At 39.8% G+C, this 1,009,694-nt stretch overlaps 2 protein-coding genes, 1 long non-coding RNA gene and 1 other non-coding gene across 17 annotated transcripts; 3 read left to right on the top strand and 1 right to left on the bottom strand.

Moving 5' to 3' along the window:
• Positions 1 to 129,354: 129,354 nt before the first annotated feature.
• On the top strand, positions 129,355 to 780,862 carry ULK4 (unc-51 like kinase 4). Of its 14 annotated transcripts, XM_078151672.1 has the most exons (40): positions 129,357 to 129,643; positions 130,963 to 131,169; positions 131,678 to 131,761; positions 134,550 to 135,129; positions 135,400 to 135,579; positions 141,521 to 141,620; positions 144,626 to 144,765; positions 150,639 to 150,798; positions 153,607 to 153,708; positions 155,084 to 155,167; positions 161,741 to 161,816; positions 165,873 to 165,968; positions 173,118 to 173,233; positions 173,400 to 173,472; positions 175,183 to 175,273; positions 176,861 to 176,965; positions 178,920 to 178,980; positions 181,579 to 181,760; positions 185,073 to 185,119; positions 188,147 to 188,225; positions 229,231 to 229,338; positions 255,901 to 255,984; positions 277,946 to 278,107; positions 285,399 to 285,581; positions 306,702 to 306,829; positions 340,570 to 340,703; positions 342,411 to 342,532; positions 342,724 to 342,780; positions 350,671 to 350,722; positions 350,826 to 350,920; positions 372,674 to 372,725; positions 372,823 to 372,967; positions 399,731 to 399,823; positions 458,504 to 458,552; positions 518,650 to 518,755; positions 557,016 to 557,182; positions 566,576 to 566,674; positions 614,350 to 614,535; positions 775,735 to 775,823; positions 780,499 to 780,862. In XM_078151672.1, the coding sequence occupies exons 5-40, from the start codon at positions 135,442 to 135,444 to the stop codon at positions 780,563 to 780,565; spliced, it is 3,828 nt and encodes a 1,275-aa protein (XP_078007798.1). In that variant the 5' UTR covers positions 129,357 to 129,643; positions 130,963 to 131,169; positions 131,678 to 131,761; positions 134,550 to 135,129; positions 135,400 to 135,441; the 3' UTR covers positions 780,566 to 780,862. The 14 variants fall into 14 exon arrangements, with proteins under 14 accessions (XP_020843023.1, XP_078007806.1, XP_020843020.1 ...); XM_020987355.2 differs by lacking the exon at positions 130,963 to 131,169; XM_078151676.1 differs by lacking the exon at positions 131,678 to 131,761.
• LOC144455165 (U6 spliceosomal RNA) lies at positions 637,216 to 637,319 on the top strand. Its single transcript, XR_013483875.1, has one exon. It is a non-coding gene; the product is annotated as a U6 spliceosomal RNA (small nuclear RNA).
• A 4,881-nt stretch (positions 780,863 to 785,743) lies between the features above and the next one.
• On the bottom strand, positions 785,744 to 825,122 carry CTNNB1 (catenin beta 1). Its single transcript, XM_020987352.2, is given in 17 exon segments — positions 785,744 to 786,531; positions 786,796 to 787,016; positions 788,233 to 788,293; positions 788,871 to 788,992; positions 789,081 to 789,231; positions 789,321 to 789,440; positions 791,386 to 791,544; positions 792,279 to 792,617; positions 792,699 to 792,802; positions 794,457 to 794,601; positions 795,405 to 795,606; positions 795,704 to 795,942; positions 796,109 to 796,362; positions 796,561 to 796,603; positions 796,605 to 796,789; positions 797,240 to 797,300; positions 824,933 to 825,122. Coding segments are annotated over 15 exon segments (2,346 nt in total). The 5' UTR covers positions 797,253 to 797,300; positions 824,933 to 825,122; the 3' UTR covers positions 785,744 to 786,531; positions 786,796 to 786,807.
• An 18,105-nt stretch (positions 825,123 to 843,227) lies between these two features.
• LOC144457608 (uncharacterized) lies at positions 843,228 to 894,169 on the top strand. The gene is made up of 3 exons (XR_013487076.1): positions 843,228 to 843,448; positions 893,582 to 893,693; positions 893,900 to 894,169. It is a non-coding gene; the product is annotated as an uncharacterized LOC144457608 (long non-coding RNA).
• The last annotated feature ends 115,525 nt before the right edge of the window (positions 894,170 to 1,009,694 follow it).

Raw genomic sequence — 1,009,694 nt, 5'->3', positions numbered from 1 at the left:
CTAGAGTATGAAGTCCTAGGTTTAAGTCACTTTACTTCTTTGAGACACAGATTCCTCATCTGTAAAATGAAGGGGTAAAACTCTATGACCTTTCTGAAACCACCCTGCCCCTCATTATTCCACTGGCTTTCCTGCCACTGAATTTCCATGTTTCTCATACTAACTCAGATACCACCTATTACCTTCAATGTCTCCTCTCCTCCTTCCCCAGTCCCCTATATCTATATACAGATGGTCTCCACAATGGTCATCTTTCCTTGCTCATACACTCTTTCCCTTGGTGATCTCATCCAGTGATTCCCTCTCTAGCCCATCACCTCTTCCAAACTCTAAATACACATTTCCATCTTCTTGTTGGCCATCTCCACATAAGTATCCTGCCCTTACTGGTACCTCAAAAGTTCAATATGCCCACAATGAACTCACCATATTTCCTGACAAAAAGTTGGTCATAGATTCATTTTACTTATAGCTGGACAGGACCTTAGAAGCCTTATGGTTTATCGCTCTCATTTTACAGATTAGGAAATTAAGAACCAGAAAAGGGAACTCACTTTCCTGGAGTGATCTCATGCTTCTGTTCTACCATTCTGGCATGAGTTCCCCTTTCAATTGGCAACAGTGATGGCGCAAGGAAGAGAAAGAGGAAGGGCATTGGGGTTAGAGCCCCATCAAACTACTAGCTCCTCAGTTTAAGCTGATAACAGAAGATCTGTGTCTAGAACTGAGAGAAAGGAAGGCCAGCAGGTTCACAGTGAAAATTCCATCTGGAGATAAGGAGCAAACTAGCCTAACATGGATAGGGTCCTATATTAGAAAGAGTGATGGATTTGGAGTGGCTCTGCATTTACTACCTCTGGGCCTCAGTTTCCACAACTGTAAAATGGGAAGCAGGCTGGGCTAGATGACCTTAAAGGTCCCTTCCAGCTCTATATCTATAGTTTTACAGCTTGGCTCTTCTGAAAGGTGGTAGAATGCACATCATTAAAAAAAAAATACACACAAGTCAGTATGGCTTTTTTCTTCAATGGAAGTGGGTACTGGACAAAGCTCATTTTAATCTTTAAAACCCAATAAAGAGACATCTTTGGTTTGAAAATCAAAGGCTCATCCAAATATAATAATAAACTAAATTTGGACTTCTAGATTCCCTATCCTAAAATTTACCCTCCCCAATGCTTATCCTTTTGCCTGCCCCTCTTTCTGTTGGGAATACTATTTTCTTCCTAAGTCAACTAAGCTACTCCTAAGAAATCTGATCAAAGTAATAACCAACCATGTTAGGAAGCATGTCAACCCTTCTCCTAACAGAGAGGTGATGAACTCAAGACACCAAGACATGAAAACAGACATGGCCACTGTGATATTTTGCTTGACTATGCTTATGTTGTTACCAGTTTTTTTTTCCCTCTTTCTTTCAATCAATTTTTAATTGGGGGTGGGAATGGAGGAAGGGTCTGCTAATAATAGTATTGCCAAATAATGTTACTGAAATATATGCATACATACACATACACATAACGCACAGAAGAAAACAGAAGGAAGCTCATGATGAAACACACGAGCAGGCCAGTTTTGAAAGTAATACACAGAATTTATTATATACTTAAAAAAACAAATGTATGAAATGGGGAGTTTGTTGTTCTGCTGTCTTTATAGAAATGCTCTTTTTCAGTGTTTAAGCTCAAAACAAAAATTATTTTTTAAAAAAAAAGGAAAATGGAAAATTTCTTCCAAAGAATTGCTTTATCTGAGCACATAGAAAAAATAAATCAGGTCTGTCTCATGTAAAATATTCTGCAAACTTTACTTCGAAAATACTGTTTGGGGTAACTAGGTGGTGTAGTGAATAGAGCACTGGCCCTGGAGTCAGGAGGAGCTGAGTTGAAATCTAGACTCAGACACAGGATACTCACTAGCTGTGTGACCCTAGGCAAGTCACTTAACCCTGATTGCCTCACCAAAGACAAACAAAAAAATATTTACTTTACGCAGTAGATAGAGCTCTGGCCTTGGAGTTAGGAGGACCTGAGTTAAAATCCGGTCTCAGACACATAACACATGACACTTACTTGCTGTGTGACCCTGGGCAAGTCATTTAACCTCAATTGCCTAGCAAAAAAAAAAAATACTGTTTACCAGAGGATGACAACAGCAGTTGACCCAGGAGGAAATTATATAGAGGTAAAAAGAATGTTTCTTCCCCAACGGAGGGGGGGGGGGTGAAGGGAAGAGGATTGGTGATTAACAAGAAAGGAAGGGAGAAGAGAACACTGTCAGCCTGTGCCCAAAATCAGGACCTTAAAGTACCCATTTTGTAGCAGGACAATGTGAAAAATTCAACAGTCTCAGGAATGCTCAGCCTCACAACTCAAGATCCCAGGGCTAAATGTATTCTCTCATTCTCTAACTGCCCTGAAAGACTGATCTAGATCTCTCTTTTGCCTCTATCCACTTCCTATTGTAGGTCCCCACTCCCATCCCGATAAAATGATTAAATGTAAACACCCTGAGGGCAGGAAATAGTCATTTTTACCTTTGCATCCCCAGTCCCAACAAAGGGCCTCAATAAATGTTTGTTAAGTTGAACTGGAAACAAAAGCTAATGTGGTTTCATATTCAAAAGCTCTAAGATATTCAGAACGTGCCAAATACTATTAGATCCTATCAAAGAAAACTACTTCAGAGAAAATAAAATTGTTTTAAATAAAATGGGCAAAGGGAATGAGGAAAGACCTAGTTAAAAATTACACACATGAGACAGCTAAGTACAAAGAAATAAAAAGAAAAATATTCCTTCAAAGTCAGTAAGTCAATAAACAGTTATTAAGTACCTACTGTGTGCCAGGCACTGTGCTATTAGGGGATACAAAAAAAGGCAAAAGCCTGTCCCTGCTCTCAAGGAGGTCACAATCTAATGAATAATCAACAGAGGGAAGGCACTAGAATTAAAGGGGGTGGGGGTGGGAGGTCAGGAAAGGCTTCCTGAAGAAAGTAGAATTTTAGATGGGACTTGAGGGAAGTCAGGAGGAAGAGATGAGGAAGGAGATGTCAGAGAAAGGAACAGGGGGAAAGGAGAAGGGAATATGTATTTAGATAGCACTTATTATGTGTCAGGCACAGTGTTAAACACTACAAATATTATCTCATTTGATCCTTACAACAACCATGACAGGTAGGTGGTGTTATTATCCTCATTTTACAGTTGAGGAAACTGAGGTAAACAGGTTAAATGACTTGCACAGGGTAACACAGATAGTAAATGTTGGAGGACGGATCAGAACTCAGATCTTCCTGACTTCCTGACTCCAGGTCCAGTTCTCCACACACTGCCCTGCATCACTGCCAAGGGAAGCCAAGAATGGCCAGCATCCCTTATCTTTCTATGACTTGGGACAGGAATGAGAATGCCATTTTACAGTGTTTCAGCCAGTTCTTCCATCCTCTTCCCCAATCCCCAAGACTGGAAGGGTGGGCCCACACACTGACACATGGTTTACAATCACACAGACTTGGCCGGGTGGGTTCAAATCCCAGCTTTGGTTCCTGTGTGACTTTGAGCAAATGACTTTAATCCTCAGGGACTCAGTTTCCCCATCTGTAAAATGCAGAGGTTGACTTTGAGGACCTCTCAACTCCCTTCTAGGGCTAAATCTATAGTCCTATATGAACCAACAGAGGAGTGAAGATAGAACTTTCTTGAAGGTTTTTTTGTTGTTCAGTTGTTTTTCAGTCATGTCTAACTCTTTGTGACCCCATTTGGGGTTTTCTTGACAAAACTATTGGAGTGGTTTGCCATTTTACAGATGAGGAAACTGAGGCAAACAGGGTGAAGTGACTTGTCCAAGGTCATGCACCAATAAGTGTCTGATGCTACATCGGTTTCTTTTGTGGTCTTATGAATTTTATTTAAAATAATCATTCTGGGAGGGGGCCCATAGGCTTGCTTGACCTGACTGCCAAAGGGGTCTATGACACAAAAATGGTGAAGAATCCTTGGGTTTAAGAGCTTCCCCGTCTTAGCTCATGTAAGGCCAGAAGCTGGCTGGAAACATAGCAAAGGGAACCAGCTTCAATAAAGCCCAGTTCCTCATCTCTCGTGCTAAATCACCCCCAGAGCTATAACTCAATCAACCAATAAACTTGTATGAGCCCTAACTGCACCAGGCACTGAGCTTAAGCACAGGAGAGACAAAGAAAGACGACAGTTCCTGCCTTCAGGAAGCTTACATTCTAAAGGGGAAGAGAACATATAAATAAAGAGATCCATACAGTCATAGGTTTTCCCCTTTGTGGAAGCAAAGGCCGTCTCCAACAGCATTGTAGTATGGGATTCAGCAGGAAGTTTGGGGTTTGGGGTTTTTTTGCCTTGTCTGACCCAAGGACCAAGCACCAGTTGAGAGACCCACGCTGGAGCCCCTACCACAAGAAACTGATGGATGGGTAATCCCATGGAGAGCCATGCCTGGCAATACCTGCTGAGAACAGCAGGGGGCTCTAAAGGGAAGAGAACCTGCATATTAAGGCTGGAAATTAACACAGCTTTGGGAGAGAGATCCTTATTGTTAAGTCTCTGTTTGATCTGATCTTTCAATTAAAAGAAAATTCCTCCTCCTACTCCACTTCCTCTTTCTCCTCCTTCTCCTCCTCCCTCCTCCTCCTCCTCTCTCCTCTTCCTCTTCCTCTTCCCCCTGCCCTTCTTCTCTTCCAATACTGGGAAGAGCATGCTTGAAATTGGAAAGGAAGAACATGGAACACCACATACAAATTTTCTCAAATTTCCTAAGTGAAGGTTATGAGACAGAAAGACAAAGAATTGCCCAAAATGACTTGCTCATCCTTCATGTCATAAACGCCTGTGTCACAATGATTTATAAGTACGTACAAAAGGGGATAAGACAGGGACTCTTAATGAAAAAGATCCATTGAGTTAATATAGTTTCTCATCAATTACACAGCGTAATATATGATAATAGTTTCTGAAAAGAACCCTGTCACACCATTTGCTGTTGTCATCATCATCATCAATAGATAACCTATATAGGGCATTTTAAGGTTTGCAAAGTGCTTTACATATATTATCTCATTTAACTGGAAACTCTCCAAAACATGTGACTGTTACTGTCCAGAGGGCAAGTCAGTTACTGAGACATGCAGAAGGAAAGCCAGTGGTCTATTATGTTAGAGTTCTCTGTTCACCATAGTTCCTTGCAGCAAATTTAAAATAGCCTATAAATAGGTTCACTCTCCTCCTCTCCCCACCCCACCTTGCAAAAGGCTAGAAAACTGCAAACGAAAGCTGCAGTGATTTCCTCCAACTTTCACCCAAAATGTAGCCTATGGTGACATCGCACTGTAAATTCAAGTAAAATGTTGCTATAGGGAGTTGAGGGTAGACTTTGTAGAACTAACAGATAACCTGGGAAACCCCAAATACTGCTAGATACTGAATTAAAACCTCTATGTCATTGATAAGGAGTCCTGGATTTGGAGGCAGAAGCCCTGAGCTCAAATTCTGGTTCTGTGTCTGTCTGTGTGACCTTGGGAAAGGCACTTAAATTTTCTGGGGTTCTCAGTTTCTTCATCTGTAAAATAAGAGAGCAGGAATAATCTTCAAATTTCCCTATAGCGCTAAACTCTGTGACATTATGATGTAATAAGAAAGTATTTTCTATCTTGGAAATCAAATGCAGGACAGTAACAAGGAAGACAGTCTCGAATCTGTTAAAAAGAAAACTCAATCTTCCACAATGCTCACCCCGAGAGAGCCTTGATCACTGGGGGAACTGCTTTAATACACTTCATATTCTTTTTTCAAGTGTTATTAGCAACTTTGGTTTTTACATCATATTCACTTTCAAACACATTCCTTCTTCTTATCCCTTATACACTGAGCCTCATGTTATTACAAAGGTTTTAAAAAATAACAGTCCCGCAAAATCAAGCAATACATCAACCTCATTTGACAGCATATGCAGGAGCTCAAGCCCATAATCTTCTACCACACTAATGAAATAAATTAGATACATTTTTCCTTCCCTTCTCCAAGGCCAAATTTGGTCACTAGAATTACATACCACTCAATTTTGGTTTTATTGTTTCCCTTTATGCTGCTGAAATCATTGTGTATACTCTTTTCCTGGTTCTGCTTATTTTGCTCTATATAGATTCATATAGGGCTTTCTACGTTTCTCTAAATTCCTCATATACACTGTTACAGCAATATACATTCTGTTGCAGTAATAGTCCATTATATTCAAGTATCACAATATCTTTGGCCACTCCCTAATTTGAATATTTTGTTCTCCATCCTCTGCTACCACAAAAAAATGTTGCTACAAATACTTTGGTATATACAAGGCCTTACTTTCAGTCAGTGCCCTCCATGGAGTATAGGTCTAGCAATGGACTCCTTGGGTCAAAAAGTATAGACTTCATAGTCACTTTGGTTTTTTTTGGTTAGGCAATGGGTGACTTGCCCAGGGTCACACAGCTAGCAAGTGTCATGCGTCTGAGGTCGGAGTTGAACTCAGGTCCTCCTGAATCCAGGGCCTGTGCTCTATCCACTACGCCACCTAGAGGCCACTCATAGTCACTTTTTAAAAATACTTTGAAATTGCTTTCTAGAATAATAATGCTGATTCACAGTTCCACCAATAGCATATTAGTTTTCTTACCTCCCTGAAACTCTCCAACTCTATTTCTGTCTTTTTTTATCTTTTCCAATTTTTTGGGTATGAGGTAAAACCGGAGTTATTTTAATTTGCAGGTTTCTTATTACTGATGCTTTGCACATAGTACATAAGTATTTAATAAATGCATATTCATTCAGAAAAATCTTTCACATGCGTATTCGGAGTTTGCAACTCATCTTTTAAGAGCTATTAGTCTTACTAGCTGTGTGACCCTGGGCAAGTCACTTAATCCCAATTATCTCACAAAAAAAGAGCTATTTATTCATATCTTTTTAAAACAGTATTTTACTTTTCCCCAATTACATATAAAAACAATTTTTAACACTCATCTGGGATCTTTTTTCATGTTTTGAGTTCCAAATGTTATTTCTCCCTCCCTGAGACAGTATATGTGCAATCATGTAAAACATTTCCATATTAGTCATGTTGTACAAGAAAACTCACTGTTCATGTCTTTTGTCTAGTGTCTACTAGGGACATTTTGTCCAGCACCTACTAGGGAAGAGCTTGTAGGCTTACAAGTTTGCACCCATTTCCCCACTGCTTATACATGAGCTTGTCACATGGTGAGGTCACCCAGTATGGACTTTTGATTGGCTACAGAGGTTCTGCTGGGGTTCACAGCAGCAAAGCCCTAGTCCAGAATGAAGAATAGATGAATCTGAGGCAGATGCCGGAGGCCTGAGGGAGGTAGTAGAGAGGGACTGCAGCCTTGCTGAGACTGGTGACAGTTTCTCTGGTGGTCATGATGGGGCCCTAGACCCTAAAAGGAAAAGACTATGTCTTTGAAGGCAACCCAGTCCCTGAATTTTCCCGTACATTTTAGCAGCCCAGATCACTGGCCCACCCCAGCCCACTTACATCACCTACTTAATTTATTTGACATTCCTTTCACCTCTCACTTGGCCCACCCCAGACTGCTTACCATTCCTTAATCCCATCCAGATCCTTTCACAATTCTTCTTGTAATATAAGCATCAGTCTCACCTCCATCAAGTTGCAGGTTCACGAGGAACCTGCCCCTTCTGCGTCTCCCCTGCTCCTATAGGCCTACAATAAACTTTGTCACAGACTGGACAATGGTTTGAGTGTATGAATTCATTCCAGGCGGACACTGCCCTGTACCCAAACACATCAGTCACAGAAGAGTAAAACAAAAAGCATAGGGGCAGGGAGTGTGGACCTTGGCCATGACATTTGGAACTCTGGCATCCCTTCTGGGACCACTAATGGCTATTAGAGGGCAGAAATAGCAAATAGGCCACTGCAACTGAATCACAGAGTTTGAGAAAATGCAAGAAGACCGAAAATGAAGGAAGAGGCTCAGTTGTGAAGGGTTTTATAGAATATTTAATACTTGATTCTGGAGGTAATAGGGAGGCAGTGGAGTTCACTGAGTAGGGGAGTAATGGGGTCAGACCCTCACTTAAAGAAAATCACTTTGGGGACAGCTAGGTGGCACAGTGGATAGGGCACAGGCCCTGGAGTCCAGACTAGTGGTGTGACCTTGGGCAAATCATGTAACTCTATTGCCTCCAGACAAACAAACAAAAAACAACAAAATCACTTTGGCAACTGAGTGAATTAGAGTGGGGAGACACGAGACAAGGGAGACCAGAAGGCAATTGCAATAAGAATACATACAAGAGTGGATGCTGCAAGAATGAGGAGAAAGGTGATGAGAGATTTTCTGAAGGCAAACATCATACAGGAGGACACAACCTTCTGCTCCCTAGGTGAAGTATATGAGAGAGGTTACCAAGGAGAAAACAACAAGGCCTGACCACGGTTTGGATATATGGGCAAGTGCTAGGAAGGAGTCAACCATGATACCCAAGATATGAGCTTGGGTAACACACCTTGATAGTAAGAGGAGAAATGAAAGCTGGAAAGAGGGAAAAGTTTGGTGGGGAAAGAGGATGAGTTCTGTATTGGACGTGTTGAGTCGGAGACGTCTACGGGACCACTGACGCTTAGGAGAATGATTAGGACTAGAAAAATAAATCTGGGAATCATCTCTATGGAGATGCTAATTAAATCAAAGGGAGCTGAGGAGTGCACCAAAAGTACAGAGCAGGGCTTTTTCACCTTTTTCTTTGGAAGTCTGATAGGACCTTGTCTCTGAATGATGTTTTTAACTGCATAAAATAAAATCTATAGGATTACAAAGGAAGCCAATTATTTCAAAATAGTTACAAAATGGGGCAGTGGATAGAGTGCTATGCCAAGTCAGGAAGATTCATCCTCATGAGTTCAAATCTGACCTCAGATACTTTCTAGCTATGTGACCCTGGGAAAGTCACTTCACCCTGTTTGCCTCAGTTTCTTCATCTGTAAAATGAGCTGGAAAAGGAAATGGCAAACCCACTCCAGTATCTTTGCCAAGAAAACCCCATAATAAAAGTCAGACAAGACTGAAAAATGACTGAACAATAAGAAGTTATCAAAATAATATAACGGAGTTCACAGATCCAAGTTAAGAACCCCGGTATAGAAAAAAAGAGAAGAGGGCCCAGGACAGATGTTGGCTAGTAGGCTTGACTTAGATGGATGAAGATCCTGCAAAGGTTACCAAGAAGGAATGGTCCAGCAGGTAAGAACCAAGAGCCGTTTCATGAAAGCCTAGAAAGGGAAGTGCATCCAGGAGCTGACTGACAGTATCAAAGGCTATAGAGATGGAAGAGGAGGATTGGGAAAAGGCCCTTGGATCTGGCCAGTAAGAGACGGATTCCACTCCATCTTGTGTTCCTCACTTCCCTTCAGGATTTTTACGTGAGAGAGCATGAAGCTCCTCATCCTTCCTTCCAAAGTATTATCATGAATTAGTTACAAGTCAGTCAGTCAGGGAAAGGTCACTGCAGAGCGTTGCACAAGAGACATTTAAGAAAACGTGTTACACAAACACACAAAGTTTGTGGGTGTTTGTTTTTTTCAAAGCTAATATGAGCAGGTGTGTTTGGGGAAGCAGAAGGTAGGACAGAGGAACTGGGTGACAAACTGTTCTGGGTCCTAGAATTCTCAGCCTGCCCAATGACTCTGTTTTTGTTATACCCATTACAAGAGTTTTCATCCACAGTGAAAGTCTCTGGGAGTTCTGCCTTTTAAAAAAAGTCATGACCTACTGTGGCTCACAGTCATAGATTAGCCTACAGATTTCGAGCTGGCACCGGAGATATAAGATCAGCTTGATACCCTCATTTTTATAGATAAGGAAACTGCTGCAGTTAAAATGACTTTTCCTGGGTCACGCATCTGACTTTCAAATCCAGTTTCTTTGACCCCAAATCCAGTCCCTTATTAAAAACCATACTATGTTGACAGAACTGTTGCTTAAATGGCTTTGCAATTTAAACTCTTCATGTGAGTGGTTGCTACGGTCACCAATTTACGAATTGCGGGAAAGGGCCTTGTAAGTTAGACCAGGTACAACATGATGCTGGTGAGTTGCGGACAAAGTCATAGGTATTGTGGATCCCGAGGCATGGGAAGTCTGCTTCCAGGATCTTGGATTACACTGCTATAGGGCACGTCCTCACTCAACCTCACTCCTCTCTATGCATTAAGCTATTCAGTTATGGCAGGAAAAAAAAATTAGTTGGCAGCCGGCCTGCCAGTGATTCAATTCAACAAATATGTAGTAAAATATATTTTAATTTAATAAGACCTAGCCACTCAGCTAGGTGCTGGTGATACTAAAACAAAAATGCAATAGCCTTCAAGGAGGTTATGAAAATAAGTCAATACAACGTAATTCAAGGGAAGAGAGCACTAAGAAATGGAGGGAGCAGTGAGGGCAAAGAAGGGCTTCTCATAAGAAAGGACACGCAGGCTGAGCCTTGAAGAAAGCTAAAGATTCTCCACGGTAAAAGGAATGAAGAAGGTCACGCTAGGTAAGTAAAGCCAAGGGATATAGGTAGGTCAGGCCTCAGACAACAGACCTGCCTGCAGTCTATCTGCAGGATTACATCCCCCATACTTCACCACTTGGGGAGGACCAGCCAGAGCCCATGTTCTTGCCTTGGAAAACCCAAGGTCACCTCCACCATCACCATGATGAGGTATCAGAGCAATTTTAGTGGAAGACAGACATTATAGGGGCAGCTAGGCAGCACAGTGAAGAGAGCTCTGGCCTTGGAGTCAGGAGGACCTGAGTTCAAATCCAGCCTCAGACACTTAACACTTATTAGCTGTGTGTCCCTGGGCAAGTCACTTAACCCTGCCTCAAAAAAAAAAAAGGGAAGACAGACATTATGAACTTCTAAAAATTAAAATAGTGAAACTGCTCTAATTCTTATTTTTTAAAAAAAGCACAAATATAGTATTTAAACAGCCTATGCAAGCCCCAATATAACTATCAAAGATCCAACTGGTACATCATAAATCTAATTGAATTTAATTAAAACTTTCACACATAACAGATTTGCTTGCTGTCCTAGGACTTAAGGGACATTGCTAGGATGAGCCAGATCTATCTATAAAAACATTATTTAGGGAAACACAAACTAATACCTTCTATTTCCCTATAGCAAGTACAAGTCACCAAAATTTCACTGACCTTAGAGCTGCTGTTTCAGAAGAACGGGAAGAAGAATACAATGTGGCATTAAGGAAGTCAGAGAACTCGGGTTCGAATCTCAATTTTGATACTTATTATTGCGTGTGATTTTGAAAATCACAACCTCTCTGGGCTTCAGTGTCCTTATTTTTAAAGAGGGAAAAGAAGATGAACCAGGAGAGCTCTGAGGCTCCTTTCAGTTTCAAATCTATGATCCTATGAACCACAGGTTCAATTAGAAATAATTAAGAAAGTGCACCAAAAAAAAAAAAGATTGTATCTTTTGACCCAGTGATTCCACTGCTGGGATGATTTTCAACCTGAACAAGAGCAGAGATTTCCTCTACAGATGCCCATCAGGAACCTGCTCTACAACTCCTGGTCTCTGAGAACAATGGTAAGAGAAAAACTGTGCTTGGACCATCGCCTAAAGATAAGATTAAAAAAAAAAAGAATGAAAAAAGAATCTAGTTGCATAAAAATTATCTGCAACTGCAGAAAACTGGAACCAGCATGTCTCACAACTAGAGAGTGGCTGAACAAATTACAGCACATTAAGGCATTGGAATATAATGGCACAATAAAAGATGGTCAGTATAAAACACACACAGGAGATGACAAAATTAAGAACAATATATATACCCTGACTATAAACAAAATTCGAGAAAATCAAAAGTCAAAGCCTTGGAATGTCAGACTTGGAAAGGGCAATAATCTTTGTTGCCTGCTGTCCATTAATTTGCTTAGCCAACTTTGCTTTGCCCAGGATTTTATGGGAATTTACAACCAATTTGAACTCTTATTGCATACATGTATTTAAATAATTGTATTTCTTGATGGTTACTGAGTTTTAAAGCTTTTTTTTTTAAAAAAAAAAAAGGTAGATTTTAAAGCAAGGAAAGAGTACAAATATCTATCATGGAAAGGGAGCTAGGTGGTGCAGTGGACAGAGTGCTGGGCCTGGAGTCACTGTGTGACCCTGGGCAAGTCACTTCACCCTATTTATCTCAGTTTCCTCATCTGCAAAATGAGCTGGAGAAGAAAATGGCAAACTACTCCAGGATCATTACCAACAAAACTCCAAGTGGGGTCACACACAAAGAGTTGGATGTGACTGAAACAACTCAACAAAAACAGTGAGATACCTCAGAGGGAAAGAAAATAAAATCCCGAAAGGGTCATGAAGAGTCAGGCCCAACTGAAAACCTACCAAACAATAACAACATCCATTGGAGAGCTTGAATAACAATAAAATGCTGGAATTTATACACCTATTTAAGTATTGCAAAGTATCTTGCAAACATTATCTAATTTAATTCTCACAATAATCCTGGGAAGTAAGTGCTATTATCTCTGTTTTGCAGTTAAGGAAACTGCGGGGGAAAAAGAGATAAAGTAACTTGCCTAGGGTCGCACAGCCAGTATCTGAGGCTGCATTTGAACTCAGCTCCTCCTGACTCCTGGCCCAGCATACCATCCAATGTAGCACCTTACTGCCTCTAGGCAGAAAGGGAAGAAAGAAGTGTTCTGTAGAAGGAAGAGTTGACAGGAGCAGAGCTAGCCCCCTCATTTTACAAATAAGGAAAACGAGGCCCCAAGGAGGCTAATTCTGTTGAAATCATTTCAGGAAGAGGAGTATTCCTTTTCTATTCAAAGCACACAAAGCTATTCTTGAGAGGTAGGTGGATATGTAAACCGGCGATAGGCTTCATTCCAGGGCCTTGTTAGAGGCATGGAAACGCTCCTGCCTTCTAGAAGTCAATCCTGGGGAAAGCTCTGGCAGGTTCTCTTAAGCTGGAAAGACTTCAGGACAGGCCTGACAACAGCCAGTGTCTGCTTTGCAAGGGCCAATCCAGCCAGACACAGAGAGCCTCATCACCAGTCAGCTGACCACTTCCTAAGGAATTCTTAGGCCACGACAACCAACATAAACATACCCAACGAACCAGGCACATCGTTAAAGACCATATTTGTATATACATACAAAGCCCAATAATAATTCTCCCCCAGGATCACAGAGAGAGCGTCCACTCAATCACTTTCCAGGCTCTTCCACTCCCTGGAGCAGCCTCCTCACCCTGGAGATGCCTCTACCCTGAGGTCCCTAGTCCGGCCCACCGTTTCCTAAGAGGCCAGAGCCACGCTCTTTTCACTTCTGGACACTTCCAGCAGCCTTGTCCGACTCAGGCCACATTGACCTCCCTACCACCCCTCCCCCACCCTTGCAGCTCCTTTTCCCATGCTGTCTTCCCTTGTTAGAATGTCATCTCCTTGAAGTTAGGGACTACTTGTATTGCATCTTGTTGCTTATTCGGCTCTTTAGGATCCCATTTGGGGTTTTCTTGGCAGAGATACTGGAGTGGTTTGCCACTTCTTTCTCCAGCTCATTTTATAGATGAGGAAACTGAGGCTAAGAAGGTTAAGTGACTTGCCCAGCGTCACCCAGCCAGTAAGTGTCTGAGGCCAGATTTGAACTCAGGTCTTCCTGACTCTAGGCCCAGTGTTCTAATCAGTGGCCCTGCAGAGCAACCACTTACCAAATACTTTATTTATCTGTCTCTCTAGAGCTAGAAAGAGCTTACCTTTATCTTATAAATGAGGACCCAGGGTCACCCAAATCAGAGTCTGGATCTGAACTCAAGACTTCTAACTTCAGATCCAGCCCTCTTGCTACTTACTCTGAAGCAATGTGAGCAGGGGCTCCCTTCTATGCCGCAATTTCCTGGCTTCCTTCAAGACTGGGCTCAATCTCCCCATGTGCAAAAGGCTCTTCCAGGTTTCCACCATTAGCCCCTTCTCTTTGAGACCACCTTCCATTTATACTGTCTATGTTTTTGTATATAAATATACATATATACACACATATAAACATATATACATGGGTGTATATATACACACACATGCACTCTCTGTGTCTTCGTATAGACACAGTCTAGCTATATATATATATGGATGAGAGGTGATCTCATATATATGTGCGTATGTGTGTGTAAATGTACATGTGTATATGTGCTATAAATATATGTATGCATTTTATATAGATATGTGTCCATATATGTGCCTTCCCTCTGAAATCTTCTCCCATTTCCACTACCTTTCTCTAGTGTGTGTACATATATATACATATATACATACATAGATACTGTAAAGTCTATAGTATCTATACCTGTACATATATATACATATATATAGTATAGACACTATATATAATATACCTTCCCTTTGAGATCACCTCCATTTGACTACATATATATGTATACATACACACACACACACACACACACACACACACACACACATATATATATATGGGGGGTATACACTAATACACACACACATATTCATACATATACATACATTATAGAACTAGATACATATATACACATACCTTCCTTCTGAGACCACCTTCATTTGACTACCTATATCTATCTATAGCATATGTGTGTATACACTAACATACATGTGTATATACGTATATATATATATATATATATATATGTGTGTGTATATACACTAATACATATACATACATACATTCACATATAGAACTGGATATATATACACATATCTTCCCCTGAGATCACCTCCATTTACATTATCTATATCTATCTATATGTATATATGTATGTGTATATATACACACAACATAGATACTATAGATGCTATATATACACATACACACTATCGACACTATATAGGCATATAGATATAGATGCCTTGCCTCTAAGACCACCACCCTTTTACACTCTCTTTCTACATATAATACACATATATGTGTGTACATAGTACATAGCTGTTTGATTATTCTCTCCCCCATTAGAATAGGGACTCGTCGGGGGCAGAGGCTGTGTCTGCCTCCTTTCTTTCTTGACTCCTCCCCACCTTCACCCCCAGCTCTTGGCACACTGCCTGGTACAAAGACGTGATTAAGTTCTTGTTGACTTTCGTCATGCTGTCATGGACCCCCTTCCCCCTAAAAATGCTAACTCAGCAAAGAGACCAGACAGAACCTGGACAGGTCAGGGAATGCTAAAGAAGGCCTATTATAATTAAGCAGAGACTAAAAGTCACCCAAGATTGCCTCCATAGTGGTTTTCATTCCTGAGGAAAGGACCATTTTCTTAACTGTTTAACAACTGCTATAAAGAGGCAGTAGAGACATAAATGATAGAGTCCACCTTGAAGTGTTATGTTTAGAATCCAATGCAAATCTGCTAGTTCTGAATTGACTCAAAATAAGTCTCACCCACTCAGAACTTTAAAAAACTGTGGAATTTGGCAATGTGGCAAACCACTCCAGTATCTCTGCCAAGAAGACCCCAAATGGGATCCTAAAGAGCCGAATAAGCAACAAGATGCAATACAAGTAGTCCCTAACTTCAAGGAGATGACATTCTAACAAGGGAAGACAGCATGGGAAAAGGAGCTGAAAGGGTGGGGGAGGGGTGGCAGGGAGGTCAATGTGGCCTGAGCCGGACAAGGCTGCTGGCAGTGTCCAGAAGTGAAGAGAGTGTGGCTCTGGCCTCTTAGGAATTCCCTATGAAGCAGTCACGAGGGAAGGGGAAGGGGGGGACCACTAGCATTTATTTTGTGCCAATGTGCCATGTACTATGCTTAGCACTTTTTACAAACATTACCTCATCTGATCCTCCCAACTCTGAGCAGTAGGTGCTATTATACCCATTTTACAGCTGAGGAAACTGAAAGACAAATAGAAGTTAAGTGACTTGCCCAAGGTCATACAGCTAGTACGTATCTAAGGAAACAATACAATCAACCAAAATAATGCAAATGTAAATTAAAAAAAAAACACAAAAAGAAAAGTTGTATAATTCTAACAACCAGTTCCTCCCCCCACCCTCCCCAGCAAGTTAAGGTAGCCTGCCACCCTTTTTTTTTTTTTTGCTTGGAGAGTTGGAAACCATGCAGTGCTGTTAATTTTACTATTCTGTCTTCCTTTGTTACAGGGGAAGGCTCAAATGAGCCAGGGTATATCAGGAAATGACTGCAATGTCAAAACAAAAGGCATTTATAAAACTTTTATAAAAAGGAATTCAAGGTCACCTCCATACACAATGGGGGAGGGGGGGGCAGGTTTAGAGGCGGGTATTCTATCTTTAGTTAGATCACTATTATAGGCGTCTACAACACGCACAACAGAAATGCATTTTAATTGTACCATCTGCTTTAACAAGAGGACATCTCCCTTAAACACATGTTGACGCAGCTTTAATTAACTTAAGAGTCTTTTCACATAGTATCACAGCTTTAGAGATGGAAGGGACCTTGGAGGTATTCTAGACCAATTCTTTCATTTTGCAGATGAGGAAACTGAGGTCTGTAGGTCACACACAGGCAGTAGGTGGCAAAGCCAGGATTTAAACCCAAGTCCTCTCACTTCAATATCTAGTGCTCTTTCCAATACAGCATGTCCTTTTTGGGTGCGGAGGAAGGGGGCAGATGTGGCACAGTGAATAGAGCACCAGGCCTGAAGACGGGAAGACATATCTTCCTGAGTTCAAATCTGGCTTCAGATTCAATGTGTGACCCTAGACAAGTCACTTAACCCTGTTTGCCAGTTTTCTCAGCTGGAGCTACTCCAGTAGCTCCAGCTGAGAAAACTCCAAATGGAGTCATGAAGAGTTGGACACTACTGAAAAAAAAAACTGAATGACAGTGATTTAACATATTTTTGGAGAGTTGCCTGGGACACTGAAAGGTTAGATCACTTGCCTAGGGTGATACAGTCAGTACATGTACATGTTAAAGGCAAGACTTGAACCCAGGTCTTCCCTATTTCCATGGTTATTAGCCTTCTGTCCAATGCACTACATTGCCTCTCTACACCATGCCATAGGGTAGAACCATGGCACAAGAGCCATGCTTCAAATGCAACTCTCAGAATGAACTTTTGAGAAGCTCCTCTTTTCCTATAAGCCCATGATCCTGTTACCAGCTGCTCTCAGATACAGGCACTCATGAACCTCTAAGCTACAGTGATATCACAGCTGTGTGTTTTTGAAAACAGAGTCTGCAGCCATGGAAACCAAACAGATGCCTCTACGTTCTGACTTCACTGTAGGAACAAGGAGGGGTAAATAGTCTCAGCTGGGAAGAGGAAACCTCTTTATGGAACTGTATCTGTCAGTGTGGGATGACAGCATGGGGGATGGCTTGCAATCTGCAACCAACGGGATACCCACATTGATGGAAATTGAATGGAATGGAAATTGAACAAATGATCCATGAAGAAAGCCAGCATATGTGGCACAAATCACAGGAATCATGCCTGAATTCTAATTCACTGGAAATGATACCAACAGATAAAATCAATCACTTTAAAATAAAGTGTCGTGCTCTGTACTCATGTACAGAAAATGCTCATATTCAGAATTCAGTTTTTAAAATTAATGATAGGAAGAAAAATACTCCATGAACATACACAGCCTAATTTTCTAAGGCATTTAAAAGAAGCTACAGATAACTCCCAAGGGGCAATTTAGTAGACTAGAAAAAAAACACCAGACTAAGTCAGGGGACCTGGTTTTTGCAGCAAATCATTTTACGAATCTGGGCTTGAGTTTCTGCATTGATAAAATGAACAAAATGAACTCTAAGACCTGTGGTGGTTCTTTGATTCAATAATCCCCTATGAAGAGGGTTCATTTCTCAAGCATTCACAGAACTCAGTTCAACAATTAAAAAAGAATTTAGGGGCAGCTAGGTGGAGCAGTGGATAGAGCTCCAACCTTGGAGTCAGGAGGACCTGAGCTCAAATCCAGCCTCACACTTGATACTTACTAGCTCTGTGACTGTGGGCAAGTCACTTAACCCCGACTGCCTCACCAAAAAGCAAAAAAAAAAAAAATTTATTAGGCACCTATCAGGTGCAAACACTGAGAATAAAAAGATGAAAAAAAAAATAATCAATACCCTCAAGGAATTTATCTTCTAGTGTGTATAGGGGAAAGTGGAGGGCCATATGCACAGATATAACTAAATCTGAAAACTAATCAGCCCATTAGAGAGATACCCCGGTTAACTGAGGGGTGGTTTATGGTTAATGAGAGCTGGTTCCAAAACTCTTTGTATCTTCCTCCTAACTGGTAAAATAAAATTAACTCCATCCCATAAGCATATTTAATTTTGAGAAGGCAGTCTATAATAGGTCCCTTTCTCTCTTCTCACTGTCTTCTTAGACTGTTACAATCCAGCTTCTGACCTCATCATTCCACCAAAACTGCTCTCTCCAGATTTACTAATGATTTCTTGGTTCCCAAATCTTCCTTCTCCTTGACCTCTCTGCAGCCTTTGACACGGAAGATTATCCTTTTCTTGATATTTTCATTTCTCTAAAATTTGGGGATATCACCCTGTCCTGGCTCCTCTCCTATCTGACCAATCCTCCTCAGTCTCTTTCAATGGATACTCATCCAAGTCACCCACTGATGGATAGCTGGGCACCGTACTAGAGCCAGCTAGTGGATGCAGTGGATAGAGCACTGGACCTGGAGTCAGAAAGAAGAGGGTTCAAATCTGGACTCAGACACTGGGCAGCAAGTCACCTAACTTCTTTCTGACTCAGTTTCCTGTAAAATGGGGTAAAATATGAAATAATATTTATAAAGCATTTAACAGAGTGTCTGGCACACAGAAGGCATTTAATAAAAGATTGCTCCTCTTCCCCTCTCTATAGGGGGAGGTACAAAACTGAAAGAGGACATGGTCCCTGCCTTCATGGATTTTATGTGAAGGAGAGAGGTAACATATGCAAAGCAAACTGAAGTGCAATAGACAAAGTGTTAGGTGGAAGGAGAGGAGAGGGACAGTGGGAACTGACAGAAAAAATCCAAGAAGGCATCAGGGAAGAGGTGGCGTCTGAGTTGGGCTTCCAGGGATGGGTAGGAGTTTAAAAGACAAAGAAGGGGGTGGAAGGACATTGGAGGCAAAATAAATAGTGGGGAACAAACATGGAGAGATGAGAAAGAACAGGTCAATCACTCATTCAGTTTCTATTACTAATTACTAATTATTACTAATTACTACTAATGTGGCAGGCACTGTGCTAAGAGTTGAGGATACAACAAAAAAAAAAACAACAGGCAAAAGATAGGTCCTGCCCTCAAGGAGCAGTCGAGGGAACACTGAAGTAAGTCCTGTTCATTTGTAATGAAGTCTTAGTTTAAGGAACTGGCCCTTAAGACACAGAAACATACTGGTCTGATGATTCATCCGTTCCTCCCTCTCTCATATTCAAATAAAACAAACCACTTAGACCAAAACTCTAAAAAAGGGTGGATTCCTCCTCTGCCCCACCCTCTTCCCCACTTCCACCACCACTCTAATAAGTCAAGACACACTGATCCCTAGTGTCTTTCTCTCCAGAACTAGCCTGGAATGTGTTTTTACTAGCAAATAACAATAAAAACTACTCACGCTTCTGAAAGGCTTGGAAGAGTAGGAAGTGGAGGGTCCAACACCAGGGCCTCAGATAATTTCTCTAGTTCCCCCTCTACTTTCAGTTTGCCAGGGTCCAGACTGAAGGAGCTGAAAGACAGGGAAAAATAAGAGTTTGAGCATCATGGAATGTGTGATTTGCAAGGGACCCGGGAGAGCATCCAATAAAACCCCTTGATTTTACACATGCAGAAACTGAGAACCAGAGCGGGAGTGATTTGTCCCAAGGTCACACAGAGGTTGGGGTAAAGAAGGAGAGCTAGTCTGCTGGCTCGCAGGTTCCCTCTTCTCAGGACAAAAAAAGCCTGTAGGTATTTTCAGCCTGATGAGATCAGTGGAGGAAAAAAGTCTTAGGAAAATTAGGAAACCCCACCCCTGCAATTAAGAGATTTAATAAATTGGGTCTGGTTTGAAAAGTGATGGTATGTTTTATTCTTTGCTTTCCTAAAGCATGGAAAAAACTTAGTGGGTCTGTACATATTTTCTTTTGCCTTTTTTTTTCTTTATTCCAGAACCAAATTACCTAACCGCCCCCCCCATCCATTCTTCAAGAGATTAGTTCAACTAACCTGGATGCAATGTTAAACTCCATCTTAGTCAATTAAATAACGTTTATTAAGCAACTGTTAGATATTCCATAACCTAGAAGTGAGCTGATGGGGAGAACTCATGGTGTCTTTGCAACCACATTCCTAAGTCACTGCCCAAATGAAATCTCCGAGTAGCTAGGAATCACAGAATCCAAGAACTTATATTACAGTGGACAAGGAGCAAGACCTGGAATCAGGAAGCCCTGAGATCAAATCCTGACTTGGACACTTAGTCCTTGTGTGACCTGCAAGATACTTAACCTAGATCTGCCTCAGTTTCCTCATCTGTAAAGTGGAGATAAAAATAGCATCCGCCTCTCAAGGTTGTTGTGAGAATTAAATGAGATAATATTTGTCAAGTGCTTTGCAAACCTTAAAGCATTATAGAGATGCTAGCTACTACTATCTAGGGATCACCTAGTTCAGCTCTCACTTTCAGAGAGAGCTTCAGTGACTTCCCAAAGTCACTTTTTGAAAGTCACAATTTAATGAATAACAGAGGTGGCATTAGAAATGCAATCCCTTCTTTCCTGGTCCCATGCTTTTTGTGTTAGCAATTTTTAACAACAGTTCACATTGAGATAAACTTACAAGGTTTACAAAAACTTTCCTCACAACAACCCTGTAAGGTAGGTAGTATTGGTATTATCATTCCCATTTTCCAGATGAGGAAAATTAAGGTCCCAGAAAGATTTATCCAAAATTACAGTTTAATTAGTGCATCCTCAGTGCCTAGCACAAAACCTCACAAATAGCAGGTGCTAATAACGACTCCTTCAATTAAATGTGATGTTTGTTAAATAATTAGGTAGCACTGGTATGAAAGCAGGATCTGCCTGAACAGTAACAGCGAGCGGATGTCAGATGGTGACAGGATAAGGCACACCTCAAGAGCCTATGCCACGGTTTCTTTTCTAGAAATGTGCCCAAGTAATTCTTCTAACTCTCCAAATCGAATATTTAATAGATCAATGTCAGGCAGAAGTATACACATTTAAGGGAAAAGTTTCAAAGAGATATTCAATTTTTCTTGCTTCATTGGGATGCTCAGGAAAAGGTCAATCTTGAGGGTGACATCCTGACATCTTCAAAAGAGCAACTATTATAGGATGAGTACCACTCACAAAGCTGGAAGACAAAGCAAGAAACCCCTGACATTATAAAATGCATTGAAAACTCTACCCGCCATATTGTGATGCCAAGATGGCTCTATGATCTCATGACTGTGGTTCTCCCTCCAGTGATGCAGTTCATAACCCACCCAGGCCTGTGCCCCTGTTATCCATGTCTTCCCATAAGACCTCCACAGAAGGGTTCACCCAAAGTGATGGGGGCATCTCTTCTACTCTTCTCTTGACACTGCATGAATGTCAATGTCCATCAGTTATCCTTTATTTTCACTACTGGACCATCTTTTTTTCCAACGTAAAGGGAATGGGAGAGTTGAATGGGAAACTATAGATCAATTGATTTCCCTCCAGCCCAGTTGATAACAAGATAAAATTTAAGGGAAAAGTAACAGAGACAACAGAGGCATTAAGGTCTTAAGTGTATTGTAAGTCATTCACACTTGGTTACCCCTTCACAAGGTGTGAAGAAGTTCAATCAAGTTTGATGGAATTACAGGGCAGTTAGCCATTGGTAGCCAAAGGCTCAGCCATGTCCCTAGTGGCCCTTTAAAAAGCAAGACTCAGGGCAGCTAGGTGGCACAGCAGATAGAGCACCGGCCCTGGATTCAGGAGGACCTGAGTTCAAATCCAGCCTCAGACACATAACACTTACTAGCTGTGTGACCCTGGGCAAGTCACTTAACCCCGTAGCCTAACCAAAAATAAAAAATAAAAAAATAAAAAGCAAGACTCTCTGTCTCTCTCTTTCTCTCATTCTCTCCACACCCCCTCTCTCCCTCTGCCTCTGAGGAGTGAGTCAAGGCTAGAACCCACTTCTTGATAGTTAGTAGTTCTGAGGGGCGGAGCCAAGATGGCAGAGTGAAAGCAGTGACTTGCTTGAGCTCTCCTCCAAACCCCTCCAAATACTCATAAAAAATGGCTCTAAACAAATTCTGAAGCAGCAGAACCCACAAAAAGACCGAGTGAAACAAATTTCCAGCCCAAGACAACCTGGATGATTGATCAGAAAGGTGTACTGTGCTGGGCTGGGAGCGCAGGGCAGCGCAGCGTGGGTGCGTAGGTCACAGCAAACCTGGAGCAGGCCTCACAGGACTGAATCATGGGCAGCTGTGGAGGTTTCCAGACTCCTCAATCCACGAATGCCAAAGACAACTTAGAAGGTCAGTGGGAAAAGTCTGCTTCTGTCGGTGGACAGAGAGGAAGGTGGGGTCTCAGCTCCATTCCCCAAGAGCCTGGCCGGGGGCGGGGGGGGGCAGCTGCTTCCCGAACCTCTGGCCCACAGACTGAGGGGGAATCCAGTGGCTGATTAGAGAGGGACTGCAGGGATCTCTTTGCCAGTGCTGAGGCAGGAATCTCTTTCTTTGCCCATGTGTGGATCTGGGTCACAGTTCTGGGCGGCAGTGCTGGGGTGAGGAAGAAGGCTGGCATGGTGGAGCTTGTAGTGGCTGTGAAGAGGAACCCCTCCTCACAGTTACAGGACAGAAAGCAATACTTGTGGTCACAGGCCAGGAAAGGAGTAAACACCTCGCCCCTTATCATACCACCTTGGAAGAACTGAAAATGTACAGGTCCCTAGAAGTATCTCTGAAAACAGCTGTACAAGCCCCCTGAAGCTTGGGACAGTACATTCTCCACATTGGAAGTAGACTCCTGCCTTTACAAAGAGTTTAAAACTCAAGTAATTAGCCAGGATCATGAGCAAGCAGCGCAAAAAGAGTCAAACTATATTATCTTACTTTGGTGAAAAAGAAGATCAAAATATACAACCAGAAAAAGACAACAAAGTCAAAGCTCCTACATCCAAAGCCTCCAAGAAAAATATGAATCAGTCCCAGGCCTTGGAAGAGCTCAAAAGGGATCTTGAGAAGCAAGTAAGGGAAGTAGAGGAAAAACTGAGAGTGATGCAAGAAAATCACGAAAAACAAGTCAACAGCTTGCTAAAGGAGACCCAAAAAAATACCGAAGAAAATAACACCTTAAAAAATAGCCTAACCCAAATGGCAAAAGAGGTCCAAAAAGCCAATGAGGATAGTTAGTAGTTCTATGTCCCTGGGGGAAGGGGAGAAGGAGGGATGGTACATTCCTCTCCTCACTCCTCAGTGACTATGATGGGCATCTTGCAGCAGTAGGAGATATCATACCCCTAAAGAGCAGGCCCAGGGGATCCAGTTGCAGAGATGACTGATAGCTGTTCCTGGCAGGTGAGGAGGGGTGAGCCAAGCAGAGGAGCCCCATTGAGCAACCTTTCAACAAAGAGACAGCTGCCCAGGGGAAACAACAGGAAGATAACAGAAGAAGAGAACAAGGCACTGGGGGCCTTGGGGTGCTAGAAGTATGAGCTGCCCATGTTCACACTTGTCTACTAGTGTCCTTTCTAAGCGCTCTCACCCTTCCCATTGATATTGTGTGCTTTTGTAGGAGAATGTTCCCCAGGTTGATGGGGGATCTGTTTTGTCATGGCTGGTCTTACTACACCATCTTAGTTAACACTTTTACTATGAACTGTGTCCTCTGGCTAACTATTAAGGCAGTGAGGTGACAGAATGCAGAGAGTGCCAATCTGAGTTCAAACCCAGCCTCATATACTTACTAGCTGTGTGACCCTGGGCAAGTCACTTCACCTGTTTGCCTCAGTTTCTTCACCTGTATAATAGGAATAATAACAGTCCCTGTCTTCCAGAGTTGTTGTGAGAGTCAAATTAGATAGTAATTGTAAAGCACTTAGCATAGTGCCTGGCACTTAATAAGTGCCATATAAATGGTAGTTATTATTATTATTAATTTTACTCATTATAATTATGGTTATGTAATTATATGATCATCTATATTAATCACAGCTCTCATGCTATAGCTTTAGGAGTGCAGAGCTACAAGAGTACCTGAACCCGGAGTAACCATGCCCCAGGTGCTCCAACCCGTGACCGTGAGTCAGAGGCAGTCCCACAGGGAGCACATGAGTAACACATTTCTCTGACGCTATCCCTCACGCCTCTTCTCTTCATGGTTCCTCCTCTGTAATATGTAATGTAATGTGTAATATGATTTGGTCTGCTCATGTCCAACATACATCTCTACAACTGCCCCTTGGCCTACTGTATTAGTCTTAAAATAGGGCTCAAGAGCAGCCTCCTCCTCAAGGAGGCCTGAACACCAATAGGCTCACGGGAAGGAGCCATGGCACAACAGCTGGAAACCCCAACAGGGACTCAACCACTCGTCTCCAGGAATCAACTTTAAATCTGATCATCTGACCTTTCTAAAAGGCAAATAATCATCGGCCCTCTTCGCCATGCTGGGCCATCCATTTCTCTTTCCATTATGTTTTCCTTGTTCTGCAAATGCTGCTGTATGACCTCTTCCTAAAACCTTGGCTCATTGAGTTAAAATTCTTGGGTCCCACCTCTCCTCCACTAAAAGGAATGGCAAATAGGAAATAGGAAATTTTCCAAATAGGAAAATCTCCGAGTGACTTCTAAAATGGAAAATCTCTATAATCTCCCAAAGAAAAGTGGGAACGGCTTTCATGTGCCTTGTCCACTTACTATGAAGTTCTAATTCCATAAATATTTATTAAATAGCTACTTTTTGCAAGGCACCGCACTGCTCTTAGGGCTAGAAGAGGAAGAGCAGGAATTAGACCAGGGATCTCACTACTACAAAGAATACCCAGGTGAGGGAGGAAACAGAATTCCATTTTGTCTCCTTCCCTTTCCCCTACTCACAGGATCCTGTTAAATTATTTTGTTTTTAAATAGAGAGATGGGAGCATAGCATAGGGGTGGAATGTTGTATACACTTTCAAATAAGAACATATTGTTAGTTTTGCTAAATTGTTTTATTCTGTTACAAGAGACCTCTCCCTGCAGGGAGATTCTCCATAAATGTCTGTAAAGTAAAAAAAAAAATTATCAATAAAACTTTTAAGAAAGGATGAGGCCATTATAAAATAATTTGGTGGTAATATTTGTTAAATTTTGAATGAACCCAAGAATTAGGCATTCAAATCTTGGCAACTCAGTTCACCACTTTGCTTTTCCTCAGGCAAGTGAACTGTACAATACTAAACTTTTGATTATCCAGGATGTTTGAGAAACAAATTTGGACCTGCGAGCGAGCAATTTACATATGCCGTTATGAAAATGAAATATGGCAAAAATGGTATTTGCAGTCATATCCTAGAAAGTTCACAACATGGAGATGTTTCCCTATCAAAGCAAACCTTTCAATTTACAAAGTAAGTTCGGTCAACCCCATCTTTCCAAAGCAGAAAACTACAAGTTTTTTCTCCACTGAAAAGAAGCAGTAGATAAATTTAACAAATGCTTATGTTTTCAACACAAATGCAAATTTGTAGCACTTGGTATAACATTGGCTGTCAATATGTGCATAAGTCCATATACAATATACGGATTATATATTTGTAAAGAGACAGAGGGGAAAAAAGAGAAAGATGGAGAGAGACAGAGAGGTTAAAGAACTTTATCATTTCATTTTTTTAAAAAACCTAGTAGATCAGTAATACATTACAATGCTCTCCAGAATTTTTGCAAATATCAAAGGATGGGATTGTATTTCTTCTAATCTCAAAATATAATCAGATTAATTCAATGGCACTTTTCCAGTTCCCCTTGGATTGAGGAAGGTGGTATTCTGTTGGGATTTTTAAAAACTAGTTCTTCCATTTGACCCAAAGATCCAGTGCTAGTCACATAAGCCCCAAAAGGTGAAAGACAGAAAGAAAGACTCTACATACACCAATATAACTGTAGCAGGACTTTTTGTAGTGATAGAGAACTGGAAACAAAGCAGATGCTCATTGATGGGCCAATGGACAAACAAATTGTGGTATATGAATATAATGGAATATTACTGCTCTGTAAGAAATGATAAACACAGAAGTTTTAGATAAACATGGTAAGGTTTGCAAAACAGAACAAGAAAACAACATATGCAATGATACAATAACATAAACGGAAAGAACAAAAAAATGTGAACAGTGTGTAATGATAATGACCCAGCACAGCCCAGAATAAAGTGCATGAGAATATAGCTCTCTTCTTTGCAAAGGCGAAGGACTATGTGTATGGAACACTACAAGGTTGGTCTTGATGAGTTGACTGCTTTTGCTGAACTTCATTTTTCTCTTTCTCTGTTATTCTTTGTTCTTAGACATGACTGGGAGGTGGGGAAGATAATGGGAAATTAAAGCAATGTAAAAAATGTATCAATAAAAATACAATTAAAAATTGGTTCCTTACTTTTCTATTGAATTAAACAATCCTCAGGGAAACTATAGCTCTGAGAAAGTCTTAAAAAATACAAAATTTTAATCTTTTGAGGTCCTTGATGGATGTAACAAAAGGCACAAGGACTTTCAAAGTGATTTCAGAAGCCATTTTCTTTTATCTTAAAAGCTTCAAGAAAGAAGCTTTTGAATGCTGAATGCTGGTCTTAAGTTTTTATCAGAAGCTTCAGCTCTCATTATTTTTACTTTGGAGGAAAAATACTAGTTAACTAAGGTTTTACCATATTTTGTGTAGATTTTGAAGCCTATTGATCTTCCTTCTCCATATTCCTGGGAATCCTTCCAAAATTTCTGGGATGTTGACTCTTAGGAAACCAGTTAACCTAAGTTTAAATATTAATGTTAGAATATTTAAACATAAGATGCATGTGGTACAATGGAAAAAGCATTAAGTTTGGGGTCAAAAGACCTGGGATCTAATCCCAAATCTATTTATAATCTATGTGACCTTATGCAAATTACTTCTCTTCTCTGGACCTCAGTTTTCTCATTTTTAAAAGGAAGGAGCTGAATTTGATGATCTCCAAGGTTTTATACACCCACAAATCCTCTGATCCTATGCTCGTGTCAAAGAAAAATAAAACCCACCATGCTCTACACCTAGATTACTCAAATAATCAGTCACAAAAGCCAATCTTTTAATTGTACTTTTCCAGGCAGCCAAGAATAACAAAAATGTATAGTGTGCATTTTGTGATAGAGCAGAAAAAAAGCAGTTGGGGGCACAGTGGGTAGAGTGCCAGGCCTGGAGTCAGGAAGACCTGAGTTCAAATCTGCCCTCAGACACTTACCAGCTATGTGAACCTGGGCAAATCACTGCACCCTGGTTGTCTCAGTTTCCTCATCTGTAAAATGAGCTGGAGAAGGAAATGGCAAACCACTCCAGTATCTCTGCCAAGAAAACCCCAAAATGGCATCATGAAGAGTGGGACACAGTGTTTAACTAAAGAAAAAAACAAGAGTCAGAAGATCTAGGTTCTACATCCTAGTTTTTCCATTTAATAGCAGGATGACGTTGGGCAAAATTGCCTCTCAAAGCTTCAATTTACTCACTTGTAAAATCAGAGTAAAAATATATGCCCCACCCCATCACCACTCCCAATTTGTACTGCATAGGTTTATTGTAAAGATTACAGAGGAATATACAAGAGCACTTTGGCACAATACTTTACAATAAAACATTAGGCATTAATGCTAAATGTAACCTCAACTCTTCATGTCTTAGGAGAGAGATGAGTTCTCCCAGAGATTCAATCAACAATACTGCTCTACGAAGTCCCTACAACAATTTGACTCACCATCCATCCATGCCCTTTTCTCCTATGTAATTCTTGTCCATGTCTTCTCAGAAATCCCCTACCTAACATGCTAAGCAATTTCCCCGAGAGATTTTAAACATGATGTGGGTACCGATTTATGCATCAACATTGACTGACAGATGAGAAATCAGAGAAATTATACAAGTGACTCACCAAGACTATCCAAATTAAATCTATATCCACTTTGACAGTTGGTGAATTGGTGACAATACAAAGGTGGGAAAAGATGAGGATGAAGACAATATATGGAAAACACGGAGCAGGACGAAGGTATGAGAAAGGCCAAAGCCTTAGAAACTACACTACAAGGCCTTATGCCTTTATATCAACACATTTTTTTGAGAACAGAATTGATAAACCTTGGACATGGAAAGTACTGAGTAACATCACCAAAAAAAAAAAAAGAGAAACATTCTATCTTAACGAAGAGGAAAAGACATTATCCCTGAATGGCTGTCTATGTACAGTCAGACCAAACAACTCATCAAGGTAAAGATAATTAATAAAAAGGATGAAAAAAGATATGGCATACAAACAAAAGAGGCCATTCCTGAATTAAATGATAAGCAATTAAAATGAGAAATGGCAACAAATGATTAACCCCTATAATAACTTCACACCAGAGTTTAACCTCAGTCAATTTATTGCCACAAGAAGACCAGAAGAACTGATAGCACCTTTAATCAGCAAACATTTAAGCCACTCATTTGTAGAATCTTACAAAGAAAGATGGTGGATGATTATGAGCCCCATCATTTCATAAAGCAGAGAGAAGCAGTAGGGCATAAAGCCAGTTTTACAAAGTCTCCAAAGAATTAAAAAAGGAACATCACACAGAAACCAATGGCAGTGTATGGTCAGAGGAAGCAGGCTACAAAATTATAACCAATAAGAAACTTTGGAGAACAGGAGTAAAAGAACTCATTTAAAAAAAAAAAAAGGCTTCAGCAAGCAAATGTATGATGAGAAGAAAAGTTAGACTAATCTCATGGTAAGGCCAATCAACGGTGGACATGCAGAGTGCTCCACCAGTAGGCACTCTGAACCCTTCTCAATGTCAGGAGGAATCAAGGAAGACCTCCAACATGGTAAGTGGATGTCCTGTGGTGAACTTATGGGAATATACGGATGAGTCACCTAGGATGGACACGTATGGATGAGTTAAAATCTGTCTCATTGAAGGAAACTCCCAAAGTGATGAGACTATAGACCTCTTTGAGCATCTGAACATTCTGAGTAGATACCAGGGTAGCACAGAGGCCATCCCCTCTGTTATCCCTACATAAATGACTCTTTCTTAATCACACATTTCCTGAATGACATAATTTAGGATATTTTTTAATTGAATCATTTATTTTTAACATTCATGTTTTAAAATTTTGAGTTCCAAATTCTCTCCCTCCGTCTAGTTCTTCCCCCACCCATTGACAAGGCATTATACGTGTGAAGTTGTGAAAAACATATTTCCATATAAGCCATTTTGCAAAAGAAAGAAAGAAATATAAAGAAGGTTTTAAAAAATCCTTCCATCTGCACTCAGAGTTGATCAGTTCTCTCTCTGGAGGAGGATAACATTTTTCATCATGAGTCCTTTGGGATTGTCTTGGATCATTGTATTGATCAGAATAACTAAATCTTTCACAGTTGATCATTCCCTACAATATTGCTGTTACTGTGTACAATGTTCTCCTGGTTCTGTTCACTTCAGTTTACATCAGTTCATACAAGTCTTCCCAGGTTTTTCTGAAACCATCCTGCTCAATATTTCTTACAGTACAATAGTATTCCATCACAATCATATACCATAATTTGTTCAGTCATTCCCCAATTGATGAGTATCCCCTTAATTTCCAGTTCTCTGCCACCACAAAAAAGAGCTGCTATAAATATTTTTGTACATATAGGTCTTTTCTCCTTTTCTTTGATTTGATCTCTTTGGGATACAGACCTAGTAGTGGTGTTACTGGTCAAAAGGGATGTACAGTGTTATGCCCTTTGGGTCTAGTTCCAAATTGTTCTTTAGAATCGTTATAAAAGTTCACAACTCCACCAGGACACTTCTTGTGCAGAAGTCATCACTGGTAACATGCTACAACCTATGCATGTCCACCTAGAATCTCACTATTACTTTTTCATGACCCACAATTTTGATTCTTCGCAAACAATGGTTTTCCATAATTTGAAGCAATATAGCATTGCCAGAAAAATAAAGGTCTTAATGTGTATGCATACCATGAAGTTTCCTAAATGCAATCTAATCTATTCTTCCTCGTAATAAATTCTGGGCCCAACTCACTGTCCATCTGCATGTTTGTCCAAGATGTCCATTACTCATCCATTTGGATTTTCTTGTGTGGATTGTGGGGCCATTGTCTCTCATTAGAAAAAACCCAGAATTCCAGTTGCTCTCAAAAGAGACTTCATGATAAAATCTGAACAAGAATTCCACATATCTCTTTGATATTTAAGCTCCTTGAAGGCAAGGACTAAGTCTCTCTAACTCTATGTGGCTGACATTCAGTAGAATTCCATGTACAAATAAATATATTTTATAAACTATTTTCAATGAGGAGGAGGATGCCACTATAATAGCCTTTTCCTCCACTGCACTTTCCATCCCACCTGGGATGGTTGGGAGATTTAGCCAGATTAGCTAGTCATCATAACAGCATCACATCTAGTTATGGTTTCCTACCAATTTTGATGGCTCTGAAAAGTAAAGACAATGGTGCTATCTTTTTAGGCCTATGGTCACTTCTGCTACCTGAAGTACCCCAGACAACTCTTTAATCACCCCTATTTCTAGTTTCCTTTCTATCCTAACCCTAATCATTTCCACAGTGCCTCATCCTTAGCCTGTCAATATCTTTGCATCTCTTCTCTCACAACTTTGTAGCTTTTCCCACCTCAGTCATCTATTATAAATCCCTGGACTGCAATTCTGAAAAAGACTAGACTGAGGAGTAAAATGAATTTCATTAGCTTTCAATTGTCTGCAATTATACAAGGCCTCCTTCCTTCTCCCAACTCCCTTGAGCCCTCGGGCCCTGGACTACAAACTACAGATTCAAGATATAGCAATAGATGGTGAAAGTGTAAACATGTTTCCATCTCCATGTCCTGAAGTTATGTGCCCGCATACAGACCATTTAGGGACTTTCTCTGTTCTATCAGGCATAATTTGCAGGCCATTGGCAGGGACAATTCAGAATTGACAAGAAAAGGATCAAGAAATTTTCATCATCTCAAAGGAATAGCCCTCCATTCTGGAATATATCACTATTCTTTGGCAATGTTCTAGAGGACATTCCAGGGAAGGGCCCTCAATTCTCAGCAGCTGGAAGAGAAGATGAATTAAAAATAGTTCTATATCTTCTTTCTATACCTCTTGCTAACTTACTATCCTTTCTCCCTCATGCCATTTTTTTTTTTAGCCAATTGGGGTTGAATGATTTGCCCAGGGTCACACAGCTAGTAAGTGTCAAGTCTCTGGTCTAAGACCAGATTTGAACTTAGGTCCTCCTGACTCCAGGGTTGATGCTCTATCCACTGCACCACTTAGCTGCCCCTCCCTCATGCCATCTCAAGTACAAGTATAAGACATCCACATAACTTAGTCATTGCCTTCTAATGACCTATATGCCTTGCCCCTAATCTTCTAGCCCTCATATTCATTTCCAAAAGGCTAGAACCTAAGGGGATTTCAATTAATGCACTTACATTTTATTTTCCATCACAGATGATGGTTTTATACAATGTGAATAGTCAGTGCCACAGACTAGCCTCAAAGCCTCAACCTTATCTGTACTATCACTGAAGAGAATAAAGAAAGAAAAAGTTAATGGAATGGACTGAGTGTACATACAGAGAAGACCTGGGCAGCATAATTGTGACAGCATTGCAGGATCAACATACAAATTATCTCAAGGAGGTGAAAATATCAAAGCCATGGAAAAAGTCTTGGACTTCATTAATACCAAAAAAAAGTTGACCAGAAAAACTACCAACTTATATGCCTACTTTCCCATCTATACAAAATCTTTATGAGAGTCATTCATACAGGAATACAGGGTATTCCTGATGAGGGAAGTATTAGGGAACAAGTAGGCTTTTATAATCAATATTCATTTTTACTACTTCAGAATGAACAAATATAGAGACCATAAACTCCCATTATGATTTTTTTTGTTAATTTGATGAAAAAGCATTTGATTCAGTATAGCAAAATGACATTTTAAAGTCTCTTTACAGTCCCATCTGTATCTTAAAATCATTCAAAATTCCTAGAAAAATATAGCACCAGAAATAATCTTATTCAGTTATCCTCTGAGCACAAACACTAGGTGAGGCATGAAACAGGGAGACAGACATATGTTCACCAAAGGTGTTCACCACCATGATGGAGGAGATCCAATGAAGATCTCAAATTGAATAGAGATTCTTTGCGGATGCTCTTACTGATAGATGACATCATATTTGTTGCATCACAGCCCCAGTAAAGAATAGAAGGAAGTTTATAAGCAGGCTATCCAAAAAGTGTTGATAATAACCTGTTAAATTTAATATATGCTTTAAAAAAATTATATATAAAAAACTCAGTTTTATATATTATACTCTTTTCCATTCTTCATCTGCTGCAATGTTTATGTTTGTTAAATTCATAATAAAAAAGAAAAACATTAAAAAAAAAACCACAAGAGTTTGACCCAACCATCCACCATCCAGACGGGAAAGACAAAGTAGATGTAGAATAACTGTTACTGAGATTATAACATATATTTAGATGAAAAGCTTATGGAACTTGTCCTTCAGCACGTACATCTGAGACAGACGGAGAGCATGAAGACAACAGTTTGGGCCCAGAACTGAACAGCAGAAAGAGAATGGCCCAAATTGTCTCTAGAAAATCCCAAAGTTCTTTTAATGCCCTAAAGTTTCCTATGGATACAAAGTCTTATCTCACTAATACCTGCATTCTACAGGTATTGTAACATGGCAACAAAGATGGCTTACAGGAATCTCCAAAGAATTAAAAATGATATCACACAGAGGGAAAGGGAAAGATGCATGGTATGTGTAAGCAAACTGCAACATATAGCCAGTGAGGAACCATTAAGAAAAGTTAATAGAAAGAGAAGATAGGCTGGGATGACACATAGCTAGCTAGAGTGCTCCAGAATGGTACCCTTGAGATGGGAGAAGAAGACAAAAATGAGTGGAACCACTGTGGAAAACTTACGGTAGAGAATGGACAACAGTCACAATGGATGCACATGCATGGATGAGTTGCAATCTACATCATTGGAAGGAATTTCTAAATAATAGATCCATTGGAGTAATATCTAAGATCTCTATTAATTTCCCCAGCTCAGTGGTGCAGTGGATAGAGTGCTGGGCCTAAACTCTGGAAGACTCATCTTCCTGAGTTCAAATCTGGCCTCAACCACTTGCTAGCTGTTTGACGCTGGGCAAGTCACTTAAATGGCAACCACTCCATTGTCTTTGCCAAGAAACCAAATGGGATCATAAAGAGTCAGACAACTGAAAATTACTGAACAACAAAGCAACAATAAACCCAAAAGAATTTTAGAAAAGGAAGGAGTCAAAATGTCTCTCTTTGCACACCTTGTCATAATTAGAACTAAGAAACAACAACAAAAAAATGGAAGTAATAGTTTTCCTTTGCAAGATAGCAGAATGTAAGATTAATCTATGTAAATGATCTACATTTAATAGAAAAAATTGATAAATACCATGTAAAGCAACAAACCACATGAAATATTTGTGCACTGACAACAGGCATATCAAGACAAGAACAAAATTATTTTTACAGAAATAATTAATTGGAAGGATCCACTATACATATGAACTTCACAAATTCATTAAATTTTCAGTGCCATGCCAATGTAAATATTCAGGATCAACTTCATAGAATTAGATAAAAATATAAAATTACTATTTCGGAGGGGGAGAAACAGACAAGAATTTAAAGGGAAACTGGTAAAACAATTACTTGGGGGAGAGGAAGGAACCCAAAGTCGCACTACTAGATATCAAAATATACTACTACATTACAAAGTAATAAATAACCAAACAAATGTAAAATTGCACCAATGATCTAATTTGTCTTTTTAACTGAAAAAAAAATTGTGGAGAAGAGAAAAATTCTTATTATTTCAGACAAAATGACACATTTCATTTTGTAAAAATAAAGGGGCTTGTACAACCAAAAATAATGTATCTATAATAAAAAGAAAAATAAGAAATAAAAGCTTCATAATACATATTTGGATAAATCCTCAACATTTGAAATCTCTAAGGCACTCACACTTAAGAGAATTTAATATGACAGAAAAGGGAAATGATAAATATTGGAGAAGATATGGGAAAATTGGAATACTAATGCATTGTTGGTAGGGTTGTGAACTCATCCAATCACTCTGCAATTTGGAACTTTGCCCAAAAGGCTATAAGATTGTGCATACCCTTTGATCCAGCAATACTACTACTAGCTCTGTATCCCAAAGAGATCATAAAAAAGGGGAAAGAACCCACATGTACAAAAATATTTACAGCAACTCTTTTTGTGGTGGCAAAGAATGGGAAATTGAGGGGATGCCCATCAGTTGGGGAATGGCTGAACAATTTGTGGTATCTGAATGTAATGGAATACTATTGTGTTATAAGAAATGATGAGCAGGTGGATTTCAGAAAAACTTGGAAAGACTTGTATGAACTGATGCTGAGCGAAGTGAGCAGAACCAGAACATTGTACACAGCAACAGCCATGTTGTGCAGTGATCATGATAGAAAATGCTGTTCATATTCAGAGAAAGAATTACGGAAACTGAATGCAGATTGAAGCACACTATTTTCACTCTCTTTTTTTGTTTGTTTTTCTCTCTTGTGTTTTTTCCCTTCTGTTATGATTCTTCTTTCACAACATGACCACTGTGGAAATATGTTTAACATGATTGTACATGTATAGCCTATATCAGATTGCTTGCTGTCTTGAGGAGAGGGAGGAAAGGAGAAAAATTCAGAGCTCAAAATCTTACAAAGATGAATGCTGAAAACTATCTTTACATGTAATTGGAAAAAAAAATACTATTAAGTTAAAAAAAGCAAAAAAAGTAATATTAAAAATAATCATATAATATTAAAACTTAAAACAATTTAAAAGAATTCTCCCTCTCAATGTAAAAAATTCCATTCCTTAATAAATAAATTGGTCAAAGAATATGAAGGGATGATTTTCTAAGAAGGAATTATCAATTGTTAAAAATCATGTGAAAAATTATTCAAAGTAATAATCTGAGAAAAGCAAATTAAAACAACTTTCACAAACTATCTTATGCTCATTAAACTGGCAAAAATAGTTTAAAAAAAACAAAGAGAATTTAGTGTTGGCTGGGCTATAAGAGAATCAGCACATTATTATTACTGTGTTGGTGGAGTTGGGAATTTGTGCAATCTTCCTGAAGAACTATTTGATTATAGAATAAGAGTTACACAACCAATTATGTCCTTTCACCTACAGCCTCCACTACCAAAACTAAGGATGTTATTTACAGAGGAATAGGGCTTTCTATGGATAAACATATTTATACTGGGTTTATTTATACTGGGTTTATTTGTACAGTGCTCATTTTACAAATGAAGAAGCATTGTCCAAAAAAGGCTAAATGACTTTCCCTACATCATGTTTGCTGTTGTTCAGTTGTTTTCAGTCATATCCAATTCTTCATGACTCCATTTGAAGCTTTCTTGGAAAAGACACTGAAGTGATTTGCCATTTCCTTCTCTGGCTCATTTTACAGATGAGGAACCTGAGGCAAAAGGGGTTAAGTGACTTGCCCAGGGTCACATAGCAAGTAAGTGTCTGCAGCTGGATTTGAATTCGGGAAAATGAGTCTTCCTGACTCAGCCCCAGTACTCTACCCTAGATCACATAGGTAGGCAATAAGTAAATAGCACAGCCAAGATTGAAACCCTGTTACAAATTCAATTCTATTTGAATAGCATCCATCCTAGAGGCGAGGTACTAGTGATAAAGAGATGAAAGTGATTCAGTGTCTGCCCTCAGGAAGCTTCCGTTTTACTGTGTCCACTACACCATAACCAATAACCCATGAAAATGTATCTACTAGACCTAAAGACTGTGCAACAAACTGTTACATAGACAAAAGAAAGCACTAACCCATGAAGGCTGAAGTAAGACTACACAGATTTAGGAGCTAACAAAAGAGGAAGAGAAGGCATTTTGTTGGAGGAAACAGTCTTCAACAAGCAAAAGCTAGGGGAGAACTCATTACTGAGAAAGTGTTTGCTCCTCCCCCTCCCCACCACACACACCCTTATCTTCCCTTCCATCCAAAGGAGAGTAAAGAGTCTGCTGATGTCATTCCTTAAGGTTTGAGGTCCTTTTTTGCTGACAAGCTGACAGAAGGCCCACATTTAAACTGGGCTCTGAAAGCTAACCTTGTTAGGGCCAAGTAGGCTAATCAGAAACACCAGGGCTGTGCAAGGAACATTTTGCATTCCTGCCTCTTTCTCTTTCCACATCCATCAAAACTGCGAATTAACTGAACTGTGAATAGCCTGCAATGGTAATCGACAAGCCCATTACGTGCCTACTAAGTGCCTACTGTGTGCCAGGCACTGTGCTGAACACTGAGGATACAAAGAAAGCAAAACACAACAACAGAAACAAAAACACGGTCCCTGCTCTCAAGGAGTTCCCAGTCTAATGCAGAAATTTGATGAAGGATCATGTTCCTTTCTCTATCTGAGGAGGAGGAAAGGGTTACATTAAGTAAATCACTGGGGCATGAGATGATTTCATGGCCTTGGATTCAGGAACTTTAGAATTCTGGTATGCAGCAGCTAAAAACAAACAGCATGAGCTCAGGACTGCAGAGTGGGGATAGTCACATGTTTTCAGACTATCCTGAAATTCCAGGACCTCTGATTAGGATCAAAGAGTATCATATTGATGAGAGCTGGTCCTGAAAAAATCTACCCAGTATGGCTCTGGGGTGGACTCAGGAATCCATCCTTAGTAGAGAGAGTAAAGAGTAAATTCCGAAATCTTTGGGGAAAATAGGTTTCTTTCTCATGAGTCTTTACTCTCAAATATTTTAAACTCAGTGAAACACTTCCCGCAGCTGCCTAAAATAAACATTATCCTCTTGTTCTTCCAGAATATCTTCATGATAAAGCACATTCTATTCCTACCAGCTTGTCCAGCATCATCACATGTGAGTCCTCAGAGTCAAGTTAATATTCCATATTTCCATTAAGTCATAGGAACATAAATTTAGAACTAGAAAGAACCTTGGAGACCATCAAGTCCAATCCCTTCATTTTACAGATGAGGAAACTGAAGGATAGATAGGGTGAATGATTCATTTAGGCTCACAAGTCTACTAAGTGTCTGAGGGAAGGATCTGAACCAAGGTGTTCCTGACTTCCAACTCCAGCACTCTATTAACTATTCTACCCTGTCTCAATTACATAGACTACAAAAGATGATGGAAAGGTGGCCTAGCTGATTCAAACATTTATATTTGTCTTTGCAATAAATGTTTATATTTGCATCTGAACAACTTATGACCCAAAGATTGCAAATCTAGGTGACTGGAAGGATGGTGGTGCCCTCAGCAGCAACAGGAAAGTTTGTGGTGAAAGAAAATGTAATAAAATTTGTGAAGATCATAACCCATCCATGCCAGCTCACACCATGCAGCTCACTTTGCCCAACCCAGAATGAAAAGTGGGGAGAGAGAGGTATGACTCCCTAGTTACTAGCCCAGACAGTCAACAAGCATTTATTATGTGCCAAGAGGGGCAGCTAGGTGTCAAAGTGGATAGAATGCTGGACTAGAGTCAGGAAGACTTAGCTTTGTGAGCTTAAATCTAACCTCAGACACTAGCTGTGTGACCCTGGGCAACTCACTTAACTCTGCCTCAGTTTCCTCATCTGCAAAATGAACTGGAGAAGAAAATGGCAAACTACTCCAGTATCTTTTCCAAGGAAACCCCAAATGGGGTCATGAAGAGCTGGACATGACTGAAACAGCTGAAAAACAACAAGCACCTACTATGTGCTGGTCACTGTACTAAGCCCTAGGGAAGAGACTCTGCTCTCATGGAGCTCAACTCTAATGGGGGAGTGATCTTAGGGGCATGAGGTAGGTATGCTAGAGCTAAGAGAGTCCCATTGGACCTGAATAGCAAGTTCTATGGCTTCCAAGGCAAGATTAACTGCCTCAGGTACTGATACAGCTTGTCCTTAGGTGATGGAGTAGGGGAGCAGAGGATAAAGAGCAATAGGTGTGGCTCTGTGGGAGATAAGCCCCACAACTGGCCTTTTGGGGAGGGTGGGATACACCCAATCTTTCTACTCTCCGGTTGTTTACAAACACCATGAAGTCAGACCATGGTCCCCACTTTGGAAACCACTATTCCAGATGCTGGTACAGATACAAAGATAATAAAGACACATTTCCTCCCTCCATGGAGCTTACAATCTAGAAGGAAGAGAAGGAGGGATTTCAAATAAACAAATTCCTAAGAGTATCAGAGAAATACAACAAAGTCCTATATGGGCTCATAGGATCATCGAGAGCTGTAAGGGACCTCATCCATTCCAGAGGGAAGAGCACCTCTCTTGTTTAGTTTAAGCCTCTAATTTCTCTGTAATTATTGATTGTTAAAATCCTTTGAAAACCTAAAGAAGTTTGGTTCCTTACTTTAGAGGCAATCTGGCACAATAGATAGAGTGAATTTAGAGTCAGGAAGACCCAGATTCAAATTCCACCTCAAACATTTACTAGCTATGTGATCTTGGACAAATCATTTGACATTTCTCATCCCCAGGTTCCTCATTAATAAAATACAGATAATAAAAGCCCTTACCTCATAGGATTGTTGTGAGAAGCAAATGGGATAATATATGCAACACACTTTGCAAACCACCTTAGAGTGCTATGTAAATGCTAGCTCTTTGTACCAGGCAAGTTGGAAATCTGACTCCCTTTACAGACAGAGACCTGAGAGGAAGACAGGTACAAGAAAATGCAGAAAATGTAAGTCCTGGTGCTTTGTGGATACAGAAAAGACACAAACAGGGATCTAGCTAGAGACTCTAAGACAGGTCTCCTTCTCTGAGATCTGAGCTTCAGCCAGCAGGAGTTCACACAAGGCAGCAGAGGTACTCTCCCTTCCAGAATAAACAATTACCAAATCTCCCTATCAGTAAGACACAACTCTTAGTCTAAGTTTTATTCACCGGAATCTCTTAGAATCTTCTCAAGCTACATGACCTGAATGCTACTCCACAAGACCTAAACCAATGCCAGATATAACAATAGAATCATTTCACCACTTCCCATTACATATCCCAATAGCACACTTGCTTTAGTTTTGCTACTATTTCATCACTATTATTATTTCTGGTTCTGGCATATTGGATTAAAAGCTGTCCATAGGGTCAGAAGATCTGGGTCCAAATCACAGCCCTGATACTCACTGGCTATGTGACCTTAAGCAAGTCAACCTTTTGACCTCAGTTTCCTCACCAATAAAATGGAGATAATATAACAAGGGTTGTGGTAAGGCTCAAACGAAATGCCAGTTGCATCTTTTTATCACTGGTACCTAGTCCCAGACACTTAGTAGCTATGTGACCAAGGGCAAGTCACTTAACTTTGTTTGCCTCAGTTTCCTCATCTGCCAAATAAGCTGGAGAAGGAAATAGCAAACCACTCCAGTATTTTTGCCAAGAAAACTCCACATGGGGTCATGAAGAGTTGGACAAGACCAAATAACAACAAAACTTAGGCTCAAAGCTAGCCCACAGATCTCATGACCTTCCATCCAATATGGTCTTATATGATTGGCTCCCACTTCCCACACTGGCTTTAAGTCAAAGTCCTTTCTTAGATACCATCCCCACCCCCACTCCTACCACAGCTGGGCAGAATGGGTCAGAGACAGCTGTCTACCACCATCATCTGAGGAGCAGCCACATTCTAGAGGGATGGCATCAGTTACATACTGGGAGGAGGTGTTGGCTACCTCCTTGTCATCAGCATGAGCAGTGCCTGCTTCATTGCTTGGATCACATGCCTAGAGGCTGAAAAGCAACATGGAATCCTTCCAGAGAAATATAATGCTGGTAAATATAAAATACGAAAAGATCAGTGGATGGAGGTGTTTCCTATGCTACGCTGGCCAATAGGTAGGCAGACAGGAACACAACTGCTCAAATAATTCATAAAGTGTTCCTAAGGGAGGCAGCTTGGAGTGGTGGAGGGAAGGCATGGATTTGAAGCTGAAGGTCTAAGTTTGAATCCTGGCTCTGCCACAACTCAGTTTCCTCATATGTAAAATCAAGCAGTTGGACTAGATGACCTTTCAGTCCATTACAGCTTTACATCCATAATCCTATGAGCCATCAGAGGGCAGCTAGGTAGCTCAGTGGATGGAGTACTGGACCTTGAGTCAGAAAGAGCTGAATTTAAATCCAGCTTTACACTTACTAGCTGTGTGACCCTGGGCAAGTCACTTTACCCTGTTTGTCCCAGTTTCCTCATCAGTGAAATGAGCTGGAGAAGAAAATGGCAAACAACTCCAGTACCTTTTGCCAAGAAAACCCTAACTGGAAACATGGAGAGTCAGACACAACTGAAAAGACTGAACAACAAATGAGCAATCGGGGGAAAAAACCCAACAAGATGAATTGCACCCAAAGGAGGAAAAAGTTAACATGCCTGAATTCCCTCATATTCCTCCCTGTGAGAACTGGAATTCGCATGTGATAGTTGGGATGTCTATATTAAGCTTCTCTGGCCAATCTTCTACTAAATAAAGTTCAAGTGGCAAAGAGGTCACAAGCTATTGGGATCCTCTCCTCCAGCAGCTGACTCTGCCCTCTCTGTAGCTGCTGCTTTATAGAAAGCTCAAATGCTAGAGTTTGACATCACCCAGTCATAGCTTCTCTCCCAGGTCCAGGCCAAGTGCAGTGGTGATGGTCCACATTCAACTGCTGTCAAATAATACAGCTGCTCCCTCAACAAATACAAGGCATTCTTTACAGGCCTCCTGAGTAAGGGAGGCACACTCCCACGCAGAATATCTCAGGGCCTAATCCCAGTTTACACGCAGAGCACCTGCCCCTCAATCATTTAACATCCTTGTCTCAGTTTCCACTGCTCTGAGATGGGGGTGATGATGCCGACTACCTGGGGACTGCAAGCCACTTTGCAATCATTATAGAAGGGCTCTGTGTTATCATTAAGGCTATTTCCTGATGGCAGGCTGAAAATATAAACTCGAGGTTCCTGAGTGAGGCCATTCATGGAGAAAGAACAAGCCGTTCTCTCTTCCATTAAAAGTTACATAAACTGTCTCCAGTTTTGCAAGTTTCCCCAGCTCCACTACCCCAGTACAGGTAACAGCTTTGGCCAGAGCGCACTACTTAAAAAGAGCCTAAAGACTTCAATTGCCCCATAATGGAACGATCAATTACAAAGTCATTTGGAGTGAGAAATTCACAACATCAACAGCTTCCGACATCTACCAACTCATGTTTACTGAGCCTTCCTGCAGAGCAGAACATTGCACATACATTATTTTTTTGTAAGCTTTAAAAAATAACTTTGCTATTCTATACTTGACAATTGCGCCCATTAATATGAACATTCCTTTATGTAAAGAACAGAAAGAGGACTTGGAATGAAACAGAGACTCTTCATTACAGACAACTCGGCACTCCCTTCTTTTTTTAACATTCTTTTTATTTTTAACTTTTTGAGTTCCAAATTCTCTCTCTCCCTCTGGCCCCTACCTTACCCACTGAGAAGGCAAACAATACAATATTCATTATACATTTGGAGTCATATAAAACATATCCCCACTTTTTTGTTTTTAAAGCATCTTCCAGTGACCAGAGAGCTGGCAGGGGAGCCTGAGGTTCAAATTTCACCTTGGATAGTACGTGGCCCTGAGCAAGTCGCTTCTCAATGCTTTAGGTAACTCTCTAAGACTATAAATTGTAAAGATGGTGCCAAACTGCACTGGTTGAAGGATTTTGTGGAGGCTCTGTATGCCGATAAAATCCCAATAATGCATTCAGCATGTTAGTCTTAAAGCTGAATTTTATATTTTGTCTTACCCTCCAAAGCCCTTCTACAGAACACATATATTCTTTCTTTAAAATTAAATTCTGTTTTGTTTTTAAATGAAGGTCCACCTTCTCTTCCCATCACTTCTACTCCTCCACCCTACTGAGAAAGCAAAACCTTTGTTACAAACATGTAGAGTTAAGCAAAGCAAATTCCCGCATTGGTCTGATCAGGAAAAATATGTCCTGATCTGCACTCTGGGTCCATCAGCTCTCTGTCAGATAGCGGACAGCATGTTTAATCATGAGTCCTTTAGATTGTGATTAATCATTATGGTAAGCAGAGATCCCACATCTTTCAAAATTGTTTGTCTTTACAACATTGTTTTCACTGCATAAATTGTTTTCCTGGTTGTATTCCCTTCACTCTGTATCAGTTTATACAAATCTTCCCAGGTTTCTCTGAAATTATCCCCTTCAATATTTCTTACAGCACAGTAGGATTCCATCACATTCATATACCGTAACTTAGAATATATGTTCTTTCTTAATTTGATATTTCATTTTCCCTAATTACATGTAAAAATTATTTTTAACATTCATTTTTAAAAATTTTTGAGTTTCAAATTCTTTCCCTCATTGAGAAGGAAAGCATGTTGATATAGGTTATACAGAACACATATATTCTTACAGAAAAGAAAAGTTTGAAGTTGACTCCTGAAACACAAGTAACTTTCCCCTTTTGATACCATTTTGGCAGTAACCCACAATACAGAAAATTAGCAAGGTGCAAAGTTGTGTGTGTTCTTGTGGGATGATGACTATAAAGTTGCACAAAAGGAGAAGGATAGAAAAGGCTGAGACCTGAAATATTCCAAATTTTGAAATCTAAAACCAATCCCTGTTCCATTGTCAGAGTAACAGTAGGATGCCCCAAGCATCAGGCAAGGGCTTATCTTGATTACCTGAACAAATACTACTGGCCAACAACCAGACAAGGGCACTAGGAATTCTGGACACCAACTTTTAGGGCTAAATTTTATAGTCTTTGCTATAAAATTTTAAAATGTTATTGGAGTAAATACTACTATAAAATTAAACTGAAAATTCAGTAATAAATAGGCAGTTACAAGAAATGTTCACTTTACTTACTGATATCCTAATACAGTAAATAAATCTCCAAATCCTTGGTTATATAGCTACCTTAAAATGTATTGAGGAAAAACAGGGAAATGGACCCATGGGTATAAAAATATTTAAGCAGCATATTTTAGTTCTGTCAAAGAACTAGAAACAAAGTGGGTACCCATCAATTTGGGAACAGCTGAATTATGACATATAGATGTTAACAGAAAATTATCATAACATAAGAAATGATGAAAGAGGTGGATTCAGAGAAACACAGGATTTGTATGAACTTATGCACAGTGAAGTAAGCATTACTAGGAAAACAAATTTAGACAATGACACAATAACTTAAAGGAAAAAACTATAAAAGATTTAAATTATGTGAATGTATAGTAAAAATCTGAATGCATACACTTAATTCTCCCTTTAGCTCCAGGGGTGAGGAACTTCTAGCTTCAAGGCCACATGTAGCACTCTAGGTCCTCAAGTGGGGTCTTCTGATTGAATCCAAACTTCACTGAACAAATCCCCTTAATAAAAGGATTTGTTCTGTAAAACTTGAACTCAGTCAAAAGGCTGCACTTGAGGGCCTAGAAGGCCACATGTGGCCTCAAGGCTGCAGGTTCTCCACCCATAGCCTGCTACACCATCCAAACTTGAAGCTGACATTAGCTCATTACTCAGCGTTGCAAAGCAACTAAAAACAAAAACATCCCTTCACTGAGATTTTCTTGGTTCTTCAATTCCCAAAAGACCTGAGCATAAGATCACAGACTTAGGGCTAGAAGAGACTTCAGAGGCCACTGAGTTCCAACTCCTGCTTTTAATGATGAGGAAACTGAGGCACAGAGTAGTAAAGTGACTTACACAGGGTCCTACAGCTAGTAAGGGTCTGAAGTGGGAACTGAACCTAGGTCTTCCTGACTTGAAGTTGGTCACTGGTTCTATCCATGACGCCATGCTGCCTTATGACACTTCCACAGACTGAGGCTATTCTAAATCTCATTTCCAACCACTGTGTCAAGAGAGATTGTGCAAAGAATTATGGAGCTGAAAGGGACCTCAGAGATCATCAAATATAAGTCCCTCATCTTAGAGAAAATAAACTCAACCTAGAGTTAGAAAAAGAGATCTTTTCAAAATAACTACAGAATGTGTAAAATATCTGGGAACCCAGTAACCAAGATTCAACCAGGAAATATGGATACAACTATGAAATACTCTTTACAAAAATAAAGATAGATCTAAAGAGCTAGAAATGAATTATTTTGGGACATGCCAAAATAACAAAGATGATAATATTACCTAATTTAATTTACAGATTCAATGCCATATCAAACTACCAAAGGGTTACTTTATAAAACTGGACAAAATTATAAAAAATTCATCTGGAGGAACTAAGGGAAAAGAATGACAACAGAAATAATGAAAAAAAATATATGAAGGAAGGGGACCTCGGATTACCAGACCTTCTATTATATTGCTGTTGTGGTTTAATCATGTCCAACTCTTTGCGACCCTATTTGGGGTTTTCTTGGTACTAGAGTGGTTTGCCATTTCCTTCTCCAGCGCATTTTACAGACAAGGAAACTGAGGCAAACAGGGCTAAGTGACTTGCCCAAGGTCACACAGTCAGTGTCTGAAGCCACATTTGAACCCAGGAAGATGAGTCTTCCCAGCCCCAAGCCCAGCTCTCTATCCACTGTGCCACCTAGCTGCCCATACTGTATTACAAAGCAGTAATCATTAAAAATGAAAAAAATCAATTAGTGCAACAGATTAGGTAGACATGGCCCAGAAGCAATTGAACATAATGCCACAATGCTCAATAAAACCAAGGACTCCAACTATGGGGATACGGACTTCATCACAAAGTGCTTGGAAAGCTAGAGGAGAAACTAGCCCCTGTCCTTAAGGATCTTACAGTCTAATTAAATGGCACATCACACATTCAAGTAAGTAAATACAAAGAAGATACAAATGACTTCAAAGGCACTGAAAAGAACAATAATAACTAGGAGGAGGAGACCATGAAAGGCTTTCTGTAGGTAAAGGTCTTGCTTAGATCTCCATCCTAAATAGTGAAAAGAAATGAGAGAACTGGGGGAGGGGCGCCGAAATAAAAACTCCACGTGGGTAGACCTGCAGAAAAACTGGTACTGCTGGTAGGACTAGGGGTTTGTGTGAACAAGCTATCAACAAATAATATGCGCCATAAAACTGAGCAGTAACATCGCTGCTTGGACTTTATCCTATCAATATCTTTAAAGAGAAAAAGGAACTTTTAGTATTAAAAATATTCATAAATGCTTTATATGTAATAGTGAAAAACTAAAAACAATTTACATGTCCAATTATAAAACAGTTGACATTGTAGTATAACAATAGCAATAATTAGCATTTATATCACACCTTAAGGTTTATAAAGCTCTTTACAAACAGTATCTTATCTGATCCTCATAACAACCCCCAGAGATAGGTGCTATTATTATCCTCACCCTTCAGAAGAGGAAACTGAGGCAGACAGAAATTTAGCGAAACTTAAGGCTCAAGATTTAAAGCCAGATTTGAACTCGGGTCTTCCTGATTTCAGATCCCTGTGCTAGCTAGCTGCTCACTGGTGGATCGTATTATACTATGTTAACGTACAAAGCATTTTATCATATATTTTGGTTGTTTGACTCAAACAAGTCGATCAGCTTCTCAGTGATTCAGGCAACTCTCTAAGAGCAGTCAATCTACATTAATAGAGGGAGTTTGCTCACTGGGAGTTCCTTACTCCAATGAAATCACAGCTGGAATAGAACTGAATGTTAATCTAATAGAACAGTATGATGATATTCAATGAATAAGAGGAAATTATGGAAAGACTTTTCTGAGGGTATACAAATGGCTCTAATTTTAAAAATGCAAAGACAAACTTCATAGATGCATACAGACTAAATTAGAATGAACAGACCATGCCACATGAATTTTTGTTTTCCTTGACTATAATAGGTGGTCCAACATTACAGTTTTTCTTTTTCATCAAATAGTAAATAGTTCCAGTATTAGGGTTGCATTTAGATATTTTACTCCATAAATAGCTTCATTATTTATTAGAATCTGCTACAAATATGACATAATTTTTTTTAAAGAAAGAAGGTACTCATATAAGCAGCCCAAAGAAATCACCTCTCTAATCTCACATCAGATAATCCCTGATTATCTGTCCCTTAAAAAAAAAGTTTCCTCAATTTTTTTTTTTGCTTTTTGGTGAAGCAATCAGGGTTAAGTGACTTGCCCAGAGTCACATAGTAAATGTCAAGTGTCTGAGGTCCAATTTGAACTCAGGTCTTCATGACTCCAAGGCCAGAACTCTATCCACTGCACCACCTAACTGCTCCAGTTTCCTCAATTCTTAAACCCATGCAACTTTGTTCACATTTGTATGTGGCAGTTGGGGCAGCTAACGGGCGCAGTGAATAGAGCACCAAGTCTGAAGTCAGGAAGACTCATCTTCCTGAATTCAAATCTGGCCTCAAACACTAGCTGTGTAACGCTGGGCAAGTCTCTTAACCCTGTTTGCCTCAGTTTCCTCATCTGCAAAATGAGCTGGAGAAGGAAATGACAAACCACTCCAGTATCTTTGTCAAGAAAATCCCAAATGGGGTCACAGAGAGCTGGATGCTACTGAACAACAAAATGTGTCATCAGATACTAAGTGAGATCCCATTAGCTGGGGAAAGAGAGAGGAGGGCAAGTAAACCCTTACTTCAGGGTTCCAAATACAACAACCAGGGCCCAGCAGCTGGCAAACTTCCGTGTAGCCTGGGGTCTGTCAAAACTCTGGCAAAGCGCCAAGGACAAACAGAAGGCAAAGGTTGTCCAAACCCCCCCCCCAACCCCTACCAAAAGGCATTTAGAAAGGAGGCAGCAAGAAGGAAATAATGGGCCAAAGACCCAGAGCTCCTGGCTTGGCCACTCCCTGGCTGTGTTAGTCAAAGGAGAAGGCTGGGCAAGATGGCATCTGAGGTCCCTTCTGTGGTCTTTACAGCAGGTTAAATGAGGCCAACAAGGAGACCACACACACACACACACACACACACACACACACACACACACACACACACACACAATATGGCCCCTCAATCTTCAATCTAACAAACATTAAATATCTATTATGTTCAAGGCATTCTATTAGGTACCAAGATATAATGATGAGGGGGGAAAAAAGGCTTTTCCTAATCCCGCAAAGAGCTCATTGAGGGTATCTAAGGATGCTACCAAGAAGGAACCAAGCCAAGGGCTCCAGGACGTTTTTCAGAGACAACAGTTTCTAGAAAGAACAGAAGGCGTCATGGAGGACAGGCTACCTGAACTGAGCACGGAAGGAAGAGAAGAGGACAGAAACTTGCATTCTAGGCATGAGGGATGGCTTTGGAGAACAAAGGCAGGGGAATGAACACTCAGGTCAGGAAACAGCTAATCAATCATCTAGTTTGATTGGACCATATCTGCAAATAAAACTATTGTTACATCTTCACCCTGTGTTAACTTTTGCACACGTTCTGCAATTCAAGATGCTTTTATAGTTTAAGGAAATTAAATAAATTAAAGGAAAGGAAATTAATTAAATAAATAAATGAAAGGGAATTAAGGAGCATGTTCCTTCCACTAAGGCCCTTCTCAGGTGTCTCAGTCTGGCAAGGAGGGGATCCTGGGTTCTCAAATCCTATGCCAGTGAAGCATAACATAAGCTCTAGCAGGGCTTTTTTGGTGTTGTTCGGTCATTTCAGAATGACTCTGTGCCCCCATTTGGGGTTTTCTTGGCAGAGATAATGGAGTGCCAGAGATAATGGTCCTCATTTTACAGATGAGGAAACCGAGGCAAACAGGGCTAAGTGACTTGCCCAGGGTCACAAGCTAATAAGTGTCTAAGGATAGATTTCAACTCACTACACCCAGCTAAAAAAGCTTTGAGGGCATGCCCAATGACAGATTATACATCCACTTTCTGAGGAGCAGAGACTAGCTAAGAACAAAAGGCTAATCAGTCACTATGTTGTCTGAGGGTGAAACATCTTGCTGGCCCACAGCAACTCTGAAAAACCAGCTACCGTACAGATTCATTACATTCTATGTGAGAGACAGAATACCCACACCCTTGAAATATATAAGTACTCTGACCTTAGGACAATCCCATATTTTGTTCTAGAATTTTGGACAAGATCAATGGTCCTTTGGTAACAATGTGTTCTCTCTCAATAGTCACATTAACCTTGGGTTTGCTCACTGATTAACCAGAGTATCCCTCAAGGAAGCAAACTTGGGCTGGGCAAATTCTGAACCCTTCCAGTGCCTGTAAAGTGAGGAAGCCAGCTTAATGGTGTGTGAGACTTTTAAGGATAAAATCCTTGTAACATAAACCTTATTGCTGATAGCATCCCTGTCTTTAATGATCTTCATTTGACTGAAATGTTACTTGATATGCATGCAATCGGCATAGCCTGGAATAAAAGGGCTGCCCTTCACACATCCTCTGTTCCATTAATAGCTACTGTACCTGGATCAAATTACAAGTTGGTTTCTATGCATGTAAATGTGCCTCCTTTACCCAGGACAGTTTTGACATTTAAATCACTCTCTCCCACTCCACTCCCAGGTTTTTATCTTCCACTCTAGAAGAACCAGAAAAGTCTAAATGTATAATGACAACCCAGGGTAGGATGGAAGAAGAAAAGTAGTTTCCTCATCCTCAAAATAGTTTTTTTTAAATATTAAATTGCATTTTACATTTTAAGTGCTTTTAAAAAAAACACCCTATGCATTTGATTTAAGATCTATTAAAGTTCACAAATATTATCACGGGATAAAGGAAACTTGTTTATTTTAGATTACTGGAGACAAAACAAGAAAGCGTTTCTCTCTTTTCCAGTCAATAAACAAACCGGGAAGGAAAGATGAAGATTAAGGCAGCTGCATGGCCCAATTATTTAAATATCTGACAGCAACCTCTCTGAAATAGGATCATTAATTTTTGTTAAGCATATGAACATTAAAATTTTTTAAATATTGGTTTTGTTAAAAAAAATTATGCATTTGCTGAAAAAAGTATATAAAATATTTCTTACAAGAATTCTTAAATACATCTCACTTTGAGCTATACATGATAAAATACAAAAATATTTCCCAAATACCATAGTTAATAGGTTGGATTGAAGATGGCACACTTTTAATTACTTCACAAGTATCTGCTTCAATTATTTTTGTAAATTAAACAAATGAGTTTTCTACTGTAGCTGTAAAAAATGAATTAAAACTCATCCCAATTAAAAGTCACAACTTTAAAACACACAATATGTATCTTCTAAAAATGTAAGTTGAGGGGCAGCTAGGTGGCACAGTGGATAGAGCTCCAGCGTTGGAGTTAGGAGATCCTGAGTTCAAATCTGGTCTCAGATCAGACACTTGACACGTACTAGCTGTGTGACCCTGGGCAACTCACTTAACCCCAATTGCCTCACCAAAAAAAAAATGCTGCTAGACAAAAATGTAAGTTGAATCTCGGTCAATTGATTAAGAATATGGATTACCATTCATCCCTTTGGTTTTTCCTATATGGATAGATAGACCAATCAATCTCTTATGGGGGGCCATGGGTCTCACTGAGGAATGCCCTGTAGTGTTCTAAAGTTCCATAGAATTGGTATAATGTTACTCACCAATAGAAGTATCTAAGATATGCAAGGGAAGATGGCCCAGAGCCATATCAGATCTTAAATAGTATTATAAAGCAGCAATCATCAAAACTACTTGGTACTTGCTAAGAAAGAGTGGTAGATCAGTGGAATAGTTTAGACACAAGACACAATAGTCAATGACTATACTAATCCATTATTTGATAAACCCAAAGACACCAGCTTCTGAGATAAAAACACTCACTATTTAACAAAAAATGTTAGAAAAACTGTAAAATAGTATGGCAGAAACTAGGCATAGACCAACATCTTACACCATATACCAAGATAAAGTCAAAATGGGTACACAATTTAGATATAAAGGCTGACACTATAAGCAGACTAGGAGAGCAAGGAATAGTTTACCCATCAGATCTATGGAGAAGGGAAGCATTTGTGACCAAACAAGAGACAGAGAACATTATGAAATACAAAATGGATGATTTTGATTACATTAAATTGAAAAAATCTTGCACAAACAAAGCCAATGCAACCAAGATTGGAAATGAAGCTGGGAAACAATTTTTACAGTCAGTATCTCCAAGAAGGGTCTCATTTCTAAAATATATAGAGAACGGAACCAAATTTAAAAGAATACAAGTCATTCACCAATTGATAAATGGTCAAAGGATATGAACACGCAGTTTTCACAGGAAGAAATTAAAGCTATCTATAGTCATATGAAAAAATGCTCTAAATCACTATTGATTAGAGAAATGCAAATCAAAACAACTCAGAGGTACTATATCACACTTATCAGATGTACTAGCATGGCAAAACAGGAAAATGATAAATGTTGGAGAAGATATGGGAAAATTGGAACACTAATGCAATTGGTGCAGTTGTGAACTGATCCAACCATTCTGGAGAGCAATTTGGAACTATGCCCAAAGAGCTATAAAATTGTGCATACCCTTTGACCCAGCAATACCACTTCTAAGTCTGTATCCCAGAGATCATAAAAATGAGAAAAGGACCCACATGTACAAAAATATTTATAGCAGCTCTTTTTGTGGTAGCAAAGAATTGGAAATTGAGGGTATGCCCATCAATTGAGGAATGGCTGAACAAGTTGTGGTATATAAATGTAATGGAATACTATTGTGTTATAAGAAATGATGAGCATGTGGACTTCAGAAAAACCTAGAAAGACTTACATGAACTGATGCTGAGTGAAGTGAGCACAACCAGGAGAATATTGTATACAGTAATAACCATATTGTGTGATGACTAACGTTGATAGACTTAGCTCTTCTCAGACATGCAAGAATCTAAGACATCTCCAAAGGTCTCATGATAGAAATTGCTATCCACATCCAGAGAAAGAACTATGGAGTCTGAATGCAGATGGAAGCATACTATTTACTCTCCTTTTTGTTGTTGTTTTGTTTCTTCTTTCTTGTGGTTCCTCCCATTGGTTCTAATTCCTCTTTACAACATGACTAATATGAAAATATGTTTAATACGAATGTATGTATAGAGTCTATATCAGATGGCACACTGCCTTGGGGAGAGAAGATGGAAGGGGAGAAAATTTAAAATTCAAAATCTTATGGAAGTGAATGTTGAAAACCAAAAATAAATAAATTTTTAAAAAATTTAAAAATAGGAGTATCTGGGGAAAAAAAAACATCATCATCTATAAAGAATGTTTCTTTTAACTGGACTTTGGACAGGACATTCGCTATGAGTGTCAAACACCTGTGGTGAGCATATGTCTCTCTGTTTGATATCTTGTGTGGTACTCACACTCAGGATCACTGAACCAAATTATCTCTGAAGTTGGATGAAGGCCGTATCCATAAAGGAATCTTGCATGATCTTAACATACATACGGTAAACACCTTGTTGGAAGAGAGTCTTTAATTCCACGGATTAAAATTTTTTGTAAACAACAAACAATAAAACAGCACAGTGCCAACATAATATCGTGCCAACATAATCACATGCCAATGGAGGAGCAACCCATTGGTTTAGTCTACCAGTACTCATATATCTTGGACAGCTGCTACATATAGAAAAGGAGCTGGGCCCAGAATTGAATAGGAAGAAGAGAACAGGAAAAGAGGCATTTGGGAAACAGTGCAGCTATTTCAACGATACTAAAATCCTTTTGTGGAGGACACTGGGGTGTGTGCATGGAACCCTGGAACACTATCCGGCTTCCTCAGTGAAATCTACAGCCTCTCAAAAGGGATCAGCCTGAAAAGTCACAGATAAACAACCCAAATTTCACACTTATTGATAGAAGAAGTTAAAAGACAGGGGATGGCCTCCAGAGCATTGAGTAGAACCTCTAGGAAGGAATTATGGAAAATCAAGCACAGGAACTGTGAAGAACAAGAAGGCTTGTTGGATTGCCAACTGTACCCGCTGAGGTACTTCAGTGCCTGGACAGCAACAGACATACTGGATCTCTTTGAGCAAGGATTCTGAACCTTTGTGTGTCTATGTTGCTGACCCTTCTGGCAGTCTGCTGAAGCCTATAGATTCCTTCTCTGGATAATGTCTTTAAATAAAATCCATAAGATTACAGAGGAAACCAATTTTATTGATACAAAACTATCAATTTTCTTTTTAAAACCCAAGTTCATAGACTCCAGGCTAAGAACTCTAGTTGAGGCTAAGACAAATGAAGATGAGATAATTAATAAACAATACAAGGCAATCTACAGTAGCCCAGACACCAAGCATCATCAGGGTTTGAAGAAGGAAAAACAATGAAGTTCCAGGAACAAAACTGGATGTTTTGCTTTCTGGTTATCATCTTGCCACTTAAATTTCAATGAAGCAAGAGTCACAGAGAATAAAAAGACATGAGTAGATTGCAATCTGCATCTTTGCAAGGATAACCTTAGAGAAAAGATCTTAAAGCCACTAAAGCATTTGTGGTTTTTGACCATTACCTTATGTTACCCTCATGACAACCAAGTGCCTCTGAAGGCAGCACTAATATTATCACCTGCACTTTCCAGAGGAGGAAACTAGAGATGACTAATTTATCCAAGCTTGCAGAGCTGGTAAGTAAATGGTAGAACCAGGGCATGGAAGCCCAAGTCTTCCATCTTGTTCAAGGCCAGTATTCTTTCCATTATATCAAGCTCAATCTCCAGAGATCTAAGTAGGATTTTTCCTTTTCTTGTCCTAGGTAGCTAGAGCAACAGTAATACTTCTACTTAGATCAACAAAAAAATACTTTTATTTAAATTAACAAAAATATTCATGAGACTCGGTGTAAGTTTTATTTATCTACCACTGGTGAAGGCAGTTAGGTCTGTGCACTAATGAGTCCGGGTTCACAGGCTCCCAACTGTTCTGTACACAAGAGACTACACCCCATCCTCCCAACCTAACCCACCCCACACACATACATACACCCATCTGTCTTATAAACAAATGCCCTTCAAAGGAGGAAGGGAGAAACTGTGGAAGGCCCTATGCAAATCCAATTAGAAAAAAACCCACAGCATTGCCTTCCAGTAATGATTCAATGGTATTGGTTTACTCTATGAAAGCCAACATGCAAAGGATAAGAAATTCTGCAAAATTCCATTCAACGAACATTTATTAAGCAACTATTACATGGGGATCCCAAAACAAAAACACCACAATCCTTGCCTGTAAAGAATTGGAAGGGTATACAGGTAATACATAGTTATACAAAGCAATTTAACAAGTAGAGAGATTAACGGCTTCTTGTAGGAAGAGGTATTGGAAGTATGTTTTGATGGATGCTTTGGGAAAAGGAGTATGGAGTAGCGTATAGAGGGTCTAAAGTCAGGGAGATCTGGGCTCAAGTGCTGATAATGACATATCCTGGCTGTGTGACCCTGGGCAAATCACTCATCCTCTCAGTGTCCCAGGCATGTCCCTAAAATTCTAAATTACAGATGAATTACTGCTGATATGGAAGGGTTTTTCAAGCCATTTTTTTTCTTTAAAGGAAGTTAGAAATTTTAAGAGGTGGAGGGGAAAAGGGAATGTATTCCCAACATCAGGGTAACCACCTGGGCAAAGATCCAGAGGTGGGAGATATAAAACTGTGTATGAGGAATGACTCATTAATATCATGACAACTATGGATATCCCCTTGATTCCAGCAAGTTCAACTACTTCAGAGCCAATCTGCCACGGTCTGGTTGAGGCTCGTCCAAATAAAAAGCCAATTTGGAGTTGGGTCAGAAGGAGCCACTGGGGACCCAAATCAAGTACACTCCAGCTTTTTTCCCTTAATCTAGCTCCAGTTCCCAGGAGTCAGAAAAAAAAAAAGCTGAGGGAGAAGGGAGTGGGACACTATTTCCTCTTGTCCCTGCTACTAAAGATTGTTAGCTGTACCACTGAAACCTCCTGTTTCCACCAGTATTTCCCCAGGTTGTCCAGAATGCGAGAGACACCCATAGAAGTCCTTCAGTTCTTTTCCCACATTAATTATTAGCCACCTAACCCCACTCCAGATCTAATTTTTTGGGAGGGAGTGTCTATCTTCTTTTTTATTCCCTCTCTCACACTAACTAGGGACAATAAGGGGATTCTAAGGGGTAGAGGGAAGGAAGGCAGGTAAATTCTGGGCATGGGAGACACCCCAAGATAATAAAGAGCTGAAGTGGGTTGAAAAGGGTTCTAAAAAGTCACTCACCCCATTTCTACACACACACACACACACACACACACACACACACACACACACACCCCACCCCCAACACCTTAAACACTGAGACTAAACCAAGCATAGATTAAAGAACCAACATGCACATTTTAAATGTCAAGTAAAAGCCAACCTGGCAATATTCATAACATTCTCCTGCTTAAACCAATGGAAAAGACAAGATTGCATTGTATGGGTTACTGCCTAGGAAAAAAATGGATAAAAGAACCATTGTTTGGAGGAGGAGCATTAGACAGCATTATTCCTGCAGCTCATGAAAAAGTAACATTGAGGCTGTGCGTGGTAATGGAGTCTAAATGGTAATGAAGTGGCTCAGGTCAGCAGGAGCCCTTGGAGTTCCTTTTGTGTTTTTATCAACAAGGGGACTGGGAGGGGGAGGGGGATGCTTTGCAGTGCCAAAAGAATGTTCATTTTATTTGGGGTTATAATAAAAGAAAATCTCCTTCTGGGGAACTGAGAGGCAAAAAAAAAAAAAAGTAGGACTCGTCCTCCCATTCACAAGACCTGAGAGGGAATCCTGGCTATGCCACTTCCTTAGTTACGTGAACCCAGTGAAGGCACTCTGTGTGCCTCAGTTTTCTCATCTATACTATGGTATAATAATAGCTGCCCTGGTAGGTTTGTGGGAAGGAAGGAGCTTTATAAACCTTGAAGGCTATGAGCTAAACGCACTACAGATAAGTGGATTATTCATAGAGATGATAGAGATCTGAGATGCAGAATGAGACATAAATTTCTCCACATGTTTGTCCAATGTGAGAATTTGTTTTGTTTGACTATGTTTATTCATTACAAGGGCTTTGTTTTTCTTGTCTTTTCTGCTGGAGGAGGGAGAGAATATAGATGCTTGTTAATGGGGGGGGATAAAAATTGAATTAAAGAGATTATTCACAGAAATTAGAGACTACTGAGTTGAAAGTGACTTCAGCATCAATCTACCCCATTCCACAGCTAAAAGGAACCTTCTATTATAATGTATCCAATCAATATTAAGGTTATATTTCTATTGCTCTTATTAATATTATTAAAAATCATTCAGTCTTGGGCTGTCTTCCATGCCTGGCATTCACCAGCCCTCCTCACCTTTACCTCTAAGAATCCCTAGCTTCTTCAAATCTTCTTCCCAGCTCAAATGCCATCTCCTACAAGAGGCCTTTGATCCCTCTTTGATCCAGTGGTTGTTCTACCAGACATCCCATTTCTTGGCTCCTGGCATGTTCTCCTGTTATCCCCTATGCCTGGAATATTCCCCCTCCTCAACTCAACCTACTGACTTCCCTGGCTTCCAGTTAAATCCCATCCTTTACAAGAAGCCTTTCCCAGTCCCTTTTAATTCTAATATCTTCCTAGGGGCAGCTAGGTGGCAAAGTGGATACAGCACCAGCCCTGGAGTCAGGAGGACCTGAGTTCAAAAATCTGTCCTCAGACACATGACACTCACTAGCTGTGTGACCCTGGGCAATTCACTTAACCCTGATTGCCTCACAAAAAAAAAAAGAATTCTAGTGTCTTCCTTCTGTCAATTATTTCCTATTTATCCTGCATATAGCTTGCTTTGTATGTATGTTCCAATGGTGTCTTCCCCTCTAGACTGTAAACTCCTTGAGGGCAGTGACTTTTGCCTCTTGTTGAACCTGAAGAGCTTATCACAGTACCTGGCACATAGTAGGAACTTAATAAGCATTTCTGGCTTATTGTTTCTGTTCCTCCCTCCCCCTCCCCCATCACCAGCTGCCCATTTTGTACATACCCATCTACCTACATCTTCCTCCCATTAAAGCACAGGCTCAAGAGGAGGAACTGCTTTCCTTTTGTCTTCATATGCCACCACCTGTCACACAGTAGGTAATCAATAAATACATGTGAGGTGTCATGCAGAGCAAGGTGAGCAGAACCAAAATAAATACATAAATTTCTTTCATTATTTTTAATATAGTTAAAACAAAACCAAAAGGCAAAGGAGCCTATGCAGATGTAGAAGGGGGCACTGAGGAAATTATCAGTTGTTTATTTGATTTTCAGTAATTCAGGGAGCTTGGTCCCTCCTCTTGCTGCCAATACAGACCCTTGAAAACTAAGATCAGAGGGTTCTTGAACTCTTTTGTGTCCTAGACCCTTTTGGCAGTGTCTGGTGAAGCCTATTCACCCTTCTCAGAATAATAAATTTTTTTCTTTTCTTTCTTTCTCTTTTTTTTTTTGGGGGGGGGAACACACAGGGAGGCAATTAGGGTTAACTGACTTGCCCAGGGTCATTCAGCTAGTAAATGTCTGAGGTCACATTTGAACTCAGGTCCTCCTGATTCCAGGGCTGATGCTCTACCCAATGTGCCACCTCACTGCCCTAGACTAATGGATTTTAACACATAGAATAAAATATGTAGAATTACAAAGGAAGCCAGTTACAAATTTTTTTTTTAATTCACAGCCCCTCACCTGCCCCTTCCAGGTTAAGAACCCTTGGAATATGGGGAATCAACAAGAAGACCACACATGGAAAAGTCAATATGCTTTTTCTAATACTACCTCAAATTCTAAACCTAAATTCTCTTACCCCTCAAAGCAACCTAAGGCATCATCAACATGTCACTGAGTCCGGTTCATAAGAGGACCACAACCAGCAGCCCACCCATCTACCTTCTACAGACACACAGAGTTGGGGGGCAGTCATCTTTATCCCTTGGGTAAAAGGGCCCACTGTTCATCTAAACTTCCAAGGAGTTCTCATTTTGGCCAGACTCTTCTACCCCTCTACCACACTCACAGTCAGATTCCTTCAAAGTTACCTGCCTGTCCTTTCAGGAATTCTAATATAGCCAAGTAATGATTTCCCAGAGCAAGGTCAGAGAGCACGTTCAACAAATTGAAGGTTATTGGCCCTAGGCCATCTTCCTGGTCCCTGGGCTCTAAATCCAGCTGGCTGGCCTTCTGCCTGATGGGAATGGGATTTTTTGAAAGAAAGGGGGATAAAAACAAAACAAACGCAGCCTCACTTGGATGACCCTCATTCTTTAACAAGAACAGGGATAGAAGAAAGGAGTCTTTGGTACACATTCACTTTTTCATTCAATTCTAAAACACTCCTCATTTATTGAGAGAATAATTATTCACTCTATGGGGTTATTTCGATTCCTTCATTGTCCAACTTTGCTAACCTTCTTCCTGTTTCAGCTCATTAGCACCTATACCAAATCTCCAACCTTCTAGCTACTTAGCTACCTGCTAACAGTTTTTGTTTTCCTAACTCCAGATTTTAAGAAGTTCTAACCATGTTCTCCCTGTCCACATTAGTGTAAATAAAAAAGCTAGCTATATTAGAATTATGCACTTAGAAAAAAAAAGTAATGCCTTATCTAGTATTGAAAGGATGAATTCAAGTATCCCATGATTACCTGAAACCCTACGATAAAGAATGAGATATGCCTCCATGATCCTCTGAGCTTAAGTTGGAGAAATTAAAGTAAACCCCGCCAATGACAAAATAATTTCAGAGCTCCTGGATGACTGATTGCTTATTCTGAAGCTCTGTAAAGGGCCACAAGTCATCATCTGAGCAGTAAAACATGGATTCAAAAAAGGGAAAAAATAACAAATGTCCTCAGTGTGACACTTCAGTGTTGATCGGTTAAGAATGCCTAACCCAGAAGAGCTTGATATAAGTCCCCTCACACACACACACACACCCGCCTCCGTACTTTCCCACACCCTTCCTCTAAATAATAATTCCAAGCCTGCCTGCTTTGGAAATATGCTATTATATCAGCTTCAGTAAGCCTCAAAAAAAATATTTCAAGTTGTTTTGTTTTGTTTTGTTGTTAAGCCAAATTCAAATCTAAACGTTGAGAATTCATCATGCCAAAAACTCACTGAAGATGTGCCAACAGGAGTTGGGCTAGGTGATTATGAAGGTGCCTTCCATCTCAAAAACTGTGATTCTCTCTATGAATACCAGTTACCACAGCAACATTCAAAGGCTCAATTTAGAGCCCCTAAAAATCTCAACAGTTTGAAACCTGAGATAGCTCCCTGATCTGACCACATTATTTAAATGATTTATAGACACTTTTTGTTTTCCACACTATGAAAGGAAGGAATAGGAAGAAAGGAAGGAAGGAAAGGAGGAAGGGAAGGAAAGAAAAAGGGAGGGAGGGAGGGAAGGAGGGAGGGAGGAAGGAAGGAAGGAAGGAAGGAAGGAAGGAAGGAAGGAAGGAAGGAAGGAAGGAAGGAAGGAAGGAAGGAAGGAAGGAAGGGAGAGAGGGAGGGAGGATTATTTATTCATTCAATGCTTCCCCAAAGCATAGTTAAAACTCAGTGGGGCTGTGAATGGTTTGTTTCTTTTTAATTCCAGCACCAAATTACCTATCCTCCCTTGACATCCTTCCTTCAAGAGATTATTAGCCCATCTTTATGGGGATATAATTTTAAACTCTAACTTAACTCAATTAAACAAGCATTTGTTATGCAACTGCTATATCTGAGGTACCTGTGGATACAAGATAAGTCTCTGCCCTCAAGGAACTTCCATTCTACTGAGGGGAAAAGAAAAAAAAAACACTTGTAAGAAAATATAAACTATATATGTGGCAATTTCAAGAGGGGAAGAATGCTAACAAGTAGAAGGTGGGGTAAATGAAGTTGTCATACAGGAAATCCACTCTCTATTTATGCTGGAACTAAGCAGATGGGGAGAAATTGTGGGGATGTTGCCATTGCAACCACATTCCTAAGTCACTACCCAAATGAATGCTTCTAGAAGCTGGAAATCCCAGAATTGAAGAATTTGTGGCACAGAGGATAGAACACTGGACTTGGAGTCAAGAAGACCTGGGTTCAAATGAAGCATCAAATACTTTCTAGCCAAGTGACCACGGGCAAGCCGCCTCTCTGAACCTCACCTTTCTCATCTTCAAAATGGAGATAATGATATTTGTGCCGGCCTCACAGGGTTGTTCGTGAGACTCAAGTGAACTGATATTTATAAACACAGATACATTATATTATATTATATTATATTATATTATATTATATTATATTATATTATATTATATTATATTATTATATTATTATATTATATTATATTATATTAATTTCTTAATGTAATCCCCAGTCATAATCACTAACTTATTTTCTTTGAATGGACTTGTTTTCTACATCACCAACTATTTAGGGAGTTATGGTGCAGATCTGTGGCACCTATGATTTCCTAGATGAAAGGAATTGCTAGTTAGAGACTCCCTCTACCCAACACACATCATCAGCCGTTCTCCATCTCAGGATCCTAGAGGGCTGCTTGGAGTCCACAAAGGTCAAATAACTTACCCAGGGTCACAGAGCCTTTTTATGTAAGAGGTAGGACTCAAACCCAGTTCCTCCTAACTCTGAGGTTGGCTCTCTACCAATACCCCAGGCTTCTCATATACAGAAGTGTGTACATGTATAATGCATATAGAATTAGTTCTATATTACATATCCATATAGAAATTTATATATATAATTACTTATACATTTTATATAAGTATATGTAATTAGTTATAGAGGCAGCTAGGTGGTGCAGTGGATAGAACACCAGGCCTGGAGTCAGGAAGACCTGAGTTCAAATCTGGCCTCAGACACTTACTAGCAGTGTGACCCTGGGCAAGTCACTTTACCTTGTTTGCCTCAGTTTCCTTATCTAAAAATGAGCTGGAGAAAGAAATGGCAAACCAGTCTGGTATCTTTGTCAAGAAAACCCCAAATAAGGGTTACAAAGAGTTAGGCAGGACTGAAACGACTCAACAACAATTACTTATATATAAGTGTATATATATATATATATATGTATATATATATGTATATATATGTATATATATGTATATGTATAATTAAGTATACAATTTATATATAAGTAATTATATGCATATAATTACTTACATGTAAATTGGATATACAACACATACAAGTGTGTATGCTAGAATCGGACAATTGTATCATTACTATTCCTAGTCAGAACCACTGAGAAATGTCATTCAAGTGATGAAGGCAAGCACAGGAAATTGACTAAGCCATAGGTAGGTTGTGTAATCTTAGGCAAACCATTTAATCTCTCTTGGCCTCAGCTTTTTTATCTGTAAAATGGGTGGGAGGGTGAACCAGAGGATCTTTAAGGTACTTACGTAGTTTTAAACTTCTAAGATTCTACAAAGGGGTCAGGGAGCAGGGGGCAGGCCAGCAGAGACTGCTGGAAGTCGTCTCTATGGTCCTGATGTAATTGAATAAAAGGCTTCTGTACAGCTCAGCAGGATGAAGCTAAAGGCTCTGAGCTATAAAACCCAGTTTAGTGATTCTTTTCTGCAGGAAAATCTCCCTCCTACACAACTAGCCCCAAAGCCCGATTAAGCCACAAACAAACAAGAATCTCTCCCATCACCACAGACCACATTCAAATGGTCATTTTTCTTATCTTTAAAAAAAAAAACAGAAATGGGAAGAGAAAGCAATTAGGTTTTGAAACAGCAGTGAAACATAATTAAAAGAGGATACCCAGGAAGGTTCTAAAATTCAGGCATCTGACAGATGAGCAAACATGAAACCAAATTCCTTGTGTGGGAAAGGTGGGATTCTTGACCTAAGTGACTAAGTCCAAGACATTCCAACTATTTTTTACTCACTCCAGCAAGAGGGAGGGGAGAGTATCTGATCACTGGACCAGCCCTTTGAGTTTACACTTATTTCCCTTTATCGGGTTTATGGAAATACTAATGAAAACTAACTGAAGGCGAGAGACAAAAGGCAGATATATGCAATATTCACAACTTTTAGGTAATTTCCGTTTGGACAAAACAGCAACCTGGGATTTTTAACAGGGAAGGAAGGAAAATTGAAACCACTGGTGCAGGAGACTTAGAAGAGAAAAGACATTCCTATCAGTCTTACCTAATTGCTTTCTTTTTTTTTTCTAGAAGACTGTGTAAATCCAACAGTTCACTGGCAGTTTCCTTCTTTCAGAGTCAGCTGTACTTGAAGAAACTAACTCAAGAGGTACTCCTCTGCTGGCTCTGCCCAAGGCCTGTCCAAGTACCAGAAATCCACAAAGAAGAGGCTCAGGGGAGAGAAGGGAAACCTTAACAATGACCAGCCTAATGGGAAACTCTTCCTCTAGAGTCGATGCTCACAAAGAGACCTCACAGAACAAGGACCGCTTTCCCATGGGGTTAGTTATCAGACAAGTGGCAAAGGAGGAGGCTTTAGAAGTCTCTGGAAACAACAGGATGATGTCAGGCTGTAAACCGGGATGTTAAAGCCAATGAATGACAGACCCGAGAGAAAGAGAGATGAGGGAGTGGGACCCTCCCAACTACTCCCAAAGGGGCAGTCCCTACAGGAAGCGTGGGAACCAAGAGAAGGGGACAGAGAGAATGCCTCGTGGAAACAGCACCTACTGGATGTCCCACCCACAGGACAAAGCTTTAATCATAAGCTTGCAGCAGAAGGTAAAGAACACTTGAATGTTTAAATATCTGCTAATAAACAAACAAATCAATAAATATTTTAGCTCCCAGCTGCTACATGTAAAATTATTTTGAACCTTTATATCATAACATGATTAAGCAGCCACAAGAAAATACTCTGTAAGACACAGAAACAAGATTACCTGCTCCAGAGTTCTTCAGAAACAGGATATGGAGTTTGATGAGAAATCTGCCTTCTACAAGTCTTACATTTGCACCTCGAACATTTCATTCTCTTTCCTCTCTATATATCTCCAGACCAGGTAAACTAATTAAGTGCCACCCACTGATAACATCTGATCTTTCACCACTTTCCAGCCTACAAATTTTAAGGTGAACCAGCTCAAGGAAGTCAAGACCAGTTTTCCTGAAGCTGCGACTTTTGCAAGTAGTCAAAGCAAACAATAAAATCATTGAAACACTCAAATTGTTACTCAGACTCCCCAGTTTGATACTGTGTCTAGGAAGAAATGAAACAAAAACATTTCTAAGTTGATCTTTGAGGAGATAATACTCAGTTGTACAACAGCTACTATCAGCAAGCACTTTCTATTTTCTTTTTAAACCAGTCCAAGTCTTGACTTTTCCCAGTCACTTCCCAATGACCTCCTCACTTACAACAAGAAATATGGATATAGCACTTGAAGTTTTTCGAAGTGCTTCGTGAAAATTATCTCATTTGATTCTCCCAATAACCCTGGGATGTAAGTGCCAATTAATAGCCTTCCATTCTACAAATGAGGAAAATGAGCAAACTGCCCAAGTCTGAGTAATAGCCCAAGAGGGTAATATGACTAAACTGGGGAAATCCACAGTTATCTCTCAAGATCCAAGAAGGAAATTATTCAATCGGTGGAGAACAATTGCAGCAACTGGGACTTGTAGATATAGGTATGTCTTTCCAAAGATTTTAGTATCTCTCATTTGACCCTCACAATAACCCTGTAATGCATGGGTTCTTAACTTTTTTGTGTGTCACAGATCCCTATGGAAGTCTGGTGAAATCATGGATCTCTTCTCAGAAGAATGTTTCAAAATATATACCATAAGTGATTGTTGATTAATCAAAATAAATTAATTAAAATAAAATTTTAAAAATAAAATAAAATATATACAATAATACCTTATAAAGGAGTTGTAATCTTTCCCAACCAAGTTCACAGACTCCTAAAATTTAATCCTGGATTCTAGATTTAAAAACAGTTATCCTTATTCCCATTTGGGATTTGGAAAGAGGTGCAGAGATCATCTAGCTGTATTCTTCTTTTAGCTCAGTTTCCTTATTTGTAAAATGGGGATATTAATTGGCACTTGTATCTCAGGCTATTAGAAGAATCAAATGAGATAGTATACATGAAGCACTTTGCAAAACAATGTGCTATAGAAATATCTGTTGTTGTTATCACTTGTCTTAAGAACTTTCATCATCAGGCAAAGGGGTAAAAAAGGAAATTCAAATCCATCTATTTCTTCTTGTTTGTTTTTAAGACTGGGTCTCCTTATCTCATCAGGCTGGAAGTACAGCAGGGACATTAGATCATCAAAGAAGCTTTGACCTGCTCTGTTTCTGACCTCATCCAGCTACCCTTCCTGAGGCATCCACTCATCCTTCCTAAATTCTAGCCAGTCTACTCAACTCCATAAGGAAGCAAATGTAGTTAGGGATTAAACTATTACACTGTCTTCCTCCCTCTTCTCTCTACCTTCTCAATACAGATCTGTTCTTGCTACCTGGATGTCACTCTGATTAAAACACTTCTGCTTAGCTAGACAATAGATCCCTGAAAGGTGTCTGTCTGTCTGTCTGTCTGTCTGTCTTCTCTCTCTCTCTCTCTCTCTCTCTCTCTCTGTCTCTCTCTCTCTGTTTCTCTGTCTCTCTCACCCCCCCCCAGCCCCCACCACAGTATGAGTTCTATTTTAATATCCTATAGACACTTTCACTTTCCAGGCATTATTTTTTTTTTTAATTCTAAACAGGCAGCTTCTCTGCTAGTTTCTACTCCTATGTTCAGTGAGACAAACTAGATTGCATTACTCATGCTCCGGTAATAATTTATTCCCCTATAAACTCGAAGGCAGTACCACAATTCTGCACTCTGATAGCATGAGAGGGTTCTAATTATAACTCAGATCATCTCCAGGAAAGAAGAGAAGTTACCAGCCCATTGCTCTGTAATGAGGAGCAGGTTGCCAGTCATGAATAGCTCATTGTACTTATTAAGTTAGAGGCAACAGTAATTATCAGGGGCCTATTAAAAAGGGCCTGGGATTTTGCTCAGTCAAACCCAAAGCATGAGCAATCAGCAAACAAGTGTATCTGAATATCAGTTTTTAAAGGACTACTAAAAATTTAAGGGATTTCATTTTGGGAAGAGATGAAGTGGGCATTGCCAAAGATCCCCTAGTACATCTCCTATCATGTCCCTTCCTCTCCTCTAGTCATACTGCTTACACCCCCTTGTTCAGGTCCCTCAGTAGCTCTCACCTGGACTACTGTAATCTCCTGCTTCAGGACTCTCCTGTCTGCAACTTTTCACACACTCGCCCAAAATATCTTCCTAATGCACAGGTCTATGTCATTCTCTTACTCGGAAATCTTCAGTATCTCCCTAAGCCCTACCAGATGATACATAAACTCCTTAGCCAGGTAACGAAGGCCCTCCACAATCTGGCTCTACCCTACCTCTCCACTCATATTTCCTATCACTCCTCTTGGGCACTCTTTATTCCAACCAAAGAGCACAATTTCTATTTCCTTAATCTTGGTCTCTTCTCTCCAACCTCCTTGCAATAACAACCACCACCACTTCTGACATTTACATAATACTTTAAGGTTTGCAAAATGCTTGCAAGTCACCATTTCATATGATGCCCTGGGAATTGGGTGCTATGATCATCTCCATTTAACAGATGAAAAAACAGAGGCTTAAAGAGACTAACTGACTTACTCTGGTTCACATAGCTAATACGTATATGAGGCAGCATTAGAATCCAGGCCTTAGATGCTCCAAGTGTAGGACTCATCTAAAAAGACATCCTGCACCACCGTAAGCCTTCCCCTAAGCCAGGGAAACCATCCATTCTTCTCTGCTTGCTGAAATCCATCTCTTTCTTTAAAGTCTAGATCAGGTACTCTTTCTTCTACAAAGCTTCCCCGATCTCACCACCACCATTACCACCCCCTCCCCCAAACCTAAAAATGGTAGGATCATAGACTCAGAACTAAACTGGGTCTTAGGCATCATTAGGTACAACTTCTTTGGCACACAGATGAGGAAACTGAGGCCCAGAGAGTGAACTCTTCCTACACTTAAACTTTTCTGGAGCACTGAGTCTAAGTCTTTCCTTCATCTTTATCATGTCCTACCATGTACCAATACTTGCCGAAACAGAACATCCCTCTTAAAAAGACTGTTGTGTTTGGGGTTTTGGTTTTTTTTTTAATCTTTGCATTCCTGGCACTCAACACAATAAGCACTTCAGAAATGCCCTTTTAATGCTGAAGAATTAAAATTAAAGGGTCATTAAGATCTTAGGAGTTTGAGGAGAAACTTTGGAAGTTACGGAGAACAGAGACCGTTCCATTCTTTTGTCTCTGAATTCCCAGCACCAAGCACAGTGCCTGGCACAGAGCAGCACTTAGTAAATGACTGCTGATGAATAACTAAGTCCAAATCCTATTTGAAGCATGAATCTCCTCAAGGATCTTTTGTCAAGTGGTCACCTAGTATTCACTTAGATACTCAAAGTGAAAAAGACTCACTACTTCTTCAGAAAACCTATTATGTTCTTCAACAGCTAGGAAGTTTGTCCTTATGGCAAGTTGGAATCTGCCTTCCTGTAACTTCTTTCCATTTCTCCTAGCATTGCCCTTTAAGACCAAAAAAAAAAAATCCATCCCCTACATATGTCACCTGAAGACAGTGATCGTGTCTTGTAATGTCAGATGCACTGCATTCATGTGCTACCTGACTCATACTTTCATAATACAATTAAATATCCATGGGCTGCATAGTTCATCCTTACGACACTGAAAGTTCTTAATGATATCATTTTAAACAGCTCTCTTCAATTAAATGGCCAATCCACTTTTTAACTTATTTTTTAAGAGCTCATCCTCTGCCATAAACAGAAGTAGTAAAAATGAATGGAGTATTTTTTTCTCACGCTAGGTTCATATGTTAAAAGTCTTATAAATGATTATGGTACTAGGGTTGCCAAGGGGATAAGCTAAGGGCTAAGGGTAAGTAGAGCCTGGACAAGGGGTGGCTCGGGTCCAAGTTTAGGAAAGTATCTGCTTGGCATCAGATGCCTGAACGAGGAATAAGAAGTGGAAATTGCAGAGACCGGTTTAGACTCAAGATAAGAAAACAGTAAATGAGGATGTCTGTGGGGCAGCTAGGTGGCACAGTGGATAGAGCACCAGCCCTGGATTCAGGAGGACCTGAGTTCAAATCTGGACTCAGACATATAACACTTACTAGCTGTGTGACCCTGGGCAAGTCACTTAACCCCACTGCCTAGCCCCCCCCCAAAATGAGGATGTCTGAGAAAGTAGTCATTTCCCCCTCATTAGAAGCTAAACTGCCCTTGGAAAATGCCATTCAAGCACTGGTTGGACTCAATGCCCTTTGAGGTCCTTTCCACAAATTAAGATTAATTCTGGGTAATCATCTTTCAACAAACTAATCATTTTTAGTGGTTACATTCAATCTCAAATTAGCTGAAGTCTGACAAAAATTAGCATTGAACAAAGAAGTTAAAATAGTCTGTAATAAGTCAAAATGTAATCAAATATAAGAATAATGATAGCTAGCATTTATATGGTGCTTTAAAGTTTGTGAAGCCCTTCACATTTGTATTACAACTCATCTGATCCTTACAACAACAGTATGAAGTAGGTACTATTATTCTTTCTTTTTCTTTTTCTTTTTTTTGTGAGGCAATGGGGTTAAGTGACTTGCCCAAGGTCACACAGCTAGTAAGTGTCAAGTGTCTGAGGTCGGATTTGAACTCAGGTCCTCCCAACTCCAAGGCCAGAGCTCTATCCACTGCGCCACCTAGCTGCCCCTCGTAGGTACTATTATTAACTCCCTTTTACAATGAGGAAACTGAGGCACAGAGAGGTTAAGTGACTTGCCCAGGGTTACACAGTTAATAAGCATCTGAGGTGAGATTTGACTCTGTCCTGAGCTCTATCCACTGTGCCACTTATCTTCCTAAATAATAAATGAAAGATGATGCTTGGGACACTTTTATTTTATATCACGGTCATTTTATGACCTTATATCAGTGAAGAGTATCTAAGTAAAACCAACTTACAAACCTCATCTGACAAGACACGCAACATTCTGTACCTTTAAACCTCCAATTCTCTACTTAGAAGAGAAGACTGTTTCATTATCAGTTCTCTAAGACCAAGATTGGTCATTGCGATGAATCTGAGTTTAGCTGTCAAACTCTTAAAGACCACCTATCTGATTGTAGCTGGGAGGTACATACACTGGTCAAAGGAATAACCAATATCACAAAATCACAGATCCTTGAAACACGAGGAAGCATTTTACATTATGAGAAAAGATAACCTTAGAAGTCTTTCCAATATCATCTATCCACTTGGATTTCTATTCCAAGTAGGAACATATTTCAAGTATTCCTTGTAGAAGGAACACTTTAAGCCACTCTGACAATTCTTCCAGCCATTTCCACAGATCAAAGTTGAATAGAACTCCCAGAGGGAACTGTGAGCAAAATGAAGTTATCCCTGTCTCTCAGCATTTAGCACAGTGCCTGGCACACAGTAGGTGCTTGCTGACTTAATTTGACTCTATTCTAACAGCTTTAAAAGAGAAGAAGGGTCAGCCATCTGTTTGCTTAAAGGAAAAGCCTTCACTGAGAGATCTTTTCATCTTTTTCCAGTCTCCCAGGTCAGATCTTTAATATCTCAATGGGCTCATTTCAGTTGGGGAAAAAAATAACATAATTCATTTCATGGTGGGGGGGAAGGGGGAGATAAGGCAAAAGTAATCTCATTGTAATTTGTCAGTGAATGACTCTAGGAACAATACACTATACCATCATGATCAGAAATACATTCAGCAAAACCATAATATATATAGGCTTACAAAGCATTATTGAAACATTTTAAGAGGTCTTTTCTGAAATGCTCACATCTATAAAAGGCAAATGGGGTTCTGTCTTGCAGGAATTCACTTTGGTATCTGAGTGAATTTTTATTATTGTATTCTGGTGCCCCTTCTTTTCTATCTATTACTTCCTCAAGTCACTGGTGTGGGGATAAATGCCTATGGGGCTCTTTCAATTTAGACCCTGTTAATGTACCAATTTAAATCACTGTTCAACATTGAGGAAAAAAATGTTACTTTGCTATTCCTTTCTCTCTCCAATCTTTTAAAAATCTTACTTTTATTATCTTTTATTTTTAACATCACATTCATTTCATAATATCTCCCTTTTGATCCCAAGTCAAATAATCCCTCATAGCAAAATTATAAAAGAAAGGGGTGGGGAGAAAGCAGTTTAGCAAAAACAATCAATGCAACCATTCTGAAAAGCAATTTGGGACTATGGCCAAAAAGATATTAAACTGTGCCCTTGACCATGAGATAACACTATTTGGTCTATACTCCTAAAGAAATCTAAGAAAGAGGAAAATGATCCACATGAACAAAAAATATTTATAGTAGCTATTTTTGTGGTAGCAAAGAATTGGAAACTGAGGGATGCTCATCAACTGGGAAATGGAAAAACAAGTTATGGCATATAGGGAATGTATGGAATACTACTGTGCTGTAATAAATGATGAATGGGATGATTTCAGAGAAACCTGGAAAGACTCCTATGAACTAATGCAAAGTGTAATGAAACAGAACCAGGGGAATAATTTATACAATAACAATAATATTTTTTAAAAAATCAACTCTGGAGAACTCAGGAATTCTAATCAACAAATGACCAACCAGGGCAGGTAAGCAGCATGGTGGCTAGAGCACCGGCCCTGAATTAGGAGGACCTGAGTTCAAATCCGGCCTCAGACACATAACACTTACTAGCTGTGTGACCCTGGGCAAGTCACTTAATCCCATCGCCCAGCCAAAAAAAAAATGACCAACCACAGTTTCAAAGGACTCAAGATGAAACCCACTACCTCTTTCAGAGAGCTGATAACCCAAGAATGCATACCGAAGCTTCATTTCTTTCTTTTTTTTTCTTTTTAGACAAGACTAATGTGGGAATTTGTTTTGCATGACTATACGTATTTGCAGTGGGTTTTTGTTTTTCTTTTCTCCTCAATGGATGAATGAGGGGAAGGTGGGAGGAAAATCATTCAGAACCGAAAATAAAATATAATAAAGTATTTTTTAAAGCAACCAACAGATCAATAGTGTCTGATAGTAGATGCAACATCCCATACCCATAGCTCCAGGAAGCAATTTGTCCCAACTCTTCTCAGAAGCTAAGCTTCATCATTATAATTACATGGTGTTGAGCTTTCCTTTTTTGGCTTTTTCCATTTACATTGTTTTAGGTGATGTACATTTTGTTTTCCTGATTCTACTTAATTCTGCAACAACTCATACAAGTCATCCCATGATCATCTGAATTCTTCACATTCACCTTTTTTTATGGCAAAGTAATATTCCATTATATTCATATACCACAGTCTGTTTAGAAACTCCCCAGTTAATCTTTCCCTTCAGCCCTCTGTCTGACACAATGTTTTGAATGATCACATATCACTACTTTTTTTTTAATTTGAGGGAAAAAAACTTCAGCCCTAGCAAACAAGTCATTCCTGTAATAAGATTTAGCAACAAATAATCAACAGCCGAGTATTAAGTACCTACTGTGTACCATGTATGGTGCTAAGCACTGGGGATTTAAATCCAAAGAAGTCAATCCCTATTTATAAGGAACTTACATCCTAATAGGGGAGAGAAGTGTCTATACACATAATGTGTATATTTATGTAAACACATAGATACATATATGGATATAAACACATGTGTGTATACACATGCAAAAAAATAAAGAAAATACAAAGTATGAATGAATGAAAAAGCATTTGTTAAGTATTTAGTATGTGTCAGGCATTATAAGTAAGCACTGAAGACACAATATTTTTAAAACAAAAAACCTCTGCCCTCAAAATACTTACATTCTAATAGAAGACAAAGCACATAGGGGAGTGATAACCAGGGAAGGGAGTTCTTTCCTGAGGTAGAAAACGTTTGTGGAAATGTTGTATTCTTGAGACCACAGACAGATGGTCTGTCAGATAGCCTGGGTAGATAAATGAATGCAATAAAAAGCACGGTCTGGTGTCTAGAGGCAGTCCACAGATTTATAATGAGCTAAGTGGACAATTTTACATGTGCTCAATCAACAAATCAATCACCTGGTTTTGGCCCTAAGGTAGAAGCTCCAGAAATGAATGAACCTCCAAAGATGATGCTTTCCAGAGACTGTGGAGTACAGATTTTGGAGGACCTGACTGTGGAGGTCCAGGGAGGAGGACATTGGTCCAAGAGGGAAGGAACAGGTCAGCAGCAGCAGCAGCAGGCAAATGATGAGATGACCTAAGTGGGTGGGTGGATGGATGGATGCATGGATGCATGGATTTGAAGTTGAACCATGTTCAGTTAAATATAAGATAGTTTGAGAGGTTTGGCACTAGCAACTGAAAGAGAGAAGGAATCAGGAAAGGTTTCATGAATAAGGTGATACCTGGACTGCGTCCTGAAAAAAGAGAGGGATTCTATGAGAGAAGTGAGAAAGCAGTACAGTCTAGGCATGAGAGATAGTCAGTCCAAAGGTACAGACATGTAGACAACCTGTCATGTGGGGAACAGAGGAAGGGCAGTCTGCCAGGATCAGAGGGTGTGGGTGGAAGAGTAGTGAGGTTGGAGTCAAATTGTGAAAGGTTTTAAAAGCTAAACAGAGGGATTTCTACTGTAAACTAGAAGCAAAGGGGTCAAGGGAGTTTACTGAGTAGGACAGGTGGGTGGAAGAAAAGACTGGAACTGTGAAAGACCTGAGGCAGAAGGACCGATTAAGAGGCTGTAGCAATAATCTAGGAAAAGCGATTAAGGGCCTGATAGAAGAGTCAGAGTCAAGATACCATGGAGCCAGAAAGGGAAAGCTAGAGGAAAAAGAGGAGTGGGGCAGAAGACTAAGGGGAGAATGAACAGAAGAGGTACTCGGTCAGAGCCTTAGAGAATACCCATAGCTAAGGGAATGTGATTTAGCAGTGGTCAGACAGTTGGAGAAGATCCAGGAGAGTGCTGTCACAAAAATCCAGACAGAAAGAGTGTTCAGGGTGAAAGGGTGATCAGTATCGTTACATAGATCAGACAGGTGAAGAATAAAGACAGAGAGAAAGCCATCAGATATGGCAATGAATAATAACAATGTAGCCTTTGTCTCTCTGGAGTAAATACCATAATAACTTTTGGAGCTAATAATAAGGCATTTAACAAACATATAGTTGTTGATGAGCTTTTGAGTCACACCAACGAATTGGCAGAAGTCAACAGACTTCCTAAACACCTAAATAAAATTAATGAGTAACAAAACTGAGAGAGGATGGAGTGAAGGATAACCAGTGGGCAGCCCATGTGCTCCAAGGAATAAGATTCCCCACCATATTGGGTGAACCCCTCTGGTAAATTTATGGGAAGACACATTTACTCAGAATGAATTGCATTCTGCATCACTGGAGGGTGTGCCTACATCAAGGAATTCACAAATGTGCATTTGGGTGTTGGAGTATAGTACCAAATTTTATAAACCACTTCAAATCTGACAGTGGCTGAGTCTAATCTTAGTATTTAAAGTCCACATAACTAAAACAGTTAAAAATAGGCAAAAGTTTACTTATTTTGTTTAAATATTTGTAGGCACTTTTGAAAAAACACACCCAAACCACAGAAGCTCATTTTAGTTGAAGCAATTTAAAGGTTAGCTTTTTAATGCTGTTTATTGTTAACTCTGACACAAATAGACCTCAGACTTGTCAATGGGATAAGCTTTTTTGGTAAATAAGATGATCGAGCCAAAAAATGTTCTGATACAACTACAAAATGAACCTAAAAGACATTAAAATCACTTATTCTCGATGAATATGTGGTGTATTGAAACCTACAAGCTTCCTATGATCAGTCCTGCGATTTAAAGTTAACAGATAGGTTGGCAAAGTGGATAGGGCACTGGACCTGGCACAATGAAGACCTGAGTTCAAATCCAGCCTCAGACATTTACTAGCTGTGTGACCCTGGGCAAGTCACTTAACTTTTATTCACCACAGTTTCCTCAACTGCAAAATGGAGATAATAATAGCACCAACCTCCGAGCGTTGTTGTGAGGATCAAATGAGTTAATTTTTGTTTAAAAATGCATTTAGCACTGTGCCTGGCACATAATAGCTATTATATAAATGCTCGTTATTATTATTACTATTAGCATTATTAAAAGACAAGCATTAGAACCAGGGTCTCCAATGAGTTACTTAGTCTCTGCAAGCCTCAGTTTTCTCATCTGTAAAATGAAGACAGTACTTTTACTACCTATTATGAAGAGCAAATAAGATTACAAATGTAAAATGCTTTGAAAGCAATAGAATTTCTATTATTACTATAAAGTTATATCAAAAGCTATACTTCTTGTAGAAAAAATCAGTCTTCCTGACTTAAGATTTCAATCATTATCATTTAAAGCCAGTCACATCTATTAAACTCTATATGTGGCGATTCTAAAGGCATACATATACTCTACAGGGAAAATAAAAAGTGCCTCTACTCCTACAAGGGTTTTTTTCACTTAAATCAAAGACAGTAATAACCTGGGAAATAGTTCTTTTCTTGCCCACCTCCAAAGTCTAAAGTATATAAAAATACTAAGCTCATCTATCAAGTAATCAACCAGCATTTATTAAGCACTTATTAGGGACCACTTACAGTGACATTTATTCAGTGCTGACTGTGTGCCAGGCACTGAGCTAAGTGCTAGAATGGCTACACACACACACTCTCTCTCTCTCTCTCTCTCTCTCTCTCTCTCCCTCTCTCTCTCTCTCTCTCTCTCTCTCTCTCTTTTCTCTGTCCTCTCTTATTTTTAAAGGGGCATGTTTTGTTTTGTGTATGTGAGTTGTTGATTCTGTTGTGGGGTGGGGTGGGGGGCTGTTTGCTTCAATCTAAGCAGGATTAGCAAAGATCCTCTTTTTTTTTTTAAGTATGGAGAAAACATTGGTTTGTGTCATGGAAAAGCTATCTGTCAAAGAGTATCTCTATTTCCATGTACTGTATTATGCCAAATGTGGGAAGTGAACAAAGCTGGAAAAAAGCCTGGGAACATCTGCCACAGCCAGTAAAACCCCTAATAATAGCACAGCTGGTGTCCCCAGCCTAATGATCTCACCAGGGCCCCACGTGGCTTCAGTTCAGTCTCAACCTCCCAGGGGCAACAGCTCCGCCCAGCCAAGGGAAGGAACTTTAACAAGTGGCAAACTCCAAGTCATTCACTGACCCTCCATCCTTAGTACCAAAAGAGACTTCCAAGTCTGTAACAACTTCAATCCCACCTCCAGCTTTTATGGATACAAGCATGTTTATTCTAAGGTGGCTCTGATCAGGCTACCAACTTCCTCCAAAAGTCTCAACAGGCTTTAGGAAAGTCCAAGAACAGCAAAAGAATTGCATTTCAACTTTTGCCTATAAACTGTAGCCTCCCAGAGGGCACATTTCAGAAGCGTAATACCACACCAAGGCCTCACAGCTTCGATCAGGCAGCTGGTATTTAAATAACTACTTAATAGAAGGGGGGGAAAGGGAAAGAGAGGGGTCTTAGCATAGAACAGACTTGCCTGACACATTGATGAATCATTGTCTGGCTCTTTGTATAGCTAGACTTTTTAGAAAGAATTTCCCATTAGCCATCAGATGTTGCCATGAGGAAACCCTGCATAGTAGAACCACAGAAAGCAGGGGAAGGGAAGTTTGATCTATTCGTGGGGAGGGAAGTGTTTGCAACCTCTCCAGTTTCACCTTGCAGAAAAAAGGAATCAACAGAATAGAGTTAATTCTTATCATAGCACTTTTATAAATATTCTCTGTATCCTGCTCAGGGAACTGACAACTTCTTAGCATGAGGAAGTAACAACTGCGTTTGGGGGGCTGCGGTTACAGGGAGTTTTTTTAAGAAGAGAGAACTTTTGGCATGAACACAGTGGTATCCATAGCAGTCCATAGAGAAGAAGGGGCATCCAGAAGCCAGTCACAGTCTACTGCCTGCCTCAGTGTCAACTAGGTGCTTTGTGGGTGATTGGACAGAGAAATTGGGGTGAGGGGGAGCAGAGAAAGAGTGCAAGACATTCCCAAACACCTAGTAAAACATGATAAGGACATGTTTATGCCTCAATTATTATGTAAACATGAAAAATGGAGATATGAAAATTACTACAATGCACTCCTGCAATTACCCTTTGAAACATTCTGACTAATCCCCATCAACCCCATTCACGTGACTAGCCAAAAATGAGCCAAACATTACCTTATTCTGCTGTTGTAAAACACACTTAAATACCATGAGGTAGGATATTAAGCTTTATTTTATTCCTATAATTAAGATAATCAAGACTTCCCAAGCTCCTGTTTTTACTTATGACCACAATGAATAATAGAATGCCACTTTCACTACCAATTAGAAGGTCAAAAACTGATGCCTACAAAAAGGAGGTGTGGTTTCCTAAAAGAATCAAGCAAAAAAAAAAGGGGGGGGTGTTAGTATTGTAAGTACTTTTACACAATAGTCTCTTTGTTTTGCTTGGTTGGTTAGGTTTTTTCTTTTTCTTTTTTTTTTCCAATATGCCCAGAAAGCTTATTTTAAATTCACAGCACACCAAGGAGTTAAGAAAAAAGAAAAAGAAAATGAATTAGTAGCTATCTAAAGGTTCATTGGGCAGTTGGTCATTTTTCAGTTTGTGAGGTCATGCATCCAGGTCAGTTTCATTCACCTTGTGTTTTGGAGGACAATTAGGCTCCATCTTTAGAGCCACAACCCTGGTGGCAATATGCTGCCACACTGGTGTATCATTTGGGCAAATTTAATGGTGAGGCTAAAGAGACTGAATAGCCCCACAAGCCTTAGTAAACATCCCAAAGGTCCAGGATGTTGGGCTGCTTCCAGACTGGTGCCCCTGGGCATCCACTCTTAGAACAGCATTGGCTACAAACTTGTCTGATGAGCCAGCAAGGGTGGTACAGGACAATGTGTGTCAAGAGGACTGAAAAGAGGGAGAAAGAAGGATGCGGGGAAAATGTTAAGGCAGAGGAAGCGAGTCAACCTCAGGCACAGTGGCCTCTTTATCATGTTAGTGAATAAGGTTATATTACAAGTGGTCTGATAACCAGTAAAAGACACTTGGAAGCCAGTTACATTTTGTAACCCCACCGTTTTTTCCACCAGCAGGACTGTATCTCAGGTCACTGGAAGCATCCCTAAATCTATGAAGTTCCCTAAAACCTTAAGCCCCACCATGGGAGCAGGACTCTTCCAAAGAATCATCTGGCTTTTGGGGCAGCTAGGAGGCTCAGTGGATAGAGCTCTGGCCTTGGAATCAGGAGGACCTGAGTTCAAATCTGGCCTCAGACACATAACATGTAGTTAGCTGTGTGACCCTGGGCGAGTCATTTAACTCCATTGCCTCATCAAAAAAAAAAATTCCCCAGTTTTACCATTAATAGTTACCAATTTTCTTTTCATCCATCAATCATGCAACTGACAAACATTTGTTAATAAGCACCTCAATTAAGCACCAGGAAAACAAAGGGAAAAAAAGACAGTCCCTGACCTCAAGGAGCTTACATTCTATAAGGTAAGAAAACATGTACAAATGTAAGTTTATAACAAAATGGTAACAAAGTAGTTTTGAAAAAGAAAGCACCATCATCAAGTAAAGCTTCTGAAAATTTTTTTGTATCATAGACTCCCCCTTTGAAAGTCTAACAAAGCCTTCTCAGAACAATATTTTTCAAAGCACAAAATAAAATACATAGGATTACAAAGGAAAACAACTATACTGAAATACAGTCACCAGAATTTTTTTTAAAATTCATAGACCCCACAGAACCCTGAAGTAGAGCCTGTCTAGCGCTTAAGAAAGAGAATGATAAATCCCACTTACAGTACTACTAGAATTCCTAAGATTTCTGCCTCCCACCAAATAGTGTCCCAAAAGTCTTCAGGCAGTGTTAAGCTTTAATTAAGACTCCTAGATCATACTGTAGAGGGATAGCAATAAAAAAAAATGATAGGGACCCAAGATTTGAGCTGTGAGAACTCCTAGGTGAGGAAACTCCACCAGTGAAGATCAGCACCTTCTCTGCAATTCACAGTGTGAAAGAGTCGATTCAAAAAATGTTGCAATCTTGGTGTTAAACTCCTCCTTCCTCCTCCAAGGAAGAAAATGGAAGGAAAACTATTATCTTTCTCCACTGTTACACAATATCCAGGACTTCACTAATCCCACCCATTTTACAAACTTCCTAGTAATACAACTCGCCCTACACAATTTGTTCAGAGCTAATAATGCGAATTAACTGCACCATCATGATAAGAATCATAGAACCTTTGAGCTGCAACAGCCTTTAAAGAGTATCATTTTACAGACATTAAGTAGCTTGCCCAAGGTCAACATTAAGGTGAGGGAGCAAAGCCAGAATCTGGACCCCAGTGGCTCTCACACCTCCCCCAATCAGTTATGTCCCAAAATATCACATTTTACAAATGAGGATGTGGCCAGGACCACATCCTCTTGGCCTACTACGCGAGACCCTAAGAGACCTAAGGAGCTGGGGCAGCTAGGTGGCGCAATGGATAGAACACTGGCGCTGGAGTCAGGAGGACCTGAGTTCAAATCCAGTCTCAGACACTTGACACTTACTAGCTGTGTGACCCTAGGTAAGTCACTTAACCCCATTGCCTAGCCACAAAAAAAACCCCAAACAACAAACAAAAAAAACCCTTACCAATAACCAGTATGAAGGCTGAAAATGAACAACAAAAATTTCTGAGACCTAAGGAGCTAAGCTAGAGCTAACTCTCTCAAAGGGGATTCACCACCCAAAAGACCCTTTCTTCCCCAGAAATCCTCAGCTTCCCAGCCTAGTTTCCTCATTGAGATGAAAATGACTGTAAGTACCTTCTAGTTTCAACATCAAAAAACAAAAACAAGACTTTTCACAAGACCTTAGCAGTTTTTTAACAATTCATTATTTTATTGTTGTGGGTACTGTCCCCACTGACCAGATATCTAGTGCCTAGGAGAGTCTTCATAATTTAATACGTCTCCACCCTTCAAAAAAAAAAATAAGACCTAGAGTTAGCAGGGACCTTAAAGATCATATGGTTCTATCTCCCCATTTTATAAATAAAGTAATTGAGGCATAAAGGAAATGGTGGGCTTACCCAAGGTCACAGAGGAAATAAGTAACAGAAACAGGATTTGACCCCAAGTTCTTCGACTCTAACTCCAGCACCCTTTCCACGAGATGATTCACCAAATTTCAGAGTGGCAAGGACCTCAGTGGTCATCGTACAACCCATACCCGAAAAGGAATACCCTTTACAATATATTAGCCAAATGGTCACCAAGCCATTGCTTGAAGAAATCCAGTGAAAGTGGAAGACATTGCCTCCCAAGGCAATCAAGCCATTCCTCTTGATTTACTGATTTAATAGTTTGGAAATTTTTATCAAGCCTGAATCTGCCTCTCTGAAATTTCTACCCAATAGATATTTTCCATTCATTCCCAATAATAGTTAATATCAATAGTCTCAGCCCCTTCAGGAACTATATTAAAATATTTTATTTTTGGTAGCAAGATAAATCAGGGTATTTTCACCATTCCTCTTTAGCAATGTGGTCCAGTACCTAAGTTTTAATTCAGAGCACCACCACTACACAGCCATAAGTTATCATGAAATAAATGTGGTAAATCATAGCATAAGAACCCCTTGTTTTCTATGATTAATCTGCCCCTCCCACTACATCTTTTCTTCTAAAGAAATACAGTATAATATCAATAGTCCTACCCCCTTAAGGCAGTATATTAAAATATTTTATTTTGGGTAGCAAGCTAAATCAGGGGATTTTCACCATTCCTCTTTAGAAATGTGGCCACTGTGCAAATTTCCATTAATGTGTTTATTTTTTTCCTTCCCTTATATGGATGTTTAGTTATCTTTCTTTGAATGAAGAAGATGTAGTTACTCAAATATTTATCACTCAATTCCCATTTCATCCAGCACAGAAGTGTCTTCAGATGTTTTGATGTTTGCACTAGCTGGTCCCTGGGATCCTTCATTAAGCAAATCCTCTGCCACCTTAGAAAAAAATCAATGTTAGTCATCACTTGAACAGGAACACACAGGAAAACGTGGCTTGCTCACCAATGTGTCTGGCATCTGTAAATGTAGTGCAGTAAGGGACCATGAGCCAAAAAAAATCTCTGGCATCTGTAGATGTAGTTCAGTAAGGGACCAGAGGCCAGAAGCCAAAAACCAAAAACCAAGAAAAAAAAAGGAAAAAGAAAGAAAGAAAAACCTGCAAATAAAGTAGATGCATGTTGACTAAGGAACGGCTGATCAAATCATGGTATAGGGATATACTATAATATGATTATGCCCTTTAGAAAAGCCCAAATGAAGAATTCTGAGAAACATGGAAAGACTTAAATTAACTGATGCAGTGAAGAAAGCAGATCCAGCAGAACAATGTCGCAATGACTACACTAATCAAAAAACTCTAAGAAACAGTTTAAATATAACTGAACTATAAGTCGTGAAGCAACTACCTGTGACTGTGTTTATCTGGGTTGGGCTGAAGTTTAACCTATGAAGAAAACCACACTGGAAGGCAAGTGAACTCATTCTTTGTCATGACCAATCTGAGTCCATAAAAATGGTTGACAGAACATACCTCCCTCCTCTCTGAAGAGAAGTGGGGGGAGGTCCCCACGGTGCAAAATGCTGCATACACTCTCAGCTGCAGTTACGTTAGTTCATTTTGCTCCACTGATTTTCTTTGTTATAAGACAGGATTCAAAATGGGCTGAGGGAAATGGATGTCTATCAAGAAATGGCTGGTATGAGAACAGGCTTCAACAAAACTTTTAAAATAACTTATATATATATATATATATATATATATATATACACACACACACACACACATATATATATATATATAAACAAAAACAAAATAAGGAACAGAATAAAGAGCTTTGTGTGTCATATAACTCTTACTCAGAGTATCCCAAAAGTCTTAATTTAGTTTTAAGCTATTAGAGTTTAATAGGTGGTGCAGTGAATAAAGTATCAGGCCTAGAGTCAGGAAGACTCCTCTTCCTGAGTTCAAATCTAAACCTCAGACATTACTAGCTGTGTCACCCTGGGCAAGTCACTTAATCCTGTTGGCCTCAGTTTCCTCATCTATAAAATGAGCTGGAGAAGGAAATGGCAAACCACTCTAGCATCTTTGTCAAGAAAACCCCAAACGGGGGTCATGAGGAATCAGACATGACTAAAATGAATGAACAGCAAATAGCTTAATTAGTTTAATATAGCTTAAAATAGTTAGAAATCAAGGTAATATAAACACAAAAGATATTTTAAAATATAGGAATAAAGAAAAGTAGTCATTTCATTTGGATTTTCTTTCATGGATCTGATTTTGGGAACTCAAAAGGACAACCCATAAGTCCCAACTATATGACAGGGTGTTTATCACTCTGGAATTATCTGCATGTTTGGGAAGGCCTGCCTATTCCTATGCACATCTCTTCCATATGAGGAAGGGTGAAATTCTGAGACCACTTTTGAGATTAGCTAGATTTCCTCATTTCCAGATGGTTTCCAGTCCAAGCCTGAAGTTGTACTTTACACATAACACACAAATATAATTTATTTTCACAGAGAAACGGCCAAGATTTCCTAGCAAGCTTCATCATTTCCCTCTCTACACTTATCAAGGCACTCAGCCAGTAACTGAGTAATTTAGGCTATATCAGCTGAGGAAGGATGAAATACTAGGCCAAAGCAGAGACAGAGGGATTAGAGCCTCCGCTTTCCACTCCCCCCCCCAAAAAAAAAGCTTTTAAGCCATTTAAGGTTTAAACTGCACTAAGACTTTTGGGACACCCTGTATTATGACAGGGAACACAGTATCTTATTAAAAAGTTATGTTTCAGCAACAACATCCCACCAGCAGAAATTACTCACCCACATTCAAAACCTCTGACTGCAGAGAAATATAAAACCTTAGACGACTATCAATTTTCTAGCACAGAAGTAAGCCACAAGATGTAGTAAAATACACACTGCATTTGGAGGAGGAAGCCCTACGTCTGCTACTTAATACCTGGGTAACCTTAGACAAGTTATTTAGGCTCCTTGGCCCTCAGTTTCCTGATCTATAAAACACAGGTGGCTGGACCAGATGATTGAGAAGGTACCTTGTACCTCTAAGTCATGAAATAGATGCTATTTACTTTTTATAGACATTCATGGCTAAGTCTATAATTCGTTTTTTAAAATACAATTCTAGGTAAAATGTATGATTCCCATTAGTATTCAGCATTTGCATCAAAAGAGTCTAACCACAGCTAGAAAGATGAGACAAAAACAGGGGTCTGCTAAGCGTTTAGCCTAAACTGCTTTTCCTTATATGAAATTCATTCTATCAACTGCCTTAGGAACTTTAGATCTGAAAAGAACAGACAACCATGTTACCTGTGAGTCACAGAAAGAAAGTGCTCATTTTCTTTCCCTCTCCCCCTCCCCACTCCCAACAAGCCTTTCCTTTTAATCATTATCATGCATATTTCCTCTGGAACTTTAAAACAATTTTTTGATCCCCACCCTTATGGATTCCAACCAGCTGACATCACAAAAATCCCCCTTACCCCTCACCCCATCAAAGGGTTCCTAAAGGTCCTAAGAGTGGCTCAGAGTAACAGAATTAATTAATTACACAGAGTAACAGCAAACAGACACCTCCTCTACAACAAAACAGTCCCTGACTCGAAGATATGGTTATAAAGTCTTCCCAGATTTCATAGATCAGCACAAAACAGGGCAGTGAGAGACACTCCTTTCAACACCTGTTCTTCACCTGGAGAGCCAAACGACAGAAATTGTGACCTTCCAGGATGACTCATATAATTTGCTTCTTTTTTTTTCCCTTGATGTTTTTACTGAAAAAAGGAGAGATAGAGAAAGAAAAAGAGAAAGGAAGGGAGGGGAAGGGGGTCTTGCATTACTCCAGTTAGGAAACTTTGATCAATTTTTTGTTGTAGTTCAGTCATGTCTGACTCTCTGTGACCCCATTTGGGGTTTTCTTGGCAAAGATACTGGAGTGGTTTGCCATTTCCTCCTCTAGCTCATTTTACAGATAAGAAAAATGAGGCACAAACAGGGTGAAGTGACTCACTGAGGGCTAACCAAGTGTCTTCGGCTGGATTTGAACTGAGGTGATCCTGACTCTAGGGCTAGCACTCTATCCACTGCACCACCTAGCTGCCCCTCAACCTGAACAGCTAAACCAAACCGCAAGGGCCTAACTGCTCACCTCACCTCCTGTCCCCACTCTCCCTTATCATGCCAAGTACAGCCAGCAGACTAAATTACCCTGCTACATCACAGAACCACTCTCCCTGGAAGAGATGCTGTCTGATGGTGGTGCCAGCAAGGGCATCAATTAGGTTGATGATTTTGGAGTTCACTGCTCATTCATTTTTCATGCACATTCAAGATCCAAATGGGTCAGTCACCCAGGGCCACAACAAGAGTTCAGGCCAAACTACGTCTTCTACAATGATGAATCTTACCTTAGAGTCTACAGCCACACTCCCAAATTAAAAACTTATTTCTCCAATTGAATTCAGCAAGCATTTATTGAGCAGTCAAAAGGCACTGAGCTAGGCACTAAAAAATGAAACAATCATTGAATTCAAGTTACTTACATCCTACAGGGCATGGGGAAGGGGGAATGGACAGAGCACGTGCCCAGATAAATACATACAAGGTCCACCCAAAGAAATGTCAGGAGGGGGAGTACCCTAACCACTCCGGTAGGGAATGGGCAGAATCTTTGTGTAAGAGGAAGTATGTGGGCCAAGCCTGGGAGAACATTAGGGTTTCTGAGAAGCAGAGAAGAGACCTAAAACTAAGATCACATTCAACTCAAGCATTTCTTTTGAGTCCACCATGTATGCAAGGCATTTTTCTTAGACACTTGAGATATGAAGACAAAAAAGGAACACTAGAAAGGTTTGCCCAACTATGTTTCTTGCCAGAAAGAGCACATTTTTTAACGTGTAATGTCTCTAATATTCCCACAACACTGACATAGGAGCCAGGAAGACCAGTATCCCTCACCTACTAATTAGTTGTGTAATCATGGCCAAGTCATAGCCTCCATTTCCTCATCTGTAAAATGGGCAGAACTGCCATGTCATGTGAAAAAAATATACAAATTACTATTCTATAAGCCATAAATAACTAAATAATTGAAGAAACTTTGAGAAAAAAGTGTCCTTACCACTACAATATGGAGAGATGAGTTTGGGAGTAGATTGGTAGGGGCAGGCCAATTAGTGCAGCATTTTCTAGCATTTCAGATTCTGATGGGCTGGCAAAGCCTACGGACCTCTCAGAATAATATTTTCTTTTTTAATTTGTAGCTGAAGGAAATGTTAAATTTCAATTAGATGTTAATGAATATAAAGATGTAATTTTTTTTTTTACTTCCAGGTTCACAGACTCCCTGAAAACTATCCACAGAACTGGTCCTTAGACCCCAGTTGTTCAGTCATTTTAGTCCAGCCCAATTCTTCATGACCCCATTTGGGGTTTTCTCAACACAGATACTGCAGTGGTTTGCCATTTCCTTCTTTGGCTCATTTTATAGATGAGGAAACTGAGGCAAACAGGGTTAAGTGACTTGCCCAGGGTCATACAGACAGTGTCTAAGGCCAGATTTGAACTCAGCAAGATGAGTCTTCCTGACTCCAGGCCCAGCTGTCTATCCACTGTGCCGCCCAGCTGTCTATCCACTGTGCCACCCAGCTGTCCTCTGGCAGAGACAGTCTTATCTTCTGATGGCCAAAAGAATAACAGAATGCTAGATCCAAAAGGGAGGGAATTTAGAGGGGTGGGGAAAGGGAAAGATCATAGGACAAAGTCAGAGAACCTTAGTTTGAATCCTGGCTCTTCCACTTCCTTATTACCTATGTGACCTTAGGAGAGTCACTGAATCATTCTAAGCCTCAATTTCCCCATCTGTAAAATATGAGGGGTTGGGGAGCTAACCTAGATGGGGTCTAAAGTCTTGACCTAGGGACCTACAAATAAGAAAATGATGGTCTAAAGATGGCAAATGACTTGCCCAAGTTCATGCAGTTAGTTATGACCCAGATCTCCTGCTTCCAGGTTTCTCTAAACCTTCCCTGCTGTGTTATACACACCCCTCCAGCTTTCAGAATTTACCAAATGGTTGGAACTGATTTTTCAGGGGGAAATGTACATATTATATTATCACGAGGAACCTCTTCTTCACAACTCAGCCTTGGTACTCACATCACACCTCATCAGTGTCTCTGCGCTGGGAGTCCTCCGATTGGAGAGTGGAGCAAAGAGCTCCTCTCAAAACCTCTATTTAAGAAGGGTGCCCAGCCAGACATCTCTTCTCCTCAATTCTCACCCAGCTGCACTCCTCCATCATTACCCACCCAACCCCTTTCCCTTCCCTTCCTTTTAATTAAAGTGTAAGCTTCTGGTTGGTAGGGGCTTTCTTTTTTGTATTTGTATCTTCAAGGCTTAGCACTGCCTAGCAGGCACTTAATAAATGTTTATTTGACTGTTTTATACACACACACACACACACACACACACACACACACACGTATATAGAGGTGTATGAAAATATGTACTTTATATATGTGTGTGTAAATGTGAATGTTATATATGTGTGTGTATGTACAGTTATATGTGTAGATAGACAACAGGTAGACAGACAGACAGATAGATGATAGATAGATAGATACATAGATACATAGATACATAGATAGATACATAGATACTTAGATACACAGAGTTCCAGTTTTCCAGGACTGGAAGCAATTGTTCCAAGACTAAAAAGAAAGCCAAACTAGTATTTTTGAAACTGGTCATTCAACTCTTCTCCTGCCTCAGGAGCTACGTTTAACAAACAATTACGTGAGCTTCTTTTCTCATTGGAGAAATGCCACCACATGCCACTTCATAAGACATATTTAGAAGGACTCAAATAAATCTCTTCTGGTGGCTTGATCTATAGATCAAGTTCAAAGGCATCAGTAATCACAAATTGACTCCTCCATAAAGAAACTTGGTTCTTACTAGAACAAAGTCAATTTCCACTATGACTTAATTTATTAAATCCTCACCCCCCCAAAAAAAATAACCAAATCTTTTTTTATTATGTGGCTGATTTCTCCTAATTTGATCCAATGTGAATTTTTCCTAAGCCTTGTTTCTTTTCAAGTGTCGAAAGGCCAAATGAGCTCCCAAGAGGCAAATGCAGCATCTGTTATTAAATGTCAGTCCAGATGCCAACCTATTTACCTAAACATCTTTTGATGTGTCTACCTCCACCAAGGGTACAGACAAGTTTTACTTATATAAAAAACTTTAAGAAATAATTTAAATAAACAAGTAGCAAAGATTACTTTAAGTGATAACTTTCCCTGGGTTGGGCTGGAACACCGTAGCCTATAAAGAAAGGAGATAAATTGGCATTCAGCAAATGAATAATGTTGGCCAAAAACAAATATTTCAAAGACGTTAGATGCTGATTGTTTATGTGCTTATGCTGTTGCTTATTACAGATTGCCTAGCTACTCCTTAAAGCAAGATAGGCCAGGAAACACTTAGCAACTAACTTCCTGGGGTTACTATACCATACTTTCAAAACAGTAAGACCCAATCCCTTTGAAAATATTCTAGGATGACCTCTTCTTAGCAAAGAGGTGGTGGACAATGGGAGCAGATTGCTACATGTTTTGTCAGTCAGAAAGTAGGTTTCTGCTTTGTTTTGCTTAATAATTTTTATTATATGAGAGGGTTCTCTTGGAGTTGGAAGGCAATTCAGAAGCATCAATAAAACATTTTTTAAAATTGAGAACATGGACTGGAATCCTTTTCCCTCCAACCCATAAACTTCCTACAAATATACTGTTTACAAATGTGGGAACGGGGATGGGAGGAGAAGGCAGGTTGTTTTTTGCTGTATTTCATGTTTCAACAGCACAGTTCAGTTAAGCCTGTTTTATCTAACAATATTCTGATGGGGCAGGTTTTCTCAGTTTAAATTGGTCCAGAAGCCAAAGCAGCCCTGGGAAGACCCAGGTGACTGATTAGCCAACAGTTTCTTCTATGCTTTGACATTAACCCATCATAGACTAAGAGAGATACAGATGGAAAGGAATTCAGAATCTCAACCCTCTTTTGCTACAAAGGAGGAAACTTAAGGCTCAGGAAGTTTAAGGGGCTTGACTAAGGTGGCTTACTATAAGTAGTACAGGTGGCTTACTACAGGTAATACAAGTGGCTCACTACAGGTAGTAAGTGTCACCTAAGCAATCTTTCCACTGTATCTTATTCTCAGCCCTCTAAGAGTATTCTAAAATAACATTGTTCTGTCCTCTGGACAAAAATTGCAGCTATCATAAATAGAGCTAAGCCCCATTTAAGGTAATATTACATTGCAACAAAATAGCCAATTTCTTTTTCAAAGTTGAAACTGATTTCTACTCCTGGAGAATAGAAATTTTACTGATACAATACTGAGACTAACCAAAGTTCATTTTCTACACAACAAAGAGCTTTGCATTTCAGCAACTATGCTAGCACATAGTAGGTGCTCGATAAATATTTGAGTTAAACTGAATTTGAATATATCAGTGCCTGTTAATTAAAGTCCTAAGACCTCTCACCAATTCTCATTTCATTTAAGGTCAAAAGAAAAAAATTATTGTCTCTATGTGTCTGCAGGAACCTTGGCTGTGGCCTACCTTCCTATTGCCATATTTTTTCTAGTTTGCTCTCCAATGGAAAATACTTAATGAAGGAATAAAGTCATACTAGTGTGAGAATATGCATAATTAATGGTCAATCATAGCTCTCCCCTCCTCTTTTCTCTCCCCTCCCTTCCCAAAGCAAAGTAATTAAAAATAGTATTACCATTGCTTCTAAAACAGCCTATTATTGACTGCAGCTGCCCTACAGGTCTACTCACTGCCCCATAACTTCCCATAGTCAAAACTCCTTTCCCTGGCCACCATTCCCCTATAAGTGTTGTTTTCCCCTACTTCCCAGGAATGAAAGCCTTTTGAGGGTAGGCACTGTCTCATTTTTGCATTTGTATCTTCAGGTTGTAGCACATAAGTAAGCTCCCAATAAATGCTTTTTTCATTCACTCATTCATTCATTCATTCATTCATTCACAAAAAGCAGTAAGAATTGAATGTCTCATATTGCAGAGGTGACACCACAGTTCTCTATGCCAGCCAAGTATAAACTGGTACAGAATTTACCAAACTGAGAATGCCTCAAGAACCAGTCCAGCAACAGACTGTAGTGCTGATGTCTGAGGGTCTGCCTTACTAAATTTGGAGACTCTTACCTATATTAATCACAGTAGAATATAAAGTCCTTGAGGGCAGGGCTATTGTACTTTTGACTCTGTATCCACAGCCCAGCATACAGTCTGACATAGAGTAGGCACTTCATAAATCTTTGTTGAATGGTTCATGTCAAAATGCTTGGTTAATTGAATTGAACCAAAGTTGAACAAGAGAAGACTGGATGGGAGATGCTATCTAGAATTTATGGCACTGCCCTTCAAAGGTTTGATCTGCCAAAACTAAGTGGTGAGATACTTAAGCCAAAACTAAGAACAACACGAAATAGTAGTGAAGAGACTTCTCACCGGATTGGCTACAAGGTCAGAACTACCCTCAAAGCCTTACTACCAAGATATATACAGCAGTTACATAAGTGTTATGGAGGCATTCACATCAATGAACCAGTAAATATTTGCTTTCATGATGTATCATGATGCTTTCATAAATTCCCAAGTTGGATCTTCAAAGAAGAGGAATACAAAACAGGAATCATTTCTATTTCCTTTGGCACAGAATTTGAGATTTTATCAGTGTGGGGAATTTGTAGAGGATGGCTATTCTGCCTAACAACTCATATTTGCAACTTCTGATGTATTAAGTGAGACAGTAACCAAGTTAGAGGGCACAGAAAAGTTTAATAGTGTGCCCTGGATCATACAATCCATATAGGTGAGAGGTCAGCCATAAACCCAAATCCTACTGAATGCTAAACTGATCTCTACCCGCTATGTTTCTCTTCCCCATTTTGCAGTTAAGAAAACAGATTTAGTGGTTTGTCCAAGGTCACAGAGCTAGAACTCAAATCCAACCCTAGTCTAGTCCTCTTTTCTCCCCCAAAAAGAGAATTAGAAACACAGTATCTCTTATTAGCCAATATTGCTCCATCTCTTGTTTGAGAGAAGAAACCAAATCCTCTACTTCCCTGGGGTACCAAACAGGATATTATATTCATTCTAGTGCCAGATGAAAATCTCAACTCTGCCAAAATCCAACTGCAGTCTATGAATCTGACTCACCAAGGTTAATGAAAATTATGGCCCCTAAATTCACATCTCTCTTGGTTTTCAGCTCCAACGAAATTAGCTTAGAGTTACAAAAGGTCTGTTATTTTCATAATGAAGCTGGTTTTGTCAGCCAAAACTCTACCTTTATACAGCAGAAGAGTCAGCAGTTCTGCCAACAAATCACTACTCAAAGTTGGAATAACAGGACACTAACTCTGTTAGTACCCTCAGAAAACAACCAACATATTCAGTCCCTGCATTTTACAGAGGGGGTGACAATGGCAGAGCTAAGTCTAGAAATTAAATCTATCTCTGCACACAGACTTTATAAATGCACCAAATTTTTTGGTCTTATGTAGTTTTACTGGTAATCTAGGTGTTTCAATTCTCTCTTCCTTCTACTACTGGTCAGTTCATGAAGTATCTCACCACTTCCTGCTTAAAAAGCTATCAATGTGAAAAAGGAGTTGAACCTATTAGCTAAAATGAAGTCGGGGGGATTTTTTTTTTGTCTAATTGTGCTATGTAACCTTAGATAATCTAGAGAAGGGGTGACTCCTGCATACTCTATGGCCACAACCAGAATGGAATAAATGAATAGATGATATTAAAATGCAGTTGACATGGGAAAATGAGAACTCTAAATATGTGAATATAGTACTAGCTTATCATAGCTGCTGTTTTTTAAGTGATGTCTGACCTCCCACTGCAAAAAAGAATGCATTTGTAACAGTAGTGTGTGGGGGTATGTATATTCGCATATATATTATATATGCATATATACATAACACAAATCGTTGGATCACCTGCAAACCTAAAACTTGAGGACTTGATTGACAAAATGCTGTCACCAAGTATCTGGCCCTTTAAAAAAAATTATGTATTGCTCTTAAAACTGCCCTTTGTCAAATAAAAGTCAACTAAATCCCACAAACATTCCACCTAGGATGTGCAAGGCACTGTACTAGTCTCAGGACGGATAAGCAAAGTTGTATTCAGTCAGTCCCTACCCTCAAAGACCCTGCCATTCTAATGAACCAATCATCAAGCATTTATTAAGTACTTACTACAGGGGCTAAGCAGTGGAAAACAAAGCAAGCCAAAACTACACAAACAGACCCAGCTCCCTAGGAGTTTACATTCTAAAGGGGGCGACAGCACTAATATAAATAAGTACAAACGGAGTAGAAGGAGGGTAACCTGAGGGGCAAGGCTCAGATGGCTGGGGAGACAGAAAAGGACTCTAATAGGATCATGGAATTTGGGGAGCGTAGAAGCCTAGAAACACCAAATGCAGGGAGAAAACTGCTTTTTAATGCCAGCCTATTGTTTTAAGAAATTTCTGGTTCTGAGAGAAGTGAATAAAGTGAAATGTAAATCAAGCCCTCTCTTGCTAAGAGCGAGAAGAAATCCAGGAAGCCTGGGCACTCAGCCTTTTTCAACTTGTCTCCTTGAAGGTCGTCTCAGTGTCATGCACTACACAAGTGTGAAGGTGCCGGAGCTCAGGGAGGGTCTCCCAATCTGCTCCCCTCACGTGGAACAGGTTTGTAAACTGAATTCTAGTGGATGCTGCTGTTTCCTATGCACACATCACCCTCTCGCTCCCCTTCTCCCCCTCCTCCCCCTGCTGTCATTGCATCTGTACATTTATGTTATGCAGATAACATAGCCTTCTCGGATGACCCAGGCACACAGACAGCTAGGACAGTAAGGTTATTAATGCGGTACCAGCAATTTCCAAGGTGGAACGCAAAGTGAAGTATCAAACAGTGCTCCCTCTCTTTCCCCTCTCTCTCTGTCTCTCTCCCCGTGTGTCTCCCCCCCACACACACACACAGACCAGAGATTTTTTTTCTCTGTACTGTAAAGGGGGGGTGAGGGGAAGAGAGGCTTGGATAGGAAAAAAAAAACCAACCCTGAGGATACCAAAACATGGAGCAAATGTTATCATTGGGTAACATATGGAGGCAAAGTCCTTTCGGGGCTCCCGCGCCCAGAATCTCCAGCCCCCCAATCGGTATACACGGCCAGCAGCCGGCCGGAACACAAATAGTAACTCACCGGGGCGCAGACTCTCTCCACCTAACCAGAACGTGGGTGGCGAGCGGGAGATTGCTTCCAATCGCAGGTGTAGGAGCGGCTGCGGCCGGAGTCTCTAAATGCCCACCCCGAGCAGCTGCGGGACAGGCTTGGGGCCGGGTGCGAGCAGAGCCCGGAGCGCAAATGGCTAGCCTGGGCCGGTAGCTCGGTGATTGGTAACGGATCCCCCTCTCTGCGCGATGGGTTTGCGCACATGGGCGGTGAAGAACTGCGCCGCCCCAGCCCCTGCCTGCTCTAGGCTACTCCGGGAGCCGGCCGCTAGGCATTTGCCAGCACTCCGGCCCCGCAGCCAGGGGAGAGGGCACCGTGGCCAGAGAGCGTAGCGGGGGGTGGGGGTACCTGCCCGCTCCCCGGAGGGCAGCAGGGCGATGCGCCTTCCCCCTGGAGAGGAGCTCCCCCGCGCAAGTGCCCGCGATGGCAGCAGGAGGGGCCCCCGGCCACTGGCGGATGCCCCGGGCTCCTGGGGATGCTGCGGCTCCCGCTGCTCCCGCTGCTCCCGGATCCCCGCTCTCCGCGCGCGCCCCTTGGCCGCCACTCCTCAAGGGCGGGCTCTCTCCGCCTGTAGAGTGCGGGGTTCGGCTTCAGCGCTGCTGGCCTAGGCTGGCGGAAGGCCAAGTTGCTAAGACTTGGCCGGAGTTAGGCACGCAGGGGCTGCGGAGCTTCCAGAGGAAGCCCCCGACGGCCTCTGGCTGCTGCTGCTGCTGCTGCCTCCCGCGCCCAGGAATCCCTCTCGCCATCGCTTTCTCAGGCCCCGGCCCTGGGCTGGTTCCTCATTCAGCTGCCGTCATTCATTGACGCTCCTAGTTCCCTCCCCCTTCCTCCCTTTCTTACCCCTCCCATCCTCTCCAGCCATTAGGCCTCCCGGCCGGCCCTGACGTCACCCACTCACCCACCAGCCAGGCCCGCGGGATTTGCATCTAGTTCTTGGGCCCAGGGCACTGATGTCCTGGGAGAAAAGAAAGAATAGTATTGCCAGAAGGGACCTGGGGCATCACCTAGACCAGGAATTCTTCACCTGGGATCCCTTGTGGATAGATTTCTGAAGGGCGAGTTAGCAAACCCATGCCAGGTAGATGGGCCCATAAAGATGAGATAGATCCATGAAGGTGGGTGGGAAAAAATTCATCTTTATTTTCACTAACCTTTGGTTTGCTTTGTAATCCTGTGTATCTCATTTTATGCATTTAAAAACATTCTTCGAAGGAGTCCATAGGCTTCACCAGACTGGGGGGGGGGGTCCATATCACAAAAAAAAAAGAACTTCTGATCCCGTCCAACTGACTCATTTTATATAGGTAAGGAAACTGAGGCCTAGAGAGATGCAGGAGTCAGTGTAGCTCAGTGGGGAAACCACTAGAGTCAAGGGACCCTGGCTTTCCTCGTGCAATGAACTTAATTTCCCCCAGGCCTCAGTTGCCACATCTGTAAAAAATGAGGAGATTGGATGAGATGACCTCGGCTTATGTGCTTGCCAGGTCTAGATCTATGATCCTGAGGGACTTGTTCTGACACCTAGTTTCTCCAACACCAGCAGCCCCACTAGAATGTAAACGCCTTGAAAGCAGGGACTGGGTTGGTTGGGTGGGTGGGTGGGTCTTGTCCCAGCACCCAATAGAGTGGCTAGTACTTAGTGCTTATAAATGCTTTCTCTTGTAGTCCCATTCTATGATGTTGCCTCTATAGACCTTACAGATCTGTTTGACATGTTGATTAGCAAAAGAGTTCAAGCCCTAATAGACCTGGTATTGAGTACAATTCACATCACCACCCAAGGCCTTGGTTACTTAAAGTCATTTTTTAAATTAATAAAATTCTAGTAGAAAAGATGGATCCAAGTTCTGCCTCTGACAAATGCTAACTGTGTGATTCTGGGCACCTCATTTAATTTCTAAGACTATGAATTGTTTAATCTACATTGGTGGAGAGAATTTCCACATCAAGAAGTTCCCTGCTCTAATGAGCTCAGACCCAGGTCAGGAAAAAAATAGAATTATGGATTTAGATATTTGTCTAACAAGTGGCAGAGTCTGACATGAAGGGTTTACATTTCCATGTAGAATCAGAAAACCTCTTTGCCCCCACCATTAAGGAAAGAAATGACCCTCTTCTGGTGATGTTTTTTATAGGGCATAATAAGTGAAATCAATCTGTCTCTCTGTCTCTGTCTGTCTCTGTCTCTGTCTCTCTCTCTCTCTCTCTCTCTCTCTCTCTCTCTCTCTCTCTCTCACACACACACACACACACACACACACACACACACACATCTAGCAATGCCCTGTTTATTCATCAGTATTGGAAATCAAGGAAGGAATCTCTGCCAAGATATCACCTGCCTCTGAGAAAAGAAATTTGTCTCAATACCCCAAATAGAGGATGCTCTGTTGAAGGGGAAAGATTGATAAAACAAAAAATAAATAAATAAAATAAACCACAAAAATGCAGAGTCCAAAAACTGCAGCTGTATCCGTAGGTAAAAGACAAAGGAAAGCTCTTGTTCCACCAGATATTATTTTGGCTATGTCCATACATAAAGTCCCTTGAGGCTAAAACACTGTCCTAGACAGGATGCAGAGTACTTGGAGCAGGCTCAGTGAATCACCACAAAAGTGATTAAAGGACAAGAACCTGAAAAAAAGTTCTAGAAACTGGAGCTTTGTGAATAGGGGAAACACTAAAGGGTGACTTGCTACAACTTCTCTAGACCTCCGTTTCTGAACCTGTAAAAGGAGAAGGTTGAAATAGATGAGCTTTAAGGTCCCTTCCACAACCCTATATCTCTGACTCTATAAGTGAAGTCAATTCACAAAAGAGGATTACAAATCACTTTCTGCCACCTCCATTCTTTCATTGCTACAGAACAGAGCTGGAAGAAATCATTAAAACATGACAGTTTGGTCCACTACAGATGTAAGATGTGTGATCTCAACTGGGCCCTCACCGCAGCAAGACAATTGTTCTACTCCTCCCTACTCCATTTACTGTCTCGCTCTTCACAGTGGCTGTTACAAACCTTCTAGTGTCTCCCCTAGCCTCTGATGGTAGCCCCTCACGCCACCCTCCCAGCTGAGGACCTAAACTGAGACTTAGCCCCCAAAATTGAGGCCATTCACTGAGATCTCTTTTTCTCATCCTCCTCTTTTCATATTAAAGGAGCATCTTTCCTCACTCTTTTACTTCACTCCTGCCTCAGATGAAGACATGGTCTTTATCCTTGTCACTGGGTACTTCCTTGATTCCATCCCTTCCAGTCTTGTCCAATAAAGTGCTTCTTCCTTCATTTGACTCCCTCTTTCTTAACTTTATTCTCTTCTTATATACTGACTCTATGCCTAAAGACACACTCATGATCTTTAAAACAAATAAACCCTCATCTATCCATGATAGCTGGCTACTTCTTTCTAGCCACACAGCCAACACCTTAGTTCAAACCTCCATTATTGGAAGGCTAGAGGGTGAAGTGGATATAGCACTGGGGCTGGAATCAGGAAGATCAGAGTTCAAATCTGACCTCAGATACTAGCTGTGTGACCTTGGGTAAGTCACTTAACTGATACCTACCTAAGTTTTTTCAACTGTAAAAGAGGTATTATAATAATAGCATCTATTTTGCAAGGTTATTGTGAGGCTCAAATGAGATAATCAATAAACATTTACTAAGTGCCTACTATGTGCCAGGCATTTACTAAGTTCTGAGTATACAAAAATAAACAGGACAGTCCTTGCCCTCAAGGAACTTACATCTAATGGAGGCAATAACAAGCAAACGAATGTATACAAACAAGCTATATACAATATAAATAGAAAAAAATTATTAGAGGGAAGGCATTAGAATGAAGAGGAGTTGGAAGATGCTTCCTGTAGAAAATAGTATTTTAGTCTGAACTTAAAGGAAGTCATAGAGGTCGGTAGTCAGAGCAGAGGAAAGAGAGCATTCTAGACGTGGGAGACCGCCGGAGAAAATGCCCAGAGCCCAGAGATGGGGTGTCTTGCTCATAGAACAGCCAGAAAGCCAGTGTCACTGGATTGAAGAGTACCTGCCAGGGAATATGGTATGAGAAGACGAGAAAGGTAGAAGGGGGCTAGATTATGAAGGGCTTCGAATGCCAAACAAAGCAATTCGTATTTGATTCTGTAGGCATCTGGAGTTTATTGAGTTGAAAGGGTGGGATGGAAATATGGGGGAGGGGTTGGATTGATGTGGTCAACTCTGTGTTTTTAGACAAATTACTTTAGTGGCTGAGTGGAGGATGTATTAGAGTGGGGAAAGAGTTGAGGCAGGCAGACCCACCACAAGCTATTACACTAGTCCAGGCATGAAAGGATGAAGGCCTGCACTAGGGCAGGGGCTGGTCTCATACGAGAGAAGGAGGTGTATTCTACAGATGTTGCAAAGGTGAAATTAACTGACCTTGGCAATAGATTGGACTTGGGGCAGGAGAGAGAAGAGTCCAGGATGACTCCTAGGTTGTGAGCCTGAGGCGTGTTGCCTTCCATAGTAATAGAGAAGGGGTAGGGAGCAGAGAGGAAAGATAATGAGTTCTGTTTGGGACATGTCTCCTTTAAGATGTCTATTGGACAGCCAGTCTGAAATGTCTGAGAGGCAGCTGGAGATGTGAGATTGGATGTAGCAGGGAGGTTGGGGCAGGATGGGGGATTAATATTTGAGAATAAAGTACTCAACACAGTACTTGGAACAGAGTAGGCACTCAATCAATGTTTGTTCCATTCCCTTTCCCTTCCCTCTCGGCCTGACTACTGCAGTAGTATTCTAATTGGACTCAAATGTCTTCCCATTCCAATCCATTCTTTCCTTTTCAGAAGAGTAGATCTAACCATTTCTCTCTCTGTCTCTGTCTCTCTGTCTCTGTCTCTGTCTCTCTCTCTTTCTCTCTCTCTCTCTCTCTCTCTCTCACACACACACACACACACACACACACACACACACACACACACACACACACACACATACACACACAGAGTAAACTCCAGTGGCTCCATTATTACCCCCAGGGTCAAACATAAAATCCTCTGTTAGGAATTTAAAGTTCTTCATAACCTGGTCCCTTTCTACCTTTTAAGTTCAAATTCCTCTTCTCCTCCATGCACTGTATGGTTCAGCCACATTGTCCTGCTTGCTGTCCCTTGTACACCACACTCTGCCTTCTGTTTCCATACCTTTTAACTGGCTCTACTCTATGCCTGGAATGCTCTGCCTCCTTACCTCTATCACTTAGTTTCCCTTCATGACTTGGGTCACACCCTATCTTCTATAGGAAGGCTTTCACTGTCCCCCCAGATACTAGTGTCTTAGACTCTGAGATCACTTTCCAACAATTCTTTATCTGTCTTGAATGCACATATTTGTATGTTGTCTCTTCCATTAGAATGTAAGCCCCTTGAGGGTAAGGATCATGTTATTGCTTTTCTTTGTATCTCCAACACTTAGCATAGTGCCTGGCACAGAGTGATCCCTCAATAAATGCTTATTGTCTTTCTATCTTGGCTGTTAACAGACCAAGAAAAAAATGAATGTCATCAGATTGGCAAAGCTGACAAAAAAAAAGAAAATGACAAATGCTGGAGAAGTTAAAGGAAAACAGCTACATTAATGCACTGCTGATGGAACCATGAACTGGGCAGCCCTTCTGGAAAGCAATTTGGAGCTATGCCCAAAAAGCTATTAAATCATGTGTGTTCTATGACCCAGCAATAACACTATTAGGTCTATACCCCAAAGAGATCAAAGAAAACAGGAAAGGATCCATACGTACAAAAAGGTTTATAACAGCCCTTTTTGGGGTGACAAAGAATTGGACATTGAGAATGGTTCCCATCAATTGGGGATGGCTGAACAAGTTATGTACATGAATGTAATGGGATACTATTGTTCTATAAGAAACGTTGAAAGGGATGGTTCTGGAGAAACCTGAGAGGATTATATGAACTGATACAAAGTGAAATTAGTAGAATCAGGAAAACAATTTATATAATAACAATGAAGTCATAAGGACAAATTATTTGAACGATTTAGAAACTCTGATCAATACAACAGCCGACCACAATTCCAGAGCATTCTTGATGAAGCAGACTACCCACTTTCATATATACATACACTTGTGTGGCCAATGTGAGAATCTGCTTTGTTTGAATATACATGTTTGTAACAGGTTTTGCTTTTCTTACTTTCTCAATGGGGGAGGAGGTAGAAGGAGGAAGAGAATGTGAACCTGAAAATAAAATAAAGTTGAATAGGAAAAAACTAAAAGAAAAGAACAGGTGTGTTCAACAATATGGTAAAGCAGTATGGACTTGGCCTCAAAGGCTTGGGTTCAAATTCTAATTTGGACACATATGATATTGCATTCAAAAGGCAGCGTGGCACAATGGATCTACGTTGTATCTAGAATCAAAGGACTTGGATTCAAATCCTGCCTCTTCCACTTTTTACTTTCATGACGTCAGACAAGTGACAACTTTATGGGTCATTGTTTTCCCATCTGAAAATGAGGGAGTTGGATTAGTTTATATCCCTAAGGTACCTTGAAGCTTCAGGTCCTATAATCTAGGGACATGGTCTTGGGCAAGTCATTCTACTATTTTAATTTCAATTTTCTCACTTGTCATATATGGACAATACTACTCAAAGGGTTGTTGTGAGGACAATGTCTGACTTATCACATCATGGATTTAGGGTAGACCTACATTGATAGGGAGGTATTGGAAGAAGATCCTATCAGAAGCAGGAAGATCAGCAACTTCGCATAGAGGATAGCCTGCCTCAAAGCCAGAAAGACCTAAGTGCAATTCCTGCCTGTAGCATCTACTGGCTGTCTGAATCTGGGCAAGTTGCTTAACCTCTCATTGCTCTAGCCAGGGGTGGGGAACCTGCAGCCTCCTGACCACATTGGCCCTCTAGGTCCTAAGACAAACTTGAGGATCTGGAAGGCCATGTGTGGTCAGGAGGCTGAAGGTTCCCCACCCTGGCTAGAGCAATTAGACCCTAATTTGCAGAGAAGGTGCTGACCTGCATTATTATAGGGAATTTCTTCACCTGGGAGTTCACTTTACTAATGAAATCCAAGTCCTGACTCTTATCGGAGTGGAGATAGTCCAACTAACCTTTCAAGTTCCTTCTTGTCTTAGGATTCTCCAGTAAATTCTGCATTGGATGATGAGTTTTGAGATAGAAGGGAATTTATCTAGATTACCACCTTCATTTTATGTATGAGGAAATTAGGCTCCTTATCCTAGATAGAAAATGGCAGATTAGGATTTGAATCCAGGTCTTCTGACTTTAAATCCAATGCTCACTGTAGCTAAAAGAACAGTGGGATATAGGACCACGGCCCCTGGAGAAAAAAATGTTTAATGATAAAGGGATATTTTGAATTCATTCATTTATCTTCAATTAGCAACTTTAGCAACCACCAAGTCTTTCACAGAATTACAAACTTTTAGATTTAGAAGCGACCTCAGAGACCATCTAGACCAACTCATAGCTGGATGAAAAACACATTGTCTCTGCAACATATCCCCATTAGCTGCCATCCAGCCTTCATTAGAAGACATAAAGGGAAGGACAGCCAAGCCCAATGAAAACAAACTCCTACCCTGCCTCTGCTTCCCACCAATGGCAGGCAGGCACTCGGGCATTCTCTCTCTCTTTCTCTCTCTCTCCCCTCCCCCACCCCAGGAAAGCTGTGGTTCCCTCTCCCAGTTCCAGCATTATTAGAGCAGGTGGCAGGCAGAGCTCCTTGACACCATGCTCCGACTTGGGCATTATTTCCAAACTACAGGAATCTGGTGTTGACCTGCTGCTGTTTGGATGAAGGGCCAGAGGGGAGCCTGGAGGAAAGTAGAGACCTGGTATTTGCCAGCATAATAATTGCCCTGACAACTAACAGCTTTAGCCAAAATTATGTTCAGGTCAGTGCCTCCAGTGTTTTCTGGATCAGTGGCCACTTTGGTCTCCTTTCTCTACGGATCCATTGCATTCTTATCATCCTTTTTGTATAACTAAATCGTATAAAAATTATTGAGAACTTGCTGTGTGTAAAACACTGTTCTCAGTACTAGGAGACACACACAGAAAAATTAGACAGTTTCTGCTCTCATGGAGTTTACAATCTAAGTAGAAATAAATAAAATGTTAGAAGATTTAAACAGCAGTTCCAGACAACACCAATACCACCACCGACAAAGAATGTACATAATGACCTACTAAATGAATCCTTCAAATTATTATAGAAATTTAGGAAGAGGGACAGAAGAAAGACAATTTCACATTGGGATTGTCAAAGAAGGTTGGATAGGAGAAGTAGAATTTAAATTAAAGCTTGAAAGATTAGTAGGATTTGAACAGCTTCTTCCCCCCCCACCCCCGCCAACCCTGCATCAGCTACTTCCTCTCAGCCTACAAACATATTCCCAACTCCTATACCCTTAAAAAATAACTAAACAAACAAACAAACAAAAAGGTCAGCTTCATTTAATTTGGCCACCTTCTCAAGCTATCCTATCTCTTTCCTCCTTTTTAGTACTAAACTTCTAAAATGAGTAGTTCACAAAGTAGGAGACAGGGTTGCAAAGTGGGTAGAGCAGTGGATTTAGAAGCAGAAAGGCATACATTCAGATCCCTCCTAAAATATTTAGTAGATGAGTGACCCAAGGTGACTTAACTTATGTCAGCCTTAGCTTCCTTATCTGTAAGATGGGGATAATAATAGTACCTACCTCACAGGGTTATTATGGTGATCAAGTCAGATGCTATATTGATATATACATATATATGTATGTATATATATGGCTTTGCAGACCTCGAAATGCTTTGTCAATGTTAATTATTATTATTATCATCACCGTAATCATCACACTTGCTCTTCTGCTTACTCACTACCCACTGATTCTTTAACTTCCTGCAATCTGACTTTTGTCCCAATCACACTACTGAAATAACTTTCACCAAGATAACTCAATCAATGAGCCAATCAACACACATATGAGTGTCTTCTTTGAGGCAGATACTGTGCTAGGCTTGAGGATACGATTGCCTTATTACTAAATACAGTGACCTCATCCCTCCTGACCTCTCCAACAGATTAGACACTATTGAATACCTGGTCCTTTTCATACTTTTTCCTCTGTTGACCTTGGTGACATTGTAGTCTCATATGTGTCCTCCTATTTCTCTGACTGCTTCTTTTTCCCTTTTGCTGGCTCTAAATCTTCATCCCACTCCTTCAATGTTGATATCCTCATAGGTCCTTTCCTTTAACCTCTTCATTTCTTCCTATTTACTCTCTTCCTTGGTGATGTTATTCACTCCAATTCACAGCCCTAGCCAACTCAGATGCCACTAGGATCTCCTCTTCCCGACGGTCATGGGTCTAGACCTCTGTCACACCTCTATCTCCTAGCTCTCTCTTTCCCAATAGTTTTGGCTCCAGAGATCTGTCAGACCCCTGTCTCTTAGATATCCCATTCCCAATAGTCATGCCTCCAGATATCTGTCAGAACTCTTTCTCCTAGAGCTCCCCTTCTCAATAGTCTTTGGTCTAGCCCTCTGTCAGACCCTTATCTCCTAGATGGACATGGCCACTCACATCCCTTTAATAAGCAGGGAGTCAAGAACTGTTTTCCTTCCAGCAAGATGTTAAAACCATCTGCCCTTACCACTTGAACTTAAGCACCATGCTCCCTTTCCATCTGTCCTAAAGTTGAACTTTTCTATTGGTGTCATCTGCATTAGTTAGAACTATCTAAAAGCCTTTACTTTTTGTGGTGGCAAAGAACTAGAAACTAAGTTGACACATATTGATTGGGGAATGGCTAAATAAATTATGTTACATGGAATAGTACTGTGCTATAAAAAATGATAAACATGAAAAATACAGAGGGATGAAAAGGCTCACATGATCTGATGGAGAGTAAAGCAAGGATTAACAACGAAGAGTGACTTGAGCAAGCAGAAAGAACAACCACAAAACATTGCAAAATTACAAAAAACAAGGCTGACCCCAAGAGACAAAATATGAAACAGACTTTCTCCCACTCCTTTGCAGAGATGAGAGGTCCATGGGTGCAAAACATTTCACCTATTTTCAGATTTCCCTATGCTTTGATTGGTTTTGCTGATAAATTTTTCTCTTCTTATGTTCTTTTTGTCTTTTTTTGAGGGAGGCTTATATGGGTTGGTTCTCTAGGAGGGCAAAGGAGATAAGAGGAAATTTAGGAAATGTAAAAACAAAACATGTAAATTTAAATGTATTTTTTTAAAAAAGAGAATGTGATCTTTTTGAGAGGAGGTACTATCCTGCACTGCAATTCTGTTTCTAGTACTTAGTGTAGGGCTTAGTACATAGTAAGGACTTGATAAGTGGTCATCAACTTTATTCCATTTCTGATTCTTTCCTCTTCCTTAGCTCTGTCATCCAATCAGTTGCTGAGATCTGTTTACTCTACTTCCACAATATTTAAAAAAATCTTATCTCTATCTTTCTATTTCCGATTTTTCAAATAAAATTGGACTTAGGATCCTGGCATTGAAGACTTTCTTCTTCATGAATTCCATTTTCCCTATAAGTAATCCAATTCTCATCTTCCCTTTTCCCATACCTATGCTTTTACTCAAGCCATTCCCCATGTTTCAAATAGATTTCTCCCTTTCATAACCTACATTATGGCTGTCTAGTGTAGGCAGATTTAGAGAAGTCTCTACGTTGCTTTAAGACTCAATTTATACACCACTCTTGCCATAATGCTTTTCCTGATTCCCCAGCTGAAAACAATCTCTTCCTTCTCAAATTTCCCATGGCCTCTTGTCTGTAATTCTCTTTTTCGTTTATCACACTCTTCCCTCTATCATAGTTATTTGTGTATATCTCTTTCTCCCTATTAGATTGCAAACTGCTTGAAATCAGGGCCTATGTTGTATCTATCTCTATATCCCAAAATACAAAGATCTAAAAAATGCAAATCGTTAGCACTTAAGAAACGCATGTTAAATTGACAGAGAAACAGGTAGACGAAAAGTGAGGTATTCCAGGCTGAGAGAATGGAATGACTGAAAACACGGGGGTGGGAAAATTGCATAGTGTGTTTTCAAAGGTTAGAGAGCAAATAAACCACTCATGTGGGAGACTAGAGTATTTACATAGTTCATTTCTTTAAAACTCAAGTATAGCCCTTCACATTCATTCTTATTAAACTACATCTCCTTCCTTGATTTCCCCCTTTTTCCCAACAAAGCTAAAAAAGCACCCTTTTTTGTGTGTCATTATCATCCATCACCAACATCAGCTCATTCTGAGCTTTACATTCCTGACACTTAATATTACCAAAGGATGCCTCATTTTTTGTATTAATCCTCCTTTATCTGCCTTTGCTTCTCCCTTCTAGACAAGTATTTTAAAAATCTCTGTTCCCTTCATATCCATACTGTTCTCTTCAAGCCACTTTCTTCCTTAACAGGATCATCTGCATTTGTATCGTCAGAATTTCACTGCCTTCCATTCCTTCAGAACCTCCCATTCCTACCTATCCTATCTCTGAGATCTGAATTCTTTGAAATCCTCACTTACAAGGACTATGATAAACAAGTATCAAAAATTTTAAGATGGAATGGTCAAGTCCTTTTAATGATCCTGTAATGTCTTTTGTTAAGTAGATTTTTATTGCTATCTCTCGCTAGATTTCCAAATATATTCATCCCCTTCCCAACCTCCTCTTTCCATAGAGCTATCCTATATATCAAAAACTTTTTTTATTTAAAGAAAAAAGATTAGCTCCCCCACCCACATGGTAGGGAAGACAGTGGGCTCCATGGTAGGCAAAATGGGCATGCACACTCAAAAGCTCCTCGAGGTCAGGTTATACTTTCTTCATTACTTCTTTTCTCTCTTTCTTTTTTTCACTAGGTGGATCCCACTAATAATTAGTCCAGAAGCTTTGACTGGCTTCCTCTGACCTAGGCCATTTTAACTTCTTTAGGCAGAACTCATTATCCTCTGCTCTCTTGGGGCCTTACCGTAATAGTGTAGAGTTAGAGCAGATACTTGGTCTTCCTTAGCCTTACTGGAGTTCAGAACTCCCCAGATTAAGCATCCACCAGCTTCAGCCTCACCAGTAGCAGGAATAGTAGACATTTATCACTGTGCCCATTTTCTCTTTTACTTTGTTTTTTTTTTGAAGCCTTTATGAAGGTCTTTTAAAAATATCATTATGTTTTCTTGACATTCTACTGGTGACATGTTTAACACTCTTGCTATGTTTGAAGCTATTTGATATATTTATGGTATATAATTAAGCCATTAGTGCAGCTATGGCCAAAGGCTTTGCATGACTGGTAAAGACAATATAAATGTTACAGTGGCTTTTGGGTTAGCTTGGTCAACAATTGCTGAATCAGTACAATATTGCCCTTTACTACCTGAATACTAGACAACAAAGTTAGTGAAAGCCAGTGGATACTGAGCTAGCTTCACGGTCTGGAAATCCTGAGTTCAAGTCTTGCCCCTGACATATACTGGTTATATAATTATGGACAAGCCACTTAACCTTTCAGTGTTCCCCAGGCAGATTTGTAAGACAATAAGTTGGAAAGCAGGTGCTGATATGAGTTGAAGAGAATGTTTCTTCTGATTTACAAAATATGCTAAATTATGCAGTAAAATCACCTCAGTGTTTATCTTATTCCATTCTATGCTCTTATGATGCCAGAAACTGAGAATAAGGTGGTTCTAAAAGATCAAGAAAAGTGGAGAGGCCAGCTAGAACGGAAAGACAAATGCGAAGTCTACTAACTAATAAAATGAGGGGGAGGGGTGCTTTAGGGAGGCACACTGTCAGTAGTTGGTTGGTTGGCTTTTGTCCTTCGTCCTCGAAGAGGACCAGAATGACATCACTATGTTAGAGTCAAATTTCAGTGCGTCTGACTGTGGCTGATCAGACCAGTATGAGCTCGAATGCTCTACCACAGGTCAGGCACAAATAGTCCATGTGAACATTAAGGGTGGATTCTCTAAATTTGCTCATCTTGCATTTCTTTTGAGCTCCCTCAATTCTGTTTTGTTCATAGAGCACAGCACCTTCTTTGATGAGGGCATGCCATGCTAGGTGATTCTGTGACAGTGCCTCCCATGTCACACAATCAATTCCAGAATTCTTAAGAAAGTTCTGACCACCATGTGTGTGCTTGCCCTGTGTGACAATAATCTGACCGACAATCACCATGATTTCAGGAAGTGCCTAAAAGAAACTTAAAAAAAAATCCTAGAATCATTCTCACCTTTCTCTTTTTCTCATAGCCTGGGGCCCGAGTTCATGGCCCTTCCTCCTAAATCCTCTCACTTTCTAGTCCCAAGGATAAACCAGCTAGGATAAAAAAAACAATACTTTAATGGAGATGGTGTCTATACATAGGAAATGTGGAAACCCTATGCTAGTCTCCCACATAACTTAAGGGTGGAGAGAGATTGACAGAAAGATAGAGCCAGAGAGCCAGAGACAGACAGGGAGAGATGGAGACAGAGACAGAGAAATGCAGCAGACTAGTGGAACGATGTGCTATAATGGATATGTAATGGGAGCTGGTGAGCAGGCATCTTGATGCTCAGCTGATTCCATACCAGAGAGGCTTCGAGGTCTGCTTCCAAAGAGACAGGATGGTATATAATAGAAGGTCCTTGGAAAGGTCTGATATGTGTTCAGGCATTGTGTAACTGGTCCTGATCTGCCGGCTACTTTACAAAGAGGATTCTTTTGGATTGGTTCATCTATCTTTGGTGTCAAGCAGTTCATAAGAATTATTAATAAATCAAATCTATAAGATTCTCTCTCATTCAGCTCAGCTCCTAGGTAGGGAAAGAACCCCTACAGGGGTGGGGAACCTGTGGCCTTGAGGCATGTGGCCACCCCTGAATTGGCCATTTTGGACCAAGGTTCAAGCTTCTGTCCTATTTAGTTCTGTGCATTCCATATTTTTCACTGGATTATTCTATCGTAATCCCTCTATATTCGGTTAATAATAATAATACCAATAATAGCATTGATATAGTACTTCAGAGTTTGCAAAATGCTTCATATATATTATTTTATTTGATCTCCAAAACTTTGTGATATTGGTGTGATTATTCTTCCCATTTTATAAATGAGAACACCAAGGCAGACAGAGGCTAAGTGACTTGCTCAGAGTCATACAGCTAGCGTATGAGGCCTGATTTGAACTCAGGTCCCCCTGACTCCAGGGCCAGTGCCTTATCCACTGCACCACCTGGCTGCCGCTAATTGCCAATTAATGACATGAGTCACAGAGCATTGTAAGAAAGAATGAGGAATTAGGAATAGCTTAAGAAATAGAAAAATCATGTAGGAAATTGGGTACAAGCTGTAGGCAAGGGCAAGGGCACTGTCTTTTTTGCTGTTCTCAAGGAACACCAACAGCTTCAGGCCATTCCAGGCTCCTCTGTAAAAAAGTGTGTGGTTTTTTTCCCTTTTAATAAGGTGATGATTATGGGGCTTCATATTTGAAATCAAGTATCGGATAGAGTGCCACACTTAGACTCAAGAAGACCTGAATTTGCAAACACTAGCTATGTAATCTTGGGAAAGTCACTTTTCTGTGCCTCAGTTTCCTCATCTGTAAAATGGGGATAATAATAGCACCTATCTCATGCGGTTGCTGTGAGGATCAAATGAGAATATTGTGTGTGCTTGTGTGGGGGCGTATACCTATACATATAGACATACATATCTGTATGTATATATCTTTGTAAACCTGAGAAAGGCTAGCATGCTATCATGAGGAAGTTAGGTGAGGCACAGTGGATAGGTTTAATTTGACCCCAGGTTTTTAATATTTTTCTTCCTCCTTTGTGGTTTCCTATCCCTGCCTCAGGCACTTCAGTGTGGCTTTAAACTTTCACCACACTTAATGAGAGCGATTTCTGGCTTTCCTTGTGATGCTAATGAGTTCCTTAACCCATTGAGATTTGTTCTTCCTTTCTTTTGGATGTGATCAATCCATTCCTCAGGAGGTAAGGTGAACCCTGAGGTTTCAGTTTCCTCAGGAAGGGGCTAGCCTCCTGTCTAATTCAGTTCAATCTAATGAACATGTAACTATCTACAACGTGCAAAGCCCTGCTCCAGACACAGCTAAGTGAAAAGAATGAAGCTCTGAAGGCATCAGGGAATTAGCAGGATGGAGGAGTTTTTTGGAGCAGGGGAGCCATGTTATATGGATACTATAAAGGGGGACCTGGTCTTTCTTTTGCTGCATGCTCAGGAATACGACAGGAATTCCAATCACAAGGGCCTAACCTACCTCCCCTCCCGGCCCTAATCCCGACTTCTGGATGTCAATGTCATACCTCAATTTCTGTCTCATCCTAGAATGACCCTTAGTAATCTATGGCCTGGAACACACAACTCTTCCTGTGGCCTTCCCACCTTAGAATATCCTCTGCCAGGTTGGGGCCTTTCTCCTCTTGGTAAGTTGCTCCTGGGACCTCCCTTTTGTGGAGGGGCTCAGGCCGGCCAAACTTTATTCCCTTCCCAGCACTGCTCCCAACCTTCTAGACTTTGAAACTATGCTATTGATAGAATCCTAATAAAGCTGCCCCCATTCCCAATATTCTAACTTCCTTGTGGGCCCCACTGAATAGCAGGCATGTCTGGATTTAACCACACAATCTGGCTTTAACTACACCACAGACCCTCAGACTCGATATAGCCACTGCCCCCAGATCCAATTCACATATTTGAACAGGTGTGTTCTTGTACTCCACCACAATCACATCACCCATTTAGCCCAAGACAGGACCGCAATACTTAACTATCCATCTTGACCAGACAGGACCACAATAGCTAGCCAATCAGAAAGCCTCACCATCAGGATGTTTGACCACCAAACCACAGAAGGGACCCCTCCCCTATTACCTAATGCCTTGACAAGCCCCTTCTGCCTTTGTAATATTCATAATTCATGTTATGTAACCAGCATCAATACACTATAAATTTGCCTGTGTTGTCTTACCTTAGTAAGGTTGCTGGTTCCTCTTGGAACCTAGCCCCCTTCTGAGACGTGACAATTCTCAATAAATGCCTATACTTGGATTAGAGGTGGTTTGACTCTGAAATCTTTGAGACGGTGCCGTCACAACACTCCATGAAACAACAACACTACCATGAAGAAACTAATTTTACACAGACACACACACACACACACACACACACACACATCCCTTCCTTTTCAGCTTCCTTTTATGTGTTGTCTTCTTGCATTTGAATGTAAGCCCCTTGAGGGCAGACATTGTCTTTCTTTTTGTTGATATTTGTATCCCCAGTGCTAAATACAGTGCCTGGAACATCGTAATTACTTAATAAATTCTTGTTGCCTTGCTATAAAACCCAATAATGAAAAATTATCCATAACAAAAATGTTAAGATAGCTTCCTTAGCAACCTTATACGTATAAGAGCCTCATCTGTAATGTCCTAAATCTTGGTTAGACTCAATTATTATTATTTTTATTATTAGTTTATTTATTTATTTTTATTTATTTATTTATTTTCAACATTCACTTCCATAAGATTTTGAGTTTCAAATTTTCTCCGCATCTCTCCCCTCCCCGCAACCCAAGATGGTGTGCAATCTGATACAGGCTCTACATATACATTCATATTGTACGTATTTTCACATTAGTCGTGTTATAAAGAAGAATTAGAACCAATGGGAGAAACCAGGAGAAAGAAGAACCAAACAAAAGAAAAAAGGGAGAGAGCAAATAATATGCTTCCATCTGCATTCAGACTCCATAGTTCGATAGCATTTTCCAACATGTAGACTCAATTATTCTTAAAATATTATAATGTGACTCCTCTTTTGATTAACCCAAATACGTGCAGATTTCTTAGAACAAGGCAGATGAGAGATTCTCCATCTGCACAAAGGATAAACTAAGAGGAAGTAGGTCTAAATGTAAAATTGCCTTCTTCTGCTAAATAACCGCCAAAGCCAGAACTTCCCCCCCCCCGACATTTCTCATGCCCCGAAGACAAAGTGTTCCTTCTGGTAGGATAAATGAATCAAGGAGCATGGAAATAAAGACCAATGGATCTGAGCTCTCTGACTGTGCCTGTGGTTAGAGGAGGAAGCAGGCTCACTAATCAGAAATATAAAAAGATTTATCTTCAATCTGTCCACAAATCTGTGGAGAGACTGCCTTGGCCAAAGAGAGAACTTCCTGCCCTAAAGGGAATATTGGTCTGGACATCCTGCCCTGGTGCAGATCTGCCCTCATCACTTCACCCCTGGACTATGGCAACAGCTGCTGGTAGGTCTACCAGCCTCAAGTTTCTCCCCATTCCAGTCCATCAAACCCATCTTCCTAAAGCACAGATCTGACCTCCCCATTCAACAATCGCTTTGTTGGCTCCCTATTACTTCCAGGATCACATGTAAAATCCTGTTTGTTTTTTTAAGCCCTTCCTAACCTGGCCCCTTCCTATTTTTCAGTCTTCCTACCCTAGGAACGAGTAGGGCTTTCCTCCTTGCTCTTCCTTGCCTAAGACTTCATCTCCACACTTCAAGCACTTTCCCCTGACTGTCCCCCACGCCTGGAATTCTCTCCCTCTTTAAACTGCTCTAGGTTCCCTGATTTTAATCAGGTCCCAGCTATAATTCCACCTCCTCCAAGAAACCTTTCCTGATTTCTCTTAATCCCTCTGAGATTTTCGCCAATTTTTTTTCTCTACAAATCTTATTTGTACATAGTCGTTTGCATGTGCTTTTCCCTATTAGACCGTGAGTTCCTTGAGAACAGGGAGTGGTTTTTTGCCTTTCTTTCTCCAGCGCTTAATGAAGTGCATGGCACACATTACGTGCTTTAAAAAATGCTCTCCATGTGGTGGCAAAGAATTGGAAATGGAGAGGATGCCCATCCATTGGGGAATGGCTGAGCAAGTTGTGGGATATGAATGTAACGGAATACTATTGTGCTATAAGAAATGATGAACAGGCTGATTCAGAAAAACCTGGAAGACTGATATGGTCTGATGCTGAGTGAAGTGAGCAGAACCAAGAGGACTTTGTACATGATAACAGCCACGTTATGCAATGACTAAAATTGTTAAACTGAACCCTTCTCAGCATTACGAGGATCTAAGACATCTCCAGAGGCCTCGGGATGGAAAATGCTGTCCATATCCAAAGAAAGAACTATGGAAGTCGAATCGCTATCACTTATTTTTACCTTATGTTGAGTTTTGTTTCATCTTTCTGATGGTTCCTCCTATTGGTTTTAATTTTTACTTACAACTTCACTAATGTGAAAATATGTTTAATGGGTATGTAAATGTAAAGCCTATATCAGATTGTGCGCCGTCTTGGGGAGGGTGGGGGGAGGAAGGGGGAGAAAAATTTTCAACTCAAAAGCATATGGAAGTGATTGTTGATAAATCAAAATAAATTAATAAAAAATATTTTTAAAATGCTTTCCAAATGAATTCAAACCTATTGAAATGATGGTAGAGACTTTCTTGGATAGGGAAATTCAGTGAGGGGAAGAAAAGGAGAATAACACAGAGGGGACATAAAGAGATTTGAGGTGATGGGAAAAGAAAAAAGAACAGTCAGAGAAAGAAGTGATATTATAAAATGAAGGATTTTGAGGAACCGAAGTCCATCTTCCTTGCCTTCAGAGTTGTAACTGGTCTTTATGAACTCTACCATTTTTTTTTCACTTTTTTTTCCAAGTAGATTTGTCTTCATGGTGATGGACATCTCTGAAGCCAGCTAGACTAGTCCTTGAATGAAAGGATTACAGCCTGAGGACAGCAGGGCATATACTGAAAGTCCTTCCTTGACTCACCATCCCTCACCCACCATGGCCAATCCTGACATTTCTACCTTCACAATACCTTCTCTCCATTCAATCCACTTATCCACCATCTTCATTTAAGCTCTCATCACCTTGTGACTAGATTATTGAAACAGCCCCCCTCACTGGTCCTTACTACCTCTGTTCCCCACTTCACTTATCCTATACTCTGTTGCTGAAGTAATTTTCCTTAAGCATAGATCTGACCATATGACTCCCCAGTGGCAGTGGCTTCCAATTGCCTTTAGGATTAAAAATAAACTCAATTTAGCTTTTAAAGCCTTACACAACCTGGCCTTAACCTATCTTCCCAACCTCATTAGACATTACTCCCTCTCTTGCATGTGGCAATTCAGCCCAATTAACCTTCTTTGTGTTATTCATACATGATAGCCTATCTCTCATCTCTGTACCTTTGAACTTGCTGTCCCACATGCCTGGAATGCCCTCCTTACCTCAACCCTATAGACTCCTTCTGGAGACATAGTTCAGGCACTATCTTCTGCGTGAAATCTTTCCTTATTCTCCCCAAATGGTAATGCCCTCTCTCCCAAACTACCTTGTATTGAACTATTTTGAACATATTTATGTTTGTTAATTTCATGTTGGAAATATATATATGTGTACATACATACTTATCTACATATGTGTATATATACATGTTATACACATACATATTTGTGTATGTGTGTATGCATGCATTCTTGTCTCTCCCTCTAGAATATAAGCTCTTTGTGAGCAGGGATTGTTTTGTTTTTTGTACCTGAATCATCTGTGCCTAGCACAGTACCTGGCACATAGTAGATTGCTTAACAAATGCTTCTTTATTGATGGTAGTGATCACCAGACTTTATACTCAACTAGATGGTAATGTGAATGGAGTGGAGAAAGAACGGAGTTCAAATCCCATTTTAGGCACTTACTACCTGGGTGACCCTGGGCAAATCATTTCACCTCTGCTTGCCTCAGTTTCCTCAACTGTAAAATGGGGATAATAACAGCACCATCCTCTCAGGGTTTTTGTGAAAATTAAATAAGATAATATTTCTCAATCCTTAGCACAGTGGCTGGCACACAGTAGGCACTTAATAAATGTTTTCTCCTTTCTTTCCCATATTCCACTGGCATAGTCCTCCACCATTTTTTTAAAGCTCTTACATGCTTCAGGCTTTACTTTTACTCCTGAAGCCAAGCTGTATAAGGTTTCACTTGCCAGAAGATTTAAGCTTTGGCAAATTCCATAAAGAATATCTGAACTTCATTGCTTAGCTTTACCTAGAGAAGAAATAGCTTGCAGCTGATAAGGAACCTGAGGCTAACCCCTCTTTTCTGTTGTTTACACTGGTTCTTATGTGTAGTACAGGGGCCAAAATTCATTCAACATTATTCCGCTCATGTCTTTGCAACTTGAATTCTATTGGCTTATAATTTCTGCTCATTTTCTACCTTTTGAGAGCAAAAATATTTTGGATTATGGTCATGATTTCAGTAATATCAACCTAAGTTTAGGAATATGACTTTCAAGAATAAATGCTACTACTTTGTAGTAAACCTACACCCTCTCTACCTTGTAGAGATGTTTTCTTATTCATATATACCAAATATAATCAATGAAAGAAAAGATGTTTTATTTCTTTTTTTTAAATTTATTTTTCAGTTTACAAGCATTTGTTTTCACTCTCCCCCACTTGAAAAAAAGAAAAAGAAAGACCAAACTCTTACGACAAACATACAAAGACAAGCAAATAAATTCCTGTATTGACTGTGTTCAAAAATGTGTTGCCTTCTTCATTGCATCTATCACCTCTCTATAAAGAAGTGGGTGATACTCTTCATCCTCAACTTGGCAGAGATGTTTTAAAGTAGTTTTATTAATATCTAAGGGATCGCTGAAGTCCTTTTTAGCTATAATAGTCCATGATTTTATGAACTTTTCCAAATTAGGTTTGGTGGTTGAACACTGACAATAATTAACTTGTGTGTCTCTGTAACCAGATGTTACCATGCCTTACCTGAGTATAATTTAGTGTACTATTAGAACTGGACATCACAGAGTTTTTTAAAAGCATTTTTCATCTTTGAGACCTTAAGATAATCAGAGGAAGGACTCCATTTTCCTGGCTGGATTCTCTATGGAGGATTGATGGAAAGACATGGAAAAGAATAGCATTCTTCTCCTTAGAAGAGAAAAGAGAAACAACATCAGTTTTCGAGCTGCCCTAGTTCTTGACCATCCATAATCATTGACAACAAAAGTGGTTTTACCCCTATCTCTATTAAAGAATCCTCTCCTTTTCGTCCTTAAAAAAAACTGTTTTGGAGTCATTAGCTTTCCTTGCTGGTGTCAGCTAATTTTAAGTGCAGCCAATTGTTTCTCCGAGCACAGGGCTGGCCTCCAGGCAGCTCCCTCCCTTCTTCCTCTGCCTGGGAAAAGTCAAGAGAACAACTAGAGGTCAAGGCACTGGAGCCCATGGAGGCTGAAGGATCCGAACTGGACAAAGGCCTGCACCATCCTGAGGAATGATTCGAGGCACTCAGCCCAGCAATGAGTCAACCCTGCCGCTGAGATACCACGTCAATAAAACAGTTCATCGAGGGACTATGCCCCACTTAGAAGGGAACTTAGTGGGATGTTTACAGTGACCACTGCAAGTATGAGCCCACTCTCCCCAGGGTTGCTGCTGTTGTTGTTTGGCCTCCATTCTGGAAGAGGACCATGACATCAGGAAGGTGATGCCATAAGATGCAAGGGAATTGGATTTAAGGAGGTCGGGCTGTGCAAAGTCACCAGCCTCACTTTCTCCCCTGGAGCCATCTGAGTCCAGTGGCAAGATATAGATCAGGACCATTGGACATGGCCCTGGATGCAGGGGGGGACCTTGGCCTTTTCCAGCTAAGGTCTTCAACAGGTCTCAGTTTGACTGAGGCAATGCCCATTTGGTGATTAAGGCAGAGGATGGCCTCTTTACCTAGTTTAAAAAAAATCAATCTGGGAAGGGAAAATCCTCAGGGTTTTGGGCCAAAACAGAAACAAGTGCTATTTACTCTCAATGTGAGCCAATCAGGGCCCAAACAATGACCAAGTAGGGGTTGGCCTGGGACCAATTGTTGGCCAATCAGGATCTGAGGTGATATAAGAGAATGCCCTTTGATTTGGGAGGTTTTTGTACTTCAGGTCTTGCTGTATTTTCTTACTAAATATCTCTTTGTAAAGGTCTAACTGACATTAATTGGCTAATTAATATTGAGGAGATATTAACTGTCAATTGATATGGAGAAATTATATTTGGAGGAATCCGCTGCATGGAGGGAGCTTGTAAGGTTGTGGATGTAGTTGCTGGTCATACGACATTAGAAAGATGCACCACTTCCCTCAAGATTACCCCTAGAACCCTGAAGGGGGGGGGTGGCAACCATGCTCTGGGGACCCAATCTGCCACTCTAAGGAGTGAGTTAGGAGATTAAGTCTAGAGCTTTTATATGGATTCCATCTATAGGATGCTTCTTTGCATATATGCCTTACTAGATTATAAACTAGGAAGCAGAGTAGTAGAAAAGTCAAGAAAGAAAAATGCATTTGAGTCCCACCTCTGACACTGTCTTCATGACGCTGGGCATGTCATGTAACCTCTCATAGCCTCAGCTTCCTCATCTGTTTAAAGAGGATTGATAATTAATAATACCTGTAGTACCAAGCTTACAAGGCTGTTGTTGCAAAGATCAAATGAGATAATGCTTTGTCCAGAACTCTGTAAATCTTAAAATACTATGTAAACATTTGACTTGCACATGGTAGGCAATTTATAAAAGTTGGTTTAACTGAATTATAAGCTCCCTGATTGTGGCAGAAAAAGGCATTAGCCTATTTCCAATGAGCTAATGAACTTCCCTAAACTTATTTAACCTGGTGCTTTAGTAACACATGACGGATGTTCCACTGGGTCCAAACGCCAAGACTTTCTAGTTGGTAAGACCTGCCAGAGCTTATGTTTCACTATCATAGCCTTTGAACACTCAGGTCACTTTCATACTATAATGAAGTACTTGCCTGGGTCTTAGTTTACAATCCACAATCATCACATAAACAAACAAGATTTAAAAATCATTCATTTTAATCTACTTTCCATTTGTTAAAAAGGAAAAAATACTATCGAGTTTAACAAAATTATGATGATTTAGTTGTTTCCATGTCCCCTACTGAGCTCTTCTTTGACTGACATTTTGATATAATTGAAGTCATTGAAAATGTTATTCTACTTCTGTTTTCTTCAACAGGGTATCATTTCATCTAATAAAGCCTTTCATATTTCTTTGTGTTCTTTATATTTCTCATTGTTATGGCATAATATCATATTATATTGATATGCCATAATTTATTTAACCATTTGCAAATTATTAGACACAATAATTCCATTGTAATTTTATGTTCCCCCCAGTATCAAGTATTTTGAAAACTCCTACTTTATAGTACAATGAAATGGGGCCATGCAAGTAAACTTATCGCATTTTTTTAATAGTTTCTTTTGTGTTTTCTTGTCTCCCTTTCTATGTAGATTTTATTAATATCTACTATAATACTATTGAGTAGTCCATTTGGTGACCTGAATAGCATATCATTAAATGTATAAACTTAAGTACTACTGATATTTTTGCTAAATTTTGGAGACATAGTTATATGAATAATGCATTTAGACATAGTTATATGAATAATGTATCCAATCATTTAGTCTTTTTCCTGCCAAAATTGTTTTATAGGCATCTCTATATAGATCTTATGGGTATCAAAAGAAATCTTTGCCCACATTTTAAAAATATGCTGTTATTATAAATGGTATTTCCCTACGAATTTTTCCTGGTTTCTAAAAACAGTTGTTGATTTTTATAGATTCCTTTTCAATCCCCTTATCTTGCTAATGTGATTTATTCCCTCATTTTTGTTGTTGCTGCTCTCCACTGGATTTAGATAGTGAGTCTTAAAGATGAGGTTAATAGCATCATCATTTTAGGGCAATGAAAAGTATTATGGTTTTTCTAAGGAGAATAATCAGGTGGTCAAAGTGATAAGCAAAAAAGGTAATGACATTAGAAATAATTATTTAGTTACTGTAATAATCTGGCCTGGAGATCTAGGGATACCCTATATAATGTTGTCTCAACCAATGCTATTTCACAATTTAAAAATTAACACATTATTTCAAAATCCTGTTCTACTTGTATTTTCTTTTAAAAATTAATTATTTTTAACATTCTTTTCTTTTTAATTTTTGAATTCCAAATTCTCTCTGTCCCTCCTACCCTCTCCCTCACCCACTGAGAAGGCAAGCAATATATCAATTACACATGTGAAATCATGCAAAACATATTTTTATATGAACCATATTGCAAAAAAAAAAAGGAAAAAGAAAAAAGTGAGAAAAGTATACTTCAATTTGCATTCAGAGTTCATCACTTCTCTCCTGGAAGTGAATAGAATTTTTTCACTGTGAGTTTTTAGTAGCCAAGTCTTTTACATTTGATCATCATTACAACATCGCTGTTACTATAAACAATGTTCTTCCAGTTCTTCTCACTTCACTTTGTGTCAGTTCATATAGGTCTTGCTTGTGATTTTTCTGAAACCATCCCCCTTGTCATTTCTTACAGCACAATCATAATACCACAACTTGTTTAGCCATTCCCCAATCAATGAGCATCCCCTTGATTTTCGATTATTTGCCACCACAAAAAGAGCTGCTTTAAATATTTTTGTGCATATAGGTCCTTTCCCTTTTATCTCTTTGGGATACAGACCAAATAGTGGTATTTCAGATTATTCTCCAGAATGGTTGGACCAGTTCATTATTCCACCAACAGTCCATTAATGTACCTATTTTCCCTCGTCCCCTCCAGCATTTGTCATTTCTGATAGGTATGAGGTGGTACCTCAGAGTTGTTTTAATTTGCATTTCTCTGGTCAGTCGTGATTTAGAGCACTTTCATATGGCTATAGATAGGTTTGATTTCTTCTGAAAACTGCCTATTCATATCCTTGGACCATTGTTGCTGTTGTTTGCCCTTTGTTCTCAAAAAGGACCATAACATCAGGAAGGTGATACCATGAGTAGCAAGGGAATTGGATTCCAGTGGGGTAGGGCTGTGCAGCCTCACTCTCTCCTCCTCAGCCATCTGGGTCCAATGTCCAGATGTTGATCAGGACAACTGGAGATGGCCAGGGATGCAGTAGGAGACCTTGCCCTTTTAAAGCCAAGATCTCTAACAGCTCACAGTTTGACTGAAGCAAATCCCATTCAGTGATTAAGGCTAGGTAGGAAAAGAGCTACAGAATGGCCCCTTTTACCTAATAAAAAAATAAATAAATCTGGGGAAGAAGACCTTCAGGGTTTCTGGCCAAAACAAAAGCAATTACTATTGGTTTAGATTCTTAAAATCTAGTGCTGCTTACATTCTTATAGCCTAGCCGATAACTCACTAACGTTCAGTCTCCTTAAGAGTCTGCCCAATATGACGGATGTTCTATAAACCTTGTCTTTGGCTGAAAGAAGGCTTGGGTCGAAATCTTTCAGGCAGGATCTGCGTGTTGTGATAAGCACCCCTGAACCTCTAAACCTCATCATTTTGGTGGCCCATATGGGAAAACTGCCTAATCCCAAGTTCTTCTCCAGTCAAGAATGGAAGGTATGTGAGTCTCCACCCCCCGTTGCTCTGCTGTTGGGGTAACTCTCCAAGCACCAACGCTTGGAGGTGCTTTTCGGGCAGACAGTTACAAAGCTGTCTTCGCACTCACCCTGACCCTCTCAGGCTCTTGGTCCACTGGGTCAGTTCAAGGCCATGGACCTGGGTATACCTTCCACAGCATAGAGGACAAAGATGGACGCCCTATCTGGAAGTGTATGCCCAATTCTGTTAATTCCCTTGGTGCTAGAGAATTGGGGAAAACTGCAGTAGCTTTTTGGCTCCTTGAGGCTTACTCCCTTCCCTCTACACCCTTGAATCCTCCTTCATGGAGGTTACAGGGAAAAATTAGAACAGCTAAAAATATCTTGGCAGATTTTGGAGGTTTTGTGATTGATAATTAAGGAGTTTTGAAATTCCTCTTTACAACCCTGGTCACTCCTTTCTCCCACTTCCTTCCCTTTAATCAAGAGGGTATGTTAACCCTTCTCATAGGAGAAGAGGGTTTCACCCTTTACCCCTCACTTCTGATTTCACCCTCCCCCACCTGGGAAAGGAAGGAAGGGGGAGGGGCAGCAGCTACAGCCTGGGTCCCACTGGCAATGGCCTTGGGTCCTAGGGCAATCTTTGCCTGGAAGCATCACCCAGGTTCAGCACATCCTACTCACGGTAATAAAGCTAGCGTCCAAACTTGGGCCAGTCACCTGCAGTTGTTAGCAAACAGCAGGTACCAGCCAATGTCTCCCCATTGTTCCCTGGATGCAGCCTGTTCGGTTCCAGTCGACCTCCTCTTTGGGACTCCCTCGAGGCAGGGACAGTTCTATGCCCCTTGCCAGCAGGGAGCAGTTTCAGAAGCCGAGACCTTCACCACTTATACCAAAAGAATTTGGGTCCCATTTGTTTGAGGGGGGAATGATGGGGTTGGGATCTGGACCCCAGAAAGGAAAAACCCTGGATTTTCCCACATGGCCAAATCTCTGGCCTGAGGCTATAATTCAATCAACTGGCTTTTCATTGTGGCTGCACCCAATCTTCCATTAATCTAGCCTCCCCTTCCTTTATTTTACCTCCCTATGGCCCCTGGCCATTTCCCACCCTTAATTCTAGCTAGGCTCCATTCTCTCTTGGCCATGAGGTCCAGGTCCCAGGAGTTCTGTTCACCCTAGTTTACTGGCCACTCCTAGGTTCCTCCCACAGTCTTTCTGGATATAAGGTCCACGTTGTCTCCATTAAGATGCTTAGATTCTTAAAATCTATCCACTGCTTATATTCTTATAGTCTAGCCAATAGCTCACTAACATTCGATCTCTTTAAGAGTCTGCCCAATATGTTGGATGTTCTAATAAACCTTGTCTTTGGCTGAAAAAAAAAAAGCAATTTACATTCACTCTGAGCCAAAAAATGGGGCCAAAAAAATGACTAAGTAGGGCTGGCCTGGGACTTATTGTTGGTCAATCAATGACAGCCAGAGTGATTTGGGTTTAAGGCAAGGAACTTAGGAAAAAATCTAGCCCCTAAACTCCAAGATATCTTATGAGGTTCTGGAGATCAAAATTTACATTTCTTTGGGCAGAGTACCTACAGGTCCAAGGTTATGATACCCTATGTGGACAGAGGGAGAAGAAGGAAGGAAGGAAGGGAAGGGAAGGGAGAGGAAGGGAAAGTAAGGGAAAAAGGAAGGAAGGAAGGAAGGAAGGAAGGAAGGAAGGAAGGAAGGAAGGAAGGAAGGAAGGAAGGAAGGAAGGAAGGAAGGAAGGAAGGAGCTGCATTGCCTAACTAGAACTGCCTGGTGGGGCAGCTTGGACCACTCACAGGTTGTTGTTTGTCTTTTGTTCTTGAAGAGGACTATGACATCAGGGAGGTGATGCCATGACTTGTAAGTGAATTGGATTTGAGTGAGGGAGGGCTGTACAAAGTCACCAGCCTCACTTTCTCCTTCACAACCATTTGGCTCCAGTGGTAAGATACAAATCAGGACAACTGGAGATGTCTCCTCCCACCCACCTTTGGCCATTATCAGTTGGGGAATAGTTTTTATTTTTTACAAATTTGATTCTATTCTCTATATATTTGAGCAATGAGACCTTTATCAGAGAAATTTGCTATACAATTTTTTGATATTACTTCATTGTCTATGGCACCTTTTAGCAAAATATAGTTTCTCTGATTATCTCTTTTAATTAGGTCTATTTTTACTTTTGCATATTAGATTCTACTCCAGACTTTTTTTTTTATTATATTGTACACTTTAAAAAAAAACAGACCTTTATTTTTAACTCTGTGTGTCCTTCTGTTTCAAGTGTGTCTCTTGTAAACAACACATTGTTGGATTCTGGTTTCTAATCCATTATGGGTGAGCTCATCCCAGTCACATTCACAGCTATGATTACTATGTGTTTCCCTCCATTCCATTATCTTATGTTTTTTCCCTTTGCCACACTACCCTCCATCCTGTCCCTCCTCAAAAGTGTGTTTTGTTTCTAACCACTGCCTCCCTTAATCCACTCTCCCTTTTATCATCTCCTCTTTTTTCTAATCCCCTTCCCCTCCTATTTCCCTATTGGATAAATGACATTTCTATACACAACTGAAGGAATATATTATTCCTTCTTTGAACTAGTTCCAATGAGAGTGAGGTTCAAGCATTGCCTGTCACTCCCCCTACCCCCCATATTTTCCCCTCCATTGTAAAAGCTCTTCCTTGTGCACTTTTATGTGAGAAAATTTCCTCCATTCTATCTCTCCCTTCCACCTTCTACCAGTGCATCCTTTTTTCCCCTCCTCTTAATTTTTTTGGAGATCATTCCAACATAATTGACTTACATTCCTGCCCTCTGTCTATGCAAACTCTTTTTAACTGCCCTAATAATGATAAAGTTAGGGTTACAGGTATCATCTTCCCATATAGGAATGTAAACAGCTTAACTTTACTAAGTCCCTTATCATTACTCTTTTGTATTCACCTTTTTTATGCTTCTTTTGAGTCTTGTGTTTGAATATCAGTTTTTTTATTCAGTTCTAGTCTTTTCATCAGGAATGCTTGAAAGTCCTTTATTCCATTAAATTTATATTTTCCCCCTGAAGGATTACACTCAGTTATACTGGGAAGGTGATTCTAGATTGTAATCCTAGCTGCTCTGCCTTCTGAATATCATATGCCAAGCCCACCATTCCTTTCATGTTGAAGCTGCTAAATATTGACTGCAACTCCACAACATTTGAATTGTTTCTTTTTGGCTGCTTGAAATTTCTTTAGTTCGACCTGGAAGGTCTGGAATTTAGTCATAGTATTTCTGGGAGTTTTCACTTTGGGATCTCTTTCAGGAAGTGATCAGTGGATTCTTTCAATTTCTATTTTATCCTCTAGTTCTAAGATATTGAGGGAGTTTTCCTTGATGATTTCTTGAAAGATGATGTCTAGGCTCTTTCTTTGATCATGACTTTCAGGTAGTCCAATAATTCTTAAATTATCTCTCCTAGATCTGTTTTCCAGGTCAGTTGTTTTTCCAAAGAGGTATTTCATATTTTCTTCTGTTTTTCATTTTTTTACTTTATTTTATTGTTTTGATGTCCCATGGAGTCATTAGCTACCAGTTGCTTAATTCTCATTTTTAAGGAATTATTTTCTTCATTGAGCTTGTGTACCTCTTTTTCCACTTGGCCAATTCTGCTTATCAAATATAAATGTATTTATTTATTTTGCTTTTTGGTGAGGCAATTGGGGTTAAGTGACTTGCGCAGGGTCACACAGCTAGTAAGTGTCATGTGTTTGAGACTGGTTTTGAACTCAAGGCCAGATCTACTGCACCACCTAGCTGCCCCCCAATTCCGCTTTTTAAGGAGTTCTTTTTTTTTTGGTGATTTTTTGGTGCCTCTTTTACCATTAGGCCAATTCTGTTTTTAAGGTATTTTCTTCAGTATTTTTTATGTTTCTTCTTTGTTCAGTTCTTTCAGTCATGTCTGATTTTCTGTGACTCCACTTGGGGTTTCTTGACAAAGATACAGGAGTAGTTTGCCATTTCCTTCTCCAGCTCATTTTACAGGTGAGGAAAACTGAGGCAAACAGGGTTAAGTGACCTGCTCAGGGTCATACAGCAAGTAAATGTCTAAAGTCAAATTTGAACTCAGGAAGATTAGTCTTCCTGACTTCAGATCAAGCATTATATCTATTGTCCCACCTAGCCGCTTCTTTTACCAAGCTATTAATTCTCTTTTCATACTTTTCTTGCATCTCACTTCTTTTCCAAGTTTTTTCTCTACCACTTTTATCTTTTTCTTGAACTCTTCCAGGAATTCTTTTTGGGCTTGTGTCCAATTAGCATTTTTTCCCTGAGGTTTTGGTTGTAGCTATTTTCACATTGTTGCTTCTTCTGAGTTCTTGTCTTGGTCTTCCCCTGCTACTGTGTAATTTTTTAATGGTCTAGTTCTTTTTGTTGTTGTTTGCTCGTTTTTCTATCCTCTTTCTTTCTTTCTTTCTTTCTTTCTTTCTTTTTCTTTCTTTTTCTTTCTTTCTTTCTTTCTTTCTTTCTTCCTTTCTTTCTTTCTTTCTTTCTTTCTTTTTTTTTTGTGAGGCAACTGGGATTAAGTGACTTGCCCAGAGTCACATAGGTAGTATCATGTGTCTGAGGCTAGATTTGAATTCAGGTCCTCCTGACTCCAGGGTTGGTGCTCTATCCACTGTGCCACCAAGCTGCCCCCTTTAGCCTATTTCTTGACTTTGACTCTGCTCACCTGGGGATGGCAAGGCACTGTTCCAAGCTTCAGGCTTTTTTGTGCTGCTCTCTTCAGAGCTAGTTCTGGGGTCTGCAAGGTTTTGATACTTCCAAGGTGTTCAGATCCGGGGAGAGATATGACCATCCCTCTTTTGGTCTGTATTCTGGTCTTTACTCAGGAAGGGCCCCTGCTTCCCTGTAGCAGCAAGCAGTAGCACTGCTCCTGTCGGCCCTGGAACTACGAGCAGGTCTCCTGCTCCCTAGTGACAGACCATAAACTCTCCTCTCTACCCTGAAAACATGACACAGAACTGCTTCTATAGAGTTGCCAATCAGCACCAGCTGTACTCAGTGCCAGCAATGGGTCCCCTGTAATTTCTCTCTCTCTCTTTCTTTTTTGGGTAGGAAATGGGGTTAAGTGACTTGCCCAGGGTCACACAGCTAGTGTCAAGTGTCTCAGGCTAGATTTGAGCTGAGGTCCTCCTCACTCCAGGGTGGGTGCTCTATCCACTGTGCCACCTAGCTGCCCCACCCTGTAATCTCATTCTGACCTGCTATCTGACCCTCTTATTGTCTGAGTAGAGAGCTTTTGAAGCTGCTGCTGCTGCTGCTGCTACTGCTGTGGCTGCTTTGTGTGTGGACTTGGGACAGGCCCCTACCCTGGTGTCAGACCTCTCCTGCAGACCTCCTTAGTTTTCTTAGGCCAGAACAATGCCTCATCCTGACCTTGCGTTGGCTTTACGACTCCAAAATTTGATATGAGGCCTTATTTTAAAGTTGTTTAGAGGGGAATGTTGAGAATGTTCCCTGGGTTGCTGCCTCTAATCTGCCATCTTGGCTGCACCCCTACCCTGTTCTACTTATAACATTGTTATGGTGGATCTGTCTCGTGTAACACTGTTTCATTTAATGTTCCATTTTCACAGAACCAATTCCTTACCAAAAGGAAGAAGTCACGGCAGTTCAATTCTAGGGACAGAAAAGCCAAAATTGATGCCGGCAGCCCCAATAAGGGGACAACAATTTCCCTATTCTGAGATTTCTTGGTGTCGCTGTAAAAACATCTGGGAGAAGTACAATTCTTAGCTGATATGAGGTTGGCCCCACAGAGCTTCATGCAGGAGGCAGATGAGTGATCCCCTTTATGGAATTTTGGGATGACTTTCCCTACATATCTCTATGTGTTACGTGTGTTCCTGGAGAACGATGTGTGCTAGACCATGCTGTGAACTTCCTGTAGTCTTGAGAATAAAGAATGCTAATGCATTGATGATAATTACATTGTAACAAGGTGACAGCTACAGTCCTTGACAACATCTTCCCAGTCTTCTATCTTTTTGGGTTTCCATGGGCCAGAGACTATAGACTCTGTTGTACATAGTATGGTATATGGAGAATGCCAAAAACTGTAATTGCTTAGCTTGGATTTAAAGTACACATAAATGATGTTGCAAATAGAAAGTGGAATTACTGGCGTATAACTTAATTGTGGAATATGAAGGACTGTGAATAACTTTATTCGAGGGGGTTTTTTTTGTAATTAAAAAAATGGAAACCTGTGATTTTATGAATATAGGAAACTCCTGGTGAGGAACTCCTTCTATCAATGCAGCCCAGTACTTTCTCTAGAGGTTATAGTCTTAGCTGTCTTGGACTGTGAGAAATTAAGTGACTGACTTGTCCACTGTCATCACACAGCCATTCCATATCAGAGGCATGTCTCCTGGCTGTAGAGATTGCTCTCTATCCAGTGTGCCAGACTGTAGTCCCTTATGTTGCCTTTTTGAAGGATAGATTTGATGATTTTGTGTGTGTGTGTTATTTTAATATGTGAAGCCAGCTCACAGGTGGCATGTGCTAGAGGTGATTTGAGATCTATTCCACCTATCTAGCAGTAAGAGAGGATCACGCCTGCACCACCAGCACATAACCTGCAGGGAGGGTTTGGGGGAGGCCAGGTGTGTGATTGCTGAGTTTAGGCACTCTCCTACAGTCTTCAAGAGGGGTATCTGGCAAAAATTATATCTAACTGCCATTTCTCAATTACTTCTGGTCTAGGAGTATGATTCTGGGTTCACAAGGAAAGTCACTTACCTGAATGCTTTTAAAGGGTAGGGTAGCCCTTAGATTACACTTGCCAGATTAGTCCCTTTCCCACTAAACACTAGTTACATAAAAGACCATCACAAATAGAAAATAGTGAATAAACCTATTTATCTAAGAAAAAAAATAGAAATAGCAGTTCTACAGGTTGGAATATGCAAGGAAACATGGAAGGGTAAATAAATTTTTCATCTGGGAATAAGACACAATTTCAGCTCAAGGAGAGAGAAAACACTCTCTCCTAGAGGAGGTCCTCTCTTAGTACTCTTTAGACCCTAGAGGTCAAGAACTTGATGGGATCAGTTCCCATATCTATGGCTTGGAGAGCTACAGTCCACTATTAAAAATCTTTCTTTTCACTGCCTCCCAAGAGGTCTTTTCTTCACATCTCTCCCAAGAATGTCTGGAACCAACTGAAATAAATCTCTTATGGCAGGCACAGCTAGCTTGGCATTCTCTTAGCTAATCGGGAGCCAGCCATGCCTTCCTCCACATAAACAGCACATGTGACAGGACTGCCGATCAGCAAAACCCCTTGGGCTTGAGTGGAAGCCAGGTAATAATAATAATTAGGGAGTCAGGAAAAATGCAAGACTTTTGTAGATCTTTTAATGGCAATAAGATAACAAAGATTTATTGTTTGTAATGGGCCAAGCTTTATACCAAGTACTGGGGATACAAATGCATCCAAAAGAAAAACAGTTCTTGCCCTCAAGAAGCTTATATTCTAGCAGAAGGAAAGACATCACCCAAAAGAAACTGAAAAGTAAAGTGGAGGAGCACTGTGTCAGGAAGTATGGTGGTAGAAAGTCAGAAGCAGAGCCAGGAGGAGAATGAAGCAAGCCAGCCAGCCCCACTCCAAAACACAGAGGCACCAAGAGGAACTCACTAATGGGAGAAGGAGGCCAGCATAGTAAAAGGATATTCCTGGGTGAGAAGGCCACAGGGAAAAGATGAACGTTGCTAGGTAAGGAGGTCCCAAGGGCTAAGGGAACTTCCAGGGTGAGACTAAAGCTCCTGAGGCATGGTGGCAACATCCAGAAAGTGACAAATGGAGTTTCAAAATGGACAAGATCCTTCAGATCAACACACATGTGCACACATATACATATATGTACATATATGGGGTGTGTGTGTGTGTGTGTGTGTGTGTGTGTAGTGCCTATGATGTGCCAGGTACTGTGCTAAGCTCTGAACCTTGTTTAGTCACTTGCTTCTGGGCTAGTACATTTTTAAACCACACACAAAACAGTTGTTGCTACTATTTTTAAAAGTATTTTTTGAGGGGCAGAGGTGAAAAGGTTATGGGTCTTCATTTTTATCATGGTTGTCAGTGGCCTATTCATTTAAATGTGACCATTAAAGATGACAGAGGACTGTATTAAGGGGGTAAATATTATTTAGAAGTCTTAGCTGACATCCACTAAGAGTAATAGCTTAGTCTTATAGCAGTCAAAGGTTAGGATTTTAATGAAATCAAATGCTACTCTGAAAAGCCACAGAATTTCATAGCAACCCAACATTTGGAGTAGTAGCTTCTATCTCGGTTCCTAACTCCAAAAATTGATCATGGGCCTATTTTTATTTTTAATTTACTGGAAAAGTGGTTCTCAAATTTTAGTCTATGGACTACACAAACAACACTTATGACAGCCTATATACTCTTGTCTCTGGAATAGATTAATAGTTGTCTTATCCTACGTACCCAATTGATGTCATCAAAAGCAGACTGTCACTTCCCATTGGTTATGGTGTTTGCTGTGTGTATGTTTGTGTGTGTGTGTGTGTGTGTGTGTGTGTGTGTGTTGGCAAGGAGTTGGTTTGTGATCCGTGAGGACTTTCATTTCTCCCAAGTGTTATAGGGACCACAAATATCTGAGGAACCTTGCATTAGATTAATATTAGCTTTCTTCCAAAACTTTGAAAACTCAAAATAGGGTTGAAAGTGGGAAAGGCTTAAAAAAGTGAGGAACTGAAGCTGAATGAGCAGAGTTCATCTCTGCTGAGTCTGAAACCTCCAGAATTATAAATAGTTCTGAATTCTATTCTGGGAATAGAATATTCCCACATAACTATTACATCATTTGTATTCTAATGATGTCTAGAGATTTCAGAACTGCCTTCAAAGGCACCTTTTCCACTGATAAGAGCAGACAAAATGTTTAATAACTTTTCCCCTCCAATAGCCCTCTCAATTTCCTGTTCTTACTCAGGTTCTTCATTTTGAACAATAGGGATGGTAACATCCATAGTATCTACTTCAAAGGCAGGACCAAGTGAAATAATGTTTAGAAAACACTTAACATGATTCAAAGCACTAAACAAATATCATCTATTTATTATTAAGGGCAGGATTTCTTATCTGAACCTTTTATCTTTCCACTGTCTGCTAGAATAGTACTCTGCCTATATTAGACACTTACTGACTGTTGCCATTAATAAGGTCTATGGCCCAGGCTAGTTCATTTTGAGTGGGTATAGCTTAAATACCACACTACCCAGATGATTTGGGAATGGAATTGGTCTTGATCAAGTTAGGGAGACTATTCCATAGTTTCTATGCTCTTTTTTTCCCTTGGTTTGTACCAGTCTCAAAAGATACCTTTTCTGAATGCTTGCTCAATGTTTTACTGTAAACGAGATGCATACATCTTCCTATTTTAAGAAATTAGTTCCTATTTTGTAAAAGTCATGCAGGACTACCTGATTACAAATAATGTTGATTATGATCACTAGACAAGAAATCAGGGGATGCTGCTCCTTGCTATAACCCGACAATAGATGTTTGAACTCATCTGCACTTAGTGTAGCAGGTCTCAAACATTTTGGTCTCCAGACCCCTTTACATACTTAAAAATTAATAAGGACCCACTCCTCTATGTGTTATAGCTATCATTATTTATCATATTAGAAATCGAAACATATTATTATTATTATTATGAAAATAGTTTTGACCTTGTGGACTCCCTGAAAAGGTTTTGTGGACCCCCAGACCACACTCTGAGACCTACTGCCTTGGTGAACTATGAAAGAAGGGATAATAATGCATGTCCACCCCCACTTTATGGGTAGGAAGACTACCGAACTCATTGGTGTATTTAAAACAGCGCAGGCCAGAAAAACCTGAGCTTGGAGCAGATTAGACAGCTCAGCCGGACTGTTTAGAAGAAAGAGAGGGAAAGAAGAAGGTTGGGAAGAAAGAAAAGAAAAGAACAAGAGAAAAAGTAGGATTGTCAGTCAGTCAATAACATATATTTAGCACCAGGCACTGTGCTAAGCATTGGGCATCCAAAGAAAGGCAAAAGACACTTCCTGCCCTCAAGGAGCTTACAATCTAATGGGAGAGACAAGCAGCAAACAAATAAGTACACACAAGCTATGGGGAGGATAAATAGGAAATAATTAACAGAGGAAAGGGACTAGAATTAAGAGGGATGGGGAAGGCTCCCTGTAGAAGACAAGACTTTGGTTGAGACATGAAGGAAGCCAAGGGAGGTCAGAAAGTGAATATGAGACAGAAGAACATTCCAGGCATGGGGCACGGTATAGGTAGCAAACCCTTATTCCTTAGCCTTTAAATCTGGGTACCACTTAATCTGTAAAACGGATTTTAGACTTCAAAGTCTCCCTCCAGTTCTAAGTTTTTAGGAGAAATAATGCTTGCAATGCCTATTTCACAGGGTTGAGCTCACAATGATACAGAAATGTGAGTTATTACAAAGTTTTAATGTAATAAGAGGTTACATTTATAAAGCACTTTAAAGTTTGCAAAATGCTTTACATGTGGTATTTCATTTAGTCCTCAAAACAACCTTGAAGTAGGTGTTATCTGTTATTTCCATTTTACAGATGAAGAAACTGAGGCAAAGGTTAAGTGATTTGCCCATAGCCACATAGCTAGTGTCTGAGGTAGAACTAAAATTATATCATTAGATGCATAAAAAGCTTTTGATAAAGCACAACACTCATTTCCAGTAAAAACACTTCAAAGTATAGGTATGCGTGGATTTTTCCTTAAATTGATAAAAAGCAGTTAGCTAAAATCATCAGCAAGTATTATTTTTAATGGGGATAAGCTGGACTCCTTCCCAGTAGGACTAGACGTAATTACAACAAGTCTGTTCACCATCACCAATATTATTCAATATAATACTGGAAATCCTTGGCAATAGTAATAAGAGAAGAAAAAGAAAGAGAAGGAATCAGAGTAGGAAATGAGGTAACAAAACTATCTCTTTTTATAGATGGTCTTATATACTTAGAAAATCCCAAAGACTCAAATAAAAAGTTGAAATAGTTAATAATTTTAGCAAAGTAGCAGGATATAAAGTAAATCCATGCAAATCATCAGCATCCCTACATATCACAAACGAAATCCTGCAAGGAGACAGTAAGAGATGCCCCATTTAAAATAACTCTAGACAGTATAAAATACCTGGGAGTACACCTGCCAAAAGAAACCCAGAAACTATAGGAACAAAATTATAAAAATGTTTTATACAAATAAAGTCAGATTTCAATAACTGGAGAAATGTTAATTGTTCACAGGTAGGCAGGGCCAATAAAATAAAAATGACAATTTTACCTAAACTAATTTATATATTCAATGCCATCCCAACTAAATTACCAAAAATTATTTTACTGTTAGAAGAAATAACAAAATTCATTTGGAAGAACAAAAGGTGAAGAATATCAAAAGAACAAATGAAAAAATGTAAAGGAAGGAAGTTTAGCAGTACTAGATCTTAAAGTATATTATAAGGCAGTAATTACTGAAACTATCTGATACTGGATAATGGAAAGGTAGATCAGTGGAACAGAGCAGACATACAATTTACAGCAGCAAATGACCATGGTAATCTTGTGTTTGACAAGTGTAAAGACTTAAGTTTTGGGGGTAAGAATTCATCATTTGGTAAAAATTGCTGGGACAGATGGAAAGCAGTTTGGCAGAAATTGGGCATAGACCAACATCTTACACCATTTACCAAGATAAGGCCAAAATGGATACATGTCCTAGATACAAAGAAAGATATTGCAAGAAAATTTGAAGAAGATGGAACATAATATCTATCAGACTTATGGATAGGCAGATGATTTATGAATAAACAAGAGATAGTGTGAGGTGTAAAATGGATAATTTTAATTACATTAAGAAGATTTTTGTACAAATAAAAAAGCAGCCAAGATCAGAAGGAAAGCAGAAAATTAGGGAAAATTTTATTTAGTTTCTCAGATAAAGGTCTCACATTTCAAATATGCATTATTTCCTAATTGATAAGTGGTCAAAGGATATGAACAGGCAATTTTCTGATGACGAAATCAAAATTTATAGTCATAGGAAAAAAATGCTCTAAATCATTATTGATTAGAGAAATGCAAATTAAAACCCTGAGATTTTACAACTATCAGGATGACTAAAATGAATGAAAGGGAAAACAGCAAATGTTGAAGGGGATACAGAAAAATTGGGACACTAATTCACTGTTGGTGGAACTGTGAACTGATCCAACCATTTTGGAGAGCAACCTGGAATTATATCCAAAGAGTTATTAAACTGCCTATACCTTTGGACCCAGCAATACCACTACTAGCTCTGATTCCAAAGATGACTAGGGAAAAAGGAAAAGAACCTACATGTTTCAAAAAATTTATAGCAGGTCTCTTTCTGATGGAAAAGAATGGGAAATTTTGGGGATGCCGGTCAACTGGGGAATGGTTGAACAAGTTGTGGTATATGAGCATGATGGAATACTACTGTGTTACAAGAATTGATGAACTTGATGATCTTAGAAAAAACATGGATAGACTTGCAGGAGATAATGAAGAGTGACATGAGCAGAACCAAGAGAAATGCTGGATACAGTACATTGTTTTAAGAAGAACTTTGAATGACTAAGTCATTTGTACTATTTTAAATATCCAAATTAACTACAAAGGGCCTGTGAAGGAAGGAAAGGACTAATAACTAGTATGTATAGAATGATTTTTACATACACACACACACGTCTAATGATAGCCATCTCTGGGGGAGGGGAGAAGGGAAGAAAATAAGGGAAAAAAAGGAAAGTTACATGACAACTTTATCACATATTTAAAAGCAACAGCAAGTTGTACATAACAGATTTGTAGTTTCAGGTGCAATCATCTTTTTCTTCCTATTCTACTATGTTATGGAAATACTTGTTTTATCTCTTAAGTTCAGAAGAAATAACATTTAAAAAAGGGAATTTCTCTGTTGCTTTACTCTAGGGTACTTTCAAAGTTCTTTCTGTGGCATTCTCCTCCCTTCACTAGTTTATCAATAGCTAATGAACTGTTTGTTGGCAGTTTATGAAGGCCACTAAGCTGTTCACTAATCCTGCTCCCCAGGGCAGATTTAGTTGAAGGAGGGGCTTGCTGCTTACAGTATTTATCTGACTGGGTGAAGGCCATTGATCCTGTCCCCTCTCCCCCCTCCCCCAGGCTTTCTTCTCCAAAGTATTAACTTCTCCATGTAAATATTGCTTTCTCCGCAGTAGAATGCAAGCTCCTTGAGCGCCTAGACCACGGCCTGACTCCAGCTCGGTGTGGAATAAATGCTTATTGAACGCCTGCGTACAAGGACCTACACCGGCCTCAGACTAGTGGCGGGAGTAACACATACAGGTGCCTTTCTTGCGTGGGATGCTTGAAGGGACGTTAGAGGTCCAAACCCCTAATTCTGCAGATGAAGAAACAGAGGCCCAGGGAGGTTAAGTTACTAGCTCGAGGTCATCCAGGTAGTGACCGTGGTGGAATCTGAACCTAGACTCAGAAAAGGTCTCGTTCAATACAGCGGAGTTTTTTCCATCCCCCGTTAAGATTCTCTCGGTGGGAGAAGCTGAACATCCAACAGCCTTCCCGGTTGCCAGGAGCAACGGCGGGACACCGCCTTCCGGCCCCAGCCAATCAGAAACGAGACTGCTGGCCCAATGAGCGCTTCGGCCTGCTTCCGGCGTTCAGCGCGCTGCCCCGGCGACGGGCCGGACGATTCCAAACGGGGAGGGGGAGGCAGCGAGACCCCGAGTCATAAGCTAAAAAAAAAAAAGAACCGCGGAATCTCCCCGTGTCTCCTCCCCCCGCTCATCTCGGAGAGTGGGTCAGCCTGAGGAGCGCCGGGGGTCGCCGCAAGCGGAAGCGCCGCGAATTTCCAGGAGCCCGGGGCTTCCGCGTCCCGGTCGCTGCTCTCAGGGAGCAGGCGGTTCTCCTGACGAAGCCATCAGGGGAGACGGCGGGCTCGGGTTCGTTTCTCCCCCTCTGCGGAGCGCTGCGGTCGGGCTGGGGGGCCGTGCGAGGCGGCAGGCGGAAGTCGGCCGTCTCTGCCGCCGCCTCCCGCGCGCCTCTGCCAACGGTTCTGGCGCAGCCTGCGCGAGGCGTGTCGTGCGCGCTCTCCGGCGCCACCGCCGCCTTTCTTCCCCCTCGCGGGCGCCTCCTTCCTGCTGCCGCGCCACCGCCGCCTTTCTTCCCCCTCGCGGGCCCTTTCCTCCCAGGTCCTGCACCACCTCCTCCGTTCTTCCCTCTCGGGGATCACATCCTTCAAGCTCCTGCCCTGCTCTTTATCTGCACTCCTCCCTCCACCTGTTCATCTACATCCCCCCACCTTTTCCCTGCTTAACAGTCTTTGGAATTTCTCGGGTGCTGTTTCTCCACGTACTTCTTTCAAAGCTCTTTTCCAAGGCTGTCTCCTCCTCCCTGGAACGTCAGTAGTTCACTTCCAAACAATTTATATTAAATAGGTCTCATACGTTCCAGGTTCATAGATTTTTAGCTAGGACTTCAATAATTAGTTCAACTCCCTAATTTTACAAATGAGGAGACCCAGAGATGTTAACTGACTTGCCGCAAGGTTACACAGGTAGTAAATGGCAGAGCAGATACTGAATTCCGAGTTCTAGGGTTCTCAGTGCTGACCCCCATGCATCCATCTGCCTTAAGTCGAATGGCCAGAAAGAGAGTTGTGATGCTAACAGCTCTCCCAGACTTGTAGATTCATAGGCTCATATAGATCTAGCGCTGATAGAAACTTCAGCTGGGTCATTTTACAATGAAGAAACTGAGGCCCAGAGATTGTCCTCCCACAGTGACATAGGGTCACTTAGAGAATATATGCAGAGGCTGTATTTGAAGCTCTGTCTTTTGACTCTAAAGTCAGTGCTCTGTCCACTCTACTTCACAGGAACTAAAGCTGGAAGAAATTTTAAATATCATGTAAGTCAGCTGTTTTGTTTTACATTTGAGGAAATTGAGGTCCAGAGTGAGGCAGAGACAAAATCTTACAATTCGAAACTGGACGGGGAGTATTAGACATTTTCTAGTCCAGTCTCTTCATTTTTCATCTACATTTGAAGGCCCAGACTAGGTAGGGGACTTGCCCAAGGTCACATAAGTAGTAAATAAAAGGGTGGTGATTTGAACGCTGGTTCTCCAACTTTAAAACTAGTCTTTTTCCCTGGACACTAGCTAGCCTGCCAGATTTCTATAGTGATTTAAGGTTTGTGAAAGTATATTCTATCAACACCAAGAGGTAGATAGTATGAGTATTTTATCATTCCCATTTTAGAGATGATGAAACTGAGACCTGGAATCCTTGTGTCTTGCCTAAGGCCACACAGCTTTAAAGAAGACCTGTAGTTGAAGGAACGTAGGATTTGTAGTCAGAAGACCTGAGTTCTGTTTCTGGCACTTCTACTTACTGATTGCTTAATCCTGAACAATCTGTAGGACTCCTTCCTCCTGTGTAAAAGGAGAGGATCCAAGCAGATAATCTGTAAGTTGCAGTCTCTCTCTAAATCCTGAAATGGTGATTGTTTGCTCTTGACTGGGGTTTTAGAATTGGGCAAAACACAGGATGTAGCAGCTTGTCTGGTGGATGCTTTATAACTGTTTTTGATTTCCTCTTTATTTACTTCAGTGATCTTTAAGTTCATATTTTTACTTAGGTATTTTGAGAGTTTTTTTTTTAAATTCACATCACCTATAAATGCGTTTGGAGCCTTTTTTAACCTGTAGACCTATTTTAAAAAATTAGTAACAAGATATTTTGTCCTTTTTTCAATCCTGCTTACCTCTAGTGATCTTATTTTTCTTGTCATACTGATATTTGTTTTCTAGTTGGGATTTTGATACTTGGAACTAAATTCTTGTGTATTTGTTTCATTGTTAATTCTTGTTTTCATTAATGCTACACAATTGGCCAGTTTCTTTTTAATACATTTCCTAGATGATACTTTTCATACAGTTTTTCTTTGAAAATCACCATCGGTAATTTGTTGCAGCTTACTTAAACCTGCCATGAGGTGGTCCATTTACCTTTGGGGTATGCACCATGTTGATTTCTTTGGCTCCTGAGATGTTTGCAGGTATATAGAATCACTTGGAATATGTTGATGTTAAAAAAGATGCATGTGTGTTAGGTAGCAGCTTGCAATCATTGAAAGCTGCACAGAGAAACTGCACAATTTCTCAGGAAATGAAAGGAAGTTTCAGCTAATTCAGTCATTTATTAAGTACCTAACAAATGTCAGGCATCTGGGATACAAAGATACAAATGAAACAATCCCTGCCCTTAGGGATTTACATTCTGTAGAGGGAGACATATACACATCGATATATTTAAAATAAATAGAAGGTAACTTTTGGGGGGAGGCACTAGTAGCTGGAAGGGCTTTCTTACTTCTCTTCCATTTCTCTCTTTTTACTGGCTACTTGCCTACTACCTACAGACATGCCCAAGTTTCCTGCATCCTTCAAAAACCCTCACTTGGTCCTTCCCTGTTATCTGTCAGACTATATCTTGCTTCACTTTTGTGGCTAAACTCCTTGAGAAGGCCATCTGTAATAGGTGCTTTCACTTCCTCCTTCTTTTCACAATTTTTATTCTTATGTTTTATTTTTTCCAGTTACATATAAAAACAATTTCTAATGTTTGTTTTTTTAAAATTTTGATTCTCTCCCTCTGTCCTCTCCTCACTCTCTGAGAAGGCAAGCAATTTTATATAGATTATACATGTTCAGTAATGCAAAACATATTTCTATATTAGCCATGTTGCAAAAGAAGACACAGGCCAAAAAAAACCACCACCACCACCACCACCACCACAACAACAAAACCAAACCAAAACCAAAACAAAAACCCAAGAAAAATAAAGTAAAAAGGTATGCTTCAGTCTGCATTCAGACTCCATTGGCTCTTTCTCTGGAGGTGCATAGCATTTTTCCATCATAAGTCCTTTAGAACTGTCCTGGATCATTGTGTTGCTGAGAATAGCTAAGTCATTCACCATTGATCGTCATATAGTATTGCTGTTACTGTGTATAGTGTTCTCTTGGTTCTGCTTACTTCATTCTGCATCAGTTCATGTAAGTCTTTCCAGGTTTTTCTGAGAGCATCCTGCTCACTATTTCTTATAGCCCAATAGTGCTTCATCACAATCATATTCCACAACTTGTTCAGCCATTCCCCAATTGATGGATATCCCTTTGATTTCCAATTCTTTGCCACCACAGAAAGAGCTGCTATAAATATTTTTGTACAGATAGGCCCTTTCCCTTTTCTTTGATTTCTTTGGGATACAAACCTAGTAGTGGTATTGCCTGGTCAAAGGCTCTGCAGTTTTATAGCCCTTTGGGCATAGTTCCAAATTGCTCTCCAGAATGGTTGGAACCATCATGAACTTTCTTCTTAATTCTTCTCAGTCTGGCTTCAGACTTCATCATTCAACTAAAACTTCTCCCTTCAAAGTTCCCAGTGATCTCTTAATTGCCAAATCTAGTGGCCTTTGCTCAGTCCTCATATTCTTGACCTCTCTGTAGCCTCTGACACTCAATCACCATCTTCTCCTGGATACTGTCAGCTAGATTTTGTTCTCTTCAGGTTCTTTTACTTGTCTGGCAGCTCCTTCTCAGTCTCTTTTGTTGGGTTGTCATCTAGGTGATAACTGCTAAACGTAGGTGTCCTAGGTCCTCTTCCCTTCTCCCTTTGTCGTACTCTCTTTCTTGGTGATTTTCTCAGCTCCCGTGAATTTAGTTATCCCTTGGATTTGTTCATCCAGCCCTGACCTCTCTTCTGACTCCTAGTCTCACTCTCCATTTCCTGTTGGGTATTTGGAACTGGATGTCTCTCTTAAACTCAACATGTCCAAAATTGGACTTATTTTTTCCCCAAACCTTCCCTTGTTTCCTAACTTCTTTATAACTGTTGAGGGCACCACCATGTTCCTAGCTACCCAGGCTTGAAATCTAGGCATCATCCCCAACTGGTCCCTCTCTATCACCCTCCCCCCCATCCAGTCTGTTGCCAAATCTGCTTTTGTAACAGCTCTCCATTTTACAGATGTGCCCCCTTCTCTCCTCTGACACTGCCACCTCCTGTTACAGGCCCTCATCACTTCATACCTGGATTATTGCAATAGCTGCTGCAGGGTCTGCCTGCTTCAAGGCTCCCCTCACTCCAGTCCATCTTCCACTCAGCCAACAGAGTGATCTTCCTGCAGCACAGCTCTGACCAACCGTGTTACCCCCACCTCCTTAGTCAATGAGTGTCTCCCTGTCACCTCTAGGGTGACATCAAAGCCTCTGCTGGACTCTTAAAGCCCTTGGCAACTCTCCCCCTTCCTACCTTTCCAGGCTTCTTACACTTTCCTCTCTTCCTTCTACCATGCAGTGCTGTGACATTGACTTCCTTGCTCTTTCTCACAGAAGATGTTCCTGCCAACTCAGTTCATTTTCATCAGGTGTCCTCTGTGTCCCAGAAAGTTACGTTTTGGGACAGAATGGAACAGAATAGCCTTTATGAGGTGCTTACTGTATGCCGAACACTTTGCTAAACACTGGCTCAGCACACAAATAGCAAAGGGAGACAGCGCCTGCTGTCAGTGACCTCAGAGTCAGGATTAATCAGGGGGAACAAACATGCATAGAAGAGTTCCACTGCAGGGCCCATGTGATCCTTAAGGTGTAGTGGCAGATCGAAGGGCGAGGCCCAGGTAGCTTTTCTGGGAACTGGGAGAGTCAGGTTGGCATGTCTGAGGGGGCAGAGATTGGATTAGGGTAGTTCAGGAAGAGACACTGATTGAAATCTCTGCACGAGCAGGCAGGGATGGATTGTGATCTGCCTTACAAATATCATTACATAATGTTTTCCCCCAGACCATCCCTCATCCACACTTCCTTATGACTGTCAGTTAATGAAGCATTCTACGAACATTTGTTAAGCATCTACCACGTATCATGTTCTGTGCTGTGCTCTGGGAACATAAATCAATTTGTTATGCAGTCTCTTCTTGCAAAAGCTTCTGCTTCAAAGGAGAAGACATAAACTTTCGGCGCTTGAAACTGAACTAAGACTTTTGGGACACCTATAAAAGGCTACACAGAATAAATACATGCAGATAAGTACAAAACGGTTACATACAGACTGGTTGGGAGATGGGGAAGGACTTTGTTGATCTGGGTTCTGAAAGCAGAGAGGGATACCGTTGCTCTAGTTCCCCAGGTTCTCCCAACCTCAGGGCTCCTTGATTCTTCACTCACACATAGTCGTAATGTTCATGTTGATTAGCCCGGTAGGACATGTATATAATCTGGAACTAGACAGATGGTGGTGGTACGGACTCAGAACAATTTCAGGTATATATTTTGATATAATTTTTTAGGCTGATAAGTGTGTGATCCAAAAAGTCTGGAGACCACTGGCCTAAAGGACATTGGTTACATTTGAAGACTGAAAGTAAGACTGTTACTTAAACAATTTATTTTAAGACTTAATGAACTGCATTCAGAAAGCCTCATGTTGGTTTAGCAATGGACTTTATAACATTCTGTTCTAGACTCACATTGTGCTTAAAAAAAAAGGAAGGCCTTATTGTTTGACATATGAAGGTTTGCTTTTTTTTTTTTGAAGAATGAGTATGATCGTAAGGTTTCTTTTATATATTAAATGTGATTGTGATCTTTATGAATTTGGAAAATTATATATCGTTTCTTTTTCATTTTTTAGTCCACAGAGATGAAACTGAGGAGGCTATAGCTCACCTTTAAGATGGAGAACTTTATTCTTTATGAAGAGATCGGGAGAGGAAGCAAGACTGTTGTTTATAAAGGCCGAAGGAAAGGCACGATTAATTTTGTAGCCATTCTTTGTACTGATAAATGCAAAAGACCTGAAATAACCAACTGGGTAAGTAAAGCGTCTTGCTTGGCCTTCCTGGAAATACACAGCTATAAATTGTGATGCAAAGATATAATAAATCATTTCTAATTAAATTGATGTCATTGAATTTAATCAGCCTGTACTTTATAGGGATAGGGATGTAAATTTTGTTGAGGAGCACTTAGCTTTAGAAAAAAAATCAAGTGAGAATCAGTAAATTGGGTAACTAAGAGTAAATTAATTTTTTTTAAAGGGAGAAATATTTATCCACTTCATTACTTTTTAAATTAGATCATAAAACATTACTCACATGGATCAATGATCTCATTGACTTGGGAATTCCTTCCAACAGAACATTACATTTTATTAAATAGGCATAACCAATAATGCAAGTATGCTTCATTTTCATATTGTAGTCAGTTAAGAGTGATAGGAACATTAAGGGGTAAGAGAGACATGTTCAGGGCTAGGAAACAAAAGGAGAAGAAGAATGGAGAATGGGACAAGAAGACCAAAGGATCAGAGACAGCCAGTGTCCCTCGCCCATCCCATACCTTATCTGTGTTATTTCAGCCTTTTATTCAGAAACCTACAGAGGGCATCTGTTGAGAGCGAGGCACGTGTTAGATACTGTGTCCTCCCGTGGACTTTCATAAATTGGCAGATTTTTCTAGTTCCTCAGAATTCTCTGTGTTCTGGACAGATTCTGCCTATTTTAAGCAGCCTTGATCCTTACAGAATCTTAGAATTGAAAAGAGCTCAGCCATCATGTAATAAAACCTATGCCTGCATCGTAGTCTTTTTTCTGACATCCTGGACAAAGTCATTCTGCTTCTGCTTCATGATCCATAATGAAGACATTGAGGAGGTAGGAGCCCTCTGCCTCTTGAGGCGGCCTCCATCTTTTTGGAATAGTTCTGATTTGGGGGAAATTTTCCCTTATGTTGAGCCTAAATCTCTGTAACTTGTATTCCTTTGCTCCTAGTTCTGTCCTCTGGGGCCACACAGAACAAATCTCATCCATCTTCCTTCACATATTTGAAGACGGTTGTGCCTCCTAAACCTTCTCTCCCCTAGGCTTAACAAATGAGCTCCTTTTGCTGATCTTTGAATAGCATGGTTCCCAATCCCCTCACCCTCCTGTCCTGGTCACCCTTCTCTGGGTATGCTTCTGCGGTAGTGTCCTTACTGGAAAGTCATAGGGTGCCTAGCACTCAACACTACTCCAGACAGAGTCGTACCAGGGTAGAGTCCTGCATTTCTAGCGTGCACTCTCTTTTCCTGAGGGCACCACTCTTCATTGTACAAGTAACGTACAATGATCTTGAGATAGTCTGAATTAGAAATGTCAAGCTCCGCAGTGGCCTGAGCCAGATTAAAATGTAGTTGAGGAAAGTTGAACAAAATAAATAAAAATATGGTACAGCATAGATTCTGTTAACTGGTGGTTTTCTAAGTCAGTATGCAGCCTACCGGGTCCGTTTCTGTTGGAGTTTGACCCCAGTGTTCTAGATGATTATAGATGTTTTATCTTTTTGTGGCATTTGCAGAATCTTCATAGTTTTAAAGTCATCTTTTTTTTTCATGCCTGACATCTAGTTATTCAGGTTCCTTCCTATTATTGGATATTGACAAATTAACTGTTGTATCTTGTGGATCTTCTGGTTTTCTTCACTTGAACTTTTTTTTAAAGGATCCTTTTTCTTTCCTTTTTTCCCCACTTAATAGCATATATAAAGATAGAGTTCAACATTCATTTTTGTAAGATTTTGAGTTCCAAATTTTTTTCCTCCCTCCCTTCCCTTCCCCCACCCTAAGACAGCAAGCAATCTGATATATGTTATACATGTATAATCATATTAAATACATTTCCACATTAGTCATGTTGTGAAAGAAGAATCAGAACAAAAGTGAAAAACCACGAGACAGAAAAAGCAAAAAACAACAAAAAAAGTGAAAATAGTTTGCTTCAACCAGCATTCAGACACCATAGTTCTTTCTCTGGATGTGGTTAGCATTTTCTGTCACAAATCTTTTGAAATGGTCATAGATCATTGTGTTGCTGAGAAAAGCTATCATAGTTAATCATCACACAATGTTGCTGTTACTGTGTACAATGTTCTCCTGGTTCTGCTCACTTCACTCAGCATCAGCTCATGTAAGTCTTTCCAGGTCTGAAATCAGCCTGCTCATCATTTCCTGTAGCACAATAATATTTCATTACATTCATACACCACAACTTGTTCAGCCATTCCCCATTAGATGGGCATTCCCTCAATTTCCAATTCTTTGCCACCACAAAAAGAGCTCTATAAATATTTTTGTACATGTACATGTACCTGTAGGTGAAGGAACTTTTTCTGATAATCTTTGATTTTAATAATAATATTAACTAGCATTTATATAGCACTTTAAAGTTTATAAAATGCTTTACAAATATTATCTTCTTTTATCCTCGTAATAACCTTTAGTCAGTTAGTGAACAAGAATTTTTTAAGTGCCTACTATGTACTGAGCACTAGGGGTACAGAGAAAGGCAAAAAACAGTCCCTACTCTCAAGGCTCTCACCTTTAATGTGAGAAACAATGTTCAAACACTTAAGACAAAAAGATAGATGCGGGATAAATTGGGGGTAGGGTCAGAGGGAAGGCACTGATTTTAAGGAGGCCTGGGAAAGGGTTCTTACAGCAGATGGGATTTTATCAGGAACTTGGAGGAAGCCAGGGAAGCCAAGAGGCAGAGGTGAGGAGGAAGAACATTCTAGGCATGGAGGACAACCAGTGAAAAGTCTTGGAATTGGGTGATGGAGCATTATGTTCAAGGAAGAGCAAGAATTCTAATGTTACTGGATCGCAGGGTATGTAGAGGCTAATTATATATAAGAATATTGAAAAAGTAGGAAAGGGCCAGGTTATGAGGGGCTTTAAAAGCCAAATGGAGGAGTTTATATTTGATCCTAGAAGTGATGGAGAACCTCTGGAATGATTGAGTTGGGGGGAGGGGTTGACATAGTTAGACTTGTGCTTAGGAAGATCAGTTTGACAGCTGAGTGAAGGATGGACTGGAGGGTGGAGACGCTGGAGGGTGGGAAAGCAAGCAGTACATCATTCCAATAGTCCAGGTGTTGGGTGAGAGGGGCCTGCACCCAGGGTGGTGGAAGTGGCAGTAGAGAGAAGTATATGAGAGAGGTAGAATTGGTATGACTTCATAACTTCTTGGATATGGAGGGGGGTGCCTAGAGAGAAGAGATAGGTGCTATTATTATCCCCATTACACAGAAGAGAAAAATGAGGCAGATGATAATTGACTCTCCTGGGTTATACAACTTGTAAGTTGTCAGAGGCTAAAGATTTGAATTCAGATCTTCTTAACTCCAGGTTGGACTTTTCTAGTTAGCCAAATTTTGTTGTATTTTTTATTTTTTTTGATTCTAATAAATTGTTCTTAAAATTATCTCTAGGCTTCTTGTGAGTTGTTGGCTCATTTAACGCCAACATTTAAGTAGATTTCTCTTTTAGAAAACCGAATGATTTAAAGAGATGTATCTTTGACTCTCTTATTCTCCTTATGTTGAATTATAGTGTAATCACTATTGTGTAGTGGGATAATATCGCCACCTGGTGGATTTTTGTGGTATTGTCAAAGACGACAATTTCTTTTCCTTTTTTTACAATTGTGGGCATGAATTTAATTCAGCAAACATTTAAGTGCCTACTATGCAGAAGGCATTGTTCACAGAAGTTAAGCAATACTTTCTTTTGCATGGGTAAACAACAGGTTTGTTATTTGTCCTTTTCACGGGTAAAGTTAAGGGGCATGAATCATCCTTTTCTCCATTTATATTTCCATTTTTTCTTGTAAATCCTTTAACTTAAAATGAAGGGTGCATGCCAGATTATTTCTAGAGTCCTTCATTCTTTGATGGTACGGTCCCTCCTCCTTTCATTTCTCTTTATTTGTATAGTTTCTCCTTTTTAGTCAGAATCAAATTCAGAGGAGCAATGATTTCATTTGATCCTCACTAAAAACTTGTGATGTAGCCACTAAAGGTATTATTATCTTCATTTTACTAGTGAGGAAGCTAAGGCTTCAAGTGGGCAGGGGGCTTGCCTGTGGTCACATGGTTATTAAGTGTTAGACAGGGTTTAAATCCAGGGCATGGATTCTAGGTCTGGTGTTCCTTCAGTGACACTATCCTGCCTCGCTTATTCTAAGCAGAGATTCTTAACCTGGAATCTCTGGATTCCTTTGGCAGGTGGCCATGGTTAGATTTCAGGGGGTTATTGAATGTGGATGCAAGGGAAATGACATCTTTATTTTCACTGATCCCCCACTGAAATTTAGCATTTCCTTCAATTATTTAAAACCGTTATCCTGAGAAGGGACTCATCAGCTTCACCAGACTGCCAGAAGGGATATGGCAGAAAAAAAGGTTAAGAAACCTTGTTCTAAAGGCAATGGGGAGCTCCTGAGGGTTTTTAGTGGTAGTGTCATATAGTCATTGTAATGAATTTGTTTTTTCCTCATAGAAGATTGTAGATCTGGAAATGCAGCGTCCAGGGGTGAAAAACAGAAAACTGGGCTCTGACACTTAATAGTTGCTGTCTAGAGAAAAGTACTTAATTTCTCAGCTTCCTCCTTTCTGAGAGAGACAGAGACAGAGACAGAGACAGAGAGGGACAGAGAGAGATAGGGAGAGAGAGAACATGATAGAATATTTGCCTGACAGAGTTGTTGAGAGAAAAGCTCTTTGTAAACCTGAAAATTTCCATATAAGTGAGGTAATATGTTTTGGTGGGGGGGAGTATTAAAGTGATGATTTTTTTTTCCCCGAGGCAACTGGGGTTAAGTGACTTGCCCAGGATCACACAGCTAGTGTCTGAGGTCACATCTGAACTCAGGTCCTCCTGACTTCAAGGCTGGAGCTCTACTGCGCCACCTAGCTGCCCCTAAAGTAATGGTTTTGACTATAGTTTTTAAAGCTATATGTTTATTTGGATCTAACACTCAATCGGCATGTAAGATGTTGTTATTTAAAAGCATATCTAAAAACTAGCACTTGCAACATATAAAAATTTAATTTGAATTTAAGATAAGAAACAAGTATTTGAAACTGTGTAATATAGTTTTCTTAAATTAGAGTAATTTTAAACCTTCAGCATTACTACATCATTAGATAAGTATGGAGAGCTTGGCTTTTTTCCTTTTTGGCTTTTTGTGATTATGACTAATAATACATATATATTTTATGTTAATGTGTTAATGAAAATGCTTAATAATAAAATACTTTCACGTGTATTAATTGATCATTAAAGCACTCTAGGTAGTAGGAACATGATGTAGTACAATGATGTCAAAGTCATATAGAAATGGACCCTGGTGGGGCACATATTGACATAGAAAACCACAAATTGATATTATTGATGGTCTGTAGTATTTTTACATATTGTTAAACATTTCTCAGTTATAGTTTAATCTGGTTTGGGCTGCACTCAGGAGTTTTGTGAGCCTCTTGTGGGCCACGAGTTTGACACCTTGGAAGGAACATGGCATCAGAGGTTTTTGGTTTGAGTCTTAGCCCTGCTTCTTACTGGCTGTGTGACCTTGGCCAAGTCACTTAGCTTTTATAGGCCTTTTCCCCACCTGTGGAAGGAGGGATTTGGATTAGAGAATCTCTAAGATTCCTTCCAGGTCAAAATCCATGATCCTAGGTCTGAAGCAGGTATTAAAGTAAGTAATTAAATAATATCATATTTCACTAGGAGTTTAAGGAAGGATGGTTATAATGCTTGAAAGACAAGGTTTTAAAAAATGATTTCACTCAAAATACAGTATCTTATTTTCAACTTATATTTTTATTTTAACTTGTATTTTAATTTTAACTTAATTTATATATATTATGTATATCATATGTTGTATATGTCATTATATTGTATATAATTTAACTTTAACTTATTTTTTTTATAGGTTCGCCTCACCAGTGAAATTAAACACAAGAATATAGTCACTTTCCATGAATGGTATGAGACGAGCAATCATCTCTGGCTTGTAGTAGAATTGTGCACAGGTAAGGAGTGTGAAGCAGGTGTTGTTAATGCAAACCTCTTGGGCATTTGAAAAAGCATTTGTCCTACATTTGTTTTCTTTTTGAAGTTTTACTGATGCCTTTTGCCTTTTGTATCTCAGCAGTTTCTCAATATTCTCATCCCCTGCACCAAGAACATTCCATTTTGACTAAGATAAACATTTAAGGAAAACTGACACCAGTAATTGTATTTGACAGTGTATGCCATCTTCCACACCTGTAGGCTCCTAGTTGTTGGAAAAGAGTAGAGGATCATCATGTGTTTTCTTTTACTTCTTATGTGTGTTAGTTTATCCAAAGAGCATGAAAAGTCTAGAGAAACAGATGTTGATATGCTGTTATTTGGGAGAGCCCTTCAGTTGATTTAAAGATTGTTACCCTCACAAAAGTCCTCCTTCTGAGTCTTACTGTGATGTAGAGGTGACCCTCAGTTCTTGACAGCTGTGCCATGGGAGTGGAAGCCATGGCAGATGCCAGAATGCTGGAAAGGCTCGCTTTCGGTATAGTTGTGTGGCCAACTGTGTTTACTGTCTGAGAAATAGCCTAGTAGGTATGCAGCGACTCGTTACCTATATGTACGATCATCATTATGTAATGAGATGGCTGGCCATGACAGTCTGTGAAACCTAGAACCTTACAATGTGGCTGTCAGTTCTGTGTGACATCCTTCTGTGACAGTAGTTTCGGGGTCACAGGAAAAGGGGTAAGGATACTGAGAACAATGCAGTTTTTAGGTTGACTAGAAAAAGCAGCTTAGCTGTTGGTAGTTTAAATGTGATGTTCTTGTCTAATTGCCAGTGAATCAGTACAGTAGAGGAAGAGCTGATTTATGTCAATATTGATCTTTCACCATAAATGAAAATAGAGGATTTGAGGAAGCTGTAAATAAGTGGGGGGAGGATTTACACGTCCTCCTAGGAGAGATGGAAAAGTTGGTTTTGCTGTATTTAAAGACAATAAGAAACATCATTTAATAGGCCAGTTGGTCATCTTGGCTCTCCTTGCTCATAATAAATATAAACAAAAAAACCACCACGAAGATAACTATAGCTGATGGGTCAGTATCCATTAAAGAGGATGGCAGTAGAGAAGTTCTATAAAAGGTCTTTATAAGATCTCTCCCTCCTCCTATTAACTCAACATATACCTTCATACTAAATGACTTCAGTAATATAAAAGTGTAAACATAGGGGAAGACAGTGAAAAAGTATGCTAGAAAGCATGGGCAAGTGTTAAGAAACAAGAGAAGCCAAAGGCCACAGGCCTGTATATCACAAATACTTTCTTCTAGAAGAAGGGTAGAACATGCTGGACATCAGAAACACTGAAACAACATCACAAAAAAGGAAATTAATTATATTCCAAGAGACAGCTGTTGACGTGAGAATCGTGTCAGAAACACTTGACTTGTTGGAGCAAAGATTAAGACAACACCAAATTAGAAAGATAAAGATGAAAGATAAGAAATGAAATTCGTTTCTTAAAGTTGAACTAGATATGATTTGAAGTTAATTGAGCTCTAATCCGACCTGTTTAAACAATTGATTAACGCTGATAAACAGGCAATGGATAGAGGAATGGATATCAGCATAGATGGTTAGGATTTCCTATGGAACTTTAACCAATGGAGCTCATTCACCACAGTGAAACCAAAAGAGCCGGGAAGCTGCCTTTGCTCCAGACAAGGAGGTGCTTGACTCTTTCATGGAGGATGGCCACTGCATATATTGCACTTGATCAGGGCTGTACTTCATGTACTACCCCAGGAAGTGGCAGTGACACTGCAGAAAGCATAGATGTTGAAAACAGCTGGGCAAGACAAAGATAAAGCTCATGAAAGGTCTGTGCTTGTGGCAGTGTTTAGGAGATTAAAGGGATTGATTCTCTAAAGATCTTAAAAGAAAGGCAGATAACTCACCAGCTTGGGGAAAAAAATCATGGCTGGTATTACTCAAAAACTTAAATGGATCTGTGATTTTATTGACCAAGGTATTCCCTCCAGTGGTGCAGATCCCATGCATCCATCCTTACCTGTCCTGTGCCACTCTTGTTTAGTCGTTTCCTACCAATAAGTCCTCTACCTTCTGAGGCACGTATATGGAGGATGCTGGGTCTTTGCAGTTGTGTCCACCCAATTTACACCGACCACCCTCTTGGGGAGTGTAGGGGTAGCTTTCCTGGACTTTGGCTCACTGTTTGGAAACCATTGCTGTTGAACAGGAGTTCTTAGCCATTTTTGTAGCATGAACCCCTTTGACAGTATGGCAAAGCCTATGGACCTTTTGTTAGGATAATGTTTTTCAATCTTTAAAACAAAATGGGGGCAGCTAGGTGGCACAGTGGATAGAGCATCGGCCCTGAAGTCAGGAGGACCTGAGTTCAAATCTGGCCTCACACCAAACACTTGACACTTACTAGCTGTGTGACCCTGGGCAAGTCACTTGACCCCAATTGCCTAAAAAAACAAAACAAAACAAAATGCATAGCATTACAAAAGATATCAATTACATTGAAATAAAGATGTAATTTTTTTTTCTCATCTAAGTTTATTTATCCTTTACCTCCAGGGGTCCCTGGTCCCCAGCTTAAGAACCCCTTCTTTAGAGCACAGTACTATAGATAAAAGAATCCCAGCTCCTCAGTACTAGTGGGTGACTGAGCCCCTCCTCAACAATTCTTCATTGTGGAGGCTCGTCATATTTATTAGCTACAGAGGTTCTACATTTATGGATTACTCTTGTGGTTCCAATAGGGAAAGATGACTTTTTATCACTCCATATCTTAACACTTTGAAATAATATAAATGCATTTTTATCACATAGTTTTAATGTAGTGTATTAATATGTACACATTGTTTACTATTTTGTGTCTAATTTTTGTAGCCATTTTTTTCTATGTGAACTGCATTGAGAGCCACAAGTAAAAGTCATTGTTCTTTCATTCTGCTTGATTATTTAGTAGAGATGATCCTTATGCGTTTATTGTAGGTGGTTCCTTAGAACTGGTCATTGCTCAAGATGAACACCTGCCTGAAGATGCAGTGAGAGAATTTGGGCTCGACTTGGTGACCGGGTTACATCATCTTCATAAACTTGGAATTCTCTTCTGTGATCTTTCTCCTGGGAAGGTAATTGAATCATTGGCTACGTTATGCTTTTGAGTTAATATGTACGGTCTAATCATCTCTCAAAGGTATTTTGTTAATTTAGGCTAAAGTTCGGTACCTTAAGTCATTGCTGTAGGATATAGCAAAATATAGGCTGTAGAATATAGTAGGATGGGGAAAAATCATAGAATATTTTAAAATTCCTTTGGATTAAAGTAATCTAAAATTAAATACAGTGCTGTATATTATTAGCTTCCCATTCAGATTGCTATTAAAACCTGAAGGAAATCTTTCCTTTCAGAGATCCTTGAGTAACATTACTTGCAACTTTTTTTAAATTTAAATTTTATTTTTATTTTCAGTTTCAGATTCTTTCCCCTCCCCTGCCGACTATTGACAAGGCAAGAACTGCAATACCCATTATACATATGAAGTCATACAAAACATATTTTTGTATTAGCCATGTTCTGGGAAAAAAAACCCAAACAAACAAGAAAAATAAAAAGGAAAAAATATGTTTAAATCTACATTCAGAGTCCATAAGTTCTCGTTCTGGAGGTGAATAGCATTTTTCATTGTGAGATCTTTGGGATTGTGGTAGATCAGAATATTCATCAAAGTTACCAAATCCTTCACAGTTGGTTATCTTTACAATATTGCTGTTACTGTATAAATTGTTCTTGTGGTTCTGCCCATTTCACTTTGCATCAGTTCATATAAGTTTTATCAGATTTGTTCTGAAACCATCCATTTTATCATTTCTTATAACACAATAGTATCCCATCATATTCATATACCACAACTTGTTCAGACATTCCCTAGTTGATGGGAATCCCCTCAATTTCCATTTCTTTGCCACTATGAAAGATCTGCTATGAATATTTTTGTACGTATGGGTCCTTTTCCTTTTTCTTTGATTTCTTGTAGTACTGCTGGGTCGAAGGGTGTGTAGTTTTATAGCCTTTTGGGTATAGTTCAAAATTGTTCTCCACAATGGTTGCACTGGTTCATGATTCCGTCAGTTCATTCATGTACCTGTTTTCCCACATTCCCTCTAGCATTGTCATTTTCTTTTCCTGTCATCGTAGCCAATCTACTAGGTGTGAGATGGCACCTCAGAGCTGTTTTAATTTGCATTTCTCTAATCATTAGTGATTTAGAGCATTTTTATATGACTTTTGATAGCTTTGATATCGTCTTCTGAAAACTGCCTGTTCAAATCCCTTGACTATCAAGTGGTGAATGGCCATTATTCTTATAAATTTAGCTCAGTTCCCTATATATTTGAGAAATGAGACCTTATCAGAGAAACTTACTACAAAGATTTTTTCCCACAATTTTCTACTTCTAATTTTGACTCTGTTGGTTTTGTTTCCACAAAACCTTTTAAATTTGATGTGATCAAAATTATCTATCTTACCTCCTGTAAACCTCTCTGTCTTTTATTTGGTCTTGGACTTTTCCCCATCCATACATATGATAGGTAATTTCTTCCCTGCTCCTCTAATTTGCTTTCATTACCCTTTATATTTAAAGGGTGTTTTTGAGCTTATGTTGGAATGTGGTGTGAGATGTCAGTCTGTACCTAGTTTCTCCCAGATTGCTTTCCAGTTTTCCCAGCAGTTTTTATCAAATAGTGGATTCTTGCTTCAGTTGCTAGGATCTTTGGGTTTATCACTTATTGTCACTTTTAAATTAGGACATAAATGATTGGCTTAATCATTCAATAAAAGAAGAGAATTTTAGCTACTAAAGTACTGGTGTCTGTTGTATAGCACTTTTTTTAGGGGTAAAGTGAAATTATGTGTCTGTTATTACCTATGGTATACTAAGAGGAGTTGAGCATGTTATTGGTCAGAGTTATTATTTCTTTCCAAAGTAAGCCATTTTCAACCTTTGTCAACATAAGCTGGTTGGTTGTCCATTCTGGAAGAGGACCAAAATGACATCACTATGTTGGAGTCAAAGTATAATGTGCCTGTGGCTTATCAGACTAATGTGAGCTTGGGAGGCAGTTAGGGAAAAAGGAAAAGGACTTACATGTTTTAAAATATTTATAGCAGCTCTCTTTGTGGTGGCAAAGAACTGGAAATTGAGAGGATGCCCATTAATTGGGAAATGACTGAATAGGTTGTGGTATATGATTGTGATGGAATACTACCGTGCTATAAGAAATGATAGGCTGGTTGGTTTTGGAAAAGCTTGGGAAGACATATATGAACTGATGCAAAGTGAAGTGAGCAGAACAAAGAGAATGTTTTAGACAGTACCAGCAATCTTGTTCTCTAAGAACAACTTTGAATGACTAAGTCATTTTTAGTATTGTAAATACTCAAATCAACTACAAAGGACCTATGAAAGAAGATGCTATTTATCTCCAGAGAAAGAACTGATAAATAGAAGTATGTATAGCATGGTTTTATACACACACACACACACACACACACACACACACACGCATATTTCTCTAGGGTGGGATGGGGTGGGGTAGGATGGAAGGTACAAAAGCTCACTGAAGAAAATAATTCCTTAAAAACTAGAATTGGGCACCTGGGAGCTGCACTCACTTGGGTGTGAGCTCATTCCTCCTCACTCACAGCCACAGCCCATCACTGAGTTGGGTCAGCACAACTGGGCCTGGCTTCCCATGACAGCAGAGGGTCCTTTAACTTTCCCCTGATCCACTGTTTGACCCCCAGACTGTCTGTGAGGTACACGTTCTTCAAGCTGAGGCTGCTCCTCCTGGCCCAGCTCCCAGAGCCTCCTGGAGGTGTTTGTACTTCAGGTAGGCCGAACCTCTGCCCCTGGAGGTGGGGTCTTTCCTGAGGTCCTCCCTAGTTGTCTTAGGAGAGTGACTGCTTTACCCCTACTTCTAATGATTTCTGCTGCTCAAAGTTCACGCTGAGCAGATGTTTTGTCTTGTTTGTGGGAGAAATTTGGAGAGTTGGTATTTCCTCTCTCATTCTGCTGTCTTCCTTGGTAGTTATTTTTGCATTATTGTCTTCTGAGTTTATGTCTTGGTCTTTCCTGCCACCATAGTAGCTTTATATGGTCAAATTCTTTTTTTTTTGGTGGTTGTTGTCTGCTCATTTTTCTTTTTTTTTTTGGCAAGACAATTGGGGTTAAGTGACTTGCCCAGGGTCACACAGCTAGTACGTGTCAAGTGTCTGATCTGAAACTGATTTGAACTCAGGTCCTCCTGACTCCAGGGCTGGTGCTCTATCCACTGTGCCACCTAGCTGCCCCTGTCTACTCATTTTTCCAGCTATTTCTTGACTTTAAACTTTATGTTAAACTTGGGCTCTGCTCACCCAGGGGTGGAGAGGCGCTGTCCTAAGCTTCAGGCTTTTTTGTGCTATTTTGAGAGCTAGTTCTGGGGCTTTGCAAGTTTTTGGTGCTTCCAAGGTGGGGGGATCCTGGAAGAGATTTGGTCATTGTTCTCCTGGTCTGTGCTCTGGTCTTTACTAAAGAAGGGCCCCGGGTTTCCTGCAGATGCATGCACTAGCAGTCCTCTCTGCTTTGGTACTGTGTCTAGGGCCCCTGCTCCCTTGTAACTGACCCTCCAATGCTTCTCTCCACCCTGGAACTGTGACCCAGAACTGCATATGGGCAGTAGAGTTGCTAGTCAGCTCCAGCTGTACTCAGTGCTACAAAAGGGTCCCCTGTGCTATCTTTCTGAGTTATCCAACCACCCTGCCATCTCTAGGCTGAGAGGTCCCAACACTGAGGCTGCCGCTGCTCCTGTGTATATGGACTCCAGACATATCTCTGCCAGACTTCCACCTCTGTTTTGCAGACTTCATCTGCAGCCTCCTAAGTTTTCTTAGGCCAGCAAAACATCTTACCCCAACTTTTTGTTGGCTCTACCTCTCCAAAATTTGATCTGGGGCATTATTTTAAAGTTGTTTGGAGAGCAATGTTGGGAGAGCCTGGCTGGGAGGCTGCCCCTAATCTGCCATTTTGGCTCCCTCAGCAGTTTCTGTCTATATAAAACATATTTGTTGTAAAGAATACACTGTTTAATTCCACGTTGGAATTAGCACATCAACAAATGAAGATTATGAATATTCTAATTTTCACAATCTTGTGAGCAGACAAAAAATCCATTTATATACAAGATCAAAGTGATTTCCAGTGCAGTAAAAACCTTGATTTAGAACAGTGAAATCTGGATAACCAGTCACTAGATAACATTTGTATGTATGCAGGTACCGAGGCAGAGATTTGCCTTGTACAGTAGATAAATATTCATTGCTAAGTGACTGATAAGAATTGAACTCAGATTAAAAAGGCATTAGGGAGTTATCTTCAAAGGAGTTGGTAATTGATAATTTGTCATTTAAAGCCTTGGTGAATGTTTTAAAGAAAGAGCTAGGATATCTTGGGGTGCTTTTTATGAAACTTGGAATGTTTTTATTGGGTGATGGAGAGCCCGATGGATACTCTCACTTGAATAGGTCTGTTATCAGAATCTTGGGCCCCTTGAATTGTGAAATATATGTTCAAGTTTAAAACTATAAGCCTTTTATTGGCTACAGCAGCCACCCCAGGGAAGAAGAGTAACACATTTGCAATTTTAAAGTCCTATTTATATTTTTATTGTCTAAAGAGATCACCTTAGTGAAAACAAATGATACCCATCACGAAATTATTAGTCCCCACGAATAGCTGAGTTTAACAGATATTTTGTATTGTGGCAAATATGCAGGCTTATCTGTTCAGTAACTATTTGAGTGCCAACTGTAGGCAAAGCACTTCCCTAGATGTTTAAAATCCTTTTTTGAGGTATTAAATATAAGTTCCTATGTCTGCTAACCCTTTTATTTTGAAATATAAAAGGAATCCTAATTGATTAATTTGGAGATTCTTATTCCCTGAATTAGGCAGCTAGGTGGCACAGTAGATAGAGTACCAGGCCTGGAGTCAGGAAGATGAGGCTTCCTGTGTTCAAATCTGACCACAGACATTTACTAGTGATGTGACCCTGGACAAGTCACTTAATCCTGTTTGCCTCAGTTTTTCTCATCTGTAAAATTGGCTGAAGAATGAAATGGCAAACCACTCTAGTATCTCTGCCAAGAAGACCCCAAATGGGGTCAGGAAGAGTCAGACACGACTGAAACAGCTCAGCAACAACAAAAATTCCCTGATCTGGACGTTCTTTAGCTGCCATAGAGAACACAAAATATTTAAAGTGTGATCATGTCTGGCTTTGTAACTGAGAGGGAATTCTTTAAGTAGGCATAGCATGCCAGTATATCGATGCAAATTTTAATATGCCCATAATTTGAATATGTGTGAGGCACCAGCACTGTGAGCTTCTGTGTGCATGATGGACACTTCGTCAATGTTGTTCCTGGTTCTAGTGACTTTACTGAGTCAGTTTTTGTATGTTAGCTCTGGGATGTACAAGAAAGTGATGCCTGGTGTCATGGATAAGAGCATGTGTCCCTGCTGCTCACGTGGGCAAGGTGGCAGTGAGGCCTTAGTCCATCCCTAAGAAAACCTGAGAATTACTTTCCTCTTTGCTGCTGTAGCTTCCAGTGAAACGAGACATTTGAATAGTTAATCTTTTTGTACTGAGTTTTAAAAACTACTGGATTCATTCCACTCTGCCTCTGGTTTTCTTTTTTTTTTCATTTTGGAGTAGTTTTAATGTAATTATTTAGTTTTTAACATTGTGTTAAAGTTGCAAAGTAAATGCTGAAAATATCTTAAGTGGAAATATCTTAAGTGCCTCTCCTATATACTTATTTGGAAAGTCAGTATAGCAGTGATACAAATTTAAATTAATTAGAATAAACTTTCATTCCTTGAGTGAGGTAGAATATTTATAGAGGAAGTTCTGGTAGAATTAGATTTCTTTTCACGTTTGTATTTCTAAATCTCCATAGATCCTCTTGGAAGGACCTGGCACATTGAAATATAGTAATTTTAGCCTGGCCAAAGCAGAAGGTGAAAATTTGGAAGAGTTCTTTGCTTTGGTGGCATCAGAAGAAGGTGGAGGTGATGGTGAGAACATACAGAGAAGATGTATGAGAAGTAGAGTCAAAGGTATGTTGTCTATAGAAATTGCCAAACAATGAACACCACGGATAGGCTCCTAAAATTATCTTTTTTTGTTTTAAAATATTTTTGTTGTTTTGTCAGTTTAAGCTTTTTTTAAGCTTTCATTACAAACTTTCAGGACTAGCCTAGTTGACTTAAAAGTGTGATTTTGTCCACTAGACATTGAATTTACTAGCTACGGTCTTCATATTGGATATAATAGTATATCAGGCCTAGGAAGCTTTGGGGGCGGTGGACTACATCGAGCCATCAGAGTGATTTCATCCAGTTCTGGCAGACTTTCTAACGTTGTGTCCGTTGATATCGCTTAAGACCAACAAATAACATTTTCCCTCCCCATTCCCTCTGTTCCTGCCTTTCTAAACTTAGCTGTGTCTTCCTCATTTTCTTTTCCTTTTCACACATTTCCCCTATCTTTAAAAAAACCCCAAAATTTGATCCTACCATCCCCACCATCCCCACTAGCTGTTGTCCTGTATTTCTTCTTACCTTCATTCCCAGAAAGTCATCTGTACTTGGTGCACTTCCTCCTCTCCTATTTCCTTCTGAACTCTTTCCAGTCTGTTTTCCAGCCTCATCTTTCAATTGAAAACACTCTTCCCAAAGTTATCAGTGATCTTTCTTAATTTCCAGAACGAATGGCCTTGTCTGAGCCCTGGTCCTTCTGAAGCATTTGACCCTATCAGTCGGTAACCCTCCTCACCTGGATACTCTCTCCTGTTGAGATTTGTGAGATGCTGCTTGCTCCTGATTCTTCTACCTGTTGACCAGTCTTTCTGATTTTCCTTTGCTGGTTCTTCATCCAGGACATGTCCACTAACCATGACTGTCTGCCCAAGGCTCTGCCCTAGGACCTCTTTTCTTTTTCCCTCTCTACTCTCTCACTTGGTGATCCAATTAGGTCCCGTGGGTTCAGTTATCATCCTTTCTATTCAGATGATCCCCAGATCTATATATCCAGCCCTCATCTCCCTCCTGAGCTACAGCTCCTTATTACCAACTGCTTCTGGATGTATCAAACTAGATGTTTCATAGGTATCGCAAACCTGTTATGTCTAAAATAGAACTCATTATCTTTTTCCCCAATCCTTCTTCCAGACTTCCCTATTATTGTTGAGGGTACAATCATTCTCGCAGGATTCCTAGGCCCACAACTGTGGTGTTATTCTTGACTCCATTCTGATTACACATATCAGTGACAAATCTTGTTGTTTCTGCTTTAACAAAATATCTCACATATATCCCTTTTTCTGCATTCACAGACACACCGACCTAGTTCAGGTCCTCACTACCTTGCACCTTTGTCCACCAAAGGCCTGCAGGTACAAACAAGAAAGTGATTATTTTTTGGATAGAGGAAATATATGGAAAGAACCTAAGTTAGACACTTTATTCATGTCCTCAATAAAATTCCATTTCAGTGGAGTGTGTTGGGATAAAAATAATTTCTTAAGATTTTTTAACAAAAATTTTAAATAATAGAATTTGCTAAATTACTATAAGAATTTTATTGAAACTTGTTTGAGTAATGATGGATGTTAAAGCACCCCAGTATTTTCTTTTTTCTATATTATTAGTTTGAATACCATTAAGCTGTTAAAATTCAAAGTAACATTAAAGTGTTTTAGATGTTTTTAGTCACTTATTTTCTTCATAGGCTTTTTCATAGAAACAATTTGTCTAAAAATGAGGTTTTACTGTATAATAATACATTGAGGATTTAATATATGTATTTATTCCATTGAACATAAGGAAAGTCTTTGCAAGGGTTTCTTAAAACTTTCCTTAGTCTCCGGTGTGTTTTGATTTGATAGGCTTATTTACATTTTTATAGAGTGTAATTATCTGTCAAATTCTCATTTTCCTAAGGAAACATATGTACCTAAGTAATTGTTTCAGAAAAATGTGGTGGGGTTTAGATACTTCCATTATATGCCATCTCCCTTATGAAAGAATTATAATGGCAACAGTGAGGCCAGTAAATGCAGCAATTATAATTTGGAAGGACAGATTTATTGTCTTATTTCAGCTGCAGCAGTAAACCTTTAATGAACATCTGGATAGATAGGAAGTGGAGAAAGAAAACATACATAAATTACTTGGTAAAAATTGTTCTTTTTGTAACTTAGTATAGTGTTTATTTTTTGGTCTTCCTGGACCAATGACCAAATACCATTTGAGTTTGTATAATGATTTATATGACGTCCTTAAGAAATTTCAATGATGTTCATGTGATTCAGGGTCAGCTGTGCAAAAAGTGTCAGATAGAATAGAACTTCAGAACCAGGAAGCAGAGAAAATGGTTTTCTTGCTCTCTCTCTGGCTTTGGAAGGTCAGGTTTGGCCAGAAGGGTCACTAATGATAAAATGTGCTAGAAGTTTATTGATGCTGTTTGGATTTCCTCCCCAAAAGTAGTTTTATTGCATGCTTCCTAGAGAAAATGAACGTATGTATTCTATTGAGGTGCCTGTAGGTATAATTTTAGATTTTGTTGTTTTGACATTATGTTATTAGCTTAAGAAAGGATATATCTAAATGTGTCGTACCCTTTAATTACATACAGCAATCTCAAAGTCTGTTTTATAATTATTTTTTAAAAAAATCAAACTTTCCAATTAGAATAAATGTAAGTAACATTAGATTTCTTTGATGGAACAGTTAAGGCTTCATTATTCATTTGTCTCCTTTGTTCACTTTTTATTAATCTCATCGTCTGCCAAATAAATTACTTTGGGACTCACAGGAAAGTCTGTGTTTGATATTATTGTGTTGCTCTTTGTACTTGGACCTTAGGCTCTCCCATCTACACTGCCCCGGAAGTTATGAAGGGCATGGACTTCTCCATAGAGAGTGATCTGTGGTCTTTGGGTTGTCTACTCTATGAAATGTTCTCAGGTAATTCATTTTTCTTTTACATTTTTCTTTACATTTCTAACTTAAGATAACTAGTACATACCTCATGAATATTCATAATGTTTTTTGTTGAGGGGCTGCGAAGTTGAGAGATGATTTCATAAAACCTGTTATTTAAGGTAATAGTTGGTTTTACTGACTTTTTATTTGAACTACTTTAATTTGATTAAATTGCTAGAATAGTTTAGTGTGTACAAGTGCATTTAGAGGTTCTCCTTCCTCCTCTCCTTCTTCCTCATCCTCATTCTCTCCTTCCTTTTTTCTTTTCTTTCTACCTTTCTCTTTTTCCTCCTCCTCTTCTTTCCCCTCCTGCACCTTCTTTTCCTGCTCCTGTCCCCCTGCCCTCTCCCTCTTTCCCTCTGTTTTTTTCTCTTCCTTCTTCTCCCTCTCTCTTACCCCCCTACCTCTCCCTATCACCCTCCCCCTTTTTCTCCCTTTCTTCCTTTTCTTTTTCCCCCTCACACTCTCCTCCCCTGCCTTTCCTTCACTTCCTCTCCTGTCCTCTGGGATACATTTGCTGAGTATCCATGGGAAAAGTCTTTTAACCTCAGTGCCTCAGGCGACTCTCCAAGACTATAAGATACAGACAACTGAATGAAATCACAAATCTATATCTTCTCCTCCATATTCCCCAATTATATCATATAGCTGTTTATCAGGGAGAGTGAATTGCATATATTTATTAAAAGCAGGTAGAGTTATTTGCAACCATGTAAACTTACTGTCTGCATCTCATTGTAGTCTAGTTGTAGTCCATGGTATATGTGGCTTGCAGATAATGAAATTTTTGACCCATGGGGGGAATTTATACTTTTTTTTAGAAAATACATTTTGAAATAGAAAAATTTAATAATAACAGCTATTTTCCTGTTAGAGAGAAACTGAGCTTCTCCGATTTCTTCCCCTGATCCTTGTGTGGATTCCAGTTCTCCCGTTATGGTGGATGCCCTTTATGTGATGAGCTTCAGCTTATTGATATCCATCTTAAAATGTGGCCCCCAGAAGGTGATGGGGAACATTAGAAGTGGTCTAATCAGGGCAGGCAGGCAGTCAGTAAATATTTATTAAGCACCTACTGTGTGCCAGGTACTGTGCTAAGCTCTGAGGATACAAATCTAAGTTTCAACGAACAAGATGGTTCTTTCCCTCAAGCAGTTTATAATCGAATGGGAAGAGTACAATGACACTATCACTTATCTTATTTTGGACATTGTACTTTTAAAGTAAAAATATTGGTCTCCATCTCAACATATATTGGGTAGTTCTATTACAAATAATTCCAGTTTAAGATTGGTTTTGGAAAGTTTGTTGATACCAAAATATTAATTAATTTTACAAATGAATTTGTCATTTTTAGGAAGACCACCCTTCTTCTCAGAAAGCTTTTCTGACTTAGTTGAACAGATTTTATATCAAGATCTTTTGCCACCTACACCAAAAGGTAAATTATTTTGTGTTACATGTGCTTACTTACTATTTCTGTGCTTCTTATACGTTCATCCTAATTCTTACTTGGTTTCACAATTTTAAAAATAAACTTATTTTCACTGTAGTACCTTTTTATTCAGTATATTTTCTGGAATCCTTGGGGAGAATTACAAGTCTCTTTAATATGCCAAGGTAGTAAAATAGGAAAAGTTTATTTTAATAGTATAACTAGTAGGTTTTTGCCATTGACTGAAAACTGCAGAAAATATTTGATGTTCTTATAACCAAAGTGATGTTTAAAGTGTTAGTTTTAACATTGATATATTATCTAAGACATTTCTGTGATCTGTGTTCAATACTAGTGTAAGCATTTCCAAGCTGAATTAGAACAGTGGCAAATGAGGGAATTTGTCAGGCTCATAGATTGTTCAATATAGACTTATGTATGTTGCAGCCTTATTTTTCCTTGATGTGCTGAGGGTTCTTTCTTGTGATTTAATCATCGTTACCATCAGCTGGTGTATGCCAAGGGTGTACTTGCACATGATGCTGTGCAAAATCAAGGTAGTGACATGAAGCTTTTTCTGTAAGGTGTGTGATGGTATATGGAACACTGCAGGATTTTAAATTAAGAAGCCTGAGTTTGACAACTAGAAATGAAGGGGCAATCATAGATGTTAAAATGCTGCATTGGATGCCTCCTGGTCATCAGTCAGATCATTGAGCTGTCTGTACCCAGTTGGTTGGGGAGAAGCTGGCATTGGAGGTCTCCTGGGTATTCTTTGTAAAGCACTGCCATTTTTTTGTCCTGTTGTTATGCTTTGTTGATATCTCAGCCCAGGTCTGGACAGTTCTTGAATGATCCAAAGATTCAGTTTCTGGATTGAGAGGATTTCAGGATGTCTCTGATAACCAAACCATTATGAATCTTTTCAGCCTACATCTTGGGAATGCAAAGCCAAAGGTATCTGTGCCTGTTGACCTTGAGGAAGCCTACAAGCCCCCTGGTCATCTCATCTGTTCCTTTTGTGATATACTCAGAGACAGTGAGGATGCCCATTTGTTGGCATACTAATCCCTTTTGTGCGTTTCTTAGATCCGTTTTGTGGAGGGAGGCTTACTTTCATTTGTGGCTCAGCTTAAATATATTTATAGATGTGAATTAAAAAATTAATTACGGCTCTCTTTTTGCAGTTGTATTCTATGGCTTAGTTAAAGCTCATGAAATGTGGTGTGGCATATTAAATAGAAAGCCAGGCCCAGGGTCAGGAAGACCAGGATTTAAGTCCCATCTCTGACATATACTGACTTTGTGACCCTGGAAAAGTCACTGATTACATTTGTCAGGCTCATAGATTGTTCAATATAGACTTATGTATATTGCAGCCTTATTCTTACTTGATGTGCTGAGGGTTCTTTCTTGTGATTTAATCATCATTACCATCAGCTGGTGTATGCCAAGGGTCTACTTGCACATGATGCTGTGCAAAATCAAGGTAGTGACATGAAGCTTTTTCTGTAAGGTCTGTGTGATGGTATATGGAACACTGCAGGGTTTTAAATTAAGAAGCCTGAGTTTGACAACTAGAAATGCCCCAGGCAAGTTTCTTAGCCTGTTAATTTCAGAACAAGTGTTGCTCTACATTGGTAGAGGGGGTTTGTTCACAAGAAGGTCTATACATCAGTGAAATCTGAGTCAGAAACCTTCCAACACCCCTGCCCAGCACTCGAAACTCTGGACTAATATAGATCAAATTCAGTCTTGGGGAGCTATTCCCCAGATCATATCTTTTTCACTAATTTTGTTCCCAATTTTCTCTGGGAACCTCCAAATATTGCCTAGTTCTTCACAGCTGTGTTTCTGTAGCAGATTGTGTTTATATAGGATCATTGATTAAAAGCCCTTGTAGGATAGATTGTCTCATGTTTGTCTTCATATGACCATCACAGTGTCTCATACGTAGTTGGTGTTTAGTAAGCGTATTGAATTGAATTGAATTATATATGGGTCAAAAATTTAATTGGATTGAATTATATTTGGGTAAAAAAACATTCAGAGTAACAGTTTTCCTTACTCAATTAGCCCATAAATAAAGAATGCAGTTGCACTCCCCCTGTAGTCAATTCTGACTTCCCGCTTAGGTCCTGTACAGTGCCTCAGACTCTTAGTGCCTTTTTCTGGTATGGTCTGTCTTGGGAAGGGAATTGAACTTGGGGTTGCTGGAGAGGAGGCATTTCTCTTTGCATCAGACTGGCACCATGTGGATAACTCACGGCAGTGGGGAAGCCAGAGTTCAGGTTTTTTTCTCTTCATGGTCTTCATTGTCTCTTTTTGCTCTTCTAGCTGTTGGGCCATGTAAATGATTCTCTTGTTTCCGAGAGGCTGCATTGTCCCTCCTTCTCCTTTGTTTCCAGTGCCTCCTTCTCTCATTATGAGGCTGAGTTCCAGAACACTAGCAACCTAATCCTGTTGAGTTAGCTCACTTTCCTCTTTCTAGGAGGCTGGGTCATATAGCTTCACCTTCTCCATGGTTAAGACCACATGCAACTGTAATGAATTATTATTATAGCTCCTGGTGATAGGGGGTTGGGTTTACCCTTATTATCTTATGGAGTCATTGGCTTCTGTTTGATCTATTTTAATATCAGTGAATATATTGCTGAGGTAAGATTTTATGTTTCTTGTGTCAAGCTGTCATGTTATTCCTTTTCCAGTTCTTTCTTCCATACATCTGATTTCTTTTTCATTTTCTCATTTCATTTCATTTGTAAAAATGTCTTAAAACTTTTAACAAAAAAAAAAACTCTTGCTGTAGCTGTTCCAGAAATTCCAAGTGAGCTTGTGCTCCACGTATGTTTTTCCTTGAGGCTTTGCCTATAGATTTTTTAGAGTAATTTTCTTCTTTTGGGTTTAATCTTGAGCATCTGTAGCTTTTTATAATGGGATTTTTTTTTCCATTCTTGAAGCTTACTTCCTGATTTCAGACAATGTCAGAGCTGGGCATTGTCCTGTTGCTGCCCCTTGGTGTGTGCTTTTAGCCATGCTTCAGTTCTCTGGTCTGTGCTCAGCTCTCTTAGGGTTCTTCCCAGTGACTGGCTACCTGACTGATCTCCCCTTGCTTTTTTAGACCCAGGACAAAAGGATGGTGCAGATTCATAATTGCTTGGGCCTATCTGTCCCCAATCCTGACATATCTCATTTATGTCATTGAGGTTTGAAGGGGTTGACAGGTAATCAGGCCCAGGAAACTTGCTCAGTTCTCTCAACAAGGTGTCAGCAGGCATGTTTACAGCCACCCTGGGAGGTGTGACCCAAATCCAAAGCAGAGCTTCACCCCCATTAAGGCAGTGTGATTGATTATTGGCAACAATCTGTTTTCATCACGTTGATCAGACCTTTCCAGTTAACTCTCTTTTGTATATGAACTTATATCTTGGCATTTTGTTCAGTATCAGTCAAAAGCATTTCCCTACTGAATTGAATCTTTTAGGGAAGAAGTATCAGGCAGCTGTTGTGCAAAGGGAAAGCAGGTAGTGCATAGCAAACCTAAAGTTTTGCTCCAAGAACATTCTTTTGCAAATTCAGAATGCTTCCCTAATTTCTGTGGCTTAGTCTCCCTCTGCTGGTGAAAAAGGTGAAATCCTCTTTTCTTGGCCACCTGTTTGCACATCATTGTCAGTTTAAAGAGCACCTGGACCTCTTCCCTGGCCCTGTTCTCCTCTTCTCCCCCATCTGAAGGCTTTGAAACACTGCTTGATCATTGACCAATACACTTCATCCTGGATCTTTTCTTCTTGCTCTCTTTCTATCTTCTGTGGGCCAGTCAGAGTAGCCTAGCTTTCTTCATTTCTTGCCATTCTTCCACCCTTATGCCCTTGAAATGCTGGGTCAGGAGGAGGAGTGGGCATACTTGAGGAACTCCACTGCCCCTTCCATTGCCTTCCCTGGCAACACGCTCCTTTGACGCTTACTCTGTCTCTAGTGCCTTTCCAGATCCTTGTTGTTCCAGGTCATTTCCCACCCCCCGTTTTTTTTTCAGGAGTGGGGTACCTGTTTCAGCCTTTCTCTCCATTACAGCCCAGTGTTCACATGGACGCCCAATCAAACATCCTGCTTTTCTACTTCATCAGTTCTCATGACTTCAGTCTCTATCTTAGCTATCCCCGAGGTAATTCTACCAGATCTAATGATCTGGATCTGGAATTGTCCTTTCTGATTACAATCTCTTATCTTTCCATCTCTTCCTCTGCCTTTGCCTCAGTCTGCCTAAACTCTCTCTTAGTCCTCATTGTTAATTCCTCTTGTTTTTCCTCATCTCAGATACATTGCCCCTATTCTGGCTTTATCATCTATGCCTCCTCCTTTCACAGTCTTGCCTGGATAGTAGCCAGTTCAGCAGGCCACAGCCCCCTGTCCTTGAATACCTTGCCTCCACATCCTCTCACTGACCTTCCTGTGAGTGCCCTGCCTTTTGCCTGTCCTATCTGCCCTGCACTCTGCTCACAGGGAAGTTGTGAAAGTATCCCAACAGGACTTACTGCTAATGTGTGTCATCTCCCCTAAATGGGCTGCACACCAACCACCCTCTTCACCTCTCGCTGGCTCTGCTGTAAGCTCTGTTTCAAACCCCTGATGATATGGCTCTTCCCTTCTCTTTGAGCAGCTGACCTTATCTCCTATTTTACTGAGAAAATCAGATGCACACATTGTTAACTCCCTCATCTCCCCTCATCCTTGATGTCTTCCCCCATCCTTGGTCCTCATCTCAGAGGATGATGGGCCCCTTATCTTTGCTCAGGCCAAGGGTCTTGTCAAATGAGGAGGACACTGGTGAGCTGCAGAGCAAAAGGGGATCCTCAGGATGGCAAAGGATCTCACTACTTAAAGGGACTGGGGTCATTCAGTCTGCAGAGAAGACATGACTGTCTTTAGGTATCTAATGGACTTCCATGTGGACAATGGATTGGGCTTCTGTTTGGCTTCTGAGGACAGCATTAGGAACAGTGGGTGGGAGATGCAGAGAGTTTGATGGGAGGCCAGTCTTTCTAACAGAAGTATCCAGGAGGAGAGTGGGCTGCCTTGGGAGGTAATGAGTTCCCCTCTAAATGGGAAATTTCAAGCAAAAGCAGGCTGACCACTTGATGTGTATGCATAGTAGGGATTATTTTTTCAGGTATTAGTTGAACTGGGTGGCCACTATTGGTAAACTGTAATTCCTCCCAACTCTGAAATTCTGTGATTGTTGGACTCTGTGAATTTATGATGCCATGATCCTCTTCTGCATCAAGAAACTGATGTTTCAGTTGTGAATATGTATATATAGGCTAATTTCCAGTGGCTCTACACCTTGACAAAGTACACACATTTATGTGCAGCTGACAAAAAACAACAAAGACATGGGTTTGTTATGTGTCTTTGTTCACCATTACAGATGTTTTCTTAATGGAGTCATGCAGAGTACATTGCTAAACCATTGGTCTTAGTGGTGGAACACAGCTTGTGAAATTCTGCTGTAGTACTGCATTTCACGATGGTCCTGTGACCTCATCAGTGTGGGTTCTCTCTCCTGCAGTGCAGATTGCAGCACCTCCCAGCCTTCTCATCACATGTAGCTGTTGTCTGTTTTCCCATAAATCATCCGCAAGCAGTCCATCCAGCATTCCAGAGGCTTTCTTCTAGCTCTCTTATCTTTCCTTGGATACTTATTGAAGGCTCTCCATCCCTTCTCCTTTGCTTCTGCCACATTATCAACCTCCGTCTTTCCAAGTCATGCATCTCTAGACCCATCTCTTAGGCCACTTTTCTAATGCGCTTATTAATCACTTATATAGATTGTAGCCTGCTCCATCCCACCATGCACCTCCGCTTTGTCATTGGAGTAAACCATGACTTTAACACTGGCAGAATATTGTTTTTAAGAAGATGTACTTTCATTCTGGGGAGAGCTTGGAGTCATTAAAACACTTTTTACTTTCTGAGCACCAATTAGTGCGCTCTCCTCTGCCTGTTCCCCTTTGTGATGGGCAGGGACTAAAATCGGGAAATGAATGAAGACTCACCAAAGATGTCTGAGACTGCTAGGGAGGATGTCCACCTGCACTGTCTAGTTAGAAGAAGGTTTCCCTTCTAGGTGCAGACTGAATAGAATTAATGGTTATGCATATTATAGATAAAGAAAATTTAGAGTAAATGACTACAGATATTTGAATCTTATCTAATTGTACAAAACAGTAAGTCAAAGAAAATACAAGAAAGAGTTAAAAATACTTGGTAATGAGAACTCTATGTTTGTAAGGCAGTTGATTAATGGAGAGATCATTACATTGTTAAGGGAAATATAAATAATTCATCTGGGAATTTTCTTCCCAGCCCAAGAACTGTATTGCTTTATGCCCTTGGGTAAAATGTTTTATTACTTTTTGCTTTTTTTAAAAGGGAATGATATAATTTTAATCAATTGACATTATGTAAATAAATACTGTTTAAATTTTTCCTGTTAGAAATATTGACATGGGTTTCATTTAAACTTTATGTTTTTATTTATATTTTAATTTTTTGATATCTGAAATTGTGCTTTTATTATAGATAGTACTCTTCCCGAAGCATCTTCTGAATTTATTAATTTACTTGATGGACTACTTCAAAAAGAGCCTCAAAAAAGGTAGAGTATTTTGTTACCACATCATAATGGGTTTTTTTTTGGGGGGGGTACGTTTTGCACCTTCCCTTTTGTTTACAATACTAGTGTACTTAATGCAGAATTTTTCTTCTGTAACTATTTCAGATTTTTTTTGAGATCTTTTCTTACCTCTGAGAAGAGAGTAAATTTTCTCACTTTTGGGGGGTATTTTTGGCCATAGTAATTTAAAGTAAATTATTTTGTCTTTATGTTTCATGTCAGACCCCAGTGGAATGAATAAGTTAAAACTCCCGAAACCAGGTAGTGTATTTCCCTTTCATTCTCAAGCTCAGGCCAAATAAATGTCAGACTGTTGATTTGAGGTTCAAACCTTCAAAAGGATTGCTATCTTTGTGGGAAAAACACATCTGTATGAAAACCTAAATATGTATTGCAATAAAATGTTAACTGAAAAGTATTTTAATTCATTTCACTTCAGTGAAGTATTATTATTTCCTGTGGGGGTGGGCCTGAAGAGAGAGTAAGTTAGGTGATTTAAAAAAATAATATGGTTCCTGCCTTCATGTATATACGTGTCATGTGTGTGATCCAACACATGTATAATTGTAGTGCCCATAAGTACAAAGCAGAACTACAGCGGGAGCCGAGATGGCGGAGTGAAAAGGCAGTCGCTCTCACTCTCCCCTATCAACCTCTGACAACCCAGAAAATGTCAGCCCAGAAAACACAAACAAACCCTGGAACACCTGAACTAGAAGAAAGACAGGGAGCAGCAGTGCAGCAGCCCAGCAAACGGATCTCTCACTGCCTCAGCAAAAACAAGGGGCCCCGGGCAGACAAGTACCCTGCGGCGTTCATCTGAAAGGAGGTGAAGAAAACAACCTAAAGGCTTCCTAAAGCCCCAGCTTTGCTGGTTCCAACCCAACACCAGGTGAGCTGTAGGAGCCCTGAAGCCTCCAATTGTGAAGAAATCCTGAAGCCCAGGTGGTAGAGCAGGCAAACACCAACACTTGGACCTCAGACTGCCTCAGTGAGGGCGGGGGAACCAGTGGAAACCAGCTCAGAAAACCACCAGGAGCCTTGGCACTCCACCGCAAAGGAATCTCCAGGTGCATTAGCAGAAACGAGGGAGACAACACTGCAAGGGGCCCCAGGAAGATAAACATCCTGCAGCAGCCATCTAAAAGGAGAAGAAGAAAGCTAAAGGAAAGGAAAAGCAGGCAACCTAGAATTGCCTGAAAGTTCCAGCCTTGCTGATTCCAGCCCAACATGAGGTAAGTTGCCAGTACTCTACAGCCTCCAATTGCCAACATAAGAGGCCACAACCCACAAAGCTAGTGACTAAAACTTAGGCTCCCAACACAAGAAGCTTGGGTCAGTGCCCTCCGTTCCCCAGCAGGAGAGCTCAATCTCTTTAAAGGCCAGGGAATAAAGAAACACCATGAGTAAAAATAAAACGTACCAAAGATTTCTTCTTATGAGAAGAGTGAAGATCAAGACAGAAATTCTGAAGAGGACAACATTGTCAACAAACCCACATCTGCAACAACAAAAGGGAATATGAACTGGTCTGAAGCCCAAAAAGCCTTCTTAGAAGAGCTCAAGAAGGATTCTAATAGTCAAATGAGAGAGGTAAAAGAGTCCTTCAAAAATACAATTGGCCAATTGGAAAAAAAAATACACTGAAGAAAACAAGTCCCTAAAAAACAAAAGAGAACTACAGAGAAGGCAGGGGACATAAGTATGTTGTAATGTTGGTGCTCAGGGATAAAGATAGTACCCAAATTCATCTTGTAATGAGAGTTATCTACCATAAATAATGGCAGGAAGATCATTGTCTTGGGAGTCAGGAGTTCTGGGCTCTAGGCCTCATTCTGCCCTGCCTTGCTGTGTGACCTAGGACAAAGCACTGAATATCTTCGAACCCTTCTTTTCTCACATGGAAAATAAGTGGTTTGAACCACTTAATTATTGATTATATCATACTATTTTAAGGTTCTGTCCACCTCCAAAATTATGATGCTATGAATCTTTGTAGGTGGGGGACATAATTTGAACCATCGTATAATCGAGTCCATTATGGAGCTCCATGATGGCGCTATGGAGCTCTGTGACGTATGAGAAAAACTGTAGAAAGGAGAGTTTGGCTGTTGTTGGACTTCTGGCGTTGACCCTCCTGTGCCTACGAGGAAGTGCTTTTAAAATGATTCTGGTTCCCATCCTAAAGGAATAATTTAAGTGGATATCTGGGCTATGCAGTCCAGCTGCTTTATTGCAATACATAGACAAACTCTATTACTGAATAATTAGAATGTCATTTTTTCTCATCAAAGCACAACTTATCCCATTGTAATACTGTTTATTTTTTTATGTATGCAGGCAGCTTCAGTAGTAGGTAGAGTTATGGTTTAAGAATTCATAATCCTATTTTCTTTTGTCAGAGGGATTCTATTAATGAAGCCTAAGGCTATTGTGGACTTATTAATCCAACATTCTTTAAAGAATATTAAAAATAATAAAATTAATAGGATTTTTCTTAGTAAAAGATAGCAGTGGATTAATCTCATCATCAGTTTTTTTCAGAAGGCAAACTGCTTTTCTAAGAGCTGAAAGTTTTCTCTCTACATCAGCTCTTAATCATTTTTGTGTCCTGAGCCCCTTTGGCAGGTTGGTGAAACCTATGGACTCCTTCCTTCCCTGAATAATGTTTTTAAATGCATCGAATGAAATACAGTGATTACTAAGGGCACCAATTACAATGACAGGTATCAAAATAATAATAAAGAAAAGTCCATTCTCTCTGGGGTAAGAATGGCAGGTGTCTTTGAAGCCCCACAGATCCCTCCGGGGAGGAGGGAGATGTGCCCCCATCATCTGTGCTCCTGGAACAGGTTTGGCCATTGCCGTCATTCAGAGTTTATTTGTCTTTCCATTTTTGCACCTGTATTATTATAGTCGTTGTACATATTCTACTCGTTCCCTCTGCATCAGTTTGTACAAGTTTTCCCAGGCTTCTCTGAATCTTCACATTTGTTGTTTCATCTATCACTGTATTTTTTCAGCCATTCTCCAACTTTGTTTCTAGTTTTATGCCACCATGAAATATGTTGCTGTAAATATTCTGGCATACGTGAAAACAAATGTTTTCGGAGTCACATTTTATGAGTAATGTAAATAATCAAACTGGATTCAGAAGTAGAGGGGTGACCTTGAGGAAATGAGGCCACTTCTCTGTTATGTGTCATAAGACCACACTTGAGGTGATTCCCCAAAGGGGGGAATCTCAAAACATTTTGAGCAATGCCAGTGCTGTGGAGTAAACATATGTCCTTTCATGTGACTTCCTGGAAGGGTGATACATATTTGAACGAATACTTTCTAATATTCCAATCCTGGACACATAATTGCTAATTTAAAAATGATTCACATTAATTTATAATTATTTTCTGTAGACTGAGTTGGGATCTTAAACTGAACTTGGAATAGATCACTAGCAGACCGTGAGCCCTGATCTCATTTGGTCTCTGGGATTGTAGCACTTCATAAACTCCCTTTCTGTACCAGTTGAAACTTCTGGGTATTTTCTCCAAGTGTTTATCCATCATTCACGGGTGTTTATTTAGCATGTGTAGCATCTTCAATAGAGATTAGATTGAAAGTTTTATTTTTTTAAAATCTCAGATTTACATTTAAGGGGAGATAATTTATAAGTTCCTCCACTGCAGTTCTCCCCTGATATGTGTCATGAGGGCTAGTTCCAGGAGTATCCACCAAGCTAGAGGGGCCTTCAGTCTTGCCCCAGTGATGGCCTCTGTGCCTTTGCTTTTGAGGGTCTTCCCTAGAAGGTTGGCCATCAGGGGATAAATTTTTATGGTCCCAGCAACTTGTGAATCCACCCACTAAGACAGAGAGGGTAGCCATCTACATGAGTGTTCACACTGGTAAAATCGCAGGTCTTTTGAAGAAGTTACAACTGATGACACGATTTGTAACCTGTGTTAAGTATTTAGGAGATGTTCTGGGATGATCCATTTCATTCGGTACCAGTTTGAATCTTTGTTCTCTTGTTTTCCACAGATTGACTTGGGCAGGTGTATTACAGCATTCGTTTTGGAAGGAAGCTTTCAATAGAAAAGACCGTGACTGTCTGAACACCCAAGATGCCAGCTTCAGGTAGGTTCATTGCTTTAGGGTAGTTAATAAATTTAATTCTGTGCGTGAAGTGTAGTTGTGAATACAGGAATCACCATTGTGCTCTATACTGTGACATTTTTGCCTAATTCAATAATGTGAATATAAACTTATATTCCTTTGCAAATAGGGAAGTCTCAGCTATTTTTGTATATAAGTATATGTATATATATGTATATGTATATATATGTGTATGTATATTTATATGTGTGTGTATGCATGTATACACACATACATACGTACTCTTATCTATAATGTACATTCATATGTATACATGTAGACAGCCAGCTATCATACACATATGTGTACGTGCATGTTTATATAGACATAGATACATGCGTACAATGTGCACATTACACACATAAATGCGCACACACATGATTGTAGATATAGCATGTTTGTAGATATAGCTAAATCTTTGTTGTGTGTATATGTGCACATATGTATACATGTGTAATGTATATGATGTATATGTGTAGATATAGACATTGATGTAGATATATGTCTACATCTACATTTATATCTCTGTCTACACATAAGACACATACACACTTGTAGCACACACTATGACATTTTTTATGTTTTTTTTTCTCATACATTAAAATAGTCTGCCCTCAATAAGGAGTTCCTGAGTATTTCCCTGTGTCCGTCACTGTGCCGACCATTGTGGGGGATACAGAAGAAACACAAGATCTGCTCACTTGCAGTCTATCTGGACACTTTTGATGTAGCAAAAAAAACCCGAATTAGGAATCAGGAGACATTGGCTGTCATTACCTTGATTTCCAGCATTGGGCAGATCTCAGCCTCTGTTTGTCGCCATTTGCTCATTTATAGAATGAGGGAAGTGCTCTCTGTCTTACTTATCTCCCTTTAGAGGATAGCAAGCAGGATCTAAGGAGAGAATGTATGTGAAAGCATTACGAGTGCTTAGAAATGCTATACAAATAGAAAATATTATTGTGGGGTTCAGAGCTTACACAACGGTTCCTAACTGTAAGATAGGAGTCTGGTAGTAAATTTGTAAGATAGAAGTCACCTGCTGATGTGACACTTATATGTCTGCAGACATGTTAGGAAAGAGATTTGGAAGTAGCCCATCTGATCACCTCTTCAGGGTTCCTGTGTTTAGTTTGCTGTTGAAGTTGGCATTATGCATGCCATAATAGTAGGCCTGATCACTTAGCTGGCATGCCTGAAGTTTGGAAGAACTGTACTGTATGTACACTTTATTTCCCCTCATTTATTGTGTCTCTGATGGGATCATCATTTGTTCATGTTCCTAAGGAATGGGGAGTAATACCCCAAGGTAAGAAAGATCATGTTGCAGAATTGGCGTCTTTCCCTTCTTCCCTTCCTCTCTTCAACTTCTTCTCTCTTCTGTGGAACTGAAGCTGGAAGAGTCCTTAGAAGCTGACTTCCTCCAGTCGCCAGAGGCTCAGTGAGGCTTGCTTACTGGGCACCTCACTAAGGAAGTGGCATAAAGCAGGATCAGGACTCTGACTCCAGGTCCAGCGAGGGCTCTTTCCACTACAGAGCATTGTTACCTCCTGCCTCTAGAAGTATTCAGATTTCTTTCCTGATCAGTTATTTTATTATGCATAAAGTAAAGATTAAGATTTTTCCTTCAGGGTAGATTACAAAATGGGACGTTTGATGGAGTTGGTTGGATTCTGCGTGGGATTAGTGGGTACACTCTCTATAGTCCAGTGAAAAGGACACAAGTTGCACACCCAGCAGATGCCTCGCAGCCCTCCTTAGGATATGTGAAGTGCTTTACAAGATGCCAGAGGTGGTATTCACTTAGTGTATATTCTTCAGTCTTCTCTTTGCTGGGTTGGCTTTGAATGCTGTAGCGATCAAGGCATGGCCAGAAGCCAACTTTTCTGCCATGGCCATTGAGAGAGAACAATCACCCTGAGAAATCGGCTTGAAAATGAGAGTTTGAGGAATTTGAAGCAGATTGTGTTCTGTGCCCACGCTGTTGGTGTTTGGCCGTGGGCCCATTCTGAGTCATTCTGAGTGACAGCCACATGCCAGAGAATAATGTTTAAAGATAATCCATGTCTCATTAAAAACACAGAGAGAAAATGCTTTATTTGCACCTGGCTCTGCTCGCACGTACTTGGTAGTGTTTGTCCAAAGCTGGGCTTCTGTCAGGAGGTCGGACATTGATGGTGCTGTACCAAGAGAGGGAGAAGTAAGCATCAGAGAGAGAGAGGACTTCTCAGTGAGGGCTTTAAAATCCCCGAGCTGTGAACTTTTAAAAGGGTAGAATGGTGGAAGGCAAGCTGAACTTGGAGACAAATCTTCGGCTTTAATGCCTAGGCATGGTTTGACTTTGAGTGACTTCCTCCACTTCTGTGAGCTTCGGTTTCTTCATCTGTAAAATGGGGATAATAATTCTACCTCGTCCCACCAGAGCTTGCATTCTGTTCTTAGGCCCCACAGGTGGGCTTCTGCCTGGTCTTGCCCTGACCCATTTCCAAGCTGGGCTCCATTCTTCATCTCCATTCTCTAGTCTAGCTATACTCCATGTGTTGTGTTTGTGTTGTCCCATTAGAATGTAAGCTCCCCAAGGGCAAGAATTGGACTTGTTTGCATGTTTTGCTTTGTTTTTTAAAATATTTTTTTATCTCCAATGCTTGGTAAATACCTGGCACTTAGTAAATGTTTAATAAGTGCTTGTTCGTTCAACCCTTCCTTTGTGCCCATTTATTCTTCCTATGTTAGACTGCAGGGGTGGGGAACCTGTGGCCCTGAGGCTCCATGAAGTTAAAGGCTGCACTTGAGAACCTAGAGGGCCACATGTGGCCTCGAGACAGGCTCCCCACCCCTGTGTTAAAGTGTAGCATGAGGCAAAGCGTGTAAAATATTTGGTAACTGAACTACTGTCCTCACAGGGTGTTTGTGAGGGAAAATGCATGTTCAACTGAAAAGAGCTCCATGCGTGTGAGCATTGTTACTTAACTTAACTGCCACTGGAATTTATAAGAGAAAGGAGAAAACAGTTCTGCATGTTAATTTCACCATCAGAGGCCATGTCCATTAGCATCAGTGAGGACAAAACCAAATTATTGGTCCAACAAACTTAGATTTTAAATTTAATGTCTGTATTTGTTCAAAATAGATGATGTTTATATGCTTTTTAAAAGTTTACAAAATGTTTCATATACATTATACTCCATGGAGATTAAATAGTTTTATGAGGGAACCATAAATGCCTCACCTTCTAGGCTGTCTGGTTCAAGATAGGTGATGAGTTTAGTAGAGTTCTGATCAACAATATAGGTGATTAATCAATAGAGAAAACTAAACAATAAGTGCATAGGACTTAGCATGAGACTTATGCTCTTAATATCTTAAAATTATTTTATTAGCTTACAGATTTTCTCCTGGTATTTTTATTTTTAAATAAATGGAGAGAAGGGAAGGAGTTGTGGCCTGGATTTTTACTTTCCACTTAAAAAGAAAGAAATTAATTGATGATAAGGTTAATTGGAATCTGGAGCTATTAAAAATCTCTTCTTTCCTTCAGGAATGCTTTGGTTTCCCTTAGACTGTGGGGAACTGAGCATGTGCCAGGAGATCTACTTCCTCCTCAAGGCAGGGGTTCCTGGGCCATAGGCTTGAGAGAAGAGATACCTTCATGAACAAGGGACCCCATGGTCTGCAGAGTTAAGACTGAAGGTAGAGAGAGCAGCCACGTAGATCTGGAGGCTGTAGCAGGGAATCAGGGTGAGGGAACCGGTGGGAGCTGGCACAGAACGAGACGAGGGGTTTCAATTGAACTGGGAAAGGATCTAGCAGTGATGGGACAATAGAAGGACAGCCCAAGTGCTGCATTGGTATTGGAAAAATATTAAAAGAATCAGAGTAAAAACCTCTAGTGTATTGGTAGATCTCTTATGGAGAATTGACAGAAATACGTGATGATGGACCACAGCTGATGAGCCAGTGTTGGGAGGGAAGCATACATAATGATGAGATCACAGATCTATTGAAATGAAATGTAGATGTTCACACATACTGACACATACATATATACGTGTATGTATACATATACATGTACATACATACCATTTACATTTGTGGTTTGGTTTTCTGATGCTAGCTAGAACCTGTAGTCAAGAGATTTAACGGCCACTTTATCATCTTAATCAAATACTTACTGTCTATTATGTACAGTGTACCATAGGGGATACAAATAAATGATTTCTGAGAGGACAAGTGATAAAGCTAGAGGAAACTCAGAAAGTATTGCTAGAAAACATAAAGTCCTTTGCAAGAAATGGGTACTTTAGGGTAAAAAGGGTGTTTTTATCAGAGGAAGTCATGGGAAGAGAACATCTGGTTAAGAATATGGCGTCTCAGACAGGGATTGGGATTTCTGGACCACGAGTTAATTGTATAGGAGTGGGCTCTTTGTTAGGGATGGAGTGTATCCAATGACGTTCAATACAATATGTTTGGCAGGAGAGGCAGGATGGCATAATGATTCAATGGTAGCTGTTGAGATGATGAAGATCTGGGTTTGAGTTCCATCTCTGATCCATTCTGGCTGTGGGACTCTGGGCAAACCTTTTCACTTCTCAGTGTCCCAGGTAACTCTTAGTTGTCTCATCTGCACCGGTAGAGAGGGTTTTTTTTTTATAGGTCTGGCATCTGTTTTATCTATCTTTCTGTCATCTCTCTATCCCTCCATTTGCCCATCTATCATCAAACTCAGTTGATGCATTGGTTAGGTTTATTATAAAAGATGACTCTTTGGGTGGGGGAGGAGAGAGAAATATTGGAAAATGAAGGTGATATCGAAGGTGATGTAAAAATAAGAGATTTCATTTAAATTTAAACAAAAGAAAGAGAGGGAAACTGGGTTGTATTCTGCATCATTGGAGGAATATCTGCACCCATACTCCATATGTGTTGATTTTTATCTTAATATATAACCTCAGTAGTATAAACAATGTTTCACATCCATAATCCTTCACCTCTTCAATGAAGGGAAGTGGTTGTAATCTCATCTCTCTTCTTCAAGGCCAAGCTTGTTATTATAATTACAGTGTTTGTTTTAATTTTTAAAAATTCTTTCCATTTAAATTGTTGTAGTCTTTGGATAGATTGTTTTTCTGGTTCTCCTTCCCTCACTTTGTAAGTCATTCAGTGCTTCTTTGCGTTTTTCATAATCATCCTTTCTTATGGAGAAGTCATATTCATTACATTCTTGTAACACAAATTATTTAAGCATTCCTCAGTTGTTAGTTATCTACTCTCCCCCCAAGTTCTTTTTATTACAAAATTGCCACTATTAATATTTTGGTATATATGACATCTTCCTATTTTTGACATCCTTGGAGTACATGCCTAACTTATACTGGAGTAATCACTCCAACTTAGACAATGTGGTTGCATGAATCACTTTCTCAGCCTAATTGCAAACTAATTTCCCGAATGGTTGGACCCCTTCATGTAAAAGCTTCCTCAGCCCAGCCTCTCCAGCATTGACAGTTCCCATCTGTTGTCCTCTTTGTCGGTTTGCTGGGCATGAGGGGAAACCTCAGTCAGTCTGATTTGTGTTTGTCTCATTATTAGCGACTTGGAGTAGTCTTTCATATTGTTACAGTTTGTGGCTCTTTTTTTTTCGAGAACTATTTGTTCATGATGGCTCTTGGGGACACATTTCTGCAAATTCTCTTTATATTTGGTGTGTATATACACACACACCCCATCATTCTCTGAACATCTGTGTGTGTATATGGTATGTATGTGTACATGTGTGTGCATTGTATGTATATAGACATATATATCTCAACATCTCTACATAAGCACCATGTCTACATAAGCACACGTGACTCTGGAAGAATGAGGCTGATGACTTTGTGCAGCTCTGCCTCCCTTAAATCCAAGTCATGTACAAGTCAAGATATCAGCCTCTTGATATCATTTGTCCTTTTCAAAAACAAAGGATGAACAACCAATCAACCCCATGCACATAAATATACACATACACACGTATGTATGTAGTAACTTGCTTCAATTAAAATACTTTCTCTAAGTCATTTACAGTCTTTTTTTTTTTTTGGCTAGGCAATGGGGTTAAGTGACTTGCCCAAGGTCACACAGCTAGTAAGTGTTAAGCATCTGAGGCTGGATTTGAACTCAGGTACTCCTGACTCCAGGGCCAGTGCTCTATCCACTGTGCCACCTAGCTGCCCCCATTTACAGTCTTTTAAAAAAAATTTATTAGTTTATTTTGATTTATCAACAATCACTTCCATATGCTTTTGAGTTTAAAATTTTTCTCCCCCTTCCTCCCCACCACCCTCCCCAAGATGGTGCACAATCTGATATAGGCTATACATTTACATTCCTGTTAAACATATTTTCACATTGTGAAAGTGAAGTTGTAAGTAAAAGTTAAAATCAATAGGAGGAACCATCAGAAAGAGGAAACAAAACTGAACAGGAGAGAAAAAAAATGATAGCGCTTCAACTTCCATAGTTCTTTCTTTGGATGTGGACAGACAGCATTTTCCATCGCGAGGCCTCTGGAGATGTCTTAGATCCTTGTAATGCTGAGAAGGGTTAAGTTTATCAATATTAGTCATCGCACAACGTGGCTGTTAATTGTGTACAAAGTTCTCTTGGTTCTGCTCACTTCACTCAGCATCAGACCATACAAGTCTTTCCAGGTTTTTCTGAAGTCAGCCTGTTCATCATTTCTTATAGCACAATATTGTATTCCATTACATTCATATACTACAGCTTGTTCAGCCGTTCCCCAATTGATGGGCATCCTCTCAATTTCCAATTTTTTTGCCACCACAAAAAGAGCTGCTAAGTCATTTACAATCTTTAACAGGATTTCCCCCCCTAAATTCATCACTTTGCTAAGATATTGGGTATAATCATATAGAATCATAGAATGTGAGACCTTAGAGATTCCTTGGCTTCTTCAAGACCAAAACTTTCATTGTACAGATGAAGAAACTGAGGCTTAGAGATGGGACAAGGGCTTTGCTCATGATTATGCAGCTACTTACGTCCTTTTCCAAACTGGTTCTCTATATAGATAGTTCTACAAATAGTTGTCTTATGGATTAAAAACTGGTTTCTTTTGTTGACAAGCAGAAAAATCATGGAGTATTCCTTACGTGAAGAGTGTGAAGAGCTGTTGAAAAGCAAGGAGAATGTACAGACCACAGGGCTGAATATCAGCCAACAATTTAACAAGTCTTTTAAATTAGGTAAGATTTTTTATGTGCGTAAACTCCTCTAAGGTTGCTATTTTTAATTGTGCCTCATTTCCGAGGTAGGATGGCCTTGAAATGGTAGCAGTGTGCTTTATTAGTGATTTTTCTGTTGTTGTTGTTCCTTTTTGGGTATTAATAATAGATTGCTTTCTGGTCACAGAAAATCCAGCTGAGTTGCGGCCCAAGAGTGCTCTTGGAAGTGGTCAGTTGAATGAATCTATATTTCTTCTCAGGTATGTAAAATGAAAAAGCAGAAGAGAATTTAATGGAAAATAAAATATGCTTATGTATGACTCATGATGCCTAAGTACTCCACACGGTTCTTATTATAAAAATGGTTTGGAGGCTTATACATGAACTAAATCCTGTGATTCTAATTTTATTTTCAAAATTATAAGCAAATGCTAATTGAAACATATGCTTTTTTTTCTTTTTTCTTTTTTTTTGCCAAATGAAATCATTCTCCCTGTTTGTAAGACAGTGATTTAAGGCTGCAGAAGTTGCGTTTCTATGCAGTTGGGCCATGCATGGAAGACTAAGTTGTGGGTTTTTTCATATGTTGGCTTATATTTCTTTATATGGCCAAGGAGTATTGTGAGGTTTAATTTTGTCTTCATTCTTTAATTCACAAACATTCACCTATTAATTCACAACATATACCTGCTGTGGGCAAGGCCTTGTGCTAGGTGCTAGCAATACAAAGGTGAAAAACAGCAGATAGTTCTTTCCTTTAAGAGGTTTGTAATCTATTAAGAGAATGATGCTATCTACAGATGTACCAGTGCATCTCCACAATGTGAGTTAGGAAATTACTAAGTGTATAACAGAGAACTCACAAATGTCCTGAAATACCACTTCTATCTGGTGTCATCAAGAAAGGCCTTTATAGATGAAGTATAGAATTTCTCATGGCATTCCTTATCTATTGTGTACTGGTCCTTGAAAGAGAATAATGATGTTGGTAGTTAGAGACTGATGAGGGGAAATTCACTGTAGGCCTGAGCTTTGCACAAAGTTCACAAAGGCCCCAAAGCTAGCTGGAAGCAGATAGTTTTGCTTGAGCAAAGTGTAGGTGAAGGTGAGTGAAATAATGTTGGCATCGTGGGATAGGGCCAGGTCAGAGAGGATGCTGAATATGAGGCTCAGGCTTCTGTATGTTATTTGATAAGCAGTGGGGAGCCACTGAGGGCTTTTAGAAGGGGGCGGGGGTTAACATGAGCAAACTCATGAAGGTCAGTCTAGAAACAAGTTTTAGTAGAGAGGTTAGGAGGGTCCTTCAAGCATTGAGAGGGCTGAGGTTAGAAAGAGACATTTAACTTGTTCTGCTTGTACCTAGAGAACAGAAGTAGGAACGGTGGGCAGAAGTGGCAAAGAGGCATGTTTGGGCTTAGGGATCTCTTCAAAAGTGGGGTTGTTTAGAGGAATGGCATGGTTTGGGGGTGAAGTGGCTGCAGCTGCCTTGGGAAGCTTGTGGACCCTCCTCTCCAGAGCTCTCCAAGCAGAGGCTGGGTGACTGCTTTTTGGGTGAGATGTAGGGAGATTCTCAGAGAGCCTGGGATTCTGTGACTACTCTGGTGCATGTACATGTAAGGTGTTCTAAAGGTAAAGTGGCAGGCCTTGGCGACATATTGGATAAAGCTGGACTAATGAAATTGATGAATTGTTGATCCCCATTGTCTTTAGTTTGCTCTGTGTGTGTGTGTATGTGTGTGTGTGTGCGCCACGCGCATAGTAGGTGTAACTAGTTAGTAACACAGACCAGCAGGTTGAAACAAATAAAGATATGCCATTCATAAAGCTTACAAATTAACTTTGCCCTAGGGTTGGAGTCTAATGACCTAAAAATGATCTTTTATGAATTTTGGGTTCTGAACTGTTTTAAAAATAGAATGCCAGTGTTATAAAATCTGACTCAATAGTTGGGATTGGTGTTTCTTTTTCAGTTCTCGCCCTACTCCTAGAACCAGCACTGCAGTGGGGGGCCATTCTGATGTTGTGACCCATCAACCAGCCCTGCAGACTCCTTCAACTGAGGTGAGCTTTAAAGAAGGGAAAGAGGGGCAGCTAGGTGGCGCAGTGCATAGAGCACTGGCCCTGGATTCAGGAGGACCTGAGTTCAAATTCGGTCTCAGACACAGAACACTTACTAGCTGTGTGACCCTGGGCAAGTCACTTAACCCCATTGCCTAGCCCCCCAAAAAAAATAAATAAAAAAAATAAAGAAGGGAAAGAAACTGTTTTTGCTCCACAGAGACACAAAATGTAGGCAAAGGAATAAGATTTGAGAACTGTTTGTATTAGTTTCCAATGGTTAGATTCTTTCTTGGTACAGATTGTGAAATGAAGTAGTAATCCTTGTTCTTTTGGCAAATATACTGTTACTTCATAAATGTCCAAATGTGAAAGCCTAATGAGTTAATTCAAATATCCACAGAAAAAAAATGGACTAGTGTGTTTTTCAAAGTAATAGGTTAACTGTATCTTTATTTCATAATTATAGCTATAATTGTTTTGAGTATCAATTATGGAAAGTTATTAATTTTTTTATATTAAAAGTCTAGTAACTCATGAAATGGATTTTAAAAAATAACAATATAAAAATGGAGTTAATAAGATCTACTTTACTTAAATCAACTCGGTATCATTGAAATAAAAGTTGTCATATCTAATCGCACTAGTATGCATAACAATAGAAGATTGTTCTTGTATTCAGAAGTTGAATCCATTTTGCCATATGCTAATAGGAGATTTACAACCTTTGCTTCTTCAGGGAGGAATCAGTGAGGAGACGTACAAGATCACTTATACAGTGAAGACAGTGTATAACCAAGCAATAACAGAGCAGGTTCTCAAAGACAAGGTCCTTTATTTTAAGTCAGGAAATAATAAAAAAACAAACTCCAGGTCACTGGAGTATATTTAAACATTTAGGTGTGCTGTGATCATAGAATATTAGCACTTGAAGAAACCTTGGAGGTCATTTAGTCTTCCCTCATTTGAAGAAGAGTGAGCTGAAACCAGAGAGGAGAAGTGACTTGGGATTTGCCACAGATAGTGGCGAAGTTGGAGCCAGAAACCAGGTGTCTCTCCTAGGACTAGTTCTGGTAGCTTTCTTTTGGGGTTGTTGTAGGATCAGAAGCTTCCCTTCCTCATGGTGTTTGGATTAGCATTTTGGCTAATTTTGAAAGTGCTAACCTCATTTGTGACTTAAAGTTAGCAGAGAAAGAGCTGACTGAGAAAAGTCTAGCTGGGTGAGCTATATTAGTGTTCTCACAGTGGAAAATCCAGCTTTCTGTATAGGCCTTTGAAGTGGAATTAGGGATGGGTCCACTTCCATCAGAGCTCTGGTCTTTATCTTCTTAGCATTATGTGATACCAAAGAAGGAAGTCATTGCTTCACAGTGTTTGCAGAATGTGGAAAAATTATTTAGTTTGTTATAAACTTGCATTAATATAATATTGCTTGAAGTGACATTCTTATGCACATCTTTTTATTTTTTTATTTTAATTTTAATTTGTCAAATTAGAGGGAACTCCCAAAGCAATGAGATCACAGATTCACTTGACCATTTGAATGATTTGTCAAAGAAAAGGTAGTTGAGTATTGGTTCTTTTTTCCAGGTGAGAAATCTATATTTATCTCAGCAGGACATAGAATCCAGAATGAAGGAGCTCATCTATACTGATGATGACCTTATTGTGACCCCAATAATTGATAATCCAAAGGTATGAAAAAATGTAAAAATCTCTGTGGGAGTTCTGAAACCTACAGTACATTTTTGGGCAAAATATGTTTTAACCTAGGGATGAACAGCTTTTTTGGTGGCATTTCTCTTGCACTTTTCTTCCATTTCCTTGGTTTTTGCTTCTAACCGTTTCTCTTCTTCCCCGCCTGATTTGTTTCCTATTCTGTCTTCTAGTGTCTTGTCTAATCTTCATTTCAAAAACTCTACTTTGTGATATTTTTTACCCCTTAGAATTTTGCTGGTGACTTTTCCTTCCTCTGTCTTTTATAACTTTATCATTTCCTTCTTTCAAGTCTGCATATCACAGTCTCATTGCTCAGAATTCTCTTTTTCTGACTCAGATCTAGTCATTTCCTGTTCATCTTTCACTTCATCATCCCTCAGTCAATTAATAGGCATTTGTTGAACACCTACTGTCTGCCACATGTGCTGTCTTTGTTCCTTTCTGGGTGAAGCTCCTACAGGCTCTGCTTTCTCTTTGTTGCCTTTTTTTGTTTACCTTCCATCTTTTTTTCTCTTCTTCACCTGCACTTCATTTCCTGTCATTTCTTTTCTTTTTCCTGTCTCTCTACACCTTATTTTTTCAAGATTTTTATTTTGAAGTTCCGTTTCCAATTCCATTAACTCTTTCACTTACCTCTCTTCACCCGCCTGGAAAACCTCTCCTGCTTCCCTCCTCCTGGTCTAGTGGAAGGAGTGAAAGAAAGTATTGGTATCAGGAGATGTGGGTTCAGGTTCTGTCTCACATACACTTATGAGCCATGTGACCAGGAGCGAGTCATTTAACCTCTCAAAGACTCAGTTTCCTCATCTGTAAGTGGGTATTATTGTTGCTGCTGCTGCTGCTGCTGTTGTAGTTGTGTCTTGTTCCTCATAGGACAGTTGTGAGGAAAAGAACTTTGAAGCCCTTACTCCATGTTGGATTATTATTCTTGTCCATCAAGAATCTTTGCGTGTTCCCTTCACGCTTCTGAGAAACTCCTATAACAATGACTTTTGAATCATTGTTGGTACGATTATTTTGCAAATTCATCATGTGTAGCCTTATGAGATTACACAGTTGTTTAATTTGTTAAATTTTTATTTACCAACCATAATTCTTTTGTGTTTTGTATAACATTTTAAAAGAGAATAAAAAAAGAAACATTGAGGACATCATGAATCTCTCGTTGCCTTGTCCTGTCATTAGACTGGAAGAGGCAGGTTTTCCCAAGCCATATTCTGCAGTAGAAAGCATGTTTATCATAACACAGTTGACTGAAATATGTAGAGGGTACAAGATCTCAATGTTCTTATTGTTTAAAAAAAAAAGCATTTGGTTAGGTAGAGCAGATGCTGCCGTAACTGTCTTTTTCCTTCAAATCATTTCCCATGTATATTTGAAAATTATAGAAGATTCCTTGAAGCTGTAACACTAGAGATAACCTTGTTTGATGTGGCAGAAAATCAGAACCTCTCTGGGCCCCAAATTCTGCATCTGAAAAATGAGGGGGTTGGATTTTGGGCCTCTGAGGTCCCTTCTGCCTCTAAATAAATGAGCCTGTGGTCTGTGAGCCCAGTTTCAACCGTAGGCATAGATTTTAACCTGCTTGACAGCATCAGCTAGTTCTTATGTCTTCCAAATTGCCTAGAATGTTATATTGCACATAGGTCTTTAATGAAAAGTTACTGAATCAGTCAATTAATCAGCAAGCATTTGTTAATCACATGCCATGTATGAGCCTAGCCTTGGGCACTGGATATACAGAGACAAAAACGGAAGCGTTCCTACCCTTAATGAGCTTACGTTTTATCAAATTTGTCACTTAGTGATTTCAATCAGTATTTAAAGTATTTGTTTTTATTTGTAATGAATGTTTTACATTTTTACCTATTTGATAGCATGATGTTAAGCACACATAAAATTTTGAATGAAACTTTTTTTTTAAACACAGATAATGAAACAACCACCCATTAGATTTGATGTGAAAATGCTACATTTACCAGCATATACAGGTATGTTCCTGGGATAGCTATCAAACAATAAATATGTTTTAATGTGGCAGCATTTTCTATTTGAACAACTATCCTTCCACTTTTGCTAATGATGATCATATGCATCTAAACTCTGATTGCTTGATCATCTTTCTACATTATGTATTACTGGGGAAAAACAGCACATACATAGAAAATTAAATTCCCTTTTGGAGCCAGCCTAATCATCATACCAACTAACTGGCTTAGACCATTTCCCATCTCATGCAAGAAGGTAATAACAAAATGGAGCAGAGAATTGCTCCTGTTGTGGAATCAGGCGAAGGTCAATCCTCCTAGGGAATGAATTGACATAGTGTTTTGTATGCTGCTGCTTTCAGAGCTACTTCTGGGGGTCTGCAAGTTTTTGGTGCTTTCAAAGTATTATTCTGTGAGAGGTGTGGTTACTGCTCTCCAAGCCTGCGCTCTGGTCTTTACCCAAGAATGAGGGAATGGGCAGACTGCCTGTTGTATTTGTACTCAATTTTTTATTTTAATAATTTAAAAAATTTGATAACTTTTTAAAAAAATTATCAAGAATTTATCTTTTCCTCCTCTCATTCTTGCCAATGGGAAAAAAGGAAAACAAAACAATAAGTATTTATAGTCAAATAAAACAGATCCCCATATTGGCTATGTATAGCCATGCATCTTATTCTGCCTATATAATCCATCACTTCTCTATCAGGAGGTAGATAGCATTCTTCATCATCCTGTACCCATATAATAATGCTACTGGGCTTCTAATCTCTTTTTGCTGCTCCTGATGACTTTCCAAGCACAGTTCACTTCCTTCTGTTTTTTGTTTGTTTGTTTTTTTTTGGTTGGGCAATGGGGGTTAAGTGACTTGCCCAGGGTCACACAGCTAGTAAGTGTTATGTGTCTGAGGCCAGATTTGAATTCAGGTCTTCCTGAAATCAGGGCCGGTGCTGTATCCACTGTGCCACCTAGCTGCCCCCCACTTTCCTTCGTAGAAACAGCAGGTCAGCATTAAGTACCTACTGTGTACCAGATGTGTATGGGTTGTTCAAGGAGGACTAGCACCTCTGGTGTGAGGGCTTGCCAAGACCTTTTCAGGGCCGCTCATCCACCTTTGGTGTCCACCTGATTCACCCAACTGGTACCTGTGGGCTCCAAGAAGCTGTTGCATACACAGTGGCCACACACCCTGGTAAACTGTCTCAGAAGACAGGCTAAACCAGGCTAAAGGACAGGCCAGAAACCCTTCAGTGAATTAGGGGTATGTCTACCCCGAGCATGTAAAGACTTCTCTTGGTAGAATGGGTGGATAAGAACAGTTTATTCTGACAGCCATGAAGGAGCGCTTAGAGCTTAGTCAGACATGGAAGATGCCCAAGTCATCCACTGCACCCCAGGCCACTGGACTTCGATGACTCTGGAATAGAGAGGGAGGCTGACGATTTTGTGCAACAGCCTCACTTAAATCCAGTTCACACACGAGTCAAGATGTCGTCCTGTGACGTCATTAGTCTCTTTGAAAATGTAGGACAAGCAACGCGGCAACAACATGTGCCAGGCGGGAGGAGCATGTGCAGTTTAGATGTGTCATGGATGATGATGATGCACTCTTTAATTATTCTGTCATTTTCTTTCAGTGAGAGTTTCTGAATGGAAGGGAAAAAATAACAGAAAAAATTTTGGAATTGCTCTTGAATGAATGAGATGTGTTTTGTTCTTAGCTATTTCCTAGGTCATTATTTCAAGTTTGGTTGTGTTGCCAATGAATGTTTACTCTTTTATACTGTAAACTGTTCTGCCATGAATGTGATTTTTTTTTTACTTAGTATTCAAAATTGTTTTAGGTTTTAGGATAATAATAATTATTATGTAATTATAATCACATAACCATTACTACTTATGTGACCCTGGGCGAATCACTTAACCTCTGTCTGCCTCAGTTTCCTGGGTATATGAGCTTGAACTCAAGTCTCCTCAACTCCAGGTCCAGTGCTTTATCTACTGCACCACCTAGGATAATGTCCTTTAGACATCTACCCTTCTCTTTTATGTGTAGTTCTAATGAAGTGAATGGGAGATCCATAGGTAAAAGCATGATGAGACATTTAAGGAGAATTAAAATAATAGTATGAATAACTCACATTTATATCAATTCCTTTAAAGTTTGTAAAGAGCTTTATTTATAATCTCTTACTGGATCTTCTCAACAACCTCTTATCTTCATTTTACAGATTTGGGAAACTGAGGCTGAGAGAGGTTAAGTGAGCTTGCCCAGGGTCTCACAGTTATTACGTTGGAATACTCCATACTTTTAGGTTTGGGCTGTGACCATGTGAGGCTCAGGCTACTTTTGCTTTTATAGTAGTTACTGATTTATCAGGTCCTCATCTGTTTGCCACTGAATATTTCCAGTTAATCTTTGCTTACTAATATGCAGCTAAATCTGTTGAGCTTTTACTCTAAATGTTTCTAAAAAGCGAAGAATGTGAAACACAAAGTCAGTCACTTTCCTTCACTTTTATGAAATCACTTTTCTTTATGAAAGGTTGTATGCTTGTAAAACAGCTGTTTGCCTTGGGTTGTTTTTTTTTTTTTGCCCAGCCGAGAAGTTATTATTTTTAAAGGAACAAGACTGGCATGAGTTTTTACAACAAGTCTGTTGCCAGCTGGACACCACCGAGAAGAGCACAGCAGCCTCACGGGCCAAACTCAATCTGCTTTACTACCTGTGCACCATCTCCAACCACAAGGAGGTAGCCACGAAGCTGATGCACTCACAGCTGGTAAGGGGTTGGGGCAGGGGAGAGACCCAGCCACGCGGCCACCCAGCCCAAGCCCTCTGTCCATCTCTTAGGGGCCAACGCAATAAGAGTCCACCTTAGAAACTAAAGGGAAGGTAGTGCAGAACTTTGATTGGATTCTGTTGAAATGTGGAAATCTGTCACTGATGAAAAACCATCAGTCAGAGAGTGAAGCAAGCATCAAAGTTTATTCGCTATGTGCATATGTGTACGTATGCATAGATGCATCTATACAATATTCCATATATAACACTCCTATCATCACCAGTTTCAGTGCATAAAGAATCAAAGCCCCTTTTCAGCTCTTTCCTGTAAGTTACCATCAGGATTCTTTGTTCATTTATTCTCATTTGCTTTTTTTCCATGTGATTGTATTTAATACAGATTGCCTTCTTCTAGTTGTGCTTTTTAAGGTATTTTCAGATTGATCTATTCCCCATATCTCTTTTATCTGAATCGCATTATTGTATCACATTTTTTTGATTTTTCAAAACCATTCCCCTATTATCAGATACTTAGGTTGCTTCCGGTTTTGTTTTTTTGTTTTTTGCAATAACACATAACACTGCTCTCAAGAACTTTGAATAGCTAGGCTTTTTTTGTTTTGTTTTTGTTTTGTATTTTTGTTTTTCACTTTGGATAACACTCTCAGGATGTAAAGGATATAATTTGTCCAGATTGTTGGACAAAATGATTCAACAAATTTGCAATTCTATCAGCAATGAGTGAGTGCATCTGTTTTTCCACAACCCAGATGATAACTGAGTTTCATTGCTTTTAATCATTTTGCCAGTGTGATAGGTTTAAGCTAGTACCTCAAAATTGTTTTTCCCCCCTTTAATTAATTAATTAATTTGGAAATATTGTATTTTTTCCAGTTACACATAAAAATGGTTTTGATATTCTATTTTTAAAAATATTGAGTTCCAAATTCTCTTTTTTCCTTTCTTGCCTTCCTCTTTGAGAAGGTAAGCAATTTGCTATAGGTTATACATGTGTAGTCATGCAAAATGTATTTCCATATCAGTCATATTACAAAGGAAAACAGACAAAAAAAACCCTAAGAAAAACAAAGAAAGTAAAAAATATATGCTTCCATCTGCGTTGAAATTCCATCAGTTCTTTCTCTGGAGGTAGATAGCATCTTTTATCATAGGTGGTATGATCTAAGGAACAGTGTGGTCAGTACTGTCCTGGCCTGTGCTCCAGTCTATGAGTGACCACAAACGCTTTTCCCACCCTGTGACTATAACCAGGGTCCCTGCTCCTGCAGGTCCTCCTCCATGCCCTGGGTCTGTGTGGGCAGTGTAACAGAATCTTATACCCTGTGCTAGCCAAAGGTCCCCTGTAATCTCCTTCTGACTAGTGGTTTGATCCCCTTATGGTCTGTGGACTGAGAGCTCTGGAAGCTGCCTCTGTACATTTAGTCACCCCCAAAGCCTGCTGCTGGCTTGCTGGGTGCTGCCTGTGCCAGATGGTATGCCCGTCTCACCCCCGTCACACAGACCTCCTAAGTGGTCTTGGGCTGAAAATTGTTTCATCCTGTTTATTTGTTGGTTGCGCTGCCCCGGGAATTGTTTCGAGGTGTTATTTTAAAGTTGTTTGGATGGAAATTGGGGAGAGGTCAGGTGAGTACCTGCCTTTACTCCTCCATCTTGGCTCTGTTCCCCTCGAAGTTATTTTAATTTGCATTTTAATTAAAGGCTCTGGTTGTTAGTGACGTTGGGCATTTTTTCAAGTGATTATTAAAATTTATGTTTGCTCTTAAAAACTATCTTCATGTCTGTTAGACATTTTTGCATTGTAGACTAGGAGTTATAACTGGGACTTTTCAGTAGTTCCTTATATATTTTGGATGTCAACTTTTAGTTATATTTCCTACAAATATTTTTCATTTAATTATATTTTTTCTAATATGACAATTTTTTATTCTAATGTAGTCTAGTATTTTGTTAGAAATAATTACTTCCACTTGTTAAATTGAAAAAAAAAAGAATAAATTAAATAAAAATAAGTGAACAAAGAATCCTTTCCACCATTGAGATAAATACTTCATCCTATTTTTCTTCTGTCTTTTCAATAGTTCTTTTTAATATTTAAGTTTTTCATTCAGCTGAAATTTTCTGCAGTCAATGTATAACATGAAGGTCCATTCCTTTTTCCACTAAATTATCGACTACCTTTGCCAAAGTAAAATTCAGTACTGATCCTTTCCTTAGTTGTTATTTTTTTAAAGGTTTGTCACACATTAATCTTTTGAAAGATTTGGCCTGACGTTGAGTGTATCTGTTCTGTTCCATTGATCAACTTCTCTTTTTTGTTTAATTCCAGAGAGCTTTGATATTAACCTCTTTGTAGTTTGGGGTGCCAAACTCCCTTCATCAGTCAGCTTTTCTTTTTAATGTGATCCTTAATTCCTGCCCATTGTTTTTCCAGACAAGGTTGTTTTGATTTGTATTTAGTTCTATATATGGTATTTTGATGGTTATTATATTAAATGTGTAAATTTCTTGGGAAGTTTTGTCTTTTTTCTAATATTAATGCAACCTATCCATCAACACCAAAAGTCCTTGTGGTCATGTAGGCCTTCTTCCATCTTGGTCATCATAGTTTTGTAGTTCTCATATAATTCCTGTATATTCCTTGTTAGGTTAATTCCCAAATTATTTTATGACTTTTGTTGTTGTGAGAGAAGCTTCTTTTTTTCAAAAAATCTTTGTTAATATTAAGCAATAATGTAAAAGATTTTATGGGCTAATCTTTTATCCTGAAACTTTGCTGAATTCAGTTATTTTCTCTGTTAATTTTTGGTTTCTATTTTTTACCTCAACTATCAAGTGTTCTTGCAGGTAGAGTTTTGTTTTCTAAAGCCCTACATAGTTTGGGTGTGATAATTCTTAGTTTGTGTCCTGTCATACTTGTGGCATTATGGGTCAGCCAAAGCTTCTTCTGGTTGTTCTGAGAGGTCCTCGTGGGAATTGCATCAGATCAGTTTGGGTACTGGGCTAAAAGAACGTCTGTTTGTTCGCTCTCAGGATACTGTTGTTTCAGTTGTTTTTCTGGTGGGTAGAAAATTTTAATGTATAAGAAGGAACTGAAATTCTCTTATTCTTCATTTCTTTTTTTATATTTATCCCCATTATGTACTCACGTATCTTTAATTCCTCATTTTTTTAATGGAAAAGTTTATGTTTTAACTGGAAGTAGAGGTATCCTTGAGTGTCAGACTTGACCCCGTTCACCCGTGATCTTCATCTTGTCTTATGAAATGTGTCTTTTGACTTTTCATCCTAGTTGCCACTGTTAATCCAGCAGCTCCGAGCAGCTCCAAATTGGGATATGTAAGTCACATTTCCATTTTCTTAAGCATTATTTCTCACTGTATTATCATGTTTATTACTTTGTATTGACTGCACATTCACGGCACATTAAGCTCTGGAAGCGCCACGTTCTCTTTGATCTTTTAAAACATTTATAACAAACCTTTGTTGCTTACTATTATAATTTGTTACATTAGTATCAGCTGTGGGAGGTGTAGACGCTGCCACAAAATCGTCTTCAGTTTTAGGATTTGCACCCGCTCTTAGAAATATCTTTGTATTTTTAAGGAGAATGTTTAAAATTGCCCTTTCTCAATATGAAAATTTAATCCTGAGAGTAAATTAGCTTCTTTTGTAAAGGGTATGATTTCTCCCCATCCCCCTCTGGGAGCTGCCCTTTGTCCACTTACTTAGTCTTTCCGTACGCCTAACTAAGCATGTCTGTGTTCAAGGTGTTGCTCTAGGCTCTGGGGATAGGAAAGCAAAAACTGAGCCGGCCTTGCCCTCAGGGAGCTTACTTCTACTGGAAGGAAGCCCAGGTTGTTCTCAGATCATTAGGTACAATATGGAAAACAATACATATCCGAGTAATTTGGAGGCTGTGGAGGGATGTAACAGCTGGGGTGGGCCTGGCCTAGATTCCAGGGGGCAGAGGTCAGGATCATTCCAGGGCTCTGCAGAGGCCTGGACAGAGGCGACAGGATGTGAGAATTGGGAAAAAGCCAAGAGGCCAGTTTGGCTGGACCACAGAGGGAGCCAAGGGGTGGTGATGTGAAAGCTCTCAAGAGAGATAGAGCTTGTAGTTTATCCTAGACTTTTCCATTGCTTTTGGGACCTTCCTCTTCTTCCTCAACCCCTGCCCAGGCATAGATCTCTTCTCTCACCATTTAGTCTAATCTCATTGCTTTTCCTTTCTTTGTCATTGCTCCCTTCTTTGTAAGCACATCAGGAATTCTGCTGTTAGAGTCCAAGTGGTGGGGACTCAGTTTGTTATGACAGTTTTTGCAAATCTTTTCCATATTCCTTGTTTCCTTCCATTTTTCTCCTTAAAAGCTGTCTCAGATGAAATTTAACGTACGATGAATAAGCCTTCATGATGTTCCAGGCACTATGCTAACACTGAGAATACAAATACAAAAGAAAGAGTTGCTGCCCTCAAGAAGACTGCACTGTAATAAAGGAAGACAAGACATATCAGAGATTAGCAGCCGAGGAGGGATGTTTTCCACCGGGAGGTCACAGGGATCTTGAGTGGAGCCATTGGGCAGCTGATTGGCATGTCCTTTCCAGGAAGGGTAGTACTAATTTGGTTACCATTCCCAAAGCTAGAAGTGGGAAGGGGGTGGGGAGAGGAGGGACTTATAAGGGACACCTAGGGCACAGGAAGGAAAGTGACGGCAACATGAGGGTGGAGGTTGGGACCATGCTAGTCAGGAAGAACTCGTTAATCACTAGGGGGATAGAGCCCCAGCCCTGAAGCTGGAAGCTCTGTTTGAGGTGAGAGTGAGGTCATGAGAGTGGGCCCAACGCATGGTAGAGTGAACTGGGAGTAGTTATAAAATGTTACACTTGGGTTGAAAAATAGACTTTGAATAAGATGGAGGACACATACTTAGCAATTTATCTGAAAAAGATCTGGGGATTTTAGTGGACCATGAATTTAATAAGACTCAACACTACGTAATGGCAGACAAAAACTGTTGTGAGACACTGGGGCAGTTCACTGCCTCTCAGTCTCAATTTTCTCATTTGTTAAAAATGTAGTTAAATAATACTTTCCTTGTGAGCATGACTTGAGGCTTTTTTAGAATCATGAAAAACAGTATATGGGAAGGTGATTTGAAAGCTGTGCAGTGATACACGAGTGTAAAGTGCTATTATCATGATTTCTCACAACACGTGCTGGGCCCTGGTAAGTACTTGTTGAGGGGAGCACTTAATTTTGTCTGTATTTCTTACAGTGTTTACTATTCAAACCTAAAACCCTCAGTTAGGAAGCCGTTACATGGCTTTGAAAGTCATTTGCTGAGCATTTAATACTTTATGAATGTGTTCAGTTTGCTGAGTAAAAAACAATAAATAAAATGAAATAAATGAAATAATGTCTTATTAGACATTCTGCTTCCTGAGTCCCAGTCTTGTTTCACCAGCCGCCTTTTGGACCTCTAAGACCTCCCAGGCCCCTGAAACTCAGCTTGTCTAAAACAGTGTTTCTCATCTTTCCCTGCAAATCTACCCCTCTTCCCTAGCCCCCCCCCTTTCTGTTGAGGCCCCCCACCATCCTTCCACAGTATAGCCAAAATGACCAAAATTTTTTTTCTCTCTGTCTTTCACTCATGCTTGAAACTCACCCGTTCTCACCTCTGACGCTGAGTACTACCTTCTGCCTAAAGGCCTTATCCTCCCCACTCTCACCCCTACTGCACCAGTTCAGCTACTAGTGCTTTCCCTTTCACAAGTTAAACTTTTATTTATTTTATATATACCTATTCATTGGCATTCCGTGTCCCCCGATTGAGTGTAAGCTTCCTGTGAGGAGAAGCACTCATTTCTGTCTTTGTCTCTCTAGCGCCTAGTACATAGGAAGGAGACACTGAATAAATGCTTGCAGAGTTAAATTGGATTATACTGTTTTTATAGCATTCGTTTGCAAAGATAATAACTTAAAAAATGTAAGATTTTGGAACTAGTACATTTTCCCCCCCTTGATCTTATAACTTTTCTTTGGATTGGTTTTGAGGAGACATGATTGAGGCAAGTGGCCTAACAGTCAGCGTAGAAGGATAAGGATCTCTGGCCCCTTTATCACCTTGATTTCAGTTATTCATATTCTGGAGAGAACATTTATAACCGAGATTGGCAAAATGTTGCCCATTAGTGTTACACAGATGCTTTGTGGCTCTCTCAAATAGTGCAGTTGTATACAATTCATGATGAGTATTACTCACTGGTTGATATTCATACAGTACAACTAATAAATTCTTAGATATTTAAGCTTCTTTTCAGATTTTTTCCTTCAGAGGCCAACTAATCTTTGTCAATTCACAGACGAGCCAAGGTTGCCCGGGTCATTGGATTGCTGGCATCCCATACAACTGAACTGCAAGAAAATGTGCCTGTCACTGAGGTAATTTTTCTTTTCTTACTTTCATATTGTGAAAGGTTAATAAGCATATTGATTTATTAGCTAACTGAAATTTACAGTTTTTATTAACTTCTACTTAGATTTTCTTCAAGTTGTTGTGAAAAGTGGGTTTATAATGAAACACTAATAAGCCAATAATTTGACCCATACCAATCCGTGTTGGAGTTACCGCCATTGTTAAGATTAAGTTAGAGAAGAGTAACACGGCTTGTCTGCCGTGATAATGTTAATAATTATCCTCATGTCACTGCTATGGTACTTGCTGACAAAGAAATACGCTAGTGAGAACAAAGACACTTATTCCTAAGTGAAAATCCGAAGGGATTTTCATTTGAATTTTTACTGATTGCTCTACTTTAAGGAGGTAGCATTTTACCTCATAGTAAATGCTTGAAGTAGAACAATGACCCAAAATTTCTTTGTTAGCTAGGCTCATAATGGTAATACAAGGAGAGTTGTTACTTACTCAATTAATTGAATCATGTGTATTGAAAATATCATCTAATTGCAACCAGTTGTTTTGTGTACTGATACAGAGAAATATTTCTTAATTGATGAAATGACTAACCAGTCATTTCAGATGGTATAAATAAAACTGTCCCACTGTATTGTTTGTTTGACTATTTCTGGAGGTAATATATTCCTTTCATTCTGTTCTTAGTAGGTGACTTAGCTAGTACATGCTGATTAGTTGAACAAATGTAACCATTGATGAGATCACAGATTCATTGGTATATTGAATTATTTGGTTCCTCGTGTAGCTCAATAATTATTAATCTGTCAAAGCATGTGCTTTTCCCCCTTTTTAGACTGTCTTCATGGAGAGCAGGGACAGTTGCATGGTACCTTTGTAGATGAGCATTTCATGACTATATTGGATAGTGAAATGAAGAGTCTAAATCTTTCCATGAGATGGAAGAATTGATCATTGTGGAGCATACAAGCGAGAGTTTTCTATCTCTTGTTTTTGTTTTTATGCATATGTTTCTATTTAGAACAGATTAGTATAAAAGAGAGGCAGCATGGCATCTGAAGAATAGAGACCTGGCCTTAAACATGCCCCTGACATGGCCTCTCTTTGTGCTACGTCTCAGGCGATCCAGGCAACTCCAAGACGAGAAGCTGCAGAGAGGGTGCTAATCTGCATTGGAAGGCAAAGAGTCATCACCTTGAAGTTCCTCATGTCCAGTCCCTCTCCCTTTATATTATAATTCACTCATATAGAGTGTTAAGCACTACACATAAAACGAACCAAAAACAGAACACTAAAACCCCAAGGTAAAACAGGTTTCTGTCTCTTAGGGAGCTTCTGTTCTAAGGTAGCCTGTTTTTGAAGACTGATTCTTTTTTAAAATGCACTGTGCTTTGCACAAAGGTCAATAAATATGTATGAATTTGTTCAAAAAGTAAGAAAACGAATAGGATAATTTCTTTCTTTTCCCATTGGCGGATGATGGTAAATCAATTTTGCTTACAGCCTCTACCCCTTGAGAAAAAAAAAAAGCACCTCAAGTTACTAGAGGAAATTTATGACTCTTCTTACCTTAACAAGGGCACTGATCATTAACTGGCCTTTATTTTGATTAGATTTAATCCGTCCCCCATAATGAAGCACTTCATCATTTGCTAACTATTTGTTACATTTGTTCAACTAAAGTTTATCTTAGTCCTGCAGGCATATGCTTTGGGGCTCAGAGGGTAAGAATGAAATTTCTCTGAACGATGTAAACGTGGTTAAGCATACTAAATACAAAGGTGTTGTGGTTCCAGTTTGGTGAGGTCATGGATTACTAAAACATCTGATGTGTATGTTTTTTTTAAAGATACCTGATAGCCCTAGTGATCAACATTATATGTAGCTCAAACATATTATCTAATCACCATTAGGAAAGCTCATTTTGGATGAGTAGAATTGGCTCTATGGAATTTTTGGTTTGTTATGTAAAAGTTGGTTACCATTTGGGTGGGGGAATTCTTTAAGTGGAATCACTTCCCCCTTGTTGGACACCCGATATCCCTGAGAGGCATTTTTAGTAACTACTTGTGTCTTCTATAATCCTGCATTCACATGAAAGCCTGGGAATGTGCAGTCCCTAAAGAGGTGGATGGTTTGCTTAGTGAAACCTTGAGATGGCCACTGCAGGGACTAAAATTCCTTGCTCTTTTGAATGCCCAAAGCTGTTTCTGAGCTGTCAACCAGACAGGAGATTTTTTTTTTTGTCTGGGACCATTTGCTTTTGTACAATGATTAAAGCAATTTGTTCCTCTCAAATTGTTAAGGACTTGTTTGTGCCTAGTTTATACTTTTGATTGATTCAATTGGGAAAGTCTGTGCCTTCTGTGATTTTATTAATTGGGGTAGGGTTAGAAACTCCCACTGTTAGACTTGGAGGAGATGGCAAATGTTTTATTTAGACTGGAGCCTTTAGCCTATAATTGATTTTGCATTTACAATGAATTTGGTTTGTTTTAGTTCCCCAGAAGTCTAATCAACTAGCTTAGTCTCTAACATATGCCCTCTCAGATATGCCTTAAAATGGAACATGTCTTTTGGAAGACTAAGTATGTAGCTCTTGCAGGGGAGTAGTTGGTGATTTTGATACCTTTGGTTTGGTAATATTTTGTTTTCTATGAAGTAATTTTTTTAAAAAATAGGTTGTTTATAGTGTTATTTTAGGGGCTTAGACCATCACTTGTGTGATTCTCAGGGGATTGACTGCATGCACACAGAGTTCTCTTGTAGCTGTCCTATGGTAGGAAGCAGTGAATTATAGTGAGCTAAGGATCTGAGTTCAAATCTGGCCTCAGACACGTACTAGCTGTATGACCCTGGGCAAATCATTTAACCCCTACTTGCCTCAGTTCCTCATCCTCATACTGGAGAAGGAAATGGCAAACTACTCCAATGCCTTGCCAAGTTTTGTCTGTGGGGTCGTGTTAAGTTGGATGAGACTGAAAAACAACAACAGTGGTTCTCAGGAAGCACTTATTGAGCAATAACATAGAACTGAGGTCCTGACTAGTATAATTTGAGTGAGTGTGTAAATCAGATTAAACCTTAGCTAATTCTAAGTTAATTAAGTGAAATTTTGATTAACTCTTATTCAGGTGATCTTTTCTCTTAAAAAACAACAACCACCATCTTTATTCAGTTAGGAAATTGATGCTTTGAGTTAAGTATAGTTTGAATGAATGGATATTGGTTTAATGAGAATTCATGCTATAAATTAAATTTCATCTCAACTTCACTTTATTGTTTGGTATAATGTTGACATGTTAATTGTAAATTTTCAAGATATTCTTTTGTTATCCTTAAATTCTAATACCCTACCAATTGATTTGTAGTGATGATTCCAGCAGCCACCAGAGGTCATTCAAACACTGAAGCAAAGCATTGCAAGTGAAAAGATTCGCTTTGAACTTTAGATAGAAATAGAGATGTAGTTGGGGAGAGGAGGAAGAAGCTCAGGGCATGTATGTAACCATGTCTGGCACTTTCTTACTACTGGAAATTGATATGAGAAAATCAAATTGATTCTGATTCCATTTTGTAATTGCTTCTTTTCAGTATCACCCCCAACATGTCGTAAAATTGCATAAGCTGTGTTTCTTTATCTCTGAGTTAAGTTCAGAGGTTCTGCTTTCCTCTCTGAGCTAAGTTGTCCCATAAATCATCTTAATTCAAAGGAATATGTTGTCTCTATACATCTTACTGCCCATGTACAATTAAGGTAGAACTCTTATCTTGATAACAAGTCTTGTAAGATACAGGTGAGCACCAGGAAGCCTGCAAGGCTGGCTGTCCTTCAAGGAAGTCTATACTGTTAGCCATGCAGGGGGACACCACCAATGAGCTTTCCATGGCAACAAGATGGCAGGAGGGGTTGTTGCTGGTCCTGCATTCCTGACTTCCATCCATTCATATTGTTTCCCATCATCTGTGACACTTCAGACTTTATAACCAATCATGTTGTTGATGATTCCTGTTCATTGTTCTCTTGTACTTCCCAAAACCACATGAAGGCTGGTGAGCCCTACTTTGGGGTCTTTTGACTGACTGAGGAGTCAAGAGACTCCATTTATTCGTAATTGCTAGCCTCACCAGTAGATCAAATGTGCTCAGACCTTTGTTCCTCAGTTTACCTTAATTTTAATCACAACAAATGTTTTAGCTATGTTTGGAAAGAACTTTTCTTCCATTACCGTTTCAACTTCTGATCTCTAAGTAGGTTAAGCATTAAGCAAAATGTAACAATTTTGAGTAATGTTGCATAACCTTTTAATAGTGAATGAGTCAGTTAAAATTATCTGAAATATGAGAGGAGTCCTGATTTCTAAAGTTAGTCTTTTTAATTTTTTTATTTATTTCATTAACTATTTCACAAGCACATGTAAAATTTTTTAAACATTTTTTAAAATTTTGAGTTCAAAATTTTCTCCCTCGTTCCTGAGAAGGCAAGCAATATGATATCAAATTTACATGTGAAGTCATGCAAAACATTTCCATATTAGCCATGTTGCAGAAGAAAACACAGACACATACACACACACAAAGCAAGAAAGAGAATAAAAAGAGAGAATAACAAAGTATGCTTTAATCTGTACTGAGTTCATCAGTTCTCTCTCTGGAGGTGGAGAGCATTTTTTGTCATGGATCCTTTGGAATTGTCTTGGATCATTGTCGTGATCAGAGTAGCTAAGTCTTTTACATCATTACCATATTGCTGTCAGTATACAGTGTATATAAAGTTCTCTTGATTCTGCTTGCTTCACTTTGCATCAATTCACATCAGTCCCTAGATTTTTCTGAAACTATCCTGCTCATCATTTCTTACAGCACAACAGTATTCCTTTTTTTTTTTTTTGGTGGGGCAATCGGGGTTAAGTGACTTTCCCAGGGTCACACAGCTAGTAAGTTTCAAGTATCTGAGGCCGGATTTGAACTCAGGTCTTCCTGACTCCAAGTCCGGATCTCTATCCACTGTGCTACCTGGCCACCCCAGCACAACAGTATTCCATCACAATCATATAACACAACTTGTTTAGCCATACCTCAATTGATGGGCATCCCCTTGGTTTCCAGTTCTTTGCTGCTGTGAAAAGAGCTGCTATAAATATTTTTGTACAAATAGGTCTGTTTCTCTTTGTTCTCTTTGGAATACAGACCTAATTGTGGTATTTCTAGGTCAAAGGGTATGCACAGTTTTATATCACTTTGGGTATAGTTCCAAATTGTTCTCCAGAATGGTTGGATCAGTTCACAGCTTCACCAGCAGTGCATTGATGTCTCAGTTTTTCCATGTCTTTTCTGGTATTTGTCATTTTCCTTTTCTAAGATGCTAGCCAATCTGATAGGTATGAGACGGTACCTCAGAGTTGTTTAGATTTGCGTTTCTCTAATCAACAGTGATTTAGAGCATTTTTTTTCATGCAACTATTGATAGCCATGATTTCTTCTTCTGGAAACTGCCTATTCATGTCCTTTGACCATTTGTCAATTTGGGGATGACTGATAGTGTTAGAAATTTGGCTTAGTTCCCTAAATATTTGAGAAATGAGGTCTTTTTCAGAAAAACTTGCTGTAAAATCCCCCCCCCCCATTTTCTTGTTTTCCTTTTAATTTTGGCTGCATTAGTTTTGTTTGTGCAAAACCTTTTTAGTTTCATGTAATTGAAATTCTCCATTTTACTTCTCATGATTCTCTCTGTCTCTTGTTTGGTCATAAAATATTATCCATAGCTCTGACTGTTACATTTTTCTGTGCTCTCCTAATTTACTTGTGATGTTTCATCTTTTATATCTAAATGATTTATCTATTTTGACCTTATCTTTGTATATGATTCGGTTGGTCCATGCCTAGGTTCTGCCAAACTGCCTTCCAGTTTTCTCAACAATTTTTGTCAGCTATTTAGTTCTTACCCTAAAGGCTTGAATCTTTGGGTTTATCAAACACTAGGTGGTACAATAAATAGAGCACTGAGCTTAGAGTCAGGAAGATCTGAGTTCAAATCCAGCCTCGGATACTTACTAGAGCTGTGTGATCCTAGGCAAGTCATTTAACTCCTCTTTGCCTCAATTCCTCATCTCTAGGGTTTTGTGGCATTGGGTTCTTTGAGTTTTTCTCCTACTTGTATGTTCAGTTTTTCTTAGTCTTCTCTTTTGATACCTTATCATTAATATTCTGTTGCCTTAATTGTGTATGTACATAAAACTCTGTCCTGGGCTCTTTTCTCTCAACAGAGTATCCATTAACTTCATTAGTGTCCAGGGATTTCTCTCCATACGTTCTCTCATGAACCTTCATTAGCTCCCAAAGGTTTCATTATAATCATAGATTAAATGAGATAATATTTGTAAAACCACTTCGTTTGGTGCCTGACACATAGTAGGCACCATTGCCTTACCAGATAACTTCTAGAAAGAAAAGAAAATCCAAGAGGAGAGGGGAGGCAGCCGTGTCAGATGCAGCAAAGAGGTGATGAAAGATGAAGACTGAGAAAAGCTCATCAGCTAAGAGAGAATTGGTAACTTTGGAGGCGTTGGTTTTAGTGAAGTGATGAGGCAGAACATCAGAAAAGGGCAGAGAAATGAGGGAGAGGAGAGCATGTGGAGTCCAAGGGAACAGACAACCTTTTATAGGCATCTGTGAGAGGGAGGGGGCCTTTGGATGAGAGCTTCAGGGGTCAAGCAAGAGTTTTTTAAGGATCAGCAGGAAACTTGGCTGTGTTTATAGGAAATAAGGGACGAGCCAGGAGATGGGGAAAGATTGAAGATGAAAAAGAGAGAGTGACAATGAGGGCAGCCTTCAGGAGAAGATGGGATTTATGTGAATGAATGAAAACCCACGTATTCAATGGTTACCATGCCCCAAATGCTGTGCTGAGGGCCGGATGAGACACAACCCCCTTCAGTAGCAGTGGCTCTGTTGACTTCATTTAGCCCCAGGGCTAAAGGGTGAGGGTCCAGTCACAAGGTTCTGTTTTTTTTTTTTTCAATTTAGAACTGGTAAAGTCACAGAGCTATTTTTTGATAATAAGGTAATTGTAAAAATATATTGAAATTGGAGATCATTTATCCTTCCTAACTTATATTTGAGAGGCAGCATGATGTAGTATATAGATGGCCAGTAGTGGGCTCAGGAAGACCCACCTCTGACCCATGCTGTCTCTGTAACTCTGGACAAGTCATTTTTTCTCTCAGTGCCCTCCAGGGAACTCTCTAAGACCAGAGATTTCAGAGAAATTCTTGCTCTGCATTGGTGGAAGTAGTTTCCACATAAGCTCTCCAGATGATGAAATTACAGTTCCAGATCCCTCCTCCCTTAAAAAAAATTTTACATGTATTTGTCTTCTGGGGCATCTAAGTAAAAACTACTTGCAATTTGAATACCTTCCATTACTCTGCGATGCAGCAGAATTAAGGAAGTAGAGGACAAAAACATCAAATTGCCTGCTAGCTAACAAAGCAATTCAGCAATATTTTTTTGTCTTCATAGCTATTTTTGTGCAATACCGCTTGAAACCGTTTTGAATGTCACATTAGCTGATGTGTTAAGCACGTAATAAAAACACAGTTATTGCAAATGTAATGGGTTATAGTGGCCCTGAAAGATATTCTTATTTTTAGCCTTGTTAAAATAAAGCAGTTTCACACTTTCAGATGTCTCTGAAGGTGTTAAACAATATATTCATTAACATTAAATGTCATTAAATAGTTCTTTCATTTTGAAAAGTCTGGATAGTTGTTTCTTTTCTGAACAGACCGTTTAACTCATGTATCGGTGTTATCACTGTTGAAATCGCTTTAATCTGACTCCTTGTACTTTCATATAGTAATGATGTGGAATTCAGAGGTGTCAGACTGGCCTTATGCAACCTGCAAAACCTGCAAGTGTGGCTGCCCCAGATTACAGTGTCATTGGGATATGTAAAGCAAAATAAATAAAGCTACAGTACACCACAGATAATGTTAGTTTGTGGTTTTCTAAGTCAGTCTGCAGCCTGCAGATATCCCTTTCTGTTGGAGTTTGACACCACCAATATAGATCAATTCTATATTTACCAGTTCTTTCATTCCCATAGAAAAGGCATAAACTCAAGTTGTATTTGCTTAAGGTAGCAAAGTCTTTTAATGAGGTAGTTAATCACACCAGTCATTCTTATGGCATGAGGTGCTTGGTTTATAAAAATGTCAGTTTGAGAACTTAATCTTATTTTAAATTAAAAAATGGTTATATGAAAAATTGAAACATTTGTACCTTGTCAGAGTGAAATTAAGTAAACCAAAGATTGGGTGGCAGGGATTTAAAACCTAAAGCCATTTTCTAGGCTGTTTTCCCCTTTTTAAAAGACAAAAGTAAAGTACTTTTCCATTAAAATGTCCTACCTATTAGGCAATACCACTGCACCACCCCCTCTGCCATCCTAGGCAATGAGTGATGTGAAGCTATTACCACCAGAATAGCTGAAGAGATCCAAATCTTGAGCAGTCCTTTTATCTGTAGCCCTAATTTGCCTTCTAAGTTTTGGGAAGTATGGAGACCAATACTAGTTACTTTTTGCAAGGGAATCTTTCAATTAAGGTTTTCCGTACATCTGGAAGCATTGCTTGATACTGGATTATTTAGAATGTAACCTTAGTTTCAAAGCCCATTGGTATAAGACTTCTCATTTGTGGAGATCAATGGCCCGTACCTGGTGAGGGTAGAATAGAGAGATGCTCAGTTGCTTTGAACCTCTCCCAGTTTTTTCAGGTTTTACAGTTGCTTGGGGCCCTTCTGCCTTCTAGCTTTGAGAGAGAACATAGAGGTATACTTAATCTGATTTCTGGTTTTGCTTTGTTTTGTTTTGTTTTGTTTTTTGCTATAGACTTGGATAAGTGGGTTTCTTTGAGAATTGCTTTGTATGTTCTTAGTGGAACTGGTAATTGTTGGGAAGGGAGTCAAGCCTTGGATGTAGAGCTTGGGGTCCTGCTTCTCTGCAGTTAATGAAACACCAATCAGAAGTTAGACTGAACCTGAAAATCACATCTCCCAGACTAACCATATTTAAGGGAGCAGGTAGATATGCTTCTGGTCTGGTACTCTCCCTCTCTGAGGAGAGCAGAGTGGTCAAGATGCTGGCCCTGACCCCTTGCTTCTCCTCCTGGCAGGGAGGAAAACCTCTCTTGCAGAAGGGAAGAGGGAGGAGAGTAGAGATGTCTATTCCCCTTCCCTTCAAGCCATACAATGATATCCCATGCTGCATATGGAGGAAAACCGTCATCACATTAAAAAACAAAAAAGTCAAAAAGATGATGGGAACTGGAGTTGGATAATAGTAGTAATGGCTGACATCTAAATAGCTCTTTGAAGCTGCAAAGTCGTTTTCAAATTGTATTTTATTTGAGCCTCACTCAACCTGTGAGATCAGTACTTTTTATCATCCTGATTTTATAGATGAGGAAATTGAGGAATGGATTGAGTGGCTTTTTCTAGGTCACAAGGCTAGTAAATGTAATAGCTAGACTTGAACCTACATCTTTTTGTCTCCAGCTCCAGCATCCTTTCTAGTTATGCAAAAAGACTTGCTGTCATATTAGACCCAAGTATGTTATTGTAGAATTATAAATGAACATCTTTCCAGTTTTGTCCCAAGTTCATCGTATCTCTGTGATATTGGCATAAGAGGAACCTCTATTAGGATAATAATATTGAGTAAGATATTGAAAATCTGTTTTATAATTTTAAAAAATTACATGTCAAGGTTACTTTTCCCTCCAATAAATATTCATTTATTTAATTTTGTAAACAGCTAGCAAGGTGTATTAGAGTATCGGATGGATTCTGGAGAAGGGGAAAGGGAAGGAAGAAGAAGAGAATACACTTATATAGTGCCCACTATGTGCCAGGCTTGGTGCTGAGTGCCTTACAAATATTAGCTCATTCGGTTCTCACACATTACACTAGAGAGTAATTAATTGATAGAGTAATTGCCAAACAGTGGTTAGCATACCTTCGATGTGATACCTCAATATCCTTATGGATTCTGGAGCCACGTCTCTTCCCCTTTTCCTTTTGCCTATTCCTTCAAGAGTGGTTTTATTTTATTCTGTTTTTCCTCAGTGACTTTCTTTTTGATCCCTGTCCTTGTTTCTCACAAAGCTCTTTACTACTTCTCATCGCCGATGGATCCCATGTAGCTCCCTCTGCTGCTCTCCATGGCTCTTCCCTCTTCTCTCTTCTGTTTCCTGTCACTTGTCCCTGTGCTCTTGGCTTTCCCAGCAAAAAGCTGGGCTTTCATAGACTGAATTGTTTAAATATAACTGTTTTCCTTCCTTCTTTCCTTCCTTCCCTTCCCCTTCTTTCCTTCCTTTCTTTCTGCTTTCTTACCTTCCAGCTTTCCTTCCTTCCCCTTCTTCTCCTCTTCTTCCTCCCCTATAATAGTAGAATATAAATTTCTTGAGTTCATAGCACAGTGCTTTGCATATAGCAGGCTCTTAATAAATGGTGGTTCATTTGAATCATGGACATGTCTTTGGTTCTGTTTGATCATTTTTATCTCTGTCCAAAGATTATTTCTTTGTCCATGAAGACCACTTTTTATTTTTATACTTTTAGGTTCGAAGCCATTCTGGACACTGGAGGATATTTCTATGTAGCCAAGTTTTCACTGTAATGATATTTTTTGTGTTATCTATGCTTTCAGAACATTATATCATATGACATGATGGTTGCTTCTTTTATAGTGTGGAAGGCAGAATTAGTTATCTTCACTTGAGGATTCTGGTTTATTTTTTTCTCACTCAGTTCTTTTGTCAAAACAAATGATTTGCAGCTGGGTTAATGAAAGAGCTATGTTACTCTTGAGCTTCTTGATCATAATTGTAGAACATTTTAGGCTCTGTTCTTCATAATAGGAAGATAGGCTCTCTATACTTTGTCTTTTTTCTTGTTTTTCTGTTTGGAAAAAGCAGACTACTTTTAGTTGTTTTTAATTCCACCCCCCCCCCCTTGCCAGTTGGGCTTTCAGGAGTGTAGAATTAATTCATCCTAAAAATGTGAAGTTGTGACATAAATCTTGGTGGATTAAGAGGAGATTCATTTGTTTAATAATAATAATAACTTATAATATAATATATAACATAATATAATATAAATATAACATAAATAAATATAAATAAATAAGATAGTATAAATAAATATAATATAAAATAGTAATATAGTGCTTTAAGGTTTAAAAAGTACGGGATAGATATTGAATGAATGAATGAAAAAGTATTCATTAATGATTAGTTTGTGCCAGTGTTTAGCACAATCTGGGCACTTCATAAATGCTCATTGATCAACTGACTTTGAGGCACTATACTAAGTGCTGGGGATAAAAATACGAAAACAAAATCATCCTTGCCTTCAAAGATCTTCAGTGCTAATATGTATAATAATAGATGTAGGGAATATATATCTATGTGCATATATATGTTACACAGTCATACACCTAGGGAGATAATACACGTAGGCAAAGCTTTTAAGATCTGGGAGGTCTCATGGGAGTGATGAGTTGAATTATCCTTATGAAAGTATGATCGTTTGAAAGTGTTATTCAGCTTTACAGAGGAAGAAACTAAGGGTCAGAGAGGTCAAGTGATTTTCCCAAGGTAACACAAGGTAACACATCCAGTAAGTGCCGTATGTAAGACATCAGGTCATGTTGTTCTTGATCCCACATCCAGTACACTTGGCACCGTGCCATTCAGAAATCGTATAAGTTGTTAGCCTGAAATCATGTCTGACTTTTCATAGTAATGTTTTAGAAGCCTATGCATATGTCAGAACTATATAGGATCTTTTGGAAGCTATAATGGAATAACCTTATTCAACAGTGCTCTGATCCTTAATATCAGAGAGAGCATAAAACAGGGAAACATGCCCTCATCAATGCTGTAGTCACAGAGAAGCTCCAGTACAGAGGCCAAGGCAAGGAAGGCTTTCCTCTGGATGATGAGGTCCTTCAGAAGATTGAAGAGCTTGGCCTAGCTCTGTAAGTGGACCAGCGCTGCCTTTTGTCCATGTGGTAACTTAGAGTTGATTGGGTGACCTGTCGATATTATCTTTCAATATATATTTCTTGGGTCAGCATGGTGAATGAATAATTTGGGCTTAGAATTGACCAGGTAAAGTGTGCACAATGGCCTTTGGGAAGTTATAAAGTTGCTTTAATGACTCTAAGCTTCTCCTGAAACAAAGGCCCAGCTTTTGAATACTGCTAGTCATCTGGTGGTAGGACATGGAACACATGTGATGTTCACTCAGAGGTATCGGAGAGGCATTGTTGGGTATAATAGCTATGCATTACAACCGAGGAATTATGAAGGAGAAATGCCATGAGTTTTATCATCAAATGAATGAATAGAAAAAAAAAAAGATGGACTGATGCCAGGGCCAGAACCAGGAATAAGATCTGGCTTGTCCATATACTCCATTGATGGCTATTCTCATGATATCAGAAGAAAGTGAGGAAAGCTGCGAGGACATTGGGTGGATCTCTGTGGTTCGCTTACTCAAGTATATGCATAAGAGCCAGACAGGCTGGACGAACATGGGTGAGCTGCTCCTATATTCTTGGAGGAAATATGTATATCGTCCATGTGAGTATCAGATCAGCTGATACTCAAGCAGCTCAAGCAAGATACACAAGCAGCATCCAAGTTGAATGGCCAGATATCTTGTGGCAGATGGAGGAAGAAATGAAGGACCAGGAAAAACATCAAGCTGGATAATAAGCTATTTGATAATCTGGAATTCTCAATATTGTTGAAATAGAGTCCTTAAAAAAGTGAAAAGGGTCTCATTATTAATATGACAGGCATCAGCTAAATGGCGTTTCTGTCTTGTAGGGAAGAACTTCAGTTTCAGAAATAGCTTTTAAAATATCATAACATTGAAATATTTAATGAAATCAATGAAAATTAAAGTTTATCATCTTAATGAAGTCAAAAGGTAGTATTGTTAGCCATTTGAAGATTCAACTGGCTTAAGTGCCCACTGAGTTTACAATAATCTTTTAAATAATCTTAAGGAGTTCCAGAGAAATTGGAGTCAAAGTCTCTAATCTGCAGAAACTTATGATTTAGTTACTTATATGATATTGAGAAATGAAAAAGACTATATGTAAAGCAATGAGTGTAAATTTCTTCTTTAATGCTTCAACAACTTTTATTTGTGCAGGAATTCCTTTTGGTGTTGCAATTTGCAACTCTTTGGTGATGGTCTTTGAGAAGTGCTGTGGTTAAAAAAATCATGTCCTGTGATTTACCCAATGATGAACTTTTCCAAACGTAGGCAGGTTGGTCTTCAGACAGCTGATAGACAGTCTGCCAACTGACCTGTCCTCAAAGGCTTTCTAGTTTGCTTGGACTTGATAGAGCTTGGCCTAGCCGTCGAGAATTCAGCATCTCCTCCAGGCCACAGCTGCATTAAGGCACCAGACTAGGAATGTAGCAGAGGACATATAGGTTAATTTGGTATAGTGCTAAGGGGGACGTAGATTAGTGCACTGATTATTGTTAGGTAGAACTAATCAAAATTGACTGAAGGAATTGAGTTTTGAGCAATTCTTTGATAATAAAATACCTGGACATTCAACAAAAAGTTTATCAGCTTATATCCATTAGTTCTTATTTATATTTAGGTAGTACTATTAGTGTCTTCTCAAAGGAAAACTTTATTCATAAATTACTGAAATAATGTTTTAGAGCATTGATCAAAAATGTAAATATTTAGTTATTTTTTATCAGACTTATTTTCATGATCTTAGTTAAAGAGTAGCCAGGAGGAAATGAAAGTTAGTCAAGTAATGGGAAGGTCAGAATCTTATGTCTAGGCAAAGCCACATTCTGGAAATTTTGCACCTCGGGCAGGAGGCAGGAAAGGCATCATCAATATTTAGGGTGGGAGGAGAGAAATGCTCAAACACTAGCATGAGGTATGAAGTAGTTTACCCCTGTGGATCATCTAGTATCTTTCAATCTAATATAATCCCAACAAGTGTTTATTTTAGTACAACTTATTTTTTTGCTTTTATGTCACCTTAATTTTTAAATATTTCTGTTCCCCCTTCCCAACACAGATAATCATTCCTCTAACAAAGAATAAAAAGGAGAATAAATAAATAAAATAATAAAAATTAAAAAAATAAATAAAAGGGGGGAAAAAGCAGCTCAGCAAACAGAAATAATCAATCAAGTCAGAAATTATATGCATTATTCCTTATCCTTGATACCTCACCTGCATATAGAAAGAAGGGAGATAGATTGTCTCCTTTTTTCTTCAAGGTCAGGTTTGGTTATTACGACTTCAAAGTATTCCCTTTCATTTTTAATGTTCTTTTCTTTCATGTTGTTTTCATGTGTATTGTTTTTCCTGGTTCTGCTTGCTTCACTTTGTACCAGTTCATAGAAGTTTATGTGGTTCTCTGCATTCTTCTCAATCACCATCACTTTAATGTGCTGCAGTTTATTTAGATGTTTCTCAGTCATTCCTCCATTCAGTTTTTAGTTCTTCGCTGATATAAATATTTTGGAGCACATAGCACTTTTCTATCTTTGACCTCCTTGGGGTGTACACCTAATAGAGGGATCTCTGGGTAAGGATATTTGAGTCACACTCTTAGCATAATTCCAAATTGTTTTCTGGAATGGTTGGACCAATTCTTAGCTCCACCAATAATGTATTAGTGTGCCTGTCTTACCACACGCTCTCCAACATTGACAATTCTCAATTTTCTCATCTTTGCCAATGTGCTGGGTGTGAAATAAAACATCAGAATTATTCTAGTATGCATTTCCTATTGCTTATTTGGAGCAATCTGTCATATGCTTTTTAGAGCTTGTGATTCTTTTGGCAACTGTTTGTTTATATCCTTTGACCATTTATGCTTTGGAGAGTGGCTGTACCTGGTCTTATACATATTTGTGTTGGTTCCCTATAGATTTTGGATTGCAGGCTGTTAGCAGAGATACTTGATGCAAACTTTTTTCCCTCTCTATCGACAGTTTATTCTTGTTGCATTGATTTTTTTTTCATGCAAAAGGTTTTCAATGTTGAGTCACCAAAATCATCTCTTTTATTTGTTGTGATTATCTCTATCCCATTTGGTTAAGAGTAGCTATGAATGGCACATGACTTGGCTCTTCCTTAGTTTTTTCATAGCATGACCTTTTTTAATTCATGTTGCATATCTATTTTGAGTTTGCTGTAGTGATTTGTAAGATGTCCTAAGCCTAATTCTTACCAAACTGCTTTCTAGTTTTCTTGTCAAATAGAAGAGTTTTTCCTCAACTAATTTATGTCCTTGTGTTTGTAGACCACTGGGTTATTGAGTTCAGTTGTTTCTGATTCGTCTTTATTTCTACTTATATCCTTACATTTTTCTTAACTAATACAAAATTCATTATGATTGCTGCTTTGTGTCACATTTTGAGGAGAGAAATGATATTCCTCCCCTTAATTCCTCCTTTTTTCGTTATTTCCCTTGAGAATATAGATCTTTCTGTTTAGCATTTAGTAAGCATCTGCTATGTGCAGGGCACTATACTAAGCACCGGGAGACACAAAGATAAAACAAAAAACATCAAGGGTCAGAGTGAACTGAGATTGCCATGCCTCTGACATCTCATTGCAGATGCAGGTGTGGTCCAGAGGTCCAGAGGGAGATCAGGGCTGGATATATGGATCTAGGGGTCCTAGGATTGCATAATTAGAGTTGCATGGGAACTTGTAAGCTGTTGTCTAATCCAATCCTTTTATAGATATAGACAATTGAGTCTCAGCTAAATTAAATGACTTGCCCCCAAATCATCCCTGTGGTCAGTGGCAAGTCTTCTGCCTCCACATGCAGCTCACTTCATCTGTAAGGAGACAGCTGAACCCAGGGGAGCTGATGAGCTCACCAAGAGATAAGGGGTAGGAGGAAGTGATGAGGCCCTAACACATCTGTAGCTTTTCAGGACACCCACTTAGTGAGTGGGATGTAGATGATGGCTCATCAAGGTACTTTAGAGAGTAGGAATGGTCAGGAGGAGGAAAAGCATGAGTAATGTCAGGGAAACTGAGGGAGGAGAGAGTATCCCAGGGCAGGGGTTTATCAGTAGCGACTTTATGACCATTTAAAAAATCTTTTATTTATTTATTTTTAGTTTTCAACATTCACTTCCATAAGATTTTGAGTTTAAAATTTTTCCCCCGTCCCACTTCTTCCCTCCTACCCTGGAATGGCATACAATCCGATATAGGCTCTACATATACATTCATTTTAAGCATATTTTCCCATTAGTCATGATGTAAAGAACAATTAGAACTAATGGGAGGAACCATGGGAATGAAGCAATAAAACAGAACAACAAAGGCAAAGGAGAGCAAATAGTATGCTTCTGTCTGCATTAAGATTCCATATTTCTTTCTCTGGGTGTAGATAGCAATTTCTATCATGAATCTTTTGGAGTTGTCTGAGATTCTTGCATTGCTGTGAAGAGCCAAGTCTATCCCAGTCAATCATCCCATATTGTGGCTGTTACTGTGTACAGTGTTCTCTTGGTTCTGCTCATTTCACTCCGCATCATTTCATGTAAGTCTTTCCAAGTTTTTTTGAATTCTGCCTGCTCAGCATTTCTCATAGCACAGTAGTATTCGGTTACATTCATATACCACAACTTATTCAGCCATTTCCCAACTGGTGGGCATCCCCTCAATTTCCAATTCTTTGCCACCACAAAAAGAGCTGCTATAAATATTCTTGTACACGTAATCAGTAGTGACTTTAAACAGCTGCAGAGAGGCCAGAAATATTAAGACTGAAAAAAAGCTCTTGGATTGAACAACCAAGAGAGATTCTTGTCAGAAAGAACAGTTTGAGTTGACTGGTAAGGTCAGAGGCCATATTGGAGAGGAAGGTTGGAGGTATGGGTGGTCACTCTTTTTTTTGCCTAGGCAGTGGGGTTAAGTGACTTGCCCAGGGTCACACAGCTAATGAGTGTTATATGTCTGAGGCCAGATTTGAACTCAGGTCCTCCTGAATCCAGGGCCAATGTTCTATCCACTGTGCCGTCTAGCTGCCCCTGGGTGGTCACTTTTGGTTGTGAAAGGGAGGAGAAGTATAGGACAATAGGACTCAACACCTTTCTGAACCCACCCACCTTCCCTGTGACAGTACCATCTGTATGCAGCTACGGCGGCTAATACCTATTTCTCCTTCTTCCTGATGCTGTGAATTGTTCGGTTGTTTCAGTTGTGTCTGACTCTCTGTGACCCCATTTGGGGTTTTCTTGGCAGAGTTTTCTTAGAGTGGTTTGCCATTTCCTTCTCTAGCTCATTTTACAGATGAGGAAACTGAGGTAAGCAGGGTGAAGTGACTCGCACAGGGCCACACAGCTAGTAAGTGTCTGAGGCAGGATTTGAACTCATGAGGATGAATCTTCCTGACTCCAGGATCAGCACTCTATCCACTGCACCTCCTAACTGCCTCACTAATGGTGGACAAAGATTGGCACCAGGCAGGAGGTAGCAAAAGGCCTGGTCCCTCTGCTGAGGTAAGAAGGTGGTAGGATTGGATGCTTACAAGCTGACTGGACTCAGGCTAAGGAAGATGATGATGATAATAATAATGATAATAATAAGTAGCATTTATATGGTGCTGTAGTGGTTTGCAGAGCTCTTTATAAATATTATCTCATTTGAATCTTGGGGCACCTTGGTGGTACAGCAGCAAGATGGCTGGGCCTGGAGTCAGGAAGAGCTAAGTTCAAATGTGGCCTTAGACACTTACTAGCTGTGTGATCCTGGGCAAGTCACTTAACCCTGCTTGCCTCAGTTCTTCAGGTGTAAAATGAGCTGGGGGAAGTAAATGGCAGACCCCTCCAGTGTCTGCCAAGAAAACCCTGACGGGGTCACAGAGAATCGGACACGACTGAAATGGCTGGACAACGACAAAAGCACCAACATTCAGGCCTTAAAACAGCTCAGGGAAGCAGTTATTATCCCCCATTTCATAGGTGAGGAAACTGAGGTAGACAGAGGTTAAGGGACCTGCTCAGGGTCACATAGCCAGCAGGTGTCTGAGGATGGATTTAAACTTGGGTCTTCTTGATTCTGGTGCTCTAACCACTGTGCTGCCTACCTTCCAGACTGCTCTTACTCCCACTGCTGGGTGGGTAGATGGTGGCAGAAAGGAATCCCTGGTGTCTATAGTCTTCTCCAGAGAGACAGAAATGTGAAGGGGAAGGGCCAAGACACCGCTGAGGGAGGAAGGGATGAGAGCTTGTGGTAGGGAGCCCCATGACAGTAGGGTGCCAAGATGGAGCTGGTGTGTAGCCCCTTTGGATCAGGCCCATTAAGGGTCTGAGCCTCCTTTCTAGGGGGAAGGGTCCCTGCCAGCTCATGGTTAGAGGAAGTAACTGGCTTTGAGGTATCCATGGCCAAATCCTGTTCATCGGAGGGATTTGGAGAGTTGTCAGTCCTACCTCTCTCTTGGGTACCCGTCTCATGCTTGGATTCACAGTAACCCTCAGAACTATGGGATTCATTTGGAACCTTCTGACTCGGCTGTACCTGGCCAAAGCTCTGTTTCTGCCACCCTGGTTAGGGCTCTGCGCCCAGAGACAAAAACAAAACAGGCAAACGCTGCATGTGGGACAAATTAATTAATCGTTGTCATCTCTGCCGGAGTACGAATTAATCATAAGTTTCTCTATAATACTGTTTCAGTAATTTTAAAGATAATGCATCCCTCCAAACAAAACAAGGCCATGTTCCCATTATGCTCAGGGCTGCTTTTTTTCCCCTCTGTTTGCAATCCATACAATTTAGCAAGGCCATGGAAAATTTGTCAAGGGTTTATTCATTTAATAAATATTTATTAAGCATAATAAATGTGTGTGTGAGGAGGGACACAAACTTGAATAAGACCCCACTCCTTCTGTTAAATTTAAGTACAGGAAGGTCGTAGGGTCATTGATTTAGAACTGAAAAGAACCTCAGAGGCCATCTAGCCCAACCCCACTGTTTTTCAGAGGAAACTGAGGCCCAAGAAAGTTAAGTGACTTGGCCAAGGTCACGTGAAGAGTAAGCATTAGTGGCAGATTAGAACCTAGGTCCTTTGACTCTAGTGCTACTTCCGGTTTACTATATATTGCTTCCCATAGTAAGTATAGCACAGACCAGACATTTTGCATAATTGCAAAAGAGAAGGGAAGGAGGGAGGGAGGGAGGGAGAGAGAGAGAGAGAGAGAGAGAGAGAGAGAGAGAGAGAGAGAGAGAGAGAGAGAGAGAGAGAAATTGGGAGTCACAGAGATGTACTGAGAAGCTGGCATTCTGAGCTGGGTCCCCCAGATTTAAAATCATTCCTTTCACAGTGAAATTAGAAAAAAAAAATAAGCTAGTGTTATGTAAACATATTTTTCAAAATATCATATAAAAACAATTATTTGTTCTTCACTTATTCTGTTAGGTGGGATTATCTGTACCTGGGAGACATTAAGGTCTGGATTCATGTATTTCTCTTTATTTAACGTGAAATGCCTACTGTGTGTAAAACATAGGCTAGGTGCTGACTGACATATAGATATGAGTAGGACGTGGCTTTTGGTGGGAAAGGCTGTAGGGTGCTAGGTCAAAAACTACCTTCTGTCAAGCTGCTTTGCAGTTTTTTGTTTTTGTTTTTGTGTTTTTTGCCAGACAGGGAGTCCTTCCCCTAGCAACTTATATTCTTGAATTTATCAAACACTAGGTTCAAGTTTTTAGTCATTTTTGGTGTTTGCCTGTCCAGTTCCACTGATGTACTGTTCTGCTTTTGTAACCAGCACTGGATAGTTTTGGGGAGTCCTGCTGTGAAATACAGTTTGCCAATTTTTTTTTCATTGTTCCCTTGGGATGCTTGGTCTTTCATTTTAGTTGTATGTGAATTTTGTTATATATTTGTCTAGTTCTATAAAGTATCTCCTTGGTAACTCAGGGTCCAGCCTCCCCTTGTTTTCTTTGTGCGTTTGGCTTTACTGTGGTTATCCAGGGTAGTCCCTATGGTCTTCACTCTTGCAGTCTGGCTGTTGTCCAGCAAGAAGGTCAGAAGATAGAATGGTTTATCAGTGTCCTTTGTATTGCAAATAAAATCTTTTTTGTATGATATATAGTATATTTTACATATTTATGTATTGTATATTTCATATAATAAAAGGCTTTTCTCTTTTGTATTTTTAAAATTTTGGTGTAATAATTTGTTTATATTTATGTTCTTTGTTGCTAGAATAATAGTAAGAATTCTCTAAAAATGACAGCTGTTGAAAAGAGTTCCTAAATGGAGAAATAAGGTGTTGGGTGAGAGGAAGATTAGGAGCCACTTGCTCTTAAAGCCAAAATGTTTCAATCAAATTTTTTGTTAATTAGATATTCCCTTTTAAGCATACTTTTCAACAGAGATTTTATACGCTGAGACTTCACTTTTCGCTGATCCGCAAGGAACAAATCCAAGTTGGTTTCCTTTGTAATAAGTTGAACTTCTTGAGATTTTTTAAAAAAATTTTCTTGAGGGCAGCTTTAGAATGTAGAACTCCACCTAGATCTCCTAGCACACTTTACTGCTGTGCTGTTTTCTTTTGTCTTCAGAATGACCCTTTTTTAGAAATGTAGGGAAGTTCTTTTAATGTATATGTAAGCTGTGGTAACTGTGTATTGTGATTTCTGAATCTGAATTTCATGTTAATGTTGACATGAAGTGGTTCTGTTCAGGACCATCCTTCTGGCCCAGGAGAGCATGGCAGAGTGCAAAGAACCCGGGGCTTGAATCTAGCTTTGTTTCACACTGACTGGGGGACCCCAGAGCAAGTCACTAAATCACTCTGTACCTCATCTAGCTTTAAATTTATGGTCCTGTGATCCTGACTTAATCAAATAGAGAGCAAAACCCATGAAGTAAGCTGTTTAAGAAGCTAGCCTCGAAGAAAATTCCATATTGGTCCAAACAAAAGACAAACTTCTTCCCTCCTTTCTGGCTTGTGTAAAGCCTGAGTTCCATTTATAATGATATATTCAGTGACAGTGTTTTGTAGGAGGCCAGAGTGCTGACTTGTAAGACAAAAGACCTTCAATAAGTTTGAATCCTGTCTGAGACACTACCTGACTTTTAGAGTAAGTCACTTGCTCTCTCTCAGCTTTCCCACCTGTTAAATGGGAATAATAATAATGCTTACATTGCAGTGTTTCTGTGAGGACCGAATGCGATAATGTATGTAAGCATTTTATTGTCTTCGAAGTTACTGGCCATCCCTTAATGACCAAATCTGATTGCCCTTTCTCAGTTCTCATCCTTACTGATGTCTCGGCAGCCATGGACCCAGCCAATCACCTTTCCCCCCAGGTCCTCTGGCCACTGGATTTTCGTGAGACTGTTCTCTCTTGGTTCTCTGTCTGACCACTCCTTCTCAGTCTCTTCTGTTGCATCACTGACCGTATCCTGTGCCCCCTTATATTCTCTCCCTTGGTGACTTCATCAGTTCCCATGGGTTTAATGATCACCTCCATCTCTGAAGACTCCCGGATCTACATGTCTAGCCTTAATCTTTCTCCTGAGCTCCAATCTTATATCACCTTTTGGACATTTCAAACATATCCCATAGGCATCTCAAATGCAACACACCCAAAAGAGAATTCATCATATCTCTCTCTCCAAACTCATTGCTATTTTGAGAGCAATTTCAGCTAAGTGATGAGGGCTGAAACCAAATTGCAAAAGGAAGATTGGACAAGGCGGTAAGTGGTCAAGCACCACTTATTTTTACCACTGTTATGAATAAGAGTGATCAGAGAAAGGGTTCCCAAGTAGCCACCAATTTTAATTTAAAATACTTTTTACCCATAACCTGGAAGGCATGTTGGTAGGGCTAGAGGCCTTGGGAAATACGATAGATAGAATCAGAAACCGAATTGCAGAGAAATGGGAAAGCAGGTCCCTTAGCCCTACAGTGAACAGGTTTGTTAAGCTCTCCCAAATTCTTTGGGGTTGAGGGAATTCTCTTTCTGAGGCAGCTGAGAGAAGGTCAAAAGGAGAAGAGGCCAATGTGTCTGTGCCTCACAGTGAGAGGGTGGGAAAGTAAAATTTAGGGAGCCTCGGAAGAGCAACTGCAGGTCATGGAGAGCTTTAAAATATGTAAGAATGGGACTTATATTTTATCCTAGAGACCATAGAGAGTATTGGCCTTGGTCGAGTAGGGAAATCACTGAGGTCAGGTCAATGCTTATGAAAAATGACTTTGGGTGGAGCCAAGATGGCAGAGTAAAAACAGTCACCTGCTTGAGTTCTCCCCCATAACCCTCCAAATACCTGTAAAAATGGCTCTAAATAAATTCTAGAGCAGCAGAACCCACAAAAAGAGCAAAAAATGACTTTGGCCACCGTGTGCAGAATGCAGCAAAGTAGAGACTTGAGGCAGGAGGACCAATTATGAAGTGGCTGCAGTGATCTGGGTGAGAAGTGTGGTGGGCCCCACTTTTCCTATACCTTTCCTAGACCGTTCAGTCAGTTGCAACCGAAATTGTGGTCTGCAGTAGCAAATCATTTGTCAAACCCTGCCTGTTTCCTTCTGATAATTTTTTTTTAATCAAGTTTACCCTTGATTCTATCGCAGAGCGATTTGTCTAGAGATTTTATAGAGAGAAGAAAGTAGGCATATGGATTGGTCGTTACTAATGTGCATTCACTTACCTTTTTTGGGGTAATACCACAATCTATGGGTTTTTCTAATCACCTGTGATCTTCCTCTCTCTCAGATGGCTTGAAAATTGAGCTCTAAAGGCTTCCAAAATTGTATTGCTTTCAGCACCAATTTCTTTTATATGCACTTGTGCTAGCCCAGCTATTCCTTCTGTTTTCATTCTCTTTAGCCCTCCTTCTATTTCCTTACTTCAGGGGCTGAGATGTTTGAGTATAAACAGGCAGTTCCCCTGACATCCCTGATGAAAATAGATTGGGATAGAAACCCTGACAGCCCGTTTTAATTTCCTTGTTTGCACTTTAGTTTCATCTCTAAATGCGAATCTGCTTACCTGGGTCTCACATCAAGCTTTCTGCAAATTCATTTTCTCCTCTACGCTTGTCCCTTTGTAAGCGACCACGTTGTTCATTGTCTTCCACCATCAGCTTTCCCAAAGTTTTGCAAAGGGTTTATATTCTATACTGATGTCATCCTTGGATCATCCTTTTCCATTGCTTCTGTCAATATATTGTGGTCATTGTTTTATGTTGCTTCTTTAGGAAAAAGTTATGATTAATGTCGACATAGTTTCCGTTTCCCATTTTTCAGTATCGATAGCCTGTTTATATTATGTTGGAAATGTTATAATTTTATGCATTCTTTTCTTATCTTTTAACCACTTCGTTTGATGTTGATTTTGACCTTTGATCAAACTACAAAGACAGGTGGTCTGCCTTCACGTAACTGATTAAGGAATGACTTCCGTGTTGGTAACCAATTGTTTCATGTCCCTTAAGTTAGGGTCCATTTCATTTTTTGTCTGGTGTTTGATGCTTGCCATATTCAGTGACCTCTGAATCTCTTCTCAAAGAAAGTATTTGTGAAATATAGGCATGAGGGTTCTGAGTAGTACATAAGTCTTTGATCCTTCCATTTCTTATTTCTAAACAGTATTCACCAAAAAAAATTTTTTTTTACTCTTCTCCCCTTTGCATTACATTTACATTGGACCCAACTTCATGTGCTCTTTAATTGCAGTTTCACTGGTCTACGTGCTGTCACTTGCCTGCCTGTCACTGGCCCACTGTCTGTCACCTCCAGGATCATTCGTGGGGATGAGAGATGCTCTCTTGACAACTTGTTTCTTGTTGTAGGAAAGAGAGCCCCTTTTCCTGCAGTTTTGATCTTCTGAGGTGATGAAGGGTCCAGGCTTCTTTTCTTGCCCTCAAAGGTAGTGAAGACCACGGTTGGGCCTGTGCCCAGTTCAGTGTGCTAAGGGGGTTGGGGAGTGGGGGGAGAGGGTGAGGAGACAACTAAATTTCTACCATAAAAAGTCTCCTCCACAATTCTAATGACCTCCCATTCCACCTGCTGTCCTTTAGCCGCTACTGGCTGCAGAGCCGCTGTGGCTTCTTGATTTGTTCTTGGTATCAAGAAGCATCAGACAGAAAGATGCCACTAGCATGAAGAATTCAACTCAGTAAACACTTATTAAGCCTCTGCTATGTACAAGCCACTATGGTGGGTGCAGAGGACATGGCAAATCCAAAACTATTATCTTTCCCCTCAAGCTTTCCCCTCTTCCTAGTTTTAAAAACCAAACAGAGGGTTTTGTATTTGATTTTGGAGGTAATTGGGAGTGTATTCAATACATTGGAGTATATTGAATACTGAGGTGACATAGACCTGTGTAAGAAAGATGTACTGGACAGCTTCCCACCTTCACTCTGAAACCACAAGAAACACACAAATAAAGTAAAATATAGCCAAATTTGGGGTGGGGGAGGAAAGAAATCTTATTGCCTCTAGAGCGAAAACCAAACTCCTTAAATTGGCACCTAAGATGCTCCTTAAATAGCTCCTGCCTAGCTTTTCTTCCTTTTTTTCGGCATTCTTTTTATGCAGTCCTTTCTTCTAGCCAAACTGATGGTCCTGGCACTCACCATCTTCTGCCTCTGTGTATTCATCCAGGCATCCCCTTTCCTCATTGCCACCCACTAAAATCCCTATTCTTTAAGGCTCAACTCAGGTAGTAATGTATTAATGAAGCTTTCCGTGAAGGCTGAACGTGTGCTCTCAGACTTCCTCAGGGTGCTTTGCATGAGTCTTTCCTTTGTCCCCATCCCTCCCTGGGTATCAGAGTTAGCTGTGTATGTGTCATGTTCTCCTAGTTTAATGCAGGCTTCTAGATGGTCCTTTAAAAATCTTTGTATCCTCTGTTCTTTAGTAAATATTTGTAGCATTGAATTACTGGAAGCAAAAACTTAGGAAGCAATTTCTAATTTTAAAATTTGAGGTTCAGCTTGGTAATGTGGAACTCAGTGAGAACTTCTGATAAAAGTTAGTCTCCAGAAAAGACGTTATGAGCTTAATGAGGATGGGTTGTGTTGATCATTGCTTCTGTTCTTAGTAGGAACAAAGTTGGAAGTCTTCAACTCAAAAAGCATGAATTTAGGACTAAAATATGTCAAGCACTTTGGTATGGGCTGGGGAGAAAAATACAAGCCCACATAAAGGCAGACCCTTCTCTCAAGGGGCTTACATTCTTATTGGGGAAGACACCACCTAAAAGGAAACCAGAAAGGGGTGAGAAAGTCTGGAAAGTCTGGAGTTGAGCCTGGAGCGGAATAAAGGTTGGAAGTTTCCTAGGGGCTGTGGCTATAGGCAAAAACCTCAGAAATTTCCTACCTCTGGAATTTCGTTCTCTGTGTGTAGATCTAACTTTACATTCATTCATACCTCCATTTTAAAAAGATCCAATCCCAATGTAGGGAAAGCAAATTAAGTCTGTGCAAATATCAGAACTGTGGCCTTTCATAACTGCAGAAATGCCTATAATTTCAGGTCTTCATGACTTTTCTAAAATATGCCATAGAACTGATTCAATATTTTCATCTCTTTAGACTCTAATCAGGCTTAGTCTGGCACATCTGAGATTGAATCACATTTGACCTTTTAAAGTAGAAAATTGTGAGTCCAGATGAAGCTAGAAAAAACATGATTTTATCCTGTGGAACCTCATAGGAAATGAGTTTTGATTTGAAAGAAGCAGGTCCCATTCAGTTTGGGGAGTTCTAGTACTATCTTAAATAATTAATCGCATTACTTTATGAACCAATACATTTCAAGAGTAAAAATGTCACAGACAGCTTCTCCTTGTAGATATGTAAGTATGGTTTCCTCTTATTTAGTGAAGCAGTGGGTCTGCATCCTGCTCTACAAATAATATTTTAGGAACATTAAAAATACTTGATTTCCTTTAATTAGACTTTATAAAAACCCCATTCCTGAATATTTCTTGTTTTTTTACATTTAGATTGTCTCAATATGAGAAGAGATTTTTGCTTTTATGTGGAAACACCTCCGAGAGCAGCAGATAGACATAATACTGTAATTTAAAGTCTTTAAAATGTTTTTTCCCCCTTTTCTTCTTCCATTTAGTGTTGACATTTTTAAATGCTGTTTTATCTTGGACAGGGCAAGCCTTCTTCTCTCTCTCCCTGCCCCCCAATATGCATTATGTTTGCCCATTCCTTTTTCTAGCTTTCCTTTTTAATATTACCATGTATTTTATGCACTTATTAAAAAGTAACAAACACATAATCTATACAGATGTCGTTACTTGAGAAAGACAGATCTGTTTAGTGCTAAAAATAGGTGCCGTTTACTTTTGCAGCCAAATGAGAATACTTTATTCAAAGAAATGTGTAGTTGTTTTGGCATCACCAACACCCATGACATGATATGTGGCTACTTTCAAGGCTGAGCTATAAAGCAATTTCTGTTATGCTGGAGGCACAGACAGTTTTTATCTCTATTAAGGGTCTGCAACATTAAAAATGTGGTTTAATTTTCAGTAATACTGACAGCTAATGTTAGTGGATTAAAAAAATGAGAAATGTCATAAATCTACCACCAACCTTATAGGTTTTATTGTGAACAGAACAAGATGGTGACTTCAGAAATGCAGAAATTGCAGAGACTTTTATGATGCATTCTGAGATTTGGTTATTTTAACTCTATTCAGATACTTGGCTCAGTCTGTATTTTCTTATCAGTGTGAGTACTACCTCTGGTGGGGTATGGATTGTGACTTATCCATGCCACCTTATTAGTGCTTTTGTCTCTGTTTCCCATAAATCTTCTGCCAGAGGTCCACCCCACTGTTAGATTTGGTTTTTTCTACTTAACCAGCTGACCTTTTCCAGTCATCCCTCTTTTATGCCTCCACTTATGCTCAATTTCATGTTGATAATATACTGCCACCTCTTTATACCCCTCTTTCATCTCCATTGCCTTTTGGGTGAGCCACAAGGCTGATTCTTTTATTTATTTATTTAAAATTTTAAATTAATTTATTTTGAATTATCAGCAATCACTTCCATAAGCTTTTGAGTTTTAAATTTTTCTCCCCCTCCCTCTCTACCTCCCTCCCCAAGACAGTGCGCAATCTGATATAGGCTATACATATACATTCCTATTAAACATATTTTCACATTAGTGATGTTGTAGGTAAGAATTAGAACCAATAGGAGGAACCCCCAGAGAGAGGAAACAAAACACAACAGAAGAAAAAAAATAGCAAATAGTATGCTTCAATCTGCATTCAGAGTCCATAGTTCTTTCTTCTTTGTAGATAGCATTTTCCATCATGAGGCCTTTGGAGATGTCTTAGATCCTTGTATTGCTGAGAAGGGTTAAGTCTATCAATGTTAGTCATCGCACAGTGTGGCTGTTATTGTGTATAATGTTCTCCTGGTTCTGCTGATTTCACTCAGCATCAGACCATACAAGTCTCTCCAGGTTTTTCTGAAGTCAAATGCTGATTGTTTAGAGGGAGAATTGTGGTTCCAATCCTGCTTCTGGCATTTACTAGATATGTATTCATTGGGAACCACTCAGAGCCTTGATTTCCTCCTCTGTGAAATGGGAATAATCCTTTCTGTATTACCCTCCCTCACAGGCCTGTTGTGAGGCTCAGAGGAGAGAATCTATGCCAGGTGCTCCGTAAATGTTAAATCACCATGGAAATGCCAGCTGCGGTTGTTCCGTGATACACAGCCACGGAGCATCTGGGTGGATATTGGATGTCATGATGATAGGCTTCAGGGAGAAGCTTTGAGTTAATAAAAGTCGTATGCATTTTTCACATGTATTCCAGCCCTCTCTTTTACTCCTGTTCAGTTCTGGGATCAGTTCATTACCCATCTGCAGTGTCTGCCCAAGATAGATGGTCATGTTAACCAGATCTGCAGGCTGGCCTTCAGACTGCATAGCTAAGCCTTGGGAGAAGGTCCCCTCTTTCCACCTGTGTTTTTCCTGGTTGGCTGTTTGGGTCAGACTCTTTGAGTAATTGTGGGTCTGTTCAGGGAGGTTCTGAAGTGCCCTAGGTCTTGCCGCTGCCAGCACATGCCATCCACAAACAGGAGGGCCGGCTGGTCTAGAGGCCAGCCCTCTTTGATGTAGACTCTGCGTGGCACATCCCTCATGACAGCGGCAAGTGTTTTTGGTAGGAGTATTCTTACCAGTTTTATATTGATCTTGATATCACTTGCTGAGGGTCACGAGACAAAATTATCTCATATAGTTCTTAGTATCTCTTGAATATTTTTTAATGTAAAAGTGCATTGCCAGCAAAAAAGCTTCTGTGATGTCTCGTTGTGATGTGAGATACCTTGTGTTTTTCTGTCAGACTTCTGGTAGATTCTATCATACTGGAAAATCTTGAAATAAGGCCCCAGGAACGGCCACTGTCTGATTTCTATGGATCAATCATTCTAAATAGGGAGAGGCTTATCACCAGGAGGGACACTTAGGGATAGCTTCTTTGGCCATTGTGACCCATGTTGCCCTGGGGAGAGTGGGCTCAAACTTGAAAGTACAAAAGTAAAGAGACACATGTGTAGAGAATGCATCTGGCCAAAGGGCTCACTTACAGTCCTGGTTATTGGAAATCCTTTTCCTCTTTTGTGGAGGACTCATGAAATTCCCTTAAGTGTGTCTCTTGTCTAGTCCCCTGAGGATGGTACCATGGCATATCCATCTCAAGGCTGCTGCTCTGTCACTTCTCAACTCTTGTGACTTCTGCTGCCTGCTCTGCTGAACTCTATTATCAGCTCCAGTCCCTACTCAATTCTTTGACAGGACTTCAGTTCTTTTAGGGGGATGAGAAGGGTAGAGAGAGACAGACAGACAGAGGGACACAGAGAGAGAGAGAGAGAGAGAGGAGAGAGAGAGAGAGAGAGAGAGAGAGAGAGAGAGAGAGAGAGAGAGAGAGAGAGAAAGAGAGAGAGAGAGACACACACAGAGAGATAGAGAGAGAGACAGAGACAGAGACAGAGAGACAGAGACACAGAGAGAGATAGAGAGAAAGAAGAGTGAGAGAGAGAGAGAGAGAGAGAAAGAGAGAGAGAGAGAGAGAGAGAGAGAGAGAGAGAGAGAGACAGAGACAGAGACAGAGAGACAGAGACACAGAGAGAGATAGAGAGAAAGAAGAGTGAGAGAGAGAGAGAGAGAGAGAGAGAGAGAGAGAGAGAGAGAGAGAGGAGAGAGAGAGAGATTCTCCCCCCAAGTAGTTTCTTCTCAGTGTCTTGGTTGGAGCCGTAACACCACTAGATTGGCCATTTGCTGTATGGGTCAAACTCACAGATTGGCTTTGCTGTTTTACCCATAGCCCCATGGAATTTGATTGATTCTCTTCAAGCAGTCATAGGATATTTCCTGTGTGGTGTCACATTCTTTCATCCAGTGACCCGAAGTCCCTATGATCCTTACAAATTGATTAAAGACTTAATCATACCTAATTACTTTTGATAGATTCTTTCCAGATGTCTGGGCATTCTGTGATTACTTAGGATAAGATTGGATTCCCACACCTAGACCAATAAATAACACTAACAATTACTAAAAGTTACTAAACATTTCTGTCTTCAGCTGTGGTTTCCTCACATGTAAAACAGGAATAATAGTATTTATTCTGGTGATACTCCTCTGTCTTTGGGCTGATTCTTGGGTCATTTTCATTCTTTTCTTCCAGCTCTTTTGTAGATTTACTCCATCTTCTTTCCATTTCCATGAGTCATGTTGCTTCAGCCTAGGTAGTTCTCCTCCTTTGGCCCAGAATAAAAACACCCTTCCCAACCTTTGTGTTCCAGAAACAAGCACGTTAGTCTTTTTGAAGTTTTCTACAGCAGATCAGTTTTTAAAAAATGTCCTGTTAGTAGCGATAGGGAAATAGTAAGGACCACAAACTAGGAGGCTAGACTTTTAAGAAGTGTTGTAATGAAAATGGTCACGTTATTGGTATATACACAGAGCCAGGCTCAGATCTTTTTCCAGGCCCGATCTGCACAAACCTTTAATCTACTAAGCTTATCTCTATCTTAACAACAACAACAGCAACAACCACCCTTTGAATTCCTAACCCCTAACCTACTTTGTACTAGATTTTTCTGATTCAACTCAGTTTTGCATTTTTCTGTTATTCTTCTTGGTGAGTCTCCAAAGGGCCCCTCCTGTGATAGTTACATTAAGGTGGAGGGGATAGAGGGGGTCTGAGGTCTGGGACAGAACATTGGTCTTCCCCTGTCCCCAACACACACATTCCCCTGCTCCATGCAGTCATTTATTGATTCAATTAAAATCAAGTAGATTAAGCATCTTCTCTGTGTAGAGCACTCTGCAGGCCCTGAGGGAGACATAGACTTTAGGCCTCTTCACTCCTGGGGCATCCAGGCAACAGGTGCAAGAGGTCCAGACTCGCCCCTTTGCATCCACCCTCACCCTCTACCAGGCCACTAAACTGACGATGTCTAAGTGTTGGCCAGACTGCATTGCTCCCCTGTGCAAGAAGCTTCAGTGAGTCCTGTCTTCTTCCAGGACAGAATACCAACTCCTCCATCATTTGCCTCTAGTACAGTCTGGCTCCAACCTATCTTTCCTGGCTTGTTGACACCTCACTCTTCCACATGCCCTCGAGGCTCTAACCCAGGTGGCTGACTTGCCCTTCTATGGCGATGACATTCCCTCTCCCTTGTCAGTCTCTTTGCACAGACCACATTATCCATCATGCCTGGAATTCTCCCCTTCTGCATGTCTTCCTCTTGTAACTCTTACCTCCCCTTTAATGGCCTGGCCGAATGAAGTCTTTCTGGGTTCCTCCATCATTAATGCTCCCTCCCAATTACTTTAAGTTTACTTTATTTGCATCTCTCTATATTTGTTAGCTCAATAATGTGACAGTTATTTAAAAGCAATTTTATCAAACCAGCTGGCTCTCTTCAGGCTATCCATTGGCTCTCTGACGGCTTTTCAATTCAGTGAGCATCTATTAAGCCTCTCTCCTATCCCTGGCCCTGAGCTTGGTGCTGGGGACATGGTTACAAAAAGGAAGCTATTGCTTTGGCTATATCACTCATCCAGTTAAGTAAGTTGAACAAAATACATAAATACACACAATTAATACTCTCCCTCCCTTCAAAGTTCAGTTCAAATGCTGCCTTCCCTGCGCTTGTAGCACGCAGACTCCTTGAGAGCAGGCAGTGACTGCTTGTATCCACAGCCCTGGGCACAATGACTGGTATATAAGAGGTGCTTATTAAAGGCTTGTTGGTAAGTAGGGAATTGACTGCTCACATATGAATGGGAGAAGTTGCATGGACTGACCTCCTTTATTAGGATTTGAATGATGTAAACAGGCAGCTCTCCATCCTCATTTAGTGTCTGCTAAGTTCTATGTCCATTTCTGCCACTTAGGATTATGGCCCTGGACGAATCAGTTGACCTTTGGAGGCCTTAGATTCCTAATCTATAAAATGAGTGGAGATTCTTAAAGGTCTCTTTCAACTGTAAGATTCTACATTTTAATGCATTTATTAATTGAGTAAATCTGAAAGGATATAGGATGCTTTACTTTAGAGTCTGTGATGCATGTATTTTTTGGAGTGTATTTCTATGTAAGGTCTCAGAGCCTTGGTGTGGATCACTGCTTGATCTTAATGGGAAGTGTAATGATGCTGATAGGATGGCAGTCTCTAAGTTGTTTTTTGAAATCTGAGAAAGGAGTCAAAAGACACAAGGACACAAACTGTCCTTCTGAACTATGGATTCAGTGAACTAGATTATTAAAAACAAAGGAAATGACATGCTAGAACATTTGAGCAAGAGTCAGAGCCAATTTTGTGCAACTGTGAATATGTGACTTTAAGACCCATAAAATTTGTTGTTTCAGCATTCTCCTCTCCATTCACCCTGAGATGTGCAGCGAAAGAAAAATCTGGTGTGCTTGCATATTAGCATATTTTATAATAATTATATAATGATATTAAATTCTCAGCATCTCAAGTGATTGGTATATCTATGACATTGTATCAAAGGAAGCACCAAGATATCAATTCTTCTACTCTTTGTGAATAGCTCAGAGGACTGTCGTCATTGAGACATTTATTTACTTAATTCCTATTGCTCTTGGCATGCCCTTCAAGAGAATTCAGGCATATGAGAGTAGAGGAGTTATTATGAACATGTTTCTTTGTTCTGGGAGCTACTTTTCTAAATAAAGGATCATATGGTCTTCCCATCCTTTAGATATTTGAAGTTCAAATGATATTAAGCAAAACTTTCATGCTGATTTAGTTATTTTGGTTGGAGGGAAGGGAGGCGGCGAAGAGACATTAGTGAAGGGAGGTAAACGCAAAAGGCGATCAGTTTTAAGCCTAGTCATCAAATGGGAAACTAACTTTTTATGTCTTATTTTATTTTGTTCGTTATCCTTCTGAAAATAATGATTATGATGTCATAAGGGTCTGTAGTATATTAGGCTAAGAAAATAAAGGATTTTCCAATATTAACTTTCTGAATAGAAGTTTAGGAATGTGAATTTCAGGCCTATAGGTGACTCAGATTGTTGAAAACTCCTCTAGGCTCATTATTCTTTGTAATTGCTGCACATCCTCTTAGAAAATAGCAGGTCATTTCTTCTGTCTAATGGGATTTTGGCAATGAATGCCTTTGATAAAACGGTATCGACAATTTCTATCTTTGCAGGGCCCTTGGTTTATGTGAAAGGAAGGCTTGAATTAAGTTTTCTGAAAAATTTTTTATTACCCTGTATTTCAAAAAGTAAAAATTGAAGCACCTTAATTAAGAATGATATATTGTATACCTATACTAAAAAGGCTCCATGATAGAGACTTTGACATCTGCCGTGTATTGAGTAATATCTCACATATGTCTCTGAGCATGCGCTTTATCTGTTTTTTAACTCTTCGGTATAAGAAACCAGATATTTTCACTGAGGTAGTTTTTAATAATGTTGCCAAAAATTATAGTATGTTATTTAATTATCTAATGTCTAACAGTTATCATAATTTTTTTTTTTTGCAAGCAGCTTCATTTACCTTCTGACATTTTACTGCACTCTTGACACCTTTAATGCATCCCTTCACACTTTTTCTAAGATCTGGGGATTGTAAGTCTGCAGTTTGAGCTGGCTGAGCCTAAAGAGCAATCTTCCCTGTTTTGGGGAGCAGTAAGCTGCAGTGCTGGTCCTCAGATGCATGTGTTTTCCATTCAGAGACATAGACTCTCCATTCAGCCAGTTTTAAATGAGCTTGTTTGTGAACTGTATTATTAAGATCCATTTACATAATTAAATCTTGGTTAAGTTCTATATGCAACCGATCCTTTTAAAACCAGCTGTTTTCGATTTCTCTAATTTTATGAACTACAATTAGACACCAGTGTTCTTCAGGTTTAATTAGTAGTTCCCTTGAAGATTTATTAAAACTTTCAGTGCATTACAAATTTTCTACATTCCTATCTAATAGAGATGGCAAGCCAGAGTTTATCTCTGTTGGGGATTCTTAAATCTTATTTTCTAATTAGGGCCTATCTGCTATTTGAGCCAAGTCGGTGGCTCTACTATGGGGTGAACAAAAACTTTCCTGATTATAACTCTCTGACTTATCTTACTTTGTCAAAATGGAGAGAAAATAGAGTTCACATGACTCTGCTTAGTCCCGTGACTCTTTTCTTCTCTATCAAAAGAAATTGGTAATTAATAAAGGATGAACATGGCTTCATTTCTTCTGTAGCTTTTCTTTGATTATGATGCTTCTGAATTAGGCTGCTTAATCCAATCTAAAATACAATGAAACTAGTTAATAATTCTTTTTTAGAAATTTCCTTACAAAGCTTCATTTAGCCTCATAAAAAGGGTCATACTCCCTTTTGGCACAGAGTAAACATTTAATAAGTGTTTTTTCATTCATTAAGCCCTCATAAAGGGCGTTAATCTCAGAGATTGTAGTGGTGATCACTCTTTCCTTTCTAGCCAGCAATATTTAACAGTAAGTGCCCTCTAAATGGATAGATATGTGGCAGTACCCTCTTTTCCTCACAAAAAGCAAAAGCAGAAGCCAGTGCTTATTTTAGTATCCAGCTGGGACCTGGCCAGGTCCCAAGATAATGGATAAGAGTCTCATATATATGGAAGGCAGGTAATTGGTTAATTTTCATCGCTGTAGATATGAAGCTAGATTGTTCTGGCTTAAATAGAGAGAAAAAAACCACCCTGATTTCTAACATAGTTTGTCACTAAAGTTTCACTTTTGATGTGACCTTGAAGGTTGGGGTGTGGGGAGGGGGGAGGTAATTGGCTAGGGTTAGGTGGCCAAGCTCTAGTAAAGTCTTTGAACTCATGGTTAGTGTTTGAGCACCTCAGCCTTGAAACATATTCAGTAAACATGGGAGGGGAGGTAACTCAGATTATAAATTCCTTGAGGGCAGGGACTGTCTTTTGCCTCTTTTTTTTTTTAATCCCCTAGGCTTAGATCAGTGCTTGGCACAGATGAGGCAATTAGTAAATATTTATTTATTGATTGACCAGAGGGCCTGGTGTGGGTTAATATAATTAACTTGAGAATGACCTTGAACAGGCTACCCTTATATTAGAGTGGGGAGGCAAAGCCTTCACTATAAGGCTTTTCACAAAAGTTAGAAAAGGGAAAAAATAGTCATATTTTTAACAGGCAAATGGAGAATTTGCAAAAGATTATTATATGCTTTAATGAAAAATTTGAACTTAACATGAAAGCAGGAAGAATTATAGTGTGCTATATTTAATATGTTTTTCTACTGAAGAAGGGAATGTCCCAAAATGTGTGTTTTACTAGATTTCTGTATAAAATATTCACTAAATGGGTACTATCCCACCCAGTGGCTTGGTTCATCAGTTGGTCTTATTTGTACCATAGTGGCACCTTGGATTGTGTGGTGGGCTGTAACAGTCATGTAAGGCCTTGGGTCACAAAAATGCCTACTCATCATAGGCATGAAGTGTTAGCGCTGGTCCTCTTCTCCAGCTCTGTTGTTTATAGATGAAGAAACAGAGACCTGAGATATTTATACATATAGTTTGTGATTAGTTAGAATGAATGTGTGAAAAAACATTTATTAAGTGTTTACTCTATGCTGAAAACTGTGCCAAGTGTTGGGCATGCAAGTAAAAGATACTCCTGGCTCCCGAAGAGCTTACGTTTAGCCTGGGGGAGACAGCACATGGAGGGTGAGTCAGCTACGGTGTACATGGGACAGCCTGGAAGTCCTGAGGCTACATCAGTAGGTTAGACATCAGGCTTCAGGGTCCTTTGGGTGCCTTGAGGTGTCTGTACCCCTGGGTGGGGAGCCCCAAGGGATTCGATTCCAGGTTCCCTCAGGTCTCTGACCCCAGGTTCAAAGTTTTTTATCACAGAGCTGTAGATTTAGACAAGGAAGGCACTGAGAGGTCATTTCATCCAGGCCCCTCATTTTCCAGTTGAAGGCTGTGGTAGGGCTCAGGTATGTAATGTGCCTTGCCCAAGGTACCACAGAGAATATGAGACAGAGGGAGAATTTACTCATGTTGTCTGACTTCAAAGCATACTTCCTCTCCTGCTCCATGCTAAGTACAATATGGATGTGAACTCTCTGTCACAATAAATTATTCTGATTTTGAGATGATAGGAATAATCAGTCAATTGATAAACATTTATTAAGTGCCTACTGCTATCTATTCCTGATTTATATTTGCCACTGAGAGGAAATACAATGGAAAGAACGCTGGATTTAAAGTCATCCACGGAATCTCAGCTCCTTGGCCTCACTGCTCACTACCCAGATAATTTTGGGCAAGTTGCCTCTCTGGGCCTCAGTGTTCTCCTTGCCGAAATGGGGAAGGGTGAGTGGATTAAGTGGCCTCTGATGTCTCTTCCTGTTCTAAGACTCAGATCTTGGTATTCTGTGACCTCATATGCTTCAGTTCACTTACTGGGGGGAAATTAGATAGTAAGTTATTAAGTAGGAATATGGGAAGAATACCTCCACACGTGCCCTGTTGTCAGGAAGCTTCTGACTCATCTCAGAGGGAGCAGAGCAACATTCTTGATCGAAATCCCTCCAGAGGTGAATTGGTTTCAGGATATTCTGGGGTGAAAGATGCTGTTCTCCTGTGGTGCTTTCAGGGGGCTTTGGGGTAGAGTAGGAGTAGTGTGAACTAAGTCTGAGGAACTGTAACTACAGAGAATAGCTTAGAGTTTGATATGACTTAACTGAGGGAATGGGTAATTTTTTTACTCACTTTTGATTACTCTGGTATATTATTAATGATTGGATATATTCTCATTTCCCTTGTAATATGTCCAAAAAATCCACCTCACTGGTCCAGTTGTTCTGGGAAATAATTTTGAAATTTGTTTTTGAAAAGTCACTAAACTATAGATGACCTTTGACCCAAAAATGCTACTATGGAGTATTTACAAATTTAAAGAGAGAGAGAGAGCAGTCCCATAACTTTAAATGTATTTATAGCAATAGTAACAAAGAATTTTTTTTTGTAGTAACAAAGAATTAGAAGATAATCAGATACCGATCAACTAAGGAATAGCTGAACAGGTTGTGGAGTTAGTAAATATGGAGATGACATGATATAATATTGTTGCACTACAAGAAATGATGACTGTGAAGAACAAAGAAAGGAAGATTTGTATGAACTGATGTAAAGAGAATTAAGCAGAATCAGAACAGTTTACATGATGATCCCAACAAAGTGAAGGGAAACACCATGGAAAGATGAACTCTTATCGATATGATAACTCATCATTACTACAGTGGACTGATAGAAATCTTACCTGGCATAGAGGTGGTAGATTACGAGAGCAGTATGAAGTATGCATTTTTGTACATGGCCAATGTATCAATTTGTTTGGCTTGATTGTATTTATTTGCTCTAAGAGAAAGTCCTATGAGAGAGTGGAGGAGTCATTAGGAAATGAACGTGTTTAAAAAGAAACAAAAAAACTTTAAGAAAAAAAAATTTAAATGTTGTTTCAGGAAGAATTAGTTGGACCAAGATGACTAGGAATGGGGAACCATTATGGCAAGAGGTAACTTGGAATGGCATACTACAAGATTAGTTCCTCATAGAATTACCCACCTCCAAGTCATAAAAGGCATGTGAAATTCTTGTGTTTCTATTTTTCCCTGTTTTCTCTCACATACCCAATAGTGCCCATTACAGACCTCTCTCCTCCTGTATTTTAGGCCATCTCCTCTCACGTCTCCTTAGCAGGGCCTCTCCTCTACTTTATGGAGAAGGAGGCCATTCAGCATGGGCTTCCTCATCCCCTGTTCTATACCTCAAGCCCATTCTTGTTCATCTTCCACTCTCTCCTCATTCAGAATTATTACTCCCCCAAACCAAGTTCTACATTTACTGGCTGCCTGCTGGACATCTCCATCCGAGCTACCCTTAAACCTTGCTCATCTAACAGATCTTTCATTAAATGTATCCCCAAACTCGTCCAGTCTTCCATGTTTCTGTTCAGAGCATTCCCATTCTTCTCCTCACCCAGGTTCAAATCCTCCTGGCCCCTCTGGCTGTGCCTTCTCTGGGCAGTGTGGTACAATGGAATGAGCATGGGCTCTGGAGTCAGAGGATCTGGGTTCAGTTTCCCTTCCTAACACTGCTTGTGTGACCTTCAGCAAATGACTTAACCTCCCTGAGTCTCTGTTTCCTCGTCTGAAAAACGAAGTTAAATTAGATGGTCTCCTCAGTCCCTGCCAGCAGTAGATCTGATCTTTTGATCCAACATATTCCTGTATCTGTGCTCGTCTCCTTTGTTAGACTGTAAGTTCCTTGAGGGCAGGGCATGTTTTCACTTTTTCTTTATATCCCTAGCACTTTGCACAATGCCTGGAACATAGGAGGAGCTTAATAAATGCTTGCTGGCTCTTCCCTTTCCCTCCACCCCTATGTCCATTGTTTTCTTGAGAGCACAGCCCAGGCACTATCTATCTCCTACACAGCGCCTGGCCTGATTTCTTCCCTCCCCTGCCATTGTCAGTTCTCTCTTTCTCTTGAAATGAGTTTTTATATATTTTGTATTTCATTATCTGCTTATACACAGCAATAGATTGCAAGCTCCCTGAGGGCAGAGAATGATGTTGTTTTTATATTTCAGGTGCCTTACATAGTACTAGAACATAGTAGGTGCTTAATCAACATTTATTAACTCGAAGTGCATGAACTTAGGTGCAGAGTCAGGGTAGCGAATGGACTGAACACTGGACACTGAGCTAGAAAGTCTGGGTTCGAGCTCTGCTCCTTACTTCCTGTATGATGTTGGACAAGTGAGTCACCTCTTTGAACTTCAGTCTCTTTATCTGTAAACTGCCTTGTCTACCCCTCTGGGTTGTTGTGAGGAGAACAGTTTATAGTCTTTAAAGATATTTGAATACAGCCATTCAAGACCATTTAGTTGTAGAGAGAGACAGTTTGATAGAGAGGATGGAGTGTCAACCTTGGAGTGTGGAGGGCCTGGTTTCTAGTCCTACATCTGACACACCCTGGCTGTGTGACAGTGGACACGTCACAACCTCTCATCACCCCAGCTGGTTTTCTAAGACTGTTTCTGGCAGAGTAGGTGATGATACCCAAGAGTAGAAAGAGCTTTCTCATTGGTAGTTCCTTATACCAATGAAAGTACATATCTAATAAAAAATATTATCAAGACATTTAAGTGCATGATATCCTCAGGCTCTTGGAGAGGAATTAATTTGTTGGGAAGAAGTAAGCTTTTCCAAAGAGAAGTTTATTGTGTCACTGGGTATGAATTTGCATGTTTTTTAACATTTTAATTATGTTGGAGGTTTGAGCAACAATCTATGCAGTACACAGAATTCTTAAACAATAGTTGTTAGAGCTGTCTTTCCATTACTGAATTCCTTGAGGAGTTCCCCTGAGTCTCTTGTGATTAGAAGAATGACCCTGCCCTGAAGCTCTTGTTCTCTTTCTGTTCAAGACTGAAGGATTTCTCATTGACTCAGAGCACGGTTTCTGATCATGTCTATATTTTGTACAGAGCTGAATTTGCTGTTGGTATAAAGTAATTTTAAAATTTTTCATTAATGACAGGAATCTGTAATTTCTATTAGGACTATTTTTCTTTTTAGCCCTGCTTTTTTTTTTCATTGTCTAAAACTGGGATTTCATCAGTTTAGGGAACTCTCTGTGAGGAAATTTCCTTTACCAAAGCAGATCTACAACCACCCTGCAACCTCTGAGGCCAGGGGGCATTGAGATATGAAAAGTCTGGCCCAAGGTCATTAAGCCAGTAGGTGTAATGGGCAGGTCTTGAACCCAGGTCTTCGTGCTTCAGAAGTCAGCCTTCTAACCACTGAGTCATGCTGCCTCTCTGCATAATTGTATAGTCTTGTATTGTTGTGTTCAAACCTGTTACTTGGCATCTCATAGAATGAGCCAACTATGGCCACCATTGTGCTTTGGACAGTTCAAATTGGATATCCTAGACACATCTCAAACTCATTGTATCCGAAATTGTACTTATTTTCTTCTCGTAAAACTTCCCTTCCTCCAAACTTGTTCATTTCTCTAGAAGGCACCACCAACCTTTCCATCTCCCAGCCTTGTAACGCAGGCACTACCTTTGACTTCATGCTCTCTCTCACCCCATGTATTCAATCTGTGGACAGCCCTGGGCATTTCCACCTCTGTGCTGTCTCTCAAATCTGACCCCTTTTCTCTGCTCACCTCTCGCCTGGATTCTTACAAGAGTTTCCTGATTGGCCTTCCTTCCTCATGTCTCTCCCTACTCTAGTCATCCTAGTGCCAGAGGGGTTAAGCAAAGATCTGACCAGGTGACTCCCTCACTGATCCAACTCCTGGAGCTTTCTGTGTCTTCTAGGATAAGATATCAGGTCTTCTTTTTAGCTTTTAATGCCCTTAACAACCTGGTCTCAACCTCTTTTTCCCACCTCATTGGCTTATTACTTGCTCTCCTGTGCTCTGTGATCCATACCCTTTTCCTTTTATAAAATGTCGCTTGGGGCCATGCTTTCGTACAGGCTGTCCCCTAAGCCCCTCACCTCCCCCCAGCAGAGTCCCTCTTTATCTTCAAGACCTAGGCCAAATATCCTCTGCCGCCTGAAGTCTTTCCTGGTCCCCACAACTGCTAGTTCCGTCCCTCCCAAACGGCCTTATGTTTAATAATCTGCATTTCTTTGTATTTCTTGCCTTTGTTTATTTATTCTCCATATCTACATATGTACCTTTTGTCTTCTCCATTCACACATAAGTTCTGTGCATTTAAGGACTGTCTCATTCTTTGTATTTGTGTTCCCAGCACCTAACAGTGCCTTGGCACGTAGTAGGTGTTCAGTAATGCTTGTTGATGATTGGTGGATAGGAGCATATACTTGGTACCTGTGACAGTTATGCTGACTGCTTGGGATTGGGGACTAGGAGGGTGAAGGGGAGGCCAGGCTGAGGAATGTGTTACATAGGGGAGGTAGAGTATTGAATAGTCAGAATTTATGATGTGGAAGAACCTGTTGAATGAGCAGACCCCAGGTTCTGCTTGTAGTGTTGGCATTGTAGAGCATGTCCCCACAGACCTCTGTTCCAGGTGATTGAGTACCTGGTGCAATGGTGACTCCTGAATTTTGGGAAAACTGGAGGGGCTTGGAGCCTTCTTGGTGAGGTGTTATCTCACTTACCGTTGCTGAATGCTTTAGCTTTGGTATGTTACCTCACCAGATAATTTTCCCCACACAGATGTATTTGCATTTCATTCTAGAATATGGTGCCTATCCTGGCTCTGTTTTTAAATTAACTCAGAAAATAGAGGGCAAATTGTGTAGAGTGAATTATCCTTTATATATAGATTAAAGGCTAGAGCAAATGTGATAATATATTTTGTTTACTTTTTTCTCTCTTCAGGCAGTTACTCTCTTAACTGAACTAATTAGAGAAAACTTCAGGAACAGCAAATTAAAACAGTGCCTTTTACCAACCCTTGGGGAGCTCATCTACCTTGTAGCTAGTCAGGTAAGAATGTCTGATTAACTTTATAACTCTGGGTAAAATGTCCTGAATTTTTTTTTTCAGCAGAGAAATAATTACTCTATAAAAATGTTTTGGCTTTGTGCCCTTAGAGCATGCCTAGGGAGCCTGGCTAGGAAGGTTACCCTTCAAGACACATGCTGATTGAGAGATTCTCTAGTGCTGCTGCTGTAAAGTGGGGCACATTCTCAGGCAAGATATTTGAGCTGATAGACTCAGTCCCCCATGTGCTCTCTCAGTGCTGCCATCTTGGATTCCCTCATGGGAGAGAAGACATTGCCAATCTGTACTGTCTGCCTCTGGGGACAGACACCTATTAACCTGAATCCTGGTGTCATTTGGCATTGTGTTTTTTTTTTTATGTTATTGTAGTTGTGTGATTCTAGGTTGGCCAGAACATTCATTGCTCTGCATCAAATGAATGTAAATCTCCTGATGTTGCTCTAGATTTTCTGCATTTATTATTTTATATAATTTCTTAATATTTATAATTTCTTAATAATATTTCAGTGTATTCATAGATCATTTCACCCATTTTCTAATCACTGGGCACCCTCGCTTTGTTTTCAAATTCCGTTGCCACAGAGAGTGCTGCTGTGGACATTTTTGTACTTACAGGGCTGTTCCTTGTGTCTCATGCCCAGAAGTGAGATCTGGAAGACAAACAGTACAAACTGTTTTGTAACTTTTCTCACCTTTTTCCAAGTTGTTTTCCAGTGTGCTTTCACCAATCAGTGATTCTGCCAGTTGGGTGCCAAACTGCCTGTCTTCCCCCAGCCCTTCCAACAGTCTTTTCTTCTTTAGTAATTGTGATGGTTTAATTTGCATTTGCTTTATCATTAGTGACTTGGAATGTTTTTTACATTGTTGTTTATTGTATTTCTTCCTTGGAAAACTATTTGTTTATATCCTTCGACCAATTATTTATTAGGAAATGGCTCTTAATTATAGATTTGTGTCAATTCCCTATATAGCTCAGCTCTCAGATTTATATCTGAGATATTTGCAGTAAGGATTGTTCACAGTCGATAGTTTTATCTTACTGTTCAAATTATATTGATGTTGTAAAAAGCAATTATTCAATTTTATGTAATCAAAATTTTCTGTTTTATCTGTTGCATTCTCTTCAATTTCTTTTTTTGGTTATGAATTACCCTTCTGACACAAGTTGTCTCCAGTTGTGAAAGGGACTCAATTCCATTTTATGTTAATTTGTTTATGGTGTGACCTTTTACATTTAGGTCCTTTATCCATTTATCACTTATTAGATTATATGGTGAAAAGAGTCTGATCTAAATACAGGGTGTCCCATTAAGGACAAAACAGAAAATTTTAATTATATAAAATTGAATGACTTTTTTTTTAACATAATCAGTATAATTTGAACCATAAGAAAAACTGTTGCCTGTGAACAATCCTTGCTACAAACATTTCAAATAAAAATATGATAATAGAGCAATAGAGGGAATTGAAACAAATATATTATTGAGACATTTCCCAATAGATAGTTGGCTAGTGGATATGAATAAAAATTTTTCAAGGAAGAAATATAAGAAACAAAAGGCTCATTTGTTTGAGGCTTTGAATTTTTAGGCTTGAATAATTTAAGTAGCTTAAAACTGCATTGAGATTTTTGGGACACCCTGTCTATTTTCTAACACTGTTCTCAGCATTGTTTCTGAGCATCAGAGAGAGGGAGAAAGTCCTTCTCCCTGTACTTTCTATATTTCTTTTGTATGTGTGTGTACGTGTGTGTGTGTGTGTGTGTGTGTGTGTGTGTGTGTATGGCAGTTGGGGTTAAGTGACTTGCCTAGAGTCACACAGCTAGTGAATGTTATGTGTCTGAGGCTGGATTTGAACTCAGGTCCTTCTGACTCCAGGGCTAGTGCTCTATCCACTGCACCTAGCTGCCCCTTATATTTCTGTTTATTAGATAATGTGCCGCTATGATTGTTTCCTTCTAGCCCTTGCTTTTCTAGTCTGCTGCACTAATTTACTTTCCTTTCCAAATAATTTTGATGATTACTACTTTATGACATATTTTTAAATTTAGCAATGTTAAGTCCCATTGATTCCCACTCCTTCCCCCCCCACTTATTCCTTAACTTTTGTTCTTTCAAATGAGTCTCATTTTTTCCTAGTTCTATAAAATTTGATTGTTTTAACACTTAATCTCTAAATTAGTTTACATAGTATCATTTTTATGCTGTTAGCATGGTCCAGTCAGGAACCATGAATAGAATATACAAATATTTGAATGTCTCTGCTTTCATCTGTGCAGGGAACTTCTGGTAGTGCGGCGGCATGGTGCAATAGAAAAGATACTAGAATTGGAGTTGAAATTCTCTCTATTCTACTTAGTACTTGTACTACCATGGACAAGTGGGTGCAGTGGGTGGAGCCCCAGCCCTGGAGTCGAGAAGAACTCCATTCAAATCTGGCCTCAGAAACTTACTAGCTGTGTGACCCTGGGCAAGTTTCTTCATCTGTAAAATGGAGATAATAACAGCACCTACCTCCTGTGGTAGTTGTGAAGATCAAATCAGATGATGTATGTAAAGCACTTAGCACGGTGCCTGCCATGTAATAGATGCTATATAAATGCTGCTTGGCTCCTTTGCCTTCTTGTCTCCTCTTCATTCTCTCCTCTTCCTCTTCTTCTTCCTCCTCCTTCTTCTGAGTAAAATGAAGGGTTTAGAATTGATGAATTCTAATGTATTTTTGGATTCTAAATCTATGAAGTTATGAACTCCCCCTGTGCAATTCAGTAACTGTCTATTAAGCACTTAATTATTACACATGCCAGGCATTGTGCAAAGTGCTAGGAATATGAAGACAAAAATGAAATAGTCCTTGGGGAAAATAAAATATGTACAGATGAGAAATATAAAACATATGCAAAGTAATTGAAGTTTGATACTGAGGGATCGATAGGAGACCTTGTGTTTGAGGTGTCATCAGAGCTGAAACTTGAAGCCAACTAGAGATTCCAGAAGGGGGAGGCGAGTTAGTAGAGCATTTCAGACAAGAGGGACAGCCTATGCAAAGGTGTGGAGGCAGGAGACAGCATGTTATATATGGGGAACAGGGAGCAGGCCAGTTTCAATGAAACATATAATAGCTGCTTGTAGAACACTGCCCTTGTCAGACCTCAGGTATAGGAGGATGGCTGGAGGCAGGGAAATATGGCAGCAGGGAGACGAAGCAGGAGCTTTTGGGAAGGAAGGAGCATCACTGGCTAAGTTACTTTTCCAGGGTCTCAGAGTCAGGAAGTGTCAGAGATTGGTTTTGAGGGGTGTCTGATTCTGAGCTCAGCACCTTCTCTACTCTGGCATGTCTGCCTTTGAATAATAAACATTCTTTCCAGTCATTCACGTCATCCTTTATTCCTGTAAAGACTATTTTGTAATTCTATTCCTATTATCCTTTGTGTGTGGTGGGTTAATTCCCAAGTATTTGATAGATTTTGTAGCTCTTGCATTCGAGTTTTGACTGCTCCATCACTCTATTTTGCTTATGGGCAACTCTTTCCTCCAACTTTTTTTTTTCACATTCTCTGACACATGGTATGTATGATCAGTTGGTCATGGATTATTCCCCTCACCCACCTCCTTTGCGCCTTCCTACTTCTGGGCTGCTGAAGACTGCAGGAAGTAAAACAACTATGATCTGTGTTTTTTATGAATTTGTGTTGGGTTCTCACTGCAGCAAAGCAACCTTTTTATTTCTCCCAACTGATTCCCTATCTCACTCTCCACCAACACTATTCCAAGCCTCCTTTTCCTTCCTTAAGATGCTTGCACCTGCCCCTTCTTCCTCTTTCTCATTGGGACACCTTGCCACTTACTTTACTGAGGAAGTGGAGGACATTCCACATGAACTCCTTTTTCTCCCCTTATCTTCGTCTCCAAACCCCTTGATGTTGTCCCTTTGCCTTCACCTCCTTTCTCTCAGTCTCTGACAAAGTGATGGCTCTTTTCTTTGCCAAGACCAGCCCTCTGCATGTGTGCTTGCAGGGACTCTTCTCCTGCAGCTTGCAACTGCAATTATTCTCTCATCTTTTGGTTCCTTCCTTATTGTCTTGAAGCATGACTAAGTGTCCCTACCACCCTTCCAGTGATAGTCCTATACCTTTCCTCTTTTTGTGAGTCAGACTTCTAGAAGGAGCTGTCTCTGGTCTCCGCTTACAGTGCTCTCACTCCTTAATCCTTTGCAGTCTGACTTCTGCTCTTGTTCACTCAACCAGAACTGCTCTACTCAAAATTATCAGTGATTTGTTAGCTGCCAGATCATCTTTTTTGAGTGCTCATCCTGTTTGACCTGTCTACTGTATTTGATGCTTTTGACAACCTTCTCTTCCTGGACGCTCTTTCTAATCTGTGTATTTGTGACACCTTCTCTCCTAGTTCTCCTCTTACCCATCAGATTGCTCATTTACAATCTCTTCTGCTAGTTCATCATCCTTATCAAATAACCCAACTGTGGGTGTACCACAAGGTTCTGTCTTAAACTCTTTTTTTCTTTTCCCTCTAAACTCTCTTGGTAACCTTATCAACTCTCATTGTTTTATTGCCATCTCTATCCAGGACTCACAGACCTATATATCTAACCTATGAATCTCCCCTGAGTTTTAGTCCCGTGTTACCAGTTGCCTGTTAGACATTTCAAATTAGATGTCTCAGAGACATCTCAGACTCAACATGTACAAAAACAAACTCATTATATTTTCTTCCCAGCCCTCCTCTCTTTCAAACTTCCCTATTTCTTTTGAAGACACCACCATACTTTTGTTTCCCAGGGTTGTAACTTTAGCATTACCCTTGACTCCTCACCTCCCCATATCCTGGAATGTACTCCCTCCTTGTTCCTACCTCATGGAATCTTGATTTTCCTTTAAGGAACAATTCAAACACCATCTTCTGCATGAAGCCCTTCCTGATCCCCCCAATTGCTGGTGTCCTTCCCAAACTACCTTGTATTTAGCTGCTTTGCATAAATTTGTATTTATCCACTTTATGCTATATATATATATATATATATATACACATATGTGCATATGTATCTACTTATTGGCTTTTGCATTAAAATGTAAGCTTATTGTGAGTAGAGATGGTTTCATTCTTTGTCTTTATATATTTAGTGTCTTCAGCAGTACCTGGAACATTGTAGATGCCTAATAAATACTTGTTGAGAAATGAGTTGATTTTTGCAAGTGATTTTTTAAACGTAAATATAGGGCTTCACATTTACCCCTATTAAATCTGATATTGTTGTAGTTGGAGCATTGCTCCATCTCTGTTGAGATTTTTAGGGATCCTGATTCTGTCCTTGGCATACAGGGAAATCCTGCCTGTGGATGGGTGACTTTACCTCCTTTAAAGAATTGTGTGCTTGCTGTTTCAATCTCTCACATGTCTTAAGGCTATCTTAACCATATTGTTCTGCCCTTTGCAGTTGGAAAATCTTTCACTTTTGTAGAAGAAATGGAGGCAGTATAGCTTCTATCTCCCATTTGGTTTTGCTTTTTCTCTATTGGCATATACAGTCTTTCTTCAGGAAGTAAATTACGGGTTTATTATTCCTTTATTGTCCTTTTCATAATGTGCATACCTAAAAGACCTCAGAACAAAAACCTTTTTCATAAGCCTACACTCATTCTGGGTTTTCGATCTTCTGATATTAACGATCTGTGTTGCTGTTGTTAGATATTAGCTATCTGCTCCTATTTCTCTTTTGTACCTATCCTTTAGAAACTTGAACTCATCAGAAAACTTTCTATATATCTGTATTGATAGAGTCTCCATAGATTCCTCCATCTTTTATTCCTAATAATATTTTCTTTGGTGTTTGTTTACATGGCAGTTAAGTTAATTAAATGAAGAGATATCTCTTCGTATAAAAGGTATAGAAATGTTTGTATTTAATATGGGCGGGCTTGAGCAGACAGCTACCATCTTGTATTTTGGAGGAAATGCCCACAGACCTTGCAGTAGAACAATGTTGCTATGTTACTTAGTGGCCACATGGTGGCGCTGCCCTAAAGATACGGAAAGAAAATTCAAGGCCTGGAGGGCAGCAAGTGCAGCGGCAAACATCGTCCAGGGCCAGCCTGATTTGCTTTGAGCCCTGATGTTTGCAGCTCTCTGACAATTTCGGTTAATTCTGACCGGGAGGCAGTGACCGCACGTGGACGTGGGTGCAGCCTGCATGGAGATCTTTCTCCCAGGGGCTTCCCTGACACGTTAAGGCCACACATCCATCTGGTGGGTTGGACACAGCCACATACCCCTTGCCTTTGTTCTCCCGGGGATGCTGGGCGAGGGATGCTGCGTGCGGTGCTGGGATAGATGCAGAGGAGCCCCTGCTGGAGACTGGCCATGTGCTCCCCAGGGGCCACCAGCTCTGCCCTTAATTTGGCCACGGGTCACTCGCCTTAGCCTTCTGGGCCTTTCACTTCAGAGAGGGAAAAAGGATCCCACGAGAAGAGATTTCATGTGACAGTTGTTGCTTGTTGAAGATCTCTTAGTTATTTAAGAAATGCTATGATTTTACTTGTCTTGTGACTTACCGTTTGCTTCATGAAGGCGGGTCTGGCTTACCTACTTGTATTTATGTCCTTATCTAGTGCTTAATACATGTCTGTTCATTCATTCATCCATTCTTGCCCCTTTGATTTTTAATCTTTGGTCATTTCTTCCTCAGTAGTGCTATTCACTCTTAAATTCTTAGGTAATATTGAGTAGTAAGTCTTTCTTTCTTTCTTTCTTTCTTTCTTTCTTTCTTCTTTCTTTCTTCTTTCTTTCTTTCTTTCTTTCTTTCTTTCTTTCTTTCTTTCTTTCTTTCTTTCTTTTGCTTTTAGGCAATTGGGGTTAAGTGACTTGCCCAGGGTCACACAGCTAGTAAGTGTCAGGTGTTTGGTCTGAGTCCGGATTTGAACTCAGGTCCTCCGACTTTGGGGCGGTGCTCTATCCACTGCGCCACCTAGCTGCCCCAAGTAGTAAGTCTTTCAAACATAAAAATGGCATTTGGTAGAGTTTTATGGATTCTGATGCTTGTCGAATCCATTTTAATAAATGCCTTTGTAGAGTAAATATTCATCATGATAAAACAGTTACCAGCATATCTGTTGCTTCTATTGGAGCTTTGCTTGTTTTATACTTGGACTCTTAAACACTGGGGGAGGAAACGAGCATTTTACAGCAGAAGAAAAAAAGAGAATTGGATATGGAACTGGGAATCTTCATTTCACATTGTTTACTTTTATAAAAAAAAGTGCTGAAGTTTAACATGTTACTTTCAAAACTGCCCTGCTTGATTGTGCTTCCTTCTAAATTTCCCTTTGTTTTCTGCTGCACATTAAATTTTTTTCTCTTTCTCTCTCTCTTTATATTGGCATCAGTATGGCAAACCCTTCTTCTCTCTCCCTACCCTTTAAAACCAGAGGGCAACCCCCCCCCAAAAAAAAACCCCTTGTAACAATAACCATAGCAATGAAAATAAAATCCACAATGGCACTGTCCCGAAATTTAAGTCTCTTCCTTCACTTTGGGTCTGTCACCCCTGTAAGCAGATGGGTAGCATGTTTCCTCATAGGTCCTCTGGAAGTGTGCTTCGTCATTGCATTCATTGATCGGAGATATGAAGTCTTCCAAAGTTATTTGTCTTTAGTGTTTTGTTGGCCTCATATAAACTGTCCTTCTTATTTTCTTTACCTAAATCTGCATAATTTTGCATTTAACAGGATTTTCTGAAATCATTTTCATTATTTCTTGTGCCATCAGTAGTTCAGACATTTCCGAAGCAATGGGCACCCCTTTAGTTTCCAGTTCTTTTCTTTTTTTTTTTTGTTTTTACATTCCTCCTTTAGGGTCAGGAAGATTGTTTAGATTGCAGGTCTTCCTTCTGTGGTTGTTATCCTTCCTCTTAACCATTCCTTCCTAACTCCATTTTTTTTTATGTTGAGTTTTATAAATTTTAAACTGTGTGGCACGTGCATGTGTCTGTGTGTGTATGTGAGAGTATATGTGTATGTTCAACCCTCATTTGTCTAGTTCAGATAAGAATGAGGTTCATCTGAAGCCTACTTTGCTTACCATGTTCAAATCTTATCATATGCCTCAGGGAATTGGGGGAATGAAAGTATCATCAGTGTTGGAAAGGGTGTTGAGGGAGGTGATCTCATGAGGAGGGATCTGGGCCTCAGGAAGGCCCAAAAGATGGGAGGAGTGAGAAAAGAGGAGGTTTAAGATGTGTTGCTTGTTGTATAGACAGCAAGCAGCCAATGTCTGCACATGCTTCACGGCCCGGGCTCTCCCCGGCAAGTCCCTCTGTTAAACAAAATGGGCACAGAAAAGACATAAGGCAATTTTGTAGGGCAGCCTTGGTTGTGAGCTTGAGCTGAGCTTTGAAGTAAACTAAAGATCCTGTGAGGCACAGGTAAGGAGGGAGGGCATTCCAGGTGGAAGGGCCAGCCTGTGTGAAGGCATGGAATGCCCATGAAGAAGAGCAAGCTGTCCGGTATGGCTCAACTCTAGGGTGTGTGAAGAGGAGGAATGTACCAGATTTGGTTGGATGTTCTATTCCACTGATCTGTTTCTCTCTGCTTTTTGTTTGTTTGTTTTTTTTTGCTCAGTAGTAGATGGTTTAAAAGATAAACATTTTTTAATATGCTTTAAAGTCTCCAGGTGCACAGCCACCTTTACCTTCAACATTTGATTTCCATATACATTTCAATATTACTGAATACAGTTTGATAAAGAGAACTCTTGGTAGTTTAGCTACTATATAAATGAATCTGGGGAGAACTGCATTAATCCAACCTATCTGTGGAATTTGACTATCTCTCCAGTTATTCAAGTCATCCATTATCTCAGAGCTACTTTATGCAAATTAAAACAGCTGTGAGATAGTCTCCCATAACCATCAAATTGGTAAAAAAAAAAATTTTAAAACATCGGATCTCAGTGTTGGTAGAGAAAGAAGCATATTCATCTATTGCTGGTAGAATTTTAGAATTATTTTTTGAAAATAGTCTGACAGTATGTAGTAAAAGCTGTGAAAAAGATATGCTCTTCAACCCAATAATTTTGTTGTTAGAAATATATGTTGAAAGTGTTGGGTTTTTTTAAAAAAAAAAGCTATTTGTTCAGAGATTTTCTTGCAGCATAATTTGCAACTGCAAAACCAAAACAAAACTGGAAGCAAATTAAATGTCCAACAATAGAGAGACTGAAAAAAATAAATTGAGTCCATTAATGTAATGGAAGCAAGGCATCTTGTCTTGGTGTCAGTAAGACCTGAGTTCAAGCCCTGCCCTGATGCCGTGTGACTGTGTGACATTGGGCACATCACTGGATCTCTCAGTTCAGTTGGCATCTCTAGGCTGTAAGTAACAGAACAATCATTCACCTGCCTTAATGGAGTTGTCAGTCACCAAGCACTTGTGAAGCATTCACTATGAATGAGGCACCATATAAGCACTGGGGATACAAAGAAAGGCAAAAACATTGCAGATCATATTGTAATCTTTGCTTTAAATATGACCCCAAAACCTCAAACTGCCAATTGTCTAAAAAATTCTAGAGCATCCCAGAAGAATTAGGATTTTTTATTTTTATAAATGATAGATTTTATTTTAATACAGCTAATAAAGTTATACAGTCAGAAAATAGTGAAGCAAAACAACTGAAAAGTGTTTATTACTATAGCACAAGTGACTTGGTCATCTTTGTGACTTGTTTTGTATTCAAAGGAAGCTATGTTCTTGAGTCTTGAGGAGGTATCATCAACGTCATCTGTTGTAATCAGCCTGAAGGTCCCCACTCCCACCCAATAATGTTTTCTTCATTTACATACTTGTTGTCAGTGTGTATGCTGTTGTTCTGGATCTGCTTCGTTTACTCTAAGAATTGTCTTTCTATGCAGTGCCTTTAAGTAAGAGTGATTTGTAGAAGCCTATTTTTTTAAGACAGTTTTTCAAAGAGAGATAGCTACAAATCATTACTCATCGCTTGATAAAATGCTCACATTCCCTAAAAATCAGAGCCACTTTATACAAATCATAACAACTGTGAGATATCATCTCATGCCCATCAGAATGGTAAAAAATATATTTTTTTTTATCAGAAAAAAGACAATTTATTTGACACCTCTATCATCTGAGGTCTCTATAATCCAACTCCTCCATCAGGATAGGTCTTATCTCAGCATCACTTGTCCCTTCCGTCATTTCCCCCTACTTTGTCTGATGACTCTATGACAAAATAATAATACTTAAATGTATCTACTGCTTTAGTGTTTACAAAGCATTGTTCAAACACAATCTCATTTGAGCCTTGCAACCCCAATCTGAGTCTTGAGCCATGTTAATTCCCCAAGAGGAAACTGAAAGAAGTGAGAAATAAGAGGGCTAAAGTTGGGTGAATTATCTCCTGATACCCTATAAAAAGCTGCATGCACAATTCCTGAAGCACTTTTCATGATCTATTAGGAATCGTGGAGAATGGGTAGGTGATGTGGAACTATAGATAAGGCTGTTTTATGTCTGATTTCCAAAAGGGAAAACTCTTGTGAGTTTATTCCTAAATCTAGAATGTCGAACAGTTATTCTATATGTCACCTTATGGAATGTCGAACAGTTATTCTGTATGTCACCTTATGGGAATACATAAGCTATCGTCATCAGTGTAGGGAAATACAGAGGTGGAGCTCCCCTAAGCCATGCAGATCATGCTCATTTATGCCAGACCCTAGGGAGGTGCCTGAAAAACATGGAAGATCACTTGACTTGTCGAGGATCATACACCCAGCCAGTATTACATTTGGATTAGGACCTAGATCTTTTTGCCTCAGATACCCCAACTTTATCTCTTTTACCCTATTGCCTCTCCCACCTGAGGCACATCAGATTCTCAATCCTAGTTTAAAAAAAAACACAATGCTGGCAAGACTTTGAAAAAAGTAGGCACCACGCATACTGCAGAGGAGCTGTGAACTGGCTTAATATTTTTGGAAAGCAATATGGATTTGTACAAGAAGAGGTGCAAAAGTTCACATCCTTTCACCCAGTGTTCCTACTACTTTAGAATAATTATTGACAGGGAGAAAAAGGCCTATCTCTACAAAATTTTCCTAGAAGCACTATTTGTGATGGTAAAGAATGGGAAATAATTTGTCCAGGGACTAGGAAATGGCTGAACAAATTTTGATAAATAAATGTAATGGCATATGGTCATACCAGTAAAAGCGTACAGAGAAATATGGGAAGATATATGAAACAATGCAGACAGAAGAAAAAACAGTAGAATAATATATGTACCAACTATAGTTACATAAATAAGGACTACAAAAATAGCAACAAATCTCAGGAAAAATATGTGGAAAAATTCAGAAGTTGTTATGGAAACAAGCAAAACAATTTTGTTACAGCCTTATTAAGGTTAATATACACTTACTTTTACAGTTCTTTAAGTAATGGAAGTTCACATGTATGACTCCATTTAATTCAACACACATTTATTTATTATCATTGATTATATCTGAGGCACCATTTTAGGTATTGTGGAATCCATGTCAAAAAATGAAATAAACTCTGCTATTAAGAACTTACATTCTACTCCTGGTACTCAAGAGATATATAGATATGTAAATAGACAGGATAAACAAAATACATTTCACTAACAACTGCACAGATCAGGAAAGACTGTGTGTGGAAGGAAGGTGGCCCTGTAGTTGAGTCTTGAAGGCAGCGAGGGGGTGGCCACCACGTGTAGCAGAAAGAGCGCTGGAGTCGGAATTAAAGGACCCAATTTCCAGCCCTGGGTTTGTGTGGCCTTGGGGAAGTCACTGACCTTCATTCATCAAGTTGGGGTTGGGCTTGATGCCTCTGAAATCTCTCCCAGCTTTCAGTCCGAGATCCTAAGACTAAAAGATAAGGAGGGAGGGGCTCTGGCAGCCAGGTGTGGGAGCAGGAGACAGTGTGCTAAGCTATCGAAACAAGACAACCAGTTTGGTTAGAACACAGACTGTTTGAGGGGGAGAAATGTGAACTATCTGGAAAGGTGGGTTAGAGCCAGATGATGCAAGGCCTGAAGCACCAAACAGAGGCTTTTTTGTATTTTATCCTAGCGGCAAAACAGGAAGCTCCTAGTCATTTATAATTAATTTGTTCTTATTTTCTTTTCATTTATTCTTGTTAATGTATTTGAATGCTTATACTTGCCAATGAAAAAAAAGGGGAAGTTTAATTAGGGAAAAATAAAAATTTTGCAGGGGACCATTAAATATTGTTTGTGAGCATGTATAAAGGAAAATGTTAACCATTATGAACACATTTGATTTCATTATGGATATCATGCCATACGAACTTCATCATACTCGTATTGGGTTTCCTACGTGGAAAGATCAAAGAAATCCTAATGCTCTTTAGAAGTAGCTTGGTGTGATGGCTGAGAGGTAGCCTCAGATCCAGAAAGCCCTGGTTTCCAGTCCTGCCTCTTACACATACTGTCCACATAGTGGACAAGTCACTGAACCTTTCAGTGCCATGGGCGGCTGTCTAAGACTAGATGCAGACAAAGTGCTGACCTGGATTGGGAGAGTTAGTTTCCTTGCCTGATAATTCCTTGTTCTGATGAAATCATAGTTTCTGTCCTATATGAATTTCAGTAAGGCCTTTGACAGGATCTCTGAAAATATCCTTGTGAACAAGATGAACAGATGTGTTTATTGTACTGCTGGCCCCTGTGGAACTGTGGGGAGGGGTGGACATATGCCAGGGATTAGCAAACAGTGATGTCTCAGCCGGGACATAATTTGTATATGCGTAGTCCAACAACAATACTAATATAAGGGAATTTGCAAATCATGTGGTAATATAGTTTAAGTTCAGAGTAGGCCTCCAACAGTTAGCAAGAAGCCAGATCCAAGGTCAAGGCAGAAAAGAAAACGTTATCTAAAGTTTATTAACTTTGATTTGAAAGCCATTGGGTGTCCTTAGAGAAAGTTTGGGAAACATATGAAGAAGAGAATTTGCTTCTATAATACTATTTAATTCATGCAAACAGTCAGCCCAAAGCAGTGCCATTTTATGATGGTCAGGATACTAACTATGGGCCCCTTTCTCCCACTTTCTAACATAGATGAAAATGACACAGTTGTAGACTCAGAACTGGTTGAATGACCAGACCCAAAGAGTGGTGATTAATGGTAGATATAACCTGGAAGGATACCTTTAATCCTGTGTCATATGGTTTTGTGCTTGGTCCTGGCCTGTTCAATATTTTTATCAGTGACGTTAATGAAGATATACGTGGCAGGCTCTTCAAAGTTTTGGATGACAGAATTGGTACCTAAAAAGATCTCAAGAGTCTGTCCAGAATCTAATGAAATAAAGTGTAATTGGGAAGACTATACAGTCCTGTACTTCAGTGCAAAAAACAAACAAATGCGCAAGTACAGAGTGGTGAAGACAAGGTCTCATGGCAAAAAGAACTGAGTATTTTGGTGGATGGTGACTCACTGGTATGTCACTGTGGTATGTTACAGTCATCAGAAAAGTTAGTGAGATATTAGGCTCCATTATTAGGGGGAAAAACAAGAGTGAAGAATGAGTTCATTCCACTGTACTGAGTTGTCATCAGACAACATCCAAATGCCCCATTGATTTTCGAGTGTCACATTTTAGGAAGGGCATTGAAATATTAAAGCATGTACATAGGTGGGCAATCAAGGTACTTGAAGCCATTTCATAATGATAGTTGAATGAATTATAAGTATTTAGCTGGGAAAAGAGATGATTTGGTTAGGTGGACATTATTATGGAATTTAAATATTTAAGGACATATCATATAGACTTAATCTTCTAGGCCCCAAACGTTAGAAATCAAACCAATAAATAAAAGCTGTAGGAAGATAGAGTTCAGATCCCTATAAGAAACAACTCTGTTACAATTAGAACTGCCCCAAAATGTCATGGAAGTCCTCCAGTGGAAGCTGTATGATCATTTTTGGAGAACATTTCAGAACTGATTTATGCTTCAAGTGAATTTTGTATTAGATGTGTATCTTGAAGCTCCTTTCTAACTTTGATCTGGCCCAGCATAAAATGCAGTTATAACTAGCACCTTGAAATCTGTCTAAGAGAGGCAACTCCTTATTCAATGGAGAAGGAGTGTTTTGGGCAGGTGGATTCCAAAACAAGATTCTTTATTTTCCACCAAATTTTAAAACTCCCTCTTATCCTAGGGCCTAGGACTAATTGGTTAGTGGTCTCTTTAAGAACAGTTTGAAAATGTTTTCAGTGTCAGAGAAGCATGTTGAAACATCTATAATCGTCTGAACCAACTTATAATAATTATTTAATTTGAGAGCAAAAACAGCTGTGAACTTTTGGGATTACTTTTGAAGGTCAATAGACACACTGTATGTTCTTTAGAAGAAGACATTCTTGTTTTTGTAGACTAAGTACAAGCTTGGTTGTTGAAATTCTTGATCTGTTAACCCACTATGATTGGTCCATGATCACTTTACTTAAACATTTTTTTGATTTATCAAAAAAATCTTATAGGCATCCAAAGATCATCATTTATAATTTGGAGCTCAAATGTGTCACATAATTATACTATCCAAGTAGCTCTTTTCAACAGTATGCTGCCTGATAAATAAGGAAACAAATTTTAGAAGATTAACTTATTTTGAAGGAATCTGACAGACTGGATGGGATGCTAATATGTCTCTAATTTGCAGTCAGAATTAAAGGTCTGCTGATGAATAATAGAAAACAGTTTTGGACACCTAATAAAATCTCAAAAATAGTTGATAAATTAAATTTAATTGTGATACCACAAGCATATTGGAAACTTTATTTGGAGTTCCAGGGTTGTAAGCAAGATCTTCTATCTGTGGTCTAAAGATGTTGTATTCTACTACCTACAGCATAACTAGATTAAAGTCTCTAAGCAAGGACTGTGTATCCATATTTCCAATTTCTGGGTGAAATTGAGAAGGATTGTACTTTTGGAATAGAGTCAAATAGTGACATAAATGGTATGGCCCGAAGAAATCTAAGGTGCATTGTTAAAGATTATGAAGTCTTGCCAGGTAGTCTTTTTATCACCACTGTGGATTGAAGAAGAGGGCTTCAGAATGGAAGGGAACACTTGGGACATGAACAGTTGATTAAGATAATGTCTAGAAATGGGCTTCATGTTCCAGGACTTAAAGGGCTTCATGTTCCAGGACTTAAAGATAGGAATGATAATCTTTTGCCCATGGATAGTGCACACCTAACATGGACTGGTAAAATTGTATTTGTCTGAAGTTTTGCCATCTGATCAAAAGACAGGGAGAAAACTGACTTTATACCCATTAAATTGATATGATATCTGTTATGCAGGAAAATAATAGTGGAAATACCCAGAAGTTTACAGAAGAGAAAATCCAAGAAAGGAATTAGTAATAAAATCCTTTCCCTTTATGTTCTATACTCTCATGCACAAAGGATGGGAAACAAGCAAGGTGAAATAGGGCTTTTAGTGAAAGGAGGCTAATTTGATCACATGTCACTGAGACCTGGTATGGAATTCATAATTGGGATATGGCTCTGGAAGTGTATGCCTTTTTCGGAGGGAATGGGATAGGTAAAAAAGGTAAAGGGTAGGGAGTTTGGGAAAATGGAGTAACATTATTAAGAAGATGTAGTCATCTGAGGAAATCCAGGAATGGGAGGGTCCTGGTGGAGATCAATAGAAGCAGAAACAGAAATAGAAATTATATTGTCATCAGAGAATACTGCAAAGCCATTTAGAGAGAAGGAGGAAAGAGATGAGTTCAGGACACATATCATTAGCCTGGAACAGAAGCAGAATATGGTGGTGGGAGGGTGGAAGTGGGACTTCAGTTATGGTTTTCTCTTTATCAGAAGTAGAAGAACTAACGATTTATTGTCTTCTTTAATGATAATTTTATCATTTAAAAGGTGGAATAAGCCAGGAAGGTAACTGTTTTTATAAACTTGATTTTGGCTAGTAAGAATAAACTGCCAAGGTAGAAATGATGGGAACTTTGAGGGAAATGATCACTCCATCTTAGAATATATGATAGAGGAGAAGAAAGCCTATTCTGACAAGTATCTTAGATTTTTGGAGAACACGTTTCAGAGGGTTTAGAAAAAGTGTATGTAGGATCCTAGGCCGTAAAATTCTACATGAGACCTTTTTTTAGGGAGTATGTTTGGTATTTTTTAGAAAGCACCTATTGTGCCAAAATAAAAAAGTATTAAAATTTTAAAAGTAAAATAAACTCCTGTGGAAGTTGAAGTTAAGAACAGGCAGTTAAGAATGACAACATGAGTATGACATGGTCTGTAAGATTGCTGTCACAGTAGTGCTAAGGAAGAAAGAAGGTTTTAAAAAAACATATTGTGGAAATGAGATAAAAGAAGGATATGACTACTACTATTTTCAGTATTAATGTGGTCAAATGTTCTTTCCATGCGTTTACTGTTTCTCTTCTTTTAGACATCTTGTATGTTGGTCCCTCAACAGCTTCACAAATGAATGACCATTCACAATGAAAGTGCAATATGAAATGAAGAAAAATTAAAAATGGCCTCTACCCCTCACTGGCCCCCTTCACCTCTGCAGTGACAGTGGCAAAGGTGTTGGGAAAGGACACTGCATGCACTGAGAATTTTAGGATTTTTAAACCACTAGCTAACTTTATTTTTTATTTTTAAAACCACAAATATGAAATCCTTGTCCAGTTATCAACAAATGGATATATTTCTTAAGATACTTAACCATATCAATCTTGGTATCCTTGCTTAAATGAGACCAGAAGAAAGTTGCAGCTACGTGGAAGGATGGCTTGCAGACCTTCTTTTGGGAGGCAAAGAAAGGAATTGGTAGAGTTTATTTTATTGTATGCTTAGAAGCAATATTGAAACTAATTTCTTGAGTTATTTGGTCATCACTTATAACAATACTGTGGATAAATATGTGTATATGTTTATTTTTATATGTAATGTACAGTTGAAACAACTTAACCCTGAACTATTTGAGCAAGTAATTGAAAATAAAAAGTAGGAAATGGATGACAGAAATGACATTGACACCAACTGTAATAATTTTATCTTAGAAATTATGCTTAAAATTAAATGTTAAAACTGGATCACTAATTAAGTGACTGGAGTTAGAGGGAAGGTATGAGAAACAAACTAGTACTTGAATGATATTTGTTAAAATCTGGTTCTTTGTGTTACAAAGTTTATATAAGCTGAAGTAATGTGACTACCTTTTGATGTATCTCTGAATCACTTTTTCCTCAAGATCCTTCAGCTAATATTTTAAAGACTCCTGATTTATATTGTTATACATTAAATATTTTGGGGAGTACCTAAAAGGAAAGAAATTATTAGAGACAGAGCATTTTTACTTGCATAAAATGGAATATTTGTGCACAATTTCTATTTTTACTATTCTTTTATTAAAGTGGACTTATCATCTGGAGAATTAAAACTACCTGTAATAGATTTTTAAAAGAAGCAGCAGTGAAATGTACTTTATGTACCTTTTTAATATATTAATCTTACCATTCATGAAATGGATTAAAATTATATTTATTACATTCTTTTTTATTTTATTGTCTATAATTTCCCACTAATACATGAAAACATTTGTATAGGAAATAATTAAGATTAGTTGTGTACCCAGAAACACTGAATATTATGAGTTGTTTGACCCGTCTCTCTCTTATTCCACACATAAACATTTATCTTTTACTTAAAAGATGATAGTCAACATTTTTTTCATTTATCCAGCATTATCAGAGAATTGAATTGTTTTTTATAATTGAATTTTCCAGTTACCTGGAAGTCTATACCTCTTGAATCCTTAGCTGTACTTTCAAACCTAAATGATGAGGCCTTTCCTGATCCCCCCAAGGAACAGACCTCTTCCCTCTCTTTCTGTCTTCTCTGTGTCTCTTGTGTGTGTGTGTGTGTGTGTGTGTGTGTGTGTGTGTGTGTGTGTGCCACTCCCTGCCCTATTTTATTTTGTTTAACTATGGGAATATCCTATTAATCCAAGGATGGCCTTTAAAAGAGAGAAAACTCGGGGGCGGAGCCAAGATGGCAGAGTGAAAGCAGTGACTTGCTTGAGCTCTCCCCCAAACCCCTCCAAATACTCATAAAAAATGGCTCTAAACAAATTCTGAAGTAGCAGAACCCACAGAAAGACAGAGTGAAACAAATTTCCAGCCCAAGACAACCTGGATGATTGATCAGAAAGGTGTATTGTGCCAGGCTGGGAGCGTGGCGCAGCGTGTGGGCGCACAAGCCGCAGCAAACCTGGAGCAGGCCTCAGAGAACTGAATCTCGGGCAGCTGTGGTGGTTTCCAGACTCCTCAATCCATGAATGCCAAAGACAACTTAGAAGGTCAGTGGGGAAAGTCTGTTTCTGCGGTGTTCAGAGAGGAAGGCGGGGTTTCAGCTCCATTCCCCAATAGCGTGGTCCTGGGAGGGGGCAGCTGCTTCCTGAGCTTCCAGTCCACAGACTGAGGGGGAATCCAGTGGCTGATCAGAGAGGGATTGCAGGGATCTCTTTGTCAGCGCTGAGGCAGGAATCTCTTGCTTTGCCCATGTTTGGATCTGGGTTACAGTTTTGGGTGGCAGTACTGGGGTGAGGAGGAGCGTTGGTGTGGTGGAGCTTGTAGTGGCTGTGCAGAGGAAATCCTCGTCATAGTTACAGGATAGAAAGGAGTACTTGTAGTCACAGGCCCGGAAAGGAGTAAACACCTCGCCCCTTATCATACCACCTTGGAAGAACTGAAAATGTACAGGTCCCTACCAGTATCTCTGAAAACAGCTATACAAACCCCTGAAGCTTGGGACAGTACACTCTCCACATTGGAAGCAGACTCTTACCTTAACAAAGAGTTTAAAACTCAAGTAATTGGCTGGGATCATGAGCAAGCAGCACAAAAAGAGTCAGACTATATTATCATACTTTGCTGAAAAAGAAGATCAAAATATACAACCAGAAGAAGACAACAAAGTCAAAGCTCCTACATCCAAAGCCTCCAAGAAAAATATGAATCAGTCCCAGGCCTTGGAAGAGCTCAAAAGGGATTTTGAGAAGCAAGTAAGGGAAGTAGAGGAAAAAACTGGGAAGAGAGAGTGATGCAAGAAAATCATGAAAAACAAGTCAACAGCTTGCTAAAGGAGACCCAAAAAATACTGAAGAAAATAACACCTTAAAAAATAGCCTAACCCAAATGGCAAAAGAGGTCCAAAAAGCCAATGAGGAGAAAATGCCCTAAAAAGAAAAACTGGCCAAATGGAAAAGGAAGTCCAAAAGCTTACTGAAGAAAATACTTCCTTAAAAATTAGGATAGAGCAATTGGAAGCTAGTGACTTTATGAGAAATCAAGACACTGTAAAACAAATCCAAAAGAATGAAAAACTAGAAAACAATGTGAAATATCTCACTGGAAAAACAACTGATCTGGAAAATAGATCCAGGAGAGAGGATTTAAAAATTATTGGACTATCTGAAAGCCATGATCAAAAAAAGAGCCTAGACATCATCTTTCAAGAAATTATCAAGGAAAACTGCCCTGATATATTAGGAACCAGAGGGCAAAATAGAAATTGAAAGAATCCACCGATCTCCTCCTGAAAGAGATCCCCAAAGGAAAACTCCTAGGAATATTGTAGCCAAATTCCAGAGTTCCCAGGTCAAGGAGAAAATATTACAAGCTGCCAGAAGGAAACAATTCAAATACTGTGGAAACATAATCAGGATGACACAAGATTTAGCAGCTTCTACATTAAAGGACCGCAGGGCACGGAATATAGTATTCCGGAGGGCAAAGAAGTTAGGATTACAACCAAGAATCACCTACCCAGCAAAACTGAGTATAATTCTTCAGGGGAAAAAAATTGTCATTCAGTGAAATAGAGGACTTTCAAGCATTCCTGATGAAAAGACCAGAGCTGAATAGAAAATTTGACTTTCAAATACAGGACTCAAGGGCAGCTAGGTGGTGTAGTGGATAGAGCACCGGCCCTGTATTCAGGAGAACCTGAGTTCAAATCTGGCCTCAGACACATAACACTTACTAGCTGTGTGACCCTGGGCAAGTCACTTAACCCCATTGCCTAGAAAAAAAGCAAAAAAAAATACAGGACTCAACTGGAACATGAAGAGGTAAACAGGAAAGAGAAATCATAAGAGACTTATTAAGATTGAACTGTTTACATTCCTGCATGGAAAGATGATATTTATAACTCATAAGACCTTTGTCAGTATTAGGGTAGTTGAAGGAAAAAAATTATATGTATGTATAGATAGATAGATAGAGGGCACAGGGTGAGTTGAAGATTAAGGGGTCATATCTGTTGAATAAAATTAAGGGATGAGAGAGGATGATACTCGGAGAAGAAGAAAGGGATAAGTAGAAGGGGCTTAATTACCTCACAAAAAAAAAAAACTGGAAAAGAAAAGTCTCTTACAGTGGAGGGGAAACAGGGGAAAGTGAGAGGGAATGAGTGAATCTTATTCTCCTAGGATTTGGCTTAAGGAGGGAATAACATACACATTCAATTGGGTATGGAAATCTGTCTTACCCTACAGGAAAATAGGGGGAGAAAGGGGACAAGAGATCAGGGGGATGATAGAGAGGAGGGCAGACTGGGAAAGGGGGTAATCAGAAGGAAATACTTCTGAGGAGGGACAGGGTCAAAAGAAAGAATAGAATAAATGGGAGGGCAGGATAGGATTAAGGGAAATAGAGTTAGTTTTTCACAACATATCTTCTATGGAAGTGTTTTGCATAACTGCACATGTATAACCTATATTGAGTTGCTTGCCTTTTCAATGAGGGTGGGTGGGGAGGGAGGAAGAGAGAAAATTTGAAACCTAAAGTTTTAAAAACATATGTTTAAAAAAATGTTTTCACATGCAACTGGAAAATAAGAAATACAGGAGATGGGGTATAGAAGTCTATCCTGCCCTACAGGAAAATAGAAGGGGAAGGGGATAAGAGAAGAGGGGAAAGGATATTCAGAATGCATGCCATTTTGGGCTGGGGGGAGGGGTGAGATGGGGCAAAAATTTGGAACTCAAAAACTTGTGGAAGTGAATGTTGAAAACTAAAAAGAAATAAATTTATATTTAAAAAACTAAAAAAAAAAGAGAGAAAACTCTATTATATGAAACACACCTGCAAATTAAGAATGTCTATCATCTATCAAAAAATTGGGGTGAGAAAGTCCATGAACTTTAGTCATATAGATTCACAAAGTCTCGGAGGTTGATGGGACCTCAGAGATTAGTAGTACCAACCTTAAATTTTCAAGAATTCCCCCCTACAACAAACTAAGAAATCCACGTTTTCCTCAAATATTTCTAATGAGCGGAAGCTACTACCAACTGAACTAGCCTGTGTCTCTTCTGCAAGATTGTTAGGAAGTCTTTCCTTACATTGAATATAAATCTGCTTTTCTGCAACTTCTGTCATGAATGTAGGTAAAAAATATTAGACTGCAGAAAGCTAAACATGTGTCTCTGCTGTGCTGCCCTAGAGACTTCTGTCCATTGGAACAGTTAGCCATTAGTGGGGAACCTTCGAGTCATTTGGCCATTTCCAAATCCACCTACCTATACTGTCCATATCTCCCTGTTATGGCTGAAAGCATTACATGCATGAGAAAATTAATCAAATACTTGTTGAATTCACATGTACTACATCTATTTCAAGTATGAGGATCATATCAAAAAAAGAAATGAGGTTACTTTGGTAAGACCTATTTTAATGAAACAATCAGAATCTCTTGGAATGTCATTCATAAAACCCATTTACTCTTGTGATAGCCATTATTGAAATGAATCTGGTCATTTTTGAGGTTCTTGTAACTTTGAGGTGTTATGATCATTTTATCTAGTTCTTGTGTGTAGTTAATTAAAAGAGATTTGAATTTTTGTGAGTGGTCTTTTAGAAGAAATTTGTTAGAAGCAGGTATTCTAATAGCAGTGAAACATGACAGAAAAAGAAGAGACAGAAAATTTATAAAAAAATCTGACAAGGGAATTCAAGAGCATGTCCACCCAGTGTAGGAGAGTAAGCAATCCCATACACCTCAGGCATTTCTGAGGAATATCCCTGTATCACAGGAAAATGGCACAAGGCTTGATATGTGTGATGATAATCATGATATTGAGAAAGTGATATCTCTAATTCTTCTAGTGAAAATAAAACTTCTTTAAGCCTACTTTATTGGTGACTTTTGCCATCCCATAAAGACACTTTTGGAAATAAGCTCCTTTCTTTCTTCTAACCCAAAGGCTCCTTTGTAACAAGAAAAGATAAATTAGCCAAAACAACCGAAAAGTGATTGTATCTGACAGTGGTTGCAACATTCCATCCTAGTCCAGTTTTCTCTCCATGAGGAGAAATTGGATACTGTGTAATTATAATGACTGGGCTTGTCCCCAGAAGAGAATTGATAAAATCCCTCCCTTCTTTGAAGAGGTAGGGGATTATAGGTGTGGAATATTGCATGTTGTAAGACATTATTGCCATGTTGCTTGGTTTTGCTGAACTGCTATTTTTAATCTTTCATCTTCTTTATTAGAAGGGATGGCTTGATGGAGGGGGGAGAGGAGTGATATTTTGAAATATGTAAAAATAAAGAATGTCAATAAAAATAAAACATCATATGCTTTGACCATTTATCGTGAAATGGTTCTTTGTCATATGTATTCATGTCAATTACTGAGATGTGTCTTTGGTATCAGACTTTTATCAGTGATATTTGATACAGATATTTTCCCTCTTGATAGTTTTGCTTTTTATTCTATTTTCATTGATTTTTTTATGTAAAAACTTTAAAACTTTATGTAATTGAAATATATTTTATCTTTTATTATCATTTTTACTTTTTGGTTAAGAATTCTTCTTCTGCCTATAGTTACAAAAAATACTTCATCCCATTATCCTGTAAATTACCCTATAATCTTATTTTATAAATTTTTTTATAGTCAGACCAAATATTCACGTATTGTGATAAATGGTGTAGGTTGTTCATCTAAGTCTAATTTCTGCCAAATTGCTTTCTAATTTTCTCAGTAATTCTTTTCAGATAGGGAGTCCTTCCTCCAGAATTTATGATTCTGAGTTTATTATACATTGAGTTATTGTTTTTGATGGTTTCAGGTTCTTGCTTATTTCCTCTCCTCCCCTCCCCTCCCCGCCATCAAATAGTTTTGTTGACTGTTGCTTTATAGTATAGCTTCATATCTATTAATGCTATATGCCCTTCATCCCTATTTTTTTGCTTTTCTCCTTGGGATTCTAGGTCTGTTATTCCTCCAAATTAATTGTTGTTATTTCATCTAGTTCTATAAAGTATTCCCTTCATAATTTGATTGATATAACATTTGATCTATATAGATTAATAATCAAACAAGCACTTACTATGGAAAGATTCAAAGAAAAAATAATCCTTGTCCTCAAGGAGCTTACATTCTGATGTGAAGACAGCATGGGTATAAATAGGTATGAATAAGATGCTTGTAGAGTAAATAGAAGGGAAGGCCTCTCACAGGAGGTGGCCTTTGAGCTGAGTTGTGAAGGAACCCAAGGGTTCAGGATTTCGAGGTAAGGAGGCAGAGCATTCTGGGTATGGGGGACAGGCAGTGCAAAGACAGTGAGTGAAGAGATGAATTGTTATGTAGGAAGATCAGCCAGTAGGCTGGTATAGCTGGGTTGTGGAGCGCCTACAGGAGAATAATGTTATGTAATAATGTTATGGCCTAAACTTGGCCAGCAGTTATAAGGATTAAAATATAATGAAGTACTGATATAACATAAAAAAAGTGTAAAACCACTCTGCTAGTTGGGAGTTAAAAGCACACTTCAGAGTTAAAAGGAGATAAATGACTACTCCTTGCTTAATTAGATTATCAAGACAGCAACTCAGGAAGGGGACCTGCAGGGAGTTTGGGCTCAGAAATAACCTGGGATAACTGTTCTCCTTGGGCTTGGCATTTTATATCTTAGGGATCACGAAGCCAGAGCAGCCACCCCTCCCTGAAAGAAGTAGTTCAGCCTGCATGTGCCTGAGCTACTGCCTGGTGTATCAAGCTTAGTGTACGGCTGCCTTGGACAAGGAGGATGGAAGTAGACAGAAGGGGCTCTGGCTGTGGCCCAATGGGGTGCCGGCAGAACTGTGCTCTCAGCAATGCCACCTAGATCAGCAGCCTGTTGGCTAGTGCACCATTTGCTGATCACACAAAACCACCGTGAGTCGTAGCCCCTGCTAGAAATGTTCAAGAAGATTGGAAAAGTAGCAAGGGTCCAGGTTGTCAGAGCTTTAAATGCCAAACAAAGAAATTCCATCTGATCCTGTAGGTAAGAGAGAGTCACTGGAGATGACTGAGAGGAGAACGATATGGTCAGATCTGTGCTTCAGGACAATTATGTTGGCATCTGTGTGGAGGATGGATCAGAGTGGGGACAGCTGAGGAATCTTGAGGGTCCAAACTAAAAGAAAGCCACTGGACCTCAGTTCCATTCCAGTGTATGGTTTGGGCAAGATGCCCTCTGCCAAGGTTCCTGCCAACTTAGATTTTGTGGTTTGTGACCAGATGGCCATGTGACCTTGCTCAGATCACCTCCGGTGCTCATTTTTTTTCTGGTCTGCAAAATGTAAGAGAATGTGAGACCAAATGATTTCTAGATCTGGCATTCTCTGCTTACCTGCCCCCTCACTTCTGCTCATAGTATCCCCCACTTTTTTTCAAGATGTTGCCGAAGCACCACTTGCTACAAAGGCTTTTCTGACCTCCTGTCTCACTACCTTGTACTTAAACTACCTTGTATTTCTTTTGTATTGATACTCTGTATATTTATTCTGTATATCCTCATATGAGTACATGTTGTCACCCCTATGGAACATAAGTTACTTAACCCTACTGCCTTACCCCCCCAAAAAAAAGGCATCAAAAGCTCTATTCTTTTTAAATTTTTTGTACTTATTTAGTATTTTGTTTTTCCCCAGTTACATGTAAAGACAATTTTTAACATTTGTTTTTAAAACTTTGAGTTCTAAATTCTCTCTCTTCCTTCCTCCCTCTCCCCAACTCCCCTCATTGAGAAGACAAGCAAACAATTCAGTAGAGGTTATAAGCCACTAAAGATTCTTAAACTGGAGAGTGGCATGGTCAGATCTGTGCTTTAGGGGATTATTTGGGCAGCTTTGTGGAGGGTGCATTGGAGAGAGGCCTACAAGTAGGGGGACCAATTAGGAAGCTGTTAGGGTAATCTAGGAGAAAGGTGATGAGGCCTGAGCTAGAGTAGTGGCCATGTGAGTAGAGAAAAGGGAACAGAGAAAAGAGATATTATGGGGGTGGAATTGACAAGATTTGGCTACCGACTAGATATGGATATGGAAGAAGGAAGAGTTGAGGAGGACTCTTGGGTTGTGAACCTGGGTGATGGAAAGAATGATGGTGCCCTCGGCAGAAATAGGGGAGTTACACTCATATGCCTACAAAATGAGAGGGATGCCCTACTTGACCTCTTATGTTGTTTCTGCCTCTGGATCTAAGTTTGGGAGAGGTTTGAATAGGGGAGAGATCATTAATTTTGTTCTGGGCGTGTTGATTTTGAGATATCCACAATAAATCTAGATCTTTTGTTGGAGCTAAAACCAATCCAGCATCTTCACTCAGTTTGGCACCAATATGGTGAGTGACTGGAAAAGAGAGTGAGGCTGATGACTTTGTGCAGCTCTGCCTCACTTAAATCCAATTCACACCCAAGTCAAGACATCACCCCATGATGTCTTTGGTTCTCTTTGCAAAAATGAAGGATGAACAACAACAGTAACTTGGGTAGAGAGAGGAGGCCACCAGGCTACCCAGGGGTGGGTGAACTGGTCCTACCTAATCAGATGCCAAGCAGGTCAGAGCTGCCATCTTGAGTGGGTTTGGCCAGTAAGTAGCCACTGTAATTCTACTCTGGTTAAGTTAGGGAGACCCAGTATCAAACAAACAAGAAGGGTCTAAGTGTAGGGAATTGAGAAAGACCTCTTAAATATTTCTTGTTGAAAACCAGATTTATTGTGTTTTCTAAGAAATTTTGAAAATATATCCTGAAGTAGAGATAGCCATGGTACCACTTGTTAATATATTAGTTGTTGATAAAGACAGTGCCTTAATCTCTTTATACGACAATTATCCTAGCAAAAATGAATTTAATTAATATAGACTTGTGAGAAATAAAACCTGTTTCATGAAATGGCCTTATAGCAGTATAATGCATGTGATATTGCAAGAAAAACAGGTTTTCTATAGTAGTGTTTTAAAAGTGCTGTGATTGAAAAATAAAAACTAGTTCCAGGATTCAGGCAGATGGATAGTAGTATTTGGGGATTTTTTGTAATGTTTTGGATGCTTTAGGAGTTTGATATTATGAATTTTGCTTGAAAGGGTTAATATCAATTGTACTGTTAGCTTCATTGCCTTTCCTTCTACTTCATTTCAGGAAGAAAAAAAAGAGCACCCTCGAGAGTGCTGGGTCGTTCCCTTGGCTGCTTACACTGTGCTAATGAGATGCCTTCGGGAAGGGGTAAGGCTCTTGTCTGGTCCTCCCCAGAAATTCTCCATTGTAATAAGCCTTCGGGCACTGGATGCGCATTGTAGCCTGCAGCACTGCAGTATCTTGTCAACCCAGGATTGCTCCTGAATTTAAATAATCATGACAAGACCCTGACCTACACAGGAGCAGAAAGCAGGATGAACTGTTTCTCTATCACTCAGCATGTATAGATGACTTGATCTTCAGAAATCAGTACTAAATAAGAACTAGCTTGATTAATCAGCTTTTAATATCCTATCCTTATCAATTTCTTCTGAAGATTTTTGAGACAGCTTGTTCAATAACTTATGTTTACTTTGTGCACAACTTTGACGAAGGTACTAACTAATAGCTTCTAACCTCTCATGATTATCTTGTCAGGCTGTGGAGACCCTTTGGAGGTCCCGAAGGGGTAAACGCGAAACATTTCTGTTCAAGGGAATCCATCACTTTTAACATTAAGTTTGTTTATTATGCAATTTGGTTTTTCCATTTACTTTCCTTCCCCTTTTCTTACCACATTGTTGGCAGGTTGAAAATAGCTCAACCAACCGACACAAACCTGTGGTTCCCTCTCAGAACAATAAGAAGGCCATGAGCAGAACAAGCTAAGAGGCTGGCATTCGCTGTGTGCTTGAGACCACTAGACATTATTTCACCCAAGGCAGTGCCAAAGGCGAAAAACATTCCTTACTGAATGAAAGAAAAATATCAAGATAAACATCTTCCTTTTGAGTTCATTACTTCTTGCTGTGCTAGTTAATAGAATAATTTTCCAGGTTCATAGGCTCCCCCCTCCCCAAACCATTTTCCTCTTCTTTTCCCCACAGTGATCATGTACATACATATAGTTTATGTGCGGCTTGGGCTGTTTTCTATCAGTTGTAATGAACAGTAGTAAGATGTCATCTTGAGATGTGAGTGAGTGTGGTAAATAACACTTTAAAAAGCAATGGGAAATTCAGATTGTATGTGGAATTCCCTGCTATTAGCTAAGGCACACATACCCCAAAAGCTGTTTCAAAATTAACTTCCATGTTAGCCAGAGACTGTCTACGAATGACTTATGCTGGAGCTGCTGTCCTTTCTCTACAGTATTTTCTGGAGGAAATAGGAAAAAGAGCATAATAGCTCGGTGTCGCTATCCATATATTCTAGTTTATAGAAGCTATATTTATTTTATTTTGTGTGAAAACTGATTGTATAAGCTGATTGTAACTGTATGTAACTAATTGTGAAACAGCTTCTTTTATACTGCAGCTAGTCATAGGTTATAGGCTTTAGAGCTAGAAGGGACCTTAGAGGTTATCTTCCCTGGTCCCTTGAGGAGATGACTTATCCAAAGTCACATAGGTAGTAAATTAGTGTCAGTGTATTCAAACCCACTTCCTCTGACTTCCAATTCAGTGATCTTTCCAGGGAGCTAGCCCTCTTCCTAATGACTGGGAAGGTCCCCAGGCTGACCTCATTTATATTACTCTTTAAGTTATTATTAGCACTTAAATAAAATTAAGCAAACCATCCAGCAATGATTAAGACCCAGGAATGGCTTGGTTTGAAGGAGAAATAGATTTGGAGTGTTTTAGGATTGTGAAGAAAGCCATAGATTGAAATTTGGGGAGGGGAAAAAATGAAAGAGCTGGAGAGAGTGGTATTAAAAGGAAATGGAATTTGCCAAAGAGGACTGGAGGAGAGGGATGTCAGGGGAAGGACTCGGACTGTGAGAGCATAACATTTAAGGGGAATCAAGAGGAAGAATGAGAAGGAAGTTGGAAAGATAAGGAAAAGGAAGTTGGATGTATGCGTCAGGATGCTGAGGAGGCAAGATGTTAACCAGGCTGAGAAGTAAAAGAGAAAACTGTTAAGTTGTCCCACAGGGGTTTGCCAGGAGAGGCTACAAGGTCTACTATGACTAGCTGGGAAGATGAAGGGGTTGTTGAAGCACCTCTGACCTAGTCTGTCAGAAGATCTGAGAAAGGACAGAAGTAGGATGGCTGCCCACTCAGAGGTGAGCGACAGACTGGAGGCCTTTCCCAAAGAGGAATCAAGTCAGGTCAACAGGCATTGTGCCTGCAGAGTGTCAGGCACCATGCTAAGCCCTGGGCATAGCAAATGCTGTTCCTGCCCAGGAGAACTCGCAATTTAACAGAGCAATCAACATGCAAACAGCTGTGTACAAATGAGGTGTTCAGAAAGATTGGAGATACTTTCAGAAGGAAGGCAGTATTAGGAGATTGGGAAGGGCAGTCACAAAATGAAAGCATATTAAAATTATTGCTTGAGTACCTGAGTTCAAATCTGGCCTCAGACCAAACACTTGACACTTACTAGCTGTGTGACCCTGGGCAAGTCATTTAACCCCAATTGCCTAAAAAAAACAAAACAAAAAAATTATCGCTAGTCTTAATGTAATTTTTAAAGCACTCTCCATGGCACGAACTTGCACTTACTGAATCAAATAGTGATTCTGTGGAGGGGATTCTTATACAGGTAAAAAGATTAGATGGATTTTGATGTTCTATCATTCTCTATTTTTTGAGTGGAGAGAAAAAAACCCCTCCCTCCTTCTATAAGCATGTCTTCTTTTTAAGAACTCTTATTTATCAAAATCCACATTTAAAAATAGGTAATGTATGTGCCTATTATTTATGTTACAAAAGGATTTTGCAATTAAACAGGAAATTTTACTTCAGGATTCCTGGAAATAATGTGTTTTCCTAGTGCATATAAAATGTGATTGAGTTTGCGAAAATTAACTTTACCCAAAACTCAAATTAATTTTCATTATAGAGTAGTAACTTTATCTATTACATAGTGAAAATATTGTTTATTTGTTTTTTCTTTTTCTCTTTTTCTCTTTCTTTCTTTCTTTCTTTCTTTCTTTCTTTCTTTCTTTCTTTCTTTCTTTTTTTGCTGGGCAGTGGGGTTAAGTGACTTGCCCAGGGGTCACACAGCTAGTGAGTGTTCCGTGTCTGAGGGAAAAACTATATTATTTATGTTGTTGTTCAGTCATTTCACTCATGTCTGACTCTTTGTGACCCATCTGGGGTTTTCTTGGCAGAGACGTTGGAGTGGTTTGTTATTTCCTTCTCCAGTTCATCTGATAGATGAGGAGACTGAGGCAAAAAGGGTTAATTGACTTACCTGGGGTCACACAGCTAGTAAGTGTCTAAGGTTGGATTTGAACTCATGAAGCCTAGTCTTCCTGATTCCATGCCCAGTGCTCTATCTACTGTGCCACCTCGCTGCCCTCTGATGCCATTTTTTAACATGTTGCCAAGTATCTCTAGAAACCCATATTTCTACTACCTCATGAGAAGGTTAAAATGTGATTAATGGCATTAATGATGAGACCTGCTAGATTAGAGCAGTTGAATGAACTGAGCTATTACTCGGTTATTATTAATTATTCCTGCTTTTTTCAAAGTTGGGGAAAATTAGACTTGGTATGTATTATAGGCTTCAGTTATAGGTTTTAGGAGGGACACCAAAAGGAATAACATTGTCCATTTCTTAGTTTATTTGATTTTTTTTTTGACAACTAGCATCCCCCAACATATTGGATAACAGACTTTACTACTTTATATATAAAATTTCTTTTGTTCTTTGAAATATGTTAGGAGGGGATAGGACTGCAGGGGTGGGAAACCTGCCGCCTCGAGGCCACATGTGGCCCTCTAGGTTCTCAAGTGTGGCCCTTTGACTGTTCAGTCAAATCTTTGTTCTCTGAAGTTTAGATTCAGTCAAAGGGCCGCACTTGAGGACCTAATAGAGCCACATGAGGCCTCAAGGCTGCAGGTTCCCCACCCCTGGCACCAGACCATTGTCATAGTTAGTATTTACTCATGTAAATACTCATGCCACTTGGACAGATGTTCCCATTTCTTGGTTACCTGGCACATACTAGGTGCTTGGTAAATATTGATTGATTAATTCTTCTCTGTGCCATACTTTATTGTACACATTATCTTCCTTTTTTATTCATTTTAGAGGGATCTGGGTTTTTGTTTGTAGCCAACTGGTATTATTAGGATATCCTATTGTAACTTTAAAAATTTCTGTAACACAGGCAACTTAGCAATTAGTAATTACTTCTCTTTATCAGATTTAAACTCCATTATTAGGATACATTTAATCTGAGGCATGGTGCTCTCTATTTGCAATCTGCAGGGTTTGGTTTTTTTTTTCCATTCTAAGAGATTAGCTATGTGAAATTCTGTGCATAGTTCCTCTAAGTACTATTTCTTTGAGTGACAATCATATTCTGATTGTTGAATGTATAAGTATAAATTCTTTAAAAAAACCCCACACACCTCTTTCCTTTGTGAAGCCTCTCCACATTGACCCTACCAGTGACGCCTTGGCTTATTCTAGCATTTGATCTATTTTTTCCAACATCTGAAGTTACATCATTAGCTCTTTAGGACAGGGACCTAGCCTTTCAGTGACTTGCTTTGCACCATCTGTTCTTGTGGTGTTCTATAAATAAGAATGAATAGTGTAGAGAATGTGAGTTTTTATTTGCTCTCAGGAAGGTGCTATGGGAGAAGTGATGGCCTCTGGAGTATCAGACTGCCGCTGCTTTTCCCAGAGAGACTCCTGACCACGTTCATGTTCCTCATTCTCTTATGGCTCTGTTCAGGTAGGGCCTCACTGAGGGTGATATCTACTATCCTTTACTTCATGTTCTTTAAAAATAAACTCAGAAAACATGTTTAAAATACTAACGTTGAGACAGACCACGAAAGGCTTCTTGTCAAAGGTGGCATTTAAGCTGAGACTTGAAGGAAGCCAGGGAAGTGAGGAAGCAAAAGATGAGGAAAAAGAGCATTCCAGACATGGGAGACAGCCGCTGACATGCTCAGTCAGGAGATGGAGGAACAGCCAGGAAGCCAGTATCACCAGCCTGCAGAGTACTTGGAGGGGCAGAAAGCAGAAGAAAACTGGACAGGTAGAAAGAGACAACTCTGTGAAGGGTTTTAAAAGCCAAACAGATATCTAGAATATAATGTTTGTGTCAAGACTTAGATGATACAGTCATCAAATCTTTAGATGAAACAAAGCTGGAAGGGATAGCAAGCCCATTGGATACTCAAGGCAGGCTTCAGAAACTTCTGCAAAGGCTAAAACTTTGGGCTGAATTTAATGAGATTAAATTTAACAGAGCTGAATGTAAAGACCTACACTTGAGTTAGGAAAAAACAAAAAGCAAAACAAAAAACCAAACAACTTCACAAATACAAGATGGGGGGGAGAGGTAGCAGCTCATCAGAAAAAAAGATTTGGGAGTTTTAATGAGATGCAAGATCAGTATGAATTAGTGCAACATGGCAAGCTGTGATCTTAAATTGCATTAAAGGAGTCTGGTATTCAGATCATGGGAGGAGACAGTTCTGTGGTGGTCAGGTAGCATCTGAAGTATTGGGCGCATTTCATAGGATCATACGTCAAAGGCTCACAGGTCCTTTCGGAGACAAATTATTGGTGAACTTCAGTAGAAAGAAGCTCACCCTTGTTTTCTAGTGTATTAATAAAGAAGAGAAAGGTGAAGAAGGCTCAACTGCATTTGAATTTTCTTGTTGTTCTGGCTGAAATTATTTTTTAATTTAAAAATTAATTTGAGAACAAAATTAATAAAAACACAACAAAATTGCCAAACTTGTGCTCTGTCTTCTCATATCAGTATTCTTTGTTCTTGTTTCTGTTTTTCTACATCCTCCCATTCTGGGATATATCTGTTCCTTTTTCTGTTCCTACCTTACTAAAAACATCGTTGTAGCTTTACCAATCACAAGTCTCACAGTTTTTTTCTTTCCAGTTATTGTTTTGTTTGACTCTGGAAGGCTCTCCACTTTTGTTGTCCACCTGAGCAGGTTAGCCGTTTGCTCAAAGGCTTATTATGGAAATGTCTTCTATCTTTAATCAAGGAGAAGGGGGAGGCTGCTGAATGGACTTGTGCTGCTGAACCCTGGAAAGAACTTCTTCTTGGTCCATTCCCTTTAGACCTTCTTTGAATCTGACTGAAATCTGTCTAACTCCTGTAATGTGTCTTTGTCCTTTTGGAGCCCACCTCCCTGTAATGTAGACTAAGATGAGTCTTCCTGGTTTGCCTTTTACATTGAATCTATCTGCCCTTATTTAGAGCCATTGTTTATTTCAGTTTTCTAGAACATTCCAAGACTATTTAGGGAAAATCCACAAACATCTCAGCCTCTTTAGAGGGCTCCTTGTGATGACATTAAATTTAAAGGTTAATTGAGCCTATATGGAATAGTTTCCTAAATCTTAAAACATTTGGATAATAATATTTTTTATGTATTATAAAGTAGTAATTATCTTATTTAATTTTATTTTTTCCCAATTGCATGTAAAAACAATTTTAACATTCTTTTTTCCCCAAATTTTGAGTTCCAAATTCTCTCCCTCTCCTCCCCCCTCATTGAGAAGGCAAGTAATTTGACATAGGTTATACGTATGTAGTCATGCAAAACATGTTTCCATGTACGTCATTCTGTGAAAGAAAATGCAGACAAAAAAACTCAAGGAAAATAAAGAAAAGGTATCTTTGATCTGCATTCAGGCTGTACCAGTTCTTTCTCTAGAGAGGGATATCACCTTTCATTGTAAGTCCTACAGAATTGTGTTGGATCATTGTATTGCTGAGAATAGATAAGTTATTCCTAATAGATCATCATACAATATTGCTGTTACTGTATACAGTGTTCTCCTGGTTCTGCTCATTTCACTTTGCATCAGTTCATGTCTTTACATGTTTTTCCAAGAGCATCCTGTTCATCATTTCCTAAAGCACAATAGTATTCCATCATCATTATATAACTTGTTCAGCCATTCCTCAATTGATAGGCATCCCCTCAATTTCAAATTCTTTGCCACCACTAAAAGAGCTACTATAAATATTTTTGTACAATTCTTTTCCTCTTTTTGTTTTTTATCTCTTTGGGATACAGGCCTAATAGTAGTATTGCTTGGTCAAAGGGTACGCTTGGTTTTATAGCCCTTTGGGCATAGTTCCAGATTGCTCACCAGAATGGTTGAATCAGTATATAACTTCACCAATAGTACATTCGTGTTTTAATTTTCCCACATCCCCTCCAACATTTGTCATTTTTCCTTTTCTCTCATATTAGCCAGTCTGAGGTAGTAGCTCAGAGTTGTTTTAATTTGCATTTCTTTCATCAGTAGTGATTTAGAGTATTTTTTACCATATGACTATAGATAGCTTGGATTACCTTGTATGAAAACTGCCTGTTCATATCCTTTGACCACTTATTTCTATAAATTTGACTCAGTTTTCTATATGTTTGAGAAATGAAGTCTTTATCAGAGAAACTCATTGTAATTTTTTATAATAATGATTACCACCTGTGTTTCCCTCTACCCTATTTCCCCCATGTTTATGCTACCCTCTCTCTTCTTTCACTCTGTCCATTCTCAAAAGTATTTTGCTTCTGACTTGTACCTCCCCCAAACTGCCCTACTATCAGCTTCCCCCCTTCTCTTATCCCTTTCCCTTCCTACTTTCCTGTATGGTAAGATAGATTTCTACACCTAACTGACTGTGTTTGTTATTCTCTCATTGAGCCAATTCCGATGAGATTAAGGGTCATGTGCTTCCTTTCCTGCTTCCCTCATTTCCCCCTCCACTGTAAAATTTTTTTTTATGTGAGATAATTTATCCCATTCTATCTCTCCCTTTCCCGTTCTCCCAGTGCATTCTTCTTTCTCCTCTCTTAATTTTGTTTTTTTAGATAATCATACCATTGCATTCAATTCACACCCTCTGCTTTTTGTCTATGTATCTAACTTCCCTAGTAATGAGAAAGTTTTTAAGAGTTTTAAATATAATTTTCCCAGGTAGGAATGGAAACAATTTAACCTTATCCCTTATGATTTCTCTTTTCTGATTACCTTTTTATGCTTCTTTTGCATCTTGTGTTTCAAAGTCAGATTTTTCTGTTCGGCTCTGGTCTTGTCGTCAGGAGTGCTTGAAAGTCCTCTATTTCATTTAATTTCCATGTTCCCCTGAAGGATTATGCTCTGTTTTGCTGGGTAGGTGATTCTTGACTGTAGTTCTAGCTCCTTTGCCCTCCGGAATATCATCTTCCAAGCCCCCCAGTCTTGTAATGTAGCAGCTGCTAAATCTTGTGGTAGACTGTGTCTCCATGTTAATTGAATTGTTTCTTTTTGGCTGCTTGCAGTATTTTCTCCTTGTTCTGGGAAGTCTGGAATTTGGCTATAATATTCCCGGGAGGTTTTTTTTTTTGGGTTCTCTTTCAGGTGGTGATCAGTGGATTCTTTCAATTACTATTTACCCTTCTGGTTCTAGAATATCAGGGCAATTTTTCTTGATAATCTCTTGAAAGATGATGTGTAGGCTCTTTTTTTGATCATGACTTTCAGGTAGTCCAGTAATTTTTAAATTATCTCTTCTGGATCTATTTTCCAGGTCAGTTGAGATATTTCCACATTTTCCAATGAGATATTTCACATTTTCTTCTTCTTCTTTTTTTATATACTTCTGGTTTTGTCTGATTGTTTCTTAATGTCTCATAAAGTCATTAGCTTCTACTTGCCCAATTCTATCTTTTAAGGAACTATTTTCTTCTGTGAGCTTTTGTATCTCCTTTTCCATTTGGCCAATTCCACTTTTTAAGGAGTTACTCTCTTTAGTGAATTTTTGTATATCTTTTTCCATTTGACCATTTCAGCCTTTCAAGGCATTCTTTTCTTCATTGGATTTTTATGCCTCTTTTACCATTTGACCTATTCTGTTTTTTAAGGTGTTATTTTCTTTGGTATTTTTTTTTCATGCTTCCTTTACCAAGCTGTTGACTCTTTTTTTTTCATGATTGTCTTGTGTCACTTGCATTTCTCTTCCCAATCTTTTTCTACCTCTCTTACTTGATTTATAAAATCCTTTTTGAGCTCTTCCATGGCCTAATAACAATTCATGTTTTTCTTTGAGGCTTTGGATGCGGAAATTTTGACTTTGTTGTCTTCTTTTGAGAGTGTCTTGATCTTCTGTGTCACCGTAGTAATTTACCATGGTCAGACTTTTTTTCTGTTGTTTGCTCATCTTCTAGCCTGTTTCTTGACTTCTAACTCTTTGCTAAAGTGGATCTCTGCTTCCCAAGTGGAGAGGACATCATCCCATGCTTTAGTTTTTTTGGGCAGGTCTTTTCAGAGGTAATTCTGGGGACCTGTAAGTTTTTGGCTCTTGCAAGGGGGTGTGATATAGGGAGGGGTGTGTTTACTGCTTTTCTGTACTGTGCATTGGTCTGTGAATGACCATAAATACTTTTTTTAACCCTGGAACCGTGACCAGGATCCCTGTTTCCCTGTAGCTGCAAGCTCTGCTGTGCTTAGTACTCCTGCTCATCCTGGGACTTAAGACCAGGACTGTGGCCCAAATCTAAGTGTAGGCAATGCAACAGGGGCCTGCCTCTGGTGCCAGCAAAGGGACCCCTATAAATCTCCTTTTGACCCGTTGTCTGATCCCATGGCCCATAGGCTGAGAGCTCTGGAAATCACCACTGCGGCCACTGATTCAGTTGCCCTGAGGCCTGCTCCTGGTTTGCTGGACTGCATTCCTCTCTTACCTTGGTGCAACAGATCCTTCCTGCTGATCTTTTAAGTTGTCTTGGGCTGGAAAATTGTTTCATTCCATCTTTTTGTGGGTTCTGCTATCTATAATTTGTTTAGAATCGTAATTTAAAGTTAAAGCTCAGGTGAGTCCCTGCCTTTATTGTGCCATCTTGGCTCTGCCTCCTATAAAATTCTTCAAAATATTTTTGTTAATGCAGATTGGGAAACTTTGCTTGCCCTAGTTGGAATATGAGCAAGAAAAAATGGACTTAGCTAATTAAGCCTTTGCATTGCATTAAGATTTTGAATAGTTTGAATATGGAAGCAGTAGACTGTATCTGTGTTTGAAGACCAGCCTAGTTAAACTGGTCTTGACTTAATAATAGTTAATAGTAGCTATCATTTATATATTGCTGTGTGATTTTCAAAGTATTTTACATTGATTATATAATTTTGTTTTTATGACAACCCTGTGAGGTAGGTGCTATTACTGATTCATTTTTTTTATGAGTAAACTGATACTAAGAGAAGTTAAGTAACTTGACCAAGGTCAAACAATTAATATGAGTTCCATCTCTTATAACAAAGAATAAAAGACAGTAGGAAAACAGTTAAGTAAACATAACTAATAGTCAGCCAAAGTTGACATTATACTTGGTGTTTTATAACCACATATGCAGAGAAAGGAGGGAGGTACATTCTCATTTGTCTTCTTTGGGGCCTGGCATGATAAACATAAAACGCTTCAGGTTTAATTATTTTTTTTATTTTTGTTCTTTCAAATTAGAGTATATTTTACAATATTCAGATTATATATATTGTTTTCCCTCTTCTACTTTCTCAATTTGCAGCAGTTTCACACAATTTTGTCTTTATCATATTCATTTCTTATAGTACGGTAAAATTCCACCTCATCCGCATAATTAAGTTTGCTTTGCCATTCCCTGGTTGGTGGTGATTTAGTTTGTTTCCACTTCTCTGGAATACCTTGTATTTTGGTGTATATGGGACCTTTGTTTTTATCAGGCAGTTCTTTGGTGTAGATGCCTATCTGATCTCTGGGGGAAATGGTACTTATATTTTAGTCACTTTCTTAGCACGATTTCAAATTACTTTCCAGAGCCATCTGTTAGCTGTCCACTTGTTAGGGCAAAGATCAAAATCCATCCTTAACTAGAGGAAAAAATAGAAATGACAAGGTGTGGCTCATAGTTGAGGCAATTCCAACTTATTCTATTCAAACAAACTGTTGACGTTTGAAAAATGAGAAATAGGTAAAAGAACAGACATCAACACAGACTAGTGCTGTTTTCTAAGGAATGCAATGCAGTCATTTGTCTTGTACAACAAAGGTGCTAAAATGGTCTAGAAAATTTTTTGCAAACACTCACTTTCTCTGTCTAGTAGAGAGAGGTGGTAGCCAATGGGCAATCAACTAAAGTGTAGAAAATAATCTCACATGTGAAATCTTCTGGAAAAGGATGGAAAGAAAAGTAAGAGCAGTCATGTCTTGTAAAACAGGAAGAAGCAGCAGAGACACAAGCAGGTTGGCCGAGAGCTAGGTGAGAGAACCAAGCAGACTTGAGACCCGAATTGAGACCTTTGGTTTCTGTATCACTGATAGTTCCAATGCCACGTGATCATTGTGTGTGATCATTACTGAGTTTTTTGTAAGTTGGGTTCTGAAAATGTGAGTCACCTTTAATTCCTGCATTTTGTCAGTGATTTTCAATTCTAGATCTTTTGTACCTTCAAATTAATTTTTGTTATTATTTTACCTAGTTCTGTAAAGTATTTGCTTTGTAATTTGATTGACATAGCACTAAATCTAAATTAATTTGTATAGTATCATTTATATTTTATTGGCACAGCCCAGGCATAAGTATTGAATATTCTTCCAGCTCTTTAAGTCATTCATTTATCTAAGTGGGCAGTGAAGTGCTACAGTTGATAGACAGCTGGGCCTAAAGTCTGGAAGACCTGGGTTCTAATCTGGACTCACACACTTACTAGCAGTGTGACCCTGGGCAAATCATTTACCCTCTGCTTGCCTCAGTTTCCTCATCTGTAAAATGAGGATAATTAAAGCACCTACCTCAGGGTTGTGAAGATCAAATGAAATAATACTTGTAAAATACCATAATGATTGGCACATAGTAGGCACTATATAAATGTTAGCTATCACCAATTATTATTATTATCATCTCTTTATAAACCATTTTGTAACATTTTGTAGCAAATAGGTCTTACGTGCACTTCAATATCTATTTTATGCATTTTCTAGTAATTTTCAATAACACTTCACCTTTCATTATTTCTTCCTGGAATTTATTTTCGCTATATAGAGATGCTGTTGATTTTGTAGGTTTGTTTTGTATCATGCTACGTCACTGAAGTTATCAATCGACAGGTTTTTTTTTGTCACTTTTCTGAGATTTCTAAGTAAACCATTGTGTCATCAGTGAAAAGGGTCATCTCCAGGATTTCTAAAGATGAAAGTGAGAGGAAGACAAGAAACAAAAAAATAGGAAAGCTCCATAAGGATTACTCTAACAACCTCTTCTCTCTGTAAGTGCCAGTGTGAGTCCTGGAACAAATCTGGAAGAGCAGTGGGGTAGAATTAGCCTATAGAAAGACAAGCCCATTTATTGTTAGATGACATCATTTCAGGGCTGTTGAAGGATCAATTCTCCAGGTTCTTGAAAGAAGGGATGATACCAGAGTTTTGAGAAAAATCTCAGGACTTTTAAAAAAAATTATTTAATTTCATTTAATTAAAAAATTTTAAATCTCCTCATCTATAAAACAAGAGAGTTACAATGAATGTCAGAGGCAGTTTAGCATGGCAGGTGAAGCACTCACTGGATTTGGAGTCTGGAAGAGCTGAATTCTAATCCCTCCGGCTTTACTTGCCGTGTCCCTGTTATCCTTCAGACACGGAAGCTCCTTTCTAGTCGTCGGGTGCCTCCTCCCAGATACTTGGATAATCTCTCAACCACACCAATGGAATTGTGTCTCCCACAGTAGGTGGTTTGGTTGGTGTATTCTGGCAGTCTGTATCCTAATATTTTTATTTATATGGTGCATTCCTTTAAATAATGTAGTTGAATCTTTGATAGATTTAAAAAACCAATCAGTGTGAGCACGGAAGAAAGACTCATCGCACTGCCAGCGCCTTCCCTCTTTACTTTGCCCAGCCCCCCTCACTCAAATCCCATTCCCCTGCGTGTCACGGGCCCCTTGAAGGGCTAGCAACAGCAAGAGGCTTCCCGCTGCTAGTGCCTCCTCTCTGAGAGTACCGTTCGTCCCCGGGGTATCTATCTCGGACTGTACAGTGTTGGAGCGCGAGCGCCTTGAAGGCAGGGACTGTGTTTTCGCCTCGCAAGAAAATCGAATCTGGGGTGGGGAACCTTTGGCCGGCTGTGGCCTTCTAGGTCTTTGGGTGTGTCAGAAATAAGGCCTTAGAGAAATCGAGCCTTCTAGTTAAAAACGAAACTGAGCTCGGAGTGAGTGAAGAATCATTTATTTTGCGGTTCTTGGGAGAACCCGAAAACCTTTTGGAAGAGATTGCGCCCAATACAGAAGCGAGAGACAGCTCTATACTGTTAGATTGATGCGACTCCTCCCTTCCAGGCCCGGATTGGTCTGTTCCTTTCTGTTACTTCCTTACCCGGCCACCTCTTGACATATCACCCCTCCCTCCTCATACCTTGTCATACAACCTGTGACGTGGTAATGAGGCGGGTGTGTCAGTTAATAAGATATCAGCTAGTTAAGCATGCGCAGTTCAAGAGGCCAGGGCCCTTTGTCCTGCTTAGGGTCGGTTGTATTTTCAGAGACTAGGGTCTTTCTCATTGGCTGCCCCTTCCCCTGTTTTCCTGTTGTTGCAAGATTTTGCAAGCTTGCTAGAACAATGCAACTTGCTGATGTTGAAAAATGTCAGAGGTTATCTTAAATTGTGGGAGCATGATACCTTGTCCCTTACAGGTGTGAGTCCAACTTTTACAGAACAAATCCTTTTATTCAGGAGATTTATTCTGTGAAGTTTGGATTCAGTAAAAAGGGCTGCCACTTGAGGACCTAGAGGGCCACATGTGGCTTCAAGGCCTCAGGTTCCCCATCCCTGGTCTAATCCATCCTCCACACAGCTGCTAAAATGATTTTGCTACATTGAGTGTGTTAGTCCGCTATTTCATCAACTCCTTTGACTCCTTGTCACCATTTGGATTAAATATAAACCCCTCTGTTTGGCATTTGAACCACTTACGAGCTGGTCACAATGTACCTTTGCAGCCTATTTCATGTGACTCTTGTTCATGCTCCTGGGCTACTACTCAGGTGGCTTCCTTGCTCTTACTCACGCATGCTGCAATCTTTCCCATCTGGTCTGGTTGTCCGTGGAATGCCCTCCCTCCTTACTTCCACTTATTTAGTATGCCTAGTTTCTCTCAAGATTCACCTAAATTTCTATAGGAAGGCTTTCCTGATCCTCCTAGGTGCTAAGGCCTCCCTCTTCCCTCTTTACCTTGTATTTAAAAAAAAATCCCATTATCCATACATGTTGCCTTCCCCACCTCCATCCCCCAACGCAAGCTTTTCTAGGGCAGAGCCTTTGCCTTTGTTTCTTCCTACCACAGTATCTCGTGTGTAGTAGAGCTTAGTGTTTTTTGAATTGAATTAAATAATCTTGAAGATTTCAAAAGACTTTTCCCTAGGCTTTTTGTTTCATTAGCATATATGAATAGCATTAATTCTCTAGCAATTTAGGGGACCTTATACACAAAATCTTATTAACTTTGATGAAGGTACTTGTGCCAGGTATTTTAATGCTGTTTTCCAGACATAAAAAGAGGGTAGGTAACAAGCATTTCTTAAGTACTTACTGGTACCAGGCACTGAGCTCAGCCATGAGGTTATCAAATCTAAGCAAAAAGAAAGACTGTGCCTGCCCTCCAGGTGCTTACATTCTAATGGGGAAAAACCACATAAAAAGGAGCTAGAAAGCAGGGAGGGGATGAGGGATATCTCTGAGAAAGGGAGTGGGGCATGGTAGGAAAGTCCTTAGATTTCGAAGCATAGCTATGAGGGAAATGAAGCATGACTGAGTCAGTTCCCAAAATGGAGGCCTTGAAAGGAACTCAGCAATGGGAGTGGGAGACCAACATGGCAGAGGTAAATTGCAAAGTGAAAAGGCCTCAAGCATTGAGGGAAGTTCCAGGGGGAGAAGGCAGGTGAGTCTTGTAGGCGAAGTCCATACGGTTGGAAGCATAGCTGGTGGGCAAAGGAACTCCAGCTCCACCAACCAAGCTAGATCATTACCTGCTCTGCAGCTGATAGTCTTAGGAAGTTGTCTGGGGCACGGACCAGAGTCACCTAGATAATATCTGTCAGAGATGTGAACCCAGATCTTGGAAGCCTAGGCCTTCTTGACTCTGATGCCTGCCCTCTATGTGTTATGCAACATAGCTTCTGCCATAGTAGGAGTCACAGTAGTTAAAAAATGTTTTTAAATAATTTTCTTATCATTAGGCTTTTCAGATGTCATTTCATTACCTCTCAGGGAATTAAGAGACAATCAAGAAACAAACAGCTATTAAGGACCTGTTATGTGCAGGATGCTATAAGATGGGCCGAGGAGAAGTACAGTTTATGTAAGATGCAGTTCTTATTCTCAAGGATCTTGTATTTGTAGGCCTGCATTCTACTTCAGTTTGGCCACTATCTGTCTGTGGCATCCTGGTCACTCATTTTTTCTCTGAGCCTTCCTTTCATCTTCTGTAGAATAATGGATGGATTGGGGTTGGATACGGTCATTTTTAGGGTCACAGAATCTCAGAGTCTGAAGGAACCTAAAAAGAGCATTTAGTTCAGTCTGTACTTGAACGGGAATCCTTTCCATGACATCTCTGACAAATGGTCATCCTGCCTGTGCTTGGAGGTGTCTAGTGAAGGGGCGGCCCATTCATTACACTTTGGGGAGGGGGTTGATTGTTAGGAATGTTTTCCTTACGTTGAGCCTAAATCTGGCTTTACACCTTCACCTCATTGCTCCTGTTTCTACCCCGAGACCAAACAGAAAATCCCGGGATTCTTCAAGTTCTTTTAAAACAAAACAAAAACCCAAACCCTGATCCCACCCTTCTGTGAGATCTTCTTCTGCACTGGGGGTTACCACACAGGCTCTGAGGAGCATTTTGTAGTGAACTCTAATGCTTTCTCTACCCTGAATAGTACAACACAAAACAAGTTTGATTTTTTTTCCCAAGTCTTTTTACCTGGCTGTCTTAGCCCTCTACAGAACCACAATTATGAGGCCTGAGTGCCCCAGAAGGCCGCATACATTTTCTTCTGAAAAGAGCCCTTTGAGAATTACCACATGTTTAGATGAGCAGATTAATGTATGCCACTGTATCTAATCAGCCACATCTCTTTTATAGCCTGCATAATAGGCTGTATAATTATCAGATGCTGAACTGACACCTGGCATAGGGTGAATTATGAAATGCGAGGTTACAAAAAATAAACTGCTGTTTCTGATGCTTGTCTTCAAACTGTAGCCTAGGTTAGGGTTTTGATAAATTAGCTAGCCTTTTTCAATCTCCATTTCCATTTTTCATGAGAACATCTTTCTTTCTTTTTCCCTGGGAACCAATGTCTTTTAACAAACTGTCGCAAGAGTGCTTGAATTTTGAGACTTAAAATTGCACTGGGTATGCAACCTATTTTGAGAGGTAGTGGTGCTCTCTATTAGATGTTCTGGAGTCCTGCTATCTGCATGTGAGAACAGAGAATCAGACTTTCTTAGTCAATTAAATGTAATATCACATCATGAACAGTTGTCGTATTTTTTTCCTTTCCTATTTATTTTTATGGTAAGTATAATCTTACCAATAAGAACAACAATAATAATTTGCTCATGGGTCAGGCTACATTTTTGTGGGTTGTGGGGGTACCAGGGTATTTTTCTGCAGCTATACTCTTCCTAGACTGCTCTTTCCCAGTGGAAGCGTAGGGTTGGGATGGAATTAAGGAGCAGAAATTGGCTGGTAACCTTGGACGTCTTAAAGAGGGCAAGAACAAAAATGTTGCTTCTGCTTCTGGTCTTTTCTGGTTTTTTGATTTTCCTTCTGTCCCTATGAGGGAAAAACAAATGAAAGCCAAGATTTGAATATTTCTTTATGATTTTGCATACTAATGAACTTGTAAGAGTTCAAAGGTGATTCTTAGTATTCTGAACTGAAAGTCCCATGCTCCTGTATGGACCCTCCCTGGACCACAGCCAGTCTGACCTACTAGCTTTGCTTTCTCAATGTGATCTGATGAATCAAAATACATATTAGAATATACTAAGGATTTTTATCTTGAGGAAACTCTCCTGATAGCCCTCGAGAGGTATACCCTAGAGAGGGAAAGCTGGGGCAGAATTTTACAGGTAGGAAGTGTCCTCTGCAGGCAGATGCATCTCCAGATGAACTCAGATAAGTGAAAATCTGGGGAAACTGCCCAATTTGTCATGTAGATCTTAGAGTTCATCAATTTTGTCATTTATCTAGTTTTTCTTCTCATTCGAATCACTTTTATGTATCTCTTTCTCTCTTTTCCTTCCTTATAACCCTGGTCCTCTGATTTTGTTTTCAAAGATATAATTTCCATTTTAGCAGGTATATAGTTTTGATACACCCTGGCTCTTCAGAGTAAAACTTAAAAATCCAATAATAACCGATATGCAAAATGAGGCCACCTAAAATTTTAAATGGAAGTTTTCATTTTTGGTCTGTATGCACTATGAAAGCACTGATTCCCATAGTTTAAAATGTTCACTTTTTATATTTCTAAATTTATTCCTGTTCTAGACAGGTTTCAATATAATTGCAGTAAATCTGATTTTCAAGGCATGACTCTGCCATGTGTTGGAGATACATAATCTCTTTAAAGCATGTTACTTTTCTGTAGGAAGCTTCTATACTCATTGAAGGTATAGTCAGACTTCTTCCAAGTTAATACTTCCTCTTGTCTCATTTAAATCTCTAAAAAAAAAAAAACTAACTGAATGCAGGAGATTTTTTTTTTTGTTATTTGATACTTTTATTTCAAATACTATAGAATTCTTTTGTGGATATAACTCATCTTGTACAGAGTTCATGGTGCGAAGAGATTTGAACTTAGTCTTTGTTTGAAAACGCCTTCCTCACATCTTTTAGATCCATTCTTGCCACCTGCCCAGCTATCATGGCCTTGGTTCCCATAACATGACAATATGGTACCTTCCCTGAAAGGGCTAAATATAGTTTAGCTCAGTCTCTCCTTCGATAGAGTTAATTAACCAGAAAATGGTGCAGGTCTTGGTGTTTATCTACTTAGATCCCAGAGGGGCTAAGATAGCTGATCTCAGATGGCAGTAAATTGAATTAGCGTGACAGCCTCATTGAGTTTATAGAGCTCTGTGACTATAAATGCTCCCCCCCCCCCTTTTTTAGGTAAGACATTGAAGTGATTGGTTATCTGGCATTAGAAATGACTTATTTCATCTAAATGTTCCAGGCCAAAAAATGCTTTGATTATTACTTATTTATTCAATAGAAGTCTATTTGTTAAATACATTATTTGATCTGCATTTTACTGGTATCAGAATGGGTGAATACATATGTATTTTTATATACGAGGTATCCCAAAAGTCTTAGTGCAGTTTAAAGCTTTAGTAGTTGCAATAGATTTAGTAGTTTAAGAGGCAGGTACCACCCAACTGCACTAAGACTTTTGGAACATCTTGAATATGGCAGATGCAATTACATTAAATTAGGAAAGCAAACAGTTATGTCCTCTGAAAACTTGATGAGTTCACTTGGATAGAATGTGGTGCTAATAAGGTCACTATTAGGTATGTAAACAGTTTAAGGAGCAGTTGGATTCATAGCTCTTCCAAGGCAGTCTCTTAAATAATTTTCTTTGGCCATTTAGGGCTGCCTGGGTCAGGGACTTCAATAAGTACAAAACAGTCATCACAGCTGGGAAAATAATTCAGATTTCATGTTATCTCCACAGTGGGTTAGCAACTTCACCATCTTTATGCATCTGAGAATAGTCAGTGTTACAGAACTCTGATCGCACCTTCAGGGTGCAGGCTACTGCCCGGAAAAAAGGCTGGTTTGGCTTTGCTTTTTTCTATTCCTTAGCAATATGCAGTAAAGGGGCACATTGTTTTAAACGTGAAGCACAGCTGGCTGTCAACAGGGTTGGTAGTGATGACCCCAGTGGCCTATGAGCCTGCCTCCAGGACAGCACGTGGAAGAAACTACCTGAACTACCTGAAATACTATGCCTCTTATATCCTAAGGGGTTCAAAGCTGTTAGGGACACCACTACATAATCCTGAATGCGTATTGTAACACAGAATTCATTCTAATACAAAGTTGTGGGTGTGCATAATATTCCCCACCTGCATGATTTTATTCTAAGGAAATCAGCAGATTTTGTAGTAGACTCTTTTTTAAAAAAATTTTTAAAAAATTTTTAGCAATTGGGGTCAAGTGACTTGCCCAGGGCCACACAGCTAGTAAGCGTCGAGTGTTTGGTCTGAGGCCGGATTTGAACTCAGGTCCTCCTGACTTCAGGGCCAGTGCTCTATCCACTGCACCACCTAGCTGTCCTTAGTAGACTCTTCCTATGAGATCCTACCACATTTCCATTGATCTATGTAATTTTACGTATTAGAGTACTTCAGCATTGAATACCCCCTCCCCTTTTCAGGTAGAGATGAGAGAGAAGACGTAGAAGATGATGTGTGTTCTTGATTATAAGTAAATTGACCTTATGTGGCTGCTTTTCCATTTATGTCAGTTCACTGAGCATTTAGCTTCCGTGTTGTGCATGATGGTTTTTGAACATATGCATTGTTATTTCTTTCAGTGGTAGGTAGCCATGACACTGAACATTAATTCCAGCAGAGAGATACTTGCATTTTGGGGATGGGGGGGCCTGGGGGAGGAACCCAAGGAAAAAATCAATTAAAATTGACCATTAGGAGACATTATTAGTGTAAAGTTGTGTGTGTTATAGAACTGACAGACCAAGTCTCTGGAATGCATGTATTCCTTTTTCCCTTATTAAATCACCATCCAAGTTATGAGTGGCATGGGAATCAACAGAGGAGGACATTGTACATCTGCCATTGGGGCTGCAGAGATAGCATCCCATTCTGGTGATTTTGTGAGTGAATACTGGAGAGATATTCCATCTCAGATTTCCATCTCAGAAGTTTTCAAACTACTTATCAACAATGACTTCACATAGTTATAATTACTCTAGCATTAGCTTTCAGTTAGTAGAAGGGAATAATTTTTTCCCTAGAGATATGGCCCTCAAAGACAGTCACATCATATTTGACAATCATATGAAGTCATAGGAGTTGTTTTAAAAAAAATGAAAGCTGTCTTGGACGTAACGTAAAGCATCATTCTTGTCAAGATTTGTTGCAACACTTAAGTCCAGGCCTTCTGTTTTGTGAAGGTAATAGAATGTAAGGAAAGAGAAAATAAAAATGCTTGTTCAACAGCACCAGATCAAATATGCTTTTGGGTGGTATATTAGCAGTCATCTCTCAACAACCAAATATTTGCCTTTCTATTTACAGTGCCATGTATTTAGAGTTAACATATCTATTCCCAGCTTGTTATACAAGCACATTAAGGTCTTGGTATCCAGAGAGCTAAAGACATTTTTGCTGAGCTAAGACCAAACATTGTCCATCATTGTCCATCATTTGATCATTATGGGTTTACTTGTAGGTGGGGAATATTATGCACACCCACGACTTTATAATAGAATGAATTCTGTGTTATGTGCGCATTCAGGATGATGTAGTGATGTCCCTAACAGCTCTGGACCTCTCAGGATGAAAGAGGGATGGTATTTCAGGTATTAGTGTGAGGCCAGTGTTACTTCCACATGCCTCTTCCTTGCTCTTTCTGCTTAGAACCAAGCCAAGTCAAGCACTAAAACCCCACCACCTCCACCGAGAGCACTGGAGCTACAGGTATCTTGATACATCAGTTTTAAAGTTACTTATCTTGTTGTCCATGTAATGGGGGCCTGGCCAATTTGCTACAAGTAGATTTTGTGTGTATTTTTAAAAAAATTCTAAATTTATTTTATTTGAAGGTGATTCTTGGACATATGATAGACATACTTTACACTTTTGAGGGCCAGGATTTCTTTGGTATGCTTATCCCCTCTACTAATAGGTTGTAATGTCTCCATGCCTTATCAGAGGGTGTTACAGTTGCTGGTAATGAAAAAATCTTCAACTGGAGGTGACAAATCTCCTTAAATTGACCTCACACTTGAGATGTGCAGTTCATTTATGCACAGGCATAAAGCCTCTGGAGCTCAGGGGGACTTCCCAGACCATTTCCATCTTTGGCATGGATTTCAAGAACCCAGGGAAGTCAAAAACAATTCCTATCCTGAGGGAGGTGACATGGAAATAAATAGAAACATGCCAAATAGAAGGATATCGCCTTGGAGGGAAAGCCTCAAGTAACTGGGGCGGGATGGGGGGTGGGAACCAGAAATGGTCAATCACTTGCAGAAGGTGGCAGTTTGAGGTGAGTCCTGGCTGAAGCCAGAGATGCCAGAGGCAGGAGGTGAGGATGGAGACATTCTAGGTACGGGCTTTTCTCCTGGTTAATCACAAATGTGCACAGTTCCTCTCCTTTTTAGCATTTTTAGAGGTCCTGTGGCTGGATGTGATTGGGTGACTGATTTGCATGACCACCCATGTCTACTTTGCCCCATTGGACATTTTTGCACCGGACATTTTTATTTATTGTTAACATTCCTTTGTCCCCATTATTTCTTTTAGCTTATCAGGAGTCTCAGTGCAGGTTTACCTTGACAAATGATAAAGCATCTTTAGGCTGTTATGCAGGACTGTCTAGCCAGCCCTGGGAGGGCTGCTACTGCATCTAGCAGCCTGCTGCCTGTCTCTTCTTGGGGCCTTCCTCCACTTTGGGAATCCACACAAAAATATCACTTTCATTACTTTATAGTTATCTTCTAAATCTTATCCAGCTTGTTTCATTTTTCTGTGATTTTTTTTTCTTGGTTTTTGTATTTCAGGAGGGTGAATGAGATTTATTACAGTCATTTCTTGGGATAGAATCAGTGGCCAAATGAGTTCCTTATAGGGTATTATAGTTCCCCAGTAACCCAAAAGAATTAACATTTCTCTCAAAATAACAAACTCATACCCAGGAGGAGCTTGCTCACCTGTATTTTCTGAGATTTTTTAATGAATATATTTCTGATATAAAATCATATTTTCCTTTTTCTCCTGTTCCTTCTCTAGGAAGAACGTGTTGTGAATCATATGGCAGCAAAGATTATTGAGAACGTCTGTACTACCTTTTCTGTCCAAGCCCAGGGCTTTATCACAGGGGAAATTGGACCAGTTTTGTGGTACCTCTTCAAACATTCCACCATAGACTCTCTGAGGATCACAGCTATATCGGTGAGACTGCACCTGCATTACCATATTCTCAGGTTCATTAATATGAATTTATATTAAGTGAATCTTGTGGTGACAGAAAGGTGGGGTTATGAATGGAGGAGCTTTGACATGCATAATAAAACCAGAGAAGTCATATTTTTTTTTCTATGAGAGTGTTTCTTAAACTGAGACTGAAAACTCACCAAGGGATTAGTGGGAAATTCTTTTTCCTCTCTTTTGATTAATTAAGTATTTTATTTCCCCCTAATTACATGTAAAAATAATTTTTAGCATTTGTTTTTTAAAAGTTTGAGTTCCAAATTCTTTCCCTTCCCTCCCTCTCTCTTCATTGAGAAGGCAAGCAATTTGACAGATTATATATGTGCAGTCATGCAAAATGCATTGCCATATTAGTAATGTTGTGAAAAAAATGCACAAGAAAAATTTAAAAAGTAGAAAAAAAGTAAGCTTCAGTCTGCATTCAGACTTCATCAGTACTTTCTCTGGAGATGCAGCATTTTTCATCATAAGTCCTCAGGATTTGTTTTGGATCATTGTATTGCTGAGGATAGCTAAGTCTTTCACAGTGGATCTTTGTACAATATTGCTGTATTCTGTTCTGGTTCTGCTCATTTCACTTTGCATCAGTTCATGTAAGTCTTTCCAGGTTTTTCTGAGAGCATCCCGCTTGTCATTTCTTTTTTTTTTTTTATTAATTTATTTTGATTTATCAACAATCACTTCCATAAGCTTTCGAGTTTTAAATTTTTCTCCCCCTTCCTTCCTACTTCCCTCCCCAAGAAGGTGTGCAATCTGATATAGGCTTTACATATACATTCCTGTTAAACATAATTAGAACCAATAGGAGGAACCGCAGTAAAGAGAAGACAAAACAAAACAGAAGAAAAAAATAGCAAATAGCATGCTTCACTCTGCATTCAGTCTCCATAGTGCTTTCTTTGGATGTGGATAGCGTTTTCCATCAGGAGACCTTTGGAGATGTCTGAGATCCTTGCATTGCTGAGAAGGGCTAAGTCTATCAATAGTCATAGAACAGTGTGGCTGTTACTGTGTACAACGTTCTCCTGGTTCTGCTCACTTCACTAAGCATCAGACCACACAAGTCTTTCCAGGTTTTTCTGAAGTCTGCTTCCTCATCACTTCTTATAGTACAATAGTATTCCATTACATTCATATACCACAACTTGTTCAGTCATTCCCCAATTGATGGGCATCCCCTCAATTTCCAATTCTTTGCCACCACTTAAAGAGCTGCTATAAATATTTTTGTACATGTGGATCCTTTTCCTTTTTGTTTTTTATCTCTTTGGGATACAGACCTTTAGAGGTATTGCTGGATCAAAGGGTATGCACAGTTTGACAGCCCTTTGGGTATAGTTCCAACTTGCTCTCCAGAATGGTTGGATCAGTTCACAACTCTACCAACAATGCATTAGTGTCTCAATTTTTCCACATCCCTTATTGGTGGAAAACTTTAGGAGGATTACAGAGATCACAACAACCTAATTCCCAATAGCGGGTGCTAGGGGGATGTATGTGGGAGCAGGAAAATATAAAAACTAGCTTCATCTGTTCTTTGGGCCCTTGTCTGCTCTTTAACTCCAGGCCCTGAAAGCCCATGTTGAATTCATCTGCTCACAATGGTTGAATTCTCTCCTGTAGGAGGACATCAGTGAGGTGGACATGAATAGGATTTAATGATAATAACTCACATTTATTTCATGCTTTAAGTTTTGCAAAGCACTTTACAAACATTATTTCACTTTATCTTGATATAATCCTGGGAGCCAGTTGCTGTTAGCTCCATTTTACAGATGAGGACACTGAGGCAAAGAGGGTTTAAGAGACACAACTAGGAGGTGACTGAGGTGAGATTTGAACTCAGGTCTTCCTGACTCCAGACCTGTCACTCTATCCATTATGACACTCCTTACCTGATGTATTGAGGACAGCGCTCGGGGCCTATACAAGCAGTGCCAGAGTGTGGTCCCCTTGAAGTCTTTTAGGGACTTCTGACTGAGCCTTCTCTGACTTCAGAATGTTGGACCCTTGGCTGCCCCAGGCTTTTGTTCTCTTGAAACATAGCTTCCTAGCCCATTTTCCCCATCTTGACCATTGGCTCAAGACAAGAGTCTCCAGTTGCCCCTCCTGGTGTCACCTAGGGGTCTCCTGAGACCCAACTCCCAGTTAGTTCTAGACTGGCAGCATTAACCCATCTTCCCACATCTTCATCACATTCTCACCACGGTAATGACGTTCCTCTTGAACTCATGGGTTTGGGCTAAGCATGTGATCTTATTGGCAGATATAGCCAATGCTGGCTGTGATTCCTTCACTAAAGGTTCTTGAAGGAGGGTCACATGCCCTTTGGACCTGGGGGTGCCTGGCCCTTGGGTAAAATCATACTCAATAGCCTTGGAAGTTATCACTCCTGCTGTAGTTCTGCGGGAAAGTTTGAAGCTGCTGTGCCAGGGGTATAGAGCTCTCTCTCTATGCTTCCCCTGGTTCTCTAAACCCAGTGGTATTATTGGTGCTGTTGTTGATCTCATCACCATCTCACATTGCTTAGACCTTCGAAGGGTCTTTCCTCCAGTGGACCTCCAAAGGACCAGCAGTAGCTGTGCTCAATCAAGGAAGGTGGTTCCTAGGTTCAGATGTCCTTCAGGGAACCCTTCCATGTATAGTGGGGTCTTGGAAATCATGCTAGATTGGGGAAAACTGCTCCATTAGATGGCCATTATTGAGAATTAGCTGTAACTAGAAAAGATGCTTAGAACAATAGGATATTTGTGAACAAAACCATTTTTGTGAGCACCACTATTTTAGTAGTGGTGAACAACTACGGAAGTCTAAAAAGTATCTTGCCCCATTCCTTATATCCAATACTCAAAATCATTCAGAAGAGCAAATAAAAATAATTCTTTAGCTTTTTCTTTCTTAAGTGCATCCATTTATGTTTCTCAGAGATATAGGTAGAGTCTTCAATTTTGAACTGATCTCTTTCTTGGAAAATTGCACAAATAAAGTAAATTCCAAGAAAATGGAAATTTTTAAGGAAGAACCCTAAGGTACTTTTTCTTTCTGCATTATTTTTAGATTGTTAGTTCCTTTTAGTGTTCAAATTCAGTCCTGAAAAAATTTACCTTAATTGCTTTATACTAAATCTCTCAGAACAAGCCTTGAGAATTGATACTTTTTTTTTTAAATTAAGAAAATAAGAACACTTAATGTGCTTTTAAGACTCCACATTCTCTTAACTGCTTAGAAGCCTTCCATAAATACTGAAACCAAGGCACAAAATTCTTTTGAGAGGTTATTTTCCATTAAATCTAAATCTTCTATATGTTTTTCAAAATGAAAAATCTATTGGGATTTCAAACAGCATTCTAAAGAGGAGGCATTTTAGTCAATCCTAATATGGCTTTGAGTACTCTTCATAACTAGTCTGGAGAAACCTTTATACCAAGAAGTTCCTCCATTTTAATTGGATAGGGATTTTGTATCAATAGAAAGTCAAGTTTTGCCGAGCCAGCTGCTCCAAGAATCTTTACAATGCTAATGAGACTGATTGTTTCTCTGTGTAGAAATCACTGTTGGGAGAACTCTTAATTTATTTGAAAACATTCTGATTGTGGTAGGATCCGGAGGGAATCCATTTAAAATGCTCCTTCATTCTTTTTTGTCCTTGGGCTAAAAAATAATTAAATAATTCTCTTTTGGTTTCACAGAGGATAGTTTTCTTAGATTCATTACAAACTCTATTTTGGAAACTTTTCAAATGCCCTAATTAAAGACAGCTTTCTGTAATCGTACCTTATTTAGCTAGTTCCCCTTTCCTCTGTCTTCATAGTAGAGTTGTAACTTCTCTACTACAAGTAACGCTAATTTTAATGTCAGTTTTCAAATCCTTATTTCTGCCCCTTTCTAACCTGTTCTATGGAACTTCGCTCTTTTTCTACCTTCTGAGATGAAACTATGGCAAAAGTAACATCACCATTTCTTCTCTTAAAGACTGCAACTTTGGAACTTGGGCCTTTCCATTGTATGTATTGTATTGTGTTGTGTTATGGTGTCTTTTTGTTTATTGGGCGCTTCATACAACCACATACAGCTTTGTGAATGTAAAGCATTTTTCTAGTGTGAAGAAGTTTTGGGCCTGGGGGCGGAGGAGGGGAGGGCAGGGGGAAGTACTGTATAGTATAGTAGGAACAACATTTGACTTAGAACGTAGACCTAAGTGTGAATCCTGATTCTGACACTAACTGTGTAATTGTGACCGTGTGAACCTCAAGTTCCTCAGATGTAAAATAAGCATAACAACAGCACAAAGATCCAGGACATCTCCAAAAAGCTCATGATAGGAAATGCTATCCATATCTAGAGAAAGAACCATGGAGTCTGGATGCAGATCGAAGCATACTATTTTCACTTTTTTTTTCCTTTCTTTCTCGTGGTTTTCCCTTTTGTTCTGAGTCTTCTTTCACAACATGACTAATGTGGAAATATGTTTAATATGATTGTACGTGTGTATAACCTGTATCAGATTGCTTGCTATCTTGGGGAGGGGGGAGGAGAGGAAGGAAGGAAGAAATATTTGGAACGCAAAACTTTGCAAAAATGAATATTGAAAGCTATCTTTGCATGTAATTAGAAAAAATAAAATATGATTAAGTAAAAAAAAGAAATAGCAGTGAAACAGAAAAAAAATGAGCTTAAGATACACCATTCACCTCATAGGGTTGTAAGGAAAGTAGTTTGTCAATATAAAGCTTTCTTTCAATACGAACCATTTTTATTATGTGAGCTGGTATTTACAGGTACACCAATGACTTCCTCAGTGAATCCAGGTTGTCTCGGTTGTTCACCTTTCCGCACTTCTCATTTTGGCCACATTGGCCTTTTGGCTGTACCTCACCCTCTTTCCTATTTCCCTGTCTCCCGGGCTGGAAGGCTCTCCCTTGTCACCTCTGCTTCTTAGAATCACTAACATCCTTCAGAGTACAACTCCAGTCTATCCCACTATGGGAGGCCTCTAGGTCTTCTCCATTCCTCCCACCCCACTCTGCCCCTAGGAGTTACCTTGCATGCATTTTGTGCATGCTTATATGTGTGTGAGTGTTTCTCCATAGACGTTGAGGGTAGGGGTTCATTCTGTCTGGGCTTTAGAACAGTGCCAAGCACTTGGGGTGCACAGACAGCCTCAGAGATGTTGTGGTTTTGGTTCCAGACCACCACAATAAAGTGAATATCTCCTTAAAGCAAGTCACACAAAGTTTTTGGCTTCCTAGTGCACATGAAAGTTATGTTTAGTTTGCAATAGTATTACATCTCCAAAGAGTGTACATACCTTAATTAAAAATACTTTATTGTTAAAAATTGCTAACCATCATCTGAGCCATCAGTGAAAGTCGTAATCTTTTTACCGGCGGAGAATCCTACCTTGATTCTGGTGGCCGCTCACTGCTCGGGGTGATGGTGGCAATTTCTTAAAATGAGACAGCAAGGCAGTTTGCTGCACGGATTGACTTCTCCTTTCATTTGAACACTTAGAGACTATTGTAAGGTTATCAATTAGCCTACTTTCAATATTGTTGTGTCTCAGGGAATAGGGAGGCCAGAGGAGAGGGAGAGAGATGGGGTACAGCTGGTGGAGCAGTCAGAATGCACCCAAAATTTGTTGATTAAGTTCACTGTCTTTTATGGGTGCAGTTTGCAGTGCTCTACAACAATTAAAGCAGCAACATCAAAGATCACCGATCACAGATTACTATAAAATAGATAATAATGAAAAAATTTGATGTATTGCAAGAATTACCAAAATGTGACACAGAGACACCAAGTGAGCACGCAGTGTTGAAAAAAATGGTGCTGATAGAATTGCTCAGCACACCAGGGTTGCCAAAAACCTTCAATCTGTTTAAAAAAAAAAAGCAACGTCTGTAAAGTGCAATAAAGTGAAGCGCAATAAAATAAGATGTACCTCTGTATAGAAGAAGAGCAAGGCAGTCTGTTCTCAAGAAGCTCGTATTCTGATGGGGGAGACAGAAACACACAGAGGAGGCTTCATCGGCAAATCAGATAGAGAGGTGCCATGGTCCTTAGGGTGCAGATGCTAATGCCTCTTCCTCTGTGTTATTTCCACTGATAGAACTGTCATTCATTTCTAATGCCAAGTCATTTGATGGTGCCAGGGTCTTTGGTGGCTAGAACTCTCTTCTCTGAGTCTTCAGGAGCTGTAGCTGCAGAGGAGGTGGGGGCCATGGCACCTGGAGAAGCAGTTGGCATCTTGGCACCTTCACCAAGGTTGATTCTCTAGATGCTGGCTGTCGAGGCTGGGTAGATGGGGGAGATGTTGGGCTCTTGGGCTCAGGGTTCTGGGCTGTCTCCATCCAGGTCAGAGAGGAGGTGACGGCTGAAGTGGTTGTAGTGGTCTGATTGGCCTGCCACATGCTTCCCCCTGTCTCTCCCTCTGGTCCCGTGATGGCTTCACCTAGGTTGGCTTGCCTGTTTTGTGGGTGGCAGTGGGTTGGCAGATTTCACTCAAAATTGTTCCACCTGAACTGCAGTCTGGCAGCTCTGTTCTCTGGATTCTTCCCAGCCCTTCCCTTAGTAAATCTCCCTTTCTAGGTTGTATACTCTTTATTTGGAGAAAATTCCTTCAGCAGCTACCCCCTGCTCTCAAATTCTATCTAACTGCCTCATCGCAGGTAGCTGATGTGCACATTTTTGGGGAACACTGTCTATGACAGTTAACCCAATCTGAAACACATCATCATTTGGAAACTTGTTTCTCTAGAAAAGCCTCTGATTTCCCCATCTTATTGTCGGCTTCGATTCAATCAGAATATTAGCATTTCTAATATCCACTTTTACATTTAAATAACTTTTGATTATAAATTGGAATTGCAGCTTAACTTGTGGGAAGAATATTCTACATGTTTATTATAATAAATGCTTTAATAAAACTATAAATAATTCACTCAAAGTTTAGATTTCTCCCAGTACAGAAGGCTTGTGAATTAGCTATTTGTCTTAATACAAGGTTGAAATGGTTTCTAACATAGTTAATAAATCAAAAAGATGGAATGCAAAGTCTATATTTTCTAATTTGAGAGTTGAGCTATTACTCCATATGAAATTCATTAATTTCTTCCATCTTCCTTTTATAACAAAAGGAAGAGAAGAGGAACAAAATATGGCAACACATGCTGCTTACCCAAGATAAATTTCACTTGGGGAGCGTGGTAATACAAATAGATTATCTAAGAAAGCTGCTTTTCTGTCTTCCCAGGCTCTGTGCCGAATCACGCGCCATTCCCCTAATGCTTTCCAGAATGTGATTGAGAAGGTGGGTCTGACTTCAGTCATCAACTCCTTGGCCTCTGCCATCTGCAAAGTGCAGCAGTACATGCTGACCTTGTTCACTGCCATGTTGTCATGTGGGATTCACCTTCAGAGACTCATTCAAGAAAAGGTTGGATTTTTTACTTGTTCTGTCTTGCAAATTGGGTTCAGGTTTTTTTTTTTCCCCTTTCCTTTCTTTCTCCTTTTGGCTTTTACTTTTACCAGATCATAAGAGGTCAACATTTTCTGGAACATTCACCCTCCCACTAATTATTGCTGGTGTGACCTCTGAAGACAAACAGAATAAGCCTAATTCTACTTTCCTTCATGATAACTTTTAAGATAACTGTGGGTGGCTACCATGTTTCTCAACTTTCTCTTCTCTCAATTAAACATCCCCAGTTCATTGAACAAATCTTATGGAATGAATGCAAGGCCCTTCACCATCCTGGTTGGCCTCTTCTAGAACATTCTTCAGCTTATCAGTATCCAGCCCAAACCATGGTACCCAGAATTGAAAACAATATTAGAGCTCTAGCCATCTTCCCTTGCTATTCCACTTTTCTAAAAAAAAGGCAAGGCAAATTAATTTCAGCAAAATAATTTAAATCCTTTGAATTATAGAAAGCATAGAATTTTAAAGACAGAAGAGATCTGAGCCCCGCTGATCACCTAGTTTAAAATATATTTATCAAATGAAGCTCTTTTTCTTCCATGTGCCCATTTTGGGAAGGAAATGTTTAGACAGTAACAGTATTGTCCCTAGGGCTCCTGTTGTCTGTTCTCTGCTTTCCTCCTGGCATCCATCTCCTCTATGACCAATAGTCCCTGGCCACTACAGATAGTTGTTGTTATTGTTGTTGTTTTTTTGTTTGTTTGAGGGTTTTTTTTTTGAGGCAATTGAGGTTAAGTGACTTGCCCAGGGTCACACAGCTAATACGTGTCTCAGGCTGGATATGAACTTGGGTCCTCCTGACTCCAGGGCTGGTGCTCTATTCACTGTGCCATCCAGCTGCCCCTCAGATAGGTTTTTGTGCCCCTTTCTCACCTCTCCTTGGAAAGCCTTGGTGCTGCCCCAACCCTCTCTGATAGTCTTACAATACCCTGGGAATCACCTTAGCTTAAAAAGGCCAAGGTCTCCCACTGTATCCTAGGCCATCGCCAGTTCTCATGACCTATGTTGTGCCAGTGGACTCTGATGGCTCTGGAGGAGAGAATGAGGACTTTGCGCAGCTCTGCCTTGCACAAATCCATCACTTTCCTAATGTCATTGAGAACAAAGGAGTAACTCCAACCCCAATAACAATAGTAACTGTGACCATTTAAATGGCACCTGTACCTTTGTAAGGTACTTCCTCTATTGCAGCCCATTTGATCTTTGTAACAACCCTGCAAAGGAGGTATTATTAACCCCATCTTAGAGATGAGGAAACTCAGGCTGAGAGATAGTAAGTGACTTGCTCAGAGTGGTCACAGGTAGGATGTGAACCTGGCCCAACATTCTTTACCCACCACTCTGCTGCCTTTCACACCCCATGTGCCGTGACATTTCTGACCGCTCCAGTATGGACCTGGTAGTTTGTGGGAGTGTATCAGCACCAAAGAGAAAGGGAGGAAACTTGGGTTCCTTCCTCTGCCTTGAGCTAGCTGTCCATGGAAGGCTGAGCCTGTCATTTATTGTCTCAGGGCCATGGTGTTTCAAGAGTTGGGGGTAAGAGTAAGTGATTCTAACTTTCTCTGATTCTGTTATATAGATACAAATACAACAGTAGCATTTACAATCTAACCTTTTCTGATATTCTACATTTAATTAAACTGTTGAGCAGTTTTTGCTTCCAAGTTCAAATATAGTCACATACCTTATCATTGCATTCCTGACCTGATGCATTCCATTATTATAAATAATTCCCAGTTTTCTGTACTGCAATGTATCATTTGTAGAGTCTATGGAAAAGTCATAGAATGAGATTAATCCCCTGTGAATTTGCTTTAATTTTCTTGTTAAATAGACTTAATTTTATGAAGTATAGGCAAGAGTTATTTCCTCAATCATCTTCATGTATTTTTGGTACCAGAAGTCTTCCAAGTCCCTTACTATCATTCTTACAACAATAAAAAAGTAACACTTCTTTTGTGCTCAACTATCTTTGGAAACAAAAGTCGCCTCTGTATGTTCCCCATTTGCCCACTTTCAGCCCAGACCAGGACTGGATCCATTCACAGTTTTATATTTTACTGAGAGGAGAAAAAATGAAATTAACATACCATTTTGTATGTTCTTTATTATTGGTAAGTAAACTTACATGTGTTTTTAGGGAAACAGAATGTACAATTGAATGTACAAAACAATAAGCTTGTCACTTTGACTTTTTATTAGTAATAATATTTTCAAGTGTCCTCTGCCTTGGCGTTGTTGGGGTTGGTGGCTTTTCTTTGGTGACTGTAGTTAATGCGAAGTTGATGACAGTAGCCAGCTTTGCCTCTCAGCACTTAAGCCTTCAGTCCCACGATGCCTCTGGGATCTCACTAATGGGGGGGACACCCGTCTATGCCTTCTCACCTGGTGCCGTTTTGGTCTGTGGCCCCATCAGTTCTTCTTTGAGAATCTACTGAACAATCTAGTCGCTTGCTTTCTTGTAGGCTGGACATTCTTAACTTGATGTTCTTGAACTATTTTTTTTAAAGAAAACTGCATTTCAATATTATTTGTAATCCTATTTATTTTATTTTGTGCATCTCAGGATGTTATCGTGAGAAGGAATTGCCCCAAACTGCATGCCCCAGAGGTGAGGAGCCCCTGCTTTGGGTCCTCGGACATGTGAGCTCCCGTGCAGCACTGGGGATTTTAGTTGCACCTGTTGGCTCACTTTTGGGAGCTTCTTGACGAGCCTGCCCTCTGACCTTTCTGATCACACATCCCCTGGCTGATCTCTTTTATGCGAGTCACATTTGGTATTGCTTCAGCCTACGTGTGCCTGACACGTGGCCCATCCGAGTTCTTGGCGTTGCCTACAGTTTTGATTCTTGGCAGATTCTGGGATGTAGTTCATTGCTACTGTGTGATATTATTAAAACAAGATTGGTGTTATCAAGTCTAGTGCTTAACTGTTAGGGAATAGCTCTTGATCATTGACAGCTCTAGACAATTTGGAAGTGCCATACAGTGTAGCTTTTTCCTTCTATTCAGTCCTGGGCCAGGCTGATATGTGTACTGATGGAGTATGGCCATTCTGTCCAGCTGCATGGCATAGTCTGGACATACAGCTAGTAAGTGTCTAAGGACAGATTTAAACTCAGGAAATCTTCCTCACTCCAGGCCTAGTGCTCTATCCATTGTGCCATGTAGCTGCCCATAACGACACTCAGCACCCCTCAAAAGCCACTACAGGATCAGCCCAGACCTTTCCTCCAGAAGTGCAGCAGAACATGACCCTGACAACAAGGGTGAGGTCAGGATGTAGGCTGGGAGACTGAATGAACAAAAACAGAATCCCACCATAAATAAAGCTCTTATGGCAACAGAGACATTGAAGACACAAATGTAGAGGAAGATGATGATTCCAGAATTTTTACAAGCAAAACCAAAAAAAAAAAAAAAGACCCCAAAACCAGCTTGTGCAGAAGTTCAAGTAGAATTCCTGGAAGAAGTGAAGCAAGAGTTGAAAAATAAAAGCTTAAAATGTTTTTATAAATGAAATGCTGCCAGAGGAAAAATTTGGAAAAGAAAGGTGAATGATGGAAAAAAGAATTGTAAAAGGAATTAACAACTTTGTACAGGAAGTTCAGAGCCTTGCCCAAGCAACAAAAGTCTTGAAAATTAGAATGGATCAAATAGAAGCTAATGAATTCATTAGACAAGAGGAAATATTTTTAAAAATACTTTTTAAAAACTGAGTTATCGTGGAGTAATGGCACCTGAAAGCCAACAAGTAAGCTAGCAATGGCCTGGCACCAGGAGCTGTCCGCTTCCCCAGACCCCTCCCCACTGATGCATTCCCACTGGGTCCCACATGCTCACCTGAGCATCTCCACTTCTACCTGAGGGAACCCAGAGCCCCTGTCTACTCTGACCTTTGGGCCCACTACTCTTTTTCAACATGCTGTCTTTGGTAGGGACAGTCTGCTCCACCATTGATCTGCAAGGTCCTTGGGGTCTTGCTATCTGCCCAGATACTTTGCCTGCCAACTCTCAAATCATGATTCCACAATGCCTTATATGCACATACGTATATACCCCAAGGCGACTCTTTAAGAGGGTAAGTTGTAAAGAAGGTGACAAGTGGCATTGCTAGAGAGTTTCTTCATCTAGAAGTTCCCTGTATTATTGAAATCATAAGTTTAGTCCCTTTATATGAGTGTAAACACAATAAATATTATGTAATTTTCATGGGCAGGGCACTGGCAGCTGGAGTGATTAGGAGGAGGTTTCATGTAGAAGGTAGCATTTAAGTTGCGTTTTGAAAGAACCAGATATTTTTCAGATATGCTAACACAGCAAATGTTTTCATTTAAAACAGTATATTTTATGGTCTGCTATTTAAACCAGAGCAGCTGGACTTACTATTTATTACCTGTGTGACCTTGGGCAAGTCTTTGACCTCTGTGAGCCTTTATTTTCCCATCTATAAAATGGGAACAATAAAAATATCAGGCTCTAAAAAGGGTTTGAGTATCAAATTAGGTAAAATATGTAAAGCTCATTGCGTACCTTACAATGATATATAAAGGCAGCTATTATTATTATATTCAGCAGCATTATCATCAACCTTCTGGGAAGGGTCTTTAGTGAATATATATTGGATTATGATAATATGGGGTGTTCCAAAAAACTTAGTACAATTTAAGTTTGCTTAAACTATATTATTACCCTGTGTAGGTACTCATCATAAGAGAATTTATTTTGAAATAACTTTTACTTTTAAGTGAAGAAAAAATTTTTTTATAGTTAGTATATAATACCCTAGTTTTATCAGTATTTTCAAATTGAAATAGATCTACTGAAAAGCATGTGTTCCCAAAGTACCATTCCTTAGAGTTGTATTAAATTCATGGTCACGACCCTGTCATTACTTCCTGTATAAATTTAAGTTCTTTTAACTCTTCTGCTGTAATATACAATATCTTTGTAGGCAGAGAGAAAAGACCTTTGAAATTACTAGCAAATTTATATTTTTCTCTCTTTGTCTTAACTCTCATCTTTTTAAGGTCAGAGGACCACAATAAGTTATTTTTAGAGATGATTGCTCCTAAAGCAGAGGCTTGATCTAAGAGTTAGACCAGAATGCAACTTTCATCATTGAAACTAAAGGTTTTGGTGGGCACATAGAGTTGTGTAAATGAGAACAACATGATAACATGAAGAGGGATCTTTTCTTTTCTTTTCTTTTTCGGTGATCGTATTATCATCTCTCTTATCATATACTTATCTCATTTTAAAAATGCTGAGCTAAAAGTTGATTTCTGGGAAATTTTTCAGTATCCTACCCCATGATTGAAATCAAAAGTTTTTATGGAAAATGCCTTTGTGGGCACATTTGTGTGCCCCACATACATAGTTCTGTGAAAGGGATGATCTTTTTTCCCTTTTTGGGCTCATTTCTCTCATATACTTTCTTTAGCTCATTTAAAAATGTTGATCTCTGAAGAAATTTGAGCATTGCATCCTTTGTCAGGAGCACCTACTGAAGGACTGGTAGGTAGAGAGAGGTCTCATTTTGCAAGGTTCTCTCTACAGCTTCCAGTGCTGGGGGCAATGATTGGGGTGGCAGGTGAATAAAACTTCTAGGTGGTTTTATTCTGTGAGGAAGTAGACAAATCATTTGCCGATAGATGTGAAACTGACATGGATGTGGAAAGTGATAGGGCCTAATAAGAGAGTCATGGGTTGGCCTGAGTTGTGCATTTGCTTATGAAAGCAATGAGTCCATCCTGGAGGCCACTGAGAAACTGGGAGACTTAGAGGTGCAGAACTGTCAGTGCGTCTTCTATTCATGCTTTGTCATGAGAAGGTGCTCATCTCAGGTAAGGGTTCTGGTATGGTTCCTAGTACCCCCACATATACAAACATTGACTGTCTGAGGAGGAGAATAATATCATCAAAATTGGTCAGGTCATGTATGGCTCATCTTCAGTATCTTGTGTTTGAGGTGGGGTCAGGTAATCTAACCCTGTTTTTTGGGTCCAGGTGCATGTTATTCAGAATGGTGAGTGAAAGAAAAAACAATTGCCAATAGTCTCACATTTGTCAATGAGATTTTTTTAAGCTAATGGAATTGACATATAGCAAGTCTATATAGCACCAAGGAGAGAACTAAAAGAATCATCAAGTGTTGGATTTAGAGAAATAATATTTCTTAGGTATCACCAACAGAATTGGAAGAGAGCATAGGAACAACTAAAGTTGAACACTGTCACATAAATTTTTGAAAAGGAAATATTTTGGCAATATTAACATGCTATTTTATGGTTGAGAGAGTAAGGAAGTGAAAATGATCTGTCCAATTGATGGGTTACACGTATTCTGAGTGTGAATCAGATCTCCATATTTTTCATCTAGGTCAGTATTCCCTTGCTATAAGTTGTAATGTTTTTTTGAATAAAGCCTGGAAGAAGATTCCTTTTATGAGGCCTTTTTTGACCTTTTCCTAATGTTCATAAAATGTTTCATCCATGGGAGCTCCGTTCAAGTTAAAGCTCCTTATGCTTGGCCTGAGGCAAAAGAGGATTTTGAAGTTTGAAGTTAATTGGATAACCTGTTATTGAGTAATAAGACTTTGGCAAAAAAATGTAAAAAGACTTAGAAAAGTAGCTTTTTTTTTTCATTTTTTTTTGGTAAAAGTACTCTAGTCTTCCTGCCCGTAGGGTTTAGAAGATGCTGTTTTAAGAAATTCAAACAATTATATACCAATTCTGAACAAGAACTTTGGCCTTTGTGGTTTAACACAATTTACTTTACATGTAGGAAAAAGTATTCTGAGGGCAGAGGTCCATTACTTTTGTATAATCCTTGATAAAAGTTGTTAATGACATTGGCTGTTGTGGATTATTATTTGCAGGAATAGTAAATTATCCAAAGCTTTTAATAGTACCAGTCCACCAACATCATTACCTTGACCTGCTAAGCCATGGAGACTCTTTTTGAGCTGGTATTTCGGAAGAATCTGTTACCTTCAACATCTGAAAATCTAATGTAGAGATACACAATGATCTTCATTCCATATTTCTTCTCTGTGATCGTTGGTTTGAGTTTCTGAGCCATAACCCTAGACAGGGCCAGTTTAGGTAATGCTTGGCAGTCTTTTTTTGGATATTTTCTGAGCAATCAAAAAGCTTTTATCAAAAATGTTTAATAGCACTCATATTTAATGTGCAAATGAAAGTCACTGGCATAGGTGAAATAGGGTAGAATTTAAACACTGATATAAAACAGCATTTATCTGAAATCATCGAATAGACAAAATGTACATTTTGCTTATCATGTACCTGAGAGAAGGAAATTAAATTATATAAACAAAATCAGGTTCTGTAATTTTGTGTTCTGATTTTTTTTTAAAGTCTGAATTAATAAAAGGGTATGTTCTGCATGAGACATTTTACTTATAAATTGGACCAATGTTCTTTAAGGAAAGTGTGAACCAAGTACATTTTTATATTCAATCAGGACATTCATTATTTTCCCTTTTAAATGTCTACAGGAACCATTTCAAAGTAGTTGTCCTCATGCATTTCTCATTGTTTTTCCTTGGGGCCATTATCAGTTGATGGCCAGACTGAGCTCATTGAATTTTAGCTGTGCCAGCAAGTGAGAAGCAGATCAATTCGACCTCTTGAGACTTGCAAGGGATCAATTTGGAGTTCTTTGCCTTGTTAGTTTATATTTATTTAATATATTTTTTTAAAAACATATCGATTGGAGGGATATTTTTATCAATTGGTCCCTTTCTGAGACTGAAATCCTCCTTTCTGTTGTAAAACTAGTTGTGTTGGAAATTGATTATCTTTTGGATATATGTAAATTAGTATGTTGTAGCCATCCTCTTTACTTTGGATGATAGGAACTAATATAATGCCAATAAAAATTCAATTCAGAACATCTTTCAGTCTTAGAACCAACTGTCAGACATAAACATTTTGGAGCATTGAACCTTGTGGAGTATTGAATACTTCGACCAGAACTAGAAATGTAAGAGTCTTCTGCATTATCATCTGAGTATGGGTATAGATTAGGTACACTAAAAAATTGGCAAAACATAATAAAGAGTTCAAATCAAAACTGAACACATAGAGGATTGCAGATTCAGGTGGACTGAGGGTATATATTGGTATTCTCTGAAGCAGAGATTCTTAACCTTTTCCATGTCCTAGAGCCCTTTTGACAGTATCTATCTGGGGAAGCCTATGAACTCCATTTCAGAATAATATTTTTAAATGCAGTAAATAAAACACATAGCATTACACAAGAAAGTAATTATATTAGAATACATTTATAAAAATATTTTTAAAAATGTTCATGGACTCCAGGTAAAGAACCCCCTTTTCTAAAATTTGTTTTGCGAATGTGGTCCTTGCGCTGTTTTTGCTGGTAGTGTCTAACCTCTTTAGGTGGAGAGTTCAGACTCACAGGTGTGTAGCATACTGCAGATGTGTTAAGCATGCAACCCTGGGGGATTGTGCTCTCAGTATAGAAAGATCTTATTGGTAGAAAATGAGAGATAGTTACTCTTTGCTTTGCTGCTGCCATTGTCCATCAGCTAATTGGAGTGTATTTGTCAAAGTAGCTATTCTTATCATTTTCTTCCCTCAGAGTCTAATCAAAATAGATTCAATTTAAGACAGAAGAACTTAGTCTGGGACCCACAATTAGAGTTTAGAATGTGCTGCTGCTTGCTTTATTCTGTGAAGATGCTTTTCTCGTCCTATTGGATGTTTATGTAGTCTCCACTTTTAACACAAAACACAGACCTACTGGGTTGTGTGTTTAGTAATGATCCTCATTTGCAAAGTGAATTATAAAACCTTAATCTCTCATTGGTATTCAGAGAAGAGCACACACACAGGTTCACTCTTATTTACTTTGCACACATAAATATAATTTACATAGCAATTATAGGTCCAGCATTGAAGATGAGCTTTTTAAGGGCTCTGCATTTGGATGTTTTACCGGGTGTTCAGTTTTAGCTAGACATTTTGTCTCAGATATCAGTGTGGCATATATTTTAGTCATTGGATGACATAATTCTTGTTGGCAGGCTCTTCAATTTAGATCATTTTTTCTCATTCACATTGATATATCCTCAGGATCATATACATTAAACTCTTGTCTTCTGCCCCTGCAGGACCGGGCCAAGCAGATTTGCACATAGTTTCTTACTTTTGGTCTCATAAATCTTTTTTTAGTTCCTCCAAAGTCAGAGTGATTCCTGAAGTGGACACCTCTCGAATCTATTTGAGGAGTTCTAAAGTTAGCAATATCTAAATTTCTAGAAAGTGGTGATGGAAGGTTCATTCATTCACACTACCTGTCATCTGCCATCACAGGCTCATCCTGATTTTTCTGAAACCAGAATCAGAAATTGGAATAAAAGTTTAGATCTCTTGCTTGACATTGCCATGATACAAGTGATACAAGGCCACCAGGAAATTCTTAAACCTTTTAGTTGTTTTAAAGTCCTATGAAAATAAGTGAATCAATGCAACTTTCTGGTACTTTCTATGAATGAATTTTCCAGTCTGAGTTGTTCTTTGACGGGTTACCATATTTGACGTTGTGACATAAGATAAAATTCATCAGGGCAATACCAAACAGGAAGTACTTGATTGATTTATTAGCTCTCTCCTGATATGAGGCAGAAAGTCTCTTATGGCCATCTCCACGGGCTTAGCTAATGTCTGTGCGCACTTCTAGTGAGTACATGGGTAGCTTTAATTTGTATGGAACATCTGTGGCTTAAAGGGTTTTGTTTAGGCCCATCAAATGAAGATTTTATTATCTCTAAAGAGAATGACTCTCATTGCCATGTTTAACACCACTGTGTATCATTTCACTTAAAGTCTAAAGTTAAGGAATGAAACAATGGTAATGGATTTAACATAAATTGTTAACGAATTGGATTTGGGTTTTCTTTATGAATTATCTCTTAAATACATTTCAGTTTTCCACAAAACAATTTCAGAGCACAATGAGGAAATCAGCAAATTCAACCACTGTTAGGGTTTACATTGATTTTCAATCATTGTGACAGAAAACAATAAAAGGATGACTGAGTGTTGTAGCTTCTCTTAATGCCTGTAAACAGAGAATAATGATTTTTGCCCCTTTTTGTATTACTTTGTTAGTTGAGCATAATATATAAACATTATGTTTATCAAAACTGTAGGGAATTAGGTGCATTTATGGACATGATTTTTAAATGCTTATTTTTTAAAACTTTAATAATTTAATGAATATAACTGCACATATGCAACTATTCAGGACAAAATTGCTTTAGACTTGATAGTGTCAAAACAAATGTTGGGGAAGAAAAAAACCAGTGAGGGGTACCTTGGAGAGCTTGTAGTAGAATGAAGTATTAGAGAAAGGTTGTGGAGTTTGCAGTTTGAGAATGTGTGTCATATTATGTTTCCGGAAACAAACTAGTCTCAGAAAAGGAAATATTTTGGCAAAAAGAACATGATTTAACGTTATTTAAATCCACTAATCAAAAAGTTACCTCAAGGTCTAGGTGGCGTAAGCAGGGATTAGAGTTTGTTAGCAAAGCTTCGGGCCTGGTGTTAGCTGATGGATGAAGATGAGTATGTTTTCCTCACTCTATCTTTCGTTTTGCTTCCCCACAAAAAAACAAGGAGATAACCACTTCAGAGGATAATCATTTAATCTCTCAGAAGATATTTATAAATACAGAATATTAGGCATCAATTCTATGTAACTTTCATTTACTTGTTTTAGTATCATGCCTTGTTTTAGTGATTCCTATAGATGTACTTGCCAAAAATCATTTTACAAATTGTTTTAAAAGAACAATTTCTAAAACAGCTGTAGAATACATAAAAGAGTAGGGAGCCTGCCTGCTAAGATAAATACAGGGACTATATAAATACAACTGTAAAACACTCTTTATGCAAATAAAGGCAGACCTAAATGATTGTAGAAATATTAATTGCTCATGGATAGGCTGAATGACAATACTATTCAAATTGATTTACTTATTTAGAGCTATGCCAATTTAGAGTTAGCAAATATTATAACAAAGTTCATCTGTAGGAATAGAAGCATAAAAATCTCAAGAGAGGGTAAAAGTGAGAAAGGAGGGAAAAACATCAGATCTCAAGGCATGCTACAAAGCAGTAATCATCAAAACAATTTGATATTGCTTAAGAAATAGAGAGGTCAGTCAGTGGAAGATTAGCTATACAAACTACAGAAGCAAAGGAGCACTAGTAACCTAGTCAATCAGTCAATAAACATTCATTAAGCACTTCCTGTATACCAGGCACTGTATTACATGCTAGGGATAAAAAAAAAAAGATGGTCTCTGCCTTCAAGGAGCTTACAATCTAACAGGGAAGATAAAAAACAAAAGAAAGCTGAAAAGCAGGAGTTTGGGGAGCAGGATGGAGAATTTAAAGAGGTTCAAAATGAGTGCACTGGGTAGGAAATGAGGTTGGTGTCTGAGGAAATGTCTGTTCTATCACCTCGCCTGCAATGGAGGAGTCATTGCCCCACCCTCCAGGCATAGGGGCAGAGAGTACTGATGGGGTGTGAATAACTAGTCAAATCAGGTCTTGCAGGCTGAATTTTCCTAATGATGAATTTACTGAGGACATTGTGGAGAAGTCAATGAAGTCCAAAACCAGTTGTAAACAAGAGGGAAATGAGGAGATGTCCAAGCCTGGTGTTTGATAAACCCAGGGACCCTAATAACTCATTGTTTGACAAAAATTGATATGAAAACTAGAAAGCATTGTGTCAGGAACTGGGCTTAGTTCAATATCATCTACCATATACCAAGCTAAATGGACATGACTTAAGCATAAAGGTTGACAGCATAAACAAATTAGAGGAACAGGTAAGAAATTAACCTTTTAGATCTATAGATAGGATAAGAGTTCTTGACCAAGTAAAGGCTAGAGAGGATCACAGAAAATAAAACAGACAATTTTGATAATATGCTATTATAAAGGTTTTGCAGAAACAACAAATGTAGGATAAATTAGAAGGGGAAATAACTTTGCAACAAATTTCTCTGGTAAAGGTCTAATTTCTTTTTTCCCCACTTAATAGTGTTTTTCCAATTACATGTAAAAATAGTTTTCACCATTCACCTTTATAAGATTTTGAGTTCCAAATTTTTCTCTCTTCCTCCCTCCCCTCTCCCCTTTCCAAGACAGCAAACAATCCAATATGGGTTTATACATATACATCATATTTCCACATTAGTTATGTTGTGAAAGAAGAATCAGAACAAAAGGAAAAAAAATATGAGAAAGAAAAAAAAACAAAAGAAAAGTGAAAATAGTATGCCTCAATCTGCATTCAGACTCCATAGTTCTTTTTCTGGATGTGGATAGCATTTTCAATCATGAATGAGTCTTTGGAAATTGTCTTGGATCATTGTATTGATGAGAAAAGCCAAGTCTATCGTAATTGATCATCACACAGTGTTGTTATTACAGTGTACAATGTTCTCCTGGTTCTGCTCATTTCACTCAGCATCAGTTCATATAAGTCTTTCCAGGTTTTTCTGAAATCAGCCTGCTCACCATTTCTTAAAGCACAATAGTATTCCATTACATTAATATACCACAGCTTGTTCAACCATTCACCAAATGATAGATATCCTGTCAATTTTCAATTCTTTGCCACCACAAAAAAAGCTGCTGTAATTATTTTTGTATGTTTGAGTCTAAAGGTCTAATTTCCAAGATATTTAGGGAACTGATTCAGATTTTTAATGCTAAGAGTGATTCCCCTATTGATAAATGTTCAAAGGATAGAAACAGAAAGTTTTCAGAGGAGGAAATTCAGACTGTCAATAGACATATGAAAAGATGCTCCAGGTCACTAATAATTAAAGAATTGAAAATTGAGACAACTCTGAGATTCTACCTTATACTCATTGGATTGACAGAATTGACAAAAAAGGAAAATGATGAATGTGGGATGGGCTGTGGGAAAATGGGTGCATTAATATAGCTGTGAATTGGTCTAGCCATTCTGGAAAGCAATTCCCCACAAATTATTAATTGTGTATACCCTTTGACTCAGTGGTGTCACTAGTAGGCCTAGATGCCATGATGAGGTCAGAGGAAAAAGGAAAAGACCCACATTTATAAAATTATCTGTAGTAGCTGGGTTTTTTTTTATTGTTGGTGAAGAACTGAAAACTGAGCAGATAACCATCATTTGGAGAACATATGAAGAAATTTTGGTATATAAATGTGATGGAATTGTAGTGCTATACGAATTGAAGAAAGAAAGACATGGTTTCTGAGAGGAAGACTTAAATTGCAGAATTAAGTGAGCAGAGCCTGGAGGGCAATTTACACTATAGCATCAACATTGAAAATATGAAGAACTTTGAAAGCCTTCGGAACTCTGATCAGTAAAATGATCCATCTTGATGCCAGAGTCCTGATAATGAAGAATGTTACCCACCTTCTGACAGAGGAAGGGGATAGGCCAAGATGTAGATTGAGACACACACTTTAGGACAAGGCCGATATGAGAATTTGTTGTGCTTGACTATGTATATCTGTCAAAATATTTATTTGTTTTTTCTTTTTTAGGAGAATGGGGATATGAGGAAGTGGTGAGATAATAGATTTTTGTTAACTTAAAAAAAAGTAAAATTGAATTGAAAAGTAAAAGAAAAATTTTAGAAAAATAAGAATGTTTATAGGTTAGTTGGATAGCAGCACACATTCCTGATGATATATATGCCTGCATTCATTGATTCATTTTTAATTTCTTTGCTGGAAAGGATACTGGTCCAGGTATCAGAAAACCTGGATTTGAATCTTAGCTCTGCCAATGTACTCTGCTGTACAGTCTTGGGATACTCTCTTTACCTCATTGTTAAGATCAGAGAGTTAAACTAGGTGATCAGCAGGGCTCAGATCTCTTTTGTTTTTAAAATTTTATGAGTTGTATAATTCAAAGGACTTAAATTATTTTTCTGAAATTAATTTGCCTTGCCTTTTTTAGAAAAGTTGAATAGCATGACCTTAAAAGGGAAGGTGGCTAGAACTCTAATGATGTTTTCAATTCTTGGTACCATGGTTTGGGCTAGACACTGATAAGCTGGAGAGTGTACTAGAAGAGGCCAACCAGAATGGCAAAGGGCCTTGCATTCATTCCATGAGATTTGTTGAATGAACTGGGGATGTTTAAGTGAGAGAAAAGAAGGTTGAGGAGAAACTTTAGAAGAGAAATTAGGTTATTCTGTTTGTCCTTAGAGGTCACACCAGCAGTAATTTGTGGGAGGTGCAAAGAGTCTAAAATATAGGTTGAATGTTGGGAAGAGTTTCCAGCAATTAGAGTTGTCCTTCAGAATGCCCGTCTCTGGAGATGGTGGTTCTTCCTCATTAGGGATCTTCAAGCAGAGGCCAGATGACTGTCTAGTGTCTTGTCATGGGGAATGCTTTTCTGGTATGACTTTGACTAAATGATTGCTGCCTTCCAGCTACAAATTCTGTAGTTGTTTGGAAGTGAACAAGAAAAAATATTTGTTTACTGTTTCTCCAGTGAAAACAATTTCCTTCTCCCTCCCTCTCTCCCTCCCTCCCTCCCTTCCTTCCTTCCTTCCTTCCTTCCTTCCTTCCTTCCTTCCTTCCTTCCTTCCTTCCTTCCTTCCTTCCTTCCTTCCTTCCTTCCTTCCTTCCTTCCTTCCTTCCTTCCTTCTTTCCATCCTTCCATGCTTCTATCCTTCCTTCCTTTGAAAGTTCTAGCTATCAGGTTGAGCTGCGCTTATTCATTATGGAAGTCCAGGCTAGGTAGCACAGCACATAGAATGCTGAACTTGGATCAGGAAGACATGAGTTCAGATCCTATCTCAGACACTTATTTAACTGTATGACCCTGGGCAAGTCATTGAACCAGTCTTATCTTTACTTTTCTCATTGAAAATTGGGAATAATAATAATAGCTCCTACTTCACAGGATTATTTAGAAGATCAAGTGAGACAATACATGTAAGCCACTATATAAACTTTAAAATGCTATATAAATGTGAACTATTATTATTTACTACTACTACTACTACTACTACTACTACTACTACTACTACTACTACTACTACTACTACTACCACCACCACCACCACCACTACCACCACCACCACCACCACTACTACTACTATTGGTTACTTCAGTTTATTTTAGCAAATAAATATTAAACCTGGCCATGTGAAACATATAGGAGATAAAGACAAAAACAGAATAGTCCCTGCTCTGAAGAATATGATATTTTATTTTCCATTGTCCATTTTCTCCCATGGACTATAGTGTAAACCAAGGAGGAGACCTTACCACTGATAACAAGAGCCTGGCTTTTTTTTAAGAGGGAATCTGGTTTCCTTTATGACCCTGAGGCAGGCATATTAGTTTTTTTGGGTTTTTTTTGTTTGTTGTTGTTTTTGAGACTGGATCCTATCTTCACTAAGGTGGAAAGCACATGATCACAATACAGGTCAAGGTAGAAGCTTTGAACTGTTCCTTCCTTCTCCCCTCCTTATGCAGCCAGGTGGCCCTCTGGTCCCTCCCCAAATTCCCACCTGGAGCTCACCGAGTTGGTGCCAGAAATCGTGCTGAAATTAGTGTAGATGCCTGAAAGGCTTTAGCCTTATTGCGGCTCCAAACCCCTAGACTTATGAGATCTAGCAGCCTCCCCCTTCCCAATAGCAGGATTACAGGCATGTGCCATCAATCCCAGTAGTTTTTTTTTTCCAAAGAAGTCATGCAAAAAATTTTAAGCCACAAAAAACCCTCCCCTCTTTTTTCCTTAACTCACTTTCCTTTACACTGTGAGTCTCCCACTTTCTTTGGTACCCTAAAATAATGTTATTTTTAGGTTAGACCAAATAACATACTTACAGAATATAGACCATAAAAAGCACAAAGAAAGTTGAGTTCATTTTTACTATAAATATTCTTGCCAAATCTGTCCTTCCAAAAAGCTTTGCCTAATATAGCACATTTCAGTGGAATTATCACCTCTTTCCCTAAACTCCTTATTTATAGAGCTTTTAAACAGGCTATAAATATGAACATTTGAGAGAAAAATAAAGGCTTCCAAACTTCATTGAAGTTGATAGGGGTATTGCAGGCTGAGTGTCTGCTGCATCAGGCCTTATCTATAAGTCTTCTAATACATAAACATGAAGCAAATTAAGTAAAGAATGTCCCAATTTCTGTGCTGTGGTGTCCCGGCAGAAAGCTCTTGAGACTATGGAGTAAACAGCACATATTTGATACGATTAACTTCTTCCTTTTGGACACACTATAAGTTTGCAGAAAAGTAGAAATGACTTTTATTCTCCCTATGCAGAAACAAACAAAAAAAATCGGCATTATATTGCATCTCTTTCATGTAGGGCTTACAAAACGCTTACCTATTTGACCCTCACAGGTAGCACATGTGTTATTTTGTTAGTTCATAGGATCTGCAGTCTTCCAGATGTGGACATTCCCTCTTATAATACAAATGGCAATCCATTAATACCTTTTCATTGTGTTGTTGTCCAAAGTCTTCCATCAGTTCTTCAGAGTGTCTACCTAGCACATTGAAGGCCTTCTTTTTAAAAATGTTTCATAGATAGCAGTTCAACTTTCAGAGTATCCATTTGTGTTCCTTGCCCTTGGAAAATGACTGCAGTGCCTCATTTTCCAGGCTTATGCATCATCCTTTATGTTTTATATAGCACTTCCCACATGCATTTCATCATTGGGAATATACTGAGTCTCCCTGAAACGACACATGTCTTTCCATTGTCCTTTGAGTTACTTATAATTTGGATTCTTTGGAGATTGTGGTAGAGTAGAATGGAAGCTCCTTGAGGGCAGGGATTCTTGCTGTTGCATTTATATTCCCAGCCTAGCAGAGTGCCTAGCATATGGGTGGCACTTAATAAATGAATATTGATTGATTGATCATTCCAAGATTAGCATCTATATAACATTTACCAGGATTATATTATTTAAAAAAGGTAGACTTTTTGCAGGAGGGATCAGGTTGGAATCCTTGGAAGCATTATACATAATCCAGTCTGACTTCAGCCTACTTAGTTCTGGGCCCAGATCATTGTCCATACAGGACCCATTGAAGATAAGTGTTTTGATGTGCTCTCTCATCGCTGCTTATCTAACTACATGTCTTAAGGTAGACAACATGCATTTTATGTCCAATTGATTTCTCAGAGGGTTTGTGGGCTTTGTTGAGGAGGACTTGTGTCGTCGTAGGACTGTAAAGTGATCAGCACATTATCATCCAGAAATAGGAACATTTAGAAAACATCTCAGTTGTTATAGAGTATCTCTCTTCCACTTGGACTTTCCAGAAGCCATCCTCCATGACAGACCCAAGTGCCGGGGGTGAGCACATGCCTCCCTGTTTTATGCCTTATGCGATGATGATAATCGGAGGATTGTTGGACAGAGTTATCTGTAGTTGTATACTATATATATCTGTTCTGTATCTAGAAATTTTGTTTGATCTTAACTTATACACAAGACACTGTGTTAGAAGAGTGCTTTCATAGCTGCATTTTGCTCTTTCAGGTCAAATTATTTTAGCACTTGAAAATTAAATACTTGAAAAAAATTCATTAACTCTTTCAGGCTTGTGAAGACTCTTTTTTGCTGCATTGGTAGGTACTGCCGTATTAAAAAGAGTCTAATGCACTATAAATTCAGGTACAGATAGTCCTAGTAAGTAGCTTGTTTACTCTGTAGTATCTTTCAGGAGATACAATATGAATTAATGTAATTAAATACTTAATCTAGCTTGAATGACAATATGTTTAGTCCAGGCAATCTTTTTTGGGGTTCGTCTAGCCTCATTACAATGGCTTTTGTTTCTTGCTTTAAAAAGAAACAAAAAACTCATGTTTGCCAACTTTTCTCCTTGCTGTGATGATTTTGGGATTTCTAGAAACTTAGAAATTTCTATGATTTGATTGCTATGGTTGTCAGTTCTGATCATTTTCCCACAGTGCTGCTTTATATTTTAATAGTTTATTGTACAAGATTCTTTCACAATGTGAAGGTCATATCTCTCTGGGAAAATTTCAAATGGACCTTGACATCCTAGACTGTATTTAAAAAAAAAAAAACAAAAAACACCCAAAACCTCTTTTAAAATACTGTCATTTAGCAACTTTTTTTTTTAAAAGACACCATATTGGGCACTGTTTCTACTCTGGTATCTTTATTTCACGGATAAGTGTAATACCAGGGTAGTCTTTATGTAATGCCCAACATCACAGTTGTAGGTACGGTTTGGAGGGATGTTTTGCAAAATCTCTCTAGTTTGTATGTGTCACCATGCAGAGAAACCCTGGGAACATCGGTGTGTGGCTTGTCACCTCTCCTTTTACTCAGTAAACTCCAGAAGCTCCCTATTTCCTCCAGTGTCAGATATAAAGTCTTTGTTTGGCGTATATTGAGGCTCTTCTCAATCTGATCTTTCCTACTTTTGTAGTTTTCTTCCATTCTACTTCCTTCTACCTGTATCATGATCCGACAACACTGGCCTTTTTGCTATTCCTCATACATGACACTCTCCTGTTTCTGTGCTGTAGCATTGGCTGAAACACCCTCTCCTCATCTCTATCTCTGGACATCCCTGGATTCCTGTAAGACTCAGCTCAAAAACTGCCTTCTGTAGGAAGCCTTTGCTGGCCCCCATAGCCGCCTGAGCTTTCCTCTCTAATGTTTCCTGCCTTGTACCATGTGTGTATCTTGTGTATGACTATTTTTGTGTTATCTCCCTATTAGAATGCAAACCCCTTGAAGGCAGGGACCGTTTTTGCCTTTCTTTTGTTTCCCAGGTATTTTTCACTGTGCCTGGTACATAGTAAATGCATAGTAAGTGCTTGTTGGTTAATTTCACAACATCTTTCTGTGTTTTGCCCACACCGGGTTTGTTTTGTTGTTGTGGGGCTCCATCTTTACTTCTATATGTGTGTGTTGCGTGTTCCCTCTTTTTTCCAGAGTCAGGTTCCCTCTTTTGTATGGGCCTGGGAGTCCTTCATAAATGAGTTTTGCTCAATTTCTGTGTGCTTGGCATATGACAAGTGCATGTGTTGGTGAAAAGGGAAGGACTTACTTGCGTTTTCACAGGTCCATGGTCATTTGAAGAGGGAAAGAACCCTAAAAACTAGGGGCAGTGAGGAAGGGCCTCACAGAAGATATAACATCTGAGTTGAACCTAATAGAAGAAAACTGTTCTGAAGGACAGAGATAAGGAATAGTGCATTTCAGACCTGAGGGATTTTCCATGTGAGTGTTCCTATGCAGGAGATGGCGTTTGGAGCTCTGAGAATGGTTAAGAGGCCAGTTTGGCTAGAATGTAAAGCATGTAGAGAGGATTAGTGTGATATACCATAAGTCTCTTAAAGCTGATAGGGACTAGATTCTCAAGGGCCTTGGAGACCAAGGTAATGAGTTTGCATTTTATCATATACGCAGCCAGGAACTACTGAAGTTTTTTGATTTAGGAGTGTAAGGGTAAGTGATAGAACTGGCAGCCATAATGAGCAGACCTGAACCAGGCTTAAAGAAGCCAAAAAATGAGAGAGCAAATAAGGGGAGGGAGCCAGAGAAGTAATGTTGGGATGAACCAATGAGAAGAATACCGCTTGAACCAGAGATAAAGCAGAGACCAATTTACTAAGCTAATAGACCAGTGGGTCAGAGAGGCCGGAAGACCAGGATAGCTGATTGATAAATATTTAATAGTTTAAGCATTTGTTTCAGTCCTTTTGTGGATGTCTTTTAAGCTAAGGCTCTTCTTGATACTGATAGGATACTAATTTCTAACATTCATACATCAGATGCTACTTGTCTCCAGTTCTTGATTTCTACTGGCCTGGCCCAGCAAATGAATGAATGGATTAATGAATGGAAACCATGTATTAGATCCTTACTTTGTGCCATGCACAGTACTAAGCAAAATAGTCCCTTCCCTCAGGGAATCCTAGGTTCCCTTGGGTTATGATTTATATCAGTGTTGATGGCCTATAGACATTTGGAAACATAGGGACTAGACAAGTCATGTCCGTAGATGTCAATATGGGAGTTATTAGCTTAGAGATTAAGGCTGTAAGAAAGGAACAACTCTCAAAATGAATATCAGAGAAAGGGCAAAGAACTGGAAATAGAGTGTGCTTAGAGCATTAGTCAGAGTAAGGGGGGAGAAGGAGGAAAAAGAGAAGGAAGTCAGAGAAGTTGGAAGAGAAGTAGGAAAATCCAGTGTCATGAAAGCTATGGAAAGAACATTTCAAGAATGGAGTATTTGTGCATGGAAAAGGCCTCAGAAAGACATTGGTAATCAGAAGGACAGAAGTGGTAATGGAAGAATGGGCCAGCTCAATTTTCCTTTTAAAGGAAAATATTTCCAAGGCCAAATAGTCTTTTGATTTTTAATTTTTTTAAAGCCCAGTATGTCACCCATGTGAGTTTTCAGTACACTGCATCTTAGATCTGTTTGTCATTGGGTGCCCAGTGGACTGGGCTTATGAGAGCAATGAAAATAACTTTTCCAGATGTAGACATAGATTTTGATTTCAGATGGACTAGAAGCTTCCTTAGAGGCTCTCTCTTCATTGTGCTTCTTCACAAAAAAATAAATAAATAAAAGTTTGCATAAGAACTTCATAAGAACAATAAGAAAGACAGGTTTTTGAGGGATGAGTACTTAGAGCTCCAAAAATTCATTTTTTTGAAGAAAGAGTAATATATTGTCACCCAGGGTTGGGCAGTCACTCCAAAAGAACAAGTGAAGTGCCCTTCAGTGCAGATGTCTGTGTAAGGTATTTTGCATCTCACTATTTTCACTAAATTTCTCCAGCTCCGAAGGCCCTGCTAAAATGGGAGCATCATCTATTTTGCCCAAAGATTTCATTCAGTGACTGTACCAATAAATTTGAACCCAGCCTTTACTCCTCTATAATCTTTTTCTTGATAATCAACACTATTCCAACTGAAAGAATATCAATTTTTTATTTTCTCCATAATTTTCATCTCTCTTCTTTAGGACTTTGTTACCACCGTTATCCGTCTGTTTGACAGTCCTTCAACTTCCATTCGAGCAAAAGCTTTTCTGGTCCTTCTGTATGTTTTGCTTCATAATCGAGAGATGTTGCTTCTAAGTTGCCAAGCAAGGTAAGACTTCTCCCCTGCAAGAATTGCTTCAGTAAATTTCAGTTGGTAGTTGTGACAGTCATTATAGCAATCAAGACATTTGACATTGATGATTTGATATCTATTTTTTAGAGTGGGCCTTGGGATTGAATTATTCCACAGACTTTAGAGCCTTCAGGTAATGCACATAGTACTAGAAAACCAGTTTTTTCTAGACATTCAGTACTCTATAATGTGTTGGGATCATAAGTTAGCTCCTTTGGCACTGGGGAAAGTCCTGGGAAATGGCAGACATGGTGGAGAACTCCCTGAGTAAGCCCTGGGGACAGCAATAAGAGCCTGGAATGTTGCCGTTAGTGAGATTTGAGGAGTCTCATTGCACTGGCCACTTTTACGTGTGCCCAGTTTATTATGATGACTGCCAGCTAAACGCCTAGATTGTATATCTTACGCTCTGGAACATAAAAACTCCAATGGATACATCCTGGGAGTTTTGGCGTTGGCCCAGTGGCTTGGAATGTGTCTGAGTACTTACTTTAGATATATTGCAAGGTCTATGTTAGAAGCCCACCCACCCCAACACCCTGAAATTACCTTAGATGTAGAGAATGTAGGCCAAGAACACCAAGATGCTCATTGTATACTGAAATGTAAGACTTATACAAAGAACTTGAGAGTTGGACCTCAGTAGCCATCCAGTCCAGCCTTACCACCAAGAGAATCACCATTGTGCACGCCATACTAAATGAGTGCTCATCCAGAACTCTGAGGAGGGGAAGCCTACCACCTTTCACTACCTCCTACTGTACTATTTGCAAGCTCTAGTTATTAAGAAAAGTCTCCTGATATCAAGCCACGCTTTGTTTCTTTCCAACTTATTCCTATTATTGCTACTCCTTCTTTTATCTGATTTCTCTTCTGACGGCATCCCTTCAGATACTTGAAGATAACTATCATGGCCCCCTTCAGGCTTTTCTTCTCCACGCTCACCATGCCCAGATCCTTGAACCAGTTCTTGTGTGTCATGGGCCCAAGGCCTGTTGCCATCTTGATTGCCTTCCTCTAAGTCCTCTCTAAACCATGCTGCCTAGAACTAGGCACAGTTCTCCAGGTGGGATATTAAGAGCATAGAGGACGGCAGGCCCATTGCCTTCCTATTCCTGGGAGCAATGTAGCCCACTATCACGTTAGCTACTGCCTCATGTTGGCCTGGCCATCAACCCTCCCAGATTCTTTTCAAAACAACTTCTACCTATCTGTGCCTTTCCCATATTATATTGATGGAGATAATTTTTTTGTACCCAAGTTCAAGACTTTACATTTATCCCTATTGAATTTTATCTCATTAGGTTGAGTCCTGTGCTTTATCCTATCAAAATCCTTTTGGACCCTGACCCTCTTATTCAATGTGTTAGCTGTCCCTCATAGCTTTGGGACATCAGCCATTTTGTTGAAAATGCTATCACATCTGTTAACACATACCATCTGTTCAACCTCTTGGGGCTAAGCACAGATCCCCAAGCTCTCCACTTGAGACCCCTTGCCACATTCTTACTGAACCATTAACAACTGCTCTTTGAGTCTGTTCATCCACCTTGTTCTGAATCCATCCAGTATTATTATTGCCTAATCCATATGTCTTCATCATCTCTACAAGAATAGTACAAGATACTTTATCAAAAGTTTTGCTAAAACCTAGGTAACCTACATACACAGCATTCTCCTCATCTAATAATTTAGTAATACCATCTGGAAAGAAATGAATTTACTCTTGCGTGACTTGTTCTTGATGAAGCCATGTTGGTGTTTTCTGTGATCTTCCATTAGAACAACTTATTGGCATCTTTCATTTGTTTTTTATGTGGTTAATTGTTAGTGGCTGCAAATGAGTTTTCAATAAAGCTGTCTTTTCCCTCCCTTTTCACAATCGGATAGTTCTTTTCCCTCCCCTTCACCTCAGTTTTTGGTATTTTAAATCTATGACTAAGAAATGTCAAATGCTTGTGGTATAAGGTGATCTAGGGCTGGGAGAGAAGAGGATGTTAAGTAATCACATGGAATGATCTGTACTCAGGGAGAATAAGTGGGGCTACGTTTAAGGTCTGTGGGGATCTGGATGGAGCCTAGGGTCAAGGAGAGTCAGGGAAACTCACGTAAGAGTTTTGGGAATGGGAGATGTAGAAAACAGGGAGGCACTGATAGATTGCATTCAAGGCCCTATTCTTAACATTTAATGAGATGTAATAATATTATTCTGAACCAAATCACTTGTCATTGAGGGTTATATTTAAGAGTAGATAGAGAATTTTGAGTTATTCTTCTCTGCAGTGGAGATTAAATCATTTGCATTTCTAGAAGAAATGTCTTATTTTTTATACTTATACCTTGAGGCTGTTTTAAATATCACATTAGCTGAAGCATTGCTGAAGATTTTGCAGCCCTGATGATTAAGACTTAAGAAGAAAGCTGCATAGCACTATTCCCATCACCTTGCTTTAGTGCAGCTTAACCAGAAAGATCTTCTACCATCACGTAAAGTAACCAAAATTTAGATCTTTGGAGTATTCAGGTGGCAGAGATTTGGTTCTCTGTAGAAAGTACTTTTTCTTTACCTCCATAAATTGACAACACAGCAACTATGAATGGGAGTACAATAGTTATTATTAAGAGAACACACACACACACACACACACACACACACACACACACGAAAGAAATGGGCATGGATCTGTGGCTTCTTTATTATTTTATTAGTGTTTATAAATTCAAATTCGCCCTTGTAGTTATATTCAGAAGCAAATGTCAAATAGCACAGTGCAAACAATAGAAAACAGGTACATTATTGCTGCCTGTGAAGTCGTGTTTTCCATCATAGCCTGCCTGGTCTTGGGCATACTGCATCTCAAATGCTTTGTGGAAATCCCACCTGGAGGCTAGAAAGAAAGGCATTTAGAAAAGTGGCAACACTCCTGCTGGAAGAAGGTGCCACAGTCTGTGATAAACATATATAGAAAAATACTTCTCTCTTCCTGCCCCTGAAAACTCCAGAAGCAGCTAGGAATCTCAGAGAACTATGAGGCTGCGTGAGAGATGAAGCCTTAAATGTAGGACTCGCCTCATTATGCACTTATTGCTTCCTGTCCACCAGCATCACTTTTGCCTTTTATGGGTTGAATCTCAACCAGTTTTGTGTGATCTCAGCCCCCAGATCTGTCAGGCGGTGGACAGGTGGTGAGATTGAGCTGTCAGAGTCAGATAAAAAAGATATGATGGCCCCCAAATGCCTGACTATTTCTCTAAATGACTTCATACATACATTGAACATGGTAGGTGATAAAATAGGGTCTTCTGGCTCACTACATACGATCATCCTTTTAGTGGATGAACCCTCAGAGTTCACTATGTGAGTTTTCTTAGAAACTGAAATGAAATGCCTGATAATCACCCCTGTGCTCTCTTGGAATCTTTAGCATTGCCATCCTTGTGGGCTTCAGTGATAGGAGAAGCTTAGCTTTGATCAAAGAAGGGTGTTTGCCCAAGAAATGTTTGTTGGAAATGGTTGGAGAAAAACCATCTGTCATTTTGAAAAAGGGTGAAAAAGGGTATCACTAAAGTCAGTACAGTTAAAGTTAAATAGTCAGGCTTGAAAATTTGAGGAGGTCAGGAAAAAAAATTATTGATAGACCTGAAAATTGCTTTTCAACAATCTTTTCTAGCTCTTGAAAATATATCTTGTAGATATATTTCTTACATTCTTTCCACTCATCAAAATTATTTCCATTTTGTACTTAAAGGGATTTTCTTGAGCACATCATAATAATCACGGTTAGTTTTAATCTATGGAAGGACAACTTTAATCCTTTAAAGAAAAACATGTGAGGCTCTCCCACCCTACTTTATTTTTATTTTTTTATTGTTAATTTATTTATTTTTAGTTTTCAACATTCACTTCCACAAGCTTTTGAGTTCCAGATTTTCTCCCCATCTTGTCCCTTCCCCACCCCAAAATGGAGTGCATTCTGAATACCCTTTCTCCTAATCTGCCCTCCCTTCTATCCCCCCCCCCACCCTTTTATCCTCTTCCCCTTCTATTTTCCTATAGGGCAGGTTAGATTTCTATATCTTATTTCCCAGTTGCATGTGAAAACAATTTTCCAAATTTTCTCCCTCTCTCCCTACACACTCACACTCATTGAGAAGGCAAGCAACTTGATACGGGTTATACGTGTGTAGTCATGCAAAACACTTCCATAAAAGTCATGTTGTGAAAAACTAACTATATTTTCCTTCATCCTGTGCCGCCCCCCCATTTATTCTATTTTCTCTTTTGACCCTGTCCCTCCTTAGGAGTGTTTGCTTCTGATTACCCCCTCTCCCAATCTCCCCTCCCCTCTATCATCCTTCTGCTCTCTTATCCCTTTCTCCTCTATTTTCCTGTAGGGTAAGATAGATTTCCATACCCAATTGAGTATGTATGATATTCCCTTCTTAAGCCAAATCTGATGAGAGTAAGATTCACTCATTCCCTCTCACTTCCCCCGTTTCCCCTCCACTGTTAAAGCCTTTTCTTGTCTGTTTCATGTGAGATAATTTACCCCATTCTACCTCTCCCTTTCTCCTTCTCCCAGTATAATCCTCTCTCACCCTTTAATTTTATTCTCCAGATATCACCCATTCATCTTCAACTCACTCTGTGCCCTCTATGTATCAATCTATCTATACATGTAATTTTTTTTTCCCTGCAACTACCCCAATGCTGACAAAGGTCTCATGAGCTACAAATATCATCTTTCCATGTAGGAATGTAAACAGTTCAACCTTAATAAGTCCCTTATGATTTCTCTTTCCTGTTTACCTTTTCATGCTTCTCTTGAGTCTTGTATCTGAAAGTCGAATTTTCTATTCAGCTCTGGTATTTTCATCAAGAATGCTTGAAAGTCCTCTGTTTCAATGAATGTCTACTTTTCCCCCCAGAAGGATTATACTCAGTTTTGCTACCTAGGTGATTCTTGGCTGTAATCTTGTCTCCTTTGCCCTCTAGAATATCATATTCCAAGCGCTGTGGTCCTTTAATGTAGAAGCTGCTAAATCCTGTGTTATCCTGATTGTTTTTCCACAATACTGGAATTGTTTTTTTCTGGCTGCTTGCAATATTTTCTCCTTGACCTGGGAACTGTGGAATTTGGCTATGATACTCCTAGGAGTTTTCCTTTCGGGATCTTTTTCAGAAGGTAATTGGTGGATTCTTTCCATTTTTATTTTGCTCTCTGGTTCTAAAATATCAGGTCAGTTTTCCTTGATAATTTCTTGAAAGATGATGTCTAGGCTCTTTTTTTTTTATCATGGCTTTCAGGTAGTCCAATAATTTTTAAATTCTCTCTCCTGGATCTATTTTCCAGGTCAGTTGTTTTTCCAGTGAGATATTTCACACTGTCTTCTATTTTTTCATTCTTTTGGTTTTGTTTTACAATGGCTTGATTTCTCATAAAGTCACTAGCTTCTATTTGCTCCATTCTAATTTTTAAGAAAGTATTTTCTTCAGTGAGCTTTTGGACTTCCTTTTCCATTTGGTCAATTCTGCTTTTTAAGACATTCTTCTCCTTATTGGCTTTTTGGACCTCTTTTGCCATTTGGGTTACTCTATTTTTTATTTTTTGGGTCTCCTTTAGCAAGCTGTTGATTTGTTTTTCATGATTTTCTTGCATCACTCTCATTTCTCTTCCCAATTTTCCCTCTACTTCTTTTACTTGCTTCTCAAAATCCTTTTTGAGCTCTTCCATGGCCTGGGACTGATTCATATTTTTCTTGGAGGCTTTGGAGGTAGGACTTTTTGACTTTGTTGTCTTGTTCTGGTTGTATATTTTGATCTTCTTTGTCACCAAAGTTAGATTCTGTGGTCTGACTGTTTTTTTGGACAGTTTGCTCATGATCCCAGCCAATTACTTGAGTTTTAAACGCTTTGTTAAGGTAGGGGTCTGCTTCCAGTGTGGAGAATGTAGTGTCCCAAGCTTCAGGGGTTTTGTACAGCTATTTTCAGAGATACTTCTAGGGACCTGTAAATTTTCAGTTCTTCTAAGGTGCTATGATCAAGGGTGAGGTGTTTACTCCTTTCCTGGCCTGTGCTCTGGTCTGTGAGTGACCACAAGCACTCTTTTCTGCCTTGGTACTGGGAGGAAGATTCCTTCTTCACCACCATTACAGACTCTACCACACCAGCGCTCCTCCTCACCCCAGGACCGCCCTTCTGAATTGTGACCCAGATCCAAGCACTGGCAAAGAGATCCCTCTAATGCCCCTCTGATCAGCCATCCGATTCCCCCTCAGTCTGTGGGCCAGAAGCTCTGTGTAAGGGGACTGTGTAAGGGACCGAGCTTCTCTCTTACCACAGTCAGACTTTTCCTCCTGACCTTCTAAATTGTCTTTGGCATTTGTGGGTTGAGAAGTCTGGAAACTGCCACAGCTGCCCATGATTCACTCCCCTGAGGCCTGCTTCAGGTTCATTTAGTTCTGTTTTGCCTGCACACCCACGTGGAACTGCGTTTGTCTCCCAGCCTGGCATGATAGACCTTTCTAGTCAACCATCCAGGTTGTCTTGGGCTGGAGATTTGTTTCACTCTGTCTTTTTGTGGCTTCTGCTGCTGTAGAATTTGTGTAGAGCCATTTTTTTATGAGTTTTTGGAGGGGTTTGGGGGAGAGCTCAAGCAAGGCTGTGCTTTCACTCCGCCACCTTGGCTGTGCCTCATGGGGAAGGCCTCATGAAGAAAATGAGACTTGAGCCCAAGGCCTGAAAGATGGAGCAGAATTTAGTTAAGTAATGGATTGGAGACAAAAAGATCATTATGGATTAGGGTTGGTATCTACCAACAAAGCAATCAGAGACACAGAAGGCAGAATCCATTAGTGTGGAGGATAGTGGGATGACTGACCTGGCTGGAGCAGAGTTTGCTTTGAGGCATACTACAAAAAAGTGTGAGATCTCAAGCCATCTAGAAGAAATGGGATTTAATGCAATCAGTATAGGATCATTGTATATTCTTGAGGAAAGGAGCTGCAAGATTAATCTGAGAGGCACATGAAGTTGGGGAAGAGGACATGGAGGCAAGAAGACTACTGGGGAGGTTGTTGTCTTCTAGAAGTGCAATCATGGGAGAGTTGTGACTGGGGCAATCAGAAAGAATGAATAGATGCAAAACTTTTCAAATGAAGAAACAATTGGACTTGGTGATAGATTCTCCATGAATTCAGGTGAAAGATGCAGAATGAATGATAGTCTTGTCACTGATGGACGTGGGATGGATGGAAAGTGAGCCTGCTTGAGATAATGGTGAGACATTCACACATAGTGTTTTGTAGGTGCTCGGAAATGCAGGATTGAAAAAGGAGTGAGAGGCCAAGGCAGGAGACAGAGATTTTCTGGTCAGCCACATTGAAGTGATAGTTGAAGCCAAGATAATAGGAGAACCATTAGAGGGAGGAAGTATAGAGAGGGAATTGAAGAAGCTCACATTGGATTATGTGTGTGAATTTTAATCTCCCCAACTAGATTATATGTTTCTTGTATAGTAGATCGAGCACTGGGCTTGGAATCTTCATGAGTTTAAATCTGACCTCAGATACTTACTAGCTGTATGACCCTGGGCAAGTCACTGAACCCTGTTTGCCTCAGTTCCTCACCTGTAAAATGAACTGGAGAAGAAAATGGCAAACCACTCCATCATCTCTGCCAAGAAAACCCCACAATGGAGTCACAAAGAGTCAGACCCAACTGAAATGACTGAACAACAACAAAAACCATATATTCTATTTATTTGTGTCACTTACAAAGTGCCTTGCAGCTTGTAGGCACTTAGTATGTATTGGCTGTGTGCTAGGTCTTAGAGAGATAAAGATCAAGACTAGGGGCTCTGTAGAACACAGCTGAATGAGGGAATGTGTAATAGATGAAGAAGAAAACAGGATCATAAGAAATTCCATGAACCAAAGCAATTCATATGGGCAAGAAGGAAGCATGAGGGGAAGATGAACAGAAGCACATGTTAGAGTTCAAAAAGCCCCCTGAGGAGTGGCAGGACTAGTGGGGAAGAGGGAGCCAAGGGAGAAAGGCCACATTCTTAGAGGTTTCCTAAGATTATTATGTAGTTTTAGTTATGACATTTGTAATTGGACACAGTCCCATAGTACACAAGGAATGTCATTTTCATTTTTATCTTAGAGCAGTTTTAAATTCTTTATGGAAGCTACAACTAAATGTTTCTCTCCACATATTATTATGATTTTCTTGCACAGCATGTGAATTCTTTTAGTAACTAATATTTTCATTGTCAATAAAGTTGATTTCTACTAACATAGCTCACTGGAGCTCATTATGTAAAATGGAGACAGTGGGAGGGAGAACATGAAGAAACGGGACATTATATTGGGATCTAGCTACTTTTATAATATCATGTAGCCCAGAGGCCTTTTATTTATCCCAGCAGAAAACAATGGCTTTTTTCTCATGTGTTAACAGGTCTGCATTGGTATCTTTAGCTATTCAAGAGTAGTTCTTGCCTTGAGGAAAAGCTACCAAAATTCTTTGGGAGTATTGAAATTGAGCAATACCCTGGATAGCTTTAAAGTGGATAACTTGGATTTCTAGAAACAAATTTGCTTGCCTTAATGTTGGAATAAACTTACAAAGATCTTATTGTAAGCGGCTGTTTTATACTCTATAAAGGTTCTCTTTAATAATATTTTGTTCAAGCTAGGAAAAATGGACAGTCAGTATGTACTGAAAAAATTATTTTGCTTTTGCCCTATAATATCTGATGAAAGACAATCGATACTAGGAAGAGTTCAGCCTGAATTAATTGGATCAGATGAAGCAGTAGCCAGATAATAAGTGGCCCAAGGCAGGGTTGCGTAGATAGCCATTGTCAAGATAAATGTTGTTCTGTTGGAGTTTGGACAGGATTTTTATTTGAACCAAGGTATCAAGATTAATACTGCCATGAAGCTCTGAGTGAATTGCTATTGCAATTTTACAGTTCTTTAAAAATTATGGCACATAGCTGTGAGTGTGAAGTAAACTCAGGGCTGAAGTCAACCGATACACAAGAAGCTCCATTGTCCTTCCAAAGGAAAGAGAAGAAAGGACAGAGTATTATTTCCCTGCAGAGAACTGGAATTCATGTACACTTTGCTGAACCAGGCGACGTTGAATTTGGTAGAATTTTTCTTACCATTAACACCATGAATATTTGATGTGTTTGAAGCAGAGAAAGTAAGAGATGAGAAAATACATAAAGATGTGTCATGCAATGATAGAAAGGAAATGGGTGATTTGAAATAGGGTGAGGGTAGGTAATGGGATGAGGAATATGTCATCCTGTGGTTAGGAACTGGAATGCTACCAGCTCACTTCAGCCTTACCTTTGTAATGCCATAGAGAAATTTGGGAAAAGTGAGAGGTATCTGTCTTTGGGTGGTCATCTTGCTTTCCTCTCTGCTTCATGATACACCCTAAAATGCTGTGCCGTGGTTTATTCTCACCTTCTGTTTGACTCTCTGGATACTAAAGGTTTTTTGGTTGTTTGATTTTTTTTAAGGGAAAGGGTATTAATAAGCATTTATTAAATACCTATTGTGTGCCAAGAGCTAAGCTAAGCACTTTAGCTTAGATGCCCATGGCAGAACTATATGTGAGTACTTATTGAACTTTGCTCAAGGGGATCAGTGTACTTCATAGGTATAGTAAATTATTTGTTATTAATTTCCTTTATTAAGATCATTAACATAGTATCTCCTTCTGTAACTTGGCATCCAAGGTCCCTCTCCCAACCTGACATCATTACCGTATCTCATGTTACTCCCAAATTGAACCATTCTGTGCCTCCCCAACATAAGCTGGAACCCTTATAATCAATGTCTTTTTCCAGATTCTTATGTTATGTGCTAAATGCACCTTTATTCTCTTCACTTTTTCAGTCTTTGCAAACTATCAAAAATGCCCCCTTCTCCCAGAAGTTTCTCTCAATCCTCTCCAATTGGTAAATGGCCTTCCTCTCCCTCCCCCCAAACTCCTATGTCACTTTTTTGGGGTAACTGCAATATGGTTAATATGTAATTTTGTCATTTTATTATAGCTGTGTGTTTGTGTTATCTCCTTAACAAATTGTAATCTCCTTAAAGGCAGAGACTGTTTTATATCCAATCTTTGTGCTTCCCTTCTTGCTGAGCACTGCTCTGGCAGGAGGTGTTTAATAAATAAATGCTTGTTTTATTGGAACTTTTCTTAAAAGTATTCTAGCAAGTCTCTAGGCATCTCAAATTGGTACTTTTCAGAAGTACTCAATTTACTTCGTGCGTATTGTGAAAAATTCAATTCAGTAAACATTAAGTGCCTATTATGTGCCAGTCACTGTGCTAAGCAATGGGGGATACAAATAAGAAAAAAAAAAGTCTTTAGGAGCTTCCAATCCAATCTGCCTTCAAGGAGCTTAGAATCTAATAGGAGGAGGCAGTTCACAAAAGGAGCTGGACCAGGTGGAGGTGGGGGAAGGACATGAGAGGGTATCCATCCTGGGGGCATCTTGTTCCACAGGACTCTGGCACGGGCCGGGCAGCATTTGCAAAGTGAAGTGAGCTGAGTCCAGTTTCTGCTGTAAAGGAAGGCGTTGGAAGGAATTTGGTACTTCACCCTCCAGCCCTCCAGTCATGGGCAGATGAGGCTGAGGCAGTGGGGTCAGTCGAGGCTTGAGTTAGCAGCATGGCGGTGAATTTAGGAAGGGATGAACTTGCCCCGGAAGGAACATATTGTTCCCTGGAGGTGAAACCAGGACAGGCAGCAGATGCAAACTGGGGTGAACCGACTCCAGTTTTTGCCCTCTGTAAAGGAAGGCTTTAGGAGGGGTTTGGTACTCTGCCCTCCAGCCCTCCAAACTTTGAATTAGCTGCAGGGTATGAGAGCTGAAGTGATGAATTTATCCTGGGAGGGGCAGTTCTGTTCTGGAGTTGAAAAGGATTAGAATCTCAGATGGAGAGTAGAGTTAAAAAAAAAAAAGTAGAAAGGAAAAAAAAGAAACAATTAAGGTGTTGTAGCTTACTTGTTACATTTTAAAGCCTTTCAGAATCTAGTTTACAGTTGACCGAGAGCCTATTGGGAAAATAATGATTGAATTTAAACTATTCAATCAGTGTGGTGCTCAAGATCTTCCCCTTGTATGTAACTGAGAATGAGGCTTTCCTCTAGAATGTAATCTTCCTGACACCAATTTGTCACTGGAGCTGAGATCCTCTTTTCAGAACTTTCAGGAGCCTTGTAATCAATTACCATTCCCAATCCTTCCCAGAGTAGTTACACTACTGCTATTTTATTTTATTTAGTTTTATTTATATATTTTATTAATTTATTTTGATTTATCAACAATCATTTCCATATGCTTTTGAGTTTAAAATTTTTATCCCCCTTCCTTCCCACCACCTTCCCCAAGACGGTGCACAATGTGTTATAGGCTATATATTTACATTCCTATTAAACATATTTTCACATTAGTGAAGTTGTAATTAAAAATTAAAACCAATAGGAGGAACCATCAGAAAGAGGAAACAAAACTCAACAGAAGAGAAAAAAAAAGATAGCGATTCAACTTTCACAGTTATGATTACTATCTGTGTCTTTTTCTCCATCCTTTTCCCCCAGTTTATGTTTTTCTTTCTCTTCCTTCTCTCCCTTCCCCCCCTCACCAGTACTTTGCTTTTGACCACCGCCTCCTTCAGTCTCTCCTCCCTTCTATTATCACCCTCCCCCCTCTTCCCCTTTGCCCACACCTCATCTTCCCTCCCTTCCTTCCTCCCTCTCTTTTCTTTCCCTTTTTCCCTCCTACTGCCCATAGGGCAAGTTAGATTTCTATACCTAACTGGTTGTTACTCCCTTCTTGAGCCAAATCCCATGAGAGGTTCAAACAATGCTTACCCCACTCCCTTCTTTCCCTCTGCTGTAATAGGATTTTCTGTCTTTTCCTGTAATGTAATTTAGCCTTGTCTGCCTCCTCCTTTCTCAGTACATTTTCTAAGATCAGACTAATCCACTTACTTGGATCCATTTAACCCACTTGATTAGATTTTTTTTATCATTACATCAAAGTCAACTAATATCCACACCCTTTATGTATACTCCTTTAACATGGTGTAATAACAATACGGTTCTCAAGAGTTGCAAGTGTCATCTTTCCTTGTAGGGATGTAAACAGTCCGCCCTTATTAACAACATTTTGTATCTTTCTGTCCCATTTACCTTTTTATGTCTTTCTTGAATCTTGGACTTGAAGATCAAATTTTTTGTTGAGCTCTGGTCTTTTTATGAGGAAGGTTTGGAAGTCCCCTATTTCATTGAATATCCATCTTCTCCCTTGAAGAATCATGCTCATTTTTGCAGGGTAGTTGATCCTTGGCTGCAATCCAAGCTCCTTTGCCTTAGGGAATATCATGTCCTATGCCCTGAGGTCTTTTAATGTAGAAGCTGCAAGGTGCTGTGTAATCCTGACTGTGGTTCCATGATATTTAAATTGTTTCTTTCTGGCTGCTTGCAGCACTTTCTTTTTCATCTGGTAATTTTGGAATTTTGCTATTATATTCCTTGGCATTGTCAATTTGGGATGTCTTTCAGGTAGTGAGAGGTGTATTCTTTCTATGGTTATTTTAACTTCTGGTTCTAGGACTTCTGGGCAGTTTTCCTTAATGATTTCCTGAGAGATACTGTCCAGGCTCTTTTTTTCATCATGATTTTCAGGTAGTCCAATGATTTTTAAATTGTCTGTCCTGGGTCGATTTTCCAGGTTGGTGGTTTTACCAATGAGGTATTTTAAGTTTTCATCCATTTTTTCATTTTTTTTTTGTTTCAGTTTGACTGATTCTTGGTCTCTCATAGAGTCACTAGTTTCCATTTGTCCAATTCTAGTTTTTAACAGATTGTTTTCTTCTGTTAGTTTTTGTACTTCCTTCTTCAATTGGCCAATTGTATTTTTAAGGGATTTGTTTTCTTCAGTGTACTTTTTTTCCAGTTTGCCAATTATGTTTTTCAGGGACTTGTTTTCTTCAGTGTACTTTTTTCCAATTGGCCAATTGTATTTTTTAAGGATTCTCTACCTCTCTTATTAGACTTTTAAAATCCTTCTTGAACTCTTCTAAGCTTTTTGGGCTTCAGACCAGTTCATATTCCCTTTTGATGTTGCAGATGTGGGTTTGTTGACAATGTTGTCCTCTTTAGAATTTCTGTCTTGATCTTCACTCTTCTCATAATAAATCTTTGGTATGTTTCTTTTTACTCATGGTGTTTCTTTATTCCCTGGCCTTTAAAGAGATTGAGCTCTCCTGCTGGGGAACAGAAGGCACTGACCCAAGCTTCTTGTGTTGGGAGCCTAAGTTTTAGTCACTAGCTTTGTGGGTTGGGGCCTCTTATGTTGGCAATTGGAGGCTGTAGAGTACTGGCAACTTACCTCATGTTGGGCTGGAATCAGCAAGGCTGGAACTTTCAGGCAATTCTGGAACTTTCAGGTAATTCTGGGTTGCCTGCTTTTCCTTTCCTTTAGCTTTCTTCAGCTCCTTTTAGATGTGTGCTGCAGGGTGTTTATCTGCCTGGGGCCCCTTGCAGTGCTGTCTCCCTTGTTTCTGCTAATGCACTGAGAGATTCCTTTGAGGTAGAGTGCCCAGGCACCTGGTGGTTTTCTGAGCTGGTTTCCACCGGTCGTCTCCCCCCCCCCCAGCCCAGGCACTTGGAGGTCCAGGTGTTGGTGTTTGCCTACTCTACCACCTGGGCTTCAGGATCTCTTCCTGACAGTTGGAGGTTCTGACAGCTTACCTGGTGTTGGGCTGGAATCAGCAAGGCTTGGACTTTAGGTAGACTTTTAGGTGGCTTTCTTCACTTCTTTTCAGATGAATGCTGCAGCATACATATTCGCCTGGGCCCTTTTGTAGTGCTGCTTCCCTTATTTTTGCTGAGTCACTGGGAGATCTGTTTGCTGGGCTGCTGCACTGCTGCTCCTCGTCTTTCTTCTACTTCAGGTGTTCCAGGTTTTTTTTTGGGGTGATATTTTCTGGGTTTTCAGAGACTGATAGGGGAGAGTGAGAGCAACTACCTTTTTACTCCGCCATCTTGGCTCCCGGAAACAGAAGGACCACTACTGCTATTTTAAAATGACAATAGCCTATTCTGACTTTTCCTTGGATTTGGTAGAATGAATTGATCAGATTCTTTTAGTAACTTTCTTTTGTTCCATTGTCTTCATGTAGTCTTTCTTTTCTAATTCCATCTGCTAAGGTGATTTATAAATGTGATGCATAGCTAAAGAGAGAATCTTCAGATTTTTCTAGGAACTGTTGGGTCCCTCATCCCCATCTCCCTTAATTTTTTTAATGAAAAAGTAGAAGATGGAATCCTGAAGGCTAGTTATGAAATCTCTTTGTTGTATTTAAATAGTTTAAAGATGGTTTTTAAGCAGAAGTTGGTGCTTTGGTCTTTACTAACCATCACTCTTGAGTGGAAACATTTCCAAAATACAAGTCCTTTCCACTCATATTAATTTTTTTTCCTAGCATTTTGGTTGGGAACCATGTTATTATTCATTTTTATTTCTTTTCTCTTACTAAGGATAAGCTTTAGAGTTAAAATTTAAGTTTTAGAATGAAAGAATCACAGATGTAGAGCTCAAAGGCACCCCGTACATCCTTTAGTCTTTCCCCTTAGCCTAGAGTGGTTGAGCTCCTTGTCCAGGAACACAGAGATAATAAGTGGCTGAGATGGAATTTGGCCACCAGGCCTCTGCATTCAGATGCAGCCCAAAGACCAAAAGAATATTGGAAAAGACATCTTCCTTGCTGTCGATGTATTCTTTTAGTCCCGGCTTTCAGTTTATGGGGTTAAGCAGTGTGACTGTTGATACAATTCCCACTCTCCTCCCCATCTGTTTGTTTTTCCCAAAGTCATATTTCATAAGCAAATGGTTATTTGATGTATTGTGCTTCTCAAATTGTGACTGTGTAGTTAAAATTATACTTGGCAGAGCGAAATAACTACTCCTTACATTTTTCAGATATGTTTTGTAAAATCACTGTTAGCAATTGACTGTCTAGTTTACTGCAACCCATAACCTGATAACCATTATAGATAATTTTGCATATAGATAGAGAAGCAAGTGTTGGCCAGCTGGCTTCTTGGAATACAAAGCAAATATCACCTGATTTATATCAATTATAGCTATGATTTGGGTATTTAGGAGAAAATGTTCAACTTTTTGAACAGCAAGATGAAGGGCATGACTTGTTATCATTTCTACATGACATCCAGCTGTTAATTTGCTGTAGTAACAGTGATGTGATTACAAGGAATGTTTCACTTGTATTTTGAAAATAGATTTCAAAAATATTAAGGACATGTTCTACTCATCTGTCCATAATATTTGATTTTTATTCTTTTCTGTGTAATTAGAGTCATGCAAGTGTGGAACATATAATTTTTAGGCACAGAGTGGAAATGGGGCTAATGTTTTACAGACTCTCTTCTCTAAGAGTTTGGTATTTTCTGTCTCAGTCTTCTTTAGGGATTGAGGAAGAAATGTCTTTTGGTATAATTAGAGCATATTGAGAGTACCTTGCCCCTTCCTTTTGGAGAGTTAGGGAAGCCATTCATTCCATAGAGAAGAAAGAAAAAATAAAAGTGCAGTTACTCAAGAATCTGATGATTCTATAAAGGTAGTTTTGTCTGTTCACATTTCACTCGTGAAGCTTGTACTCATTTTCCTGATACTGGACTTTGTGAGATGAAAGATTCACTAGATTTCCATGTTAGCCACTAGACTGAATTAAAGAGTAAATTTAAAAAAATCAGTTTATTACTTGTCTCTCAAATGCACAATTTAGTGTTAGTTAATGGCTTTAGCTGAAGAGGGTCAGAAAATATGGCAAACTAAAATGGCTTTTATACTCGTTTTGTTTCCAGTTACATTTTGTACTCTATCTGTGGGGCGGGGTAGAACAGGACAATGAAGGAATTCCAGGTATTGTGGGTAGAGGAAGAATGAGGATGAAGAATGATGATGAGGAAGAACCTTGCATGAAGAATGAAAAAAGTGCTAAAATCCTGAAAAAAGATACCAGGGACTCATTTAACTATGACTTGTTATGGGTTAAGAGCCATGCCAATACAACATATGTTTAAATGGTTTTGTATTTTTCACTTGAAAAATTAAGGAGAGTTGGTTCTGTTGCTTTTCCCTTTTAATTTTGGTGAGCTGAGCCCTTATTTTGACTTTGAGTGTATAGAAACAGCTCTGAAGTTCTTTAGTCTCAGTGGGAATCTCACTTCCAGTTGCCTTTAGAGATGGTATATGACAGTAGACTGCATAAATATTTGATCTCAGATGGTCTTTTGAACTAACAGACAGATACCTGCCTATTAGCCTCAACAAGTCAAGAGTTTTGCAGTCAGTGATTTTTTCCTCGCTTGTCACTGTCGAATTGGAGCCAAAGCTAGAGAGAAGGAATGGAAGAGGCCGTTGGAATGAGCTCGAGCTTCCTCATGTAAGCAAGTGAGAGATCTGCTCAGTTAGGAGAGAGGCAGATGGCCTTTCTAAGGCCTTTGTGGTGCCACTTGACCTCTGCCAGTTGTTTAGGAGAGCAGCTTTGTTAGTCCAGATTATTTCCAGTGCATGCCCCCTTTCCTGTCACTTTGTAATTTCATGATTATTCTGAATATTCTCTAATTCCATTTTAGTAGCTATATCTGATGGCTTTCATTCTACAGACAGCATATTTCAATTTATTCAGAAATGTCATAATCATTTTATAATCAGAAGTATTGAAGTTTTGAAATATTGATACCTTCCTTCAGCACTTTGGTGGATTTATAATGTCGTCAGTGTAGGTATTTTCTCCGTCCGTGCAGATTGAATGCGTCCACGGTCTCTTATCCTGGGTAGCTCTTGTGAGTGACCTACTATAAATGTTGCAACTCCATTCATTCTTCTGGGCTCTTTCTCTTAGTCTTCCTGATGTTTTACATGTACTTCAGAACATGGGCTTCTCCATTGGCTCCTTCTTACTAAATGATCCAGCCATCTTCTCTTATGGTCACACACAACTCTCACATGATATTGTGGCTGCTATTGCATAATATTTTCTTTGTAACAATACTTTGGGGACTGTGGTATTTAGTAACTTATCATCTTACTACATTACTTGAAGAATATTGTTGCTTAAGAGATAAGTCTTTGTTTCAGGAGGGAACCTGGGCAGGAGGGGTCATTAAAAATAGTTTTTGATTTCCCAAAGACAATCCAATTCATTCTTTTCTCTCCATAAAATTCTGGGCCCAGCTCATTTTCTATTTCCAGTGTCTTTCCAAAACATATGTACTGATTGATGACTCTGTGGGTTGTACATCCAAATTGCATCTGCATTAAATGGAAACCAGAGTTAGACCAAGCTCTATTCTTGGTTAGGGAGCTCATTTAGGTAGCTGTGCAGTCTTTCAAGGATTGATATAATCAGTACAATATCATTTTAAAAAGAATGGCTATTTCGGGTTTTACTCCCTCGTCTTTCTATCTAAACTCATAATCAGATCAACTCTGTCTTTCTTCCTAGAAAGTGTCAATCTACTGCCTTATGTTTCTATTTTCCATCCCTGCCACTTTGCAAATGAAAATATGTCTCTGGCCACCAGTCCTCTATGTATATTGTCTCTGTCTCTACTTTTTTTTTTTAATTTGGTTAGGCAGTGGAGTTAAGTGACTTGCCCAGGGTCACACAGCTAGTGAGTGTTATGTGTCTGAGGCCGGATTTGAACTCAGGTCCTCCTGAATCCAGGGCCAGTGCTCTATCCACTGTGCCAACTAGCTGTCCCTGTCTCTACTTTTTTATTGGTATTATCATGGTGCTTGACATATATATATTTATACATATGTGTATAATGCTTTTTTATCCATATGTGTATGTGTATATATGTATATATGCGTTTTTATCCATTCATTCAAATAGGAGCCTCTCGAGGATGTTAACCCTTCTTGGGACTTCTTCCACTGGGACTCCGCACTGGGTCTCTTTCTTGACAGTGGCCAACACCTTTGACAAACATGCATGTTTCTCTTTTATGCTTCATTTGATGTCAGTTAGGAACACTGAACAAAGTTATCTGTTTTTAAATCCTTGAGGAATCTCACATGATTTCAACATCTATATTGGAGATATCTTTTTGGAGAAGAGCCTTGAAGTCATCTTTAGAGGATCTGATGGTGGAAGGGGACCTCAGAAGCCTCCTGAAGTTCAGTCTTGACATGAGAGGAATCCCTCCTACACCATCACTGACACATGGTCGTCCAGCCTCTATTTAAAGATGTGTTGAGTCAACCATTCTACTTTTGGGTAGCCCAAATTATTACAAAAATTTCCCATCAACTCCAAGTTGGCTTCTTCATAACTTCTCCCCGTTGCTAGTTTTTCTTCTTTCTGGGGCCAAACAGAACCAGTCTGCACATGACATCACCATGACACACTGCCCAGTGTTTTTGAGATGGCCATAATCCCCCCTCCACTCTCTCAATCCCTTTCTCTTCTCCTGGGCAAACATGGATTCCTCTCCCTTCACCATTCTGGTCGGCCTCCTCTAGGCACTCTAGCATGTTAGTGCTCTTTTTAAACGGTGGTGCCCAGAACTGAGCGCGGTTCTGCAGATGAGGCCTGATGAGAGAATATGGTGGAACAGATTATTGTTAATTTGTTTCAGTTGTGTCTAACTCTCCTTGACCCCATTTTATTGGCAAAAATACTGGAGTGGTTTGCCATTTTCTTTTTCAGCCCATTTGACAGATGAGGAAACTAAGACAAAAAGGGTGAAGTGACTTGTCCAGGGTCGCACATCTAGGAAGTATCTGAGGCCAGATTTGAGCTCAGGAAGATGAGTCTTCCTGATTCCAAGCTGAGTGTTCTATCCACTGTGCCACCTAGCTGCCCTGGAACATTACAGGAAGCTTTGCTTCTTTTAATGCAAGCAATGTCATCGTAGCTTTTGCTTTGTTAAGTTTTTATTAGCATGTTTTATTTTTATATTAAAAACATTTGTAGATTACCTATACTTTGTAACAAAATAAAACAATAAAGCCAAACTACTACGGAGAAATCATTTGAAACTATGTGCTATATTCCTGTCTCCATTTTTATAAAGTGGTTTTTTTTATAATTAATAGAAATCAATTTCTCTCTCTGCCACTCCCCTTCTCACTGAAAAAAAAAGAAAAGAAAAACAAATTCCTTGCAGCCAATATGAATCTATATGTAAAAACACATGTCTCATTTTGCACCCTAAATCTGTCAGTTTTATGTCAGGAAGTGGACAGTCTGTTGCATTATCTGTCTTCTAGAATCGTGAATGATGCTGATATTCATCAGAGTTCTTACAGCTTTCAGAGTTGTTATTGTAGTATTGTTATTGTAGAAATTGGCTGCTTATTTCATTCTTCATCAGTTTATAAAAGTCTTCAGAGTGTTTTGTTTTTATAATACTGATCTTATAGCATAAATTGTTTTCTTGGTTCTGCTTACTTCATTCTTCATCAGTTCATAAATGTTTTTCCATGTCCATATCACAATTTATTTAGCCATTCTTTAATTGACAATTGCCTTTAGTTTCCTTTTTTTGGCCATGACAAAAAGAGCTGCTGTAAGTATTTTTGCACATAAGGGATACTTTCTTATGATCCCATCTCACACGTATCATATTGATAAAGATGACAAAAAGAAAAATTATACATGTTGGAGAGGCTGTGAGAAAACAGGCATGTAGATGCACTGTTGCTGCCTGTGAATCAGTGCAACTATTCTGGTAAGCAATTTGGAATTATACACAAAGAATTACTAAAAAGTACATGCCCTTTGACCTAGCTGTGCCACTTCTAGGGTTGTAAACAAATGAGGGCACATTAGCTATCACATCACACTCTCTGCTCACCTTGAGCTTAAAGTACATTAAGACCCCCAGATCTTTTTTAGAACAGCTGTTGTCTGACCATGTCTCTTGTTCTGCTGGTTTTTTGAGTTCACATTTATCCCTGTTGAACTTGATTTAACTGGAGTCAGCCTAATGCTCATACCCTGTTTGGATCCCTTTGCTTTGCCAAATCAAATGCTTTTTATAGTAAAAAAAAAAAACAGCACCACATAATTGTGTAACGTACGTATTGTAGGCAGTTATGCTCTTGTAAAGATGTGCTTTGTTATTTAGTAGCATTTGCAGAAACCTTCCCATTGTCTTCACGTATATTTGTCAGGGTAACCTCCATAGAGTGTCGAGATTATTCTCATAAAATTTTGTAGATATTGGAAAGTAGGGTATGGGTCCATAGTTATTAATGCTTTACTAGTCACCTTTTTGATAACAATAATGGCCAAGATTTTTTCAGCTGTAGTTAACTTTTTTTCTATAACTAATCTAGTAGCACCATATGAAAAAAATACTCTAAATCACTGTAGATTAGAGAAATGCAAATTAAAACAACTCTGAGGTACCACCTCACTCCTCTCAAGTTGGCTCATATAATAGAAAATGAAAATGACAGATGCTGGAGGGGATGTGTGAAAATTGGGATACTAATGCACTGTTGGTAGAGTTGTGAGCTGATCCAACCATTCTGGAGAGCAGTTTGGAACTGTGCCCAAAGGGTTATAAAACTGTGCATACCCTTTGACTCAACAATATTACTACTAGTTCTCTATCCTAGAGACCAAAAAAAAAAAAAAGGAAAAAGGACCTATTTGTACAAAAAATATTTGTAGCATCTATTTTTGTGGTGGCAAAGAATTGGAAAGTAAGAGGATGCCCATCTATTGGGGAATGGCTGAACAAATTGTGGTATGTGAATGTAATGAAATACTATTGTGCTATAAGAAATGATGAGCAGGATCCTTTCAGAAAAACCTTGAAAGACTTACATGAACTGATACAAAAATGAAATGAATAGAACCAGAAGAACACTGTACATGGTACCAGCAATATTGTACAGTGTTCACCTGTGAGTGACCTAGCTGTTTTCAGCAGTACAATGATATAAGACAGTCTCTAAGGAGTTATGATGAAAAATGCTGTCCATCTCCAGCAAAAGAACTGATGGCGTCTGAACGCATATCAAAGTGTGCTTGTAAAAACTTTTTTGTTTTTCCTGTCTTTTCTTTCACAGCATGACTAATATTGAAATACGTTTTGCATGACTGTATGTGTATAACATATATCGGATTGCTTGTCTTCTCAATAAGGGGGGAGAGAATTTGGAACTCAAAACTTAGAAAAAAGAACGTTAAAATTGTTTTCACATGTAATTGAGGAAAAATGGAATAGTAACAGTGAAACAGAACAAGAATGTGAGCTCCTCGAGGGCAGAATTTTGTCTTTGTATCCCCAGCACTTGACACAGAGTTTGGCACGTAGTAGGTGCTTAATAAATGCATATTGATTTATTGGGAATAAACATGTATTGAGCCATTAATTACTCGTCTTTGGTGTTAGTAACAGTTCTAGATCTACACAAGTGAATTTATTCTCTCTCCATCTTGTCTACAAAGGTAGCATGAAAGATTTTTGCAAGATCCTGGCTGACATCTCAGTAAACTGTAACTATTGTATTCCTCTAAGCTACCAGTCTAGTAAACCTGCCAAAAAAAGAGAAAAGGGGATAGTTTGGCATGCTCTGTTCTTAATTAAGCGACGTTGGCTCGTTTGATACTACATCTCATCTCCAAAAAGTCCAGGATATTTCATGCTCAACCAGTGGCATGATGTAGACAGCTGTTCTCAGTGTCAGGAAGACCTGGGCTTAGGTGCCACAAGTGTCATAACCTCCCCCCCCCCCTCGGCAACTAGATAAGACTATGAATCTCTGATCTTCAGAGGGTATTTCCTCACTGGGAGATCAATGTACTGATGATATCATAGGTCTGTTCCAAAAAGAAGATCCCTTCCATCCATTAATACTATTTTGTGAAGTCAGTCATGTGGGAAGTGCCATAAGAATGTGCACTGTGAAAGGAGCAGCAGATGGGATTGCTGAGCCCTTGCCAGTGATATTGGAAGGGCTGCAGAGAGTGGCTAGAGGTATCACTGGACTGATTTTCAGAAAAAGGGGAGAGAATGGGTCCTACAAAACTGGAGGCCAGTGAGTTTGACTTTTGTTTGTAGGAAAAAAACATCTCAAATGGGTCACTAAAGAGATGATGGGTGAACATGAAGCCAAATGGTGACTACCAAGAGCTTTCATGGCATCACTGAAAATAGGTAATGCTGAGCCTTTCTCTTTTGACAAGGTGACTAAATTGTATCAGCAGAATGCTGCTGCTATAGTTTGATTAGATTTTACCAAATCGTTTGATAAAAGTATCTTTTACTATTTTTGTGGAAAAGATGGAGAGATATGGGCTAGACAATGAAATGGATTTGGAGCTGGTCGAATGACTAGACTGAAAGAAGAGATGTTAATGGTGCAGTGTCAGCTTGGTAGGATTACTTCTGTGTTGGGCCCTGGGAATTGGTGCTGGGCCCTGCATTTCTTGTTAGTTAGCTATATCAAATCATAGAGGGCATGTTCGTCAAATTGCAGAGGATGCAGTGGATGAGAGAGAGAGACAGAGAGAGAATCCAAAAAGTCCTTGAGAGACTAGAACTCTGCTAAATGTAGTAGGATGAAATTGAATATAATAAATGCAAAATCTTACACTTGGATTCAAAGGCTCTCACATACAAAATGAAGGGAGGCATAGCTACATAACAATTTGTTTCAGTGGACTGCAGGCTCAGCATGAGTCAATAATATGATGCAGCTGCCAAAACAGCCAACAAATCGTGGGCTGCGCGAAGAGGGCTGTGGTGTCCAGCATCCTGCTGGGGGGGATTGTGTCATTGTCCTTTTCGTCAGACTCCATCTGGAGCAACACGTTTTAGGGAGAACAGTGATGTGATGGGAAGAGTCCAGAGGTAGGGAAGCCAGAACTGTGAAGATCCATTTATCAGATGTGTCAGTTAGTGGACCCTAGTTGAAGGGAATTTCATCTGACCTACAGCTATTTCATCACATTTTCAAGTAATGTAATTATTTGGTGAAGTATTTAATCTTTCTGAGCTGCGTTCCCTATCTGCATAGTGAGAATACTAAGCCTTCCTTTTTGTACCACACAGACCTAAGGTGAGCAGCCGTGGTGCTTAGTGCTTATGTGACCTTGGGCAAGTCACTTACCCACTCCTTGAGCATCGGTTTCCTCACTTGTAAAGAGAGGTTATTGGACTAGATACTTGGTAAGGATGCTGCAGGCTCTAGATGTCTGATCCTGTGATATTATGGAAAGTTATTTAGGAAAAAAGAGGCTAAGATTCTGCAGGGTTGTGAGAAGCACTGTTCACACAGAGTAGTAGAATGTAGAAATAGAAAAAATATCCATGGGCAGGCTGCTTTCATTTTTGGAGACACCACCAGGGCTAGATAAGTACAAAAGTGTTTTGCTATGAAAGTGTCTAACTGGAAGATGGTGGAGTACAGGTTGGGACCCAGCTGAACTCTCCCAATGTTCTCCTCCAAACAACTTTAAAAATATACCTCAAATCAAATTTTGGAGTGGCAGAGCCAGCTAAAGGTCAGAGGTAGACATTTTTCTGGCCTGAGGCAATTTAGGAGGTCCACAGGAGAGGTGGGCGCAGGCTGAGCATGGCATGAGCACCATCAGTGGGCCGTGGAGGTGGCCACAAAGATGGCAGCAGAGCAGCTTTGAGAGCTCTCAGCCCACAGATGGAAAGGGGCAGTCAGACAAATGGTCAGAAAGAGATTACAGGGGACCCTTTGCTGGCACTGGGTGCAGCTGGCACTGATTGCCCATTAGCACTTCTGGGTCCCAGGTCCAGGGCAGATCTGTCACAAGGGAGCAGCGGCCTTGGTCACAGGTACAGGGCCAAGAGGAGCACAGACACTTGTGGCTGCAGGAAAGCAGGGGATAACAAGGGGGAGGGGGTAGGGAATGATAAGGGGGCAGTTGGTTTGGGAGAAGCTGTGGTCAGAAGTAAGTCAGACTTTTGAGGGGAGACAGAATAAAAAGAGAGAGAGAGAGAAGGATAAACAGAGGAAAATGAGGTGGAGGGAAATGCACAGTTAGTGATCCTGTCTGTGGATGTAAATGGGGTGAGCTAACCCATAGAACGGAAGCAGACAGAAGAATGCATTGGAAATAGGAATCGAACAATATATTGTGTACAAGAGACACAGTTGGGGCAGAAAGACACGCAGAGAATTAAAATGGAGGGTGGGAGCAGAGTCTGTTACACTTCAGCTGAAATGAAGAGGGCAGGGGTAGTGATCACAATCTCAGACAAAGCAAATGCATCATTAGACCAATTTAAAAGAGATATTCCGGGGGACTACATTTAGCTGAAAGGTACCTTAGACAGTGAAGTAATATCAAAAAATTTTACAGCAAGTTTCTCTGATAAAGGCCTTATTGCTCACAGATGTAGGGAACTGAGTCAAATGTGTAAAAAATAAGAGCCATTTTCCAGTTGATTAATGATCAAAGGATATGAGCAGGCAGTTTTCTAAAGAAGAAATTAAAGCTCTCCAGAGCCACATGAAAAAATGCTTTAAATCACTATTGACTGGAAAAAGACAAATTAAAATAACTCTGTGGTACCACCTCTCACCTATCAGAAATGCCAAAAGCAGGAAGGGATGAGGGAAAATGGGCACCTTAATGAATTGTTGGTGGGTTAGTGAAGTGGTACAACCGTTCTGGAGAACAGTCTGGCTGGAGGGCTGTAAAACTGTGCATACCCTTTGACTCAGCAATATCACTGCTAGCAGTGACCTAGGTCAGTATCCCAAAGAAGAGCCCAAAGAAAGAGGAAAAAAATCTATTTGTACAAAAATATTTGTAGCAGCTCTTTCTGTGGTGGCAAAGAATTGAAAATTGAGGGGATGTATATCAGCTGGGGAATGGCATATGATTGTGATGGAGTACTATTGTGCTAATAAGAAATGACGAGGGGGGTGATTTCAGAAAAAATAAACATGGCAAGACCTATATGAACTGATGCAAAGTGAAATGAGAAGAAGCGAGAGATCACTGTGCATAGTAGCAGCAGTGTTGCAATGAGGAACAACTGTGAAGACTTGGCTACTCAGATCAGTACAACCATCTAAGACATTTCCAAAGGACTTGTGGTTACAAAATGTTATCCACCTCCAGAGAGGGAACTGATGAACTCTGAGTGCAAACTGAAGTATGATTTTCTTTCTTTTTTGTGTTACGGAAAGATGTTTTGCATGATTTCACATGTATAATTGATGTCATATTGTTTGCTTTCTCAGTGGATGGAGGAGGTGTGGGAGGGAGAGAGAGAATCTAGAACTCAAAATGTAAAAAGAGAAGAATGCTAAAAAATAATAAATTAAAAAGATACATTTTAAGAAAGAAAGAAAATGTTTAACTGTGGTGTAGGATTTTATAAGTCAGCAATGAGAAAGTAACATCTGCTCCGTGATCCAGTTTAGATGGCTGCCTCTCTTGTTTTCTATCTTAAATTAGAATAATGAATAATTACATTTATAATGGAAATGGATTCATATGTTAATCCGTGAAACACTGGTGTAGGAGACTTATCACAGCATAATGTAGCCTATTTTGTCAGAATTTTTTCTGGCATCTTAATTAGTTTAATTTATTAGAACACCTGTGAAGTATAAGAAGAACTTAGCCACCTTTTGCATTAAAATTAAATTCTTTTCGTGCAAAGTCCTGAAGCTTTTAATGTCTCTTGAGCCAGTATGTAGCACACCAGTTTCTCCCTATGTTGAGCATGCATTTTGTCTGCTGATATGGGCATTTTCTGAAACGCATGAATATAATTTATTACTACAGCTCGTAATTTTGGCTGCTGTACCTCATAGTCTAATTGGTACTTTTTTCACCTGTGAAAACTGCAAATCACAACAAAATGCACTAGCTAAATGGATACTTGAACCTATTTAGAGTGTTACAACATTATAAAATTTTTAAATCGTATTTTGGGAAGAGTCAGCCCATAATGAAACTGAATCCTAGGCAAACCAGAGGCTAGTGTCCTAAAGGGTTCTATTAATAGTCTGTCTTCTCAGGACATCTTCTTCCTAATGAGCAACTCATGCCAACTAACATTTTATTTTTATGAACTCAGTAGATGGACTTTCCTGAAAGTCTATCTTACCTCGTCTAAATAATAACTGGATCTCATAGTTAAAAGGAAACATGTCTGGAACTGAATATGGATACTTCTCTGGGGAGGGTGTTAGCATCTGAATCCTATTTCTCCCAAAGAAGACTGAAACATTTCTTTTCAAGTAAAATCTCTTGCATAAAAATGTCACTGTCCACATTGCATTATATTCCCATGAGTTCTTGCCTGACAGGTGTCCTCCTAAGGCTTAATGGCTTCTCCCACAGCTTTCTCAAAAGGATTTCTGCTTTCTAGTTCTCTGACCCTGGTGGTCCAGGAGTGAAGCAGGATTTGGTATTATGCCTCTGATAGACCACTATTGCCTCACCTCCCCCAGGCCCTGCGCACCCCATGGCCCTAATAGGAGGGCCTATGGCTTAGAGAAGTCTGATGAGTAGAAATTCTGAGCCATCCCTCGCAGAGAGATGAGGACTGTGGGCTCTTAAAACTTCCATTTCTTTGGGTAGTCAGTTTATTTTAATTTGATTGGACAAACACTCATCATACATAACCCATATGTAAGGTACTTTATTGGTATTGGCAGAAATGCAAAGAAAGACAAGAAGCACTTGTCTTCAGGCACTTCCAGTCCACTATGGGAAAGGAGAAAGATATGCATTCAGAATAAATTATTTCAGAGCCAGGGCAAGAACTTTTTGGGAGAGGTACAGATAAAGTATTAAGGTTACTTCCTGGTGTGAGTGAGGATCACAGCAAGTCACACTTGGCATGTGGGCACACACGGAACAGCCCCAGAGGCAGAGGCCCATTGTGAGCATGGGAGATAGTGTGAACAGAGGCAAGTGTGTGGTGCAGAGCTGGACAGTCTCTCACTCAATCAATTTGACTTGGGGGCAGCTAGGTGGTACAGGGTACAATATTAGACTTGGAGTCAGAAAGACCTGAGTTCAAATCCTGCCCCAAGCAATTACTAGCTGTGTAACTCTGGACAAATCACTTAACCTTCTCTGTGCCTCAGTTACCTCCTCTGTAAAATGGGGGCAAAAATTGCATCTACTTCCCAGGGTGGTTGTAAGAATCAAATAAGATAACATATGTAAAATGTGTTGTGAACGTTAAAGCACTATATAAATGTTAGCGGTAATCATTGTTTACTAAATACATACTCTATTACCAGGCCTGGCGCAAGGCCCTGGGGGTGCAAATACAAAGGAGCTGCATTTGTAGTCAAGACAACAATAACATATAAAATAAATACAAAGAGGGTAATCAAAAAGCAGTTACATGCAAGGGGATTTTAGAGGGAGGGTCCTAGCAACTGGAGGTATCCAAAAAGGCTCCACGTAGAAGGTGGTGCTTGAGCTGGGTCATGAATGGAGAGAAGGAGTCTGCGAGGCAGAGGCAAGGAGTGAGGGCGTGCCAGGCATGGGGCATGGCCAATGCAGAGGCACAGCTGTAGAAGAGATGGAGGGTCAGGTGTTAGGAAGAGTTCAGAGGCTGATCTTGCTGTATTGGGGCATCATGGACAGTGAGGCAGGAGAGCTTTGTCGGTGGCGGGTGGTGAAGGGCTTTCAGAGCTAGACAGAGGAAGTTATCTTTGGTCTTAGAGACCATAGGGAGCAAGTGCCATTGATTGAGTAAGGGAGTGACGTGGTCAGATGTGCACCTAAGGGAAATCACTAGGGCCATAAGTAGCATGAAAGATAGACTGGAACGGGGAAAGGCTTGAGGCAGGGGTATTAATTAGGAGCCCCTGCCAGTAATCTGGACGCAGGTGGTAGCCATGTGAATTCACAGATTCCTACAATCTTGTCATTGGAAGGACCCTCCAAAATCATCTAGTTGAGCCATGCTTGAATTCTCTATAACTGTTATTAAGCTAGTCTTTCTTTTCTTTTCTTTTTTTTTTTTGCTTTTAATCATAGTAAGGACTTAAATATTCAAAAAAATGTTTTTGTTGTAATAACTTCATCAACCTTAAAAAATGGTGTTGTGTAAGCCTTGAAGCATATTGATCATAATATGTTTGAAATTAGGCTTCTTTTCTACTTGGCCCACCTGGAATGTTGGGACAAAGTGAAGTCATCTCCAAGGATGTTCTAAGAAATTCGGAGGGCCTCTACTCCTGTTTATTTTATCCAGGTGTATAGATTTAGGGTTTGGAAGAGGTACAAAGGAACATCCAGAAAAGCCTCATTAGTTATTGCTATTAGAATGTTTTCCCATTGAGAGGTATGCTTGTCACTTCATCTAAGAGAAGAATGTAACGCATTCCCCGACTCTTTTGTTTGGTCATTGAAACCTCCAGTCCATGGCAGTGTTATACAATATGGAATCACTCACGTTGCTTCTAAAGCATTATTTCAAAGCTATTCATTGTTTCTGTAGATTTCCCCACTATGTCATTTACGGGCAGTTAGCTCACTTGAATCTACTAATAATAGATTCCTTTAAGTCTGCCATTTCGATGTAACTTCCAGGAATTTCAATTTGGGACTTGAAAATTTAATTTTGGGTTTATGTGATATTTTAACTGCATTTTACCAGGAAATATAAAAAGAACAACCTTAAGCCAAAAGTGTTCAGTTCCTGAGAAGTAATTGTTTTCTTTTCCTTTTTCCTTTTGGATTTTAAGGTAACTTGATCAGACAGTCCAAACCTTTCAATCCTTCTGCTTTTTAAAATTTCATTAAAAATTGTTAGTCACTCATTTATTGCTTGGTACTTGGAATTGATTTGGGGGAGAGATTTTTTATTATTAGACCTGTTACCAAACTTTTGGACAATGTTTGGTCAGTAGAAGACTGGCTAGATTTCATTGCTGGTCCTTACTGAATGTGAATATGTTTCCAGACTTAGAATCATGGGCTTCATAGATTTAGAAGTGGGAGGGATCATAGGAGCCACAGAGTCCAACACCCTTATTTTATAGATGACGTAACTGAGACTCTGTAGCTAGTAAGTATTTGAGGCAGAATTCGGACTTGGGTCTTACTGCAAGTTCTATTTCATTCATTGCTTGACTATAGGAGAAATGCTATGAGTAACAATAATAAAAATAATGATGATGTTTAGCATTTGTGTAACACTTTTAAGTTTGCATAGTTCTTTAAATATATTGTCTATTTGATCCTCACCACAGCCTTGTGAGGTAGGTGCCATTTTACAGATGAAAAAACCGAGGCTGACACATTATATGATTTATACCCTGGGTCACACGCTAAATGTCTGAGGCGAAATTTGTACTTAGGTCTTCATGACTGCAACTTCAGCACTCTAGATACAGTTGTATGCAATGCACAGAAATCCCGAAGATACACTTAGAAAGTGTATTTGTTTTAGATTGTGAGGTCAGGGACTGGGTTAAGCTCACTCAGATAGTGCCTAATACAGTATCACGCACTGACAGATTCTTAACAGGCATTATTTGGTCATGAAAATGACAAGTGTCTTCCCAAACAGCCTGTGATGAAGCTGAAATTCTGTGAAATGTTTTTTACTGTACTGCCTTGCAGATCTGTGTTGTTTTGGTAGCTCATTCACTCTGTTAGGTTATTTGAATTCCAGTAAACTGGTTACTTCAGGCAAACCAAATAATACATGACTAATTAGAAAAGTAACATCTTATCCACAAAATGCAAGTCATTTAATGTCTTCTCATCTTTAGAAGCGAGGTTGTTAAATTGAAATATTTCTCAGGCCTATCTTTCCTCCCTTTGGATACAGGTAGAACTTTAAAATAAATAGAAATGAGAAGTCAGCCTGGATTCCCTGTGACCCTCTAGTGATTTGTATGAAGGCATCTTCCATATTGGAGGCAGTTAGGTGACTCAGTGGATTGAACATTGGGCCTGGAGTTAGGAAGATCCAAGTTCAAATCTGGCCTAGACACTTTCTAGCCGTGTGATGCTGGGCAAGTCACTTAACTTTTGTTTGCCTTAATCAACTGGTCAAAGAAATGGCAAACCACTTGAGTATCTTTTCCCATAGGACCTCATGGACATTATTGGTGTGCTATGTTTCATGGGGTCGTGAAGAGATGGACAAGACTGAAGCACTAAACAATGACAATGACAACAATAGGTCTTCTCTATTTGTTTCATCGAGCGTGAGCACAGATGTGGCCTCAGAAACACATTGCCAGACTTAGGTCTGTAGAGTAACCTGAGGTCAACTCTTCTCATCTACCATCAAAGAGCGCAAGAAGTCTCAGACCAGCTTGTGGCAAGAGTTCTGCTTTCCTAGGGACGTGAAAGTGAAGATCGGTGAATTAACAGGCTTTGGTTCTGTGCCAGGCTCTATTCTAAGCCCTGGAAGAACCACAAAGTGTGCATACAGTCTGGCTGCACAAGCAAGATGAAGTAGAGGTCTAAATGCAACAAAGCAAATTTTAACTGAGTCTCGTTGGGATGAAATGTATTGTCAGATTATGTCTCTGGAGGTGTAAGCCTTATTCAGAAGAGGTAACGGTAAAAGGGAGGTGGGAGAAGGGCAGTGTTGTTCACTAAGAAGTATTTATGTGAGGAAATTCTGGAGTCAGAGGGGAAAGCATGATGTCACACATTTGGAGGCATAAACAGCAGCAGTGTTATCACAGGACTAGATTATAAACCATCTGGACAGAATAAAACCGATAAGGACTTTGTGAAACAGGTCATCAGCCTGGTACAGAGAGAGGCGTGATATACTAGTGAAAATGAGTTTGTGTTGTCTGAATGACGGCTAGAATTCCCTCTGTCAAAAGCACAGTGGCCAATAATTTTTAGATTTGTGTTCATGATAATTTCTTCCGTCAAAGGGTGGAGGAACAAAATAGGAAATTCTGGTTTGGAAATGAGCTGTGAAGGTTGAAATAACAGCAATCTTGTGAATTAGAAAATGGAAGTGATGTGGTAAATTGGAGGAAGGCAAATGTCCCAATTTTTGAAAAAAGGGAAGAAATTGGGATGTATAAAGCATAGGCCATTGAGCTTGACTTTGATTACTGGTAAAATTCTAGGACATATTATTGGAGGGATGGTTTGTTTAAATCTAGAAAGAGAAGTAGTCCCACAAAGAGCGAACATGGTCATTCCAGCATATCCTTGTATACTTTTTACAGGGCTACTATACTGACAAATCAGAGGAATTATATAATTTTAGTGCATAACATTTATATGTTTAATAAGCACTTCACACAGACTGTTAATTTTATCCTCACAACAAATCTGTGAAAGTGGCGTTATTATTGTCTCCATTTCATTTGATGAGTTCATTGGGTCTCAGAGAGGTTAAGAAACTTGCTCAAGGTCACACAGCTAGTAAGTATCAAAGATAGGATTTGAACCCAGGTCTTTCAGGCTCCAAGTCCTCTTTCTATTATGTCATGCTCTCACATTGTTTTCTTAGATTAGGTATTTGATAAAATGTCTCATTCTATTCTTGCATAAAAATTGTGAGATGTGAGTCAGGGGTCAGTAAATATTTATTAAGTACTAACTATATGCCTGGCATGGTGCTAAGTGCTGGTTGATAGTACATTTAGATGAACGTGAAGCTGGTTAAAGGCCTGAGGCCGAAGAATGGTCATTAATGGCTCAATGTCAGCTAGAGTGGATGTTTCCATTGGAGGGTCCGAGATCTGTGTTTGACCCTGTGCTGTTTAATATTTGTTTTCAGTGACTTAGTTTTAGGTGTAGACACCACAAACATCACACTTTCACATGACACAAAGTTGGGATATCTGACCTACCTGACAAAGTAAGGGTTCCGTATGGTCATGAGGGGCTCGAACATTGGACTCTGAATCAAGCTAAAATCTGATAGAGATAAATGTGAAGACTTAACGTGTGGGTTTAAAAATCAACTTTGCAAGTCCCAGATTGGGGAGAGGCATGGTGAGGTGGCAGTTTGTCTGATAAAGGTCCTGGGGTTTTAGCAGACTGAAAGCTCAGTGTATCTTAGTAATATAAATGGCTTCCAAAAACACAGCTATGATCTTAGTCTGCTTAAGAGAGGTTTGGCTTCCAGGAAGATGGAGGTCTTAAAGTAGAAGTGTAAGTGACCACTTGTTAGTTAGAATGATAGAGGAGTCTTTTTTAGGAATGCATTAGGTTAAATAGGGCAACTAGGTGGTGCAATAGATAGAGTGCTGAGTCTGAGGTTAGGAATACTCATCTTCCTGAGTTCAAATCTGGCCTCACACACTTACTAGCTCTGTGACCCTGGGCAAGTCACTTCACCCTATTTACCTCAGTTTCCCCATCTGTAAAATGAGCTGGAGAAGGAAATGGCAAACTACTCCAGTATCTCTGCCAAGAAAACCTCAAATGGGGTCATGGAGAATCAGATATGACTGAAACAACTGGACACCAACAAAAATTGGCCATTGAGATCACTTCCAACAATGATACTGTGATCTGGTACTAGAAGACTTGTTTTCCCCATACCAATGACGTGGACCTTGGGCTAAAAGTAATCATACAGACTCACAAGATAGGGAGATTTATCAAATAATATGTAGCTGTGTTTGTTTGCTTTTGTATATTATATACCTAATCTGTTCCACTGATGTCTCTCTCTTTTTTTTAACCAATACTAGATTGTTTTGGTGATGACCACCTAGGAATATAGTTTGAGATCTGGTACTGATAGACCCAGACTCCTTTCCTTGCAACTTTTAAAAAATTGTTACCCTAGAGATTCTTGATCTTGTTTTCCTCTGTATCATTTTTTTTTTCATTTTTTCCTAGATCTATAAAATATTCTTTTGGGAGTTTAGTTGATATAGTACTGAATAAGTAAATTAATTTAGGTAGTATCATCATTTTTGTTATATTGGTTCAATCTACCCACAAGCAATTAATGTTTTTCCACTTGATACCTTTATTAAACATTGATATGTTTATACAAATGAAATTCATCTCTAATAGTTCCCCATTTTACAAATTTATAATTATACCAGATGTATAAAATTGTATAATGTATAAAGATGTATAAAATTGGTAGATAGGAGCACTTTGAGAAACTGAATTGAGAAACTGGAACATTTAATGACTGAGTTCAGATAATCTGGTGCCAAACTAATTTTTTTCCTTGACCAGATTTTATTTAAATGTATGGTTGGATAAAACAGCTAGAATTACAGCCTAGTGATATATAGGTATATGTACTTGTCTTGAGGTCCCAGCCAGACTAACAGCAGAAGGTGTAGATCAAGAATACTTTCTACATGAGCTTGAGCTCTGAAACACTAAATCACATTCTGACTTTTATTTGTTACCTTGTGAATGTATGTCTTTTTTTTTTAATAGACTGAGGATGCTAAGTCATATGAGATTTTAGTGTAAACTGCTGTTCTATAATTCATTGATGGGGCAATTAAAAGCTTATTTTCTTTTAAAAATAATTTTTTGTTTTCTAATGCAAAAATGAAATGCTTACTGCCACTATATCTAAATGTCAACTTGATTTTGACTGTGCCTCCTGCGATGCATACCTTGGTGGTATTTTTGGAGGGATGCTCTGCAGTGTTTTTGTCAGGAGGTGATCTTTTTCACTTGTTTGTATGTAGACTGGTAATGTACATTGAAAGAGACAGCAGAAAGGCCACACCAGGAAAGGAGCAGCAGAGCGGCAATGAGTACCTGTCCAAATGCCTAGATCTTCTCATCTATCACATTGTACAGGAGCTGCCGGGAATTCTGGGTAAGTGGATCCAAGCAACTGTGACTTGGAGTCTCTTCCTCAATTTCTGCTATTTCTTACTTTGCCCTTACTGGAGAATATGTAACTAGTAGAAAATGTGAACTCACTCCTCATACTGTCTTCATTCTCTGGGTGTAGTGACAGAAAAATCTGTCTTGCCTCGGACATGACGATAAACTAGCCAAAAATAGTTTTGACCTCCAAATCGTATCAGTTGTCATTTTTCCGCAGATTATTTTTATAGAACTAGATCAAAATATTGACCGAATTTTATCTCGGTGCTTAGGCCTGGTACATAGTTACTGCTTAATAAAGGCGTTGTTGACAGACTGAAGGGAAGAGATTCTCAGATGCTCATGGTAGTCATTATAAAATGACAACTTTGGAAAATATTTAAAGGGAGAAGGTTGATTTTGAGCCTAAGAATAGAAACTGTGCAATTGTTTATTTTAATGATATTTTTGAATGACCTTTCTTCCTAACTAATTATGGAAGGCATTTTTTGTATTCTTGAAATGTTTTACCAACGTACCATGATGCACTAGAAAGAGCACTGGGCCATGAGGCAAAAGACCAGGAGATGAAAGCGGGTCTGACCTTTGGCCTCTCTGAGCCTGCTTTCTCATCTGTAAAATGGGGATAATGATTCTTACATCATCAGTCTTAGTGTGTTTTTGTGAGAAAAGGGGCTAAGAAACTTTAACATGCCACATTCGTGTGAAATATTATCATATTCAAGAATAAGGCAAAGATTGGGGAAAAAACATGAAATACACATATTTTTTAAAAAGAATATGGCAAAGAATCGTGTAATTATCAAGTCCAATTCAATTTAACAAAAATTTAATAAGTGCTTATCATAAAGTCTGACAATTGGAAGCCTATTATTTTAATTATTAAAAACCACTTAATTTAAAAAATAAGATACTGTGAATTCATCAAAATTGTGCTTTATCATTGTTCTGTGCTAGTTATTAAAAATTACATTTACAATTTTAAAATGTGCTGGTTTTTGATAATATTCTACTCCCATGCTTTTCCAGCAGATGTAGCTATAAACCAGAAATACTAAACATTTGAAATTAGTTTTAGTAATCTGTATTAAAATATTCTTAGACTGGCAAACTCAGGCTATTGAATCATGTTGATGAAAATGTCTTCCTGCACTTCTTTCATTCTTCCCTCACCTCCTTAGGATATTTGGAGATTTCTTACCTTCTTATTGAGAAAATTCATATTGATGTTAATGATCAGAATGTTGATAGAGTCTTTATTTTGCTGCATAACTTTTCCTTGCATACAAATTAAAAGATAGAATGTTGCTCATTGAATGCCAATTTTGATTTCTGTAGAAAGCGGTGGTACCCAAGGATTAGCTCCTTATCACATACCTAACTCAGCCTCAGTGTCTGATAAGGGACTCGTTTCCCACATAAAGAAGTATTTCAGGACTCAGGGTTTTATCCCTGTTGAGGGGTTGCTTGGTATGCCACCATCATAAAGTGATTCTTCCGCATTAGGACTCTTTACCATCATCATGAGTCACATCCCACATATTCCTCTCTCCACCCCTCGCTGTTTTCATAAATGTGCTGTATTCTTTGGCCTCCCCCCATACCAGTCTCTGGATAATGCTAAATTACTGGTCCATCAGAGCTGCATGTGGGTAATCCCTTGAGTTTGCGTGTTCTGTGTCATGATTTGCAGGTGATGTTCTCAGCGCATTGGCTAATGTTTCTGGACGCAAACATCCGTCGACGCTGCAGGTTAAGCAGCTGAAGATCTGTCTTCCAATGATGCCTGTAGTGCTTCACCTTGTGACCTCACAGGTAGGATTCACTCTTGTGAACAAAAAAAATGGAACCCCCATTTGACTCACTTATCTTTCAGTTGACTATATGCATTGCCCATATGCTAGAATTAGAAAAGTCAACGCAAATTTCTCAATTTTTATACGTTACTTGAAGTAAAATTTTCCATATGCTTCAGTGTTCAGTCTACCCATCCTCTCATCCTATAGGTATTCCGCCCTCAAGTTGTAACTGAGGAGTTTCTTTTCAGTTGTGGAACTTTGCTCGTGAGTAACGCTTTTGATTTTTCGAGTTCGTATGTGGCACCTCTGCTGCCTGTGGGATTGTGTGTCAATGGGGTGATTTAAAAATCCAAGTGGTATTCAGTTTTCTCCAGGGAAGTGACCTTTTTTTTAATCCCTTGGCTGTAATAAAATTTGACATTTGGAAGAAAATGAATTCCTTTCCAATAATGTATTTGTTCAGTAGACAGCCACAAATAGGGTGAGTTTCTCCATAGAAACGTGGTTACAGATTGTGATATTAAATATCATGAAGAATCCTAACCTGACAAAATGGCTGAAAATGGAATTGAGAGAATACTTTATAATTAGTATCTGTGCTTGCTTATATTGCCTAATAATGCATTTTCTTAACTATGTAAATGATCATGTCTTTAGATTATGTGTGCTGATTTTTAAATTTATTCTTGAAATGACAAACAGCAACAAAAAGCAGTTTATTGTATTGTCTTTCATCCAGTCCTTGGTTCAGTGGATTATTACTTCCTGGTATAAAAATACACGTCTTGGCAATCATGTTATCTTTTTCTCCTTGCCAGTTTACAGTTCCTTTCTTTTTAGTTGATGAAATGCTGAGCAATATAAGTAAGACATTTGTCACCTTCAGCATCTGCAATCTTACTTTGATATTAACAATACAGACTTTCAAAAATGCCGTGAATCTCTGTATTTAAAGTAAGGTAGTAATTTGCCTTTGTATTGTTAGTTCAGACTGTAAAAAGGATTGTCGCTCACAAAGGAGAAGGGCTGTTTTGAGAAGTTATACTTCAGGAAGAGGGAGAGTGTTTTGAAGTATAAATGTTCCTTATAGGTCATTAACTGTAAAGAATCTATGTATTCAAGTAATGTAGTTTAAATGATTCTGTATTTTCCAGTTTCTTATCATTGCATTTCTCCAGTGTGCCAAATTAAACTTCTTTGCATATGCATGAAATTGCAACCTTTTAGAAACTTTCTTATTCAGAATCTCAGGTAGTGTCTTTTATTTGTAACTTGGGAGATAATTTTGGCATGACTATCACATAGAAATCTGCTGAGTGCTATTAAGACACTTGTCTACAAATCAGGAAACCTGGTTTCTAATTCTTACTTTACCATCTACCTTTATCAAATCACTTCACTCTGAAATGTAACTTTTCTGTTAAATGAGAAGTTGGGACTAGATCATCCCTAAAGGCCTTCCTAGTTCCAAATTTCTTGGAATCTATGACTTTTGATACCATGATTGAATCTGGGGACCTGACTGTCGGTGACTTAATGGTGATTCACGCAATTCTTGTTATCAATTTTGGAGGACGTTTGGGCTGTTCGCCTTATCTTTGAAAAATCTGGAAGGAAAATGTTGGAATGAACCAAAATTTAAATAATGGGATGGCTTGATAAATTAATAATATATTTGAAATATTTTCACTAAACCTTTGTGTATTCCCATGTTTTTAAGTTGAGAAGAAGAGGCAGGACTTTTTTTTTTTGCTGTAACTTTATATGCTGTTGGGCTGCTATCATAAGATTTTCATGGTTGTAACCTTAATGTATGATAGTTCTCATTTTTATAACAATTTGGAACAGGAACTACATATATGTAGTAATTGGATGCTTGATGTTTTTTGTTCCTGCCATTTGTTTAAAGGGGAGGAATTAACTTTACCTTTGGCAAATGTCATTTATTTGTTTTTCTAGCAGTTGGCTTTTTTTTTTTTGCATAGTTGATTATAACAATAATCCTTTTGAGTTGGTTTTCTGGTTTCTCATCCACTCTACTCCTGTTCCTCGTAAGCCTAGGGGACAGATGGAGTGTGCTGTTTTTGAGGGTTTTTTTTTTTACCCTTAGAAGAAATTTATTTTTTTCCCTCCTTTCTAGAGGAATGAAAAGCAAATTCTTAAATTTCTAGCAATTGTAGTAGAAATATCCAGACTAAATATAAAAGAAGTAAATAATTTTAATACCTCATCAGGTATTAGGTTATAATACATCCACTCTGATAAATTGAAAGCATCCTAGCTCATGAGATCATAGAATAGTCATCTATCTAGTTTCTCAACTGCCATTCTTTTGTAATATTATAATATAATGATATATGATGTAGCATAATATAATACCATTTATATGAATCCATATATATTATATATTATTAATCTGTACATCTATATATTTTTATACACCAGACTAGACTATAAACTCCCTTTTGCCTTGATATCCCCTATCCCTACTACAGTGTTTAGCACTGGTGGGTACCAAATTTGTACTTGTTTTCTGATTGATTGAGACCTTAAAAAGTAGAACATTTCTTTAATGTAGCTTGTACCTAGTGTGGATACTATGTAGAGAGGTATAACAGTAATTTATCGCAGTAATTAGGATGGATTTCCAGGGGCGGAGCCAAGATGGCAGAACTCAGCTGAGCTCTCCCAACATTCCCTTCCAAATAACTTTAAAATAAGACCTGAAAGTAAATTCTGGAGTGGTGGAGCCAACAGAAGGTCAGAGTGAGACATTCTTCTAAGCCAAGACCACATGGGAGGTCAGAAAGAGATATCTGTGGCATGAGGGTGAAGGATGGCCCAGAGCTAGGGGTGGGACTAGGTGGTGGTAACAGCAGCAGCAGCAGCTTTGGGGGCTCTCAAGCCAGAGACAGTAAGTGAACCTTGCAGCTGGTCAGAAAGAGATTGCGGCCCAATGATGGCTATTCCCTGAGTTCAGTGCTCTGTCTTCCGCTTCTTTGCCCTGTGTTAGTAGTGAATACAGGACCAGACTGTTAGGTAGCTCCTTTGCCTATACTCACTTCTGGGTCACAGTTCAAGGGCAGAGAGAGCACTTTTGGTCAAGAGAGAGTGGAAGTCTTGAGGGGGAATATCACTTCCAGATCAGGGACCCTAGGGAACAAAATCACTCGGTGCTTTAAAGAAAGTTCCTTTTATTCCTATGCTCTCTGGTGTTTTTAACAGAAATGAGTGTTATATTTTGTCAAAAGCTTTTCTGTATCTATCGAGATAATCATATGATTTCTGTTGGTTTTGTTATTTATGTGGCAAGTTACACTGATTGAACTGATGAACTCTAGAGAGCATAGGAACAAAGGGAAATTTCTTATGCGTAATACTTTATATCATATATTATATAGTTCCTTATATACATTATATATTTTTCCTTATATATAGCACAATCAATACTACTCTTCAGGGCCCCTCCTCCCTTGGGAGAAAATGTGCACCCTTCGGGGATCGATAATGGTTCTGCACAGATGACAAGACCCTAGCTAGTGCACTGCAGATGTGGGAGAAGACTTTTGGAGGGCAAAGAAGCAGAAGACAGAGCACTGAGCTCAGGGAATAGCCATCACTGGGCTGGTCTGGCTGGAATGTGCAGTGTGTGTAAAGGAGTAAAGGGAATACTTTAAATGACAAGTGTATATTTCATCCTAAAGGCAACAGGATGTTGGACCCCGCAGTATGAGAGACTCATCTTTGGAGGGCTAAAAGAAGGAACACAGAGAGCCAAGCACCTGGGCTGAGAGCCTTTGGTTGGAGGGAAACACTTGTAAGGATTATAGCAAAAAAAAAAAGCAGCCACATTGGAAGCATAATTCCTGTTCCTCCTGCCCTGACCTGACATTTTCTCCTTCTTCAAAGTACATTCATTTCACTTGTGCCTTGTGGAATGGCAGCTCCTTGAACTTGCCTTTCTGTTTTTAGTCTTTGCATTCTTAGTACCTAGGGCTGTGCTTGGCACATAGTAGGTACTTAATAAATGTCTGTTTAGTTGCATTTAATCGACAACCCCACAATAATAGATTAGAAGGCATGTCACGTGAGTAAGTCTAGATCTCAGGGTCTTGAATTAGTTCACATTGGATAATAAGAGATTTTGGCTTTATGGACATATTTTGGGGGCATAATGTTGTGCTCATCGTGACCAACCTTTTCACAAAGTTGCTTGATTAATGAGCTGGAGAAGATCACTTTGGATATTTTGCACTTCATCTTCTATTTTGATTAGTTCACAAGCTGGTGATGGCTGATGGAAAATCAGCTTGTGGTTTTTACTTGGAATTCCTAGCTTTAATGGGACTAATTTTTAAATAAAAAAAAGAAAAAGCATTCTTATAATTTCATGGAACTTTAATAGATACAAGTCACATGATAGATTCTTATAAGTGATGATTGTAAATGTAAGCAATTATTATTATTAGCTGCAACAATTGCAATACTATTCCCATGTGTTACTGTTGCTGTAGATTTTGATTACTGGTGAAGTAAAGAGAATTCTCTATTTATTGGGGCAGGTAGTGTCAATCTTTCTTTTTTTTCTCTAATCTTTAATGAATCACTTTCTTCTTTCAGCAAATATCTGTTGAGCATCTCCTGTGCACAGTGCCTTATGCTAGGACCTTGGGAAGATACAGACATAGATACGTCATGATCCTTGATTACAAGGAGCCTGCAGTGAAGTAAGGGGGTATCAAACATGCATACAGATGATAAATAGAGTAGGAGGGAAAAGTACCAGGTTATGCAGAGGCGGGATGTGTGGTTCAGTGAAGAGTCTGATGCTGGACTTGAAATCTGGGGAGACCTCTACTTTTTTTTCCCAGCTCTGGTGTTTCCTGGTTATAGGATGCTGAGCAAGTCACTAAACTCTGCAAGCCTCAGTTTCCTCATCTGTGAAATGGGTAGGATGGTACATACAGTGCCTACCTCATGGATTTGTTGTGAAGGGAGCACTTGTCAAACTCGAACCTATGTGAATGTTAGCTATTGTTAATATGTCTGTTTCCTTCACCACTGGAGGAATAGCAGCAGCAGCAGGCTAGGCAGGCTCCATGCACAGTCCGCGTGGTGTATAGGCTGAGGCGTACTGCCTGCCCCCAGAAGCCTGTCAGGGAGGCTGGAAGTTTTACTCTCAGTTAATTTTCTAAAGCCCTGCTCTTGAAGTCAGTTAGAAACCCAGTGTCTGAGTCCTGGCTTCCATACTTACCAGCTTGAGGATGCTGGGTAAGTCACATGGCTTCCTCTTTGTAAAATGGAAAGAAGACTGCTTTGATTACCTACCTCTCAAAGATGTGAAGAAGGCATTCTGTGAACCTTCAGTGAGCTACCCGAATTGGGTTATTATCATGTTTTTGTTATGATCGATAGAGTAGTGCTATATTAGGAATTGATGCTTCAGTGTGAATTAATTCTTCAGATGCTTTCTTGTATGAAGGCTAGTGGAGAACATGTTCTGATGAGGAGGAGACAGTTGGGTCTAGGGCCAATTTAGCTGTGGCCTGGCCCTGACTGCATGTGACAAAATGGTTTTTCCTGAACTATTTGGCTCTAAAGCAGGGAGGCTGATAGAAGCTACTGTGGCTGTCCCAGTGAATGATGCACAGAATGCCCCACCATTTTGGAACTTGTGAGCACAGTTAGACATGACACCAGCAGCTATCAACAGGGATTAAAGACATAATTGAAACCTAAAAGTGTGGTTGAAGCTCTAGGTTCTGGAAGGTTCCAGAGCTTTCTGCCTGCTCTTGACTGATATAGCAGGACAGGAAATGTAGGGAATGTGGCAAAAGTAGCAGATACATAGCCAGGCACCAGCTTCAGCATGAGAAAAACTGGTTGAAAAATCTTGACCACCCCTAAAGTAAACCTGCCATCTGTAACCATTGGGTTCTCAGAATTTATGAAGCATCTACTTTGTCCAGAACACTGTATTAGCTGCTAGGAATATGAGGAAAAACTTGTAAAATAATCTCTGCCCTACACTCCAGCAGCATATACTATGGGCAATATGCCAAGATTCCAGTGTCTGTCCAGTCTTATTCCCTCTGACAACTATCTGTGCCTCCCCATCCTTATGACCTGTCTAGGTGCCCACAGCTGTATGTGTTAAACCCAAGCCTTTCTGACTCAAACATATGCACTGTTTTGTATCCACTATGCTGGTTATGGTGTGCATAGGAATAATAAACTTATTTGAAAGAAAAAATATATTGAACTACAAAATGACTCAGAGTATCACCATGTGATCATGAAAAATGTTATTTCTCTGTTGGATCAATGATTGTATTAGTCTGTAACATTTAATGACTGCTTTATCAGTTATTAGTTTGTCAAATCGGAAAAAAACAAGGCCTGAAAACATCATGTATAAACTCCTGGCATTATTTACAGCATAATCTTCTCTGAGCCCCTAAACCTTAACTTAGTGAAATATAATGGATGGTAAAACCAATTGTGGAGAGCATTGCTCCCTTATTGGCAACTAGAAATCAGTAGCGTGTCCTTGGTATCACTTATGAAAGTCACATCCTGGCATAAAAGTGAAATCAGAAGAGTGGAAATAAATTAAAGGACGGAGGAACGTTAGGAAGAACAGTTTAGCGTTTACTCATCCCAAATCATTAATATTTCATCCTCCCAGCTTCTCAGTGGGGCCATTGAAGAGTATTTTGGTACCTGGGGCATAATACTGTGTCACTTTCGAAGCTCCTTTTAAGCTGGTGGGAATAGTCACTGTGTCTCCTTCATTTTGGCAGCTTCCTTGTAGGAATGCCAGGGATTGTCCTTTGTTTTTCCTCTATTTTTTGATGATCCAGTTTAAAGTGAAGAGAGCATCAGATGGGAGCTAATGTACTTGCTTCTCAGGCTATTTATTGTCAGTGGTGTGGTTGTAACAGCCTTCCTGGTTTTTCTACACCTTCTGTCCTATAGTCAGCCCTACGTCCCTCCCTTTGGTGTGCAGCCTGAGGCAAATCCTGCTGAGCTATCCTTCCCAAACCCTGCTGATCCCAACTTCCACGCAACTATTCTCATTTGTTTTGGACCACCTTCCATTCAAGCAAACTTCTATTTATAGTTCCTGCCTCTGATTCCCAAACCTAGGATGACTTCTACAATTCACTGCCATGACATTTCCCTTCCTCCTTTAAAACTTCCTTGAGTAGTATAGTCTGCCTGTACTCATCCTCTTGTGCATTGGTTTCTGTGTCTTTTGGGGCACATGTTCAGCATTCTCTCCAGCCTCATTAGTTTCAAAGTTTATGATTTCTTTTGATGTATCATGTTTTTATCTTATCCACTCCCACCTCCATGATTGACTTTTTTTAAAAAAAATCTCCTTATAGCACCTAGTACTCAAGTCTGCTTATGGTGGACATTGAATAAACATTGTCTGACTGAATGGACTGATTTTGAGAAATTAAGTCTTAAATGTATTCTCACTTCTGCCTGATGTTGTCTCTTTGGGTTTATTTATGACTTCTGCTCATCTGCCTATTTCCTTAACTTAGAGATTCATAGCTCTCTGTATGTACTAGGGAGTTCTGGTGGCTAGAATTTTGATTTCTATACATATAAGTGGAGTCATACACTATGTAGATTAATGGCTAATCAGTAAGTTAGATTTTTATATTATATATTTATATTATGTAGTATTATATTATTTTATATATATTTCATATTATATAATCTTATATATATAGATTTTATATTATATATTATATAATTGTTTTTATATTATGTAATATATTCTTCCATTTGTTACTTTTGAGTTTTTTTCTGCTTTACATGTAACTTGTACTCAGACAGTTTACTTTAATATTGTATATATGCATGTGTGTGTATATGTGTGTATAATGGTCCTGGATAGTATGTACACATACACGTATGTACATACACATGTATGCATACATGCATGTATGTATGTGTGTATGTGTATATATATGTATAAATAGATAATATAGCAGTATTGATCTAAATGTTTAGCTATATAGATAGTACTTAACATTGACAGTGAATTGTTTTATAAGGAAGATCAGTGGTTCTTTATGTGTAGCAATAATCATTAGTATTTTGGAAGCCATGTTTATTTCAACTTTTTTTTTTCAGAATCATATTAAGTCCATAGACTCAGGAGAGACCAATATAGATGGAGCCATAGGTCAGTATTTCATGAGGGCATTTTTACCTCTTCATTTAAAGTATTTTGACATTGTGTTTTGTGTCATAATGGTAAAGCTATGTAATGATCATTTTATTTCCAGGTCCAACAGCATCAGAAGAATTGATCAAGATCACTTTATTAGCTTTTGAAGCAGTAACACAGCATCCAGCCTTGCTGACGCATTTTCGCTCTACGGTCAGTTCCAACAATTTTTTAAGAGTCAGTAGTCTGTTCATTGAATAAGTTCCTCATAGTGTAGGACTTCCAAGTAATGCAATTATAAATTGGTATTGTTCATAAATAATAAATGTTCTAGTGTGTTCAGAGTCATGCTGGAGCTCATGATAGAACTTTTGACTTTAATTCTACAAATACTCATTGAGTCCCTACTGCTGGGACTAGGTACTCTACTGGGTCCTAGGTGAGATAACAGTGAGTAATATGTGTTCCTTGCCTCAGGCAGCTCACAGAATCTTTCTTCCTGGGCCATCTCTTATAGCTTCCTTTCCTCCATAAAGCCTGTGAAGAGAAGCTCTTCTGCTAGAATGGCTGATGCAAGGCACCAGGAGAATACCTTAGGCTTCTTTAACTTTTCTGTTTCTCTCACTAGTTTCAGTGAGATCTACAGAACCAGGGGAAATGGAAGATATCAAGTGAGATAGGTTTTGACTTGGTACCTTTTGCATCCAGATTAGATTTAAGTTGGATCCATGGCTTAGGTCAATTCTTATTTTAAGCTCCTTTCCCTCCCTTTCCTTTATCTGGTACCTCCTTATTAGTTACTTCTCTTTACTTTTCTTCAGATTGTTGCCTTGTTGAGATATGTCACTGCCCTTCCCTGGGCCTTGGGTTTAACTTCTTCAAAATAGAAGTTATGACATTTTCATTGCCATCCATGTGAAGTTTTAAAATGAAGAAAGCTCATAGTAATCCTTAAAGTAGCATATAAATTTATACATTGAGAATATTATCAAGTAGGCTTCTCTTCCCAAGTTTATTTAATTATTTTCATGACAGGTATAGAGGATAGAGTAGGCCTCCCCTACAGGAAGATCTGAGGTCAGGGTCCTTTTCTGACACATGCTGGCTCTTTGACCCTGAGAATGTCGTGTAAGGGTTTAGGACACCAAGCAATCTTTCCAAGACTGATTTTGGAAAGAAATGATACACTAATAACTGTACATTGGTACAAGGACTTTCTTCACCTGTCATTTCCTTCTGCCCGTGAAAGCAGAGTCTAGTGCCTAAACCCATTTTTGTAATTAGAAAGAGTTATTTTTGAAATATGGAAAATTATCACCAGCCTTCCTTGATCATTTCCATAACAATCTTTTCTTCTTTCTTCCAGTGAATCTTTAGTTGCCCAGTTATCATCTTAAATCTGCTTCTGTAATGAAAAATGTCCTGAATGTAATGAGTTAAGTTGGAAGATCTTTCAGTAACTGTCTTCCATTTAACTTGAAGCTTAATTAGTTTATTACCAGATGAAGAGACTCTGGCATACTAATTATTTGATATATAGCCTGTATTATTGTGGAGAAAACTGTTGCTTCATCTTACATGATGCATACAAAATATTTTTAGAATGCTGTAACTCATGGGATATCGTCTAATTACCTCTTCGGAAGCATGACTGGAATCCATGAATATAAATACACTCTAGTGGATATAGGAATGTAATAAGCACCATTTCAAAAGTTAAAGTTAACCATATTAAAGGATCCAAAGAAATACTTCATTATACAGAAAGATATCCTTCATATTGACCAGAAGTGCTTTTCTGAGATTGCTCCCAGATTTCAGGATAGTTTAATTATATAAAGCTGGTAACAATTCGTGTGTTTTAAAGAGCAGTGAAAAGTATCATACTGGTTTGGTTTTATTTTTTAGTAAAAAATTTTTCTAGGAAGGCTATTAGTTGAAAGAAAAAAAAAAGATGATTTCCACATTGGAGGAGTTGGACAAATTAATCCATCTAAAATATATTTCTACAGTAGCTGAAAAATTAACTAAGTCCAAAAACTGACATATTTATCATTTACTCCTGAACAATTGGGTTTTTGACAATCAGTCTACCATTGAGTATTTCCTTATGCCATGTTTTTAGTTTCACAGTCTGCAGAGGGATAGGATCTTTTTTATATGTTGTTGAAATGTTTATTAATTTGTAGACAGTTCCCAATTTTATATATGCTTGACTTATATGTACCCCTTACACACAAATGTCTACCCTTCCTTGATCAGTCTGAGGAAACTAGCCTCCAGTTTCCTCTTCCAGTTTTCCCTCCCAAGGCCTATTTCTTCTCTGTGTTTTTTCTTTCTTTCTTTTTTTAAGGCAATTGGGGTTAAGTGACTTTCCCAGGGTCACACAGCTAGTAAGTATGAAGTGTTTGGTCTGAGTCTGGATTTGAACTCAGGTCTTCCTGACTTCAGGGCCGGTGTCTATCCACTGCGCCACCTAGCTCTTCTCTGTGTTTTATTCTTTGTCGTCCAGTGCTCACCTGAGCACTGGTGGTATGGAGAAACCAGGCTTGAACCTGAATTTCCTCTTACACACAGCTTCATTTCACTTCAGCTTCTTCTTTGTAAAGGTCTACCATTAACATATATACATGGCTTTGAAGTTTATCATCAAATTGAATGATCTTTAAATTTAAGGTCCTCTCTTGGTGAGGGCAAGCAGAACAACAGAAGGAATTTGGGGGGGCATCTATTTTACCTTTTCATATTATCACCAAGAACCCCATAATTTAGTTCCCTAGGCTCAGGTTGGGCAGAGATGGGGAGTGAAGCAGTAGGCAAGAGGAATGGACACAGTTCAATTCTTGTGGCTTGTGGGAAGAAAAAAGATTGTAACTAATGAGCCAGATAGGACTGAAAGTAACTTTCGGGGTCCCAGCCCACTGTAGCTCTTTGCCTCTGAACTCCCAACAGTCCTCCACATCTTCCGTTCTGTTCCCTTACCACCACCCTATTCCATAGTCCTTTACCATGGGATCTGTTGTCAGTGGTTTGAAACTGAGAGAGGCCCAACTCCCACTGCAGTGGGAAGCGACGTGTTCCTGGCCTTCTAAGTTGGAATTCTAAACTTCGTTGTATTATCAAATTATAAATTATAGAAACTTGATGCAGTGTTGGATAGTGCTTTTGGTAGAGTCGATCATGGATTATAGATCACAGGATTTTAGAGTCGGATATTACTTTAGTGATAATCATGATTTAAAATTCCATGAGGGCAGTAATCCTATGCTCTGCAAATAGAAGGTGCTTAATAATTATTTCTTGAACTGAATTTATTCTAGTCTAACTACCTGCTCACCCCCCCCTTTATAAATCAAGATACTGAGGCCCACACAATTAAGTGATTTGCCCAAAGTCATGCACCTAATTAGGGGCAGAGTCAGCACCACATTTCTGGTCTATATTAACAATTATATTGGCTTTTGTTGACAGACACCCTGTATTAATGTTGTTTCCATGGGGAAGTGCAGTCAAATTTTGAGTAAGCAACTTAGAAAGAACCTTTTTGAATATAACCCCTGCTTATGTTAGGGAAATAATCAAAATCTCATCTTTTTGTAGGTTTTGAAATTGGGCACCTGGTACTAGGAAACAATGAGCAGATTTATTATCAAAACTAAATTGGTTAGAACTGGGTATATTGTGGACATTTATTTTTGTCAAATTCAAGTCATAGCAATTGGAGGAGACTTTTCTAAAATTATTCCATCAGTATTATTAATAGTCTCAAATGAATCTCTGAAGAACTTTATCATTATTTAAAACAAGACATTAGAAGGACAGGACTGTGGTAGGTGATCTATTTGAGTCTTGTCATATATAGTGTGTAAACATTTTCTTTGTGACATGAAAATTTTATATTTTAAGGCATGGTTAATAGCTATTTCAGAAGTCAAACTCATTTATTTAAGCTATATTTCATGATTTGATAAATTGTCCCAGTTGATGTTTGGTTATTTGAATTGTGCCAATCTAAACATGACCTCTTTTTACATTACTTATAAATGAGGGTGCTTCTACTTAAGAAACCATGAATCAGGAACCTGAGTCTTCTGATTTCCAAACCAGTTTTTTTTGGGTATTATTCTTCTTAAGATTGTTTTTAAATGGATTTTTTTCTTTTCTGTTGACCTTAGCTTTCTTAGTTCATGATTAACATAAGAGCCTTCTCTTTGTGAATTTTCACAAGGACACAAGCAGCTGGAGGATACATTGCTCAGCTCTCTTGGATCGTTCCTATAGCTCTACAGATTGACAAACTAAAAACAAAAAAAATTGAGAAATGATTAAAACTTTTTATCATATTTTCCTTTTTATTCCTGCCCAATCCTCATCCCAAATCCTGTGTAGGTCAGGGCAGCAACCTAGCAGGTGATGATTCAACCCTTCCCGGTGTTTTTGAGGGAGTGGGAGGAGGGAGACACCTGAATTCTTATGCAGGTGGAAAATAGAAACACAATTGGACTAGAACTCTGCATGCAAGTAATAGGGCTACTGGAAAGACTTATGGTGAACTGATGCAAAATGAAATGAGCAGAACCAGGGAAACATTGTACACAGTAACAGCAATACTACACGATGATCCACTGTGAATGACTTAACTATTCTCAGCAATACAGTGATCCAAGACAATTCTGAAGGATTTATGATGGAAATCCTCCACCAGAGAAGGAATTGATGGAGTCTGAATGTAGATTGAAGCATGGTTTTTTAAACTTTTTTTTCCTTTTTTTTGGGTCTGTGTTTTCTTTTGCAATATGACTAATATGTTTTGCATGACTGCACATGTGTAATCCATATCTAATTGCTTAGTGAGGGGGGAGGGAAAGGAAGGAGTGAAAATTTAGAACTCAAAATTAAAAAAAACCCAAAGGTTAAAGTTGTTTTTACATGTAATTTAAAAAAGATATAAAAATTTTCAAGTAAAAAAGTAATGGTGCTGAATGGGAGGGGCAGTGTCAGAAGCGTAAGGTCAATCAGGAATTGGATCAGGATAGAAGTCAGGAATGTGACCACTAGGCCCTTGAAGAGCTTTGTAAGAGATGAGCTCTGGGGCTCACACTGCAGGGTTTTAGAACTTTCCAAGTCTCAGGAGTCTGAGCTAAGCAGAGAAGGTTTGTCACCCTCACCAGCCTCACCGTCCCAGATGAGCTGTAGGCCCAGCCCTTCACAGCCAGGCCTCTGCTTCACCCTCACCCAGATCCCCGGCAGCTGGGAAGCTCTCGCTCTTGTTGTCTCTGTTAATGTCTGTCTGTAGCTACCTGGGGAGTTATGTGGTGGATAAGCCAAGTCTTAATCATAAATAGAAGATCCAGTTCAGGTGTGAGGGACCTGCAGCTTGGAAGCCACATGTGGCCACATTGAGAACTTAGAGGCCACAGGCTCCCCACCCCTGAAGATGATAGATGGTATCTTGTATCAGACTTTGGCAGTTTGCAATTTGCATGTTTTGTGTATTCTCTGTATTGGTCCTCTTGGAAGTACTTCTCATTATTTTTACATTATTTTCCATATATAGTAAAAGCAAAGTTATAGATATAGGAATAGTAGAATTGATTAGTTTTTACTTCCTCACAATAATTTATCCCACCAAGGTGATAAAAAAAAAAGAAAATTTAAGTGACTACTGAGTATAAAATTTTTAAAAATGTCATTTTGACAAGATCAGTTAAAATTGTACTGTTTGCTGTTCTGTATACATGGTAGACTCAGTCTTAGGTTTAGGGCTCAAAAATCAATTAAAAGTTTGTTGATCATTGGCAGACAGTTTTCTAAAATGTTTTCCTTTCAGACAGTTATAGGTTAACACCTTCACAGTATAATTCTGTGCATGTAATTACTCTCCCTCTCCTGTCTATCCTTATCCCTACATTAAAAAAAAAAAAAGTATATCTATGTGGTAAAAATCATGAGGTATTGACGTTGTCATAGAAGACTAACTTGTATGTCTATTTTCCATGTTCTTGTTGACATTTACATAATTTTGCATCATAAAGACATAGAATTTTAGGTCAAAATGGAACCATAGAGAGGATAACTAGGGAAATTTAGGCTCAAAACATTTAAGTGGCATACTCAAAATTACCCAGGTCATTAGTGGAAGAACCTTACCCTTTAGATTCCCAACCCTGTATTCTTTTGCTCGTTGCTTTTCTTGTTGTTTGTTGTTCACTTATTCAGTTGTATGTGACTCTTTGTGACTGCAGAACACCAGGCCCTTCTATCTTCCATTATCTTTTGAAGTTTGTCCAGGCTCATGTTTGTTGCTTCCATGATACTGTCTGTCCATTTCATCCTCTGCTGTCCCCTTTTCCTTTTGCTTTAAAATTTTCCCCACATCAGGGTCTTTTCTAATGAGTTTCATCTTCTCATTATATGGCCAAAATACTTAAGCTTCAGCATTTGACCTTCCAGTGATAGCCAGAATTAAATTCTTTAAGTATTGACTGGTTTGGTCTCCTTGCTGTCCAAGGGACTCTCAAAAGTCTTCTCTAGTACCACAATTTGAAAGCATCAGTTCTGTGGCACTTAGCTTGCCTCATAGTTGACAGCCATACATTACTAACGGTAAAACTATAGCTTTGACTATATGGACCTTTGTTGGCAAGGTGATATCTCTGCTTTTTAGTATGCTGTTCAGATTTGCCATAGCTTTCCTTCCAAGGAACGAGCATCTTTTAATTTCATGGCTGTAATTACTATTATCAGTGATCTTTGAGCCCAAGAATATAAAATCTGACACTGCTTCCATTTCTTCTCTCTGTATTTGCCAGGAAGTGATGGGGCCAGTTGCCTCGATTTTAGGGGTTTTTTTGATGGTAAGCTTCAAGTTAGCTTTTACACTCTCCTCTTTAACCCTTATCAAGGGGCTTTTTCATTCTTCTTCACTTTCTGCCATCAAAATAGTATTGTCTGCATATCTGAGATTGTTGATATTTCTCTTCTTAATTCATCTTAATTCCAGCTTTTGATTTATCCAACCTGACATTTCACATGATATGCTCTGTATGTAAGTTTAGTAAATAGGATAACGTTCTACAGCCTTATTGTACTCTTTCTCCAATCTTAAACCAATTAGTTGTTCCACATTTGGTTCTCACTGTTGCTTTGTGGACCACATATAGATTCCTCAGGAGACAAGTAAGATGATGTGATACTCCCATCTCTTTGAGGACTTGCCTCATTTTATTGTGATCTGCACAGTCAAAGGCTTTAAGCATAGTCAGTGAAGCAGAAGATTTTTTTGGAACTCCCTTGCTTTCTCAATAATACAGCAAATGTTGGCAATTTGGTCTTTATTTCCTGTGCCTCTTTGAAAAAACCAGCCTGCCCTTTTGGTAATTCTCAGTTCACATAGTGCTGAAGCCTAGGAATTGCAGATTCTTAAGCATAACTTTGCTGGCTTGTGAAATGAGTACAATTGTTTGGTAATTTGAACATAGTTTTTCTTTAAGGTTGGGACATAAAGTTATCTTTTCCAACCTAGTGGCCGTTGTTGAGTTTTGCAGATAGCTGACATATTGAACAGCACTTTAACAGCATAGCTCAGTTGGAATTCTGTCACCTGCACAAGCCTTATTGTTAACAATGCTTCCAAAGGCTCACTTGATTTCATTCTCCAGCATGTCTGGCTTTAGGTCAGAAACTGCCATTGTGATTACTGGTGATGTGAAGCTCTTTCTTGTATAGTTCTTCTGTGTATTCTTGCCACTTCTTAACCTCTTCTGCTTCTGTTAAATTCCTACCATTATCTTGCCCATTTTTGCATTAAAATTTCCCTTGATACGTCTGATTTTCTTGAAGAGATCTCTTGTCTTTCCCATTCTATTGTTTTCTTCTATTTCTTTGTATTTATTAAAGAAAACCTTATTATCTCTCTTTGCTATTCTCTGGAATTCTTTATTCAGTTGTGCACATCTTTCCCTTTCTCCTTTTTCTTTCCCTTTCCTTCTTTCCTCAGCTATTTGTAAAGTCTCATCAGGCAGTCATTTTGCTTTCTTGCTCTTCTTTTTCTTTGGAATGTTTTTGGTTGCTGCCTCTTGTACACTGTTGTGAACCTTTGTCTATATTTCTTCAGGCACTCTAACAACTAGGTCTGATCCCTTCAATCTATTCATCACTTCCATTTCATTATTTGTAAGGGATATTATTTAGATCATACCTATTTACTCTGATGGTTTCCTTACTTTCTTCAATTTAAGTCTGAATTTTGCAATAATAAGCTCATGTTCTTATCCACAGTCAGTTCCAGGTCTTGTTTTGACTGACTGTTTAGAGCTTCTCCACCTTTGGCTGTTAAGTATAGAATCAGTCTGATTTTGATATTGACTCTCTGCTGATGTCCATGTGTACAGTCGCCTTTTGGGTTGTTGAAAAACAGTATTTGTTATGACCAGTGAGTTATCTTGACAAAACTCTTAGTCTGCTTCATTTTGTATTCCAAGGCCAAAGTTTCCTGTTATTCCAATTATCTGTTGAATTTCTCCTTTAGCATTCTAATCCCCTATGACCTTTTTCCAGAGCTCTCCGCTATGACCTGTCCATTTTGGGTAACCCTGTCCAGCATAGCCTATCATTTCATTGAGCTGTATAAGCCCCTCTGCCACAACAAAGCAGTGACCAGAGGGATGGGGGAAGGGATTTGGGCTCTTCTTGTACTGATTTTAAAATGGGTTATTTTTCTGTCCTTCAGAGATTTGTCTTTTTCTTTCTACTCATGTTGAATTCCATTATACATGCTAGCACGTCATTTCATGTTGCTATCTTCATTCATTAGAGTTTGGTTCTTTTATTTTCTTGGTCCATGATCCATTATCTGTTAATAGCATTAGTGATGTATTTTGGCAGGGGCCAGGAGTTAGGTAGAATATAGAATATGAAGTCTTGTTCAGGTAAGCTAGGTTTTTATGGATATAGTTACGTGTGTATTTTCCACTTTCCAAATTCAGGATGGCTCTCACCTCCCTAGTCCTGTATTGTGAACACAAAGTATGATGAAACTCCTTCTGGATATCATTCAGTCCATTTCAGTAATCATTTATCAAGTGCCTACTTTGTGGACTTTGCTAGGCCAGATATTCTTAATGTGGTGTGCATTGATCCACTAGGGGTTCTAGGATAGCTTTCAAGGGGTCTGTGAATTTGTATGAGAAGAAAAAAATAGCATCTCCCCCCCAACCTCTAACTAAAATTTAGCATTTCCTTTAGTTACTTTGGCTCTGATGAGGAATCCATAGCCTTCACTAGACCTCCAGAGGGGTCCTTGGCTCACGAAAAGGCTGAGAACCTCTGTGTTGGACTGTGCAGATGGGAAAACAAAGCAGCCCCAGCCCTCAAGGGGCCTACAGTTTACTGGAAAGAATGCACTAGGGACAAAAGTAAGGAAATATAGAGTATCCAAGATAATACAAGGTAATTTCTAGTGGGATGACCTGCTCATAAGTGGAGGAACTAGGCAAGGCCTCATGTGAGGGGTCAGTGCAAGAGCCATGCTTTAAAGGAAGTTGGGGATTCTGTGGTGGAGAGGGGACCATTTGCACAGTGAAAGTGGTAGATGACATATTATGTCCAGGGAGCGGCTAGCAGGAGAGAGTCTATGAAGAGAGATAATAATGGGAAATAACACTGGAAGGGGAGATGGGGACCAGGTTACCAGGGGAGAATTTTGTATGTGGAAACAGGAGCAATAAGGAGATGCCAAAGATTTCTGGGAAGGGGGTGGATGGGTGACATCAGTCAGTCAGTGTGCATTTATTAAGCACCCTTATGTGCTTCATAAGAATAGGGGCGGGCTTGGGGGGAAATAGGACATGTTCTATACCAGACGTATTGAATTTGAAGTTACTGTTCTTCTCTAAATGTAGTTCAAGATCACATTTGTTTGGTTTGTTTTATACTACACTATTGATCATTATGGCCTGCCAGTAATAAACTAAAATCCCAGATCCTTTTCAAAGGAACTGCTGTCTAGCAACAGGTCTCTCACCTTGGACTTAAGAAATCGACTTTTTGAGCACAAGTCTAAGATTTTACATTTATCTCTAATAGATTTCATCTTATTAGATTTAGCTCAATGTCCTAAAACTGTTGGGGAACCTTTGGCCTTGAGGCCATGTGTGGCCCTCTAGGTCCTCAAGTGCAGCCCTCTGACTGAATCCAAACTTCTCAGAACAAATCCCCTTAATAAAAGTATTTGCTCTTTAAATCTTGGCCACACCTGAGGACCTAGAAGGCCAAGTTTCCCCACCCCTGTTCTAAACTATTAAGGTCTTTTTTGGATTGGGGGGGGGTATTCAGGAGGACTAGCGCCTTTGGTATGAGGGCTGCTGAGCCCTTTTTGGGGCTGCTCATCCACCTCTGGTGTCCACCTCTCACCTAACTCTCATCTGTGGTCCAAGAAGCTGTAGCATGTTGCAGCAGCCCCACCCTGGCAAACTGTCGGCAGAAGGACTCAAAACCAGATTAAGGGTAACTGAGGGATCTCAATCCTATTGGTGAGTTAGGGGGTTGTCCACCCCAAGAATGAGAAGAATTTCCTTGGTGGAATGGGTGGGAGAGAATGGTTTGTTTCAGTGGCCATAAAGACAGCTGAAATAGGTGCTGTGAAGCGCTTACAGCTTGGTCAGACCTAGAAGACATCCACTGCATTCTGGGCCATCCCGAGTTGTCTTGACTGTTGTCCTGCCACTGGACTCTGATGACTCTGGAGGAGAGAGTGAGACTGATGGCTTTGTGCAGCTCTGCCTTGCTTCAATCCATTTCATGGGCCAGGCAGCCATGATGTCATCAGGTCTCTTTGAAAATGAAGGACAGACAACCACGGCCTTAGCTGTCCCTCTCAGCTGTGTGTCATCTTCAAATCTAAAAGGCATGGTAGTTTTCTGAGTCCTTAGGCCATTGTCATCAACAGCAGCAGCAGCAGCAGCATTAGCTTTATGTAAAACTCTGTAAAGGTTTGTAAAGCATCCTGCACATACTGTTTCATTTGATCCTCATAACTCTGCAAGGTAGATCCTACTGTTATCCTCATTTTACAAAGAAGAAATTGAGGCTGTGGGAGTTTAAGTGATTTGGCCAGAGTCACACAGCTAATAAGTGTCTAAGCCAGAATTTGAACTGAAGTCTGTCCTTACTCCAAAAATCTGTCCACCATACCATCTAGTTGCCTCACATGGCCACTTTGGGACTTTTGCTCCTTTGGAATCTAAAAATGTAAAATCCCTTGGTAAGTGAGAAGGGTGGGCCATTTAGAGTAAGAGTTCTCTTTTCCACATAGCCTTTAGGGTCCGGCAGGAAGTGGGCCCTTGGTGAAGTCCTTAAGCTAAGGAATGCTTTTTCTAATAACTTCACCCGTGTCATAGGGGCTTCTGATATCTACCTGAATGACCTTGCATGTCAAATTGGTGATATTACCTTGTTGATAACCTGGAGTGACCTGGTTGTTTTTCTTTCCTGAAAACTTTTCACTTCACTGATGCCCTTACAGCTTGTGTGATGGCCAAGAGAGTGATGTGAACTAATTCTAGGATAAAAGTCTAGATTTCAAAAAATTAGAACACCCAACAGTGCCCCCACTAATTTAGACCATCATGGGATTTAAGTCTGTAAGAGACTTTTGAAATCATCTAGTCTGACTCCCTCATTTGACAAGTGAGGAAACTGAGGCCCAGAGTTTACTTAAGTAAAACATCCCAAAAGACTAATTGTTTTTGCCCTCTTTCTACTCATATAAGCACTCATATAAGCACATTAGCCAGTATGTGGTCTCTCTGTCCATGAGAAGCATGAAGGAGAGTATATGGTGTTTTGTTTCCCTAGGAGAAGCTTGATTCTATCATAGTTCAGTAATATGATTTGTTTTATTTAATACCCTTTCAGACCAAAATTGTATATGTCTGTGGCTGGCATATTATGTTAATAATGAACTTATATCGTTAGAAAAGTTAATGCAGTTCTAGTATTTGGTTGCAGATTATTGTCAGTAAATTGTACTGAGGAGTTTAGAACTGAACCTTATATTATTACCACGTTAATTGTTGAGTTTGTAAATGTTCAGGGTAGTGTACATCTACTGAAATGGAGATAGAAATGATGAATTTTCAGGTATGTGATTTGTAGGAGTCATTGAATGCTTTGGAAATAAAACCTCCATTTTAAAGTGAATCAGTTTAGCTATGGTTAACTAACTAAATAAAAAAATGCGTAAGCTTTTAAAATAGAGTTTTCTTGTTTCCAGATTAAAAATATTTTAAAAATTTTCTGCAAGACATGAGCTTTTTGAAGAAGAAAATTTGAATTTGGTCAAATTGTTACTTTAAAGTTTCTGAACTTCTATGATTCTTAGATTCAAAAACAAGTTTTTAAAATTAATATGTGTCATCCTTTGAATCTCATTTCCCTCATTTGTAAACTAGGGGGTTGGAGTGGTTGACCCCTAAGGTTCCTTCCACTACTAGACTCTGTCATCTTAAAAAAAACAAACAGACGTTATCTTGCCCTTCTGCTGACCCTTCCATTAAACAAATTAAAAAAAAAGAAAAAGAAAAAGAAAACTCTCATAACAGCTATGTGTAGTCCAGCAAAACAGTTTCCCAAAATGTATGTCTCACTCTGCATTTTAAGGCCATTTAAGGTCTCTCTGGCAGGAGGTAGGCTATATGTCTCCACTTCATTCCTCTGCTCTTGTAGTTTATCATTGTATTAATCAAAGTTCTAAAGTCTTTCAAAGTTTTTTTTTTCTATAATGTTCTTTAGAGCCTGTCATCTTATGTTTTGGGTTATAAAAAGATCTTGCACAAAAACAAATTCATTAAGGTTTGGAGACATTTCATTTGTGGATTTAATTCATATCTGACAGATTAAATGAATGCAAATGAGTTTCGAAGTCATTCCCTACTGTCTGTCCTCTATTGTATGACCAAAGCTGTTGTTAGCATCCCTCAGCTAATCACTCTTATTATATTAGTTACAGGTAATGTACAATAGCAGCAAACCAAATCCAACATTTGTTGCACCTTAGCTGTAAGATTTACATTGATTTCCAGAGGCCAAGGTTTGAATGAAATAACAGAAAATTACTCTTATTTCAGATTCTTTAAATGCAGAGTTCAAGATGAATCATTTTTAGAACACGTCCTTGAATGAACTTTGAAGCTGCTGAACTTTTCATTTTGTTTGACCCTTTTATTTGGGAAACCATGGCCACTTTTGTATTTGAGATTAAAATCCCTTGGGATTGATTTATGTTGGTATATTATTAAACCAACTGAGATACGGCCAACGAGTGAGGGTATTTTATGGAACAAAGAACTCATCAGTGCATGTGCATAGAAGATTCGTAAAGGTCACAGTTGAATTCTATCTTAATAGAATGTGTATTAATCATAAATTCTGTGAAAGATTTGTAAGGGCAAAGCACTGAAGAGTGAATCATGCAACTCTATATTCCCAAAGTATATCCTTGGAACACTTTCTCAATGGGTTGCATACACCTCCTGTTCTTTACAAAGTAAACTCAGTTGGTGGGCAGAGCCATGTTGATAGGATGCCATTGACAGCCTTCCCTCTTTCTTCATGCCACATAATATCAGGCTCTTTCAAATTAATGGCTCCGTAACATAATGATGAACAGGAAATAGTTGAGTCTGGAGGGCTTTTCAGCCCCATCCCTACTCATTCTTTACTTATTTCATTATGATCTTTTCAGTAAAGTTACTGGTTACTGTCAAAGCTATGAAAGTGGAAATGTGTTTATCATATAATGTTATTATATTTTATATCTTATTGTGTATATACAATAATATATAATTATTAGGGTAATGTTATTATATAATGTATCATGGCAGAGTCAGATATACCGTAAGTCAGATCATGTCCTGCAAAACATTACAATTGACTACATGAAAGCCTCATTGAAAACGGTTCACTTTTAAGGTGATAATTAGTCCTTTTCCTCTTGGCCGCATTGTAGAAGAATTATACTGTCTATACTTAGACTCCAGAAGAGGTAGATTACTAACTTTCTCTTATCCTTTTCGATGAGGATATATAATTTGCAGAAGACATAAAGCATAAATGCTTATAAAAGTCAAGAAGGAAACTTCCATCCTGTCAAACCTCAGCCTGCAGACTTTTCCCAGCTCTCTTCATACTTAGCATTGTCAGAGCAATGGTCTATATCATGGCAATAAGCTTAAGTAGACTGAAGGAATTGGGTACTTATGCATAGAATGTCCAATTACCGTAAATTCATTTCAATTCAACGAATGCTGCCAAATGCCTACCATAGGCCAGGCACTGTTTTAGGTGCTAGGGATACAACATTACAACGAAACAATCTCTGCCCTCAGGGAGTTTGTGGTCTACTGGGGAGCTGTAACGCACACACCGATTAATAAATACAGGATATATTCAAGATGATGAAGGAAGGGAGGGAGGGAGAGAGAGAAGGGGAGGAGAAGAGAGAAAGGGGGAGAGAAGAGAGAAAGAAAGAAGAGAGAAATGGGGGAGAGAGAGAGGAAAGAAGAGAGAAAGGGAGAGAGAGAGAAAGAGAGAGAGAGAGAGAGAGAGAGAGAGAGAGAGAGAGAGAGAGAGAGAGAGAGAGAGAGAGAGAGAGAGAGCGTGAGCGCGAGCGCACATGAGCACACTAAGACCTAATGTGAGAAGTGGTACATGAGCTGTGCTTTGAAGGAAGTTAGGGATTCTGAGAAGTAGAGGAAAGGAGGAGGATGCATGGGTGAAGGCAAGGAAATAGAAGATGTGATGTGATGTACAGGAAAGATCTAGCAGGTTTGGTAAATGAGAACTGGAGAATGTGAAAGGGAGAAATAGGAAATTACTGGAAAGTTCGGGGGGAGGCAGATTATACAAGCGTGCCTTGTTTTATTGACCTTTGCTTTATTGTGCTTTGCAGATATTGTGAGTTTCTTTCCTTTTTCTTTTTTTTTTAAGTTGAAGCTTTGTGGCAATCCTGCATTGAACAGATCTATTGGTGCCATTTTTCCGACAGCATGCACTCACATCTTGTCTCTTTGTCACGTATTAGCAATTCTTGCAGTACTTCAAACTTTTTCATTCTTATTATTATATCTGTTTTGGTGATCTGTGATCATTGATCTTTGATGTTTTAATTATAATTGTTCTGGGGTATCATGAACCATGCCCATATAAGATGGCAAAATTAAACTGATAAATGTTGCATGTGTTCTGACTGCTCCACAGCTGGCTGTTCCCCATCTCTCTCCCTCTCCTTGAGCATCTCAATTCCCTGAGATACAACAGTATTGACATTAGGCCAGTTAATAACTCTACAATGGCCTCTCAGTGTTCAAGTGAAAGGAAGAGAGTCTATGGCGCAAATTTCATTGTTGCCATATTTTAAGGAATTGCTGCAACCATCCCAAACTTCACCAGCTACCACCCTGATCAGTAAGTAGCTGTCAACATCGAGGCAAGACTTTTTACTAACATAAAGATTACAACTTTCACTTAAGGCTCAGATGGTGGTTTGCATTTTTATTTTTTTAGCAGTAAAGTTTTTTTTAATTTAATTTTTTGTTACATTTTAAATTATGAATTATCTTCCTCCCTACCCTGCTATTATTTTTTCTATCTCAGTAAAATAATTTTTGGTAGTTTAATTGGTATGACATTGAATAAATAGATTAGTTTAAGTGGAATTGTCATTATTATTATATTGGCTCTGCCATCCCATGATCAATGAATATTTCTCCAGTTATTTAAATCTAGCTTTATTTGTGTTTGTTGTGTAAAAGTGTTTTATAATTATATTTGTATAGTTGCTAGATTTGTCTTGGCAGGTATACTCCTAGGTTTTTTATATAATTTATGGTTATTTCAAATGGGATATTTCTTGCTATCTCTTCTTGCAGGGTTTTGTTAATACATAGAAATGCTGATGATTTATGTGGGGTTATTTTATATCCTGTTACTTTGTTAAAATGATTAATTCTTTCAATTGCTTTTCGACTACTAGATTTTAGTTGAATCTTTAGGATTTTCCAAATATATCATCATGTCCTCTACAGAGAAATAGTTTTATTACCTCATTGCCAATTGATTCCTTCAATTTATTTTTCTTCTCTTATTGCTATTGCTAGCATTTCTAATATAATATTGAATAATATTGGTGATAGTGGGCATTCTCATTTCAATCCTAATCTTATTAGAAAGGCTTCTTCTAGCTAATCCCATTACAAATAATGCTTGCTGATGGTTTTAGGTAGATTTTAAGGAAAAATCGATTTATACCTATACTTTTGAGTGGGTTTTTTTTGGTTTTTTTTTTTGCTCTTTAGGCAATTGGGGTTAAGTGACTTGCCCAGGGTCACACAGCTAGTAAGTATCAAGTGTTTAGTCTGAGGCCGGATTTGAACTCAAGTCCTCCTGACTTCAGGGCTAGTGCTCTATCCACTGTGCCACCTAGCTGCCCCAACTTTTGAATGTTTTTAATAGGAATGAGTATTTTGTCAAAAACCTTTTCTGCATCTGTTGATATAATCATATGATTCTTATTACTTTTGTTATTGATATAATCAATTATGCTAATAGCTTTTCTTATGTTAAACCATCCCTGCATTCTTGGTATAAATCCCACTTGGTTACCACGTATAATCTTTGTGATGTATTGTTGTAATCTGGCATATATTTTTTTTAGAATGTTTGCATCCATATTCATTAGTGAAATTGGTCTATAATTTTCTTTCTTTGTTTTTGCTCTTCCTGGTTTAGGTATCAGCACCATGTTTGTTTCATAAAAGAAGTTTAGTAGGACTCCTTCTTTGCCTATTAGTCCAAATAATTATTTAATATAATATGTGGTGGAATGGAATCCACCTGTAAATCCATCTAGTCCTGGTGCTTTTTTCTTAGGAAGCTCATTTATGGCCGGTTTGATTTCTTTTTTCTAAAATAGGTTTATTTAGATGTTCTATTTCCTTTTCTGTTAATCTAGGAAGTTTGCATTTTTATAAATATTCCTCCATTTCACTTAAATTGTTAAATTTGTTGGCATATAATTGGGCAAAATAACTCCTAATAATTGCTTTGATTTCATCTTCATTAGTGATGTACGTTCACCTTTTTCATTTTTGATACTAATATTTTGGTTTTCTTCTCTCTTTTGATCATATGCACTGATGGTTTAATCCATTTTATTGATTTTTTTCATAAGACCATTTTCCAGTTTTATTTATTAATTCAATGGTTTCCTTACATTCAACTTTATTAATTAAAATTTAATTTATTTAACTTAAGAATTAAATTTAAAAAATAATTAAACATTAATTTAATTTTTAGGATTTCCAATTTGGCTTTTAATTGAGGGTTTTTAATATGTTCTTTTTCTCTTTTTTTAAAAAATTGCATAGCCAATTTATTGGTCTGCTCTTTCTCTGTTTTTTTATCTGAGCATTTAGAGATATAAATTTTCCTCTGATTAGCTGGTTTTTCTGCATCCCATAGGTTTTAATATATTGCTTCATTATTATTATTCTCTTTAATAAAGTTATTTATTGTTTCTATGAGTTTTCTTTAATTCACTCATTCTTTAAGATTAGGTTACTTAGTCTCTAATTAATTTTTAATCATTGTTTCCCATGGTCCCTTGTTAAATATAGTTTTTATTGCATTATGATCTGAGAAGAATGCACTTAATATTTCTGCTTTTCTGCATTCGACTATAATATTTTTATGCCCTAATATGTATCAGTTTTTGTAAAGGTACCATGTACCAGTGAGAAAACTTAGCTATGATGTTCCTGTGAATTTTCATCTTGGGATCTCTTTCAGGAGGTAATCAGTGGAGTTTTTCTGTTTCTATTTTACCCTCTTGCTCTAAAACTCCAGGGCAATTTTCCTTGATAATATCTTGAAGTATGGTGTCTAGGCTCTTTTTTTGATCATAACTTTTAGGCAGTCCAGCAATTCTTGTACTATTTCTTTTCCAGATCTCCTAGGAGGACAACTGCTTTATTCCTACTCTAAGTTATTTCTGCCTCTCAAATTTCACTCTAAGGCAATATTTATGTTGTTTGTGGGGAGATTTAGGAGAACCTGTCTTCCTGCCTTATTTTACCATCTTCCCAGAATCCTCCAATAAAATATTTTTTAATTAAGGTACATACATTGGATTTTTAAACATAATGTGCACTATTCAGGGTTTTTCAGTTGTGTCCAACTCTTATAACCCTATTTGGGGTTTTCTTGGCTAAGATACTGAAATGATGTGCCATTTCCTTCTCCAGCTCATTTTACAGATGAAGAAACTGAGGCAAACAAGGTTGAGTGACTTGCTGCCCAGCTACCAAAACATAATACTTTTGCCCACTTAATAGACTACAGCATAGTGTAAACGTAACTTTTATGTGCACTGGAAAACCAAAGGAAATTCATGTGACTTGCGTTATTGTACTGATCAGGTACCAAACCCACAATATCTCTGTGGTATGCCTACATAGGACCTTAAAAGCCATGCCAAGGATTTCCTAGTTTATCCTAGAGGTAACAGGGAGTCCTTGACAATTTTTGGAGAGTGAGAAGACATGGTCATCATTGCGTTAGCTATATGACCGTTTTCTTCAGGATGATTTGAAGAGGGAAAAGAATGAAGGCAGGATTACCAGTTAGGAGGCTAACTCTAATCATCTAGGTAAGAGGTTGAGTTCAAATCTGACCTCAGACATTTACTAGCTGTGTGACTCTGGGCAAGTCACTTCACCCTGTCTGCCCCAGTTTCCTCATCTGTAAAATGAGCTGGAGAAGGAAATGACGAACCACTCCAGTATCTCTGCCAAGAAAACCCCAAATGGGGTCATGAAGAGTCAGACATGACTGAAATGACTGAACAGCAAAAACATCTATCTTATATTCAGTAGTATATTATTGCTTCTGATCCAAGTTTAGGAGCGGCTTAGTTGCCAAGGTATTTTAGAAAGCAAGTTGTGCTTGCAAATTAATTATTATTTGACAGTGTAAAGGACTTTGACTGAAATATTTTCAATAAAATGTTCTTTTAAGAGAGGTATAAATTTTCTTCTCATAAATTCATCTCATAGATTCAGTAACATAGATCTGCAGAGATGAAAACGCAACATTATTGGTTTACATTTGCTTATATTCAAGTTTTTTTGTCTTACCAAAAATAGAGTTTATGTTCGCCATCTCTCATTTTTCTCTGTCCTCTCTGAGGTTTATAATAATTATTAATGTTCCCATATAGTTGCTTACTATTCCTTTGGTATTTGTGGGAGCATTATATTACTTCCTTCTGATTTAAGCACATTTAAGTTTCTAAGTATTCTATACCTGGATCCTTCTTAATTTTGTTTTCCTCATCAACTATATATTTATTTTCATTGTATTAAGCTCTTTCACAACTATTTGAAAAGGAGTTATTGAATATTTCAATCTCTAATTTTTCAAAATTATTATAAATGACACACTTTTTTCATGCTCTTATACTTAGAAAAAATTGGACTTCTCAATCTTTTCAGACTTAGTGGACTGGCCTAATTTAGGCCTGGCCCACGATGTTCTCTTCTTTCTCCACTAAGTCTTTACGAGGATATCTAGGATAAACATTCCTCATTCCTTCTGTTTACTCTAAAATGACATTATCTGAGGGCTGTTAATCGTCATAATTGTTCTTCTTGTTCAATCCTCATGGTAAACTGATAAGGTTCACAGCTGTAATGTTATTGTCCCCATTTCACAGATAAGGAAATAGGATTAGATCAGTCACTTGCTCAAGGTCCCACAGCTAGTAAGACACCATTCTTCACATCTAAATGCGTCCCTAACTACCTTTAGGTAGGTCAGTGTGTCATTCTGAGTTCTTTTCCTGATAATTGTAACAAATATGTTCTACTGTCCATGTTATTTCAAGCCCTCTTGGTTTTTATAATGGCAGTTATTTGTAAAACATTTGGTTGAATTTAGGGATGATATCATTAATACTGAAACACAAACTAGACTTTTTCTTTTTTTTACTGAGAAGGAACTCATAACAATGTCCTCATTTTTATAAAATTTAATTTAATATTTATTTCCAGATGCTAGTTCTCTCCCTCCCTCTGCCCCCTCTCCCACTCACTGAGAAGGCAAAAAAAATATGATACTGATTATTCATATGAAGTCATGCAAAACATATTTCCACATTAGTCATATTCTGAAAAAAAAAAGCAAGGAAAATTAAAAAAGGGAAAAATATGCTTCATTGTGCACTGTGAGACTATCAGTTCTCTGTGTGGATATGGATAGCATTTTACATCATGACTCTTTTGGAATTGTGTGGATCATTGTATTGATCTGAGTTAGTCTTTCACAAGAGACCATCTTTACAATATGGCTTGTAACTGTGTAGATTGTTACCCTGGTTCTGCTTACTTCACTTGTATCATCAGTTCGTACACATCTTCCCAGGTTTTTCTGAAACTACCCTGCTTGTAATTTCTTATGGCACAATAGTATCCTGTCATACAGTGTCCTTATTATCACAGTGCTTCAGCTTGCCAAGTTAACCAGTCCAAGAACAATATCTGTAGTAATTCTGAAAAGATAGATGATATTCAGTGTAATAGAGTTATCTATAAGGTTGTAAAAAGGTGGTAGATTTCCCCTTGGTGAAGTTTTTCAAGCAGAGTCTGGGTCATCACTTACCCGGATATTTAAAGTGCTTTCTGGGTCCAGTTTGAACCTCTCCAGGTCTGTCATCTTAATTCCTCAATGCCTTAGGATTAACATTGATTTAAATGAGAACTATGGGTTTATTGCCACAAAAAATAGCTCATCTTGGTAGATGACATTCTTTAAAACTTCACTGTGGCGTTGATTCAGAGGCTAAGTGTATAGTTATTTAGAATTTTGGGGAATTCTTAGTTATTCCTGGGAAGATTCCCAATCAAAATTGATTATCCTCTGGTTTGGGAGAATGACAAAGTAAGGCTGTAGGGTGCCTTTAAGTTGTCTGGAATTCTGTTTGTAAAATAACCCTCATTAACCGTCTCAGAGCAAATAGGGTTTGCTCTGTGAGGCACTTGTTCAAACACTGGAACCCCAGGGGTAGGCCTGGAAGGAATCTTTCGGGCCTTGTAGTTCAATTCTTTCACTTTATAGAGGAGAAAATGAAATGCCTAGAGGTGCAAGGTCATGCCAGTCTTAAGCAGAGGAAATAGAGCTCACACCTAGGTCTTCTGATGTCCTAGCCAGCTCTCTTCTCTCTCTCTCTCTCTCTCTCTCTCTCTCTCTCTCTCTCTCTCTCTCTCTCTCCCTCCTGTGCTCAGCCACGTGTAGGTTGTGTGCTTTCCCCCAGATCAGGCTGGCGATTAGTCACCTTGTAAGCTGAAGCATAACTATAAACCTACATTGTTTAATATTTTATCTCAGGGCTCAGAATGTGCATTAAAAAACTAATGTTCTTGGTATAAATCATGCAGGTGAATAATAGAGTGCTTACTTGGAGTCAGGAAGACCTGAGTTTGAGTCTTGCCTCGGGCACTTGCTTGCTTATGTGATCCCAAGCAAGTCACTTAACCTCTTCCTGCCTCTGTTGTTGTTGTTGTTTTATAAAATCGGGAAAATAACACCTAACTCAGAAGTTGTTGGGGGATGAAAGTAGATAACGTGAACTTTGTGGTAAACTTTCTGGACTGTGCTAAATACATATTAGCTATTGCTATGACTATTTTTATTTCCACCGTCATTTGTGCCCTGAGTGACTTGTCCCATAGTAAACTAAGTTGATTGGGCTAGTGGGAATCTAAATAGAATCTGAATCTAGGAGTATTTGTTTGACGGGCCGACACTTTTCCTGAAGTGTCTGTGGTAGAGTGAATACAGATTATGGTCTAGGGGGGGTTTCATTTTTTCACTGGAATGATCTGAGCCAGTCTTTATAATGCTGTCTTTCAGGTGGTGGACTATATCCTCCCCCCCTTGGTCACTTTGGTTCAAAGTCAGAATGGTAAGTAGAGCCACATCAACCAAAATGTTCCTGAAACTCACATTTTGTATTTATTAGATGTCAGTGTGGTCACATTTTTGATATATTTTCTTTCAAGTGGAATGGAGACTCTTCAGTTTGCGGTTGTTGTCAGAAACCACGTCATTGCTTGTCAGCCACAAGGTTGTGGCGGAGGAGAAAGAGGAGAGCCTAAATTCCAACACCAAGCTTCTGTCTCTGATTCAAGATGTACTGCTTCCTGAGTAAGTCCTGCCACCTTGCTCTGCTGGAGATGGCCAAAACATTCTTGTTCAAATATCTTCTTGACTAAATCAAACAGTGCAACTAAAAGGCTAATAACCACAACACTAACAGAATGTCAGTATATTAGTGCTGGAAGGTAACCAGAAATCTATGTCCAATCTTACTTTTCCATTTCATAGGTGAGGAAAGATGCCCAGAAATGGTGTTATGACCACTTAAGGTCACGTTGACCTATTACTCTTGTGTCCATGTTTTATAATGTAGTGTTAAAAATTAAGATGGTGACTGACCTTTGCTCTTCACAGGTCCACAAGGAAGCTCTCTGTGGTTTGACTCTTTTCTTCCAAAAGGTGTAGTTTTTGAGCTCTCTCTTGTTTTCAAGAGTTACAGCAGTGGGGGGTTAAAATAACTCTAAATGTATTCACAACCTTATCTAGCTAAGGGTTGTCATTAAGGACCAGACAGATTTTCTATGGGCTCCAATACTAGTTCTTTCTGTACCTTTATTGTCCTAAATAGAGGAAGTCTGTGTATGATCAGTCTACATATGAACAGATGACTGAATATCCTATTAGATGTAATTGGTTTTAGAAGTCCCAGTAAAGAATTTTGAGAATGAAAATCCCTATAATAGCTGCACTAGGATTATGGTTAGCTACTTGAAATACCTTTGAAAATGAGACTCATTATGGTTTAGAAGAAAGCACTGAAGGAGCACAAAATTCCCTGGTGCCTCTACATGACCTGGAAGTGCACCTGGGTTTTTGAAGGTTGTGCCAACAACGTGTAAGCTCTGAAGGCTCCATTATGCTGGAGAAGTTAAAAGTGAGAGTCTCAGCAGTAGACCAAGTCTACTTTCAGTGGACCATCCTAGCTAAGTAATGAGAGGCTTGTCATCAGAAGGGCCATGAAAATTCATAAAATAAAAATGCAAAATGGAACTCTCTCTTATATGGCCCCTGTACACATCTGTAGTAACAGTGGTAGAGTGATGGAAGACAAGACAGAGGATACTAAGTTTCATACAATTTCTAAGCTGTCTACAAACATTTAGCTGTTGGACTGAAAGTGAGAGATCCTTCTTTACTGACCTAAAAACAGACCTACTATTAGAGGAATTAAGCCATATACAGATTGATGTTTTCATTTTCAATGAAATCAGAAGATAAAAGGATATTTCAACCAAAGGGAAGCATGGCTCACAAATCCTCCTTTAAGAGTCAGTAAAGGAATTGGTAGAGTGCAGCATGAATGTGTAAATGCAACATATACATAGATGTGTCTATCTATTTACACATATACAAGTATGTACATATGTGACTAATGTGAAAATTTGTTTTCGTGACTCTACCAGTTTGTGGCAAGGGCTTTGTTTTTCTTTTGTTATCAGTTGGAGCAGGGAAAAAGTCAAAGAGAGAGAAGGTGGATATTTGATGATAAAAAAATCAATTTTAAAATAAAAAAATAGCATGACAAGATGCATGAGAGAGATGTTGTGTCTAAATTGAGTTCCCTTCCATTGGCTCAATGGTAAAAAACAATAAATGAACACCAAATAACAAAGAGGGCATGGGAAAGACTTCATCACAAGGAAAACTGCCCTGAAAATTCAGCATTGACAGCTCAAACTATTAGGATGTATGTTTCAGGGACAGTGCTTGAACCTGGGCCTTTCTTACACTGAGCCCCATGGTCTACTCCTACACTTAGTGCCTCTTTTACAGACAGAACTAGAATGATAGGGACTAGTTCTGTGATTCCATTGGCAGAGGCAAATCCCAGATAAGGAAAATTTACCAATGAAGATTGACAATGTCCTTACAGTTTCTAGAGTCTTAGAGAGTTACCCAGAGCACTAAGAGTATAAGTGACTTGTTCAAGGTATATGTCATAGGTAGGACTTTTGGACTGTAACACATTAAAAATAGTACCCAATAATGAAGATATAAACAAAAGATGTAGACCTAAATATAGATTAACTAGCAATACACTAAATAATGGCTCAGTTAAGACCAAATCAAAGAAATGATAAATAATTACGTGGAAGAGAATAATAAAAGTGATAAGTAACATATCAAAATTTATGTAGCACAGCTAATGTACTACTGAGAGGAAAAATATTTCTAGGAACAAAAATATCTATCATCTGCATAGAGATAATAATTGGACCCACGGGACATCAAATACAAGAACCAGTATTGTTTCTCCGTGACTGATGTTTAAGCATCATTTCTTCTTTCCTATTAAGAAATATAAAATTATTGGAGCAGAATGTTAAATGTGCCAATCATTGTTAGATTGTTTTCCTTAGCTGTTTTTATAAGGAAATGTAATTATTTATTGGCAAGTAATAGTATTGGCAAAATAATATATATTGAGAGTTTTTTTTAAACATAAGGAAGTTAGGAGGTATTGAACCCATCAAGCAATCAAATCATAGCACAAAAAATGAAATGGGTTATATTTTAAGAGTCAGAAAATGACTTGTCACCACTGTGTGAGTTATTTCTCAAGGAGATGTGTGTAGTGAGAACACCAAATTGTTACAAGAAAGTTCAAAACCAATTCTGCATTAGAAGAAAAAATAAAATGAGAAGTTATGATGTATGGTTGTGACCGAGAGTTTCAGCATGATTTATACAAAATGCTGATGTCAAAGAATGGGAAATGAATAAGAGAACAGACAATGACTTAGACTATTACCATTTCCCAAAGAAGTTTTACTACTGCAAATAAGTCATCACAATCAGGAGACAAAAACAGCCACAGCCAGCAAACTTTTAATGTGTTTGCCTGGAGGAGAGATTTGGCAGCCAAGGGCAATGCTGGTTTAGAATATAAATTTGTGAAATCTTATGAACAAAGATGGTAGAACTACTTCGTAAAACAATAAGAAGTAAGTGAAGGGAAAAATCAGTATGTAGAAAGCTTGGCAAGAGAATCATTTAAGGCAGATGAGTCTGGAAGAACAACAAATTGATAAAACATGAAAAGATCTATGATGATTTTACTGTTTTTTCATCAGTAATTTTGGAGCCATCACATCTGGACTCTGTTTTAATGTTAGTCTCTCGTGTATTGCCTAAAACTGAATACAGTGGGAAGAGGAGGCCGTGTTGCTTTTGGACAATTGTAGGAATAATTCAAATACCTGCCTTTTACTGACTGTTCGTCTTTTTTCATTGATGATTAGGCTCAAGTTTGCAAGGTATGTAAGCTTGGGTTTTGTGTTGAGCTCTTTTGCTTTTCAAAATATGTTATTTCCATTCCCTTTCATGTTTTTTTGTGGTTGTAGAATTGTCTTGTGTTATTCAAATTTCCTTTCCTTTATATTTGAAGGTGCTCCTTCTGGTCAGTTACAGATTGTGTTGTCATCCAAATTGTCCTTTGACCATTATGTGTCTTGAAATTCATAGTGTAGGCTTGTCCCTATCTCAGCGAAATCTCTAAATTGTTTTGATTGGTGTTTTCTTTTCTATATTTGGAAGTTCTGGGCAGTTTTCTTGTATCATTTCTTGCATTTTAGTGTTCAGCTATTTTTTTTTTCTTATCATGTTCCTCTGAAACATCTATGACCGTAAAGTTGTTTCTATGCATCCTGTCTTGAGATTGATGTATTTTGCTTTAGTCATTCCTTAGTGACAAATGGTGAAAAGGATAGGAAAAGGCCATTTTCACACAAAGAAATCAAATCTGTCTATAGTCATATGAAAAAAATGTTCTAAATCACTATTGATTAGAGGAATGCAAATTAAAACAACTCTGAGGTACCCCCCCACACCTATCAGATTGGCTAATATGACAGAAAAGGAAAATGATAAGTGTTGGAGAGGATATGGGAAAGTTGGGACACTAATGCACTTGGTGGAATTGTGATCTGATCCAACCATTTTAGAGAGAAATTTGGAGCTCTGCCCAAAGAGCTATAAAACTGTACATACCCTTTGACCCATCAATACCACTACTAGCTGTGTATCCCAAAGAGATTTTAAAAAATGGACTTATTAGTACAAAAATATTTACATCAACTCTTTTTGTAGCAGCAAAGAATTGGAAATTAAGGGAATGCCCGTCAATTGGGGAAAGACTGAACAAATTGGAGCATATGATTGTAATGGAATATTACTGTAGCATAAGAAATAATAAGAAGGATACTTTCAGAAAAATCTGGGAAAACTTATACAAACTGATGCAAAGTAAAGTGAGCAGAACCAGGAGAACGTTGTAAACAGTGCCATCAGTACCAGCGATGTATGATGATCAACTGTAAATGACTGAGCTTTTCTCAGCAATACAATGATCTAAGACAATTCCAAGGACTCATGATGAAAAATGCTATTCACCTCCAGAGAAAGAACTGATCTAGTCTGAAATGCAGATTGAAGCGTATAATTTTTCACTTTATTTTTTTCATGTTTTTTTTGGGGGGTCTGTAACTAATTTTTTTTCACAGCATGACTAATATGGAAATATATAATATTATATTTTAGTATGTATTTATTGCACATGTATAACCTATATCAAATTGATTGCCATTTAAGAGAGAAGGGAAGGGCTTAAAAGAGGGAGAGAATTCGGAATTCAAAATTTTAAAAAATGTTAAAATTTGCTTTTGCATGTAATTGGAAAAAATTTTTAAAAACGCAAATATATTTTGCTTGGCTAGAGATTTATGTTATCTTTTTAACATTGCTTTTTGCTTCTGTTCTTCCATGTTATTCTTGACTGCAGTATGTTTGTGTCACGAATTGTTCTTTCTTTTTCTTCTTGGGAGAGATGTACTACTATGGATTCAGTTTTTTCTATTCTGTAATTATCTCTGCTGTGCAGGCCTTAAATCCTTCTTGTTTCTTTTTAACTTCTTTCAAGAATCTTACTTTTCTCGCGAACTCTTCAGGAACATCCTATGGTGCTTCCGTGCCCTCTTGCAACTATACAGACTTCTCTGCTTCCTCACTTATTGGTTTGGTTTCCTTTATCTTATTTAGAGATATTTGAACTTGTTTAGATGTTTTGGTGGCCATATTCTTTTCTATTTTAATGGAGTTGTGCTGGCGCTCTAAGTTTTTAATTAAATTTTCTTCCTCCTGAGATCTTTGGTAATTTCATTCCTTTTTCCTTATATTCCCACACTTCTCACTTTCTAACTCCTTTCTCTTTGATGGCAGAGTCTCTGCTGCAAAGTTGTTTCAGCTTCCTCTCTGTTTGGGAAATTCTCTTTTCATTGGCCTTACTCCCTGCCCAAAGTGATTTCTTGGGGGGGAAACACTGGCCTCAGCTGGTTGCTAGTTCCCTTTCCTACTGTCCTGGTGTAGTCTCACATATGCTGACCCTGAGTTCTCTGGCAGAGTACTGGTGCAGCTCATTGCTACTTTAGGCAGAAAACATATTTTTCATTACTTTTTCCTACCCATTTGCTGCAAGGGGGGAAGCAGAGTTGATCTCTGTTGGCTGTTGCCATAAAATGATAGAGTGAGGCCAAGGACAGTGTGTTTTGATTGAGATTGCCACAGCTAGGAAATTGCTGAGTGGATCCTAGAGCACAAACCTGTGGACCCCATTGTGCTGCCTTACCAGATATTAAGGTCTGGTGAAGAAAGGGGTGCTGAGTGAACAACTTCAGCATTCCGAAATAGCCTTCTCTGCTGTTACTTCATCATGGTGTTACCTTCTTAGTCTTCTTAGTGAACTTATCCACAACATTCAAAATTTCTCCATTTGCCATAACCACTAGTTTCACATATGGATGGTACAGTGCTGGTTGTTGGAGAACCTCTGTTTTCTTGGTGTCAGTTGTCAGGCCAAAATTGGCATGAGTTGCAGAGAATTGATCCATACTCTGTTTCATCTCAATTTCAGAGGCTGCATTGAGTGTACAATCATCTGCTATCTAAAGGTTGTGGATCAACTCTCCCTCTACTTCAGTCTGGGCTTGTAGCTTTTTCAAGTTAAATAGTTTACTGTCAGTGTGGGAGCTGACCTTGATGCCATTTCCCCCCTCGTTGAAAGCATGTGACAGCATCACTAAAAAGCCTGGGAACAAGCACACGCCCCTGCTTCACTCCATTCATGCCTGGGAAAGCACGAGAGTATCATCCTTTATTCAGAACCGTCCAAGCATGCCATCATGAAACTGGCATACGATACTGATGAACTTGTCTGGGCAGCCAAATTTTGCCATGTTCTTCCATAAGCCCTCATGATTGACAATATCAGAGGCCTTGGTCCAGTTGACAGATGTTGGGAACAGACCTCGGTTCTGCCACTGGCATTTCTCCTAGAGTTGTCTCTCAGTAAACACCATGTTGACCATTCCTTAGCCCTTTCTGAAGCTATACTGGCCTTCAGGTACATGAAGGATCAGCCTATTAAGGAGGACTCTGGCAAGAATCTTGCCAGCAATGACTGAGAGAAATCCCTTGTGACTGTCAGTGGACAGCCTTTTGCCTTTTACTTTATAGAGACAGGCAATGGAAGCATCCTTGATCTCCTGGGGAATAATCTCCTCTTGCTATATAGCCTGTGAAAGTTCATTTACCTTAGCAGTATACTTTCCGAGTATGTCCGCATAGATGATAAGGTTGATGCATGCATTGCCAGAGCTATCTTAGTGTTTGGGAAGCTCTGAAAGAAAGTGTGGAAGGAAAGAGTTCTTAGGCTACCTCCCAAACTGAAGGTCTACGAAGCCATTGTGCTGACCTCATTGTTGTATGACTGTGAAACCTGGAGAGTATACCAGTGTCATGCCAGAAAATTGAACCGCTTCCATTTGAATTATCTTAGGGAGATTTTGAGGATCACCTGACAAGATAAAGTACCAGACCTCTCTTCAGCTGAGAAGCCGCGCATTCAGACTTTACTGCAGAGAGCGTAACTCTGGTGGTCTGGCCATGTGGCCCAAATGTCAAACACCAGTTTACCTAAAAGATTATTTTACAGAGAACTTGTGTAAGGCGGGCAGTCCCATAGAGCAGAAGAAGCGGCACAAGGACAGACTCGAGGTCTTTATGAAGAGCTTTAGGATTGATTGTGAGACGCGGGAGACCACACAGTGTGGCATGCCTGCGTCAGAGAAGCAAAGCAGAAACACAGTAGCACAGAGCGAACATGAGATGCACAAATCGAGAGACATTTCCATCTCAAGTGTTCACAGGGACTCCACCCAACTTGTGGTGGAGCCTGCCTGGTTTGCATTGGACCGCTGCACTGCAGTGGATCACGCTGTACTTTGACCCCAACATTGTGACATCATTGGTCCTCTTTGAGTGTGAAGGATGAACAACAGTCTTCTTGGTGTCTTGGCCTGCAGAGTTAGCTACAATTGCTTTACTCTTATATAGAATTCCTATTTTGAGGAGTTTTGAGATTTTGTGGGGACTGGAGAAATTGTCTAATCCTCCATCCGATGGCCACATTACCCATAACCTTTGGAAAATAGCACAGTGTTTTTAACTATCCTAGCTTCTCCTTGAAACAAAGGCATATTTTTAACATCAAAATTCTGCTGTATGATTGAGAGTCATGACACACTGTCTCCTTAAAGATTGAATGGAGTGGGGCATAATGGATGTAGGCTGCAACATAATGTCAGTGAAGAATTTTCTGGCAGAAGTGTCATAAAGAATATCGTCAGGTACAAGCATGACCAGCAAACTAGATGGGTCCCTCATGACTTGAGAAGCACCTAGTACGTTGACCAGAGTATGATAGGGACTTAATCAACACTTGTTGATTGACTAAAGAATATCAGAGGATGACTACAGTCATTTAAATGCAAATGACACTAACAGCCAGCTGATCTCAGATTCAATGTAGTGACCAATCTAGATTCCAAAGGACAGGCAATGCAACTCTCTTCCCTTTCTGGTTCTTTGGTGGGTGGGTGGGAAGGTCTCTGGATGCCAACATATGTTGATAGATTATTTGCTGTGTCATTTGGTTTTGCCTAATAGTTTTTCTTAGTGACAACAGAAGGGTACTATGAAGTAACCTGTAAAAAAAAAAAGCCAAGGTATTGAAAAAATTGAGGAAAACATATTTTTAAAAAGAATAAAGGATAGCATGCAGTGATTATGCCTGAGTAGCAGTGCATTGTCATCACTTAAGTAAAATGGAATGCAACATATTTCAGCTACCACATTTATGTCGTAAAATCTTACTGTTCCAATTCTTTTAATTAGCTTGATCCAAATTGATGTTGACTAGTGAAGTCACTCCTATTTCTGTTACTTTACAGTTTACAAAATACAGAGTTCTTGAAACCAGTCAATCAAACATTTATTCATCAACTTTTGTCTACACAGTGCTGTATTAGGCACTGTAGGGGGGTTGCCAGCTCATCAAACTCTGTTTACTCTGTGCAGAATATACCAGCTGGTGAGAAAGATGCAAAGAAACATGGTCATGTTATGACTTGATTAGAGCCTTAGAGGATGGGGGGCACGATTTGGATCGATGGAGGAGGGGACTGTAGATATTCCAGGTAGGGAACAAAGTACAGGCAAATGGGAAGGGATATAAACACAGAGGGATAATTAGTTGGCCAGCTGAATTTGAGCAAGAGGCTTTGTGCTTCTAAGTCATCAAAGATCAGGTTGGAGAATTGTGAGGGGATGGAATTGTAGAGGGCCTAGAATAGGGCTTCCTGTATTTGTAGCATATTCTCTAAGCAGAGGGGAGCATGGCCTCCCCAAATGAGAAAGTGACTTGATCAAAATGATTCATTTGGGAAAATTAGCTTTCCGGTTTGCAGAAAATATTGGATCAGGAAGACACTGGAAGCAGGAAGACCAATTTTGAATCTGTTTTAAGAGTTTATAGCTAAGAACTTGAATTAGGGAATAGAAATAAGACATTGATAGGAGAGATATATAAATTAGAAAGAATCAATGGGATGTGCTGAGAATAGAAGACAGAGTCAAAGATAACCCCAATTATTGGAACTACAAACATGTGAAATAATAACAACAATAGCTACTAATTCATTACCCTTTAATATTCACATGTATTATCTCATTTGATCCCCACAACAACCCTGTGATGTGGGTGCTGTTATTATCCCCATTTTACAAAAGAGGAAACAGTCACAAAGATGTTAAGTGACTTGACCGGAATCACGTGGCTAGTAAATGTCTGTGACCAGATTTGCACTCAGGTCTTAATGACTCCAAAGTTTAATACTCTGTCCACTGTGCCACCTACCTAACCATTTATGTAAAGAATTAAATTAGGAGGTGGAGCATGTTTCGAGTAAGAGTAAGTTCATTTGGAACATGTTGATGAGCCGGTTAACAGGAGATCATTTGAGTGGAAGTGTTCAGTAAGTAGCTGGAGTTTTGTGACTAGAGTTCAGGAAAGAGATAGAGATGGGAATCATTAGTGTGGCAAGCAGAGGCAAAGCTGTGTTTGGACTATTGGAGTGGACCTTAATTGGTCTCTATGCCTCAAATCTCTTCCCATTCTAATGTGTCTTCCATATAGCTGCCAAATTGATTTTCCTAAAGCATCAGTTTGACCATATTAACCTCCCCCCCCCATTCAGTAAATTTCAGTGGTTCCCCAAGATCTCCTGGATCAAACGGAAAAGCCTCCATTTGGCATTTACTGTTCTTGACATCAGTTCCCTTGCTGTCTTTCCACTCTTGCTACACATACTGCCCTCCGCTCCCAGCTCAGCCAGAGTTCCATTATGCCACAGGGTCTTCATTTGGTATATAACCAATTGCTGAGGTTTTAGATTTTAATATTTTTTCTTTAACATTGAGTGGCATTTTTTACTGGAAAGATTTTACTGTTATAAATATTCTCATGGCCATTTGTTGTCTATGTCAGTGCAGCATTCAGCATATTTTCCCTAGGAAAAATAATTACTGCTTTTTTCTTTATGCCTTCAGTGTGACCTGTAAAGCCACCAGGGCCTTAATGACTCAGTAAATTATTAAGGCTTTTTGGTTTGTGAGGGAGAAATACATTCATTACAGATGAGAAAGTATTTCTTCTAGAAATTGGAATTTATAGTTCCCATTACTTTTAGAAGGTTGCAGATACCACAGGAATAATAGGAGACAACAACTGTGCGTTTGGGGCTTTAATTCTTTGTAGGAAGTACTAGCAAACACCCCAGTGATTCAGGGAAGCTCGTCTCACTGAGCCCTTGCCAGGAGGTGTGAATGGAGGAGTAACTTTAGCCTGTCCTGATGGGTGCAGACACGGCAAACTGGTCATTATTTCAGAATGAAAAGACAAGTTGATTTTATTTGGGGCCGTTTCTCTCCCATTGTGGAAGATGAGCGGCTGTCGTAAACATTTGGATGTGCAGAGGAAATCAGCTTTATGCCTTATCTACTTTGTCATGATTGAAACGTGCTGATCAGAATCCGAGGAAGAGGGCGGGTGTCTTTGGATGCCCTGTTTCCCTCAATAGACCGAAAGTTCCTCGAGGGAAGGCACTGTTTCATTCTTCTCTTTGCATTCAAAGGAGCCAGCACAATGCTATACAGTCAGTAGGCTTTCAGTACATGTTAGATTTAATTGAAGGAGTCAAGATGCTTGCTGCCACAAAAACTTACTTTTTAGCCACTGGTATTCTTCCATTTGTGCTACATTACTGTGAATAATGTATACTCAAATCATAAGAAATAGGTGTCACTGGAATAAGAGGGGAAGCGGTGTGGCATGATGAAGGAATGCTGGATTTGGGGTCACATAACTGGGTCCAAATCCTGGCTCTGCTTTCTTGCTACCTTTGTAGCTTTGGAAAAGTAACTTAGCTTCTCTGGCCTCATTTCCTCATCTTGCCTAGCACATAGTAAGTGCTTTATCAGTGTTTTCTACATTTATTCGCTGGACCAGGTAATCTCTGTGAGCATTTCTGCTGGAGTTGTGTAATCTTGAATGGATTGCAATAGCTTATGTAAGAGAAGTGTTTTAAAAGGCATCATGAAGGAGGTGATGGTTGCAGCATCCTCTGCCCTGGGCAGCCCACATCTGTAATATTGTGTTCAGATCTTTGTGACACATTTTTGGGAAGGTTCACATTAAAAAGCCAGAGAGCATCCAGAGGAGGATGGTGAAGGACCTCTGGAGAAGAGAAGACTCCTTGTTAAGTCATTCAGTCATGACCCCATGACCTCTTCGTGACCCCATTTGGGGTTTTCTTGGCAGAAATACTGGAGTGATTTGCCATTTCCTTCTCCAGCTCATTTTATAGACAAGGAAACTGAGGCAAGCAGGGTTAAGTGACTTGCCCAGGATCACTCAGCTAGTATCTAAGAGCAGATTTAAACTTGGGAAGATGAGTCTTTCTGACTGCAGGCCAGGCACTCAGCTACCTAGAGAGACTCAGGAGGGACATAATGGCGGTCTTAAAATATCTGAATGATTGTCATGTGAAAAAAATGTTGAGACTTGTTTTGCTTGTCACCAGAGAACTTAGAATAGTGAGTAAAAATTGCAGAGGGGGCAGATTTAGACTTAATGAAAGGAAAAACCTTATAAGAGTTCCCAACGTGGACTGGGTGGCCTCAGAATGGAGCAGTGCCCACTAATTAGAAGTCTTTAAGCAAAAGCTACTATAGAAAGGATAGCTAGGGACAGCTAGGTGGCACAGTGCATAGAGCACTGGCCCTGAAACCAGGAGGACCTGAATTCAAATGCAGCTTCAGACCAGACGCTTGATACTAACTAGCTGTGTAACCCTGGGTAAGTCACTTAACCCCAATTGCCTTAAAAAGAGAGAGAGAGAGAGAGAGAGAGAGAGAGAGAGAGAGAGGGAGAGAGAGAGACAGGGAGAGAGAGAGAGGAGAGAGAGAGAGAGAGAGAGAGAGAGAGAGAGAGAGAGAGAGAGAGAGAGAGAGACAGGGAGAGAGAGACAGGGAGAGAGAGAGAGAGAGAGAGAGAGAGGGAGAGAGGGAGAGAAAGGATACCTTTTTGGATATTTGTAGAATTAGAAGACTGCCGAGCTTCCTTCCAAAGAAGGTGTGTGAAGGATACTGACCGACAGCCCAAAGGGCCGCCCTGTCACCCCAGAAACAGAAATAGAAGCAGAGGAAGGATTCTCGGGTGTTGGGGAGGTCTCTGTGGACAGTTGATGGAAAGGCATTGACAAGAATCGCAAGAGATGAAACATCAGAAAGAAATTGTGATTTCCACAGGTGGAGGGGCAGGGTATTAGTCATTTATCATACAATTATGGAGTTCAATGTTATTTTTAAAAAGAACATCCTAATGAGCATTAAGTCCTATTTATCATTCCACGTTCATTTCTGAAAGCTGTTGATGCACGTAGTGTTAATTGACATAGCTGTAATTTGCACCTATCTGTTATCATTTATATGTATATAAAAGTACATATATAAATATATATACAAGTATATATATGTAAGTATATATATTATGGATGCATATATGTTTTTCTTTGTATGGGCTTATTCCACATACTTGTTATTTTTAATAGAAATATAGTTCCATTACGTTATCATGCTGCAGTTTCCTTAGTCATTCCCAAGTTGTTGAGCATTTAGGCTATTTCTAGATTTTTGCTATTATAGATAGAGTTGCTATGAACATCTTTCTGCAAATTACTTTCTTTTGAATTATTTCCTTGGGGTAAAATCCCCAAAGTGGAATCACTGAGCCAAAGGGTAGGAACAGTTCTTATAGCTCTTGTTACATGTGGTCAAATTGCTTTCCAGAAATATTGAACCAATTTTTATTGCCACCAGCAAAGTATAAATGTACTTGTTGACCCAGAACCCTGCCAACACTGAATGTTAGAATTTTAATTTATTTTCACTGGTTTAATAAGAATATAATGGTACTAGTATACACAGATTATTCCACAGTGCATTGCCTTAAATTTGTTCTAGTTTGCATGTCTTTAATTGCTGATGGGACCGAATTTTTGCATGTAAAGACTTTACTGAATTTATTTCTTCTAACGTAAATTGTTTTTCAATGTCTTTGATCACTTAGTAAGTGGAATTTGGTCATTGATCACATACTTTTGCATCAGTCTTTGTATATTTGGAAAGGAAGCTTTTATCAGTTATATTTGTCCTGTGTTTTTGACAGCCTTTTATTTCACTCTCTATATTTTAATAACATCTTGATATAGAGACTTAAAATTTTTATGCATATTTATACATGCCCATCTTATTTTAGATTATATCTTTCATTTCTTCAGTACTCAAAAATTTATCTCCTGTTCATAGATGGAATAAATATTCTATTCTGTTTGCAAATCTTTTAGCCATCTGGAATTTTTGTAGGCTATTATAATAATAGCTAGAATTTATATAGTACCCTTGTATCTCAATAAATTCTCCTCCATTTTGATATATAGTTTTAACCATAAAATATATTAAATAGTATTTTCCTCCATTTTTAAGCTCCTTATGGTTCATCAGGCAACCAGATGGCAGTGAATAAAGTGCTGAACTTGGATTTGGGAAAACCTCATCTCAGGCATTTACTAGTCAAGTCACCCCAGGCAAATCACTTAACCTCTCTTAGCCTTAGTTTCCTCTTCTGTAATATGGTGGGGTTGAAATTGATGACCTTTAAGATCTGTCTAGCTGCAAATCTATGATCCTATGATTATATATTAAGTTTTTATAGTAGTTTGAATCTGTTTTGAGAATCTTCATTCTTTTCGATTGATCATTTTTTCATGGTTCTTAAACCAATATTTTAATATTGATAATTGTCACTTTTAAGTATGTTTCACATTTAATAGGGAAAGTCCAGAAGCATCTTTTGTTGTTTTAAATACTTGTTTGAATTCTGGCCCTCTTACTCTTGCATGTAATTTAGCTATCTGTAGGGGTTTTTAAAATATCCTCAGGGACATGAGTTGGTGTTGCAGTAAATGTATCTCCTATCTTTACTGCATCGTCTTCTTTGCAAAGGGCAAGATGTCTCCCTTTATACACATCCTCTTTTATTTTTTCCTATAATGACTTTCTCATTTCCTTTGAATAAACCTTGTTTCTCCCAGATTAAACTGATATGCACACATTTAATTGTTTTTCTGTTATGAACAGAATCTCTTCTTTACTTTGCATTTTCAAGCTATGAGTCCTGATTCCTTTTGCTCCCACGTATTGATGTAGACTCTCACACCATCTTACCCAGTGGCTTCTTGATTTGGTTCATAGCCTTCCTCTTCTTCTCATTCTCCTGGGCTCTAGTCTTCATAGAGTCACGGCATTTTTGATTGAGAAGAAACTTCAGCAGTCATCTATTCTGACCTATCCCTGAAAAGGAATTTCTGTTACATCCAGACTTTGCTTAAAGACTCTCACTTTAGGCTGAATTCAACATCTTCCAAGGCAGCATATTCCATTCACCATAAGTTGTAATTCTAAGGACTTTTTTTTCTTGATCTCAAGCCTAAAGGGCCTGTTTTTCCTCCTCATCAAAATTGTTTCTCTTTAGGTCTTCAGAATTTCATTTTTGAACATTTCCCTCTTCCCTCTTCCCCCCTTCCCCTCCCCACTCACTTCCCTTGTAGAATCTTAGTCAGTTGCATCCTCTGTAATTTTGACTTGCAAAATTCCTTTTGATTCTGTGTTCTTTACGAACCTACAATGCATGTCAGATGAGGCCTGGCTTTCCTGCCCTTTTCTATCACAGACTCAGGGCCGGGGGGTGGGGAGGGTGTCACTTCCCTCCAAGGTTCCTATCATTCTTATCCCTAGTTTTTCCTTATTAATGAGAATCAGATCCATAGCAGAATTGTCCCTTGTTGGTTCTTTTACCTTTTAAAGTAGGAAATTACCTTTAAGGCACATAAAGAAATTACCAGCTATTCTGCTTCCATCATGGAGAAAGCTAATGCAGATGCTTGGATCATTGAGGTTCCCCATTACTTATTATACCCTAGTGGCAGGTGTGTGATTTGATTCCTAAATTCTTAATTTTGTTCGGGTGGTATGTGGTATACGCTGGTGACAAGATTACTTCTGTTTCTGCCTCCGCTGACCATCACCCAAATGCTGCACCCCCACTATTTTCTCACATCACTTTTCCTTCTTAATATACAGTGCTTCCACATTTTAGCCTACCCTTTTTCTTTCAAGGAAAGTATAGCCATCTAGAATCATATTTGAGTTTCGTGTTTTATCCTAAGTCTTAGTAATACCTAGGAAACTAAATTTGCTTTTTTGCATTTAGGCTTTCGTTTCGCCTTGCTAACAAGCCATCCTTTGGGCATTTGTGTTTAGACATGTGAGGCCATGGATTTTGCTAGTGGCTTCTATCTCAGACTTTATTTCCTATGAACTTCTGCGTGTCTCAGCCACTATTCTTCCTTCATTGTAGATGTTTCTGTGTTCCCTAGCTTGATAGATATGTAAAGGCAGATTATTCCCTACTCCATTCTTTTCAGTATAGATTGTATTTGCAAGGCACCGGGCATATAGACTCTTTGCAGTGTCCCTTAGCTTCACCTGGCCCATGGCAATGAGCCAGGCATTAAGGCATTGCTTCATAAATCCTCATGTCTTTCCCAGACTGCAGCTTCTTAGCCAGTTGTTGATGGCCTAAATCATTTGTTCCCCTTTGCATTTCTTGCCTTTAGTTGAGCATCCCTGAAGAAAATATAAACTGTGCCATTATGAGCTTTAGTCTCCTTCCCAAAGCTTTGTCATCTCTGGCAGTTCTTTTCATTTATATTGTTGGTCACCGTGCCGAATTTTTCTTATCTCTAACCCTACTATGACTGTGGACACTCCTGGGCCTGCCTTTGACCCCACCATTTCTCAGTAGTATGCCACCTCCAAAATCCTGCTCTCTGACCACAGCCTTAAATCTTTCTTCTCCTCCCTTGTTGCTTATTCTTCACCCTTATTTGGACTCCCACTTAATAAACTCCTCCTCCCAACCTGTTCTTCTCATTCTGGTCTCCTCACCATCATTTTAGCTATACTCTTGCTGTCCCTCCCCTTGTGAGACCCCATCTCTCATACTATTAATTCTCAATCTGAGCAACCTCCACTTTCCATTTTTCTCTCCTCTTGCTCCTGGTCCGCTGTTCTAGAGGAGATATTGTAGCCAAGTCTAATTTATTCACTACTGCTTTATGCTTTAACTTTATCTGAATCTTTACTCTGGCATAGTAGTTCATTTGTTTTTATCATATTTTAGATTATAGTATTAATGCACATATTTATCAAAATCTCTTTGGTTTATATTATATTCCCAATTGTGACTTCCACACTTTTCCTCCTTCCTCCAGTCCCTAACATTTTCCCCACTTTTGTCCGCAAACTCATAGTAAATGACCTTCTCTACCACTCTTTTAAGGATAAAGCTTGCTCACTTCACACCTATGTCCCTCAAAACGTCTTTCCTCCTAATCTTCAGTATTAGAGGATGATGTAACTTCACTTCTTGCCATTGCTAACTCATCCAAAAATTCACCCAAAGCTAGTTGTGTCCTTTGTCTCCTTGCCTTCAGTTTCCTGCTCCCTCAGATCTTTTTCTCAGTAGTCATGACTCACCTCTTGTGCATCCACAATTATTCCCTTTCAACTGTCTTCTTCCCGTTTGCCTAGAAATGTATCCGAGTCTCCTCAATCCTGTAAAGACACTTTTATTATATCCTTATATCCCATGGAGCTGCGTGCCATCGCACTCTTCTCCCCTTCATCATCAGACTTCTTGAATAATGGTCTGCAGTCTTGGCATCCTATTTCCACTGCTACTGCTCTCCTAGAACTGCTCCCCTAGAGGCCACCAATGATCTCATCACTGTAAACCCCATGGCTTTTTGAGGCCTCATCCTTGACTTCTGCAGCATTTGATTCTATTGTTCTGTCCTTGGATACTGACAAGTGGCTCCAGTGACACTCCTTCCTACTCCCTCCCATATTGTTCCTTCTCTTCCTCTTTACCTAGCCCATGCCCTTACCCTCTGAGGTAAGTGTTTTCAAAAGTTTTTTCTGGGCTCTCTTCTCTTTTTCTTTTTACATTTTCCCTTAACATTTTTATTCATTCCCATAACTTCAAATGTATTATTTATTTAGAGAATTCCCTAATAAATATTTCTGGTCCATACCCTCGAGATTCAGATCCAAAATTTCATCTTTATACTATATTTATTTTATAGAATGTCCAAACTTTAGAGCTGTAACAGACCTCGGGGGATACCTTTTCTATTCCATAACCAAAAGTAGTCCCTACTGTAACATACCCAATAATTGGTCATCGTCTGCTTGAAGACTTCTGGTAAAGGGGAACTCTTCAGCTCCTGAAGTGGCCAGGTAAACTTTTGAATCGCTCTTATCATAAGGAAGGTTTTCCTGAGATCAAACCTAAACTTGTCTTTTCTTTAACTTTTATCCACAGTATCTGGTTCTGTGCCCCTAGGACAAACCGAATATATCTAATATTTCTTGCAAAGGACAGTCAAATGTTCAAATGTAACTATCACAATTTTTATATTCCTCCGAGTCTTCTCTTCCCCTAGTCCCTTCAATTGACAGTAATGCAAGACAGACTCAGAGCTCTCTGCCATATTGGCTGTTCCTTCTGAATACTGTTCAGTTTGTCAACATCGTTCTCAACTGTGGCACTCGGAACTGAACCCAGGCTATGGACTGAATGAAAGTAGCTCCGATTCTGTTTTGTTTCATATAATGTCCCAAACAGAGCCTGGTACTCCCTGCTCCCCCAACCCTCTCTTTTTTTATTTGTCCCTGTTTTTATCAACGCTGCAAGCATTCATCCTGCTGATTCTATTTCACCTCCTCCTCTCCACCATTGGCACTGCTATGATATAGGCTCTCCATCACTACCTACCTGCCTGAACTACTAGTGCAGCATCCTAACTAATTTCTCCTCCTTTAGTCTCTCCTTACCTCTTAACCGTTCTTCACACCATTTTCAGTCAGTGGATTCCTATTACCTGTCAAGAAAGACCACACGTAGGGGCAGGTAGGTGGCGCAGTGGATAGAGCACCTTCCCTGAAGTCAGGATGATCTGAGTTCAAATCTGGCCTCAGACCAAACGCTTGATGTTTACTACCTGTGTGACCCTGGGCTAGTTGCTTAACCCCAATTGCCTAAAAATAAATAAAATAAAATAAAATAAAAATTTTAAAAAGGACCACACTTACTGCTCTACCATTGAACAAATTCTGTAAAATAAACATTATCAAGACCATCTATAGTCATCATACATGTGAAGTTATGCAAAATATCTTTCTATATTAGCCATGTTGAAAAAAAGCAAGAAAAACAAAGAAAATGAAAAACAGTATGTTTCAATCTATACTTGTTTCATTAGTTCTTTCTCTGGAGGTGGTTAGCATTTTTTGTCTTTAGTCTTTTGGAATGGCCTTGGATCATTGTATTGATGAGAGTAGCTAAATTTTTCACAGTTGATCATTGTTATAATATCGTTGTTATTGTGTACAGTATTCTCCTGGTTCTGCTCATTTTACTTCACATTAATTCATATATATCTTCCCAGGTATCTCTGAAACCATTTCATCATTTCTTATAGCACAATAGTATTCTATTATAATCATATACCACAGATTGTTCAGCCATTCCCCAACTGATGGGCATCCCCTCAATTTCCGATTCTTGGCCACCAGACAAAGAGCTGCTTTAAATATCTTTGTACCAATAGGCCCTTTCCCTGGTCTTTGATTTCCTTGGGATACAAACCGAGTAGTGTTATTGCTTGATCAAAAGGTATATACAGCTCCAAATAGTTCCAAATCATTTTCCAGAATAAACCATGTAACTTTGAAAAGAAGGCTTAATTTTTGTGAAGTGTTGTCCTCCTGTCAAGTTCTTTACAGATGCCAGTTACCTGTACCTAGGTCATTATTGTTTTGTTCAGTCTTTCTTTTAATTTTTTAATTAATTATTTACTTTGCCATACTCTGATAGAGGAATGTTAGGGTGACAGTTTTAATTAGGCATCCCCTTCTTGCATTTCTCCTGTTTTGTTTTTTAAATATTACTGTATTGTTTGTGAACATGAGTTCAGTTTTGTTAGGCTTTCATCATTTAATATACCCCTTTCAATTATATACTGATTATGGTTATTATTTCTTAATTATTTTTGCTTTTTAAATCTATTTCATCTGATACCATGATAGCCACACTTTCTCCTTTTTATATTTACATTGGCCTGATAGGCCAGCTCCTAACTGTTGGTTCTTGTGCCTTCTTCTTGAAGGTGGGGGGTGGAGGGTTTTTTTAGATCGTTAGTGATCTTTTTATAGGGAACTGCAACCAATTTTTATTTAATGTTACAGAGGATTCAGTATCATTCTCCTCTATTTTAACACAACTGTTTTTATTTTAGCTTTTCTTCTATTAGTCTATTAATTAAGTGAACTTTAAATGTCCTACGATTGAGAGTATAAGTTTTGGGGTAGCCCTCTTCCACCGGCAGTCATACTTTTATCATATGTTTCAGCAATGGAACACCTTTTGTGAAATTCTGAATTTGTGCTTTTGAATTCTTACCGTATATGCTTTAATTTATTGTTTATTCTTAATCTTGGACTTTGTTGACATTCAAATCTACTTTTGTTTATGTCTTTCACCTGCTTTCAGATGCCTCTCACAATATGTAATGATCTTGATAGTTGTGGGGTTTTGTTGAGAAATTCATATTGGATCCACTGTATCTTGAAATACTCTCCTTTCACCTCCAAAGGAAAAAAAAATCAGTTTGTCCTGGTGTTATACCTGTAGTGATAGCTCATTTTATCTTAGCATTGTGTAGATTTTTTTCCTAGGCCCATCTCATCTCCAAACTCTGAGGAACACTTCCAAAGTCATTCTGAACATTTTTATTTTTATTTTTGAAGTTTATAAACTCTGATTTTCATTTTGAAAGTTTAAGAACCTGTCACAGGTGCATCGGAGGTCTTTCTTTGAGGATTGCTTTGACATAATAAGTAAGCTACTATGTTCCAGCCCTACATCCATGCTGACATTGTTTGTGGTTTAAAAAAAATTCTTTAATTTGCTCGACTAGGTTTTTCACATTATTGGCCTTTTCTTTCTTTATGTTACCCTTGTTGAAGGTTGGGTTTCCTTGATCTGTTTTCTAGGTCCATTAGTTTTTCTGGTTTCATCTGTCTGTAATTTAGCTGTGATGTGGATTTGTGACGCTGGTATATTTCCATTTGATTTTTTTTATTCTGTAGGGTTACTTCTATTATTTTTTAAGTGCTGGTGATGTTTTTAGTTCTTTTATAACATTTACAAATTTAGGAGTTTTTTTTTAGTATTTCTGGCTCCTTTTTGAGGTCATTCTTTCTTCTTTTTCCTCTTTTAAATTAGTTTCATTTCTTTTGTATTTGTTTGACAGACTTATGATGATCATAGAGTGATAGATTTAGCGCTGAAAGGGACCTTAGAGAACATCTAATTCAACCTCTTCATTTGCCAAGTGGGGAAATGGAGTCTCAGGGAGTTAAAATGATCTTCCTTAGACTGCCACAGATTAAGAAGTGGCAGACCCAGGATTTGAACCAAGATCCTTTGATTTCAAAGTCAGTATTTTTTAACTGTAAAGTATGTTGTACTTTCTGCCTTTGTGAGTGCCCTTTCCTGATTCTTGTTGACTTTCCTGTCCTTTGGTGTTGTAATACTTGTTAATTAGTCTGGCTTTTTTAAAAGGATCTGGTCAAAGTTGTTGTGTTGTTGATGTTCTCATGCTTGCAATGTGAGACCATATTTTAGGATTAGGTGTCGTTTGACTCTCTGGGCCTCAGTTTCCTCACCTGTAATATAAAGAGACTTGACTGGATGATCTCGAAGTGTCTCTTACAGCTCTTAAATTATATGATTCCTTGCAATAATCTTGAATTGGTAATTAGTCATCTCCCTTCTAGTCCTCTTCTTTAGACATTATAATTGTTCTCTTTTTTTTGGCCATTTTTTAAGTTCAAAACTACACTCAGTACTCTTATGGGGTCTCAAATAGATGGCCTCAATCAGTTATTATCTGTTGCAGGGTTCTGTGTGCTGAGTACTCCATTGGGTGCTCTGAGAGAATCCAGAGACAGTGCAAGAAGAAATTTCTTGGCTTTCTGGAACCCTCAGGAAAGGATCCATGCTAGGAAGTAGTTTTCCAGGTAGTTGAGGGCTCTGAGAAGCAGAGGCTTGCCCTTACTTAGCACATTTCTTTTGAATTCTATTGATTCCATGTTATATACTTTCAAACCCTGTCCTGTTGCTTTCTCTGCAACATCTGACACTACTAATCCAGACATTCTCCTGTCTTTGAACTTTTATGACACCATGCTTTCTTGATTTTTTTCCTGCCTTTTTGTTTGTTTGTTTGTTTGTTTTTTGGCAATTGGGGTTAAGTGACTTGCCCAGGGGCACACAGCAAGTAAGTGTCAGGTCTGAGAACAGATTTGAACTCATGCCCTCCTAACTCCAAGGTCAGTGCTCTATCCATTGTGCCACCTAGCTGCTCCATCCTCCTGCCTTTTTTGACCAATCATCTTTAGTCTCTTTTACATCCATGTCTCACATCCTGTGTGTATCACATGGCTCAGTCCTTCATCATCCTCATCTTTTCTTTCTTTCTTTGTTTCTTTGTTTGTTCGTTCGTTTGTTTGTTTGTTTGTTTCTTTCTTTCTTTCTCTCTCTCTTTCTTTCTTTCCTTCTTTCTTTCCTTTTTCTGTCTTTCTTTCCTCCTCCTCCTTCTCTTCCTCCTCCTACTTCTTCTTCTCTCTCTCTCCCTCCTTCTCTCTTTCCCCATCCTTTCCCTTCCTCCCTCTGTGATCTCCTTAGGTTTAATGTCTTTAATTATCATTTGCGTTCACATGACACTCAAATCTATATGTCTACTCATCTATTTCCTGAGCCCCAAGCTTGTATTTCCAATTGTTTGATGGATATTTCTACCTAGATATCCTATCTCAAATTCAGCAAATCATATCCACAACTAATTATCATCTTACCTCCCTAAATCCATTCCTTCTCCTGAGTCTAGTGCTTCTTTAGAGAGTAATTACATTCTTCTAGTTCCTAGGTTTGTAGCTTTGGAATCTTCTGTCTTGGTCATCCACCCTCTATGTCCAGGTTGTTGCCCAGCCTTGCTTAGGCTCTCCTGTATACTTGGAATGCTCCCTCTCTTCATCCGTACCTCTTGGAACCCTTAGATCCTTTTCAGATCGCACAAGGGCCACTTCATTCAAGAAACCTCTCCTGATTCCCTCAGTTTCTAGCCCCTCCAACTAATTTTATATTTCTTTTGTATTCATTTATCTGGGCACATGTTGTTTTGCCCAGTGTGTCTATAATCTTGACTTTGGGGACTATTTCACATTTCTCTTTGTATCCTTAGCACCGCAGCGCAGTCCTGGCATACAGTAAGCATTTAATAAATACTTGTTGAATTGAATTGCAACTGTGATAGTGGACTAACTTGTCTGAGCCTCAGTTTTCTCATCTATAAAATGGACAGAACAGAATTGGCCCTGTCTAGTGCATGACATTGTTGTCAGGTGTGACGTTTTTCAAACTCTAACATCCCGTGTGAGTGCTTGCTGTTGTTGTTAGTTCATTGCTGTGCTTTTTGGACAGAGTTCAGAGAGGACAGGCTGTATCCTGCCATTATTCTTTATAGTGAAGATTCTGGGAGCTGCTGTGCAGGTGGATAAAGGGACTGCATTTTGTAATTGAGTAAGAGCATTGCAATGTGAGCTCATCTTTCATGAACTCACTGAAATTTCAGCAGGACGTGGCTGTAGCAGACCAGGTGATAGACATTACAAGTACCTTGTTCTTTTCTCACATGGGTTTAATTTCTCCTGCTAACAGCTCTATTTTTTTCTTTTTTTAAATAATTTATATTTATTTTGATTTATCAGCAATCACTTCCATAAGCTTTTGAGTTTAAAATTTTTCTCCCCCTCCCTCCCCGCTTCCCTCCCCGCTTCCCTCCCTAAGATAGTGCACAATCTGATATAGGCTCTACATATACATTCCTATTAAACATATTTTCACATTAGTGATGTTGTAAGGAAGAATTAGAACCAATAGGAGGAACCACCAGAAAGAGGAAACAAAACTCAAAAGAAGAAAAAAAATAGCAAATAGTATGCTTCTATCTGCATTCAAAGTCCATAGTTCTTTCTTTGGATGTGGATAGCATTTTCCATCATGAGGCCTTTGGAGATGTCTTAGATCCTTGTATTGCTGGAAATGGTTGAGTTTATCAATATTAGTCATCGCACAATGTGGCTGTTATTGTGTACAGTGTTCTCTTGGTTCTGCTCACTTCACTCATCAGACCATCTACGTCTTTCCAGGTTTTTCTGAAGTCAGCCTGTTTATCATTTCTTTTTTTTTTTTTTAATTTTTAGGCAATTGGGGTTAAGTGACTTGCCCAGGGTCACATAGCTAGTAAGTGTCAAGTGTTTGATCTGAGGCTGGATTTGAACTCAGGTACTTGTGACTTCAGGGCCAGTACGCTATCCACTGTGCCACCTAGCTGCCCCCCTGTTCATCATTTCTTATAGCGCAGTAGTAGGCTCTATTTAGAGATTTTCATTTAATATAGTTTGGAGATTGTGTGTTGAATATAGTGATATGAATTTAAAAACTTTGTTCTTAATTTTTGTTTTGGTGTTATTTGCAGACTGTTATGGGTAACATTTCTGTATATGAAAATAGTTCAGTTCTAGTACAGCTTGTTTGTGGGATTCCAAAGATATTTGGGGGTTTGTATTTTTTGGTATGGGTGTTTTTTTGTCTCTTAGCATATGTGAAATAGCAGATGTCTGATGTGTAATTCTCACTATCTAACCATATCTTTTTAGGTATCTAGTAAGTGCTAAAGTTTTACAGGGCAGATAGGTGTTGTAGTGGATAGAGTGCTGGGCCTGGAATCAGGAAGACTTCCCTTCTTGAGTTCCAATCTGGCCTCAGACACTTACTGGCTGTATGACCCTGGGCAAGTCATTTAAGCTGCTTGCCTTTGTTTCCTCATCTGTAAAATGAGCTGGAGAAGGAAATGGCAAGCCACGCCAGTGTCTGCCAGGAAAACCCCAGATGGGGTCATGAAGAGTCAGACGTGACTGAAAGATAAAGCAACAGCAGCAACAACAACAGTTGTACAGCATGCAGGGATAAGCTGTACAATTTCCACCATTGCAGAGATGGCATCAGTCAAGAAGGCTCAGCTTTCTCTAAGTTTGGGTAGCAATCACCTCATCCTGAATCATTGTTATAAATGCTTCTGTTTCTAGAAACAAATTTGCACAAGGCAGCCATTTAGCTGATGTGTCTTTTTCAGCATGTTGTTGGTTAAGTTGATGTCATCCATGGATATCAAGTGGTTCTGCTTCCTCATTGATTTGAAAGCTGTATAAACATTTCTATTCCCGAGTGATAATAATGGGGTCAATGGGAGGCAGCGCGAGAGTGGTTTGAAATGGTGTCTCCAGAAGCTGCCACGTTATTGAGTTGGTGTTGTGCTTTAAAAAGAGGATGGTTTTTCATGTGAACCTCAGATTTTCTAGCATTCTCTTGTACTTGGATCTGTTTTACATAGTGAAAAGTATGTGCACAAGTCATGGTGCAGACTGAGGCAAAGCCTTTGCCACAGTGAAGGCCGTGCAAATATGGCAGCACTTTTGGACCGCCATGTCAGAAATCAATTAATCAATGCCCTTTATTCCTCTGAGACTTTGAAGGACACTCTTTTTACTCCTCAGGCAATATGTTGTTTTCTTGCTTATAGATTTGTTTTGAATGGTACAAACTATGAATGCTTGTAGAAAATACTCAGACTCATAATTGGCCTTTATTTGGAGGGGGTCACTGTTTTCTCATTGTTTGGCAACAAGGAAGTGATGCCTTCTCTTAGGAAGGATGGGGTCAGACCTGCATGGGAGAGAGTTGGTAAAGTGCTTTGTTAGTACCTGATAACCCACCCAAAAGCATTAGAGTCAATGATTAAGGACTTTGTTTGGACCTGGCACTTTCTGGTTTTGCTGGGATGCTAGAGATTCATCTGCCTTAGCTGACATGACTTTTCCTTTGTTCTTTACATTAATGCAAATTTCTTCTGGATTTGATTCCATTTGCATTTTTATGTTAGGCTTCTTATAGCAATATAGGTTACCAGAAATTTTCCACATCTTCCTAATTAAGGGCTTCTTTTTCCTCTGATTACTTGACTCCTCAAGCCTGTATAGCAGTTAAAAGTATATTAAGGTTTTAATTTTATTCTTAGCGTTGCTTTGACTCCCTGTATCCTTAGCTTTTCAGCTTTCACGTTTAGTTGTTGAGTAGGGGGATCAAGGGGGATCAAGAATTTCTGATAGACTTCATCTTCAACATTCAGTTCCACAAGTTTCTTTCTTTTTTTTCCCTTTTAATTGATGTGATTTTCATGTTTTCCACTGTGTTGTACCCATTAGATATTGATGCAGTCTTCCAGTACCTTTCCACAGTTCTTTATAGCTTCCTCAAGTTATTTATGCTTTGCTGCTCTTTAGTGCCTCCTCTTAGGACTAGTTCTAAATAGTTCCACCTTCACTTCTTTGGCCTTGTATCAGTAACTACAGCATGGGCTGTCGCGTCCAGGCCTTGAAATTATGTTATAGTCTATGTTTTGTGAGAATGTATTCATTCAGAGTGGTTAAAGCCGATGCCATCTTTGTTTTATATAGTCTTTAAGTTGGATTTGTCCCATCAGACTCAAAAAGGACTTTTCAAAATTCGATTCTGAGTGTGCCCTTTCTTCTTCGGAATCATTTGACTAAAAACCAACCAAACAAACAAGCAAACAACAAAGAAAGGGGCAGCTAGGTAGTGCAGTGGGTGGAGCACCGGCCCTGGACTCAGGAGGACCTCAGGTCAAATCCGACCTCAGACACGTAACACTTACTAGCTGTGTGACCCTGGGCAAGTCACTTAACCCCATTGCCTAGGCGCGCCCCCCCCCAAGAATCATTTGACTAATGGGCATTGTTTTTTTTTAACCATCTTTCACTATTAATTAGCACTTCCGGATTTTACAGTAAGTGTAGACTTTCAATGCTTTCTGATTTTTTAGCTTCTTCATATTTAAGTAATGCCTCAATTTTTCTCTTATTGCATATCATTATTGTTATAGAATGCTATAATATAATGATGCCTTCATAACCTACTAATGTGTATAGGTACTCGGTGTCTACTTGAAATTTTTCCAGATTTCTCAGCTTTATAAGTTTTTTTTTTGTGCATGCGTGCGTGTGTGTGTGTGTGTGTGTGTGTGTATGCATGCACGTGTCTTTATAGTGATTCCTCACCCCAGTTTCTTCTGTTGCTATTAGGCTGTTATATCTCAATGCTTCTTATTAGCTCCTGTCTGCAGTAACCATTTGCCCTCACTCTTCTAATTTGCTGCTTCTTGTCTGTTGTTGCCTTGGAAATAAAATAATCATACTCTTGAAATTGCGCATAAATCAAAAGGCAATAGGTTCTAAGAACTTATGAATAAAATACATTACTTGAAGGCATCTGTTTGAAAGGGTTCTAGGTCTTTTGATGTTGATTCCAGTTTTTTGATAGTGATTTTGGATGGGTAGGTTAACAAGGAAACCCCACCTTCAGGAGCACTTCAGTACTAGGAATCCTAAAATCTAGATTATGATTCTTTTGCATTCTAGCTTTTGAAAGATTTTTGGCCTTTTAAACTTTATATTTAATGGATGTTTTGCTATTCTCGTAATTTTAGACTTCTGCATTTTAAAATTGTGTTAATTGTCTTTCTTTTTTTCAAGGTATGAGCATGTTCTTATGGAACCTGACCCGGTACCAGCCTACGCTCTGAAACTGCTGGTAGCCATGACTGAACATAATCCAGCTTTTACCAGGTACTGCAACTTCAAATATCCTTTTCTAGTAGAAATTCTTAGCAGTTCCATTTTATTGACTTGCTCATCCATAAAGTGAAATCCATATGTGCTACTAAAAATTATACGGTTCTGAAGTCTGATGTTGGAACAGTGAAAGTAGTAGTTTTTCATGTTTTGTGCTTTGTAATAGCTATCATTTAGGCTACTTTTGCTCTTATTTTTATATTTTTGTCTCATACTTGTATTTGCCAAAAATAGGGAAGAGGTGCGTACGGCGTTCAAAATGGTAGGCTCTTTAAGCAGTTACCATTGATTTCTGAAGGGTCAAATAACATACCGAATGTTGTTGGATATTTTGATAGCCTTTGCAGTGTATCTGTGGTGTATCCTTTGCCGCTCTTAGATTGAGGTGACTTATTTTGGTGATTGCTGGTTTGCGGAGGGTTCAGCTGCCTCTCCCATGAGGTAAGAATACTCTTCATTTCTTAACTTGAAGCGGCTCTCTGCTTTAGTGGCCATTCGCTGATGGAACAGCAGTGCCTGATGAGGCCGTAGGAAAAACCTAGGTCCTTGTGAGGGCAGAGGCAGGAGCCTTGAGTGCCCCAGCTCGTCCACAAGCTCGAATGTGAGGGAAGGAGGAGATCTTGGTTCTTGCCTGTGGGCTCTCCCCCAGTAGAGGAGAGATGTAGTCCATACAGTTCTTCATTAGAACCACTGAGGACCAAGGATATCTTCTCCAGTTCCATGTCAAAATCGTCTTATTACCTGCAAATAATAACACTCTTAGTCATCATCATTTCCCTTCATGTGTGCCTATCAACCATCCCTTGAAAATGCGCTTGAGAACTTTCCCAGGAATTACAGTGAAACTCATGGTCATTTAGCTGAAAGAATTCCTCTTCCTCTGCCTTCTTGACTTCTCCAATGCACACTGTGCATTCCTTCTGACCTCTGAAACTCTCGACTCTGACGCTTATTCTAGCACTGGAATAGGACTTACCAAACATGACTGTTTTCTGTTGTGTGGCAGCCTTATCTGGCCAACTGGCCTCCAAAATTTTTGAGCACAGAAAGTCACTTTTGTACACTTCTCTGTCACCTTGCAACTGTGGGGGACTGAGGAGGTGGGGAGTAAATGTTTCTTTATTAATTCAATAAAACAGAGAACCCTGGTCTCTGCCCTCAGGTAGTTGTTTGGTCCTTTGGCTGACTCCTGGGGCTTCACACGGGGGAGAGGAGCAAATAAGAGAGGAAGGTGCCTCTGTCTTGGAGGTTGGCCCATATGATAGATCCAACGTCACTGCGGGAAGAATGTGGGGGTGCGTTTTATCCATATGTGCTCGTGTGTTTACATATGTGTTTGCGTGTATATACATGTGTCTATACTTTATTAGCACAAGTCCTTTCTCCATCAGCAGAGAGGGCAGCCCATTGTGCTTTAAGAGAAGCCACAGTGGAAGGCAAACACTCTTTGAGAGTAAGGGCTGGCTTGCTTTTCTATGTGTATCCTCACTGCTTTGTATATAGTAGATGCCTAATAAATGCTCATTCATTTATTCATTCATTCCAGAGTTGAGACATTGGAGTCTTTAGAAGAAGTACCTCTTTCTCCTTCCCTTTTCCTTCCTCCAATATGTATATGTAAACATTCATCTATACATGTACATACATACAGATGTGTATGTTACACATGTGTACACATGGCACACACATAGTATAGTTACTTTGGGTCTAGACCTGTAATTTTATTAATATAGGGGACTCTTGGCATGGAATCTCCTTAGTAACTTGTCTATAGCTTGTTGCCTAGGGACAATAAAAGGTGAAATCAGTCAATCAGTGAACAAGCATTTATCAAATGCTTCCTATGTGCCAGGCACTGTGCTAAGAACTGAGAATACAAATACAAGCAGAAAGAAAGGCATTCCCTGCCCTCAAGGAACTCACATTACAATGGGGGAAGACAGCACATAGAAAGGGTGCTTAGAGTAGGATGGAGTAAAGGTCCTGGGCACCCAGGCATGGCAGAGAAAGTCCTGTGCGGATGAGTCAGGAGAGTAGCCTGGAGAGGAATGAAGGAAGTCAGGGGCTTCTTCATGGATGCACAGCTGGTCTGTGCCAGAGGTGGGCCTTGTTCCTATGGCTTCCTGGCTATCTATATTGTCCGTTCAACATAGTTTCCTTTATTTTAGGAGACTGAGTCAATAAGGAAGGTGAACTTTGAGTTTTTTAAAGTTAGTGTTTACTAGTAACATATACATTGCTACCTATCATCATTGGATATATGTGTGTGTATATGTATGCATGCATGTATGTATGTGTGGATCCATGCGCATGTGAGAGGTACATACATACACAAATAACACACATGTATACATGCATATTTATCTGTGTATACATGTATGCATAGGCACACCTGTATATTATGTATCCACATGTTATACACTATATCTTCAGAATATATCAGACCCATGAACAAAAATGTTACAATCTTTATTATGAAAAAATTGTAAAAAGTGGGCTTTGGGGTAGAGCTAAGTGATGGGAAAGAATTGTTTCTAGGGAAGAGTCAGTCAAGGAAGGGCCTTGTGAGATAAGTTTCCTATCAAGTATGTGTGTGTGTGTGTGTGTGTGTGTGTGTGTGTGTGTGTGTGTGTATGCATGCATGCACATAAGATTTGAACTTAGGTCTTTCAGACTCTGGGCATCGTGTTGTATCTATCATGCCACATAGCTGCTTCTTATTTTGTTGTAAGCTTTTTAAAAAAATTACTGCATACCACTCCTAGGGCTGTATCCCAAAGACAGTATAAAAAAGAAAAGGACCCACATGTACAAATATATTTATAGCAGCTATTTCTGTGGTGGCGAAGAATTGGAAATTGAAGGGATGGCCATCAATTGGGGAATGGCTGAGGAAGCTGTGGTATATCAATGTAATGGAATACTGTTGTGCTATTAGAAATGATGAACGGGCTGACCAGAAAAACCTGGAAAGACTTGTACGGTCTGATGCTGAACAAAGTGAGCAGAACTCGGAGAACGTTGTACACAATAACAGCCATGTTGTGTGATGCTCAACCATGATAGACTTAGCTCTTTTCACCAATGTAAGGATCTAAGACAATTCCAAAAGACCTATGATAGAAAATGCTATTTACATTCAGAGAAGGAACTGTGGAATCTGAATGCAGATCAAAGCATACTATTTTCACTTTTTTTCTTTCTGGTTTTTCCCTTTTGTTCTGTTTCTTCTTTCACAACATGACTAATATGGAAATATGTTTACATGATTACACATGTGTAACCTATATCAGATTGCTTGCTGTCTTGGGGAAAGGGGAAGGAAAATATTTGGAACTCAAAATCTTATAAAAAAATGAATGTTGAAAACTGTCTTTACATGTAATTGGAAAAAATAAAATTCTATTAATAATAATATTTAAAAATAAAAATAAATTATTCACTGCAGAGCAAAGCTATATGTATACAAAAAAAAAAATCCAGACCTGTGATTTCATTGGTATAGAAAACTTCTGGTGTGGAAACTTCCTCTCCCAATGTGGTTTGGCATCTACTATGTAATTTATAGTATGGAACCCTAGTCTTCCTGGCTTGCACTTTCACACTCTCACACTGTACTTACCTAACCATCCAGCCACGCAGTTGAATGGATGTTGAAGCAATATTGAAAAAAACAAAATTCAGTACATCAGAATAATGTGTACTTTGTGCGGAATTGACTTTTAACTTTCTTGGGGAAAGCAGAGAGAGACTGAGAATGATAATCAAAATCTTCCTCTGACAGATAAATGAATCTTACTTGGACATTTTTATGTTCAATGGCCGCCTCTTAACATCTACCTGTTAGAGAAGATTGTTGTTGGAGAGAAGAATTGACATCCTTATCAAAAGAAAAGGTTAAATCCTAGACTATCAGCTACAGGGAATAAAAAGAAACATGGATGTTTTGATGGAGCTTTTTTTATGGAAAACAAAAGATAAGTCTATGTGGGAAGAAAGGAACTAAATGATTAGGCCCATCCTATGCACATTGCATTGAAAACCCTGCTCTACCCCCTCCTATTGACAGTTAAAATTTTCTAGATGACTTTGTAATGTTAACTCTTTGGCCATTATTTCATATCTCCCTGTTTCCCTACATGCACTAGCCTAAAACATCCTTAGAAGACCTGAAGGTTGTATTCTTATTTTAGAGAAGACAGGGGAAAGTGTGGTACAGATTAGATTGAACTCTGATCTTGCCCCTTTGACCATGGTCAGGTATACATTTTGGGTATACTTTTTTTTTTAATTTGTAAAATGATCTCTAAAATCCTTTTTTAGTTCTAAGACCACATGACTTTAATTCCTTCTTAACTGCAGCCTAGAAAAATCTTCATCTGGATTCAAGATGCTGTCACATTTTAAAAATAAAAAAAGGTCTGTGATGCAAAATCCACTAGACTCACATTTTCTTGAGCATAATAATTGACTTTTATGATCATCACAATTAATCAACATTTAGCTGCATTTAGAAAAATTACATTTAGTACTTTATTTTAATTTATTCCTGCCGCAAACATCTGGGCTAAAAAAAAATACGAATGTAAATCTTGTACTCAAAGATGCAAAATTTGATAAATATAAATCATGACAAACAACATGTCCTTATCTTATGGTTATTTTTATTTGATATAAATGATTATTTGTTATGTTTATTACTTGCATTAAAACCTTCTCCACATATACAAGGCTAATTAACAATTAGCTTTTAAAAATGGTTTTATAATTAAGAAACATCCAATTCCCCAAAACAATTATTAAGCAACACTCTATTAAACACTGAGTATGGTACAATGTTTTGAGAAGATGTCCTCATCCTTACGATCTGATATAGATGACAACATAAATAACTATTGTACAATATAATACAAATAACAATCTTTTAAGCCCAGCCTTTTTAACAAGTATTAAGATTTTTGCCTGAGCATGCACATATTTCTCTTATCCAGAAGAATGCCATGCTATATTAGTTCCATGATGGCATGGGCTCTAGATATCATGTATCTATCATCTATCTATCATAGATAATGGATGATGCCCTTGCACTTTCCCAGTTACCAGTGGAGTGAAGCAGGGCTGTGTGTTTGCCCCCATGCTTTTTAGCATGATGTTTTCAGCAGTGTTGTCAGATGTCTTCAGTGAGGACCAAAACAACATCAAGGTCAACTACTGAACTGATGGTGAATTATTTAACTTGAAAAGGTTACAAGCCAAGATTAAAGTGGAAGGAGAGTGGGCGCGCAACTTTTTGTGCACTTAATGCAGCTTCTCAGGCTGACATGTAACAAAATATGGATCTTTTCTCTGCCACTTGTGCTCATTTTGGCCTGACAATTAACACCAATTAAACAGATTCTCTGCTAGCCAACACCACACCATCTATACACGGAAACATAAGTTACAGCAAATGAAGAAATTTTGAATGCTGTAGATAAGTTCACTTACCTTGGCAGTACACTGGGGTTGTACACACAGATGATGAGGTCGACGCATACTTTGTCAGAACTAGCTCAGTGTTTGAGAGGCTCCAAAGGAAAGTATGGGAGAGAAGAGGATTAGACTGCCTACCAAACTGAAGGTCTAAAAAGCCATTGTGCTGACCCCATCATATGCCCATGAAACCTGGACAATATGCCAACACGATGCTAGAAAACTGAACTGTTTCCTTTTGAATTTTCTTAGGAAGATTCTGAAGATCAAGGTACTAGATAAGATACTAGACACTGAGGTCTTTTCTCAAGCTGAACTGCCAAGCGTTCAGACTCTACTGCAGAGAGCACAACTCTGATGGGCTGCCCACATTGTTCAAATGCCAAACATTTGTTTGCCTAAAAGACTATTTTATGGAGACCTCACATGAGTCAGGCACTCACATGATGGTCAGAAGAAGCAATGCAAGGACACTCTCAAGGTCTCTCTGAAGAACTTTGGAATCAGTAATGTGACGTGGGAGACACTGGCATAGGATTATCCAGCATGGAATGCCTGCATCAACGAAGGCATTTGCACACATTTAGAGATGTCTCTCTCCCAAATGATCATATGGATTTTTGTCTCCTACCTATGATAGAGTCTTCTGCGGTCATATTGGTATGATCAGCTGTAGCTGAAACACACCGTACATTGACCCCAATGTTGTGATGTCGCTTTGGTTCTCTTCAATCATGAGGGACAAAGAACAGCAACCTATGCTGTAGTAAAAATGATGGTTGTGATCAAACTGGTAAACTGGATTCTGAAGATACCACTGATTAGGCTAGCACCCTAGTCAATGTAATAGAACTGCTCCTCCATTATAGAAATAGGGTGGCTAAAGTTGCAAGGTAGCCCTATTAAAAACCATCATGATGATGAGCTTAACATGGAGGATATCAATAGTGTAGCAAATGGCACTCTTTAGTGTTTTGTTTCCACAATAAGGCATGATACACCAGAAATTATGCCTAATTATGAAACAAATGAAAAAGAAATACCAGTGTCTCATGTGATTTTGGATATGAATTTAATTAAACCAACCATTCTAAGATATAATAACTATAGTAAGTTAGCATTTTCTCAAAACCATTAGGAACAATATATTTGTTAAAACATTTCAGGATGCACACTGTCGAATATGTGGTAGCCATTGTCATGGTGTGAACCGTAAGAGGAATGCTGGCACTACCAAGGAATACTTCTAGGATAAGTATCAGACTTGGATTGCATTGCAATCCATTTTTGGAATTCCGTTGCAGAAGTTCCTAGCGAAAGGTATTGAAGACCTGAAGAAAGCCATTGAAAGAGTACAATAATATTTAACTGACATACACAGAAGAAAATTTGAATTTAATATTACTAAACTAAAATAGAATCTAAGAGTGGAATCAGAGAATTACTTCTATGTCAACAACATGTTCACAAGGAATTGGCAAAATAAGTTGTCGTCATACAGATTTATTTGTGGAAATAGAAGAATTTAGGATGGATATTCAGGATCAGAACATTACCTCAAGAAGTCACAGAAGAATTGTCTTCAAGAAGCTGCCTTATCAGCAGTTAGCAGAGTGCCTGGTATGTAGTGGGTGCTTAATAAATGTTTATTGACTAAGGAATCTTGGATTTGAGGATCCATAAAGGTTACTACATGAAATGACAGAAATTGTAGATGTAGAAAGGAATCGAGAAGACAAGCATATATTAGAAATACTAGATGCCTTTAATCAGCCATTGAAAGGAAAATAAGGCTTATGATACAAGGAGTCAGAGCAACACAGAGAACAAAATCAAGAATTCAATATCAATGAAAAGCTTATTACAGGGGTCTGAGAAGCAAAGAGATCAGAGGAGAGAGAATTCCTAAACAAGGGGAATGTGAAAATTTTCCAGTCTTTTGTGTAGTCACAAAGAATCTCGATACAATGAAAATAAAAATTGGATCAAACACAAAAGAGAAACCTTAGACACTATAAATATGATGAATAACAAGGGAACTTCCATACAAAATTCTAAAGTCATAGGATCTTGTAAGAGCCATGATTATCAGCACAAATTCCTTACAATTACTTTTTCAGTTGTACATGAATCTCATGTTAGTAAGAACACATCACCATTTTCTTCTGTAGAGCACGTCTGATCTCATCTTTATTAACAAAAAGCATCAGATACTTATTGCTAAAAGACAGAAACACCAATGAGCTCTCCAACTAGGTCATTTATGTGTTTATGGACTTTAATTCAAAGCACAGCTTATATCCATCAAAAAATTCTATAGACAGTTTGTGTGCAGAGGAAGGGAAGAGGAAGAGTATGCTAGACAGTGCAGAGGTACAAAAAACAACTTATTTCAGTTTGATTATTTCGTGTGCAGTCTTTAACTCAGTTCTGCACTCATGACTCATGTGTGTTCTACAAATCAGATAGAGTTTTTGATGTCTATGTGAAAAAAACATTTAATAATTCACATATACCACCAACACAATACTGTTAAGACAATTTACATAAATTATGCTATCTTCCAGGGAGGTAGTTTAGGCCCCTGGTAGTTCTGCCTACTTTAATTGCATTATCATTTCTCCAAATAGAGCTAAGTATGGTTTCCAAATTTAAGAGAGTTGTATCAAAAGCATCTTTTTAGTCACTATAATGATGGTATGAAAGATAATAGTAGCACCTACCTCCCAGGGTTATTGTGAGAGTCAAATGAGGTAAAAATTGTAAAGCACTTGGCACAGTGCCTGGCACATGGTAAGTGCTATATATGTATTAATCATTATTACTATTATATAAATGCACCCAAAACATATTAAACAGATTCTCCATTTCATGAAATCTTTCTCCATTGATATTAAAATGTCATGGACTTGATCAGTGTAAGATATTGAAGTATACTTTCAGGGTGGAACCTGAAGGCTTTGAGCTTCACTGCTGAGGTCAAATTGACCCAACCTATCAAGGCTATACCAAGAAATAATTTGGAACACACATTGAACATTAAGTCATAAAGGAGATATCTGTGGTTAAAGATGTGGAGATTTATGAGCATCCTGAAATCACATCTCAACAAGCACACATTTAGAAGCCATTGATGTCTAAGAAATAACACTTTTAGTGCATCCTTTTGAAGCTATAAAATGCACCATGACAGATTTGGAAAGTACCTTAGCCAAAACCTGTGTGATACTAACCAAGTCTAATGTCCATCACTTTAAGTCAGCTATAGAAAGATTAATCCTTCAACAAAAAGGAAAAAGATAATTGATTGAGATTTTCAGAACACTTGCTAGGTAAGAAACCTATGGAAATACTCCTGGTAGAGCAGAAATCAGTTCACAGAGCAATAGTATGGGTTGAGAAAAGATGTACACCATTGGATTTAGCCATTGTAACCAAAGGTGGTTTACTTCTGGATGGGGGTCATGATATAGGTAAGATCTAACAGTAGAATTATTTGTGTGTTAGCTGTCAATAACATGTTCACAAAGAATTGGCAAAATAAATCACTGTCATACAGATTTACTTGTGGAAATGGGAGCATTTCGGGTGGCAATTCAGGGTCAGAACATCTCAAGAAATCACAGAAGGATTATCTTTTTTTTTTTTTCACAAAAGGATATTTACTTGACATTGCAGAAGAATATTCAACAAGGAGAGGCATTGGGCCCACCTCCACTTGATTCAACTGACCAAAGATCCCATGCCTAAGTAACTCAATTGTGATCAATCTGCCCAAGCCTGCTTAATGTCCTCTGGCCATTTCTTTTTTTTTCTCTTACACTTGATAGCATTTTATTTTTTCCAATACATGTAAAGATAGTTTTCAACATTCATTTTTGTAAGATTTTGGTTTTTTTTTAAATTTTTTTTCCATATGCTTTTGAGTAGAAAATTTTTTTCTCCCTTTTCCTCCCTCCCCCCACCCTCCCCAAGACGGCGCACAGTCTGACATAGGCTTTACATTTACATGCCCATTAAACATATTTTCACATTAGTGAAGTTGTAAGTAAAAATTAAAACCAATAGGAGGAACCAGCAGAAAGATGAAACAAAATTCAACTGAAGGTAAAAATAAGTGAGAGCGATTCGACTTCATAGTTCTTTCTTTGGATGTGGACAGCGTTTTCCATCCTGAGACCTCTGGAGATGTCTTAGATCCTTGTAATGCTGAGAAGGGTTCAGTTTAACATTCTTAGTCATTGCATAACGTGGCTGCTATTGTATACAAAGTCCTCTTGGTTCTGCTCACTTCACTCAGCATCAGACCATATAAGTCTTTCCAGGTTTTTCTGAAGTCAGCCTGTTCATCATTTCTTATAGCACAATAGTATTCCATTACATTCATATACCACAACTTGCTCAGCCATTCCCCAATTGATGGGCATCCTCTCAATTTCCAATTCTTTGCCACCACAAAAAGAGCTGCTGTGAATATTTTTGTACATTTGTTTGATATTTTCCCATTTGTTTGATCTCTTTGGGATATAGCCCTAGAAGTGCTATTGCTGGATCAAAGGGTATGCACATTTTTGTAGCCCTTTGGGCATACTTACAGATTGTTCTCCAAAATGGTTGGATCATTTCACAACTCCACCAACAATGTATTAGTGTTCCAATTTTCCCACATCCTCTCCAACATTTATCATTTTCCTTTTTTGTCATGTTGGCCAATCTGATAAGTGTGATGTGGTACCTCAGAGTTGTTTTGATTTGCATTTCTCTGATCAGTAATGATTTAGAGCATTTTTTCATATGACTATAGATGGCTTTAATTTCTTCATCTGAGAACTGCCTGTTCATATCCTTTGACCATTTATCAATTGGGGAATGGCTTGTGTTCTTATAAATTTGTCTTAATTCTCTATATATTTTAGAAATGAGGCCTTTATCAGAAAGACTGGTTGTAAAAATTCTTTCCCAATTTTCTACCTTCCTCACAAAAGGATTGTCTTGAAGGAACTTCCTTATCAGCACTTAGCATAGTGCCTGGCACATAATAGGTACTTAATAAATGTTTATTGACTGAAGAACCCTGGATTTGGGGATCCATAAAAGTTATTCCAGGAAATGATAGAAATTGAACAACACATCCCTGTGGCTGTAAACATTCAGCACCTACTGAATACCTAGCTAAATTTGACCTAATGGCTAGAATTACACATCAGAAATTACCTTTCATGAAGTGACAGATGACATATCCCCATACTATGAATATAAACTTCAAAATATCATTGAGAACTCAAGTAATCCAGACTATTCTCTCAGGCAACTATTGCCTGCAGTTGTTCAGATATAACACTGATACATAAAAACTTAAGAATGATGTTTTTAATAGATGTCACCAACTCAGTATTTATAATATATATGCTATGCAAAACCAAAAGCTTTCAACATACAGAGAACATCCATAGTGACCGCTGTTTCCTCATCATCTGGGCATAGTTCCCTGGGCGTAGTGCTGGCCACTAGGCTAAAAGCACGTAGTACCAACACTGCCTCCTATATCATTGTCCCTTCCACCCCTCAGGCTCCTGTGAGTGTGATGTTTTATGTTAATTTTTTTTTTTTTGAAATTGGCTATTATATACAAAAGTAGGCATATCTTTGTGCATGTTAAATGTGGTATATTTTAACTTTATTCTTTAATATAGTTAGGATCTGTGGAATAGCAACATGCTAGTTTTTTCCTTAAAAAATTCATATGCCATTGTCATAGCATTTTGTTTATAATTCATGTACATGTAATGACAAAACCTCTTTTGAAAATTTGGCCTATGTAGGTGAAAGACGAGAGGACTTAAGCAGAGTGACCACATGTTTAGATGCCATCCAGGGTCTTTTCAGGGCTGGTGTCGATGGATGAGATAGTGAGTTACTGTTCTATAACAAAAGAGAATGGATGGCCATGCAAGTTGGGGATGAAACTGGGGCCCTTTCAGACCACTTGGGTGCTAGCTTAGAGGAACTAGGGTAAGAGAGGACCTTGGAGATCATCTAGTCTAACCACTTCTTTTTACCAGTGAAGAAACTGATGCCCATGGGAGGTTAAATGACTTGCTATAGATAGGAAGTGGTAGAGTTGGAATTTGAACATCAGTCTTTTGATTCCAAATTCAGTGGTCTTTCCACTATACCATGTTGTTTTATTATCCCCCTAAGTACCACCTATCATATCTACTTTCTGTTGTAACTCACAAACCAGTGAACTCATGCTGTTTGGCTGCAGATTGCCTGAGCCTTGGATCCTGTGAAGACCCAGCCAACATAACATAAGGGGAAACTTAATACGCTTTCCTGAGGCAATGGTAGAAGTGATTATATCACTTCTATAAGCATTTAAACTGTGTCACAAATTAAATAGCAGGATATAGTGGCTTACTAAAGCAGTTTATAATAAGTTTATGGTAGGGCAAGTCTTGGTCATAAACATGTTGAATGTTAATTAAAATAATTTACTCTGTACTATATTGAGATTGGTGATTAAAGTGGAATATAACAAGAAAAGAAATCTTGAGCTAATGAAATTAATCTCTGGACAATTGAAAAATTGTATTTGGATTGAATGTTCTCCCTTTTTAATTATTTTTGAGAGATTGTACTTGTTTAAGAAATTGCTAGAGGAACTGAACTCCTGAACTCATACTAGAAATAAAGAGTAGAACAGCAAAAAGTGGATCCGATTTTACCTGCTGGGTCCATTTTGCCGAAGAACAACATAATTAGATATTTTATGTTTTATGTGATAATTAATTAAATTTAATACGGGAGTTGTATTTGTTCAGTCAGAATAGTCTAAAATGTAATATATGAATAGATATTTTTCTTTGTCCTTTCACTCATTTCCTGTGATGCCTAGAATGAATTGTAGTGAATAACCTAGAGATGGTGTATGATTTTGCGGAGTTCTTTAACCATTATTTAAAAGAAATGCATTCTCTGTGTCCTTTATTTGCTTGTAATTATTCAGAATTTGGTTATCATAATAATTAGATTATAAATACTATCCTATGATTGTAAGCATGCCCCATATTAAGGTTGCCTATGTTTTTCTAGAGCAGAGGTTTTCTAGAAACCTGGAGACTGTGAACTTTTTTTCTTTATGTTTTGCTAAATATATTTCAATGTAATTTGTTTCCTTTGTAATCTCACGTTCTTTATTTTATGCATCTAAATACATTATTCTGATGAGCCCATACACTTGTCCAGACTGCCAAAGGGAAACATGCTGCATAAAAAGGTTAATAAGGCCTTTTCTATGGTATTTTGAAGCCATCATAATCCACATGTGCCTTTGATTGTAATGAGTAGGATTGTGTTACTGATGGATATGCAAAAACTGTTTTCTCATGTGGTTTGCTTGGGTAAAGAGCTCTTACTCTCAGATTTGTGTCATACTTTAATCCCCTGTGTATATAAAGAACAGATACATCAGAATACATTTGTCGGCCATACATGTATTATTCTGTAATGAGAAGTCTTAACTGGTATTGCTGAGACTCTAAAATATCTCTATTATTATGTCTTCATTTTTATCGGATGTGGGAAATTTCCATACATAGTGAATTATTTAGAGAACAATTACACCCGCTATCTCTCATCTCCCTGCCTTTGCTCTGGCTGTCCCCTACCCTTGAATCTACTCTTTTCTTCCCTTCAGCTCTTAGAACCTTTAGTATGCTTCAAGACACAGCTCAAGCATCATGTTTTGCATGAGTCCTTTTCTGGTCCCTCTACCTATTCGTGCCACCCCCTTCCAGTTATACTTTATGTGTCTTGCATATACCCATTTCTGTACATGTCATCTCCCAGAAGAGACTGGAAGCTTCTCAAGGGCTAGTGCTATTTAACTTTTTGCCTAGCACAGTGTTTGGTGCGTTGTAGATGCTTACAAAATGCATGTTGTTTGACAGAGCCACGCTGTCCTAAGTTGGAAAGATCAGAGCCCTTAAGATTGTCAAAGAGGAGTTTGTGCCACAGGTAATCAAGGGCTTTTTTGTCATCAGTGCTGAAAAGGAAGCTTTGACCTTTTTTTAAAAAAAATCTAACGTGGGTGAAACTGAATAGCAGCAGCTATTGAGAGCTGGTGGTTGAGAGCTACCCCTGATTATCTTGGGAGGTTTCATGTCTGGCAGTCTATCTCTGGTTCTGGTTCCATATTCCCACCAGGAAATTTCTTCTGCTCTTAGTCTGGTTTCTGAAATAATTTTTTTTTTAAATCAGGAAAAGAATATGCAGACCAGTCAATGTAATGTTAGTTTGCATTGATTACTTGTTTCATTTCTTAGTATAAACTGTTCAGTTGACTTTCTTATATAAATGAGTTTCCTTGTTTGAATGGTGATCCTAGGGTATGATTATCACCATGTATATTGACCATCAAGACTTTAAATCTGCAGAGGTGAAAGGATAAATCTTGAAAAATGAAGAACAGAAAATATTAGGCCCTCCTTGTCAATCATTGCTTCTTAGTACTCATGCTCCTTCCTGAAACAAACCACTGCCCCTCTCTCTCTCTCTCTCTCTCTCTCTCTCTCTCTCTCTCTCTCTTTCTCTCTCTCTGTCTTCTGTTCTTGTCAGCAGGGAAAATCTAGAAATTCTAGATTGAATTCCTTTTTGTTCCGCATACTGTTGTGTGACCCTGAGCAAATCATTTAACCTTTTAGCACCCCAGGCAATTCTCTAAAATTATGCATTGCAGAACAGTTTCCCATCTGTGTTGGCAAAGGTTTTTTTTCACTGGGAGTTCCTTATTACCTGTGAAATCACTGGGCTTGCCCCCCCCAATATGGTAGCTTCTAAGGAACTTGAATTCAGGAGAGCCCTGGTCTTGGATTGCAGTGCTAACACAGACTTATGACTCTTAGTTCCTCTCTGAGCTTCAATTTCCTCCTTTTTTAAATGAGGATAACAGTATTTGCATTATCTGTCTCACAGAGTTGTGAAGAGAGGATTTTATAAACTTTAAAGAACTATACAAATATATGCTAACTGATTTATCCTTAGGATGTAAGGCACATTGCTCACTATCTCATTGAGAAGGAAGGGAAGGGAGAGATAAAATTTGGAATTCAAAACTTTAACTTAAAATGTTAAAAAATTGAAAAAAAAGATGTCAGGTCCAAACTGAGCCCAAGCCAACATTTTCTAAATTTTAAGAGGACGTAGTATAGTCCAGTTTCCCCTATGACTGCTCCAGCACAATCTAAGAACATCAGAAAGATCTCTTGAGCTCAGGAGTTTTGAGCTGTTGTGAGTTAAGTTTATTGGAGTCCTCCATATCAATTTTGATTGGTCCCTGCCCAGCCTGATCAGGGCTAAGGGTGGGGGTGAGATGTGCAGCAGTTTGGCAAAGGAGAGATAAACCAACCTTGGTCAAAAACAGCAAATAAAAACTTTTGTGCCAATAGAACGAAACTGGACCTATGAGTAGACTGCAGTTTTGACCTGGGTGAGATAGAATAATCTTTTTTCAAAAGAAGCAGATTTACAACCATTTTGGAGAGCAATTTGGAACTATGCCCAAAGGGCTATAAAAATGTGCATACTGTTTGACCCAGCAATAGCACTTCTAGAGATCATAAAAATGAGAAAAGGACCCACATGTACAAAAATATTTATAGCAGCTCTTGCTGTGGTGGCAAAGAATTGGAAATTGAGGGGATGCCCATCAATTGGGGAATGACTGAACAAGTTGTGGTATATGAATGTAATGGAATACTATTGTACTATAAGAAGTGATGAGGAAGCAGACTTCAGAAAAACCTGGAAAGACTTGTGTGGTCTGATGCTGAGTGAAGTGAGCAGAACCAGGAGAACGTTGTACACAGTAATAGCCACACTGTTCTATGACTATTGATAGACTTAGCTCTTCTCAGCAATGCAAGGATCTAAGACATCTCCAAAAGTCTCATGATGGAAAATGCTATCTATATCCAGAAAAAGAACTATGGAGTTTGAATGGAAGCATACTATTTTAACTATTTTTTCTTCTGTTTTGTTTTGTTTCTTCTTTCTTGTGGGTCCTCCTACTGGTTCTGATTCTTCTTTACAACATGACTAATGTGAAATATGTTTAATAGAAATGTATATGTATAGCCTATATGAGATTACACACAGTCTTAGGGAGGGAGGTGGGGAGGGAGAGGGAGAAATTTTAAACCCCAAAAGCTTATGGAAGTGATTGTTAAAAACTAAAAATTAATTAATTAAAAAAAACAACAAGAGGATTTAGCAGTTACCACTTTAAGGGAGCAAAAAACATGTAATGAGATATTCTTAAAGACAAAGATCTACAATTTTACCCAGCAAAACTGAATACCATCTAACATGGAAATTTAAAAAAAAATGGATCTTCAGTGAAATAAAGAATTTTCAGATATTCCTGATGAAAAAACTGGAGCTAGAGAAGTAAGTCGCTCTTATCCTCCCTTATTAATCTCTGAAAGCCCAGAAAATATTGCCGCAGGAAAAACCCTGGAACAGTTGAACCACAAGAAAAACAAGGTACAGCAGTCCAGTAGCCCAGGGATTAATGGGAAAGGCCCCTCTTGCCCTGGGGGAAAAGGAGCAGTACAGAACGGGAGGCATCCCAGCAAGGTAGCAGAAAGCCCCACCTCAGCATACCAGGAGATCCTGAAACCCACCTGGTGGAGCAGGCAGTCACTAACACCTGGACCTCCAAGTGCCTCAATGAGGGTGGGGTAACTGGTAGAAACCAGCTCAGAAGATCACCAGGTACCTCGGCATTCTACAGCAGTCTCCCAGTGCCTCAGCAAAACTCTGTGAAGTGCTCCAAGGGGCCCCAGGCAGATAAACATCCTGCAACATCCATCTGAAAGGAGCTGAAGAAAGCGAAAGGAAAGCAAAAGCAGGCAACCTCCAGGGGCCAGGCTACCCAATCCTACTCTTAGAGTTCCAGTGTTACTGATTCCAGTCCAACACCAGGTAAGCTTCCAGAACCCTACAGCCTCCAACTGCCCACATCAGAGGCCCTAGCACACAAGGCCAGTGACCAGGCCCAAGGCTCCCAACACAAGCTTCTTGTGTCAGTGCCCTCTGCTTCCCAGCAGGAGAGCTCAATATCTTTAAAGGCCAGGAAATAAGCAAACACCATGAGCAAAAAGAAATGTACGATAGATTCATATTATGAGAACAGTGAAGATCAAGGCAGAAATTCTGAAGAGGACAACATTGTCAACAGACCCACACCTGGAACCTCAAAAGGGAATATGAACTGGTATGAATCCCAAAAAGCCTTCTTAGAAGAGCTCAAGAAGGATTTTAAAAGTCAAGTAAGAGAGGTAGAAGAAAAAATGGGAAAAGAAATGCCAGGTATGCAAGAGAGAGTCAATAGCTTGGGGAAAGAAGGACAAAAATTAACTGTAGAAAACAAGTCCTTAAAAAATACAGTTGGCCAATTGGAAAAAAAGTACACTAAAGAAAACAAGGCTGTAAAAAATACAGTTGGCCAAATGGGGAAGGAGGTACAAAATCTAATAGAAGAAAACAATTTGTTAAAAATTAAAATTGGGCAAATGGAAGCTAATGACTCTATGAGAGAGAGAGCAAGAATCAGTCAAACAGAAACAAAAGAATGAAAAAATAGATGAAAACATAAAACACCTCATTGGTAAAACAACTGAAACTGGAAAACAGATCCAGGAGAGGCAATTTAAAAATTATTGGTCTACCTGAAAATCATGTTGGAAAAAGAGCCTGAATAGTATCTTTCAGGAAATCATCAAGGAAAACTCCCCTGAGGTCCTAGAACCAGAGGGTAAAATAGCCACAGAAAGAATCCACCAATCACCTCCTGAAAGAGATCCAAATTGAAATTGCCAAAGAATATAGTAACCAAATTCCAAAATTACCAGGTCAAAGAGAAAATACTGCAAGCAGCCAGAAACAAACAATTTAAATGTCATGGAGCCAGTCAGGATTACATAGGACCTTGCAGCTTCTACATTAAAAGACCATAGTTCATGGAATATGCTATTCCATAAGGCAAAGGAGCTTGGATTACAACCAGGGATCAACCTCGAATTAAAAATGAGCATGGTCTTTCACGGGAGGAGATGGACATTCAATGAAATAGGGGATTTCCAAACTTTCCTGGTACAAGGACCAGAGCTCAATAGAAAATTTGATCTTCAAATACAAGACTCAAGAGAGACATAAAAAGGTAAATGGGCCAGAAACATACAACATATTGTTAATAAGGGCAAAACTGTTTACATCCCTACAAGGGAAGATGACACTTGTAACTCTTGAGAACTGTATTGTTATTACATCATGTAAAAGGGGTATACATAAAGGGGGTGGATATAAAAAAAAACTGGAACTGAAAAGGACCTTGAAATAGAAGTATGGAAGTCAAGAGAACAATGAAAAAGTAACAAATGAACAATCAGAAGAGATTTTATGAAGATAAACTGTTAAAAATCTAATGGAAAGGAAAGAGGTTAAAAGTTCTTTTAGAATCCTGTTGTCACAAGGGGTCAGAAGGAGTCAATGAAGAAAGATATTAAAATTTTTATTATGTCTTAAAGATGTAAGAAAAAAAGTGGATAGAGGAAGAAGAAAATTGACAAGAGATGGAAGAACTTGTTAAGATAGATAATTGGGTTGTGTAATTAGAATTAGATGTAGGTAAGGAGGGAGCTAGGAGAGCTGACATTACCTGAACTTCACTTCATCCGAACTGGTCAAAAGGGGACTGAATGTAAACACCCATTCAACTCAAAGGGATACAGACAGGAACAGGCTTACTGCTTCTTTTCTACGTTTAGTCGCATTGGTTTTGTTTTTGAAGAACTTTTTTATGTAATCAAAATTGTTCCCTTTGCCTCCTGGATCTACTCCATCTCCTCCCTCATCTAGAGGACTTGTTCCTCTAATTTGCTTCTGTCACCTTTGATGTCTAAGTCATGCACTTATTTGAAATTTATCTTGGTATATGGTATGAGGTATTTATTTGTCTGTACCTAGTTTCTGCGAGACTGCTTTCTAATTTTCCCAGAAGTTTTTTTTTTTTTTAAATAGTGAGTTCTTACCTCAGTATCTGGGATCTTTGGGTTTGTCAGATACTTGGCTAGTACTATGCTCGTTTGCTTCTGTTTATTGTATACCTCATCTGTTCCACTGTTCAACCTCTTCATTTCTTACCTAGTACCAAATTGTTTTGATGGTTTACTGTTTTGTAATATAGTTTGAAATCTGGTAATGCTAGGCCCCCTTCTCACTTTTTTTTCCCATTCATTCCCTTGATATTTTAGTTTGTTCTTTCAGATGAATTTTGTCATTTTTCCTAACCTTGTAAAGTGATCCTTTGGTAGTTTGATTAGTATAGCCCTGAATAAATAAATTAATTTCAGCAGTATTGTCATTTTTGTTGCATTGGCTTAGCCTACCCATGAACAACTAATACTTTTTTTCAGTTATTTACACCTATTTTCATTTGTTTAAAGAGTGTTTATAGTTGTATTTATATAGTTCCTGTATGTATTTTGGCAAGTAGATTCCCAAGTATTGTATGCTTTATATAATTTTTTAAAGTGGAAAGTTTCTGGGAAGCATGTTTGGAAACAGTAGCACCCTCTGCAGAGTGGGTACTCTGTAAATGTTTGTTGACAGTGAATGATGATGGTAGCTGATAAGACAAAAGTATCTTTTAATAAGAGCTGTCTAACTATGGAATAGGCTGCCTTAGTAAATAGCGAATATCGTGTCCCCAAAAGTATTGAAACAAAGACAAAATAACCACGCATTATGTATAAGTGATTCTTATGGATCTTTATTGGGTCAGAGGTTGTACTAAGTAAGCATCATGTTCCCTTTCAGTTGCAAAATTCTGTGATTATGTACAAAATCTCACATGTTGCTATTCAATAAAATATTATACTCTCACTCAGCTGGCTTACTGGAAATAGGAGAAAGAATCCAAAGTCAGAATTAAGCATGAGTTTTAGTAAAATACCTAATGACATGTCAGGATCCATTCCATTGTGGCAAGGTCATTTTCTGGTCTTACTCTGGCACTGTTTAAATAAAAAGAAAGGTGGCCATCTTCTAAATTCAAATAAACATTAGGTTAATTATTCAGTTGATTAAGTGGTAACCTTCCCCATTGTAACAACTAAAAAATTATTTCTGAAGTAAATTTTTTATTTGTGAGTACTAAATGTCAAACAGGGCCCTTAATGAGTGTGACTTGACAGCTATGACTTTGGCTGTCTTAAGTCCTGAACCATCAGGGAGGTTCCAAAAATCTAATTAAACCTTCTTGAAACCATTTGGACTTATTTATCAGTTAAGCATCTTAAGATGTAGGACCCTAGAAGAGGAAATGGTGTCTGAATTTAACATCTCTCTTTAGAGCTAGCTGCCTAAAATAAGAGTCACTTGCTCCCCTGTCATCACTGGAGGTCTTTAAGAAGGTGACCACTTGTCACACATGACATAGAGAAGATTCTGGTTCAGGTTGGCTTGGACTAGATGACACCAATCTCGTTCCCAATTCTGAGATGCTGTGATTTTGCAGTTCACAAAAGCTGAACAGCCCCATTGGTGCCTGAAGCCTTTCTTGTTTGAATGAATAATGTCAGTGTTTTTGTATATTCTTTGCAATTTATAAGAATTTTTTTTTTACTGACATAAAGTCTTTCAAAAGGCGTGTACGTACTCTGGAAACAAAGTTTATTAATTGGTGTGCATCACATGTGCACAATGATATGTTAAAATTTTTGTTGTCTTTTTAAGTGAGACATAAAAACACCACCACGCTAATAGAACTGGCCTAGTAATTAACAGATGTTAATAGATTTGAAAAACATGGAATAGTTGTAGTGGACAATGAATTGTTTTTCCTTTGGGGATACAAAGAGAGGCAAAGACAGTCCCTGCCCTCAAGGAGCTCATAGTCCAGTGGGAAAGACAAGCAAACAATTATGTACAAACAAACTATATACAAGATAAGTATAAAATAATTAAAAGAAAGGAGGCACTAGAATTAAGAGAGATATTGGGAAAAGCTTCCTGTAGAAATTGGAATTTTAGTTGGGTTTGAAGAAGCTAGGGAAGGCAGGAGGCAGAGATGAGGAAGGCGAGCATGATGGACATTATCGAGAAGATGCCCAGAACCGAGAGATAAGTGTGTCTTATTTGTGGAGCTACAAGAAGGTTAGCACCACTGGACTGAAGAGTGCATGGTAGAGAGTAAGATATAGGAAGATTGAAAAGGTGGGGGTGAGGGAGTTGGTCATGGAGGGCTTTGAATGCCAAGCCAAGGATTTGTTGTTGATATTGATCCTGGAGTTGTTAGCAGGCCACTGGAGATTACTGAGTACAGGTGGGGTTTCCATGGCCAGACCTGTGACTTAGGATTGCAGCAGGGAGAGACATGAAGCAGGTGGGCTGCCAGCAGGCTGTAGCAGTAGTCCAAGTCTGGTAGTCTGAGGTGATGAAGGCCTGCACCAGAAGGAGGTGTATTTGAGAGATGGTACAAAGGTGAAATCAGTAGGCCTTGGCGATGGATATGGGGGATGAAAGATAGTGAGGAGTTAAGGATGGTTGTGAACCTGAGGGGCTGAGAGAATGATACTGCCCTTAACCATATCAGGAAAGCTGCAGGGGGAGGGCTTAAGGGGAAAGTCTAAGCAGTTCTGTTTTAAATGTGTTCAGTTTGAGATGTCCACTGGATGTCCAGTTTGCGATGTCTGAAAAGCTGTTGGAAATGTGAGATTGGAAGTCAACAGAGATGTGAGGGCAGAATAGGTAGATCTGAAAACCATCAACACAGAGGCGGTAATTAAATCCTTGGGAGCTGATGAGATCACCAAGTGAAGTAGTAGAGAGGGAAAGAAGGAGAGGGCCCAGGACAGAGCCCTGTGAGATCCTTGAAGTTAGAGGCATGACCTGGCAGAGGATCTTGCAAAGGAGACTGAGAAGGAGCAGTTGATAAGCAAGAGGAGCCAGAAAACAAGGGAGAAAACCTAGAGAGAAGAGAGTGTCAAGAAGAATAGAGTAATCAGTTGTGTCAGAGACTACAGAGGGGCAGAGAAAGATGAAGGCTGAGAGAAGGTCATTGGGTTTGGCAATTAAAATAGCATTTATAACCTTACAGGGAACAGTTTGAGTGTTGTAGATTGGGAGACTTTTCAAGGTCATCCACAAAGATCAGGACAAATACTGGATGGTAGCAAGGATGGGTAAGTTCAAACGAGGGTTTTTTGAGGTTGGGGGAGGCACAGTTATGCTTGTAGGCAGTAAAGAAGGAGACCTGTTGAGCCAAAAAATATTCTATTCTTTAAAAATTTTCTTAAATAAGGCTTATTGCTAACATTAAAATAGGAGACTTCATTATGCTGAAGTTTCCAAAATAGAAAAACCACGTCATTTTGGAGGATTTACATTTCACTCACTCTTTAATATGTTAACTGTGCTATTGAATTAGCCTAGAGAAAAAGTAATCTAAACAATATTAAGGGCTGAGCTTTACTCAACAAAATCAGTTGGAAGGTAGTATATACCTACAGACACACGCGCGCACACACACACACATGTGTGTGTGTGTGCATGTGTGTGTGTAGGGGTGTGCGTGCACGTGTGTGCACGTGTGTGTGTGTGTGTGTGTGTGTGTGTGTGTGTGTGTGTATAGGTGATTAGTCCTGAAAGGCAAGAGATATATTATGTTGGGTATGTGTGGGGAGAACAGTATCTGTTAAATACCTGCTGCTCATATACCATTTTAGCATTTAAAAACATGTCAGCTCTACTCAATATGTATAAGGGAGTTGAGGAGGGTAGAGCAGACAGGGAAAATTGGGAGGAGAACAATGTCCCCTGAAAGTGTGTGTTTTCTTTCACACATTACTTACATTCAATTCAATTCAACTTAGTAAGGCCATGCAAAGCTCTGGTGATTCAAAGACAAAAACGGCCCTGACCTCCAGGAATGTACGCTCTCCTGTATCTGAAGCAATTCTGCATTGTACTTAGTTGATATACAAACATCCCACCTCTCTCTCTACTTCATAATTGTGAAATAGTTAAAGTCAGTAATAAAAATGGTTTAGTGAAAGAGCAATTGACTTGAATCCTTGCTCTGTTGTCCATTACCCTCTTGACTTTGAGCAAGTCACTCAACCTTACTGATTCTCATTTTCCTCATCTATAAAATGGAGCCAACACCTACTCCATCTGTTTGACAGGGTCGTGAGGCTCAGCTGCATGTATGTATGTGAATGTGAATGTACATATTTATGTACATGTGGAAATGCTTTGTGAATCATAATACCCTATATGAATAGAATGTATTTGCCTAACTGTTATTTGTAAGGATGACTGAATCATCAAGAAACATCAGCTAGTCAACAGACATTTATTAAGTACCTGCTGTTTGCCAGGCCCTGTGCTAAGTTCTTGAAAGGGGTAAGTTGTTCAGTAATCTATTGTAAATAAAACAAGGAGGTAGATGGTACATTTTAGAAAGAATTGATTTTTTTAAAAGTTAGAATAAAAATAATCCAGAGTGCAAAGGAATTTAACTCACCCATCAGGAATGTTCAACTGTGCTCATTTGCAGGATTTCTGGGCAGAAGAGATTTTTCATGCAATTTGTCCTATCTCCCTTCACCCCCCCCCATTGATCACAAAAAGGATTAACCTCACTTTTACATAGGGAAAAGGTATCACAGGATAGGGTTAAATAATTTTACCTAACACTTCATAGCAATTTAGGAAAAAAGCTCAGATTCCTGACTTCTGAGGCAAATAAATTTCTCAAGACTAAATGCAAACCAGAAACTCAGCATCTCTACATTCTAATCCAGGTTCTCCTATGAACTTACTGTGTGGTCTTTGAAACCAGAGTTAAATAGCTGTAGTCTCTCTTAACATTTCTTCATCTGCAAAGGGGGCAGTGAAGACAATACTTTATAGGGATATTCTGAGAAGAGAGTCATAAAATTTTTAATGTATTTTGCTTAAGCATAAGATGCATGCCTTATATGCATAATGGTAATTACTGTAGGCCTGGAAACATTTAATGTTGATGTAATATCTGCTAAAATTGAATCTAGGGGAGGTACCTCGAGCAAACCAGTTATTTTCTGTGAACCCATGTTTCTTTGTGTTTAAAATGAGGGGGTTGGGCTAGATATTTATGGAGTCTTTTTGCTTCTAAAATTAGATGATTCTATGATTATGTATCTTGTTTCCTTTGAGGAGAAAGATGTAACTCTGGGAAACTTTGAAATCCAGGATGGCCTAACATTTCTTTGCCTATAAAATATTTAATTTCTCATTGCTTACACAGTACCACAAAACAATCTAACCTTTCTTAGAGTAAATTGACTTTCAAGTTGATAGCGATCTTTGAATAGCAACTCTCTCAATTTTGTTGAAACATTGTTAATGTGCCGCACACATTAGATCCTGGTGTTGAAAAAATATACAGTCTTATTCTGGCCCAAACATCAAAGAGTAAAGTTTGTCTGTAAGCTCTAACAATAAAATTGCCTTTAGGAAATGTTTTGGAATCCTTAGGGGGGCACATTTTGCTAGACTTTGATCTGCATCATTTGTGACAACTCTTAAACTGTGGGCTTTCTAGACATAAATTAAGCAGTGTTATGCAACTTAGATGGAAAAGGAAAGATTTAGAAGTTGGGTGAAGTCGAAACCTTGCTTTGGAGGTTTGTTTCTCCATATTTGTGAGACACAGAGATAAATTTTATCAACAGTTAACCTCTGCTCGATGAGAGTTTTCAAAACAAGATGATTTATGTTGAGAGGTCACTAGTGACTCTAAATGACTCTCAGACAGAGTGCTTGGGGAAAATTGCTAAGTACATTTCTTCAAATAAATGGATTATTTCCCCCAGTTTTTTGATCCCAGATTTAGTTGCAAAATTTCCTAGATGTCAACAGTACTGCTAGGAGATAGGTACATGCTTATTTTTAACTTTGATTGACACATTTTAGATGATTATGGCTTTGTATCTGCCTATGCCATGGAGAGTTTTATAAAAATGTACAGGGTAATTGCTATTTGCATTGTATACCATCAGAAGTAAATCAGCTCTTCGCATTAAACGCAACAATTATAGCTTCTTTAGCTATTATAAGAGAAAGCAGATGTTTCCTCTTTAAGAGATTGTCACCTTTTGAAACCAGATAAAGCATGCATGTCCCCTGGGCCTATTTTCTAAGGATGAAGCCAAGAATGTGTTGAACCTTCTGGTCTGTACCTCTTCCAGGTGGCTCCACTGGGGGTACTATGCCGAGATCACCTGGGCCAAGTTACATCCAAAAATGTCGTGCTGTCCTTAACTTTTATTATTTCTGATGAGGAGAGAGTCAGTGAGAGGAAGGCAAGCCTCCAGAGCACAAGAAAAATATGATCAGCTTAAATTGTAAGGTTCTACTTTTTTAAAAAAGCTGTGATTGAACAACTTTCCCTTTTAACCTTCTCTTGGGGCTTTGTGTGATTAGCCACCACAGGCCAGCTCTGAGCGTTATGTCATCTTTACTTATCTTTATTTCCCATCAACCCCTTCAGGAACTTCTTCTCTGTTCCTTCTCTTTTCTTCAGCAGCAGCTCCTGATTAACTTGTAAGGGACCCAGCAATCAGGAAGCAATTTCCCGTCTTCCCTGAAATTGTTTTGACCCCACCTGCGAGGATCTTTCCTGCCTCTTTGCTTATAGATCATTTGTGGAGATGTAGTTCCATTATCAGGTCTGCAAGAACAGCTGGAACTAGATAAAAGGTGACCTTGTGTATGCCAGCAGTCAGGGCTCAGTTCTAGAGTTTCTCTTCAGAATTGGGGGAGGAATCCCCCCAAATGGGTTACCACTCAGAGACTCCACTTTTTGCACAGTACTGCCCCTCTCCTGACCTTTTTGCCCACTTGGCAGCCAAGAATATTGGATACAGAATGAGAACTGATAGCTTCTTTTTTTGATAGGATTTTTGGCTAATCCTCTCCTTTCAGTATGGCATAGGGAAATGGTCACTCCGTGTGGGGCCAGGGGTTCAAGTTCTGGTTCTGCCACTTACCACCAAGTAACTTTAGGCAAGTTGCTTTACAGACTCTCTGGGCCTGAATTTTCTTCATCAGAAATTTAATAAGTTGGATGAGAGGAGGAAGGTCTAAAGGCCCTTCCATTTCTAAAGTCTATGTTTTCTGCTACTGTATGTGGGGTCATATGTTCTTTCTCCATTAGAAAGTAAGTTAATTTTTGAAAGGGATAGAGCCTTTTAAAAAGGATCAGCATATCTAGTACTCATTGCATCTGTGGGTATTTCTTTGATTGAAAATATTTGTAAATCCTAGGCCATCTATTCTAGGATTCCCTTCCTTCCTCTCCTCTTCTTCCTTGTCTTCCCTTCTCCTCCCTTTCCTTCCTTCTCCCCTTACCTTCTTTTCCTTCCACTCTTCTCCCCTGCTCTTCTCACCTATTCCCTCCTCTTCTCTTCCCTTCTTTTCCCTTCCCCTTTCTTTCACCATAAGCGTATCATCTAGTGACTGGCAATTTGAGAACCAGTGCTGGGATTTATGAATCCAAATCACTTTCTTTGTGGAGCCCACTTTCCTGATATCTAAAATGATGTAGGTTAGTCTAAATCAGAGCTCACCAATCTTAAAAATTATGTACTCAGTAGCTTAAGAAAAAGAAAAGAAAAGCACCTTCCCACAATATACAGATTTGTTTCTTTATAAATTATATGCATGTACTGTTCTACTGATTTTGTACATTATACACACACACGTGCACACGTGTGCACACACACACACACACACACAAAGAAATTTAGGGAAGATAAGTTAAAGATGAAATATTTGATCCTAGAGTTAGTAATGGCAGACTCCTAGAGATGACTGAACAGAGAAGTGAGATGGTCAGGCCTGCACTTGAGGAAAATCATTTTGTCAGCTCTGGAGAATGGGTTGGAGGTGGAAGAGAGATGAGGCAGGAAATCAATTAGGTGGTTATTGTAATAGTCTAGGCAAGAGGCTTGGGCAGCTAGGTGGCAGTGAATAGAGTCCTGGGCCTAGAGTCAGTAAGACTTATCTTCCTCAATTCAAATATGGCTTTAGACACTTACTAGCTGTGTGACCCTGGGCAAGTCACTGAACTCTGCCTCAGTTTCCTCATCTGTAAAATGAACTGGAGAAGAAAATGATAAACCCCTCCAGTATCATTGCCAAGAAAACCGCAAATGGGGTCACAGTGGAACACAACTGAAAGACAACTCGACAACAAGAAGCAGCAAGGCCAGAGGTGGTAAGGGACTGAATAAGAACGATGACTGTTTGACTAGAAAGAAGGAGCCGGATGTGGAGGATGATGGATATGGAGGATGATGGATGTGGAAGTAGAAGAGGCGAGACCTGTCCACAGACTGGATGTGTGGGTTGAGGGAGCCTGAGGAGTCAAAGATGACACTCAGGGTGGGGACTTGGGTGGCAGGAAAGGAGCATGGTGCCCATGGCGGTGATAGGGGAATTTGTAGGAGGGTGGGATTGGAGGAAAAGTAATATAATGAGATCTGCCAAAGATCACAGCCATGCTTATTCATGCCGTCCCACCGGAAAGCTCAAAAGGAGGAGGCAGGGCATGTACTATGTTGAAGGAAGTGGTGCCTGCACGGCGGCTGTTGTCCCATAATATAACTGCCCTAAGGTCTCAAGAGGCCCAAACACAGCTTAGAGAGAAAGTGGTTGAAGACTTGCAAAGGGGAGGGAATGAAGGAGAGTGAAGGAGTGTTGAGGAAAGGGGTTGGTGTGGTTGTGTTGGAGTCAGGTCCCAGGACAATTATGGATGCAAGGGTGGGATGGGATGCCTCTGATTCTCTGATCACATACCCCTTGGGGTCAGTCCCTGACCCTGATGACGCTGGAGCCAATTGATCGAGATAATCTCCGGGGTCCTTTCTAGCTATGGCATCCTGTCAAATGGATTAACCCAACCATACCTAAAGCTTTGCCCCTAAAATGTTTGTATTACCTGTTACTTTATATTAAAAAATCACATTTTCTCGAGATAATGAATTTTAAAGCACTTTTTAAAAACGTATATATAAATGTAAATTTCAATGATTATTTGTACTTGCTTATACTTACTTGATCAAAATGCAGGATTTTATTTGGGAAAAATGTGCAAATAGAAGTAGAATGAAGCTGTTAAAATTGAAATTTGAAATTTAAAAACAATAACCTTTTAAGCTGTAAAAATAAACAGTTTCCTGATTGCTGCATATCTTAAAGGTAGCTAAATGCTTCCCGTCACTGAGGTGCTAATCAGAATGTGAATTGGGAGGTGGCTGACTAGCATATTAAATATTCTGCAACTGAGCCCAAAGAAGCTTGTGTTGAGGGTGATGGTAGTAGATGTGGGAATCTAGGTCTATATACATTTATATTAGAAAATAACTAAGTCTTTAACATTTTATTTTCTTTCCCAAAGAAGAAAAACTAATTCCCACCTTCCTAGCCTCATCCCCCATCCATCTTTATTAGATATTAGCAGGAACACAGAGAAATAGATCCCTACGTCTTACTTCAGCTTGGGCCCTCTGATTCTGGAAATATCCCTTTGAAGCAAACCATTGGCATGCCATAGAAACACCACTACAAAATCAGAGTTCCTCTGTATTGGACATTGTTTTAAAGCAAAAGCAACAAGAGCAGCAGCACTGGTGTGGTTTTTTTTCTGAAGCTCCAATATCACCCCTCTATAATAATGCAGTTCTGAGAGTGCAGGCAGCAGCAGCATAAATTATATTTACATCACCTGCAATAAAATCCTGCTTTAATACCTTATCTTGGCATGGAAGTGACATTGGGTACTTGAAGGCAATGACCGTGGAGCACATGGTCTCCAGGGCCCGCCAACCCAGGGCCCGCCAACCCAAAAAGAGTTTAAGTAAGCACCTAGTGATGAGCGCGCTCTCTCTGTTGCCTTGTTAAATACTCGGAGCTTATTGCCAGGTTGATCCATGGTAATGAATATTTTAGGTACAGCATCTCTTGAAGACGAAAAGAAATATAGATCCTTGAAGTATATTAACGTAGTGTTTTTCAAATATTATCTCAAACCTCTTCCTTCTTGCCCTCGTTAGCATTTGTTCACTGTGTCTTCATGGTCCCTTTCTCCTCCTGGTTTTCATGAGACTGCTCTCTCCCAGTTCTTCTGTTACTTCTCTGACCCCTCCTCAGACTCATTTGCCTCAAGTCACTCACACTAACTGTGGGTGTACCCTAAGACTCTATCTTGGGCCCTGTTCTCTCTCTTTTTTTTCCCTCTATACTTTCTTACTTGACGATCCCATCAGTTCCCATGGGTTTAATGATCATTTTTATGTAGGTGATTCCAGATCTAATAGATGTGTCCCTCTCTCCTGAACTCTAGTTGAATGCTTATTCACTATTATGAACCTGGGACATCTCAGATTTGGCATACTCCAAACAGACTCCATTAGCTTTCCCCCCAAACCCACCCCTCTTCTGAATTTCCTTAGTATTCTTGATGGAATGATCATCCTTTAAGTCAGCAAGGTTTGTTATCTCAGTGGCATTCTCATCTCTTCACTTTTACTCACCCTGTGTGTCCAATTGGTTGCCAAATCTTATTGCTTTCTATATAAAATCTCTCCTATGTACCCTTCTCCTCACTCACCCACCCTCATCTTAGTTCAGGCCTTCTCACCTAGGCAGCTGTAATAGTGTCCATGTCTCTTTTCTCTCCCTATTCTACTTAGATGCCAAAGTGATTTTCCTAAAGGGCAGATCTGACTAACCATGTTATCTAACTGTGCAATAAACTACAATGTCCTGTTGCCTCTAGAATCATCTATGAACTTTGGGGCACTTAAAGCTCTTTCCTACATTTTCAGTTTTCTTACACATTATTTGCTTCAGTGAACCCTAAAGTCCAACCATCCTGGCCTGTTGGTTGTTCCTTGTATGTGAATCCACACCTTTGCATTTCCTCCTTCTCCCCCCCTCCATGCATGGAATGCTCCCCTCTTGCCTTTACTTCCTAGCACCTTTGGCTTCCTTTAAGACTCAGCTCAAATGCTGCCTTCTACAGGAGGTTTTTCCCAGGAGCTGGTGTCTTCCAAATGTTACCTTCCATCTATTCTTTATTTGTTGTCTTTCCTGCTAGAATGGAGATTCCCTGAAGACAGGGAATGCTCTCCCCAGCTCTTTGGACTGTATCAGGCAGATACTAATAACTTAATGCTTATTGCTTGATTGATTTCTAATCTTCAGATTGATGCAGTGAGGCAGGTAGGATCCATTTGATGGATGAGGAAAATGAGCCTCAGGGATGGATGTGAAATGACCGTGCCTCCCTCAGAGAACTGGTTGGTGGCAGAGCTATTGCCCTAACTGGTCTTGGCATTAAACTCTCTGTGGTGAGTGACGGATCCCTCTTCACCATTTCCCTTTTTGTGAGAGGCTGGGGGGAGCGAGGCCAACGGACTGATAATCAGAGAGTGAGCAGGAACAAAAAGCCAAAGTGAGCTACTCAAAGTAGTTCTTCGTTATGCAGACAAGAGGGCTTCCTGACCTTAGAAAAACATGGAAAGGCTTGCATGAAATAGAGAAGAGCAAAATGAGCAGAACCAAGGTGATGTTGTGCACAGTAACAGCAACATTGTTTTAAGAACGACTTTAAGCGATTAAGTCATTTTGACTATTATAAATACCCAATTAACTGTAAAGGACATATGAAGAAAGATGCTATCTGCATCCAGAGAAGAAACTGATAAATAGAAGTATGTATAGAATAATTTTACAAGTATATATATGCGTATATATATATGTGTATATATATATATATGCATATATATATATGTGTATATATATATACGCATATATATACACACACATATACACATATACATATATATGTGTGTGTGTGTGTGTGTGTGTGTGTGTGTGTGTGTGTGTCTAATGGTAACCATCTGTAGGGAGAGAGGAAAGAAAAAAAAGAAATTTAAAAGGAATAGCAAATTGTACATGGTAGACTTCCAGTTTTATGTGCAATCATCTTTTTTTTATTATACTGTTATAGAAGTGGTTGTTTTGTTCAACTAATTAAAAATAAGCTAAATTTTTAAGAAAGAGTGCTTGAAGGTTGACACAAATGCTAGTTAGGGAGTCGGGTATCTTAAAGGATCACGTGCAAAAGGAACTATCAGCAGCCTCCCTTTTGCCTCCTGCTTAGTTAGGTCAGGAGCCATGGCAGCTTTCTTGTGTCTAAATCCAACAAATTCAAATGCCAAGCCACACATTCAGCAAACTCATTGTAAGAGCTAAACTATATTAAATGTAATATGAAGTCTTATTAACAGTTCCATTCAGAAAAAAGGACAGCATAATTCACTGAAACAAGAGAAATGGGCTCCTGCCACTTAGTACTTGAAACAATATTAACAAAAGAATTTTTTGTGAACAGCAGTTTAGCCAAATGTTTCATTTTAGTGTAGCCAGACCGTAAGGAATCATAACTATAAAAATGAATGAAGGACATGGCTAGGTGTTATTTCAAAGGTGAAAGAAAATGGTCTTCAGAAGTAGTGGAAATGAAAATAAAAATGGTTCCCAGTCATTGAATTTGCTGAGGCTTGTTGTCTGCTATTACTTCAGTGACATCTTTCAATAAAACATGAGTGCAGTTCAAATCCTTCCCTTCCCCCCCCCATACCCTCTGAAAGCCAAATGAAAGCTCTCAACTGGTTGTTGACCTTTTAACTTTGTTCTTTGGTTGTCCAACAGCAAGTTTCTTCTGCAATAGGTCAGTTCCTTCAATGAGAACGTTTCTTTTATGCCCTATGCTTTGATTCTGGAGAAACTCAGAATTTATGTGTTTATAGAGCAGCTACATATTTTCATCACAAAGAATGGGTGTTTGGGGGAATTCTTTGATTTATATCTGAAAAAACCAAATATTGTGTGATCTGTTCATTTTTTTCCTTTCCCAACAAAACAAGTTTATGTGTGATGGAACTTAGCCAGTGTAGTTATTTCAGCATAATAACATGCTCTCAGTGTTTTCTTTTGATACAGTTGTTAGTTCAGGGTCACATTAATGCTTATTCAGCTTGTACAGTGGCAGAAGGTTTGGAAGTTTCAGGTTACCTCCTTGGGGGTGAAATTTACAGGGAAGCCATTTGGAGTTTATTGAGCACATTCACCGATATTGGTTCTTCAGAAGCACGCTGTAGAGTGATTCTAAATCTGGCTTGTGAATGCATCAAGGCTTTTTATGTCTTTCAGCCCATTGTTAGTTCTTTAGTCTTCCCCTGTTCTCATAAGGAAGAGACTTGATTTTTGACTTATAAAAAACTGAATGTTTTCCTTGGTTTTTGAGGTGCTTAAATGCAACTTAAACGAAACTGTTTGCCCAACTCAGGAATGTAGATGTGTAGCTGGAAGCGATTTTGAAGATCTTCTAACCCAACTCTTTTACTTTATAGATGAGGAAATTGAGCCCTAGTTAAGTTAAGAGAATTTCTCAAGGTCAAACAGGTAGCAAGTGACAGTTATAATGGACTTAAAATCAATACAAGTATTTTAGTGAAAAGGCATCTCCTAGGAAGGTAAAAGGTCCCTCTGGTCTTTGATTCAAAATTGTTAAGGACAGAATTTAAAACTTGAACTGTCATAAGTGGGTTTTATTATATCACATTTCTTTGCAATACTGGTCTATGTTCCTCCCCACAGACACCCTTTATTTATTAATGTGTGGTTTAGATGGAAATATAAGAGCGGTATTCAAGTTCTTCCCCTGAAACTCCTTCAAGCCCCTCTGTAAGCCCTGTGTTTTCATTTTTTAAAATCCTTTGTGAAAGCTCTCTTGAGATTCCTCATCTTGGCACAGAGATGACCCTGGAGTCTGAAAGGCTATGGCAGTGAATTGTAAGCCCTGGCAGCTTCTGCAGTTCTGGGAAGACTTCAGGTACAGTATGGTAACAGATCATCTGCTGTCTAAGGATGGTGTGAGAGGGTCCTTCTCTGCAAGCTGACCATTAGGTGAGGAATCCTTTAGTAAACAATGGTAAGCAATGAGGCAAAAAGATAAAATATCTTTTTGCCCTCTGTGCTTCTTCAGTGATTTCAACAGAGTAATGGAAAAGAGGTTATGGGGTCTACAAATATTAATCTAACTCTAGCTACTACAAATGTGAGATACTTTTTCAGTGACTGATTAAGTGAAATATAGGTGGAGGAACTTAATGACATCACTATTGACATTCTTAAGACCTAAAAGAAACCTGCAGTGTATTGGGTGACCTCCTTGTGAACAGTTTATGGACAGACATGAACAACAGCCATGTGGGATTAGAAGGTCTAGTTGGACTGCCATCTGCCCCGCTGTAGTAAATACACATAATTGATGAGAACCCAAGCCAGTGGAAATATTGAAGTCATTTGTCTTACAGTCAGCACCATTAAATAGCTCTTTGGAGATGCACAGTGGATGTGTTATAACAGATTTTTAAACATGAACTTGTCCCTCTAAGAATTTCTCACATTGGGCCAAGGTTGAATTGAGGCCACCTTGCTCAAAATTCTGTTTTTGTTAGTGGCATCAAGGCAAATATTAGTGAAAAGGCTCAGTCACCCTCTTTGATGTCACATTCAAAGGTTTAAGGACATATCCTCAAATTAGGATTTCTTTAATTTTCCAAATTGCTACCATTCATTCATTTAAGTATTTTTTGAACATATATTTATTTTCAGGTTATGTTACTAATACATTTGGTAAGTTTACTACCCACATTGTGAAGTTGTAAGAAATTCCAAGTCCTTTATATGATAATTTAGTGACATATCTATAATCATTCTATCCATACTCCTCAGGATTTAAAAAATTACAGTCATAACTGCTTTCTGCATATCTATGATGATAGGATTTGGAGTTGGTCATCTTTTCAGATTGAAGTTTTATTAATCACTTTAGGCTACCTCGTTGTTCCCATCATCATTTTGGTTGCCTTTCTCTGGCCAGCTAAAAGTTCTGGTATGTCTTTCCACAGGTGTAGCTACCAGAGTCTTATGAATTATCTTAGTTGTTGATTGCATCATGGGAAGGAAAATGGCTTCTGATTTTTCACTAGAATTCTTCAAGATGCTGCCTAGCATTTTTATTACATTTTATTACATTTTCCAAAATACAATCTGTTTGGGAAATGGACTCCAATGATTCATAGAGTATCATGTCCCTTGTTCAGAAGCTCCATTACTGGAAGCAAATGTCCAACTGAAGGATAGGAACCTGACCCCAAGGAACCCAGGACTTTAGAGGATTCAGCCTAGCTGATCTCTGGCCAACCCTTCTAGTTTAATACCCAGAGGAAATAGCACTGCTGTCAAATACCACCTCAGTGATGTGGCAGGCAGAGGAAAATACAGTAGCAGAAACCATTTAAATCATGGATAAGGTTTCCAGGATGGGACCAGGAGTGGGGAGAGGTAGCTTTCGTGTCCAATAGAGGAATTCTCTGGTATTACCCAAGTTTGGTTGGATAAGGTAATGCTTTCCTCCTGGGCTCCCTTTTGTAGTTTGTACATCTTCTCCAACTGTATTCCTACCAATTCTCTTTATTTCTTCTTGTGACTCTGGTTCAGGAATGTAACTTAAACTTTTGCTGAAAAAGAAAAGAAGTATGGTTATGTAAAGGTTTCCGGACTCTCAGAACCATTACCATCCAGAACTAGTACTTAACGTCCACTAGTTCCTGATCATCTTGACCAGTTGTGATCAACCATGATCTATATCAAATTGAAATTGAGAGAGGTAATGGCCATGTACAATGGTTCATATCAAGGAAAAGAAAAAAAATCGATTAACATATTCCAGGTAAGATGTAGCCACTGCAGATACACATTGATGTTGTTCCACTTAGGCAATACCACCTCACTCACAAAGGTTCTAGCACTTGTGCAGGGGGATGTCCTTGGAGGCAAATAGAGGATGCCTAGCCCACCCCCACCCCCTTGCCACCTTCTCTCAGGAGGCATGCTTCATCCAGCAGTAGATGGAAAGCACAAGGCAAGCAGTCAGACCTACCTCCATCATTCAGTAACCTCTCCTCTTTTAAGGTTCATGTGATTCATATCTACCACCTGGTAAACATCCTGGTAGCTGTTGTCTACAGGCCCTCTCTCTTTCCTTCCTCAATGAACTTGGTACATGACTCACAATTTTTCTCTCCTCCCCAGAAGACTTCAAACATACATATTGACTCTCCCTCAAACACCTTAACCACTCAGTTCCTCAACCCACTCACTTTCTGTGAGCTACTTTTTTTGCAGCCCACCTCAGCTGCACACAAATAGACATACCCTTTGTCTTATCACCCATATATGTTCTACCTCCATGTCCAAGAATTCCCAGTTCCCCTTATCTGACTATACCCTATTGGTTTTTCCCCTCTCCCTCTGCCTTCCCTTATAAACCCCCTCTTCTTCTGCATCATGACCTCTAATCCCTTGGCCTCTCAATTCTTTGCCAGGCCATCTCCCCTGCATTAGCCACTCTCTGTTCTCTACATCTTGACCCCTTAGTGAACCAATTAACCTCTACATTTTCCTTCTCTCTTGAATCACTAAATCCCCTCATCAACTCAAAATGTTCCTTTTTATTTGAAATGTTATTTTAAGCCATAATGGTATTGTCAGTCTCCACTCCTATGTTTCCATATCAGCTCTGAATGACTGCCTTAGGGAACTCTAACCTATTACAGGTAACAAGAATTCTCCCATAGGTCAAGGATTCCTATATAGTTCACAAATGATGGCCCACGTAGGAACCCCTGCAGGTTAGGGATATATTATTACTTCTCCTCAGCACTTGTGATTTACCCAACCACCTCAAGAACTGAAAAATCACTTTCTGGGGGCCCCTACTTTAAAGTGATCAGTCTTATCACCTAAGACTTGACCTTTGTAGAATCAAGTTCCAACTTCCTCTTCTGCCATCAAACAGCACCCTCAACATAAATTCAGCTCTAAGCCTCTAGATAACAAGGAATTAGATTTATTGGTACCTAGTTGATTGGAAGATATTTGATCTATAGTACTGGACTGGAAAGTCTACTGCCTATATCCATCCACCCCAGCTAATTTGGAATATTCTGTTGTCAACTGCTAAGCCTGACCCCAAAGTCAGCATGCTTGGTGGTGTCTAGAAAAGGGCACTGTGCAAATGTGTCGGAGCCTGGTCAAAAGTTGAGTTGCTAGGGAAGACCCTGGACATTGAGAAGAATCCTCTTCCATTCAATTCCTGGCTAAGCCACTGACTTCAGAGGAAGTGGTCAAGATGAATATGTGTCTTAGCTAAGAGATCATGGATGAACCTAGAACTAACAAGGTTTTAGGAAATGAAACATCAAAAATAGGTGTATATTTACTGATGTTTGACCTTCTTGGTATCTCACATTTCTCTGTTTCAAAGGAAATTTGAGAGTAGAGAATCAACTCCCCCACCCCCCACCCCCGCCAATCTTCCTCAGTAAAAATCAAGCAAGGCTGAAAGGGAATACAGCAGTGAATATATCCAATATGTCTCAGGGAGCTTTTTTCATTAAGTTTAATGTACATGGCTCCTCCACAGTCCTCCATAGCATATCCAAATAAGGAATAATTGACAAACTGTATTCTTGTTTTACTCCAAGAAACAGTGTTAGTACTGGCTTTCAGAACCCGTTGACCTGTTATGGATTTACAGGAAAAATGAGGGGCTAGATGATTAGGTCCCAGTGTGTTTGAAGTTTCTTCTGATTCTTGTGGAACTCTGATGATTTCATTCTTAATTTAAATTCTCACATGGATGCCAACAAAATGATCCCACTAGACTGATGTCATTGTGAATATTGGTAAAGTATGTATATATTCTGCCCTTCTAAATCCAGAAATGTACTAGGGAAATTGATGCTCTACCTTTTCCTAGCAGGTACAAGGCTCAGACAGGTAGGACATAAAGTTCAGAGTGCTGTCAAAAACCAGTGTTTATCCATTCTTATTCTTGGATTCTCTGAGTACCTTTATCTTTTAATGCTTGATTCCTCCCCCTCAACCTCCCCATTTTATTCTCTTTAATTTAATTTCAGATCAGTCATTTTGTTGTGCTTTGTTAGAGAAAATGTGATGATGACAGTTGTCATAAGTTGTCATGGACTAGATTAGTTTATGTTGCATTTTTTAAAAAAAACAGTGTTCCTTTCCTTAAATTAGATTCTTCCTTTTGGTTTCTTTATGATTTTTTAACATGTCTGCAACTACCCTTTGGTCATTTTCTATAGTGTGACTAAAGTGACTTTCTTTTGATGATGTTAAAATCTTCTGCATTGAAATCACTGTCAGCAGCTGTGAATCTGTCACAAAGCTTTTCTTCAAAAGAAGAAGAAAATGGAGATGCCCTCACCATAAAGTTTGTAAAAATAGGACTTTTCTTGTGGGGGTAGGGAGAATTTCTAGTCAGGCCTTTAGTTTCTCTACAAATACATTCCTTGAGTCTGTCTACATAGGCTGGACTCGTGGTGATTTCTTGTCATTTGGCATGTTGTCTTGAACCCAAGGCGTTCAGCTTTACAGCCTGGCTGGATAATCTAATAACCAAGCAAGAGCTCTTGATATGAGCCACATATGCCCTCCAATGTGAGAGCCCTAACCAGTGCGATGAAATGGATGCAGTTGGCCCCTTGTGCCATAGTAGGAGTGTTTTGGCTTTCCCACTTTTCTCTTCAGAAAGTCTCACAAGCTGAGCATTTTTCTGCTCTAACACAGGTCCTATTCAGTCTGCCAGCTTGTTCTTTGGATCCACCTTCCATGCATGGGTTCTCAAGGTGTCTCTAAGTCCTTTGATGCACCTGTAGCTCTGCAGAACAAAAGGACAGCTCAGCCAGTGATGAGTGGAATGTAACATGATACTCACTATGGACTCCGAGTCATGCGTCAAGCCCTCCATGCCAAGTCTTCTTTCATATCTGGAACCCCATGATTTTGCTTAATGACAGTTATTGTTCAGGATGTATTGTAGTGTTTCTCCTGCAGATGGGGATGTTTATATTGTGTAATAAGAGAGAGCAGAGGCTACCAGACTAAGCAGTAGCCTGAATTTCAAACAGTATTCCATGACTTCCTCGGCAAAACTTTATTACAGTCCCCAACATGTGTTAGCATTTAACTTTTCTCTCAGTGACACATTATGCAGAAGAAGAGAAAGAAAAAAAAGACCAGACAGTACTGTAGACTAATCATGATTTTTATTGAGTTAAAAATGCCAACTCCTTTTAATACACTTTGGCAGTCTTAGATGGTATCATTAGATTTTTGTAGTACATTTCTTCACTTAGTGTGGAGACATGAATTTTGCCTAGTTCAGTTGTTTGTTTAATAAGCAAAGAACAGCCAAATTCTAAGGAAAGATTATATTGAAATATCTTCAGATCCTCCAATGGGGGTGGTCCTGGACTAACTGAGCAGATTCCCATCTGTCAAACAGTCTTAAAGCTCATCTTATTTTCCCTTTGGGTGGCAGCTCTTAACATTTTGTCTAGTAATTCTTAGCATCATCCCTCAGCATTTTTATCTTTCAGTACTCCATCATTGATTCTGCCTAGATCATCAGTGAAATGAGATTGGGGATATGAAATAACTTTGGTCCAATACAAGTCTTATTTATTAAAAGTGGAATGATAGCCAAAAAAACCATGAATGATGAAAAAGAATGAAAAAGCTATTATTTTGCAGCATATGAAGAATCCATCTCTCTTTAAAGATTCATTGTATCATTATCATCAGGACCATTTATTCCACTCATGTCTTCCATTTTCACTTGTTTTGGTCCTTCATTCTTTAGCAGTTCATAAAGAGCCTTTTTTCCCCTTGTTCTGCAGATCTTCTGATTTTTCAGTAAAATCATACTCCAGTGCCTTATGGCATGAAGGTGATGGTGGCTTCCAGAAGATTTCACCAGTAGTGTTAGTATTTGTACTCCTTCTTCCTTTTTCAATGTCTCACAAAGTTGGGCTTTCCATCCCAACCCATGTTATCATGCCTGGGCCATTCAATATATACGTTTATACCCTTCAAACACCCTGGCATCTCGGGCTTGATGTTCAAAATCCTTCATGACCGGATTCCAGCCCATCTCTTTAGTCTCATCTTGCATTAATCACCTTCATGTGCCCTAGGCTCCAGGCAGATTAGATTCCTTGGTTTGGATTCCCTCCAAATATGTCTCTCTCTTTTGCCTTTGTTCACATTGTATCACATTGCTAGGATTCTCTCCCCCCCCCCCCAATTCCTACTCATTTTCTATGACTCAGATCAAATTTAACTTCCTTCATGAGGACTCTCTTGAGCCTTCTGGTGGAAAATCAATGTTCCTTCCTCAGAATTCTCATTGCATTTTGTTCCTATTTCTTACCCACACATGTTCTATTTTGTACTGTAGCTATTGCCGCTACACCTTATCTGTCATACCAGATTGTCAGCTTCTTGAGGGCAGGCACTTTATTTCATTCATGTTTGCACAAACTAGGTATTTAGTATATGCTTAATTGAATTATTTTCCCATCTCTCAATTTCTACAGTATTCTCTTTTGTCTTATAGAATTATATTGATATTTATTGATGTTATACTTCTCTTTAGTTTCAAGTGTGCATGTGTGTGTGTACGTGTTCACATGCATAAAATAATACATGCCTTATCTTTACAAGTCCCCAAATACAGGGACTATATTTTTACTTCATTGTCCCCCAGAGGGCCTAGCAGGGTTCTGGGCAAAAAGCAAGTACAAAATAATTTTTTTGGCTTGTTGATATTTTCTGCCTAATCTTTACTAATAGTTTTCATCCCCCATTGTAAGAGTGATCTATTGTCTTAGTGGGCGAATGGCAATGACAAGTCATAATATAATGACTAAACAATGGAAAGAATCCCATTTAGTTTCAAAATTTTAAATTATAGTTAGAAGGCTCCATTACAGATTATTGAAAAAAAGTGAGTCATTGCTTACTGGGCCTCTCTAGGAAACTATGAAGCTTTGCCCAAAAGGACAGATCATGATATGAGGGGAAAAGGTTTGGCTCTGGAGTCAGAGGCCATGGGTTCAAATCCTGCTTCTGACATGTCTTGGTGTTCTTGAGTGTCACTTAACCTGGGCCTTAGTTTCCTGCCCTGTAAAATGAGAGGCCTGTACTAGATGGTTTCCGAGTCCCTTCCTCTTCCTCCACATTGATTGATTCTCTCTAGGTGATGTTTCCTACCTTAGCCTGTGTAGAGGGTACATACTCCTAGGGCTGTTCTTATTGCAAGAAGCAAAATATCCTTGGGGCAGAGGGGCTTGTGTTTTTTTGTCTATTTTTAACAAATGTTCATTCAGTCATGCAACCCACAAAAGATTTATGAAATCCTTGTAATATCTAAGACGTTGCACTAAGCAAAGACAGAAACGCCATGGCTCCCTGTCCTCTATAAATTTGCAGGTGATGAAATGGCATTGTGTTGGTCAATTGTATTCCTTTCTTTTCTTGTTTTGAAAATGTCTTGTTGCTTATTCCCAGCACTAGATTTTAAAATCTGTATTCCAAATGCCTTCAAACAATTTGATATTCAAACCCCACTTTTTATGTGGAAAAGAAAAAATCCTTGTATAAACTGTTATCAGTCAGAATTTTGCAACTCTGTGTAAGTGAATTAGTACGCAGTGTGGGTCAGCATAAGCATTTTAAGGAGAAATGTTGCAAAAATTATTGAATATAAAGGCATTACTACTTTCACAGTGGAAATAATGTTAGACCATAACTAAATATTATGGAAGTAATATTTTTTCAAAACTGCCTCACCAATCTAGTCATTTGAAATCCAGCTTGATTCTACAGAACCTTAATTTAAAATGACTGTCATTGGCTGACGTGGCTGGTGCATTATGTAAGTAGTAAGAAATTGAAAAAATCTTGTGTTCAGTTCTACATTCTAAATGGTCACTGAGTAAATAGAATAACTAAAAATCCTGCCTTGCATTCCTTGCAAGCTCCGTTTACTACATTTTAAGTCACTAAATTACTGAGCACCCACTATGTGTAAGGAATAAAGATCAATTCATCTTTATCAGAGTTGACTTTGTGAGTGATCAATTAATCAATTACTGTGCATTCCAGGGAATTATCCAAATTCTTTTGTTGTATTAGAATTTAGTTATTTCGATTGTTATTTGAGGTCATCTAACTTTTGGCTTGGGCCTACAAATCTGTTTGAGAGGGAACAATATCTGATCTCTGCAATCTGACTGGGGACTCTAAGGTCTAGAACTTCCAGTTCATCCTTTTAACTGTGAAACATCATCATGAAGAAGCAGCTCTTACAAATATCAGCATCGTCTCACTGGAAAATGTGGATAATTAAATCATAGATCATAGAACTAGGATGCATCTTGAGAGGTGATCTAGTTCAGGCCCTTGCTTCTGGGCAGACTGAATTACAAATCATACCAAGTGCATGTCATTTTAATTAGATTAGATTTCCCCATTTTAATGTATTTACATAATTTATGGGCATTCTATATTTGTATGAAAAATGTTATCAATGCTCAATATTTATAGATTTGGGTTTTTGTTTGTGCCTTAGTCACTACCCTGTCATAATTTAAGCCTCTCTAGAAGTATGCTAATTTCTTCAAGTTATTAGAATACACCAAGCAAGCCCCCAAGTATCTAACCTGTCTGAAGAATGCCTTGACCAAGGCACAGGATGCCTTACCACATTCCATTGTTGGGTAAGGCTTTGTATTGAACACAAGCATACAACACATTCTTTGTGAGCTAGAAGGTTATATTCATTCACTGGTAGCAAGGGTTGGGTTTATTTCATTTATTCAGTTCATTAAATTCTGACAGATACCAGGGGAACATGCAGAAATAAGTAAGACATGACCCTTGCTCTCAAGGTACCTATGATTTAGAAGGGATATTGATGACATGTCACAAAGAAATGTAATAATATTTTGCATGGTTTTGTGAGATGAGTACAAAGTGCTATGAGATTGGGTGAGAAATAATTTTCATTTAGAGGAATTGGGGAAGGTTTCATGAAGGAGGTGGGATTTGGGCTGACCATTGAAGGCTGGGTAGTACATCAACAGATAGAAATGGAAGAGAGGAGAGCTAATCTAGGAGTAGCGAACAGGGAGAACAAAGACTCTGAAAGAAGAGAGAAGGGGATGTATTATCTAGGTCAGCTGAAATGTAGAGAATATGAAAACAAGAAGAGAAATTATCACAAAAACTTCCTTGCAACTGATTTATTTCCAAACTCCATCCAAACACCAGCTTATTTTAAGTCACATTTAATGCAACTTCTTAATTCTAAGAATTTGGACAGTTCTTTGAAGCTTATTGAAATGGACTCAACCTGCGTCATATACCTTTCATGATTTTCAGTCAGTCAATAAGCATGCAGGTGAGTACTATCTCCCATTTTCCCCCTAAACACACTAACAATTGACCTTACAAATCTAAGGTTTGCTAGTTTTAATTCACGCTATGACTTATATTAGCAACTGAGTTGCAGAAATAATAAAATCCCATTGGGAAATAGAAAAGGAAATATTCATTTTTTATGGATTATAAAACACAGACTCATCAATCACCAGAGCAGCACCTAATACCATGAAAGAGTTAATTCAACTTCATAAAAGAAGCAGTTATTTCCTTTCTTATCAATAAGTTCAAGCCCATTGCTTTTTAAAGTATCTTAATTATATTTATTGCAAATCATAGTACTTGCATATAATGCAGTCCTTTAGAAGATTAAATTGTACATATAGTTTCCTAAAGAAGTGTCTTTTAACCAAAAAAGCTTTTAGAACCAAAATTCAATACTTAGAGACTCTTTAGGGAAATGGAAAAATGGATTAGATGTTAATAAATGGGGTTTTCTAATAATATGGACAACACTTTAGAGAGAGGTGATATACTGAAAGTTAAATGATGTATTCTAAAATCTATCAAACAATAAGCATTAAGTTCTTTGTATCTACTAGGCACTTTGCTATGTATTGAATATTACAAAGAAAGATCCAAACCAATCCCTGCCCTCAAGTACATTTTAAAACATAGATTTTTATTGATTACTAATTTCCCTTATTCCCTCCCTAGAATGGCTCCCAGAGAGCCAATCCTTGTAATAAAGAATTTTTTAAAAAAATAAAAAAGAAGAAGCTTTAAAAAAATCTCATCCAGAGCAATAAGTACATTTTTTAAAAAATTTGATTTTATATGCAGTGTTTCATACCCATGAAACCTCTACCTCTGAGGAGGAGCAGGGGAAATGTCTTCAGATACATCTTCTTTGAGTTCAAACTTGTTCTTTGTAATTTGACCACATTAATTTTCTCTTGTTTGGAGTTTTGTTCTTCCCATTTACATTGTTATAGATGTTGTATATATTGTTTTGTGTCTCAACTTAATTCATGTTGCATCGGTTCAGTTAAGTCCTCCCTTGCTTCTCTGTATTCATCATGTTTGTCCTTTCTTACACCATACCATTACATTCTTGTTCCATATTGACAGACATCTATTTTGTTTACACTTCATTGCTACTGCAAAAAAAAAAAGTGCTACTATAAATACTGTAGTGTATATTGTGACTTTCTTCTTATCCTTGGCCTCCCTTGAGGGTTACACCTTGCAGTGGATTCACTGGGTTGAGGATATGGACATTTTAGCCACTTTGCCTAATTCCATATTGTTTTCTAGAGTAGTTGAACTATTTACAGCAACATCAACAATGTGTGTGCCTTTCCACATCTGTTCCAACATCGATAATTGCCATTTTGCTAGTTTCTTGTATGTGAACTGAAACCTGTGGATTGTTTTGATTTGCATTTCTGTACTACTGATAAAGATGATTTTTCCCATATAGTTGTTAAGAAAGACAAAGCCACATAACACATATGTAGAAGTAAACAAAAACATATTCCTGCATTGGCCATGTCCAGATATTTGTGTCTCATTCTGTGCTTTGAGTCCATCATCTCTTTCCCAGGAGGTGGATGCTATGCTTCATTATGAATCTTCTGGAATTATAGTTTGTCATTGCATTTATCAATATTCTTAAGTCTTTTAAAGTTGTCTATATAATATTGTTGTTGTTGTATAAATTGTTCTCTTAGTTCTGCTCACTTCACCCCCTTCATTTCTTACATCACAATAGTATTCTATCACATTTCTATGCCATAACTTTTTCAGTGACCCATCAGTTTCCAGTTCTTTGCCACCAAAAAAAAAAAAAGCCATGATGGTTTTTGATAAAAATTCCATATAGTTCTAAGAAAAAATATTTTTTCTTTATTCACTATTATAAGTCTTTTAGCTCTGTCTTAATAATTTGTTCAATTCTATGTTTTTCCTTTTCTTTGTCTTTCTCTTAGATTTGTTTAGATCTGAGAGAATAACATTAAAGTTTCCTATTATTCTTTTGCTGTCAATGTTTTCTTGGAATTCAATGAACTTTTTGTCCTTTATTAATTTAGATCCCATGTCATTTGGAACATTTGATATTGATATCAGTTTGTTGTCTCAGATTCATTTAAGTGTATGGTAATTTCCATATTTATCTCTTTCTGTATTGTGACTTTTTACTTTGTTTTGTCTGATAACATGATTACCACTCTTGCTTCTTTGTATTCATTTGTTGCCTAGTAAATTTTGTTCCAGCTCCCCGTGTTTATTCTGTGTATGTCTTTGATTCATATACGTAATAGATTTTTGAGGTTTTGTTTTCTTATCCATTCTGTCACTCTTTCCTGCCATTCGCTTTTTAAATCTATTCACATTTAAAGTTATGAGTTATTACATTTGTGTTTTCCTCCATTTATTTCTTGAGCATTTTTTCCTTTACTATTTTTTGTTCCCCCTCCTCTTTTAAGTCACTACTCTGTTTTAGAAATGTTTCATTAATCCACTTTAATGCAACCATATTCACCAAGTTTTATTCCTCCCTATCCTCATTGACCCTCCTGTGTGTTAACCTTGTCCCTAATTTTTGAATTTTATTTAAATTATTGACTTCTTAAAATTTTTTCTAAGAATCTAATTCTTCCCTTCTTTTCCCCCTTCCTTTTCCTTCTTTCAGAAAACTGGTCAAGTCAAAAACCTTTCTCCTTTCCTCCTCTCCAACTTCTTTTTTGTTCATTATTTTTTCTTTTTTCTTTGCCTTGTTCTGTGAATGATTTCTTTACCTTGTTGCCTTCATTGATTTGCTTTTTTGTTTATTTTGAATTTTTATTCTTTGGTTCATGGTCTGTACATAAATTTATTCTCTATTTAGGAGCTCTATATTCCTCATGGAATTTATGCTTCTGAAATACTAAGTTTGAGTTCCCTCTTTTATTCAGTTTCATTCTTATTGCCTTTGTAAATCTTGACCCCTTATGACTTTTCTTCTGTTGTAACTCTCTTTTAGAAGATTCTTGAGGGAACAAATGAAGATAGAAGCATTGCGCCATGGTAGAAATTTCCTTGTGTCTCAAATCACGTTGTCCAATTCTACCCCCTGCCCTCCTCCTCATCATTCCCTTTCCCATTCCCCATGCATCCATTTGCTCTCTGGCTCCATGTCATCCTACCTTTTTGGATGGCAGGAGTGCTCAGTAAATCTGATTTTCCTTCTCCTGAGGCAGAATATTGTCCATGAGGGCACACACACCCTCTATACCCAAATCCTGCTGATTAGACCCATTGTTAGGCCCTGTGTCCCATTACAGAATATAGCTCTTCTACTATGTTAATGCCCTTGAAGGGGACCCACTCCTCACATCAGGTTGAGACCTGCCCCTTTCCTTTGACTTCCTTCAGTTCCTCATTTTGCCTCCCTCTTACTCTCCTCTACCCCACATTTTACTGAAACTATATGAGTTTATTTTCTGTCATTGTTCATCAATGGATTTGATTAGGGAATGTTCCATATTCCTCCCTATTCTATACCTTCCATCTCTTCTTTTTTGTCCCCCTCACATTCTGCAATTTAGTGCCACAAAATATATTGAATCACCACAATTTATATTAAATAAGGAGTTATAGCTTTCAGTTAGTGGTTTTTGAGACGTGATCTACCACTGCCACTTCTCCTATTTCTTTAAATTCAGCTTTCATCTTTATTCCCTTGTGTGCTTTTAAAAAGAAATGTTAATAGGGTTTTTGTCATTTTTTTTCATCTAATAGGAGTTTTTCTTTTTCTTTTAAAAGTCTTTAAAGGAAACTTGTTTTTTATTTATCTTTTCTTGTAAAGTTATTATTCTTTATCTTTGGCTTTTTGAAGTTATATGATTTGCTGACACCTTGTTTTTGGTTTTTGTAACATTGATCTTTTTTCATTGATGAATAGTCTCATGGTTGTAGGGTATGTCATTTTGGATTGCATCTTGAACTACTTTGTTTTTCAAATTATGTCATTTTCTCTCTTTCTGTGGCTACTGGTGGGTACAGAGTAGTCCTGTGTTATTTAAATTCCATTTCCTTTATATTTGAATGTCTTTTTCTTGGTTGCTGGCAGAATTTCATGTTTGTCATTGAAATTGCTGAATTTAACCTCTCTGGGTCTTGGAGTTTGCAGTGTAGATTTGTTTGTTTGTTTTGGGAGCCTATCTGTGAATTATTTCAATTGGAACTTTCACATATTCAGACATTCTGTGTAGTTTTCTTATATTGTTTCCTACAATTTGGTATTTAAGTTGTTTTCATCTGTCATGTTCTTTTGGGAGACCTATGAGTTAAAGTTGACCCTATTTATCCTGTCCTCAAGATGAATGGCATTTGTCATTTAGAGACTGTGTGTTAATCTTTGGACATGGATCCCCCTCTACTGAGGGAAAAAAACATATATGTGAATTAGTCCATCCAAGATAAATCCAGACTAAATGAAAGGTAGCCATTGAGAAAAGCCTCCTGTAGGAGATGGTCCTTGAGATGAGCCTTAAAGGAAGTTGGAGAAGAGGGAGAGCATTCCAGTTATTATAGAAGAGAGCCAATACAAAGACATAAAAATGAGAGACGAAATATCATTTGAGAGCAACAGCAAATAGGCCAGTGTGGCTGTGCTGTAGAGGATGTGGAAGGGCGTAATATGTTTTCTAAAAATGGAAAAATAGTAAGTGGCCATCTTGTCAAGAACTTTAGATACCAAACAGAAGAGTTGATATTTGATCCTGAAGCTAATGGGGAGTCATTGGGGTTTTTTGATCAGGAGAGTGACTTGGTTAGAACTGTGTTTTAAGAAAATCACTTTGGCAGCTATGTGGGGGAAGGATTGGAGTGTTTTGAGTAGGTGGAGACCTGAGGAAGAGAATTCAGTTAAAAGGTTACTACTGTAGGTGTCTAGGTAAAAAATCATCATGGCCTGAACTAGGTTGGTTGCTATGGGAGTGGAAAGAATAGAATGTATGAGAGAAGTATTATAGAGAAAGCAGTTACAAGACTGGCAGCTGATTGGATGTGTGGATGAGAGGGGTGAGTGAGAGAGAGGAATTGAGTTAAGGCCCCAAAGTTGTGAACTAGATTTTCTTTTAAGCTTGCCAATCCAGATTCCTCTGGGGTTTTTATTATTGTTTAAGAAAGTAACCAGAGACATAAAAAACCTCATGCATCAGCAAAACCAAGACCTCACAAAGAAAATCCTCTCACCCACAACCTTGTGCTACCACAAACTAGCATCCAAGTCCTGGGATCATAATAGCTGTCCTGTAGTCTACTCTTTGGCTTTCTAAAATGGCACTAGCAGAACAACCCTTATTTTTCTGGTTAATCTGCAAGTAGAGAATTGGGTGGATTGGTTAGACACTAAACTAGTTACTCTCTTAAGTTAATTTGGAGTTGGGGGTTACTGAGTAGCTCAGGTTTGTTTACAATTAAAAATGAATCTTATTACTTGTCTTTAATGCATGTTAAACTGCTGTGAACCACAAAAATTTCTGTTTTAGAATAAAAGAAGCAGGTTATGAACCTTATGGAATAAAAGGTGTTTATGAGTAAGATAATATCTATGCAATTTTGTGTCTGTGGGGTTTTTTTGTTTGTTTGTTTGTTTGTTTTGGATATAGACCTGTGATTTCTTTGGTGTAAGGAAGGCCCAGTGAGAGAACTCCTTCTATCAAAGTAAATCCACAACTGCTCTAAATTTAGTCTTTTTTTAAATTATTTTTTATTTCATTAAATATTTCTCAATTACATGTAAAAAGATTTCAACAATCATTTTTTAACAAAAATTTGATTTCCAAATTCTTTCCCTTTCTCTCATTGTTCTCCCCTCCTTCAGAAGGCAAGCAATTTGATATCACTTATATATGTGAAGTCTTGCAAAACATACTAAATTTAGAGTCTTAATGAGTTTTCTGGGGGCACTGAGAGATTATATTTATGTATTTTAATTTCTCTTCTGTTAATCTGGGCAATTTATATTTTTGTAAATATTCATCGATTCCACTAAGATTGTCAAATTTATTGCCATACAGTTGGGCAAAATATTTCCTAATTATTGTTTTAATTTCCTCTTCCTTGGTGGTAGATTCACCCTTTTTGTTTTTGATACTGGTAATTTGGTTTTCTTCTTTTTTTTTTAATTAAATTAACCAAAGGTTTGTCTTTTTATTGGTTTTTTCATAAAATTAGCTCTTAGTTTTATTTATTAGTTCAATAGTTTTCTTAATTTCAATTTTATTAATCTTTCCTTCGGTTTTCAGTATTTCTAATTTGGTGTTTAATTGAGGATTTTTAATTTGTTCTTTTTCTAGTTTTTTGGTTGCATGCCCAATTCATTGATCTCCTGTTTCTTTGTTTTATTTATGCAAGCATTTAGAGATATAAAACTTCTCCTAAGAACTGCTTTCACTGCATCCCATAAGTTTTGGTATGTTGTCTCATTATTGTCATTCTCTTGAATGAAGTTATTTTTCTATGATTTATTGTTTGACCCACTCATTTTTTAGGATGAGATTATTTAGTTTCCAATTATTTTTTAGTCTATCTTTCCATGGCCTTTTGTTACATATAATTTTTATTGTATCATGATCTGAAAAGGATGCATTTAATATTTCTGCCTTTCTGCACTGGATTGTGAGGTTTTTATGCCCTAGTACATGGTCAGTGTTTGTGTATGTGCCATGTACTGCTGAGAAAAAAGTATATTTTTTTTCTATCCCCATTCATTTTTCTCCAGAGGTCTACTATATCTAACTTTTCTAATATTCTATTCATCTTCTTAACTTCTTTCTTGTTTATTTTGTGGTTAGATTTATCTAGTACAGAGAGGGGGAGGTTGAGGTCCCTCCTAGTATAGTTTTGCTGTCTATTTCTTCTTGTAGCTCCCTAAACTTCTCCTCTAAGAATGTGGATGCTATGCCACTTGGTGCATATATGTTTGGTAATGATATTACTTCATTTTCTATGGTGCCTTTTAGCAGGATGTAGTTTCCTTCCTTATCTCTTTTGTTAAGATCTATTTTTGCTTTTGCTTTGTCTGAGATCAGGATTACTACCCCTGCTTTCTTTACTTCAACTGAAGCATAATATATTCTGTTCCAGCCTTTTATCTTTACCCTGTATGTGTCCTTCTGTTTCAAATGTGTTTCCTGTAAACAACATATTATAGGAATATGGCTTTTAATCCATTCTGCTATCCACTTCTCTTTTATGGGAGAGTTCATTCCATTCACATTCACAGTTATGATTACTATTTGTCTTTCCATCCTATTTCCCCCCCGTTTATGCTTTTTTTTCTCCTTTCTCCCTTTTCCTCCTTGCTAGTGTTTTGCTTTTGATCTTTGCCTCTCTCGGTCCTGCCTCCCTTCTATTAGCTCCCTCTCTTTTCTTTCCCTTTACCCTTACTTCCCTCTCTTCTGTACCCCTTCCTTTGCTTTCCCCTTTTCCCTCTTGTGGCCTATAAGGCAAGTTAGATTTCTATACCTAACTGATTATGTTATTCCCTCCTTGAGCCAAATCTGATGAGAGTAAGGTTCAAACAATGCTCATCTCCCTCCCTTCTTTCCCTCTATTGTAATAGGTGTTTGTGCCTTTTCCTGTAACTTAATTTACCCTTGTCTGCCTCCTCCTTTCCTTTTCTCCCAGTGCATTTCTTTAGTTAGATCAGATTAATCCACTTACTTAGAACCATCTAACAAACTTGATTAGATTTTTTTAATCATTACATTATAGTCAACTTATACCCACCCCTTCTATGTATATCCTTTAAAATGGTGTAATAACAATACAGTTCTCAAGAGTTACAAGTGTCATCTTCCCTTTAGGGATATAAACAGTTTGACCTTATTAATAACATGTTGTTGTTTTTCTGTCTTGTTTACCTTTTTATATCTCTATTGAGTCTTGTATTTGAAGATCAAATTTTCTGTGGAGCTCTGGTCTTTTTATCGGGAAACTTTGGAAGTTCCCTATTTCATTGAATGTCCATCTCCCTTCCCTGAAAGATTATGCTGATTTTCACTGGGTAGTTGATCCTTGGCTGTAATCCAAGCGCCTATGCCTTATGGAATATTATATTCCACATCCTTTTAATGTAGAAGCTTCAAGGTCCTGTGTAATTCTGACTGTGGTTCCGTGATATTTAAATTGTTTCTTTCTGGCTGCTTGCAGTATTTTCTCTTTGACCTGGTAATTTTGGAATTTGGCTACTGTATTCCTTGGCATTTTCAATTTGAGATCTCTTTCAGGAGGTGATTGGTGGATTCTTGTTTTCCTTGCTGATTTCCTGAAAAATGCTGTCCAGGCTCTTTTTTTTCATCATGATTTTCAGGCAGACCAATATTTTTAAATTGTCTTTCCTGGATCTATTTTCCAGGTCAGTTGTTTTACCAGTGAGGTATTTTCTGTTTTCATCTATTTTTTCATTCTTTTGTTTCTGTTTGACTGATTCTCGCTCTCATAGTCATTAGCTTCCATTTGTCCCAAGTCTAATTTTTAACAAATTGTTTTCTTCTATTACATTTTGTACCTCTTTTTCCATTTGGCCCATTTTATTTTTTAAGGAATTCTTCTCCTCAGTGAGTTTTTGTGTCTCCTTTTCTGTTTGGCCAATTTTGCTTTTTAAGGAGTTGTTTTCTTCAGTTAATTTTTGTCCTTCTTTTCCCAAGCTGTTGAGTCTCTCTTGTATACCTCTCATTTATTTTCCCAATTTTTCTTCTACCTCTCTTATTTGAATTTTAAAATCCTCCTTGAGCTCTTCTAAGAAGGCTTTTTGTGCTTCAAACCAATTCATATCCCTTTTTGAGGTTCCAGATGTGGGTTTGATGACAATGTTGTCCTCTTCAGAATTTCTGCCTTGGTCTTCACTGTTCCCATAATAAGAGGGGGCACTTACCTAAGCTTCTTGTGCTGGGAGCCCAGGGCCTGGTTGCTGGCTTTGTGTGCTGAGCCCTCCTATGCTGACCATTGGAGGCTGTAGGGTTTTGGCAACTTACCTGTAGGGTTTTGGGCTGGAATCAGCAACACTGGAGCTCTAAGGGTAGGGGTGAGTAGTCTGGCCCCTGGCCCCAGGCCCCTGCCTGCTCATCTGGGCCTTTCCTTTCCCTCCTTTTGTTTTCTTCCTCCTTTCAGATGGATGTTTCGCTGCTGAGGGATGTTTTGGGCCCTTGGAGCACTTCTCAGAGTTTTGCTGAGGCACTCGGAGACTTGACTGCTGTGGAACACTGAGCACGTGGTGATTTTCCAAGCTGGTTTCCACTGCTTTCCTTGCCCGTACTGAGGCACTCTGGGGTCCTGGTGTTGGTGTTTGCCTGCTCCACCACCTGGGGTTCAGGATCTCCCCTGATATGCTGAGGTGGAACTTTCTGCTATCTTGCTGGGATGCCTCCCGTTCTGTATTGCTCCCCATTCCCCAGGGCAAGAGGGGCCTTTCCCATTAATCCCTCAAGCTTCCTGGTCTACCAGACTGCTGCACTCTTTCCTTCTACTGGTTCAGCTGTTCCAGGGTTTTCCTGAGGTGATATTTTCTGGGCTTTCAGAGGTTAATAAGGGACAGTGAGAGTGACTTACTTCTTATTCAGCCATCTTGGCTCCCGGAAGCGGAACTCCCAAAAGATCTCAGCACCAAGAGATTAAATTATTTACCTGGGGTTATACAATCAGTATGAGTCACAGATGTGACTTGAACCCAGGCCCCCTTGACTTCAAGACTGCTCTCTATTCTGCCACTCTGCTTCTAATTTTGTAGGGATTGAAGAAGTTTATGTTTATTATTATTAACAAAAATAAAAAGCATTTTGTACATTTTTTGTACATTCCCAGTATTTGAGCAATTAAATGAAAAATAAAAGAAATAAAATTTTTTAAAAAAAGAAAAGAACTATGTATACCTGCTATGTATGCACAGTGCTAGGTACTAGACAGAGATGCAAAGGTGAAAAGTGACATTTAAATCCATACCTTCAAAGAGCTTACATTCTAATAGTAGAGCTAAGACATTCACAAATAAATGTAATACAGATTTGAATTTGGGAAATGCAAAATAAAGGTGCAAGCCAAGTATTCTGATTTGAGGAGCAAAAAGATATGGGAGAATTGGGAAGATTAGTGAAGATTTCAAAGTTACCAACTTCATTCTGCTGAGAAATGAAAGATGATCTAAAGATTTTTTTTTTTTGCATTTAACAGTCAGAAAAAAGTTTAGTGGAAAATGTAATGGATGAATGATGCTGGAAAATATAAACTTCCCAAATGTAGAAGTACTGAAAATGACCGACAATTGTTATTTTGGGTGCTCTTAGTGCAGAATTCATTTCTGAGAGTTTAAATAGTTAGAGGCATTGCGTAGCCACTCTTCAAAGCAGGGGGATGAAGCATAAAAACATGAGATAAAGCATGAAATGAACCCTGTACGTGACATTTTATATTACACAAGGAATAACAACAGTTTGTACACTAGACTTGATACACTTAGAGTGTATGAATGAAACCGAACTGTTAAAATTCATGTAAAAATGTGAGTTTACTCAAAAATTAAGCCTTAAATTCTTTAAAAGAGGTTCACTTCTCCTTAAAAGTTTTTTTTAAGGAAATTCTAGTTTATATCGCACCATGAAAAGAAAATATGAACTTCCTTTTGTTAAAGTCTTTAAATAGAAAGTGACTCCTGACAAAACCTGGATTCATAAGAAATGTGTCTGTGAAGTTAGACTGGTTTTAAAAATAAAACTTATGGGCCCAAAGGAGTGTCATCTTTCAGAGTCGTCAACTTGGGACGCCCATATTTCAGCAATGCTACTGTTACTTAAAAGACTTTTTTTTTTTAAAAAAAGAAAGTTGCCTTCAGAGCTAGGTCACACAAGAAAATATTTAATTTCTTGTATATATAATGTGTGAGTACACATACGTATATACATATGTATATATGTGTATGTGTATCTCATGTTTGATTCAGTATAATATCATCCAACTTGATCATTGACCATATTTACAATCTTGGAGATTTGGGTTATTGGTTTTAAAAAAATAAATCAGCAAGGTAGCAAGTTATAGGAGATATAGAGCCAAGGAGACTGGAATACCTAGTTCCACATCCTGCTTTTGATCCATGATGGCTGTGTGACACTAATGAAGTCACTATATTTCTCCATATCACATTTGGACCTCTAAGACAAAGTTGCAGATCAACTCCAGATCTGCTTTGGCAAAGGAAAAGTGCTATTACAGGTATGAACAAAATGAAGGGTAGAAAATGAATGGTAAGAACTGTTGGGAGGTTATTGCAATAGTTCAGATATGTAGTAATGAGGATATATACTAGGGTGGTGAAAATATGGAGAGAAAAGCAGAGTTGCTTATGAGAGATATTAAGATATAGACAACTAGGAGGCACTGCAGATAGAACACTGGACATGGCCTTAGGAAGACCAGAATTCATGTCCAGCCTCAGATACTTTCTCACTCTGGGACTCTGGGCAAGTCCCTTAATTGCTTTCTGCCTCAGTTTCCTCATCTGTAAAATGGGATAATAATAAGTCAAACCCTATCCCCCAGAGTTGTTGCAAAGATGAAATGAGACAATATGTTAAAAATGCTGTGCAAACCATAAGGTTCTATATAAGTACTAGCTTTGATGATGCTGCTGCTGCTGCTGATGATGATGATGCTGATGATGATGATGATGATGACAATGATGACAGTGATGGTAAAGTGGAATTTTAAGTCCTTGGTAACTAATGAAATATAGGAAGTAAAGAAGAGGAAAGAGTAAAAAATAACATAAGGTTTAGAACATGGAAGAAAGACAAATGGTGGTATCATATATAGATAAATAGAGATAAATGAAGTGAGGTTAGAAAGAGGAGAAAGATATAGGGGGAAGATATAAGACTCAGTTTTAGACATGTTGAATTTGTAGTGCTGGTGGGTTATTCAGGGCAAGATAGCTAATGGGCAATTGTAAGTAAGGGTTTGGCACTCAAATAGAAGGTCAGAACTCGAGATAAATACTTGGGAATCATGTACACACACTCATACTATACAAAAAAACTTACATATTATATATATATATGTGTGTGTGTGTGTGTGTGTGTATAGAGAGAGAGACAGAGACAGAGAGAGAGAGACAGAGACAGAGAGACAGAGACAGAGAAAGGAGAAATACTGTTATTGCCAAAGGAGAGAATATGTAGAAAAAGAAGACAGAGTCAAAGACTCTCTCTTGCTTTGGGAACATGTGAATTAAAGCGTCAAAAGAGAATGAAGAGTCAGTGGGGGAGACAGAGTGTCTAGAGAAGTATTTCTGGTCAGGAAACAGGAGAGCATAGTTGTCTCTAAAAAACTAAGGGAGGAGCTTGTTATCTAGTAGGAAAAAGTGGTCGGTTGCTATAGGGCATAAAGGATTAGATTGGGGAAAGGACCATTGAATATGTTGATATGGAGATCACTGATGTACTTTGAGAGATTTTGGGAAACTAAACCCATACTTCAGGGGTTGAGTAGAAAGTGGGCTCTGAGAAAGTAACACAAATTGGGTGAAAAAGAGGTTCAAGGTGCAGGCTTGATGAAAGAAAGAAGAAAAGGCCTTTTAAAAAATTCTTGGCATCCTTCAAAGTTTAACTAAAATATCATCTCCTGTATGAGGTCTTAACTGTCCCCTCCAGCTGTTAGTGCTTGCCCTCTGAAATTACCTTGTATCTGTATTGCATATATATGTTTTCCTTCATGGAATATAAGCTCTTTGTTAGCAAGAAGTTTCATTTTCCCCCCCTTTATATCCCCACCTAGTAGGGATTTAATAAATACTTGATAATTGCTAGTTAATTAACAGTAAAGAATTAAATGGAAATCCTCGTTTTCTGGAATCCCTCAATAAAGTTCCATACAATTTAAATTTAAAAATCAGGCAATAGCAATTAATATTTGCTAAGCATTATTGGACATAAAATATTTTGCTAGGCACAGCAGAGGATGTTAAGACCCAGTCTCTCAAAGGCCTTACACTCTAATTGGGGAAATAAAACATATGCAGGAAAAGATAACAGATAATATGAGGAAGTATATAAGAACCAATCAACCAGCACTTATTAAATACTTACTGTATGCCAGGAACTGTGGTAAGCATGGAAGGTAAATAGAAAGTCAAAACTGCAAAACCTGGCCCTGCCCTTAAGAAGCTTACGTTCTAATGAGGGAGAAAACATGCAAATAAATAAATATATCGAAATAAATATATAGGAGATATATACAAAGTAGAGGGAAGCTAACCGTAAAGGGGAGGGCTCAAGTGCCAAGGGGGTCAGGAAGACTTCTGAAGGATTATACCAATAAGAATTCAAGGTAGGAAGAGGTCACTGTGTTAAGTAGGAAAGGATTACTAGAAAGTAGTATTCAAGGAGCTTCTTGAACAATAGACAGGATTTATAGTGTAACATATACATATATCTGTGTGTGTGTGTGTGTATATATATACACACACATACACACACATATATACACACACACACACACACACACACACACACACACACATATATATATATATATATATATTTTTTTTTTTTTTTGCTTAGGCAGTCGGGGTTAAGTGACTTGCCCAGGGTCACACAACTAGTAAGAGTCAAATGTTTGAGGTAGGATTTGAACTCAGGTCCTCCTGACTGCAAGGCTGGAATCCACTGCACCACATAGCTGCCTCTGGTAGGATTTATAGAAGAGAAGTATGTGAGAATGTCCTAATCAAGGACTGGTGGGCAGGAAGATCTGTTCAGGTGATTCAGTTGATTTGAAGAACTGCTTCCCCTACCCTAGGGGAGTGGGAGATAAAGATGGGAAGCTAACCTGGAGTCAGTTATTGGAATGCCTTGTGCCTGCCTCAGTTTAAATTTAAACTTGATCCTGTTAGCTTTGGGGAGCCATTAAAAGGTGTCTGAGTAGGGAAATAACATAAGGAAAGCCCTATTTGAAGATTAATAATATGTAATATTTAATAAATAATAGTAATAATAATGTATTCAGAGGAAGAGGAAACTGGAAGTAGGGAGACCTAACAATACTCTTACAATAGTCCAAGTATGACAAGGAAGAGGTAGGTGAAAGTGAAAATATGAAGAAATAATTAACAGGACTTAATCACTGTTTGGTCTATTGTGCTGGGGATGGGAGGGAAGGTGTGGCAAGTGAGAGAAAGGTTTCCAAGATAACTGATCATTTCAGTTTAGGTGACAGAGAGAAGAATAGTACCAGCAACACAAAGAGATATGTCAGAAAGTGAACAAAATAATCATGGTAACTTCTTTGAGGTAGAAGATGATTTTGATTTGAATGTGTTGAATTTTAGCTGAGATTGAGCCATCAAAGGGGAAACTTCCAGCAGGTAGTTGGAGAGATGGGATTGGAGCCTCTGGAAGAAGTGAATGCTGGAGATATTGAGAGTCATCTGAAAAATTACAATTGAAATCATGAGAATGGATGAGATCTCCAAGGGATAAAAGAGGGGAATAAGAGAGAGCAAAATCAGTCATGCTTTATGTTTTCAAAAGAATCAGTACATTAATAAAGTAATAGATAATTACTTTTCATTCTCCAAATGGTTATCTTAAGTTATATAAAATTCCACAGGGTTTCTGTATTTCAGGGTTAGATGAGATCATAATATCACTGCAGATCATTAGAGGAGTAATGACCATTTATTATAGGTGCATGGGTTTGGTTTTTGAGTTCTCAGTAGCTAAAAGTCAAGATAGGTAGGAACTAAGTCATTTTAGTGTGAGACACAACCTGCCTGAATCTCTCTTTCATCCCAGTTTGAATTTTATGATCAGATGCAGAGCCCCTTATATAATATAGCTTTCATTTTGCATTTGGTAACAGTATTTCCTCCAGGAAATACTGTAGAGCTGCTCTAGAATAGAGCTGAGATTAGGTCTGGTTGTGTTGGCTTTACCTCAAGACCTCAACAGTTGTGTTGGGGGGAGGTCTAAGAGAGTAATTGGAGAAAGTAGGAGGAAGGTAGTGTGGAAGTGGAGAAATACAGTAAGCATGGTAACTTCTCAGCACGTAGTTCAGTGGTGACAGAGTATTTCCATTGGCATTTCTTTAACATGGTCAGACTTCCTAATAAGTAATTCATCTGATGTTTGTAGATCTGTGAAAAGCCCTTAGTTTTTAGCATTGTTCATTTATCATCTTTTGTAAGCATAGTATTTAATAAAATAAAATAGGCTTTTTTAAAGGTTTCATAGTACTTTTCAATCAAGAGTATCATATTGTTAAAACAGTATGTGGTAATGCCTCACTTTCTTGGCATCATTGGGGTTAAGTGAATTTTCTAGGTAACTGAAGCTTAACCTGCTTATAATGGAAACTTTATTTTTGCCAGGTTTTGGTAGAAATATTATTAAAATGTTTTATATCCTTCCTGACTTGGCAAAAAGAATATACCGAATATCTTGTAAACCCAAGATTATTGTTATTTAACATCAGTGGCTCAACTGACTCTGTTTTCTTGGAATTCTCAGCATTGCTTTTCATTTGTTTTTGACCATCTTTGCTATGTTAAAGGCAGTTGTATTGTTAGAAATGGTTTGGTTTTGACTTCAATCCATTTTTGGTTAGGCTACCTGCTCCAGTGCTACTTAGGTAACTGTGGGTAGTGGGTGCCTATTTCCATGACTGGGATAACCCAGTTACAAACTGTTTGAGCCATTTAGCTATCAGTTTAGACTGTAGTGTTGTGGTCTTGGTAAAGAAAATCTAAACAGAACAGGTGGGACTTAATATACACACTAAAAAGTAGTTGTATTTTCATTCTGCAAGTATGAAAATTAGGTTAATAAAGTTAGGTTTTTTAAAATTTTCAAATATACCTCTTCTTTCATTATCTTGTATTATTTACCAGATTATCTTGTATTATTCACTTTAAACACCATAATTTGCCAAGTTACTTTGAAAGAAGAAGAGGAGTTTGAGTCTTAAACTAAAATACTCTTTGGAGACTATAGGAACTTTCTTAACAAAATCTTATGTTATCTTAAAGTCCTAATCTATGTTAAAATAGTTAAGGTTTGAAGCCCTTTGTGACTTACTGCTTGAAAAAGCTCTTCCGTTACTGTAGGTGGCAATTTATATCCAGTTTTGGGGAAGGGGGGAGTGCCTAGAATCTAATGGCTGATTGGTGCCCAAATTTTTTAAAAACTAAAGATGATAAAAATTCATTGTACATTAATTCGTTAATGCAGAAGAGATAGCTAATGAGGCATACAGAAAAAATTATAGTTTGGCATGCTTATAATTTAACTGTGCAGTGTGAGTTGTTAGTTCAAATTATTTCACAGTCTACATTACCTATTTGATAGTCTTTCTAGTATTTCTGCATTTTAATTAATTTTTCCCATTTTAAAAATATTAATCTACTTAAGAGTTCCACTCACTTACCTCAGATCAGTAAGGCAGAGCTAGTAAGTCACTTGCAAAGAAGCCCCATATTTCTTGTGTTTAATAGATTCAGTGGAGGTATTAAAGTGAACGTTTAGTCCAAGGCTATGTTTCTTGGGCCCAGATTTTTCTAATAATACAGAATTGGAGCTGCAGTGTTCCATATTTAAATGTAGTGGTTTAAGTATCAATCATTGTCATATGTGATTTCTTCTTTTTCTTCTTTTATAGCCTTGTTGAAGAAAGCAAACTGATCCCAGTTCTTTTTGAAGTAATTCTGGTAAGACATGAAATGAATATTTGAAAGTAAAAAGAATGGAATAAAAAAAATGATGTATGTTATACAAAAAATAGCATTTTACTAAGAACCCAGAGACCTTGGTTCTAGCCTGAGTTCTTTCATTAACTTTCTTTAAAATTTTAGTCAAGTCATTTAACCTAGCTGTGCCTCAGTGTCCTCATCTCTAAACTGAAGAGGTTGGACTAAAACCAGGCTTCTGAGCTTGGGGTCCATGGATCCTCCAAGATATCCATGGCTAGATTTCTGGGGTTTTGTAAACCTGGATGGGAAAAAAATTACATCTTTATTTTCACTAACTTCTAACTGAAATTTAGCCTTTCTTTCCATTGTGAGTGAACACAACAAACTATTATTCTGAGAAGGGGTATGTGATGTACAAAAAGTCAAGAATTCCTGGTCTAGAAGATCTTTAAGATCTGTCTTTAGAGTGGTTGTGTGGTGGAGTTCAGAGAGCTCTGGACTCAGAATCCCCACCCTTGGCTAGGAGGCCTGGCTCTCCACCCTATGGAGAGTTGCGCCCTTGGGCAACTTTACCTATTCCCTCTGAGCCTAAATTTCCTTGTCTCTAAAAGAGAAAAAAATCCTTGTACTACTACATTACTTTATTGTATTGATGAAGGCACCTTGTAAGTGTAAGGCATTGTTTCTAAGTTATTATGATGAAAATTGTACTTCTCAAAATCTTACGTGGATTAAGAAGTGACCCTAGGTTGTTGAAGACTATACCATTATGCAGTTAATCATCAAGAATTTATTAGGTGTCAGGCACTGTTCTAGTGGAATGAAAGCCCTACTAGGTTCTACCTTGTTGGAAAGGCTCCAAGCATTGGTGCTAGCCAAAGACCGCACCTGCTTCCTAAAGACCGGACAAGCTAAATGTGGAGAGGTTAATGAACAGTGGATGACCTCTCAGTGATGAATTTTCTTCGGCCATGGCAGCCATAAAACAAAAAACATATTAAATGACTCTCAATCCTATGCAGCCTCCTTCTGCTTTTGTACTGATGGTGAGAGAGTATCGGGAAAGCAGACAGAAGGTGTTTAGAATCATATGGCTTTTAGGTCACCTAGAGATATTAACTTGGGTATTGATACTCAGAAAAAGAGCTTCTCCAGTGACCAAGAAGTGAACAGAGCTGGAGGAACTGAATCACATGAGTCTTGACATTCTTGCTGTACTCAAAGCCAGAAGAAAAAAGGAAGTTGCAACTCATTGAAAAGATGGCTCACAGATTCTCCTTGGAGAAGCAAATAAAGGAATTGGCTCAGTTGATTTTATCTTGTGTTCAAAGACAACAAGAGATTTCATGTCATGGAACATATGGTCATCATGTGTTACAGTGCTTGTGCTAAATACTTGCAAAAAGATGACCATGAAAATAATTGCAGCTTATATGCCAACATCTGTAGCAGAGCATGAATAGGTGGAAAAACCCTGGGAAGAGTTCAGTAAGTTGTTGAGAATTAGATCAACATATGCTTTGATATTTGATGGCTATGTAAGTGGTCAGAGGTGAGGCTGGTAAAAATGTATGTTGGCAGTTATGGTTCAGGAGTAAGGAATGAGAGAGGTCAAAGAGTTGTAGACTGAACAGAGGCCCCAGGATTGTACATCATAAATTTTTCCTTTGAGAAAAGAATTGGAAGGCGCTGGACAAGGTGAGCACCAAAAACATAACAAAAATGAACTTAATTATATTTTGACAGGAAACAACTTTATTACTCCTCTGCGAGTCATTCCTGAGTCTGCCATCCATGTGAGGTCACACAAACAGCTTGTTAGAGCAAAAATCAAAATTAATAGAAAGTTAGAAAAAAATGGATTAAAATGAGAAAAATATATGGCATGCAATTAAGCCCTGACCTATTAAAATAATTGTTCAAGTGGGAAAATGGGAAAGGGGTGTGGGAGAGAATACCAACACCAATTATGTTTCATATGGACATTTAACTAATTAATGTAAATCAGTTGCCCCTGTGAAGAGACCAAAAGAGCCCCAAACCCACCATTGTCAACAAACACCTGCCCTACTTGACAAGCAAAGAGACATGATAGTCAAGGGCAGTAGTTACTTAGAAAATAAACACATTTGTAAATGAGCTCTTGGAGAAGGATGTGAGAAGATTGAGGCCAGTTACAGTTTAAAAAAGCAAAAGAACAGCAGAAGGCAAAACAATTGTTTAAAAAAAATTCTCAGGCACTTACCTAAGAAAATTGTCAAAGCAAAAGGAGGTCCGTAGAGCAGTAATTCAAATGACAGACTAGTTGGAAAATTAATTTTGTGAGGAATAACTGAAAGAGCTAAATCCTGCACCATGATTCTAGCTGAGGAGTGATCAAAATGTATAACTGTCAAGGAAAAATTAATATTTAAGATAATGAAGACAATTAACAGACAGGAAGAGAATTTAGAAAAGTGAAAAATTCACTGCTAGGAAAAATGCCTATGATTCTTGGGTCATGTGAAGTCTTTATTTTGGTACCTTTATGCTTTCTTGTTTTTTTATGTTGTATATGTTGGTGCTAAAGTCCAACTCTGATGCCTCCTCATGGCTTAGAAATGACTGAATTATCAAATGATGGATACCACCATATTGGAGAGCCTTCAAATATTTCAGGTCTAGCCATGAGCTACATTTCCATCATCGAGGGATCAGCCTAGATAAATTCCTAGAAGCAAAACATGAGAAGGTTGGCTGCCAGACAATAAGTGTTTTTGGCCAGAAGAACTCCTGAGGCCAGTCTGCTAAGATAAAGAGATATTGCAATCTACATTAATGGAGGAAATACCCTCATTGATAAATCATGGATCCTTGAAGAGTTGAGTATAATGACTCTCCTACAACAAGTCTGTAAGTTCCTTGGAGGAAAGAATAATCTTGTACTTCTTTGTACTTTATGTATCCACCAAGGTTAGTTAATACTGTCTGCATAATTGATATTCTACAAACATCGATTAGTTTTTCTACAATGCCATGTATGTAGTACACATTTGACTATGATCTCCTTGGAGTCCAGGACCATTCTTTTGCCATCCCCAGTGCTTAGCATAGTGCCTGGCACATAGTAGGTGCTTATGAAATAGTAGTGGACGGACTGACCAGTAGGCGTTTAATAAATGTTTGAAAGAGTAAAATGTGAGAGGTCAGTATTTTGTCTAATCTTTCTGTCTTCAGCCCTATTCCTACTCCCCTTGATTTCAGAATGGCAGGAGAGATAAAAAAGAAATAAATATTTTCAGATAATTGACTTAGAGCTGGAAGGGACTTTCTAGGTCCTCCACTTGTAGCTCCTTCATTTTATATAAAGGAAACTGAGGCCTGAATATGTTGTGTCATGTATCTGAGCTCCCATGGAACCTGGGTCCACTGACTTTGCAGTAACCTGCTCTCCGTAAAATGTTTGTATTGGCCAATATGAGCAAGTGGCATGACATCAACTGAACTCATGTATTTCTAGGCTCTTACTCTCACTGCCTGTTCTAATTCATTGTCTAGGGCAATGGCTTTTATAAAAGAGGTGTGTTGTAAATGGTTTTGGAGTTGAATCTAATTTTTGTTGCTATTGGAGGAGCTGAACATCTCCAACAACCCCTGGCAAAATTTGATCAGTTTGTTTGGGCTGATGGTAAAATTCAGCTCTCTCTTCTAGGCCACCATTGCTTTTGTCCTCACTCATGGTTCCCACATCTCAAGTCAGATGTAAAAAATTACTATTGGAACTGACAGTAAAGCCAATGATTCCTTTTACCCATCCCTTAACCACTAACCATAAAGTTTATTCTTAAACAAAGAATTCAGGACACTTGCTATTTATAGGACTTGGAGTGTCAGCAGAAGGCTACTGGTTTTGATTAAATTAAGCAAGAGTCTCTGAGCATATGATATCTGCTGCTATTTGTATCAATTTTCTTGGCTAAGTATAAAAAAGCAGACTCTACGTACTTATCCCGAGCTATCAATGATTTCTCACGTTGTGCCTGGAAACCTGACAAACTGAAATCAGTTTACTGAATTATGGGGAATAAAAATTAATATTTAGACAAAAGAGATCTTTTAATATTTCTGGCAGGGGAAATAGAGTTGAAAATTTATTAGAAGTACCAAATTTGAAAAAAAATTCACAGAGGACAGTGAAGGACAGGTGATTATCACATATTACTTTGGAATGTGCAATCTAAGCAGCAGCTTTCACTGGAAGCCCAACAAGAAAATAATCACAAGGAAGATATTGAATCTTAATTTTATTCTAAAATATTGTTTGTTGAGCTGGCTTCTTTCATCTGTTGTATACATAGATCTGAGTCCTCATTGTGCCCCACTGCTTAGAGCCAAAGGTCAAGAACCTGAATAAGGGACATACTTTTGGCAGGACAGCCCTAAAGTTGAGTAACTTGTAGGATCCTTGAACAGACTTTTATAAAATGAATACTGAGTGCAGAATACAATTTGAGGGAGAAGAGTTTGGATAAAAGCTGGCCCTTGCCTTGATCCTTACCTTCCAATTTGTCCAAGTCCAGCTCAATTACCACCTTCTACCTTTGGCAATCCCCTTAATGTTTGTGCAAAATGCTTCTTGTTGAAGGTGGTTGGTACCCTTACTGGAATCTGAAACAAGTCAACAAGCATTTATTAGTGCTTTTATATTAATGCATTAATAAATACTTGTTGACTTGTTTCAGAGTCCAGTAAGGGTACCAACATATTGGGTTGAGCAGGAGATACTTTCCCCATTGTGTACATAGAGGGTGCCCTTTGGTTAGAATACACTTGATTGAGTCCTATGGCTTCTCAGAGAGTTTCAATAGTAATTCTGCCATCATTGGGATCATCTAGTTCTTTCAGAATCTGTAGCAAGTAAACAGGCTCCTCTCAGAGACTGCTTAGTTCCTCGGCCATCACTTCTTTCCACTGGCTGATCAAGAAGTACAGCCAATTACCCATTAGGAGATAGGTGTTTTAAATGCATTTTCTTTTGTAGGACCCTAACTCTTCCCTGGAGCTATTTTATTAATGGGCAGGTTGCCCACTCTCTCCTCAACTTGGTATGCAGAGTGTTCCTTGACAGTGGAAAATGGACATATTCCTGAGCCTGAGTGATCTAAACATGCATACTAGGGAAGGGCACCATGGCTCCCAGCCTACATGTACCTCTTCAAGAGGCAAAGGGAATTGAATTTGTAGGCAATAGGAAACCACTGGAGATATGTGAACATCGGTGACATGACAATATCAATGGATGAATAAGATTATTCTAGGATAAAGGGAAAGGGGAGATTAGAGGCAAGACCTTCTAGCTATTACACTAATAGTATCACAGTGAATGGTAATGGGAGTCTCTTGTAGTGGGATGGTAACAATGGAAACAGAGAGGAAGAGAGATACAAGAGTTGTTGTAGAGGTAAAATCACCAGGATTATGTAACTGATTGGCTAGAAGTGGGGGAGAGGAGGAGTCAAAGACAACCCCAAGTTTGGAACATGGGTTTAATAAGTAAATGGTATATTGTTGTTGTGTTCAGTCATTTTCAGTCATGTCTAACTCTTTGTGACCCTATTTGGGGTTTTCTTGGCAAAGATACTGGAGTTTCCTTCTCCGGCTCATTTTACAAAAGAAGAAAATGAGGCAAATATGGTTAAGTGACTTGCCCAGGGTCACACAACTTGTGGCAGAGGCCAAATTTGGACTCAGAAGGATGAGTCTTCTATCTACTGTACCACCTCGCTGTCCTAAGCAAATGGTAGTTCTATAGGGGAAAAAAAATAGTATAATCAAAAGGAGAAGCAAGTTTAGGGGGAAAGAGCTTGGTGTGGGACATGTTGAGTTTTAAATGCTAGTCAAGATGTCCTTTAGGGAGTTGGAGATATTGGGTCTGCATTTTAGAAGTCCATGGATGATGATTTGTATATATTATTAATGACCACTTTAATCTTCATACTCAATGGGCTTTTTAAAAAAACTTTCTTAATTCTATTTCTTATATTAAAATGAATTAAAGTAACAGTATGAAATTCAATAAGGATAACAGTAAGCATTTCAGTATTTCCTTGATAATTCTCTTTTGGTAAGCATAATTTTATAATTTCCTGTAATGAAATCATTTGGAACAGTGAACACTCCTTTTATAGTGTCCCTTAGGCTTTTCAGTATTTCCTAGTGCCCTTGCTCCTTCCAACCTTCTATAACAAGCATGCTGAAGTCTTCTTTATCCTAAATCCAACCCTTTCCCTCCACACAGCTAAATGCCATAAACTGGCATCCTCTGCCTCCTCTTCCCCATGAGACTGTTTGAAAGGGGAGGCTGTGCTTCTTTCCTTTTTGACCCTTTACAAGCTGACAAAGGTTATTGAGCAGTGGGGTGATATGGTTCAACAGACTATCCCAATGAGGAACAACATTTGAATCTTGGGACTGATGACCTGGAGCTCAAAGATACCTCAGAAGCCATCTCATCCAAACCCCCAGTTTTACAAATGAGGAAATAAAGGCTAGGGATTGGGATGGTGTCCAAGGTCTCATAGAAAGTGAGAGTCAGAGGTGGGATTCTACTCTCGTCTCTCTGAGGTCCTTCTATAGAGGCAAAGACTCAAAGGTAGGAGATGGTCACTTAGGGACTTGCTCTGGGAATTTGAAGGCTTGCAAAACAGTAAAAAATTTTGTTTAAATTCCAGTATGACACGACTGATCTTGCCTTTAACCTGCCCAGGGGATTTTTAATTTCCTGTATTCTATCCTAGCTGTTTCTCCCAATAGCTTCTTTGTTCCTAGGAACCTACCATTTTAAGAAGTTTGCAATAAAAGTTGGCCCGTGTGTGTGTGTGTGTGTGTGTGTGTGTGTGTGTGTGTGCGTGCGTGTGCGTGCGTGTGTGCATGTGTGTGTGGAGGAAGTGATATATTCTGTGCTGTGGTAGAGGATGTGTTTTGGAATGTCTGACTAAATCAGACTAGGTCAATAACTCAGCTCTGTAGATTACTGTCAATAGGCTGCAATAGGTATCTTCCAATAAATTTCTTACTAGGAAATATGCATACACATGTATACAATATGCATGTAAACATTCGTACATTTTTTTTCCTGGACAGTCTTTTCATATGTTTACAGAGACTTTCCCCCTGACTTTCTTGCTGATAAATTTCAGACTTTGCATTTTTTTTCACTGCTTTTGTAATGAGCAACAGCATACCAAGCAAGAGATCATGAATAGGCAATGCGAGACAATCTTTACAAAAGCAGCGAATGAGATTAAACATGAAATCTGGTTTATTCTTTTTATGGCTAATGTCAGTGCAATGTGCACTAAAAATATCCACATGTGTTTGATGTTTGCTTAGATTAAAATTCACGTTACGGTCCTTTGCTGAAATTAGTCGAAACATGAATGTTGTTCTTTTGTTTTTATTGTAATGAGGCTTCTGTGCTATTCACAAGTGAATATTCCTTGCTACTCCATCTTACTCTATGGTAACTTCTATGCTTAGTTGTAAAAATGATTCATTTTGTTATCTGTGGCAGGTTTTCCTTTGAAATATATTACCCATGCACTTTAGAAGATTGCTCACATATGTCTCTCTGTCTGTCTCTTCTTCTATGATAGCCTATATCTGTTGGAAGAAAGTGGCCTTTTTACATCACTCCTCAATGTTTTATAGGGTTTTCCCCCCATAGCTCCAGGTAGGTATTTTAGAGAAGTTATTACAGAACTGTATTAGAAATTCAAGTTAAAAAGAGAAAGTAGTTGCATACCTGGTTAGCAAGATTAAAGGGACTGGTCATGTAGTGGGACTAGGTCATAAATGATTGTTAAAATTGCATGTAGGCTCTATAATAAAGTTATTTTTAGCTCTTTGCCTTTTAAGAGTGTACAAGACTATCTATGTGTATATATAGGCCTCAAAACTTCTTGTAAACTTAGTTACTAGTACCTTAAACCAGTCAAAAGAAACAGTCTATTTTGAAGGATACCTGCCTGTACAGTCTTTCTTATGCCTTCCAATCTCATCTCCTTTAAATTCTAAGTCCCTTTCCAACATGCTTTTCTTGACTTTTTAAATGTTGCACATCAACCTTTAGTATGCTGCACTTCTTTCAAATAAACAATATATTGTTTGGTGAAGTACTCTGTCAAGTCAGTCCAGTTTTCCAGCCATGTAAGAAGAATAAGCATGGTAGAACAGAGCAGAGCTGTGGACATTTATTCCCTTCTTGACAAGCATTCTGATCTAGCAGGAGTAGCTCAGAAGACCTGGGTGCACACTGTGGTGTAACATGTGCTAGACATGTCACTGGGGGGGAGTCATTTACTCTAGCTGAACCTCCATTTCCTCATGTGTAAGGTAGTAAGGCTAGTAATACTTAAACTACCTATCTCGTGTAGTTACTGTAATGAGTTTTGGATTTATTCTTAAATGAATTTTATTGATACCTTTGATTTCATTCTCACAGTCATATTTTCCTCCTCTCCTCCTACAACACTCTATCCCCTACACACACACACACACACACACACACACACACACACACACACACACACATACACACGCACACACGTGCACATGCAAACACACACACACAAACACATTGGGCTCTCTCGACTAGTTTCTGCTAGAATGATTTCCAGTTTTTATAGCAATTCTTATTAAATAGGTAGCTCTTTCGTGAGTAATTTATGGTTTTTTTCCTTTGTTTTTCCTTGCTTTTTTACATTAAAAATTTCCCTTTAATTATGAAATTGAGAAACATCAACAAATATGAACATTTATGCATATGAAAAAGAGAAAAGGAGGGCTGTGTGCAACCATGAATCTCTACTGCACACTGCTTGGGTTTTTTATATTTCAAATTTAACATGGCTTCCATCACTGTCCTGTGTTGTCTCTATCCCCCTTTGAACTTCATTTTGCTTTTTGTATTTGTGTTTTTCAATTTTTTTTGTCAACGGAAAATCTGACTTCTTTCTCCTATGATTCCTCCCCTCAGTTGAGAAAGTGAGAGAAACAAAACTCCAGTTAAAAACATATACATTCAAACAAAACAAATTCTGACATTGTCCATGTCCAAAAAACACATATATGTTTTAATTTGCACTATCACATCTCTATCAGGAGGTTACTAGCATGTTTCATCATGAGTCCTCTAGAATTATGAGTAGTTATTATGTAGATCAGCACATCTATGTCCTTCAAAGTTGTTTATTTTTTATAATATCATTGTTATTGTATAATTGTATGTTGTATAATTATAATGTAACACAGTGCCTGGCATATAATAAGCACTTAATAAATCTTTATTGACTATTGACTGGTTATTCTCCTGGTTCTATTTACTTTGCATCAGTTCATACAAGTCTTCTCAAGTTTCTCAGAAACAATCACCATCATACTTGATCATCCAACTTGCCTACACAAATACATTTAAAGGTATTACTTGGTTTACTCCCTGCCAACCTACAATTTTCTAACTTTGCTAAGAGGTCACAGTCAGTTAACATCTCATAGTCTGTGATTATATTATGTTAAAATATCAATGGATCTGGGCAAAGGGGAGGAGAAGGAACCAGTTCTGTGTCTCTTTCACTTTTAATGATCATGTGAATTTTCTGAAATTTTAGGTGCTGATTCTTGTTTATTTTGTATAGTAAAATAAATATTTTGTATAATAAAATTTTATCTTTTTTTGTTTGGGTGCCAGAGGATCATACATTAGGTCATTTTTTAATAAATGAACATTTTATAATGGTATTGATTCTGCATGGATTTTATAGAGATGTGTAGAAAGATTGAAGTTTTCCAAAATTTCAGAAGAAAATAATAGTAAGAACCAGGATATATATATATAATATATTTTTACTCCTCACATTCAGCAAATGCCAGGATATAAATTCTTAAGGCCAAATTTTTCAATTTCAAATTTATTTTATTTTTCATTCTGAATTCTCTTTCTCCCATCCCCTCCTCCACTGAGAAAAGAAGAAAAACAAAACCTGTGGCAGCTAGGTAGTGCAGTGGATAGAGCACCAGCTCTGAAGTCAGGAGGACCTGAGTTCAAATCTGACCTCGGACATATAACACTTACTAGCAATGTGACTCTGGGCAAATTACATAACCCCAGTTGCCTCACCCAAACAAAACAAAACAAAAAACCATTGCAAACATATATTCCTACATTAGACATGTCAAAAAATATGCTAAGTCCATAAAAGTCTCTCTATTTAGAGGCTGATAGCATGTTTCAGCATGAGTGCACTAGAATTGTGTTGATCAGAGTTCTTAAGTGTTTCACGGTTGTTTGTCTTTACATTATGTTATTGTTATGGAAATTGTTCTTCTGGTTCTGCTCACTTCATTTTGTATCAGTTTGTACACGTCTTTCCAGGTTTCTCTGAAGCCATCTTCTTCATGATTTCTTATAGGACAGTATAAGATTCCATTATTTTCATATGCCAAATCTTGTTAGGCTGTTCCTCAATTGTTGGATCTTCTCTGTTTCTAAATCTTTGCCACCAAAAAAAGAGCTATCATAAATTTTTTTTCCTGCCTTCTCTGATCTCTTTGGTGAATAGATCTAGTAGTAGTATTGCTAAGTTAGAGTAGGCACAGTTTAATAGCTTTCTGGGTTGTTGCCCGCAACCAGATTGTACACTGAACGGAGAGGTGTGAAATAACTTGTGACATGGGCCAGGCGGAGTAGAATTACTGACTCAGTTTATTCATCTGAGGATACAGGATATATAGAGAGAATCTAGCCTAACTTCAAAGAGTCCTCCCCGTGAGATACTCCCCAGAATATCTGCTGAGGATGTGACAATCATGAATTTCCTCCTTATCAGTGTTCCTAGATTGGGCTGTAAATTCCAAGGTTTTCCCAGGTGCCTTGGCGCCACCTGCATAGAGGAGTGAATATGTAAATCTGAGGTTCAAAGAGTGAGAAGGAATGTCTCAGGAACCTCCTAAACAGGAAGGAATTGGAGAGCCGTACCACTTAATCATTGAGCCCTTTTGGGTAAAAGCCTGGGCAGAGGTCAAACTCTGCCTTGGATCTTAAACCCTTATCAGACTCTTAAGATCGGCCCTCAACACTGGGTCTAGTTAAAACTTGCTTTCCAGAATGGCTGGACCAATTTATAGTTCCACCAACAATGCATTAATATCTTTCTTTTTTATTGTCTTAGTTAATCTGATGGGTATGAAGTGATAACCCAGAGTTGTTTTAATTTGTATTTCTCTAATTTTTAGTGATTTAGAGCATTTTTATATGGCTATTATTGACAAAGTTGGTTTTCTTCCTTTGAAAGCTGCTTATTTATATTCTTTGACCATTTAACTATTGGGGGATGGATCTTATTCTTATAAATTTGAATCAGTTTCCCCTATATATCTTAGAAGTTAGAACTTTATCAAAGAAATTTGCTACAAAGAATCTCCCCTCCAGCTTAGGGCTTTTCTTCTCATTTTAACTGGCTTGGGTTTTTTTTGTGCAAAAACTTTTTAATTTTATATAATCAAAAAAATTTTAATCTCCTGTGAATCTCTCTATGTCTTCCCATATCCATAGCTCTGACAGGGAATTTCTCCCTTGTTCCTCTGATTTGTTTATTATTTCATTCTTTATGTATAAATCATGTACTCGTTTGGGTGTTGTCTTGGTTTATGTTATGAGATATTGCTCTATGCCTAGTGTATACTGGACTGCTTTCCATTTTTCCCAGCAGTTTTTGTTGAATAGTGAGTTCTTGTCCCAACACCTGGAATCTTTGAGTTTATCAAACACTAGGCTGCTGTGTGGGTTTGCTTCTGTGTATTGTGTACCTACTCTATTCCAATGATCAGCCTCTCCATTTCTTACCCAGGACCAAATTGTTTTCATGATTATGGCTTTGTCGTATAGTTTGATATCTGATACCACCAGGGTCCTTCCTTTCCTCCTTTTTTCCATTAAATTCCCTTGATATTCTAAACCTTTTTTCCTCCATATGAATTTAGTTAATGTTTTTTTCTGGCTCTATAAAGTAATTATTTGATAATTTGATTAGTTTTACTGAATAAGTAAATTAATTTAGGTAGTATTTTCATTTTTATTATGTTGGTTTGGCCTACCTATGAGCAATTAGTATTTCTCCAATGATTTAGATGTGGCTTTATTTATATAAAGAGTTTTGTAATTGTGTTCTATACAGTTCCTGTTTGTGTTGGCAAGTAGACTTCCAAGTATTTTACATTTTATGTTTAACCAATAATTTAAAAAAATTAATTAGTAATAAACAACCTGATGAAGTAGATGGAAAGCCAGCCTGAAAGTCAAGACAACTTAGGTTCAAGTCTGTCCTGCACAAGCCTGAGCAAGTCACTTACCCTCTGAGTATCCTAGGAAACTCTCTACAACCAAGTTGAAGAAAAGGGGCTGACCTGCTTTGGAGAGTAAGTTCCTCCCTGGCAGCACTCTTGAGTGCATAGATCTGGTCTGGTCCAAAAGAAAAAAGAGAAAGAAGCCAAGAGTTCATCATTAGACTTCTAATGGGATGCTAAAACTTAGAAAAGAATTGAAAAGCTCTCTCTCTCTTTAGACCAAATTTTTGCTAAATGTGACATGGAACTTTCTCATTCCCCTCTGCTATTAGAGAATAGAGTTATTTCAAAACTCCATTTATTTCATTTACAAGTTTGTGCTTCCTATCTGTGTGTTGTTTACATGTCAGCTGTTTGGATCACTCATGTAGCAACTCATTTTGGTGGGTGATGGAAAAGAGGATAATGTAATATCCCCTTTACATCCATTAGGGAAAGAGGATATTGCATCTTATCTTTTATCATAGAGGTTGTAATGATACCTTGATGTTTATTCTTGATAGCAGCATAAAAATTCCATATTTCTATTTGTATTTTGGTGTAGTCTTTGCTTTCACTGTGAATGTACTGCAGGTATTTCCACAATATCATGCCCTGTCTTTTCTAGTGGTATCTTTTTTTCTGCACTGCATGAACGATTTCTATCAAATCATTGTTGCATTATGATGTCAATTTTATGGATTATAGGTTATTTGTGTTGTGTATGTTTTACATAAATATTTGGAAGATTGATTTGAACATATTAGAAAAAATGTTTTGCACTTGGCCTAGTGTTTTTAAAAATACTGAAAGCAATTAGTTTTTATTTAGAAGTTCAACACCTGCATGTTACCATTTTTTCAAATGCTATCCTTTTAGAAATTGAGAGAAAATAGCTAGAATTGCTGTCTTCAGAAAAATAATTTACTATTAAAATTGCACATACCACATGCCTCATTTCCTCACCACCTTCTTCCTTCTTATCTTGCTTTTATACTCCCCATTGTAGTGAAGCTGTGGTCTCAAAATTCACCATGACCTCAAATCACCAAATTCAATGACCTTTGTTCAGTCCTCTTTCTACTTAATTTCTCTGCATTTTCTGACACAGTTGACTGCCTTTTCCTTCTTCATAAACTCTCCTTCCTTGGTTCTCCTTGTTTAAGCATTCCTTTTCTTTCTCGTCAGTGACTCCTCACTATCTTTCCTGCCTTTTGGCATTAATGGATGCCAAAGTTTTGTTCTCAGCTAGGTTCACTTCTCCCTACTACACCTTCTTCTTTGGAAATCCATCCCAATCATTACCTCAGCAAAGAAGATTCCCAAATCTGTATCTCCTGCTGTAGCCTCTTCCCTGTCTCCATCTAGATGTCTCATGAACATCTCAAACTCAACAGATCCCAGACTGAGATCATTGTCTTTCTCTCCAAATTTGGTCTTTCTGCTGCCTTCACTATCACCACTCACTTATTCTCCTCACCAAACCTGACTACTCACTGTCCCCATATATCTGTCATAATTTTCTGATTTTGTACCTTTGCTATCTCTCTTCTCTCTGCCTAGAATGTCCTTCCCTAACCCGCTACACCTTTCCCTAAAGGTCCATCTTAAGTGTTCCCATCCCCAGAACCCTTTTCCTGCCTCCACAAAGTTGATTCTGCCTTTCCTGTAGAATACCTTGCTTCCTTCAAGGCTCAACTTGAGCCACACCTCTCACACAAGTCCTGTCCCAATTCCTCCAGTTGATGGTACCCTCCCTTACGGGAATTACATTGTTTATATTTTATATTTACCTCTTTGTGTACATCTTTTTTCCCTTCAATAGAATGTAAATTCCTTGAGAATAGGGATCATTTTTTTTTCTTCGTAAACTTTGCCTAGTTTGGCACTTGATAGCACAGTAGGTGATTAATTAATGTATCTTAATTTAATGAATAGCATGTTGTTTGCATGCCTCTCATATACATTTATCAGAATTGTTTACATTATCTCTTTTGGGTGGGTATCTTTTCACAGGATGAGATTGTGAACTTCATAAGGGAATGATGATCATAGACTCATAGATGAAGAATTAAAAGGGTTTTAGAAACAGCTAAGTCCACCTCCCCTTCCCCTCGATTTGAAATAGGAAGAAAATGAGGGCAGAAGATTAAGTTTGTTATCCAACGTCACACTGGTAGTGACACAGATGAGATTGGACTCGGTTTCTCTCCAGAACCTGTTTCTACTCTTCTCTCTTTATTATCTTATACACACATGTTTTGTCTAAATGTCTTATCTCTCCTGATGCCTAGTTCAATCTTCTGTGCATAGTGGGAGCTAAATAATTGTTTGTTGAATTGATTTGACTTAAATAGGGAAAGTGATTGTTCTGATATTTATTCGTCTAAGTCTAGGATCTTATGATAGTACCTGGTTGCAGTTAGTGTCATTATTTTAGTGTAGTTGTAGGTTTTCTAAATCCTCTAAAAGGGATGCTGGACTTCCGCTTCTGGGAGCCAAGATGGCGGAGTGAAAAGGTAGTTGCTCTCACTCTCCCCTATCAACCTCTGAAAACCCAGGAAATATCACCCCAGAAAAAAGACCCTGCAACACCTGAACTAGAAGAAAGACGGGGAGCAGCAGTGCAGAAGCCCAGCAAACAGGTCTCCCAGTGCCTCAGCAAAAATAAGGGAGGCAGAACTACAAGGGGCCCCAGGTGGATAAGTACCTTGCGGCATTCATCTGAAAGGAGGAAAAGAAAACAACCAAAGGTTTTCCTAAAGCCCCGGCCTTGCTGATTCCAACCCAACACCAGGTGAGCTGTAGGAGCCCTGCAGCCTTCAATTTTGAAGAAATCCTGAAGCCTAGGTGGTAGAATGGGAAAACACCAACACTTGGACCTCCCAGTGCCTCAGTGAGGGTGGGGGAACTGGTGGAAACCAGCTCAGAAAACCACCAGGTGCCTCAGCACTCTACTGTAAAGGAATCTCCCAGTGCATTAGCAGAAACCAGGCAGACAACACTGCAGGGGTCCCCAGGCAGATAGACACCCTGCAGCACTCATCTAAAAGGAGCTGAAGAAGGCTAAAGGAAAGGAAAAGCAGGCAACCTAGAATTGCCTGAAAGTTCCAGCCTTGCTGATTCCAGCCCAACATGAGGCAAGCTGCCAGAAACCTATAGTCTCCAATCGCCAGCATAAGAGGCCCCAGCACACAAAGCCAGTGACCAAGACCTAGGCTCCCAACACAAGAAGCTTGGGTCAGTACCCTCTGTTCCCCAGCAGGAGAGCTCAATCTCTTTAAACGCCAGGGAATAAAGAAACCATGAGTAAAAAGAAATGTACCATAGATTCATATTATGAGAAGAGTGAAGATCAAGACAGAAATTCTGAAGAGGACAACATTGTCAATAAACCCACATCTGCAACAACAAAAGGGATTATGAACTGGTCTGAAACCCAAAAAGCCTTCTTAGAAGAGCTCAAGAAGGATTTTAATAGTCAAATGAGAGAGGTACAAGAGTCCTTCAAAAATACAATTGGCCAATTGAAAAAAAAATGCACTGAAGAAAACAAGTCCCTAAAAACACAATTGGCCAATTGAAGAAGGAAGGATAATAACTAACAGAAGAGTACACTGAAGAAAACAAGTCCCTAAAAAACACAATTGGCCAATTAAAGAAGGAAGTACAAAAAGCAGCAGAAGAAAACAATCTGTTAAAAACTAGAATTGGACAGATGGAGACTAATGTGTCTATGAGAGAGCGAGAATCAGTCAAACAGAAACAAAAAAATGAAAAAATAGATGAAAATGTAAAATATCTCATCAGTAAAACAACCGACCTGGAATATTGACTCAGGAGAGATAATTTAAAAATTATTGGACTACCTGAAAATCATGATGGAAGAAAGAGCCTGGACAATATCTTTCAGGAAATCATATAGGAAAACTGCCCGGAAGTCCTAGAACCAGAAGGGAAAATAACCATAGAAAGGATCCACCGATCACCACCTGAAAGAGATTCCAAACTGACAATGCCAAGGAATATAATAGCAAAATTCCAAAATTACCAGATGAAAGAGAAGGTGCTGCAAGCATCCAGAAAGAAACAATTTAAATATCATGGAACCACAGTCAGGATTACACAGGACCTTGTAGCTTCTACATTAAAAGACCGCAAGGTGTGGAACATGATATTCCATAAGGCAAAGGAGCTTGGAATGCAGCCAAGGATCAATTACACAGCAAAAATGAGCATCATTTTTCAAAGGAGGAGGTGGATATTCAATGAAATAGGAGACTTCCAAACTTTCCTGAAAAAAAGACCAGAGCACAACAAAAAATTTGATCTTCAAGTACAGGACTCAAGAAGGACTTAAAAAGGTAAATGGGACAGAAAGGTACAATATGTTGTTACTAAGGGGGGGCGCTGTTTAAACCCCTACAAGGGAATATGACACTTGCAACCCTTGAGAACTATATTGTTATTACACTATGCTAAAGGAGTATACATAAAGAGAGTGGATATTAGTTTACTTAGATGTAATGATTAAAAAAAAAGTCTAATCAAATGGGTTAAATGGATCCAAATAAGTGGATCAATCTGATCTTAGAAAATGTACTGAGAAAGGAGGAGGCAGACAAGGGTAAATTACATTACAGGAAAAGAAGCAAAATCCTCTTACAGCAGATGGAAAGAAGGGAGGGGGGGAGCATTGTTTGAACCTTACTCTCATCAGATTTGGCTCAAGAAGGGAATAACATAATCAGTTAGGTATAGAAATCTAACTTGCCCTATAGGCAGTAGGAGGGAAAAGGGGAAAGAAAAGGGAGGGGGGAAAGAAGGGAGGGAAGAAGCAGTAAGAGTAAAGGGGAATAAAAGGGAAAGGGATAATAAAAGGGGAGAAGGACTGAAGGAGGGGGTGGTCAAAAGCAAAACACTAGTGAAGTGGGGAAAGGAAAAAGGAGAAAGAAAAGCATAAATAGGGGGGGAAAAAAGGATGGAGAAAAAGACACAGATAGTAATCATAACTGTGAATGTGAATGGGATGAACTCTCCCATAAAACAGAAACGGATTGCAGAATGAATTAAAAACCATATTCCTACAATATGTTGTTTACAGGAAACACATTTGAAAAAGAGTAATACATACAGGGTAGAGGTAAAAGGCTGGAACAGAATATATTATGCTTCAGCTGAAGTAAAAAAAGCAGGGGTAGGCAAAGAAAAATCTTCAGACAAAGCAAAAGCAAAAATAGATCTAATCAAAAGAGATAAGGAAGGAAACTACATCCTGCTAAAAGGCACCATAGACAATGAAGTAATATCATTACTAAACATATATGCACCAAATGGTATAGCATCCAAATTCTTACAGGAGAAGTTCAGGGAGTTACAGGAAGAAATAGACAGCAAAACTATACTAGTGGGGACCTGAACCTCCCCCTCTCGCACTAGATAAGTCTAACCACAAAATAAACAAGAAAGAAGTTAAGGAGGTGAATAGAACATTAGAAAAGTTAGGTATGATAGACCTCTGGAGAAAACTGAATGGGGATAGAAAGGAATATACTTTTTTCTCGGCAGTACATGGCACATACACAAAAATTGACCATGTACTAGGGCATAAAAACCTCACAATCCAATGCAGAAAGGCAGAAATATTAAATGCATCCTTTTCAGATCATGACAATAAAAATTATATGTAATAAAGGGCCATGGAAAGATAGACTAAAAAATAATTGGAAACTAAATAATCTAATCCTAAAAAATGATTGGGTCAAACAACAAAATCATAGAAACAATCAATAATTTCATTCAAGAGAATGACAATAATGAGACAATACCAAAACCTATGGGATGCAGCAAAGCAGTTCTTAGGGGAAGTTTTATATCTCTAAATGCTTACATAAATAAAATAGAAAAAGAGGAGATTAATGAATTGGGCATACAACTAAAAAAACTAGAAAAAGAACAATTAAAAATCCTCAACTAAACACCAAATTAGAAATATTGAAAACCAAAGGAAAAATTAAAAAATTGAAATTAAGAAAACTATTGAACTAATAAATAAAACTAAGAGCTGGTTTTATGAAAAAACAATAAAATAGATAACCTTTGGTTAATTTAATTAAAAAAAAAGAAAGAAGAAAACCAAATTACTAGTATCAAGAATGAAAAGGTGAAGCTACCACCAAGGAAGAGGAAATTAAAACAATAATTAGGAATTATTTTGCCCAACTATATGCCAACAAATTTGACAATCTTAGTGAAATGGATACATATTTACAAAAATATAAATTGCCCAGATTAACGAAGAGGAAGTAAAATACTTAAATAACCCATCTCAGAAAAAGAAATTGAACAAGCCATTGATGAACTCCCTAGGAAAAAATCTCCAGGGCCAGATGGATTTACATGAATTCTATCAAACATTTAAAGAACAATTAATTCCAATACTATATAGACTATTTGGGAAAATAGGTGAAGAAGGAGTCTTACCAAATTCTTTTTATGATACAAAATGGTGTTGATACCTAAACCAGGAAGAGTCAAAATAGAGAAAGAAAATTATAGACCAATTTCTCTAATGAATATAGATGCAAAAATTTTAAACAAAATACTAGCAAATAGATTGCAGCAACTTATCACAAGAATAATACACTATGACCAGGTAGGATTTATACCAGGAATGCAGGGTTGGTTCAATATTAGGAAAACTATCAGCATAATTGAGCATATCAACACAAAACCAACAGAAACCACATGATCATCTCAATAGATGCAGAAAAAGCTTTTGATAAAATACAACACCCATTCCTATTAAAAACACTAGAAAGCATAGGTATAAATGGAGTCTTCCTTAAAATAAAAATAGCATATATCTAAAACCTTCAGCAAGCATTATACAATGGGACAGGCTAGAAGCATTTCCAATAAATATGGGGTGAAACAAGGATGTCCATTATCACCACTGTTATTCAATATTGTACTGGAAACTTAGCTTTAGCAATAAGAGAAGAAAAAGAAATTGAAGGCATTAGAATAGGCAAAGAAGAAACAAAGCTATCACTCTTTGCAGATGACATGATGATATACTTAGAGAATCCTAGAGAATCAAGTAAAAACTACTTGAAATATAAACAACTTTAGCAAAGTTGCAGGCTATAAAATAAACCACATAAATCATCAGCATTTCTATATATTACCAACAAAGCCCAACAGCAAGAGATAGAAAGAGAAATCCCATTTAAACTTACTGTAGACATTATAAAATATTTAGGAGTCTACCTCCCAAACAAACCAGGAACTCTATGAACACAATTACAAAACACTTTTCACACAAATAAAATCAGATCTAAATAATTGGAAAAACATCAGTTGCTCATGGGTAGGCCAAGCTAATATAATAAAAATGACAATCCTACCTAAGCTAATTTACTTATTCAGTGCCATACCAATCAAACTACCAAAAATTATTTTATAGAGTTAGAAAAAATAATAACAAGATTCATTTGGAAAAAAAAAGGTCCAGAATATCAAAGGAACTAATGAAAAGAAATGCAGGGGAAGGTGGCCTAGCAATTCCAGATCTTAAATTGTATTATAAAGCAGCAATCATCAAAACTGCTTGGTACTGGCTAAGAAATAGGAGGTGGATCAGTGGAATAGGTTAAATATGCAAGACAGTGTAGTCAATGACTATAGTAACTTCTTATTTGATAAACCCAAAGACCCCAGCTTCTGGGACAAGAACCCACTCTTTGAAAAAAAACTGCTGGGAAAACTGGAAAAGAGTGGCAGAAACTAGGCATAGACCCAAATCTCACACCATATATCAAAATAAAGTCAAAATGGGTTCATGACTTAGATATAAAGGCTGATACCATAAAAACTGGGAGAACAAGGAATAGTTTACCTATCAGATCTATGGAGAACAGAAGAGTTCATGACCAAACAGGAGATAGAGAACATTATGAAAAGCAAAATGGATAATTTTGATTACATTAAATTGAAAAGTTTTTGCACAAACAAAGCCAATGCAACTAAGATTAGAAGGAAGGTAGAAAATTGGGAAAGAATTTTTACAACCAGTCTCTCTGATAAAGGCCTCATTTCTAAAATATATAGAGAATTAAGACAAATTTATAAGAACACAAGCCATTCCCCAATTGATAAATGGTCAAAGGATATGAACAGACAGTTCTCAGATGAAGAAATTAAAGCCATCTATAGTCATATGAAAAAATGCTCTAAATCATTATTGATTAGAGAAATGCAAATCAAAACAACTCTGAGGTACCACATCACACCTATCAGATTGGCCAACATGACAAAACAGGAAAATGATAAATGTTGGAGAAGATGTGGGAAAATTGGAACACTAATACATTGTTGGTGGAGTTGTGAAATGATCCAACCATTTTGGAGAACAATCTGTAAGTATGCCCAAAGGGCTACAAAAATGTGCATACCCTTTGATCCAGCAATAGCACTTCTAAGGCTATATCCCAAAGAGATCAAACAAATGGGAAAAGGAGCCACATGTACAAAAATATTCATAGCAGCTCTTTTTGTGGTGGCAAAGAATTGGAAATTGAGAGGATGCCCATCAATTGGGGAATGGCTGAGCAAGTTGTGGTATATGAATGTAATGGAATACTATTGTGCTATAAGAAATGATGAACAGGCTGACTTCAGAAAAACCTGGAAAGACTTATGTGGTCTGATGCTGAGTGAAGTGAGCAGAACCAAGAGGACTTTGTACACAATAACAGCCACATTATGCGATGAGTAATATTGTTAAACTGAACCCTTCTCAGCATTACAAGGATCTAAGACATCTCCAGAGGCCTCGGGATGTAAAATGCTGTCCACATCCAAAGAAAGAACTATGGAAGTCGAATCGCTATCACTTATTTTTACCTTCTGCTGAGTTTTGTTTTATCTTTCTGATGGTTCTTCCTATTGGTTTTAATTTTTACTTACAACTTCACTAATGTGAAAATATGTTTAATGGGTATGTAAATGTAAAGCTTATATCAGATTGTGCACCGTCTTGGGGAGAGTGGGGGGGGGGGGAGAAGGGGAGAAAAATTTTCAACTCAAAAACATATGGAAGTCATTGTTGAGAAATCAAAAATTAATTAATAAAATTTAAAAAAAGAAAAAGAAAAACTAAATCCCCTAAAAAAAAGTTTAGTTGTAATTTTAATAAAATGATAGATTATCACTGAACCGCAGAATTTGATAGTTGGAAGGGACCTCATTGGCCAATTACCACTCTACCCTTGCCAATCAATGATCATCCTTCCTCTGCTTGAAAACTTCACACCCCTACCCACCCCAAATTAAAAAAAAAAGAAAAAGAAAAAAAATGACCACATTGGCCAATGATCTCAACTTCTTTAAGAGAAATTATTACCTATCTACCTACCAGAAGGTGAGAATACCAGTGATCCCTCTAAATAAAGGCCAATTCTTTGTTTATGTACTTTACACAAAACATTCACTCCTTGTATCAGTTGGTAGGTGGTTGAGTAGATAGAGCCTGGGCTTGGAATCAGGAAAACTCATCTTCCTGAGTTCAAATCTGGCCTCAGACACTTACTAGCTGTGTGACCCTGGGCAAGTCACTTAAACAGCCCTCTCTGCTTCAGTTCCTCATCTCTAAAATGAACTGGAGAAGGAAATGGCAAACCACTTCACTATCTTTGCCAAGAAAACCCAAAAGAGGGTCACTAAGAGTCAGCCATGACTGAAACAACTAGATAAAAACAAATAACTGGAAAAAAATCTATGAACATATGTAAGAAAACAGCATATTGGCTGAGGAGGAAAAAGAGTGCAACACAAAGTCTCAGGAATGTAAATAACAACTTATTATAAATTCAGTAATTATTGTACAAGCTGTCCCAAAACACCATGACATTTATCCTACCATTTTTGATTGTCACTAAGCGTCTGACCCAGTTCTGCAGTCATGGGTTAATCACATACTGAAAATATGTAAAATAGATCTGAGCATAGTTAGGATTGTAGAGCACTTGATGTCCAAATGGAAAATAAAAATTGTTTTCTATTTCAAATGTGTGACCAACAAACTCATGTCAAGTGCAATTGTTATAGACCTTGATGTTTTCCAGGGAGATAACTTAAGCTCATTATGATCCTCTGTGGCCTTCAATCTATTAGCTCTCCTAAGTAGAATTAAATATAGCTTCTAAGTAAAAGAGTCCGACCCAAATGTCTTATTAATTACACGATGTACTTGGATGACATTAAACTTCACACCTGCACTGAATAATGCAGTTAGCAATTTCTTCATCTTATTCATTCTTTCCTCAATTGTATAAAAATGTCATTTGAACTCCAGTGTAAAATTCTCAATCTATGGAAAAGATAGATGGTAAAAGTTTTGAGTTTAAATCTGAAGGTCATATTGAGTTATCGAGTGAAGATGATACTTACAGATACATTGGTTTCCTCTAGGCAAAACCCATCAAGCATAAACAAAGAGAACACCATGGCTGAATATGCTGAAAAACTTACTAATATCTTGAACTTAAAGCTGAATGGGAAAAACAAGTTTAAAGCAATTAATGTCTAAGCAATTGCAGTCTTAATGTACGCTTTCAAACTTAATGTATACTTTCAAATGGATTATAACATGTTTGGAAAGTATGCTTGCAAAAACACAAATAATATTAACAAAACACTTATCCACTGGCCCACGGTTTCTCTCAGAATAGAATAACTGGATGAAAAAGTGAAGAAAAGTGCTAGCCTTGTAGTCAGGAAGGCCTGATTTCCAATCTCCCCTCCAACTTTCTGACCCTGAAAGTCATTTAACCTCTCTCTGTCTTATTTTTCTCATGTGTAAAATAGGGATGACATAGCTAGCACACACCTTCCATATTGTTGCAAGTATTAAATGAGATAACAAATATACAACACTTTGTAAAGCTAAATGTGATCCTATAAATATAAATGCTAAGTAGGAGACATGATTTCAGGCCAGTTGACAAAGAGGTAGAAAAACCAACAGAAATAATTTTGCAATGAGCAGACCGAACTTTGCCAAGCAGTGAATAGTGGCTGCTAACTCTCTGCATTGGAAAACTCTCTGTTCCATGCAACTTGGGAATTCTGAGTATTTGGTAATGAATGGTCCATAAATGTACATACTGGGTTTGTTGAATGTAACTGAAAGCAGTTTACCTCGGATGAAATCCATGAAATGGCTTTGATGCCAGAGTAGAGTGAAATGGCCTTTCTTAGGTGCTATCAGCATTAACTCAACCAACACTTTGTTGGCAAAGAAGCATCAAACCTATGGTTGAGTTTTTTAGTTTTGTTATTGGAAGTGGAGAGGTTCATGATGGCAATTCCCAACTAGGTCATTGGTACCAGAAATTACAGAAGAGTTATCCTGAAGGAGCCTAGACTGAGAGATCAACAGAGGTTATGCAAAGAAACAGTAGAAGGTGCACAAGAATATCACAGACAAGCTGCAAAAATATTAGCACCTGATGAATACTTAGCAAGGCATGAAATGGTGTCTAGAATTCTACATCAGAAGCTTTCATCCTTTCACGGGCTGACAGATGACAAATTTCTATATTTCACCTACAGACCTCAAAAATGTCCTGAGGAACTGAATCAGCAAACTGCCCTAGAACCCGAGCATTGCCATGGATCAAACAATCTATATGGCTGAAGAGCACCAGAGTGCAATGTTCGTTGATAACATTTATGAACCATTCATTACCAAATTCTCAGAATTTCCAAGTTGCTTGGAACAGAGAGTTTTCCAATGCAGAGAGCTTGGAAAAATCAAATCATGTAGAAATAGGACAAGATACTACCTTTCCATTTGTTAATGGAGTTGTACTGAGGGTTCCTTTCAGGATGCCTATGGAGGATAAACTTAAAAGCTTTAAACTTTTATTTTATTAGGAAAACAGTCATTTTATCCCCCCATGAAAGAGTCTGCCAAATTTTAACTATAAAAATGATGATGATACAATTTGTCCTAGGACTGTTTCTTTTTTAACTCCATCAAATAATATAGGAAGTTTTTCTATAATAGTAATTAAAAAACCCCACAGAGCTCATCACTCATCAAAAATGTGGGAGAGAATTGATAGATATTCTCAGGGCACGTGATAAACAGGTTAGAAATGTACAGAAATGCTTTTTGGAACAAATACAACTCATTTCACAGAGTAATAGTAAAGGCTGACAACAGGTGTATGACATGCAGTTTGTCAAATGGCCACAGGTGATTTATTTCTGGATGGAACATATAGAACAGCTAAGATGTATGAGTGGAATCTTGGTCCTGCACGGTCCACATGTACATGAACTCAACCAATAGCATGTCAATAAAAAACGATTGAATAATTGAATGAGTCAAGCAGGTTTGTTTAGAGAGATGAAGAGGGATGATGATAGTGATTCAGGGTCAGGTCATTGCTGCCAAAAATTACAGAAAGACCATCTTCAAGGAGCGCAGATTTATTGATCAATGCAAATTATGCATCTGCAGTGCCTGCTCAAGACTTAGTACCGATGGACCCACTCAATGGGCTGCATATCTGTGGCTACATCATAATTTGGGAAATAGGTATCCTTCATCCAATGAGTTGTTCCCATGTAAGTAGCTAGGCCAGTCTCTTGTGAATGGTCAGGAATCTCATTGGAGAGTGGCTGGGGTCTTTTCGGACTTGATTCAGTCTGTATTCCATGATCTATACCCAGTACCTAGGAAGTACCTCTTCTGCTTGGACTTGAAGTTGGAAGTTCTTTGTGGCAGCAGGGACTACCTTTGGCACACATATGTCTCACTGTTAGAGTTAGCTTTTTCTTAAATTCTGTGATTCTTAGACATTCGTTTTGTTTCAAGTTCATTCTCTGTTAAATGGTTTTCTGCATTTACTATTTCTCCTCTTCAGGGCTTTTCAGAGCCACTTTCCAGGAGAGGATATTGAAAATTGTAAGCTCCATTAGGAAGCAAAAATAGAAAATAATATATCATCCTTTCATTTTTGCTATTTGTTACAACTTTCACAAAGAATTGCAGTGTTTCAGAAATTTTCCATTCTCTCCTCATCTTTTCTTAAAGCTAAAAATATGAAGTATAAAATAAATAAGATAAAATTTGTGATAACAGAAACCAAAATACGCTACAAAATATAGCCTATATCTATATGTGGCATTTATAGTTAAATGACAATTCTCAGTTCCCTCAGAGTTGTCCAATATAGTTCGTTATCTTATTGCTTTACATATGCTAAATTAGGATTTGATGCAGAGACAACAAATTAGAGCTATTTGTATGATAAACTGTGATTCCAGTTAAACAGCAGTACTTCTGTCTTGATTCTTTTCTGAAACACACACACATACACACACACACACACATATATATATATATATATATATATATAATATATACATATATACATACACATGCATGCACATGTATATGTATATGTACATATAGAGAGAAAGAGGGAAAGGATGAAAATGAGAGAGAGGGGGAGAGACAGAGACAAGGGAGGGGGAAATCCATCTGCTCCTTCAGAGAGCCAGAGATTACTCTGTAGATAACCCATTTCACTTCTTTTTTGCAGTGTTCCACATTTCTATGCCCTGTGTCAGGTTTTAGTATTGTTTTTAAGTTCACTACACACAGCTGCCTTTAGGATGCACATCTGGATGACATTGTAAGAGCAGATTGCTGAAAGCAAACAGACTAGCAGTTTGGTCGATGACAATGGAGTCTGTGCAAATACTTTAGGCTTGAATAAAATTCCATTAGAGAGGGGGAGGAGAAGGGAGAGAATAGGGACCTAGGATCAAAGAGATGGCTAATGCTGCAGTCCATTTAATGGAGGGTTCTCCAGAGAACTAAGTCGGGATTATTCCTATTAAAATCTGGTGCAGAAGATGTGGATTAGTTGAATATTGTCTCCATAACAGATGCTCAGTTACTAGTGAATGATTCTAATGATACCTTAATGATCTCTACATCTCTTTGAATGACCACCTTTACGGCTACAGGACAGGCAGGATTTTAGATGACCCATCTCTTCTTGTTAATCTCAGGGGCTCTATTGTGAAAAATGAAACTTGTTTATGGTAGAGAATTAAATTGCTATTAAAGGTTATTTCACTAGATAGTAGCAAAAATCATAATAAAATAATTTAATAAAAATGGAAGCTTGAATATACTTAATGGAACATGATTAGATTTAATTTCCTTACTATTTCAATCATTAAAGCTGCATTATCTTTCCTGAGACCTCATTTGGGCTCCCTGTCACAGAGCTGTTCAGAACCACTTTCCATTAGGAAACAAAAATAGCTAATAATATGCTACCCTTTCATTTTTACTATTTGTTACAACTGATTCACATCCAGTGTTTCAAAAATTTTCCTTTCTCCCCTCATCTTTTCTTGGAGCTGTAAAAATTATCAAATATAAGCAATCACAAAAGTTTGATTCTAAAGATGAAAACAAAATGAACCTTCATGGCAGCCTGAGGCTAGTAGGAAATTTAAGAGGTCGGATACTTCAGCCCTCTGCCTTGAGATATAACCACACCTAATTCTATCCAGTACCCAAAGAACTTCAGAGCCGATTCCCACCACGGTTTTATCTTTATGCTAGGGGAAGGGGCTCTTGCCTTTTTGCTGGGAGTGCCTGCGTCCCTGGCTGTGGTATGATGCCGGCAGAGGGTGAAGAGAGAAAGAAACACGGGCCAGGTGAGAGCAGTGAAGAACAAACTCTGTTTATTGATCTGAGGGCTCAGGCTTATATAGTACTGGATCAAGCAATAGTAACATTGTTATTCATGAAAAGTACAAATCTAATTAAGTGATTTCCTTACTTCCTTGTGCCTTGTCTGTTACATTCTTTCCTGCGTCCTGTCCTGTACCCCATCCATTTCCTCCCTTCCTGCATCCTGTTCTCAAGAGACAGAACAGGGGGGTGGTGAGCCGACATCCTGAGTTTCACAGCTGTCAGGCTTAGTACAAGCTGCAGGTAAGACCTGGGCTGGCCTAAGCTCTCCAACTCCCCAAAGCCGGCCCTCTACACCTTTTCTCTGAAGCAGCTCTAGCAAGGTTAATTGGGGTCCAGATTGTAGCTAAGGATGAGCCCTGCAAAGATTTCAGAGAATAAAATGAGTGTTATTTCTGTTGTTCTTCTTATTGGAACTGGCCAAATAATGCCAAGAAAAAACAAGTTAGGCCAGGAGTAGAGAATCTGCAGCCTTGAGGCCGTATGTGGCCCTCTAGGTCCTCAAGTGTGTCCCTTTGACTGAAACCAAATTTCACAGATTGGAGGACACAGGGGACCACCTGTGGCCTCAGATTCCACTCCCGCATTAATCAGAGTCAAGAACGGAGACCAGGATCCAAGGAAAGAGGAGGCATGGAAGTGTGGTGAGCTGTCAAAGGAAGCCATCACAGAGCAGAGTCCTTGGGGCCTCCGGGCCAAGCTGGACCTGCTGGTAAACTGTTCATTTAACCAACTGCTCCTACACCGAATCCTGCCAAGAAATGACCAGCAAACACTGATTGAAAAGGTGACCCATTTTGTCATCTTCTTCACTCAGCTGAAATCAAGAGAAACCTAGCAGCTGGACCATAGTAGGCAATTAATTAATGCCTGTTGATTGCATGGAAGCCAGGAATTTTTAAAAGGACGTTGGTGAACGTTTGAAGGCGAAAGGAGAGGGGGACAGTGGAGGATGGACAGTGTCATGGAAACAACGAACGGGAGTTTGGATGGATGTCAGGAGACAGTAGAGGACAGAAGGGCCTGGTGTGCTGTGGTCTGTGGGGACATGAAGAGTCAGACATGATTGAATGAATGAATAAAAGAAAGTTGGATGGGAAAAATTTATTTTCACTTACCTTTAGTTTTCTCTCTATCTTATTTAATACTTTAAAAAATATTATTCCAAGAAAGGTTATATACACAGGCTTCACCAGACCACCAAAGTGTCTATGACACAAAAACCCTTAAGAATCCCTTTCTTAAGTAATTATTTTAAAACAGAGATTCAGTAAGGTTTCCAAACCCTTTATTGTGGCATCCAGCCCCCTCTGTAATCTGGCACCAATCTCCTCCGTCTTCTCCTCCTGTCTCTCAGTTCAGACTCTCCTTTCTAGCTCTCCTTTTATGATACTTTTGCTCATGCTTTTCTCTCTTTTCCCATACATTCCTTTCCTAGGACTGTCATGCCCAAATATTTTCCTCTGCTCAGATCCTCCTTTCCCTGTGAAGTCATCCTCTAGTTCCCAACATTCACCGAATCTGTGATACACAGAAGTCAACAGAGCTTTCAATAATTAGCAAATACCCACGTGTAATTTCAGACCAATGCTGACTGGATGCTAAGGGACAATTGTATACATTAAATATATATGATGTAAGTTCCATGAAAGGCAGCACAAATATATCAGTCATAGCACTGCAGAATAACCCAGTAGGGGACTGGAATGATCCCAGTAGGGGGTTAGTGCAAACTGGAGTTCACTTGAGCTCCAATCTTGGCTCTGGGAGATGCCACAATCCTGCCGGGCCACCTTGATTTGGGGACACTGTGGAAGTGCCACTCCACATGATTCCTCATTCCTTTTTCTGCTTCTCCTGTATCCTGTAGCTTGCCTCCCCATCCATGTTTAGTCACAGAACAAAATCCCATATTATAAACTTTAAATTTCAGAGGAAAAACTTCACCCTACATATCAAACATATTCTAGTTATTTCTGCCTCTGTTACTTCTCATCACATCTTTCCTGAACTGTTAGGATGGCCTCCTCTTCCTTCTCCTGCCTCAAGACTAAACTCAATCCAATCTGTGCCTTAGAGATTTTCCTAAAGTGCACGTCTGATGTCACCCCCTTACTTAAATTCAGTGCTTCTGGGTTACCTGTGCGATCAGATGTAGACTCCTCTGTTTAACGTCTAAAGCTCTTCCATCCTACCTTTCCAACCCTTTCTCAAATTGTTCTTTGTAGTCTAGCCCAGCTGAACCTCAGCTAAATAACTTGCTCTCTCTTGGTCTCTTCTCTCAACTGAAAAATTAGGATGATAGCATCCACTTCACTGGATATTTGTGAAGACAAATTGAAAAAAATATCTATGTAAAGCACTTTGTAAACTTTAAACACTAGCTGTTATTATTGTGATTATGCCGATATCAACTGCAGATAGAAGTCTATCACTGAAGAATGAGGAAAGCTACAAGAGGTGAAGGGAAGACTGTTAGCTGACAGAGGACGAGCCTGATGATACCATATTGAGGAATTACCTTGGCTGGTCACTTAGTAGAGTTTTATATATGTGGATCAGGTAGGCTTGGAGTATTGACGAAGTGCCTGCAAGACAACCTTGAATGTTATAATGTGGATTGCACCTGGAGAACCAGCCAGAGATGGCCTTTTTTCTCTTCAAAAACTAGGTGGGAGAAAGAGGGTCCATAGCACAAGTGAGTACAGGCATAATACAGAGGACCAGAGGGCAGTGTTGTAGATGGGCACTAGTAGTGAGGTGGAATTGAGAAGAGAAACCCAGCTTAGCTCTTAAATTTGTACTTTTGTAGGTCCAGAATATCAAAGGAACGAATGAAAAGAAATGCAGGGGAAGGTGGCCTAGCCATTTCAGATCTTAAATTGTATTATAAAGCAGCAATCATCAAAACTGCTTGGTATTGGCTAAGAAATAGGAAGGTGGATCAGTGGAATAGGTTAAATATGCAAGACACAGTAGTCAATGACTATAGTAATCTATTATTTGATAAACCCAAAGACCCCAGCTTCTGGGACAAGAACCCACTCTTTGAAAAAAAAACTGCTGGGAAAACTGGAAAAGAGTATGGCAGAAACTAGGCATACAAACCGAATCTCACACCATATACCAAAATAAAGTCAAAATGGGTTCATGACTTAGATATAAAGGCTGATACCATAAGTAAACTGGGGAAACAAAGAATAGTTTACCTATCAGATCTATGGAGAACAGAAGAATTCATGACCAAACAGGAGATAGAGAACATTATGAAAAGCAAAATGGATAATTTTGATTACATTAAATTGAAAAGTTTTTACACAAACAAAGCCAGTGCAACTAAGATTAGAAGGAAGGTAGAAAATTGGGAAAGAATTTATACAACCAGTCTCTCTGATAAAGGCCTCATTTCTAAAATATATAGAGAATTAAGACAAATTTATAAGAACACAAGCCATTCCCCAATTGATAAATGGTCAAAGGATATGAACAGACAGTTCTCAGATGAAGAAATTAAAGCCATCTATAGTCATATGAAAAAATGCTCTAAATCATTATTGATTAGAGAAATGCAAATCAAAACAACTCTGAGGTACCACATCACACCTATCAGATTGGCCAACATGACAAAACAGGAAAATGATAAATGTTGGAGAAGATGTGGGAAAATTGGAACACTAATACATTGTTGGTGGAGTTGTGAAATGATCCAACCATTTTGGAGAACAATTTGGAACTATGCCCAAAGGGCTACAAAAATGTGCATACCCTTTGATCCAGCAATAGCACTTCTAGGGCTATATCCCAAAGAGATCAAACAAATGGGAAAAGGACCACATGTACAAAAATATTCATAGCAGCTCTTTTTGTGGTGGCAAAGAATTGGAAATTGAGAGGATGCCCATCAATTGGGGAATGGCTGAGCAAGTTGTGGTATATGAATGTAATGGAATACTATTGTGCTATAAGAAATGATGAACAGGCTGACTTCAGAAAAACCTGGAAAGACTTATGTGGTCTGATGCTGAGTGAAGTGAGCAGAACCAAGAGGACTTTGTACACAATAACAGCCACATTATGCGATGAGTAATATTGTTAAACTGAACCCTTCTCAGCATTACAAGGATCTAAGACATCTCCAGAGGCCTCGGGATGGAAAATGCTGTCCACATCCAAAGAAAGAACTATGGAAGTCGAATCGCTATCACTTATTTTTACCTTCTGTTGAGTTTTGTTTTATCTTTCTGATGGTTCCTCCTATTGGTTTTAATTTTTACTTACAACTTCACTAATGTGAAAATATGTTTAATAGGAATGTAAATGTAAGACCTATATCAGATTGTGTGCTGTCTTGGGGAGGGTAGGGGGGGGAGGAAGGCGGAGAAAAATTTTCAACTCAAAAGCATATGGAAGTGATTGTTGATAAATCAAAATAAATTAATAAAATTTTTTAAAAAAATTACTTTTGTAATTACACTGAGTACATGTAAATTGCCATCTTCTGTATTATTTGCCCCCTAGAATTCCTCACATTGTAGTAAAATGCCATGAACCCCAGTTAGGTTCTTTATACTGCTGCTGCATCTCCCTTGAGGAGGGTGCTGAGTAATAGGAAGACAAGATGCTTTCCCAAGGAAGGTGTTTACAGGGAGGACAACCCACTTCACTTTTGGAGGTGGTAGCGGCAAGTAAGATCAAAATAGATGCAGGGAATCTTTCCTTTCAATTTGGTCATGCCTATTAACAGTTTGATCATTCAGTGGAAATTTTAGTAAAGGGTTTGCATTTGGGACCTAATGTAATATTTCTGTCCATTATCTGGATTAATATATAATCCATGATCCATGACCCTCCCATGACTAAGAGCTATCAATAATTTCATTGTATTGGAAATCCCACTTCCATCAGTCACAACATTTATAGCACCATAAACAATTTGATTCTGTTTCCAACACACTGTAAATGTAATATACTTGGGGATTTGGACAAATTCAATTCGACATTCGTTCATTAATTACCTACCATGGGCAACGCATCATGTTTGGCCCTGGGGGGAGAAAGGAGATTCAAAAAAAATGATATATTGTACCTGCCCTCCAGGAGTTTCTAGTCTAGGAAGAGAGAGATAGCTCATGCAATACCAATTCATTTCTGATTGTCGGATCAGAGAAGGCTTCCTGGAGAAAGTGGCATTTGAGCTAAATCTTGAAAATTGGCTAAGATTTTAGTAGACAAAGGAGAGGCAAGCAAAGATATATTAAATCAGAGGTAGAGGAAGGCAATTCACCTAGCACTCAAGCGTATATTAAGTTGGACAGCTAGACTTGGATATACCCAGGGTCCTGAGAAAGGAAAAACACTCTTACTGCGAGTAATCTTTGTCAGTGATAGAAGAATCATAGAGGAATTTTTCTGAGCATCCTAGAAATGAAGTATAGAACAGACGGGTTTCCAGTTTGGGGATGCACACTGAGAGTGATCCAGAGCAGCCGAAGCCTCAGGTCACAGAAAGTCAGCAGTCACTGAGGTTGGATGTGGTTCTAAGCTGAGCACCCTCCCTTTGCTGTCCTCTCTCAAAGTCTACACTTTGTGAAATGGCTTTGTAAAATTTTTTCTACAGGCAGAAAATTATATTGTTCACTAGAGTTGTTCCCAAAGGCTTTCAGGCCAAGTTCAATTCAGCATCATCAATTAATATTTATTGAGAACTCACTGTGCATGCTGATGTTACTAGCCGCTTTGCAGAATAAACAATTTGATATTTTGTGATTCAGATAACAGGATCGACTGTCTCCTTGGCTGGGTAAAGGTGGAATAAAAGCCTGGTGGAAGATTCTTTGACTTTTTATTTTAAATGAAGGAATATCTTCCTTTGGAGACCTCATCTATTGTCTTTCATGTCTGAATGTTATTACTCTGCTAACTTAGACCTTAAACCCTTAGGGCAGAGATTCTCATCAGGTGAAACTATGGGAAGTTACTAAATGTCTTCCACGTGTGCCTTAATAAATCCAGGTACTTTTGGCTCATTAAACACAATACTAAAAACTATAATCATATGACTGTATATGGATTTTATTTTATGTCTAACATCAAGAAAGCAATTGAGCCCATTTTGGTGCTGAAATAAAAGTTGATATTTTTACAGCCATTATCTAAGATATGTGTGTACAGATTAAAGAGAATTGCAAAAGTCGCAAAATTTCAGAGTACGAAAGGAGCCCATAGTTCATCTACTCCAAACGGTACCTGAAAAATATCCCCTGTTCAACATGCCTGAGAGTGTTTTCCTACTTCTCACACACTACTTCTGCCAAACTGGCTTCCGTGCTAATCTCAAGTTTCTGTCTTTGCAGAATAATCTTCTATGTGTGGAATGGGCTCCTTCCTTACCATCTGTCTTTGCATCCCAAGAGCTAGCACAGCGCCTGCCATATAGTCAGTGCTTAATAAATGCTTGTTGACTGACTCATTGACTGACCTACCCCTCTAGAATACCTAGCTTCCTTTCAAGGCTCAGCTAGGGTGCCACCTCCTATGGAAAGCTTTTATTGGTTCCCTTAGCTCTTCAAAATATACTGTATGCACATATCTGTTTATATGTTGTATCCGCCAGGTCAGTGTAATCTTCTTAGGGGATTCCAGGTCTATTGCTCTATTCACTATGCCTCCTAGCTCCCTTAGGAAGACCTGGGTTCCAATTCTGCCTCAGGAACACACCTTAGGACCTTGGATAAGTCTTTTAACTGTCTTATCCTCAGTTTCCTCATCTGTAAAATAAGGTAGTTGAACTCTGTGGCTCTCAACATGACTTCCAGCTCTAAACTTAAGTATCAAAATGATCCCTCTTCACTTAACATGGTCCTTTGCCCAGATCAGTGATTTCATCAATGTAGTTTGGAAGCCCTTTTCCATGATACAGCTTGATATCCACGTGTTTGTGGCGCCAAGAGATTAAATCACACAGCTAGCAACCGTTCAAGACCAGGTCTTTCCGACTACTAAGCCAGCCCTCTCTCCACCTTACTTCAGCGTCCGATTTCTTGCCCACAGGCGTTTAGTAAGTTGGCTTGAATTGGATTGCTCACTGAGCTTTTGTTTAAAGACCTTATGTGGAAGAAACTTTCTACCAGCTGAGATATCTCATTGCATCTTTGGAACTATCAGGAAGGGTTTTTTGTTTTATTTTGTTTTGTCTTTTAACATCAAACCCAAATTTGTCTCTTTCATTTCCACTCATTGCTCCTCGTTTTATCCTTTATGGTTGAACAGAACACAACTTATCCCTCTTTTGCATGGAAACCTTTGCAGTATTTGAAGACAGCTATTGTGCTTCCCCTAAGTCTATTCCTTTCTAGGTAGAGCTCCTTCAACTGATGTTTATATGTCATGAATTTTGGGCCCTTCACCATCATGATTGCTCTCCCTACCCCTGGTCTCTCCTCCAGTGTTCTCTAGCTTATCAATATTTTTTTCCTAAAATGCAATCTTCAGTAATGTTAAACACATTGTCAGATGCAGGCACTTTATTGGGTACATTTGTTTATTGATTTTTCTTTGTTCCAAGGCAGTGTTCAATCTAGGGGAGAGGAAAAGGTTTTCTTTCTCCCCCCTCTAGAAATGAAGCAATTTTAAAGCAGAAGGCATCAATTAAACTATTTTAGAAATAAAATAGAAGGCAGTGCCTAGAACTTAACACAGTACTGTAGATGAGGTCTGAATAGGGCAAAGAATGGTGAGATTATAACTTCTTTATATTTAGAAACTACATTTCTCTTAATGTAGCCTAAGATTCCATTATTTTTTGGCTGCCTTATCACAGCACTGGTTCATACAAAAGTTTCAGTCCACAAAAACTCCCAGATCTTTTTTAGACAACCATCGTACATAATTTTTCTTAAAAAAAAAAAAAGAATAATAACTTTGAATGTGAATGGAACTCCTCCATAAAATGCTTTTTCTTATCTGTTTTATGTGAGATAATTTACCCCATTCTACCTCTCCCTTTCTCCTCCTCCCAGTATAATCGTCTCTCACTCCTTAATTTTATTTTTTAGTTATCATCCTTTCATCTTCATCTCACCCTGTGCCCTCTGTCTATATATATATATGTATGTATCTATGTATATATATGTGTGTGTGTATATGTATATATGTATATACATATATACGTATATATGTATATACATATATACATGTATATATGTGTATATATATATATATATATACATATATACATGTATATATGTGTGTGTATATACATATATATATATATTTCCCCCCCCCAAACTACCCTAATACTGAGAAAGGTATCCTGAGTTACAAATATCATCTTTTCATGTAGGAATGTAAACAGCTCAACTTTAAAAAGTCCTTTATGATTTCTCTTTCCTGTTTATCTTTTCATGCTTCTCTTGAGTCTTGTATTTGAAAGTCAGATTTTCTATTCAGCTCTGTTCTTTTCATTAAGAATGCTTGAAAGTTCTCTATTTCATTGAATGTCTATTTTTCCTCTGAAGGATTATACTCAGTTTTGCTGCATAGGTGATTCTTGGTTTTAATCCTAGTTCCTTTGACCTCTGAATATCATATTCTAAGCCCTCCAGTCCCTTAATGTAGAAGCTGCTAAATCTTGTGTTATCCTGATTGTGTTTCCACAATACTTGAATTGTTTGTTTATGGCTGCTTGCAATATTTTCTCCTTGACCTGGGAACTCTGGGATTTGGCTCTAATATTCCTAGGAATTTTCCTTTTGGGATCTCTTTCAGGAGGTGATCAGTGGATTCTTTCTATTTCTATTTTACCCTCTGGTTCTAGGATATCAGGGCAGTTTTCCTTGATAATTTCTTAAAAGATGATGTCTAAGCTCTTTTTTTGATCGTGGCTTTCAGGTAGTCCAATAAATTTTTAAATTATCTCCCCTTGATCTATTTTCCAGGTCAGTTGTTTTTCCAGTGAGATGTTTTATGTTGTCTTCTAATTTTTCATTCTTTTGGTTGTTGTTTTGCAATGCCTGGATTTCTCATAAAGTCACTAGCTTCCATTTGCTCCATTCTAATTTTTAAGGAAGTATTTTCTTCAGTCTACTTTTGGACATCCTTTTGCATCTTGTCAGTTCTGCTTTTGAAGGCATTCTTCTCCTCATTGGCTTTTTGGACCCCTTTTGCTCTTTGGGTTAGTCTATTTTTTAAAGTGTTATTTTCTTCAGTATTTTTTGGGTCTCCTTTAGCAAGTTGTTGACTTGTTTTTTGTGATTTTCTTGCATCACTCATTTCTCTTCCAAGTTTGTCCTCTACTTCTCTTACTTGCTTCTCAAAATCCTTTTTGAGCTCTTCCATGGCCTGGGACTGATTCGTATTTTTCTTGGAGACTTTGGACATAAGAGCTTTGACTTTGTTGGCTTCTTCTGGTTGTGTGTTTTGATTTTCTTTGTCACCAAAGTAAGATTCTGTGGTCTTGAGTTTCTGGGTTTCTTTTTTTTTTTTTTGAGCTGTTTGCTAATGTTCCCAGCCAATTACTTGAGTTTTAAACTCTTTGTTAAGGTAGGAGTCTGCTTCCAGTGTGGAGAATGTACTGCCCTAAGCTTCGGGGGGTTTGTGCAGCTGTTTTCAGAGATATTTCTAGGGACCTGTAAATTTTCAGTTCTTCCACGGTGGTATGATCAAAGGCGAGATGTTTACTCCTTTCCTGACCTGTGCTTTGGTCTGTGAGTGGCCACAAGCACTCTTTTCTGCCTTGGAACTGTGAGGAGGATTCTCTCTGAACCACCACCACAAGCTCTAGCACGCAAATGCTCTTCCTCGCCCCAGGACCACCATCCAGAACTGTTACCCGGATCCAATCATGGACAAAGCAAGAGAATCCTGCCTCAGCACCTGCAATCCCCCTCTGAATAGCCACTTGATTCCCCCCCCCCATCTGTGGGCCGAGAGCTCCAGAAGCTGCTATGCCAGGACTGGGGCCAGACCAAATTCCTCTCTCACCCAGGTCTGACAGACCTTTCCCACTGACCTTCTAAATTTTCTTTGGCGTTTGTGGGTTGAAAAGTCTGGAAACCACCACAGCTCCCCTTGATTCAGACCCCTGAGGCCTGCTCCAGGTTCGCTGAGGCCAGTTCTTTTCCTGCCTGCCCACGCTGAACTGCGCTCCTCTTCCAGCCTGGTGCAACAGACCTTTCTCTTCAACCATCCAGGTTGTGTTGGGCTGGAAATTTGTTTCACTCTGTCTTTTTGTGGGTTCTGCTGCTCTAGAATTTGTTTAGAGCCATTTTTACAGCTATTTTACAGGGGTTTGGGGGAGAGCTCAAGCAAGTCACTGCTTTTACTCTGCCATCTTGGCTCTGCCCCCTCCCCATAAAATGGAAAAGGATAACTAAATAGATTAGAAAGCAGAATCCAACAAAATGCTGTTGGTAAAGGGGAAGGGAGAAGAAATAAGTATGTATAGAATATCTTTTTATGTATATTATCTCATTTGAGCCTCACAACAACCTTGTGAGGAAGGTGCTATTAATATCCCCATTTTACAGTTAAGAAAACCAAACAGAGGTTAAGTAACTTCACCACACTCACACAAGTAGTAAGTGTTTGAGGCTGGATTTGAACACAGATCTGCCTGACTGCAGGACTAGCACTGTATGTGTTGTGCTGCCAATTACCTCTGACTTTATAAGAAACTCAGTTAAAACCTAAAGACTTATAGAAGCAAAATCTATTATGGCTTAACTTCTTAATAAAGTTGGAGCATCAGTCATGATCTTAGACAAGGCAACAGCAAAAATAGACTTTATATTATTCTCTCATATTTAATTTTCTGAAAACTGTTGTACAGGTGGATAACATGACTTCTTTGTGTTATTGAATAAAAGTATTGGCATATAAGCTTATTTTCTGTAGACTCACTGAAAGTACATTTGTTACAAGTCTGGAAGCAGAGAGGACAACAGAAATGGTGTATACTTCATCCTGTTCCCACAAGATTTTGCTTTCTTCTACTATGTCCCTAAATTTAGAAAAAAAATTTCTATATAGTTTGGACATCATGATTATTCAATAAGGCGACATCTATTAAAACATTCTTAAATTTTTATGGATCAATGTTATGTCTGAGCAATTTTGAGCAATAATTTTAGCTTCATTAGTACTTTAATTCCAGTGTAGTTTATTTGCTAAATTCTAAGAATGCCTTAGGGTCAGTATTTTTATTTCATCTGATAGTTTGTGAAGGAAGGCACATATCTGCTGTATAAATCTGCCCATTTTGTCATGGTTTTGTGATCATCGTTATTGTTAGTATTGTTACTTTGCTGTTGCAGTGGTCCTATATATTAGTTTGTTTGCTTCGGAGTATCTGATATGGTGACTTGCTTATAAGGTTTTAAGGGATTTGGACAGTAGCTATTCTAGACTTTGTCTTTTTTCATTCTTATGTCAATTCAGAAGAGTTCCTCTTGCTAATGATCCTCAAGTTCCACGTACGAGGAGTGGCAGGGCTTTTTCTAAAGAGAACTTTGTTTTGGAGAATGCTGTATGTCCTCTGATTCTCCAAACTTGAGGTGTTAGTTTAAGTAATGGAGTCCTTGCTTCTCTTGTATTTTCTTTGTAGTTGACTGTACTTTTGACTTAAAGTGATTTCATCGACAAAATGTGATTGAGGATTTGTTTACATGATCAAATGAATCACTATGGGAATAATAAGATCAGTCCTGGAGGTTTAGAAGGGCAGGTTAGTTTGTAAAGAGCACCAGCTTCTTCCCTGACCCCCATACCTTTACACCCACACCCTAGCAGAGTCACCCCAATGTGCCCTCAAACATCATAGGCCAAGATCCTTGTGCAGCCCTTTGCACATTCCCTCATGGAGCTTTTTGAACTCCAAAAGCTCCAGGAAAGGCCTTCAGCATGAAGTTAATGTGCCTCGGTGGCCCCGTTTTTCCACCAGTCCGTGGGCTGGGGGGAAAGGGCCAAGAGAGAAAGCCCAGCTGAGCTCACACCTCATATTTCACTGGCCCTAACACCAATGGCAAAAATATAACAAGGATAGAAAGGGCTGGGCCCACCCTTTTTCTTTGTCTCCGTTTTAGGTGATGATTAGATGGGTGGTGGTCCAGGTGGGCAAATCCTTTAACCTCTTTGGGTTTCAGTTTATACAGTGGTGACATGAGGATAAGGATATTTTCACTGGCTGCCTCACAGGGTTCTTTTGAGGAAAGTGACCTGTGCACTTTAAACTGCAGCATAATTGTAAATACAATAATAATTGCTGTTGGATGTGAATAGCACAGACTGAGGAACAAGAGGTCTTCTCTTTATGTACACTTTCCCTGGTCATGGAAGATGTAATGGCATACTGTGGAGAGATGGCAGATTCACTAAGTGTTGGGTGACTGATTTTTAATTTTACTAAAATTAGATTCATTTTTTTTCCAAAGCCAGATTTAATCCTAGTATTAAAAAAACAAAACCTAGCATGCATTTCAGTAGCAAGAGGCTCAATTAATTACTATCAAATCATCTTACACAACAGTCTAAATTTGCAGTAGTAAACTGGAGTTCTTATTTCTCCAAGATTACAGTCTCAGCTAATGTATAGCAAAAAGGGGAATTTGTGAATATCATATTTTTAACTGGTATAACCAAGCTAGATTCCAAGAAAAGCAAACTAAATGGCCCTCATTTATGGAAATTTGGAATTGGAGGTGCATACAGTCTTACATAAAATACATTTTACAATGCAGTAAATATCAGGGTGAGTTATAAAGATCAAGGCTACCTTGTGCCATTGATTTTTAAATATACCACATCCATCCTTTCAGTTACACAATTGCCTAGATTGTTACATGATCAGAATCATTTATAGGGAAAAGTGTGTTCCCTTTTAGAAACTTAAGCTGTAACTGACTTGTGGGTCTTGTTCTTAGAAATCTGTCAAGGAGCTCAGCTATAGCACATAATGTCTTCAGAAGCCTCCCCTCTGCTATAGAAGCAAACTGATCAATTCCCGTTAGATTCAGAAAGATTTGGATCTGAGGGCTCAGCAGGTACTCTACTGAGGTTTTCCCGCTTTCCCAGGAGCAGCTCACTTGGCCACTTGACATGCAGAAGGAAGAGCAGACCTGCAGACCTAACTAGGAAAGACTAAGTTTAGAGGAGACTAACTATAACTCTAACTAGAGGAGACTTTGAGTTTAAACAGAAATATAGCTGTAGGGAACAGGATGGCCCAGCATCCCAGTGCTCTAGGTAAAAGGAACTTAGTATAATTTTTTTAAAGGTAGTAGGCTTCAATTTAGAATTTTCCCTTTTCATTCATTTATAATGAGCTGAATCCTATCTAATTGGAAATCTTTCCATTTAATTAATTATTAAAAATAACTATTTAGTATGTATGGTCTGTGTTCCTTTGTAAAATTCAGTAAAAGGAACATTCCTTTGCTTTCAGTGAGATTTTTAAATAAGACACAGAGATAGTAGAGGATAGTAGATATTTGAACCTGGTATTTGAGGGATCATAGGACCAAGAACTAGAAGGATTTTAGAGGTCATTCTGTGTTCCTCCCTAACTGAGGCCCAGGGGAGAGAAGTGGCCGGCTTGAGGTCCTGCATGGGTTTGAGGCCGCCAGTTCAATGCCATTTTTGCCACTCTTAATAATAAGATGGCAAACAAAAACAGAAGAAAAAAATAGGATGGGCTGATCATTTTATAATAATGACATGAACTCATTTGACCATCACAACAACCTTGAGGATGTGATTATTCACATTTGTACAGATGACAAAACCGATGGGCAGAGGGAGTATGGGACTTGGCCCGAGGTCTCAGGGGTAGTCAATGTCAAATGTGAAATACGATAGTGAGTGTCATTCCCAAGCAAAGTGAATCCATTGAAACCAATGATAAAATCAGAACACTGACAATAAATAGAAGGAAAATGGGGTTCTGCTTCTCTTGTGTCATTGAAGCACGACCGAGTTGCTGCCAGCTGTTGAATTCTTTGTGCTGCCTTTTTAAACTCTCCAGAATAAAACACTTGCTGAAAAATTGAAACACTATCAGCAGATAAAATGTCAAGTCTCTCCATATCAGCCTATTAGTAATAATGATAACGTGTTTATCAGTTGTATAATGTTTTTAAGTTTCCGTATGTGTAATGTCACTTGATTCTCCCAACAACCTTTTTCAAGGCAGACAGGTGCAAATTATATTAACCTCTTTTGACAGATGACAGAACTGAAGTATAGAACATATAACTTGGCCAAGGTCAGATAGCTAGTTGGGACAGAGTTAGGATTAGAACCCAGCCCTTCTGGGTTCTAACTAGACAGCCTCGAAGATCCTTTCTAATTCTTTAGATTCTACAAATCTAGGGATTCTGGGATTCTGTTTGATGTTCTTTTTGCTAAACTGTAATCCCTTTACATTCATGGAGACAATTCAGATGAGAAGTGGATGTCCATTCATACTCTGATCAATATAGTGGTAAATTTGGGGTTTTGTGCAAGTTTTTCAGCTGCTTCCTTATGGGCCAGTGATGGGAATTTTGTATACTTTCGTAGCAAAGAAAGGGGTACATCCATAGCTGCAGTTAGTGGCAGCGGCCCATTTTGGTTAACCAGATGTGGAAGACAGCGAATTGTGCATCATTCTTTCCAGGCACTCTCCTGAGACACAAGGTATGGGAGGCATCACCCATTTGTGAGATGTGGCTTCTCAGCGTTCTCTCCACAAAAAGGAGTGACAGGGCCCACTTGCACCACTGTTAATATCTTTAAATATTGACAAGCGTAAAATTTGTGGAGAATTTTATTCTAAATGCTCTTTACAGAAATGAACCCAAAGTGGAAGTTGCAAAGGTAGACTTTGGGTGAATGTGAAGAAAATGTTCTTAATTAGGATTCTCCAAAAGTGAAATGGGCTGCCCATTGCTGGGGTCTCAGGGGAGGGGGCATTGTTGTAGAGATGATTCTTGTGAGGAAAGTCGTTGGGCCAGAGAGTCTCTGAGATCCCTTCTAACTCTGGCATTTCTGTGTCATTCTATAGAAATGAGAGCTTTCAGCAAATTCCACTGTTAGCAGAGATCTTACTTTATGACGTTTTTCAAAAGATAAGGATTTTATTGGGGGAAATAATTGATGTGAATTTTTGAGTCCAACTTACCTTATGTATTCTACATCTCAAGTAGAGGAGTTTATAATAATGGTAAAAAAGTAGTAAATGTGTACATATCCTTATAAATATCATAGACCTTTAATTTTTGTTTTTTCCTAGTGTACTTCTTTCGCAGGTGGAAGTAAAAGTGAGCGTGCATTATGAGTCATTCTGAATGATGAAAGCAGTGACTATTTCAAAGTTTATACAAGCATTAAAATGCAAATGCCATTATTGGTTTCTGCTAGCATAAGTGGAACCTTAGTGATTTATGTGTCTGAGGCAGGACAGGTGGACAGGGCCTCTAACTCTGAAGCTACCATTTTTTCCACTGCACCACACTATTTCTGTAAATGTGGGGAGAAAAGAGAGAGAGCTTATCCTAGTGTCTCAATTTGAGTGGAACAACTCAAACAGTATGGTGCAATGCAAAAATAAAAATATACTTCTATTAAGAAAATTTCCTCCCCATGGTGTCAGCTGAGCAATAGGACTGTGCTGTGGTTCTGATATGAAAACTTCTATGTTTTACACTATGGGTCCTCAACTTTTTCCTCAGAGAGAGCTGCTTTTGATGTGTTTGGTCTGGTGGTCACTGGAAGGGGATACTGGGAGGGGCACGGATAGAGATGAGGCTTATGGCTGTGGTCAACCTTTACCTCCGTCTCATGGGAACCTCTGAAAGTCCTGTGATGGGGAGAGCTAAAGTTTCAATTCAGTGAACACTCATTGGGCACCTTCTTGGTATAAGGCACTGTTCTAGTGCACTCATTATCCACCCTTGATATCCTTTGACATCCACCCTATTGCCACATTCTTCCGTCAGCTCTCTAGCTCTTGATTTGAAAATAGAAATTAAATTACTGCCACTGTTGTTCCTGGAAGGACTTGTCGGTTGATTCCTGTGGCTTTACTCATCCTCCTTGTGACATCTTAACCCAAAAGCCCATTCTTCCTGGCCGTAACTCCCTTAAATGTATTATTTCCTCCTCCTAGGATGTAAGCTCTTCAAGGATAAGGACTGTATTAGTTTTGCATGTGTATGTCTATTATATATAATATACTTCCACATCACGACTTTCCCCATTGCAATTTTGATATATCATGGGTTGGCAGAAATTAAGTAGGAATTTTTGGGAGTTTTGAGAAAGCCACAGATAACATAGAAAAAGTTTAGAAACTCAGAAACACATAAAATATATGTACAGTATTGTATAATATCAACATATTTTATCTTTGAATATCGTAATAGTTCATAATTCCCTTGGTACAAAGGGAGAGCCAAAGATTTTACAGATTGCCAGGGCACTGCTGTCCCTACCCTGGGATGTAGAAGGGATAATTGTAAATATTTTTTATTCATTCAGTATGAATTCGTAAACAAAAATAAAAAACAGTTAAGAATTTAAGAGTCAATTATTGACTGTGATCAACTTTATCAAAATAGTGGAGATTTAGTAAGAGAAGAAATCTTAGAGTTTATCCCCTAATCTTACAGCTGAGAAAATGGAGTCCCAGAGGTGGGGTCTTGGATCCCTTCCACTATCCTGCTATTTCAACATAAGTGAGATTTTTGAACACTTCATGGAGGGAAAATGGTTTGAAAATCTTCAGAACTATTCTCATTACTCTTCTCATTGATCAACTGTGTCGTGCTCCTAGGCAAGACTTGGGGATGTGACACAGGACTTTTAGTGGCGTTTGCAGATGGGGGGCAGGACAGTAGCTTCATAGCTTGGTTACTGACGTTCAGTCATCTGAATATGAACGAGTGAAGTTATTTCTATAGTTGTTGCCAGGCTCGCATGGTTTTGAAATCTGTGTGGGGGCCTTCTTGTTTGATGAGAGCATTCAAGGACGCCTTTTCTCGACTGAATCCAATACTTTCTGTAAATCAATTAACGAATACAACAGCGTCCTGTATTTTTTTCATCTTTTAGTCAGTATAACTGTATAGAGGCGATGTTTTATAGAAAACATCAATGAAGAGCTACCTGTTCCTATCTCGTGTTCTCATCCAGGACATCCGTGGTGCGTGCATAGACTTAACCACTTTTATAAGACTTTGGAGAAATGAGAAACCATGTATATGGATCAGTAGTTTCTGATTCCTGTTCAATCATTCGAGTAAAACACCATCTGAGATATTTTTTCACTATTTTAAAATTTTTACCTTTTTGAATATCTTGAAAATGAATTCCAGTGAGCCTTTAAAATTGTGCCTTTAACAGACTTCTTCTGTAGGAATTTGGTGAGGTCCCATCACACTAATGAATTCTTAACTGTCATTGTCATGTCTTCATATGGTCTGCTAGGTGCAGAAATGGTAGAGACCAAATCTAGTGGTTCTGCTTTTTTTTTTTTCTGAATAGATCACTTCATTATAAAAAATACTGGGGCAGCTAGGTGGCGCAGTGAGTAGAGCACTGGCCCTGGAGTCAGGATGATGCGAGTTCAAATTCGGCTTCAGACACTTGACACTTGCTAGCTGTGTGACCCTGGGCAAGTCACTTGACCCCATTGCCTAACCTCCCCCCCCCCAAACATACCACCATATCTGTTCTATTTCCCATGTGTTTATTGATCTTCCATTTTCCTCTATAAATGCCCATATGATTTTTTGTCTTCATTATGTTTGATACTAGACTATCTTTAAGTTTATCTTCTGAATTGCTTTTTTGCAATTTTGTGATAGGTTTCCTGGCATCCTTCTCTGCTACTTTGGAATCAAATTAGTACGTAAGAGCTGGAGCCAGAAATTACTAGAAGGAGGAGACTGGCCTAGAATGTATTTGGAAAACATCAGTGCTTTCGGTGATTCCAAACTTTCACTGATGCTACAGCCCATCGTCTCCTGGTGAATCATGGAACACAATGATCTCAGAAGAATTCAAATCACAAATAGCCCAAAGAGCAGTGGACAGATATATAGTGGGCAAAAGCAAGCTTCAGCATGTTAGTAGAAGTAGCTCGCATGTGAGAAGTGAACATTAGAAGACAATGATACATATGACCAGAAAGTAAAGAGGGTGGATCACACAGTAAGAATGAGTAAAAAGTGCCTTCATGGTGTATTTTTACCCCTGGGATACGAAGGAATGGTGGGTGTAGTAGATTTACGGTATGGACAAGAATTTTTGGTGATGAGTGGAGAAGCTGTGATCAGCATCAGTGGAGAAGTGTAGCAATAAAGGGAGCATCTGTACTGTAGAAATGGCGACACTGCCAAAGTGTGACTTTTCTTCTGCATTTGCTAGTGTGGGCTTTGCAGCGAACTCATTCTGAAGTACCCTCAGGATGTGATTCTCTGACATCTCCTGGAGTGATTTTAGAATAAAGGTAGTCAGTGACTATCACTTGTCTTTCACATTGTTCCGGCCTGAACAGCTCTCGTTGCTTCCTTGTTCTATGGCACTCACTCACTCACAGCACTGAAGTCTCAGATGAGTATTTGTCCAGGGACCTGACAACTTTTTAACTTGTTCATGTGGTAGCAAAAGCATGTGGGTCCCTCTGCAATCAGCGGTACAGATTATTGGCACCTTGTCAATAAATTCAACTGTGAATTGATGACAACGCCTTTGTCAAAGGCTTATGTAAAGAATCTGATACTTCAAAGAGCCAGCGTAATGGACTTTCTAGCCCTTTATCCCTATGCATTCTCTAAATTCTCTATGTACTAAGTTAGATTAATAAGTAATATTCTTAGACCGTATTATCTCTGCTCTTCCACAGAAATGCATTTAATAAGTTTATGTAACATTGTGTCGTCAGTATCAGACTAATGTTTCCATGTCTTTTATGAAATCATAAACATGAATCGATCCCTTCTTGAATTGCATTCCAAAAGGGGAAAAAAACCTTTTCAAATGGAGTTGTATGTTTGTTGTTATTGTTAAATCAGGCACCAAGAACTATTTAGCAGAATGTTTCCCTTTTTATCTTGGCTCCCAGGAAACTCGGAGCTAAATTTAGTGTGCAGTTACTATAACTAACCCATTCCAGGTACAGTTATGCCTGTTTGTTTCTCTCTTCCCTTTAACTTTTTAGTTCTGTTTTTAATTGTCCTATTTTATATTATGTTGAAACCATCTCGAGTCCTTTTTGGGAGAAGAACATTAGTTGACTAACATTCCTTTAAGTGCCTACTGTGTGCCTGGCACTGTGCTAAGCTCAAGAGATGCAAAGAAAGGCAAAGAACATTGCTGCTGTCTAAGAACTCACAGTCTAATGGGGGACACAGCATGTAAACAAGTTTGTGCAAATAAGATAGATATAGACTAAATTGGGGGCAGTCTTGGAGGAAACACACTAAAATTAAGGAAGATTAATCATTCTTGTCAGCTAGATTCTGATTTGGTTCTCCTTGCTAAAGGAATACAGGTACTGCCAAGGAACCCTTTAAATTTGGGGGCCGTGGGAAGAAATCCAAGTCGCCCCACCCTAGTTATTGCCCCGTTGACCCCTCTGCTATAAAGATGATTGTCAGTCAGTCAAGTAACATGACTTTATTGAACATCTGCTATGTGCTAGGCACTCTGCTGAGCATACAGCTCAGGGGATAAAAAAGAGGCAACCAAAAAATGCCTGCTCTTAAGGACCTCATAGTCTAATGAGGGAGACAAGAGGCAGAGAACTAAGTACCAGCAAGATAGAGAGAGGAGAAGTTGGAGGCGATTCAGAGGGAAGGTGCTAGCATCACAGGAGAAGAGGGAGGCAGCTGGCGGAAATGGAATGTCACGTGCAAGGAACAGCAAAGGAAGCCAGTGTCATTGCATTGCAGAGCATGCGGAGAGAAGTGAGGTATAAAAAAACTGGAAAGGCAGAAAGGGGTCAGCTTGTCAAAAGTCTGGAAAACCACAGCATTGTATATTTGAGCCTGGGGGTAATAGGGAGCCCTGGAGTTTAGTAATTATGGGGAAAGGGGTGATGTGGTTCTACCTGTATTTTAGGAAGGTCAGTTTGACAGCTGAGTGGAGAATTGCTTGGAGTGACCAAGTCTAAATACAAAATAAATAATAATGATTATAGAAGACGTCTCTTTTTATTGAGTCAATGTTTATTGAGAGTCTACTTTCCAGAACACTGTGCTGGGTACAATAAAATCTTAGAAAGAATACTTTAGACATAATATATTCTCTAATGAAGGCTATAATGTAATACAAAAATATAATAATATATTTTATATATATATATTATAATATAATATAAAAATGTAATAAACCCATGAAAACAACAAAAATGTAATAAGTAATTACAGAACTATGTGATTGTCTTCATAATTGTTGGATGGTCTTTGTAGTTTAGGGGACCAAGTCTCTACAAATCTACTTATACAAAGACATGTGTTACATAACATTGCCCTGATCAGTAGCATTGTGCAATAGGATCATTAACATTATAATTAAATCCTATAGTCTCATTGGGAAACTTACTGTTCTATCATTCAGTTGAGCTGATGGTTAGTGATGAGCTGAGGCCAAGCTGAAGCCTATATTGAGGCCTACACTGCATTGTTCAACTTTTCTGCTCTCATGGAATCATTTGATGCCCTTCTCTAGGGTATGCCTGTACAAAGAGAAGAAGCAGGAGTGTGAAAAGAGATAGTAAGGAGGACAAAGTGGTTAGAACAAGTGGTGTTGAAGATAAATGGTTTATCCTATTGAGTTTAACTAAAACATCCGGGATTTACCTAAATCCACACTAAGCAGCCAGAGTTAGGGAAAAATATGAAATGACAGATCGTGTAAGGGGCATGAATGCCACGAAAGGGGATAGGTTGAAACCTGAAAAGAAATATTCCAGTGTAAATTTTAATCTCATGGGTTTTTTTTCAGCTGTTTCATTGTCATAAGCATGTGTAGCAAGCCTCAGCTTATAAAGCCTAGCTTTAGTGTTCCTTACCCCATAAAGTATAAATGTAGGAAATGGGTCAGGAAAAGGGAGAAAGAAGTGTGTGCTGAAGGGGGTGAAATCATGGCAACGATTAATACGTAAACTTGTGGTAAGATGGAAAGGAGGCTGTCTTAAAGCCTAAGTGAAATCTATTAATCAGTAGTGAAAAGTTTACATACTTGCTGTATAGTGATTATAGGCATGTAATGAAACTTTCATGTATGGGCTTTGTATTAGGTCATCTTAAATACAGAGCTGCCTTCATTTTAGGTTAATTTGTGTGTTCTTCTGCTATTATGATATTTCCCTTAGAAGAGAAGGTAGAGGGCAGCTAGGTGGCTCAGTGGAAAGAACACCACAACAGCCTTGGAGTCAGAAGGACCTGAGTTCAAATCCAGTCTCAGACACTTGACACTCACTAGCTGTGTGACCCTGGGCAAGTCACCTAACCCCGATTGCCTGCCCCCCCCCGCAATAGTGAAATATCAGAAGAAAAGGTACGTATGTGGGAATTTTTCATATGTAGGTCCTGACATTTAGCAAACATCAAGCAGTAAAGAAATGGTATGTATTTTATTTAAATTGAAAGAAACAGAATAAACATTTTAAAAATAATGACTATCTGAGTATCTAAGGATAAAATGAAATTGTAAGCCCTTTGAGAACAGGTACTGTAGCTTGTGGTTTTTTAGGTCAACCAGTGCAATCAGCACTATGCTGAGTAAACAACATGTGCTCAATGAGTGCTCAGGTGACTGATTGAAGATGCTTTCAAACTGCAAGGAGTTAGTTTGTTGAGACAGAATCCCACTTTGGGAGAGCTTCTTCAGCCAATCGGATTGTAGCATTTGTCTCTTTTAAATGTAATTTTTGCTTGAGTATGTAAGTAATGAAAATGTCTTGTTTGTCCTCCCATCTTTGGGTTGGTCCAGGAGCACAGTAGCACAGACAGGGTGTTTTCTGGATAGCTTAGCTTGTCTTTTGACACCCAGGACAAACACATGCAGGAAATGACTTCAGTCCCTGTGGACAGGAAGATGGCCCCAGTACTCTCAAGTTCTCTGGCCAGCTGATTCGTAATGGAGCCCTACTGGGCCACCTTATGGCCTTGGGCCGAAAGAGGAGCCACAAGAAAATGTAGCTTCTTGCTGGAGTGCTAAATAACGTGAAAGGCCAGAACTGGAGAATTCAAGTGGCAAAACTATCTTGCCAAAAGGCCATGAGTAACAAGCTAATGCGTTAGAAGATGGATGGAATTCCAAAGGAGAGTCCAGCATTCTGATGGGCGTACTTGGTGGAAATTGTTTTTTCTATACCAACTGGCACCATATCACTAATCGTAATTATAAAGGAAATAAGATGATTACAATAATGATGAAACTGGAAGAGAAAATGGCTTTCAAAGAGTGACACACTTGAATAAAAGACTGAGTTAACGTTTCACTTCAAGTCTAGCAGGATGTCCAGCTAGTAACATACTCTGTGGTTACAGAGGCGAGAGGCCGACATTGGCTTTGGCCTCCTTCATGTTTTCCCTGACTCCTTTCATACAGCCAACACATCTTTGTGAAGTTGCTATAACAAAGAGCTCATCCGTGGCCATATCATCATCTGCCATGCAGGTGACACAATCTCCCCCCAGTTTGCTGTGCTGCCCTCCTCTCCAGCCACCCCCAGCGCATGCCATTTATACCCACTTTGGGGCTGCACATCTAGCGGTAGGTCCATAGGAAGGCCATGTGTAGGGCTGTCTTGGTCGTGCTTACCTTTCTGTCTCAACCTGGCATTTTGTCAACATACAGAGCCCCCGGCATCTCCACCTGCAGACAAGAGTATTAGGGAGTTGTTTGAGGGCCTCATGTCAGAAGTAGGACTTGAACTACATCCTCCTGGCTCTCTCTCATGGTTACCCCTCTTGTCTCTCATAATTGGGTTCTTGTGCCTTGGAATGGAGCCGTGTGACCTGATACTCCAGTACCAGGACCTCTGTTGTACTCTGAGGTCACAAGGACCAGCCTTGGCACTTTGTTCAGCCCTCTAGTCCTGTTGTCTAAGAGCTCTGCTTTGTCCTCGCCACTCCTCCTAAGGACTCCCTAAGCCTAAGCCTCCCCTCAGACTTCCAACTCCTCCTCCAGACTTCTGCCGCTTGCTTCCAGCCTCAAACCCTAGTCACAACACCTGTGCCAATCTGCCAGCATACCCACCAGCTGTCCTCCTTTGGCTATCCCCATCTCTGAGTATTTCCTGTATAGACCTTTTCCCAGTTCCCTGTGCCAAACCCTCTTGACATTTCACCTATCTTTTAAATTTCTTCTTGTTATGGAGGACTAGGAAGAAGTCTTCATCATATGATAGTCTTTCCCAAATTTCTTGCCCTCTTACTGGTGAGTCTCTCTTGCTTTTGGGCATAGCTTCCTCTTCTGGCCAATATTGTTGGCCCTTGAGATGCAGTACTGACAGGATAAAGTGGGGCTATGGGCCCAAAAATGATGTTACTATAACTTTTCACTGATTTTCAAAAAATTCCTTCAGGTCCAATATTGAACACTATCTCTGAGTTCACCAGTCTAGTCTACACTTCTCAAACCCACTAACTCTTTCCTTCTAAGTCTGTCACATCCCAACCTCTTCTGGATGCCCCACCCTTCCTCAAATCTGTTCTTACTAGTACAACTTGTGTAAGTTCTCTATGACCTTTAAGTAAAGTGGCCTCTTTCCTTTCCCTTGTCTACTCTTCCTTACACCTCAGCACTTATTCCTTTGTATTGCTCTAAAGGAAAGAGCTTCCCATTTGTGTCTCCTCCCGACATCATTAAATAAAGGTAGATGGTCAACCATACCCAATATTTCTTTATGCAGCTATTATTTGGGGGGGTGGCTTGTGTGAAGTCATCTATGTGGGTACTCTCCCCAGTGATGCTAATCATAATCATCCATAGGTTTTTCGCAGAGATCACTAGTTATTTTAGAGGGAACCCTACATATAAAAGAGTATATGGGGTTAAAAAAAAAAGAACACCAATTTGTCCTAAAAGTAGCACTAAATACAATAGAATCATTCAATAGGCCTGCTTATCTGTAGGTCAGAAAATTTATAGAGGGATATTTTGTTGTTTCCCAGAAATGCCTCCAAATGAAAAATTAAAAAGTATGTAATGTTCCCTGTGGGCCAGCTGGGTGGTGCACTTGATAGACTGTGGAGCCTGGAGTCAGGAAGACCTGAGTTCAAATCCAACCTCAGACATTTAACAGCTATGTGACCCTGGGCAGGTCACTTCACCTGTTAGCCTCAGTTTCCTCATCTATAACATGAGCTGGAGAAGGAAATGGCAAACCACTCTAGGATCTTTGCCAAGAAACCCCCAAATGGGGTCAGGAAGAGTCTGACAGCACTGAAAACCTGCTGAATAACAAAATGTTCATGGTGTGCAAATGTATTCAAATACACGTGTGTAGGGGACGAGCGCAAGTGCGCGCCTGCTAGAACTCTTCAGCTCGTAGTTGGTTCCCATGGAAGCCACAGCTTGATTCTGGTTATTGGCGAGCTAACGGTCACATAGTGCAGACTGAGGAGCCACAAACGGAAGAGAGTCCATTATTGCTGTGGTGCACCCAGCACCATGCCGCCCCCAGCCCCTTTTCACACCTTGATAATTCAGATAAGCCTGAATCTGAGCGATACCTTTCATTAGCACATAACCCTTCCAAATTAGACTGGAAAGTGTCATGGCCTATGTACTGTAAAGTCTCTTTGAAAAAGCTGATTTTTTTTTTTACTGATATTTCCTTGTTATGCCCTTGGTGTTCCATAGCTGTCCCGTTTAAGCATTGAAGCAATTAGTTTTGAGAAGGCTGATTCTTCAGGGTCCAGTGCTTTCCTGCCTTTCATTTGCTGAAGCTGTATATTTTAATGAAGTTGTTTCATCTCTGTTGCCAAACACTAGAATTTTGCTGCTTCAATTCTAATTATCTCTGTTGGCGAATGCTGTGTTTTATTAGAGCTGTCAAGTGCACTGTTCATTAAATGTCCACAGTCTGTGGTGTCGTGCACACAAATTAGATCAGCTTTGCTCATTGATGGATTATGTAGAAGTTGAGTAGTTTCTTCATAAACCTTTAGGATTGTTGTGCGCCAGCCATCCCCAACTACCCACAGCTTGGTGGTGTGGGTAGAAGATGCGCACGGTGGCTGAGTCTGGCTTCCTGTCTCTCAGCAGTCGTCTGAGGAAAGTGCTCAGTTATGACAGTGAACCTCTAGGCCTCGGTTGATTCTTTCAGCTTTCACGTTCAAGGAGTAGTTACTTCCTGCAGCTCTCCAGCATCACTCACGAAAGTATAACATTATGTATTTGACAGTGTAGCAGTGTCTTCAGCTGTCCTTGTGTAAATCAGATTTCCTTCCATGTTTTCTTCCTTTATCCATTTCCCACCACCGTTGTAAGGAGGGAGTGTGTTGTGTTTTTACATGTGTATTGTTTCAGACTGCTTGATTTTTGTCAGCAAAAACAGTCATCCCTCTGTAGGCTTGATAACGGCCTGAACGGCTCTCCTTGATAGCGCTTTACCCAGCATTCACCGCTTTTCAACTGCAGTTACACAGGCTTTCTTTAGAGGCTGTTCCAGGGGAACAGTGTTTGTGACTCTAGGGACACTGACCATTCCCCCGGCGAGCACTGGCAGCAGCTTGAGCGGGAGCTTTCACCTCCTTCCCTATTTCTTCCTTATGCCCCTGTGTCATCAGCACATTATCTATTATCTGAGTAAATACATCAACCTAATGAACCTTTATAAATAGCCCTGCCCTTGAGAATCCCAGAGACTACTACAGGAAGAGACAGGAAAATATTCAAACATTAAGCTAGCAAATGGAAATGTTTCTTTCAGTTCAGTGTCAGGGTTACTTGGCCTTACCCAAATTTGTGTTGCAAACAGTTTCCGTGGAGACTGAATGAGGTTATTGATAACCTGGAGATCTTGATTGCTCTATAGCTTGCAAAAAAGAATAAATTTCCCCTCTGGTTGGTGAGGGATTGGGACTGGGGGACAATGGGAAGAGTGTAGCAGAGGCCATCCAAATTCTGCTTACTTCGTGGTGTCACAGGGTTCCAGGGTCTCACTGGGCTTCTCTCTCTCATTCATTAGCTAGCATATACAATTGGAGACTGTATCATCTGTGATTTTTATTAAAAGAATTATCAGTATCGCTTAAACCATGTTCACCTTGTATAGTAGAAGAATGAGATGTTTTATAACTAGCAACTTTATTACTGTAAGGGTATAATAGAAAAGGTGAATTTGGTCATAAAAATGTTTACATCAGAGAAATGATGATTTCTTTGCAATAAGAATTTTTATTCCCTGACAGGTCTTTGTACAAGGAGTGTCATATGTCATTTTACCAAAGGAAAAAGGAAAGGTTTATTATCTACACAGTCCTGTTTTTCACGAGAACAGTTTCCTTATGTATCATTAGTTACCTTGTCATGACGAGCATGGAGTGTCATCCTGCTGCTTATTAATCAACTCTCCCTTCAAACCAGTCTTAAGAAGAATAATTAAATTACCCTCGTGACAGATCATCACTTCCACATTTATCATAGAGTATATATCCTCAAACTTCAGACTCACCTATAATGACTGCTAATTCAAGTACTCTGGGACTGGGAGGGTTTTTCTGTTTCTAAACTTACCAAGCAACCCCTTCTTAGGATTACAGAGCAGAAGGGCAGAGGTTAAGCCCATAAGGGACCAAATTCTACTTTTCATTATATGTGTGTATGTGCACACACATATATATTCATCTATATGCGTGTGTGTGTGTGTGTGTGTGTGTGTTCAACCTTCAGTTGTGTATATATAATCCTGTTAATACTGATGAAAATGAGAGTTACCAAAGCTGAGGGCAACTACAGGGCAAATACAGGCTGAAGTTTTGCATGTTTTTGTTTTAGGATCAAAATTTTGAGGTATAATTCTGCCATGAATTCATTATGTTTTTGAACTCATGCAACGTTTCCTCTTAGCTATGCTGATTTATTGTTGGGTTTCATGATTAATCTTGGGGTTTTCACTGTTACAGATTGAAATGTCCCCACAAAATCCTAATACAATGCTTCATTGTGGGCCAAAGCTGACACTGGGTTGTCCAAGGCCAATGCAGCAGAGCCTAGGCTGTGGTTGCTTCTGCTAGCTTAATGGTCCTGGCAACAGATGGCATCTGAATCAGGGATGACTTCCACATCTGATTGTTAAAATATAATCAGATTCATTTTTGGTGGTGTTATTTGATAGCAATTTTCCATTTTTCTCTGTTTCATGATTGACCATAACCAAAGAATTCATCATCAAATAACTCATATATTGATGCTAAGCCTTCTTGGGATCCCCTTCTCTTTCTGCAGAATTAAGGGGCAGGAGGATAAGAAAGGGGGAAGATGGTACCTAGAATCACTGTTTTTAGACCCTCTCTATATAGAACTTAGCTGTTGCTATTCTAAACTTGAAATGTTCATCCAGTAGTCAACAAGAGAGAATAATATTGGAGAAACTAAATTGCTTCAGTCTTGATGATTACCAAAGATAGCCGCAGCTAAATGCTAGGAGGACCCACAGGTGTTCCTTAGTGAGGTTAAATAAAGGAGTTGGTAGAGTTGGCTTTGTCACGTGTTCAGTCAAATCAACAAGTCAAATAAGCATTTATTATGCACCTACTTTGTACCAGACAGCTATGATAAGTGTTGTCCAAACGTCATTTTGTATTTCAGTATTCATGATGAAATTTTTTTTGGGGGGAAGGTACTATGAAAATAATTGCAACTTAGGCACCAGCATTTGTTGCAAAGGATTAAGAAGGTAAAGGTTAAATTTAAGAAGGTAAAAGGTTAAAATTAAATCAAAATTAAATTAAATTAAAATTAAATTAAATTAAATTAAAATTAAATCAATATATATTTTAATACTTGGTGACATCAATGCAAACATGGAAATAAGTGAGGGTGGTGAAAATATATTGGAAAATGTTATTGAAAAGTAGGGAATGAGAAAAGACTTTGATCCCCCTGACAAGGGGAAAGATATATCAGCCAAGGCAACACACGTTGAGAATATGAATTAGTTTGTAAAATCTTAAAGAAAAGGATAGTAGAAGACCATAAACAGTACCACTTCATAAAAGAAAGAGAAACAGTAAAAATAAATATAAGTTTCAAGAAAGCTTGTAGAAGTACCCAAGTCAGCAGTCAGCCTAAGAGCATTTAAAGATGAAACTGGAATCTTTACAACTGCCCCTCACCCCAGGTCTGAAATATAGAAAAGATCAGTGAAGATCTTTATTAAAAAAAACCAAAAACTCTTTTTATCATTGGACAGCAGAGCTGTTATGTTGCAATACTGGATGTTCTTTTTTCCCCCTCATACATATCAAGTCATGCAAAACATTTCCATATTAGCCATGCTGTGGAATTTTTTAAAAAGCATGAAAAATAAAGGAAATGGAAGAAAATATGCTTCAGTCTGCATTTGGAATTCATTATTTCTCTCTCTCTGGAGGTAGAGAGTATATTTCATCATGATTCCTTTGAAATTGTCTTGGATCATTGTATTGATCACAGTAGCTAAGTCTTTCATAGTTAATCATTATTATAATGTTGCTGTTACTGTGTACAATGTTATTCTAGTTTTGTTCACTTCACTTTGCATCAGTTCATATAAGGTTTTCCCAGGTTTTTCTGAAACCATCGACTTCATAATTTGTTTACAGCACAATAGTTTTCCATCATAATCACATACCACAACTTGTTTGTTTAGCCATTCTCCAATTGATGGTCATCCTCTCAATTTCCATTTCTTTGCCCCCGTAAAAAGAGCTGCTATAAATGTTTTTCTACATATGGGTCCTTTCCTTTTTTTTCTTTGATCTCTTTGGAATATAGCTGTGGTAGTGGTATTGATGGGTAAAAGAGTATGCACAGTTTTATAACTCTTTAAGCATAGCTCCAAATTGTTCTTGAGAATGGTCAAACCAGTTTACAACTCCACCAATAGTGCATTAGTGTACTTTTTCCCCTCATTCCCTCGAGCATTTATTTTCTTTTTCTCTTATTAGACAATCTGGTGTTTTTAAAGTAGTATCTTAGAGTTGTTTTAATTTTTATTTCTCTGATTATTAGTGATTTAGAGTATTTTTTCTACTGCTGTTGCTAGCTTTGATTTCTTCACCTAAAAATTGCCTGTTCATATCTTTTGACCATTTATCAATTGTGGAATGGCTCTTATTCTTACAAATTTGGCTTAGTTTTTTATGTACCTGAGAAATAAGACCTTTATCAGAGAAATTGGCTGTAAATTTTTTCCTTGGATTCCTTCTTTCCTTCTAATTTTGGCTGAATTGGTTTTGCTTGTACAAAACCTTTGTAATTTCATGTAATCAAAATTGTCTGTTTTACCTCCTGTCATCCTTTCTATTTGTTGTTTGGTCATGAACTATTCCCTCATCTGTAGAGCTGACAGGTAACTTTTTATGTGTCCCTAATTTGTTTATGATGTCACCCTTTATTTCTAAATTAGATGAGTTTTTCAGGAAATATAAATGGTGCCAAAGAAATCAAAGATGGGGAAACAACTGGACCAGACCAAGCATGTTACAGGAGGTTTTTTTTGGATGTGATGCAGTTGTGAAGGTACTTACAAATCAGTTCACAGGGTAGTAGAAGGAGAGGAAGATATACTAAATCTGTGTAAAACTTTTCAGACTTTAATATTGCTGCTGCCACTTCCCACTGCCCCCTGGAGGTATCGGTGACTATCAGCTCCTATGCTTCTTTCTCATCTATATGATATCTTATAAGAATGATCCAAGTACATCAAAAGCATCCCTTACGAGGACAGTAGAAGGTGATATGCCAACTTTACAAGTAACATTCTGCACTAGACCACTCTTCATCATTACATAACAAACTGAAACATGTAGAGAATTTAAGTGCTCACTCTGCTTTTTGTTTATTGGCTGTAAAAAGAATTTGATTTGGTAGAACAAAGCACTGTTTTAAAGGCTTTTCTCTAGCAAGGTATTTTTATGTAAAAATTGTGCAAGAAATTCTTCGAGAGATATAATGACATAAATAACATTGATTGATTACTCTTATTACCATAGAAGGTGTAGATGTGCTTGCCAAAACTTTTTGCCAAAATCATACAGGAGATCCAATATAGAACAAAACTCAAAGAGGCATTCTCAGTCGATAATGATGTCCTCCCAAAGCTCTTGGTTGTGGAACACATTCTGCTAATTGTGTCAAGCTTGGTCACTTTGCAGTCTCCTGAATGAGATCTGTAATCACTCAAAAAGATTTTGGTCCATATAGGAAAAGCTAGCAGATAAAGAAAGCCTGTGTCCAAACTATGATATGCAGTTGAATGAAATACTTACAAATTTTGTCTGTCTATCTGTCTCTCTATCCAGCCTTTCTATCTATTTTCTCTCTTTCTCTCTTTCTCTCTCTCTCTCTCTGTATGTGTATACACATATATACACTTGGAATAGATGCTACGATGAGTAGATAATTTGATGGGCTCAGCATTGAATAATAAGAGGGCAGCTGACTGGCCTTTGGAAAATTCAGAGTCCTTTTAGTGACTCCACACTTCTCCAGGGAATGAAGGCCTTTTTTTTAAAAAAAAAAACCAGTATCTTCTAAGAGACATAATTGATAGAAAGCTAAGCACAGAGTTAGAAAGAGCTGTGTTCAAGTTCTTCTTCTGGCACATACTGGCTGTGTGACCTTAAATTCTCAGTGTCCCTAAGTAATTCTCAAAGACTGAAGTATAAGTTGCAAAGCAGGTACATCTCTGTGATGATAGGGGGAGTTTCAAAATCATAGGTGTAATCCAAAACAATTCTTCTAGTGATGCTGTATGTCTGCAAATCATGAAACATGACAGTTTTCAAAGATTTGAAGTTGAGAATCTTCTAAAGACAATGAAGAAGTAGATAGTGGGTGGAACAGAGTTCAGCACAAGACAAGGAATTGTGCAAGTGGTATAGAAGAATTTCACCAAATACATGCATAACCAAAGAAAGAGGACGGATTGATTGTATAGGAAGCATTCATGCAGTGTCTAGAGAACATAGGAAATGCTCCTTGTAGGGTAGATAGACCCTAAGAGTTGATAAGAGTTGCATGAGATGGTTATGCATAAATGAATTGTGATCAGCATGACTGGAGGGAATAACTGCATTATAGAAGTCACTAAGCCATTGGTGTAATAGAGCAAATTGGAATGACAGGATTAGGACAAAAATAATTATCACTTGAACTTTAATAGGATATTAAAACTGTCAAAAATTTTTGATAGTTCTGTGATATAACCACAATAACTCATATCAGCATATTTTTCAAGACTATGAAATAATGAAATCTAATGCATTTTATAAACAAATCAATACAATAAAAAGTCTTGGGAAAGAAATCATCCACAGTGGTCATTTGAATAGGTGGGATTATAACATGAATTCTTCTGGATCATTTTTACTGAATTAAGATGTTAAGAAAGCATGCTATTGAATAGTAGAGCTAGAAGGGACCTTGTAGATCATCATGTTCAACCTTACATTTTACAAATGAGTAAACAAAGGGTCCAAAGATTGTGACTTGTCCAAAGTCTCTCTCACACACAACTCATTGAGCTAGAACTCAAAGGGACGTCTCCTGACTTACTGTCCATATCCTATAGCCTTTCCTTTATAAAGTAAGGCTAAATTTCAAAATACATAGAAAAGTTAATTCAAATATGGGAGGAGAAAACTACATTTCCAAGTTGCTGCTGCAGTAATAAGGGATTTCTCCACTAAAGTTCTACTACAATGATTTATCGTGAAGTAGATGGTGAACCCCTTGGGTTCTTGAGAACCAGGCCAACAGAGTGGTTCTAACGACATGGTTCAGCTGAGTCTGCCCTCTGAGTTAGGTAGCATAATGGATAGATCTGGAGCCAGGAAGGCCCTGGGCAAGATACTTCACCTCTCTTCATCCCAGTTTTTTCATCTGTAAAATGGAAATAATAATAACATCCACCTCACCGGGTTGTGGTGAAGATCAAATAAATTTACATATGTAAAGTGCTTGGCAGACCTTAATCATTACAGAAATGCTGTTTGTCATCATTATTGTTACTGTTTCTTATTAGAAGGTGGGCCTCCAGATGGATTGTTATTGCTATTACAGCCCACAAGACCTTCTCCTAAGGCACAGAATCTGCTTTGCTGGAGCACGTGCCCAAATCAATGAAGCACAGATCGTTTGGGCAAGATAGAAGTTAAAGAGTTTTGAGTCATTGCTGATTCTTTGCCCCCTTCATGCTCAGGATGGTTCAGTAGAAGGACTGTTGAGGAGATGGGTTCAAATCTTGGTTCTCCTGTTTGCTATCTGTGTCACCCTGACCAGGTCACGTAACCTCCCAGGCCTCACTTCCTCACCCATAAAATAAGTGACTTCACTCAGTGGCTTCTAGATTCTCTTCCAACTCTAAATCCAATACTCTGTGGTCCTTTATTAGGCTCATTTTTCCATTCCTCTTTGGCTTTGTTCTTTCAAGGGCCATTTGAAGTGCCATCATCTAAACCTCCTAGAGCCACATGCTGGAATCCACTTATTTCTGGCTCATCTGTCATCTTCCCAACACATTTTTTTTTTGAGCCATGAGGTTACTGTTTGGTTCATTGAAATGAGTTAACAGGCTTCCTAGAACAACTGACTTCCTACCAATGAATGTCTTAGGCACTGAGGAGAATTTGCTTCATTAAGCTATCAAAGATAATCATTAAACCCTATGGAAGGACGTTGGGGATGATCATTTGCTCATTCATCTTTATTAGTGCCATGGTTGTCTGTGGGTGTGATTGTAATAGCAATGAATATTTGTTGCAGGAACACCAGGAAAGCATTCTGGGCAACACCATGCAGAGTGTCATCGCCCTACTCAATAACCTGGTTGCCTACAAAGAGTCGAATATGAAGCTGCTCTATGAACAAGGTAAGAGTTTTCTTGGAGCCAAGTTCTGACTGTAATGCTGTTGAGAATCGGCTGGTTAGATTTTGTCTACAAAACAAAAATCTGCCATTTAATACAGTGGTCAATTCATTTCACTAATGCTAAGATTTCATGTTTTTATAGCTATAATATAGAACTCACTATTGTATAAATGCTTTTCATTTATTCATTTCAGTGGTAGGGTATCCCTTCCTCCAAAATACATCACAGGTACTTTCTGCATTTTAATAAAGAGTTTCATGCATTACTGTGATTTAAAAAACAAAACATTAGCATAGCACTAAAAACCATTACCCATAGAGCTATGATTAGGGTTAGGGCGAGGGTGGCCTTTGTCCCAGGGCACTGAAACTTAGAAAGCATAACTGAATTTAATGTCTAGATATTGAGAATAGTTAATTAGATAGGAAGTTGCATCATTACTGGCCTAGTCAAGCTAAGATCAGGTGCTAAATAGGAAGCTGTCACAAGGTATGCTTCTTTTCCTCAACATGCCCTACAGTTGGCCAGAGCTTCTCCCACCTTTGTCTTGCCCTGCTTCTTCCTCCCACCCCCTGGCTTCTCGGCAGCAGCAATAGAATTATGGTGCCTTGGATACCATGTCTCTGTCTGTCTTTCCCTCCCTAACCCACCTTGTGTCCTGCCTGCACTAAAGCCAAACCAACCAATAGTCTTCAGGGATGTAGTCCGTCGCTATCCTTCTCCCGCCACATCTTTAGGCCTCACTCTATCTAGAAATTAGGTTACAGCGAGGTTCTGAAAAGGTCTCTGGATCTTTTAAACAGCTCTAGGAATCCACATTTGACTATCTACACAAGAAGGGATGCTTCATGCCCAGCTGAAATTTTCCTGCTCTCATTAACTTTTATACCTCTTCAGCTATCATTTGTGGAGAGGAGCAGAAGCTAGGCACATTCCTCTTCTACAGATGCTTCATAAATGTCAAGAATGGGGTTTTTACCAAGTTTTCTAACTCTTTCTTCTCCAGGTTAAAGAGTTCTAATTCTTTCCACTACCTTCTTTTCTACAGCTTTAGTCATATGCATCACTTTATTCCTGGTCCCTTCTCCAGTTATAGATTTCTGTCAGCTGAACTGAGTGAGGCCTGATCAAAGGATCAAAGCACACTCACTGAGGCCTAGTTAGTTGCTTTCCAAAGACACTGCTATTTACTCATAAGTAGTGAGAATGCAGAAGAGTATGAAGAGAAGATTGAATAAGTTTCAGTATTCTTTATTTCAGCCTTCTTCGCAGCCTCACTGGGATAGGGGTGTAAGCCTCAGTTCTCAAAAAAGAATGCTAGAGAAGCCTAAGCTCGTGTTGGGCCTGCCAAGCTAGAAGGACTTTCAGTACTAAATTATCTTTGGATGTCTTGTTTTTGGTAATGGGTTTGAACTAAGTGTTACAAGACATCCATATCAGAAAGTGTCACATAATTTTCATTCATTCATTATTTCACATGGTTGTTTCAGTTCATACAAAAAGAGAGTTTTGTTTATGAACTTTCCTGGCATCAGATTCCACGTTATAAAATACTCAAGTGATTCTTCCATTGAAGTTTCCCCTCATTTTTTCAAAAACACGTTTGGAAGTTGGTTTCATAATAAATTCTCATGTATTCATCCTAATGGAGATAAGCCATGGCTCACAATAAGCAAAACTATAAACTATCCCAACAAATGAATCTGGCTTACTTTGGAGAACTGTCCATAAGCACATTTCCCTCAGTTAGTATAAAATAGCTTTGCTTCCACAGCACACGCAGCAACTGAAGATGATGGGAAGGACCCCATAAGCCAACAGACAGGTGGCGAGTCAAGGCCAGTTTGGGATGAAAATGTCCCCTGATGCATACGTGAACTGCTAAGGACTAACTGCTCTTCATATCCTGTGTATTTTGTCTCTTTGTGTTGTGCTCATTTACATTTATTACCGTGAAACTCCTCTGCTTTGAAGCTGTTTTCAAGTTCAACTCATCACATATTTTTCTTGGTTTCAAATATTTTTATTCTTATCAGGGAAAGAATTCATAATGTCAGATAAGACCTTTTCTTTTGTTTATATATTTAAAAAATAACTGAATTATTAGCATTTAAAAACTGGCTGCTGGCTAGTGTATATGCATTGACCTTTACATAATGGATATTAATACAAGTTTCTGTATTACTGGCATGACAGTATGAATGATGGATTTACATGGAAAACTGCGGTCATCCAATAAACCACAGCATCTCCAGAGGAGCATTTAAAGAAATTATGTATGTCTTCAACAGCTCACAATGGCTCTAAAAAGAAATTCTCATTTCTCAGGAGGTTTTATTACAAAACTGCCTAAATCAGTATTTACTCAGGAGACCAGAAAATCACCTGGGTAGATGCTTTGGTTTTATGGATCAATAGCATGCATTCAGTAGCTTTCAGAAAACCCTTTTCTTTTAAAAATAAAATTCAAAGTAGTTTTAAAATAACTAAATCTCATGCAATTCTCTGTATGATATACCTTTTTAAGTCAAGATATTTGCAAGATTATGCTATTAAATTGCAACGTATGTCAAGAGATAGCAGGAACTTTATACTTTTAAATCTGTCACCTCTTTAAAATCTTAAGAGTTTGACATATGTTTTCAAATGTGTGTGTGTGTGTGTATAATATATATATATGTGTGTGTGTATGTATGTGTGTGTGTGTGTATATATATATATACACATATATATATGACCAGCAGAATTTGAAACAGTTCTAAGAATGAATTAAAAAGCCCTAATAAATAAACTTGCCACAGAGGTCATCTTCCAGCTTTCCATTCAAGGTAGGAATATTTTTGTAGCATCCCTGGTTGATGGTCATTCCAACCTCCAATCAAAACTTCTCTTAATGAGAAGCTTACTACTTCATGAAACATCTGTTTAGTTTTTGGATGGCTCTAAATATTAGCAAAGGCAAATCTCATGTTAAATGAAAGTCTGCCTCCTTGTAATTTGTACCCAGAGGACCTACTTAAGCCTTCCAGGGCTACACAGAATTCAGATCTATGGTCTCAATTTATTTGGAGAATACTTCACAGAGCAAAATCTTTGAAGAGACTTTAACATAAGCAGACTTCTAAAGCTCAGTCAGTTAACAATCTAAAATTATGTTTAATCAGTTCGTGGTGAGGGTCAATAAAAAAGCTTATATCTCAGTTAAAAAATAATAGTTAATGTAATCATTTGACTTTGGATAATGCTTTTCCTTTAAATCCTCTGTAAGTTATATGGGCCTCAGTTTCCTCATCTGTTAAATGAGGGCCTTGGACTAAATGGCCTCTAATTTCCCTTCCAGTCCTAAATCTATAATTCTGTAATCTTGCTTTGATTTCATGGACATTATATCTCTTTTCTCCTCTTGTTTTCTTTGGCTGCTCATTTTACTCATTGTTTACATTTCTAGCGAACGGTTTGGTGAATGAGGTTATTGAATTTCATTTTTCCTTTTTACTATTCCTAGGGATAATTTAGTTATTTGTGGGCATAATCATCATCCTTAGGTAATTCCTGATCAAACAGGTCTTTAAGAATTTCACTGAGGTAACATTACAGTTGGCACTTTTTAGAACATACTACACCAAAGGAAGAACCTTTGAAGACATTGGGCTAGTAAACTGGGGCCTTTCCTGAGCACTGCCCAGACTGTCCCAGAGGCCTGGAGTGGCCCCTCTTCTCCACTCCAAACCTCTCTTCTCAACCCCTCCCATTTCCAGTCCACCATTTCTAACTATTGAAATCCTTCACGTACTAGCTACTATGGATACTACCTCCTCCGCGATTGCTTCTTGAGCTGTTTACAAGTTATCCTTTCCACCTTAAATCTCCTATATATGTTCTAACTTGTATTATAGTTACTTTTGTGCAAATCTTTTCCCTTTTCTAAATTATAAGCTCCTTTAAGGTATTTAATCTTTGTATTCCTTGTGCCTAACACAGTTTGTTGAAGTGAAATCTTGTATCTTAAGAAATTTAAATGGAGCCAGGAATAGAAAAGACCTCACTTGATCTATCTTCCAATGTAAGAGAGAGTAGGAAATTAAATGGGCCTTTGGTCCTGAGACCACTGCAGACTTTACAGATCAAAGTGCACCCTTCCTGTGGCCACCAGAACAAACTGGATGCTAAAGCAGACTACGAGCATAGACATTTGGTACTTCTTTCCACAAAGACTCTAAAGCCCACAAGATGGTATGGAGCATGAGTTTTTGAGTTTAATTCTGCATTGCAGTAATCCAGTTCAGCAGTCACAGAGGTCCAGATCATTGTTGAGAGGACCAGGCCTGTGAGGAGAGAGAAATGCAAGTCCTAAAGAAAGCAAGGAAAGAAAGGGCACTTGTGATTGTGCTGAACTGCTGACTCTAATTTCAAGAGCTCATGGGAGACCCAAAGGCCTGAGTGGTCCCAAGTCTTTGTAGCTAATGAAAATTGACCTGTTTCAACTTAGGGACTGCCAGAACCTTTTCACCTTTTCTAGACACCTCTTCCAACCTCTCAATGTAATTTCATTTTATCTACCTTGGGGTGTTTATCTTTAGATAAAGATTTATTCTGGAGTAGAGCTAGTGCCTGGGGCCAGGATTTGGTGAGGTTCTTTTATTCCTTCAAGGACTGATTATTCTACATGTCCCAAGGTGGCGCAGGCATATTTTCCACTTTTATGTATTTAATAATATCAAAGACCTTTGTTTTGGAGGAACAGTTGGTGAAGTGTGATCCCAAATGTTCATATAAAAGGGACAATTAAAGAAATTTAAAGAAACACTTATAAATTTGACACTTATACTCTAGTGACCAATTTCAAATGATAGGATTCAAGTTTTTTTAAAAAAACTCTTGACTTTATTCAGTAGTTGAAGTTTTTTCTTCTCAAATCAATTAAATATCAGCAAGGCACTGTATAATTCAGTTATAATATTTATTCTTCTGCATGCTGCTGAAGATTATTTATGGAGGAGGGGAGCAGGAAATCATACTTCAACCCAAAGTTTTTGAACCTTAATCAACATCCAGTGAAAATGGAAATTGAGAGTGATTATTGACTTGGCCGTAATTATTACAAAATATATTCATAAGCGTGATGCTTAGCTATTCAGAGAATAGGTGAAAGGTATGAATATAAGCCCTGAGCAACACAATCAGAATAGGATGTCTAAGAAAAAATGTAGCATAGACCTCTCTGAGTTTGGGTATCAAGTTAGCATTTAAGGCAATGGTATAATGGCTGGATTTTACATTCTTCATCGGCTTAAAGTTCAGAGGTTACTACTTTCATACAGGGCGAGATGAACCAAGACTAATTTTTTCAAGTTGTTTCTTATACTCCTGTCTTTTCACTCCCTTTCTTCTTCCCTTCCTCCTCTTTTCTCTCTTATCCCAAAAAACTCTGTGCTGTCTCAACTTTCAATGCTATGTATGAACTGAAGACAGAAGTGGCTAATTTCGTCAATTTTTCACCATATTCTTCCAAAAAGATGACAGTTTTATCTTTGAAGAAATATCATGCGGCATCAGCCAAGGATGTCATTTACTGAATTTTATGCCACCGTGAAGTCAAGTTGATAGTTGATTTATTTTTGTTGCTTTTCTTGCAGTCACACTAACCACTGCACACTTAGGTGACGTAATGATTCGATGTCACTTAATGCCACCAACATCTGGCAGGTTTCATGTGATGAAGACCTGCCTGCTTGTGACGTGGATGTCCTCACAGCGTTCTGTTTCACCCCCAAAGACCATGAAAGTGAGGAGCTTTCAAGGCTCAGGTGGAAGACGCTGCCGTTGGTTCACTGTCCACGCACTGCTTAGAGCCTCACAGGGAAACCGGTGGTGCTCCCGTGCACTCTCATTTGGAAACAGGGGATAGATTCCTTCAGGGAAAGAATCCAAAGAGCAGCATGGTGTAGTGGTGAAAGCAAGGGATTGGGAGTCAAAAGACCTCCGTTCAAATCCTGACAGTGTCACTTATTGTGTGAGTTTGGGCAGGTCCTTAGTTCCCTCGTATGTAAAATGAGATAGTTGGAGTAGATTAGGAATTTTCAACCCTTTTTTAAGGGATATGACAGTCTTATGAAGCCTGTGGTCTCTCAGAATAATGCTTTTTAAAAGGCATAAATTAAAATACATAGTATATACAAAAAAACCAATTATATTGAAATAGTTTTAAAAACCTAGATTTTTTAAAAAAACTTATAGACCCTAAGTTAAAAACTGGACTAAATGGTCTCTGAGGTCCCTTCTAGTTACTGATCTATGTTCCTGCAAATCCAGGGTAGCACTCCCTAACTGAATTGTGCCACAGACTTTCAGCCCCACAAGGAGCACCTGACATCATGTAGCTGTACCTGAACATGAATCAGTCTCAATCTCTCTCTCATTAGATGTGTATGTGTGTATGTGGCCGGGGGCGGGGGGGGGGGGGGGGGGCGGGGAGAGGGGAGAGAGAGAATTCAGAAGGAGGGTTCTGAGACAGGAAAATGAAAGGGAGATTCATTGGGCTTATGTAACAGTAAGATGAGGAGTGTTCAATGAGGTTCATGTCAAAAAGATCTCTAACTTTTGATTTACCACAGGGTCCCCTGTGAGCTAACATCATGAATATACCTGTGAGAAAACATATAAACTCTTTTGCACTCTGCAGTTTGGCTCCAACGTCTTTTCTAGCCTTATTGATTGCACTTCACATTGTACATTCTGCATTCCATACAAACTGAACTGCTATTAAGTATTCCCTCATCTAGTCCTTCCCTTTCCTACTTTCATAAATTCATACAGATGATTTCTTCCTTGGAATAAATTTCCTCTTTATTTCTGACTTCTGAAATCCTTCTCTGCCTTCAGGGTCCAAGTCAGGTGTACCTCCTCCATGAATCCTTCCCTGATCTTCCCCACATCTCCCACCCTTTTGAAAGTGGTTTCTTCAGTCACTTCCAGGTCATATAAGGAACAAGATAGGAGGACTAGGGGGACCCTGAGGAATCTCTTAAATATCTCTGAAATAGCAATTATATTCAAGAAATAAGCTAGTTTCAGTTGTCTCCATGATCTAGGATACCAAGAACCAACACAAAGTAAAAATCCAATGAATTGACAACAGAGAGAATACCTGACTCCTAATGCAATCACTTGGAACCCCTCTCCCCAAATCAGCAGGGCTGCACAAGCTGATGCACAAACGTGAAAAAAAAAACCACAACTCTACACCCCAAAGTCCATTCTTCTCCCCCCCCCATAGCAGAAATTTGCTCAAGTTCAGACACCAGCATGACAGTACTCTGCTGCAACAGAGCTCAACAAGAAAATGAAGGAACAGAGGGAGATGGGGCAGGACATTTATGGGGTGGTATGGCGTGGCGCCCTCCTGAGCCTGACAGAAAGAGCCTCAGATCCATCTGGGGCCAAATCTGTCCCCCAGGATGTCACATTGGGCAAAAACTGAGTCTGGGGAACCATGACTTTTCCAGTGTGAGAGGAAGCTAAAGAGCTTTTAAGAGCCAGCCTCCAAGGAAACCACCATCAGGTGTGAGGGAGTCATAAAGTGAGCAGTAGGGAAAAAAAAGAAAAAAAAAGACTAAAATTACCAGAGATCTCAGGAAGAAGAAAACTCAATTAAAGGTCTTGAGCATAGGCAGATAAGCCAACATGGAAGAGAATATTTGCCCTATCCCTGAGAAGCTCACGACTTAATGAGGGGTATAACATTCATAAAAATAAGTATGATATCAAATAGACTAATACCCCCGCCGAATAAACCACCCTTACATAGTGTTGTGGAAGGGAGTTTGGACTAGACATTTCTCAGTTCCTGTCCTACTCTAAGATTCTGTATTTTTGTTTTTTATTTCTTTTGTACTTGCCAGAGTGTTTGAATACCCTGCAATCACCAAAATTGGAACCATGGAGAAAAGTTAATGTAATGGAAGAAAGCTGTTCAGATGTAAATTGTTTTCTCTAAAAGTACTCCCCACAACATGTTGAAACATACATTCACTTTTATTCCCTTATGTCTAGACTGCTGACACTCAGGATCTAAAGATGGAAATGAAGAACCAGGCAGGTTGTACAACCTAGGGAGATAGACAGCTAACATCTGGATTCCTCTTTTTTTCCTTAAGTAGTTAAATCTCTGCAGCCCAAAATCACCCAAAGCCTCTTTTATATTCTCTATTTTAGAGGAAAAGCAATGAATGATATCTGGTAGCAATTACTACAGTCTTTCTCCTACCATATTAAGGAAATACTGGAATGCCTAAATTGAGGTTAGTTATTAAAACGAGAAGAGTAGTAATAAAACTTTGCAGAAGGAGCTTAATCACTCATTTGCGGATCATGAAAAAAGATAATAGTCAACCTTCACGGGTGAAGTGTCCTCTTCATCTAGCGGTCCATTGCTTTGACTTTTAGTCAAATGTCAAGAGATTAATTAGATTTCAAAAGTCTTTATGTATGTCATATTGTTAAAGTCTGTTGAATCTTCCACACTTAAAAAGTGAGTCCCCAAAGACTAACAATCTTACATTAACATTTTTAATAAAAAAGGCTCTGTGTCAGTCCTGTCCTCTCATAGGTATATAATGTAGTGATTGGCAAAATATAAAATGTTCTTTGATCTATATAAGCCCCCAGTATTGGATGTTATCCAGTTCCTTTTAAAGTTCCTTTGCCTCTGAGTCATTCTATTTCATAACTGCAAATAACTGAAGAAATCCTCTACCAGTTACCTCCCATTTTGTTAACAGCAATTTTCGCCATAATTGATTCTCATTCTGCCTCAGACTCCCTCCTACTCTTCTCTAAGAACTTTCTTTCCTATTCTCCACCACCATAATATACGTGGCAGAATACACATACTGAAGAGACAGTTGAACCTGATTTCTCTCGTTTTCTTCCCCTCCCTCATCTTCACTCTGCTTGACCAATGCATCATCATACATGCTCTGATGCCTCTAAGTGGGCTGCCTGGGGTAGCCAAGGGACTGCTGGCCTGGAGTCAGAAGATGATAACTCCTGACCCAGCTCCAGACTTTCTTAGCTCCCTGGCCTAGTCAGACTGCATCACTTCCCTAAGCTTGTTTTTCTTAGCTGTGAGGCAGGGCCCACAATACTTGCCCAGGCCGCAATACTAGCATACGTGGATGGGAGTCACAGAGGTACAGATAGACTAGGGCTGATGCCGGCCCATAAAAACAGCTGGGAGCCATGACTGCTAGTGTACACAAATCCTGCTCAGGGATGGAATCGTGATCGTTTGACCATTCCTCTTGGCTCCCATTCCCTCCCAAGAGTTCCTGATTCTCCTCTACCAGGAGACCTTGTGTTCAGCTCCCCTGCATTGAAATCTCCAACAGATCTCCTTGCTAGGTCTCATCTGCTAGCAAGCTGGCCCCCTCCCTCTGAGAGCCTACAACAAACACCCTTGGATCACTGACCGTAACGTGGTTATGTGAACAAAATAAATAACAACCACTCATTTATTTAAGGTTTTATTGTATACAAAGCTGTTTGCTCACAGCATTCCTGTAAGTGATTTAGTGCAGGTATTTTTATTTCTATTTCATACCTACAGAAACTGGAGTTGAAACAAGCCAGGTGACTTGCCTAGGCTCACAGAGCTAGTAAATATCAGGGCCAGCCTTGGACCAAGGACTCCTGACTCCAGATCATTCTCTCGACCCTGTGAATACAAAAGTATTTAAATTCATAACATTTGTATTCCCTAGAATCTGTCTTACGTTTGCCAGACGTCATTTGTATCCTTAGCAGGTGCTAACTACATCAGACACTTAATAATTGCGTGTTGTTTCGTTGATGGAGTATGTGAATATAAACTATGATCATTGTCCTCCATGACGGCCCTAGTATGATATCAGCCTCCTTGTGGCCCTTTGTTTTCAAAGTCACACCAATGGGGCACAACCCAGGGAAGAAGACTGAGTCTGGTCCTGGCACCAGACGGCACTTATTTGCCAAAATGCATCTTCGCCAAAGATTGAGGGTCCAGTCCCAACAGGTTGGCCGCTAGGCAATGTATTATTTAAATATAGAACAAAGTACAATCCTAAACAGCCAACAGACTCCTTCTGTTTCTGCAGTGAAGATTAGAAGAAGGCATGGGTGTTATTCACTCCTCTTGGGTGTCTATAAACATTAATTTGACTATTGGTGCTCTTTGTCCAAAGACCTGTGATGTGAAATACTGCTGGAGGAAGTACATGACCTCAATATTTTATTCAAGGAGAGAGTTGGAGAATATTACACTTAACAGGTACCTTTGCAGAAAATCAAGTGACATGTCCCATCAGGGAGGAACTATCTGGTCACTGACTTTGGTATCAAATCTAAATTGGCTCTGTGCGTTCAAGTCAGCTAAGCTCTTATTAAATGCTTACTGTGTACCAGGCACTGTGTTAAATGCTAAATGTTAAAAGAAAAATAGTCTGTCCTCAAGGAGCTTACATTTTAACAGGGATAAAATGCATGAAAGGAAGCTAAAAAGAGCAGGGAGGAGAAGATGTTTGGTACAGGGCCTGGTGGAGAAGTCCCACTGAAAGCAGCCTGATGGGAAAGGAAGAGATGACCAGCCTGGGCACCCTCCTTACACATACGTTCTAGGAGGTTGGGGCCCCAGGAGCAGAGGATACCTCTGAGGTGTGAGTTACTAGTTGATCACTGACTAATTAGAGCAAAGGTAAAAAATGATGACAAAATGAGAGAAAGGAAAATAATGAGAAGACGCTATATAAAATTCGGGGGCTCTAACATGACCTATTTAAACAATTGGTTGACTCTGAAAATGGGAAATAGATAAAACTAAAGTTAATAATTCTGATTATCACTGTTTCCTAGATAAATGCAAAATGGTAGGTATAGAAAAACCAATAGTCTAGATAAAAACCACAATACCACATACCACAATTTTTCATTCTCAAACCTAAGACTCAAGGAATTTCTAAAACTGCACAACTTTAGAAAACAGAAAAACACGTAAACTCCTTGCCCAAAAGAGATGCACAAAATATTATGACATTATTGCCTCACAAAATTACAAGAAGTAATGGAGAGGGGAAAAAAACCTGAAGAAAGCTTGGTTCCAGACCCATCTTATTTAACTAGATCATCCCCAGAACACTTAGAGATGAAATTATGACAATAAATAGATTTAAAATGAAGCAGATATGCTGTTGTTTCTGTAGTATTCTATTCTCATTGTCAATGACAATGGAACTGCCATATTTGGACTTTAACACCTTAGAGTCTGTCTTTTATAATACCTGCTCTTTCCCTTATGGTGAGAAGACTAGGTTTGCACTCAAACACTGCAATATCTGGGCTACGATATTAATAACAGTGCCTCTATAGAATTACTAGGTATATGACCTTGGGCAAACTTAATCTCTATATGTACATCAGGTAACCCCCTAAGGCTTGTATTGCAAGTTACAGATGAGTTTTTGTGTTGGTAGAGAGAGCACTAGGTGCTCCTCGTACTGGTGCAATCCCAAATTCATCATGTATTCATGCCATTCTTGGAACACAAATCTAGAGCTGGAAGGGACAACAGATATCTTATTGAGAAAATGGGAAAATCACTTAAAACATGAAGTTAGGAATCATGGCTGGACCTGAATAAGTAAACTCAGAAGAAATCTGGGCTGAAGGTGGTATAATTTTGAACGGCTTAAGTTTCCACTTGTTAAGATATCTTGAAAAAGAGAAGATACTGAAAGAATGAAAAATATCACTGAATATTACCCAAAAAAAAGTGACCAGTAAGACATTAACTTGTTTTGGTCTGTGTGGCTACTTTCTCATCTTCATGAATTCCTTTTGAGATTTGCCTATAAAGGTTTCAAAAGTGCCATTGATGAAAACATGAGAAAGTGCCAGGGTTCATAGACAATGCTCTGCCACGTCTGTACTGTCTGTTGCATGGTCAGCTGAGAAACAGATCAAATGCAAGCTCCTACTGTTTTTACTATTTGTTGATTTTTAAAAAATTGACTCAGTAGATCAAAATGCAGTTTTAAAGGCTTTCCTCCAAAAAGATCTACATACATACACATGTATGTACATATATGTGCATGTATAGAGACCATATGTTAAGTCTTTGATCCATGCAACCACGGATCATCCTGTGGTTAAAAGTATAAAGTGAGCTATTAAACAGGACGATATGTGTTCACCAGTATCATGGGGGAAGGTTCTTCATGTAGTGCAGAGGCATCCCCTCTCAGTGGTGAATACCTCCAGATAATCTAGCTTGTAGATGACATTGTGCCAGTTGTATCAGGCCCACAAAAACTAAAGGTCCCCTCTCAATGAAATGCCTGACCACTCAACTGAGATCAATTCATGTAAGAACACTTGCGTAGATAAAGGCATATTACCCAGATAATATTTTTGTACATCTATAAATCATTTAATAGCAATCTCCAAAGACTGAACATTTTCAATGATCCAAAAGGCAGTGGAGAGAACCATGGTGGGCATAAGTTATGTGCCAGAATTTTACCAGATTTGTTTGTAGTAAGTGGTGCAAAAGACAGAAAAGAAGAGCTGTGTGTGTGTTTGTGTGTGTGTATATGTACCTCGTGAGCAAAGGATAACTGATATGCAGTCAATATGCTATATTAGCTCTCTCAGAATATTAACAGATCTAGAGGAAGGCCTCCAGTGTAGACAGTTATTTACATAATATGAATAAGAATCTCCCAGGATGTTATCTTTGCCAATCGTGGGATCATTCATATAAAAAGATTATATTGACAAACATGTTCCACATTTCAAGCATTGACTTTAATACATTGTTCTTCCTAATGAAGATAGTCCTAATGGAGCAGCACCAATATGGTATATATTTCAAGTTATTATTCCAGTACTTAGAGATTTGCACTTATCTGTGTATGATCTTTGACCTAGTGCTCCTTGGGTTCAATGAGATGAGTTTTGTGGGCTGAGGGACCTGTGTTTTTAGAGCAAAGCTGTGACCACAGGACAAAGTCAAGCTAACTGGACCACATAAGGACTGACCCTATGACATTGCCCTCTAACCAACTAAGTTATCTGGTCAAAGTGCAGTGTTATACAATTGTCATCAAATTGCTGAAATTTTTTTAAGGACAAGGTTGACAAAATGATTTTCCAGTGGTTTTACTTGAAAACCAGAGAGGAATAATCATGTTGGGAAAAGGACTTGAGAATCCACTTTCATTCAGCACATTTTTCTTAGCTAAACCTTAAAGGACTGGCCAAACCAAAGGGTTTTATGGTTTGAATTATGTAACCTAGGTGCTTGTGGCTAATAAATTGTATATTCTCATCTAAATCCCCTGGCTATATTTTTGTACTTATAAAAAGACAACTTCAAGATCTTTTTAAGGAAGATGGTTAGTTGCTTTTATTTTGTTTATGAGATTCCAATAATACTCTTAACAAGAAAAATGGGACCAGAGAAGTCATTTAATTCCCAAGGTCTAAGACAGGTCTAGTGCTTGGTTTTGCTTTCTTGATTATTCTGTTTTAGAGTGAGGCAACTAACCTTTAAAGCACTATATAAAAGTGAGTTATCATCATCATCATCATCTTTATTATAGTAGTAAAGTGCCATTATTATTAACCGAAGGCAATGTACAATTATATTATTGTGGATTTTATAGAACCTTTGCACTGAAAAGCCTTGAAGGAAATGAAAGAATTTTTATACGTACCTTAGTTTATTCCTTCATAACAGATATATGTTATTGAATAGATACTTTTTTCTGCTAATGATAACTTCCTTTGAAAGTAGGATTAAATAAAAATGCCTTTTCCTGCTAATTTGGTCTTTTTGTAACTATTATAAATAGGCTCAAAAAAAAGAGAGAAAGATTTAATGGGAAGGAAAACAGAATGATGGTCTACCAGAGACAGGCTAGGAAAAAAAGTGAATGAAGAAATGCAGGAGGAAAGAGAACCAATGAGGAAAAATGTGAAGGAAGAAACAGATAAATGCTAGTTACAGATTTCAGGAAATGGCAATTAAAACTTGGGTGGAAAGGTACCAGCAAAGAGTAACTCAAAGTAAGAAAATAAGGGGGAAGACAAGAGAATGGTGCCATGAATTGGCATCGTGACCCGAATCACAAATGTTTCAAGTTTACATTCATTTGTGACTTAGAAATCCCTCCCCAAGCATACATACATACTTGTGCCATAATCACCCCTCATCAAAACTGTGTTACGGTCATGGTTCTGTAAGCAGAATAACCGGTGACCTGCTAGAAGCCCGGCCATCACTATGAGGGAGAGCCATGTCCATCATGATAGAGCAGTCACTCGCCCTGTGTCTCACTATGCCCTGGGTGTATATGCTTGTCTCAACCACTCTGCTCCTTCCTTCTATCCTAATTCATTTGGCTAAAGAATAGGAGGAGAGAAGAACTATTCTTTTTCTTATTGGAACCTGTTAACATACTAAATTCTATTAAAAAGCCTCTGTTAATGGATGTATAACTTATAAATGAGATGTACATTTCCAGTTTAGCTTGTCCTGATACTTGATGGAGATGGTTAAATTTTTTTTGGATATGATTAAAAGTACAATACTGCCTATATCAACAATAGCTTATCACTACCGTGTTTAGGTATCATATAAAATCTTTGTTGAGAGAGGAAATAGTATATCTGTGTAAAAGGAAAGATAAACTGAAAAATAACTTTAAAACAGCAACACTTGTTCAGGTTCAAGTTGAAAGATAACTTCATGTCTGAATATATAGATAAAATAAAACTTCAGTCATCTGGAATTTCAGGGAAGGGAACTTTTTGAATTCATTGAATTTTCTACTTAAAGATTTTCTTTTACCTTTAAACACTAGGAAAACGTAGTGTATTTTAACCATTCTGTGTGAACGTATTTCCAAAATGGATTCAATACACGCGTGTTTTCATAGACAGAGCATGTGGAATATAATGTAAACTTCACTTGATGACTCAAGGTCAGCCTTGTGAATATCAGTCCTTATCCTGAAATATACTACATCGATCTCCTCCAGGCCCATTGATGTTTATAAGACCATCTGCCTGTACGCAATTAGGGTTAGGGTTACGTTTTTGTGTCTCTTTCCTTATTATTACACCACCAACAGTCAGCTTTTAATGCTGTCAGTGCACTTATCTGGAAGAGCTCTATGTCTCTTCTGGTTTTCTGCATAAGCAGTTGTGACTTAGAAAGCAGATAATCAATGTTGTTAGGGTTTTAAGAGTAAGGGGCTCTGACCGAAGACCTTAAGGTAGAGTAAAGAGAATGTACTTTTGTCACAGCTTTTGGCTGCTCCGAGGCCTTCTTGACTTATTTTCTGAGTGATGGTTGTCAGAATACAGACTGCCAAGTTCTTAATAGGTGACGTATATCTCAGAAACATGTCTATTTCTTTCTGGATGTGTCCAAACTATTTTTCCCTCTAGCAGTTAGTTTATTTGGCAGCTGATTGGATGTGAGGGATGAGGGAAAAGGAAGAAGAGAAGATGACTCCAAGGAACCTATAAGGCTGATGGTGCCCTCAACAAAGAATAGGAAGTTAAACAGAGAGAGGAGTTTGGAAAGGAAAGATGAAGGGTTCTGTTTGAAAATGCCTGCATCCATTTGGAGATGTCCTATAACCAGTTGTCAGAATGAAGCTCAGGAGACACACTGCAGCTGGATGTGGGGATTTAGTTTAAAATAATATTGTAGGTATTCATCAGACTTTTTTTCTTTGGGTGGTAATCATTGGTTAAAGATATGTCAAATCACCCACAAAATGTGTATACTAATCAAAAATCTATTTATGCTTTCAAATTAAAAATTATTTGAACGTGAAACCCTAAACTTCTATTTTTCTTCATGGCCAGAATTCAGAAGTTACTATTGTTAGAATTTTTCACACAGTCTTCCAAGGGTACTTTCATATCAGTTGTTAGAATTACTTTCTATGAGCAAAAGAATGTTGATCTATCACAAAAAAGAATTATCATTTAAAAACTGATCTTAATTATTTTCTAAATTCTTTGGGATCATTAATAGTTGAGTTTTAGCACCCTTTTCCCCAAGGTTGGTCATACATTTTTAAGTTTTCTGTTGTGATGTCATTTATTAACACAAATTTCTAGGTGTGGCACCTCCATTTCTGACATGTTAGACTAACCAATTGGACCAAGGAATTTGAGATAGTTTCTTTTCTTTTAATCTTATTTAATATTTTATTTTTCCCAATTACATGTAAAAACAATTTTAACATTCTTTTTTTTCCTTCAAATTTTGAATTTCAAATTCTCTCTCTCCCTTCCCTTCCCTTCTTATTGAGAAGGCAAGCAGTTTGACATAGGTTGTACATGTGTAGTCATGCAAAACACATTTCCATGTAAGTCAATTTGTGAAAGAAAATACAGACCAAAAAATCCCAAGAAAAAGAAAGAAAGTAAAGAAACAGTATCTTTGATCTTTATTCAGGTTCCTTCTCTGGAGATGAACAGTACCTTTCATCATAGCTCCCATAGAATTGTCTTGGATCATTGTATTGCTGAGAATAGCTAAGTTACTCATAGTAGATCATCATACAACATTGCTGTTACTGTGTACAGTGTTCTCCTGCATCAGTTCATATAAGTCTTTAAATGTTTTTCTGAAAGCTCCCTGCTCATCGTTTCTTAAAGCATAATACTATTCCATCACAATCATATACCACAACTTATTCAGCCATTGCCCAATTGATGGACATCCCCTCCATTTTCAGTTTTTTGCTACCACTAAAAGAGCTGCTATGAATATTTTTGTTCACATAGGTCCTTTTCCTTTTTGTTTGTTATCTTTTTGGGATACAGGCCTAGTAGTGGTATTGCTTGGTCAAAGGGTATGAATGGTTTTATAGCCCTTTGAGCATGGTTCTAAATTGTTCTCCCGAATGGTTGAATCAGTATACAACTTCATCAACAGTGCAGTAGTGTTTTAATTTTCCCATGTTCCCTCCAACATTTGTCATTTTCCTTTTCTGTCATATTAGCCAATCTGACACATGTGAGGTAGTTGCTCAGAGTTGTTTTAATTTGCATTTCTCTCATCAGTGGTGATTTAGAGCATTTTTTTTTCATGTCACTATAGATAGCTTTGATTACTTGGTCTGAAAACTGCCTGTTCATATCCTTTGACCATTTATTAATTGAGGTATGGCTCCTGTTTCTATAAATTTGACTCCATTTTCTGTATGTTTGAGAAATGAAGTCTTCATCAGAGAAACTCACTGTAACAATTTTTTTCACAATAATGATTACCAACTATGTATTTCCATTCATCCTATTTCCCTCCTGTTTATCCTACTCTCTCTCTCCTTTTACACTGTCCATTCTCAAAAAGTGTTTTGCTTCTGACTCTTACCTCCTGCAAACTGCTCTCCCTTCTGTCATTCCTACCCCCTTCTCTTATGCCCTTCCCTTCCTACTTTCCTGCGTGGTAAGATAGATTTCTACACCCAACTGAGTGTGTATATTATTCCATCTTTGACCCAATTCCAATGAGAGTGAGGTTCATGTGCTCCCTTCCCTGTTTCCCCATTTTCCCCTCTACTGTAAAATTTCCTTTATGTCAGATAATTTATCCCATTCTACCTCTCCCTTTCTCTTTCTCCCAGTGCATTCTTCTTTCTCATCCCTTACTTTTGTTTTTTCAAATAATCGTACCATCACATTCAACTCATACCTCTACTTTCTGTCTATGTATAATCTTTCTAACTGCTTTAATAACGAAAAGTTTTTAGGAGTTCTAAATATCATTTTCCCATGTAGGAACACAGTTTAACCGTATCAAATTCCTTATGATTTTTTTTTCCTGTTTACCTTTTTATACTTCTTTTGCATCGTGTATTTGAAAGTCAGATTTTCTATTCAGCTCTGATCTTTTCATCAGGAATGCTTGAAAGTTCTCTATTTCATTGAATATCCATTTTTTCCCTGAAGTATCCCCTGAATACTCAGTCTTGCTAGGTAGGTGATTTTTGGTTGTAATCCTAGTTCTCTTGCCCTCTGGAATATCATATTACAAGCCCTCTGATCCTTTAATGTAGATGCTGCTAGGTCTTGTGTTATCCTGGCTGTGGTTCCATGATACTTAAATTGTTTCTTTTTGGCTGCTCGCAATATTTTCTTTTTGACCTAGGAGCTCTGGAATTTGGCTATAATATTCTTGTTTTCATTTTTGGATTTCTTTGTGGAGGTGATCAGTGGATTCTTTCAATTTCTATTCCTTCTGGTTCTAGAATACCAGGGACATTAGCCTTGATAATTTCTTAAAAGATGATGTCTAGGCTCTTTTTTTGGTCATGACTTTTGGGTAGTTTAATAATTCTTTGGTTTGGTTTTTTTTTTGTTTTGGTTTTTTGCTAGGCATTGGTGTTAAGTGACTTGCCCAGGGTCACACAGCTAGTAAGTGTCAAGTGTCTAAGGCCGGATTTGAACTTGGGTGCTCCTGGTGCTCTATCCCCTACACCATCTAGCTGCCCCTAGTTTAATAATTCGTAAATTATCTCTATAGGATCTGTTTTCCAGGTCACTTGTTTTTCCAGTGAGATATATTTTCTTCTATTTTTTCATTCCTTTGATTTTGTCTGATTGTTTTTTCATGTCTCATAAAGTCATTAGCTTCTACTTGCCCAATTCCAAGTTTTAGGAATTATTTTCTTCAATGAGCTTTTGTACCTCCTTTTCTATTTGGCCAATTCTCTTTTCAAGGCATTCTTTTCTTCATTGGATTTTTGTGCCTCTTTTACCATTTGGCCTATTCTGTTTTTTAAGGTGTTGTTTTCTTCAGCATATTTTGTGCCTCCTTTACCAAGCTGTTGACTCTTTTTTCATGATTTTCTTGCATCACTCTCATTTCTCTTCCCAAATTTTCCTCTACTTCTCTTACTTGATTTTTAAAATCCTTTTTGAGCTCTTCCATGGCCTGAGACCAATTCAGATTTTTCTTTGAGGCTTTGGATATAGGAGCTTTGACTTTGTTGTCTTCTTCTGAGCGTGTTTTGATGTTCCTTATCACCATAGTTACTTTCTATGGTCTGTTGTTTGCTCATTTTCCAGCCTGTTTCTTGACTTTTATCTCAGTGCTAAAGCGGGTCTCTGCTTCCCAAGTGGAGGGGGGCACTGTTTCAAGCTTCAGGGTTTTTTGGCAGCTCTTTTCATAGGTAATTCTGGGGACCTCTAAGGTTTTGGCTCTTCCAAGGCGATGTGTTCTAGGGAGAGGTGTTTTTTACTACTCTTCTATACTATGTCCTGGTTTGTGAGGGACCACAAGCAGTCTTTTCAACCCTGGAACTGTGACCAGGGCTCCTGCTCCCCTTTGGCTGCAAGCTTTGCTGTGCGAGTGTTCCTTCTCGCACTAAGACCCAGGACTGCGGCCCTGATCCATGTATAGGCAATGCCATAGAGTCCTGCCTCTGGTGCCAGCAGAGGGACCGCTGTAAATCTCTTCTACCCCGTTGTCTGATCCCCCAACCATCTGTGGGCTGAGAGGTTTGGAAACCGCTACTGCTGCCACTGATTCAGTCACCCCGAGGCCTGCTCCTGGTCTGCTGGGGCCCAGTCTGCATCTGTGTTGGATTGGGCTCCTCCCTGACCCTGGTGCAACAGACTTTTTCTGTCAACCTTCGGAGTTGTCTTGGGCTGGAAGATTGTTTCACTGTGTCTTTTTGTGGGTTCTGCCAGTCTAGAATTGTAGAGTACGTATTTTGAATTATTTGGAGGGGTTTGAGGAGAGCTCAGGCTTTGCCTTTACTCTGCCATCTTGGCTCTGCCTCTCCTTGATCAAGATAGTTTCTTTCTAGCATTTGATTGTGCTAAGTCTAAATTCTTGTAGATGATTTGTGATGTAACACACTTGCACTTGTGGTTCACACACTTAGTTTACCAAGCATTTTCCTCATAACTGCCTTGTAAAGTAGACAGTGAAAATATTACTGTAGTAATCTTTGGAATGAAGAAGGTAGGGCTTAGAGAGGTAGGTTGAGTGATTTGCCTCAATGTATGTAACCAGAGAGTGTTAGATCTGAGATTCAAACACAGGTCTCTTAACTTCAAGCCCCCTACTCCACAGCCAAGCCACATATAGCCCTTACCAGCCCCTTTTGAATCTTTCTCTTGGGTGTGCCCATGACAGAGGTTGTGGGAACCCGCCTCCTGCTAACTCCAAAAATTCTAAGATTTTAACATTTGGAAATATATTTCTGCATTTTTATTTTAAATTATGTATTACCCTCTTATGGCTAATTGTGACTGAGATGGTCTAATGACCTTGAAATATATTGTCCATATTGCCCAGCATTAGCACATGGCTTCACTGGTATAATTTGATAAAACAAAGTAAGAATATTACTACACGATTGTGGCAAACAGCTGTGTTTTTTATAAGGGGAAAATGCATAAAAAGGTTTATGTTCAATCAACTCGAATTTTTTTTCCAAGTCTTTCCTCTAACACTTAGGTATATGACTATGGGCAAGTCACTCAACGTCTTGGTGCTCGCTGACAACTGTTTAAGACTATAAATTATGAAGGATTTACCAGTGTACATTGCAGGGGGTGGGGGGGGGGAATTTCCACATTAGGATAAATTATAAGTGTAGAACAGTTATTTTATATCTGTATCTAAATCATCTTCCTGAGTTCAAATCCAGTCTCAGATATCTACTAGCTGTGTGACCTCAGGCAGGTCACTTAACCCTGTTTGCCTGGGTTTCTTCATCTGTAAAATGAGCTGGAGAAGGAAATGGCAAACTACTCCACTATCTTTGCCAGGAAAATGCCAAATCAAGACATGACTGAACCCGATGGAACAACAACGAAATCATCTATCTCTGTATCTATTTCAGTACCTACATGTACATATATATGTATATATGAGAGTTAGAATAGTACTGTTTTATAGAGTAACCTAGCATTACTACTGAGAGAAGAAAGGATAAGAGGATGCACACAGCTACAGATAGAGAAAAGAAAAGATGAAGGAGTACCCTGGATGATCTTGTTGAGCAAATTAATTTTTCAGCCATGATTTTTAACATCTTACCTCAAGACATTCCAGTCTAGCTAAAAAGGTCTTATATCTGCTGGAATTTCTGAATCAAGACTTTTCCCCCCAAACTTGATCTCATTCAGGAGCCTTTCCAGAATAGCTGAGCAAAACAAAGTCTTTCATTTCCATTCCATTTACAAGTATTTTCCAATGTGTAAAACTGTCCCAAGCCTACCAAGTGTTCAAATATATATTTTATATAATTTATGTAATATACCTAACATGCATAAATACATATAACATTATATATATACATACACAAATATATGTATCTAACATATACATCTTGAGAAGTAATGTAGTTTAAATATATTGTGTGTATATGTGTATATATACATATATATACATATATATATATATGTATATATGATTTGTTGGTAATGCCTCCAATTTTTAAGCACCCAGCAACCCAAAATCATGTCTTCCATATAGTACTTTGAAGATTGTTGAACAATCAATAAATGCTTCTCAGCATTGAGGTGGCATTTAAAAGCCGTTACTAGTCAACTGCGTATCTTTTAAATCGCCTCTTTTGTATTTTCCTTTTCCTTCATTTCTGGTCATCCTTTTAATATTCATATTTCCATGAGCTAAGTGCAGTCCCTCCATAGCTCAAATTAATTTCAAAAGTAACTTCTCACATCATGCAGTAACTTAATATGTAAAACTAGCTTATCAGTTCTTTCCTAACTTCCCAATATATATTTGTTGTTCCTCTATAAAACTAAAAATGAAATGTATTCCCTACTGATTTTTGTCATTCACTTAGCAGCACTTGGGTTGCATTTATCATATGGCATTGCATCTTCAGTAATGTCAGCTGAAATGCACACATCCTGTGATTGGCACATGTTAATTAACTAATGCTGTAAGATGTTGCTGAAATAGAAGATTGTCACAGATAATAGTCCTGCTGTGGATAAATGCTAAAATAGTTTTTGTTTAATAAGATGCTGGTGAAGCAGAAATACACACACACACACACACACACACACACACACACACACACACACACACACATATGTATGTACGTATATTTTTCCCCCAAGAGGGCCAGGGTACCATGGCAATGTTTTATCACTTTCTTTTCTCCTCACTGTGCCATTTCAGTCAATCAGTAAATATCTATTAAGCACCTACTATGTGCCAAGCATTACTGGGTAAAACAAATAAATGGGTAAGGGTATTCATCTCTTTTCATATGTTGACAGGACTCTACTCTCTTGTCTGATCTCTCTCATTACTTGGATTCTCTTTATTTGTCCTTCAGTGCCCCCCAGTTGGATTTTCTGAGCTTGTACTTTGCTCACTTTGCCCATTACATAGTATCTCAGGAGACTAGTTTTTCTTTCATTTTGCCAAATGATTGCCTTCCTTCCCCACACTCTGTGCTTCAGCCAAACTGGCCTGTCCTGTTCCCTCAGTACATCGTGCCCTGTTTGTTCTCGGAGGCTTTTGGTCAGGGGCTCCCTCTCCCTAGTGACATGGCAAGGATCAGAGGCCACTGTGTGGAGAAGGCGCCCGTGGAGGTGGATGTTAAGGAAGGGCCAGAGATCCAACAAGTGAGAGATGGACAGCCCGTGATCAGAAGGCAAGAGAGTGAAAAGTACATGATGTGTTAAGGGCACAGGACAACCCGGTTTGGCTGAAGCAGACAGCGTGTGGAAGGAAGCATTAGAAAGTAAGGCAAGAGAAAGAAAATGGTTACCAATTCTGAAGGGTCTGGAAGGCCAGGCAAAGACGATAGCAAGTAGGAGCCATTCCAGATTTCTGAGCAGACGTATGGCATGACGAAAATGTGAATAAGGAAGGTTAGTCTGGTGGTTTCGTGATGAATGGATGAGAAAGGAAAAGAACAGAGGCAGAAGAATTGGTTGCAGTGGTCCAGTGAGGTATTAAGAAAGGCCTGTGCTAGGCTAGTAACAGTAGGAAGGTGGATTGGGGTAAATGCAAGGAGGAGGTAGAGTAGACGGAACTTTCTGCTTAGATATAAAAAGTAAGAGATGAGAGACTCAGAGAGAGTATGGGAGTTTCACGTTTATGAGTGAAAAACAAGTTATTTATCCATTTCGTTGGCTGGTCCAGATAATACTTATTAAAATATCAGATCTTCTACGATTGTACCAGTGACTTCAGTAGCTCCTGAGGCATGATGCTGTAAAATGAACTGTCTGATTGTTTTGTGATAGTAATTGTGGAATTGATTGAGATTTTTCAAAATGGTCTAGAATTGGAAAACAGTATTTTCTTCATCTATCCTAAGAGAGCATATGACATTTTTTTTTAAAAGGAAGTACAGAGACATCCTTTGTGAAACAGAAATGTACATGAATACTAAACTTTCCTTTTGCCACTTTCATTTTCCCATGTGGTAGTATGGTGCATAGGGAGCAGTGGATCTGGAACCCAAGAACCCTAGATTCAGGTTCCAGCTCTGCCTCTTATTAGCTCTGTAACTATGCAGCAGTCACTTAAACCTCTGGGCCTCAGTTTGCTCATCTGTTTCACGGGAATCATAATGCTTTCCATTGCCCATCTCTTAGGGTTATTGTGAAAAATAATAAACACTTGCAACCATTCAATGATATTTAAGTGTGATATTGGTAATATTTTATGGGTGGTTGCTGACATTTATTATTGTTATTTCTGCCACATAAGACTATCTTAAAGTCACTGAGGGCTTTTCTAAAACTGAGATTTCTCAGTCATTATTTTCAGCCCAAAGACTCCTGAGCTACAGAATGGAGCAATTAGCTCTGGCAACTTGCCTTAAGGCCATTTAAATGACTGCATTGAACTGAAAAAAGTGACAGTTGGTGACCAGTATTTAACAGGGTTTCCAAAGGCTAGAACTACTTAGATCTGAATTTAATATATTTTTGAAGGGTGGGGGCAGGATAAGAGTAGAAGCCCCAATTTTAGATCTGGCCTTTCACAGATTCAGCTAAAAGGAAGGTGAGGCAAAGGTAGGAATGTGGTTTAATTTTTCTGGCAGATAATGAAGGATTATACTCTGTATTATGGCATTAAAATGTCATTTTCTTTAGAGGAAATGCTGGCTTTAAATTAAGACTCCAAACTTGCACTGGAGAGCCTCACAATGTCCTTGTTGGGATCTTCCTACTTCTCTAAGTTAAAATGGTTCTGGGAAAGTGTTGATGACAGTTTCCTAATCTCACAGGGATGAGATAATACTCAAAGACTTATTGGATTTTTGACCCTGATTCATCAGTTTCCCACTCTAGGATTTTTCAGTCTAGGTGTATCCTACAATTGCTTATGTTTAGATGAAATCACCAAGGAGCCTGCCCTGTGAACATTTTTTTTTTAAATCAGAATATCCTGCTGTTCTCATGCTTTACATGGAGGCCTCTTAGACTACAAGCTGTTTGGGTATGACAGGCTGTGATTTGTGAATATTAGATAAACAGAAGCCAATTTGTTCCAAGGGTGAAGTGTGCCCTGTGATATGGCCACACTATAACTCAATAGCCACATGATTTTTTTTAATCACCTTTCTGGAAACCCTAAATTTAGTATCAGGGCCATTGCAATTGACATCGGTTGTATCATTGCTGCTGCTGGGCGCTGTTCATATGCCCATGTTCCCCCGTCTCTGAAAAGGAGAAAGGGAATAGAAGACTTCCCCCTGGTGTAGCTGCTGCTGGGATTGCTCCTTCTACCCACTATTGCCAGAGTGACCCTCTCTACCCTCACCTCACCTCGCCTCGCCAAGACAGGAAAAAGATGATCTGGGTAGGAGTGAGGTCTGCTTCACCATCCTCCTTTCAGTTTGCTTCCTAGCTCCTGCTCCAAACACTGCCTCACTGCTTCCTCCAGCCCTGGGTGTCTAAAGAGCGTTGGTTGTACTTGTATATGGTTTGAGGGCTGCCAGAGGGACACAGCTGCCCCCCGATTTCAGTGTTTGGCAGCTATGATGAAATAGCAGGAGCTTTGGGTTCAGAGTCAGAGGACCTGATTAGAATCCTGGCTCGTTCTTAACCTCTTGGGACTTCAGTTTCCTCATCTGTAAGATGATAGGATTGGATTCAAAGATCCTTATTATATTTGAAGTCCCATCTGGCTCTAAATCCTATGATCCAATGAAAGGTCTCTGAGAATCATAGAACTATAGAACCTTCAGGGAAGTGGCTTTCAAGATCATGAGAAATTCTAATTGAATGAATGAACGAACGATTTTCTCAAATTCCCCTCATTTTACAGATGAGGGAACTGAGGAGTGGAGAGGGTAAGTCATTTGGCATGTAGTTAATGGCCGAGCTTGGACGATGGGCCAGACCTCATGGGTCCCAGGTCATTGTTGTCGATCACGATACCATTAAGTAGAGCACAGTCAGTAAGAGGTGTTGAAAAGTTGTTATTTTACTTACTTACATTTAAGTGTGTGTGTGTGTATGTGCAGGCATTTGGATTATTCAATTCCTTTGTCATTCCTTTCAATTGTTTAATCCACTTACTACCCGTCATTGGCTGATTGTGCCAGATCGCCTCCTTTGTCAGATCATGTTAAGGGAGGAATTGCCCCTTATGTGGCATAGGAGGTAAAGATGATGCTTCAGACATTTATCAGGAAGTGACTTTCAGTGGCTTGGCAGGCAGGCAGGTAGGTAGCTAGATAATCAATGAACTTTTATTAAGTACCTGCTATGTTCTGAGTATAATGCTAAACAAGGTGAAAGATAGTCCTTGCTTTCAAGGAGCTCACAAGCTAAGCATTTACTAAATACCTTCATAGGCCTGTTGTTCAGTTGTTTCAATCAAGTCTGACTCTTTGTGACCCCATTTGGGGTTTTCTTGGCAAAGACACTACAGTGGTTTGCCTCTCCCTTCTCCAGCTCATTTTACAGATGAGGAAACTGGGGCATACAGGGTGAAGTTACTTGCCCAGGATCACACACTTAGTAAGTGTCTGTGGCTGGATTTAAACTCAGTATTTCCAGAGTCCAGGCCCAGTGCTGCTTCTACTGCACCACCTAGCTGGCCCTGGCACTTTGATAACCACTAGTGATACAAAATTAAACTATACAAAAATAAGCTCCCTCTTGGAGTTTCCATTCTAATAGAGAAAGACAATTGTAAAGAGGTGCTAGAAAGTGGGGGGGTGGAGGGATGGGGGTGGCGCTAGTGAATGGGAAGTAAGATTGAGGCCTGGTTGTAAGAAAGGTAAAGCCAAAGCCGACCACTTTGGGTAGTTCCATGGTCTGAGTTCAAGGTTTCAGTGGACAGCAGGTATAGATGATGGCTGGAGTGGAGGTGGCCTGGGTTGGAGCTGGTGGCCGTGAAGCGAGGTAGAAGTTTGGTTCTGGGCAGCATAAGGGCCCCCTGAGAGCAGAATCTTGAGTATTTTGTCTAAAGTTCATTGGAAAACAGACTCTCTTCACCCGAATACTCCTACAAACAAAAGCTGTGGAAACATCTGGGCCCTTGACCTGTGCCCCCACAGGAAGTGAAGAAGACTCCAGTGTAACATTAATTTGGGGCTTACATCCAGGGTGGTCCTCTTGAACCCCTCTGAAGGGAAGAGCCCAGCCAAGGATGCTGCTGTGAGAGCAGGAATGACCCTATATGTCATCTTGGACAAATCAAGGTCAGACCCCTGATCCAAGTGGCAGGCTCACAAGAAGCAGCTCTGGATGCTGTGACTGATTCTGCCTGAATACCTCTTGCCACTCTGTTACCTTACCAACAGTGGTTAAAATCGCTTGCCAGGCAAATTGTTGCAGCCATTTTGGGCAGTCTAAATATAGCTCAACCTGCCTCCTGTGATGGTGCTCCCAGTGATAGTACCTCCTAGAGTAAACTAAGGAAATGGTGATGAAATGACAAGAACTTTGGCTCCTTGACTGGACAGAATCACCTGGCCACTAGAAAGTCCTTTCTTCATTTGGGTCCACATTGTCTGCTTCCAAAATCACATGCTCAGTAATAGCCCATTACTGTCTTTATCACCCATGCTTCTGCATAAAACCTTTCCCCAAGAATATCAAAACACTTTATTAACTTCCATTAAGCTTTTCAATGCACCTGTGAGTCAAGTTATAGTTTCAGTTTTCCATTTTAAAGAAAATGTTAGCAATAGTATGAATAGGAAATATACTTTATCGTTTATAATGCCATCTCCAACACTGTTAGATTATAGTTACAGGGCATGATGGTGTGAAGGTTTGGGTACACAGCAAAGCTTCTTGGGTCTTATTTTTCCTGTCATATGGAACGGTCTTTGTGTTATTTTTGCAATAGAAGCAGCCACAATTGTTAGAGTGGAAGTTCTGCGCGCTTTGGAAGAAAGAGTTCAGTGCTACGATGGATCGAGTGCTGGACGTGGAGTCAGGAAGACCTGAGCCTCAATCTGGCCTCAGACTCTTGTAACTGTGTGACCCTGGGCTAGTCACTTAAACATTTAAACCCCTGCCTCCCTCATCTATAAAATGGAGATAATATTGCTTACCTCCCAGGGTGGTTGTGACAATGAAATGCCCTGTGTTTGTAAATGACTTTTCAGATCTTAACATCATATGTAAATGATAGCTATAAGTATTATTATTGCTATCGATTAATCAATAAGCATTTATTAAATGCCTGCTATGTGCCAGGTGCTATGCTGAATGGAGAGGATACAAAAGCTTATAGTCTAATGATATGATTAGGATGATAATGTCAAATGACTGAGAGAGACCACCACTCCTGGAATCTAATCCCAGCTTACTCTGCCAATTTTTTTCTGAAAGACTTCAGCAATGCCAGCTTTACCTTTCTGTATTTATATTCAGTAATTTCTTTGTAATTGAAAAATCTTGTTTTAACATAGCTACATAGAAACACACAAACCCCAAGATACGTGTCCGAGGGCTTAGAACAGATAGTAAATGTAACTCTGCTATCTGGTGCTCTCCCATTTGTCGACAGAAAGGCAAGCTATGCATTCTGACTTTAAGTGGAGAGTGCCCATGACCTCAGTGGCATTTAGCCCGAGTTTTGTTGCTGTGTAATGTTCTCATTTACATAGTTCTAGTAATTGGTGCTTTCAGATCTGTATTCTTCCCTCTGCCGAACTTCATTTGGAGACTCAGTGATTTCCAAGGGCCCTTCCAAGGCCAACATTCTATTGTTCTCCACTCCAGGCTCACCAGTATCCCTCACCTTTTCCACCCCCCACACCTTTGCTTAAGGTCTCCTCTATGCGTAAGCTGTCTCCCTTCTATCCTGCCATGGGTGGGTCATTGTGGAGGGAGTACTAGACTTGGAGCAAAAAGGCCTGTGTTCAAATCCTGCCTTTGATATTTCTTGGCTTTTTGACCTTGGACTTAACATCTCTGAGTCTCAGTTTTCTCATCAGTAAAATGAGGGATGGACTGGAGCTTTTAGTATTTTGGCAACATGACTTGGATTCGTTATGCATTTGATTTTTAATTAATTTTTGATCATTGTACATTCAGAAACCTTTGCTGCCAGATTTTTGGAGTTGCACCTCGCAGTTTAAGAGACTCTGGACTACATGAACTCTGTGGTCCCTTCTAGCTATAGTGCTGCGATCCAGGGGTGCTTATTCACTCAGTCAGTAAGCATTTATAAAGCACCTACTGTGTGCCAGACGCTGTCTGGCCATACAAAAACAAGGGCAAAAGGCAGCCCCTGTCTTCAAGGAGCTCCCAGTCTAGTAAGAGAGAGAACATTCAAACAACTAAGTGTCAACAAGTGATACACCGGATAAATGGAAAACGGTCATCAAAGGGAAGGCACTGGAACCAAAAGGGCTTGGGACAGGCTTCCTGAAAAAGGGAGATGGAGATTGCTGAGGCAGAAAAGAGTGCTTGAGGCAGGGAAGATGCAGTGTGCGCCCAGCCAGAAAAGTGATCAAAGAAGATTGTGTCTTGCAGCCCCCCGGTCCACTTACCTGTGTGCTTTCACAAAGCACCCTCAATTCCAGAACAACTCTTCCCCTCCCCTCTCCTGTTCTCTTTGCTTATCGCCTCCGGATGACTTGATATCCCAGGCATTTTGGGAGCCACGCTTGTTCCCTTCCCCCATTCCACAAAATTGTATTTAAACCATGCCTTTGACCTGGCTAACTGCCGTTGCCTTCTGGGGGAAGCAGGGTCTGTGGCCCATGCTGTGTCTCCCATGTGGAGTAGAACCCATTAGGGCTCTGCCTCACGGGTAGCAGGTCTTATTGGGTGCTTCACCCGAATTAATGCCTTTCTTTAACTAGGAGACTGTCCAAGCAAATCCTTTCAGGACACTAGGACCCAACAGGTCTGTTCCTTACCAGAGATGAGGAGGGAGCTCATTCCAGTCATGGGGGTGGGCCAGAGAAAATGCCCAGTGCCACCAATGGAGGGTCTTGTTTAAAGAACAGCCAGGAGGCCAGTGCCAATGGATTCAGCAGTGCCATGGTGGCTGTAAGATGTTTGATGACTGGAAAAGCAGGTAGGGGCTGGGGTACAAAGGGCTTACCAAAGGGATCTCATCTGTTCCATGACGTGTTTCTTGATCATCCAAGCGGGGTGTGGCCAGGACTCCTACCGCACTTACTGTCTGCACAACCTAGAGGGTGCTTATCAAAGACTGCCTTGAATTTGAGTTTCTTGTGCATGTTTCTTATCTCCCAAGCAGACCTGAATAGCCAGGATGGGATTATTTTTAATTCAGTTAAGCACTTACAGTGTGCAAGGCTTTATGCTTAGGCCTTTACATTTCTTTGTATCTTCTGTATTGCCTAGAACAGAGCTTTTTCATAACATTGCATTTATTTAGAACTTTAACATTTACAAGATCTTTCCACCTAATATGCTTGTAAAGTCGAGCTTTTTTGTTTCTTTGTTTGGTTTGGCCTGGATTAGCCCTATGATTCCATTAATGGGGCTTACTCCCAGTGTGCAAACTCCCTTCATCGATTCATGGACAATTCTTCTGCAACTTTGGGACAACAAAATTCAATGCCTTATTCATGAACAGATGCCCAGTATGTGTCAGAGACAGGAACTAAATTTAAATCTTCATGACATCAAGGCCAGTGCTCTATTTTCAGCACTAGATTGCCTCTTATTTCCTAAGTAATGCAAATATTATTTTTTTCAGATAAGATAAGGGAGATTAAATGATTTGCTTCAGGTCATACAACTAGCCAGTGTCAGCCTAGGCATTAAAATACAGGTCTTTTTTACTTGAAGACCAATGTTTGGTTTGGTTTTGTTTTTTAGTGTATTTTCCCAAACTACCTCTCATGCTTGCTTCTCATACTGAATGAAATCACTGAGCATGGGAAATTCTGATTATGGCTATCAACTCTTTCTTCTTAAGTGGGTAATCTCAGGACTCTTTAACTAGCATTTTGAGATTCTTCTTAACCTGATGACATCTTATCCATATAACCTCTTTAAGAAGGCATGTAGAGAAGGGAGAAGCAAGGCCAGGCAACAATAGATGAACATAAGAGAGTAGACCAGTCCCCTAAGAGCCCTGTAAGGAGCACTAGTGGTCAGAACCAGCTGAGGCTGGAGAGGGAAGCAGAGGCCAGCAGAAAGGGGCGTTTCCTTGGCTCTGTTGGATGGAAACTGATCAAAGGAAGGAAAGGACTTGTGCTTGGGATGGATGGAGTATTGATAACTGCAACAGAGAGGAGACGACTGCTCAGTCCTCCTTTCATTTCCCTTTTCTTTGCAAAGGAGATTGAACTTTACACTGGGATGTCAACACAAAAAAACGATTAAGAGGATGCTGATGCCCAAGAGAAGTAAGGAGATATAGTGAGGGGAAGGTAGGAAAGGGAAGGGAACCAGCGTTTAGTAAGCTCCTGCTACGCCGGGCACTGTGCTAAGCTCTTTCACAAAAATTGTCTCATTGAATCCTTACAACAACCCTAGGAAGTAGGTGCCATTATTTTCCCCCTTTTACAGTTGAGGAAAACAAACAAAGGCAAACAAAGCTTAAGTGACAGCCCAGGGTTGCACAGCCTATAAATATCTAATGCCCAATTTGAACTTAGGTGTCCCGGCCTCCAGGTCAGGTGCTCCATCCACTGCACCTCTTAGGTGCTCTAAGAGAACACTTAGTTTCCACCTTATTGAATTCAGGTCACCTGATCCATATGAACTACATCTTCACATACTAAAAAAAAAAAAAGTTAGTGTATGTGTTTGTGGAGCCATTGTCAGTGATATTTGAATGAGCCTGGAAAATGGGAGCAATTCTACAAGAATTCTACAAGAAGAGTTTCTTCAACTGTAAAAGTGGGAAAATAATAGCACCTACCTCTCAAGGTTGTTGGGAGGATCAAATGAAACGTGTTTGTAAAGCATTTTGCAAACCTTAAAATACGATATAAATGCTAATTATTCTTATTTTCAAAAAAGAAAAGAAATTTTCCAACTCTAGGCCAGCGAGCTTGCCTTCAGTTACATTAGATGTTTCATAAACACTTGTTGAATGAAACATAAAAGAATAAAGGCTTCTCGCCATACTCTGTCTCCCACTGACTGGTAAGTAGCTGATGTGGGAGTGAGGACTGGGAATCAGCCAACTGCCCCAGATCAAGTGGTAGCTGTCAGGGTTAAGAATATGATGCTACTTTTTTTTTTCCACTTTCCTGTGTCTTCACTCTCTTTATCCCTTGCTATTTACTTCCCAGGAAGTATGACATTTCAAGATATTACCAGCCACTGTTTTTAATATTACTGATCAAAATCATAGACCAAAATGGAAGGCACAAAATTCATCTTTTAGGTGAGCAGGAAGTAATGTTTCATCAAAATTTTTATTTCCTCAATCAACATCCATCCCTTTTCACTTGTATTCTCAGGGATAATGTTTAAGATTTGTTTACATAACTATCCTAAACTACTCTACTCGAGTTATTTCTGAGTTATCAAGATGTTAGAATCCCCAGTGCATAGGAACCTATTCTTCTTCTTGTAGTTGTCTTCCAGAATTCTACCTTTGAATTGGTTTTACCCAACACTTTTATCTCTTGAAGTGTGAAATCCGACCTTGTCTTTGGGCATGTGCAAAGAAACACGTTTACGTGGCTATAGAATTGAGGGGCTCCCCATTGCATTTCCTTTTAGCCAGAGAGTGACATTACAACATTCTAGAGCATGTCTAGTATAAACTATATACTTGGAAAAGTAAGGGCGATTATTTTCTATTCTCTCTGGACCCAAGTGATTATGTGATTTTGTGCTAATCATATAAGAACCTTGGTACCATTCTGGTCATGAGGTTGGTGCATTTTGCTTGTGCTGTATGTACATTTCTGTGTATATACATATATACATACATATACATATGAATATAAATCTATATACTAAATTTTCTCAGGATATTTGTGCAAAAGGATGTGTTTTGATTTACATGCTTAAATTATTCAAATTTTTTTGGGGGGGAAGGAACAGAAAAATTAAAGAGCTGCTTTATAAAATAAAACATGAGCTTCTCTCATGTTTAGGAAATTCCAGGCCTATAATCTACTTGCTTTTCTCAGGCACTAGTATCTCATTTGGACTTAGCACCAGGCATTACAAACATTTTGATGATTCATTTCAACAAGCAGTTCTTACTATGTGCAAGGCATTGTACCATTGTTGGGATAAAGATAAAAGGCAAAGTAACTCCTCCCCACAAGGGAGTGTAATGTGTACACAGGTAAGGAAGGGTGAGGGCTAATAACTAAGGGCTGCCCATGGTAGAGAGGACTGAGTTTGACCTTCACAGAAGCGAAGGATTCTGAGTTTTGAAAGAAGCTTCAGATGCTGTGAGGTGGAGAGAAACAGGGACACATTCTGAGCAAACACACAGAGAGGAGAGGGACTGCTGAGTCTGGGGCATGGTGAGCAGGCCAATTGGGTTGGGCCATAGAGCTCATGATGGAGAATCAACCTGCAAAGGTAGATTGGAGCCACATTACTAAAGGCTTTAATACCAGGTAGAAAAGTGGGAACTACTAGAGCTTTTTGAAGAGGAGTGACAGGATTAGGCCCATGCCAGGCAGCTGGCAGCTGTGTGGAGGATGGGTTGGAGAGGAGGGACACTGGGAAGCCATTGCAAGTCCAGAGAAGAAGTGATGGCAGCCTGAGCGGATGGATGTGGTATACATTCTGGATGACTTGACCTCTCTCAGTTCTTAATTCTGTGGTGCTGTGATAAGCCTACACTATAAAAAATTATCTGTGTGCAGTTTTATAACCTCTTAGTAGTACCACTTTATACTTTCTCCCCTTTGAAGAATATTTGAGCCATGTGGCTCCAAATTTTGTTTTTCTTCTTAAGAAAATACATAGGAAATACAGTAGGAAAAGTTAAGGCTTGAGTCAGAGGACCAGGTCCAAACCGTGCTTAATTGCTTACTACCCATCTGAGAGCAGACAAGTCACTTATCCTTCGTGGCCTTGATTTTCTCATCTATAACAAGAGGGCCATTGACCAGATGATCTCAGAGTTTTCTCCCAGCTCAAAAGCTACAGCCAGCATTTTTGTGGTGATAGTATAGCAGACAAGCTCCTCGTGAGAAAAGACTGTTTCTTTTTTGTCTTGATCTCCTCGATGCCCCGCACGATGCCTGGCACATAGTAAGCTCTTACTAAATGCTTGTTGATCAGTTTCAGCTTTAGCCGCAGATAAGCCTCCTTCCAATTTTCATTTTTATTTTCTTTAAATCCAGAATGGTTTTCTCAGCGCTCATCTGCCAAGTATAGAAAGTAAATTTGGCACTTTGTTCTTACCCTGTACAAATCTCCATCCTTGGCTTCAGTGTGAGAAAACAAAGGTACCTGGTATCCTATCCCCTTCCTTTCCTATTAGATGAGGATATATTTCACCAGTCCTGAGTGACTGGGCATGTGGAAGCGGAATCAGGCCCTTTCCTCCTGGTCATTCCCCTCATATAAAAACAAAATGTGTGTCTTTTAACGTGGAAAGAAATCCCTCTGAATCTGTGATTACAGGGTCCCACTTTGATCCCTGGATTAGAGTTTGCTGCCAAAACCAAGGATTTCCTAGTTCTAACTATGCCTATCCTGCCTTTTTTCTACCTTCTCTGAGCTGAGCCTACCCTAGTGCCCTCCCTCTGAAATTGCCTCCTATTTACACTGTGGTACATTATCTTGTATGGACGGTTTTGGTGTGTTGTCAAATGAGTCCCTTGAGCTCAGGGACAGATTTGTCCTTTCTTTGTGTCCCCCATGCTTAGTGCAGTGCCCCGGGCAAACAGCAGGTGCTTAATAAATGCTTCTTAACTGATGCCAGCTCTACTGTTGATAACTGATATAGAAGTCTGGCGTGCCAGCTGATCGGGATCAAGATAATAATATGAGTAAATCATGGTATAACCTAGTACTCTCCCCCTTACAACAATTCGGTGAGTATTATTGCAATATTCCAAGGATCCACAGTTTCACTGGAGTGCATTTTCAATGTATATTGTTTGTTAGATTGTAGATAGCTTCCAACTGTAGGGTGTAGCTCAAAGGCCCTTCTCCCTAGCTCTGAGAGAGTATCCTGGCTTATGCCTGTTTTGTGCTTGAGTGAGGAAGAGTGGCCTTGGAGAGTCTATCAGAAATTCACGAGGTCCTAGACTTCCTCACACTACAAAGGCAAACAAGGTGGCCTCTGACGCTCTGCTCCGCTCCTTTGGCTCTATTTTTCCTAAGGGTGATCCCTCCAACAGATTGCTCTGGATGGCTATGTCTAGTAACATCTGTATCACTTGCCAATGTGAACCATATTCCATGCCAAGTTCACAGCCCACTTGTCTACTCTTCTTCATTTAATCTTTTTTTTTTTTTAATTTGTGGCTAGCTCCTTATTAACCCTTGAATAGAGGAAAGGTTCTAGCTTGTACCAGTTGTTCGGAGTGCATGAAAGACTGTGGTCAGTCACGTTCTCAGTTTGTTTGTCCTGTCACCTTCTCCATCCATCCAAGAGAGGCCTCTGAATGCTGGTAGATTTCATATCCAGATTTTGGTTGATTTCATCAGAAAACATGTAGACTAACTCATTCAACTTGACATGACCACAGGTGTTAGTGGTTAAATTTTGGGTGACGTAGAGCTTTGCAGGCTGTTAGTAATGATACAGTCTCCCCTTTATTGTACTATTTAGCTAGGTTTACTAAAATTTATTCTGGTGAAATGATCATCAACTTGGTTTCTAGTAGACCTGCAGTTATAACCGGGAGTGGGAGAGGTATTGCTTACTAGTGACATTACATAAATACACACCATGTCAATATCAGTTATAATAACATTAATACTAATGGTTATGATGGTGATGATAATAGCCATGGTTTTGCGTTTGCAAAGAGCGTTGCAAACATTATCTCATTTTATTCTGACAATAAACCTTGGAAATAGGTGCTGTCATTAACCCATTTTACAGATGAAGAAACTGAGGTTGAAAGGTTACATGACTTGTCCAGGGTCGCACAGCTATTAAGTGTCTAAGGCAGGATTGGAACTCTGATCTTCCTGATTCTACGTCGAGTGCTGTATCTACTGCACAATTAGCTTGCTTATATTTCATCCAGTTCACTAATGACATAAGTGTACAGTATGTTAAGAATCATGGCATCTCTAAGGTTAACTTTCCATGGGGTCTGTAACTACACTTATTTTAAGAAAGAGCTGTGTAATGGGGCACAGTACCTAGAACTGAGAAGAGCCTGTACACATTAACATTTTACTTTTCCTGGAGCCCCTCAGAAGTATTTCAAAATAACTTTTTTTGTATGTGATTATATGTGATTTAGTTAAATAGGAAAAGAAAATAATCCTTGGAATTTTTTTTTGGATTAACAAAGTATGATTTCTGCTTCCTTCCACCCCCCTCCCTCGCCCATGCCCTCTTTTCCTTCCCTTCTTTCTTCATTAATACTAATTCATTGCTTAATAATGCATTGTCTCTGAGCTTTTCAGTCACCAGACTAATCCTAGCAGGCTTGTGAGATTGGAGATGGGCAGAAAGTGAAGACTGTTAGCTTACGACCATCTTGCTGTTTTACTCGTCAGAGCCACCACTGAGTTTCTGAATGCCACATTGCCAAATCTGGGGGCCTTTTCTCAGGCTTCACTGCTTGGCCTCTCGGCAGCATGTTAATTGCCCCCTACTCCCTGAAACTCTCCCTCCATTTCTCCTAAAGGCCTCCATTAACACAGAGCTATCACTAGCAAGCTGTCAGACTCCATAGGGTTCTTCTCTTTTTCTTTCATCTTTTAACATTTCACTGGAACCATGATCTCATCAATGTCGGTATTCCTTCCAATGGTAGAGATCACATGCTCCCATAAATTCCCTGAAGAGGATCTTCCAGATGTACTTACTGGGACCCTTCATGAGGTCTTTTAACATTTTAGTTAGTTACCAATGCAGTATTTGAGCTGTGCATCTGTTACTTGCTCTTGTCACATGACCAACCCACCTCCTTTTCTAATCTTACATTTTCTGGGTGCATCTTCACGCAACTCATAGGCTTCTAGGTTATCATTGATAGCCTACTTATGCCCTCTATCCATCTCTCCTTTGCCTTTGGGTCACTTTTGTGTCAGAGAGCAGATGGGGATCACTGAAAGTATCACACATTTTCCCATGCAATCTAACCCGTTCTCTTCTTCCTGCTATCCTCCGGGCTCAGCTCCTAGTCCAGTTGCAGTGCTTGTCCAAGAAAGAGGTGCTAAAAGACAGAGTAGACTGTCCATCCAACTGCACGTCATCCTTGGGGCAGTCGGCATTGTTTTTCTACTTTTCCACTTCATTTTTCCAGTTTGGATCATTAAGCCAATCTTATGACTGGTCATATATCTTACTGAGAAGAACCTGTCGTGTTCTCAGGCTTCCTTCACAACCAGGGGCATCTGGAGGGCATCACCATTAGTAAGGAATCCCTCTTCCATTTTGAATTGGCACAGTATATGACTGTACTAAAGGCTCGGTTTATATTTCTTCCTTTGTGCCTTTCCTTTATCATAATGACAGTAACACACATTTATATAGCACTTGGCAGAAACTACTCCATATTCCTTATGTGGTTTGATCCTTACAACAACCCAGTGAAATAGAGTGCAAGTATCATTATTACCATTTTGCAGGTGATTAAAAAAAAGTGAGGACTAGGGAAGGTAATTAACTTGCCAAAAGTCACACTGTAAGTAGCCCCACCAGGCTTTCCTGCTCCTCATCCCTTCTCATTGTAGATCTCCCCAAGACTCAGTGTTCCATCCTCTGCTCTTTGTTTACTCACTGTCTCTGAGAATTCACTCTGTCACAGCTTCAGGGATGGCCTCTGTGTGGATACCTCTTAGATCTATACTGCCAATCCTCACCTCCCTCCCAAACTCCAGCCCAAATTTCCAGTTAGTCTACTGGACATTTCACCCTTGGAATGCTCTGTTTTCACCTCCAGTTCAACATATTGAAAACCAAGGTGATCACTCTCCTAAAATTGATTTCCTATCCTGACTTCCCTATTTCTGTCAATGCTATAATTAGTATAATTATTATTCTGTTTTACTCAGGTTTGAGCCTTAGACTAATCTTGCAGTTTTCCTTATTTCCTTTGCTTAATTTGGTGACTGATTATCACCATCTCTGCTGTTGATTCCTGTTTCAAAATGCTCTTCTCCTTTTCATTTCTGTTGCCATTATACTAATGTCCTACTGTAGGTCCTCAGTGGCTCACAACAATTTCAGTAGACTCCTGGCTGGTCTCCTTCTCACCAATCTCCTAGTTCCTGCCCCCTATTCATCTAGCAATCTTTATAAAATCCTGCTTTTGCCGTGCTACATTCCTCTGCTTTCAAACCTAAAAATCCTCGTTGTTACTAAAAGAGTAAAATCTGGCGTCTGGAATTCCATGCCTTTTCCAAGCTGCCTTCCCCCCTACTTTACTGATCTTACCTCTTACCTTTCCCTTCTGTAATCCTTCCACTTAACACATTTTCCCCAGAACATACCTTGTGTTTCTGCTTCTGCCCCTGCCCTTTCTCCTTCCTCCACAATGAAAGAGGTGACCATCCCATTTCTAATTCCAGGCATGCAGCATTCTGGTGACATTCTCTCCACGGCTTCTCTGGCATCATTCCTCATGGATGACATGTGTCTATATCTATTTAATTTTCCCATTTTTTCCCTCAGGGTTGGTCCAGCACATATGCAACCTTTTAATTGAAACCTCAGCCTTGTACCTGGACATGGACAATAAAAACAACATCAAGACTGCCAATGCTTTGCTGTTTTCCCTGCTTGACATTCTGCACTGCATGCTCATCCACACGTCTACCATTGTTCGGATGACGCTACAGGTAATCAGCGAGGGCAGAGCATCAGCCAATCCCCTTTCTCCTTTTCTTTTTCTTCTTTTTGCATCTTATTTTAAAATGTACTTAATTAAAAGGTTCTGAAGAGAAAGAAAGAATAGGATTCTATTAGGTGGCCTCCATCAGGAACAGAAAACCTGACTATGTGATTTCTAAGGGAAGTGGAAGAGGCAGAAGGGTAGGGAGACCTTTTGACCATGGATGACCCACCGTTAGCCCCTAACTATCCCACCCTGGAACAGAACAGCCAACTTAGATCCAGCTCAGGACTGGCCTGGAACCCCAGCCTCTGGGAGGAATCAGAGTATTTGCCTCCCCATTCTTCCCACATAGATATTGCCCCATTGACCTCCTACACATAGGACGTGCACTCAGAGTTGATTTGCTAGAAGCAATAGTTTGTCATTAATTGATCTATGTACTCTCTCACTTGCTTCCTCTTGTGACCATAGGCATGAAATTTTGATTTAGAGATTAGGGCAATCTGGCTATGAAACAGAAATGCAGCTGATTGGCCCATCTGGGGGATCAAAACTGTGACCTTTGACAATTAGCAACATATGATCAAATTTTTCAGAGGGACCTCAGTGATTAACTAGTCTAGACTTGCATGCTCAAACTGACAGCACTAATTGCCCAGTGATATTAATTTTTTAAAAGCATTTTCTGTGTTTTGGTCATCTAGAATTTAGAACATTAATTCAGTTTTCCTTACAATTTCCTGTTGAAATAGCAAATAACAAACAACAGAATTCTTGTTTTTATATTCAGAAGCAAAAGCAAATTGATCAAATCCTTTTCCAAGGCTCACGATGGTAGATCTAGCAACACTAGATCGCTAGGATATTTATTTAGTCTACAGTGGTCACCATTAAGAAAAATAGTTCCTACCATAGCCATTTTGAGCCTGGTGACTTTCTTGCACAAGCAACTCCACCCAAGGCCCCTAACTAAGGGGGGCGGGGTGGCTTTCATAGATGCTTGATATATATTTGACAGTCATTTCTTCTTCAAAAAGAAGCTGATGAAAATGACCTAACTTCCCCTTTCACATATCCCTACATTAATTTTAAGTAAACTGTATAAAAATTGTCAGACACTCGTGAACACTTAGACTTCTGTTGGCTTTTTTTCCCCCACTACCTGTCACACTAGCACAATGAAAAATCTCATCTTAAAAGTACATCATTTCTTATATCTGATCCCATTGTGGTGGTTGTAAATTCTTTGTGACACAATAGATAGTTCCTCTCAAAAATGGCTTTGATGCTTCTAATGAAAGATTGTCAGGTAGATTGTAGATGAAAAGGATCAGAAACTGAAGGACCCCAAAACGATGGAAATCTGCTTGTGTAAATGATTAGGAAGACACTCATGAATATCTTTTTACTCCCTTCATCAATAATGCCTCTTTTTATATATTCATAAAAATTTGGTAATGAATTAATCATGTTTCATTCTCCTTAATTCAATTATAGAATCCCCCCTCATCATGTTTACTGTATATGTGTACTCTGCTTGGCATCCCTGACAGCTGCCTTTGATCTCCATTAGCAGCCATGATACCTGGTGCCAGCCTCGAAAGAAACCAAGATAAATACTTAAGACTGAGTTATGAGGGATGGCGGCTGGGGAAATAGATGGAGTGTGCATTCAAGACACATTCCCCTGAAATAGTGAACTACAAATGCTTTTAAAACCATGTTTCCTCTTCAGCTTTCTTTAACTCCCAGAGCTAGGATTTCCTCTAATGTAACCTACATTTGCTTTGAGAAAATATCCGTTCCAAGGATAGAAGAAGCTTAGGAGCAGAAGCTAGCTTTCATAGTCACGTTACCAAACCTTTATATAGAATTTTTTACCTTTGCAAAACATTTCTTTTACAACTGTGATCAAAGTCATAATGCATATTTATATGCTTCTTTAGGAAGCGCCTTCCTTGAAACAACACTGAAACAACACAGTGAGGTCAGTAGTGTGAGTGGCTTTATCCTTATTTCACAGATAAAGAAATTGAGGCTCAAGAGAGTTAAGTGATTTTTCCAAAGTCACAGGGTTAAGTGATTTTTCCAAAGTCACACAACTAGTAAGTGTCAGAGCTGGAATTTGAACCCACATTTCTTCTGACTGGGCAGATTCAGTGTTCCTCACTATAACATGTTGTGAATCTCAAAGATAATAATTTTTTTTAAAAGCAAGTCAACAAGCATTTATTAAGCACCTACTATTTTTTTCAAATCCTTTCTCTGACCCTTACCTTCTCATGCTCCTGTTACAGAGGAGTTTCCAGTCTACATTGGTGGGAGAACTTTCCAGTCAGTCAATCAACAAACATTTCTTCAGTGCCTTCTATGTTCCAGGCACTGTGCTAAGCATTGGGTATACAAAGAAGGGCAAAAACCCAAAATCAGTCCCTGCTCTCGAGGAGCACACAGTCTACTGGGTGGAGAGCACACACAAACAATGATGCACAAAAAGAAATATGTATGAGGTTACTTGGAGATGCCATCTTAGAAGGAAAACACTGTCATTAGGGGGAAGGAGGGGTTTTTGCTAGGATCGGAAGGGAGATGGAGAGAGAAGGGGGAACATTCTAGGCATGGGGGACAGTCAGTGAAAATCCACGGAATCAGGAGATGAAGTGTCTTGTGTACGGAACAGCAAGGAGACCAGGGTCACTGGATCGCAGAGGTGTGTTGTTGTCATTTCAGTTACATCTGACTCTTCGTGACCCCATTTGGGGTTTTCTTGGTAAAGGCACTGGTTTGCCATTTCCTTCTTCAGTTCATTTTACAGATGAGGAAACTGAGATAAACAAGGTTAAGTGACTTGTCCAGGATCACACAGCTAGGAAGTGTTTGAGGCTGGATTTGAACTCAGGAAGATGAGTTCCTGACTACAGGCCTGGCACTCTATCCACTACACCACCTAGCTGTACTGATCTCAGAGGAATAAGGTGTAAAAAGACTGGAAAGATAGGAAGGGACCAGGTTTTGAAGGGCTTTATATTTGATCCTGGTGGTAATAAGGAGCCACTAGCATTTGTGAATAGGGGAGTGATATGGTTAGATCTGCTCCTCAAGAAGATTTATTTGATGGCTGAGTGTAGGGTAGACTAGAGGGGAGAAAACACTCAAGGCAGGGGTTCCCACCAGAAGGGCTGTTACAATCATCTCGAAATGAGGTGATAAGGTAATTGATACCAGGCCAGTGGAAGTGTCATGGAAGTCAAGGGGCCATATGTTACAAAGGTAGAAACGATAGATTTGGTGACAGATTGGATAGAGGAGGTGAGAGTGAGTGAGGAGTCCAATGGCCTGGACAGTAGTAGAGGAGTTAGGAAGAGGGGAGGGAGGAGGGTTTGGAGGTAAAGATAATGCGTTGACTTTTGGACGTGCTGAGTTTAAGACTTATAGGACATCCCTTTCGAGATGTTCAGGAGGTAGTTGCATATGTGATAGTAGAGATCAGGAAAGATGTTAGGGCTGGCTAATCACCTGCAGAGAAATGATGATTCACCCATGGTGCTGATGAGATCCACCAAGTGAAATAATGTGGAGGGCAGAGAGAAGAGGGCCCCATGCAGGGACACCCACAGCCTAGACAGAAGTCCAACAAAGTCGACGTAGAAGGAGCAGACGGGAAGGAGGAGAACCAGGAGAGAGCAGTGTCATGAAAACCAAGGGAGAGGAGGTACCAAAGTGAAGAAGGCTGCTGAGAGGCCAAGGAGAAGGACTGAGAAAAGGCCATTAGATCCAGCAGTTGGGAAATCCTTGGTAACTACATAGAGCTGTTTCAGTTGAATGATTAGGTGAGAAACCAGATTGCAGAGAATGAGAGAATGAGAGAAAAAGGAAGTAGAGGCTCTGGTTTTGGGTGGCCTTCTCCAGGAGGTCAGCCACAAAAGGGAGAAGAGAGACAGGGTGATAGCCAGTAGGGTTGGATGGATCAAGGGAGGGGTTTTTGAGGCTAGGAATGACATGGGCATGTTTGCCGTCAATAGAGAAGCAGCCAGGATACAGGGAGAGACTGAGGATTAATGAGAGAGTGGGGATCACTGATGGGTTGGTGTCAGTTGGGGGGGAGGCTTGTTAGTACAATCTTTCCTTGGCCTGTGGCTTTTTAAAAAATATATTTTTATTGGTGTCTTTTGTTTTTTATATCCCCATAGCTTTTTTTTTTGCAGTATCCCTTTCCCAGTCCCCCCAAAGAATATTTTTAAAGACAAAAAAGGAAAAAAATTAGCACAGATGATTAATACATCAGAAAAGTCTTAAAAACATGTGCAATGTGTAATGCACTTGTAGACATTCCACCTCTGCAAAATGGTGAGGTAGGAATGTTTTCTTATAGCTCTTCTTTCAAGCCATACTTTTTATAATTTTGTGACATTCACTTATGATTTTTTTTTGCCTCAGTTTCCTCATCTGTAAAATGGAAATTTGTGATCTAATGAGATAATATTTTTAAAGCTCTTAGCACAGTGCCTGGCACATAGTAGGTGCTATATAAATGCTAGTTTTAATGATGTGGGAGGGAATGTTCTTTCTGTCTGTTTTGTTGTAGTCATTGTGCATGCTTTTTTGGGGTTTTGATTACTTCTCTCTGCATCAGTTTGTATAGATCTTTCCCTTCTTCACTGTACTCATCACATTTCTTATAGCACAGTAATATTTATTTACATTCATGTCCCACAATTGTTTAGCCATTCCCCAATTGATGGGCACCTGTTGTGTTTCCAGTTACTTGTTCTCAATTTATAGTCCTGCTATAAATTGCCTGATGAATCTGGAAACTTTCTTTTGATCGTTGACCTCCTCGAGGTATAAGCCCTGCAGTAGAACCTCTGGGTTAGTGGATATGTACATTTGAGTCATTTTATTTGTGTAATTCCAAATTGCTTTCCAAAATGGTTATACTAATTCCAGACTCCACCAAAAATGTACCAGCGTGCCTACCTTCAGTAAACTGGTAAACATTTCTTTTTAAAGTGCCTCGGTTATAAAGGGCTTTGAATGCCAAGCAGAGCATTTTGTATTTGCTTCTGGAAGCAAAGCCTCCCGTATTAACTATTCCTGTCTTTTGTCATCTTTGCCAGTTTAGAGTGTGAGGCAAGGCCTCAGGGTTTTTTTGTTTTTGTTTTCATTTTTGTTTGCATTTTTCTTATTAGGGAAAGGGGGATGGAGGTATAAGCATTTATATAGCACCTACTATATGACAGGCACTGAGCTAAGTGCTTTACAAGTGATATCTCAATTAGCCTCATTAGTAGTGATTTAGAGCATCCTTTCATGTGGTTGTTAGTGGTTTGGGTCTGTGGATTTTTAACCTTCTAGCAGTGACTTTGATAAAAACTTGGATGGCACACTTATCCAATATGCAGGTGACACAGAGCTGGAAGAAATAGCTCACACACTGGATGGAACTGAGTCAGGATCCAAAAATGTCTCAACAGGTTAAAATGTTGGGCCAAAGCTAAAAAATGATTTTTTTTTACCCTATTCTATGTCAGTTCATACAAATCTTCTTGTGTTCTTCTGAATTCCTCATTGATGATTTCTTGGAGCAGTAGTATTCCATTATGTCAATATATCACAATTACAGAGATTTCCCAGTCAGTGGACTCTCCATTTTGTTTCTAGTTCTTTGCTGACGTACATACATACACGCACAGAGATGCACATGCACATGCACATACACACACATTGCTATATGAATAATTTGTTATAAATTAGACCAGACCTTTCTTTCTGTTTTTGACCTCCTTGAACTCTGCGCCCAGCATTAGGGATCTCTGTGGCATGAAGAGACTCCATTAGTTTTTGGAGTGATAAGGAATAACTCACATTTATATATAAGGAATAACTCACATTTATATAACAACTAAAGTTTACGAAGTGCTTCTTTTCAGACAACCCTAGGAGATGCGTTATGTGAGTCAGATCATTCCTATAATATAGATGGAGAAAGTCAAGGCCAAAGAGAGTTAATGATTGATCCAGGCTCACCTAGTTTATCCCGATAGAACTAGGGCTTGAACCTAGTTCTTCCAACACCAAGTCCAGACCTGTCTTCATTATATCACACAATCTCCTTGTTTCTGTTGGTCAGTTATTATCAGAAATAAACTATCTAATTATGCCCTGCCCCCCCCCAGCCATGCTCCCTTTAGAGACGGAGGAGTATTGGGGGCCATTGAAGTATGGATGGATTTTACTTGTTGCCTGGGGTACACGTGCATATTTTTTAAGCTACTGATGGCTAAATTACCAGGAGAAGTTGGCACATCCAGAGCAAGGCTCTGGAAAGAAAAGCCATCATTTGGGATCAAACCACAAGAAAGTAGAGGGCAGAAGATACACTCCCAAGTTTGAGATTAGAACATTCCTGGTAGAATGAGACCTTAGGCCTTAGGCCAGGCTGTCCAAGAAGGCCTAGGGAAATAATGAAACTGAAGTGTTACTCAGTTATGTCCTGGGTCAAGGACTTTTTAGTATTTGGAGTATTTCCCTCCCTTTTCCCCCCTCTTTAGAGAAATGAATTATAGCATTAGCTAACAAAGAAATCCTTCCTGCAGTCACCGTGTCTTGGCTGTGAAGGAGGATGCTGAGGGATAGATACTATAGCTAAATTATACAAACAGTAGCACTGGAGCCAGTGAATGAGATATGAGGGATTAGAGAGCAGAACAAGGCTTTAGACCACTCAAAGTATGAAGCCAGGAAAATGGAAGCAATGCAGGACAAGCTTCCCCTGAGCCTAAGGCTGGCTGGGCATGATTTGTATCTATAATTGGGGTGGTAAGCTAGGAGAGGAGAAGCAGCCTCGGGTAGGCTTCTCCTTTGATCTAGGCTCTGTGTAATGTCAGTTGCCCAAAGGAGAAGTGATTTGGGTCAAGTTCTTCGAGTAAACAAATGGTGGCATCTGCATGGTGGACTCCAGGGCCAGAGTTCTTTCCTTAACAGTGGCCTCAGGTAGAGCTCCCTAGCTTTGGACAGTCGATGACCTTCAGCATCAAGGTATCATGAGTCCATGATGTTCCACTAATTTCACAACCTGAATCAAAATCACTTTGCAGATCTTTTCTCCTATGTCTTTGGAGGGAACCGAGCCAGTCAGGTTATACGCTAGCTCTGATAATTAGGTCAAGAACTTTGTGCCCAGATGGTTTCCTTCTTCCCCTTCTCTCATTCACATTTCCCATAAAGAAAAGCAATGTAGGTAAAAAGACAGAAAGGGGATCCTGAAAAGGCTCACTCTGCTACAAATCCGGGCAGGGATGGGTGAGGTCACTGCATTCTGAGACACTGACTGAGCCTGAGTCTTTAGGAGAAGCCTTTCCAAATAGTGGGTCTCAAACATTTCCCCTCCTTTTGTCATGTGCTCTTTTTGCCTTAGATTAGTGAGCCCACCTCACTTACTTTTGCTCTGAACACAACTGAGGCATACCTACCTCCAAGCAGCCATGTGCCCCCAAACTCCTCTTAAAGCATGGAGTGGCTGGGTGACCAAAGCTGTCCTGATACCTGGGATCACTGGACAGCATGGAAAGCTTTTTGGAGCAGATGCACGGGCAGTCAGTTTTGGCTCTAAGAGTCAATCTTCAGTTCTTCACAGAGAACGGGGCAATAATTTGGAAGGAGTGATGAGTCCTTTGCACACCCTTGTACTCCAGGCTTTTTTCTACACACATATCCTCAGAAAGGAAATACCTAGATTGACCAACTGTCGCATGTCATACTTAAAAAGATTTGATCATCACCATCTGAGATTTGAAAGTGGAGTGGGGACTTCTAGGTTAGTGCTGCACAGTCTTTCCTATGAGAAATCTCCACCTTTCTAATGGCATTTCATACATAAGCTCATAAGCTGGTGGAAAATATAGAGGTTCAAGGCTGATAGGTATCATCAGTTCATTTGATTCCAAAGTAGTCCATGTAATTAGAAGATGATTTTTCTTTTATCGATTGAACATTAATTCTTTTATTTTTTTTATTGCATTTTTGTTTTGTTTTTACATCACTTTCATTGATTAATGCTCTTGCCCCTCCCCTACCCAGTGATCTATCTCTTGTGACTAAGAATAAAGAAAAAAGAGACAAAACAAAAGCATTTCAGCAAAATGAAATAACACAACAGCCATGGCTTAGAATATATACAATATTCCTCTTGTCAGGGACCTCTGCTGCCCCTCCTCCACAAGGAAAACAGGAGAATGTTTTCTCAGCTCTCCTCTGGGAACAAACTTGGTCATTATCATCCGTGTTCAGTTTCAATTGTTGCTTTTTCCCTGTACATTGTTGTCAGTATGTATTTTGTTTTCCTGGTTCTGTGTGATGCACTCTGCATCAGTTCATATCAGTCATGCATCTGTGAATTCATTATGTTAATTATTTTTACAGTATATTAAAATATGGCCCACAATTAGTTTAGCCATTTTCCAGTTGATGGGCATCTACTTTATTTCCATGAACATTAATTCTTAATTGAGTACCTTTAATCGAGGAAAGTGGACACTAGAAATCCTGCCGTTCAGCCTGCAGCAGAGAACCAATAGCTTTGTGGAGAGGGAACCTCTAGTTCCAGCTTCTGACCTGAGGCAGCACTCCCTGGTGTCTGCCTTACATGCTCTAACAACGGGCATTGCCTAAAGTGAATTAATCTTCTCTGAGAGAAAATGAAAACATGGTTAGAGAATCTGAGTGAAATGTGTAATTACTAAACATTCCATGCTAAGGAAGCAAATGCTTCTTCCATCTCAGTTCAGGTTCAGAAATGAAAAGCCCCTACCAGTTTTGTGTATTTACAGTAAAATTCTTATGGGAACATAGATAAAATACGTGCCCTTTACTTTTGATTTTCTTGTTCCTGTTTGTCCCTCTTACTAAAGGTAAATCAGTATGTGTTTGAAGTTAATCAGGAGAGCAGTATATATGTATGTGTGTATGTATACATGTATATTGATAAATATGCACCTACATGTATGTGCTTATATGTATGTGTAAATGTATACACATAAAATATTATGTACAGTGTATATATTTAAAATATATACACTTAAAGTAAGCTTTGGCTGTTGTTTAGCCCATTACTCCAGCATATTTGTGTGTTTAGAGAGGGTATATTCTATAGAATGTATGGATTCGGTGTGCGTTATGTTTAGATGAAAACACTTAAATTTCCTTTTGCTCATTCTCATGGGTACAGCGGATGAAAACATTCCCCCTGTAACTTCTGCTTACTTGCTCCTAAGAATGAATATCATCCTTTTGAATTTGTTGTTCCCATTCAGATTTGTACTACCCAACAGACCGGACTTGTGTCTAAAAGCTGAGTATGCAACAAGGTGACTGTTTCTTTTTCTCTCTCCCATTAAAGGCCCAGAAGAATGGTGCAGGAGGGGACACTCAGGCTGCTGAAGACCTTTTGCTTGTTAATAAACCTCTGACAGACCTAATTAGCTTGCTTATTCAGCTGGTAAGAATCCTGCCCTCCTCCCCTCCCCCCCCCAGCCCCTGGGAGTATCACTCAAGTTGAAATTATTTGCACATATTTTTCATTTCATGAGCTTCAATGTTGGGTTTTTCTTCTCTTTCAAACTTTAGCCAAAACCAAGCGCTGTGTGGCTTTGTGCTGAGGAATAAATGAAAGAATAAAAAAGCGTTTATTAAATGCTTATTAAATGTGCCAAGCACTATGCTAAGCATTGCTGATAGAAGAGGAAAGTGAGAGAGTCCCTGCTCCCAGGGAGCTCACATTCTAATTGGGACAGCCGACACATCTATGCATTGGCTGGAGAAGTTTGGTCATCTTTAGGGCGTTGCAGCAGGGCCGATGGCAGGCCTCGGAGGCTCATAGGGACTCTGAAATTCAGCTCAGCAAACCCAAAATTCCGCAATATTTTAAAACCACAGAGGTTGTTTGTAATAGAAATGTCTCGAATCAGAGAGTGTCTGTCATCATGTACTTCTAGCTAAGTAACAAGCAATGATTAAGCACTTCCTGGGTGCCAGGAGCTGTGCTGAGTGCTAGAGGTACAAACACAAGCGAAAGAAAAACCGTCCCTGCCTGCAAGGAGCTTCCTTTGAGTGGGAGGAGTGGACACATGAAGAGAAGGTGGGGGACATCACGTTGAAGTCTGAATAGTTAGGAGCACAGCCGGGAGGGGAGTAAAGAGGAGATGGCCTGGGCCCCTCGCCCTATCTAATGACATAAATATGTATCTAGCAAGAAGGCAAAGATTTATAGAAGATTCTAGTGACTCTCAAACAAGATATTTTAGAGTAAAATGTGCATTTTTTGATCTGGACCTGTGATTTCTTTGTTTTATGGAGATCTGGGTGAGGAAATTCTTTCAGCCACTGTAGATATGCAATTGTGTTGGAACTGATAGTCTCAGGGAGTTTCCTGGGGCACTGAGACTGGCCAGGGTGCCGCAGCCAGTCTCTGTGAATCAAAGGAGGGAGCTGAAGCACGGTCTTGCTGGCTCTAAGATGGGCTTGCTACAGCCACAGCACTCTACTGCTTCTCTTTGCAGAAGCATCTAAGTTTGAAAAAACTTACCTCCTTATTCCCACAGACAGCAAACCAGATCAAGCTGTCCTCTGTGGGTGGTTTTTTAAAAGTATAATTTAGCTTAGAGTTGACCTCATAATCCCTTTTGTGGTCAACAGCATTCTCTACTTCCCCTCCCGATGGAATTCTCGATCAGGGCTCATCTTGATGGCCTCAGTTATAATGGCTGTGGTGTTTAGTTTAATAGTTAAGCACATGTTCCATGATGTCCACATTGTAGGGTCTCTTACACTGGTGACTGAATGAGAAAAAATAGAAAAAATACTGAACTGGTCTCCACTTCTGTCTGACGTGGTACCATGCTGAAAGAGCCACTGCCTTGCATACATCCCCAGCTCTTGAAAGGCTCTGGCCAAAGGGAAGCGTTTGAGATGGAAGCCCCTATTTTTAATTTGGGGATGTCTGTAGCATGGAAGGTGTTTTTCGGTTGATAAATTACAATCATTTCCTTGGAGGCAGAGCTGAGGTGTGCACGTGCAGCAGCCGGCTTAAGGATCAGCCCTGAATGAAGGGCTTTTTCCCTCTTGTCTCAAGGACAAAATTAAACAATCTCTTTAAAAAAAAAAAAAAGAACCACCTCCCCATGTGCTTTACACAGCTTTTCCATTTCAAGAAGGGGAAGGGAAGGAGTTATTTTACTTCCCCCCTTATAGAGTTATATTCAATTTCTTAAGAGACTTAATTAAGAGATATAACTGATTAAGACATGCCTCCATTATACCAGGATCTGCAGCATAAACCGGCTTTGATGAACCTAGGTTTGATTACAGTGTTTGTAATAGTTACCCTGATTACCCTGTTTAATTACATCCTTCAAGTGATTGGACTGAGGGCCGGGAGGGAGTTGGCTGGCCCTCTCTTCTCCGCAGTGGCAACAGCAGCAGAAGAGAAGCAGGCCTTTTCAGAATTGCTTGTTGAGTAAGTGTCTATCTCAGTAAACGTAACAACCGTGACAGACCATTAATGGGAAAAAATCTGGTGGCAGTGCAACCACGGGCACCTGAAATGGAGATTCGATTCTCTACCCTAGAGCGGAACATGTGCTGCCTTGGGAGGCGGCTTGATGGTTCTGAAGTAGAGGGAGAATAGAGACACAAGGCTGTCATTTTCTGGGATCCTGGAGCAGATGGGCATGTCTCTGCAGGAGAGGGTTGTTTATTAAACAGGCACAAATGCTCCCCCAAAGTGCACAATTGGAAATCTTCATGCACAGTTTCTAGATGTTGAGGTGGTTCAGGGGCAGAGAGGCTGGCTGCTTCAGGCCGCGAGCGAGCATGTACAAGTTAGTCTTTACATTTGTCTTTTCGCCACGTTTGGTATCACAGACCATCGAGCAGTCATCTGACCTCATTGTCAGACTGCCCAGGGCCAAACACCCCAGCTTCGCTCACATCCAGGTGCTGGACACGTCTCATCAGATTTGCGATCTGGAGGGGACTTTGGAAGTCATCTAGGTCAGTTACCTCATTTTACAGATGAGAAACTGAGGCTCAGAGGACTAGGGCTTCTTAGGCTCATGGATTTAGAGTAAGAAAAGAACTTGGAGATCATCCAGTCCACTCCATGCTTTTTAGAGATGAGAAAACCAGAATTCAGAGGGCTTTGGGTAGCTGCCCAAGGTCACACCAATTGTAAGTGGTGGAACCAGGATTGGAACCCAGGTCTTTTGACTTCAAATCTGTTGCTCATCCTTGTCTAAGTTCACAGAGCGAATTGTAAACAGAACTAGGACTAGTCTGCTTCTCTTAATTCCTTTGCTAATGATTTTTCATTCTTTTATTTTCTTATATGAGAGGATTTATTTAAACAAACTATGCAAAATGAACTCATGCCTGACCCAACTGACAGATAAAAACACTCTTCCATCACTTCCACCTTCCTTCTTCAGTTCATTTCAACAAACGCTTCTTAAACATCCGCTGGTGATACTCACGTCATTATGCAGGAGACACAAAGGCAGACTCTCACCGGTGCCCACCCTTAAGGAGCCATGCTTTAGTGGACAATAACAGGCAGTTGAGGTTCTTTCTCTGGCACCACACCGTCGTCCCTATGCTAGAGAATGAGGGGGTTCCAAGACCTGAAGTGCTGGGTGCCCCAGCCCAGGGCACTTCCGTTGGCTCTCAGGGAGCATGGAGGAGCTTTGGTGGCGCCATCCTGACCTGGAGGTGTCTCCTGAGGATTAGGACCAGTGAAGCTCAGTAGAGTCTTTCCTGGGATGCGTCCTCCATTGCCTCACAAACCACTTGGGTTTCTACATGAGAGACTTTGCCCTAGAGCAGGGTTCTTAACTTTGGTTTATGTCATATGGGAAAGCTTATTCTTTTCTCAGAATCATGTTTTTTTTAAATAATTGCAGGAAATCCTAACTTTCACTTAGAGTGAAATAAAGATGTACATTTTTTTCCTGTCCAAGTTTACCAGCTCCCAGAATTCTGTCAACAGACCCCTGCCCTAGCAGGTCCTTCTGCCTGGGGCCTCCTCCTGTCTGGATCGCCATTCAGGACAGCCCAGCCACCAGGCTTCACCCCATTCCTTCCCAGCCTCTCCACACTTTTCCCAGTTTGCTGGCAGTAATAGCATATAACCTTTCTTCCTACCCCTACCTCCTCCAGTTCTGGAACCAGGTCAAATTATTCCTCTGTGGTACCACTAAACATCCCTGTCCTTTTCCTGAACAAAGTATCACTCCCTTCTTGGCGGTCTCCCCAATTTGCATGTGAGCTCCTGAGTTCATGAACTCTCACTTTGTATTTGTATCATTATTGCTTAGCTTAGTGCCTGGCACAGTAAACGCTTAACAAATGCTTTTTCATTCATTTATTTCCCTCCTTTTATTTCCATTACCAGGACTATGCAATCCATGGTTCTGGAACTGCATATGCTTATTTCACATGTGGCAATGAGACTCAGTGGAGAAGGTACTAGATTCAAGTCCTGGCTCCTCCACTTACTACTTCTGTGACTTTGCATAAGTCACTTCTCTTTGCTGGGCCTCAGTTTCCTCATCTGTAAAATGAGAGGATTGAACCCCTTTAAGCAGGGTCCAAGTTCTAACCCTGTACAAGGGTGATACTTCTCAGTTTTATCTTTGTGCCCTCAGCACCTAGCACAGTGTCTGGCACATAGCTGGCACCAAAATATTTGCTGGACTAGATTGAATTAGATCTTATAACCCATAGCACTTCATGACATAATTTCTGTACTGGGAGATTATATTAACTACGAGTCTCTGTGCTCCTTGAGGGTAAAGGCCATGCCTCATCTCGCCTTTATATCTGTCCCTCCTAGTGAGGCCTTTCAAGAGGGTTGATTGCATAGCACAGGGCTCTCCTGGACCCTCTGGGGCCATCTGTCCGTGTGGCCCCAGGTGTAGTACCACGGGTCTTCCCACTTCCCTTCATAAAACAAATGGTCTTCATTTCATTATTAATCATCATGTGCTCTCCATTGTTTCTTTACTTGTAGAGTTTTTCCTCTTTTTTGGTGAGTGAATCATCATTCATCACTCCCCTTTTTCCTGAATAAGACACACCTGCAGCACAAATAGCCTTCCCCTGTCCTGTTACCTTCACTCAGCCTTGTCTGCCCAGGTGCTGCTCTGCTTATCTTCCAATGACACCTTCATTGGATATTCTCCTTTGCAACAAGACTTTTTTTCCAAGCTAGCCTCTTCTTATCTTTGCCTTTTCCACAAAGGTCTTTGGATTCTTCCCTTGATAATTTATTCTGTGTTCTTCTGAAATGAGAAAACAATCATTACTATCAGCACTGATACCCAGATACTCCAATGGGTCTGTGATCTCATCATTGTGGGTACTACCTCCTACCATACAGATTACAGCTCATTCATGCTAACTCATTCTGTCAGTCAGTCAGTGAACCTGCATTTATTAAAAACTTATTGTGTGCCAGACATTGTCCTAAGCATTGGTGAAGAAAGGGAAAAAAACATGGCCTCTGATCTCAAGGAGCACACATTGTAATGTGGGAGACAATGTGCAAAGAATTATGTCACTACAAGAAATGATGTGTCCCAAATATCTTAGTGTAGTTTTAATTTTATTAAAGCTTAAAACTGCAGTAAGACTTATGGGATATCATAAATATAGTGTAAATGAGAGAGAATCTCAGAGGGAAGGCACTAGTGAGGAGAGGAAGGAGGCTGGTAGGAGGGGGAGAAGACTAGAAAGGGCCTCTTGCAGGAGGTAGAATTTGAGCTGAGTATTAAAGGGAGCCAAGGAACCCAGGAGGCAGAGATGAAGATAAGAGAATTCCAGGCAAGAGGGACAGCCATTGAAAATGTATGGAGTCAGGAGATGAGATATCTTGTTTGAAGAATTAAGAGCAAGAAGACCAGTATCACTGGATCACAGAGTATGTGTAGGGGAGTAATGAGAGAGAAGAGTGGAGAAATAAGAAGGAACTGGACTGTAAATCATTTTAAAAGGCAAACAGAAAATTTTCTGTTTGATCATAGGCAGCGACTATAGTTTATTGAGAAGGGGAGTGACACGTTCAGACTTTAGAAAGATTCCTTTGGAAGCCGTGTGATAAGGAGACCAAAGCAGGCTGTTGTAATAGCCCAGGTAGGAGATGATGAGGACTTATACCCGGGTGGCATTAGTCTGAGTACAGAGCAGGTGACATATAGGAGATATATTGTGAAGGTAGAAATGACAAGATTTGGCATTAGATTAGATTCTCGTTGCTTTATGCCCTCGTGCCCCCATTTGTTTGCCACTGAGCATCCATTCAGTGTTATAGGGATCTTTCTAAAGTTCTGACATCCTGAACATACCAACAGACTACATCAGCTGTCCATTAGTTATCCCTAATTATTGCCACAGGACGTGGCAATAATTTCTTTGTCATACATGTCTTTGTGGACTCCTTTACACCACTCTTCCTTCATAATTCCTTGTTTGTCATGTGTTACAAGTGCAGCTAGGTGGCGCAGTTCATAGTGTGCTGGGCCTGGAGTCAGGAAGTTCATCTCCCTCAGTTCAAATTTAGCCTCAGACGCTTCCTAGCTGTGTGACCCTGGGCAAGTCACTTAACCCTGTTTGCCTCAGTTTCCTCATCTGTCAAATGGGCTGGAAAAGGGAATTGGCAAACTCCAGTGTCTTTGCCAAGAAAACCCTAAATGGGGTCATGAAAAGTCAGAGGTGACTGAAACAATGGAACAACAGCATTGTCGCAGCCCACTCACACCTGCCCGGTGCCTTCCCATTTTCCTTTGAGTGACCCTTAACTTGAATTCATACAACATCACCTGAACAATATTGGTTGTAAAATGATGGGCCTATACTTCAGGAGGATGTTTGTGTTCCTTAAAAAAAGTTGCCAAAGGCAGTCTGCCCATGCCTGTCCTCTTGTTCAAATATGGACCTAACTCTGGGCCCAGTTAACAAGTGCTCTGTAAATGCCCTCTGTGCCACACTGTTTTTCTTGGAAAGCAAATGCAAGTCCTTTTACATAGTAATTTAAGGTTTGCAAAGTTCTTCCTGCATGACACAACACTGTGACATAAGCAGCACTAGTGTTATCCTCCTCATTTTGCAGAGGAGAAAACTGAGGCCCTGAGAGGTTAAGCAAATTGTGACAAATAGTCACACAGCTAGTCATCTTCAGAGCCAGGATTGTCAACCACTTAACCTGGTTCAGGTCATATTCCTATAATATCCATCCTCATTCCTTTATTACCTTTTCCCCTCAAAATGTACTGATAATATACCTGCTCCACTGAGCATTCCTTCTGAAATCTCATTATGATATTATCTGTAATGTTCATATTAGTAGACCCATGTTATGGGAGAGATCACCTAATATAAGACCACCTCATACTTAGCAAAAGTGCATCTCCAGGATAGATCCCTTTGCAGATCATGACTGCCATTAAGATTACAGTGGCTTCACAAATTCCTCATTTGAGTAATCTGTATTGCATTATGTATCATCATTGAATTAAATAGGCTTTTACATGATCAGGGGAGAGAACTTTGGTATACTTCCTCTAGTGCACAGAGTGCCAAATATTTATGGCTACATTGATGTTAAAGAAAAATTATAATAAGCCTATTGGGAGCCTAACTAGGGCACATACATGAAAAGATAAATCTTACAAGGATTGTTGAAAGCTAGAAGAAGCACAGTAGGAAGGTGAAATTTCCCTCCCTGTGGGGAAAGGGTAGAGAAGCAAAGGGAAAGTCAATCCTGTTTTCATTTATCTAGGATGATTTTGGTGGAATCCAGCCTAAGGGGTTGACCATGGCCCCTGAAGAAAAGATATATCAAGGTTTTGTTTTGACTTAATATTATATTTCCTTGAGTTCTCTAAGGAAGAGGAAATTAGTAGTCAAGCTATACCATTGGGATGGTTTTTTTTTATTACTAGATAATTAATGCGTTCCAAGAGGTAAATTATAGCCCACTTTCTCCTCATCTCCCCCCCCCAAAAAAAAAGAGAGAATTGTCGTCATATTTCCAGGAGAGGCTCCTCTATGTCATGGCCCATGGCAGAATGAGACCCAGTTTCAATTTCTCCCCCTTTTCTGCTATGCGAGAGTAAGCTCATAAGCCCCCCCTTTTGAGATTTCTAAAAAAATTTTATTATTAATGACTGTGATTAATCAGATACATATTTATTAAGCACCTACTATGTGCCAGGCCCTGTTCTGGTCATTGGGGATAAATGATGATAAAAATAATAACATGAAAGTGATGAGGATTTTTTTGTTTTTGTTTTATATCTTATACTAATAGCTGTCCCAAGTGTTCACAGATTGTTAGGGCTAGCAGAGACCTTAGTGATCATGAGCAGCCAATCCAAGCACATCATTGTACAGATATGGAAGGGAAGGCCCAGGCAGATGAAGTGACCTATTCCAAATCCCACCATGAGAAAACCCCTCCTTCCTGTGAGTCTGTGCATAAAGTGAAACTAATTTGCTTCTATTTCTACTGGTTCTGCAACCCAAGAAAGTCTTCTTAGGTCACTCTATGCTTTCATTTTTGAAGATTTTGTGTCTGATACAATTTTGTGTATTTAGTGTATTTTGTTTGTCTTTTTTTAGTTTTGACCACTCATATTTTGTTGTTCTACTTATTCATTTCCTCCGTATTCAGAAAAAACAAAGAACTCACCCTACTCCATCTCTAACATGTACTGAACAAATGTTAACTCCTGCTTAGGCCAGATAACTAACCTGCTCCTCTTCTCTTCAATTCTCTATCGACATATCACTGTTTGGCTTTTATCAATGATTGCACCCTTAATTGAATCTGTTTTAGAGCAAAATGGCAGGGATAGGATGGGGGTAGGGATCTACATTGCCAAATCAAGTTAATAAGTGTAGGGGAAATTAATTTCCACTTATTTTCTATTTTCCTTCTGTAAGTAATTAGTTTAAAAGAGGATTGGAACTTTTTCTGTGAAAAGATACATCTTCTCCCATGCATTGTTAATAATGTTTGCTAAGTACTTATCTACCTAAGAGGATGAGTTATTCAGGTTCATGGCCTAATACTAAAGGTTTTTCCTTGAATCATTTCTGAAATGTGATAGCCTGTGACTATGAAAATTATTCCACTGCCTTCTATTCCTTGCATCACGTGTTTTGATTTGGGCAGCCATCAAGGGAAGCATCTGGGTGCCTGGTACCCTGTCTGATGAGTGACATGCATCACTCAGTTTCAGGCTGTGGAAAAGAAGGAGGCTACCTGGCTCTTTTGGGAAGCCATGCTCGTACCTTGGCCTTACTAGGCCTGTATGATTTATCTGAACAACATAGGTTGTCTTAGTCTTAGTGGGAAAGTCATACAGTGGAAGAGGACGTTGGGTTTGGACGGAACCAGAGGGCCTGGGTTCAGATCCTGGTTCTGTCAGGTACTACCACTGTAATGTAAACACCTCACTGTTTCTATCCAGGTCTCAGTTTCCGCTTCTGTAAAATGAGAGTGTTCTCTTCCAGTTCTGTTGTGTACAGGCTTTGTTTCTTTTTTTGAGATTTTGCTTGTAAATGTTTTGGAGTCATTCTGGTTCTTGAGCACTCCTGCCACTATTGTAACTCTCTTAATTAGACATCTTTGCTTATTTTTCCAGCCTCCTCCTGGGCTCTGTGTCCTTCTAGAGGGAGGTGGGGGCTGAGCATGTGTCCTTTTCGTTCCTCCTGCTACTGTGATGGAGTATTGAGTGTTGTATCTTTCCAGGAACTCAGAGATAATTCAGTCTGGTCTGCAGGCTTCCAGTGCTCCCAGAGTAGTCTGCTCACTGTTTTGCCATTCTTATATCCTGCCTGAGGTTGGGCCCCTCTCCTTGGATCTGGAAGCTCTTCTTTCCCTAGTGTGTCACCTCGGTCCTTTTTCAGTTCCTGTGTGGGAATGGCTCGTGTGTTGCTGGTAGATTTCCATCCCCTAGGGTACCCCTCTCTGCCTCCCCGTGTTGATCCAGGCTGGAAAAATGGCTCCCTGTGACTTTTTTCTTGACTGTCCCAATGAGGACCCCCTCAGGTCAGGTCTGTTTTCTCTGGCTTTGTGGAGTCGTGGGTGGGAGCTTAGCTCCACTTCCTCCTCACACTGCTCTGCTTTCTTGGCTCTGCCTCTCTTGTCTTGGTTTTCCCTGCATTTAGCTTCATAAATACTCGTCCCAGATTTAATGCTTTTCACTCATCTGTTTAGAAAATATTAACTATCCCTACTACGTCTTTACCTTCCTCTGATACCCTGGAGTGCCTTAATAAAGCACTGCTCTTCCTTCCCATCCAGAGAGCTGAAGACCTACTCTACCCTTCCTCCTGGTGTTGCTACAGAATTCCCCTACTTCAGCCATTTTCTATCCAGTTTTCTTGACATTTTTCTTACAGATAAGCTTTTAGGAGGCTTTCCTGATGATCAATTGTGTAGTTACCCACTTTCAGACACCCAAGAGCATGAGCCATAGGCATCATAAAATAGCAGCACTCCAAAGTATTTTCTTGATGCATACTGGTCCAAAAGCAGGACCCTAGAGCTAGACACCCCATGCACACATTGGCCTGTTGCTCTTCATTGTTATATAAAAATATTGAATATTTCTTAGCTTTAAGGATGTGATCAATAAAGTGTAATTTTGGCTAAGAAAGTAACCTAAAAATTGTGTAGAACTCTGTCTAGTTATGTCTTTCTCTTTTGGTGCACAGAACAAATTTGTTCAGTTTACAAGTAAAATGACAGTGTTCTTCTTACTCCTTGTACTTCAGAATAGCACCAGGGATTTACAACTAAGCTGGAACCTTTCTCTTAAGTCCTATGAAAACTTTTATTATTGATGGTGAAACTCAGTGTACAAATACCAGTTTTATGCACCATGATTTATTTTACCAAGTAAACTCAGCTTGGACTCATAGAAGCATCTCTGAAATTAGTGAGGTAAACTCAAGGATAAGTCAGGCTTGAAACTTCAAGAGCTAATCTTCCCCAAACATTCTGAGAACAATGTCTTTTACTGCCAAGAGCTGTTGACAAGGTAACCTTCATGGCCTCATCTCTTGCCATGGAGCCCTAAAGAGACTGTCCCACATACACCTTGACAGAAGCATGGAGAGTTATTGAGCATTCTGGTCCCTTCAGTACACAGTTTTGCAAATGATTAAACAAATATAGTCATCTTTCTCTTAGTAACTGATGTCTGTACACTTCACCAAATGATGACTGTCATACCTGCCAGTCTCTCTGGAGGAGATCAAAACATCAGAACCTAGTTTCGGTTAAGGACTACTAACCTGCTGTCTTCAAAAACTAACAGGAATTGTGAAGAGGGGAGTGGGAGTTGAAGGAGGGTTTGGGTTAAATTGGGGAGAGCCATTGAAAACCACAGCAGTGTGTTGGAAAGAGTCCTGACGTGAGAAGAGCCTCTTCTGTGCCTGCTCAGGAGGGCTTCCTGGCCTCCGCTCTGTTGTGCTTCAGTCACCTTTCCAGCTTCCTCCAGCCTTGATTCCTTCCTGATGCCCATGCACCCTTTCCACTCCCCATAACCTCCCCCTCCCCTCCATCCCAGGTAAACACAACTATCTGATGCCCTGGGATAACTCCATCCTGAGGCTTACCCCTGTAGACAATGATAATTTATCTGAAATCATTCCTCAGTGATGAACACACTCACGCATCATCGTATGCTCCCCATTGCTGTGGATCTGAACCTTGGGCTGCTGTGGTGCTTCCCCTGTTTTCTATCCCTCCCTTACTTCCCTGCTCCCCAACCCAGTTCCACCAACATCCTACTCTAAAACTACCCACCATTTTCGCTGTGATCTCTGGAATGCTTCCTCCATCAGTAACAAACTTGCTTTCATCTTAAACCTTTTCATTTCTTGCTCCCTCCATCTTCTCACGATCCCGAGACCTGGACCTTCCTCATGATCCAGCTTCCTTGGTCACCCTTTGCAGCCCTGACTCACTATCAGTGGAGAAGTTAGAATATGTTTTGTGTCCCATTGGCATTTCTAGGCTTTCCCACCATCATCACTTAGTAACCTGTCCTTCTTGGAGGTTCCTTCACTCCACTTTTCTCATTGAATCAAGGTCCAGATGGTTGTTGTCTACCAGGCTCCAGGACAGACTCCATCCTTCCTCGATGAATTCAGTGCCTGGCTAACAGTCTTTCTTCCCCAACCCTTGCCCTCCTCATACTAAGGGACTTCAACATATGTATTCTCTCAATTACCCTAAACTCCCAGTTTCTCAATTTACTCATTTCCTACTCCTGTACTCAGCTTCATCTACACAGAGAGATTATTGACCTTGTCATCATTCACAAATGTCCTTCCGTGTTCTCAGACTCTAAAATGCCCCTGATGACAGATCTCTTGATATTCCACCCCTCCCTCTGTCTGGCAACTCCAAACCATGTTTTCATGTTCTTTGGGCATCTCTAGATAGAGTGCCAGGCCTGAAGTCAGGAAGGCCTGACTTCAGATCCAGCCTCAGACACTTATCAACTGTGTAAAACTGGGTAGGTCATTTAACTTTGATTTGCCTCTTTTTCCTTCGCTCTAAAATGGGGATAATAATCGTACCTGCCCCCAGGGTTGTTGCAGAGATGAAATGAGATATTTGTAAAGTTCATAGCACAGTGCCTGGTGCATAGTAGGCCCTGTATACACGCTCATTTACTTCCTCTTGCTTTTCTCCTTGATGGAGCAAGATCCATAGATGAGCCATTGGTAACAGCTAGAAATAGAGCCCCACCCTCTTTGAGACCAGCGAAGAGCTAGGGTAGGGTCATACACAGTGCACAGTTGTCAGTCTGGAAGAGTAAAGAGGGTGCCATTGGCAGTCAGTGCAGGTCCGAAGAGGTGTGGGCACTTGAAAAGTGTCACTAGACTCACCTCCCATTCACTCATCCTCCTCCAATCTAGAGAGACATTCATCAGCAAGAAAGTTTTGCTTCCAGTTAAAATAAAGCATTTTCAAATCACATTTGAGTCAGGTTGTAAAGACTTCTCTGAAGTAACATGACAGAGCCCACTAGATTTGGAGGCAGAGGAACTGAGCTAAGGCCCCTCTGCCCCTCATTGGCTGTTTGACCTTGACCAGTTCATTAACCTCCTTTCACCTCAGTGTCCTCATCTCCAAGATGGAGGAGTTGGATCGATGGTCTCTGCGGGTCTGTCATTCAAGACCTGTGATCCTTTAGGCTCAAGATCCACTCTCCTTGTTAATCCAGGGGTGGAGCTGTTGCTGGCTGTTGCTGTTCCCAGCTGTCTTTTCCTCTGTTAGAGGCCCCGTGGTAGTTTACTTTGATTTCCAAACCAGATAACCCAATGAGCGGCACAAGAACCCCAGGGTCAGCAGCAGGGCTAGGGCTGCTGCTGCTACCTTGTTTTCATGTGTCCTATTTCTAAGCTTCACCAGGACCAAATCTTCATTGGTCCCGCCACAAAGAAGGAACAAAGCTAAGGGGTGCTCATCTGGAAGGGTGCCTTCCAGTGTCCTCCTGAATATTCTAAAGCTGTGAGGGAGAAGGAAACAAGGCTCCATTAGCAACAAAGTGTGAAGGTAGAATATGCATGTATAGAGTTTTCGGCTGTAATCAAATAAAAATTACAGCGGCTAATCTGACACTTAATGATACACGTAATCATTATTGAGCTACACAGTAATTAGGCACAAATGGTAGCAGTTCCCAGGCTGTAATGAGTGTTAACTTTTATGCAGCCCAACCATATTTTTTTAGTTTTTCTCTCACTTTGTAAGTTTTCCAGTGTCTATAAACAATATCAATGTCAACAGTTTCCCCTGATGTCTTGTATTAGTTCATCATCAGTCATTAAAAGCACTTGTTAAGCACCTACTGTCTGCTAGGCACTAGAAACATTTTCAAAGAATGAAATAAACTCTATGTTTTAATGGGGGAGACAATAAGTACAGATATAAGTTCTTGTTCAGTTGTTTCAGTCACGTCTGACTCTCCATGACCCCGTTTGGGGTTTTCTTGGCAAAGATACTGCAGTGATTTGCCATTTCCTTCTCCAGCTCATTTTACAGATGAGGAAACTGAGGCCAACAGGGTTAAGTGACTTGCCCAAGGTCACACAGCTGCTAAGTGTCTGAGGCTAGATTTGAACTCAAGTCCTCCTGACTCCAGGCCCAGCATTCTATCCACTGTACCACCTTACTGCCCACATATATAAGCATATACAGAATAAATTGAATAAAGAGATCTGCCTCTAGAGGTAGTATGTTCTCCATCCTTTGAAGTCTTCCATCAGAAGTAGGCTGATCACATGTCAGATATGTTGTAGTGGAGATGCCTTTTGTGAAAGGGTTGGATTAGATGGCTGCTGAGGTCCCATCTAGTTCTCAAATCCAATGATTCTGTAAATATGTAGTTAAATATAAGGTAGTTTGGAAGGGAGGGCATTAGCATTTGGGAAAATCAAGAAAGGATTTGGTTAAAAGGTGGTGCTTACCTTGATTCTTGAACGAAGAGAGAGATTCTATGAGATGGAGATGGCAGGAATGACCAATGCTAACCTTTGAGGGCATACAAAGGGAGTGATGAATGAAGTCTAGGTAGAGAGTCAGTGTTGTGCTTGGAGTAATTAGTAGTGTAAGTCAGAGAGAGAGAGTGATGCAATTGTGTGGAACCTGAGGGAATGTGAGTCAGCTTGTACTGTGAGTGAGTAGGGATGCATTCTGGGAACGGATCTCCAGGTAATGGGAGGGTGTGTTTCAGCTGCGGATACCTGGCAGTTTGGGATTTGCTTACTTGTAGGTACCCAGGGCATTTAGATTTGCCCCAGGGTAAACCGTGATTTAGGGAATGTGGGGAGAAGGAGATTTCAGGCTGTATGCAGAGACAGGCATCCCCAGCCTGTGCAACCAGACAATAGAATTGATTGGCCATTGGACCGTATCACTTCCACATGGGAAGATTCGGGCATTTGGGGCATTGATGACAAACTCTGACAGAGGTTACCTCTGAATGTCATAATTCTGAAGCTACAAGTGGACTTGTGTCAGCTTGTGCCAGAGTGTCAACTCGTGTGTGAGATTTAGACCTATGATGCCCACCTAACTGTATTATCACCTTGCCCTTATAGGCATCTTGGTTGTGTGGATATGATATTGGTTAGAGTCCAGGGAACCTGCAGCCTTGAGGCCACATGTGACCCTCGAGGTCCTCAAGTGCAGCCCTTTGACTGAATCCAGACTTCACAGAACAAATCTCCTTAATCAAAGGATTTGTTCTGTAAAACTTGGACTCAGTCAACAGGTCACACTCAGGGCCACCTAGAAGGCCACATGTGGCTTTGAGGCCACAAGCTCCCCACCCCTGGGTTAGACTTTGTTAAATGGTTTGCTGAAAAGCTATATCTACTTCATTGTCCTAACTACCAGACTAATTATCCTGCTAAACAGAAAATTAAGTCATTACTTTTTCATAACGAAGTCATCCTGGTTCTTTGTGATTACTGTTTCACTTTTTGAAAGACAGTGATCAACATATTTTAAAAACAAGCTTACAGATCCACCAGATAAGAATCATCCCTGCTTTAGAATATTTCCAGGAATTAAAATCAGTGTCATTGGCCCATAGTTTCATCATTGGTCAGAATCTGAAGATCCCATCTTCCTGACTTTTTTTGAGAATTGAGACATTTGATCTTCTCCAGTCCTATAGCCTCAATGACTTTTCAAAGATCACCAATAGCAGCTTGATTTTTTTTCCAATTCAAAGATAGGAATAATAGCAATAAGAACACCATCAACAACAGACCTATAGAGCGCATTAAAGTTTGCAAAGTGTGCCATGTGTATTATCTCATCTGAGCCTGACAACAACTTTGTGAGGCACATAGGAATCTCACCTCTTCCATGCTAGCTTTATGACCATGGACAAGTAGCTTAATCTCTCTGACCCTCCGTTTCCTCATCAGTAAATGGAGATAAGGATACCTCTTTTATCCTCCCTCACAATCAGTGAATGTATGCATCTTTAGTCCTTTTTCTTCTTTGTTTCTGTCTTGAAGCATTTCTTTAAAGGAATATTTCATTCTCTTCTAGTTATTGTGATTGTTATTGAGCCAGTTAATCATGTCCAACTCTGTGTGATCCCATTTGGGATTTTCTTGGCACAGATACTGGAGTGGTTTGCCATTTCCTTCTCCAGCTCATTTTACAGATGAGGAAACTGAGGCAAACAGGGTTAAGTGACGTGCCCAAGGTCACACAGCCAGTGAATATCTGAGGCCAGATTTGCGGTCAGGGAGATTAGTACTCAGAGGATGGCAGAGAGGCTACAGGACTGGAGAAGATCACATGTCTCAATTCTCAGAAAGAGTCAAGAGGATGGAATCTTCAAGACCCTGAGGCTTCCTGCCTCCAGGCCCACTGCTCTGTGTACTATGGAGCCACCTAGCTGCCCTTATGCCATTCTCTATGACCATCTAAAGAGTAAAAATGTATTCTTCTGTCCCTTTTCCTCTAGGGCAGAAATCACACTGCCTTTTGAGTGTGCACAGCTATTTTTTGGTCCTGGCGGATCCGTCCCTGGCTGCACGTTGTCTGCAGCTCATCACAAAGTTCTTCTTGCCCTCTATCCTAGCCTGACTTAGGAGCCTCACTTTTCTGTTCTTCTCCCTGGTAGCTCCTCAGTGTGGCAGCCATGCAGCACACTGTTTTCCCCTGAGGAAGGCTCAGTTCAGTTCTAGTGGACTTTCTGGCTGTGGCTCTTTAATTAATGATGAGCACATTCCTCCCAAGGCTTGAAGCCAGCAGAGGAAGGCTGCTGTGCCTGAGGGTCTCCCATGGAATCCAGTTACCAAATAGGTTTTGCTTAGTTAAATCTAATTACCCTCCCCACCCTTTTCTTTTGCTCCTCTTCTCACTGAAGCTCTCTACACATGCTTGTACCAGCCACATCACTCTCACCCTTGTGTTCCCGTTCCTGTTGTATTCCTCTGGCCCCGCCCCTCACCTTCTCTCCTGTAACCTATGTGTGTCCATCTCTCATACTTCATCTCTAGGGTATCAGCCTAAAAGTCTGCTCGTGAGCACTTCTCCCTCCCAATCTAAGGGATCCTTATGAAATTACTCACTCCATCCCTGACCTTGTCCTGGCTACACCAAAACTGTTAAGACTTAGGGCAGGGCCAGCTAGGTGGATCAGTGGATAGAGCTCTGGCCTTGGAGTCAGGAGGACCTGAGTTCAAATCCAGCCTCAGACACATAGCACTTACTAGCTGTGTGACCTGGGCAAATCACATAACCCCATTGCCTAAAAAAAAAAGACTTAGGGCAGCAGAAATTATAGACAATAAGCCTAGGAATTGCCTTCCCTGAGGATGGAAGCATATCCCACCTATAATTTGGAGGAAAGGGGGGGAAAAACACAGTGAAGGGGTAGTATTATAGAAAAGAGAAAGAGCACTGAATTTCTGTATGTGGGAATCTGGGCAGATACATGGGAAAGGTATTAGGATTAAGAGACAGGGAAGTACAGGGAAGGTCCAGGTATTTTTTTTTGTTTACAGTTAACAATCATTTATTAAGCACCTAATGTGTGCCAGATTCCATGTTAAACACTTTACAAATATTACTTCATTTTTATCCTCATAGTAACCTAGAAGTTAGATGCTGTTATTATCCAAAGGTTAAGTGACTTGCCCAGAGTCATACACCCAATAAGTGTCTGAGGCTGGATTTAAACTCAGTTCTTCCTGGTTACAGGTCCCCAAAGATAGTATATCTAAAGTGCTTTTTAATTTATTACTACTGTATGTTCTGAACCAGCCCCCAAGTACTCTAGCATAACCTTGAGGATCATTCTAAGGTGAATATGATTTCAGCCCTCCCCTCTACCCCCCAACCCACTACCACCGTCTTTCTTGAATATTGGGTAAATCTCATGTCTAGGAAAACAGTGGTTGCTCTCCCACATTTATACATAGGAGTCAACACACTAAATTGTGAATATTACCCAAAGTGAATTGGTGGTATAAAATCCTTTCCTACCTTGACACAGCATTGGAGGCGAAAAGACCTTAGGACTCTCTGGTTTTGAGTTTGAGGAAGCAGGACTAAAGGGGGAGGCTGGGCTGCCACCATGTTTGTTCTTCCTTAGTGTGTGGACAAATAGTGTGCCAAGAGAGACACAAAGGGACCGCCTGCCCGGTGGGCCCAGCCATGGGGCTCCCGGGAATGAATGATTGTGTGTGTAATTGTGCCCTGCACTAGGGTAATGGATGAGAAAATGAAAGTGGGGTTGGGTCAGTATCTGCTTTTTTAGCACATTCAGAGATAGCAAGAAATCTATGACAAGCAGACGTATGTAATCTAAAATTTAAGGGTTCCAAGTCCTGAGAGTCATCAAGATAATGAGATTTCATATATATTTTCCTCTTCATTTAATGTTGAACATCCCATGTAACCACAAAAGGAGAAGACAGCATGGTGGAGAAGAAAGACTAGTAGGTGTGGGGTCAGTAGATGTGACTTTAGCTTTGGTCTCTTCCATGGACGCGCAGTGTGACTTTGGGCAGGTCACTTAACCTCTCTGGGCCTTGGTTTCCCCATCTTCAAAGTGTATGGGGAAGAGAATTAGATGAGATGATCTCATATCCCTGCTCATTCTAGTTCTTCTCCTATTCAGAATTCTCCATCCTTTGCTCAGTGTGTAGCAGGCTCGTGGCCATTGGCTCACTGGATTCAGAGTTGAAAGGGCCCTCAAATCATTAGTAACAAAATGATTATTTTTCCATTCTACAGCTAAAGGTCAGTACACAATTCTGGGAGCCCTAGTCTGCTTTTGCCAAGCAGCTGAGACTCCACGAGCACGTGCCTTGCTCCGTTCTCTCCTTCCATCTTTGCTGCTCCTTAGACTAAGAGAAGGCAGTGCGGCGCAATGGAATAAGCACTAGTTTGGGGGTCGTTGCATCCTGTGGCATTACAGCTAGGAGATCCTCTACCTATGGCCTCAGAGAGAATCAGAGCCCGGAGAACTTTGGAGACCATCCAGCCCACACCCCGCCATTTTACAGAGGAGGAAGCCAAGACCAAGATGGGACCCGAGCTCCATTCTGGGCTCTGCCACTCACCGCCCGTGTGACTATGCTTCACCTAGCTACCTCAACTTCCCTCATCTGTCAGATGAACCTGATGACCTCTGAAGGCTTCTTCCAGCTCCCACACTCTGATCCTAAATTCCCCATTCAGGGCCTTGTTATTCCCCCACATTAAGGACTCTTAGTTCCCACACACAGAGCCGCAAAATAACGAGGATCAGTAACTTAATTTTTTTAAGTATACCATGTTTCTTGAATCTATGGCTCTCATGGCACACACTAATATGAATTCAGCCTCTGTCCTAAAGGACTCCATGTGGCCCTGTAAAACTGAAGACTTCCACGACTGACCCAAGTGCTAAGGAGAACATCTTGTTACCTGTGACACAGATGTCTGAGGAGAAGAAGGAGTATTCTAGCATCAGTGAGGGCGGGGCAGCCACAGACATGCACTTCACTCACTTGGTCACATGCTTTCAGAGGCGACAGATGAGGTAGCCATTTTTTAGAAGGATAACTTGGGTATTATCTTACTACGCATTATTTGTCTAACTTATTTTTATCTCACTGGATCTGGAGGATCTGGGTTCAAATCCGGACTCAGACATTTACTGTGCGACCCTGGGCAAGTCATTTAACCTCTGTTTGTCTTAATCTACTGGGGAAGGAAATGGCAAACCACTCAATGTCTTTGCCAAGCAAACCCCATGGACAGTGTTGGCATGCTATGGTCCATGAAGTCATGAAGAGTTGGACACGACTGAATGACTGAACAACACATTCTTATCTCTCTTTTTTTTTTCACAAGGTAAATTCAAGAAAAATGTAAACTAATGACTTTTTGATAATTGCAGTTAAGCTCATGACTCAAGACACACTTGAGGCAAATATAAGAAACTCAGATTGTATGTAAATGAAACCACGAAGCTGTAAGAACATGGAGGTAGAGATAATTACAAAATTCATCGTGCAGAAATATTGCAAATACAGAAAATTCAATATTTAATCCAGTGATCAGCATTTCCCTTTATTTATCTTTCAGAGAATAAGAAATTGAGCATTTTATTCTAGATTCTTTTTTGACAAGTAGTTTAATAACCAATTTCACTTACAGCACTTTGTCCCGAAATACTCAGCAAACACACAAGGGCTAAATATAGACCATGGTATCTACACAGTGCCTAAAGTGCTAGGTGAAAAGCCGCCACTCCTAGCAGACATCCAGACATTTTGAGTGTGTAACGCTACATACCTGAATCTGGAGAAATGTCTCCTGGAGTGACTGAGTTTTTCATTTTCTATCCATCTTTTTTGATGTTGGGAAAATGCTACTTGCTGGGGGAAAGTCAAATGCCAAATGCGACTTAGGATTTGGCTTCATAGCCGGCACGTGGGTCAGATTTAACCTTTGTAACTCTGATCATTATAGAGTCTTGGATGCTAGCCAAAGAGGGAAGCCTCACAGCATCCTTTATGCAATGCCATCTCCTTGATTAACATCTTGATTTGTTTTTAATAAAACTGAATTTGGGGAAATGGCACTCTTCTGATCCATGTCCACTGTAGGAATGGGAGCCATGTAGTGTCTTAGAATTGAGAAAGCTCTGCTTGCCATGAAGAAGCCTCATTTCCCTGATGATTTGGGTAGAACAGTTTTTTTTTTTCCCCAATAGCTAGAGGCCTCCAGGAAGGAAACTTTTTTTTTTGAGAAGGAGTGATTTCCCCTCTGTCCCTCTTACAGGTTTTTATTTTGTTTTGTTTTGACCAATTTGTTCATTGGTAGCAAATCGGATCAAGGTATATCTTGTTTGATACACATAGGTTCTTCTGGAGTGGGAAAAAGTCACCCCTTTAGAATTGAGATGTTGAAGGAAAACAGAGTATACCCTTCCTTTCTTTTCACCTTCAAGGTCACATTGGTCTCCGTTTAGCTTGTAAATTCTGGTGGTAGTATGTCTGTCTCCTAAGTGTGCACCAGAAGAAAAATAGGCGGAATTTTGTTGCTTTGGAGTCATTGGAAGTGTCAGGAAGTATCCACCAGCAAGGAATAGAAGATGGATAGGAAAGGTTCTAAGAACAACAACAACAAAACCCACAATGCCCCAACCACGAAGAGTCATTCGTTAATTCGGTGCACTCTGCGTGCCAGGTTTAGCAAAGAGGAGTCTAGTTTCAGTTGCCCCATGTTTCATTCATTGACATCCCTGCGTCAAGAGGAATCTGGATGCCTACTGCTTTTAGGTCTAGTTGCTTGCATTCTTCCCATCATTCTAATAGTATAGAGGCTCTGTGGGGGAAAACGGATTATCCCAAATATCAGACAGACAAATTAGGCTCTTGGGTACTTCCGAGGCCAAGAAAATGGCCAACAAAGCACCCTCTTTGTGCATTTTTTTGCCTTAAAAGCCAGAAACTGTTGCAATGTATCATTTTTTTAAAAGTCTTGTTTAATAGTGTGGATATTTACTAATAACTGTCATGAAGTAAAGTTAGCAGTTTTGAGAATGCTATTTTGCTTTTTTGTTTTGTTTAATGTTTGCAAAATTATCTCACCAATGGCTTCCAGAGGCCTTTCCTGTACAGCATGTTTGGTAATCATATTAGTGATCTAATGAACATCTATCTCTTATTGTAATAAACTCCCTTTATGTATAACCTCATTAATGTGTTGAAATAATGCACTCTTGGGGCCGTTCAGACAGTTTCATTGGAGCTCCAAAATTAGATGTCCTAATGACTCTATCAGTGTGAAAACTGCCACTTCAGCTCAGATGGTCCCATTTCCTGCAGTGCCTTCTGGTTCATGAACATTACGTGCAATGAAGGAAAAAATAAAGATACTTTGGGGTCATCAAATTACTCAAGGTGGATGACTTAAGAGAAACACTCTAATTTTTATATTAACCATATTATCAGTTAGGGTGGGTGGGTGTCACGTATTAATTTATTACAGCTCAAGAAGATTTTGCGTCATGAATCTTCAGGAGCTGAAGTTCTAGCTAATTAAACTTACACTAAAGTCCTGGTCAGTGCCTCATCAGGGCATGGAGGTGATCGAGGCTATGCCAGCAGAGGACAGGCTCTATAGCAGGCCCTGCCAAGAAGGAAAACCTTCAAACTGGGGTCCTATGATGGGCTGTATCTGTCTTCTCAGAACCGGATCTCTCTAAGTTTGAAGCAGATCATCAGGAAAGGGCTGGACCCCAGGCAATCTTTTTTTTCTTTTTCTTTTCCTAATCATGACAATTGGTGAAGACAATCTACGATCAGTGGAAGAAGCTCTCATGGTTTCTTATTCTATTAAAGCCTTAAATTAGTTTTATGTTAACCAATATGATGTCAGGTGTTCCGAGTTCCAAATCAGAAGTAAAGATTTTCCTAGTTTCGTGTGAATTTGACTTCTAATAGGTTTTGAATTAAACTGTGTAGCATAATGAATAGTGTTGACCTTGGAAACAGGGAAAACCTTGCTTTGAATCCTGCATCAGACCCTAACTAGCTTTGTGATCCTCGGCAAGTTGCTTAACCTCATTCAACCTCAGTTTCCTCATCTGTAAAATGGGGATGATAATAATGCCATCTACAGCATCACGACATTGTTATGAGGATTAAATGGAAAAAAAATATGTATATATATATATATGATATGTGTGTGTGTTTATATATATGTATGTATGTTTGTATATAACTCCTTGCACACCTTAAAGTGCTATCTAAATGTTCATTATCATTATCATTATCATCATCATAGAACATAGTCTAAAATTTCTGTCTTTTTCAGAATTTGAAAACACTCCATACTGTAAAGTTTCTCATTCTCTATTTTCCTTCCCTCTGTGTGTATGCTATATTTTTGATTAATGTTTATTAATTCATTGGGAAAGGAATTTTCTTATCTTGAAACAACTTTCCTGTGTTGTTTAGAATGACACTGTAGGGCATTTTATCATTTACACAACAAATAATAAATCTAATTGATTTTAGAATATAAATAATTGTGAAATTTTGAATAATGTTGCAATCATTGATGTCAGGATTCCAGCTTACCCAGTGATCACTCCTTGAAGATGTTAGGTTAGACATGGTCACCACGGCCTGGCATTTCATTAAAAAGAGGCAGAGATTAGGCACATCTCCTAACTTTAAAACTTGGCTCCACAGTGACCCAACTTTGGATACTTCTGTGTAGCTTCTGCTGGGCTGGGCTGTTTTTGTTTTTAAAGGCCTGGCTTCCCTAATTTGCTTTCTTCTGTTGTCTTCATTTTGGCCTACTCTTTTCAGTATCTCACTGTGGTCAGTTCAGTTCAAATTTGGATTCTCCTTCTCCATGGCTTCCTTCATAGTTCCTTGCTTGACCCACCTGATTTTCCTTACTCTATGTTGTTTTCTCCTAGGAAATCTGGTGAAGCTTGAACGTTGGGTGTGGCTGTTAGCTGTTCATCCCTGACTTCTCACTGCATGAGTCTCCAGTAAATGACCCAGTTACTTGGATCAACAGCCTTTCCTCAATCCATATTCTCTGTCCCTTTTCTACCATATTTCCAGTACTGACCAAGGCGTCATGGAGGAAGTTGGACAAGTGGAATTGGGGACTGGGGGATGGGAGGGCCCTTCAGCAAAAGAAAGCTTATGAGATAATCTCTCTCCTTTTTTGATGATCTCCCCCCACGCTAGGTTTCCATGACCCTCTTTTGGTTCTACCTCCCAGTGCTCAGACCCCTCCTTTTCTCTTTATTTCTGTGGCTCTCAAGCTTTCTTCTATCCCAAAGGTTCTGTTCATGGTATTCTTCTCTCTTTATACTCTTCCTTTATACTTTTCATACTTTTTTCTTTATACTCTTAAAATCCCATCCAATTCTGTGGTTTCAGCAATCACCTATATATGGATGACTTCTAAATCCATATCTTTGGTCCTTGCATCTCACAAGCTCCAGACCATCATCTCCAATTACCTCTTAAATATCTCCACTTAAACATTTCACCAGGCAATCAAACTCAATTAGTTCAGCACTGAGAACGTTATTTTCCTCCTTAAGAACTTCCTCCCTGTCATGGAGGCTGAAAACCTGGATTATTTTTTGACTTCTACTCTCCTAGCCTTATTGATTGTACCTCTGCAGTGTTTCTTGTTTCTATTCCCCATGCTACCATTTGTTTATCTGAGGGTCTAAGTCTTTGAATGTCAGGTAATCCTGTACGTTATCCTAATTCATCATCTCTTTACCTTTAACCAGGACATTTGTCTCCTCACTAGCTCCCTGCCTTCAGTTTGTTTCTATTCAAATCCATCCTACCCAACAATGCTAGAATAAACATCACTCTGATCATTACTCCCTCCCACTCCCCCAAACCTTCAATGAGTCCCTATTACCTATTGAATTAGGGCCAGATTGCTTAGCCATGTGTTCAGGGTTGTCCATTTAACCCTGACCTTCCTTTCTAGACTTAGTGCCTCTTCATCTCCTCTAAATTCCAGTCAAACTGAGGGACCTGCTGTTTCCCTAAAACGCTCCGTGGTTTTCCACTTCTGTAAATTATCTCACATGTTTTCCTTTGCTGAAGGGCCCTCCCCACCCCCCAATTCCCCCCATCCATATACATATCCTGTATATGCTGTACTTTGTATTACTTGTGAACACATCATCTTTCATGTATTAGACTGTAAGTTCATGAGGGCAAGGCACAATAGACACTCAAGAACTATTTATTGAATGAATGAATCTTGTAGCTGTAAGGTGATGTTTCAACATTTCTTTACTCTTCCGTTGGCAGTCATAACAGGCCATCCTAAAGTCTATTTCTGGAAATTTGGAAGGCGTCTGTATCCTTGCCTTCATCTTCAGAGTCATCATCGAGGTGTCACACTGAGAAGTAGTCTTGTGCTTGGCTCTTGTCATTATGTCAGATAGCACTATGCAAAAGTTCCTCTTTTAAATAAATTGATTAGTTCAGCCTCTCAAAGTCACTGCTTTTCCACAGCTTGACTCAATTATCCCAAGGCATTTTTATATCTACCAGACAACAACTTTTCAACTGAAGAGTTGTATGAAGCTCTTTTTCTTTAACCCTACAAGATATAAAATATGTATTTGTGTATATTTATTTATATGTATAGCTTTTCCCGTTAGTGAGAATAATGAATTCCATGAAGTATTTACATGGATCTGAATTTGTACTATTTGAAATTATTGTTATGTAAAATATGGTCATTGGTTCCAGTCCAGTAGAAATATGCACTGTGAATTCAAATAATGTGATGACTTTATGGGATCATTACACTAATCGGGACCTTTCGTTGTTTCCCCCCACTGACATGAGTGTGCATGTTCGTATATATGCATATGTGTATGTATATACATACCTACATTTGCATGTGCATATATACATGTGTGTGTGTACATCTATCTTCTTATCACGTCCTGCCCCTTGGTTGAAGAGATTTTGCTAGGTAAAGAAACCCTGCAATGAACCATTTTATACCCTGAATAAATAATTTCTTCTTGATAATTTTTTCAGTCCATACTTTGGTATATCCATTTTTTTTCTTAAGATGGGGCCGACTTTTATTAAAAAACAACAACAACAACAACAACAACTAGAAAGAATACCCAGGTTGGTTGTAGTATTTGCCTAATCTGAGTTCTTAATCTCTCTCCTAATTTTGGTGCTTTTTTAAACCTTTCATTCATTAATTCTTTCCAAAATAGCATACACTACCCCAGGGCAGCTAGGTGGTGTAGTGGATAGAGTACTTGCCCTGGAGTCAGGAAGACTCCTCTTCCTGAGTTCAAATCCAGCCTCAAACACTTAATAGCTGTGTGAGCCGGAGCAAGTCATTTAACCCTGTGTGCCTCAGTTTCCTCATGTATTAAATGAGCTGGAGAAGGAAATCGCACACCACTCCAGTATCTTTGCCAAGAAAACCCCAAATGGGGTCATGAGGAGTCAGACATGAGTGAAAAACAATTGAATGAACTATCACCTGTATGCCCATGCAACTTGTTGCATGCGTTGTAGAAAGGAATAACCTATTCTTCCTGTTATAAAGGAGCTTGAATGCTGTTGTGGAGATGGTAAGCCAGGACAAACATTCCTGAGAAGAGAAAGCAAAGATGAAACAGGTTAAGGACAATGAACAGCACAAAATGGACAAGGCTCCCCTGATAAGGTCCATCTCCTTCATTTCATGGTTCCTAATCATTTTGTTGTCTCTCTGTAATGCTGGAATGAAGCTACAGGAAATCAGATGACAACTGCTCGTATCCACTATAGAGTAATGTTATTTAACCTCAGTTGGGCCCTCGTAGCAGCTAGTAGATGCCTTCACTCCCCCTAATTGATTTTCTTCCACTCCTCACAGAAGCTTTTCCAAAATTTCTCTTCACCGCTCAAACTTCCCACACATCCCTCTCTCCCCACCCCACTCAGCTGAGGACCTACCTCATCTCCTACTTTAATGAGCAAATAAAGACATTAGCTGGGTGCTCCCTCTTCTTCTGTGCTCTCTATCTTAAAACACATTAACATCATGTACTACATGTCCTCTCTATTCCTTTTTCTAATAATGAGATGACCCTTGTCTTTGAAAAGCCAGCCCCTTTATATGTCCCCTTGATCCCAACCCCATTCACCTTCTCCATCAGATTGCTTCCCCCACCCAATCTTCAATCTCTTCCTGTCTCCTTGTTATATCCCTGCTGCCTAACAAAATGCCCAGTTTTCCTCCAACTTTAAAAAACCTTCACTAGACTCTCAGTCCTCTTAATTTTCTCAAACTCTTAGAAAAAAAAATCTTTGCTCGTTGCCTAAGCTTTCTCTTCTCTCCCTTCTTAACTCTTTGAAATCTGACTTTTCAGCATCATCACTCACTTGAAACTGATCTGTGCAGAGTTAACAGTGATCTCAAATACTGAATCTGATGGCCTTTTCTCACTTCTTATCCTTCTTTTTCTCTTGAGTATTTGACCCTACTGACTACTCTCTCCTTCTGGATACTCTATCCTTTAATGATTTTCATGACATTCCTTTCTCCTGGTTCTTCTTATACTTGTTAAACCACTCCTCAGTCTGCTTTGAGAGGTCCTCATCCATATTATATACCCTAACTGTGAATCCCATGGCTCTGTCCTAAGCCCTCCTCTCTTTTCTCTATTTTATGACCTCATTAACCTCCATGGGTTTAATTATTGACTTTTCTTCACTCCCAAGTCCATAGATCCAGCCCCAGTGCTGCATTACCAACTACCTCTTGGGCATTTCAAACTAGATGTCTCAGAAACATTCCAAACTCAGCATGTCTAAAATATAACAATTATCTCTCCCACCTCCCAAATCTGCCTACCTTCTGAACTTCCTTCCACCATCTTCCTAGTCTCCAAGGTTTACAACCTTTGAGTTAGCTTCTCCTCTTTGCACTCCTTGTCCCATATATCCAATTAATCCCTTGCCAAGATTTATTTATTTACCCTCCATTCCTTGTTTTATGAGTTGATAGGGTTTGCAATGTTTCACTGTCTTTCTTTGTAAGTTTTTATGATCAATTAACACATATTTGTTAAGTACTTATGAAATAGGCCTTTTATAAATTGGCATTATGCTTGGCTATCATATTCCTCTGCACGGCACACCAGCCACGTATTCTGTGGTCCAACTGCAGTAGCCTGCTTGCAATTCCTAGAACATGACCTTCTGTCTCCCAACTTCCAAGCCCAAAGTGTTCTACCCCCTCACTTTTAATTTCTCAAGTTTCCTTCAAGTCTCTGCTCAGATCTGACTTATTCCAGGAGACCTTTCCAGATTCTCCCACCTGCTAACGCCCTCCCCTGTTGGCCTCATACATCTACTTGGACACATCTTGTATCTGTCTAGCCGTTTGCATGTTGTCTCCCCCATTAGAAAATAAGCTCTTTGAAAGCAGAGAATGTATTGTTGCCTCTCTTCCTATGGCAAGTCCTTGGCCCTGTACCCAGCATATAGTAAGTGCTTCATGAATGCTTGCTGACTGACTAACCGATTAGATCTCGGGCACACATTTTCCCCGGAGGGACAGACGATCTAATGTTGTGATGCCAGTCTGTGCAGAAATAGGACTTGATATGTAAAAATTTGGGATTGTCACTCTTGTGCAACATATGGCCCCCTTGTCATCACTACTGATCTAGACAGCCTTTCCTCTCCTCCACTCACTAATGGGCTGCTTTTATGAGGAGGCATTAGTTCCTTCACATCAGCCTTGGTAAACAGGCCTTTGCCATCCAGTATCAATAAACTCTACCTGAACATAAGGGTGAAACAAGAATGAGAAAGAGCTCAGAACTGTTCAGCCATTGCTGACAGATGGTCGGTTCTAAACTTTGACATCAGAAACAAGAAGAAATTGCCTTCTCCACAGAACTCGATGTTTTCGTTTTCAGAGTTGGCAAATTTGCCCTCTGAAATCACTGAAAGTGACTTCAGTAGAGTCTTTTTTTCTAGTTCATTCTATATTGACTGATAAAGGATAATTTCAATATATACTTTGCCCTTCTTTGTCTGTTGCTAAGAAAACACATTCTGTGATGTTTCTGCCACCACCACTGGGAAAACACCATTAATGAATTCTGAAGTCATTGACAAATGGATCAGTGAAACCTAGGGTGTGAGGCTCTTGACTTGAGGTTTTTCGATAATGCTGAAAACTTGGGTTTTTCCCTGCAGCTCATAGTGGCCCAGGCCCATTAGGAAAGTGAGTCAGAACCATCCAGGGCTGCCCAGAAGTGATGTCAACATCAGCTTCATCCTGCCAATGACTTTCACTTTTTCTAATCTTTTCATCCGCGGGGTGCTGAGAGTCTGTGACTGATAGGTTGTATCGAGATTGATAAAGGTGGTGGCCGTTTTTCTTCCTTCAAAATCCCCACATTTAAGAACATTCTCTGCCCGAGGGTCACTTGAGACAGAAGTGAATCCTTATTTCTCAGGGGAAGAGGTCAGTGTCAAGGCTGTAGGCGGTCAAGTACTTTATTCAGCTGGATCATCCAGAAGCAGCACCATTTATCAGCTTATGATACGTTAATGTCATTTTCTTGGTGCCTTTTCAGCTGAGTTTTAGGAAGAGTAATGTGAGCAAATCCAGGGGAATGATGATTGGCAGTCTAATTTGAAAATATTGCATCTTGTTAAATGTATTCCAGCAATATAAAAGAAAACTTTCAGAAAGAGAGGCTGCTAGGCAGCATACATTGGACCAATATTTCATAAAATTGCACAGTGTCTAATGTTTTCCTTTAAAAATATTTTAGCTGGATCATTCTTTTCCTTAGAGGTAACGAGTGCTTTTATCCAACTTACAATAAATGATAATGACTTTCACATACTTTATTATGATAAACAAGCATAAACAAATGATAAAAGGGAAATTCGATGTTAACAAATATTTTTAATATTGTAAAGAATTTTAGAATGCACACACCATCCACCATGCCTGCCCATCTTGTTCACCTCTTATCCATGTCTTTCCATAAATTTACCACAAAGGGTCTATGCAAACATGCTGGAGACCTTACTCTCTTTTTCTTAATATTGTGGAAATATAAGTACAATATGCATCCTTTCCATTAATTATCCTTTGATCTCACTATGTGGCTAGCCTGTTTTTTTTTTCCAGTCATATATTTAGCTGATGACACGATTTACATTACTTTTCCTGATTACTTCCTTGTTTGTAATGTGGTAGAGTCTACTTGCATCCGTTATGCAACTTTTCGTTGCCTTTTGGGTTATCTTAAGCTGACTCATAGAGGCGTATGGTATAACCACAAGGATATTGGTGTTACAAAGATGGACTTTTGTCTCAGGGAAAAGTTTGGGGTCATTACAGAGAAGCTTCCCCAAAGCAACCCAGCCTGCTTTCTCTTCCTTTTTAATTTTGGGCTCAGCTTATTGTCCATTTGCAATTTCTGACTCAGATATATTTACTGATGAATAAGCAATATAGTACTACTTATCATAGTCTGGATAATAGGCATTCTTCATCCACTTTGTTTTTCCTATGTAGATAGGCCAAACTCTTTTGAGGAATTATGGAGTCTTCTTGGGCTTGATGCAGTCAGCTCCATGTTATTTGCAAACAGGAACATATGGTGGGCTTTACCATCTATGAAGAGTCCCTCTTTAGCTTAGGTTTTGAGAGCCCTTTTCAACTTGGCAATGATATAAATATTTGGTATCCATCTCCCTGAGTTATGCCTCACTTGATGTGAATCATCTGAATGTTATTTATTTCTTTTGTTACATCTTTCAAAGAATATTATAAAGTTTTGATATGCATTTTGGAGATGCCTTGTTAGAGAGTCTTTTATCTACCAGATCAAATGCTTTTTCATATTCAACAAATGATAAGCAGAGCAGAGATCTTATATTCTTTACACTTTTCAATCAATTTAAAGATGCGGACTACTATGAAATATTATTTATAAAAACTTGCCTTTTTCCTTCTAATATCCTTATCAAGTGTGCCCTGGATACATAAATTATCTTAATTAAAATTTTGTATTAATGAAAAAGTGGATATGTGGGTGGATGGTTATTAATGTTCTGTTACCTTTTTGTGGGTAATAAGGTCCAAGACTTTTCCCATGCCTCTAGTACATTCCCCTCTTCTGTATAGCTTGTAAATCAATTCCTTTAGTTCCTTCAAAATTATATTCTTTCTAGAGGTGATGAACCTGCTCTGTATATGTTCAGTCTCATCCTGCTACTTTCCCCATCTTTCTTTTCTTTAGTGCCAATTCCTTTTCCCTCAGTAACACATCCGGGACTGTCATTATAGAGTTGAAATGTGGTAGCTTTTCAGTGTTTGAGGGTGAAGATCATTTCAGACAGTTTCCATTCTTTCTTGTCCTTTCAGTCCCATTTTAAAATGCCTTTAAGATGGATGATTTTTTGTTACTGCCTCCTGTGCACTGTTGTGAGCCTCCATCCATGGTCTTGTCAAACACTGTATCTACCAGATCTAATCTCTTAAATCTGTGTATCACTTTTACTTCATATTCATAATGGACATAATTTAAATCATATCTAAATGATCTGATGGTTTTCTCTACTTTCTTCAATTTTAAGTCTGAATTTTGCAATAAGAAGCTCATGATCTGAGCCACAGTCAACTTCAGGTCTTGTTTTGACTGACTGTATAGAGCTTCTGCACTTTTGGCTGCAAAGTATATACTCAATCTGATTTTGATATTGACTCTCTTATGATGTCCAGATTATGACTGCCTTTTGTTCGATTGAAAAAGAGTGTTTGCTATGACGAGAGAATTATCTTGACAAAACTCTCTTAGTCTCTGCCCTGCTTCATTTTGTACCCCAAGGCCAAACTTGCCTGTTATTCCAATCATCTTTTGATTTCCTACTTTAGCATTCCAATCCCTTATGATGAATAACATCTTTTTTTGATGTTATTTCTAGAAGATGCTGTAGATCTTCATGGAACTGATCAACTTTGGCTTCTTCAGCATCAGTGATTGTAGCGTACACTTATAATCAAATAAACATATATATATATATATATATATATATATATATATATATATATATATATAGTCCATGTAGTCAAAGCTATAGTTTTTCCAGTAGCAATATGTGGCTGTGAGAGTTGGACTCTAAGGAAGACTAAGACTGCAGAACCAGTGCTTTCAAATTGTGCTGCTAGAAAAGACTTTGGAGAGTCCCTTGGACAGCAAGGACATCAAGTCAGTCAATACTTCAAGCAATTCATCCAGACTATTCATTGGGGAGACAAATCCTGAAGCTTAAATACTTTGACCATGAAGAAGATGGGACTCATTGGAAAAGACCCTGATATTGGGAAAGATTGGAAGCAAAAGGAAAAGGAGACGGCAGAGGATGAGATGAATAGATAGTGTCATGGAATCAATGAGCATGAGCTTCAGCAGACTTGGGAAATAGTGGAGGCAATGGCCTAACACACCATGGTCCATGGGGTCACAAAGAGTCAGTCGTGACTGAATGAATGAACAGCAGCAACCAGGATGGACGACTTTACCTTCTGGGGTCTCTCATGAAGCTCTCCTTCTATTTCTTTTTCCTTCTGTCACTTTTCACTATTTTATGAGGTGATAGTGCTCATGCTTTCTTTATGAGATCTTACAGAAGAGTCCAGATTCTAGTCTAGCGTTGCCCTTGTCAATCATCCGTCTCTTGTTAGAGATCGAGGGTTTGCAAGCAGTGGCAGCTTCTGGGCTCTTTGGGTCTTCTCACTCTTGATTTGTAATCAGCAAAACTTCCTTAGGGAATTGTTTTAAAAGGTGTTAATATCTTTTCCTTAATCTAGTTCCTCTTTTTTTTTTTAATGTGCCATTAGCTTACTTAAATAGGTCAGGTTGGCTTTGGTTTAGTTGTATAAGGAAACATTTTTTCCTCATTTTTATTCTTCTAGTTTTATACTCTAACAAGTTGATGGTCTGACTATACACATATCACTGAGTAAGAAATGACTTTTGTTTCAGTAGTGAGTCATCTCCTGTCTTTTCAAATAAAAATAATTTCATTTTTGTGATGATATTCAATTCTCGCCTTGTCCCAAGTATTTTCTCAAAGAAATTATTCACAATGTGTAGGTGAGGCTTCTTTATAATCCATAACCATTTGGATTCTTTCGTTCCTAATACCTGAACCATATTTTTCAACATATTTTTTGTCATATACAAGTCTGAGTTAAGTCACTGAGTGTCAAAGTATATGTTGATTTAATGTGGATCTCATCAAGTTCTTCACAGACTATCTTCTCATCTTCTACAACAGATGTTGACAGATAAACTCTAGTTACTTTCATGGCATCCTTTTGCATATACTTATCATGAGCACTTAATGGCAAGATGATAAAATATCCAATGAAATAATGTTTCTTTTTGCCTTTGGACTCATAATAAAACCAATTTCACCAACTTATTTGCCTCCTCATGGAGAAGCAGTCATTCATTGTAGCATTTAGCTGTGAACAACTGTGGTCTTCTGGTTTCATTTGTAGTATGAAAGTCAAACGTTATATGATCCAGTCTCTCTAGTAGTATGTCCACCAAGAGGTCATTGAAACAGCACTCACCTTCAGAATATCAACAGCTGAGTTAATGTTTATGGTTAATCTCAAAAGATGTGATTCTTAGAACCTTTTACCCTCTTTTCTTCCACTCTTGTATTATCAGTGAAGAAGTGGAAGGGGGCCATACAGGAATGGTGGCCATTAGTAATTTTCTTTGATGCATTTACATGCCAGAGAAGTAGTAAACAAGTGGTCAGTCTACTGGCCATAAATATCTATGTAATTAACTGGGTTGCTTCTCAGAAAGTAGACATAGTAATGTCAGGACCATACTTATTTATTATGTATTTTGCTTTTTAAATAACCTGTAACATACCAGTAATGTGATTAACAAGCGGAGTTGTCCTTGAAAGGATTTTAGATGTTAGATGCTTGATGTTTAGATGCACCCTCATTCTAGACAGAATTTTCCTATCTTGGTTCACACTTACTGAGACTTATCATATACTTCGGTATATTCAGGAAAGGAGTTTTCATAATATCTTATAAAAACATATTTCATTTTATTGACGTGCTTTTTATTCAAATCAAAATCAATTTCAGTAATTAATAATGTTGAGTAGTACCTTATTCCCTTATCACTTTTCCTCCTCTTCTAATCCTCAGATATGTCATGTGTATAACACACTTAACTCTGTTTGCCTCAGTTTCTGTATCTGTAAAATGAGCTGTAGAAGGAAATGGCAAACTACTCCAGTATCTTTTCCAAGAAAACCCCGAATGGAGTCACGAAGACACAACTAAATACGACTGAAACAACTGAACAGCAACAAAAAGATGAGAAACAATGGGGCATAATGGATCACGGGTTGGCCTTGGAATCAGGAAAATCTGTGGTCACCTCCAGCCTCTGACACGTACTGACTGTGTGTCCGTGGGACAGTTATTCACCCTGTCAATACCCTGGGCAACTAAGCCAGTCAATCACTCAACAAGTATTTATTAAGCATCTACTATGTACAAGATACTGTGCTAGGTATTGGCAATATAAATACAAAGAATGGGAGAGTCCCTACTGGCAAGCAGCTTATATTCTAACTAAGGAGACAAGTACAAATAGAAGTATGTTCAGAATCCATATGAAGAGAATACATGCTAACTCCCATTCTGATGAAGGGGAAAAAAAGAGCTACTTAGCTGGGTAGACAAATAAATACTTTCCATTATAGGAGTTGTGAATTACAATTGTATGGTTTTAAAATCCTCCAAGCACATATGATTTCATCATCGGCACTGGATGCTTCCTCCGTTGACACACACTACAGTTCCCCTCTGTGGCTTCATAGGTGGTCTTCAAGAGTAGCCATGATGAAAAAATTCTTAAATTAAATTAACATTAAACTGTTATTTGATTTTGTAATGGCATGGTTATTAATTTCATCTTAAATTTACTGAGAACTCTGTAAGAGATTGTCTTGAATTTTTTCTTTAAGTGAAGAGTTAAGAAAGTTTTGAACAGGGGTGTTGGGTTTTTGAAAGAAGATGATGACTTTTTTAAACAAAGGGGGCTTATGTAGCATGTCTACTGTGGTAGAAGGAGCATTGGAAGGCAGCCAGGTGGCTCAATGGATAGAGCAGTGGGCTTGTGGCCTCACACTTCCTCTGTGACCCTGGGCAAGTCACCTAATCTCTGTTTGCTTCATTTTCCTCATCTGTAAAATGGGGGTGATAATCACAACGCCTACCTTATAGAGCAGAGTTGTTGTTAGGATAAAATGAGATAATATTTTAAAATGCTTTGCAAACCTTAAAGGACCTATAAATGTTAGCTATCATCATCATCTTCATCATTATGGAAGCCATGCCAATATGATAAAAGTGACACTACTACCTGAATTAATTTATTTGTGCAGTACTATAACCAATCTATCTACTAAAGAATTAAAGAGATAAAGATGGTTACAGTAATAATTAAATTCATCCAGAGGAACAAAAGATCAAAAATATCAAGGGAAATAATGGGAAAAAAAGAGGGAAGAAACGAGAGGGGGAAGTATCATATTCCACACTATACCACAAAGCCAGAATGAAAACTATTTGGTACTGCTTAAAATGGCAAAAAATATGAATTTAATAACACATTATCAAACTCTAAAAATAGCTAGTGAAAAGAATTCAGAGAAACTTGGAAAGGTTTATATGAACAGATTCCTTGAGCCTTGGTTTCCCCATCTGTGACATGAGAGAGTTGGACTAGATAAGCTCAGTGATGATCCTACTGTGCAGAATGAAGTAAGCGGCCCCAAGAGAACCATTTACACAGTGGACCACCGTCATATAAAGAAAGGTGACCCAGAAAGACAGTGGAACTGACCAGTGCAGGACCCAAGCTTCACATCAGATAATAGCCCGGTTACATACTGGATGCGCCTTCTCACAGAAAGGACTATAGGGACAGCATGAAAGTGTTGGACAAGAGAGCCAGAACTTAGAAGCCTGCCTGTCTAGCTCTCTAGCCGTAGAACCTTAACAAAGGCTCGTGACTTCACTAAGCCAGGAGAGTAACATTTCTAACTCCCTCACGGGCTTGCTGTGAGAAATGAGCTTTGTAAATTGTAAAGCTGTAAATCAATGTGAGGCTTTGTTGCAGTTAGGGTTTAGAATCTTGAAGACATTCAGCTGGGCCTACAAGGCTGGTGCTTTGCTCATGAGGGCCTTTTTATAGGTGGGATTTCATTAGTTCAGGGAACTTCCCCTGAGGTAATTCCATTTAGCACTATGGATCAGCTACCATCCTGCTACGTGAAGCATTAGATGCCTGGGCCGCTGAGAAGTGAAGTGACCTGTCCATGATCACACAGCTAGTATGTGTCAGAGGCAAGACTCAAATCTTGGGTCTTCTTGGCTCTTACGTCCAGCTGTCTCTACACTAGACCATGCTTCCTCTTTTGAACCAGAATGTACAGATCCTCTCACTGTGGCCTCGGTGCTAACCAGCTGGATCACCTTGAGATTCCCCTTCCCCATCTGTACAGTGAAGAGGTTGGCTTGCGTGACCCAGTTGAGATATTCTGTGGTTTTAGCCACGTTCAGCAAATAATTAGTGCCCAGACTCCTCAGCCGGTGTGTGAAGGGGTTTTGTTGAAACAGTCAAAGACCAGACAGCAGCTTTTGACACATTACGTCTTGGTGAGAAACATCCTTTGACTTACTGCTCTTGCTGTGGTCTTTAAAACCCATTTCTGTTTATGCCCCTGCCCTGTAGGAGGGCTGCACACTCTCTGCCCTTACAGGAAGGCTGGTCCCCCATCTCCTGGTCCTTCACACTTTGCCAGCCTCTCAGAAGCCATGTGTTTGTAGTCCCTCATATATGTGCTTGAAGAGGGGCTTCCCTGAGCTCTCCTACCTTTTCTTCTGCCCACTCTCATGGCAGCTGCCCACGTGGGCCACCTTCCTGCAGCTGCTCCCTTGTCCTGTTCTGATCTTGCCTCTCAGCCCAGTAGCTTTGTTAGAGTTAATATCAATTCTGTATGAGTACACATCTCACTTAATGTTGGACACTTGCTGAAATTGTTCAGGTGCACTGTCTGAAGCAACAGAGGTCAGGCAGAGAACCGTAGAATTAGAACCAGAAGACGTGGGTTCACGCCCTGACCCTGCTACCAACTAGCTATTTGACCTTAATAACTTAATCAGTCAATTGTTAAGCAACTCCTCCATGGGACAGAAATGAAAGTCTCTGTCCTCAGGAAGCTTACATACTAATGAGAGAGAGAGCCCTGCATAAGGGGGAACCTTAGCAGCTACAGAGGTCAGCAAAGGCTTCATGTAGAAAAACATCACTTAATTTCTCTGGTCCTCAGTTTCCTCGTCTGTAAACCGAGGATAATAACATTTGTATCACCTTCCTCAGAAGGCTGTTGTAAGATTGTTGTTGTTTGTCCTTCTTTCTCTAAGAAAACCAAAAACATCAGGAGGGTGATGTCTTGACTTTCAGGTAAATTGGGTTTAAGTGAGGCAGAGCTGTGCAAAGTCATCAGCCTCACCCTCTCTTCAGAGTCAATGGAGTCCAGTGGCAAGATATAGGTCAGGATGACTGGTGATGGCCAGGGATGCAGTGGGAGACCCTGGCCTTTTTCTTTTCTTTTCTTTTCTTTTTTTTTTTAGTGAGGCAGTTGGGGTTAAGTGACTTGCCCAGAGTCACACAGCTAGGAAGTGTTATGTGTCTGAGGCCAGATTTGAAGTCAGGTCCTCCTGACTCAAGGTCTAGTGTTCTATCCACTGTGCCACCTAGCTGCCCCAACCCTGGCCTTTTTAAGCTAATGTTTTTACCTGGTCTCAATTTGAGTCTGTCTGAGGCAATACCCATTCAGTGATTAAAGGCTAGGTAAGAATTGAAGCAAAAGATGGCCTAGTTTGACTTCACAAAAGAAAATCTGGGAGGAGAAGACCCTCAGGGTTTCTGGCCAGAACTGAAACTATTGCTATTTGCACTCTGAGCCATCAAAACCCAAACAATGAGCAAATGAGGCTTGGGCTGGAACCTATCATTGTCCAATCAGTGAGAGCCAGAATGATTTGGCATAGTGGAGTAGCTCCATTTGAATCCCAATGGGTTTTACCAAAGCCTGCTTTACCATAGCTAAAGTTCAAAAAAACTACATGAAACAAAAGTGTTAATTGTCCCAATTTTTCAAAGGGGGGGAAAAACAATGATAGAATGGATAAATAGAGAAGAAAAAAAAATCTAGCTTCCAAACCCCAAGATATCTTGTGAAGTATAAGCTTACATACTTCATTGTTATAAGAAAAGTATTATATAAGGCACTATATTAATATGTGCCATTATATTTGAAATTGATGATCATGAAAACATTTGGTTTGGTACAGAATATTGATGTTGTTATGTTTATCTTCTCTCATTGACTTTTTTGATTTGTTCTTGCATTTTTTTTGTATCTATTGGATATTGTGCTGACTTCTTTCTCAATAAGTTAGTTGGTTATCTGTAGGGTTTCCCTGATGTAAGCAGACACACGTGCACACTAGGCCAACTTTAAGCTAATGATGAGGGGACATGTTTGGTTCCCTGTGGTCATTTCAAGTCTAGATGGTACAACTACTCCTTTCCTTTCTTTTCATGCTCTCATCTCCTCATAGCAGACATTTCTGTGTTTCTACCCATCAAGTGTAGCTGTTCTGTGAGCCCTAATTTCATCATCAGTGAATATTTATTGAATATGCTAACTAGCTGTATGACTTCAAGCAAGCTGCCTAGCTTCTTGGGGTCCCAGTTTCCTCATCTATAAAATGGGGGGATTGAATTAGATGAGTTTCCAAGCTCTTGAGATCTTGTATTGTAGTACCTTTCTATCTAGTATGGGATATGAAACTAATCATTGAGAATAAAGAGGTGGGAACTGGAAAGCTTACTGTCTAGGTAGATAAATTAATCAAATGTAAATAATGATGTATGCTATATGAAATATAAGTGATGCAGACTGTCATTACTGCAGAAGTTCAGGAGGAAGCCGCCATTGAAGGACAGTGTGATAGAGAAAGGTTTCACAAGAGTCAGGCCTTCAGCTGGGCTTTGAGGGATGGGGAACAGGTAGTCCAGATTTTGGAATGGGCATGGTGTCTTGAGGCAACAATGAACAGTTAGGCCCAAGCTGTTAGCATAGGTGAGTAGTGAGAGGTAAGATGGGAGGAGAGCGGATCAGTTTTGGAGAGCACCTTAAACACCAAGATGGTATTCAGCCAACTTTCCTATAGTTAATGGGAAATGATTAAAGGTTTTTGAGCAAGGGTGCAATATGTGTAGAGGATCACCAGAATCCTAGAGAGAAAGGGAGCATTGCAGGTCATTGGATCCAAGTGGCCACCCGATGGACAAATACTTTCTACAATGTTCATTAGACAAACATTATTGAACCACCTACTCTTCACCATGCTCTGTGCTGGTGCTTGAGGAGATGGCCTTGATCAAGACCTTTTGTTTGAATACCTCCCATGACGAGCACTGACTGTTTACTAATTAAATCTTGAGAAATACAGTATAGGCTCAGCCCAGGCAAGTAGCATCTCAGGTCCATCAAAACGCTCCCCTGTATTTAATTTATTCAGGGCAGGAGTGGTGTAGTAGAAAGATGGCTAGACCTAGAGAAAGACCTGGGTTCAAATCCTTCCTCAGACAGTTACCAGCTCTGTGACCCTGTCTGCCCAAGTCCCTTTACCTTTTTGGGCCCCAGTTTCCTCATCTGTAAGATAAGGGTGTTGGCCTCAATGATCTATGCAGCTGTTGTAGCTCTAAATCTGTGACCTTTGATAGCCTATAGACTATGAAGAGGAGTAAAAGGTAACTGCAAATTTTCAGGGCTAGAAGATGGACAATGTGTCTCAATGACCGAAATCAGGAAGGCCGCAGTGAAAGCTGGTGGAGGGGCAAAGGTGATGAGCTTAGTTTAAGGTAATAGCTGATCTTCTCCAACAGTATGTCTAGCATGCCATAAGAGGTATAGGACTCATGTTCAGAAAAGAGACTGAGCCTTGAGATGCAGATTTGGAAGTCATCTTCACCGACGTAATAATCAAAGACACGAGAAGAGCATATTCACAAGAACAGCCAAACAGATGGCCATGCCTTCCAAGTTAGAAAATGTTCATAGAGACAGGATGAAAGACATGGAGACCAAGAGGGAATGGTCAGGAAAGTAAGAGGGGAACCAAGGCACTGTGGTATCAGTTAATCAACAAGTTTTTATTAAGCACCAACCATCTGGCAGGCACTGGGGATGCAAGTCTGAAAAAAAAAGAAAGAAACATTGCCTGCTTGCAAAGAGCTTACATTGTAAAAGTAGAGATAACAAGGGTGGCTATAATAAATAGAAAGTGAAAGGAAGTAACTAAATGTGAGGCAGTTTCAGAGGAAGGGCATTAAAGGTTGGAAGGATCAGGAAGGCTTCGTGCACAATATGGCAGCCAAGCTGCATCGCAAAGAATAGTTCTTTATGAAGCACTTTGAAAAAGGAGCACATTCCAGGCATGGAAGATGGCCAGTGCTGAGTCATGGGAGATGGCTGAGACCCAGAGAGAAGCTCCGTCTGACCAGAAGGCTGGGTAGCAGAGGGTCAGGGACATCCAGGGAGGCTGGGTTATGTTGTTGTCGTTGTGGTTATCGTTCAGTCTTGTCCAACTCTTCGTGATCCCATTTGGGATTTTCTTGGCAGAGAAAACTTGACTTGACCAGGATGACACAGCTATTAAGTATCTGAGGCAGGATTTGAACTTAGGAAGGTGAGTCATCCTGACTCCAGACCCGTTTCTCTCTCCCCTGTACCACCTCGCTGCCCCACCAGGCCAGGCTATGAAGGGCTTTAAAAGCTAAACAGAGGAGCTTTTGATCCTAGAGGCAATAGAGAGCTACTGGAGTGGCTTTGAATAGGAGAGTCATGTGGTCAGATCGGCACTTCAAGAAAATGACAGAAACCAAACAAATTGCATATTCTTTTCATCTACATTTTCTTTCTAGGTTGTTACTTTTCTTTGTCCCACAAAGCATTTATTTATAAGAACTAAAGGGTAAAGCTAAGAGGGAATTGGCTATTAAGAGCACCTATGAGTTCCTGTTGGAATAAAACCAGTTGGAATGACAAGACCAAACTTGTGCACTGCATAGTTTCATGAGGCAACCACGTGTGGTCCCTAACCTTCAGGGTGTTGTACGGCTCACTGAAGGTTAGCCAAAACTTCACTCATGTCGGGTTAGTCTTTATTTAAGAAAAAAAGAACGTGTGTGTGTGTGTGTGTGTGTGTGTGTGTGTGTGTGTGTGTGTATAATATATGTATGTTTACATATACACATATAAATACCTCTCTCTCTCTCTCCTCTCTCCCCCCGTGTGTGTGTGTGTGTGTGTGTGTGTGTGTGTGTGTGTGTGTGTGTGTGTGACCTGTAGTTAGAAAGAGAAAGTTTAACTTGCATTCATAGATTCCCGAAGAGACATTATAAGGATTTTCAAGACAGGCAATATTTCAAATTCTTACTTTTAATTTCTAAACCAACACAAAGGAAGGAAATTTACACCCAGCAGATGTTAGTCTAACAAAGCAGTTTTGTCTTAAACAGACAAAAGTCAGGAAATTAAACGTTAAGACTGAATCAACATTCCCAACTTTTGCTCTTTGGCTTAGACAGTATAGGTCAAGTGGTGCCTGCAGCCATCCATGTTTCTGAAACCCCATGACAGGAAATGACATCATTTGTATGTAATCATTAGCTATAACAACATGTTGCCTTAAGATACCAGCTTTCTGATTTTTGCTTTGTGAACTTGTAAAATCAACATTGTTACTGGCCTAGCTTTGTCTATGAAAAACAAAAAGGATTAGAAATACACCAAGGAAAATATTATAGACTGATCAGCTGGGGATGATTAAAAACACCTGCATTTCAACTCTGGTGCCCACGTTTGTGTCTTGTCCTCTGAACAGACATTGGTTCTTTTTTCTCCCTCCTTCCCTATGCTGCATGCTCCTACCCTCCTGGCTGATCTGAGAACCCAACAATGACCCTATCAGAGGATACAGAAAAGAGAAGTTTTTTAGAAGAAAGGAACAAGTTCCTCCAAGCGTGGCAAACAGTTTGCTTCAGTCTGGTTCCATTCCCTTGATAAATTATATTTTTCACAGCCACAAAATCATAGAGTTGGAAGGGACTTCAAAGGCTTTGTAATTCAACCCAAATCTGATTAAGAATCCCCATCCTTCAGTCAGTCCATAAGCATTTCTTAAGGGTCTGCTGTATGCTGGGCACTGTGCCAAGTGTTGGGGAAAGAAAAAAGACAGTCCCTGACCTCAAGGAGCTCACAGTCTAATGGGAGAGACAGCACACCAGCAGCCATTAGAGGATGAAGTGGAGATAATTAACCAAAGGAAGGAGCTAGCATTGAGGGGAATCGGGAGAAGGCTCTCTGTGGAAGGTAAACTTTTAGCAGGTATTTAAGGAAAGCCAGGAAGAAAGGGAGTGGAGGTGAGGAAGAAAAGAATTCTAGGCATGGGAGGCAGCCAATGAAAAAGCTTGGAAATAAGAAATATAGTGTCATGCCAACCCAATGGCATTGGATAGCAGAGTTCATGGAGGAGAGTACATTGTAAGAATATGGGAAAATGTAAGGAAGGTCTGGGTTATGAAGGGCTTAACTAGAGGATTTTATATTTGATGTGGGGGGGGGGAATGACCTTTGGAGTTTATTGAATCAAGGGATGACGTGATCAGACCTGTGTGTTAGGATGATCAGTTTGACCATTGGGTGGACTGGAGTAGTGAAAACTTGAGGTAGAAGACCAGTCAGCAGGCTATTAAAATAATTCAGGTCTGAGGTTATACGGATCTGCACCAGAGTGGTAGCAGTGTCAGAGGAGAAAAGGAGGCATTTATGAGAAATTATGAGGGTAAAATTGACAGAGCTAGAGTAGGAGATGTGATGAAAATGTGGATTGGGGTTGACGCCTGTGCTGCAAATCTTTTGGGGTTGCGTGATACAGGAAGGGGTAGAAAGACTACAGATTGTGAAAAGATAAGAGAATTTTAGAGTTCGTGAACATGAAAGTGGTGCATTTGCGAGTGATGACAAGATGTCTTTGTGAAGCTGGGGTGGGGTAAAGAAACAGGTCATGTGAAAATAGTAAGGAATGAAGTCAGAGCATTTGAGGGCATACTGGTATAGGTGTTGAAATCCTCTAGAATGAGGGTAGGAGTCAGGGAGGAGAGAAAGTACATGAACCAGATGCTGAAGTCACTGAGAGCTTGGCATACAACATAGACCAGAATCTTGATTGGGTTGTCACTGTGGATTGAGTGAACCTCAAAGGAGGGAGGAGAGGCTACTGAGTGATGGGGCAGTGCCCTCACGAGTAGGAGTGGGAAGTAAGGAGTGTTCCAAGTCCGTCACCATGACCAGTGAGTTGGTGAATGAAAGTTCTATCACTTGTGGAGAGAATGGTTATGGAAGCTGTGCTGTCAGGAGAGAACCAGAAGATGGAAAGAGTGGGAAGGGAAAAGATTGAAGGTGAAAGGGAGGTTGTTATCAATGGAGCAGGCATTCCACAGAGCACAGGAAAGGGATGAGTGGCTTTAAAGGGGGAGGTTGGTGAGTTAAGGGGGATAGGAATAAGGCAGTGGTCAGTGGGGCAGCCAGAGGTTCGGAGTGACTTCAGTGGGAGTGTGTTAATCACTGGGGAATGAGTTCAGGTCCATTATCAGTACTCTTAGGGGCTTGACCTTAGAGTGGAACCCTTTTAAAGTATTAAGCAGCCAGGCCAGGGGACCAGTGGGTCGGAGCCAATGGAAGGGCAGCCAGGCTAGAAGACCAGTGGAGGGAGCAGGATGCTATGGCATTTCCTTCCAGGAAGGCAGGGACAGGCGAGGTCAGGAGATGGGGGAGGGAGCAGGATAGAGTGGCGTCTTTCTCCGTGCACTTCAGGCCAGCAGGAGGTGGTCTCACAAGATCCTAGCTGGTGCTGGGATAATGTGACAGTCTTCCTCTGTTCATATCACTTAGCATAGTTTTAGCATTTTTGGCCTCTAAGCCAGTCAGTCCAAAAGCCTTTATGAAGCATTTACTGTGTGCCAGGCACTGTGCTAACCAGAAGTTAACAACTGGGGCTCTCTGAAGGAAAAATGTATGCAGTAACAGTTTCTGAAGTCTAGATGATGAGCAAAACAATAAATCCAGCCTTGAGTTGTAAATTCTCACACTGAACGGTCTTTCTTGTGTGGGTCAGAGTTGTTTTCAGTGTGCTCCTGGTGCTAAGCAGCCAGGATGCAAAGACAGGCAAAAACAGCCCCTGCCTTCAAGGAGCTCGTGTTCTAATGGAGAAAACAGCATGTCAATAACTATGTGTATGCCAGATATATGTCTTAAAATGGAAAGTCATCTCTGTGGGCAGGTGCTTGGGGAGGGGTGGTACAGGCCAGAACCAGGGAAGGCATCCTATGGAAGAGGGGATTTGAGAGGAAGCCAAGAAGTCCATCTGGGAGTCAGAGGGGGGAGGCGTTCCAGTCTCGGGGGAGAGCTGTCCCCAAGGCACCCAGGTCAGCCGATGAAGCTGGATTGCAGGAGTCTATGGAGACTGATCAAGTGTGACATTAGAAAGGGAGGAAGGGGTTGTGAAGGGCTTTCTCTGCCAAGCCAAGGGTTTTATATTTGATCCTGGAGGCGACAGGGAGCCCCTGGGGTCTCTTCAGCAAGGGAAGGAGAAAGGAGGAGGGGGTGACGTGTGTCAGATGAGAGAATTGTAGGAAAAAACACTTTGGCAGCTGAGGGGGGATGGACTGGGGTGCAGTCTTGTGTGTGAGGAGTGGCGAGGAGCTGGGCAGCTGGATCTGTTCCCGTGCAGGTCTCAAACAGGCCCAGAAATGTTTTACACGAGCCCTGGTGTAGCCATGCCTCACCCATTCTGTTCTCATGATGTTGATTTTTGGAAGCCAAGTATTAAACTTTGAATTTCTTATTAAACTTTATCTTATTAGATTTGGCCTGTTAAAATCTTCATGGATTCTGACTTTATCCAGCGTATTATTGTAACTCCCTCCCTTTCTCAGTCCAAGCAACTGATGAAAATGTTGACCTTCACAGGCCAAGACAAAATCCCTAGAGACCTCCCTCTAAGTGTACTTCAGCCCATTGTTGGGTACTCCATGGGTCTGGCATTCATCATTTCTGAATCTATCTTCTGTACTACCAAAATCTTTCTGTATTGCCTCCAGCAATATATCATGACAGATACTTTATGGAAATTTAAGGATATTGTATCTTCAGTTTTTCTTGGATGTACTGGTCACATTATCCTGTCACACACACAAAAAAAAATGTCTAGCTTGGCCTGTTCTTTCTAGGGCCATTCTAGCTCTTAGGTTCTGTTTCCTTTTCAAGGTATTCCTCAACCAATGCTTTAATACATTCTAGAATTTTTCCAAAAATCAAAGTCTCTTGTTAAAAAATGGAGATATTTGCCCTTTGTCAGTGCCTGTCATTCTTCATAATCTGTCTCAGGACGTTGCTAGTGACCAGTGATTACATCTCCAGTTCTTCCAGTGTCCTGAAATGCAGTTTTCTGGGTGATTGGAGGTTATTGAGGGCCCTGAAGTACTCTGTTCATCTCACTTATCTTGGGTTCCAAATTCTTGTTAACCATTTTTCTTGTATCCTTTGTTGTCATTTTTTCAAAATAAGAGTTGAGTAACAAAATGAAATGAAAACTCATTCCTGTGTGCCAGGTGCTGTCTTAAGTGCTAGAAATACAAATAGAAGCAAATCAGATTCTACCCTCAAGGAGCTTGTTTTAATGGGAGAAGAAAGAGTTGTAAAACAGGGGAAATGGGGGAGATGAAAACATGGTTTGGAGATGGCTAGGAAGTAGAGTGGTGGTAAGACCAGGTAAGATAAGAAGAAAATTCATTAATCAAAGCCAGGATCCCAAGGGTATGGGTCTGAATTGTGGTGGGAATGGGAGGAGGAGGAGGCCAGGAGGCTTGAACATGGCCAGAAAATTCTCCCTTTTTGCTGTGATTTCTTGTTATCCCATCCCCCCTGAGCAGAGGACCTATGTCTTCTTTGATTCTTTACTTTGAACCTTCAATGTGGCTTTAAAAAAAGAAGAAAGTCCCTTTTTAATCTTTAAGGTTTTTCACCAGCCATAGCTGATTTGACGCTTTAGCACCCAAATACCACTCTTAGAAGACTAAGCCACTCTTTGGTATTCACTCTTCATTCCTTGCCTATGCATCTGTCTTCTATATGGGTCTTTTTAAAAAAAAAATCTGAATTGGTCCACGCATCCACGGTAGTCATTAACTTTTGTCAGTTCTCAAACACTAAATTTTGAAATATCATTATGTACTGGCTTGCAATTCTCCAAGATATTCCCAGGCAAATGGGAATTTAGAGTCCCTTGACACCAGTTTAACAAATTGTTCTGGGCAGCTAGATGTAGGTGGGTGATTGGAAAAATGTCAAGGGTCTGACTAGCTTCCACTGGTCATTGGGCAATTACCAAGGAAAGAATAGTGAAGGAGGAGGGGAAGATGTGGAAGGAGGGCCTTGGGAAGACTGAGTTAGGTCTTTCCCTACAAACTACACATGCTTTTAATCTAAACCAATGTTATCCAGCTTAACCCCTTTTTACTCACATGACCTGACTCCAGTGACTTGGATTGTTTCTAAATTCACCCTTACAAAATAAAGACTGTTCACTATTGAAACTTTTGGGAAAGACTGTGATATTATCTGGTGTTAGAGAAATGTTTTGAGCACTGTCATCTGTAGAATAAGTGTTAGCTTCACACAGTGGCTTCTCTGAAGGACATTAGTCATTGGATATGTAAATTCCAGTTTGTTTATTAAATCACCAGTCTCACTACTTTTGTAGCCATATCTCAGATGATAATCAGTTGACCTTTTTCAGTTAATCTTGGTTATGTATATCCTATTTGATTCAATGGGGCTAAAACATATCCTTTCTTTATAATTTCCTATTCTAACACAGTCACATCCAGATTGGTGTTAATTTGGACATGAGCAGGGCTGAAATGTATTTTTTCACCAGCTAGGGAGAGATTTTTCTAAACAAATGTGAGGTGCACAAGATGATAAGAAAACATGTTTGTAACAAAACAAATGGTTTCCATGCCTCTTTATTGAATTCAGCTTAACTTTTTTTTTTTTTGGCCACCACCTGTGTGCTAAGTTCTAGATATTCAGTGCCCTGCCTGCCAGCAGGTGGGATTCTTTTGGCAGGCATGACTGTTCACTTGAATAGTTGATAGAGCTCTCTATTTCAATGGGTTTGAATAGTCAGTTTTGAATCCTTGAATCCCCAGTCTTCCTAGACAAGTCATCTAGTTTCCCTTAGTCTGTTTCCTCCTCTACAAAATGGGAATAATAACATGCCTAGGTCACAAGAGCTGTTTTGAGGATTAGACGTGATAATGCCTGTGGAATGCTTCCCAGCCTTTGAAGCACTATGTATAAATGCCAGCTTTCATCATTATTATTATCACGTGTGAAATTGGGATAATAATAGCACCTTCCTCACTGGGTTGTTGGGAGAGTAAAATGAGATGGTGTTTGTAAAGTGATTTGCAAGCCTGTTGTAAGCACAGGTGTGAGGCCGTGGGGCAAGGAGCGTAAAGACTGCCTGCTGGCCTAGGGCCTCCTCAGACCCCAAGGACCTTCCTTCTGCTTTTATTCGTGGGTTGCCATTAAGAGGGTCCGAGAGAGCTGAGGGAAGCTGGGCTCACTTGCTCCTCTGCTTTGCTTAGTAAAAAGGTTCTGCATCACATGGAAGACCCCTCCCTCAAGACAAAACCACTCGATGAATGTCAGCTGTTTTTAATTATTACCACTACCACTGGCGTGTCCCACATGTACAAAGATAAGTAAATACATGGTTATTTGAGGAGGGAATAAGCAGTAACAGCTAGGGAGATGAGGATCTGGTACCTGACCTGGGCCTTGGAGGAAGTTGAGGTTTGCGGTAAAGAGGAAGAAGCCACATTAGAGACTGTGTGCATTCACTGAGGGCAGAAAAGGAATGTCCTGTAAGTAGCCTATTGGGGCTGCAGAGGAAAAATGCAGACAGGGCAATAACACGAAATACACTTGAAGAGGTATGTACATGGAATTGATGTGCTGCTATAAATGATCTCATTTCTCCTTATTCATTGGGCCAATTCAGAACTTTAACTTGCTAGCACTTAGCCTGGCTTTTTTCATAAATTAAAAAAAAACAAAAACTCATTTATTTTAAAATATTCAAAAATAAAGACTTTCCTCTAATTCTGCTTGGCCTTCCCCTTGTCCTCTTACTGCTTCCTCCCTGCCCTCTAACCCCCACCTCAGTCAGTTCAAATCAGTACATTTCTTATGGCATCTCCAGGTCAGGATCTCCCCTGAAATCTTAACATGGCTTTTGTTTTCTCTTTTCAGCTTCCTAGTGAAGATCCAGAGATATTCGAGGTTTCATCAAGGTGCTTGTCTGTGTTAGTTCAACTGTACGGAGGAGACAATGCGGAGAGCATGTCTCCAGAAAATATGGACAACTTTGCTGAACTACTGAAGTCCAAGAAGGATCCCAAGGAGCAAAAGCTTCTATTGAGAGTCATAAAAAGGCTGGTAAGTCAAGTGCAGATACTTTAAATGCCTCTGTTTGTGAGCTCAAAGAAACTAACAGTAGCTTTATGTTATAAAATGGAATTTAGTTTAAAATGAGTTTGGAATCACCTGTTTCTCTGATAAGCTTGTCTAGATAGAACACTGGCCTTAAAGTCAGAAGAAATTGGTTCTGATCCCCATCTCAGCACCAGCTCATGCAATACACACAAATCACTTTAGCTCTCTGCTGCCTGAGTTAACCATCTGAAGAATACCTAGAATATTTACAAAATTTACAAATTAAACACTTGAAGATTCTTTTTTTTTGCAGTATTTAACATTTTTACAACAATTAGTAAATATGACTTTCTGTTCATTTCATTAGCATTGTCTGTATGCCATTCATAACAACATGACCACATCAGCCACAGTGAGATTAGGACGCACAGTCAGTTCATTAGCTTTAAAGTGGGGCTTCCTTACGGCTATGCTCTGGTAGGCTGGTCACGTTTCAGCAGGTTACCTGGACAGTTGTGTGGCTAGCTGCCCTCCAGCAGTGTGGGCAGACGGATAGCTTTGACTATGTTTGGAAGTGTGATTTCCAGCACTGCAGTGTATTGCTAGGAAGGAACAGCAGAGGCCAAACGAAGGCCTCCATGAGTGGTGGGATGGCGGGATGTCCCACCCTGAGTGCCACAGAACCCCAGCAGGAACAGCAATGCCAAACGGACTGCAGTCATTGGAGAGAGAGGACAAGGGATTGTAATCCTTCCCCTAAACCTTCTGTTGACTTCCTACTGTGCCTGTATTCTCAGTCACAAGTCTGCCTTCCAAGTCACGCTTGGATTCGTGAATAGCAGCATTTTGATCGTGGCATCTGAGGAAATAGCCCAGTGTACTAGAAAGCGTTGCGGGTTTGAACTCAAAGGAGCTAGGCTTGAATCTGCGGCTTCCTATCTGTGTGACCTTCAATGAGTCACTTCTTCTGGCTTCTCCTCCATTCCCTCTTCTATAAATAAGGATGCTGGATGGCATGATTCCTTCTGGCTCTGAATCTTGTGAGCCAGGGGTAGATCTGGATCTACACATGTATTGCATATGCGTGTGTAGAAGCCAGCAGTTTGGTAAAATGGCATCAGCCATGTGGAAGACTCTAGGGAGCTGTCTTCTAGAGAATTGTGAACACGGGAGCACGCATAGATAGTCTGCATTGGCCCATCTCGTGGTTGGGAGGACACTTTTTCCGTTCACTACACAACAAGAACTTTCAGTGTCTTTAAAACAGAATGAGCCAGCAGCAGATGGGCTTTTGCTACATTCTCGTCTAGGAGGAGAATCTTCATTCACCTACTGGCCAGACTGTAGTGCCTCTTTCTTCCTCCCCACTGAGGTTATGTGGCCCCCAAGAAATCGGTTTGGCTCCTAGTCGTTTTCATTCGTTCTCTTCTAGGTGCAGGGAGTAAAATCACCAGCCTTAGCTCTTTCACAGTCTGGGAGGGCAAGCTACCAAGATCCAGGAGTCTGAGTGTTGCTGTCAGCCCAGCGTCAGTAGTCTAGCATCTCAAGGTCCTTTTTACTATTTAACATAAATAGCTTATACTAAGGAAATTTACTTAAAAGATATTACCAGAACAGAATATAACCATTTCCTCGGACACCTCAGAGACATAATCCCCACCCTACACCGGCTTTGTCTGGTTGGATCATATTTAGGTTCACAGTTTAGCTAAGTTGATGCATAGCAGTGGCCCCACCAAGTTCACATGTGAAACCAGATCCCTGCTCGCTTCTGCAGGACTTGAGTACTTATACCTTGCTTCTCGGAGCATTGATATTAGGATGGCCATGACACCTCACCTAGACTCCTGAATTCCCAGATCTCTGTGGCTTGCAAGCTTAGCCTTTGAACCTCCTTAGAGTCGAAACTCTGGAATTAGGGTTTAGAGTACCTAGAATGGAAAAGAGCAGATGAAAAGACCAAGAACCCAGATCTGTTTCTCAGGGTCTGAGAAGAGCAGAGAAGGAGGCGCTAACCACCTCCCCAGCCCCAATCCTTTACCATACGGTCTCACCATCCATGAGTGAGTGAGTGACCTTGCTTCTCCAAATGGAAATGCATCAAAAGACCCAACTGGGGCTGATCATTTTAAAGACACATATAAATCCAGCTATTTAGCCAATGGAAAAAAAAAGGCTTTTCCCAACCAAGGAGTAAGCCACTGCAGAATATTTATGCGTGCTTCAATATTCATGGTTCTCTTTGAAGCAGCTCCCTAGAGCTTTCCAATGGATTTGTAATGCCATCTTAGCGAACTGATGGTGTCTACACATGCACGAGACACCCATTACACTATGATTTACCTTCCTTCAAACTTCCTTCAAAACTGAGCTTTGCAACCATTTAAACAAAATGGCAGACAAATCCCAGCCAATTCCTAGTGAATTCCATTTGCTAGCCCTAATGATAGAGAAATCCCTCTCTCTCTATTTTTGTTAATAGATATTATTAATTTGGTAGTATGTACTTGTAGTTATCATTTGGTTCACTAACACAGAAATGCATGAGTTTCCTAAATTTTAAGCTAAATATGCAAGGTCATAGCTTGGACGATGCAGCACTGGTATCTCAATAAGGTAAGTTAAGAGTAATCAGGCAGAAAGTAAGAATATCTACCCTCCCAATTCCTGGTGAGCAGTAACAGGAATGCTAAGTAGAATCTGCTTTATGACTAAGTGCACATCCTGTTTTCAATAGTTGCCCAACAAGATCTCAGAATTTGGGACGCAGAATGTAGAAGTGAAGGGTTTAAACTCCACCACTCAGAGCTAAACTCTTTTACACGGACGTGACAAAGTGAAAAATAAAGCCCTTCATTGCTTTGAAAAGACAGGGGTGGAGTGCAGGTGTCAGCATCTTACAGAAGTCATTCCTACAACTCCAAGTTGCACAAGGCTTGAGAAAGAAAGTTGGCACCAGGGGCAGCTAGGTGGTGTAGCGGATAGAGTACAGAGCCTGGAGTCAGGAAGATTCATCTTCCTGAGTTCAAATCTGGCCTTAGATACTTTAGTAGCTGTGTGACCCTGAGAAAGTCACTTTGCCCTCTTTGCCTCAGTTTCCTCATTGGGGCAACTAGGTGGCACAGTGGATAGAGCACTGGCCCTGGAATCAGGAGGACCTGAGTTCAAATCCGGCCTCAGACACATAACACTTAACTAGCTGTGTGACTCTGGGTGTGTCACTCAACCCCAACTGCCTCCCCCCCCCCAAAAAAAGAAAGAAAACGGGCTCCACAAGCCATTACTCCAGCATGTCCAAGCAGGTCCTCCCACCAGGAACACCCTGATCATGAGCAGAGCTAGAAGAACAGGGGGCAGTGACAACAGTATTATAGAGAAAAACAACTTTGAGAAACTTGAGAACTCAGAAGAAGGAGTTGGGGTAGACCCCGGTCCAGAGAACCAGAGACAAAACATGGCATCCACCTCCTGCCAGAGAGGCGATGGGCTGAACATGCAGCATGAGACGCAAGGCGCTGGACCAGAGCGATGAGGGGATCTGTTTTGCTGGAATATACATATGACAAGTTTTCTTTTTCTTTAAAAAAAAATTTAACACACATCAATGAGAAGGAAAGATAATAAATGCTTGTAAAAGCAGGTTTTTTGTTTTGTTTTTATTTTTATATTTGTTTTTTTAAGGAACATGCTTATGGAGAGAGTTAGAGAAAAGTAGTTTACATTCGTTCCTGAGTTAGAAGTTATGCTGGCTTCTTGGAAACTTTAAATGGAGACCAAAGACTTCCTACTCTTTATCTAGGCCTCAGTGGTCCAGGAGGGACTAGTTTTGTTGTCATTGAGTCATTTCAGTCACGTCCAAGTCTTCATGACCCCATTTGGGGTTTTCTGGGCAAAGATACTGGAGTACTTTTGCCATTTCCTTCTCCAGCTCATTTTACAGATGAGGACACTGAGGCAAACAGAGATAAGTGACTTGCCCAGGATCACACAGCTAGTAAATGTCTACGGTCAGGTCTGAACTCAGAAAAATGAGTCTTCCGGACGGTAGGCCTGGTACTCTACCTGCTGCACCACCTAGCTGCCCCAGGAGGGGTGAGGCTTGATTAGTAATTACAGTTAATGTCATTTTAAAAAGACCACTTCAGGTTAAGGTGGTAAAGACTCCTTGACTTGTTGGCCTTGTGTTTAACCACAGAAAGTGGTGAATTCCTCCTGTTAACGTCTCAAGTCTCTTCCCCCCAAAAAAGAAATTTCAGACACTGCATTTTTTTTTTGCTGATAATTACAAAGAAAATCTATGTCTTCTAGCCCTGATCATTAATATGAGAAAGATGTGTTTTATATAATATCCTTGGCTACCCTTGTGCCCTAACCTTACTAACAAGTTTGGCGTAAGAGAAAGGGTTCAGCTAATTGCTGTATATTCTGCGTTTAAAAATATAGCAGAGTGTTTGTTAGTGATCTCTAAGTTTCCCCCAGAACCTAGACACAAAACCTTTTGTCATTAATGTGCATTTTCCCCAGTAACAATGGGCAGGATCAGGTGTTTAATTAGAAGTAGCTGCCCCACAGCCTGATGATGATTCTGTCTGGGTCTTCCTTTGTTTTGGGCTTGAACATCTGCATCCTAGGGAGCATTTCTATCAAGCTAAAGAAGTGCTTCATGGGAAACGGATTCAAATATGGAATCATCATGAAGAAGAATCACACGACCTCTTTGGCCAGTGTCAGTGAGAGGTCACCGATGTGGATGAGCTTCCATTCCTCTGCCTTAAAGGCTAAGACAGGATTGGAGTGGGAGCCATTGTCTGGAAGGAGCAGATTAATGTTAAAGATTTGTCTGTGATATCCAGACGCTCCATGTCATATAGCTTTAGACTGTCAGGAGATCTCACCACACCTTTCAGTTCTCCTTAAGGCATTCCAACTTGACTTTTTCCCCTAGAGGAAGAATGCCTAAATGGAGCATGTCTTCACCTGTTTTCAGGGTAGAAAGCCTGTAAAACGTGAAAGAATGCGATAAACTCCATGTAAACTGGAGCTTTCCCAGCCACCCTTTTCACCGCCATTTTGAAGCCATTCTTGATAGGAAGGTCAAAGTGTTATTTCTTGAGTTAATACAATACAGAAGAGAGGGTTATTGACTGACTGACTGGTAAGAATGAACCAAGACAGACTCACTTACTTGCACTGATATTTCAACTACATATATATAAATGCTCCATTATCTTCAGATACTCAAATGTATCTGGGATCTCATTAGTTCAGGAGTTCCATCCAGTGATACAGATCATAGCCCCTCCATGCCTACCCATCCTGTGCTACACTTGTGCGTGTCCTCCCAAAAGCCCATCCCAAGGGGTCCACCCAAGGTGCTGGAAGGGCCTTCCTCACTTTCTCCTGACACTGTCTCCTAAGGATCCCAGGGGAGGACTCTGACTGTCTACCTGTTTTCCCTCACTTGTGACCAGTGTGTTTGATGATACCCTTTACTCTTGTTCTCTGGACACACACACACACACACACACACACACACACACACGCACATATATTTAATAGGACTAGGCTTCCCCCTGGTTCCCTGTAAAAGTGATTTGTTTCCCGGAACTTGATTGGCCTCCCTTGAAACAACTTCCTGGTCACCAAAGGGGCATGAAACATCCCAACTAATGGAGTCAGGGACCCTCTAATTTGGTAGATTTTGGACGACCACCCACGTGCCCCTCCTGACCAGAATCATTTTGGTGTATGGAGTTTGGGGGGAGGGAAGAATGGGCACATTCAGAGAAGCCAAGGCCCACTGGGACCTTGTTGCATTGTAGCTCTTGTTAGGGCAAAGAAAACTTCCTTTTGTTCACTCTTCAGTGACATGTGAGGGCTCCAGGACTGAACCTAAATTAAGAAAGTGCTGGCATCAGGCCTGCCTTTCATCATGTCATGGTGGGCACAACTCCTTTGTCCTCTGTGTGATAACCAGCCTTTTGTCCTTTGGAGGCAATGGTGTGCCATGTCTCACTACCATAGGGGCAGCACCTATAAAACATTATTAGAAAGATGGCCCTTTACTTTGGGGGAGTCTTGGGGTCAGAAAAGTAGCTTTATAATCTCAGTAAAAGATTCCAGGATGTTCTCCTCCTCCTATCCAGCTCTGGATCCAAATCATTTTCTGTCTGTACTTTCTGTCCCACATATACATTCTCTTGGAAGAGTATGTTGAAATCTGGGCAATGCAGATTCTTCATCCGCTTGGCCTTTCCTGTGTGGATGGACAGGCCAAATTCCCTTGAGTGCTTACAAACCTCTTCCAGTAGGCTTTCCAGTATCTTTGGGGTACTATACCACCAGCACAATGTCATCTATACACAAAACATCCGAAGGGCCTCACCATCCAAGGGGAAAACATCTTGGACTAGACTCTGAATTGGGTGTCCTCTTTAGCAGTGGAAAGTACCTCTGTTTTTATGCTTCATCTGATGTAGGAGGCATGGGGGACAGGCAGCTCAAAGACTCAGAAAGGAACAAGAAGCATAAATTAGGCCAGAGCTGACAAATTGGAGAGTGCTTGGAGGAGAGTACTGAGTAGGGTTATTTCTGTTATATCTTCCAAGGAATCTTAAATTTTCTTGATGTATGAATGGGAGACGTGTTGTTGTGAGAGCCTGTACATGAAATAAAGTAACAGAGGCTTTGGGCTGTTAATCACCATTGGAAGAACTGAATCTCTTTCTGTCTCTACTTAATGCTTCTCCAGAAAGTTTATCCTGTGAAACATCTGTAGCATTTCTTTTTGAAGTTGATGACTGATGTGGATTTTTAAGCAAAAAAGAAAACAAAAGCCTAATTTTTAATAATGGGATAGAGTGGGACCTGTCACTGTGAGGAATGAGCCTTTGGAATATAAAAGAACATCAGGGTAGAAAGGTGAATTTTATCAGATATATCCCTGACATTAGGAGCTTTCCGCGACATTCCAAATAAATTTTTGTATTGTAAATTGTTAAAGGGGCTGATCTTTAGAAATTGATTTAGAGATCACTAGGTTGTGCAATTGATAGAGTATTAAAATCAACAAAGAATTTAGTCCAAAATCCTGCCTCAGACACATACTAGCTATGTGACTCTGGTCAAGTCACTTATCTCTCTACCTCAGTTTCTTCATCTGTAAAATGAGGATAATAATGGCACCTACCACACAGTTATTGCAAACCTAAAAGAGCTAAGTAAATGCTAGATATAATGATAGTGGTGGTGATGGTGGTGGTGGTGGTGAAGATAGTCTCAGGAGTGAATACAACCCCAGTCCCCAGGAAAGAAGAGGCCCCGGCTAGAATGCTTTCTGCCTCCTGACACAGCTTCAGTCCAGTGAGAGACTAACCCAACAGGGATGATAACCAGATGTTAAGATTCCCTAGAATTAGTTTTTATGACTCTTTAGCCTACTTCCACAGAAATCAAAAACAGATTTTGTAGCTCACTTAAGAGCGACCCCTGTATTTATTTATGATAAAGCTTGAAAATTCCCATTCATTGGGGGTTATTATCCTGTTCAAATTATAGTCATTGTAAGTCACTGGAATGTAGTAAAATCTATTTAAGATAAATCCAGCTACTTTGCTTCTATTATTGGTGAATATTATGATCTATCCATATGGCAAGATCATGAGTGTCTTTGTGTAGCTGCTATTGCTTAGAATGCAGATCTGCTTGATGATGGGGGTCTCGTTAATGGTATGTCCCTTATGGAAGTCTTGGTTTTTTCCTTTAAAAATGACTAATATTCAAAGTATTGTTAAATATTAGGGAGAAGGTAGTTTTAAAACCATTCCTCAAAATATGAAGAATGATCCAAAAAATTGCTTTCTGTTCTCTAACCTAGTAAACACCTGAATTACATCTTTTCTAGTTTTATTTTTCGGTCTACTTTTATTTTTCAAAAATAATTTTAAACACTTAGTTCTTTTGAAGGAAATGAATACCTTGTAGGTGGTTTGCTTAATGAAATTTGTTATCAGTTTTGGCAGACTTAACATACCAAAGTATATTGTTTTGTTTATTTTTAATATCTACATTTTCTGACTAGTCAACAAAGTTAGGAATGAAAAAAGGATATTTCAGTTGCAATTTTAAGATATTTATCTGAGAGTGGTTTTCAGTTTCATGCTGTTAGATAACCTACATTTCAAGATGCAGTCTGACCTCTTTTTTTCCAAGCTAAAGTTTTGAGTTCAGGTCGGATGACAGTAAATAGAGAGGCTGTGGGATACTTGGAGCAGAAGGCATCTGACTGTGTAGCTCTGAGCGAATCACTCTACCTTTCTTCATCTGCCAAATGGAGGAAGAGGTAGACTTGATGGTCTATAGGATCCCTTCCAGCTCTATAATCCTTTGAAATCATCTTGTGCTGTCTTTCAGTTAAATAATCTACCTGCTTGTTTCAGTTAGTAATAATAATAATAAGGTTTATAAAGTACTTTACAATTTTTTTAACTCATTTGATCTTCACAACAATTCTGGGCAGCAGATGCTATTGTTATCCCATTTTACAGTTGAGGAAATTGAGGCAAAGAGAGGTTAAATGAGCTGTCCAGGAGTCCCACAGCTAGTGAGTGTCTGAGGTGAGAGCTGCAGGTCTTCTACCAGCAGGCACAGGGCTCTATCCATTGTACTACCCTCCAGGTACCTTATTCACTATCTGGATAGGTCCTAGTAGGTCACTGATGTCATATACCAGGCATTATTTTTGCTCTTGAATTCTCCTTGGATATAAAAATTAACCAAGTGATGATGCTAGAGTATAAAATTTGACATATTTCCTTTTTTCTAGTAGAAGAAATGGCTTGTGCTGAAATACCCATACTCTAAAGACCAGTTTCTCTCTAGGACCATCAGCCATAGTTGTAGAAAAATTAGCTAGGGCTAGGAGGTCAGTCTGTGGCCCCAGAACAGAGAGAAAACCTATAGAAAGTTCAAGGCTGTGACCTTGCCCTCAGAAGCATCATCAACTAAATATTAGCCCTTCCAAGAGCAATTTCCCAATGTTACTCTTTGATAGAATTCCACATGGAGTGGTTTCTGAAACCTCTTTCATGTCTGTTTCCTTAATTAGTTTTTCTATTGACATTGACATTATGGTTAGATTTTTTTCCCAGAAATGCTCTGTCAAAGTATTATAGCCTCTAAAAATGTCTGTGTATTGATTTTCTGGACAAAGATCCTAGAGGCAGCTGGATGGCACAGTGGATAGAGCTTTGGGCCTGGGGTCAAGAAGACATGAGTTCAAATCTGGCTTCAGACACTTACTAGATATGTAACTTTGGGCAAGTTGTGTAATCTCTGTCTGCCTCAGTTTTCTCATCTGTAAAATGGGGATAATAACGTACTGACCTCCCAGAGTTGTGAGAATCTGTTGTTGTTGTTCAGGTATTTCAGTCGTGTCCAACTCTCCATGACCCCATTTGGGGTTTTCTTGGTAAAGATACTGGAGTGGTTTTCCATTTCCTTCTCCAGCTCATTTTACAGATGAGGAAACTGAGGCAAACAAGGTTAAGTGACTTGCCCAAGGTCACACAGCTGCTAAGTGTCTGAAGCTAGGTTCGAACTCAGGAAGATGAGTCTTCCTGATTCTAAGCTCGGGGCCCTATTCACTGTACCACCGAGCTGCCCCTGTGAGAATCTAATGAGAAAATATTTGTAAAGTGCTTAGTACCTTGTCTGGTACATAGTAGGGGCTATATAAATGCTTATTGCCTTCCCTTCCCCTTTCCTTTGCTATTCCGGTAGAATCTTTCATTCAAAGAATGGCCAAGGCCCTCATTCAAAACCAGCTTTATTCATCGTTGTAATTCCCTGCACCACTTCATGTGAAAAACATCTTTATCGTTCTTCTTAAAGAGCATTTTTTTTTGTGGTAGAATGTCAGCTTCTTGAGGACAAGTACTGTTTTGTCTTTGTGTTCCCAGCACCTCATCAGTGCCTGGTGTAGAGTAAGCACTCAGTAAATATGTGCTAATTGATTAATTGCTATATGCTGCAATAGAATTTCACTTAGTATGCTAAATGTGTTTAATAGAAACATACAATATATTACATTTGTGCCCACACAATATTATGTTTGTGTGGGTTGTCTAAGTATATAGATGTGGTTCCTGGATGGCCTGAATAGATGTTGGAGTTGGAGTTGGAGGGATGGGATCACTCAAGCAAGGAGTGGGAAAGGCCTATGGGGATGAGTGGGGCCCCCAAAAGAAAACTCCTTCCCTGATCACCCTGATGGGGAGGGTTAGCCCTTAGCTGAGACCCTCCCTAGCAAAAGCAGTCACACAAGAGACAATGGAAGTGAACGATGAGAAAACCCGCTGTACAAACAAAATGGTGAATGGAAGTTAGAACATTTTTTACAGATTAGAATATACAGGAATACCTGAGAGTAAGGGACTCTTCATCTGAGAGCAAGACAAGATCTCAGTTCACACCAGGAGAGAAGAATCTCAGACAGGGGAGATGGGCTTGCAGTTGTGTGTAGAATGGTAGACCCAAGAGGTCAAAGAGCATGTATGAGACTGGCCCCCATACACGTCTGTGACTCAGTTGCAATCAGCCATCCAAAGCCTGTCTTTCTCCCCTGCCTCTATAGACTTCCTTTTTCCTTATGTCTCTTCCAAAGAGTGTCTGCAACCAAATCAGACTTATGGGAAGGATGCAACATTTGGCTTAGCGCTTTTCCCATCAATTAAGAATCATGTCTTCCTCTGTCTGTATAGCATACAGCACAGGCAAGGCTGACCATCCGGAAGATCAGGCTTGTATGGACAGAGGGTTGCACACCCCCACACCTCCACACACACCCCACTTCTGTCTCCACATACAGACACACATACTTATATAGGTATGTACATGTGTATGTATCATATATGTGGAATATATAACATATACCATTTCTAAATGGTGTGCATATCACCTGACTACTCAACATATCACCTGATTACTCAAAAATATTTGGTTACAACTACAGTCAGAGTTTTAATGATGTGTCTTTTTTTCATCCCATCACTCTGTTTATGAACTTCACAAGGGTCTTTTGTGTAATCGTTATGGGCAGGTTTTAATGAAATTTGAGAGTCTCCAGAGATCACAGATACAGAGGCCTTTAACACTGTGGTGTTGCTTAGCAACTGCAAATCATTACATTTCCAGTCTCTGTAATAACATGATCTACTGCTCTTTGGCCAGTCCCTGATGAAAATGTAATGGAAATAATCCCTTCCTAAAGTTTGTACTCCCTGAGAGTTTGGGTGGGGAAATAGGTTTTTGTCTGTTCATTTCATAGCTAAGACTAATTTTAATCCACTACTTAAAATGAAGTACTGTTTTATGACTGCACCAAGTGACAAGATGAAGCACATCTCAAGGTGAGTTGATGGTGATGACAACGATGATGGTGATGATGATATGAAGTCATTCCTTTTGAAATGATGACTTGTCAATATCATGGATAGAAATGATTAACATAATACAAACAACCCTCAACATGTCAAAAACCAAATCCAATGGAACTTGTTTATTGAGTACCAGTTAATGTGATATTTTGTGTCTTGTGGTGTTTCTTAATGACTGAAGGAATGTGAAATTTGTTATTTTAATGTTAGAGTAAAACTTATTTTGAGAGGCAGTGGAGCATGAAAAACAGAGTTTCTTCCATGCAGTCAGAAAGACACAGGTTCAAATCTTGCCTCTGACACATACTGACTGGAATGTTGGCCAGCTCTTACTACATCAGTTCCCTAGGCCAGAGGTGTCAAACGCACAGCCTACAACACTCCCAAGGGCAACTGGTTACCAGAAATATTTAACAAAGTATACAAAAATACAATAGAACAAAAATAATATTTCATTTTAAAACTTAGGTCAGTATGTGGCCCACAGGGAACTTTATATATGGTTTAGTGGCCCCTGTTCCTATTTGAGTTTGATGTCCCTGGCCTAGACAACTTTCTAAGACTGTTACAAAATAGCTGATGTGCATTGATGGAGAGAGTTTCCATACCTGGAATTCCATAGATAGATGAGGTTACAGGTCTGACCTTCCCTTCCACTACCCCCAATAAAACCCTATTAATTTGGACTAGCTAGGGGGGCCAATCTAACTTAGTAAAAATCCTAAATTATACGATATCTTAAAAGAAATGTGGTTTTGTTCCTTTGTAGTGCATTTAATGACAAAGGGATGCCTATCCATTGGAGAATGGCAGAACAAAGTAAGGTATATAAATGCAATGCAGTTCAGTTGCAATGGGGAAGAAATAGTCTCCCCCATTAGACCGTAAGCTCCTTGAGGGCAGGGACTATCTTTTGCCTCTTTTTGTAGCCCCAACTCTTAACACAGATGCCGACACATAATAGGTGCTTAATAAATGTTTATGGAATTGAAATGACGAAAGAGACAGCTTCAGAGAATGCTAGGTAGTATAAACTGATGCAGAATCAGGGGGAAAATTATCCAGTAATGCCACCACCGAAAGACCTGAAAACTTAGATGAATCCAATGACCAACAACATCACCTAAGACTGATGGTTGAAGTGATGGACTCAAGGTGTAGAAAGAGAGATGCATTTTTGACATGACCACTTTGTGGATTCATCCTGCTTAACAATATTTATGCTTTACAAGGTTCCCACAACACAAACTTTTAGTTTTTTATTGGGGAGATGTGTGGAGGGAGGGGAAAAGGAGGTTAGCAGTAGGGATACCAACAAAGAATTGCCTTTGAAACATTTCCAAAAATGTCTAGCAGAGAACAGAAGGGAGTTCAGAGAGAAGCACATATAAGCAGGACAGTTTTGAAATTAAAGGGTGGAATTTATTATGTGCTCTTTTTTTAAAGAAGGTGTCTGAAATAGAGCTTTAGGGTTTCATGTTTAATCCTCTTTTGGGTTCTGCTGTAGGTATGAAAGTGCCTTTATTTTTGGTATTTAAGTTCAGAATAAAAAATAAGATAAAATAAACGGGAAAGGCTCATTGCTTGGGGCAGATAAATGTCAACAGATAAGAAAAGGAAAGCAAAACTACTCAATTCTTATTTGCTTTCATCTTCTCTGTCAAGGAAAATTATTTCCAAATGAGAACATATGGTACAGGTAATAAACATGAACAAACATGAGAAGCTAATAATAGCATCCCCTTTAAATGACTTCATGTCTTAAGACTCAAACGAACTTTATCCGAAGATGCCTAAAAGAGCTGTAGATATGGTCCTAGAATCATTGATTGTGTTTGAGAAAACATAGAAAATAGAACAAGCGTGAAAAGATTGGAGCCAGGCAGATATTCTAATTCTCTAAAAGTTAAAGAGGTGAGGTAGATTTTAATAGCCATTCTTGATCAGTGAGTTTGGTGTCAATGAAGTTTTATCACGTATGATTTTATACACTTGTATGTATGTATGTGTGTGTAGTTGTTGTTGTTGTTTTCAAGCATGACCCCATTTGGGGTTTTCTTGGCAAAGATACTGGAGTGGTTTGACATTTCCTTCTCCTGCTCATTTTACAGACAAGGTAACTGAGGCAGACAGGATTGACTTGCCCACAGTCCCATAGCTAGTAAGTGTCTGAGACCAGATTTGAACTCACAGAGATGAGTTCCTGGCTCCAGGTCTGGTACTCTATCCACTATACCACCTGGCTGCCCCTATATATCTTTAGTAATCAACTTAGAAAAGAAAGCAGTGGCCAGTATGGCTTCACTAGACACATAAGGACATGTTATACCAAATGATCTAATTTCCTTTTTTGATGGAAGTATAAAACTGGCTATTAGGACAGAGAATACCACCGGTCTAGTGTATCTTGTTTTCATCAAGGCACATAACAAGAGTTTCGTGTGATGTACTTGGTTTTTTTGTTTAATTTTGTTTTGTTTTGGATTAGGCAGTGAGGTTAAGTGACTTGCCCAGGGTCACACAGCTAGTTAGTGTTATGTGTTTGAGGTCAGATTTGAACTCAGGTCCTCCTGAATCCGCCAGTGCTCTATCCACTGTGCCACGTAGCTGCCCCTTGTGTGATGTACTTGTAAGTAGGAATAGACAAATATGGGCTGGATGATGGTATAGTTAAGAACAACAATAAAGATAATAAAATAGTCAACATGTCGTGGCTCAAGGTTTACAAAGAGCATTACCTACATTTTCTTTATCTGATAGTCATAACCCTGTAAAAGGGTATATAGGTATCATTATCCCGATGGAAAAGATGAGGAAATGGCAGGTCAAAGAGGATTAGTGGATGGATGCCAACCTGGAGGCCGTGGGCCTGTCTGGAATGCTGCTGGTGGGCTCTGCCCTTTACCTCAGCCTATACAACATCTGTATCAGTAAGATAGATAGAGGTACAGTAGGCATGTTGGCCAGAGCTGCAGATGGCAAAGCTTGGGAGGGTAACTCATATATTGGATCACAGAATCGAGATTTTAAAATACCTCAGTAGCCTGGGGCGATGGGCCCAAACTAACACTATTACATTTAATGGGAACAAATGTAAAAGTCTGCTCTTAGCTTCAAAGAGTCATCTGCAGGGACTCAGGAGAGGGGAAGGAAGACCTGTTGGGACAGTGGTTGATGTGAAATAACCTGCTGGGCGGGCAGGCTTAGGCTGAACCAGAAGTGGGCTAGAGAGCTGACAAAAAAGGCTTACGTCAGCTTAGGCTAATGGAAAAGAAGTTTCTGTCAAGCTGAGACAAGATAAGATTCCCACCGTTCTCTGCACCAGTCCTGCACAGGATTGGATTTAATTCAAGGCACCACATTTTAAGAGGTGTGTTGACAAGCTAAGGGCGACCAGTTTGGTGAAGGGTCTGTAAGTCATGTCATGTAGTAGACAGAGAGAGAGAGAGAGAGAGAGAGAGAGAGAGAGAGAGAGAGAGAGAGAGAGAGAGAGGGAGAGAATGAATATATCTGGAGAAAACAAACCTTAGAGTGATATCAAAACTGTTTTCATATCCTCGAAGGACCTCATGTGGACAAGGACTTACTCTAGATAGTTCTAGAATGAGGGTTCTTAGTCTTATATATGATGGCGCCCTCTGGCAGTCTTGTAAAGCCTGTAGAGTCCTTCTCAGAATAATATTTTTAAATGCATAAAGAAACCAACTGTACTGAAGTACAATTATCAAAATATATTTTAAAAAAAACAAATTCACAGGCCATTTTTTATTATTGTTGTTGTTGTTGTTCAGTCGTTTTAGTCATAACTGACTCTCCATGACCCCATTTGGGGTTTTCTTGGCAAAGATCCTGGAGTGGTTTGCCATTTCCTTCTCCAGCACATTTTACAGATGAGGAATTGAGGCAAACAGAGTTAAGTGACTTGTCCAGGGTCACCCAGCTAGTAAATGTCTGAGGCCAGATTTGATCTCAGCTCTTCCTTTTTGTTTTAATTTAATATTTCATTTATTCTCGACTACAGGTGAAAATCAATTTTAACATTCATTTTTTTTAAATTTTGAGTTCCAAATTCTCTCTCTCCCTTCTCTCCTCCCTCATCAAGAAGACAAGCAGTTTGATATAGGTTATACATGTGCAGTCATGCAAAACGCTTCCATATTAGTCATATTTTGAAAAAAATCACAGAACAAGAAAGAAAGCTAAAGGAAAATTTTAAAAATATGATTTGATCTGTATTTGGACTCCATCAGTTCTTTCCCTGGAGGTAATAGATAGCATTTTTCATCATGAGTCCTTTAGATTTTTCTTAGTTCAGTATATTGCTGAGAATAGTTAAGTCATTCACAACTGATCATCGTGCAGTATTGCTATTACTATGTACAATGTCCTCCCGGTTTCTGCTTACTTCACTTTGCATCAGTTCATGTCTTTCCAGGTTTTGCTGGAGCATCTTGCTCATCATTTCTTACAGCACAGTAGTATTCCATCACAATCATACGCCACAACTTGTTCAGCCATTCCCCAGTTGATGGACATCCCGAATCTCCAATTCTCTGGCACCATAAAAAGAGTTGTTATAAATATTTTGGTACATATAGATCCTTTTTTTTTTGTTTTTTTATCTCTTTAAAATAAAGACGACCTAGTAGTAGTATTGCTAGGTCAAAAAGTATGCATGGTTTTATATGCACTTATATTTCATGTGCCATTGGGCATATGAACTCAGGTCTTCCTGATTCCGGGCCTGGCACTCTATCCACTATGCTACCTAGCTACACAAGCAGTTTCAGGAAGTCAGATTTTGACTCAATATAAGGAAGACTTTCTAGTAATTAAGCTATTCAAAAATGGAATAAATGTACTAGCTTGTAAGGAGTGAGTTCCTTATCTGTGAAAGTATTCGAGCAGAAATTGTACCTCATGTCAGGAATTTAGGAAATGGAGTGGAACCAATATGAACAAGGTCAGTATGGAACATGAAGGAAACATTGCTCCTGCAGTCAGAGGACCTGGGTTCAAATCTCGTTCCTTATACCACCCTATATCTTGGGCAAGTTATCTTCCCTGGCCCTGTTTCTTCATTTGTAAAATGACATATCAGACTCTATGACCTCTGAAGTCTCTTCCAGACCCATAGATCTGTGATCCTGTGATATGTGCTATATACAAGGTGTCCCAAAAATCTCAGGGCAGTTTGAAGCTGTGAAGGCTTCAACTTCCCTGAGACTTTTCGGGCACCCTGAATCATAGCTAAGTCTTACTGCTTGACGTGGTGTCTGTCATTGGCTCCTGGCATTGGCAGCTATTTCTTCTATTTCCTGATGCCATCCCAATAGAGCTGATGTTCTGTTTCATTGTGTGCCCATCTCATCTCTTTTGAACCATTATTCATTCCCATTCATCAAGCATTTAAACACCAATCATGCACAGAGGACTATGGAAGTCTTTGTCCCTGCCCTCTTTGTGATCATGTAATTAATCACCATTTGATTATTCAGACCAACCAAATATTGAATAAATACTTTTTTTTGAGATATCCCGTGCATTTCAACTAATGCTAAGTGTGTGCTATGTGCAATTGAGCTGAGCCAATGGAAACCAAAATTTAAGTGAAGCCTAGTCAATATTTATTAAGCATCTGTGTGCCAGATACTATATGCTAAGGTCTGGTATTTAAAAACATGCTTCCCCTTAAGGAAATTATAATCACATTATATGGTATATAGCATGAGCTCCAATAACTATGATACAAAGTAGATTTGGAATAGGGGCAAAGAAGAGAGTCTGGCAAAGTACCCTAGGAAAATAAGGAGAGGAGAGGTGATTTTAGCTAAGAAGATCAGAGAAGGCTTGATGAAAGAGTTAGTACCCAAGCTAGGCTTTGGAGGAAGAGAGGGATTTTATTAGGCAGAGACCAGGAAGGAGTTTCTCTCTTCTCCAATCCAGTCTTCACCCAGGTGCAAAAATATTCATCCTACCTCACAGGTGGGACCATGACTCTCTTCCTCAAAAACATTCCATATTTCCTTACTACCTCTAGATTGTTTAAAATCCCTCAGAAGTCTGGTTCAAACATAAATCCTTCTTAGAAAAATTTTTATTATAAATTTAGTAGTCACTATCAAAAATAAATCTCTAATAAATAAGCTAAATATTATAATATAAAACCATAATATTCCTATTTATAGTTTATTCAAGCAAGAAATATATACATTAACTATAATAAAACCATAACAATGTTTATTTCCAGATCTCTTTCTGATATTTTCCTCATAAGTTTTAGTAGTAATAGTTGTGATTGATACAGAGCACTAAGGTTTACAAAGCACTTCACGTGTGTCTAGTGTATATATTATTCTAATTCTCCTTTCTCTATTCTGTCACTTCGCATAGCTCCATATTTCTTTATATTCTTCATATTTTCCTTTTTATGGCACAATAATATTCCATTATGTTGATATTATTAATATAGTCTAGCCATTTTGCAAATGTTAGAGTATGAATTGTTTATCCCTTACCATTACAAATAAAACTCATGTTAATATTGTTTGTAGTCTCTTTTCCATTGATTAACCTCTTCAGGACCTAATTGTAATAGGATTGTTATGTCAAAAGGCACAATCAGCTTTGTAGCTTTGCTTATATTTTGCCAGATTTATTTCCAAAATGATCATCCCGATTCATAGCTCTTTCTTCTAGAACTGTGACTGTATTTGTTTCTCCACAGTCCCACCAACATTGAATGTTATCACTTTAAATTATTTTTGCGAATGGATATGTCCTAAGAGATCTTTTAATTTTTATAGTTATAAGGAAATTTGAGGTTTTTCAGGGTTTTTTTAGGCAATTGGTAATTCTTCCTTCAAGACCTACCAGTCTATATGCTTTGACCATTTAGACTTTTGTAAATGGACAGTATACTTAGAAATTTCTATCAGCTCTTCATGGACTTTGGATGCCAGATCTTATGGGCTACATTTACTACAAATATTTTGTTCCCAATCTATTTCTTTCCTTTTACTTTAAGTTCTTTTTTGTTGTATGAAACCCCATCAATCTTATATAATCAAGTCCACATCTTTCGTCTTCTAAACTTCTTCCATATGTTCAATAGATAAAAATGATTCTACTCTCCATTATTGTTATAAATGATATTACTTTTTCATATTTTTTTCTATTTCAATCACTGATCCATTTGGAATTTATTGTAGGATATTGTAGACATTTTATGCCTTTACTTTTCCTTCTAAATTGCTGGTTCTATTCCATTCATCTCTTTTTATCGAGTACCAGATCATTTTAATATTACCACTTCATGGAATAATTTGAGATCTTTTGTTGCCTACAGATTTTTGAGCAGGGGAATGGCATATTTAGACACACACACATACACAGAATTATTTTACATTTTATTCTTGTAGTGTGAAAGACCACTTACAGAGTGGAGAGACTTGAAGCAGGGTGACCAGTTAGGTGATTGTCACAGTAGTTCACAGGAGAGGTGAGAGGACAGATATGAGAGACATTGTGGAGGTGGAATCAGGAGGATATGGCAGCTGATTGAACATGGGGTGTAAGGCAGAGGAAAGAGTCATAGAAGACGCTAAGGCTTTGAGCCTTGAGAAGTTACTAGGAAGTCAGTGGAGCTGTGAAAAGAATTTGGTAAGAAAAGTGTAAGGGGTTTTGCAGGGGAAGATTCAGCCCCTGTGGAATTTGGAGTTGCCCTGGGGACATCCAAATGAAGGTATCTCTGAGACTGTTGGAGATTCAGGGTTAGAATTCAAGGGAGAGATAGAGGCTGAGGATTTAGTAGCTCACTGAATGGCCTCAATCTTCTCAGCAGTGTGGGAGTCGTCTGCAAGAGGAAGGGAGGTAGGGATGATGTTGTAGACTTAAGGAGGAAGGGGAAGATTAGACATGGCCCCTGTGGGTACCAGGATAGGAAAGCAGGCGACTGTGGAGCGCTGAGAGTCCCGGTGAGCTTTGTTAGCTTGAATTGCTGGCAGGCCCAGGCAACAGTGCTTGATGGCTTTAAGAACAGAACCAAGAAAGCCAGTGGTGGTGGCGTCCCAGGGCTGAGGAGCTACGGGAAAGACAAAGGGGCAAGGGATTCGAGAGCAGAGAACAATTTCTGGTTATTGTATCCTACTACAGGTAATATAAACAAGGTGACATACATATCTCCATGGAAAACATCTTATATCTCTAAAGTCAGACAAACGTGTCTGAAATAAAACTGATCAGAATCACTCATCAGAAAGATTCAGTTTTACTCATTTTTTCCTACAAAGAAGTACCTTCTTTGATATTGCCATAATACACGTTCCTCACTACTTAAAGTTAGATGCAGGTTTCATTGTTAGAAGGCACTTACTCTGTATTTTCAAGCAGTGCTTTATTTTAATGTTATTTTCAGGTCAATTTTGTGGCTACATCAGAAAACTGAATAACTTTGTTTTTAAAAAATAATTGGAGGAATTATGTGTGAGATTATTGGGAAGTATCTTGTATTCAAAAGGCTAATCAGGGGTATTTGAAGAATATTTTTGGAAGCTGTATTAGGTTATTTAATAAACATCATAGAAAAAGAACCAACATCTTAAATTGCTTCATTTAACTACACAGTAAGCATAAGTTTATACTTCAACAATAAACATATGTTATTATTTTAATAAAACAAATACATAACTTTGAATCTTTAAATATTTTAAATTTTTTTCAGCAAATATTCTTCTCAAATGTGTGATAGTCGATAATGTTTCAGACATTATTACTGGAGGTCCTTGTTATAACCCTGTGCCTATGACATCTTTATATACTTTTGCTAAGGATAGAGAGGCAGTGTGGGGTAGTGGTAAGAGAGCTGAACTGTTTGTGTGCCCTGGATCAACTCACTTTTCTCAGTGTTCCAGGCAACTTTTTGAGACTATTCAGTTGCAGATGGGGGGAGAGGGGCTCACTTCTATCTATAGTTTCCTTTCCTGGAAGTTTCCTCATGTAAAGAGTTCCTCATACCAGTGAAATCAAGAGTTCTACTACCTATTCCTATTCCTACTATATTTATGTAAGATATATTTATATAAGATATCTATCTATCTATCTATCTATCTATCTAGTGTATGGGGTGTCCAGGAGGACTAGCATCTCTGGTGTGAGGGCTGCTGAGCCCTCTTCAGAGCTACTCATCCACCTTTGGCATCCACCTGGCACTCAGCTCTCACCTGTGGGTCCAAGAAGCTGTAGCATGCACAAAGGCCACAGTAAACCATCCATGCAAATGGAATAAACCAGGTTGAGGATAACCAACAGGCCTCAGATCCATTGACGAGTTTGGCAGATGTCTACCCCAAACACGTGAAGACATTTCATTGGTTGAATAGGTGGATGAGAGCAATTTGTTCCAATGGCTGAAGCAAACACTGTGGACCAACCTTAGAGCCTGGCCGGACATCAAAGATGCCAAGGCCATCCACTGCATCCCTGAGGCCATCACCAGTCTTTCTGATTTTTGTCCTGCCACTGGACTTTAATGACTCTGGAAAAGAGAGTAAAGCTGATGATTTTGTGCAACTCTGCCTCACTTAAATCCAGTTCACCCACAATTCACCCATGACCTCAGTGGTCCTTTTCAAAAATGAAGGACAAATAACAACAACAATAACTATATATTTGTGTGTATGTATACATATATATATATATATAGGTGAAGTATTATATAATTTAAAAGTCATTCCTATTCCAGAATAATATCTTTGGTTTTTAATGTGTAGACTTCACTGCATGTTTATATAAATTTTTTAATGTTTGGAAAAATTGGCATTAAAAATCTGATTTTTCCCCATTAGTGACTGATTTTTGAATACCCTGTTTAGCAACATATTCAAGAGACACAATTAATATAAACCTTCTGTCAAAGAATTTGGTATTGCTATGCATAGCAACTACAATTAGGATAAAAACTACCAAGGTCCAACTGGGAGATAAATAGAGCCTTGCTTAATGTATGAGATGTTCTAGGGGAGGCCTTTGTATTAAGAGGGTTCTTGAGTTCTTAATCTAATTCATAACAAGTCTAGACTATAGCGGCCTACAAAGAACATGCTATTTTTCCCTCATACCATTAGTTCCAGTATTGTAGTAAGCTGAGACTGTAGATTTCTTATTTTGTTGGGGGTTTTTGATGTTTTGTTTTTATATCACATTCATTTACATATATACTCTCCCTGTGTAAAGAGCTTTTCCTTGTAACAATGAGAAGTTTTTGTTTTGTTTTTAATCAGAAAACCAAGCGAAACATCACCCAAACAGAAGATGCAACATTATACACCTATTTTACCCTCTCAGTAGAAAGGGGTAGATACATATTTTCTCATCTCTTCTTCAGGTTCAAACTTGGTTATTGTAACTGCAGAGTATGTAGTTTTGTTTTATTATTCTTTACATTATGTGTATTATTTTCCTGGTTTTGCTTTATTGTGCTCTGTATCACTTCATGTTAAGTCTTCCCACGTTTATCCAAATTATCATTTTCTTATATTTTCTTACCTTCGTATGCCACAATTTCTTTAGCCATTCCCCAATTTATAAAACCCTACTTTGTTTTCAGTTCTTTGCTATGACAAAAAGTGCTGCTATGACGATTTTGGTGTTTATTGAGGACTTGTCTTTCTGACTTTGACACTCTTGAGGAATGTAGTTAGCAGTGGATTCTCTGAGTCAGAGATCACGGGCATTTTAGTCACTTTTGAGAGCATGATTCCAATTGTTTTTCCAAATTGTTGGGTCACTTCACAGCTCCATCAACAGAATATGAGACTCACTCTCTCTCTCTCTCTGTCTCTCTCTCTCTCTCTCTCTCTCTCTCTCTCTCTCTCTTCTCTCTCTCTCTCACTCCCCCTCCCTCCCTCCCCTTTCCAAAATCAATTATTCCCATCTTTTGTCATCTTTGCTAATTTGCTGGGTGTGAGATGAACCCTGAGTGGTTTCAATTTGCATTTCTCTTTTTAGTGATTTGGAGCAATCTTTCCTATGTTTGTTAATAAAGTTTCCTCTCAGGGCAGCTGGGTGGGGCAGTGGATAGAGTACCAGCCTTAAATTCAGGAGGACCTGAATTCAAATGTGACCTCAGACCAAACACTTGACACTTACTAGTTGTGTGACCCTGGGCAAATCACTTAACCCAATTGCCTAAAAATAATAAAAATAAATTAAAATTAAATTAAAAAAATAAATAAAGTTTCTTCTTCTCGTGCTCCCTTCGGCAGCTCATATAATAAAATTAGAATGCTACAGAGATTAGTGTGAACCCTGCACAAGGATAGGATGCAGTTTTGTGAAGCATTCCATATTTTTCCCTGTTTCCAAACTTTTCCAAGTGATCAATGGCAAATACTTTTGTCGTTTAAAAAAATAATTTGCAGTTCTTCTTTTGAGACTAGTTTGTTCACAGCCTTTGATGTATTGGAAATGCATTTCTTGACGTTCCACAACAAGGCATTGTTTTCCTTTGGGTAACAGAAAACAAAGCTCTGGTATTTAGATGAAGCCCAATTGCACTGGATCAAATATACCACTCTTTTTCTTCAGTGTTATACTAGGGAACCATGAATGGCATGAGGGAGTTAGGTTCCTGCTGAACATTTTTGTCACCCACTTTTGAATGTAACTGGAGTGTGCGATAGAAGCAAAAGGAAATGGAAATTGATGGACTATAACCTATCCCTCTTCTCTGTGCCTCTGGACAAAAAAAGGGAAGCAGCAGATTCAGTCCAGCTCTTTCCTTTCACTCATCTATCCCTAAGGAAGGAAAGTCCTATTAGTTATTCTCTGTTTCCTTTTTTTCAGAAATGCCACAGGGAAAGGAATAAATCAGAGTCAAAAATTTTCTCCTTTTTTTCCTTCGGTAGTGATTACATTGCTAGCTTCCATATCCATTTCAAGAAGAGCCCTGGCATAGCAGTCCAGACTCGTGGGGCATCTGAGGAGCAAAGGATTTAGCAGGGATGTCATCTGTACCGTTTGCCTCATTTTCCATTTGTACGAGGGTCCGAGACCATGACAGGCTGCCACATACTGTCAAGATATCCTCAGAGTTTTTCTTCTTTCCCTTACTTTAGGACAGATCTTTCTCCAATTTCTAAGTAGAGCATAGGTATGGCAGGGAGCTAACTCTGGACCGTGACTCTTCCTTTGTTTCTTGGCCTCCCGAGGACTTGGGGTCTCTCATGTTCTGTCCCCAGAATCCATCTGTCACTAACTCAGAATGTGTCTGCTTGTGCTCGGCAGGCCTGGTGTAGTATGCGACATCCAGAAAGGGAAGTATCGCTCTAATTAGTGTCCTCTGCTACACTTACTTCTGGAAGGCCTGCTGCTGACCTTTTCCAGTAGGGCAAAGGAAAATTTGCTTAAAGTTTTGGAATACTTTTTTTTTTCAATCATACTTAGATTCAGTAATGATTCAGTGATCAGAGTTTTAAAAAAATTATCACCCTTCTTTTTCTGACATTTTGGTAATGGGCCTTAGTTTAACCAGTATACAAGTCACAAAAGGAAAAACTGAGAAACCTTGATATATCCTTAGCAATACTGAAAAGGAGAAGTACTAGAAACAGACTAGATAGAAAGGCATGCCACCACATGGAGTCCACGATGATGTTTCCCCCAAGCACTTCTCACGTATTTCTTTGTCGTCTCCCTTTGTCTGGATGTATACACACACAAAAAGACAATGTCATAAAACACTTCTGGCGTAGTGCTGGGTTATAGCTAAAAAGGAGCACGTATTGTACGTTATGTGTATTTGTCATACTTTTTGATAGGATTCAAAAATCTTGTCAGCTTTATTTGAACCAGAGTATAAAGTGGATAAGCAAGGCTTGACTCAGCAACATTTTCCATGAACACAAAAGAAGCTCTGTCGGCCCACATCCCCAAAACCATGGATCAGCCTTTTTGTATCTCAATCAACACTGAGCCAAACAGTAAATGGAGCTGCTCATGATTTATGCATGAAAATAGGTTATCCCATCTGGCCTCCCTAAGTCTCCTGACCCTTCCCTAACTCCTTCCCTGCTGCCAGCACATAATCCCCATTCTCTGGGGAGTCAGGTGCCTGTTTGCCAATTACTGGAAGCATCTCGCCATTTCCCCAAGGAGCTTCTGCTGTCGTGTTAGGCTTAATTACTTGACCGATGAGAACTGGAGCCTCAGGTATCAGGCTCATCAGTGCTTCTAGGACTTTGTGGTTACCTGGAGCAGGGCTCTTAGGCCTGTGTTGCCTCGCATCTTGAATGGAAATGGTACTGAAGCCTGGCAGAGCATGGCCTACTCCATTACCATTACCTCGGCCTGAAAGAAACTGGGCTGCACATCAAGGCCATGGTGACACATAAGATCACTTGGAAACGGTGTCATGAAGTGTCTCAGCAACCAATTAGTGGTATTCCTCACTTGTAAAATATGGGGATTGGACCCGATCTTAGCAAATTCTTAACCTTTTTTTGTATTGCAGATTTCTTTGGTAGTCCTTTCTCAGAATAATGCTTTTAAATACAAAAAACTAAAATAGATAAGATTACAAAGGAAGCCAATTATATTGAAATACAGTTATCAAAGTATTTGTTTTAAGTTCATGGATTGCTGGTTAAGAACCTTTCTAGATTAGATTCATTTCAGCTGACCTTCTGTGTCAGTCTGTGATGTCCAGGCATCGCAGGGGCTGTTGGGTGTCCAAGGCTTGGATCTATTAATGCAGCCAACAACATTCCCTGTTATAAAATATTACAAATGAAGGATTAGGTGGCTCTTTAAAGCCTCAAAAGTTTTCTCAGAGCAGTCTGTTTTTAAAAGTCACTTCCTTCTTTAGTAAACAAAAGTATTTAACGGTCCATTGCTAATGATCAATTTTTATTCATTTTTAACACACAACAAAGCCATTTAAAAGTTCACATTTTTACATCACCTGTCTTCTTGGAGAACGAAGGACAAACAACAACAATTAAGTCACCAAACATTCACTTTACTTCCACTATTAGGAAACTCCACTCACCGAAACAAACCAACCGCTTTTCTACAGTTGAAGAGTTGCCCAGGGCACTAAGAGGTTAAGTGACTTGCCCCAGTGGCTTTATGATCAGTGGGTGTCAGAGGTGGGACTTGAACCCAGGTCTTTCTGACTCTGAGACCCACTTTCTGACTACATTTTGCTGCTTCTCATTACGTTTTAGATCTGGAAAAGTCTATTAAGGGAATGGCACCACCCCCACCACCAAACAAAGCCCTGTTTGTCCTTTGTTCTCTAAGAGGACCGACATCAGGGAGGTGATGCCATGACTTGCAAGTGAATCGGATTTGAGTGAGGGAGGACTGTGCAGAGTCACCAGCCTCACTCTCTCCTCTGGAGCTGTCTGGGTCCAGGGGCCAGATATAGATCAGGACCACTGGAGATGGCCCAGGATGCAGTGGGAGGCCTTGGCCTTTTCAAGCTAAGGTCTTTGACAGATCTTAGTTTGACTGAGGCAAGCATGTGAAGCCAACAGTTCTGTCAGAGTTCAGATCTGGCCTTTGAGGAAATCCATGATACAGCTGGTCTATATCTGGAGAGGTCCTATGGTGTAGGAGAGAGGCCCTGGGCTTCAGGTGCCCATGCTGGAGCCAGCCTTGGTTAAGTGAGGCAGTCACCCTCTGGGGCCTGGTTTTTACACATTCCTTCAACAAGCCTTTATTAAGTGCCTAAGATGTTCAGAGCACTCTGTTGTGTTCTGGAGACACAAAGACAAAAGCAAACCGTTCCGTGCCCGTGCTAAGATCGGGTCCAGTCCCCATATTTTACAAGTGAGGAATACCACTAATTGGTTGCTGAGACACTTCATGACACCATTTCCAAGTGATCTTATGGCCTTGATGTGCAGCCCAGTTTCTTTCAGGCCGAGGTAATGGTAATGGAGTAGGCCATGCTCTGCCAGGCTTCAGTACCATTTCCATTCAAGATGCGAGGCAACACAGGCCTAAGAGCCCTGCTCCAGGTAACCACAAAGTCCTAGAAGCACTGATGAGCCTGATACCTGAGGCTCCAGTTCTCACTGGGAGGTGGGAGATAAACATTTATACGCAACGTTAATACAGTGTCCTTACAGGGTGAATGGAAGACGACTTCAGGGCCCGGGTGGAGGTGCTAACAGCTGGGGGCCTCTTCTGCAAGGTGACATCGAGCGACACTTTGAAGGGCCCATAGAGACTCCAAGAGGCAGAGGGGAGGGCAGAGGGCCTTTCAGAAATGGCTGATAGATGCCTAGGCAGAAGTACAAAGGCGAGTTTGGCCAGTTGGGCTGGGTGGGGCATGTGTGAAGTGTGTGGGGGGAGGCAGAGAGGTGAGATAGGGTGGGAAAGACAGGCTGGAGCCAAACTGTGAAGGCCATGAAACACCGGGCAGAGACAACAGGAAGAGATGAAGCTTTGTGAGCAGGGCAGCGACCAGTGAGGAAGAGTGAGGGGTCCAGGAGGAACCTGGGTCGTTGGCAGGGTAGCTGTGCCCATGGCATTGTAGATAGAGCGCTGGACCTGCAGGGAGGATGACCCAGGTTCAGATCTTGCCTCAGGCACTTCCTAGTGGTATGATCCTGGGCAAGTCACTTCCCTTCTGTCCACCTCAGTTTCCTCATCTGTAAAATTAGGATAATACTAGTACCTAGCTCCCAGGTTGTGAGGATCAAATGACATTATATTTTTAAATATAAATATTTATAAATAAAATACAAAAATATTCATAAAGTACTTAACACAATAATTAATTAATTAATGCTTGTTTCCTTCCTTCCTTTGCAAAAAGCAAAAAAGAGGAAAGCTGAGAGGAGGAGTGTGCTTGGAGACTGCTGGGGAATGAAGGGATTCGAAGTGTTAGAGGCAATAGCCCCTTCATTGCCTGCCCACAGAGGTAGGGCTGAGAAGGAACCCAGTCATCAAAAGGTGACTGCTCCTTTGATGAAGTGGGAGTATGCAAAATTGGTAGCTGGCCATTCTAAATTTCATTGTAACTATTAGTGTTGAGAAGTCGTGACCTTCAGTGTAGACTAAAAGATGATGATTAGTTTATCAACTCTGTCAAAGGTGAAATTAACCCATAGTCATTTCTCTATCTAGGTCAAAGAGTTCCTAATAATAATGATGATAATAATCATGATAAGCATTGATATGGTGCTTTAGGATTTGCAGAGTGCCTTACAAATGTCTCATTTTATTCTCACCACAGCCCTGTAGGTTGGTACTATTGTTATTCCTATTTTACAGATAAGGAAACTGAGGCAGACAGAGGCAGAAGTGACTTGCCTAGGGTCACACCACTAGGAAGTGTCTGAGGCGAGATTTGAACTTGGGTCATCCTAACTTCAGGTCCAGTGCTTTCTATCTACAGCACCACTAACTGCCTTGTTCTTCCTCTGATGTAAAATTTAGAAGCATTTGTCGACAGCTGTTGGCTTCTGAAGAAGAAAAGACTGTGGGCTAAGTGGGCATGATGTGAAGTCCTTCAAGTGGTTGAATAACTGGGCCCAGGGGGGCAGAGCTAAGAGTGGGGGCCCCAAGGTGTCTTTCTGCCAGTGTGTTTAGGGGGTGGGAGGAGGTGAGATTAGATCACCTCTGAACTTCCTTCCGTCTCTAGCATTCTCATCTCTGATTCACCCATCCCTGGAGCTCTCATCATCCATGTGCACTGCCCCTCTCCAGGTACTTGGTTCTAAACATGCCGGACATGCATTGATTGATAAGCAGGTGGGATTGAATCCTAAGTCCTCTCTCCTCAGATTTTCTCATGCTTGACCATATGTGATAGTGATTGATTGTACAAGAGCTGTTGACAGTTCTGGCATGGTTTTTCTTATTATATCAGATTAACCTTTTCCCTTGTTCCTTTATTACTCTGCCCTTTCTCTTAAAAAAAAAAGGTCCCCAAATAACAGAGAAACAGCCATTCCTCCCAGATTGGTTTGTTTCTTTCTGTTTCTTGAAGTCTTACCATTCCCCCTTAGCCTTCCGTTTGCCACAACAAATGCATCTTCCTGTTTTTATCCCCCACAGAATCTTACATAAAGTAGATGTTCCACAAATATTTGTCGGATGACTTGGGAACGAAGCCCCCCTCACTTCCTCCTTTCTGACGGTGCTCTTGGGGGCAGCCTGACTACAGTAGCACTGCTGACTAGCAGGGCAATTCATGAACAACCCCTGTCTTCACTTTCCTAAATTACAAAATGAGAAAGTGGGAATGGATGGTCTTTCAGGCCCTCCTAGGCCTAAGACATGCCTGGCTCCACTCCTTGACCCTTCTTGCCTGCTTTCAGTCACCTACCCTTGCTTCACATGGCAGTCAAAAGAGCCACGTGTCTCATAGCCTTGGGAGGTGCCCACACCAGGATCAAAGCAACTGCAAGGGGCTGCTGCCGCCTCGCTGTGATTGCTCTGCTAGGATATATCACCCTCCTGAAGCCACATGTCTGTTTTACCTGTAATATGTTCTCTGTAGGTAAAAAGGCGACTTCCACACATTGATGCAAATGTGCGTGTTAAAGATGCTAATTTTATGACTAGTTCAGGAGTAATTGTCAGGCAGTGGGGAAGTAAGAGACAATCAGAAGGGCGCCAAAGGGTTGACCTAAATACTAGATGGAAGCAGGGAAGAGAGCTCAGGTGTCTGAGAGGAGGAACGTCAGGAAGGGATGAAAATGCAGTGAGGGGCAGAGAGGGCATGACAGATATGTGCCTGGTGATATAGGGCAACAGGGAGGCATGGGATGGAAAAGGAAGTGACTTGGAAAATGGAGCTGAGGGGTGGTGGTGGTGGTGGTGATGATGATTTTAGAGTACTGTAGCTGGAAGAACTGTTGAGGTGATAGGAGGAGATTAATGATTCTGGTCTGGATGAAATAGAAGGAAGAACACGGAAGTCAAGGAAAACATTCAAGAATTGCTGGGAAAGAAACCAGATGAGTATGAGTGGGGTTCAGGAGTCTACAAAGAATACAGTTTGCCTGGACCTGAGGGCTTGGCCTAGACTCCAGCAGGACAAGATGGCATCTTGTAAGGCCAGACTTGATTGATTTGGGTTTACAAGTCTAGCGCTTCTCTTCCTCCTGGGCCCTACACTTACTGACAGTTGGAGCAAGCTCCTGCCAGGTGGGTGGTGATACCCGAACTACAGTCGCATAGTTTAAGGCTTCTGATGAGACATTGATAGCAGAGAAAGAGGTAATATAATAAACTCTCTTCAAATAATATGCTATATAATATACTAATACTAAATAATATACTTCTTTTTAAAAATTGATTATAAACTTAATAACAAAATGATTAATGAAAATAATCACATAAATAAGGAAAGTAAGAAGTGAAATTATGTATAAACACTTAGCATATCATGTTACACATTTTTAACAAAATAGAAGTAAACAACTAACACTCTTATTCCAAAGGAGTTGTGGTATCATCCCTGTGGGTATTCCTTCTAACAAGGCAGATCCCATCCCATCCATGCCTAGCCATCCTATCGTCCTTTGTCTCCGAGGGTCTACCTACTGTGCTGGGAGCCCTTAGCTCATTTTCTTCAGATGACATGCTCACCAGTGGAGCACAAGGCAGTTCATCAGTCATCCCTCACTCTGCCTATATGATTAGCTCATCTTTTTCCCCCTCTAGTCATATATTTATCTTTTGAATCCTACGCACTCCCTTTCTTGCCTAATTCCTCATTTGTAATGTGTTACAGAATGTTCACACCCACCATGGGCCTCTCTACTGTCTTTCGGGTCATCTTTACTTTCAGTTCTTTGGAGTCCATGGTCTTCTGTGATTTTTAGCCAAATAACATCATCACCAGAAAAATGTTGGCATTTAGAAGACGGACATTTATTTCAAGGGATAGCTTAGAGAGATTAAAAGAATTGGAACAATTTCCCAAAGTCAGTCCCTCCCATTGCTCTCTTCCTTCTGTTCAATCCTTGTCTCAAATCATTGACTGTTTTTAGTGCTTGTCTAAGACACGTGAATTGTTGGATGAGCTTTATAGGTGATCTATCCAACAGTCTATATTCTTCATTTGTTTTTTCCTGTCTGGATAATTAGGCCTAACTCTTCTGAATGTTTATGTAACTTATATGTGAGGCTCCACAGTGTTCTGGGGTCTGAGTAATTAGTACACTGTAGTCCTGAAATGGGAACATCCAGAGGACCTCACCATCTATGGAGAATCCCTCATTGATCTGAACTCTGTAGCAGACCTCCATGATGGTAGTGAACACCTTCAGTGATCTCCCATCTCCTCGTTTTACACTGTGTGTGATTTTATTCTAACAACAACAATCATCTAACAAAGTTGACTCTTTTGTCATTGTCTTCAAAGAACTGAAGTGATTTTTGTATACACTTGGGGAGACCCAGTAAGGCAGCCTTGGGGCCCCTGCATCAAATGTTTCTGTGTTTTTGTAATAGTCTACAAGCAAAAAGGGGAGGATCTTGTATTTTCCTACCTTTCAATCAGTAGGCTGATTTTGAAGACTCAGTCTGTTGTGAAATACCATTCCAGAAAGCCTGTCTGTTGATCCGTACTGGCTCTATATCTGTAATCCTAATACCTTCATCAATTTATACCATCAGTGCATTTGTAAAGCATTCCAATAAAAAATATGTTTACATGCGAGAATAGGCATACACGTCAGGAATAATTTGCATTCTTTCCGTTTGGCCTTCCCCCATGTCTTTTGTATCTTCTCCTCTTTAAGATACTTTGAGAGTCTATCATACAGTGACCTCAAAATTGTTACCACCTCCAGCATGAACATGGATATTTGGTCTCATGCAGCTGCTTTTCCCATTTTTTTCTTCTGTACTTTTTCCTGAGACAGCACATTTGGGATTGTGATGTTAGATTCTAGATGTGGCATTTCCATTATTCATTGTAAAAGAAAATGCTTTTTATAAAAGCCTTTGTAAATATTTTACGTTCTTTATCAGTTAATGGTGTCTTCCTTACAGTTTCATCCTCAAAGGCCCTTGACATTCATTTTCTTAAGGGGGTCTGTCACCAAACTTTCTTTAATCATGTATTTCCTTCTGATGTTTTGCTGCAGGTGATACTGCTTATAATATTCCATCATTCTTCACAGAATTTTATAATCAAGTTATATTCTTCTAAACCAATGTTTCCTTTGGTTGCCATGGTTAGAATCAGTGTTGATATCCATTCCTCCATCCCTTTCTCTTTTGGTGGCATCAGTAACTTATTTAAATAGATCATCTTCACATTGAATTGCATGCCTTTTTCTTATTTTTATTCTTTCTTCGAGTTTTACATTAATTTTGATCTTTGCTCCACCAGACACAGATAGGTGATTTAGGAATGACTCCCATGTTAGTTATGAATTATTTCCTAATCAGTTACTTTTTTGTGTGTAATGTTACTTAGGTCTTGTTCTGGCCGAGACTTCTCAAACAAATTAACAAAAAACAAAAAAGTACTTTTTTTTTTAAAGCTACAGTAAAATAACTCTTATGTTCTCCTGACACAATATGAAATGGGGTATGTGAATGAGCACATAGACTTGTAAAATGTTAAAACTAAGAAAAGACATTGGAGGATCATCTGGACTAATACTTTCATTTTTCCTGTGAGGAAACTGAACCCCAGAGAGATGAAGTGACTTGCTAGGTAGCCCCGGAGCCACAGCTGGGATTCAAGTCTTCCTCAGTTTCATTTTCAGTTTTTCAGATTTGAAGTTACTCACATGCTGTTCCAAGGTTGAAGACTAATGAATACAATTCCCTAATCCCTACAGTGGGTGTATTGGAAGTGCAACCAGAAGTAAACAGAGGTGGTTTTATAATATGTTCAGATCCTTCATTTCCTCTGAAGAATCTCTGGAGCCAGGCGGATTCATTCATCTCCATCCTTTCATCTTAGGTCAATTGCATCTAATTTTTTCTTTGACTACAGGCTATAAGAAGGAGTTAGAGGCCCCGGGTTTTGGAAGCCAAGGGCTTTGTGCCCTTGTGATACAGGAAAATCTTGCAAAGAAGTGGAGAAAAGATCTAATTCACATTTTATCTCATGTAGCTTAGTGTATTGATTTTTTGTTTGAAAACATTTCACTGCAGTGCAGTTCAGTGAGAAAAAAGCTTCTCACTGCATCATCTTGTTTTGATTGAGAAGCCTTTCACTGTATTCCTTTTAGCTTTCAACTCTCCAATTATTTATATGCATTTCTCAAGATTCTCTTGAGCTGAGAATGTGTTTAAGCTTGGGAAAAGGAATTCCCCCAAATCATACATGGTAGCTACACTCAAGTAACCCTTAGAGGCCCAGAAACTGAATCAGAAACCCAGTTTGGAAACCAGAGTGGCTTGATCGAACCCTGACATCAGTGAGGGATCTTAGCAGATTGTTATCAGAGACTTTGAAGATGCCTTAAAATATGCAATGACCCTCCAAACTTTGAGGAGATCCCCCATTGCAAAGTTTAGTTGCTCAGCTTATTAAAAGTTAATTCTTCACATGGCTCCAATCCAACTTTGAAAAGTACAAAAGGAAATGGAAAGTAATCTGGATTCAGAGCAAGATTGATGTCTCACCTATGCTCCTCTCCCTGTGCAAGTGGCTTTGAATCTGTTTATTCCACAAGTGACAAAAAACAAGGGCATCCTTTCTGAATCTTCCATTTGAGGACCCCAGATTTCCAGAATTTAAATATGGCAACCCTAATTCAGCAATCTAGGGCCCTCCTTTAGAAGGAAAGACTTAGCAAAACCAGAGAGAAAAAAATGAGAAAAAGCAAGTTCTGGATCTCTGTATTTATGGGCCACACATCATTCACTATGCCAGTATTCCTTGGTGGATGTTCCGGCCCAGGCTTACGGAGGTGGAGGCTTTACAGGGCAGCTGGTCACCCTTCTTCCCAGAGAGAAAAGTAAGATAAGGGTGTGGTTGGGGAGAATATGATTGTGTTAAAAGCCTGGTGAAGAGTCATCCGAGTGAAGTTTCAAGCACAAAGTCGGATTTGGGACCCCAGAACAGAAATTTCAGAAGAGATTTCGGGATCACTCATAAGAGTTAAAGGGATATCAGAGGCCGGCTGGTTTGGCTCTCTTGTTTTACAGACAAGTAAGTTGAGGCCCAAAGAAGTAAAGTGGTTTGCCCAAGGTCACACAGGTGGCTTTTTGTTACTTGTGGAATAAACAGAATGAGCACATACAGAGGATAGTGCCCTGTTTTTCCCTTTCCTCAATCTCCCTTCCCCCAAGGTCAGAACAATTAAAAATTGGTTTAAAATGCGAGAAATTTGGATTCAATATAAAGAAATCTTACCTGACAGTGAAGATTATGAGGCACCAGAATGCTTGATGGAACTGCCTTCCAGTTAGAATTGGTTGGCAGACAATATCCATTCACATCTTCTGTTCTGAGTTTGTTGACATTTTCATCTCAGTGCTTTGTTTTAGCACCTTCAGTAATGAAATGAAAAAAAATTGAATTATGAGGCAATGATAGTTAAACATTTATAGAAGCCCAATCCTGTCATTTCTTGAAACTATGAAAATGTAATGTTTTTATATGAAATCATTATAAATTTATAACAAATTTAATCTTGGGCAATGTACTGTTCTATGGACTGTGAATTATTGTCCTAAATTTCAGATGGCAGATGCTTTCTCTGAGTTGTAATGCCTAGTTGATTAGTTTCTATGCTGTGGTATAAGAATATATCTTCCTATTTGCATACAAGCACTGCACTGATTATATAGTTTGACTTGAGAATTCACAAAGTATGTTTTCTGAGCAAGAATCCTAGCAAATAGCAATACACTTTATTGTTAAGAAGAGCAGAGTAATTTTGAATACTGCGCGGAAAATTTGCCCCATGAAAATCTGCAAAATTTCTCCCCTCTACTGGGTAGCCTTTTAAAAAAAAAAAGGTTTTACTTTAAAGCGTCATTGAATGAAATGGTGTTGGGACTCAAATCAGGATTTTTATACTTCTGTCCAAGGGCAGCCTTAAGCGGGGAGAGCTGTAGTCTGGTAGTGGGGAGAGTACTGGGCTTAGAGTCCAACCAGCCTTAGTTTAAATCCTGTCACAACCATAAGTAGCTATTTCACCAGGGTATGGTCAAATCTTGTAAGCCTCAGTTTCCTCATTTGTAAAATAGGAGCAATAATAACTGTTTCACAAAGTTATCGTAAGGCTCTGAGATAATGCAGGTAAAGCAACTCACAAAGTGATATATAAATAGTAGATATTGGTATATCCAACAATAAGAAGGTGTAATTGCCCCCCAAATCCCTGTCCTCCAGCCAGCCAAAGTTATGAAATTCTAACGTGAACAATACATTCTCCTGATCTTCATTTTCTTCCCATCTACTGGCTCTTTCCCTGCTGTCTACAAACACATCAGAGTGTCCCTCATCCTAAAAATCCCTCAGTAGACCCCACCACCCCCTCAAGGTATCGTCCTGTATCTTTCATTCCCTTTGTAACCATGCTCCTAGAAAACACAGTCTACTCCATTCACTTCCACTTCTCACCCCTTTGCACTCAGGCTTCCACTCATCACTCAACTAAAATTCCTATTTCAAGAGATGTGAGTGATCTTTTCCTTGCCTTTTCTCAGTCCTCGTCTTCTCTTCATCTGACACTGCTGACCACCCTCTCCTCCCAAATCCTCTTTCCTGTCGGCGTTTTCATGACACTCCTCTCTCAGCTCTCCTTCTGCCTGACCACTGTCACTGACCATTCCTTCTCAGTTTCTTTTGATGGATTATTAACTACATCAGAGCTTCGAACTATGGATGCAAAGGCTCAGTGGTGGATCCTCTTCTATCTCACCTCTATACTTTCTCACCCAGTGACCTTATCAGCTCCTAGGGACCTATGACGTGTGTCCCCAAGCCATGTATCCGGGCCCAGTCTCTCTACTCAACTCCATTGTCAGTTTAAAGCTGCTGATTGGATATTTCAGACTAGATATTCTGTAGGTATCTCAATGTGGAACTCATTATCTTTCTCCCAAACCTACTCTTCTTCCAAACTTCTTCATTTTTGTCAAGGGCACCACCATCCTTCACCTCACTGTTGTCCTTGACTCCTCATTCTCGTTCCCCCACACATCTAATCAGTTACTTAATCATCTCATTTCCACCTCCATGGTATCTCTTGTCTCTGTCCCCTTCTCTCTGCCAACATCGTCCCTACCCCAGTTCAGGCTCTAAATACTTCTCACTTGGACTATCGCGGTCATCTCCAGATTGATCTCCCTGCCTCAAGTCTCCCCTCTCTCCAACCCATCCTCTACTCTATAAGCCCACTGGTTCCATATTTCCTGTAGGATCAAATAAAGCTCTTCACAACCTGGCTCCAACATCTGTCCACTTCCTACCAACTCGTGATAGGTTACTTTCTTTCCCACACTGTATAGGCCAGCCTCCTTGTGGTTCCTCACATACAACCCTCCATCTGTCTCCACACTCTTGCATTGGCTGACTCCCATGCCTGGAATGATTTCTTACCTGACCTTCCCCCATTTGGAAGAGAGGATAAAGCACTGGGCCTGAGTTCAAATCAGACATTTACCAGCTGTGTGACCCTTGGGAAGTTACTTTAAAAAAAGAAATCTCTATTTGCCTCAGTTTCCTTGATTATAAAACGGGGAGAATAAGCACATACCTCTCTAGGTTGTTGTGAGGATCAAATGAGGCCACTTCTGAAGTGCTTAGCATGGTGCCTGGGCACATGGTAGGTACTCTTTACTCTCTTTACTTCTCTTCTCATCGTTTCCTACAAAACTCTGCTCTAGCAATCCCTTTTAAATGAAGTCTGTTTTGACCCCAACCCTACTACCAGCTTGTGCCCTTCCCCCAGACATTCACCCTGTATTCAGTCTGTACATATTTCCTGGCGTGTCTCTCCCAATAGAATGTCAGCTCCTTGAGTGTAAAGCCTGTGCACCCTGTCACCTCTCACAGTGCCTGGCAGAGTGGTGCCTCATTAGCATTTGTGGATTGATACTTAGGAGGGGGCCCCTGTGAAAATACAGATTTGCTGGAAGATAAAACACTTTAACCCTCTGGCCCTTATTCCCTTTGTGACCTTGGACAAGTCACTAGGCCTGGATTTCCTCATCTGTAGAAATGAAAAGCTTGGCCTCTGAGGCCCCTCCTAGCTCTAGATAATGATCCCATGACCCTCCATTTTATCATCTCAGAGTCTTTTCTTTGTGATCCTGAGCTGAGAGAGAACCTGCAAAATGCCACTAATAGTTGTCAAAGTGGACTCCAAAGGAGGAAAAGTTACTGAGTGAAGGAAGTAAAGGGGGAGCCTAGAAGTAAAAACAAGGAGCCAGGAGAATTCTGACACCCCCTCCACAACCAGTGTCGGGGGAGGGGCAGAGCTGTGTGAGAAGGGGCGGTCAGTACTAGAGAGGAGAGCCAGGGCGAAGATTGCAGGCATCGCTAACAGATGGGAAGAATTCTAGGCACCGAAGCCCAGGAGCAAGGGGAATGGAAGGTTTCCGGGACATAGCAGAAGGGATGGGCACAGCTGGATTGGGAGCTGGGTGGGGTCACATTGAGGGGGATGGGAATAAGTGAGCAGGAGGGGTGAGGGTCAAGGCACAGCTTTCTCCCAAATGACCAGTGGTTAATTATTACAGGGACAGGGAAACCGGAAAAGCCTCAGAGCCAGGGAGTGACCTCTAGGAGAGAGAAGCACCCAGTGTCCAAGGGGTGATGAAAGGGAGCAGAGTGTTAGGGGAATGGCAGTTAGTGAGCCCCCTGGTTGGCAGCCAGAGCTGGGGCCTGCCAAGTGCAGGTGTCCCATCTCCGCTAGGACCTTCTGTTTCACCATAGCCACCTCCTTCCAAGTTTTCACATTGACCTATTAACAAGGATTCTTCTCATTTGTCCATTCAGTTGGACTAGCCTAGGCTTCTACATCTCTTCCATAGAATAAATGAGACCCTTTGTTTGCTAAAATCTGTGCAATGTATCTGCTTCCCCTCCCACAGGACCCTGAAGCCATTGAACTCTTCATGTGATAAAATAAGGTAATATTTACAGAGTGCTTTGCAAATAGTTAGCACCGTGGGAATGCTGTCTGTTATTATTAGTACAAATAATACCAGTTCATTTGGCAAAATAAGTTATCAGGTAGTGTTGTATTTGTCGCTTTTTAAAAGTGTAGCACCTTGGGGGCAGCTAGGTGGCAATGGAGAGAGCACCAACCCTGAAGTCAGGAGGACCTGAGTTCAAATCCGGTCTCAGACCACACTTAACACTTACTAGCTGTGTGACCCTGGGCAAGTCATTAACCCCAATTGCCTAAAAACAAACAAACAAACAAAAAAGTGTAGCACCTCCTCTGGGCTCCTTATTCCAACTCCCACCCCCATAGGTAGAATTAGTCCTCAAACTATTCCTCATGTCAGGGTTCTAGGGATAACCTGAAGGACTGAGGGTGATTTTTAATAGTATTTGTCACGAGTTCCCACTGTTGTGTTCTCTGTTGATTGTCTGGTCGGTAGCAATTAACTAGCCAGATTTTATTAACTTTTAGTTAGGAGTACTTTTTAAGGCAGTTTAGTAAGAATAGTCAGTACAAAACATTTCTGGACCCATTATCCCACAAAGACATACAGAGTCCAGGGGAAATTGGGCTCAGGCTTGGGGAGCACATGTGGCAAAGGGGTAATGGAGTTTTGAGTTGGATGGAAGTCTTTTTTGTCCCTTTGTAGAGTCTTTATAAATTTCTCCCTAGAGGATATGTCACTCTCTAGTGCGCCCTGATGGTAAGGTTCTTTGTAGAGAGCTGAAGCTGCGTATCTCTGTACCCTGAAGAAGCCACATTCCCTTTAGCTCTCTTTCTTTGATCTCCAAACATTCCTGAAGAAGTGGCTGGGATGCTCTCCATGAACAGTTGTTCTCTGATATATAGGGGTCCAGAGGCGTGTCTAATTATGTCAGCCAATCTCAGTACACTTCTATCATCTGACTTCATCCAGTGACTTTGAAGCACTCTCCTCTTAGCTAGTTTCTACCTTTGATGGTTGATTGATTCAGTAGATAGGTCTAGACATTCTTCAACCTAGTTTACACATTTGATTGATTGTACAACTCAGAGAGGAGGAGAAGAAGAAAAAAAGCATCTAATTAAGGTTAGGGATATGGAACATACCTCTTATGCAAGTTAAGAAGGTTCCCCATATTAATAGCAAATTATATACTGGAGAAAGAGGTAGCTAAGCCTTCTCCTTTCTGACTTGATTTAACAGAACTCCTTCCCACTTGCCTGTTATGTAGCTACTGGTGGGTTTATTAGATAAGGGGAGCCTTTACTTGTAGCAACTGTTGAGAAAAGGATCAGAATAATGGTTAAACCATAATGGTCTAAGTCAAAACATGAAGTTTTGTTCAGAAGCATTTATATGGCTCATGGCCAGACCCGTGGCTGTAGGACACTCTCTTCTAGAAAGTGATAGCATCTCCCAGATACAAAGAAGTGGCTGAAACTGAGCTGTCATCTGTCTAATCTTACTACTTTTTGTTTTACATCTCCCTTTGGGCGAGTGAAAAAATTAGCATTGAGTTACAAAGCACTTTAGAAGGTATTTTATATGGGAAAGTGGAAATTAAGTGAAAATGGTTAAGAAAGTTAGTAAAAGATTTCAATAACTTGAATTCCAACAAATGTTTGTTAAATGTCTACTTTGAGAATTGGGCAAACTATTTTTTCAAAACCTTATTTGTTTTTTGGTTTGGACCTGTGATTTCATTAATATAGGGAACTTTTAGTAATCAGATTCCGTCTGTGGCTACTCCACAATTTATATTCCTAAAAAACTGCCCACAGGCAGGTTAACCAGGTTACCTAGGGTTATGCAGCTGGTTTGTCTCAGAAGCAAGATTTGAACCCCATACTTCCTGACTCCAAGGGCCAGCTCTCTATCTCTTATCACCTGTTGTCTCTCAACTGTTGACTGTAATTGCTGGGGCAATTAGAAGGATTCAATCAGGTGAGGTCCCAACTCTTCCAGAGCTGTTGAGCTGGGACTCAGAAAGTAGAAAAGGATTGTAGAACAAAGAGAAGGTGCAGCAATGGCCAATGGAACCTGAAAGCACCATTGGCCAAGGAAGTACCTCCAGGGATTGTGCTCACTTCACCAGCATTTCTCATTTAAAAAAAAATGGTTGTTGTCCTTCATTCTAGAAGAGGACCAAAATGACATCGCTATGTTAGAGTAAAGTTTTGGTGTGTCTGACTGCGGCTGATCAGGCTGATACAAGCTCGGAATGCTTTACCACAGGTCAGGCACATGTGAACTTTTGGGGTGTTTTCTCTACATTTTCACATCTCCTGTTTCTTTTGAGCTTCTTAAGTTCTGCTTTGCTCACAGAGCACAGCACCTTCTCTGATGAGGGCATACCATGCTGGGCATTCCTGTGCCAGTGTCTCCCATGTCACACAATCGATTCCGAAGTTCTTAAGAGAGATCTTAAGAGTGTCCTTGTATTGCTTTTTCTGACCACCATGTGAGCTCTTGCCCTGTGTGTGAGTTCTCCATAAAATAAATAGTCTTTGAGGAAAGTGGGCATTTGGCATTCAGACAGCGTGGCCAGCCCATCAGAGCTGTACTCTCTGCTGCAGAGTTTGGATGGTTGGCAGTTTAGTTCAAGAAAGGACCTCAGTGTCTGCTACCTGCCAGGCGATCTTCAGAATCTTCGGAAGCAATTCAGTTGCCTGGCATGGCACTGGTGTACTGTAGTACTGACTGAAGGTCTACAAAGCCGTTGTGCTGACCTCGTTGTCGTCGTCGTTGTTGTTGTATGCCTGTGAAATCTGGACATCCAAAAATAAGGCACATGGACCTCCAGGCTCTATTTACATCTGTCCATCATTCAGTAGTCCTTGATTTTAAATAGATGCTGAAAAAGGAGAAAAGGGCCTTCCTCTATTACATGGATCTCCTAGTCCCTAAAGGGGAGAAGGACATTGGCATCATCTTGGGAAGAAAAGGAGAATAAGACTGCCTTCATGTCCATATCAACACGATCCACATGTGTTGACCTAGTGCTATTGTCCAGAGACTTCTGTGCAAAATTGAAAATCACTCTTTTCTTATTTATATAGTAAGTCTGGGTAAAACTTTGGTTTTGTGTTAATATAGTATATAGCCAGGATATCATTAAAGACTCATTCTATGGTTACGGTATTAGCATTCAATAGTACTTTTGAGATTATTTTCCACTGGACAGCATTCTGTCTTCACATTCTTCACGGTCTTCCTCTTGCTGTGTAATTCCTGCCTTCTCTAGACATCAAGCCAGCTTCCCAGAATGCTCAGAACTTGTCTTTCTTAACTTGTCTGAGATCACCTTTCATGCACCTGTATTTGTCTTTCTGTAAGGGAGATTATGGGAATTGTGGTTTGACCTCTGGGTATCATCAAACTCTCTTGTTTAATACATCCCTTTCTGGAGAAGCCAAAGTTCAAATAAGAGTCAATCACTAGGTGTAGGGTGGGGCCTTCTCTTGGAGTTAAGCAGAGCTTAACTCCAAGAAAGAACTGGGAGCTAAAATGCAGGCAAAGGTCTGGATGGGGCAGTGGACCTGATGTCTCCTCTTAAGCTCATGCTGGCCTGGGCCTCTATCTCACCAGCAGGGCTTACACGCTCACCAAACCCTGGCAGCTGGACAAGTGCCTGCCATGGGAAGCAAGGAGGGTATTCTATGCTGTGTTCAAAGCAAGAGTCTAAACTAAGGACCAGGCATCAGCAACAGGGGCCAGCCCATCATCTTCTGACCACAACCTCCCAAGCAGAGGGAAGGTCTGGCCTAAGAGGGAGACTTTTTTAAACCCCAAGACAATTCCAGAACCACAGCTATTACTGTTGTAAGGGAGACAGAGGCCAGAAAGCTAGGACTGAATAAAACTTCTCCCGCTCCCTATACCAAAGCTTATGCTTTATCTTCTAAACTCAAACATGGGAAAGTTATATATGATTAATAGTAGCTGTGCTTGAAATATGGAAATGATATGTGTTCATGAAGAAATTATTTTACCATTCTCATTTATCAGAGTAAAGTATTAAATTATAAAAAATTATGTATTTATAGTATAAATGAGAATATATCCATAGAATGGCAAATACAATTTATTTCCATACTTAATAATGGCAAGGGAGCCAAAATAATCTATGTCTCATTTTTCAAAAAGATAAGTATGGTCTTGGCAGTAAAACTATAATGAAATTTCTTTTACTTATAGGAGAAAAATATGATTAGTTAAAGAAAAATTATTTTTCTTGAAAGGTATTGAAGTAAAGGTATGGACTTTTGAGCAATGGACTTTCACTGGGATAGTATAAACCACTAAGGAGAAGTTTAGACAATGAGTTGATGTGACTTGAATCCCAAGGTCAGAGATCTTGGAAGTATGAAAAATAAGATATTCTGAAATTCTGCCTTTTCAGGGTCATATTCTCATTCTGCACAAAACTTGAAGGTGAACAGAATTTCAGTAGCTTGTGAACTATTTGTCTGAAGAGATCCCTTTCCCATTTAAGAATGGATGGGTGAGAGGTGATTTCCCTTATAGGTTACTACTACATGGTCACTGGCATCATATTTTAAGAAAGCTTACGCACGGACAAACAAAATGCTTAATGATTGCTTCTAATAAACTTATCCAACCTCTATTATGCATCCCATGCAGAACGATTATAGCTGAATCCAAGATTAAAAACAAAAACAGAAAACCCAGAATGTACTCATCCTGTCCATCCATATGAAGGGAAAACTTAATGAATTACCATAGAAGGTCTTTAATGCTTAGAGCTCTCATTCACCATCCCTACCCACAGCTGTCTCTACATGCCCACTTCAGTGTGCACAAGCAGGATTGCAGCCTTGTTTCTCAGTGTCCAGGTGTAGGGATCCCCTATGGCAGTGACTCTTTCCAACTCCTCGAGAAATGACGGACATTGATTCTGCCCAGCATGTTGCTCAGAACCACAGGTTAAAGGAGAACTGGGCATCAGAGGGAAAATGGACTGGAAACCCAAATTCCTTCCAGAAATTACCTGGAACAGGGATTCAGGAATGGCCAATTCCCATTTTTCTTAATATAAAGAAGCCGAGCTACCCAGCCTCTCCCTCACCCAAGGGGAGAGGCAGCGAGAGCACCATGTTGATGTAGAAGTAAAAGAGGAAGAGGGGAAGGAAAAAGAATCCAAAAATTAGCAACAGAAGACAAAATAGCTGAAATACAGAAAAATCAAGGGAAAAAAACCTAAAAAAAACCAGATAAACTAACAGAAAGGAATATGCATACAAAAGGAAGGAGTAAAAAAAAATAAAGCAAAGCATATTGAACAAATATTATAATATGAAGGAAAATGAGCCAGTATTATCTGAGGAAAGAGGGACTCCTATGTACTCTCCAGAGATCATAGGACAACAAGTTCAGAATGGTTCAAAATATTTTTTCTTAAAAAAAAAATTAGTAACGCATTTAGGACAGAAATTAGAGCTCCTAAAACAAAATTTGAAAACACAAATAGAAGAATAGGAAAAATTGAATTACATTATGAGGAATCTTAGCAAAGAAATAGAAACTCTGAAAAAGAAAAAAAAATTTGGAGTTCAAAAAACTGAATTGGAGGAAAATTTGGCAGAAGACACACAAAATGGAACAAAGTTAAAAGACCATATAAATTCTACACAAGCCAGAGCTGCTTTCCTTGAAGACAGGATGCACTGAAGTAACTTAAGGATCATAGGTCTTCCACAAGAATGTAAGAAAGCAAAACACATGGATTCCCTAATGGAGGAAATTATTTAAGAATACTGTCTAGAACTTCTGAATATGGACAACAAAATATGGGGAGACTCCAATGATTATTACTAAGGAAAAGAAGAAACCATGCTACAAACTCTAAAAGAATTTAGTAATTATATTTAACAGTTGCATTGACAAATAAGTTTTTCAAGCAACCAGGAAAGAAACCTTCTAATGTAAAGGAAAGGCAATTTGCACAACATATCATTATTCTGAATTCACAAGAAAATTCCAAAGAGAATGTATTAAAATATTCTGGAAAAGCAAAAGAGCTCTAATTGCATCACAAAATAACATGTCCTGCAAAACATAACCTGATTATCAGCAAAAGAAGATGAACATTCAATAAAAGAGGCATTTGAAATATTCCTGAAAAATTTTTTTTAAAAAGGTGAGCAGATCTTCCAACTTGTAAATATCCCAAAAATTGAAGCATAAGAAAAATGAATCAATATAATTATCAGAAAAAGACAAAGAGAGAGAAAGATTGATTTGTAAGGGTGAAGTACAAAGAAGGGCCTACAAGCAGTAAAAAGTACCCAAGGGACTAAAGATTTAAGAGAAATATCAGGAATCAGAATAAGCAAAAGGGGGAGAGTTGGGTGACCAGTGTGCTCTGGCCCCCTCTTGCAGACCCAGGCCCATTACATCTTGCCTCAGGTTTCCAGGGTCCCCAACTCTGATGTTTCACTCTTTTTTCTATTGCCATCCCCTTGTATATCTCCTCTCCCACTCCCTTTGTCTTGCCCCTTCCTCCATCCCATTGTTAGGTGCCAGGGACTAGCACTTCTGTTCCATGGAACCACTTAACATCCTCTTTTACAAGGGGAATTTTACTTTGAAGAGGTAGCAAGAACAAAGTATAATAAACATTTCCCCCACTACCTCAGTCAGGGGCATACTGCCCCTATATCACCTTGGTCTTTGGGTAGAGTAGGCTCAACTCAGATCAGTTTCCACATAGCATTAGTCCCATCAAGTTCACACCTAAAGGTGGCATCATGCTAGAAGAGCCCTTCTCTCAGCTACCACTGAGTTGGGTCCTCAAGGCCACTTCTTTCTACAAACCCTAACTCTGAAATGTTGGCATGCTAGATCCTTCTTTCCCTTTATACCTTGGGAACATCAGTGCTGTGCTGGCTGCAAAACCAAACTCTGGAATGCTGGGCTGCAGAGCTACTATCTGTCTGGTCCTTCCGAATTCAGAGGTAGAAGGCTCTACAACCCTCACTGGTCACCAGAAGGCAAGGAATCACTGAGTCCCCTCAAGAGGACTGAGGCAGTGAGGAAGTGCCTGAAACTGACAGGCCCTTTAGAATGCCTCCACAGCCATTCAGAGATCCTTGTGAACTGACCTAAACTGATGAGATAGAGAATGCCACAGATAGACACAGAGTGGACTCTTGGGCATCTCTGTGTAAGGAAATACTGAAGTATTTTGTACATGGGCCAGACCCTCATTACTGTCTTTTGGCCCTCATATGTGAGTCGATTATCTGTTGTTGGAAAGGCTAATAGCCTGAATGCAGAGAGGGGGCAGGTAAGGGACTGAGGAGAAGAGGCAGTTGACAGGTGATGTGCCACTATAGGCTCCATAGGCTAACAGTCAAAGGAGAATTGCTTTTGTATCTCGTGTGTGTGTGTGTGTGTGTGTGTGTGTGTGTGTGTGTGTGTGTGTGAGAGAGAGAGAGAGAGAACAGAGAGAGACAGAGAGACAGAGAGAGAGAGACAGAGAGACAGAGAGACAGAGACAGAGACACAGGATGAGGAAAGAAGGAAGGAAAACTGGTGGAGAATCACATTTTTAAAAAGCTTATACATTACTTCTTTCTTTGTTACTTGGGTTTTGTGTGCTCTCTTTAAATGCATCGATCCCCTGCGTATATGAGTGTTGTCTCAGAATCCAAGCTTCCCAGAGCAGAACTCATGTTTGTTGCGCTGCTCTATGCAGCCCCAGGGAGCCTTGCAAATGAAAATACTTTCTGTTTCTTAGCGAGGAGGATTTAACTTGGTCCTGAAGAAACCAGCTTCTTTTGGTTTATTTCTTGCATCTACTCCTCTTTTTAAATCCCCTTCTTCTCCATTATGTATTTTCTTTTTAAATTAATTAAATCCGCTCTTCTCCCTCTTCCTTGGCTCGTCCTTCTTTCCAAGAGCCTGCCTTTCATGTGACCTTTCCTCTCTATTGCCTCTCCCAGTAGGTTCCTAGTCATCCTCTTATCTTTTGTCTCAGCTATTTCTCACCTCCCTTCATACCTCAGCAAGTTTTTTCCCAATAAAATTGGCACACTCTGAAGGGCAAGGAGTGTGGAAGCCTCTCACAATAGACGGCTGCTTTTAGATCTCCATGGGTGATGATTTCACCAGTTTTCCACTTCTAGAAGCCTTGCTGTTTAATTGTAAAGCTCTCTGATTCTCGGTGGAGTACAAGAGTTTCTTGATTTTTTTTTTCTGGGAGGCCCTATGTCCCCCTGATGTCACTTTTTAAGAATATTAAGATTTTTACTTAAATTTTTAAAATATGAAGGCTTTATGGTTTCATGGGGGGAGCTAGGTGATTCAGTGTGGATAGAGAACTAGGCTTGGAATCGGCAAGACTCATCTTGCTGAGTTCAGATCCTGCCTCAGACACTTCCTAGCTGTGTGTGATCCTAGGCAAGTCACTTAACCCCGTTTGCCTTGATCTCCTCATCTGTCAAATGAGCTGGAGAAGGAAATGGAAAACATTGCAATATCTTTGTCTAGAAAGCTGCCAATGGGGTCATGGAGAGGACTTAACAACAACCACAATGGTTTCATGATCACTTTTACAAAATGGTTATATGCACATATATATTCTGGTCATTGAAGACTTGAAAGCATTATTCATTTGTAAAACTGAGTTAACTTGTTATGTTAACAAATCACTGTTCTTTAGATAAATTTTAAAGTTGTGGGAACTCTCTTTGAACTCAGAACAGCAGTCGGAATGGCATTGGATTTACTGCCTGTTTATTCAGAAAGAGGAATAAATACTTTTGAACCATGGTCCTTTTCTAAATATTTCATCTTTTTTTTTAACCATCAAATTTTAATTACTGAAAGCTATAATTGGAGTTCTTTGAAGATAAGTCCAGAATACAAACTCTTGAATTATTATGCATGTTCAGTTTAAAGTTTGAAGCTCATAAAAAGCAGCACTATATTTACATGGGTATATTTGACACAGTCCTCATCCTTTGTATTTCTGACCCAAATAACTGGCTCACACCCTTTCAGTGAAGTCAGTATTCTCCAAAGGAGAAGCAAATGGGAGAGTGTCTCTGAGCATAAGTATTCTAAGTGGTGAAGAGGTTAGAGTGCCTGCTTGATTTAGTGTTGATGGGTCTATTTCTTCTATTTTTATATTGAAAAGATTTTCCTTGCCCAAATTATGTGTCTTGAAGTTATTCTTATTTATTTATTTATTTTATTCTTTTTGTTTCTTTTATTCTTCTATTAAGTTTTTGTTCTTATTTCAGTAATTGTGACAAGTATGAAACTAAGTTAATTAATACAATTTTGGAGCCTGAAAAAAAATGAACTCAACCTAAACTACCCCCTACTCCAAGGAAAAACCCTGCCAGCATACCTCCACTCTATTTCAGCCTTTCCCTGTGCCCTGTTTTCACCAAATGGCTTCAGTGTGGTGATAACGACATCTCCCTTCCAGGCAGTATACCTGGTGCTTTAGTAAGAGTGGGGAAAACTGGTGACCTTTCTGACATATTTGCCATGGCTCATCAGAGCAGCTACGGCCCCTCCGCAGCCAGATTGGTGAAGCATAAGGCCCAGGGTCACTGACCCCAGTCAGCTTTGCGCTTTGATCCTTTTCTGCATGGCCTATGATCATAGCTTTAGAAATGGAAGGAGCCTTAAAGGTCATCTAGTTTAACTCACTCATTTTACAGATGAAGAAACTGAGGGCAAGCCTACTCAGAGCCCAACAGGAAGCAAGTAATAATAGGGCTGGAATGTGAGTGATATATGATGTCTCAGCCAAGTCCTAATTTAGCTGACATACCTTGACTGTGCTCCCCCAATAGAGGAGAGGCTCCTGCCCCCAAAAGACCTTGTTTTAAAGCACTTCCCTATTTTAATATTGGACTCTGTACTGATGGGACTTTGCCTCGGCTCCAAGGTTTGTAAGCTCCCACATATCCCCACCACCACCCATGGTTCCCCACCTGAGGGTGGGCCTGACCTGGAGGAGAGTTTCATTGTACTTGACAGAGATGGGAATGGAAATAATTCCAGTGTATTACATAAAGAAAATGCTGAAAGTATCCAAGGTGAATTTCAGTTTTGATGTAAAGGCAAATATAGGAGGGAGAAATGTCGTAACTTTTGAGAAACAGGTAAGGTTGAAGTCCAGAATGTCGAGAAAGAGCCCACTGAGAGAGTGACACAAGTAAGAGGCCACAGCAGAGAAGGTGACCCTAGAGACAGAAAACCATGTTGTAAATTCACATGCCATGTGGTCCCCAGTAAGAATGAGAAATACATGGCATATGACCTGCATGCAGACCAGTCATAGAAGTATCATCAGAGTCTTGTTAATAGAGGGGTCATCCATACGAATGGTGAAGGCTCTTTGGAGTCCAGGCCAGGCGACGCGGAAAGAGAGCCAGAGCTGTCCGAATGACCCATCATCCTTCTGTTTGAGTCTGTATAGCCAGGAATCATTACTTAGTGATGGGTCCCTGTGTAGCAGCTCTGTCATATTCACCACAAAAAACTCTTTGGGCAGCTTCCACGAGCCAAGGAGAGAAGCAGGCTCATCTTTATCATCATCATCATCATCATCCTCATTACCTAACATTTAGGTAGAAATGCAAAGCATTTCACAGATATTATTACCTCATTTGATTCTCACAGTAACTTTGGGAAGCCTTGCTATTAGTATCCCCATTTTACGTATGAGAAAACTGAGGTTGAGTGAAGTTAAGTGATTTGCCCAAAGCCACATACCTAGTAAGTGTTTGAGGCAGGATTTCGACTCATATATTCCTTACTCCAAGTCCAATTAACATTTTTGAAAGTTAGTCTGTCTTTCATAGCAAACCTTGTCTTCCAATGATGAATCGTAAAATGAAATCAGTGGAGAGTGCGTGTGTGTGTGTGGGGGGGGTGTACATACATATGCATGTATACATAATCTTATCAAACCTGTGCTCTAATGGAAAGAATTCTGTGATTTTTAAAGTGTCACCTTAAATGGGTGATAATGCCTTTGGTATCAATGGTGTAAAACCAAATGGAAGAGCCCATACGGCGTCTTGCCATCCACAGAGCTCACAGAGCTCATTATTTTCAGTTTATGTCCCTGTCAGTAATCTTTTCGTAAGGCATGTGGTTGAAAATAGAATGATAATTAGCATTAGGCTATTTGAGAAGCTTCCAGTGACAGGGGCTTATTTATTGTTATGTACAATTAAAATGTGATGGGAACTCATGAGAATTCAAATTAAAACAAGACTAAAGCTTGTCAGCAGTTTTCTTTTTGTTCATAGGGCTCTTTATTAGGCAATCGCTGCTTGTGTACTTTTTTTATATGACTTTAACTCTAATAACAGTAGCAACATCCCAATTATTAGAAACCTCAAAATCAGCTTTGATTGCAAAACAGACAAAAGAAATCCATTAGAAGCTTCAGGTTCAATGACAGCCCAAGATGAAGATGTGAGATTAGAGTGCAGAAGGATTAACCTCCCAGTTGGCCAGTCCTCCTCTTGTCTTGTGATCGCCTTGCAGATGCGGCAGAGTGGCCAGTGGTATTTGTACATGAGCTGACTAGGAAGAATAAATATACCAACAAGAATGGAGGAGATTAATTTATAGCCCTTATTCATTCATGTCTGGTCCCTTTCAGTGTCCACCTCCATGATTCACTGAGGGCTATGGAGTAGGCACACCATTGTATCTACTTATTCCTTCTGACTGAGATTTTACCATTTTGGCAAAAACTGTTCCAGGTCTCAGTGGAATAGATGCAGAAAAAACATAAGTTTTGGAAATGCATCCTAACAAATGCTTAATTTATCACATCTGCTAAAATGTTATACCTCCCTAGTTTTTAGTGTATGGTAAAATTTGTTTATAATTAGTTCAGGAAACTACTTTCTGATTTATGATTCTAATTTACAGAAGCTTTGGGTTCTACTTCATTTCCAAAAACTGTGAAGGGAATCCCGAAGCATATTTATACCTTCCATTAAACTATTATTTATGTGTTGGATTATTTGTGGTATAGACATGGTCCTTAACAAGGACAAATGTGACTGCTGGCATGGGTCAGTCAGTGAGAATTCAGGGGAATCTGGAAAAGCTTTTTCTTGGTGGTAGGATTTTGTTGTTTGTCCTTTGTTCTCAAAGAAGACCATGACTTCAGGAAGGTGATGCCATGATCTGCAAGGGAATTGGATTTAAGTGAGGGAGGGCTGTGCAAACACCAGCCCCCTTTCTCCTCCAGAGCCACCTGGGTCCGGTGGCAAGATATAGATCAGGATGACTGGTCATGGTCCTGGATGTGGCAGGCAACCTTGTCTTTTTTAAGCTAGGATCTTTCCCAGGTCTCACTTTGACTAAGGCAACACCCATTCAGTGATTAAGGCTAGGTAAGATATGAGGTAAAGAACGGCTTTCTTTACCTAATCAAAGAATAAAATCAATCTAGAAGGGGAAGACCCTCAGGGTTTATGGCCAAAAAAGAAACAATTGCTATTTACACTCACTCCGGCTATCAGAGCCCAAAAAATGACCAAGTGAGGCTTGAGCTGGGACCTATTGTTGGCCAATCCCAGACGTGGGATTTTAGCTGGGATTTAAAGGAAGCCAGGAGGCAGAGAGGAGGAATTCCAGGAACAGGAAACAGCCCATGAAAAATCAGGAGAGGGAGTATCTTGTACAAGGAGGAGCAAAGAGGCCAGTGTCACTGCATCATTGAGTAGAGAAGGAAAAGAGAAAGGAATAAGCATTTATTTAGTGCCTACTATATACCAGGCACTGTGCTAAGCAGTTGATAAATATTACTCATTTGATCTTCACAATAACCCTGAGAGGTAGATCTATTATCATCTCCATTTTACAGTTGAGGAAACTGAGGGGAAACAGATTCAGTGACTTGCCCAGAATCACAAAGCTAGTAAGTATCTGAGGCCAGATTTGAACTGAGTCTTCCTGATTCCAGTATCAGTGCTCTATCCATTGAGTAGCTGGGGGGGGGAGGGGAGAGTAAAGTATAAGAAGCCTGGAAAGGTGGAAGGGGACCAGGTTATGAAGGGCTTTGAATGCCAAGCAAAGGATTTTACATTTGATTCTCAAGATGATGGAGTCTGTTGAATTGAGGACTGTGCTTTGGGCAGATTGGCAGCAGGGTAGAGAATGGACTGGAGTGGGGAGAGACTAGAAGTAGAGAGACTACCCAGCAAGAGACAGAGCCCATGAGGGAGAGACAGAAGGGAGGGCAGATTAGGGGAAGGGGTATTCAGAATGAATGCTATCTTGGGGTGGGGGGAGGGATAAGATGGGGGAGAAAATTTGGAACTCAAAATCTTGTGGAAGTGAATGTTGAAAACTAAAAATAAATAAATTTTGAAAAAGAGATAGAGCCAAGGTGTAATTGACAAAACTGGCCAACAAAGAAAGGTTTGGGGGAAAAGATAATGAGATATTGAGTTTAAGATATCTATAGGACATTCCTTTGAGATGTCCATTAGTCAGTTGGAGATGACAGACTAGAGGTTAGCAGAGAGAATAGGGCTGGGTAAGTGTATTTGAGAATCATCAGCACAGAGGTGATCACTGAATCTGTGGGAGCTAACAAGATCACCAAGTGAAATAGTATAGAAGGAGGAGAGAAGAGGGCTCAGGATAGAGCCCTTTGGGACAGCCAAGGCTAGCAGCCATGATCTGGAGAAAGATCTAGTGAAGGAGACCGGGTGACAAGATGGTAGGGGGAATACCCATGGGTATGATTGTTGAGTCCTTATATTCATTCATGAGTCCTTTGGGGTCCACACACTGCTTCCTTGGATTATGAATGGCTTGTCAAAGTAGAACTCCCCAGGCTCCAGCCCTCCTCATTCCTTCAGTTCCCTCCCTTTGATCACCTAAATGCTAAACAAGCATTTATTCAGTGTTCAAGGCATTATTTAGGACACTGGGGAGTCAGATGAAAAATGGCGTTATCCTGCTCTCAAGAAGTTTAATATCTAAAAGGGAGGGGCATATAAATGGGTAGACAACAAAATTGAATGAGATAAGGGCAAAAGAGAGAAACAGACAAACTCCTCTAGGAAAATTTGATGAAGAAATATCCATTTCAGCTGGAGGGATCCCAGAAGGCTCTAGGAAGACAGAGAAAGCATCTGAGATGGGATATGAAAAAAGAGAAGGATTTCAACAGGTGGAAATGAGGGAGTAAAGTGCTCCAGACATGGCAGACCACCAACGGATGAATGGCGGGAGGAGAGGACAGGTTTGGCGAGGAAGCACTGTTTGTCCAATTTGAGAGAACACAGCCATTAAGTAGCGTGATGTGAAATAAGGTGGGAAAAACTCCCTCACACCACACGATATTAACAAGTTGGAAGGCTTGCATGAGAAGACAGCTTCTCTGAGATGTGTCTGAATGTCTCCGTGTCTCCCCTCTGTGCCTTTTTCACCTACTGTCCCATGTGCCTGGAATGTACTCCTCCCTTACCTTTGCCTCAGAGTTCTCATCCTTTAAGATTCAGCTTAAGCAACTCTCCTAACTTTGTGTATTTCTAACTCTTCTCAACTTTGTGTTTATTTGTATTTATCTGCATTCTGTTTTTACTGTATGTACTTATATATGTACACTTCTTGTTCCCCACCCCCACCCCATCAGGATGTAAGCTTTTTGCAAGTAGGAATTATTTCATTCTTTGTACTTATATTCCCAGCACCTAGCACAATGCCTGGAACATAGTAGGTGCTTAATAAGTGCTTTTTGATGCCTGAGTGCTTATAGACACAAGATGCAGGGCATCCCCCAGAGCGATGGAGCAGGTCCCTTTATCCACCAGCTCATTGTACTCCAAGAAGTCTGGCTCCTTCAGTCCTTCCAAATCCTCTCCTCCCAGGACGCCTTGTCTCATCCACCCCATTTCCTCAAGCATCACCTTCAGCCCTCTTCTCTATGACTTTGTGCTGCCATGACTAGTTACGTTCTGCTGCTTACCACAGGTTGTATATAAGCCTGGCTATCTGCCTCCATCATGCCTCTCTTTTTTTTTTAAGTTCCCCAGAGGCAGAGACTTCTCTTGATCTTTTTTCTTTTTCCCATGATTGTCAAACTGCTCCCAACACGGAAACCTGTGACTTTAATATAACTATGTTCCAGGGAAGGGGGAAATCTCTGTGTGCTTTGTTGTAATATAGAGATGACCTTGGCTTTTCAAAAGCCCTAACCATGGAGAACAGGCTGTGGCAAGCCCTACCACGCTGGAAGAGCTTGGGGCATGAACCTGGGTGGACGTTCTGCCTGCCCTCCCAAGGCTGGGCCAGTGCAGCTCTAAGAGGCTCATTTCCAGGCACAACCATGGTGGGACAAAAGAACCCTGCTGACTCGAGCTTGGGTGGGATCTGTTGGTAGAGGGCGCCCCTGCTCAAGTGGAATCACACATCCCTGAATTGTTCTCCAAGTGATGAGCATTGAACATAGAAAGACACCGTGGTCTCCAAAGCATCGAAATTTCATGTGACCCCAAGAGCAGTGGAGAGAGACTCTGCAGTGGGCATAAGAAAGATGAGGACCTGTGCGGAAGAAGCAGCATGAGAAACGTCACCCAGGAAGTGTCTGATCAGAAAGAGGAGGTGGGCCAGTCAGGAGGTAAAAGCAAGGGATCGTGGGTGGGGGAAAACCTCTGGAGATGTAGAGCTGGAAGAGAACTTACAGACCACCTGATCCAAACTCCTGTTGTAGATGGCAGGAAGAAAGTTGTTGTAGCCAGGATCCAAATCCTCTGTGTGGGTGTGATGGGGGCAGGGTGAGGAACACAGAGGGGGAGGGAGTGAAGAGTAGAGAAGAAACGGTTTGGACAGATGCTGTGGGAAATGGGATAAAGAGAAGATAAGAGCAGAGAGATTGCTGAACCACAGAGAGAGAGGAGCACAACTGAGGTTAGGTAAAAAAATCAGTAGTGAGTGAAGTCTGGTCGTTTTCAGAATTCATGCCCAGTGAAGCTCAGTAGCCCTACAATCAGAATATAGACATCAAATGATAGGTTTAATGAAGACTCGTGGGTCTTCATGGTGGAAAGTCAAGGGTGAAGTAGCAAAAAAGAATTTTAGGGCAGAACTTAATGAAACATTAGAATTATAGGAGTTAAGGCTGTTGGGGGTAGGAGACGAGTTGGGGGTGAGATCTCCTCCAACAGGAGGTCCTCTACCAATTGTACCCAAAACTCAAAAACCAAATTTAATTAGCTTTCTCCTCAAAACTGTTTCTCCTATTGACCCCATTATTCCTGTCTGGGCATTTTCACTGACTCTCTCTCCATTCCTGGAATTCCCTCTCTCCTCATCTCTGTCTCCTGGCTTCCCTGGGTTTCAGCTAAAATCCCGCCTTTCACAGAGAGCTTTTCTGGATCCCCCTCAATGCCAGTTCCTTCCATTAATTGTCTCCACTTTACCTTAAAGTATGTTGTTTGTGTGTAGTTGCTTGCATGTTGTCTCTCCCATTAGACTGTGAGCTCCTTGAGGTCAGGGAATGTTTTTTGCCTTTCTTCATATACCTAGCCCTTAGCACAATGCCTGGCATGTAGTAGATACTTAATAAATGTTTACTGACTGACTACCACCATTCATCCTGGCCCCCATGAGAATAATCTCAGGTCCTATCATTGGCCAAGTCCTGTGAGTTCTCTGCATGGAACATCTCCCATGGCCACGGCTTGCGCCCTCTTCATGCTGCCACCATATTAACCCTGTTCAACTCTTACACGTTTTAATAAGCTTCCACTTTTTGCTCCCTCCAGCTGTTACAGCAGCTTCTTTGAGTCTTTCAGATTCCCTTTTCCCCTCCCTCCCAGCCGTCCAGGTAACATAGGGCTGTGAAAAGGGCACTGGAGTTTGGGTCATAAGTCCTGGATGCATGAGCCAGTCCTTTTGACTTTCCGAGCCTGAGTTAATCAACAGACATTCATTAATCACCTAATGTGCACCAGGCACAGTGCTAGGCAATAGGGATTGAAACATACAGGACTCTCCCTGCTTTCAAGAAGTATACACTCTACTGGGGGCTACAAATATGTTTACAGACACACGAATGCAGGATCAACAGAAATAAATATGAAGTGGCTATGGAGGCAGGCACCACAACCGGAGGCATGGAGGATGGCCCCATGAGAGAAGAGGATAATTTGTGACTGACTGGGCTTTCTGGGGTTCAGACCAACATCCATGTGTGGGGGCAGGAGCGTAACAATTAATCTTGGTGTTCAGCTGACAGTTTCTGCAGTCTTCCACTTCCTTTGTGTGAGTTCAGCTGCCAAAGGGTGCTTTGCTAATTAACGTCTGGGAGTCTGTGCCTCAGACCACTGCCTTACATGCTCCTCTCCCCAAAGGCAGCTTCTTGTTGTATTTGGAGATCCTCCAATCAATCGGTTCTTTAGAATCCTTGCTGTTTCTTTGCCATTTCACTCCTAGACCACTGATTATGTGGTGGCCCCTCGCCCAAAGGATGCCATCTCAAGCATGCCACATGGGATTTCCCTCTCCCAGCACATCACTGTGATAGGAACTGAGGCACAAACTAGCACGTGGCCCTGGACGTGGGCGTCTGTGTCCACTTTGCTGGCAGGATTAGTGGACCATATTGCTGTTCTGCTTTGCTTCTCTACCTTTTGAGTTGGAACAACATCTGAAAGTCTTGTCATCCAATGGACTGAAAAAAGAAGGGGGCGGGGAGAGAAACAAAACTACTCCTCAATAATTTGAACATTGAACATTAAAAACTCAATCAAACATCAAATAATTTTAACACAGTAGAAATAATGTGTACTTTCCATCCCAATTAAAACACATGCTCCTAGCAATTTAATTATGTAAATTGGTATAAGCAAGCATGGAACAATGTTAAAGAGAAAGTATGAAGATGGGTTAGCTAAAATTGTCGATGACATTTCTCTTTTTAATTTTCTTTCTTGGCAAATGTTATGCCAATTTTCATGCATTAATTGGGTGGAGACTACTTTTTTGAGATAAATGCTCCTATAAATTTATTAAAATTATGTTACCCAGTATTGGGTAGCTAGCAATCTTTCTCAAGCCTACTGACCATTAAGGCTAACTTGACTTACCCAAAACTAGGAAGGATGCAGTAAGCTCAGCAGCTGCCTTTAAAAGCCATGTTTGTCTTCTGAGCATCCTGGGAGAGCCTTTTTGAAGTAAGTTGGGTTGCCTCCCACCCCAAGAGCTCATGGTGAAAGTGTAAAACAGGTGGTATTTGTCTTTAGTGTTGCCGCATTTTAGGAATGTAGCATCCTAGAGCTGGAAGGTCTGGAACAGAGCCTTGGCATCACCTAGATGAAGATCTAGCAAAGGAGACTGGAAAAGAGGAGACTTGGGAGAGTACATTGCCTGAAAACCTAGAAAGGAGAGAGTAGCTAGAAGAAAGTGATGAGCAGAGGCAGAGGCTTCAGAGAAGTCAGTAATGGTTTACAAAAGTATTCACACGTTATGTCTTTTGATCCTAGAAACAAGCTACTTGTGAGGGAGGAGCTGTTATTCTCCCCATTTTACAGATGAGGAAACTGAGACTGAGAGGGGTTAAGTGATTTGTTGCAGGGTCACACAACTGGTGTCCAAAGCAGGATTCTAACCAGAGTCTATGCTGATTCCAAAGCTAGCACTCTAAAAGCTGTTAAATTTGACAATTACGAGATCATTTATAACTTTGGTGGAAGTCAGAAGCCAGATTTCAGAGGGTTTAGAATTTCACAAGGGGAGAAGTGAAGGCAGTGAGTGTGGATGGCTCTTTCATAGAGTTTAGTCAAGAAGAAGAGGAAATGTAGGAATATAGCTAATCCATCTAGTCCAATCCTCTACGTTTAACAGACAAAGAAACTGAGTCTGGGGAAGGGGAAGCATCTTGCTTAAGCTCATATAAAACATAGATATGATAAAGGCTGGAGGGGCAGCTAGGTGGTGCAGTGGATAGAGCACCGGCCCTGGATTCAGGAGGACCTGAGTGCAAATCCGGCCTCAGACACATAACACTCACTAGCTGTGTGACTCTGGGCAAGTCACTTAACACCAATTGCCTCACAAAAAAAAAAAATACTGAACCTGTGATTTCATTAGTCTAAGGAACTCTCCCCTTCTCCATGCCATCAGAGGCACAGTTTGAGCTCAAGGTTTCCTTCAAGGCGAACTCTGTATGCACCTACTGTGCAGCCCCCACCTGTACGTAAAGGCCGGAGAACACTGTTCCCCTCTCCAGCCCCCCCAAAACCTATTCTTGTTTTCTCCATGGACACTGCCATTCCCCTCAGGTACACCTGTTGGCTTTTCATATTTGTAAACATAAAGCAGCCAAAATACTCAAAGGCAAATCAGCTTAGTGGAAGATCTGACAGAGGTAGGAAGCTTCCCAGGCAGGACTAAGTTTAAAATGTACTTTCTTGGGGTCATATCATCCCCGCATCCAGTAGTGAAGCAAACAATTGGGGAATAGTCGGAGTTTGCTGTTTCGCTTTGAGAAAACCTGGGAGTTTACACAGTCAAAGCTTTCACCACGATGCCAGATTTTCCCAGCTCTGTGAGTTAGTAAGCCAAAGGGGCGGTACCAGCGTACCAGCTGAATCAGTTGATCAGCAAGTATTAATTCAGGGCCTACCAGGCACTGTGTGTGCACAAAGAATAAAACCATCCCTATTTTCCAAGGGTTTACATTCTGTTGGAGAGACTGCACACACACGTATGTATGTGTATATATGTGCATATGTACGTGTGTGTATATACGGGCCATGTATGTACACTCACCTTTATGTACATACATGTGTGTGTATATATACACAGATACATGTATATTTGTACACATGTATACATATATACTATATTTGTATATATAAAATGTGTGTGTGTATATATGTATGTGTGTGTATATATATATATATATATGTATGTATGTATGTATACACACACATGCAAATATATACAGCACATATATCCAGAGTAGATGTGACATAAATACAAAGTCGTTAAGTGAAGGCAGTTTTGGAAGAGGGGCACCAGCACTCACGCATAGGTAGCAGAGCAGGCTTCACCAGGAGGGCATGGGGGCTTGAGATGCTTCCTAAAGGAACCAAAGAGGAGGCTCATCCCAACCCGGGGGCACAGCCAGGACAAAGTCACTGCGGCAGGAGATGGAAAAGCTGGGTGAGCAGTAAAGAGGACAGTTTGGCTTGATCACCAAATACAGGAGAGAAGTCATGTAAAACAGTGCTGGAAAGATAGGTTGTGAAAGGTTTTAAAAGCTAAACAGATGTTTCTATTTCTTCCTGTAGACAAGAGGGAGCCACTAGAATTAATTGAGTGGACGAGTGACATTGGTTAGAACCAAGTTTAAGGGAAATCCAGAGAGCCTTCCTTCATCCTCTACCCTGCCCCCCCCAAAAAAAGAAATATTGGCAAGGTGTCGGGAGGGAAACTGATCCTCAGGAGATTGTGATGTCTAGGAAAAAATCCTTTTCCTGCCCTGGGGCAGGACCAGAGACATTAAGCCACATTGGCCTTCTTGCCTTGCCCTTTTATTCTTCCGATGAGGAATCTGGGCCCCTTCCTTGCTCTTCTTCTTCTCCCAGTATACATTACATTTTAGCCTTTTGGGGAGCATAGCAATGTTATTTTGAAGGTGAATTTGGGTACTTTCTTGGAGAAGAAATTGTTATGTTTCCGTTTTGTGATTTCTCTCTGTGGGAACAGAGAGTTTGGCATCAGGAGAATTTGATAGCATTTTTATCTTCGTTTGGCCTGTGTTTTAAAGTATCTGCCTCAGAAGAACAAAACGCTGCTTTAAGAGCCCTTCCCAAATGAGGTGTCTCCCATCCCTCTGTATTTTCTGATAATAGAAAATTCTGTTATAGATGTAGCCACACAGATGGTTGTGTTCAACCTGATTGTTAACATCAGTGAAGGCATAATGTGGAGATGATATGTTTACTAAAGTATCCATCAGTGTTACATAATGCACAAAATTCAAACTTAAAAAATATCCATCATCAATGCCAAGGTTCTTCAAAAGTTTCTGTTTGTGGGTAATATAACACTAATTCCATCAGGCTACTGAATAGAGCCTTTTCGTTGAGATCAATAACTATCCAAAAAGATCAGTTCTACAGCTCACACTGGAAAACTGAGATATTTGGGGAGACAGCCACGTTGGCAAGGCTATCACATGTAGCTGGACAGGCCGCCCCTCGAGTTAGTCCAACTGGGTGTCTGTATGTTTGTGTTCTTTGATCCATACCTGAGCCTTCATTGGTATGAGGAACTTTCTATGAGGAAACTCCCCATGAGATAAATAGCTGCTCTGTGCCTTCTAGGACTCTGAGAAGTTCATTGACCTGCTTAGGGCTGTGGTTGTGGTTACTGTTATTGTTCAGGCATTTCAGTCATGTCTGACTCTTCACCACCCCATTTGGGTTATTTTTGACAGAGACACTGCAGTGGTTTGCCATTTCTTTCTCCAGCTCATTTGACAGATGAGGACACTGGGGCAAACAGGGTGAAGTGACTTGCCCAGGATCACACAGCTGGTAAGTGTCTGAGGCCAGATTTGAACTCAGGTCTTCCCGACTGCAGGCCAGGCACTCTATCCACTGTGCCCCCTAGCTGCCACTGCTTAGAGTTAAAGATCCATTATGTATTGGAGGGTAAACTCGAATCCAGGTTTTCCTATCTTCCAGGTTGGCTCTCTATCCACTGCACACCACATTGCCTCTCTCATGTGCTCACTTTACTGCAGAAGCCTGTTTTCTTAATGCTAATGTGATGTATGAAATGTGATTAAATCATGAGGTATGTCGATCTCAAAAAGAACAAAAATTTCAGGTGACCCACTACCAATGGAAAGAAGGGTGATGGTGGACACCAGGCCCAGGGCCTCCTCAGGGACGTCTCGTATGCAGGAAGCAGCATAAAAAACATCAGAAGAGTGCTAGGGTGTGCCTGGAAAAAGAGAATGAGCCAGTAATGAAGCCAGAAGGAAGCCAGCAGATAAAAAGCCTGAAGGTTACACAAGCACCTTCCAAACATTTACAGAATGAGAGGAAAGCCTCCAGGGTAAGAAAACATGGAAGGGTTGCACTCTGCATCAAGGAAGGAGGAGCCATACCAAGACCCACCAAGTCAAGTCAGAAGTCCAGTGACCAAATGAAGCCATGCTGGACTGCTATGAAAAAGAAACACGTTGCCCACAAAAGGAACAAATCGGGGGGTATTTATGAAGAGAAATCATTGATAGAAAGTAGAAGTGAATAGGTGGATTGTTAGAGTATTTCCATGGCTTTCTCAATATGTCAGCACCAGTAGGCCAATGACAGTTCCATCATATTCTCTAAAGGTCACTATACTAATTCCCAGTATGTCAGGATGCCCTAATTAAGGAAAATACACAAATTAGGGACCCAATGGAGTACATATAATCATTACATTTATGGATGTTAGGAGTGAAGGACTGGGGAAGGAAAAATTAAAAAACAAAATAGACAAATGAAATTGTCAGTTTTACAACTATATCAAAACCTCTACAGTCTAATAGGTGAATTCCAAACGCATCGCTTATGTGCAGGTTAGGTAACATAGTGACAGTAGGCATCACAAAGATCACTAAAGATGGCGGAGGGGGCAACATGGGGACCACGGAATGAGGGCCTCAACAACAAATAAGCAACAATTCCCCATAATTCTTTTCTTGCGCGGTAGAGCTGTGCACTGAGTAAGTGTTATGTCTTGCTTACTGTTGGATATTTAGAGATTTTTGTTGTTTTGATGTAATATATTTTTATAGAAAAATTCATTTTGTTGGGATTTTTTTTGCATTAATCACCATTTGAAAGTTGAAGAGATATTAGTAAGTCACTTAAACTTTAATTGGTACTTTGCCTTTTTCCATTCTGATCATATTGTATCAGACATGGAATGGACCTTGAACATCTTCAAACTTAGACTTCTCATTTTACAGATGAGAAAACTGAGAATGAGATTTAGAGTGACTTTTTTTGTTTGTTTGTTTCTTTAGGCAATGGGGTTAAGTGACTTGCCCAGGGTCACACAACTAGTAAGTGTTATGTGTCTGAGGCTGGATTTGAACTCAGGTCCTCCTGAATCCAGGGCCGGTGCTCTATCCACTGCGCCACCTAGCTGCCCCTAGAGTGACTTGTTGAAAGCCATCCATCTGGTTATCGGCAGAGCCAGGGATAGAACTCAAGTCTGTGACTCTTTTGGTTCGAGGTTCCTTCCAAATCTGTTCCACCATCTCCCTTCTACTTACCCTCTTCTCTTTTCATGGAAAGCTAAATGAGATCATAAGTACAAAGAGCTGTGAGTTCCCTATTATAATGACATTAAGGCGCCTCTCAAGTGTCATTATTTTTTCTATGGCTTTGTTGTATAATAATAATAATAATAATAATAATAATAATAATAATAATAATAAAAGGAATCCTAAAGAACATTTACATGTTTTCGCCTACTGCATTATAAGTCTTTCAGTCTTTTATATGTCTTCAGAAACTTTGGGATAGATGCTTTAAACAAAGAAGGAAGAGTACTGTTCTTGGGTTGTTCTAGGTCCTTTATGATTTTTCTTAACAAAATACTTAATATGATTATAAAGTCTAAGAGACCTCCATTTTGTATCATTAGGATCGGTGGTTGTTCTCTGGGGAGTAAAGTATGACAGTGGATAACAGGAGAGCTCCATATGTAATGTCATCTTTCTGTAGACTTGCTTTGTTTCTCTCATACTGCCAGACAATTGCAAAGGAGCATCAGTCTATCCTTAAATGTTTTCTTAAGTAGATTCTAATTTGTTGATGATGATATTAAGATGGGGAGAGCCTTATCCACATCACTAGGGATTTACTAAATAACTCTAGAAAATGAAGAGTGATATATTGCAAACACATTATAAATAGCCAGTAATTCCTGTAATCACTCTTTAAATACCATGCCATAAAATCGGATTCTTTTTGTCAAACCACCTTTGTGATGAAGTTGTCGTTAGTCAACATCATACCACTTGGGGCCTTAGCTCCCAATTCAAATTAAGTTAATTTAAAACTCCACCCTTAATGAACATACTTAAAAGCGTTATTAGTGGCTTAATTATGAAACTTCCTTAGCTTATAAAGAACTTATTGTGTGCCATTGCTATAAACACACCTTTTTCAGTTTACATTTAGTCTTGAAAGCTTCTGTGTCTCCCAAATGGCTAATGATGTCATGTCACATTTCTGTGGTGGTGTGAAATCCCTAAAGCACTTGATTCACATTGTCCCCAGAAAGTTCTAGGGCAAATGCAGGTCTTAGATCCTAAAGTGCTACAGCTAAAAGGAAACATAGAGGTCATTTAATCTACCTCCCTCATTTTAGATTGATGAAAATGAAATCCAAAATTATCGCCCAATGTCACATGACTAGGAAGTAGGAGAGATAGAAGGAGAATCCAGGTTTTCTTTTTCTTTTTTTTTTTTAGAGGCAATCACGGTTAAGTGAATTGCCCAAGGTTACCAAGCTAGTAAGTATCCGAGGCCAGATTTGAACTTAGATTGACTCCAGGACCAGTGCTTAATCCACTGAGCCACCTAGCTGCCCCATGAGAAGCCAAGTTTTCTGACTTCCCCCAAGTTTCCTCTTTCCCCTATACTGAGGTGCCTCAGAATAATTTTGTATTTTCCTTCTGCGCAAATATTTATTTGAATCCCCAATTTCTTCACTAAATCTCCATCATTTCAGAGGTACAGGTACTTCTTGCTCAAAATTGGTAGATGCTTCATCTTACCTCAGGAGAATGGTGTTCATGGGACCCTGTGGCCAGAAGAATCAATCACCTGATTGCCAGCCTTCTGATGATGACACTAGTCTAATTAGTTATTTTCATTTAATGGGTATATTTCTTCTTGTGCATTGAGAAGCGATAATAGTATAGTGGGGAAAGCATCAAACTTTAAATCAGAGCCCCAAGTCTGAGTCATCAACAACATATATTAAGTACATAATGTGTCTGAAACACTATGTTAGGCACCGGAAATTCATAGACAAAAATGGAAATGTTCTATCATTAATGAACTTACATTCTACTGGAAGATACAACATGTACAGATAAATCACCTCAAAATATATACAGAGTCCTGTCTCTGATATGAGCCAGCTCTCAGGTTTATTAAGAGTGAATGAAAAGGACTCCCTCAAGATGGTAGAATGATATTAAGTCAACAGTCAGTCAATAAACAAAAAAAAAAGGCAAAAGACAGTCCCTACCCTCAAGGAGCTCACAGTCTAATGAGGAGACAAATCAATGAGCACTATATAGGATACTGAGAGGGAAGACACTGGAATTAAGAAGGGTTGGGAAAGGCCTCTTTTAGAGGATGAGGTTTTCACCGGTGCTTGAAAGAAGGGAAGCCATTAGGCAGAGTTGAGAAGGGAGAGCATTCTAGGTGTGGGGGGCAGTGAGAGAAAATGTGCAGAGCTGAGAAATGGAGGATCTTTTCCTGGGAGAGCAAGAAAGCCAGTGTAACGAGATTGAAGAGAACATGGCGGGGAATAGTTAGGTGTAAGAAGACTGAACAGGAGGGGAGGCAAGGTTATGCAGGGCTTTGAACGCCAGACAGGATCCTGGAGGTGAGCCTGGAGGTGATAGGGAGCCGCTGGAGTTTATTGAGTAGGGGATAACACTTTAGGAAAATCACTTTGGTGGCTGAGTGGAGGATGGACTATGGTGGGGAGAGACTTGAGGCAGGAAGATGCACCAGCAGATGACTGCAGCGGTCCAAGTGCTGAAGGCCTGCCCGGGATATGGGGGACTGGGAGGATGATGATGATGCCTCAGCAGTAAGAAGGAAGTTTTGGTGGGGTAATATTCTGGGGAAAGATAATGAGTTCAGCCTACTAGACATCCAGTTTGAGATGTCTGAAAGGAAACTGGAGATGTGAGACTGGAGGTCAGCACAGAAGTTACAGCAGGGTAGCCAGATTTGAGAGTCATCCACATAGAGATGGTAATGAAATCCATGGAAGCTGATGAGCTCACCACGTGAAGTAGTGAAGTGGAGAGGGCCCAGGACAGAATCCTGAGGGACACCTACAGTTAGAGGGCATGGTGTGAAGGATGCAGCAAAGGAGACTGAGAAGGAACAGTGTGATAGAACTAAAAGTGAATGATGTCCTGAAAACCTAGAGAGAAACCAGGATCAAGTTGAAGAACATGATCAACAGTGTCAAAGGCTACAGAGAGGTCAAGGAGAAAGAGGACTGAGAAAAGGTCATTGGGTTTGGCAATTAAGGGAACACTGGAAACTCTGGAGAGAGAAATTATGGTGAAACAAGGAAGTGAGAAGCCAGATTGTGAGGGGTTAGAAGAGAGTGAGAGGAGAGAAAGTGGGGGCACCAGTTGTAGATGACCTTCTCAAGGAATTCAGCTGCCATGGGCAGAAGAGGGGAAGGATGATAGGAGGAAGGATGGAAGGAGCAAATGAGGGGTTTTTAAGGAAATGGGGATAAAGGGGTCCTAGCAATACTAGATTCTAACTGTATTACAAAGAAGCAATAATCAAAATTATTTGGAAGTGATTTTAAAAATGAAAAATTAATCAGTGGAACAGATTAGATACACAATATACAGAAGCAAACGTACACAAGGACTGAAACTACTAGGATGATATTTGACAAAAGCCGTTGGGAAAACTGGTGAGAAATCTGTTAGGAGTAAGATTTAGACAACTATTGGACCTACGCTCCAAATGGAAACATGATTGAGACATAAAAGGTCACATTTTAAACAAATTAGAAGAGCATGGAAGAAAACACTTTTCACAGCTATAAAGAAGGGAAAAGTTCATGGTAAGATAAGGGATATATAGGAATCACAGACAATAAAATGGACAATTTTCATTACCAAAAATTGCATAGTTTTTAATACAAACAAAACCAAAGCAGTTAAAATCAGAAGGTAAACAATCAATTGGGGTGGGAGTGGAGGGAGGGGAGGAAAATCTCTGTAACAAGTTTCTTTAATGAAGATTTGATATCTATGAATTCTAAGGAAATGAATCAAGTATGTAACAATAACAGCCATTCCCCAAAAATAAATGGTCAGGGGCAGCTAGGTGGCACAGTGGATAGAGCACCAGCCCTGGAATCAGGAGTGCCCACGTGCAAATCTGGACTCAGACACTTGACACTTACTAGCTGTGTAACCCTGGACAACTCACTTAACCCCTTTGCCTAGCCTAAATAAATAAATAAATGAGCAACTAAATAAATAAAGGTCAAAGGATATGAAGTTAGACCTCAAGGGAAAATAATCCAAGCTTTCAAAAAGAATAGGAGAAAATATATCAAATCACTAAAAATGAGAGGAAAGCACATTTTTTAAACTTAAGGTTCTACTACACAATTATCGAATTGGCATAATGAAAAAGGAGAATTACAGTTGCTGCCATAACCATGGGAAGAAAGCACATTGGTGCACTACTGCTGGCTCTGTGAATTGGTCCAGCTATTCTAAAAAGCAATTTGAAATTATGCCCCCAAAGTCGCTAACCTTCATATACCATTACTATACCTATACACCCAAAGAGATCAAAGAAAGAGGAAAAGAATGTTCATGTACAAAAATGTTTACAATAGCTCTTTCTGTGGTGGCAAAAAGAAAAACAAGCTAGTAACCAATGGGGTCCTCATCAGTTGGAGAATGGCTGAATTATGGCATATGGATGTAGTAGAATACTGTTGTGTTTTATGATATGATAAAAAAAAATGGTTTCAGAGAAACCCCAGAAGACTTGTATGAACTAATGCAGAGTTAAACGAGCAGTACCAGGAGAACAGTTTATGCATTGACAGATTGTAAAGACAGAATAACTTTGAAAGACCCAGGAATGCTAATTAGTATAATGACCCACAATGATTCCAGAGCTTGAAGCATGCTACCCATCCCCTAACTGAGAAGGGATGAATTTAGGGTACAGGTTGAAACACATTTTTTTGGATATGACCAGTGCAAGAATGTGTTTTACTTGACTATGCATATTTGTTTGAAGGGTTTTGCCTTTCTTCTTTTTTCCTCAGTGGAGAATGAGAAATGAGAAGATAAAATAGATTTTTATTCACTGAAAAAAAATTCCAGTTCCTAACAAAAAGATATAAATTCAAGGTGCAGAATGAGACATAATTTGAACATGGCAAATGTGTGGACTTATTTTGCCTGACTATGTTATTATTTTTTAAAAAACAGTTTTTATTGGTGTAGCTTTAGGAGGGAGAGGGGAGCAAGAGGTACCCTTGCCTTCCCCCCAAAAAAAGAATTTAGGTCTTGGGTACATTTTTTGACCTTCCCAGGCAAGTCAATATTTCAAGCTTATATATATACATATATATATATATATATATGTATATGTATGTATATGTATATGAATCATTAATTTAATTATATTTAATATTATATAATTAATATATCAAGTTAAGCACCTACTATATACCAGACACTAAGCACTGGGGATAAAAAGAAAGGCAAAAATAATCCCTGCCCTCAAGGAGCTCACAGTCTAATGGATGGAGAGACAACATGCAAACAGCTATGTACCAAAAAAAAAAAAATATACACAGAGTACATTGGAGATGGTCACAAAAGAAGGGACTGACATTAAGGAAAAGCAGAAAAGGCTTCTAGAACTGGGATGGGGAACCTGTTCTAGAAGGTAAGATTTTTAGCAGGGACTTGAAGGAAGACTGGGAAGTGAAGAAGAAGCAAGAAGGAAGAAGAGAACCCCGGGTGTAGCACACGGCCAGTGCAAAGGCAGGGAGTCAGGAGAGGGAATGTGGAGGAGCCAGAGCCCCTGGTCCAGAGTGTGGAGAGGGGAGGGAGATGTCAGAATACTGGAAAGTGAGGGCGAGGCCAGGCTGTTGAAGGGCTTTAAAGACCAAAGAGAGGGTTTTATATTTGATCCTGGAGGTAATAAGGGACCACTGGAATTCATCGAAAAGCTGAGGCAAGGGGGTTGTGTTAACTAGAGATTATTTGGGAATGTCTTAGTCACTCTTAACTAAATGATTCTCTATTCCATGGCATTACCGTGAAATATCTCTGTATGTTCCTCCAAGTTTGTTCTGTCTCTGATACTATCTTATACATTCCCTTCCGGAAAGATTCTTTTTGAGATGGTGTATTTTTATCACTGCTGAGCAGAAGCTATCCAGATATATATTTCCTTGCCTTCTGATTTTCAATACAAGATGGAGTACTTGTAGGAAATCATTTCAGGAACTCATCATACAATGATTAGAAATTACTTTTTTTCCTGGTTGTATTTCAGAAATTCTATGTTGTCTTCTGCCTGGCCACAGCCATCAGACTGTCCAGATGTGTCGAATGTGGTTTTAGCAGCAGGCTCAGTACCTTTTTTTTGGGGGAGGGGGAGCTGATAGAGGAAGTCCATATTGCTATTTTCTCTATGGATTTTGAGGTTTGGCATCTAAGAAATTCTGCCCTAGTGAAAATTCTTGTGTAGCTATTTTGTTATTATCATCATTATTGTTATTATTATTATTATTATCCTATAGACCTCTGCTGTAGTACTAGAGCCCCTCAGTAACTCAGCAGATAGACAAACAGGCAGAGAGGAGGTGACAAGTAGGGAGCTGGAGATATTTCAGCAAAACGTTTTGATGGTGATGGATTGTTGCCAATTGTGATGACTCTTAGCCATATGTGAATTAGCAGATTTCTGCTACTATCCTGGACACCCAGTTAATGCTGACTTTGGAATGAGCATATCTGTAATTTGCGAGGTGAAGGGAGGAGCCTTAAACAATAGGAGGTTCTATATTCAGAAAGTATGGCAAGAATGGGAATTGTTTCAGTTACTTCTGTGATTGTGAAGGTATGTAGGCCCATAAGAGGCAGGAGAAGGAGGTATAAACTATCAGGTGATCCAGGAGAAGGTGTGGGGCTGATTCTGTTGCATATGATTTTGTCTTACTCAGTAATATCATTATATTTGGGGAGGGGGGCTTATATCCATTATTTCTTATTCTGGATGCTGCTATTAGTGAGGCTGAAGATTCCTTTAACTTTTTCCAGAACTCTTAGCACCGTACTGTTAATTCACATCAAACTTAAAATCCACTAAAACCCTCAAGATTTGTTTTTCTTGAGCTGCTTTCTAGCCATATCAACCCCAAGGTCCAAACTGCTCAAATGATGTTGGGTCCTGATTCTGCCATCCAGTAGATTGGCTATCTCCACCGACTTTGTGTCATCTACAGATTTGATCAACGTGCCCATCTATGTCTTCATCCACGTCATTGATAAAAAAATTTTATGCAACATTGCACAGGACGTGAATATACTGTACTGAGATTTCTCTCCAGGTTGGCCTCGATCCACTAATTACCAGTGTTTCCATTTGTTCAGTCAACTAGCACCATATCCATTGAAGTGTACTGTTAATCCTATCTGTGTCTCACCATTTTGTTTACATGGCTACCTTGTGGGATTTTATTGGGTGTCTAGCTAAAATGCAAGTATACTGTCACTGTGAAATCCTCCATGCTTACTGGTCTAGTTATTCTGTCAAAGAAAGGAAAGTTAGTCTTCTCCAATTTCTATTTAATAACCTGTACCAGCTCCACATTAGCATCTCCGCCCTTTCAGGATGTTTACAAACCACCCCTTAAATAATGCACTCAAATATTTTTTCAGGAATTAACATCAAGCAATAGTTTTGGGAAAAAACAAACAAAATTTTTTTTCCTTATTTGAAAATCTAGGTACTGTCTATGAAACTTATTATTTTCCATGATTCCTCAAAGATCACAGTGGATCAGCAGTCATCCAGAAGTTATTTTAGTACCCTGAGATGCAGTTCATCTGATTAAAACTCATTGAGGGTAGCTAGGTGAATTCACTTATATTGGTATCATTTCTGTCACCTGAACATAGGGGAGAGAGCATACAAAGAATATTATAGAAATAATTTTTATTCTTATGTTTTACTTCTTCCCAAAGACCTAAAAGCACAGAATCAATATTAAGCACTCATTTTTATGCCATGATAACAGGTATTTTTATACCAAGCAACCTCCATTTTCCAAAGGTAATTATAGAGTAGGTTCGCTAAAAAGCCGTAGTGTCTATCTCCATTATGATTTTACTTTAATATCATGTGTTATCTCTCTTCCATTTTCACACTCATATTCTTCAGTGATTATCCTTAAAGAGCATCCTGAACCCCAGCTCTCCAGATTGGCTTGATAACATCCAGGCTTTACAAATCAGTTATTGCTTTTACTATGTACTGGTCAGATCTACAGAAGTAAAATTAGCTGGGTAATTTTAAGGTAGAAAATCTTTACTTTTGTGTGAATTACCTAGAGTCACTAAGATAGGTTTTTCAAGAATTTATTAATAACCTTGACAGTCATGAGCCTGAAACTCCTCTTCTGTGTTATTAGACCTGATTTACTATATTAAACAAGGAGACTCTATTCAGAAGACTAATGATTCTCTGCATCCTGTAATTCTTGATATAGGTGCAATACCTTGTGTTAGTGAACCTGTGCACCTCCTGAGACATAGCCTCTCTCCTCAGTTTCCCTGACAGGACCAAATCCCGTCCTTGTGGCTTTCCACTTGGCCCACCTCTGACTTCCATTTCTTTGAACAATGTTGTGGTTTATTCATTCAGTCAACAAGTATTAAGTAAATATGGTATAATAAAGGAATTTAGCAACTGGCTCACCATCTTCCTCTCCTCTTCACTTCCTGCCCTAATACTAGGAGACTTGAATATTCACCTACACCTCCCAGTTCCTCAGCCTCCTTAATCCACAAACCTGCTCCTTCACATTATCTCAGCCATGTAAAGGGTGGTTCCATATCAGATTACAGTGTTACTCCCAAGTGTTCCCATCACCTCTTCTCACTCTCTTCTTCCCCTTTTACAGTCCGGCTTCCCACCTTATTCCACTGAAACTGCCCTCTCCAGAGTTACTAATGATCTCTTAGTTGCCCAATTCAGTGGCTTTTTCTCCATGCTCATTCTCCTTGACCTCTCTGCAGCCTTTGACCCTGTTGATCACTCTTTCCTCCTTGATATTCTCTTCTCTCTAGGCATTCAGGACACTGCTGTCTCCTGGTTTTCCTCCTACCTGTCTGACTGCTCCTTCTCGTCTCTTTTGCTGGATCTTCATCCAGATCATGCCCTCTAACTTAGGCATCCCTCAGGGTTCTGCCCTGGGCCCTCTTCTCCCTTTATACTACTTCACTTGGTGATCTCATCAGTTCCCATAGATTGAATTACCATCTCTATGCAGATGATTCTCAAGTCTACCTGTCTTGCCCTAGTCTCTCTGCTGACCTCCAGTCTTGCATCTCCAAATGCTTTTCAGACTCTCAAACTATTTAATATTTAAATATCTAAATCTGTTGTCAAATCTTGTCATTTTTACTTTCCCAAGATCTCTTGTATAACTCCCCCTCTCTCCACTGACACAGCCATGACCGTAGTACAGGCTTCTGTGACATCTGGGCTAGATTATTGCAATAGCCTTCTCATTGCTCTCCCAGCTTCAGTCTCTCCCCACTCCAGCCCATCCTACAGACTTCGGCCAAAGTCATTTTCCTTAATGCTACAACTCTATGACTCCCCTAATCAATTCAGTCCAGTGGCTTCCTCTTACTTTTAGAATAAAGTGGAAGCTCCTCTGTTTACCTTTTAAAACCCTTTACAACCTTGCTCTAAATCCACCTTTCTAGTGTCCCTCCCACACTGTAAGCTGGCCAAACTGCTCTTCTTTCTGGTAATCAGCCAGGAGACTCCATCTCCCCTCCTCATGCCTTCATGTCTGTCACTCACTCCCAGCTTAACTCTGCCTATCAAGTCCCTCTTTTGCTTAAGCACCAGCTTCTTCTAGTGACCTCCCTCTACTTTGTATATATTTCTATTTATTAACTTAATATTTATATTTTCTCTATTTTTATATGTTTTTGTGGTCTCCCTCATTGCAAATAATAATAAGCCCTTTACAAACAGGGATTGCTTCATTCTTTGTATGAAGTTCAGTGAGGCAGGCATGGAGCTGGAAAGGAAGGGAGACATAGCTGGCCTGGGCCCTCTCCCCAAAATGGAGCTTCTGGGAAGATGCCACCACTCCAGAGGAAGGGTCCACATGGGAAGAAGGCATCTACTGCATGGTGTAGAAAGTCCAGGGAGGAGCAAGGCGTGGAGTCTGGAGAGGAAGGGAGACATGGTGGTTAACAAATGCTGATTAATTGATTTACTGATTGATACATATCAAGAACTGATCTGGACCCTGGGGATACAAAGGCAGAAATGAAAGTCTTTGCCTTTGAGGAATTATTGTTGTTCAAGGGAAGGCAGATGTATGTATATACAAGTATATACAGCATGCATCCCCTGTAGACAAGTATATCTTTGGTCGGATTGCTTCAACTCCTCTGCTGTCATCCCTAGCTTCTCTAGGCCCTTTTGGTACCATGTGAAGCAACCACTTCTGGCCACCGAGTAGATCTTTGCCTCATTTTTAGTAATACAAACATCATTGTAGCCTCGTTTAGTTTCTTCCATAATTCAGCATTCCGTTGCTGTATTGGATTGCCTGAACCATCATTCTTAAATATGGCCACTGAGTGCCTAGTGAATATATAACATAACAGTAGGGCATAGATGGGCATGACATAATTGGTTTTGCCAGCAGAAATTGTACAGCCAAGAAAAGCTTTTTTTTTTATTTTAAATTGGGAAGCTAGGTTCTTAGAGACGCTAAACATGCACAGATGGTCAGGTAGTTTTTATTCGCATATCAGGAAGCAATCAAATAGTCATTTTAATTGTGAACCAATTATTTTGGCTATAGGAGCAATAAAGGATCATAGAGTTAGAACTGCAAGGAGCTTGAGATGGTCATCTTTTCCAGTGCCCTCATTTTGCAGCTGTGGTGTTGGGAGGCCATACAGGTTAATTGTCCAAGGTGACACAGGTTGTAAATAACGTGGCCTAGTCCGACAAGTCCAGCACCTTTGCTCCTGTGCCATGCTGCCTTCCATTAGACTGGGAGAAGTTGACTGAAAAACTAAAAGGAAAGAATGAAAATTGTCAGGAGACCATAGAATTTACTGTGGGACCAGGCCTAAGGGATCATCTGGCCTAACTCCCTCATTTTACAAATGAGGAAACTGAGGTGTTAAATGATTTGCTTGTGTGAGCATTAAATAGAAGAGCTAGAATCTGAACTCAGGTTTTCTGAGATTTTTATTTATTGAGCCAAGAACAATTGGGAAGAATAGCTAACATTTATTTGGCACTTTAAGGTTGGCAAAGCACTTAACATATATTGGCTCATATAATCCCCACAACAACCCTAGGACGTAGGTGCTATTATGATTCCCATTTTGTTGTTGAGGAAACTGAGGCAGGCAGAGGTTAAGCGACTCGCCCAGGGTTGCACGGCTAGTAAGTGTCTGACTCCAGGGCCAGCATTCTATCCACTGCACCTCCTAAGCAGATTATAGTCAGAGAGCTGAAGAAGTACAGAATGTGAGAACCACGTATGCCAAATTCACCACAATCTCCATAGTGTGACCTTTGGGTGCCAACAAAGTAAGAGGACTGAGAGGCAGACATGTAGTCAAGTCTCTTGGCCAGAGATGTGTCTTAGCTGCAGGGGAGAGAGACATGGAACTGTCTGGAGACAATCCAGAGCTCATGTGGGGAAGGCCAATTCGTGTGATGCTCATCTAAAGCATCTTCGTGTTCGCACAAGCTCAGGAGGAGGGGTTTGGGCATTTGTCTTTTAATGGGGCCTTTACCGGCCTGTGTATTTTAACGGTCTTTTTCCTCTGCTTTCACACCTTAATGGATACCTTCTACCAAGCCCTTGCTTATGTTCTCTTTATTAAATCAAGGCTTTTCCTTATGAAGAGAGTCATATTTGTCATTTGAATAATTCAGAACTCATCAGAGGCCTGAGACATTACTAACCCTGAATTGGATGTATACTATACCCACTCTACCCCTACCTGAGTGAATGAAGAGGGCGCAGGGGGGTGGCCTTGAAAATGCCCAACATTCCTTCAAGCTTTATGGGTCTTTGAGATGAAACTGAAATGTTGTAATTAAATAACTAGAGAATTGACAGACTCAGGGAAAAAGCCTTCACCTGATGGGTCAGTGAGCATTCAAATTAAATAATTCTTTAACTCCATCATTCCCCAGAAAAATGAAACACCTCCTTCCCATCACTGATATTTAGTACTTTAAAACTGAAGAATACAGTCTTATCATTCCACTGTCTGATTTTTATCCTTGACCCCTATGAGGAAAAACAAAGGAACCTGCCCCCATTTTAAAATATTCATCGGTGCATTCATTTGGCGTTTTAAAAATGTCTACTCTGCTCATCGTTATACAGTAACTGTAGAGTAACAAAAATGCAGACTGTTAAATGAGAAAGGTATCAGAAGGTGTGTAAGGTCTGAGGAAGGAAAGATCACTTCCACTAGTGAGGCATAGCAGAGCTACTGGGGAAAAAAAGGAGAAAGCAAAGAGGATTGGCCCTAAAGTCACTGGACGAGGACTGCAATTCTGGCTCAGCTATTTACTGCATCTGTGACCTGGAACAAGCCATTTCATCTTCCTAGACTTCAGAGCCCTCATCTTTAAAATGGGGGGGGGCCATGATGGACTTTGAAGAGGGATGTGAGAGGGAGAGAAAAAATAAATGCCCATAATTGAGAAAAGAAAAATTCAGGTTGTTTTGTTTTTTGCTTTTTTTAATGAGGTCATGAGAATAGGGGATCTTTAAAAAGACTTCCAACCCTGAACCCCATAATTTGACCGAGGAGCACAAAAAAGGATTCATGAAGGGCAAAACATTTGAGTTGAGCCTTGAAGGATTTTAATAACCAGCCTGGATAGGATGAGTACTCATTCCCCTAAACTGTTCTATACTAAGTAGTCTATTTTCTGTTGCTGGGGCCCTCCTCTAGACTGTCTGTCCCCCTAGGTCTGAAATGCACTCCCTTCTTTCATTGGTAGAACGTAAGCCCTTCGAGGGCAGGGATCATTTAATTTTTGTCATTCTATCCTCAGCATCTAGTATAGAACATTATATTTATTAGGTGCTTAATGAATATTTGCTTAATTGAAGCAAATTCCAGACATGGAAGCACTAACGTGGGAAACTGGTAAAATGGATAGGGCACTGGTCTTGGAGTCTGAAAAACTCATTCAAATGTGCCAATGGGTTATTCAATTTAACATGTAAAAGTCCTAAAGTGCTTGAGTCTCAACCTTATAGCCCTGTTGGCCTCATATAGATGTTTTTCTCTAAGAACCTGGAAAAGGGGAAGCAGTGCCTACAGCAGGCTCCATCTGGCCCCATTAGGCTCACCTCCATTGTCTCATTACAGAGAGGGAAATACTCTTGGGGTTTGCTCCTCATATTTTCTCCATTTTGAAAATATTTTTATTCAAATTTCTTCCAGCTGTGATGAACTTCGAACCCTACTTTCCTGAGCTGAAAGTGCTGTTGCTTTTCTCCCAGGCCCTGGTGCCTGCTCAGGATGCCCGGGCAGGATGGCGCCCTATAAATAAGGTCCATCATCATAATGCTTATGTCATCCCTGCACACCCAAGGTGGTTTAGGCCTCTTGGCCTCTTGCCTTGTAGCACCCTAAAGGTGTGTGGTTGTTGTGGAATGACTAAACAGCTGCTTCTGATTTCCTTAATTGCTGTACTTGAAAGGTGTCTGCTAGCTTGTTCCAATATGAAAAGGTGCTAATTACCACGCTAATCAGGGAAATGGTAACAGCTTCCCTCAAATGAAAAGGGCACATGTGCTGGGATGTAGAGAACTGCACAGACTGCTGATGCTGGAAGTGAGAGCCCTCTCTCTGGACAAAAGGATACACAAGGCAATGAGAATCCGGGACAAGATGGAATGGGAAGAAAAGATAGTGAGCAGTAATGAGGTAGAAATACCTACTGAAGCAGTTTTTAGATCTCTTAAAGAATACATTTCTAGGATTGTGCTGAGAAAAATGAAAGTATAAACTAGCAAATAAATCAGAAACGAGGACTAATTTATCCTTATGCAAACTACCCCATCTCTCCCTTCAACAACTATCTGTTTTAGAATTATTAATCAGGTTCTGGGTGGAGTAAAGACGGTTTGATTGGTAAGAAAAGGACAGAGGAACAAAGGAAAATGTTGAAAGAAAGTGTGGAAAGGGAGGTTAGGCCAGATTTCCTCAAAGTGTCCATTCCCAAACTCTTTTTCTGTGAACCTACTGAAAAAAGAAACCAAATGGGAGCTCCAGCCTAGTCATGGGTTTTAACTCTGAGAAAGCAATAGAGTAGAGATGAGTATGGGAATTAATAACAGATGATCATTAGGATTTTTTTTCCTTAGAGCTCAAATTTCTAAAACCCTACATTATAGTCATTCTAAATCCATAGTTCCTATTGGCTTCTAACTAGTGGGATTCCTTCAACCAGAAATGATTTCTAGTCATCTCCAGAAGCAGACAGTTTAGAGAAAGAGGAAAAAAAGGGGGGGACCCTAGTTTGTTTTCCAGAAAGTCTCATTTGAGAACAACTGAAAATATTTATAAAGACTCTTCTACAAATGACCACTGACATTTTAACCTGCATCAAGCTTTTTCTTTCACAGTGATTTTCCTAAACATTTACCACCTCAACTATGAACCGATCTTAACCCTCTCTTGCACCTTTTCTGTCTTCTTGACTCCCTGGTAATGACAGGCTAGAACATAAACATTGATTCCATGTATGTGTCCTTGTCTGTGCAAGGATGCAGATTCAACCTTTCTCTTTCCCCACCCCCAACTTAAACCAAATAAGGTTTATAACAAAGGGTTACTAATGCTGTTAAGGAAGATAATTGGAAATTATAGCAGCGAGGCATTTCAATCAGGGAGTGGAAAGCTTACTTCAGTTAATAATGAAATTCTTGCAGGAATTAGCTGCAAAGCTGTGTTCAAGAACCTAATTTGAAGAGTTGTCTCTATTAATTTGTAAAGTATAGTGCTGTTTCTCATTCTCAGAATGCTTTGGATTTTATTTACTCCAGACTGCTAAGGGATTCAGAGTGTGGCCACCTTGGGTTATTACTATGCTGTCTGAACCACCTGGGTCAAAGACCTAGTCTTTGTTTTCTATCAGAAAACTTTTTTTTTAAGTTTCAATCCCCTTTCTTGCCAAAAAGTACACTCCCCTGTGCCAGCATTTCCACTTTTTACATTAAATTTAGTGTGACATTCACTGGAAGCCATTTTCCATCAAGAGATCAACATAATTTTTTTTAAAATTCGGTTTGTAAATGTAATACCTAGATTTGGATTTGCATTGAAATTGTCTGGTTTGCATAATAATTCAAACTCTGTTCTCCTCTTTTGTGTTTCATTTCAGAGTCAAACTGACTTTTTTTTTCCCTAAGAGACCATTGAAGCATTTATATTTCATTTTTGAAAAAGTTATTTCTCCACCCCCCCCAGCCCTCCTGGGGATCATCTTTACCTCTGAAATTCCCCGTGCTCCCTCTAGATAGTTCTACCTTACTATGAGTTGAAGCTAAAAATTTAGCCAAATCTCTGGGAGTCCGAAATGGCACACTTCCCTAAGTTACCAAGGTGGTGTTTGTTTGTACTTCAGAAAAGGCCTGAATGTAGGAATTTTCCAGAATAGTCTATTAGCACAGTAGCTAAATTTAAACCCATCCCCTATTCACCAGGGGCTGGGAGTACACTGCCAAGCTGTACCTTAATGAAAAACATATCATTTAAACTGTCAGAAAATTGTAGGTTATGGTTTGAAAAAAATCACGAACATTAATGGAACTGTGGCAAGCTTCACTGATTCTTGGCTTTCTCCTTATGTCTGTGCAGAGATTTTCACTTGGCTGAATAATTGTCTCCTTTGGATAGAGGATCATTTGTTTTTACTCTTCTGTGCCTGATGTCTTTTCAACTCAGAATTGTAAAGTGCAAGCCTTCCTTGAGTAAGCAAAATGGCTCTGCTGCCATGACAAAATCCCTGAGTGGAGCCTTAGGAGCAGCATTCCTGGGGCTGGCACCCATGGGCAAGGGTGGAACATGCCCTGGTGGTGTTTAACATATATGCTGTGCAGGTTATAAACAGTGATTAAGCAGTTATTCTGTTCAGTGCACACCACTACAAGTTAGGGACCCAAAAATGGAGAACAGCACAGAGATAAAGGATAGAGAAAGAGTTTGCCTCTCTGTGTGCTCTTCTGTGCATGTATATGAAGATTTTCATTTTTCTGTGTGGTATAGTGGACAGAGGCCCGGGCTTGGAGCCAGCAAGACCAAGTTCAGATCCTACCTCTGCTACTTACTAGCTGTACAACCTTAGTGCCTCAGTTTCCTCATCTGTCAGATAAGGGGATTGGCCTCCTTGGCTACTAAAGTCCCTTCAAACTCTGTGTCTGTGATTCTGTAGCTGCCTGGATCTGTGCCTTGATCAATGTGGGTAACTCCCTATGTGGAAACTCCCTCTACCCACTTAGGTTGGTGCTTAATAGTCTTAAAGAGTTGCTTGAAGCACCAAGAGGATAAGTAATTGACTCAAGGTCACATGGCCATTACTTGTCAGGAGCAGCATTGGAAACCAAGGCTTTCTGGCTCAGAAGCCAGCCTTCCAGCCACCATACCAAACTTGCTGTCTTTGTCTTTTTCTCTCATATGTGACACAAGCAAGAATGTGATCGTGTGATCTTAAGCCAGATCATAGAAGCATCGTATCCTAAATGGGGGAGGGGAAGTACCGCCCTACTTGGCCTTGGTAATACCTCAGCTGAAGTATTGTCTTCAGTTTCATGTTTCTGAGGGAAATTGACGAGTTGAAGATGGTGGGTGGAGGGTATCCAGAATGATAAAGGCCCTTGAGATCATTCCACATCAGGAATTTGGGGTACTTAGCCCCCAAAAGAGAAGGCTTTGAGGGAATACTTGCTGTCTCCTAGTATTTAAGGGCATGAAATGTGGAAGAAGAATGAATCAGGCTTGTCCTGCTTGACACTAGAAGGCAGAACAAGGAGCTATGTAAGTTTGAGTTCCAGAAAAAAGTAGATTTAGGCTCAAATGAGGAAAAGCTTCCTAAGAATTAGAGCTATCTAGAAGTGGAATGGTGGTTCCCCCCCATCTGCGATCCTTAATCAAAAACTGTTGAAACAGTAGGGTACAGGAGAAAGAATGCTGACTTTAGAGTCCTGGACCCGAATTTGACATTCTACTCATGACCTGGGTGTCCTTGGAAGCCATCCATCGCTATGGCCTTAGAAAGTGAGGGGGTTGGGCTAGATGATCTCTATGGAGCTCTAGCTCCACAAGCCTCTGGTGTAGTGCAGGGTATTTTCAGTCTTGTATCCATTAAACTAGATGACCTCTGAGGCCCCACCTGCCAGTGATCCCATGAGATTCTAGGATTTTAGGATTATATGACCCTATGATTCTCAGAAGGACACAGAAGAGGTCTCACGAAGAGGTAGGAGATTCAGGAGCAAGGGAGGTATCCCTTCTAGACTGGGGAGTCAGAAAGGTCTTGATGGAAGAAATAGCATTTGAGCTTAAGCTGAGTCTTGACAGAAAAGAAGGGTTTCAGCAGAGCTACGGAGGCAGGATAAGATCAGGGAACAGCTAAGTCCATTGAGTCTGAAACAGAACATCCCAAAGAGAGTAGTGTGAAGTAAAGCTGGAAAAGTAGGTTGGAGCCAGATCATGAAGGGCCACAGCTCTCAAGAGAAAAAGTTCTGTTCTTTTCTTATTGATCGCCAACATTTCTTAAGCTCCTACTATGTGCCAGTCACTGTGCAAGCTCTGGGGATAAAAATGCAATGAATGAAATTATCCTTCCCTGCAGGGAGCTTGCATTCTGTTAGGAAAAACAACGAGAACTTTAAGCTTCAGTAGCTAAACTTCACTCAGACTTTTGGAACACCCAGAATACAAGCACGTTCAGAATAAATGTAAAGAGAAAAAATGGAAGTAGTTAAATTCAAGATTGTAAGGGAGGAAGGGCAGCTAGTAATTTGGATGAGAAAAGTCTTGATGTATAGAAGATGGTGCTTGAGCTGCATCTTGAAGGTTCTTTGAGGTGGAGATGAGGAAAGAATGCATTCCCACCCTAGGAGACAGCCAGTGCAAAGGTAACAGGGAGCTAGGAAAAGTCTTTGAGAAGGGAAGTGACCTGTGCATTAAGAAAATTACCTTGGCAGTAGTTTGAAGGGTGGTCTGGAAAGGGAAAAGTCCAAAGTCGGAGTCCAGCTGAGAAGTTGTTGCAGTGGTCCAGTTAAGAGGTATTGAGTGAAGACCAAATGTTGAAAGAAAGGCTGATAGATTTAAGAGAAGAACTTTCTTTCATGTGGAGGGCATCATCATCTGATAGGGAGATCTGCTACCTCAATCTCAGGAGACGAAGAATTTTAGCTTGGCCAGAAAATTTTCAATTCTGGATTAATTCCCCAATCCACAAAGTGGATTCAATTCATGCCCTTCTCTCTACTTTGTATGATGCGTGTGTTTGAGAGAGTAGCCATATGACCTCAGCATCTCCATACACGGTCTATTTCTTCCTTCACCAGAAGAATCAGTCCTATTATTGAAGAATTATGAAAACAACAGTAAACTTCTTTAGCAGTAATGACACAATCATGAATATTTTTTAAAGTGATTACTGGAAAAGTTGAGATACTGAATTGTCACGTAACAGATGAATGACCTGGTTAAGTCAACTTCAGACTTAGAGCTTCATTGGAATAACGCAATTAATGCAGTGATAAAAACCCATTTCTGCTTCTCTCACCATGTCACCTTATTTAAATCTGCAGTGTTAATCAGGAGAGAATAGCATAAAATCAAGAAGTGTGTCTTTGCTAACTGGCCCTGCCGGGTTCACATGTGTACAGGTCTCCACACCAAGCTCTATATATTTTGGATGTACAGTCATTACTAGCTGGCAGGGATTTCACTTTGCTCCTTCGTGACAGTGCTTAGAACATTGTGGACACTTGACAGATAGTCAGTAATAGCAGTGTTCCCCCAAATTGGGCAGGGGGAGAGGAAGTAATAATTAATTTCCCTGTAACTGTGTATTTAGCGTCCTCCACTTGTGGCACAGAATTACTCAGCCAATTCAGATTCAAAAAATATATTAGATCTCTGCCACATTCAAAGTCCTATGCTCAGAGCTGCAGGATACAAAGACTAAAATAAAAAGCTCTGCTTTCAAGCAACTTACATTCTTTTCTAAAAAAATTTTTTTTCAATTAATAAAAATCTATTTTCTCTCCTTCTCACCTCTCTCCCTCCATTGAACAAAAAAGATAAAAACAAAAGCCTTATAACAGCTATGTGTAGTCCAGCAAAACAAATTCCTAAATTGGCCAAGTCCAAAAATATATGTCTCATTTTGCATCTTGAGTCCATCACCTTTCTGTCTCAGGATGGGTGGCATGCTTCATCATTGCTCTGAGGGAGCTTACATTCTACTGAACAGACTGGCTGTGCTACTTTTTTTTTTTCCAATTACCATTTTCAGGCATTTTTTTGGTTCTGATTTGTTTCTAGTTTTGCTTTGTTTGAGCCAAGCAAAAATTCTGAATATAGTTTCCCAAATCATATTTCAGAAATGTGCCTTTGACTACTAGGCATTAAGAATTATATAGAATAAGTGGTTATTATATACAAACTCAATTGTCCCAGTCTCTGTCTCCAGTTTCATCAGGGATTTCACTTTAAGAAACACCACTACCCCCTCAAATTGAGGGCAAAGAACTTAAGGAAAGAAAGAAGAAAACAGAAAGTGTTCTGAGTCTAAGAACCAATGGAGAAAATCAGAAACTGGAAACCAAGGCCATTTGAATCAGGTCTTGCTTGTTGTAGCCAAGAGCATTTACAAGTGAAATTTGTAAAGAAGGAAAGCTTTTATTTAAGAGTTTGTTTGTTGAATTTTTGATGCTGCCAACCTCTTTTCACACTAATGCAGAGTTTCCAGCAGTCTCTGATTCTTCCAGAGATGAGAAAAGGTATTTCTGTGGCCATTACCACCCTAATTAACACCTCTCCTCTTCTTTGAAAGGAACCCATGGGGTAGTTAATGGAACTGTGAGAGCTTGGGGAAAAACCCTCCTGGTGTGCAAGCTTACAGTACAAAAGAAAAAAAAAAAGAAGAAACAGGAGCCACAGAGGGAGCTCAATTAAAGTCCATGGAAAATTTCAAGATGTTTAAAAAAAAAAAAAGACAAGGCTGTAAGAAATAGTTATGTTGGAGAAAAGTAGTTCAAGAACAGATTGGGCCTAGATAGCTTAGTCAAAGGATGAGCTGTCTATGAACAGGTGTGGGCTAGATGCCCAGCATTGAAAATGGCTTTTCTCCAGGAAAACTTAAAACAAGTGACTTGCCCAGTGGGGAAAATAACTATGTCTAGCTAGGATAGCATGGCTCAGACTTGCTGCCTCTTGTTATCTGACCAGATCTCTCAAGCTAAGCACCACCTTAAAGATAGATACTATGTGAGATAGCTCTCTCAGAAGAAAAGGATTACTTATAGCAGATGCTGTCCCATTTTGTTGGGGACTGGAAATTAAAAATCTTCCACTTTGCCATGATAGCAGCTATAGAGACCAACTTTTAATAACTAAATTCTCTGTCGTTTAAGGCACAATGTGGTCTTTTACTGGCTGGATTGGGTAAATTCTAAAGCTAGACTGAAGAATGTAGGATAGAGCACTGAATCTGGAATCCAAGTACCTGGGTGGCTTAAAATCCAAGCTCTCCTATTTACTACTTGTATGACCTTGGGCAACTCATGTGCCCTCTCATATCCCTCATCTATAAATGATTACCTGTCTCACCGTCTATAAAATAAGAGAGTAGGACTAAGTGACCTCTAAGGTCTCCCCTACTTCTGACTCTTTTGATCTTATGAGAAGAGCCCACAAAGGTGATCCTGGATGTTTATCCCCTGGGCAGGTCATTTCATTCACAAAGTCCATACACTCCTGATTGCAGAGGAGATAGAGTGCAGCCCCCTTTGGCACATCTTATGAGAATAAGTTTGTTAGTCTGGGCAGTCTGACTCCATTTTGGATAGTAGCAATATTATATCTACCTTTGCTCCTACATAAAATCAATTTGTGGTAAAGTGAAAGGAAATTGAGTTTCCCTTGTAATCTTATAGAATTGACCACAATGTCATTGCTTGAAGACCTCTTCACCCCGGATGCCACTGCATTCTCTTTGCACACCCATGCTGATAAGCACCATTTTTCATAACTGGCTAAACCTGTCAATCAGTCATGTCCAAGTTGTTTTTCCGCACTCCCTATGACATTACACACTCTCCTAGTTTGGTGCGTGCTGACTGTAGCTTGTATGGAAAGTTAGCCATTAGGTTTTTACTAATCCTCAGAGAGCTCCTTTAGGCCAAGAACACAATAGTCTCTCCGCCAATGTTTTTTAGATGATAATGGTTACACAAAATGTTTTGTGTTCCTTATTTTGCCCTTCACTGTGTATCATCATCATCATCATCACCATCATCATCGTCATCGTCATTATTAATTTAGCAAAAAGGACTGAGCCAAAGTGAACTATGAACTAAAAACAGAGACAATTCATGCTACATTGTAGATTCCCAAACTAAGCTCAAACATCTTTTTATTGACCTTCAAACAACCAGGTGAAAAAAGAAAGAAAGAAGGAAAAACTAATGAGTCGGTTCAAAGCATAACCAACTCACTGAATCAGAACTTTAGAATATTTTCTAAACTGTAAGTCATTTATGTTAAGCTCTGATCAAATAAAATTAAAATCGTCCTGTACTGGCCATGCCCCCTGATCATACGAACTACTTAGAGGGTTTGCTTTCTGCCTGGCAATAACCAAAGGAAAGGCAGAGCTCCAGGATCACTGCGTTTCAGCATGTGGTCTTCGGTCACTTCTCTGTCCCCCATGAGGAATCCCTCAACAGGCAAGAGAAAGAGGTTGAGAGCTGCTGTGTTTCCCTTTGAATTCATAAATAATTCACCCATAGTCCTGTGACACAATTTCAGATACAACCTGGCCTGGTGGGCAAAGCAGCAAAAACCTCAGCGCCCCACCTCCCCAGCCCACAGGAGGGGCGAGGCAGAGGGAGGGGGAACTAATGTTGGAACTAATTTCCTTCAATCACAGTAAGATCACTGTAAACAGATAGAAAAGAGGAATAGCTGGCATCCACTTTTCCAACTTTAGAACCCGAAAATAAATCTTCCCTCGAAGTCTGCAGTAATTGGAATTCATTTTGGCATGTTGCAGAACACCAGTATGTAGGCTGATCGGCATTGTGCTGCCAAATAAATCAAAACACCTACTAAAATATTTTATTAAATTTTCTCCTGCACTATTGCCGCCCCGCTCAGTCAGTCATTTATCCTGATGTTCACACCATAATAAAATCAGTAATTTGTTGTTTAGGGGAACGGAGGACTTGACTGGAGAAAATTGGTTGCTACAGGTTGGTTAATTTACATACACCAGGGAGAAGAGCAGCCAGTCTGGGCCAGGGCCGCTTGTCTTTAGTGGGAGTTTAGTCAATCCTTGAGGCTGTTTATTTATCATCTTAATCAGCTGTGTGTATGTGTGTGTCATCTAATGTGAAAAATGGAAGAGCATGCCAAATGACTGGGTATTCTTAAGCCCATGCTCAAAAGAAATGGGCCTGAATTATGGTAGATGTGAGGTAGGGTAGAAACCATCGTGGTGGAGCTGACCATGGGAGGAAATTGAAGTTTCCTTCCCTAGGTCAGAGAAAGCCAGCGTATATTTTCCAAGTGTTACTTAAATTATTTTTACAATGTCAGGTCACTGAGAACACCAAAGAAAAGCACATAGAAATAGCCATAGCAGCATCTACTTAGAAACACAGAGCTCACCTAATGACATTTCCCCAATATTTGGTTAGCTGGGGTTCTCCTAACTGGTGGTCACAGCATCTCCCTGCTGCTTCTATTCTACTCTCCAACTGATTTCCCTTTCTCTCTTCACTTATTTTGCTACTTCCTGCTCACTCCCATGGTTTTTCTAACTGCTCCCTCCATCTATTCTATTTCCGTCACTTCTTTATATGGATGTGTGTGTTTATTTTTATTTTTCCCCAATTACATATCAAAACAATTTTAACATTTTTTAAAGTTTTGAGTTCCAAATTCTGTCCCTCCCTCTGTCCCTCCCTCCCTCCCCTTTCCCCTCCCTGAGAGTAAGGAATCAGATATAGGTTATACATTTGCAATCATGTAAAACATTTCTATGTTTTGTACAAGAAGACTTGAATAAAAGAAAAAAGAATGAAAGAAAGTGAAAAATAGCATGCTTCAAAGTCAGTGTTCAAACAATATCAGTTCTTTCTTTGGAAGCAGATGTTAATCTTTTGGGATTGCTGAGAATAGCTAAGTTGTTTCACAGTTCTTCATTGAACAATGTTGCTGTTACTGTGTGCAGCATTCTCCTGGTTCTGCTCATTTCACTCTGCATCAGTTCATGTGAGTCTTTCCAGGTTTTTCCAAAATCATCCTACTTGTCATTTCTTATAGCCCAATAATACTCCATCACAGTCATATACCACAGCTTGTTTGTACTAGTAAGGAGATTGCAGCAATATATCACAAGGATCATAGACTATGACCAGGTGGGATTTATACCAGGAATGCAAGGCTGATTCAATAGTAGGAAAACTGTCAGCATATTTCCATCATTTGTATGATGGATGAGAACCGTAGCTTATACACATTAGAAAAGGCTATTTTACTGTTTCTTAGACCAGCACATTCCAGCTCCCTTGTTACCACCTCCTAAAATCCTGGATTATTCCCTGAGATTCCTTCCTAGATCCATGCCTCTTTCTCTCGTTGTCCTTGGGGGACTTTTGCTTCAGGTACTACTGTGAAAGGGGAGCCCTGCAGCTTGTCCACCATTTTGTGTGACCCAAGCTAATGTTCTCTTTCATTAGTGAATAATCACACACTGACTGCATTTCTTTGCAAAGTAATAAGTTAAAGGAACCCAGCTGAGACCCAAATAACCTGACTGACTCTGCTGAGACGTTTGTATCTCACAGCAAACGTGCCATACTATAAATTTCCTAGTTGTACATTTCTGCAGTTACAAGATCTTAATCTTAATGAACACCATTTCTCTCCTTCCCTTCGGTAAGTAGAATTAACATTCCAGCAGGAACTGGAAATGCTAAATTGTTAATAGCCTCCCTAGAGTTTTGCTTCTTGCTATGACACCTTCAATGATTTCATCAGTTTTAAGCAGAGTGAAATATCCTGATTCATGCTCAGAAGCATGACGTTCTTTAAATGTCCTTTAGTCACCTACTCCTCTGATGTGCTTAGAGGCAGAAAAGTCTTTCTACACAAAACCTGGGTACAAGACAATGTCAAAATCAGTTAATAAGGCAGGTAATTATTATCAGAGTCACTGGTATAATTTTTAAAATTATAATGACTCACTGCACAATCATAACATTGTTCATTTTTGTTTAAATGTGTCGAGACTCCTTAGTAGGATAGTGGCTTTTTTTTTTCCTCTCTCTCTCTCTCTCTCTGACTCAGTCTTCTCCTAATCCTTTGGAAGAGATTGTCTCATCATATCCCAGTTTCAAGAAAAATCTTTTAGGCAATCTTAAAGATTCTGAGTTTTTCCTTTGTTACTTTAGTCAGAGATAAGTAATTTGGACTTGAAAAAATAACTTAAAAAAACTTTTCAAAATGTTGCTTCTTGAAGGCAAAAGATCTGTTTGAATTCTTACTCTGGCACATTCCTCAGTGACTTTGAGTTTAACCTTGCCGTGTCTTTGCTAGTTCCATGAGAAGATTGGATTAGATGACCTCTCAGTCCCTTCCAGTTCTAAATCCTGTTATCCTCTAGGAACATTTTCAATGCATTTCTGAGGTGCTGAACTATTGTATCCATAATGACACTGTAGATATTCATTCCAGATTTTTATTTTGCTGCCAAAGATGGCCACTTCATTTTTCTCCATTTATTAAGTCTCCATTCCCTCGCCACTAAATTCTGCTGTTGTTCAGGAAATGAAAGCTGAGGCTGGTGCTGCAACCTCAAAAATGTCTCTGGGATTCCTCCCCCTGCATTTTTATTATTTCTGAAACCATTCCCTGGACTTATTATCACCCATGGCCTTCCCATTGGGTAGTCAGCGCACTTTTCAAAGGGCAAATTTTGGTCTAAAAACTTTTTAAGAACATTTGAGAAGAACATAGGACTTCAGAGCTGCCCCAGTCCTATTTGGTGTTCCTCAGACCAATGCTCTGTTTGGGAATTCTTGAAATTATTGTCACAAATAAGGAACCCAGTTACTGAGACAAACTCTCAGTCTGGTCAACAAAATGAGTGCACCCTTCACGGCACCCAGCCCTGATCATGCAGTACTCGTTTACAAATGCCACCCACCTTTTTAAGCATCCAAACAGAGGAGTTGCCTTTCATGTGAGGAGCCATTACATTCCATTGATCATCTCGCAACCCCACACATAGAGACGCCCAGATGACGTCTGTAATCAGGATGTGAATCCATTAACATTTCTGTGATTAATATTCCATCAATTAACCATCCCAAACAGTTTTTCATAGAAAAATTTAACCCAAGATCTTAATCTTTAGATATTCATTTTTCTCAACACTTTCATTTATCATGGCTATCACATTTTCTCTCACAGATCTTAGAATAATCTCAGTATGATTGACTGATCACCATCAGCTCTAGCTATGTCTTGAATAGTGTCTACCTGAATTGGATATGTCAGATTTATTAAGATCATTACTAAAAGATTTATTAATTACACAGCCAGGCACTATTGTCTGAAAAATGAACTCTACAGCACAATATCAATTAACTGGAACTAGAACAAAACCAACCAGCCCTTCAGCAGCAGATCTCCTCTTTAGAAATACATTGAAATACATTATTTATCTGGGGATCATAATACATAGAGCTGGTAAAGATCTTGAAGATTCTTTTTTTTTTTTGGTGAGGCAGTGGGATTATGACTTGCCCAGGGTCACTCAGCTAGTAAGTGTCAAATGTCTGAGGTCTGATTTGAACTCAGGTCCTCTTGATTCCAGGGCTGGTACTCTATCCACTGTGCCACCTAGCTGCCCAAAGATTGTTGTTTGTTTTTTTTTTTTGCAAAAGAGAAAAGTGAGGCCCAGATAAATACAATTCCTTACCTATGGTCCCATAGGTGGTAGTAAATAGAGGAGGCAGCATTCAAACCCAGGTTCAAGGTGCTTCCCCCATACCACACTTCTAAAACTCATTCCTCTCTCCCTTCTTGTTTGGTGATATCATATCTGAGATGTATCATTAAAATATGGCATTCAGTACTCAAGACGTCATGGTTAGAGTTTTGTTTAATGTGTCTCCATCCAAATACATTGATGTCTAAATATATTTAAATAAAAATGTTTTTACTGAAATGTGTTCCCCTTTTGTAAATGTGCTTAGCTAATAAGTACCAAACAGAGCCTGCTTCTATACAGAATAATGTAAGCCAATAACCCAATTCTTTCAGTGCCTACACTATTTCATATTTAGGAGATTTGAAAGTTGCATTAATTCTTTTAGGCTACTTACAATTTAATAAGTATATCACAGTAGATTTTTTTTCCCTAAATTAGACCTAAGGAGTGCTTCTGTTCTAAGCATCAGATCTTTTTGTACCTTATAACTCCTCATATGCACGTATATTATCATTTGTTTTATAATTATCTGTGCACATGTACATGTCCCTCTGCTATATTACAAACCTCTTTAGGATAGGAACACTTTCTTATTTATGAGTTTTTTTCCCTAGAACCTAGCAGAGTATCTTGCTCAAAGTAGATGCTTATAAAATGTTGGTTGAATAAGGGAATGAGCTTACTGTGTTCTGACTTTATGTTGAAATGTAGCCTTGCTACTAAAGTAAGAACTCCCAGCTCCATAGCCCTTCACTGTTTACAAGTCTTTTCTACGAGTGCTCAAATCCTCTTCAAAAGATTCCTTTGCCAAGACTTAGCGTTGAATTATGGGGATCCATATTTGTGACAATAATTTCAAGCACTCCAAAACATAAGATCTGGAATTTTTACAAGCAGGGAAACTCAAGTGACTTGTCCAGGGATAGCAAGTATCAGAGCTGACGTTTGAACGCAGCTCTCTCCTGACTCAAAGTCCACCATTCTTTCCACTGTTGCTGTTCAGTCATTTTGGTCATGTCTGAATTTTCCTGAGCTCATTTGGGGTTTTCTTGGTAAAGATGCTGAAGTGGCTTGCCATTTCCTTCTCCAGCTCAGGAAACTGAGGCAAACAGGATTAGGATAATTGCCCAGGGTCACACAGCTAGAAAGTGACTGGGTTTGGATCTGAACTCATGAAGATGAGTCTTCCTGACTCCAGGGCTGGTGCTCTATCCACTGTGCCACCTAACTGTGCTGTTTTGGACCAGCAGTATATTGTTGTTAGTATAAGGAGCTTTCACTGGGGAAACCAGCTACCAAAGGGCATCAGTAACTAAATGTTCAGGAGCCTAGTAGTCTTAGAGAGCTCCCCAAGGCACTTGGAGATTGGGCCTTGTCCAGGGTCACAGAGTCAGTCTTCCTAACTCTGAGGCAGCTCTTCTGTCCACCCTGCCACACTGCCTCTCATCCCTATGTGAACAAAGCATCTAAAGCAACTTACTTTGTACTGAAGTTTGTGCCTTCTGCCTATAGAAGGTTAACTTACAAAGTAAAAATGCTGCTATCCACCTCTGTCATACTTCACAATAAATATTCCCCCCACAGGATTTGCACTTTCCCTTCAAAAAGTACATGTTATTAATGTCCTTGTCTTTACATCACAGTTAATTTTGCCCTCCCCCTTTAAAGAACCTCCATCCCTCTTCCAGACTGAAGCCTCCTTATGTTCAGTGCCATGGCAATATAATGAAGATGACAGCACTAGCAAGATGAACTGAGAGTGTGGGGGCTTCCCAGTCAAACGACCAAGGCTGTACTTTGTAGAGCCAGACAAAACAATGACAGAAATTATTTGGAGGAGCAGAACAGCTAGAATCTCAGAGAAATAATAATAAAAAAAAAAAACTAGGAATGAACAACCTTAAAAATGCTTTGGTTCTAGTTAAAAAAAAAAGACAAGTTGATACATCTAGAATCTCAGAGAAATAATGAGAAAAAAAACAAACTAGGAATGAACAACCTTTTTTTAATATAAATTTATTTATTTTCAGTTTTCAATATTTACTTCCACAAGATTTTGAGTTCCAAATTTTGACCTCATCTCACCCCTCCCCCCACCCCAAGATGGCATGCATTCTGAATATCCCTTCCCCTAGTCTGCCCTCTCTTCTTTCTCTTCCCCTCTTCTCTTATCCCCTTCCCCTTCTATTTTCCTGTAGGGCAGGACAGACTTCTGTACCCCATTTCCTGTATTTCTTATTTCCCAGTAGCATGTGAAAACATTTTTTTAAAACATGTTTTTAAAACTTTGTGTTTCAATTCTTCTCCCTTCCTCCCTCCCCAACCACCCTCATTGAAAAGGCAAGCAACTCCATATAGGTTATACATGTGCAGTTATGCAAAACACTTCCATAGTAGACATGTTGTGAAAAACTAACTCTATTTCCCTTAATCCTATCCTGCCCTCCCATTTATTCTATTCTTTCTTTTGACCCTGTCCCTCCTTAGAAGTATTTGCTTCTGATTACCCCCTTTCCCAATCTGCCCTCCTCTCTATCATCCCCCTGCTCTCTTGTCCCCTTCTCCCCCTATTTTCCTGGGTAAGAGATTTATACCCAATTGAATGTGTATGTTATTCCCTCAAGCCAAATCCTATGAGAATAAGATTCACTCATTCCCTCTCACCTTCCCCCATTTCCCCTCTACTAGAGAGCATTTTCTTTTCTGTTTTTTTTTGTGAGATAATTTACCCTTCTACCTCTCCCTTTTTCTTCTCTGAATAATCCTCTCTCATCCCTTAATTTTATTCTCCAGATATGACCCCTTAATCTTCAACTCACCCTGTGCCCTCTATCTATCTATCTATCTATCTATCTATCTATCTATCTATCTATACATACATATAATTTTTTTCCTCCAACTACCCTAATACTGACAAAGGTCTCATGAGTTATAAATTCATCTTTCCATGCAGGAATGCAGTTCAATCTTAATAAGTCTCTTATGATTTCTCTTTCCTGTTTATCTCTTCATGTTCCACTTGAGTCTCATAATTGAAAGTCAAATTTTCTGTTCAGCTCTGGTCTTTTCATCAAATGCTTGAAAATCCTCTATTTCACTGAATGACCATTTCTCCCCCTGAAGGATTATACTCAGTTTTGCTGGGTAGGTGATTCTTGGTTGTAATCCTATCTCCTTTGCCCTCCGGAATATTATCCATGCCCTGTGGTCCTTTAATGTAGAAGCTGCTAAATCTTGTGTTATCCTGATTGTGTTTCCACAGTACTTGAATTGTTTCTTCTGGCAGCTTGTAATATTTTCTCCTTGACCTGGGAACTCTGGAATTTGGCTACAATATTCCTAGGAGTTTTCCTTTGGGGATCTCTTTCAGGAGGAGATCTGTGGATTCTTTCAATTTCTATTTTGCCCTCTGGTTCTAATATATCAGGGCAGTTTTCCTTGATAATTTCTTGAAAGATGATGTCTAGGCTCTTTTTTTGATCATGGCTTTCAGATAGTCCAATAATTTTTAAATTCTCTCTCCTGGATCTATTTTCCAGGTCAGTTGTTTTTCCAATGAGATATTTCACATTGTTTCTATTTTTTTCTTTTGGATTTGTTTTACAGTGTCTTGATTTCTCATAAAGTCACTAGCTTCCAATTGCTCTATTCTAATTTTTAAGGAAGTATTTTCTTCAGTAAGCTTTTGGACTTCCTTTTCCATTTGGCCAATTTTTCTTTTTAGGGCATTCTTCTCCTCATTGGCTTTTTGGACCTCTTTTGCCATTTGGGTTAGGCTATTTTTTAAGGTGTTATTTTCTTCAGTATTTTTGGGTCTCCTTTAGCAAGCTGTTGACTTGTTTTTTGTGATTTTCTTGCATCACTCTCATTTCTCTTCCCAGTTTTTCCTCTACTTCCCTTACTTGCTTCTCAAAATCCCTTTTGAGCTCTTCCAAGGCCTGGGACTGATTCACATTTTTCTTGGAGGCTTTGGATGTAGGAGCTTTCACTTTGTTGTCTTCTTCTGGTTGTATATTTTGATCTTCTTTGTCACCAAAGTAAGATAATATAGTCTGACTCTTTTTGCACTGCTTGCTCATGATCCCAGCCAATTACTTGAGTTTTAAACTCTTTGTTAAGGTAAGAGTCTGCTTCCAATGTGGAGAATGTACTGTCCCAAGCTTCAGGGGTTTGTATAGCTGTTTTCAGAGAAACTTGTAGGGACCTGTACATTTTCAGTTCTTCCAAGGTGGTATGATAAGGGGTGAGGTGTTTACTCCTTTCCTGGCCTGTGACCACAAGTATTCCTTTCTGTCCCATAACTGTGAGGAGGGTTTCCTCCACAGCTACTACAAGCTCCACCGTGCCAGCGCTCCTCCTCACCCCAGCACCGCCCTTCTGAACTGTGACCCAGATCCAAGCACGGGCAAAGCAAGAGATTCCTACCTCAGCACAAGCAGAGAGATCCCTGCAATCCCCCTCTGATCAGCCACTCGATTCCCCCTCAGTCTGCAGGCCGGAAGTTTGGGAAGCAGCTGCCCACCCCAGGGCCGTATTGTCTGGGAATGGAGCTGAGATCCCACCTTCCTCTCTCAGCACTGCAGAAACAGACTTTTCCCACTGACCTTCTAAGTTGTCTTTGGTATTCCTGGATTGAGGAGTCTGGAAACCGCCACAGCTGCCCACGATTCAGTCCTCTGAGGCCTGCTCCAGGTTCTCTGCGGCCTGCGCACCCATGCTGCGCTGCGCTCTGCTAACGGCCCTGTGCTATATACCTTTCTGATCAATCCTCCAGGTTGTCTTGGGCTGGAAATTTGTTTCATTCTGTCTTTTTGTGGGTTCTGTTGTGTTAGAATTTGTTTAGAGCCATTTTTTATACGTATTTGGAGGGGTTTAGGGGAGAGCTCAAGCAAGTTGCTGCTTTCACTCTGCCATCTTGGCTCTGCCCCACCTCCACCCCTCCCCCCGAATGAACATCCTTAAAAACACTTTGGTTCTAGTTAAAAAAAAATAGACAAGTTGATCAGTGGGACTGACCTAGGAACATAAATTACTCCCTATTTAGTCAAAATTACTGGGGAACCTGGAAAGCACTTTGGCAGATACTACATTCAGATTGAACCCTCTCTTGAAACAAAGTAGACCAATTAAAAATTTAAAACCCTTCTATGTTGTTCAGGTTGTACAACTCTGCAAGTGTATACGATACTTGTCCTTAACAGTCCCCTGACTCTACATAGTGAAGAGGAAAATAGGCTTCATTATCTGTTTTCTGGACTTGTTATTGATTCTTTAATCACTCAAGAGTTCAGCTGCCTTTTAATGATCTTATTTCCATTTGTAGTTTTGCTGTTCCGTTCTGCATTGTTCCGTATACCTCTTCCTACATTTCTCTGAATTCCTCATCTATTATTTAGTGATATTCCATCATAACCAAATAGCACAGTGTTTTTTTCTCTTGTCGTTTCCCAATTCATTGACACCCCCTTTGCTTCTAGTTTTGCTATCATAAAAAGCATTGCCATAAGCATTTCAGTATATCGGATTTTGCTCCTGTCTTTGACCTCCTTGGGGGTCACTGGAGCAAAGGGGATAAAGGGTTTAGGCTCTTACATTACACAAATCCAAACTGATATCCAGAAAGGTTGGGCCAATTGGGTTTCACCAAAAGCATTAGAGTGCCTAGCTTCCCATAGTCCCTCCAACATTGACTATTTCTGGTTTTTGTCTGTTTTTTTCCAGTTTTGCAAGCTGTTTCCATTTAATATTAGTGACTTGGAATACATTTTCAAGTGGTCACTAATAGTTTTCAAGGCTTCTTTAGAAAACTGTACATTCATATCCATCCATTCACCCCGTCTCTGTGGCTGTACCTTCTATCAATAGAAGGCCATCTCATTCACTTGTCACCCAACTTAACTGCTTTTTCCAGCTTGTAGATTAAAGTAATATGCTGTCAACTACTCTTGATACATCATGCACCAAGCTTTGTTGTTTTCTCATACCACCCATTGTTTAGGGAGAAGCCCATGATTTATGAGTTTAAATGTTTATCATTCCTCTAGGACAGTGCTCTGAGACAAACATGATGCTCAGTGCATGGCAGGCAGTCTTCAGCTATTGCCAGTGGCAGTTATTTACCACTGTTATTTGTATGATATTAATTCTTTTAAAAACATGATGGTAGTACGGATTTCCATCTCTTCCTTGATGGTCTGGCCCAATTCACTGTTCTTATTATTTAGCAATTCATTGTTTAACTTTGTGTAGCCCTTGACTTCCACTTCACATACACTCAGGTTCCCAGGCACTAGTAGGATCTATTCATATTCATAGCTCTGAGCCCCAACCTTTGTATTACTTTCTGCCAGAATAAGCCAAGAATTCAAAAAAGGGGGGAGGGGGGACAATTAAGCAGACTAACAAGGCAAAGAACAAGGCAGAAAATCCTCCACATGCAGAGAGGCAGAGACTGCCACAGATGGCCAAACTGGGAATTCTCCCGAGACAGCTCACATGCCAGGGTTGTATCCTAACTTAAGTAAGTCTCACAGTCCTGTTATCTCAGGCTCCCAGAAAACCATAATGCCTCGCTGCTGTCCCTCTCCCTCTGAAGATTCTCTGTGCTGCTTCTCCATAGCATGTTCTCCTGTTGACCTTTATCCCACAGAGATGCTACTCCTGTCTCTTGCTGGGCTTCTATGCCAAATAGCAGCTGCTGCTGCTGCTTCTGAGGCTGCTGCTGCATCCGACTTTGCTCTTTGGGCCCTTTTATGAGACCAACCTGCCCTGGGTCAATCTATCAACACATTTTTCAACTCTTTTGTTAGCCAGACCGTAGCCAGGAGAAGTCTGCACAGAAAAGAGTCCTTTGGGTCAAAGTCTTTCCTTGTAATAAGAACCCTTCACTATTCAAATCAAAGGTTTGGCCCCTATTCCCTGCACTCTAGTTCATCAGGACTCCCACAAGCCTCCTCCATATTTAAATTAGGTTGAATAAATTTAACTAATGTTAACACCAGCACCATGTTTTTTCACTTAGCAATTGGAAGGGTAGAAAGGAACTGGTGACCTTTTACCTGCATTTCTATAACTGCTCCCAGGTCACTGTTGCCCTTAGATTTAAAGAAGCATTCCTTTTCTTGGCTCAGATATTCAGGAGTTCAATTAAATAAGCATGCAATTAAGCACCTACTGTGTGGTAGGTGCTGAGGATATAAAACCAAAATTTAAAATGGCTCCTGTCCTCTGGGTCCTTATATTCTTGGATGGATGCAATGCAGAAATAAGTAAGTGGAAGATGATCTGAGAAAGAAGAGGGCAGTAACAATGAGGGGAAACACTTCCTATAAGAAGTAATACTGTGAATGAAGTTAAAGATTCCATTGTTAACAGGCTAGCATTTATATACCTCTTTCAGTTTTGCGAAGCATGTTTTACATAATCTTATTTGATCCTCACAACAGGCCCGTTAGTAGAGGTAACAGATGAGGAAACTGAGGCTAAGTCTGAAGGCAGGAGATTGAGCAGGAGGTTCAGGGAATAGCAAATAGGCAAGTTTACCTAGAACATAAAGTATATGTGGTAAGCCTAAAAAGGTGATAGGCTGGAGCCAGGCTGTGAAGGGATTTCAATGCCAAGCTGGGTTGTTTTTTGTTTGGGATTTTTTTGTTGGTTTGTTTTTTAATCTAGAGGCAAAATAGAGGAGAGCAAAGGGGTAGAATCAAAGAGGTAAGGCTGAAGAAAGCAGGAAGAGATGAGCCCAAGAGTGCAAGTAGAGAGGTTGACCCCAGCACTCCTGAGAAGCCTTGTAAGATAGAGTTTGAATGGGAAAAAGGGTCCAAGCTGGCCTTAATAGCTCTCCAACCCTGCAGCCCTGTAAGCTGGTCTGCTCCTGTGTTCTCTCATCACTACAGTGACCCTTTCTGGTGTTATAACTGTACCCCCATCCTCTCTGCTGCCTTCTGTCCCTGAGTCACTGAGTACTACTACCTGCCTCCAGCCTCTTGCTCCCAGTTTGGGTCTTGAATGTGTAGCTGAGGAAGTTTTGTTTGTGATAATCAAAGCTACCCTTGTTTTTAATCTGTATTATTCACAGAGTAAATTACAATTAAATCACCATTTCAGTACAGAAATATGCGAAAATTATTGTCAAGCTCTGTCGTGTTTGGCATTATCAACAATCTATTATTATCCAATCTCTCATAAGCCAATACAATTACATTAAATACTACTACTGCAAATAAACATTGAGGGGAAATTTCTACATGTTTAGATCTTGTGTTTACAATAATATTCACTATTCTCCTGAAAACAAGTTCTGGAAAAACAAATGCCCATCATGTGTTGCCATGCAGAGCCGGTGTGGACATTTCTGTAACAACCCCTAGAGTAACATCTGAGATTGCCGGAGCCCTTCTCACTTTCAAAAGTCAAAGCCGACAAAAGATAATAACAATAACAGCTGGCATTTATGTAGTGCTTTCAACATTGGCCAAGAGCCTTCTATCCATTATCTCATTTGAGCCTCAGCAGTCCTGTGAGGTGGATACTTCAGTATCCCACAACTCCAGTGGCTCTGCAGTCTTGGGAGTATGATTAGACCCACCCACAATGGTATTTTTTAACCCCATTTTGTGGACAATGAAACTTGAGGCAGAGTCACACTTACTTGCCCTTTGTCAGAGACAGGGTTTGAACCCAGGTCATTCTGACTGTGCTCTATCCAAACTCCAAATTTACCCAAGGCTTTCACAGAGGCAGAGAAACAGCTGATGCTGCCCAAAGCAAAGTGCTCCTTCTCTTGGGCTCTGGAATCTGCCCTATCCTGGTGGGGCAGAGGACTCCCTCTGGCTTCTGATGGCTTTTCCAAGAGATCCACACCTGCTACCCTTTGGGTCAACTGTGCAGTGTTCCATAGAGTTGCCGGCTTCTCAAGGCAACTCAGTGGGTCTCTTGAGAGTTCCTGTATTCTAACACTAATATTTCACTCTCTCTTCAAGGACTTTCCACTGATATGTATTAATTCTCACAACCTCCTTGGAATTGTCTCTTTCCTAATCACCAGCTGGGAACACAAAAGGGGAGATACTCAATGAAAATGGTATTATCTTGAACAACAGAGGGCGTGAGTGAGTGTCACAGCTGGGACATGTACTCCAGGATACCTTACTTGGTCTTATTCAAATTGTAAATTTGTATCTAGAAATGTGAGGGCCCCAGATGTCCAAAGAGCACCCTCCCTGTCCAGCTCATTAATTAGCTTGCTTTGGTATTTAAAGACAGGAAAAGACCAGTCAGGGTAGAGGAAGAGCTTAATGTGGGATGCAAGTCTTTCTGTGATACCTGACTAATTTATGGTTGAATAAAATGTGGTTATCTCCAGGCTCCACCAACAAAGGCTCATGTTTTCTTTCTCATGGTTCCCATTCTGACTCTTCTTATTGGTGAAAACCCAAACTAGTTCGTCGCTTGGGAATTTAAAAAGGCAAGGCCTTTTGTGAATGCATGTCCAAGTAGCTTTGTGTTTTCTCTTCTATTTTGATAGTTTGGGCTGGAGTATGGGCTAGTGTTAAAAGTTTATTTTTCCCCTGTGATCAGTTCAGTCATATGCATTTCAAACTGCATCAGAGTTGGTTTATATCAGTTATATAATAAATGCATTATCTGCATCCCTAATTCTTACATTCATTAGCAGTGTTATATGGTAGATGCTGTCTCTGCCCTTCATAGTGCTGGTTGACTTTTTTAGTCAATGTAAATACCTAAAGCAAAGTGCTTTGGAGGGAATTGTGGCCTTCGGATTTATTGACTCATTAGTATGGCAGTTTGGGTCTTTGTCATTTCAGCACTCAAAGTCCTGGTGTAATATTACAAGTAAGGCATTATTCCTTTTCCCAACCCATGTTCCTCTGAGTTGTCCACATATAGTAAGCTGACTTTTATGCTTTTATTTATTGGGATGAGTCAAGAGGTTATCTATAAACTTTATTCTCCAAAAGCCTTGCCACCCTTTACTTCTCCTGGCCTGTGTCTGTGCTAGCAAGGTAGTCCTCTTTCAGATCAGTAGCAGCTCACCACCCAAAACTTGATAAGCTAGAGAACTATGCTATGATATTCTTGTTACTGGAGAAGCAGGAGGTGACGCCCTGACTCGGGAGTGAATTGGATTTAAGTGAGGGAGGGCTGGGCCAAGTTACCAGCCTCACTGCTTCTTGTTGTTGTTGTTGTTACAGCAGGTCACAAAGTTAGGCGATATCATGGACCAGAGCAGTCAGAAGCACGGTTGTGGAGGAATAACCTAAAATATGAGTAGGATTTGAATAGGCAGAGAAGAGAGGAGATGTACCAGGACAGAGAAGATTGGCATGAGCCAACAAATGCCTGTCCACGGTTTTCTCACCATCTTTTTTTTTTTAACTTCGTCATTGGTGACAAAACAGTAACAACAAACAGACAGACAAAACCGTTGCCTTGGAAGAATCTCCATTTGCCTGTTCTTTACCCAGCTTGGTTCTTGGTTCTCCGATATAGTTTTGATTTGGTCACAAAACAGTAACAACAAACAGACAGACAAAACCGTTGCCTTGGAAGAATCTCCATTTGCCTGTTCTTTACCCAGCTTGGTTCTTGGTTCTCCGATATAGTTTTGATTTGGTCAGTTTACAAAATTCTCCATTCATCCTAGCCTTTGGGCACACAGAGACACACACAGAGTTTGAACAGAACCATCCCTCGTTCCCTCCAGGATGTCCTCCATCATGTATCGACCTGCAGCCAGACGTGGCCAGAATGCTCAAGTATCTCTAAGACTACCTGTTACCAATATTTGGAAAGGAAACTTATTGGGGTACAGGGTAGTGACCAGGGATAACGAATGGAGATACAGGGCAAGTGAATGATGCATCCTTTCCAGAATCGATAGAAGTATTGATTTGATTTTTCTTCCAAGAACAAGAGTTGGAAAGCTGAGGTTGGGCTGGAGGGTCCACACATAGAAGCACAGCAGGGAAATGGCACAGGCAGATTATTGATGCGAAAGGACAACTGAATGTTTATGGGTTCCCATAAACACATTTTTTTCATAGTATTTACATATCTCCAATCTAGTCACATCTTGTGTCTATTCTCTCCTATCTGCCTTTTAATGTTTAATGGGGTTTCTGCACATGGCAAGGTGCCATCATGTTCCAGGTCTGTTGTTTCCCTTTTATCTCCTACCATTTCTTTCCTCCATATAGCAGCGAAGACCATGCTTTGGAGTATGGGTAGATACTGAACATTTTTCTCTTTGGGAAGTTTCTGTTGAAAGAAAGGAAGGAAGAGAAAGAAAGAAAGAAAGAAAAGAAAAAAAGAGGAAGAGAGAGAGAGAACAAACTATGAATTTCTGGCTCAACACATCTTGTAGCTAAATGTCATGGTCTGTGCTCTTTCCAGATGGCACAACTCTTAGCGAGTACCTTTGTGCACTTTTCCTTCAATACCATTAAAAAATCATTTCTAATAGCATTTTCATGCACGAGGAAGAAAAAACCTTTAACAATAAACCCTTAACAAATAATAAATATGGTAGATAGTACATATTTGAGGAATGTTTCCTTCTCATGATAGGTTTGTGTCAGTATTGCCATCATTGAGGAGAGATTCCTATCACTTTGGGAGCTTCTGGAGGATGACTTGGGCCAAATCAGTTTCCTTGCTCCCTGTGCCCCCCTTTCTTGCCAATGAGTTTTGTCTTACAGGTCACTTACCTCTTGTATATGCTGGAGTATGGGTCAAAGTTTGGGGTTTGCCACTGAAAGAGAACCATTAGCAAAGGCAGTGAGTGGTCTTGAAAGCAGGAGCAGCAAACAGTAGGAACCAAAGCACAGGAGCCTAAAGGACCCGGCTGAGACTAATAGCAGTATCTTGTATTCATATGCATGTGTTTGTGATAGTCTGAAGGAACTCTGAGTGCTTTGTAGACATTTCACTAATCCGTGTGGGTTGGAGGGTTTTTTTTTCTTCCAATGAGATTTTTTTTCCTAAGGCTTTGTAGAAATAGAGGACTCCTTAAAAAAAAAAATGGAAAATTTCATTATTTATAACAACGTATTCTCTACTTCAGCAGAACTAGTCTTTTGATAATTTCCTTTTTCAGTAAAGTTCTATTCATATTCACATGCCACATTTTAGCAAGTGCTGAATAAAATAATAATCATGAAAATAATGTTCGTTCTAGCCTCTTCTTTAATTTCTCAAGTCTCTATTTTCCTCCCTACTTAATGAGAATTTTCTTTGTCCTGAATCATTATACATTTTCATTAATCCTTTTATGGTTTCTTATTTTTAAATTATTCACATTATGCCTGTCCCTAAATACTTTAATTCTCCAAACTGGGGTCATTTATACTCCTGTCCTTGCCTTTTAATTCCACACAGAGAACCTTTCCTCTTACCCAGCACCACATTCAGTGACCGTTCCTTTGTTTTCCACTAACTACTCCCAAAATACATTTGTTATACAATCAGCCTCCTTCATTCCCAGGTCTAGATCTCAGCATGTCTCTTAACCAAAAGTTTCTCATTTGGCTGAGCTATGACATTTCTGCTTTTGAGGTCAAGTCCTCACATGACTTCTTAAGCCTACTTTGTCCTTTCTGCTTCTAATTCACAGATATGTCCATATGTTTCTCATACCCTTTCCCTAGTTTATCTCTCTCCCAAAACTGCGTTAGAAGGAACTCCAAAGTATTCTCCCATTTCCTACCTTAATCTTCTTTTGTTTGAATAAGTCTAAGAACAAAAATCCTATTTATTGAATGTTCACCATTGGAGCAAATCTTCCTTCCTACCATATGCTGACTTGTTTCAGTGACATCTCCAAATAAACCTTGCTTTTTATGCCTATTCTCTCTTGGACTTTCTAACTCTTTTGTTTTTTAATCTATCATCATATTGTTTCCCCTTTTTCTCTTTTCCTTTTGTCACCAGACTCCTCTAGATTGTCTTCAGGTCCACCAACTGATTGCTTTCCTGAAATTGTCTTGTATTATTCCTGTTCGCTTTACTTACTTCCTATCCACGTCCAGTGAACCCAAGCATGGTAGAGAAACAACAGTGTTTCTTCTTCCCCATAAATTATCTACCTTACATAATCTTTTTAATCTTGCAATCTTTAAATCACATTTGCCAAGCCTCCATATTTCCTTTCCAAACTTGCTTGCCATTTTAAAAATAGATTTTTATTAACATCTTTTTTTTTACATTTTCTATATTTCCCCCCTGTGTTGCTGCTTCTTACCCAGCTATTACTTTCTTCTTCAATTTTTAAGCATTTTTATTTAAAAATTCAAGTTCTAAATTCTATCCCTCTGTCCCTCCTTCTTCTCCTCCCTCCCTGAGACGGTAAGAAATCAGATATAGGTTATGCATGTGCAAGTATGTAAAATATTTCCATATTAATCATTTGTACAAGACTCAAAGAAAGAAGAATGAAAGAAAAAAGGAAAATGAAAAATAGCATGCTTCAGTCTGTATTCAAGCAATATCCATTCTTTCTCTGGAGGTAGATAGTATGTTTCATCATTAGTCCTTTGGGATTGTCTTGGATCATTATATTACTGAGAATAGCTAAGTCATTCACAGTTCTTCATCAAACAATAACGTTGTTACTGTTTACAACATTCTCCTGGTTCTTTTCACTTCACTATGCATCAGTTCATGTAAGTCCAGGTTTTTCTGAAATCATCCTGCTTGTCATTTCTTATAACACAATAATATTCCATTAAAATCATATATCACAGCTTATTTAGTCATTCCCCAATTGATGGGCATCCCTTTGATTTCTAATTCTTAGCCACCACAAAAAGAGCAGCTATGAATATTTTTGTACAAATAGATTCTTTTCCCTGTTTTTGGATGTCTTTGGGATGTAGACCTAGCAGTGGTATTGCTGGATCAAAGGATATGCACAGTTTCATAGCCCTTTGAGCGTATTTCCAAATTGCTCTCCAGAATGGTTGGATCAGTTTACAACTCCACCAACAGTGCATTAGTGTCCCAGTTTTCCCAAATCCCCTCCAACATCCGACATTTTCCTTTTTTGTTATATTAGCCACTCTGATGAGTGTGAAGTGGAACCTCAGAGTCCAGCTATCACTTTTAACAAAGAATTTTTTAGGAGTGAAAAAAAAATCAGCAGAACCAATAAAGACTTTGAAAAAGTGTGATGTTCTCCTTTGGGGCTAAGCTTGGCCATTATAATTCCACAAAATTCAGTTTTGGTTGTTTTGCATTAATTGTTCTTTCCACTTACATTGCTGTTATCATAAATATTATTTTCCTGAGTCTTCTTACTTCATTTGCATCAGTTCATACAAATCCTTCTCTGTTTCTCTGTATTCATCATGTTTGTCATTTCTTATAGCACAGTAGAAGTCTGATTTCCCCATTTCCCTCCTCACATAGCTGGGCAAAACCATTGTCTGCTGCTTATTTCAATGGAGTATGTTTCAATCAGAAGGGGTAGAGAGTGCTAGCAGAATCTCTTCAGTAGGAAGAACATCCCTGTGTAGTAATTCCTGGATACAAGCACATGGGTCAGTCGAGTTTCTTGCTGGAGTGTGGAGACTAGTGTGGGATGGGGGCAGGCGTGCTGATTGGGTAAACTGAGGATTATCTTCTCGTGCTAATTCATAGGGTTCTTTCTTACTTTGCCAGACTTCTTACTTTCTTGTCCTGTGGATTCAGCTGTGGTTGCTCTGTCTCTGCCACATTATTCCTCTTTTAGGGGATTTTGAGAATGGGGATTGTAGAAAGTGTCTAGTTCTCCATTTTGTTGGTCACATGTTCCCTGACTTTGCAAAGTTAATCACAACCTATAAAATTTCATGCTCAGAAAAGCAAATTTCCCTTACTTTATCTTCATACCATTGGGGTTTGTTTATCTAGGACAGTGGCAGGATGATCCATTGCTGGACTGAATGTCCCCATTGGCTGATAAACCAGAAGCCACCTCATCTTCTACTGGGTGTGGTATTTATATCATAGGCTTTGGTAATTCATTAGACAATGGGGGGGCTCAACACAGCAATATCATCTGTAGCCAGAAGCAGGCAGACAACATTTTAGCATGCTCAAGGTTTTACCTGGTCCTCTGGGTGCCCCGGGTAAAGAATATTGGCCTGTATTCCAAGGCAGTGAGATGGGAGATCTGTTATACTCATAAGTAGATTTTTTCTTATTAGTCATATTACAAAGTAGGAACATTTAATCCCTGTCCTTTACATGAAATATCCAGATTCTTTACACATATATAATTTTTCTGGCCTTTCCCAGCTGGATCAGCCCTCTTTATTAAGTCTTAAAAGGCTATTGCTTTGTGTGGGCAAGGATCTGCTTCTATAGTTAGCACATTTTTCATTCTTTCTGCCCTATTACAATACAGATATTACTTAATTTATTTTATTCCCTTTCCTTTTTATAATCAGTATCACATAATACATCTCTGAGGTCCTGTACAACTCTTAGCCTGTGATTTTATGATGCTTTGATCTTCTGGCCAAAATGATGAAGCTCTTCCAAAGTTCTGAAACTAGAAAAACATCTCATTAAAAAAATTTCCCCCCCAAGACTCAAAAGGAAAGTCCTCCCCAACCCCAGTCCATTTCTTTTTAGCATTGAGTAAAAATAATAATAGTTGACATATATGTAATATTTTAAGGTTTACAAAGCAGTTTACGTACCTAACAATAAAGAACTGGTCATTGAGGGGGTGGAGGCAAGATGGTGGAGTAAAATTGGTGACTTGCTTGAGCTCTCCCAAATCCTCCAAATACCTATAAAAATGGCTCTAAACAAGTTCTAGAGTAGCAGAACCCACAAAAAGAGTGAAACAAATTTCCAGCCCAAGACAACCTGGATGGTTGATGGGAAAGGTCTATAGCACCAGGTGAGAGAGGAGTAGTTCAGTGTGGGCCACGTAGGCAAAGATGGGGACCCAGTGAACTGGAGCAAGCCTCAGGAGACTAAATAACAGGGAGCTGTAGTGGATGCCAGACTTCTCAACCCACAAGCAGAAAGACAGCTTAGAAGGTCAGTAGGAAAGGCCTGTCAGACCTGGGTGAGAGAGGAGCACTGTCAGGCCCTAGTCCCAGTGCAGCCCCAGGGCGGCAGCTGCTTCCAGAACTCTTGGCCCACAGATGGTGGGGGGATCGAGCGGCTGATCAGAGGGGGATTGCAGGGATCTCATTGCTGGTAGTGAGGCAGGATTCTCTTGCTTTACCCATGCTTGTATCTGGGTCACAGTCCTGGATGGTGGTCTTAGGGTGAGGAAGAGCGTTGGCGTGGTGGAGCTTGTAGCGGTGGTGGAGTTTATGGCAGTGGTGAAGAGAGAGTCTTCCTCACAGTTCCAAGGCAGAAAAGAGTGCTTGTGGTCACTCATAGACCAGAGCACAGGCCAGGAAAGGAGTAAACACCTTGCCTTTGATCATCCCATTTTGGAAGAACTGCAAATTTGCAGGTACCTAGAAGTATCTCTGAAAACAGTTGCACAAAACTCTTGAAGCTTGGGACAGTACACCCTCCACACAGGAAGCAGAGCCCTACCCTAACAAAGAGTTAAAAAGTTAAGTAACTGTCTGGGAACATGAGCAAACAGAGGCAAAAAACTCAGATTATAGACTCTTACTTTGGTGACAAAGAAGATCAAAACATACAACCAGAAGACAAGAAAGCCAAAGCTCCTACATCCAAAGCCTCCAGGAACAATATAATTTGGTCTCAGGCCGTGGAAAAGCTAAAAAAAGATTTTGAAAATCAAGTAATAGAAGTAGAAGAAAAATTGGGAAGACAAATGAGAGTGATACAAGAAAATCATGAAAAACAAGTCAGCTTGCTAAAGGAGAACCAAAAAAATACTGAAGAAAGTAACATCTTAAAAAATAGACTAATCCAAGTGGCAAGAGAGGTCCAAAAAGCCAGTGAAGAGAAGAATGCCTTAAAAAGCAGAATTGGCCAAATGGAAAAGGAGGTCTAAAAGGTCACTGAAGAAAATAATTCCTTAAAAATTAGAATGGAGCAAATGGAAGCTAATGACTCTATGAGAAACCAAGAAATTGTACAACAAAACCAAAAGAACTGGTCCTCAGTAGGTGGGATCACTGACCTCTCCCTTCCATTAAGGGGCCCATCCACTCTGATCTTTCCTCATGGTCCAGGCCAGGTTCAATCCTCGGGGACACTGGCCTCTAACGAGAGACTTTGGGTTCCTGTTTCTCTTACTTTTTGACTTATGAAACTATCACTCTGGAAAGGGGGAAAAGCCACTGGGGAAAGGCATCCCTTAAGGCATCGTTTTGACTCATGCAGGGTCTCCTTGAAAGGGAGAATAGAAACTTACTCGATGTACAAGTAACTAAACCAAAGCCTATAATCATTATGATGATAATAGGATAAATAGTTCCGGCTCCTCAGGTTAGAACTTATATAAAGAGATGCCATTTTTCATTTCTGTTATGTGCAGTAAACTGAGTCATGACTACCAGAAACAGTGTCTGCATATCTTTGTTCAGGGCAGTGTGGTTCTTATTCAGGCATTCAGTCTGATAACCTGATCTCAGATATTCCCCAGAATCTGTTAGCTTACCAGTTTCTGTGATCTAGAGGTCCGTCCTTATCAGCGTAGACTAAGCGTGTTTCCTAGAAATAAAATCAAAGAAGTTTTTAAGCCAATTGGTACAAAAAGGATAAGTGGTTAGAATACAGCCCCTCAGTGGATATGACATTTTGCTTTTACTGATGTTTCTTCTCCTCGAATGATGGGAGGAGAATACCGATATCATCCGTTTGCACGTTCCCACATGGGGTCATTCCACACTGATCTAAGAACCCTGATTGGTGTGAGGGACATCACCAGGCAGAAATATTTGTGTCGTCTTTAGATCAGGGGCTCATAAAGTCGTGCATCCGCTGCAATGTAGCATGATCATTCCCACGTCCAGATTGATGCCAGACCATTCTCATTCTCTACTTTTCTCATCAACTTGCTCATTCAGCCAGTTAATATCTCTAAGTGTCATTAACATGCCCCCCAGATAACTGATTATGGTGGGAAGCGTCAATGCTGTTCCTCCATTGGGCCTCATCCCAAAGGGAAGAGTTGTTAGTTGTCCAGTTTTGTTCTCAGACCATTCAGCCTGACCCATGGCCTCTCCAAGGAATCGGTATAAATAATCATCTTATGTACTCAGCTCAGAAGTTTAACCATCAGGTTAAGACTCCCTCATACAGCTGGTGAGTGAGGTTCATTCTCCAAGGCAAAAAGATGGAGAAACCATATTATGTTCCAATCTGTATAGGTTATGTTGTTCATTATCTGATTAAAGATCAATATGATGAAGATTGCATAACTGATAAGCACCACAGCAAAACGTTTGGTATTCTGTGCCTCACTTTTTAAGCTGGCATTTTTAAATAAAGTTTAGTTGGTGATTTTGAGAAGATTAAATTCAGCTGTTTTAGTTTCTTCAGTTTGAAGAATAAACATGATAACCTTTATGATTGAGTGTTTAATAAATCTTCCCCTTAAAAATAAATTCCCTGGATGCACACCTTCATGAACTGTGGTTCATATATTCAGCTACTTCCATCTGCAGTGATACATTTCTTTTTCTACTGTGTCATACCTGCCTCTGGTATTTCAGAGGCTTTTCCTGATAATGCCCAATCCTTCCATTGGCAGTGTTTTCAGGCCTGCCAGACTAAGGGAGAGGCAGGAGGGCTGAAATATATAAACCTAAATAAAGGCTCCATATTATTTCTCTGGAAATGTGTTCAGAGCTTTTGGGTTCCCCCGAGCCACATTCTTGATGGGTGGCAGCTATCCCTTGGGGCTACAGTGGCTCTTGATGCTCTGGATGAAGAATCTGAGGGAGAGGCTTTGTTCCAGCCTTCCTGGAGCCACAGTTTAGGCCTACATTTACATTCTTCTTTCCACAGCCCATATCTCCCTGGGTTCTGATTTTTAGAATTAGATGGTCTCTCTAGCTGACAGCTCATGCCTAAGTACTTTCTAAGCCAACTTTATTCTTGCCCTGCTCAATGGTATCACTTTAAAACCCAATCAGAAATTACCATTTTTATCTCCAGGTGTTTTATTCTTTTCTAAAATCAATCAGAATTGGGACATTTTACTCTTTTTTGCCCTGGCTACTTAAAGGATTTCTCTCACCTGGCATAGCCACCTCTAGGATGTGGATAGATTGGGTCTGGGGGTGAGGGGGTGGGCTAGGGGGTCATTATTAATTCCACTTGACATATAAATAAACTGAAGTTCTGTAAAATTAAGTTAACTGTTCTCTCTCAATAAGTAGCAAGGTCTCAGAAACTAGCTCTCTCTCTACCAGATTCAGTTTTGTGCAAGGAAGATCATAAGATCCTAGGAAGTAATCCAGAGACCATGTAATGAGGCTGGGAATGTTTACGTGAACTAGTAAACCATGGGGAGACAAACGTAAGAGGCTCCTCTTGAAGCTCCGCAGTCGTCTCAGTCAAAAGGTGGACCACATAGTATTTACTTTGGAATAGGCTAATACTGCATGAGAATTTGTGTCTGGAGGATCTCAATTTACCAGCTAAATAAACTCACCAGTGTCCTTGTGACACAGAGAACAATAAAAACAATATTATCCCTCTTTTTCAGTTTGGAGAAGTTAAATTCAAAGAAATTCACATTTTCCCAAAGCCACCCAGTTCCATAATGATCGAATTTGATTTAATGTTTGGGATTTCCAAATTCATATCCTAAGCTCTGTCTGTGCAGAAAATGTTTGCAACTGTTTTCATTTAATACCAAGCTTGTTTCCCTACAGGATTTTTTGGGGTGAAAGGCAGCATGGAATGGTGACTAGTGTGCCAGACTTGGAATTGCAAGGGCTTGGGTTTGAATTCCACCTTTGACATTTATTTGGATCCTGAGTTTCCTCATCAGTAAAAGGAGGATAATAATACCTGCAGTTCATTTCACAGCTTTGTTATGAGGCTCAAATAAAATAAGCCATAGAGGGGCTTTAGGGGCCGCTAGGTAGCACAGTGGATAGATTGCAGGGCCTCGAGTCAGAAAGAACTGAGTTTAAATCTGGCCTCAGACACTTATTAGTTGTGTGACCTTGGGCAAGTCGCTTAACCCTGTTTGTCTCTGTTTCCTCATCTATGAAATGAGCTGGAGAAGGAAATGGCAAGCCACTCTGGTACCTTTACCAAGAAAACCCCAAATGGGGTCACGAAGAGTTGGAGGTGACTCAACACGCTTTAGTAGCTTAAAACTTCACTAAGACTTTTGGGACACCCCCATATAAAACATTTTACCCACTTTAGAGCACTTACATGAATGTCTGTTATTATTTTTTATTATTTCTGTTATGCCCCATAAGAGACAGCCATTTCTAGAAGAATATGCAAAGGACTTTTTTTCTCTCCGTTGCCCAGAGAAGTTTAACCGTCAGGTCACCAGAATACCAGAGAATCTCCTAATCGTAAAACTGGAGGGGCCTCCGTTTGGCCTAGCCTCTCCATCGAGGCAGGCCTCTGTGTGAGATCAGCTGTGGTTCTCAGTTCAGCTCCAAGAGTCTTCCACAACATTTTCAAGAAGACTGTTCTGGCTCTTTTTTTAAATTTGTTTTGTTTTTGGTTTTTTTAAGCTATTTCTGTCAGGAAGCTTTTCCTTAGCCTGAACATTTTTTCAACATGCTCAGGTGCCAAACAATAAGTTACTTTTTATTTTGTTATTATTTTAAAAAGACAAAATTTTGTGAGGGAAATTCACGGAGATGAATTTTTTTTCAAGAGCATAGAGTTCAAATATTTTTGAAAATTTAATTGAGAATACACAGTACTAACCCTCCTGGAGTCTGAACATTTATTCTAGTTATTCTAGTGCATTGTGTACTTTTCCTTGGTAAATACCTGAAACTATAAAAGCAATAAATAATGGTCATAATTTTCAAATATTCCGTTCACTCACCTGAAGGTTTGTTATCATAGGATTGGGGACATTTGATGTATCCAACTGCAAGTAACTTGACTTATCAAGGTCACCACATGACAGAATAGCTCAGGTTAACCCAGTGGATAGGAAGGAAGGAAGGAAGGAAGGAAGGAAGGAAGGAAGGAAGGAAGGAAGGAAGGAAGGAAGGAAGGAGGGAGGGAGGGTGAGGAGAGAGAGAGAGAGAGAGAGAGAGAGAGAGAGAGAGAGAGAGAGAGAAAGAAAGAAAGAAAGAAAGAAAGAAAGAAAGAAAGAAAGAAAGAAAGAAAGAAAGAAAGAAAAGAGAGAGAGAAAGAGAGATGTAGGTAACTTCCCAGTCTGCTAGTTGGAGGCCTTGCCCTCCAGAGAACTGGGATGGGTGAGCCGCCCAAAGGGATCTTTGCCTCATCTCTCTCTCTCCTCATATTTGTATGTCCCTGTGAATTAGGTGAGCTGGACAACCTTGCCTGACTCGGAATTATTCAAAGGAAGATTGCTTCTTCAAGAATGGATTGTGGCCGAGGGAATCCATTGAGCATATCGTCCAGTCCTTTCTCTTAGGCCTTGTGTTGACAAGTTATGTAAGGATAGTGCTATTTCACATCTGTCTGTGAATCCATCCTAAAACTGAATTTTTGCTAAAGCCTTACACAAAGGACAGTTAGGCTCAAGTCTGACCTTGGACAAGTAACCTAACCTCCATGGGACTCAGTTTCCTCATTGTAAAATGAAAGCATTAAACTAGATGGCCTCTGAGCTCTGATCTTCTGAATCTAATTTTCAGGCTAGGCAAGGAAAATGGCCTTTTATCATGGGTTACAGTCTGTGAGTTCACACATCGTTAGAGAATATTATTGCCTCCGACTTGAGCAATTCACTTCAATTCAACACTTATTGATGCCTGCTCTGTGCCAACCACTATGCTAGGTGGGGATACAAAGATAAAACAACATCGTACCTGTCCTCAGGGAGCTTCCATTCTACTGGGGGCATGGAATAGGTGCACAGAGAAGAATAATGCAACATAATTTGAGGAGGCAGAGAGCACTAGAAACCAGAGAAGATTTCATGGGAGAGGTGGCATGTGAGCTGATCCCTGAGGGAGGAGAAGCATTATGACCAGTGGAGTTGGGGGAAGAAGTGCGTCCTGGGCTGGGGGGCTGCCTGTATGTGTGTGCATAGATGGGAGACGATGTGTCAGTTCATAAAATAGCTGCTAGTCCAGCTTGACTAGAGCATGGGGTGCATAAGTGGGGGCAAAATGGAATGAGACTAGAAAGGTAGGGGCAAGCCACCTTGCAGAGGCCCTTCAATGCCAGGCTTGAAAGAATTTGAGGGATATATTTTTATCCAAGGGGCAATAGGGAGTCACTGAATATTTGTGAGAAAAAACATAGATCTGGGTCTTAGGAAAATGATTTTGGCAGCTATGCGGAAGATGCACTGGAGAGGGGAAAGTGTAGAGGCACAGAGGCTCTTTAGGATCTTCTTGTACTAGTTTAAGTGAGATGCGATGAGGAGTATCCAGAATTTCCACTAAGGCGGCTGGTCTTCATCTTAATTGGGTCACAGACTCCTTTGACAGTTTACTGACATCTGTGGATCCCTTCCCAAAGTAATGTTTTAAAGGCATAAAATAAAATATATAGGATTACAATGGAAGCAATATCTATTGAAATAATGGTGTCATTTTTCCCATCCAAGTTCACGGACCCTTCCCTCGCCCCTAAATCTATCTACAGACAGTCTGTGGACCCCAGGTTAAGAACCCCTGCTCTAGGACATTTAGTCCAAGCAAACAAATCAACGTAGGCCTTCAAAGTCAAGGCCTGAAAGAAATTTAGCCAGAATTGAAAAAAATCTGGTTGGAAGCATTTAACAAATTTAATAAAAGTAGAAAATTTACCCCCTAATATCTGTACTGAGCATCTAGAGCAAGGATGGGGAACCTGCAGCCCCAAGGCCACAAGTTCCCAACCCCTGATCCTAGTGTTTACTGTTGTAAGTGTATCCTGTAACAATGGTTTAAAATATATATGCATATATAAATGTCACAGACACACACACACACACACACACCCAACATTGAGGGGGGAAAGCTACAAGTATGTCAAATAAGAATGATTTAACTCACAATGTGGAACTTTCCCACAAGATCTCCAAGGTCCTTTCCAGCTCTAAAATTCTCTGATTCAACGATTGTATGATTTTGGATTAACAAGTTTGGCTCCAGGTAGGGTTTAATATAATCCCAGTAGAGCTAGAAACTCTTATCAAAAAATTACTCAGTGAGAGAATAGTTCAGTTGCATGAGGCCCAAGTCTCCTGCTTAGAAATCAGCAGTTTCAAGAGTTCTTATCCCTTGCTTCCCCAAGAGAATTTGAATGTCTTCAGAAAATCAAGTGCCAGAGAAGAATTTGCAATTTAAAATATATTTTCCTTCAGTCACAGCTAGGTCATATTCTGCTTGGTGAAGCTACAGCCACAAAATTTCTCTCCTTGGGACCTGACATAGTCTTAATTTGTATCTGAGTTTTGGACCAAGAAAAATCTATATAGAGATAAACATCATTCGTACAGCACACACACAGCCTGAATTCCTATCCAGGACAGGGAAACAAAACAAAATAGCGTATTGTTTCTCATCACATCATTTCAGTTCTCTAGCCAGAAGGAAATTGTATCCCTCTCTGTGCTATCACTGTCTTTCTTTCTCTCACTGGCCATTCATTTTTTCTCTGTCTTTGAGTTCAAAAGAATAACAAAACCGAGCATGATATACACTGTTTCTTTCTTTTATCTTTTCACAGAAAGAAAAGTGTTTTCCTCTCCTTCATCTCTTTTTCTTTCATTGCTGCTTCACTGAACCAGATTTCTCATTTTCTGCCTGCCTTCCCCCCATCCCCTGGCCCCTACTCATTCTTCCTACCTCATTCTTTCCGAAATCCAGTTCGGGATCCTACCTTTTCCATCTTCCCGTGCTGTGGGGGCAAAGGTCATGAGATGTGGAGCCAGAGGAACTGGGGTCAGATCCCAGCTTTGCTGGTTACTGTCTCTATGAAGTTGGGGAAATCTTCTAATCTCTTAGAAGCTTGTTTTCCTCATTTGTGAAAATGGAAGAGGTTGGACCGGATGACCTCCAAAGTCTCTTCTAAGTCAAAATCCTATGATCCTCCATCTACCAGTTCGAACAGAAAATGGTCACTTTGGCATCGTTTAGTTGTCACAACCGTCTGCATTGTTATAATTGTGGTGTTTCGTGAGATGTGTATAGGAAACAGTGAAAGAAAATCAGATTCCATTGTGGCAGACCCAGGGATCCCAGGCCTCAGATGCATATAGCTTTCTTCTCTCTCCTTTGGAAAGCAGAAGGATTTCAGGGTTGTGGGGTTGGGGCAGGAGGGATGGTCCCATGTAATTGGAAGCATTCAGAGATGAAGTCCTGACAAGAACCTGGGCATTGCAGCTTATTCAGAAGCCCTTGAAGACATATGAATGCTAAATTCCGAACACGGAGGGGGAGGTCAGATCAGACTCCAGAATCACACTGAGTGCCCAGGGGAAGTTAGGATCCTTACTTAGGAGAGCAGAAACAACTAGTATGTAAATTCTTACTCTACTCCTACCTGCCATTCTTTTGAGACCCACTCTCCTTTCTTCTCCCTCCTTCTCTTTCCCTTTGATTGACCACTATTGCTTCTGTCTTGCATTGTCCTTCAATGCATCTTGTATTTTATTCTTTTTTTTTCACCCACATTTCTGTTCCCCTCCACAACAATCTAAATCTGCTTTTCTCAATATACTCCTGCAGCTCAAAGGGCTTCATAACGATCCCTCCGCTTTCCCTATGGTCATTTGTCCCAAACAGGACCACACATAAATGCTGCCGGTCCTGATATTTGGACGGTTCTCCAGGGAGTTTGTTTCACATCCTTCCCTGCTTCCCTCATCCTTCTAACTTTGCTTTACTCCCTAGACTCCCTTTCCCCATTCCTCATGCAGGGAGTGTTCACCTTCCCTGAATGCTGAGTAGAATCCATAATCCTGTGCTGTGCTGCCTGAGACTCTTCTGCCAGATCTTACCATGGAAAGAGCCTCATTCTGCCCAGAAGAGCCAAATGTCCAAAGTGCCAGGTGAGCACTTAGGGGTTTGCTTACATATGTAACCCATGCATGTGGATCCTTTTCCCAGCCCACACTCACACTGACAAGTCAGGATCCCCAGAGGGCTGGCTACCTAATCTCCTCCTCAGAGCGCCAGGCATGCTGCCCATGAGGGGTTGGGGCCTCTTTCTCTAATGTTATCAGCTTCAGCCCCAGGTCTGGTATGTTCTTATTGGTAATCACCAATTACAATCAGTACCTCCTTCCCCAGGGTTAGCACCCCAGAATCATTTAATCAGTTAGCTTTCACAGAGGATATTTACCGAGAAGGTGCAGCAAGAGCAGATGTTATAAAACATTTCCCATTACACCTGGTGATGTACTTTCCCCCATACCAGCTCAGTCACCAGGGAACATGGGTACAACCTTAAAGCAGTTGCTATAAAGCCTTCACACTGCTGACATAGCCAGCATAGCCAATAGGCCTTCACTCTTTACTGCCTCTGATGCACAGTGATGCTGGGTCAAGCGGAGCACTTGACTTCATTCTTCACTGGGCTGAGCTGTCTGCAAAATCTGGTTTGGACAGCACCTCCTGGACCACTGGTGGCTTATTCTTCTTTTTAAAAATTATTAGTTATTTTCTAACAATTTTTCTTTTTAAATTATGATTTTCAGATTCTCTCCCTCCCTCCCTTTTATCCCTCACCCAGCTACCAAGAAAGCAAACAGTGTTATGTCAATTGTACATGTGAAATCATGTAAAAAGTGATTAGCCATATGGGAAAAGCAAGAAAAGAAATGTGAGAAAATTATACTTCATTTTGCACTTAGAGTTCTTTTCTCTGGAGGGGGATAGCATTTTTATCATCCTGAATCCTTTCGAACTGTCTTGGATCATTATATTGATCAGAGTAGCTAAGCCTTTCACAGTTAATCATCATTACAACATTATTACTGTGCATAATGATCTGCTGGTTCTTCTCACTTCACTTTACATCAGTTCATATAGGTCTTGCCATGGTTTTCTGAAACTGTCCCCCTTGTCATTTCTTATTGCACAATAATATTTTTTTTGAGTTTTAATCAGTAATTCTGTTAAGTTCTGTTTTATTTGGAAGCTAAATAAAGCTATTGAGTGGGTGACATTTTTTTTCCATTCAAAAATACCTAGAAAGAGGTTGAATTGAAGAGGAACTGAGAGAGAGAATGAACTCTGAACTAAATCTCTATAAATTATCACTGTTAACCTAACATCTTTTCTTTTTTTTTTTAGGCTGTCTAAAGACTTTATTTATTTTTTTTGAATATAGATTTACTTATTTTTAGTTTTCAATATTCACTTCCACAAGTTTTTGAGTTCCAAATTTCTCACCCCTCCCCCCACCCCAAGATGGCATGCATTCTGAATACCCCTTCCCCTGGTCTGCCTTCTCTTCTATCTCTCCCCCCTCCCTTCTCTTATCCCCTTCCCCTTCTATTTTCCTGTAGAGCAGGATAGACTTCTGTACCCCATTTCCTGTATTTCTTATTTCCCAGTAGCATGTGAAAACATTTTTTTAAACATGTGTTTTTAAAACTTTGAGTTCCAAATTTTCTCCCTTCCTCCCTCCCCACCCACCCTCATTGAAAAGGCAAGCAACTCAATATAGGTTGTACATGTGCAGTTATGCAAAACACTTCCTTAGTAGACATGTTGTGAAAAACTAACTCTATTTCCCTTAATCCTATCCTGCCCTCCCATTTATTCTATTCTTTCTTTTGACCCTGTCCCTCCTCAGAAGTATTTGCTTCTGATTACCCTCTTTCCCAATCTGCCCTCCTCTCTATCCCCCCTGCTCTCTTGTCCCCTTCTCCCCCTATTTTCCTGTAGGGTAAGACAGATTTCCATACCCAATTGAATGTGTATGTTATTCTCTCCTTAAGCCAAATCCTATGAGAATAAGATTCCCTCATTCCCTCTCACCTTCCCCGTTTCCCCTCCACTGTGAGAGACTTTTCTGTTTTTTTTGTGAGATAATTTACCCCATTCTACCTCTCCCTTTCTTCTCTGAGTATCATCCTCTCTCATCCCTTAATTTTATTCTCCAGATATGACCCCTTAATCTTCAACTCACCCTGTGCCCTCTATCTATCTATCTATATATACATACATAATTTTTTTCCTTCAACTACCCTAATACTGACAAAGTTCTCATGAGTTACAAATTCATCTTTCCATGCAGGAATGTAAACAGTTCAATCTTAATAAGTCTCTTATGATTTCTCTTTCCTGTTTACCTCTTCATGTTCCACTGGAGTCCTGTATTTGAAAGTCAAATTTTCTGTTTAGCTCTGGTCTTTTCATCAGGAATGCTTGAAAGTCCTCTATTTCACTGAATGACCATTTTTCCCCTGAAGGATTATACTCAGTTTTGCTGGGTAGGTGATTCTTGGTTGTAATCCTATCTCCTTTGCCCTCTGGAATATTATATTCCATGCCCTGGGTCCTTTAATGTAGAAGCTGCTAAATCTTGTGTTATCCTGATTGTGTTTCCACAGTACTTGAATTGTTTCCTTCTGGCAGCTTGTAATATTTTCTCCTTGACCTGGGAACTCTGGAATTTGGCTACAATATTCCTAGGAGTTTTCCTTTGGGGATCTCTTTCAGGAGGAGATCTGTGGATTCTTTCAATTTCTATTTTGCCCTCTGGTTCTAAAATATCAGGGCAGTTTTCCTTGATAATTTCTTGAAAGATGTCTAGGCTCTTTTTTTGATCATGGCTTTCAGATAGTCCAATAATTTTTAAATTCTCTCTCCTGGATCTATTTTCCAGGTCAGTTGTTTTTCCAATGAGATATTTCACATTGTTTTCTAATTTTTCATTCTTTTGGATTTGTTTTACAGTGTCTTGATTTCTCATAAAGTCACTGTCTTCCAATTGCTCTATTCTAATTTTTAAGGAAGTATTTTCTTCAGTAACTTTTGGACTTCCTTTTCCATTTGGCCAATTTTTCTTTTTAGGGCATTTTCTCCTCATTGGCTTTTTGGACCTCTTTTGCCATTTGGGTTAGGCTGTTTTTTAAGGTGTTATTTTCTTCAGTATTTTTTTGGGTCTCCTTTAGCAAGCTGTTGACTTGTTTTTCATGATTTTCTTGCATCACTCTCATTTCTCTTCCCAGTTTTTCTCTACTTCCCTTACTTGCTTCTCAAAATCCCTTTTGAGCTCTTCCAAGGCCTGGGACTCATTCATATTTTTCTTGGAGGCTTTGGACGTAGGAGCTTTGATTTGTTGTCTTCTTCTGGTTGTATATTTTGATCTTCTTTTTCACCAAAGTAAGATAATATAGTCTGACTCTTTTTGCTCTGCTTGCTCATGATCCCGCCAATTACTTGAGTTTTAAACTCTTGTTAAGGTAAGAGTCTGCTTCCAATGTGGAGAGTACTGTCCCAAGCTTCAGGGGTTTGTATAGCTGTTTTCAGAGATACTTGTAGGGACCTGTAAATTTTCAGTTCTTCCAAGGTGGTATGATAAGGGAGGTGTTTACTCCTTTCCTGGCCTGTGACCACAAGTATTCCTTTCTGTCCCATAAATGTGAGGAGGGGTTCCTCTCCACAGTCACTACAAGTTCCACCACACCAGCGCTCCTCCTCACCCCAGAACTGTGACCCAGATCCACACAAGAGATTCCTGCCTCAGCACTGGCAAAGAGATCCCTGCAGTCCCTCTCTGATCAGCCACTGGATTCCCCCTCAGTCTGTGGGCCGGAAGCTCGGGAAGCAGCTGTGCCCCCCAGGGCCAGTCTCTTGGAGAATGGAGCTGAGACCCCCCCTTCCTCTCTGACCACCGACAGAAACAGACTTTTCCCACTGACCTTCTAAGTTATCTTTGCCATTCGTGGATTGAGGAGTCTGGAAACCACCACAGCTGCCCGAGATTCAGTCCTCTTGAGGCCTGCTCCAGGTCCGCTGCAGCCTGTGTGCCCACGCTGGGCTGCGCTTCCAGCCCGGTGCGATACACCTTTCTGATCAATCCTCCAGGTTGTCTTGGGCTGGAAATTTGTTTCACTCTGTCATTTTGTGGTTCTGCTGCTTCAGAATTTGTTTAGAGCCATTTTTTATGAGTATTTGGAGGAGTTTGGGGGAGAAGTCAAGAAAGTCACTGCTTTCACTCCTCCATCTTGGCTCCACCCCCCCACAATAATATTTTATCACAATCATAAGCCACAACTTGTTCAGCCATTCCACAATTGATGAGCATCACCTCTATTTTCAATTCTTTGCCACCACAAAAAGAATTACTATAAATATTTTTTGTACATATAGGTCCTTTTCCTTTTTCTTTGATCTCTTGGGGGTACAAACCTACTAGTGGTATTGATGGGTCAAAGGGTATGCACAGTTTTATAAGTCCTTTGGGCATGGTTCCAAATTGTTCTCCAGAATGGTTGAACCAATTCACTGCTCTGCCAATAGTTCATTAATGTACCTTTCTTCCCTTATCCCCTCCAGCATTTTGTAGGCGTAAGGTGGTACCTCAGAGTTGTTTTAATTTGCCTTTCTCTTTGACTTAGAGCATTTTTTTCATATGACTATAAATAGCTTTGATTTCTTCTTTGGAAAAATTGCCTGGGGGCAGCTAGGTGCTACAGTAGGTAGAGCACAGGCCCAGGATCCAAGAGGACCTGAGTTCAAATTCAGTCTCAGACACATAACACTCACTAGCTGTGTGACTCTGGGCAAGTCACTTAACACTAATTGCCTCACCAAAAAAAAAAAATGCCTGTTCATATCCTTTGACCACTTATGAAATGGGAAATGGCTCTTGTTTTTACAAACTTGACTTGGTTCCCTATATATTTAGAAATGAAGCCTTTATTAGAGAAACATGCTGTAAAAATGTTTGATATTACTTCATTGCCTGTGGTACCTTTTAGCAAAATGCAATTTCCCTTTTAATTAGGTCTGTTTTTGTTTTTTTTTGTCTGAGATCATAATTGCCAGCCCTGCTCTCCTGGTCTGTACTCTCATCTTTACCCAGGAAGGGCCCCTGCTCCCCCGGCAGCCACAAGTGCTTCTCTTGGCCCTATAACTGTCACCAAGGCCCCTGCTCCCTTGTGACTGACCACAGGTACTCTTCTCCACCCTGGAACTGGGTGTGGTCAGTAGTTGCCAGTCAATGCCAGCTGCACCCAGTGCCAGCAAAAGATCCCCTGTAATCTCCTCCTGACCAGTTGTCTGACTCCCTCTTACCATCTCTGGGCTGAGAGCTCTCAAAACTGTTGCTGCTGCTGTCTTTGTGGCCACATCCAAGGCCTATTCCTGGTGCTCCTGCCACACTCCAGGCCTGCGCCCACCCTGGTGTTGTGGAAAAATGTCCCTCTTTGACAAAGTTCTCTGTTGGCCGTGCCACTCCAAAATTTAGCTTGAGGTGTTATTTTAAAGTTGTTTGGAGGGGAATGTTGGGATATTTCAGCTGGATCCTGGCTTATACTCCACCATCTTGGCTTTACACCCCTGGCTTACTCTCCTGATCTCTCTAAACTCACAAAGAAACAACCCTGTCCTAATCTTTCTCTTAAGATCAGGAAAAAACAAACCCAAAGAGATTAAGAGCTCCTATTCATGGCCACAAATGGAGAGACTGAGATCAGTGTGTCTTTTTTCATTTTTGATCAGGCAGGATTGGTGGCATTTGTAGGTGTTCTCAGTTCCACCTTGGTGCTCAGTTGGAAGGCTCCTCGTCTTTACTGGGAAAGCACACCAAAAATAATGCTCATGTGTGCTCCATGTGGGATGGCTCCCAGCAGAGCCTGGTGCCAATCCACACCCATGCGCGTGCGTGCACGCGCGCACATACACACACACACCCCAATATACAAATTGCCTGGCATCAAAACAAATAGCACATCATTCTGTCATGTCATAAGAACACAAGATCCTAAATTTAGATCTGGAAGAAATCCTAGGGTTCATTTAGTGCAACCCCCTCTTTCACACATGAAAAAACCAAGGCTCAGACAAGTAGAAGAACCTGCCCAAGCTCACACAGCCACAGGTCTTCTGACTCTGGACCTAGCACTCTTTCCTCTCACAGCACACTCCACCTGTTTGTCAAGAGTTGCTGTAGTGCAATTCAAGAAACACTGTCATTTCAGCATGCCCAGAAGACTGGAAGTCAGAGGACATGGGTTCAAACCCTAGTTATGCTGATTATCACCTTGGTAACCTTGGTCAGGGCTTATGAACGTGCTGGACCAAGTAATATCTTGGTCCTCATGTGACTCTAAATCTTAAAGAGGAGATCCTGGGTGAGGAGAGGGATAATGGGGGTGGGAGGGTGTAAGACATCTTTTCTTTGACTGTCAAAGAAAATCTTTTGGCTGTCAACTTCTCATTATATCTTGTTTTAACAAAATAAAAGAGTTCTTCAATATGACTTTAAAACAAAGACTCAGTTCAAAAACTCTTCTGCTAGGAGGCTTGCCCTTTGATTCATCTATCTGGTATACTAAGCAGACTGGTTTTTAAAATTGCTTTTTCTGTAATTTTGAACTTGACAGACATTGACAGACTTAATCATTTCTATATATAAAGAACAGAAAAGAGAATTGCATATGGATCCATAATTCTCTGTTAGGCACAGCTTGTTTTCTAAAAGCATATAGTTAGTTCAACACATTGGTTCTAAACTTGTCTGTTGTTTTTTTATGTCTCCCTCTAAACTTCCTTCTGTTCTCTTTGCATTTAAAAAATGTTTCGTGGGTGCTCTTTTCTTCTTCTTTTGCATTACTATCACAACCCTCCCTCACCCCCACCACAATTTATCTATCTATCTATCTATCTATCTATCTATCTATCTATCTATCTATCTATTTATTTGTTTGTTTGTTTGTTTATTTATTTATTTTTTGTAGGCAGTTGGGGTTATGTGACTTGCCCAGGGTCACACAGCTAGTAAGTGTCAAGTGTTTGGTCTGAGGCCAGATTTGAACTCAGGTCCTCCTGACTTCATGGCTGGTGCTCTAACCACTGTGCCACCTAGCTGCCCCAAGCCCCACCACAATTTAAAAACCCCTAAATAAACATAGTTAAACCACCAAATCTGCATATTAGCTTTGTCCATTACCTATCAGGAAGTGTTTGGAAAGCAAGCTTCTTCATGAATCCTTTGGACTTGAGTTGGTCATTGTATAGATCAACATTCTTAAGACTTGCAGTGTTGTTTTTCTTCCCCATGATGTAGTCACTGTTTAAATTGTTCTCCTGGTTCTGCCCGCTTCACATCTGTTCATGCAAATCTCAGGTATTCCTGAATCTATCCCCTTTTATCCTTTCCTGGTGCTTGATAATATTTCGTAATATTCATATATCATAATTTTCTCAACCATTCAACTCTTTAGGGGGCATCCCTTTAGTTTCCCATTCTTTTGATATAGCAAAAAGAGCTTTTATGGGTATTTTTGTATCTGCGAGACAGTTCCTTCTTTGATCTCTTTCAGGTATGTGTCTAATACCAGTATCATTGGGTTGAAGAGTATATGCACAGTTACAGTAACTTTTGGAAGAAAGTTCCAATTTGTTTTCCAAGATGACTGGATCAATTTTCTGTTGCTTCAGTAGTCTATTAGTACATCTGTTTTCCCACCATACCACCGAGAATTGTCTTTTTAACTTTTTTTATTGGTCAAATTGATGGGTATGAAGTAGAACCTCGGAGTTATTTTAATTTGCCTTTTTCTTATTTTTAGCATTTTGGAGCATTATTTCACTTTTTTTTTCATTCTGAATTTAAACAACAAAAACAAAAATAAAAAACATTTCCACACATACAACAGAACACAAAAAAGATTCATAATTTCATGTAAAATACTCTATATTCATGCTGCTTGCTTTTAAAAAAAAGTATATAATAAGTTTCCATGTTACTTTCAAAGCTATCTTGCTTACAGATAAAAATTTGTCTGTACTTCCAAATTTCCTTCTGTACTCTTCTGTGCCTTTTAAAATGTTATAACAACCCTCTTTTTGGGGGGAGGGATGGGGCACCACTGTTGCTAATCCTTCCCCAGCCCCATGTCCAAATTGAAAACCCAGAGAAAGAGGGGTGACAAATAATCATAGTCAAGCAAAACCAATCCATGCAGTGTCCATGTCAAAAATATATATTTCTGCACCATGTGTCCTTCACCTTTCTATAAGGGGGTGAGTGCTTTATTATGGGTCCCCTGGAATCATGGTTGAAGATTGCATTGATCAAAGTTTTTGAGTTTTTTGAAATTAGTTTTCTTTATCATGCTGGTCTCCTTATATAAATTTTTCTGCTGGTGCCTCCTCACTTCATTCTGTGTCAGTTCATACTAATTCTTTGAAATAATCTATTTTAAAATTTCTTACAGAACAGTAATATTCCATTCTATTCATATGCCACAATTCAGCTGTTAATCTGAGGCAATCTAAAGTACCCCCTCTTATATTCTAGTTCTTTCCTTTTCTCCCCACCACCACCCTATCCCCCAGTTTTTAATTACCCTTCAGGATCAAGAGGTTTATTATGTTTTTGACTATTCTCTCCCCAGTGTTAACCTCCCTCTTTAATACCCTTCCCATCCCTTCTTGTTTTCTTGTTGGATTTGATGTATTTCTGCACCAAAGTCTGTGTGTGCCTATGGGTGTGCATGTTCACATGCATGTGATGATACACATCTTCAGCCTTCCTTCATTTTAGATAAGAGTGAGGTTTATCTTATTCCCACTCCCCTCATCCCTTCTTCCATCTCTTTCTTTATATATTCTTTTTCTCATGTACCTTAATTCAGCTATAAGAAATAGCAAGTTCCACCCCCTTCATCACTTCTACACTAGTGTGTTCTTCCTTTTGCATTCTTTTCTCTTTCACCTCTTAAACTCTGAGAATAAAACCAATCTACCCTCAGAACCTCTGGTTTTCTTATTTCACTCTCTTCGTACACTATGAAGATATTAAGCTTCTGAAAGTTCCATTATTTTTTCTTACCCAATAGAATGTTAGCACTATGTCATCATTCAATTTCTCAAATTTAATGCTGTCTCTCTGTACTATTGTATTTGTATTTCAGAATTGTTACTCAGCTCTAGTCTTTTCATCAGAAATGCTCGATAGTTCTCTGTTCCATTAAGATCCTTTTTTCCAACTCTCTGATTGTACTTAGCTTTGCAAGATAAGTTATTCTTGGTTGTAAAAATATGTCTTTTGCCTTTTAGAATAACGTATTTCAAGCTCTCCACTCATTTATAATAGACCCTACAAGGTATTATGTGAACCTGATGGTAGTTTCTTGGTGTTTGAAATACTTCTTTCTGGATGCTTGATAGGGGAGGTCTGGATTTTGGCCTTGTCATTGCATAGGACTTTTTCTTTTAGAGTCCCTTCAGGAGGTCATTGGTAGAGTCTGTCTTTATTTTGCCCTCTGGTTCTGATAGATATGGGCAGTTTTCATTTATGATTTCTTGAAACATTGAAATTTTCTTTAAAAGATTGCTTTTCATCTCTTTGAGAATTGTTTCATATCTTTTGACCATTTCTTTATTGGGAAATGGCTTTTGTTTTTATATATTTACATCAGTACCCTATATATGTTAGATATCAAATTTTCATGAGAGAAATTTGCTGCACATATTTTTTCCCAGATACTTTCTTTCTAATATTAACTTCCTTGATTTTATTTGTGCAAAAGCTTTTCAATTTTATGTAATTGAAATGACCCATTTTATTTCCTATCATCCTTTCTATTCTTTGTTTGGTCAAGAATTCATACCGTCTTTGAAAGGTATATGTTTCAATCTTGCTCTAATTTATGATGTGACCTTTTATATCTAGGATGTGTATCCATTTGGAGCTTAATGCAGTATATGGTGTAAGATTTTCCTCTATACCTACTTTCCACTAGTTTTCCCAGCAGTTTTTGTCAAATTCTGATTCCTTACCCTAATAGCTGTTGTCTTTAAGTTTATCAAACACTATGCTTCTATGTTTTTTTTCTTCCGGATCTTGTACATCTAATCTGTTCCACCAGTCAACTTTCCTGGGTTGGTTTTTTTTCGTTCTGTTTAGTACCAAATAATATTGATAATTACTGCTTTGCAGCATAGTTTGGGATTTGATCCTACAGAGTCTTCTTTCCTTTTTTTTATTTTTTGCCTCTAGGGTCTTTAAAAAATCTTTTGTTTCTTCAAGTAAATGAGCAGTTAATCTCCCTCCAACTATTTAAGTATGTCTGTCTTTATTTCTGTCTTCATACAATTCCTGTGTTTGTCTTGATAAGTAGGCTCCTGATTATATTGTAAACTCAGTAGGTATTTTGGATGGAATTTCTTTCTGTCTCTTCCTGGGGCATTTTGATGGTAATATTTCTCTCCAAGTTCTACTTCTGATTCTCAGGACTCCCCAGCTTTCTCCATTATGTCCAGTAAGTAGCCCTTCCTCCCTGGTAGATCCCTCCACCCCTGTAGCCCCTTCTTCCAAATGGTCAGCTCCTTCCAGAGCCTCCTTTTCAAAAGAAGTGCCCAGGCTAGCCATGCTCACTCTCTTATTGGTCTCTGAACTCTGAGCCTGACTCTCCAACATGCTCCACCCACTTTGGATAACTGGTACCCTCCCCATACCTCTACCTCCCACTTTTCAGCTTCCTTTCAAGCGTTATCTTCCCCCCACTAGATGATAAACCCCTTTAGGGCAGGGATTATCTTTCTTATTTCTTGTATTTGTGTTCTCTGCACGTAGCTCAGTGCCTGGCATTCACTTAATAAGTGCTTCATAATTAGACTTAACTTATAATATTAAAAAGGCTAATGATCATCCTGGTTTTATTGTATATCTTGCTACTTTGCTAACACTATAAACTATTTCAGTTGATTTTTTTTAGTTCAAACTATGGCAATTTAACTAGCCCATCATCATGTCTTCAAAAAGTAATCATAGTGTTTCCTCTTTGTACTTACTTCTTTGAGTTCTTTTTCTTGAGAAGAAAAAATTTTTTTTGTTGTTGCTATTGATAACATTTCTAGAAGTATATCAAATAATACTGGTGATAATAGCCGTCTTTACCTCTGATCTGATTGGAAAAGCATCAGGTGTTTTTCTCTTGCATGTAATGCTGGTTCTTTATTTTAGATAATTACTATTTATCTCATTAAGGAAAAGTTCATTTGTTCTTATGCTTTTTAATTTTTTTTAAACTAGAAATGGATGCTTTATTTTTGTCAAAAGGTTTTCCTGCAATTGTTATAATCATGTGATTTTCATTTTTTGTTATTAATAAAGTGTCCTTTATGCTAATAGTTTTCCTAACGTTGAAACAACCACTAATTTCTGCCATAAATCCAACCTGGTCATAATATATAATCTTTTTAACATATTGTTTCTTTGATAATACTTAATTTTACATTTTAGATCAACATTCATCATCCATATTGGCCCATACTTTTCTTTCTCTAGTTTGTCTTTTCTTGATCTAGGAATCAAGACCATCATTGTATTATAGAAGGAATTTTATATGGACTCTTACATTCCTTTTTTTGCTGTTGTTAGAAATATAAAATTAAAATTAATTATCCTTTGAGGGTTTGGAATAGTTGACTTATAAATCTATCTAGTCCTGGGTTGTTATTTTGTTTTGTTTTGTTTGTGGAGAAGTTCATTTATGGTTTGTTCAATTTTTTTAAAAGCTAGAGTTATTTACATTATCTATTTTTTTGTTCTTTAGAATGGGCATGTTATATTTTTGTAATAGTCATATACTTTAAGCTATCCATTTTATTGGTATCTAATTCAGCAAAATTTTAAATGATTTCCTTTATTCTTCATTTGTTGTGAACTCTGAAATTTTTTATATTGACAATTTGGTTTTCCTTTTTTTGAAATTAAATTAGCTAGTGGATTTTGTATTCTGACCCACTCCCATAAAAAAGTTCTTAATTTTGTTTATCTATTCAGCAAGTTTTTTTTTTCAATTATCTTAAATTTCTATTATCTTCTTTGATTTTCAAAATTCTATTTTTAGGTATTTGTTGCTTTTTTCCTAGGTTTTTTTTTCAGTTGCCTGCTCCATTTAATCATCAGTTCTTTCTCTCTTTGGTTTATGAAGGTGGTGTTTATAATTGCAAATTCTTCCCTGTAGATGATTTTGGCTATATTCAAAAAGTTTTGGTGCAATATCTTATCATTTTCTTTGATGAAATTATCTGTTATTTTTCTGATTTGTTCTTTGACCCACCAATTCTTTAGTTTTAATTATTTAGTCACCATTTAAATTTTAATCCTTTCTTCAAAGGTCCTTTATTGATTGTAGCTTTTATTATATTGTGCACCAAAAGGGGTGTTTTAGATATTTCTGCTTCTTTTTTTTACATTTGTTTATAAGCTTGTCATGACATAGTACATGATCAGCTTCTGTAAACGTGCCATACAAACTAAGAAATATATTTGTTTCCCATCCAGTAATAACCAGAGAGCTAATTTTTTTTAAAAATTCTATTGAAGTTCTTAATTTCTCTCATTTAACTTTTAATTAGATTTGTCTAGGTCTGACTGCAGTACATTGATCTCCCCAGCCATTATAATTTACTGCCCATTTCTTCCTGTACATCAGTTAACTTCTCCTTTAAGTAATCGAATGCTATGCCATGCAGTACAAATATCTCAATTAGGGATATTATGTCATTGCCCGTAGTGACTTTTAGCATAGTGTAGCTTCACTGTTTAACAGTTTCTTATTTTTACTATTGCCTTACTTGAGATCACAATTGATGACTGTTTCTTTGAATTGTCCTAAATCACAAAAAGTTTTGCTCTGGTCCTTTATTTTAACCCTCTGTGAATCATTATATCTCCAGTGTGTTTCTAGTAAAAAAAAAAACCCAAACATTTTGGGAGGGTTCTGATGTTTAAGCTATTCTGTTATCCTCTTCCATTTGATGGGTGACTTCAGCCCATCTGTATGCATAATAATGATTGTCGGTTGCACATTACCATTTATTTTATCCTCTTGTACTTTTTCTCACTCTTTTGCCAGACTGTTTACAAAGAAAATAGTGAAGAAAGAATATGTTCAACACTAATATTATATAATTGATAAGATCTATTTCTACTCTTCTGTCATCCTTTCATCCCCTTCTCCAGACCCAGTTCACTGTTTATTATCTTTTCTTTCTTGCTTTTTAATCCCTGCTTTCCCCAGAAGAGAAGATGAGAATATTGACTTTGCACAGCCCTCCTTCACTCAAATCCAATTCATTTGCAAGTTGTGGCATCATATTCCTGATGTCATGGTCTTCAAGAATGAAGGACAAACCACAACCTGATTATTCCTACCCCATTCTATCTTCCCTTTTAAACTCTCTCCTCCCATCTCCCTTTCCCCGCCTGTTTCCCTGTTAAGTCTCACATATTTTTATACAACCTCTTTGTGTGAGTATGTATGGGTGTGTCTTGTGTTCAAACCCTTCTTTGTCCAATTCAGATAAGAGTGAGATTGCTATGCTGAACAAAGTAGAATTGAAATAGCTCAAGAGAAGCGCAAGATGCACAGACTTAGAGAATACACCCCAAATGTTCACAGAGACTATTTGTGCCCAACCTGTGATAGAACATTCTGAGCTCATATTGGTCTGATCAGCCACAGCTGGATGCACTAAAACTTGACTCTAGCATAGTGATATTGTGGTTCTCTTCTAAAATGAAGGACAACAACCAACCAATTATCCCATCCCTTCACTCCTCCTTCTATGTTTGCACATTTGTATAAGAAATAGTCTCGACTTCCGGGAGTCAAAATGGTAGAGTATGGAGTTTGCATGCAGATCGAAGCATACTGTTTGTTCTTTCTTTTTCTTCTGTTTTGTTTTGTTTCCTCTTTCTTGTGATTCCTCCTATGGGTTCTAATTCTTCCTTACAACATAACTAATATAAAAATATGTTTAATATGAATGTATATGTGTAGCCAATATCAGATTGCATGCCGTCTTAGGGAGGGAGAGGAAAATTTAAAACTCAAAAGCTTATGGAAGTGATTGTTGATAACTCAAAATAAATTAATAAAAAATAAATAAATTTGAACAAAAGAAATAGTCTCATCCCCTTCTTCTTAATTATTTCCCTAGCATATTCTTTTTTCACTTTTATTTCCTCTATTCAGATTGCCCAAAGAGAACAAAATTATCCCCAAGGTCTCTTTTTCTCAGCTCCTTTTGTGACTCTTCAACATATAAGTATTCTAAGGAGATATTTCCCTCTTCTCCCCATATTATACTGTAACCAGTTCGTCATTGTTTAGCCCCTTCTGATTGCTCAAATGTATTTACCTTCCTAGGTTCAGTTGTCTCCTGCTTTTGCAGTTCAAAGTTTCTATTCACCTCTGGTCTTTCCATTAGGAATGTCTGAAGGTCTCCTATTAAAGAGGCATTTTTCTCCCCTTGTAGGATTATATTGAGCATAGCTCAATAAATTGTTTTTGTTTTAAGTTTTTATCTTTTAGGAATATCATATTTCAATATTTTCTTTTCTTTTTGATACTTGCTGCCAAATCTTGTGGGATCCTAACTAGTTCCTTGTTACTTGAACTCTTTGTTTCTTGCAGTATAATTTTGTTGACCTGGAGGCTCTGGATTTTGATTATGACATTCCTTGGACTTTTCTTTCTGGGGATTTTTCAGGAGGTGATTAGTAGATTCTTCCTATTTTCACTTTGCCCTCTACTGTGACTGAGCAATTTTCATTTATGATTTCTTGGAATACATTTCCAGATTTTTTGTTTGGTCTGGGTTTTCAGGGAATTTGGTGATTCTTAAATTATCCCATGTTATTCTGCTTTCCAGGTCAGTCAGTTGTTTTTTGGCCATAGATGCCTTATATTTTCTATTTAAAAAAATGTTTTTCAAACTTTTAGTTTTCTTATAACATTTTCAGCCTTCACAGACCATCTGTCTTCACCCATAGGAGCATTCATCAAAGGAATCCCCTCCCACACCAAAATAAGGTCTCCTTCCAATCCTTTCCAATCCTTTACCTTTCCTCCTCACCCATTTTCCTACAAGGTCTTCTCTTTCTGAGACCACAAGGGTCACCTTCCCCTCATTGCTATCCCTTGGTTTGACCCCAGCACATCACATGTTCTTTTCTATCCCCTGCTTCCCTCTCTTCCTCTTCACATACCCTCCCATGTTGTAATGTAGTCACACACATAAAAAAATTGATTCACCTGTAGGCAAGATGTCACCAGGTTCTATACATAATACTCTATGCCCACCTCTTCATTGTTACCTCCACCAGACTTCCCCACCTTTATCCCTGCCTCTTTTTGTACATTTATAAAAAAGTTTCTTACTGGTCTCTCTCTGCCTTCACTCTACTGTTGTTGCCATCCTTGGCTGCTGTACTTTTTTCTCTCCTCCTGAATTTCTATTGTTTAGGGTAATTCCAGAAGCAAATAACCTCTTTGGGTTTGGTTTTCTTTCTAAAAATGTTTCAACTGCCTTTTTATTACTTTTTTTCATATATGATTAAGCCCAGATTATTCAGGTGGGTCACCTTGGGCTGAGCTCCGTTGTTCTACTGAACACATTCTATTCCTTCCTATGTTTTCTGGTGGGTGCAGAGTAATCTTGTGTTATTCAAATTTCCTTTCCTTTGTATTTGAAAGGTTTTTTTTTTGTTTTAATCCCTTGCAGAGCTTCTTGTTTCTGAATCGAATTGTCAGATTTAATCACTATGTGTCTTTGAGTTTACAACCTTGGATTTTTCTTCTGGAGGCACCATTTCCTATGTTCAAAAGTTCTGCTAAGTTTTCTTCTATTATTCCCTGCATTATGCTGTTAATTTTTTTCTCCTGTCTCATTCTTCTGGGAGACCCATGAAGGTTTGTGGGGATCAGAGAAAATGTATAGTCCTCCATCTCATTGCTTACATGACCCAGAAGTCTATAGCATAGTCTTTTAACAAAGAAAAGAATCTGAGCCTTAAGAGATGGACTTCATATCTCTCTGGTCCTTTGTTTATAATTAGTGTATGAGATCTTACACTTGGCCTTTTTCAGTTCATACTGATGTTATAGATAAATTCTGTGCCGATGATGGAACTGCCCCAATTAACTATGATGGCTGACTATACAGCCACCTTAAGGCTCCAGCCAGAGCAGGGCTCTGATGAGAGCGACTAGCAACAGTGAAATAGAGCTTGGAGAAGAGAAGTGGGGGGAAAGCACCCCAGGTTTCGATAATTGGCACAATCCCTCTCGACTTTAGACATGTCAGGAAAGTTCGTATCTAAGTAAGGCCATCAGTGTCTGCAGATGTCAAGTGTCTGTCCCTCTGAAATGGAATTTAATTGAAACCTGCGATTTGTTTTATTGTATTTTCAACTTTAAGACATTTGGATCCATCCAGTAGTAATAACTTGCCTGGGCTGGCAGAAAAAAGGTACCCTGAATCCTTTAATGATTTCTCCCCACCCTTCATCCTCCCAGTCTTTGGGACTTCTCTTAAGAGCCTTATTCTAATCTTTCTTTGAAAAAGGTATTTCTTAAAAGAAGTGATTTCCCCCTCTGCCAGATACTTCTGTAATAAGAATAGAGGGAGGAGGAGCTTTGATCTTCTAGGTAAAAATCTCTGTAAGTTTGATCTTGTGATTTACTACTTTGCTTCCATATGCTTGATCATTCACCACAAAGGCATCTAAATATTAGGTCAACTAAAACAAACACCTTAAAAGCAAAATTCATACCAAAGTTGGATTTATTTATTTATTTATTTGTTGCATCCCAAGAAAATGCTCTAAAATTGCTCTTTTATGTAGCAAGTTGTCTAACCTGCTGGGGTGAAGAGGGAAAGCCTTGTAGGTATCTTAACTCCACAGAAGAAGATCATAGGCTTGGCAAGATCACAAACATCATTTAAACTGCAAATGAAGTATCAGCAACTCTCCTTAAAACTGTACCAATGTTCTTTTTAGGGAGAAATAGAGATGTCTGATCACCACCACACTAGCCATTTACCAACCAGTGTTGCTGGCCACCATTTTCTTGCCATTCCCCAACAGGGGATACCATGATTATTCCATCTCCTTTGCCTTTTACGCTGATGGAAACAAATGGGCTGTTTTGTTGGACAGTGGTTCATTCAGAAGCAGCTCTGTGTCAGTTGGTGCCACTGTAGTTGGAAGTACCAGTGTGTCCTGGGAACATCGGCAGCCACCAGCCAGGCAGCTTCAGTTTGAATCCCAAGGCCCCTCTGCTCACTGCCTCATCCATCTTCCCAGCTCCCTTCCTCTGCCATCCTTCTGTCTCATAGGCACTTAGAACATTAAGCAAGGGAACGGCTTTAAACTGGGTGTTCCAAAAGCGTAAGTGCTACGGGAAGCTTTTACACTACACTGAAACCATCAGAACGTCCTGTATATAGGAACATAGTGAGCGTGTATCACGGTTGAAGACTGAAGTCTGTCCAGTCCTCCAAGACTCATCACCACGAGTTTTTAGCAGCACCAAAGGGTTCTAGGTTCCATGAATAAGCCCACCAATTTTTTAGCCTAGGTCCTGGGCTATTCTATGCTAGGCTATATCTATCCTAGCCTAGGATAAGCTAGGAGAAGTCATAGGCCAGCCTAGGATCTATAATGAGCTTGGCTATGTAAGTACCCGAGTATTATTGCTGGTAAGAGAACCATGGTGGCTACTGGGGAGATGCTTCCTAGCTTTAACTACGTGGAGCATTTCTCGCTTCCCTGCTCTGTTCCACTATTGTTTTATTTTATGCATTTAAAAGCTTTGATCTGAGATGCCATAGACTTCCCTGATTATTGACAGAGGGTAGGGGTGGTCCGCAACACAAAAAAGATTAAGAACTCTACTCCTGCTTTAGAGGAGTGCTTTTGTCTTGAGCCCTGTTGGTGGGCACCGTATCAGTTAATATCTGACATAACGTGTCCTATTGAAACAGGGATTAACCCTGGCCAAGCACAGCACTATACGTGCAGTAGGCCCTCTTCAGTATTTGTTGAATTCCACCAGAATCTCCTGGGATAGGTTTCTTCTTCATGCTTTGTTATTGTTTAATAGTGTCCAACTCTTGGTGACCCCATTTGGGGTTTTCTTGGGAGAGATACTGCAGCAGTTTGCTGTTTCCTTCTCCAGCTCATTTCACAAATGAGGAAACTGAGGCAGACAGGGTTGAGTGACTTGCTAGTAAGTGTCTGAATGAATTTGATCTCTTGAGGATGAGTCTTCCTAACTCCAGGCCTGATACTCTCTCCACTGCACCATCTAAGGACCTGGATCAGACAGTCACTTTTCATTCAAGTGATGTGCATAAGGAAGTGACTCTATCATGTTTGCTTTAAATTATTAATGAAGTTAGTGAAGGTGGATGAAATCACCTGTTTCCAGGGAACACCCTGTCTGTGGTGGTTGCACTCTGAACACCAAATAATGAGGTAATGTGCTCCTCCAAAATGTCTTCAGAATCATAATCTATTCTGAAACCTGTGCAGAACTATTTTTATAGGAAGATAATAAAGCTTGCTTGAATTTCTGACTCAAAGGGGTCTTGAACAGGAAAATGTTTGGCAAGGCATAAGTCCCCGTGGATCAGGGCATAAGATCACTTAGAGACAGTTTCTATCAGAGGTCAGGTGAGTAGGTGACCAGTTAGTTCAGTTCAACAGTTATTAAGTGCCTCCTGTTTGCCAGAAGCTCGTACCACAAAAACAAAATAGCCCTTGCCCTCAAGGAGCTTACATTTCACTGGTCATTTTTTGAGACACAGGTCTTAGGGCTAAGCTAGATCTCCATAGCCTCATCTCACCCATTTGTTAATTTAAACGAGGCCATATAGGAAGAGTGAAGAATGAGAGGCACTGGTAGAATTCTGTGCAGAAATTTAGCTGGACCCTCCTTGCAGAGTGACCAAGTGAGTACATAGCTTCAGGGGTCTCTCCTGTAGGAGCAATGAATTCACCCACCAAGAAGAAAAGGTATGTGAGTTAAGGAAGAACTAACATACTCAACAGGGAAAATGCTTTGTAAGAACTGTAGGTGGGGAGGGAGAGTACTCCAGGGTATCAGAGCAGAAAGGAAAAAAAAAATGAGTCACCTTGTGAAGAAAGACATCACTGTCTACTGTGGGAATGCAGCTTAACGTGTCTCAGCAAGCATTTGACGGCCCCAAAAAGTAATAAAAAGGTGTCCCGAAGCCCGGAACCAAAAGCTGCAGCAGCTGGACTCCCATTTTACAAGCTGTTTCACACTGACTTAACCCAATCTACCTGTAAGACCCTTTCATTCTTTCTCTGTGGGACAGCGATTCAGAGCTGTGTCTCCATGGCAATTGTCAAATTAAGGACATACAGTCCCTGTGGATTTAGTGGTGTTTAGGCTGCTCCTTGGGGGTAGGATTTGGGCATCTGTTCCATTCTCTCTCCCTACCTCCCCGTACTCTTTGGGAAGGGGAAGAGAATGCATAAGCTCAGAATAGGAAAGAACCCTTTGTATTCAATAGCCCCTGGGTGTCCGTAAATCCAAAGCTCAAATTCCCCTACCCCGGTGAGCTCAAAAGCAGGCTCCTCCCTCACCCTCCCATGTGGCCTTGCTCCAGAGATGCTGTGTAGGCAGGTGGCAGGAGGCACCATTTTGGAAAGGCTGTAGCATCATTACTATTTGAAAGCTCCTTCTCACATTATTTCCTTCCTTCCTTCAGTGGAAAACTTCTGGCTATGCCTTTGAATTTGAATTAGATTCAGAAGCACCTTCAAATCAATGACTACCAAGACTCTCTTGCAATTGAGTGAAAAGTTTCTTGTGGGAACATGCCATTACTGGTCCATAAAGCTTCAGCTTCTACCCTTCTCATTCATCAGAATGAGAGGAGATGACAGGAAGGGCTGACCTGAGCAAAACCAGATGTCAGTGTCTGAGTTTCCTCACCTATAAAATAGAGAATTGGACCAGCTAGGTGGCACGGTGGATAGAATGCCAGGCCTAGCGCTCAGGAAGATGCCTTCCTGAGTTCAAATCTTACCTCCTGAGTTCAAATCTGACCTCAGATGCGTACTAGCTGTAGGATCCTGGGCAAGTCACTTAACCCTGTTTGCCTTAGGTACTTTATCTCTAAAATGAGCTGGAGAAGGAAATGGCAAATTACTTTTCAGTGTCCTTGCCAAGAAAACCCCAAATGGGGTCCCAAAGATTTGGACAGGACTGAAAAAACAGCTGACTAACAGCAACATGCTCTGAGGTTCCTTCTAGCCCTCCAAGTCTGTGCTTCTGATCCTGAGCTACATAGCATCTCATGTTGTCACAGGACACAGCAGACCTCCTGCACTTGACGTGCCACTGTTTCCCTCCACCAGTAAGCCCAGGTTCTGGCTTTTTCCCTTTAGGTTTCAGGTTGCCAACATTTCTTCCTAATGATGGGGCCGTGTTGATTTTTTACATCTTACTGCACCTTCCACAAAGTAGGGATTTTTAATAAACGTTTATTGATTTGAATTATTTACCTGGATCCCCAAACCCCAATTTCCCTTAGAGGAGGCAATTACAGGGATTCTTCACTTCACCCCTTCTTCTGCTCTCCATAATAGCATACAGACTTCTTCGGAGTTTAAAGATTTACAATGAAGCAACCTATCCACACCCTTTTCATCTTGTCTTATTCTTGTCCTTGTCTTTCCATAAATCTTTTCATAAAGGATCCGACCTGTGTGCTGGAGGCCTTGCTCTGTTTCTTGTGATGTGTCAAGGGCATCTGTCAGTGGAGCCCATGAAACTATCTGTAGTCCCTCAGTTTCCCCATATGACAAGCCTGTTCTCTTTTCCTTTTATACAAGTCTTTAATGATGAATGCAGTCTGCATACATGGAGGGAGTGCTAAGTCGCTAGGCCAAAGTCAGTCACTTATGAATTCAATTCAGTTCAGTTCCACCTTTGTGGCATGTCACATCAGGGTGTGCAGAGGTGCTGTGAACATCCAAAAGTTAGATCTCCACATGGAATTTACAGTTCCTCCCCCGCAAAAAAGATAGGATATAAACAGGTAGCTACCATATACAATAATGCATGATAGTAGATGGGAGAGGTAGTCCGGTGCTGTGTGAAATTCCAGGGAGCGAGAGTTACTACTAATCAGCGATGAGAAAAAAAATGTCAGAGAGGCAGGGGCATCTCAGTCAGAGCGCTGTAAGAGAAAACACAGGAACAGCCTGTTCTGGCTCTCAGTTTAGAGATTAGACTGGCAGGACAACAGATAGAAAAATAGAACAAATTTGTGTGTTTCTGTAACAATCTGTTTTCATCATCAGTAATAGCGGAACCACCACATTGGGACACTTAACACTTCGATCCCTGATGAGTATGCTGGAATGGCACATTTGAAGATGATGTCTGGAAGAGCAGCCAGACCATATCAAGTTGACACCAAGGAAATTACCTGCTTGAAACAACAGTCTTGGAAGGATAAAGGGATTACTTTACAGCACAGCTCAAGGAGGGGAAGATTTTTTTTTTAACAGGAAAAAAAAATCACAAATGATGCTGTTACTCAAAAAGGGCAGTTGAGAGAAACCTCAGTAGTTACCTACTTTCTAATTTTTAATTTTTTTATTAAGAATCTGACAGATGTGAATCTTTTAATAAAATAGAAAAAAGATATCTGTATGTATATATGTGTGTGCATGTATGTATATACACATATAATATATACACATCTGTATATCTTGTATAATAGAACTTTTTGCCTGTTATCTTCCACATTCAACTGGGAGCTCCTTGAGGGCAGGGTATATTTTTATCTGCCTTTCTATCCTCAGTGCTTAGCATAGTGCCACACTTAGTAAGCACTTAATAAATGTTTGTTTACTCATTGGCTACATGATTTAGACCCAAAATTCAATGAGAAAGAGAGTTTCTGGATTGCATTTGGAAGACAGCAGTGTTTTCAGTGATCCCAAAGTGCTCCTTGGAACACAAACAGCTCTTTTTTTGATGCCTGTTTTCCCAGTGATGTTGGATGGTGGCCATTTTGAGAATCACCCATCACTAAAGGATCCAGGTCCTAGATGAGACCCAGAGCAGTGGAGAGAGAACTGAGAGAGATAAGCAGATGACCGCATATACTTCAGTTCTGAGCTACGCCCAAGAATTGCCAAGGAAAATGTGTGCTTTGGAAAAAGACTGGGGGGGAGGGGGGCAGCAGCCCTCCCGTGGGAGGGAGGGAGCCCAGACACGTCCCCAAGCACATGAAGGCACAGCGACCCCAAGGAAGGCCGAGCCACCAGGTGCAGATCCTCTGTGGAGCTCCTGGTAAGAATCACATGGGAGGATGAATGGGCCGAGGTCATCACGCCAATGGAATAAGGAAGAGATTCACTGCTTACCAAGACTGCAGCCGCTCTACCTGTTTGCCTTAGCTTCCACCTGTTTACAGCTCTGCTTCTGTGCCTGGCAGAGCTGTGTGACCATGGGCAGTTAACGTAGTTCTAGCTCAGTCATGGACCTCTCCTGAGAGAAGAAAACTAAGAACCAAAATACTGTCTCCATTGGCCACTTGGAAGTCAGAAACGGGCCTGTGGATTAATGCAAGAAGCAGAGGGAGGAGGAATATCCTTGCAGTTGTTCTGGATGTCACCCATTACCTTTCACTGATGGACAAGTACCTGTGGACTGGAGGGGAGGGGCCAAGAGAGTCTGGAATGTGGCATACCACCCAAATGTACCCGTCTAAGGGGAGTTCTTCCACGGGGGACCTAGGAAAGAGCTATTACAGCATTAGTGGAGCTTGGGAAGCCAAATGGGAACGGTCAGAGTTGGGGAGGGTAGACAAAGGGACAAAGCCAACCAAGCCCTGCCCGTGCAGTTCTGCTCAGGGCCAGCCCTAAGGTGAGACAAAGTATACCTTTCCAAGTCTTTGCTATCTTTGAGCAATTGATACAGAACCCCTCTCCTCATTGAACTGATAAGATAGTGAGGTGAAATAGTTGCCCCACTTTGCACCAAACCAAACTTCTTCCCTACTTCCTCTTCCCTTCTGTCCTCCCTCCCCTGCTCCCCGTCTCCTTCCTTCTCCCCCAGCCCCTCTATCTTGCCCAGGTAATTACTTGGGGCAATGAGCAGACCTGACCTTTTTTGTATCTTTAACCTGCACAGGGAGCGGAGTATGCTGGACAGATGTGCCCCCCAAAGACAGTTTCTTAGTTTAATGACACTGCTAATTCATAATAGGCCACAGGTTAATGATCAGACAGCTATCTACTCATAAAGAATATAGACCAGCCCTGGGAAAATGTGTGAAGTAGGCACACGCCACTGCTTCCCTTTCCTCCCCCCAGTGTATCCTGTGGCTGCCCAGGGCCCCTGATATGGATCCCTGCCTGGGCCTGCTCTCCAGACCTCTGCCAGCCTTCCTGTCCCCCTCCACACCCATGTGTCCAGAGTCCTGCTGTCTCAGGGCCCTCTCAGGTAGCTTTCCCATCCTCTTCCAGCCTTCAGTGCCTTAAATCAAAGGCACCTTCCTGACACTGGAGTGAGCCAGTGGGGATGGGCTCCCTTTTAGGGCCCATATGATAATAACAGCCTGCATTTTTATGTAGTGAATTTCCCCCCTCCCTGGCGGCCGTGTAAAACTAGGCACATATGGTCCTCCACACATTTCTGATCTCTTCATTGTGGGCTTTCCTTCCAAAGACAGACATGCATCCCCTCTGTGCTTGCTTATCCTGTACAACTCTCAGCCACTCCTCCCGTAAACTCGCCACAGGGGGTCCACCCTCTGCCCTGGGGGCTTTGTCAGTTCTCTGCACACAATGTGGTCATTTCACTCCTGAGGAAACTGAGGTTTTGCCGCCCATGGGAGCCAGGAGTGGATCCCAGCGCTTCTGATGTCAGACGCAGTAAGTGTCCGTTCCTCCCTGCAGCCCCTGTGCCGGTCATAGGCAGCTGTAGACTTTGCTGACTTATAGGATGGGCACTGCATGTTTATTTATTGTACTGGAAGAAACCACTTAGTTTCTACATGAGAGGCTGCAGGGTATGAACACATTGAAATAGAATTGGCCATTACAGGAATGAGGAGAAATCCTCAGAATCAAAGGAAAGCAGCAGGGCTAAAACAGTGGTCTCATCTCTCTGCTCTTTCTTCCCCTCCTAATTATTTCCCTGTTTATCCTGTACATAGCTCGCTTTGCATATATTTATTTGCATGTTGGCTCCCTCATTAGATTGTAAGCTCTCTGAGGGCAGGGACTGTCTTTTTCCTATTTTTGTATCCCCAGCACTTAGCACAGTGCTCAGTACGTAGTAGGTGGTTAATAAATGTTTATTTACTGACTGACTGACCTTTGCATACCTCCATTGGACAGAACCAACTTGTAAAAATAAGTCTTATTACTTAAATTCCTTGTTATGACTGTTGTCTAAAGAGAGAAATGGGAGTTTCCAGACCAGGGAAGTCACCAAACAGGGAGGAGGGGGGGAGCCCTGTAGGGCCAGAGGCAGGATGCTAACCTCTTGTTTGATGCCCTTGGAAACGTATTCTTTCCTTCCCTCACCTCCCTTTTTCAGCTGCCAGCAGGAAGCAAACAGGGAGCTAACACCCAGAGTTCTCTGCCTTCCCTGCCCTTCCCATGGTTCCGCAATCCACATTTTCCCAAGCTCCCAATGTTGTAGGTTATCCCAAGCTCAAAAGAGAGGCTGCCCTTTCTGCCCAGTCATATGAAATGTCAAGTACCGGACTTTGTCTTTACATGGAACAAGGTGTCACTGTTCCAAGCTTTGTCTTATCAGTCACAGACATCCTGTTGTCTTCCTACTTTCAGTCTGAAATCCTACTATCTTATTTATACCCACATGTATGAATATAGACACATGTATGTATAAATACTCATACGTATATCATATATGGTTCCTCCAATAATCACAGCTTGCATTTCAAACGCACATGTACATATATACACATATACACATATGTACCTACACGTGTAGAGTATTCTACGTGGCCTCCCAACCTACAGACACATACATGTGCACATGCTTTCCCCTTTTCCCTGGTTTACAGATAGCTTCAGGTTGAGGGGCCTGGCCTGTCCATTCTTGGCTTGGCTGCTGTGTTAATGAGAAATGATGGAGTTGTGCTGTGTCCGTGATGAAAAGGGATCTGTCCCATTCACTGTCATTACCCTTCATTATTTTATGTTATTTTAACCTTCACTTTGAACATTTATGTATTTGCAGCACAGAACCTCAGTGGTTTGTGTGTTCATCCTTGCCTAGAATTGTGCTTGGTAAAGAAGAGAAAAGCAGCAGATTGGCACAGACAGGTCCAGAGGCCTCTAATGCAGAGAACCCTCTGAGACCGAAACTCAGCAAATGAGAAGAGGCTGGACAAGCCAGCCCGGGTCTATTTGAATGGGCCTACATTGTAGGCAGTGGGACTGTAGGCTGAAGAGGTAGCAAATGTGATCCCTGAGTCATAAACCCAGAAGTCCCTGGCAGTCACCAAGACATCAGCACACGTGGGTGACTGGCGTCCACTGAGTGAACTCCACTAAGATGATCGGAAATGCCACTGCCACCTTGGGGGAGGACCGTCCGTCTGGCCCAGCATTTCCAGACTTGTCTGGACTGTATAAGACAGTTCAGCAAGCAGGGATGATGAGGCATTAACAATCCTTCCTGGGCCCTCCAGAGCATTATGTCTCTGCCCACTCACAAGTCAGAGCTGAGGTCCGCAGCGTGTTAAAATCTCTCTCACACGAAAGTCAAGAATTCAGGATTCTTTCTACTTCTAGCATCAACATTTTGCAAAGCAAGAAAAATTATAACTGTATTCAAGAAGCAGCCTCAAATGGTGAAAAGAGGGTTGACTTTGGAGGGCGCTCCTGACAGTGTTTAGTTGTGTTCCCTGCCACGGGCCAATCCTAGAATCTCTCAGCGCCCCCCAGCAACTCTCTAGGGAATCATTCTAATAGCTAGTGTATATGTCAAGCTTTAAGGTACAAAAATGCATTGGTCAATCAACAAACATTTATTTAGCACTTACTGTGTTCCAGGGACTAAGAGCCTGTCAGGGACTAAGACAGTCCCTGTTCTTTGGGCACACATAGTCTAATTGGGGGGGGGGTCACCATGAAAATAATTATGTACAAACAAGTCACATGCAGGATGAACTGGAAGAATCGATAGGGGCGAGGCACTAAAATTAGGGGGGTCCTGTTGGAAAAGGCTTCCTGAAGAAGGTGGGATTTTAGCCAGAACTTGAAGGAAGCCAGGAAGAGGAGGTGAGGAAAGAGAGTGTTCTCGGCACTGAGAGATGGAGTGTCTTGTTAGGGTCACAGGATGGTAGTAGAGTCCACGCAGGGATGTGGGGAGTGGGGTATAAGGTGTAAGAAAATTAGGTGAGACAGAGCCAGGGTTTTATGTGTGATCCTAGAGGTGACAAGGAACCATTGGAGTTTATTGGTGGGGGGTGTGGGGAGAGGAAGAGGGGTTTGACACGGTCAGACCCATACTTTAGGAAGATCACTTTGACAGCTGAGTGGGAGAGACCTGTGGTGGAGGCACCAACCAGCTCCTGTTTCAGTAATGCAGGTGTAAGATGATGAGAGCCTGGACCAAGATGGCAGCCATGGCAGAGAAGAGAAAGGGCCATGCGCAAGAGATGTTATGAAGGAGCAGTCAGTAGGCCTTGGCAAGAGATAAAATGTGGGCCTGGAAGGGAGGGATAGTGAGAGAGATGAGTCCAGGATCACACCTAGGTGGTGAGTCAGGAGCATGGTGGTACTCTCAACAATAATAGGGAAGAACATGGAAATGTTTTACATAATTGCATATATATAAACTATGTTGGATTGTTTATCATATCAGGGAGGGGAGAGGAGAAGGACAGAATTTGAAACTCAAAACCTTTTTTAAAAATGTTAAAAATTTGTTTTAATATGTAACTGGGAAAAAAATAAAATATTATGTTAAAAAAACAATAATAGGGAAGTCAGGAGGTAAGGACCTACAGTAGTTCCATTTCAGACATGTTGAATTTAAGGTATAAGTAGGACATCCAGTTTGAGATGTCCAAAAAGCAATCAGAGATGTGAGACCAGTGGTCAGCAGAAAGGTCAGTGCTGGATAAGTAGATTATAGAGTTACAAGCATAGAGATGCTAATTGAATCCGTGGGAGCTGATGAGATCACCAAGTGCAGAAGTATAGAGGAGAAGAGAGGAGGGCCAAGGACAGAGCCCTGTAGATGCTCTCAGTTGGTGTCGATGACCTGGAGAAAGCCAAGGAGACGGGAGAAGGAACAACCAGATAAGTAGGAGAATGACCAGGGCAGTTAGGTGGTACAGTGGATAGAGTGCCACGCCTGGAGTCAGGAGGACATTAGTTCAAATCTAACCTCAGACATTTACTAACTGTGTGACCCTGGGCAAGTCACTTCACCCTGTTTGCCTCAGTTTCCTCATCTGCAGTATGAGCTGGAGAAGGAAATGGCAAACCACTCCAGTATCTCTTCCAAGAAAACCCCAAGTGGAGTCACACAGAGTCAAACAACCTAAACCAGGAGGGAGTAGTGTCTCTGAACACAAGAGAAGAGAGTATCATGAAGAAGAGCATGATCAACAGTGTCAAAGACCACAGAGAAAGGGGCAGCTAGGTGGCACAGCGGATAGAGCACCGGCCCTGAAGTCAGGAGGACCTGAGTTCAAATCCGGCCTCAGACCAAACACCTGACACTTACTAGTTGTGTGACCCTGGGCATGTCACTTAACCCCAATTGCCTAAAAAAAAAGATTAAAAAAAAAAAACAAAGACCACAGAGAAGTAAAGAAGGATGAAGACTGAGCGAAGGCCACTGTATGGGAAGTAACTCTGGGGGAACAATTTTGATTGAATGATGAAATTGGCAGCCAGCCTGTAGAGAGTGGAGGAGACAGTGAGAGGAAAGGAAGTGAAGGCGTGCATTGTAGACTGCCTTCATAAGGAGCCCAGCCACAAGGCAGACGAGCAATATGGGATGACAGCTGAGGGGGACAGACGACCAAGCAGGAGGTTTGTGAGGACAGGAGACAGCTGAAGATCGGTGAGAGAGGAGGCAATCTGCTGGAGAAGGTGAGATGAGCTGGGATGACTCATGCACTTGGCCTTGGCAAGAAGGGCCACACCATTGTGGGAGCCTGGTGTGAAGGAGGAGGAGAGGATGGAGCTCTAGCAAATGGTCTCAGTTTGTTCAGTAAGATGAAGCAAGGCTGTCAGCTAAGAGGGCTGGGGAGAGGCAGCCCCGGGCCATTTGAGGAGGAATGAAAAGGCTGGAGAGGGCTTTACAAGTATTTCATTTGATCTTCACAACAGCCCTGAGAGGCAGGTGCTGTTATTATTCCCATTTTACAGATGAGGAAAGTGAGGCAGACTGGGGGGAAGTAATGTGTTCAGGGTCCCACAGCTAGTAAATGTCTGAGGGTGGATTTGAACTCAAATCTGATTCCAGGTCCAGCACTTTGTCCACTGTGCCACTTGCTTCAGTATAGAGAGTTCTAGAAGGGTTCTATTCCCTGATGAAATTACATTTCCAGACTCCAAAGACAGGGAGGTATCTAAGGGTGAGGCTAGGCCCAACCTCATTCACTTGGAAAATCACCCTCCCTGAATGGTTCTCTTCCAAAACATACTCAAATCCAGGGGCACCATATTTGTTCTGCTCTTCAACCTGTGACTGATGGTAGACACTGCATCGTGATAGGCCAGTGGCCGGCCTAAATATTTGCCAGTTAGTGACTGATGCAGTCACATTGCTAGAAGATCAATGGGCCAGGAATTGAGAGTGCTGCTAGGTGGGCTGGCTTCACCTTCCTGGCCTCTGTGACTTGGGGAAGTCTCTTCCACCCTCAGTTTGTCATCAATAGAGAGTTGGACCAAAAACTCTTGAAGATTTCTTCGAGCTGTATCATTATGTATCTGTATGATTCACTTTGGATGGTTTTGTTTATCCTAAATATACTCGTTGGAAAAAGGTTTCTAGGGCATATGTTTTATCATTAGTGAGTCATGGAAATAAATAATCTGAAGTCTGGGGACCAGTAAGAAGGTGAAGGTAACGCTCAGACCCTAGTATGAGAAACTTCCCGGTTTGTATTTCTGGACTAGTCACTGGAACATATTTTTAATTTCTGGCAGCCTCCAAGCTGACTCTTCTACTCCATCATCCCAGTAAGAAGCTCTGGGGGTGGTCTTAAGTAGAGGCAAGGTGTAAAAGGAGCAGCACGAGGGAAGCCTTACACGAACCGAAGCCATGGAAGGGAACACAGCCAGGAAATAATATGCCCAATGACTCCACCACAGCAGTGCAGACAGTGCTATGTCATGCGGTTCTGATGGCTGTGCTCCACCCCAAGAAAAGATCTGAGAATGAACCGGGGTGTGCAGCTGCACTTCTTTTCAGAGGTGTGGGACTAGGGATGCAGAACACTGCGTCCATGCAGACACTGTCAGATTGGATCGATGATGCTTGAAGTCATCCCAGCTCGTCTCACCTTCTCCAGCAGATTGCCTCCTCTCTCACCGATCTTCAGCCGTCTCCTCTGTCCTTACAGACCTCCTGCTTGGTCGTCTGTCCCCCCCAGCTGTCATCCCATATTGCTTGTCTGCCTTGTGGCTGGGCTCCTTATGAAGGCAGTCTACAGATAGTAATACTAATGGACTAACATGGCGGGATGCCCTGCATCCGGAATTCAGTGCTTTTCACACTGCTGGGGACTTCACTAATCAAACTTTGGAGCATTCCGGGGCCCAGTGAAACTTTGGCAGTGTCACTGGAAACGAGGGCCTCGGAGCAGCTCACTGTCAGGAGGAAACTCGCCTTTTGCTTGTGCTTTGTGAGGTCACGATGCTGGCAATGTGATAACTCGTTCTGGTAACAACTTATGGAAGGCAGAAATCAGCAAATCATAGAAATTCACAATTTCCATCTGGCATTGTTATTTTAGAGACTGACATCTAATAACTTGTCACTTAGGTCATTTTTAATGCAGAAAATTCACATTTTGTTTGTTTTGCATTTTAAAATCTAATTCTGTTTCTATCTTTCCATCCTTCTAAATGGCTCTCTGAATGTTTGTGCCTGATTTAAAAAAAAACAACTTAGAGTTCTCTTCCTAAAATGTAAAAATGAGGGGAATTACACTCATTTCTTTCTTGCTTGCTCCCAGTGTGTTTAAACATTATATATTTAGTCCCAGTACAATAAGTTTCAAGCTTGTTTGTCCTTTGAAACCAATCCTTTTCCTCCGCTGGCCCCTCCCCCATCTCGCCGCTACGTGGGTTGAGAAAGGAGAATGAGAGATGATCATCTTAATTTTGTTTTGTTCAAGAAGCTAAGAAGTGGGAGGACTGGTGGAACAGGAAGAAAAGAGAGGAGGGGATGAGGTCATGATGTTAATGGAAGAAGCAGAGATTGTGTTATGGGTGCTCAAGAAATGCCAATTGTCAAGGGTAACAGAGACTTGTTTCACCTGGCTTCAGAGAGGAGAGTTAGAAAGAGAAGATGCTGAGAGGCTTTCTGTGCTATTTTAGCTGTCCAAAATTGGATTTGGCTGCTTTGATAAGTAGTAAGTTTCTCCTCTGAGGACAGATAACTTTCTCCGTAAATATTCTCTTCTTCAGTCCAAACATCCTCATATTCTTCTACCAGTGCTTTCCTGATATGATTTTTAATCCCTTCATTAGCCTGGTTACCCCCTTCTAGATGAGCCTGTCAATGCCCTTTCTAACAAAGATAAGTACAATCAATGAATGTTTGTTAAAGTGAATTAAAGCATAATGCCCCAGAACTCCACCCAGTACTCTAGATATAGTTGAACTAGGTTCACCTCTGGGCAGGGCTATGACCTCCCTCCTTTCATTTACTCAATCTAAAATTGCATGGGAATTTTTGGCAACCATTTCCCTTATATTGAGTTATAATCCACTCTTACAGAGGCTTGTACTGAATTACTGTCCACTTAAACCCATATGTCTTTTTCACATGAATTTTTGGCTGGCTTTATCTTCCCTATTGGATATTTGTGCCATTGATTTTTGTATCTGAATTTAAGAATGTACATTTGTTATTAATAAATTTCACATTCCTCAGTTTGGGTCGTTAAACATGCCTTCGAATCCCTATTTTGTCACCTTATGTGTTAACTCTTCCACATCCTTTCCTGTCTTCTAGACATTTTTAAAACGGATGAGCCTTGCTAAGAGGAAGAGTTCAGGTAATCCATGTCCTTCATCCAGGGAACTGCTCAATATGTTGACCTGAACAGGTGCTCCGGTGAAGATTACCTAGGTAGTTAGGCAGTGCATGGGCCTGGAGGCTAGAAGTTTTTGTTGTTCAATTGTATTTGACTCTCTATGACCCCCATTCAAGTTTTCTTGGTAAAGGTACTGGAGTAGTTTGCCATTTCCTTCTCCAGCTTATTTTACAGATGGGGAGACTGAGGCATTTAGTGACTTGCCCAGGGTCACACAGCTAGTAAGTTAAGTGTCTGAGGCCAGATTGAGCTCAGGAAGATGAATCTCTCTACCCACTGCATCAAGAAGACCTCAGTTCAAATCTGGCCTCAGGACACTTACTAGCTGTGACTTTGGACAAGTCACTTAACCTTCATCTACCTCAATTTTCTCATCTGTCAAATGAGGATAATAATAGCGCCTGCCCTCCGCCCCAGGGTTGTTGTGAGGATCAGCTGTGATCATTTTAAAGTGCTTAGCATGGCGCCAGGCGTATTGTGAGTACTCTATTGTCAGTGTTATTATTATTAGAGATCATCGTCCACATTGAGACTGATCCAAGCCTGGTGATTTAATTAATTCCCAGTCCATTGAAGCGGGCCATTGTCCGGCCGGAAAAGCACAGCGCTTTTCACAGTGTTTCTGTGTCCCTCAAGGTTAGTTGCTGATTTGTGTAGCTGTGATTTCAGTACGATTCTTCAGAGAGGCCAAGCAGCCCCGGTCCAGATCCCTCCCGGCAAGATGCTTAATGGCCACAGCCCTTTGGAAGGAGCCCCTCAGCCTTGCACCGGATGGCAGTATTATCACACACAAGGACTGACTGATGTGGATTGGGGGGAGCGCGCACGTCTGTTCACACCGCACTTGATGCTTCATTTTTTCACATGCCAAAGACTGTCCCCTTACCTGTTTTTTTAAACATTTAGTAATAATCTGAATATTCTGTCCTGCTAGTAATCTATATTCAAGCATCAAGATGTTCTTTTAGCACACCCACTTATATACTTTGCTTCCATAGGCCTGCAAGCATCACCGTCTTCTTCTCAACCGCTCTGAGCGGTTTCCTCTTATGGACATGTCATGGCAGGGTCTTCTACACTGCACTGCATGTCTGTCTCAGGAGGTTGGTGTTTTCCTTAGGAGACACCCAGCCAGAGCCTCTGGCTAGTTAAGAATTCCACCCCCCCACCCCCCACTTATTGTGGACACAGTTATTACGGCTAGTTGGTTAGAACAGGTCAAAGCAGATTTCCCAAACCAGCTCTGTTATATTCAACATTCTGAAGCCACTGGACAGAATGATTAGAAATGGCCCTGAAGAGAGCTGAGAGCAGTGGAAAGTGTAAATTGAGGGAAGGAGAAACTAGAGCTCTTTTTTCTTCTAAAAGTGCTTATTTTAGATGCTTCTAAGCAGTCAGACCCTGTGGGGTTAAAAAGAAAAATCCAGTCAACCTTTCAGTGTGCCGTTCTAGAGATCGTGTGGCAATGTACATGTGGGCACAGGAGCAGAGGACTGGGCAGGAGTGGGGGAAAAAGGAGGTTTACATCTGAGCAGGAAAGGGACGAACAGATCCCCTAAACAAAAGCAGATGATCGCAAGATCATTCACGCATTCACTCCACAAATGTGTCACGTGTCTGCTCTGTGCAGAGTTGCCATGTGGTAAGCACTGGGGAAGATTAGATACCACACAGTCCCTGCCCTCATGGAGCTTACATGTATAATGATATGACCCCCACACAAATCACTGCCATGAAAAATGGCCATTTAGTGCATTTCAGTGTTGTTACACAAACATTGATTAAATGCTTATGTGTAGAACTCTACTGGGGCAGCTAAGTGGCATAGTGGACAGAGCACAGGGCCTGGAGTCAAGAAGACCCAAATTCAAATCCTGCCTCAGACACGTACTGACTGTGTGACCCCTCAGCAAACTGCTTAATCCCGTCTGCTTCAGTTTCCTTAACTGTAAAATGGAGATAACACATACCTCCCTAGGTTGTTGTGAGGATCAAAGGCTATATTTATAAAATGCTTAGAACAGTGCCTGGCACACAATAGATATTTAACAAGTCCTTCCTTCCTTCCTTCCTTCCTTCCTTCCTTCCTTCCTTCCTTCCTTCCTTCCTTCACTAGGTGCTAAAGGAGGTATAAAATTTTGATAAGACACAGATCTGCACTCACAGAGTTTATAATATAGTCTGATATACAAGTAACTATACCATGCAAAATGATACATAAGGGCCCAAGAGAAGCATGAGCAAAGGGTTAAGTGAAGTCTGAAGGGGGAAAGGTCATTACTGATAAGGGCAATAAGTGAGTGCCCCAGAGGAAGTTCCATTTAAGCTAGATTTTAAAAGCTAGGTAGGAAGAGAAGGGCTCTGAATTTCAGGAAGAGGCTACAAGGTAAGCAAAAGGCCAAGATGCCTGTGGGGGACAGGAAGGAGCACACTGAAGGAAAGAGGATAAGTAACTTTGGAAGGGTAAGGTGACCTCAAGGCCTTGACCCCTGGGCTGACACATTGGTGCCTTCCCCAGTGGGCAGTCAGAAGCCACTGAAGGATTCTCAGTGGTGAAGGAGCATCAACCAGGTGAGGCCTAAGACACAGGCCCTTACTGGCCTTAAAGGGAATCAGGAAAGTCTTTATGAAGGAGGCAGTGTTTGACCTGGGATTAGCAGGCTTTTGACAGGTGAGGATGTATGAAGGGGGAAAATGAATTTCAGAAATTCGACCATAGTATGGTACGATGAAAATAACTTTGGATTTAGAGTCAGACAAATCCAGGCTGGGCAGCTGACTAAGTGAGCAAGTCACCTCCTTAAACCTCAGCTTCCTCATCTACAAAATGGCAACGTCGGCCAGGTCAGGGCTTCTTAAACTTTCTGGTATTATGGACCCCTTTGGCAGTCTAGTGAAGACTATAGAACCTTTCTCAAAACAATATTTGTTGCCCCCATGCACAATTGAACAAGATGCTAAATTTCCCTTAGAGGTTACTGAAAATAAAAATGCATTTTCCCCATCCAGCTCCATGGACCCCCTGAAATATATCTATTGACCTCTTGAGGTGCCATGGACCCCAGGCTAAGAACCCCCGGGGCTAGATTATCTCTATGTAGATTATCTCTACAATTCCTTACCATTCTAAATCTCATTATCCTACGAATTCAGTGTAGACAAAAAACAGTGAGCTGGAGTCCTGTTGGGGTCCTCCAGCATCTCTAATACTCCATCCAGCGCGCCCCCCCCATACCTGTGTCAACATACACAAAGGAAAAGAGCGGGTTTGCCCATCTGGGATGCTTCTCTGGGCCCAAATAAAAAGGTGTAAAGTCATGTTTTAGCCTGTATTACAATCAGTGCCATGGCTCTGCAGTGAGAAAGCACACCACCTGGGAAGAACACTTAGAGCAGCAGGTAGCAAACACAGGTGTGATAGAGTGATCCCCAGAACCATCTGGAGTCTAGTCTGACTGTTATCATAGAAGGGAAATGGCACGTCTCACTAAGCTACTGGTCGAATTTGCTTTGAACTAACAGTAAACGATAAAAGCTCAAAACAAAACAAAACCCGACCAGCTGAAGAGTAGACCAAGTATACAGCAGCAAAGCAAAATAGGGGTTGGGTGGGTAGGGTTAGTTCTTGAAATGTAAATGCTCAGATGTAGATTTGTTGTCATGGTTACCTGCTTGTTTTTACATGCATTTAAGAGATCTGAAGGCCATTGAGTTGAAGTAATCCTGGTGTGTATGAGCTCTATCTCTATAATGACACGTGCCCGAGAGCACCTGAAACACGCCAGCCAGCCGTGGGCAGTTTCATCTCGTTTTGTAGTCTGGCTGCGCTGCCCATACCTGTTGGGAAGAGCTAATGGTGGGAGAAGCATAACACTGCCTCATCTTCTTTTTGCCACACACATACTCTGTGAGTGCAGATCTATGTCTTATCAAAATTTTATACTTCCCTTAGCACCTAGTAGACCAGCCCCAGCCAAAAGACACAAAATTAATGAATATGCAGACTTGGAAGGAGGAATTTCATAAGGTTCTCAAGTCAAAGGACAGAAGTCCCAAAAGCCACCTCATAAAATTATGCTATATCATTTTCTTTAAATTTATGTTTACTAATTTTCTGGCTTTAAGAATTTCCAACAATACTTACTAGCTGTGTGACCCTGGGCAAGTCACTTAACCCTGATTGCCTCACCAAAAAGTTAAAAAAAAAAAAAGAATTTCCAACTTAAGAATTAATGGAAAGAGAACTGGGCCTCTGCCCCTAATTCAGTGCAGAACTATAGACATGTATCACACACCCTTCCTGTGCCTCAGTTTCCATATCTGTAAAATTCGGTGACTGGGTTGGATGACTTCAAATATCCAGAAAGTGGAGACCAAGATCGTTACTGCTGGTAGAATCAGAAGCTCGCATTGGGTACAATATGGGGCTTCAAGTTTAGAGCTGTGGTCTTCTAGTCACCCACTGAACCTCCTCCCCTTTAAAACAGAGATTCTGAGTTAGTGTGGTGGGAGGGGAAAGCTCTTAGGATTATATAAAAAAGTATTTGGGGGCTTTCCTTTCCATGTCCTGAGATAACCAGAGGAAGCATGAATTATAGAATTCTATATGAGTGCTGCCCCCTTTTTTTAACGAAATGATTACACTTGCTGCTGCTGAATATCAGTGCATGAAGGGAGCTCTAAGTGAACTCAACCAAATTCTCCACCAGTGTGATTCACCAGATATCTATCCTTTGTCAGCTGTGTGCTAGGCAATAGGTTTGAATGACTTAACATAGCCATGTCCTGCATGCTACTTAGAGAGATATGCACTCAGTGTATCCTGGGAAAGTACTCAGGTAAGAGACAGAGGAGCAAGGAAGTTGGAAAACAACATTTTGCTGCAATGTATATTTCTGATGCGCAAAGACATTCTCAACCCATTTGAAAAAGAACTTATCTTGCAACTAAACAATTCATTTTAATCTGACAAACATTTAATGAGCACCTGCCTGCTGTTTGTAAGACACTGCTAGGCACTGGGATACAGGCAAACACTAACCCGCTCACATTTTGCAGCAGGGGTGGGGTGGGAGGGGAGAATACAGCATGTACACAGATGAGTAAATATATCGTAGAAAGTAATTTGAAGAGGGAAAGGGAAGCAGCAACTTGGAGAATCAGGGAAAGGTTCACCAAGGAGGTGGTTTCTGAACTCAAGAAGTGTGGAGTGTACATTCTGGCCCATATGCAGGAGCCAGGCTGCTCTATCTGTCCTTCAGTGTTCTAGGATACCCTGCATTGGGTATCTTTCTCCACTGCCATCAGGCTCAAATTCCCCCACCCCCAGCTGTGGTCCTCTCTCCCTCATTGTTAGGGTCTGTTTCCAAGTGCCTCAATTCCATTTAACACTTAAAATCAATGAGCTTTTCCAAGAGGATACTTACTTCAAAAATATAATAAGAGTAAAGTACATTTTCCCCAGTACTTCAAGGACATACCCTCCCCTACACCATCTCTGTCTGTTCAGAGAGTAGGCTCACTTTAGCTCAGTTCCTACATAGCATCAGTCCCACCAAGTTCACTACCAAGGTTTCTGCTGGTCCAGAGTAGCAAATGTCACTCTGTGCTCCTGGGGGCATTGATATTGCACTGATTGCAAAGCCAGACTCTGGAGCACAGGGGTGCTAAGGCAGTGCTTGCCAGGTGGTGGGCTTGGGCTCCCCCTCCTTTCAGTAGCTGCCACGAGAGGCCCCCGAGAGAACTGCTCTGCTGCAGAGAGGAGCTGGTCAAAGCTGCCTGGCCCACTGAATGCCCTCCCACCTGGAGAGTCTACACTTTCCCAGGTGGTCAGCCCATCAGAGCCAGTTACAGCATCCACAGGTGCTCCATGTGTCTCTCCAATGTGCATCACACTCATGTAGTCACGCCTTTCCCAAAAAGCAAGAAGCAGCCTCCATATGTGCCTGAAGATCCAGGAGAGGCTGAAGACTGGAGGAGAGAATGCATTCTGGGAAGGGGAGACGACTTGTACTAATGAGGGGGCAGCACTTAATGCCAGCTTCAAGGAGCCATTAAGACAGAAGAAGGCATGGCTGGAAGAAAGAGCACACAAAGGGACATCTGGGGAGATAAGGCTGGAGAGACGGATTTGAGCTGCTCAGGGAAGAGCCTGAAATGCCGGGCTTGTGTTTGAACGTAGAGTCAGGAAGCCATCAAGGGTTGTTGAGCAGTGCAGTGACACAGATGTGTGGCTTAGGAGGATGATTTTGGCAGTGCAGTGTGTGTAAGATGGATAGAAGAGGGGAAAGACCAGAAGGAGGGAGGGTACAATGAGGGCTTCTCCAGTGGTCTTGGATGTGCTAAGGACCTGAGCAAAGGTGTTCAGGCCGTAGGAGGAGAGAAGAGGTCAGGGGTAAGACAGGTAGGTAGTAGAGGGAGGCTAGAATGACCTGAATCTTCCAACCCTGGAGGACCAGGAAGAAAGTGGTCACTTCAACAGAAAGAACAGGAAGATTGGAAGGACGGCTGGGGGGCAGCCTTGCTTTGAACACGCCAAGTCTGAGATGCCGATGGGATTGCAGGTGGAGATGTCCCATCAGGCAACATAGGACTGGCATTCTGGCAAGAGATCTGGGATCCCGAAATCTAAGCTTTAACTTGTTGCCAAATGAAGTCCAACTTTCTCCTCTTGGCTAAATAGAAACTAACTGATTACTAGTAACATTCTTACTAATTATAAGGCGCCAACAGTAGGTTTGGATTCCTTACTGGTGGCTCATCTTGTTTCAAGATAGTTACCATGTGACAATATTGTAATCCTTTTCTGGTTTTGTAACAAGTCACAGAAAGTTCTCCAAATGTCACTTAGCTATGAATTAAATATTAACTCATTGAGGACTCTAAGAATAGTGTTATCCGTTTCTATAGAAATGTTAGTATCCCATCTTGGTCTCAAAGAACACACTCCTCCCTTCTTGGTAGAGGTGGGAGCATGATGGGAGCACCAGGTGGTAGAGACACTCTTTCACCCATCTGCTTTGCTTAAGGATTTTCCTTTTGTTGCAAGGGAGGATTTAATGGGATTGGAGCAATATATCAGTAAATGACATTGGAGTGAAAAACAAAAGGCATTAAGAAACTTTTTTTTTAAATGAAGACATGCAGAAAACATCCTCTGAAATGGATCAGTGCCAAAGAAAAATAAATGTAGGGATTCTAACTTCCTCCAGGTATCAACCTAAAGAGAGTCTGAACTTTGAGAACCATAATATTATATGTGTTGAGTTAAAGAAAAATGCCATTATCTTGAAGATGTAATTGAATGTCCTTCCTAGAAGGTGCATTTCCGTCTCTTTTTAGAGCCCTCAATAGGGTGGGAGGAAACCAGACCCTCCCGGGGATGCGAGAGTAATTCACTTCTCAGGTTCATTGATTTCAAAGCCACTTGAAAATTTAAAATTCACAAGCTGTGACTAATTGTGGGAAACTGTTTGGATTCCCAGCACTGAAGAGCTCAACAGTACAAATTCAGACCCTCATCTTTTCATCTCAGACCTCGTAAAGCTCATCCGCTCTGAAATAAAATGGTTTCTGTGACTGGTTCATCTTCTGGGGGTTTTTCCTCCTCACTTTAGTGAATTTGCCATTACCCCCCTCTTATTACCTGAGCAGTGGGTCTCTGTTTTAAGAAGTAATGATGTTTACATATAGGTTATGCTGTTCTTTATCACTCATCTCAGCTAAGCAGAACTGATGAACAGAAGAAACCTATCATGTAGTTATTAGCTTCCTAGAAAAAAAAAACTTTCTCAAATTCTTATTAAATTGCCATGAATATACAACTAAACTGAGATTTAATTACCTTTTTTAAATTAAAACAAGAGCTCCTGATGATGTCACTGATTATGTTCTTGTTGTCCCTGACCAAAGTAAACCAACATTCAGTGAAGGTTTTTCCCAGATATGTCGGAGCCACTTCCTAAGGCAATTGGGAGGAGGTGGGGTGGGGGTCAGAAGAGAAGATTCAACCCTTTGGCTTCTGCTTATCCAGTTAAAGAAGAAACTGACAATGAGTTTAGGAATGTTCTTCCTGTGTCCTTATCAGCTATCTTACAGTGAGACATGTTTGCCTTCAGAAACCTAAATGCAGATTAAATTGTTTGTGTGTGTGGCTGGGGTCAGCAGTGGAAAGGTAACTCTCAAACAGGAATGTGGTCTTTCTGGCTTTGCCTTTGGGCTCTAATTTCTAAAGTCACTCAGAAAATGTCATCACTTCCTTTTAGGTGAAGATACTAGTGAGTAGGTGAGTAAAACCTCATAGTTCTGATTACTTGTTTCACTTCTGTGCAAGTTTTTCCCCAAAGAGGTCAAGACATCAGACTCTTTAAGTCTCTGTTGGTCAAGAACAGGGAAGGACTAAAGAGGTCAGTGAGTTAGCTCAATCCTCCTATTTTACAGATGTGCACCTGAGCTTGGGGAGGTCAGGTAACTGACCCAAGGTCGCACAGGTAGCATCAGAGAGAATGGGATCTAAGAGATCTAACTCTGGAGTCCAGGATCTTCCCGCTGTCCCATGCCACTCTCAGGTGAGGCAGACTGTGTTATAACAGAAGCAAAATGAGACACACCGAGTAGAAAACACCTTCTAGAAGGGAGACAACTGTTCGAGTGATTGGCTTACCCTTTGACATTTCAGAGCCACCATTTCAGGACCCAAGAGTCTTGTTTTTTAAGCTCTGTTGAGGGAAAGAGAGGCTCAAAAATGAGATGGAACTTCATGGGGTAGAGAGGATGACAGCAACAAATGATGGAGAGAAGAGAACTTTTACTTCATCTATTTTCTCTGCCAATGAGTGAAATATTTGGATGTTCAGAAAGGATAGTAAAAAATGGTCATAAGAATTTTAGATACAAAATAAATAGGGAGTTAGTAAGAGGGGGCCTAGGTACTCTTGATGAGTTCAGGTTGCCAGGTCCAAATAAACTAGACACCAAAGAGCTAGAAAAACTGGCAGATGTGATTGCTGAGCCCTGTAAATGACCTTGGAAAGATTATGGAGAGTGGGAAACATACTACCGGATTTAAGAGGAACAAATGTTCTGATTTTCAAAAACTAAAAAGAATGGAGTCTGGCAATGATACCAGTGGGCTTGCCTTAGATCCCTGGTGAAATTCTAGAACGTACCAAAGGCATGATTAGTCTAGAAAAAGAAACTGAGACAAGAAGGAGCCAGCATGGCATCATCAAGAGTAGGTCATGGCAAACTAACCTCATTTCCTCTTTTCTGTACAGGATTATGAGATTGGTAAATCAGAGAAATGTTATAGATGTACTTTACATAGATTTCAGCAAAGCATTTTAAAAACTATTTTATTTAATTATTTTGGTGAGGCAATTGGGGTTAAGTGACTTGCCCAGAGTCACACAGCTAGTGAGTGTCATGTGTCTGAGACCGAATTTGAACTCAGCTCCCCCTGACTCCAGGGCCAGTGCTGTACCCACTGCGCCACCTAGCTGCCCCTCAGTAAAGCATTTAACAAGGCTTCTCATGCTGTCCTCATGGACAAGATGAAGAAGTGTCAGCTAGACTGTAGTACGCCTGGGCATATTTGGATCTGGTTAAATGACTGCACACAAAAAGTAGCAACTACTTTGTTCAGTGACAAACAGGCTGGCTATCTCTAGTGGAATGTACCAGGGAAACTATGCAATCACTGGTGTGGACAAAGGCACAGATGACTTACTTATCAAATTTGCAGATGACATAAAGTTAATCTGTTGTATGACAGTCAGAATCTAAAAAGTCTTGACAGGCTAGAATGGATTTTGAAATGAATCTAAGGAGCTGAAACTTATCAGAAATGTAGAATATCAACTTCCCAAGAAAACAGTGGAAAAGGAAAGAAGGAAGAAAATAAACACTTCTGAAGTACCTACTATGTGCCAGGCACTGTGCTAAGTGCTCTACATATATTTAATCCTCACAACAACTCTGAAAGGTAGGATCTATCATCATCCTCATTTTGCAGTTGAGGAAACTGAGGCAAAAAGGTTAAGTGATTTGCCCAGGGTCACCCATTTGGAACTGTCTGAGGCTAAATTTAAACTCAGGTCTTCCTGACTCCAGATCCAGCACTCTATGCACTGCACCATGTAGCATAGAGTGCTGGGCTTAGAGTCAGGAAGACCCATCTCCCTGACTTCAAATCTGGCCTTAGACACTTACTAGCTGGGTGACCCTGGCCAAGTCACTTCATCCTCTTTGCCTCAGTTTCCCCATCTGTAAAATGAGCTGGAGATGGAAAAGGCAAACCACTCTAGTATCTTTGCCAAGAAAACCCCAAATAGGGCCATAGAAGAAGAGTTGGACATGACTGAAAAATGATTAAGGAATAAACTAAAGAAGATCTGGCTAAATAATAGCTCCATTTAAAAAGATAAATTAGTGTCATATGCCAGCCAAAAAAAAGTTAATGCAATTTTAGGCCAGATGGTATCCAGGACTACTCTAGGAGACAGTTCATCTGCCTTCTGCCCTAGCCAGATTAAATCTGGAATATGGTGTGCATTTGCAAGTGCCATATTGTAAGAAGGACATTATTAAACTGGAGAGTACCCAGAGGTGACCAATTAGTATGGGAAAGGGCTTTGAAACTGAATTAAAAGAACTAGGGATATGTAGCCAGAAGAAGGGAAAGACTTAGGGGAAGAACTAGAGAATATTTAGCCTGGAGAAGACGTAACTGGATTGAAAGGGCTACTGTGTCATAAAGGGATTGGATGTGTCTGCTGGACCTCAAAGGCCAATACTAGCATCAACAGGTGGAAGTTTCTAAGAGGCAGATTTCAGTTCTGTGGGAGGAAGATTCCTAAACAATGGGGCTACCCAAAAATAGAATGGACTGGCCTAGGGGGCAGCGGCATGTTCCCCCTCACTCAGGTTTTCTAGCAAAGACTAGAGGATGAATTATCAGGTACATTCTAAAAGAGGTTTCTGTTGTGGAAGGAACACTGTGTACATCATGACCTGGGAGCTTCCTCCATCTGTGATGACCTCTGACACTGAGTAGTGCAGGCATCGGGAGCACCCTTGATGAAAGCAGAGGAAAGAGCAGCCAGACTTTCCAAGGTGTTTCTCTATGACAGACTAAACCGACAGTTATAACTGACTAAAAAGTGACTGTGAGACGTTCAAGAAGACCTAACTAAGCGTATGTGGGGAGTGGGAGAGTGAAGAGTCAGAGAAGCCTGAATTTGCCAAACTAGGTGCTGGGGAGGATGGAAATACCCTCAACAAAAATAAGGAAGTTTGGGGATGAGCAAGTTTAGGGAATGGAGACAATGACTTCCATTCTGGACATGCTGACTTGGAGATGTCCGAGGAACAACTAGTTTTAGAGATGTTGATTCAGGATTGGAGTTAGGAAGGAGTTGAGGGCTGGATATAGATTGGGAAATCATCTGCACAGAGATGGCAATTGATGAGCTCCCCCAAAAAAGGTGTAGAGAGAGAAGAAAAGAGGGCCCAGGACCGATCTTGGGGTAATTTCATTAAAATATGGATCATGCAAAGAAGATGACCAAGAAAAAGCAGTCAGACAAGGAGAACCAAATGAGAGCAGCGTCATGAAAGCCAAGAGAAGAAAGTCCAGGAAACAGTGATAGTCAAAATTGTCAAAAGCTTCCGAGTGCAAATCCCTTAGGAAATGGCTTCTGATTTTTAGAGTGCACCTTCAGGATGACTGTACTTTCGGATTCAGACATAATTGAACTGCTGCTGACATTTTCAAATGGCAGCCCTCTGCACTCATTGAGTTGGGTATGATTTCAGAACAAATTTAACGTCTAGCTTTTTAAAATGTAAATCTCTGCAGAAATCACACCTGCATTAGTTGAACTGGAAGTTGGTCACTGGCACACTCAGAGGGATGGGTTAGGATCCAGACAAGGTACAAGCCCATTCCGATGTGCAGCAAAGTAACCAGTGGGGTTTAATTACCCTCCTGACCTTCCTGTCAACTTGACTGGCTGGTTGAGAAATGTTCAGCCTCTTCTCAAACGAGGGAGGACATAAACTAGACCAGATCACTGATAAAATGAATAGAGCTGGTACATTTGAGCAAAAGGTCATTTGCAGCTAGCATTGACCTCTTGCATAATGGTGGAGTATATATAATGTCTGTCCTTAATTTTGATGTCCTATGTAGACCTAATGAACTCAACTGATATTTCATTCATTCATTCATTCATTCAGCAAATATTTATTGCATTCCTGCTACTTGTGGGGAACTTTCTGACACATACAGCTAAGGAAATAAACAAGATTTAAACTTAATATGAGAAAAATCAGTACCAGAACCAAATGTATATTCCTCAGCCTTTTTTCCCAGGCAGTACAAAAATGAATTTATTTTATTGGGAACTAAAAAATGTTAGTCTTCAGTATGTCTTCTAAATAATAATGTATATACATGTATGTATGTATGTGTGTGTGTGTGTATGTGTATATATATATGTGTGTGTGTGTGTGTATATATATATATGTATATATATTTCATCTGTACTCTGAGTCCTCGTCACCATCTCTCTGAGGAGATGGGTACCATGTTTCAACATGCATCCTCTGGAATCATGCTTGGTCGTTTCACTTATCACTGTTCCCGAGTCTTTCAAGGCTGTTTGTCTTTATCATTTTGTTCTCATGTTTAAATTGTTCTCTTGATTCTGTTCACTTTGTTTCTAGATATTTTGGAGTCATTCTCTTTTGGGTTTGTGTCTTGAGTGTCCCGTCGTAAAAGCTTTTTATTGTGGGGTTCTTTTTTTTTCTTCTAATCTTCCAGCCTACTTCCTAATTCTGGACTTGATGTTAGGACAGGGCTCTGTGTACCTCTGGAAGGATGGTCTGGACTATTCCTGTTGCTGCTTTCTTGGGTTATTGAGTGATGTGTTATTCCAAGATCTCAGTGACAGCTCAGGCTGAGAACCTGCAAGCTTTCCGTCCTCCCAAAGTGTCCTGATGCAGGCCGAAGCCTCGCTGCTATCCCCTAGCCCAATCTGAGCTCTCCAAGTGTCTGATCTGATTTTGGGTCTGAGCAGCAATAGACACTGTTAGACTCAGTTGCTGTCAGCCAGCTAATTAAGAGGGACAACACTTACCAGCTGTGTGACCCTGGGCAAGTCGTTTAACCCCAGTTGCCTAAAAATTACAAAATAAAAATAAAAATTAAAAAGAAGGGCAGAACTCTAGGTTTCCCTTTGGTCTGGGAGTCCTGGCCTGGTTGTTCCTCTGCAGGCTTCCAGCCAGGCTAGAAGCTAGAACCAAGACCCTGCTTTGCTCCTGGGGGGTGTGAGCCACACTGCTGCTGTTTACTGCTGGACTTGCTCCTCTCTCCTTACCCTGGGACACCACCCCTGGGTATAGATCCACTCTGGATCTCTGACCCAAGAAGCACAAAGCTTCCAGATCACAGCTATTCCTGTCACAGTGTTCCACTGTTAGTCTGAGGGTGCCCTGGGGTGGCTCTGGGACCTCCTCTTGCCCTAGTGCACAGCCTTTTCCTGAGTACTAGAATACTTTGTGTAGCCACTCTGGGCCAGACCCTGTCCCCTGTGTCCACAGACCTTATTATCTGTCTCCCTGTGCCAACCTGGGCTGGAAAATGGCTCTCTGTGACTTTTTTCCCCTTAGATTTTCTCATCACGATTTGGTCTAATGCATTTTTTAGATCTGTTTGGAAGAGGGTTTTTTGAGGGGAGAAGGGAAGCTTATTGTATTACTTCCTATTACTCTACCATCATGGTTCTACCTAGCCCATGTATCTTTCCAATCCATGCCCTTTGGGCCACCTAGAGATCTGTTGTACTGAGATTGTCGTGTTTCATTACTCTTAGCCAGGCGTAGCTTGTCTGTGGGGAGAAATGGTGTGAAAATTAAATTTAGGTCTACAGTCATCTTCTATATGTGAGGCACTGATACAAAGACAAAAACAGCCCCTGACCTCAAGAAACTTGTCCCCTCCTGGGTGTGGATACGGGGGAGGGGAGGAGAGGAGGTGGTAGCCATGCCTTTGGGGCAGGGATGAATTCAGGATCATTGAAAGCACTGCACAGTTTCCCAAATGTGATTTAGCCTTACCCCTTCGTCCTGCTAAACTCTGGGCCTGCTGTTGCTTTTCTGTGGCATCTCCTAAAGACACAAGTGCTGGCGACTTCAGAGCACTGCCATCCAGCTGAAGTCTTCCTTCACCTGCTTTTCCCATGTGATCTGCTAAAGGTTCCTCGAGGAGACCCTGTCCTGTTCTGGGGCTCAGTGCAGTCATTGCCATGTCATCCACAAGAGCTCACCTCTCCGCAGGATCTCCTCCACGACAGAGGCAAACGTTGTTGGCAGACATCTGACTCCCTCCGTAGGTGTCACCTAAAATTGATACTCACAGGATCATTGGATGAATGATCTCTATGGATGCATTTATTTTTTTAAAAATAATTTATTTTGAGTTTTCAACATTCACTTCCATAAGATCTTGAGTTTTAAATTTTCTCCCTCTCCTCTCCTCCATTCTCCCCTCCCTAAGATGGTGTGCAATTTGATATAGGCTTCACTTACACATTCACATTAAGCATATTTTCACATTACTCATGATGTAAAGAACAATTAGAACTAATAGGAGGAACCATGAGAAAGAAGAAACAAAACAACAAAAGAAAAGGAGAGCAAATACTCTGCTTCCATCTGCATTCAGACTCCATAGTTCTTTCCCTGAATGTGGAGAGCATTTTCCATCATGAGTCTTTTGGACTTGTCTAAGATCCTTGAATTGCTGAGAAGAGCAAAGTCTGTCAAAGTCAGTCACTGAACAATGTGGCTGTTACTGTGTGCAGTGTTCTCCTGGTTCTGCTCATTTCATTCAGCATCAGTCCCTACAAGTCTTTCCAGGTTTTTCTGAAGTCTGCCTGCTCATCATTTTTTTATAGCACAATAGTATTCCATTACATTCATATACCACAACTTGTCCAGCCATTCCTCAATTGATGGGCATCCTCTCCATTTCCAATTCTTTGCCACCACAGAAAGAGCTGCTATAAATATTTTTGTACATGTGGGTCCTTTTCTTGTTTCTCTTTGGGATGGAGACCTAGAAGTGCTATTGCTGGGTGAAAGGATATACACAGTCATATAGCCCTTTGGGCATAGAACCAAATTACTCTCCAGAATGGTTGGATCAGTGTACAACTCCACCAACAATGCATCAATGTTCCAGTTTTCCCACATCTTCTCCAACATTTACCATTTTCCTGTTTTGTCATGTTAGCCAGTCTGATAGTGTATGTGGTACCTCAGAGTTGTTTTGATTTGCATTTCTCTAATCAGTGGTGATTTAGAGCATTTTTTCATGTGACTTTGATAGCTCTGATTTCTTCCTCTGAAAACTGCCTGTTCATATCCTTCGACCATTTATTGTATATGTGTTTATTGTAGAAACCATGACGTTGACATGGGGTGGGGTGGGAGTGGGATAGGGCTAAGGCCAAGTTTCGCTTTACCAAGTCAAATACTTTTGTAGTCAACAACAATAAAGACGGTGGGACCTTACATTCTTTTTTTTTTTTTTTTGGCTAGGCAGTGGGGTTAAGTGACTTGCCCAGGGTCACACAGCTAGTTAAGTGTTATGTGTCTGAGGCCGGATTTGTACTCAGGTCCTCCTGAATCCAGGGCCGGTGCTCTCTCCACTGCACCACCTAGCTGCCCTGGGACCTTACATTCTTTACATGCCTCTGTGGCTGTGGTTATTATTGGCAAGCTCCTTCTAGCTCCCTTCTGGGGCTTTCACCAGGACCCTGGAGGCAGGCACAGACCATCCTCACTAGACTGGAGAAGAGGTAAGAAGGATGGACTGGGCTGGGGACTGCTGGTGTTCTCTCAGTTAACCTTTGGAGGGACTAGTGCTGTCTGCCGTTATTTCTGTCCTTTCAGAATCTTCACCACTTAACGTGTCAAAAATTGACCACTGAATGCCTTAAATATTGTCACCTCAATGATGATGGTAACTCATTTCTATGATGCTTTGTGGTTTTAAAATGTATTTTGTATGTATTTCATTTGATTCTCCCTACAACTCTGTGAGATGTATAAAGGTTATAGTCTTTATCTTACTGATAGAGAAACTGAGGCCGCATGAGGTTGGTAAGTGACTTGCCCAGGGTTATACAGCTGTCAGTGACAGAGGCTGATTCTCTGTGCTGCTCTTGCCTTTTTATCAAATGCAAGTGGAAGTGTTCTGTAAACTCCAAACTGTTATAACAAATAGAAATTGTTGATGTAATTTTCATCATCGTTCCCATTCATCTTTTAGTAGTCAGGTAGTCCAGAGGTTCTGCTGTAAATGTCTACATATAGGATAACTGCCACACCTTGGTGCAGTCACTTCTTCCTTTCATTTCTTTTGTGGGGAAGAACACACACACACACATACACACACACACACACACACACACACACTTTATGCACGTGAAGGAAAGAAGCAGGCCTTGCCCACACTCTGGCTTTCAGTCCCTTGACATCTGGCTGCTCGTTCATCTCCCAGGTGCCCCAACAGACTGATGCTTCCTCGGAGGATTTAGATTGAGCCTTTAAAAGATCTACAGAGGAATAAGGTGGTTTCAAGCTGCCACCTGGCAGACCCTCCTCCCTGCCTGCTCCCTCTTCCTTTGGGTAGGAGCTCTGTGTGTCTGACTGAGAGGGAACGAGGCACTGCCCCTCGGAGTTGGCCTTTGATCCTGCGGCTTCTGAAGCTCGGTGCCCAAACCACAAGTTCAACCCACCAAGCCACAGAAGCGGCAGTGTCTAATGTAAGGTTCTCACAGTAGAGAAGCAAAAGCTCTCACAGGGGACCCTGGGATGTCAGTAAGATCTGCCTCCTCCTCCTGCCTTCCTTTTTTACCACCATCCCCCCTCTATGCCCCTGAGATTAGGGCAGTCAGCACAAACCTAGCAAAGATGGGGAAAAATGAGGTGGCGACCTGGACCCCCCAAAGTTCAAGGTCCAAGACCCTGACAAGGTGAGGGTTGTTACTCCATGTGGGCCTCTCTTCATCTGCACCTAGCAGTCAAAGTGAGACTCTAAAATGATTTACTTTGGATAAAACTGAATGTTTCCTCCCGCCTGTGGAAGTAACTTGTTCCTAAAATTATCCCAGGACTTCAAACCCAGGTCAGAGAAACCATTTCATCTGCCCATTTAGCATATTACCAATAAATGGCTAGTGTTTCAGACAGCTTGATCTGTGGCAAGGCTGTCTCTAAAGCAGGCGGCTTGGGAAGGGAGACTTCCAAGGTCCTGCCTTCCTTTCCTTTCCTGTCTTTCTTTCCTCCTTTCTCTTTTCACCCTCCCCTTCTCTCACCATAGGGCCAAGTATGACTAATAGCTCACGCGTGTCTTTCTTTAAGAGCAGCAAGCAGTGAACAAGCTGGGAGCCGGGGGCTAACGAACACTGAGCCCCACACGGGCCTTTGGAGCCCCCAAGGCTCAGTAAGAACCCACACTCATTTATGAAGTTCCTGCCACGCCATGCCAGACCCTGGCCTACGTGGGGGAGCGGGGCTAGGGAGGGGGAATACGCTCTCTGCTTCGAGGATCTTGTGGTCTACTCGGGGGTCACGACATATATGTTCCCATGTTCCCATCAGCTTCTCTTGGGGGTGGGGCACTGGGATTCTTTGGGGACCGCTCCAGCTGCTCACCCCAGCTGGGCCTGGAGGGGGTTGGAGGGGATCCGCAGCCCCCAGGGTTACCTGAGGGGCTTTTCTTGGGGGCTCTGCGTTAGGGCCCCGCGCGTGGCAGCAGCCCACCTGGCTGTTCACAGACCTCAATTCTTTTACATTCACAAGCAGATCAAAACCATGCGCTGCCGGGACCTGTTTTCCTCTCTCCCCCACCCATGATCCCCTTCTGGACACTTTTTCTTTTCCCTCCAGATCACTTCAAACGAGAAGCACTTGGAGAGCCTGAAGAAGGATGGCGCTGCGCTTATCCGCTCGCTGGAGGCCTTGGCCCCACCCAGCAGGTGAGGCCCCTGGGGCTTTCAGGAATTTCCAGGCGCTCAGGCTGCGGCCTCTGGGCGCCCCAGGCCTCCAAAGGGGGCCTCCTGAGCAGTCTGCCTTTTATTGTAGCTGCGGCAACAGACTTTGATCTTCCAGGGAAAGAACGAGGAGGGGTGGGGTGGGGTGGGGGAGAGAGTCTACCAGATCCAGCAGCAAGGCCCCGAATGCCCCAGGCCCAGCACTTGGGCTGCAAGCTCTGCTTGGGGTGCCAGGCAAGTGAAATGGCCTTTCAGGGGTCAAGACAAGAAGACCACAAGCCCCTGTTTCCTTCCACATCTTCTGAGGTGGATCTCCCTTCTTACTGACTTCTGGTGAGGGATTTACTGGCTGGTGGTTCTTCCCTTGCTTCTGCCATGGTAAATGGAGTGGGCTTCCATGGGCTCCACCGCCCCTCTTCCAGACCCCACCAAGCTACACACATGCCTTAAACAAAGCGGGCACGTTGGAGAGCCCTGTCCCATGTGATGGCAGCAGAGCACCCAGCACCTTCACCGAGCTCTCAGACTTTGCCAGAGAACTCCAGGGCTCACTCTAACTCACGGCCTGAAAGTTTCAATGACCTCTGGTTATCTGTCCTGTTCCTGCCACAGAATCCTAGTTCATGCCTGGGAGTGGGGGTGGGGACAAGATCTGCAAACCCTTGCCATGAACTTATGATACTGTGGCATTTAGACTTGAACTCTCAATCCCTGGGCACCAGGGACGACAGATCTGCTCAGTCCTCCCTTTAACATCTTCTTCCTAAACATTTGCAGCCCAGACTAACCTGTGCCTAGCAGGTCTGAACTCTGAAGGAGTTATCTCAGCTTGGAGGTCTCTGGAACCCTAAGGAAGTTCAGGGGATGATCCCAGGGTTTGCTTCTAGTTAAATTTGTGGGATAAATCCACTCCACCCATCACAGACTGCTTACCGTGGACCATTTGACCACCTGTGTGCACGGCACCGTGCACGATCCCCTCCAAGCCTGTGCTTACACCCTCCAATAGACCGGCAGAGTCTAAGTACTGCTAGACTGTGTGAACCGTGAGGACAAGAATCTGGCCGATCTAAACTCTGAGTTTCCTTTTTCTAGCGCCTAACGACATGCACTGAAGGCGTTTAATTAATATTTGCTGAATGGATCAGTGCTCTGTGCAGTTCCCTATTCGTACCTGTTGAAATCATGGCCATCCTTCAACACCAAACTCAGATGCCATCGAGCAGTTTGAATTGAACGATGAGGCTGGAGGCCATATTGGAAAGAACAGAGAAGTGAGTCTACAGGAGAGAAAAGGGGGATAACAGGCAGGGCAAGCGTTTTTCTTAGGAACTTGTCAAAGAAAAGAAGACAGCGTTAGGGCACAGTAGGGTCAAGTCCAAGGATTCTTTGTTTTTTTGTTTTTTCCTAAGGATGAGGAAGGCATAGATGTGTTTGTGGGCATCAGGGAAGGAGCCAATAGCTAGGGAGAGGCTGAAGGGGAGAGAGATGGATGATTGAGGGGGTCAAGAAGTATTTATTAAGCACTTACTGCATGCCAGGAGCAATACTAAAGAGTTGAGAATACAATCAGCAAGATAGCCCCTGTCCTCAAGGAGCTTACATTCTAACAGAGGGAAGACAACACAAGAAAGAAAGCTGAAGGGGGAAGGAAAGGGATCTGAGTGGGTGGGGCACAGTGGAGAAAGACAGCCAGAGAGAAAGGAAGGACGGACCGTTTGGGCCTTTCTGTGTGCCCTGTGCCTAGCTTAGTGCCCCACACGTTGCAGTAAGTATTCATTGACCAGGAAGAGTGGGAAACATTTGATGATGACAGCACAAAGTCCTCTGTCAAGTGTACACACACACACACACACACACACACACACACACACACACACACACACACGCACGCACGCCCCCAGACTGGGCACCGACACTTCCAAACCTTCTTGGTTTTGTTGACCGTGTGGCTTCTCCTCCTCAGTGAGGCAGCAGCCTCCCCACCCCGTTTTATGTTCAGACATCTCGTGTTCCAGGTTATATAAGGTGGGAACACAAGTAGGAGAGTCCCAGCTTCCTCATATGTAAAAGGAGGGCACTGGGCTGGATTGATAATTTCTAAGGTCCCTTCCGGTGCTAAATTCTAAAATCTTAACTCATTTTAAAAGCATCTTCTTCACAGCCTTGTGAGTCGGGTAATGCATTTATCATTTTTAGCCCCATTTTGTAGATGAAGAACTAAAGCTTAAGAGAGTTTACACCCTAATTCATCTACCATCTCCAAGCCTTTGTGTGAGATGTCTGCCATGTTTGGAATGCCCTCCTACTCTGGCTCCCACCATGTGGAGTCCACCCCCAGCCCTTCCCGTTCATGCCCCCTCCTCCAGAGGCCTCTCTGGATTCCGCTTTAGTGAGTATGTGGTACTAATCAGTGCAGAGATAGTTTCCTCACAAGTAGAAGGCAAGGTCTTTGAGGGCAGGGACTGTGTATTTTGTTGCTGAATCCCAAGGCCTAACACTGCTTGGCTGAGGGCCCTCACTCACTAAATACTTGTTAAATTACACTGAAGTGATGTGCCCTCACCTCTTCTGACCCCCAGGTATCACACTCTTCCCTTCATGCCTTCCTTACCACCTCTCAGGTGACTCAATACTTTCTTGCTAGTTATATGTTGTGGAAGTTTATTTAAAATTCAGAATTATCCTGTTAAATGCGCTTTCCTGAATTTTTTTAATGAAAAGGACAGTCATATGAAGAAAATGGTTTTTATTGTACCCAGTTGAGTGCAGTTTCTCACCAGGTAACGCAAACCACTTTCCAGACAGATGCAAGAAAAACGTGTTGCGGGCATATCCTACATACTGAACACTGAGTGCAGGGGGCTGGAGAGGGGAATGGAAGAGGATACTACTGCTGTGGCTTTACTGCACCGCCCCCTCCAGTAGATGACCTATGTAGAGTATGATGGTTTAAAGATCACCAAGTGCTTTACGTACTCAATTACCTTGTTTGAGTGTAGGGGCCCCATCTGCATGCAGCTGACAATATAGCGGGAAGAGAAGTCTTGCGTACCTACACTAGGCCAAGACATGGGCTGGCAGAGATCAGAGAAGAATAGAGGACAGAGGAGGGGATCAAGACGTGACGTGCAGGGTATGTCTGAAGTGAGCCTTGAGGAAGGGCAAAGAGCATGAGGTGCCAGAGTGGGAACAGTGCAACAAATGACTCGCAGGCCAGGTTAGAGGAAGTGCAGTGTGGCTGAGAATTGTGGACATTCATGTTGAAATTGAACAATGAGATGAAGTGTGTGAGAAAACAGGAATTGTTTCATTTTGTTTTTCCAAAGTAAGGGAAGAGGCAGAAGGAAGACCGGTCATGGAGGTCCTTGAATGGCGGGCTAAGGGGATGTGGACAGAGGCTTGGTGTCCCCAGCACACTGTAGGCACTTAATATTCATGGGATTTTTGAATATGGTAATGACTGGGTGAAGGAGTACTTTAGGGAAATTTATCTGGAGGACATCGATAAGAGAACAGAGACCAGGTGACCAGGAGGAGAAAAGAGATCTCAGACTAACGTGGCAACTGTAGACATGGGAAAGAGTCAGGAGGAATGCTCATTCCACTTGCAGGTCTTTCCAAGGAAGGGCTCTGGATGAGCTGAAATGATCTGATCTACGATTCTCTAGCTCCTGGCTGAATGGGAGCAGCAAGGGGACCAGAGTAAGCCCGGCATGGGCAGTGCCAACCTCACCAAAATGTCTTCCCCAGGGTGCTCATGGGATCTCCCGGCTTCCTGCTGCAGGCACACTAACCAAATATGTCTGTAAGCTATGTTCCAGTGCATTCCTGCTGCCTCTCAGGAACTCTGATAAGTGGAGCAAGAATGCCAGCTGCCTTTTCTTGTGCCATCGCCCTTCCCATTCACCTCCCCGCCAGACCCCTTGTGCTGCCTGGGGGCCCTTTGGTGCACTGTGTGAACAGCGCTATTTCTGACTAGCTGGGGGGCCCAGACTAATTTTATACTTCAAGAGTTCCTGCCATTTGATCTTCATCCTTTCTTTGATAACAGTTGTCAAGGCACGGGTTTGAATCTGTTTCAAACAATGTGCTCAAATAACGAAGTTTCCATTTTAATCTGCTAATCACCAATCAACACCTCCGGGGGGGTGGGGAGGCGAGAGGCCCCAGAGTCCTTAGGGACTGTCAGGAAGCCACTGGAGCCAGCCCTCCAGCAGATGGAGATCAGAGGAGGAGGTTCCTTTGGTTTGGTTTTCTCAGAAGCTGAATTGGGGCAGGAGACCTGCAGACAGAGCCAGGCGAGGCTCCATGGGTCCTGAGCTCCCCATGGCAGCCCTTCAGCCATTGAAATAAAAGCATAGACGTCAGGCTGCCTCAGAGCCCTTGACAGGCCGGGGTGCTGGACAACCCTGTGGTCAGCCTCACACAGCCAGCAGCAAAGAAGGATGATGGGTTATGTTCTCACACACCCTCTCCTCTCTGCTCACACATTCCTGATCTGCTGCTGCAGGTTATGGAGCTATGTTTTACATAGGAAGCCCTTGGGGTCAGCCCATCAGGCACCCTGGACAAGACTGAACACGGAAGGAAAGCAGGAGAACTAGAACTGACTGACTTGGAATATGCTTAATCAAGTCTTTTTTTTTTCCTCCCACAGCCCCCAGGACAACACTGTTGTTTCTTTGGCTAAAGAAATTCTCGAAATAGCTGGACACCAGAAATGAAGGCAGCCAGGAGGGTCACCCAACAGCACCAGCCCCCTGGGCCTGGAGGAGGAAGACCCACCCCTCTGATCCTGGGGGGCATTTCCCTGAATTCACCAGCATCTGCTTTCAGTGGCCTACAGTCATCTCTTTGCCTCTCTGGGCCATCAAGGATGGGTTCACTGTTTTGCTCATTTTTTTTTTAAAGGGAAAGTAGAGTCATCTACATAGTCACCCTTAAGGGCCACTTTGGTGTTGTAGACCCCCTGAACTATACAAGCAAATAAAGAGTTGGGTCATCAGTGGCATCCCCCAGCACACAGTGTCTGAAATCTTCCTTCCTTCCCTGGGGAAAGGTGCCAAAGGCAGGATCAGGCAGCTTCTGCTCCCCAGAAGGCCTTTTGAAGCTGGCTGGAGCCTCTAATCTCTTTCTCCCACTTCACCTGCCCACCTTGTTTTTCTTTCTGGGATAAAGAGATTCCATGAATCCTGGGGAGTGCAGTGTTAAGACTCTACTGAAATGCAAAGATAGGTACAAGTTTGCCTAGAGGAAAGCAAAACCTTGCTTTGTTCTGCCCTGAAATGTCAGCAAGCACACTACTGGAGTGCACGCATGTGCGTACGTACACACACACACACACACACACTGCTGGGAATGGTATGATGAGAGGCATGGGCCTGGGCAAAGGGCCACTTTGGTGTGGTGGGATGGACACTGCTCCTCTTATCTCTGTCACTGAATTGCTATGTGATCATGGACAAGCCCCTTCCCCAGACGTGGTTCCTCATCTGTAAAAGTAAAATGTTGGACTAAATGATCATTATGGTACTTCCTAGTTTTAAGTTAGATCATAAGCTTTCACAAAAGAGGGAACTTTTCCTCTAAACTTAAAAATACTGTCTTTTAAATCAGTTGGAATTGCATATTCAGCACCCTCTCTACCTGCCCCACCACATGCTGGCTTCAACATTCCATTCACAATAGTGGCAGTGTGTGAGCAGTGGGATGGTAGAACGATTCAGAGGTCAGCACCTGGCCTTTTATTGGTGGGGGGGGGGGAAAGGGGAGCAATGCAGAACCAACACTAATTTCCCTACAAAAGAACTGCAGCTTGGGTAGCTGGCTAGTGACCCAGGGGTGTCTGGGATTGGAGGCCTTCAAAGAATGGTGTTGAGATTTTTCAGTTGCACTTGAGAGGAAGCTTTGCTGAGTAAGAGAAAATAATGTTAGTAAGTGAAAACTGGTATTTGAACCGAGCCAGAAAGTTCTGCTGGTGTGTGTGGACACATGAGGCAGAGGCAAGATTCTGAACCGAATCATGAGAAATATTGAGGAGGTGGAGCTGGACAGCTTCCCTGCTGCTGGTTTTTTTCTTCATGGTGATCCTGGTTCTAATAAAAAGCCATCTTTAGGATGATGCCATGTTTCTCATAGGCACCAAGGCTTGGCCACTCTTGGGCTTTCCTTACAACTCAGCAAGGGTGGAGCTCAGCAACTTAGATACAAAATGGAAAGCTTGGGGAAGAGTCAAAGTACAAAAAAGGTACAAGTAGGGTCCAAGTGGGCAAACTGCTACTTGGCCAGCAACAAATTCTGCCACTTTCCCCCATCCCCTTTCTCAGATTGTTTCTCCTTGCTCATCTACTCCCTGCCCTTTCCCTTTTCTGATGCTAGGCCCTTGTACCCACGGTGCAGTCTTCTTAGCTCTATAGATGCTCTGGAACCTGGAGCTAGGGGTGGGAGGGGGTTCAGCTAGAATTGCCAGAGGGCTTGCAGTTACTTAGGCTGAGGATGGTGAAATTAGGGGGGAGGAAAGCAGGGAAAAACACTGCTTTTAAAGTATGCCAAGGGACCTACTGTGCCCATAACAGTGAGCTCTTTTCCACAGCCACAAGCAGCTGAAAGACAATGGATTCAATAGATTGCAACCAACAGGGTTGAAAGCACCATGAGGAAGAACTTTCTGTTATGGGCCATGGACTGGAACCTATTTCCATAGGAGGTCATAACCTCCCCTTTCCTTGGATATTTTTAAGGGGAGAGTAAACAATGTTGTTTAACAAGGGCTTGGGTGTAGTCTTGTCAAGAAATAGATGGGCTACTGGGCTTCCCAAGAGTTCCCCAAAATGACAAAAACCATACTTGCCAGCCCCCCATCCTTTATGAATTGTTCGTTCTCTTTCTCTCTCCCCTTCTAGCCCAACCCATTGTCTCTAGGACACCAAAGAATGAATGACTTGTACTAAACACATTGTGGTTGGGGACTTCCTCCACAAATGGGATGGAGGGGAGTGTCCCAGGTGAGAACATGGTGGAGAAGGGATGAAACTGGTGCCAAAGAATAGGATCCCTCCTAACCTTCTACCTTGGGCTGTGGCTCAGAGGCAGGGGCCTTAGGCACTGGGTGGAAGTATATACAAAAGGCACCCTGTGTAGGTGAGGTTGTAAAGAAAGAAAATTGGTTTTAGAAGTGTAACCCACTTTCCTCTCATGTACATCTCTTATAGGACCATAGTTCTAAAGCTGGAAGTGGGTGGGCCACATACTCTAAATGACCCATTTTATAGACGGGCAGATGAAGGCTCAAGGACATGAACTGTCCAAGGTCTTTGATTTCCATAGCCCTTGTTCTCCCCCATTGTAGCACTTGGTTCCCCCTCCAGTCAAAATCCACGCCCACTGCTTCTGCCACAGGCATTTCTGAGGCCATAACAGTTTATACCACCCAAGCATGGACCTAGAGGAAAGAGCCCTCTTCAGAATCTACCTTCTGTGACCTTCCTTAAAAGCAAGGTCTTAGCTGCATGTGGCATTCCATTCTCCTCATTGCCAATGTGATAGGCTAGGAATGGTGATTTTTCTGCAAGGTCTTGCACAGGAAGGCAATTGCTAAGATACCAGTCCCAGCCATGTTCTTAGGGCACCAAATAATATGGCTTCTTTGTGAAGTTATAATGGGATTTGAGCTCTAGTTTGAAAAGTCAGTTTGGCTACTGGACCAACTTAAATTAATCACTGTAGTCTGTTCACAGCCCAGAGACCAAAAACAAGGCACAGCTTGTAAAAGTATGAGGCTGGATAAGAAATTCTCTTTGCCTTCATTTCAAAGACCAAAGTAATCAGAAGACTAGAGCTGGGGCTCTCAGAGACCTCAATGATTTGGTTTGTTTGTAAAGCAGGATCACACCCACACTCTCTAAAGCTTACCCATTTTTTCTCTTTAGAAACACCCATTATTGCCAGAGAAGTCACAGCCTGTCACAGAATGTCCCAACTGACAGTCCCTGAACAGAAAAATTTTACTCCCATGGCTCTCAATCCTGTCTTTTGCTATGTGAGTCGGCTGTCTTACACCTCTAGGTATGTTCACAACAGAAAAGCACATACCACACAGACTACTTCTTGTTCAGCTTGGCTCGTGACCTGCAGCACTGCCTCTCTTAAAGTAACTCACAGCAAGAAGGGTTCTGGTAACCACTGCCCCATCCCATCAAACCTGCCCTGCCTCCTGAATGCTAAATTCAGGACTTGTGGGGGTGGGAAGGGAAGAGTAAGAGACAGGGGAGTGGAAAAGGATCACATACCGCCCCTCGCCCCATTGCCAACAGGACACTGAAGTTATCTACACAAAGCCTAGACAATAAATCGTCCTAGTCCCACTAACCAGTAACAGTACTTTGATCAAAGCAGCTTTAAGTACAATATGGAAAATATGGGAAAGTTTGTGTTATATCCTAAATGCTTAATATTACTAACTCCAAAATATAAATAGACTTGACAGGTACATTCCTATACTGGAAGATCCATCAGTAAATGTCACTACTTTGCTTGGGGGCAATCCTTTAGGGGAATGAACATCTCCAAATTAAGCTAGTCTGGTCCTCAGAAAAATTAGTTGCTCATCGCGGAAACACTTCTGGCTTGGAACCAGCAGCTGGAGTTTCTCTTCTGCCAGCACAACTTTGAAGAGTCAGTGTCTCCTTCATTCCACAATGAGGAGTAAATGAGAAATACAAGTAGCCTTTAGTGGAGGAAGCCAGATAGCTAAGACTTTATAAATATAAAGCACATATATATATATAACTTATTTTGAGAACCTCCTCTAATTTGAAACCACAGCCATTTTGATGTTATAACAAGCTGTCTCTTGTTAATGTTTTAATAGTCTATTACTGTACAGGCAAGTCACTTCCTTAAGTTAATTTGTTCATTTTATAAAATGGGGATAATATTTGCAACAATCTGGAGGTTTATTGTGCAGATCATATGTAAAAGACTTGCTCAAGCCTTAAAGCATTACATAAAATGTGAGCTATTAAAGCCATTTCCATCACTATGACCCTAGATTTTACAAAATTAAAATCCCTATGGCTAGCATCTAATCCTCTTGGATTTCTTGAATAATGAACAGTATTTGACATAGTTGGCAAATTCTACAATTAGTGGTTTTAGCAAAAAAAGAAATGGAAGAAATCTTTTTTAATACACTACTAAGACACACCACTAATCATGTTGTACAAGATTAAAGGCTAGCTTCTCAGTATTACTGTCCCCCTCACCCAATAAAGTATGGGGGCTCCTGAAGATGAGATCCAAGTTACTGTAGCTGTGTTAATAGAATGGAGTCATGTGATTTAAAAAAACAACTAGCTTTTTAGCCTTATAACCATCTCGCTTTTTAAAGCTATATGCACTGTGCCCACATGTCTCTAAACATGAGGAAGCTCCATGCCACTTGGGTGGGCTTATGCAAACTGCTGGGTTGTTGGCAGACTGGCTTCGATATCTGGCACAAGACAACAAAAGGTAACAGAGGCTAAAACAGTAGCAGCATTACACCCTAATCACTAGCACTAACCCCATTAACTACTGTTCTTGTGGAAGGAAAAGAGATTCCATGAAGACCTTCAAAGCTAAGCCTTTTGCTTTCCCCTACAACAACGCACGTGTGTACAATTATATGATCCATTCTGGGCTCTCCAATTCTATCTTCACTCAGATGGTCGTTTAACTCCATTTTAGTTACAACTAAGTTTTGGACAATCCATTCTCTGAAGCACATTTGTGTTTTCCTTGGAATAAAAAGGGTAAACTTAGCACTTAGGTTAACCATTCAGACAGGTTAAAAATGATGTATGTGAGCTATTTATTGGAGCAAAAAGGGTGTTCCTCTAAAGAAACAAAGTGACACAATAGAATGAATTAAAAGTTTTCTTTAATTCTGAACCATTAATATAACTGCATTTTGTCTTGGAAGCATCTGTATCACAGCAGGTTACAACAACTTTGGGATAAAAGGCAACTGGTAAACTGTCCAATACAAGGTTTCAAATAACAGTTCTTACTGGCCCCTACCCAGACATATCCCAGATAAAATTTTTGATCAAAAACATGAAATAGATCCACCTGCTTATTTTAAGCATATTAAAAAGGAAACTAATCGGACCATTTCTATTTGTCTATTTTATACAAAAAGGCTACACAATGTTACACTTTATTCAGAATACAATTAGAGTGATTATGAATTAGTTAGTGTTCTACACCATTACTCGATCCTTAAAAATCAGAAATTGCTGTAGCAGTATGCACTATAACTTAACACTATGAGACTTAAAAAACTAACAGTTACTGCCAAAAAAAAGAAAAAAAAATGGAAAAAAAGGAAAAGCTACTGTCAAAGCAAGCAAAGTCAGTACCATTACAGAGATTAAAAAAAATAATTTTAACAAGCAAGGCTAGGTTTTGATAAATTCCATCTCGTGATCCATTCTTGTGCATCTTCATTTCTTGAGTCACTCCCAAAATCCATTGGTATTGTTACTCCTCGACCAAAAAGGACCAAAACAAAAAGCTTACTTCAAGTGTTCCCATAGGAAACTCAGCGTGGTTAGTGTGTCAGGCACTTTCTGAGATGCCAGCCCACCCCTCGAGCCCTCTCAGCAACTCTACAGGCCAAGCACAATGCAAGCTCACTCAGACAAGACAGCTGTGTAGAAAGAGAGAGGCTGCTATTAATGTTTAAAACGGCAAAAGTTACCCATGAGAGTCCACTGCAAAACGCTGTGGTACAAGACACTGAAGGACCATGTAATGACCAGAAAACTGAGAACACTCAAAGACATGCCCTTCAAGGTACTCCTCTGTTACTGCAGCAGTCACAAATATACTGAAATCACTCCCTCCCTACCAACTGAATCCACACAGAGGGGTCTGTAGGGACAGTATTTTACCCAAATGCATAACTTCTTACCTAAAGGATGATTTACAGGTCAGTATCGAACCAAGCCAACTGATTACTGTCACCTGGAGGCAACCCATCCATAAGGTCCTGGGCATGTCCCAGATCTGGAAGCCCATCAACTGGGTAATCAGCACCTGGGTGGTGGCCACCCATTTCATGTTCCATCATAGGGTCCATACCCAAGGCATCCTGGCCATAGCCACCAGAGTGGAAAGAACGATAGCTAGGATCTAAGAAAGCAACAAAGGAGAAGGAGGAGAAAAAACAAACAAATGTTCACACTCAGGTTAGTGATATCCAAAGGCAGCAGATATCAGTATGTGAGACAGTATTATTATCTTCTGCAGCTCAGCCAAGTAACACTGTCGTGACTGATTTTAAGCAGTTGGTCCAGTGTTCTGAACGGGACAGTCTTGGAAGGTGGCTGTGCAGACAAGCCTAGTACTGTCAAGAGCATACCAGCATCAGTCAGTATCCCAGGTGCCCAGACTAGTTCTAAGCGGTGACTTGACTTCCCATGTGGGTGGTGGGGAAGGAGGAGGAAAGGGACAGTGAATCAATTATGGCATAAGTTACTTGAGAGAACTTTCACCATCTTACTGGAGATCGCTAAAAGCTGCTAAGAACTTGGAACTGGCCACTGGCCGGCACCACTGAACTGCCAGATAAAGCTTCATGGCTACATATGGAAGTTGTTTTGCTTTTGTTTTGGAGAGGGATGGAGTTTCCAAATGCCATCCTATCCCCCGACATAAAAGCAAAACAGTGCATAGAAACACTACTAAAATCATACACTCCAATCTTTTTATTCCTCTTGTAAGGTTTGTTACAGACATAGGATACATTTAACCTGACAAACTCTCATGTGAATTAACTTGATATTTAAACCTTTAGAAATAAAGAATGAAATGCAGAATGGTAATTTTACCTCTCTTATAATGTCAACTTAATTGCCCACTCCACTATCAACTCATAATTGAAGTTTAAAAAAAAAAAAAAGGAAACCAAGGTCAATGCCACCAAGAATATATCCAATCATCTAGAATGTCTGAACACTGAAGCATGTTTTTCCTACTTCTCCCTTCCCAATGTGCTTGTAGTAGGGGGGCAGAGTGCCACGAGACTTACAAGTACAATGACCACAAGGCAAACTAGGAGTGGACAAAATAGTAACATCCCGCTGCCAAACAGCAGGGTAATCAATATATACTTAATTTATTGCTATTCTCTCACTCAAATTGAAGTGGCTGGCTCAAACTCCCGGACTAGAAAGATTTTATCATCATTTAACCCCAAAGATTTAAAAGTACTTTAGCCACCAGACACTTTTTTTTTTGGGGGGGGGGGAGAGTTAAATTTCCCAAGTTATTGAAATGGTTCTTTTGGTTTAAGGATTGGAAATTTAGCTTGATTTGAAATTTGCCAAGTAATACAAGACACACATACCATCCTGACGATAACCAAGGGGTTCTCCTTGGGCACCAATATCAAGTCCAAGATCAGCAGTCTAAAGGAAGAGGCAGCAAAAAAGACTCTTACTACAAAACAAACCATTTTAACTAGAAAAGGTACACTGCCTAGTGAATTTCAAGATGTCCAATTAGCACTGTAACACTCACATTCTATATAATGGTTCTGAAGAGGCTTACTGTTAAAAATCTGGGTGTTAGCACTTTTCAAAACAGTTTCTGAACCAAAGTCTTTTAAAAAATAGTTTCTTTAAGGACTAAAGCAAAACAAATAAATAGATGAATGAATAAGTAAATAAAGCTGAATATTGGTGGAGTCAAGCACCAATCTGTTTTGGCATTCAAAGCTGCCGCCAACCTCTTCCTTCTTTGAAGTCTGGCACGCATCCCTCTCGTCACCTCAGCCTCTAAGGTTTGAGCTTAAATGCCACTAAATGCCACTTCCTAAGGCCTTTTCCCAATCCTCTCAGTGCTTAGTGCTCTCCCTACCCTCAAAATCGTCTTTTCACTGTATTATTCTGTATGTACTCAATCTTGTGCCCACAGAAGCAGGGACTATGCTCGTTTCTGAGTCTGTGGTATGGAGACACCAGGGGGCTTGCTGAGCTGCACTACCTCATTCCAAGTCATCGGCTCGGTTCTGAAGAGTGAGCTGGTTAGTTCGACGGAAAGACGCTTCTTGTAGTCCTGCGGCTTGTCCTCAGACATTCGGAACAGCACGGCAGCTGCATATGTAGCTGGGAGAGAGGAACATGGACCATCCATCAAAGCCTGGTCTGGCTTGGTGAGAAGCCTTCTCTCCCAGTCACTCGCTCCGGCACTTACCCACACCCTCGTTTCTCGAGTGCAGTAATTCAGTCAGAGGAGCAGTCGCTCCTTCGGCCTCAATCGCTTCTGCAGCCTCCTTGTCCTGAGCCAGTTCACAGAGCACCCCAGCAGCCACTCTCTGGATGTTCTCAATAGGGGAATACAGCAACTACGGTGGGGGAAACGTACAACTATTATTCGTACCCTACAAGGGAGATGGCGGCAGAGGGCGATCATGCTTCACTTAACACCACCTACCTGCACAAACAGTGGAATGGTATTTAGACCCCTGATGACAATTCGGTTGTGGACATCTCGTGCGAGGATATGAAGGGCTCCAGTGCAGCCTTCCACGATTTCTTCCATACGAACTCCCTCCTAGGGAAGAGTGCAGAGCTGAAGCATGCAGCAAAGCTTGTCTGTTCCTCACTAAAAGTTTGTGAAGAACTCGGTAGACTGACACCCCTCAAATGAAAAGGAGCCAATTCTTCAGCATTTATTCTTGGAGACAATCTGAACCCCACTGTACAGAATCAAATTCTCCCAATTCAGCACACTAACTCAGAAATTAATCAAAAGACAAGGTCATTGTATTTAAGAGCAACCCACTTCTACACACATTCAAATACTATTCCCTACTCTTAGAAGTTGGATAGGCCAGAGATAACGTCAGACAACATATATGGACTCTGACAAACAGACCAGAGATAAGACACTGCTAGTCCTCTCCACCAGAAAGTAGAGGGGGGAAAATACAGATGAGAAATCTTATAAATACTATAACCCTTTTCCAAACTGTTTCAATTCTTCCTAACATCCCACATACCCACCCATTTTAGGACGCTCCACTTTAGACAGGAAAAGTTAAACGTGCCAATAGTACACCTTCATCATTACTAAACTGACTGTATGACTACTAACACTATTATTCTAGAATTTCTTCTCTAGCTTGTGGAATCTTCAGACCCTTTGCTTCTCTGCTGTCCCAAACCTCTAGAATTGTATGTATTTCATTAGCAAAAAAGGATTAGTAATCTATTTTATTTTTGTAACTTTTTAGTAGCATCTGTAAAAAGGCTTTGGTAGCTAAACCGTTGGGAATTCCACCCCTCCCAACATCCCCACCCCCAACTCTCCCCAACATAGACTAAACGATCAAAATGAAATAACTAATTAGGAGCACAGAATCCTAGATCTAGAGCTGAAAGAGACTGGAGATCATCTGATCCAGCTCCCAGGTAAGGTAAATGACCTGCCAGGTGGTCAGCCAGATAGTAAAAGCATCAGAGACAAACACTGAACCCAGGTATCCTCAATATCACAGATGAATCAACAAAGTTCAAATAAACTTAATATTATAGTAAAATATATCATCTAAATTAAGAACTTGCAACCTATGTTCCCTAAAATGCTTCCTAGGACAGCACATTTATTCTCAGATAAAAACCTAGTCAAGAAACAGACTTAAATCCTTTTTAAAAAGTTAAGGACATTGGTGGAATTTCAGAAAGGTCCATCCAAGGGTGTATAAATCAAGACCTCAGACTTGACAGAAAAGGTCTGGGTGTAGAACAAAGCCCTTTATGGTTGTCCATTTTTTCTACTTGCTCATTACCAACTCTAATTATGTTCTGATTTTTTAATGCTCTTTTATGAAAATTATTTATAATTCCTCATAGACCCAAGATGGAGAATGCTTTTCAAATGGCACAAAGTGAAGCCCAGAGAATGAAAAATATAGGATAAAATTATCTTAATTTATAATTACTCAATTATTCAAGGATGGCCTTTGCTCTTCTTACTCTGCCCAAAATTCAGGCCATTTTATTGCTCATTTGTTTCTCCTTTGGAGAGAGTAATAACACAAATGTTCTTAGTCATTAGTCTTCCTCAAAAAGAGAAAGCCAAGAACGCAAAGTCAATAACTAAAAAGACTCCAAGTTCTATGGTTTCCACGAAGATTGAAGACTCAGGGGCTAAAATTAGCCCCAGTCCAATTCCCTCAACTTTACAGAGGAGGAACTGAGGCACAGAGGCTAAATTACTCTCCTAAAGTTCCACAGCTAGTAGTAATAAGGTGAGCTCAGATTTGAACCTAGACCCTCTAACTCCAAATTCTGCATTTTCCCCACTTTTACCACAAAGCCACCTCACCAATCAGTAAAAGTCACATGTGACCATGCATGAAGATTTTTCACCTTTGGAAAAATATAAGTAGTATGGATTTTTACATTTTATCTGGGATTTTATTCTTCGTTTTGTCCAAATTTATTTCAATGTTTAAGCATCTTTTTTTTTCTTGTTAAGTTTAAAGTTTACCCACCACAAATTGCTGCTGTGTTCCACCCATTGAAGTCCGGCGCTGGGTATCCTGATGTGCTCTCACCAACAACTGAACTAACCGGGGAATTGCACCTTGCTCACGTAAAGGTGCGTGATTTGCTGGGCAAAGGGCAAGATTTCGGATGAGACCAACAGTAGCCTGCAAGAAAGGAGATTAAAGAATTGATGAACAAATTAACTATCTATGTGCTTACCCTTAAGTTCCCTGCCACCTCCACCAAGACCTACCAGAACCAGTAAAAAATAAAATAGGCAATTGTTAAACAGTTGCATGTTTAAAAACAACCACCACCTAAAGATTCTAAGAATTGTTTGTTGTTCAAGATATCTTTGAGGTCTAACACTACCAGTCAACCTGACCAGCTTATACTGAAAACTATGAAGATTCATAAAGTTTTACATCTGTAAAAGTAGGATCATTGGTAAAAGCGCATTCCTATGGCACTTTGTAAAGGGCTTTATTCCTCATAACGAGTCTGTGAGGTAGACAGTACAAGTCTTATCCTCATTTTACTGACAAGGAGACTAAGGCTCAGAGTAAATAAGTAACTTGGCTCTGCCCCCCACACACACACAGTGAGAAGGTACTACAGTCAAGACTTGAAAACATACCTCCTGTAAGACAACCTTGTCACAGGTCACACAGTATTGTTATTTGATTCTTGTATCCCTATTAGGTTAGCAGAACAGGCTAAATAATAACTGACAAAGAAGGCTCAGGATTAGACACGGTGCAGCCAGGACTAGAAATGAGGTCTTGGGATCCTCTAATGTACCACTACATACCACGCTATCATTTACAATTCAGCTGGCCAATTCAATAGCAGTTCTCACTGTTGCAGTAGTTTGTGCTGTTACATTATGATCATTTACCTTTATCAGAGGCCAGTGAGATGGTGGATGTAAGAGCTTAACCACCACTGGGAGTCCATAATGGAGGCGGACAGCATTCTGCGCCATCTCAGCCTCCTGGTGTCTGCTAGTCAAATGACGAAGCGCACAGATGGCAGGTTCAGTGATATCCTCCCTATCACCAGCACGAAGAACGGTGCGAACAAGAGCTTCAATTCCACCAACTTGGCACACCATCATCTTGTTCTTGTAGTTATTGCAGGTGAGGTTAGAAAGGATGCCAGCAGCACAGGTGACAACATTTATATCATCTGAGCCTAAAAGCTGAACCAGAGTCCCTAGAAGACCTTCCATTCCTTCCTATGGAAATAAGAAATTAAGACACTTAGTCGTCATCAATCAAGAAGCCACAACTCTACTGCTGTCTAGCAAAGAATTTACCTGCTTAGTTGCAGCATCTGAAAGATTCCTAAGAGTCCAGAGACAGTTCTGTACAAGACGTTGACTTGGATCTGTAAGGTGAAGTCCTAAAGCTTGCATTCCACCTTGAAAATAAAAACAAATTTGTTAGACTTTCAGAATTTAATAGTGTCCCTGCTGAATATTAGTAGAGGATCTGAGTGACTAAAAGCAGTCTACCTTTGAGCAAACCACTCCCCCAAAAGTCTCCTGACTCCATCCTCTCAGAAAAGAGAGATGTCTTATCTCTTCCCACCTCCTTCAGAAAATCACTTCTTCATTTAACTCCTACTATCTCTACGCTAAAATACTTTTCTCCCAGTGAGTGGCTCACTCTCTGGCTTCTTGTGTGTTTTTGAAAACATTCAAAAGTCCTCCCTATCTTACTTGTGGTCAAGAATAAAGATGAGAAAGAAAAACAAAGCATGAATTTTTAGACAAACAACACAGGAGTATTTTGCATAGTGCCACAGGACAGGGCCCTTTGTCTCAAAGCTACTACTTTTGGACTAGAAAACTCTTGGACCTGGCTTTTAAGTAAGGGGTTGAAATGAGGAAAAAGATATTGTCTCTCCCCCCCCACCTCCCACCCCGATTCTCTAAGTGTTCTTCTGGGCATCTCTACCATCAAGATACTTTTTGCTAACAGAATCCTCTTTTCAATTTAATTCAAACTTTATACAATAAGCAGGGTGCTGGTAGGATATAAAATCCTTAAACAAGATAATGTCCAAAACCTCAACGAACCTTACAGATAATACAATTAGAAAAGAATAATAGAAATGTATCTTTTTTAAACTACATAATGAAACAGGTTAAAAGTATTTTCCTTAAATTCATCTGCCAAAACTTTTCAGCATCTGTGATATTCACATAGCTGGTACCTGATAGATTTGTTAAATGAATGAAAGATTAGAGCTCAAATAATTTTATCAGTTTCAAGTGTCATTTTACAATGAATGACCAAGAATTTTGCTCTCACTTATCTACAAAAAACTAAAGGTGGCAAACAGATATGATGCTATTTTAACAAAAATTCTGCTTTTCAACCACCAAGGTCAAGTGCTACTTGAATTATTTTAAGGACAATAACTTTAGAACACCCTAAGAGAATGCTGTCAGAGTCGTGAATTGGTCCAACCTTTCTGGAAAATAATTTGTAATTATGTGAGGAAAAGTCATTCAACTATTCATATTCTTTGATCAGTGATATAACTACTGAACATATTCCTCAAAGTCAATGACAGAAAGGTTCTATATTTAACAAAAGTCATCAACAAAATGTGCCTGTAAACTGAGGAATGGCCAAATATACTGTGATAATATGAATTAGATAAAGTGGCATCACAGTGAGGGAGAAGATGAGTACAGTAAGACCTGTACGATGGAGTAAAGTCAGAACCATAAGAAGAAAACCTACAATGATTACAATTATGTAAATGATAAACCCTAAAAGGCAACCAAATTGATGAATCATAATGTATAATCTGTCCTGGAGAGCAAATGAGGAAAAGCTTCCTCTTAGGAAGAGGTGGGGGTCAGGATATGTACTGTAAGATGTGAGCACTGATACCAACTGTGCCAACTGGTTTGGACTAAATGTTCTGCTTTGTTTTATAAGCAAGGACTCAAAAGTGGAGAGTTTAAGGAGAAATATAAGAACAAAACCCAATATAACACTTGTTTAAAACAACAGTTGCAGAAACCCTGCCCAGATGGTATTGGCTGTAATATACTTACCAGCTTCCACAATAGCTGGTTTGTTACTAGAGCAGACTGACAAAACCTTCAGTACTCTACTTGTGGTCCACAGGAGTTTTTCATAGGTATAAGTCCTCATTATATTTACCAGAGCCTGGGGCCCACCACTAGCCAGAATGATCAGCTAGAAAGACAAATATGTGTTTTTAATTGCAGAAGCCTAACAAGTATAAGAAGAAAAGACTTAAGAGCAGCCCCTATGTGATCATATAGAGGTGAAGGCTTCTTGTGATTTATCCAAATAAGGATCCTGTCTTTTTGCCATGGCCTCTCATCTCTACTAAATCAATTGCTTCTGGCATTCTATTCTCTCCACATCACACAATAGTAAACCCCCTTGCTTAGGTTCAGAAGAATACCATAACACTTAACTTAATTTTTTCTTTTATCAGGATTTATTATAAAGGGGAATAAAAATCAAAACCATGTTTTCTTTTACACACACACACACACACACACACACACACACACACCCTGGTCACAGCCACTACTCAAAAAAGTTCAAGAGAGGTATCATCAATCAAAAATATACCTAGAAAAAAAATGCTACATACTGTTAGATATGGTTGGTGTCTGAGTTTCTTTTGCTTAACTGTTTTTCTTATAAGGAAGGGTTTTGCTGTGAAGTAGGGGACTGGAAAGTGATGGTCATTACACACATTCCCACACGCAAACACACATGCCCCACCTAGGCCAGTGGCACTTTGGGCTGATTAAGGCAAATACAACAAACACAAACACAAATGTCTAGGTACTGATGTGATTTCCAACACTTTGAAACTGTAAAGCTTCTCTCACATCACCAAACTCTATCAAGTATTATTTGCTATGGCTCCTACCTAGTCTAGGGACTTTATGCACCGTTTCTTCCTTCAATCCCTATAGCTCACATTTCCCTGCATGAAGCACTAAATGTGTCAGATTTACCTTGCTTTCTTGATTGCCATAAGCCAAAATCTGAAGACAGTCTGTCGTGATAGCCAAGAATTTAACATTTGTTTTGTTGAGCAGAGCAACCATCTTCTGCAGTCCACCAGCAAGACGCACTGCCATTTTGGCTCCTTCTTGATGTAATAAAAGGTTGTGGAGAGTCGTAATGGCATAAAACAACACAGAGTCCACTGGGGAGCTGGGAAGAAAACAAAATCTTTCAGTATTCCTAGATCAATCACTATAGTTTCTTTACTTCTCCATTCACAAAAGCATGCACTTCCAGGTTGTCTTACCCAAGCATTTTCACAAGGGCAGGAATGCCACCAGACTTAAAGATAGCCAATAAGCCTTCACGGTGATGGGAAAGATTGTGCAGTGTCCCAGCAGTACAACGTGCTGTTTCTACATCATTTGTATTTTGCATGGTGCGCACAATAGCAGATACCATCTGAGGAGAGCGCATTATGGCGTGTCTGGAGGCCTCTTTCTTAGACAGCTGGTGAACCATAACTGCAGCCTTATTAACCACCACCTATAACAGAATATAAAAGAAATTGTTTTGCTCCTCAAATACTTTGACAAGCAGCAAACTTTGGAATAAGTCACCTGATTCTTAAGTAGAGTACGTTAATCTCAGAATTATTCTGTTCCATATTTTCTTTTCAAAACAATCCACAAGGTTAAACCCTGGCCCTTACCTGATCCTCATCATTTAGCAGTTTGGTCAATTCAGGAATTGCACGAGTGGCCAGTTCTGCATCATCCTGGTAGTTGATCAAATTCACCACAGCGTGCTTTAGCATCTGAGAAGGTTCGGCCAAACGCTGAACGTTAGTTGGGTGGGCCGCATCAAACTGAGTGGACGGGATCTGCATACCCTCATCCAGTGTTTCCGGGAACATGGCAGCTCGTACTCTCTGTGCTCTGGTCATGGCGTACTGTCCATCAATATCTGAAAAATACAGCTAGTCAAAACTCACCATTCACTACTTAAAATTCAACCTGCTTGACTAAGGTGAAGTTCAAGTCCCAATAGAAAATAATCCCCTTTTCCTCACCCCAAAATTTAAATCACTGAAACTATTACACCCTCCACCTTTAACTGAACAAGTCTTACAACCATTCACAAAATGACTTGTGCTTTACTTACCAGCTACCTGTTCCTGCGTGAAGGACTGAGAAAATCCCTGTTCCCCATTCATATAAGACTTGGGTAGTATCTACATCTTCCTCCTCAGGATTTCCTTTGCCACTCAGGGAGGGAGCTGTTGTTGTGGCACCAGAATGAATTCCAGAATCAAGGTAAGACTGTTGTTGCCAGTGGCTAACAGCTGCTTTTCTATCTGGCTCCATTGCCATGTCTAATTCCATCAAGTCAGCTGGAAGAAATGAAACAGTAAGAAATGTTATAATTACTGAAATATTTTACTTCATATACAGAAAATATTTGTGATATGGCCCATTGAAATTTTTTTTCAGAAATAAAGTCTGATCTGAAAGACAGCCAAGGAGAATAGAATAATAGCCAGGATCAGCTCAGTGATGACGTGTTAAGTCCTTGGGGGACCGCCTACCAGTTACTCACTGAATCAATGGAAGAATGGCACTGCATCCAGGCTCCAGAAGCAGTCATCCAGACTGTATTCCTGCTGGTGGCTTGTTTGTTTGCTATTTCACCAAGCCATTAGTACTGGTCAGCAGAAAATGGAGCAAAAGGCAGCCTGACAAGTAAGCAGGGAGAGAGGAAAGCAAGGGGATCTGAGCCAGACTGGGTTAATGGTAACAAAGCAGAGCCCCAAAAAGAGTTACCGAAGACTTATGATACAAACCTTGAGTGGCCATTGTTCTTGCGGTGTTCTCAGAATCGTGGCCTATTCTACGTCACAGACCCTAAAAAGTTAATTAAATGCCATTAGAAATGTTTTCCAAAAGAATTACGGTGTAAATTTAACTTGAACTATATTTATAATAAATTAGGAATTATTTATAAGTAATTACAAGTAATAATGACCCCTTTAGTTCCTCCACAAAAAAATGCTCATGAAATTAACTCAAAATTTCCTTTTTTTTTTTTTAAATCAGACCTTAATCCAAACAGCAAGCATTTATCAAGTGCCTATCATGCTCTAGGTGCTGGAGAAGTAACCAAAAAACAAACAAAAACAAACAAACAAAAAAAAAACCAACCAGTTCTGCCCTCAAGATGCTTTATACTCTAACCTCAGGGACAAGGGGAGGAAAAGGTAAATCTCATGATTCTCACTATTTTTTCCACTGGCCATTTCCTTTCCTATTTCACTATGATATAAATTGATCTTTACAACTAACTGGGAGCCAGTGTGGCATAGTGGAAAGAGCACTGCACTTGAGGCTCACAGGGCTAAGATCAACACCCAGTTCTGCTTAATACAATTTATAATTTATAAAGCCCCTTTGACTACTTAGTTTGCACATTTAAATTAATTACTTTTATACCATTTTTCCTTCATTCACAACTTCAGCACAAATACTTTTTATATAAATCTACTCAATAATAAATTATAATCACGCATGGCTAATCTAACTCAAAATTAGTGTTATAAAGAACTACCCTCAAAGCCAGATTCACTGTTTCAATATGGAGATTTTACAGTCCCATCTTTTTGCTGTGGCAAAATTTAAGAAGTCAAATAGGTATAAAAACATTGTGCAATTTCCAACAGCAACTTTTAAAAAACATAATCTTCCTCACTCTACCCAACAGAGGTATTCCTAAAAAGCTACTTTGTTAATATATTTATCCTATTTTAAATTTAAAAAAAAAAGGAAACCTAGATGCTTCTATCCGAATCTAAACAGATTAACGTACATCAATGGGATCATATATATCAATGGGAAAAAATTTCAAACTCATAAACTCAGCGTTTGTTTTTTTAATCAAGAACCTAATTGATGTATCCATCACTTTCTGAAACCTCATTTATCATGTTCAAGAGACCCACTGAACATTTAACACCAACAGCACTTGGCACAGTGCCTGACATACTGTAGGTGCTTAATAAATGTTTGTTGTTTGGTATTTGTATAGCATTTGCAATTGAAGTCACACAAGATTCACATGAGGTAGGTTCTACAGATATTATCCCCTATTTTGCAGATGAGGAAATAGACTTGGAGAAATAACACATCATTTGTTTACTCAACTAAATAAATATTGGGGAAAAATTTGAATTTCAGCGTTCAGAAGTTCTATATCCTGCCCACTATTGCCATATGACCTCTTTCTGGCCATTTTTGTCTCTCCTACTAATTTTGATTTCAAATTTGGCTTTTAGTCAACTATCCTTTTGTTCAGGTAAGTTTAACATGCTGAAGAAAATCTGGTAAATTTCTAATAGACTAAACATTTCCTCTTCTTATCTATACCCAACCCTGCACTGATTTTCTTTTATTTTCTTGATTTTCTATCAGCTAGCATACTCCAAATCACCCAGGAACATTTTCTTGTTGCCCCTTGGACTGCCATGTACTAATTTACCTAAGATCTGGATTCAATTCTGTACAAAAATGGCTGAGAAGAGGTTCAGAGCAGCATGTTGAAAATAGAATGCTATGTCATATTATTTCCCTGGGAATAGATAACCATGAAAATGAAGACAGATAAATTAAATTATCTAACTGCAGGGGAGTTCTTACAGGAAAAAAAATTTTACATCCTCAGTATAAATCATCTTTAGCAATCTAGACCATACCATACTACCTTATTTCTAGACTACATATTGACAGTCCAACTATCTCCATATTTCTGCTTAGGTTAAGTCACAAACCAGTGCTAATTTAAGCAGTGGTTAAATACAAGATAGATAACTAGAGGTATGTAACCGCACATATTGTCAGTTATTTGCTGGTTTAGTCTTTCTGACCTATTTTTTTCCTCTCTCTTTTGTTACAAGGGATAGCTTACTGGCTAGGGAAGAAGCATAAATGTTTCATGCATAATGAATCACGATAAAAACAAAATATATCAATATAAGTTTAAAATAAAAATAAAATTAACTGCAAGGCTCAGATTGAGGAATCAGAATAACATAATTTGGTAATCATTAGTAAGTTATAGGAAAGACTAAAAAATGCATCTACATACCCTCATATAATACCTTATCCCAGAAAATATAACCACTACTCACTAAGTTTCATCTTCATGACATTTACAATAAATAGAGCCAACATGTATGCTGAATATGGGGAAAAGGAAAAATATTATCTACTAATATGGGATAGGTGGTTCTCAGGTCACTCAGTTCCTTTTTAGAAAAGGCAATTAAAAGTTTCACCATGCAGGGTGTTCTCCCCTCCCCCAGTGGAATGCAATGATTTTAAATATATTCTTATTATGAACAGAATTCACTTTTTTTTAAATCATAAAGGCCAGGTCAGCTATCTTTTATATCAAGGTCTACTACCTTTACATACTCAAGGATTCTTAATCTAGAATATGTGAACTTAAAGTTTTTTTTGATAATTATATTTTAACATTATTGGTTTCCTTTATAATTTTGTATTTTATATGTCAGAAATACTTTTAAATGTTCATGAAATAAGCCAATATCATTCAATGGATCTGACCAATAGCTTTCTGGGTGATCATGCTAACCAAAATACCCTCACAAAAGAAAGTTGTTTTAGGTAAGAGAGCCAGCAAGACCTATTTCTCTGAGCTTTCTTAGTAAACCTAAACAACCTGGCAACATTTCCTGCAAATTACATCAGATAACCCTTTATAGTCATGCTAACAGTCACAAAAGAGAATCTCCAGTCATTTCACTTTTTGCTCTTCCAATTTACTTTTCTTTTAATGGTTCTGGTGACTGATCCAACTAACTATAAGCTTCCTGAGGCCAGGAAATAACCTCTTATCTAAATCATGGATCATTTCCAGTTTCTCAGCACAGCTCAGTAGAGCAGTGCTCAGTGTTTATTGAAGGAATAAAGTTCCTTTGTAACATCATTCAACTGCCAGCTAAACAAATAAAACATTTAAATCAAAGCCAGGTCAGGATACAAAGAATTTAACTTCTTGCCTTCAAAAAGTATTTATACCTTAGCTGGGGAGATAAGACCTATAAGAAAATAATTGTGAATTGACAGGAATGACAGAAAATTTAGTGTGGAAGAGGATAAGAACACTGCAAAAACCATTCATCACCCAGAAAATTAGTACTTCAAACTGGTGTTCACAACTCAAGAATTTGGATGTCTTGTTTTAGGGGCCTTAGTTTTAACAAATATCCTTTGGAAGTGCTTGTTAACACTAGTAACAAAACAATAAGCCAATTATTTCGGCAAATTCAAAAAAGCAAAAGCATCAGTCATTACTTAAACTACTAGATTAAGAATAAAAATGTAAGCACAGATCATAATAAATAAGACGTCTGGGCCAGACTGATCTCTAAGCTCACAGACCTAATTTAACAGAATTAGAAAGCATGACCCAAAGAGATGAAGTGATTTCCTCAATGTCTTGTATTCACTTAGTGGCAACCAATTGAAATGCTTATTAACTATATATATGGGATAGAGATTCATATAAATGTATTAACATGCTGACATGGATCAAATCAATCAACAAATATTTAAGTATTCATCATATGCCAAGCACTGTTATGTAGAGACAAAAATTAAAGTCTCTGCCCTTGGGAAGCTTATATCCCGTAAGAAAAGGTTTTAATCTGGGTTATTTTGGTAATTGTATTTCAATAACTGGTTTCCTTTGTTGTCTTACATATTTTATGCATTTTAAAATGTTATAAGAAGAGATCTTTATAACATCATACTTCCAAAAGGGCTCAACACCCCCCACCCCAAGAACCTCTGCTATTAAGTAAGGTAATGGGGAGGGTGGAGTCAGGTGAGGGATAACTGCTAAGGAAATGACAGAAGGCCTCATATAGGCACCAGCTTTTGAGCTGAGCTTTGAAGAAAAATATGGATTTTAAGCAGCATTATGTGAAAAGAAGTACATTCCAGGAATGCAAAATGAGGAATAGTAAGTAGGCCAGTCTGGGGGGGATGTTAAGAATACAGGAACAACACTAGAAAGACAAGTTAGAGCTATATGGTAAAGAGTTTTAAATGCCAGAACAGTTTGATTCTAGATCTAATAAGGAATTACAGAAATTTATTGAAGGATGCAACATGGTCAGACCCATGCCTTAAAGTATCACTTTAGGAGCTGTATGGAGGATGGCTTAGCTATGGGAAAGCCCTGAGGCAGGGAGATCAATTAGAAGGTTACCACAAGTATCCAGCCAAGAGGCTATGGAAAACCTGTACTAGGATAGTGTTGGGGTTGTGAAGGGGCACAGGCAGAAGCAACAAACTCTGGTAAATGACTGGTTATATGAAGAGAGTGAGGAATTAAGGTTGCCTACCCAGACTGTGAACTTGGTAACTAGAAGGATGGTGGTGTCTTTGATATAAATGAGGAAAACTGGAAAGGGATAGAGGGGTGGGGTGGCGGGCAAGGTTTTTGTTTTGTTTTATTGGAAGAGATCACTTCTAGTCTGGGCAGGATGAGTCTGAGAAGCCTCAGAGACATTCAGTTCAAAATCCAAAAAACAGCTGGTGGTGCAAGACTGCAGTTCAGGTGGGAAACTAGAACTGGATATATGGATCTGGGAGTCATCTATAGAGATCATAACTGAACCCAATGAGATCTGATGAGATCACAAAGACAGAATATACATATATAAAGGAGAGTACTTTGTACAGAGCCCTGGAATACATTGCAAGACATGAAAGACATATGCAGTATATCAAATGCACAAGATAAAATAGGACTACAAAGGAAACCAATTATTAAAATAACTATCAAATTAAAAAAAAGAAAAAAGTTTACAGACCCCTTTAAACACAAAGGCTGAAGCAAAAAGCAGTGTTCAAAGACTTTCTCTCATTAAACATTTCCTTGTCTCCATTATTAACAGAACTAATAATATAAACATACATGTATGTATATATACACATACACACCCACTTAATATAATTACTCAAACTCACCATTCTCAAACAACTGCAAATTCCATGTTACCCAAATTAAGAGGTTAGGGGGAGGAAGAGAACAACACAAATGTACATCTCTCACCAAGTGGAAAGTTGTTTCTAATTTCACTGATGACTGATTATATTGTGCAGGACAGAAAACTCCTGCCAACATTAAGTTGTTATTTTTCTTATACTTCCCTATTTACTAGTCAGTCTGTTGTGAGACAAGATTAGCCCTTGAGGCAACTTGCCCGTTATTAAAACAACTTGATCTTTGTTGAGAATTCTGCAAACTCATTTTTAATGTTCCAAGCTAGCTTTACATGTCTAACTTCTAGAATCAATTTTTACCCTGGCTCCTCCCTACAGTTCCCATGAATTGGTACTAATGGTAAATAATAAATAGCCCATCGTCAATAAATGCTAGAAGTCAGAGGACAGATCATAATATTGGATTAATTGCCGCAATTAATTACACCAGTTTTGTCTGGTTCTTGTTTTAATCTTTCATAAAAAGAACAAAGGGAGGAAAAAACATCACTTTATTATATCTCTTCTATTCTAAGTGAAATCACAAGCCTATGCTAAAAGAAGCAAATAGTATGGCAAAGGAAAGAATACTAAACTTAGCCTAGTGTGGGGAGATATGGGCCTGCCATTTACTGTATTATCACAGTCAAACAAATCATTTAATTTCTCAGCATCAGTTTTCCTACCTATAAATTATATTATCTGCCTCTTAGGATTGTTGAGAGTTAAACAAAATCTGTGTGAAAAATGCTCTGTCACCTTAAAATGATACTGTTATTGTTGATGTTATCATTATCCTAACATTATAAAGGAGGGAACTGAGGCACAGGAAGTTAATGTCACACTGCTGGTGAATCCTTGAGGCAGGACTCTGTTCACGCCTGCCCCTGAGGGGTGGGGAGGATGAGGAGAGAAGACAGTGAAACAAAAGATCAAACCAAAGGAGCAGATCCAAGATGCTTCTGCTCTCCCAACCCTTATATAACTAAAGCCTTCAGTGATGCCCTGCAAAATAGTCAAACTATGAATTCTTAAACCTCACATCTATAAACTTGTTTTTTTCTAATGTATTGATAACTATATAATCATAATTAACATTTTTATAGTGCCTATTATGCACCAAAGGCTTTATAATTATTATCTCATTTGATCCTCACAACAACCCTGCAAGATAGGTGCTGTTGTTATCCTTTTGCAGAAGAGGAAAACTGAGGCAAACAGGTTAAATGACTTACCCAGGATCACACAGACAGTAAATATCTGAGTACATAGTTGAACTCAGGTATTCCTGAGTCTGGTACTCTATCCACAGAGCCACTAGCTGCCTCTATATTCCAGTTTCTTTTATAGTCATATATATTTTATGCACCTAAAAACATTGAGAACAGGTTCATAGACTTCATTAGACTTTAAAAAGCCTTTAATACATCATATCCCAGTTCACTGAAATTAGAATGGATTAAAATATTGCACTTCTTGCACCCAAACCACAGATTGATCTCACAAATTTTTATGGCTTATGTTAAAACTAAATCCAATCCCAGACTCCTGGTTTCCACTTAAAAGTAAAGATTTGGGGCAAACAAAAAGAAGTCCAAAAGATATTTTACTGAAATGCATATTATTCTGAATACAAGGTCTTCAAAATAATTTCAAGAACTTAACATACCCTACTTCTCAGGACTTCACAGAATGTGCCATGAAAGGGCAGCTAGGTGGCTCAGTGTATATATAGCACCAGCCCTGGAGTCAGGAGGGCCTGAATTCAAACCCGGTCTCAGACCAGACACTTGACACTTAGTAGCTGTGACCCTGGGCAAGTCACTTAACCCCAACTGTCTCACCAAAAAAAAAAAAAGCATCCATAACATAAAAAAAGTTTACAAGCCCTGGTTTAGATGATGAAGTAACTATTTCTGAAAAGAATGATTAACAGAATGCTTTTGTTTATTAGACTTGCTTAGACAATTTTATATCAAGAGCCCTTGGCAAATTCATATCACACTCTACTGTTTCTAAATTCTAAAAGCAAAACCAATAATTTAAAAATTATTATAGTCAGCATTTTAATTCAACAAGTATTTATTTAGACAGGTAAGCCTACATGCCAGATACAATTTTTCAAATTTATGACACAACAGCATTGTTTTTCAATACGCCTGTAAATGGGGACCAGCATCTGAATCAGAAAGAATAGAGCTCAAGTTCTGCATCAGATACAAATGAGCTATGTGACTATGGCAAACCAATCAAAGATGCCCCTGGGGCCAGACTTTGCCATAAGATCTTTTTATAATATGCATATCATACAATGCACTATTATATGTTAAAAAAAAAACCCAGCTACTAAACATTTAACCTGCACTTAATGGTGTACATGTAACACAAAGGTACCCCTTATATCCACTAAATTTTGTCTATTTTGTTGGACTTTAAACAATCTTTTATTAGTAAAATTATGTAGGTATTCTGTTAATGTATCTGCTTCTGAAACATTTGTTGGTTGTACTATGATTTATCTGATGCCAAGTCAGTGGTCTTCAAAACAAAAACACTTGCAATTCATTTTACCATTATAAAAAGAACAGATTAAATTTTCTTTGTCAGTAAGACTCACGAATGCCTCTTGTTCTTATTGCAGTCATACCCCTCTACTAGTAGATATGAATCCTTCCTTCTTACAACTAGCATTAAAGAAAAACAAGCTATATAGTAACTGTATCCCACAACATATGGCAGTATTCTACCTCTGAATGGCCTCCCACCTTTTTGCTAAGAAGAGAAAGTATATTTTATCTGTTCTCAAAGATTAAGATTGTTTATTACAATTTGTAATCACTGTGTTCATGGTTCTTCAGAGTCCGCTTAACTCTCAGTTCTCACAAATTCCTGGTTTATCTGAATTGCTCATATTGTTTCCATTACACTCATATACCAGTTTGTTAAGTCATTTTTCTAATACTTTGTTAAAATTAAAAATGTCACTGAATTTTTAAAAAAAATATCTTGGCCCTTTGTTTCTGTCTATGGTCTTCTAAGGCTTTATGGGGTTGCTGGGTGAAAGGATACGAACAACTTTAGTTTGTTTGTTTGTTTTTTTAAAGCAATTGGGGTTAAGTGACTTGCCCAGGGTCACACAGCTACTAAGTGTCAAGTGTTTGGTCTGGGGCCAGATTTGAACTCAGGTCCTCCTGACTTCAGGGCCGGTGCTCTATCCACTGCGCCACCCAGCTGCCCTAATTTTGGTTTTTGAAGGCTGGAAGAACTCAATTTGTTTTAGTGTCATCTTCCCACGGTCCCACCAAAAAGGTTCCATTTTTTAGCATCATCTTCATCTTTTCTAATTTTTTGGGTGTACAGTAAAGCCTTGAGGGTTGTTTTAATTTAATTTTCATTACTCTTTATCACTAGTAATTTGGAGCAAGATTTCATATGATCTCTGATAATTTGCCATTCTTTTGAAAACTATTACTTTATCTACTGGGAGAATGACTCCAGCAAGGTCTTACATGTCAATTAACTGTAATAACAGCTTGGATATTAGATTAGTAGTATATATGAAGCAAATATCTGATATTATTCTATCTTTATTGAATTTTGTTTTGGTAAAGCTTCATTTTAAATAATTCAAATAGTCTTTTGTCTTTTACTACCAGTTCTCTTGTTCCATTAAGAATCTCCACCTCTCTAGGCATAGTTGTGAAATGTATCTCTTAATACTTAATAATTTTCTGTTGGAGAAGATGTGAGAAAATTGGAACACTAATACATTGTTGGTGGAGTTGTGAAATGATCCAACCATTTTGGAGAACAATTTGGAACTATGCCCAAAGGGCTACAAAAAATGTGCATACCCTTTGATCCAGCAATAGCACTTCTAGGGCTATATCCCAAAGAGATCATACAAATGGGAAAAGGACCCACATGTACAAAAATATTCATAGCAGCTCTTTTTGCAGTGGCAAAGAATTGGAAATTGAGAGGATGCCCATCCATTGGGGAATGGCTGAGCAAGTTATGGTATATGAATGTAATGGAATACAATACTGTGCTATAAGAAATGATGAACAGGCTGACTTCAGAAAAACCTGGAAAGACTTATATGGTCTGATGCTGAGTGAAGTGAGCAGAACCAAGAGGACTTTGTACACAATTAACAGCCACATTATGCAATGACTAATATTGTTAAACTAAACCCTTCTCAGCATTACAAGGATCTAAGACATCTCCAGAGGCCTTGGGATGGCAAATGCTGTCCACATCCAAAGAAAGAACTACAGAAGTCTAATCGCTATCACTTATTTTTACCTTCTGTTGAGTTTTGTTTCATCTTTCTGATGGTTCTTCCTATTGGTTTTAATTTTTACTTACAACTTCACTAATGTGAAAATATGTTTCATGGGTATGTAAATGTAAAGCCGATATCACATTGTGCCGTCTTGTGGAGGGTTGGGGGGAGAAAAGGGGAGAAAAATTTTCAACTCAAAAGCATGTGGAAGTGATTGTTGATAAATCAAAATAAATTAATAAAATTTAAGAAAATACTAATTTTTAAAATGTGCTCCATTTATATTCATATTACATTTCTATACTATTGTGGCACATAGTATATCATGCTAGTCTAAACCTAATTTCTGCCAAGTAACTTTCCAATTTTGCTAACAGCTCTTATATAGGGACTTCCCTCCATTAATTTATGCTCTTGGATTTATCAAACACTAAGTACCAGATTTTTTTACACAGTTTTGAAATCAGAATGGATTAAAACTACAGATCATGACCTCACAATTTCTTTTGGCTTAAGTTAAAATCAAATCAAACATTTATTACACACCTACTCTGTGCAAAGAGAAGCAAAAGACAGACCCTTAAGGAGCTTACAATCTAATGGGGGAGACAATGTGCAAACACATATATACAAAGCAAACTAGATACAGGATGAACAGGAGATAATTAATGAAGGGGAAGTCACTGGATTTAAGAGTGGTTGGGGAAGGCTTCCAGTAGAAGACAGATTTTAGTTGAGACTTTAAGGGAAGTTGGAGAGGTCAGGAGGCCAGTGGCATTGGATGGAAGAGGACGTGTTGGGGAATAAGGTAAAAGATTAGAAAAGTAGGAGGGGGCTAGGTTACAAAGGGCTTGAATGCCAAGCAGAACATCAATGGGAAGCCCCAGGAATTTATTGGGGGGAGGGGTGACATGGTCAGACCTGTGCTTTAGGAAAATCACGTTAGTGGCTGAATGAAGGGTGGATTGGAGTGGGGAGAAACTTAAGGCAGGCAGAACCAGGAGCAGGTTATTACAACAGTCCAGGTGTTGAGATGATGAAGGCCTACACCAGGGTGGGAGCAGCATGCAGCGTAAGAGGATAGAAAAAGTTGTATTTGGGAGATGTTGCAAAGGTGAAACAGCAGGTCTTGGCAACAGCTTGGATATTGGGGGTAGCAAGTGGGCTAGGCAGGGTGAGAGATAGGGAGGGGTCCTGGATAACTCCAAGGTAATGAATGAGCCTGAGGGACAGAAGGACAGTGTTGCCTTCTACAGTAATAAGGGAAAGGGAAGCAACAGATAATGAACTCCCTTTTGGACATGTTGAGTTTAAGATGTCTACTAGACATCCAATTTGGGATCTCTTAAAGACAGTTGGAAATGTAAGATTAGAGATCAGTCCACAGTTAGGGTCAAGACAAGTAGATATGAGAATCATCAGCATAGAGAAGAGAAGAAAAGAGGGCCCAGAGAGAAGCCTGACAGACACCTACAGTTAGGGAGCATGATCTGGATGAAGATCCAGCAAAGAAGTCAGAGAAGGAGCAGTCAGATACTTAGGAGGAAAACCAGGAGAGAGCAGTGGCCCAACTACTTAGAGAAGAGAGTATCAAGGAGAAGAGTGATCCACAGTGTTCAAGGCTGCAGAGAGGTCAAAGAGAATGAGGACTGAGCTGCCTCTGGACTTGGCAATGAAGAGCTCATTATAACAACTTTGGAGAGACCAGTTTTGGTGGAATGATGAGGTCAGAAGCCAGATTGTAAGGGGTTAAGAACAGAGTAAGAGATGAGAAAGTGGAGGCAAGTTCCAGGCTCCTGGTTTCCACTCATATGTAAAGGTGTAAAAAAGTAAGAGATGTACGTACCAACAAACTGCCACATTTCATCACGTAATTGTAGTGTTTTTATGCCAATTTTTTGCAAAAAAAAAAGGGGGGGGAGTACTACCATTATGAGAAGCTTCCTTGCCAGTATTACTTAAAAATCATTTATTTACTAAACTGTCTGGTGCAAAATTAGGCTGCATGGAATACTCGTGAATATACATTAAAATTGAATACTGACAATGTACATGCACTGAGAATTCTAGGCTCACAGCTGGCAATGCATGAGAGATAAATGTGTATCCATATGCTATGGGGTGTGACAATTATGCAGTGAAATATGGTATTTCACTGAAATGTATATTATTATGAATGAGTTGTCTGAAACCATTTCCTGGGATTTTAACCAAACTTCTTTCAGTAGCACTTTTCAACCCATTTTCCGAGTCTTATTTTCTGATAAAGATCAAAACTAATGGTGGTTTAACCAAGTTTTAGTACAAAATGTCTTAACAATTACCTTAATCCTTTAAGAAATTTAAATGTTCTACCTCTTTAAAAAGTTCCCTTTAAAAGGTTTTATTCTCTAAATAGGCCAACAACCAATTCTGATTACTGCTGCATAATACATTCTCAACTAGCATGTCAGCATTATATTTCAGATCTGAGTCTACTACTGCCTGAAAAGAGACAAAAAATTTATTTGTTAAAACTGCTGGAATGAGTAATGAAACACTAGTAACAATACTAGATAGGCTAAAAAAAAGTTCTTAGAAATTCAATACAAATTCAAGTATTAATAGGAAAATTTACACTATTATGTGGGTCAATATGTTCAATAAGCTCTTACTCCTTTATAACATAAAAACCCACAATCAATTCTGTTTTTTAAGGGAAAGGGTTGCTAAATGGTTGGGCCAACAACTGAAAGTTGTTTTAAGGTTTGAAAAAGTAAAACATTACAATGTTTGGAGAACAGGGAAAGATGGAACATGAGGAACAAGGCTGGAAAAAAAACCCCCCACTAGCCAGAGCCACTTGAGTAGGAAGAGAAGCAGGGATAACAGAATAAATCAAGCAGAACTAGAGCTGCTTAGTGCAATTTGGAGACCTCAAGTAAATTCCTAACCTTATGGTAGGGTTTATTATCTTAGCGACATTACTGTAAAATAATGCATCTATTAAGAAAGTCTGTATTTTCACATCAATGAAATGATGCTAGAGATATTGCTGCCACCAACTACTTCCACATTTCTGCTGATAAGTCAGTAAAATGTCAATTTTGCCTCCACTAATTGGTAACATAACTAATTTGAATCAGGGTAGGCTAAGATATGGAAATGGTATTCAATATCATGGCACTGTGGAACTTAATTACAATTCAACATTAAATACCTATGTGTAAGACACAGTAATAGGCTGTGAGGGCAAAACAAAACAAAACTAGTCCCTATTTGCCCTCAAGAAGTTTAGATTATCATGGTGTAATAGATAACATGCTGGACTTGGAGCCAAAGAATTGGCTTAAAATTATGCCGGACATTTGCCAGCTGCATGGCCTTAGGTAAATCACTTAATCTTTCTAAACCTCAGCTTTCCAATCTGTAAAATGAAAATAATTAATACCTGTAGGACCTGTTTTGAGGCTCAAATAAAATAATGTATATAAAGCACCTTCAGCATGCTTGCTATACAAATGCCAATTAACGTCATCATCATAAAAATAATTTTAGGAAGGAAAGAGAACTAAGAAAGATCAGGAAGGTACAACACCTAAGCTGAGCCTTAAAAGAAGATCAAGGATCTGAAAGACCGAGATAAAAACAAAATGATTCAAGGCAGGAGGAAGATTTGTGATAATGAAGAGATCAAAAGAGATTAGTTTTTAAGGCATAGCTGATATCGTCTGGTCTGGCAGGAAAAAGGACATGAAGGAGGGTAACACGAGAATATTTGGAAGGTAGGTTAGATCCAGATTGTGGAGGTTTTCCCAGGGAGCGCTTAGGAGTTTTGTATCTTTATCACAAAGTCTTTAATAAGGTCACTTGAGGGGCAGCTAGGTGGCACAGTGGATAGAGCACTGACCCTGAAGTCAGGAGGACCTGAGTTCAAATCCGGACTCAGACCAAACACTTGACATGTACTAGCTGTGTGACCTTGGGCAAGTCACTTAATCCCGATTGCCTCACTAAAAAATAAAAGAAGGTCACTTGAGCAAAAGTGTGACATGGTCAGATCTGTATCTTGGGAATATCATTTTAGCAACTGTGTCAAAAACTGGACAGAAAAGAGAATGGAGGCCTACATAATTCAAGTGCAGCCTTCAAGAGAAGGCCTTGGGGCAGCTAGGTGGCGGAGTGGATAGAGCACCAGCCCTGGATTCAGGAGGACTTGAGTTCAAATCCGGCCTCAGATACACAACCCTTCCTAGGTGTATGACCCTGGGCAAGTCACTTAACCTCACTGCCCAGCCCCTTCCTCCCCTCCCCCAAAAAGGAGAGAATGCCTTAACTGAGGTGGGAACAGTTAAATGGACAGTAAACTGCCAAGTGTTTGGAGCTGGTCACCAGAGTATTAAGGAAAACTTAGAAGGTAATACACTTAGTCTGGTTCAAGTCATGCAAGTACTTGGGATTTAACTACATTTCTTTACGTATACTCTACATCTCACACTCTCCACACATTCTAAGTGGCCTACCCCTTTAATTAAACCCAGTGAGGTTTTACTGTAGCTTTTATTTCTCCTATACTATAACCCTTTTAAAATTTAGTAATAAACTTACTGTAAAATATAGGTAGATGTTTGGAATAATCTTTCACTATAAATACCATGTAGTGAAGTAACCATCTAGTGAATGAGTAAATATGTCCTATTAAAATATCTTTGCGTTAGAACTTAATTTCTGGATCAAAATCTATTCATTCAATAAGCACTTCTTTGGTGCTTACATAAGGCTCTAGAAGACAGCATTATACACCTGGGGGTTCCAAAGCCAAAAATGAAACAGGAGCACAAGTTGCTCATATTCTGTCTGGGGAAGCAATGTGTACAAATAGCTGTGTATATACATGTACATGCATGTGCACGCGTGCACACGCACATACACACAGAGTATGGTACAGGTATTATAGACTGATGAGCTACATTCAGAACTGTAAAGGACAAAGAAAGCAGGAGGGATACGTTTGGAGAACTGTGCATGTCTTTTAGCTATCCCAAGCTGTTCCTTGACACAAAAAGCCTGTGTAAAACACAAACATTCTCCAGCTGATACTGAATAGTTACAAACATTAAAAAGATCATAATCTATGCTGAAGGTGACCCAAAAGTCAATGGAAAAACATACAGCAGACATACATAAGCTGTGACACTACTTCAATGTGACCTAAACCACCAAGAAGTGGAATAAAAAGTACTATTTAAGAAATCTGACTAAAAAAGAAGGTAGGTTGTTCATGTAGAGAGAGCAAGAGATAACGCATGCAAATCCTGAATGCTGACCTGGAACTCTCAAAAGTAACAGTAAAAAGAACAAGAGTTCGAAATCCTAGGGAGAATATGAACAAAACAATACAGGGAATGATGAGTTAGAGTTGGTAATGATGGGGGAAACAGCCACATATTTCAGATCACAGATACACCAAAATAATAACAAAATTGTCCATGTCTAAAGATGGGCCCATAAAAGCCTACTTAATCCAGAATGCAATTGAAGTATGTAGCAAAAACAGCACCATGACACCTCAACTAAACAGAATATAGACAAAAACAAGGAATCAAAAAACGGATCCAAAAAAAGTTGAAAGGGGCAGCTAGGTGGCACAGTGGATAGAACACCAGCCCTGGGGTCAGGAGAACTTGAGTTCAAATCCGGCCTCAGACACATAACACTTAGTAGCTATATGACTCTGGGCACTTAGCCCCAATTGCCTCACACCTCCTCCCCCCTCTCCCCCAGGCCAAAAAAGTTGAAAGATGTCACCAAATCTATGCATTGAAATTTATTTTACTCAGAACTACACAGATTCTACCCACAACTGCAAATTTCAAATTAAGTTTTTTTTTAACTTGCCTATTACAAACTTGAACCCCCCTCCAAAAAAAAACAAACTAGATTTTTGTTCATTCTGTAACCAAGCTTTCTTTCACTTGATTTCCTTTGTTCCATTAAATGGCAATATTCTATATGTATATATACATATTCTTGATCCAGCATTTTACACACACACACACACACACACACACACACACACACACACACACACACACACGATCCAAACCTGATTTGTTAAGAAATCCAATTTAAATCCTTTGTTTTAATAAATGTAAAGAAAAATACTAAAAGACAAGACATGGGACAAAAAAACAGACAACACTGATACCATACTATTAAAGGTAAAGCATATGTTATGCTTTCCCTTAATCAGTGAATGATGAAAGCAAAGAGTAAGTGGTATTATTAGTTCAGGCTATATTGGGGGGGGGGGTTTGGAAAAAATCTGTTGAATCATAACACAAGGTATCCATTAAAAAAAGGTGTTTGGTATTTTTTTTAAACACACACACATACATATATCTACTGGTTTTGGTTTGTTTTTAGAACAGTAATACAAGGTTTCAGGATATTAACTTATGGAAGATGATCTTAAATGAAAAGCTATGCGACCTAGTAAACTTCAGCAACCTCCAGGGGCCTCAATGATTTTATCTATAAAATAGGAATAATACCTGCAATCCAAATCTAGAAGGATTGTTGTTAGTCCCAAACAAGCATGTTATATAAAGAAAGTTGCTTGCAAACCGTAAGATCCAGCTCTGAGCTGTTTCCATTAGAGACACTACTAGTTATGTGCAGCCCTAACCATCATATTATAGTCTTAGTATATTAAGCAAATCTCCACAAAAATCTAGTAAACTCTTATATAATAACATCTGGCAAATAAGAAAGAGACAAAGCTAAAGACCCTGTGCAATGTCATTTCACTTAATACTGTTTTCACTCAATCAAATTTACCTTTAAGGATAGTCCTTTAAGGTTTTTAGAAATTTCACCTGCGTTATCACTGAGATGGTTAGTTTATAAATCTTTTCTAATACTGTAATATACTGGGTACCATACTCCAAATTCATTTTCTGTGTATTAAGAATGTGTGTGTAGCGTCAACTAAAAATTACCTCTATTTGAATGTAAAGAATTAATGCTTAATTTTAAAATCAGAAATATATTATAGCATACAGAGGTCCCCTTCTTTCTCCTCAAAGGGTTGTGTATGACTGAAAATGGCAACAGGTTGATCACATACCAAGCATTAGAGACACAAGTGGAGGAGCACATCAGAACCCTTGAGATAGAAAAAAATGTACGGCAGTATTGTAGAAAGAATACTGATTTGGCATCAGAGAACATGGGCTTCACTTCCAGCTCTGCCACTTATTAGTTGTGTGACAGGTCACTTTGCCTTCCCTGGGACTCATCTGCAAAACATGGAAGAGAGGGGAAGCCTAAAGGATCCCCAAGGTTCCTTGCCGCTTTAAATCCTATGATCCCAAGAAAGACTCCTATTCTCTGGGATGAATCTTCTATAGAGAAGCCATAGTAAAGAACAAAAAAGTACAGTGCGAGTGTCAGCAGAGGGAATGCCCACGTGTTGAAATCACAAAAGAAAATAGAAATTTGTTTGTAATTCTTCAGTTTATGGATGTTATACTATGCTAAAGATTTGGAAAGTGAATCCACTAGATAATTCACAGCAATAAATATACAATAGTTATTTCATATCACTAATAAAGCAATATATGATGTATGCCATGAGTAGCATGACACTATAAGATAACACAAGAATTCTCAAGCACTTTTTAACTTGGGCTACCCACTTTCACCAACAAGTGGTAAGATGAAACCTACTACTTACTATATAAGAAGCACTATCCAGAAAGGCTTTTAAAAAAACTGCTCCACAGGAAAACAAGTGAAAGGTTTAATCTACTTTCAAGACCCATCGAGACCAACTATTTGAGATAAAATTGCTTTAGGGAACTAGGAACCTACAAATATTAACTACGACAAGTGTCATCTAGACATTCCCTTACAAATATTATGATCTCAATGACCAAATTCTCCAAGGAATTATATTAGATAGCCTGCATATGTCAAGTTCCCTGAAAACAATGAGGCCAAATACTGAATTCTTTGACATTTTAAAAATATTGTGTCAAGTAGGACAGGTTAGAAGTAGTTTTTCTCCATTAAAGATAGCCACATCCTTTTGTGTCCAAGGTCTAGAAATATCAAGTCATGTACTCCTGTCCCCTTAAATACTTTAACGTTTCCCTGAAAGCTCACTGAGTTTGCTCCATAACTCGTTTCATTTAGATATAACCTAATTTTGTTAACTCCCATGATTCCAAATAACATATATAAAATGGAAATGTTCATATAGTCAGTCAAAAAGCATTTACTAAGCACTTAGTCAAGGGGTGGAAATACAAAAGAAAGCAGAGTTCCTGCCCTAAAGGGGCTCACATTCTACCGATAGACATGTAAATAACTACAAAGTTATAGATAGTAGATAGGAGGTAATCACAAAGGGAAAGGCACTAAGAGCTGGGGGAACCTAGAAAGGCCTCCGGCAGAAGGTCAGATCTGAGCTGAGACAAAGGAAACCAGTGAAATTAAGAGACAGAGGTGACAAGCAACAGCACTCCATATTCCTGCTACAGACAACTAATAGACTTAACCTTCTAGCACTGACCTCCATCCTTGTCTTTATTCAGGCTGTGTACCTCATGCCTGAAATATGCAAACCTGTCTCACCTCCACCTTTGAGAATCCCTAGCTTCTTTCAAGTCTGAGCTTGGGGACCACCTCCTGACTGCAGACTTTTCTGACCCCTCACAATTGCTCGTATTCCCAACCCAATAAAATGATAGTAAAAGTTGACATTTATGGAGCACTTAAAACACTTTATGTACATTGTATAATTTAATCCCCCAAACAACTCTATGAGTAACATCCTATAGATGGTATTCCAGTTTACAGACAAGGAAACTGAGGCTGATGGACTCAGGGATGGGATAAGGAAGCTCCTTAAGGGCACAAACTATTGCAGTTTTGGCCTATTGCCATTTACAAAGTAGGCATTTGAAAAGTGTTCTTTGCGCAGAACCTACTCTGGGGGGAAAAAAAGGTGGTGGTGGGGAAGGGGGGGGAATCTGTTTCAGCAGTGCAGATGAAGACCCTCTTCCCCAACACTCCTGACTGGCATATGCAGGTCATTTGACTCTCCTAGTGATAAATGGAGTTTACTGCTCTATATAGATTAGTACCCTCCCTCCCATTTACTCTAACTTCTAATATTTTTCTTTAACAAGTAATAGTCTACATTAGCCTTCAGAATGTTTACTAGGCTCACAACAGTTCAAAAATAAAAAAATTAGCCAATATAAATCTTTTTTCTTTGTAAAAAATAGCTAAGAAACTCCACAATACTGACACATCCTATGTGAGATAAATTTAGGTTGTTCTCATAAAGTAGCCCAAGGAATCTGCTCAATAAAATAGGGCATGACTTAGGTGCTAAGAAATTTCATTATGCAGATATGTCTTATTTGTACCTTACATACTGAGCTTCTTAATTGAGCAAAGATTATTTAAAGGGTTATTGATGAAACATTTCCCTCCTCTAAGTAGAGAGGTAGGGTCCTACAGGGGCATAAAGTTGCATATGTTGCCAGACTCAGCTATTTTGTTAGATTAGGTTGCCTGTTTCATCAAAAGGAAGGCTATTGGGAACTGAATTTGCTATTAAAAGGTACCAATAAAACTTTAAAAAAATAAAATGGTTATCACATTATAGAAGAATCCTTTATTTTACAGAAATATTTTCTACAAAATATTCTAGTCTTTTTTGTACAACTTTTCAGGAAAAACATATCTACTGCACAAACCAAAATACTCTCATACAGACACATGACTATAGTGCTATTTATTATAAAGCTTCTCTCAAGACAACATTCTTTCATGTATCATGGGTAGTCTCCAAGTATTATTATGGTTGCTTGGTTGGTCACTTCCTAGTAAGACCCCATTCATATAGTATGCAAACAAAGTTTTTGGGGCTACATTTAATACGAACTGCCTTCCAAATGACCTCTGTTTTCACAAAGTCTCCCATGTACACACTTACCTCCTCAAACCACTTCTACACTCAATCCTATCACTTATCACAATGTAACCAGTGGCCCTATGATTCTATTATAAGGCTGTCCTTTCTGTGCCTACATATTTCCTATTTCTTACTCTTTTTCATAGTCTGTTATTCTATATGACCCAAGACTCAATAGTCTCCAAATTACACAAGCCTCTACAATACTGACACTCTATGCAAGATAAATTTTGTGATCCTTAATAGCAAAAATAAGTATGAATATAAACTTGAGCATTATTTTTAATGTTGTATGTCATTACTCCTACAGAAAAGTGATTCCAGACAGGAGATAAAGTTTACAGAGCAAGAGAACTAAGCTTCAATTTCAATAATTAAGAAACAACAACTATAATGATGATGATGATGATAACAGTAATAATAATAAACAACTCAAAAAACTTGACTTCCTGGGCATAGTGTCTTGCTCAGATATTTATAACTATGAATAGAATTTATATCGAAAGTTTCTAGCTTTATTTCTAAATAAAATGTTGTATAAGTAAAGTTCAACATGACTGCATCCTTTCAGTGGATATGAAAGATAGTTGGCTATGTCAACACTTTTCTACACTGCAGTAAAATGGAACTCCATTTGGAAGTCTCCAACACTCTAGTGCCTCCTCCCTTATACATATGGAATTCACCTACAGAAAACTTCAAAGACAAGTGGTTTTACTACACCCTTACCTCCTCAAACCACTGGATTACATTCCAACTCCTATCCCTTTAATGCATGGGTACAGTTTAAAACCAGTTACAATTCTGAACCAGTTTACTTGGTGTTAAATAAACCTTTGGGCAAGTCTGCAACAATTATGTCTTCAATAAAAAAGAACATCAACTGACATTTCTAGCAAGCTTCACCACAACGTTCATCATATAACATTTATATACAGATAGCATAAGGTTCAACATTCTTCCATGGCTCACAATATTTTAAGAGGTGTTAGCTAACATATTTCAAAGGAGTTTATTAAAACCTAATCTGAATGCTTTTTTCACACCTTTCACCTCTTGTCTGACCTCTAATTTTGTATACTGTTAGACAGATAGATAGACAGATATTTAGCAGAACTTCCCTCAGAACATTTAAAACTTGGATTTACATGGGCAATTAGGCCTTTTCCACTGACCAACAATTAGTTTCCAGTGCTAAATGAATTTTCTATTCTACCTAAGAGGTAAAGGCTAGCAAGTCCCTAATTCTTTTAAATCATTTTAAGCTTCTCAAAAACTAAAACATTCAACTTCTCTACCATACAAATGGTGTCTTGCATGCGGAAGAATGAAAGATGAGAGTCCATTTCTTCCCTGAGAAATTTACTTTGCTCTGCAAAACAAAAAATTTGTGGTGCTACTTCTACTAATTACACATAAACAGCTGGGCTTTCCATGAAACACTGTGACAAGAAATAAAAGGTACAGGGTTTTACCACCAGATTATTCTGTTGTCCCTATTCCTTAAACTACTCTTTCTGTATCTAGGAAAAGTGATAACTAAGTTTACATCTATCTAGTTCAACAAATCAAATCTACAAAATACTTGTTTTAGCTATTATTCCTCATTGTGCTTGATACAGAAGAAGCAGAAATTAGTCTAATTTCAAAGAGCTTAAAACTGAACTGCAGAGGCAAAAGTAGAGAACTGCCTTGGCCCATAAGTATAGCTGATTTCTGAATGGGTAGCTCCCTTAGGAAAAAGCCTTATTTAACAGCTACTGGGTAATAAGCTGCCCAAGACTTCTGGTCCTCAAGAACTCTGTATTTAGGTTTGGGACTTTGTTCAGTTACGTAACATCCATTCTTCAGCTCACCTATTTTAATTGTATTTAAACTTAAATATGACTGCTTATGAGACTTACATAGGCTGATTAAGTATATGAAACTTTGGAGGACTGCTTCTCAGCCTCCCTCCAAAGGGCACTTTCTGAACTATGAAGCAGAAAACAGATCCCTTTATCTTGCTCAGGACCCTGGGAATAAGTGACTTCTCACCCTACTAAGCAAACTAGACTCTGCTTCCAGCTCAGTTCTCTTACCTTCTTCATTTCAGTGCACCTTTAGCTCTATTGTAAAGTAGTCTAACCAGCTCCTCTAACATACAGTGATACTAGCTCCTCTGATGCAAAGACAGTCATATGACAGGCCCTAAAATATGTATCAAAAATATACACCCTTTGATACAATTAATCCTTATTCTGCCAATTCGCAGAAAGGTGCTGTTTTGCTACATTTTTTTTATATAGCAACCAGTAATATACTTAATCATAATTATACAAGTAACTTTTAGAATGCTCTTAAGCCTAAAACACCAATCAGCAAATATTTATTAAGCACTTACCTTGTGCCAGACATTGTGCTACATGCTGGAGATAAAAAGAAAAAGGGAAAACAGTCCCTGCCCAGAAACAGCCTTTTGTTTGAAGAATGTAATTCCTTCAATTTCGTTAACTATAAAGCTCTCTTAAACTTTGGAAAATAATATGTAAGTTAGATATTTTCAACTACCAGGTAAAGAACCATGAAAAGGTATATAACTGACTTGGGTTATTGTGGCTTTTTTTTTTTTAATACGGGAGGGAGGCAGAAAGGCAGGGAGAAGGAAATCATCAGAGTAAAAAGTATTTACCAAAGCCTAAAAATGTATACATTATGACTTAGAAAGTAATCATACTAATTTTAGGGTATGCATTATGGTTCAAATTTTATTCATTTATAGTCACCTTTTATGAAACAAAATCTGATAAAACACTATTTCTATGACCAAATATATTGTGTCATTAAGTTTTTAAAGTCAAATTCACTTTTTAAAAAGTACAAGGCAGAAAATAAAATAATGACGATTGCTTTAGGGCAGAGTCACTGAAATTAGCCTTTGGCTTAATTTCATTAGGCACACAAGGGAAACCAGAAGGGAGTGTGAAATTGCATTTTTGAGATCATAAGCATGAAGACAGGTATGGAACCTGTGATTTCACTGTTATCAGGAACTCCTTGAAAGAAAAGTTCAGTACCCGTTCTGCAAGTTAGAGCCTGAGAGTTGTCCAGAGAAATCGAGACACTGGCCAGAAGCAGGACTTCTGATGTTCCAGACCAGCTATAGTTATTGTGTAACACCACCTGCCTCTCAAATGATAGGCACAAAGAACATATAATCATGGGTCTGAATCAATAACCAAGAGGCACAAGTTGGTAACATTACTATGTGCCCACATGCCTCTCTCAGCATATTGCTGTTCTTCTATGACTATTTGTTTTCTCTTTTAATTAACCCTAATATAAAACTACAGTTGCACTTTCTATAGTAGAGAAGTACTAGGAACAAAGTAGATGCCATCAACTGAGAAACAGTTAAACAAGTTGTGATCCATGAATGTAATGGAATACTACTGTGCTGTAAAAAAACAATGACTCAAGAAAAACATGGGAAATCTTGTAACAAAGTAAGCAAGCAGAAATAGGAAAACCATGCACAGAATGATAACAGGAAGATCAAAACTGCATGCTATGAAATAATAATGACTAAGCTTAGGGGTAGGTAGGTGGTGCAGCGGATAAGACTGCTAGGCCTGAAGTCAAGAAGACCCAAGCTAAAATTTGGCCTCAGATACTATCTGAGTGATCCTGAGAAAGTCACTTGAACAATTATCTCAGAAATACAGATCACAATAGTACCTATCTTCCAGGGTTGTTATAAAGATCAAATGAGATATTATTTGCAACATGCTTTAGCAGCACAGTACATGGCATATAGCAAATGTTTAATAAACATTTCCTTCCTTTCTTAGCCCCAAAGAAGGGCTTTGAGAAGTTACCCCGCCCCTTCTTTGCAGAAAAGAGAGACTATAAATGGGCAACAGCATGTACTGTCAAGTAATTTTGTTAAACTGAGTTTTCCCTTTTTCATTCTCTGTTATAAAGAACAAATCTCCAGGAAGAGTGGAGGAAAGGATACATTGTGAAATGTAAATAATTTAATACATACCAATGAAAACGCATTTAAAAACCCTAAAGCTGCTTCCATCTGGTAGTCCTACCAATTTAACTCTTAAAAATTATTTTAATATGTAAGTCTTAAATCTTTCTGAGAAGTAGGATGGGTATGAGCCTTAAATAAAAGAGGTGTATCCATGTTAGGTTTTAAATAATTTCATGTAACCTGCTCTTCTAAAAATTTTTAAACCAAATTTTTTTAAAAGAGAAAAATGTTAAGCTATATAGAAAGGGATACAGAAAAATAAGTTCTACCAATTCCTTCTTTAAAAATCTCTTTTGTAGAGATTTACTAACTTGATATTTAAGGTCACTCAAGTTAAAACTTAAATGGTATCTTTCCCAAGTAACTGAATTGTGCGATTCTGATTTTAAACTAAAAATTGTTCTTTCTATTTGTAAATGAAGTCTTTCTCCAGTCCTTTTGCTGCAAGATAGAATGTTATAAATATTGGGTTATCAAAGTCTTTTATAACTCCAAAATTCTGTGAAATTATTCTTCAAAATCTGTGAAGAATTTTCACAGAAGCCAGTGTGCTGGTTCCTTCTTGGTCTATGTCTCGAATGGGTTATTTTAGACACCACTCACTTACGCTCAAGACCTTTAAAAAAAAAAAGCTTAAGCTTTCAAAATAAATGACTTCACATCTCTGGACTTCAGATTTGGGATGTATAAAAATGAGGCAAGCAGACTAGATGTTCTCTAAAATTATGTCCAATTCTAAAATTTTGTGAGTTTAAGATTTTGGGATTCAGTGATCTCTTGAAATAAATCTACCTTTAAAGGTATCAAACTAGTTTCTCAAAAAAAATGTAATGCTCAACTCCAATTACAAAGCTTTTACAAATTAAGCATAAAATACATGTTATTATTATAAGATTAGGCTAAAATAGTTTCATCTAACAATGCCTGGTACTCAATAACAGTGTTCCACAATCTTAAATCATATTCAATAAAACAACCCATGTCCCCTAGGAGTTAGCAAATCATCCTAAGCAGCAGTATTTATGTTATCTTTTATACTGTGATGAGAAAGGGCGCTGTAGATCATGAAAAAATGTGTAACAAGAAAACTACATTTTTATTTAAAAAAAAAAAGCTGCTACTGTTTTGTGAAGAGGTAAAGTTGTGATATTTTTACACTATTTCCTAAAATACAGAAGTGGTATCATTAATATAGCAAGCAAGCTCACTAAATTGACTGAAATAGATAATTACTTTCAAAATTTCCAAAGTTAAGCTAAAATATCTAAAGTCTATGAACTGTACCTTATTATCTTATCAGTTATCTGCTATTCTTAGCTGCTTTTGGAAGAGAAATGGAAATTAAAATGAAAGCAACTTGTCCACTTGTTACTTTCCTTTGTAGGAATTCTTACTCAGACACATCTTTAAAAAAAAAGCTTAAAAAATAAGGTAAGTAGCAAGCCTAAGATTTCCAACACCATATACTTATCTTGAGCTTTCAATTAGAAATTCTGGGGGCATGTCAACTTATGTAGTACACAGTACACTGTAGCCTTACTAATTCATAATAAGGACAGTTTGGTAGATTATAAACAATCCTTAAAGTACCACTGTGCCTTGTACATAGTAGACCTAGGGGGAAAAAACATGCTTAATTGGTTATTCTTTTAAAATACCATAATGAGTTGCCGCAAACTAGGCCAATGGTGTCCAACTCCAATAGAAATGGGACACTAAATGATACATGAGGATCTCTATGGGTCACATATTTTTAAAACATAATTATTAACCTATGTTTTATTATATTCTTATTTCATTAAATGCTTCCCAATTACATTTTAATCTGGTTTGGGTTGCATTTTGGAGTGTTTGGGCCGTATGTGGCCCATGGTGTTTGACATTCTGCCATGGGCCACTACCTGGCCAACGTTTCACCTCTATGGTTTCTTCCAGCTCCAATCCTTATTAAATCCATCTTTAATTAACAAAATGGTTGGCAAGCAAATTAATGTTCATAAAAATACCTGAGAAACATAGCATAAAAATATTTTCCAGTAACAGTCTCCATTATTGATTTCTTAAATTTTAAGGAAAGAAAAAGAAATGGAATGGGAAGAAATTGAGGAGGAGATAGTCTTGGCAGGAGCCATGGCAAATCTTCGGAGAGGGATAGTTTAAAGTATTTGCAAGCCTAACGATTTATTAGAATTCTGAGATTAAAAGATAAAACATAAATATATGTATAGCTATTCATTCCAACAGGGCACACTGAGTAGTAATCATTTTAAGTATCTTTCACATAATCTGTGTTCACCTCAAACACTAAAATTTAGATGGGTCATATAGTCTTGAAAATTGTTTTTTAAAAAATACTGGGGATACAAATAGGGTTTTAGAACAGCACTGGATGCCCACGACCAATTCCAACCCAAGTTATCCTCTCCCTTGCCCCTGAATCAAGTGGTAAATTATATTCTGATGAATCTACACCATTAGATCAAGACAAATTATCATATGGAACTATACTGCCTTGCAAAAAAGACTGCCACAACTAAGAAGCAAAGAACTGCTATGATGTATATAAAAACAAATACCTGCTGATTGAACAACTCCTTCTATTTAGGAAAACACTATAACAAATACTCCTAAGAAGAAATCTAAGTCTTCAACAAGTAATGTTAATACATTTTAGGAGGGCTTAAATTTAACCTCAATTTAAGTAGGAAGCCATTTGTACTGAATTTTTATAATTAAAGTTCAGCACAAAAATTTAAGAGATTTTGGGAGCAGCTAGGTGATGCAGTGGATAGAGCTCCAGCCTTGGAGTCAGGAGGACCTGAGTTTAAATTCGACCTCAGACAGGACTTACTAGCTGTGTGACCCTGGGCAAGCCACTTAACCCCAACTGCCTCACCAAAAAGGCAAATAAATAAATAGAAAGATAGATTTTAATTTTAGAATGTATGAGAGGCGGTGTAGTGAAGTAGATGGAACCTGTTTCAAACTCAGGAGGATGGAGTTTGAAGACATTCAGTCTCTCTATGTACAGGGTTAGACTTTATGCTGCAGAGAAGGTGCAGACATGCATTGATCTAAGTTTCCTCATCAAAGTCCCCTATACCAATGAAATCACAGGTACAGTCCCTCTTCTTACAATACAGAATTGCTAGGGATACTAAACATTTTGGTTATATAGTAACAGGCCAGCCACAAATTACAAACTAAAAGGAATTCAACGTGGGAGCAGCATTATTTCTTCAAAGGCTGTACAAAAAAGTAATAAAGCATAACTTCAGAATATTTTCTACAAATTTTTTTCCTACAGTTTCAGACTAATTTAGGAGCCTCCTTTTCAAATAATTTATGAATGTTAACACAACATGAAAGACATAAATAGTAATTCAATCGTTTGAATTTTAATATATAAGGATAGAGACCAAACCTGTGATTTCATTCCAGTTAAGGAAATTTCAGGTGAGGTAACTTACTCTATCAATACAGGTCAATCCTTCTGCAATTTACAGGCTTAAAACTGCCCTGTGGTCATACATCCAGGTTGTGCAGAGGCAGGATTTTAACCAAGCTCTAACTGGCTTCAAGGATAACTCTCTAGCCACTAGACCACACTACCTTTCAAAAATATGACTGGTGAAAAAAAAAGATTTAATTTCCCTTCCTTTCCACCTACCTTCCCTAGGCCACCATATACCAATCAAAAGAAGGTGATCACTTTATGTTCACTATGAACCTAGATTTAAGTCTGCCAACAAGAACTGCTGTATCTCTTACTTATAAGGTTCCTACATCATCTTAACTCTGCCTTCTTATTCTTATTACACACAAAAAAAATTATGCGAAAAAATGACACTAGACAGTCAGCATTAGCAAATAACTACTGACTCTGTGCCTATAAAGAAATAACATCTATTTGGCATGGTTTGTAAAAGCAGCTTTATTTTAGTCATACCTTATATATGGACATATACTATTACAGTCAAATTGTTCATCAATTAAGATTTATAGATAACATGTGTTTATACAATAAAGACCCTATTAATCATATATTATACTAATCATAAAAAATATATGTTCTCAAACTTTCTGGTTTCAAGATCCTTTATACTCTTAAAAATTCCAGAGGACCACTGAGAGCTTTTGTTTATGTGGGTTATCTCAATCAGTATTTACTATATGAGAAATTAACATACCTTAGTATTATTGTGAAAATACTTTTTGATCCCATGGATCCATGTGAAAGGGTCTCAGGGACTCCTTGGGAGGCGAGGGAGCAGTCTCTGGATCACACAGAAAACTGGTGATATAAAGCATCAGTGGCTAGAGTGCCAGGCCTGGAGTCAGGAAGACTCATCTTCCCGAGTTCAAATCTGGCCCCAGATACTTAGTGGATGTGTGACCCTGAAAAACCTGAATGAGGTCATGGAGAGTCAGACACGATTTATAATGACTGAACAACAAATCTTAAGACGATGTTATAAGTTACCTTTGACCAATAACCCTTAAGAAAATCCTAAAAGGTAGATAGGACAGGTTCTACATCTATTAAATGTTCAATGCTGCACTTCAGTAATTCAGAGTAGGATTCTTTGCAAGAGAATATAACCTTCTTAAAGGTAGGGACCATTTTATTATTATCAGAATATTCCTAACACCTAGCACACAGTAGACACTTAATGTTAAATTTAGTGGAAAAGGATTTGGAATCTAAAGACTTGAATTTCATTCTCCACTCTTTAATAACAAATTTAGGGACATGTCACTTCCCTTCTGAGTCTGTCTCTTCATTTGTTGAATGGAAACAATACAAAGTTCTAATGAGGAAAGCACTTTAAATATAAGGTATTATTTAGAAGCACACCGTTGTTGTTGTTTGTCCTCAAAGAGGACCATGACATCAAGAAGGTGATGCCGTGACTTGCAAGTGAACTGGATTTAAGTGAGGCAGGGCATGCAAAGTTACCAGCCCCACTCTCTCCTCCACAGCCATCTGCTTCCAGTGGCAAGATAGGCAGCTTACATAAAACTGTTACACTAATTTCAAGCTAACTGTGCATTAGAAACACTTCATCAGATGTTACTATATTATTTTCATAGGTATGCTCCCTCAATAAAATTTAAGTCAAAGAGGGCTAGAATCCTCCATAAGGAGCACTAAGTACAGTGAGTCGTGGTACACACCTCAAAAAGCATCTTCAATGGATTTGTACTTAAGCACAGTTTAAATTTAAAAGACTCTCCATAAATCTTGGCTTTGCTGTTAGATTACTTGACAATGTGAAAATCTGATACATTTCTAATAAAAAAAAAAGGCAGGTTAATTTAAACAAACCTTGATTCTGTCTTGAATATAATTTACAAAAATAAAATATTTAACAGATGTGTGAAATTTGACACAGAGTGTGAAATTTGACACAGGAAACTAGAGAAATACAAAAAAAACCACCTGACTTTATAGTTTAGTATTAAATATGTAATTAGTTCATGCATTTTACATGCTTTTTTGGATTTAGGGTTGAAGACTAAGATATACTAAAGTAGAGTGGTCTATTCTATTGAGTAATCTGGGTAAAAACTTCCTAATTCTCACCTACTTACACCTTTTTCTAAACACTGATTCTAGAGAAGCAATATTGATAATGTTTAAATGAGTTGTACCACCTCAGCTATCATGAACTCATAATCCATGTAAGTATTTAGAATAGGAAGAGTCACACAGCACTAACATTTAGGTCTAAAGAAAAGTAATAGTTACTGCCACAGGTTACAAATCAAAATGCTTAAAGTCAGATTTTAAGTGAGTAGCTTTTACTTATTTCAATTTAGTTTATTGATAGGATCTCACTGGTACAAAGGTTCATGACAAACCAGGTTATTCAATACCTACCTTCTCAGAAATAGGTATTATTCTGGCCACTGGAGGGCACCCACATTGACCAATAAACATAATACTCTCAACTTTACAGCAACCTGAATGGGAGGAAAGGAGAAGGGCCCTCACATAAGCCACAATCCAACATATACAATTAGCCTACTTGAAATAAATATGACAATATGCTTAAAGGATCTGACACTGAAATTTCTATCTCTCCTAAGAGACTATGGTCCTAATAAAATTAATCTCCCCAACAACATTTCCCCCCCTCTTCTTAATGATGAAGATAAACAGTAATACAAAGATGACAGATGAAATAGTATTAAGTCTCCTAGGACTACAAAAACTCTGGCCTGCTAAGCAACAAAAAATTTTCCTTTGTACTAGAACATTTATATTCCTAAATGTAGAGACAACTATGATGCCTGTTCTCAATTTCACAAAGGTTTTTTGTCAGAGGGTGGGGGCAAAGCTTTAAAATCTCTTGTTCCGATCTGAGCTAAAAAAAAAAGCTTTGTTCAAAACAAAAGTACTAGATAAATGTAATCCAGTTCAATTAAGTTATTCTCAGAATTCAAAGAGTGTTTCAGATTAACCCCTTCCCATCAAGAGAAATACAAAGGAATAGAAAGTTGTCTAAGCAAATAATTCATAACTAGTATTTTGACCATATTTGTATCTACCAGATTAGAAGCAGCCAAGAGATTTCAGGAAAACACCAAGTAAATACAACTAAATTAAAAAACTGTTACAGTTGTCTGCTACAAGACAGGTGGCTAGTATTTTACTAGGGGTCATTTGACTTCTATAATACAATTACATCTTGTTACAAGCAACAATTTTTATTAGATACAGTAACATTTTACTATTAGTTATTGTAGAATGTTACTTAACCCGATAAACCAATTCTCATCTTTCAACAAAAAGCTTTTTTAAGTCCACATTCTCAAATTTATATTTAATTTAAAATGAAATTCAGGAAGCAATTTAATTGGGCTCTGTTAAATTGTGACTACAGCCCATCTTCTCCCTTTTCTAGTCAAATACATAAAGCACAAATTAAATTTTATTCCTTTACTGAAAACTAGCAGTAAGTTACTATCTCTAAAACATAATGATGGAATATAAGACAGATTTTAACAAATGTGTTACTAAGTTTCAATATGCCCTGATTGGTGTTCAAAAAAAAATTTTCCAATTACACTAGCACATTTATATTCCTAACGTGCGTTAAGTGCCCAAATCTATTCTTAAATTCATTACGCTGTCCTGTCTGAGGGCTTTAAATTCACTGCTATTTGCCAACTGTATAATGGTCATTCTCAAATGTTTTTTAGTTCTCTAACCCTCACAAATTGGTATCATTAGCCTTCTACTCCCAATCTTTTACCTGCCTTCTGTCTTCCTAATTCACCTTAAATCACCACGGGGTAACAGGCAGGAGAATGAATGTTTGAGGAGGTCCCACAGTTTATTATTCCCATTACTAACACCAGTAACAGCTGTTTAGCAGTAGGAGCTGGGTTCTCATGATTTCAACAAAATATTCATTCAAAAAATTATTAGGTACCTACTAAGCAATCAGTGCTCTCAATGAACTTAACTGTTTAATGGGGATGACACACCCAAATACAAAACAGATTATCATCTTGTCAGAGAAAAAGGTTTAGAAGGGAAAGAACTATCACCTCAAAGTGTTGGGGACAAGGGAAGGGGCAGAAGGGAATCAAGGTTCAGAGAAGGTAGGTCCAAATAATAGAAATGTCTTGGACTCCTAGTACATAGAGTCTTAGACTTTTAAGTCAGAAGAAACCTGGTTTCAATTGGGGTTCTGACACCCATGCAACCTTGGACCTCTCTCTGATCTTCAAGTTTCTTAAACTGTAAAACGAAATAAAATACCTCTAATAATCTAATAAGGTAGGTATACTGTGTAAAAAAGGTGCTTTACAAAATCCTACTTGTATGTCATGGAGGATATATTTCTACTAGGTCCCTAGTTCAATGTAAGCTCCTTGAGGGCAGGGACATTGTTGTCATATCCCATGCTATGCATGTTTTACACATAATATATGTTCAATGCTTGTGGGATTAAGTCCTGAAAAACAGCCAGTGTATGTTAAGCAGGAGACTGCAAAACTGGAGGCATTCTCAAGTACAGAGAACAAAACCGTAAAGTGAAGTGAGAAGAGGAACTACAATGTGAACCTTAATAGATCCATGTTGATAGCTTCCACTTAAGGCCCACTAATACCTTACTGTGACACGGAGGGCACACCAAGTAGGAAAAGCAAGATGTTTAGTAATTAAATTCTTAGGAGTCAAATCATCAGAAAGTGACCAGGTAAAAAAAATTGGGGGGGGGGAAGCATTAGCAACCCATATAAGATTATACAGAAGGCGTTACAATCTGTCAAGAGTTCCCAGGACAATGAAATCACAATTTTAAAAAATAAAATCATCTTTGTACTAAACACTTATATATAACCTAGGCTCGCAAATACTAATAACTGTCTTGTTGAACCATGTTAGTCCCTTAATGAAGCCTCATTGGTCTTCTCTACAAAGTGGCAAAATGGTCACAGTAATTTTGTTTGGGTCCTTTATGAGGATTTCAAATCTTAAATTTACTTCTCAAAACTTTTAGATTTAAGTAGCTTCTACATTTAACTTTTAGAAAATACATTTAACCTCAAACTTTTAAAAGTTCTTTAATGACAGTACTGTAATAACCTCAGAAATAAATGGTCTAATGCAGAGATTCTTAACCTAGGGTCTATAAACTTTTTTTCCTGGCAGTAGTCTAATAAATGTATTTCAATAACTAGTTTTCTATTGTAATCTTACATATTTTATGCACTTAAAAACATTCTGAAAGGTGATCCATAGGATTCACCAAGCTGCCAAAGGAGTCCATGATACACACAAAAATTAAGAAACCCTGGTCTAATTTATTTATGAAGGGAGTCTCAAAGAAATTAGAAGAGAAACATCAGTTACTAAACCTTTGGGTGGCAATTTTTGCTTTAAAATAATGTATTAAAAGATTTGTTACTGGAAAGTAAAAATTAAGTCTGACAAGTACAAATGTAATTAATTCCTTAATTCAAGCAACCAGTATACTGCACCATAACATAGCTGCCATCACAAGATATCCAATAAGCTTTTTCAATGAAGTTGAAGCAAAGAACTTGAAGACACCTGGAAGTCATCAAACCTTACCAAACATTGTGACTGAAACGGAATAATTAAGTGATATCTCAAATCATAAGCCTACACGTAAAAGATAACTTCACTAAACTAAATCTGAAAACTCGTTACTTTTGACTAAAACCTGTCTCAAAGAAACCCTTCAGCAGCCAAGTTTATGTCTAGTCTACAAAGCTCATTTCACTAAAACCACTCCTAGATTTCCTTTTGCCGACCTCCGCATACCAGCAGCGAGCCTCTCACTCCATGCACCACTCACATACTTTGGGGGAGGGGAGACAGATGTCTGGAAAATACAAAGTAGGGAACAATGCATATTTCAAGAGAGAAAAAAAAGAAGGAAACCATTACACAGAAATGCAAAGCGTTTCAAGCTGGAGAAAAATGTTAAGTATATAGTTGATACATAGAAACTACTGTGGGAACTTCCTTCCCAAATCCCTTTCCAAAGTCTCTACCCTAGACAAAACATTGAAAGAAGTTGCCTTGTATCAAGTTTCGCTTGGTCAGTTTAGCAGCGAAAAGAAAAAGAAATTCAACTCACCACAAAAAGCTTTAAACGTTTAGTAGTTACTGTAAGGACATAAAAGAAGTCCCTAAATCAGATGGGAAACAAAATATAGTCACAAACCCTAACAGGAGATAGATATCAGATTCTAGTTGATTTAAACCAGTCGGGTAGTCCCCCAAGTAAGCAAACCCTAAATAAATCTCGGCTGTTTCTGAGTTTGGCTCAGATGAAAAGTTGCTTGGTTTTCGTGTTCCAGTGCCAGATGTAGCAGAAAAGCATCTCCGGCAGGAGTGCTGCTCAAATCCACATAGTTGTTAAAAGACCACAGATAGTAATATTCTTTTTTTAAAAAATAAAATAAAACCTTCCTTTCGGTCCTGTAAAGGAAACACAAAACCCGAAGCGAAAAGCCCTTCTCACATCCCAACCCTCACCAAGAGAACTAGGCTTTCTCCCTTCCCCACGGACTGCCAGCAAATAGGAACCCCTAAAACTAGACTGAAAAGTACACGGTTCTCAGAACTATGGAGCTTTCCTTCTGGCAGAGCGGAACCTCCACCTTCCCCACTGTGCACGGCTAGAGCTGAGGCTGGCTCCGGAGGCTGCATCCCCCACTCCACAAAGTGCTCCCCCGACAGAAAGCCCCGCACTTAGACACCCTACCCCCCCACTTCTCAGGGACATCGGGACTCCCCCTGCCGAGATGCGCCCCTCTTCTATTCAAACCCCTTCCCCCCCCGAGCACGCCCCCTCCTCAAGAAGCCCCTGCCCCCCATGCTGTGCTCCGCGCCTCTAGAAGCCCCTGCCTACCCTTGGCGCGCCCCCTCCTCTAAGAGCCCCTGCCCCCCCACGATATACCCCTCTCTTTCAGAAGTCCTTGCTCCCTCCCCTTCCCCGTTGCGCGCCTCCTCTAAAGCCCCCACCTGGCCCACCAGAGAAGGGAGGCTGGCCGTCCCCGACCCGGCCCCGGGGCTCCCTCCCGGCTCCCGGCGGGCCCTCCCGGCCGGCCGCGACCCCAACCACGCGCCCCCCGCCGGGGCCGGGCCCGCTGCAGCCTCCCGAGCCGGGCCGGGCCCGCCAGCCACCCCACCCCGCCCCACCGCCCGTCCCTCCCACTCGGGGCTCGCGCCTCCGAGGAAGTTTCGCTCCCGAGAGCGAACGAGCGAGCGCCCAAACACCTCAGAGGGGAACGGCCGCCGCCCGCCGCAGGGGTCCTCTTGCCTGGGGTCTCCGGCTGCTGCCCCGCCGTGCTGCGCTCCGCTCGCTCGACGCCGCCGAGAACCGCCTCAGCGCCAGCGCCCTCCGCCTTCCGCCTCCGCCGGCTCCCTTCCGTGGGATCCTCCTCCTGCCACAGACCGAGAAGCTTAAAATGGCGCCGCACAAGGAGCTCTTATACGGCACGCAAGACCCCGTGTATCCTGCCGCCGAGGCCGCAGAAGCCGCCGGCGCCGCGCGGAGCGTTCCACTGCGCGGGGGAGGGGATGGGGCGGGGACCTGAGCCGGGAAAAATAGTCCCCACGCCCTGCCGCGGCGGAGCCAGCCGGGAGGCGGCCGAGAGGCGCTAGCGCTGAGGACGCCCGCGGGGGCCGGGGCCGGGGCCGGGGCCGGGGCCGGGGCCGGCCGCCTCGGCTTTGCTCACACCCCTAGCCCAGTGCGGTGGCAGCGGGAGGGGGTGGCGGAGGCCGCGGCGCCGCGAAGCGTAGCCCACAGCGTGGGGGTGCAATGATCTGGGGAAGGGGCGGGGGAGTGATGAGGCCCGGAATCTCCTCTTCCCGAGGTGGGAGCCCGAGACTAGTTCCTGGGAGGAGGGGGAAGGGAGCAGAGGGAGGGCGGCCTTAAAGGGGCAGCGGTGGCGTGACTGTCCGTCCCCCCCCCCGAACTCCCCTTCTCATTCCCCTTCCCTCCCCCGCAACCTGCGGGGACCCCGGCACACAATGGAAACCCAATACCCTCCCCAGCTGCGCCCCCCACCGCGTCCGGGTTCTTGGCCCCGGCCCGCCCCCTTTTCCTTGCAAGGTCTAACTTTAAGAAGAAAGAAATAAATACGCCCGCCAGCCTCGGGCCTTCCACCCAATGGGAGCGGGAGGCTCGGGTCCTGCGGGGCCCGCTGGGGACTCCGTGCCCCCTGGGTTCCGGGGAGGGGAAACCACTACTTTAACATCGGGGACCCAGGGCGCGCCCGGCGCCGGAGCCGAGCACGCGCTTCACACCCCGCGCCCCGTCCCGAAGAGCCCGGGGGGCGCGAGCAGGACGAGGGCTCCAGCCCCGGCCCCAGACGGGGGCACTCCTTGGGGGTTCCCGCTAGCGCCGAGTCCCCTCGGCTCTTCTAAGAAGTTGAGCTGCCGGAGAGCAGGAGAGGCCGGGAGGCGGGGGTGCCAGTGAGGTGGCCGCCGGCCACCAACTCTCCATCCCTCCTGCGCTCTCGGGGATGCCTTAGGGGGCCAAGACCACTCTTGTTCTTCCTTCCTGTCTCTCTCTCTCTTTATTCCTATCCGCCTCGCCTTTTAAGCTTTTCCTTTCTCTCTTCCTTTATTCCAGTCCCCCTTTCCTTTTAAACTTTCTTACCTTCCTTTATTCCTCTTCCTTTCCTTTTAAGCTTCCTTTTTCTTTCTCTCCTCCTCTTTTAAAACTCCCCTCCTTCCTTTATTCCTATCTTCTTCTTTTAAGCTTTTTTTCTTTTTCTTCCGTCTTTACCTTATTCCTGTCTTCGTCTCCTAAGTCTTCCTGTCTTCCTTCCTCTCTCCCTCCGTCTTCTTTCTTTTTTCTTTTCTTTCTTTCTTTTTCTCTTTCTTTCTTTCTTTCTTTTTCTCTTTCTTTCTTTCTTTTCTCTTTCTTTCTTTCTTTCTTTCTTTCTTTCTTTCTTTTTCTCTTTCTTTCTTTCTTTCTTTTTCTCTTTCTTTCTTTCTTTCTTTCTTTCTTTCTTTCTTTCTTTCTTTCTTTCTTTCTTTCTTTCTTTCTTTCTTTCTTTCTTTCTTTCTTTCTTTCTTTCTTTCTGTCACCCAATCACAGATTTCTCCGTAGAAAATTGCTTAGCATCCTTCATTTTTCCCTGCGCCCCCACCCCATCTCTCAAGTCCCACAGGCGACCCCCTTCTTTTTCTTTGCCGAACAGGATCTGACCTCCCTAAAGTGCACTTTCCACCACCCTGCCCCACCCGCCAGACTGCTGAGTTGGGGGGGAAATAATTTTTTTTGGTTTTGTTTTTGTTTGGGTAGCTAGGAGTGAGCAGAGAGACTTTGTTCTAAGAGCTCTTGCGGGGCGCGAGGGCTGTCTCTAGGCTCTGGCCCTTGCTGCTTCAGCTTTCGCCGTGCCAAGGAAGCCAGGCTTGGCCAGGATGGGGTGCATGCCCCAAGCCCGCCCCCGGCTGCTTCTGCTCGCGTTGGGCCAAGGGAGCCGGGTTGGACAGAGAGTGGAGTACATGCTTCCAACCCGACCCCCGACGCCCCTCACGGGGTTTGAAGGCTCCGCAGCGGCCGAGCCGGCTTTGCTTCCCCCCGTTTCCTCTCCTAGTGAATCCTAACTTGGTGCACGAGGGGAAGGAGCATCCGAGGGCAGCGCTTCCTACCCCAAGGAGGCTGAGAAAAGGGGTGTCTAGGTTGAATTCGTACCCTATGTCTTCAGCCGGCATTTCGCCATCTGTGCGCACATACCTCAGCCAGCCTCCGCAGCAGGCCAGGCAGGGGTGAGAAAGGCGGCTTCTACCTGCCCTGGGAGGCGCTGGAACGCGGAAGGTGGTTGGAGAGAAGTTGGGTTCCTCCTTCCCTCCCGTGGGATTTGGAAGGCTGGAGCTGCGTATCCGGACAAAGAAGGGCTGGGGCCTCACGACCCCTCCTTGCTTGGCCGAGCCAGGTGGGCACTAGCCTCTCAAGACGTTGCTAACATTTTTTCAGGAGCAACTGGCTTCTCTATTTGGGTCTTTCAGGTGTGATTTAGGGTATTTGTTCACCAAAGCAAAAGATAACTTTCGCCTTTCGTGAAATGTATCTGTGTAGACTGCCAAAACAGATAATTCAACTCCCAAAGAATTTCTTTAAAAAATAAAAAAAATGGTCTGAACTGTCATTTGGGATGCCCATACTGATCTAATTTACCAAGTGATTGCTCAAACACGATTTAATGTAATTATTACATATATGTGTAAATATATTTATGTAATAATTATATATAAATGATGTAATTGTGTGTATATCTGATATTCCCTGACAAAACTGTGGCTATCTTGGGAAAATCCTGTGGAGGCCCCTTCATCCTGAAGCAGATTCTACGAGATATTAATTATTTTTGTAATGGTTTATTGATGTTATTTTCTATGCCACTGTTATTTTCCAATCCCCCTCCCCTAAAGAACCCTCCCTTTTAACAATAACAAAAATTTTTTTTAGTTAAACCCAATTCAACAAACCCATAGGGCATCATGTCTGACCTATAATACAGAATGCAATACAATATTCTGTTCCCATAGACTACCAAGTATCTATAAGAAAGAGGGGAAAGCATTTCAACTTTCAGCCTCTGCAACATGGATTGGATAAGACAAGTATTCTTATTTTGCAAATATGTTTAACTTAGTCAGGCATGCCTTCAAAATAACCATTTTCCGTTCCCACTATAGAGATAGGAATTATTGTTTAAATAATCAGGAAGTCCAAGTTCACTATGTCTTTATTGATACCAACTATCTAAGTGTAATTTAGGATTATGGACCACCTAAAGATATCCTTTGAATAACATTTATTTTCCTGAAAATCATTCACAAAATTCCATTTTTTACTTTAGTTCAACTGTGCTGAGAAATGCATTGTCACGTCTGTGGCTTTATTTGTGGGTCGTATGTGTGTGCATTTTTGTAGTGTCTTTTGTCTAAGAAGTTCAAGTATGTGGTTTATAAATATCCCCTCTTAATATGCAATCTCTACTTATTTTCAAACAAAATCTACTAATCCCCTCACACATACACAGACCCCTGCAAAAGACATATCTTCTGTAATTTGTTGTGACAGGTTGAAATTAGGGTCATTTCCAAGGAAAAAATGGAGATCCATCAGTAATCTAACAATATTTGTCACAGCTGGATCATATGATAGAATGATTTTTCATAATCTTTTGTCTTGACCTTTATCCCCCCCACCTAAAACACAAAGAAGAGAATGCAAAGACAAGCAACAAAAGTTATCTTAGTGGCTATATAGAATACAAAGCTGTAATTAATGCACTCAAACAATGGACCTTTGCATATAGGTAGTACTCTGGAAATCTAGTTATTCACTTTCTCAAGATGAATTCATGATATACTTTTTTGTAGTTTCAGAGTATTTCAGAGCTGATTTGTTCTTTAAACAGATCTATTTTGTGACTGCACTAAAGATAGTTTTGCTACATTCTCTATCTTTATGTCAAATACCATTCAGACAAACATATGTTTTTGCAATGGAGAAAACCTAATCACAAAGATGATATTCAGATAATGACTTAAATCCTTTGCTTAGAACAATATTCTCCCTGTTTGTATTTGTGACTCTGCCCAGAGTTCTATAGATTCGTCTTATAATATCACAGATGCTAAAGAAGAGATAAGCATAAATCATAGGTTGAGATAAACTTAATTGGTCATAATTCCAATGGAGCAAAATGAAATATAGCACCTCCTTTAAATTTTTTTTAAAGTAGCAAAGTTCCTGACAGTTTAAGACAAATCAAACACCCTGTTCTCAAATCTTTGATCCTCTACCCCAGGCTAAACATACATATTATGATTAATTTGCTTGAATCGTGTATATTTTTAAGACCACTGAATAAATACCGAATGATTTTTTTTAAGAAATCATGCCATTTACATGTTGTTTATCATTTCTAAATGCAGCGAGCTATTACATTGAAAGAGAGAGCTTTCTTTCCTTTTATTGACATTTAAAAGCTAAAAAACCCACACACTTACACTTTGTTCTCCAAAGAGGTGTACAAATGGATGGTCTGCTTCTGCAATTTGAGTATTTTAATTCAACTGCAGGAATATGATCTTTAATTCTTGAGCCTATATACATACTGATTATTAATATAAATCAGAAACATTGCAGTGACAAAGTAAGTGATTATTTATCTCAATCAAACTCCAATTATGAAAGAACCATTGTTCGTGATCACAGTAAAACAAGCTAGCTGAATTTGACAGTAGCGGTTCCAATTATTTCCTTGAAAATAGGAGATAAATAACGTGGAATGAAGATAGATATTGTTATCATGGCAGGGAGAATATCAGAGGTCAAAATATAAGATTAGTCAGTCAAATAAGTGATGTTAAAATGTTATTCTTGTTGGCTGTGGACAGTTGTTTCAGAAATGCACGTGACTTTCATTTTTACTCACTTTTCTATTCTAGAGCCAGTCCCTTGTATCTGACATAAATTAATTCAATTTGTGAATCTTCAGCAGCCGTTAAGTTCTGAATTTCAGGGCGTGTTTATAGAAACCAAAAATGTCTCCAGCTGATTTCACCATGGAGGCATTACTCATCATAATATCTGATTATTGGCTTATCAAGCAGTAGTTATAGTGGAACATGAGTGTAAAGCTTTCTGTTACTAAAACATGTGCTTTTTAATCAGCAGTAGGCAAATGAATAACCAGATTGTTTTGTAAATAAAAGAAATAAACATTAATTCAGCCAACATTATGAGCAAAAGGCCTGTTTTGAGCTAGGACAGTTAAATCCCATAGAAATAAATATCTTATCTATGTTTAAAAAAAAAGACAGCTGATTACTCATATTGTATGCCTTAAGTCAGTTCATATTTCACGTTTTTAGTCAGACTTACAGGGAAAAGAATTATCGAGTCAGAAATCACTAGCAAAAACAGCCAAGGCGTGACTTCCTTCTCTATATCTTCAACAGCAGAAGTCCCCTTGTCCTTACCTATGGGCAGCACTCCAACCCTAATATCTAAATGAAGAAGGCTACTAAGATTCAATGCAAAGGTAAGAACATATACTGGCTTTGCCAATAAAACATTTGAGCCTGCATAGAATAGAAGGCCAAGTTTCCTTGTTGAAACTGCCCTTGTCCTTGCTTTATGGCAAAACTGAAAACATTAAACAACCATCAGGATAAGCTTTTCATTGAACATATCCCCAAGTAGGCTATGTATGGATTACGACTTTTCATTTGCAATATATCATCTCAGGGCTCAGTTTAATCTTTTGATTTATTTCCAGCTGAGCACACTAAATAGTTGTAAATACCTTTTATCAAACTAGACCATTGACTACACTCCTACACAGGAGTAATCTAAGAATCCACTGGACAAATTCAATGGAGAGTTACAGTGAAAACTTGTGTTTGGTCTTCAGTGTAGCGAGATAGAATCCTAGTGGTGGTGGTGATGGTAACTGGGAGAGCAGTAATGGCGGCAATAGCAATGGCAGTTCTATAATCATACAAAGAAAACGCACATTTCATTGCTTCATGCCCCTAGTTCTTCAGCAAACTGAAACAACAGTCCTAGTCAGACCCAACGAGTAAATATTTATGACCACCATTGAAAGTAGAGGATGAGCAATGGACGCATCGCCTGACATATGCAAAACACAAAATGGTGAGGATCTTTGAGTATTTCTAAAGTGCAAGATAAATATCATCCCATCCCTTAGAAATCATGATTCTGGCCCCCTTTTTATTTCAAAATGGTTGCAGATTTTTCATTCACGAAAAGGTTAAAGGCGTTTCCCCATCGCAAGAAGGATTATCTTACCGGAGGATTCTGGGACTGCAGATGTATACTGCGGCAAAATCCTAAATTCATCGAAAAAAATCATTTCTGGACTCCAGCTGCCAAAAATAATAGAATTATAGGAAATCACTGATAAGATTAAAACATCAAGCCATTTTTAGATTCCAAAGTGTTCCAAAATCATGATCCTTTTCTTTTAATTCATTTCTTAAACAATGCAAATTTTAAAGTAGCCTTTCTATCCCGAGCACGCAGCGCCATGAAATCGATAATTTTTGATCTTTCGGTTAGTAGGCAACATGGTGAGCTATTGCAGGGACTGCAGGCAGCAGACATGTTCTTGTCAGCTAAAATTTTTCATATTGTTTTTTAAGTCCATTGAGATTTGTAGATGAGCTATCACTGGTTTTAGTCTCAGCTTACACTTGGCTGTAGGGACACAAAAACCACAGTCTAATCGACATATACACATATCTGTATGGCTATTTGTCTCTATATTTTAAAAACAAGGAGTCTTACTGGATCTTAAACAAAAAATTATGTAAAAGGAGTGGCTGGTGTGATTATAATCACATCATGCAGGGTCCACGGTTCCCATTTAGTGAAATTTCGCAGAGGGCAACTTCTTAAGAACATCCCTGCTGTGCAGAGTGAAAAGCATGAACAAACCAAAGACAGAATTCATCTGTGTTTATATTTTACAAACAATGAAAAACCTACTCTTTGTATGCCTTTTTTTTTCCACCTTATTATTTCATGAAAACTGCAGCATTTTCCCCGCCCCCATCTGAACACTCACCACCCCAGCACTGCGGTGTTCCGTGTGCTTCTTTTTCTTCTTCTTCTTCTTCTTTTTCGCTTTCACAAATTCTGCACGCGCCATCTTTATGTGGGCTTATTCTTTTCTAATTTCAGTTGCCCATTCTCTTACAAATCAGTTAAGAAATAGAAAATTAGAAGGTACTTCGGGACTTGTTTGCCTAAATTTCAGTTTTCTCTACTCACACTGAAAGATTGAAAACAGGGGAGGAAAAAATCACCCCCCCAAAGAGATATTTCTATTATTGCCATAACCTGTTGTATACAGTGGTGATAAAAAATATTATTAACATAATAGCAACAGCTGCAGCCTAAATAGAAGCTATGAGATAATTAATGTGCTACAACAAATTAATTTGCTGCAGGTGCTTGTGCTCTGAACTGCATAACCCAAGCCATTTAAAGTCTGAATACGATTATTATTCCCCCCACATGCTAAAACAAAATACAGAACAAGATGTCCTGTTATTGTCAATATTCTACATGCCTATTGTCCAAAAAGCATCCCTCCTTTCCTAACTCTACCTCCATTACTCTCTTTCACCAAAAAAAAAAATAGTTTAGCCATTAGCAGCTATGTATGGAATAAAGGTTGTACATCCATGATAGAAATGTAGAGAATTTTTTTTTAACATAGGGAAGCTGTATGAGATGTCCTAACTGGAAAATTCATATGTGACAGTTATTTCAAAGAAACTAGCCTATTGTTTTGAAGAGCTCTGTTGATTAAAAAAAAAATTAGATGCTCTTAAGGATTCATATATCTAGTAAAGGGTAACAAAAACAGCAATGCTAAGCAGTCACTGATGTGAATTCATAGATTTGGGGATCATCTATTCATGTTATGACAGAAGGAGAGGGAAGATGCATTTACAGTTTAGCCATCTTCCTTGAGGTGAAAGAGAATTTTATTTTCACCTGCTGACAAATGCTACTGTTTATGGAAAAGTGGTCGATGGTTACCTTGCAAGTGGATGCCAGGAACACACTGCAGCAAGATAACAAGGGCTGGAGATTGAAGGAAGGAGCCAAAGTGCCTAGAAGCAACTGTCCATTTTCCATTTTGCATCACTTGGCAAAAATAACTTTGAGCCTATTTTAAAAAAAAAAAGGAAAGAGCATACCAGTTTTTTTCCCCCAAAATTCCTTCTGAAGGAAGGACTCCCAAATTTAGATTATACCCTCAGATGATTTTCCCCAGTGAACATTCTTGATTCTACCAAGGGAAAAATGACATTTGTTTTCATTACAGCTCCAGGAGCTATGGTTGGGTTTGACTGGTTTGTTGTTGGTTTTCCTAAGTGTGACTGAAAATAATGATATCATCATTGACCGTGCTATTTTTCAAGGTTGTTCAAACTTCACTCAGGTGGAGGATGAGGAAGGAAACCTTCAAACCAAAGCCTGGATCTTCAAAGAAAAGACAAATGTCATTGCCAGCACATGATCCTGATTTCCTTAACCTTTGGCTCTGAATTTCCAGAGTTCTAGAAGGGGATGGTCAATTATGTGGAACCCAGACCAGTGCCACAAAGCAAAATGCATAACAATATAGATAGATAGATAGATACATATGTACATACATATATATACACATACATACATATATATACACATACATACATACCTACATATATATACATACATACACATATATAGATGTATATCCACACATACACACAGACACATATATATATATACACACATATACATATGTGTGTATACATATACTACGTATGTATATCTATATCCTCTAAAGGGATTTTTTTCATCTCTTAAATGCTCTTTAAGCTAATGAGAAAGCTTTACAAGTCAGCCAGTATTTTACGTGTAGATGCTATGTAGATTGGTTTGTGCCGAGTTCTCACTGCATGACTGACAAGAATGCTGCTCCATCTTCCTTTTGTTTATGCTGAAGCTTTCTCCTCATAACCCATTTTCAAGCCTGCTCATATTTTAAAATTTATAACGAGGGAACTGTGGAATTAAAAAAAAAGAATGAAATAAAAAAAGACCACATTGCTTTTCACTGAAATACAGTAGACTGATAAAAATGGAAAAAGTTGACAACTATATAATTTACGCATCTCCCACTACCTACAACTCCTTTGAGATTTCTTGGTAATTTTCATGACAGTTGATTATGCTGTCCCATACAAATGAAAGATTATCCCTCAACTCACTAAAAACACATGGGTTCATGAGTAAAAGGAATTCATAAAGCAAAAGAGAACATATTTTCATTTGTGGAGTTGCAAAGTCATTGCTGTTCAAAATATTTTCCCCTCCCCCCAGCAAATTTTGCACTAAAAACTATATCAAAACTATTCAGGACAATAAATATGAACAATAGATCTGACATCTTTTCATGTATGGATATACTTGTCCGTGTAAAATATAGATCCATGTATGAACACACATGGATCACAAATGTGTCTGATACATGTGTGTGTATATACCTATATGTAGAGATAGAGAGATGATAGAGATAAGAGACAGACATACAGATAGACAGATTTCAGGATGTTCACAGCCACTAATAAAAAATTAGTATTTCTTATCCTCTTCCTATAGTTATAAATTAAGACAAGTTATCACAGGTTATTTTTGGGGAGAATGTAAAGGCAAAAAAAGGCTCATAAAACCAGCGATGATGTAGAGATATCTAAAATTGTAATCCAGATTTAATGTAACAGCTATATATACTTGTGCATTAAGAATCATAGAATCTTAGCATTGGAAGGGACTTCAGAGGTCAGATAGCCCAACATTCCACCAAAAGCAAGAATCCCTTCTTAAACAGCCCAAACAGATGCTTATCTACCCCCTCATGAACACATAGGATTATCGATTTAGAGCCAGATAGAACCTGAGAGATCATCTAGTCCAACCCCTTCATTTTACAGGTGAGGAAACTGAGGCACAGAGAGGTACTGCCTTAAACGTCATAAGATCACAGATTTGGAGCTGGAAGGGACCAACCTCCTCCTTTTAAAGATGAGGAGACAGGTGAAATGACTCACCTGAGGTTGGGCAGTATGTAGGCGGTAAGCATCAGAGACTGGATTTGAACCAAGATCCTCTGACTACAAATGAAGAGCTTTTTCCATCGTAGTACATTGCCTCCCCATGACTGGAGAGGGGGAAGGATTGTTATTATTTCAAAAGATTATAATGACAGTTGACATTTACATTGCACTTTAAAGTTTATAAAACACTGATGTAATGAAGAACTTCCTAAGCATGGAACTATCCCAAAGTGAAATGACTGCCTTGGGAGGTAGTGGGTTCGCCTCTTTGGAAGTCGGTAAGAAGAGGCTGGCTGACCTCTTACTACGTACGTTGTAGGAACTATTTTTCATGTGCAAGTTAAGGCCTCTGAGATCTCTTCCAATCCTTGAGATTCTGTGACTAAGAAACATGCGTTATCTTATTGGTCCTCAAAACAACCCAGTGAGATTATGGATATGTTTTGCATGGCTGTGCACGTATAACCTATGTCAAATTGCTCGTCTTCTCAATGAGGGGGGGTGGGGAGGGAGGAAGGGAGAGAATTTGGAACTCAAAGATGTAAAAACAAACGTTAAGAATTGTTTTTACATGGAACCGGGGGAAAATAAACTACTAAATAGATATCATTTCACGATTTACAAAAAAAGAAAAAAAAGATGAGCAGGACGATTTCAGAAAACCTGAAAAGACTTACATGAACTGATACATAGTGAAGTGAGGAGAACCAAGAGAACATTGTACACAGTAACAGCAATAACAATCCTTCCCCCCTCTCCAGTAACAGCAATAGGTTTTGTGAATTGTGAATTACTTAACTATTCTCAGTGATATAACAATCCAAGACAAATCCAAAGGACTCATGATGAAAAATGCTATCCACCTCCAAAAAAAAAAACTGATGGAATCTGAATGCAGATCAAAGCATGCTATTTTTAATTTTCTTTATTTTTTTCATTTTTTTGGAATATATTTTCTTTCAAAAAATAACTAATATGGACATACATTTTCTGTGACTGCACATGTATGGTTTAGGTAAATTTGTTTTTGCCTTCTCAAGGAGGTGGGAGAGGCGGGAAGGAGAGAATTTGGACTGAAAATTTTTAAAAAGAATGTTAAATTGTTTTACATGTAATTAAAAAATAAGATATTAAAAACAAACAAATGAAAAAACCCAACCCAGTGAGACAGATGGTAATAAGACAGGTGGTATTATCGCCATTTTATGAGGCTCAGAGAAGCAAAAGGGTCACCCAACTACTAGTGTCAGAGGTAAGATTCAAACTGAAGTCTCTTCTAACTCCAGATGCAGCATTTTTTTTTGGACAGTTGTAATCATTAAGATTTTTTTCTTTATAGGGCCAATCGTATGGGATTTTTTTGGTGAAGATTGATTACTCAAACAATCTGGGTGAGCCAGAGTTAGTGAGAATGGGAAAGAAGAGAGATACTGGGTTCTTCTACCTTCCAGCTTCAGGAGAAAAGAGACCCATTCCAACCTGTCTTCAGGTCACTGAAGGGAGAGAAAGACTTTGGGAAGAAGCCAACATGAGAGGAGCTGTAAGTCTTTATCATGTCCTTATCTTCAATTTACTGCTGTAGAGACTTCTGGGAATTTCCTCTTAGGTGAGATGTAGAATTATCTCTCTTGGTTGAACTGAGCTATCTTACTCTTAATGAGAGGGCTCCTTCACTCTGTGTTGTCTCCGATATATTCTCATCTGTTTATTTTCTTTAATATCTGTTTTGCTGTTGACTTAGATAAATGAGGTTGTTTTTGTTTGTTTGTTTTTTGCTATTTGCTATGTATATTCATTGGGGGACTGGCATTTGGTGGGGAAAGGGTCAAGCCTTGAATATAAAGCTTAGCCCTTCCCCCTTTCCCACTAAGCAGTAGCAATCAGGAGTTTAGCTTGTAGTTACTTCCCCTAGAGTGACGATGTTTAAGGCAACAGACAGATGAAATCTTGCACAGCTCCCCCCTCTCTCTGAGGAAAGCAGAGTAGCCAACCTCTTGCCTTCCTGCTTCTCCTCCTGACAGGAATTAAAGTTTCCCTTGGAAAAGGGTTGGGAGGGGGGAGAGGGAAGGAGAGGCTATAGATGTTCATTCTTGCCTCCTTGTGAATAATATTGAGACAGCCATGATACATAAAAAAGCCAAAAACTGCCTCTATGTCATTTCTACCCATTGGTCTACCTTCTGGAGCAACACAGAGCAACTTCTTTCATATGGCAGCCTTTCAAATATTTTAAGACAGATACAAGATTAGAGGAATTAAAACTGGAAGGGAATTTAGAGGGGAGAGAGACAGAGAGATGGAAAGAGAGAAAATATGTGATATCTACATCTATACACATACATACATACATACATATATTCATATTTGTACATATACATAATATGTATGTTAGTGAAGCTCCCTCATTTTTCAGATAAAAAACCAAATAACCAAACTGATGCCCTGAGCTTTTAAGTCACTTGTCTAAGACTGACCCAGCAGATAAATGTTAGAGCCAGCATCTGAACTCGTTTGCTGTGACTGTAGATCCAGCACTCTTACCTCTGAACCACAGTGACCTAATGGAGTCCACTAAAAGTCTCCCATTAGTATTCTAAGTTAAATATTTGCCAAGTCCTTCAACTACTCCTAATTCAAGGCAGCTCCTAAACACAGCATTATCCTGAATCCACTCCTCTAGATACATTCTGGTTTCTCAGTATCTTTCTTAAAAGGCAATGTCTTAAACTGAGCATAACATTCCAAGTGTGCCTGATCATTGCAGAGAACAATGGAACTAGATTATGTTAACTTTTTCAGCACCCATGTTCCCATTTGGTGTTGTTTCATTATCAGAGTTTTGGTCGACAGGAATATCCGAGTCTTTGTCGAACAAACTGCTTTAAAGCCAGGCTTCCTCAATACTTGACGTGTGCAATTAATTGATTTTTTCAAAACTTAAATGCAGAGCTTTACATTTCTCTCCTTTAAATGGAATAGGTGCATTCTATTTGTTGGCCATTAGCAAATCCTTTAGAAAAATAAACCTCAAGCTCTCCTGCCAAATCAATTTGGGCAAGAACCAGACAAAAGGATAAGCTGTCATGTCCCTTTTCTTTCCAATGATAGCAGGAATGTATGTTGAGGCTCCCGTGTAGGACCAGTACACTGGCAGATAATGACTGCCTTGAAGCTGTGGAAATTAGATTCAGGGGCTTAAAAAACACAAAAAGGGAATTTTAAAAAGCAGTTTAAACAACTAATTTCATGAAAATTTCACTTTTCTTTAATTCAATAAGTGTTTTTATTAGTGTGTATTAAAACTATTAACCTATACTTCAATATTTTTTAATAGCTTTTAACTCACTTCATTAGAACTCAATGAAAGTGGTGGACATTTTTTTTTAAAGATAGAAAACACATTTTCATCTATACTAGTCTGTCTATTTGCAGATTGGTTGGTCCATCACTTGCCAATCAATCTTTGTAATTTTAACTCTTTCGGATAGATAATTTATTAAGCATTGGAAGACTCAACCAAGAGCATTCCCAACATTTCTAATATTTCCATAGCTTCAAGCTGCCCTTAAAACCTCTTCTCAAACATTTATTTCTATTCAAGTGAATTTTGCTCTTCCCCAAGCCCACCACAATCTCTCCTGCCCTTCCCCTGGCCCATCCAAGAGTGCCCTTTATAACTATAATCTATCATTTTACAGTGTAGAAGTCCAAACCTCTGATTTTTATCTGTGTAGGAAGCTCCTAGAAGAATGCAAATCAGCAATTGTTCTGCAACTTATGTAAGAGTTGTCTAGAGCCTTAGGGGTTAAATGATTTGCCCAGAGCTACACAGCCAATATGTGTCAGAAGCAGGACCTCAGTCTATTCTGAACAAACTCTTAGGTCCTAAAACTTTTCTTCAAAAAGCTTCTTTCAGCTCTTCATTTTGAATGAAACTTCTTTTCCCAGAAGATTTGTTGAGTCATTTTCAATCATATAACTCTTCATGGGGTTTTCTTGGCAAAGGTACTGGAATGGTTTGCCATTTCCTTCTCCAGCTCATTTTACAGATGAGAAAACTGAGGCAAACAGGGTAAAGTGACTTGCTAAGGGTCACATAGCTAGGAAATGTCTGAGGCCAAGTTTGAACTTGGGAAGGCGAGTCTTCCTGACTTCAGGCCCTCTCCCAGAAGACAGCATAATCCTGAAAACCTCCTTTGGGAGCTTCTTCATCATTCACTCTTCCTGACTCCCAGGACTAGAAGATTCCTTGCTTCCCTTTGCTACTTACAGACCAATCTGCTATCATCCTTACATCACCTTTTCTAATAAAACTGCATGATCTCATGCTCCCCCACCCTTATTGCTACCATCTACCTATCTCTAGGTTTCTCTTCCATGGACCTTTGGTATCATGTTGTTGGACTCCAACCAAACAGTTTTTCTACTTGCTCAATCCCAAAGACCTCTAACTCCATGTCCCACTGCTCCCCACCCCAATTTCAGGCATACACTGATGGGTAGAAAGTAGAATCTAAGACCACACTTTGACTTTACCTTCCCATAAAATTGGTGGTCTTGAATTTGAAGTTCAATTCTCTGACCACAACCTCTTAACCTTCTATCTCTCCTACCTCCTCACTCATACTACATCTTGTTTTTTCTCTCTGGTTCTCTGACCCATTCCTGTTTTCTCAGTCCATCTCCCCCTCCCTGCCTTCCCTTGCACACTTACTCTTGACCACATGGCCAGGCATTTTTATGACTTGCTAGGTATTACCCTAAAATGTCTTGCTTCCATAAATTTACCACATCTCAAGCCTGTAAGTCCTCAATCCTCTAACAACAACAACGACTAGCATTTATATAGCTTTTTAAGGGTTACAAAATACATATAATATCTCATTTGATTCTTCTAACTACTGTGTGAGGTAGATGGTCTTGTTGTCTATTGATGAAGAAACTGTGGTTGAGTAAAGTTAAGTGACTTCTCCAGGGCCACATAGCTAAGTGTCTTAGGCAAGATATTCCAACCTGGGTTTGAACCTTGGGTCTTCCAGATTCCAAATCTATAACTCTATCTACTGTGTCACCTGCTTCCCATCTGATTTCTCTGTTTCTGATCCCAGACTGCTGAGTGTCCTTGAAAACAGTTTAAAAAAAAAAAGAGGCAGATTTTACCTACTCCAAATTTACATTACACAAATTAGCTGGGCCCTCGCTGCAACTTAGCAGTCCTATTCCACCCTTTTCCATTTCCTCTCACTCCCCATAGCCAGTATCATAAACCTGTCCCCATAACCTCAAACCTAAAATCACAACGCCTGTGACACACAACTGCAGTTTAAAGCCAAGATTTTTAAAGGGTCTGCTGTGTGCTGAAACCACTTTCCAACATGCTAGGTGCAGTACAAAGTTTAGATAAGACATAAACCTTATCCTCATGGCACTTAGATTCTAGTAAGGGGATATGACACATAGAAATAGCTATAATAGAAAATTATATATGTTATATGTGTTAAGAGACCAATGAAAAGCTTATGAAGCAAGTATGGAGAAGTCATTACTGATTATGGATATCAGGAAAAGCTTCCTGGAGGAGGTGATATTTGAGTTGACCTTTTAAGTTTGGGTAGGGAATTTAACAAGTTGGTAGTGGGGAGTGATAACACATTTCAGTTAGAATAATTGGTGAGTCAAGGTGTAGAGCCAAGTACTAGGTATTTTTTTTTTTGGTAGGGGGTGGTATGCAATCTAGCATGGCTATATGCTGCATTAGTATGTAGCATGCATTAGGCTTGAAAGATATGGGCAGCATTTGCTTGGGGAAGGGTCCTGAATGCCAGGCAATGAGTTTAGAAATTTACTCAGTGAGTGCTTAAAACAGATGGCTTGCCTCCCTAGTTCACTGAAAATAATGCAATCATTAGTCAGGAGATTCCCTCAACTATTCATTCCAAGCTTCTTAATATTTTAACCCATTCTATCCTACTCCTTTCTGGCTCACAGGAAAAGCTGCCCCTCCCTCATGGGCAAGGCTAATGTTTCCATATCTACCTTAAACCCATCCATTCTTGACTCCTCCAGGACAACTCCCTCAAATCTTCAATCTCTCTGTCTCTGGCCATTCCTACCTGTTCTGCTTACAACATAGTCAGGTAGCCCTAAACCTTAAAAACAAAAACAAAACCCCAAACCATTCTCTCAATGCTTCTGTACCACTAAAAAACATCTCATCACTCTTCTACCACTAAACTTTTGGAAAAGGTAATGTCTGATTGATATCTCTACTTCCTAACATCCTATCCACTCACCTGTTCTCGTATCCTGTTTAATCCCTACTATTCAACCAAAGTCTACCACTTTAACTAAAACTGCTCTCTCAAATGGTTTCTGTCTCATCAAACCTGATGACTTCTTCCCATCTTTCTCCTACTTAGACTTTTTGCAGTATTTGACACTTGTTAACTACCATCTCATTCTAGATACTTTCTCCTTCCTTGGCTTCTGAGATAATCTCTATTCACTTTATACTCCATGGTCCAAACCTCGGCACCATCTTTGGCTCTTCCCATTGGAGCAATGGTTCTTAATCTGGGGTCCGTGGGTAGATTTCAGAGGTTCCATGAACTTGCACAAGAAAAAAATTACAGCTTTATTTTTGTTAACTGCTAACTGAAATTTATAGTTTCCTTCAATTATTTAAAATGTTATTCTGAGAATGGATCCATCGGTTTTGCCAAACTGGCAGAGATACTTGATGACACATTAACAGTTAAGAACCCTCATATTTGAGATACAGACTCCTGTTAGAAAGTGATCTGGTAACAGGTAGAACCAAGAGGTAGTCAAAGTTAAGTGTTAGGCCTAGTTAAATGTTCCTCCAAAGAAATATAGAAGATCTGCCAAATCTGAGAAGGGGAAGCCAGCAAGAATTCCACTCTTTTAGAGACATTTAAAATTAATCTCGCATGAAACAAGAGTAACATTTATCTCTCATCTTTCTCCCATCCTGCCCATAAGCCTGCTTCCCCCTAGCTACCTCTAATTTTCCCTTCAATGAGAATTAATAGGTCTCAGAAAATAGTAGATTAGAGCATCAATAAAACATTTTTAAAATATCCAAGAAACAAAAAGAACTAAGAAAGGGTTCAAATCCAGACCCTGCCACTTAATGCCTGTGTGATCTTGGGCAAATCACTTAACCTCGCTTGGCCCCAGGTTCCTTATATATAAAATGAAAAGATTGTCTGCATGGCCTCCCAGGTTCCTTTCAGCCTTACCACTATGATTCTATGAGTCTGGGAATAAAACAATGCACTTTGGTTATTACCTTGCTAACTTTAATTTGTAATCTTGGAAAAAGAAGTAACAAAAGTTGACAGTTTCCTATGCAATACTTTTTACTGTGCATCATATATTGAAATGTGCATGTTTATTGATGATTATATTCCTGATAAAAAGAATAATTTTTCAATGTAAATAATAAGCTAATGAGCCATAAAAATGAAAATACAAAGCTTATATCACCTTTGAAACATTCTTTTGAAAAGAATAGAATTCTTTTTTCCTGTATACAATCCTCTATTGTCATGATATTTTTCCTATCTTCAAAATGAAACCATCCTCTCCCCCTCCCCCCTGCACAGAAAGTAGATAATGGTAAAAAGTCACAATTAGAGCCTTTAAGAATAATTCATTATCTTTGTCTTGAGCTCCTCACCTCTTGGGCCTTTGCAGGAAGAGGTCTGGGTCAAGAGAAACAAATGGGGTGATGTGACCAGGCCCTTCCTTATCCTTCTGATCTTCCCATTTATTCTACTAGCCCCAAGGCTCAAAACCCAGGCAGCACATTTATATCTCTCTGGACCAAAAGTACTGAATTTTCGAGGACAATTCCAATTTCAAGAAAATGAAGTGTACTCAGATAGGCTTTACAAATGAATTGATCTTTGCTAAGCCTTGTGTTCTTAATTTGGACTTCAGAAAATATGGACCCGTGTACCTATATGCTAAGAAATTTGTCAGGTACACCCCACCCACCTCATCAGAATACTGAGTGTCAACCAGCGGCAGGATTATAAGACATTATTACAACTAAGGTGACAATGATAGATCTTAAAATAGCGGGACCGCCAAAGAAAAGGAGTGGCGGCGCATCAGAGAGAGAATCTGAGGTAAGAGACTGATAATGAGGATGGAGAGTACTTTTTCTGCTTATAGGTGGAAAAGGCAGAGAAGTCTCTGTCTGAAGATAAAGCACATAATAATGTGATCATAGAAATCTCCTAATGGGGACTATGTGATGTTCAGTAAACGTATTCCTTTCCCTGCATTATTCTTATCCTGTTAGGTTCCTTTGAGAGAGTTTCTCAAGCTAGTGTTTACTTCCAGCACCTGATTACATGTCTGCAAAGGGCATCCACTTATTTGTACAAAGTAAAATTACTTGCAGAGAATTGTGCTTAATTGCCTGAACAAACTTCTCTTGAAAACACTACTTTTTCTCAATTCTTGCTATCTCATTGGAAGAATTGGGTGGGTGGGGGAAATTTGGTAATAAATAAATAAAATAAATCCACTGGTAATTTCACCAGCTCATTTCTGAAAGGCATTCTATCATTTGCTGTAGGAGTCACCTGGCCTTCTCACCTCCAGGAATGAAAGCTTAAAAAAAAAAAAAAACGAAACCCAAGGTTTGAAGCATTGTTGAAAAGAATGGATTTCTTTTCCTTTGCAAAGATTTGTTTTGGGAATGTACAGTGACTCTAGGGGCTCAGCATGCTGATCAGTGATCAGGAAGGGGAAAATTGGACCCCACCCACTGCCCTGTCTGGTTTGGAACAGCTCAGGAAGTCAAAAGAAATGTAAACATCTGGCTTCATATTTCTATTGGAACTAGGAAACAGAGGGCAGATGCATTAAGGCAGCCAGACTAGGTCGACAGGACCTTTTCCTTTCTATTTGTTCTGCTTTTCTCTTGAGTCAGACAATGCCGGAATGGACTGTTGGAATTGCACTCTGACGTCATGTGTTCCCTTAGTAAATGTAGATGGTTGGGGACTTTCTGATAGCTCTTCATTTCTATAGAGCTTTCTGTCTGGTTCTGTAAATTTTAGCAACCCTCGCTTGTGTCAGCTTCTTGCAGTTGGATCATGGGACACTATTGTGGTAATGATGATAATAGTAGTGTTTTATCAGTAAGGTGCTAGGGAAAAAATTTCCTTAAGTAACTAACAGGGCATTTGACTACCCTTTGTAAAGACATCTTTTTTGCTGTTAACTCGTTTCAATCATATCTGACTCTCCGTGACCCTATCTGAGGTTTTCTTGGCGAAAATACTGGAGTAGTTTATCATTTCCTTCTCCTGCTTATTTTACAGATGAGGAACTGAGGCAACCAGGGTTAAGTGACTTGCTAAGGGTCACACAGCTAGTAATTTCCCCTCAAAGAATCAACCAACAAGTATATGAATCCAGATCCGAACTCAGGTCCTCCTGTCTCCAGGCCCAGCATTCTATCCACTGAACTACCTAGCTGCCCTGTGAAGATAACACCCAACTGCTAAATAGGGAAGATTGCTTAGTATAGTGCCTTATACGTTGTAAGCACTTAAGAACTATCTCTTGATAAAAATAATAATAGGTATCATTTATACAGGTATCCCAAAGTCAACTGTACTAAGACTTTTGGAGCACCCTGTACGGTGCTTTGAAATTTACAAAGCACTTTCTGTGTTATCTCATTATATATACATGTGTATATATGTATGCATGTTTTTTTTTAAAAATCCAACATGGCAGTGAAAGGGAGAAAACATTCACTTTTCTCTCTTTGTTGCATTTCCCTGGATGCATTATGTGATCAATCAAATTCAGGCATCTTACGCGCCTAGAACAAGATTCTTTCTCCTATATGCTGTAATGGACGTGCCACCCAACTGGATCAGCTGCGGGATTATCAGACATTCTTATAACAATGATCATAGTGCAAAGTCTCAAATGTAATGAAATATGAAATGGATGAGAAATCTCTTTGAGAGCCAACCATTTGAGGAAGAGCCCTAGGACTGATTCTTAATATATTGACATAGTCTGCAGGTTCCTGTTTCTCTCTCTTTCTCTCTCTCTCTCTCTCTCTCTCTCTCTCTCTCTCTCTCTCTCTCTCTCTCTGTCTGTCTGTCTGTCTCTCTCTCTCTCTCCCTCTCTCTCTCTCTCTCTCTGTCTGTCTGTCTCTCTCTCTCTCTCTCTCTGTCTCTCTCTCCCTCTCTCTCTCCGTCTCTCTCTCTCTCTCTCTCTCTCTGTCTGTCTGTCTGTCTGTCTGTCTCTCTCTCTCTCTCTCTCTCTCCCTCTCTCTCTCTCTCTCTCTCTCTGTCTGTCTGTCTGTCTCTCTCTCTCTGTCTGTCTCTCTCTCTCCCTCTCTCTCTCTCTCTGTCTGTCTCTCTCTCTCTGTCTGTCTCTCTCTGTCTCTCTCTCTCTGTCTGTCTGTCTGTCTCTCTCTCTCTCTCTCTCTCTCTCTCTCTCTCTCTCTCTCTCTCTGTCTCCCTCTCTCTCTCTCTCTGTCTGTCTCTCTCTGTCTCTCTCTCTGTCTCTCTGTCTCCCTCTCTCTCTCTCTCTCTCTCTCTCTCTCTCTCTCTCTCTCTCTCTCTCTCTCTCTCTGTCTCTCTCTCTCTCTCCCTCTCTCTCTCTCTCTGCCTCTCTCTTTTTCTTTCGTGCCAGCTGGACAAAAGAATGAGGTCCTTTTATGTCCTTGGCATCCAGGATGGTACTGTCTATGGCCTTCTCAGCCATATTTGGGAGGTAGAGTTTCCCTACTTCCCCACACCAAGTTTAAGTGTGCCTATATTGGAAGGTGAATTGGAAATCACCTGGAGCCCTATTCCTGGGTGTCTGGTGGCCATATTAGTTCCTTTGAATTTACTGCCCTTTATAGCACCTTCCCAAGACCATTGAGGTGAGATGAAGCTAATGATTGTATCCCAAAGTAGAGGTGTCAAACATGGGCCAATGTGGCAGCAGCACTCTTGACTAAACTATATTAAAATATATCTGGAAAATTTTTAACAATAAATAAATAAATATAAAACAATATATAAACCAAAAAATTATAAGCAATAAATAAAAATATCATACATCATAGATAATGTTATTATATGGTTTTGTAAGTCAATTATGTGGCTCAGAGGGATCCTCATGGTAAGTGGCACCATTTATCTTTGAGTTTGACACCACTACCCTAAAAGATTGTTATATGTTTTGTATAGTTATATTTGTAGCAATATAGTATATTGTTATATATTAACAAAGTACCTGGCATATAAATGCTAACTCGTATCACAGGGGTGTACACACCAGGTACCCTTGACTTTTCTGCCACCCTGTCCCAGGCCAGGTACCCTTTCAGTCTTGTCTTCGTGATCTGGGCATGATACAAAGATACTTTGCCAGTATGTAGCATTTTCCACTTCTTTGTGAATAGGTGCCAGCAAGAGATGCATTCTCATGGGAGCCTGATCGCTGCTAGATTCTTGATGAGTCTCAATGTGTCCCTTCAAGGATGATTGGCATAAAGGAGGATGCTAGTTATACCATACTAAAGTCTTCCAAATAGGTACAGTGTAGTTGTTGTTCAGTCATTTTCAGTGGGGTTTTCTTGGTAGAGATACTGGAGTGATTTGCCATTTCCTTCTCCAGCTCATTTTATGGACAAAGACACTGAGGCAAACAGGGTTAAGTGACTGACCCAGGGTCACACAGCTAGTATGTGTCTGAGGATGGATTTGAACTCACATAGATGAATCTTCCCGACTCCAGGCCCAGCACTGTGTGCTCCATGGCACCACCTAACTGCCTAGTTAGGCATGTATTTTCTTGAACCATTCTCATGCAGAAGACCTTTTACTCTCCAGTCCTAAATCTGGCTCATCTTTAAGAATGGCCCAGCTTAAGCTACCCCTTCTTGGTGAAGCCATCCTTTCCAGACAGCTACCCCACTTGTTACTTTGGAATATTAAGGTGTTTTACCTCAGTCAGCCCATTTCCTAGAATTATTATGTAGAGAGACTCTCCATAGGCAGAAGACTGAGAACTCTGAAGTCTAAAGTCTAGCCATCTTCCCTCCTCCAAGTTCACAGGGTAGGGTGCCTGGAGAGTCAGAGAATCTTTAACTTCCCTAACAACTTACACGGCTTGGCGGTGTTTCCGTGTACTGGAGGGCTAACTCAGTGTGGGCAAGGATCACGTCTTGTGTCTTTGGAACCTTTCGAACAGCACCCAGTACAATGCACGGCATGTAGTAAACAGCAGATCAAAATATTTTAAAAATGAGTCCCTTTCTTATTACCTTCAATGGGTGGTGGCAATTCCACTGGCTTTTCCACTCCATCTGGCATTTTCTCTTACTCCAGCCTCCAGCTGCCTTCTTCTGCATCATTTCCCCTCAATAAATCAACCAACAAGTAGTTATTACATTCTTACTGTGTTCTAGGCGCTGTACTGGGCGCTTAATAAATGTTTCAGATTGTGGTCGCATGTCTATCCATTTTACATCTTGCAATGCTCTCTTAGCTCTTGTTTATTCATAAATTCTTCTCCTCTCCATAAGTCTGATGGGTAATGGGTTCCATGTTCTTTTGGTTTTCTTACATCTCCCTTTATATCTAGTTCATTCATCCATTTTGGCCTTATCTTGGTAAATGGTGCAAGATGTTGATCGATACCCAATTTCTGTCAGACTGTTTTCCATTTTTCCCAAAAAATGCTACTGAATAGTGTATTCTTATCCCCAAAGCTTAAATCTTTACTTTTCTCAAACACAAGGTTGCTAATCATTTACTACTGTAAATTTTAGCATTATTTCCCATTAGGAATATATTAGTTATATATATATATATATATGTATATATATATATAAATCAGGATGTACTATAGTATATCATAACAATGATGTTATTTTTTAAAATTCTTCAGTAGTTTGTAATTCTAGGTTAAAATGATTCAGTGTTTTCAAAGCTATGTTTAGCTGAACCCAGGTGTTCTGTATAATGGGAACAGGGATTTCATAGGACGATTTTAATACTATTTTCCTTTCTTAAATATTAAATGTAAAGTTATATTTGTATAAAATAATTAGATAAGACAATTTTTCAGTATGAAAATGGGCTTAATTTCCTCAATTTTGTGCCACAGTTTTCCCTACCTTTCTTCATTTTCAAAGATTTTCTATATCCCTATCACTTCTCCCAAACCGGACTAGCATTTTTGAATTCTGCCAATGAATTTCAAGGCCTAAAGTGTTCTATGACCAAGTTAGTTTGGGAAACACTGCTACATTGAAGACAACAGTGTGATTCTGAGATCAGGTCTTGAAAACAGCAGCTTTTACAGTGATAAAATTCTGTTATAGTCAGTCAGCTCATCCTTTGTTACCAATACCTGCCAATGTCCATGCTGATGGTGAGCTGGGGATCCTGGTTAAGTTGCATTATCACAGGTGGTGTAACTCTAGTCTTAAACACCTGTCATAAACAAATCTAGCCTTAGCTGCCCAGTCCCTAAAAAAGGTTTCTTTGGGGCACTGAGGTATTTCAGGTCAATTAGCCTGGTTCCTAGAATTACTGTGTAGAAAGACTCTTTCTTTTTTTTTTTTATTGATTTATTTTGATTTATCAACAATCACTTCCATATGCTTTTGACTTTAAATTTTTCTCCCCCTTCCTCCCCACTACCCTCCCCAAGATGGCGCACAATCTGATATAGGCTATACATATACATTCCTATGAAACATATTTTCACATCAGTGATGTAGGTAAAAATTAGAACCAATAGGAGGAACCACCAGAAAGAGGAAACAAAACTCAACTGAAGAGAAAAAAAATAGCAATTCAAAAGAAAGACTCTTTCTTGAAGCAGACAGGATTGTGGACCCTACGTGTTATGTTCCTGTCAGTCAACAGGTCCCAAATATATACCCTCAATAAGACCCACCACCATTGCCACCATTGTGATCACCCAAGACTAACATACCTGTTGAGTTCCTGGGGTTTTTGAAAGGGCCATTTCTTACCAGCACCACATCATTGTTTAGAGATGTAAATGTCACAGTCAGAGTCAACAGCCTGGTAAGGGCACTGTGGGGTATCATTACAGAGCTGTGCCATTTGTCTCCACCCTGTGATTTGGGGGAATTTCTTAGATGACATGTCACTGAATTACCTTGTATGTGGAGTTCTTGATGAAGCCCTCCTGCTGTGCCCCTTAACTGAACCAAATTTGACATTTATAAGGATACAAGGCAAGGACTTAGCCAGTAAGACATTACTACATGTCCCAGAAATGAAAGGAATGGCTTCTAATAGCAGTGCTGTTTGTAACATGCAGGCACAGAGCTCTTGCCATCAGGGTCAGCAGAACACAGGAAATGCTGTGTGCTTCACAATATCTGCACATGGCTGCTTAGACTGCAAAGGGTTACATTGATGTTCTGCGTACCATTTCAAAGATGCAGGGGATGGAGACTGCCGTTAAGCAACGTCCGCATGCAGTGTCTGCAGTCAATCAGCTCCTTGCTGTTCTTGCTGGAGGGAGAGGTCTTTGCTACATCTGACCTTGCCCAGACTTATCACTGGCTGATTGCCGATGATGATCCTGAGGACGGCCACATAAACACCGAGGAACATTCTATTTTTAGTGCCTCCAGTTCAGAATTTGTTGAAGAATTGGAAAATTCCAAGGGCCTGGAGAGCCCTTCCTAGGATTACAGGTAACCTATTTTGATGATATCCCAATCAAGAGCCCAACAAAGGACATATTCATAGAAGATCTCTGTTGAATGGAAGCTGATGAAAGATTTTAGAAAGACATCATTTCATCACGTAAAGGGTAGTGTGGCACGGTGCCAAAAGCACAGAATTTGGAGTCAAATTACCTGGATCTGAATCACAACTCTGCCTCTTGCTGTGGGCAATAACCTTGGGCAAATCATTTAGCCCCCTTAGGCCTCAGTTTCTCCACCTGTTAAAGTGAGGATAATATTAGCATCTACTTCATTGAGTTGTTATGTGGCTCAAATAAGAAATGTAAAGTTCTTTGCAAACTTTAAAGCATTATGCAAATTTTAACAATTATCTATTAAAATGAGGGAGTTGAACAAAATATCACTCACTTAATAAATATTTAAGCACCTACTACGTCTCAGGCACCATGCTAAATGCTAAGGATAAAAAAAAAAAAGACAGTATGTGCCTTCATGGGCACAGCAGGAGGGCTTCATCAAGAACTCCACATACAAGGTAATTCAGTGACATGTCATCTAACAATCTCGTGGCTTTAGAGGTGAGCTCTAGATCTGTTGTTCAGTTGTGTCTACTCTTTGTGACCTCCCATGGACCATAGCGTACCAATACTGTCCATGGGAATTTCTTAGCAAAGATATTGGAGTAGTTTGCCATTTCCTTCTGGGGTGGAGTAAGGCAAGCACAGATTAAATGACTTGTCCAGGGTCAGATAACTAGTAAGTGTTCGAGGACAAATTTGAGCATAGGTCTTCCTGACTCCAGGCCCAACACTCTATCTACTGAATCACCTGGCTGCCTAACGATCCGGTGATTCTGTGAACACTTTGAGGCTACTGCATCGATGACCCTGATATGCATCCCACCAGGTATATGTAATCTGTAAAGCACCTACTTCAAAACCAAAGTCTTTTCAAGAACTATTCAATTCTACCAGGGTTTTTTTTTAAACACACACACACACACACACACACACACACACACACACACACACTCTCACACAAAACAGCTATAGCTGATCCATTTCATTTCCTTCTGGGAAAGGGTGTTAAGTGGCTTTAGACTCACCAGTATAAGGGTACTTTCTGGAATGTCAAGCTGTTAGTAACTGCTGAGTCACCTTGACCAACATAAACCATGGCTTTGCCACAGACGCTTCCTCTTATGGTGATGGAGCTGAATTTAGTTGCAAAATGGCAAATGGCACTGGGGCACCATAAAATTCATAGAATATACCAACCAATTGCTTATTATTAAAGGCCATGCCAGACATAGGGGAACATCCATAAATTGACAAAGAGACACTTGACTTATTCCAGGAGAAGAGAGCATGACTTCGACAAAAAGGCCAAATTGAAAAGGCAATAAATAACATAACTAGGAAACAGCATGCAAGTTGATGAAACAACCAAGAGCATGGCACCAAGTTGAAATAAACAAACCAAACGGGAAGAGCAAAAGTGAAGTGTAGGGAAAATCTAGGCTACAGCCAGAAGGAACGAGTTATGGCTGGAGTCACGAGGATGAGTTGTTCACTGACAGTGATTGTGGTATGCTCACCAATTCTATTTGATTAAGAGGTTAGCATGTTGGCCACATACTCCACTTCTTCCTTCACAGACTGTAGAAAAGTTTTAGTGCCTTTGAAAGCCTTGGTCCTGACAATCTGCCATTGTGTGTTATTCTGTGCCACCTCAACTAAGTTTTAATGATGGAAAAATCTCCTGACCCACCTAGGCTAATAAAATTGCCATTTTTCCTGTAGGATCTCAGGTTGGACTGGATCTTGAACTGGGTGTGGAAGGGGGAGCCAGTCCAGAAACTGCCTGAGCAATTTAATTTATCCACAAAGTAGTCATCATGAGTTATCTGTCCACAAAGAATGCCCTTTATGGAGAAATCATGTTATTAATTAACAAGCATTTATTAAGTGCTTACTATGTTCCAGTCACTGTGCTTAGCACTGGGTATATAAAGAAGTTTATCATTATATCATTGAGACCACACTATATGCAGCTCATTCAAAATTGTTTAATGGAAACCATTATCCAGATGCTACATCCAATGCCCTAGAAATGATTTTTGCCATTGATGAGACTGTTAAGGAGTATTGAATATGCTAGGCTATTCATTATAAATTGCCAAAGACATAAAGTTCTCGAGGAAATGACCAAGAATACATACTGATTTTCTTGGACCAGGTCAAGGAAAGAACTTCTTAATTTTGGTAGTTTCCTTGAAATAACTCTCAATGTTTCTAGTTTCATCTTAACCCTCTGCTATATCAGTCACAACTCAGTGTCATTTATTTACAAACACACAGATTTCCAGACAACATAATTTCTTACAGTAAGTCTATATGAAGCTTAGTGGAGTTTCAAGAATTTGCAGGCAGTAAAATGATTAATGTTGTCATGATCACACCTTATGAACTTTAAAATGGTCAAGCTCAAAGGTAGTACAGTGCATTGAGCTCTACACCTGGATTCAGGAAGATCTATGTTCAAAGATGGCCTCAGACATTTATTAGCTATGTTACCCTGAGCAAGTCACCAAACTTCTCTGCCTCAGTTTCTTCATTTATAAAATGGGAATAATAACAACACCTACCCCCCCAGGGTTGTTGTAAAGATAAAATGAGAGAATATTTTGAAAGCATTTTGCAAACTTTAAGGTGCTATGTAAATGCCATCAATTTATCATCATCACCATCATCATCATTACAGACTTCTAAGGATGCCTAGAATAAGGCCGTTGGCCAACATTACTCAAAATGTTAGTCAACACATTCAACAATAAGAGTAAGTCCTGCTGAATTACTAAGAAAGATGGCTCAAGACCAAACCTAGATGTAGCTCTATCTCTACATCTGCTCTTTGCTCATCTTTATGAGTCAGTTTTTGCTATGAATTATGGGGCTAGACCTGCCATAATAACTGAGGTCACAGGGCCCATGTCATATAGTATCTAGAACATAGATGGGCTTACGTGTCATACAGAATCTCAGAGATTGAAGGGACCCCAGTCAGTCCAATTCAATATAAATAAACATTCCCCTTTATAACATATACAATAAACAATCATCCAGCCTTTTCTTTTTACTTGAAGAGTGTCTTTATTGCTTTCTCCTTCCTTCTTTCTTTCCATTTTTCTTTCTTTCTTCTCTTTCTTGCTCTGTCTCTCATCTCCTTGTCTTGCCCAGACTGGCAGTGCAGTGGTCACGAGTGGGCCTAATCCCACCACTAATCCTGCTCTCTTTCCAACCCAGACCAGTTTTCCCCTTGGGCATCCCAGTGGCCTCCTATTCCTGGACATTCACCATATAGGTGCCAGGCTTAATGTGGATACCCAATTAGCTTTATTCCTACTGTAGCTCAGAACTCCTGAGCTCAAGCAATCCACCAGCCTTAGCCTCCCCAGTGATAGGGATTAGAGGCATGCACCATTATGCCTTCTACTTGAAGACTTTAACAGAGAGGAAACCCATCATTTTCCAAGCAAGCCTTTTTGGATAGCCCTAATTCTTACAGATTTTTTTCCCCTGAGGGTCAAGTCCAAATCTGGCTTTTTTCAATTTCTTATAATTGCTCCCAGTTTTGCCCAGGGGACAAACCAATACAAGTCAAATCTCGATTCTGTATTGATAGCCCTTCAAATACCTGAAAACAGCTGTCATGTCCTCCCTACATCTTCTCTGCTTTAAGCTAAAGACATTACACCCAGTTGGCTGAACAACGGCAGAACTACCAGCAGTCTCCCCTCTAGAGCCAAGAGGCATTGATCTTTTGTCTACACCTCATAATAACTCATCAGAGCCACAAAGGGAAGGAAGCAAGAGCTAGTCCCATTTGGGACCACCTTGTATTTCTCTACCCACTAGCACAACACAGGGATGGCTTCAGAAAGGGATGTACTCTTGTGGTTAAAAGATTGCAAGCTGAGGGGGTAGGGATGCTTATATACCTCTAGGGATATTGTAAAGCAATATGGTCCTTTTGATCCATTCTAATTTTGAAGTTTTTTGAACCTTTTGAAGGTTCTTGAAGGAATTTATTTAAAGACCACAGTGTGATTACAGGTTGGAGTTTTGGAAAGAGGAGTCTCTGTAGTGATAAATCTGTTATGTTGAAGGTCTGCTTGTCCCTTACCTATTACTGATACCCAACACAACAGGAACCCTGCCAAGAAAGCTCACGGGTCTATAGACATCTAGATTTGGAAGGGACCTTAGAAGTCAACTATTCCAAACCCCTCATTTTGGAAAAAAGGAAACCAAGATGTGAGTTGGTCAAGGTAAAGTGGGAGAGTCAGGGTTAGATTCCAGTATTCTGACTCCCAATCTCTTTCCAACTCACCATCCTAGTAGCTATCATAGCTTAGATTCAATCCCAGGCCCTCTATCTCCAAATGAGGCAGCCCTGGGGTGCCATAGTGCATACAGTGCTCGGCCTGGGGTCAGGAAGACTCATCTTCATGAGTTCAAATCTGGCCTCAGGCACTTCCTAGCTGTGTGACCCTGGGCAAGTCTTTACTCTATTTGCCTCTGTTTCCTCATCTGCAAAATGAGCTAGAAAAGGAAATGGCAAACCACTCCAGTGTCTTGGCCAAGAAAACCCCAAATAGGATCACAAAGAGTCAGAGATGACTGAAAAATAATTCAACAAGTAGTTTCAAAATCCTATGCTCTCTTCACTATCCCACGATACTCATTGCAAACATAGGCCTCCAATTACATGCTATTTGGCAATCAGAAGGATGCTGGATTTGAAGTTGGAGGCCTGGGTTTGAATCTCAGCTTTGCAATATGCCATGTGATATCCACAAGTCATTTCACTTCTCAGGGTCTAACAGTTACCTCATCTAAAAAGGGAAGGGATCAGATTGGGTGGTGTGTAAGATCTAGCTCAATCCTAAATCTATGACTGAGACTACATATGGCGTTTTCTTGGAGTCGGGAAGAAATGCTAACTGTCAAATTGCTACTGCTATGCAGGTCCCACACATGTGCCGTATCTGGCACAATCAGTCTATTTCAATGCAAAAGATCTTATTGCAAATAATTTTAATGCCAGCTTCCAGTCTATTCATAAAGAGCTTTAAAAACAGTGTTACCAAAATAATGAAGGGGGAAAAGTGCAGGCTAAACAGGCTGAGTTTCCTTCGATAACTCTACCCCAAAGGTTGCTATCTACTATGTGATGTTTTAAGAAATAAATGGGGCAGCTAGGTGGTACAGTGAATAGAGCTCTAGCCTTGGAGTCAGGAGGACCCAAGTTCAAATCCAGCCTCAGACACTTAACACTTACTAGCTGTATGACCCTGGGCAAGTCACTTAACCCCAATCACCTCACCAAAAAAAAAAAAACAACCAAGCCAACTAACTAAAAAAATCTATACCCATGATTATTAAAAAATCAATTTGAATGGATTATGATATATGATATATATATATATATATATACATATTTTGATATATATATATATATATACACACACACCATAAATTTGGGTTATACTATATATTATATATGTACCATATAGATATATCATATATACTATATATGTGATTATACCATATATAATAATTTATTAATAACATTTTTGTCCTTGTTTATGATTAATCTAGAGCAAAAGTTCTTTTTTTTAGAGCAAAAGTTCTTAATCTGAAGAAGGTAAACTTTTAAAAAAATATTCTGATAACTATATAACAATATGATTGGTTTCTTTTATAATCCTATATATTTTATTTTATGCACTTAAGAACATCATTGTGAGAAGGGGTCCATAGACTTTACCAGATGGCCAAAGGGTTCATGGCAAAACAAGCAAACAAACAAGAAAAAAACAGTTAAGAAATCCTAGGTAGATTAGTTTAGTGGATTAGAATGCTGGACCTGGAGTCAGAAAGATCTGGGTTCAAATCCCACCTCAGGCACTTACTGTATGACCATGGGCAGATCACAGAACTTCAATGGGCCTTAGTCTCCTCATCTTTAAATTGGGGCTAGTTATAGCCTCTAATTCCTAGGGTTGTTCAAAAAATCAGGTGAGATAATATGCATAAAATACTTTGTAAACCTTAGAGCATTACATGAATATAAAGTTATTATTTATAATTAGTAATAATTTATTTCACAAGAAAGATCAGACTATAGCAAGTAAAAATGAAAGTGAGTTGCCAAGGATAGTGCTGTCCCTGATTACTTTTCAACCTGTTCTAGATAGACCTAGGGACAATGGGAATGGTTTCCACCTCTTCCTCCTATCCAGGAAAAGTGATCCCTAGAGGAGAGAAACTGAACCAAGCAATGGTCTGAGTGAATGGATGACAAACCTTTCCTAAGTATACATGGGAGTAACTACTAACAACACTGATAAAGCCCAGCCAAAGTATCTGTTTGATGACCTCAAGTAAAGCACTTCCCTTTTTCTCTGAGTCATACCCTGGACTGTTATCATACCCTAGAGAGTCCCTCCCACCCCTTGCCCCACTTCCAGGGAAATTGATTATCTCAGTTTCTAGGTGAGGGATAAAAGGTAAACCAGATAGGGCTGTGAAAGCAGAATATTGATAACACACCTGAGCCCAGAAACAGCTGGAAGGTAGGGACCTAAACTTTTTCAACCTGTAGGGATGATTTAGGGGATTGGCAAGAGATTCCTATAGATATCGATGCCTGTGAACTCATTTATCCCATCCCCTCTCCTCCATATTGCACAGCTAACCCAAATCCACAAATGCAAGGATGTCAGGGAGCTGGACAACTGAATAAGTTGAGGGTCATGAAGACAGGACGAGAGCTGAACACGGAGACCAAGGATATGAGTTTGTCTCTTGAGCCTTTCACTTACAACCTATATAACCATGATGTTAGGGGTGGGCCTAACTCAAGTTCGGGTTTAATACCGGAATGAAATGAGGTTCTCATGGGTCATTCAACAGTTAACAAACATTGGCCATTGCCTAGAAAGGATATTCAACAAGGATTTCCCATCATTTAGTTTGGGTGGATGTTTACCACAATGGAAACATATCAGGGCTGCAATTTGCTTAGCCTTGGGACATCTGACAAATCCAAGGAAACTGAGTCCATGTGAGTCTTTTATGCCTTTAGGTGACCAAAAGACTAAGTCCATATGGCCAGAGGCTACTTGGAAGCTGTATCAAGGGAGACATAGCTTGAACCATAGGTCCCTGGGCCATCTAAGTCCGAGGGACAGCTTTGGTGCCTTTTAGGGGAAAAGTAGTACAAGAGGAAGGGGGAATCCTGGTAGACAGTGCATGAGCAAGTCACGATTTCTCTGGACTTAGTTTCCTTGTTTGTAAAATGAGACAGTTGGACTACCTGACTTCTAAAGTCCTTTCCAGCTATAAACCTATGATCCTATGTGGTCCCATTTTGCTTGGAGCATCCAAAAGTCTGGGCTCAGCTCTGATGTCTTTGTCTCTTGAAGCATGCCCTCAAGTGCCCAGGATCTGGTACTGATGTCTCATCCAAGTTCCAGTCTCATAATCCCAATTACCTAAAGTGGCCTCTAAGGGGATGGCACCCTACCTAGCTATCCCTTCTGACAGACTCTCATATGAATATATCCTTCCTCACAAAGAACAGAAATAGTCATGCCAAGGTGGTCTTTCCCTTCTCTGACTTCTCTTGTATTCTCTTTGGCATGGTTTTACAACTATTTTCCCTTGAATGATCTTGTCTGAGAGTCCAACTGTAAATATCTCACTGGGTATCAAATCCTTCTTTGTACATCCCCTTCCCAATCCTTGTGAAGTGCCTGTGATGTAATGCCAGCCACATAGGAGGCCTTTCATAAATATTTGTTGATCATTGTAAAAATTAACAAATATTGCAAAGCTTGGTTGGTGGTTCAGATGAAAGGTTACTGCCTTCCTATCCTAGCCAGACTTCTTAAAGGCATAGTCTATACCAGGGGTGGGGAGCTTGCAGCCTTAAGGCCATATGTGGCCTTCCAGGTCCTCAAGTGTGGCCTTTTGACTGAATCCAAATTTTACAGAACAAATCCTTGACCTTCTAGGTCCTTAAGTATGGCTTTTTGACTGAATTTAAATCTTATAGAACAAATCCTTGGCCTTCTAGGTCCTTAAGGTCCTTTAAATCCTTAAAGGATTTGTTCCGTAAAATTTGGATTCCATCAAAAGGCCACACTTAAGGACCTAGAAGGCCACATGTGGCCTCAAGACTGAAAGTTCTCCATCCCTGGTCTATACTTTCTACCACTATTTTCCTACTACTCTCTTCAACCTCTGAGGTCTTTCAGAGATCACCACTTACCCTACTTTTCAAACCCAATGGCCTCATGCCCAGTCCTTGTTCTCCATTACCTTTTCCTTGCATTCCTAATGATTTAGCCAGTCACTCCTTGAAACACTTATTTGGTTTCTGTGACACTGCATTTTTTTAGCTCTTCCACTATCTCTCTGATACTCCTTCTCTTACTTTGCTTCTACCCTTTATGTAGTGGCATCCTCAGAGCTAAGGGCTTGGCTTTGTGTTCTTTCAGTATTCTTTCTCTTCACAAATGGCCCTTGTCCCATAGCGTCATCTAGAATCCTAGAATATTGGAACTGGGAGTGGATCATCCCATCTTCTCTTTTATGAATGAATAAATTGAGGCCCTGAGTTGTGAGATGATTTGACCAAGAATAATTAGTGGGACAGCTGAGATGGGAATTCAGATTGTGCCTAGAGAATGTCAGCATTTTGCTGACTTCTTGAGCATAGACCATGGATGCTCAGAATTCAACTCAGAATCAAGACTCTGAGAGGTAAATTGAGGTGAGGACAGAAAGGACACTGGATTTAGAATCAGAAGATCTGGGTTCAAATTCTGTCTCTTATTTACTAGCTGTGTCTTATATAGATAGAACAACATATTAAATTATATTATAAATATAACATATATGTAATTATGGATTATTGATATATTAATAATATTAATAAATACATTGGTATATTTAATATAATAAGCATATTGGTTTCCTCATTTAGAAATCGGCGCAATAATACTTGTACTGTCTTTGGTATAGAGCTGTTGTAAGGATCAAATAAATTATTGTCTATCATGTGCTTTGTAAACCATATAGCCCTATGTGAATATGAGCTATTAGTAATTATGCTTTGGAGATAATGTTGTGATGATTATAAATCGATTTCCAGATACTAGTCACCTTCCTGATTTCAGGTTCAGCATTCTTTCTACTCTACTATAACATTTGATCTTATGCTAACGACTCGGACGCATAATAAGCAATTAATAAATGCTTATTCATTCATTCATGTTCATCTGGTTCTGACCTTTGGGCTTTGACCTCAGTTCAAATTCCACCTCTGCCCTGGCTTACCTGTGTGACCCTGGGCAAGTCACTTAACTTTCATGTTCTTCAGTTTTCTTATCTATAAAATGAGTGGGCTGGGCTTGACAGTCTGTAAGGCCCCTACCAGCTCTAAATCTATGCTCCCATAATCTCCACTTAACTATGTGATGTGATTATGATCCCAGATTTAGAGCTGGAAGGAAGCTCAGAGGTCATCTAGTCCAGTCACCATGCACATGAGGAAACTGAGGCCCAGAGTGTTGACCGAGGCCACGTAGGTAGGTAGGAACTAATGGAGTAAAGATTTTGAACCCAAGTCCTCTGATTTCAAATGCAGGACTCTTATCACTGTTATCACATTAATGTCCTGCTATCATCTCAATTTAAATTTGTTCAAAATTGATATAACCTTCTTGCCCCAGTCATCAATGGTATAACCATTCTTCCAGTTACTCAAACTAGAAAGTTCAGATTTATGGGATTTAGGGAAAGATGCATCTACCCCTTTTGTTTTATGTATGAAGAAACTAAATTTCAGTGAAGTTAAATGATGGGTTTAAGGACACATAGGTAGTCAGTGGCAGAATCAAGGATTGGAGCCCAGGCCTTTGGACTCCAGATCTGATGTTCTTTCAATAATAATTACAGTAATTATAAATAATAATAACAACAATAATTAGCATTTGTGAAGTGCCTTAAGGTTTACAAAGTGCTTTAGGGTTAACTCATTTGGTCCTCATAACAGATCTTTGAGGTAGGTGCTATTATTATAATAGCTGGCATTTATGTAGTGCTTTAAGGTTCCCAAAACACTTTACATATTTTATCTCATTTGATCCTTATAATAACTTTGTCAAGTAGGTTCTCTTATTATTCCCATTTTACAGATAAGAAAACTGAGGTCTTTTTTTTCCCTTTGAAATATCTCTTGAAATAACCCCTTTCTTTCAATTCCCATAGCAATTCACCTAGTCTAAACAACCATTACCTCACATTTGGCCATAACATAGACTTCTAATTGGTCGTCTAAATCTCCAATCTTTTCTTTCTTTTCCAATCCATCTCACATACCAGCCACGTTCTTAAAATACCACTTTTAACCTAGCAGTGTTTTACTCAAAAACTCCAGTGGTTCCTGGTTGCCTAGAAGACAAAATACCAGTTCTTGACTTCAAAGACACAATTGGGCCCCATCTTATCATTAATTCACTTGACAAAAAGCTAATGTGTATCAGGTACATATCAGGTACTGTGATAATAGTAACTCCCATCACTCACCAAAGTGGACCCCCACTTCAGCCATGTTCAAGGGCATCCACATACTGTGAGGTGGGTGTGTATTCTTTGGGCTTATGTTTCATCATCCTTTATGCACCCTATGACCAGCCTAGTCTCCTCCATTGTCCTTTCAACACACTGATGCTAATTTCCCTTTGTTCATTCTGCCAGGAATGCCCTTTCCCCACTAAATGTATAGTATGTATAATGTCTCTATATCTGTTAACAATCTTTCAAGTTAATGTCATAATCTACAGATATCAGGAATCTTTTCATTCATTTTACTTCTATATGGCTTTATAGAGCAAACTCTTTCACTGTGGACACCCTGTAATGGTTTGGGGCTTGATGCAATCAGCATGTTCTCATCTACAAACAGAAACATCTGGAAGGCTTCAACAGCTATGAAGAATCCTTTTTTGATTTCAACTATGCCCAGGACATTCTCTGTGAAAGGAAAATACTATTATCAGGCATGCAACTTCCTGCTTTATGAATGCCTTGATGTAAATTATCAGAGGGTCATTGAATAGTTATGTCTGTGGTTGTATTTTATCAAGAAATCTTATATGATTTTGAACAATTACATTAAAAATTAACATATTCAGGAGAGGCTCCCACTGAGGAGAATGTTTGAGGCTGTGTTTCATTTTACCAATGCAGATTCTTTCTTACAGTCAAAAAGTATAAATATGGCAAGATTTTGTATTCTCTGAATCTTTTGGTCAACAGTGTGACAGTGAAATTGTGAAACCAGATCTGTCTCCTCATATTTTCATCAAGGATGCCTTTGCTACATGTGTAGATCATTATAAAATCACAGCATTTCAGAACTGGGAGAATGCAGAGGCCACCTATTCCTACCTGTACCTGAACAAGCATCCTTTCTACAATATTCCCAACGAATGGTCATCTAACCAATGTTTGCAGATTTTTAGTAATCAGGATTTCATTACCTTCCTAGGCATTTCCCCTCCTTTTTTTACTTCAGAATTTTTTTCAAACATTTAATTTTTCTTCACCTACTGAAGAAGGGAGGGAGGAAGGAAGAACAGAAGGAAGGAAAGAAGGAAGGAAGGAAGGAAAGAAGGATGCAAGAATGGTTCAACGTTAGGAAAACAACACAATCATATTGAAACAAAGCACAAACTATATTACTAGATGTAGAAAATGTCTTTGACAAAGTTGCTCACTTGTGCTATAAAAATCTATAAAAACCTTTTTGATATAATAAAAATATATTTCATCTATGAATTTCATCAATTTCATGTATGAATGCTCTTGGCTTATTATATGGCTTAGCTGGTAGGTATGCCTTATGAGAGGGCTAGTGTACATATTATCCCCATTTATTGAAAAGGAAACTGAAATTCATAAGAGATCAAGTGACTTTTCTTTTTTTTTTCTTTTTGGTGAGGCAATCGGGGTTAAGCGACTTGCCCAGGGTCACACAGCTAGTAAGTGTTAAATGTCTGAGGCTGGATTTGAACTCAGTTCCTCCTGACTCCAAGGCCAGAGTTCTATTCACTGAGCCACCCAGCTGCCCCTGTGACTTTTCTAAGTTCCCAAAGTCAGACTTTGAAACCAGGCCTTCTAACTATAAGTCCAATGTGTAAACCAGACTTTCCATTATGCTATGCCTGCCCCTTATTTGCATTACTTTTTGGATGAATTAATGAAAGTTATTTCTATAGTAAATAGTGATAAGGAGTGAGGAAGATTCCTCATGGAAAATTTCAGGAATTTTGGATTATAGAATGAATGAGAGGATCTATATATTCAGAAAATGAAATGTGATTTTCACTCAACTCAGGAATTAAATCTTAGAGACATGGGGGTAGTGTATATATTGAATATAAGATTTTTTCCAGTTAAACTCATATGCAAGACACAAAGAACATCCAGGAAGATGATCCCAGTTCCCCTGGTTGGCCATCATTAATTACTCCCATACACTCTGGAGTGCTTTCATGGTAAGTCACCTAGCTAGAAAACTGAGGTGCTTGAAGCTCAGATAGCACAATTGGACAGACTGGGCCTTTTCAAAGCTGCACTTACTCTCTCTTCAGTTACCTCTGAGGTGCTTGGTCCTTCCTTGTGCGAGTTTGGGTGAACCCCCACTTCAGACTCTGCTGTATGCAACCACTGTTCCCCTCCACTGTGAAATGACCACCTCAGAGCTCACCGGCATCTCCTCCACCCTCATCCTTCACAATGATGAGGTCATGGCCACGGGGATGATAAAATTCATGGGCTTATTAAAGCAGCAGATATAAATGCTGAACCTTTCTGGACTGGTTTGTTTATAAAGACCTTTTCCAGTGTAAATACTGGAAGACTCACTTTCGATATTGGAATTGGTAGATCTGCCCCAGCAACGGGGGCTGCTCTTACTGGTCTACCTGCCCTAGCCCAGGAGAAGAAAGAAAAAGTACAGAAGAACTCAGGGATTCAGCCAATGACACAGGTATGGGTCTTTTTGACTAAATACCTTTTGTCACATGTTGAATAAAAAGCTGAACTCTTAAAAAAATAAAAATAAATGAAAAGCAATGCTGTTTTTAATGGCTATTCATATTTGGGCCTCCTGGCATTTCCACTGAAACCCTTGAAACAGAAGATTTAGTTCCGAGTTCTTGAGGGACCACGTTCCTTTGTGGAATGCCAGAAGCAGCCATCCCACCTAATAGACACTGCCTGCCGAATGGTTTCAGATTGTTTGCCGCGTGAATCCTCAAGTGTAGCTACTATGTGTTTCATTGTGAGAGCAAAATTACACATGTTGAATCTGCTGTTACTGCTTTGAAAAATGGCCCCCATGCCTTCAGAGGTACTCCCTAAATAACCACTGTTGTGCTTTTTCCCTGACCTTAAAAACAGAACAAGAGATAAAGAGCAGCTGGGAAGATGAGTAAGGCAGTTCGCTAGATTTTTTTAGTTTGTTTTCAGGAATAAGGCAGCCCTGGGAAATATGAAAATAGATGCTTCCATATGCATGTGTTTAGACTGAATACAGCCTCTTTCTGCAACATTCCTCTCTAAAGACTCCTCCTGGACAAGATGCATTGCCCCAGTCCCTCCTCACATCTCCTGCGAGGGAGATGAGAATGGATATCTTTTACTGTATTGGTGTTGGAGACAATGATGCCCAAAGCATCTTGCTTAAGATTCAGCAGCCTCCAAATTCTTCTTACAAGCATTTCTATCCTTGCCTCAGATCATTAGGCAAAAACAATACCTCTGTTCCCCATTTTCAAAAAATGTTTTATTGATGCTTTATTGGGGGTTAATATCATTAACACTTCCCAATGATTCCTTCTTCTCCCTCCATCTTGTGTCTAAGTCCTTCCTTATAACAAAATCTAGTTAAGGGAAACAAGTAGCTACATTGTATGCCTCGTTCTGCATGTGTGATGTGCCACCTCTCTGCCAGGTGAAGAAGGGAATATTTTGCTATTGGTTCTGTGATAGTAAAGTCAAAATTCATGGTTGTACTATTCAGAATTTTAAAAAATATTTATTTAATATTTTATTTCCCCCATTATATATAAAAACAATTTTTAACAATTTTTTTAAATTTTGAGTTCTCTCCTTTCCTCCTGTACCTCTCCCTTCCTTGAGAAGGCAAGCAGTTTGATATAGGATTTATATGTGCAGTCATGCAAACATATTTCCATATTAGTTATCTTGTAAAAAAAAAACACAGCTCCCCATACACACACACACACACACACACACACACACACACACACACACATATATATATATATATATATATAGAGAGAGAGAGAGAGAGAGAGAGAGAGAGAGAAATAAAGTTTAAAAAAGTATGCTTTAATTTACATTCAGACTCCATCAGTTCTTTCATTTTTCATCACAAGTCTTTGTCTTAGCACTGGCCAGAATTTTAAAGTATCAAAACACTTTTCCCTTTACCTTAGTGTGGATGTTGTATAGATGGTTGTCCTGGGTCTGCTTACTTTGCCCTCCTTCAGTTCATATAAACCTTCCCAAGTTTCTCTGAATTCTTCATATTGGTCATTTCTTATAAAGGCACACATATTCTATTAGATTAATATTACAGTGTGTTCAGCCACTCTCCAATAGGCACCCAATTGACTTCCACTTCTTCGCTAACACAAAAACTGCAGCTATAAATCTTTTTGTGTATTCCCTTCTTGCCTGGTGAAGGCTCCATAATCTTGCCAGGCATTTAGGCTCATAACTTTCGTCAGTCTTTGACTCTTCCCTCTCCCTCATCACCCACCACCAATCAGCTACCAAATTTTATTCGTTCTATTTCCAACATCTCTGGAATCCATCTCCTTCTCTTCACTTATATGGCCACCATCCAAATTTGAGCCTACTATACCATCTTGCACATAGCAGGTAGTAAGAGCTTGTTGCATTGAAATTTTGCTTCCACCTATATATTCTGTGTTTCTTTCTAGTGGCAGGCTGATTTTAACTTAAAATACTCAGGTTTTATGCAATTCATAGTTTTTCACTTAACTGAGGAAGGTAGTTATAATAAATGTGCTTTTAAAAGATAGGGGAGGGACAGCTAGGTGGCACAGTGAATAGAGCTCTGGCCTTGGAGTCAAGAGGACTTGAGCTCAAATCCAGCCTCAGACACTTAACACTTACTGGCTGTGTGACCCTGGGCAAGTCACTTAATCCCAGTTGCCTCACTGAAAAAAAAGCAAAAAAAAAAAAAGGTAGAGGAAATATAATTGCGAGGGGAGGGATATGATTTCATCTACATGGGGTAGTTCTTAAATGTTGTCAGTGACACAGACCTCTTTGGCAGTCCATGGAGTCTTTCTCAGAATAACGTTTATGAATACATAAAATAAAATGCATAAGAATATAAAGGAAATCAATTATATTGAAATATAGATATAATTTTTTTAAACCCAAGGTCACAGACCTCAGATTAAGAACCCCTTACAGGGAACTCTAAGTACAGCTAGTGTCTTCAATTATGCAGATCAGAAATTTCTCTGTAATTGGTAGTCTTGCTGTATTGCCTGAGAGGACTGAGAGATTACTGCCATGGTCATGCAGTTAGTATGTCGGGGTGACAGGCCTTCTTGATTCCTAAGCCAGTTTAACTATCCACTTTACATTCCTGCAAAAAAACCCACTTCAGTAATCTTTTAATTGAGAAAAGATCTCTGCTTTAGAAATGCTGCTTCTACAGCCTAACTTTGGGTTTGTCTAGCCTCCTGAAACTCTCCAGAGGATTTGTGCTGGTCTCAAGCTTCAGCTACCTCTGGAGAATTGAAAGGAGATAAAAAATGACTAGAGATTATGAGGAGGGCCAGCTGCTCCTGGGGGAGAGAAGGAGTCCTAGCCCAGAGGATTGCAACTAGGGCTACAGAGACACCATGCTCCCCCAGCCCTTCTTTCCTCCTGGCTTGGATTCCTCAGGGATTGTATCCTTCCCATCCCTCTCTCCTCTCCTCACCCCTCTCTGCATTTGGAAGCAAATCTTGTGTAGAGGATGCATTGCCTTTGGAGAGAAATCACAGCCAGGCTCAGAATCCTCAGGAGAATGATTACAATGGAGAAGAAGTTTCCCCAGAGAGCTGTGTCTCTGTGGCTCTGATTCTTACCTGGGTTTGCAGGCAGAGATGGGTTTGCCACTTTTAATGAGGTCCCCCCATTGATTTTAAGGTAGCTCTGAAGCTGATTTTTTTAGAAGCCTCCTCTGGCCAAGGAACTGCATAAAGTCTGCCCAGACAAGACAGAGTGGGTCTATAGGCCTGTTTACAATTAGCTTATGAGTGTCTTGGGATAAGATGTTACTCTGGCTCGGATTCTCCCAGAACCCAAGGAAAATGAGTGTGACACCCAAAGATGGGCTAATGTGGCCATTTTAAACAAGGGTGGCTGCAGTAGCCACCTACTTACTGAAGAAAGAAGAATGATCACAAGTTCCTCTGCGGTGAACCACTCTTGTTAGCCAATATCCCACTCTTACGGACTTGCTGTTTCCAAAACAGTATCTCTTAATTGCATTATTTTTTCTAGCCTTCACAAAACTCTCTCTTGGTCTCAGTCTTAGAAAAGTTCTTTGCAAAACTCCTGGAAGTTTCCACATCAAGAAATCAAAGCTTTTCATAGGATCTTGAATCTGTCACCTCATGGCTTGAATGCAGTCTCAGAATTAAGTAATGGTCAGCAGATTGCAGCAAGGAGAGTTAAAGCTTGGTGGTTTCTTTCAAATGTAGAATGTGGGAAAGGTCATATTAATGAGGCTTCCTTCCTTAGCCATCATGCTAAGTTTAGAACGCAAACATCTTGGTCAATTGTGAGGTTCCCTTAGCCCCTGAGGAAAGCTGCCAATTAGAGAAGGTATTTAGCTTTTATCTAATAGTTTGGCCCACTTTACCTGTTACCCACTTTTGGATGATGCAGGGTTTGGGGGATTTAGGAGGGAGTGGATAGTTGAGGGAAGCCCATCACTACAAGTGGAAGAATGACTCCAAAGCAGTCACATCTCTCTCACAGGGGAATGCCAAGTTTATAGAGGTGATCTGGCACAGTGGAGAAATCACTGGGCTTGGAGTTACAAAGTCCTGGGCTCCTATCCTACTGCTAACACCAGCTATGTCATCCTGGGCAAGTCATTTGATCTTTCTGTGTCTTGGGCAACTCCTAAGGTTTTATCTGCAAAGTCATAGACAGGTAAAGATTTATATATGGGGTTGGTGGAGGGAATTGCCAAGTTCCCTTGCAGACAAATCAGAAATTTTTCCCAAGTTAGTAATGATTTTAAGTGTTGCAAAGTGCTTTTCTGGCAATTGAAACTATGCTCAGAAATTTACCAAACTGCTCATACCCACTGACCCACTTATACCACTATTAGGCCTATACCCAGAGGCATGCTAGTAAATATTTAACAACTTGTTCTCAAAAAAAATAGGATGCAGGACACATTTTAGTTTAATCTGTATTGTTATTAAATCTCCTCCATCACCTTCTTATGTTGAGAAAATCAACAAAACAATAAATCAAGCTCTGCTTTGTAGCACTTCCCTGTTACCAAGATATAAAATGCTGAACACTGAACACTTAATAATTAGTTCTGGAGAGCCTGTAAAAGTTGGCTCCAGGACACCCCTGCCTATACTCCACAAAGAAATCAAAGAAAAAAGTAAATTCTGCTATATGTACTAAAATATTCATAGAAGCTCTTTTTGTTATAACCAAAAATTAGAAACTAAAGGGATATGCTCTTATTAGGGCATGGCTAAACAAATTGTGTCATATGTAAAAGAATATTACCATCTCATAAGAAATGAAAGGGCAGCTAGATGCTGCAGTACATAGAGTGCTGGGCCTGGAAGACTCATCTTCTTGGGTTCAAATCTGGCCTCAGACACTTACTAGCTGTGTGATCCTGGGCAAGTCACTTCACCCTGTTTGCCTCAGTTTCCTCATCTATCAAATGAAGTGGAGAAGGAAATGGTAAACCAGTGCAGTATCTTTGCCAAGAAAAACCCGAACGGGGTTACAGAGTTGGACAGGACTGAAAAACGACTCGGCAACAACAAATAAGAAGGGATGAAATGAACAATTTCAGAGGATGCAAGGAAGACTTCAGTGAACTAATGAAGAGGAAGTTGAACAGAACTAAAACAATGGATACAATGACAACAGGGTTACAGAGAAAAATAGCTTCAGAACTGTGGTCGATACAATGATAAGCCATGACTTCAAAGGACTGAAGAGGAAACATGCCACTCACCTCCTGACAGTAAGGCAATGAGCTTAAAATGCAGGGGGAGAGTATGTTTTTGAACATGGCTAATGTGGGAGTTTGTTTTACCAGATTATGAAGCTGTGTGCATGACAGCTTTATTTATTTATTTTTTAAAACTTTGCTCCATGGATGAAAGGGTACTGGAAGGGATAGATTAATTTTTAAAATGCTTTGAGTGCTTTCTTCACAATGATCTCATGAGGCAGCTACTGAAAGTACAATGATCACCATTTTCCAGATAAAGAAATCGAGGCTAAGATATTGAATGATTTGCTCATGGTCACCCAGCTAGTCAATATCAGAGGTAGGATAGGTCCGTAGATTCCTTGACTTTACCCTTGACTGACTTCAGGGTTCTTTATGTGATTCCACCTGCCTTCTGGGAAGCATGGACCATTACAATAAAGATGCTTCTGGATGAAAAGAAATGCAATCCCATAGGCTCTGTACCTCAGAGGACACTTCTACTTATACCCTTCTGTACGCAAAAGAGAACCTTATAGCATTTTCTTCTTGGGTGTTCTATTGTAATTGGGCAAAAACAGATTTTTCTTACTTTATCAGCTTCAAAGACAGATGTTTCCTTGTCACCTAAATTCCAAAATGCTTTCGCACCTACCTGTCCATTTCTCCATTTTTTTCTTGCCCTCTCTTTTTATTAATTTTTTTTTTTGGTGAGGCAGTTGGGGTTAAGTGACTTGCCTAAGGTGACACAGCTAGTAAATGTCAAGTGTCTGAGGTCAGATTTGAACTCAGGTCCTTCTGACTCCAGGGCCAGTGCTCTATCCACTATGCCACCTAGCTGCCCTCTTGCCCTCTCTTTGATAAGAGCTTATAGAATTGGAGAATTGCATAGTCTTTCCAACACCCTTTTTCTCCAACAACCTATGACTTTCCAAGAATCCCCTCTAATACATTCCCCAACATTTGGCCATCCAGACTTCACTTGAAGATGCTCAGTGAGAGGGGACCTCATTACCTTCCAAGACTGCTTATTCTACTTTTGGGCAACTTGAATGGTTAGGAAGTTTTTCCTTACATCCAACCTAAATCTCCCTAACTTCTTCCCAAATGCACTTACTTCTGTCCTCAGTGGCCACGCAGACCAAGCCTAATCTCACATGAGAGTAGCCCAAATATTTGAAGATGGTAATCATGGCCCTCCCAAGTTTTCTCTTCTCCAGGCTAAATTCCCTCGTTTCCTTTCTTGTATGAAACTCCACCCTCCTTGTTCATTTAATTGCCTGAACATCGAATAGCCGCCATGAAATTCTCCCCATTTTGCCAATTTCCACATTCCTTTTCTCTCTGTTTCATTACCCAGTCTCTACTTTCCTGGAACCTCTTTGCTTCAGATGAAAAGTCATCATGACAGACTTTCAGCTCCAGATCATGAGCTCTTCTCAACAAAACATTAGCATAACCGGGAGCAATATTAACAACCTAATTATAGTTCACTTACTCTGGCCCCAGCCAGGCTGGGGAAACTCCCAAACTCAGAGAGGATTTGGGGGGAGGGTTCTTTTAAAAATTATTATTAGCTGCTTCCCAATCAAAACAAACAAAATATCATCTGGCACCATGAGGGAAAACCAGGTGCCTGTGATAGTCACAGAAACCCAGTTTTAGGTCTGTCTTAGGTCTATCCTTTGCATAGTAGTTGAAGTGGCAGACCTGAAATAAGAGTCTGTCCCCATTGCCTCTGGGAGAGGGGATAGGGACTAGACCTGTGATTTAATTGGTATTGGGAGTTCCTGTACTTGGTGATCTGGGCAGGGAGCATAGGACCTAGCAACTGGGAAAATAAGCAAGAGTGGCCTCTTGAAAGAGGCCTTTGAGCTGGGCTCTGAAGGATGCTAGGAATTTCAAGAGGCAAGGGAAAGGAGAGAAAGCTTTCTAGCCATGAGGTACAGCCTGAACAAAAGCATGAAGGTAGGGGATAGAGCATTGTGTAAAGTGACTAGGGAGAAGACTGGTTTGACTGGAATGTATAGTGTGTGTCAGGGAGAGTAATGGGAAATCAGCCTGGAGATACAGACTGGAGCCAAAATGCAAAGAGCTTTTAAATGCCAGGCACAGGAGTTTATATTTTATCCTAGAGGCAATGGCAATTTATCCCCAATGCCTAGTATAGTGCCTTAGACTCACTAGGTCATTAAATGTTTGGGTTGGCGGTTTTTTTTAATTGAATGAGTTGAAACTCGGTGCAGTGTAATGAAAAGCACACAGGTCTTGGAATAAGAAAAGCTGGTTTTGAGCCCTGGTTCTATCACTTGCCAATTGAATGACAATAAGGAAAAAAAAATCACTGCGCATCCTCAGCTTTGCTTGATTTCAGCTCCATGAAACAAGGTGCTTGTTCCAGGTTAAACTCATCAGTTCTAATCTCATCACCTTGCTGTTAATCCAAGCCTTGATTGACATCACCTCCCTCAGCCCCCTTTCCTCTCTGATTGGAGGATTGGAGGGCGACGTTAGCAAACTCCTCCCAATGCCTTCCTTTCTGGAGGGCAGAAGAGCCTGCACTCTAGGATCACTTTGCTCTGAATATGCAGATCTTGGTTTGACCTCCTTGGAACAAGGTTGCTTTCACCAGGTGCTGCCCCACCCTCCTGGTGTTCTCCGAGTCTAACTTTTTCTGTCTCCTTTTGTACGTTGTTTCCCCATCACCATTAGGTTATAAGTTTCTTGAGGGCAAGGACTGTCTTTTTATTAATTGTATGGCACATCATAGGTACGTAATAATTGGATTATATTGAATTTAACCTCTCTGTTTTTATCATATATAAAATAAGGGTAATAATAGCATCTACCTCACTGGGTTATTGTGCAGATCAATCAATAAACATTTATTAAGTGCCTTGTTCAGGGATTTTTTTTTCAGTTGTATCCAATTCTTTGTGAATCCACTTTGGGGTTTTCTTGGCAAAGACACTAGAAATGGTTTGCCATTTCCCTTTCCAGCTCATTTTACAGTTTAGGAAACTGAGGCAAACAGGGTGAAGTGACTTGCCCAGGGTCACACAGCTAGTAAGTGTGTGAGGCCAGATTTGAGCAGAGGAAGATGAGTCTTCCTGACTCCAGGCTTCACCTAGCCACCCCATATAGATGCTAGCTATTATTGTTTTGGTCTGAACCTGTGTTTTCATCAGTATAGGGAACTTCTGCTGGACAAACTCTCCCCGACAATACAGAATGGGAAACTTTTCCTGTAACTGTAAGGCTTAGAGAGCTGTTGGTCAGCACTTCAAATTTAAAGCTTGTCTAGGACCACATGACTAGAATATATCGGAAGCAGAAGCTGATCCTAGGTTCAGCTGTCTCTGGGCTCAGCCTTCTGTCTTGGGTCAGCTAGGCTGCTGCTGCTCTTATCATTACTGTTATTAGTGGAAAGAGGGTTGAACTTGGAAAACCCAGATTCCAATCCTGACAGCCACTTGCCTAGTGCTGTGTGACTTTGGGCAAGTCATTGAGTCTCTGGAGACTTTAGTTTCTTCCACCTGCAAAACGATGTGCTTTTCTAGTTCCAGAAAGAACTCTTTCCAGTTCTAGCACAATATTAGCAACAATATTCTATGATTCTTTGTTATAATATGCAGAATGTATAAGTAAAAACAAACAAACAAAAATACCCCAAAAAACCCACCTTTCCTAAAGGAATCCCTTATGTGTTTTCTAGGTTTTATTGCTCATGATGATAAACAGACATTGATCCAGCACTTTAAATGCAAAGCACTTTACAGGCAATATTTTAGTTGAGTCTCATCGCAACCATATTGAGCTAGTTAACAGAAGTATCATTACCACTGTTTTACAGATGAGGAAACAAAGCTCCAAAGGGGGTGAGGTTAATTTGCCTGTGACTACACCACTATTGAGTGTCAAAGGAGGTATTTGAAAGTAGGTCCTGTCAAACAGGAAAATGATAAATGTTGGAGAAGATGTGGGAAAATTGGAACATTAATGTATCGTTGGAGTTGTGAACTGATCCAACCATTCTGGAGAGCAATTTGGAACTATGCCCAAAGGGCTGTAAAACTGTATACTCTTTGACTCAGCAATAGTACTTCTAGGGCTGTATCCCAAAGAGATCATACAAATGGGAGAAGGACCCACATGTACAAAAATTTTTATAGCAGCTCTTTCTGTGGTGGCAAAGAATTGTAAATTGAGAGGATGCCCATCAAGTGGGGAATGGCTGAACAAGTTGTGGTATATGAATGGAATGGAATACTATTGTGCTATAAGAAATGATGAGCGGGCAGACTTCAGAAAAAGACTTGTATGGTCTGATGCTGAGTGAAGTGAGCAGAACCAGGAGAATGTTGTACACAGTAACAGTCACGTTGTGTGATGACTGACTTTGATAGACTTAGCTCTTCTCATCAATGCAAGCATCTAAGACATCTCCAAAAGTCTCATGATGGAAAATGCTGTCCACGTTCCAGAGAGAGAGCTGTGGAGTCTGAATGCAATTGGAAGCATATGACTTGCTCCCCTTTTCTTTTGTTGTTTTATTTCTTGTTTCTGGTGGTTCCTCCCATTAGTTCTAATTCTTCTATATATTGTGACTGATGTGAAAATATGCTTAATATGAATGTATAAATAGAGCCTATATCAGATTGCATGCCATCTTGGGGTGGGGGGAGGAGAGAGAGGGGGAGGAAATTTAAAACTCAAAATCTTATGGAAGTAAATGTTGAAAACTGAAAAGAAATCAATAAAAAATTCAACTATAGAAAAAAAAAGAAGGTAGGTCTTGTTCATCGATGTAGAGGTAGAATGGAGCTTAGAGGCCACCTACCCTCCTCATTTTACAAATGAGGAAACTGAGGCCTGCAGACATTAAGTGACTTGCCCAAAGTCACATCAATATTATGAAAAGTGGGATTTGGACTCCCGTCTTCTACTTTAGAGGGAGTGTTCTTTCCACTGTGCAATGCTGCCTCAGGTCCTGGCTAGACTGATGTGAGTGATTGTTAATTTCCTGTGTAAGCATTTATACCTCAGAAATCTGTACATGTTACAAATCAGGGATCAATTCACTTTTGTTGGTTGTGTAGGCTTAAGAAAGTGATAGAGAAAATGCTACCAGTGCAGTTAAATTTAACTATTAGCTATTGGGTAGCTACTTTTTCCCAGGGAGTCAGTTGTTAAACACTTAGCAGCGCACACACACCTCTTTAGGAAGATGCACTGCCTAGCTAGACTCCTGATGTTTGTCCCTGGCTTCACTGATTCTGATTCCCACCTTAACTCTGCTGCCTATAGAGGATAGGCATGGACATGGACTTTTTTTTTTTTAAGCAATATGCTCCCTTGTAAACTTCCAATTTTTTCTTACAATCTTGATTATCCATGGTTATCCATCACTGTACTAAAGATTAATTTGAAATGTTTTGGGGCTGTGAAGAAAGTGGGTCTGGCTGTGGTGGAAGGGCATTTGTTTCTTCATAGTGACCTTTTCAGTGTCTTGCCTAAATAATTGGATGCAACTTTTTAAAAAAAGACGATTTAGCTTTTAAAATATTTCACCATAAGCTAGATCAAAGCAAACACCAGGATTTAAAAAAGTAGACTAACTTCTATTGAAAGGGAAAATGAATCTTTTCTGAAAAGCCTAGTTACAGTCCAATGAAAGAGAAATAATGGGCATAAATGGTTTTGTTTACAGATAAGTCTTTGGAAGTTGGGGGGGAAGAATTGTGATTTTCTAAAATATGTAAATTACTAACAGTTCTTTCTCATTCTCTAGCATTACCGTTTAATTCTCTTTAAAAGAGTAAAAGAGAACCACATTATTTAAAACTTTTTTTAAAAACAATCCACTGACAGACTAGAATTATAAATAGAAGAACAAAAGCCGTGCTCACTGGAGAAATACGGCATTATCATTCAGTATCTGACTCGGGTTTGAGGAGTGAATGTGCTTCTCTCCTTGCACACCTGCTTTGTCTAAACCGTAATAAAGAATTCAGCCACCAGGCTCTCAGGAACATAAAGCTTCCTCGGGTACCAGCACGTGGATTATTCAATCTTGAAGAATGGAGAATACCAGGCCTGGAGTCAGGTGCCATATCTTATCTGGGTTTAAAATGGGAAAGTTTCTTCACCTCTTAGTATTCTCAGCTAGAAAAAAGTAGAGTGTTGGACCTTTAGGGTAACTTCTAACTATAATTACCTATTATTCTCAAATATCAAAGTCCATTGAGATTTCTCCACTTTCCTGCCCCAGTAGAATACCACCACTATTAGAGATTCATTCTTTTGCCTTGAACAGGCTTCTGCAAAGTATAAATACTTCCAAAGAGGTAATAAACATCTCAAGCTGATAGTCATTCATATTTTAGTGTGCATTACTTTATGAACTCCTTTCCACTGTAATACCTTACTGCAAGTTGGACTCCGAGAGTGGAAGTCTAAATGCGAATGGGAGGAGAGAGTCACCTCCATTCCAAAGTCCCCCTCTTCTCTGCAATGTGAAGGGAAGTAAGTTTCATTATTTGTTTTCTGGAACCAAGGTCATTGTAATTACTCAGAGTTTGGCTGTAGCATTCTTTTCTTTTATGGTAGTCTTGTCACTGGGAATGTTGTTCTCTTGTTTCTGCTTACCTCATTCTGCATTCATTCACACATGTTTTCCTTCCCTTGTTTCTCTGAATTCTTTATAGTCTTTATCTATTAGACAGCTAGGTGGAATAGGGGATAGTCAGAAGAGCTGAGTTCAAATCTTAACTCAGGCATTAACTTTGTGACCCTAGACAAGTCACTTAACCTCTTTCTGCCTCAGTTTCCTAATCTGTAAAGTGGGGATAATAATAGCACCTACTTCACAGAGTTGTTGTAAGCATCAAATTAATTAGCATGTGTAAAGAACTTTCCAAATCTTAAAGCAATATATTCAGGCTAGCTATTATAATTATTAGTGCTGTATAATACTATTCCAATATTCACATACCATAAATATTTACACATACTTATGTATATGTATATGTATATATTGGTATACTGTTGTTGATTTTCCTTCATTTGAGTTGTGTCTAACTCTTCGTGACCCATTTGGGATGGTTTGCCATTTTCTTTTTCAGTCATTTTACAGATGAGGAAATGGAGGCTAACAGAGTTAAGTGACTTGCCCGGGGTCATACAGCTAGCAAATATCTGAGATCAGATTTGAATCCAGGTCTTCCTGATGCCTAGGCACTCTATCTACTGTGCCACCTACCTACCCCTGTATTGATATATATGGCACCTTTACTTGTGTCTCTGACCTCTTTGGTAGATAGGCCCAGTAGTGAGATCTGAGTCAAAGGGTATAAACAGTTCAGTTACTTTTCTTGCATAATTCTAGATTGCTTCCTAGAATGGTAGGACCATTTCACAGCTGAACTAACCGTATTAATGTATCACACATATTCCCATAGTCCTTCCAAAAGTGACTGTTCGCCTTATTAAAAAATCATCTTTGCCAATTTATTTGCTGTGAAGGTGAAACCTCAGAGTTGTTTTAAATGTGCATTTCTCTTATTATTGATTTGGAGCAGTCTTTCATATGGTTGTTGATTGTTTGCTATTCTTCTTTTGAAAATCATGCAGGGGGTAGCTAGGTGGCACAGTGGATAGAGCACTGGCCCTGAAGTCAGGAGTTCAAATCTGGTCTCAGACCAAACACTTGACACTTACTAGCTGTGTGACCCTGGGCAAGTCACTTAACCCCAACTGCCTTAAAAAAAATTATTCAGATTCTTTGACCACTCACCTTGGGCAATAGCTCTTGGTCTTATACAGGGAATAGACACTAATAGATATCTTGCATATCAGACTACTATCAGCAGTATTTGGCATCGATATTTCATTTGATTTGTTCCTTGGGTTGTGGTGTCGAATGCCACTATTAAAATCCAGCAGTGGTAATTTGAAGAAAGGTGGCCAGGAAGAGTAGGGAAACGAGGTAGAGGGTCACAGAGGAGAAACAAGGAATATGAACTTTATCCTGCTTTACAATTTCAGTGATGGTGGACCTGCCTCAGGTCTGTAATTGTGAACACCAAGGAATGAGAGAAGTCAAGTGTATTAGCCTTAGACTATTTGGAGAGGAATCAAGAATGAAAGTGCAAAGTTCTTGTCTTTGCAGGAAAAGTTAGTTAATGATTCCTTGGCAAACGGCAAGTTCCTTGAGATTGTTCTTCCAACGGTGATGATGGGCTTCCACCCATCTTTGTTCATGAAACCGTAGAATAGCAGATCTGAAAGGGATCTTGGAAGCCCTGGGCTCCATCCCACCATGCTACTCTTCTCGGCCATCTCCAAGCCATGCCGCCTACACTCTGCATTCATCCATCCATCTATCCATTTATCCATTCCCCCTTTTGCCCTAATGAAACTCTCCTGTCACTGAAAACAAAGAGAACAGAGTCTCAGAGAGATGAATAACTTTGACAGGTGTCCTTTTCACGTGTAGAGCCACTGCCATATTTCAGACCCTTATTTTATCTAACTGGAATGTTTCGTTGGTCTCCTAACTGATCTCCCTTCTCCGATTTAGCTTTCATACCATTGCCAACATCAGTCAGCCAATCAATGAGCATTTGTTAAGTGCCTGTAGTGGAGGAGACACAGTACATTGGGATTGCAAAATTGGAATTACAAAGAAAGGCCAAAGACCTTTCTGCCCTCAAGGGTAAAATCATATTCTTAACGTGCGAAACTGACCAAATTATACCTCTGCCCAGTGACCTTGATCAGCCCTCTACAGAGTACCAGATAAAATGCAAACTCTGTAACCTGGCCTTTAAGGGCTTTGACAATCAAACTTTAATCTACACATCACTCAGTTTCCAACCAAGTTGAACTTTTTAAAAACTGCTCCTTTCTTTTCCTTTCCATTTCCATTCATTTCCCCCCACATCTGTGCTACTTTCTGACATCTGGAATGGACTGTCACATCTCTCTGGCTATTGAAATTCCTCTCTCCCTTTTATGTTTTTATGTGCAATCATTTTTCTTGTTCTCTTTTGCATAATATTTAAATATTTGTGTTTGTTGATAGCTGTTTATAATAAAAATGTTAGCCTTCTCTTCCTACACAATCCCTATTTCCTAGTATAGCTTCCTTAATGCCCCTAGCTTGTCATGATTGCTCCTTCTCCAACCTTTCATTTATCTGTGTTTGACCTTTTTATGTATTTATTACATTCTAATCTTTATCACACACATTGGTGTCTGTGATTCACCCTAACGTATGATAAAATCCTTAAGGGCAAAGACTACTGTTTTTCATTTTTGTATCCCCAGCCCCTAGGATACAGACATTAAAGGCGAGTTTCTGTTTTCTTACATGACCTCTGAGGTTCCCTCCAATATCAATAGCCTATGGTTCTAGGCTCCCCCAAAGCTCCTTTGAATTGGAATGAATTCTAACCCCAATCAAGGGGTTGGAATGCCTGGAAGAGGTGAGCTATTCATTTTGCTGCCTTCTATCCTTTGTTAGACACCTTTTAGAATAAGTTAGATTCTCACTGCTCTAAAAGGACTTTAAAGTGAACCTTTTTAGGACATTAGAATGCTCTAGATCAGTGGTGTCAAACTCAAATGGAAATGGGGCCATTAAGCCATACATATGGATCTCTGAGGCCCTCATATCGACTAAGAAAACCACACGTTTTACATTTCTTTTTAAAAAATATCTATCAACACATTAAAACCATAGGGGAACTACATTTTAATCTGGTTTGGGTCACACTCAGAGTTGTTGTGGGATACTCCCTCATCTAGATGACCTTTCAAGTTCATGAATGCCCCAATGCCTTATTAGATTTCTCCTTCTTCCCGACTTTTCCAATACTATACAGATGGACAACAACATATAAATTCCTTCAGGGTAAGGACTATTTCATTTTCATTATGACATACCTAGTACCTAGCATTGTACTTGGGACATACTAAGAACTTAATAAATGCTTGTTAATTGATTGAAAAATAAAAGTAGATTTAAACAAAACCTGAAGTATATATTCCCCTATGGGTAAATATGTGTTCTCAGTCTGTCTATAACCCTTACCTACATACACATAATAAATGCTTCTTGATCAGTTCTCTTGACCTTTCTACTTAAAAGCTGAAAATGCAAATTAGTACAATTCTAGAATTGAAACTAAAACAATTGATTGGCTTTCAATTGGCAAAGAAACCAAAAAAGATGTGTGAGGGTTGGAGGAGAGAGCCCAAAGCATAATTTTAGGGAGTTCTTTCATATCTTTATTCAAATATTTGAAAGGTTGTCTCACCAGAAGAGGGATTAAATATTTTTTTTGCTGGGCCCGAGAATAGAGAAATGGAGTAGAAAATAAATGGCAGTGGATTTGAGCTCAATATAAGGGGAAAGGTCTGAACAATTCAAGTTGTTCCAAAATGGAATGAATTGCCTTATGAAATAATGAGTTCTTTGTCACTGGGGGGTGTTCAAACAGGAGCTAAATGCCCACTTACCAGGAATTTTATTTATGCCAGGGCTTCTGCCTTGGGTAAAGGGTCAGATTATATGATTCCTGAGTTTCTTGCTTACTGCTAGATCACAAGATTCTATTATTCTATCCCCAGTACATCAGTGTATCTGGGATCAACCAATATCAATGCTCTTCCAGTATGTTAGACACAATTGTCTCATCGGCGGGGCTATTTCCACCTACAGTGCAGGATGATTGGGAGCCAATGACTAATGAGAATTCCCACGCTCTTCTAGGAGTCCTCATCATCACCATAAAAATAACTAACATTTATATAGCATGTTTACTATGTGCCAGGCACTGTGTTAAGTACCTTACAATTATTATCTCGTTTACTCTTCACAACTACCCCGGGAAGTAGGTGCTATTATTATCTCCATTTTACAGATAGGGAAACTGAGGCAAACAGAGGGTTAAGTAACTTGCCCAGAATTACATAGCTATTAAGGGTCTGAGATCAGATTAGAACTCTGGTCTTCCTGTCGCCTATTCCAGGTCACTATGTACTGTGTTGTGCTGGCTTGGGGAACGAGGCTGATGTGAGTGTATAGTGCCTGTGTCTTAGTAGGGAGGGCATTCTGGAATGGCTTTACAAATTCCTTCCATACTGAAGGGCCCTAATGGCAAGGTCCAGAAGAATGAGAAATGAAACAAAAATAGCACCCTGAGCTGTCCTATAGAAAATTGTAAAGTAAGTACGAGTTTGTCTGTGGTATATTCTCATCTAGTTATCCTGGTTAGAAAGTGGTTCCCCAGTGAATGAATACTCATCGATAACAGCTTAATTCATTCTCTAGGAGGTGTGCATTTTGACAGGAGACCCTTTTAGAGTAAAAAAAAATATCTTCAAGAAAGATTGAAGGAGTGAATATTCAGTTACGTTCGATTCTTTGGGACCTCATTTGGGCTTTCTTGGCAAGTTACTGGAGTGGTTTGCCATTTCCTTCTCCAGCTCATTTGACAGATGAGGAAACTGTGACAAACAGGGTTAAGTGACTTGCCCAGGGTCACATAGCTGGTAAATGTCTGAAGCCAGATTTGAACTCTGGAAGAGGAGTCTTTCTGGCTCCAGGCCTGCTCTATCTGCCATGCCACCTACCTGGCCCAAAGGAGGGAATATCTAATGATAAAATTACAAGCTTATGCAGTGTGGGGATGCTTTCCATGAATCCACAAAATCTCCAAGTCATAGAATTTCAGATTTTGGGGGGACCTTAGAGACCAGGTAGGACAACTTGTCTTTGAACCAAAATCCTTCCAAATGTGCCATGTAGGTCAGTGAGGCCCTTCCTTCTACCATCCTTCTGAATAATGACACATTATTTCTCCATTTGGGTCTCTTTCACGTATAACATAATTTACAAAGCCTTGCAGGGTCCTAGAATGCAAAAAATCCTCTACTGGCATGCTTTCTTATTGTCTTTATTAATACATTTTGGGTTTTTTTGCACTGTAATTCCTTCCCAATAGTCCCCTCCTGCCCCATTGTACCCTTTCCTTATGACAACAATAAAAACAGTTAAGCAGAATTGTGTGTTACAGTTACTACTTATGACTGAGTATATAATATCTTGTACCTGAGGCTACCACCTCTTTTGGACTAAATGACTTCTGAAGTTCTTACCAACTATAAGTTTACAAGATTCTATTATTCTGTACCTCCATACAGGAAGTATATTACAACATTAGAAATCTACAACTAATATTAATCAGTGCATTTTATTTGACTTCTGTTGTGTTTTACTGTTATCTTCATCTGCGTGATTGTAGTCATCATGTCTACTATACACTGGTCTGGCTATGCTATCTTCATTCAATAGGGGCTCATACAAGTTATTTTTTACTTCTCTGAATTCCTCACATTCATTGCTCCTTCTAAGCTAATATCGTTTTAACATATCCATGTACCACTATTTGTTCAGCCATTCAATTTAGCCCAATCAACGGAGACCTACTTTGTTCCAAGATTTTTTTTCCTACTATAAAAAAGTGCTATTAATATTCTGGTATATATGAAATTGTCATTTTTTTTTTCACTTTGACTTGCTTGGGTTGTATATCTAGCTGTGAGATTGCTGGTAAAATCATATGTGCTGTTTAGAAATTCTTCTTATGTGGTTCCAAATTGATTTCCAGGAATACTGGGCCAACTCACAGCTGCACTAATGAGTATATTAGTGTGCCTTTTCCTATAACAGACTTTATTTTAGCTGGCCACTTACCACAACTTTCTCAATAGTATGGCTGTAGTCTCTAAGCTATAGTATCGTAGAGAAAGGGTTCTGATGGTGATTTTCTATTTAAAAAAAAAGCAAAACATAATGCAACCTTAGTCTATGGAGAAATGAAGATCCATAGGGGAAAAAAAAATATTTTCTTGGAAAAATGCCTTCAATTGCCACCTGCTGATTTTAAGGTGGGCACACCATGTGACCATCACCTCTAAGGCACTGTAGGACCCTCTCTGAATCAGCTCCTTAGCAGTTTCTGCTACTGCTGAATAAAGCTAGAAAAGAAGACATGATCGGTCCATAGTTTATGCACAATCACTGGTCTAACTGCATTCGTTTATTAGGACTGCATTGTATCATTACTCTTTATTACCAGTATTCCCCTTATGGTCAATCTTTAAAATGTCTCCAACCATATGAGCTAATTAAGGCTACATAGGAGAAGCAGAAACACATTTCGGGGCAATTACTGCCACAAGATCTCCCAACCCCATCCAGTAATTTCCAGCCCTGTCAAGCATTCAGAAGGTATTTTATAACACCCCACGTTCATCTTAATTAAAGAAGAATCTCATTATGGAAAGTGTGTGTTCAGCATAGACTTCTAAAGTTTTCTCTCTGTTTCCTTAGTTTCCTTTTTGTATTTATTTTCCTTTTTTAAAAGTTAATTTGATGACTTTTGCATTTATGTCACAGACATTTCTTGATCTTCCACCACTTCTTCCTCCCAAAATGAAACCTTCCCCCTTGCCTTTTCCCTTAGTTTTAGAATGAAAGCAATAAGAAGGGAAGAAAACTCTGGAATGGCTCTTTCTAGGGAAGTACCATGAGATCAATTCAATCTGCAGTTTTTCTTGAACATTCTTATCTCTGTAATATAATAGAAGAGCATGATGAGCTGCCGATCCACTTGAAAATTCAACCTGAACGATATATCTTTGTTACTTTCTACCTAAATCACCTGGAGTAAGCCACTTCATCCCTATGAACCTCAGTTTCCTCATCTATAAAATGAGGCAGTTGGACCAGATGAAATCTAAGGTTCTTTTGGATAGAATGTAAGCTTTTTGAGGGCAGGAACTGTTTGGTTTTTGTCATGGCACCCCTAGCACCTTGCACAACGTCTGGCGTGTGGTAGATGCTTCCTAACGATTGTTGGTTTGATTATTTGTTTACAGCTGTAAATCTGTGATCCCATGACTCTAAGAACTTTTTGTTATATCTTCTAGAGCCTCATCACCTGGTCCATTCCCACAGCAATCAGATCTTGAGCACGATACTTTGGCTTAATGTTTTAGTAAGACGTCGCTGTTTTCCGTCACTCACAAGCTCAAAACCTGGGAGTCATCCTATATTCCTCTCTCTCCCACTCACACACTTTCCCCCTTTCCCCCTCCACCCACCACACTCCTATCCAAGCCGTTGCCAAAACCTGCTTTTGCCTTTGCAGAGTCTCTTGAATACTCCACTTTCTCTCCTCTGACACTGCCACCTCTCTGATGCAGGCTCTCATCACCTTGATTACAACAGCAGCCCCTTGGTGTAGCTGCTTGTCTCTAGTCTCTCCTCAATCCAATCCATTCTCCATTCAGCCACTAAAGTGATTTTCCTAAAATGCAGGTCTGACCATGTCACCCTCCCTGCTCAATAACCAATGGTTACCTATTGTGTCCAGGAGCAGATACAAGATGCTTTGTTTGGCATTCAAAGGCTTTGAAGCCCTCTCCTACCTTTCTAGTCTTCTTACACTTTACTCCCCAACACATATTCTTCAGTCAAGCAACATTGTCCTTCTGCGTATATCGCAAACAAGATTATCTCTGGACATTTTCTCTGGCTGTCTCCCATGCCTGAAATACTCTCTCCTCTGCTCTATTGACTTTCTTGGCTTACTTTAAGTCCCTACTAAAATCCTACCTTCTACAGGAAGCCTTCTCCAACCCCTTGTAATTCCAGTATTCTGCCTCTTTTAATTACTTCTCGTTTATCCTGTACATAACTTATTTTGTATATATTTGTTTGCATCTCCCATTAGAACATAAGCTCCTTGAAGTCAAGGACTATCTTTTGCCTCTTTTTGTATCCCCAGCATTTAGCACAGTGCCTGGAAAGTAGTAGGTGCTTAATAAATGTTTATTGATTGATTTACCCTATAATTCCCTGGAGTTGTTTTTTCCCCCTCTCCATTAAGAGAGAGATGACTTTATCTCTCATTGGAGAATAAAACTAGGTGTACATGGGGGGCATATTTGGAAATTTTCCCTAGTAACTCCAAGAATGGCCAAGAAGCACTTGGTGGGACTATATCCATGTTACTACCTATGCTTAGAATGCTTAGAATGCTTAAAATGCTTAGCTTCATAAGACCACCAGTGCCAGAGTGCTTAACTTAGTAAAACTAAATTAATGCATCATGACCCAGATAATGACTGGAAAGGGGGTGGGGCTAGGTATTAATGATAAATAGGGGGTGGCTGTGTGTGAGAAATAAGTTTTAAATTGTGCATGGCCTTATTTGTCATGTAAAGCCAACACACATAAGTTACTCTCAGCCCTTTAATAAAGTTTTCCTTGGCCACATGGCAGAATTATCCCAAGAGAGAATGAAACAGACCTAAATGTGGAGAAAATCAATACAGGGGTTATTCCCTGAATGAACATGACAAGAGTAACAAGTGTTTGGGATGTAAAATCAGGTCTATTGAGTATCATAAATCTTCTAGGGAAAGAGATATACAGAGACCTGGTGGTTCTAGCTGTAATGGCTCCTTCTGTGCTTTCTCTAGATAAGTGGTCAGATAGACCTTTTGCCTGATCTGGTAGGTTGATAGAAAATAGAGCTGCCAACCCAAATGAAAGTCCACTGGAGATTTGGAGGAAGATGAATGGTACTTAAGTCACACAAAGACCGTGAAATCAAATCATTAAATAACAATCTTTGAAGCAGTCAACTTCCCTCACCTTCTTTTTTGTCTATGATAAAGCCCTGGAAAGATGCTGAACATTTGCTTTTATCTTGCTCAAGCTGATAGATTGGATTTCCTACACATAAGCTTGGATTTTCATCTTGTGCACAGAGGGCAGTTTTAGCTTTGCAGCAATGATGCCTTCCTTCCTCCATGGTCTCTTGATTTCTTCCTTCTACCACCATCCTCCCCTCCCCTTATATTTGAGTATTCTATCTTAATAGTGATGACTGGATTGGACGAGATGAAACCAATGAAGCAAGACCTACACTTTCCCCAAGTAGGACTGAACTAGGTTGTAGAAGCAGGACAGTGAGGAGGCATCCATCTTTCTGACAAATCTTTGTGTTCAGAAGTCTGTCATGGAGGCAGCTATGGGACAGTAGAGGAAAAAAAAACCATTGGCTCACAAGTCAGAAGACATGAGTTTGAATCTAGGCTCTGTCACTTACTGGTCGTGTGACCTTGGTCAAATCGCTATAACTCTCTGAGCCTCAGTTTCCCCATCTGTAAAAGTGGAAACATCCTACTTGAGCATAGAGGGTCCAGTCTTATGACACCTAAAAGGCATTCAGCCTTTGAGGACTTTTTTTTTTGGTGAAATGAAAGGAGTTAAAGACAGTTGAGCCTAGTTTTCTCCCGGTCCATCGCCAGTAGTCTTGCCACTGGACTTCTATGTTTCTGGAAGAGAAAGTGAGGCTGATGACTTTGTGTAGCTCTGCCTCCCTTTAATTTGCATACAAGTGAAGATATCACCCTATGATCTCATTGGTCCTTTTTTACAAAACAAACAAAAAAGTAAACAACGACAAAAATGGGACAATAGTACTTCCTATTTCTCAGAGTTGTAAAACTCCAGTGAGAGAATAGATAGGAAGTGCTATATAAAAGTGAGTCATCATAATAGAATCAAATTTCATGCCTTACCCAGCTCTCTTTGTTCTGTTAGGCAACTCTCATGGGAGTGTCTAGGGCAGGAAACCTTCCATTGCCAGGTCTGCCAGGTATTCATGAATAGGGATCAGATCATCATACTTAGATTACTGGAACAGCTTCCTAGCAGGTGTCCCAGCCTCTAGGCTCCAAACCATCCAATGTCCTTTTTTTTTTTTAATCCTGTATGCTTCTGAAAGATTAATCTTAAATTCATTGAAACAATTATTTAAAAAAAAAGATCATGCCCCTACTGTATGTAGAACCCTGTGCTAGACAGTAAATGAGGTATACAAATTAGATAAGTTTTACTTTCTGCCTATAGGATGCTTGCAGTCAGTTTTATATAGTGGAAAGAATTGGGCTTGGAGGTAGGAGGACCTGAGTTCAAATTGCCCCGCCTCTGCCACTTACCTGTGTGATTCTGCACAGGTCATTAACGTCTCTTAGCCTCAGTTTCTTCATCTCTTAAAAACAAGGGTAATAATAACAGCTACTTCGTAGAGCGGTTGCAAGGATCAGATGATATAATGCATGAAATGTTTGTGAACATTCACGCAAGTGAAATTTGGCTGTGCACCAATGAGATCATTCATAGGTATTGTGCCTGTCCCTCATATTCTTTGTTAAGCTCATTCCTTTCTGAGTCTTCAGGCACCTTCTATTGTCTTAGGCCCACTATTACCTTTCCAACCCAAGCCTTCCAGAACCTTCTGGAGACATTGTATGTGGCCAGAGACCTGACAGCTGGGAGCCTGTGGTGTGTGTCTACCACAGGAAGTACCATGGTCATAGCCTGACTCATCAATGAATGACTTTTCTGTATTTCATTGTGACATTCAGCTTTTCTGTGGAGAAGCTTTCTTTGCCTAGTGTGGTCCCCAGTTTTTCCTACTACCTCTTCCCTCAGGGGTAGATTGAGATGTAGCCCCCACGTGTTGTCCCTCATTTCAATTTCTTAAGGAGATATCCATTATCAAATGAGATATTTACAAAATGCTTAGTATGGTTCTTGGCTGTAACATAGAAGGGACTTAATAAATGCTTATTCCCTTCCCATATTGAGATTCCTCAAGTAGCACTAGAAAGGCTTTCTGAGTTATCTCATCTGCCTTAACATTAAGGGTTTTAATGGGTCCATGTCTTTCATATTTCTAAATGTAAAATACTCCTAAAATGTCCTTATTCTTTAGGTCTGAGTCTACTCCTAATATTAAGAGGCTTCTATGCTTTTCAATTACAAATACGCAACAAAACCATTCAATTGCCTCAAGTCTCATCTTTTTTAAAGAGATTTTTTTCCGAATGTTCCCATATCAACACACAAATGTTAATGCAAACAATAAATTGCAATATAAAAGGAAAAAAGGTTCTAAGGATTAAACTGTGCTTAAAAAAAGTCAGCAATAGGCATGAATTCAAATCATGGAAATTACCAATGACTTTTTCATGTGTTAAAATATGGTAATCATTCATGCATATCACAACATTCAAAACTACTGGAAAGACATGTTATGGCAATAAGATTCATAAGAAGACAAGTCATGTGACTTTATATTTTCATAATAAAAGTGTAGCCAAGCTAGTGTAGATAAGCTCTTCACACTTCCAGAAAATAAAAAAAGAAAAAGAAAAATACATAAGTGTAAGTAACCAAGGCTTCTCTGAAATGTCCCTTGGGAAACAATTCTAGGATATAGCTAGAAAAGGAACAAAATTATCTGTGTCTTAAAAAAACAAATCTGTGCACTGTGGGAGGAAAAAAAAGTACAAAACAAAATGTGATTTTCAGAATGGAAAAGTAAAGTCTCCTTCTGAGGGAAAATAACCAAAGTTAAATACTGACATGCCTCATTTTATTGTGCTTCACAGATACTGCGTTTTTGGCAAATTGAAGGTTTGTGGCAACTCTGAATTGAATAAATCTACCAGCACCATTTTTCCAACGACATGTGTTCACATCATGTCTCTGTGTCATATTTTGGTAATTATTGCACTATTTCAAGCTTTTTCGTTATTATTATACCTGTTATGGTGATCTGTGATCAGTGATCTTTGATGTTACTGTAGTAATTGTTTTGGAGCTCCATGTACTGCCCATGTAAGATTGCAAATTTAATCGATAAATGTTATGGGTGTTCTGACTGCTCCACTGACATGCCATTCCCCTTCTTTCTCCCTCTCTTCCAGCCTTTCTATTTCCCAAGACACAACAACATTGAAATAACCCTATGATGGCCTCTAAGTGTTCAAGTAAAAGGAAGACCCTACCCATGCAGCAAATTTCATTGTTATCTTATTTTAAGAAAATGCTACAGTCACCCCAACCTTCAGCAATCACTGCTCTGATCAATGAGCAGCCATTAACATGGAGGCAAGACCTTCTACCAGCAAAAAGATTACAACTTTGCTGAAGGCTCAGATGATGGTTAACATTTTGCAGCAATAAAGTATTTTTAATTAAGGTATATTTATATTTTTAGACATACTATTATGTCTTAATAGACTACAAGATAGCATAAACATAATTTTTATATGTGCTGGGAAACCAAAAAATTCAGTGACTCACTTTATTGCAATATTCGTTTTATTGCAATGCTGTGGAGTGAAACCTGAAATATCTTGGAGGTACGCCTATATCTGAAACAATGAAGGACAGAGAAGATGCCAGCAAGATTCAGTACTGATCTTTCAAAGCTCACAAGCCCACAGCCTCCTCAATCCATCTCCAATACTCCTTTACCTAAGGCAGGAACAGAAAGACATAGCCCAGCCACAAGTAAAAACAGCCATGTGCTCATGGCTTCACGTTGCTCGGGTGGAAAGAATCCATAGCAGAGCTCATCTCTCTCCCTGTTTATAGCAGTAGGGAGGTTTATAGGCCTATAGCAATCCTTGACTCCTCACCTGAACACAGCCAGGCAGGAGAGTGAACTCGGTGTCCCCACTAGAGTCTTTTGTATGCTGACCCACTTCCAACTCAGCAGCCAGCCAAAAATCTGTTTCTTTACCACTGCCTAATATTCCAGAAACGGTTATCGAATACCTGCAAATGCTCTACAGCCTGAGAGCAGGGCCTTTCCATTACTCACACCTGGAAGCAGACTTACCTAGCCTCCATGTAGGTATGCATCAGGCAGAATACATTCTCAAAGGATGGGAATCCCATTGGTTAATTCCCCCATTATATATAAATATATTAATTTTAGCTATTATTATTGTTCTTATGTAATAGGATGGGCAATATATACAGGTTAAATGTAAGGACATATAACACATGCATTATAAAATTACAAAACAAAGTACCATGTGAATTCTGAACAGGAAAGTCATTATCAACAGTAGGGAAGTTGGGTGGGTTAAATAGTGAAAGCATTCCCCAGATGCCACTTTTCTTATGTAACCCCTCTGCTCACATGCCTATAGGATAAAGTCACCTTGGAATTGAAGGCTCTTTATGATCTGGCCGTGACCCATTTTCCCAGTTAAATCTCCAGAGATCCTCCATGTGAACCCTTCGAGGTATCAGACTAATTTCTCCATTGGTATTCTCATTCCTTTGCTCATGTTGCTCCTTCCCACTGGATTTCTCTACCCATTCATTTCTGCCTTCTGCCAACTTATTTCAAGTCTAGCTCAACACTCACTTCTTCTAGGAAGCCTTCCTTGGCCACCTCAGCCCAAATTCAATTCCTGCAGCGTGTCTTCTCTTGCTCTTGGAGGCATTTAATCATACCCGGTTACTGGCATAGAGTAGAACTTTAATAAATGCTTGCTGATGGATTCATTTGTTGATATTGGCTTATATTATCACATAGGCATGGTATGTTTTGACTCCCCCACTAGACTGTAAACTTTGGGAGGGAGGGAAGCTCATCTAATGCTTTATTGTATTTCCTCTTCCACCCAATACCTAGCACTGTGCTTTGCACATAGTAGGCATTCAATCAATATTTGTTGAATGGGTGATTGGCTAAGTGAACAAACAAAATCCAGCTTGTTCCAGAGGTTTCTAGAACCCATATGGAGCAGGAATAGGTCAAGTTGACCAAATTGTTCTTTCCTGGTGATAATGAAGAACCTGACAATAAAACTGATGAAGTGTATTTTTAGAAGAATCCATGGCTTTAGTCAGCACAATATTGAAATGGGACACTCCCTGTTTACAGAATCAGAGTTGAGTCATTTTCAATGGAAAAGGCATATCACCACTCCCATGAACTCTATCAACATTTTCATATCATTCCTTTCATTTTCATGGGTGAGGAAGGTTGAGTGGAGCATGAACTTTGGGGAATGGATAGGTTCTAGGGTATCATGACCACTTCTAGCATAAATCACTTTTGTGTACATCTTTGGCTATATTATATGTAAAATATTTCTTCTTTTGCTATAGATCAAGCAATCATTAAGTGTGTGCGAAGTGCCCACAAGGTGCCCTGCACTATGGGCACCTTGGCTCTGGGAAGTGATGGAAAAAGGGAGGTGGTGTGGTTTAGTGGCAAGAGCATTAGATTTGGAAATTAAGTGAGACCTAAATTTGCATCCCATCTCTGACTCTGCAGGAAAATTCATAAGTCATTAAACTTCAGTTTTCTCATGTCTAAAATGGGGTTAGTAATTGCAAGGATCAGGGGCAGCTAGGTGGCAGTGGATAGAGCACTGGCCCTGAAGTCAGGAGGACCTGAGTTCAAATTCCGACCCCAGACCAAACACATGAGACTTGCTAGCTGTGTGACCTTGGGCAAGTCACTTAACCCCAATTGCCTAAAAATAAAAACAAACAAACAAAAAAATAATTGCAAGAATCAGATAAGATAATGTATGGAAGATATTTATTTTTATTTTTTTTAAATATAAATTTATTTATTTTTAGCTTTCAACATTCACTCCCACAAGTTTTTGAATTCCAACTTTATACCCCATCTCCCCCTCCTCCCACCCCAAGATGGCATGCATTCTGAATATCCCTTCCCCTAGTCTGTCCTCTCTTCTATCTCTCTCCCCTTCTCTTATCCCCTTCCCCTTCTATTTTCCTGTAGGGCAGGATAGACTTCTGTACCCCATTTCCTGTATTTCTTATTTCCCAGTAGCATGTGAAAACATTTTTTTAAACATATGTTTTTAAAACTTTAGGTTTCAAATTTTCTCTCTTCCTCCCTCCCCACCCACCCTCATTGAAAAGGCAAGCAACTCAATATAGGTTGTACATGTACAGTTATGCAAAACATGTCCATAGTAGACATGTTGTGAAAAACTAACTCTATTTCCCTTAATCCTATCCTGCCCTCCCATTTATTCTATTCTTTCTTTTGACCCTGTCCTCCTCAGAAGTATTTACTTCTGATTACCCCTTTCCCAATCTGCCCTCCTCTCTATCATCCCCCTGCTCTCTTGTCCCCTTCCCCCCTATTTTCCTGTAGGGTAAGACAGATTTCCATACCCAATTGAATGTGTATGTTATTCCCTCCTTAAGCCAAATCCTATGAGAATAAGATTCACTCATTCCCTCTCACCTTCCCCGTTTCCCCTTCCACTGTAAGAGACTTTTCTTTTCTGTTTTTTTTTGTGAGATAATTTACCCCATTCTACCTCTCCCTTTCTTCTTCTCTGAGTATAATCCTCTCTCATCCCTTAATTTTATTCTCCAGATATGACCCCTTAATCTTCAACTCACCCTGTGCCCTCTATCTATCTATCTATCTACATATACATACATATAATTTTTTTCCTCCAACTACCCTATACTGACAAAGGTCTCATGAGTTATAAATATCATCTTTCCATGCAGGAATGTAAACAGTTCAATCTTAATAAGTCTCTTATGATTTCTCTTTCCTGTTTACCTCTTCATGTTCCACTTGAGTCCTGTATTTGAAAGTCAAATTTTCTATTCAGCTCTGGTCTTTTCATCAAGAATGCTTGAAAGTCCTCTATTTCACTGAATGACCATTTTTTCCCCTGAAGGATTATACTCAGTTTTGCTGGGTAGGTGATTCTTGGTTGTAATCCTATCTCCTTTGCCCTCCGGAATATTATATTCCATGCCCTGTGGTCCTTTAATGTAGAAGCTGCTAAATCTTGTGTTATCCTGATTGTGTTCCACAGTACTTGAACTGTTTCCTTCTGGCAGCTTGTAATATTTTCTCCTTGACCTGGGAACTCTGGAATTTGGCTACAATATTCCTAGGAGTTTTCCTTTGGGGATCTCTTTCAGGAGGAGATCTGTGGATTCTTTCAATTTCTATTTTGCCCTCTGGTTCTACTATATCAGGGCAGTTTTCCTTGATAATTTCTTGAAAGATGATGTCTAGGCTCTTTTTTTGATCATGGCTTTCAGATAGTCCAATAATTTTTAAATTCTCTCTCCTGGATCTATTTTCCAGGTCAGTTGTTTTTCCAATGAGATATTTCACATTGTTTTCTAATTTTTCATTCTTTTGGATTTGTTCTACTGTGTCGTGATTTCTCATAAAGTCACTATCTTCCAATTGCTCTATTCTAATTTTTAAGGAAGTATTTTCTTCAGTAAGCTTTTGGACTTCCTTTTCCATTGGCCAATTTTTCTTTTTAGGGCATTTTTCTCCTCATTGGCTTTTTGGACCTCTTTTGCCATTTGGGTTAGGCTATTTTTTAAGGTGTTATTTTCTTCAGTATTTTTTTGGGTCTCCTTTAGCATCACTCTCAGTTTTTCCTCTACTTCTCTAACTTGCTTCTCAAAATCGTTTTTGAGCTCTTCCATGGCCTGGGACCAATTCATATTTTTCTTGGAGGCTTTGGATGTAGGAGCTTTGACTTTGTTGTCTTCTTCTGGTTGTATATTTTGATCTTCTTTTTCACCAAAGTAAGATATAGTCTGACTCTTTTTGCCTGCTTGCTCATGATCCCAGCCAATTACTTGAGTTTTAAACTCTTTGTTAAGGTAAGAGTCTGCTTCCAATGTGGAGAATGTACTGTCCCAAGCTTCAGGGGTTTGTACAGCTGTTTTCAGAGATACTTGTAGGGACCTGTAAATTTTCAGTTCTTCCAAGGTGGTATGATAAGGGGTGAGGTGTTTACTCCTTTCCTGGCCTGTGACCAAGTATCCTTTCTGTCCTGTAACTGTGAGGAGGGGATCCTCTCCATAGCCACTACAAGCTCCACCAAGCCAGTGCTCCTCCTCACCCCAGGACCCCCATCCAGAACTGTGACCCAGATCCAAACACGGGCAAAGCAAGAGATTCCTGCCTCAGCACTGGCAAAGAGATCCCTGCAGTCCCTCTCTGATCAGCCACTGGATTCCCCCTCAGTCCGTGGGCTGGAAGCTCAGGAAGCAGCTGCCCCCCCCAGGGCCACGCTCTTGGGGAATGGAGCTGAAACCCCACCTTCCTGTCTCAGCACCGACAGAAACAAACTTTTCCCACTGACCTTCTAAGTTGTCTTTGGCATTCCTGGATTGAGGAGTCTGGAAACTGCCACAGCTGCCCGAGATTCAGTCCTCTGAGGCCTGCTCCAGGTCCCCTGCGGCCTGCGCACCCATGCTGGGCTGCGCTCCCAGCCCGGCACGATACACCTTTCTGATCAATCATCCAAGTTGTTTTGGGCTGGAAATTTGTTTCAATCTGTCTTTTTGTGGGTTCTGCTGCTTCAGAATTTGTTCAGAGCCATTTTTTATGAGTATTTGGAGGGGTTTGGAGGAGAGCTCAAGCAAGTCACTGCTTTCACTCCCTGGAAGATATTTAACCTTAAATCTTAACATACAGTGTAAATGTCAGCTATTATTATCATGTTGAGTGGTCTAAAATAGTATTGTGAGCTAGAAAAGTTTTTATTGTTTTATTTTGACTGTCTTTATCTATGAAGCTCAGTTAAGAGCCATCATCTTACCAGAACCTCTATGGGGTGTGCTAAGCAGAGAATTCTTCCAAGGACCCATCCAGGAGGAAGCTTCAGGCTCATTTCCTGCAGCAGGCTGTCAATCATGTCCCTTCCTGGGATGGGGCTTGGCTAATACAGGGATTTTCAACCTTGTTCATGTGAAGGTACTGCTGTTCCTTACCCAAAGTCTTATCAATAACTTCCACTTCTGGGTGGAGGTGGGATGACACTGTTCATGGGAACAATGCTTGTAGGTGCAGGGCTGAGCGGTTAAGCTATTGGGTGAGGGGAATACCATCAGCCTTTAGCATTCCAAACGTGGGAATTTTGGTTTCAATGTCCTCCCTTCCACCAATATGTGGCCCTCAATTGACTAGGTGGGGGAAGGGGAGGGTCAAGAATTGTTCACTCAAGAACCTGTTCTCTGTGCCCTAGGATCCCTGTTTCCTGAGTCCTTAGTCAAGGTGAATGCCAAGAACCTTATATAGATAGTGTCACTTCACTGCATTGACAATGCAGTGCTCTTGAGGTGTAGTCCAGTAATCAACCAATATGATGAATAGAGAGAAACATGGGAAGATTTATATGAACTTATGTGAAGCAAAGAAAACAGAATCAGGAAAGCAATATACATATGACTATAACAATGTAAGATAAAAGAATAACAAAACAATTGGACCTGGGGGCTGCTAAATCTTAATACCCATGCTTGCCCCCCCTCCCCAAAAGCATTTATTAAGTGCTTACTGTGTGCCAAGCACTGTGCTTCTGGGGATATGAATATAAAAAAACCAGTTCCTGCTTTCAAGGAGGTTATATTCTAATAGGAGACATTACATACAAAGGGAAACAGTAAGGAAGGTAGGTAGTTTGACCCAAGACATCACAGGTATGATTAGTGGGTCTATAGAGTAGATTGATATACTCCATCCAGGAACATTGGTAGTGCAAATTTGATCATGGTTCACGGTTCAAGAATTCAGATGGAAAAGGGGGCAGGGAGGATAAATGTTGCACAGCATTGAGGCTGTGGAGGACATGACTGGAAAGGAGGAAGTCAGGTGTAACATGGTGTCTAGGGCTTTCCTGAAATCATGATCCAGGAAAGTCAGTCACCAATCAAAACAGTGGGGCCCCATAGCAGAAGTTTCCTCCAGGGAGTAAAATGATTGTTCAGACTATGGAGGAGAGGTCCAGAGAATAGAGATTAAATGATGTTTTGGGGACTTTTCAAAGAAGGGAAGCCTGCCTACTCTGTTCTTGGGTGTGAAGAACTTTATGTGTTAGACTCTTCCAAATCTGTTAGTTTTTGCTGAATTGGCTTTCCCCCTCTTTTTTATTCTTCTTTATAATGGAAAGCTCTCTGAGAGGGAAAGAGAAGGGACACATTGGGAGACAGAGATATCATGAAAAATAAGGTGCCAATTAAAATGATATTTAAAAAGAGCAAGCAATTATCATGTGCCTACTATGTGCCAGCACTCGGGTTCATAAATCTTGGCAAGCAGATGCATGCTTCAAAAACCCAGCCAAATATAAAAACCTTCCATGTCCATCTAATGCACCTCTCCTGGTGTCATTTCAGCCAAGTCTCGGAGCAGTGAACCTATATTACAAGGACCGTCACCGCCAAGACTCTGACAGGTCTTGGTCGTAGGTGTACAAAACAGTCTATAAGCCTGAGAGCCCATGGGGCAGCTAGGTGGCACAGTAGATAGAGCAAGAGCCCTGGAGTCAGGAGGCCCTCAGTTCAAATCTAGCCTCAGGCACTTACTAGTGGTGTAACACTGGGCAAGTCACTTAACCCCCATTGCCTCCAAAAAACAAAACAAAAACAAACAGAAAAAGATTGAAAGACCTAGGCAAAAAATGATGATAGTGAGCTTTGAATTTCAAGAGATCAACTAATTTAACAGGAGTGATTTGCATGGCATTGTAAGAGAATTTTAAGGATCTATAAAATGTTATCTGTGTATACATGCAGGGGACTCTTCTCAGATAAATCTCTGATTTTTTTCAAAAACTGCCTACTTGAGTAAGGCTAGTTATTTAGACTGATGGATTTTAATATTCTGGGGCTCTTTTCTGCATGGGGAAAAGTACAAGAAACGGGAGAGCTCTTAGGTAGTAGTGTCCTTTAGTAGAAAGAACTCTGAATTAGGCTTCAGGAGATCCAGATTTTACTCCAGATTCTGTCACTTGTTAGTTGTGTAACCTTCCACAAGTGACTTAATTTCTGAGTCCTCTCCCCTTAGCCCCAACCCAATATTTTTCTTGGGAGCTCCCCAAAATGATATTCTTGGGAATAAGGAACAGATGTTATTGTTCCCATTTTACAGATGTAAAAGAAGGTTAAACAATACACTCAAAGTCAGACAATTAATTAGTGGAGGAGCTAGAAGTCAATGGTTTTGATCACCTTCATTTATTTCTACTCCTTTTCTCAATACTTCCAGCATAGGGCTAGTGATCAATGATATACAGCCTGGGGTAGTGAAAAGCAGCCTCGGATTTGGAAGTAAATTTGAGTTTAAGCTTGGGCTTCCCTACTGACCAGCTACATGGGTGTTAGACCACTGTATCCACATGCAGCCCATACCATTTTCTAACATCTCTAGTAGTCAGGAAGTTTTTCTTCACACAGAACAGAAATCTACCTACAACTTCATAGGATTATAGATTTAGAGTTAGAAGGAGACCTTATTTTTTTAAATATAAATTTATTTATTTTTAGTTTTCAACATTCACTTCCACAATTTTTTGAGTTCCAAATTTTTGCCCCATCTCACCCCTCCCCCCACCCCAAGATGGCATGCATTCTGAATATCCCTTCCCCTAGTCTGTCCTCTCTTCTATCTCTCTCCCCTTCTCTGATCCCCTTCTCCTAGAAGGAGACCTTAGAAGCCATATGTACAACCCTATTATTTTGTTGTTGTTGTTCAGCTGTTTCAGTCATGTCTGGCTCTTTATGACATGATTTGGGATTTTCTTGGCAAAGATCCTGGAATGGTTTGCCATTTCTTTCTCTAGCTCCTTTTGTAGATGAGGAAACTGAGGCAGACAGGGTGAAGTGACTTGCCCAGGGTTACGTAGCTAGTGTCTATCACTTTACGGATGAGGAAACTGAGGCCCAGGAAGGCTAAGTGATTTGCCTAAGAGCACAAAGGTAGTGAGTAGCAGAGCTGGCATTTGAATCCAGGTTCTCTGTTTTCAAATTTAGTCCAAGATCACAACAGCTTTTTTGAACACCAACCTGATGGTCAATACGCTGACTCAAATGGAGCTTGCAGTGCAATAAACCCTCACATTCTTTTTCAGAATGGCTTCTACTTAACCATGCATTCTTCATCATGTGCTTGTAAAATTCATTTTTTTGTACCCAAGTGTAAGACTTTAACTCCATCCCTAGTGAAAGTCGTTGTATTCTATTCAGCCCAATCGTCAATCAGGGTTAAGCAACTGGCCCAGGGTCACACAGCTAGTACATGTCAAGTGTCTGAGGCCAGATTCGAACTCAGGTCCTCCTGACTCCAAGGCTGGAGCTCTATCCACTGTGCCACCTAGCTGCCCCTGGGGGCACTACATCTTGAGGTAGACTCATTTTCAGGCAAGAATCCTTCGGAATTTCTGAAGCTTTTGCAAGTCGTCGCTAGCTCTGCCCAATAGGACGAAATCAAGTAAGACCAGTTCTACTTCCACACGACCACTCTCCCAATACTTGTCCTTCCTAAGCCTTCTCTTCTCCAGACTAAGCATCCCGTCTCTCCAGATGATCTTCATGCGGTGTGACCTTAGCATCTTGGTTATCTTCCTCTGAGGACTCTCAGTTACTTCCTTAAATAGGGCACCAGGCGATTTTTTTATGAGGAACATACTTTGTAAACATGTAAAGCAGGTTCCCTGTTTATGTTTAGTCTTATCTTTACTATTATTTTATTGACAAACCAAAGTCATTGCATTGTGGAAAGAACACTGCACAGGAAGACAGGAGGTTGGGGGTTTAGTCATAGCTCTGCAAGCAACTAGGTGTGTGACTTTGGACTGGTCATTTAGCTTTCCAAGTCCTCAGTGCCTTTCATCTATAAAATAAAAGCTTTGCCCCAGTGGCCTTGAAGCCCCGACATTCTTTGACTCCAATGGCCCTCTAGCCTAGGGTTTCATGAGGTCCTTGATCTCTTCTGCTGAGCCCCAAAAGAATCTTTCAGTTGCGTTTTTGGGGGAGTTTATAAAATTCCAAGTTTCTCTTCTCCCATCCCCCTTCTTTTACCTCTTTCTGTAGCAGACAAAGCGAACAACACTTGAGGAGTAAGGAAACAATAAAAACCAAAAGATAATTTATTTTATTGGTTGTTTCCTCTTGTGAGAAAATAAATTAAGGGGGAGGGGCAGTGCTGAACAGAAATAAGGCTGGCTATGTCACACTTTAACCTGATTAAGCATTGTAGAATCATAAAACCACAGATTTAGAGCTAGAAGGGAACTCCCACGTCATCTAGCCCTCATCCTATAAGGGAGAGGGGAACAAAGGAACATGTATTGGTTACTATGCTAAGAGCTTCACAAATATCTCATTTAAACCCCATAACAACTCTGGGAGGTAAGTGCTATTATCATCCCCATTTTACAGATGAGAAAAATGAGGCAGAGGTTAAGTAACTTGCCAAGGGTCACAAATCAATAAATGTCTGAGGCCAGAGTTGAACTCATGTCTTTCTGACTCCAGACCCAGTGCTCTGTCCCTCTAGCTGTTAAGTGATTTGCCAAGGTCATACAGGTAGTAAATTACAGAGCCGGGATTTGAACTTGGCCCCTTTAATTCCAAAACCACTTTTACTTCAGACTCTGAGGAGTCCAAGGACAGCTTGTTCTTTGAATGTATGAAGTTCGGGGCTTATGTTAATTTAAAGTTCACAAAACAGATATACATTATCTCATTTGGTCCTTGTAGCAACCTTGTGATGCAAATTCTACTGATATTCACTTTTTTTTTAAAGAAGAGGAAACTGAGACTGAGAAGGATGAAGTGACTTATCCAGGGTCACACAGCTAATAAATATCAAGTGAAGGATTTGAACCTAACTTCCTAGCTCCAAGTGAACTTTATCTGTCATATCACACTGCCACTCAATCTTCCGATCTCCACTTTTCCCCTCAGTAGAGGCAGGCAGATAACAATAACAACAACCTTGTCAACCTTAAAATGCAACATGTGTGATTATTTTTCATGTAATTGCCGTCATTATTATTCTACGCATTTTCATTCCTTCCTGTATCTCCTTCAAAAGGGTACCTGGCATGATCAGGTAGGAACCTGAAATGCCAAGCCCAGTTGGCCATACCTTTTTTGTGCCAACTAGTTACCCCATATCTATCTGCTGTTTCAAAACAGACTCTCTTGTAAAAATGAAAGAGTATTGCCTGACCTGGATCCCGACCCCAGCTCCCAATTTTTGATCTGACATTTACTCTCTATACAACCATTAGGGTTACAACCTAACCTCTTTCCTCACCTGTGGAAAAGGGTTATTGTCGTGGCGTTGTTTCGGTTGTGTCTGACTCTTCTTGATCCCATTTGGAGTTTTCTTGGCAGAGATACTGGAGTGGTTTGTCATTTCTTTTTCCAGTTCGTTTTACAGATGAGGAAACTGAGGCAAACAGGGTGAAGTGACTTGTCCAGGGTCACACAGCTAGTGTCTGAAGCCAAATTTGAATTTATGAAGAGAAGTCTTTTTGATTCCAAGCCCAGTACTCTATCCACTGTGCCACCTCCCTGCCCCAGAAAAGGGTTACCAATCATAATAATGCACATTTACATATTGCCTTAATAATAACAGTGATAGCTAGCGTTTATGTAGCACTCTGAGGTTTACAAAGTGCTTTATATGCATTAATTGAGTTGGCGTTGGCAGTAACTCTTGAAATGGGTGCTATCATTATCCCTATTTTACACACTAGGGAACTGAAGCATAGAGAAGTTATGATTTGTCCGGGGTCACACAGTAAGTATCTGAGGTGGGATTCAAACCTGGGTCTCTCACGCTACCCACTGCACCACCTAGATGCACTTTATTTACATCACCTCATTTCAAGGGATCTAGAGCTGGAGGTGACCTCTCACTCCAAATCTCATTCCAAATCTACTTTCCCCTTTCTACAACAGAAGCTATTTTTACTATCCCAATCTTACAGATGGGGAAACCAAAGCTCAGAAAGGTTAACACTGCTCAACAAGGTTAAATGACATGTCCAGCATGACACAGCTGTTAAGTCCAGAATTCACACTCAGGCCTTCCTCTTTCCAAGTCCAGAATTTTCTCCATTTTGACTTCACCAAAATGTTCTTTAACTCAAATGAGATATCACAGACAAAGTCTTTGCAAACCTTAAAGCACCATATAAATAAACATCAGCTTTTATGATTGTGATTGTGATTTTTTGTGACCCTAAGCAAGTCACCTAACCTTTCTCAGCCTTGGTTTTCTTCATCGGCAAAACAGAGATAATAATTATAGGCTTGACGTGAAGATTAAATAAGATGGTGTTTACAAAGCACTTTGCAAACCTTAAAGAAATATGTATATCATCATCACTGTCATTACTTATACTAAACTCCAAGTCGCTTCTAGAATCCTGCATTTAATTGACCCTACTCTTCCCTGGGGAAAAAATGGGTTGTTTGTTGGTACATGCTTGTAAATAACTAACCAATAGTTATCATCCCACATATGTTTATTATTATTCTTTTTCCCACAAACTCCCTCTCCTGCAGAAACAGCCCACTCCACTGGCTGGACACTGAATGAAGTCAGCAGTCCTTCCCTAGGGGTTGGGGGCAGGGGACTGGGGACTGTTTTCAAAGCTGCCTTGGAGATTGGGTTGGACTAACTTGGCTTGTCAGAGTGTATTCAATTTCCTTACAAGTGGCTTGGCCAGCTTGGAGCCTGGGTGGTTCAGGAAAGCCTGCTTTGCAGGCAGAGATGCCAGCAGAGCCCAATCTTGCTCATTTGAGATTCACCCGCAGCTCTAGGAGCAAAGCTATTTCTTTGGAGTCTGAGGGCTCCTACACCTCTCATCCGACCCTCTCATCCCAGCAGGGGTAGGCTTTTGCTGCACAAGCTGGAAAGGCATTCAGGAGATGAAAGGGACTGGTTTTAACAGGCTCTGGGAGGATTGCTCATGGGAGAGATGCAAGAGGGGCTTGCAGAATGTTTCCTGGGTATGCTGCTCTGTGTTCTGGGCCCCCAGGCCAAGATCCTAAAAGCCAATGTTTCTCTCCAGCTTCCCTCCCTCCATTTCCCTCTTACCCTTTGTTAATTGCAAAATAAACCAGACTCTAGTGAGCTTTTCTCCTGCCTTTCTTTCTTGCCTCTCTCTGTAGTGCTGGATGAGAGACATTAAACTGTAGAATTTTTTGGCACCTGGAAGAAACCTTAGAGATCGTAGGATCACTGACCTAGAACTGGAAGGGACTTTTTAGAACAACTAGTCCAATACTTTCATTTTGTAGATGAGGAATCCAGGGCCCAGAGAAGTCAATCAATTTGCTCACAGACACACAGCTAGTAAATGTCGGAGGTCAGCTTTTCTGATGCCACTACCAGGTCTGATTCTGCTTTTCCCATACCATACTGCCTCTCCGCAGTCCCATCCTCTCCACAGCTCTCATTTCTACAGCTTAGGCAACTGAAGTCCAGAAGGAAAAGGACTTGCCCAAGGTCACACTGCTTAACTGTGGCAGAGACAGCACCCAGTTTTCTTGATTCCCAGCTCCAGGCTTTCATCATTACGCTTGTCCCTGTGTTAGCTGCGTACCCCAGTTTGTTTGATCTGCAGGATTGGGGAGGTGGTATGGTATCGTGGTACCTCTGCGTATGGAATTGGAGGACCTCAGTTCAGATCCCACCTTTAGGCAAGTCATTTCCTTTCTTAGGATCTCAGTTCCCTTAACTGTAATATGAAAGGGTCAGACTAGAATATATCTCAGCTCTCTTCCATTTCTAAATTCCATGGTTCCTTTTACGCTCGTTCTGCTTCTCGATCTCATCTAGGACTTTCCTACTTCTGTAATTTCCTTGTCCTCTCTGCCTATATCGCTCAAGTGCCACCTTCTTCATGAAGTCTGTACTCTTTCCCTGACTACAAGTGACTTTTATCCAGCATGGTACAGTCCACAGAACATTAGATTTGAAATCAGAAGACCAAGGTTCAAATGCTATCTCAGTCACTGACCGCCTGTGCAGATTGGTCCTCAGTTTCCTCATCAAGGAAGCTGGCCTAGGTAGCCTCTACAATCTTGTCTAATTCTACATCCATGATCCTATGAGTCTATGTTGTATCTCTCCTTTGTCCCTATCATATTTTACTTCCTATCGTATTTATTGGTGCACATCCCAATCTTATAAATCCCTCCCCTTCCTTATCTCCCATTACACCTTACTCCTTGAGGCAGGGGCTGTCATTTCTCACCTTTTTTTTTCCAGTGTCTTACACACAGTAGGTACTTAAATTCATTCTGTAGAACAAAGACCATTAGCCCAAGGTTACAAAGTCTTGGGTTCCAGTCCCAGGTGAGCAATTTGTGCTTTGGGGCCAGTCACTTTACTTCTCTACTAGGCCTCAATTTCCTCCTCTGTGAAATGAGGGGGTTGGACTAAAACAATCTCTAAGGTCTTTTCCAGCTCTAATAGTCTATGAGTCTATAAGCCTATAAATATTTAACTTAAATTAAATTGGCTTGTTTGCACTATGATTCTCATCCCTACCTGCCCAGGAGCTGCCAAGCTTTACCTTCATCTCCAAATTAGGCCCTCTTCTGCTAAAACGATGATTCCTCTTGTACAGTGTTCTGTTCATTAGGGGCTAGTCGTTAATGATGTTATTTTTTCCCAGTCATATGAAACCTCCTGTCCTGGGGGACCTGGAAGGGGTCTGCCTAGCTTGGCAGGATACCCCGCTTGGTGTGGAGGAGGACATTATAACTATCGCCTTAGGGAGCTTGTTTCATCTCAGCCCCTGGTCAGTATCTGGGAGCAGCTCTCAGTCTCCTACTTCTACCTCTACCCACTACTAATGCTATAAGGTAAAACATTAAAAAAAAAAAAAAAGAAAGTCAAGAAGGAAAAAAAAATTGTTACAATGTTCATGGAAATTCAGACTCGGCTCAAAGCTTGGGCAAAAACTGGAGTTAGTTTTTATTCCCTTGGAAACCTTCCATGTAATTAACAAGTGGGAGTAATGATTACCTAAGACAATTCTTCCTAACAGACCTGTGTGAACACGTCCTTTTCTTTTCGTAGACTGGAAGGCAGGATTTTACTTGCCAGTCTCTGAAACGTCCAATTGGAATGAAGCAATGATGTTCACATGTATATGTGTATGTGTGTATATATACATATATGTATGTATAACATATAGCTATGTGTCTGTGTATATATACTTATAAATATATGTATGTAGAGAGAGATGGAGAGAAAAAGAAAGAGAGAGATATGGGGGAGGTGGGAATATAAGTCTTCTGACTCCATATTCAGTGTTCTCCCATTTCCTCTCCCCTTTTCTCTCTCTCTCCCTCTCTATACATACAAAACACATGCGCGCGCACACACACATATATAGGAGTATATACATGCATACATATATACATACGTGTCTATGTACTATTTACATACTTCTTGGATGGACCCTACTCCATGGAGGGGAGAGCTTAGCCAGGCTATTTGAATGGAAGCAAATGGGGTGGGGGAAATAGCAGGAAACCTCTTTTAGCCAACAAGCATTTATTGAGTACCTACTATGGGCCAGATATTAATCTAAGCCCTGGAAAGCCAGAAGTGAAAAGGAAGCAGACAAAAATGAAATAGTCTCTGTCCTCAAGGAGCTTATATTCTACTGGGAGACACAAATGCACACAAATGAATAAATACAAAGTACAAGAGACTGGACTTGTGATTTCATTGCTGTAGGGGACTCCCAGAGGAGACAATTCCCTCCACCAATGCAGGTAAGCCTTAGAGAGTTGCCTAGAACACTGAGAGGTTGTCTGACTTTGCCCAGAGTCATGCAGCTAGTATGGGTCAGAGGTGGAACTGGAACCCAAGCTTTCTATCCATTATTTATGCTCCATCTATAAAGTATGCAAATATAAACACAAAATAATTGGGGGTGGTAGAAGGGCACTCACAATAGGAGAACTCGAAGAGGGCTCGCATATTAGGTGGTGACTTTACCCAATCTTGAAAAAAAGCTAAACATTCAAAGAGGCAGCAGTGAGGAGGGAAATTATTCCAGGCATTACAATGGCACAGAGGTAGGAGATAGAATGTTATATACCAGGAACAGCAAATAGATCTGTGTGTTTGGAATGTGAGTGAAAGAGGGACAGAGATACAAGATCCATCTGTGAACCCCTCGAGGGCACAGACTGTGTATTCCGCCTCTCCATCTCCATATTAAGCCTATGTATTCCTCCTTTCAACCCAGTACCAACTTCCCCAAGGTAGGCTCTGCTAAATAATTTGTTGATTTTAATGTGATACCACTGGAATGGTGTCAGATTTTCTTTAAATATAACAGGAAAATCGGGGCAGCTAGGTGGCGCAGTGGATAGAGCACCAGCCCTGAAGTCAGGAGTACCTGCGTTCAAATCTGGCCTCAGACCAAACACTTGACACTCACTAGCTGTGTGACCCTGGGCAAGTCACTTAACCCCAACTGCCTAAAAACAAACAAACAAAAACCAAAATAAAATATAACAGGAAAATTATTCATTCATGTCAGAAGTAAAAGTCAAGAGGCTGCTATATTACTATTTTTCCAGATTTACTTTCCATTATTCTCCTTCAGACGCTCTACATTCTAGTCTAACAGGTATCCTGGTGGTGGTTTTCTGAGCTTGGCATTCCACCTCCCACCTCCATGGCTTCTCATACATGGAAAGCATTCCATTTCCCCCCCCACACACACACCTCTGAGAATCTTTAATTTCTTTTGAGCCTCACCTCTGGAAGCCTTTGATGATCACTGAGCCTTTGGTGGTTTCTCCCTCTTCAAATTTTTGTGTTTACTTATCTATTGTAAATATTATTTGGAGAATAACCTTCATGCTCTGACATAAGTCACAGAGCACTTGAAAGAGACCTCAAGGTCCATGAAATAACCATCTGAATATAACTCTACTTTCTCACTAGGATAATATAGCTTATTATTTTGGAAGATCCTATCTTATCATAAGATCTTATCATAAGGATCTTATCATAAGAATGATTAGGAGGCTTTAACAAAAAGGGGAAACCAAAGCACAGTCATGCCCACAGAGAATTTCTAATAATGGTAATTTTTTTGATTTAAAAAAAAATCTGTAATTAGAACTAGAAAGGTTCTTAAAAATCATTTAGTCCCATCCCTTCATTTTTGACAGATATGAAGACAAAGACATAAAAAGGTGAAGTGACTTATTCTACATCACACAGCTAGTGGCAGTGAGGACTCAGATCTTTCAACTGTATTTTTTCCATTTATGTTTACTTGCTAGGCCTAAAGAGGGTCCAAATCACTCCTTCTCAGGCACTAGTTCCCAGTGGCAGAACTTTCAGTTTGGCTGCCACTTTCAGTTTGTGGGGTGGGGCTTGGTTTGTGCAGCCAAGATTTCATTTATTTGGTAATTGAAGAAAACTTTTTTTCCCCCCCTGCATTACAGACCTGAAAAAAATGGCCTTAGTCCTTAAATATTGAAGTCAGAGAGTCAGGCAATCAGTCAGCATTTATCGAGCTCTCATTGTGTGCTGATTAAGAACTTTGTGCATATACAAAAGAAATAGAAAACACAACATCTGCCCTGGAGGAAGTTATAATCTAACAGGGGAGGGAAGAGTAGGAGAAACACTACCTAAGAAGGCGAGAAGAAACAGACAAAGAATAAGGGGCAAATAAATGCAATGAACCTGAGCTGCAGGTTACAAGATTTAGAGCTTGGAAGCATTTGAGAGATCATTTAATCTAATTTCCCCATTTCATAGATAAAACTGAGGCCCAGATAGGTTGTTATTTTCTTGAAATCCCAGATAAAAAACCACCTCAACTTCTCTGAACCTCAGTTTTCTCATCTGTAAGATGAGGGAGCTGGGCAAAGTCACCTCTAAAATGATCCCTGCCAGCTCTAGTGATCTGTGACACAGTGAATTTGTCATCCACCTTTCATGACCAAATGCAAAGGCAGCTGGTGGTGCACTGGATAGAATACTGGGCCTGGAGATACTCACTAGCTGTGTGACCTTGGGCAAGTTTGCCTCAGTTTCCTCAATTGTAAAATGGGGATCATCATAATACCTGCTTCCCAGGGTTGTTGTGAGGATCGAGTATGATAATATTTCTAAAAGAACCTACCACATAGCAGGTACTATATACATGTTAGTTATTATTATTAAATGCCACTTCCTTTATTATGATTTTTCTGATATCAACCTGTCTCTGAACTCTTGAAACCCTTAGAGTCTACATCTTTGAATACTTTTCAAGTACTGCCCAGGACTGTAGTTCTAGGTATATGCTCATCTTCCCTTTTAGATTTTAGTCTCCTTGAGGTAAGGAGTGCATACTGGGTATTCTTATGACCTCTGTAGTACAGAATATAAGCTCATTGAGGGGAGGGACTGTCTTGTTTTTGTCTTCGTAGCTTCAGCACCTAACGCAGTGCCTGGAAAATATTAGATGTTTAATAAATGCTTGCTGAATGCCTGAAGGGATATAAAAATGTGCATACCCTTTGACCCAGCAATAGCACTTCTAGGGCTGTATCCCAAAGAGATCATACAAACGGGGAAAGGACCCACACATACAAAAATATTCATAGCAGCTCTTTTTGTGGTGGCCAAGAATTGGAAACTGAGAGGATGCCCATCCATTGGGGAATGGCTGAGCAAGTTGTGGTATATGAATGTTATGGAACACTATCTATTGTGCTATAAGAAATGATGAGCAGGCAGACATCAGAAAAACCTGGAAAGACTGGTATGGTCTGATGCTGAGTGAAGTGAGCAGAACCAGGAGAACGTTGTACAGTATACAGCCACGTTGTATGATGACTAATATAGATAGACTAAACCCTTCTCAGCAATACTAGGATCTAAGACATCTTCAAAGGCCTCATGATGGAAAATGCTCTCCACATCCAAAGAAAGAACTATGGAGTTTATTGTTGTTGTTGTTGTTATTGTTTTGGCGAGGCAATTGGGGTTAAGTGGCTTGCCCAGGGTCACACAGCTAGTAAGTGTCAATGTCAAGTGTCAAGTATCTGAGGCCACATTTGAACTCAGGTCCTCCTGACTCCAGGGCTGGTGTTCTATCCACTGCGCCACCTAGCTGCCCTGAACTATGGAATTTGAATGCAGATCGAAGCACACTATTTGTATTTTTTCTTCTGTTGTGTTTTGTTTCTTTTTTCTTGTGGTTCCTCCTATTGGTTCTAATTCTTACTTACAACATCACTAATGTGAAAATATGTTTAATAGGAATGTATATGTGTAGCCTATATCAGATTGAGCACTGTCTTAGGGAAGGAGGTATGGAGGGAGGGGGAGAAAAATTTAAAACTCAAAAGCTTATGGAAGTGATTGTTGATAAATCAAAATAAATTAATTAAAAAAGAAAAAAGCATTATGAAATTTAACATTAAAAATGCTCGTTGATATTCAAATAGGATTTATAGTACAGAACAATTTACAATTGTTCAATATTTTATATATAACAGGGGTTTCATAAATACCTACTGACATCTTTTTTCTTTTAAAAAAATATCTGTTGGGTAGCTAGGTGGCGCAGTGGATGGAGCATCGGCCCTGGAGTCAGGAGGACCTGAGTTCAAATCTGGATTCAGACACTTAACACTCACTAGCTGTGTGAGCCTGGGCAGGTCACTTAACTTGATTGCCTCACCAAAACAATAAATAAATAAAAATTAAAAAATATCTGATGACCATTAAATAAAATAAATGATCCAAGTTGGTTAGGGAGAGCTGGAGACCTTCATAGGTAGCACGGTACAGTAGAAAAAGTGCTATGGGGTAGCTAGATGACACAACCCTACAGTCAGGAGGACCTGAGTTCAAATTTGGCCTCAGATACATGATACTTACTAGCTGTGCGATCCTGGGCAAGTCATTTAACCCTGATTGCCTCACAAAAAAAAAAAAGTGCTAGACTTAGAATCACAGATTTTAGGTTCAAATCCTGTTTTGAGAGCTTAACTGTGCAACCTTGGGAAAATCATTTCACCTGTGTGCCTCAGTTTTCCAACTTGTAAAATGAGAGACCTTAGAGATCATCTAAGTCTAGCCTTTCATTTTAAAGATGAGGAACCTGAGGTCTCAAGACATTAATGTGATTTGTTAAGGTTACGCATCTCAATTAAATTTAGTTCAACAAAGTGTTTATTACTATTTTCTAGGAACTGGGCCTATAAAACAAAAACAAAGCAGAACCTGACTTCGAGAAGCTTACATTCTACAGGGAATATACAATATGTACAAAGAGGGCAATTTGAGGTAGGTGAGAATGTCTTGAAGGAGGCAGGAAGTACGTTCCAGGCATGGGAGTGAGCCGGGGTCCAGAAGGGAAAGTTCCGGACAGCTAGTCATCCAGTTTGCCTGGATCTCTGAATGTGGGAAGTGGACTATTGAGAAATGAAGTTGGAAAGGTTATTTACAGTCAGATTGTGGATAGATTTAAATGTTAGCTTAGGAAATTTGCATTTTTGTCCTAAAAGCAAGTATTTATAGGTACTTAATAGCAGAGCCAAGACTCAATCTCAGGTCTTCTGACTCTAAATCCCAGTGTTTTTATTTTTTTGGGACTGGATTTTTTTATCCAGCTTAGGCTGGAAATATAGTGGCTATTCACAGGCCAATACTGTTATTGATCAGAATGGGACCTTTGACCTCGGCTGATTCATCCTTTCTTAGGCAGCCTGGTGAACCCATCTCCCTGAGGCCCACCATATTGGTGCTGGACTTAGTACAGACATCTAGTCAGCTTTATTTCAGCTCAGAACTCCTGAGCTCAAGTGATCCACTGGCTGAAACTCCCCCTTCTCACCCCAGTAGCAGGGATTACAAGTGTGTACCACCATGCCCGATGCTTTCCAGTATATCTTGCTACTGCTAAGGGTCACTTGGAAAAATCATTAATAGGCAGGAGTAAATACCATTTTAGTGAATGCTGTTTTTGTTGAGTTGTTTCAGTCATGCCTGACTCTCTGTGACCCAATTCGGGGTTTTCTGGGCAAAGATACTGGAGTGGTTTGTCATGTCCTTCTTCTGAAGGAGCCTCTCTTCTCTTCTCCCTCTACAAGTCTTCACTTGGTGATCTCATCAATTCCCATGGATTTAATTACCATCTCTATGCTGATGACTCTAGTTCAACCAATCCTGCCCTAAACTCTCTGCTAATCTCCAATCTTGCATCTCCAACTATCTTGTAAACATCTCAAATTGAATGTCCAGTAGACATCTTACAAGAAATATGTTCAAAACCAAACTCATCTTTCTCCCTAAATCCTTCTCCCCTCCCCCATTTCTGCAGAGGGCATTTTCGTTGTTCCTGTCCCTCAGGCTTGCAATCTAGAAGTCAGTCCTGGACTTTTCACTGCCCTGCCCCTGCCCATGCCCCATCATATCCAAGCTGTTGGCAAGACCTGCCAATTTCACCTTTTCAATATCTCTCAAATTCATTCCCTTCTCACCCCTGATGTAGCCACCACCCTAGTGTAGGCTCTCATCACCTCATGTCTGGACTATTATATCAGCCTGCTGGTGGGTCTGCCTGCCTCAACTCTCTCCCTACTCCAGTCTATCCTCCATTCAGCCATTAAGGCAATTTTCCTAAAACACAGGTCTGATCATGTCAGCCTCCTATTCGATGAACAAAATGGCTTCTTATTGACTCCAGGATCAGATACAAAATTCCCTATTTGGCATCCACAGCCCTTTATAACCTAGCCCCTTCTTACATTTCCAGTCCTCTTATAACTTACTCTCCTACACATATTTTTTGATCCAGAGAAAATGTCCTCCTGGCTGTCCTGCCAACCAGACAGCCCATCCTTTGGCTCCAGACATTTTTCCTGGCTGTCCCCCAGGCCTACAGTACTCTCCCTCCTCTGCTCTTACCATTGACCTTCCTGATTTCTTTTAAGTCTCAGCTAAAACTCCACCATCTAGAAGAAACCATCTCTAATCCCTCTTAATTCCATTGCTTTCTCTCTTTTAATTCTTTCCTATGTATCCTGTATACAGCTTGTAAACACCTTGAAGTCAGGCAATGGGCTTGGTTGCTTATATTTGTATTTTCAGCACATGCCTGGCACATAGCAGGTGCTTCATAAATGTTTATTGATTGAAGTCTGGAGCATTTTGCATGAGATTCTTCTAATTGGTGGAGGGAATATTGATGCACCAAAGCTGTGTGTCTGAGTGAGGTGTGGGAGCTTTGGAAAGGAGAGAGATTCTTCATTCCTTCCTTGACAGATACATAGGGTTCCAGACTGTTTAGGACTGACTCTAGGGAGGAAAAGGAAAAAAAAAAACTCTCCGACTTGGAGGTGAATTTGGCTTCTCGACATGTCCCTGATTTCAAGCTTTCCTCCTTGAAGACTTTAGGGAATTTCCCCTTGGGTGAGATCAAGGGCCTTTCTCTTGGTTGAGCTGAGATATTTCACTCCCAGAGGGAAAGCTCATTCATTTTTCCGTATTGTCTCCTATATTCTAATCTATTTGACTTCTCTGATTTCTGTTTGCTATCTGCTTGGAAAAATGGGTTTACTCTCTATTTGCTATTTATGATGGTCTTTTTTATAACCAGTGTTTGGAGGAAGGAGCCAAGCTTTCGGGTGTACCACCTTCCCCTCCCTAAGAATAATCAGAAAAACAAAATTTTGTTCTGAACCAATTGTACTCCTAGACTAACAATATTTAGGCAGGGCAGATAGATATTGCTCTAGTGTGGTACCCCCTCTTTCAAAGGTGAACAGTCTCATGACCCTTTCTTCTGCTCCTCTCAAGGCAGGATTCCAAGTTTCCCTTGGAAAGGGATGGACAGGATTCCAGAGATATTTATCAATGCCTTCTAGGAGCGGAATTTAGACAACCCATACATAATAAATGCAGGCAGCACTCACCTTACACATGTACTATGTTTATTCTTCTAGAGTACATAGTTTAAATGCTAAGCTAAGCCCTCAAATAATGTTTGAAGACTTCTAGCCCAATCAGGCAGGGAGTGTGTTTTTGTATCACAAGTGCCTACCACAATGCCTGGCATATAGTAGGCACTTAATAAATGCTTGTTCATTGATTGTTCCCAGAAGATTCTATTTATCCCTTCAAAGTAGTTTGGTTCATAGAGAGGCCCTGTGAACTCTGGGTTTTTCTGTGTTATACTTGCTTTCTAAAATGCGAGTGGGGTGGGGTGGAGGTGGGGAGTGATATTATCACAGAGATCCAGATTTCATAACTGGACAGACCCTCCCAAAGGAAGAATAGTAACATTCCCATGGGGAAATCAGAAGGAAAGACCATCAAGCTGGGAAGGGCCAATTCAGAAAGGAGACAAAAATGCTATATGGGGAGCCCCAGGGTGCTAAGCTCTTCTCTATGGACCACAGCAGTCTAGGCCTGGCCTGGCCACCATCCTTTCTCCAAATGAGGTCTTCCCTTCCTCAGAGAAAACAATTACCATCATTCATAGCCAGCAGTTTAATTCCCACTTAATATTTTTGGGAGATGAAGATTGAGAATTCATGTCTCTGAAGGCCTGGTACAAATGAGTGAAAATAAAACATCCCTGGACCAACCGTCAGAGACACAGATTTCATTTACTGTTTTGGAAGGGGCTAGAAGGTTTTCTTCCTTCCTTCCTTCCTTCCTTCCTTCCTTCCTTCCTTCCTTCCTTCCTTCCTTCCTTCCTTCCTTCCTTTCTTCCTTTTGCTCTCTCTCTTTCTTCTGTTCTTTCTTTCTCTCTCTTTCTTTTTTCCTTCCTTCTTCCTTCCTTCCTTTTTTTCCTTTCTTGCTCATTTAGGTGTTAAATTTGGGGAGCTGCCCAGACTATGCTAGACATTCTAACTATACAGCTTAGAGATGTAGGCCCTGGGGACTCAGACCTGAGTCACTTAGGAGATGACTGGCCTCCACCTCCTTCCCCTCCCTGGCACATAGCTATCCTAGAAAAGCCTCTGTCCTAGAGCCCTCGTCTCCTCATTGGTGACTCTTTGACACTCTCTGTCTCTCTGTCTGTGTCTCTGTCTCTCTCTTTCCTTCTCCCTCTCCTCCTTGTCTCTCTCTATCAAGTGGACAAAACAATCCTGCCATCCAGGCCAGTGGAATTGTGAAATAGATGAAGCAGGTCTTGCTCTGACCTCCACCTAACACCATGGGGCATCAAGTGCTTTCATGTTGGCCTCTGATTCTGTAAGGACCCTCAGTATCACATGTTCTTTAGGTCCAAGTAACATCCTAGCTCAAAACTCCTCCTCCCTCCCTTTCCTCTTCCTGCTGTACCCATCAAAATTTAGTCTTGTGTCTCATTCCCTCAAGACTTTGCTCTTTGATATATGAATAAGTGATGGTGGGTTAATTCAAAACAATTCAATGAATACTTTCAAAGTAACTACCATAAAACAAAGTTTGAAACCAACAGAGCTTAATGAGTGGAGCGCTGGACTTAGGACCATGAAGAACTATGTTCTTCAATCCCATGGTTAATGCTTAGCAGCTATTTGACCATAGTTATGTCTCTGTGCCTCAGGCATCTCCATATTCCATGGGCTCTTAACCCTTTTTTTGTGTCATGAACTTCTCTGGCAGTCTGATAAAGCCTATGGACCTTCTTCTCAAAACATTTTTAAAGGCATAAAATAAAATACATAAGATTACAAAGGAAACCAAATATATTGATGTATAGTCATCAAAATATTTTTTAATCACAAGCCCTAGGTTAAGAACACTTTTCTAGAAGAATTTACCTGCAAAGTTATAGAGGGCTGCAATCTAAATTGGTGAATAGAACCTTCATCTATCTACTGTGATATGTGAAAAGTATAGTGCTAGGCAACAGATATTCAAATACAGTAGAACATAAACCCTTAAGAAGCTTAGTTCCTACTAAGATACTCAATATGTGTACTCTCTGAATTAAGTCAAATGTATAAGAATACAAGCCATTCCCCAATTGATAAATGGTCAAAGGATATGAGTAGGCAGTTTTCAGATGAAGAAATTAAAACCATTTATAGTCATATGAAAAAATGCTCTAAATCACTATTGATTAGAGAAACACAAATGAAAACAACTTTGAGGTACAACACCTATCAGATTGGCCAACATGACAAAACAGGAAAATGATAAATGTTGGAGAAGATGTGGGAAAATTGGAACACTAATGCATTGTTAGTGGAGTTGTGAAATGATCCAACCATTTTGGAGAACAATTTGGAACTATGCCCAAAGGGCTATCAAAAGGTGCATACACTTTGACCCAGCAATAGCCCTTCTAGGGCTGTATCCCAAAGAGATCATACAAATGGGAAAAGGACCCATACGTACAAAAATATTCATGGCAGCTCTTTTTGTGGTGGAAAAGAATTGGAAATTGAGAGGATGCCCATCGATTGGGGAATAGCTGAACAAGTTGTGGTATATGAATGTAATGGAATACTATTGTGCTATATAAGAAATGATGAGCAAATAGACTTCAGAAAAACCTGGAAAGACTTGTAGGGACTGATGCTGAGCGAAGTGAGCAGAATCATAAGAATGTTGTACACAGTAACAGCCACGTTGTACGATGACTAGTGTTGATAGACTTAGCCCTTCTCAGCAATGCAAGGTCTAAGACATCTCCAAAGGTTCTGTGATGGAAAATGCTATCCAAATCCAAAGAAAGAACTATGGAGTTTGATTGTAGATCAAAGCATACTATTTGCTATTTTTTTCTTCTGTTTTGTTTTGTTTTCTCTTTCTGGTGGTTCCTCCCATTGGTTCTAATTCTTCCTTACAACATCACTAGTGTGAAAATATGCTTAATAGGAATGTATATATATATATATATATATATATATATATATATATATATATATATATATATATATATTGCCTATATCAGATTGTGCACCATCTTGGGGAGGGAGGGGGAGAAAAATTTAAAACTCAAAAGCTTATGGAAGTGATTGTTGCTAAATTAAAATAAGCTAACTTAAAAAAAAAAGAAAAAATACATACACTCTCTGATGCTCAAATGCTTGAATAAGTCTTATCTCATTGATTTGAACATTCCCTCCAACACTTAGGCAGCAACTCATCTGTGCCTGCCAGTGCTGTGTGGCTCTAAGAGGCTCACCCAAAATGCTGGAAGCCTCCCTCAATTTCCTCTGAAATCTCATGGTTGGCAGCATTTGGGTGCCAGCTGCAGGGAATGAAGCAGTCTGTTTCCTTTCCAAGGTTAACCCCTCTACTGCTATTAATCCCATCACCCTCTTGTTCCTCAGTGAATTTATTTTATCAGTCACTCTCCTATCTTCAGATTTTATCTATTGGTTTTCCCCTCTAGCTTCCTACAAACTTGATCAGATCCCTCCCAACCTTAAAAGGCCATCACTTGATCCCTCCTTCTCCTCAAACTATTGTCTACCATTCCTCTCCTCCCTTTCTGCTAAATTCTTGGGATGAGTAGTCTACATTGGATACCTTCATCTTTGCACCTTTTGTAGTTCTGCATCTGCATCTGCATCTGCACATTTTGTAATTCCTTGTTATTTGAGTTGCAACTCACTCCTGGATAGAAACTCTCTCTATGGTTCATAATTATTTTAAATTGCTAAACTATTTACTCACTCCTGATCTTTTTTCTTTTTCACCTTTCTACAACTTTAGACATTGTTGAACACTCCTTATACCTGGAATATATGGAATATATCTCTCCTCCTTTGACTTCAAATAATAAATATTCATGCTGTAAGCAAACATGAGCACAAGTAACTATGGTCCAAGGTAAAGTAAGATGAGTGAACAAGAGAAGTCTAGGTAAAGTAGCATAGAAAATTGTAGAAGGAAAAGATTATGTCCATTTGGGGGGACAGGGTAGGCATCATGGAGGAGGTGGCACCTGAGTTGGCCTTGAAGGAAAAGAGATGGGGCATAGGACTGATAATGAGACATATTCCAGCCCAGTGATAAAAGGAAAAACTTTCTAACAATTACGGCTCTATGAAAGGGGAATAAGTTGCTTATGGAGTAGTCTTCAACCATTGAAGAAATGGTAACCATTTTTTCAGGGATGTTGTCAAGAGGATTCCTGTTCAGGTGTAGGTTGAATTAAATTTCCGTTGAGATCTTTTTCAAATCTGAAATTCAAAGAAGGGAGGAACTTTCATTTCTGAAATTCTGTGATTCTATGGAAGGGCATAAGCAAAGGCACTGAGATGGGAGGGGACAAATTGTGAACGGAGGAGATGGAAAGTAGTCTAGCTTGGCCAAAAAAAAAGATGGGAGATAGAGCTAGGAAGATAGATTATAATCAAATTATAGAAGGCCTTGAATGTCAAGATCAGCAATTATACTTCATTTAGTGGAATACAAAAAGAAATATGGAAGATGAAACAAATAGCTAGAGCAATTTTGTTACTTCATTGTTAAAATTAATATATCTGTATATGCTTTTGTAGCGAAGGTTTAGTGTTACTAACTTCACATGTGAGCCAAGGTAAGGTGATCACTCCTCTTTCTACTGGCACATTTTCTTTTCATTCTCATCCCATGGTCCAAGGAAATGAAGGGAGATATTTTGATATTTCTACTTATTTATCAAAATTGCTACATCTTTCTCATTAATAAAATAAATTACCTCTGAGCCCCCACCCAGTTTATTTTGTTGTTGTTCAATTGTTTCAGTCACGTCTGACTCTTTGTGACCCCTTTTAGCATTTTCTTGGCAAAGATACTGTAGTAGTTTCCATTTCCTTCTCCATATCATTTTATAGATGAGGAAACTGAGGCAAATAGGATCAGTGACTTGCCAAGGGCCACACAGCTAGTAAGGGTCTGTAGCTGGATTTGAACTCAGGTCTTCCTGACTGCAGGCCCTGAATTCTATCCACTATATCAACTAGCTTCCCATTCCCCAGTTTATTAACTATTATTTATTTAATTAACTAGAGAAACTTTAAATCTACTGATAATTTGCTCATATTTCTATGGCTAGACTAGAAATGAAACAACTAGTAAAACAAAGATATAGACACAATAAATCACCTATGAGAAAGATCACAACCAAAGTCACCTTTACACTGAAATTATTGACTTTTCAGTTCTGGACACAGTTTTACCATTCAATTCTCTCACATAACCAATTAATTTTTTTTCCTTCTTCATGTTTCTTTATAAGAATTAAAATAGTTCTTTCAGTATAGAAGTTCTCTTTATCCTATTTCTTTCTGTGTCTCATTCAGTCTCCCTTGAGCCATGGAAAGTAACTCTCCAGAATTACAGTTAGAATTCTAGTCTCTCAAGATTCTGTTCCCTCTAACAAATACAGTAGCAATATCTATTGTCTCTGTGGGATATTCAACTGAAGTTTGTTTTAAAAAAACAACAACAACCAGTTATGTGACAAAAATTCCCTGTTCCTTATAATAATCCTCTTTATTGTTCTTTGTATACTGATAATGTTTGTTTTTTGTTGATGATAAATTGATAATGAAAAACAAAATTTAAAAATATGTAGTAGGAGCTCTTGAAATTTTTTGAGTGAAGGAAAGATGTGATCAGAGTAGTGCATTAGCAAGGTTATTATAGAAGCCCATATATGTCTTCAAATGTTCCCATTGACCATTGAGTCAATTTCAAATGTTCTTTATGTTCATGTCTGTATGAGCTTTGGCTCACACTGGCTCCAAATACCATAGTTTGACTTTCTCTGCATTTCAGGCTAGAGAGGATGGCTGGAGGCAAGGCACAGGAATCTGCAAGGAGAGGTTAGGGAAGAGTGGACATAGTAAAACGCTTCATCATGAAGTGGTAGAGTCTCAGCTTGGGCCCCATGATGGAAGACTTGAATGTCAGAACAAGAACTGTGGACCTCAACGTGCAGACAATGGGGAATCATTGGAGGTTTTGGAGAGAGGGAGTGCCTTGATCAGAATGCTGATTAAATAGGATGATTAAGAATGGGGAAGAAACTGGAGGCAGGGAAAGGAATATTAAATAAATTAAATAATTAATGAAATTAAAAATTAAGTACATATCCAGACTATATATCATAATGGAAAGTGTTCTGGACACAGAAAACTTGGATCCAAGTCCTGATTCTGATACTTTGTAGCTGTGTGACCATAGTCAAGACACTTCAAAATTCTTTGAGACTCAGTTTCCTCACTTACAAAATATTTGCGTATCATACATCACAAAATTATTGTGAGGGAAGGGGATTGTAAACCATATCATCTTAAGGAAATACCAGCTATCATTTTTATCCAGTTCTGAGACGTGATAGTAGCTGTGGGAATGGAAAGAAAAGGAGAAAGCAATGTGAGATGAGGTAGAACTATCAGGACTTGATGATTTGTTGAATCTGTGCAGCAAAGAAGGAAAAGGAGCCAAAGATTTTGAAAGTCTGGTTGATGGCCTACTTATTTAAAGCAATATCCAATAGAAACAAAATCCCAGTGTGACTATAGAATGTAGATAGTTCTTCTGGAGTTTGTTGAAATTCAACATGACCCATATGACACTGAGAATAGGACATGTATTTAGTACAAAAAATTCAATTCAGTTTAGCAAGTGTCTGTTATATGTATGGCACTATACTAGGCATGAGGCACGCAAAGACAATGCCTAACATTGAGGTTCTCACAATGTTCTGAGGAGAGGACAAAGTTGGATTCTTGACTTTGCCATGGATGATCTTCCCAAGCTTCAGTCTCCTTAATCCCTAAAACGATGAGGTTAAAGTTGCTGCCGGCTCAAAAGCTAATGAGTGGATTCTGTGGAATGAATGATAGAACACAAAATTGAGGACACGAATCAGTGATGAAATAGGAGAGAAAAAGAAACAATTTATAGAACAATGGTTCAAGAAAACGAGGAAAAAATAGATATAAAATAGCTGGGTCAGTAGTTCCCCAAAACATGCTATCCTGAAAAACCCTCCCCAATCTTTCCAATAGCATTTAAACTAAGAGTAAAAAGCATTTTTGGGTCATTTTGATTCAATTCAGCATTTATTTATTAAGGGCATACATAAAATAACTGTGAATTTGTTGAAATGGGCAAGGTTTTTTTTTTGAAAGGAATCATATTGCTTCATTGAAACCATTTTAACACCTGATTCATCCAGTTGAGTTAGATCAATTCCTTTGTAGCCAGCTGTTATTATTGTCCTTTGAATCTACATCAATTTACCCAACTTAAATCTACCAGAAAGTGGTTGATTTGGCTGAACATGTAGAGGTGACCTCCTATTGATGTCAATATTGGTGACATTAGAGTTGCAAGTTCTGACTCCATATGGAGTAGCTGTATTTCACTCCATGTTATGGTCACAGCTGTCTCAAATGGGTGTTTTGGTTAACAGGGACAGTGGATGGATCTGTAATAACTCGTCCCAACTGGAAAGGAACTTAAAATGAATACCCTTTTCAAAATTTTATTTTAAAATTATTTGTTTAAATTAGCAAGCAATCAGAAATTATTTTCTCTCCTCACCCTCCTTCCCCCCTTGGGAAAAGAAAAGAAAAACAAAGCCCTTGTAACAAATATACACAGTTAAACCATTCTAGAAAAACACTTTGGAATTATGGCCAAAGTGACTAAAATGTGTGCTTTTTTAACATCAAAGCTAGATGAGTTGTCTTTAGATGTGAAAGATAACATATTATTATCAATTCTCTAAATAATATGCTAGGAGATGGGGAAGGGACATCTTATTCCTTACCCTCAGGATCTATAGGAAAAGAGTACTAATGACAGATTATCATGGAATTAGAATAGAAATGGACCTCCGATATCAAGTCCATTCTACACTTTAAAAATTGGCCTTTCTGTAAGGTACCTGACATTTAGTTAGCTGGTTTTTGTTTAGGGGACTCAAGTATACCTACTACCTTCCAAGGTAATCCATTCTATTTCTTGGTAGCTCTAAGTATTAGGAAGTTTTTCTTCATAGCTTGCCTAAATTTGACTCTTTCTAACTACCACCAATAGCTCACAGTTCTGCCCTCTAGGCCCAACCAGAACAAGGTTAACTGTTCTCCCACATGACAGACCTTCAGATAACTGAAGACAGTAATCTCATTCCCCCTTGAGTCTTTTTGGCTTCAGGCTAAACATCTCTAGTTCTTCTAACCAATCTTCATATAGCATAGACTTGCAGTCCTTTACCACTGTCATGAGTTTCTTTCTTTTTTAATTTACTTGCCTAGAGTTTGATTTTTTTGTTGTTTTGGGGACTGTAATACAGGAATAGTATTGGTATGGCTGCCTTTACGAGATAGGTTGAGTTAGATTCAATTTCAGGTCTTTAGAAATTCTCTTTTGTAATGGATTGTGATAAAATTACTGAGGTAAAAATATGGTAAAACTATTTTGAAATGGATAGGCTGATAGGTAGGTAGTTTTGTGTGTGTGTGTGTGTAATAGACAGAGACAGAGACAGAGAAAGAGAAGGACACAGAGAAACAGAGAGAGAGAGAGAGAGAGAGAGAGAGAGACAGACAGACAGACAGACACACAGACAGACAGACACACAGACAAAAATTTACAATTTTTACCTATTTTAGCTAATTTAGACCATTAAAATTTAAAATTGCACAAAGACTTTTGGAATGCCTTATATAGAAGCATGTTTCTAAGTATGAGCAATACAAATATAATAAAGACAAGCAAGCTCCTGCTTTTATCAGACTTTGCTTCTAAGAGATGACACACAAAGGAAAGCCTGACAGTATAGGGAAGGGCAGTAACATGATTTGGGGATACTGGCTGGGGAGTGATATGAAGCCTCTATTCCAGGTAAGATAACAGAAGAGCTCACCTATCAGCACCCAGGGTGGTTCCAATGGCAGTGTCTAAAATATCATATTGTCTTTCTATTTCATGAGCTTCTTTGTTTGTGGAAAAGGGTAAAGTATACATTGTGAGGTTTTAGATCACACAAAATATTTCTTATAATGCCTGGAGTCTAAACTCAGACTAATGTTAATATTAACCACAGAGTTTGGTTAATGTTCAGACTCATAAAGAATAGAGAGGGTTCCCTCAGCACTATCTTCTATTTTAAAAACTAATTATATTTTGGTTTTTAAGGATGAATGAATTTTAAAAAGCATTTATTAAGTGCTTATTATATGCAGAACATTTTGGATAGAAAGAGAAAAGCAAGATAGTACCTTCTTGCAAATAATTCACATTCTAATGGGGAATACAGCACATATAGAAGGCTTCAGATGCAAGTCAGATGGAAAGGCCCCGTGGTCTTGCCCTAGGGGGCAGGCACAGAGCAGATGGTAATGCATCTTCGTTAATCTTGTTTCCACTGATAAAACATTGGTACAGAGGATTTTCTTTTCCTAGGCTTCAGTACCTATGATTTCAGAGGAGGTTGGGACTGTAGCACCTGCAAAAGCAGTTGCTGGGTCACATTTCCACAAGGGTTGATTCCTGGGATGATGTTTGGCCCATGCTGCCCCTCCCTCAGGGAACTTAGATGCTTCAGCTAGGCTGGCTTACGTTCCCCATTGAGGGCGATTGGTCAGCGCTGGTTGGGAGGGATGGCTTTTTCTCCCCAGGGACTGTCCCCCTGGATGATGGCTGTGAGGAGTGCTCTGGAAAATGGGCCAGTGATCTGTGCAGCCCTGCTATCTGGTTACCTAACTGTTGAAGACAGTGGTTGGCATTGATGGTGGCAAGAACGATAATTACATTCTCAACAAGGGTTGCTTCCTTTGATGATGATGTTGTTGCCCAGGCTGGAAGAAGGGCTGGTGGTCTCAGAGGCATCCTTATTACCAAAGTTCTTGAGCTCAAAGTTGAGGGCTGTCTCCACAGTAGTTGAAGGTTATAGTAGTGGTTCGACTCACATGGTTTATACCATCTCTTATCTATCCCTCAGGGTACTTTGTTACTTTAACTAAGCTGACTAGCCCGTCCTGAAGGGTGGCAGTTCTTTGGCTACTGGAGTTCTGAATCTAATGCCAGTGTTACATTTTTCCCTTTCAAATATAACATTAACCAATAATAAACAGTAGTGTCACTAGTGTTAACACCATAATATTCAGTCCAGAGGCACCTGGTGGAGTGGTGGATAGATTGCTGGGCAGGGAGTCAGGAAAACCTGAGTTCAAATCCAGCCTCAGACACTTACTAGCATGAGCAAATCACTTAATCTCTGTTTGCCTCAGTTTCCTCAACTGTAAAATGAAGATAATGGGCAAGTCACTTAATCCTGTTTGCCATAGTTTCCACATCTGTAAAAATGAGCTAGAGAAGGAAATGGCAAACCACTCTAATATCTTTGCCAAGAAAACTCCAAATAGGGTCATGGACAGTCAGACATGACTGAAATGATTCAACAACAAACAATCATTATTATTATTCCCTCTGCCCACACAAACACCATTTTAGCTGATTGACCTCAGTTTAGACTTTAGCTGAAGCCCCAAACTTGCTTTTGTGGACTTTAATTGAAATGAGTAGCTAAAAACCAAAATGATATGGGGGAAAATGTCTGAGGAACATGTCCTTGAACCATAAAGACACAGCCTTAAGTCTATGAATCTCTGAAACAGCTGTATCAAACATTCATCTTATATATGATCTTAACATAAGCCAACTAAGATGCTGAGTGCTTGAATGCGAGTGGAAATTATCCAAGGGAATGCAGTAGCTATTAAAATTAATTGGTAATATCTAGTTACATGAGGTGAGGTGGGGCCATAATGTGATAGGACTTTTTAAATCTTTAATTTTTTTTTTTTTGGTGAGGCAATTGGGGTTAAGTGACTTGCCCAGAGTCACACAGCTAGTGAGTGTTAGGTGTCTGAGTAAATTTTTAACAAATATACCAGAACTCACATAGCTGTCACCTTGAGAAAAAAGACACTCATCTCAATAATGCTACCTTTGCTTCAAACATTTTTGGAATTTCCCTCTCAGACCCTGAGGTGCATTCTTTGGGACAAACTGGTAGATACCAAGTCTTCATCCTTGGAGAGTCACTTTGTTTGGAGGAAATAGCCAAAAGTTTTTTGGAGCTAAGTCTATGTACATGGTGGGTGATCCAGCTGGAGAACACTGCTTTGGGTCATAAATGTGCCTCATACACTGAATATGAAGGCAACTCCAAAACAGGGATTCCAAAAACGTTATGAGTAATTGCATGCTTGTTGGAACCTGTGTCTGACTTCTGAAAACTGATGGCTTTGAAGGAAAATACTCCTTTGGAGGTAAACTTCAATATTACCAAAAATTTTTTTTTAAATCTTTTATTTTGGGGGATGGATATTCCCTGAACAGATGTGCATCTGAACTTCCCTGTGTCTTAATTGATTCCTTGTATGAATTACTCTGACTAAAAGAATTCCTTAACAGCAGCCAAGCTTCCAGTGATGGGCCTCTCCAAATTTAGCTAGCTGGGCATTCAGCAACTTGCTGCCAAGCCATTGAAAGCCTTTCCAGCTTGGTAGGACCTATAGAGCTTAATGTTAGTGCCTTGTTTCTTCAATGAGATGTAATTTATCCTGTATATAGCTTGTGTGTACATAGTGGTTTGCATGTGGTCCCCCCCCCATTAGGTTGTGAACCACTTGAGGACAGGAACTGCTTTTGCATTTCTCTGTATGCCCAGCCCTTAATGCAGTACCTGGCACATAGCATGTGCTTAATAAATGAGTGTTTACTTGGCTTGTGCTGCACTGGCTATAGCCTCCAAAAACTCAGGATCATTTCCACGTCATGAAGAAGTATCAGAGCAGGACTTTAGTGGAGGATTTAGATTTACAGATTTGTTGTAGAAGTGGGCTTATCACTTTATAATCCCATGGAATCTATTTATAAGTAGATCTATATATGCTATATTTTTATATCCAATACCAATGGGACAGAAGGCACACACAACAACATGCATCTTTATGTATGCACATATACATCTATCCATATACACATACATCTACATGGACACACATATCTATATGTACACATATACATCTATATGTACACACATATATCTACACATATGCAATGCATCTACATGCACACATATACATTTATATGTGCATACAATATATCTATACATACACACACATACATCTATATGTACACACATGCACACACAGTCCCCAAAGTCTTAGCTCACTTTTAAGCTTTAATAGTTTAAGACCGTACTAAGACTCCTTTGGAATACCTTGTATATGATATACATGTATGATATATAAATTCCCCTTTCAAACTCAGTAGCACATTCTTTGGAACATACTGATAGGTGGCAAGTCTTTTTCCTTTGAGAATGGGTTGGCATATATCTGTCCATACATGTCTATTCCTCACTCGTCCCCTCTCCATGCCTTTCACATGTCCCCATCCCTTCTTCCCTCTTCCTCATGGAATCTGTGTCTTTCTTTGCTGTTGTTCATCTTTCATTTTTTGAAAAGGACCAGTGACATCATGGGGCAATGTCTTAACTTCAGGATGAATTAGATTTGAGGCAGATCTGTGCAAAGTTGTCAGCCTCACTCTCTTTTCCAGTCATTAAAGTCCTGTGGCAAGACAGAAGTCAAGATGACTGGCGATGGCCTGGGATGCAGTGGATGACCTTGGTGTCTTCCATGTATGGGGTGTTCAGAGAGGCCGAGTACATCAGGTGTGACACCTTTGGTGTCCACCTATCCCTCAACTCTCACCTGTGGCTCCAAGAAATTGTAGCATGTGCAGCAGACATACCCCAGTAAAACTTTCTGGGAAGATGGGTTAAACTAGATTGAGGGGAACCTACAGGCTTCGAACCCATTGGTGAGGCAGGGGGATGTCTATCTCAAGCATGTGAAGACTTCCCTTGGCAGAATGGGCAGATAAGAACAATTTGTCTCAGCAGCCACGTGGCTGAAGCAGGTGCTATGGAGCACTTAGAGCTTGGGCAGACATTGAAGATGTCAAGGTCGTCCAATGTATCCTGGGCATCATCTTGCCTTTTGTCTTACCACTAGCTCTGGAAAAGAGAGTGAGACTGATTACTTTGTGCAGCTCTGCCTCACTGAAATACAATTTATGCTCAAGTCAAGATATCACCCCATGATGCCATGGTTCCTCTTTGAAAACAAAAGATAAAAAAAAGACAAACATAAGCACACTCCTTTTTTTTCCCTTGCAATGAAATATTTTGTATTTATGAATGTAATATTTAGGTTATACATGTATTTTCTATACACTTGTTATCTCCACTATTAGAATGTAACCTCCTTGCAAGTATGACTCACAGTTTTTGGACTCACATCCCCAGCACCTATCTTATTGCTTAGCACATAGTAGGTGTTTAATAAATAAATATTTATTTATTGATGAATTGCCAGAATGTGTATATGAAATATTATATGACAATAATATCACATACATATATATTTATATATGTGTATATCTATCTATCTATCTATCTATCTATCTATCTATCTATCTATCTATCTAGAGAAGGGAGGGGAGAAAGGGGGGGAAGGGAGAGAGAGAAAACATATATATTTGTGTATATATATATATGTATATGTATATATGTGTGTGTGTATGTGAGAGAGAGAGAAAGAGAAAGAGAGAGAGAGAGAGAGAGAGAGAGAGAGAGAGAGAGAGAGAGAGAGAGAGAGAGAGAGAGAGAGAGAGAGAGAGAGAGAGAGAGAGAGAGAGAGAGAGAGAGGTGGCTGTGAACATCTCCTAAGCCATTCCTAAATGCTGAGAGGAAGAGAGAAGATATTTTTCTCTTCCTCTCTGTTTATCCATTGCATATTTAAAGTGTGTGTTTTTCTGCAGGATGCCAGGTGGAGTGTACACAGCATGACGGGAAGGAGATGCTTCTGAAGCCTATTTTCTCACTTTTAGGGTTATGAGTTGTCAGCTACTGTTTTTCAGAGATTGAGAGGTTGGCCAGAGATCTTGACTGGAGCAAGGACATGTCACAAGTCAGTGGGAAATTAGAAAGTCTAGAATGTAGGATTCCCGGCTCCTCCATTTGGCAGACTCTGCTGAAAGAGTGAGAAAGCAGCAGGCTTTGACATCCTGAAGGGTGAAAAAAAAAAGAAATTCAATTTCCTGCATTGATTTGACTCAGGGTCACATTAACACAGGTAGAGATTTCAGTGACTCTCCCAGGAGCTTTGCCTGCATGTAGACAAGAAGATTGGACCCAAATGCTGACTTTTGTTTCTTGAAGATGAAGGACACAATGGACTTTAAGTCTTCTTTGAAGAATGTCTTGACTGAATAGTACCAGGATGCACAATGCCCTTCAGCAATAAGGCAGAGCACTGACCGAACAGCACTGCCTACTATCCCTCTATCATCTGGCCATTTTGGTACAGGAAGTACCCTTATCTCTCTAATTTGGTGGTGACTGGCCTTATTGAACTGAAGTAATCCTTAATTTTCCCATCCCTTCAGCCAGTCAACCAATTAAAAAAAACCAATTAAAGATCTACTATGTGCCAGCCATTATATTAGGTAGTAAGCATACCAAGCACGGAAAAAACCCTACATTCAAGGAGTTTATCACTGGTAGTTTAAGCCTTGTTAAACTAAGAAGTAGCTTCCTCCAAGTGACTTAGTCTTTAATACAGACTAATGCTGACCTACCCTCTGAGTAGATATTGTGTGAGCAAAGCACAGACCAGACAGGTAAGGAAGACAGTTACCTGGGTTGCAGCATGGGGGGAGTGGTAGGCATTTAAATATGTGTGTATGTATACACACACACACACACACACACACATTATATTTAAAACAGAGACTTTAAACTTTTTTTAAGTTCCAAATTCTTTCCCTACCCTTATCCCTTCCCCTGCCCAATGAAAAGTAAAAAAAAAAAAAACAACTATTACATATATGTGTGTGTGTGTATATTCATGTAAAACAAATTTCTACATTAATCATGTTCCAGAAAAATAAGGCAAGGAAAAAAAAATATGCTTCAGTCTGCACTTTAAGTCCATTAGTTCCATATATGGAGGTGGATAAGATGTTTCATCATCAGTTTTTTGGTACTGGGTGGGTCGCTGTGTTTATTAGAATTATTAAGTTTTTTATAGTTGATTATCTTTATAATATTGATATTACTACATAAATTGTTCTCTTGGTTCTCTGCTCACTTCACTTTGCATCAGTTCTCCCAAGTCTTCTCAGGTTTTTTCTGAAACCATCGCCTTTATTATTGCTTACAGAACAATAACATTCTGTAATATTCATATACCACAACTTGTTTAGCCATACCTAATTGACGAGCATCCCTTCAGTTTCCAATTCTTTATCACCATAATATTTTATACGTCCATACATAAATATGTAGATAAATATTTTGTATTTGTCTTTTTTTAATTTCCTTAGGATGCAGCCTTAGAAGCAGTACTGCTGGGTCAAAGGTTATGCAGAGTTTATTACCTCTTTGGGCATAGTTCCAAATTGCTTTTCAGAATGGTTGGACTAGTTCATAGCTTTACCAATAGTGTATTACTTGTACCTATTTTCCTACATCCCCTCGAGAATTTCTTATTTTCTTTTTTGTCATTTTAGCCAATCTGATGAATATGAGGTGGTACCTCAGAATTGTTTTAATTTGCATTTCTATAAGAAGTGATTTAGAGTATTTTTTTCATATGGCTATTGATAACTTTGATTTCTTCCTCTGAAAATTGCCAGTTCATATGCTTTGATATTTACCAATTGGAGAATTGGTCTCAGTCTTGCAAATTTGACTATGTTCTCTATATATTTTAGAAATGAGGGGCAGCTAGGTGGTGCAGTGGATAGAGCACCAGCCCTGAATTCAGTAGGACCCGAGTTCAAATCTGGCCTCAGACATGTAACACTTACTAGCTGTGTGACCCCGGGCAAGTCACTTAACCCCATTGCCTAGCCAAAAAAAAAAAAAAAAGAAATGAGAGTTTTGTTGAGAAATTTGCTGCAAAGATTTTTTTCCTAGTTTCCTGCTTTTCTCCTAATTTTAGCTTCATTGGGTTTGTCAGTGCAAAAAAACCTTAATTGTATATAATCAAAATTATCCATTTTACCTTCCATGAACCTCTCTATTATTTCATCATAAACTCTTCCCCTATCCATGCCTCTGATGGGGAATTTCTTCCTGTTCCCCTAATTTGGTGATGCTATCACCCTTTGTGTTTAAATCATGCATCCATTGGCAGATACTTTTAATATTCTTCTTTGATACTCCAATTACCTGTGATTTCTTCAGTGAATACTGCCATTACTATACTGATTGCAACTCTTCTCTGACCTATTAGAAGGCTGATGGTTGCAAGTTCTTGTGCTGTCCCAAAGTAACCAACCATAGGATCTTAGAGCTGGAAGGGACCTCAGGAGATTTCTATTTTAATCTGTGCCTCAACAAGAACCCCTGCTTCAAAATGCCCAATAAGTTATCATCCAACCAACCTCTCTAGGGAGAGGAACCTACTGCCTACTGAGAAAGCCCTTTCTCCCTGTTCTCCGTCCTTTTGGACTATAACGGTTGAAAAGAGTCTGTTTCCTTCAGAGGACAAAAGTGGCTAGTTGGGTTACTGCTAACAGTACATTGTAATGGGCTGTTCTCCACCTGTACCAGTCCTACTCTTTGGGGCTCCACTGGTCTCTCTTGAACTGGCTTTCTTTAGGCAAGCTTCTAGGGGTTAGATATAAAGGGGAAAGGCTCCCCAAAATATTGCTGAGAAGAGTGTTCCCTTGGGCCTCTTCTCCACTCCTCTCTAACCCTTCAATGGTCTGACTTTCCTATTGTGCTTATTAATTAATTTTAGTCCATGTTACATTTTTGTTCTCCTCTCTTCTCCACTTTCTTGTTCCAATTCTCTTTGGTCTCAGGGCTGGTCTTATTCATAGCCCTTGAATCACTGTGGTAGTAATATTCTCCCAGGAAATTAATCGCAAAAGTTGGCTGTCAAAAATTGCCCCAACCACTCAGATGGTGGGGCCATCCTGGGCCAGTAAGTGAGACGTTGGAGTGTAGGAACTTGGAAAGGGATGTCTATAATCACAAGGCCTCTACCAACACTGAAAAAAGGAATCTCCCTGTGAAATCAGAAAGGGATTTAACAAGAAAAGCCAGGGATCTGAAATTGTAGCAGCTGGGATGGTCATAGAGCCACTCGATTCTGGCCATGAAGACTTGGTCTTCAGTCATTTTTTTCTGTAAGAATGACCTTGTGGTGAGTGGGTTCTTTGACTTTCCCTCTGGCTCCACACACCACCCCTGTGACTTCCCAGACTAAAATCCCCTTGACAGCCACAACCATCTTATCTCTGTCACCTTCCTTTATTAGGATGTATGCTCTTTGAGGGGAGGGACTGTCTCTTTTCTGCTTGCATCCTAGTGATTAGTACAGTGCCTGGCATATAGTATACCTATAATAAATCTTTTTCATTCATTTGTTCTCATCATTGCTGAAGTTTTGGTGTTTGAGAGCTTTTAAATTTGTATCATTTGGTATGGTGAATTCCTCTAAGAAAGTCTTCCATTGTCTCCCTATGAATGATCTGGGCATTTACATTAAGTAAAGATCTGTGTACTACAGTGAAGACAGCAAGCTGTCACCCTAACACACAGTGGGTACAATTTTTAAACACAGATGGATGTAACATTCAAAGCTTTCCTAGGGCAAGTCCCAGCTGAAGAAGTAAGAGGACTAGAAGCCACTACGGAAGAGTTGGGTGTAGGGGGTATAGCCTGCAGATGTTCCTATCTGTTGGTGGGTACCCATTGGGACTGCAACAACTGGGAGATGAGGCCAATTGTCTTCTTAACTCTACCCCCTGCCAAGATGATGCTAATAGGAGGGAGAGAATTGTGAAACAAGGCCTTTGCTTTCTCTGTGCAGCTTCTGCCTGATAACTCTGGCAGCAAGACATTGACATGACTTCAATTGGCTCTGCTAATTAGCTGCTCTCTGATTAGCTGTTAATCTTCAAAAAAGCGGGTCTGTGAAATGACACTTCCTTGTTCCTTTCAAGAGCTGGACTGGTCTTTAGCAAGATGCTAGCACTTCAGTGGCAGCCAAACACAAATCAGGCGGAGAACAAAAATCCAAATGGGCAAGGCTTTGTTGGGATGGGCTGAGACTGCAGGCCAGATAACCCATTTTCAGAGCTGTCATTTCTTAGCCAGTGTTCCATGTTGACTTCAAATGAGTGGGAGAGGTGGTTTGAGTCATTGTCTGCAATTCTGTGTGGGACATGGCTGGAGAGAGAAGGAGAAGATGGAAAGGGAAGAAGGGAGAGGACTGAGGGGAAGGAGGAAGGAGGAGAAGGAGGAGAGAGAAAGAGAGAGAGAGAGAGAGAGAGAGAGAGAGAGAGAGAGAGAGAGAGAGAGAGAGAGAGAGGAGAGAGGGAGAGAGTCACACAGAGAGACAGACAGAGACACAGAGAGACAAAGAGATAGAGATAGAGAATCTGTTGTCCTTGTATGTATACCCATGGTCATCTGCCGCATACCATGAAATTAACTGATAGAACAATTACACTTCTTATCAATGTGATCTCTTCTTTGGTGATGAAAAAAGCATGTTTAAATGGAAATTTTTCTCCAGTAGGAAGTACTGACAACAGAATGGAGGCTGGGCAGGGTGGGTCTAGGTCAATAGAATGGTTTCCCACAGGAAGTCTTTCCTGGTGGTAGTGTTCTCCCTCTCTCTCTCTCTCTCTCTCTCTCTCTCTCTCTCTCTCTCTCTCTTCGTCCTTCCTTCCCTCCCTCCACAACTAAGCTCATATTTACTTAGATATTTACTTATCTGTGTAGAGGCTAAATTCCCCCAGTGGAAGGAAAATTCTTCTAGGGCAGGAATTCTTACTATTTTGTATTTGTATCCTTAGCATCAAGTACAATGTCTGGCACATAATAAATGCCTGTTGGATCATGTTGAATGTTACATTTCCTAGCATCATAGCATCATAGGTTTATAGAGCTAGAATGGCCTTGAGAGGTCATTTTCAGTTATCTTGATGCTATCCTGTGTGATGGACATTATTGGTATCACTTGACTTAATAATTTTACTCAAAGTGGGGGTAGAATAGTCTTATGTGAGATAGAATTTTTGCAGATGAGTAGAGGTTCACACGGCACCTACTGTGCCAAGTCTACCATCTACTCCTTGATCAGCTCTAGACCTGTCCCACAGCCTCTGGATAAGAGATAACCTGTAGTTGTCAGATATCCTTGGGCTTTTCTAGAAATGAATGATCAAGTACTCATGGCTAGGTTCGATTCCTCAAACAGCATTCAGAGATGACTGCTGAGAAGCCAGATGGACCACACGAAGGTCTGTTCCATGTTAGTTTATTCAATGCTTTGGGTATTACCACTTAACAACAATCATAGCTTACATTTCAATAGAGTGCTTTAATGGTTATTAAGTATTTTCCTCTGAACCACCCTAGGAAAACAGGCAGAACAAGTAGTATTGCCCTTGTTTTACAGATGAGTAAATTGAGGTGCAGAGAAGACAAGTGACTTGCTCACATTTGCCCAGCTAGTAAGTGTAGGAGCTGGGATTCAAGCCCAGGTCAGCCTTATTCCAGCTATTTCTACCAGACAACACTGCCTCATTTGTCCTTCCAGAGGAACTTCTGTAATCATCCCCCATATCTCTCTTTCACTTGCAATCTCTTCTTCTCTACCTGTTCCTTCTTTTCAGTTTCTAAACATGCTCAGGTCTTCCCAACTCTAAAGCAAAACAAAACAAAAGTCTGCCTTTGACCCTTCTCTAAACTCTCATGCTATTCCTCTCTCTGTCCCCTCACTGGCAAACTTCCAGAAAGCGTAGTCAATGCTAGTTAACTCTGCTTCTTCACCACTTATCCTCATCATTTGATTAACACTGCTTTTCCTAAAATCACAAGTGACCTCCTTATCACCAGATCTGACCTGTCTCCTTTCCTTGACCAAAAATGAAGCATTTGACACTGTGGACCGCCCCTTCTTTCTTGACTTTTTTTTTTTTTGCCTTCTTTGGCTCTGTCTTGGTATGCCTACGTGGCTGACTGATCCTTCTTGGTCTCATATTACCTTCTTTCTCCCACTCCCTAAATGGGATCATTTCTCTGTCCTCAGCTCTTTTCCCTTGTCTCTCTAGACTCTCTTCCTTAGAAACCTTACTCATTCCCAAGGCTTCAATTATTTCCCCAATACAAACTACTCCCTAATTAGTATCTCTAAACTTGACCTTTCCCCTAAGTTCCAGGCCCATGTTTTCAGATGCATGTTAGGTATCTCACCAAAAACTCAGAATCAGTATGCCCCAAACAAGCTTAATACCCTGCCCTTCCTCCTTCCTTGCATGGTATTATAAAGTTTCTAGTCATCCAGACCCCAAACCTTGGACTCATCCTTAACTCTTTCCTTTTTCTCATCCCTCACGTAATAGCCTAAAGATCCTACTTTCACCATATTTCTCACATCTGTCCTCCCATTTTCATTCCCACTCATCCCATCCTATTTTTATTGCCTTGACTTTGGCAATGGCCTTCTAAGTAGTCTTCCTGCCTCTAGTCTATCTTCTGCATAAGAATTCTTCCTTCAGGTAGCTACTCAGGTACCTGTGAACGCATAGGTCTTACCACTCCCCAGCTGGGAAACTTTCAGTGCTCAAAGAATAACAATACAAACCCCTTAGTCTAGTATTTGGGTCCTCTACAGTCTGGTTCCAACCTACCTTTCCAGACATGCGATAGCACGTTGCTTCCTTCCATGTGCTTTCTACTTCTACCAAAGCAGATTGTTGACAATTCCCTAATGCAGTCCTACCCTTTTTGGCTTCCAAGTATTTGCTCAGGTTTTTATCTCTGTATTCCCAGTGCCTGCCTCTCCCAGCCATGGCACTTACTAAGTGTGTGACCTTGGGCAAGTCACTTCATCCTGTTTGCCTCACTTTCCTCATCTGTAAAATGAGCTACAAGAGGAAAGGGCAAACCACTCCAATATCTTTGCCAAGAAAACCCCAAATGGGGTCACGAAGAGTCAAACACAACTGAAAAGTGACTGACCAAACAACAACAAAACAAAGATTGTTAGGCAATCACCAAACATCAAGTCTAAAGCTGCCTTCATCTCTTGCTTCTAGGTGCACTCTCTAGGGTTAAACAAAACAAATCTAATTCCTCTTCCACATAGTGGTCCTTCAAAGACTTAAAGAAAGCCAACATGTCCCTCCTGTGTCTTATTATTTTCTCCAGGTTAAACATCCCCAGTTCCTTTACTAGTCTTCATATGACATGGACTCAAGTTCCTTCACCAACTTAGTTGCTCTCCTCTGCATGTTCTCCATCAATGTCCTTCTTATGATCCATCAATGATCCAATGTCCAACAAGGATCTGTCAAAGATCAATGTCCTTTTAAAACTGTGATGCCCAGATCCTAACCTAAATCTCCAGACGTGGTATGATCAGGGCAGAGTATGGAGGGATTACACCACCTTATTGCTGAAAACAAGGCTTATATAGCTGACTCATATTGAACTTGTAGCCCAGGACAATCCCAAGAGCTGGGCAATTGTTACTTGATCTTGCCTCTCTCCTACTTACCCCCTGCTCTTTTAAAAACAATTCCCAGCCCCTGTTATTCTGTGCATATAATACCTATCTACCCTCTGGTCCATGATGGCATAGAAGAACCACAAAGTCAAAGGAAAAGCAAAAGCAGGAGCTAAATGCCATATTGCCCAAAGAAACTGATTAGAAGTGGTTTGAGCTGTGGGGGCATTCCAATTTTCCTCCATCAAGTTCAGCTGCTCTAGCTGCTGTTACTTGCTTCTATTATTATCAGACCCTTATCGAGTGCCAGCATTGTGCTAAGCACCATTCCAGAGGTGGGATTGACATGGTTCTTGGGCTGCAGGATTACCATTTTCATGAGCCACACATCAGTGGCAGCTGGCATCATCAGCTTGCTGAGTGATTGACTGTTGGCTGGATCAGACCCAATGCCCTGTGCCATTCTTTAATGCAGCCTGTGGGAGGCTGAGTCATGGAATTTCAGGCTTTGCCTGACTAGGCTGTGACCACACCAGACTTTTAAAATATGAAAAGATGAGTTGTGGGTAGAAACAGGTGAATAAAAGAATTGGGGTCCTTTTCCTAGAAAAGGAGCTGGCTCTGGAGTCAGGAATTTTGCCTCAGATACTACTGGCTGTGACCCTGGTGCACCCAGAAGCAAGAGACAGAAGTTCCAAAGAGGCAACTTTAGACTTGTTATTTGGAGATTTCCTAACAATTTTTGTTATTGTTTGGTCAGTCATTTTCAGTCGTGTCTGATTCTTCATGACCCCATTTGGGGTTTTCTTGGCAAAGATACTGGAGTGGGTTTCCATTTCCTTCTCCAGCTCATTTTATAAATGAGGAAACTGAGACGAACAGGGCAAAGTGACTTGTCTCAGGTCATACAGCTAGTATGACCCTGGGCAAGGAACCTAATGTCTCTGTGCCTTAGTTTCCTTCTCTGTAAAGTGAGAGCTGGACTTCAAAAGTTCCTTCCAGCTCTAAATGTATGACCTTATGATCTTTATTGATTATACGATAATCACATGTAGTGATGGTGATCATAGGTCATAGATTTAGAGCTTGAAGTTACCTCAGAGGCTAAGCTAGCCCAACCCTCATTTTACAGATGAAGAAACTGAGGCCCATGGAAATGAAACTTTCCCAGCATCACATTGGTGGTAAGTGACAGAATGAAGTGTCACTGGACTTGGAATAAAGGAGACCTAGATTGAAATTCTACCTCAGCTACTTACTAGCTGAGACCCTGGACATCACCTCACCTTTCTGGACTTCAGTTTCCTCACTCCCAAAATGAGTGGGTTTGATTCAATGACCTCTCAGGTCCTTTTCAGCTCTACATCTATGGTCTTATGGTTTCAAACCCAGCTCGCGTTCCACTATACCATACTGACATAGTTGTCTGTTTGTACATGGACCCCACCAAGAATATTGTGACTGATGAGCATCCATGGTTCTGCCATGTAGGAGAGTGAGAAATGATTCGGATTTACTCAGGAATGGGAATATCATTTTCTCTTTTTAAGTAACTTTAAGGCTGATTTTTCTCCACTAATATTTATTTGAATTATTTAGGCTATTCCAGTAGGGATTTCTGTTTTGACACCAGTGTAAACACATCTCTGAGACAGGTGGAGCTGGCTATAAATGTCCCCTTCCAGTGCCCGGGCTCTTATTAGGAGACTTGCCCTCACCAAATGTAAAGGCTCCCGGAGATCCCTGAAGTCCCAGGCAGGCAACTGTGCATCTAATGAGCTTGGGATAATTGCTAGATGGGCTATTGGCATGCCTAAGTGTAATGTGTTTATTTTAAACAGTTTGGGGACAGCATCAGCCCCTGCTTCCCTCGGAATGTGGGACTAAAGCTATTCCTGGGCCAGATTCTGCAGTCGTTATTCACATGCTTGCTCCTACTCCTGTTCAGGTGAATTAACCTTTGCAGGTTAGCTCTGCTCCACATCTTTTGACAGCTAGCAGGCTGTGAGAGATGGGGCTCTCTTGCTCTAAGCTCTGGAGCTGGAAATACATCCTTCAGTGCCGCTGCTGAGATGGAATGGATAAATGATGGGCAAATTAGGAATGCATAAGAAGAGTCCTTGTTTGGCTCCAGTCACAATCAGCCTGTAGGGCTACTTAGGTGGGAGTGAATCTAATCAATGTCAGTGGCCAGATCCCACACACTCTGAGCCACAGAAGAAGGTGTTTTCCCTGATGGCTCATATTTCATTCATGAGGAAATGAAAGCCTCCCATAATCCCCTCTTGTCTATTTATTCCAGGCTGCTCATCATTAGAGGTAAGAATCCATTGCCATGTGGTATAGGAAAAATATACTTACTGGCTATAGAGTCAGAGGACCCGTCTCTGATGTAGCTATCCACCTATCAAGTCATGCAGCCAGGTAGCATAGTAGAAAAAGTGCTGGACTTTCATCATGAAGATCTGAGTTTCAATCCTACCTCAGGGTCACTTTGCCTCAGCCTCAGTTTCCACATCTGCAAAATGGGGATAATAATAGCATCTACCTCATAGGGTTGTTGTAAGGAACCAATGAGATGACATCTTTAGAGCCCTGCAAACCTCAAAATGGCATCTAAAAGCTAGCTATTATTATTCATGTGACCTTGGGTAAGTGACTTTATCTTGCTGACCCTCAGTTTCCTCATCTGTGAAATGAGGTGTTTGGACTAGATAGCCGCTGAGGTGTCTTCCAGTTCTAGCTCTGTGATCTTGACAGCTAGCTGCCAGATGCTGTGTAGCTACAACGTTGCCATGGAGAAGGACGGAGCCTGAGCCCTGGACCTTGGTGCTTGCTAATCTCTGCCTAGACTTCATAATTCTAGGTTTTGACTTGGCTTCTGTTCCAAATCTTGCCTCTTTCCCTTGCTTGGCCCTTCCAGTTCTAGACCTTGAACAGCCAGCTCTTGGTGTTGGCTGGTTTGTATAACAATTTTGACTATTACTCAATCATCTTCAACCTGTTGTCTGCCCCTCACTTGTCAAATGAAAGAAGTTTCAGTTAGCATCATGGATCCTGCTTTGTCCTATTTCCTGATGGGTCCACATCTGGGTCTTTAGGTACAGAAACAAACATTACAGTACAGTGGTTAAAAAAAGTCAGGAAGACAGCATAGCATGTTGGGAAGGAAGCATGGTGGATTGGGAGTGGGAGGATCTAGATTTGAATCTCTGGCTCTGATATTTATTACCTGTGCAAATTTGTCGACGCCCCTTAAACTCTCTAGGTCTCCATTTTCTTTTTCTCCATTTGTAAAATGAGGGGATTCTATACAATTTGAAAGTTGGTACTGTTTATAGTATTTTAAACTGAGGGATATTTGTTCACAGGCCCTCCTCTACTTCCCCAGCCCCAGCCCCAGCTCAGGGCATGAAGCGAGAGATAAAAGAAGCTAAATGACGTTCTGCCCCCCCACCTTCCTCCTGTCTTGTGCTCCTCCCATTCTCCTGTACCTGTTCTCTGACCAAATGCCTTGGGGGAAGGGAGAAGTGGAAATGATTAGAGAATTAATGCAACTAGTATTACAGTAGGGGCTAGAGTGCTGGGTCTCAAACCAGGAAGACATGAGTTCAGATCTGGTCTTAGGCACTTACTAGTGGTGTGACTCTGGGCAAATCACTTACCCTATGTCTGCCTCAGTTTTTTCCACTGTAAAATGGGAATAATTATAGCCCCTACCTCCCAGGGTTGTTGTGAGGATCACATGAGATAGTACTTGTAAAGGACTTTGTAAGTTACAGAGTGCTCCATCAATGCTAGCTATTTTGTTATTATCTCCACTGAGCAAATAAGGAAGGGGGGACTCGGAAGGTAAGTGATTTGCCCAGGATCACATAATGAGTCAGTGACAGAACCTAGCTTCAAAGCCAAGAGTGTTCTCCTGACTCCTAAGCCCTCTTTGTACTCCTGGCCCTATGCCAGGCTGAAAGGAAGGCAAGAAGGATACTCTGAAGAGGCGAGCTCCAAAGACAGGGAGCTCTGTTGAGGTACCTCTTGACCTCACTCTGCCCAGACCTAATTCTCAATTAAAACCCTGTACCGGCTCTCACTCAATAGGCCCTTGGCAGAGATTGGCCAATGGTTATCTGGGTAGAGAGACTACCATACTCTGTTCAGCAAGTTGTAGGGATGACCTTGGACAAAATACCTACTAACACCTGTGTTTAATAAGTTCGTTGATTTGAGTTGAACTGAATTAACTGGTCCATGTATGGAAGGGTTTGGTAAACCTTAAAGCTCAATATAAATGTGAGTTATTGTTAGAATGAAACTCACATCATGGCTTATGGCACAGAAACATGGGGGTTATTACATCATGATAAGAAATAAGGTAAACTGCATGAAGATGAATCAGCCACCCACATGTTTGCAGGTTTTGTCCCCAGAGGGATAACTCGTTTGGGTTCTAGTGCAGCTAGATGGCCCAGCAGATAGAGTGACAGGCCTGGAATCAGGAAGATCTGAGTTCAAATGTGACATCAGACACTTCCTAGCTGTGTGCCCCTGGGCAAGTCACCCTATTTGCTTTGGTTTCCTCATCTGTAAAATGAGCTGGAGAAGGAAATGGCAACCACTCTAGTATCTTTGCCAAGAAAACTCTAAATGGGGTCACAAAGAGTTGGACATAAAAAAAAAGAGGTGGACATGACAGAAATGAATAAACAATAACAATGTACTTTATAGGTGGCTACTCCTATTACATATAGCTCATCTGTCTCTACTAATGGATTTTCCATGAACAATTAATTAGTCGGTAGACACAACTAGCTCTTTAATTTTTTTTTAAAGGCTAAGTCTCACTATCTCACCTAGGCTAGAGGTATAGGGACTTCTCACAGGCCTGACAGACATAAGAGCTTCGACCTGCTCCATTTCCAAGCTCCTCCTTAGAGCCCCCATCCCAGCTATCTCTTGACCATACTACCTACACTCTAGCCTTCCCTCTCATCCTCCTCCAAATGGAATTCAGAATCTGCCTGTGACCATGGCCTGGTACCAGGCCATGATATTGCTGCCCAGCCATTGCCAGGCAAGCCACCACGTGCATACTCTCTCCTCCCTTTTTTTTTTATCTCCCCTTTGTGTATTTCCTTTCTACTTTAGAATGTAAACTTCTTGAAGAAAGGACCTATATTTCTTTCTTTTATTTGTGCCCAGCACTTAGCTTTAGCACCTGGTACATAGTAAGTGCTTAATAAATGCTTTTTCATTCATTCATTCATTCATTTTTAGCTATTTTCATTAGTAGTCATGAGGATCAGGCCTCCACAGTGAATCGAAGAAGTCAGATGCAATAATGAATCATTAAATAATCACAGATTTTCTTGTCTCTTTGTCGTTAATTCACTGTGAATTGTGAGAATTAAGAAGATGGGAAATAAAATACTATTTAATCTTCCCTCCAATGTGTTCTATTTTCTAATACAGTAACACTAGTGTTATATCTTAAGGGTAAAGCTAGTAAGAGCCGCATTGGATTGGTAGCGATCCAGACGAAGTGGTTTGCCATGTGCAACACTGGGCTTCCAACCAGCATGAGTCAGCACAACCTGGAAACCAGAGCTGGCTTCATGTGTGGGCCCCAAGACACAGGAAGCCTTCCCAGGATAGGGAATATGGCTGGTGGTCCTGACCCATGGAGGACATCCAAGCCAAAAGCTACCCCTTGGTTTTGTCCTCTGCCTGCCAACCAAATCAGAAAGGGGATGGTGTCTTACTCTTACTTTGGTTCCTTCCTGTGTAGTCCTGCTGCTTGCCACTGGACAATTTTCTTTGGGACAGGGAATCAACTTGGCAAAGATGATCTATTTAGGCAGCACTAGGCTAGACTAGACCTCCAATTCATTGGGGCTCACTCCTTCAATCCTGGTATGTTCTGTGTGTGGGTTCTGGAGCAGTAGGTGGGTACTAGGTCAACGTAGACACCAGGAATGCCTCCATCTGCCACAATGACCACCCACAGGCACCAAACACCAAGACTCGCCTGCTACAGGGCTCCTCCCAGACTCCATTGGTCTCTCCACTTATAGTCATGCCACTCACTTTCACTGCCTTTCGTAGGCCAGTTTGATACACCAGCTGACTCCAGCATCTGCCGGCTTCTTTAGAGATCCTGGTGCCTTCAGCCACTGGATTTGGCTATTCCTTGCAAGTCCTATATTGGCAACATCCTAGGAAAATATCCCTTTTTGTTGCTTAGGATGCCGCCTCATCCCTCTTCTGATAACAGCACTTGCACCCTTTCTCCCTGTTACAATGATGCCAATGTTTACTTAGATAAGTAGTAAATGTTATGAATCTCCTCATGTACATATATGTTTGGGTAAAAGTCATGGGATTGCCACAGATGAGTCCATAGTCATCGCATAGAGGTCTGCTCATAAGGTCTTCTTTTGCTTCTGGAATCTACTGCCTCTTTCCAATCCCCTCCAAATGGAGGGCTAGAAGTTATGAGGACATCAAAGAATCAAGCAAATTTTGAATCAATTAACAATGCTGGTTCTTGTAGTGCTAAACTCTCAAATTTCTTTCTTAGCTCCGCTTAAGGACTGCCTCCTACATGAGACCTTTCCTGATGGCCCTCAGTCACTAGAGACTTTCCTCTTCCTCTCAATAAATTACCTTGTGTTAATTTCCTGTATTCATATACACACGTACGCATATACACATATACATATGTACATACATAGAGGTACATTTATGTATATATGTATATATATGAAAGTATATGTATACACACACATATATACATACATGTATACATGTATACATGCATATAAACGTGTGTGTGTGTATGCATGCTGTCTCAAGAGAATGTAAGAGGATTTGTCTTTAGGGTAGGAGCTTTTTTTCCCCCTTTTTATCCCTAGCACCTATAACAATATGGGACACACATATTAATAAATGCTTGTTGATTGATTCCAAAAGTACAGGGGTTCAGAAATGACAGGAAGCCCAGGTGTGAAAGGACGACTTCTCTGATTGGCAATAAGAACCTGCCTTTGAGCTGGGAAAACAATTGCTATGACAATATAAGCAGAAAGAAAAACAACTAAAAAATAATTGAAACTGAATGTTGGGAAATCATAGTCACCACTGCTTGGCCTCAAAGAAAAGATCTATGAGAACATTTCTCTCTCTCTTCCTTTGAAGAGATGGGGGTCCACAAGTGTGCAACATTGCATATAATGTCAGATTTTTTTTTTGTTCTTGTTATGGGCTGATCATTTTTTTTTGACAGTTTTTCTTTCTTTTCCTCTTTAAAAAAGAATCTTTGTTTTCAGTGAAACACTGGAGCATGTGCAGAGCATCTGTGATGGCATCTCACCATGTGGAGGAGGCTAGGGACCCTGCTTCTAGGAGAGGCATGATGGTGCATAATAGAAGTGCCTGCTGATAGACAATGGAGCATTCATTAACTGGTTTCATCAGCTAACCATGTAGTGAACAGGATGCTCTTTGATTGGCTGGTGAGGACTTCAAGAAGACTTTAGTAAGAGAGCTTCCACCATTTTTCTGTTTGGCTGCTTGTTCTTGACAGACTCCTTCCCTAAAATCATCTGGTAACAGATACAAAGGGAGATGCCTTGGGAGTTCCCCAAAAGATCAGCACAGGGTTCAGTGAAATGGGCATTAGTCGTTGGCTTTTCAGTTTGTTCTTTTCCGTTATAGGTGAAGGGATTGGAAACTATGACCTTGTGAGACTTGGAAGGTCAGAAGAGTGAATGCCCAGGCATCCAAGCATCCCTGAGTTTTGCAGTCAGCTCAGCATCAATGCCCTCAGAAGCAAGGAGTAAGCTTCAAGGTCCTGTCAAGTGGTGGCTGAAACAATAATTCATGTGGCCGTAACACTGCCTGTGGATATGAACTTGGTGGGACCAAGGTTACATAGGAACCAAAGTTTGAGCCCACTCTACCCAGAGATCAGGGAATGAGAGATGAGAGGTGTTGGGGGAAAATATTTGTACATTTGTTATCGCTATATTTAAGAAGCAAATGTCACTTTTTAAAAGCTAATTGACATTAAGCGCTTAAATAGAACTAGGGTGGGGGGCTAGTCTATGGCATCTAATAGTGGAAGAAACACAATCCGCAGAAGCTCAAGTGGAGAGCATTAGAGAAGAAATAGCCTAGAACCCCAAAGTATACTCCTAGAAACGTGAGGGGACCAACGAAATGCAGAGATCAAACACACTGCCTGTGGGGCCATTGCTAAGTGCAGCCTGAACCAGATTAAAATGTAATTGGGAAATATGTAACAATAAATAAAAGTACAATAAAACATAAGTAATATCACATTTTAAAACTCAGTCAATATGCAGCCCACAGGAATCCTTAACAATGTAGCCCTCATATCTTTTTTAGTTTAACACCATTAAGAGACTGAAGCCATAGCACACTTGCTATGTAAAGAAGGGCAGCTCCTTGGAAGGAGAGAGGGGAAAGATTCAGAGGGAAATATAAGTGATGCAAAAAAACTTACAGAATTTATTTTTCAAAAAGGATCCATAAGCAGTGGCTGAAGGGCCTTCCCTCTATATTACCAATAGTTAGGTTTGATGTGAGGGAAAGTCTCTAATTGTTATTAGAATTATAGAAGAGTAGTATGAGCTATATTGGGAGATAGTGATTGTCTTCCCAATGGAGGCTTTAAAGCAACAGCTGGGTGGCTACTTTTTACATGTATTGAAGGGGAGTGGGGTAATCTCAGTGGAAAGGGAACTGACTCAGGAGTTGGAGGATTTGGTATAAGTCCCATTCCTGACCCTGTGTGATCTTGGGGAAGTAACTTACCCACGCTGGGCCTCAGTTTCCTCATCTGTAAAATAAGGGAGTTGGACCAGATGACCTTTGGGGTCCCCTCTACCTCTTGATGTGTGATTTTGTGACTCCTGAGGTCCCTTTCCACTCTGAGATTCCATGCTTCAGTGAAGCAGCCAACCGAAGAGAAGCTGTAATGCTGGAAACGGTAACATGCTACAAGACAAATTTTGTTGTCGTGCCAGGAGTTTTGGGTGATCAATGAAGAGTACTGCAAAAGGATATTTGGAGGGAAAGAATTTGTAAGTGTTCTCCCCCTACACACACATGAAATAGGGGAGGAAAAACTAATCTCCACCAAGAGGCAATGGGAAAAGTAGTCATTTCAGAGGACATTGGTCCTAATCCCAGCCACACCAGCTACTAGCTGTGGGATCTTGGGCAAATTGCATTTTCACATTGGGTCTCAATCTCCTCTTCTACAAAATAAAGGCATCCAACTAGATGGCCTCCATGATCCTTTTCAGATCCAAATCTGTGGTCCCATAAACTTTTTTGGTTTTTTTGTGGGAAGGGGGAGGGCACAGAAACTAAACTGTGAACTAGTGTTGAGCTATGTCCAAGGAGGGACTCCACCACTCTACTCCACTCACCACCCCTCACCCCCCACCCCACAGTATGAAAGCATAGATCTGTGAAGAATTGATGGGGCTCTAGGGAGAGGTTACTTGGACCAAGCTGGAACTATTCCTATAGGAGAGAAAGGCAATTTATCAGGCCACCACAACTTGATAGAAAGGTTTGATGTTTAATACAAAAAGCAGTAGAGTTCAGTAGAAAAAACGACGGGTTTGTTTCAGAGGACCTGGGTTCAAATCTTTTACTGTCTGACATGGGGCAAGTCTCTTTACCTTCTTGGGTATGAAATTTCTCAGATAGCAAATGCCAGGATTGGATTAGCTGACCTACAAGATCCTTTTCCATCTCAAAATCTCATGGTCCTTTCCTTATCAAATGTACTCAGTTCCCATTCCTTCCAACCTCAGGCCCTGTTGGCCAGCAATAGTTTAAGGGTTGAGAATTTCAGTTTTCACAGCAGGGTTGTGGGAAAGAAATTTGTGTTCAGGGACAGCTAAGGTGTTTTTCAGAGTAAACCACAGTAGGCAACTGCCTATTCTGCCTACCTGTAAAGTTACTCCTGGATTCCCCTTAGCACGGGTGTGTGTGTGTGTGTGTGTGTGTGTGTGTGTGTGTGTGTGTGTGTGTGTGTGTGTGTGTGTGTGTGTGTGTGTGTGCGCGCATGTCTGTGGTGTAGGGGAGGATATTTGTGGCTAAAAGAAGCTTCAAATGGGAGCCAAGGTTGAGAAGGAATATACTATTTCTACACTTCCTGAAGAAAAGTGGTTTCAGGTGTAACTCATCTCCATTCAAATGATTGTGAGCTATGTCTATCAGCTGATTCCCCTTGGCCCCATGCCCCACTTTCCTAATGCAGAGACCCAGAGCATGCCTGGATATTAGAGAAAGACATCTAGTACTCTGGCAGTCATAGAACCATACATTGTTAGAACTAGAAGGAACATTTCCCAACTGCCTCATTTCATAGGTGAGGGAACTAAGACCCACACAAATGAAATTACCTGCCCAAGATCACACAACTAATTAATGGCGGACTAGGGCCATTAACTGATTCCACCTGGCTCCCAAGCCTAGTGCTCCATCCATTTAACTATATGGTTCGAAACCTGGAAGCAAGAGAGACTCGCAAAGAAAGGACAGACAATCGTATACCCCAGCTTCTCGTCTACTAAATTTAAAAGCCTCTACGTTTTGGAAAGCCCCCAGTTGCTCCTCTGCCCTAAACGGCTCAACTGGAACACATGCATTTTGAAAGCAGATTCTTCTGCCAGCAAAGCAGCCCCAAGTCAATTTGAAGATTTGCACTTCAATCCTAAATCTTGTTACGTGAGGTGGGAGACATGCTGCTGTCAGGTTGGTGTTGGGCAGAAGATGGCAGGGTACGTGGAGTGCTGAGACAGAGCAGCGTTTCCATTTCCAGAGGTGCCACCTTAATCTCTTGATTTTACCAAGTGCCACAAGCTCAGACTGGAGTCTACAGAAGCTAAAGATCACATCAGACATATAGCTTAGGCAGGGACTGCTTAAAATAGGCAAATCCGACAAGGGAGGAATTCACCAGCTCATCCCCTTCCAAAGAGCAAAGAGCTGCCTTGCTTTTCTTCCCCAGCAAGTCGAGTAACTGAGATTTCCCCAGTGGTGGGGATGTTATTTTTTTTTTAAAGAACCTAATAGAAAGTGCAACGTCTTCTGAGACACGCTAGAGTCACTGAGAGAATGGCAGCTCCAGGAGAGCAAGAGGAGGTGACAAGTTACCCAGAATATTAAAGATCAACCCCAAATACTTTGTTGCTATTTAACTCCCAGACGTTTCATGATGCTGAAGCAAAAACAGAACATTTCCTCCCCTCCCTCCTGTTTGTTTCTTCAATTCTCTGTTCTGTGAATTCTGAAGCTGAGGATGTCAAATGTCAACTCCTTAAGGGCTCAGATGGCTTTATATAACTAACAGTGACGGGGAGGTAACAAAATGAAGAAAGACTAATTCCAAGCTCTGGCTGAAAATGTGAACTGAATATGGGGGGGGGGGAGATTCTTAAAAATAGCACACAAGAAGAAGGATGCTGCTTGTCTTCCATGGCAGCCCAACCCATGGGTGAATTATAGGAACCCACTGCATCCCCTTTGCAGTCTTATTTGAAATGTTGATTATGGCTGAAAGACTGTAAGGCTACAGTCCAGGCCTACCGTTGGCTGACATATTATTCAGTCCCAGGCAATGAATGGGCCTGTCAGGGTTCCATCTGCCTTTAGCACACACACTATGTCACTGAGAGATTTTCCATTTGGTTCCATTCATTATTTATGTGGCACTAATCACAGTAGACCCCAAGCCCTTCACAGAAGGAGAGGAACACCCAAGTGTTGCATATGAACCAGAGAATAGAGGGAACACAGGCGTCCTCAGGGCTTGGCTGCCAGAGGGTCCAGTCATACCTGGGATCCAGGGGGAGGGAAAGGAGTGGGTGTGGATGGTGTGTGTGGGGAAACAGACAGAGGGTCAGAGGCAGAAAAAGATGAAGAAAGACTGAGACATACATGCACATCCCATATATGTTGAGAGAAAATCAATCAAGCATTTATTAAGCAACTCCAGTGTGCCAAGTATGATACTAGGCATTAGGGGTACAAAATCAAAGGTGACTTCCCCTTCCTTCAAGGAGCATACATTCTGCAGAAGCTTATAAAGAATCATGCATAAGAAAGATAGGCATACTCATAGATGTACATAGTGTATAGATGTGATTATTTTTTCTTTTGTTTAGATCTGTGATTTCAACAGCGTAGAGAACTCTTGGGTTGGAAAATCCCTCTGCCAGTATAGATGGGCAACTCATGTACTTAGAGAAGATAAGTCTCTGGGGCACCAAGAGACAAGGTGACTCACTGGTGGTCACATAGCTAGTATGCGGCAGAGGCAGAGGCAAGATTTGAATCCAAGTCTTCCTGACTACGTTCATTTCTTCTCTCTCTCTCTCTCTCTCTCTCTCTCTCTCTCTCTCTCTCTCTCTTTCTCTCTTTCTCACTCTCTATCTCTCTCGTCAACTTTAAGATAAACAGAGCACATTTTACATATCTACCTCTAATGGAGAACATCAAATATTATCACTAGCTTTATTTCATATACGAGAGAGAAACATGCATAGTAATGGAAGTGAACATTAGAGACAAAAAGTGAGAAAGAGTGCTAATGAGAAAGCACATCAAAGACTGACAGAGACAGAGGGAGGAGAGAGAAAGAAGAAGGAGGAGAGAGAGAGAGAGTCAAAGAAAGAGAGAGAATGGATAGAGAGAAACAGTGGAATAATGAGATTGAGACAGAAATTTATATGTATATAGCAAGTTAGAAAGATACTGAAGGAAACAAGAACAGATGAAACACAAGCATGTGTGTATGTATATGTGTATCATACACGTGTATCTGTGTGTGAATACACACAGTGTGAGATGGCACAGTGTAATGGTTAGGAGTCAGAAAGACCTGGGTTCGAGTTCTGCCTCTGACATACACTAGTGGGCTAGCCATGAACAAATTATTGAAGATCTCAATGTCGGAAGAAATTTGTAATTAATTATAATAATTAAATTATAGTGATAAAGTATAAGTAATATAAAAGTAATAAATTGTAGAGTTGCTAATCTGTACTAAAGTGAATTCCTATGCTAGGAGTTCCCTGTACTAATGAAATGACAGATCCGCTCCCCTGCTATAAACGATGTGTGTGTGTGTGTGTGTGTGTGTGTGTGTGTGTGTGTGTGTTATATATCCATGCTTTTTTTTTTCTTACAGAATCTGTGATTTCATTGGTATGGGAAATTCCTGACAATAAAGTTCCCTCAACCAATAAACATCAGTTCTGCAACTTGTCTTCTTAGGCAGCATCCTGGGACACTGAGAAATGACTTGCCCAGAAGTTATATAACCAGCATATGTCAGAGATCTGAACCCAGATCTTCCTGAGCCCTGCTAGCTTGCTCTTCCCTTAGTTACATTGCTATCATCTATCTATCTATCTATCTATCTATCTATCTATCTATCTATCTATCTATCTATCTATCTATCTATCATTTATCTACCTATCCATCCATCCTTCCATCTATCTACACACACATATGTGAATGTATGTATATATCGGAATATGTATACACATGTATGCACCTATGGACAGAGTGCCTTGCAAATGAATGGCACTTCATAAGAGTTTGAATGTTTGCTGATGCGCAGGAGATTCTGCTGCCTTTATCAGGGAGGATCCTTAGGATAATAGAAGAAAAAGTGGGGCCAAGGTAAAAGGAAGAAAGGCAAGCCTCTGCTCCCAGGATGCTGAGGAGGCTTGAGGGCCAGGACTGATAGGAAGAGATCTGAGAGCTTCCCAGGTGCCTGCTGGGCACTGGCCATGAGGCTGACCTTCATTCTTGCACTTCCCACCCCAGCCTCCTATTTTTCAAAAGAGCTGGAGTTCTGTTATGGTGTAATGCCTCGACTGTGTGTTTGACTTCTTGCTGTCCATGTAAAACACAACCTAGAAAATATCTCTGGCTCTTTGGAACCTTCCATGGCAGTCAAGAAGGCTCATTAGCGATGCAGGTTTCTGGGGACAGAATGGGTGGAGGGGGTAGAAGGGAAGGTTTTCAGCATCAAAAACTGTAGTGTTTTAACATTTCCATAACTTTTTGGAAATGTATAACCCTTAACTTCTCTGTAGTCTGGGCAGCTCTCTTGAGAAGAGAAGTTACTGACCTGTATTGGTCAAGGGAGTTTCCTCCTCTGAAAGTTCCCTGTATCAAAAACTTCTCATGGACATAGTCTCACCTGATATTTCTAGGGGCAGTTAGGTGGCACAGTAGATAGAGTGCTGCACCTGCAGTTAGCTAACCCTAAGTTCAAACCCAGCCTCAGACACTTACTAGCTGTGTGATCCTGGGCAAGTCACTTCACCCAGTTTGCCTCAATTTCCTCATCTCTAAAACGAGCCAGAGAAGGAAATGGCCAACCACTCCAACATCTTTGCCAAGAAAACCCCAAATAGGGTCATGGAGAGTCCGACAGGACTGAAAGGACTCAACAACAACAAACCAGACACGTCTAGGCCTCCCTTTGTCCATCTGCTAAAGAGTTTTGTTCATTTACTACGCACGGTGCCCCAAACTACTCGGGTTTCCTCAACGTTGAGGTTGGATGGAAAGATTCCAGCCTCCTTCTATAATCAGTTGTGGCTCCCATGTTCAGATGGAGGAAAAGAGTTTTATTTGAAGAAGCAAGCCAAGCAAGTCCACCCCAGACTTTTTTCTACAACAGCTCTGAAATTCAAACCATGAAACTATAAGCATGGTCCTACCATAGATGTCACATGCTTCCTGCTTCCCATCTCCTCTCAGTAAATTCCCATTCTGTGAGGCCTTATTTGGTCAGTGGCGTCACTTTAGACCGAGAGAGATATGAATGGAGGCTCATGATGTCTTTGTAGACATTGTCACAGAGAGGAGGCCTGATCATTCATCAGACTGAAACATTTACTATGCTACTACCCTTATAATGCACTGTGTCAGGCAGACCCTAGAGAGACAAAGACAAAAAACAAACAGCCCCTGCCTTCAAGAGGCTTACAGTCTACTAGGAGATAAAATATACTCAGAAATGACTATACTACAAATGAAAAAAAAATAATCAAAGCTCAAGAGAGACCAAGCAGAGAAGTATGACAGATCTGGGGAGGGGGAATCAGGGAAGGCTCCTTGGAAGAGCTAACACCTGAGCTGGACCTTGAAAGAAGGAAAGAATTTCAATAGCACAGTGCCTGTTTCATAGAAGGTACTTAATAAATGTTTATTGACTGACTGAGCAGGCAGAGCTGTGGAAGGCTATCCCAGGCACTGAGATGAGAGAAGGCAAGACAGGATCAGGAAATGGCCAATAGTTGAATTTGACAGGAATGTAAAGTATGTGCAGGGAAGGAGCACATGTGCAATAAGCCTAGGAAGATGAGAATCAGATTACGTAGTGACTTAAGTCCCTGCTAAAGAGTTTGGATTTCAATTAGGTGGGCGATGGGAGCTAATGAAGGTTTTGGAGCAGGAGAGTCATGTATTTGATAATTAGAGAGGGCAAGAGACTGGAGGCAGAGAGAGCAATTAGGAGGCTGTTGTAACAGACCAGGCAAGAGGTAGAGTGATGGTAGAATCTGAGATTTGGAAGGGTCTTTAAAGGTCATCGAGTCCAATGGGAATCACCTCCAGAATACCCTGGATAAGTCACTCTCTAGCCCTTACTTGGAGATCTCCAATGAGGCTAAACCGACTGTCTGCTAAAACTGCTCATTCTGCTTCGGCATAATTCTATTAGAAAATTTCCCCCCCTACATCGAACCTAAATACAATTTCCTGCAACTTCCACTTATTACTCTTAGCTCTTCCATCTGGAGCCAACCATGACAATTCAAATGCCTCTTCTGACACCCCTTCAGTACATGAAGATAACTAGGTCTTCTCCAGGCTTAACATCTCTGTTCCTTCTGCCAGTCCTTCATGGGGCTCAGAAGAAGTGATACAAAGACACTCTCAAGGTCTCTCTGAAGAGCTTTAGAATCCATTATGAGACATGAGAGACACTGGCAAAGGACCACCCAGTAGGCATGCCGACATCAAAGAAAGCACTGTGCTCTATGAGCAAAGCAGAATTGAAGTAGGCCCAAAGAAATGGGAGATGCACCAATTTAGACATCTTCACCCCAAATATTCATATGGGCTATTGGTGCCTGACCAGTAGTAGAGCCTTCCCAGCTCATATTGGTCTGATCAGCCACAAGTGGACACACTGTACCTTGACCCCAACATAGTGATATCATTGTGGTCCTCTTCAAGAATGAAGGACAACTCCACCCCCCCCTCTGTCTATATATGTGTGTGTGTGTGTGTGTGTGTGTGTGTATACATACACACACATACATATATGTGTCTGTGGGTGTATGTGTATATTGGTATATGTACATGATATATGTATATATTTATGTATATGTTATATGTGTATGTCTTACACATATAAAATTTTTATAGCGGGGAGCAGATCTGTTATTTCATTAGTGTGGGAAATTCCTAGCATAGGAATTCTCTTAACCAGTGCAGATTAGCAGCTCTATAATTCATTTTATATATATATATATATATATATATATGTATATATATATATGTGTGTGTGTGTGTGTAGGTATTCATTACATATATTACAGATATATGTGTTGAATATACACACATGTACATACATACACACATATATATATACATACATATACACATCTCTATATCTATATCCTTTCTAAAATGTGCCACCTAGAATGGAACACAGTGCTCCACATATGACTTGACCAGGGCTGATTACAGAGGGAGTATTGCTCTTTTCTGGATATTATGCCTCTTAATGTAGGCTAATTTCATGGTATCTATGCATATATGTAAGTATGCATGTAGATCTATACATATATGTATATATGTCCAGCTATCTATTTTGCCTTCTATTGATTGAATGCATGAGTGAATAAAACATTTATTAAAGGCTTACTATGAGCAAAATACTGAGGATACAAATAGAAAAGTAAGCTAGTCCTTGTCCTCAAGGACCTTATATTCTAATATATATGGAAGGTTTCAGTTGCAAGTCTGATGGAAAGGTCCCAAGGTCCTTAATGGGGGAGCAGAATAACAGATGGCATTGTCTTTTCATTTCCATGGTCAGAATCTTATCAGTTTCTGATGCTGAACCTTTGACAATGCTAAGGACTTTGGAGGCAAGAACTTTTTTGCCTGAGTCTTCAGTAGTGTGGCTGTAGCACCTGAAGTATAAAATTCTAGGCTGTATCTTTAGGGGGCTTATTTCCTAGGATGATGGCACTGGGCTGAAAGCATCACTATTCCCTAGGCACTTGGGTTCAAGGTTCTGGACTGTCTCCATTAGGGTATGAGGGGAGACTGATGGAAATTGAGCTAAATCCCAGGTCTTTTTTGTGTGAACTACTGTCTAGTCATGCCACCACATTCTCTGTTTTATACCTGTGAAACTAATTTTTTTTGGCCCATGTTTCTTTTTCTTCCTTCCTTCCTTCCTTCCTTCCTTCCTTCCTTCCTTCCTTCCTTCCTTCCTTCCTTCCTTCCTTCCTTCCTTCCTTCCTTCCTTCCTTCTTTCCTTTCTCTCTCTCTCTCTCTCTCTCTCTCTCTCTCTCTCTCTCTCTCTCTCTCTCTCTCTCTCTCTCTCTTTCTTAACAAAATCTCTTTCCCCTTTGTCCTGTTAATCTCCAGTCCTGGGCAACTCCCACCATTTGCCTTTTCTACCTATACTTCTTAGCAGCCCAAAACTAGCAAATCACAAAACCCACATTTACTGGATCTATTAAAAACTCATATTATCTAACATCAACTGGGCTTTTACTGTTTCAAAGTCATTATTTTGATTTGTCTCTGTCTCTGATAACGTGAGTCATTTCTAGCCAAAGATCATTCTGAAGTTGAAAGGAACCCTAGAATGTTTGGGTCAATTTCAAATGGGTAGCAATCCAATGCTCCACTGGGGTATGGAGAATTAATTGATGCAACAAAGCCATGTAAGCTCTAATAAAGATTGTCTGAAAATCAGATGTATTTGTATCTCTCTTGCCCTCCATGTTTATCAGGGTCAGCAAATTAATAGATTATGCTTATATGGATATTTCTGTTTTAATTTTAAAATTATGTTCTTTGGGACCTTCTATCACATCATATCTCTTGGGGAGAGGTGCAGGAGGGGAATCTTTGGAGACCAAAAGAATAAATTCAGGCATTTTAACAGATTTACAGGCCCAATATTTTGTTGTGCTAAAAGCTCCTAATTTAGCCTGAATCCTTCAGGTAAATAAACTATTAAGTCTGAAATCTAATGTCAACCAAGGCAAATTTTTCTGCTCATTGGTAGGCACTAGCACACTCATCAGTGCAAATGTGAAATAGGAAAGTCTCCTGAGCTATGTAACAATGTGGTGTCATGGAGCAAGTGATGTCTTTGTAAGCAGAAGACTTGAGTTCAAATTACATTTAGTCTAACATGGCTAGGGTGGGGAGCTGTCCAGTTTGGCAGGAAAGCTAATTGCCTCCTCTTAGATGATTCCCACTCTGTTGGGGAAGTTATTCCCTTTCAGGCATCCCCATAGGTGTGACTTTTCCTTCTTCCACGTCTTCACCCCACCCTCAGAGGCAGGTTTCTATGAACCTTTCCAGGAAATGGAACAATGGAAAGGGGAAATGCCCCAGACCAGCTGTCTCCAGGAGCCTAAGATCTTCTTTCAAAGAAGACCAGTGACATCCCCATGACATCTTAACTTGCTCATGAATTGGATTTAAGTAGGCAGAGCTCTGTCCTCCAGAACCATCAGCCAGTAGCAAGACAAAAGTCAAGCTGATTGCCAATGACCCAGGCTGTTGTGGATGATCTTTGCCTTTCTGAATTAAGGTCTTTCCCTGAGATCATGACCACAGAGCTGGAATGGATTTTAGAGGTCCACTAGTCTAAGACCCACACTTAAGAGATGAAGAAACTGAGGCCCAGAGCTGTTAAATGACTTGCCAAAGTTTGCATATTGAGTAAGCAGTAAAGCCACACACATTGGGACAATGTTCCTGAGGCCCTCTGAGAGAATAATGATGGCATAAATCCTGTTTTGGATGGTTACTAGCTGAACCTCTCCATTCCCCAGGCAACTTTCTAAAACTGTTACAGAGGTAATTACAGATGATCTGGACTGCAGTGGAGAGAGTTTCCACACCATGAGCATGAGTTTAAATTAAGATTAAATCAAGGGTCTTGACTCTAACTCTGATATTCTCATTCTCTCTCTCTCTCTCTCTCTCTCTCTCTCTCTCTCTCTCTCTCTCTCTCTCTCTCTCTCTCTCTCTCTCTCTCTCCCTCCTCCCTCCTTCCTTCCCTCCTTCCCCCCTCCCTTCCCCTCCTCTCCTCCCTTCCCCTCTCCTCCCCTCTCCTCTCCTCTCCACTCTTCTCTCCTCTCTTCTTCTATCTGTCTCTGTCTCTGTCTCTGTCTCTGTCTCTCTCTCTCTCTGTCTCCCTCCCTCCTTCCCCTCGCCTCCCTTCCCCCTCCTCTCCTCCCCTCCCCTCTCCTCTCCTCTCATCTCCACTCTTCTTCTATCTGTCTCTGTCTCTGTGTTTCTCTCTCTCTCTCTCTCTCTCTCTCTCTCTCTCTCTCTCTCTCTCTGTCTCTCTCTCTCCTCCCTCCTTCTCCTCCCCTCCCTTCCCCTCCTCTCCTCCCTCCCCTCCCCTCTCCTCCCTCTCCTCTCCTCTCCACTCTTCTCCTATCTGTCTCTGTCTCTGTCTCTGTCTCTATCTCTGTCTCTCTCTCTCTCTCTCTCTGTGTCTGTCTCTCTCCCTCCCTCCTTCCCCTCCCTCCCTTCTCCTCTCCTCTCCTCTCCTCTCCTCTCCTCTCCTCTCTCTCCTCTCCTCTCCTCTCCTCTCTCCCTTCTCCTCTCCTCTCCTCTCCTCTCCTCTCCTCTCCTCCCTCTCCTCTCCTCTCCTCTCCTCTCCTCTCCTCTCTCTCCTCTCCTCTCCTCTCCTCTCCTCTCCTCTCCCCTCCTCTCCTCCCTCCCCTCTCCTCCCCTCTCCTCTCCTCTCATCTCCACTCTTCTCTCCTCTCTTCTTCTATCTGTCTCTGTCTCTGTGTTTCTCTCTCTCTCTCTGTCTCTCTCCCCCTCACAAGTACTATATTATGATCATTCCCATTTCATAGATGAGATCTGTGTCTCTGCCTGGCCATGAAAAAACGGTTGGTTGAGGAATGGTGTAGAGAAGGAGAACTTGGATGTATGTGTGGGAGGAAATATTGAAGGAAGCAACCCCTTGGCAGAAGAAGAGTGTCAGAATATTTGGGCTGGAAGGGGTTTAGAGACCACCTAATTCAGTCATTTTACAGATGAGCAAACTGAGGCCAAGCAGATGATATGTATGATTTGCCCAAGATAACACAGGCAGTAATCAGCAGAGCTGGGATTGCTGTGTGGGTCTTCCCTACTTCAGGTACAGAGCCCTTCCCTTATCATCTAATTATCTTATCAAATAAGAAAATATTTGTAAAGCACTTAGCACAGTGCCTGAAACTAGTTGGTGCCATATAAACGCTTGTTCCCTTCCTGTGCGTCCCTTCCCACCATGCCCCACTGTTGCCCTTGTAGGTGAAGAAGCAAGTCATTGAACCATTTGAGCCTCTACAAGTGACTGACAGAGCTGCGGCCAGTCCAGCTTTGAGACAACTTGGCATTAGCTCTCACCACACATGTAAGTCAGTCTGTGTTTGTGGTCTTGGGAAAGAGACTTAAAAACTTGATTGACTTTAAACATGAGTTAGACATGCCATTCAGAGGGCCGGCTCCATTTCAGAAGTGCCTATTACAAGGCTGTCATTGAAGCCCTGACCCTGAGCCAAGCCAGACCACAAAGGCAAGTTGTTCCCCTGCCGGCTGCCCTGGCGGGGTGGATGGGTGTGGCGGGCTGGCCAGTGGCATGAATGCAGGCCTCTATGTGCCATTTCCTCTCCAGGGTTTTCCTTTCTTTCTCCCCACTCCCCGGCCTGTGAAACTTCTGCAAAAGTTTTTCTGCCCTGCAGAAAAGCAAATGGTCTTGCAGGGAAACATGAGCTTCCACCCTGGCCTCCCCCTCCTTCCCCCCCTCCCATGTGTCAGGAAATGTAAACACAGTTCCCTTTGCTAAGTCAGTCCAAAGCAAAGCCGGTGTCCACACCTCCCCCATCGGAGGAGCTGCTTTCTGAGGCCTGCGCGCCTGGGCGGCAGAGCTGCAGTCGATCTGCAGAGATCCCAGCTTTAACTCAGTGGTGAGAAAGCCAGCTTCCATCCCCTATTAGCCTCAGAGCTCAGTCTTGTTTTCCCTGTGATAAAAGCTGACTTGTACAGAGACAACATTTATACACAGAGTTTACTTCCTCTTCCTCTGGCTAGAAGGAAGGGCAGAACAGTCTGGGTACATTACAAATCACCCAACATCCTCCATCTGCTTCAGGCAAGGGAAGAATATGCTTCACCCTTGTTCTAGGCAGAGTCCCGTTCCTGGAGAGGGGAGGGGCGATCAATCCATCCAACAGTAACCATTTAGTGAGTGTCTACTGTGTACAAAACTTTGGGCTGAAGGCATTGAAGTATGGTGGGCAGTGTAGAAGAGCTGAGACTGCCTCATGGTGATTGTATAATTTCAGTTAAGTCTCTCTGGGCTTCAGTTAACCCATCCTTAAAATGAGAGGGTTGGGTCAGATCATCTCCAAGGGCTTTTTCAGCCTAACCCTGTGATTCTATAATATAGAATCCTAGAATTAGCAGAGCCATCCATCCTCCTCTTCCTGGACTTTCTGTGCCAACCACAAACATTTGTAACCCATGGCCCAGTCCCTCAAGCTTTGGGATTACAGAGAACAGGGACTGTCTTGGTAATGGATTCAAAGACTATCTCATTGGCTCCTTTTGACCCTACACAGAGTTTCATTGGGAAAATATAGGTTGAATAGAGCTTGTGTTAAATCTCTACAGCTGTATGTAAAAGGATCCCAACTCCTGGGTAAGCACTCAGGGTAACAATGCATATTGGGTTCAGGACAGCCTTTATTTTACCTAAAAGGAAATTTTATTTTTAGTTAAAGACTGACAATAAACCAGAAACAATTACTGTGATTCTGCTCTCACTTCAATTAGTCCAACACCCTCCTCCCATAGCCAGAATAGAATACAATCATCAATAGATTTCTATGAGGAAGCTAAGTAGCTCAGTGGATAGAGTGCTGGACTTGGGATCAAGTCCAGCCTCAGATACTTACCAGCTGTGTTATCTTGGGCAAGTCACTTAACCTTTCTCAATCTCAGTTTCCTCTTCTGTAAAAGGAGGACAATAATAACACCTACCTCATAGGATTACTGTGAGGATCAAATACATTTGTAAAGTGCTTTTCAAACCTTAAAGTGCCATATGCCTTAACAATTAATATCATATCCAGTAATAATACATTATCATTATTGTTATAATAATTTCACCATCAAGATGCATCCACCCTATGGCCTTTCTTTTGATTGGTGAATCCTCGGCTTTGACTATGACTTCATGTGACACCCAGGTCAAACCCACTTCACCCTGGACTCAATTTGTAAGTCTCTGGATTTCTCCTCTTCCCTGCCAATGCCTTTGCCTCTTCCCCCTCCTCACTTCCCACTTTCCTGCTCTCTTTTATGTGTTCTCTTTCCTTGCTGAAATATAAGCTCCATGGGTATATTTTGTGGATACAAGCATCACACTTGGACCATCCATCTGTTAGCTATTGCTCTCACTGCATTAGTTGATCTGTCCTTTTCTGATCAGACGTATCCCCTTTGATGTCTTCTATACTACTGCTTGGCTATTAGTTGTCATTGGCATTATGCTGCCATCTACCCACTATATGCCTTTCTACTGACATTTAGATCCCCTATAATGTTGCTTTGGAGACTGTGATGTTCCATATTTCAAAGACCCATGGCATCCTTAGAAGGCTACTAATATAAAAAGATGGACATTTGAATCATATTGGTAGCAACTATCAATCACTTAACAAGTATTTATTAAGTGCCTACTATGTGTGAGGCTCTGGGGATAAAAAGACTTTTCTTATAGAGCTTGTATTCTATCAGGCGAGATAACATGAACACATGTAACTCTATGCTGACAAATGCCAAATAAATATAAGGTAATTAGGGCAGCTAGGTGGCACAGTGGATACAGTGCTGGACCTGGAGTCGGGAAGACTCTCCTTCTTAAGTTCAAATCCTGCCTCAGATATTTTCTAGCTGTGTGATCCTGGGCAAGCCACTTACCCCTGTTTGCCACAGTTTCCTCATCTATAAAATGAGCTGGACAAGGAAATGGCAAACCATTCCAGTATCTCTGCCAAGAAAATTCCAAATGGGGTTATAAGGAATCAGACAAGACTGAAAATGACTGAATAACAAAGTTAGGGAGGAAGGGAGCTAGTAGTTAAGGGCATCAGGAAAGGCTTCATGGAGAATATGGTGCTTGAGTTGATTTTTGAAGGAAATAAATTCTATTGTATGAAGTGGAGATGAAGAAGAGGTACATTACAGGTACTGTAAATGGCTAACGAAAAGGCGTGGCAATGGGAAATGGAGTGCCATGTGTGAAGATCAATAAGGCCAGTTCAGTTTTGTGTGTGTGTGTGTGTGTGTATGCATGTGTATATATACATACATATATGTATATGCATATGTATGTGTATATATATACATACATACATACACATATGGAAAATTACTTCAGAGGCTGTGTGAAGGGTGGATTGGAGTAGTGAGAAACTTGAGACAAGGAGACTGATTAGCAGGTCACTGCAATGGGAGATCATCAAAGTGATAGATCTCTCTCTCTCTCATACACACACACACACATCCAGAAATTCACATTTCTATAGTACTTTAAAGCCTACCGAGTATTCTTACAACAACTTTGTCAAGTAAGTAGTGCAGTAGTACTATGAAAAATCACCAATGATCTCTGCAATGCTCTTGCTGCCATGTCAAGGAGTCTATACTTTCAAGACATTGGATAACTTCACTCCAGAGAATTGATAGCATTATCTGGGCAAGGATAAGATTAGAAGATGTGGATATGGCCAAACCACTGGAAGGAGGAACCATGCTGAAAAGATCATGTAGCCCAAAATACTTTTCTCCTAAAGTGCCAAGATGTGCTAACGCTGAGAAAATGGGAGATTTGATGGGAGGGAGAGAGAGGAAGAATCATTTTGGAACCTAGAGCACTGCAGTGGAGAGGTACTAGTAGGGGATTTCAAAGGTGAAAAGCTTGAGTAAGTCCCTACAGAGAGGGCATTGGGCAGCCATGGGGTAGGATGGGTATCTTGGAATCTTCCTCAAGGAGCACTGAAGGGAGGTAAGAGGGTACCAAAGTGAAACGTCCTCTACTTTTCAGTATTGCTGAGAGCCTTGCCAGGGAGAACATAGGGAATCCAGAAACTTCTCAGTACAGGCACCCGGCTTATTAGTTGGGTCACCCAGTGCCTCTCTCCCACACTCTCCAGTTTACTAAGCATTTATCACAATGGACCCATCAAATGTAGTTTTGGGGCATCCTTGTGGTAGGAGCAAGATTGGTTATATTTGTAACATTCTTTCGACAAAACTGTCTTTTAGGTAAATACTTTTTGGACCAACCGCACTGAATTAACTATCTGGGTCATTTGAATTTCTTCTCTACGAAATAATTATGGCCTTTGGGAAATATGATGTGTAATACAGTTCTATGATTGGAAAGTAAATGACAGCCTTCCTTTCCCCAAACCCCCTCCTGTCTTATCTATATGAACTGTGGAGAGCCAAATTAGCGACTTCTTACATCTTTAGGGCCAAATAGTATTCTGTCTCCTTTCGCAGAAGTCCCCTAGGCATTCAAGGTAGTTCAGCACCCTGGTGAGATAATATTCATATTCCATCTTTGTCGGTGAGCAGGGTCTCTGCCAAGCATCTCAAAGAGGCTTGCAAATGTTATTTCATGATTCCCCATGCCATGTTTGTGAGGTAAAATGGAGTGTCATTACCACGTTATACCTTTGGGCCAACCAAGACCAGACTTGTAATTGGAACTCAGAGATTCTGAATTGTGTTTACTGTGTTAACCATTAGAGACCAATGAATCCAAACCTTTTATTTTACAGATGAGGAGATGAAGGCTTAGAGAAGGGGAAAGAGGAACACAAGATTTGGAGAGTTGGAAGATCAATTAGTCCAGTACCCTCACTTCACAGACAGGAAGCTAACACCTCAGATGGAAAGTAACTTGACCAAGGTCAAGTGACCTGTGACTTACCCAGGTAGTACGAAGAGCTGGGATATGAACTTGGGTCTCCCAACTCCAAGCCCAGTACTCTTTATGCTACAACATATGGGAATTCGAACCCAGCTTTCCTTACTTGAATTCCCTCCCTTTGTACCATACTATCTCTTAGTCAATGAGGACTTATTGCCTTTATTACCACTGGTCCTAAAGGACCAGACCTACCCTGGCTACTAACTGTACTCTATGAAGATTTTTAGGAGCTTGGTAGTGAAGTTGATATAATGATGAACTTCAAGTCAGAAAGAACTGAGTTCAAATTCTGACTCAGATATTTACTAGCTGTGTGACCCTAAGCAAGTCACTTAACCTCAAAGCCTCAGTTTTCTCCTCTATAAAATAGGGATAATAATAACACCTACCTTACAAGGTTGTTGTGAGATCGCACAAGGTAGCATATGTAAAGTGCTTTGCAAACCTTAAAACAGTATATAAATGCATTATTTTTTTCTTGTTTGCAGTTAGGATAGGGGGTGGATAAGACTTTACTATCTAAATAAATGTAATAATAAAGTATCTTATCGCAGGATTCTATGGATATCAGAAGAATTAGTTAATCAACCAGATAGTATACTGGTTTCTCCTTGGAGGCAGGGAACATTTTTCCTTTTCTCTCTGCATCCCCAGGGTCCAGTATAGTGCCTGGCACATAAGAAGCACTTAGCCAATCATCATTGATGAATCAAATTGATTATCTAGAGAATGTATGGCCTTGTACTAAATTCTTTAATAAATATTTTTAAAGGTCAAGGTCTCTGGTCTTAAGGAACTTACTGGAGGAGAAAAGTTGTTTGGTTGCATAGCCTCAAGATAAATCTATTTCTTTCTTTTTTTAGACAATTGGGGTTAAGTGACTTGCCCAGGATCACACAGCTAGTAAGCATCAAGTGTTTGGTCTGAGGTTGGATTGGAACTCAGGTCCTCCTGACTTCAGGGCTTGTGCTCTATCCACTGCACCACCTAGCTGCCCCATAAATCCATTTTTTCAGTGAGGCTATGTGCCTTTGGTAACTCAACTGACCTCTGCCTACTTCTCTCCCCTGGAACTGCTCCTCGCCTTCCTTCTTTGGGAAGGCCATTTCCCCCACTGTCAGTGTATGTCATATCAAATCAGGGCTAATACTAGATCTGTTTCCCATCTATGGAGAAGGTTGGGGAAGGAAAGAATCTAGGTGGAAATTTTCTCTACCAGAGCCTGTGAACTGCTCTATTAATTCCTGACTGTTTCCTATGACAGGTTTAGGGTTCAATAGCTCATGAGGTATTGGAGCTTCCTAGGTTCTTAAAGGACTGGAAGGATGGTGCTCTCAGAAATGCTCCAGAAAAATGAAGCATTTCTTAGGGATGGCATGAATCCAAGATCTCCCTGGGCTAAGAGGAAATAGAAAAGGGGTTGAGGACGCTAAAGCAGAAGGCAGATAAGCCACCAAGAGATCACACTAACAGATGACAGAGAGCACCCTCCAGCAACACCCTAAGGAAATGTCCCCAGGGTGGGGATGGATGCTAGAGAGTAGTCAGCCAGGTGAAAAGACCAGAGCTGAATAGGAAATTTGACTTTCAAATACAAGACTTAAGATAAGCATAAAAAGGTAAACAGGAAAAAGAAATCACAAGGTGTTCAATAAGGTTGTTTACATTCCTACAGAGGAAGATGATACTTTAACTAAGACCTTTCTCATTATCAGGGCAGTTAGAAGGAGTATACCTAGAGAAAGGGCATGGTGTGAGTTGACTGCGATGGGATGATATCCAAAAAAAAAAAAATAAGATTAGATGGTGAGAAAGAGGCATGCATTGGGAGAAGGGGGAATGGAGAGGTATAATGGGGTAAATTATTTCAGATAAATGAGATATCCAAGAGCTTTAACAGTAGAATGGAAGATGGGGGGGCAGCACTTGAACTTTACTCTCATCAGAATTGGCTCCAAGAGGAAATAATATACACACTCAGTTGGGTATAGAAATCTATCTTACCCTGCAGTAAAGTAGGAGGAGTAAGGTCTGCTGTATCCCAAGAGATCAAAGATAAAAGGAGAAACGAGCAATTTGTACAAAAATATTTATAGCAGCTCTTTTTGTGGTGGCAAAGAATTGGAAACTGAGGGGATTACCCATCAATCAGGGAGAGGCTGAACAAGTTGTGATGGAATCCTATTGTGCTATAAGAAATGACAGGCAGGCTGCTTTCAGAAAAACCTAGAAAGACTTATATGAACTGATGCAAAGTAAAGTAACCAGAACAGGAGAACAGTATATACGGTAACAGCAATATTGTATGATGATCAACTGTGAATGACTTAGCTATTCTTAGCAATACAATGATCTAAGGCAATTCCAAAGGACTTATGATGAAAAATGCTATTCACCTCCAGCGAAAGAATTGATGGAGTTTGAATACAGACCAAAGCATACTTTTTTTATGCTTTCTTTATTTTTTTGTCTGTATTTTCTTTTACAACATGACTAATATGGAAATATGTTTTGCATGTTTGCACATGTATAACCTATATCAAATCTGTTGCCTTCTCAGTGAGGAGGGAGGGGAAAGAGAGAGGAAGAGAATCTGAAACTTGAAATTAAAAAAAAACCAAATGTTAAATTTGATTTTGCATGTAAATTGGAACAACATTTAAATTAAAAAAAGAAAAGGAAGGAAGAAAAATACAAATATAACCTATATTTTCTATATTCACAACTACTGCCATGAAAACTGGAGAAGGGGAGGGAGAAGAGAATCTTATAGACTACCTAGAGTTCCTGAGATTCCTGTGGTCTTGCCCCTGACCTTGAACTTGAACAGACTTCTGGGAAGGAGGAGAAACCACCACATAGCAAGAAAGCCACAGTAGTGCTGCATCAAGAGAAGCTTCCTTCCTGGAAGCCCATTCAAGTTCAAGGGAAGGGGAAAGAAGACCAGAACCGTGGGAACTCTGAACAATCTTTCCAGGCATTAGGCAAGCTCCTTGAGTCCTAAGATTCCATGGCAATGCCTAATGGTGTGGTAAAGGCAGGTTACATTTAAAAAAAAAATACACCAACATAAGCAGTCACCAGTTAATAGTAACATCTTGTATAATTCCATTTTTGTAGCTAGCCTGAAAATCCCTGACGCCTGAAATACTTTATCCCTTTAGAGCATTAGAAGTCTGGATGACCTCTGATACAGAGCAATCAATAATGTAAAAGGGCTTCTCCTTCATCCGCAGATGATACCACTGACCTGCTGCTTAGAGGGTGGTGTGCTATGCACTGTTTCCTCTGCAGTGGTGATGCATTAACATTGATCCATCTCTATTCTCGGCTGCAGTTTCTCTTATGAACAGTGGTAGTCATTTACAAGACAGCAAGCCAGGGTTAGGAATATGGATTTGTGGACCAGAGAATGGTAACCTGCTAAAGTAGGAATAGACACAGCCTGTCCTCATCACTATGGTCCTTAATGACTTCAGCACAATAGAACATGGTGCCTTGGATTGAATTCTAGGACCCCTCTTAGAATGAGCAAGACAAGGTTGGAGATTGAACACATTCAAGATGTTGGCCTTGGGGTGGGGATACAGAAGGAAGTTCAGGGAGAATGCCCAGAGGCAGTTCATAGAATCATAGATTTGGGGGAGGGGGAGGTCTTTTTATGAATATAAAGAGACCTTAGAGGTCTTATTATTTTTATAAGTGCTTCTTTACTCATTCACTCACTTATTATTATCGGCCCAGGTTCTGGATTCCAGGAATATATCATAGCATCATAGATTTGGAGGTGGGAGGGACCTTCCAACATGGAATGCCAGAACTTAGAGAAACCTTAGTGGTCATCTTGTCTGGAGGGGTCAAATTTGAGTCCATAGGCCAAAGGAGCCAACCAAACTCCTAAGTAAAGATCTGAACCAGGCTGGAACATAATTTTACAAAATAAAGAATAATATAGTATGATGTGGATAATGTTAAATTGTGGTTTTCTAAGTCAACATGTGGCCTGCAGGCATCCATTTCTATTTGAGTTAGACACCACTGATCTAGTCCAACTGTTTCATTTTATAGATGAAGAAACAGGCTGAGAGAGGTTATATGGTTGGTACTAAGTAGCACAGGCAGGATTAGCACTCTTGTCCTTAAAACCCAAATCTAGTGTTCTTTTCGACTGCCTCAGTTCTTGGGACAGAGCCAAATGTATGTGGGCAAATGCCTGTGTGAATTTCTTTGCCTTTCCCCTTCCTACTTTATGGAAGAAGTTTGAATCAACATAGGCCTGGGAGGGTCCCTTTTTAAAATCAGTGACTAGGATGAAGATGTAAGTAGTTAAGTGGTGCAGTAAATAGAGCCCTGGATCTAGAGTCAGGAAGATCTGAATTCAAATCCAGCCTCAGACACTTACTAGCTGTGTTATCCTGGGCAAGTCATTTAACCCTGTTTGCCTCAGTTTCCTCAACTGTAAAATGAGCTGGAGAAGGAAATGGCAAACCACTCCAGTATCTTTGCCAAGAAAATCTCAAATGGGGTCACGAAGAATTGGATATAACTGAAAACAACTGAACAACAACAGGATGAAGATGTAGAAAATATGCTCATCAAATTTCTAGATGACCCCAAACTGAGGTATTGTTAATATGCTGAATGCCAGAATTAAGATTTTTAAAAAACTGTGCTAGAATGATTGGCCGAGCCTCATAGGATGACGTTTTGTAAGGAAGAAATGTAAAGTCTTGCACTGAGGCTAAAAGAAAAAAATATCAAACTTTGGAGTTTTAGTTGACTTCGAGTTCATCGTGAGTCAACACTGATGTGGCTGCCAAGAAGGTAATAGGATTTTGAGCCACATGAATAGAAGGAAGTGTCCAGAGCGAGAGAAATAATACTCCCATTATATTCTGCCTGATCACACCATATGTCGCATATTTGATTCAGTTCTGTGCCCTACACTTCAAGAGGGACAATGACAGAATGCGATATGTCCAGAGAAGGTAATCAGGTTGGTGAGAAGAATTGATGTCAAGTCACATGAGGAAGAATTAATTAATTAAGAATTAATGAATCAAAGAATTAATACAAATGTTGATACTGAAGAAAATTTAGAGGAAGTATGACAGTGTCTTTAGAAATTTAAAGGGCCCTTGTGTGAAAGAAGGATTAGCTTTTGTTTTAGGTCAACATGGCAGAAGCAATACCAATGGATGGCATTGTGGGAGAACAATTTTCTATCAACATAAAACAAGTTTTGAGTGTCTAGAACTTATTTTAAAAATAGAATAGTATAAAATAGTGATTATCCCTTTCACAGGGATACTTTCACAAGAAGTATGCATTCAGAAACTTTGTGATTATACATCAGGGTTGTTATAGATAATAAGGTCCCATACCTTATAATTATGATTGCCAAGGTCCTACTACAATCTTTGATAAAGACCCTTGCTTTTATTAAAACTTCTATAGTTATATGAACCATTTGGGAACTGTAATAACTTCAGTCCAAGAATATCCTAAAAGACGGTATTTTATTTTCTATGAGATCAAAATGGTACAGTGGAAGATTTGGGTTTGACATAAGGAAATATCTCCCCAACAATTAGAGAGGAGTTCAAAAGTGGATTGCATTGCCTTGGGATGTAATGTGTTCCTTTTACTAGAGAGTTTCAACTGAAGACCACATGACCACTTGCAGAAAATATCCCTTTTTGGATATGGGTTGGTTTATAGGCAACTAAAATTCTGACACATATACACTTGTGAAAATAAAGAATTAGTTTTTTGTCAAAGATATATGTGTGCCTGTATCTTGACACTACACTCTACCTGTCAAACCCTTTGGAACATTTGGCACCTAGGACTTCAAGCAGCTTACAGCACAGCCCAAAGCACATGACTTTTTTCCAGGAGGACATGAAGCACAGAGAAATACAAACACAGATACAAAAGGAAAAATAGAATCCCCAAAGCTGCAGCAGTCTACCATAGTAAGATTTCACTTGGCATCCTTTCAGCACAATCAATTTTACATCTCAACTCTCTCTCTCTCTCTCTCTCTCTCTCTCTCTCTCTCTCTATATATATATATATATATATATATATATATATATATATGTATGTATGTATGTAAGTATGTATGTAATTGACAAAAACCCAAGTCTCTTCTTATTTTCACAGGTGCATATATGTTAGAGTTCTAGTTGACTGCAAGTAAACCCATACCTGAAAAGTGATATCTTCTACAAACTCCCCTCCCCCTTAAGGGTTCATCCAGCCTTCAGTTGAAACTCTGTTCAACTGTAAAAAAGAACCAGCATAGGTTCCCATACCAGAAAGTTGGGCTTTCCCTATTTTTCTATGTTGTCTACTAAGGACCTCAGAGAAGGAGAGGGATTGTAGCCCTCATTAAGGATACTGACAATAGCTGTGACTTTTGTGGCTGAGTTGTCCAGCCTCCTTAATTCTAGTTGTTCCATTAAGGGCCCTCACACATGACCCAAGAGTCATATGGACGTGTGTCAGAGACTATATTTTATGAGCCTCCACATAATGGCTTAAACAGCATAGACTTAGCCCTTACAAAAACTGGCCTCCTGCCACTGGGGGTCATACTAAGTGTTGCTACAGGACATGAGACAAATGGGAAGGGAAAATGGATAGAACACACTGCTTCTTCATCTACCACCCTGCTAATCAGTGAACTAGAGGAGAAATATAGGGACAGATTGATGTCAGGGATATTTGCTGGGATTCCCAAACCATGCAGTTCTGCTCTTCCCAAGTCTGAGTGGCTTACCCAGGACTCTGTAAATGACCTAACTATATCCAGTTCCTCTGCTTTGGGGACCAGAATGATGACTGGGCTAGTGATTGAAAGCCCCCCCGACTCATTTAGCCTCAGTGCTCAAAGTGGTTACCACCCAGTGCAGAGGTGTCAAACATGTCAGATGGCCACAATACTCCCAAGTGTCCCAGAACCAAATGAAACTGTAATTGGGAAATATTTAACAAAATCAATAAAAATATAGTAGAGCATAGATAATGTTAACATGTGGTTTTCTAGGTCTATATATACCCACAGGGATCCTTATGTGCAGTTACGGCTTCTTTTCTATTTGAGTTTGACAACATTGATCCAATACATTCCTGAATGAGATTAGTATGAGCTACTAGGTGACTCCAGATTTCTTTTACTTTACCTTTTAAAATTCAATTTTATTTTATTTCCACTTCTGAATTCTCTGCTTCCCTCCTTACCCACTGGGAAAACAAGAAAAACGGGACTGTTATACGTAGGCAAGCAAAGCAAATCCCTGCATTAGTCATATTCTCCCCAAAATATGCTTCACTCTGGATTTCAGTCCATCGCCTTTCTGTCCAGATAGCGTGTTTCATCAGCAGACCTCTGGAACTGCGGTTGGTTTCTTTGAGTTGTTCAGAGTTTCTAAGTTTTTTTTCTTCTCCAGATTCTTATAGGTAGTAGTTTAATCAATCATTGCGAATACTAACAAAACAACACTGACAATCTTTGGTCTGGGGTCACAGCCAGACAGTTGAGTGGATCCTCACCAACCCCCACCCCAAATCCCCATGGTGGTTATAGAAAACAGACAAAAGGAGGAGGAGCTAGAGAGCGCATCATTACTTATTGGTGTATATTTTTGGTTTTCTACTTAGTAATGACCTTGGACATTAAACCAATGTTGTGCCCATACAGAAGTTGGTGTATTGATCATGTTTTGGTCATATATGGGTCATGATACACTGTTTTCCCCCCCTTTTTATTAATTAATTTATTTTGAATTATCAACCATCACTTCCATAAGCTTTTGAATTTTACATTTTTCTCCCCCTCCCTTCCAACCTCCCTCCCCAAGACGGCACACAATCTGATATAGGCTATACATGTACATTCCTATTAAACATATTTTCACATTAGTGATGTTGTAAGGAAGAATTAGAACCAATAGGAGAAACCACCAGAAAAAGGAAACAAAAACAACAGAAGAAAAAAAATAGCAAATAGTATGCTTCAATCTGCATTCAAACTCCATAGTTCTTTCTTTGGATGTGGATAGCATTTTCCATCATGAGGCCTTTGGAGATGTCTTAGATCCTTGTATTGCTGAGAAGGGTTAAGTCTATCAATATTAGTCATTGCACAACATTCTCCTGGTTCTGCTCACTTCACTCAGCATCACACCATAGAAGTCTTTCCAGGTTTTTCTGATGTCTGCCTGCTCAACATTTCTCATGGCACAATAGCACTTCATCACAATCATATGCCACAACTTGTTCAGCCATTCCCCAATGGATGGGCATCCTCTCAATTTCCAATTCTTTGCCACCACAAAAAGAGCTGCTATGAATATTTTTGTACATGTGGGTCCTTTTCCCATTTGTATGATCTCTTTGAGATATAGCCCTAGAAGTGCTATTGCTGGGTCAAAGGGTATGCACGTTTTGATAGCCCTTTGGGCATAGTTCCAAATTCTTCTCCAAAATGGCTGAATCATTTCAGAACTCCACCAACAATGTATTAGTGTTCCAATTTTCCCACATCCTCTCCAACATTTATCATTTTCCTGTTTTGTCATGTTGGCCAATCTGATAGGTGTGATGTGGTACCTCAGAGTTGTTTTGATTTACATTTCTCTAATCAATAATGATTTAGAGCATTTTTTCATATGACTATAGATGGCTTTAATTTCTTCATCTTAGAACTGTCTGTTCATATCCTTTGACCATTTATCAATTGGGGAATGGCTTGTATTCTTATAAATTTGACTTAATTCTCTATGTATTTTAGAAATGAGGCCCTTATCAGAGAGACTGGTTGTAAAAATTCTTTCCCAATTTTCCACTTTCCTTCTAATCTTGGTTGCATTGGATTTGTTTGTGCAAAAACTTTTCAATTTAATGTAATCAAAGTTATCCATTTTGCTTTTTGTAATGTTCTCTATCTCCTATTTGGTCATGAATTCTTCTGTTCTCCATAAATCTGATAGGTAAACTATTCCTTGCTCTCCCAGTTTGCTTACAGTATCAGCCTTTATGTCTAAATTGTGAACCCATTTTGACTTTATTTTGGTATATGGTGTGAGATTGTGGTCTATGCCTGTTTCTGCCATACTCTTTTCTAGTGGTCCCAGCAGTTTTTGTCAAAGAGTGAGTTCTTATCACAGAAGCTGGGTTTCTAAGTTTTTCAAAGTTGTTTGTCTTTGTAGAATTGTTATTATCATATAAATTGTTCTCTTGGTTCTACTCATTTCACTTTGCTTTTAGTTCATATAAGTTTCCCCAGGTTTTTCTAAAACCATCCCCTTTATCATTTTTCCTAATGCATTCTATCACACACACATACCATAATTTGTTCGTCATCCCAATTGATGGGATGGGAGCCCCCTCAGTTTCTAATTCTTTGTCTTCATAAAAAGTGCTGCTATAAATATTTTTGCACATATAGGTCCTTTTCTTCTTTCTTTGATCTCTTTGGGGGTACTAGGTCATAGGGCATTTTGGACACAGTTCCTAATTGTTTTCCAGAATAGTTGGACTAGTTCATAGCTCTACCAATGGTGTATTGACGTACCTATTTTCCCACAGTCCCTCCAGCATTTGTCATTTTTCTTTTTTGTCAGTTTGGTCAATCTGATGCATATGAGGAAATATAGGGTCCCTTTTGACACTGATATCCTATCAGTCTATGAAAGTAGGAAGAGACCGCTTAGGTCAGTCTATAATTAAGGCAGCACCCTCCCTATAACATCCTCAATAGGTGGTCAACCTATCTTTGATTGAAGATCTGTAGTGGGAGAAACATGGTATGTTCCCAGGCAATTCATTCCACTTGGAATTTTTTATTTCCTAGCATCAAATCCAAACTTGTCTCTCTGCCATCTTGTCTATTTTGAAGAGGTTGAAGAACTTCCTTCGTGTAATAGGTTTTTTTTTCCCTATTGTGTTTATGGGATTAATGTCTATTTAATAGAAATAAGTAGCCTTAGGGGAAAATATTATCTCTGCTGTTGTAGATCTAATTGCAAATCCTAATGAAATGCGGAGAAGAATATTTAGAGAAAAGTCTAGTCTGTCCTAAGAACAGTTATCATCTAATCTGTCCCCAAAACAATTAACAGCATGAGTTTGTTTTAAAAAACAAATCCAAATAACCATAAACGTTTGTTTGGATGAGTTACAATGTAAACAGATGCCCCAAATGCTGTATGTGTGATAATATATTGACACAGTGCCTCATGAAATCAAGCTTCATGTATTAATTGAAATCAGCTGGGCTATGCCCCATTAAAGCGTAGTTGGTGGAGTGGAAAGAGAAAAGAACCCAATAAATGGTAATGGACCAAGCAGAAAGGTATGGAGGAAACCATGCAGCTCCATGCTCATAGGTCAGCCTCCTTCAGACAGCTTCGAAATGATCTGGAAGAAAGAATTGGAAGTTATTGAGAGAGCATGGAAGATGTTAGTAGGCAAAGAAGTGACCCTAGGAAAGGACAGAAACATGGAGGGGTGGTCCTGTGGGCTTACCTCCTTGTAGGAATCAATTCCACTTGTTGTCCTGAAATTACTTTTTTCAAAAAATTTATCCAGGTACATATTTTATTCCTAGTAGAATGTAAGCTCTTTGAGGACTAGAATAGCTTCCATTTTATATTTCCTTTCCCTATACACCTAGCACAAAAACTTGTACATAGTAGAGTTTTTGATAAATGTTTGTAAAATGGAGAGACTAGAAACACAGCATCCTGGAGTATGACCTCTTTCTCTTATAGTTTCATGGGATGAGAATATGGGCTTTGTAACAATGAGTTTCATGAGTGGCAACATGGATAGTGGATATGGGACTGGGCTTAGAGGCAGGAAGAACTGGGTTCAAATCCTGACTTGCACATTCACTAGTTACGTGATCCTTAGAACATCACTTCAGCACTATATGCCTCAGTTTCCTTATCTGTGAAAGGAAAGGGTTGGACACAGTGGCCTCTAGAGACTCTTCCAGCTTTAAATCCATGATCCTATACATTAGGGAAGACAAGACATCTGATTACCCATGTTTGCCCACCAAAACCCTTTCAGAGTGACCAAAGAGAGAAGACCTCAAGAATAAGCGTTTATATGGCCTCAGCTGGAGAAGAGAAGGTTCAGGGGAGCTAGAATGTTGCTAATTAGGATCTAAAATTAAAACCAACTCAATTATCTGGAGGTGGATGGTCTGCTTTCAAGTTTATAGGTAGTTAGCATCTATTTTCCCTAATTAATTGCTTTGTTGGTATTCCATTTACTTTTCACACAGGCTACCTGGGAAATCCTTTGAAATATAAACACTTCACCAACCATCTTCCCCATTCCAGGAAAGGTCTGAGGGAGAATAATTCTACTTAGATTGTTTCAGTATGGTAGGGGAAGGCTAGGATCCTCCTGCGATAGAAGGAGCACTTAGTGGCATTCTTCATGGCACATTATTCCATATTTGGTTATGGTGAAAAGATGACATCAATGGTAGTAGAGTACTTTGGAATTTCTATCAGAACTAGTCAAATACCTGGACCCAGAGAATAGTTATTAATGTATCATAAGAGCATAGATTTTGACCTAGAAATAAACCTAGGAAGCAACCTAGACTGTGAGGTCCCTGAGAGTAGGTGTTATTGTTGTTTTAACTTTATTGTTTTCCCATTAATTAGCATAGCTCCTGGAAAACAGTAGATGCTTAATAAATGTTAGTTGACTGTCTGATAATCCCCGAATTTTTACAGATGAGCAAATTGATGCCTGGGGAAGTTAAGTGACTAAGGAGATCACATAGGTAGAGTATGTTGCTTGGCAGGATTTGAACCCAGTGGTCCATTGAGTGAACTCTGGTGACAGACTCATGGCAGCTACAAGTTAATGCGCAGCTGTGATACCTGTTTTGACATTGTTCTCTTCTGTTCCTTGTCATTGAGGAAAGTGGAATTGATTGTGGCCATCCTTGTCAATTCCTGGTCATGATTTGGGGCTGCTCCAGAACCCACACAGGGTATGTCAGAATGGAAAAAGAAAGTGGCGCCACCACATTTCAGAGCCAGTCTCTCTGAATGGCACCAGCTGACTTCACATCTGATTTTCCCTCCCTAGAGAATGGTATTCGGTACATGTGGGTCAGGCTAATGTTTCCTAATATAAGATCATGTGGTTTAGAGCTGGAAGAGACTTTTGAAGTCAATCTTCTCATTTTACTGATGAGGAAATTTCCAGGGAGGGGAAGAGATGTTCCCAGAGTCCCATAAGTAGAAAGTCAGATTTTGTAAGGCAGTGTGGCCCAGTGTAAAGAAGGCTAAATTCAGAGGGTCTGATTCTAATCTCATTCCAGCCCTGGGCTGGTCACTGTAACCTGGAGCAAGTCTCTTCATCATCTCTCTAGGTCTCAGTTTCCTCATCTGTAAAATAAGGCAGTTCAATTCAATTCAATAAACATTCAATAAGCTTAATAAAGTGCCTACCATGTGCCAGGCACTGTGCTAAGTGTGGGGATACAAAAAGAAGCAGAAAGTAGTCCCTGCCCTCAGGGAGCTTACAATCGGCTAGGGGAGACAACATGCAAACAAATATATACAAAGCAAGCTATGTGCAAGATAAATAAGGAATAATTGATAGAGGGGAGGCACTGGAGCTAAGAAGGGTTGGGAAAGGCTTCAGGTAGGAGGTGGGATTTTGTTGAACGAGATGACCTCTGAGTCCTCTCCCAGCTCTCAAGCTATAATCCTTTGATTTGAATCCAGGTTGCTGACTTCCAAATCCAGTGCTTTCTCCATGACATCACAGTGACTTGGTATCCAGGCTGAGAAATGTGTTATTTCCACTAAAAACACATTTTTGGGAGAAGTTGGCCAAAACAAGCACGGCAAAATGGTTAACTTAGCAGCTTCTTATGAGGCAGATCTGAAGGATGGAATATTGAGAAAAAGTATTGACTTAGAGTGAGCTAATGAGCTCAAATCCCAGCTCTACCCCTTCCTCCCCAGCTCTATGACCAAGGGCAAGTCATGTTTTCTAGCCTTAGTTTGCACATTCGAAAAAATAGGCACGATCATACTCCTGTTTCCCAGAGTGGTTGTGATGAAAGCACTTTGTAAACTTTAAAAATGTTATATAAATGTGTTATTATTTTCATTTTGCTTAGTGCGAATTATCAGACACATTCAAATGCAAGCATACAAAATCCCTTACCAAAGCTAGATTTAAATGATTTATGAAATGTCTACAATCTGGAATTGTATATATATATATATTTTTTTTTTTTTTGCTTTAAATATGAATAGTTATAAAGGGTGATTAGCTGCCTAGTTCTCCACTGAGGGGAGGACAATGAAAAATAAATGGGCTTAAAGTGCAGCAGGAAGGAACTTGGTTATCAGGATTTTTAGAGAGATAAATTTGGGAAACTTTCTTATATAATTTAAATCTCATCTTGTGCTCTGAGGCACTAAGTCAAGTTCATCTGAGGCCTAGTAGTTGTTGAGTCATTTCAGTTGCATCCAACTCTTCGTGACTCCATTTGGGGTTTTCTTGGCAAAGATACTAGAGTAGTTTGCCATTTTCTTCTCCAGCTCATTTTACAGGTCAGGACACTGACACGGTGAAGTGACTTGTCCAAGGTCACACAGCTAGTAAGTATCTGAGGCCAGATTTGAACTCAGGAAGATGAGTTTTCCTGAATCCATACCCAGCACCCTATCCCACTGTCTCTAGCTGTGCCTGAGACCTAGTAGTAGACTGCAATAATTATCTCAGTGGTTCTCAAACTTTTTGGTCTTAAAACCCCTTTTTACTTAAAAATAATTAAAGATTTCCCAAAGAGCTTTTGTTTACATGGGTTATATCTATTGATATTTACCACATTAGAAATTAAAATGTCTTAGTACTGTTACGAAAATAGTTTTGACCTTGTAGGCCCCTCTGAAAGGATCTCAGGGATCCCCACGGGCTCCTGGACCACATGTGGAGAACTGCTGAAATAGCTCACTTGTAGTTTTTGTTTCTAATGGAGTTTACTCAAGGCTCTGCTTCATACAACTATCTTACTAGGGAAGGCTCTTCTTCCAGCTGACACTCTTTCCATTATATCACACTCCATTTCATATTTATAAGGTCCCAAACTCAGGGCTAGATGTCCATTTCACTTTTTAAAACTGGAGGTATGCACTATGGAGACAGGATTCAGTTAGAGAACCCGGGTTCAAATCCCCACTTTCTTCTATACTACTCTGTTGCATTTGGGGTAGCTCCAGACCTGATGAATGTGCACCAAGTGGAACCAATTTCTAAAAAAAACAAGAAAGAGTACAGGGATCAGCTGGGGACTGAAGCTTCACCAAGGAAGAGTCTCCCCAAACGGCTGAATATCAATAGTACTATGCCGGAGTGATGGCTGGTGGTTTTTTAAGCTGGCATTGCATCGGGTACATACTGACTGTGTGATGCCAGCCACGTAATTTAACATACTGGTCATGATTTCTCTAGGCCTATAAACTGAGCATGGGCAGTTAGGTGGCACCATAGTGCATAGAGCCCCAAGCCTGGAGTCAGGATGATTCATCTTTGTGAGTTCACATCTGGCCTCAGACACTAACTAGCTATGTGACCTTGGGCAAGTCACTTTGCCCTGTTTGCCTTCTTTTCCTCATCTGTCCAATGAGCTAGACAAGGGAATGGCAAACCGCTCCAGTATCTTTGCTAAGAAAACCCCAAATGAAATAGATTGCAGCAACTTATCACAAGAATAATACACTATGACCAGGTAGGATTTATACCAGCAATGCAGGGTTGGTTCAATATGAGGAAAACTATCAGCATCATTGAGCATATCAACAACAAAATCAACAGAAACCACATGATCATCTCAACAGATGCAGAAAAAGCTTTTGATAAAATACAACACCCACTCCTATTAAAAACACTAGAAAGCGTAGGTATAAATGGAGTCTTCCTTAAAATAATAAATAGCGTCTATTTTAGCTTCAGCAAGCATTATGTGTAATGGAGACAGGCTAGAAGCATTTCCAATAAGATCGGGGGTGAAACAAGGATGTCCATTATCACCACTGTTTTTCAATATTGTACTGGAAACGTTAGCTTTAGCAATAGGAGAAGAAAAAGAAATTGAAGGCATTAGAATAGGCAAAGAAGAAACAAATCGATCACTCTTTGCAGATGACATGATGATATACTTAGAGAATCCTAGAGAATCAAGTAAAAAACTACTTGAAATAATAAACAATTTTAGCAAAGTTGCAGGCTATAAAATAAACCCACATAAATCATCAGCCTTTCTATATATTACCAACAAAGCCCAACAGCAAGAGATAGAAAGAGAAATCCCATTTAAACTTACTGTAGACATTATAAAATATTTCGGAGTCTGCCTCCCAAAACAAACCCAGGAACTCTATGAACATAATTACAAAACACTTTTCACACAAATAAAATCAGATCTAAATAACTGGAAAAACATCAGTTGCTCATGGGTAGGCCGAGCTAATATAATAAAAATGACAATCCGACCTAAGCTAATTTACTTATTCAGTGCCATACCAATCAAACTACCAAAAAATTATTTTATAGAGTTAGAAAAAATAATAATCAAGATTCATTTGGAAAAGCAAAAGGTCCAGAATATCAAAGGAACTAATGAAAAGAAACTCAGGGGAAGGTGGCCTAGCAATTCCAGATCTTAAATTGTATTATAAAGCAGCAATCATCAAAACTGCTTGGCTAAGAAATAGGGAGGTGGATCAGTGGAATAGGTTAAATATGCAAGACACAGTAGTCAATGACTATAGTAATCTATTATTTGATAAACCCAAACACCCCAGCTTCTGGGATAAGAACCCACTTTTGAAAAAAACTGCTGGGAAAACTGGAAAAGAGTATGGCAGAAACTAGGCATAGACCCAAATCTCACACCATATGCCAAAATAAAGTCAAAATGGGTTCACAATTTAGACATAAAGGCTGATACCATAAGTAAACTGGGAGAACAAGGAATAGTTTACCTATCAGATCTATGGAGAACAGAAGAATTCATGACCAAACAGGAGATAGAGAACATTATGAAAAGCAAAATGGATAATTTTGATTACATTAAATTGAAAAGTTTTTGCACAAACAAATCCAATGCAACCAAGATTAGAAGGAAAGTGGAAAATTGGGAAAGAATTTTTACAACCACTCTGTCTGATAAAGGCCTCATTTCTAAAATATATAGAGAATTAAGACAAATTTATAAGAACACAAGCCATTCCCCAATTGATAAATGGTCAAAGGATATGAACAGACAGTTCTCAGATGAAGAAATTAAAGCCATCTATAGTCATATGAAAAAATGCTCTAAATCATTATTGATTAGAGAAATGCAAATCAAAACAACTCTGAGGTACCACATCACACCTATCAGATTGGCCAACATGACAAAACAGGAAAATGATAAATGTTGGAGAGGATGTGGGAAAATTGGAACACTAATACATTGTTGGTGGAGTTGTGAAATGATCTAACCATTTTGGAGAAGAATTTGGAACTATGCCCAAAGGGCTACAAAAATGTGCATACCCTTTGATCCAGCAATAGCACTTCGAAGGCTATATCCCAAAGAGATCATACAAGTGGGAAAAGGATCCACATGTACAAAAATATTCATAGCAGCTCTTTTTGTGGTGGCAAAGAATTGGAAATTGAGAGGATGCCCATCAATTGGGGAATGGCTGAGCAAGTTGTGGTATATGAATGTGATGGAATACTATTGTGCTATAAGAAATGATGAACAGGCTGACTTCAGAAAAACCTGGAAAGACTTTATGGTCTGATGCTGAGTGAAGTGAGCAGAAGCAAGAGGACTTTGTACACAATAACAGCCATGTTGTGCAATGACTAATATTGTTAAACTGAACCCTTCTCAGCATTACGAGGATCTAAGACATCTCCAGAGGCCTCAGGATGGAAAATGCTGCCCACATCCAAAGAAAGAACTATGAAAGTCGAATCGCTATCACTTATTTTTACCTTCTGTTGAGTTTTGTTTCATCTTTCTGATGGTTCCTCCTATTGGTTTTAATTTTTACTTACAACTTCACTAATGTGAAAATGTGTTTAATGGGAATGTAAATGTAAGACCTATATCAGATTGTGTGCTGTCTTGGAGAGGTGGGGGGAGGAAGGGGGAGAAAAATTTTCAACTCAAAAGCATATGGAAGTGATTGTTGATAAATCAAAATAAATTAATAAAATTAAAAAAAAAAAAAGAAAACCCCAAATGGGGTCACAAAGAGTTGCACACAACTAAACAATAAACAACAGTAAATTAAGCATGGGCAGCTAGGTGATACAGCGGACAGAGTCACTTAACCCTGTTTGCCTCAGTTTCCTCATTTGTAAAATGAGCTGAACCCTAAATGGGGTCGTTAAGAGTTGGCCATGACTGAAGTGACACAACAACAACAACAACAACAACAACAACACAATAAATTGAGAAAGGGTGTTAACCTGCGCTGTTGAGGAAGTTGCCTCCCCAAGGAGTTCTCAATATCAGTGACGACAAAGTGGGGTGTGATGGGAAGAAAAGAACAATGGACCTGCAGCCAGAAGACCTGAGTTCAGATCTTAGCTCTGCAACAGACTGCATGATCTCTCTGGGCCTCAGTTTCCTAATGTGTAAAATCAGAGAGTTGGGTGAGAAAATCTCTAAGGTCTCTTGCAATTCATGTGCAAGTGAGGAAGGGGAAAAAAAATCAGCCAGAGCCTCATGACCAGAAGACATTTGGGCATAGCTGTGGTGGTGTAGGAAGCCTTGTGGTGGAAGTCCTTCCAATACAGACTGGGTAAGACACAAGAAGCTGGAGGAAGTAAGTTTGTAGTCACTGAAGACATGGACAGGACTGACTTCATGGGTCTTTTCACATCTAGCTTTTATGGGCCACCTACTAACTCCGATCCATGGGGGAGAAGAAACCTGCCCAACAGCCTTCTCCATTAAGGTTAATGGGAACTCTCTATAAAGTTTAAGATGAGCAGAATATGGCGTGACAGATCTGGGTGATTACTCAATGAAGCTTGCAGGAAAGATAAACAAGGCTCTTAATAGACTTATTTATAGGTGAACAGTTTACAACACCCACAGTCCCATTGGCTGAAATACAAAGGGACTATTCCTGAGGATAAAGTCAGGAAACAGTTACAGGCTTTGGTCCTGCATGACACTCATACCACGGATAGGCAGTGAACTCTTGCCAAAGTACAAAGACACTTCATTTTAGCGCTGGGCGCAGGCTCCCAATCCCTCCCTCCTCTTCTTTTTCACACATTTTAAATCTGCTAATGTGCTGACTTGAGAATCCCTGCTACTTTTTGTAGATAATAAAAGCTTAATAATAATCATAGCTAGCATTTACATAATGCTTTAAGGTTTATAAAGCATTTTACAAATAGTATCATTTTGTCTTCGCAGCAAACCTGGGAGGTACGTTCTATTATTAGCCCCATTTTAAAGATGAGGCAAACTGAGGTGAATTAACTTGCCCATGGTCACACAGCTGCAAGTGCCTGAGGCTGAATTTGAATTCAGGTCTTCCTGATTCCAAGTCTGGCATTCTCTCCACGGTGTCACCTAGCTTTCTAGGATCTATAGAAGATTCATGGGATCATATATTTAGGGCTGGAAGAGCCTTTAGGGTCATGGAGTGCAACAACTCCTGTATTTAGAGGAGAAAATGGAGCCTGACAGAGGTTCAATGACTTCAAAACCAACACTACATCACACTCCATATAATATCAGTAAGATCCCAAACTCAGGGCCAGCAGTCTGCTTCACTTTTTAAAACTCCGGAGGTATGCACTATGAACACAGGATTTAGAGTCAGAAAACCTGGGTTCGAATCCCTACTTTCCTCCATTCTACATGTTTGATTTGAGGCAGTTTTTTGTCTGTGTCCTCAGTTCCCTTTTTTGTCATTTAAAGAGGTTGACCTAGGTGATCTCCAAAGTCTCTTCTAGTTGTAAATATTATTTTCTCTAACAAAAGATGACATTTCTGCAAGGGGGTGTATAAGGACCATCCCTTATCGCCATAGTGCATGTGCGAAGCCTACTTTTCTAGCAGGTGCATCAGGTATACAGACTATCGTTTTTTTTTTGGTACCAATTAGAGAGGATTCCTTTCACTCTCAGGTGTCTCATTACTGCAGTTATCCCTTCCACATCGAGGGAAAATCTTGCCTTCTGGAAAATCCATGTAAAATTTTTTGACCCTCCCTTAATATAAGAGAAGTCCGAACTATTATAGTATTGAAAGATTTAACATGTTGATATTATATACTACTATACATATATGTTGTGCGTTTCTGAGTTTCTAAACTTTTCCAGTGTTGTCTGCTGGTCTTTGCATGGTGTCTGTGGCTTCCGCGAAACTCCCCCCAAAATTCTCGTTTAATTTCTTATGCTGGCTCGAGATATATTGAAACCATGATAAGGAAAGTTGTGGTGTGGAAGGGATAACTGCAAATACTTGTAGGACCTTGGGAACATCATTTAGTTACCTAATCTGTAAAATGAGGGGATTGAACTAGGCATGTACACATCGCTATATCTATCCGCTCATCCAAATCACCCCAAAAGGAAATCCCAGTAGTTTTCCTATCTAAGGAATACATAAAAGCTAGTAAATGAACACCAGGGTTAGGAGCCTAGCTGGGATCATAGCCTGTCTTGGGGAGGTTCATAGGAGCTCTCTACAAAGCAGTATGGCCATCTCAGGAAGACACACTAAATTTCTAGTTTGGTCAAACAACGGATTACTTGGCCTATGGGCCAGGGCTTGGTGGTCAGTTACCATGAGACTATCACAGCCCATCTTTTTGCTGTTTTCTTCTAAAGTATTCTCAAATTCACTTTTCCTCAAAGATTACCTTGTATCTACTTTATATGTTACCTTGTATCTACTTTACAGTAACGTGTATGTGCTTAAATATGCATGTATTACTTCTTGCATGACAAGAGGGACTTGAAATCAGAAAGACATGGGCTCAGATACTCAGCATCTGGTTTCAGCTCTAGGGAATAAGATGTCCTTCCTAGGTTGCCCTCACCACTGCTAATGTCATCACCATGCTGCTAACCCAAGCAATGATGGCCACCACCTCCCTCAGCTTGCTGTCCCCTCTGATTGGATTGACAGGAGGGTGGAGTTCTGCCCTCCTTTATAGGGAGCAGAAACTAGACTTTTTGGTTCACTCCGCTCTGCATCTGCTATCTGCCTGGTTTCAACTCCACAGCAGATGTTCCCAGGCTGGGTAACCCGGTGTCTTCTTCCCTTCTCCCCACTGCAGTGTGTTGTGTCCCTCCATTAGATTGTAAACTCCTTGAGGGTAGGGACAATCTTTTTAATTGATTGTATCTCCAGCCTGACATATTGAAGGCACTTTATTGTTGTTCAGTCATGTCTGACCTTTTGTGACCCCATTTGGGGTTTTCTTGGCAAAGATATTGGAGTGATTTGCCATTTCCTTTTTCAGCTCATTTGACATAGGAGGAAACTTTGGTGAATAGGGTTAAGTGACTTGCCCAGGGTCATATAGCTAGGCAGTGTCTGAGGCCAAATTCAAACTCATGAAGATGAGTGTTCCTGATTTCACACCCAGTGCTCTATCTACTATGCTACCCAGCTGCCCCAGAAGAAGGCACTAAATAAACATTTGATTGGATTGGATATACTCCCTTATACTGGCCCAGGAAGTTTACTGAATTCCTTTGAGCCTTAGTTTCTCCATTTGTAAAAAGAGGAGGTTGGTCTACTTGGCTTCTAATGTACCTTTCAGCTCTTATGTCTGTGATCCTTGGTGTTTTTGGTTTTTCTTTGCATTCCTAGCACTTGGAAGTGTACCAGACACATAGCAGACACTTAAAATATTGTTGTTCATTGATTGGATTAGGCTAATTTAACTTGAATGAGAGAATTTTCTAGTGGAGGAGAAAAGGCCAGAAAACAGCTCATGAGGGAAAAAAAATCTATCTAGGAGGCCTTAGTGTATGTCAAGAGACAGTAGTGACCAAGGAATACAGTGCTGGAGTCGGGAAGACCTGGTTTCAAATCCTGCCTCTGGCACCAGCTGTATAATCATGAACAAGCCACTTATCCTCTCTTGGCCTCAGTTTTCTCATCTTTAACATGGGGATAACAATGTCTGTAATAACTGCCTCACAGGGTTGTTGTGAATAATGTATGGAATGAAATAATGGGTGTGAGATTCTTTACAGACTTAGAAGCACTATATAAATGTCAGGCATTATTAGTAACATGAATCAAAAGTGAGACATAGTAGCCAAAATAATAATGATGGCTGACATTTATATGGCACTTTGCTTCCATTATCTCATTTAAGCCCTGTGACACCCGTGTGGGGGTAAGGAGAACAAGCATTATTTTCTCCATTTTATAGATGAGGAAACTGAGTCATAGAGAAGTAACTCAGAGAAGTCACAGCTAAGCAAATAAGCAGCAACCCATATTTCTGACTGCAAATCTGATGCTCTTTCCTCTGTGCTGAATTTATGTTTGCTTTCTGTGCCTCTGCAAAGAAGGGCAGGGGAAGAAAGGGATGGAGGAAGAGAATGAGCATTTTTAAGTGCCTACTTTGTGCTAGGTGCCCTAAATGCTTTACAAATGTTATCGCATCAACCCCGTGAAGTAGGTGCTATTATTATTTCCATTTTACAGGCAAGGAAACTGAGGCAAATGGAAGTTACATGACTTGCCCAAGGTCACGTAGCTGAAGCCAGATTTTAACTCAAGTCATCCTGACTCCAGCACTCTAACTACTGCACCACTGCACCACCTAAAGGTCAATTCAATGGTAGCCTAGTGGCCCCAACAAGGGAGATGACCATCCTGTGGAATGCCAGCTTTGTCAAGCCTCTTCTGGAGAAGTGTCTTGAGATTTGGCCAACACATTTTGAGACAGTCACTGATATATGCTGGAGTATGTAGAGAGGATGAAAAAAAAATGATGAGAGGAATTGCAGTCATGCAATATGAGGACTGGTTATAGGAACACAGAGATTTGGCCCTGGAAAAGAGAAGATTAAGAGGGGCCATAACTAGTCTTTGAGTATCTGAAAGGCTGTCACGGGAAAGAGGAAAGCTCCTTGTTCTGACTTAGCTCACCTTGGGCAGAACTACAACCAGTGGGGAGAAATTAAATGACGGATGCCAGCTTAAAAAGAAAAGATTTCCTAGTCAATAAATCAATCAGCAAGAATTTATTGAACACTTACTATGTGCCAAGAACTAAGGATACAAAGAGAAAAGCAAAAAATCTTTGTTTTCCAGGGGCTTCCATTCTACTTAGGGAGACAATATGTATATTTCTAGGTTTATATAAGACATATTCAAATCATTCAGTAGACATTTATTCAGCACCTACTATGTGCTAGGCATTGTGCTAAGCTCTAGGAATACAAAAAGAGACAAAAGATAGTCCCTACCCTCAAGGGACTTACAATCTAATGGGGGAGACAATATGCAAATATATACAAAACAAGCTATAGGATAAATAGGAAATGATTAAGAGAGGGAAGGCACTAGAATCATAAGGTGTTGGGGAAGGCTTCCTATGGAACATGAGATTTTAGTTGGGACTTAAAGGAAGCCAGGGGAGTCAGTAGGCAAGACAGAGGAAAGAGAACATTACAGGTGTGGGGGATATCCAGAGAAGATGCCCAGAGCCAATCATACAAGATCACCTTAGAGAGAAAGCATTAGCATCTGGGGGGACCAGGAAAGACCTCCCAGAGTAGGCAAATCTTGAAGGAAATCTGGAACACCATGGGACACAGCTGAGGAGGAATAGCATTCCAAGCATGATGATTAACAGGGCAAAGGCCCTGGAAGTAGGAGGCGCAGTGTTGTGTGTGGGACCTAAAAATTAGAGCTTTTCGATAGTGCCATGGGCTGCCTTCGAGGTAGTGAGTTTCTCCTTGTTAGAGGTCTTCAAGGGAAGGCTGGATGATGCTTTGTTGGGAACAATGGGTTGGGCCTCTGAGGTCCCTTCCAACTCTGATGATCCTGCCTGGTGGTAGAACACCCAATGGCTCCAACTGGTGCAACCTCTTAAAATATTTTCAGTTCTTTCGTTAGCTGTGTTCCCTTGCCTATACCGATACCCACTACTCCCCTTCATTATAAACTTATGATCATATTTCCTGGCAGTCACACCCTGCTCTGAATGCCCACAATAAATCTTTAGGCTCATTAAACACTATGAAATAAAAGAAAGCACAAAAGGAGAGGTTCATTTCGAATAGCTTCGGGCAGGAGTGTATTGGATTTGGAGGGGAGAGGGTGGAGCAGGTGGGTTCTAGTGGCTGGTTTACATGTCATGAACCATAGTCTGTAGTCTAGAAAAAAGGCAATGTCCTTCCTACGAAGGACACTTCTCTTGAAGAGGGCTGACCGAACAGGCCATAATTCAGAGCAGAATTGCTGGGGGCCCAGGACAAACTTCATCCGAATGGCCTCACCTGCTTCCATAACATCTCTCACCTTGGGAGTTTTAGCAGAGAGAAGACAGTTCCCAGGGCCCGGCTGTCTCCAGCAACAGGTATCCAGGGGGCATTTGTTTGGCCTAGTTTACTGGTACAAGTGGTCCAACTGCTCCAGGAACTGCTTTGGCTTAGACCCGGCTTATTCCCCACAGTTAGGAATATGACCTGACTCTTGGCAAGCTTCCCCATCCCTTTGTGCTGCTGCCAGCTCAGTGTTTAGCGAATTTCTTCCTGTTTTTGAGCCCAGAAATGATTGTCTCAGGGGCCAGAGCAAATGTTTTTCCTTACAAAAGCACTGCTGGAGAATGGTTCTCTTATTTAGGTGGGGCCTCCCTTTTTTCTTCCCACCTCTTCACCTCCCCACCCACAAAAATTCTCCCAAACAAAACTCTGATGTGGCTAATTATAGAAACTCCAACCTCAGGGCCATCATGTTCAGATCTAGAGATTAAAGAAAAATCATTCAAGATATGGCAACATTTACAGACATGAGTGTTAGAATGGAGGCTGGTATTTCCTTCAAAGAATTATATTCTCTGCAGCACCATTTTGGTTTTTTTTTCCCTTCAAAATTTATCTATTTTTTGTTATTCTGAACTAGACAAACATTAAGAAATATTAACATTGACATATGCAAAGAATAGAAGAAAAGAATCATATACGGCACCTTGAGGAACAAATCAAGCCCTCTCCTTCTTTTTCTACTGCCAGAAAACCATTGCAAGTCATGATGTGGCCCACACAAAAACAGGCAGTGGGCTGCATCTAGTCCTTGGGTCATAGTTTATGGACCTTTGTTCTACTGTCTTTTGAACATTCTTAAAGAATGTGTTATTGACACTTTTTCTTTCTTTTCCTTTTTGTTTACACTATCACTAATCCCCCTTCCTGATCCAAAGTAGAAACAAGTAAGCATAGTAACAAATTAGCACAGTCAAGGAAAACAAATTTATGTGCTTACTGGTCACATCTAAAAATGTGTGGTACCTTTCCATTGAGAGAAAGGAAGCCTCCATCATCATCAGTCCTCTAGAGTTGGCCATTGTATTGATACTGGTGCTTACATATTTTGAGGATGCTTTTTCTTACAATGTCACAGTCACTGCATGAATTGTTCTCCTGGTTTTATCCAATTCACTTTGCATTGGTTCATGCAAGTTTTCCCAGCTCTCTCTTAATCCATCATTTTCATTATTTCTTATCCAGAATTTGTTTGACTACTTTGTAATTTATAGTTACCCTTAAATTTTCTAGGTCAACAACTCTTTATTTTATCTATTATACTATATTATATTATATTTATTTTATCATATGCTAAAGGATATGTGCCTACCAGAGGTATCACCCAGTCAAAGGGTATGTATATGTTAGTAACTTTTGAAGGACAGTTCCAAATCTCTGACCATAATGACTGGACAAGTTCATAGCTCTACCAACAATGCATTAATGTTTTTATAGCAGTGGGGCAGCAAGGTGGTGCAATGGGGAGAGCACCATGTCTGGAGTCAGGAAGGCCTGAGTTCAAATCTAGCTTCAGATACCTCTTAGCTGCTTGACCTTGGGCATGTCACTTAATATCTGTCTACCTCAATTTCCTCAACTATAAAATGAGGATAACAATAGCACCTCCCTCCCTCCCAGGGTTATTGCGAAGATCAAATGAAAGTATAATTGCAAGCACTTACCACATAGTAGGCACTATGTAAACGTTAGTTATCATTATTCTCCTACCTGTCTTTCAACAAGTTCTAGTTTTCCCTTTATATGTCAATCTGATGGGTAGGAGGTAGAATTTCAGGGACACAGTAAGCGCTTAATAAATGTTGATTGAATGCTGTTTAACTTCAGGGTTGTTTTAATTTATATTTATTAGTGATTCGGAGCATTTTTCACATGGCTGTTGATAGGTAGCTCAGTTTTTAGTTTTTTGAGAACTGCCTGCTTATATTCTTTGACCATTTATCTATTTGGGGGAATGCTTCTTGTTCTTCCATATTTGAATCAGTTCCCTATATATCTTAGATATCAGACCTTGATCAGAGAAACTTGTTATACAATTTTTTCCCCAGTTAATTGTTTTCCTTCTAATTTTAACTGCCTTGATTTTGTTTGTGCCAAAGTTTTTTCATTTTGTGTTAAAAATGTTCATTTTCTTTTTTTTTTAATTTTTTTTATAAAAAATGTTCATTTTCTATCTTGTGATCTCTATCCTTGGTTTGGTTAAGAACACTCAACTTGGCTATTGTTGTGAAATATCTCTTCCATTTTCCTCTAATTTGTTTAACATGTAACCTTTAATATCTAGGACATATGTCCATTTAGAGGTTATTATGTTATATGGTATGAGATAATGATCTAAGTTTAATTTCCGCCAGACTGCTTTCTAGTCTTCCCCAGTTTTTGTCAAATAGTGAGTCCTTCCCCCAGTAGTTGAGTGAGGTCTTTGGGTTTATCACATGCTATTTTTCCTCTGGATTTTCTGGAATTAATCTGTTCAACAGATAATTATTCTATTTTTTGATCAGCATCAAGTAATTTTAATTGTTATTTTTTTAGTGTAGTTTGAGATATGGTATTCCGGCTTCTTTCATTCCTACATTTTTTCACTTACCTTTTGTTCCTCTGCATGAATTTTGTTATATTTTCTAGCCCTATAAAGTAGTATACTTGGCAGTTTGATTGGTACAGTACTAAGTAGGTAAATTAATTTTGGTAGTATTGTCATTTTTATTATACTAGCATGACCCAAATTCTAGCAATTAATATATCTTCAATTATTTAGGTCTGCATTTCTGCAAAGAATATTTTGTAGTTATATTCATATGATTCCTGTGTGTCATGACAAATAAAATCCCTAAAATTTTATAGTTTCTGTAGCTATTTTGAAAGGAATTTCTCTATCACATTTTCTCCCTGGTTTTTATTGATAATATATATATAGAAAGGTTTATTATTTGTGTGGCTTTATTTTATATCTTACTGCTTTGCTGAAGTTGTTAATTATTTCAACTTGTAGGTTACTCTCTAGGAACTCCTAGACCATTGTATTAAACAAGCAATAATTTTGTCTCCTCTTTGCCTATGCTTTCAATTTCTTTTTCTTATCATTATTACAGCTAGCATTTCTAGAACTATATCACATAATAGTGGTAATAATGAGCCTCTTTGCATTACTTCTGATCTTATTAGAAAAGCATGTACCATTTCTCTGTTACATGAAATGATGGTCTTTTTAAAAGACATACTATTTATCATATTAAGGAAAAGTCTATTTGTTCTGATGCTTGAAGTTGTATTTTGTCAAAAGTTTTTCTACATCTATTAATAGAATCAATCATCTTGAATATTTTGTTATTAATATAGTCTATTGTATTTATAGTTTTCCTGATACTGAACCAAACTTGCATTCCTATATAAAAACAACTTGGCCACAACAACTTTTTTAATATGCTGCCATAGCCTCTTTATATTTTTGCTGTTATTCAATCGTGTCTGACTCTTCATGACCCTATTTGGGGTTTTCTTGGCAAAGATACTAGGTTTCCCATTTCTTTCTCTAGCTCATTTTACAGATGAAGAAACTGAGTCAAAGAAGGTTAAGTGACTAGCCCAGCATCACACCTAGAAGTATTTGAGGCCAGATTTGAACTCTGGTCTTCCTGACTCCGGGCCCAGACTCTATCCCTGTGCTACATAGTTATTGGTCTATGATTTTCCTTCTCTTCTTTCTCTTCATCATTTAGGAATCAGTACCTCATTTGTTTCATAGAAGGAATTTGGTAGGATCCATCCTGCCTTTTCCTATTTTTCTGAACAGTTTACATTTTGGTATTGATGGTTCTTTTTAATGCTTGGTAGAATTAAATTATAATTCTATCTGGTTTCAGGTTGTTTTCTTTTCTTTAGGACCTCATTTATGCTTTGTTTAATTTCTTTTTCTGAGATGAGGTTATTTGAATTCTCTATTTCTTGTTCTGTTAATTTGCAATTTTGGGGGTAAATATTAGCAAAGGAAAAATCCATTTCACTTATCAGTTTTATTGGCATATAATTGGGAAAATAGTTTCTAATAATTTTCTTTATTCTCAGTTCATTTGTTGTGCAGTCTCCTTTTTATTTTTAATATTGACAATTTCATTTTCCTTCTTTAAAAAATAGCTAAATAAAAATTTAAATATTTTAATATTTTAAAAAATAGCTGATAGTTTATCTATTTTTTTAAAAGCTTCCAGTTTTATTTATTAATTTAATGGCTTAAGAATTATTGTTTTTGCTTTCAATTTTATTTGTTTCTTTTTCTTTTCAGAATTTCTATTTTGGGGTTTATGTAGGGTTTTTTGATTTGTTCCTTTTCTAGCTTTTTTTTTTAACTTGGATATCCAATTCATTATCTTTTCTATATCCATTTTGATGATAAAAACACTTATAGATATTAATGTTGTTAGCACACTGTTCAATAAACTCTACCTCTAGGATCAAATAGGAAAACCTTGGTCAGCATTTACAGCCCTTCCCAACCTTCTCCCTTTCTACCTTTCCAGTCTTCTTATACTTTACTGGAATTTGAACTCATGTCCTCTTATCCCAAATCCTATATTCTTTTCACTCTCCTTATCAGACATGTTCTTAATTTTTCTAGACATATAGATTGGAAGTAGAGCTGTGGTTCCAACTGGCTTTGGATTACACTTCTCCTGAGGCCAGTGCTTCGTTGCCATGTATAACAGGCAGGGCTTGATTGAGAAGATGTTTATTGTGTTGAAAGTCAAGGTTCTAGCCATTGTTCATTCTTATTTGCTGTCTGGGAAGGAGCCAGCACTCCTTAAGACGCCTGGTGATGATGCTTCCTTGGCATCCCTGTTTCTCTCCAACCTTAAGAAGACAGACTTTTTGCCATATGTCAGGTATGAGTGAATCACTTACATTAAAAAAAAAAAAGCCAACTCAGACAACCACAAACTTTTATAAGAGAATGTCTCTTACCTTCTTGGGGAACCTTGTATGTGCCCTTTATGGAAAAAAAGCTGATCTAATCTCACACACTTAGTGTTGAATGATTATAAATATTGCATTATTCTTCAGTTGAATTTTACGGCAAACATAATCTGGTCAACATTTTTTGTAGTTAGAGCGCTTAGTAATCTAAGGAAGGTTGGATATGAGCTCCTAAAGGTCTTAATTAGCTGGAACAAGTGTGGGGGCAAACAGCGCTTTGCCCCAGCGAATGCTGTGGTTTTCCTTCCATGGTGACATCTGTCTTTATGTCTTACTTGCTGATGTCCATCCTCTGCTGGCCTCTGGGCTGACACTCTGGGAATTGTATCATCTCTCCTAGAGCCTTCCTCTTCCTTTAATTCCCCAATTCCCCTTTTCCTTTCATGGAGGCATTTGCTGAATTCTCTGGGGAAAAGGAGCCACTCTGCCTTCTGATGCAAAATCTGGAAGGGAACGAGCATTTATTAAGCACCTACTGTGTGCCAGACACTGGGTATGTTTTCTCACAGTTTTCCCTGTAATCTGCATTTCTGCCTCCTACCTACTCCCTACCCCCAACATACACATACCACACACAAGTATTCAACTGTTTTTGCCCTAGGTGAAAGAATTCCTGATTATGGCTCTGCCTGCCTATACTATTCTCATCAACTGTCAGGGAGGCCAATAATTATAAGGATCTCATGAATAATCAACTCCCACTCTTTCCTCATACACGTCTATTATGTGTGTCTATAACCTCTTTCATGTTTCTAATTTGTGTGTGTATGCTAAAGGACTACTGACTAAGGGTCCCTTATTATTGGGGAAGGAAGAGATGCTCCCTTCTCTCCTTGGAAAGACAAGTGTCTGAGGCCTGCAGATCCATGCGGATCCTGAGCATCCCATCGATGGTTCTCATGAACTATGCCCCTTCACCTAGTGTTTCCACTGGTCAGTTGCTCATCTGGGCCCCCAGGCCTGTTTAGTTCAATTCCCAATGTCCAGGGCTGTCTCAACTCACAAAGATCCTTTTGTTTTGTGCCGTGACTGACTGGGCCTGCTTCCTGCTGGACACTTTCTTTTTAAAATTTTTTTTTTTTTAGGAAATTGGGATTAAGTGACTTGCCCGGGGTCATGCAGCTAGTAAGTGTCAAGTGTTTAGTTTGAGGCTGCACTTGAACTCAGGTCCTCCTGACTTCAGGGCCGGTGCTCTATCCATTGCGCCACCTAGCTGCTCTTCTGGACACTTTCTACTGGGTGTACCACATGTGGCCCTCTAGGTCCTCAAGTGTGGCCCTTTGACTGAATCCTGGGTTCACTCTCACCCCCCATCTATATACTTCTTCCCTAGCTGGTCCTCTTTTTTAACTCGCAAAACTCATAGTCCTTAGAGCCTGCTACCGTCTTGACTACTCCCCAAGAGTGTTTATTGATTTTTAAAGGGCGACCAAAATCATAGCCAATGACTAGTTTCTCTCTTAACTGAAGAACTTCACACCTCCTTCATTAAAGAGTATAGAGTATAGATAATCATTGTACTTTAAACCTGACACCTCTATGTCTCTGTTACCTGTCATTTACCTCCTGTCATTCATCATTTGGTCTCGGGAAGAAATCAATTGATCAGGGATCTCATTATCAACTATTTTTGTTGTTGTTATTCAGTTGTGTCTGACTCTTCCTGACCCCATTTGGGGTTTTCTTGGCAGAGATACTAGAGTGGTTTGCCATTTCCTTCTACAGATCATTTTGCAGATGAGGAAACTGAGACACACAAGGGTAAATGACTTTCCCAGGGTTACACAATTAGTAAGTGTTTCAGGCTGGATTTGAACTCAGGTCTTCCTAATTCCAGGCCCAGCACTCTATTCACTGTGCCACTTAGCTGCTACAATTTAAAAAAAGCTTATTGATGGATTTTTTGTTGACGTTATAGTCACTTCTAGACGTTGTTGTTTTGTCCTTCTTTTTCCGAAGAGGACCAATGACATCATCAGTGATGACTTGAGCATGAAGTAGATTTAAGTGAGACGGAGTTGCACAGGTGAGAGAATTGAGCACCAGGTGGACACCAAAGGTGGATGAGGAGCCTTCACTTCTAGCACATTCATGCTCCAGCCCCAATTGAACCCTTCCTTGTAATAAAGAAAAACAGTTAAACAAAATCAACTGATACAATGACTGTTTCTCAAACTCCATGTTAATATTTTTTCCTTTCCCTCACCTCTCAGCCCAGAGGTTTAATTATTCTTCTCTGAACAAAGAAAGCTCAGTAAGCAAAACAAAGAAAAAGAAAGACCCTGCCCTCAGGGAGCTTACATTCTTTTTTTTTTAGGCAATTGGGGTTAAGTGACTTGCCCATGGTCACACAGCTAGTAAGTGTCAAGTGTTTGTAAGTATCTGAGGCCGGATTTGAACTCAGGTCCTCCTGACTTCAGGGCCAGTGTTCTATCCACTGCACCATCTAGCTGCCCCACAGAGCCTACATTCTAATGGGGGAAGACACATAAAAGGAGCTGAAAAGTGAGGAAGAAGTTTTACCTGCAAGTTACCCCATTTGCACAGGCTAATGATGTGTTGTGGGGCAGCTAGCTGGCTTAGTGGATAGAGCACTGGCCTTGAAGTCAGAGGACTTGAGTTCAAATCTGGGCTCAGACACTTACAAACACTTGACACTTACTAGCTGTGTGACCCTGGGCAAGTCACTTAATCCCAATCGCCTAAAAAAAAAATATGATGTGTTGCAAAGAGCTTTGGTTCTAGAATTAGAGTGTCAGGGTTCTAACGCTGGGTCTCCTATTTACAACCTATGTGACCTTGAGCAGGTTGATTAAACTCTGGGCCTTGACTTCCTTGTCTTGAAAATTAGGCAGCTGGAGAAAATGATCTTTCTTTTCCCTTCTATCTTTAATGCCATGATTCTTTACCAAAAATGCTCAAGATGGAGAAGGTGATATTGGATTGAAATCTTCATCAGTGGAGGGAGTGATGAAATGGTGTTCTCTGGATTATACAACATTTTAGGGGTCAGGAAGGTCTAGGAGAAAAAAGCATTAAATCTTGAGTAGAAGACTTATCAGTCAGTCAAGAAGCATTGAGCCCTTCTTAAGGACCAGGCATCGTATAGAAATGCTCGGGAGCATCCAGGTGGCAGTGGATGGCATCCTAAGACTGGAGTCAGGAAGACTTGAGTTCAAATCCAGCCTCAGATACTTACTGACTGTGTCACTCAACTTTGCCTCAGTTTCCTCATCTATAAAATGAGCTGGAGAAGGAAATGGAAAACCCACTCCACCATCTTTGTCAAGAAAACCCTAAATGACATCACGAAGAATCAGACATAGCTGAAACGACTGAACAACAACAACAATATAATTGTGGAGAAAGAGAAAATAAATCTCTGCCTTCAAGGAGCTTACATTTTTTTGGGGGGCGGGGGGAACACACTTAAGCAGAAGCTGAAAGGCAGGGGGGATGGTTCCTGGCTGAGGCCATCCTAAAGGAAGTCCAGAGTGTAGCCTGGAGAAGAATGAATGGTGCCTTCCTAAAATGGAGGAGCCATGCAATCAGAGGGCAAGGGGGGAGGGGAGAAGGGTACTTCCAATGAGTAATTCCAGAGCAGAAGTGAACTTTTAGGGAGAGGAGGTTTCTGGGATATGTTCTAGAATTCACCCTGAAGAGGATCTTGTTCTGTTACTACTTTGGGACCTAGGACAAGTCAGGTTACCTCTATAGGCCTCTGTTTCCTCATTTGTAGAATGAAAGGATTGGGTTGAACCAGGGATTCTTAACCTTTTGTGTGTGTTACAGACCCTTCGGACAGTCTGCTGAAGCCGATGGACTCGTCACAATAATGATTGCAAAAGCATCAAATAAAACACACTGGCTTACAAAGGAAACCAATTATATTGAAATGCAGTTATCAAAACACTTCTTTAAAAGGACAAGTTCATGGACTCCCGGTTAAAAACCTCTTAACCAAGAGGTGACTGAAGTCCCTGCAGCTACAGCCCTAGACCATACAGTCCAATGACAAACACTTCTTGTCTTTTGGAAAACCAATTGAGAATGAAATTGAGTGCAGCATGTCTGCCCCTGGGGAGGGCTGTCTATTTTTCACCTTAGTCATCACCTGGTCCATTTCATTGAGACTATAAGTTGTGAGACCATGTTTGCCTTTTCCCTCTCAAGTGTCACCCAATTATAGATTAAGTGTGTCAGTCTCAGATAGGTGAGATTAAAATGAGTGACTTGAGGTGAAAGGACAACTTTGTCAGTGACTTGAACCAGCTCTTATCAGTCAAGGAGCACTTCTGACATTTGACAGCCCCACACGCAGCCACAGACCCACCAGCTGAGACCCTGAGGAATTATAGCCAAAACTCTGAACTAGAATCATCCTGATGAACCATTGCATGGGACTTATCGTGGGATCATAGCTTGAGAGCTGGACAGGACCCTAGAGGCTGCCTGGGGGTTAATTCAAGGACTTTCTATCCAGGACCAATGACAGAGGTCATTTGGGTGGGTGGAACCACTTGACCTAGTCCTGGTGTTTAAACCTGTGCTCATTCTTGTCCTTCTAGAATTTTTGTTATACTCTAGTGTGTTAAGGGTTAAGTTTGCCGTGTGTGTGTGTGTGTGTGTGTGTGTGTGTGTGTGTGTGTGTGTGTGTGTGTGTGATGATATTTTTAAAGATCTGGTGTGTTCACGTCCCCCAAAGAATCTCAAAACTTTTTGTGAGCTGCAGTCCTGGGAAAACTCGTAATTTCTCCAAATTAAATAGTATGAGAGAGTGGGAAGATTACTGAATTTCAGAGTAAAAGGCTTGGGTTCAGATCCTAAATCTGCCATTTATTCCCCATGTGACTTCCTTTGGGCAAGTCACCAAATCACTTGTAAAATGAGGACATTAGACTAGATCAGGTGTTCACCTGGAGTCCTCAGACAGATTTCAGGGGGCTGTGGACTAGGATGAGGAAAAGGCCTAATCTTTATTTCAACATAATTGATTTCCTTTGTAATTCTATGCATTTTATGCATTGGCAAACATTCTGAGAAGGGGTCCATGGGCTTCTCCAGGCAGTCAAAGGAGTCCAAGGTACAAAAAATGCTAAGGACCCTTGGACTAAATGATCTTTAAGGTCCCATCAAGGTCAAAATTTCTAATCTGATATTCACCACTGTCACTCTGACCAATCTTCCCTTCCCTCCTAACTGAACTTAATCTACTCAAGAGAGGGTGGGACAGGATTCCCTTCCCCTACTCCCCACCCCCACCTCCACCCCTAATGTCAGCCCCTGAGGTTATGGTTGTTTCATTTTTGTCTTGGCATTCCCAATGCCTTGGATACTATTAAATCAATACTTGTTGAATGGAATTGAATACAATCACAGCAGATGTTAAAGGCTGGAAGGGAGAGAACTGTGGAGAGATTGTCTATAGTTTCCTGTTGCTACCTGGCCTTCCCATCTGGTGGTGGAAGTGGGGCCAGGCACACAGAGCTGAGTTACATACAGGCAGGGGGTGGGGGGTGTGGGTGGTGGTGAGTCCAGGAAACAGCCAAGTTTGGAGACAGAGCAGGGGACTGAGCCAAAGCATGTACATTTTGGACCAGCAAGGTCCTGTGAGAGATGTGCAAGTGAGCAGGCAGTACGGCTCAGATGCAGGTGAGAGGCAATCAACCAAGCGTGTAATAACCACCTTCTATGCACCAGGTGCCTTGCAAGTGCAATTCATTCGAGAAAGAGACCAAAAAAAGCAAAACAAAAACAAGACCTGGTCAGGAGCAAAGGAAGGACATAAGTAAAGTGGAGCAGAGCTATCAAGAAGACAATATGACGTGTCCAACCCTTTCTCTCTCTTGCTGATGGCTTTTATGTTGGAACTTTGTGCTGACCATGGCCATTCACCTGCCTTTGCTTAATGGCGGGCAGTGGGGAGCCACAGATCACTGGAACACCATCAAATCATGGCTGACTCAGCACACAGATGGTACTCAACAGCAAATGGTGCTTGTGGCCATGCTGAAGGGGAATCCTTCATTGCTGGTTCTGATAGTTGTGACTCTATGGAAACGAAAAGAGAAAGAATGGAGTCAGAGGACCTGGATTCAAATTCCACTTGCTACTTGTGTACTCGGGCAGGTCATTAAACCTCTCTGGACCTCAGTTTCCTCATATGTAAAATGAGGGTTGGATTAGATGAACTTCAAGGGAGTGCAGTGGATAGAGGACTGGGCTTGGAGTCAGGAAGAGCTGAGTTCAAATTCAGATTCAGATACTTACTAGCTGTGTAACCTTGGGCAAGTCACTTAACCTCTGTTTGCCTGAGCGTTCTCAACTGTAAAATGGGGATAATAATAGCATCCATCTCCCAGGGTTACTGTGAAGATCAAATGAGATAATATTTGTAAAGTGCTTAGCACAGTGCCTGGCACATAGTAGGTGCTATATAAATGCTAGTTATTATTATTATTATTTTAATATTATTACACATAACATATTATCTTATGATCCTATTATAGAACTCTCTCCCAGCTAATTCTGTAATTCCTATTTTAATTGGCATAACCCCAGAAGGCAACTCACTACTTGCCCTCAGGGTTCTAAGGATAAACCTGAGGCTGAGTTTTCTAGTGCTGTCACTCAGAAGTCCCCATCTGGTGTGCTCTCCAAAACTGATCAACCAGTTGATGTCAATTAGCTTTTATAAAAGGGATATTTACTGAAAAGGTATAACAAGCACAATAATTACAAAACAATTCCCCCAAACCAGGGACACATAGTCTTACACTCACAAAATCTCTAGGTAGGAGAGTCTCAAACTTAGAAAAGACATTTGGTTCAAGGTTAAACTCACAGCTTCTACTTACTGGAAGTCTTTTTCTTCCTTTATAGAGTCTTTATGAAGATCCTGTTAGATGGTTCTGCTCGGCTCCGAGGATTGGTATCCTTGTAGAGTCCCAATGTTGTCTTTCCTTGGTATATATATATATAGTTTGTTTTGGGTATGTGTCTCAGTTCCTGGTGGACACTGCTATCTATGCTGATGAGAACTCCAGATTCTCCAACCTCTCAAAATTCATCAGGTCATCACTTGATCAATGAAGAGGGAGCTCAAAGTCCTTACCCCCTTGTTGCCTTCTTGTACAGGAGCAAGAGTCAGCATCCTTAATATACCCCTGAGCCTCGATGCTCCCAAAGCTGTATTGTTTCACTGCTGGACTTTGAACTTCTGAACTGATTTGCCTCTTATGTAACCCCACAGTCCATGACAGATTCTCTTTAACCAATTAGAAAACATACCCTGTGTGGAGACATTGGCTTTCTCCTAATGATCAAAGCACTTTACTGATTGATTAAATTGATTAAATTAAATTAGATTGATTAAAGACTTGCTTGAACCTGTTTTACACCTTTAGTTGATTGATTGAATAAATCTACAAGTCTGGGCCTTCTGGGTTGACATTAATTACAATAGGGCTTTGTATCCATAGCCTTACATTATGATCCCTCTGCTGATTCCTGGCCCCAAAGTTTGATTAGGTCTTCTGGAATTCATATCTGAATACTATTATTAATAACTGGCATTTATACAGAGCTTATTCACAAAGTGTTTTACAAATATTATTTCATTTTATCCACACAACAACCCTGGGAGGTCAGTGTTATTATTATCACCTTTTTTACATATGAGCAAACTGAGGCAGACAGAAGCCAAGTGACTTGCCCAGGGTTACACAGCTAGTAAATTTTTGAGGCTAGATTTGAACTCAGGCCTTTTGGACTCAAAGTCCAGCACTCTATCTACTATGCAATTCAGCTGCTTCTGCTTGAGTCTTCTTTCACGCATTTGGCCCTAGGTGCTTTTACCCCACTGCTGTCTGTTTTCCCCAGAATAGATACCTCTCTGCCTGTACACTATTACCCCAGAACAATCTGGAATTTTCTAACTCCAATTCCTTATGACTACCTTGTAACTCACTCATGATCCCTTTTATTATCTCTACTTCCAGTCTGAGACTTTAGATATACTTTGTAGCCCAATCCAATTTAATCCAATAAATATTTATGAAGGGGGCAGCTAGATGGCGCAGTAGATAGAGCACTGGCCCTGGATTCAGGAGGACCTGAGTTCAAATCCGGCCTCAGACACATGACATACTAGCTGTGTGACCCTGGGCAAGTCACTTAACCCCATTGCCTAGCCAAAAGACAAAACAAAACAAAATATTTATTAAGTACCTACTATGTGCCAGGCACACAGTAGGTACTAAGGGCCAAACCTTTCTATGATTGCAGATAGAATACATGTCAATGGGTGGGGGCTAATCTTGGTTGGTAAGGGAACATTTGCTCTTTGGGTCCTAAGTACAAATTACCTTTTAATTGAAATTTTGTGGCCACACCAGCCATCAAATCTTGTATTTCTGCCCCAGGAATGGAGCCTTCGGATTGCTCCTTATTCCCTTTGCCTTTGTTGAGAATGACCCAAAAAAAATCACTTTGAAAACTGGGATTCAGGATGGTTGCAGCGAACAGATGCTGAGCACATTATCTACATAATGACTATTACTCCTGCAGGCACCTGTCGGAACTCCCCTATTTGAACAACAAGCAAAAAGATTGTGTTCCTACCATAATTGAAGAGAATGAGATAAGAAGAGAGATATAAACCCCACCTGTACTAGAAGGCGGAAGGTGGTTCACAGGTGACTGAGTCACTCTGTGCCCAGTCAGACTGTCCCACAGGTGCATAACAATTATGTAGATGGATACAACTTTGGGGTGACTTATCAACCCTCATTAAATCTGTTTTCCCAACTGGATTTTAGTAAGTCATAGATCTGGAGCTAAAAGGGATGTCAGAGGCCAACTGTGATTATAGGATCATAATTCAAGAGAAGAGAGGAAACCTAATGTTCATCCAGTCCATTTTGCAGATGAAGAGATTGAGGCCCAGTGGCTTCAGTCACTTGTCCCACAGGTACTAAATGGAATAGCCCAGATTTGAGCTGAGGCCACCACTTTCCACTGGACCATGACTGCATGGGAAGTGATGATCTAAGAAACCATTTGCTTGGTTTCCTGCTCCCACTTTCTTTACACAGATCATTTAACATGTGAGGATGAGATGGTTCAGGCCTAGGTTGGATTCAAAGGGGTGAATAGGAAACAAGGAAGGTCCAGAAATCCACATTAGGAGCATTTGGCAGAGTGGAACCATGTTGGATTTGCAGAACACGGGTTCAAATTCTTTTTCTGTAGCTTGCTACCTCTATGAACTCAGGCAAATTATGTAATTTCTGGGCCGTGGTTTCCTTAAAAGTAAAATGAGGGAATTGGAATAGATAATGTCTGAGGCTCCCTCCAGCCCACAATCTATGATTCTATCATCCTACTTAGTTTCTGACGTCCCTTTCATTTCCAGATTTGTTTATTGGCTATCCTTCGTTTTCAAAGAGGACCAATGACATCCCGGGTGATGTCTTGACCTGTGTGTGAACTGGATTTAAGGGAGGCAGAGTTGCCTCACTCTTTCCTCCTAAGTCATCAAAGTTCAAAGGCAAGACAAAAGCCAAGAGGACTAGTGATGGCCCCGGATGCAGTGGTGGACCTTGGAGTCTTTGACGCCTAACCAAGCTCTAAGAGTGCCACAGCACCTGCTTCAGCTGTCTTCATGGCCATTGGAACAAATTCCTCTCATCTGCCCATTCCATCAGGGGAAGTCTTCACATGCTTGCGTAGACAGCCTTCTAACTCACTGGGACAAGTCACTGAGGTCCATGGGTTACCTTCAGCCAGGTTTAGCCCGTCTGCCAAGATGGTTTTACTGGGGCGTGGCCATTGTGCATGCTACAGCTTTCATTTTTAGATACATAATCCCTGGCGCACTCATTATTCCTAGCTCTTCCTCCTGCCCCTTTCCCCCAAACACCTTTTGCCAACTAGCTAGATTGCGATTCACCAGGAGGGGAGGGTAAAGAAAGAGCTGGCCTTCAGTTGGGACAGCTTGAGGTCTAATGATTAAGCTAGATCGTGTCTGGGAGGCAGACAGAAGGCATGTCATAATAAACCCAACTCAACTTCACTTTATTGACACAGGAAGGGAAACCAGCTGGAAGATTCTGTTTAGCCTTTCACTGCCAAGCCAACAAACTCCTCTGACTCCCCTGCCTCATACACACTTTATGTCTGCAAATTCTCTTTATCAGTTTTTGTATATCCACATGTCACTCGGTGAGCTGGTAATCACACGACTAGAAGGAACTTGGTGAGACAGTGTCACAGCTAGAAATCTGGGGCCTTCAAGCAAAGCCCCCCTTCAGACAAGGAAGGCCCCTGCAAAATTATGAACAACTCTCCAGCCTCCCTGACATGCAGGGGCTACTTGGGAAAAAATTAACCCCACAGAGAGAGAGAATGGAGGCAGCTACAGCAAGGATTGGCTCCTTCCATTTCCCCCCAGTGTACTTTCCCCTGCCTTTAGTATTCTTTTGCATGAAGACTAGAGGACTGCTTAGGGAGGAATGACCCTTCAAAAAGCTGACCTTCAGGAAGTAGGCACCATCCATATGTCTAGAGGGTTTGCGACAGCAAAGCCTTCCCCAGTAGGCTGAACCACCCTAGGTCTTCCGGCCCTACTGACCTACCTTGTGTCTACAGCCTTTGAGAATCAATTCCTGTTTATCCACCATCCACTGCCTCAGAGGAAACCAATATCACTAATTTTCTCTCCTAGTCCAATCTTCCTAATTATGGTAAAAGTGACTTTGATTATGGATCAGTCATTCAGTTCACGAGCATGTATAAAGTACTTACTATGTGCCAGGCACTGGGGAGACAAAGAAAGATCAAAATAGACTCTTTTCTCAAGGATGCCAGGAAATAGATGAGAGAATACAAAGTGCATATATGTTGAGGCAATTTCAAGAACCGAAGTCCTTGGGTCTGGAGTTCAACTTTGACTATCTTAGGAGATAACACTAGTCTGGAATTTTTCCCAGCCTAGAATTTCTCTCCACTTTCATTCTCAGGTCAGGATGCATTTTTTGCTCATCTTAAAATAGTGGAAAGAACACTTACCTAGGGGCAAGGAGACTTGAGTTCTCTTCTCAGCTTGGCCACTGACTGGCTGTGTGACCTGGGCATTTCTTGATGACTGAGGTACAGGTCTCTGCACCTCAATTTTCATCTATAAAATGAAAATTTTGGATTAAATGACTTTCAAGGTCAGTCAGTAAGCATACATTTATTAAGTGTATGTCCAATTCTGGGTCAGCTTAGTGGCACAGTGGATAGAGAGCTGGCCTTGGAGTCAGGAGGACCTGAGTTCAAATCCAGCCTCAGACACTATGTGATCCTGAGCAAATAAGCTGGAGAAGGAAAGGGCAAACCACTTCAATATCTGTACCAGGAAAACCCCAAATGGGTCACGAAGAGTCAGACACAACTGAAACACCACCACCACAATATTCAATTACAAAATTTGATGTTTCTATGATTTCCCTAACCAATTAACACTCTCCCTTTTGGGCCATGTTCTGAGCTTCTATTCCTGGACTGAGTAAGAATCTGTCTCTCATAGCCAGATTCCTTTTCTTGTCTAGGCTGAGCTTCTATTTATCAAGCAGCGGAAGAATGAAGCTTTGTCTGGCCCCCAGCTCCTTCTGAATCAGAAATCTCTTTTTCAGGGACTCTCCTCCATCTCCCTTTTGATCAAAGATGTTACCTGGAACTATTATTGTCTGTAAACTCCTGGCCATTTTGTCTTTCCTGGAGGATACAGAGAGCTAGCTGTTATTTGCTCATTCATTCATTCATTTATTTTTTTGGTGAGGCAATTGGGGTTAAATGATTTGCCCAGAGTCACACAGCTAGTGAATGTTATGTGTCTGAGGTTGGATTTGAACTCAGGTCCTCCTGACTCCAGGGCAGGTGCTCTATCCGTTGCCCCACCTAGCTGCCCCTGTTATTTGCTTATTAACAATTAACTGTTGGCACTTGAATGGTCATTGTGTAACCAACATACTCAAGACCATGTCAATACTTCCTGATGTAACTGGCATGGGTTCTTCCTCTACCAATGTGGGTTACAATCCCACCAACCCCTAGTGAAAATTGTATGAGTTGCCATAAGAAATGTTGACAGAGCCCCTCCAAACTTAGTTCGACTGGTTCTTGAGTGGACACACAAATAGCTGATCACCTGGTCTATGTGCATAGGTATTCTGTTCTAGTAAGTTTTGCCAGGGATTAGAGCAAGCAGAGTCCCCATCACACTTCAATGGGGCATCAAAGGACTTTCATTTAAGTCTTTTGATTTACATACAGAAGACATCTGGATGAGTCTGTAAGTATCACAGTCAGGAGCTTGAAATAGGAGGGATTGTCACGGCTTTAACTTAAGTGGAAATGCAATGTATTGTGGAGCCTTAAAGGTATACTCTATAAATTGCCACTTGCACTAAGCATACTTTTATCAGGTTACTTCCCTTTTCCAGAACTGACAATAGCTCCCTATTTCCTCCTACTTCATACTATATCATATATATGTATGTAAATAATGTATCGTATCACATGAATTCCTCCACATCAAGTTTATATTTCTTTCCCTTGCTTTCTTCATGTTCTAGCCTTACCTCAAACCGACCTTACCTTCCTTTATAATCCGAGATAAGCCCTTTATTGTACTCAAGCTGGCTCCCCAAACATGCAGTATTTCCCGCCCCCCCCCCCCCGCCATTGTTGTTGTTGTTGTTGTTTTAAACTTCTGTTCCTTTGTGTCTGGAATATTCTTTGGGCTCCTGGCTGCCTAGCCTGATCATCTAGCCTTTAAGACCTAGGTCAAGTCCTGCCTTCCAAAAACCTTCCTCCAAAGCTCAGCCCCAAAGTGACCTCTCCCTCAGCGGCTGGATGGTATATAGTACATAATATGTCGCAAGAAGTCAGGATTTAAATCCTGCCTCAAATATTTATGATCTGTGAGACAAGTCATTTACCTTCTACAGCTCAGTATCTGCCCAGGGTCTAAAGTGCTGGATGCTGTTATCTGTCTATGTAAAATGAGCCTCAGAGTGCAGGGCTTCTCTCTGACTTGTTATGGGTTTTGGCCCCAGCTATATACTCCTGGCCTCATGGAGAAATTATTTACTTTGTTCCACTGCCTGTGGGCAGGATAGCATACAATCCTACCATAGCTGGGTATCTTTTTCTTTAAAACTTTCCTGATAAAGTAACATTCCATCTCTTAACAATATTGGGAGAATCCCAATAGTTCTCATACTTACTAGCTGTAGTACCCTGGGTGAGTCACTATGCCTCTCTAAGCCTCAGTTTCCTCATCTGTAAAATGGGATGAATAATACTGGCACCATTTACATTATGCTCTTCGCTGGCATGTCTTTTGAGAACCCAGGGTCACATCCAGGCCTCTGTGAATCATTGAAGCAGGACTTTGAAGGAGGGAATCATGGATTTAAGCACCTGATGGTTTGGGGCTAACCAAGGAAATGGGGAGAAATGTCAAAAACAGGCCCATATTTAAACTGAGTAGATGGGAAGGGTTGGGGCTTCAGATGCAGCTGCTGTTATCCAGAATCAGCACAGGACTGCAGTGCTTAGAGAGGGGGCCGAGCCACATCTTTATGGGAGGAGGTCAGTCTAGTGTGAAGATGCAAAGCAAGGTTAGAAACAAGGTTCAGTGGGTGTACCTCGTTCAGCCCAGACCCATGGGGACAACAGCTTGTTCACTTCTTTGGCAGAGAACAAGAACTCAGTAACAGCACAATCTGTACAGACAACAATACGGCCCTGGCTCCTTCCCTCCCATCTCTAATGAGTTGTCGTGCCAACTGCTTGCAAATGCCAGGCTGGCATGGTCAGATGATCTGGGCATCTGATGGCAGAGATGTAAGTCAACAGCCTTCATTGCTTGGTGGCTCTCTCTGGCTGACACCACAGAGAAGGGAAGGCCTCAAAGAGAGAGAAGGCACATGGAAGGGGGAAGATGGAGGAGTAAGAGGAAAGAAATGATTGCAAAAGCAAATCTCCAAGATCATGGAATTATGAATGCTGAGTCAGAAGAGACCTGTATGGGCAACTAGGCCAACCCATACCTGACCAAAAATCCCCCCCCTCATTCCATCAGTTAATTATAAACATTTGTTAATTAACTACAAAGGACTTACTTGGTTTATAATTACTTTGTAATTAAGCAACTACAGAATTTTATTATGGACTTCAAAGTACATAACTTTATCTTTCTTTGAATACCCAGAACTTCTCAGAGTCCTGGCACATCTGCTTGTTAACTGATTGTGTGCCCACCTAGAGGTGAGGCTATGAAGACAAAAACAAAAAGAGTCCCTGACCTCAGGGAGCTTACAGTCCAGGCTGAGGATCTTATAATCCAGCCAGTCTAATCATCCCTGGTAATTGATCATCTAGCCTTTGCTGAAAGACCTCCAGTGATGGGGAACTCACCATCTACCAAGACAGATCACTTCACTTTGGGGCAGTTCTGATTGTTAGGATGTTTGTCCGGTTGGACTAGATGACCCCTCTAACTAGCTGGTCTCTTCTGAGTCTAAAGCTATGATTCCATCACTGTGTGATTGAGACAAAATTTTCCTCTTGGCAGCTCCCAACATTGTGCCTGGTTCTCTTCTCTTAGTTGGCCAAGCAGAACCAGCTTAATCCCCCTTCCTTCATGGCAGACTTTCAGATACTTGAAGATAGCTGCTATGTCTTCCACAAATCTCCTGCTCTCCAGATTGAAGATTTCCAGTTCATTCAATGTATCCATAAATTACATAGCTTAGGTTTTCTAGTCACCATCTTCTGAATGTGCTCCTGCAGAGCAGTGACTTTTCTAAAATGCAGCATATGGAAGAATATCAAGCTCTGAGCAGATTCCTAAGAGGCACAGGCTATGCTGCCTTATTCCTAGCCTCCACATCCTATGAAAGTGAGAAAAATGTAGGGCGGATGCCTGGTTGCCCAGTGGTATGGGCTAATCCTATTCTTCCATCTGTGATCTGGTTCGTACTATGTCTAGGCAATCCTATCTATGAAAGGGAAATTGGAGTTTCATATGGAATGGTAGGGAAGGCAATAGTTATGAGGTCAAAAGACTTTGATCTGACCAGTGGCTCTAACTGGCTGGCACAGTGGCACAGTGGATAGAATACCAGACCTGGAATCAGGAAGACTCATCTTCTTGAGTTCAAATCTGGCCTCCAACATTTCCTAGCTGTGTGACCCTGGGTAAGTCACTAAACACTGTTTGCCTCAGTTTCTTCATCTATAAAATGAGCTGGAGAAGGATATGGCAAACCACTCTAGTATCTTTGCCAAGAAAATCACAAACGGGGTCACAAAGAGTCGGGCACGACTGAACAATGACAACAAAATTCTGTTCTGCAAACAGAGTCAAAGCTCCAGTTCCAATCTAGAACAAGCTTTGGATTTAGAAGCATAAGACATGGATCCAAGGCCTTGCTCTGCTACTTACTAGTTGGGTAACCTTGAGCAAGTTACTTCACTTCTCAGCCTCAGTTTCCTCATCTGTAAAATGGGGATCAAATATGCAATGTATTGCCTCCTTCATGAAGTTGTTATGAGGATCGAGGGAAAAAGCATACATAAAACATTTTGTAAGTGGAAGAGAACTGTATGAAAGTCCTTATTGTTATGGGAGAAAGTATAGTGTCAGGAGAAGGGACTGGTCCTGGAGAGAAAAGATCTAGGTTCAAGTCCTGACCACTCCCCTGACCACTTTACAAACTCTTTAAGATTCCTTCTGTACAAAATGAGGATTATACTTGCATCTCCTACCTTGTAGAGTGGTTATGAAGAAAGCACTTTGCAAATCCTTAGATGCTATATTCATATGACTTATTATTATTTTATAGTTATTATTTCTCTGTTTCTTGTTCTATCCTCCCAAGTGGAACAGTCTCCAAGGGGTATAAATTCTTAAACACCACCCCCTTTCACTAGTCCATCTTTATAGATACAACCAAATTTATTTTACCCCCTGGATGAAGTAGAGAGAAAGAAAAAAAATTAATCTCTCAAATTCTCATTTGGGAATAAATGCCTCTGGAGAATAAAGGTAGGGTGTCAAAGCACCTGAATTTTGTTTCTGGTTCAGCCATTAACCAGTTGAGTGACCTTGGCCAAGTCACTTCTTTTCTTCTGGCCTCTGTTTCCTCATCCATAAAATGAGGAAGTTAGACTAGATAATTGCCAAAGACCAGTCTAGTCACAATGTTCTAGGATTTGCATCGTTCAGTCCTTTTTCAGTCTCTTCGTGACCCCATTTGGAGTTTTCTTGGCAAAGATCCTGGAGTGGTTGGCTATTTTCTTCTCCAGCTCATTTTAACAGATGAAGAACAAAGGCAAACAGGTAAAGTGATTCATCCAGGGTCACCAGGCTAGTAAGAATCTGAGGCCAGATTTGATCTCAGGAAGATGAGTCTTGCTGACTCCAGGCCTGGCATTCTACCCACTGTGCTACCTAGCTGCCCACTTGATGAATCTGGATGAATTTAATTAAATCAAAATCAATTAATCATACACCCTCCCTTTTCTGAATACTGATGTATACGTAGGAAAGCTCCCTTGGCTAGACTGTAAGCTCCTTGAGGATCCTTCTATCCTCAGCTCCTAGCACAGTGCTTGGCTCATACTAGGTGCTTAATAAATACTTGTTGATCGTCAGGTGGTGTAAGCCAGTTTACTCATGCAGTACTGGACAGCATTGCTCAGTGTGGGCAGCTTTGAGATTGGACGTATAGCTTCCTGGGCCTTCCAACACACACAGCCACACCCAGTTGGACTCAGCCCTGGGCTTGGGAGGCTCTTCCCTCCTCACAAGACTTCACTGGAAGGAGAGGAGGGAAGAGGGCCCCTAGGCACAGGGGCTCTACCTGGTAGAGCTATAATTAGACTATAATTAGGGCAAATGGCAGGATGTGTGTCTTCAGTTAAGGAAGAACTCACTCCACACTACCATTTGGAAGTTTGCCATTTTGTCTAAGCAGCCCATTTTGAGTTGGTGTTGGGCTCTCTGAGAGCCTTGAAGTGCTACCAGAGCCCTCCAAATCCTGTGCCCTGAGGGGGAGCCTCAGTTACCAATGCTCCTTATAACTCCGGACCCTGTGTATGGCTTAGGCCATAGTCTGACTAGAGGGTGACTACCCCCTTTAAGCCTTTCCATGGTGTCCTTCAAGACACGTTTGCTGGCTTTCAGTGACTCTAATTTGGATCTTATGATAACTTCGGGAAACAACTGCCAATGGCAAGCCTGCCTTTTCATCCTCCTCTGTTTTTTCTTCCCTGGAAAGCTGAAACATTCATCTGGCTCCTAACTTTGGGGGCTGGCTCCCGGATCTGAAGCCAGTTTGTCAGCCTTGTGTCACAGACATGCCAGAGGAGTTCAGAGGAAAGAGAGACAGAGGGAGAAGGAGAGG

The sequence above is a fragment of the Phascolarctos cinereus genome, unplaced genomic scaffold, assembly GCF_003287225.1.
Source record: "Phascolarctos cinereus isolate Bilbo 61053 unplaced genomic scaffold, phaCin_HiC Scaffold_1;HRSCAF=81, whole genome shotgun sequence".
Taxonomy (NCBI): Eukaryota; Metazoa; Chordata; class Mammalia; order Diprotodontia; family Phascolarctidae; genus Phascolarctos; species Phascolarctos cinereus.
Note: the sequence above shows the minus strand (reverse complement) of the source record. Positions and strands in the feature narration are given on the sequence as shown.

Coding starts and splice junctions, on each gene's coding strand:
- ULK4 (XM_020987353.2), top strand. CDS start 135,442: ATGGAGAACTTTATTCTTTATGAAGAGATCGGGAGAGGAAGCAAGACT. Junction 144,766..150,638: donor GTGATCTTTCTCCTGGGAAG/GTAATTGAATCA, acceptor AAATCTCCATAG/ATCCTCTTGGAAGGACCTGG. Junction 285,582..306,701: donor AGAGACTCATTCAAGAAAAG/GTTGGATTTTTT, acceptor TCTCTTCTTTAG/GACTTTGTTACCACCGTTAT.